This window comes from Armigeres subalbatus, chromosome 1, assembly GCF_024139115.2.
Source record: "Armigeres subalbatus isolate Guangzhou_Male chromosome 1, GZ_Asu_2, whole genome shotgun sequence".
NCBI classification, from domain to species: Eukaryota; Metazoa; Arthropoda; class Insecta; order Diptera; family Culicidae; genus Armigeres; species Armigeres subalbatus.
The window spans coordinates 174275789-175195437 of NC_085139.1; the positions used below are offsets into that span (position 1 = coordinate 174275789).

General features: G+C 39.6%; 12 protein-coding genes and 2 pseudogenes across 33 annotated transcripts in view; 4 read left to right on the top strand and 10 right to left on the bottom strand.

Annotated features, from left to right (window-relative positions):
* The window catches only part of LOC134208630 (G-box-binding factor), a 62490-nt gene extending 47878 nt beyond the window's left edge, over positions 1–14612 (bottom strand). For 2 of the 3 annotated variants that reach the window (XM_062684408.1, XM_062684409.1), the window contains exon 1: positions 13354–14612. In XM_062684408.1, coding sequence (XP_062540392.1) covers positions 13354–13533 — 180 coding nt within the window. In that variant the 5' untranslated portion in view covers positions 13534–14612. Of the gene's footprint in view, positions 1–13346 lie in introns of all 3 variants that reach the window. The other variant, XM_062684414.1, reaches the window with a different exon arrangement.
* A 16349-nt stretch (positions 14613–30961) lies between these two features.
* LOC134208657 (nucleoside diphosphate kinase homolog 5-like) lies at positions 30962–31764 on the bottom strand. Its single transcript, XM_062684424.1, has one exon. The coding sequence runs from the start codon at positions 31721–31723 to the stop codon at positions 30962–30964; it is 762 nt and encodes a 253-aa protein (XP_062540408.1). The 5' UTR covers positions 31724–31764.
* A 22750-nt stretch (positions 31765–54514) lies between these two features.
* Positions 54515–77027, bottom strand: LOC134205541 (prosaposin). 2 transcript variants are annotated; one of them, XM_062680840.1, is made up of 7 exons: positions 76816–77027; positions 60092–60194; positions 57549–58217; positions 55916–57375; positions 55484–55843; positions 55030–55415; positions 54515–54963 (listed from the first exon to the last, which is right to left on the bottom strand). In XM_062680840.1, the coding sequence occupies exons 1-7, from the start codon at positions 76853–76855 to the stop codon at positions 54916–54918; spliced, it is 3066 nt and encodes a 1021-aa protein (XP_062536824.1). In that variant the 5' UTR covers positions 76856–77027; the 3' UTR covers positions 54515–54915. The 2 variants fall into 2 exon arrangements, with proteins under 2 accessions (XP_062536824.1, XP_062536823.1); XM_062680839.1 differs by having other exon boundaries at positions 55484–55852.
* A 1590-nt stretch (positions 77028–78617) lies between these two features.
* On the top strand, positions 78618–80448 carry LOC134205542 (60S ribosomal export protein NMD3). Its single transcript, XM_062680842.1, has 2 exons — positions 78618–78827; positions 78893–80448. The coding sequence occupies exons 1-2, from the start codon at positions 78760–78762 to the stop codon at positions 80355–80357; spliced, it is 1533 nt and encodes a 510-aa protein (XP_062536826.1). The 5' UTR covers positions 78618–78759; the 3' UTR covers positions 80358–80448.
* Positions 80449–81914: 1466 nt separating this feature from the next.
* LOC134205543 (PHD finger protein 14) lies at positions 81915–101902 on the bottom strand. The gene is made up of 6 exons (XM_062680843.1): positions 101535–101902; positions 86878–89845; positions 86713–86814; positions 85197–85546; positions 85022–85130; positions 81915–82122 (listed from the first exon to the last, which is right to left on the bottom strand). Exons 2-6 carry the CDS (start codon positions 89818–89820, stop codon positions 82105–82107), a joined length of 3522 nt encoding a protein of 1173 aa, XP_062536827.1. The 5' UTR covers positions 89821–89845; positions 101535–101902; the 3' UTR covers positions 81915–82104.
* A 9420-nt stretch (positions 101903–111322) lies between these two features.
* LOC134205545 (fasciclin-1) lies at positions 111323–687894 on the bottom strand. Of its 4 annotated transcripts, XM_062680845.1 has the most exons (16): positions 687815–687870; positions 687003–687461; positions 224721–224853; positions 195586–195770; positions 178456–178589; positions 178267–178363; positions 178022–178199; positions 177152–177312; positions 140558–140623; positions 139840–139991; positions 138684–138734; positions 137389–137479; positions 137024–137250; positions 127508–127667; positions 124230–124374; positions 111323–115431 (listed from the first exon to the last, which is right to left on the bottom strand). In XM_062680845.1, the coding sequence occupies exons 2-16, from the start codon at positions 687189–687191 to the stop codon at positions 115217–115219; spliced, it is 2184 nt and encodes a 727-aa protein (XP_062536829.1). In that variant the 5' UTR covers positions 687192–687461; positions 687815–687870; the 3' UTR covers positions 111323–115216. The 4 variants fall into 4 exon arrangements, with proteins under 4 accessions (XP_062536829.1, XP_062536831.1, XP_062536830.1 ...); XM_062680847.1 differs by lacking the exon at positions 140558–140623 and having other exon boundaries at positions 687003–687894; XM_062680846.1 differs by lacking the exon at positions 138684–138734 and having other exon boundaries at positions 687003–687894.
* Positions 380673–383216, bottom strand: LOC134205544 (tigger transposable element-derived protein 1-like). The gene is made up of 2 exons (XM_062680844.1): positions 382952–383216; positions 380673–382306 (listed from the first exon to the last, which is right to left on the bottom strand). The coding sequence occupies exons 1-2, from the start codon at positions 382973–382975 to the stop codon at positions 380702–380704; spliced, it is 1629 nt and encodes a 542-aa protein (XP_062536828.1). The 5' UTR covers positions 382976–383216; the 3' UTR covers positions 380673–380701.
* On the bottom strand, positions 395433–397964 carry LOC134208664 (tigger transposable element-derived protein 1-like). Its single transcript, XM_062684438.1, is given in 3 exon segments — positions 395433–395623; positions 395626–397063; positions 397725–397964. Coding segments are annotated over 3 exon segments (1626 nt in total). The 5' UTR covers positions 397749–397964; the 3' UTR covers positions 395433–395459.
* LOC134218446 (voltage-dependent anion-selective channel-like) lies at positions 652785–653650 on the bottom strand (annotated as a pseudogene).
* LOC134218454 (voltage-dependent anion-selective channel-like) lies at positions 655113–656072 on the bottom strand (annotated as a pseudogene).
* An 87919-nt stretch (positions 687895–775813) lies between the features above and the next one.
* LOC134206762 (uncharacterized) lies at positions 775814–782732 on the top strand. The gene is made up of 7 exons (XM_062682489.1): positions 775814–775931; positions 777000–777154; positions 777235–777453; positions 777996–778238; positions 778297–778371; positions 781823–782192; positions 782273–782732. Exons 2-7 carry the CDS (start codon positions 777136–777138, stop codon positions 782730–782732), a joined length of 1386 nt encoding a protein of 461 aa, XP_062538473.1. The 5' UTR covers positions 775814–775931; positions 777000–777135.
* A 36600-nt stretch (positions 782733–819332) lies between these two features.
* Positions 819333–819951, top strand: LOC134208670 (peptidoglycan recognition protein 1-like). The gene has a single exon (XM_062684451.1). It carries the CDS (start codon positions 819333–819335, stop codon positions 819897–819899), a length of 567 nt encoding a protein of 188 aa, XP_062540435.1. The 3' UTR covers positions 819900–819951.
* A 25263-nt stretch (positions 819952–845214) lies between these two features.
* LOC134208674 (peptidoglycan recognition protein 1-like) lies at positions 845215–845833 on the top strand. Its single transcript, XM_062684466.1, has one exon. It carries the CDS (start codon positions 845216–845218, stop codon positions 845783–845785), a length of 570 nt encoding a protein of 189 aa, XP_062540450.1. The 5' UTR covers position 845215; the 3' UTR covers positions 845786–845833.
* A 21990-nt stretch (positions 845834–867823) lies between these two features.
* Positions 867824–919649, bottom strand: part of LOC134205546 (tropomodulin-1) — a 210870-nt gene continuing 159044 nt past the window's right edge. For 7 of the 16 annotated variants that reach the window (XM_062680849.1, XM_062680851.1, XM_062680852.1 and 4 more), the window contains 8 exons: positions 907339–907491; positions 907104–907271; positions 906689–907033; positions 897082–897333; positions 896867–897014; positions 895614–895827; positions 884262–884746; positions 867824–868639 (listed from right to left, as the gene is read on the bottom strand). In XM_062680849.1, the coding sequence (XP_062536833.1) occupies positions 884689–884746; positions 895614–895827; positions 896867–897014; positions 897082–897333; positions 906689–907033; positions 907104–907271; positions 907339–907491 (1338 nt within the window). In that variant the 3' untranslated portion in view covers positions 867824–868639; positions 884262–884688. Of the gene's footprint in view, positions 868640–884261; positions 884747–885573; positions 886333–893520; positions 893608–895613; positions 895828–896205; positions 896449–896866; positions 897015–897081; positions 897334–906688; positions 907034–907103; positions 907272–907338; positions 907492–919649 lie in introns of all 16 variants that reach the window. The other 9 variants (XM_062680856.1, XM_062680859.1, XM_062680860.1 and 6 more) reach the window with 9 other exon arrangements.

The window sequence follows — 919649 nt, forward strand, 5'->3', positions numbered from 1 at the left end:
AAAAAAGGATGACCAATAACTTAGGCTTTGAACACAATCTATTCTATGAGTCACACAGAGCATGTACCATATTTGAAACAAGAGGACAGATCTTTATAGATCTCAAGGCCTTATTTCATAGATCTCAAGGCCTTATTTCAGGAGATTCTTGGATGAGTTTGAGCATAGATCGGAACACATTCCTGGTTTCATATCACAAAAACCATGTACCATATCACGATCCATACTAGCGTACTATGACCTACAAACAACACCTAGCAAACAAATAGGAAGAAGCCCCGTTCATTATAAGTCCCAATTTAAAATTTTCTAAGTCCCCAGTAGGCACCGGCATAAAAAAAAATACTCCCCAGTAGGCACCAACAAAAAAAAGTCCCCAGTAGGCACCAACATATAAAATTTTCGAAGTCCCCCAATAGGTTTTTTTTACGTCGTTTTTTTAAAATAGCGCGGTTTTTTTTTACGTCGTTTTTTTGAAATAACGCGGTTTTTTTTTACGCGGTTTTATTTTACGCGGTACATGGAGCGACGTAAAAAAAAACCTTAGTGTATATCAATCGACTCCGGAACTTTCCAGCAATTAGTCAATTTCATTGGAACTTTTTATCATTTAATTTTGCCGCTAATATATAATAAATTTCAATTCTTGTCCTACCCAGTAAAACTATCAGAACCAACCAATCCCGTTCATGCATTCTCAACACGGACATCAGAATGATGTAAGTTACGGGCCTTATGTCCCACCGTTTTATAACATTCTGAATCTCGAGTTCAAACACATGAGTGTTCCGTTCGCGTTCTTTGAGCACCTTTTGCTGATCTTTAATCAGTGCCTCCAGCTCAGCTTCTTTCCATCGTCATGGAAGTCAGAGAAAATCATCCCCATCCGTAAGTCTGGGAAGGATCCTTCCTACCACAAAAGTTATCGTCCCATCAGCCTTCTTTCAGGGTTATCCATGCTATTCATCACTGGTTACTTGAGTCTGCCGAAAATATCAACATCTTGCACGAGGAACAGTTTGATTTCCAACGCAATCGGTCAATCGTTCACCAACTGAGTCGAGTTACCAACGTCCTCAGACGGAACAAGTTTGTCTCAAAAACATCTGTCATGACCTTACTCGATGTTAAGAAGACATTCGACAATGTATGGCATGATAGCCTGGTGTTCAAACTACAACGCTACAATCTTCCTAGCTACCGTCAACTGGGGGGAAGATGATCATTTTTAAGACAAAACATGCAATAACAATGTGTGTTTACATTTTAAATCGAAGCAAATATTTTCAAAACATGTACTGCTATACGTTGCAATAATCAACAACTTTAGTTTTCTGAAATGCGTTTGCATTTATTAAAATAAATTAAATTATCACACATTTTTTGAGTAATCTGGTTTGGGGTGAAGTTGATCAAGACAGCTCTACTAAAACCATTATGACCTAGTAGTCAAAATACACTAGGTTATCTGTATGAATGTTGAATTTACTACGTAAAGAAGTCTAAGAAGTCAATATTTGAAACGAAAATAGCGTCATTTATGACTATCTCTCTCTTTCTTCCACAAAATACATTTTCATGATTATAATCGAAAAACTCGGATTTCTACCTAGCGGTAACATTACTTGAACAGAGAATATTGTTTTCTACCGTTTCATTAAAAAAATTGGCACTTTTGACTGACACATCAAATGATCATATCCACCTCAATGATCATCTTCCCCCCAGTTGACGGTACCTGATGAAAATCAGCTGTCGGTAAGAACATTCCGGGTCTCAATCAGCGGAACGAGCTGCATTACGAACAACATCATCGCAGGTGTACCCCAGGGCAGTATCCTCAGGCCCCTGCTTTTCAATCTGTTTACCTCCGACATGCCAGAACCTCCATAAGGTGGCATTCTGTCTCTGTTCGCAGATTACACCTCCATCGTTTACAATGGTAGAGTGATCAGAGCGCTAAGTGACAAAACTCCAACGAGGCCTGGATGCCCTGACAGAGTACCTCTCATGCTGGAAGATCTGTAGCAACGCGGGGAAGACCCAGGTCAGCATTTTCCACCACTCTAAATTCCCTAAACCTGTTCCCCCTGAGGACTGCAAAATCATCCTCAATGTGGACTGTCGAATGGGAAAATGAGGCCGACTACCTTGGCTTAACTCTCGACAGCAATCTTATTTTCCGGCAACAGGTTGACAAGACGGTTTAGGGTCATTTGGCCGAATGCCGTTTGGCCGAATGTCGTTTGGCCGAATGCCATTTGGCCGAAAGGGTCATTTGGCCGAATAGTTGAACAACGCTTTCGCAAAGCGTACGAAGAAGGTAAGAAGAAGGAAGAAACAAGAAAGAAGAAGGAAGAAGGAAGAAGGAAGAAGAAGAAAGAAGAAGGAAGAAGGAAGAATGAAGAAGGAAGAAAGAAGAAGGAAGACGGAAAAAGGAAGAAGGAAGAAAGAAGGAAGGAGGAAGAAAAAAGAAGAAAGAAGGAAGGAGGAAGAAAAAAGAAGAAAAAAGGAAGAAGCAAGAAGGAAGAAGGAAGAAGGAAGAAGGAAGAAGGAAGAAGGAAGAAGGAAGAAGGAAGAAGGAAGAAGGAAGAAGGAAGAAGGAAGAAGGAAGAAGGAAGAAGGAATAAGGAATAAGGAAGGCGGAAGAAGGAAGAAGGAAGAAGGAAGAACGAAGAAGGAATAAGGAATAAGGAAGGCGGAAAAAGGAAAAAGGAATGAAGAAGAAGGAAGAAAGAGAAAGAAAGAAGAAAAGAAGAAGAAAAAGAAAGAAGAAGGAAGAAGGAAGAAGGAAAAAAGAAGGAAGAAGTGAAAAGGAAGAAGGAAGAAGAAAGATGGAAGATGGAAGAAGGAAGAAGGAAGAAGGAAGAAAGAAAAAGGAAGAAAGAAGAAGGAAAAAGGAAAAAGGAAGAAGGAGAAAAGAAGAAGGAAGAAGGAAGAAGGAAGAAGGAAGAAGGAAGAAGGAAGAAGGAAGAAGGAAGGAGAAGAAGAAAGAAGGAATAAAGAAGACGGAAGAAGGAAGAAGGAAGAAGGAAGAAGGAAGGAAGAAGGAGGAAGAAGGAGGAAGAAGGAAGAAGAAAGAAGGAAGAAAAAAGAAGAAAGAAGTAAAAAAAGAAGAAAGAAGTAAGAAAGAAGGAACAAGAAAGAAGAAGCAAGGAAGAAGGAAAAAGGGTGAAGGAATAGGGAAAGAGGGAAAAAGAAGAAGGAAGAAGGTAGAAGAAAGAAGGAAGAAAAAAGAAGAAAGAAGGAAGGAGGAAGAAAAAAGAAGAAAAAAGGAAGAAGAAAGAAGCAAGAAGGAAGAAGGAAGAAGGAATAAGGAAGGCGGAAAAAGGAAAAAGGAATGAAGAAGAAGGAAGAAAGAAAAAGAAAGAAGAAAAGAAGAAAAGAAGAAGAAAAAGAAAGGAGAAGGAAGAAGGGAAAAGGAAGAAGGAAGAAGAAAGAAGAAAGATGGAAGATGGAAGATGGAAGAAGGAAGAAGGAAGAAAGAAGAAGGAAAAAGGAAAAAGGAAGAAGGAGAAAAGAAGAAGGAAGAAGGAAGAAGGAAGGAGAAGAAGAAAGAAGGAATAAGGAAGACGGAAGAAGGAAAAAGGAAGAAGGAAGAAGGAAGGAAGAAGGAGGAAGAAGGAAGAAGAAAGAAGGAAGAAAAAAGAAGAAAGAAGGAAGATGAAAGAAGGAATAAGAAAGAAGAAGGAAGGAAGAAGGAAAAAGGGTGAAGGAATAGGGAAAGAGGGAAAAAGAAGAAGGAAGAAGGTAGAAGAAAGAAGGAAGAAGAAAGAAGGAAGAAGAAAGAAGGGAGAAGGAAGAAGGAAGAAGGAAGAAGGAAGAAGGAACAAGGAAGAAGGAAAAAAGAAGGAAGAAGTAAAAAGGAAGAAGGAAGATGGAAGAAGGAAGAAAGAAGAAGAAAGAAGGAAGAAAGAAGAAAAAAAGGAATAAAGAAGAAGGAAAAAGGAAAAAGGAAGAGGGAGAAAAGAAGAAAGAAGAAGCAAGAAGGAAGAAGGAAGAAGGAATAAGGAAGACGGAAGAAGGAAGAAGGAAGAAGGGAGAAAAAGAAAGAAGAAGGAAGAAGGAAGAAAGAAAAAGAAATAAGGAATAAGGAAGGCAGAAAAAGGAATTAAGAAGAAGGAAGAAAGAAAAAGAAAGAATGAAAAACAAAGAAGGAAGGAGGAAGAAGGAATAAGTAGGAAGGAATAAAGAAGAAGGAAGAAGGAGGAAGAAAGAAGGAAAAAGGATGAAAGGAGAGGAAAAAGAGAAAAAGGAAGAAGGAAGAAGAAAGAAGCAAGATGGAAAAAGAAGAAAAGAAGAAGAAAGGAATAGGAATAAGGAACACGAAGGAAGAAAAAAATAGGAAAGAAGGACGAAGAAAGAAGGAAGAAGGAAGAAAGAAGATAGAGAATGGGAAAAAGAAGAAAGATGGAAGAAGGAAAAAGGAGAAAGGAATGAGGAGGAAGGAAGAAAGAAGAAGGAAGAAAGAAGAAGGAAGAAGGAAGAAGGACCACTCGTAAACTGAGGTTATTTTTTTTAACTATTCGGCCAAACGGCATTCGGCCAAACGGCATTCGGCCAAACGACCCGTTCGGCCAAACGGCATTCGGCCAAATGGCCTGACACCGACAAGACGGTGACGAAGTGTAACGTGTTGTTGAAACGAATGTACCCTTTGGTCAACCGCTGGTCGTTATTGTCCCTGAAAAATAAGCTTGCTGTCAACAAGCTACTTGTGATCGAATATGGCATGTCGGTCTGGCAGAGCTGCGCTAAAACTCATCATATGAAACTCCTCCCAGGACAAGAACATCCGAGGTCCACCGTCTAGCCGGGATAAAACATTACATGAACGCTTTGGTGAGTGTAAAGAAAAGTTTGGGGTCCGTTGCGCCTTTTCAGACCAAATAGCAATTAGGGCCTTGTTTAGGCTACAATGTAGGATCTTTTTCTCAAGAACAAAAAAGAAACGAAAAAAAAACAACCACTTACAATGCATTATGGTACAGGATACAGAATTACGCGGAAAGATGCATTTTACGCCAAAACTATATTTTTTAGATAAAAAAAACTGTTGTTCTACAATATTGTTCGAAATGGTGCTATTAAAAAATAGAATGGCCCATCACATATTTTTTTTTTTTTCAGAATGTTGACATGTTATGTTCTACAAAGTTGTAGCGCAGCTTATTCCAATCAATTTTACTAAAAAAAACTTGGCTGATTTAGAGCAATTTTACCTAATTGGATTAGGGTGTTCCTCAAAAACACAGTATTTTGAATCCACTGTTTTTGTTTTAGATTTCTCGAAAAAGTCGTCTTCAGGTGACTTTTAGAACTAAAAAAAATGCAACATTTGATGAGCAAATATGCTCAATGTCTTTTTCCGATCGAAAGTTATAATCGTTTTTCTGTCAAAATTACATTTTTTTTCACGGTTAGGCAGACCAAAAAAATATTTTTACACGGCATTTGAAAGAGAAATTCATATTCCTTATTATGTCAGAAAAATTGGAGATATGTTATTTTTTTATCTCAAGTTTTACTAATTTTACTAAAATCATGTTTTTTCAAATAAATTGATATAACTCGACAATGGAAGACAATATTCTTCTAGCAAAACACGCGTTTTGAAAAGCCCCAAAAGTCTTGAGGTACACCCTAATCCAATTAGGTAAAATTGCTCTAAATCAGCCAACTTAAGAGCTACAGAAAAGGTTTTTTATAGCAAAATTGATTGGAATAAGCTGCGCTACAACTTTGTAGAACATAACATGTCAATATTCCGAAAAATAAAAAAAAAAAAAATTCTAATTTTTTTTATATGGTGGGCCATACTATTTTTTGGTAGCACCATAATGATGGCCTTACTATTTCGAACAATTTTGTAGAACGGTTTCGGGTCATTTGGCCGAATGTCGTTTGGCCGAAAGGGTCATTTGTCCGCCATTTGGCCGAATAGTTGAAATACGTTTCCTTACGAAATAAGAAGTAAGTAGTGAGATACAAGAAGGAAGAAGGAAGAATGAAGAAGGAAGAATGAAGAAGGAAGAAAGAAGAAGGAAGAAGAATGAAGGAAGTAGGAGGAAAGAACGAGGGTGAAGGGAGAAGGAAGAAGGGTTAAGGAAGAGGGAAGAGAGAAGAAGGAAGAAGGGAAAAGGAAAAAAAAGAGGGAAGAAAGAACAAAAACGAAGGAAGAAGAAAGAAGAAGGGATAAGAAAGAAGGAAAAAAGAAGGAAGAAGGAAGAAGGAAGAAGGAAGAAGGAAGTAGGAAGAAGGAAGACGGAAGAAGTAGGAAGAAAGAAGGAAGAAGGAAGAAGGAAGAAGGCAAAAGGAAGAAGGAAAAAGGAAGAAGGAAGAAGGAATAAGGAAGAAGGAAGAAGGAAGAAAGAAGAATTAAGAAGGAATAAGGAATAAGAAAGAAGGAAGAAAGAAGAAGGAAGAAGGAAGAAGGAATAAGGAATAAGGAAGAAGGATGAAGGAAGAAGGAAGAAGGAAGAAGGAATAAGGAAGATGGAAGAAGGAAGAAGGAAGAAAGAAGAAGGAAGATGGAAGAAGGAAGAAAGAAGAAGAAAGAAGAAAGAAGAAGAAAGAAGGAAGAAGGAAGAATTAAGAAGAAAGTAGGAAGAAGGAAGACGGAAGAATGAAACAGGAAGTAAGGAAGAAGGAAGCAGGTAGAAGTAAGGAAGAAGAAGGAAGAAGGAAAAAGGGAGAAAAAAGAAGGAAGAAGGAAGAAAGAGGAAGGAAGAAGGAAGAATGAAGAAAGAAGAAGGAAGAAGGAAGAAGGAAGAGGGAAGAGGGAAGAGGGAAGAGGGAAGAGGGAAGAAGGAAGAAGGAAGAAGGAAGATGGAAGAAGGAAGAAGGGATAAGGAAGAAGGAAAAAGGAAGGAAGAAGAAGAAGAGATAAGGAAGAATGAAGAAGGAAGAAGGAAGAAAGAAGCAGGTAGAAGGAAGAAGGAAGAAGGTAGAAGGAAGAAAGAAGAAGGAAGAAGGAAGAAGCAAGAAAGAAGAAGGAAGCAGGTAGAAGGAAGAAGGAAGAAGGAACAAGGAAGAAGGAAGAAGGGATAAGGAAGAAGCAACAAGGAAGAAGAAAGAAGGAAGAAGGAAGAAGAAAGAAGGAAGAAGGAACAAGAAAGAAGGATGAAGGAAGAAGAATGAAGGAAGAAAGAAGAAGGAAGAAGAGAGTAAGTAAAAAGGAATAAGGAAGAAGGAAAAAAAGGAAGAAGGAAGGAGGAGAAAGGAAGAAAGAAGAAAACAGGAATAGGGAGGAAGCAAGAAGGAAGAAAGAAGAAGGAAGTAGGATGAAGGACCACTCTTAAACTGAGGTCAATTTTTTTTACTATTCGGCCAAACAGCATTCGGCCAAACGACCCGTTCGGCCAAACGGCATTCGGCCAAATGGCGTTCGGCCAAACAGCATTCGGCCAAATGGCCTGACACCTGTAGAACAACAGTTTTTCCTAAAACATATAGTTTTGGCGTAAAATGCATCTTTCCGCGTAAATCTGTATCCTGGACCTTAGTGCAATGGCCAACCACTTACAATTCAAAAATTATTTTGTGAAACCATAGAACTGAAAATAAATTCAAATTTAATTTAAAACGAGAAAGGAAAAAAAATCCTCCATTTCATTTTCTCCGGGTATAAAATGGCCCATGATTCGCGCTCACGCGTCATTTCTGTACGATGATCCACGGTAAGTGGGAACGGAGAGCGCACAAAAAGATGGCGTTGGTAGCGGTCCTAGCATCAATGAGTAGTGATAGTTGAGGTAGCGAGTAGCCAGCAATACGAGGCAAGATCATCGCTGAATGAAGGTTAACAAAGAAGAAAGAAATAGGAAGAAGAAAGAATGAAGGCAGAGAAAAAAAGGAAAAAGGAAGAATAAGAAAAAAGAGAGAAGGATGAAAGAAGAGGAAGAAGGATGAAAGAAGAAGGAAAAAGAGAGATGAAAGAAGTAAGAAGGAAGAAGGAAGAAAGAGAAACAAAAAAGAAATAAGTAATAAGAAAGAAGGAAGAAGAAAAAAAGGAAAATAAGGAAGAAGGAAGAAAAAAGAAGGAAGAAGGAAGAAAGAAGTAGGAAGTAGTAAGAAGGAAAAAGGAAAAGGGAGAAGGAAGAAGGAAGAAAGAAGATGGAAGAAGGAAGAAGGATGAAGAATAAAGGAGGAAGTAGGAAGAAGAAAGAAGGAAGAAGGAAAAGGAAGCAGGAAGAAGGAAGAAAGAAGAAGGAAAAAGGGAGAAGGAAAAAGGAGGAAGGAAAAATGAAGAAGCAAGAAGGAAGAAGGAAGCAAGAAGAAGGAAGATGGAAGAATGAAGATGGAAGATAGAAGAAGGAAGAAGGAAGAAAGCAGAAGGAAGAATGGAGAAGGATGAAGGAAATAGGGTGAAGGAAGAATAAATAAAAGGAAGAAGCAAGGATAAAGATGGAAGCAGAAAGAAGGAAGAAGAAATAAGGAAGAAACGAAAAGGATGAATGAGGATGGAATAAGGAAAGAAAAATGAAGAAGGAAGAAAGCAAAAAAGAGGGAAGAAAGAAGAAAGAATAAGTAAGAAAAAAGAAGAAAGAAATAAGAAGGGAGGAGGAAGAAGTAAGACAAGACAAAGGAAAAGAAAGAAGGAAGAAATGAGGAGGAAGCAGAAAGAAGGAAAATAAAAAAAACTTAGGAGAAGGAAGAAAGATTAAGGAACAAAGGAAAAGAAAGAAGGATGAAGGAAGAAATTTTCAGTTCACTTTTCTCTTCCCACTTTCTATTTCTCACTTCTCACTTTCTACTTCTCATTTCTCACTCTTCACTACTCGTAATTTAAGCACAAATTTGTCAACTATTCGGCCAAACGGCATTCATCCAAATGGCCTGACACCAAATTAACCGCTTTACGACGCCAGAAAGTTGTCGTCCGTAGCAGAATCATGAACGCGCGTCGGAGGGAGATGCTACAAATATTTATTTGGATGGATGGCATCAGTGGTAGCCAAATGAAATTTCTCAAGATTCTGATTTGGTTTTGTTACTGTTTGTGACTGGGAAGGCTACCTACTAAAATCATAATCTTGAGGGGAAATTCGCTTGACTGGTACTGCTGCTATCCATGCCAATAATTTTCGGCAGCGTCTCTTTCTGATGCACGCTCGTGATTCTGATACTGACAGAAAGACAATTTGTGTGCTTTAAGAAAACTTTAAGTGGCTTCGGTCCTTAAAAGAACTAAAGAACTGATTGTGATTCGTGTGATGATCGACAATATTTGTTTTAATAGAATAGGTTCTTTTCAATCAAATCGAACAATAAATAAAAATCCAATCGGTAATATCCCTCTTCCAGTGATTATTGTGGCCCTGAAAAGGGCCTTTTGTTTTAATAGATCAGTTCTAATCCGCTTCATTTCCTGTTGGCATGTGAGGAAATCGATCACGATTGGAAGCTTGGAACATGGAACTGCAAGTCACTAGTATTCGCAGGTTGCGACAGGATGATCTACGATGAATTACATCCCCGCAACTTCGACGTCGTGGCGCTGCAGGAGATTTGCTGGGCAGGACAGAAAGTGTGGAAAAGCGGACATCGAACGGCTGCCTTCTACCCAAGCTGTGTCATCACTAACCAGCTGGGAACCGGCTTCATAGTGCTGGGTAAGATGCGCCAACGTGTGATTGGGTGGCAGCCAATCAACGCAAGGATGTGCAAGCTAAGGATAAAAGGCCGTTTCTTCAACTATAGCATCATCAAGGTACACCGCCCACACGAAGGAAGACCCGACGACGAGAAAGAAGCGTTCTATGCACAGCTGGAGCAGACATACGATGGTAATCGTATATCGACGGTAATTTTTTCCCCGACATCACGAACGTACGCACTTACCGTAGTGCGAATATTGAATCCAACCACTACACAGATAGAAAAATCTACTGAAATTTACGCTAAAAATCATGCACATAAATGGAATGCTATTATCAGCGTAATTCCAAACGTGATATAGCCTAAATGTATACAATATTTGACGTGAATCATCAACTTTGCTTGCAATTTGTACGCAAACTTGTTAGGAAGAAAGCCAATTCAGCGTAGAATAGTGTAAATTTCCGCATCTCTAGTTTTACGCGCTTCTTACTTTTTATTATTTTTTTCTGTGTACCTCATTGCAGTATGTCTGCGCTCAAAACTTCGACGATGTACAACACGCGTCGAAGTCGGACGCCGCGGCTTAACATTGGTTGGCTACAAGACGGTAGACTAGCCCAAGGATACACACAGCAGCTGGAAGTGGCGCTCTCAATGGAAGAGCAGCTAGGCGCAGCGTCTCTTGAAGATGGCTGGAGAGATTTTCGATCCGCCATTGGAAGCACCGCAACCGCTGCACTAGGCACGGTGCCTCCGGATCAGAGAAACGACTGGTATGACGGCGAATGTGAGCAATTAGTTGAGGAGAAGAATGCAACATGGGCGAGATTACTGCAACACCGCACGAGGGCGAACGAGGCACGATATAAACGGGCGCGGAACAGACGAAACTCGATTTTCCAGAGGAAAAAGCGCCAGCAGGAAGATCGAGACCGTGAAGAGACGGAGCAACTATACCGCGCTTATAACACACGAAAGTTCTATGAGAATTTGAACCGTTCACGTAAGGGCCACGTGCCACAACATGATATGGATGAGGACATAAACGGGAACCTTCTTACGAACGAGCGTGAGGTGATCCAAAGGTGACGGCAGCACTACGAAGAACACCTGAATGGCGATGTGGCAGACGAAGATGGCGGTATGGTGATAAACCTGGGAGACCGCGCAGGACACAATTTTGGAAGTCCAGGAGGAGATTGGCCGGCTGAAGAACAACAAAGCCTCTGGGGTTGACCAACTACCAGGAGAGCTATTTAAATACGGTGGTGAGGCACTGGCTTGAGCGCTGCATTGGGTCATTACCAAGATTTGGGAGTAGGAAGTTTTGCCGGTGTGGTATGTCCCATCTACAAAAAGGGCGATAAACTGGATTGTAGCAACCACCGCGCAATCACATTGCTGAACGCCGCCTACAAGGTACTCTCCCAAATTTTATGCCGTCGACTAGCACCAATTGCAAGGGAGTTCGTGGGGCAATACCAGGCGGGTATTAGGGGCGAACGTTCCACCACGGACCAGGTGTTCGCCATTCGCCAAGTACTGAAGAAATGCTGTGAATACAACGTGCCCACACTCATCATCTATTCATCGACTTCAAAGCCGCATATGATACAATCGATCGGGACCAGCTATGTCAGCTAATGCACGGTTGATCAAAGCGACGATGGATCGGGTGATGTGCGTAGTTCGAGTTTCAGGGGCATTCTCGAGTCCCTTCGAAACGCGCAGCGGGCTACGGCAAAATGTTGCTGGTCTTTCGTGTCTGCTATTCAACATCGAGCAGGGATTAACACGAATGGTACAATTTTGAATAAGTCCGACCAGCTATTTGGCTTCGCCGACGACATAGATATTATGGCACGTAGCTTTGAGAAGATGGAGGAAGCCTACATCAGACTGAAGAGGGAAGCTAAGCGGGTCGGACTAGTCATCAACACGTCAAAGTCGAAGTACATGATAGGAAGAGGTTCAAAAGAAGACAATGTGAGCCACCCACCGCGAGTTTGCATCGGTGGTGACGAAATCGAGGTGGTAGAAGAATTTTTGTACTTGGGCTCACTGGTGACTGCCGAAAATGATACCAGCAGAGAAATTCGGAGACGCATTGTGGCTGGAAATCGTACGTACTTTGGACTCCGCAAGTCGCTCCGATCGAATAGAGTTCACCGCCGTACCAAACTGACAATCTACAAAACGCACATTAGATCGATAGTCCCCTACGGACACGAGACCTGGACGATGCTCGTGGAAGACCAACGCGCACTTGGAGTTTTCGAAAGGAAAGTGCTGCGTACCATCTATGGTGGGGTGCAGATGGCGGACGGTACGTGGAGGAGGCGAATGAACCACGAGTTGCATGATCTGCTGGGAGAACCATCCATCGTTCACACCGCGAAAATCGGACGACTGCGGTGGGCCGGGCACGTAGCCAGAATGTCGGACAGTAACCCGGTTAAAATGGTTCTCGACAACGATCCGACGGGCACAAGAAGGCGAGGTGCGCAAGAAGAAAACGCGCCTGATCGCTACGAATTGTTCAACAAATCAACGCGCGAGCAGGAGAACGTTTTGTTAATATCCAATAAAATTAAACCAGAAGCTCCGCCCATACAATGGTAACATTTACTAAAGGGTCGAAATTCCAGCAATGGACAATGAGAAAGTCTCGACCAGGATATATTTTGGCCCGATTGCTTGATTCCGACAAGAAGGAAGATGAGTTTTGCCCTCTGACATTCATAGGTTGTCGGGTAGTGCTAGCAGAAACATTGATTTCTTGCATATGGTTTCAAATATCAACTTTCGAAGCGTAATAACACTTTGTGTAGACCTTCCTGCTACGTACCTTCTTCGGCCAAGTGTTTCGGCATAATGCGTTGACTTACGTGATTGACGATAAATTGAAGCCGATAAGAGCAAAAATGTAAAAAATTTCATTTTTTGGTGATTTTAGTCTCAAAACAATTTAGATTATCACTTGATTGGATGAAGTCTGCGTTTTTCCATACAACTGCTCCCCACTATAATATACGTGTCCGTTTGTAGGACCTCAGGATACAAATAGTAAAATTAGCTTCGTTCTACTTCTTCTTCTTCTTATTGGCATTACATCCCCACACTGGGACAAAACCCCCTCACAGCTTGGTGTTCATTGAGCACTTCCACAGTTATTAACTGCGAGGTTTCTAAGCCAAGTTACCATTTTTGCATTCGCATATCATGAGGCTAGCACGATGATACTATTATGCCCAGGGAAGTCGAGACAATATCCAATCGGCAAATTGCCTAGACCGGCACCGGAAATCGAACCCAGCCACCCTCAGCATGGTCTTGCTTTGTAGCCGCACGTCTTACCGCACGGCTAAGGAGGGCCTCATAAATTAGCTTCGTTAACAAAGTTGATTATTACAATCCATATTTAACAATTTTGTTTTTGAATCAAAGGCAAAACGGGTTTGTAGTATTTTAAAAGGAAACAAAAAATGAAAATTTTCAAGATTCAAATTTTGAAAATTGAAGAATTGATTCATCATGATGATGAACACCATGCGTCTCCATGAGACTCATTTTGTAGGAGGAACTCGTCCCATGACTTTCCTACATTAATAGTCGCTTAACTTTTTTTTAAAACAATTTTTCCTAATGCATGTAACAACCTAACTAACCTAACATACACTAAAAGTTGGCACTGAATTTGCTATAGTATACTAATTAAATTCTTTGTTGAAAATGAACCATACTGCTTACCACAATCGGCAAAATTGTTCTAATCTTAAACAATATCTGCCGCTGCTCTGCCTCCTTGTCGAAGATGTTAAGCCTTGGGCCGCTCTTGATAGAGCAGAACCGACACAAATCGATGAATGCGGTAAAATTTAGTTCTTCACTCAAGTGCTCGCTTTGGTTAGTAATCATCAAGTCGGACATCTTTTTCCGTTCCTCGCCGTACTGGTTCAAGTGAGTCCTTTTTTGTCACCGGGGTACCTTCTTCTATCTTCTGTATGAGTTTTGATTTGTACGCATCTTTTAATTGGGAATTAAAGAGACTTCACTTGGTTCTGATTTTGCTCAAAAGACAGATTCGATTGATCTCACAATAATTCTCCACATCTGCTCAGAAACGCAGTCTCAGTTACGTGTCCTGCCACCCCTCCAATGCATCTTTGCGAGCCACCCTGTTTCGGTATTTGAAAACACATCGCCGTCGAGTTCGTTCTTCCTTGCACAATATTTGTAAACATATGATTCGCTTCTCGCCGAATAATAAATATACCGCGAAACTTCACGCGCGCTTTTTTTCCAGAGAAAAACCTCCCAAAACGACCGGCACCCGCCGCCGGTGGGTGGTATTCCGCCCGACTGCAACGCGCGGTGGGCACTCACTTCACCACCCTCCTCTGCACTCTTAGCATATGATGCTGGTAACTCAAATGCAGTCCAACAGGCAATGAAAAGCACGACAGCAGCAGCAGCAGCGTTGTGGAGGATCCAACATTCCGCCACACGCTCTCACGCTTCAAGCCGGATCTCTCACAAGGAGGCCTTACTGCAACACACTAGTGCCTACTCCCCATACATACACGACGTTTGTAGGTGCCTTCAGATGGGGACCAATATCGATCGCTTTGTGGCTGAAGGAAAATTTTCTTCTTATGCACAGCTGAACGAGCAAACCAAGGTAATGTTTTAGGCTTTGCCTAACTTCCTGCGTAACGTAGGGTTATTCTGCAGGTATGAGTTATACGTCGAATTCACCACTGTATTATACAACTATGTTATAAAAGGAAAAAGAACATATTTGCACCCTTAAATAATCATCATACGATTGATTCACTACACAACTTGAACATCTTATCTTGATATATTAATTTGCCTCAAGTCCATGGCCACTAAACATATTATCCAGCTTTGCATGGATCCGGTAATATTGCTATCAATCACTGTCCTACAGAATCCCATAGTTTTGTGGACGAGCACAAGAATAAACCTACTTCCGCTAAAGTCGACTGTCGTGATGGTAATGACTTGGATGGAAGGAAGAATTTTCTTGGTTACTTCAGAAGCCACTCATAGTTGCGTGCATCCATGCAATACAGAATATGTATCTCATCGGAGTGAGATACCACGAGCTATGGTGAAATTGTGAATTATCGACTTGAAATGTTATTTGTTTGCTGCAAATTGACTAAGGACCGATTTCTTCACCTCCGCTTAGTGCTTAAACCAAGTTTAAGCGTATGGGTAAGCACCGCTTAAGAGTTAAGCGGAGGTGAAGAAATTGGCCCTAAGCCTATTTTTTTGATATGGAAATGCTAATATCATCTTCCAAATTTGGACGTACATGTTCATGATAGCATTAGAGGCGAAAGTATAGAATTGATAGTTCCGTTAGGATACGGCAGGCATGAAGAATGTTTTTATAGAAGTCGATTTGAAAGCGAGCGGAGGGCAATATTTGTGATGGCACATATCACACGACCTTCCTTCTGCAAGCTGCCGTATGAAGGGAGGAAGAATAGAAGTGGATGCTGATATGTGCCACTGGCACAAATATTGCCCTCCGCTCGTTTTCAAATCGACTTCTATAAAAACATTCTTCATGCCTGCCGTATCCTAACGGAACTGAGCGATTCCAAGCAACAGCATCAAAATTTAAGAAAATTTTTAATTCATGATTTTCTATTGAGTTGAAACTTTGCACAGTTTTTCAATTTCATCTAAATCGTCATTTTTCGATATCAAATCTTCATATTGAGTCACGACTAACTTTTCAAAAGGGTGTATGTGAAAATGGTTCAAAAATATTTAAAAAGCTGCACAGCAAAAACGGAATGTTCGATTGTTATGATTTTTTCAGCAAAGTTAGACAACTAAATGGTGATTCTTAAGAAAATGTGCACAGTAAAAAACAAAATTTTTTTTGCCTTTAAAAATATCATTTTGTCACAAAACTCAAATATCTCAAAACCCTATCTTTTTTAGGAAAACGGTCCATTATATTAGCTATCTACCATAAAATTTGGTGATGGTAAACTAATAAACAAAAAGTTATGACATTTCAAACATTTCACAATTTTCACATATAGTAAACAAAAAAATTTCCGTGTATTTTTTTTTTCAAGAATCGCAGTTTAATGCTGATTTTATTGTTAAGGGCCTTGCGTGAGTTAAACAAGTTGTTTGTATGATATTCCATATTTATGTATTCATCGATATTATGTATATTATATGTATAAATATTATATGTATAAATAAATAAAAATGAATTAATATTATCCTAAGTATTAAATTAAATGTGGCAGTTACACAATGTTGTTATAGAAACTCTAAGAGTTTTGGGTTTGAATTTTGGTATGGGTTATGATATCATGAAAACAGTTTATTAATACTTATTTTTATTTATTTTATTCAAATTTTTTAAAATATCGAACACTTTTGAATTATTATCAGCACAGTTTAAGTATAGTTTTGCTTTAATTTTATTTTCCGACAATGGAATGAAACAGTGAAATTTTTGGGTTCCTTGGATCGTTTTCGCGTTATTAAATTGCTCGCTGAGCTCTGAAGCCTTTATTTCGTACTCTTCAGTAGTAGTAAAACAAATGATAATTTGGTTAAATCTTTTCTTTTCTACGATTTGCCCAATCAAAAGTTCTTTCGCAGTTTTAATTGGATGCTCACGTTCTTTGGCTAAACTTGCTCTTGTGGCCATGCGCTTTATTGTTCCTCAATAGCATCACAAGGACCTTTGCCATGTGATGTAGCAAAAAATGCCATTCTGCATCAATTTTGTACATTGATTTAAATTGACATAGGCTCGAAAATTCTTACGATTTTGTACTGCGACGCTGCTCCATCAGACATGAAATATATCTTTTGACTTCTTTATGCTTATCAACGCGTAAAAGTTAATCATTTTTCAATGAACAAGTTTACGGATACTGAATCGTGTCTTAAATCTTCGGAAATTATAATAAAACTTAAGTGTTCAATTTGCGTACTTCCATTAAAATAAATAACGAATGGATGAATTGTAGCTTGTTGTACGTTCCAGTGATGGGACTGCACTTCATCTTGCAATACAAAGCTGTAATTTTCAGAAAATCACAAATGACTAAAATTCACCATTTTGTAATGTATTTTTCGTATTTTTTAAAAGCTGGATTGTTCTGTTTTAATGAAATCGTGAGGGATTAAACTTTCTAATTTCAAGCAAAAATATGACACAAACTCATCTACAGGTTTACAATAGTTTCTATGTCACACCTATCCGTGGTCACCCATTGCTCAAATGATAACTGATCAATATATTTTTCTTCAAACTCAGCGAATAAAAGTATTTTCCAATGATGAAGAATCTGGACAAACCGAACAAGATCGTAGATAGCAATTTGATGTTGTATTTTCACACAAAAGACTACCAGTTAACATTTTAATATTCTTTGTTAAATTGATTCTTTTCAAACTATGTAAAATAAGATTAATATTCTCATGGGTTGTGCACACACACACATTATGTGTTCCTGAATTGGAAAGAAGCTTACATTGCCTTGGCCGAAGGCTTGCAAATGAGGAAAAACCTATTTTAATATTATCGTGAATTTCCTTGAAGCGTGTGTACGCTTCTTTCAAAGTCGTCATCATTAATCGTTTTTGGATTGCTTGACGCTTTCCATCTTTTTTTACTGATACATAATCTTTTTGACCAGGCATAGCTCGACTTACTTCATCATCTTTAAAATATTGAACTACTATTTCTTTTGTCTCATCTGTTAATGCAGTACTGGACCTAGTATTTTTGGTTGAAAGACAGTTATTATTGTTTTGCCTCTTTTACTGTATTTCTATTGGTTTTGAACTCATCAATGGCATCCTGAATAGACCACGAACTTGGCAGCATCGACAAAATCAATAATTTTTCTTTCCTTGTCGTGGCTGCATTCGAGAACCTTTCCTTCATATTTATAATTACCTCATCGTAGTCTGTATTTTCCACATCATCAGGTCCTAATTTGAAGAGGTTTCTTCGTACAGCTTCGTTTATTTCACGGTATTTTTCTCCGGGTAATAAACGTAGTCCATCTTACTCCATTTAATCAGGTCACTTTTATCCCAGCTATGCCCTCGTTAAAGCGTTCGATGTTGACCTTTTGGATACACTCATCTTCCGATTGATTTGTTGAAACAGATTTCGCTGATGGTACGGTGGCAAGGCTCTCAGCACTTAATACTTCTGGTAATTCCTCAGTTGTTGTCGATACATCTGGCAATTCCTCAGTTGCTGTCGTTTTCGAACTTCCTGCGCTCTGCTCAACCGATGATATACAGATTGCTCTTTTGTCAACGTTTAGACGGCAGGACGTGCAAATGCGTAAATTTGTATTCAATGTGGACATTGGAGCATAACCAGTCGCTTTCAGTTTATCTATGGTGCTTTCGGTGAGATTTCGTAACTCTTTTGAACACTTTTTTCCATCAAACGGCCTACAACAGTTGAGAAAGCGGCTACTCATGTTGTTCGTAATATTTCAATTAACAAAATCACTTTTAAGTTTTTACTGACTAGTTTGGTGTCATTTGCTTGACTGAAGAAAAAAATTACTATAAGATCTTTAACAACCTTAGTAGTAGTAATTTTTTTGCTTTTTCGTGAGCATTGTCATGGTATGTACCTATCATGCATTTGTTGTTGTTGAAGATACCCGTTTCCTCCCAATCATAAAGTCTATTCTCTAAGAGGTATATTTTTTGCAGGTAAACTATAGACGTACACGTGTATATAAATCTTTGATTTTGCAGCTTTTGTCTTAAAAATAACATTTCTGATATGTTTCTATCAACGTTATTATCAACAGGTTTCAACACTATTAAAAGAATTTTTCGCCAGTCACGTGCAATGAAAATTATGACACTATCAATACTTTTGATCACAACACTGGATCGTGTCTAAGTTTCTTATAGATGCTATGAATAATTAAATCCAAATATCATGAAAACAACTTGTTTAAATCACGTCCCTTAACAATAAAATCTGCATCAAACTGCAATTCTCGAAATAACTTACACAGAAAAAATTTTTTTTTACTAAATGTGAAAATTGTGAAATGTTTGAAATGTCATAACTTTTTTGTTTATTAGTTTACCATCACCAAATTTTTATGGTAGATAGCTAATATAATGGACCGTTTTCCCTAAAAAAATTACGTTCGAAAAAAGATAGGGTTTTGAGATATTTGAGTTTTCGTGACTAAAATGATATTTTTACAGGCAAAAAAAATTTTTTTACTGTGCACATTTTCTTAAGAATCACCATTTAGTTGTCTAACTTTGCTGAAAAAATCATAACAATCGAACATTCCGTTTTTGCTGTGCAGCTTTTTAAATATTTTTGAACCATTTTCACATACACCCTTTTGAAAAGTTAGTCGTGACTCAATATGAAGATTTGATATCGAAAAATGACGATTTAGATGAAATTGAAAAACTGTGCAGAGTTTCAAATATTTTCGAAATGGTCGCTCAGGATCGACTGACATGCCCCCGTGGAATGCCTCTCGTCTAAATGCACCTTCTGACTGCCATTCCCGAAAGATTGCAGCTTTCAAAGGCAATTCTTGCCAGTGTTTATTTTTCACCCTTTGCAAAATCCAAAACAACTATTTGACGTGCAAATGAAACAGGTCTCAAAACAATGTTTGGAAAAGTTTTTTCATCAAATTTTCACGGTAGGTAATCATTCAATGATGAATAAGCATAATGATTATGATAAATCGATGAATGACCCGTTTTAATTTTTGTATTTTGGATGTTTGATATTGCTCTGCATGTTCAACTCATCGGGGCAAATAGAAATGCGTGGTGCGGGGTAAGTTGAAACAACAATTCAAAACGTGACCCTTCCAATTAAAAGTAATTTTTTTCCAGAATTCAGCATGGTTTCAAAAAACATACATTCGAAAACACACAAATTTATAAATATATGGACTTCTAACATAAATTTAATAAATTTCCGCCCATTCCGTCATGAATGCAACCCTCCTACAATCTCCACTAGAATGAAAAGGGGTCGTGCTTAAACTGCAGTTTTGAGATTCTTAATCTACGAGCACTGACTCTCAGAAAAATAAAACATAGAGTATGTAAACATTTCATTAACTCCACCTTTCACTTCCCCAGCTGCCTATTTCTCCAATCGAAGAGTTTATGAGAGATATGATGGCTGGTTAGTTAATGTGCATTTGTGAAGAAGCCACAATCGAATTAATCAACTGCGCAATATACAAGTGAACCAAATAATGAAGCATCCTGAATAGTAATCCGAGTGGTCACCAGTAGGAGGAAATCAATTTGATAAATTTTCAGCGTAGTGCGTTCTCCAGAATTTGGTCTCTGAAAATACGCTTGTGGCTTTGTTGTACACTGCCCTTATTCGCATAAGACTCCCATGTTATTTTCGCTGACTTGAGTAATTTGCAGTTGAATTTATCAAATTTGTTTTACATGGAGAAATACAAAAAATAATAATAAATTGAAAACAAATTGGTATGTTTCCAAATTATTGACAAAAAATTTTTTAGTCCGTATTTATTGCTCTGGGACAATTAAATGGACCATAAGTTTATTTTTTATGTAAAAGAGTACCTATCAAAATCTGGAATCTGATTTTTATGCGAGTAAATATCAAGATGAGACAACAAAAGTGGGATTTGTTTTCAAATTTCGAGAACAAAGCCTACTATTTCATCAGTTTTTCTTAAACAGGAACAATTTTCAGCGAAAGAAAATTAAAATCGTCAAAAACTTACATGGGACTCTTATGCGAATCCTGGCAGTTTTATAGTCACCTTTACAACCTCGTGCTTCTTGAGTGTCACTGAGTACATACATTTTGTTATTAATATGGCAAAATTAGCTTACGTCTGAATATAACACAGTGTTTCAACTTGCCCCGATTCGCGGGGCAAGTTGAAACGATGCATATAAAAAAATAATTTAAATATTAGAAATATTTATAAACAAGTTTGTTAAGGTTGCTTATTTTTTATGTATAATATTTGGCCCGAACTAGCAAACACCGCAAATGGATTCAAAATATACCAAAGGGTGATTTTTTTACAGCACTTTGAATTTCAACTTTGAAAAAACCGTTTCAACTAGCCCCGGTGTACCTTATAAGACCGAATTAATGGTTCATTACTTTGACATGTTGAAATAAAGCATCAGTGATGCATCGCAGCATTCGTAATGCTGATTTAGAGTGTCGTTGTCTGACAGTTGATAAATAAATGCAACGTCACATCGTTAAAACTGATCTAATGCAATTAGCATTTAGCATGCCGATTTGTGATTGATATATGTGCAATATTGTAATGCTTGGTGTTACTTGGGTAGTTTTTATTGTTAATCGTTAATATGTTAGGTCAACATTTCTCCACTTTTTGTGACGCTATACACACTGTGGCCCTTTTTGACGCGTATTTTGAAATCTAAACGTCTACACTAAATTTTTTTACGTTTTTTTTTCGTCGATTTCGGGGCCTAACTATTTTTTACGAAAATTTCAATATTTAGGCGCTAATTTAAAAAAAAAATTACGCAATTTTTTTTTTTAATTATTTGTTTACGACGGTTTAGGGGTCTAACCATTTTTTTACGAGGATTACAATATTTAAGTGGTTTATAAGCAAAATCAAAAATTTAAAAAAAAAATTAAAAAATGTGTTGCCAAAATCGAATGGTTGTTGCCATAATCGAATGTTGCCAAAACCGAATGTTGTCAAAATCAAATGGGGTCTGTAGTTGAAACCGCTAAGTTTTTATTGCGATTATCTTCTTCTTCTTCTTCTTCTTCAATGGCTCTACATTACAATTGGGCCTTGGTCTGCTTTCCAACTTATTATTCCGTCAGGATATCCTCAGTTGTTAGTTGCAAGCAGGGTTTACAAAAATCGTTCTCATCAGATAACGAAGAACGATAAAAGAGAGACCAAAACTGTTTACAAGCCATTAAAAACAAGTTTATCAAACTTGTATTCAAGTGCGAATAAAACAGAATCGGATAGGTAGCCTCCACCGAGAAGTGTACGTATAAAACGCGCATTTTGTGTTGGGGACAAAAAATGTGTTTTTTTTCTTGAGCAAGGGTAAACGGAAATCTGCAAACAGACACCTGAAAAGGTTAACTCAGGTAGTATGGGGATGGGATCATCCGATCCACTAATTAAGCGTTATAACGCAACATCGACTTCAAGGGTGGTAACCTCACCACCCGTCGATCGCAAGCTATGATAGTAACCTATAGGTCTGTATCATAAACTCGCGTAGGAGGCAAGCACCACGATAACAAACGCCGCGCGTGAACCGCACTGACCTCTATATCTACATACGGAGGTCCCCGCAGCCCACCCGCGACGTTTTTGTTGTTAGGGTGAGCATGGTGTTCACTGCATCACAGTAGTTTCTATTGCAGCTGCTGGTTTTGTTCAAGACGCCACCAGCGCAGCAGTTTCGACATAATCTGCTGAGACTCTGTGTTCATCAGTGGTGCAATTTATCAACAATGCCTGCTGAGTGAGATTCTTTAGTGTTGTTTTTTTCTCTGCTCCTCTTTGCCTTTGACAGTGCCTTTCAGTCAGCAAGACAAAGCAGGAGTAGCTTAGCAAACTCGGTTTGCCAACAGCGCACTATGGGGAAAAATTTGCACTTTTCGGGCAAAATTCAATAGCTCAAAGGGCCGCTGGCCAAAATTTGTGATCAAGAACTTTTCTAAAACAAAATTTTCCCAAGAATCGAATGGGGGTTATTTCGGAGTCGGCACGCCATTCTTTATAGGAAATTTTGACCATTTTCCCCCATACTCCCCCCAAAACTGTGATATTAAGAACGGTTTGCATCCGTTGTAAGCAGTTTTAACGAATTATTTCTGATCGAATAGGGTAAAATGCCCAATAGTGGACCCCCTAGTAGCGAAATTTTGCTCTTCCTGGCATAAGGAGTGGAAATTTTCAAAATATTAATTTTGCGTGGTATCTAATATCAAGCTCTGCATCTTCTCTTCACGATACATACATAAAACACTCAAATACTCAACGTTATTCTTTGAAATTTACATTGTAAAGTTGGACTTAATTTGCCCTATAGTAGACCCCCTGGGGGTCCATAATAGGAAATTGCTTCCCTATAGTCGACACTTCATTTGATTTTCATGTTTCGTTTCGGGACGTTCTTCTTCCCTATTATGGACCCCCCAAAATATTCCTATAATGGACACTCTCGTGTTTATTTTTTATAGAATTGTAAAAAATCAACTAATTTCACTTTCCATAGCATTTTCAATGCATGTAATTAAATCATAGGACTGTAAGGTAGGTTCTCCCGATGGAATTTCATAGCAAAATGTTTCCATTGTGTTGTATTAATGAAAAAATGTCTGGAGGGTCCACTATTGGTTGGGGGTCCACTATTGGGCACTTTACCCTATGAATAAAAAGAATATTGATGAGTAGGTCCAGTCTAGCAACCCTTTAAACAGAGACCGGCGGAGTGAAAAACTGTCGAAATGGCAACGTATGAAAATGCATGAAATCGTGAAAATAATACTGGCAGCACTTTAACTTTTTGCTTGCTTCTTATGGATGTCGAGTCGAAATGGAACCGCTTTTGACGGTTCGATTGGAAACAAGGTGGCGTCTTTGCCGATCTCTTATTCTAGTATTTCTAGTCCAGTCATATTTTATGCGGAAAGCATGTTTAGTTTAGGGGAATATGGGGTAGAATGGTCTTTTAAAAAATATACTTTGTTTTATATTATTATTTTAAAATTTCCCAATTACAAACGCGCAGTTTAATATAAAGTATGTACTTGAAAATAATGCGTTTAATGATATTTGAAGGAGTGTTATCTAGGTATACTTTTGTTTATTTCTTCTAATTCCTCTAGAATATTCGTATTTTTGTCATATTGAGTTTTTCAAGTACACTAAGTGTACCAAAAGGCTATATGTTCGCTCCAAAACCCAACTTTCTAGTTACATGTTTCTGTAAAATGTATTGATGAAGGTAGAATAATATAATGAACCATTAAAAACAAAGAATATATTAAAATTTATCCAAAAACAATTTCATCAGGCAATTGAAAATATACAATTTATTCAGATTCGAACTGAGATTTTTATCTTTTAATGTTGAACAATTATATTCAAATTTTTACTACATGTATATGAGCCCATCGCGCTTCCAGAGGGGAGGATTTGTCTTAAACCACCATAGAAACATTTGAGGAACCACCAAATAAACATTTCTTGTCTTCGAAAATCTCTGCATGCCAAATTTGGTACCATTTTCTTGAATAGTTTCCGAGTTATGCAGAAAATTCTGTTTTATTTGTATGGGAGCCCCCCTTCCAGAGAGGAGGAAGGGTCTCAAAAGACCACAGAAATGTTTCTTGTCTTCAAAAACCTTTACTTGCCAAATTTTGTCCAATTTTCTTGATTAGCCCCCGAGTCATGCAAAAAACACTATTTTATTTGCATGGGAGACCCCTTCTCAATAGGGGAGGGGTCTCGAATCACCACAGAAACATTGATTGTGTTCAAAATCTACCACATGCCAAATGTTGTACCATTTTCTTAATTAGCTCCCGAGTTTTGAAGAAATTTGTATTTATTTGTTATGCCCCCCCCCCCTCCATCCAGAAGGGGAGGAGTCTCATACCACCACAGAACCATTTCTTGACTTGAAAAACCTCCACATGCCATATTTAATTTCATTTGCTTGATAAGTTATGCATAAATCTGTTTCATTTGTATGGGAGCCCCCATTTGAAAGGGGAAGGGGTCTCAAACCGCCATGAGAAACTTCGTCACCAAAAAAAAACCGCAAGCAAATTTTCTCGCTGATTGGTTCAGTGGTTTCCAAATCTATAAGGATCCAACAGACAGAAATCTATTTTTATGTAGATAAATAAGACCATTTTACCAAACATTCCCCGAAAATAACCATACTCTCCAGATGAAATAGCACCGGGATTACCCACAAATATTCTATTCATTGCGATTCAATCAGAAATATGTCGTAAACTGCTTACAACGCCTGCAAATCGTTCATAATATCACAGTTTTGGGGGGAGTTTGGGGAAAAACGGCCAAAACCACCTATAAGGAATGGCGTGCGGATTTCGAAATCACCTTCATTCGATTCCTGGGAAAATTTTGTTTTAGAAAAGTCCTTGGTCAAAATTTTTGGCCAGCGGCCCTTTGAGCTAGTGAATTTTGCCCGAAAACTGCAAAACTTTCCCCATTGTGCAGCGGGCTAAAGCTGATGATCTTACTTACTTGATACTTGATGGGCTACAGCTCTTCGATGAACCTACGCCGAATGGAGTAACCTTCTCCACTGGACTCGATCCTGGGCCAATCGCTTCCAGTCGCCCTGAACATTGAGCGCCCTCAGGTCCTCTTCAACTGCAAAAAGCCATCGTGTACGCGGCCTTCCACGAAGCCTGCGGCCTCTTCCGGATTCTCTACTAAATATTATCTTCGCTTGACGTTCTTCCGGCATACGAACAACGTGACCAGCCCACCGTAGTCTGCCATGTTGTATAAGCTTAATAATATCCAGCCCTTTATACACCTGGTACAATTCGTGATTCATGCGACGCCGCCAGATACCGTTCTCCTGTTTACCGCTGATGATGATCATTCGGCACAAATTTCCTGTCATTGTCTTTCAAGTGATAGTATTCACCCATGCATTTATATAGGGCCGTCGCATTCACGCAGCAGCGAGTGAACTGAATGGACTGTCACTGCGGGCTGCGTGTGCAATGAGAAGAGAGGTCTTTTGTTTACTTTATCTTTGATTGTTGCTGCTAATCATTTTCAGTTTTCACTGCTAGGAAGTGAGTGTGAAGAGGAAATGGTATCAATATCCAACAAATTTCAGTCACTGAGACTGAGAATTCGCACCACTGGTGTTCACCGCATTCCATAGAACCTCTTCCATAGAAATACTAGAATAAGAGATCGGCGAAGACGCCATCTTGTTTCCAATCGAACCGTCAAAAGTGGTTCCAATTTTACTTGTTTACTTTTTGCATATATAAGAAGCAAGCAAAAAGTTCAAGTGCTGCCAGTATTATTTTCGCGAATTCATGCATTTTCATACGTTGCCAATTCGACAGTTTTACACTCCGCCGGTCTCTGATTGTTGCTACTCTGTTGCTACTCTTCCCGATACATCCTCTCAACGAGGTTGTCCGGGGTTGTATCCATGCCGCTAACAAGCAGCATGGCATTGCGTTCAACATCGAATCGCGGGCATGCAAACATCACATGCTCTGCCGATTCTACCTCACCTACACATTCCGAGTACTCCGCAGAATCTGCGAACCCGAACCTATGCAGAAACTTTTCAAAGCAGCCATTTTCAGACAACACCTGTGATAGGTGGAAGTTGACCTGACCATGCTTTCTACTAATCCAATTTGATACCCCCGGAATCAGTCTGTGGGTCCAACGACCTTTGACTGCAGTGTCCCATGCTCTTTGCCATTTGAGCAACGAAGCTGCTCTCTTGACACGTCGCACTTGCACCGAGTCTCTGTCGTTGAAGCATTCCACATCTTCCTCCAGAAGTATGTCTATCGGCATCGAGAGTGTCACCTGTGACCACTAGCATTACATCATCCACAAAGCCTTCTATTGTTAGGACATCGGACAACTCTTCACCACTAAGGCCTAGAGTCCGATTTTCCCACCGTAGTGATTCTTCCAGCAGTTCTGGGTCGAACTGCGAGGTACGCCATCCTAGATCAGCTTTAGCAGGGACGCGGTACGGGTCGGACAGCAAGGCAACATCAGTCTTATTCTCGTGTACTGACTGTTGTAGCAGCGCTTGCGCTGCCTCGCATTGGTTGAGATTTAGCTGAGCTACTTGCATTACCGAGCCCGTCTGGAGGCCGGACAGGCCTGCCCACACCTGATGGGTGTTTGTTGTCTGTGCCAAGACCACAGATCAAACACTTCGGTGTGGCCTGGCTTGTGACCTTCAGCTCAACACCTCCGGCAAAGCCGACTCCGATCTGGACCTTTGTAGTCATATGACTTCCCAACAAACAACGACAAGCTACAAATAAGCATCTAGGTTGAATTATTGTTTATTTGTGATCTTCGTAGCTGAATAAAATGGATGCTGAATAATTCGCTAGACAGATTTCATTTCAGCATTTAATCTAACTAATATTTGACATGGCCTATTTATTTGTTTACTACCTTTATTTGAAGTCGAACTAACGTTTTCGTTTTATCACATTTCAGCACATTGGGGAAGTTTAACAATGTGCTGAACTAATGATTTTTAAGGTTCCCTGTTCGACTGTGATGTGATGCTCTGAAAGGGTGGTCGAATTGAGTTTGAATAGTAAGTTAATAAGCAAGCATTAGACATCCTTCTTAACCTTTGTCCTTCTTAACCATTGGATTTCACATTTATCTGATCTACCGCACAGTGGGAAAAAACATTATGCTTTTTCAGTTTGGGAAAAAAATCTGGATTCTAGATCTGGAAAATTTGATTTATAGGAAAATAAAGATTTGTTTTCAAGACATGCTTTTTATATTCGTGATTTATTAAGCTGTCGGAGATTATAACGAACAAAACTGCTGGAGCAATGAAAAAAAAACATGCATTCATGCGGAACTAAATTTACTTAAAGCCGGACATAACGCCGTTGAATAACGTTGGAAAATTATTGAATCTTTGAGTGTGGAATCCCAATATTATCGCATGGATGTTGATCTTTATTGCGGCGAAATTGGAATAATCTTACCATCATATCGCAACCGTTTATCAAGAGATTCTGAGGAAGATCGAATATACATTGATTTTATTTTCGTAAATTTATAAATGGCATTGGGGACGGATTTTATTTTATCGTTTATCGCCATTAGTTTTACGTATTTTCCTAGTGTGCGATGGTTATGACTGCCTGAACAATGGTTGAAAAAAAAAAATCTTGTACACTAATTAACAAACTGTAGTTTGACAGATTGACTTATTTAATAAGAGCCCAATTATGATTCATATTCAGCAATAAGATTGTTATGTATGTTATGCATTGAGTGAGCCATATCTAACAAATCAAGGATGGCGCGGATGGCAACGTTACCGGCGGATGATCAAATGACAACAGTTCGAGACCCGATATAGGAAAATTTTAAAATGATTATATGAAAATAGCAATTACTTCAAAATACGTTCATTTGGAGATCTTGATGATGTTACCTTCTATGCGTTATTATTTTCGAAGAATTCACATGTAGCTGAATTGAGGCTTAGTAAAATGCTTATTAAAGGTTTAACGAATCAGTTAATAAAGTTGTTTTTCAAAATGAGATGTTGTAGTTGTATAACTTCGCCAAAATTGTGTGAACAAAGCTTGAACAGAAGTTGTGATAAGAAATAGTACAGACATAATTCAACACATCGCTGAATTAAATCATCACACTGATGTTAGTTCAATTAGTGAATGTTTGTTGGGTTATGTCCGTAATCGAAGCACTTGAAGCAGGCCTGAGGTTGTTGGTTTGCTCTCACCGAGCATACCGACCAACCCACCTTCAGCTTGGCCTTATCCAGTACCTTCTTGGCGTCAGTCACAGGTACCTGGAATGAGGCAACCTGCGTTCCAGTACAGTCGGCTCTCCACGTCTCGATATTGAAGGGACCATCGAGATAGGAAGAGATCGAGGAATGGAAGGAAAATTGAAATGAATTCTAGATCCAAAAAAGCTCGTTACTATGAAAACAACAACAACAAAAGAAATGTCGTTTCCTGTTGTTGATGTGTTTGCTATTGTCCAAAGATGGTCTAGTAGTCTAAAAATTTGAACATATCGACATAGGGAGAGTTAGTCCTGAACAAAATATAATCAGAACACATCGAGATAGAGAGATATCGAAATAGGAAGGTTATCTATATGTAGAATGCCCAAATGTATGTAGATTGAAGGGACTGAGGAAACCATCGACATAGGGGGAGATATCGAGATATAGAACATCGAGATGCAGAAAGTCGACTGTATAACCTTTCCGAAACCGAATCGCGGTATCCTGGATTTCAACGCCACACTGATCTCTCAGTGCAGCTACCAGCTCACCGGCTTCGGTAATTTCGTCCAGGCCTCGGCATTGGATTACCTCTACTGGGCATAGGGCTCTCACCTGAACCGCATCACCCAGCACCTCTTCTGCCAACTTTTTATACGCGGAACTCTTCCGCGCAGCATCCCGCTTCAGGACGAGGATCATCTCGCCCTTCTGCGTTCTGCGGATGCAGTTGACATCATCCCCTAGGCCAGTGAGCTTTTTATCGCCCCGCAAAGCCTTCAGAACATCAGCATAGCTCTTACCATCAGCCTTGACGATAATTGCTTCGCCTCTGTCCTTCCTGCCATGACCATTGGAAGGTGTGCTCTCCTTCTTTGCCAATGGCGCCTTCGTCTCCTCTGCCGCTTTTCGCTTCTCTTCGCCTTTTAGGAATTCACAACTTCCCTCCAGGGCAGGCCTTCTCCCGGCAAACTTCGGTAGTACTCGTAGAAAGAGGAACTGGTTTCCGTCGTTCCTTAGGGTCGGCTACCTGCCCAACTTTCTCCCGACGGATCTTAGTAGCCTTCTTCTCGTGCAGTACTAGCTTGGCGTTAGCTTCCTTCAGGTCGTTGCCATACTGACCTTACTAAGCTTTGGAGTTGCTCCAATAACAGCCATGCGTCTACGGAGTTCTGCAGTCTGGCTTTCTACAAGCTGCTTTTCTTCCGTAAGGACTCGAATCTTCGACTCGGCTTCCTTCCCGACCTCCACCGCTTGGCTCACTGCCAACTCTTGCTCCTCGGTAAGTTGGCGACTCTTTCGTTCCGCCTCCTTACTTGCATGCAGCAAGGACTTCCACTCCAGCTTTGCCTCTACAACCATGTTGCAGAGGGTCAGCACGGATTTCTTAAGGTCCTTGCTGTACTTCCCGCCGTTGTCCAGAAATATTGTTGTCCATAATTACGTCCGTTACGTCTATAATCATCTCCATTTTCTGGCCTCCATTCTCCATGTGACTGGCCATCACTTCCGTGATGAACGTGGTAAGGGAACGCTATACTGTGGGGATGCCCAGGTACCCCACAGGCTCCGTTAGCGGCCTGCTATTTATTTCACCCCTCAGACCATGCATCCTCTTGGCACGGGTCGCTTGATACCGTAGGATTAAGGGTTAGGGGACGTCATATTATTAGCTGCACTGAAGTGCTCCTGATAATATGACCAGATTTACACCGCTACACTGCTCAAAAGTATCTAGGGAGCGGGACCATTTGGGCAGCACCCCCTATTCCCGTCCGCAACGTTAATAACTCGACCGCGTTCCAACCAAATGGCATGATTTTTTGTACATCACTAGATATCGACAGAAACTAACCATGTACTAAAAAACAAGTAATTCGGTTTTAATGCTCCCGAGTAATGAACGTTGTGGACGGGAATAGGGGGTGCTGCCCAAATGGTTCTCTACCCTATATCCCCAGTCAGTGTAGCGGGAAGGACCAATATGTGTAAAACAAGTTAAATGCATCATCGGGACCAGTGGCCCTCGCATATGGAATTTATTGTAAAAAATTTATCATAAATTATAGCCTCCCGAATAAGCTTTTTTTTGTGTCTTTATTAAGGAGACTTTCAGCCCGAGGCTGGCTCGTCTCCGGCCCGAATAAGTTTTTTAGCATGATATCTTGAGAAAAAAGTCTCTCTCGGTATACTACATATCGTAAATGTATACAGAGATGATAAGTGGGAAATTGTTTCATTCTTCTTTGAATTCAACCCCTGCTTGCAATCTTTCCTTTGATCGTCATTGCCTGATTTTAGTGTTCGGTGGCTCATGCGCATACTACGCTATGCTCTGATCGAAACAAGCGCGATCTTCAATAGGTTGCAGTAGAAATACTAGAATAAGAGATCGGCGAAGACGCCATCTTGTTTCCAATCGAACCGTCAAAAGCGGTTCCATTTCGACTTGTTTACTTTTTGCATCCATAAGAAGCAAGCAAAAAGTTCAAGTGCTGCCAGTATTGTTTTCACGATTTCATGCATTTTCATACGTTGCCATTTCGACAGTTTTTCACTCCGCCGGTCTCTGGTTATAGGGTTGCTAGTTTGCAGTAGCCATCGAACAAGTAAGGAGTCGTTCGAAAATCAAAGTCCGCGCCAACCCCAGAGGCTTTGTTGATTTTCAGATTTAAATCGCCCATATTGAACTGCGATATAATTTCCCACTGAATAAAACTGTTTTTTTGTAAATTATGTACAATATTATTTATTGCGCTTTATTTATGATCGGAAACGAACACGAACAAAAACCTTCTTCCTCATAATCACTACAATCACATCGAGACTGTGCACCAACGTGGTCACGTGCAACAGTATTGGGAACTCTGGCCCTATCTTCCGATTTGGTAACATCTTCGTATAATGGATCAAATTGGCCAGATGCTAACTTTGGTTTATAAGGATTGTTTATTAGCAGCCAATTGGACAACCACATTATTGAACTTGTTGGACGCTCCTTCGCCATCGCGTAAAGACCTTGTAATAGAACGGTATTCACCGTCGAAGACAGATAGTTTTTCAAATTTTGTTCTATGAAAATAGGCTCCAACAGGGTCGGGAAGAAAAATTTTATTTCTGTATGAGCGCTACTTCTGTTCTCGCTTCCATGAATTGCATTATGCATCTCGTACTGGCTATTGGCGAACATAGCACGCAGTGATAAGGGAGCAATTTTAATAGCATCTTGATACTTTTCGGGGCCAATCAAAATAAGCAGATCAGTCACTGCATTTGACTTGGAAACACACATTGCGTGTACCGGCCCATTTGATAGCGCCACAATCCAAGCATGATAGTTCGGCTGGGACTCCTTCGAACGGTAAAACTCGGACGCTTGTTCTGCTGAGAGCCGTACTGAACGGGATTGCACTATGACAAATCCAGCATCAGTTATGCGACGAATAATTTCATCTTTATGCTGCATGCCGTCTGGTTTAATGACCGCTAGAGAAAATTCGAGGCCTTTCATTTCTAAACTGATCAACTCCCGAATGACACAAGAAGTGAAAATTAAAAAGAAGAAGACATTTCAACGCTTGCTGTGAAAGATCTACACACCAAATTTCTAAAAAGTATTTCAACAAAATGCATTGCTAGAAAAAATCAGCAATTATTAAGTTTACTGAAAATATGTAGCATACTTTACTGATCGATCAGCACTTTCCATCGAGTTACTATATTTACTGTCAAACTTTAGAAAGAAAAGTATCCATTTTAAGTTCATGTCTCTTATTATGTAACACGAATCCTGAAACCTGTAAATATTTCATATCTAATGAATAATTCGCATATTTCAGATTGGTTTGGCAATTCTGGTCATTCCAATACAATTCATGTTTATTTTATTTCGTAATTATTGATTGTTTTTTTATATATGTAATTTTATATCAGGTAAATGCCCGAAAAACCTGAATTTTCGCAAACTTCCTTGATTGGCCGGTGATTCAGCAAATAGCTGTCAAATGGATTGCCAGTTCACTTCGCTGAAATTTCGCTGAGTTGCTATTTAAATCTTTACAAACTTTTTCAACAAAATTTTGTTCGTTCATCCATGTCAATTCTCTGTGCTTAAAGAAGATCACGACGGGCTAGAACCGAGGTGAAAAGGATCGAAAGACTTCAGGTTTTCAAGACAGCGAGCAGAGCTCTAAACTACGAGATCAAATGTAATAAGAAAGCCTGTTTTGAGGAGCTGTGTAGGATGACTAATGACACTCTATGGCGGGATGCTTACAGGGTAGTGATGGCTAGGACTAATAGCACACCTCCTGAAAAGTCCCCGGAGATGTTAGCCAGGATCGTCGAAGGGTTGTTTCTGAAGCATGACGCATCGAATTGGCCCTGTTACACCGTACGAGTCAGTTGATGTGGTACCGCAAGTGATTAACGATGAGCTTAACGTCGCTGCAAGAAAACTTAAAACGAACAAGGCGTCAAGTCCAGATGGAATCCCAAAACTTGTCCCTAAACATGTGATTCTTGGTAATCCGGATATGTTCAGGAGTTGCCTCCAACGATGCGATTGCCTCCAACGAAGGAAATTTCCAGACCGTTGGAAATGGCAGAAACTGGTCCTGTTGCCCTAGCTCGTGAGCCCCCAGGAGACCCTTCGGCATGCAGACCATTCTGCCTGCTCGACACAACTGGTAGGTAAGGGTGATCCTGAATAGATTGTCGGTTTACACGGAATGTGCTGGCGGTTTATCAAGCAACCAGTATGGGTTCCATAAAGGTCGTTCTACCGCTCAAGCAATTCGATCAGTAACGGATACGGCTAGGATAGCGCGTGGTTTTAATAGAAGAGGTATTAGGTACTGTGCATTGATTACATTAGATGTAAAAAATGCTTTTGAACGCAAGCTGGGCAGCAATTGCTAACGTGTACACCGCTTGCAAGTTCCGGACTATCTATGCAGGATTCTGAAAAGCTATTTTCAGAACAGAATCTTGTTGTATGATACCGATACTGGCCAATAGTCGATTTAGGTGTCAGCAGGTATTCCATAGGAATCGATCCTCGGACCGGTATTGAGGTACACTATGTATACCCTCGGAAATAATTATAAGACATTCGCTGATTTTCATACAAAATGGTAATGTTTGAGAACCAAAATCTCAATTTCTAGCTATTAGATTGTGGACATATTGGCATCCCAGCTTGTTGAACTTAAAGCTTCATATGCGATTAGCAGAGTCGAGGAATAGCTCAACTCAAGGAGGTTGGCGTTAGCATATCACAAGACGGAAGTCGTTGTGGTGCATAACCGGCATGGGTTGCAGGAAGTCAAGATAAAAGTAGGGACCTGCACAGTTAAGTCCGTGAGAGCATTCAAGCATCTGGGCGTGATGATCGACGATAAGTCGATTATCCATCCCAGAACATCACTAGCGATAAATTCATTATCACGAAAGATGTCCAACGGATCGGCGGTGCATAACCAGCTGCGTAGGCCTATATCGGAAGTAGCGTTGTCTTTTATCCACTACGGCGTACCAGCAAGGTCCATGACACTTAAGGCTGGGTACAATGTCAATGAATTGATCAAAGCTGATGTGTCTACGGGTCGCAAGCGCATTCTGACATCAGCTAGAATGAGAAGGTACGCCTCGAGCGTCTGTTCACCAGGAGATGCGGCTCAAACAGCGTCTGCCCAGCGGCTGATTAACGAAATGCTGTATAGCGTCAGCTATACCTAAGGTGGCAGCTCCACCAGCGCTATGTTGGTAACGCGACCCCGGTAAGGTAGCTTACTAAAGCCTCTCAAATACCACGAAAAATGGAGATAGAAGAAAAAGAGAACGATATTTTTGGCAACCGACTCGGCAACGAAATAACGACTATGATTGGAAACTCGGTACCTGGAATGTCAGGACTCTAAATGAACCTGGGCGAGTGAGCCTTCTGGCTCGTGAACTGCTGAAGGTTGGAGTGAACGTGGCCGGTATTCAAGAAGTTTCATGGCCTAGATCCGGAGAACATAAACTCCGAGCCGTGGACCCCACGACAAACACTGCATTCAAATATAACATCTGTCCGATCACGGACGCTTGGCGGGGAAACTGTCGGTATCTTAACCTCGACAGCGGCACCTTCCCTCTGAAGGATGCCTGGAATGAGCCACCCAGTTGGCTCTGTTGGGGATGTGGACTGTATCAACGCCCTTCGGCTGAAGGGCCTCCAAGTCCGTACGATAGCGACTAAGAAATTATTCTTTAACTCTTGAAGCCTTGAGAAAGGCTGTTTGTTTCGGCTTGTCCAAGAAAAATAAAGCGGTTAAATATTTTGGGGTGATTTACTTAGGACTTGGTAACTTGGGACAAACATTCTTCACGTTCGCTTTGGGCGCGAACATTCTCCACCGGGCAGAAAGATGTGCGATTACCTACAGAATGTGTATCTGAGTCAGACATGTTCTTCGAAGAACTCCCGAAACAGTACGGAATTTGCGACAAGCCGTCTGGGCATTATTTTTGAGGGGCAATCGACACTTTGGAGCCTTGAAGATTTTGAAGAAGATCTGACAGACGCTCATCCATTTGTTTCTGATTTGACTGCGTACGTTTCGATGATTTTGGTTTCAATGAAAACGAGGGACTACAATCTCCAGGATGTTTTAGACTAGCAGGTTTGTCTACACAATCCTTAGAGTCGAATGCACAATGAGATTGTACAAACGATGAACTAATGGGTGACACAGCTGTTTCAACGGATCCAGCACAAACCCATCCTAAACGTGTTTCCTGAAATGTTGGTAGTTCGTCAGATCAAACTATTTCTCGATTAACTTTTCAAAAGGACCTAAGTAACATTTTTTTCATGAATTAATTTGAATAGCGCAATCAACAGAACAACATGAAAGCTTTTGATTGTAGTACTCAAATTAATTCACGAAAAAAATGTTACTTAGGTCCTTTTGAAAAGTTAAGCGAGATTTGTCCAGACAACATTAATCCTTAATTAATCCAACTCCTATTCCAATCAACAAATACACAGACCCTGGATTATTGAATGAAGGATCATCCAAGTAAATGTAATCCGGAATCTTCCAGGATTTGGTGTCAAAGAAACTAGATGGGTGTTGAACCCGTAACCTCATCTGCAACTAGGCAATCAATCTCAGCTTGATAATCGCAATACCGTGAAAACATTTTCAATTTAACACTAATTGTCAACATTGTTCCGTTTGCTCCCACAATTTCTGCTTTTTCTGAAGTTGTTGGCAAATTCAATTTATCAACGAACGATTTGGATGGTAGATGAACTTGAGAACCTTAATCTAAAAATGTTCGGCAGGGAATAATCTTACCAGAACTATCAGCCACGTTAACGAGTGCTGTCATAAGCAAACTGTTATTCAGACGAGGAGTTTGATTCACGGAGCAATTAATAAGTGGAGGGGTGAGGATGCCACAATTAGAACTATCAATAGAATCAAGGTTATCGACGTGGAGAAGAGTATGATACCTGACTTTACATGTTACGCATGAAAACTGCTCTGATGACCCACCCTAAGGCAATTGAAGCAAGCTTTAATAGTTCTTACCTTGGCTTGGCGTTGAGCGACGGTCATCTCTCGGAAAGCCTCGCACTTGTAGATCGGATGGACTCCAGTTCCACAGAGTTCACACGTGCGTTCCTCAATGGTGGCAGCGTAGATGCTCGCTGCATTCTTCGGTAGTTGTCCATGGCTCCTTACGGGCAACGATGTCTTCACTGTGGATGCTGGCTTATGTAGCGATTCTTCCCATCGTTCCAATACTGCGCAACGTTTCCTCAAGAACTCTACAGTGTCATTGAATGTTGGCAACTGCTTGTGGGGAATGGAAGCCTCCCACTGAAGTCGCGTGTCCTTGTCGAGAGCGGCCGCCAGTAGGTTGACGACGAAACGTTCAGAAAATCCTAGCATCTCCTAGGTGACCTCGTCGACAAGCTCTCTCAGCTCCTTGGCGTTCTCTCGTTTCATCTTTCGCAATCCCAGCAGACCGTTGATGTGGATGTCCACGATTACACGCTTATCTTCGCGTACGGAAGTCGATCACTCCAGCAGCTCTGCCGACCAGAGCCCTATCCAAATGATAGAGCTTTATAGCGTCTGAATGGGGCCCTCCTTAGCCGTGCGGTAAGACGCGCGGCTACAAGGCAAGACCATGCTGAGGGTGGCTGGGTTCGATTCCCGGTGCCGGTCTAGGCAATTTTCGGGTTGGAAATTGTCTCGACTTCCCTGGGCATAAAAGTATCATCGTGTTAGCCTCATGATATACGAATGCAAAATGGTAACTTGGCTTAGAAACCTCGCAGTTAATAACTGTGGAAGTGCTTAATGAACACTAAGCTGCGAGGCGGCTCTGTCCCAGTGTGGGGATGAAATGCCAATAAGAAGAAGAAGAAGAAGCGTCTGAATCGGTTGACGTCCTCATTCATTCATTTATTCAGACTCAGGCCGAAGTAGCCTGTGCGGTATATAAGAGTCTTCTCCATTCGGCTCGGTCCATGGCTACACGTCGCCAACCACGCAGTCTATGGAGGGTCCGCAAGTCATCTTCCACCTGATCGATCCACCTAGCCCGCTGCGCACCTCGCCTTCTTGTGCCCGTTGGATCGTTGTCGAGAACCATTTTCACCGGGTTATTGTCCGACATTCTGGCTACGTGCCCGGCCCACCGCAGTCATCCGATTTTCGCGGTGTGAACGATGGATGGTTCTACCAACAGCTGATGCAACTCGTGGTTCATTCGCCTCCTCCACGTACCGTCCGCCATCTGCACCCCACCATAGATGGTACGCAGCACTTTCCTTTCGAAAACTCCCAGTGCGCGTTGGTCCTCCACGAGCATCGTCCAGGTCTGGTGGCCGTAGAGGACTACCGGTCTAATGAGCGTTTTGTAGATTGTCAGTTTGGTACGGCGGCGAACTCTATTCGAGTCACCAGTGAGCCCAAGTACACAAATTCTTCTCCCACCTCAATTTCGTCATTACCGATGCAAACTCGCGGTGGGGGGCTCACATTGTCTTCTCTTGAACCTCTTCCTATCATGTACTTCGTCTTCGACGTGTTGATGACTAGTCCGATCCGCTTGGTTTCCCTCTTCAGTCTAATGTAGGCTTCCTCCATCTTCTCAAAGTCACGTGCCATAATATAAACGGGACATAAACGGGAACCTTCTTACGAACGAGCGTGAGGTGATCCAAAGGGGGCGGCAGCACTACGAAGAACACCTGAATGGCGATGTGGCAGACGAAGATGGCGGTATGGTGATGAACCTGGAGGAACGCGCGCCGGACATAATTTTACCGGCACCGGATCTCCAGGAAATCCAGGAGGAGATTGGCCGGCTGAAGAACAACAAAGCCCCTGGGGTTGACCAACTATCAGGAGAGCTGTTTAAACATGGTGGTGAGACACTGGCTAGAGCGCTGCACTGGGTCATTACCAAGATTTGGGAGGAGGAAGTTTTGCCGCAGGATTGGATGAAAGGTGTCGTGTGTCCCATCTACAAAAAGGACGATAAGCTGGATTGTAGCAACTACCGCGCAATCACATTGCTGAACGCCGCCTACAAGGTACTCTCCCAAATTTTATGCCGTCGACTAGCACCAATTGCAAGGGAGTTCGTGGGGCAGTACCAGGCGGGTTTTATGGACGAACGCTCCACCACGGACCAGGTGTTCGCCATTCGCCAAGTACTGCAGATATGCCGCGAATACAACGTGCCCACACATCATCTATTCATCGACTTCAAAGCCGCATATGATACAATCGATCGGGACCAGCTATGCCAGCTAATGCACGAACACGGATTTTCGGATAAACTGACACGGTTGATCAAAGCGACGATGGATCGGGTGATGTGCGTAGATCGAGTTTCAGGGGCATTCTCGAGTCCCTTCGAAACCCGCCTAGGGTTACGGCAAGGTGATGGTCTTTCGTGTCTGCTATTCAACATCGCTTTGGAGGGGGTAATACGAAGAGCAGGGATTAACACGAGTGGTACAATTTTCAATAAGTCCGTCCAGCTGTTTGGCTTCGCCGACGACATAGATATTATGGCACGGTTGACGTCCTCATGATGTCCAAAAACATGACCTTGAAGCGTGGCCAGTTTTCGGGTTTTCCGTCGAAGGAAGGGATTGGTGCCTTCAACGGTTGCTGCTGGACAATGATCCTTGGAGGATTAGGTTGTAGTTGTGGGATCACACTCAATGGCGTGTTACTAGTGGCAGTGATAGACTGCATGATGGCTTCCAACAGAACGCAAGCTTCAGTGTGCTGTGTTTCGAACGCGTCTTAGGTCTCCATCTGCTCCTCCATCCGATCTTCCGGCGTAAGCGCAATGATGTTCTCGTGATGGCTGCAGTATTCGCTGTAAAAGTGATCCAGCTTCTTCGAATACACCGCAAGCATTGCTATGCTGGGTGTTTCGAATCTAGCTCCGGCGATTTCATCAAGTGCCTTCCTGATCCTGGTAGTCTAGACTTTCTCTTGGCCACGCAAGGATACCAACGTTTTAATGTCCTTGGCCTTCGGCTTCTCGCCCTTCGCCGGTGTATACGACATGTTCACTCGCGCGCGATAGAAAATAACGACTAGAAAATTTCACTATTTCACTCGCGCGCGTTTTACTTCGGTTTGCAGCAATCGGTTTACTTACACCGTCACTTGCTCTCAATGGACAGCCAAGAAAACTATTTTAATGAACCCGTCGCTATCGTATCGGAACAGGAACAACGATCGGCTGATCGTCAGCAGCAAATGTGTGGGGCGAGACAGCCCTGTTGTATACCACTCTTATTATATGCTGTTTATGCCGTCTTGGTGTTGGTGACGAGCAAGCAGCCAAGCATCGTTCTCCTCAGTCAGAGTCCAACAGTGATCCGAGTAAGGCGATACCTTCGCCGAGTGCAATAATGCGCAATGGGTGATTTCCTGGCGCAGCAGCGAGCTACACATTTGGCGACAGTGGCAGGTTTTACTGCTCATTTTTGTTAGTATCAAGTGGAATAATGTTAAAACTAATGCGTCTGATAAAATACTGCGTCATGGAAATCACCCACTGCGCAATCCCAGAAGAAAAGGAAAATTCCTGAACCAAGAAGGATGTTTGCTTTTTGCAGTGTTTACGTGGGGACCGGTGCTCCGAATTGGGAGAGACGCGTTTGCGTAAGTAAGTAAAACGGAGAAGATTCGAAATTGTTTGCGTGTCTCTTGAGTACCGCAATGGCGTTTGGCCAAAAAAAAGATGAAATGATTGGCGAGTTTGGAGGACCGCGAAGAAAAGATTAATTGTTTTGCGAGTTTTGAGGACCGCAATGGCGTGTTTGGAGGACCGCCAAGAAAAGATGAAATGATTGGCGAGTTTTGAGGACCGCAATGGCGAGTTTGGAGGACCGCCAAGAAAAGATGAATTGTTTTGCGAGTTTTGAGGACCGCAATGGCGAGTTTGGAGGACCGCCAAGAAAAGATTAATTGTTTTGCGAGTTTTGAGGACCGCAATGGCGTGTTTGGAGGACCGCCAAGAAAAGATGAAATGATTGGCGAGTTTTGAGGACCGCAATGGCGAGTTTGGAGGACCGCCAAGAAAAGATGAATTGTTTTGCGAGTTTTGAGGACCGCAATGGCGTGTTTGGAGGACCGCCAAGAAAATATGAAATGATTGGCGAGTTTTGAGGACCGCAATGGCGAGTTTGGAGGACCACCAAGAAAAGATTAATTGTTTTGCGAGTTTTGAGGACCGCAATGGCGTGTTTGGAGGACCGCCAAGAAAAGATGAAATGATTGGCGAGTTTTGAGGACCGCAATGGCGAGTTTGGAGGACCGCCAAGAAAAGATGAATTGTTTTGCAAGTTTTGAGGACCGCAATGGCGAGTTTGGAGGACCGCCAAGAAAAGATGAATTGTTTTGCGAGTTTTGAGGACCGCAATGGCGTGTTAGGAGGACCGCCAAGAAAATATGAAATGATTAGCGTCGTCGAGTCAAGTACGAGACACTGAAGACGACCATAGAGTTGTGGTCGAAATACGTATCTGCAAAGATATAGAAATAATTGGTGGAATTAAATGGAGTTACTCAACTCGTCTTAGACGGTTGATGATTAGCGTGTTTTAAGGACCATAATGGCGTATTGGTAAGCTCGCTAAGTGAAGCTTGAATGATTTGCGTGTGAAAGAACTGAAATGTCGTGTTAGGTGGACCGCCAAGAAAAGTTGAGATATTTTACGTGTTTTGAGAACCGTAATGGCGTGTTGGGAAGACCGCCAAATAAAGTTGGAATGATATGGGAGTTATGATGATAGCCAGATAAATTGAATAGCTGAAGGTTTGCGAGTTGGAACACAGTTCAAAGCATGTCGTGGGCGATTTGAAAGGTCCGTCCATAGTTGAAATGGTTTGATGACGAAAAACATAATGGTGTGTTAAAAGCACTAGAAAACACAAAGCAAGATTCTGAGGAAACAACAATGGGGCATTGATCCTAAAGTATCATGCTATGTTTTAACCGAGGTTTTGACAAGGTAATTTGATCATTTCAGTAAAATTCATTTGACTTACCAAAGGTTGAACATGTTCAACTTTCTTTTCGTGCAAATGAGTTGAACGGGGGAGTTTAGATGTTCAAGTCAAGCGACTTGCTCAATTCACTTGCGTAATCTAAGCTTAGTTCAAGATTACCAATGACTCACCTGGTCACGTATCAAATATCTAGTTTACCTCAGCCTAGCAGCCAAAGTACCAGTACCATAAGTGCCAAATCGATGTTGGTGATAAAACAAAACACACACTACAACATAATGCATAATAATCTGCCAAATTCAGCTTATTGTAGCATGGTTCTACTGAACCACCGAATAAAAAAATGCGAATTAAAAAAACTGCAAAGGCACGTTGTAAGAAAGTAATATTGAAGTTGTGGATGCCGCAATGACGCTTTTGAAGAGCCTCGATTTCAAATTGCAAAATAAAGTAATGTTTAGCAATTCAATCACAAGGCTAACTAAAGACCCCAACTTGGTGCAGCTAATATCGAATGTCAGGAATAACATTGGATGTATCTCCAACCATGGTGCTAAAATAATACCCAGAGACCTGCCCAGATCTTAATATTGGAGTCCTAATGTTTTGGAAAACTTGCTCGCAAATTTGAAGAAATGGATTATGCTTGAGTTTTAATTCATGCGAAATCACGATGTTTCGCTCCAAAAACGAATAGAATTAGTCGAGGTTCTTGTCTTATGAGAAGAACACTGCATTAACAAAGTAGAGCCTAAGCAGTTGCTACTCCGTGTTTTATCAGAACAATCTCAATTGCATAGAGAACCAATAGCTAGGGCATGAGATTTGCACTGAGAACCTCAATGTGCTCAGTTCAAAAGCTCGAGGGGGGTTAAACAAACGGCGCTGGCCACGTCCTTTCGGGCTACCGTAGATGTAAAGGAATTGATAAAAGATGCAGTCACTCGCCACATTGTAAACCAAGAACACTTCTGCACTCGCCACGAGAATATTATTGGAATCTAGGGGATAGGTTCTATGGAAGAGGCTCATCTTGATTAACAGGTTGGAATGGATGCCAAAACGAGCTTCCTTTTGCTCTTTCGATTTCTAACAGTTACGGCTAGAATTAGTCAAGTTGTAGATAAAGAATAGAAGATGGAACCGGTATTCAGTCTATTTCTAATCTTAGCGATTGCTAAAACATGAGAAATATATGGAGAGAAAAAAGTAGGAGAATTGAACTTGGGATTGATCCCACGACTAGCTGCGTATGACGCAGAAGTAATTATCATATGATTACCTTCCCTTACATGTTATGAGCACACTACACCCAGGTTTTTTTTTACACGGTTGGAATTCATTAATTTCTCGGGTAACCTGAATTTTCACTGCTTTTTAAATACCCCCTGAATTTTCTTTGATTTTTTCTGAATTTTTTCGTGGGGTTAACTCATTGTTTCATTGATGCTGAAGGTCCTAATCGACTAAAACCAAACCGTGTAAAAAAAAACCTGGGTGTACAGAATAGAATACTAAAAAATAAATCTGTATCGTTTTGTTATGTTCGTTTGCTATGGTATTTAATGCACGAATGTGAACTTTCGGATAAACTAACAAGATTAGTTAAGGCGACGTTGGAAAGGGGAAAAACGAGTATTTTAAATTACACGAACGCTTTCGATCCTTTCAAGAACATTCAGAGGGTTACGCTTTGGTATGGAATAACTCTATTAGTATGATTTGTATAAGGACCGCTTAGCAATGTCGGAATTGGTGCTTTGACACGGAACGACAAGATAGAGGAAACCTGCTACAGTCATGACCACCTGGAAAACGATGTACATGACAGGAAAAGACATAAAAGAAGACAATGTAGCTGTACCATGAGTTTGCATCGATGGTGATCAGTCTTGTCTTGAGATGTATTTATCATTCAGATACAATTTCATATAAAAAAGAATTTGATACTTCGCTAGCTCTGATGCTCCCTAAAATATCGTGTCAAATTTGATCAGTACTCGGAATATGGCACATATAGTGATGTCGATCACTATTTTTAGAGAATGTGCGTGTGATTGAATAACGGAAAAAAAGAGCGGATAATAAATGCAGAGTTTGCTTATCTATACGTGGCCGATAACTTTGCTTGTGTAAGGAATTAAGGCTTTTGAACGAATGCGAAGATGCACAAGATAGTGGTGCACTGCTAGCGTGTTTTGTCGATGCGAGATAGCTGGTGTTTATGCCATCATAGCATGCAAGATATAGGCTAGAAACCCAACTTCGGACGAAGTGCGCTAGATTCTCATAAAATTGCACTAAAAAAGGCATCATTTAGTTTGACAGATCAAGCTCCGAGAGAAAGTTCGTTTCAGAAGAAGTTCGGAGCTGAAACTAGGGCGGTTATTGTGTTCGCGTACTTTGTTTGACTGCAGATCTATGGATTCAATACCAGCGACGACAGATCCAGTCAATTTATTTGTTTCGCGGGTGACATGGACATTGTCGGCCGAACATTTGCAAAGGTGACAGAACTGTACACCTACCTGAAACGTGAAGCAACAAAAGTTGGACTGGTGGTGAATGCATCGTAGCCAAGTACATGCTTGTGGGCGGAACCGAGTGCGACAGGGTCCGCCTGGGAAGAAATGTTACGATAGACGGGGATACCTTCAAGGTGGTCTAGGTATTCGTCTACCTTGGATCCTTGCTAACGGCTGATAACAATGTTAATCGTGAAATACGAAGGCGTATCATCTGGGGAAGTCGGGCCTAATACGGACTCCAGAAGAAACTGTGGTCAAAAAAATATTCACCACCGCACCACCATGTGACATGTACAAGACGCTGATAAGACCGGTAGTCCTCTACGGACATGAAACATGGACAATGCTCGAGGAGGACTTGCAAGCACTCTGATTATACGAGAGACGGGTGCTTATGACCATCTTTGACGGTGTGCAAGAAGACGTTGTGTGGTCACGAGCTCGCCCAGCTCTACGGCGAACCCAGTATCCAGAAGGTAGCTAAATCCGCAAGGGTACGATGGCAGGACATGTTGCAAGAATGCCGGACAGCAACCCTGCAAAGATGGTGTTCGCTTCCGATCCGACAAGAATAAGACGGCGTGGAGCACAGCGGCAAGGTGGGCAGACCAAGTGCAGGCCTCAAACCGTGTATTGTAGCGCCAAATTGTTGATTCAGTGTTGTCTGTTTAGATGTAAACTGAATAAATGAAATGAATGAACCAGCGACGAAATTCGGAGACGCATCTGTAGGGATTGAGACGGGTATGGTAAATGACATAAACCGAATAAAGGGCATATATATTAGCCATTAGCATTAGCCCTAGATGGGAAAGTGACAGATGAGAGAGAGGAATATTTGGTAGGAGGTCGTGGTGTTGAGTTGATGTGCTTCGCTCAGCAGCTGGAGATTGACGCGCCAAAATTGTAGTAGAAAATCGTACTTACAACCACCTACAAAGTGCGATGGCCCTCTATGGGTTGAAGACCAGGAAGACCAACGTACAAATTGAATCTTGGAGCATATGAATGAGGTAAATGAACAACCGTTGGAGGAAGCTTCATCTATTCAAACCGGAAATATCTGTTCGTTGCCTGAATATAACACAATATTCCGTAGAAAATGGTTTTCGATTTCCTTGGCCTTTGAATTGTGCCTTCGGCAAATAAATCTTTATAGTGGTATTTTTACCGAGTTTTTAATTAAATATAAGCTCAATAATACCTTTACAATAAAAGAGGAGACCAAGGACAAGTTATAATTGCAAGAGACTAATAAAAAAAAGCCGGAGAGAAAGGGGGATGTGTGGGGCGAGACAGCCCTGTTGTATACCACTCTATATTATATGCTGTTTATGCCGTCTTGGTGTTGGTGACGAGCAAGCAGCCAAGCATCGTTCTCCCTCAGTCAGAGTCCAACAGTGATCCGAGTAAGGCGATACCTTCGCCGAGTGCAATAATGCGCAATGGGTGATTTCCTGGCGCAGCAGCAAGCTACACAGCAAACTAAACCTCGCCTTCGTGCGGGAACGGTGGTGTGGGCTGGCCGCAATTGTCAGATTGTCTGCACTCAGCCTGTTGCGGGTGCAACACACAGGATGCGAATCGCTCGTCGATCCGGTTCGATTTGACCAAAATGTCCGATCACGGACACTTGGCAGGGAAACTGTCGGTATCTTAACCTCGACATCGGCACCTTGCCTCTGAAGAATGCCTGGATGCCGAAGGAGCGGAAGGATGCCGATAGCGAGTAAGAAATTGAACTGCATATGTAACATTTTTGGCCAAAATGAGATTTTAATATATTCTGAGTCCTCGTCCAAAAATAGGTATTCTGGCAAAAAATACGAAAAAAAAATTTTGTTCAGGAGTGTATGAATTTTTTTTCGTTTGTTTGAGAAACTACATATGTCCACGCACTTTGAAGATCAATTGTGGAGTACTGCTTACAGTTTTTGCACCAGAAGTGCCCCAGGGTGTTGAGTTTTGCCAAAACTATTCATCTGTATGGAAGAAATCGAAAGATTCGGTGCCAATTTGATCAAAAACAGTTTTTTGTTGTTTTCTCGAAATTGTGTAAAATGGACTTATGCAGTTTCTCAAACAAATGATTGAATTATTCTTAAACTCTTGAAGCCTTGAGAAAAGCTGTTTGTTTCGGCTTGTCCAAGAAAAATAAACCGGTTTAATAATAAACAACGATGAATTTCGCGGGGTTTACAAGGAACACTGAATGCTCTGCGAGCGAGTGTGCATTTCTTTTATATGGGAATGACGGCTTTGGCAGGTTTTGTTCTATTATTGGCAGGGGGGGTTTTTATGACTGACTAGGTTCAAATTTGGCCTAAACATTCTTTGCATATCAAAGAATATTGTGGCCAAGTTTCATAAAATTTGGTCGACAAAACCCCCCCTGCCAATAATAGAACAAAACCTGCCAAAGCCGTCTTTCCCCCTACATGTTACTGAATGGAATCTGCTTCCTGATTGGTCGGCCAATCAGCGTGCCTCATGTTGTCAAGTCGTCATTGCTGTCGGTGCTCTCATCTTGGGCTTCTTCTTCTTCTTTGTCCTTGCTGGTGGCGTCAGCTTCATAACGGGACCTTCCGCTAACGGGACTTCGCGAGCCAAGCATGCAGGCTATCAATTGCCGTTTGGATGAGGAATGCGTGCTCACTTTCAAAACATGGTTATTAGTAGGAAGGGGACCGAAACACCCGCGGTCGACTCGGGGTTAGTAGGATGGGATGTGGGATTTTGGGGTGATTAACTTGGGACTTGGTAACTTGGGACAAACATTCTATCGCGTTCGCTTTAGGCGCGAACAACATCTATCACAGCGGCGGCGGAAAAGCAGAGCATGGAATTGGTTTCGTACACTGGCGTAAATAAAATATGGATATTCATAAGTTCCGCCTTATGAAACACCAAAAGTTCATTTCTTAATCGATTCATAAGGCTTCTATGAAACTCATAATCAATAATATTAATTTCATACATATGCCTTATGAATCGCAATACCATTCCTTATGAATAAAAATCGTAAGATAATCTTATGTCATTTCATATATGTTCATCCAGTTCATCCACCGAAAAATGGTTTGTTTTGTTTTTTTTTAATTCCGGTCGACTTGTTTTTAATTAATAAAACTCAGAATAAAACTATTCCGGCCAGTTTTTGTCTATATAGACATTATACATTATTCGCTTCATATTGCGACCGGAGCGGGTCTCTGTGCAAGAGATGGACGGAATACGGAAGAGGCACCGGAATCGGTTTGTCGTCAGCGCGAAACGATGGATTCGTTAATCCTGAGGTGCAGCAGGAGCAGGACACTATGAGCGGAGGACCAAGCAGTTTGCGAATCTGGTCTATCGGGTCTAGCAGCAATGTAAGTAATCAATTTCACTTTCTGAAAACATGCTACAGAATATGCTATATAGAATTTTTCATAATTACAGATAAAATAATGATTGATATTTTTAATGAAAATTGATCTTTATTTCAGCACTTTAATAAGGATTGTTTTCCGGGCCCTCAACTGTTGCCAGCCATAGCTAAAATGAGGATGCCGATGGTGTTGGAATTGCAACGGTAGGAAGAGCAGCCCTGTCTGGCCCTTGACGGCGGAGGAACGATTACAGGCGCTGAATATAATATATTATATATAAGAGTGTGCAAGCTAAGTGATGTCTTACGAGGCCGGAAAAGGTCGCATCTATGGAACCACGAAGCTACGGATGCGTTATTTGCGGATTGTGGATATGTGCGAAAACGATGACGAAAATTTGAGCGATTGGTTCCATTTTGCTTGGGACAGGACGCGCGGTACTCGGAAGGACATAATACAGGAGTTGCACTGAAAAGAATCCGGTGTTCGAATGAAGCGGAGTTCCGGGCTTATGTGGTGGTGCGTAATTTGAACGGTGGAAGCTTCCAGTGGCAGTTGGGCCAAGTAATCGCGCTCCCGAAAAAAAGGAAATTCGCGCTATTTGTTTGCCCTGTTGGTTGCTGCGGATGGTACCATTAATAGCCAGGGTAAGGAGAAGGAAAACAAGTGTTTTGGTGTAATGTCGATGGGAACAATATGTGTGGCGTGTGCCCCGGCGGAATGCGGCCGGGGGTTATGTTGTTTCATTGTTTTTATTTTCTACTGTCGAGCCAAAGCGATAAATCCGTGGGGTGAGCTGCATGTGGTTGTCCTAGCCGGGGGCGGATGGGTGGTGGTTGCCGGCTCGGTTGCCGGTGCTGGAATGTAAGTGGTGCTTGTGATGTTGTGGCAAACTTTGTTTCGGCGTAGAATTGGGAGGATGGTCAGTGCTTCAGTTGTGGTTGGGTGATGATTGCTTCGGTTGTTAATTACGGAATGATGTAAACTAGATATTGTTGATGTGTTGAAGGGTTGGGTTTGCGTCTTCGTTGCTTCTAGTGGTTTTTCTTCGGCGTTGTTCTTAAGGTTTTTTTGTTTTTTCTTTTCAGGAATCAGCTATCCTAGTGGAGTTCTCATCGAGTGGAGTAGAGGCAGACGTTGTCGAATGCAGTGCCTTGACGTGACGTGGAATTTCGGGTGTTCGGTAAAAGTGATCGGGTGTCATCGTTGGGGATGAGTACGGTGGTCACGACGATTTGGTCGGCTTCATCTTCCTTTCGAGGGGCTGGACCACAGTTGGCGTAAGCCAACGGTGCTAAGCTCCCCCTGGCGGTGCGGCGTCTGACGACGCAAAATCCCGCAGGTCGCCCGTGTGGTGTAGCCGCACCGGTTAACCAGGGGGGCCCTTCATCAACGCAAGTTGGTTTGGGCATTAGCACAGGCAGCCGATGAAGTCGATGAAAGTGCACTGTCCGATTCCATCCTCGGACGGTGTGTCAGATGGTAAGTACCGTTCCAATCTTGTTAATTTGTTGACCAGGGACTAACTCTTTTATTCTTTTTTAGGTGCTGATTGACCGATGCCGGATCAGGATCAGGTGAAGAATTTCCTTGCAAAACCTTTTTCGGAAGAGTTGGTGTTGTTGCTTTTTTAGAGTGGGAAGGCGAAAACACTGAATCAGCTGTCCGTTCCTGATTGCAACGAACTTTGGGCCATAGAGTCAATTTTGAACGATCACCAACGCAAAACCAGTTTTATAAAATCCAGGATACTTTCAAGAAGATTTGCTTCACGTCATTTTACGATCAAGCTTCCTGGAGCCCGGTAAGACCGACGAAGATAAAATGTTCAAAATGGCGACGTCAACATCTATCTCACCAAAACCACCCCAATGGATAATCAAAATCGAAGCAAACTCATCTGTTATTTCGGTCGTCTTCTTCGGTGTTTTCTCAGTTCCGCAGTGAATCTCAAGAATCCCGCAAGCAATGCATTGAGATTCTGACGATCTGAGAAAAAACCGAAGAAGTCAACTGAAGTTGCAGGAAAGTTTGCCTAGATTTTGATTGTGTTTCTGGAGGGGTTTTAAAAGGAAGGAACGACGAGAATAGAGATTCCGACGGTAATCCTTCAGAGATTTCGACGGGAATCCTTCAAGAATTCCAACGGGAATCCTTCAGAAATTCTGACGTGAATCCTTCAGAGATTCCGATAAGAATCCTCTATGGATTTCGACGGGAATTCTTTTGGGATTCCGAAGTGAATCATTTTGGCATTCCGACGTAAATCCTTTAGGAATTCCGACGGGAATCCTTCACAGATTCCATCGGAAATCCTTTAGAGATTCCGACAGAAATCCTTCAAGGATTCTGACGGGAATCATTCAGGGATTCCGACGGGAATCCTTCAGAGATTTCGACGGGACTCCTTTTGGGATTCCGACATGAATCCTTTAGGGATTCCGGCGGGAATCCTTCAGGGATTCTAACGGGAATCCTTCAGGAATTCCGACGGGAATCCTTCAGGAATTCCGACGGGAATCCTTCCGGAATTCCTACGGGAATCCTTCAGGAATTCCGACGAGAATCATTCAAGAGTTCCGACGGGAATCCTCACTCCAAATAATCTAAACGTTGTTTCCACCTGAATTTTCAGGTACATTTTACGTGCACACGTAGCTGCAAATGCTTCAGAAAAATTCAGGTGAAACTTACGTGTCCGGTGAATTCTATCCAAAACGCAGGTAGAACTTACCTGATTTTCACGTAGAATGAAAATTCTATCGAAAAATCAGGTAAAAGTTACGTGAATTTCAGGTGGAAAAAATCTACGTACTTTTTCAGGTGGAAACAACGTGCAGATTTTTTTGGGTGCTTCACAGATTCCGAAGGAAATCCTTCACAGATTTCGTTCGGAAATCATTTAGAGATTCCTTCAAGGATTCTGACGGGAATCATTCAGGGATTCCGACGGGAATCCTTCAGAGATTTCGACGGGACTCTTTCTGGAATTCCGAAGGGAAGCCTTTTGGGATTCCGACGTGAATCCTTTAGGGATTCTGACGGGAATCCTTCGGGATTCCGACAGGAATCTTTCAGAAATTCCGACGAGAATCCTTCAGAAAATCCGACAAGAATCCTTCAGGGATTCCGACGGAAACCCTCTAGGGATTTCGACGGAAATTCTTTTGGGATTCCGACGTGAATCCTGTTGGGATTCCGAGATGAATCCTTCAGGGTTTCTGACGGGAATTCTTCAGTGATTCCGACGTGAATCCTGTTTGGATTCCGTGCGAATCCTTCAGGGATCACGACTGAAATTCTTCAGAGATTCGGACAAGAATCCTTCAAACGGGAGTCCTTCCTTCCAACGGGAATCCTTTAAAGAGTTCGACCGGAATTCTATAGGGATTCCTTCAGGGATTACGACTGAAATTCTTTAGAGATTCTGACGAGAATCGTTCAGAGATTCCGACGGGAATGCTTTAGGTATTCCGAAGGAAATCCTTTGGAGATTCAGACGGGAATGCTTCAGGGATTCCGACGGGAATCCTTCAAGGATTTTGACCGGAATTCTTTAGGGACGGGAATCCTTTTGGGATTCCGACATGAATCCTTTAGAGATTCCGACGTGAATCTTTTAGGGATTCCGACGTGAATCCTTTAGGGATTCCGAAGTGAATCCTTTAGGGATTCCGACGTGAATCCTGGGTTTTTGACGAGATTCTTTCATAGATTCCGACGAGAATCCTTCATAGATTTCGACGGGAATGCTTCAGGGATTCCGAAGGGAATCCTTCGGAGATTCAGACGGGAATCATTCAGGGATCCTTTTGGGATTCCGACGTGCATCCTTTAGGAATTCCAACCGGAATCCTTCAGGGATTCTGACGGGATTCTTTCATAGATTCCGACGAGAATCCTTCATAGATTCCGACGGGAATGCTTCAGGGATTCCGACGGGAATCCTTTAGGAATTCCAAAAGAAATTTTCGGTGTACTCCCAAAAGATCAAGAAACTATAGATTAGCTGATAATTGCATGCAAAATTGTTAGCCAAATGCGCCGTTATAGATAACAAAGCTAATGGACTTCGCTTCATCAAACAAGAAACTATAGTGAAAAAGAACCTAAGAAAATATAGAGAAATAAAATTTAGAAAAACTCCAGCATGCGAATCATCACACGAAACTTAGGACCAGACAAAACTCGAGACCAAAGTTTTCCACTTTGAAATAAAACGGAAGGAACGAGCACGTAAAAAGATCGGCAGGTGGAAAAGGAAAATCTATGTGCCGTTTCCATCGCCGTTCCGCTGTATTGCGTGGGGGCCTTAACGTTATTTTAGTTTAATTTTTATTTTATTATTCAAGTATAATTTCAATTTAATGTACTTTGTTTACAATCATTGTCAAAATAAAATTATAACTTTTTCTCCAATTAATTTAATTAAATTACTGATGTTTCCAAGAACAATACCAAAATTTCACAAAATGATATTCATACTGCGATCTTAGGAGCTCCATAAGATAAGCTCATGAAATTTCATAAGGCTACTCTATGGATTTCATTGACAGTTATTATGATGAACCTAAACATTTATTCATTCTACTTCATCCAGGAGTTCATCCCATTTCATAAGGCTAACTTATGATTTTCAAACCGATTCCTTGTGGCTAAATTTCATAAGGCAAAATTATGAACATCGAAAGGTTTTTTACGGCAGTGTAGTGATGGGAAAGCAGATGAAGCGAAGAATGAGGTGGAAACCCATTTGCGAACGAATCTGTGTGTTGAGGATACGGGGGAAATTCTTTAATTACGACGCTTATCAACGTTTACGCACTGACAAACGAAAAATCTGAAGTCGCGACGTGAAGGACACGTTTTATGAATGTCTTGATAAAGCCTATGGAGAGTGGCCAAAGCATGACGTGAAAATTGTTATCGGAGATGCCAACGCTCAGGTCGGTAGAGGGGACTTTTTCCGTCCCATAACCGGTAGGGAGAGCCTTCACTCCGCTACCAATGGCAACGGCCTACGGGTAGTAAATTTCGCTGCTGCCAGAGGAATGGCCATCAGTAGCACCTACTTTGCACGAAAGAACATCCGAAAGCACACCTGGAGACACCCAAATGGTGAAACTTGCAACCAGATAGACCATGTTCTGGTGGATGGGCGCCATTTCTCGGATGTTATCGATAAGCGGACATTCAGAGATCCGAACATTGACTCTGATCACTACCTCGTTGTCAGTAAAATTCGATCACGGTTGTCAACTGTATCGAACGAAAGATCACAGCGAACGATGCGTTACAGTGGCGGTTTTTGATGACGCTAACGCTGATTCTGCACTAGATAACCGCGACATTCCAAAGTTATTTAAAAATGAACAGTAAAAAGTTATCACAACATAGCGAGTGCAGCTTCAACGTCTGTTCTCTGTGATATTATGTCGAAAATATGAGAAGACGAGGAATTGCCCGTAATCTGGTTGAACGATTTTATTTACTCTTTCTCAGTGGCGTAGCCAGAAAATTGATCTGCGGGGGGGGGTTTCCAAACATTGTTTTTTTTTTTCGAAAAAAAAATTTCTTCTAAAAATGTTGTCTCTGGGGGGGGGGTTATGTCCAAAACCACCCCCGTGGCTACGCCACTGCTCTTTCTTTAAGAAAGGGACTGGAGTGCGCCAATTACCGAGCAATAACGTGGAATAACCCTCTTTAATTCGGCGTACAATATTATGTCCCGTATTGTGTTCAACAGATTGGCGAATACCAAGCAGGTTTTTGCGATTGCCGATCAACGACGAATCAAATGTTTACCCCGATCTGTTTATTGATTTCATGTCGGTTTCACGATTCAGTGAAACGGAATGAATTATGGCAAATTATGCTAGAACATGGTTTTCCGTCGAAACTAATACGGCTGAATCGTATAACGTTGGACGGATCGAAATCAAGTGTAAGGGTTGCGGATGAAATATCGACGTCATTTGTTACCTTAGTTGAATTAAAGCAGGGTGATGCACTCTCGAATCTACTGTTCAATATAGCGCTCGAGGGTGCGATTAGGAGAGCTGGTGACGAAATAAGCGGTACCATTATCACAAGATCGCATATGCTCCTGGGATTTGCGGACGATATCGATGTTATCGGGATTGATCGCCGTGCCGTGGAAGATGCTTTTGTGCCTTTTAAGAGGGAGACAGCGAGGATTGGACGATCAATACCAGCAAAACGAAGTACATGGTCGCTGGCAATCAACATTGGTTCATTAGTGGTCGTGGTGGTGAAATGGTGCTGGCTGGTGAAAAATTTGAAGTGGTAGAAGAATTTGTGTATCTTGGAACATTAGTGACGTGCGATAATGATATTACCCGCGAGGTGAAAAGGTTTATTGCAGCTGCAAATAAAGCTTATTGCGGACTTCGTAACCAACTTAAGTCCCGTAGTCTGAAAACGAAGACGCTGTATACTACGTTGATTCTTTCGGTGGCTTTATACGGACATGAAACATGGACGTTAAAGGAGGCTGATCGGAGAGCTTTCGGAGTGTTTGAGCGTAGGGTACTGCGGACAATACCCGGCGGTAAACAGAAGAACGTTATCTGACGGCGTCGCATGAATCACTAGTTGTACCAGGTGTATAAAGGGCTGAATATTATACAACACGGCAGACTACTACTTCCGGAATACAAACCTTAGAGCGCTCAATGTTCAGGGCGACGGGAAACGATTGGGCGATTGGGCCAGGATCGAGTCCAGTGTGAAAGGATACTCCATTCGGCGTAGGTTCATCGAAGAGCTGTAGCCCATCAAGTATCAAGTAAGTATACACAAGATTCTGTTCTTACATGACCTCCCTTCAGCCAAACTCAAAAACCAGCGTTATGCGTTATGAACGGAAGATTCAAGCACCGAGCACGAATCTTCACGGATGCGTTGAAGGAATGCAGTTATTGTGGTATAGGAATATACTTTGAAGGAACAGCAAGATATCATTTTAAATTGACGTGAGCATTACGACTTCGGAGCTATATGCCATACAAACAGTTGTAAAACTCATCGAGGAAAAACTACTTTATTTCCAAGTCCTCTACACTGACATTAGGACGAGCATGTGACAGCTAATAGATGCCCAAGAAGGAGAAACACTACTGTTCGAAATCCTTGAAACAGCGCACAGGATGGGAGTTTCTATACAGTGGGTGCCCAGCCACATAGGGCTGCGCGGCAATGACATCCCAGATCGATTTGCAAAACTAGGAACAAGCCCGGAAATACTACAGCACCAAATATTCTATAAGAATGCCAAAAGCCAATTGAAGGAGAGATAGGCCAAGTTAACCCAGGAATGGTACAGAAACTACTCGCTAGAAAAAGGAAAACACTTCTTTGAAATTCAAGAGAAGTTCATGGAACGCCCTTGGTTTCATGGGAAAGTCTTTAAAGGACACGAAATACGATTAATGACATCACACAATTACGCTAAGGCATGGTTAGCGAAGATGAAAATTGGTTACGACCCTTACTGCGAAATATGTGAAGAGCCTGAAACAACATATCGAAAGAGCAGAATTCTCTTTTGATGGAAGATACGCGAACTTGGTACAAATATTCAAACAGAAGGACATAACAGTGTATAAAGAAATTGTAGCATTTATTAACAAATGCAAACTCGACTTCTAAATAAAGTACAACACTGAACCAGTAACTTCTATGTGCACAACAGGGCATATGGTTTTCACTACCGGCCCTTCCCCCGAGTCTGCACAACAGACTCGTCCTGGAAGAAGAAGAGAGCCATGATAAAAACATAGAAGACATATTCACAACGGCCTAGTTCGTTCAAATAATAATATTTTTTAAATCCAATTAATATAAATTTCTATTTATTAAAAAACTGTTTTTTTTTTACAAAATCGTACAGATACATGATATTAACAGCCTAATTTTCAACCGGATCCTTTCTCCGAGTTAAATCCTACTTTTCATGTAATTTCAATCACACTCCACGTATCACCAGATGCGTTTGTTCCTAACAATTCTTCTCTAAATACTTTTTAGATAATAGAACGCTGAACTATTTTTACTACCTTGGTTTGAAAAAATATAGGTGAGAGTTTCAAAATATAATCCTGAAAGGACAGTGAAATTGTAAACACGAAAGCTTAATTCAAACTATAGCACTTCTTGGTATCGTTTTCTATCGGAAAGCTTTTCCCTGCACACTTAAAAACTAGTTGTTCAATAGAGATGGCTTACACCGGTTCAGTCCTGCCACTTACCAAGCTTCTTCTTTGCGCAGAACTGGCTGGCCTGTATGGGTTAAATAAAAGAAGAAATTAGCAACATCGAACGAATTGAATGTGAAAAACGTCTTACTTTACACTTCTGAGCATTTTCTTCACTAACACACCAATGTGCTGGTCCCCACGTACACTCGTTTAGTCCAACAAGGTGTGCCTCTTCTTTCTTGACGGGATCCTCCGGCGCCACCTCGTCTTCGAACTTAACGTATCCGTCCATGTTGGTGCACATGCCCATATTTACGCAAACCTGTTCTTTTTCGACATACTTTTGCAGCTGGCGAACCATGCTCACTCCGTAAACTTCGACCATTTTCTCGCACTTTCCGTAGTATTTGGCCGGCAGAGTGTTGCAGATTTTTTCCACATCTTGAACAATGTCGTAGTCAATCTTTTTGTTTCCCAAAATGTCATCTACCGTTTTGATGGCACCCTGGCAAACAGCACATTCAATGATTTCAACTGCAAATAAAATATATTGTTGAAAAATATTAACGACTCCACAAGTTACAATAACTGTCAATACTCACGATTGCTTTCCTCCAGTTTGGCCAGCTGCTTCTCGCACAACGCCAGTCTTGTACAAATCTCTTTCGGTGGCAGCGTGGCCAGGAACTTTATGATAAACTTGCCGTACTGGTCAATCAAATGATCACACTGCTTGGTCACGGTATTCGGAAGCTTCGCACAAACGGTACGGACAGCATTTTCGATATCGGCTTCGGTTTTCTTGTCAGCCAGTTCGGACTCCAATTTGACCATCACGAATTCGCACATGGCGCACTGGGGTGGTTGATTTTCTACAGGGCTCTCCTCTACAGGACTGAACAATTCCTTTGGGGGTTCAACTGCGACGCCAGGTTCAACAACGTAATCCAATAGAGCTTCGTCTACTTCCACTGTGGAACAAAATGATTGAAATAGTACAGATTTATTAAACTTACGAACAAATAGTTACTTACATTCGTCAAATTCCTTAGCAATGCAAAATCCAAGATTATGGCAAATTTCCTTCGGAGATAATTGTTTCAAAAGCAGATCTATGATTTGATCGCTGTGCTGTTCAACGTAACGTTCGCACTTGGTCTTGTACTTTTTCAATCGATCACAAGCGTGTTCCAATGCTTCCTTTATTTGGTCTTTGTTCTTTTTGTTCTTAACCCGTTTTTCTACTTCTTTGACCATTTCTTCACATACAAGACATTCTGGAGAGGTGACAGTGGTCTGGTGGTCAACGGTAACCTGCCCGTTCACGGTGTTGTCAGCAATTTCATTTGTTTCAATATCGTAATGAGTGCCTTTTTTCTCACGGAAATCATGTTCGAATTCCATATTGAGAAGGCTCAAGTCGGGGCGTTGATCAATGCACAGCTTCAAATAGACGCATATTTCTTGTGGAGTGAAGTCGGACACTAGCATTTCAACAAGTTCAGCAGAGTATGTATCAACAAAGTCGGTGCATTCAAGTTTTAGTTTTGGAGAGAGGTGCGAACAGAGCTTATTCAAAGCTTGTTTAATGTTTTCCTTACTGCGATCATTTTTGATGTTTTCTTCCAGCTGCGAAACCGCAAACAAGCACAACGGGCACGTAGGTTTATCCTTTCCTGCGGTTGCATCGATGGTGACATCGATTTGAGCTGGAGCAAATATTTCGATATCTTCCCGAGCTGTGGGGCACATACGCAGTTGGGGGCAGACTTGCCGGGGATCCATGGACTGAATCAACAATGCAATAACCGCATCGCCATAGAGATCAACAAAACTGTGACATTCGGACCTGACGGCTTTTGGAAGCTTATCACAAGTTGTTTCAACTGCTTTCTTTATTTCATCTTCATTTGCCGGCTCACTTAAAGCTTCCTGAACGAAGTGCATGAAGTATTCGCAGAGGGTACAGAATTTTCCGTTCTCGACTAAATTCAGAGACAAAGGAGCTCCCATAAGACGATCAATCGGCAATTGAGCTTGTTGTATTTCAACCGCGGATAGTACGGGCTCATTTTCGCCAAGTAACTTCTTTGGAGGAACACGTGGAGCACTATTTTGTTCGTGAATAATAGCGACTCGTATGGGAACAATGGGCATGATTGGGCCGTCTAGTGCCTTGTTCAGCCCCTTCGGGCAAACACCAATCATGAAGCAGGCACTGTTACTATCCAAGTTATGAACCAGGGTGTTGTAAATTTCCTCGTAATACTGATCCACCAGATTCAAACATTCATCACTGAAAGCTTTAGTTTGTTTGCAAAGTCCCTCCAATACCTGCTTGAACTCGAGTTCCGTCGTATTCGCAATTAGCAGGTCTCGCAAGTGGTCGACAAGTTGTTCGCACAGCTTGCACGGAATATCGTCACCCACTAGTTGTTCATTCTCAACTTTGATGACGCCAATTCCACCCATGGGTCTGATTTCGATTTCGTCGCTGAAATTTACCGACATTAAAAATTAGCATGATACGAAGAAATATGGCAGAGTTAAAAGTAAGAATGTAATCGAAATGTTAGTTGAACAAACAGCAATATATCAGTGAAACGCAATAGAATGGTGAACAGATAAAAGGGTAATCAACAAAATGAAATCATCTAATTTACTCACCTTTCTTTGTGCTGGTGGAACTGACCGGCACATGCACCCGACATGTGGCATACGTTCTTAGCATTAAGTTCCTCAGTCATATGGTCGTAAATTTCATTGAAATAAGTCAGCACAATGCTGGAACATCCATCTGAGAAAGAGCCCATCTGACCACAGAATCGCAAAAATCCTTCAAGTACCTGATCGCGATCGGTTGCGTGGAACCGATTAGAGATCAATCCAGCGATCGTGTTGCACTTTTCACAGCTGAATTCGTCCGTCGTTTCCCGGCTCAAACTTGTGGAATCATCCAAGTTATCCTGATCTTTCGGCTTCTGAGCTGGCATCTCCTCCAGCATCTTATCGATAGCCGCATTGTTGCACAGTCCTGCTACACTGCAGACAACATTCGGGTTCATCTGTGAAGCCAGCGCTTCCACTAGTTCCGGAATGAAATCGTCGGCCAGTTTCTTGCACTCCTTCCGGACCACCTTAATTGGGACCAAATTGCACGATCCCTCAAAGACGGCCTTCAGATCGGCTTGAGTTTCATTGCTTTCCAACTGATCGCGCGCTTGCTTGACCATATCCAGACAGATGTTACAAATTTCATCGTTATCAACTGGGTACTTTTGTTTTTCCCACACCGTTTGAATGCAATGTGTTACCGCACCGCAGTTTTTGGCATTCCTGGAAAGGACAATTGAAATGTTTAAAGTTTCACATTCAAATTTTAAAGTCAATGATCATTCTTGATAAGTTGATATGGCAATCACAACACGTTTTGTATTAATATTCGATTCTATTATATCACATCAATTGTATCACAGTCTATCTTCAAATAAATTAAGTAAGCTATCGTTGTCGTACAGAAGAAGTCATTACCGTTCAATTGCCTAACTGTTGGAATCAAGTATTCAGTCAGAGCTAAGACGTGACTCCTTCCATTATTGGTTCTCATGTTATGCAACTGAACAAAAGGATTGCTCAACATGAACATGACACAACGGGTATCTATAATAGCTAAAATTAAAAAGTACATTCAAAGTGTAGCTCCATGAGTATAGCAACAAATTACGAAATATTTGGGATTAAGTGGAATTTTATGACTGTCCTGAAACATGGAAACTAATTGTAAAGGCTAATTCAATAATTGAAAAGATCTGATTTCATATTTCTACCTCTAACATTTAGGTGTTGTACAAAAACAAATCTCTAAAAACATTCACCATCTAACTAGTTCAAACGCTGAATCGCAAAATGAACATTCTTCAGCGTTCCGATACAAGAGTCGCGTTCTCGCTATAAGCAGAGCAGTCCCCTCAATGATACCCGCAGTGACCACAGAGATTGCTATATTCAGCTTTGTTTTGAGTTGTATCGCGTCAGCGTGATAACCTTTTTTGCGCTTTCGTTTGCTCTTCTCACTGACTGACTGAATCAAATGAATCAACATGGGCACGAGTGTATGTGTAAATAATATTAACTTGTGTTATCGGGCCGAACACTAAACCGCAAATAGCCGGAATCTGCGGACATAAATATTCGAACGTGTGAGTAATAATTAATTGTCTCGATTCTGCTTGCTGTTATCAGACACCACCGAACGAGTTTGCCTTTTTTTGTTTGTAAATAATATCTGGCCCGCCAGTCGCTAAATACAGACTACTACAACAGTACCCATCACAAAGAGTGCGAAAGAAATTTGCACCGTTGAGACCGTGATGATGATAAGCACTCAGTACGGAATAATGAAACTGCACAAATCTGGGTCAAAACAGGAACAAATGACGCGATCTTGGCGCTATAAACTATTCTAGAGGCATTGCACGCTAGTCATCGCACGAAAATCTCCGGCCTTAGTGCGACGTCAACCGAAATTACTCTTTGCATTCTAAAACTGAAACAACCGGCATTGAAAGTCAATATGCAAATGACAATCTGATTAAATGTAGTTTGAATAGCATTAAGATGGGCGCTAAATCGTTTTATATTGAAACAATGACCATTTCTAACTTTTTTTGGATGACCGCTGGAAAGACACGTTTTGCGGAAGAAAAACAAAGATGATCTCATATATAATCAGCATGGTTAGAAAAGTGAAACAAATATGTTTTTGAATGCTGTGTGTGATGACCGTGTGATGAAGAACGCATTTATGCGTGGTAAAAATAAAAAAAAAACAGGCTGATTGCGTTAGCACCCCGATGCGGGAAACGGGTTGTTTCGCAAAACATCTGGAAACCTCTTTGGAGTACAGGTCAAGATACAAATATGAAAATTAAATGGAATTTATTGGACCTTACTTGCTAAGAAATATACAACTTTCTTTTTGTTTTTTATTATAGTGGTTTTAAACCCTTGGCTGGTAACACCTCTGGATGAAAAATACAACGATTTTTCAATGACATGTTTAGTTTATGGTTGTAATTATAAACAAATTAGTATAAAATTGATGCCAGCTCAAGATTTTTTAAATCAATTTGTTATATCAAGCAACACGTTGTTTGATATAATTAGGGAGATTTAGTTTTTTTTTCTGTAAATTATACCTAAATACTCACTTCAAATTGGAACACCAGTAGGTGGGGCCCCAGGTGCATTCCCTTGCTCCGACTAAGCGACGTCCGCTGGCTTCTACTGGTGAGGCCCACGCCGATGCCGTCACTGAAACGACAGAAAGAGTAATTATGCTTCCAAATCATCTTTTGCTTTAATCATATCTCTAAGCCCATGAAGAAGAACACAAAGGAGAAAGAAGTGACAATGTCTTTCTTAGCAAATCACTCTCAACGTCTTATATAAATTCTGTTATCATTTGCTCATAGGATTGCGTTTTACCCTCCCAGTCAACTTATTAAACCCTTGGCATATATGAGGGCTTAGATAAGACGCTGGCCTCTTATTAAATACATCCCTTCTCATCATTTGCTTCTCTTTTCCTTGTAACAATGAAAATGCGTGCCCGGTAATGTTAGTTTTTATTATGTCATTTTGGACCTCCAATTGAGTTCTTCAAATAAACAAAAGTGTGAGTAATTTCACTGTATCCGTATCAAAGTATTTGTGATGGAGCAGACACGCACACACACATCACAACATAATCGCAAGGTGACAGCAGCGCGTACGGTCGTGCTTTTTGCTCGCGGATTGTTTCCAAGTATTTTTTCCTGTTCGTTCACTGTGTTTACGTTTTCGCTTTGTCGCGTTAGCGTTATTTTCTCCCGGACCCGTCATGAGAGACTCGGTGGTCGACTCGGTCGCGGGAAAGGAGCCTAAGCTCTTGGAGGCGCGGGTAAGCAGCTTTTGCAGAGCAACGTGTTCTCGCCGTTGCCGCTTGATGACGCCGGCAATCCACCGAAAAAGAGACAGAAGCAGTAATCACAGGTGCAACCGGAGCGAAAGGAGGCCCGTGTTTGTGAAGGGTGATTCGCCGGATTTGCGTCCGAAATTCGCCAGATTGCTAAGGGGCTGAAATGTACTTTTCGACTCTGCAGCGAGTGCGTGAAAGTGATGCCGGCAAACAGGACCATCATCAATCCTTCGTGGGGTTCCTCGAAATCCACAAGTATGAGTACTACACTAATGATCACCCTGGCACGAAGCTCAAGGCTTTGCTGCGAAGGCTCCACGACAAGAAGAAAGAAGATCTCATTGCGGAACTATAGAATTGCGGCCTGAAGCCAGTGGCCGTACCTAAGATCGCTCTTCACGACAAGACGAGGAGATATCGCGGGCAGCTTTATCTGGTCCATCTGGAGCACGACTCCATACGTAGAAGAACCTGAAGCCGGTCGGCGTTATAAATTACACTATCGTTGACTGGGAGCGATATCGGCCAGTGCACCACGACGTCACGCAGTGCACCAACTGCTTCAACTTCGGGTACGGCACCAGGAACTGCCGCATGAAGCCGCGGTGCAACAAGTGTGGCGACCGACCGAAGAGTGCGTCAAGATAGAGGTTGCTTATCCAAGTGCGCCAACCGGGGCGACAAACATCGGGCTACAACCAAGGACTGTCCCAAAGTGGGCGGCGTTTTTGGAAATCCGAAAGAAGGCTTCAATCAGGATCCTGCCGAAGAAGAACCGTGTTCCTGCTATCAACGAGGTGAACTTTCCAGCCATCCCGGCTCCTCGTCGTACGGTTCCAAACCTCCCACCATTACAACCGCACAAACGACTAGCAGCAGCAGCTGCATCGTTTCAAGGTCCAGCACCGCCGGCTCCATCCTCCAGCGAATGGACCCCGCTACCTTCTCCTGGATTCCGTCTGCTCCTCTCTACATCCCGGAGTAACTGATGCCAATACTGCGTGCCGCTCGCGCAAGTCAGCTGCGTGGATGTAAAACCCGTTTCGACCAGGTCTTCACTCTTGCAATGTTCATCATTGAAAACGGCTGCTAGAGTGGGCCTCGTCAACTGGAACGCTTGCTCGCTGAAGAGCAAAACCATCGAGCTGAAGGGTTTCCTCGAGGAGAAGGAAATAGACATGGCGTTCATCAACGAAACGCACCTGAAACCGGAGGTGAACGTCAACATTCCGGACTTTCGAATCGTGCGACTTGACTGCCCGATCAGGCCCTCGCCCTCCGCTACAACATCAACTGTCGCCTGCTGCCAAGCTTCCAGCTGAGCATCGTTGAGGCCATCGGTGTTGAAGCTACTACCTCTGTCGGCACAATCACGCTCATCTCGGCGTACTGCCCAACTCAAGCTTAAGCCGGCGACGGATCATCGGCCGCCCTTCGGATTGACATCATCAAGCTTACGCGGTGACAAGGTTAGTTCATCATTGCCAGCGACCTGAATGCCAAGCTGAGTCGGTCCGGCGTCCATCCCACAATTGACTTGTACATCACAAACATGAACGACCACATCTCCCAGCTGGTCGTCTACCAGAAGCTCAGCTCAGATCACTACCAAGTGGTGGTGGAAATGGGCTCCCCGGATAATCGGCACCGGAGCAGAGCTGACGTCATCTATCATATCACTTATTCCGTCAATATAACTTCGTCCATTGATGTGCTCAATGGATCGACGGATACTGCAGCAGGTCCTGGTCGCCAAAAATTTGCTCCCGATCTGTTGTCAGTGAACTCCCGATAAACTACTCCTCTCGGCCACGTAGAAGTCGATAGAGCCTTGGACTTCAGGTCCAGTTTCATACCGACTTTGAACGAGACAAAAAAACAAAGTATTTATATCTCTTCCTTTAGCGACCAGTCGAATTACTTGAATGTCATCTGAAGCGAGGCGTTTCATGGCGAGAGCGCGAACTTGATCTGTGGACACATCTCTCGCGATACGGGATAAATACTGCCAAAACTTCGGTTGAGTAGGCGGAATAGTAGCTATCCCCATTGATGGAGAAGGAGAGTTTCCAGTTCCAACTTGTAGCGGGGGCTGTGGAATAGGTTCTGCGTTACCGATCATGCTAAAAAGCCTCCTGTCCTTGGTAAACCTGGCGATGAAGCGTCCACTGGCACTGGCGGGATCATAAGTAACAACTCCTCGGCAGTCCAACCCTGTCTACAAGTGTCAAGCCTCGAACGTCACCGTCGCCCGTAATTATACAGAGTGTCTTTGGTTTGTGTACCGCTAAATAGGGGAAGAAAGGACTAGGCAAAACCACTGAAACGTGTTTTTCAACAACAGTTAATTTAGTTTAGACTGCTATAAGTGACCGTATCTGCTAGAAGCAAGTAGGGCCCTACCACAGGTATTACAGTGTTGCACGAGCTATTGTAGAGTAAAATGCCCAATAGTGAACCCCCTAGTAGCGGGATTTTGCTCTTTCTGTCATAAGGCTTAGAAATTTTCAACATATTAACTCTGCTTGATATCAAACAACAAGCTCTGCATTCCCTCTTCACGATACATACATAAAACACCCAAATACACGACGTTATTCGTTGAAATTAACATTTTAATGTCTAACTGAATTCGCCCTATAGGGTCCATAATAGGAAATTGCTTCCCTATAGTCGACACTTCATTTGATTATCATGTCCCGTTTCGGGACGTTCTTCTTCCCTGTTATGGATTCCCAAAAATATTCCTATAATGGGCATTCTCGTGTTAATTTTTATAGAATTGAAAAAAATCATATAATTTGACTTTCCATAGCATTTCCAACGAATGTAATCAAATAATAGGACTGTAAGGTAGGACTATTAGCCTAACTACTCAGCCCGCCAAGAAATATTGAGGACAACGACGGATCGAATACACTTCGGTTGAAAGAACCCGCAGTTGTTGGGGTGGAACTGTCGTTGAGCACAGGTATGGCTGATGCTGCTACCTGTTCCATCACACTCGCTGGTGTGATTGACAGATTATTCATCTCGCCGACCATCTCTCCCAGCCAGTCACTTACCTTTCCGATTCCTACCGCAGCGGACTGCTCGTTGAAAGCATTTGATGCCTCACTGCTTAATACTCCCTGCATAGCGTTTTCCTTGATCCGTACTAACTTCGCCTTCTTCCGTTCCATTTCTTTTTACACCACCAAGAGGTAGCCGGAGGCTTCCCCTACCTGTCTGTGGTGATGTTTTGCGTGGGAGTGCTATCATATTGGACAAATCGACGTTTGAATCTTTGTTTACAAAATCACATACGTCCTTTTGAATAAGTGCCCGAGAATTATCGAATAACCCTGCTCGCAGAGCAAGATTACTTTTGACAGATGTCGAATCATTTTGCATCGATGCCTTATTGGAATTACTGGGTAGCACCAGCCATTCTTATGATTGGGTTACTTGCTAATTTTCGAACTGTCACTTTTAATTCTCCAAATGAGACAGACCCTAAATATAATGATATTGATGATGAAGTAGGAAACTCTAATGAAAACGCATTTTAACTATAATGTTGCATTAGATTTTAAAGATTATTTAGTGAAAGCCTCTAAAACTGCATTAAAAGGCCAAAGCGGGCCGCAGTTTAGAACCGTTCACCAAACAACCATCAAAAATTCTCTACTCACAATTTTAACCACTACATATTCTGAACTTCATTCCGAACTTCATTCAAAACGCCGAATACTATCATTATGGGCTACGATAGACCTCGAAAGCTTCGGAATTGCCTCCAAACAAGATTCGACAGTTCATGAGCTTCAATTTGATGATGGGCTTAGGAAGTCTTATGATTGATCTCCACGTCTATGTTTCTATTGTCAATCTTTTCGTATCCTTTCGTATCCTTAGTCAAATGTTTAGTACGGTGTTATATCATCTTGCAATGTTCAATTCTACTATCATTTTGTCTGTCTTAGTTATTATATGTTTCCTACGTTATTCAGTTTAAATCTATGCTAGTTGTAGATTAGGTTGCGTATAGCTGTCAGTAAATTGCGTCCATTTGTTTATCACTAAAGGTCATCTTTGCTTAGACGAAAAACCTAGTTAAAGCGTTATGCAAAGATGAAGAAATCTCGCGTAACATATGATTACGGCTTATAAACCAAAACCATGATTTTTGATTTTCTGGCATGAACGATTGCTTTGTAAATTATTCTTCATGCTAGTTAAAACTCCGTACTTGATATCTCTTTAGAAACACATTAATTGCTATTTTGAGTGAACGTCTCATGAACCATTTGCACCATAGTGGTTTTTAAGTCCTTTGTTGGCGCCCTCAACTACCATGCGGAATGTTTGCTTTGGTTTTTGGGCCGTTCACTTTATATTGTTTATTTAGAAAAACTAGCTTCAAGTTATTTTCAAATGTATATTCTTACTAGGTTTTCGATATATCGCATAGCAGAACTGCTCTGGCTAACAAATCTAAACAAATCCGATAGTGTTAGCAGCTTTGAGTAAACGGCTTAAAAACCAGACATGTTGCCGATGATGCGAGTAAACGGCGCGATTTTGTTTTAGCTGAAATTTGGTAGATTTCGAATGGTTTTTCATTTAATCTTGATCTGCTGTTATAATATAACCATTTACGTATAATGTTATAACATACCATGTACTTGATATAGAACTACCTTGATCTATTTGCCAGTCTATTATCCCTCATATCTATATGTCATACATGTCAAATAAAGATTCATTCCATTGTACCAGTCAAAGCAATAACACGCGTTATTTATCCGTCTTGAATTCCCTGGTCTGAATTACGACAGTTTGGCGACGATAGAACCCGAGAAGAAAAGTAATCGGCGGATCAGCCGATTGAGGCTAGCGTTATACTTCGGGGCCAACCGTGATGAAATTCGATTCAACGTGGAAGTGAGGTTATGTTGCTGCTGTTCCAGATTATCCAGCCGTTTTTTTTTTTCCCTGTTGGTGTGTGTGTTTTCTCTTCTGCTGTTGACGGAGTGCTGACTGGTGTTAACGATGGTCGATCAGGATAATCTTGCTGCTGCGGTTGCGGCCATTGCTGCCGGTGCCGATAGACGACCAACATTTACGTTCGAACCGTTTGACAAATCAAAAACCAAATGGTGTCGTTGGGTGAAACGACTGGAAGGAGCAATGCGACTGTTCGGTGTGAATGACGACGACAAGCAAAGTGTACTACTACATTACATGGGTTCGGAGACGTACAACATCCTTGCAGATAATTTGTCTCCCGAAGAACCAGAAGATCAAACTTATGAACAAATCGTTGATGTACTTGCGGCGTACTATGATCCAGAGCCTCTCGAAATGGTGGAATTGTGGAAGAGCTCGAACCCAGGTGGAAGGCGAATCGGTTGCCGAGTTCATTACGGCATTGCAACGTGAGGCAAAGCACTGCAAGTTTGGCGATTATCTACAGAAAGCTTTACGAAACCAACTCGTGTTTGGGCTTCGTAACCAGCGTATCAGAACCCGTCTAATCGAGGAAAAGGAGTTGACATTCGAGAAGGCGAAGCAGATTTCGCTGTCGATGGAGGCCTCCGGCGAAGGTGCAGAGGTTCTCAACCGGAAAATGCACGATCTCAACTTGATGGACAGCGCAGCTCAACAGCATCAATCAGTTGTGAACAAGGTAACTAACAATACTAATAAATCATGTTACCGTGTTGCGGCAGTGAGGCACACCTTGCAAATGTCTGTCGACACAAAGAAACTGTCTGTGGTTATTGCAAAAAGAAGGGGCATTTGCAACGTGTTTGCCTCAGTCTGCCAGAGGAGTGCAAAGGCAGGAAAGGTAACATCCAAAGAAAATACAAAACGCATTTGGTCGAAGAGGGGGAAAAATCTGATTCTGAATCGGGGGAAGAAATGATCGATGAGATCTGCGTCATTGACGTTTGTAATTGTAAGGTGAATCACGATAATAAAACTATGTCTAAGATCTACGTACGGCTTACAGTTAATAATTCGATGATCAAATTTGAAGTGGATAGTGGGTCACCAGTGTCTTTGGTGAGTGCTACTGACAGGGATAAATATTTCAAGAATATTCCGCTCTGCAAAACTGACTTGAAGCTGCGTAGCTATTGCGGAAACCAAATACATGTGTTCGGTACCCTTAACGCTCAAGTGATGCATAAAGACAAAATGCAAACATTGCGGTTATTCGTCGTTGATTCAAACCGGCATCCTCTACTCGGCAGAGAGTGGATGCGTGCTCTACAGCTGAACTGGAATAATGTGATGTCTAGCTCAGTAACTTCGGTCGATCGAATTGCATTGCATACACCACTTTCTGAGCAAGTGAAGTTTCTTATTGATCAGTTTCCCTCTGTTTTCGATAGTACTGTTGGCAAGATGACAAAAATACAAGCTAGTCTTACTCTAAAACCCAACTCGAATCCTGTGTTTCTGAAATCTCGTACTCTTCCTTTCTCTATTCGTGATACCGTTGAACAAGAAATAAACGAAATGGTTGAAAATGGGATTTTGATTAAGGTTAATAATAGCGAGTGGGGTACTCCAGTAGTACCAGTGATGAAGTCGGCTAACAAGGTTCGCCTATGTGGAATTACAAATTGACTGTGAATAAGCATTTGCTGATCGACGAACATCCATTACCTACGGTCGACGAACTTTTGCAAACATGGCAGGCGGTAAGAAGTTTTCGAAACTAGATCTAGCTCAAGCTTACCTGCAGATGAGCGTGAGACCTGAAGATCAGCGTTTATTGACATTGAATACCCACCTCGGCTTATTTCAACCTACTAGGCTAATGTATGGAGTTGCTTCTGCTCCCGCCATTTTTCAAAGGGAGATTTCTCAGATGCTCCAGGGTATACCTGGCGTGTCTGTTTTCTTGGACGAAGTGAAGGTCACAGGTCCAAATGACGAGACTCACCTAGCACGGTTGCAAGAAGTCCTCAAAAGATTTGCTGAGCATGGTCTGCGTGTGAATTTTTCTAAATGTGAGTTTTTCGCTAGTAGTATCGAGTATTGTGGATACGTAGTAGACTCCGATGGCATCCATAAAATAAAAGAGAAGGTTTCTGCCATACAGGAGATGCCAAGATCAAAGAATCGCGAGGAGGTCAGAGCATTCATAGGTCTAGTGAATTATTATGGCAGATTTATTCGTGATCTTAGTACCAGAATCTACCCAATCAACAATCTTCTAAAAAATAAAACCGTTTTTGAATGGGATCGCGATTGTGAAACCGCATTTGAATGGATTAAGTCAGAGATGCAGTCGGACACAGTTCTCGTTCATTATGACACAAATTTGCCTCTGGTTCTCGCCGTAGATGCCTCACCATATGGTGTTGGCGCGGTGCTCACATGTATCCGGATGGCAGTGAGCGCCCTATTCAATACGCATCACAAACTTTGAATTCTACACAGCAAAACTATACTCAAGTGGATAGGGAGGCGTATGCCATTATCTATGGTGTTAAAAAGTTTCACCAATATCTGTTTGGTCGAAAGTTTGTACTGGTCACGGACAACAAACCTGTTGCGCAAATCTTTTCACCAAACAAAGGTTTGCCTACACTATCTGCTCTGCGTATGCAGCATTACGCTGTGTTCCTGGAATCATTTCAGTATGATATACGATATCGGCCTTCTAAGGATCATGGAAATGCTGACGGAATGTCACGGCTACCTGTCGCGGACAGCATTAATAAGAAGCGCATCGAAGAAGTCGACGTCATTGAGTTGGATCAAATTCGTACATTACCTATTTCCGTCGAAGAGCTAGCGGAATACACCAACCAAGATGAATCTATCCGTAATCTTATTCAGGGGCTAAAGACAGGACGTGTAACAGAGGGGCGACACCGATTTGGGATTGACCAGAGTGAATACAGCTTGCAAAGTGGATGCTTAATGAAAGGTATTCGAGTCTACATTCCTGGTCCACTACGCCGAAGAGTCCTTGAAGAACTGCACTCTGGACATTTCGGTGTTTCAAGAATGAAATCCCTCGCCAGATCTTACTGTTGGTGGGAGTCAATCGATCGGGATATCACTGAGCTGTCGCGTGATTGTGTTAGTTGTGCAAGGACAAGAAGTGACCCTCCAAAGGTGCAAACACACTGCTGGGAAAGACCCGCTGAGCCGTTTCAACGTATTCATGCCGATTTCGCTGGTCCGTTCATGGATTTTACTATCTCATCATTGTGGATGCCTATAGTAAGTGGCCTGAGGTTAAGATTATCCCTGACATGACGACAGAAACAACTATTGATAGACTGCGCGATTATTTCGTCACTTTTGGTCTGCCATCTGTGCTTGTTACAGACCGTGGAACGCAGTTCACTTCTGTGCAATTTGCTGACTTTTGAAGAAGAATGGAATCGTCCATAAAATGGGCGCACCTTATCACCCGGCTACAAATGGCCAAGCAGAACGATACGTTCAAACCTTTAAAGACAAAATAAAGGCTCTACAGTGTCCAAGATCAGAAATTCAGAAGGAGCTGCACAACATACTAATGGCCTACAGAAGAACAATTCATCCTGCTACCGGCAAAAGTCCTTCGATGATGGTTTTCGGTAGACAGCTGAGGTCGCGAATCGATCTAATGGTCCCTAACAGTGAAAAAAGTGTGTGTAATAGAGGGGAGGAAAAAGCACTTCGGGGGTTTGAGGTAAATGATAGAGTGGCTGCCAGGGACTTCCTTTCTCAATCTGAGAAATGGAGGTTCGGAGTGGTAACAGAGCGAGTAGTGTCGACCGTACCTCCCTCGAACTCCACGTCTCGAGCCTCCAGTTGAGGTGCCAATAGTCTCATTTGATGCTAATGACCCATCGATTACAAACGATGTCATCCCTGTTGGTAGCACTAATTCAGACACTTTAATAGATCAAAGACCGGTACAACACGAAACCTTACAATCGAACGATTCAACACCGACTAGCCGTAGTGACCTACGAAGATCCCAGAGAATCAGAAAAGCACCAAGCAGACTCGATCTATGAATACATGTTCACTAATCTACTAACATTATGTGTGGTATTCTTAATCGCTAGGGAGGAAGAAATGTTATAACATACCATGTACTTGATATAGAACTACCTTGATCTATTTGCCAGTCTATTATCCCTCATATCTATATGTCATACATGTCAAATAAAGATTCATTCCATTGTACCAGTCAAAGCAATAACACGCGTTATTTATCCGTTTTGATTTCCTCTGGTCTGAATTACGACATATAATATTGACATGGTTTTGACAATGAAATGAGTTTCTATTTCAATAAATGAATTAAATTAGTCATAGAAAATTTGAACCTCATTTTTCTCGGTTCAGCTTTGTTGGTTTTTCGGCCCTAATCAATTATGTTGCTCGAGAAATGGTCCTTAAATTGTCTAATGAAGAAGCAAAATCTGCCGCTATGAAATGAGTAGATAGCGCCACCAGTTCCTTCAAAACCTCTCGCATGTTAACCTACATATACAGTGGCGGCTTTGTTTTAATGCGGTGAGTGCAAAATGAGTTACCTAAAATAAACCATTGTCCTAAAGCCTTAAAAAGCAAGCGTAACTATAATTGTGTGGGTCGTGGTCAGAGCTATAGATTCACTTTTCGGCGGCAAAGTAAGGCTTCATCACGCCTATTCACTATCTATAAGTAAAAATTATCGAGAATGAAGCCATTAGATTGTTTGCATACCATCGTTATAATTTGTGATATTTTTAATTATGGTTCTTCAAAGTGAGCCATAACAAAATAAAAAGGCGCCACGTTTCTAGTTTTAATAGCCAATTCCGCTTACAACGATTGCTACTCCGCAGTTGTCTGAGTACCCGCCGCTTGGTGTGAACAACTTTCATCAAACGAGTGCATTTACAATTAGCACTCAAGTTCCTTCGATGCTCTGGGTGGCGAATGATAATATGACAAATGTGGTTACTGCCTGCCCTACCATCCCAACGGCTTCGATACCGCAGGCACAACCTTATGGTGCGTCAGTTACAAACACTCAATCGGTGGTTGCTTGCTATACGAAGGATTTCACTGTTGTCCGAACAACATTGTTTAATGAAGTTGACTGGTAAGCGTTCGGGTCCCGGTCCTTTTGACCGAGTTGAGATATTCAAAAATATCCGCATTGCTGAAAGTGACTTGAGGAAGCCGGACGAAATACGACGGGAGACTTTCAATGTAGCTTTCATCCAATGGAGCAGGATTGTCGTCATGTACTGAGCGGAAGGAGCTGGCAAACTGCGACAGGTGATCGGGAGGAAAGCGTGGTGACGTCAGAGCAAATATTGAACAAATATTATTTCCTTCTTTTTCTTCTTTCACCGAAAGAGGCTGGCGGAGAGCCAGACTGTGGAACTCCAAAAGCGGATGGCGGTGCAACTCAGAAGCTAAGTAAGGTCACACAGGTAGCGGACCTGAATGTAGCTAAAAGGTTGCCGCCTAAGAGGAGAGATGCGAAAACTCGTCGGAAGAGGATTGAGCGGACGGTTGGTCCTAAGGATTAACGGAAAACATTGCCATAACTGAGGATTGCCGGGAGTAGGACCTACCGTGAACGGAGGTCATGAATATCGGAAAGGCGAAGCGGAGTCGTCAGCAAGTCGTAAAGAGTGCGGCAAATGAAGCGGAGCAGGTCACTGCTAAGAAAGGTAGAGCCCGTGAGAAAAAGGGTGCGCCTTGTTCCAATGACAGTGACAACCGACGGAAGTACATTTTTCTTACAGAGATGTCAGTTTTATCGATTTTCCAAAAAGTTTGCTACAAAAATAAAAAGAAAAAACTGTTGTCACCCAAAGTGCTTGTGCTTCAATGACGGGAAATAGCTACAAAACGGATAGTCTGACAATCCGTTCTAGAAGATCCGGGCTTTTTTTCGAATCAGTGCCTAGGAAACAACAAGAACTACCAAGCTCAAAACTTGGCGTTTGGAGCTGGAATAAGGGATCCGTTGGTATTACATGGCTGTACATGCACTTTCATTAACACCATCGACGATGGAACGACGGAATTGGCGATGTCTTGAGTAGCAGAATTAACGGGGAAGAGATGCTCGTCTTGACGCTCTGGATATTTTTTATGATAAGTAGGGCTTCGTACAAGGTACGATCTCCTCTGAAGGGGATGTTAATTGAGTCATGTGTAGGTATGTAGAATAGGGTAAGTATGTTTGGTTGTTGTTGAGTTTACACTATAATCATTTTTCCATTTTTAAATTAGACAAGGTTATGATAACTCTGATAGCAATTGATTATAAAACTTTTTCCTGTTTAATTTTTGCTCACATACTATAATTAACCATTAAGATTATCGAAGATCCCCTCTTATACGTAGATAGGTCGCGCCGACCGATGGCCTTGTATCGTACCGATCGTCAAAGACCGGAACGCTACGTTTATATTTACTTCGCTTCCCTCTTTCGCGCTTCGTAACGCTTCACCATCTAATTAATGTAAAATTCGGGAAAACCAGGGAAAACTTCTGAGATATTGAAATTATGGTGAAAGATTTTCATTTTCATCATTTTCATCATTCATTTTTTTTGAATATTTTTTTTCCGCATAGAACCTTTGATTGACCTGACTTGGGAAATTCGTAGTTTTTCCCGGAAAATTGAATTTATTTGCATAAGTGATGGAACATACACATCCTTTTGACTTGTGTCAACAGTTTACAACATAAAAATACATATGTCACCGCTTTGAATTTTGCGTAGTTCGCGGGAAAAGTCGTTCGGTGGTAAAATTTGGTGGACCCTTGCGACAGTCCCCGAAGTACCCTGGAAAATCCCGGAAAAACTTTCACATTGTTTTTCACGCATTTCAAAGAATATCAAATTCCTGATGCAGGTTTTGTTTCGGAGGTCGAATATTTCAATCAATTTGGTCAAAATTGTTGTTCTAAAATCAGTTTTACGATACTCTCGCATTAAATTGTTCAAAGCGCAAACTCACTAGACGGTGGCCTTAAGATGGCATTTCAGATGGTAAAGGTGTCTTGAGGACAATGATATATCCCAAAAGTATATTTCTATACAGGGTTCGTTCTTTTCGTTTTATGTGACAAAATCATGCAATTTCTGGTCTGGTCAAATCTGGTCGATAGAGAATGTTTCATAGTTTGTGGCTGTTGCGATGGTTTTTGTGTGGTGCGAATGAAACTCTTTAGACAGCAGTGTGCTTCATTTTATACAGCTTCAAAGGTACAATTTATTCATAATTAATAATTATTAAACCTAACATAATTCATGAAAAATCTTACAATCTAGTTTCAATTCTATATTCACACAACAGACTTCTCTCAACTCTAAACTCATTCCAATCTAAATTGGTCGCCTCTGTATGGAAGCATATAGCATTGCCAGTGTTACCAGTTTCGCAAAACTTATCAGCTCATCTCAACACTCCCACCCGTGAAACTAGTAACCAACTGGTCTATAATGCAATCCCAATCCTTTCATTTACCACTCCCAAAAAAACTAAGTCTATCACTTCCTCCTGGATCGAAAATAAGCTTTTCCGAAAAACGATCGAAAAATGATCTTGCCAAATCTGATAATCCTGTTTGCTCTCTATTGCATGTCACACCTATTCCAAATTTTGAAACTAAGCCTTTTTCGTTTCTATCTTGTGCGACTGCATCCAAACAGATGTAGTTAGGTGCGTTTGTTTGCCCTACTGCTGGCGCTTGGTTGCATTTGTTCGAAGATTGTTCCATAATTGCTACACACGACAGTTGAAATTCACTTCGTTTTTGTTTCGTTCCAGTGCGTGGATGGATAATACTGGCTGTGTCGGTCGGTCTCTTACCACCACGATCATACGCATCGATATCGTTTGTGCTGGTCGATTCCAAATAACTTACTCTCGTCAAGATATTTTGACGCAAAGCCGTTCCTGCTTCAAACGTATCGCCAGATGTAACACACAACGGCTTCGGCGAGGGCATTGTTGACGCGGATGCATTAACTTGAACAGAATTTTCTCTATTCGGTTAGGAGACACTATCAAAATCATTATGTGATTTGATTTTCTCTTCGGGGTGGAATTTTGTGTTATTCCAGACACTTCGCCCGCTATATTTCGTAATTATCGCCTCCTTTCGTGCACAAAATTCCAAATCAATTTTCCTTGCCTGCCTCGTAATCATCATCCAATTTCTTGAGTTTTCGTTCATAATCCAGCTGGATTATTTTTTCTCGTTCGTGCTGTTCAGACCGCCATGCCTTGTTTTGCTCTTCTAGCAACTCAAGCTTTCTCTTAAGCTCATCCATGGCGAATCCTTTCCACTAGAATCTTAGATTCTTTGAAGAATGTTGCTATGATTTTTATCTGGTGCGAATGAAACTCTTTTGACAGCAGTGTGCTTCATTTTACACAGCTTCAAAGCTACAATTTATTCATTATTAATAATTATTAAACTTAACATAATTCATGAAAAAACTTACAATCTAGTTTCAATTCTATATTCACACAACAGACTTCTCACAACTCTAAACTCATTCCAATCTAAATTGATCTCCTCTGTATGGAAGCATATATCATTGCCAGTGTTACCAGTTTCGCAAAACTTATCAGCCCTTCTCAACAGTGGTGAAAAACATCTTTGACTCATTCCTACTGAAACAGCATCTAGTTAATATTTGAAAGGTTCATTTAATTGGTCAAGCCAAAATTCTGGATTTAGGTGACGCTAGTTGTATTATATTGCCCAACGCTTATAGGTATATTGCATTGAATAGGAGCCATAGTGCGTAACTAAATGATTGACAGCCATCATGGAATAAAAACTGTATTAGTTAACCTCATAAGGGAACCATGGATTATAAAAGCAGCATATTTTCTGTAGCGATGCAAACCTGTGTCAATGATAGAGGATTGTTTGCAGCCGTTTGATCATTTATTCATCCACTTAGAATTCATTTGTTGACCAAAATCATTATCATATCAGGGGGGAAGGGGAATTTAATTTCTTTTTGCTCTTTTTTCGTTTCAGAGAGCGAGCAAAGGCGCTTAAACCTAGGCTATTAGCCAGGGCAAGGCTAATACCTTCGCCCCATCCGAGGAAAATCATCGGCAAGGATAATGGAGTGACATAAATTTCTTAGCAAAGTCACTCCCAACGTATTTCCACAAATTTTCTATCATTTGCTTATAATGATACTCCTAAACCACATACCCTACCCACCATCCAATTCCTTGACATCTATGAGGGCGTCGGTGAGTCGCTGGCCTCTCGTTAAGTAGATGTCATATCATCATTTCCTTCCCTTTCCTAGTAACGGAGAAGTTGGGCGTGGCCGGCAATGATAGCTTTCATGTTTTATCATTTTGGACCCCCAATTGGATTTCCATTGAATCCCAAATGGAAATCCATAAGCAATTGGGGTAAGAAAGGTAAAGAATATACATGACAACTATCAGTATGCAATCTACGAAATACTCCGTTACAACGCAACGCAACGCAACGCAACGCGCCTTGTTCCAATGGCAGTGGCAAGCGAAAAGACAGAGATGAGGCGATTATCGTCAAGACGGCACCCACGACCCTTGGGCCTTGACCTGACTAAAGAATACCACAAGGTATCGTATAAAAATAAAGCACAATTAATTTACATTTACCCTCCGTAAATTAGTCTAGCGTACTAAAGGTTGTCGGATCGAATCCCATCGAAAGAAAGTAGTTACATGGTTAGGTACCGTGGACCCCCGATAATTTGAACGGTACCTCATTCAAATTAACGGGGTTCATTTTTAATTTGAATTTCTGGTTACTCTATTTGCATCAGAAAAACTGGTTTCTGGCCGCTCTCTTTGCTGGTTTGTTTTGATTCTGCGTTCCGTTTCACGATGTTTCATTTATCTTCTCTCGATTCCACGTGCTAAATGACGTTTGAACCATTTTTAATTTGAACGATGTTCAAACCAACGGGGTTCAAATTAAAAAGTGTTCAGATTAAAAGCGGTCATATTACCGGGGGTCCACGGTACATGCAATACATTTTTCGAACCAAAATATTCACATATTGTGCATATGCACATTGAATTCTCAAAACATTACAAACTTTTAAGTGAAAACTGAGTTTATTTCAAAATTCACGGAAATAAAGAGAAAAAAATTACAAGCTTTTTTAAATACGTACAAATTGCAAAATAATATTTGGACTACATTGAAAGAAACGTAGGGAACAGAATATTTCACAGTTATATTTCCTACTTTGAAAACTTGATTTGTCCAGAATAAAGCAGAAGCTGATTCCTTCTTTGGAAAAATACTAGAAGGAACATTTTCATTTATTATATCTTTTACATATGTGTTAATATTTATTCAGACTATTAAAGCGGAGTGTACTCTCCAATCAATATTGAATTTTGTTCAATTATCACCAGATTCTATCATGGTGGGCGTTGAGCATAGAGCTGTTCATTTAATTTTGTTCGCCTTTTATAATTATTACCATTTAGATCAATTCTGGCTTATATTCCAGGACTAAAAGGACATAACGTAGCGATTTCCAACTTTGTCGAAATCAAAAAAGGCAAACGGAAGTGAATTATTTTAGCACACAGATTGTAATGTCGTCTGCCTGGCTAAATTCCTTATCACTGTTTGTGTTACTCGCAGCTGTAGTGGAGCTGACTGAATGCCCTTCGCGGACGTTCACCTGACCAATGCAGTACATAAAACCTTTTTCAATTTATTATTTCGCTTCCTCGATGGCACCAACATCAACACGAAGAATGAGATTATGATTTCCTATCGAACCCTCCAGAGATTGTTTGCAAGCGCTTCAAAAACATCTCTCGTGATTGGCAGCCTCCGTCGAGGAATGAGTCATAAAAAACTAAGACGCATTTATCAGCAGTAGAGCAGCTGAATGCAGGCAAAGAAAATGGAGCCCCCATATCGCTTGGAAGATATTTTATTTCGCAGTGTGCAGGTACTTACCCAGCAGAACGCCAGCCAAAGCCAGCAGTAGATTCTTCATGACGGAACACTTACGACACTAATCACAAAGTGTGTTTTTGAGCAATCACACGTAATCCAATTAGGAAAGAATTTCCACAGCAATTTTCTTTATATAAAATGTTGCTACCAACAAGCGCACAATGAAAAACGACCCGTTGCTCCGAACTGCTTGATGACGAATGACGATTATGATGATGTTTTTGGCATGACATTGTGCGGTGGGTGTTGCGGTGAGGTGCGTGTGGAGACTAAAAACTGACAGAACCGACTCTTGCGAACTCTACACAGAAACTTTTACACTGTGTCGCAAAAGTACTCGTTAATGGATAGAAAAGTACACATTATGCAGTACAATAGGCCTTTTCATGTGACACTGCCGAGACTGCACTTGTTTACAACCGCTGAGCAGGCCCGCAACCCCGAAGCTATCATTTTCATACACTGTGCCACCAAAGTACTCTTTAATGGGTGAAATTTCACCCATTATAAAGTTAAATAGTTCAACTCATTAAAAGAGTAAACTGCGTTTACTCATTAATGAGTACTGAAGCCGTACGTCAAAATAAGGTGTAATTTTTACTCATTATCAGTTTTAGAGGCTGCCTTAAAATGGGTGAAATAAACCCTTTTTCTTGCCCTTTTTGTTTATTCCTACAGCGGGAAAAAATTGGGTTCCTTTTTTAAAGATATAAAAATAAAATAATTACATTCGATTAAATTCTTTTTATTTCAAATAAAGTAGTAGATAAGCAGAACAATTACAATTGCATTATGTCAATGATTGTTTCTTTCGATAATGTGGAAACTTGATAGAGCATTCCTTCTTGCGATCCGCCAATTGATCGCCATACGTTGAAACCAAGCACTCCGGGAAGCACAGCATACTCTTCGTCCATTTGAGCGATACAGGGTGATTTCGTGCCGATTTTCGTTCTAAAACGGTAATCCGTCAGATCTAATTTTTTCCGTTTCTTCGAGCGGAGTTCTCGTTTTAGTGATCATCAATGTGAGGATTACTGCGGGAGTAGTTCTCCTACTGATGTTGTTTTTTCTGCTTCCCATCATGCTCCGCCGGTCCGGCGATCAGAGGATTGCGCTTGTTCGGTTCCAGAATTTACAATAGGATCTGAAAACAAGGAAAATAGTAATTTTCATTATTCTGGTGAAACATTATTGCACAAAAACTTGGCACTGATGATAATATTTACTTACAGCGACTAGAGCAGTTTTCGCAAAACAAATCCAGCACTTGAAATTGATAGCACAACCGATTTTGTCAAACACGGGCACTAGAAGTGCTTTTTCACTCATTAAAGGGTAATCGCTTTGTTTAATCAAATGAGGATAAAATACCCATTATTAGAAAATTTAAAATACCCATTATTGTGACAGTTTCATATATCATAAAAAAGAGTGTATTTTTTCCTCATTAATGGGTAATTCGAGGTTTACAGTGATAGGCAATCTGGCGACCATAGACTAACGCAAAATGAACTCCCCCAAGAAATTATGACGTTTGAGCGGGTCGCATAATGAACGCAAAATGAACTTTTGTTCGAGAAGACGACCCGCTCAAATGTCAAAATCCATCGGGTGAGTGAATTTGATGAACTCCTGCACAGGTCTATTGCCGCTCGCGGAATACTGGATTGGGTTTTAAAATTTCTCGCTGATAATCATAATTTTTATATTGAAGACATTTGAAGACATATTTAAACGACTGTGAAGACATTTGAAAATATTCTCTGGCATCCCTGCCCCTGCTGTTTTGCAACTTCTTCGAGTCTTGTCAAAGTTTCTGTTCGTCGGTCGTGTTCCTTCCTTTCGTGTTTACGTGCTACTCGTGATGGAGTGAAAATACCAAGTTTTCCACGTATTTTCCCATAATTTCTTATAATACTCGCCTATTTTATTATTTCCATTATGGAATATATGAAAACTGGCGATACGCCATCTATGGCGTCGAACAGTACGACGAATATAAATAAAATGTAAGTCCCATATAAGCCACATTGTTTTCATTCTTAAATCATAACCTCATTTTTATGTTTTGTAGTCTTTGCTGCGAATGCGGAACTCCCATTGAGCCAAATCCGTCCAATATGTGCGTGGCTTGCTTACGCACGCATGTGGACATTACAGCCAATATTCCCAAACAGGCGGTCGTTTTCTTCTGCCGGAACTGCGAACGATATCTGAACCCTCCCAGTGAATGGGTTCAGTGTAGTTTGGAATCGAAGGAGCTGTTGTCGGTTTGCTTGAAGCGTTTGAAAGGATTGAAGGAAGTTAAGCTGGTCGATGCTGGCTTCGTATGGACGGAACCTCATTCCAAGCGGATAAAGGTAAAACTGACGGTCCATGGAGAAGTTATGGATGGAGTGGTGCTGCAGCAGGTTTTCGTGGTTGAATTTACCGTCAACAATCAGATGTGCGACGATTGCCACCGGACGGAGGCCAAAGATTTCTGGCGGTGTTTAGTTCAGGTGCGCCAGAAGGCCATCAACAAGAAAACACTTTTCTATCTAGAACAGATGATCCTGAAGCACAAGGCTCATGAAAATACACTGGGAATCAAACCGTCCCCATCGGGAGGATTGGATTTTTACTACGCAACTGATGCCCATGCTAGGAAAATGGTCGACTTTGTTCAGGCAGTACTTCCCGTTAAAGTTACTAATTCGAAGAAACTGATTTCCCACGACATCCACAGTAATTCCTACAATTACAAATATTCATATGCGCTGGACGTGGTTCCGATATCCAAGGGAAGTCTTGTTTGTTTGAACAAAAAGCTTCAGCAACAACTGGGACATATTTCGCCAATTTGTTTGGTCACTAAAGTGGCTAATGCAGTGCACCTGATGGATCCGCGGACAGCCCAAATGGCAGAAGTACAGAATATGGCATTCTGGAAGAATCCATTCGAAACGATTTGTAATCCCAAACAGATGATCGAGTTTATTGTGATGGATATTGAAATCGTGCGTGACAATGAGAAAAAGAATTTCCCGGGACAAGGACCGGTTTCATACCGTCACGTTTTGGCTGATGTTTGGGTTGTGAAGGCTTCCGAGTTGGGAATCAACGAAAATACTGTGCATATACGTTCCCATCTGGGCCATTTGCTGAAACCTGGAGATTCGGTCATGGGTTACGATTTGCAGGATGCCAACATTAACAATGCAGAGTTCGAGAAGCTCAAACAAGAATCCGTTCCCGATATTTTGTTAATCAAGAAGTACTACGATAAATCCGCCAGAAAACAGACGCGCAACTGGAAACTGAAACACCTCACCGAAGATGTAGCTCTGGACACAGATATCGAAAATGACTACAATGAGTTCCTGGAGGATTTGGAGGACGACCCAGACTTGCGACAGAATGTGAACATCTTCAAAGACAATTCAAAAGTTATTCCGGTCGATGTGAACGATATGGCAGATCCATCGGCTCCGCGCATTACATTGGAAGAAATGTTGGACGATTTGGTGCTTGATGATGTCGAAATGGCGGAGGCTTAATTACCGAGTTATTTCTGTTGAAAATAATGTTGATTGAAACATTTATTGTAGATTGATATTGGCAGGAAATTACAGTGGAAATCAAACCGAACGACCGAATTAGTTATTTGTAAAATATCACAAACATGTTAGCAATACTTTTTCTTCAAGAGTTGATTCTGATTATTCTCTCATGAATCAAAAGTGGGAATTACGTTTGACAATTTCCGACTAAGGAGGTATTCAGACTACCAGCTTTATCACTCGATATAGTGTAATCCTTATATGAAACGCTAGTCAATTGTAGATGAGTGTGGCCGATAAGCTGGATTGTACCAACTACGGCACAATCACATTATTGAATAAGGTAGGTAATCTTCCAAACGTCTTCTTATTGGCATTACATCCATTCATTAACCACTTCCACAGTTATTAACTGCGAGGTTTCTAAGCCAGGTTACCATTTTTGCATTCGTATATCATGAGGCTAACACGATGATACTTTTATGCCCAGGGAAGTCGAGACAATTTCCAATCCGAAAATTGCCTAGACCGGCACCGGGAATCGAACCCAGCCACCCTCAGCATGTTCTTACCACACGTCTTAACACGGCTTCCAAACGTATGCCGTCGAATAGTATCAATTGTTATAAAGTTCAGAGGGGGAATAGGCGCAATTCCTGGGAGTACGTTCTACCACGGATCAAGTGTACGTCGTATGCCAAATATTTTGCAGAAATGACGCAAATACAACGAGTTTAAAGTTGCTTATGAATATGATACAATCGATCGAGATCAGCTAATGCATGGACACGGTTGATCGAGTCGACGATAGATCGGGTGATGTGGGTAGGTCGAGTTTCAGGAGGATTCCCGAGTCCCTTTGGAATGCGCAGAGTGTTACGGTATGGTTACCATCGCTTTGGAGGGAATAATGCCAAGAGCTGCGATTGACACGAGTGGACTTTTTTACGAAATCTATTAAGCTATTTGGCTTTGCCGACGACATTGATGTCATGGCACACCGTGAAAAGATGAAGAAAGCCATTAGATCGAAGATGGAAGCAACACTTTTCAGACCCCCATTCCCCAGAAAATAGTACATGATATTTTTTTCTAATGAAATATCCTCACTATAGGCCCTGGGGCACACAATTGTACATGGGGAGGCAAATGTGCATTGTGCAAGAGTTATTTAGCATTGTTAGAAATTGAACTCAACATAATGGGTGAAATGACAAGAACAGGAAAGGTGAATAGCTTCTTATTTCAAAGCGCGCATTAAAATATATCTACCTGAGGTGCCTGCCAGAGTAGACGCGTCAACGCGACGTCGCGCAAAAAATACACGCAAAGGAATAACAATCAATAATAAGAAGCTGTTAAATCGTATGGACGCTTCGCTTCCCACTTCGCGTCTACTCTGGCCACACCCTAAGGCAATCCTTCTTTTGATGCACGCGATTGCCCGAAAAAAAGGGAAAATTAGCAAATGATTCCTTCTTGAAATACACGAATGATATGGAAAAATTTCCAAGCATTAAGCATTTCTCAAATTAAATTACTGACCATTGCACATTTTGGTTCATTATTTATTCCATATTTCTTTTTAATATAAGACATATCGCATACAGAAAATACTCATTTTAGACTGATTTACGCTTTTATGGAAATTTAAAGTTAGGTCCAGTAAAGCAGATCCATTTTTCATGTACGTTTGATATCACTGTTCATCCCGGCTGGCGACTGTTCTTCAAGGTTCGTTGTTTTAGTTGGTTTCGGTATCCTAAAAATAGAAAACATAAATTTGATTGACAAGACAAAATAAGGAAAGTAATTTGGCATTTCATGTTATTTACACTAATATGTAAATGAGTTTAGTGACGGAGTTTCAAACGAGTCTAACCAGAGACTGACCCGCAGACAAGCTGGCGGCTATTACCGCTCGCGGAAAACTGGATACAAGTGCGAAAAAACAGAATCGTATAGGCAGCCCTCACAGAGAAGTGATGATCGAAGGAGGACAAAAATTCAGCAATCCAGTTTTCCGCGAGGGGTAATGGCCGCCAGCTTACCTGCGGGTTAGTCTCTGATTTGACGTTTGTGGAGGTCAACTGCACCCACCGCTCCGAGAATTCTGACCAATGTGGCATATAAGAAGGTACTGATGAAGTGAATTCAAGCCTTCTTCTATGCCACATTGATCAAAATGCTCGGAACGGTGGGTGCAGTCGACCTTCATTAGTGGCGATGGAGCCATAGTTAAGGATGTGGATGTCCCTTCATCGCTAGCGAAACATAAGTACAAATAGCGATTATTTTCATTATCAATGGAACTGATCTGTTGTAGCGTGGCTGAACTGTAATTATCGAGAAACTTCGTAGCTCCAGCGTGGAGAACGAAGAGTCCAGCATTCGGAACAAGGAAGCTGTTGGGGGTGTGTTCCCACGAGATACCTGGCAAGTTAAAGTCACCAAGTACGATAATGTGATCAATAGCATTAGGAGCCTCAAGGATCTACGAAACGAAATCGCAGTGAATTCCAACATAATTAATATCGTGGGTTCGATCAGGTGGGATGTATATTGCACAAAGAAGCAGCTTACGATCGCCCAACTCGATTGACGTCCAAACCTGCTCAAGACATTCTCAGGACGAATCTTCGGCTTGATTTAACAGCGACCAATACACCTCCTCCGGATTTTTTTCCGGATGTTGCTATGACTCCGGTTGCAACGGAAAACTTCATATCCAGAATCGAACACCTGACTAGAAAGCGTGTTCTCATTGAGCCATGTTTCGATGAAGATGACGATGTCATATCACTGATCAGTTATATTCTTCGATGGAAGAATTGATGCCGCCCACATTTTGGTATCCTTCAGGCAGAGAAGACCTAGTTGCTGTATTGTACTTGCCTGCCGATGGTGTGCGGAAGACCTCCTCGTCCAGCTCAAACACAGGACCGCGGTCCGGGTCGACAGGGACGACTGTAATTCGCTGGCTGGATGGCTCGACTGTGATGAGTGAACCAGAGGCTTTCTCATGACTGATGGCAAGTTTGCGTCCCAGGTTGGATGATGTACTCAAGATGCCAGAAAGAGATGTTCGAGGGTTTTGGAGAATTTCTTCATCAACGTTGGGTACTGGAGATGGTTTGCGGAAAAGCTCTTCGCAAACCCCAGACACAGAACCGAGACGACTGTTGAACGGTGGCAGGGAGGGCTCAGAGGCTTCCATAAAGCTTAGGGCAAGCGTGCATCCCGGAGATCGAGGAGAAAGTGTTTGATACGTTGGTTGCGATCTGGGTTCTTCAATGCTGATGAATTTCGAGCTTTCCGTGGAAGAGTGAGATAGGCTGCATTCTGGAGGTATGAGAGATGCAACTACCAAAGGGATATTCAAGGCAGACGTGCTGGAAGCGATATGTATTTGAGAGCGTGTACAGTTCTGATGAGCTGGGTAATTGCCTGCGTATTGATTTTTGAAGGCCTCTTCACCGATCCCAAACACAGCACCGGGACGACTGCAGGCCGCTGGCAGGAAGGGCTTGACTGTGATAAGGGGTTCAGAGACGTTCATTATGCATGAGGCAGGGGTGCGTCCCAGCGGCGATGCGAATCCTCATTAATAGGCAAATCAGAGACCTTGATATAAGATATTGCAACCTCCAAAGCCACACTGGCAGTGCTGTGCAGCATCGGTGTCGACTAATTTCGTCTAGTCCGGAAGTTGGAGTTGAAAATTGAGAGAGGCTCGATGCAGGAGATATTACAACGGCATCCACATGTTTTTTGATCCGCTGTCGTCAAATTCGTTGAACAGAATGCCTTTTGGCCATGTAGGGGGAACGGGGCAATATGGACCACCTAAGGAAATCGTTCCGAAAAGCACTGAAAAGCTCAAAAAACATCATTCAAATGTAGTTGACTTTTTCTAGGGATTGTTACCTTTCATATCACATTGATCAATGATGAAATATGCGTTTGGAAATTGTTGGAATTCACCTTTGAAAATGTGTTTATTTTAATGTGTGCTCCCGACTATACTCCCGAATATGAGACACCATATGGGGCAGTATGGGCCACCGTTACAAACGTTGTTTTGGGAGAGAATAGTGTCGTAATATGGATGAATATGAGATTTCTTATGGGAGTTCAACAATAGGCGACAAAATTAGGGGAAACCGCCAAATGTTGAACGGCTAATTTTGTCGCCTATTGTTGAACTCCCATAAGAAATGCACATGCGTTCAACAATAGGCGAAGAAATTAGCCGTTCAACATTTGGCAAATTACCCTAGCCGTTCAACATTTGGCGGTTTCCCCTACCGATCCTTCGTCGCAGCGTCTTTTTAGAGATGGTGGGCGAATGATGTCTCTTGTTGACAAATTCGTGGGTGTTGAGGATGCAATTCCTTTGGACAACTGTGCAATTTGTTCAGTTCGACATTGGCAATATCTTGTCGGTTGGCCATGGAACTAAGTACCTCGCCAAACGACGACACATGCACATTTCACTAATTGATTTACTTTCCGACCGCACAAAACAAAACTAAGCACTCGGATCCACCACCGATACGAAATATGCACAATCGCGAACCAAATATATTTGCAATTTACTCCTCTAAATATCTTTAAGTTATTTGAAACTAGATTTTTATAACGAGTTTACCAGAGCTTACCGTTGGATCACAATCTGCACAATGCCAGGAATACCCACGACGTTTAGGCGATTTCTTCACTGGAGGATCCAAGCAGCCGAAGTGATAGTTCTTGTGGCACTCATCACACCTAGAATTCAAACATATTTTATTACTTCTAATACCTGTTTTACCAACAAATTGGATAAATTCTTACTGCACAATATTGTTAGACATTCCGGGTTGATTGCAGACATCGCAAGTCAGTTCGCCGCCAGCGGCTGATGAGTTATTTCCGGAGGATGAGTTCAACGATGCGTTCAGCCGGCTTGGTCTCATTAAACTGAGCCGTCGGCCTCGACCACGGCCGGCAGCAGCCGGTGGTGGTGATGATTGTTTCGTGCCAATAACCGGTACGGATATTGCTGCACCCACTGACGAAGGGATGGGCGACTTCACTGGAGAAAGTATAGCAGGAGCAGACGTGCTTGCCTTAGCGGGTTCGGGTTTGATTGGAATTTTGGTGCTGGGTACAATGGCTGGTGAGTTGAGTGGAGTACTTTTGTGCTGCAGGAAAAATAAGAATGTTTAGTGGTAAGATACAGTATTTAGAAAATTAAAATATAGGAACATGAATAACAAAATACCTACCGCAAATATTGGAACACTGTGCCAATAATTGGATTAATTATTCTAAGTAAACACAATGGATTCTGATGCAATTATAATTTGCTTTGCATACATAAATCAGAGTTTGTGAGCATTCGAATGCACTCTCAAGGTAGCTTGTTTTTCTCTAGTTTTACCTAATATAATACTTATATATTAGAGTGGGACGCAGTTGTATGAAAAAACACAAACTTTATCCGATCAAGTGAGATCAAGGTTTTTCTGAATCGTTTTGGGACCCCAATCAACAGTGCAAAATATGGGCTTGATTGGTTGCAACCTCGCATGCCGCATCGCATGGAGATTAGTATGTGAAAACGTACTTTTTCGCATTTTTGCTCTTAGCAGCTTCAATTTATCATCAATCACGTAACTCAATACGTTAGCATATAGTCTGAAAGGTGCCGAAAGACTTTGCCGAAGAAGGTATGTAGCTGGAAGATCTACAAAAAATGTTATTACGTTTCGAAAATTGATTGTTTAAATAAACCATATGCAAAAAATCAATGTTTCTGCCAGCACTGCCAGATCAATTACAATTAATTACAATCAATTACAATTTTAAAATAACCGACCCGGTGACAAGCGCGGTGTCATCATCATCAATAGACATAGACCGCTGTCATCATTGAAACGCAGTATGAAAAAAAATTATAGCTCAGCACATCCAGGCTACGATTTGGCGATGGGATAAACAATAGGATGTCAGTAGCCTGGAAATAACACTCAGCTAAATTATTGGACTACGTAGGTAGTTCGGCGGTGCTGGCAGAATAAACCATTTTTTGCAAAATGGTTTGAACACTCAATCTTTGACGAGATATAACTTTTTTCGTGAACGTTCCAGCAACTTGCCATGTTCGGCAAAGTTTTTCGGCATCCTTTAGGTTATACTTTAACGCAATGTGCCATTTGGTTTACGATGAACTGAAACCTCTAGAAATAGAAATATACGTTGCAAAATTATACGTTCTCCCATACTAATTTCCATACAAACTTCAAACGCGATGCGGAAAGCGAAAAACCATTGATTTGATAAAATTAAGTTAAGTTCTCTCACTCACCACAATAGATTCGCTGCTTGTCGAGGGCCTTGGTGGTTCTATGCTATCGTTAGGAACGTAGAATATTGTATGGGTATTAGAACCATCTAGTACTGATTTGATCTACAAGAGAGACAATTATTTAGTTTAATAAACCAACAACAGAAAGCGATCACACTTCGCAACCTTAATTTTGATCCGAGGCCTATTGTCGTCCGACGGAACAGAGCAGACAGCATGTGGGACGCTGCTGCCGCCGCTTCCACCGACATCGTTGGGATTTTCGATATCGTGGTTCTTCCGCTTCCGTTTGCGCTTGTGCTCTTTTGTGGGGGACCCGTCTTCGTGCGGCGACCGATTTCGATGTTTTTCTTTTTTTCGCTTGCTGTGTTTGTGCGAGTGATTGCGGAAAGGAGCCCCGGAAGGGTGGTTTTCGGTTTCGACCGGTATGGAAGGTATCGGAACTAAAGGGACAAACGATTGTTCCACCATCGCTGCTGGTTGTATAGCTTCGACAGACCCTATGGATGTAGTGGACGTTGTTGCTGTGGATATAGTCTCTTGAGAAGATGATCCAGAGGCAATAGGTTCCTTCGGTTCAACTAATGGTTTCGACGCTGGCGAAGTCTGCTCCCTGCCTTCTAGTAACGGTGTCGAAGGTTTTGTCTTTTCCTTCTTTTTATCTTTCTTAATCTCTTTCTGCTTGATTTCAATAGGTGACAGTTTGGGAATATCATCTTTAACAGTTACAGACTCGTCGACCACAGGCTTCACAGATGTTGTAGACTCCGGTTTCGGTTTGTCGTCTTTTATTTCAATTTTCAAAACGGGCTTGACATCCTCACTCATCTCATTAGGCTTTTTCTTGCGACCTTTTTTCACCAAGGATTTATCAGACAATTCCATCGAAGTTTCCCTAGAAGCTTCTTTATCGGTCAAATCCAGGGCAATTTTTTTAATTTCCAGAACCACTTCTTTGGTTTCGATACCATTCAAAGTAGTTTTAATGGGACTATTTTCAGCTGTGCTGGTGTTGCCACTAACGCTAGCACTTTTCCGCAAACGTTTCGGCACAAATTCAGGAGATCTGTCAAATTCTGGCGATGGCATGTCGTACGGAACGATAATTCCATCTTTGCTGTAGCGTGTTCTTGATTTCCTCGGAGCCTTCGGTAGTATAACGTTTTCCGGACCGGAATCATCAGACTTATCACATTCAGAACACTGCCAACCGTAAAGTTTAGATTTTTTAGGGAGCCTCGTTAGTGGAGGATTCAAACAACCAAGATGATAGTACAGATGACATGTGTCGCATTTGGCTAGAAGATGCTGATCTGAGCACCGCTTACAGATTCCGCACTCGTTCAATAGCTCTTCGCTGTTTTGTTTGCACTGGGTACTCAAAATGCGGCCGGTGTCATCGCGCTTTCCCGGAGCAATAAGATTTTGCAATGGAAATCCAACTCCCATTTTCAAGGCAGCGGCCGTGGGAACTGTAATGGTTCTTGCTGGAGGCGTTGAGCTAGGGGTGTTTATGATTACGTTTGGATTTTGCATGGGAGGTACCGACGGAGGTTTGCCAATTTGTTCAATTGGAATTAATGGTTTATTAGGACAGAGTGCATGAATATCGTCGTACAGTTTCTTGATCGCATCTTTCAGTCCATCATTTTGGGCCATTGCCTCTTGGTTAGTTTTTACTGTTGAATCATACTTATCTCGCAGTCGCTGTTGCTCTCCTAGTAACTTTTGATTGGATGTGACTTGTCCTTGAAGATTGTTTTTGATTTCCTTGAGTCGCACTGTCCGATCCAGATAGTAACCGATAAACTCCACGCTGAAAGCTGGTGGAATGTGCCATTTTTTGCGAACATCAGACAATGCAGTCATTTGAGCTTCTTGGAATTCCATCGCTGCAGTGTCGATTCCCATGAGCTCAGCTTTCAATAGAAGCTTTTTGCATGCTGTTGCACTAGTGGTTAGCAATCGAGGCATTTTCTGCGTTGGAACCCAGGGTGGGTTCTTAGTCTCTTTGTGGATAACATACTTTTTCCTATGTTTAGCCAGTTTACGTTCTATACGTACCTGTTCTGGGGAGGGTTTTTCCAATTTCCTCGCTTCTTGTTCCACTTTCCTGTTGAAAGCTTTCAATTTGATAGCGTTGTAGTTTCGCTTTCTATGCTTGATTAACGTTTTATCTGAATGTATCTTACAATGAGCATAGAATGGATCGGCCTGATCTGCTTCTTCTGAATGCGCTTCCGATAACAGACCGGCATACTGGGCGCAAGTTACATGGAAATAGGTCTTACACATACCAGCATCGCAACCAATGCAAACTCCTGTCCTAGAAAACTTAGTATCATCGCAGAGACTGCATGTCTTTGCACCCCATTTGTTGTAGGGCATTTCAAACAGAGTCACCGACGATAACTGATCCACTTCACCAAAGGCAACACCGGGAACATAGAGCGCACAAACCAGATGCACCCATTTACCAACATCCGTCTCTTTAAAAATGCCTCCTTTATTGGGGCACAGTTCACAATCTGGATCAGCTATTCCCGCTTTACATGCCTCACAAAACCATGGCTCCGTTGAACAAGACGAAATTGTACTGCTGACGCTGTTACTTTCACTCACGCCGTAACAACCTTCATGAACCGTCACACCACATCCATCACATTCGACTATTTCGTTCTGATCATCACTCCGATCTCCCAAACATGCACAGCAAATAGGCGTGGCCAACAACTTCAACGTTGCCTTGTCAATTCCTTTTAGGCTCGGCTTCATTACTTCCTCCAAGCTGACAGGCTTCGGTGGCGCCAGTCCCGGTTTCGGAATTTCCACCACTTTGGAACCACTCGCTGTAGTTCCGCTATCGGTTCCATCTTCATCTTCGCCCTCGCCACTGCCATCTTCGTCGTCGTCATCACCCCCATTATCATCATCGTCATCATCATCACCGTCATCATCGTCACCGTCGTCTTCCTTACTGTTGGCCGAAAAGTCATCGCTATCGTCGTCGTGATCTTCGATCCTGAAATCCGAGTCCGAAGAACTTTCACCAAGATCGAAATCCAACAATGTTTGCGTTGTTAAATCGTTTCCCGATTTTCTTTTCATTGTTAAACCTGCCGTTCAAATTCCGCTAAAATGAAAGATAAAATTTAAATGACAAAATTAGTATGGCATAAAATAATAAAAAGAAATCTATCGTTATGAAATTAAATGATTTATCATAAAATAAATGTTTATGTCCTAACGGTTTGACTGAACATTAACCATTGCACAGTTATTGCCTTTCTCGTATAACAAAGTTGTACCGAAAGGCTAAATGATCACTCCAAAAACGAACTTTTGATAGGAGGCCAGAAGACCCATAGTGTTATATGTATACCAAAACACTCTAAAAACGCTCATTCATTCATTCATTTTATTTATTTAGTCTACATCTAAACAGAACACTGAATCAACAATATGACGCCACAATACACGGTTCGAGGCCACATCTCTCCATCCTCGCATACGCCCCACGCTCGCCGAGTCGTTTTGCACCTGGTCTGCCCATCACGCTCACTGCGCTCCACGCTGTCTCGTCCCTGCCGGATCGGAAGCGAACACCATCTTTGCAGGGTTGCTGTCCGGCATTCTTGCAACATGTCTAGCCCATCGTACCCTTCCGGCTTTAGCTACCTTCTGGATACTGGGTTCGCCGTAGAGCTGGGCGAGCTCATGGTTCAATCTTCGCCGCCACGAACCGTCTTCTTGCACACCGCCAAAGAAGGTCCTAAGCACCCGTCTCTCGAATACTCCGAGTGCTTGCAAGTCCTCCTCGAGCATTGTACATGTTTCATGTCCGTAGAGGACAACCGGTCTTATTAGCGCCTTGTACATGACACATTTGGTGCGGTGGCGAATCTTTTTCGACCGCAGTTTCTTCTGGAGCCCGTAGTAGGGGGTGTCCTACGAAAGGCTGAAACACATAAGGCTGAACTCAAAAGGCTGAAATCCCGAAAGGCTGAAAGTCTCAAAAGGCTGAAAGTATCAGAAGGCTGAAATGTATCGAAAGACTGAAATTGATGGGATGAAATGAATCTCAATCATACGATATGTTATACCAACTAGGTTGAGTGATTGGAAAGTGAATAATTGATAAAGAATAGAGAATAATGAATAAAGAATAAAGAATAAAAAAAAATAAAAAAATAAAGAACAAAGAATAAAGAATAAAGAACAAAACATAAAGATTAAAGAATAATGAATAAAGAATAAAGAATAAAGAATAAAGAATAAAAAATAAAGAATAAATGATAAAGAATAAAGAATAAAGAATAAAAAATAAAGAATAAAGTATAACAATAAAAAATAAAATTTGCACAGAAAGGAAGAAAGGAGGAAAGAAGGAGACGGAAGAAGAGAGAAAGAAGACGGAAGAAGAGAGAAAGAAGGCGGAAGAAGGGAGAAGGAAAAAAGATGAAATATTGAAGAAAGAACATAGAAGAAGGAAGAAAGAAAAAGTAAGATAAAGATGAAAGAAGGAATAATGATGAAGCAAGAAGAAACAAGAAAGAAGGAATGATAAAGATAATGAGGTATCCAAAGTTAGTGTGTTATCCAAAGGTATCCAAAGTGTTATGCTGAATCAGAATCCGGTAAACGGTTGTGAAGCATATACGATTGTCTAAACAGACGATCTGAGAGACGAAGGTCTTGTCGATAATGAAATAAATGATTATGGTCATTCGTATCTGACACCTTTTAAAGAAGACAAAGTCTATTTGGTCGGGGTTCAGTCAAACCACACCAAGCGCCAACGAAAAATTACCGATTTTTCTGCTCAAACTTTCGTTTAGCAGATTTAATTGATCGCAAATCGCATCGAATATCCCTCAACCCCATAACAGAGGATAACCATTTCATTCTCGCTCCACAAATCACGGTTTATAAGTTCTCTGCCGGTAATCTTCATACCTACATTTCGGGTCGCTAAGTTGGACATTTCAGATAAAAGAATGAAGAAGGAAGAAAGAAGAAGGAACAAGAATGAAGAAAACAGAAAAAAGATAAAAGAAAGACGAAGGCAAAAGGGAAAAAGGAAGGAAAATGAAGGAAGAAGAAAACAGGACAAAAGAAGAAAGTTAAAGGAACAAGGTACAAGAAAGAAGGAAGAAAAAAGAAAATGAAAGGATTAAAAAAGGTAAAAAGGTCGAAAAAAAGAAGAAAGAAGAAGGAAGGAAGTAGAATGAAGAAATAATAGAGAAAAAGGAATAAGGAAAAAGGAAGAAGGTAGAGGAAAGAAGACAGAAAGGATGAAAAATCAAAGATGAAAGAAGGAAGAAAGAAGAAGAAAAAACAAGGAAAAGGAAGAAGGAAGAAATAAGAAAGCAAAAGAAAAAAATGAAGAAGGGAGAAGAAGAGCAAAGAAAAATGAAGGATGAAGAAACCAGAAAAAAGAAGTAGGAAGAAAAAAGAAGCAACAAGGAAAGCAGAAGAAGGAAGAAGAGAATAGGAATAAGGAAGGAGACATTAAGAAGGAAGAATCATAAGGGATGAACTAAGAAGAAAGAAGATAGAGCGAGGAAGGAAGTAAAAACAGGAAGATGGAACTAGGAAGGATTGAAGAAAGAAGAAAAAAGGAAGAAATTGAATAAAAAAGAAAGAAAAAAGAGAGAGAAGGAAGTAGGGGAAAAGAAGAAAGAATAAAAAAGTAAAAGGAAGAAGAAGAAGGGAGAAGAAAAAAGAATAAAAAAATAGAAAGCAATCTAGCAAGAATCAAAAACCAAATAAAAGAATCAAGAACAATTAAGTCTTGTTCCCTTCTATTTTAACTCAAAATTTTATGAGCTGTATAGACAAAAAAATAAGAAGTCCGTATAAAAATTGGAAGGCAATAAAAAGTCACAAGAAGATTGCGGATCATTTTAGTTTGGGCCCCTTTTAACGTCAAATGTGAATTCTTCCACTAATATTGGTTTTTTACGATTTTTCAGCCTTTCGAGTTTCAGCCTTTTGTTATTTCAGCCTTATGAGTTTTCAGCATTATGTGATTCAGCCTTTCGTGGAAGACCCGTAGTAGGCCCGACTTCCACAGACGATGCGCCTTCGTATTTCACGACTAACATTGTTATCAGCCGTTAGCAAGGATCCGAGGTAGACGAATTTCTCGACCACCTCGAAGGTATCCCCGTCTATCGTACCACTGCTTCCCAGGCGGGCCCTGTCGCGCTCGGTTCCGCCCGCAAGCATGTACTTTGTCTTTGACGCATTCACCACCAGTCCAACTTTTGCTGCTTCACGTTTCAGGCGGGTGTACAGTTCTGCCACCTTTGCAAATGTTCGGCCGACAATGCACTATGGTCCAGGATACAGATTTACGCGGAAAGATGAATCTTACGCCAAAACTATATTTTTAGAAAAAAATGTTGTTCTACAAAACTGTTCGAAATAGTAAGGCCATCATTATGGTTCTACCAAAAAATAGGGTGGCCCACCATATAAAAAAAATTAGAAAATATTTTTTTTTATTTCTTAGAATATTGACATGTTATGTTCTACAAAGTTGTAGCGCAGCTTATTCCAATCAATTTTGCTAAACAAACTTTTTCTGGAGCTCTTAAGTTGGTTGATTTAGAGCAATTTTACCTAATTGGATTAGGGTGTACGTCAAAAAAACAGTATTTTTTATCTACTTTTTTCATTTAAGATTTTTCGTCTTCAGGTGACTTTTAGAGCTCAAAAAAATGCAACTTTTGATGGGTAAATATGGTGAATATCTTTTTCCTATAAAAAGTTATTATCGTTTTTCTGTCAAAATTACATTTTTTTATAAGTTGATATCTCCGGTTAGGGCAGACCAAAAAATATATTCACACGGCATCTGAAAGAGAAATTCATATTCTTTATTTTGTCGAAAAATTGGGGATATGTTATTTTTTCATCTCAAGTTTAACCAATTTTACTAAAATCATGTTTTTTCAAATAAATTGATATAACTCGACAACGGAAAAAGATACAGACGATATTCTTATAGCAAAACACGCGTTTTAAAAAGCCCCAAAAGTCTTCAGAAGGTGACATTCGTGAAAAATAAAAAAATAAATGAGCAGATCATAAATTTTGTTTTGAAGAGACACCCTAATCCTGATAAGTAAAATTACTCTAAACAAGTGAGCCTAAGAGCTACATAGGATGTTTATATAGCAAAGTTGATTGGAAAAAGCTGCGATACAACTTTTTAGAATGTCAATATTCCGCAAAATTTCACGTTTTTATAAAATGGCCCACCCTATTTTTCGGTAACTCTATAATAAGGGCCCAAGTATCCAGAACAACTTTGTAGAACAAACTTTGATACTTAGAAGTATGCTTCAGACCGAAAATGCATTTTTTCTCGTAAATCTTGCAATACGATGATAATGATAAAACTTATAAAAAGGGTTAAAGCTGTAGATTTTTTATTTTCCATTTCTCACGAATGTCATGTTCTGAAGACTTTTGGGGCTTTTCAAAACGCGTGTTTTGCTATAAGAATATCGTCTGTATATTTTTCCGTTGTCGAGTTATAATAATTTATTTGAAAAAACATGATTTTAGTAAAATTGATAAAACTTGAGATAAAAAAAAATAACATATCCCCAATTTTTTGACATAATAAAGAATATTAATTTCTCTTTCAAATGCCGTATAAAAATATTTTTTTGGTTTGCCCTAACCGGAGATATCAACTTATGAAAAAAATGTTATTTTGACAGAAAAATGATTATAACTTTTGATTGGAAAAATATATTGAGCATATTTATCCATCAAAAGTTATATTTTTTTGAGCTCTAATAGTCACCTGAACACGACTTTTTCGAGAAATCTAAAACAAAAAAAAGTAGATTAAAAATACTGTTTTTTTAAGGTACACCCTAATCCAATTAGGTAAAATTGCTCTAAATCAACCAACTTAAGAGCTACAGAAATATTTTTTTTAGCGAAATTGATTGGAATAAGCTACGCTACAACTTTGTAGAACATAACATGTCAATATTCCGAGAAATAAAAAAAATATTTTCTATTTTTTTTCAAATGATGGGCCACCCTATTTTTCTGTAGATCCATAATGATGGCCTTACTATTTCGAACAATTTTGTAGATCAACAGTTTTTTCTAAAAAATATAGTTTGGGAGTAAAATGCATCTTTCCGCATAAATCTGAATCCTGGACCATTGTGCAATGTCTATGTCATGCGCGAAACAAATAAATTGACTGGATCTGATGAAAATCGTACCCCGGCGGTTACACCCGGCTCTCCGCATGACACCTTCTAGCGCAATGTTGAACAACAGGCACGAAAGTCCATCACCTTGTCTTAGTCCCGGTATTCACGTGATGGTGGTTGGTGGATGGTGATTGCTCGAAAGTTCTCACACTCTAACTTGTCGCCTTTCTTGTAGATGGGGCATATAACCCCTTCCTTCCACTTCTCCGGTAGCTGTTCAGTTTCCCAGATTCAGACTATCAGTTTGTGCAGGCAAGTGGCTAGCTTTTCCGGGCCCATCTTGATGAGCTCAGCTCCGATACCATCCTTACCAGCTGCTTTATTGGTCTCATTCATATTTTTCATATTTTTTAGTATTTTTTTACACGAGAAAGGCAATCGAAGTCACCCTGATGCATTTGCGGGCTTGTCTGGTGCCACGTAGCTCAAAACACTCATCGTTTTCCCGGATGACCAGCCCGACTGGCATCATGCTCGCTATCACGCAGAGCGTGTGATATCGTTCGGTAGGCAGATATCATTCATTTTATTTATTTTTATTTTTTTTATTTTTTTTTTACAAGGGAGAATGCATTTACACACTAACCCAGTACACGTGCATTGTAGTTGCCAAACTACCACACGGAAGTGTACTGGAGTGTCGGACTCGACCATACCGGTAATACCGACTAACCTCCCTTGGGCTCCACCATCGTTTCCCCCAGGAACTACCTCGCAGTACTACTTCTGGGGGGATGGCAGTACTAAGCGTACTCGCTCATTATCGCTCACACAGGCACTCGTCCTATGCGAGACTGACTTGGGTTCTCGCACACCATTCACTCCATTTGAGTCTTACTTGGATGCTCTCCCGGGCGCTCCGCTGCCATGCCTCGAGGTGTCAATAGCGGTAACTGCCTGGGCCTACAGATATTACGCTACGACACTCCTGCCTCAGCACGAGCAGATCAATCACACCACTGCCGAAGCAGACCACACGCTACCCTGCCGAAGCAGGGACACTCCCCATGCACAACTGTAGGTGTGTGGGTACAACCCACTGCTACCCTGCCGCCGAAGCAGCTTCTCCAAAGACCATTCGCTCCATGTGACCCTTTTTCGGGTGCTCACTCTAACACTCCACTGCAATGCCTCGAGGTGTCGATGGGTACCTCGACTCCTACCTCAGCATGTGCAGTCCATACTCAGACTTCTGCTGCGCTTCGAGGTGACAATAGCGGCGACACGCTATGACACTCCTGCCTCAGCACAACCAGATCACTCACTCCCTGCCGAAGCAGCTCACGCGCTACCCTACCGAAGTAGGGACACTCCAACTCACTCTAACACTCCACTGCCATGCCTCGAGGTGTCGATAGCGGTATGTAGGGACCAATCAACGATACTACGCTACGACACTCTTACCTTAGCATGTGCAGTCCATACTCAGACTTCTGCTGCGCTTCGAGGTGACAATAGCGGTGACGCGCTATGACACTCCAGCCTCAGCACAAACAGATCACTCACTCCCTGCCGAAGCAGCTCAAGCGCTACCCTACCGAAGTAGGGACACTCCACATGCCAATTGGCACTCCCTGGGCTTGTGCTTCTGAAGCGGCACACAGTCGCTTTGATAGAGTCCGCTTACCCACTTGTGCCCACTTGTGGTTTTTTGGGAGGGATTTTAGCAGAGCCCACTGCTAAATCCCACCACGCCCTAGGCAGTTCTCCCTGACTCGCAGACAGCTGGGGAGGGGTCGTCAAGCCCTTGGACATGGTCCATGCTGTCCCTGCTGCCCCCAGGCAGATATCACTCTGGAACACATCAAGCGTTACGTGTTCTCCATCTTCCGCAGGCAACTGGTTACTCCCAGAGCTCTTGCCCAGAACGGGCCGAAAAGAAATTATCTGAAATCTGAACACGTTTTGCCTTTCTCGTACACTAAGTATACCGAAAAGCTATATGTTTGCTCCAAAAACAAACTTTTTATAGAAGGCCCGTAGACCCATAGTGTTGTATAGCAATCGACATAGCTCGACGAACCGAGGTGATGTCTGTCTGTGTGTGTATTTTGGCAAAAAACTCACTTATTTTTTAGGCACTTATCATTCACCGATTTGCTCGCAACATGTACCTTCCGCCATCTGCACCACACCATAGGTGGTACGCAGCACTTTCCTTTCGAAAACTCCCAGTGCGCGTTGGTCCTTCACGAACACCGTCCAGGTCTCGTGTCCGTAGAGAACTACCGGTCTAATAAGCGATTTGTAGATAGTCGGCGGCGGTTGTAGATTGGTACGGCGGCGAACTCTATTCGATCGGAGCGTTTTGCGGAGTCCAAAGTACGTACGATTTCCTGCCATGATGCGTCTCCAAATTTCTCTGCTGGTATCGTTATCGGCGGTCACCAGTGAGCCCAAGTACACGAATTCTTCAACCACCTCGATTTCATCACCACCGATAGAAACTCGTGGTGGGTGGCTTACATTGACCTCTATTGAGCCTCTTCCTGTCATGTACTTCGTCTTCGATGTGTTGATGACTAGTCCAATCCGTTTAGCTTCGCTTTTCAGTCTGATGTAGGCTTCCTATATCCTCTCAAAGTTACGTGCCATGATATCAATGCCGTCGGCGAAACCAAATAACTGGACGGACTTCGTGAAAATCGTACCACTCGTGTCAATCCCTGCCCTTCGTATTACTCCCTCCAAAGCGATGTTGAATAGCAAACACGATAGATCATCACCTTGCCGTAACCCTCTACGCGCGTTTCGAAGGGACTCGAGAGTTCCCCTGAAACTCTAACTACGCACATCACCCGGCCCATCGTCGCCTTGAACAACCGTATCAGTTTATCCAGACATCCGTTTTCGTGCATTAGCTACCATAGCTGGTCCAGATCATATGCGGCTTTGAAGTCGATAAACAGATGATGTGTGGGCACGTTGTAATCGCGGTATTCTGCAATACCTGACGTACGGCGAACACCTGGTCTGTGGTAGAGCGTTCACCCATAAATCCCGCCTGGTACTGCCCAACGAACTCTCTTGCAAACCTCCCAAACCTTGGTAATTACCCAGTGCAGCGCTCTAGCCAGTGCCTCACCACCGTGTTTAAACGGCTCTCCTGGTATTTGGTCAACTCCAGGGGCTTTGTTTTTTTCAGCCGGCCGATATCCTCCGGGATTTATTGGAGATTCGGAGCTGATACTCGCATGTTCTGCGCGCGTGCTCCTAGGTCCATTACCATACCACCACCGTTGTCTGCCACATCGCTATTCAGGTGCTCTTCGTAGTGCTGCCGCCACCTTTCTCTGATCCGGGGGCCACCGTGCCTAGTGCAGCGGTTGCGGTGCTTCCAAAGGCGGATCGAATATCTCTCCATCCATCTTCAAGCGAAGCTGCGCCTAGATGCTCTTCCGTTGGGAGTGCCGCTTCCAGCTTCTGCGCGTAGTCTTGGGCTAGTCTAGTAGTCTTGTAGCCGCCTAATGTTTAGCAGCGGCGGACGACTCCGACGCGTGTTGTACACCGTCAAGAGTTTTGAGCGCAGACATACTGCAACGAGGTAGTGGTCGGATTCAATATTCGCACTGCGGTCGGAGAAGAATTTACCGTCGATTAGGACGTGCTCGTTTTGGTTTCCCATTACTTGATTAGGTGATTTCCATGTGGCCTTGTGGATATTCTTGCGGGGGAAGAAAGTGCTTCGGACTACCATTCTGCGGGAGGCTGCAAAGTTTATGCATCGTTGGCCGTTGACGTTCGATACGGTATGCAGTGCAGACTATCCGGTCCGATGACTGGTCTATACATTTTCTCCCTTCCTACCTGAGCGTTCATGTCACCGATGACGATTTTGACGTCCCGCAGTGGGCATCCATCGTATGTCTGCTCCAGTTGTGCTTCTTTCTCTTCGTCGGATCTCCCTTCGTGTGGGTTGTGCACGTTGATGATGCTATAGTTGAAGAATCGGCCTTTTATCCATAGCTTGCACATCCTTGCGTTGATTGGCTACCACCCAATCACGCGTTGGCGCTTCTTTCCCAGCACAATGAAGCCGGTTTCCAGCTCGTTGGTGGTGCCACAGCTTTGGTAGAAGGTAGCCGATCAATGCCCGCTTTTCCACACTTTCTGTCCTGTCCAGCAGATTTCCTGCAGCGCTACGACCGCGAAGTTGCGGGGCGGGGATGTAATTGATCGTAGATTATTTGTCGCAACCTGCGAAGCCTAGTGACGTGCAGTTCCATGTTCGCTTCCAATCGTGATCCTTAATTCGTCGCCTACGTCGTTGCCGATTGTATCGAATCGTATTATCTTTTTTGTCGTTCGTAATGGTTGTTTTTTAAGGCGGCTTATTGGGCCTGCGCAAACCTCCTGTCTCCTGTCTTTGATGCATCTTATCTAACATCTAGACTAGAAAGCGAATTCAAAAAAGAACGGTAATTCCAATAAATGTGACTTAACTAAAACTCAGTCTCATTGGCAGGAAATGATCCTTAAACAGTATGAGTGACATACTTAGGAACATACTGAAAGTGGTGGAGTTTATTTGAACTTTCGTACATATTGTTAAGCAGAAAAATCGAGCGATTCAAAAATTTGCGCTAAAATCCCCCACCAGTGGCACAATTTTAAAAAGCTCATAAAGGACGCATTTCATGACACAGGAGTGAGATCAATATATCAAAAGAAAGCCATTTTTAAATAGTTAAAAGAGCAACATTAATACAAGGTAACAACTGATCATGGTTTGAACTACATTGTAAAATGCAGTCATGTTCTACTGCTGTCCGCTATAGCGCTGCATGCGCCTAGCTGGAGCATTTTGTTTACATTTCTAAAAAGAAAAAATCGCAATTTTTGTATCCATAATTTAGGCGATTTTCACATGTTTCGAGTTACTAATCTAATGCGAGAAGATGAATACTAAAACAAATTTGGTTTTCTATAGGTTTCCTGAGCGTTTCATGCATGTAATTAGTATTATATTTAGGAGCTGCTGCCAGTAGTTCAAACCATGAACAGTGTAGTTCAAACCATAGTACGAATCTATGTAATGTAATTGTTAAGTTTTTTCAATGAAACTAAGCATAAATATGTGAACCCAGGATGTTTTTAGAAAGATAATGAACTAAGCTTCCATATAAACTAGAGTTCGCAGTTGTAACATGTCTCTATAATGAAATAAATGAACTTTATTCTGACGGCTCATCTGATGCCTGCCATTTACACTCAGTTTTTATTTCTGCAGCTCGGCAGAAATCCGCACAGCCGTGCGCCAGCAAAATGACGGCAAAAATGACGTTTGTTAGCTGATGATTTTCGGCAAATTATTTGCTGATTTTCAGCAATTTTGACAGAAATCTCGGCAAAAAACATGTTTGCTGGGGCACGGCTGTGCGAATCTCGGTAAAAGTTCAACATTTTGCTGAGATCCCGGTAAAAAAAATTAAGTGTGTTTGGTTTAAACCATGATTGGATACCCTATTCATTTATTGCATTTGATTAATGAAGAATGAATCAGAAATGAATGAAAAACTCAACTCGTGAGTAACTAGATTAGAATATATATTACATTGATCGGGACCCTCAATAGAGCCAGAAATTAATAGATTTTTTTTATTTAAAGTTGTTTTTTTTGTTATAATTTTATTCTACTGGATTCGCCGTGGGCAGTAAAGTGGTAAAACTTATGTGTACACTGACTGAGGATACTGTCTTAAAAAGTGTTTCTACCATTTTCATTTGTACAATAAATAATGGACACTGGAATTAACATAAGTTGTATCAGAGATAAACATGTCATTAAAAACGAAAGCGAGGGACAATTTGTTTAGGCTCTGTTGTTTGTAGTGCCGCTGAGACAGAAATTTGCATTTAAAAAGGATTAATAAATGGCAAATAGATCAATAAAATGAGTTGAATGTACGATGTTGAAAGTAAATTAGAATCGTTTAGTTGCTTGTGAGTTGAGGCGTAGTATTGACAATCGATAGCCAAGACAGTAAAAGCACAGACAAACAGACGTAACACTGAAGATATTCCCATCGACCATGACCTCAACGGTCGTTTTAAATTCAACTGTTTGCGAGTTTCACATCCAGGGGCGCGCGCATCGTATACCTTTGTATTTGACATCTCACACTAGCGCCTTCTGTTGACATTGTCGTACTAAACTTTGTTTCGTACAACATGCACGTTAGGTGGTAGTAAAATAACTGGGCGATGGTTTTTGAAACAAATTCTTCTAGCTGTTACGTCTGTTTGTCTGTGGTAAAAGTTCGAGCATGAATAAAAGTATCAATAGAAATACCTAATAAACTTGCAAATTTCAATCACATTATTATTGGAAAGGAAAGGCCGGAAGTTTTCTTTTATCTTTGTACGAAATGATGAGACAGACCCTAATTTCCATTCATAGTTACTACGAAGGTTTTTACAAAACAGCATTATACCTACTGGGCAACAAACTACATGCTGCAAACAAAATTCTAATTTTGTACCATTGTTGATCATTTCTAGTAGAAATTTTCTACAAATTGCATTTGCTGTAATTTACGTACAGATCTGAATCTAAAACCAGTAACAACTCACCTCAGGATCAGCGACCAGAGTTTGCAAACAAAAACAAACTATTCCTAACCTCCAAACTGCAGTATTTCCTTTTCACTCTTGCCAGCTCTTTGCCGCCTACCACCCACTCGGACCACTCTTCCACCGTAACGACACTAACCGGATAATGTCACTCCAGGACGTTCGAAAATTGATGTTTTCACCTCCGAATAGAAGTGCTTTCCGGAAACACGACCAACAATCGGATTCAAACAGACTTCATGCACTGTTCGCACTATGTTAGGCAGGCAAAAATTGTTTTTTCTCAGAAAATTAGCACTTTTTTCGACACGAACAACAGCGCCCGATGAAAATCTTTTCTTTTTAGTGACGACGGCTGCTGTCAAACTCATTTGCATGTGTGCGTGAAACATTTCGTTGCGTCACTCTCGAGCAATGTGTGCGGACTCTATTGGCGAATTTAAATGGAACTGATGATAAGCATCGTAGAGAGCAGCACGTTCGTGTAAAAGATAGAAAATCCGTTTGGCAACGCGAGTGCCACCTGTTGTTGTTTAATAATTTAACATTATTCAAGAAAATTTACACTGAAGAAAAAATATCTCATGATTTATGAAAAAATCTAGCGAACGAGTGAAATTATTTTTATTTTTGCCTTTCTCGTTATTTTACTCTAAAAAGGAACTTTTTATAAAAGGCTTAGAGATCCATAGTGCTATGTGGTGCTATGTGCTATCTAGTGAACGTTCGCTAGTTGGATTTTTTTCTAGTTGGGGGTTCGCTAATTTAATCCAATTAAAAAACAGCTAAACGTCAGAATTTGATGTGAAAAACGCGTTGACGTTTTGTTTTCGATCTGGCGCATAAAATTTTCCTTTGTTCAATGCAAAAAGTCAAGTCAATTAGCGAACTGCATTCGCTAGTTGGGGTGAGGTCGTGCCCCAATTAGCGAACGATCACCAATCGACAAACTGAGAAAATGTCTGTCTGTCCATGTGTATAGCCCCAAACACAATGTTAGCGGAACGGCAACGAAAACGGCAAATTTGACAGAAAAAAAAAACATGGGCTAACTGTCAAATTTGCCGTCGCTGTTGTGTTTGGGGCTTATCTCTGCACACTAAATGTTCAGATTATGGATCAATCAATGTCGAAACGCGGCCTAGACCCGATAGCATTTGCCTCTCACAATGTCTAACCTAGTGAATACAAATACATGAGATACGGTATAAATTTCACTATTGAACGCGATCTTACAAACGTAAACGTAGACTCATGTTATTCCCCTAGTCTGATGAACACTAGTTCAAAAATCACGATAATATCGAAGAATTCAATAAATTTTATATTGTTAATAAAGAACCGTTCATAACACGTTTTAAAGCGTTTTAATATTTATGATCTCCTATCTACGTTTGACGTTGGCTCATCTCTTTCGTATTGTGTTCGCATACCGCATACTCGCATCGATTATGCCTCGAACTCCTGTTTCGCCTTTCTTATCATCCATGATGAAAACCAGATCCCCTACTTCTAGCCTTCTACCGTCCTCGTGCCATTTACTGCGATGATTCAGTGTCGGAAAATACTCTTTGCGCCACCTATTCCTTAACGTATTCGCCAGCGACATGCACTGCTTGTAACTGCTTCTTAGGGTAAAATCAGCAGTGATTCAAATCGTTCGGGGCTGTCAGTTTAAATATGAATCTGAAACATTCATTTTCCCAGCAGCTGTTCTAGATTCATTTTTTATACCAGTCAAATGTCAAAAAAATAAAACTGGTATAACGCTCCGTTATATTTTCTGCAGATTTGAACCACGATTGAATCACGAGATTCAAATATTTGTACGGTTCGCTGCTACAACAGTCGGTTACCGAATGTAAAGCTGATGTAGCATTGCTGTCCGATTCATACCGCATCCCTGCTGGAAACGGCAGTTGGATTGCGGACAAGTCTCAGATGGTGGCGGGCAGTGTAGTTCGCCTCCGCGCGGTGCTCGCTGGAAACGATAGCGTATCAACGGCAGTTGAAGGGCTAGGCGGCTAAATGAACTACAAACGAGGGAGCGTGGCTGACGCCAGTATGGTTTCAATTGGGTCCTAAAGCCCTACCTCGTTTATGGTTGCAAACGATAGTGCATCGGTCAAGAATACTTGAACCGATGTTATAAAAAATCTGGTAAAAGTCTAAATCAGTAAAAATTATATTTTTATGTTTAATACATTTGCAGGCAAATATTGGCATGTGCAACATTTCAGAACGAATCAACCATCAACCCAAAACGTCAGGCCCATATATTAACTGTCAAAGGTTGAGTCAAGTGCCCTGCGGTGTTTTGCTAGTGCGTTTGAATCCTTACGTCAAACAAGACCGAAAATGTCGAGGAAGGATTTTTCATCTATTTTCAAATTTCAAATTAAACAATGTTCCTTTCAATTTTTGAGTCAAAAGAAAAACTGACACGTTCAGGATGATTAACTTCATCGTTCCCTGAAATAAAATCGAATATCGGTTCTTCATTTTAGGACCCAATTATGGTTCTGGCAGGCACGTCATGGCTATGTGTATGGTATATTGTGATATTGTGAAGCGAGGGCTGGCAGTCTGACATTCTACTCTCTTAGTAGGGCCGGGTGACACCGACTCGAAACGGCGAGTGGGCTAATGGCTAGGCTGTCTTCCGTCCCATAAAACCGTGGCGGGTCTTGTAGCACGCTGCCCAATCCTGCCATCCAGTTTTGCCTACTGGGTGGGAGTAGGCTCAGATGCACTTTCCTGACTTGCGCTGATCTGGCTCTGAACACGCAAGTGTCAACCCTCGCATGGCCTCCCTGCTTGCCGCAAGGCAGGCATAGATAACCATGGGATCACTAAAGGCGACTACTCCAGTAGGATTCGGCGGCAGCCGCAAGGGGGACCCATATAGCAATGAGCCTTGAAAGACAAAAATCGTTGGAGATGGAGGTGATGGACCCCTATTAGAGAGGGGGAGAGTGGAGTGACGGTTGCTGCTATTGGCAGTACCGAAGAGTCTCCAGTGGTGGTGGGGAGTAGCCCTGCCTGCACGCCTGATGAGCCACTACCAGGGATACGGGTAGTGGCCGAGCAACTCGATGAGATCATCGAGTTCATAAGCGGCAAGCAGAACAACAACAAGGAGCTTAAGCAGGGCCTGTAGGTTAGGGTGGCTCAAAAAACACTTTTTCAATTTTTTTGATGGGCCGCCCTCTTATTCGTTTCTATTTGATGCCCTGATGCTCTGGACAAAATTTCAGCCAAATCGGTCAACGTTTGGGCAGTGCTAAACTCGTTGGAAGTTTATATGGAAAAATGTATGGAGAAACATCCATAAATAGTGATTTGCAGTTGGAAGGCACAATTTACGATCAAGAACCATGATACTCATTCAGTTCTTGTAAAATAAAATACAGAATGTTATGCTGAAAACCGCGAGAAGATTAGAGTTTATTACGCAAAGATATTAGCATTTTACAGGAGTGTTGTAGGGGTGAATTTATTTCTTTTCAAAGGTAAAAGAAACGAAATTTGCTCCAACCCCACTGCAGAGAAATGCTAATAACTTAGCCGGGCAAACTCGAATCTGCTCGCGGTTTTCTGCATAACATTCTGTATTAAATTCTCCAAGATCTGAATGAGTATCATAGTGCTTCATCGTAAGTTGTGTAGTCTAGCTGCAATTTACTGTTTTTGGATGTTTCTGCATACATTTTTTCATATAAACTTCCAACGAATTTAGCACCGCCCAAACGTTGACCGATTTGGCTGAAATTTTGTCCAGAGCATCAGGGCATCAAATAGAACCGAATAAGATGGCGGCCCATCAAAAAAAAATTGAACAAAGTTTTTCCCATACTAATTTGAGCCACCCTACTGTAGGTGCTTCGGCAAGCTGTTCGAGTCGCAAGACAAGAGCAGGACGCCTATATCAGGCGTGTAGCGGCAGCAGATAAGGTAGCCAAAGGTAACCAGACCAAGGCCCTCTCCTCCCCTAGCTAGAGGTGTGCGCCGCCGCGCCACGCCGTTGCCGCCGCCGACAGTTTTTGGCACGCCGCCCCCGACATTTTTGCATCGGCGCGCCGCCGTTTAAAATTTGTCATAATCTATAATGATCTATAATTTTCCAAGCTGTTAAAAATTTTCAGTGGAAACTCCTAAGATTCATTGGATTTTCCGTATAATTTGCTGATAGATCTCTAGAACATTACGTTGAAACTCCAGAGAATTTTTCGTGAAGATAACAATTATTTCCATGAAAAATCCATACAACATCTTGTTAAAATTTCGAAGAGCTCTCCGTAAAAACTGAGCGTGAAAATTGCGAAGGAGTTCCAGTTGAAATAAAAAATTTGTTTGAAATTTAATTTTTGAACAGAAAAGTGTTGTTCGGCAGAAAGTCACAAGGTTGGAAGTTGTTAGGCCGAATCGTTTAACCGAAAAGACTATTTGGTAGAAGCTTACCCGAGCAAAGCTTAAGAGCAAATCGATAACTTGTTTTAATGTTGTGAAATCATCGATTATGTTTACTTAATTTGATATCTTTTCGATTGTTTAAACGGTTCATCTTACGTGATCTTACTATCTTACTGTGACATAAAATCAAAAACTATTTCTGCTATCGATGAGAGCAAATCGAAAACTAAATTTGATATTGGTTTCCGATAGCAAAATAGGTACACGGTGTGATGTCATAACATTCAATTTAGTAATTTAGAGATCAAAATTTGTAATCAATCATGATGATTTATACATATTTGAAAACAATTATGAATCAAGTCAAAATCAAAATATTCTATATGCTCTTATTATGTTATCAGACTTTGGTAGGATATCTAGCCTTCAGATATTTGGCCGAGAGTGTCATTTGGTCGAACAGTTCCTTTGGCTGAAAAAATCGTGAACTTGTCCTTCGGCCGAAATAGTCGTTTGGTTGAATAGACAATTTAATCAAAAGGACATTCGGTCGAAAGTGTCGTTTGGCGGAATTGGTCATTTTGGATATTTTCACAACAATAACGGGAGAATCCTTAGCCGTGGAGTAAGACGCGCGACTACAAAGCAAGACCATGCTGATGGTGGCTGGGTTCGATTTCCGATGCCGGTCTAGGCAATTTTCGGATTGGAAATTGTCTCGACTTCTCTGGGCATAAAAGTATCATCGTGTAAGCCTCCTGATAATACGTATGCAAAAATTGTAACCTGGCTTAGAAACCTCGCAGATAATGAGAATCTCTACAAAGTTTTTATGGGAAGTTGTTCCAAATTTCTACAGGAAAATATTCGAAATATTAACGAAAAGTTCCTATTGAGTCTATTTTGAGTATTCTTTAAAATTCACACAAAAAATTATGACTAGTGAAAGAGATGCTTTAACGCTGACTTCCCCAATCTAAATTAATCAAGACGGTTAGTTTTTTTTATCCTTTATTAGAGTGATTTTTTTTTCGCAGGGAGAAGTTCATCATTAAACGGCTAGTTTGGCATAGCCAACTTTAAAACATCGGAAAAATGCTCGGATTTTTTGAGGATTGTTCAGAAAATTCTTTCTATTTCGATTGGTAAGTTCCATCCCATTTCAATAAGACAGACGGCCAAGTTGGTAATTTGGCCGAAAATGCCGTTTGCCCTAACAGGTCGTCTGGCCGAAACCATCGTTGCCTAAAAATGCCAATTTGACAGAAATAGTTTTGATAGAATGGACCATTTGGCCAAAAATGTTATTTGGTCTAACGGGGTCATACGGCCAAATTTCAATGACTGAACGTACTGAACGGGTAATATGGTCAGAAATGGCCACTTGTTTGGCGAAATGGTATTTTTGTCAATTGACCATTGAACAAAATTCCGTGGCCTCTGTATTTTTAAGTCGATACTGGACTTTAGGCTAAAAGACATCTAGCCAGGTACCATTTAGCAAAACGATTCACGGAAACTGTTATCAGATCAAAACTGGTTTGAACGAAAATGTAGGTTGGCCGAAAGCGATGTACAGCCAAAAGGAAAATTTGGACGGACTTGCAAAAAGTTGTTTACCCTAACAGGTCATTTGGCTGAAAATGCCGTTCGGGTGAAAAAGTCGTTTGACCGAATACACATCATCATCATACTAAAAATGCCGTTTGGTAAAAAATTGCTTTTGGCAGAAAGAGCCATTTGGCCCATAAAGGCCCTTTCTGCAACCTTCCTTGAAAAGTGTCGTTCGGCTGAATGGATTATTTTGCCAAAAAAGACGTTTATTCGAATAGATCATTTGACAGAAAATGTCGTTCGGCCAGAAGGGTTGTTTTGCAGAAAGGACATTTTCGGGCCAAATTACCATTCCTACCAAACGTCATTTTCGGTCAAATGATCTATTCGGTTAAACGATTTTTTCTGCCAAAATACCAGTTCGGCTGAATGTCGATTTCGGCTGTATGTCGTTTTCGTTAAAAATACACTTTTGGTCAAACCATTTTTGACCTGATAACAGTTTCGGAAAAACGTTCAATTCGGCTTAATGGGATTTGGTTAGCTGGCTTTTGGCTTAAATGCCAGTATTGGCTAGAGAGGTTACGAAATTTCGTTCAACAGTCGTTTGACAAAAGGCATTTTCAACGTAAATGTCATTAGGCCAAACGGATGGATATTTTGGACTAAATTACCCATTCAGTTGTTGACATTTGGCCGTATGACTTGTTGGTCTAAATTATATTTTCGGACAAATGACCCATTCTGTCAAAAGACCATATCGGCCAAACGGCATTTTTGGGACAAACGGCCAAACGACCTGTTAGGGAAAACGACTTTTTCAGCCAAATTACCAGTTCGGACATACGGCTTTCAGCCAATGGAATTTCCCAAGAATTTCTTACGGACAATACACTAGTCGTTCGATAACTGCAACATGACGCATTCTAGACGTCAAACAATTGTCAGACGTCGTCAAAATAGAAGTGCATCTGATTGTTCATCGCTATGCAGCTATCATCGACTTTGACATAATTTTGTAGCTCGGCTGTTCGATAACTGCAAAACTGATGTAACTTTCGAAATGCAATTGAAAGCATTGTATGACTTTCAGTTATCGAACGTCTACTGTACAAAGAATTTCCCGTAGAATTCCAATAATTTCGAACAATTTTTCGTTGAATCATTTTGAACAATCCTCCGCGGAAATTCTAAAGAAGTTTCCGTTAAACTTACGGAGAATTTCTCTTGAACAATCCAGAGAATTTTTCTCGAAAACTCCTTAGAGTCTCCCGCGGAAATTCTTAAGAATTGACTGTTTTATCGTTGGTCACGCCAAACTATATTATTTATTTATTCAGACTAAGGCCGAAGTGGCCTGTGCGGTATATAAGAGTCTTCTCCATTCGGCTCGGTCCATGGCTACCCGTCGCCAGCCACGCAGTCTACGGAGGGTCCGCAAGTCATCTTCCACCTGATCGATCCACCTTGCCCGCTGCGCACCTCGCCTTCTTGTACCCGTCGGATCGTTGTCGAGAACCATTTTCACCGGGTTATTGTCCGACACGCCAAACTAGCCGTCTCTTTTATTATAGACTGAGAAAGCCAACGGTAAAAAAAACCCATTCAACTAGAAAAAAATATTTTAAGCTCTTTTTAATGGAATGTATCCAACCGTCTAAGACGAGTTACGTAACTCCATTAGATTCCACCAATTATTTCGATATCTTTTCAGATACGTATTTCGACCACAACTGTGTGGTCGTCTTCAGTGTCTCGTACCTGACTCGACTAGCCTACAATTATCAATAAGGTTCTGTGCAAATTTGGAAGAATACTTAACAGAAACTCAACAAGAACTTTTCATAAATTTCCGAATTTTTTCCTGTAGAAGTTAAGAACATTTTTTGGTGAAAATTCTGAAGTTTCTCATGTATATTGCGATAAATTTTCTGCTGAAATTCCAAACAATTTTATTTGGGAATTCAAAAGAGCTTCTCTTGATAATTCCAAAGATTTCTCAAAACTTCAAACAATCCTACACTGCTAATAATAACTATATATAATATATGTGTCGCCGTTATAAATTTTTGCAATAGCACCACCCTAATATAATCGATATGGATCCACACATAAATCAAATTGTTGCTTATTCGTGACCGCACATAAAATTTATTTCTATATATATTTTATTAGTGGTTTGCGTGAAGAATGATTATGTGTGCGCTTATATACATCATAACTTAAATCTATGGATTTTTGCCAATAAAAATGTGTGGATTTTTGGTAGTGTAAAATATTTTCCAAATTTTGATTTTTCTCCAGATATTTCTGGAGAAGTTCATAAGATTTAACATGCGAAAATCAAAAAAATCTTCTTTTAATGTCTTGAAAATATGCCGAAAAAATGCAAAAAAAGATCTTAGAAAAACGTAATGAAAAAATCGCCACGCCGATTCACGCCGCCGCCGGGTAAAATGGCTTTCGGCGTGACGCGGTGTTACTGCGGCGAAAGAACAGCCACCTTCAGTGGACAGGTGATACCGGTGCCTTGAGTCCGGGCACAAGTCTTATGACTGCAAGGGCCCAGACCGAAGCAAGATGTGCCGTCGCTGTGGCGAGGAGGAACACAAGGCGCAGGAATGCGACAAGGCACCTAGGTGCCTTATCTGCGCCAGTAAGAAGCAGGCCCAGAACCATGCTATGGGCTGGCTTGCGTGTCACTTCGGAGAAGCCAATCGGAAAAAGCCGTGCAAGTAACACAGCTGAACCTGAACCACTGTGCACCTGCCCAGCAACTGCTGTGGCAGTCGGTCTCGGAGTCGAGGACCGATGTCGCCCTCCTGTCCGACCCGTACAACGTCCCTGCCGACAACGGCAACTGGGTGGCGGACGGGTCTAGGTCGGCGGCAATCTGCACAACGGGAAGGTACCCGGTTCAAGAGGTTGTACACTCCTCCGCGGAGGGTGTCGCGATAGCCAAGATCAATGGTGTGTTCTATTGTAGCTGCTACGCCCCACCAAGGTGGCCAATGGAACAATTCAACCAGATGATCGACAGGCTATCGTCCGACATAGTAGGTCGGAGCCCGTTCGTTATAGCGGGAGATTTTAATGCTTGGGCAGTGGAATGGGGCAGCCGCTGCACCAATCAGAGGGGACAAGCGTTACTCGAGGAACTTGCAAAACTCGACGTAGTGCTTGTCAATGACGGAGCCAGTAGCACAATGTGAACTGGGGAACCCCGTCGCCGAATGAATCGCCTGATAGTTTTTTTTGCAAGATTCCGAGCTTAGACTGTACGCTACATCACAGTGCTACGAAATGCTTCTCCGTGTGCCTGCCTACGGTGATCTCGATCGATCGGTCCGAAATAATCCAGTCCCACGTAGCTAAACGCTCTTACATAGGGCTGCAAGCGTTGGATAGGAAGTGGTGCTATTCGAGGTAGAACCGGCTTACTTTTCCGTAACCGATACTTCAAACAACTACGAATTACTTCGTCAACCGCTGTTTGTAGTTTCTGGATAAAAAAACGCTTGACGCACTTCGTACACGATGATCGCAGAGGAACCCAAAGCGAACGGGAAGAGAGACAAACTCAAGAACTGCTTTACGAAATGGAACCACGTTAGCAGAACTGAGAGGTGCAAAATTTGCCAACAGAGCAAGGTGAAGGTGAAATAGATTTCCAGAAGGACTTAAGCAACAAGGATCACCTAAGGACCTAAGGTTTCTTCGGTGGGTATTCCTTGATAGGTATTTTATTTTCTGACGGGCAAACTCAACTCTATTTGGATTTCTTTTTCATTGTTCTATGCCATACACAAAATATCACTGCATCGCTTTCATATATCAATCTCAGCATGTATGAATAGTTTATTATCGACTCATGGGATTCAAATCATTCAGAAGGAACAGATCCGAACATTCCTGACGTGATTCGCATCTGTATTTATACGATTAGCACACACTCTTCATTTATACGATTGTTTTACGATTTGCACCTGGTATGGACATAAATGTTCATATGTTACAATATTTTTCTTCTGCGCTTGCCATAGCCACTGTAGTTGTTGATGCAATTCCATGTTTTTTTCTCTTGTGTAGTATATATTGGCTTTTAGTGTACTTTTTTTTATCAAGCGGGAATCGACGATCAGTTTTGTTGTGAGATGCTGTCTTATTATATGCCAAATTTCATATTTCCTTTTAAATACTCTTTTTTGATTTATCTAGAACGTGTAATACTATTTGAACTAGTAATTGGATGAGCTGCTAGGGGAATTTACATGTTGTCGAGTACCACTAACATCTTATTAATTGTTACGGCTGTGAATGTTTGGATGATTTTATTAACAACTATTGAATAGATGGTGATTCGAGAGAATGAAGTTTTGTTATACGTAGAATGACAATTTTCCTAACAATCTCGCGAAAACATATTAGGTTAGCGTTGGCGTACGTAGATGTTTTTTGAACTTCTTCAAACATATTCTGTTTTTGTCTGTAGTTATGATAGTATGATACTATAAATAAATTAGCACAAAACATTACACATCCTTAGAAATTTTAATAAAAATATCTTGAAAATATCATTTTAGGGTACTTTGGAGTTCTTACAGCATAAATATATTTTTTTATTCGCAAAATATATCATTTTAAACTTTACAAGTCCATTAATAGCTTATACGTAATGTCACTTATTTTTTTTACATTTTTCATATTTTGTTACGAAAGGCAATGAGTGTACTTAAATTCCGGTTACAAATAATTTGTCACGTTCATTTTTCTCCGTTTGTAAATTTCTTACATGAATCATTTTGTTTTACTTATTTCAACAATTATCGCTAATTGAAAATAGTTTTTTTTTAGCAAATGAATGGCAATAGAATTGTCGAGGACTGTTCCGTTTGAAATACATAATTCGAAAGAATTTTATTTTTGTTTACACACTCATGCTTTGCTTTTCTCCAATAAGGCACACCAACTGATTGAGGTTGGCTTAAGTAAATGAACTCTTGAGTGGTATAACATTTTTTCAATCGAAAATAATTGCACTGATGGTTGTTTTATAATTTTAGTAGAAAACATGTCATATTCCCGAAACATTTTCCGATAACTAAGAGGGGTTGATGGGAACTTTAATAAACATATCAGTTTCGAGTTTCGAAAGTAGTATTTTCGCCGTAGATTCCTGACATGTAAATTCAGTTCGAAAATCTAACGTTGCCAACAATTTGCCATTCATTTGCTCACACATACTTAGCTCGATAGTTTTAATTATATTTTTGTCTATTTCTCACTTGCTTTATTGTAAATAAAAAGCGATTATTTGAGATATTTCTCATTTTTTAATAAAATCACGGAAACTTGTTTTTCAATTAAAATATGATGATAATTGTAATTCTGTTGAAATTGTATCCATCAAGCGACAAATTATGAAATACGACAAGTATTACTGGAAATGTTTCCATTTTCGGCACAGGATCAAAGCGATGTTTCGAAGCGCAATAGTCTACCGGGAATACCAGTCGGTTCCATATCAGCCCTTTATGATAACAGTGTGCTTTGCTTACGATGGGGATATTGGTCGTCACTGACTTACTGTAGAATCACATACAACACGAATTGGTTCTACATCGATTACTACAGCACGAAGAAGTGTGCCAAGTGGGGCGTACTTTTGAAAAGGCAACAGTTGAATTATTGAACCAAAAAGCTGAGCTGATTATAATAATCAAATTGTATTCATGTGTGATCAACATAAACTTTTGATATAGCATTACCTTTTATGCTGGCTACAGAAATTCAAATGACATGTATGTGGAAATCCAATTTTAATTTGACCTAATTAATCATAACGTTTATGTTCGTTCTCACATATCAGATAGTGTTATTGGCACAAATGTGCACAAAAACTCATAAATCACATATTTGATAACCATATCAACTTAATTTTGACTAATATCCCCGGCGTGTTTGAAAAAAAAAATCGGAAAAATTAGGGTTGCTGTACCGCTACCCCAAATTGGAATTCCACGACTACCGGTACAGCCTCCCAAATTTAAATTAATTTGAAATACTATATTAGTGACTTTACACACGAAAACCTTCGAAATTCACATTTAATCATTCTATCAGCTTGTTGGCATGTCAATAGGGCTTAATTATTATGATGATCCGATGATACCGATGGATGATTCCTAATACGGATATTATTGTTTTTATTATTTGTTTCTAGGTTACAAGACATATATCCTGTTTTAAATCCTGTTTCGTCCTTAGTTCGTCTGATTGATTTTTTAATAAACGGCAGTAGTTTGTTTACTTTTAACATTCGGTGATTATTTGATGGTTTCAAAATCAAATGAATCTTGGAAAATAAGTAGAGGGAAAAACACCGAATGTTAACAATTTTCGTGGAATCTATTTATTCGCAATAGATTGCATTAACCAAGTCAGATCGCATAGCTGTCGAGTAGTTCTATCCTAAAAGCACTGGAAGGAAACCATTCCGAGAAGGAGTCCGAGGAAACAGTCAGTTTAATTATTGGCGAAATATTTGAGAGGTTTTTTTTCTGCCATAGAGTGGTGCAAAATGCATGAACAATGGGTGGTTTTGAAAATACTACAACCAACGAAGTAGAAGAGCTTAATCCACTCGTTCGCCAGAAAATACAGCTTGCCCGACGGCGGGAATGTTGCCCTGCTCATGGTGCAGGCCGGCAGCTTTTGCTGCTATTCAAGAGATACGTGGTGATGCCGATAGCAAAAAATAATCCTTCCAAGAGGGAAATGTTTTTCTTTCCATTCACAGAGACACAGTGGTTAAGTGGTCAAGCATTCATTTCTTAGTACGAATACTGAAAATAATTAGCGTGCAATATATAAAGTAGAATGCTGTCGTCAGAATTTGACCACATATTTAGTTTCAAAAGTGATTTTCAACTATTTAAATTTCAGGTGATCATCAACAGAGCCAACAATTGGCCATCTTGGAAACCACGTGACTTTTTCAGTGATTTTCAAGAGCACTTATTAAGAGATCCATTACGCACATTGTGGTGATACAATGGAATCATTTGCATACTTATACTAAATAATCGAATAAAGTTTCAGTACTACTGTTAGAAAAATAATAAATGTGTCACACTGTTGATTGGGATTCATTGTACAATTACCCTAATTCAGTTCACATATTTTTGAACAGTACAACTGTTCGGTAATCCACCGAAAATTTTTCTGTGAACCTGTAAAATGACTACTTAAATCCTCTGCTGTTGCAAACACAGTGAAATTTGCATAAATTAATGTATGTTAGATGGAATTTGTAAAAATGAACCAAACCTTGATTGAACAAACAACTTAAAATATGTTTATTTTTTGAACCACTGTGTCATAAAACCATCCACTTGGATCAGTCTCCCTTTCTGTATAAGTATGAAGGGTAAATACTCCCAGTCAAGATTTGCGTCGATGCTAAAAATTAATCCACCATCATCTAATGTTGGTTTACCACGTTCCTTATGCTTGGTTGCCTTCTTACTCGCTATGCTTTTGTTCCAATTGTATATAGAAACGAAAGAAAAATATTCTATTAATTCTAATGTTTGACTTTCCTCTGTCCATTCGTGACATCTCATTGGTGACACTATGCTCTTCTTTTTTCGGTATGATCTTCAAAATATCTAAGAGAATAAGCTCCTACCCTATCTACCGCGGTGGACAGGTCCTTATAGCAGCACCAGAGCCGACAATAAAACGGTGTTTGCTAATGTGATAACCATAGTGGTCGTGTAAATACTTATGCTGCTGCTTCCGCTGGTCGTGATGTCATGATCACGCACAAGGGGGGCATCAATCACGTGGATCACGCCATTCGTACATTCGACGTCTGGTCGAAAAACGGGAATCCACTTGTTCGTTTCCCTCCATTGGATGAAGAATCCTGCGAAAAAAAGAACGGTATTGTGATAGGTTTCTCATAAAATTTTATTGTTTATTGGCAAAGCAAAACTCTGGGAATTGTCAAATAATATCTATCTACTGATATCCCTTAATTCAGTGCTATGTATTATCTGAAATAATTGCCGAACAAATGTGAAAAATAGTTTTTTTTCCTTCAAAAAAATCATTTCTGATTCTGATTTCAAAACTGCATTGGATCCTATAGATCAGGGCTGCCCAACGTACGACCCGCGGGCCGGATGCGGCCCTCGACTCAATTTTTTTGTGACCCGCGGCGTGTAAGAAAAATAACCTCATAATCGTCCCGCCAGCTTTTCTATCTGGCTAGAAATCTATCTCATTTTTTAAATATTCATTATTCAATAGATATACGTTAGCTTGAAATCAAAGCTCGCGCAGCAAAACTCGGCAAAACCATTGATTTAAATTTGAAACGAAAAAGACACAAAAGGTTGATGTGGAACATATCGCATTTTCAATAAAGATTTGTAAGAGTAGTTTATGTTCACGTTGAAAAAAAGGAAGGCCGGTTTGCTTTGAAATAAAATCTGAATCCAAGCATTCTATGAAATGTGATATTTGAAAGGGCCTTCAGAGCCTTCAAAGGTGGAAGGGCGCTCACTCAATTTAAATTTCCATTTATTGAATCAAATTATTGGTACACCCGAGCAAATACGAAAATGCAGTACGGGCCAGTTTTGCTGTTAGTAAGATATTCGCAGATTGCATGAAACCTTTCTAGGACGGAAAACTTGTTAAGGAATGCATTTCGGTTGATGTTGACATCGTGTGTTCTAAGGAAATAGCCTCCTTCAGTAGCATTAGTTTGCGCGGAATAGAGATGAGTGACGTTTAACGCTCGCACACTGATGTGCAATTCAGCATGTGTAAATACATGTTTGTTTTCCTTCTGCTCATAACCTCAAAATTGATCGAGTCATCACAATGATTGCGAAGGAGTCAAAAAATATATGGAAATATACTCATTTTTACCCAAACTTTGCTGAGTAGCACCATCTAGGAGTGTTTGTTTTCCTTTTATCGCCACTCACACATTCGGACGTGAGAATCTCAATACGGTGAAGCTGAAGAGTAAAAGTTTTCGTAAAAGATTTGAAAGCTACGTTACGTGAAAAAGCCGCCTGCTTCATATTCTACTCTATCACAAACGATGAAAATATTGACGTGAAAAACGTGGCAAAGATGGCTGCCTTTATAAGAGAAATCAATGGCCATCTTTGAATGGCAGAGAAAATGGTAGCTTTGATCCTGATGCAGGTAACAACTAACGGGAAACACCTGAGGAAACACCAAAACTTAAGCGACCTTACGATTGATGGAACACCAGCAATAACAGGAAAGAACAATTGGGTTGTGACGATTTTAAACAAGGAAAAACAATCACATAGGTATGGCGATATTTCCCTGCCATTGCATATTCACCAAAAGAATCGACATGCTAAAACGATCAATATTCCCCAGGTAGTAACGCTCGTTTTTAATACAATCAACTTTATCAACTTTATCGTTAGGGAACTCAACCCCCACCAATTATAAATGACGTTGATGGAAATGAAATCTGAATACGGAGACTTACTGTATTATTGCGAATTTCATTGACTATTTAAGTCGTGGTACCATGCTTGAGAGATTTTATTCTTTTCGAAAAGAAAATGACACTAGTTTTATAAGATAAAGAAAAACCACTGATTGAGCTGAATGATCCTGAATAGATGAGTGACTTGGCTTTTCTATCAGATATCGCCAAACATCTCAATGACTTGAACATAAAGCACTTTGGCACAGTGGGTTGCTGAAATCTGGTTCATTTCTCTCATCCTGTTGAAAACAGTTCAACACCGTTTACCGATGTGAACAAGGATGTTATCGATCATTTAGTAATTTGCGTTCGATCATTTAGTAGTTTGTCAATAACTCATTCCAGAAGCTAAATTTCAAAATGTCTTGTATAGTGGACTTCTAGTGCGAAGGTTTTTCTACAATTCTGCCTAATGGTTTGTTGTTAGAATTTGACTAATAACGGAGTTATAGCGCTAGTTGCAGTAACTTAAATTAAATTATTGGAATTTGGTTATCATTTAGTCTAAGGTACTGAAACTGCAACTATAACTCCGTTACTAATGGAATTCAAACAACAAACCATTTGGCAGAGTTGTAGAAAAACCTTCGCACTAAATGTCCATCATTCAACACATTTTGAAATTCAGCTTCTGGGATGAGTTATTGAAAAACTATTAAATAATCGAACGCAAATTACTAAATGATCGATAACATCCTTGATGTGAATAACTTAATGTAATGTTTCAAATGGACCTCTAATGCAACGACGAAAACAAAATAAACAAAAAAAGATTTTTCGAACGCAAATCGCGTTTAGTTTTTCTATAAAATGAAAAAAAAAACAATGATTAGACTAGATGTAAAAGTACTATAGTACCAGTTGTCGCACTAGTGCTTTATATGCCAAATGGCCAATTAAATCACCGCAAACCAAGTTAATATCGGTAGCATTGGTTCGGCTACCTGCAGCGGACGCCTCCAAGGTAGTCAAGTTAGGGAGCGTCAAGGTGGGGTGGTCGGTATGCCCTGTGGGCATATATGAGCAACCCGAAGTTTGCTTCAAGTGCCTGGAACCGGGGCACAAGCAATGGGACTGCAAATGCCCTGACAGAAGCAAGCTCTGTCGACGCTGTGGATTGGAGGGACATAAGGCACAATGCTGCACGAACCCTCCCAACTGTTTGATCTGTTCCAGCAAAGCTGCGAACAGCAAGCACCACATGGGGGTTTCGAAGTGCCCGGCGTTTAAGCGTGCTGCAAAATCACAGTGCAGGTAACGCAGCTAAACCTGAACCACTGTGATGCAGCCCAGCAACTGCTGTGTCAGACAGTTGCTGAATGGGGGACGGATATCGCCATCATAGCAGATCCTTACCGGGTACCCGCCAGGAACGGTAATTGGGTCACCGATGGGTCTAAAATGACGGCGATATGGACAACGGGGAAATACCCAGTCCAAGAGTTGATGTCTTCGACACACGAGGGCTTCGTCATTGCCAAGATCAACGGGGTCTTCTTCTGCAGCTGCTATGCGCCTCCTCGATGGTCGATCGAGCAGTTCGGTCGAATGCTAGATTGTTTGACGGCTAACTTGATGGGGCGTAGGCCGGTGGTGATAGCGGCGGACTTCAACGCTTGGGCCGTGGAATGGGGAAGCCGATCCACGAATCAACGGGAGCAGATCCTGCTGGAATCACTGGCCATGTTGGATGTGGACTTGGCTAATGTCGGTACCAAAAGTACCTACAGCTGGAACGGTGCCGAGTCGATTATCGACGTTACGTTCTTGAGCCCTGGTCAAACGGGTAGTTCGAACTGGAGGGTAGATGATGGCTACACTCACAGCGACCACCTGGCGGTTCGCTATAGTATCGACTATACGACCAGCATTCAGCGGACGGAAGAAGGGCCGAGGCCTAGTCCTCGTATGTAGAAGACATCGTACTTCGACGACGAGGTGTTTAAGGAAGCGCTCCGCCGCGAGCACAATACTCTCGGTCTGAGCGGCGAGCAGCTGGTAACAGTACTCTCGCGTGCATGCGATGCCACCATGCCTAGGAAAGTCCACCCTAGGAATGGGAGACCACCGGCTTACTGGTGGACTCAAGCAATTGCGAACCTGCGCCGCGCCTGCCTACGGGCAAGGAGGCGGATGCAGCGAGCACGCACAGAAGAGAAGAGGAGCGTGTTGAACGACGGGTGGCGTTCGTGGCTGCTAGAGCCGCTCTGAAGACTGAGATTAGATCAAGCAAAAAAGCCTGCTTCGAGGGCCTGTGTCAAAGTGCCAACGCGAATCCATGGGGTGACGCCTATAGGGTCGTAATGGCCAAGACACGTGGGGCGATGGCCCCTACAGAGCGGTCTCCAGAGATGCTGGAGAGGATCATCGCGGGACTCTTCCCACGTCACGACCCAAGTCCCTGGCCTCCCTTTGTGGAGCTGCCACGGGCCAGGGTGGCCGACGGTGGTCGACGGTGGCGGAACTTGCGGGGATTGCACAGTCCCTTAGTGTAGGTAAGGCGCCAGGACCGGATGGTATTCCGAACCTGGCCATCAAAGCGGCCATTGCCGAGGCTCCCGAGATGTTCAGATCTGTTATGCAGAGATGCCTGGACGAGGGAGTCTTCCCTGAAGCATGGAAAAGGCAGAGCTTGGTCCTATTGCCAAAAGCGGGAAAACCACCGGGGGATCCGTCGGCATATAGACCAATATGCCTGCTTGATACGGCGGGGAAGGTGCTCGAGAAGATCATCCTCAACAGGTTGTTGATACGCACGGAGGGTGCGGATGGTCTATTGAGCAACCAGTTTGGCTTCCGAAAGGGTAAGTCGACCGTAGACGCCGTGACTCTCGACGTGAGGAATGTTTTCAATAGTGCCAGTTGGGCAGCTATTGCAGATGCGCTCCTGCGTCTTGGAATTCCCGAGTACCTGTACAAGATTCTCGGAAGCTACTTCCAGAATCGAGTACTGGTATACGACACGGAGGCGGGTCGGAAGTGCGTTGACATAACCTCAGGGGTTCCGCAAGGTTCCATACTGGGTCCGGTGTTATGTAACGTCATGTACGACGGTGTCTTGAGGTTGAAGTTCCCGGTTGGCGTGGCAATCGTCGGCTTCGCTGACGATATTACGCTGGAGGTCTACGGCGAATCGATCGAAGAGGTGGAATTGACTGCAGCCCACTCGATCGCAATTGTGGAGGAGTGGATGAGTTCCAGGAAGTTAGAACTGGCTCACCACAAGACTGAGGTGGTTGTTGTTAACAACCGAAAGTCGGAGCAACAAGCGGTGATAAGGGCAGGCAACTGCACGGTCACCTCTGAACGCTCCATCAAACTCTTTGGGGGTAATGATCGACGATAAGCTCACCTTTGGTAGCCACGTCAATTACGCCTGCAAGCGTGCCTCCACAGCTATAGCGGCATTGTCCCGGATGATGTCCAATAGCTCTGCGGTTTAAGCCAGCAAGCGCAAGCTTCTGGCTAGCGTTGCTCTGTCCATACTGAGGTATGGGGGGCCAGCTTGGGGCACGGCCCTGCGTATTAACTGCTACAGAACGAAGTTAGAAAGTACATACCGAAGTCCGCTCAAAATCTTATCCGTAAGGGATTCTGAGCTCCCAAAACAGATTCTTTGGCAATCATGTGATTTTTGGTGGTTTGATTTGTATCGCTAGATCCATAAAATTTTCTATAAAAGGAAATGCTGGCAGTTAGCAATAATTGATTAAAAAAATTGAGATTTTTTTTTTCAAATTTCTGTGACCCCTAACTTCTTTTTGAAGCTTGTAAGGAGATATTCGATAATCGATAATAGAAAAACAATATTTGTCCTAAAAATCGAGGAATTTTTTTCAAATTATATAAATATTCTGGAGGTAAGAATTTTTCAAGCCTTGATTATTTAAAAAAATTGATTAAATGGCAAACATAACTTTCCCATAGCGAAATGGATTTCATATCAACATGGAACAGTTATGCTTTCAGTGGTAGTATTAAGTATAGTTGGAATGTGCATTGTGCATCGATTTCTCATTACCAGAATTGTTGCCCAATTCGTAGACAAGCTCAGTGGTCTAGTGGATATCATTTCTGCCTACAAGCAGGAGGTCATGGGCTCGACCACAGCATTTACCACAGCCTTTACCTTTACCGGCGGAACACGTGTTGTTCGTGTGCCCGCGTTTTCGCACAATGCGCGACCACATGCTTGCCACATGTGGTCTGGACACTACCCCGGACAGCCTAGTCCGGAGGATGTGTAAAGATGAAGTTGGCTGGAACGCCGTTTTATAGGCTATCGTCCAAGTCGTCTCGGAGCTACACAGAAGGTGGCGCGTGGACTCGAGGAATGGCTAGTTCAGGCGCAAATAAGAGGTGGTCCAAGGGTTCGGAGTCGGCTTCATGGGTCATTCCAGTGCCCTGTGGTCGAACTCGATCCTTTTATCGAACAAGTGGCCGCGTGAAGAACAACATGGTATCGTCGCTTTCGCGGCGTCGGTCAACCGGGCGGGTTCCGAGCCCGAGGACGGAAAGGGGTCCTCGTCAAGGCTGGGGCAGGCGTAGGCACCGCGTCGGCAAGTCCCTCTGTGTGCTGGCGAATAGGCCCTATCGCAGAAAGGTCAATTTGGGGTGCACGCGGCATCATCATTCTTGATGCCAGTCGTGCAGAGGGAAGCAGGCGCGAAGTCGACCCTGCCCACCTTCCGAGGACATAGGGCGTGGTAAGGCCACCTGGAAAGCCGGCAATGCGCTGGCACGATACCATGGTGTTCTTCTAAAAAAAGCGAGTCACGATGTTCGATGCTGCAAGGACACGCAGCTAACCTCGAGGGTGCGTTATGCACTGGCCCCCCTTTGAAGCATTACTTTCTGGTTGTACCGAAGGGACGATGGGCTTGGCGGCAATGGAAACGGTTTAGCTGGTCGGGGATGAAGTCCTGCCTCCCTCATTGAAGGTGGCCCCTAACCCAGCACTTCCTGGTCAACCCAGGATGTCTATTGAGCAGATTCCCCCTACATTGTTTAGGAAGAAAAAAAAAGACCTGGACGATGCTCGTGGAGGACTAACGCACACTTGGAGTTTCTGAAAGGAAAGTGCCGAGTACCATCGATGGTGCATTAACAAGTAGCATACCGTGAGAGACGTTTACGGTATCTGTTACGATAATGAACATATTAGGGGGGCTACAACCCATGATAAATTTTACATAGTTGTGCGAAAAAAAAATGACCCTCAATATAAAATGAGCGAGAACAAAGTGTTCGCCTTTTGGGTATTCCCTCATATATTTACCGTATTTGGCATGGCTGTAATAAAACTAGACCAAAAATTATGTAGGTTAGGCAAAAAAAAATGTCAAAACAAAACAAAGGAAGATTGAAAAAAAAAACGAAATTTTCCACATTTTCGGAGAAGCAAACCGCCCTAGGAGGACTAACCTACAATGTACTACTCGTTTTCACGCACTCTCCATACTAGAATGCTGATTTGCCGGCGCGTGGTGCGTTGTTCCCAAAAGCTGCCAGTAAAAAGGCGCTTTGCCTCAAGATTTTTCCGGCAACGAAATATCACCACTTTTCTGATATTTGATTGAGATTTTCTACAAATTTTTAATGGCCATCAGCTAGCTTTATTGTTTAACTGTTACTTAAACAAACCAGAAGAATCCACCTAGCGGTGATGGTGCCTTTTTCGTGTACATATTATAAAACAAGAAAACATATAAGAGTAACAAGCAAGGCTCATAAGATTCCATCTATCAAAAGTTCTGTTCTGGAGCAATGCTATAGCCTTTACGTATACTTAGTATACAAGAAAGACAAAAATACCCATGAAAATCGTTACAGCTAAGACTCTAAGGGGGAAGCCAGAGTAAACGCGACGTGCGATGCGACGCAACGCGACAGTGCAATTTGACAGCCTGTTGATAATGATTGTTATTCTTTTACGTGAGTCGCGTCGCGTCGCATCTCTCGTCGCGTTTACTCTGGCTTGCCCCTAAAGCAGTATTTGCTTAGCTAAGGCATATTGCTCCTCTTTCCCTTCAAGTGCGATAGTTTTGTTTTCATGGCTTGTTATGATTTGAGGAGGTTTATGCCTCTCTTTTATCGTTGTTCGTTATCTATGAGAGCGATTTTTGCAATCCCTGCCCCTAACTATCGATGTATATTAAAAAAATCGAAATATTTGGTGCTAATTTGTTAAAAATAGGTTTTTGTAGTTTTTCTCATAATTGAGAAAAAAGGTCTTATGTAGTTGCCGCAGTTCTTCAAACAAATTATTTGACTATTAGTTTCAATTTTGGTGATTTTTCGTCAGTAAGAACGCAAGATAACAGGAAACTGGAAAACTGTCGACTGGTGAATATGATCAATATAGGAACATGTTAATGATATTGTATCGGCTTTGCCCTTGCTATATTGATCCCTAAATCCCATTTGTGTTTGTGCAGGCAAGTGTCTGTTTCGCGTGGTAATGTGTTGTGATAAAATAAGTTTTTCTTGTTCCTTTTTTTGTGTGTGGTGCAGTAACAAGTAAGGAAAAACACATCGCACCCCGAAACGAAGACACTCACCAGACTGAAGTGAACTCGAATAATCATCTTCGGCTGTTCCGCGAGAGTAATGCGATTTGTTTGTGATGGAAATGGATGATATATACAGATATATTAGCGGGGTGTTATGAAATATTCGCAGTGAAATATGTATCAGGGGAACTGTATTATCAAATGGAATGACAAAGGGGAACAGTTGTTGTGGGTTCTCTAAAATAAATCAAATTTGAAATGGGTTTTTGTAAAAAAAAGTTAAGCAATTGACTTTTCTTCAGTTGTCATCATACCAGCATGCTCATATCGTCTAACTAAAAGGAAAGTTTTTTCTCTAGCTCTGGTGATGCAAGTAGACGAGTTATTTGTGATTACAAAGTACTTGTAGATAAGTCAACCACCAGACAAGTCACAAATTTGTGCTCCTGAAATTCGTTATATGCAGGCGTTCGTTGATGACACACTCAAGAAGTAAAAACCAACAAAACTTGGGAGAATTTAGATTCCATGATTAAACAAATATCTTGGGTCACAACACACAGAAAGGAGCTAGCATAGTATAATGGAATACGCATGGCAAGGCATGTTAACGCCTTTGCCTTACAACTAGGATGCTTAACAAATGCCACATAGGAATATACTCACTCCGGTCTTCTTCCTTCACTCGGATCTGTAGATTATGTGGTCCGACAGTTGGCAGGATGAGAGAATCGTTGGACATGCTCCGCAGATCGGACATGGTAAACACTCGATCCGCTACCACAAGGTGACGCTCCAGAACAGATCTGGACTGCAATTCAGTAATTGTCGCCCGACGAGTGTTCGATGATTTGAAGTGGGAAAAAAGGAAAAGAAATAAATCAATAAACATGTTATGGGTATGGATCGGCAATAAACACGACATAAACTTATTTACTGTAGAAGTTGGTTGGAGGGGATAAGTTTGATTTTATAAAGTTTGTAGAATACAGATTGATTAGCCTTTATTTTTTCTCTTCTTTATATGCACTCTCATAAGCTACTTATGCTTCCTTGCAAAGCTTTCAATTATGTTCTTCATGACTCTTTTAAAACTTATCTCTTTTAATTTGACTCAGATATTGAGCCCAGGTTAGAAAATTGCATTCACGCCACCGCCGCTTCAAAGTAGATCGGCGCACAGGTTTCAGCTACAAGTAATGACTGAAATAAAAACTTCACTTAAAAATTTAAAAAAATTCATCAAAAAATAATAAACTGCATATAAATAAATTGGAGTAGAAGCAATAAATAGAAAATAATATTTCACTGAATACAATGGAGTCGGTTTTTAAGCAGGGGATACGTATCGCGTTAAAAAACACGCAAAGAAAAAATGTATAAAAAATCGACGTAATCCCAAAAATCGCGTTAATTCCGAATTCCGCGTAGAAATTACTTAATCGAAAATCGATTTTTCGCTCTTTTCTCGAGTTCTCCAACCATTTTGAAAAAAAGTGTGAAAAAAGTTTTTTTTTAAAAACGCGTGGATTTCAAAAAACGCGTAAATTGCAAAATACGCGTGAAAAACGACCCACGTAAAAAATCGCGACCCCAGTGTAATGCCAAACAAAAAAAGTGTTGAAAGAAGTGTTGGCTTGATAAATGGATTGCGAGTGATTTGACTATGCGTCCAATTTGGGAATCACGAGCTCATTCAGTAGCTGCTAAGTTGCGAATGCCGTCGGAGGTCCTTAGTAGCTTAGTTGGTTAAAGCACCAGTCTAGCTTACTGAGGGTCGTGGGTTCGAGTCCCATTGAAGGGAAAGTGGTAACTTTACATTTTTAAAAACAACATCTTCCACATAATGTACATATTCACATATGAGTTTTCATAACATTGTAAAATAAAAATCTTCCAACAAACAAAAATAGATAAGTACTTTTGAAAGTAAAAAAAATAAATTATAAAAAAGAATTTTCCATTGAAAAAATACCTACCAAATTTCCATAAATAAATCAATGCATACTAGGACTAAAAAATTGAAAAACATTCCATGAAATGATTATTTTACATAAACAACTTTGAAAACTTTCTACAAAAAATTAAAATAAGGAGCAAAAAAGATTGAAAATTTCTATGGAGAAATAAAAAAGCAATAAAGCTGAGTTCTTTTCTATAGATGATACCTTCTTTAAAATCGTTCATTGTTCATGGAAAATTTATTCAATCTCACTGCTTTTTTCTATTTTTTATGGAAATTTTCTTATTTTGTGTAGCTTTTTATTGATTTTTTTTTGTGGAAAGTTTTTAATTGTTTGTGGGAAAAAATACTTATTTTATGGAAAGTTTTGTAAGTGCTTATTGCTAATATTGATTTATTTAGGGAAGATCCATTAATTACGTAACGCAAAAATTGGACATTTTCAACCCCCCTCCCCCCTATGTCACACTTTTTGTATAAAACGTCTGAAAATTTTGTATGGATCGTCACACTTCGCTAAACCCCCCCCTCCCCCCTCTAAGTGTTACGTAATTTGTGGAATGGAAATTCTTTTTTTATATTGCATTTTTTTTTCATTTAAAAGTGTTTTTTTTTTTAATTTTTTCTATTATGGAAGTATTGCGTTATTCAGGGAAATTTTATTTTTATTTATTGGTTTTCACGTTTTTCCGGACCTCTTAAAAACGCGTGAAAAATCCGCGTAAAAACCACAATATGGATAGTGATTTTGAAAGACACAAGTACATCAGTAGTGACTACGAAGTATATCACAATACTGCTAATTATAATGTTTGGATTGAAGAAAAAATAATTCTTGGTTCGATCTGGTATTTGTTTTAGATGTTAATGATAGTTTGATAGTAAACTTCGAAAAAGATTTACCAATCACGTGGGTTTGTTTTCTATTTCCGGTCGTGCCGAAATGGTTTGCAACCATCCTGTCGTACTCGAGCTCAAAAGATTTGAAATCAAAGAAACCGACTCTATGCTGTGCTGGTGTACTGACCACTGGGCTTTGTAAGTTATTGACATTGGCTTTAAAACCAGCCCATCGGGACCATTTTGTGGCATTTACATACATTTTCAAAATCGTTCTCTCCACGTTTTTCACTTCTGTATCTCGGAAGTCGGAACGAAAGATCAAAGAGTTCCCTGAGGGACACCACCATGAACTAAGCTTTTATCTTTTCAACTTCAAGTAGTCTCGGTTCTGTTGTTCGGAGCTCTCGTGCAAGCGGCCGGTCTTGAAGAAGTGCAGCGAGTGCTTCTGTTGGCCCGTGGGGATGGTGCGACTGTGGACCGAAGAATAAAATTATGCAAATTTAGGCACAGACTATCACCCAAGCCAGGACGTTGCGAGTGAGAGGCAGCAAGCCAAAGCGTGGTCAGCCGCAAATATCCCGTTGGGAAAGGACGACAAGATGTTAATTAATTATTGATAAATTACTTTAACGCTACTTGATACGCCACCGAGCTGACATCACGTCAGAGAGTTGAGTCCAAAGCTGGTTTCATTTCTGTTTCTTTTATTTTTCATTTCCTATGTACACGGTGTGTTCTCACTTCCGACTGGTGCTGAATTTTAATTAAAACTTAATTTTGCTGTATTGTTCGAGGTGGCTGGGTTTTGAAAAATTATATATTCATTTCTTTTCTCTTTATGTTGTGATGTTTTCTCAAACTGAAGGCTTGTGGCTTATTTTTCATCTTGAATCAACCTACTAAATTCATAAGTTTCATGAAAGAGTGTCATTGAGAAGGGTACTAGTTTTCCATGCCGTTGAAAAGGATCACGCTGTTTGGTGGATAATAAATTTCAGGAAGCACAAAAAGCTTGAGAGTGAATTAAAAGTTTTCTCTTGGACTTGGTGAGTTGAATTTGTAATTAGGCAAGTTATTTATTATTTTATTTAAATGTGGGAAAATTACTATTGTCTAGAAGAAAAGGGAATGAGCTTACCTGATCTTTGTCGAATAGAAAATCAGCCAAATTCGCTCCTTGGTGTTCGTGGAACCATTGCATCCATGCCTTGTCACGGGGGATGAAATAAGTGAATCGCTTGGTGGTTTTGTTCAATTGTTCGTTGAAATGGTTCAGGCGACCGAATTGGTAGGTTAAGCTGCAAACAAAAATAATGAACAGGTATTAACAAGTCAATAACGACTAACTTTCAAATCATCCGTAATATACACATGATAATTATATTAGAAATATGTGCAGACAGGGTGACCACTTAATCTCCATTTTAAAACTCCCGCATATTTCCCGACTTTTTCCCGATATTATTAGAAAAATTCCCGACATAATTTTGAAGATTTCAAATATTTTTTTTTGTTCTGATCTAAAAACAAGAAAGGCAAAAAAATCGTAAAAAATTATATTTTATTCTAAAAGTGCTTTTAATTGACGTTTTCTGTCACAAATTTATTTAGTTTTATTGTCTCAGTCAATTCCTTGGATAATTTGAGGTCAATTTTAAAGCCTCTAACTATTTTAAAAATCTATAGTTCTAAACCAACATTTGAAAAGCGTGTAACAGCCAAAATTTATTCTTTCCAGTTCTTTGTCTATGTATGCAAACGAGGAACCGGAGAGAATATTTTTTACCGTTACGTCCTTATCCAATGTCGTTCTAGAGCTACCCTTAAATAAATTGAAGAATCCATTGAGATAATAAACATTTTTGCGTCTGCCAATATTTCGGTATCTTCTCCAACACCTCCAAATTTCAGAGATGAGCCAACCTAGGGCTGCAAATCTTTGTTTTATCTTTATTATAAAGATTTGCCGCAATACGCTGGCTCTTCTCTTAAACTGTTGCAAATCACTTTAATAAACATATTATACTTAATAATCATAACCTTCATGTTCTTCATTGCTTGTTACCAGGAGGGTGAAACGCCTGTCATCCGCGGTACAATGGCACTCTACCCAACATCGTTTTTGGTACTTCTGTTTTTGGTACCCAGTTTCTGGGTAGTATACCCGAATTCAGCGCTCATTTTGGGTGATTGGTTCATACGCAGTTAGTGCTAATTATCGGCAATTAACTTCTCCTGGCGAAAACTTGCAATTAGTTGAGGTACATCGATTCTTTTGTATTTGTATGGCTTCTTTATGTCGAAAAATAGCTCGTCGATACTTCCGAAGTTTTGTTATCATGATTTAAACGAAATTAAAACAAAAACATTGTACGCCATATTGAATGAATGGTGGGTAGGCGTATTAGCCTTCTCTTCAGTCCCCTGCTTGTTACCAATCTCTATTTTTTACTCAATATATTATCAGTTCTTTATACTTATTTTACCTTGACCAGTAATGTATTATTGATTTGATTATTTCTACAATTGCTACACTGCCCATGATCCCATATTTGTAATATTTGCATTTTTGACGATTTTAAGTTAATGTCTGAGGGAAGCTCTTTCGTAAAGCGCTATTTTCGTACTTATATGTCTATAGCTCGGAATTGGGAACGAATTTCGCTTATCCCAACTGGCAATCTCTTTGGAATTTATCAAGGAATGTTCCTAGAAAATTTTGCTATTTCTACTATTTCTCAAATTTGAATTAAGCTCTAAATACTAAACAATTGTACAACTAAAATTTTCGCCTCTCAGTACTTCTCTCCGATGATTTGATGCATAAAGGAACCAAATTTTGCAACACCCAACTGACAGAAGTTTTGAAATTTTTCAACGATCATTTTGATGTAATAAAAAGTATATGTGACAGCGATAATTTTTGCAGTAAGCTCTTTTTACTTCAACCAAGTTTTTCCAAGTTTCATACAAAAATTACCATTTCGGGAGAGTAATCAACACCATATTTTCTTGTGGCGCACGGCAGAAAAGGAGCGATGAGAGCGATAGAAAGTCCGTCAACTTTGTATGTAGCGTGACAATAGAAAAAAGCCTATTCCCATTTGTAAACACGGAAATACCAAATAAATAGATAGAAATCAAATCTAGGAATGGCGCGGAATAAATAATTGATGGTAAATAAGACAAGAAGTTCCTCCAGGAATTCCTCCGGAAGTTCCTCCAGGAATTCCTCCGGAAGTTCCTCCAGGAATTCCTCCGAAAGTTCCTCCAGGAATTCCTCCGAAAGTTCCTCCAGGAATTCCTCCGAAAGTTCCTCCAGGAATTCCTCCGAAAGTTCCTCCAGGAATTCCTCCGAAAGTTCCTCCAGGAATTTCTCCGGTAGTTCCTCCAAGAATTGTTCCGGAAGTTCCTCAGGAATTCCTCCGAAAGCTTCTCCATGAATTCCTCTGGAAGTTCCTCCAGGAATTCCTCCGGAAGTTCCTCCAGGAATTCCTCCGGAAGTTCCTCCAGGAATTCCTCTGGAAGTTCCTCCAGGAATTCCTCTGGAAGTTCCTCCAGGAATTCCTCTGGAAGTTCCTCCAGGAATTCCTCTGGAAGTTCCTCCAGGAATTCCTCTGGAAGTTCCTCCAGGAATTCCTCTGGAAGTTCCTCCAGGAATTCCTCTGGAAGTTCCTCCAGGAATTCCTCTGGAAGTTCCTCCAGGAATTCCTCTGGAAGTTCCTCCAGGAATTCCTCCGAAAGTTCCTCCAGGAATTCCTCCGGAAGTTCCTCCAGGAATTCCTCCGGAAGTTCCTCCAGGAATTCCTCCGGAAGTTCCTCCAGGAATTCCTCCGGAAGTTCCTCCAGGAATTCCTCCGGAAGTTCCTCCAGGAATTCCTCCGGAAGTTCCTCCAGGAATTCCTCCGGAAGTTCCTTCCGTAATTCCACCGGAAGTTCATCCAGGAATTCCTCCGGAAGTTCCTCCAGGAATTCCTCCGGAAGTTCCTCCAGGAATTCCTCCGGAAGTTCCTCCAGGAATTCCTCCGGAAGTTCCTCCAGGAATTCCTCCGGAAGTTCCTCCAGGAATTCCTCCGAAAGTTCCTCCAGGAATTCCTCCGGAAGTTCCTCCAGGAATTCCTCCGGAAGTTCCTCCAGGAATTCCTCCGGAAGTTCCTCCAGGAATTCCTCCGGAAGTTCCTCCAGGAATTCCTCCGGAAGTTCCTCCAGGAATTCCTCCGGAAGTTCCTCCAGGAATTCCTCCGGAAGTTCCTCCAGGAATTCATCCGGAAGTTCCTCCAGGAATTCCTCCGGAAGTTCCTCCAGGAATTCATCCGGAAGTTCCTCCAGGAATTCCCACGGAAGCTCCTCCAGGAATTCCCCCGGAAGCTCCTCCAGGAATTCCTCCGCAGGTTCCTCTAGAAATTCCGCCGGAAGTTCCTCAAGAAATTCCTCCGGAAGTTCCTCCAGGAATTCCTCCGGAAGTTCCTCCAGGAATTCCTCCGGAAGTTCCTCCAGGAATTCCTCCGGAAGTTCCTCCAGGAATTCCTCCGGAAGTTCCTCCTGGAATTCCTCTGGAAGTTCCTTCAGGAATTCCTCCGGAAGTTCTGGGAATTCCTCGGGAAGTTCCTCTGGGAATTCCTCCTGAACTTCCACCGGGAACTCCTCCGGAACTTCTACCGGGAATTCCTCCAGAACAACCACTGGGAATTCCTCCGGAACTTCCACCGGGAATTCCTCCGGAACTTCCACCGGGAATTCCTCCGGAACTTCCACCGGGAATTCCTCCGGAACTTCCACCGGGAATTCCTCCGGAACTTCCACCGGGAATTCCTCCGGAACTTCCACCGGGAATTCCTCCGGAACTTCCACCGGGAATTCCTCCGGGAATTCTTCCGGAACTTCCACCGGAACTACCACTGGGAATTCCTCCGGAACTTCCACCGGGAATTCCTCCGGAGCTTCCTCCGGGAATTCCTCCGGAATTTCCACCGGGAATTCCTCCGGAACTTCCACCGGGAATTCCTCCGAAGGAATTCCCGGAAGAACCGCGAAATTTCGAAACAAATTTTACAAATTATTTTAAAACTTAATGTTATATACGTTTTTCCCTTAACGCTTAGTACATAATCTAATTCTGAGTCGACAAATACGTATTTTGTTTTCTATAAAACGTCTTCAGTGTTTTGTTAGAAATGTCCAACAGAAAACGCAACTTATCCGTAACTATTCTATCCTATTTTTCTCAAAAGGGATCCGATTTAGGAATTTAGATGGCCATTACAAACACATCATACTTGTCGAATAACTTAATTTAGACGAGGTATTGATTTGGTATTCAATAACTCTCGAATACCTGATGTGGTTATTATCATCAATGACTACTATTTAAGTATTATTATGATAAAATTCATCATTCATTTGTTTGCGAGGTATATTCTTGGGTATTATTACCATATGGAAGGTGAGAAATCTATACAATATTGTATGGTAAAGAGCATTGAAAAAATTGCGCTACTCTAGCACGAACTATCCAAAATGACAACCGTCTAAGACGAGTTTAGCACTTTACATTTAACGCCACTACGTTTTGTTATCTTTGCAGATACGTATCTCGACCTCAACTGTGAAGCCGACTTCAGTACTTGACTCGATTTATCCAAAATGACCATTTTTACGGACGTTCCGGATTATCCGGAAGACCGTCTGGTGGCCACCTGCGGTCGTAGCAGTGTAAGAACTGTGCATTAGCTCAAATATCACCTTCAGAAATGGTTTATTGTGTTGCTCTAGGACGAACTTCCCAAAATAACCATTTTTCGGTCGTTCCGGTCTATCCGGAAGGCCATCTCTTGGTCATCTGCGGTCATAGCAGAGTAAGAACTGTGTTTTAACTTCAAGGTTGTTGTTAGAAATGGTATAGAAGAAAATGCGCTACTCTAGGACAAACTTTCCAAAATGACCATTTTACGGACGTTCCGGATTATACGGAAGGCCATCTCTTGGTCATCTGCGGTCATAGCAGAGTGAGAACTGTGAAATTTCTCTAAAATCGCCGTCAAAAATGGTATAGAGAAAAATCCGCTGCTCTAGGACAAACTTTCTAAAATCTAAATTTGTTTCAAAATTCCGCGGAAATCCGTTACATTCCGTTAAAAGCAAGATTTTTGTAGGGATTTTTTTTTGTAATTTTAGGAGACAAAACGAAATCAAGAAATCAGATTTCGCCATGCTTAAATTTCGCGAAATTCCGCGGAATTTCTTACCACTTACTATTTGAGAGTCAATATAGCCAAACTCGATGTGTCCGGAAATTGTAAGCAAAATTGTCCGGGATTTGAAGCATCCCTTATACTGTGTCCGGATTTCGAAGCAAGCGATATTCAATGTTTTCGATTATATTAGCTATTTCGTGCATACAAAATGTCATTTTCAGTACACTACAGCAAATTTGATAAGGTAATCTTGACAGGGTATGTTATCACTCAGTGTCAAGTACTTAATTCCGTTTGGAATATTGAACTGAAAATTCAGCAGTGCTTAGGTGTCCGGACTTCGAGTCAAAACGGTATTTAGCCAAAAAGAAGCTACTTCAGCTAAAAAAACTAGATTGTTTGTTGGGATGTGATAGGAACGCAAAAGACGGAGTTCTATTTCAAAGTAAGACACAAGTTTTTCCTGCATTTCCAATTCTAACAGTTACTGCTAGACTAGTCAAGTTGAAGGTACAGGATTGAAATGGAAACGATACGGAAATTCATTTCATGTTCTAGCGATTGCTGGAACATGAGAAATATGGATAAAGATACAAAGTAGGCGAATGAAATGAGCCTGAGATCGAACCCAAGGCCTCCTGCGTATAAGACAGAAACGGTAGCCATATGACTACCAAGCACACTTTTCTGAACACATTGGTTTTAAAATCCCAAATAACTGTAAATGACGGCACGTTTAAATCCCACATATCCTGAGATATCTAACAAAGCTGTTTGGTTCAAGTATCCCCACTTAGCGGATGTAATCCAAACTAAACAGTTTTTCAGAATATTGGTTTACATTCTCGAACAGTTTTGTAGAAGACGGCCAATCTTTAAGGTGATTATAGAATGAAGCCAGAAATCGGCCATTTTGTAAACCACGTGCTTTTCCAATATTTTTTCCAAGAGCACGAGATGAAAGAACAATAACGCGTATGGGGCTGATGTAATGGTAGATCGTTTGCTTAGTTATGCTGAACAATCATAATTTGAGTTTTGGCACTGTACGATAACTATTACGCCAGATTCGGGCTTTTTGAAATGTATGTAGATAAACGTGTGGTGAATTTGAAATTCACCACGGGCTTCATTCTATAATCACCTTTATATCACAGCACTAGCACTACCTTTACACCTCAATTTACCTCAGTCCTCGTGTATCATGAAGAACAACCATCGATAAAACTAAATTGATTACATTTATCAATTATTCATTCCCGCGCAAACACACCCTAATAGCCTATTCAGATTGGGCTATTTATGACTTTGTTAAGTGAGAGGGTATCCAATTATTACGAGGTGTTCAGACTGCAGCAAGATAATATATCTTGACGTTTCCATGTTTCCTCATTTGCACGCTAATACAGGGTTGAATTCAAGGAGAGTTTTAAAAATTTAATTTGCGAAATCAAGCATTTGTGTGGCGACAATCGAGCATTTTTTTCTGAACAAAGTTTCTACGAAAAAAAAAATATAAAAAAAAATATGAAAATGGATTTTCGAAGAATATTTGAAGCTCTCATTAAGGATAATGAGCGAAGCTACATTCATTAGTTGGGTGCGCCGTTCTTCGGGGAATCAGACTATTCCTCAATTTATTTTTAAGTTTAAAACGTATTTTGATTCTGTGCTATGATCGAACGGAGATTTGATAGAAAAATTTAGATAGTTTTGGGAATTCTCACAAAAAAATAAAAAAAGGACGATTGGACCAACTTTCAAGAAATATTATCGAACTAAAATGTATTTCCACCAGTATCTCCATGTATGAAGGGCAACTCAGCAATTTAATTTTTTTTCAAAAATGGAAACTGAACCATTGCGTTCTACTCTACAATGATACAGCTTCTAACAAAATTGAATCGTGTGAATGTGATATAATTTAAACTGGATTTTGGATGAATTAATGCATTACCAATGCATGTTTTATTTAAGGTTATTCTACTTTATATATACATCCCATTCAAATCGTACAGTTGTCCCACGTGAAAAATGTTGAAATCCAAAGTATATTAAGCCATTCAAGGAGCAGAATTGAAACAATTTATGAAATCATGTTTATTCATCAAATATATTCGTTGTACAACCATTCCTACGTTTTAAATTGTCTTCCGCATTGGCCCTTGTACTTTGAAAAATTTATTCGATTTGTTCTATGAAATCTAGGTTTAAGGTAAATACTTCATGTTAATTCTAGAGAGCATCTGTTTTTAAACAATTCATGTTGAATAAGTGGAGAATAAATAATTATCATCATTATTTTTCATCATATAAAATGCTTTCCACAAAACCATCACAATCCGAGTTATTCTTCAGCGCTCAGAAGATTTCCATCTAACATGCATTCGACCCTGCTGCGACAGAAAGAGCATGACTGTCAACTACGAAACGAAATTAAAACAGAGAGAATTTTCTCTCTGGCAAAGAGAGCGTGACGCTTGTCAGTTTTGTTTTGTTGAATTTCTCCCTGCATCCCAGTTAGAACGAAAGCTCTCTCGTAATAATTGTTCGTAATAAATTCTTTATGACTCTTTTTAAGGTGATTATACAATCAAGCCATGTGGTGAATTTCAAATTCACCACACGGTTTTCTACTCCTATTATCAAAAGTTCAAAACCAGCGTAATATTTTTTGTACAATGCTGAAATTAAAGTCGATTGCTTAGCATGAGTAATCAAACGATCTACAGATGTTGTGATCCCCATGGGTGTTGTTGTTCTCTCAATTCGTGCTCTTGAAAAATCACTAGAAAAAGCACGTGGTTTCCAAGATGGCCCGGATTTGTGGCTTTGTTGTATAACCACCTTAACGGGTATCTTTTGACAGCGCAAAATGTATGGAATATTACGTAAATAATTACATCATAAAGCGTATCTACCCTGAAACGCCAATTATTATGTCATTAATGGCGTAATCTGAATAGGCTATAAGTTCATCAATAAACTGCAATAAATGGCAGATGATGGATTCTGTGGCGTGATTCGATATTTTTTGTTTGACTTTACAGCATTCACAGAACTGTTTGATAAGCGTTCTTATATTATGGGCCCAATGGAAGTTTAATACAAATGTGTTTGTCATATAATGTGTGAACCTGATCGGATCCCAAGCAACAATTTTAGTTTTATAACGCTCTTGAAGACCATTATTTACTCTTCAAGAGTGACTTAAAACCATTATAAAACCGAAATGTATATGTAAATGTAGTATATCTGAATGATGTGAATCTTGTGCTCGAATCCTTCAAGCTTTCTTTTGCTGATGATTTCAAATTATACTGGACTATTAATGATGATCAGGATGCTCTGTTTCTACAACGTCAACTCGACATTTTCGTCAAATGGTGCGAGATCAATTGCATGGTCCTCAACGCCAACAAATGCTCTGTAATTTCATTTTCCCGCAAGCGCTCTACTATTGACTTTTGTTACAAAATCGGATCTACAGCTATTAGACGAGAATCTGTTGTTAGGATCTAGGCGTTTTATTAGACTCTAAGCTGACTTTCAAAGACCACATCGCCTTTATCACATCGAAAGCGTCGAAAACACTTGGATTTCTTTCCGCATTGCGAAGCACTTCGATAACATTCAATGTCTAAAATCGCTCTACTGCGCGTTAGTGAGGTCATTACTAGAATATTCACTAGTTGTATGGGCTCCTTTCTACCAAAACAGCACAATACGAATCGAAGCAATTCAGCGAAAATTCGTTCGTTTTGCTCTACGCCGTCTTCCTTGGAATGATCCAAATAACTTACCAAGTTATGAAGCACGCTGCCAACTTATTGGTTTAGATCTGTTAAGTGAGCGTCGTGACGTTTCCAAGGCGCTTTTCATTGCAGATCTCCTGCAATCTAGAATTGATTGCCCGGCCTTGCTCTCTCAATTGAACTTTAACATCCCCTTTCGTCCACTTCGGTCAACACCTTTCATTTTCTTGAGAGGTGCTCGCACAAACTATGCGCAAAATGAGCCATTCACTAGTATGTGTCGCATCTTCAATCGCTGCTCCACCGCATTTGATTTTCACCTTTCACGGGGTGTTCTTCAGAAACAGTTTTCTACACTCCTCTTAGCTTCCAACAGTATCACACATTAGCATAGGCCATTAGGATATATTATATAATATTAACTAATTTATGTCAAACAATGTATCATTTGGAATTATTGTATTTCTTTTGATATGCAAAGATGAGGAGATCCATTTGAGAAAGATTCCATGGTTCTACTCAAATGGGCTTTTCCCTGCTCCAAATAAACAAATAAACAAATAAACAAATGTTATTGGGGATGATTCATTAATCGTCCACTCTACAGTTACGACAACGTTTCATAAAAATGAAATTGCAATTGGTTGATTTTACCAATGATATTAATGATATTTTGATAGAACAGAAATAAAAGGCAATACTTACTTCAGCATCGGATCGGTTTCTATCTTCTCCTGCACGGTCATGTACGGAATCCCCAGCACGCGGTCGATTATGTGCAGATAGCCATTGGTCGCGGCGATGTCGCTGAGGATGATTGTTGCATTGACGCCACCCCCTTCCACGGTGATTGTCTGGTTGTGGTCGTATCGGTTGTTGATGACGTTGAAGTACAGAAACTTCTTGTCGGCCCCAGTTGGCACCTGGTAGATCTGACCGGGGGTAAAATCAAGCATACAAAGGTTAACACTTGGCTTACTGTAAGCTCGCTGCTCGTTCTGCCGGCGTGCAACGCTAATACTTTGTGAACTGTAATCCTTTTGTATCCCGCATGACAGTGGACTACTCACCTGGTTTTGATTGTTCTTGCGGATTTTGTCGGTCGTGATACTGTCTCGCACCAGATGCAGGTTTAGGATTTCCCGTAGCTTTTCACGGCTCCTGCATGAGGGAAAAGTTTTTCACCCCACGTGCGTAGGTCGTTCCCAGGATGGCAGATTATGTGGAGGGTGAAAAGCAAACAAAAGTGAAGAGAGCAACAGTTTAGTATTGGGTACTTTCAACAGGGTACGGATAATCGCTTGTGAGCTGCCACGGTTCGGAAATCTGGAAACCGGGACATACACAAGAGCTCTCAAACGTCTATAGAGAAAAGTCGAAAAACACCACGAAAAATGTTGTTGTTGAGACAAACACTTTGTTGTGTGCATACCAAATATTGGCTTGGATTTTTCAAAGACCCTAGCTATCTGCCGTGTATCTAAAATGTTGAGTTTAGAGTGAAGTTTGTATAAGCCAACAAGCGGTACGCATGCAATAAATTAGCAGGCAAACATAATCGATAGATATTGTGCAGTATGCAAGAAAGTGGAGTGCGTTGAAGAATTTTTAAACTGACATTACGTGAATGTGTTGTTTCCTGAATTAGATGTGATGTACCAATAATAGTAGTAGTGGTTGTTTGGGAGGTAGTTAGTAGAGATTTCTTCTGATGTAGGGTCAGTTGCCTATTTTTAATTTCAATAAACAATGAAAACCAATTTAAGAATAAAATTATTGGCGTTCGGTAATATTATCTCACTTTATTCAGCTCATGAATTCAACCTAAAAGTGACAGGTTAACAATCTTCCGGTAATCACAATGGCTGGTGCTACCCAGCAATACCAATAATACATCGATCAAAAAAGATTCGATATCTGTCAAAAGTACTCTTGCTCTGCGAGCAGGGTTATTTGATAATTATTGAACTGTCACTTCTAAGTATAATTGAGTTTAGTTCTCCAAATGAGACAGACCTTAGCGTTGTATTAGAAGTGGAAATAGATTGAAACTTCAAATTTATCTCCCGTTATAATTTATATAATTTAAAAACTTATGCTAATTAATAATAATAAAAAAAACAAGATTAAAAAGTAAATCATAAATACAAAATTTACAATTTATTTGAAAAGAAAAAAATAATCGAAATATGACACAATGGTAATTACCACCGAAACACCGACCCTACCTATGTATGTATTTCAGTGTAATAACATGTATAACGAATACTGTCAAGATAAGCGTCTTTACTAGAACCAGTGAACCAGCACAATAAATAGAACTTTAAAAAAACGTAGAAATTGGCTGTGTCAACACTGGACTCACCCACAGGGATGGTCATTCCCGTCGGGACCTTTTGTTATATTTGAGCAGTTTCTGTAGAAAATAAAATAATCGGCATTGAAATTAAATACGACAAATCTACACCACTATAAAGCGCAATTGTATATGAAACATTTGATTAAGTGTAGAATCTTCACATGGATGGTTTCAAACATTTAGTCAGAGTTTTCCAATAACCATTGTCAAAACTTGATTTCCGAAAAGTTGCTACAATTAATCAATTCAAATCGTTTAGTATACGATAGTGTAGCTTGCGCTTCATCTCCGTGTCTAATGGAATTCATACAAAGAACTGTTCAACAAAGTTGTAGGTAAAATACTGTGCTACAACTCATTTCAAACCTCTTGTAATCAGTTATTGGTAAATGAGTTAAACTGTGCCTAAATGATTGGAACCATTGCTTGAATCTTGTATTATACAGATACAAAATTAATGTTTAAAATTTGTCCAGCAAGGATAATTTCTGGAACAGAGTAATAGATTGCAGGAAATGTAAATTTCAACGCAGATCCAATTCCAATAAATTCTTGACAGGTCCTCCTGACTGCTTGCTTGGAACACAAATTTGGTGTGATTAGAAGTGATTACCTATTTCGATCGCGATACCTTAGAATGATCCATTTTTTGATATCCCTGCTCTCTCATAATCAGCACGTTGCACTTCGTCTGATACATAATATTGCAAGTGAAATGATTACAAAACATAGATCAGCCTTGTCACTATTTTACATGACCATCAACTGCCCTTACATATATTAAAAATTGTTCAAATTTTGGTTGGTATACAGGGTTGTAGAAAATAAGCATGTATTTTTTGCCATGCTTTGTATGGAGAGAGTTATACATTTTTTCTCAGTGGCATTAGGTTGAGTTGGATAAAGGATGCCATTCTCAACTGAGAACACAAAAGATCTAAGTTCATTGCATGAGAAAGGTAATGTTGAGTAATGGATGGCACTACTTGAACAATAAGCAAATGAGAAGCCAAGTGCTATTTCGTGTTGTTTGGTGCAAAAAATACTATAGCTTAATACAAGGCGTTATGATCTGATGCATTATTTCAACCTTTTCTCAAACTTGCTTATAATGGTTTGTTACTTAACATGTGTACTTGTGATGCTCAATTGAATACTTTACCTGATGAAATTGTTAACTATTGGATGGCTTAACGCTTCGTTGCTAGGAGCGAACAGTGTCATCTGCTGAAGGTTGCTCATGGTTTTGAAGAAGTCCGGCGCGTAGTCAGCAATCAATTCGTAGAATTTGAAAAGCGGCCCGTCCTCCTTTTCCTGCAGAGATAAAATTTAGAACACATGGAAAGAAAAAGGTGGAAATGTAATTTGTTTGATATTACGGAAGTCAAAGTGTGAGAAAAATGAAAGGGAATTTTAATAAGAACGAGCAAAAAACATAGAGAAAACAGTAAATCGGAAAACAAACAGCAAAACGAACAGACGAACAAGAGAAAACGATTTCATGTTAGAAAGGATTAAATTGTAAAATGCAAAACACACAAAAGATTCATGTTGGGTTGTAACCTGTGTGGGGTGAGTAAGTTCAAATGTGTATTTTGGTGGTTTGTAGTTGTGAAGGGACAGCTGTTACAAGGTAAACTTATTCTATCAATTTTCAATGCGACAAATTAGTTGGTGACTGTTTTTATTTAATTCTTCATTTAATTCAGAGAATAAGAGTAAAATTTTAGGGGTAGTCAGATTTATTTTTTTCTATTTTGTTGAATGTGCCCATCGGCTGATTTCCATGCACATTAGAATCAGGTGCTAAGCATATTTTGTGGCAGATGATTTCATTCCATTAGTTTGAAATTGATAAAATATTGAATTTTACGCCTTGCCTTGCTGGGGATGTCAAATTGTTCGTCATCTGTTTCGTGATTCTCGAAACCATGAGTTTTAAAGTGCTGCAAAAATAACGATGAAAAGGTATCAAATCGTTGAAACCGTTCTTTATTCGGGTTAGATATTATCATGCTTCATGTCTGCAGCCGTTTGTGAAAAAATTTTTTTTTTTATAATATCTCAAGATAGATTGTTCCGAAAATGCAACACAATCATGTTTTGTATAAGGTATTTGTTTTATTATCAATAGCATGCTCCTTTAAAAAAAAAACTTCAAAAAGAGCACAATTACAAAAATGAGAAACAAAGTAATATTGGTTCCAATTCTTTGTTTCTGATTGTTATTGATGTGGGTATATGTTTTTAATTCAAGAAGCAGTAACCTTAATCGTTCGAAAAAAAACTCACTAATAAAGAATAAACAAAAAAAAGTTTTTTCTGTGCATAGAAATTCATGTTTTTCGTTTCTTTAACTTGAAGCAATATTTTATTCAATCGAAGAATGCTGGAATTTAATTCATTTCTTCATTATTAAATTCATTTTATTTAGTTAACATTATTATTAAATATGCAGTTTGATAAACGAATATGATATACGCAAAAGTATGCAGTCTAGATTCGAACCTAGATTTGTTTCGTAGAAACTGTTCCCATTTCCATCTCGTTCTCAAATTATTCAAATTTTAAAAGAGACAAAACATTAATTTTGTCAGTTGATTTTTTCATTTTATATGAGCGCGCATAGCTGGAAAAAAATCACAGAAATAAAAAACTGCCATCCTCCAAGATAAGGATGAATATGAGAGCTATGGAGTCCAATATCCATGCACTAGTCCAAATCTGAATATCCCAGAAAAATTTTAAATGTTTCCAACGCAAAAGATTCCTAAATTTTTCGTGCGAGCTTCTTTCCCTTAAAAAATTCCACGAGACGTTCTTCTGAATATCCACTAAACCAGCTTTTTTTAAAATCATGATAGAAAATTCCTCTGAAATTTCCAAAAGTTTTTCTACATTTTCTCTAGAAATTTACCTCGGAAAATTGTATATTTTAAATAAAAATTAAACGAAAGTTTGAGCAGGAAAGTCTTCTTAATTTGAACATACAATTTGTTTAAAGTAACTTTCTATGAATTTCCGCTGCTTGAATTTCTACAAAAAAAAAATCTTCTGAACTCCCACGAAAAATTATTCCAAATTTATCTGAAATCTCTTTTAATCTCTGAAGCGTTCTTTTGAATGTATCCAGCAATTTCTTCTGAATTTCTCCGGAAAACTTCCAGCAGACTTTTTCGGAAAATTTATCTGGAACTCCACCGAAGAATCTTTTAAATTTTCACGAAAAACTCTTCTGAAACTTCTTCGATTTTTGTTTTCAATTTTAAGAATACTTTGAGGCGTCAAAAAATATGGGTTCTTAGAGAAAATTGGCCATAAATAAAATGAAGAATCGTTGCTGTTAGTGATTAGAAAGCCGCATTGTGAAAAGAAAATCGATTCTTTTCAGGAGCAACATTTGCAAAAATGTCGTCGGTTGCGGTCCCGGGACATCAGTCAGTGGCGGTGCTGAAAATTTGTTCTATATGGTGGCGTCCCAGCGAAAAATCTTTAGTATGATGTAGGCGCAATCTATCTTCTCACAGTTACGTGCAATAATGTCGTCGTCAATGTCGTCGGCGAAACCAAATAGTTGGACGAACTTCGTAAAAATCATTCCACTCGAGTCTATGCCTGCCCGATCAATAACGCAAAACAAAATTATAACAAGGGGAGTTATTTATATAAGATAAATATTGTAACAAAATGTGTTAAAAATTTGGCAGGTTCTTCTTCTTCTTCAATGGCTCTACATTCCAACAGGAACTTGGACTGCTTTGTATTCTATTAGCATTTCCTCAGTTATTAATTGAAAGCTTTTCTATGCCCGCCATTGCATGAGTATGTATCTTGTGTGGCAAGTACAATGGCTTCCAAGCCTTCTTTGGCTTTCGAACCTCTTGAAAGGAAGCTTTCGAGCCTTTTCAAAAGAGCTGAGTAGCACACTTGTCATAGACAAGTTTCAATGACTCAAATACGACCAAATCGAATCACATAAGTGCCGCTCCTGCAAACAAAGCAGTAAGATTGTTGCTGCTAGGGAGTCTTCCGAGCCTTTAAAAGAAGCAGGCTACGGAGCTTTTTGAATGGACGCTCCCAAGTCTCTAGAAAAAAAATCCGTGCCTTTTAAAGGAAGGCTTCGAGTCTTTTGAAATAAGGCTTCCGAACCACCCGAAAGAAGGCTTCTAAGTCTCTTAGAAGAAGCCTTCTGAGTTTTTTTAAGGGAGCATTTCGACCCTTTTAGATGAAATGATGCTTCTAAACTACTTTAAAAAAGTTTTTTGAGCCTCTTGAAACAAGGCTTTCGAGCCACTTAAAATGAGGCTTCTGAGTATGTTGAAAGGAAGCTTCCGAGGATTTCTAGAGTACGGCTCCAAGCCTCTTGTAAGAAGAATTCCGTGCCTCTTTTAGGGAGAGCTTCCGAGCCTCTTAAAAAGAGCCTTCCGAGCATTTTTAAAAGAGATTACCGAGTCTTTTAGAAGAAGGAGAAAAGAAAAAAAAGAAAGTTTAAAGAAGAAAGCCTCAAAGTACTGCCTACTTCCGGGCCTTTAGAAAGGAGGCTTCCAAGCCTCTTCTTTCTTTCCGAGGCTTTTAAATAAAGCAGAAAAATAAAGAACGTTTATAAAAAAGCTTAAAAGAAGGCTTCCGGGCCTCTCCAAAGTTTCCGAACCTCTTAAAATGATACTCTTGAAAAAAGGCTTCCGAGCCTCTTGAAAGGAGTCCTCCGAGCTGCTTGGAAGGAGGCTTCCGAGAAGCGTAGAAGGATGCTTCCAATTCTCTTACAACGAAGCAACTGAGCTTTTCGGGAAAAAGCCTTCATGCGTCCCAAAAGGAGGCTTCCGAATCTGTAGACTCTAGATGATAGTTAAGAATCATATTATCAACATATTATTCATCATTCTGTCTGCATGAAAGATTTTTTAAATTTGTTCATTCGAGGTTCATCCGGCATTACGCATTTTTGTCCGAGGTCCCCCTGGGCCCAGCGAAGGTACCCCCAGGGGTACATGTAGCCCAGGTTGAGAACCGCTGGTCTACAGGAATTTCTGGAAGTTTAAAAAGTTGCTTAAAAAGATCCGGAGGAATTCCAAGAATTTCTTCCTAGAGTTTCCGAAGGGATTACTTGAAAAGGTACTGGCAGAATTCTTAAAATATATTCCGAAGAAAATCCTAAATCAATTTCCAAGGAAATTCCTAAAAGAATTACCAAAGGTATTCCCAAAGAAATTTAGGATTTTTTTTAGGAATTCCTTTGTAAATTGGATTTCTTTTTGGAATTCTAGCAGAAGACCCTTCAGAAATTCCTTCAAAAATACATACCTTTTTGAAGGAAATCTTTTCAAAATTCATTTAGGAGAATTCATTTTTATGAACTTCTTTATGAATTATGTCGAAAACTACTTAAGAAATTCCTGCGGAAATTGCATAAATAACTCCTCCATTTGTTAAAGAATTGCATCAAAAATTCTTTCAGAATTTTCTTAAACAAATTCTTCCTGTAATCCTTTAAAAAAATCCTTACTGGTGGAGTTAAGCTGGGGCACGATGGGGCACGTGACCCACCAAATCGAATATTTCACTGAAATTTAATTATATACGCCAAAATTGTCTTGAGAAAAATAACAAATTTTCCGCCTTTTTTGATAAGAAATCCCTTCCAAAACTTTGGGAAGAAATTCTTTGGAATTCATTCAGAAATACTTTTATGAATCATTCGGAAATTACTTCAAGAGTTCTTTAAAAATCATCTGGAAAATCCTTTAATATCTCTGTTCGAAACCCTTTGGGATATAGTATGACTATAAAAAAATCCATATAAAACCTCCCAACAAAATTTCCGGAATTATTCCGGCAGAAATTTCGTATGGTTTTACTAAAAGCCAAAGGAAGTTCCGGAGGAATTACCGGAGAAATTTACAAAAGCCTTTCCAGAGAATATTCCGAAGAAATTCCAGAAGGAGTGTCAAAATTATTCCTGGAGTTGAAGGAATTTCTGATTATTTTTCAAAAGAAATTTTCACCAGAGATTCTCGAAATTGCCAAAAGGAAAAACCTAAAAGTTTTCCGGAGATTTGCAAAGGAATTGCACAAGGTATTTCAAAAGGAATTATTACTGGAACTCACGATGGAATTTCCAACATAATTTCCGGAAAAATACCTATTGACATTTTTAAAGAAATTACTTTATTTCTCCTAAAATTCTTTCGAAAATAACTCCAAGTATTCCTCTGGAAGTTTTCCTCTCCAAAATTAATAAAAATTGTCGGAAAATCAGTTTTTATTTCTCTCTATCGTACCCCAGTTTAAACCCGCCAGTGATTATAAAAATAGGCGGAAAATCAGTTTTTTTGGCGTTTGTAATTAAATTCTAGGGAAATATTTGATTTGGTGTGTCACGTGCCCCATCATGCCCCAGTTTAACTCCGCCAGTGATCACCGGAGTTGCGGCTGATTCAAAGATATACTGGGCTAGAATGAAAATAGAAGCTTTGAAGGCAGCCAAAATTTTGCATTGTGGATCATAAAATGCTAAATTGGTTTCTCGCTGCAAAATTTGTTGTTGGCTAATAACATTTTCAATTCTTTGACTAATTTCAGGTCAGCTTTACAAAAACAAAAGCATTATGATCGCACAATTCGTAGTTGCTACTCCGTGATTGACTGAACTTGCATTAGCTACCCATTCTCAATGTACACGTTTCGGGAGCTCAAATATCTAAAGACAATAACGGCGCCGGCCACGTCCTTACGGTCATATAGGAATGGAAGGATTGTTGCTACTAGAGACCGAGTATACCTCTGCATCTCCACGATTGTGTTGGGATAGGATATCGTTTTAGTTACAAAGGATAATTTATCTGGATTCAATTTGGTAAGCGATGTGATCCATGGGATGGGAAATAACACTAATACGAGTTAAAAGTTAAAACATGCACGCCCGGTGGCGTATGAAAACTGAAGAGATTCGCGTTTTGGACGACCGCACGGAAGCGCATTACTCTGCACTCACCGAACACAAGATAGATATTTTATTTCTTTCCCGACGACTAAAACATGCACTGCACTTACTTGTTCGATGGCTACTCTTATTACCGGCCGCGCAATGCAGAACACAATATTTCGGCAGATCGCGTGATCGTTCTGCTGTCCGAAACAAGAGAAAACCCGCACTCACACCCCCCTGATGTGTAAACTAGCCTTAAAGTTCGTTAGGACCTTAAATCTAGCCTTTGATCCACCCAAATTTTCCCTCGGTTTGAAACTGCCCCAAACTTATTATTTGTTCATGCCGTCGTTTTTTACGGTGGATGATTCCGAAATATTCAAAATTATTCAGAAAGACTTAATAAGAATAATTCTTAATGTTTCGAAAAGAATCAAATGATTGAAAAGAAATGTGGTAAAGCAGATTTGAAAAAAAAATGAATTACTTACTTTGGAAAACGAACCTAATCTGAAAACTAAAATGTCTGTACTTGCGCTTTATTTTATTGACGTTGAGGCGTGACCTAATAGTCAGGAAATACTTGCCTACCAAGTTACTAATTCCGTTCAATCCGCTGATGAAATTGGCCAAATTTTAATGCCGACGAATTTCGCGCCAACCCTTCTATGGGGCTGGCAGCACCATCTCACAATCGAATGAAACTTGGTGGGCATAATGATGTAGTATTTCTAGCCACTCTGCATACTTAGTTTTAATTATCAAGATAACATTTGATGGGAGCCCAATTTTTTTCCATTGATTTTTAAAAAATCGATGTTACTCTAAAATGACAAGACCTACAAAAAAAAGTGTTGTATGGCGGACTGTCGTGAAATTCCCTGAAGTTTTTTGAAAAAATATCTAAAAAATATAAAACCGTTTACAATATTGGAAAAAAAATAGATTAAAAAATTGAAATCGATATTACTAAAAAAGCTCATCTCAAAAATCGATGAAATTTTTTCTGCAGATAGGTATTTTAATTATCTACCTTTTCTGGGAATAATGTTCCTGTGACATATTTAAGAAAAAAAAGTTTTTCTAACAAAAACTTTTTCCATGTTCATATTGAGTGAAAATTTATCAGTGGTTTTATGCCTACAGCGTCAAATATAGGTTCAGCAGCCTATCATCCACCAACGACACGTTTTGGAAGTATAAACATTTGTTTAGGAAGCAATTTAGCATAATCTAACATAATTGTGGACCATCATTTGAGGGTTTATATTTTTATTGACTTTTTGTATCAAAGTAGCTTAAAAACCATAGAGTTCACAAAAAAGCAAATAATTGCTTTGAAAACGGGCAATGTTGCCGAAACGAAACTGAAGTGATATTTAATTGTAATAGTGGAAAAGAAGATGTTGTTTTTCAGCAAAGGCTGACACTGATCGGTGTAATTTAGACACCGTTATAAAGCCTGTAGTTGAATTTGTATCGTATTTTATTGAAAAAATTGATAAACTTATAACTCATGACATTATTGGCAAACAGCAATACTTTAGGTCAAAGTGAAATACTTGAACTGTTGGATTTCTCTGAAAATTATTCATTCATTATCCAAAATGCTGCTCAGGGTTGGAATAATTCCCAGGCAACAATATATCCATTCGAAGTTTACTTTAAAAGAAACGGTAAATTAGAAAACATTAGCTTTATCAATCAGAAGTAATGACTCTTGACACAAAAGCTGTTCACTTATTCATTTCAAAATTAATTGACTTTTTGAAACAGTCGATCGATTTTTGAATTGCTTTTGTGTCTGGTGGAGCTGCAGCACATTATAAAAATAAAAAGAACTTTGCAAGTCTGTGTAGTTTTAATTCAAAACATGGCTTAGAAGCAGAATGGCACTTTTTTACAACATCGCACGGAAAGGGCCCTTGCGATGCTATTGGTGGCAATCTCAAACGAATGGCAAAACGAGCAAGTCTTGCCAAAGATTATGGAAATACTATTTAGACTCATCGGGAGTTGTACGAATGCGCAGTTACACAATAAGACAAAAATATCACTAAATTACATTTCTGTTATATCTCGAATGAGCAATACTCAACAATGGCAGAAGAGTTTGATGAACTTTTCAAAAAAGCAAAAACTATAACTGGCACACAAAAGTTTCATTCTTTTATACCAATCGCTCATAATAAAATCCTGGCTAAAAATAATCCAACTCAGATGATTGTTCGAGTAAATTTACAAATTAATGATTATTCAAGTAGAAATAAGAAAGTAACAAATAAAATTGAAGAAAAAATAAAAAAGGGGAAAAATATTTTAAGCTCTTTTTAGTGAAATGTATTCAGCCGTCTAAGACGAGTTAAGTACAGGGGTTAGGCAAAATGATTGAGATAGGCAAAATTTGGCCCAAATTCAAATCCTTATAACTTTTTGAAAAATTGATGAAATTGAACAAAACCGGAAGCATTCGACGGCAAATTTAGTCAAGATTTAGGAACATGTACGGTCACGAATACTAGCCACCGGACACCGGAGATGTTCCGGATTTTCGGAGGCCATGTCAAAAACACATTTTTTCTGCCGCTCAAATTTTTGTGTGGTTTGAAGGTACATCGATAAACACTATTTTCCTAGAAACTAGATCTTATTGAAAATTGAATGCGGGCGGTTGCGCTAAGATCCGTTGAAAAACATCCGAGATATGGCCATTTCAGTAAACCTGGTTCCGGATACTATGGTCAATTATGTATATCCTTCCAATCACGTATATATTAACCGGTACCATATCAATATTGGTATCAAACTTCAAGATTTTTCATGAAGATGCTTCAGGAAGCATATGCAGGACGAGCAGTTGCCCTGACCACTCTGTAGTAGGTTCCAGGTGCCCCGGGGGAAGTGGCCAATTTGAAAAACGTTCAGAACCCTATCAATATGGGTATCAAACTTTAAGATTTTCCATGGAGATGCTTCAGGAAGCATATTCAGGATGATTAGTTGCTCTAACCACTCTGTAGTAGGTTCCAGGTGCCCCGGGGGAGGTGGCCAATTTGAAAAACGTTCAGAACCCTATCAATATGGGTATCAAACTTTAAGATTTTTCATGGAGATGCTTCAGGAAGCATATTCAGGATGATCAGTTGCTCTAACCACTCTGTAGTAGGATCCAGGTGCCCCGGGGGAGGTGGCTAATTTGAAAAACGTTCAGAACCCTGTCAATATGGGTATCAAACTTCAAGATTTTTCGTGGGGATGCTTCAGGAAGCATATTCAGGACGATCAGTTACCCTGACTGCTCTGTAGTAGGTTCCAGGTGCCCCGGGGCAAGTGGCCAATTTGAAAAACGTTCAGAACCCTATCAATATGGGTATCAAACTTTAAGATTTTTCATGGAGATGCTTCAGGAAGCATATGCAGGACGAGCAGTTGCCCTGACCACTCTGTAGTAGGTTCCAGGTGCCCTGGGGGAAGTGGCCAATTTGAAAAACGTTCAGAACCCTATCAATATGGGTATCAAACTTTAAGATTTTCCATGGAGATGCTTCAGGAAGCATATTCAGGATGATCAGTTGCTCTAACCACTCTGTAGTAGGATCCAGGTGCCCCGGGGGAGGTGGCCAATTTGAAAAACGTTCAGAACCCTGTCAATATGGGTATCAAACTTCAAGATTTTTCGTGGGGATGCTTCAGGAAGCATATTCAGGACGATCAGTTACCCTGACTGCTCTGTAGTAGGTTCCAGGTGCCCTGGGGGAAGTGGCCAATTTGAAAAACGTTCAGAACCCTATCAATATGGGTCTCAAACTTCAAGATTTTTCATGGAGATGCTTCAGAAAGCATATTCAGGACGATCGGTTGCTCTAACCACTCTGTAGTAGGATCCAGGTGCCCCGGGGGAGGTGGCCAATTTAAAAAACGTTCAGAACCCTGTCAATATGGGTATCAAACTTCAAGATTTTTCGTGGGGATGCTTCAGGAAGCATATTCAGGACGATCAGTTACCCTGACTGCTCTGTGGTAGGTTCCAGGTGCCCCGGGGGAAGTGGCCAATTTGAAAAACGTTCAGTACTCTTTCAATTTGGGTATCAAACTTCAAGATTTTTCATGTAGATGCTTCGGGAAGCATATTCAGGATGATTAGTAGCCCTGACCACTCTGTAGTAGTTTCCAGGTGCCTCGGGGGAAGTGGCCAATTTGAAAAACGTTCAGAACCATATCAATATGGATATCAAACTTCAAGATTTTTCGATGTGATACTTTTAAATGCATTTTGGAACCAGCAGCTGTCATGACCACTCTGCAGTAGGTTCCAGGTGTCCTGGGGAAGTGGCCAATTTGCAAAATGTTCGAAACCATGTCAAAATGAGTATCAAAGTTCAAGGTTTTTCATGGATATGCTTTTGGACTCTCCTGTCGAATAGAGTTCGCCGCAGCACCTTCCATTCGGAAACTCCAAGGACGCGTTGGTCCTTCGCCAGCAACATCCAACTTTCGTGGCCATAGAGGCAAACCAGTCTAATGAGCGTTTTGTAGATGGTCAACTTCGTGCTGCGGCGAACTCTATTTGACAGGAGAATCCAAAAGCACATTTGGCAAATTGGTCACTTCCCCAAGACACCTGGAACCTACTACAGAGTTGAGATGACAGCTGTTGGTTCTAAAATGCATTTAGAAGTATCACATCGAAAAATCTTGAAGTTGATATGGTTCCGAACGTTTTTCAAATTGGCCACTTCCTCCGGGGCACCTGGAACCTACTACAGAGTGGCTAGAGCATTTGATCATTCTGAATATGCTTCCTGAAGCATCTTCATGAAAAATCTTGAAGTTTGATACCCATATTGATAGGATTCTGAACGTTTTTCAAATTGGCCACTTCCCCCGGGGCACCTGGAACTTACTACAGAGTGGTCAGGGCAACTGATCATCCTGAATATGCTTCCTGAAGCATCTCCATGGAAAATCTTAAAGTTTGATACCCATATTGATAGGGATCTGAACGTTTTCCAAATTGGCCACTTCCCCCGGGGCACCTTGAACCTACTACAGAGTGGTCAGGGCAACTGATCGTCCTGCATATGCTTCCTGAAGCATCTTCATGAAAAATCTTGAAGTTTGATACCAATATTGATATGGTACCGATAGTATCCGGAACCAGGTTTACTGAAATGGCCATATCTCGGATGTTTTTCAACGGATCTTAGCGCAACCACCCGCATTCAATTTTTAATAAGATCTAGTTTCTAGGAAAATAGTGTTCATCGATGTAACTTCAAACCACACAAAAATACGAGCGGCAGAAAAAATGTGTTTTTGACATGGCCTCCGAAAATCCGGAACATCTCCGGTGTCCGGTGGCCAGTATTCGTGACCATGCATGTTCCTAAATCTTGACTAAATTTGCCGTCGAATGCTTCCGGTTTTGTCCAATTTCATCAATTTTTCAAAAAGTTATAAGGATTTGAATTTGGGCCAAATTTTGCCTATCTCAATCATTTTGCCTAACCCCTGTAACTCCATTTTCCGTATCTGAAAAGATATCGAAATAATTGGTGGAATTGAATGGAGTTACTCAACTCGTCTTAGACGGTTGAAAAAAAGGGAAAAAGTTATTATTCTTTTAATGTGCCTTTACCCGAATTCCCTCTAATGAAATTATCTACCGAGCTTCATCGTTTGGAATCAAAATGTTTATCTGATAAAAAAAATCGACCTCCAATTTTATTTTGCAAACCAGTTTTAATCTTTACATTTATTGATTTATTTTCTCGGTGAACGAAACGCTCTTTTATGTTTCAGATTTTACAGTTCAGACAAATTTACAATAGTCCATCAAACATCACAATTTTGTAAATCTGGTCATTTGTGGTTGACATTAATATAAGAAATCTAGGAAAATATACGCCTTTTTCAAATGTTGTTCCACATTAATGTTAGATTACGCTGAATTGCTTACTAAACAAATTTTTATACTTCCAAAATGTGTCGTTGGTTGATGATAGGCTGCAGAGTCTATATTCGGCGCTGTAGGCATAAAACACGCTGATAAATTTTCACTCAATATGGACATAAAAAAAGTTTTTGTTAGAAAAACTTTTTTTTCCTTAAATATGTCACAGAAACATTATTCACAGAAAAATTTGGTAATTAAAATACCTATCTGTAGTAAAAAATTCATTGATTTCTTAGATGAGTTTTTTTTTTTGCAAATCGATTTCAATTTTTAAAATCAATTTTTTTCAGTGTAGCAATCGGTTTTTTATTTTTTGGATATTTTTCCAACAAACTTCTGGGAATTTCACGACAGTCCGCCATACAACACTTTTTTGTAGGTCTTGTTATTTTAGAGTTACATCGATTTTTAAAAAAATCAATGAAAAAAAAAAATAGGCCGTCATCAAATGTTACTCTTGACAATTTTTGAAAAACTGAGAGTGGTTTAGATATACCATATTTTTATGCCCACCAAGTTTCATTCGATTCTGAGATGGTGCTGCCAACCGCTGGTCGAGTTGGCGCGAAATTCGTCTGCCCCGGAATAAGCAGAAAAAAATCATTGAAATGAAACTGTATGAAAAAATCTCTCGGAGAAGCACCTGTTGTCATTAACTGTTAAAAACCTTAAGAAAAGTCGATCATTAGAAAATGCGAAACGGCATAGATAGCATTATTTTAAAAGGAACACTAATAACATATAATCTCACACTTTTTTGATGGGTTTAGTCCACTTTCTTTATTGAGAGAAAAATCTCTCTAGGGTCCTCCTTAGCCGTGCGGTAAGACGCGCGGCTACAAAGCAAGACCATGCTGAGGGTGGCTGGGTTCGATTCCCGGTGCCGGTCTAGGCAATTTGCGGATTGGAAATTGTCTCGACTTCCTTGGGCATAAAAGTATCATCGTGTTAGCCTCATGATATACGAATGCAAAAATGGTAACTTGGCTTAGAAACCTCGCAGTTAATAACTGTGGAAGTGCCTAATGAGCTAAGCTGTGAGGCGGCTCTGTCCCAGTGTGGGGATGTAATGCCAATAAGAAGAATAAACATACAAAAAAGGACTTTCTATGTATTTGATTTTAGATTCCTGCCTAAAATCAAATATACTCTATTACCAATATAGTCCACTCTGTCTGGTTTGAAGAGACAACGCAGTAGCGCCATGGTGTAACAAAAGTCAAACAATGTAGTGAAAAGACAATCCGAGGGGTGCTTAAAAGTATGATTCAATATGCAGTATAACCTGTCGAAATAATATGCTAGAAATCGTTCCATGACCCCATTTTGATATCTGAGTTTCAAATTAAAAATTTGTAAAAAGTAATTCAAACTTTCAAAAACTGTAAAATTAGTGTAATTATCGCACCCCTTGGTTATCGTTTTCAGACGTTAGTTACCTTTTGTGACACAAGATGGTGTGAATGTGCTGTCTCTTGTCTAATATATGGGGATTCACGAAGTGGACTATATTGTTAATATACTATATTTGCTAAAATATTAAATTTGTTTGAATAATATTTTGGAGCTCTTTGGACGGGACTGTCCCGTTAAATACGGTACGTATGGTCAGCCTACTATTGGGGAAGCCTCTGGAAGCATCAAAATCTATTATTTTCTAAATATATTTCAAACTATGGCAGTATGGATATCAAATTGCTAAACAAGTAGAATTATTAAATTCTGGGAATGATAATGGCCACCCCGTGACATCCTGAACCGATGTCATTTTTGTAGGACACCCGAATATGTTAGAAGAGTTCAGCGAGTTTTACAGTCCCTAAAATGTATCTTTTAATCGTCTTGAAAAAATATAAATTTTGACAAAAAAAGCATATATGCACGGTTTCGGCTTCAAAACCGACCCCTTCTTCGGGGTTCTTAGAATCTATTATAAGAAAGGCAGTTGGCACTATCGTCCTGAAAGTGTTTCGGCAATCGTCGTCTCGCGAGATGTTGGGTAGCCATATTCTCATGATTCCGATTGGTTAACATTTCATCATATTCGATTCACACATTCATTCGGATTCACAATCTACAGCCAGCATTGGTCGGCAAATTAGTGCTAAGTTCTAGTGAAAGCATAAAACATGACTAAAGTTCACGTCACATTTAACGACATCTCCAGTGTCCGTGGACCAATCTGAACTTAAGGATTAGGACAGATAACTAGAAGAGTTTCTGCATCCGATGAATCAAAATTTTCTTTATTTTAAGCAAATTGAATTTCGACAAAATTTTACCTATCCCAAGCTTTTTGTCCAATACCATCGCAATTCCTGTATTTGTAATAATTTATAATGCTAAGTTACGCAGATAAATTCGATAAATATCCAATTTTAAATACATTTCGGATTACATTCATGTGCTACTTAAATGCATGATAAAATATTCATTACGCACTACAATCGAGTTAACCAGAATTGGCAATACAATATTACAAGTCGATTGTTGATTGCATTCGATGGTGGTTTGCTTAAATCCCCTTCAAGCTTCTTCAATTTATGAAAATTAATTGGATACAACCAGCCGCCAGCCGCTCATGTTACATTGTATATAGCTGTGAACAAAACGACTACAGTAAATATGAAAAAAAAACTCTGAAACAAGCGTCGATAATTCACGTCAGCCAGTCACCACCGCTAAATGGTATGGTTTATATTTTCAACTCAATTATAATATTCATTATGATCGAATGCATCCGAGTACAGCTTCCTGATCCGAAAAAGGGAAATCTTTCCGAGCCCAATATTAATAGATCGCTGACGTGAAAGGGTATATTTTATCGCGAAAACAGGTAATGTGTCATAAATCCAATGAATTCGGTTGACAATGAGCTGGTCGAATTGGTTTTAAAATGGGTTTGATTACATTCATTGCATGGGGTTGGGTCGGCTACAGATTAATACACAGCAAACAGCACGTTTTATATCCTTTGATGGTTTCGTAGAATTAATGCAGATTGGATCATTTTGATTAAGCTTGTCAACATTTTATTTTCCTTCATATTACCTGTGGAGCAATTTATATTTTCATAAGAATCGGTGAAATTGCACAATAAATCAATTGAATGGATAGTTATCTAAATTGGTTTTAAAGGGATTCGATGGAATCTTCGCAGTATTCTAGAAGAGTCGGTACAAGGTATAGAACATATAGATTTTTAAAGACCTCTGTGTCTCAACTAAAATCACAAGAAGAAATGTTAATTTGTCGGTGTAGGAACCATTGGATCAGGATTTATTTTCAACAATTTTGTTTTAATATCTGAAATCATTAGTCTAGTCTAGGCTAGTCTAGTTCGGGGGCCTCCTTAGCCGAGCGGTAAGAAGTAAGTCTAGATTGGAATTCAGATGTTCGGTGATTTTGTCCATTTTTAATGGTTAAAATGTTTTTTTTATGGTGTAAAGCAATATTTTGCTTCAAGTTTATTACAAATTTTGATAGGATATGATCTTCTTCTCGAAGGGTTTGTAAAACATAAAATGGTACCATTTCAAATGTGTGATCAATAACATTAACTTGCTGTAATTGTATAGAGAAATGGTTTTTGATGACATGTGACTGGATCTTTAACTAAGTGCAAGAATATTTCAGCAATTGTGAACTTATGCAGTAAAATCATCCTCATATGTAGGTTTGTACATGCGGCAGCTAATATAGTGCAATACATATATATTTTTGTTATATCATTATGTAACTCTGCTCATTTATTCAGCAACTACCTACATAGATACTTACGCCAAGAAGCTGTGCCGCGCATTTTTTCAAGTAAGATGTGCGATTTGCAGAGGCCCATCCATGTTGGCGACAGAGACGATGCAATGTGAGTTGGTAGTTTATAGTGCGGTGATGAGATGAGTGTCGTGGATATATGTTTTATTATGACATGTGGTATGTTGATTTGGCGGAGGTATGAAATTGAAAAGTAGACATTTAAACACTGATTTTTATCTACATACGTGGATGGGGTGGGGGTTGCAACGAAGCATGTGCAGAAAAATTTTATACAAAGTAATTGACCAAATGCATGCATTTGTAATGTGATTTTTGCTCACCACACGGAATGTCAACTTTCTGTACATGCAAAAGAATCTACAAAATTTTAATGAGATTGTGGTGATATCAAATGGTAATTGGGAAATTGAATTTCAAATGGGCGGTTTATAATATCATGTATCACTGTAATAAACAGCTTGGGTTATAAATATCGCAGGAAATCATTTCGGAGGAGTTATAAGTATACTGTTTGGGTATAACATTAAAAAAAACACCTGCAGATTGTGGGATTGCGGCCATAATCGATTATGCTTCAGTTTGTTCACAAGCAATGCTGCTGAAGATTATCGCCGAGCTGGGACCAATTTCTCGATTCCATTCAATCGATTTAGATTGCATCAAATCGCCCGTTTCAACCAGCTGTTCCGATTACTACGCGAAACATCTGCAGAGTATGTCACTACCTTGCGACACTGTCTATATGGTTAGTAGCACTGGAAATTGGATGCAAATTTTATTCTAAGGAGCTTATCGCTCACGTCTTCAACTCGTACCGGGTGGTGTGTGCTTTTGGCTGAAGGGAACGCCTAACCCTTGCGATTCTCATTTGTGGATTTAAATCTTCCATTTCCACACAAGGTGATAAAAAAGATGTAGGGAATGTCCCTTCCAGGGATTTGGTTCGGGAATATGACACCCTGTGCACTGTTCAAAACAAACTCAGTATTTTATAAAATAGGATTGAAAATGTTTGGCAAGACTATAAAATGCTGGCATTAAAAGGGCGCAAAAGCTTGGAGCTGTTCGGCACAGCCTTGCTGAAACAGCTCTCGACAAGAACACGAAACTCGCGCTCCAGTCAAAGTCTCTGGAGGAAACTCGTTACAATAACAGAAATTTGCCTTTCAATGAAAGCGCTAGTGGGAAGGCAAAAGTTTCGTTCTGCTCTGGAGTATCCATGAGAACGATAATAATCATATTTATAACCACATTCAGTCAATATACGTATTGACTAAGTGGTTCCCTGCTTTCAATAGTCAATACGATTTTCGGACGTGCTTCGATAAAGGTTTGCCTGAGATAAAGTTCCGATTGTTGACTGTCGATTTTTATATAAAATGGCAGTTGGAAGTGTTGACATAAAACCTATACTAAGAAGCGCAACAGCTGGAGCGTTCACCCTTCGTAGTCCTTTCCACGTTTGTCGGGGAAATTATTTTTACACTTGCTAACATATTCTCAACAATCACTGGCGTGGGAATTCGAGTTGCCCGTATCGCCCCCGCATGCGAAACGACTTCACGGTTTCAACACCTTTTTTTTCTCGACCGCAGGCAGCCCCTGAGAAACGTTGTATTCACATTTTTTTTTCTCAGAAGTATTCGACTCTGTAGAGTGAGTGAAACTTGACAGGCGAAAGTGAATTCAGGCACGAGGTTATCAAAGAGAGATGATTCACGTTTATCAGGTGAGGTATGATGAAGGATACGAAAAAAACTGAAAGCTGTTTGACAGAGCACTCACTGGCTTTCAAACGTGTCGGGAATAAGAATGAGTATTTGTATAAAAAGGTGCAAACATGTCCTTCTCAAGGAAAGTTCTTCTCGAATAAGTGTATGAAGTGCGAATTTACGATTCTGTGAGATGCGCGGAAATGAATGATGAGGCAACGTGTATAACGTGTGATTGAGAAATAGTTACAGGTAAAAATTCTTTGAATTAATTTTTCAAATATTTAATATTGAAAAAATATTGATAATCGTTTGTTAATAATTGGTGGCTTTAACGTCTGCAGACTTAAGTCGTATTGGAAACAAATACACGAATTACTAGACTCTTATACACATATTGCATATGATCTTACAATTTTGCTAACATTCCTTGCTATACTTGCTGTCAAACCGAGAAAAATTGCTGAAGTAATTAATGTACGGCCTCTTTGGCCGAACGGTTTTTAGCAAGAATGACAAATTAGAAGTGAGAAGCGAAATGAATAGACATAAGTGAGAAGTGAGAAGTGGGAAGTAAGGAGTGAGAATTGAAGAAGGAAAATGTTGAGAGAACAAAAAAGAAGTAACACAAGAAGAAGCAATCAAAATGAAAAAAAAATGATAAAGGAAAGGGAAGAAAGAAGATGGAAGAAGAAAGAGTGAAAAAGCAAGAAGGAAACAGAAAAAAGAAGGAAACATGAAACAGGGAGAAAGAAAAGAAAAATGTAGAAAATAGAAAAGAGAAGAAGAAAAAGGAAGAAGAGAAAAGAAGGAAGAAGAAGGAAAAAGGATGAATAAAAAATAAAAAGGAAGAAGCAAGAAGGAAGTATCTTGCTTCTTCCTTTTTATTTTTTATTCATCCTTTTTCCTTTTCCTTTTTCCTTTTCCTTTTTCCTTTCCAGAAAGAAGAAACAAGGAAGAAGGAAGGTAGAAGAAGAAAGAAAGAAAAAGGAAGAAGGAAGAATGAAGAAGGAAGAAAGAAGTAAGAAGAAAAAAGAAGGAATAAGGAAAAGCAAGAAGGAAAAAGGATGAGAAAATTGGAAAAGGGAAAAGGGAAAATGGAAAAGGGAAAAAGAAAGAAAAGGAAAGAGGAAAAAAAAAGTATGAAGAAGGAAGAAGAAAGAAGGAAACAAAATAAAGGAAAAATTCAAAAAGAAGAAGGACAAAGGAAAAAAGAAGAAGAAACAAAGAAGCAACCAAGATGAAGGAAAAATGAAAAAGGAAGAATGATGAAGGAGAAAAAAATAAGGAAGAAGGGAGAAGCAAAAAGAAAAAGAAGGATGAAGGAAGAAGTAAGAAGGAAAAAAGAAAATAAAAATGAAGAAGGATGAAAGAAGATGCAGGGAGACAAAAAAAAATAAAAAAGAAAGAAGGATGAAGGAAAAAGGAAAAAAGAAGAAAGAAAAAAGAGAAGGAAAACGCAAACAGAAAGGAAGAAATGAAAGATGGAAGAATTGAAATGGATGAAAAAAAGAAAAAGGAAGGCGAAAGAAAACAAATAAGGAAAGAAGGAGAAGTAAGAAAAAAGGATGGAAAGGAAAAGGATGAGGGAAGAAGTTAGAAGGAAGGAAAAAAAATAAAAATGAAGAAGGATGAAGGAAGAAGCAAGGGAGGCAAAAGAAAGAAGCAAAAAGAAGGAAGGAAGAAAATTGAACGAAAGAAGAAGAAACAAAAATTTCTTATTTCTCATTCCCCACTTCTCGTTCCTTATTTCGCACTTCTCACTCTCTAGCTTCGAATTAGTCTTCTAGACTGCAACGAGTTATTGCATAATTTTAGGAATATGTAATAAATAACTTTGCAAATTTCTCTTTAGAAAAAAAGATGAACGTTTTCCGAAGTACGCGTTTGTCACTTTTTATACAGTTTGCTCAATTTGGTAAACACTTTAACTTAACAACATGTCAATGAACGAGATCACACTCATCTCATTTGTTCAGCTTAACAGTGACAAATCATGATTGAAATTCATGCACATCCACATTACCTATATACACGAAATGAAACATTTGAGTGATAACAACGATATACACAACAAGAGAGCCAAAAAAAAAATAAAAGCGTCCTAATGTAAGCTCTTGAGATGGCTTACAGTCATAATTTATTCCTACAACCTGCACACAAAAAAACACCATCAAAATGCTTAATCCGTGCATGAAAATGAAGTCAAGAAAAGTAAGCTAAAACAGGAGGCTGAAAAATCTGCAAACGTAATTTTCCTCGGTACAGTTGATATAAGAGAAACAATCCAGTGTAGGAGGGTGGTATGAATAAAACAAAAGACGCAAATAGGAAGTAAACAACTACATTATCCGGCTGTTCTCATTTTTCACAGTGACAGCCGTCCACGGAAAGCACGTCTCATTTCGAGAGGATTGCCGAAAATTAGCAGTCATTCCGGTACGACTTGAGAGTAGTATTGCTTCGAAAAAAAATATTAAAGAAACAGGTTGGAAATTATACACTCGATGACGAAAATAACTTGAAGACTATATACGACTAGGGAAAAATCGGAAGGACAATCGAACAAGAAATTAAGGAACGAAAATTGACACAACTTTTTTTTTCTGTAGGCAATCTGTTGCTTCAGTTCTTCCTCCGCGGCTCTCGAGAAATTGTTTTCATGTTCGAGGTCTGCTGCTATTTGCAGAGAGCATACGAACTGCGAAGGAAGGACATCAACAGAGAACGGGGTACAGTTTTCCTTACCCTGAATGACTGTTTTTCGTGAAGTTTGAAGTGTATTTTTTGTTGTGTTTGTCGCCGTGATTGAGATTGTGTTGGATAGTTAATTTTGTCGGAGATTTTAATTATACGACCGAAAGATCCCCCCGAGAGTGGTGGTGATTGTTGTGATATGGTTGGCAGTTTTTTTGTCATACAATGGAGTATTTGTAAAGTTTGGTGCAAGGCGATGCGGTTGCGAATCCATTTAAAATCATAGTAGGAAAGAAAAGAGACAGAAAACAGAAAGGATTATGCTTCTATTTCATCTAGATATGCTGTGAAATAAATATTAAGAAATATGAAATTGTATTGCCACATCTCCTGATAGTCTTGGTGAATGTGTGAAATTTGTATTTTTCCTATAGAAAACCGCTCCCAGACTACTCAAGTGGAGGCGATATTCTCTATATAACTTTTACGTATATCGCCTTTTGCATCTTATTTGTCATCATACACGAGTTTGTGATTTCATTTCAGTCAAAACGGTTACTGCACAGTTGTATCAAAAGTTTATCGTTTTCGACAGCAAGCTCGATCAACAATGCATTCATACACTGCTTTTCTGAATCTATCGTTTATGTGGGAGGCTCTTTTGCCATGAAGCTTTGCGGAGCCGAAATCTTGTTTTAATAGGTTTTTCCTGATTCTTATACAATAATAGTTTTGGGAATCCGAAGTACTCGCGGTTTGATTGAGGCTAGGGAATACAATAATGCAATATGGTCCCCACAAGTTTCTATATCACGCTTCAACGGGTCGACCGATGACAAGACCGGCAACTTAAGGTTGCGTACTTAGCTGTTAGTGCAGTATGGGCGGGCACTGTTGTCCTTTTGACATCAGTTAGAGTGCGAAGTAGCAACCCTATAACCAGAGACCGGCGGAGTGAAAAACTGTCGAAATGGCAACGTATGAAAAGGTGTGATATCGTGGAAATAATACTGGCATCACTTGAACTTTTTGCTTGACTCTTATGGGTGAAAAAAGTAAACAAGTCGATTTGGAACCGCTTTTAACGGTTTGATTGGAAACAAGATGGCGTCTTTGCCGATCTCTTATTCTAGTATTTCTAGTGCGAAGGTACGTCTCAAGCGTCTGTACACCAGGAGGTGCAGCTCAAACAGCGTCTGCCTGCTATCCAGTGGCTGATTAACGGAACGCTGTATCGCGTCCGCTATACCCAAGGTGGCATGCGATGTAGGTAACGCGACCCCGGTAAGGTAGCTTACCGAAGTCTTTGAAATACCACAAAAAATGGAGATAGAAGTAACTGGCTGCCAGGTGGAGGAAACATTTCGAGACTTTGTTGAACAGTGAAAGTGATGGTTCCGCGGTGAACAGAATAAACATTAGCAATGATGGACAAGCTGTGAATCCGGCTACACTAGATGAGGTTAGAAAATCCATTAAAGTGCTGAAAAACAAAAAAAGCTGTGAGGAAGGACCAGCTCCTGGCTGAACTTCTCAAACATGGCAGTAAGGCTTTATGAAGTTTTGCACCATATTATTTCGAAAAAATGGGAAGACGAGGAATTGCCTGCCTAGAATCGTTTTCCTATTCTGTAAGAGTTGCGGATGAAATTTCGAAATCATATGTAACCTTAGATGGATTGGAGTAGGGTGATGCACTCTCGAATTTACTGTTCTATACAGCGCTCGAGAGGGGTCTTCAGTTAGGCTGTTAAGTTGAAAAGCAGGTCAAGTTCTAGTTGGAATATAGAGTCGTAGAAGTAGAAGAAGAAGTCAGTAAAGTACGAACGACCTCATTGGTCGCTCATAGAACCTCATGGAGTGATCCGGGAGGACCTGTGAGAGTGGACATTTCCGTTTGCAGACCAAGATGTGTCATGCGACTACTCTCTATTCATGATTTCTTACGAACAAACTTCTAGTGATTCTGTAAAGTACCAAAGACCTCATTGACCACTTCTGATACATCAAGGAGCACTCCAGGGGAACTCGCGGGAGGGAAAGTTCATGTCTGTAGGCTAAAGAATGTAATGGGATAGTTCATTGTTCATGATTCTTCACAAATAAACTTCTTATAAGTCTGTAAAGCACAACTTAGTTGTCATTCCAAGGCCTTTATAGGGTACTTCAGGAGAACCTCTAGGGTGGACATCTCTGTTTGCAGACAAAAAAGTATCATGCGACAGCTTATTCTTCACGGTTTCTTACCAAAACTTGTTTTCCCAAAGTAACATGTCAAATTTTATTCTGCTCTAAGGACTGTTCAGTTTATAAAGAGGACACGTTGTATTGTCGATGTTTTTTAAATCATCAATCTTTTTAGAAATCTGTTTTGTTTCGTTGAATATATTATCTGACCTTCTAGACATGAAATCCAATTATCAACGAAACAATTCTATCTCAGAAATTTGAGATATTTATAACAATCTCATTTGTTGGATTTTTAACAGCTAAAACCGTTTTTATTCTGTTTTCGGGCTGCCACAGGCTCTAATGTTTCTGGATATCGAAAAATCAATGACAGTGTGTTTCTTTCTGATCTTCTTGATGATTTTGTTGACATCCCGATTCACATTTTTTATTATAACTGTCAATTAAGCTTATAAAAAATTGTGTTGAGAAACTTATGTTTACGCGAAATTCGAGAAGCTTTGACAATAAGCGCCATTTTGTCGGATTTAAACTGTTTTACCTCTTTTCAAAAATCACAGTTGATTGACAGTGTATTATAATATACGATAAAGCAAATTCTATCAAAATTGATCTATCTGTCTGTTTTATATCGTCATGTAAAAGTGTCCTCTCAATAAACTGAACAGTTCTTAGGAATGGTTTACAAGAACTGACAATAAAACTCAATACTACAGGACAACCTTCAAATCAATTACCAAAAACGTGTCTTTCGCAGTGAAAACACCGTCTAATCATGAATTTCAGTAAAAAAATTCACTGACTTGAAGTTGGTTCTCCATTTTCAATATGGCCATAGATTTCGATCAAAAAAATGTTGCTCTTATTAAATATCCGTTATAAACCCTTTACAGTGTAAATATTCTTATTGGCGTTATTCACTTGACCACATTACGACCAAAAATTGTGTCTTTGATCGAGCTTTGAAAATAGGACTTACGCTCTTCATTAAAACTGCAGAGCTGCTTACAAGACCAATAGGCATTTGACGTTTGAAGCTTTTTCAGCAGATTTATTAAAGGTTTAATGATAGCAATAAGATCACCAATAAATATTAGCCATGGTGACTCATGTCATAAATCCGCTATAAGAATTAAATAAATCCAACAAGCATGGAAATTGTTACTTGAGTTGCAACAGTTTTTAGTCATGGTTTCTCGCAAAATATAATTTGAGATAGTTAACAGAATTTTACGAGAAATGAAAAATTTCCAGTTTAAATCCAAAGAATTTTCTTCAAAATTATGGAATTATTCTTCAACCGTCTAAGACGAATTAAGTACTGTCCATTTAATTCCACCAGTTAATTGGAAAAAATGGACAGTACTTAATTCGTCTTAGACGGTTTAATACATTCCACTAAAAGAGCTTAATATATTTTTCTGAATTATTCTTGTTGAAATCCCGAGTTAATTTCCTTGAAAGTTTAAAAGAATTTTTCGATGAAATTTAGATGAACTTTAGTGCAAAATCCGAAATTTTCTTTAAAAATATTCGTGCACATTCCACACAACTTCTCGTAAAAATTCGAAGAATTTCCTTTTGATTTTCCAAAGAATTTTTGAGGAAACTCCTAAGGATTTCCGTTGAAATCCAAAGAAATTCTAATTAAAATCAAATGGCAGAAAGCCATTTGGCCGAAAATCACAAGGCCGAAAGTTGTTCCGAGCGACATTTTCGGTCAAATGACTTATTAGGGCACACAACTTTGGATCAGTTAGGCCTTTTGACTGTATGTTAGTTGCGACCAAATAACATTTTCGGCCAAATCATTTGCGACCTAATAACCGTTTCGACCAAACGTTCATTTCAGCCAAATTTGCATTCGGCTAGATGACTTTTGGATTAACGTGATATTCAGCTAAGCGGCATTGGAACAAATGGCTTACGCCGAACGACTTGCGGCCAAAACGACGAGAAGGGCCGTTTGACCGAAAATTTAATTTGCCCGAAAATGTCGTTCGACAAAAAAAGTCGGCAGTTTTTTCTGAAATGGTCGTTTGGCAGAAAAAAAAAACTATTAGGCGACAACTTTGGCAACATAATCCGTTCAGCAAATGACATTTTCGGCCGTATGGCCAAACAATATTTTCGCCCAATTGACTTATTCGGCCAAACGACCTGCTAAAGCAAACTTTTTCGGCCAAACTAGCGGCTCGGTATTATGTCGCTTTCAGCCGTTCAAACTGTTTACGATGTGCAATTCGGCCAAATAGAATTCGGCTAAACGGAATTATAATGATACCCCACAAATAATTTTCAGATGATTCTGTAAAGTGCGAAAAATTAAATGATTCATTACTTATGGGGGGTCCCATAGCGTAATTGGCTACACGTTCGCCTTTCAAGCGAATGGTCATGGGTTCGATTCCCAGCCCCTCCACCAAAACCCTCGTCAGCCGCCGGATGCGCAGCCTATGCGGTGGCGTATTGGGGTGCACGCCTCATCGTCACGGCTCCCTGATGACGACTAACAACTCGTTCTTCTCGGAGGCATTCCTCCAACGTTACCCAGATAAATGGCAACTGGACAATGCAACGATCATTAGATACACGACATGGACAAAATTAACACAATGGACTTACGACGAGATGGACCAGCAACGACAACAACAATGAATAATGGAAAAATCTAAAAAATAGATTCTGTGTGGATTCTGGCTGCAAAATACCACTGTAGATCTCGGCACAGTAGCATTTAAGTAACACAGAGTGCCTACCAAATAAATAAAGGAATAAAAAAAATCATTACTTCATTATATATTTACTATTCTCAATTTAGGCCGGAGTAAATTTCCATTTTTGCTGTTTTCCCTTTGATCTTTTGATAATAGAAGGGGTGGAAAATAAAAAATAAATGAATATATTTATAAAATTAAAAAAAAAAAACTCATCAGTTTTAATAAAAAATACACAAAGCTCTTTTTTTTAATTTTCCGTTAAATATTTGAGATTCCCCATCAAACAATTAAATTTGACCACAAAATTCTGAGGGGAGGCAGAGAAGATAATAAAAAACATTTCGGCCTTACTAGAAAGAAAAACAAATTTAGTTTAAGTGAATTGTTATTTCAGAAAATAGTAGATTTTATGTGATGTTTGAAGTCAATCTATGTAAAAAAATTAAAAATATTAAAAAAATGTTCAGAAAGAGGTTTTTGTTCCGTACCCGTGAGATTTGGTCAATAAAGTGTATTGTTATTTATGGACTCATAATTTAGAATGTCTGTCTCATTTGGAGAATTAAAGTTAAAAGTGACAGCTGGAAATTAAAAAAAAATAACACACGGTGATAAGAATGGCTGGTGCTACCCAGCAATACCAATAAAAAATCGATCAAAAATGATTCTATATCCTATAATCTTGCTTGGGTTATTTGATAATTATTGAACTGTCACTATCAAGTCTATTTAATTTAAGTTTAATTTTCTAAATGAGATAGACCCAAAGCATAAAGAAGAGCTGATGCATGACACGTTTTGATTTGCAAACGGATTTTTTACCAACTACTGGTACTGGGCATTTCGTAAGATTACGGGTGTGACCAATGAGGACTTCCGCCATTTACAAAAACGCCAGAAGCTTATCTGTGAGAATCCGTGAAGAATAAGCTGTCACATGAAACTTTTTGGTTTGCAAATCAAAACATCCACCCTAAGACGTTTCCCTGGGGCACCCTGTGAAGGTCCTGGAATGGAAATTAAATTGTATTGTGTTATATAGCCTCATAAGATGTTTATTCGTAAGAAATCATGAAGAATGAGCTGTCATAAAAATTTCCCCTCCTACAGGTTCCCCCGTGATGTTCCGGGAGTGGCCAATGAGATCTTTCGCTTTTCGCAAAGACACCAGAAGTATTTTTTGCGAGAAACCGTGAAGAATAAGCTGTAGCATGATACGTTTTGGTCTACAAATGAAAATGTCCCCCCCATACAGGCAATCCGTGATGTTCCAGAAGTGGCTAATGAGGTCTTTGGTACCGTTTCTACAGGTCCTCCCGGATCACTCCATGAGGTTCTATGAGCGGCCAAAGAAGTTGTTCGTACTTTACTGACTTATTAGAAGTCAAGCAATGATGAAGAATGTGCTGTCGCATGACACGTTTTGGTCTGCAACCAGAAATAATTCCGCAACCAGGGAAATTCCGTGTTGTTCCGGGTGTGACCAATGAGACGTATTTTGGTCGAAAACGGAAATGTTGCCTCCTACAGGTTCCCTCGGGGCACTACGTAAGGTTCCGGGAGTGGCCAATGAGGCCTCTGGCACTTTACAGATCCTTCAGACGTTTATTCGTGAGAAATCATGAAGAATGAGCTGTTGCATGACATTTTTTGGCTAAACATGAAAATAACCTCTTCTACTACTTTCCCGGGAAAATCTGGAAACATCCTAGAAACGCTCACAAGCCCTTCAGAAATTATGAAAAATCACTAATAGAGACGCACAATCACATCAAATATATAATGTGTAGCTTTGTTATAAAGTGTTCCGTATTAAACAAAGTTTCCGTCGAAATACCTTAAACGCCAAATCGTAGGTACCCCAACGGAATCTGGAATAATCCGGAATCTGGACACCACTCTTAATGAAATCGAAACTACGATAAAAACTGGACCTTATCTCAAAATTTTACATTGATCCGTTGAAAGCAAACAGAGTTATGTTGGTTTTTGGGTGTAAATAAGTGAGCATAGGGTAACAGTTCTTTTTTTTTCTAAAACAGCCACAAACATGTGCATGCCAGAAACAAGCATAAAGTTATCAGGTTCCTTATGAAAATCTCTTTCTTTTGATATAAGAACATGAAATTTAGCCCAAAGAAATCATGAGATAGTTGATTTCTATACTTTCATTGCATAAATATCACACATATAATCGCTTTGTACCCTTAAAAGCAGTATGTGCAAATTAAAACTAATACATCTATATAATGGAGGGACATAACAACTTTCGATTGGAACCTGTTGGTCGAGAATTGATAAAGATTAACTATGCCAAATCACTCAAAATAAATATATATTTAAAGAGTAAAGATAGGGTGAAATACCGTTTTTTGGTCAAAACTGACAGAAATAGATGCATGCCATGAACGGCTGGGTATCAAATTCCTTATCGAAAAATTTATTTTGGATTGGAATGTAGTCCAGCGGAGTTCTGAGATATTGAATTTGATTCCTTGTTTACAGGAAAAAACCCAGATAAATCCACCTAGCGGTGATGGAGCCTTTCTCGTGTGTTATAAAAATAGTATTTTGGCCATAACTTCTGAGCCCATAGTCCGATCTCGCCAATTTTTAATAGGAAACAATGGGATAGAGGTCTGCGTCGAATTTGTTACAAGCACATCGGTTAAGGATAAGTGCCTGAAAAATGAGTGACACTTTTGTCACATTTTTTGGGTGGGTGCGCACGGAGGAGCGATCACATAGCCTTTACGTATACTTAGTATATGAGACAGGCAAAAAACCATTGTGAGGAGTGCTAGAGATTCAAACAACCATCCAAAGCATGATTGTTATCCGGACAGAAGCCATGAACAGAATAACAAAACATGGCATAGACTTGATTGATATAAGAGATGTTAAAAGAACAGGCAACAATATAAAAAAATTGTACCGAAATATCATCGAAGTATCAAGATATGCTATGGATAAGAACAAACGAATTAATTATCCAGTAAGTAGTGGGAATACAACAATACAGTAGGAAAGGAGGGGATTTTAGTGTGCTTAAGTGGTAACGATGTTAATGTTTAGAAACTAGAAATTCTTGGCGATGTTTCACATCTGTAACGGGACAAACAAATATTTTCTCGATGGAGAACAACGAAAGGATTAACGATAGACATTGAAAAGGACAAAAAGGAAGACATTCGTGATGGGTTACGACAGACAAGGGGATGGGTGGACAATGGTTACAGTCTAACATTAGCTACTTTCAAAAACTGGTGGACAAGGGATATGTATTCAAGATCAAGACTCGCCAACACTTCCCTAATAGGTCTAAAGTTCACATGCTGTTCGAATCAGCTCGACGATTTGAGAAAATGTCATTCGACATCCCACGATCATGAATTCAAAAAGCTAAGGAAGTTATAATCAATTATCTGAGAATAAGAAATAACAAAGATCTTATAAATAAATTGACTCTGGAGTTAAAGCTTTTAAAGCTAACATCGAGCCGAATTCCACTTCAGAAAAGTTTACCAAATTTGAACTGAAGTAATTTCAAAATTCACAGATATAAAGAAAACTAAGTTTGTGAGTCGCGAAATATAATTGCAAAGCGAAATTTCAATGTTTTTGTAGCTATAAAAATACATCAATAATAAAATAATAGAGTCGGTGCTATTCACAAGATTTGGTTGCTTAACACGAATAATCAAATTACGAACCAAACACAATTTATTTTACAGCGGAGAGTCTGCTTGTTTAACTAAATTGAATGCTCAGTGAACATTTAATCCCTTTGAAGATAATTCTTCTTCAGTACAAGTATGCTTAACACGGTTTTGTGCAATTCGCTCACAAAGTGCTGTGCACTTGGATATATGTGATAAAAAAAACAGTTTTTTTTTTCAAAGGCTTATTTCACATTTGCTTCCTTTCAATAATAATATCTGATATTTTTTATACGTTTGACGGCCTAAGCCTCCCGGGATTGCTGTAGTTTTATCCTCTGGTTGTTCTACCGGCTTCGGTATAATTCGATATTGGAAATTTATCACAATGTCAACCCGAATATCGAGAATGTATCAACATCTAATAGATGATTTTATTTCGAATGTTTCAACAAGTAAACCATTCAATTTAGAATAATTTAAGAACGACTGTGTTGAAGCAATACTTTATCTATTTATCAGTCATATTTGAAATTGTCATGAATCAAATTTGGATCGAACAGATATAAGATTTGCGGATCCTCCACAAACTGCATTTTTGAAAGTTTGTCTGCTTTTCACCTTTATGTTGTTTTTTACAATTATCAATCGAAAGCTTTTCTATGGCCTGCCATTGCAGAAATGTTTACCTTGTGTGACACACATATGCTTATCAACTTGAATTTTTCAGTTAGTTAAACGGAATTGATTTTTTTGTGTGATAACGATGGAATAATGTGTTCATAACCAGATTTTAATAAACAAAGTAACTGAAGGCAGAGTTTATGATTCAAAAAATATAATCTTCATTTGTCACCATAATGGTAGGAAATATCATTCGGGAGTGCTGGCCAGCAGTGTATATGATTGTTGGCCATATACCCGGTATGCCTTATCCTGAGTGCAGCTACTGGACCACTAAAAATATTCACTCTGGTGTTGGCTGATGCAAAATTTGCCACTAGTGCAAATCACGGCATATTTTTAAATGGGAATTGCACGCTTCCGAATGCGTTGACTGAGACTCCACTATGAAGTAAGGGACGTGTTCGGGGATACAAGCACTAATCCGGAACAGCAATCACCTAGTGCACAAGTAAAGCTTGGAAGCGATGTTGACCGGGGCGAAAATTTCCATATCACTGATTTTGGGAGTATTTTATAAGTTATGGTGGGTATGTTGCTTCAAACTGATGAGTTGGTTTGTTTTATGTAAGGCAGTGTTCATGCTGCTAGAACAAATCGTCACGGTTAGTTTTTGTTCATTGATTCATAGCTGGGGAACAAGTGTTGAATTTCGAGATCTACTTCTTGAAGAGCTCTTTGAAGTCTTCTAAAATTAAACAATATTCCTTTTAATAAAATAAATGTTTTCCCCATTGTAAATCGTCTTCATACTTGTCAAGTGCGGCTAATGCACATGGAAAAAAATGGGCCTTTTCGAGCATCAAAGCGTCATACAACAGTAATGCTACAACAAAGAAAAACGATCGAGATTTTTATTTCCAAACATGGTTATTTTATAAGAAAATTGAGCCGGTTTTTCATGTTTATTCGCTTCAAATTGCATATAGAACTTACCGCTATTTGCATTCAACTTTTCTTCAGTAAAACATACACTGTTCAATCCACAAGTGGAATATATTAATCATTCTCTGCTATTCGTGACTACTCGAACTTGGTTTACTGCAAAAGTTTAAACAAATAAATCTTTATTGCATGAAACAGACATTTGTGAACCTTGATTTCCCATCCACAACTTGATTTTCCATCGTTCTGAGCCGGGTCGAACCAATGAAGGAATCTCATAAAAGGATAAAGAAACGAGCTTCCGGCGAGTAAATGGAATTATTGCTTCCTATCCGATCGTCCCGAGAGGTCTATTATCACATTTCTGCTCACATACCCCGCATTCCGGATGGAAGAAACCATTGGACTTTAATACACATATTTTAGCCTGCATGTGGATGAGTGGAATCAAAGGTTTTTGCTGTCCGAAATTCAGAGGATATGAGGGAACGTGAGTTGATATCCGCATTTTGAACGCATTAAACTTCGGCTGGTAATTTTTTTCCGTTTTTCATAAATAGGGCAGCTCGCCAAATGCTGAACGGCTAAAATGTTCGCCTATTGTTGAACCGATGTGCATTCTTTATACACTTTACAATTTTTTTTTCAAGTCGGGAGAAGTAACATTTTGGGTAGCATTCCCTCCCCAGTAACATTTTGGTTTTATAATGGTTGAATAAAACTCTCGTAGAGCGAAATATGGTTTTCAATGCCGTCCAGCCGTCAAGTCGTACCAGCAATACTAAGCTGCGGCGCACGGTGAACCACGGACCTTATGCTATAATATTCATTAGTCTTAGCTTGAAGACTAAGGACAACTCTTCGTATAACAAATATCAGATTGAACTGTACTTCTTTGTATTTTTTTCCCGAGCCATTCTTTTTATTCCATTTTTTAGTTGCCACCCGTTCCTTACTTTTGGCAACCGACATGGCAATGAAATAAGGACTATGACTGTAATCTGTAATCTCGGTGCGTGGTATGTCATTGTACTTGGACGAGTGAGCCTTCTGATTCGATACTGTTGAAAGTGGGAGTAGGCGTGGCCGCAATCCAAGAAGTCCGGTTGATCAAGCGAACGTGAATTCAGGGTCCACGACCAACACTGTGCAGTCAAATGTAACACCTCTAGACCAACATTTGAAAAGGGCGCAACAGCCAAAAATTATTCCTTCTGATTCTTCGTCTACATATATAACTATGTATGTAGACAAAAAATCAATCGTGGAACTGGTTTCATATAGTGATGGACAAGCAGACGAAGTGAGCGATGTGCTGGAATCCCATTAACGAACGCATCTATGTGTTGAGGATACGGAGCAATTCCGCAATGATAGCGTAATCAACATCTATGCACCGATAAATGATTAATCCGACTACTTGAAGGAAGAAGGTCTTGATAAAGCCTCAGTAATAGGTACTGCACAAAGACGACTAGTCGCTCTAGTTGTCTCAGTTTGATGTGGAGTGTCAAAGGTTTACTGACAGATGAGAGGAACTTGTCGCCGGATGTTGGTGTCAGGGTTTGCAGAAATCACTTTCAATAGATAACAATGAAAGAGAGGTAAATATCTCTTCGAATCAACAAGCCATGAAAACAAGTTATCAAACTGGTATCTTCTTCTTATTAAATGGCTCTACATTCCAACTGGAACATCCTAGACCGGACCGAGAATCAAATTCGCCATCTCTGGATTGACAATCATATGTTCCCCAAGTTCGGGGTGGCTGATCATCGTCCGAGTGCCTGTGATGGACTCTAAGCTAAACTATGTACATTGTGGTACATCGTATCAACATCGAGAAAGCAGCCTCTTCAACGCGATATAGGTAGCGCATCCCTGGTAAGGTTGCCTATCGAAGTTTCTACAGTTACCAAGAAAGTCAAAAGTAGAGCAAACTGATAGATTCTATGGCAACAGACCCGACAACGAATAAAGGACAACAATTAGACAAGACGTATCTTGTAACATAAGAACTTTGAATGAACCCACACGTGTTGGGCTCCTGGCTCGTCAGCTGCAGAAGATCGGCGTGAGCGTGGCATCAATCCAGGAAAAACGGTGGCCCAGAACCGGAAAACGTGAATTCCGAACGGTGGATTTCATCGAAAACACATTATTCAAGTGCCACATCTAGAACGTGGACTGGACACTTAGTACGAATGTCGGAAGAAATAATAGTGAAAGCAATATTCAACAGAGAACTGACGCTGTGGAATCGGAACTGGGGACCCTAAATGTTCGGGGAAACTGGTGGAACATCGCCCGAGACTGACGATTATGGAGGTTTATAATACGCCATATTATACCGAAGATATGGAAGGAGGAAGAACTGACTGCTAGCTGGTTGGACGTCATAATTTGCCTCCTTTTCAGGAAAGGGCACTGAAATTCGGCGTTCCGTCCCGTCCCAATAGACTGAAACCGCTTGAACAGTCCTTCGTCAGTGAATACCAAGCCGGTTTTCGTGAGGACCGATGAATGACGAATATAATGTTTACTTTGAGACAAATCCTCGATAGACGCATAATCTGTTTATTGATTTCAAAGTAGCGTACAATTCAGTGAAATTAAATGAATTATGGCATATTGTGCTAGACCATTGTTTTCCGGCGAAACTAATACGGCTAGGTCGTGTTACGCGGGGCGGATCGAAGTCAGGTTTGAAGGTTGCATATGTAATTTCGACATCATTTGTAACTTTAGAAGGATCAAAGCGGAACGATGCATTCACAAATTTACTGAACGATAATTGGACATTTAATAGCACTTGAAGAGTGGTTAGGACAGCTGGTGTGCATCGCATGTGCTTTTGGTTGGAGGTAAAAAGGCGTACTGCAACTGTAAATAGGATTTATTACGGACTTTGAAAGCAGTCAAAGTCCCGTGATATGCGAGTGAATATGAAATCCTGATTCTCCGCTGGCTTTATACAGGCATGAAACTTAGACCTTGAAGGGAGCTGATTGGAGAGCTTTTGTAGTATTTGAGCGTGAGGTGCTGCGGACAATACTCGATGGTAAACATGAGAAGGGCACCTGACGGCAACGCATGGATCACGACCTAATATAACAGATGGCTATGACGGTTTGGACACGTTGATTATTGCCGAAAGAGCGCCAAGCAAAAATAATGTTCAGTGCAGAACTCGAAAGAGTCCGCAGGCTGCGTTCACGTTGGTTTTTTGTTTCACTAGAAGAGGATTTGAAACGCTAAACAAACATGGGGACTGAAAATGATTGACCTAGGATCGAGTCTAGTCGAGAAGGATACTCTATTTGGCAAGTTTTGAGTAAGCACCCCTCTGGATACGAAATTCATTTTTAATTTAATTATTTAAAAAAAAGTTCAAGTGGTCTTTGAGGAGAAGGACTATTTTACTACAGTCGACTCTCCACATCTCGATATTAAATTTACCATCGAGATAAGGAGACATCAAGGAATGGAAGACAAATTATGGGTACTAGATCGAAAAAAGCTTGATGCTATGAATAATGTCATTTCTTGATTTTGGAGTGTTTGTTATTGCCTCAAGTCGGTCTAGCAACCTAGAATTTTGAATACATCAAAACAGATAGAGTGAATCCTGCACAAAATATGACCAGAACACATCGAGATAGGGAGGTTATCGAGATGCAGAAAGCAAAAATGTATGTGGATTGAAGGAACCGAGAAAACCATCGACATAGGGAGAGATATCGAGATATAGAACATCGAGATGTAGAGAGTCGATTGTAATCAATTATATTGTTTATTAAAGCGAAATTCTTGATTTTGTTGTAATTTTATAGCCATGCATGGTAGACTTTGTTCAACATCCACATATCTAAATTACAGTCAAACCTCCATGAGTCGATGTTCTATGACTCGATATCGACTCAAGGAAGCAAATTATGCCATATTAAAACATATTTTCTGGGTTACTGTGATGGTCCCTTCAAACGGCTTTACAAAGATTTGCTATTCCTCATCTCGATATTTCCATAAGTCGATGGTCCCTTCAATATCGACTCATGGAGGTTTGACTGTATTCGACTTGTTATTCGTGGCCTTGCGTATAGCGGCGTCATTCGTCTGTGCGCATTTTCGTGCTGTGAAGTGTGCGTTCTATTCCCTTGGTGTACATGTCGGAGGAAATAATTGCGAATATATTATTCAACAGAAGAACGGATAGAAGACGGAAGCATTGCGGGAGGCCAAACACACACGGTTGAACTGACTTGTAGTTTAAAATGTTCGGGGAAACTGAAGGACTATTGCCCAAGACCGATGAAGTAGGAACTGACTTCTACTGTACGTCCGGCATAGGTGTATCGACTGACCTTTGATTGGCGGCGCCAGTTATTGTTATTTGGTGGAACACCACTTGGCGCAAGAACAATGGTGTGATTGCATAGTATGGTGCCCCATATCTGTCTCCGCCAGTGGTAACGACGCTGTAACCAACCTGGAATCTAGATACCAGGTAATTGGAGCTACACATATATACAGGATATGGAACTAGGATCTTCATTTTGTAGTGTTATTCGATGCTCATAATATCATCTTTCGTAAATTGACCTTTCCCGTCAAAAAATGTAGCTAAACCCATATTTTTCGATGCCTGATACTTGATAGGCTATGCCGGAAAACCATATTCAAGCATAATTTGCCATAATTCATTCCGTTTCACTGAATCGTACGCCGCCTTGAAATCAATAAACAGATGATGTGTCTGCAAGTTGTACTCCCGGAATTTATCAAGGATTTGTCTCAGGGTAAACATTTGATCCGTCGTTGATCGGCCCTTACGAAAACCTGCTTGGAATTCACCGACGAAGGACTCTTCAAGCGGTCTCAATCTGTTGAATAGAATGCGGGACATAATTTTGTACGCCGAATTAAGGAGGGTTATTCCTCGGTAATTGGCGCACTCTAGTCTGTGCCCCTTCTTAAAGAGAGGGCACATGAGACCGTCCAACCAGCTAGCAGGCATTTCCTTGTCTTTCCATATTTTCGACATAATATGGTGCAGAACTTCATAAAGCTGCTCACTGGAATGTTTGAGAAGTTCAGCTGGGAGCTGGTCCTTCCCTGCAGCCTTATTGTTTTTCAGCTTTTTAACAGCTTTTTTAACCTCATCTAGTGTAGGCGACTCCACAGCTTGTCCATCGTCGCTAATATTTATTCTGCTCACCGATGCACCGTCACTTCCACTATTCAACAAAGTCTCGAAGTGTTGTTTCCACCTTCCACCACCACCTGTTGCTTATCTGTCAGAAAATTCCCTAGTTGTTCGTTGCACATGACGGGAGATGGCGCTGTCTTTCTCCGCACGCCATTGACAGACTCGTAAAACCTCCGCATATCGTTCTGCTCCATTTTTTTCCTACGCCTCGCTAATCACTTGTTCTTCATATTCTTTCTTCTTCCTGCGGTGGGTTCGTTTTTCGGCTGCTCTTCCTTCCTTGTATCGATCTCTATTCGATCGGATACTCGACACCAACATCCGGCTTCTGGCAACGTTCTTCTCGTCTGTCATTCTCTGCACTCCACATCGAACCAACCCGTCCTGGATCGCCTCTGTGCAGTGCCTACCACTTCTTGTGCTGTTGTGCTCACCGCTCCATGGATCGACTCCCATAGATCGTTGATGTTGTCGCTAACGTTGATTGCACTTATCCGTTCGTTGAGCTTCTGGCGGTACTCAGCCGATACTCCTTCCGCCGACAATCGTTGGATATTGTAACGCATCGTTCGCTGTGATCTTTCGTTCGATACAGTTGACAATCGTGATCGAATTTTACTGACAACGAGGTTTCGATGCCTTTAACTATTTTAAAAATTGAAAACAAAAACTGAAAAAGTGCTGTACGTGTGAACCGGCTTAAAGGATTGGCCTTGAAAGGTTGGTTCAGACTCGAGCGAAAGTCAAGCCAAAATTGACAAACAGTACATTTTGGATTTTTTGTTTTACATTTTTTAAATAGTTAGAGGCGTTAAAAAGTTGATCTTCAATAAATTAAATAATTGATTGAGCGAGAAAAAAATGACGGTAAAAGTCATAACTAAACAGCGGGAATGGAAAGAATGCCTCGGGAAGAAAACTACAAAGAAGTACAGTTCAATATGATATACGTTATATAAAGAGCTAGCCTTAGTCATTTTTTGTTTATAAATAATAGCATATGGTCAGTGGCTCGCCGTGGGGCGTAGTTTAATCTTGCAGGTATCACATGACCGCTTGACGGTTGCCATTTCCGTATGATGCTTGTGATCCTATTGATGAGTTGCTTCGTGCCTTTGGCCTTCCAAACTCCTTTGTATGCAATGGAGCTCAGTAGACCAAAAATCCGTTAACAGTTTTCGAAACATTTTTACGTTTAAAATTGTCCACCGTGTACTTTTTCCAGGATTTTTGTTCGCTTGAAAAAATGTATAAAGCGCGCCGCAGTGCTTTCTGCGATTTTCCTTACGGGTTACCCTTAAGGTCACTCTTGATGGAATCCATGATTAAAAGTGCTCACGTTTTCGGGGGCACACCACTCGATACGGAAGCAACGCACAACTGTCATTTTTATTATTTCAAGAAAACTGACAGTTGTGCGCCGCCTCTGAATCGAGTGATGTGCCCCCGAAAACGCGAGCACTTTGGAACTTGGATTCTGTCAGGAGTGACCTTAACCTTCAAAATGGTCATCAAAAAAACATATCAGCGTCAGACATAAATAGCAAATACTTTGAGCTTGCTAACATACACACAATTCTATTGTTATTCGGTGCGGTTTTCATAAATCTCAATCGAATTATAAATACAAGATAATTTAAAGCAAACAAAAAATAATATTTTCCACCCAAAGCTTCGTAATCTGATGCGCAGATGAATGCGATGAAAAATATTAGTCTAGCGAAAAGCTGTTGTGCAAATCCTCAATCACATTTTATTTTATTACAATGGACCCGTAATTCGGTGGTTCGAAGGGTGTCGTTGGCAAAAGCTGACATACAGTCCAGTACGAGCTCTATTTTATGTTGGCGATATAAAAAAAATACATATTTCACACATTCTACCAGAGAGCGGTTTAGTTCTATGCTTTGCAAGCTGCTTGTTGGAAGCCATTTGCTGTTGCTTGCTTGTTAGTAATACTACCGACTATTCTCTAACTATTTGGTACTAGTTGCGTGTCGACGGTATGAGGTGAACTAAACGATAAAAATATAACATGCCTAGGAACGGATTTTGCTTACCTCCAGGAACTGCAGAACCGTTGTATCCACGACCATCAATGGCCGATGAATCAGATGGACCACTCCGTTCCGGACCGGGATGTTTGCTTTGACTATTTCTGCCAACACCGCACCGGATGCATGTTTTGAGTCCCCAATCACTGTATTGGAGCGAACGTATACTGTGAAAAGGACAAGTGAAAAAAATGCCATATTGTAATACGATTATGCTAATACCCCAATAATAGATGTGGAACAGCCTGGCGAAGGTAGCAGAATTTTCCCAATCGAATAAATTTCATAGCATTTCAGGAGAGTTTACTCCTACGGTTACGGTAGCTATTTTCATCTGGGGTTTGATTCCCGCCAGCGACATCATTTACACAGGCAGAATCCCACTGCATGAAAACTGGCTATTTAGGCGATGTCTGACATGGTAAAGTTGTAGCAAATATGGTTGCCTTCAATGGGTTTTAAGCTTATGATTCGGAATTTGACTCCGGATGTAAATACCTGTCCTAAGCATATTGCAAAAAAAATGTGTGGCCCCCTGTATCTTATGAGAGAGTTTGAATCAAATGTAAGTTGAAGTCCATAGTTTTGCTTGGGGAATACTATTTTTTGGTGAATTTTCACATTTTATAATTATTGTAAAATTTGCATTACTATATAATTATTGCTTTAAAAACAGAGATAATTTTGTTATATTGAACTCATGTCGCTTACATCTCATTGTTTCTCGCTTTTATATGTAGTTAATCGCCAGATTTAAAGCTATCACAAATAAATTCTTTAGGTGCCTGGCCTTTTTCTTCTGATGGTGGTAACGACCATCTTTTCCATTTCACCTCTCATTTTATTATTTGTTTATATTACATCGAAAGTTCTCACCTTTTGCGTTCTTGCCCTCGCCTTGTTTGAAGAACGTGATCGTAACCTTGAGGTTATCTTCAAACGCTAGTGTTTCTAGAGGATCATCCAGTGGTGCTGGCGCTGTGAAAATGACACGATTTGGAATAACGTGACCATCGATCACTTTACGATCAATCATATCCGGTCGTGGTGGGGGCTGATTATACAGAAATAAAAAAATATTACTATCATCATACATTACATCTTCCAGTGTGCCACGCTACCTTGAAACCTTCCTCAACTGGGATAAGGAAAGTATGACCACCAACTGCACGGTATATGTCCTCTTTCTTGGCCATCGTCATTTTATGCCGGAACGAGCTGTAATCCCAGTGGAGAATTGTAGACAAATTACCAGTGATTTAAAATTAATTCCCAATTTAGAAGTGTCCGACGACGGCGAGCAAACCTACCGAATTCGATGCTGACTGATGTCCATATTTTCGGCATGCAGGATGAATTGGTAAGCGTCCGGATTGTATATCTCGAACGAGGTTGATGGATTGGCCGTCAAGGGTGTTAAAACGTCATCAATTATGTGCAGCACCTGAAACAGAGGTAGCGAAAGGAAAGCATCAAGCGATGATTTATTCATGAATTCTCTTTGAATTTGATTCGTTCAATGGTTTGCATGTCATTGAAGTGGAGATGAATGCTCGTGGTTTATATGGTTCAGGGTTTTTGGTTTTTCAATGGCATCGATGGCAAGGGCGAATACCATCGCTCATATAAAACGTTTATTACCATTGTAAACCAGCTAATACACTTCATGCTAAGGAGGTTTAAGTTGATTTTTTCACGAGCGCACAGGAAATATTACTTCCGATGGTTTTTATTAATTCGGCAGTTTTGGAAACCGGAGACGAGCCAGCCTAGGGATGAAAGTCTCCTTAATAACGACAAAAAAAAAGTTTTGGAAACTGAGCTTTTGACTATATCTGGCATAATCAAAACTAATATTTGTTTCTAACATCTTTCAGCATAGCTCCATTCGATATATCAATCTTTAAGCCGTTGGAACGTCTCCACCTCGTGTCATGTGGCGTTACTTACTTTGAACACTAAAATTGTCGACCAACCTTTTTCCCAAATTTATCTTTTTTTTTTGATAGATAACCCCCTCAAAATATTAATATGATCCATAAAAGAAGACCCTATGATCCATAACTTTGAATGAATGTTGAAATGAAATGAAATCATACAATTGAAAATGTATTACAAATATAGGGATCATTCTTCTAATCTATGGACAAGAAAAAACGTTTTGCCCTTTCACGTTTCTTGCGATAGTATTAGGAAAAAGCGAAGTGTGTAACCTCTTCGGTGAAGACGCAGGGCGGATCATCTGGACCATTGCTCATAAGCGGAACAGATAAAAATGCAAGTAGAGTGCCTTGCCGGCAACGAGCAGAACCACCTTTGTTTCTAAGAAGTAGTACATAAAAGCCTGGCATCGCACTATGGGGCCTCCCCATACAAACAGGCTTATAAGATGTTTTTGATGTTGTCATAACAGGGATATGTTGTTAGGCAACAATCTCAGTCATTTCGTGACTAATTTTTGAAAAGGGCCCAATATTTTAACTCTGTAACAAAAAATATACAAATCTCGCTTAACTTTCAAAAGGACCTAAGTAACATTTTTTTCATGAATTAATTTGAATAGCGCAATCAACAGAAAAACATGAAAGCTTTTGATTGCACTACTCAAATTAATTCATGAAAAAAATGTTACTTAGGTCCTTTTGAAAAGTTAAGCGAGAAATCTTCAAACGACATCGAATTTTTATTTACAAAATATCAAGAACAAATTGGGAAGAACTTTTATTACAGTAGAATATTGAAATTTGTGTGTTATGATGCACACTACGTAAACAAGACAAGTTTTGGGACAAAAGCGATTTTTTTAAATCCCTTTTTCTCAAAATGGCGCAAGTTTTCGCGAGATTTTCCATGGGAATCTTAAAGTTCACATCCCAAATGTAGTTAATCCCCAACTAAATATCTCCACGGGGAAATGCGGGAAAAAAGTGGCTGAATTTTAAAGTTGAAAATACCTCTAATTTTCAATGTTTTGTTCGTTCCTATTTTGATTTTTTTAAATTTTTACTTCATGATATCACAATCTTCGTTAACATGATATGAAAGCTTAATTATCTTTACAATGCTGTATATAAACCTTGGTATCGTGTCAGAAAAAACCTTTCAAAAACTGGTATGAAGTAAAGCAAGATTTTGGAAAGAAAACCCGCGTTTTTTACCTTTTCTCAACTTTGATAAAATGAAATAAAATCTCCAAAACTATAACTCGTAGGGAACTGAAATTTTGGAGTTTTCTTATCTTGTGTATCTACTTTCGAATAAAAATAGTGAAAAAATGATTGGTGAAAGTCGATTTTCTGATTAATGTTTGCCTAAATCCTCTTAAGTCATAGTGCATCGTGAGCGTAAGGCCACAACTCCCGAAACAGGGGATCCCTGCTGAAAGACGAAATAGGAGACGAAACAGGGGATCCCTGAAGGAGATGGAAGTTCGTGCTGATAGTGCCAATTATACAACAGGCAAAACGTCTGCTAAACGTGGATGGAACAGAAGAAGCCCTAATACCGCATTATTCACCGCCGCGAGTTTTTGTAATTTCTTCTAATAGAATACATAAATTTAATTCTAAATGAAGACAATAACAATAAGTAAGTGTATTTTTGTTCGAAACAGATTCAAATGACTGAGCCGGAACTACTGATGGAACTGTTTGAACAAGGTGTCGTAGAGGTTCAAAGAACAACACAACAGAATGGACACGACAGACGACAGACAATGATAAAATATAGTGAATACTACACTCATTCTTACTATTGAGGGATCAGTATCGCCTATATTTACTATTTTGGTCCCTTACGAGTTCCAACAAGATAGTACTATGCGAGACCGATGTTATGCTACAATTGCTACACGTGTATGGACACATCAACACAATAGATTCGAAACACACTGCCTGTAGATACTGTTCTGGGACTCATAATGAATAGCTGAAGAATTGTTATTCGGAACCTATCTGCAGAAATTGCAAAGGTGGTCATCAACCTACTAGTCGAAAATATACTGAATATAGCAAGGAGAAAAAAATCATTAGAATAAAAGTGGACACTGAAATGTTGTCCACCAAAGCCGGGAATACATACGAAAAGGGCCGCAGTCAGAAAACATAATCAGCTACAAGTATAAGAAGAAAACGAAGAAGTGGAAATGTAAAGAGCGGAAATAAATAAGTTGAGAGAAGTACGACTACGACGTGAAGTGAACCAAATGATAGCATAGTTTTCAATTGTTTCGCTTCACGTTTCACACTTCGTTGGAGTTTCAAAAAATGAAAACCGCACACGCAAAAAAGCGTCCATGAATTCGTGAACTAACAAGTTCACGGTGTATTTTTTCGTGAACAACAGCCACGGATTCGGGAACACAGTTACGTTTTCTGAAACGTTCTGGAAAACATGACTGGTGTTCCCGAATCCATGAATTAAATCACGGTGTATTTTTGCTGATTCACGGATTCGGGAAGCTTTTTTTCTGCGTGCGAGCTATGTACTAGAAATCAACAAAAGTAAAGCACCAGCAAAACTTACGCCTTAGTATGTACTGCTCGAAGGTATACAGCAGTTTGTTTGTGCAGAGCTTATAATAGCTAACTACGGACAGGTGCAATGCTAGTCGAATTACTCTGCAAGTTATATGAACGGGTAAATATCGATGATGTTGTTGTTGTCAGAATGAAAGTCACGAACTTATCCCTGGTATTTTAACTCTCAACTACTCCGCTACTTCAAAGTCACTTTTCCGCCACACTCAGTCACTCTAAAACCAATCCAAAATAAAATGGTCGTATCCTGACCATGATACCGATATCCGATTTATATATTAAAACGTATCCTTTACTTGGCAATCCTGATCTTAAAAGGTAAAAAGCGTATCGCCAAGACGCGGATAACAACTGAATTGGCGTCATCTTGCCTTCGACCTGATGATAGTTATCCGAAATAGTCTTGACTAGGCTGATGGGGTAACGATGGCAGTGTATTGCTGTTTACCGGATCAGAGCGTAACAAAACACCAGTGGGCGTAAAAACACGGATCCGAAAACTCAAACTACGACCATGTCATGGGACGCCATGGTCTCGGTAAAATGAACGAAAACGGAGAGCTGTTTGCAGAATATTGGGGTGACAACGTCATGGTGATCAGGCTATCGCTCTTCCTCCATGGACCGCTAGAAGACATGCTGACTGGAAGATGCTATGATGAAAAGGTCTTTCATTGGAGAACTACACAGAAAAAAAAATATGAAAAGTAAACAGCGCGTAAAACTTGCCATGCGGAAAATTACACTTTTCTTCGCAGAAATGGCCCTCTTCCCAACAAGATTGCTTACAACTTGCATGCAATATAGACTTTACTTACTTACTTATGGATCCTGTACACCTCCGGTGGTGCAAAGGGCCGACTTGAAAGATCTCTATCCTGAGCGTTGCCCGGCTATCGCTTTAACCTGTTGCCAGGTTAGATTTCGGCCGACATCTTTTATTTCTTTATTGAGGCTTCGCCACCATGAGCCTCTGGGTCTGCCTCTGCTGCGATGTCCCGCTGGGTTCCAGTGTAATGCTTGTTTACAGATTTCGTTTCCGCCCCTACGTAGAGTGTGGCCGACCCAGCCCCACTTCCGATCCCGAATTTCTGTTGCTATCGGCCTCTGGTGACAACGACGATGGAGATCCAGTTGTGAGGCCACCAGGCCCGAATTATATATCGCAGGCATCTGTTAATGAACACCTGCAGCCGTTGAGTGTTCTCCACTGATACACACCATGTTCCGCTAGCGTATAACAGCACAGATTTCACGTTAGAGTTGAAAATTCGTATTTTGGTGCGTTCACTTATCTGCCTGTTTTCCAGATATTTCTTAAACTCGCAAAGGCAGCCCTTGCTTTCTTTATCCGTGCGCTTATGTCGATCTTGGTACCGCCGTCTGACGCCATTTGGCTACCAAGATATTGGAAGCTTTCAACATTCTCCACTGGTTGCCCGGCTACTGTGAAACTGGAAGGAGTCACCGTGTTTACATCCAACGGTTTGGTTTTGTTGACGTTGATGACTAAACCTGCCGAAGAGGAGCGCTCGGCAAGGTCGTTGAGCTTACTCTGCATATCAGAGCGCCGTTGCGCGAGGAGTGCAACATCATCCGCCAATTCGAAGTCATTTAGGTGCTCCATGGTTATAGGCTGCCATAACAGCCCGCGGTTTGGTTCACGGTCAATCGCATCTACCAGAATCTCGTCGATTACGATGAGGAACAGTAACGGTGATAGAATACATCCTTGCCTCACACCAGCTACGACCCGGAGAGGGTCGGACAAGACTTCATTGTGCAGCACTCTACACGAGAAGGCCTCGTACTGTGCCTCGATAAGGCCGATGATTTTCTCAGGAACTCCATTGCGTCTCAGGGCGCCCCACATATTCTAGTGATTGAGACGGTCGAAAACTTTTTCGTAGTCAATGAATACCAAGTAAAGGGACTCTTGGAATTCGTTGACCTGCTCCAGAATGATGCGGAGCGTGACAATATGGTCCACACAGGATCTTCCGGCACGGAATCCAGCTTGCTGCCGCCGGAGAGTCGCATCGATCTTCTCCTGAATCCGGGCTAGGATAGTTTTGCACAGAACATTGAGAACGGTACACAGCAACATAATGCCTCGCCAGTTATCGCATACAGTCAGGTCACCCTTTTTGGGCACCTTCACTAAGATACCTTGTATCCAGTCGACCGGGAAAGTTGCGGTGTCCCAGATATTACGAAATAAACGATGCAGTAGTTGAGCGGATGTCATGGGGTCAGCTTTGAGCATCTCGGCTGATATGCGGTCGACCCCTGGGGCTTTATTCGATTTCATGCTTTGGATGGCTGTTTGAATCTCTAGCAGTGATGGAGCTTCGGTATTGACGCGTGTTATACGTCGGATCCTAGGCAGATCATGCCGAGGTGGTGATGGCCTGGTTGGCACTTCAAAAAGTTGTTCGAAGTGCTCGAACCAGCGTTTCAGCTGGTCAGTTGGGTCGGTCAATAACTGATCATTCGCGTCTTTCACAGGCATCGTTGCATTCATCTTCGCCCCGCTTAAGCGTCGTGAGATATCGTAGAGGAGGCGAATGTCCTCGGTTGCTGCGGCTCTTTCTCCTTCGTCGTCCAGAGAGTCTGCCCACGCTCACTTGTCCCGTCGACATGAGCGTTTAACTTCCTTCTCAAGAGCCGAGTATTGTTGACCGCCTAAGACTTTGGCTTCTCTGGTTTTTGATTGCTCTATCGCGGCATTGGCTTCTCCTCGCTTCTCTATCTTTCTCCAGGTCTCATCGGTGATCCATTGTTTTCTCTGGGTGCGCAGCTCGCCCATATTGTTCTCGCTGGTGGTGATGAAGGCATTCTTGATGGCGGTCCATTGGTCTTCCACGCTGCCACCTTCCGGAATATCTGCAGCACGCGTCTCCAGGTCTTCAACGAAGGACTGTTTCACCGTGGCATCGTCCAGTCGGCGTGTGTTGAATCGTCGTCCAACTCTTTCCTCCTGCCGACGAATCCGCGCAATTCGCAGACGTATTTCGCCGATGAGGAGGTGATGATCAGACGCGATATCGGCACTACGTTTATTCCGTACATCAAGAAGGTTCCGTTTCCATTTTCGGCTGATGCAGATGTGGTCGATTTGATTTTCTGTAAAGCCGTCACGTGACCTTGTGAACCGGTCGATGAGGGAAGAGCGATCCCCCGATCACCATGTCGTTATTACCACAAAATTCTGCGAACAGCTCTCCGTTTTCGCTCATTTCTCCGAGACCATGGCGTCCCATAATGCGCTCATGGTTCGAGTTGTCGGATCCGATCTTCTGTATTTCAATAGATATAAGCATACATTGGGAAGCACTTCCTCTGGGGTCTGGGGTGTTATTTTTATGTGTTTTGCTTCTTCCATGGCATACTTCGTGATATGGCAAACGCCACACCATTTTGTTATAGAGCCGGAGCAGAAGCTAATATCTTGAAAACAGCAGTTCGTATGAACTTGATATGCATAAGAGGTAACATGACAAGAAATAATAAAAAAAATATCAAAAATACTTTAGGCATAACATGATTACTGATGAGATATCCTAATACAAAACGAATAATAATTTCGTTATGCCTTTGATACAGTAATATTCCGATTTTATCACCCCACATCATCCTCAATGTGTAAAAACTGGTGACCCAATATAAAGCAATACCAGCGCCGGCCGTGTCCGAATGCAGGTCAATTAAGGAATGGGTAGGAAAATGTTGACGTGATACTCGCTTTGATGGAAGCCGACGAGTCATCTGCACTTCCACGAGAAATCACTGGGATGTTGGAAGATATGGGGTAGGGCATGTAGCGGGGTTCGTCTTGGTAAACGGCATTCTGTGTATAACGTGTAGTTTGACTATCGCGCACTAATTAGTTCAATTACTAACCGCACTAAGTAGAACAAAAATTCCGTGCTCTCGAGACCGTTCTGTTTTAAACAAACATAAAAATCTGTGGCCTCGAGACCGTTCTACTTTTTAAGAGAACACTATTTTAAAAACTATTTTACCTTCATGGTATCGCGACAAAGAAAAACTAATACAATGCGAGCCCGGTGGCTTCTGCATACTGAGGATCGCGCTTCTACGATCGAACCGACACACTCTCAAGAACTGTATCAACTTTCATTTTTACCTGGATTGTCCCGAGAAAATCTCGCACAATGTAAGCTTGGTAACTTTTGCATACCGAGATACGCGTAACTTGAACTGAACCGACGCGCACTTTAACACGATCTTTCAAGCACTATTTCATGAGATAATAAAAATCTATCATAATTACTTATAATAGCTTCGTGATATATTGCATTATCTCAATAACCCCGTGAAAACTCATACACAACTTATTTAAACCAAGAAAATAAAACTTTACATAACAACGTTACTCACACCACTTCTAGACAGAATGTTTATACACACTTAACTCATTTTTAAAACATACTTTCTTTTTTTTGTATAATCCTACAACGACCACAAATCAGGAAAATAATCGACCTTTAATTGTCCAGAAACGTATTCATAACAACGAAACCTGTTGGGTTAACAATTCTTTGATTAACTTATATTTTAAACTTTTTCGGTGTATAAGGTAGAATGACTGGTCAAATAACATGCACTAAAAAGTAATAATTTGCAGTAATTATTTTTGATTATCGGAAAAAATTCAACAATTCGGAAAAATAGCGAAAAACACAAGATGGGTACTCAGAGTTATCTAGGGAGATGAGAGAGCATTGGGTTTATATTTGTAAATATCAGAAAGAATATATCAGTTATTTTTTACCTACTATTTATTGGCGGTTTGTTGCTTTTTAAGCATTTTATTTGCATAAAATGCTACCCATACCAAATACTTTACAACAGAGTCACGATCAAATGATGTGTTGAACTGTGTATCATTCTACATTTCGTTAGAATTTATTTACTTCCTTTTGAATAATTATGGAAACTACAATGAAGAATGGCGTGGTTGGCGCGATATGTTGTGTGCCAAATGTTCTGTATATTTTAGCGTATCCAGCCAGCTATTGATAACAACATGGTGATATTTTGTAGAAAATCTTGAATATGAATAAAACATTGTTGATTGCTGTTTAAAGTCGGCCAGGATTTAAAGTATAGCATTGATTGCCAGACAACGGGTCCTGTTTGCTTTTTGGTCGTCTTAAATTACTGTTTTACGATTTTTTTTGTGTGTTTTTTAATGAGATATTTATGATTTTAGATGTTTGTGATAATAAGGTATAAAGTAGACATGAAGTGCGTTCACCTTTTAATGAGTTGTTTATGTATGAAACTAGTGTAGAACATTATACCGTACGAAGATGATTATCAACAACAGAAGGATCCTCCTGTATGTATTCTACTATATATGACGTCAGTGTGATTTTGGATGTTCAAATCTAGGATTGAGCTTTATCCGTTTAGTATTTGTAATAGATTGAAATGTAAATTTTAACCCTCTAAAAAAAGCGTTTGTTATCAGAAAAAGATTTGATTTAAAAAAAAAATTTAACAAAATAGAGAATCGCTGGATGCGGGATATTGCTTATATGTTGGATTTGAAATAGATATGTTGATTATCTGACCGGTTCAAATAAGCAATTTTTCAATTATATAATGATTGCATTCTGATCAGATCAGACTGTTGGGAATTTTTAAATTGTATCGGGTGATAGTAAAACTATGTCACTTCTATATGGTTCCAATACGGAAAAGATTAAAGAAAAAAGCAATACATATACAATACAAGAAATAATATGCACATAACTTGAAATAAGGTTAGCGTGTAAGTCATTAAGTCAATCATAAATTATCCGACCAATCGAAATAATTTTGTATATACTTGATCTAATATGAATTTAAAAACACTTACCGATGCTCATAAATCCTTTTCATACCAAACCTCTATCCGTACCTTTTCGTCCAATGGCAATGATTCCCAACTCACAGGTTCGTTCATTCGGACTCCAGTGCACCACAATGCCAGCCTTATTGGAGAAACGCTCGTTCCCAACGGACAACCGACGATGCTGGGATGATGTTTTCAAGGCCAATCAAATAAAATGGCACGAATGGCATACCCGTTGCTAGATATTCCATAAGATTGTTTCGTTTATTCTAGGCAGTATTTCCGCTGGACGGGTTCTGCCAAAATCCCTCGAATTTCGTTGGTTCCAGAGACAGATGCAAAATGAATTTAATCTTCTTCTTTTTATTCGAGTAGAGCAATTAAAAATGATTTGATTCTTGAAGTTTTGTAAGTTTGATAAGGATTAACTGCTTCGAAAAAGGCTTGCAAAATTTTGAAATTTGGCGGATCAAGAATAAAAATTATCAGCAGCAGAAAAAAACGTCAAGCAGCAATCGTTGCCTACTGTCCATTATTTCTGTAAAAACAAAGCCGAATATATTCAATTACTCAACGCAAAGTAATTTAAGCAATCAACATAAATTAAAAATATTGCATGTAGGAATTGTTGAGTTAATTTACTTTTCATCAATTTAAAAGTTATGTGAAATATCGCATACCCTTATCACGGTTTGGCGAAACCGTCGAAAACAGCTTAGTCAGATTTACTTAACTGGAGTGCGGTGGATTGACATGTTCAAACGTGCTCACATATTGGACAGTGTACGATATAGCGGTACATAGCCGCGATCGTCATTGATGATGATGCATTGGCGCATATGTATAGGACACTAAGGAAAGAATTTGTTTGGGTGAGGAGCGCGGAATAATAACTTAGCCAAAATGATAGAGACAATAAGAGTCTTCATTGAATCTACATACACGTATGCAGGTGTATTGATATAAAGGGGTTTGTTGCCCAGTATGAAAAACAGAGAGAACATGATTTTGTTCTTACCAATATAAACTTGAAAGGAAATCTCGGGTACTTATTCAAAAGGACGTATGTGATTTTGTAAACAAAGATTCAAACGTCGATTTGTCCGATCTGAGAGCCCTCCCACGCAAACCATCACCATTGACAGATAGGGGGAGGCTTCGGCTACCTGTTGTTGGTGTTGGTTTGCGTGGGAGTGCCATCAGATTGGACAAACAGACGTTTGAATCTTTGTTTACAAAATCACATACGTCCTTTTGAATAAGTACCCGAGAAATATTGATATTGGGGTCTGAGTGGTTCGGAAAAGGAAGAGCCGTCCCGAAGGGGTAATGATTCTTCAGGGAAAGGGGAATTTAATTCAAAGCCCAGTTGAAAGAAAGAGAAAGCAATTTATTGATTTATTTTAAGAGTATACTTAAAATCAAAGAGTAATACAAGCGGTAGCTGTTAATAGCTCGGCGGTATGGTGCGCTGTTTTACAAAGAACCCATGCTGGTGAATGGGTGAATGTTTCCACAACTCCGTTGGTTTAGTAGTATCATGCATTATGAAACATTTGGGACTTGTTGAACATTACTCTGTGAGACAGCAATGTTCAAGTTTATGTGTAAAGAAAGGGGCAGGACTTAGAGATACTCATTTTATACAAAAAAATATATGAATTAATACATTAGTAAATTGAAGTAGCAACTTGAATGTGTGCTCGAAATAAGAGAGTTTAAGAGAGTGGAAAGAGAACAGAATTTTTCCAAGAGAATTTTAAAGGGAACATCCAAAAAAGGGGGCAAAGTTTCGTAAAGTATGGAAGTCCAATATTAAGGCTGAATTAGGTAATCTATGACAAGAAATTAAATAACTGTTGAAAAAAATTGGAATAAAAAGGAAGATGTTTCGGAATTTATGGATTTTTCAAATAAGCTGATTAGGCATTTCGTGCAAAAGAACTTTGAGGAGCATCCATAAAGAATGCAAAGTTGAGTAATGAATGGATGCTAAAAAAATTGAGGATATTTACGAAGTTGAAATTAAAACCACATAGTCTGAACAGATAAATGTGGGATGAGGAAAATGGTTACGTTATTTAAGGATTCTCGGAACTTTCGTGGGGTCCAAAGCCCAGTCTGATGCAATTCATGAAATCATTATAAAATTCAGAACTCAGATTGACTATAAATACCGTGCGCTTTTCCAAGCTCGGGGTCAGTCCCAAATATTCAGCAGCACCTTTATTGGAATTCGGTGCTTTCTAGGTTTCCCTAGCCGGCCTACCGAACACTCCAATTGAATCAGGGTTGTCCCTTAGACACCTCGACACTCGTGACTAGTGCACGAATCGAGATCTAAGTTTAAATTAATTAACTTTTTGAAAAAAAAAAACATAAGTGAACAGTTAAATAGTCCGTCGCGGTAAAATCGAAAATCGGTGTTAGAGTCTCAGAATAAGTATCGATAAACAAAAAGTGTTAATATCTCTGGGAAAGACATTGTCATACGGGAAATAGTGAAATAGTTATACGAAAGTGTTAATTGTAATAATTGTAATAAAAAAGTGCTGAAATGTAAAAGAAGTTTATAATTGTACAAACAAGTGATACATAAATAATAAAGTTTTATTCTAACCGTAGTTTAGTGTTTGAACTAGAAAAACCGAAAGACCAGTGCCGCGCCTTCGGCATAGAACGCTTAACACATCGTGAAATGATTATTAACATTTGAGCTTGAACAATACATCGAAAAAAAGAAGTTTCGCTTTACATGCACAGCCAGTATTGAAAAGTATCCTGGAAATGTCGGAACATAAAATCGTATATGCTGCAATATACGACACTAAAGTGGAGGCGATATACGTAAATATTGTATGGGGAAGTACCTATATGGCCTCCACTTTAGCATCTTATGTGACATCATATACGATCGTGTGTTGGCTGGGTACTGCTAGAATTAATTAAGTTGTAGGTATACGATAGAAGACTGAAACGGTATGAAATCCATTTCCATTTCAATTGATTGCTCGAGCATGAAAAAAATATAAAAAGATAAAAAGTAGAAAAAAGGAACGAGTCTGGGATTGAACCCAAGACCTCCTGTTTATGAGGCAGAACCGGTAGCCATATGACTATCAAGCCCGGTCCATCGGCAGGTTCACTTATCAACGTCAACAAAACAAAACATGTTGAATCCTTCTAGCGTCAAGTAACCAAACCATATCAATTCATTTTGAGAAACAATCGAAATCTCAAGAGTAAAAGCTTCTTGAAAGGATTCTTCTAACGCACGTTTATTTCGTTATTCCTCTATTGATCTCTTACCCATCTCATGTAGTTTCATAATACTGGTGTTTTGCGTTTCTAGGGGTGTTCATTTAGGACGCTACCAATCAAAAAATGGTAAAATTTGGTTCATTCAATAAATTTTAGCATAGTTCACTGTCATACCATAAGGAAACTTCACATGAAAATCCCTACATGCCTTCGGAAGGGTCTACTCTATTGGAAAACAAAACTAAACAGCGTTAAAGATGACTATATTTCAGCTATTTCTCAAACGATCTTGAGCCGCCGATCACACCGCTGTTAACCCATCAAGCCCACATATTTCCATTGAGTCTTCGTGTATAACTTGCAATTGATTTATGCCTCTACCAAGTGTTGGTAGTGTTTAGTTCTCCAAACTGTTCCGAAGTTCAGATCAATTAGTTTACCAGGTCTACTACGTTCTGTACCACACAAACGTCAACCTATAAAGTTTTTAATGCGCAAGAGATGATGCGACGCTTTAGATGTGTTCGTGTGTTTACTACTAAACAGATCTGGGATCAGATCTGACTAAATAATCTAGGGGTTCTTCCTGCTTGCTTTTCAAAAGACTGGGCAGAAAAAGAATTGGTTGAAAGTTGATCTTCAACGTTTTACTTGCAAACAAATCAAATTTTTTCTTGGAGAAACGCTCAAAGCAATTTTAATTGAAGCATTTAGTTTGAAGACTTCGGGATATTAAACTATTAATTATTCCAAAGGAGCAATCTGCTTTTCATCCACTTGAAAGTCTTCGACAATTGATTTACATAGTTTCAACTGATTTTTGCCAATTGGTAACTCATGCTGACTTTGAAATGTCACAAGAAACCATGCAGAATTCAATAAGCTCAACCTTCAATTATTATAAAGCTGATTGGGATTTATATAACACATATACCAAAAGGAATGCTGATGTTGATATTCCTATGAATACCAAAAGTGATATTGACGATGACCTCGTATCTTTGTCAACATTAATTGTCGAAGCCAGAGATATTGCAATCCCTCAATATGAAATAACATTTTCCTCCGTTATGATTGACCACGATCTTCTATCTAGCTACTATCCGTCTTTAATTCGTGAGGCGAAGGCAAAATCAAAGCTTTGAAAGTTATATGACGAGATTTGCAAAATGAAATTCTAAAAAGTTTCGCTATTTTGAGGAATACTAATTTTAAGAATAATGTCTCAAAGTTGGATCGCAGTTCAAAATTCTGACAATTCTTGAAACTCTTGAAAAATCTCAAAAGAATATTCCTAAGCGCTGCAAGGAAAATAAAATTTAATTAACCTATGACGAAAAGGCTCAAACTTGCTCAGCAGTTTAAGAGCGCTCATAATTTTAGTCTAGGTCTCACTAGTCCTATTGAGGATCCGGTTACGCAGGGGATCGAAAACATTCTCAACCAAGAAAATGTTTTTGACCCTTCGTTTGGAACTAATTTGGATGAAATGATATCTTTTTAAAATATGAAAGCTACGAGTGACATTTTTTCATCATATTTGTCAAAAAACTTCCTGAGAGCTCTTTATCCTGTTCTGGTTAACTTATCAAATGTTTCCAATTGGCATACTTTCCAGATAAATGAACAAACATCAAAGTTTGCAATTTTTAAGCCGTATAAAGTCCAAATGAGGCTTCTAGTTATCGTCCAATCAGTTTTCTTTAACTAGTAAGCTATTTGAAAAGTTTATTTTGAATAGGAATGTGAATTCAATTTTTGCTGATGACCAATTTCGTTTTCGGCAAGGATATTTTTTTTGCTTGAAAAGATCTTTTTCATTTCTTAGCTAATTTGTGAAGCGCTGTTACTAAAGATTTTCCCTCCTAATATGGGAACTGATTCTTGCCTGAAGTTCAAGTCAAATGATAAGGTTACTTAACTTTAACGAAAGTGTACAATGCTAAAAATGTTTGCAATAAATGTTTCGTCATGTCCAACGGACGATTAAATTTTCATCTCTCCAGACGAATTGTGTGAATGAATCGCTTATTGAGTGAATAACCCCAACCACCATTCATTTGAATCGTAATGCACTCTTCATTATTACTGATTCATCACAGAATAACAAACATTTACAGCACCAGCTGTGCTCAGCTGAACAAAAATGAAGTAAATAATAATGAAACCTGTATTACCCTCATCATAAAAGAAAATTTTATTTTTTCCATTTCATTAAATACTGTGATTGTTTTCATGGTTTCTCCAGCGCATCAACTGGACGATTACACAACAATCACATTTGGGAAAATAATGAGCACCTAATAGCTAGACTATTTCAGACCTTTTCTTCACCCCATCTTGGCATTGACTGGGGCATGGATTCGTATTTTAGCATTTGGCAGGGTCACGGCAGATATTTAGATCCGGGCGCACAAATCAGTGATGCGAGTTTTATTTGCTATAAATTTTCCTATCACCAAATGCCCCCTAAGTTTATGATCTGATACGATGGTGTTATAAATTACATGCTACTAAATGATGCTCTCATTGGTTCAGGTATGTAGCTATGGCGAGAATTAGACCCCGAACGGAAATACCTGCCGAAAACCTATTTGATTACTTTTGTTTCGTTTCAGCATGACGGACAGTTCCGACTTTGCTCCGACTTCTCGGTGATCTGCACGCTCCTGATTCAATTTATATGTTTTGTTATTCCTTGGCTCGCTTTTGATGCCAAGCGGAAAACACCCCACACACAATAAAAGAAAACCACACACTCGAGCGTTCTTGCTTGGACGGTTCCGTATAAATATTTGATTTTCTCCAACCGGGAGCAAATTAAATTTGCAACCACTTTTTGCGAGCTCCCAATGGCTTTTCACGAGTTTAACATCAACACCATGTGTTGAAAATGGTGCTGTGGCAGTGAAATTTAGGAGCCCCATCACCAGTAAGGTTTTACGTTTTTGCCTTTCTCGTACAACAAAGTTGTACCGAAAGGCTATCATTTCACTCTGAAAACGAACTTTTTATAGAAGCCTCTGAGACCCATAGTATTATATACCAATCGACTCAGCTCGACGAGCTGAGCACATGTCTGTCTGTCCGTGTGTATGTGTGTGTGTATGTGTGTGTGTATGTGTGTGCACAAAAGCTATAAAAACATTAGACAACTTTTCGTATAGTAATCCTAAACCGATTTTCTCGCAACAAGTTTCATTCGACAGGGGACAAAGCCTTGTTGATCACTATTGAATTTTATAACGATCGGTCATTGCGTTTCAAAGTTATGAAGAAAATGGTACATCGGACCATATAAACCACATATAAGGTGGGTGTCCTAACTAAATGCGAGAAAGGCACCACCAACGCTAGGTGGATTAATCTGGGTTTTGATGGATTTATGCTAACATTGTGAATTTGAAAATGATTGTCTTAAATTATTAGATGATATGCACATCTAAGCATAGATGTTCACGTTTAAGAAATCATGTCAACAATGTCAGCAATATTGAACAAAATTACAACTTTTTGCACTATATTGATTGTTTTGTTATTGCTAATATATTCTATTATTTGTAGTCACAGTAGGATAGTTTGGTGAAAAAGTTGTTTTAATTACCTACCCAAATTCATATAAAAACAATATTCGTCACTTCCATGCGAGTTAGTAATGAACATTCGGAACAATTTAAGATTGTCACAATTTTATTGCAATGTCTTTAGCGCACTTCGAAAAAGTCGATGAAAATATAAAACGGAAAAACTAGATTAAAGAAGCCCATTACAAATTTCAGGGCAGTTTGCATGTAACAGTGAACACTATTTAATTTGTTCAAACTTGACGCAAACTTACTTGAAGTGCTTTTTCGTCAGTTGAAAAGAAAACTTACGTTGCTGGTAAACTGAAGCACTTGGAACTTCTCATGAGTTCTCGTTCCACCACGGCGGAACAGCGCCATGCAAGAAGAAGATGGGAATGGTAAACGCACTCAACCGGGTTTGCTGCAACATTTTTTCGGGCATTTCCTTTGTTCGTAAGCATCTGCTCATAACATTTCACTTGAAAAAAGTATAAATTTTGCCTTTCAGCCCTTGGCCTTATTCCGGCATGCTATTTGCCTGAATGTTTATTTTCGCCGACTTTTACCAGGCTTGTTCAGGATGAACGATGATGTCAGGAAAAGGTTAACTGCAAGCTGTGAAGTACTCCATGTGCTCATCTACTGTAAGTGGAATTACAGTTTATTTCTTCTTATTTACAACATTTCGCAGTTGTAAAAATTATTTATATTACCGAAAGTATGTACAAACTTTAACGAGGAGCTGTCTGTTCTTTCAGTTGTAGCATATTAGAGATGTACAGTGTGGTCCTAATGTAAAATTAAATGTACGTTACTTTCTTCTTAGTTTTCTTCGTTTTCTTTGTTGTCATTATGCCCTCCACTGAATCATTATCGTATTGCATCTTCCATAGTTATTAACTACGAGCTTTCTACGCCATTTCGTGACTCATGGGATTAACGCGATTTGTCTCTTATGCTCAACGACAAAAGAAACCCTAACTTGAAAATTTCCTAAACCGAATTGGGTATCGAACCCAGCCATCTTTAGCATGCATGGTCTAACGTTGTAAGGAATTTAATTGAAAATAAGGTAGAAAATAAATAAAAATAAATTCATAGTCCTTGAGGGAATACTAAAACACGAATTTCCGTTATAAAGTATCACAACGCTTTAGAGAATAGTTACAGAATGAATCCTATATGCATCACGTGATCATACAACGTTACCTGCTTCTTTCCATATTGATTGGACAGTTGCACGTTGGACCGACTGCGAATAATTTTAGCGTTGTTGACATAAATGTCCTCAGTTCCAATCGGTTGACGCTTTCGCGTTACATAGATCGGCGGGTTGCCATCGTAGTCCGATGTTATGATCGTACCTAGCTGTTCCAGTGTTGTGGCGACATTAGCTGTGGAGAAAGATAAAGAGGAGAAATTTTAATAAAATCATTTAAATGAAAGGTAGCCAAAATCAAGCTTTTTCCATTGCAATTTTTATTCGAATCATAAAAGAAATCTTTCTCTCTGCACCGACAATAAAACCAACATGTTCTTTACATTTTATATGCATCCCTTCATCAATGGTGTTTTCCGGTGCGAAGTATGACGGTTCTATTCAAGCTTTTCGAAAGCTGGCGCCTTCTGAATAACATTGTACTTTCTCCTGCAAACCGTGTAACAGGTTGTTCGTTGGTCTGACTTTCGAGAGTAAACCATATTTGCAACGAGTGTCGCTTTCAATTTTATTGCTTTCTCACAAGTGCTTAGACTGACAGGATATTTCTATCTGATATATGCAATGCTCATGGTATGGTATCCAGGAAAGGATTTTGTTGGGAAATTGAAAGTTTCACGGGCGATCATAAAAGCAAGTTTGTAATAATTTCGCTGCAGTATTGTTGGATTATGGATTTATTAGGAATAAACCGCTCAACATTTTTAAAATTCGATTCGGTATCATACCAACCTACGCAAAATGTGTACATATAAGCATTGGCGTAACTACAGGGTGGCTAGGGGGGGCTATAGCCCCACCTAGGATCTGGCTAGCCCCCCCTAGAAAATGTTACTTTGTATAAGTATTGCACATATCTAGTCCACTGATTATATACGGGGGTAAATGTAGAGAAAGGATTGTCTTCATTATCCAATCCCTCTCTTCGAAACACTACAGCAAGTTGAATCTATTCGCTCAAGTTTTTGAACTTCGAGCAATTGTTATAAGGCTTGCAACTTGCAACACGTTATAACTTATGAAATACCAAAAGAAATACCTCATCAACAAGTGAAATAAAAAATATATTATTTATTAGTATTACAAGTACTTAATGGATAATGGACAATTCCTTGAGATTTTCAAGTTTTTCCAGGGCTTTGTGAGTAATTGTTATCTAAATCGAGCGTATGATCCTAACCTTCCTAACTAATACGAATCCTAAAAGTTGCAGCGCATTTTAATTCACTGTAGGCTTCTTGAGAATGGTTCGGTAAAACTCTTAGATTTCAAGTAGAGGTAACTAAAAGTTGAATGAGAAAGAGCTTTGTTTTCTTTCGGATGGGTTTTATAAACTCCGCATAGGTACTATTTAATTCTCTGAACTCCTATTGTCGCTGCAGCAATGAAACAAGTGAAAATGACTCAGTAGGCGTGAAACAGACCTACTGAGAGAAAAGATGTGTTAAATTTTCCTATGTGTTAACAAATGTTAACAAATGCTCCTATAAGTTAATTTGTTGCAATTTTTTTAAACTAAATTGAAAATTAACGATCAATAAGTTGTATTGGGATGTAAAACTGATTTTTTTAAATCATCCTAGAAGTTATTCTAACAGAAAAGAAAGGTTAGTTTGTTGTGGTCAGATCGCAGTTTGAAAGCTCGTAGGCCACTGAATTGAAAGCTGGCAAAAAGAGTTTAACTAACTAATATTTAATTTATAATGTATTCTAGGTTCGAAGCAAATCAAAAAATCCTTTAAAACTCAGGATCGTGCTTCACATTCTATGAACGGCGAGCACAACACCTATGGTTTTCTTACCCTGTCAAGGATGTTGGGAATCCTACGAGATTTCTAGATTTTTGAAACAGGGCTGAGCGTCGATGAACATCATTTGAAATATTTCAGTCGTCCATTGATATCTGGTGAACCAATAATATACATCAGTTGAATCGAGCAAAAATGGTAAACTTTCTGTCTTATGAGTGTTAAAATAGAAAAGTTTAAAAAAAGTTAGCCCCCCCTAGAATTTTTCATTAGTTACGCCAATGCATATAAGCCTGGGCATTATGGCCGCTAGATTTGTACTTGCTACTCTGTAATTAATTGACTAGAACTTGCAAAATTTCTCTAGGGGAACTGCTTCTGGAATTCATCTCATGGCTCTGATATTCATCCCATCGGAAACAAAGCAATGGAAAGCAATTTGATTTCAGCAGTGAGCACGCATATATATAAAAAGATGCGAGGAAATTGGTGCTGTATTTCTTTGTTTCGCGATGAGATGAATATATGTTCAGTGAGATGGAGATCGGAACAGTTCCCCTTAATGATTTCGGAAGCCCATAGTTTTACGAAATTAGAGCACCAGTCAAGGAGTAATGGTACAAAAAAGTAATTTCCTTGAAAATTAATTAAAAGGTTTCGCTTAGCTTAATTTCTATAAGTGTAAAAATTATGTACAATTTACCAATTGAGTTCTCTAAATGAATAAAAGTTTGCGTGATTCCGCTGTATTCTCGCTTAACTTTTCAAAAGGACCTAAGTAACATTTTTTTCATGAATTGATTTGAATAGCGCAATCAACAGAACAACATGAAGCTATTGATTGCTGTATTCAAATTAATTCATGAAAAAATGTTACTTAGGACCTTTTGAAAAGTTAAGCGAGTACTCCTCTCGAAGTGTTTGTGCTGTTTTTGGTGCAACAGGATTACCACCCACTTTTATTTTATACATCCTACACAGTGACATTAGTGTTGGTGATTCTGGCTTTGGTCATCCTTCACGTGTATTGAGAGAAAGCGACAGTTTTATGTTGTCCAACCTTATCAATATTTTAGAAACGGTATTTGGTATCTTTTCACCGGTAGTCCAGCCAAATAAGTTGGCGAATGTTGCTTACGCTGGTCAAAAATCAGAAGGGTTATATACAAGATACGACCGCCCGACGTAAACTACGTAAAACAGATCATAAGATAATTATTTTGGTTAGAGCCTAGAGTGATTGAAATTTTGACTTTTGCGCTCCCTTATGCTTGAACGATAACATTTGCTGTTTTGGTTAACCTCCTAAATTTTCAACTGAATTGGTTATAATATAACTGAGTACGAGCAGTTTGAAGTTTGTATGGAAATTACTATAGAAAACGCCCCGTATGTGAGAGATCCTTACGTGAGGCGGATCACTAGCTATTTAGGGGAAGATCTCCCAGCGCGGGACACCTCCCAATACCGGACACTTCTTAAAACGACACTACTTGCAGAAGTCCCTCCTTCATCTTATTAAGTACAAAAGGAAGCTATTGAACAGGCTTCTAATGGCAAGGAATATCAGATCTTCATGTGATAAACTTTGTACAAAACTACACTTACTTCAATTCAATTGTTTCTTCTTGCTGAGAAAGCCACAGAAATTAGCAGAAACAAAAATTGAAGAGGACATTGAAAAAGGTGGGAATTTGGATTAGGATGTAAAAAATTTAGCTGAAGAGTCAAATAAGCTCCACTAACAATTTTTAATATTTACAACTTAAAGCACGTGAATGATATTACTATTCTGAATTATGTCTTTACTCATGTAACAGGAACTTAGTCACATTTGAACATGATGCAATAGTGTCCGTTACTAGGAGACATTTTTCTGAATCGTAAAATTTTTCACCAAAATTCATCGTCGAAAAACGTGTTCAAATGATCAAATATAGTTTGTATGAATCATCAATGGTCAATAGTCATATTTTGTGTTTCTTTCTTCTATCTATTCTTCCTTTGAGGCAATGTAACTCACGAAGAGGATGACCGATTTGCGAGATTTCCTCACTAATCGATTCGTATTGGGATCAGTTGTGTTTCTATATGCATAAGGTTAGTAAATTTTAAAGGAAAAGTTGGGAAAATTGTCAAAATACAATATTAAGGCGAGTTTGGAGAAAACCTAATGCGATCGCTGGAAAGATGATCTACCGTTTCGACTCGAAGTCCGGACACCTAAGCACTGCTAAATTTTCAGTTCAATATTACAAACGGAATTAAGTTCTTCACACTGAGTGATAACACACACTCTCAAGATTAACTTATCAAATTTGCTGTAGTGTACTGAAAATGACATTTTGTATGCACGAAATAGCTAATATAATCGAAAACATTGAACATCGCTTGCTTCGAAATCCGGACACAGTATAAGGAATGCTTCAAATTCCGGACACTTTTGTTTCGAATTTCCGGACACGAGTTTGGCTATATTGATCTTTAAATAGCCAATTCAATCCGTTCAAAGACAACTACACTCAGCGAACTAGACTATCGAAATTCATAACTGGCACCTTATGAATCTTCGACTGATAATTCCTCCAACAATGCTTTTTGTACGCAGTTACCTTCCCGAGTATTCAAGCGTCGATGGGCGTTTGGTCTACATACCGGCCTCCCGTTCCCGACGTCCTTGGTTCGAACCCAGTCTGCCACACTCAGCTTTTTTAAAATGAAAATCATCGTTCATAAGGCAACATTTTGAAATTCATACCGATTCCTTGTGGCAAATTTTCATAAGGCGTTTGATTGAAAATCATACGTCCATTTTCCTCAGTGTAGGAAACAGCATTCATATTTCTCGATAAGGATAGGTAAGGTTTCTATACAAATTTATGGAAATCTGGCATCCCCCGGTTGTGTGTACCATCCGAAGTTTCTGCTCCGAGATTGACCAGGACTACCAAAAACAGCATTTGAAACCAAGCGGGAGCATTTAACTGCAAATAAATACAACATTGGGAATCTAATAATTTCATACAATTTCCTCCCTCTTCCCTTTCAAGGTAGAATGCTTTTTTGAAATTTGACGTGTCTGTGAGTAATGAAATATTTTCTTCAATACTACCTCTCAAATTCAACGTGGGTAAGCTGCAATTAGTGGTATTTATGTGTCTTTTGAAATCCGTTTCAGTTTGCTTTTAGAAATCAAGGATTGAAAAGAGCGATTGGAATAATGAATTCATGCGGATTGATAAATCCGGGCGTGTCCGAGAAATGTTGAGTTTTTTTTATTTGACGGGAGTCGTTCACAACGTGTCTTTTTATACAATTCTGTTAAAAAAGCTAGTTTTACGAACTTGTTTTTTTTCTACAAAAATGTGAATGGTTAAAAAAAATACATTTGAAGACAACCTTTACTAGAAACTGTAGGCAAGTTTTGCTACTTGTGTACAATTAATAAAGTGATACCATTTACAATATGTGTATAAGTATATATCGATAAGCTGAGAGCAAGCAATGTTCCTTTTGGGGTGTAGCAACTCAAATCTAATGAAATTGTAACTATGATTGCTCATTACGAATCATTTGATTTCAATTAACTTAAATGATGAACAGTTATTTAACATCATTTCAGCATGTCCTTGTCCATGTCCGGAAATCGAAGCAATTGTAAAAACTTGCCTCGAAGTCCGGACACAAAGAAAATGTAATAAAAATTAAAAGCTGTGAATTCCCAAGCAATGTCTCTAATTCATGACAAAGAGTGCTGCCATACTATGTTAATAAATTACTAATACCCCTTGCAAATGATAGAATATATAAAATATGAGCTTAGTTTTTCTAATGTTGAGTCTTAAGCTGCATTCTAAGAAAAACGAAATTCACCGTTGATTATGACATGCTTTCAACTTTTACCTATAATTTTCAAGTTTTTACCACAAATCACGGATTACTTACGTTTGTTAAAATGGTTTCAAGAATCCAAGAATCGTTCCCTGCATTGATAACCCAAGAAATACTTGTTGAGATGGTAAATAAAGTCAAATAACAATTGAAGTGTCCGGCTTTCAAAGCGTCCGGCAATTCGAAGCAAAACGGTAGAATGCGGCGTCGTCGCAATCAACGCAGAAAATGACATTTCGAACGTTAAACGAAAATACCCGAGCAACGCAGGGTACGTTCTACTAGTATGGTATAAAAGGAAATATAATCCGGATAGTTAAAGTTTTTTTTTGTTTAATGGCTTATGTGTCCGGCACTGGAGGATCACCCCCTAAATATAATCAACCCGAAGACTTCGTAGAATATTTCTAAATCTGTAAGACGATTGTTGTTGCGAACCGATCGGATTTTCGTAAGCAAAGTTATAAAGAAAATAAAACTGCTTATTATTGATGTTATTCTTCCACCTGCTCAATTGAATTTCCCACGATTTAGTATTTCCATAATAATTTTTCTTGCAAGAAGTGAATTGCTTCGCAATAAAGACGATTTATTCACTTGCTAAGTTTCCTATGTTGCCAACGTACTCTTATATTTTTAGATATTAATGACCAACGTTGCAAAACGGTTTTCCGAAAAAATTACTGTTTTCATAGTAATTCTCATACAAGCTTCAAACTGCGCATGCGTGCTTAGTCAAATTACAACCATTGGGATGTTGGATATATGGGGTCGGGAGGTAGCGAGGTTTGTATATGTAAACATTTTTCCGCGTGTAACGTGACTGAGTAAAATTGCATTGCTCTCTCTTTCTATCCCACAGAAATTTTACTCAATTTCCTTCGAAAAGTTATGTCGAATTCGTTTTTAAAAAGTTCCAACCTAGGTTGGAACCAGTTCCAACCTAAGTGCTGTCAAAGTGTTTTTTTATTCGCTCAGGTTGGAACTAGGTTCGCACTAGTTCCAACCCCAAAGCTGTCGGGTTCGCACTGTGTTGTTTCACGGTTTCGCACCGGGTTCACCAATACAACTGTACTACAACTGTCAAAACCACGTGGGTGGGTGGGACTGGGAGGAATAAACAAGCAGAAGGGAGAAACGAAACTATCTGTTTATTGAAATAGAATGCGTTGAAAATCTTTTTTGAGAAATTTTGTGATGTTTGTTATTGTAGTTTAACATGAAATTAATCCGGTACTGTTGTCTAGATTCAGTTTTAAAAATAATTGTTAGGGAAGTTATATATTTATAAGTTCATTCAGTTTTCCTCAAAGATGGTGTCCTAAATTAGGTCGGTGGATGGAATTATGTAGTTTGGGAATTCCCCTTGAAACCCGTTCACAAAATCCGCTAAGAATTGTCAGAAAAAAAAATATTTGAGGAATACCAAATAGAATTTTCTTATGCAGAATTTCTCTTTCGTGCGTTTCAGAATTTTCTTCTGGAATTCTGCCAGAAATTCTTTCAATAATTCTTTCTTGAATTTTTGGCGATATCTTCCAGGAATTCCTCCATATTTTTTCCAAGGGATCCTTTCGAGATGAATTCCTTTGAAAATTCCTCTAGGAATATCTTTGAATACTGATCCAGCATTTTCTCTGAAAGTTGCTCCAGGAACTAATTTGTAAATTCCTACAATATAATTCCTTCAGGAAATCCTTCTAGAATACAGGAACTTACTCGAAGTATCCTTCAGGAATTGCTCCGCAAGTTTCGTACATAAATTCCCCCGGGAGTACCTTGAGCCATTCCTCCGGGAGATTCTTGAAAATTGAAAATGCACGGGGCCCAAAATACGGCGGAAAATTTTCCCGAGGTGTGAGGCTACTTTTATCAGGAGAGGTAGCAAGGAAAAAAAATTAGCGAATCCTGGAGAATTTTTATTACATGCTTCTGAGTGTTCTCCGAAAAAAAAAACTTGCGGAAATAGATGAATTTACGGAAATATGGAAAATACGGAATTCTTGATATAAAAATGTGCACGGGATTATTGAATATAATTAAATAGGGGAACTGTTTCGGTCTCCATCTCACTGAACATATATTCATCTCAACGGGAAACAAAGAAATGCAGCAACAATTTCGTCACCTCTTTTTGTCAACATTTGTGCTCACTGCTGAGAAAAATCCCAAAATAATAAAGAATCCAAACTCTTTTCCATTTCTTTGTTTTTGATGGGATGAATATCGGAGCCATGAGATGAATTCCAGGAGCAGTTTCCCTGTTCATATCCACCCAAAAGTAAATTCCACTATCCGCAAAAATCAGTTCACGCACTTAAACATATTTATTTATCATGATCTGATTAGTCAACGCCAACGCACTGCCAATGCACTGGATGTCCTGGATCATATGTTTCGAATCAAAACAAACACGATGCTACGCACACCAACATATCAAATGACAGATGGAACTGAAAATGTTTTTTTATTCAGGGTTCGGGTTGGCACTGACCCAGGTTTAAAAACGAATTCGACATTAGAGTGTTTGTTTAAAATTGATAAATTTTATTATTTACATGAACATGCCCAGCATCTGTAGCACTTTTTCATAAACACTACTTTTTTGCTCCGACCGCGGTCATTGCTCTGGTTCTATTTTGTACTTTTTGTGCGAATCATCGCACAAAAGTAGAGCGCAAAAACCAACCGCAGACGGCGGTCGTAACGAAACTGTGAAATTTTACTGGGTTGGTGAAGATTTGGAATTTTTAATGTTTTTTCGTTGACAATCAATAATTCCAATAGGCTTAAAATTGCTGGAGAGTTGCCGATTCGATTGATAATAAAATCTCGAAAATCCATTGAAAGATAAAGGAGCTATTAGCGTTTGAAATCTATCCTAATTTCGTGACGGTCTCGAATTTGGAAATTTCCGTTTTACACCCTGTATCAGAGTCTTCCCCTTAGACGTAGTTTACGTCAAAAGAATCTTTTCCTGCTTTCTTTCAACCTTTTGGGGAACCTTCGTCAAGGAAAGCTATGTGGCCTCGTGCCATCAGAAAAGGACCAGCCGAATACGTTAGGTAATTGTCGGGGGCAAAATAGCAAATAGCATTACTTATCAGGGGGAAAACTGGATGCTTTGCAGAATGCAGACGTGTTGTAAGTCATGGCCTACTGACGCTCAATTTAAATAATGCCGTGTTGGATATTATGCAATGGCTATTATGCATATTACACTCTGCCGAACGAGAATTGACGAGCTCGGTGGACTAGTGACTACTACTGAGCACTTTTGCGAGCACGACTCGCGGTCAAAATGTTTTAGAGTTTTTTCACACGCACTGAGCATTTTTGCAAGCACCACTCGCGCTCAAAATATTTTAGCGATTTTGCACACAATGTTTTGCGATTTCATTACGATCTGAGCACTTTTGCGAACGCCACTCGCGCTCAAAACATTTTAGCGATTTAGATACGCCTGAGCACTTATGCGAGCACCACTTGTGCTTGAACTATTTTAGCGATTTTTCACACGCACTGAGCACTTTTGCGAGCACTACTTGCGCTTAGAGGTGTGCGCCGCCGCCGACATTTTTGCATCGGCGCGCCGCCGTTTCAAATTTGTCACACCGCTGATCTATAATTTTCCACGCCGAATCCAATTTTCAGTGGAAACTTCCTGATAGATCTCTACAACATCACGTTGAAACTCCAGAGAATTTTTCGTGAAGATACCAATTATTTCCATGAAAATTCCATTCAATATCTTGTTGAAAGTTTGAAAAGCTCTCCGTAAAAACTAAGCGTGAAAATTGCGAAGGAGTTCCCGTTGAAATCCAAAAAAATCGAATTGAAATTGAATTTTTCGGCAGAAAGCCACAAGGCTGAAAGTTGTTAGGCCGAATATGTCGTTTAACCGAAAAGACTATTTTGTAGAAGCCTTCGATAACTTTTTTTAATGCTGTGAAATCATCGATTATGTTTACTTAATTTGATATCTTTTTGGTCGTTTTAACGGTTAAAATAACAAAACGTAATAGCAGAAATATCTTACTGTGACATTCAATCATAAACTATTCCTTAATTGAAATTGATTGGCTTTTTTCATCGTCACCGAAAAAAAACAATCAATTTCAATTAATGAATTCCACGGTGATTAGCTAAACTATTACTGCTGTCGATGAGAGCAAATCGAAAACTAATTTTGATATTGGTTTCCGATAACAAAATAAGTACACAGTTTGATGTCATATCATTCAATTTAGTAATCTGAAATATATCGTGAATATGTCCTTCGGCCGAAATAGTCGTTTGGTCGAAAAGGACATTCGGTCGAAAGTGTCGTCCGGCTGAATTGGTCATTGAATACTTCCAAGACAGTAACGGGAGAATCTTTTGAATTTCTCCTCAAAATTTTAATGAAAGATTTCCAGTTTTTCCAGAATATTTATTTGAAAATTATTTTTTGATTTTCCACGGAAAATACTTTAAAGTATCGAGAACTCTTTGGAATTACCAAGAGGAGCTCTTTGGATTTACCAAGGAAAGTTGTTTGGGATTTACATGAGAATCTCTTTAGAGTTTTCACGGAAAGTTGTTCCAAATTTCTTTAGGAAAATATTCGGAATATCCACGGAATGTTCCTATTGAGTTTCTGTTGAGTATTCTTTGAAATTCACACAGAAAATTGTGACTGGTAAAAGAGATGCTTTACGTTGACTTCCCCAATATAGATTATATAAGACGGTTAGTTTTATTATCCTTTATTAGAGTGATTTTTTCGCAGGGACAAGTTCATCTACACTAAACGGCTAGTTTGGCATAGCCAACTTTAAAACATCGAAAAAATGCTCGGAATTTTTGAGGATTTTTTTGGATTTCTTCAGAAAATTCTTTCTATTTTCGATTAGAAATTCTTGGTAAGTTCCATTGACCGAAAGCGACAGACGTCCGAACTGGCAATTTGGCTGAAAAAGCCGTTTGCCCTAACAGGTTGTCCGGCCGAAACGATCGTTGGCAAAAATGCAATCTTGCAGAAATAGTTTTTTTTTACAGAATGGGCCATTTGGCCGAAAAAGTCATTTGTAATATGACCAAATTTCAATGACTGAACGGGTAATATGGTCATAAATGGCCATTTGTTTGGCGAAATGGTCTTTTTGTCTATTGACCATTGAACAAAATTCCGTGGCCTCTCTATTTTCAAGTCGATACTGGCCTTTAGGCCAAAAGACATCTAACCAGGTATTATTTAGCAAAACTAAACGTTTCACGGAAACTGTTATCAGGTCAAAACTGGTTTGACCGAAAATGTAGTTTGGCCGAAAGCAATGGCTGTGGCAATGGCAAAAGGAATATTTGGGCAGACTTGTAAAAAGTTGTTTACCCTAACAGGTCATTTGGCTGAATATGCCGTTTGGATCAAAAAGTCGTTTGACCGAATATAGATCATTCGACCAAAAATTCCAAAAATGACCAAAAATGTAAAAAATGTCATTCTGTAGAAAGAGCCATTTGGTCCAAGAATGTACTTCCTGCTACCTTGTTTGAAAAGTGTTGTTCGGCTGAATTGATCATTTTGCCAAAAAGACGTTTATCCGAATAGGTCATTTGACAGAAAATGCCGTTCGGCCAGAAGGGTTGTTTTGCAGAAAGGACATTTTGGGGCCAAATTACCATTCCTAGCAAACGGCATTTTCGGTCAAATGATCTATTCGGTTAAACGATTTTTTTCGGCCAAATTACTAGTTCGGCTGAATGTCCATTTCGGCTGTATGTCGTTTTCTGTCAAACTACATTGATGGTCAAACCATTTTTAACCTGATAACAGTTTTGGATAAACGTTCAATTCGGCTTAATGGGATTTGGTTAGATGGCTTTTGGCTTAAAGGCCAGTATCAACTTAAAAAGTAGAGATGTTACGAAATTTCGTTCAATGCTCGTTTGACAATTAGCCTTTTCAACGTAAATGTCATTAAGCCATGGATCTTCTGGATTAAATTACTCGTTCAGTTATTGACATTTGGCCGTATAACCTTTTGGCTAAACTATATTTTTGGACAAATATTCCATTCTGCCAAACGACCATTTCGGCCAAACAGCATTTTTGGGCTGATGACCTATTCGGCAAAACGACCTGTTAGGGCAATCGACTATTTGGGCCAAATTACCAATTCGGCCGTCTGTCGCTTGCGGCCAATGGGATTTTTCAAGAATTTCTTATGAACAATACACTCTAGTCGTTCGATAACTGCAACATGTTTTCGTTTCAATTAGCGAATGGCGTTCGATAATTGCGACGCATGCTAGACGGCAAACAATTGTCAGACGACGTCAGAATAGAAGTGCACCTGATTGTTCAGTGGTATGCAGCTATCATCGACTTTGACATCGTTTTGAAGTTCAGCTGTCCGATGACTGCAAAACTGATGTAACTATACAAAGCCCTAGCTTAATCCATTTTCCTAGCTAGTGCAATAAGTTGTGGTAATTAAGGATTCATCGTATTTAGTCCCCGCTACCAACAGCAGTCTCAGAAATAAAACATAATTAATGTTACCTTGCAGACAGTTGAAAGACTCGAATTCCTCTGGTTTGAGGCTAAACTGTATGCAGTGGAAACAACTTTTCAAGCAATTAGTTAAAAAACCTCGGTACCCGTCCCTAGGCTGAACTGACTGCTGGAAAAATCGAGTTAAGGGTTTAAATACGTACTAACTCTTCTTGAACTGGTGAACAATGGTAGTGAGAGGAACACACGGAAGTTCTTATTGCTGAACAAATTCTCTTGCTTGAAATGGTCTTGTAGACAGAGCTAAATCCCGGGTTTTAAGAGTTTTACTGGTGATATTCTAGAAGCAAGACAAGGATATGGCTAGGGCTCCGATGCATGGCCAAAACAGTATTACTGTTCTGTTTTCTCAAGACAGGATTGATTTCCTATTGATAAGGGGCGCGCCTTCAATGGGATTGCTCTCTGTGAAGGGTCTAAATAGCGGGTCTAAACAACAACTGTATCGAAACCGATACTGCATTGCTTATCAATAGTAATGGAGTAATTCGACATGCACTTAAACACTAAGGATACGGGTAACGCTACAGTAGATCTAATAACTGGTCGCAGTGGCACACCCGAACAGGAAAAAAAAATCGAAATGCTGTTAAATGCATTGCAGTTAAATTACTTTCAGTTATCGAACGTCTAATGTACAAAGAATTTCCGTAGAAATCCAATAATTTCGAACAATTTTTTGTTGAGACATTTTGAACAATCCTCCGCCGAAATTCTAAAGAAGTTTCCGTTAAACTTACAGACAATTTCTCGTGAACATTCCAGAGAATTTTTCTTGAAAACTCCTTAGAGTCTCCCGCGGAAATTCTTAAAAATTTACTGTTTTATTGTTGGAAATGCCAAACTAGCCGTCTTTATTATTCTAGACTGAGAAAGCCAACGGTTAAACACCCATTCTACCAACCGCACTCTCCTACAATTATCAAGAATTTTCTGTGAAAATTTCGAAGAATACTCAACAGAAACTCAACCGGAACGTTTCGTCAATTTCCTTTAGAAGTTAAGAACATTATTTTGTGAAAATTCTGAAGTTCTTCTTCTTTTTCTTCTTCTTCTTATTGGCATTACGTCCCCACACTGGGACAGAGCCGCCTCGCAGCTTAGTGTTCATTAAGCACTTCCACAGTTATTAACTTCGAGGTTTCAAAGCCATCAGATTACCATTTTTGCATTCGTATATCATGAGGCACGATGATACTTTTATGCCCAGGGAAGTCGAGACGATTTCCAATCCGAAAATTGCTTAGACCGGCACCGGGAATCGAACCCAGCCACCCTCAGCATGGTCTTGCTTTGTAGCCGCGCGTCTTACTACACGGCTACGGAGGGCCCCTGAGCAGTGGCGTAGCCAGGGGGTGGTTTTGGACATAACCCCCCCCCCAAAGACAAAATTTTTAAAAGATTTTTTTTTTTCGAAAAAAAAAGTTCAGCAACCCGAACCCTCCCCCCTCCCGGTCCATTTTCTGGCTACGCCACTGCCCATGAGGCTTCTGAAGTTCCTGAAGTTGTAAATTGCACGCTGAAATCCCAAACAATTTTATTTGGGAATTACGAAGACCTTCTCTTGGTAATTCCGATTACCATTGCTCGAACATATTTTCCAAATTATGGAAAAAATAGTTCATTAGATTTTTCATGCGAAATTTAAAAGATTCTTTTTTTAATGTCTTGAAGATAAATGAAATGAAAATGAAATTTTAAAGATTTTTCTTTTAATATCTTCAAAATATCCCGAAAAAATGCAAAAAAAAATCTTAGAAAAACGTAATGAAAAAATCGCCACGCCGATTCACGCCACCGCCGCCGCCGGCTAAAATGGCTTTCGGCGTGACGCCGAAACCGCCGCCGCCGACGAATATCGGACCGGCGCACACCTCTACTTGCGCTCAAAATGGCGATTTGGATACGCACTGAGCACTTTTGCGAGCACCACTCTGCTTAATATATTTTAGCTATATTTCACACTGAGCACTTTAACGAGCACCACTCGCGCTCAAAATGTTATAGCGATTTGAATACGCACTGAGCACTTATGCGAGCACCACTCGCGCTTGAACTATTTTAGCGATTTTTCACACGCACTGAGCACTTTTGCGAGCACCACTCGCGCTCAAAATGTTTTAGCGATTTGAATACGCATTGAGCACTTTTGCGAGCACCACTCGCGCTCAAAATGTTTTAGCGATTTTTCACACGCACTGAGCACTTTTGCGAGCACCACTCGCGCTCAAAATATTTCAGAGATTTTTCACACTAAGCACTTTTGCGAGCACCACTCGCGCTCAAAATGTTTTAGCGTTTTCTCACACGAACTGAGCACTTTTGCGAGCACCACTCGCGCTCAAAATGTTTAAGCGATTTGGATACGCACTGAGCACCTCAGTCGTCACAAGCCCCAGGAACTTCCTCTGCTGATTCCAATCCAGCGCTTGATTACAGATTTCATCTCCGCTCTTACGTAATGTAGGACCAATAAACCTCCATTTACGCTCTCGATTTTCTGTTGATATCAGTTTTAGATGGCATCATCAGCATATCATTTACTGAATTGTTAATGCCTACCAATTTATTCATTTGTATCTTACGAAACAAGCAGAACGATACAGTCTGCCCTGACCTTTCTTAGCCAAGGAGTAAGATGCGCGGCTCCAAAGTAGACTATGTTTAAGGTTGGTAGATTCGGTTTCCGGTACAGTTTTTGTAATTTTTGCGCTTGGACATTATCGACTCTCGACTTTGTAGGCATAAAGGTATGATCGTGTTATATTTTCGCACTGCAAAAAAAAGGAAAAACACCGCGTAGATTACCATGTAACATCTGCCATGCTGTGCTCTAGGTTCAACTAAATATTTCTATCAATACTAACGAGTGATGATCGAAAGTACACTTTTTCAGTATTTCCTGTGGAGAGGGTCATTATAGTAACTAATAAAAACGTAGGTAAATCAACTTTGGGCTAGTTTCTTTGATAGTCTTTAGGGTATAAATAGCGACATATCAATTTAAACTGGCTTCACATCAGGTTTGATAAATATTATTTGTATGTAAAAACGATTGCTTAATTCCTTCTATGAAAAGAACTACAAAAGCTCAATATTATGAACGCAGAAAAAATGGTCTTGGAAATCTCGCAAATATTAACTATGGAAGTGCTAAATGAACGCTAAGCATCAAGGCGGCCCTGTCCCATTTGGAGAAACAAACCCCAACAACGAAGAAGAAGAAATAGGGGAACGGTTCGCCACTTCATCTTATATCTCCTATTTCCATCCCATCAAAAACAAAGCAATGGAAATGAATTTGGTTTGTTTATTATTTTTGTGATTTTTTCAGCAGTGAGCACGTATGTTGACAAAAAGAAGCGACGAATTTGGTGTCGTATTTCTTTGTTTAGCGATAAGATTGATATATGTACAGTGAGATGGGGATCGGAACAGTTCCCCTACATCCTCGACCACTGCAGAAAGCAAGAATGCCAACCGGCATTCAGTAGTTGGGTATGGCTGTTATTCACCATTTAAGACAGAAGACAGCTGTTCTTACTTGGGTTCAACTGATGTGCCCTTCCACTCCTACATTTAATTTGTTCTACAGGGTTTGATGGAATTTAAGATTTCGGCATTTTATTGTTAAGCCCGTAGGAGAAAGGAGGGAGCAGTGCAAATTAAAAGCTTCTTCCCTGTTGTAGAGATATGACTTTTTGAAGTGAAATTTATGTTGTGGGTAAACACAATGGTTCCATTCTTGGTTGTTTTGTTTCAATCCTATAGTATGGACGATTAAATTTGCTGCTGAGCTCAAGAAATATAATTCAATTTGTCTTGATTAAATTTTGTGGGTGGTTTGACAAACGCTGACGATATTATTCGTTTGATAAATTATCGCGTGATTCCATATTGAAGAATGGAAGCATAACGATGCTGGCACATTTTCAGATATGCATTTAAAAGACCTGTATTTGCACAGATAATGATAAAGAATAAAGCGGTAGAAAAATTACTTTTCAACTTTCAAAGTCAAGATACCAATTGTGTAAACGCATATGATGAAGATTGCGCAACGATATTCTTATGCTCAGGGATGTTAAGGGTATTTCAATAAGGAAAATATCCTAAACTGGACCGGAAGTGAGCACATGCATGGTCTACGAGGCTAAGGGTGGCACCTTTTTTATTTGGGGGATACTTTTATATTTCACTTACGACGCATTTCGAGTCAAATCGTATTCGGAGCTGGCAGCACCCTCTCATATTTCAATAAAACATTCTGGACAAGTAGGCTTTGTCACAAAAAGCCACTTTGCAGAATACTTAGAACAAAATCAACAATGATTCGAGGCTGTCATTTTGAATATGAATCTGAAACTGAGATTCTCATATGTACAACTAAAATAAAAATAACCCTAGGATAAAAAATAAATGCAATGAAAAATTTAAAAATTAGATAAGTCAGAAATTTCTATGAGTTTAAATTTTGGAAGATACGAAAGTGGCTTAGTTTGATTCCTGGTCCGATCCAGGATTTTTTTATGTTAGGCAGCTAACGATAGAATTTTACAAATAATTTTATTCAAAAATTTGACTGATAGTTACCCATACAACACTCTGATGCAGGACTAGCTGTAGAAAAGCTAATTAAAACAGCGAATTAATTTTCACGAGAGGAAAATTCCGATTATTTATTTAAATGTTATGTTTGGTATTTCACCTTTACTTATAAATATTTTTTAATGTTTTGTGAAAAATTGTAATTCATTACGAAAGCGTTAATTTTGCTGCCCGTCTATACGGCCCTGGTGCCAGTCAGCTCAATTCGTCTGACAGCCTTAACCAATTGCACTTGTTATGAACGGTTCAGCAGCGGAGGGAAAAACGCGAATCGCCAAACGCTGAATGCAGTTGTTAATTTAAATTTTAATTAAACTTTTCCTCTTTCACCTTTCGGCGATAGAGTTGGTGCTGGTTGGTCGTCAGTTCCCTAACATTCGCTTGAAGTGCGCTCGCAAACACATACTGACTCGCAAACTGCAAAATCATGGTGTAGTTCGTCTTTTCTTGATTTTGCTTCGAACTTTTTTTTTCATGCTCAACACAGTCTATCAATGTTCATTTGCTCTGGTTCTATTTGGAGCCCGCTTTCCACTAATCCGGTCGCTGCTGTGGATTGCATGCGGATCGATTTTAATTTTTCAGAAGTTTTTCCTCCCTCGCCGGCTCCGGATGTGGTGGTGGCGGTGTCAGCGATTTGTGTGATATGATAAAGTTTCTATTGGGCTGAATAAATGTTGGATAAATTTGTTTAGAGCAGGAATCCTCTTAACAAACTTTCATTTTAGTTTTGCTTTGAAATCCGATGCAGAGGCATTGAGTGCTTTTCAATTTGTTTAATTTGGAAAATGTCACAGTACCAGGGATTGGGATGGCTTGGCCATAGTAATGTGAACCTTTGTCGGTTAAGTTAACATAAATCAGTGATTGTGCAGAGCAAAATGAAAACTTACCAACAAGCGTGCTGTCAATTGCATGGTTCAATCATGTTGGTTGTTTTTCCAAAATAATGGTTTAATATTTAAAAGCTCAATTTCATGACTTTTTTATCAACTATTCGAGACTTCCCAACACGAGTTTGTATCGGTGGGGACGAAATCGAGGTGGTTGAAGAATTGGGGTACTTGGGCTCACTGGTGACGATGCTCGTGGAGGACCAATGCGTACTGGGAGTTTTCGAAAGGAAAGTACCATCTATGGTGGGGTGCAGATGGCGGACGGTACGTGGAGGAGGCGAATGAACCACGAGTTGCATCAGCTATTGGGAGAACCATCCATCGTTCACACAGCGACAATCGGAAGACTGCGGTGGGCCGGGCACGTAGCCAGAATGTCGGACAGTAATCCGGTGAAAACGGTTCTCGACAACGATCTGACGGGAACAAGAAGGCGAGGTGCACAGCGGGCAAGGTGGATCGATCAGATGAAGGACGATTTGCGGACCCTCCGCAGACTGCGTGGTTGGCGAAGTGCAGCCATATACTGAGCTGAATGGAGAAGACTTTTATGTATTGCACAGACCACTCCGGCCTTAGTCTGGTAATAAAAAAATAAAAATAAATCGTCAGATTTCTTAGATACCTACACTGTAGAACATTTCCCGGCAGCTAAGTTTTTTTTTAAATCCTCTTTTTATTTCTCGGAAACTGAGATTCATATTCTTCAGTAAGATTGGAGCCTGACAAATCATTAGGCCGAAACCCATCTGGTCGATAGTCATTTGGCCCAAAAAAGTGTTATTTGGCTGAACGGGTAATATGGTCGAAACTATCGTTTGGCAGAACAGATCATATGGTCGAACAGATAAGGCCGGAAATGTCTTTTTGACCGAAATGATCGTTTGGCAGAAAGGGCCATTTGACCGAAAATGTTATTTGGCTAAACGGGTCAAATGATCGAAAATGTCATATGGCTGAGAAGGTTGCTGTGGTTGTATACGTCATTTGGCCAAAAATGCTGTTTGGCCGACCGAATTTATTGTTGGTGAACGAGGCAGAGCCTATGTGCACCGAAAGGCTATAACATCACTGTGGGGAAGAGAGGAGGGTATTTGATGTTAGCAACACGTTCGAAATGTTGATGTTTCAAAAATCGAATGTGACTGAAAACGAATGTTTTTTTTATCATGATACGTACTTCAGATTTATTTACTTATTATGGGTTAAGAGAAAAATTATTATCATATTTTTTTTAGTATCTAATGGTACCGCAAATCTTATATCTCCAAATGTTCACTCATTTAAAGGGGAGAATCATCATTTTTGCAGGAGGTATGTTTTCTTGAGTTATTGTTGAACGGACAAAAGGACAGAGAGGAATAAACAGAATCAGGATTGACGATGATGGACAAGCAGTGGAGCAACTTACGCTAGTCAAAGTGAGGAAGGCGATTCTAGAAATAAAGAACGATAAGGCTGCTGGGAAGAACGAAATCCCGGCCGAGCTTCCAAAATCGATTTGGGAGTATCATAGTACTCTCCCGAATTGTGTTTAGCAGATTGCGTCCGTTTGCGGAGACCTTTGCCGGCGGATATCAAAATTGTTTTCAAGAAGAAGGATCAACAACGGTCCAGATGTTTACTCTGCGTCAAATAGTTGATATATTCCGAGAATACAACTTACGACAGTACGCAGTACGACCTAGAGCGACTGAAGCAACTTGATTTCGTCACTGCATACGCGCTGTATCTCGAGGCAGCGTTGCCGGAAGAGGGTGAGCTTGATGGGATCGCTCCTCTTGAGGATTGTTGGGATACAGTTAAAGCAGCCATTTACGAATGAGCGGAGAACATTCTAAATGGCTGCGACTCGACTAAGTCGAGTCAAGTACGAGACACTGAAGGCGACCTTACTGTTGAGGTCGAAATACGTATCTGTTAAAGGTACAATCAAGTGGTGGAATTAAAAGGGGATGGTACAAACTCGTCTTATGACAAGTGAAGACATTCCACTAGAAAGCTCAACAAAATTTTCTTAACATTATATCTCAATTGAAATTTGAGAAATCGGTGGATAGCCTACAAAAGAAAATCTTTGACCTATTTAAGATAAACTTACAAGAAGTCTAGAACATCAGACGTAGAGAAGATGTATTCAAAGGAACCATAAATAATCCAAATTACAAAGAGATCTGTCCAGAAGATATTTCAAAAGTGACTTATCGAACAGCACCCATGAAAATTTGCACTTTTTAATAAATCAAAAGAACTTCGATAAATATCGAAAGTCAATCTAGTCAATTCTTCATGAATAATTTGTGTCACAAGAAGAATGTAACGTTCGACGGATATTTTAAATTAAATTAAAAAGAAATTCAAAAGCTTTAGACGTTTTTATCTTTTTAAGCAAAATCACTTGTAAATAAATTTTGAAATTAGTTTTTATTATTGTAATTAAATTAAAGAGAATAATATTTAGATTGAATTAAAGCTTTATTATTGTAAATTAATTATTTTTGTTCTTTTCTGTATATATTTTATTTCATTTAAAGTAATTTAGCTTTGGACGTTTTTATCTTTTTAAGCAAAATAATGCTAGAATTCGTTAAGTCGGCTTGACGATTCAAAGTCCAAAGCGAGACCAAAATACAACCAGTCTTTGCCTGACTACTTGACTGTCTTGGGATAATGAAATGTTTCGTGCGGTTTGCGTCTCGGCTGAGCAAAGTGGTATACTGCTTCAGTGAGTGCAGCAATAACTCCTGAAAGTATAGAGCTCTTTTTCAACCATTTGCTTATATCTAGGAAGACGCCAAACTGTTATCGCCATTCGAAAATCTTTAAAGAATAAGCAATTGTCCTTCAAGGTTTCCTGAAGGATAGAACCCTTAAGCTCGTTCATTTTCGCTCGCACTAGAGGAGTAGAAGTATCGCGGTTTTTCAATTCCGAGTTTGGTGAATAGGTGAATAATACTTTCAAAGTGAAACGTGTGCACCTTCAAAGTCTGTCGAAGGTAGTAAACTGAGAACAGTGGTTAAAAAAAGTGAAGTGTTGTAAAAAGAATCTTTTGATGTCTTCCAGATACAGCTTATTTTCCGTCAGTGCGCCTGACGATTACGTGATTCTACTCCATTTGCCGGAGGAATTATTTGGAAAAAAGGTAAAGTCGTGTAAATAGATTTTAATTAGTTTTGATTAACATTCGCCATTCGCGTTGGACTTCCAGCGCATAGGCGCTTTTTTTGTACGGGCTGGAAATTTGAAAGCGACCAGCGGAGTCATTTTGGGGTTCCCGTCCGAATTTCGTTGTGGGTCGCAGAGCGACCATTCGAGCTCGTGTGTCCGCTAGGGCCCGCCTTTCGAGGTAGCTAAACGGAGAGGAGTGAAGTTCGCCATTCAGTCGAGCGAAACTGACCCGACAGTCGCCAAAAACTGTCGTAGAACCACCCGTACGCTACAACCCCCGGTGGTCAGGTTCCGAGAGTACGGTCCCCGTACGTCGCCAATTATCGTACGCTGGACCGAACCTGAACCAAGAGTTAGTGGCTTCCTTTTAGTCCTCGCCCGGTGAATCGGAAAGGTACGTGAAGCCGGGTCGTAAGGGAAAATGGGCTACTAGCTCGAGGGAACGGTATTCCGGACGCTCTCGAGGATCGAAAATCGGGAGTCTTCCGTCCAGCTGCCACTCCCTCCGCACCTTTAATTCGGCCATTTGCGCACGAGCTCGCACCGCCATCTTGTGGAGCAGCGATCGCCCACTGGCAAGTCGACGGTAACTCGACGCTCCGGAGACACCGACGTCACCAGCACGGTCGAACGAGTCGTCATCGTCCTCGTCGGACAGTTCAGCGTTTTCGGCACCCAGCCGGAGAAACCTACGTCTTCGGCACCCCGCCGGAAAGCCCTCCGTCTTCGGCACCCGCCGGAATCCCGCCATCGCTACGAAAATCCTGCGCAGGTACGTGGAAACATTATAATCATGGCCATGAATAGTTTCCCAGGTTAGCATAAGCCCATTTAGTTTCCCGTCCAACCCGAATGTAGTTTTATAAATAAAAGTTGAACTAGAAGATCTGGATGCCAATTGATTTTATTTGCAGCATTTCCGTTTAGAACACACTGTTCTCGTACGTTTTAGTCTTTTCGTTGGTAGATTGGTTATTTCAGACTTCTATTCCTCTTCGGTCAGTGAGTATTGGGCGGAGCGAGCTTAAGTGAGTACGAGGGGCAATAAGGGAGCGAGTTTGGGTTTCCGTTGGTTTGGCAAGTGGTTTGGAAGATTCAGCCAGCAACCGTTCGAGGATTTCCCCTGAGGTATTGTCTCAACAAAGTCGGGCAAAACAACAGACTGGTGGTCTCTCACACGTGAGAGTGGCGCTACAAGCCAACAAGGTTAATTAATTACCTCATACGATTTTGCGAACGGTTACAAGAAACTTAAAAAACGGACTTTCGAAGAAATTCTGATCAATTTATGATAGGACTACATGTTTTTGAGAATGATCAATTTCATGAATTATAAAAATGACTGGGAAAATTATCCGAGCTCTTTTTTCAGAAAAAAAAGTCACGAAAGTTTGAGCAAATCTTTGTTAGTGGACTCAAAAAGTTAGAGTCCCAGAAAAAAAAACATTGGAGATCATAAAGCTTCATAAACCAAACCCAGTCAACACAAGTTCGTATATGATGTTACATTAGGTCGGGGTTCGTAGCTCATGCATACATTTCTAGTAGGATATCCTCAGTTATAGGGCTAAGGGATGTCCGATACGATTTGTGATTAATTGAATCTGCTACATACGAGACGAGCCAGCATTGGGCTGAAAGTCTTGTCAATAGAGACTTTCTTCTCTATTTTTCATTCTTCATACTTCCACCTTTCTTCTTCCTAGTTTTTTTAATTCTTTCTTATTCCTTAACCGTTCTTCTTTCTTCATTCTTTCTACTTTTTTCCTTCCTTCTTCCTTATATCTTCTTAGTTTTTCCTACTTCCATCTTCATTTTTCTTTCTTCATTTCTTCCGGCTTCCTATTTCCTTCTTCTTTCATCTACATCCTTCTTCTTTCTTCCTTATTTCTTCTTCCTTCTCATTTTTCCTTCTTCTTTTTTCTATCTGCTTCTTTCTTCCTTCTTTCTCGAATCAATGTTTTATCTTTCTTCCTTATTCTTTCTTTATTTTTCCTTCTTCATACTTACACCTTTCTTCTTCCTACTTCCTTTATTCATTCTTTCTTCTTCCTTCCCCGTTCTTCCTTCTTTTTTCTTTCTTCCTTATTTCTTCTTAATTTTTCCTTCCATCTTCATTTTTCCTTCTTCCATCTTCATTTTTCCTTCTTTATTTTTCCACCATCCTTCTTGATTTCGACCTACCGAAATATTGTGTTCTGCATTGCGCGGTCGGTAATAAAATTAATCAGTTCAGTGCGTGTTTTTTCGGATTAGCCATCGAGCAAGCGTTGTGCAGTGCGTGTTTTAGTCGTCGCGATGTAGTTAAGATATCGAATCAGTCTTCGGGAAAATACGTAAGACACGCGTTGCTTTTCCGTTTTTGTATCAGCATGAATATGGCGTCGTTCTTCCCAACTAACATACTATTCCTTTCCAGTGCGCTCATGGAGATGCAGAGGATTCCTCAGTCTCTTGTGGCAATGAGTGTCGAACTAATTTTCCTCCCCTTATCCTAATTGACTGTGAGAACGTGGCTGGCATCGTTATTGGTCTTGAATTAAAGAAACTCCGAAGCATGTACAGCGAGAATAGCTTTCTAGTCCCGAGAAAACTATTCAATTGGTGATTATTTGTTGTTACTCGGCCAATCACGATTAGCAACTTTTAGCAACGATTAGCAAGCTTTATTTTCCGACCATTTTTTCATTTTTTCCTGCTTCCTATTTCCTTCTTGATACCTCCTTCTTTTTTCATTTCCTTTCTTCTTCTTTTCCCCTTCTTCCTTCTCCTTTCTTCCCTCGTTCTATATCCCTCTTTTCTTTTGCCTCTTCTTTTTCCATTTCCTTATTTCATTTTTTTATTTCCATCTTCTTTCTACTTCTTTCTTCTTACTTCTTACTTCTTTCTTTTTTTCTTTCTTCTTCCTTTTTCTTTTCGAAAGGCTATAGGATTACTCCAAAAATAAACTTTTGATAGAAGGCCCGGTGAACACCCATAGTGTTACATACGGATCGAATCAGCTTGACGAACCGAGGTGATGTCTGTTTGTGTATATGTATGTGTGTATATGTGTGTATGTGTAAAAAATTCGTAGACACACTTTTTGAAACTCTACCCGATTTACAATTTGCATTCGACGAGGAATGCGGTCCCATTGTTTGCTATTGAAAATTGGCCCGATCGGACATTGCATTTCGGAATTATTGAAAAATCTTTTTTTTTCCCGAGGACTACCTCTTGGAAAAACAAAATTCAAAACCGAACATTTTTTTTCAAGGACGGTGGCAATCCATAGGAATGAATGCAAAAACATGCAAAATGATAGAAAAAATGCGATCTATTTTCCAAAAGTGCATTTTTGACCTTTCTTATGTGATTTTTTTTTTCAAGAAAAACAGGAAGTAGGCCTTGAACAGGCATGACAGTTTTTTTTTCCTGCTCTTCATTTTTCTCTATAATCTGAAGTTTTCAACAAATTTTGAATTGTGATGTGAAAATCTTTCGTTTATCTGGCAAGGAGTGTTGCGGCTATTTGCGGCGGATTGGAGACGAGTATCATTAAGTATAATTTTGTATATATCCTATTGCTTCTGGCTTCAGAGAAGCAGACAAATAAGTTCTAGTTTTAGTAATAATTATATGCAGTACTGTTAACAGATTGAAACAGTTTTGCACCCGGTATTCTTCTACGTATCAAAGGGATGGCGTCTTAACCCAAAGCTGCTAGATTGCAACAAGCGTAACGACAGTTTTCTTGGTAGGCATGGAATCCCTTTCCAGGGCGTTGTCAGGAGAAGAGTGCTTTTGGTTAGGTGGTTTTGAATGAGGTATTACTATTTTACCTAAATAGTACTACGGCTACGATATTGGGAACCGCGCTTTTGGTGTCTCGGCTGGTGTGCGGCGACAACTGATCATTGCGACTAAGTGGCGGCTGAATAGTGGCCGGCTGGTGAACTATCGAGGAGCAAAAATGGCAAGGAAAGGATGAACGGCAAGATCGTAGAATCAGCGACGGATTACCGACCGTTTGGTAACCGTCATTACGGCACCAAACGGGATAGTTTAGATTATAGCGTAATTCGGTCTATATAAGTTTGTAGCAGGTTTGTAGGGCTGTGATAGAATTGGAATTCCTGGAATTCCTGATTCCTGAATATTTTTTATTCTTTCTCAATTAAAGAAACCTTCAACCCTAGAGTTGTTCATTTCTGAGTAAATAAATTTCCGAAAGAGTTTGTGGAGATTATTCCGGAGGAATCCCAGAGGAAAGTAAAGTGTTATTATGGTCGGGACAACGGACACGCCCGGAATATTTATGGAGCAAAAACAAAACGTATGTTTTATCAACGCTCCCTGGGCAACACATCTTGTTTCCAAAAAATATGTTTCAATAAGTGTGGTCTTAGGATTTCTCATATATCAATCATTTTTATTACTAATTATATTCGCGTTCTAACCGTACATGTTTTCTTTTATCTTTTATGCTGTTATTCCGCAAAATTATAAGATTAAAACACAAGACGCTCAGGTTTTATATTAAATTTTTCTATCAATTATGAACTAGTCTTCAGAAAACTCCAAATGATTTTTCATGCTAATCGTGAGCGAAGTATTTATTTTTGAAATTCATAATAGCCCAACTGATGTGCATATAACACGAGCGTCACACGAACGAACAAAAATAAACAGTAACTGCATACTGCTTTTTTAGGATGAAACAATCAATAGATGAGTAGATGAGTTGCATACAGATTGTGATCGAACATACATAATTACATTACATAATTATCTAGATAAATAGCAATGTATTTCTAAATTGTTCGTCTCCCTGTTTCAATTTTGTATCCGTTCATCGAGAAACTATAATTTGCGGTTAATATATTTGCATATAGGGGCCCTCCTTAGCCGTGCGGTAAGACGCGCGGCTACAAAGCAAGACCATGCTGAGGGTGACTGGGTTCGAATCCCGGTGCCGGTCTAGACAATTTTCGGATTGGAAATTGTCTCGACTTCCCTGGGCATAAAAGTATCATCGTGCTAGCCTCATGATATACGAATGCAAAAATGGTAACCTGGCTTAGAAACCTCGCAGTTAATAACTGTGGAAGTGCTTAATGAACACTAAGCTGCGAGGCGGCTCTGTCCCAGTGTGGGGATGTAATGCCAATAAGAAGAAGAAGAATATTTGCATATAGTATAACCATTACAAATTCATTTCGGCACATTTGAGTGTTACCAAAATATCTACTTTTGTTGAAATTCTGGAAATTTGAACGCCTTTCCAATCGTAATTTAGTTTTGAACAATAATACTTAAAATACATTATTTTCTATATTTATAATATTATAATATTTATTATTTTTATTATAATATTATAAATAATAAAACAGAAATTTTAAAATCTTGAGTATAATGGTAGGTATAATGAGGAAAATAAAGATTAGGAATTTTTGTATAAAAATCTATTAGAAGAAATTTAAATAATACATACATAATATACTCCTGAGTAAAGACAAAAGTATTTCATATGTAAGAGTTCTATTCTGATGAACTTTGAAACGACATTAAAGGTCTAGAGAGTAATCATTCAATGCGAATCGTCCTTTTCTGATTATAAAACCGGTCCACCACAGTTTTATTGATTATCTGCGAATTAAAATCTTTTTTCTCAAGTATTGATAAAAACATCAGGGTGCATTTTGGATGAGGTGCATATTAGTTTTAATCATCATACTTATGTTATTATGATTATACTGCCTTCCGTCTTATCACATCATCTTTTCAGGATTCAAGAAATCTATTTCAATTGAAGCAAAACCTATATGCTGATTTTATCAAAGATATTCCTCGAAGGACAATTGGTTTTCCCATCTCTGAAGACAACAGTTAATCACTAAACGAACTTATATTGAAGAAAGGATCTTGTGGTCAAACCAGGTCAAACGATTTGAAATTTGGTGAGAAAATTCCATTATATTTATTATTAACGTATATTAAAACTATATGACTATATATTCAAATCAAACCATCAGGGCACCCAATTGAAGCGATTTGGATAGGAAGAGTGGAATTGCCAACTTCCTATTGTTAACATTTCGTGGATAAAGGGCGGGCTCTTCTCCCCATCTATTGGGTCAATCTGGGAAACGAGGGCTAGGCTATATTATTGTATGTACTTACTTTCTTCTGGAAGGAGATTCTCTATTCATCCCGTGAATTCACATACGTGTCCCTGCTTATGGAACCACCCCACCGATTTTTGGCCCTTCATACAGGAGTTTGATGAAATTCAAACAGAAATATAATCATGATCAAATCGTTTGTCAGATATAGCCAGTGCTTTTGGCAGGTGCCTTGCTACAATAGATGGTAGTATCATCATCATCATCATCATTCTTATGTGATTTTTTTTCATATTCATTTTATGATGCATGAGAAAGGCATCATCACCGCTAGGTGGATTAATCTGGGGTTTTTTCCTTCATGCTTCCTACTCCTTCCTTTCTTCCTTCTTCTTTGTTTTCATATTCCTCTATTCCTTCTTTTTTTTTCATGGGATAGAGGATGACACACACACTCTCTCTTCCTTCTTCTGGTTTCCTTTTTCCTTCTTCGTTCTGTTTTTTCTTCCTTCTCTCTTCTTTCTTATCCATTTTTACTTCTTTCTTCATTTTCTCTTCCTTCTTCTTTTTTTTCTGCTTCCTCCTTTCTTTTCCACTCTTCTTTCTTTTTTCTTCACTCTTCCTTGTTCCTCTTTCTTATAAGTTGTTCCTTCTTTCTTCTTCCTTTTCCTTTTTCTTCCTTCCCCACTTCTCATTCGGCCAAATAGCTGTTCGGCCTAATGACCCTGCATCTTTAGAAAGGGTGTTTTGGTCGAATGGTTAAAAATGTGTTTCCCTACTAAAGTGTGTGAGATAAGAAATGATTCTTTATATATCCTTCTTTCTTTTTGCTTCTTATTTTTTCTTTTAATCCTTCTTTAGTCTTCTTCCTTTCTTCTCCCTTCTTCCGTCTTCTTTCTCCTTTTTTCTTCTTTATATTCCTCTCTTCCTTCTTCCTTCTTCATTTTTACTTCTTCCTTCTTTCTGCTTTCTGCTTCCTGCTTCCTTCTTTCTTCTCGCTTCTTTATTCTCTATTCTTTCTTCTATCTCATCAATTCTTCCTTTTGCTTCATTCTCCCTTCTTCTTTTTTCCTTCTCCCTCTTTCTTTTTCCTTGCTTCCTTATTTCTTCTTCCATCTACTATTTTTCTTTTTCCTTCTTCCTCTTCCTTGTTCCTTCAGCATTTCATTTTTCTTCTTTCTTCTTCCTGACTTCTCACTTCTTATTTTTCACTCCCCGCTGATTATTCGGCCAAACCACCATTCGGCCTAATGACCCAGCATCTTTAGAAATATTTGGTCTAATGCCGTATGTCATTTGAACAAAGGGTTATGTGGCCGAATTGTTGGAATGTGTTTCCCTACTAAGTATGCGAGGTAAGAAATGATAAGTGCGAAGTGAGAAGCGAAAAGTGAGAACTGAGTATGAGAAATGAGAAGTAAAATGTGAGTAGTGACAAGTAAGAAATAAGAAGTGAGTAGGAAGAGATTAGAAATGAGATGTTCAAAGTAAGTAGTAAGTAATGAGACATGAGTAGTGTTTATTTAAAAAAACTAGAGGCGAAAGATGAGAAGTAAGAAATTTGGCTCGTGAAGTGAGAATCGAGCGCTGATTAGTGAGTAGTGAGTGATGAAAGTGGGACAGAAGGAAAAACGAAGAAGGAAGAAAGAGAAAGGAAAAAAAAGGAAAATGGAATGAGCAACTTCTCATCGCTCTCTCAATTCTCATTTCTTATTTTTGAAATTCTCTTCATCCTTAGTTTTTTTTTATGTAATATGAAACTTCAATTCATCGTAATTCTCACTTCTGACTTCTCATTTCTCCTTTCCTATACTACTAGCAATCTGACGAAAATTATATGCTGACAAATGGCCTGATATCATGCGCATGCACATGTATGTTTATTACAGTCGCATTCTATTCCGAATTACTTGATTTTCACTAGGTTACTATCTGGAGGCTTCCAGCGAGTAATCAAAGTCGGAGACGAGAATAGAGGATGATGCCTAAATAGACTTTCTTCCTATGTGCAGTACGTTTGACTTAAAACAAGAATTTGTAAAACTTCCATATGTTTCAGTTGTTTTAGTGTTTTCGTAGGATGATGTTTTAAAAAGAAATCCTTGCTGAAATGCTACTATCCTTCTAACTTATTTAACTGGAGTACTTACACATGTGGTATTGTACTGATGTCTTGTTGCCGAGGTACCGCTGGAACGCTTGATTTGTTGGCGCGAAGATGGTCAACGATCGCAGTTTCAAATTCGCTGACGCTATAGGATTTCGCTCAATCAAATCGAAAAACTGTAAAGAGATGGAGGATGAAACAGATTGATTAGGTTTTAAGTTGTAAATATGCGATGAAAATAATAAATTGTAGAATATAAATACATTCATAATTTTCCAGGTCTTAGGCATAACATTTTTCATTTATTACAAATGTGCTAAGGAATTAAATGCTATATTGAAGAATTGTGTAGTGTTTACACATAGATAATATCTTGTATAACAGGATAAATGTATGGTTATTACGACATTTATTATTTCGGCGACAGTTTCGCTTTATTCTCTATCTGCCCACGTCTCAATATAATGCTTTTCAAATCAACCCGAAATGGCAACACTTGGCTATTTCAGTAAAATCGAGATGGTATGCGATAACATATATTTTATATATGCATTTGTCTAGTCCATTCGAGGAAAGATTCAAAACCCGCGGAATGGGCAAGATCAAGAAAGCATGTACAAATTTGTAGCGAGTATCTTCATCAGCCAGCAGATCCTAGCATTGCGATTACTTCCACATTGTTGCTGCTCGACATGAAAGGACAACGGGAAGATAGTGAGTCACTCCGGTCGGTCTTTATTGAAGAAAGTAACTTTTATCTCTCTATTTACATGAATGTTTCAGTTGGTGGTGGTTCGCCCTTTATATGTTCATGGTTGAATTACATTGCTGGGGCACCAGCAGCGTCGAGGAGACGACAGACGACGACGCTCACTTTAATGCGGTAACAGCGATGATATCTCATCCGTTTTTATTGCTATATTGCTCGCAATACGCCGAAGGAATAAATTTTCATATTCTCCCCTCTTGAGCAATTTCTTCCAGCTGACAACGAAGCAAAATCAGAATGATTCTGAAAGTGGTTGGTGGCCTTGTGTCGGGAATGGCCGATAGGGTAGATTATCTTTCTTTATTGTTTCATTTAATAATTTGAAAAGCTATTCATTGAAATATTGCAGGCAACGAGAACTAAATATTGGAAGCAATCAAATTGTCGAAGCAAGATAATTTTCGTTTTCCACTAACACGTGATCCTAATTGCAACTTGTGAATAAGCGTACAATTTGTTATCTCGAACTATTTAGTTATAGGTTTAAACTTTTGTGCTTTTTGGTCATCTTTCTTAATGTTTAGTCATCGCTTCATCTTCATTCGATTAAAGGAGTGATGACAAATTAATAAGACTTTAAATCCTGAGCACTACAAGACAAGCAAATATTTGACTAATTGGACCTCATCGTTTTAAGACCATTTGAATATGTGGTTTCCGGATTATATACAGATATAAACGGATGATGTAGAACAATGTGCACAATTCATAATGATGAAATCGTCATCTGTTTGAGTTTCAGCTCCTTATGAAGAGCCGAAGCGAAAGGAAGTTGAACCAAGGACATTATTTTTTGTGACACAAAAACCAAATCAGCCTACGATTTTCATATTGGGAGCCCTAACTTCTTAACAATTTTGCTTCGAGGTATCCAATCCTTTCGAACGCTTCATTTATTTTGCTCTTATCGCACCTTTTAGCTTAATTGAGAATCCTTCTATTATGTTCCTATTGTGCTGTCAGCACTCTGATAGCAAAAAGAAGCAGCTCGCCGATTTTGTTTTGCTTCGTTCCTTTTTTTGGACTTAATCGACCATGGCGCGTACAACGAACTACCTCCACCTCCATCCAGCAGCGAAAGAATTCAAGGAAGACTGTTGTAAAGCAACTACTTCTATCATCCCTCTAGCCTTGGTTGTGTGCTTGTTAACCACACTTGGTCGAATGAAAATCCCGAAGCCTTTTAGTTATGCCGTTGGCTTCCATTTATGTGCACAACATCCTTCACTGGTTGCCATCACGGTCCAATGTAGTGTAATTCTTTTCCGTACAGAGAGAAAGCAAAGAAAAAGCGAGCCCAGTTTGTGTGCCAACAACAAAGATTTAAGGATTCGGCTTTCTTCTAGCTGTTTGTTCACGTAATATTTCTCTGTTAAGGATGAGGGATGCACCGGTATTGAAATGTGTAATATTGAAAAAGGCTTACCATGAAACGTAATGAAATACTTATCGCAATGCATCCATAGTAGCTCCCAAGAATGCTTACTTATTGGCGCCTGTACAATTTGGAATAGAGCCATAAAAATCATATTTTAAATCGCGTGTATCCCTAGTGGGGAAGCAGCTTGATTCGCTAAATTGGCTTCAGTTTTAGAGCTCTTTGGTCGTCGTCGTCGACGAAATCTTCTCGTATAGCATCGCGCATCCACATCCTCTAACTTTGACTTGCGTCCAGCCAGCGCTCGCTAGTGGTGCACATCGTGCACCCACAACACCGAAATTTCTGAGTAGAAGAGCGGATATTTTTCACCCTCTTGATAGCAAATGCCGGGCAGTAGCATCATCAGTCAGTGTGTGCTACTCCCACTATACATTTACTTTTGGACAGAAATCTGAGATCCTGTTTTGCCTTGCGAAGCCGAATGAAATCTCTGCACTAACCCAATTTTTTGCATCACTTGTTTACATTACCCAATGTGTGGGGTGGGAAATTTCACCTGGGAGGGAGTGGTGGAATTGGATTTAAAGTTGAATCTCTGCTTAGATACCAAGGAGAACCTGAAGTGTGGCATGCCTTGTGGATTGAAAGCACGTTTAATACTACGAGTGAGTGGATTCAGATTTTTTGCATTTGAACCTGGGCTATGAAGTGGTGAAGTGGTTTATGATCTGAAAGTTTAGTAGAAACCTGATTACACATGTTATATCTTGCGTTTAATCAACACGACTAAGACAAAATTTTGAGGGCCCTTCTTAACCTTGCGGTAAGATGCGCGGCTATAGAGCAAGACCATGCTGAGGGTCGGGTGGCTGGGTTCGTTTCCCGGTGCCGGTCTAGGCTATTTCCAGTTTGGAAATTGTCTCGACTTCCCTGGGCACAAAAGTATCATCGTGTTAGCCTAATGATATACGATTGCGAAAATGGTAATTTGGCTTAGAAACATCGCAGGTATTAACTGTAAAATAAATAAGCAATTTTATTATTTAAAAATTGCGATTATAAAAAAATCCATCAAGAAATCAAAATGTTTTGTTGAAAAAAATACAAAATTTCCATAAATAAATCAATAGTAGCAATTAAAAATACTATGTTTCCACAATTTTTCTCCACAAGAAAATAGTTTTTGGAAATTTTGCAATATTTAGGGAAATTTTATATTTATTTATTGCTTATCCTCTGATTTCTTGATTGGCAAATTCCTAATTCTTTAAGGAAACTTTATTTTGCTGGCCAGAAATACTGACGCTAAGCGTCAGACCTAGAAATCTAATAATTTCATCTATTCAAGGTAAGTTCGATTACATTTTAAGCAATGCCAGCAGTCAATATTTGTTTTATTTTCCACATTTGTTCAGAATAATAATGGATATTTCTTCTCCACTCTTGGGTAAATGGAATACGCAGAATTTCTTCATCTTTCTATGAAAGCAACATTTTTTCATTTTGTGAGTGAGAATGCATCCTACTGCAACCAAAATATGCGTTTTTTCCCTTTACCTTTCAGTTTCGGTTATTGAGAAGAAAAAAAATCAATTAATTGAAAAAGCAGAACTAATAATGCTGGTTGAGTAGCTGGATTTACAGCACAAGAAAATCCAGCAAAATATTGCTGATTTTTAGCAAAATAAAATTAGTGTGTAATGTAATGATGATACGATAGATAAACAAATTCAAATAATCGAACTTGACACGGACATTTTTGAATTTGAATCACAAACGGTTCAGCTAGTTTTTATGAAAAATATATTAAGCTCGTTTAGTGGAATGTATTAAACCGTCTAAGACGAATTAAGTACTGTTCATTTAATTCCACCAGTTAATTTTCGTTATCTTTGCAGATACGTATTTCGACCACAACTGTGTGGTCGTCTTCAGTGTCTTGTACTTGACTCGACTTAAGTCGACTTAAGTCGAGTCAAGTACAGACACTGAAGACGACCACAGTTGTGATCAAATCGTATCTGCAAAGATAACGAAATTAACTGCGGAATTAAATGGACAGTACTTAATCGTCTTAGACGGTTTAGTTTTATGTTTTTTTATCTATACAACTGTCCGGCAATTTATCTCGCAGCTCCCATGTTCATCCCATCAAAAACAAAGCAATGAAAAGGAATTCGATTTGTTTCTTATTATTGTAATTTTTCACAGCAGTGAGCTAAGTGATGAACTTCTCACACTGAAAAAAATCACTAGATTAAATTTGTTAAGAAAATTATTTTGAGCGTTTTAGTGGAATGTCTTCACTTGTCATAAGACGAGTTTGTACAATCCCATTTAATTCCACCACTTAATTGTACTTTGAAAGATACGTATTTCGACCTCAACAATAAGGTCGTCCTCAGTGTCTCGTACTTGACTCGATGTGCATGTTAGCAGAAAGAAGTGATGATATTAGTGCAGTTTTTTTTTTTTTGCGATGAGATGAATATATGTTCAGTGAGATTGAAAACGGAACAGTTCCCCTACATACCTTTTCCCAGTCTCTGTGCAAGCTCTGGTCGAAGACGGTGATCTTGTCTTTTTAAATCTTATGAGTTGAGTATTTATAAATAGGATAAATAGCCATCAAGAATATACTTATCTACCATTCAAAAAGCTTTTTTTTACGCAGTTTGTTTGAACAAGCTATTTCCTTATCAAAACCACTTCTTAGGACGATGCACATCGTTAGCAGGATAATTCGCTATCTTATATCGAGCAAGTGCGCATTTCGGCATTAAAATGTACTACTAAGGGGTCTTTTCCTGAAGCAAGATCCTTTCAGATGCAATGAAAACAATTTCATTTACTGTATGCGTCATCATGATTGCACTGATAGTGCTGCCAAAAATGCCACAAGAAGATATTTGAAATATAGCTCAAAACATGATACGGAACAAGGTTTGAAATAGAATTAAATGTATATTCTTGTTTTCACGACATTGTTTAAATTTCATACCAGTTTCTTTTAAGCTTAAGGGTAAATAGGGTACTCAATTATTTACTGCTTCTGTTTGGTCCTATCGCTACTAATTCCGTTGTTTCAATGCTTCAAACTGTTATAATTCAATGCAATAGTTTATTATTACATATACATTTTGTTTTTAATTTTTATTTATTTATTTTTTCTAATCAACAAAATCTCTCTTGTATGCTCACATTATGAAGCATACGGTATTGATTTTCGTTTGAAGTGGCTTTCATCGGATGCTGGTGCCTTTTCGGGGAACGATTTTCGTTTCCCCTCCGTTGAAAGGCCAGTTCGCTTGACAAAAATCAGTAACAGCCGGCTGAAAAGATTCAAACAAAATTGTCTTCCGGCTGGGAGAGCTGCCGAATCGTTTAGTGGGACATAGCCAATCGCTATGGCGAAAGATATGGAAGCAAGATGGAATCATTGATAAATGGAAAGTGCTCTTTTCAAGAAAATTGAATTTAATTACTGTTGCTTTACATGTAACTTGGTTGCTCGTCGCATCTCTCAAGCAGGGCAAGCGAAAACGAAAGGAAATGTCATCATGCGATAGCTACTGTGGTGCAAAGTTCGGAATCATATTGCGATGAAAAGTCAATTGTAATTAAATCATTGATTTTCTTCTGAGTACCAGGTCTTTTGTTAATATATGAGCCTAAATCAATTTGTCTTTGATCATAATTTTGTGTTGAGTGGAAACATGACGTGCTCGCACCACAGTGAATCGCGGTACAATGCCAATTGCAGTTTTTAGGTACTGGTTAGGTCTAACCTCAGATAATAAATAAAGTAGTAAGTCCTGGGGCTCATGTGTTGATGGTTTCGATATGTAGAGTCCAAGTTCTAAGAGTTTTCTTCCAGATGTCAGTGAAATATGCCCCAATACATAGAATTTCCTTCACTAGCTTTTAATTAGGTTTAGGAAACTAGTTCAGTGACAATTTAGATCAAGTACAAATAGATAAGTATTTCACCAGTATTTATAATTTCATCCCACGTTTAGCTTAGTGTTATCCTCGTTCGTCAAGCGGTAGAATCGGTTGTTCTAGGGTGACCAACTCGACGGTAGCGCTGTTAACAGTTTCTGTTTCCCTGTGCTTCCTTACATTTCCTAGGATAGCACCTTGACCCTCTACGTCGAGTACTGCCAGCCTTGTTGTTGGACGTCTGAACACACCTTGACGTGTTTGAATGGCGGCTTGACGGACCTGGAAATCAGCTCCTTCGAAGACCTGCAATACCTTGCCTCGTACCAACTCACTACGCCGGCCACCGTCTACAACCAGTACAAGATCTCCTACCCTCAAGGACCTAATTTCACTGAACCATTTTGGTTGTCTTCTAATAACTGGCAAATACTCCACCAATAATCGTTCCCAGAATTTATCCAGCTGACGTTGAATTACTTCCCACGTGTTCCGCAAGTTCTTTCGCGAATTAACTATGTTGACCCCACCTGGTTTCGCTCCGTTAGAGTTTCCCAGAAGGAAATGATTAGGTGTCAAAGCCTCGGCTTTCTCAGATCCTAGCGGTAAGTATGCCAGTGACCGCGAGTTGACAATACTCTCTATTTCGACAACCAGCATTTGTTGCGATTCCTCATCGTTCAGTTTCCCTTCTGCGTAGGCGTCTTTCATAGCCAATTTAACAGACCGCACTAACCTCTTCCAAGCACCCACCATATGCGGAGCTCCTGGAGGAATGAAGCTTCACTTCGTTGTCGTATTCGTAAACGTCACGCCCATTGTTCCTATTTGTTCACGTAGAATGCGTTCGGCTTGGAAATAAGTTCCGTTATCGCTAATTATTTCAAGTGGCGATCCACGACGACCGATGAATCGACGAACACAGGAAATACAGGAAGCCGTTGACAAACTGTACGCGATCTCAAGGTGTTCTGCTCGGACGGTGAGACATGTAAAGAGTGCGATCCACCTCTTCACATTTGCTCGACCTACTTTCGTAAGAAGCGGACCAAAATAATCCAAACCCACATAGCTGAACGTACGAACATTTGTTGCCAAACGAGCCGGAGGTAGTGTAGCGATCGGCGGATAGCTAGGACGAGCTTTGCGGATCCTGCAAAGCGGACACTTGTAGGCGATATTCTTCACAAGTTGACGTAATTTAGGAATATTATTACGCTGGCGGAGTTCGTTAACGATCGTTTCGTTGTTGGCATGGAGGTAGCGACGATGGTAATCTTCTAACAGTAGGCTCACTGCTCAGTGTTTCGATGGCATCGATGTTTCGGCTTCATCCATTGCAGGCATTAATTTGACCAGACTGCTTTTCCGATCGATAGGCACTTGATATTTGTTCGAAGCCGACCCTTTTGATTCGAGGATGGCCATTTCTTTTGGATAACACTCTCGCTGGGGGGTTCCGTACACGTTCGCCTTACAAGCGAATGGTCATGGGTTCGATTCCCAGCCCCTCCACCAAACCCTCGTCAGTCGCCAGATCCGCAGCCCATACGGTGGCGTTTGGGGTACGCGCCTTACCGTCACGGCTGCATGATGACGACTGACAACTTGTTCTTCTCGGGGCATTCCTCCAACGTTACCCGGATTAATGGTAACCGAACAATGCAACGATCATTGAATACACGACATGGACAAACGGACACAATGGACTCACGATGAGATGGACTAGCAACGACAATAATAATGGTAATGGAAATCTAAAAATAGATTCTGTGTGGATTCTGTAGAGCAGAATACCACAGTAGATCTCGGCACAGTAGCGGTCAAGTAACACAGAGTGCCTAACAAATAAATAATGGAATAAAAAAAAACACTCTCGCTGTACGATTTCAAAAATTGCGCACTCTGCATCAATTAGCTCTTTTTGTGTTAGTGTTAGTAGATTTTTTCGCTCGGGCTTAGCGATGTTACGAAGAAAACCAGGGCAGGGAGATGGCCATGGTTCGTATCATCTTCTTCCACGACGAAAATCGTTCAAAATCTAAAATTGGCTGGAAAACGAAATGTATCATCACCGATGTTCTCGTATCTTCGGTTGTTGCTTCATCTGATTCAGTTGCTTTCGGCCACTGGAAAACGAAGGAATCGTGGTCCATGGAACCATTGACTATCAGGGGCTGAAATAGGGTCCTCGACCCCATTTGATAGCCTCGTCTGCTGGGTTCAATTTGGACGGCACCCATCGCCATTCATTGACATCCTTGATTTCTAATATTTCTCTTACACGATGAGCTACGAAGGGTTTATAGCGTCGTGGGTCCGATCTGATCCATGACCTCGCTTTAATAGAGTCTGTTCAAAGGAATCTTTTGGAGAATACAACTGGGTGATTGTCTTGGACAAACTTGAGTAGTCACGCAGCAAGCACGCATCCATGCAGGTATAGACATTGGTTTAAGCGGAGCCACCTTGGCCTTACCGGAGATCAAAGCGGCGCAAGCGTAAGCAATCTCGCTGGCGACGACAAATAAGTGAAGTTGAGCATTTTTGTACGTTTGTATGGTAGCTCGGGGAAAATAGTATCTAGGAATTCTTACGTTTGCTATGAATTCGATCATCCCAATCCAAAGATTCCACTGCTCAAATACATCGTCACTTACGGCTTCATCCCACTCGGTTTGAGCTCGCCACAAATCCTGGATCAACACTTTTCCGCGAATGATGAACAGTGCGAGTAATCCAAGAGGATCAAACAATGACATGACGCACCGCACTACGTCCAGTAGATTCCTCACCTCCTCACTCAGGCGGGTAGATAAGCTCAATTAATCAGAACTTGATGTCCATAGCATTTCAAGCACGCGGTTCACTCGTTCGCCACATTCTAGGCATAGGTTCTTGCTGTCTATCGTGGCTGATTCCCCTAGTTTCTTCATTATGATGAACTAATTAAACCGCTGCTGATATGTTCACGGCTTTCTTTTCAGTACCGAAACTGCCGAGATAGTCGTCGACATAGTGGCTTTTCAGTATTCCTTCGACAGCCCTAGGGTATTGCCGAATGTGTTCTTTAGCATTTAGGTTTTTGACGTACTGCGCAGATGCAGGCGAGCACATTGCGCCGAACGTAGCAACGTCCATGAGGTAAATCTCTGGCGTTTCACTCCATAGAAAGCGCAGTGAATTCATCAGCTGGAAGAATACCCAATTGATGGAACATTTGCTCTATATCTGCACTAGCGTCAACTGGTCTGGCCCTTTCAACAATGCGCTATTCAGCGATACACCAGAAACTGCCGCATCCCAAACAAGCCGTACTTTCCCAGGTTTGTTTGGATTCGTAACTGCTTCCAGCGGTAAGAACCAAACTTTCCTGGAATTAGCGTTCTGCGGGCGTCGCCCGATGAGCGTAGCCTTTCTGTACGTATTTCTGTATTTGACGGCTGATGTTCTCTCGTAGTATCGGATTTTTCTGCATTTTACGTCCAAGACAAGCCATGTTGTAGCTGTCTGGAAACCTCACTTCGTCATTTTTCCATAATAGGCCAGTTTCGAAGCGCTTACCGACTCGCTTCGTTGTTTTTTCTAGTGCGTCGACCGGTTGCTTAATTCCATTTTCTTCCACTGTGAAAAACTGTTTTATAGTTTTTGCAAAACGTCGTCTTTCGTGCACTCGCAAATGTGAAAATTGAATGTTTCATTCACACATGCGTTTTGTCGGCCATACACGTACCATCCTAGCCGCGAATGTTTTCATATATTTACAAACCTTCAGGTTTTTACATTTTTAAAAATATTTTCACCAATTTCTGTATATTCTTAAACATATTAATGTGCTTTAATCTTCTTCTTCTATATACATAAAAATGAATTTCTGTCTGTCTGAACCTTATAGACTCAGAAACTACTGAACCGATCTGCGTGAAAATTTGTATGCAGAGGTTTTTGGGGCCGGGGAAGGTTCTTAAGATGGTTCGAGACCCCTCCCCGCTTTGGAAAGGGGGGCTCCCATACAAATGAAACTGAAATTTCTGCATAACTTGAGAACTAATCAGAGAATGAATCAATTTTAGGCGAAACGAAGTTCGTCGGGTCTGCTAGTTTTTCATAAAAGACAAATCTGAATATTAACAGCGGGTGACCTGAGATACATTCCGCTGTCTATACTTTTTATATTAATAATTCAAGTTTATATTTCGAGTTAACAGATTAGTGCGCGTCGATTCGGTCTGAGTAACACGATTCTCAGTATGCAGAAGCGACCGAGCCTGCATTGTATTAGTTTTTCTTTTCTCTTCGTCGCAGGTAAAGAAGTGCAAGTTTGTTTGTGTTTTGTGTTGGACGCAGTACGCGGTCGCGCGGTTATCAAAATGTCTGATTCTGCTGTGTTTTGTATTGAACGTAGAATGATCGGAAATCGCGTCCAAACGTGTTTTCTTCAGTAAGCAGAACGATCGGCCGGACATCAAAATTTTGTTGTGCTTTGTGCAGTAAGCAGAACGATCGGCCGGTAACCGAAATTTTGTTCTGCTTCGTGCGTGTGAGTGAATTAATTACAAAATTAAAGTTTGAATCGCGTCCAGACATGTTTTCTTCAGTAATCAGAACGATCGGCTGGCAGGGATTGAATCCTAAAGAGAAAGAGCAAGTCTCTCACTTATCATCTCTGTGTACATATACGATATGTAGCATACCGCGAGAAACTTTTTTCGCAAGCTGTTATGATAGAGGACTGATTCGGGATGTTATACTCCATGCTAAATTTCTTTTAGAAAACTCCAAATGTGGGGAGCACTGGCTCTGATGATGTATTTCAACTTGTTCTACACAGCTGTGCAGTAACCAACATGAAAGGAGCGAAAACAAAGCGAAAATCACAATTTTTCTGTGGGGGCTGCCTATCCGATTCTGTTTTTTCGCAACTGTATACAAGTTTGATAAATTTGTTATCATGGCTTGTTATGATTTTTGCCTCTCTTTTATCGTTGTTCGTTATCTATTGAGGGCGATTTCTGCAAACACTGTCGGCTGGTTATCAAAGTTTTGTTCTGCTTTGTGCGGTAAGCAGAACGATCAGCCGATCACCGGAATTATTTTTTTTTTACTAATTTTATTTGCTAATTATAAAGGGGAGACTCAACAAATTACGTAACGCTTAGAGGGGGGAGGGGGGGTTGGTCGAAGTGAGACAATCCTTACAAAAAAATCAGATGTTTCATACAAAAAGTGTGACATAGAGGGGAGGGGTAGTTGAAAATGCCCAATTTTTGCGTTACGTAATTAATGGATCTTCCCTAATACATGCATTCATCTCTTAGACTAGGTGTTCCGTGTTTTCTTAACACTATCATCCTTATTTGCTATGTTATATTTTTAGTTATTATTAATACATTTCAATTGCCTCTGGCAGTTAGAATTTTTCCTCTGGTTGAATTGAACCATGTAGGAATTACAATGTTTTCATCTTAAACTAATCTTAACCTATTTTATACTAAGGGTACAAGGAGTAAATCGTTGCAATAGAAGATTGTAACGATTTTTGTCTAAAATTGGAAATTATTTTGTTGGACATTTGTTGCAATGTCTCAATATTAGAAATTCTATGAAGTTCATTGGTACTATACCACGGAGGCAACTTCAGAATCATTTTCAGAATTTTATTTTGAATCCTCTGAAGTGCCTTCTTTCTGGTATTGCAGCAACTAGTCCATATTGGCACAGCATACAACATGGCAGGTCTAAAAATTTGTTTGTAAATCAAAAGTTTGTTCTTAAGACAAAGTTTTGATTTTCTGTTTATAAGTGGATATAGACACTTAATATATTTGTTACATTTGGCTTGAAGGCCTTCAATGTGATTTTTAAAAGTTAATTTTTGATCTAGCAGAAGTCCTAAATATTTAGCTTCGTTAGACCAATTAATTGGAACCTCATTCATAGTGACAATATGTCTGCTAGAAGGTTTCAATTAAGAAGCTCTCGGCTTATGTGGTAAAATTATAAGCTGAGTTTTGGAAGCATTCGGGGAAATTTTCCATTTTTGCAAGCGGAGAAAATATCCAAACTTTTTTGCAATCTACTACAAATGACATGAAGGCTACGCCCTTTGGCGGAGAGACCTATGTCATCTGCAAACAAAGATTTTTGACACCCTGGTGGTAAATCAGGTAAGTCCGAAGTAAAAATGTTAAACAAAATGGGCCCCAGTATGCTGCCTTGGGGAACACCAGCCCTTACAGGTAATCTATCAGATTTAGAATTCTGATAGTTTACCTGCAGTGAGCGTTCTGATAAATAATTTTGGATCAGTTTAATAATGTACAGAGGAAAATTAAAATTCATCAATTTTACAATCAAACCTTTATGCCAAACACTGTCAAATGCTTTCTCTATATCAAGAAGAGCAACTCCAGTCGAGTATCCTTCAGATTGGTTGAATGCTCATGGCGAAAACCAAATTGCTCATCAGCAAAAATAGAATTGTCATTAATATGAACCATCATTCTATTTAAAATAATCTTTTCAAACAGTTTGCTTATTGGAGAAAGCAAACTGATTGGGCGATAACTAGAAGCCTCAGCTGGATTTTTGTCCGGCTTCAAAATTGGAACAACTTTGGCGTTTTTCCATTTATCTGGGAAGTATGCCAATTGAAAACATTTGTTAAATAAATTAACCAAAAAGGATAAAGAGCTCTCAGGAAATTTTTTGTTAAGTATGCAGAAAATACCATCATCACCCGGGGCTTTCATATTTTTAAATTTTCTAGTAATAGATCTCACTTCATCCAAATTAGTTCCCAACGAAGGGTCAAAAACATTCACTTGATTGAGAATGTCTTCGAAGCTCCGTGTAACCTGATCCTCAATTGGACTAGTGAGACCTAGACTAAAATTATGGGCACTCTCGAACTGCTGAGCAAGTTTTTGAGCCATTTCGCCATTTGTTAATAAAATTTTATTTCCCTCTTTAAGCGCTGGAATTGGCTTTTGAGGTTTTTTAAGAATTTTCGTTAATTTCCAAAAGGGTTTCGAACTGGGATCCAACTTCGAGACATTATTCTCAAAGTTGGTATTTCTAAGAATAGCGAAACGTTTTTTAATTTAATTTTGCAAATCTCGCCAAATAACTTTCAACGCGGGATCGCGAGTTCTTTGATATTGCCTTCGCCTCACATTTTTAAGACGGATCAGTAGCTGAAGATCGTCGTCAATAATAATGGAGTTGAATTTAATTTCACATTTAGGAATTGCAATGCCTCTGGCTTCGACAATTAAATTTGTCAAAGATACGAGAGCATTATCACTTTTGGTATCGAAAGGAATATCAACATCAAAATTCCTATCAATATACGCTTTATATAAATCCCAATCAGCCCTATGATAATTGAAAGTAGAGCTGATTGGATTATAAATGGCTTCTTGTGAGATTTCAAATGTCACAGGAAGGTGATCAGAGTCAAAGTCAGCATGAGTTACCAATTGGCCACACAGCTGACTTGAATCCGTTAAAACCAAATCAATTGTCGAAGGATTTCGACTGGATGAAAAACAAGTTGGGCCATTGGGATATTGAATAGTATAATATCCCGCAGAGCAATCTTCAAATAGAATGTTGCCGTTGGAATTGCTTTGAGCATTATTCCATGAACGGTGTTTGGCATTGAAGTCACCAATTACGAAGAATTTTGATTTGTTGCGAGTCAGAATTTGAAGATCAGCTTTCAACAAATTCTTTTGCTGCCCATTGCATTGAAAAGGCAAATAGGCTGCAATGAAGGAAAATTGACCAAAATTTGTTTCAACAGAAACTCCCAAGGTTTCAAAAACTTTGGTTTCAAACGAAGAAAATAATTTATGTTTGATACGTCTATTAATGACAATGGCGACCCCACCACAGGCGCTGTCAACACGATCATTTCTGTAGATAAAATAATTTGGATCTCTTTTAATGGAGAGTCCGGGCTTTAAATAAGTTTCTGTTATAATGGCAATATACACATTACGAACTGTTAGGAAGTTGAATAATTCATCTTCCTTACCCTTTAGAGAGCGGGCATTCCAATTTAGAACTTTCACACAATTATTTAGATCCATTAAAACGGAGTCCGATAACAATTTGTTGTGTGTACTTTATACCAACCTGAACAGCTTCTGGTATGGTATTTGCTTTGAACATTGCATCAATCATGTGATGTAATTGTTCAGTTAAAAAAATCAAAATCGGAAGCAGTCATGCTACCTGAATCGAGAAATGCCCCTCTGGGAAGTACCAGAGTGGGATTTCTTTTTCATCTTAATTACTTGGACTGGTGAAAATCCAAGTAATTGAGAAATTTCAATTTTAATCTCATCCAGTGATTTGTCATCACTGGGGAGACCTTTCAAGACGACTTTGAACAATCGCTCAGTTTTGTCGTCGTATGTGAAGAATTTATGGCGCTTCTCAGTTAAATACTGAAGAAAACGTTTGCGATCGTCAAAGGATCCCGGCAAAACGCGGCAGTCACCCTTCCTAGCAATCTGAAATGAAACCTTGATCCCCTGAAGGTTACTAAAAATCTCATTCCGGAAGCCGGAAAACTCGGCACAATTGGCGGAATCCTTTGCTTTTTCGCATGAATCGAATCACCTGGGCTAGAGGTATATTCGATTTGCTCAATTTCATCATTAATCAAATCGAACTGATTGCTCAGTTCGATTGGAGAAGAATTATTTCCGATATTAGAGTTAGAATTTATTTATTTATTGTCGTCAATCATGTTTGTAGACCGTTTGATACAGATTTAGTCTTATAATATAGTTCTCCGTTACTTAAAATTACTAAACACTTTTATCCGATATGAAAATTATACACACCAAGCATTTACTGAGTACGCAAGTATTGTTTCAATTTAGTCTTAGATGTATTGAAATCAATAGCATTCCAATGTTTATTATAAGCAGCCATCATTTGATTTATGGGTCCGAATTTCGCATAGTTTGTACGATGACTACTACAGGCAAATAAAGTTCGATTTCGCAAAGGTCTTTGTGGGATATAAAAATTTAATTTAGATAATATTGCCTCTGAGTCGACCTTGTTCGAGATAACATCATTAATGAAAGATAGCATCGCATATTCCCTTCGTTCCTTCAATGTTTGTATACTAATTAGCATGCATCGTGCTTTATAAGACGGGAGTGGAAGTTGAGTCCACCCCAACTTGCGTAGTGCATATAATAAAAATTGCTTTTGTACCGACTCAATTCTTGTGTCATGCGTGACTGTGTAAGGTGACCAAACTATGCTGCAATATTCAAGTATCGATCTGACATAAGCAATATATAATGTTTTTATAGTGTATGGATCGTGGAAGTTGTAGCCAAACCTTTTTATGAATCCTAACATATTATTAGCTTTGTTTATAATAGTATTATAATGGTCAATGAACGTAAGCTTAGAGTCTATAATTATGCCAAGATCCCTAACTCTATCACATCTTGTCACCTTTTGGCTACCTAAAGTGATTGTCATATTTGGAATACTTCGTTTTCTGCTTATAGTAATTAAGTTGCATTTCTTTATATTGAGCTGTAACAAACTTTTTATACACAAGTTATGAAATATCTGGATCTCGTGTTTGAATGTGTTCATGTCTTCAGCGTCTTTGATCTCAATAAAAAGTTTCATATCGTCAGCGTAAATCAATACTTTTAGATGCTTTAGAATGAAGGACAAGTCGTTTACAAACAAAATAAACAATAGCGGACCTAAATGAGAGCCTTGCGGGACTCCCGATGTGGAATGAATAGCTACAGATTGCTTTCCTTTGAACCTAACTATTTGATTGCGACTGGTCAGATATAAATATATATAATTTTTCCAGCTTCCTTCTATTTTATCCGTGCTTTGGCAGGACGGTCTTGAAACCTTGTTTCTTTGAAGGAAGTGGAGAATTCAGAGACTCCCCTTCCTCTTGTTTTTATTAATGCTCATTGTTGAGCGTGGAGACGTGACCTTCTAAGAGGTTTTTTCCCAGAACGGTGTCCCTGCAGGAATACCACCGCTTGTCGGAATTTTACTTCCGCAAACGGGTCCAACGTAATACGAAGGCACGGGTGCTTGCAAAGATCGTAACGGGATCAGTGGGTATAAATAGCGCTAAGAAGCACCGTTGAAATTAAAATAGCTTCGGGTAGTATTAAAAACTTCCTTCCGCAAAGAGAGAAAGAACCGCACAGCACGAAAGCACGATGCGGTCTGAGATAACCGGAATTGTGTTCTGCTTTGTGCGGCCTTTAATAAAAAAAAAGTTTTGTTTTTATCGAACAAACTACACGCTATACACGGCAAACCGTTTACTAAAACGAACCCTGCCACACTCCCTACCCCATTTATCCAACATCGCAGTGATTTCTTGTGGAAGTTCAGATGACTCGTCGGCTTCTATCAAAGCGAATATCACGTCAACAATTTCCTCCCCTTTCCCTAATTGACCTGCATTCGGACACGGCCGGCGCAGGTATTGCTTATTTTTGGGTCACCAGTTCTTACACATTGAAGATGATGTTAGTCCCAAACTTCATCTATTGGTTCTCTGTGTAATTCCAGCTGACCTGGCAATAACGGAGTAGCAACCGTGGGCGGTCAATCATGCTCATGCTCATGCTCATATACGTACCATCCCAGCCGTGTTTTGCCGCCACACACGTTCAAAACTTGTATTCTACGCCATCGATCATCTACGGAAAGTGCTTTAAATGATTGGCATTCCCGCAGCTTATGATCTTCTATGTCACAATGTAGGCAAACATTGGGCTTCTGTTGCGTTACAATCGAAGTGGATGACCTGTCACTCTGTCAGCATTGGACCTATGTCAGTTTACAGAGGCTTTTGTTTTCTCATGTCCAGTGCCAGTGGTTTTCTTGGAATCCGATTTATATAACACAATAATTGGAACATATTGCAGAACACCAGCCATGTATTCGCTGAATGTTTTTAGATCTACCCCCGCACGTCCACGCTTGTAACCTGTCAACATGAGTTTCTGGTCCGCGGATAGTTTTTCTACTAGCTCCTGAAGTAGAGTAGGATTTGACAAATGCGCTCTTTCGTTCGCTGCTTCTATGTGATCACACAACTCTTGCACGGCCATTCCATACTCGATAAGGGCTTCTTACCTATCTCCTCGAACAACAGGCATCGTTTTAACCTTCTGTAGTAAAGCATCAAACAATAACTCTGGGCGTTCGTATCTCATCTGTAGAGCTTCTATCACTTGTGGGACCGCCGCCGGAAATACTAAAGTCGTACGATGTTTTCCCCGTTAGTATATCCGCAGGTTATCGTAGTATACCCGAAATTGGAAATGAATATCGGCCATTCCGCCGGTTCTCCAGTGAATGTTGGAAGATTCCGTGCTAAAACCTGCTGCTGGGTAGGCAGCGGCTCTGCTGCGCTCTCTTTATCATTCGGGTTTAGTGATTGAGCTTGACAACCAACGTGGTTACCATCAGTAGGAGAATGGTGCACCAGAAACTGCTGCACTGGAGGCTGATGCATGGCTCGGACATGTCGCTGGTATGCAGGAACTTGTTGCATCAAAGGCTGCTGCACTACACACTGCTAATATGGAGTTTCCTGCTCCTACGGTTACTGCTCTAAAAACGTCTAGGTCGAAGGCTGCATCGATGATTGTTGCGCTGCAAACTGCTGGAATAAGGGCTGACACTCTGCGTCCCGTACCTGTGGATGCTGCTCGGCGAACTGCTGGACCGAGGGCTGATCCATTAATTCCTGCACTTGTGGCTGCTGCTCTACAAACCGCTGGACCGATGGCTGATACACTGATTTCTGCACTTGTGGCTGCTGCCTAAATGGCTGGCACGCTGCAAACTGCTGAACCGAGGGTTGATGCACTGTTTTCTGCACTTGTTGCTGCTGCGCTGCAAACTGCTGGACAGCACGGGACTGACACTTGTATACCTCCACTACAGTTCATTTCGTAGCCAACATTGAAAATTCCGCACTGACAGCCATAAGGAGAATCATGGGAAAGAAAGAGATAGGTGCGTTCCACACTGACAGTTTCATAAACGACAAGCAGAAGAAACGAGACTGCATCTTTACTACGAAAACACAACCAAAACATCAGACCCCCGCTGGACAGAGGACTGTTGCAGTGATTCCTGCAGTTGTAGCTGCTGCATTGATGGCTTCTGCGTTCCAAACTCCTGGAATAAGGGCTGATACGCTAATTCCTGCACTTGTGGCTGCTGCTCAACAAACTGCTGAATCGAGGGTTGATGCCCTGATTCCTGCACTTTTGTCTTTTAACATTTTATCGTTTCGGATTTCTGAGGCGTGACACTTACCTGGGGGAACCACTGACGCGCGTTGCTTAGGAACGGCACCTAGCATCTTAGACATTGGTTCCTTAAGGTTTTTGTCTTGATTTGCATCAGTTAATAGGGGAGGAGAAGACCACCAGCTGTCATCGAGAGAAAAAGTAGAATCATTGAAATTTCACACGGTGTGGTATAGGAAATGAAGTATATTTTTGTTATAAAACAAAAATTAAGAATGTTTCTCAAAAAAATCTTGGTTTACGGAATTCGAATTTTAAAAGCACACAAAATAGACATGATATCTCGATTTTTATATTTTTTTCGAAAAAGCAGTTAATGCTTAAGATTGTTGAAATTCTAACCCCACAAACTAAAAATTGTTTGACAAAAAAATTTCTATAACGTTCTAGAAAAATTTTAATTCTCATTTTCTATATCATGCCATGTCAAATTTCCATGGTTCTACTTTTTCTCTAAACTTTTCCAGGTGGCAGCACTGATGAAGGATCCTCCCCCATTAACATCACACGCTTCAACCTGGGCAACTGGTGGGGCTGTAGATAACCGGTGTACGGTCGAATGGATTCCCTTGATCTCCTCTCTGCTCTCGGCTAACTGAGGCGGTGTTGGCTCGGATCGCTGCAAGCAGCGCTCCAATCTGATTCGCAACTCCCGGATCATACTCATGGCTTTTCGATGTTCTAAATCTCCTTGGGAATCACAGGACTACTCTGGTTGAAAAACACTGATATCGAAGTATCAAATGCAGGTATAGTTTTATCTCGAAGGGCAGAACTGTGTGGTTGGGTTTTGTCTGATTCTTTTGTTCTCATTCCATGGTGGGCAGAAGCTTTGTGTTTATTGTCTATCCGGAATAAACTTAGAACGCTTTTCCGCTATTCCGAAGTTGGGTTTTTCTCCAGATACAGGCAAATAACCCAATTCAGTTCAGTGCGTGTTGGCTCTTGTTTCGGACGGCAGAACGATCGCGCGATTTGCCGAATTTTTTTGTTTTGCATTGCGCGGCCGGTAATAAAGTTAATTAGTTCAGTGCGTGTTGGCTCTTGTTTCGGACGGCAGAAAGATCGCGCGATTTGCCGAAATTTTGTGTTTTGCATTGCGCGGCCGGTATTAAAGGTAGGGGAAGAGGCCCCAAAACGCCCCCCCGATGCAAAACGCCTTTTGTGGTTTCCCTCATATTTACCGTCATTAATATGTCCGTAACAAAACTAGAGCTAAAATTATGTAGGATAGGCGAAGAATGTTTCAAAATAGTGTCGGAAAAACCGAAAATTTCCACATTTTGAAGAAACATCTAACATTTTGGCGAGGCAAAATGCCCTAGTGGCAATAACCTACAAAGTACTTGCGTCTCCACGCACTATCCATACTAGAATGCTGATTCGCCGACGCGTGGTACTTTGTTCCCTACGAGCTGCCAGCTAAAAGGCGTTTTGCCTCATGAGGTGTCCGGCAACAGAATATCACCACTTTTTTGAAATGTGAATAATATCAATATGATTGAGATTTTTGAAATTTTTTGAATGGCATCAACTAGCTATCTTGTTTAACTGATGCATAATGTAAAAATACCCATGAATAGCGTTACAAATAAGACAATAGAGCAGTGTTTGCTTAGCTAGGGCATATTGCCCCCCTTCCCCTTATTAGCTCAGTGCGTGTTGGCTATTGAGTTTCGTTTCGACCGTCTTCCAGTGCGGTTGGTTTTTGCGCTCTACTTTTGTGCGGTGATTCGCCTAAAAGTAGAACAATAGAACCAGTGCAGTGACCGCGGTCGAAACAAATGTGTAGTGTATAAAAAGTGCTGCAGATCCGGAAAATGTGCGCATGTTTGTGCTTGCAAGGGCTGATCGATTGTTATCAAGGGCAATGCCCTTGCTAATATTGCGAATTTGCGATCAAGGCTATGTAAATGCTCAAACATGTTCAGCGTCAGATCTATTGAGGAGAGGTAAGGTTTTGATGATCCGTAAATTTAACACGCACGCACTCACACAAACGCACACACACATTCACATTATACACACATACTTATACACAAATACATACATATACTGATGGACATGAGTGTTCGTCATGTTTTCATAGTAGCTCTATTAGAACATGAAGAATATTTTGTCTATCAGTGTAGACATATAAACACACATACACACTCATATACACACATACACGCTCATATACATCATACAAAAAACAAGTACACGATTTTTATCATATATTAGGTATCTATATTATTGGAAGCGTTTGGTACGGGAGGTCCACGCTTTCTTCCTTTCCCCTCGATTCCAAGCTATTGAGTGACTTTAGGTATTCTTGAAGTCGCTCAATATCTAGGAGTCATCTCTGCGGTACATACTGCGTAGTTGGCCTGGCCATATGAAAAGAAAAATGACGGAATTCAGAAACCGTCATTTTCCAGGATGCTTTCAAGTATTGGCTACGCATGTATGAGATTAGATTAGATTAGATTAGAAGGGCAGAACTGTGTGGTTGGATGTCCAAATCTGACAGAAGACGCGAAGGTATTTCCTTATTACCTCCTACTGCGTTTGAATCCGTCTGACTTGACTTTCGTAGTTGACTTTCTGCTGGGCTTACTTCCGCATCCGCGCTCTCGATCCAATATCGGACCCTCGTTCGTTTATCTGAGCGGCTCATCTGGCTTCTTCTCTCCTCTTCGGCCGCAATTGAAGCTTCCTACAGCTTCCGTTGCTTGTGTATGTATTTCTTTTCTAGTTATATTTCTGCTCGCTGTCTTTCCAACTCGTGTCGTTCTTGAAGACGTTGTTTTGCTTGCCCTCTGCTAAGTTCGCCGAAGATCGACTGGCGACACTAGCCTTTGACGAGGGACGGGAGAGGCATCGCTGGTACCGGCTACACACCTACGAGCAATCGGTAAATGATCCTGATACACCAGCACAACTGAAGTGCCACCACACATCGCACGTATCGCATTGGACCATATTGTCCACTTCATCCGGTCTGTTGCAACCAGCACATCCATCCTTCTTACCGGTAGATTGATGACTCGCCATGAAATTTTTGAAGTTTGTTGACGACAGAAACAAAAGACGGCACACTGACTTCTGCAGCGAATATTTATTGGTTCAAAACTGCAAAACAATTGTCAACTATAAGTAGGGTAATTAGGGTTTTAGTAGAACTTACATTTCAGTAACTCTTTCAACGTTTATGGCCTTTGTTTACTGCCCAACTTCGAGGTTAATCATTAGTTTTAATAGATGATGTCAGAAAATAGTTCACTATATAGCTTTAATATTAACTTCGTAATCAATAAACTCACCTTCACTAGCTTTTAATTAGGTTTAGGAAACTAGATAAGTGATAAATTAGATTAAGTACAAATAGATAAGTATTTTAACAGTATTTATAATTTTCTCCCACGTTTAGCTTAGTGTTATCTTCGTTCGTCATTCCACCGTTGACAGCCTATCCAGGTGACACATTAGTAGTGATTCAGTCAAGCGCTAGAATCGGTTGATCTAGGGTGACCAACTCGACGGTAGCGCTGTTAACAAATATGCTGAGATTTGCCCTGCGACATTACAACATTTGCCTTGCGCTTGGCCTTGCGATAATTACCATGGAATGACCCAGAGTGACCAGGGAGTCCTGACCGGTGCAAAGTAATCGACCTAGAAACACTTTCTGCCGGTTGTCGTCGTCGTTGTCCGGAAAATCTGCCAGGATTCCTAAATTATCAAAAATTCTATTCGTTGGAATTTTCGATCATTTTTGAGATTTTAATTTCCCTAATGTTCATCCTATCAAAAACAAAGCAATAAAAAGGAATTTGATTTGTTTGCTAGTGCAGATGAGAACAGCTCCTCTATTAATTTTTAGAAAAGCATTTTATAGTTCGATTATGAAACTGTTAGTTACGGAAAAATACCTCTTATTTCTTCGGTACTAACAGTTTAGTAATCAAACGACAACATAATTTTTTAAAACTAATAGGGGGGTTTAAAACTAAAAACTCCACTCCAGCTCTTTTTGCTTTTTATAATAGAATAAAATGCAGCAAAATAAAATAAAATTAGAAACAAAATAATACAGCTAAAGCATAAACAAGATTGTTTTCACACCAATCACTAGTGTTAGGTCAACCGAGACCCATGTGCTGTTTGTTTCCCGTTGTTGTCTCGTAAGAAACTAAACCAATATATTATATTTCCCTGTCACAAGACATCTTTCCCCCTAATCCTTTAGATTTGTTTTTCTACCAACACTTTTGGCGATAACCTTCCCCCAAGGGAACGTCAATAATAATTGAACAAGGGCCTTAATAAATCTTTCTACCTTTCACTCGGCTTTGGTTTCGATCCGATGACACGCAATCTGTTACGTAGGAACCTGGAGTGTTGTTTACTGCTCTTCTTACAATGCTTTTGGCCGTATTAAAGTTATAACTTGTTCCGTTTCCGGTTCAACGTACTTCACCCCTTTAGTTTCCGATGGGGTCTAGAGGTGTGCGCCGCCGATCAATTTTATTGCTAGGTTTGGTAAATATCCAATGTTATTTTGCATCTACAAAATTTCCTTTGGATTTTTTTTAATCGGAGGAACATGAATATGGCTTCGCAGAGAAAAGACTTGTTGTTTTGAAAACAGTGATCCTCTATAGCTCATGTGCTGGCTTTAAGAATAATGTTTAATTTGGTATCGATATCGGCGGATATTGTACTGTCAAACATCAGTTTTATATGTTTGATTTTTAAAATATTTCTATTTCTAATTACAAATGATGAACCTTACGACGCGACGACGAATACCGAATTTTGCCCGGCGCACACCTCTATTTGACGAGAGGATTTACCGGCCCGGGTCACTTCTGCTTGCATTAATATATCGGCTTTTCTGTGCAGTGCCATGCCATAGATATCAAGCTTCAATCTAGGCACGCGTAGCCAAGAAATTACGGGTGTCTAATATCACAGCGAATTGGGAATGTTTTGATTGTGATACTGCATCCGTCATTATTTATTACCTAACCAACTAATGACGATGAGACCGTTGTTGGTTTGCCATTACTCTAACTGGATAGGCAAGATGGGAAGACTAGATGCAAATAGAACGAGGTTCATTTCATGGAGGTAATTAATTTTAATTGCGTACTTAATACTTGGTACTTGGATAGAAGTGTTTGTGACGTAATCACTGATTTATGGCAGATCGCTACCGAACGAAACCCTTTTGCAGAGGAATGAAATTTCAGTGGATATTAATTAGCTCAACTAAGATTAAGTATATCGTAGATTTAGTCAATAAACATAAACGGTAAATGCTATCTGCTGCTATTACGTTACATTAGAACAAAACCAGCAAGCAATAATGCTTTAATTAAGTTAGTAGCTGGAATATAACATGTTCATAAATTGATGAAACACGTGCGGTTGAACTGGTTTGACTGTGACTTTATTCCACATACAAGGTTTCAAAGCAAAAATAAGTAATTTGTACTTCAACTTTCCGTTCGAGGTAAGATGAATATGTAAGCGTGAGATGGAAAATGGAAAGTTTCGCAAAAGATGCAAAATTTACAAATCAGTTACATTTCACAATGATCTCCTATTCAAAACAACAAGGTTTTCATGACTTTGTAAGGAATATATAAAATGTTTTTATTGCATGTAAAATAATAGTGAACGCATGGTTGTTTGTTTTTCGACAATCTTACGAGTAAGGTTGAAGAATCGCAAATCGTTAAATTTGAGTGAGTATGAAAGATTTTGCCCATTTGTTCCATAGCAGCTCAATAATGAATAAATAATATTGAATTGGTATGGTAATATTAGTTCACGAATGTCCTACAACACTGTTCTTCCCTAAGAAAAAAATCCGATGAGTAATTTGCCCTTACTTTACTAGGTTTAATCAACTCAAATTTATGTTATATTTCACTGATTTTAAACTTCTTTTTTGGGTACTTTATTTTTTCTATTAGTTTTAGTTTATGTTTGATTCTGCATCCACATAATATCTTCGTTCATATGTTATCCATATGCCAGTAAGAAGGCGCAGTAATTCACCAGAATAGATGATTCCTTTACTATATTTATTTGTTGATGAGATGAATATATGTTCAATGAGATGGAAAATGGAACAGTTTCCCTATGTATATACTGTAAATGTTTCGAAACATGCTGACTTCAATTGACATAATCATACAACACCCACCCAGCCGCAGAAGACTCCTGCGGATAGTGTGACTGACTTGGAAAATACTTTTCTCTAGAAAAATCTTTTCCTTACAAACTTGCGCGAACATGGATAACATTCTTGGTAATATTTTTGCCAGGAAATTCTATGATATGGTAGCCCATGAAAGTATGTTTCTCGTTGTTATGTGTCCGTCTAGTAGAAGTACAGTCAAAAGGCCATATGTAACAGTCAGTGTAAGCTAGGAAATAACAAACCGCATAAAAGCCCAGCCAGAATGTTGTTATTAAAAAATATGAATGCTTTAAAAGCTTCTCGTTCAAGAGAAATATTGAATTATAGTGTCTATCAACATATATGCATCATCGATTTCATTGGAGCATATTCTAAAACTATGTTTGCAACGCTGCCGCTCAAATACAGGAATAATAGGAAAATCATGCGTAACGAAAAGTTAACCTTTTGATTCGTAGCGTTATCAGCAAGCAGCAGAACTATTAATATGGTGTGGTAAGCTCTTTTGTCAATATAAATTATTCAACTTAATCATTGTGTAACTCTCATGCAATGAAGCTGCAGTCACTATAAACACGCTAATTAGAAACCACTACTGCTATACAGTAATTAGCACACTGCGGGAACACGCCCATGCTCCAAACGAATGGATGTTATTATCTCATTCCAGCATTGTTGAAATGAAACCAACTTTATGGAAACAAGTTAAATTCTGAAATACAAGTTTGGAAAAATGTTGTCATAAAATTACAGCTTAATTGAAAGTTTGTTTCACTCTTCATATGACGCTTAATTAAAAATCAACACATTGTCGGCATAGTATCAAATTAGAATTCGGAATTATGATTAGGGCATCTTTATTCGAAACCTGCGTACTACTTCCGAAGTTGGGTAACATACCTGTAACTTCAGAAAAAAATCATCTTCGGTAGAAAATGTCTGCTGACTTTCTACCGGATGAATGATTCGAGAGCGTTTTATACTAGCGAGACGCATATTTTCGAAGTATGCGATTTGAGCTGAAATCATTTTGTAAAAACAAGAGATGATTCTTCTTCTTATAGACTTTACATCTCCCATTGAGACATTGCCGTCTCGCTGCTTAGTGTTCATTCAGCACTTCCCCAGTTATAACCCGCGCGGTTTCTAAGCCAAGTTACCATTTTTGCATTCGTATATCATGAAGCTAACACGGTGATACCTTTATGCTCAGGGAAGTCGAAACAATTTCCAAACCGAAAAAATCCTAGACTAGCACCCGGAATCGAACCCAGCCACCTTCAACATGGTCTTGCTTTATAGCCGCGCATCCTTCCGCTAGGCTAAGGAGGGCCCCACAACAAGAGTTGATTATCGATTTCAATAAATGATGCATATGGGTATGTATAGCTAACGTAATTTTCACAGAACTAGAGTTTGAGCTTGATCGACCACAGTTGCTTCACATTATAAACAGCTTCATGCTTTCATTCTAGAATAAATAAATAAATAAAATTGTAAATATGTAAATAAATTCCCTATCCTAAGATACCATACCAGATACTACAAGTTAATATAAAGACTTATAAAAAGGAAAAAAATAATCATCATAAGGAAAAAAAAAATTAAAAATCCTATTTCATCACCATTGGTCTAAAATGTATCACATCCTATATGTACATCATTCATCATGGCGCGCGGTACCAACTGTGTGCAAACAAACTCTTCCAGGGAAATGTCCTCCGTTACTTGGATTCGGCTGAATTATTGAAGGGCTTATAAGTCTAAATAAGGATGAGGCCAATGGCTCTTTTCGGTAACACTGTTTACTGTTTAAACCCTCCATTGCTCTCTAAGTACATTTTTCTAAATCCTTTAGGAACAAATTTTGAAGCAGTTTCGCAAGAGAACTGGAAACCGGTTTTCGTAACCGGCGGAGATAATATCTCGGAAGAAGATTGGTTCAACCACTCATTGCCGATAGGGATCGAAAATCATGGAATCGGTGGTAGTGAAATCGTTATTCCCTAGTGAAATCACCCATCCAGGACGCGAGGAGGAAAACCATATGACATCTCCTTCAACCGAGAACATCCCAGGACCCAATTGTCGACATAGCCATCAGTGAGGAAGTGAACCGGTCGCTGCCAATAGTCCGAACATCCATCGACCGACTGGTAATCGCCACAACCTTTTAAGTAAGGTGAGTTTTGTGTACATGTAACCCAGTGAACTCCTATTCTGTAAATATTAAATAAGCCCAACCCTTGAACTTTTAATTAATCTAGTGTGAAGCATAATTATTTTACGCGCAAATCCCTTTCCTCCAGCATTCTCTTTGAAAAAATTGAATTCGCGTTGCAAGCTTGGCAGGTGAGTCCGCCCCAACGATTCTCCAGGACAGATCCTGAGAGGGCTGAAGTGTAAAAAGGTTTGTAAATTTTCTTTTGTATAAAAGAGTTTTATTTTAGTGAATGGTTCCAATTGAATTAGTTTCTTTACTTAGATTTATTATTCCCTTACAATTTAGCTGAATTAGATTATTTATTCGTTATTGTTATAAATTAGATTATTTCTTGCGCTTTGAATTATGGTGGCTTAACAGTATTGATCGACTTTTCTTAATCGATTTCATATTGCTAATAACTTCGATATTTCAAAATCTTGTGCAACAAAGATGTAAGATGCAATCATTCTTTATCACATCAAACAATTAAATAATTGGCAAACTACTACATTTTGCTACATTGATCAAAAGGAAACATTGACGAAGAGAAATCAACCAATACAGTTACGCCCCTATGATTGCGAAATTTTACATTTTGTTAATGACTCAATTCTTTCAATAGCGTGATAGTTGAATCTGGTGGAACAAGCAACCATCATTTATCACACCAAACCGTTAAATCTTCGGTCAACACTATCGCAGTTCGCCGCAATAATGGAAATAAAACATCGACGAAGAGAAATCGATCAATGCAAATGATGCTAAGCGCGAAATTTAATTTAATCGCCACGTACTTATACAAGCATCATGTAATCCCGCTGATCGCCCCATTGATGACGACCAGGGTTCGTATACTTTTCGTTTCGTTGAGACGAAATCAAGCGATCTTTGGGTCGAAAGAGAATCTTTTTTCCTAGTTTATGGAGAAAAACATTTTCCATTCTTCACTCTTTTCTGTAGGGGGCCGTCCAGAAACCACGTGGTCATAAAGGGGGTGAGGAGGGTTTGGAAAATGACCACGATGAGACACATGGGGGAAGGGGGGGGGGGTGTTGCTCTCGTACCACGTGGTTTTTTTACACGAAAAACTTTTGGTGAATAACAATAGCGGTGTAAAAAATACAAATCATTAAAATTTAATGATTAAACCATTAAACGCAAAGCGCATCTGAGGGTCGATGTTCACGTAGGTGTGCATCGAGAAAAATCGATAACGCAGCGTCGGTCGCAACGCCGATGCATATCTGCATTATTTGACCATCTTAGCCTATATCCATACATAAATAAACGAAAAAACAGGTTGCGATTCAGTCTCAATTTCCACAAAAAAAAAATTGGATAGGAAAAATGGAAAAATATTTTTAAAAAAATCCGCCGCAAATGGTTTTTGGCATCACGCCGCCGACACTTTTTCATCAGCGGACTGCAGCTACAATTTTGAAAAATGTTCATGTTTTTACAATAATCCAAGAAAAAATCTTAAGAAGAAAAATTCAAAAGAATTTCTTGTGGATATTCAGGAAAAATCAAGTAAAGAAATTTTCTGTAAAAACTTTGACATTACTTCATACAATCCTAATAAAGTGCTGGCATTCAGATTTTTTTTTGAACAATTTAAGGAGTGCACTTCAAAATGTTCAGTCTCCAGTTAGCCTTGCCAGCAAAGGCGTAGGATTGCCAATCCGGAGATGACGAGTTCGATTCTCGTTCCTGTCTAGGATGTTTTCGGGTGTTCGGGTGGGAAACATTCTCGACACCCTAGGTATAGTGTATCCATCGTACTTGCTACACGAAATATATAATCGTGCAATGGCTGGCATGTAAAAGCTTTCAATTTATAACTGAGGAAATGCTAATAGAATATACTAAGTTGAAAAGCAGACCAACTTCCAGTTGGAATATGGAGCCAATGCCACATGAAACACTTTGATATTTCCGTTGGTTTTTTTTTTTCGATTTTGGAATTTTGAAATGAAAAAATTTCGGAATACTTTTTTACGCTCTTTGTGAGTTCTATCACATTTTTTTTTAATTTTCCAAGTATTTTTTTATTCGAGGCACCATTTAGAATTTCCACGGAAGAGTCTATGGATTATCTTCAAAAAATTCTTTGGATTTTCAAAGAATAAATCTTTAGAATTCTCAAGGTTCATGTTTTTTTGAATTTGAACCAGAAATCATTTTAAAATTTTATCGGGAATTCATTCTTCTTCGGGATGTCATTTTGATTTCTTCGTAGGTTCAGCTAAAAATTGCTTTAAATCTTTACCATGCAAAGATGCACAGGAAATGATTTAGAAGGTTTAAGGAATTTTGACACCAGAAAATCTGTACAATTTTGATTTAATTTTTAAGGAATTCCTTACTGGAAATGCTTCAAAAGTACAACCTTTACAAGTACTACAAAAGTACATTTTTTTCGTTATTTCCACTTGTAAAAACATCGAAATTTCCTCGGGAAATTCATTATTGGTGATTCAGATGAACTTTTTTCGATTTTCTACTGGAAAATCTTAGGAATTTCCATCGGAAATATTTTGGCATATTCCGAATAATTTCTTTTGTAAATTAAAAAAAAAAACTGCAGAAAATTTCTAAGAATTGCGGAAGAAAAATGTCGTTGAAATTCTAAAGATTTTCCGGGGAGACTCCGAAGATTTTCTTATCTTCTTCGATCGACTTCCAAGACGTTTTGTATAACCTAAAAAGTCTGTAGTAGCTTGTATGGACCTACTGGGATATTATATCATACATCATTCATAAGTTGGTTAATTGGATAAATCGAATGATCCGAACTCCAAAATAATAATTGGTCTATAATACATCCATTCCTCTTTGAGTCGCTTATGAAAGGACCATTGACTCATGACTGAAGCATATTCGAGATGTGGAATAGAAGTTCCTTGAAAAATTATTCCAAAGAACCATCAGAGTGACCGTGAAAATATTTTTAGTATGGCATCATTGGCTTCCACTAGTCGACATCAAAATAAAATTTCAATGAAGAATTAGAAATTTTGAGAGATGAGCCAGCTCTGGATTGAAAATCTCTTTAGTAGAGAAAAAATAGAAATTTTCCAAAATAAAATAGGGAATTGCAAATAGAGAACAATAATACACACAAAAACAATAAATTAGCACTTGTAAAAGCAAAAATTGCAATTATAAAAGAAGAGAGTAGTGAGAAAGTAGTCTATAAGTTCTTATTTCACAATTGTCAAGATTTCATCTCCGAGCATCAACACGGTTTTATGTCAAGGCGTTCAACGAATACGAATCTGACTCTGTACACGTCATTCATCGCCCAATCTTTGCAGAAAAGATACCAAGTTGACTCTATCTACACTGATTTTTCGGCTGCCTTCGATAAGATCAATCACAGGGTTACAATTGCCAAGTTTGAACGCCTAGTTTTTTCCGGATCCTTTCTGTTATGGTTTGAATCCTATCTAACTGGTCGGGAAATGGCCATCATCATTGGAGACTCAACCTCGCAATACTTTGGTGTTACGTCAGGTATGCCACAAGGTAGTCACTTACCTCTGATATTTCCAGTATATCTGAATGATGTGAATCTTGTGCTCGAATCCTTCAAGCTTTATTTTGCCAATGATTTCAAATTATACTGGACTATTAATGATGATCAGGATGCTCTGTTTCTACAACGTCAACTCGACATTTTCGTCAAATGGTGCGAGATCAATTGCATGGTCCTCAACGCCAATAAATGCTCTGTAATTTCATTTTCCCGCACGCGCTCTACTATTGACTTTTGTTACAAAATCGGATCTAAAGCTATTAGACGAGAATCTGTGTTTAAGGATCTAGGCTAGAGTGATTCAAATTTTGACTTTTTTGCCCCCCGATGCTTAAGCGATTGCATTTGCCATTTTAATAATTTTCCTAAATTTTTAGCATATTTGAATGTAATTTGACTGAAGTTTGTATGGAAATTACTGTGAAAACTGACCCTTATGTGGAAGATCGTTCCGTGAGGTGGCCCATGAATTATTTAAATATAATCAACACATTGCCTACACATAATACATCTCAAGCTGAAAGGCAGTTGTTGTTGCGAAGCGAATTCTCGTTTGGAACCAAAGTTATGAAGAAAACAAAAATGCTCATTATTGATATTGATGTTATTCTTTTACGTGTTAAATTGAATTTCACACGATTCGGTATTTCCTCAATAACTTTTCTTACGAGCATCAAATCGTTTCGCAACAAAGACGACCTATTTCCTTGAAAAATTTCTTATGTTGCCGATATACTTATATGTTGTTACAGCTTAAAGGGAAGTGTTGGGGAATGGTTTTCCATGGAAGTTACTGTTTTCATAGCAATTTCCATACAAACTTCACACCGCGCGTGCTCACTCAATTTACATCCAAATTAGCTAAAAATTTGGGTGGGTTAATAAAAAGGCAAATGCAATCGTTTAAGCGTCGGGGGGCAAAAAAGTCAAAATTTGAATCGCTCTAATCTAGGCGTTTTATTAGACTCTGAGCTGACTTTCAAAGACCACATCGCCTTTTTTCACATCGAAAGCGTCGAAAACACTTGGATTTATTTTCCGCATTGCGAAGCACTTCGATAACATTCAATGTCTAAAATCGCTCTACTGCGCGTTAGTGAGGTCATTACTAGAATATTCACTAGTTGTATGGGCTCCTTTCTGCAAAACAGCACAATACGAATCGAAGCAATTCAGCGAAAATTCGTTCGTTTTGCTCTACGCCGTCTTCCTTGAATGATCCAAATAACTTACCAAGTTATGAAGCACGCTGCCAACTTATTGGTTTAGATCTGCTAAGTAGGCGTCATGACCTTTCCAAGGCGCTTTTCTTTGCTAATCTTCTGCAATATTGCCCGGCCTTGCTCTCTCAATTGAACTTGAGAGGTGCTCGCACAAATTATGCGCAAAATGAGCCATTCACTGGTATGAGTCGCATCTTCAATCGCTGCTCTACCGCATTTGATTCTCACGTTTCACGGAGTATTTTTCGGAAACGGTTTTCTACACTCCTCTCAGCTTCCAACAGTATCACACATTAGCATAGGCCATTAGGATATATTATATAATAGTCAAACAATGTATCATTTGGAATTATTGTACTTCTGTTTATATGAAAAGATGAGGAGGTTTTGCGCCCATTTGAGAAAGATTCCATGGTTCTACTCAAATGGGCTTTTCCCTGCTCCAAATAAACAAATAAACAAATAAACAAAAGAATTTTCCATAAACAAATCAAAATGTTCAACGAAAAATACAAAATTTTCATGAATAAATCAATATTAGCAATGAACAATTAAAAAAAAATTATAATTATTTATTTCTAATATATTGATGATTCTGAAAACAATACTGAAATTTCTACAGGAATGCTACTCATAAGAAACAACAGTAGGAGGTTTTATTTGCATCTCTAAGATTACATATTAAGTTTGGGATTCTCTGATAAACTTTTCGTTGTAGGAGTTCATTTCAGTCTACCAAATGACCACGATAAGCCACATGGGGGGAGGGGTGTTGAACATCTTCAAAAATATGACCACGTGGTTTCTGGATGGCCCCTAGAACAAACCTGGAAAATGAACAAAAATTGTGCCTACTTGGAGGCGGTTGACTTTTTGAGATGTTTCGACTCTCCTCCCCCTTCTGTCACGCTTTTTTGAATACCTTGTATAATTTTTTTTTTCGCTCGACTGTAGTATTAAGTTTATTTGGGAAAGCCCCTAAATGGTCCGAAACGACGAGAGAAAATTAAAAAAATAGTTTTCAATTCCCATCAAGAATGAGAAGCCAAATTACCTTGTATACGTACTTTAACAAAATCTTAGACCCCTCCTCCCTAGGACCTTGGATGTCATTTTTGAACGACCCCCTGATGAAACAATTTTTCCGTTTCATCATGTTTACGCCTCAGTAACATTTCTCGAAAATTTTCGGTGAGTAATTAAAAAAATTGTATGACCGATTCACCCCACCCATGAGAATACATTTGTGCAGCGTATCACAATCTTAAACGAGAATTTTACTTGACTGCTACTGACGCCATCGTCAGTCACTCTATGATTTGCCGTTGCATCGCGGTAGACACCATTTATGCGAATCAATTTTTAAAGCGCCTTCCTCCGATGAGTGCGTGTGATTTTGTTACCGAGGGCAACTTTCTGCCGTCGCCAAGCAATTGTGATTTGCCCTTTGAATAAAATTATCGGTCTCGGCTAATCTTCTCTAAACAAACAAAAATTAGAACCTTGAAAGAAAACTTTATTCGACTGCCTCTGACGCCAATCAATGATTTGCTACTGAAACGCGCACCATCCATGCAAATACATTTTTGCAGCGTTTCCCTCCGACGAGCACCCCCGCTGCTACCGCGGCCAAACGATTATGATTTGCACTTTGAAGAAAATGCATTGACCCTGGTTTTGCTTGGGAGCATTGGCATCGAATGAACGAAAGGCGTAGCCAGCAGAAGCCAATGGTACGGGCCGCAAAAGGGGCGGGGCCTCGGTTTCCATTGCAATCGGATACTGGTACCAAGAAGGCCGGCAGCGGAAAGGCAGAAAAAAAGGCGGCAGCGATGATGGTTGCTACGGCGGCTACGGGCTACTACGGGCGGCGACGGGCAGCGACTGCAAGGTTCAGAAAGATATCGTCGAGGGCGACAAGCAACCGAAGCGGGAGCCACGGAGAAAAGAAAATTATGCCGTCTACATTTACAAGGTGTTGAAGGAAGTTCTCCTGGGCACTGGCGGCTCGTCGAAGGCGATAAGGGGCCTTTCACAAATTACGTAATGCTGAAGGGGGAGGGAGGGGGTCAAGCCGAGCGTTACGATCCATACAAAAAAGTTAAACCTTCATAAATGACATCTTCAAGCGTATCGCAACTGAGTCGTCCCGTCTGGGTCTGGCGCACCAGAACAAACACTCAACGATAACCAGCAACGAGATTCAGACTGCCGTCTGCCTGCTTCTGCCAGGTGAGCTGGCCAAGCACGCCGTCTCGGATGGAACTAGACCAGAGCCATCACCAAGTGAGCGAGAACGAAGAAGTAGTTCCACCCAAAATGGCCCTTTTAAAAGCCCCAGCCGCGCTCACAGAAGAGAGAAACTTTAGTACCGCGCACGTAGAAAATCCGAATTTTGAAAGAAAAATCCACTTCATTGCTACTGATGCCAATCGATGGTTTACCGCTGAAACAAAATAGACACCATCCATGCGATTTTTTGTCTGCGTTGCACTCTGACAAGCGCTTTTACTGCTACCAATTCCAACTTTCTGCTGTTCCTAAGAGGTTATAATTTGCAGTTTGAAGAAAAATTTGTCTCGGCTCTGCCTTCTCTTGTACAAAATGGTGTTTCTGAAAAGAACCGATTTTCAATCCAGACTGCGCCTTTCTAATCACTCACAGCAACCAACCATCAATCCAAATCATGCGTAGAAATGTCACCTCACTGCTGCTGCTGTCCGACAGTCACTAGATGATTTTCCGTTAAGTTGCTATTATTTAGAATACATTTTCAGCGAATCTATGACAAAAGGTCGAAAGGCAAAAGGTCGAAGGGACAAAAGATCGAAAGACAAAAGGACAAAAGGACATAATGTCGAAAAGACGAAACGTTTAAAGGGACAGAAGGTCGAAAGGACAAAAGGTCGAAAAGTACAAAAGGTCGAAAAGGACAAAAGGTCGAAAAGCACAAATGGTCGAAAGGGACAAAATATCGATCAAGATCAAGTTGATCACAAGTTGAGTATATGACAAAGGAATTTGTGATGCATTTCAACTTAAAGCGGAAGAAATACACTTATCTCATCAGTCAAAATTGAGGAATGAGCAATTTTCAAAGAAGGAGTAATTAGTATGAATATGGAACAATTTTACGAATATCTAAATAGTTCTGTTAGAGATAAAAAGATAATTGATTAAAACAACAAATTAAACTTGTATTGTGCGAGATTGATTTTTTTTGTCTTATTGTATTGTTTATTTCGACCTTTGGTTCCTTTCGGCCTATTGTCACGTTCGACCTTTTGTCCCTTTCGACCTGTTTTCCTTTTCGACCATTTGTCCCTTCGACCTTTTGTCTTTCGACTTTTTGTCTTTCGACCTTTTGTCCTTTCGACCTTTTGTCTTTCGACCTTTTGTCACTAACCCATTTTCAGCAGCTCCTCTGATGTCCCGGGACCGCAATCGACGTGAATTTTGAAATTAACCCTTTTTCTCAAAAAATGTTTGTCCTGAAAAGAACCTTATTTCTTTTCACAATGCGCCTCTCTAATCACTAACTAAAAACTAACAACCATACGATGGGCAAAATATTGTGTGGAAATTTCACATGAGTGCTGCTGTCAATCGATGATTCCTATTCGCTGGGACCAAAAGATATTTTAGTTACAATATAAAGATTGTCGCTGTCGACGCTGCCCGGAACATCTTTTGCTGGCGATGATAGGGTGCTAAATGTCAATGAAGGAAAAATACATACGATTTGACAGTTTGGTACCACACATGTTTCGGACAGCAGAACAAAGGGAACCGAAGCGTCAATCTTTATCTTGTAACTAAAATATCTTTTCTAGGACCGCTGATACAGCGTCATCGTTGTGACGTTCGCTCTCCGAGAAATCTTGATTGAACTGAGGATTAGAGCCCAACCCGTTAGTTGCATGATTTTGATGTCTGTGCTTGCGATGTACATACGGGATTGGTTGGTTTATCGATTTTTAACAAAACCTCAATAGTTCGCTGATCGATTGATACCAAAATCTCCGAAATCGGTTGAAAGACGGAGGGCTTTTTGGATAACAACATGCATTACCAGCAGGGTCAAAACTCCATCGTAAACCTTTGTGCCATTCGAGAATTCACGAACCAGTTAAAATTGAACTGAACGATAAAAGTATGGTTTTAGATGGATGTACCGCGGTGTAATCGGCACATCAGCCTGCCGGCTATACCTGTCCAATCTCTGTTGCCAACATTTGGAAACAGTTTTAGGGCAAAAATATTGCCAGGCCACCGTTACGCTGCTCGTACCGCACGATAACATCCAGTTCACCAGGACAACGACGATGTAACACAAAATTCAATCTCCGATTTGCAATTGTTTTCTCAGCTGGCACCGATGTTGTGATGTGGCGATTTTGCAATGCATATCGCCGACCGACCGACCCGCCTTCTAGCACTCATTCGATCTAACCACGTAAGTGCATCGGATTGCATTTTGGCACCATGCACGGATTCATCATTAGCGTGCGAGGGTTGGCTGATATTCTGCGGATGCTAGTAATAGCTGATTTGTGAAGCAAATGGTTCGTTCGTATGCTTTATGCGAAACCTTGTCGGTTTCAATTAGAATAAAGGGGAGACTGTTGCAGAATGCATTCATGGGCAAAATGGCCAAACTTCTCGAATCACTCATATAATCGTTAGTAGCTCATTGTTGAGTGATTATTATCATTAATGCTCAGTATTAGTTGTTCATTATCGAGATGTAGAGCAAAGATTGAGAAAAAAATTTCAGACGAGTTTTAAATGCTTTAGTAAAAAATCAAGCTATTTAAGAAGTAGATGTTTGTGATATGTAGCTAGTCTTGCAAATGTTGTGTCTGCACGTTGAAATAATTTGCAATATCGGTTAATTTTGGTTGAAACATCGAAAAAGCCTAATGGAGGCATTGTGAACCATCATCCGCTAGTATTGGTGCTACCGCAGCACTAGGAGGCAAACAACCTCCGGAGTATTATTTGTAGCAATGGGATGCAACGGCAGTAAGAACCGAAATGTTTGGTCGTCGATGGTTCTACCATTAGTACAGGTGTGAATAAGGTTCCAGCGCAGAATATGCATCTTCTCGTTCACGGCATTTGTTGGCGGGGTAACATTACATGCAGCTGTGCTGAGTATTGTGGCATGTTTTTACACTGGCTAGCGATTTTGTATAAGAGCACCACTACCCATGACGGCTTAAGTGCCCTATACTGATATGAAATTTATGAAAACGTGGAGCAGTTTTGCTTCCAGCGGATGACTATGCATTAATGAAGTATATTTTGCTTTCGAGTGATGTTGAAACAGTTTATTGAAACTAAAGTTGCAAATAATTAGCTCCACTAAATCTCATGATAACAGTAAATTAGCAAAACTAATCTCAGATGGCAGAGATTGCGTGAAAAAAATGTTAATTCCCAACCGATGATTGATAGATTTTCTAACAGTTCTGTATAAGCAATTACCAAAGCTGTATAAGAACTGGGCATATGCAAAAATGTTAGAAACAACTCGTTAAACTGATTTCTTTTTTCTTTTTTTTTCTTAAGGGTAAGGAAGATGAATTATTCAACTTCCTAACAGTTCATATTTTTTTTATTCGTGTAATTATTTGGTAGGCACTCTGTGTGCCGCTACTGTGTCGTGATCTACTGTGGTATTCTGCTGCACAGAATCCATACAGAATCTATTTTTAGATATCCCTAATTCGTTATTGTTGTCGTTTGCCAGTTCATCGCATAGTGAGTCCATTGTGTCCATTTGTCCGTATGGTGTATCCAATAATCGTTGCTTTGTCCGGTTGCCATTTATCGAGGATCGTTGGAGGAATACCTCCGAGAAGAACAGTTTTGTCAGTCGTCATCAGGCAGCCGTGTCGGTTAGGCGCGTCTCCCAAAACGCCACCGTACGAACTGCGCTTCCGGCGACTGACAAGGGTTTTTGTGGAGGGGCTGGGAATCGAACCCTTGACCATTCGCTTATAAGGCGAACGTGTACCCAACTACGCTACGGGACCCCCTCAAACGTTTAACTGATGTGGCTAGCGGAAAGCATATTATTCATTGCTAGACGAACCTGCCTGGTCTTGCTCGGGTTGTTTTTCTCGACCTGTCAATCGTTTAGTTGATTGCAGTGTCGCACTCTAGATCGATGTTATTTCGAGTTTGATGGTTTTCTTCAGAACTCATGAAAAAAGCAGTTAAAAATTTAATTCCTATTTACATTTCGACTTCATCGTGACCAAATTCAATGTAGTAATTTAATCAATATTATCGATCAAAAATAACTATTGGAAAAATTGCAATTTTTGCGTGTAATATAGGGGAACTGTTCCGTTTTCCATTTCACTGAACATATATTCATCTCATCACAAAATAAAAAAATACAGCAATCTCGCCGCTTCTTTTTGCTAACACGCATGTTAACAGGTGAATAACAAAAAAAAAGAAACAAACCAAGTTCATTTTCATTGCTTTGTTTTTGATGAGATGGAAATAGGAACTATGGGATGAAGTGCCGAACCGTTCCCCTACTTTTTTGTTGCTCTAATAAAGGCACAGACAGCAAAAAAAACAAATTCAATACATAACTTTTAAATTACAAATTTCAAGAACTATTTATTATAATTAGATATCAGGAAACACCTGCTGTCAATATGCTCCATGGAACATGTTTCCTGGAATGCGCCATATGTGATGAGTTACTTATCATTTTGTCAGTAGGTGAGTGATTTTTTCCCTAGAATGGTACTGACTGGAAGTAATTTATAGAATTTACCCAGAAGCCATGAATACTGCATATACAAGGGACGATGCGTCTCCGAAATGATGTGCGATGATGGCACTGCAGCTGTTTCTGCCGCCCACCCACCTATGTTCAAGTGTCGGGGGCTGGCAATGTTGTGCCAAACGTGTGCCATTCATCGCACACTGACAACACCAGCCATAATAAGGACAATGAGTTTCCGCCCGGAAGACATTTTGCAGCAGTGCAGCACGGTCGCATGTGTCTGAATAGCTCCTAGAACGGGTAAGCTGCTTATGTCCTTGCTCATGATTCTGTCATAGCTGTTGATGTTTGCAACGATGAAACACTACACAGTAGTTCAAGCAAAGTACAATAGGGAAAACATTTCAAAATGAGACCAAAACGGTTAATAATTGATGGGGTTAGAAGCAAAGGGCTGTAACGAAAAAAAATAAACTCAGTTTCAATTTCAGAAGCTCAGTTTCGGTAGCTATTTCGTGTCACGAAAATTTATAAACGTAGAAAAGGGGCCCCCAGTTAGCTTCGCGAAGAAAGATGTGACTGGCAATCCGTAGATAACGTGTTAGATATAATGTAGGATGTTTACGGATGGAACACTGTAGACTTCTTGAGCATTGCATATCTAAGACCAGCCAGAATTTATTCTGTATATCTGCATTGCGTTTGCCAACCAAGATAAATAATTATGGAATGGTAGTCATAGTAAAACTTTCTATTAATTACTGTAGAAATGCTAATAAAACACTTATTTGAAAAGCAGGCCCAGTTCCAGATGGAATGTAGATCCATCAGAAAAAGGGACTATTTCTCTCAGGGCAAATATGTAAATTTCAGTGAAAAACAGTAGAGTTTCTTAAAGTTTTATGACTTTCTAAAACATGACTTCATCGAATTCGAAAACCTTTTTTTATTCCATTTTTATTTTTCTACCTCCTTTAGACGCTTGAACAGCCTTTATGTGTGATTCAGACAATATTTTCAGCGATGTGTAATGTCAATAGTTCTAAATTTAAATTGTGCCAAGTTTAGCCGCTTTCTAATATGTAACCACTCCACTGTCCACATGAAGGAAAGTTTGCTCGCAGCGAGGTATGATGCTATGAATCAAATAAGTGGATTATAAAACCATTTTCTATCCGAACGAGGTGATGCCGTGGTGTCTCCCATAGTAATCCGCGTTCGAAATGCACTTTATCCGCGCCTGCATTTGATTGATGAGACGTGCTACACTCAAAATATCGAGATGGGTAACGTCAGTTGTGCTGCGATGCTTGATGGACGGCCCGTGTCCTGGTAGTAATCGATTTTGATATTAATTTATTGTTGATTATCACGGATCGTGGATCGATATCGTTTCATCAGAAAACTCTAATGTAAGTCCAAAACTTTGGAAATATCTATCAAATAATATATATAAAACTCTTCTTTCAACTGGGATGTGCTTCCGAATGAACTACATGGAAATTGATAGATAATGCGTCGTCTTTACAAACTTGACTGTTATTTTTTTCAAAAGATATTTAGCTTTATTCACTGTGCTTTCGCACTGCTTTTAATAATGGGCTAGACACTATGTGAAATGCTTTTCAACAACTACACCACTAATGACATTCAGATGCTTGGTTGGTCATTAACGGTCGTTTGGTTAGACTTTTTCCTCGTACCGGCAGAGGACATTATTTCCAACAACATGTGTTTTCGGCTGTTCATTTTTATGCCTGTCAGATATACTGTATACTGCAAACTTAAAAATGGGTAAGCAATTACCACTGGGACATCTGCGCCTGGTGCAGACCAGGAGAATGGAGAATGGAAAATTTAGTGGCTGTAAATTGTCGAAACCAGAGCAAACACAGCATCACGATATGGTTGGATCGTCCATTTTAATAATGGATATTTGAAATAGTAATAAAACTTAGTAAATAAATTTATTTGAAAGAATGTTCAGATACTACTTTATACTATAATTTTATTATTTTAGGGTTATTTTAGGGGAAAGAACAGGTGGTTGTTTCAAATATTTCATAGGTGTACTACATACGCACTCAAATATCGGTTAAAAATTCAAAAATTACTTTCAGCAAAACGGCCCTGGAGCACAGAAGCAAAAAAAACGTCATATTTCATTATAGTGATCATAACTCATAGCATAAACAGTTACCGTCGTGCGGGGCCACTTTGGACCTTTTTAAGAAACAAGAATTATAACGTAAATTACTATTAAATTACGATTATTACCAGTGTTATGTCTGTGGTGTATTGTTGATAGTTGGATGGTAACTTTCTGTTTCAAATTTGTTATTAGGCCGTTACAAATATTTAATTAACTTTTTGTCTTACTGGTCTCCGAAAGGTCAAGTGGGGGGGGGGGATAATAAAAAATAAATATTAAAATGAAAAAAATAAAAAAACTCCTTGGATTTGTTAAAGAATATTTTGAAAATACTCAAAATTATACGAATTTTATTTTGTTGCCCCCTCAAAATATTATTTTTTGCCCCGGAGTCAAAAGAAGTCCAAGTTGCCCCGCACGACGGTACTTTGGAATCGGAATATCGTTATGCTGGTAGTTTATTCCAAGCCAAGTTTGGATAATAATTTAACTCTCGCGCTTAGTTTCATAGGGGCGTAACTGTATTGATCGATTTCTCTTAATCGATTTTATATTTCGTTAATAACTCAATTGATTCAAAAGCTACCACCGTGATAATTGATTCTGGTGCAAGATATAATCATCCTTTATCATACCAAACCATTAAATCATCGACAAACTAGCGCAATTCGGTACAATAATAAAAAGAAAACATCGACGAAGAGAAATCGATCTATACAGTTACGCCCCTATGTAACTAAGCGCGAGAACTATATTATTTGGCATTTCAAGCTCCATGATTTTGAAAGCTAAGGAATTCGACAGTATTAATCAAAAATTGTATGTTGCTCAAGCGAATATATATTGATGTTGGATAACAATTCAATACGCTTGCACATAAAAGTTTTTGAAATTAGAAATAATTCCGCTCAGTGAAAGTTGTTAAGAATAATAAGGAAAACAAAAATTTAATGACAAAATGACTTATTTTTCCCATTTTCAAAAGAGGCGCGGTAACGAAAGGGTACCAAACAACAAATGGCTATACATTTCACGCAAAATAACTCTTTCGAGAAAGCCTCCATCAAGACCAGTTTAAGAAATCAAGTTTAGATCTCTGATTTTTCTAAATGTAAACAGTGACGAACACTTTGTTGTATTTTTCTTCTATTGAGCTCCATTAGTGCGATATTAGCCAAAATATTTCCTCAATGTAAAAGCCGCCACTGTGATCTTTGAACGATTAACATCTAGAGCCTATTTATCGTGTAATGTGTTTACGTCTATACCAGTCGCGAGGCCAATTATTGGAAGCCTCGAGCCTCCTGTTCGAAAAAACATCAACGATGAGGAATATAATAGAAGTAATTGCGCTCCACTGCTTGGGGACATTTTCGACTGCTCTTACACGAATTGATAAGCTTCCAAAGATTGTTGATTGTTTCTCTTCTCGATAACATTTTCTATTTCATGTCCAGTGCAAACATCGAAACCTCGTATCACCAAGGCCTTTTTTAAATTGTCAATGCTACTTAAAGTAGGAAAATGTACTACTACTTTTCATGCTTGTAAATTGTTGGCATTGCATCTTCCACTGAAACATTGCAGGTTCACAGCTAAGCTTTTATCAAGCACTTCTACAGTTATTGGAGTGGAGGATAATTTTCGCCATCGTGTAATCATGAGAGCGGGTCGATGCGATTTTTATGCAAGGTAAGATAAGGCAAGTCAATTTTCAGTCTAAAAATCGAAAATTTCTTAGACCGAACCGACCGAACATGCTGTAAATAAGCATTCACGGTGCCCCGGTAGACCGTTATTATAAAATAAAAATGTCCATCAAAACCAAGTACAGGGCTCGATTTTTGTGGTAATTCTGCACCTCTGGACCAATTTTTAAAAAAATCCCTAGAAGGAATCTCGAGAAATCTTGATTTGAAGTTTTTAGTTAAGAAATTTCAAAAGAATCCATATAAGAATCCAAAAATATCACCAAAAACCCTGATTAATCCACCTAGATAGATGTCCTTCAATTCTTCTTGTATCTGCCGGTCGGAAGTAACCACCAGCTTTGCAGGGTTGCTGTCCGGCATTCTTGAAATATGCCCTGCCCATCGTACCCTTCCAGCTTTAGCTACCTTCTGGGTACTGGGTTCGCCGTAGAGCTGGGCGAGCTCTTGTTTCATCCTTCGTCGCCACACACCATTCTCTTGCATGACGCCAAAGATGGCCATAAATATTTACAACTGACTTATCTTACCAAACTGACTTAATTATGTTTTTGTATGGCTAACTTGCCCGAGTTTAGTATAAGTGTTGCTTTCAATGTTTAATACAATGAAAGGTAAAAATTTATTTTAATTTAGTGTTTATGTTCATAATGAAGAGAAGTAAGATCGAAGTTCGTGTAGAATAATAGTAGTTAGAAGCTGTTATACTCGATCACAGCACTTATTAACCGATTTTTGCTGCCAAATCTCGTCAAAGTTATAATCAACGGACTAGAAAAAGCATGTTTGATATATAAGCCAAGACCTATTCCGGTACCTCCACAGAACTCTGAAACATGGTAATTCGAGATATGGCACTTTGACGTGAATGGAAGCTGCGGCTTTTTCCAGCTGCTAGCAAAGCCATCAATTGCTTCCTCAAAACCATGCTCGAGTTTCAAAGAGCTGTATCTTGCGTACACTTTTTTGTAATCATTCAGAACCTGCTGATTGAAATATTTATTAGAAAATTGTTAATGTTTAAGCAGAGTACCTTACCGTGACGTAATCCGAAAGATCTGGATTCTAGTGAACTCTATGGCACTTCTCGAGCAATTTTAAAATCGTATTCACAATTCCGAACTAGATGTGTAGTGGCGGAGATAAGCAAAGGCTCATTTTGTTTCTTTGTCAAAGTGTTTTTAAACGTTTAAACATTGAATATTTCATCTTCGTCGTAACCGAAAACCCAAAAGAATATGTACAAAGCTTGTAAAATTCTTTTTTTCTCTTGTGCATTTTTGCTGATGTTTTCCTTGGTTCTCGAGATCTCATTATATATGCCGAGCCCACTTTTGAAAATGGTAGCTTTTCCTTACCGCCATCTTTGGAGTCATTGCCAGTCTGATGATCCTTTTCTTAAGGAAATCTCAGAATATGATAAAGCTCCGTCAATTCAATTGTTCTTACGAAAATCTATTTCATCAATTTCTTCCGTACTCCAATCTTTACTTCTGATGCTCGAATACATTTGTGAATGCAATAAAAAAAATACAAACTTTAATCTGAATGGCATTCAACAAAGAATCTGCAGCCTGCACGTGAATTCAAGAATGGTTCTGAACGAGAGGTAGCATTCTTGAAGAAAGACGGCTTCAAGCCATACAAAAAAAAAACATACCTAAGTCAGTTTGGTGAGCTTAATCAATTGTAAAAAATTATAATTGTAATAAAGGCAACACAAACTGGTTGAAAATAACTTGGGCCACTTTTTGGACGGATTTGAAGGTATTTTGGGGATATTATTGAATTAAAATATAGATTCTTTTGAAATTTCTTAATTAAAAACTTCAAATCAAGATTTGTCGAGATTCCTCCTAGGGATTTTTTTAAAAATTGGTCCAGAGGTGCAGAATTACCACAGGAATCGAGCCCTGTACTTGGTTTTGATGGACATTTTTATTTTATAATAACGGTCTACCGGCGCACCGTGCATTACGAAAGCCTGGCTGTTCTAAATAAGCATTCTCAAAGCAATCATGAGAGGCATAGTCTTATAAAAGCATGCTGAATGCACAATGTTGTTTTTCGTTAAGTGCAATGGAACTAGTGTAGCTAGTGCCACTTTAAGGCCTGTAGTGCTCATACGTCAAACGTTTTCCAATATGGAACCATATAGCGGGGACTATGTGTCCAATGAACTTACATTTGAGAATAGAAATCGGTACGTGCAGAATGTTTTTTTCCATTCCGACCATTGACAGAAGTACTTGTCGTTAACCTAACCCTATCACTAATTGCATAGTTTAGCTGCATTTGATTATTCCATTGCACTATTTTCGATGGATGCATTAAAGCAGCACTACTGTAGCTGTTTCATTGCAACTGGGTATGACGTTTGTGACGGTTGAATTCTGAGATGAGTTAGATTAAGTTTCAATGTTCCTGAAAAAAGGTTTTGTTTATGTTGGGCAAAATTATTCCCACTACCATCTCTCTCTTATGGGCCAGCTAGTAAGGGCGATGACAACTACAGCGTCGGGTGGCGAAAGCGCGAGTTCGAATCCCGTTCGAAGAAAGTATAAAATTATGTTCCATTTCTGAGGTGAACCGGTCTAGGGCCAAAAAACAATAAAAAAATGTTCCATTTCAAATATGAAAATACAATAACGATATAATATGAAAAAAAAACTATGTAAAAAAATAATTAGAAAAAAATGCCATTAAAAAAACATTTGGTTTTGTTTTTAAAATTCAGCATTTATTCAGCATTTCAGATGCTGAATAAACGCTACTCAACAAAATTTCTACTTTATCGATAAAGTAGGATTGAGCATTTAGGCAGCCATATATTGGGCCAAAACCTGCATTAAAATAGCATTAAAGGCGACTATAGGGCTTATTGGCATTGCAGTAAAGGCGCATATGGGCTTCGTGACCGTGCGGTTAGCGACGTCAATCGTCTAGACGCATGTGCTGTGGAGTGTGGGTTCGATTCCCGCCCCGGTAAGGAGAAAACTTTTCGTAAAGCTAAAAGTTCTCCACTGGTCCACTGGGTGTTGTATGAATGGTCCTGTCCGTTGTTTCATGCTTAGATGTTAAATGTTCAGTCTGTGCGACCTCTGGTCGAAGACGGTGATTCTGTCTTTTATAATGCCACTTAAATGCTTTATATAATGCTTACTGGTTACCTGGGTAAAATCGGAGTAGCTTCTGCAGTATGTAAAAGTCCTCTCCATTTAGCTCGTTCAATGGCTGCTGGTTGCCAACCACGCAGTCTACAAAGCGTCTACCACCTGATCGATCCACCTTGCTTGCTGTGCACCATGCCTTCTTGTTCCCGTCGGATCGTTGTCATGAACCATTTCTACTAGCTTTCTGTCCGACATTCTGGCAACGTGTCCAGCCCACCGCAGTCCTCCGATTTTCGCAATGTGAACGATGGGTAGTTCTTCCAACAGTTCGTGGTTCATTCGCCTTCTTCTCCATGTACCACCACTGTTTGATTTTCTTTTCTTGGCCTTTTCAGAGAAGCGCCCAATGTTGGTGTAAAGACGATCTTGAAGATATATTGAGTTCATTAATAATACATGTACTTACAAATTGGTCCTTTTCAGTGAGGAATCCAACAAATTGGTTTAACTGGTTTATAGTTGGGAGCAATAGGTGTAGTTCTATTAACAATATAAAGGGGAGATGAGTTCAGTTAACTATTCCTAGAAATTATATTTTATTTTTATAGAGGGATGAAAGCAAATCCAGACACAGACACCTGAAATCATCACTCAGGGAGTGGTGTTGACGGAACGCCGGACGCACTAAACCCACCCAAGCAACGGAGAGTAACTTGAGTTACCCTCTCTACTAAAACCCTGGTACCCCCAGTAACTGCCTCCCAGCATTACTTCTGGAAGTCAAAATGGTGTCTCAGCATTCTATTGTACATCTGTCCTGGCGCAACTGTCAGTCATTTGACTTTTATGTATGACTAGTTTATTTGTGGACGCAGTAGCGCCCGTGGCAAGTGTTTAGATTCTTTTCTGCATTAAAAAAATCAAAATTTTCAACGTCTGTTGTCTGTGATTTTTTTCATCAAATGCTGTGTCTGGTTGTCTAAGGTTGTCACTGGTTTTGTTTTCTGCAGCTGATAGTAAAAAAGAATTAAAGTGTCAAATATTTCATTTTTTGTGAGAATTTCCCCGCGTGCTGCGTCTGGTTGGCTAGTCACCGGACAGACAAACAGGGCTATTATATAAATGATGATGATGATGATTATATAAATGATGAGGCGAAATGTACACTTAGTCAGTGCGGCCAGTATTCGCAACATCCTCCCCACCGTAACGCACATCCGGTTTTGCAGGGCTCAGTGCGTTGTACCTGAAGCACTGCCAACTTAGTGACAGGTCGCCGGAAGATTCCACTCTGTACATCTCAGTATCACAAACAGTACTCAACCTCTAACCCACCCGTTTCGTTGATTTTCGCTGACCATTAACACCAAATCGTTAACCTTCGGCTAATTGGGTTCGTTGAACCATTTTGTCCTTTTAGCGATCGTGGGGAGATATTCCCTGATCCAGCGTTTCCAAAACTGATCAATGAGTTGTCGATTCAGAGTCCAGTTTGTGCGTGTCATCATTGTTACTACCGATGACGCCCATGCGTCTTTGGCATGGACATCCGCACGTCCCGAGCTAGTTCATCTCTTTTCCTTATCTCAGGGTCAAACAATCGCACTAGCGGGGACTTACCTGTACCACTTTGCAGCCACAGTGAAGTAAATGGACTGAAATTTAATTTTTCGGTGCACGCAAGAAGTTGGCAAATAGGAATTGAATAATGAACTAGAAATTTATTAATTTGATACTAGGTTATTTTTATTTGGAAATTCTAGGCACTGTTAATTTAATAGGGAACGGACTCACTTTAGCTCGTTGACGCTGCTGCACCTGATATCACCACCACGAGGTCCACTTGGTTGACAATGACGACGGTTCACAACCGGCCGGAGACGATTTTCCGGCACTAGAACTGCCGAGAAAATGCTGCTTTTTGGCTTCACTGTTCCACTAATTCGGGAAGGATTTACTTTCACCTCCGCCTGAAGGACTTTACGTTGGGGTCGTTTGTTGACGGACGACCTTCGGCAGACCACTGAATAGGGTCTTCGAGAGGAATTTAACCGTGGTTTAGTTCACTCGCGGCACCATGCACACTAGGTCGGTATATTCACGGTCAATCACTGTACCGACCTAAATTTTTCGACCTGTTGCGACCTCTCACTTTAACTACCGGTCTCTACGTTGACGGTAAGGAGAACCGGGGCTAACTAGTAGCCTTACCAGTCGCGATTATTAACGAATTCGCGAACTGTAATAGTTTCTCTTTTAAGAACTAAACCACTTTGCCAAAGGCAATAACTTTTGGGAAAATAAAACTTTCACTGCCGAAATAAAACACCGTTTGGCACACTATCCAGGATCTAATAGAGATTCCATGTGGATCGATGGGCCTTATATAGGGTCAGAGGATCCAATCGCATGGTCTATCGAATGATACCAACTCGTGGGCTAGATGGTATTAGTTTGGCGCCGTCCGATGATAGTTGCGATCAGTGAACATGTCCCCAAGCGTGCTTCCTAGCTATGTTCGAATTTCGAACATTCCCTACCTCCTATTGGTTCACCGGATTGAGAGAGCTCTCACTTGAGCTCTCACTCTCCGCATACATTTCGATTCTCGGGCGATCCTCGGCGAGCCACAAAGCGACGAACTGCCATCTTGCACGATTCCGTAGACAGTGTATGGACACTTTCAATGTGAACTGCCCTGATCGTCAAGCACGTAAATAGCGCAATGGACGAACAGTGGCGGCGAGGCGTGCATCCGGGAGTGGAGCCATTTTTGGGGTAACAGACAAGGCTCTGCGAATCTTACACGTTTGTCAGTTCTTTGTTACTCGTCGAACGCAGGTTCGACATGTGGAAGCGTTGTCGTACTTTGTTATGGACCGTGTTGTGATTCGCATTGAGGTATTGGCGGTGGTATCAGTTGATGACAAGCTGCGTGAGCTCGTGATTACGGGGCAGTATAATAGGAATTTTAAAGTGGTATGTGACGTACTAAGAAGGCGTTCCCATTTGGAGAACTTCTGCCAGTCGATGATGTCTGTAGTGACTTCGTCTGTTATGTGTTGTGTGGTCGTCGTTCTTTTCGGCCATTCCGTTTTCTGCATGTACAAGAAATCTGGTCCCGTAAACCAGCGGGACTTAGTATTCGTACTAGGGCCTCTACCCCAGTTTGTGGCCTTGTAAGCCTCGTTGTGGTTGGTTGAGACCCATCTCAACTCTACTGCTTTCGTTTTGCTTAGGATTTCTCCTACTATGAACGCAACGAACTGTCTATATCGGCAGTGCTGTGACTGAATCCAAGCTAATACTGCCTACGAATCCGTCCACTGGATCCGGCGGCGAACAGGAATCGTGTGATATTCGCCGATTGCCTTTGCCAATCTTGCCTCTAGAATTGCTCTCATTAGCTCTGGTCGTGGCACTGATAATGCTTTTAGTGGTGCAACTTTTTCTTTGGCCAGAACTAATGTACAGTTGACCCGTCCATGAATTACCGCCCGAAAGTAGGCAGTAGTCGCATATGCTTCCTCACTTGCATCAGTAAATATATGCAAGTCTACTGAGTCAATTTCAGCAATGGAAAATCCACGAAAGTATGCCCGTGGGAGTCTGATTTCATCAACCATCTGAAGTAGCGTGATCCACTTGTTCCAGCGCGTGCAGGTCGCGTCATCCATAACCTCTTTCCAATTGATTTGACTACGCCATGTATCTTGGACGATCATCCGTCCTTGTACCGTAATATGTGACAAGATGCCTTGTGAATTGGAGAGGCTCATAACCCGGGTAGAAGCCAGGCACAGAATAACAAAACATGATATGGACTTGATTTATATGAAACGTAGCTATTTGTACCCACTACCGTTCAGCAGCTTATGCGCCACTCCCGCGACAGGGGAGACTGCTGATGTGCGTTTGAGTCCGGCTGAGACTCTTCTAAAGGCGGGTCAAAATGGTTCAAACACTCTCGATCATCAGCATCATCCAACTTCCAGGCACAGTACACAGGTGGAAACCCTTAAACCCAAACGGATTGATATCAAATTAACCGGAAAATAGAAAAAGAAATATTAAAACATTTGATCAAAGATACTAGATAAAAAGGACTGGGTGTGATTGTATTAATACGAGTTTTTCTCTTTCAGGGATTACAAAGCTTTAGGGAAGAGGTCCTTACTACTATCCTACCGTAATTCTTCTTCTTATCTTCACTCCGGCGAGGAGCTTCCACGTCGCTAGGTCGAAGTAGGTGGCAGGTTCGTCGTTCGTTGGCGATCGCTTTTCTCGAATAGCTGGTGCTTACAGTCTTGCAGTTGACTACGCATAAACCCACACTGGTAGAACCCACGGCCGAAACCACTGGTTGAAACGAAGCTATTAAAAGCACTCGGTCAGTTTCGAGCACGCCAGATGAACGGGCGTAGAAAGCTTTTAGTCGACTAGATTTTCCTGAGTGACCACCCTCGGGGTGGAAAACGCCGGATGAACGTCGTGTCCAGGCGATCGACAACTGACTAGGACCAATTTCGAGTGACGTGCGCGTGAAGACGTTCTGTGCATACGCTAGTTCACGCTAAGCTTTTCGAGCACGTGTAGGTTGGTCTCCAAATAGCAAACAGGAATCGATAACGGTCGTTCTGCTAGGGCTGTAGGGGTTCGTATGGACCTAAACTGAAGGTCCCAAGCATTCGGGGTCAGTTCGCAGTCCGAGTTAAGGTTCTTGCAGACTAAGCACGGGGTGCACCTCCACAGCTAACACCGCTCAAGGCTGGGTGCATCGAATCGTGTCCGCACCGACACCCCACGTCGAGTAGGGGTTCCTATTCAACGGGACTATTAAGATTCTTCCACTTTGGTTCACAATATTAGCCTTACCTGAGCCTAACTGGTTGTAGCCTAACACGTGGATTATTGAAACACGTGGATGATTTCAAAATACAAATTGTTCTGAGCACGAGAACTAGAAAGGCAAAGCTTAATTTACTAGGTTTTAGAAGCTTTTCTTACGGTTTTACCTGCTCAAGTTGCTACACGGTATTTATTTGCTTAGCACACTTTAAGTATCTCACTATTAGATAACGCTTCACAAGTTTTAACGACCAATTCGTACTAATCGTCCGATACTATCGACAATCTCTGGTCAAATGCGATTATAATAGTCAAAGGGACTATTGTACCCCTCTGTATAGGGAACTCATCATAGGTAGGAAAAGACTACTCAGTGGACTGAGGATTAAAAGATTTCCTTTTGAAATTTTGAATAATAGCATTCGATCCTCCTTGCAAATCGTATTGCTCGAGTATAATCAAACGCACGTTTTAAAATATGCCTTTGGATGATCGGATGACTAGATGAATCGTTGTGAGTGGATCTCAATACAGTGCGCGAAACTTCAGCTATCACAGTTTCCCTATTAGCCGGTAGGTGGCAGCACAAGCTTCCTGAAAGCTTTTAGTTTTATCTTTCCATGTTTCAGATAGTTTTATCCATGAATGAAATATGAAAAGGTAATTAGGGTATGACAAATTTTCGTTACATATATAAGAGATAAAAGAACAGGCAACAATATAAAAAATGTGCACCGAAATCTCATTTAAATATCAAGATATGCTATGGATAAGAACAAACGAATAGCACTTGATATCGATCACTTATTACAAATAATATATCTTGATATCCTCATGATATTTTAGTGCAAAATATTGATATTGTCGTCTGATCTTTTATCTCTTATATCAATCATGTCCATATCTCATTTTGCTATCTTATCAACATTTGATATTATTGAGCTATTTTCGTCTACTCGGGAACGCATCGCAATATGTTCCGTTTCATAGCGGTGACACTTTACCTTCTGTGCCAACGCTTATTGGCATGGAATGCTGTTTCTTTGGTTCTCCAACTCGTTCCAGCAGCTCAGTCGAGTTTGAATGTCAATTTCGTATTTCAAACCCACCGTTAGCGTGAACCACCGTTAGAATCAACTCACCTCCAGCGCGGTTTTAATGGCTTCATCCTCTGTTTCGAAACTGTCAAGGTAGTCGTCCACATAGTGTCACTTTCTTGTTTGTCGAATTCGTTTTAAAAAAGTTCCAACCTAGGTTGGAACCAGTTCCAACCTAAGTGCTGTCAAAGTGTTTTTTATTCGCTCAGGTTGGAACTAGGTTCGCACTAGTTCCAACCCCAAATCTGTCTGGTTCGCACTGTGTTGTTTCACGGTTTCGCACCGGGTTCACCAATACAAATGTACTTACAATACAAAATCTTTTTATTTTTTTTATTTTGTGATATTTGTAATTGTAGTTTTAAATGAAATTAATCCAGTACTGTTGTCTAGATTCAGTTTTAAAAATAATTGTTAGGGAAGTTATGTATTCATAAGTTTATTCAGGTTTTCCTAGATTGGGAATTCACCTTGAAACCCGAAAATCCGCTTGGAAGTGTCAGAATAATAAAATTGAGGAATAGAATAGAATTATTTCTTATGCAGAATTTCTTTTGAATTTTTTTCAAAAACTCTTTCGTGCGTTTCAGAATTTTCTTCGGGAATTCTGCTAGAAATCACTTCAGACATTCTTTCAGTAATTCTTTCTTGAATTTTCAGGCACTCCTCCATATATTTTCCAAGGGATGCTATCGAGATGAATTCCTTTGGAAATTCTTCTAGGAATATCTTTGAATACTGTTCCAGGATTTTCTCTGGAAATTGCTTCAGGAATTAATTTGGAAATTCCTGCAATAATTCCTCCAGGAAATTCTTCTGGAATACGGAAACTTACTCGAAGTTTCCTTCTGGAATTGCTCCGCAAGTTTCGTACATAAATTCCCCCGGAACTACCTTGAGCAATTCCTCCGGGTGATTCTTGAAAATTAAAAATGCACGAGGTCCAAAATCGGGCGGAAAATTTTCCCGAGGTGTGAGGCTACCTTTATCAGGAGAGGTAGCGAGGAAACAAATTAGCGAATCCTGCATGGAGAATTTTTATTTTATGCTTCTGAGTGTTCTCAAAAAAAAAAAAAAACTTTTGTAGAAATAGATGAATTTTTGTAAAATAGAAAATCTCTTTTACATGAATTCTATACGGACTTTTTGGTATAAAAATGTGCACGGGATTATTGAATATAATTAAATAGGGGAACGATCTCCATCTCACTGAACATAAATATATTCATCTCATCGGGAACCAAAGAAATACATCACCAATTTCGTCGCCTCTTTTTGTCAACATGCGTGCTCACTGCTGAAAAAAAATCACAAAAATAATAAACAATCTAAATTCCTTTCCATTGCTTTGTTTTTGATGGGATGAATATCGGAGCCATGAGATGAATTCCAGGAACAGTTCCCCTATTTATATCCGCCCAAAAGTAAATTCCACTATTCGCAAAAATCAGTTCACGCACTTGAACATATTTTTTATTTATCATGATCTGCTTAGTCAAGGCCAACGCACTGCCAGTGCACTGGATGTCCGCGATCATCTGGATCATATGTTTCGAATCAACAAACACGATGCTACGCCCACCAACATGACAGATGGAACTGAAAATGTTTTTTTATTCAGGGTTCGGGTTGGCACTGACCCAGGTTTAAAAACGAATTCGACATTTCTTGTTGCCTCGGCTGCCTGTGGAAACTATAATTCATGTTCTTTGGCATTAAAGTCTGTCTTTTTTTTTGTTTTTTTATTCTTAATGGCCTACCGCTAACCCCCACACCAAAAAGCTCAGTTTTTCGAGCTGCCTGGCAGTGGACTCTTCAGAACATACACAAATAATACTCACAAATAACAAAATTTGTTATGTCTATTTAATAGACATATTAAATTTTTTGGTGTGTGTAAGGAAGTGGTGAACATGAACAAACAATATTTAACACATAGGGTTACCCAGTGGAACTATTTATGTTCCTTTGAAGGGATCCCAGGTCGAAGTGACCTAAATAGTTGATAATAAGATTTTTAAAGATTTTGAAACATCAATAATTTCAAAAATAATAATTAACATAAAAATAAGCAATTATTAAGATAATAACACAATGAAAGGAAGAATGAAAGACAAGAAGAAAGACACTGGCAGCTGACACGAAATTAAATTAAAACGAACTAATTTTGGATTTGTAATACTCTTTCAGTTTAGTTTTAAATAAAGTCTTATTGTTTATTGATTTTAATCGCTCTGGAATTACATTGTACACCGAAGGTCCATAAAAAGATATTCTCATTTGTGCAATGTTACTTGAAGCTCTTGATCTTAGATATTTGATGATTAGATTAGATGTTAGCATGTCAAGTATTGTATTCATGAGTTCTTATTGGCAGAACCAAAGTTTGATGTCTACAGGAAGTTTCTATCGTATCGAAAATAAACAGGCAAGTTTGCAAGTCGCATAATGCCCGCATTGGTAGAATATTGTGTGAAGAACTAGTATAGTGTAACCGGAGGAAATAACAGTGGCAACGAGAAAATATTTTTTATACATCTATTTTGCAAGGTTTGAAGTTTTTTAAGTTTGGCTTTACATGCATGACCCCAGACAATGATAAGATATTGAATATGCGAATGTATGCATCCAAAGTAAAACTTCAAAAGTGCACTACGTGGAACAAATCTCCGAACTCGGTACATTAATCCACAAAGATAAGCAATTTTTCTATGTACAGTCTCTATATGATTTCCCCATGATAGCGTAGAATCTAGTATTAATCCCAGATACTTGAATTCAGAAACTTTCTCAATTGCAATCAGTCCAACAGATGGGTTCAAATGCGATACAATTTTCTTCCGTGGGGAGTGAAATAGCATATACTTCGTTTTTAGTAGATTCAGAGACAATAAATTAGAGTCAAAATATCTCATAAGTATTTGTAAATCGTTGTTCATACATTTGATAATAGATGAATTATCATGGTCTGGATAGAAAGTTGCTGTATCATCGGCGAACAATCTAGGAATGCCCCGAATAGGTAGTTTTCCAAGTTCATTTATGTATATGAGGAACAAAAGGGGTCCTATGTTGCTTCCCTGTGGGACACCAATATTGCACGTTTGTAGTTTACTTCGTGATTCTTCAATAGCAACATACTATTGTCTGTCGATTAAATAACTACGTATAATGTTGTTATATATCGTCTGGGCGAACATGTAGCACCAAAGCTTCCGACGTCCATGACAAAAACCTTTACCCTTTGAACTGGACGTTCCCGGTAAAGGTACCGCTGACTATGAGCATCTTGTGGGAGAATTCTGAACTGGTGAAACAACTGTTTGAGATCCCCGCAGACCACAATTCCGTGTTATCGGAAGCCGCAAAGTATTGCAAAGTACTTAGTACTTAGCTTGTCCGGACCTTACAGAAGCATCGTTTTCAGCGACACGCTTCCAACGTATGCCGCTGCGTCCCAAATAAGCCGAATCTTTCAAGGTTTCTAGGGACTTCTGACAGCTCCTAGTGGGAGATACCATACCCTTTTTGGGTCGAAGGTTTTCATTTTTTCGAAGTAACGTGGATGTAGCCATTTTCCTCGTATTCTTTGATCTGTTGATGAACGCTGTCTCGTCATTCCGTACAATTTCCATTCAAAACATTCCAGACGACGTAATGTCATGAGATTACTGTTAGGAGATTGTATGAAGTCAGTTCGTCACAGCAAACCTGTCGCAAAGCTTTTCGAGATCCGTTTCGTTGTTTCTTCTAAGATGCAACGAGCGCGTGTATCTTCCTCGGAATCTGGTCCCTTATCTGCCGGTCCCTTATCTGCCGATACTCCGGAGAAATGTTGCTCTACCATCTTGTGTAGCTCTTGCTCGGCGTTGTGGCACTCACAGATATGAAATCTGAAGTTCGCACCATTTCTTTGGTCTGCTGCGGCCAGAGGATCTCCCAGTTGTCCCTCGCTTTAAAGCTTCAAAGTTGCAAATAGGCTTGCGTTATTTGATCCTATCAAGATTCCACCGTTTCGTAGCTGTTTATACGTAAACCCCGAAGATGCGGGTACTTCTGCGCCAACTCCTCATATTGTAGAGTTTGTTGTGTGAGTTTCAAGTTTGTTACCGTTCTAGTATCGTTGAGCAAATAGCCTTCGCATTGTCCCGGACTAGAGATGTTTAGGACTTCTCGTTGGAAATTCGGTACCTCCTTGTTCACATTGCTAGTCCAAGTTAAGCAAAACGGGAGTGATTCCCCATCGTCTATGCCTAAACGATCCGCTATGGACAGTTCGACTAACGTCCTCGAATATGCATCATCCAGGAACGCAAACGTACCGACCGGTTTATCCTACCATGCCGTGTTGTACATGAATTATGCAGAACAGTGTAGACTTTTCATTCGTGTGATGCGCATTTATCCCTTCAACGTTGCTCTTGTTTGGGTTTACTGATCTCGGCCCGAGTAAGCAGCTGGTGGTGCCTCATCTGACAGCCCCTAATTCAACAGCTAGTTTGCGATTTGCACGGGCGACGTCCGTGTTTGCCTGAACAGATTCGGCATAGATGATGTTCTTGCACTATCTTCCATCGACTTTCTGAATACTGTTTTCTGAAAACTGCACAATCCTTTACCTTATGTCCAGCGTCATTGCATGCCAGGCATACTACTACGGAATGATCTTCTTCTCTGGGCAACTCCTTCGTTGGTTCGATTGATGAATGCGTGTTAACAAAGTTTCTGTTTTTAACTCGCTCCGTTTTGCCTGCTCTTGTTGGTTTGTTGTCCGCAATAACCGTGACTTCCGAGGCTGCTGCTACTAAGGTAGACATGTAGGATCAAAACATGCGAAGATCGACCGCAACGAACTGCCCTTGGTAGAGCGCCCAGTCCAACCTCCGCTGGGCAGGGATTTTATCTACCAGTTCTTGTAGAAGGGTCGGGTTGCTTAGGTTAGCTACCTGTTCGGCAGCCACTAGATGGTCGCACAGATTTTGAACCGCCATTCTAAACAAAACGTATTAGAGTATCCAATCGATCTGATCTTGGTCCCGGGACTTCGCGAATCTTTTTCAACAGTGTCTGAATAATAAGCTCCGGACGGCCAAACAGCATATAAAGCGTGTTCAGCACTTGAGGTACGCACCCTGGGTGAAGTAGTCAATTCTCAGCATCGAATGCTCTACATTGGAGCGCCCTCTGCAGTCTTGCTAGATATATGAACAGTAACGCACAGTAACGTCAACAACATGGTTGGTTTGTTGAGGAGTACCAGCGAGTAACGGATGAGAAAAATGATACCAGGAGTCGAATGCTATAGTGGCTGATACCCGATGTAATAACGAACGGTACATAGTTGCAAGAGCAGAAGAGAAACGAATCCACCGCAGAAATAAATCGTAGCACGAAAAGAGTGTGATAACTGAACAAGAGAAGATGTTTTAGCCATAAATCTGCGCCAGTGCCCAGCATGACTGAGAGGGGAGTTTGCGACCAGTCAAGACTATGGTGGCAGCCAGGAGGGAGGAACACTTCGAGGATTTCATGAACGATAAAAACAAAAGTGTTTTAAGAAGCATGATGGACATGGTCGACGACCTATGGTCAAGCTGTGAAACCACCAACGCTGGTTGCGGTTTAGAAGGATCTAAATAAGCTGAAAAATAGTGAAGCGGCATCAATCGATCCACCACATTATTCCAAAATATGGAAGCCGGCTGGTTGGATAGCCTCTTATGCCCAATTTATGTATAAGAAAAGTTCACACACTAGAGTGCATCAATTACAGAGGGATTACCCTTTTGAATTCGGATTACAAAATTATGTCCCGTATTCTGTAGGATCTCCAATAAGCCTTGCAAGCAGAGGCATAGGATTGCCAATCCGGAGAAAGCGAGCTCAATTCTCGGTCCGGCCTAGAGTGTTTTCGGGTGGAAAACTATCGCTGCTCCTTGAGCACAGTTTATCCATTATACTTGCCACACCAGATACATGCTCATTGCTCATGAAATTGGCGGGCATAGACAAGTTTTCAATTAATAACTGTGGAAAAGCTGATAGAATACTAAGTTGAAAAGCAGGCCAAGCTCCAGGAATGTAGTTCCATTGAAGAAGAAGATTCTGTTCAACAGATGATAGACAGCGATTAGCTGTTTATATACTTTTAGTATTAATTAGGTTAGATTTGATTTCAGTTAAAAACTTTGAAATTCCTTCATGGATCAATGCAAACAACCCAACAAACAACGACAAGCTACAAATAAGCATCTAGGTTGAATTATTGTTTATTTGTGATCTTTGTAGCTGAATAAAATGGATGCTGAATAATTTGCTAGACAGATTTCATTTCAGCATTTAATCTAACTAATATTCGACATGGCCTATTTATTTGTTTACTACCTTTATTTGAAGTCGAACTTACGTTTTCGTTTTATCACATTTCAGCACATTGGGGAAGTTTAACAATGTACTGAACTAATGATTTTTAAAGTTCTCTGTTCGACTATGATGTGATGCTCTGAAAGGGTGGTCGAATTGAGTTTGAATAGTAAGTTAATAAGCAGGCATTAGATATCCTTCTTAACCTTTGTCCTTCTTAACCATTGGATTTCAAATTTATCTGATCTATCGCACAGTGGGAAAAAACATGCTTTTTTCAGTTTGAGAAAAAATCTGGGCCCTAGATCTGGGAAATTTGATTTATAGAAAAAAAATGATTTATTTTCAAGACATGCTTTTATTTTCGTGATTTATTAAACTGTCGGAGATTATAACGAACAAAACTGCTGGAGCAATACAAAAAATCATGCATTAATGCGGAACTAAATTTAGTAAAAGCCGGACATAACGCCGTTGAATAACATCGGAAAATTATTGAATCTTTTGATGTGTGGAATCCCAATATTATCGCATGGATGTTGATCTTTATTGCGGCGAAATAATTGAAATTATCTTAGCATTTGACAATCATATCGCAAACCGATTATCACGAGATTCTGAGGAAGGCCGAATATACATTGATTTTATTTTCATAAATTCATAAATAGCATTGGGGACGGATTTTATTTTATCGTTTATCGAGATTATTTTTACGTATTTTCCTAGTGTGCGATCGTTATGACTGGTTGAACAATGGTTGAAATAAAAAATTGTACAGTTATTAACAAACTGTAGTTTGACAGATCGACTTATTGAATAAAAAGTCCAATTATGATTCATATTCAGCAATAAGATTATTTATGTTATGCATTGAGTGAGCCATATCTAACAAATCAAGGATGGCGCGGATGACAACGTTACCGGCGGATGATCAAATGGCAGCAGTTCGAGACCCGATTTAGGAAAATTTTAAAATGATTATATGAAAATAGCAATTGCTTCAAAATACGTTCATTGAAGATCTTACTGATGTTACCTTCTATGCGTTATTATTTTCGAAGAATTCACATGTAGCTGAATTGAGGCTTAGTAAAATGCTTATTAAAGGTTTTAACGAATCAGTTAATAAAGTTGTTTTTCAAAATGAGATGATGTAGTTGTATAACTTCGCCAAAATTGTGTGAACAATGCTTGAACAGAAGTTGTGATAAGAAATAGTACAGACATAATTCAACACAGCGCTGAATTAAATCATCACACTGATGTTAGTTCAACTAGTGAATGTTTGTTGGGAACGTACGTTTGCCTCGAAATGATCGATACATTGCGAAAATTTGTAATTGCCTGTCCAGAATACGAGCTTTATGATATGATGAAGAGTATCTCGATGTCAAAATTCACTTATCTTTAGACAACATACCGTTTGCTTATTTTATCGGTACGCAATTTTTCAGCCCTTGGCTGGTTCACCTCTGGAGGTACGCAATTTTGGAAGTACTAGTCAAATTTCCGGGAAGCTTACAACTTTAATTAAATAATCAACAGACGGTGAGAAGATATCTGGTTTCCGGCTCATCAGATCCTATCGGAAGTAATGGTAAAGTGATGGTTGAAAATCGCGTTGGATATGATTATAGCTGGTATGAAAGTTGAATTGCTTGTCGATGGACAGAACATTTGAAATTGTGATTAACGAGAGAGCTATCGCAAGTATTCGTGTTAGCCACCAGCAATTTCAAACATCAAATTCCTCTTATACCGTCAGCATAGTCCGTGTATCTAAAAAGGTTATTATCTGTGGTATGCCATTCCTAACATATTAATTCAATTAGGCAGTGTAGTACATGCATTCATGTTTGAAATAGATTTAATGAATTCCGTGTGGCTGATATACACCGCATTTATCAGCCACTCACACTCCGAATATTCATTAAACCAAACATTGATGTTTCCATGAATAGGAGGTAATCCTTTATGTGTTGTTAAACACCCAAATAGCATAGCGAAAACTTGATTGCCGCTTGACCATTAAATTACTACCTGGAATGTACCACTTCTGAAGAAACTATTCAATTTTTATAATTTAAGATGACAACAAAAGAATAACGACTGAAGATTAACATTGTAGGGCGAACGTACCGGAATGACGACAGGTGCAAGAAAGTTTTCTCAGTGTGTCTGGCTCATCCTTTCAAGCTTATTCTTTATGACCCGGTTTCAGCAAGCCGGCACTACGCAAGTGCCCTAATCTTGACATGAAACTTAAAGCAAACACGGATTTGATAAAGTAATTACCTTACTTCCGTACTCTGCTTCTTATAACCCATCCAGGGTAGAGGAAACTTTCCACCCACATCGAGTTTTCAGCCAAGTACAGTGTATTGCAGCAGGTCAGTTTCTTCTCACCACCAAACCGAGGCTAACCAATTTCCTTCCGGAGGGTACGAACTACAAGATGTAGATATAAGTTAGTTAGTATAGAGTTGGGTGCGGTACGGAAGTTCATTTTAGTTCCGATATGAGTCTACTAGTAGTTGATGGTCCCAACTTGCTCCGACCTACAGGTTTTCAGCCAGCAGGTGCGGTTTACATTGTCTGGTGTTGATGGAATTCATTAATTTACATTTTTGCATTTATTCAATTATAATGTATGCTTTTACGAGAAAAAGAAAACATAGAAAGTATACGTAAAGGCAAGGGAGTTCCTTTCAAACCGAATTTCTGGTAGTAACATGAAGCTTTATGTTACTGACAAAACATTGTTTTTTCTCAAACAAATTTAAAAACCGAAAATAAATAGGAACTAACTTCCGGAAATTGCTGCAATGCATCAAAATGAATGCAAATAAATGTGAAATGTATAAAAAAAATAATAAAATCTATCAGTTGACTTCTTTTATGTGTTTTGTTATATCACATTTTATAATAAAGCGAGAAAAGTACCATCACCGCTAAGTGGATGAATCTGTGTTTCTACTTATTTGCTTAGAGAAGGAAGGGTTACTACCAAGTTCAAAAACTGTATTAGTGTATTTCACAGCTTTTTGAATACAACCCGAATTTTCTTTGATTTTTTTTATGATTTTTTTTTTGGGTCATTGACGCTAAAGCTCTTAATCGACTAAAACCAAACCGTGTAAAAAAATCCTGGGTGTACTTAATTGGAAGACACGCCAGGGTCCTGCATGAGCGTAGGGTTATTAGAAAAACAACCTTTTTGATTAAACACCCTGAAAACGTTTGGAATATTCAAAACGGCTTCTAAATTCACTATCATAAATAGCATTCCAGCTGAACTCTTATCTTCTAATCTTATCAGTAATTATGTTGATTCCATTATAGGCCTACGCCTAAATATGTCGGATCCTACCGCCCAACGAATATCGACTTTCATATCATCAACATACGCATAGGCATGTTATCCCAAATCACATCCCGGATGGGTCCGATTTGCTCTACAAGGTTCAACATTGATTTATATGCTGCTGAGATTCTTGTTCAGGATCGGAATTTTATGAATTAATCAATTTTCAATATTGATCCCTGCAGCAGCAACAGTGTCTACATATAGATAGTAGATGAAGCAAATCAACAAACGTTATTCCTTTCCAGATAATATCGAAATTGTGATGGTGGACTTACGAGGACTGGGCTGGGTGCGGTTTTACGGTGAGCAGATCTAAAATGGATATCAATTTCCTCTCTTTTACTAATTTATTGGCAAACATACTGATTCCGTAAAAACAGCGACGGGGGAGAACGTCGGACGATTCGAACATACATAGGTGGATAACCGATCTCTGTCGACGTGGAAAACACCCGGAAGCATGTTTGGGCGGAAGTGAACTCGAAGGGGGGCGGGGAATAGATTTTAATTTTCAATACATATTTTATAGTTCAGGCCATTCCTCTTGCTCTCGGTTTAGGTCTGTTCCTAATAACAGGTGTTGAACACTGGCGCCATGATGACATTCATAGGAAGGGTGGCGATTGGGATTGTTCTAATTTTTGGCATAGCTGTGGATATTTCTCGCATGGTGCAGCTCTTGTCGGTGTAGTTTTAGCTTATCGACTGCCTATTGAAGTGAAGTGTGGTAATTGTTAATTAATTATTGATCTTGGTTTCCGGTTCGCCACAATTAGCTTTGCTGATTCAACATAGTTTAATGACCAACTTCCTGCAGCAGTTGCCAACCGGATTGCTGTAGTTATCATTTTGATGTATGTGCATTTGATAGGCGATTTTGCAAACGAGTGATTTACACAAAAATGAAAATTTAAATTATATGCAATAGAAAGCATTCGAACACATTAATAATAATTAGTTCGAATCGTAACCTAGCAAATTAATAATGTCACGTTTAATGCTTTTGTGCCATTATGTTTAATGGAAACATAAAGGGAGTAGGATGGGGTAATCAATTTGAACTAGTTGTATGCTATATAGCTCCTGAATTTTATCTCATATCATATAAGTCAATTTAATCCAACGAATTGAACAAATATATGTCTGTCCTTGTGTATTTATTCACTTATTTATTTATTTATCCTCAAACTACGTCCGGAGAAGTTGTTTCCATTCCACAAGGTTCATAGCTTCACGACACCAATCACGCAGTCTACTCAACCAGCTGCCCGACCAGCATAAATCTGTTGAAGACACTATCCCGACCCATCGACCAGCGCACAAAGTCTCGTGGGTCTCTCGTGATGGGCATACTGAAAATCGCATCGACCACATCTGATTCAGCGGAAAATTTAGAAGGAGCTTTCTTTATGTCAAAAAATAAGGCAGTGCTTAATCGCGTCTGACCAACAGAGGCTCGGACGGCGATTCAACACATGCCGACTTGGAGAGCTAGGTTAAAAGTGATCGTTCGTTGAAAAACTTGGAACTCGGGCAGCGGATGTTCTGGAAGGTACAGCGTAGAGCAGCAGTGGATGTTCATCAAGAGTGCCTTTATCGAAACCAGCTAGAACAATTTAGTTGAGCTGCGTGCGAAGCAAAAAGAGTGGATCACCGGGGTAACCTGACGGAAGACTGAGCAGCCTAGAGAAACAAAGGCTGCGATAAAGTGTAAAAGGACGGCAGCAGCCAACATTAACAAGATCAAATAGTTGGATGTAAACACAAAGAACCCCTTAAACTTTTAAGTAGCCGGGTAAGTAGTGGAGAAGGTCAATATCTTGGCAGCTAGTTGGCATCAGACGACAGAACCAAGTTCGGTATAGAAGAACGAATTCCTAAGGTTATGGTTAGAGTGCCAAGCAGCACAAGTCAGACGAAAATGGTTGCAGCAACTTGATTGTGACTAAATCTGGTCACATATCAGTTGCAGGAACCTCTTCGAAACATGTATGCTGCTAGAGGTCCTATAGGAAGAGTACCGCTATGTGCCAAGTTGGACAGGTCTTCCCTGGCAGAAGCCATGAACAGCATAACGATTATACGCCAATGCTCCGAAAACCATTTCCCCGAATACAATTTTTGGTTACTTCCTTAAGGACAATCCTCAAAGAATCCAAATTTAAAAGTACTCGTGTTTTCAAGGAAACACCACTCAATACGGAAGCACCGCACAACTGTCATTTTTATTATTTCAGCTGTGCTGGAAGAAACAAAACGATGTCTGGAGCTCTTAGGAGAGCGGGGCAAATTGTGGAAATTGCAGTACGAAGCAGAAGAGCTGCTCATCGAACAGGAGTATGAACAGAGTTTGATAGAAATTGAAAAGGCTTTCAAAACAGCTGCAGAAAAAATAAGGTCAGATTTTGCTGTTCAAAAGGAAGCAGTGGAAAGGCAATGTTGTGAGACAAATATCAGCAGAGCCAAGTCAAAACAAGATCACCACATCCTTGTCTGCCTGTGGTAGTGGCATGAAACGTAGTGAAGCTTCAATACGTCATCCATCCTCAAAATTACCTTCTGTTATTGCTGTGCACACACCTTCGTATTACAATGCAACCGTTCTACACGATGTCCAATCTGCTCATTCATTTCCATGTCATGCCGAAGTTAAGATTATTCGTGCAAAACAGGTCACAAATCAACTCCTTTATTTGGTAGGCACTCTGTGTTCGACGACCGCTACTGTGCCGAGATCTACTGTGGTATTCTCGACGCTTAGAATCCACACAAAATCTATTTTTAGATTACCTATTACCTATATCATCGTCCGTTCGTTCATCCATATCGTGAGTCTAGAAAACTTTCTAACCGCATTTTATATTACGAATGGCATCAATCCAAAGCGTAGGCCCTACGGGGGAGCACTGTGTTTCATTAAGTAACTAACAAACGCCATAACAACCGAACTAGCAACCGTTTCTTTGTTTGATGGAAATCGTGGCCGCACAAGCCAAAGTCCTGGTGTTAGGTGGGACACTAAAAAGACCTAACACGACGGCCCTCCGACGAGAAAGGAGGTTTGTGTAGGCCCAATAAGTTGCCTTTAACAACAACCATTACGGACAGCATAGAAGATAATACGACTCGAAAACCTAATCGATCACATTCTAATCGACGGTAAATTCTTCTCCCACATCACGAAGATGGCTGGAGAGATATTCGACCCCCCATTGGAAGCACCGCAACCACTGCACTAGGCACGGTGCCCCCGGATTAGAGAAACGACTGGTATGACGGCGAATGTGAGCAGTTAGTTGAGGAGAAGAATGCAGCATGGGCGAAAATGCTGCAACATCGCACGAGGGCGAACGAGACACGATACAAACGGGCGCGGAACAGGCAAAACTCGATTTTTCGAAGGAAAAAGCGCCAGCAGGAAGATCGAGACCGTGAAGAGACGGAGCAACTGTACCGCGTTAATAGCACAAGAAAGTTCAATGAGAAGTTAAACCGTTCACGTAAGGACCACGTGCCACAGCCTGATATGTGTGAGGAGATTAACGAGAACCTTCTTACGGACGAGCGTGAGGTGATCCAAAGGTGGCGGCAGCACTACGAAGAACACCTGAATGGCGATGTGGCAAACGAAGATGGCGGTATGGTGATGGACGTGGGAGAACGCGCACAGGACATAATTTTACCGGCTCCGGATCTCCAGGAAATCCAGGAGGAGATTGGCCGGCTGAAGAACAACAAAGCCCCAGGGGTTGACGAACTACCAGGAGAGCTATTTAAACACGGTGGTGAGGCACTGGCTAGAGCGCTACATTGGGTCATTACCAAGATTTAGAAGGAGGAAGTCTTGCCGCAAGAGTGGATAGAAGGTGTCGTGTCTCCCATCTACAAAAAGGGCGATAAGCTGGATTGTAGCAACTACCGCGCAATCACATTGTTGAACGTCGGTACTCTCCTAAATTTTATGCCGTCGACTAACATCAATTACAAGGGAGTTCGTGGGGCAGTACCAGGTGGGTTTTATGGGCGAACGCTCCACCACGGATCAGGTGTTCGCCATTCGCCAAGTGCTGCAGAAATGCCGCGAATACAACGTGCCTACACATCATCTATTCATCGACTTTAAAGCTGCATATGATACAATCGAGCGGGACCAGCTATGGCAGCTAATGCACGAACACGGATTTCTGGATAAATTGACACGGTTGATCAAAGCGAAGATGGATCGGGTCATGTGCGTAGTTCGAGTTTCAGGGGCATTCTCGAGTCCCTTCGAAACGCGCAGAGGGTTACGGCAAGGTGATGGTCTTTCGTGTCTGCTATTCAACATCGCTTTGGAAGGGGTAATACGAAGAGCAGGGATTAACACGAGTGGTATAATTTTCAATAAGTCCGTCTAGCTATTTGGCTTCGCCGACGACATAGATATTATGGCACGTAACTTTGAGAAGATGGAGGAAGCCTACATCAGACTGAAGAGGGAAGCTAAGCGGATCGAACTAGTCATCAACACGGTGAAGACGAAGTACATGATAGGAAGAGGTTCAAGAGAAAACAATGTGAGCCACCCACCGCGAGTTTGCATCGGTGGTGACGAAATCGAGGTGGTTGAAGAATTCGTGTACTTGGGGTTACTGGTGACCTCCGCTAACGATACCAGTAGAGAAATTCGGAGACGCATCATGGTAGGAAATCGTACGTACTTTGAACTCCGCAAGACGCTCCGATCGAATAGAGTTCGCCGCCGTACCAAACTGATTATCTATAAAACGCTCTAATGGTAGTTCTCCACGGACACGAGACCTGGACGATGCTCTTGGAGGACCAACGCGGACTTGGAGTTTTCGAAAGGAAAGAGCTGCGTACATCTATGGTGGGGTGCAGATGGCGGACGATACGTGGAGGAGGCGTATGAACCACGAGTAGCATCAGCTGTTGGGAGAACCATCCATCGTTTACACCGCGAAAATCGGAAGATTGCGGTGGGCCGGGCACGTAGCCAAAATGTCGGACAGTAACCCGGAGAAAATGGTTTTCGACAACGATCCGGCGGGCACAAGAAGGCGAGGTGTGCAGCGGGCAAGGTGTATCGATCAGGTGGAAGATGACTTGCGGACCTTCCGTAGACTGCGTGGTTGGCGACGTGTAGCCATGGACCGAGCCGAATGGAGAAGACTCTTATATACCGCACAGGCCACTTCGGCCTTAGTCTGACTAAATAAATAAATTACTTTGAATGTACTGAACTCGACTGGCAAATATTTTCTGGCCCACCAGTTAACACCTACTGGTCAAACAATGTATCGAGTGGTGTGCCCCCGAAAACACGAGCACTTTGAAACTTGGATTCTGTCAGGAGTGACCTTAATGTGTCTGGGTCATTTGGTATAAAGTTATTTGGCATACGGTCGTTTGGCATAAAGGCCATTTGGCATTATTTTCAATTGCAACAATAGAGTAAGTCATTGGCATAACGGACATTTGGCATTATTTGGAAATGTGAAAGAGAAAGGGTTAATCGATGTATTTTTTCACATAGATAAAGTAGATCAAGGATGCGTTCTGATAAATTTAGAATGTTGGAAGATATTTTTCAAAAAGGCGAATAACGAAACGACAGAACTACTTCCAAGGAAGAGATCACATTCATAATTGACTTATTCCAGGCGAACGGTCACTTGAAAAAATCAATTCCCGTTTTTTTGAAGAAGGGATCAAATCCACCATTGCTTTAATCCGGGCAAGCGCCTACTTTTAAAGAAGGAATCCCATCCATTATTGCCTTACACCGCATAAGCGCCTAAGGAATCACATCCACCATAGTCTCAACCAGTGCTGCAATTTATCGAAAGCACTTGCTGACTGCGATTTATTTATTTTGTATTTTTCCCTAGCCCTCTCTGCTTATGAGCATGTCTCTCAGTCAGAAAGGCAAAGCAGGAAAATTTTAGCATACTCTGTACGCCAACAGCGGGCTTTAGCTGATAATCATTCGGGACAAATATCTTGTCTTTTTCTTGCAAGTTAAAGTATCCACCATGCATTTATATAGGGTAAATGATCCAATAGTGGAGGAACTAAGCACGTTCCAACACTATTCATTTTCCTAGAATTGAACAAAATTTCATTTCGCTTACCTCGGGTATATATTCGAAAGCGTTCCCCATCTATTTTATTGGAAAAATGCTTCCGTCGCATGTATTCCATGTATTCCGTCCTAAAATATCAACTCCAATTATTGGCACACTGTTCCCATGCGGTATTTTTCAATTCGTGTTCCTATAGTTGCGAATCCCATTGTTTTATTACGGGACTCGTAACTATAGGAACACTACCGCAACTATTGGTGTACAGGCGAAAATTTAGTAGAGTATTTTCTAAATATTTACCAGTTTTTGAAGATATTCAAGACCGTTTTCACTTGCTTCGTATATTGACATATTGTTTTATCATCATACGTAATGGGTTGCTGCGTTTGATTCGTAGATTTAACGCATACTGTACTACCGCAACTTTAGGAACACCCACGACTGTCGGATCGTTTGCCCTAGGGCCTTTTATACTAAAAAAAATGCATTACATCCACCATTGCGTTAATCCGGGCGAGCGCCTAGTTTTCAAGAAGGGGTCACATCCACCATTGCTTTATTTCGAGCAAACGCCTACTTTCAGAGAAGGAATCACATCTGCCATTGCCTTAATCTGAGCAAGTGCCTACTTTTAAATAGGATTCACAACCACCATTGCAAGATTTCTACGACACGATAACGTCTTTTTGATATTATTATTGACAGTTGTTACATTAACCATTCTAGGTTTTTCAGCACCACTTAGTCAAGCAACTAATTTAGTAAACACAAAAAAATATACCAAACGTCCGTTATGCCAAATGACCCTCACAAATGACACTGTTCTTAGGGTCTGTCTCATTTGGAGAATTAAACTTAAAAGTGACAGTTCGAAAATTAAAAAATCACCCCGTTATAAGAATGGCTGGTGCTACCTAGCAGTTCAATACATTGTTAGATGACTTTATTTATTATTGGTATGTGTTGTTGATATTATTTCACTGTGAATTCACCCATTTTCTTGAAAAAGTGCCACTACCCATTTTAATGAGTAGTGGCGCTTTTTCAAGAAAATGGGTGAATTTTTCACGGTGGGAATAATATCAACAATAACATAGTACCCATTAATGGGTAAAGCCATCTAACCGTGTAGGACATCGATGGAAAATGATTCGATATCTGTCAAAAGTAATCTTGCTCTGCGAGCAGGGTTATTTGGTAATTATTGAAATGTCACTTTTAAGTTTAATTTCAGTTTAATTATCCAATTGAGACAGACCCTTAATTATGCAAAATGACGTTATGCTAAATAATCCACTCCCGGTGTTAATTCTGAAAATTGACCCGTGGCTTGAAAAGGTTGGACGGGCCTAGTTTAATAGGAATTGACCTATGGGTGCGGTCTGGGGCTAATTATTATCCTTTCTACCGTATTTCTTCTCCATCACTATTTGGTGTAATGCTTTGTCTTTAATCATTAAACGTCGAATATTGCATTTCTATGACACAATCGGAAATGAATGCCATTGTTTGTTCTATCTTTGTTAGTAGTTACTGTTAGTTACAGCGAACTGATGTTGGGATTATGTTTCTAGCATCATTCACACCCATTATTCATTATCAACTATGTCAAGAGATGTTTACTTCGAGGATGTTACGACCTTCAACTGTCATTGGTTTCGAATATGACAACGTATCACCGTCATTTATTCATGGGAATTCCATCTCAGGAGAATAGAAGCCATCGATGAACCAGGGCACACAATATGTGTGTTTGCTGTTTGGTCACATGTTTACCTAAGGCTATCGAGTTTCACTTTCTGTTGGCGCCAGTCTAAGTTCGGCCACATTCGACTACAGCAAGAAACGAAACGGTCCATTCTGATATTCTGATATGTATGATGTGTACGCCATTACAGCACCACGTTTTCGAATACTGCTATCTATAATTATGTTGCGAAAACTGAATCGCCATACTATGGGCACTCTAATATCCAGTTGCTCTCAATTATATCATGGTGGAGTGAACCGTAACCATTACACTGGGAAACATTATTGTCCTATATAGTCGAAAACATCCCAAAGCATGTCCAAACGGACAAAGGTTCAAGGATAATGGTAAAGTATTATATTTCCGTGAGCATTGCCTTCGTTCGTATTCGCGCCAGCTCGCAATATTTGTTCCTAGCGGCACACACTGCACTGTCTGTAACACGGCTCTCCCGGTCGACATCCGACGGCTATGTATGGCGGGAAAACGAGATACGCTTGTTTGCGATATAAACCGACTCGGTATTGGTAGTGTCGTCATTCAGGCGCCAATAGCGTCGAGACTGCTTGCTGCCGCACTATTTTTAGTCTGCTTGGGGCTGTTTGAAATCATAACCGTAAATATCTGCCCGGAGCAATCGATGAAATGGAATATAACATGGCTTGGTTGCTGAAGTAAAACCATGGCATCGTACCCTACTACCCCCATCAGATTCGGGCGGGGTGTGGAGTAGTGCACACTGGCAGACAGCCAGTTTATAGCAGAATCAAGGGGTTGGGACTTAAAGTGGTACCTTCTTTGAGTGAGGTTATCGACTAGAATGATATTGGCTTTTATGCTGAGGATAATATTGTGTTGTTAGTACTACAGGCATAGTTCGTTCGGTTGTGGCACTTGTGTGTGTTACCCTTTTTTTATGAAGTAGGATAATTATACATACCTGATTTATAATTGGAGGCAAAAAATGAAAACGTCGCAGAAAATGTCAATCATACTCCGTTATCGATTCTGACATCATCTATAGTATGTTTTAGGATCCACTATCATATTGAGTAGTTGTCCACACGTGTGACTCTGAGTCAGATAGTCATGGGCAAGATTTTTTTATGTACAGGTTATTCGACTTCGCCAGTAGATGGGAATAACCAGCGCGGGGGCTGTTACGCCCTTTTCAATTGTTGGTCTAGAATTAAATGTCACTTCGGCAGTTCGGCACATCAACGAAAAAATGTCGTTAAAGAAGAATATCATACCATAATTGTAAACTTCACGGAGTATAAATAGAAAAAGATTGGACATATGGCCCGCGAGCCAGTCTAGTAGTTAGGTGGGTGTGTGCGCACAAAAGAACAAAACCTAAAACAGAAAGAAGAAGAAGGTTCTTATATAGACTTCAAGTTAGCCTTGCGAGCAAAGCCGTGGGCTTGCCAATCCGGAAAGATCAATTCTCAGTTCTGTTCAAGGATGCTTTTGCCGCGAGAAGCAGCTAAAAGAACTATGGACAGAACTATCGGAGAAGACCGCGATCAAACTGTGAGCTTTATGGCTTGAGCATACGAGATATCGGTTGCTGTGGAGGTTCCGGAAAACTTCTCAACGAATGAGTCTAGATTACTGAAGAACTTTGAAACTCAAGATGAAACTACTAAATAACTAAGAATTGATTGCTAAATAACTATGAATTTTCGGTGGGGGTGAAGAGGGTGATGATACACCCTCTTCTTTCCCTTAATTTACGGCAACACCAAACCGACAATTGTTAGATTTTATTACAGAACAAGAAGCTTTAAAAATCTGTATATGAACTTAGAATATGCGAAATTGCTATTAGATTACTAATGTTGGGTTCTTATACAGAATTGTAAGGAAATCTAATAATCGCTGGAATTCAATTTAAAAAAATCAGTTCTTAGTAGTGTAGCTAATAGTATCGTAATTGCTTCAGTAATTAATTGAATGCAGCAAGTGAATTTACAGCTATTACAGATTGAATATTAAAACCCAGATTAATCCACCTAGCGGCGATGATGCCTTTCTCGTGCATCGTAAAATGTACTGAAAAAATCACATAGGAAAGGTCAAAAAAGCACTTTAGGGGGGTAGATCGCATATTTTCTATCATTTTGCATGTTTTTGCATTAATTACTATGCATTCCCACCATTCTTAAAAAAAAATTTTTTTTTCGGTTTAGAATTTTTTTTTCCAAGGAAAAAACAATAATTTTTCAATAATTCCAAAATGCAATGTCCGATCAGTCAAATTTTCAATAGCAATGGGACCGCATTCCCCGTCGAATGCAACTTGTTGCGAGTAAATCGGATAATGCTAAGTTCCAAAAAGTGTGTCTACAAAATTTGTACACATACACACATACACACACACACACACATACATACATACACACAAACAGACATCACCTCAATTCGTCGAGCTGAGTCGATTGGTATATAACACTAGGGGTCTCCGAGCCTTCTATCAAAAGTTTGGTTTTGGAGTGAAATTATAGCCTTTACGTATACTTAGTATACGAGAAAGGCAAAAAATGAGCGTGGAAGACCTTAGATTTTCCACCGTGATGATGTTAATTTTGTTCACTTGGTTCGAGTTTAAACCCAACAAACTTTTCACTGTTGAATAAATTAGAAAATCTGATCAAATCGAAACTAAATGCCAACAAAGGTGTTGCATTCAATAATAAACAATCATCAATAAGAAATTAGAGCTAGCATCAACTTGTTGGTTCAAGAACAACAAACGTATTGCGTATTCGAATTCACCATTTTAACAATATTAACTAGTCATGCTCTCTGTTTCGTATACATTCTTAAGTGATCCCGAAGGAATGCTTAACGTAGAAGTAAGCACAACCAATTGCCTGGAAAAGATACTAACGAAGGCAGGAATTGGCACGAATTTAAAGACTGAAGAGTGAAAAAAACAGATGAAGCGCGAGTGAGGCTTCGCTCCGATTTCCACTGAAGCCATAATACAATATCCCACGGAGCGGACGACGGTGGTTTGCCAGTTGGGGGTAACAAGCAAGGACCAACATAAATAGGACCATCGCATCAGGAGCCAGTGCAGGGACGGATCATCGCTAGTAGGTGCTCCGTAAAGCGATACCAGTGTTTCTCCGACAGCCATTAGGCGCAATCCAATAAAGTAAATTGACTGGGTAGAGATCCGTGGGGAACAATGCTACAACGAGAGGCAACTCTCGTGGATAGTGGGTGATTCTGACTGTAACAATGAATCATAAAAACAATAGCAATCTCGTGGAGTTGAAGATTCCTGAAATAGTGATTGTGATCAGAGCGTTAATGAATAAAGCTTCTAATGAATGATTAAATTTGTTATGATTAAATCATTCAACTCTATGATTAAAGATTATGATTATTGATTTATTCATTTTTGACAATGATTAATGATTATGATTAACGAATAAATTAATTTTTGACAATGATTAACGATTATGATGAATGAATAAAACGATTGGAGTATGATTAACGATTAACGATCGTGATTAAATGTTGACACAATATGTATATGATTAATGATTAACGATCGATATGATTAATGATTAATGATTAATGATTATGAATAATTAAATTGAATGATCACTATGCAATCAACAATCAAGTAACCTTTCTACCAAATTAGGTTATTCAAAGGTTATAAAAATCCCATGATTATGATTAAAGATTAATGAATAAAAGCACTGTAGGCAATGATTAAAATTGATGATTAATGAATGAACTATAAACAATTATGAATATGATTAAAGATTAGTGATTGAATGTAAAATTTTATGATTAACGAGTAGTGATTAATGATTAAATCATATTTTTTGCATGATTATGATTAATGAATAATGATTAAATAACCCATTATTCATTAATCATGATTAAATCTATGATTAATCACTAATGCTCTGATTGTGATGATGCAGACCCTAATCGATGTTGATGAATTGAAGCTACTGATGGTTTGCTTACATTGAAGAGGTAAGCTAAGTGAATCGGAATCGTTGAAGTATCCATCGAACAAACAAAGGTCGGCGGTGGGCCGGACACGTACCCAGAATGTTAGGCGATCACGCAGTTAAAATGGTTCTTAATAGTGATCCGACGGATCTTGAATGCACCATTGAATAAGCAGGTAGTAAGGTGCAGATTTAATAAGTGATATATAAAGTGTAAACAATGGAAAACAACATTTGAATTTGCGAAATTTAATAAGATTTACATGGATTTTCAAAAATATTCTCGGAATAGTGCCAAAAACGAGCTCGAGCCGAATAATTCGATAGGTATTATAAAACTCTAACGATACCAAAATAAAGCGGAACAGTTGTTGAAACATGAAAGAACCGAAATAGAATCTAGGCAATGTATTTGATTTTGTCCGTGATCTGAATATTCACCCTCAATGTGCTTGGTTGGAAGACTGAGATTTAATCACAGTCGTCGCTGTTGGGTTTCAGCTGTAACTACGTCCAAGTATGCTGAAGCACTGAGTGATGTACGTTACCTTCCAGATGGGTTGAGAGAATCAGCTCCAAATTGTATTCCTATTCGTTAGAGTGAGCCAAGGCATTTTCCTAATTAATAGAATAAATTTTGTTGCAAAATCAAAAACGGTTGACGCCAAAAATGTTAGTATAATGGAAGATTTTGCAAAATATCGTTATTAAAATGAATATATCAGTCTAAGAATTTGGTGGAGAGCCGAGTGGTGCAGTGAGCCAGAATTGTTCATTTTATATGAAAACAATTAATTTTAAATCTTGTTCATGCAATGTTGATATTTTCACATATATATTTCTGATTTATATTTCATCTGAAATGCTAAATCTACATTTTTACAAAACCATCATACAATTTTGAGGTTTGCTAAAAAGGCACAAATTGCTCGTACATCCTCAACGTTCGCGAAGGTGAGAGATATCGATTTCACTTCATGATATGTTTCAACTCGGCTGTGGTAATGATATTGATTTGGGTACAGGAGTGAGTAGGCACAGGATTGTAGGAGCAGTAACTCTAATCGAAAAGAACCTCAATCTACACAAATGTCGCTCAGATGATGATGATGATGGTCCCGCCACATACCCCATACAAAGGTTTGAGCTAGACGAGTTATCTTTTAGATAATTAATTAGGATGAATTTAATGAGATTTGCCAATAACAAAAAAACGATCCGATTATTTTACAGATATAAAATCTAATACTGTCCATCGCTATACAGCAAAAAACTTAATTTAAAAAAATGAGCTGCAGTTCTAATTCACCACTTAGCAAACACCGGTAGTGATTAAGGGTATGCGATAACACACTTTTTCCTAACGAAACGAAACGAAACGAAATTTAAAATGACTTCGAAATTCTTCGAAACGAAACGAAATTTTAATTTTTTTCCGCGGAATTTTTATTAAATTGGTTTTACATTATGTACGCTATTCTGATTTCACTTTTACGAAGTCAAATAACTGTTTTGCGACCAATACAGTTATAATAACAGAAGAGGGGCTCTGTGATAAATCACCGCATCATTGACGATAAGGCAATACAAGCATGCTTCATATTGTCTTGTCAGCGTGATTTTATAGTATTGAGCTGTCAAAATTAGAAAATGAATGCTTGGAAGAAACCTGTGCACTCTTCTAAAATGCACAAAGATACGTATTTCAGATTAAATTTCACAGACCCATAGTTTTATATACAATCAGCTCAACGAACTGAGCTATTGTCTGTGTGCCCTTGGGATAAGAGAACTGCTGTTATGGTCAGTATGAGCTGAAAATAATCATAAGTAAAGCTTTCAGCTATTTCAATGATCTTTTGACCCGTTCTGGATTTTTTTTTGCAAATTCCGTGCGAAATTCTAAAAATGCCCACAAATCTGCAATGTTCCTTACATATTGTGCAAATAGTCAAAGAAGAGCTTAGCTTGATTAACTGCACACATAGTAGTTGCTAATCTTGATTGGCCGAGAAACAGCAAATATGCACAGCTCACCAATTAAATAATATTTTTGGGCTACAAAAAGTTATTCTTATTGTATACTTGCTTCGGAGTTTCCAATTCATGGCCAATAATAACCCAGTCAACACAAAATCGTATATGACGCAACATAAGATGCTAAAGAGGAGGCGATATACGTACATATTGTATAGGGAAGTACCTATATTGCCTCCACTTTAGCATCTTATGTGACATCATATAGGGAACGGTTCGCCACTTCATCTTATAGCTCCTATTTCCATCCCATCAAAAACAAAGCAAAGGAAAGGAACTGTGTTTGTTTATTATTTTTGTGATTTTTTGCAGCAATAAGCACGTATGTTGGCAAAAAGAAGCGACGAATTCGGTGCCGTATGTCTTTGTTTAGCGATGAGATGGAAATATGTACAGTGAGATGGAGATCGGAACAGTTCCCCTACGATTTTGTGTTGACTGGGGATGCTGGTCACGTCCTCACAGTCAATATAGGACAAAGAGAGGAAAATTAGTTTAACACTCATTGTTATAAAAAAAAGCCGTCGGAACGTTACGGGGGAATGCTCTGCATCTGTGAGCGCTACGGGAAAGGAATCGTTGGTAAGTAGAGAAGGTAATTCATGTGAAGCCCTTTTGTTAAGCGACTAAATATTTATTGTAAACGAAGATATTTTGAAAACAAGAAGACGAAAACTGTGTTTCTAATCAATCCAACGCAAGATCAATGTGCTTCGTTCAATAAGCTTCTACAATATGATCGATTCCGCACTAAATAATTTTGTGCTCTTCGATGCATAGATAAAACTATCACTTCGCGTTCTCCCACACTAGCTGGTGTGATCAACATCAACAAGGTCGATTGTACACTGGTTAAACAAATTTCTGCTACGCGAGGTAGATTTTTTTCACTTCGCGTTCTTCCGCAGCAACACGATCGATTCCGCATTCATATTGTACATATAGTAAAAAAGCCATTCTGGGTCCTGAACAACTGTGCAGAATTTGGGACCGATTGGTTGCTCCCTCGCTTAAAGTATAACCTAAAGGATGCCGAAAAACTTTGCTGAAGAAGGCCCATTGCTGGAACGTCCACGAAAAAAGTTATAACGCTTCGAAGATTGAGTGTTCAAACCATATGCACGAAATCGTTTATTCTGCCAGCACTGCAATAATTTAACTGAGTGTTATTTCAAAATAATTGATCTTTTATAGGGCTTTGGAACTAATGAGAGTTATCCGGAATCATTTCACAAAGAAAAAAACCGACAAGAAGGAAGATAGGTTTTGCCCTCCGACAATCATAGGTTGTCCGGTAGTGCTGGCAGAAACATTGATTTCTTGCATATGGATTGAACAATCAATTTTCGAAACGTAATAACATTTTTTTGTAGACTTCCAGCTACGTACCTATTTAAGCATAGTTTTTCGGCATCTTTCAGACTATATGCTAACGTATTGAGTCACGTGATTGATGATAAATTGAAGCCACTAATAGCAAAAATGTAAAAAAGTACGTTTTCCCATACTAATCTCCATGTAAATTTAAAACGCGATGCGGCATGCGAGGTCGCAACTAATCTAACCCATATTTTGCACAGTTGATTGGGGTCCCAAAACGATTCAGAAAAATCTTGATCTCATTTGATCGGACGAAGTTTGCGTTTTTCCATACAACTGCCCCCACTCTAGGAGTTATGTAGTAAGCGTTAATAGAAAAAATTGTATAACCTAAAGTTTTGAAAACAGCTTTATGATTTTGTTCAGCGGCACAGCCAAAAATTTTGATAATATTAAGTATGGTTTAAGTTTAAATTTGTTTCGGAATTCCGCGGAATTCCGTAAAATTTCGTTAGAAGCTAGTTTTTTCTATCGAAATTTTTGTAATTTTACGAAACGAAACGAAATCAAGAAATCAGATTTCGCCTTGCTCAAATTCCGCGAAATTCCGCGGAATTTCGTTTCGAACCACCTGAAACGAAATTTTTCGAAATACCGCATATGCTTAGTAGTGATACCTCGAGGTCTACAGAAATGCAAAACTTGTAATACCGCTCAGTCGTGAAAGTTTGGGCAATTGTTAAGCAGATTGTGTAAAAAATAAAGAAGTTTCTGGGGATGCTACAGAAATCAAGAAATGGTCAATGAAATGGCCACTCTAGTTGACGAATGAGTGTGCGGAATTAATTTTCTTCTTTCGCCTTTCGTCATAAGTTATTAACTTAACCTAAGATTTGAAAACAACAAAGACTTTCATAATGAAACTAAAACAATTTTTCCGCCTTCCATTTGTCCCAACTTTTCCTAATCTTAACCAATCGTATTAAAAGTTTTATCGCTGGAAATGGAAACCATCCCAATTATTTTTCTGTTGAAATAATCAAAATCAAGCCACCAGAAGCGCCATAAGAAAATAAACAATGCATTCATATATCAAGTAACTCGAGAACCCAATAGTGTGTTGATTGAGATAGCATAATAAAATTTCCATAAAGAAATAGATGTTTTCTATAAAAAAAAATGGAAATTGCCAATAAAGAAATCAGGGTATATTCATCAAATAAATATAAAGTTTCCACAAATAATGCAAAATGTCTATAAACAATCAAGAATTTTCCACAAAACATCAATAAATAAGAACTTTTAAAAGCTAAAATTGCAATTATAAATAAATAATTTTCCTTGAAGAAATCAAAATGTTCCATTGAAAAAAAAAAGCAATAGAATAGATTAAATATCCCATGAAAAATAAATGCGTTTGAAGAAGGGGTCATCTATGAAAAAATGTTCAGTTTTATTGTTTATTTATATTTGTTTATGAAATTTTCATATTTTCTTTTTAAGGAAAGTCTTTAATTTTTTATGTAAAACAATATTCATTTTGTGGAAAATTTTATAATTGTGTTTTTGTAATATTGATTTATTTATGGTCATTTTGTATTTTTTTCAATGGAACATTTTGATTTCTTCAGGAAACATTTTTCCTTTATATTGCAATTTTTGCTTTTAAAAGTGTTAATTTCTTTTTGTTTTGTGGAAAATTCTTAATTGTTTATGGAAATTCTGCATTATTGAGGGAAATTTAATATTTATTTATTGCTTAAACTCTGTTTTCATCATTGACAACTTCCTATTTTTTTATGGAAAAATTCTGATTTTTCAGGGGGAGTTTTAATTTCAGTCGATTTTAATATTTTTCTGCATTATTCATTCACTAAACTATACCAGAATAGGGCACTGCACGGGAACATATCTTTCTCTTTCGTTCCTCATACATTTTGACGTTTACTAGCTTTGTTGTTTTCTAATTTCTTTGCAGCGAAAAAGAGACAAATTATTCCGTGCAGTGCCCTATTGGGCATCTTCAGTGATGAAATGAAAGCAGTCATGAGAATTTTGCATTTTTATGGCTTGTTACAAAACAAATAGTTTTGTATAACTTTCATCGCATGGGTTGATTTCAATCAAAATTGGAACACGCTTTCTCTAACGACAACGAGACGATTATAAAGGAAAAGGAAGAGCCCGTTACAAGTAGGCTGTGCGTCCGAACGCATGGTTTGTTTCCACGTGACGTTTTGACAGTCGTCCGAGATAGTGGCACATTTGATCGTGTTTTTCGTTCGTGGGTAGACACCAGGGGTGACATTGCGCATCTCGAATCGAATCACTCGATTCGTACGTTTTTGAATTCGTTTCGAAAAAATTCGGCATTATGTATTTCGTTCGACTTCATTCAGTCGCAGTACAAGATTTCGAATGGTGCTGTACTAGCTCAATCGAGTATGTTCTGTCAAACGAAATATAAACAGAGAGAATGAGAGATAGCTGTCTCCGTGTTTAGGCTCTGTCTCATTTGGAGAATTAAACTTAAAAGTGACAGTTCGAAAATTAGCAAATAACCCAATCATAAGAATGGTTGGTGCTACCCAGCAATTCCAATAAGACATCGATGCAAAATGATTCGATATCTGTCAAAAGTAATCTTGCTCTGCGAGCAGGGTTATTTGATAATTATTGAAATGTCACTTTTAAGTTTAATTCTCCAAATGAGACAGACCCTTAGTATGCCGCCCGCTGGAGAGACAACCATCAGCGCATGGCGAATGTGAGTAAACAGAGAGAATAATAGTAATGTCATCTGCGTGTAGCATGTTGCCTGTTGGAAAGGCATTCTTCAGGGCATGAATTGGCAGTTAATTTATAAAGAAGCAAATTGTGCTCAATGACTATAAAAAGCAATATTATTTATTGAGCAGTTGCAACCGATTAAAACATTATGCCGATACGATATGTTTTGTAAATTGAGATATTGTTACGACACAAATTATAAATTTTATGTTTATTTGAGTTTGATCCAATTTTGAGCTAAATAATATAAAGTTGAAGAAGGATTCGATAATAAATTACTTCGATGTTTCCATGTGTCGGGTCACCTCCTGCGCGTTTTTTTATTTAACTCTACTATTTTGAATGTACACCCGATTCTGATTCTGCCGTGTAAAAAAATCCCATACAAAATTTTTGCAAAGTTGCTCCATTTTGCATGATTTGTCGAGAAATCATAAAACTTTTTTTACACGGATTTTCAAATTTTGAACTGAAAACTTTTTTTACACGGAACGTATCCCCCGTGTAAAAAAAGAATCGGGTGTACACGTTTTTACGCAGATTTTCCCCATAGATTTTTCACGCGGTTTATCGAAATCGTCAAGAAATACTTAAAAACTGCAAAAAAACGATTTTAGTTGAAGTCGTTTTTACGCGGATTTCGGGAGATTGCATATTGTCTGTAAACTATAAAACTATGTATACTAATGACATTCTTTCCTTCAAGATACAATAATGAAACATTAATTGTCTTCCCTTAGAGAAATTATAATAAATATAATTAAAAACTTTCAGCAAGAAATGACTCTCGAACAACATTCGAAAGCTCGAACATCTCGTTATTCTTGTACCTCCGCGAGCATACTCGAACGATGAGTCGTTTTCGAGATCGAATCGAAAGCCGTAATGCCAAACATGTTCGACTCGATAGAATTACGTTCGAATCGAGATGCGCAATGCCACCCCACAATATCACACACGAACGACCGACGCGCGAACTTGAACACCACTCATCAAAAAATATATGGGGGCTTGTGCAACTTCACTACAACCGCTCAAACATGCTCGGCGAACCTTGACTCCGTCCCCGACAGCTCAAACCAAAATCAAACCGCTTTGATTTTTTCAAACCGAGCCACCAACTGCCAAATGGTTGTTCGAACAACTTCACATACGGTCAAACAAAGCAGCAACCGAAGCATTTTCTTGAGGGCGGAGTCAACGTTGGTCCAACGTGTTTGAGCGAGCGTGTGTGTAGCGTTTATAGGAGACGCGCGGCCAGCTCGTTCGCGAATGCACGCTTAAAATCAATAACACAGAGATATGTTTGCTTCACACAAAACGGACCTAATGCAGAACAACACCTAGATGAGCGACAGTTACACAGCCATAAAAATAGCTCGTGTGGTTTTATTGAAGCTTAAATTTCAATATTTTCAACAGTATTTGGTTCCTCATGAAACAAGGAATCTGTACAAACGTTTACATGTTAAAAAGGACCATTATCATGACCGTACGAGGCATTTTTGTGCCTGTGTAACTGTCGCTCATCTAGGAGTTGTTCTGCATTAGGTCCGTTTTGTGTGAAGCAAACACATCTGTTATTGATTTTAAGCGTGTGGAACTCGAAAGCGTACATCGGAAGAGGTTGCGTCTGACGAGGGAAGTGTAAAGCTACAAGTTCTCTTTGCTGGAAGACGAGGACGCTGGCAACCCGCTGGGAACCACAAAAAAAAGTAGTAACCGCGGTTTCAACATAAAACACCAGAGTGGAAGGAGTGCCCGTCCATGTTTGTGATGGATGGTACATTACACGCACGATGTCCATGGCAGCAAACCACTTAAAGTCCTTCTGCGTGGCTTTGGCGATGTCAAAGTGAAATAGGGGCCATCCACAAAGTACGTCACGCTCCTAGGGGGGAGGGGGGGTTCCGAGCAGCGTGACGACTCAAAAAAAAATTTAGAGGTTTAATACAAAAAGTGTGACAAAGGGGGGAGGGGGGGTCAAAAATCGCCAATTTTTGCGTGACGTACTTTATGGATCTTCCCATACCTGAAGGAAGCTCTGGAGGAAAGGGGGCTGAAGCCAGCAAGCCTATCGGGATCAGTTATACCTCGTGCACCTGGAATAAGGTCCTGAGGTCCTTCAAAGACCTCAAGCTGTTGAAGGTGATAAACAGTACCGCCGTCGAGTTGATCAAACACAATCCGGTCTAGCGAGACTCAATGCATGAACTGAACTACGAAGCCTTTTCGCCATTGAAAATCACTACTAGTATGGATCTAATCATGTGGAACGCTTGCTCTCTAGAGCTCTCATCGAGCTCAGTGGTTTCCTCTAGTAGAAAGAGAACGACGTTGCATTCATCACCGAAACCCTCCTGAAGCCAATATTTTAATTTTGACACTTGTAATGCTTGGTAAATAAGCATAATGACCATATGCAATGAATGATATGGAAATGCATTTCCATATCATTGTAAATCGTTAAACTTCACGTAGAAATAACACACACAAAATCATTAATTTAGCATATGCAATGGATTTAGTGAGAAATTTGAAGAAATTACTTGAAACTGTGTTGTGCAAACACCTCAAAACCGTGTGAAGGAAAAATCCTAAAACATGACTTATATTCCATAAAATCGGCAAAACTCGACATTAGAAGAAAATAGACAAGATAGTAAACTATAAGTTGCCAAAAACTTGTAGAAAAATTGAAAAAAGCATGAAATCAGAGAATAAATCAATTTTAGGCGAAGTCGAGTCGTTCGTCGAGTCTGCTAGTATTAAAAATAGGAACAGAATAGGAACATGATCGCCTCGCGTTGATGAAATTAGTCGGTTTTTGATGATATTTTCGGTTAAAAATGTATCAATTAGACGTTCTCCCCCGGTGCGTGAATAAAGCCAAAATAGCAGCCTCCATAACGACACGATTTCGCACCGGTCGTTGGTGAACGGGTTTGGGAAACGAAAACGAAACCTTTAGTGAACAGTGAGTTAGCAAATTTAGCGACCCGGTCCAACCGTTGTCAAACCGATCCATGGAAACATAAAGAAACTCATGAATGAAAAATCTTCCATCTTCTACAAAATTATTCGGTTGGTCAACATAAAAACCATTGTGATGAAGGTGTCAGTGTGTCAGCTAGTGTATATGAAATTTCCTGTTAGGATCGATATTTCGGATTCTGAAATTTTTAGAATACTGTCTTCTACAAACTTGTTCGGGTGATCAAAACCATTATGATGAAATTCAACCGCTTGGTGGCGCTAGTATATAAGAAATTACCTGATTGGTTCGACATTTCGGATATTGAAATTTTTAGAATATTGCCGTCTCCTACAAAGTTGTTCGGGTGGTCCGAACCATTTTGAAGGCAGCAAGTTGAGTTTGAAATTTAACCGCTTGGTGACGCTAGTGTGTAAGAAACTAACAGGTAAGTTCGATATCTCGAATTCTGAACGTTGTAGAATATGTTTGCCTTTAACAAAGTTGTTCGGGTGGTCCAATCTATTATGATGGAACCAAATTTAGTTTAAAATTCAAACCAAACATTCCGGAAAAGGGCGGCGAAAGTATATACAAAATCACCTGATAGGATATATATCTCGGATTTTGTCATTTTTAAGTATTATGGAAATGGAAGCAAAATTGGATTATAATTGGAAACAAGTTTGGTTCATAATTCAACCACTTGTCGTTGCTAGTGTATTAGAAATCACCCAATAGGTCAGATATTTAGAATTCTCAAATTTTCTGAATATTGCTGTCTTCTACAAAGTTGTTCGGATGGTCACACCTTTTTTATGGTAACAAATTTGGAATTAAACCGAATGGCTGCGCTAGTCAGATATCTAATGTGCTTGTTTTTCCAAACGGATAACATATTTGAATAGATTATATCTATTGTTAAACTAAGTTGAAAATAATATGTGTTTCCATCATGCGCGTTTAGTACAAGTGGATTTCGCACTATTTCATAGATGGAAGTCTGATTTATGAAATAGAAATTTGAAATTTATAGGATGTCGCAAATTAATTGATTACTTCTATTAATTGATTCATTGTTGTAATAATCGATTAATTTTGAATCGATTATTATCCAACGAACAATCGATTCAATAATCGACAGGAATCGAGAGTAATCGATTAGTTACTAATCGATTAATCGGGATTTTACGACATCTCTAGGTGGCGCTAGTATATAAGAAATTACCTGATTGGTTCGACATTTCGGATATTGAATTTTTTAGAATATTGCCGTCTCCTACAAAGTTGTTCGGGTGGTCCGAACCATTTTGAAGGCAGCAAGTTGAGTTTGAAATTTAACCGCTTGGTGACGCTAGTGTGTAAGAAACTACCAGATAAGTTCGATATCTCGAATTCTGAACGTTGTAGAATATGTTTGCCTTTAACAAAGTTGTTCGGGTGGTCTAAACTATTATGATGGAACCAAATTTAGTTTAAAATTCAAACCAAACATTCCGGAAAAGGGCGGCGAAAGTATATACAAAATCACCTGATAGGATATATATCTCGGATTTTGTCATTTTTAAGTATTATGGAAATGGAAGCAAAATTGGATTATAATTGGAAACAAGTTTGGTTCATAATTCAACCACTTGTCGTTGCTAGTGTATTAGAAATCACCCAATAGGTCAGATATTTAGAATTCTCAAATTTTCTGAATATTGCTGTCTTCTACAAAGTTGTTCGGATGGTCAAACCTTTTTTATGGTAACAAATTTGGAATTAGACCGAATGGCTGCGCTAGTCAGATAAGTCAGATATCTAATGTGCTTGTTTTTCCAAACGGATAACATATTTGAATAGATTATATTTATTGTTAAACTAAGTTGAAAATAATATTTGTTTCCATCATGCGCGTTTAGTACAAGCGGATTTCGCACTATTTCATAGATGGAAGTCTCATTTATGAAATAGAAATTTGAAATTTGCATCGAGTGTTGATAAATCGCTGAGAATTTTCATTCTGAAATTAAAATATTATTCGTTTAAAACAGTGAAACACGCTTTGGAGCCCCAAATGTAAAAATTTTGGACACCCAGAATTTAGTCTGTTCATAGTGGAAATTTGAACTAACGCTGTTCAGTTGAGCCGAAGCAATCTCTTATCATTTTAACGATATTTAACTTACCGCCATCGAGGGTGACAGTGGGTCTGGGGGTGAGAATGGGTCATCGCTCTCACCGGCCGCCTGGAGGTCGGATAGGAAAATCGTCCAAAAAGGTCCGTTATATTTTATTCTTCTTGCCATCAGATACATTCAATCTATTCTACAAGCATTCTAAGTACTTGAAACAGTGACCCATTACATATCACCCCCATTTGACCCATTGTCACCCCCGATGACGGTATATAAACTTGATTATTGTAGTCATTTATATAAAATGATTATTACATTATTGCATTTAAAGAATTACACACTGACACTGACCTCAAAATCTTAGTCACTTACTCATTACATACTAATAATCTTATGTACAGAAACCAACCTTTTTTGTACATTTTGGGGTCCCCACAAACAGTAGGCCCCGGGGCCGGGCCCGGGCCCGGGCCCCCTTCCGGCTAAATCTGGTCCTGCTAATAAGAGACATTCCAATTTGACCAATTTGATTATTGTATCGGGCATCCAGTTGGCAGTCCAGGCAAAGACGCAGGATTTCCAATCCGGACATGGTGAGTTTGATTCTCAATTCGGTTAAGGATATTTTCTGGAGGGAAACATTTTCGACACCCTGGGCATAGTTCCATTTTGCATGCCACACAAGATACATACTCATGCAATGGCGGGCGTAAACATGTTTTTAATTAATAACTGAGGAAATGCTAAAAGTACGCTCAGTTGGAAAGCAAAAAAAAATAAAGAAAGCGATATTTAGAGTTATAGTGTACCGAAGGAATGTTCAGTGCTGCGTCCATTTATCTGTGTCTATTACTTACAGAAAAGTTCATTACAATTCTACCTAAGCCTCAGGTCCACTTCAAAGTATACCAATGTAATTAAACTTCAATTAGAACAAATTAATACAGTTTATCTTTTGCGCCCCAACATAAACCGCAAAACCACCAAACAACGAGAAAACTGTCTTAGGGCGTTCCCGGCGGCAAACACACGATTTCCGCCATTTTCTCCGAAAAACTGACGGAAATCCATCGTTCCTAAGCTCTCGCCAGTAATTCCAACCAGTGGCAAATTGCGTCCTTCTGCAAGCGGACGAAGCTCTCCACATGACTGCAGCAATTCAATATTTTAGGAATGAAATCGAATTACGAAGCGAATGATGAAGCTTCCGCTTGGTTTGATTTTGCCAAACGCGTCGGCTATTCCGATTGGATGGTTTCAACAGTTTGCGAATGCAGTCATGGATCGCCGCTATGCCGCCGCCGACGCCACATGAACGCTGACAGAAGAAAGCAATTTCCTCCCGATTTGCAAAATTTACGCAAATTTTCCGTTCGTCTCATCACCGGGTGACTGGCGACGAGACCGCATCCTGATCCCGTTGCAACGTGCGGTGCGGTGCCACTGACTGTCGTCGTCGTCGATCCGCATAAAGTCAAGGGAGGAGATAAGCCCTCCATCATCCTACGATTACGTTGGGGATTGATGTGGCATCACTTAGGTGTAGATGGCGACGGCGATACCGCCCCGAACCGAAAGGGGCGTGAGATGAGGTGACTTTCAAATTAAATTTGGTCTCATCGGAAATTGTGAAAACATTAAACTGCAAGCATTGCGAATAGATATACAAAACCAGCAGGGTTTGCGTTATTGGTTGAGAATATGGCGGCGAATAAGGTTTGTGTAAGAGAAGCACAGGAAAATATTGTTGGCGTATTTTTACGCTTATAATATTGAGAACTTGAACTGTTTATGTTACACAATACACTGACATCGGTTTTTACATGAGGGATACGCTCCGCGTAAACCGAAACCACGTAAATCCCAAAAAACAGGCGTAAATTCCCAAATTCCGCGAACTAAACGATTCTATCGAAAATCGGGTTTTCACGGTTTCAACGTGTTCCCGGACCTTATTAAAGCCGCATAGAAAGGTTTTTGAAAAATAAATAATTTGCAAAGCACCTAATGAAGCACCAGAAATCCACTATAAATTGATAAATTGCTAGTGAAGTACCTACATGTAGAATGATGATAGCTTTAAGTATTTCTAAGTCATTATCCACATTTTTAAATAATGCGCTTAAGCACGTCACTTGATCTGACGTTAAAATGGCCATGAATAACCGTAATGCATTTTTCTTGAAGAATCATTTGATGTTTCCACTCAATAGATTTCTACTCAACCATCGTCATTCCTTCATTAAAGGAGTCCCACATCAAACGCTGCGAATTGATTTCATTCATCGTAAACAGTTCCATGTAGTGAACCCGATGTAAATCGAAATCAATTGAATGGTGATTTTATTGATGTGTTCACTTCTACCTTGCTCCACATTCTCAATTGATATAATGTCCTGAATAGATGTACTTTGTACTATTATAAATTGTTGGATATCAGAGGTTGGCCTTACTATGATGTTCACGAAAAACCAAGTATAAGTATATTAGGTCCTAGATGCCGTATGGTAAGATGGGTTCACCTGAAAAGAGATAAAAATATTTGAGAACCATTACAAATATTGTCTTTCAAATAAATACATTCATATCAGACATACATATACTCATATGTTGGTGTAATCTATATATATAAAACTCAATGTTTGTATGTTTGTATGTATGTTTGTATGTATGTTCCAGCATAACTTCTGAACCCCTTGGCCGATTTCAACAAAATTTGGAACATACATTCTTTATCTTAAGGAGATGACGACAGGAGGGTTAGGGATGCTCTTTGAAATGGTGGGAGGGTGTGGGGGGAGGTGTATTGCTTAGTTATTCACCAACTCAGTGTACTTTTTGAACCCCTTGGCCAACTTCAACCAAATTTGGAACACACATTCTTCATGTTAAAGAGACGATGATTTTGTGGGGTTGGAGATACCCTTTGTAAAAGAGGGAGGGTGTGGGGGGAGGGGTATTGCTTAGTTATCGATCAACTCAGTGAAACTTTTGAACCCCTTGGCCGATTTCAACCAAATTTGGAACACATTCTTCATCCTAAGGAGACGATGATTTTGGGGGGTTAGAGATACCCTTTGTAAAAGAGGGAGGGTGTGGGGGTTGGGGTATTGCTTAGTTATCGATCAACTAAGTGTAACTTCTAAACCCCTTGGCCGATTTCAATCAAATTTGGAACACATATTCTTCATGTTAAGGAGACGACGATAGTGTGGTGAGGGATGTTCTTTGGAAAAGAGGGAGAAGTTTTGTTTAGCAATCGATCAATTCAATGTAAGTCTTGAACCCCATGACCGCTTTGAATCAAATTTGTATCAAATATTGTCTGTCCTAAGGAAAAGTTTTTAGTGGATGTGGGTAGGTCATTTTAAAAGGGGGAGGGTGTGAGAGATGGGTGTTGTTCAGCTATCGATTAATTCAGCATAACTTCTGAACCCATTTACTGAAGTCCACAAAATTTGGAGCCCATATTCTCTGTCTAAGGGAGACTATATCATACTGGGTAGGTTAGTGGCATAGCTAAATGAGAGAGAAGGTATATTTATTAAACGAACAGTTTAGTATACCTTTTTATCGCATGGATCAATTTAAACCAAATTTGTAAACACGTATTCTCTATCCAAAGGAAACTATTATAGCGAGGCTGGGAGGGGTTTTTGGAATGTGGGAGATTATTGAGGTTGGGTATTGTATAGAAAACGACTTAATTACAATTAATTACTTAATTACAATGCTCCGAAAACAAATTTCCTGAATTCCTCATAAATAGCAAATCCTCGACAATTACATTTTCCCGGTAATAAAATTTTCAAAAAAAATAACTTTAACGAAAATGATATTACCCTGAAAATGACATATCCCTGAATGAAGCAGGCCATCATAACACTATAAATATATCTATGATAACACTATTTGGCCTAAGGTCATTCGACATGAAGGGCATTTGGTATGATTATGAATAGCATCAGAAAAATCTTTCATAGAAAGCATGCATTTCCTGGGTATAAAGCAATGATATTGTTACCCTCCATCGGAATTATGGTTTTCCAAGTAAAAAGCAAGGGCTGCGAAATGGTGAGTTGACATCCGGGAAGGGGCGCCTAACATAGCTCTGGTCCTCACAAGTTCCAATACTCACGCTTCCACGGGTCTTCCGATGACAATTGACCGCCAGCTAAGGGTTGCGTACTTAGCTGGTAGTGCAGCCTGGGCACTGTTGTCCTTCTGACATCAGCTAGAGTGAGAGGGTGCGTACTGTGGGGTCTGCCTAGGATGTGGTGGGGTTCGACAGTGGGCTCTGTTGAACTTCTATAAAAAGCTGCATGTGTCCCCAAGCAGGCCCTATCAAAGCGACCGTGTGCCGCTCAAAGCGCACTAGCCTAGTCCTGGTGTTGGGTGGGACTTTAAACAATTTGACCCGACTGATCGAGCGTCTGTCCACCAAGGAGGTGCGGCTCCAACAGCGTCTGTTCTGGCATCCAGCGGCTGAGTATGAAATGCTATTCCCCGGAAGCTATACCTAAGATGGCAGCCCCATCCCGGTGGATAGGGAACCTTGGGCCAACAACCTACTGTTCCCGAAACATCAATTTGTTCGAGAATCCGATAATGAAAGAATACGGACTGATTTTACGGCGACGACTCTTAGCGCGAAACAACGGACACGAATAGGAACATGGAACGTTTTAACCCTAGCCCAGCAGGGTAAATTGGCACAACTTGCCAATGAGGCACGCCGCATGAAGCTTGAGATCCTGGGACTGAGTGAAGTCCGTTGGCCAAACTTTGGAGAACACAGAACGCCGTCGGGACAAGTTCTGCTATACTCTGGTTTACGAGGTGAACACGCTCCCCGGCATCGCGGAGTTGGCTTCCTACTAAGCGCTCAGGCACACTCTGCGCTTATGAAGTGGGAACCTATAAGTGAAAGGATAATCGTTGCCAGATTTAGAACACGGGTCCGAAACCTTACTATAATCCAATGTTATGCGCCAACCGATGCTGCTGATCTGCAAGACAAAGAGAACTTCTACAGTCAACTCAATGCCGTCGTAGATAGAATTCCGAAGGGTGATATCAAGATCTGTTTGGGCGACTTCAATGCGAAGATCGGATCCGACAACTGGAACCATGAGCGCATTATGGGACGCCATGGTCTCGGAGAAATGAGCGAAAACGGAGAGCTGTTCGCAGAATTTTGTGGTAATAACAACATGGTGATCGGGGGATCATCCCTCATCGACCGGTTCACAAGGTCACGTGGGTCTCCCGTGACGGCTTTACAGAAAATCAAATCGACCACATCTGCATCAGCCGAAAATGGAAACGGAGCCTTCTTGATGTACGGAATAAACGTAGTGCCGATATCGCGTCTGATCATCACCTCCTCATCGGCGAAATACGCCTGCGCATTGCGCGGATTCGTCGGCAGGAGGAAAGAGTTGGACGACGATTCAACACACGCCGACTGGAAGATGCCACGGTGAAACGGTCCTTCGTTGAAGAACTGGAGACGCGTGCTGCAGATATTCCGGAAGGTGGCAGCGTGGAAGACCAATGGACCGCCGTCAAGAATGCCTTCATCGCCACCAGCGAGAACAATCTGGGCGAACTACGCACCCAGAGAAAACAATGGATCACCGATGAGACCTGGAGGAAGATAGAGGAGCGAAGAGAAGCCAAAGCCGCGATAGAGCGATCGAAAACCAGAGGAGCCAAAGTCTTAGCCCGTCAACGATACACGGCTCTTGAGAAGGAAGTAAAACGCTCATGTCGACGGGACAAGCGAGCGTGGGCAGACTCTCTGGCCGACGAAGGAGAGAGAGCCGCCGCAACCGGGGACATTCGCCTCCTCTACGATATCTCACGACGCTTAAGCGGGGCGAAGATGAATGCAACGATGCCTGTGAAAGACGCGAATGATCAGTTATTGACCGACCCAACTGACCAGCTGAAACGCTGGTTCGAGCACTTCGAACAACTTTTTCAAGTGCCAACCAGGCCATCACCACCTCGGCATGATCTGCCTAGGATCCGACGTATAACACGTGTCAATACCGAAGCTCCATCACTGCTAGAGATTCAAACAGCCATCCAAAGCATGAAATCGAATAAAGCCCCAGGGGTCGACCGCATATCAGCCGAGATGCTCAAAGCTGACCCCATGACATCCGCTCAACTACTGCATCGTTTATTTCGTAATATCTGGGACACCGCAACTTTCCCGGTCGACTGGATGCAAGGTATCTTAGTGAAGGTGCCCAAAAGGGTGACCTGACTGTATGCGATAACTGGCGAGGCATTATGTTGCTGTGTACCGTTCGCAAAGTTCTGTGCAAAATTATCCTAGCCCGGATTCAGGAGAAGATCGATGCGACTCTCCGGCGGCAGCAAGCCGGATTCCGTGCCGGAAGATCCTGTGGACCATATTGTCACGTTCCGCATCATTTTGGAGCAGGTCAACGAATTCCAAGAGTCGCTTTACTTGGTATTCATTGACTACGAAAAAGCTTTCGACCGTCTCAATCACGAGAATATGTGGGGCGCCCTGAGACGCAAGGGGGTTCCTGAGAAAATCATCGGCCTCATCGAAGCACAGTACGAGGCCTTTTCGTGTAGAGTGCTGCACAATGGGGTCCTGTCCGACCCTATCCGGGTCGTAGCTGGTGTGAGGCAAGGATGTATTCTATCACCGTTACTGTTCCTCATCGTAATCGATGAGATTCTGGTAGATGCGATTGACCGTGAACCAAACCGCGGGCTGTTATGGCAGCCTATAACCATGGAGCACCTAAACGACTTCGAATTGGCGGATGACGTTGCACTACTCGCGCAACGGCGCTCTGATATGCAGAGTAAGCTCAACGACCTTGCCGATCGCTCCTCCTCGGCAGGTTTAGTCATCAACGTCAACAAAACCAAATCGTTGGATGTAAACACGGTGACTCCTTCCAGTTTCACAGTAGCCGGGCAACCAGTGGAGAATGTTGAAAGCTTCCAATATCTTGGTAGCCAAATGGCGTCAGACGGCGGTACCAAGATCGACATAGGCGCACGGATCAAGAAAGCAAGGGCTGCCTTTGCGAGTTTAAGAAATATCTGGAAAAACAGGCAGATAAGTGAACGCACCAAAATACGAATTTTCAACTCTAACGTGAAATCTGTGCTGTTATACGCTAGCGAAACATGGTGTGTATCAGTGGAGAACACTCAACGGCTGCAGGTGTTCATTAACAGATGTCTGCGGTATATAATTCGGGCCTGGTGGCCTCACAACTGGATCTCAAACAACGAGCTCCATCGTCGTTGTCACCAGAGGCCGATAACAACAGAAATTCGGGATCGGAAGTGGGGCTGGGTCGGCCACACTCTACGTAGGGGCGGAAACGAAATCTGTAAGCAAGCATTAGACTGGAACCCAGCGGGACATCGCAGCAGAGGCAGACCCAGAGGCTCATGGCGGAGAAGCCTCAATAAAGAAATAAAAGAAGTCGACCGAAATCTAACCTGGCAACAGGTTAAAGCGATAGCCGGGCATCGCTCAGGATGGAGATCTTTCAAGTCGGCCCTTTGCACCACCGGAGGTGTACAGGATCCATAAGTAAGTAAGTAAGTAAAAAGCAAAGATTAATGTGTTTCCTTCTGGATGATGGATGTGATTGCTTCTTTAAAAGTAGGCATTTGCCCGGAATAAGGCAATGGTGGGAGTGAGCCCTTCTTTAAAAATATGCGTTTGCCCGGCATAAGGCATCGGTGGATGTTTTTCATTCTTTAAAAGTGGACGTTTGCCCGGAATAAGGCTATTCAAACCTACGATCTCTTCTTCAAAATCAGTCAATGTTGCCAAAAGTCTTCTTTTAATCAAATGATGAAGTGTTGATAAGTAAACACAATTACCCTGTTAACTAATTGGTTTTATCATTTTCCGAGTGTGAAAAACCAAACTGCGAATCAAACTGGCAATTCCGAGCAAGGCCGGGTACATAAAGCTAGTAATCTTATAAACATTCCACTTAACAAACTCAAAATAGTTTTTACCACTCCACTGGCACCATTTTTCATTTTTCGCAATGATACAGCACTTAACTGTCTGTTATTTTTATTATCAAATTAGGCGAAAGGAATACGCTGCAGAAATACTGACTCCTCTCGTCATCCAAGAAAAAATATTTCGCATCTTTAATTATAATTTAGCTTACTTTTCTATTTGTAAGAAAAAAAAAATGTCGGTGTATTTCATCACAAAGGGAAGCAAAAGAAGAAACTTGAAATCAGTCATAATGGATGCTGGTTTGGAGGGAGGAAGTAAGCAAGCGAAAGTTTGAAGCTATCAACGTCGGAGCAACAATTATGTGAGGGAGGATAAACAGCTAAAAGGCACGCCAGTCAAAGTTTTATGGCTTTTTCCAAGTGTTGAGTTTAAGCTGGAAAATTGTCACAGTTGTTACAACATTCATTTCTGACAATTAAATTTTCAATTTGATTACAGGATAGGGTGAACGTGTCCTTAGTGTGAAGTTGCTTCAAAATTACGCGATTTGCATGAAATTGGAGTTGTGCATTGAATGCTTTAGATCTCGTCTAGATTGTTTGATGATTTTTTAAGCAATCTAATAAATTAATTCTTGATATGTATATTAACACTATGTGGTTTCTATTTTCATTAAATATCAATAACCCATATTCACATTCAAAGTCAATTTCAAAACGATACAAAAAATTTCCAAATGCTTGTACCAATTTGCATCAACTTATTTATCTTCGGATGAAAACTTTTCACCATAAAGTTTACCCTGAAGGAATGTCAATAAAGTACGTTTGATATAGAGCGTATCGATATTTGATATTTACTGAGAATCAACAAAAAAGCACTAAATGGATGAGTTCCCTTGAAGCAATTTATCTTAATCTGACGAACGAACGACAGGATGACGAAAGTAATGATCAGGATGAAAACCATGTTCCGCTTTAAACTTCTAATGGACTATTTTATTATATCAAGCTACCAATTAAGGCTGGGGTGTGGTGTGTTTCTTGGCGAGGAATAATCGATTTGAACGAAGCCTTTCTCTAAGACCATTCGAGAAGGTCAACGAATCGAAAGCAGCGACTTAATTGCCATCCCAATGACTTTAGCAGTAGAAATTAATCGCTAGAAATACGTTTAGTGAAGAGAACGATTTTTTTTTACAAAAGGAATTATTATCATTCATGTAGGAAGATGCTCGCTACTACACATACCAAATATTTAAGATGAAAGTATTTAATTTGATCCTATTCCGCACTCAATACTGATTCAGAAAAGTTACGGTTCTTCAAGACTTTTTGTATCATTTTGTTATAGGTACTACATGTTGTTTACACGGCGAAGTTTAATTTTTCTGTTATACGAATAAACAAATTTGAAATTTCATTCTTTCCAGCTAAATAGTCTTTCCGCAATGTAAAACTTATCCACGGACGACCTCATTCACGCAGGAAATCTATTTTGAATGTCACGCCGGAACTGACCTTGTGCCTGAACTTGAAACATGAAAAAAAACAACTAGCACATAATTTACTTTCTGTTTCCTACAGGTAAGAATGTGTGAAACCTATTATTCCGCTGGGTTACCTGCCTTCATAACATAGTTTCTGCCCATTTACCTATAGGTATATGTTCAACTTAGCTGCGAAGACGATTGCTTTCTACTTGTTACACGCTAGAATATGCCAACTTCTTTTTGTATATATTCAAGACAAGAGTACTGTGTTAAGTATTTCTACTCACCAGTGCCCACGAACTGAACTGTTCCTTTTCAAGCCATATGGTACGACGATGTATTGGCTACAAATTAGATATCATCCACTTCGAAGCATCTAAACAGCATAGCATAGAAAGTTTAATACTAATATTTTAATACTACTAATGCCATAATGGTCCGTCTTCAGAAAAAAAACGTTTCAAAGTACCAAAACACGAAGTTGAAAACTATTTCCATTTTATTGACCTCATCATAAATAAAGTGCCTGCATTATACAAGTGTCTAGAATCTTGTGCTCGATTGGTCAAGAATCTTGTGCTCGATTGGAACAACCGATTTGACAGCAAACGCGCTGTTCCAATTTTGACACTGCGTCTCTTTGTTATAAATCCAGCCTCGTAAATCATAATGTAAATAAACTATAGTTTCAAACATGTTGATTCGAAGCTTGTTTGAAAAACATCAAATCAACATGCATGAAAAAATAGTGTACTAGCTGTATGTACCCGACCTTGATCGGAGTTGCCATTTTGATTCGCAGGTTTTTTACAATCAGAAAATGGTTAAAACCAATTGATCGTCAAAAATTGTATCTCGTTTTATTGTCTCAGTGAATTCTTTGGCTTATTTCAGATCAACTTTCCTGCAGAACCCATATTTTTTAAGCTTCTAACTATTTTATAAATCGAAAATAAAAACCGAAAAAATGCTGCTGTGAGCCGGCCTGAAAAAATCACCCGATGTTCGTTTAAAATCTGGCAAATGTTAAGCCGATCTTAAAAAAACGGGTTTGGGTCATTTGGCATAAAGTCATTTAGCATAAGGTCATTTGCAGGGTTCGTAATGCTTACTCAATCTCAGGAGCACATGATTTTCCCTCACGAATTTTTTGGGGAGAAATCGCTTTTCGGGAAAGAAAAACAGTCTGGAGAGTGATAACAATTTTTCGCTCACTTCGATTGTCGCTAAACGTTGGTTTGCTCTTTTTCTTTCATATTCGAGTCTTTTCGTGGCATCATCAATGCAAATGGTAGTAGCTTATGTGGAACAAATAACTTAACGCTTTCATACAGATAGCGTGGTGGTGTGGCTAAAGTAAGCGCATCCCCACAGCTATTATTGTTACTATTCTGGGTTGGAATCCCGGCGCGGCTATACAATTTTGTAATTATTCTGCGATAATTCTCGCGAAAAGTGAGTGAGAGGTGGAAGTAATAAAACGAAAAAGGATTTTCATTTAATAGGCAAGATTTTCGTTTATCTTCCAATGCTAATTCTAGAGAAAAGATTGATGGGTGAAAGATGATCCTCAACATAAACAACAAAACAAGATTTTCCCTTGGCCCGAAAAACGCTTGCTTTGGTCTCATTGAAACGAAAAGTTGAAACCCTGGTCATTTGGCATAAAGGCCATTTGGCATAACGGACATTTGGCATAACTTTGAACTGCAACAAAAAAGTGGGTCATTTGGCATAACCGACATTTGGAATTTCGAACTGTTAAAAGAAAAGGGCTATTGTATCTATTTTCTCACATAGTGAGAGTAGTTCGAGGATATGTTCTGATAGATTTAGACTGATGATAGACGTTTTTCGGAAGAACGGAGAAATGAAGCGGCAGAACTACTTCTGAGAAAGGGATCACATCCGTCATTGATTTATTTCAGGAAAATGCCTACATCCGAAAAACGAATCTCCCCTTGCTTCCCTTGAGCTTGCTGAGCTTGATTGACTGACCGTAGTTGCTACTCCATTATGACCAGATCAGCTGTTCTTGCACAGAGAACCAATAGATGTTTGCTTAGGTGACTGGTGACCTCATTTGTTAGGTCACACTGGCTCCTGCCACGTCAGAAGGCAAGTCAATGTAGGGAAGGGGAGGAAATGATGATGCAATCACTCGCCCACTGCAAGCCGAATATACCTCTGCACTTGCCACGAGTTCATGCGGAATTTGTTGGAATTTTTGGGTTAGGTTCGAGGGGCAGAGGGTTCGTCTTGGTTAACGAGCTGCTAATGTGACAGATAGGAGAAAGCAACTGATAGAATTTCTTATTGGATGTAGGAAACGAGCTTTTTCGTTCATTTCCAATTCTAGCAGTTTCTACTAGAATAGTCAAGTTGAAGGTATAGTATAGAAATGGAAACGGTATGGAAGTCCATTTCCAGCTCTAGCGATTGCTAGAACATGAGAAATATAGAGAAAGATACAAAGTAGGAGAATGGAACGGACCTGGGATTGAACCCACGACCTCCTGCGTATGAGGCAGAAGCAGTAGCCATATGACTACCAAGCCCTTGCTTAATTTCAGACAAACGCCTACTTTTGGAGAATGGATCAAATCCAAGATTGTCTCAATCTGGGCAAACAAAAGATATTTTAGTTACAAGATGAAGATTGTTGCTTCGGTTTCCTTTGTTCTGCTGTTCGAAACATGTTGGGTACCGAACTGTCAAATCGTATGTATTTTTCCTACATTGACATTTAGCACCCTATCCTAGCCAGCAAAAGATGTTCCGGACAGCGACGACAGCGACACCCTTTTTCTTGTAACTAAAATATATTTTGGACAAACGCCTACTTTCACAGAAGAAATCACATCCACATGGCAAACGCCCAGGATTAAATTCACCACCTTATTTCAGGAAAACGTCTACATCCAAAGGACGAATCACATCTATCATTGCCGTATTCTGGACAAACTTCTATTTCCATAAAAAGAACCACTTCTATTTTTGAAGAAGGGATCAAATCTATCATTGCATTAATCCAGGCAAACGCCTACTTTTAAAGAAGGGATCATATTCACCATGGTGCATTTCCTTAATCCGGATGAGCACCTACTTTTAAATAAAGAGTCACATTCCACCATCGCCTTATGCCGAGCACACGCCTTCATTTAAAAAAGAAATTACAGCCACAATTGTCGTAATTCGAGCAAGCGCCTACTTTTACAGAAGGGATCACATCGACCATTTCCTTAATCCGGGTTAACGCCTAATGTTCCCGTTAACGGCAACAAGACTCGGTTTCCGAGAATTTAAACAAACGCGCCCAAATATGTTGTATTTATTATATTAGACTTGTATGTTAAATTTTTCCTGAAATTTGTAGCAAACATTTGAAAATTTCCGTAATGGTTCCCTCCTTAGCCGTGCGGTAAGACGCGCGGCTACAAAGCAAGACCATGCTGAGGGTAGCTGGGTTCGATTCCCGGTGCTGGTCTAGTCAATTTTCGGATTGGAAATTGTCTCGACCTCCCTGGGCATAAAAGTATCATTGTGTAAGCCTCATGATGTACGAATGCAAAAATGGTAACTTGGCTTAGAAACCTCGCAGTTTTCATGTAGATACACTATTTCCACGTGATCAGGTATATTGCAAAATATCAATGCGATCTTGGCAGATCAACTGGTCAGAACTCATGAGTGACTTGGGGAACATAAACAATAAACATCCTATTTGGACATATCTGAATCGTTATTCGCACGCATGGCTTCTAAGAGCCAGAATTGACTACATGGGTTGTTATTGGTTTTGAACCAACCATAATTGACCTGGTAGACCACGTTTCTGAGCTCCAGAATGGTTTGGAGAACCTAGAACTTCTGTAGAAATGTTGACTCATTCGTTATCCATCATCACTGAAATGGTATTGGGCACATTTTTGAGAAACAAAAAACAGCAGTGGAATCGTTCATGCTCGGTGTTATTTTCTTGCACAGAAAAGTGACCGTCTCCGATGCAAGGCGCTGATCGAGGAAGCCTCAGACTGTGGTTACGATCTAACTGTCTCCGAAGTTTTGTATCTGTACGGTTTATGTGTAGGGCCCTTAATAATCTTGTAGGATTCTCTTAGACAGGACATCTTTTGTTAGCAATCGGATTCTGGTGTCCTGCCGTCGCCGGTATTCTTTTTCCCAAGAAACGCCAAGACCAGTTTTATAATCTACATACCTAGCAGGTTAATGATCTACATAATCTACAAAAACGGTTGTTGTTGTTTGTTGTTTCGTACATGCACTGAATTTGTTTTTCATTTTTCACCGCGTAATGTGTACTATTTAACGTTGAATTTCGCATCGTACTGATCTTTTTATCACTGTGTACCGCGTCGAATGCGTGCAACTCGTGCACTAAACTTATGGATGATGCCCGTTTTCGTAATACCACCCGTGCTGCCTATGAAATTGGAAAAGTACACGCTCTAAATTCTCACAGTGACATCTTGCAAAACCTTAAGCTGGAAATAATGGACGAGTTAAAATCAGAAATAAAAACAAATTTTGCAAGGCTGATCAACTCCAACTCGTTTACTCCTAAGTCCTCCAAGCAAGCCGATATCAATCCGGGATTCACCAGAAGTCGGAGACTTTTCACCACGATCGATGATGAAAATGCCAAACGTAAGCGTCCTCTAGTTCTAGGAACCGGAAGCACTCCCTCTCCGTCGATGGAAATCGCTACCGTTCCAACGGCTAGGCCTAAGTTTTGGTTGTACCTGTCACGAATCGCAAGGGATGTGTCTGTCGAACAGGTAGGCGTTTTAGCTAGAAAGCGTCTTCGGACTGAAGATGTGAAAGTTACTCGACTAGTTGCCAAAGGAAAGGACATCAGTACACTATCGTTTGTTTCCTTCAAAATCGGAATGGATTTTGAACTGAAAGCGAAAGCCCTGTCCTCATCTACATGGCCTAGAGGAGTGTTATTCAGAGAGTTTGTTGACGACAGAGTTGAAGAAAATTTTTGGCGTCCGAAGCCTGCTGCGGAATTCAACGACCCGCTGGATATTTCATCGGACGAAGTGTTGCTGATGGAGTAAATTTTCTTCAATACCGGCATCACTCCCCGGGATGCAAACCTGCCACAAGCCGTAAGGAAGTCCCTATCTCTCTCATCGTAGTCGAGCCTCCCCAGCCAGCGATCTTCAGTCATCCCGGCCCTACGTTTGAGTTGGGAGACGGGATCTTCCGCGCCCCCGTTACAGGCAAGTATCGTGATCTTCCAAGCACTTCGTTTCCTGATTCATTCATCGCTTTCAGTCTGTCGCATTCATCTACTCACCGGGTTTCGAAACAAATTTATGCTAACCGTACTGAGGAAATTTCCTTCGCCAATGCCTCCAGCTTGTCACCAGGACGCATAAGTGCCACAAGCACAGAGGAAGCCCCTAATCCACTCAACACAGTCGCGTCCTTCCTGCCTACGATCATCAGCCGTCCTGGTCATGTGTTTGGGATTGGAGGCTTGCGCACTCCTTCCGCACTCCTCTCTCCGGCAAGTATCAACCATCAATGAACGCTTTTCTGTCTGAAAGTTCTCCAGTTTTTAGTGAAACCATGGAAGATTCCATTCTGCCGTCGGAATTGCCGATTAATAACACGTCTAGGATGCCAATAACTAACCGTTCACCGGGATGCACGCCTGTTAGCTCAATGGAAGCCCTCAATCCACTCATTGCAGTCGAGCCACTTCTGCCAGCACTCCGCAGTCATCCCGGTCCTGTAATTGAGTCTGGCACGGAGGGCTTCCAAAGCGTTATTGCAGGCAAGTACAATATAGTCCCGAACAATTCTCTTCCGGTAACGTCTGTTACTTCCAGTATCCAGCCAGTTGACACTGATTCCAACCCCGAGCAGCCTGCTATATCATCCAACGTTTCTAACGATAGCCTGCCGGTTAGAGGATCCGTTTCGCCTAGTGAATTACCTGCTCATCCCTTGCGCATCTACTACCAGAATGTGCGCGTACTAAGGTGGACTCTTTCTTTCTGGCTTCTAGTGAATGTGACTACGACGTAATTGTTTTGACGGAAACTTGACTAGACGAACAAATCCTCAGCTTACAGCTATTCGGTTCTAAGTTTGCTGTTTACCGTACAGATCGTAATTCAGCTAATAGCACTAAGTCTCGCGAGGAGGAGTTTTGATAGCAGTCTCAACACGCTGGAATAGCTACGTTGACTCTACATTGACAAGCTTAGCATTGAAGCAGTTATGGATTAGAATTTCTACAACAGATCGATTGGCTAGCATATGAGTATTATATCTACCTCCAGATCGGCGTAGCGATATAAATTGCATTCGGGATCACATGAACTCTTTAAGCTCTATTAGTTCCAACCTTGACTTCAATGACTTCGTCTTGCAACTAGGAGACTATAATCAACCGAACTTGGAATGGGTTGCATGGGAAGATGAGTTTATGCATGTGAACCCCCAATCTGTTTTGTCAACCAGTTGCTCTGCATTGGTCGATGGTTTTTCGTTTAATGGCTTGACTCAACTCAATGGAGTTCCTAAAAGAAATGGTCGGTTTCTGGATCTCGTCCTCGCCAACGATGCAGCTAAATCTGCCAGCGCCGTTTCCGAAGCCATCGAACCCCTCATCTCCCTGGATGCTGACCATCCTGCTCTGGACATAGTCGTCAACCTGCCGGGATTGTTTACGTTTGACGATGCTTCTGACGTTCACCAAATGTGCGACTACCGCCGAGCTGATTATGATAGTATTTGTGATGCTATCTCATGTATTGACTGGTCACCCATCGAGCTTGACCTCTGTGTAGATGATGCTGTTAATTATTTCACTCGTCAAATTTATCGTATAATTGCGGAGCACGTGCCACTGTGTCGTCCGAAGCCTAAGCCTCCCGGGTCGAACAGTCGTCTGCGTCGGCTAAAGCGAAGTAGGACAAAGGCATTGCGACAGTACTGCAAGAATCGCACGCTGATTACGAAGCAGGAGTTCAACCGTTCCAGTACTGCATATCGTGTATACAATCGATTCCTTTATCGTCGCTACGTGCTTCGAACGCAAACATCACTCCGTAGAAATCCCAAAAGTTTTTGGTCGTTTGTTAACTCCAAACGAAAGGAAGTAGGTCTGCCTTCGTGCTTGCATCTGGGAGAAGAAACCGCCAGTTCAGAGCTGGAAAAGTGTAACTTGTTCGTTCGACATTTCCTGAGTACCTACCTTCAATGCCACCAGGGCCACCGCCGATCAAATAGCTGTTGCAAATCAGTTTACGCCTAGAAATGTTTTGGATTTACATGCGTTTATAATCGATGAGCAGACCGTTCTGTCAGCCATTAGCCCTTATCATAGCGTCTGGATCTCAAGGCTAGAAACCGTGCAGCGTAGATTCGTGCCTTATGCACTTCGGCACCTACCATAGAGAAATCCCGCTCATCTTCCCGCATATGAGGATCGATGTAGACTACTTGGTATTGACACACTCTTCAAATGAGAAGAAATAGATCGCAGGTTGCCTTCGTGGCCAAAATCGTAACTGATGAAATTGACTCTCCGGAACTTCTCATGAGATTAAATATTTATGCTCCGGAACGAACAATGCGGCAACGAGATTTCCTGCAAACTCCCGGGAGAATTTTCAAAGGAACCCCGGTAAACTACCAGAAGCATTCTCGGAAACAAGAGAATTCATCTTATAGACAAGCTCGTCTAGAAATTCTCGGAGGAGCTTCTGGTGGAAAATCTATATAAATTCCTGAAGAAGCCTAAATAAATTCCAATTCTGCCGAAATTACCGGAAGAATTTTCAGAGGAACTGCCGATAGAACTACCGGAATAATTCTCAAAGGAAATCCTAGAGAAATTCTTGGTAAAAATGCCGGTGGAACTCCTGGAAGAATTCCAGGAGGAATTTTCGGAGAAACTCCTGGATGATCTCCCAGTGGAAATCTTGAAGTTTCCACCGGAATTCTTTCAGGATTTCATTGCTTATTAATCTAGGAATTCCTCCGAAAATTCCATTGTTGATTTCATTTTCGGTGTAATTTCTGTTTAGATTTCCGGTGGAATTCCTGGAGACATTCTTTTGAAATTTTCACCAGAAATTATTCGAAACAATTCACGGAAAATTTTATGGAATTTACACAAAAAATTTCGAAGATTTTTCGCGAAATTTTTAGGAATGTTTACTGGCAATTCTGTAGAATTTTCACGGCATATTCTTATTCTTAAAAATTATGGGAAACAGCACGAAATTATTTGAGTTATTGCAGGGAGTTCTGCAGAACTTATAAAGAAGTTCGTGAAGATTTTCTTGGAGTAAATTATGGTGAAATTTTCGGATCATTTCCCGGCAAAATTTATGGTGGAATTCCTGAAGACACTGCCGAAGAAGTTACTGGATGCATTCCTAAAGAATCCCTGATAGAATTTCGGATAGAATGCCAGGAGCAATTGTCGAAGGAATTCCTGGAGAAAGCTTGCATATTGATTTTTCTGCTTATTTTATAATAAAAATTATTTCAAAGAGGATTTGTTTAGAAATTCAAATGTATGGTTCTAGTTTTCTTAAACTTATGGAAGAATGCAGGATTTTTATAATAATTGTTGGAACTGATTTTATATTAATTCTGAATTCCAAGTTCGTTAATACTTTTCTCACTTTATTTAAAAGTATCTGATGAGCAATTGTTTAATAATTATAAAATAATCATTATTGTTTCGATTTGGTTTGGATTTGGTTTCATGTGTTAATATTCATGTGTTTTTATAAAACTACGATTTAGAAGACCAAAAAAGTTGCCCCCCCCCCCCCTTCTCGAAATCCTGGCTATGCCCATGTACCTAGCAGTGTCGGGTCCATTCTTGTGTATTTTAATAGACAAAAATAAGTAAGAAAAGGTAAGAAGAACTGAGAAGTGAATGAGTAACATTATCGGATTTTTTTGTCTTTATTATAGAGATTTTCAGCCCGCGGCTGGCTCATCTCTACATTCAGATTTATTTATATTCTTTGCACGATTCGCCGTTGAATACAACCTGTTTCGTACATATCGATTGAAATTGAACTAAATGAAAATTGATCGATTATTTTTTAAGAAATAAATATTTTCGGAGTGACCAAACAACTTACTCCATACAAAAAATTCATAATTCAAAAGAGAGCCCTAGCATCACCTAAAATTGTACTTTGAAACATTTATCCCACTTTATGTGGCAACAAGCTACGATAATGTATTAATAAAGGCGATAAAATTAGTTTTGGCCCAACTTCGTCATTTTCGATCATTGTGGCTATAGATGTTTTGGTTTTTCGGTTTGCAATAATTTTTAAATTAACAAATTCATTTATTTTTCGAGTTGTTTTAAGAGTTATGTATCCTCCCTTTGAATACTTTCCCTAAATTCATGTTTGAGCGAATAAAATTGACAAACAAGGATAGACTCTAAAAGGCAAAACATGTAGGATTTAATTTTTAGCATTGATACATCACGTATACGGTACATTCGAAATCTTCCTAACAACATGATCCCGGGTCTGCTTAGTGGAATTTGGGCTCAACCTTTTGTAGCTTTCGCTCACTTTGTCCGTCTACAAGACGCGCGACGCGACGTAGGCAACCTTTATTCATCCGCTGTTTGGCTTTTCGCACATTATTGCGTACGCGCTCATCCGTCTTAATCCATACATGGGAGTTATTTGGTAAATGTGCCTTGTCACATATCCTGAGCACGTGACAACACTTTTAAGGTTCATGCTTTTGGTTGTTGTTGTTATATTCGCTTAAATAGCTCAATTTACCTCCCATTTGTTAATTCTTGACAATGCAGTACTTTTTGTTAACAATAACAAGAAACCCAATTATTTTTCTTATGAGGATATACATTCAGAATTATAAACTTTATTTTTGTTGGAAAGCATGACAAAAGTCGAAGCGATTTCATACGAGTGTGTAAAAAAAAAACGTTTGAAAAAAAATCTAGTGTGTTTTAAAATATTTGCAAATCTCCTCTCCCTGTTACAACGTAGACATGGAAGGTGGGTGCAAATTAGCAATAAAGAAATTAACACTGTTGTTCGGTCCCTAAATTGTTTGTGCGCCCGCTGAGTTTTCTCCGTAATTCTCCTACTGCGAAAGATATCGGTGAAAGTTTGTTCCTGTCTATGTTTATTCCTCCCCTTTTAGCTTGTTTCCACACGACTGCACTATCTTTATTATTCCTGACAAATTTTATTTCAACGGAAAAGTTATTCCTCATAGGATGGTTTCAAGAACATTGCCCCAACAATTATGGATTAGTAGACCCAGAAAAAAACTTATTCGTCAATCATTTTAGTTATAGTAATGAAGATCCATTGTCTACAAACGAAATTACATATCCTATACCCATCCAAATAAAGCTTTCTTTCATTTGCAGACGTTTTCGGCAAAATAATGTTGAACTCCAGAAAAATAAAACCAAAAGTTAGCTTCTTGAATTATTATTCAGCACGTGAAAATTTTGCCTATAAAATCCACACTTGAATGGTTTCAGTGTGTGCTCATAGAATACAAAAATAACGAAAACAACTTTTGAGATAGATTTTAGACTGATCATCTTTTATTATTCGTACATTTATTTGATAGCCACTCTTAACCGCTGCTGTGCCGTGATCTACTGTGGTACTCTGCTGTACAGAATCCACGGTGTCAGGCCATTAGGCCGAAGGCTGTTAGGCCGAAGGCCATTTGGCCGAAGGTCATTAGGCCGAATGGTCATTAGGCCCAACGGTCATTAGGCCGAATTAGCTAGAAGAAGCAAGAAGTGAAAAAATTGAAGTTCATTCGCCTTACCCCTTCTTCCTTCTCCTTTCTTGCATCTTCCTTCTTCTATCTGTCTTCTTCATTCTTCTTTCTTCCTTCTTCTTTCTTCCTTCTTCCTTTTCCTTCTTCCTTCTTACTTCTTCCTGCTTCTTTCTTCCTTCTTCTTTCTTCCTTCTTCCTTCTTCCTTCTTCATTATTCTTTCTTCCTTCTTCCTTATTTTTTCTTCCTTCTTACTTCTTCCTTCTACTTTCTTCCTTCTTTCTTCTTCCTTCTTCCTTCTTTCTTCTTTATTCTTCCTTCTTGCTTCTTCCTTCTTCCTTCTTCCTTCTTACTTTTTCCTTCTTACTTTTTCATTCTTACTTTTTCCCTCTTGCTTTTTGCTTCTTCTTCTTTTTCTTCCTTCTTCCTTTTTCCTTCTTGATTCTTCTTCTTCTTTCTTCTTCCTTCTTTCTTTTTTCGTCTTCCTTCTTTCTTCTTTCCTCTTTCTTTTTCCTTCTTCCTTTTTCTTTCTTCCTTCTTCTTTTTTCTTTCTTCCTTCTTTCTTCTTCCTTCTTCCTTCTTTCTTCTTCTTTCTTCCTTTTTCCTTCTTACTTGTTTATGCTTACTTTTTCCTTCTTGCTTCTTCTTCTTTCTTCCTTCTTCCTTGTTTCTTATTCCTTCTTTCTTCTTCCTCTTTCCTTCTTTTTTCTTCTTCCTTCTTCTTTTTTTCCTTCTTCCTTTTTTCTTCATTCTTCTTCTTTCTTCCTTCTTCCTTCCTTCTTCGTTCTTTCTTCTTTCTTCTTCCTTCTTCCTTCTTTCTTTTTTCTTCTTCCTTCTTCCTTCTTCCTCCTTCCCTCATCCTACTTCCTTCTTTTTTCTTCTTTCTTTCTTCTTCCTTCTTCCTTCTGCCTTCTTCCTCCTTCTTTTTTCCTTCTTCCTTTTTCCTTCTTCCTTCTTTCTTCTTCCTTCTTTCTTCTTTCGAAATTCCTTCTTTCTCCTTCTCTCATCCTACTGCCTTCTTCCCTCCTTTTTCTTCCTTCTTCCTCACTGCGTACTACTCACTTCTATCTCCCCAGTTCCCATTCGGCCTAATGACCATTCGGCCTAATGGCCTTCGGCCAAATGACCTTCGGCCTAATGACCCAGCATCAGAATCCACACATAATCTATTTTTAGATGTCCATAATTCGTTATCGTTGTCGTTGCCAGTCCATATCATCGTGAGTCCATTGTGTTCATTTGGCCATGTAGTGAATCCAGTGATCGTTGCTTTGTTCGGTTGCCATTCATCGAAGTATGTTGGAGGAGTGCCTCTGGGAAGAACACTCGCTTAACTTTTCAAAAGGACCTAAGTAACATTTTTTTCATGAATTAATTTGAGTACTGCAATAAAAAGCTTTTATGTTGTTCTGTTGATTGCGCTATTCAAATTAATTCATGAAAATAGATATCTCAGTGTGCAATTCAACATCGCACATATGAATCACCTATCATGTTTACATTGCTTGCACTCGCGACTCACCTCGCGATGAAGGAGGAATTGACTGACTGCGAATGTGTCTCTTGCATGCGATGGCTGCTACGATCTGTCATGTGACTGAAGAACAGTATATTAGACACACATCTCCTCTCTTCTTTAAAAAAAATAACGGCTGGCATCTATGTTTAAAGAAAAAATAACTTTACCGACATATTATTAATGATGGGACTACTCTCTCAATGATAAAAAGGCATCTTGAACCAAATGATCACTTCCGGCGCCTTATGTACAGCGAGCGTCTAATTTCGTAATCGAAAAACACTATGGATAAACCATCATTATGGTTGCCCAACCTAAATATGGAAAATCATTCTCAAGAAATTCCCGTGCAGTGGTAACTCGCAATGGAAACACCATTTTTAATAACCCTCTTTTGCTTCTAGTAAAAATCATCAGTACTAATACTACCTTTACTTTCTTTGAGCACACGTCTATTTCAATATGTAACTATAAATGTCAAACAACCAGCAATAAAAACCAGAAACCGAACCGGAATAGTATCGATAAACTGTTCTTAACTATAGGCGGATATCTTTTCTCAATGCAATCAATCTCTTCGAGCACCTTACGAATCCACGATAAAATCTTAATTCTTGTGGGCGTTTTACCATTGTGGAGAAATTAAAATCTTGCCTGCGGACGTTCTACTACAGAACCATTCCGGTCTGTAGTAATACTATTCTTCTTGAGGGCGTCCCACCAACGCAGAGGAAGAATCTAATGAATGCCGGCGTTCCACCACGCTGAATTGTGATCATTCCGATCCACATCAACACCATTCTTCTTGCGGGCGTCCCAAAACCGCAGAGGAAGGATCTATTGAATGTGGGCGCCCCACCTCGCAGAATTGTGATCATTCCGATCCACAATAACATCATTCTTCTTGCGGGCGTCCCACCAACGAAGAAGAAGAATCTACTGAATGCGGGCGTCCCACCACCCAGAATTGTGATCATTCCGATCCACAATAACACCATTCTTCTTGCGGGCGTCCCACCAACGCAGAAGAAGAATCTACTAAATGCGGGCGTCCCACCACGCTGAATTGTGATCATTCCCACAATAACACTATTCTTCTTGCGGGCGTCCCACCAACGAAAAAGAAGAATCTATTGAATGCGGGCGTCCTACCACGCAGAATTGTGATCATTCCGATCCACAATAACACCATTCTTCTTGCGGGCGTCCCACCAACGTAGAGGAAGAATCTACTAAATGCGGGCGCTCCACCTCGCAGAATTGTGATCATTCCGATCCACAATAACATCATTCTTCTTGCGGGCGTCCCACCAACCCAGAGGAAGAAACTACTGAATGCGGGCGTCCCACCATGCTGAATTGTGATCATTCCGATCCACAATAACACCATTCTTCTTGCGGGCGTCCCACCAACCCAGAGGAAGAATCTATTGAATGTGGGCGTCCCACCTCGCAGAATTGTGATCATTCCGATCCACAATAACACCATTCTTCTTGCGGGCGTCCCCCACCAACGCAGAGGAAGAATCTACTGAATGCCGGCGTCCCACCACGCTGAATTGTGATCATTCCGATCCACATCAACACCATTCTTCTTGCGGGCGTCACATGTGGGATTTAAAAGTGCCGTCATATACAGTTATTTGGAATTTGAAAACCTATGTGTTCAGAAAGTGTGCTTGTCTACAGTTTCTACCTTATACGCCTTGGGTTTGATCTCAGGCCCATTTCATTCGCCTGCTTTGTATTTTTTTTTTCTATATATCTCTTATTCCAGGAGTAGCCATCGAGCAAGTAAGTGCAGTGCGTGTTTTAGTCGTCGGGAAAAAATTGTGCCTTGCAACAAAATGACATCTTTTGTGATCTTTTTCCAAGGCTCTCATAGATGTGGAAAATTTATTCGCAGTACAAATAGCACCTACTATCAAAGTATTTATCGCCACAATTCACCACATGGCGGCCGAATTTTCAAAAATATCAAAGTAACTTTTTTCCTGGAGGTATATTTTTCTTAGGCGACTATCAGGCGCTCATTTTTTGTTGCGATTGTAAATAAGCGGAGGAGTAGATTTTTTATGAGCGGTACAATAATAAAATATCAATCTTATGATGTTTCTCGAAAAATAAACAAGGTGGGCTGAGGTTTGCTGAAGAAGGCTCTATCTCTTAAAACTGATTTTTGACAGCTGATTTTCGTCTTGGGTCATATATGACTCATCCGTATTGAATCGGTTAAAGCTTGTTGTTTTATTACAACATTTTAAGCAGTGAAAACGATGTAAAAATATATCATTCGTTTATCATGTTTTATTCCGGCTTGAAAATTAATTTCTTTCAGATGATCTCCCTTGAATTCTCATCTCAATCATCTCGCCCAGGAAAGCAGTAATACAAGATACTATACTATCTATATGATAAAATATCTGAAAAATAACTTCTATACCACGAACACAAATGAATCATTAACGAGACAGACTGTCTGAAGCATCGTTTTGCAAAGTTTAGATTCAGTTACTGCTATGCTGTGGAGTGGATGGCTGGAAGAGAAAATAGGAACGCAGCACCTAAATCTCGCAGGCGAAGATTTTTTTGTTCTTGCAAGACGTGCGGAGTGAAACAAGATGACACATATTTGTTGTTCAAGATTCGTTCAGCGTATGATACTCTTATCCTGTGATAGTATTTCTTCTTTCCATTACAGGTAAGATTTATTGCAAAGATTTCATTTATTTTGTATTCCGTTCACATTTCTGTGTCGCTTTGCTTCTATCGTGAACACTTAAATTGGAAGGTTGAAGTATATCACGAGCGAAAATAAGGATACAATTTAGGGAAAAAGTGTATTTTTAGAAATTGATTTTTTTATGCTTGAAAAATAATGCTGTTTTTCACAGTTTCTTCTATTTTTCGGTATTGATTGCTTTGGGAGGCTGCGATAATTAATCAACATTGTCTCACGGCATGTGTGCTAATTATGGAACAATTCCCACAGTCCCATGGCGCGTGTCGGATGGGAAAAACAACACATCTGATTGACATGTCGACAAGACAATTACATCATCACAGAGCAGCGCGATTCTGATTGTGGCAGTTTTATGGCCACCCTGCTGTGACTTCCGCTTTCTTCGGTGCAGCCACTCACTCAGGACAGACAGACTGCCTTTTGCGTGATTATCCTGATAAATGATGCGGGGAAGAAACTCTTTGAAGCATGGGAAAACGGTGGATTCCCGCTGAATTTTCGCTGAGTCACTTAGTCATTTATAGGATCTATGACAAAAGGTCGATAGACAAAACATCGAAAGGATATTAGACCGAAATGGGAGTGTACCATTTTTAACACTAAAGACCAACAAATACATGGTAAAGCAAAGAATTATATTGTTCAATCCTTCAATTGATTATTTTTATTGAATAAATGTTCTGAAATAAAGTTTTTGGATGGAAAAGATTGGATGAATTAATAAAAGAGGAGAAATAATTGCGATAATTTGATATTTGTTTGTAGATAATCTTGTTAACTTGTCAACAACCATTCATTTATTTATAGCATTTTACATCCCTCAACCTTTCGTTCTTCGATGTTTTATACGACAACCTAACGGTTGTCTAAATGTTGCAAAGGCGAACGTTCCACCCATGACGAAGTTCGCGCTCCACAAATTATTAATGATCTTTGAAGTTTTCTAAATGGAAACTCAAATATGATAAGCGGTAGCACACCCCAATACACTTCGTTATTTTATCAGTCTCAACCCCTACGAAAAAATGTGCTTGACAGGAAGTGTTAAAATTGAAAGAACAAACAAACAATTTTCGAGGGAGATCTCGATTCATTTTGTTCAATCGCAGCAGAAGGGTGACGTTTGTGTTATTTAGGGAAACGATTCTAATGGCAAGCTGCTTATCCCTAGTGAACTTTTTTTGCGGTTGATTAAAGTTTGTTTGAGATTAACTGACTTCTTACTTTTTCTGTTCTCTTTTAACTCAAACTCCATGTTCTTATTAGAAAAAAGAGTCAGGCATGACATGTATTTCGGGCTTTTATTTTATATCAGGGAGTCACTGACCAATTTGAGATGGATGTATAAAAATACTATCGGAAGCAATATGATAATCTTGAAAATAAACACAGTGTTTGTACAATTCAGGTTATCTAAACACAATTGCAGTAGAAAGTATTATCTAAAAACTGAAAGCTTATGCAACGTATGTTTACCTTTCCCCTACCCATTTTCACTGTCTGATTCACTTTGCAGTCTATCTCTGCTGAACAACAATGTCCGTTTGCATTTCGCTGGTTTGCTAGTTGTCCCACGTAATAGGATAAAAACTTCTGTTACATTGTAAAATATAGCTTAGCATTTGAAATCCTGCTCATTGTTTTCTCGTTTCCGCGTACCTTTTTCTGCGTCCCCATATCTCATCTCGAAACCGGGAATGTCCCTGTTGTCCTCGAAAATATATGCTGGTTCGCGGCATGGCGACAAAAGCTATTTCTGTCAGCCAGATCTATGCATGATGAATGATGGTTTAATATTTTGTCCAGACTGGAAATAATAACAGTCCGCATTAACGGCTACTATAATATGAATGGAGCAATCCATGAAATATGGGAACGCATTTATCCTGGGCAAAAAGGTCGATGTGTTATGATGCGTAAACACAAGCTCAATTACAGTGATTGCAGCTGTGGGCTAGTTTTCTTTCCAATATATTTTTCGGAGTTGACAAAATTTGCGTTAACTACTAGATTCAAAATTTTTATGGTATTTAAGTAGTAGTTTCGAATCTACGAAAATGTTTGCAGATTATCTCGCGATAAATCGCCAGATGAAGATGCTGATAATAGTGTTATTAAAACAATGTTCTATTTTGAATAGAAAGAACAATAAAAATTGCAAGTCTGAGTTTTCAATATTTTTTTTTCATATGTTAGTGTCCCCTTGAAACAAAGTTATGAATCTCGATGCTTTTGTCACATTTAGCTACTTTACGCTGACATTAGGCTACAAGAATAATATGTGTTTGAACACCGTCCAAAAGGGCAAAACGAAGCGAAGAGGGAGAATAACGTAATTGTAATGTTTACACCGTTTATGGACTCTTTTGTGTGATATTTGAAAAGGAAGGGAGGGAAAACTAGAATAATGACAACGATGATTGCACAGCTGGGGGAAAGGTGTGCTGTAAATGGGTGTCGCTTTATGATACGTTTGTGCGATGCTTTGAAAAGAGGATCGCCTTTGTCAGACATAATCGTTGCAGGATGTTATGAGAAAACACCAAACCACGACGAATTTATGGATGTTCTGTTTTATTGTGAATAAAATTCAATTGTGCACATTAAATCATAGATGTTTAAGATATTGTGTCAGCTTTGTGATTAGAGGAAATTTTATGATTACGAAATTTTGATTCCAGTAATTACATTATTTGTGGTTTAATAGAAGGTCCCATCCAGTTGAACGGGCCCTACAGTACGCTAGACTAGTGCTTTAACCAACTAAGCTACGAAGGACCTCCGTCGGCCTTCGCAACCTAGCGGCTACTGAACGAGCTCGAAATTCCCAAATTGGACGCATAGTCAAATCACTCGCAATCCATTTCTCAAGCCGACTGGCAAATAGCGTACACAACCTCACTTGATCAGTACAGTTGCTGATAAAGAATGTGTACAGCCGCCAGACATTCTAAATACTCACGCTCCTCTAATGTGGACGTGTACTATACACATGTGGAAGTGTTGGCTTGAGAAATGGATTGCGAGTTGTTTGACTATGCGTCCAATTTGGGAATCTCGAGCTCGTTCAGTAGTTCTAGGTTGCGAAGGCCGACGGAGGTCCTTCAGCTGTTGTTAAAGCACCAGTCTAGCGTACTGTACTGTACTCCAAGTGCGCGTTGGTCCTCCACGAACATCGTCCAGGTTTCGTGTCCGCAGAGGACTACCGGTCTAATGAGCGTTTTGTAGATTGTCAGTTTGGTACGGAGGCGAACTCTAGTCGACCTTGCGGAGTCCAATGTACGTACGATTTCCAGCCACTATACGTTTCCGAATTTCTCTGCTGGCATCATAATTTCGGCAGTCACCAGTGAGCCCAAGTACACAAATTCTTCTACCACCACGATTTCGTTACCACCGATGTAAACTAGAGGTCGGTGGCTCACATTGCTTTCTCTTGGACCTCTTCCTATCATGTACTTCGTCTTCGACGTGTTGATGACTAGTCCAATCCGCTTAGCTTCCCTCATCAGTCTGATGATTCCTCCATCTTGTCAAAGTTACGTGCCATAATATCTATGTCGTCGGCGAAGCCAAATAGCTGACAGACTTATTGAAAATTGTACCACTCGTGTTAAACCCTGCTCTTCCTATTACCCCTTCAAAGCGATGTTGAATAGCAGACACGAAAGACCATCACCTTGCCGTAACCCTCTGCGCGTTTCGAAGGGACTCGAGAATGCCCCTGATACTCGAACTTTGCACATCATTCGATCCATCGTCGCCGTGATCAACCGTGTCAGTTTATCCGGAAATCCGTGTTCGTGAATTAGCTGCCATAGCTGGTCTCGATCCATTGTATCATATGCGGCTTTGAAGTCGATGAATAGATGATGTGTGGGCACGTTGTATTCGCGGCATTTTTGCAGTACTTGGCGAATGGCGAACACATGGTCCGTGGTGAAGCGCTCGACCATAAAACCCGGCTGGTACTGACCCACGAACTACCTTGCAACTGGTGTTAGTCGACGGCATAACATTTGGGAGAGAAACTTGTAGGCGGCAATGTGATTGCGCGATAGTTGCTACAATCCAGCCTATCGCCCTTTTTGTAGATGGGACACACGACACCTTCCATCCACTCCTGCGGCAAAACTTCCTCCTCCCAAATCTTAGTAATGATCCAGTGCAGCGCTCTAGCCAGTGCCCCACCACCATGTTTAAATAGCTCTCCTGGTAGTTGGTCAACCCAGGGGCTTTGTTGTCCTTCAGCCGGCCAATCTCCTGCTGGATTTTCTGGAGATCCGGAGCCGGTAAAATTATATCCCGCGCGCGTTCCCCAGATCCATCACCATACCGCCATCTTCGTCTGCCACATCGCCATTCAGGTGTTCTTCGTAGTGCTGCCGCCACCTTTGGATCACCTTACGCTCGTTCGTAAGAAGGTTCCCGTTTATGTCCTTACACATATCAGGCTGTGGGACGTGGCCTTTACGTGAACGGTTCAACTTCTCATAGAACTTTCGTGTGTTATTAACGCGGTACAATTGCTCCGTTTCTTCGCGGTCTCGATCTTCCTGCTGGCGCTTTTTCCTCAGGAAAATCGAGTTCTGTCTGTTCCGCGCCCGTTTATATCGTGCCTCGTTCGCCCTCGCGCGGTATTGCAGCAATCTCGCCCATGCTGCATTCTTCTCTTCCACTAGCTGCTCACATTCGCCGTCATATCAGTCGTTTCTCTGATCGGGGCACCGTGGCAAGTGTAGCGGTTGCGGTGCTACCAATGGCGGATCGAATATCTCTCCAGCCATCTTCAAGAGACGCTGCGCCTAGCTGCGATACGGTGTGCAGACTATGCGGTCCTATGACCGGTCTATACATTTCTTTCCTTCCTACCTGTGCGTTCATGTCGCCGATAACGATTTTGACGTCCCGCAGTGGGCATCCATCGTATGTCTGCTCCAGCTGTGCGTAGAACGCTTCTTTCTCGTCGTCGGGTCTCCCTTCGTGTGGGCAGTGCACGTTGATGATGCTATAGTTGAAGAAACGGCCTTTTATTCTCAGCTTGCACATCCTTGCGTTGATTGCCTGCCACTCAATCACACGTCGGCGCATATTACCCAGCTTTATGAAGCCGATTCCCAGCACGTTGGTGGTGCCGCAGCTTTGGTAGAAGGTAGCCGCTCGATGCCCGCTTTTCCACACTTTCTGTCCTGTCCAGCAAATCTCCTGCAGCGCCACGACGTTGAAGTTGCGGGGATGTAATTCATCGTAGATCATCCTGTCGCAACCTACGAAACCTAGCGACTTGTAGTTCCATCTTCCAAGCTTCCAATCGTGATCCTTCATTCGTCGCCTAGGTCTTTGCCGATTATATCGAGTCGTATTATCTCTTATATTGCTCGTAATTATTGTAATTACAGTCGACTCTCTACATCTCGATGTTCTATATCACGATATCTCTCCCTATGTCGATGCATTCCTCAGTCCCTTCAATCTACATACATTTGGGCTTTCTACATCGATAATTTCGATAACCGCCCTATCTCGGTATCCCTGTATCTCGTTGTGATCTGATCATATTTTGATCAGGATTCACTCTCCTTATGTCGATATGTTCAAATTTTTAGGCTACTAGACCAGATTTGAACAATAACAAACATATCAACAACAGTAAATGACATTTGTTTTGTTGTTCTTTTTCATAGCAACGATCTTTTTTGGATCTAGTACCCACTTCCTTCCATTCCTCGATCTCTCCCTATCTCGATGGTCCCTTCAATATCGAGATGTGTAGAGGCGACTGTATTATATTCCAGACGGCTTATTGGGGCTGCGCAAACCTCCTGTCTCGTTGGAGGGCCGTCGTGTCAGGTCTGTTTTGTGTCCCACCTGACACCAGGACTTGGGCTTGTGCGCTTTGAGCGGCACACGGTCGCTTTGGTGGGGCCTACTTGTGGATACATGCAGCTTTTTATAGGAATTTAAGGTGATTATACAATTAAGCCAGAAATCGGCCATTCGTCAGAATTCGAGATCGTTTGCTTAGTTATGCTGAACAATCATAATTTGAGTTTCCGCACTGTACGAAAACTATTACGCCAGATTTGGGCTTTTGGAAATGTATGTAGATAAACTTGTGGTGAATTTGAAATTCACCACGGGCTTCATTCTATAATCACCTTAATAGGGCCCACTGTCAAACCCCACCACATCCTAGGCAAGCCCCACAACTCGCAAATGGCCTGGGGAGGGATCGTCAAGCCCTTGGACATAGTCCCTGTTGCCCACCTTTGTAATCACCAAAACCAAGATTCATGAATAAATAAATCCAATAAATTGAAAACGGCTTCGTTCTCGTTGTGCTAAAAAAATTTTAGCCTTCCAAAAATATACTGTTTTTTGCATTTGGGCAAATAATGTTTTGATAAAGCGAACCTTACTTTTGATAGGAAAAATATACACCTGAGACTTTTAGATTCAAAGCACAATATAGGCTGAGCCAGGATGAATTCAATCAGTTGTTCCAATCTGTCAAATTCATGATTCAGCCATCTTAGATTCTTGCCAGCGAGTTTGTTTGAGTTTTACACCGAAAATGAATGTTTCACCCCCGCATTCATCTCTTCCATCTACTGACGAAGTTATTGAACTTTGGTGTAAGAACCTTGGGCTGAGCTTTCCAACGATGTACTAACTTTCAGAATCGGTGATTGCGAACCTTGCAAATAAATAGTTTTAACAATACACCCAGGTTTTTTTTTACACGTTTTGGTTTTGGTCGTTTAAGACCTTCAGCGTCAATGAAGCAATGAGTTAACCCCATGAAAAAATTCACAAAAAATCAAAGAAAATTCAGGTTAACCGAGAAATTAATGAATTCCAACCGCGTAAAAAAAACCTGGGTGTAAATGCAAGATGGCGGCCGAATTCAAAATTGAGGCCACACACTCTCTTTCCAACTTTTGAATGAACATTGATTTAAGCATTTTTAAGAACCTCGTGCAAATAGTGGCCTGGTCTCAGCCAGAACTACTCATGTAAAACACGACAAATTTCTAATGTAATCCACTCTATACACATAATAAAAACTTGATTATCATATATATTCAATATTGTATGAGCATGAGCATTATGACCGTACAATTCGTAGTTGCTACTTCGTGATTGTAAGGAACTTGTGTAATTGCACAGAGAACCATATGGGATTTGCTATTCATCCTCAATGTACTGTACACGTTTCAGAAGCTCACGTATTTTAAGTCAGTGACGGCACCAGCCACGTCCTTACGGTCATATAGGAAAGGAAGGATTGTTAGTTCGACTTCCGTTGTTACTAGAGATCGAGAAGACCTCTGCATCTCCACGATTATCTTGGGATGTGATATTATGTAAGTTGTATAGGATATTTTATTTCGATTCACTCTGGTGAGTGATGCGATCTATGGGAGAGGATTATATAAAATGCAAATAAAAACGCGCATTACAGATATGTTCCGTTTTTATCAACACGGTCCGTGAGTTTCAGTTGACGAAATCAGAACAGGGATAAAATCGGAATAATTTTCATTAACGATTTTTTTAGCAAAAATTTTAGTAAAACTGATGTATTACTGGGAAAATGTTAGATTTTAATGTTTCAACATTTTTAAATGCTAAGGGACTGTCCATAAACCACATGAACAACATTTGGTCAAAAACTAACCTAAGTTAATCTCTAAAAAAATGATTGAATTTTCTTGTTGATAAAAACGGAATTATTTTGTTGGCGAAATCGGAGCGTGCCAAATTCGGAACATATCTGTGATTGATTTACTCTCCGAACAGTACAGAGCAAAACAAAATATCTTAGATCGCGGGACCGTTTTGCTTGCTAATCGAAATACTATCAATCGCGTTATTAGCACAGAACTAGTGGGCCCTCCTTAGCCGTGCGGTAAGACGCGCGGCTACAAAGCAAGACCATGCTGAGGGTGGCTGGGTTCAATTCCCGGTGCCGGTCTAGGCAATTTTCGGATTGGAAATTGTCTCGACTTCCCTGGGCATAAAAAGTATCATCGTGTTAGCCTCATGATATACGAATGCAAAAATGGTAACTTGGCTTAGAAACCTCGCAGTTAATAACTGTGGAAGTGCTTAATGAACACTAAGCTGCGAGGCGGCTCTGTCCCAGTGTGGGGATGTAATGCCAATAAGAAGAAGAAGAAGAAGAACCACAGAACTAAGTTCTCGGATGCCACGAAAGTTATACGTCCGATTTACTATCCGACCGCACAGAATAAAACTAACACCCAGATCCCCGTCCGATACGTAACATGTTCAATCACGAACGAATTTATCTTAAAATTTAGACAATTTTGGTTAAACACAATAGCTTCTATCCAGATTTTTAGACAGACCATGAATTTTATCAGAAGTAATAGCCATATCAAAGTAACCTAATACTCATCATGAATTTGTTTTGCAATGTGTTTGAATGCTTTTGCCATGCTACCTTTATGACTCAAAGTTGATGTCAAGCTTAAAAATTCTTATGGTAGGCTTTCAGTTATTTAGGAAACTGGCTCAAAATTGAGTAGAGGCTAAGTTTTGTGGCTTAAATTACTAAGCTGTTATATTTAGTGAACACATCATCAAGGAAGAGCATTCAAATGTATACCAGTTTATTAGCAATACCTGTGTTTTAGGGAAAATGTAATTATTTCTATCTTCTAAAATAGCGAAAGGATTAGGATGCCAACAATTGAAATTTTCCTTTATTTACAATTACAATGGGAGTTTTATTCATTACCTAATGATAGATATCGGATCATACAATAATGAGATTCATAACTCTCGATTAATCTCGTAATATTGCTAAAACATTTAGCCAAAAAAGTAGAAGTATCAAAAAGAACATGCAAATCGGAATACTACAAAAAGATACTTGAAACAACAGACAATTCTAAGCTTTGGAAAAACCTCAACAAAATTATGGGACGATCCACGAAAAAAGACATAATTAAATTAAAAATAAATGGTGTTGAAACGTGTAACGATATTGAAGCTAGTGAAAAACTTAATGAGTATTTTTCTACTATCGGAGCAAGCCTTGCTGCTACGATACCGAAACCCACCGATTGTAGTCCATCGAGTAACATAAATCAGTTGAGCCACTCCATTTTTCTCAGACCAGCAGATGCCAATGAAGTGTTTCTTATAATCAAAGATGTGAAAGTTAACAAAAGTAGTGGTCCGGATAATTTTCCTGCAAGTTTTCTGAAAGACAATATTCATAGGTTCTCAGTTATTCTTTCCCACATGTTCAACCAAACTTTGTGTTCTAAAACTTACCCAAGGTGTCTGAAGGTGGCCAAAGTAGTACCTATCTACAAATCTGGTGATTCAAGTGATCCTTGTAACTATCGGCCAATATCTAATCTCTCTGTATTCAACAAAGTGCTAGAAAAGTTGCTTGTTAACTGAATTATAGATTTCTATGACAAGCACAAAATATTATTGACTACCGTTTCATAAAAAAGGCACTTTTGACTGACACATCAAATGATCATCTTCACCTCAATGATCATCTTCCCCCCATTTGACGGTAATTTGGCATTATTTGGAGTACCAAGATTGTTTGCGAACGATACCGCTATCTTTTATCCACATTCGGATACTGAATGTATAACTTCCCATATAGAACATGATTTAAAAATATTAGTAAACTATTTCAATTCCAACTTACTCTCTATAAACTTATCTAACAAAATATATGTTGTTCCATAGTCCTCGTAAGAAACTTGAAAGCCATAGACATCCCAGCACAAACTCATATATTATTGAAAAAGTATCCTCGATGAAATATCTTAACCTTTTGCTGGATTCGACATTTTCATGGGACAGTCACATCAAAAGTATAGAGTAAGGTTGCCTCTATGTGTGGACTGATATATCGTGTTAGCTCGTTTGTACCTCGACAGGCTCTTCTGAAGTTATACTATGCTTGTGTACATTCGCTGTTTCAGTATCTGATAATTGCATGGGGACATGCATGTAAGTTTAAGCTAAGAAAACTCCAAGTACTACAAAATCGCTGCCTCAAAATAATTTTTAACTTACCGTTGTTATATCCTACGCTCAATCTCTACTCTACCACAATGCATAGTGCGTTACCCATACCGTGCTTATGCGAAATACAGTCATCTCTACTGGTATATGATATACTTAAAAATCAAAATCTTCACCATAATTTTGAATTTGGAATTGTTAATCATGGTCATGCTACTAGACAAGCCAACAATTTATTACAATCTAGAGCTCGAACGAATCTTGGTCAAACAAAATTATCTTATTTCGGTCCGCTCAAATATAACTCGCTTCCAACATACTTGAAACAGATCGATAACCGCACCACATTTAAAATCCACTTAAAAGAATATTACAAAGGTAAAATTAAGGATTTTTTAATCTGACACATATCATATTTATCATTTTTGGTTTATTAGTTTTTCTTCTTTTTGTAACTATAATATATAAATATACACATATCTTTTGTCCTTTTAAATCACTTTTGAATCCTTAAAAGGAAAGTTAATTTCCACTGGATTCCAATGTTTTAATGTTTAGTTTCTTTTTTTAGTATCGTCACACCTCCCACCATAAGTTTTGTTTTTTTATTATAAATATCAACATGTTTGCTAATGGCAATTAGATGCGACCATTACCAGGGAGCTCAGAGAAATCTCGAGCTCTTTGGTGTGGGGGTAAGTGGCGGGCCGCAAAAAAAAATATATTTTTATCTAGGGGAAATGACGGCTTTGGCAGGTTTTGTTCTATTATTGGCAGGGGGGTTTTTTATGACTGACTAGGCTCAGATTTGGCCTAAACATTCTTTTCATATCAAAGAATATTGTGGCCAAATTTCATAAATTTTGGTCTACAAAAACCCCCTGCCAATAATAGAACAAAACCTGCCAAAGCCGTCTTTCCCCCTACAAAAATAATATTGGCAGCGTTTTTCTCTGTTCGAATTTAAAAGAGCAACATACACAAAAGGAAATCTTACTAGATCAAGCCCGGTAATTTATAAAGTCACTTCAGCGTTTTTCCAGTAATGAAAAAGTATTGACTTATCCTGAACTGCAAAACATGTTACCGTGGATATTTATCTGTTGAAGAATTCGAGTGTTATCGTTCCGAAAAAAAGTAAATTCACTAAAAAGAAATACCTAATTGAATGCCATCAATAAATCAACAACAGCTGCATCGAATAATCCTCGATAGTGGTACATATCGAGGATTAAACGGAACACAATGAAAGATCTTATCAATCCCTTACCCCTATGCTCTATCATCGTGCACGTGACGCCATATAAAATCCTGTCCGTATTTAGCTTTGCGTTGAACGATAGACCGTAAGTGGCATGATTAATGGTTGCAACATTAGCAATAATGAGTCTCCCATTCTTCAAATCGATACACCATGCTGGAATCAAATTAATTCTCGTAGCAGCCTTGTTGCGTTCTTTTACATTGTTAATAAGTTTACTAATCTTGGATACCAAACCAATACCAAAACAATTTGTACATAACGTAAATTTTTTTTTTCCCGTATTGCGGGTTTGTTATCATAATTTTGCATACACGATCCATTTATCAAAATCAAATAGCTCACATCTCTACAGATAACTCCGAATTGATTCAACTATTTGTTGTCACTATAATAATAATATATGCTTTAAAAATATAAATTGTAATCCGGTTGAATTTTAGATTACCCCTCTAAAATTACAAGCTACCCTTTATGCTCAATAACAATGCAAATATGCATCCACTCGACAGTGGTAAACATCTTTAATCCTTTCCCTATCTCGCATCACAACCGTCAGGCGTGGTTTCCTCTCCTAGGATGTTCGTTTTCATCCTTTTGCATTTACCTATCTGCAATTGAGAACGAGTGCCGTAGGGCTTTGAAACTTTAAACCTATGTATTCGTTCAACAATGGTCGCTAGACTAAATATTCGTAGATGTTATCAGGCTAACCGCATTTGATAGACAAAATTCTCGCATGGGTAGGCGTCAGCAATCCCGTTTTAAATAAAGCTGCGATTTTTTCTTTTATACTGTTTTTGTGCAGCTTCATCATTTTGAAATCAGATAGGGTTATCAGATAGGGATGTCAAATAAAGGTTGAGAATGGAGATTTTCGGGATGATGTAATTACTACGTCTTACCTAGCATTTTTCTTATATTTCAGCAGTTTAGGTGATTTATTCAATTACATATAACGAAGCCATGTTATTAGTTGTATTGTACCTGAAAATGAAAGTAAAAAAACATTAGTGGTTGCACTGAAATGTTTTCGAGAAGAATAGCTTATTTGAGAAAACAATACATGTCTAAGAAAATGGTATTATGAGAACAATAACAATGAAACGGGCTGATAAATTTGAAAGATAAATTAATGTCTACATTCAATTTGATATTATATAAATAAATAAAGATAAATAAAGATCACAGCGACTAGAATGAACTAGCGATGGGAAGCTCGGTTTGTGAAACGGCAAATCTCTCAACTCGCATACTTGCCGATGTATAGAAGGATCGTGGATTCGGCATCGTAGCACTGTAGTTGATGTGTTGGAAGGATGTTGATCAATGGTGCGACCCTTTTAGATAATCATTCCATCTACCAGAGGCCGGTCAATGAGAAACTGTGATGTTGACATGTTCTTCAATTTTAGCATAATCAACGTCCATAGCCATTCTAAGTGCAACTCAAACCTGAATACGGCAGTTGTCCAATTCATGACGTCAAATTCGTCATAGGAGATTTAAACCTACAGGTCGTCCAGGAGGATTAGTTCAGATCGACTATTGGAAAGTTCATCGCCCGTCTGGCGAACGAAAATGGCGTACGACGAATTGATTTTTTCGTCGTCTTCACGAATACCGTACCCTCGTAGTTGCTACCAGAGGAATCGCAATTGCACAATGAACTTGCCCACTGAATCTGGGGGTCAGGCTCTTTAGGAAGATTCTTCTTGGTTAACGGGTTGCCAATGTGATAGGAATGAAAGGATAGTTTATTCTTTCGCTCATTTCAAATTTAGACAGTTACTGCTAGAATTAGTGAAATTGTAGATATAGGATAGAGGATGGAAACTGTATGAAATTATTTTCTAGTTCTAGCGATTGCTAGAACATAAGAAACACATAAAATGATTTACAATGTTATGAAAACTCATATGTGAATATGTACAATATGTGGCAGATATTGATTTGGAAAATGTATTGGGGGTAACCACTTTCCCTTCGATGGGACTCGAACCCATGACCCTACAGTACGCTAGACTGGTGCTTTAACCAACTAAGATACGAAGGACCTCCGTCTGCATATGTATCATATCTGGGCAAAATGAGATTTTTATATATTCTGAATCCTCGTCCAAAAATACATATTATGGCAAAAAATACGAAACAAAATTTTGTTCTGGAATCAATGAATGATTTTTTGTTTGTTTGTTTGAGAAACTACATACATATGTGCACGCACTTTGATGAGCAATTATGAAGTACTGCTTACAGGTTTTAAGCTGGAAGTGTCCCAGGGTGTTGAGTTTTGCCAAAAACTATTGATCTGTATAGAAGAAATCAATTTTTCTCGAAATTGTGTAAAATGGATATATGGCCTGGGTTCTGGGTTGTAGATTCCTACACCATGCGTCTCCATATCCTGAGCTGCGAGGAGTCACAGCAGTTTTCCCAACCCGTTCGGATACGTTTCCGTCCTCGTCATTCGTTGCTCTTCTGCTGTGAAGCAGCCTCGAGAAACAAGTGAGCTTTCGGCTACAGGCGTCGCCTCTCTCCGGCACCAACATGGCTTTCTACTCTAACAATAGCAGAAAGGGCTGCGCAACGCAAGCGGCACCACTGCACAACCAAGCTCCACCCCGTCACTGGTCATACGAATCCGTCGCACCGTCATGTCCGCCACAATAGACGAACCCAAGTAAAAATAAGAAGAAGACACACGACGGTGTTAACTTTGACAGATCCTACAGCACAGCATAGAAAGATCATTTTAAAATGCTTATAATAAATTCTAGACAAAACGTATAAATATCTGATTGATGTATGGTACGGAAAAAGTTCCGAACTGTATGATAGATACATTTTTAAAAATGCCAGAAATGAAATGCAGATTGCAGATACGACTGTGCGACGAAACAAAGTTTTGAGCACGTGGTACCAAGCGTCGCGTCGTGACTGTTGGTCCAACAACTATAAGACGTCAAGTCTTTAGAAACCCACGTCTGCGACGTCCGTTGACGCTTTGTTTTACCGTGCTTTTTAGAATACCGAAAGATGTTCCATTTGATGTTCTTTTAGAATTTTCTTACAGATTTTTTTTGAAGAATTACATCGGAAATTCCTTCAGGAATTCCTGGAAAAATATTTACTGAATTTCTTTGGATACATTAAAAAATACTTTTAAAACTCTTCAATAATTTTCTTATATTTCAGTAATAAACGGCCTCTCAGTATTTTATGTAGTGAAACGAGTATACTATTTACACGACGTTTCGGCACGGGGATTGTTTCTTCCTGTCGTTTTTATTGTCTGTTATTTGTTCTAAGCTGGTCTGAACTGTGACATTTGAATATTTTATAAATCTATGTACTTACTGGCAGTGCCGCTATTTTTACTTTTATCACCTCCCCCCTACTTTCCTGATTTATTTATTAGTATCCCTCAAAGGGTAAATAACACACTCGTTTAACTAAATCAAAGACTATCAAAAAAACAATCGCCACACAAAAATTGCAATTATTATTTTTTAATCCTAAATTTCTAAATGTGCTTATGAAGGAATTTCAGAATAATTTCTTAAGGAATTCCTGGGAGAATTTCCGGATCAATTACTGTAGAAACTTCAATCAAAGTTAATTGCCTATTTCCTAACTGAACCTGAGTTGCGTGCTCTTGCCTACGCAATGCGGTCGTGTCTGAGCTTGGCGACCGACTGGCAAATAGCTTACACAACCTCGCTTAATCAGTACAGTTGCTGATAAAGAATGTGTATAGCCGCCAGACATTCTAAATACTCACGCTCCTCTAATGTGGACGTGAACTATACACATGTGGAAGTATTGGCTTGAGAAATGGATTGCGAGTGATTTGACTATGCGTCCAATCTGGGAATCTCGAGCTCGTTCAGTAGCCGCTAGGTTGCGAAGGCCGACGGAGGTCCTTCGTACAGTATGGCCCATAAAAAAATGCGAAAATATTTTTTAACTCATGCTTTTGTACACTAAAGGGTCATTTCTACTATTCATATATATGCGTGTTAGTAAACTATCATGAAAAAACATTTGTATCTAGTGAATGTATTAATGAAAAAAAATGTTACTATGTAAAATAGTCTTTCAACTATGTAACTACGTGACTATAATTTTGATGTTTTCGCATTTTTTTATGGACCATACTGTAGCTTAGTTGGTTAAAGCACCAGTCTAGCGTACTGTAGGGTCATGGGTTCGAGTCCCATCGAAGAGAAAGTGGTTACCTCCAATACATTTTCCAAATCAATATGGAAATCAATATGGAATTATTTGCAGAATAAAGAATTCAAAAAGAAATCCTTGAAATAAAAATTTCAAAGAAATTCACAATGTTTTTTTATGAAAGAATTTCCGAAGGAATTTCTAAATGAGTTTCCGGGAGATTTTTCCAAATTGATTTCCGAACAAATTTCCGGAGAAGTAAATTTTTGGAGGAGTTTCAGAATAAATTTATACAGGAATTTGTACTGGAACTCCTGAAAAAAAAAAATTTGATAGAATTTCTGATGAAATACCTGAAAGAATTTTGGAATGAATTTTCGAAAGAAATTCTTGAAATATTTACAAACAAAATCTGGACGATTTTTCGTTGGATTTTTTGGATAAATTTCTGAGATAACACCTTGATGAATTTTTCAAGAAATTACACAATTCCCAGACAACAAAACGCAATAAAAAATCGTAAAGTTTGAAACTGCCTAAAGTAAGCCAAGAAAGGATTTTTGCATTTAATGTTATCAAATCTTCGAAGTTTCAGAATTATTGTGACATGATGACACATGATAATTATTGAATATTTTTCAAAATTATTTATTCCTTTTTTCAAAAATCAATCAAATCATGTGCAACATGCCTAACTTAACCCGTAAAAGCTGCTTCTAGAACTTATGTGTTCAAAGTATTTTTAGAATCATGGAAATTTATTGGAAATCCTGGAAAAAATCTGGAAAAATCTGGGAATTTTTATTTTAAAGGTGCACAATAGCCTGCCCGAAATACCTGCCGATACCACAGTCTATTATATCGACGATTTCGTGCAATACTGGCACACTTCAACATTTTTCGATTTTGATATTTTGATGTCAAAGCACGGAAAATGATATGAAGTTCCATCTGTCAAAGACCCAAGTTAAAATTCACAATATATCAAAAGTTATGCGTATTTTTAAATTTGACGATTTTTTCGAAAAGTACATAAAAGTTTCATGAATTTGTTGTTTTTTTAAGTTTTCTTGCTGAAACATATGAAACTAACCCATGTGTATCAACACATGTAGAAATACCAGTAAAATTCGAAATCATCACGAAAATATAGCAGTTTCTTTTTTTTTTGAGTCAAAAACTTAAAACGTCGTTTCTGAAAATTTGCAGATTTTGAGTTGAGCCTGTATCACACGAAACCGTCGATATATACAGTGGCAAAAAGAGTGAAGCCAAATCTACCTGTTGAACTGTCGTTACCTATCGAGCAAAGTAAGACCACATTCAGACTGGTGATATAGCTACTTGATATAGAGAATCTTGATATGAGATGTCATATGCATTACTTGCAGTGAGAACGAGATATGTGAACTTTGATGTCAAGTAATATAGCTATACATTGGGTCGTATGAATAAAAAGTAGCAAAACTCAACGCTTGTAGTATCTACTCAAAAATAAAGTCCACAGAGAAAACTACATGTTTGATATGAATAAAAACATTTTCGAACTTATGGCATATGCTACATTCGAACTTATAGCCTTTACTACAGTTTACTACCATTTACTACACGGAGAAACGTCAAAACAAAATAGACCCCATGATGACGATGATGATTTCATCATTTTTTTGCGGCTAATCAACAAAAGACCTGTCTGTTTTGTTTGTTTTCCCTAAATTGGACTTCTATTTTCAAGAACAAATCCGATTCGCTTCGATTCTGATGAATAATCTGCATTTGAAACATGAGTAGCAACGTCTTGAGCAGACTACAAGAAATCAGTAGTAAACTCTTGTTTTGCTCATACCGAATCAGTTGTTTGTAGTATGTTCGAAATGTGTAGTGTAGTAAAGTCTCTTTTATTCATACGAACATGTTCCACAAGTGACGTTTACTACTGAAAATGTAGTAAAGTTGAACTTACTACTTTTTATTCATACGACCCATTAAGTAATATAGCTTGATGTCTAGAGGGCACATGAACAAATCCTTGCTGGTAGTGTGGAAGTATTGTTATCACCTTATTACGCGAGAACTGAAATACACTGGAGTCGGTTTTTACGCGTACAGCGTAAATCCCAAAAAACCGCGTAAAAAACGACTTCACTAATATTGATTTTTTGTGGTTTTACGTGTTTCCTAACCTTTTAAAAAAAGCTTTTGAAAATTCAGCGTAAAAAACGCGTAAATCTCGAAAATCGCGTTAATCCCGAAAACCGCGTAAAACGACTTCGAGCTTGAGCTTGATTGACTGCCCGTAGTTGCTACTCCATTATGACCAGATCAGCTGTACTGGTACAGAGAACCAACAGATGTTTGCTTTGGACTAGCACTCATCTTCAATGTACAAGTACTGGTGATCTAATTTGTTAGGTCACACTGGCGCCTGCCACGTCAGAGTGCAAGTCAATGTAGAGAAGGGGGAGAAAATGGTGATGCAATCACTTGTCCACTGCAAGCCGAATATACCTCTGCACTTGCCACGAGTTCATGCGGAATTTGTTGGAATTTTTGGGTTAGGTTCGAGGGCAGAGGTTCGCCTTGGTTTCTTACTTGATACTTGATGGGCTACAGCTCTTCGATGAACCTACGCCGAATGGAGTATCCTTCTCCACTGGACTCGATCCTGGGCCAATCGCTTCCAGTCGCCCTGAACATTGAGCGCCCTCAGGTCCTCTTCAACTGCAAAAAGCCATCGTGTACGCGGCCTTCCACGAAGCCTGCGGCCTCTTCCGGGTTCTCTACTAAATATTATTGTTAGCCGACGCGCGTCTAGCGCACCTTCCAGTATCACCTTAATAAATCTACTACTACACTTTAAAGTTTTTCTAAATACGGGAGGCTATCAATCACCACATGGGAGGTATGATAATAGATAAGAGGAGAATAGAGGATAAAAAGAAAGATAGATAGTTAGCAAGCCAAAGCGAACTGATATTTCCAAACAATTAAGAATAATTTGTTTCCCATAGTCATAGCCTTTCTATAAAGTAGTTTGAAGCGGTGATAATAATTTAGAGCCGGTTTTACACTACTAGTGCCCGCAAGTTGAATTCCCAACCGTTAGACTGTTAGAGTACCGCCAATCATTGTGAAGAAGTACTAGATTATACAGGCCGCTCGAGTCCAGTACATGCAGTAGTTCCAGAACGAAGCAATTGTGATTACAGGAACTAAACGTAAGTGCTCATAAAGTTCATTGTCAATTCTATGTCACTTCTTGCACAGGGGTTCACCCCACACTTTTCAAACGGAACAGATGCTATGAAATAATACTGAATTAAAATAATTTACCCCCTATCACACAAATAGTTAACGTTAAGAATATTATAACTGATACACAACATAATATGTCATTCAACAGGAAAATTATATTCTTCCAAAACCGAGCTGTTTGCGTTTGTATTTCCTGCCGGTTGAAGAATAGCATTTCGGAAAATAACTCCCGTTGAAACGACTTTCAACAATTATCTTCGCTTGACGTTCTTCCGGCATACGAACAACGTGACCAGCCCACCGTAGTCTGCCGTGTTGTATAAGCTTAATAATATCCAGCCCTTTATACACCTGGTACAATTCGTGATTCATGCGACGCCGCCAGATACCGTTCTCCTGTTTACCGCCGAGTATTGTCCGCAGCACCTTACGCTCAAACACTCCGAAAACTCTCCTATCAGCCTCTTTTAACGTCTATGTTTCATGGTCGTATAAAGTCACCGAAAGAATCAGTGTTGCATACAGCGCGAATTATGTCTTCGTTTGCAGACTACGGGACTTAAGCTGGTTACGAAGTCCGTAATAAGTCCTATCTGCAGCTGCAATACACCTTTTCACCTGGCGGGTAACATCATTTTCGCACGTCACTAATGTTCCAAGATACAAATTCTTCTACCACTTCAAATTTGTCATCATCCAGCACCATTTCACAACCACCATCACTAATGAATCCACGTTGATTGCCATCGACCATGTACCTACTTCGTTTTGCTGGCATTGATCGTGAGTCAAATCTACTCTGTCTCCTTATTAAAAGGCACAAAAGCCTATTCCTTGGCACGGCGATCAATCCCGATAATACCGATATCGTCCGCAAAGCCCAGGAGCATATGCGATTGTGACAATGGTACCACTTTTTTGCATCGCTCCCTCGAGCGCTATATTGAACAGTAGGTTCGAGAGTGCATCACCCTGCTTTAATCCATCTAAGGTAACAAATGACGTCGATATTTCATCCGCAACCCTTACACTTGATTTCGATCCGTCCAACGTTATACGAATCAGCCGTATCAGTTTCGCCGGAAAACCATGTTCAAGCATAATTTGCCATAATTCATTCCGTTTCACTGAATCGTACGCCGCCTTGAAATCAATAAACAGATGATGTGTCTGCAAGTTGTACTCCCGGAATTTATCAAGGATTTGTCTCAGGGTAAACATTTGATCCGTCGTTGATCGGCCCTCACGAAAACCTGCTTGGTATTCGCCGACGAAGGACTCTTCAAGCGGTCTCAATCTGATGAATAGAATACGGGACATAATTTTGTACGCCGAATTAAGGAGGGTTATTCCTCGGTAATTGGCGCACTCCAGTCTGTGCCCTGTCTGTGTTCTTAAAGAGAGGGCAAATGAGGCGGTCCAACCAGCTAGCAGGCATTTCCTCGTCTTCCCATATTTTCGACATAATATGCTGCAGAACTTCATAAAGCTGCTCACTGCCATGTTTCAGAAGTTCAGCCGGGAGCTGGTCCTTCCCCGCAGCCTTATTGTTTTTCAGCTCTTTCACAGCTTTTTTAACCTCATCTAGTGTAGGTGACTCCACAGCTTGTCCATCGTCGCTAATATTTATTCTGTTCACCGATGCACCGTCACTTCCTCCATTCAACAAAGTCTCGAAGTGTTGCTTCCACCTGGCAGCCACTTCAGTTTTATCTGTCAGCAAATTCCCTTGTTGGTCGTTGCACATGACGGGAGATGGCGCTGTCTTTCTCCGCACGCCATTGACAGACTCATAAAACCTCCGCATATCGTTCTGCTCCATTTTTTCCTGCGCCTTGGTTAACGAGCTGCTAATGAGACAGATAGGAGAAAGCAACTGATAGAATTTCTTAGGATGTAGGAGGAAACGACCTCGTTCATTCCCGATTCTAGCAGTTTCTACTAGAATAGTCAAGTTGAAAATAAAGTATATGGAAACGGTAAGGAAGTCCATTTTCAGTTCTAGCGATTGCTAGAACATGAGAAATATAGAGAAAGATACAAAGTAGGAGAATGGAACAGACCTGGGATTGAACTCACGACCTCCTGCGTATGAGGCAGAAGCTTAGCCATATGACTACCAAGCCCGTTAACGAAAACCGCGTAAAAAACGACTTTTAATAAAAAATCGGGTTTCGCTATTTTTACGCGTAACCAAAGATCGATTGACCTATTTGGTGCAAGCTCCTTGTACTAAATAGAATAGAATGTGTACAAAGCATAACTTCTCGGCCATCCAAGACATTGCTGAAGTAAGGCCTTTTGATCTACACGCTTAACCAAAGGTCTGTAGACCTATTTCAAATATGGTGCATGCTCTTTGTGGTACATAGAATAGAATGTGTATGAAGAATAATTTCTTGGCCATCCAAGAAATTTCTGGAGTAAGGCCTTTTGATCCACACGCGTAACCAAAGGTCTGTCGACCTGTTTCAAATATGTTGCATGTCTTGGTGCCTGTTCTTTGTGGTACATGGAATAGAATGTGTTCAAAGCATAATTTCTCGGCCATCCAAGAAATTCATGGAGTAAGGCTTTTAGATCCACACGCGTAACCAAAGGTCTGTCGACCTGTTTCAAATATATTGCATGCTCCTTGTGGTACATGGAATAAATTCCAAGATGCGCGTGAAAATAGTCACGCAAATAACGATCCGAGACAGGGACGTTGTACGGGTCGGGCAGGAGAGCGACATCGGTCCTCTGCTCCGACCCGACTGCCACAGCAGCTGCTGGACTGATGCACAGTGGTTAAGATTCAACTGTGTTGCTTGCATGGCTTCTTCTTGTTTTCCTCTCCGATGGGATACGGAGGTCCATCCATAACGTGATTACATGCTTGCTTTTTGCTGGCGCAGATGGACACTTTGGTGACTTATCGCATTCCTGCGTCTTGTGCCCTTCCACAATGACGACACAGGTTGCTACGGTCTAGGCCCATAAAAACGTAGGACTTATGCCCCGAATCTATGCACCAATAGTACCTGTCCACTAAAGGTGGCTGAAGTTTGCTCATTGGGCTTTGACCAGCCGATTTCAACATCCCTCGCTCTATAACCTAGGGTAGGCTAGCTGCGTGCCAAATTGTACCGCACTGCTCTCTGACGGCAGAGACGACATCGTCCGCGTTCGTGACCTCGTCCAGTTGCTTGCACTGGAAGGTCACTTCCGTCCCCAACGACCTCACCTCGGTGTCGTCACCCAAGATCTTTTCCCGAGCAGCACAAGTCAGACAAAAATGGTTGCAGCAACTTGATTGTGTCTAAATCTGGTCATATATGAGTTGCAGCAACCTATGTGAACCATGTGTGCTGCTAGGGTTGGGCCAGTCGTCCCGCTAGCTTAAGCTCCACGTTTCATCACCAAGAACATTTCACCAGTCTTGGTACGTCTGACGCTTCGCGCGTCCTTCTTTCTTCGCGCCTGCATCGGCGTACTTATGCTTATCAGCTGCCAGGGATTTTCGGTCGCCTGTGCCGATGGCACTGGCCGGCATGTACCCTCTTGCGGCCCGGCGACTTGCGTCTGGTTGGCGCCTTTCGCTTTTTTGGGCTGAGAAGTCGCCTTCTCGGGTCAGCGCCCTTCGGGCTCCACTACACCCCGATCTGCTCCGTCAAGACAATGTTTGGCCTACTGTTGCCTACTGTTTGGCTTTGCTCTGAGCACCTTCGCCGGTTTGCTGTTTTCCCTTGAAAAGGACTTTTTTGAAAACAGTGTAAATCGAGAAAATCCGCGGAAAAAACGACTTTTGCATAGAAATTTACCATTTTCACGTGATTTCAAAGCTTTTTCGAAAAATCGCGTACAAAATTAAATCCGCGTAAATTCCAAAATCCGCGTAAAAAGCGACCCCAGTGTATTCGATATTAGCTTCAGAAACAGCTAATAAAAATAAAACACTTCGCAATAAAGTAGAAATAAGGAGAACACTTGTTTGCTGTTTGTGGACATCACGTGAAGATTTGAACGAAATTGGAATTTGTCATAATGATATCACGAGTATCGTTCAGAATAAGTGTTCGCAGATACTCTTTGCGCAACTTTACTATCATAAGCTTTGGTCTATGCCATCTTTTGAAAAAAAAACTATTGATAATACAGAATGTAGTGAATTTACATATGCCGTAATTCAGTTTGCGCTAGTGAAGGGCTACCTATAAACTTTTGAATGATGCACAGATAATAAATTAATCGTTGAAAGCCAAACGCAGCACGTGTCACCTACCATACAACAACCAACAATTGAATTTCCATGATTCACCTTCATCCATGGCAACATGTGAAAACGCATCCAACGAGGCTCTAGAAAAAAAGGCAATTAATTAACCCAATTACCATTCTGCTGTCACATCCCATTAGTAATTAATTTTCTTGTCACCAACGTGCAAGCGTGACGTCACATGGTCATGTGCGGGAAAACGCGACCAACCGGCGTTGCAAGAATTGTACGCCATCAACGGTCCTCGCCTCGCCCCCGGAATACAAACACACACAACCACATTCATGGGCACACTTTTAATCACCCCATTTGCACGTGCAGTCGACTTTCGCTTGCCGGCTGATCTTCAACCGAGAAACTGGCGCCATATAGGACCTTAGGTATAGCGAGATCTGTTGGTTACTGTTTTCCATCTCCCGAAGCTTACGCCCGCCGCCCGTTCGTCACGGAAAGCTCCACGCTCATAAAAATTAAAAATTCATAAACATGCCCAGAATCAGTGATGGGAAATGTCAAAAAAATGTCATGGGGTTGCTATTACTAATTTGCTAATAACTTTTTTCAAAAGTCTTTTACAACTCGGATTTTTTTATTAACATGTAATGCTTAAAAGATCCTACAACTTTGCCAAACAGGTCATTGTTCTAAATATACAGTGTGAGGCATGATAACGAATTTAAAAAAATGTCACGGAATGTCATGACATTAATGTCATTTGACACTAATTCGGCTCTCACGCCGCCAATTTCAGTTTTAGAGCAATGACTTATTAGAAAAAGTTTTAGTATCCTTTGAGTGCTTTATGTTTATATAAAACAGACGATTGTAAATTACTTGTGAAAAAAGTTATTAACAAATTAGTCCCATGACATCGATATGACATTTCCCGTCACTGCCCGGAATACGATTGTGTGTGGTTCTTGGGTGCTGAAAATTCTGCACGTAGAAATACATTTTATCCACCGCAAAGTGGAAATGCATCAAGCTGCTGCAACGACAACCGCAAGAAAAAAACAACAGCCTTTGCGAACCCACTTCGGCAGCCTTATATAAATGTGACGCACTGGCAGCTTGTACACGTTAAATTTCGGAATTTTGTTTCACGAATCCCCTTGTAGGGAAAATACCGTGCGATCTGAGCTCATTGCCAGATGAGATATTTACAGATCATGCTAAACTGGTACTTATACATTCGTATGCACTTACCTGACGTTCGGCATTCATTAAATATAACAACTATTACCATGAACTTTGTTATTGCCATATTGAAATGGTCAAACTTTCCTCAATTTTTGGCAACGCAAATGCTTATTTTGCCAACCAGACATTGAAAAGTTGGAAACTGTTATTGTACTGGGGCTATTTTCTGTTTTTATGGTTTTCAATACAAAACGTCCATTGAACGGCTACACGCTCTTCTTCTGACTCAACTCGAATATTGGTCTTTTCTAAATCTGAAAAACTTAAGGCTGAAGACAAAAATTGACATATTGAAGGAAAAGTTTATATTAGGTCTGTTTGAATCTAAAAAAATATAAGTGTCGTGTTTTATTGAATTACGCAAATATTGCCAGAACACCAACCAATTTTTTTTTATAACTGAGCAAATATCGGACAGACGGTATTTGCTCAGTAAGTCAAGCTGAGTCGATTGGTGCACACTAATACTGATTAGAAAATTTTAAACCATAGTATGGATTTTGAGATCTATTAAACATTCTACAAGTATCCAGAATTCAGCGTCGACAGTCTTTTTGCCATGTGAAATTTTCCATAAGCTTCGCGCATTGAAACAGCGCGGCACCTATGTGAAGTACACGAAGCGAGAAAATAGTTGTGCTGGTAATGATTTATGACTCCATCAAGTTTGTCATCCCGGTGATGAGGATAAAATTGCACGAACAGTCGAAATAAGAAGAAGAAGAAAACCTAAATTTTATTATGCTTCACGGCGACGATGAGGAAAGTTTTTCCCATCAAGTGTGAAATTGAACCGGAAAACCGTATATATGATGTTTAAGCACAAACACGTTGTAAACTAAAAATGGTCGATTCATCCCTGATTTGCGTTCTAATAGCACAATCCAAGACACCAGACACTTCTCATGGTAGGCGCAACACAGCAAGTAGGAAAATTAATCGTACATATTGGTTTTAATTCGGTGAGATTGGATTCTGATCCGTTTGCGCTTTAAACTTTAATTATTATTTTAGGAGGCCTCCCATAGCGCATTGGTATTACGCGAAGATACTACGCTTTTAACCCTTGTGTGGCCGGCTGGGTACCCGGGTACCATTTTGGAATTCAATTCGCGATATCTAAATGAATTTTCATAGTATGAGGTTGAAACTCTGTCATATCCACAATAATGACGGCCAAAATCGATTGTACGGGTTAACTGAAATTTTGATTAAGGAGGGGTGGAGGGAGGGGTTCTGAGATTTGTTTACCCTTTAAATGGCCGGCAGCAAATATTATATATCTATATAATAAAAATGAAATGGTCTGTGTTCGTATCCGCATAACTCGAAAACGGGTGGATGGATTTTCTTCATTCCTTCAGCAGTTACGTTCAATATAGTTTCCGACGGGTTTATATGATATTTCCTTATGCAAAAATTACGAGTAAGGTTGAGTAAATCATGAAAAACTAAAATTCAGATTCGTATGGGCATTTTGCATAGGCAGTTCACAACGCACATTTTCGCCTACTATGCAGGACAACGTCTGCCGGATCGACTAGTTAACAATATAGTCCACTCTTGCGAAAAACAGGCGAACACGACTAAAGCGCTACAACGGATGGCGGTCGAACTATTTTATCACAGCAACGCGTGGCAGCGCATCGTTGCCTTTATAACGACGCGTTGAGGCGCTCCGTTGCTTCCAAAACAATCATAACACAAAAAAATTCTAAACGTCATATCTTTCCATTTATTGGAATACTTAAAAATGCTACCTTTCTGGCAAATTCTCATTCTTGCCAATTTTTATTTGTAACTAAATAATCTGAGGGAAATACAAGTAGCAGAGCTCATACATCGATTCAAAAAGTATGAAAACTAGTTGTTATATTGTCCAGTTTCCTAAAATCTCAAATGCTAGCTTCGCAAAATTTAAAGTTTTTCATATTTTTTTAGTGGTTTGTAATTGTTCTTTATTTTAAATTTTAACATTTTCCGTTTGAAAAAACCTCGAGCCACCGCGTGTACTCCAACAAACAATATGGATCTATTATCATACAGCAGAAAAGATTTACTACCAAATCAAGTTCATGAACGAAAATTGAATCCTACGGAACATGCAATTGAAAATTTGACTAGTTCATTAAGCGACTACTCAAAGGCCTGCACGCACTTGCTTCTGGCGAACACACAACGGAACAAGCAACTCCAAAAATAATAAGACCAACACAACACCATTATAAATTTATAAACACAGAATAAGATTATATATTTATTTATCCGTTTATTTCAACAATTATAAACGCATGTGACCTTTCAGGACCTGAAAGACATACAGAGAGAGTGAAATGTGACAAAAGTCGAACACTTTTAAGGGGTACCACACGTACAAGGGATCTGGAGACGCCTCCCCATCAGTCCCTCCGGGATCTTCAGAGCCGATCCTTGTCTGGAAACCAAAACAGTCCTACTGCGCTTAAGGCCCTGGCATCTGTAGCGAAACCTGCCTGAGGTGATACAGGACCAAGATTCTGGTTTTTGCTTTCAATCAGCATCTGAAACATCTGAAACAAAACCCGGGCTTGGTAGTCATATGGCTACTACTTCTGCCTCATACGCAGGAGGTCGTGGGTTCAATCCCAGGTCCGTTCCATTCTCATACTTTGTATCTTTCTCTTTATTTCTCATGTTCTAGCAATCGCTAGAACTGGAAATGGACTTCCATACTGTTTCCATTACTATTCCTATACCTTCAACTTGAGTATTCTAACAGTAATCTGCTAGAATTGGAAATGAACTATGGAGCTCGTTTCCTACATCCAACTAGAAATTCCATCAGTTACCTTCTCCTATCTATCACATTGGCAGCTCGTTAACCAAGACGGACCTCTGCCTCTCCAACCTAACCCAGAAACTCCAACAAATTTCGCATGAACTCGTGGCAAGTGCAGAGGTATATTCGGCTTGCAGTGGGCGAGTGATTGCATCATCATTTCCTCCCCCTTCCCAACATTGACTTGCATTCTGACGTGGCAGGCGCCAGTATGACCTAACAAATGAGATCACCAGTACTTGTACACTGAAGATGTGTGCTAGTTCCAAGCAAACATCTGTTGGTTCCCTGTGCAAGAACAGCTGATCTGGTCATAATGGAGTAGCAACTACGAGCAGTCAATCAAGCTCAAGCTCAAGCTCAAGCTCAATCAGCATCTGAAACAAAACCATTCTTTATTTTAACTTCCAGATTTCAAGAATTTATTCCTACCTCCCACTACTCCGTCGTCTATTCGTCACGAATAGTCCCCCGTCAGCTGAAGTAAACGCACTTTCAATTTAAATAAATCAATCAAAAATAGATATGTAGCTAGAATCTGTCAACATGTTTCATGTTGATTTTGTTATTTACATATTTTTCATAGGACTGCGAAAAGTCAAAGATACTTTGATCGTTTTTACTAAAATAGTTAGACTTCTAATCAACAGTTGGCGCTGCACTACAGAAAAGTTATGCGCCAACGGCTTGTATGGGACAATTAAGAGTGGACTATCTTGTACTTTAAAATCTTTGCCGGCAGGGTACCCGGGTACCCACGAAACTAAAATGCTTATTCACTCATTTCATTTATTTAGTTAACATCTAAACAGATAACACTGAATCAACAATTTGACGCCACAATACACGGTTCGAGGCCGCATCTCTCCATCCTCGGATACGCCTCACGCTCGCCAAGTCGTTTTGCACCTGGTCTGCCCATCTCGCTCGCTGCGCTTCACGCCGTCTCGTACCTGCCGGATCGGAAGCGAACACCATCTTTGCAGGGTTGCTGTCCGGCATTCTTGCAACATGTCCTGCCCATCGTACCCTTCCGGCTTTAGCTACCTTCTGGATACTGGGTTCGCCGTAGAGTTGGGCGAGCTCATGGTTCATTCTTCGCCGCCACACACCGTCTTCTTGCACACCGCCAAAGATGGTCCTAAGCACCCGTCTCTCGAATACTCCGAGTGCTTGCAAGTCCTCCTCGAGCATTGTCCATGTTTCATGTCCGTAGAGGACAACCGGTTTTATAAGCGTCTTGTACATGACACATTTGGTGCGGTGACTTTTTCGACCGCAGTTTCTTCTGGAGCCCGTAGTAGGCCCGACTTCCACAGATGATGTGCCTTCGTATTTCACGACTAACGTTGTTGTCAGCCGTTAGCAAGGATCCGAGGTAGACGAATTCCTCGACCACCTCGAAGGTATCCCCGTCTATCGTAACACTGCTTCCCAGGCGGGCCCTGTCGCGCTCGGTTCCGCCCACAAGCATGTACTTTGTCTTTGACGCATTCACCACCAGTCCAACTTTTGTTGCTTCACGTTTCAGGCGGGTGTACAGTTCTGCCACCTTTGCAAATGTTCGGCCGACAATGTCCATGTCATCCGCGAAGCAAATAAATTGACTGGATCTGTTGAAAATCGTACCCCAGCTGTTACACCCAGCTGACACCTTCTAGCGCAATGTTGAACAACAGGCACGAAAGTCCATCACCTTGTCTTAGTCCCCGACGCGATTCGAACGAACTGGAGTGTTCGCCCGAAATCTTCACACAGTTTTGCACACCATCCACCGTTGCTTTGATCAGTCTGGTAAGCTTCCCAGGGAAGCTGTTCTCGTCCATAATTTTCCATAGCTCTACGCGGTCTATACTGTCGTATGCCGCCTTGAAATCAACGAACAGATGATGCGTTGGTATTCACGGCATTTTTGAAGGATTTGCCGTACAGTAAAGATCTGGTCCGTTGTCGAGCGGCCGTCAACGAAGCCGGCTTGATAACTTCCCAAGAACTCGTTCACTAATGGTGACAGACGACGGAAGATGATCTGGGATATCACTTTGTAGGCGGCATTAAGGATGGTGATCGCTCGAATGTTCTCACACTCCAGTTTGGCGCCTTTCTTGTAGATGGGGCATATAACCCCTTCCTTCCACTCCTCCGGTAGCTGTTCGATTTCCCAGATTCTGACTATCAGTTTGTGCACTCAAATGGCCAGCTTTTCCGGGCCCATCTTGATGAGCTCAGCTCCGTGGTGGGGGCTGGTTGGCTTTCATCGTCCGCTGGACTGACGTAGTCATCTCCTCCGCTGCCTTGACTTTCACTGCCTGTACTCTCAGCGCCATTCAGATGTTCCTCGTAGTGCTGCTTCCACCTTTCGATCACCACACGTTCGTCCGTCAAGATGCTCCCATCCTTATCCCGGCACATTTCGGCTCGCGGCACGAAGCCTTTGCGGGATGCATTGAGCTTCTGATAGAACTTGCGTGTATCTTGAGAACGGCACAGCTGTTCCATCTCCTCGCACTCCGCTTCTTCCAGGCGGCGTTTCTTCTCCTGAAAAGGCGGGTTTGCTGTCTCCGCTTCCGTCTATAACGTTCCACGTTCTGCCGGGTACCTTGCTGCAGCGCGACCGCCCGCGCTGCGTCCTTCTCCTCCAGATTCTGTCTGCACTCTTCGTCGAATCAATCGTTCCGTCGACTTCGACCCATATACCCGACGTTGTTCTCCGCTGCGTTTGACTGTATTCCAGCAGTCCTCAAGAGGGGCCCCATCGAGCTCACCCTCTTCCGGCAACGCTGCCTCGAGATGCTGCGCGTATGCAGTGGCGACATCAAGTTGCTTCAGTCGCTCTAGGTCGTACCGCGGCGGTCGTCGGTACCGAACATTGTTGATGACGGATAGTTTTGGACGCAGTTTAACCATCACCAGATAGTGGTCAGAGTCGATGTTAGCGCCACGATATGTCCTGACGTCGATAATGTCGGAGAAGTGCCGTCCATCAATCAGAACGTGGTTGATTTGTGATTCTGTCTGCAGTGGTGATCTCCAGGTGTACCGATACGGGAGGCTGTGTTGGAAGTAGGTGCTGCGAATGGCCTTATTCTTGGAGGCGGCGAAATCAATTAGTCGTAGGCCGTTTTCGTTCGTCAGCCGGTGAGCGCTGAACTTTCCAATAGTCGGTCTAAACTCCTCCTCTTGGCCAACCTGAGCGTTCAAATCTCCTATGATGATTTTGACGTCGTGGCTTGGGCAGCTCACGTTCCAGCTGCGCGTAGAATGCGTCCTTATCATCATCAATGCTTCCGGAGTGTGGGCTATGGACGTTGATTATGCTGAAGTTGAAGAACCGGCCTTTGATCCTCAACTTGCACATTCTTTCATTGATCGGCCACCACCCGATCACGCGCCTTTGCATATCGCCCATCACTATGAAAGCTGTTCCCAGCTCGTGCTTATATCTTTGGCAATTTTTAACCGTTTTCAACCGTTTTGGGCTCATTCGATTCAGAATTTTGCTGTTTTAGGATTGGACCGATCCGGTCCCTCGGATCACCGGGAAATCCAGATTTCTAGGGACATGGATTTCGGTAGGTAATCAGCAATATGGGTATCAAACTTCTTGGTATTTCATCAGCAGGCTGATTTTTATTGATTTGGATCCATCAGATGTGCAGATATGAGAAAAGGGCCAATTTTTAAATTCATCCTCGTAAACCGTACTGTTTCACAAAACGATTTATGCATCAACATGAGACCAATATCATTTCAAAAACCGAGCGTTGACCCCGGGAGGCCACTAAGTGGTGCTCCAGAAGCTCCGGAATAGCCGAAAAGGTAATCAATTCTAGAAACTCGCCCTAGTAACTGTGTGCGATATAAACAATTGGAAGATCATTCATTGACACCGTGTGGACGTTAGGTGAGCATCTGGAAGCTTCGGAACTTTCGATGATGTGCCAATTTTTAAGTCGTCCTAGAAAGTTGAGTGTTTTTAGAAATCGCTTGTTGAGAAATGTGAGAGCATAATTGATGCAATCTAAACGGATAGCCACAATACATCCAATAATGCTGCAACTTTCAATAAATCATTCGTTCACTTCAAGTGCTGGAATAAAATGGGATAGTACGAAATCGTATTATGACAAGTCAAGACACTCCACTTAAAGCTCTAAACAACCTTTGACTGACGTTTTGTAGAGCTCCACAATTGTCAATCTTGGGTGATGTTCCTCCAGTTTTCATAAACGTTTAGGGTTCCCAGGTCCGATTCCACCGCGTGCAGCAGCTAGCGTGTTCGTGGCCTTCAGCGAAGTCACTGGCCTCTATCCGGATCTCTGATGAATATTGTTTTTGCTATTATTTCTTCCGACAATCGCACTAAGTGACCGGCCTACTGAAGTTTGCCGTATTTTATACGATTCACAATATTTTCTTCTTTATACACTTGATACAGCTCGTGATTCATGCGTCTGCGCCTTACATCTTTTTCTAGTTTCCCATTTAGAATTTTACGTAGTACTTTTCGCTCAAAAATGTCAAAAGCTTGCCTGTCCGCCTCTTTTTACATCCTTACGAATTAGAGCAAATTTCGTTTGCAATATTCGAGAAAGCCCCTAGTCGCAGCAGCAATACGTCTTTTCACTTTCACAGGAAACGTTATTGTCACATGTCACATGTCATGTAAAGATGTACTCCGTCTTGGTAGAGTCGATGATTTAGCCTATCTTCACCGGCTCCCTCTTGTTTATGGCAAAAGCCTCCACTACTGCCCGGCGATCGAATGTAGTCAATGTCGTCCGCAAAGATCAGGAGCATATGCGACCATGTGATGATAGTGTCATTCTTCTGCACACCAGATCTCCTAATCACCCCCTCGAGTGCAATATCAAACATGCAGATGGTTTTTGGGGCCGGAGAAGGTTCTTAAGATAGTTCGAGACCCCTCCCTTCTTTGGACTTCCATACAAATGAAACAGAAATTTCTGCATGGCTCTAAATCTAAGCAGAGAATAAATTAATTTTAGGCGAAACGAAGTTCGTCGGGTCTGCTAGTTTACAATAAATTTGAAAGCGCATCAATTTGCTTAAATCTCTCCACGGTCACAAACGCGGTTGATACGTCGTCTACAACCCGATACTTTATCACGAGTCATCAAGCGTTGCACGTATCATCGTAATCAGCTTCGCCGGAGAACCATATTCAGACATTATCTTTGCTTTGAAATCAATAAACAGATGGTGAGTCTGCAAGTTGTACTCCCGAAATTCATAAAGTATCTTCAGGCTAAACATCTCATCCGTCGTTGATTGGCCTTCAAGGTCAGACAGGTAGATTTTGAAACTGAAACGAAGATCGCATCTAGTTACAGATTTTTTTTCACACAGATTATCAGTGGATCCAGAATGCAAGTCAATGGAGAGAAGGGGGCTGAAATGATGATGCAATCACTCGCCCACTGCAAGCCGAATATACCTCTGCACTTGCCACGAGTTCGTACGGAATTTATTGGAATTTTTGGGTCAAGGCTCGAGAGGCAGAGGTCCGTCTTGGTTAATGAACTGCCAATGTTATAGATAGAAAGCAACTGATGGAATTTCTTATTGGATGTAGGAAACAAGCTCTTTAGTTCATTTCCAATTCTAGCAGATACTGCTAGAATAGTCAAGTTGAAGGTATAGGAATAGAAATGAAAAATGGCATGGAAGTCCATTTCCAGTTCTAGCGATTGCTTGCGATAAATGTAAAGAAAGATACAAAGTATGAGAGTGGAACGGATCTTGGATTGAACCCACGACCTCCGCGTATGAGGCAGAAGCAGTAGCCTTATGACTACCAAGCCCGCTCTCTTCTCCTTCTCTTTTTACTTTGTTACAAAAAAAATGTTCACGATTACGCAACATTTGAAAACAAAATGTAAGAAATGACGATTGCTTCGGGAATTCCGGTATTTCAGGAGGACTTCTTGGTGGCCACTCGGGATCAATGAATGATATTCACAATCTCGCGCTTAGAATCATAAGGGCGTAACTGTTTTGATCGATTTATCTTCGACGAATTCATGGTTGTAATGAAGGATGATTGCATCTTATACCTGAAGTGAATATAAAATCGATGAAGAGAAATCGATCAATACAGTTACGCCCCTATGATTCTAAGCGCGAGCAAAAACTCTGCTTCTATACTGCTATTACAAACGATTTTCGAAAGTTTCTAGACCACCAGGTAGTCCTTGCATTAATTTTGCTCTCACAACAAATGACGAATTTCAAGAATTAACCACTGCTCCGAATGATTCGGAGCTTCCCAAGGATAATTTAGTGCCTCCCTGGAATCAATTGATGGCCCTGGACATTACTTTACAATGGATTGTTTATAAAAAAGGCGCAAATTTCTAGAACAAACTTTCGTAGTATCAGATAGAGGCCACCTAGAATCGAAGAGTAGTACATGTATTGGTTTTGATGTGACAATATTAAACAAACGGTTTATGAAAAGTCACATCTGTCTAGAAGAATTTCTGGAATCGATCATATCTCCGAGTGTCCGGGATCTTATGGTGGGTCTCCTGCTGATCACCCGGCGTCAATGAGTGGTCCTTGCATTGATTTTGCACTCACATTGCTAGATAAATTGATTTGAGACAAAATGCGGCTTTGAAAATGTTTATGAACATTCCTGACTCCTCAGGGAACCTATTCCGGAATTGGCAATCCGAGGTGAACTTGTTTGATGAACCCAAATAGATAAGAAATAAACGCTTGAGACAATTTCAAAAAGTTTGACACCCATATTGTTGGGGTTCCAATGAGAAATGTTTTTGGTCAACCCCGGTTCTCGGGTAACCTGTTCCAGAATAACCACTCCGGGGTCAACTTGTCATGGATCATGAAGGACATACGCAAGAGTTAATTTCATGAAGTTTGATACAAGTGATGAAACTTCAAGAAGTTTGATACCCATATAGCTGATTAGCTACCGAAATCCACGATCAGTATCATTTATGCAGGACATGTTCCTGGAAATCTGGATTTTCCAGGAATCGAATTGACCGGATCGGTTCATCCTGATAACATCTTTATAGAAGAGAAAATTCTGAATCGAATCAGCCCAAAATTGTTCAAATCGGTTGTAAATTTCCAGAGATATAAGTATTTGAGTATCGTGGGTACCCGGGTACCCTGCCGGCCTGTTAAGGGTGTTTTTTTGCCGGCAACACAACGGTTAAGCAAAGTGATAAGCTGGGTGGCTTAACAGCATATCGTGCTGGCAGTGGCAGATTTCGATTCCCGCCCAGGAAATTGTATCGATTTTAAACCAAAGATTATTTATTATTTATTAATTTATTAAAATACAACAAAATGCGTGCTAAATTGTTGAATAAACCTACATTGAGAATAGCTTTAAATAATACAAATTTTCTATAATAACGACTGGATCGATTCTTTATATGGGTAGGTGTTAATTTATTTATTTATTTATTTATTTATCTTCATCTTCAGTATTAACTGTACAGACTGGTTTAAAACTTATATGCTAACTTAAAATTTGCCTTAATCTAGTTTTGAATATCGTTCTGCTACAATTAAAATCGAACCAATCAATGTCGTTGAGGAGGTTGAAGCAACGTTCCAGCGGGTGGTTTTGCCCAAACATTGTGGAGTGTCGGACAGACTGGAAGAGCTGACGTTGGCGGGAGCGACGGGCTGGGACATGAAAGTTAACTTGCTGCAAGAGCTCAGGGCAGCCCACGTGGTTGTTTATAATGTCAAATGCAAAAACTCTCTGCAAATCTCCACGTCGTTGTCGAAGGGTTTCGAGTCGAATCAGTTGGCATCGCTCTTCGTAGTGCGGTAACCTGAAAGGATTATCCCACGGCAATCGCCTGAGGGCAAAACGAACAAAACTGCGTTGGACCCTTTCGATTCGCGTCATCTGGATTTCGTGATAGATTTCGTGCCCACACCTGCACAGCATATTCGAGTATGCTTCGCACGAGGCAGCAATACAGGCTTTTCAGGGTGTAAACGTCATCAAAATCAGCAGCGTTCCGGCGCATGAAGCCTAGTACGGCGAAAGCCTTGGCAGTAGTCGTTGCAATATGCTCATTAAAATTCAGCTTGCGGTCAAACGTAACTCCCAGGTCTTTTATGGAGCTCACACTTTTCAGTTCGTTTCCGCATGCCGAGTAACGAAAGTTTATCTGCGTTCTGCATTTGGTAAAACTTATTGAATTGCATTTCGACGCATTTATTTCCATACCATTTAAACAACACCAGTTGGCTATAACATCTAGATCTTGTTGCAGCGCAAGACAATCGGTCAATGATCGAATAATTCGAAATATTTTCAAATCGTCGGCGTACATGAGGCGATGAGATCGAAGTTTACAGCATAAGTCGTTCACGAAGATGATGAAAATCAGCGTTCACGAAGATGATGAAAATCAGCGGCCCTAGGTGACTGCCTTGTGGCACTCCGGATGGCGTAGGATATGTATTGGATGAGGCAGAGCCTAATTTAACGAAGGATGACCTACCAATCAGGTAAGATCGCAGCCAAGTGACAATCCAGTCAGGAAATCCCAAACGTTCTAATTTCTTTAAAGTTAATCCAATCCAAAAAACGTGTGATAATTTAATTTATTTTAATAAATGCGAACGTATTTCAGAAAACTAAAGTTGTTGATTATTGCAACGTATAGCAGTACATGTTTTGAAAATATTTGTTTCGATTTAAAATGTAAACACACATTGTTATTGCATGTTTTGTCTTAAAAATGATCATCTTCCCCCCAGTTGACGGTACCTTTTCTTCGTCACGTCGAAAGAATCTACCATGAATTGCAGTGGATTAAAGATGTTTTTTCATGAAGCAATGCCATATACTCGACATTCAAACTGTTGATTCCTTGCACTTGCAGTAGCAACATCTGCCGAACTGGGTCATCCCACAAATGGTTACGATGTTTGAACTCCTCTCGTTTTAAATCTATTTCCCAAATCCCAATGCAATTATACCAGTAGGTCGTAAAATTAGTTAAAACAGCACCACTAACGTCAGTTTAGCAACAAGCTTTTAATAGTACAAAACCTCAACCCTCAGAACGAGCCCCGCTCGTCGCTGCCGTCTACCTCCTTGTTCGGGGATGATTGTCCCCGGGAGGAACATTGCCGAGCATTTCTTGTGCTTTTGCTCCTCTCGTATACCGATGACGACGACGGAGGCTGAGGCTCAGATAAATATAGACACCAGATTCCAGGACTCTGAGACTACAAGGATGTGTCTGTTTGCGCTGTCGCCAGTCATAAGATGGAGGGAAATATGATCCAGTAATTAAAATTCTCCTCCTTGTACGAAATTCTTCCAAGCGGAGTCTCCGTAAAACGCTTAGCAGAGTGCCATGCCATAGTGGCACCAGGGATGGGGGTAGCTAATATTTACCAAGCCCGAAGAGTTTGCTTCTTTCTCAGTTCGGGTGGCACGAGGGTCGTTGGGTATAAGCTTGTAAAGAAAAGCGACAGGGACAATAAGAAAGTTGAAAGATGCTGCCCGACACTTGCTGGGACCCGAAGGAAGAGAAGGTGAAAAGTTTTCATTAATGCTCGCTTGAGTCGCATAAGTAGTGAGGAGAGATAGTGACAGCCTGTGAGTGGGTAGAGCAAAATGCTTCCATTCCAGCTTCCAAAAGCGAGGAAAGTTTTTCGATTGTCTTATTTTCTGACTGTCGCTTCCAGTCGTTTCCGTGGCAAGTTCTGTGAACCGAAATTATCATGTTTGACTATTTAGTGTTTACATCAGAAATGGCTGGATAATGTCAAAGGCGACATTTAGAAGAAGTTTATTGATTAAGGTGTTACCAATCACGTTATGTTTCAAAAATTTTTAGAGACAGTTTAAATTATCCCATCGCCACCATATTCCCTTTATCTGCGATCCATTCATTGAAGTGTATTTTAATCTAGATCTCTGGTGTATAATCTCAGATCATTAACAAACAGTTTCGTACCCAATAACACAATACTTGGGTAAACACTTTAATGGTAATGATATGGAACTCCTAATATCATCTTCTAAACTTAGACGTAAGTACATGTTCATGATAGAATTAGAGGCTAAAGTATAGATTTGATAGTTCCGTTAGGATACGGCTGGCATGAAGAATGTTTTATAGAAGTCGATTTGAAAGCGAGCGGAGGGCAATATTTGTTATGGTACAAATCGCACGACCTTCCTTCTGCTCCCGTATGAAGGGGGAGGGAAGAATATTAGTGTGGAAGCTTATAATATATATCTCCACCCCAAGCTAATATAACCCCATCTTATATGCCAAAAAAAATCAATAAACTAACAAACCTAAAAGTTTGAGAATCTAAAAAACTGTAAATCAAGAAATTTAAATATTTAAAAAATTAACTTCTTAGGATCTAAAATTCAATCATCCAAAGAAAAAATCCCGCTTCAAAAATCTAAAAATGTAAAAAAATTGTGGTCGTGTGATATGTGCCATCACAAATATTGCCCTCCGCTCGCTTTTAAATCGACTTCTATAAAATCATTCTTCATACCTGCCGTATCCTAACGGAACTATCAATTCTATACTTTCGCCTCTAATTATATCATGAACATGTACGTCTAAGTTTGGAAGCATTTCCATATCATAAATTAGCATTTCCATATCATAAAAAAATTGTCTTTTATATTTATTTATATTTTTTCCAAATGGGAAGGAAGCGCGAAAAAAATATGCAACCTTGATAGCAAACTACTATGAGTCTCCGAGCCTTCTATCAGAAGTTCGGTTTTGGAGTATTCATATCTCAAGTAACATTTAAGGTTTTATTATGAAGACCATAATTTACTCTATAGGAGTGTTGAGAAAGACAAGAATTATAACTTTTTTGTTCATTATTTATCCATTTTGGTACATAATGCAAAAACTACAAGATTTTTGTTCAAAAGAGCAAGAAATAACACATATCTTAGAGTTATATTTGAGAGAATCAATTTAAAGTTTTATTTAACGATACGAAAATCTAATAAAAATATTTAAATCTGTGAATATTAAAATCTACAAATCTAAAAATCTAAAATCTACGAATCTGAAAATCTAAATATTCAAATATCTAATAATCTAATGTTCTTAATATAATCTTAATATAAAATCTTGCAATCTAAAAATCTAAAAATATAAAAAAAAATCTAAAATTTTAAAATCTAGAAAAACCTAAATCAAAGATGTTAAAATTATAAAAATAAAATCATTTTTATTGTCTTTATTACGGCCGGTTCGCCTTGAAAATTTAAAAATTTGTCCTCGAAATCTAAAAATTAAAAAAAATTAAAATCCAAACATCTTAAGTTCTAATTCCGTGATTGACTAGAACTTGAACAGGGAACCAATTGAATGGTCATTAAGGAAAGGAAGCCTCCTAAGGGAATCTCTTTAAACGTGCGGTAAGACGCGCGATTTCCAATCCGAAAATTGCCTAGGCCGGCACCGGGAATCGAACCCAGCCACCCTCAGCATGGTCTTGCTTTGTAGTCGCGCGTCTTGACGCACGGCTAAGGAGGAGTGCAGATGAAATAACCTAAACCTAAAGCCCAACCCCGTCCGTCCTGCAAGTAATTTCTAACCTTGATTCACCACGTGTATTTTGGCCTTTGTCCCTTCCCAACTTACTGTTAATGATAAGATGATATACATTGTATTGATATCCCTACATGAGAACTGCGGCTTTGCCGCAAATAATGAAACGGTTAAAAACTGTTTTAGATTGTTGTCCAATAAAAATAACATTGACACTCATATATCATTCATTCCGCCGATTAATACCAATTGCAAGAGAGTTCGTGGGGCAGTGCCAGGCGGGATTTATGGGTGAACGCTTTACCACAAACCAACCTCCCCAAGGCCACTGCGAGTTAGACCGGGACCATCGTCCCTGACCCCTAATCCCAAGGCGTCAAGCGACCAGTGCCAAGGGGATGCATGGTCAGCGGGGTGAAATAATGCGCTAGGCCTTTAACGGAGCCTGTGAGGTACCTGGGCACCCTCCACAGTAATTGACCCTTGCCGCGTCATGCTGGGCTCTGGCGTGGTGGACCTCTTTTCCCGAGCAACTCGTGGGACCAAAATGGAAAACCAAGTTAATTATTCAATTAGTGGTAGTAGTGTAGGCGACAACTCCTTCGCAAGAGGTGGGTGTTAAGGTCTCCGCAGTTCATAGTCGGCAGCTCAGTGCGCAGCGCCAGCGTGGGTCACATAACCTTTCTCTCGGCTAAAAAAACGCCAGTAGTGGTTATTGACGGCCCATGGCTTGTGGAGGCGATGAACCGCAAACGCGATGGGCTTTCGGCCTTCGAGGTGGCGACGGAACAGCTGGACGCCATCATCGACTTTGCGTCATCGAAGCATAATATCAGCAAGGACCTCAAGAGGAGCTTGCAGAAACTTCGAAAGTCGATGCTGGACGCCAAGCTGGAGAGGGCGGTCGGGACGGCCAAGTGTAAACCCGTGAAATCCGTGGAGTCGAGGTCTACCCAGACAGAGGCCCAAGGATTCGCGGACTCGGACAAGGTCGAATCGACCGAAGGCGTGCCAGCGAAGACGGTGGTACCAAAGTCTACCCAGACTGAGGCTCAAGTATTTGCGGGTACGTCAGGGGTGACTGCTCCAACGGAGCAGACATAAAAACAGGTGAGACAGTCTCCAGGATGAGCTCCCTGGGGGCCGCTCCAAAACGCGGGGGGTTACTACCCCGAACAAGGGTAGTGGGGCTGGGATGCTGAACCCCGGCCAGGTACCTCCAAAACCGTGGAAGAGAGGACCTGGAAAGGTCCGTCCACCCAAGAGGAAAGACAGTGGTATGGGGCTACGGCAGGCTGAGAGCTCTCAGCTGCCCCAGACCAGGGAAATAGAGGGGATGACGCCTCCTGGACCCTATCCAAGAACAAGAGGAAACCGAAGACGTCAAGGACCGAAAAGAAGGCCCAGGCAGATGAGGGTAGCAAGAAGTCTAGGGTAGGCGCCAATCGCTCCAGGGCGATGCCCTAGTCATCCCACGGCAGCGGACGAGGCCAAGTACTCGGACGTCTTGAAGGCGATGAGGAGTGACGTCAAGCTCGGTGAATTCGGCGCCGACGTACGTCGAATAAGACGTACCCGGATGGGCGAGATGATCCTCGAGCTGAAGCGGGGCGTCTCGCAAAAGGGCGCCGCCTACAAGAAGTTGGCGGAGGAAGTCCCATGCGAGACGGTCAAGGTGAGGGCACTCACGACGAAGGTGAATCTAAGGGTTAAAGACCTGGATGAGATCACCGAAGTCGTAGAGCTCGTCACGGCACTGCGGCGCCAGTGTGAAGTGGAGACGCCCACCGTAGCCGTTCGGCTACGGAAAGGTCCGGCAGGAACACAGGTAGCATTGGTTCGGCTATCTGCAGCGGATGCCTCCAAGGTAGTCAAGTTAGGGAGCGTCACGGTGGGGTGGTCGGTATGCCCTGTGGGCATATATGAGCAACCCGAAGTTTGCTTCAAGTGCCTGGAACCGGGGCACAAGCAATGGGACTGCAAAGGCCCTGACAGAAGCAAGCTCTGTCGACGCTGCGGATTGGAGGGACATGAGGCACAATGCTGCACGAACCCTCCCAACTGTTTCATCTGTTCCAGCAAAGCTGCGAGTAGCAAGTGCCCCATGGGGGGTTCGATGTGCCCGGCGTTTAAGCGTGCTGCGAAATCACAGTGCAGGTAACGCAGCTAAACCTGAACCACTGTGATGCAGCCCAGCAACTGCTGTGTCAGACAGTTGCTGAATGGGGGACGGATATCGCCATCATAGCAGATCCTTACCGGGTACCCGCCAGGAACGGTAATTGGGTCACCGATTGGTCTAAAATGGCGGCGATATGGACAACGGGGAAATACCCAGTTCAAGAGTTGGTGTCTTCGACACACGAGGGCTTCGTCATTGCCAAAATCAACGGGGTCTTCTTCTGCAGCTGCTATGCGCCTCCTCGATGGTCGGTCGAGCAGTTCGGTCGAATGCTGATTGTTTGACGGCTAACTTGATGGGGCGTAGGCCGGTGGTGATAGCGGGGACTTCAACGCTTGGGCTGTGGAATGGGGAAGCCGATCCACGAATCAACAGGGGCAGATCATGCTGGAATCACTGGCCATGTTGGATGTGGACTTGGCTAATGTCGGTACCAAAAGTACCTACAGCTGGAACGGCGCCGAGTCGATTATCGACGTTACGTTCTGGAGCCCTGGCCAAACGAGTAGTTCGAACTGGAGGGTAGATGATGGCTACACTCACAGCGACCACCTGGCGGTTCGCTACAGTATCGACTATACGACCAGCATTCAGCGGACGGAAGAAGGGCCGAGGCCTAGTCCTCGTATGTGGAAGACATCATACTTCGACGACGAGGTGTTTAAGGAAGCGCTCCGCCGCGAGCACAATACTCTCGGTCTGAGTGGCGAGCAGCTGGTAACAGTACTCTCGCGTGCATGCGATGCCACCATGTCTGGGAAAAGTCCACCCTAGGAATGGGGAGGCCACCGGCTTACTAGTGGACTCAAGCAATTGCGAACCTGCGCCGCGCCTGCCTACGGGCAAGGAGGCGGATGCAGCGAGCACGCACAGAAGAGGAGCGTGTTGTTCGGTGGCGTTCGTGGCTGCTAGAGCCGCTCTGAAGACTGAGATTAGATCAAGCAAAAAAGCCTGCTTCGAGAGTCAAAGTGCCAACGCGAATCCATGGGGTGACGCCTATAGGGTCGTAATGGCCAAGACACGTGGGACGATGGCCCCTACAGAGCGGTCTCAAGAGATGCTGGAGAGGATCACCGCGGGACTCTTCCCACGTCACGACCTAAGTCCCTGACCTCCCTTTGTGGAGCTGCCAGGGGCCAGGGTGGCCGACGAGGGAAGAGTAACTGTGGCGGAACTTGCGGGGATTGCACAGTCCCTTAGTGTAGGTAAGGCGCCAGGACCGGATGATATTCCAAACCTGGCCATTAAAGCGGCCATTGCCGAGGCTCCCGAGATGTTCAGATCTGTCATGCAGAGATGCCTGGACGAGGGAGTCTTCCCTGAAGCATGGAAAAGGCAGAGCTTGGTCCTATTGCCAAAGGCGGGAAAACCACCGGGGGATCCGTCGGCATATAGACCAATATGCCTGCTTGATATGGCGGGAAGGTGCTCGAGAAGATCATCCTCAACAGGTTGTTGATACGCACGGAGGGTGCGGATGGTCTATCGAGTAACCAGTTTGGCTTCCGAAAGGAGTAAGTCGACCGTAGACGCTATCTTGTCGGTTACCAAATCCGCGGAGATAGCTATCCAGCGTAAGAGGAGGGAGTTCGCTATTGTGCAGTAGTGACTCTCGACGTGAGGAATGCTTTCAATAGTGCCAGTTGGGCAGCTATTGCAGATGCGCTCCTGCGCCTTGAAATTCCCGAGTACCTGTACAAGATTCTCGGAAGCTACTTCCAGAATCGAGTACTGGTATACGACACGGAGGCGGGTCGGAAGTGTGTTGACATAACCTCAGGGGTTCCGCAAGGTTCCATACTGGGTCCGGTGTTATGGAACGTCATGTACGACGGTGTCTTAGGTTGAAGTTCCCGGTGGGCGTGGTAATCGTCGGCTTCGCTGACGATATTACGCTGGAGGTCTACGGCGAATCGATCGAAGAGGTGGAGTTGACTGCAGCCCACTCGATCGCAATTGTGGAGGAAGTTCCAGGAAGTTAGAACTGGCTCACCACAAGACTGAGGTGGTTGTTGTTAACAACCGAAAGTCGGAGCAGCAAGCGGTGATAAGGGCAGGCAACTGCACGGTCACCTCTGAACGCTCCATCAAACTCTTGGAGGTAATGATCGACGATAAACTCACCTTTGGTAGCCACGTCAATTACGCCTGCAAGCGTGCCTCCACAGATAAAGTGGCTTTGTCCCAGATGATGTCCAATGGCTCTGCGGTTTATGCCAGCAAGCGCAAGCTTCTGGCTAACGTTGCTCTGTCCATACTGAGGTATGGGGGGCCAGCTTGGGGCACGGCCCTGCGTATTAACTGCTACAGAACGAAGTTAGAAAATACGTATAGGCTCATGTGCCTATGAGTTGCGAGCGCGTACCGTACCGTGTCGCACGATGCACTTTGCGTCATCACCGGTATGATGCCTATTGACATCGTTATCGGTGAAGACATAGAGTGCTTTGAAATGCGCGGCACGAGAGGCATCCGCAGGACTGTCAGGTTGGCCTCAATGGTCAAATGGCAGCGTGCGGACAGTTCCACTAAGGGTAGATGGACACATAGGTTGATACCGGAGATAGGTACGTGGTCAAGAGGCGCCATGGGGAAATCACTTTCCACCTGACCCAGGTCCTTACAGGCCATGGTTGCTTCCAGACAGTACCTACACCGGTTCGGACACTCGGCCTCGCCCGAGTGTCCGGTGTGCGTTGGTTTAGAGGAAACGGCGGAACACGTGTTGTTCGTGTGCCCGCGTTTTCGCACAATGCGTGACCACATGCTTGCCACATGTGGTCTGGACACTACCCCGGACAACCTAGTTCGGAGGATGTGTAAAGATGAAGTTGGCTGGAACGCCGTTTTATCGGCTATCGTCCAAATCGTCTCGGAGCTACACAGAAGGTGGCGCGTGGACTCGAGGGATGGCTAGTTCAGGCGCAAATAAGAGGTGGTCCAAGGGTTCGGAGTCGGCTTCATGGATCATACCGGTGCCCTGTGGTCGAACTCGATCCTTTTATCGAACAAGTGGCCGCGTGAAAAACAACATGGTATCGTCGCTTTCGCGGCGTCGGTCAACCGGCGGGTTCCGAGCCCGAGGACGGAAAAGGGGTCCCTGCGTCAAGGCTGGGGCAGGCGTAGGCACCGCGTCGGCAAGTCCCTCTGTGTGCTGGCGAATAGGCCCTATCGCAGAAAGGTCAATTAGTGCACGCGGCATCATCATTCTTGATACCAGTCGTGCAGAGGGAAGCAGGCGCGAAGTCGACCCTGCCCACCTTCCGAGGACATAGGGCGTGGTAAGGCCACCTGGAAAGCCGGCAATGCGCAGGCACGATACCATGGTGTTCTTCTAAAAAAGCGAGTCACGATGTTCAATGCTGCAAAGACACGCAGCTAACCTCGAGGGTGCGTTATGCACTGGCCCCCCTTTGAAGCATTACTTTCTGGTTGTACCGAAGGGACGATGGGCTTTGCGGCAATGGAAACGGTTTAGCTGGTCGGGGATGCAGTCCTGCCTCCCTCATTGGAGGTGGCCCCTAACCCAGCACTTCCTGGTCAACCCAGGATGTCTGTTGAGCAGATTCCCCCTCCATTGTTTAGGAAGAAGAAAAAACACATACATACACACGGACAGACAGACATGTGCTCAGCTCGTCGAGCTGAGTCGATTGGTATATAATACTATGTGTCTCAGAGGCTTCTCTAAAAAGTTCGTTTTCGGAGCGAAATGATAGCCTTTCGGTACAACTTAGTTGTACGAGAAAGGCAAAAAAATAATTCTTAAAATCTAAATATCCAAAGATAAAAAAAACTGAGATTTAAAATTTGAAGATTTTGAAATCTAGAGAAATATAGTAAATCCACAAAATATACAAGTCCATTGAGTATTCTTAAAGTCTAGAAGTCTCTAAGTCTGTTAAGTCTCTAACAGACTTAGAGACTTCTAAGTCTCTATATTTTGAAATCCAGAGATTTAAAAATCAAAATATCTAGAAACCATAAAATAACAAAAAATAATGTTCAAAAATCTAGAAATGAAAAATCTTAAAATCTGAAAAATTTAAATGTTAAAAGATCTAAAAATCTTTAAATTCAATAATCTTTAATTCTAGAAATTCAAAAATCTAAATGTTTAGCTTAAAACCTATACATTTAAAAATAAAAAAAATATTAATAAAAAGAATCGAAAAATCTTAAAATCTAAAAACCCAAAAATAGAAGAAAAAAATGTGGAAATCGAAGATTGTAAAATCCATAAAAAAATTTAAAATATAAAAATCTTGAAATACTAAAATCATAAAATCTAAAAACTTAAAAAATATATAAATATAAAAATCTTTACACCAGTAATCTGAATCTGAATCTAAAAATCCAGAAATCCAAAAATCTTAAAATTCAAATCGAATCTAAAATTCAAAATACGAGAAATCTAAATACGTGAAAATCTAAAAAATTGAAAATCTTAAAATCTTTTAATTAAAAATTTTGAGATCTAAATATCTTGAAAATCTAAAACTAGCTGACCCGGCCAAAAATTGTTCAATTTCCTGATGCAATTTCATCGAAAAGATTGAGTTTTTATTTTCAAAGTATTCCAGTTCCATCAGAACATTTTTCCCCGTAAATAAAATAAGTAAACGAATATAAATAAGCAAAAGTTGGCCTGTCTATTCTTGAATGATGCTCGTTCAAAAGCCAACTTTGTTCTATATATAACTTGTTGACCCGTTAGACGTTGTCCTGCATAGTAGGCGCAGTGAACTGCCCATGCAAAATTTTCACACGAATCCTAATTTTAGTTTTTTACAATTTTCTAAACCTAACTCGTAATTTTCGCATGAGGAAATATCATGAAAACCCGTCGGAAATGATAATGAACATTTCTGCTAAAGGAATGAAGAAAATCCATCCAGCCGTTTTCGAGTTATGCGGATACGAACACGGACCATTTAATTTTTATATATACAGATAGATAAGATAAGAATAAAAATTTAAAGGTATACAATATGAAATCTATGAAAGGTATTTAAAAATAGAGAAAGAAATATTTAAATCTATAAATTTAAAAATCTAAACATCCAAAAATCTCAAAAATCTTTTTAAAAAATCCTAATCATTTTAAAATCTCTAGATCTTCTAATCTGATGATTATAAATGTAAAAAAAATCAAGAAATCTGAAAAACTGGAAATTTCAAAATAAAAGAATGAACAGAAACTCAAAATCTAGATTTATTGATTGCTTGAAATCTGAATAGAAAATCTTGAAAACTAAAACACTAAGTGTCCTAGAGTCTAAAATCTAAAATTTTCAACAAGTTCAAATCATAAATATAATATTTATACAAATGAATCAATTTAAGATTCTAAAAATTTAGAAATCTAAAAACATCAATATATTAAAATCCAGAGATATAAAAATCTAAAAAACTAATTTCTGGAATCACTCAACAAATTTAAAAATCTGAATCGAGAAATCAAAAAATCTAAAAATTTAAAGATCTAAAAATCTAAAAATCTAAAAATGTAGAGATCTAAAAATTTTAAAATCAAAACAATTTAGCATAGACCAAGGAATGTAATTGTCGCTGAAAATGCAAAAAACAAGCGACAAAAGAGAATAGCGATAACTCTTTGTCCTCATCTGCAGAGGATAAAGACATTGTTGCGTTCCATTTTATTTGCAACAAACATGGAGAGGTAATTGTTGTGAACTTTTCAAACTGCGATAACTTGTATATTTCAGAAGTAAAACACAAATCATGTTAACAGATGGTTAAGTTTATGTCTAAACTATGATAACTGATACTTATTTAACCAAAAACATCATCGGAAACAGACTTTATCTCAAAATGCGCGGCAGGCGATCATTGTCCTATTCTGTTGCAGTTTAGGACAAACGCTGATTGCGAGTTGAGTTTGTCCCAACATTTACAAGAGAGGACAATGTTGTTGTCATTGGCAATGTTGTTATTTTACATTCCTTGGCATAGACGCAAACATTAGATTCCATAACAAACATCCCGGACCACTTAGTGATTGATGCGTAGCTAATATCGTAACTACACTGCCGTGAATCGCATATCTGTCCCATCTTTGCTAGGTTTCCTATTCATATGGGACAAATATGCAATTCACGGCAGTATATTACTGAAGAATCACGATACTTATATTTTCGATAAAAAAGATTTCTCTCATCAGATAGAGGAATAAGTATTTGTTTCTTCTTCCTTTATTTATATGCAAAGTGCACCGGAATTTATCTTCCGCTAAAAACGACAACGCGGTCATGTTGAAAAAACTGATTTGCAATCTGCTACAGTGTACATTCGCACAGACAGGTAGCGCACGCGCAGAGAAGTCCCTTGTGACCGTTGTGCTGCCAAACTCGGGAACGTTAGAAAAACTATTTATTTATATTCAAACTGGAGAATATAAATACGATTATGATTAGTTTCACTCAAATTCCAAGTGTATTCAGTGTTTTTTTTATTAAGATAAATTTACTTTAAATAAAGTAGTATTTATATTTTTTTTGTTGGGTTAGTTTTAATTGTTTCAATTATGCGAAAAATCGCTGTTGTCTTGAGTGAAATAATCTTCAAACCAGCATCATGTAAAGTATGTTCTTCTTTAAAAATAAAACATTATCTCAGGTTTATTTTATCTGTTTTTATTAATCACTATCAAGTTGTTCGATTTCCATTTCTATTTCCAACGGTTCAATTTTGATATCCATTGGAATTTTATCGTCCGGGTCGGTAGGTGTTATTTCGGTCCTCATTTCCCGCATCCATATGCTGACCTGTTTCAATCGTTTCGAGATGGCTTCTGATCGGGGCTTGTTTTTGTCCTTTGCTTCGAAAAATTTCCTTGCTGAGGCCAACGCCGCCAGATGTTGATTGATTTCGTTGAAAAGCATTCTCCTTTCAACGGGATCCAACTCATCGAGCTCATGGTGTGTGGCTTCGGCTGGTTCACCAAAGTTTGACTCTTCCAGTTCCTTTTGGTGTTTCATGAAGAATTCGACGACCTCTTCGTTAGTAAGTTCCCGAGGAGTGATTTGCTCTCTAAGATCTCTCACTGATATGTCATTCACGCCGATGGATTGAAGGATGGATACTGTTTCTTGAAGTATGGGGTCATTTGAAAAATCTTGCTTGGGTGTGTCAAGTAAGTATGACCATCCGTTTCTCAATGCTCGTTTGTCGAGGTCTGCCACGGTGGATTTTAGGATGGCTGTTGTATCTTCGATGGAAAAATTTTCCCATGCCTCTTCGAAGGGAATTCCTTTTTTAACGATTTCCTTCATGGCCAGACTGAGATGTTTCAAATAAACTGCGTTGAAGTGTAGCAGGATTCCCCGAGCAGTGGGTAAGCAGGTAGGGTTGCAACCTGGAGGAATGGTAGCCACATCAAATGAATAATGTTCTAAATCAGTTGGATGATTTGGGTCATTCGCTACCAATACAATTGCTCGATCTGGGAGGTTGGATGCTTTGAGAAAACTTTCGGCCTTTGACACAAAAATATCGTAGAACCAGTCACGCAAATCTTGCTTGGTGATGGACTCTGGCTTTTCAAGTTTGACATATACTGAGTTAGTTGCGGGTTCCGATTTATCTCTGAAGAGAATAGGTGGTGTGAAGAAATTCCCAGAGGCGTCACAGCTGAACAACATCATGGCTTTTTCTTGTGTATCCACGCCTGGTAGAAGTTTCCAATGAAACATACTTGTTTCCACGGTGAATATTTGACCTGGTGTAATGTGCCCATCTGTGAGTGCGCTTTTCATTGTTGTTTTGAACTCCACCTCGCTTGGAGGTGGCCGCTCTTCATGGGGTCTTAACTCAAAAAGATCATATTTTCGTTTGAATCTTTCGAACCATCCAGTACTGGCAGCAAATCCTACACTTTCAAACAGTTCGTGCTTTCCGATAAGATCATAGAGTTGCAATGCTTTAGATTTCACCTTGCCATGCCAGACGGGTAGTCGCTTAGCGCGAATGTCATCCAACCAAGTAGTTAGACAGGCTTCCATCTTTGACATTTGAAGGTTTCGATTCCGCTTCGAGCCCGATGCCACCTTGGAAGTCATAGAGTTTGCCGCCAGCCGAATGGTTGCCTCCTGTTTGCGCATGTGTCGAATGGTAGATTCGTTAACGTTGTAGTCCCGAGCAATTTTGGTGGCACTCTGGCCTTTCGCCATGCGGTCAAGTATTTTCATTTTCTCCGCTAGCGAGAAAGACCGCCGTTGTCGAGCTTTGACGAGACTAGGGTCCTAGAATATAAGAAAATTATCATTAGCACTTATCTTAAAATGTAATATGATTATATTATTGCATAAATGGTGTGTACTGCCGGACTATGTATTATAAACATTATCTGACCACCCTTACGGAATGCAAATTAAAATCAAATTTAGTAAACTACATAGTCAGGATTTCCAACATGAATTAACAATTGAATTAAAATATAAGCAACTAAAAAATTGCTCTCGAAGTCATGATATTAAAGGATTTACACTATTAAATGTTGTGATGCTGATTTGAGAAATAGAGATAAACTTGTATTTAGCTGTTAATTAAATCATTAAAAGATACAAAGATACTATACTATAGTGCGCATATTTTCTAAACGGGTTATATTTAATGACTGCAATGATGATTATAATTCAAATATTGATAAATTTATAAAAGAAAGTGAACGTACATAGGAAATGGGAATTGAAATGTAATTCACTTTGCACTGAAAAAATCGCTACAATAAAATAATAAATTCTCCACATCTGAATCACTGGCAACTCTGGATACGCTTGGATAACCACGCAAATAATCGCGATGAAGCCTTCCATCGAAGTGTCGCAGATAAAGGTTACACACTATTTATGCCTCTAATATGCATCAAAGCTCAATAAATTACTTACCAATAGTATTTCGATGTTCGCCATCGTTGTTATTTGCGCACTGATAAAGAGAAACACTAATCAACTGCCTAATTTATTTGCTACTTTTCAGCAGAAAACACACGCCACAGACAGCAAACTGTTCCGTCACGACGATCGATGGTATCTGCCCGCACCGAGCGTGGAGAACGAAATAAAAACGACGACCCTCCGTACCGTGCGGCTCTCTGTGTTGGTACCCACTTTCGCTCTGCGGTGTTCTACGAAACCTTGCCATACACGCGTGCTGTCTGAGTATGCGTCGGAGCGTGCTAAGGGAAACAAAATACGCTGACATGGTTGGGTACATTACGGGGGAGAAGGAAGAAGCTTCGAGAAAAAACAGCAGAAGCAGCTGAGCGCATGTGGCAGCAGGTAGAAGCGTTGCTAGTCAGCTTCATTTGCTTGGGAGGTGTGTGTTAGTTTGTCATGTTTGTGCGGTTTATTGCTCTAACTAATTGGATGGATGGATCGCAGACTACCCATTTTCATGACTTGGTATGAATTGTTTCTACCCAGTTTGATGTACTGTCCTATGGAACGAAATACGTTGAAGGAAGTAATCATAAAAACAAACCCAAAATGATCGTTTCCCGATGGGTAGTAGCCCTGTGTTATACGTTCGTTTTCGTTGCTTTACGGACGAGTAATAACAAAGCATATGCGATAGCCGTTCGGTCCCCTTGCTGCTGCTTTCATATAGAAGCAACAGCGAAAACTAGTTAGAAGAACGGGTGAGACTTCACGCACAAGTGTAATTGAATTCATGGGCTTGCTTGGTGGGTGGACGTAGTTTGTTGCGCATCAACAGCAAGCCGAAATAAAAACATTCAAGTTCGCTCGCATAAGGAAACTACAAAGCTACAAAGTACCTTTCGCAGGTTAAGATGCGGCAGAAGCAACATAAAAATGAAAATTACCGGCGGGCGCTATGGGCTGCAGTTAAAAAAACGATGTAGAAATAGTAATCATGAATATATAAATATAATAGATTGAATATTGGGAAGTAGTATTGTTAAGTTTGAAATTGTTAAGCGAAAGATGTTTGGGCAATTGTTAAGGTGACTCGGGGAGGCACTACACACCGTGTTATTTTTCGTATCTTTTGTCTCTTTCTAGCTTTCTTTCTTTTGGAGCGGCGTATTTCGGTTTTCAGTTGCTGGATGTAACTGTAAATATATCAGCATGTAGATTGCGAGTAAGCACGCGTCGGTGATACTTTCAACAAAATCATATTTGTTGTAGAAAAAAATTAAGCATTCAATGATGACGATTTGATGATTGTGCTTCCCGTGTCACCTTAAGCCCCAAATGCAATTCAGCGGAATGGCGACGAAAACGAAAAATTTGACAGGAAATATATGGGCTAACTGTCAATCCTGCCGTTTCTATCTCTATTTCTATCTAAATAAATACAAAAGATTTTTCAATAAATATATGTACATACATAAAATTTAAAAAGATTTCTATAGCAAAATAAAAATTTACATGAGGCGATTCAAATATGACGTCCACTATTCTAAATCCGGTGACGTCATTATTGCACGAGCTCCATGGAAAAAAATACAAAATTCCCGTATTTAAATCAATAATTGCTCATTTTTTTGTATAGCACAACAGTATTTTTAAAAATTAAAGAAGAGAAAAACATTATTCGTAACGTTTATTATTCGAGCGCGTGATGTTCAGAATGCTTTCAATTAGGTACATTCATTCTTTATTAGTTTTCAGCTTTTTTGCAGTGCTTGATCCATTTTTTCAGCAAACAGTTGCATTTGGCCCACAGTATTTCGTATTTGACAGTGTTATAATACATCGTGTTCACTCCACACATCGAACGAATAGCTGGCATAAGCCAGCATATATGTGTGGCACGGTCAGCATCAGTGGCGTACGGGAGGAGGATATTGAGACAAACAAACCGTTGGAATTTGAATGCGGCTGACACTTTATGATGGGAGAAGTGAGTGTGTGTGTTTCGGCTTTGGATAATAGCGGCATGCAGCATAAATGTTACCTGATAAAGCTGACCAGATATAGAATATTTCATTGCTGGGCAATTTAAATGGTAAATCGGAATATTTGGGTTAATTTGATGACGGGTGATTCGTGGTATGGATAACTTTTATGTCGTTACACTAATTTATTCAATTATTGGTTCATCAGAAATTGCCATTCTAAATTTCAATCTGATTCAATTCGATAGTGTATGCTTAACTTAGCTTAGTCTGACTGTACATGCCAATGGTTGCTACTCCGCGATTGATCAGAACTGATTTAAAATGCACTACAATCCAATTTAACATAGGGTTGGGATTTACCAGCTATACTCGAAGTACAGATTTCAGCAGCACTCAAATTGTATATAAATAACGGCGCCAGCCAAGTCCTTACAGTAAGTTGGGGAAGAATGGGATTGTTAGTTGCGAGCACCTGAATTCGATTCGATAGTGTATGATTGATTTTTTAGTACCATAGGTGTAATAAGCCTCGATGTCTTTTTCATCTTTCTCGTACATCAAGGTTTAACCGAGGGTTTAACGAAAAGATTATGATGGCTGTTACTCAAAAACGAAAGACGTCCGACGAATTGTTGTGATTGCTTGCTCTGTGTGTTTCTCATTTATCTTTTAGGCACTTGTCGTTACCGATCAGAGTCTACTATATATAGACTCTATATGAAGCCAAATCTACCTATTGAACTGTCAAACCTATCGAGCAAAGTAAACAAATGCTTTTTGGTAAGGCGGAAGTATTGTTATCGCCTAATAAGTATTATGGCGAATTTAAACGCATGAATTGAAATCTATTAGATTTGTTCTAGAAACAGCTTCAAAAAACTTCAATACATCCCCCAATAAAGTAGCAACAAGGAACACATGTGTTTGCACTCTGTTGGTAACTTGGTTATCCAATTAAAAAGCTTTAGAGTGAAGTCATTTGAAGGGTTGAACAAAAATGAAAGTTGCCAACATAATAACAAGACCATTATTCAGAATAAGTGTAAGAAGATCCTCTTTGCGCAACTCTATATAATAGACTCTGTTACCGATATGCTCGAAATGCATTCGGCGGCAAATCCGGTAGCACCGATTTTTGTTGGAAATGTCTCGGAGATGTTGAATGTTGGAGATGTTTCGGAAAGGGAAATTTGTGATAGTGAGTTGGGTAAATATCAGGGAGCTCCATTTGACAATATAGAACATATGTCAATAAAAGGTTAATATACTTACGAAACGTTCAAGGCATGAAACCGTCCGGAAACTCAACCAAGAATATCTCTACGTAGACCATTGAGATCAGAAATTCAGAAATATAAAAATCTAAAAATCTAAATATCTAAAAATCTAAAAATCTAAAAATCTAAAAATCTAAAAATCTAAAAATCTAAAAATCTAAAAATCTAAAAACCTAAATATCAAATAATCTAAAATGTAAAATCTTAAAATCTAAAATCAAAATCTAAAATCTAAAATCTTAAAATCAAAATCTAAAAATTAAAAATCTAAAATTCTAAAATTCTGAAAATCTAAAATCTAAAATTCTAAAAATCTAAAATCTAAAATCTAAAATCTAAAAATCTAAAATCTAAAAATCTAAAATCTAAAAATCTAAAAATCTAAAAATCTAAAATCTAAAAATCTAAAAATCTAAAAATCAAAAATCTAAAAAATCTAAAAATCTTAAAAATCTGCAAAATCTAAAAATCTAAAAATCTAAAAATCTAAAAATCTTAAAATCTTAAAAATCTTAAAATCTAAAAATCTTAAAATCTAAAAATCTAAAATCTTAAAATTAAATCTTAAAATCTTAAAATCTTAAAATCTTAAAATTCAAAATTCAAAATTCAAAATCTTAAAATCTTAAAATTAAAATTAAAATCTTAAAATCTTAAAATCTTAAAATCTTAAAATCTTAAAATCTTAAAATTCAAAATTCAAAATCTTAAAATTTAAAATCTTAAAATCTTAAAATTCAAAATCTTAAAATTCAAAAATCTTAAAATTCAAAATCTTAAAAATCTTAAAATCTTAAAATCTTAAAATCTTAAAATCTTTAAAATCTAAAATCTTAAAATCTTAAAATTCAAAATTCTTAAAATCTTAAAATCAAAATCTTAAAAAATTCAAAATCTTAAAAATCTTAAAATCTCTTAAAATTCAAAATCTTAAAATCTTAAAATCTTAAAATTCAAATTAAAAAAAATCTTAAAATCTTAAAATCTTAAAATCTTAAAATCTTAAAATCTTGAAATCTTAAAATTCAAAAATCTTAAAATTCAAAATTAAAATTCAAAATCTTAAAATCTCAAAATCTTAAAATCTTAAAATCTTAAAATCTTAAAATCTTAAAATCTTAAAATCTTAAAATCTTAAAACTTAAAATTCAAAATCTTAAAATCTTAAAATCTTAAAATCTTAAAATCTTAAAAATCTTAAAATCTTAAAATCTTAAAATCTTAAATCTTTAAAATCTTCAAAATCTTAAAATCTTAAAATCTTAAAAATTCAAAATTAAATCTTAAAATCTTAAAATTCTTAAAATCTTAAAATCTAAAAATTTAAAAATCTAAAAATCTGAAAATCTTAGAATTCAAAATCTTAAAATCTTAAAATTTAAAATCTAAAAATTCAAATCTTAAAATCTTTAAAATTCAAAATTAAAATCTTTTAAATTTCAAAAATTCAAAATCTTAAAAATTCAAATTCAAATCTTTAAAATTCAAAATCTTAAAATTAAAAATCTTAAAATTAAAATCTTAAAATCTTAAAATCTTAAAATCTTTAAAATCTTAAAATTCTTAAAATCTTAAAATCTTAAAATTAAAATCTTAAAATCTTAAAATCTTAAAATTCAAAATCTTAAAATCTTAAAATCTTAAAATCTTAAAATCTTAAAATCTTAAAATCTTAAAATCTTAAATCTTAAAATCTAAAATCTTAAAATCTTTAAAATCTTAAAATCTTAAAATCTTAAAATCTTAAAATCTTAAAATCTTAAAATCTTAAAATTAAATTAAAATCTTAAAATCTTAAAATCTTAAAATCTTTTAAAATCTTAAAATCTTAAAATTCAAATCTTAAAATCTTAAAATCTTAAAATCTTAAAATCTTAAAATCTTAAAAATCTTAAAAATTCAAATTAAAATCTTAAAATCTTAAAATTTTAAAATTAAAATCTTAAAATTAAAATCAAAATTCAAAATCTTAAAATCTTAAAATCTTAAAATCTTAAAATCTTAAAATCTTAAAATCTTAAAATCTTAAAATCTTAAAATCTTAAAATCTTAAAATTCAAAATTCAAAATCTTAAAATCTTTAAAATCTTAAAATCTTAAAAATCTTAAAATCTTAAAATCTTAAAATTCAAAATCTTAAAATCTTAAAATCTTAAAAATCTTAAAATCTTAAAATCTTAAAATCTTAAAATCTTTAAAATCTTAAAATCTTAAAATCTAAAATCTTAAAATCTTAAAATCTTAAAATCTTAAAATCTTAAAAATCTTAAAATCTTAAAATCTTAAAATCTTAAAATCTTAAAATCTTAAAATCTTAAAATCTTAAAATCTTAAAATCTTAAAATCTTAAAATCTTAAAATCTTAAAATCTTAAAATCTTAAAATCTTAAAATCTTAAAATCTTAAAATCTTAAAATCTTAAAATCTTAAAATCTTAAAATCTTAAAATCTTAAAATCTTAAAATCTTAAAATCTTAAAATCTTAAAATTAAAAAATCTTGAAATCTTAAAAATCTTAAAATCTTAAAATCTTAAAAATCTTAAAATCTTAAATCTTAAAATCTTTCAAAATCTTAATCTTAAAATCTTAAAATCTTAAAATCTTAAAATCTTAAATCTTAAAATCTTAAAATCTTAAAATCTTAAAATCTTAAAATCTTAAAATCTTAAAATCTTAAATCTTAAAATCTTAAAATCTTAAAATCTTAAAATCTTAAAATCTTAAAATCTTAAAATCTTAAAATCTTTAAAATCTAAATTCAAATCTTAAAATCTTAAAATCTTAAAATCTTAAAATCTTAAAATCTTAAAATCTTAAAATCTTAAAATCTTAAAATCTTAAAATCTTAAAATCTTAAAATCTTAAAATCTTAAAATCTAAAATTCAAAAATCTTAAAATCTTATCTTAAAATCTTAAAATCTTAAAATTCAAAAATCTTTAAAATCTTAAAAATCTTAAAATCTTAAAATCTTAAAATCTTAAAATCTTAAAATCTAAATCTTAAAATCTTAAAATCTTAAAATCTTAAAATCTTAAAAATCTTAAAATCTTAAAATTCAAAATCTTAAAATCTTAAAATCTTAAAATCTTAAAATCTTAAAATCTTAAAATCTTAAAATCTTAAAATCTTAAAATTCTTAAAATCTTAAAATCTTAAAATTCAAATTAAAAATCTTAAAATTAAAATTCAAAATCTTAAAATCTTAAAATCTTAAAATCTTAAAATCTTAAAATCTTAAAATCTTAAAATCTTAAAATCTTAAAATCTTAAAATTCAAAATCTTAAAATCTTAAAATCTTAAAATCTTAAAATCTTAAAATCTTAAAATCTTAAAATCTTAAAATTCAAAATCTTAAAATCTTAAAATCTTAAAATCTTAAAATCTTAAAATCTTAAAATCTTAAAATTCAAAATCTTAAAATCTTAAAATTAAAATCTTAAAATCTTAAAATCTTAAAATTCAAAAATTCAAAATCTTAAAATCTTAAAATCTTAAAATCTTAAAATCTTAAAATCTTAAAATCTTTAAAATCTTTAAAATCTTAAAATCTAAAATCTTAAAATTAAAATTAAAAAAATCTTTTAAATTCAAAATCTTAAAATCTTAAAATTCAAAATCTTAAAATCTTAAAATCTTAAAATCTTAAAATCTTTAAAATCTTAAAATCTTAAAATCTTAAAATCTTAAAATTCAAAATCTAAAATCTTAAAATCTTAAAATCTAAAATTCAAAATCTTAAAATCTTAAAAATCTTAAAATCTTAAAATTCAAAATCTTAAAATCTTAAAATCTTAAAATCTTAAAATCTTAAAATCTTAAAATCTTAAAATCTTAAAATCTTAAAAATCTCAAAATCTTAAAATCTTAAAATCTTAAAATCTTAAAATCTTAAAATCTTAAAATCTTAAAATCTTAAAATCTTAAAATCTTAAAATCTTAAAATCTTAAAATCTTAAAATTCTTAAAATCTTAATTCAAATCTTAAAATCTTAAAAAATCTTAAAATCTTAAAATCTTAAAATCTTAAAAATCTTAAAATTTCAAAATTTTTAAAATCTTAAAATCTTAAAATTAAAATTAAAATCTCAAAATCTTAAAATCTTAAAATCTTAAAATCTTAAAATTCAAAATCTTAAAATCTTTAAAATTTAAAATCTTAAAATCTTAAAATCTTAAAATCTTAAAATTAAATCTTAAAATCTTAAAATCTTAAAATTCTTCAAAATCTTAAAATCTCAAAATTCAAAATTCAAAAATTCAAATCTTAAAATCTTAAAATTCAAAATCTTAAAATCTTAAAATTCAAAATCTTAAAATCTTAAAAATCTTAAAATCTTAAAATCTTAAAATCTTAAAATCTTAAAATCTTAAAATCTTAAAATCTTAAAATCTAAAATTAAAATCTTAAAATCTTAAAAAATCTAAATCTTAAAATCTTAAAATTAAAATCTTAAAATCTTAAAATCTTAAAATCTTAAAATCTTAAAATCTTAAAATCTTAAAATCTTTAAAATCTTAAAATCTTAAAATCTTAAAATTAAAATTTAAAATCTTAAATCTTAAAATTCAAAATCTTAAAATCTTAAAATCTTAAAATTTTAAAATCTTAAAATGAAAATCTTAAAATCTTAAAATCTTAAAATCTTAAAATCTTAAAATCTTAAAAATCTTAAAATCTTAAATCTTAAAATCTTAAAATCTTCAAAATCTTAAAATCTTAAAATTCTTAAAATCTTAAAATCTTAAAATCTTAAAATCTTAAAATCTTAAAAATCTTAAAATCTTTAAAATCTTAAAATCTTAAAATCTTAAAATCTTAAAATCTTAAAATTCAAAACTTAAAATCTTCAAAATCTTTAAAATCTTAAAATCTTAAAATCTTAAAATCTTAAAATCTTAAAATCTTAAAAATCTTAAAATCTTAAAATCTTAAAATCTTAAAAATCTTTAAAATCTTAAAATTCAAATCTTAAAATCTTAAAATCTTAAAATCTTAAAATTCAAAATCTTAAAATCTTAAAATCTTAAAATTCAAAATCAAAATCTTTAAAATCTTAAAATCTTAAATCTTAAAATCTTAAAATCTTAAAATCTTTAAAATTAAAATCTTAAAATCTTAAAATCTTAAAATCTTAAAATCTTAAAATCTTAATATGAATGGTTAAAAATCTAGAAAACTTAAAAGTTTCAAATCTTAAAATCTTAATCAATCTTAAAATCTTAAAATCTTAAAATTTAAAAATCTTAAAATCTTAAAATCTTAAAATCTATAAATCTTAAAATTCCAAAATCTTAAAATCTTAAAAATAAAATCTTAAAATTATAAATCTTAAAATCTTAAAATTCAAAATCTTAAAATCTTAAAATCTTAAATCTTAAAATTAAAAATCTTAAAATCTTAAAAACTTAAAATCTCCCAAGAATCTTAAAGAATCTTAAAATAGTCTTAAAATCTTTTGTTGTCCTTAAAATCTTAAAATCTTGTAAAATCTTAAAATATGAAATTTTAAAATCTTCGTCTTAAAAATCTTAAAAGCTATTGAAATCTCCAAAACACAACTTTTGATTGAAGGTCCGGAGACCCTTAGGTCATGTCTGTATGTGTGTATGTGTACACATTTTGTAACTTAATATTGCCCAATTTGCCCTCAACATGTTGCATTCGACGAAATGCGTTGTTTGTTACTGAAAATTGGCCCGATCGGACATTGCTTTTAGGAATTATTGTAAAATCATTGGTTTTCACAATCGAAAAGAAATTGTTTTTTCAATAATGGTGGCAAAGCGTAATTAATGCGCAAAAACATACAAAATGATAGTAAACGTGCAATCTATTCCCCTTTATGTACTGAATACCTTTCTATTTTTTTTTTCAATTTATTATATCATAATGACGGCCTTATCTGCAAACCAAAAAATCTAGAGGTTTCAAAACGATAAATCTAATATTTCATGGATTTAGAAAAATGAAAAATCTAGAATTATTTATATTTAAACCTTTATATCTTCAAACCTAAGAATAAAAAAATTATAAAAAACTCAAAAATCTGAAGGTCTTAAAAATAAAAAATTAAAAAATTAAAAAATTTAAAGATTAAAAATTAAAAATTTGAAAATCAAAATTAAAAAATTAAAATGTTGTTCTTAAAATTTTAAAAATTTGAAAATTGAAAAAATTAAAAAAATTTAAAAATTGAAAAATTTAAAAATATTGATATTTAAAAATTAAAAACTTAAAATTTAAAAGTTATGGAATTAAAAATTTCAAATTCGAAAAAATTTAAAATTTTTAAAATTTAAGATATAAAAATTTAAAAATTTAATAATTTAAAAAATAATAAAAATTTAAAAATTTAAAAATTTAAAATTTTAAAAAAAATTTTAAAATTAAAAATTTAAAAATTTAAAATATAAAAATTTAAAAATTCAAAAATTTAAAGATTTAAATTTAAAAATTTAAATTTAAAAATTTAAATTTAAAAATTTAAATTTAAAAATTTAAAAATTCCAAAATTTTAAAATTTGTAGGTAAAAAAATTTAAAGATTTAAAAATTTAAAAACTTGAAAATTTGAAAACTTCAAAACTTAAAAACTTAAAATTTTAAAGTTTTAAAATTTTAAAACTTGAAAATTCAAAAATTGTAAAGTTCAAAAATTTAAAAATTCAAAACAATCAGGTATTAAAAAATTTCAAAATTTTAAAATTCAAAAAAATTAAAAATCTAAAGTTTTTAAAATTTAGAAATTCAAAAATTCTAAAATTCAAAAACCCTAAAATTAAAAATTATTCTAGGATTTAATATTTATATATATATATATAAATATCGGCCTATTTTGAAAATAAAAAATCTAGAGGTTTCCAAACGAGAAATCTAATATTTCATGGATTTGGAAACATAAAAATCCAGAATTATTTATATTTACACCTTATATCTTTATATCTAAAAATAAATAAAAAAATTAAAAATTTAAAAAATGTTATTTTTTTTATTTTAAAAATTTAAAATTTAAAATTTTAAAAATTTAAAGATTTTAAAATCTAAGAATTTAAAAACAAAATTCAAAGAACTAGAAATTTGAAAAAAAATTACTTTAAAAATTAAATACTTTAAAATTTAATAAGGCCGATACAAATATTCAAAATCTCCCACCCCCTCGGATTTATTTTGCCAAAAATAATATTTTGAGGGGACAACAAAATAAAATTCGGATAATTTTGAGGATTTTCAAAGCATTCTCGTACAAATGCGAGGAATTTTTTTATTTTTTTTTCTTTTTAATATTTATTTTTTATTAACCCGCCAACTCCCCCCCCCCCCTTTACCTTTTGGAGACCAATACAGTATACCCCTGCTGAACCGACAAATGTATGGCCTGACTATCGAGGTTTCTTCTCGTTAATCCGACTGTCAAATCTCTACAAATGAACCAAAACAAAATAAAAAAAGCAAAAATTTGAAAACTGACAGCATAATGTGTTTAAATGGGTGTTGATACTTTTAATCCGAAAATTCGAATTAGGAAATCCGGACTAACGAGTCGTCGGATTAGCGAGGTCCGGATTAGCGGGGAATACTGTATTACAAAAGTTAATTAAATATTTGTAACGGCCTAATTTAAAAATTTAAAATCTAAACATTATGAATAAAAACACAAAAGATTAAAAAATCTTGAAAATCTACGAATATGTGTATAAAGATCATTGAAATTCATAAGTCAATTTTTTAATTTTTCAATTTTTCAATTTTCAAATTTTTAAAATTTTAAAATAACATTTTTGTAATTTTTAAATTCTTGGGTTTTTAAATTTTTAAATTTTAAAAGTTTTGAGTTTTTAAATTTCTAAATTTTTGAAATTTTAAATCTTTGAATTTTAAATTTTTGAAATTCTAAATTTTAAAATCTTTAAGTTTTGTATTTTTTTTTTGTATTTTTTATTTTTAGATTTGAAGATATAAAGGTTTAAATATAAATAATTCGAGATTTTTATATTTCTAAATCCATGAAATTTCTTGTTTGCAAATTAGGCCGTCATAATCATATAATAAATTGAAAAAAAAAATCATTAGAAAGGTATATAGTATATAAAGCGGAATAGATTGCATGTTTACTATAATTTTCTATGTTTTTGCGCATTAATAAGTAAAACATTCATGAATTTTAAAAATAAATCCAATATTCTAAGAACTTGGAAATCTATCAATCCTAAAGTATTAATATTAAAAATATAGAAATCTAAGGATCTTTTAAAATCTAAAAAAACTGAAAACATAAAAATTTAAAATTATAAAACTGAATGTCTGTATCTCAAACTAAAAATCTTGAGATCTAAAAAATGAATTTAAAAGACTATACATCTCAAAATGTTTGAATTTAAAAAATAATGTTAAAATGTCTAAAACTTAAAAAATTAGATATCTTAAAATCTTAATATTCGAAAATCCAGACGAAACCTTTAAAAAAATTAAATCAATCAAAAAATCTGAATTTTTAAAACTAAAAGATCTCAAAATAAAACTAGCAAGACTCAATAAATCATTTGAATGTTATGATACATAACCGTTTGCATTCTTCGACATCGATTGCATCAGTGTTTTCCTACGACAGTATTCACGCCCAAAACGCTACTCCAGATTCTCTCTTTCGCTAAAAACGACAACGCGGTCATGTCGTATAAAAACAGATTTGATATCTGCCACAGTGTACCCTCGCACAGACATGTAGCGCATGCCCAGAGAAGTCCCTTGTGAACGTTGGAACTGTGATGCCAAACTCTGAAACATTTGTGACTCAAATCATCGAAGGAAACATGATTTTGTTTTTCATTCAATCTGGCGAATATATGCACGAATAAATTAGTTTCACTCAACTTCCGAGTGTCTTCACTTTTTTTTAGATCAAGTAAAATTTTCTTTCAATTAAATTATATTTCTATTCTTGTGAATTCATTTCTGTTTTGCCTTTCACTAACTTTCACTCCAAATACGATTTTGTGATAGAAGATCAGATCAAACTATGGGATCAAAAGATATGGTCAAAACACGATAAAAAAATCTCACTCAATTTGTTTAGAATATATAATGCACGAGAAAGGCAAAAACACCGCTAGGTGGATCAATAAAGGTTTTTTATGCGTTAGTTCCAATTGTTTCAATAATGCGAAAGGCCACTATTGTCATAAGTAGTATGTATGTTCTTCAATAAAAATAAAAATAATACATTATTTCAGTCTGTTTCAACTGTTTTATTAATCACTATCGATTTGTTCGATTTCCATTTCTATTTCCAGCGGTTCAATTTTGATATCCATTGGAATTTTATCGTCCGGGTCGGTAGGTGTTATTTCGGTCCTCATTTCCCGCATCCATATGCTGACCTGTTTCAACCGTTTCGAGATGGCTTCTGATCGGGCTTGTTTTTGTCCTTTGCTTCGAAAAATTTCCTTGCTGAGGCCAACGCCGCCAGATGTTGATTGATTTCGTTGAAAAGCATTCTCCTTTCAACGGGATCCAACTCATCGAGCTCATGGTGTGTGGCTTCGGCTGGTTCACCAAAGTTTGACTCTTCCAGTTCCTTTTGGTGTTTCATGAAGAAATCGACGACCTCCTTGTTGGTGAGTTCCCGGGGAGTAATCTGCTCTCTCAGGTCTCTCACTGATATATCAATCTGGCCGATGGATTGAAGGATGGATACTGTTTCTTGAAGTATGGGGTCATTTGAAAAATCTTGCTTGGGTGTGTCAAGTAAGTATGACCATCCGTTTCTCAACGCTCGTTTGTCGAGGTCTGCCACGGTGGATTTTAGGATGGCTGTTGTATCTTCGATGGAAAAATTTTCCCATGCCTCTTCAAAAGGGGTTCCTTGTTCAACGATTTCCTTCATGGCCAGGCTGAGATGTTTCAAATAAACTGCGTTGAAGTGTAGCAGGATTCCTCGAGCAGTGGGTAAGCAGGTAGGGTTGCAACCTGGAGGAATGGTAGCCACATCAAATGAATAATGTTCTAAATCAGTTGGATGATTTGGGTCATTCGCTATCAATACTATTGCTCGATCTGGGAGGTTGGATGCTTTGAGAAAACTTTCGGCCTTTGATACAAAAATATCGTAGAACCAGTCACGCACATCTTGCTTGGTGATGGACTCTGGCTTTTCAAGTTTGACATATACTGAGTTCGCTGTGGGTTCCGATTTATCTCTGTAGAGAATAGGTGGTGTAAAGAAATTCCCAGAGGCGTCACAGCTGAATAACATCATGGCTTTTTCTTGTGTATCCACGCCTGGTAGAAGTTTCCAATGAAACAAACTTGTTTCCACGGTGAATATCTGACCTGGTGTAATGTGTCCATCTGTGAGTGCGCTTTTCATTGTTGTTTTGAACTCCACCTCGCTTGGAGGTGGCCGCTCCTCGTGGGGTCTTAACTCAAAAAGATCATATTTTCGTTTGAATCTTTCAAACCACCCAGTACTGGCAGCAAATCCTACATTTTCAAACAGCTCATGTTTCCCAATAAGATCGTAGATTTGCAGTGCTTTAGATTTCACTTTGCCATGCCAGACGGGTAGTCGCTTAGCGCGAATGTCATCCAACCAAGTAGTTAGACAGGCTTCCATCTTTGACATTTGAAGGTTTCGATTCCTCTTCGAACCCGACGCCACCTTGGAAGTCATAGAGTTTGCCGCCAACCGAATTGTTGCTTCCTGTTTGCGCATGTGTCGAATGGTCGATTCGTTAACGTTATAATCCCGAGCAATTTTGGTGGCACTCTGGCCTTTCGCCATGCGGTCAATAATTTTCATTTTCTCCGCTAGCGAGAAAGACCGTCGCCCCCGAGCTTTGACGAGACTTGGGTCCTAGAATATAAGAGATTTATCATTAGTATCTTCGCATATAAAAAATCTTATATGAATTATTGCATAAATAGTTTGTACTTCCAGACTTTATTTTTTAAATATCCTCTGATCATCCTTACGAAATATAAAGCAAATTAAAATCAAATTCGGAATACTACAATCAGAATTTATAAAATAATTTTGACAATTTAAACAACTCAAAACTATCTTTCGCAAGGATTGAATCTGAAAGAGAAAGAAAAAGGTGGACTGGAACTTCTGTTCACAAAAACAATTTCGCCCTTTTGAAATGTTGGTGCCGAAATATAGATAAAGTAGTATTTAGCTTTCAATTAAATCAATAAAATGTACAAACATATTAGCTATATAATTGTGTGCATATTTCTAAACTGGCAACATTAAATGACTTCGATGGCGATTATAATGTATTCCATAAAAGAATGTGAAAGTATGCAGAAAAGGGGAAATGTAATTCACTATGTACGGTGAAAATTGCTACAATAAAACACCGCATTATCAACATTTGAATCACTGGCAACTCTGGACGCGCTTGGATAACCACGCAAATAATATAAATGAAGCCTTCCATCGTAGTGTCGCAGATAAAGGTTACACACTATTTACGCCTCAAATATGCATCAAAGCTCAATAAATTACTTACCAATAGTATTTCGAAGTTCGCCATCGTTGTTATTTGCGCACTTATAAAGGGAAACACTAATCAACTGCCTAATTTATTTGCTTCTTTTCAGCAGAAAACACACGCCACAGACAGCAAACTGTTCCGTCACGACGATCGATGGTATCTGCCCGCACCGAGCGTGGAGAACGAAATAAAAACGACGACCCTCCGTACCGTGCGGCTCTCTGTGTTGGTACCCATTTTCGCTCTGCGGTGTTCTACGAAACCTTGCCATACACGCGTGCTGTCTGAGTATGCGTCGGAGCGTGCTATTCACCCTACTGTCATCGCCTATCTCTCCAATGGGAAAAATGGTGGCTAGCATCTCTGGGGTTAGCGCGCGGTGGGCCCCACTGACAATTCAAAATTAGTAAACAAAAACATCATTTCAGGACTAATTTTCTGTGATGGAGTAATTGTTGTTAAGCGATTTGAATGAATTTATTACTATTTTCGTTATGTACCACGTATTCCGTGCCGTGAAAAATGTGTTCGATTTTCAATTAAAATGTAATAAGACCGTCATCCAACACAACACTGTTAGTACATTGCAAAACAAATTCGAATATTTGGTAACAATATTTTATCAGAAAATAACGCCAACAGCAAAATAATAACGTGAATTTTATGCTGGAGCCAGAAGCATAGCTGTGTGTCATCCGGCTGGTGCTATTGGAAAGAAAATACGCTGACCATGGTTGGGTACATTACGAGGGAAAAGGAAGAAGCTTCGAGAAAAAACAGCAGCAGCAGCTGGGCGCATGTGGTAGAAGCGTGTGTGTTGGTTTTCTCAAATTCGTGCGGTTTATTACCCTACCTAATTGGATGGATGGATCGCAGAGTACCCATTTTCGTGACGTGGTATGAATTGTTTCTACCCAGTTTGAAGCACTGCCCATTGGAACGAAATACGTGAAAAGAAGTAGTCATAGATGCAAGCTCAAAATGATCGTTTCTCGATGGGCAGTAGCTCTGTGTTGTACGTTCTTTTTCGCTTTACGGACGAGTAATAACAAAGCATATGCAATAGCCGTTCGGTCCCCTTGCTGCTGCTTTCATATAGAAGCAACAACGAAAACTAGTTAGAAGAACGGGTGAGACTTCACGCACAAGTGTAATTCAATTCATCGGCTTGCTTGGTGGGTGCACGTACGTTTGTTGCGCTATAGCAGCTAGCCAAAATAAAAACAATCAACTGCATGTTCGGTCGCTTCAGGAAGCTAAACAGTATCTTTCGCAGGTTGAGATGCGGCAGGAGCAAAATGGAATGCAGATAAAAATGATGTATAAATAGTAGGTAATCATAAATATAATTATAAGATTGAATATTGGGAAGTTGTATTATTCAGTTCAGAGTTGCTAAGCGCAAAATATTTTGAAGTGGCCGAGAATGTATGTAAAAGTTAAAATTCGATAAAATTTCTGTTGAGCCAACAGGTCAACACGTTGAGACACTATATCGTCATCAAATGAAACCGTTGCAAATTCTCGACGCTCTTTTAATGTTTGTATGTTTATAAGCATGCAACGTGCTTCATAAAAGATGGAAGAGGAAACGACGTCCAACCTAATCATCGATCTAGAGTACGACGCAGACAGTTTGACGATTGACAGTTTGATTAAAAAAAACAGCTAGAACCGGCAGGTTTTCTAGTCAAGCAACAAAAGAAGGTTTCAAATCTAAATCCTAGTACAATGTGTGTATCTGATGTTATTATTTTTCTGCTGGATGATATTATGTTCTAGGTGGCCACTAAAATTCAAATTCCCGTTTTTTTCCGATAAGTATTGTCAAATTTTCCCGGTTTTTATTTACCTTGAGTAAAAAAATAGGGTAAGAGTTTTTGAACCTTAACTAGGTCTTTTATTTTCGGAGATCAATTTTATATCGAAGCAACTGATAATTTGTTACAATATTTTTAAATTGATACATAAAATTATCAACAACGTATTATGGGAAATGCTTTAATCAATAGACACACGTCACGTGACCACGTAGTAGGCATTTAATCAATGTGGTGTAATACCACATTAGCTCCTAATTACAATGGCTTGATTCTTTTCTTAGTTGCAAAACTGTCGCATTTTTTATGTTTGCAAAACTTTCGTAAGCTTCTGACAGATCCAATTGACTACTAAACTTAACTTTATTTATACTAAGGGTACAAGGAGCTAATCGTTACAATAGAAGATTGCAAAGATTTTTGCCTAAAATTGGAGATTATTTTGTTGGACATTTATTGCAATGTCTCAATATTAGAAATTCTATGAAGTTCATTGGTACTATACAACGGAGGCAACTTCAGAATCATTTTCAAAACTTTGTTTTGAATCCTCTGAAATGCCTTCTTTCTGGTATTGCAGCAACTAGTCCACTAGCATACAACAAGGCTGGTCTATAAATTTGTTTGTAAATCAAAAGTTTGTTCTTAAGACAATGTTTTAATTTTCTATTTATAAGTGGATATAAACACTTAATATATTTGTTACATTTGGCTTGCCTTCAATGTGACTTTTGTGACTGTGAGTTAATTTTTGATCTAGCAGAAGTCCTACACTACTAAAAATCCACACATATTTATTGGCAAAAATCCATAGATTTAAATTATGATGTATATCAGCGCAAGTAGGCTCCGCCAAAGCGACCGTGTGCCGCTCAAAGCGCACAAGCCCAAGTCCTGGTGTTAGGTGGGACGCTAAACAGCCCTGACACGACGGCCCTCCGACGAGACAGGAGGTTTGCGCAGGCCCAATAAGCCGCCTTTAAAAACAACTATTACGAACGACATAGAAGATAATACGACTCGATACAATAGGCAACGACCTAGGCGACGAATAAAGGATCACGATTGGAAGCTTGGAACATGGAACTGCAAGTCGCTAGGCTTCGCAGGTTGCGACAGGATAATCTACGATGAATTACATCCCCGCAACTTCGACGTCGTAGCGCTGCAGGAAATCTGCTGGACAGGACAGAAGTGGAAAAGTGGGCATCGAGTGGCTACCTTCTACCAAAGCTGTGGCACCACCAACGAGCTGGGAACCGGCTTCATAGTGCTGGGAAAGATGCGCCAACGAGTGATTGGGTGGCAGCCAATCAACGCAAGGATGTGCAAGCTGAGGATAAAAGGCCGTTTCTTCAACTATAGCATCATCAACGTGCACTGCCCACACGAAGGGAGATCCGACGACGAGAAAGAAGCGTTCTATGCGCAGCTGGAGCAGACATACGATGGATGCCCACTGCGGGACGTCAAAATCGTCATAGGTGACATGAACGCTCAGGTAGGAAGGGAGGAAATGTATAGACCGGTCATCGGACCGGATAGTCTGCATACCGTATCGAACGACAACGGCCAACAATGCATAAACTTTGCAGTCTCCCGCGGAATGATAGCCCGAAGCATTTGCTCCCCCGCAGCCGCAAGAATATCCACAAGGCCACATGGAGATCACCTAATCAAGAAACGGAAAACCAAATTGACCACGTTCTAATCGACGGTAAATTCTTCCGACATCACGAACGTACGCACTTACCGCAGTGCGAATATTGAATCCGACCACTACCTCGACGCAGTATGTCTGCGTTCAAAACTCTCGACGGTGATCAACACGCGTCGGAGTCGTCCGCCGCGGCTTAACATTGGGCGGCTACAAGACGGTAGACTAGCCCAAGACTACGCGCAGCAGCTGGAAGTGGCACTCCCAACGGAAGAGCAGCTAGGCGCAGCATCTCTTGAAGATGGCTGGAGAGATATTCGATCTGCCATTGAAGTACCGCAAACCGCTGCACTAGGCACGGTGGCTCCGGATCAGAGAAACGACTGGTATGACGGCGAATGTGAGCAGTTAGTTGAGGAGAAGAATGCAGCATGGGCGAGATTGCTGCAACACCGCACGAGGGCAAACGAGGCACGATACAAAAAGGCGCGGAACAGACAAAACTCGACTTTCCGGAGGAAAAGCGCCAGCAGGAAGATCGAGACCGTGAAGAAACGGAGGAACTGTACCGCGCTAATAACGCACGAAAGTTCTATGAGAAGTTGAACCGTTCACGTAAGGGCCACGTGCCACAGCCCGATATGTGTAAGGACATAAACGGGCGTGAGGTGATCCAAAGGTGGCGGCAGCACTACGAAGAGCACCTGAATGGCGATATGGCAGACAACGATGGCGGTATGGTAATGAACCTAGGAGCACGCGCGCAGGACATGCGACTTCCGGCTCCGAATCTCCAGGAAATCCAGGAGGAGATCGGCCGGCTGAAAAAAACAAAACCCCTGGAGTTGACCAACTACCAGGAGAGCTGTTTAAACACGGTGGTGAAGCACTGGCTAGAGCGCTCCACTGTGTGATTACCAAGGATTGGGAGGATGAGGTTCTGCCGCAGGAGTGGGTGGAAGGTGTCGTGTGTCCCATCTACAAAAAAAAACCGACAAGCTAGATTGTAGCAACTATCGCGCAATTACGTTGTTGAACCCTACAAGGTACTCTCCCAAATTTTATGCCATCGACTACCATCAATTGCAAGAAAGTTCGTGGGCAGTATCAGGCGGGATTCATGGGCGAACGCTCTACCACAGACCAGGTGTTCGCCATACGTCAGGTATTGCAGAAATGCCGCGAATACAACGTGCCCACACATCATCTATTTATCGACTTCAAAGCCGCATATGATACAATCGATCGGGACCAGCTATGGCAGCTAATGCACGAAAACGGATTTCCGGATAAACTGATACGGTTGATCAAGGCGACGATGGATCGGGTGATGTGCGTAGTTCGAGTTTCAGGGGCATTCTCGAGTACCTTCGAAACCCGTAGAGGGTTACGGCAAGGTGATGGTCTTTCGTGTCTGCTATTCAACATCGCTTTGGAGGGAGTAATACGAAGGGCAGGGATTGACACGAGTGGTACGATTTTCACGAAGTCCGTCGCGTAATTTAGTTTCGCCGACGACATTGATATCATGGCACGTAACTTTGAGAGGATGGAGGAAGCCTACATCAGACTGAAAAGCGAAGCTAAACGGATTGGACTAGTCATCAACACGTCGAAGACGAAGTACATGATAGGAAGAGGCTCAAGAGAGGTCAATGCAAGCCACCCACCACGAGTTTCTATCGGTGGTGACGAAATCGAGGTGGTTAAAGAATTCGTGTACTTGGGCTCACTGGTGTCCGCCGATAACGATACCAGCAGAGAAATTCAGAGACGCATAGTGGCTGGAAATCGTACGTACTTTGGAGTCCGCAAGACGCCCGCCGTACCAAACTGACTATCTACAAAACGCTTATAAGACCGGTAGTTCTCTACGGACACGAGACCTGGACGATGCTCGTGGAGGACCAACGCGCACTGGGAGTTTTCGAAAGGAAAGTGTTGCGTACCATCTATGGTGGGGTGCAGATGGCGGACGGTACGTGGAGGAGGCGAATGAACCACGAGTTGCATCAGCTGTTGGGAGAACCATCCATCGTTCACATCGCGAAAATCGGAAGACTGCGGTGGGCCGGGCACGTAGCCAGAATGTCGGACAGTAATCCGGTGAAAATGGTTCTCGACAACGATCCGACGCGAACAAGAAGGCGAGGTGCACAGCGGGCAAGGTGGATCGATCAGGTGGAGGACGACTTGCGGACCCTCCGCAGACTGCGTGGTTGGCGAAGTGCAGCCATGGACCGAGCTGAATGGAGAAGTCTTTTATGTGCAGCACAGGCCACTCCGGCCTTAGTCTGATGATAAATAATAATCAGCGCACACATAACCGTTCTCCACGTGAACTACTAATAAAATATATTTCCAAATAAACTTTATGTGTGGTCTCGAATTAGCAATTATTTAATTTATGTGTGGTTCTATATAGATTATATTAGGATGGAGCTATTGCAAAAATCTATAACGGCGACACATATATCTTATATAGATATTTTTGGCAGTGTAAATATTTAGCTTCGCTAGACCAGTTAATTGGAACCCCATTGTAGTGGAGCTTTGGGACCCGTGTCACCAAGAACAATTAATGTGTTGATCAATGTACGGTTAGAACAATAATAATTTTATTAGCGATTCTCAAATACAATTTTACCTACGGGAGACAGTCGAAGCCAGTGTAATTAGGAAAGGCCATTGAACACAGCACAACTTAGTGAGTGGCACTTAAAATGAATGCATTGCTATTTGAGGTCTCGGACTAAAATTGCTGAAACTTCATTGATGTCAATGAACGGCTTTGAGCGTTCGTTGTACATCGATTGAAAGTATGAGAAATTATTAAGGGGAATGATGACATGTGTTATGCACATGCCACACCATCCCCCTATGGAAATGAATGACTTCGATTATCTCTCATAAAAGTATGGGTACAGAATATCAATAGCAAAACCATGTTTGATAAAAATATATTTTATGAAAACGAATTATGCAATTATGCATAGAAAGTTTTAAATAAGAAGCTCTTGGCTTATGTGGGAAAATTATAAGCTGAGTTTTGGAATCATTTGAGAAAATTTTCATTCTCGGCAGTAAGTGGAAAAAATATCCAAACTTTTTTGCAATCTACCACAAATGACACGAAGGCTTCGCCCTTTGGCTGAGAGGCCCGTGTAATCTGCAAACAAAGATCTTTGGAACCCTGGTGGTAAATCAGGTAAGCGAGAAGTAAAAATGTTATACAATATGGGCCCCAGTAATCTGCCTTGGGGTGTGGTTTACATTATTGTTTTAAATATTTGTATCGGCCTAATGTACAGAGGAAAATTAAAATTCATCAATTTTACAATCAAACTTTCATGCCAAACACTGTCAAATGCTTTCTCTATATCAAGAAAAGCAACTTCAGTCGAATATCCTTCAGATTTGTTCAGCAGAATTAAATTCGTAACTCTGAATAACTGATGGGTGGTTGAATGCCCATGGCGAAAACCAAATTGCTCATTAGCAAAAATAGAATTGTCATTAATATGAACCATCATTCCATTTAAAAAAATCTTTTCAAACAGTTTGCTTATTGAATGAAGCAAACTGATTGGGCGATAACAAGAAGCCTCAGCTGAATTTTTGTTTGGCTTCAAAATTGGAACAACTATGGCGTTTTTCCATTTATCTGGGAAGTATGCCAATTTAAAACATTTGTTAAATAAATTAACCAAAAAGAGCTCTCTGGAAGTTTTTTGATAAGTTTGTAAAAAATATCATCATCACCCAGGGCTTTCATATTTTTAAATTTTCTAGTAATAAATCTCACTTCATCTAAATTAGTTCCCAACGAAGGGTCAAAACATTCTTTAGATTAAGATTGTCTTCGAAGCTTCGTGTAACCTGATCCTCTATTGGACTAGTGAGACCTAGACTAAAATAATGGGCACTCTCGAACTGCTGAGCAAGTTTTTGAGCCTTTTCGCCATTTGTTAATATAAAGGGTTTCGAACTGGGATCCAACTTCGAGACATTATTCTCAAAGTTGGTATTTCTCAGAATAGCGAAACGTTTTCAAATTTTATTTTGCAAATCTAGCCAAATAACTTTCAACGCAGGATCGCGAGTTCTTTGGGATCGGAGTCCTTCGCCTCACATTTTCAAGCAGGATCAGTAGCTGAAGATCGTCGTCAATAATAATGAAGTTGAATTTAATTTCACAATTAGGAATTGCAACGCCTCTGGCTTCGACAATCAAATTTGTCAAAGATACGAGAGCATCATCAATATCACTTTTGGTATCGAGAGGAATATCAACATCAAAATTCCTATCTTTATATGTTTTATAGAAATCCCAATCAGCTCCATGATAATTGAAAGTAGAGCTGATTGGATTGTTAATGGCTTCTTGTGAGATTTCAAACGTCACAGGAAGGTGATCAGAGTCAAAGTCAGCATGAGTTACCAATTGGCCACACAGCTAGCTTGAATCCGTTAAAACTAAATCAATTGTAGAAGGATTTCGACTGGAAGAAAAACAAGTTGGGATATTGAATAGTATAATATCCCGCAGAACAATCTTTGAATAAAATTTTACCATTGAAATTTCTTTGAACATTATTCCATGAACGGTGTTTGGCATTGAAGTCACTAATCACGAAGAATTTAAATTTGTTGCGGATTAGAATTTGAAGATCAGCTTTCAACAAATTCCTTTGCTCCTTATTGCACTGGAAAGGCAAGTAGGCAGCAATAAAAGAGAATTGCCCAAAATTTGTTTCGAAAACTTTGGTTTCAAACGAAGAATATAATTTATGTTTGATACGTCTATTAATGACAATGGCGACCCCACCACAGGCGCTGTCACGATCATTTCGGTAAATAAAATAATTTGGATCTCTTTTGATGAAAAGTCTTGGTTTTAAATATGTTTCAATTATAATGGCAATGTGCACATTATGAACTGGTAGGAAGTTGAATAATTCATCTTCCTTGCCCTTTGAAGAGCGGGAATTCCAATTTGAAATTTTCAAAAAATTATTTGGATCCATTGAAACGAAGCTCAATAACAATTTTTTGAGTAAATTTGATACCAACCTGAATAGCTTCAGTTTTGGTATTTGCTTTGAATATTGCATCAATCATGTGATGCAATTGTTCAGTTAGAAAATCAAAGTCGGAAGCAGGCAGGCTACCTGAATCGTCAGAACGAACTTTATTTTCCGTTGAAGAATGGGTATGAAAATCATTCATCGTCGGTAAAATTTTTGAAATGAAATTTGAAAAATTAGAATTCGACGAACTGCTCGTTACTCGGCATGAGCAAAATTTGCTCGTTGATAGTGGTGGATATGAATTGCTTGACCGTTTACCCAGCAAAAATTGGAATTTCCCGTCAACAATTTAGCATGGGAATTAAAAACTTTTTGCGTGAAGGGCATTCCCAGAAATTGGATTTATGATTGCCCCCACAATTGGCACATTTAAATTTATTGGAATCTTCTCTCACAGGACAGGCGTCCTTGGCGTGAGAGGTTCCACCACAAATCATGCATTTAGCATCCATGTGGCAATGTTTAGTTCCGTGACCCCACTTTTGGCACTTACGGCACTGAGTGGGGGTCCCCCAGGTCTGCGGAAATGTTCCCATGTAACACGGACATGGAACATAATACAGGCCTTTTCCAAACTTTTCATATCATTTAGGCTCAATTTCTTCACCTCCGCTTAGTGCTTAAACCAGGTTTAAACGTTATGGGTAAGCACAGCTTACGAGTTACGCGGAGGTGAAGAAATCGGCCCTTAGTTAACTTTTGTATAAAGTGAGAAATACCCCTCGGGAACGGTTCGCCACTTCATCTCATAGCTCCTATTTCCATCCCATCAAAAACGAGGCAATGGAAAGGAATTTGGTTTGTTTATTATTTTTGTGATTTTTTTCAGCAGTGACTAGTGAGCACGCGTGTTGACAAAAAGAAGCGACGAATTTGGTGCCGTATTACTTTGTTGAGCGATGAGATGGATATATGTACAGTGAGATGGAGATCGGAACAGTTCCCCTGATTGAGAAATTTAAATTTTAATCTCATCCAGTGATTTGTCATCACTGGGTAGACTCTTTCAAGACGACTTTGAACAATCGCTCAGTTTTGTCGTCGTATGTGAAGAATTTATGGCGCTTCTCAGTTAAATACTGAAGAAGACGTTTGCGATCGTCAAAGGATCCCGGCAAAACACGGCAGTCACCCTTCCTGGCAATCTGAAATGAAACCTTGATCCCCTGAAGGTTACTCAAAATCTCATTCCTAAAGCCAGAAAACTCGGCAACAGATAGGGGGAAAGACGGCTTTGGCAGGTTTTGTTCTATTATTGTCAGGGGGGTTTTTGTCGACCAAATTTTATGAAATTTGGCCACAATATCCTTTGATATGCAAAGAATGTTTAGGCCAAATTTGAGCATAGTCAGTCATAAAACCCCCTGCCAATAATAGAACAAAACCTGCCAAAGCCGTCATTCCCCCTACCACAATTGGCGGAATCCTTTGCTTTTTCGCATGGATCGAATCACCTGGGCTAGAGGTAGATTCGATTTGCTCAATTTCATCATTAATCAAATCGAACTGATTGCTCAGTTCGATAGGAGAAGAATTATTTCCAATGTTAGAGTTATAAGGAGTATCTAAAGTCTCCGCTTTCTTTTATTTTTTCCGCGCTTTGACAGGATGGTCTTGAAACCTCGTTTCATAGGAGGAAGTGGAGAATTCAGAGACTCCCCTTCCTCTTGTTTTTATTAATGCTCATTGCTGAGCGTGGAGACGTGACCTTCTAAGAGGTTTTTTCCCAGAACGGTGTCCCTGCAGGACCGCTTGTCGGAATTTTACTTCCGCAAACGGGTCCAACGTAAAACGAAGGCACGGGCCGAAGCAAAGATCGTAACAGGATCATTAGGTACAAATAGCGCTGAGTAGCACTGTTGAAATTAAAATAGCTTCGGGTAATTAGTATTAAAACTTCCTTCCGCAAAGAGATAAAAGAACCGCACAGCACGATCCGGTCTGACAGATCCAATTGACATTGCATGCCACTCAAGTGTGGTTCTTTCTTTTTAGAGCATAATGTTCACAGAAAACAGTAAAAATAGTATCTTAGACTAAAGACACACACTTGTGGTACAAGTACCATGGTTATAAACCCTAGTACATACTGTACCATGGTTTTCCACGTTGTACTAGCATGGTACAAGATGACATACTAGTAGTACAACTTGTACCATGGTACGAACACCACCAGTGTGTCATTAGTATTATAGTACAAGTGAGCAAGAAAAAAAGTTCTGTAACCCATGCAAAGCCTATTTTCTAGAATACGGGATGCTCATGGTACTCCTAAACGTTCTGGAGTTCAGCTAACGGTATCTATCGGATTAATCAAGGTTTTTACAATATCCTCATTATCAATACTTTCCCAATCCGGTGTAATAAGCATATGATTCAAATTTACATAAACATGAGATCCAATGTCCAAAGTGCTCCAAAATAATCTTGAGTCAAGATGCTTAATGACAATAAGGTTAACCTGCGATTTGTTCTGCGTACACGGACTTGGATGATCAAGTACAGTCAAACCTAAATGAGTTGATGTTCTATGACTCGATTCTGGGATATTTTCTGGGTTACTCTCCTGGGATTACTCTCCAAGGATTTTCTCTTCCATGAGTATATTTCGATATTTCCATGAGTCGATAGTCCCTTCAATATTGACTAACGGAGGTTTGACTGTAGTTCACACAGTTTCCAGGACGTTTTGTTGAACCTAAAATGTCTGTAGAAGCTTGTATGAATAATGATAAGAAGTTATATCAACTCAATGAACCTACTGGGATATCATATCATACACCATTCATAAGTTGGTTCATTGGATAGAACACATGATCCGAGCTCTAAAAAGGGTCTATAATACAACCGATCCTCTATGAGTCGCTAATGAAAGGACCATTGACTCAAGCATACATTGAGATGTGGAATAGAAGTTCCTTGGAAAATTGTTCGAAAGAACCATCAGAGTAACCGAGAAAATAATTTTAGTATGGCAATTTTAGTTAGTCGATATCGAGTCGAAGAACATCGAGCGCCTATTGTAGAATGTGAAAATAATAAATGAAATCGTATCGACTCAATGAACCTGCTGGGATGTTTTGCGCCAACAGATACATCGTTTAAGATATTGTTGATCGGGTTGAACGCATGTTTTGGAATCCAGGACGTTTTGGAGAACCTGCTGGGTTTAAAAATGCACGGATATATCCTTCAGGACTTGGTTGATTGAGTAGATCGCATATTTTGAACTCCCGGGCGTTTTTGACAGCGGCGTTTCCCTATCCTCAATCTTCCTGTGCACTGGATTTAAATTTAAGGAATTGGTGTGCAGAATTCCATAAAATAACTAGATTTTGATTAGTTTAAACGACTCTGATAATTTTATTGTCCATTTGAGCAATCAAAATGGCAAAATTTTCATTTTTTGTATTAGGGCACAGGCAAAAAGTTAGGTTACGCGACGCCAGAGGTTTTTGAGAACCTTAAAGATCTGTAATAGCTAGTAAACATAATGAGTGAAATTCTATCGACTCATTGGACTTGCTGGGATGTTTGGCGATGCACGGATACATCGTTCAGGACTTGGTTGATCGGATAGATTGCATGTTTTGAACTCCATGACGTTTTGAAGAACCAAAAAGGCCTGTAGTAGTTTTTAAAGTAATGAGTAAAATGTGGCTCAATGGACCTGCTGGGATGTTTAGCGATGCACGAATACATCGTTCAGGGCTTGGTTGATCGGGTAGATGGCATGTTCTAAACTCCAGGACGTTTTGGAGAACCAAAAAGGCCTGAAGTAGTTTCTAAAAGTAATGAGTGGAATCTTATCGGCCCAATGAACCTGCTGTGATGTTTAGCGTTACACGAATATTTCGTTCAGGGCTTGGTTGGTCGGGTAGATCGTATGTTCTGAACTCCAGGCCGTTTTGGAGACCCTGAATTAAGTTACGTTAATTCAAAACTCGATAATTTCATGTCTTATGATCACATAGATACTTTTGGATATATTATCAGCTTTGGACATCCGGAGACGAGCCAGCCTCGGGCTGAAAGTCTCCTTAATAAAGACACAAAAAAAAAAAAAAAGCTTTGGACATATTGTTTCTAGACATATTTTCTGATGCATTCCAGGATATGTACTCCAGAACAGTTTGGACGGCCTAGGACATTCGAAAAAATATTTCAACGCCTTTTTAGTTCTTTATATACTAGTTTTGGCAGGATCGAGCGGAAAAACCCAAATCTGTACGTTAAATCAATGTAAAAAAAAGTCGTCCTGAAAGGGTTAAATAAATTGCGCTGATTGATTCAATATGGATTCACTATAACCCAACGAATAATTTGCTTTATGTCAGAACACGACAATTAAATGACATACATCATTTAGTTTGAATCCCCACACATCAAAATGGACATCTCAGACTCCAAGCATAACAACGCTAATATGTAGTCACCCACAGCAGACCCGCACAAAACACAACATGAGTGGATGCTATCAATCATTATGTTAGCACATCAAAATGATCCGGGGATCCTGAAAAAAGGTGCTAAACCATCTACCGAAGAAACCTATGAATATCTAAAACACGTACAATTTGTATGTCCCAGGCTCGAATAACTGGTTGTAGAATCTCTATATAATAAAAATAAGTTTATACATAGGGGCCGTACACATATTACGTAAGCACTTATAGGGGTGGGGATCTGTCGTTTTCTTACGCCCATATATACAAATCTTGTATATAGAAGAAATCTTACATGGGGAAGAGGTGGTTGAAAAATTATGAGAAAATGTTTACGTAATGTTAGAGTTCACCATTGATGTAAATTGTGTTATTTTGGTCATGAAGAATGCATATGAAAATTTCAGTCGAAATGAAGAAAAAAACAAAAATAGATCGTCCTTTGAATTTAAAATCCTGTGTGGTACATTTGGTCGTTTAATCACTTTGTTTTCATACATACGCCCGCATGACGATCATCAAAGAAAGCCAAGCATCCAATTTCGACAATTCTGTACATATTAAATAGTACATAGGGTAATTGATGCGATAGTCGTGGATGCTCGTATAGTTGTGGTACTGTTGTTTTTGCAAAATCTACGCATTTATCGTAGCAACCCCTACAGTCCACCAAATTGTTGTCCTGTCATTGGACAAAATAATGGAAGACGGTTTGGATTTCGCTCAAAATAGAAAAAATATCACTAAAATACATTACCTTTTTCTCGGTTTTGTACCAATAGTTGCGGTAGTGTTCCTATAGTTGCGAGACCCAAACGAAAACAATGAGTTTCACAACTATAGGAACACGAATTACAAAAATATTGCAACTATTCGAACACTGCACCAAGAATTGGAGGTATCATTTTAGGTAAAAATGATAGATGCTGCTGCAATTGTCGTTTGAAGCATAATTAATTACTTTTCTTATGCCTACTTGAGGTAGGTGAAATGAAGAATGTGGAAGAACTACCACTATTGGGTCTTTAACCCTACCACATATTAAATCTTCTATTTAATTAGGAATCTTGTGCAAACATTGGGTTGCAATAAAATGATTTTTATCTTTCGTTTCATTTGCAAACAGATTTCAAATTGAAATAGACTCTGCCTGCAAACAGCATGCAACATTGTTGATTGATACCATACATACCTACAAAATTATTATCGCTTTCACCACGTGCATCCGAGTGCCCTTTACTCGCTATATGTTGTCAATTGAAAGCTTCACTAGCAGGAGCTGCTCGATAAAAAATCGGCAAACAATCACGTGATGTGCACTACCAAGCACCAACATTCCAGTTCCAAAATCATTTATGCTCGATTTAAATAACACACTCATTGTTCAATCATCCACATCGGCGCTTGCAAATATAAACATGTATACAACACAAATTGTGCATGTACTTTAGACTGGTTCTCAAAATAAAATAGTAGTTTCGTTCGGCTTTGGGTTTTATTTTGAGAAAACCATTTGACTGACAGGTCTGACATGCTTGATTTTTTTTAAATATCAGTGGATCTATTAATATTCAATTATGTTTTATATTAAAACATGTAGGTTGAAGACAAAACTAATCACATATTGTCTTAAAAAGATTAAAGAAATAAATTTAATACCAATAAACGCGTATGAAAACTACTTACTTAAAAAACGCCTACTGGCATTTAATGACATAATTATTTAGGGAAACTGCTCCTTCAATTCATACCATGTACCCATTAATACCATTCGAAAACAAAGAATTGATGCGCAAATTGTTTTATTTCTCGTTTTTGTGATTTTTTCAGGGAATCAATATTCGAGCAACGCCTAACAATATACTCTTTGTCATCAACAGAGTTTGTCACTGACAAACGCACCTAGCGACAAACCTTTATCAGAACCCGAACACAATATGACAAGAATCAGTTGCCTTGCTTGCTCTGATATCTCGGAAAATACGCTGCTAATTTTGTAATCATTGTTCGATTCTCGAATATTTCCTTAAAATCAGAAACTATGATAGCATAAAACCGAAGTTTTCACTAGAAATAATGCAAAATAACGAGATGAAAAGTTAGCAACAAGATTGTTTTCTTTTTTGTTGCTGACAAATTTTTCCGGATCTTTGTTATTATTATCTCCGACAAAAACAAAGCTTTGTCGTTGGTTCTCTTTTGTCGCTTGTTTCGCAGGCGCATTCCAAAAAAAATTGATTCCCTGGATTTTTACAGCAGTGCCGGATAACAACACAACACGACACAAATAGAGCCTAAATAGCCTGATTTGCGAATGTTATTGATAAAAAAGTATATTATTAATAATGAAACAGATACCATACGTTGAAATTGTATTTTTAATGAATGTTCAAAGAACTCGCCTTCCGCCTTCAAAGGATAAGTTCAAATGGATTTCCATTCGGGGATTGAAACAAAACCTTACCAAACAGTTTTGGGCCAATCTAATGCACTTGGGTAGGTGAAATGTATTCATCGATTGATTGACCAGCCGGGGCGAGCAATGACGTTTCCGGTGTCAGCAGGTATTACAACGTAAATGTATGAGATCATACAGCAGGGCCGATGCACACAGGGTTGTCTGCAGAGCAAAAGTCGGTTTTAAAATAATAGTAGCTTTAAAATATGGCACATAGTGTGAGACATATCAAGAAATAAGAATCATCGTTTGGACAGCCTGCGCATAATTTTACAAAATCACCGTTATTTTTGTTTACGTATGAACACAGAGAACAGACATACAAGTTTTTTAACGGACATTTTGAAACAATCCAAGAGGCAGTCTCGTGTAGGCGCTAGCATCGCAAAGTGTCTTTCATCTATGAGCTGTCAAAACTTTAGGCGCTACCACCCACCGTAGCCTCACCACGCATTTATAAACAACAGATCTTCCTCTTCACTAGGATTTCAATTGAGTTCGCCAAATGAATAGAAGTGTGCATGATTCCGCTGTATTCCTCTCTAAGTGTTTGTGAAGTTTTTGCTGCAACTGAATTACCACTCACGTTCATTTTATACATCGTACACAGTGACATTAGTGTTGGTGATTCTGCCTTTGGAGCACTTTGCTTTTTGACGTAGAATTACCGTCACGAAAAGAGGTCAGGAAGTAAGAGCCAATAAATCAACCGTCGTCAGCGGATTTTGAGGATCTAAGATTTCATATAACTATTGTAAACAATTGATTCAATGCATTTAATTATTGAAAATCCAATTTTGACAGGTAGTGTTCAAATTTCACTTTTACAGTAAATTGCCTACATTTCGGCTATATCCATCCACAATTTATTATCGAATCGAATCGAATAAGTAATTTTACGTTTAATTTGCGGTCGTGTCTTTAATTCAACCTTCTACTTTTTTATTTTTCGCTCAAATGAGTTCTCCAAGACGAGAATCACCAACACTAATATCACTGTGTCACTTGTCCCTCACGGCAAGAACATAGACGATCTCTCTTTCGTCTCGTTTAAAGTATCTGTGTGCAAATCAGTCACAAGTCTGATCGGCGATACCTGCAGCCGAATTCCGGTCAAAAAATCTCTTGTAAGAAAAGAGATTTTCAAAATTTTCTTATTTTGGAATTCCGACGAAAGTGTGGAAGAAATTTTTTGACAGATGAAAAAGAAAACGAGAATTTAAATTTCTTCCAAATTTTTGTGGGAGAAATTGGATAAGAGATTTTTCTGGGATGAAATTTAAAGGCATAAATATGTCTTTACTTCCCATAATAAGTGTGAAATAATGTGGGAAATATTCTTGGTTCCATCCATTGTACGTAATTTCCACTCACGATACATACTCATGCAATGGCAAGCATAGAAAAGCTTCCAATAAATAACTATGGAAATGCTAAATAGAACGCTAAGTTAAAAATCAGGCCAAACTCCAGTTGGAATGTAGTGCCATTGTAAGAGAAGAAGAATCGAGTTTGATTGATCATTTGATTACAATCTTATCAAGGCAAACATTCCAAAACAACCAAATTCTTTAAATATGTATCATGGTTTGTGCACAACCAACTATCACAATAAAAAGTACGCAGATTTCAAAAACAAAGCTAGAGCTAAGCTAAAGCTAAGCTAGAGCTAAGCTAAAGCTAAGCTAAATCTAAGCTTAATCTAAGCGAAAGCTAAGCTAAAGCAAAGCTAAAGCAAAGGTAAAGCTAAGCAAAAGCTAAAGCTAAGCTAAGCTTAAAGTAAGCTAAAGCTAAAGCTAAGCTAAGCTAAAACTAAGCTACAGCTAAAGCTAAGCTAAGCTTAAAGTAAGCTAAAGCTAAAGCTAAGCTAAAGCAAAGCTAAGCCAAATGTTAATGTTGAGGTATATTCGAGGTAATAAAATTAGAACATTCTCGCGCTTAGTTTCATAGGGGCGTAACTGTATAGATCGATTTCTCTTCGTCGATGTTTTCTTTTTTATTATTGTACCGAATTGCGTTAGTTTGTCGATGATTTAATGTTTTGGTGTGATAAATGATGATTGTATCTTGCACCAGGATCAATAATCACGGTTGTAGCTTTTGAAACAATTGGGTCCTAAAGCCCTACCTCGTTTATGTTTGCAAATGATAGTGCATCGATCAAGAATACTTGAACCGATGTTATAAAAATTCTGGTAAATGTCTAAATCAGTAAAAATAATATTTTTGTGTTTAAGACATTTTAAGGCTAATTTTGGGTTGTGCAACATTTCAGAACGAATCAACCATCAGCCCAAAATGTCAGGCCCATATATTAACTGTCAAAGGTTGAGTCAAGTGCCCTGCGGTGTGTTACTAGTGCGTTTGAATCATATTATTCCGTACGTCAAACGAGACCGAAAATGTCGAGGAAGCATTTTTCATCTATTTTTAAATATCAAATTAAACAATGTTCCTTTCGATTTATGAGGCAAAAGGAAAAATTACTCGCTCAGGATGATTAGCTTCATCGTTCCATGGAAGAAAATCGAATATCGATTCTTCATTTTAGGACCCAATTGAGTTATTAACAAAATATAAAATCGATTAAGAGAAATCGATTAATACAGTTACGCCCCTATGAAACTAAGCGCGAGCATTCGTTATCACAAGGGCCTGTTCAAATATTACGTAACGCGAAAAACGTTGTTTTTATGAACCCCCACCCCCTCGTAACAATCCGTAACAATTTTCAGAACCACCCCCACTATGCGTAACGCGTAACAAATGTTATTTTTTGAAAAAGATCTTGATTTTAGTAGAATTTGAAGGACGCTGCCTAGAAAAGACGTAAAAATATTTCGAAGGACTCCCACCCGCTATATTTTGCGTAACAAAGCGTAACAAAAATCAAACAACCCCCACCCTCTATTGCGTTACGATATATTTGAACAAACCCCAACCTTGACCCCAACAATGTTGCTGTTACTGCATTCCCATCACTATATTGAATACAAATCATTCTCTATCCCTTAATTATTTCGGTAACAATAAGCGAAAGCAAGTTTTATTTTCGATATGAGGATGTTTTGAACAATCAGTATGCAAATAGTTGTCAAAAGACATCTAGTGGAAAATAGGAGAACTAATATTTTTCTTCGCAAGAAATTTTAGTTTTTTCTTTCTCTTCAGTCTATCGGAATGCGGTATGAAGAGAAGACATTTTTGGAAAGAGAAAGAGAATTTATAAATCTCTTTTTATAAAGAAATTTTTCAATTTTTTCTTGAACCTTCGGAATTCGGCTGCTGGTATTGGCCTGATGGTATCAGTGTCCGGCCTCTTGCACCTAATCCAAATAATGGAGCAGCCATTCGCCTGTCAATCCTACAATAAATATTAATGGATCAATTTCACCGTTTCATTCTGTAACAGAATTTGGGACCTCGGCTTCGGCCGACACGATACGATACCTAAGAGACTAAGGAATTGCTTCGACCAAGGTTGTCCTGCTTCAGTTAGGGCAATTTTTGTAGCGTGCTGGCGTTTATCGCAAACGGACTATACAAACAAACAATACCCGCTCAGCACACTCCTATTGCGACCGACTTCCTCCGACCCTAATGGAATAGGAAACGATCTCCACTTAAGCGCCAACACACCTAAGCGTGATGTGGAAACGCGTGTTTAAAGGAATTGCCCGGTTAACCCTCTCAGGGCGGGTAATGGAGCGATCTATTTTACTTCAAAATACTCATTTAAATTCAAAAAGAGAAATCAAGAATTGAAATTTGGTTTTCGACTAACAAAGCATTGAAGCACGATTTGCGATAATGGTATTTGTATTGAGGTACTATTACTGAGATGGGATACAATTTATGGCTTGTCTTATCAAACCCTACTTTCGTGCGCGCACTAGAAGTTATACAATATAATAAAATAACTCTAACCTGTTCTTCTGGCAAAGGTCTTCTTCTTCGGGGTTCGTGGTGGCTACAGTGGACGTGGTGGCGGTGACGATGGTGGCAGTGGTGGCGGTGACGGTGGCGACGTGGTGACGATGATGGCTAAGGTGATGGCACTGATGGTGGTGTCGTGGTGACTATGATGGCCGTGATAGCGCTGTCGATCGTAGTAACGATCTCTAGACGTGCGCCAGTGAGCAGAGCACGTTATGCCTCTGCGACGTGCCTTGCCAACGTGGTTGAGGTGGGAATCGTGGTAGTACTGGTAACCGTGGTGACGATTATTTGGACGTGCGCCAGTAAGCAGAGTGCGGTATGCCCCTGCGGCGTTTTTGGTTGTCGATGTGGGAATCCTGACAGTGCTGGTAATCGCAGTAACGGTAGCGATTACTGGATGTGTGCCGTAAGCGGAGCGCGGTATGCCTCTGCACTGCGCTATTCGGCTGGCGTACCAAGGCGGCGGATAGGATTCACTCACTACTTCAAACCAGCGATGATGGCGATGGACAACACGGTTCTAACTAGCAGTACCGATCGTATCGGCTACCTAGATGCGGTTACCACGGAACGATGCTGATCGGCTTACGATGCGACGGAATGCGAGTGCAGCTTCAACTGTCAACACAGTAGATTCACCGGACGAAAAGGCGGCCAACTAACACTGGCGGTAATTGTTCCAAAGAAAGCGGTATTCTTCCGATTCGCATCCGCCCAAAGTGATGACGATCAAAGATTGAGCAGCGCCCTATTACCCGTAGCACTGGGTATCGTTTCGCCACGTGTTTCAGAACGGCTCAATTAACAAGGCGATTGCCTGCCGATTATTGTACGGCCAATGCGGCAGAAACAGTCACTTTCCGAATAACTATAAAATCAATAAGCCTTAATTTCACAAACCACGAACCACTATATAAATTTAGCCTACCTTTTTCTTTTTTTGAATCGAGCACACTTCTCGTTAGCACTAATTTTTGCACTCTAGGAACTTTCTTCTTCGATGACCAAACTTCAAATAGCATTAATTTAAATCGTTTGTGTGGAGGAAACATATCTATCAAAAGACTCATCGGTTGGTTCATCGGTTGGAACCAAGTGATGAGGAAACAATATTAATAACAACTGTATAACAGTTGGGTGGTGGATGGAAGCCACTCGCACAAGGAAGTGTTTTTAGGTAGCGTTAGCAGTCTAACGCATCATACCGAGGCGCATCTCGATACGTAAACTCGCCGCTTTGGCGCGAGCACGCAAGTTATTACTTACTGCTGTTACAATTCCACTTTAATCATCCATCGTTGGAAACTGGGACGCACAATTGCCCAAAGCCCAACGGAAGCCTCAGATCCCCCCTTCACAGTCAAGCCATACCAGTCAACGAACTTAAGCCGTCCCGGTCCTGTGGTTGGGGTTGGTGAAGAGGTCTTCCAAAATCAAAAAGTACAATTATTTTTCGAAATATACGTGTCCTGAAATATTATTGACTTCAAGCCAAACTAGCCGTAAGGGTCTGTTCACAAATTACGTAACGCTTTTGGGGGAAGGGGAGAGGTCCAACTTGCGTTATACTTTGTTACACTAAAAGGTGGGGGAGGGGGTGGGTACTACAAAATGTTACGCATAACGCGAATAAAAATTTATTTTTAGGGTTCACTGATTGAAGTAATTGCTAATATGTCATAATCAAGACGTTGTAAACGTATCAACCTTTCCTCTCTACTACCATACTATGCATAATTGTCCCATGCTAGTATTTGTAATTTTTTACTTTTTATAATGTTATAATGTTTTTATGATGTCTTTTTTTCAAATTCTAAGAGACAGCGAGTTTTGTTCGAATAATTGTTTCTATATTTCGAAGCATTTTTGTCTCACGATGAATATTCACGAGTTCTACAGATTATATTTTTTTCGGAACGACGCTATGATTAGATTTTCCAAACCAAGCCAAAGTAAATAATAGAGGCAACCCAGAAAGATTTCACTCTAAGCAATTGCATTTTAGCTCAACCACTTCAATTTAAAAATGATTTGTCTATCGTTATCGTTTTGGTCATTACCGAAATCAAGCACATTGAGGGATAGTTATGCGTTAAAACACCAAGCGAATATATTGTCACAGACCGTGAACTTGTATTTCTAAACAGAACAGTCCTGCTAAACTAAAATTTGCATGGTTATGATATCCTTGGTTTTAATCATGTGCCGTTCCTATTTTAATAGCGTTCAATAAATACCAAAACCCACATGCTTCAGAGAAAGAAAAAAAGTGGGTCCAAATTTTTTTCAGTTACGCGTTATATGGGGAGGTAGGGGTCCGAAAAATGTTTCTTTATGTTACGAGGGGAAGGGATGGGGTCAAAAACTCGAATTTTTGCGTTACGTAATTTGTGAACAGACCCTAACCAAATAGTCATCGAGTCACCGTTTAACTCCACTTTAATAAACCATCGTTGGAAACTGGGATGCACGACTGCCCAAAGATTCTTTGAAGCTTTGGACCCTCCCTTCACAGTCGAGCCATGCCAGTCAACGATCTACAGCCGTCCCATTCCTGTGTTTGGGGTCGGTGAAGAGCTCTTCCAAAATCTTTATTCGGGCAAGTAATATTTTTCTCGAAATTTTCGTGTCTTGAAACATCTTTGACTTCCAGTCAACAATCTCTAGACGAATCGAACCAAGCGTTTTGCATCGAGTCACCGGGACGCAGACCTGCCACAAGCTCTATGGAAGCCTCTAAGCCACCCATCGCAGTCGAGCCCTTCCCGTCAACGATCTGCAGCCGTCCTGGTCCTGCGTATGGTGTTGGTGAGGAGGTCTTCCAAAATCCTCGCGCAGGCAAGTACCCCAATGTTTCGCATCATGCCCGTATTGATTCGTTCGCCGCTTGCAGTTCCTCGCATACGCCACAGAAGCCACATGAACAACTGCTGCTTTACTACCAAAATGTAGGCGGAATTAATTCCACGGTCGAGGAGTACCGCCTTGCAGTGTCTGATCAGTGCTTCGATATCATTGTTCACGTTAAGACTTGGCTGACTGATGTCACGCTTTCCAGCCAGATATTTGGTCCTGCTTATGAGGTCTTTCGCTGTGATCGAAGGGCGGAGTACTGAAAGCCGTGAATTCCAGTCTTAAATCAAAAGCTGTCGTTAACACTTCGTTGGATTGCCTTGAACAGGTTTGGATAACGATCGAGCTTAGAGACCGGAAGCTGTATTTGTGCGCGCTGTATATTCCGCACGACCCAGGACGTTTTTCTCCGAAAAGTTCTCGAGCGTGTTCTCAAATGAGGTATTATCAGCCGTGGTAATTGAGAACGAAGTGAACACTGCTCCGACTGTCAACCAAACACTTGGCACCATTGTCATTGATGCAACAATGGTTATCAGCGCTTCTTCCCGACTCAAAGGTAGCTTTTCTCCGGGACCCGATGGATTTCCCTCGGTTTTTCTGAAAAGACATATGGATGTTCTGGTGACCCCGATACTTCTTATCTTTCAAGCATCTATCAACAGTGGTACATTTCCTGCTTGCTGGAAAACTGCGAACATGTTTCCGGTACACAAGAAAGGCAACAAACGTGACATTAATAACTACCGTGGTATCACTTCTTTAAATGCAGTTTCAAAATTATTCGAGCTGGTGATTTTGGAGCCACTTGAGGCCCATTGCAAACCATTTCTCAGCAACGACCAACATGGCTTTACACCCGGGCGATCGACAGCTACTAACTTGCTCTGCTTGACTTCCTATATAACCGATAGTATGGTTCAACGTGCACAGACGGATGTGATCTACACGGACCTGGCCGCTGCATTCGATAAAGTGAACCACGATATTGCGATTGCAAAAAATGAAGAAGTTCGGCATTAACGGTTTTTTCTAAGATGGTTTCGTTCGTACATACCTCACACACCGTAAGACTGTGGTTGTAATCGGAGATTGCCAGGCATCCAGTTTTATTTCAACAGAGTTCTCCAAATGAATAGAAGTGTGCGTGATTCCGCAGTATTCCTCTCAAAGTGTTTGTTGTAGTTTTGCTGCAACTCGATTATTACCTACCCCGTAGAAAATTTGACAGCTGGAATCGACCGATTTCGTCGGGTTGTTGCAACCTACGCTTATGAGATTTTAACACAGGCGTGGGTCAATTAATCACCCTATTTAATATCATTCCGACGAAATAGCTTGTTTAATAGTGGAATTTTGTGCACACCAATTTAAACGAATGACGAATCAACCGATTTGATCGGTAAAACTCGGGACTACCGACTAAATATAGTGATTAATCGGCCAATGCCTGTGTTAAATTCCCATAAGCGACTATGCAACAATCGGCCGATTTGCACCCGATTTAGTCGGGTCAATTTTCTATTGACTTCTCCAAATGAATAGAAGTGTGCGTGATTCCGCAGTATTCCTCTCAAAGTGTTTGTGATAATTTTGCTGCAACTGGATTACCACCTGTGGGGAATATACTGGACGTGAATTATCCAAATGATTATGGATCAGATTGTTTGATTTTTTGGAAGGTATTTGTCATTTCCTTATAAGAGTGTAAACACAAGGTTCGAAATGAAGGTGGGATTTAAGCTTGCTGTCATCAATTTTGGCGGAAATGGAACGAAAGAGAGCAAAAGCGTCTATCGACAACAAAGAGAATAAGTTAGAGAGAGAAAACGTATTCCCGGTCGAAGCGGTATGATGATGAAAATGCGTTTGCGCATCATTCAGTGTTCTATTCTTGAAGCGTGAGGACGTGTTCTACGCTTGTTTTCATCGGTAAAAAAGCAAATCGAATGTCGGATTTGCTTGGCTACGACACCACCCACTTTTGTTTTACACATCCTACACAGTGACATTTGTGTTGGTGATTCTGGCTTTGGAGAAGTCAATGGGGTACTTTTATTTTACACATTCTACACAGTGACATCTTAGTGTTGGTGATTCTGGCTTTGGATAAGTCAATTCATTTGGAGAACTCAATTGAAATCATATTGAAGAGGAAGTTCTGTTGTTTAATTTCTCAATCCAGTTGAAAAACGGAATTGGGGGCTAATGAAGTTGGATTTTTCTCACAATCCGTACGTTAAACCTAACTTCGGAAGTGGTGCGCTGTTTTCATATGGCTAAGAGCTATTCAGCGCACCACTTCCGAAGTTAGGTTTAACGTACGGATTGTGAGAAAAATCCAACTTCATTAGCCCCCAATTCCGTTATTCAACTTGAACCGTCTTTTCTTGATCAACGCAGTCAAATCGTCGAGCTCAACGGCTCCAACTCTACACCGCAAGGTTCATGCCTGAGTGCTCTTCTGTTCAGTCTTTTCATCAACAGCCTACCGAAAGTTTTGAATTGCCGATACCAACTCTATGCGGATGATCTCCAGGTTTATATATCGGGACCGGTAGAGCAGATTAACAGACTCGTAGTCCGTATCAACAGAGACCTGCGCTCAATTGAGGAATTTTCTTTCACCCAACCCCAAAAAAAACAAGCAATCGTTTTTTTGCAAAGAAGACAATATTATCCCGCAGACTGATATTGTTTTCTGCGGCGAAACAATCCGTCTATCAGACAAGGTCATTAATTTGGGACTTGTGATGGACAAGCGCTTAAACTGGTCTGCACAAGTCAACGAGGTCGTGAAGCGAGTATACAGTACTCTGAGGACTTTCCGTAGATTCCAGAGTGTACTATCGTTACCGACAAGGAAGAAGCTAGTTCGATCGGTTATTACTCCACTATACACCTACTGTGATGTTGTATACTATCCCGGACTGACAATGGGATTGAAGCAGCAACACCTTCGAAGCTTCAAATCGGCCGTACGTTTCGTATACGGCCTTCGTCAACGTGACACCACAGCGGAATTACGGCATACTATCATGGGGAGAGATCTACTGGAGAACTACAACTTCCGTGTATGTTGTTTCCTTCGGCGCGGTTACCTGGAAGAGCTGCCTTCGTACCTAAATCAACATCTTCAAAAAGGAACGAACATTCGAACGAAAATTTTCATCATTCCGCACCATACGACGTCAAGTGGAAAAAGTGTGCTCATTAGCGGAGCCTCTACTTGGAATCATCTCCCTTTGGCTACTAGACAGCAACAAACATTTCAAGCTTTCAAAGATAACTACTAAAACAAAGTTCAATTAGCTATAGCACTCAATTACCACTTAGTAACTTCCAAGGTTCCAATGTTATTTTATTTCCCATTCAAACTTCCTTGACCTAAGTAAAAGTCCTGTAACTGGTAGGCTATCGTAACAAATAAATATACTTATATATAAAAAAAAAAAAAAAAAAATGCGTGGTGAGGCTACGGTGGGTGGTAGCTCCTAAAGTTTTGACAGCTCATGAAAGACACTTTGCGATGCCAGCGCCTCCACGAGACTGCCACTTGGATTGTTTCAAAACGTCATTAGCAGTTTCGTGCAATCTCGGAAGAATGTTCTGCGGTTAATCTGAAGGAAGATTCCAATGCATTTAGCGAGGAATTTCTGGCGAATTTCTCGTAAAAAAATTAAAAGAATCCTAATCAGAGATCAGCTGTGTTTGTATATAAAAAGAGTTTGCAAACTTGATGGGGAAAGATGGAAAATTCCTAATATACAGTCACCTCTCTACATCTCGGTATTGAAGGGACAAGCGAGATAAGGAGAGATCAAGGAATAGAAGGAAAATTGAAATGGCTGCTAGATCCAAAAAAGCTCGTTGCTATGAAAAGCGACAACAAAACAAGTGTCATATCTTGTTGTTGATATGTTTGTTATTGTCCACAGATGGTCTAGTAGCCTAAAAATTTGAACATATCGACATAAGGAGAGTGAATCCAGAACAGAATATGATCAGAACACATCGAGATAGAGAGATATCGAGATAGGGAGGTTATCGAGATGTAGAGTACCCAAATGTATGTAGATTGAAGGGACCGTGGAAACCATCGACATAGGGAGAGATATCGAGATACAGAACATCGAGATGTAGAGAGTCGACTGTATACAACATGGGTACGAGTTGTGAGGAAACTTAATGTGATTGCACAAAAAAAGGATCTAGAGTGCGGCGCTGCAATGAACTTAAACTTAACAATTAAATATTAAGATTTAGAATGCAAAATAATATTGTGCTTTGCAACAAAACGACAACTTTTTTGATCATTTCCAAGGCTCTCATGGATGCAGAAAATTGATCCGCAGAACAAATTGCACGTGCTATCAAAGCATTCAACGCCACAACCAACCACGGAGCGGCCGAATTTTCATAAATATCGAAGTAACTCTTTTTCTGGAGATATGTTTTTCTTAGGCGACTATCTGGCGCTGATTTTATGTTGCGATTATAAATAAGCGGAGGAGTAGATTTTTTATGAGCAGTACAATACAAACCCGAGCAAGATCGGGTACGTTCAACAAGAGGTGAGTGCTGTCGCGCCACGCCGCCACCGCCGATAGTTTTTGGCACGCCGCCCACGACATTTTTTGTATCGGCGCGGCACCGTTTAAAATTTGTCACGCCGCTGATCTATAATTTTCCACGCCGATTCGAAAATTTCGAAAAACTCCTCGTAAAAACTAAAAAAAAACTACGTGTGGAAATTGTGAAGAATTTTCCGTTGAAATCCAAAGAATGTCTCGTTCAAATTGAATTTTTGAACGAAAAAGGGTTGTTCGGCAGAAAGCCATTTGGCCGAAGACAAGACCGAAATGGACATTCGGCCGATAGTGTCGTTCGGCTGAATTAGTCATTTTGGATATTTTCAAGACATTAACGGAAGAGTCTTTTGCATTTCGCCGGAAAAATCTGATCATAAAATACTTTAAGTTTTTTTCTTCAGAATATTCATTTGGTAATTATTCTCAGATTTTCCACGGGAGCTACTTTGAAGTTTTGAGAATTTTTTGTAATTACCAAGTGGAGAAAAAATTCGCGAAAAGTTCCTGTTGAGTTTTTTTGAGTACTCTTCAAAATTTACACAGAAAGTCCTTCATAATTGTAGGAGCTTGTGACTGGAAGAAGAGATGCTTTAACGTTGACTTTCTCAATCTAGAATAATGTAGATGACTAGTTTCGCATAGCCAACGTTAGAATAGAAAATTCTTCGAAATATCCGCGGGAGACTCCCTGATATTTTCACGAGAAAATTTCCGGAATTTCCGCGGAAAATTCTTCAAAGTTTCCACTGAAGATTGTTTAGAATGTAGATTAAAAAAAACTTTGGTTTTCAACGGAGAACGGCTCGAAATTTTTGAGAATTTTCTTTGGATATCTTCAGGCAATTTTTTGCATTGTAAAGTACAAGTTCTTGACCGAAAGCATTAGATGGCCGAACTGCTATTTGCCTGAAAAAGCCGTTTGCCCTAACACGTCGTCTGGCCGAAACGATCGTCTGGCCACAGAAGTCATTAGGCGAAAATGCCTTTTGGCCATTTGGCCGAAAATGTTATTTGGCATACGGCCAAATGTCAATTACTGAATGGATAATATGGTCAAAAATGGCCACTCATTTGGCGAAATGGCCTTTTTGTCAAATGACAATTGAACAAAATTCCGTGACCTTTCTACTTTTTGAGTCGATACTGGCCTTCAGACGAGCTATTTAGCCGAGCCGAAAATGATGTGACCGAAAATGTAGATTGGCCGAAAAGAACATTCGACTGAAAATGCCGTTCGGCCGAAAAAGTCGTTTGACCAAAAATGCAACTTGGTAAGAAAGGTCATTTGGCAGAAAGAGCCAATTGGCCAAAATGTCCTTTCTGCAAAACAACCATTGCGGCCAAATGACATTTTCTGCGAAAAGTGTCGTTCGGCTGAATTGATCATTTCTGAAGTCGTCATCATTGAAGTCGTTTAGCCGAATAGGTCATTTGGTAGAAAATCCGGTTGGCCGAAAGGTTTTTTTTTGCAGAAAGGGGAAAATGTATCTTTCTGCTAAATGACCTAAATGACTATTCCTATCAAACGGCGTTTTCGGTCAAATGAACTATTCGGTCTAACGATTTTTTTGGCCAAACTACCAGTTCGGTCGAATGTCCCTTTCGGCCGAACTATATTTGTGAACAAATCATTTTGACATGTTCGGCCAAATGAACATTTCGGCCAAACAATCTGCTAGGGAAAACGACTTTTCCGGCCAAACTACCAGTTCGGCCGTATTTTGCCTTCAGGCAATGGAATTTCCCAAGATTTTTTTATGGACAATACACTAGTCGTTAGATAACTGCAACATGTTTACGTTTCAGTTAGCGAATGCCGTTCGATAACTGCAACGCATTATAGGCATCAAACGGTTGTCAGTCGACGTCAGATGCAATAGAAGTGCATCTTATTGTGCAGCGCAATGCAGCTATCATCGACTTTGACATCGTTTTGAAGTTCAGCGGTCCGATAGCTGCTAAACTGTTGCAACTATCGAATTGCAGCTGTTCAAAGAACTTCCTTTAGAAATATAAAGAAACTCCTTAAAAATTCCGAGCAATTTTCCGTTGAATTCCAAAGATTTTATTATTGAAATCTACAATTTGAACAACCTTCCGCGGAAATTTTAAAGAATTTTCCGTTGAAATTCCGGAGAATTTCTCGTGAAAATTTCAGATAATTTCCCTTGAAAACTCCATAGAGTCTCTCGCGGATATATTTTTCTGTCCTAACGATGGTCATGCCAAACTAGCCGTCTTAATTTTTCTAAACTGAGCATATTATATAATTTTCTGGGAACATTCAGAAGAATTTTGAAAATTTTCTAAGAAAAAACCAAAGAAAAAACGGCCGCTTCAATTAACGTTGCCGACGATGGTTTTTGAACCAACGCACACACAAGCAGCAACGGTAAGTTTTATGAAAAAAAAAATCGTTTGACTATAATTCTCAATGGGATAACGCACCGTAACATTAAATTGTCTATGTCTTAACAGTTTGTATAAAAGTCTTACCATTTGTTTGCATTCTTTACTTGTGTCTAATCTATAGAAACGGGTTGAGGAGTTACCTGAAAAAGAAAAGAAAATAAACATTCAATAAGAAACTTTTAGTTGCTCAACATTATGGAGGCCGTGGAGGACGACAAAGCCAAAGTACGAGATTCTAAAAACAACCTTACTGTTGAGGTCGAAATGCATATTTGTAAGGCTACAATCAAGTGGTGGAATAAAATTGGATAGTACTAACTCTTCTTATAACACGTGAAGGCATTCTACTTAAAAGCTCACAATAATGTTCTATATCTAAATGTTAATTATAATTTGGTTAGTAATTGTATTGGTCAAGGCAAGAGGGAGAGCCACCCAAGATAGAGATCGTCCACGTTAGCTCTTTGAACCCTATGTACTGCTAGGATTGTCCAGGAGCAATGAGTGAGTAAATGAGTTAATTGTTTAATTCGCTCCATTTCAAATTAGATGTCGTAAAAAAGCAGCTCAATAGCATTGTAAATTCCTAAATTTCCTATATCGCACACTTTCATAGAGATATTACAGCTTTTAGTCTCCTGTAGCCTCTTTTATAACACAGCAGCTTATAAAGCTGGAGAGGGTACTTACTTCATGGGGACCAATTGGAAATGGTCAGGACGTGTTGATCTAGGTTGACGTTGATTTCCATCATACGGGTTGAGCATAGCTCGTTTCCCTTTGAGAACTTTGACTGCTGTGAGCTTCAGGTAGTGACATGGTGAACAAAATACAGACTAGAAAAAAACTTCTTCGGCTCTGGCTTTTTAAAATCTAACAATACTGCCCTTTTACACTGGCACGTTTCCCATCAAAACCTACACAGACTCCGAAAACTATACTCACGGTTCAATTACTCGACAATTGACACAAACATGCACCCCCACCGGAAAGGGTTAACTATTCGGCATTAGTTGGGAAAACACAAGTACATTTAATAACTCTTCCTGGGAAATCTACAGACAGGATCAACCCGAGGATGGTCAGTAAGAGAGCAAACGAATTTCAACTTTCGGCAACCGGGATTTCGTCGTCGTCGGCTTCCACTGTGTACTCCCCCATGTTGATCCGTTCGTATGGGGATTCTCATGACAAGTTTGCGAGGAACGTTTGAAAAACTTCTTCATATTTCTCTTGAACTTATTGGCTATTTTATACGAAATATTGTGCCTTGCAACAAAATGGCAACTTTCGTGGTCATTTTCCAAGACTCTCATAGATGTGTAAAATTTATACGCAGTACAAATAATACGTGCTGTTAAAACACTCAGCGTCAGAATCCACCACGTGGCGGCCAAATTTTCAAGAATGTCAAAGTAGCTTTTCTTATGGAGGCATGTTTTTCTTAGGCGAGTATCTTGCGTTTGTTTTTTGTTGCGACTAAAAATAAGCGGTAATTTTTTTTATGAGTGGTACAATGTATGTATGTATGTATGTATGTAGTTAGCCACCATCTTAGATAGAGTCTTACTCTGCATGCGGTTATATTTGACATTAAGGTCAAATTTCACTATCATTATGAATTCAACATTTTGCTGTATGAAAGGCCAAAAATGGAAGTGGTGGACCTGTAAGCAGAGACACTTACACGAAACCTACAGGAAAATAAGAATTTTTTTATGAGTGGTACAATATGCAAAAATACTCAAATCAATGATAATTTTTGATCGGAAACTACAACAAGAGACTACAACAACAACAACAAGAAACTACAACAAGAATTCGGCGATCTGCCAAATTACGATTGCATCTGAAACAGCTACGGCTATTGTACGCTCGGTCCACCGAAATCTCTGAGAACTCCTGCACAAACGAATGCATCAAGACTCCATTCCACACGAAAGCCAAAGCATTTCAGAGCCGCATGGCCTGCTTTGGTTCACCTACCGACCGGTTTACACCGGTTTCGAAAACGGAAGTCCTTTTGCAGCTTCATAAATATTGTGACAATGGCGAGTGCACCGATGGCAGAGCAGAAGCATTTGAGGCGAACTTTTGCCATGAACAATTCTAACGAGCACCGGCCAGGGGAAAACGATTGAACTCTGTGAGAGATGAATTATGAGTTTCGATTTTCACTTTGGCTCATTCGAGCGCACTTTTGTTGCCGCAGGATGAATATTGGAATTGCTTATTGCTTATTGGGGCTTCATTTTCAGCTTCGCAGCCCTGGCTTGTGTCTGTTATCCGCTTTCTAACAGTGTTATGGTGCTAGCAAGGCTAGAATTTTGAAGCCGGTGCGAGAAAGCTTTGCTGTGTCGACTAGAATAGAGAAAATTGGATTGAGTCGGAAAGTATTGAGACTCATAGCTCATGCTGACCAAATGACGACGACATTGGCTTACCGGTGTTGAATGGAATAGTTCTGTACGAGTTGTCTTCCAGTACCAGATGTTCATATACTGCAATGATAATGAAGTTTATTTCCTTTTTGTATCAGTTTGGTAACATTTGGCAGTCCGAAATACCATCCACAAAATACGGAGGTTTATTTCCTAAATTGAATCGATGAAGCAAAATTGCCGTTTAGGTTCTTGAATTATGGCTTAGCAAGAGACAGAAAACAACCGATCATTGTTTGAACTAATTGAAAGTGTTTCGCTCTGTTGTCTCAATAGCTCAATCCATCTCGTCCAATGAATCGATTGCAGCGAAATCAAAAATATAAAACTGTAACTTTACCATGGACACTGGGAGCAGCGTATCAGCACTCCTTAGGCAGAAAAGAAAGTAAAATACAGTGAAAAAATATGTGCCACAGAGACTAAACATGAGAATTGGGAAATTCACAAAAACTTGGACCCCCTCCCACCCTTTAAATGTGACGGCATTGTTGAAGGCTCCCTTAACGATAGTGAGATGATTTCCAGAAAACCTATCTATCGTATATGAATACCGATTGAAGAATAGAATTCAAGCTGCTGTGTGAGGCCACCAGTGTCGTATTATGAAACGCAGCTACCTACCGGTTGATGAATACTTGCAACTTCTGCGTGATCTCTGCTGATACACACTAAGTCTCACTGGCGTATATCAAAACAGTTTTCACGTTAGAGCTGAATATTCGTGTTTTATTTCATTGAGTATTCTGATTGGATCTCCAGATATTTCGTAACTTCGCAAAAGCAGCCCTAGCCATTTTATTATATTCTCTTATGTCGATTTTGGTTCAACCGTCTGACGCTCACTGGCACTGGCTGCCAAGATATCAAAAGTTTTTGACCTTCTCCACTGCTACACGGTTAATCACACCCACCATAAAAGCTTCGTACTACGGTTCGATGAGGCTGACAATTGAATCCGGAACTCCCATGTGTATAAGGACACCCTAACGGGGTGTCAGGGTTTAGATGATCGATAGTTTTTTTCGTACTTAATGGTTCTTTGAATTCGCTGGCTTGCTCCACGATGATACGAAACGTCGTGTTTTTCCTTTCCTGTATTTGATTTCGTATTTCTTTGTTCAAAACGTTGATAACAACGCACAGTATCATGATGCCTCGCAGTTGTCACTCACTGCTAGAGATGTCGCAAATTAATCGATTACTTCGATTAATCGATTCATCGTTGAGATAATCGATTAATTTTGAATCGATTATTACCCAACGATTAATCGATTCAATAATCGAGATGAATCGTGAGTAATCGATTAGTTACTAATCGATTAATCAGAATTTTACGACATCATAAGGATGTCGAAAATTAATTGATTATTTCGATTAATTGATTCATCGTTGTGATAATCGATTAATTTTGAATCGATTACTATACAATGATTAATCGATTCAATAATCGACAAGAATCAAGAGTTTTCGATTAATCGGGATTTTACGACATCTCTATCACTGCCAGATTAGAGTGCGCTGATCCGAAAATCGGCGGCGGCGGCATTTGTCAGAATTTTAGCCGGCGGCAGCGGTGTGAACCGACATAGCGATTTTTTCATTACGTTCGTTCCTTTAAAAAATCTCCTTTTTTAGAAATATTTTCAAGACATTAAGGACAAGCCTTCTGGAATTCTAATCTAAATCCATTCGCGTTTTCAAGGGCAATGCAAAAGTAACGCACAACTGTCCTCTTTTTCATTCCTCACATGCTGCGACTCAGCAAAGCTGAAACCACGGCATACAAAAACGCCAACGCTCTACGATTTAGTTTGGCCTTATTTTGCACTTGTTCATACTGCGGTTATTACAAAGAAAAGGGGAAGGGTCGTTTGGCCGAAAATCATTCGGCGAAAAGCCATTTGGCCGAAAAATACATTAAGTTGAAATTCCTCTAGCCGAATTGCATTTGGTTGGACAAAAAGGTTGAGATACGCAAAATTTAGTCGAATTTGTTATTAGCATAACTTTGCATAGAATAATCAGATTTCGATAAAACCGGGACCATCGGAGGCCAAAACTCTTCTAGTTTTCTGTCTTTTTTCTAAATTTTAGATCGGTACATGGGGACGGAAGATGGTCAGGGTTTCCCGAGGATATGGTTTCAGAAATGTGATGGAATGGCAACAGATATGAATAATGCGATTGTGGATATCGTACTTCATGGCTTTACGAGACAATGAATATAGAAACATTTTCAGGATGATAATGTACACTGCCTTCTTTATAGCAGATTCAGGGGCTTCCGAGGCAGGGGTCGGTTTTTTTTAAATTTTTCTTCAAAGTTCATAACTTATAATTTATTTCAAAGATTCATTTCGAGGACTGTAAGGCTCCCTAGCCAATTTAAAACAGGTTTCGGGTGTAATGCGAAAGTGACATCGGTTCAGGATGTATGGCCATTAGAGTGATTCAAATTTTAACTTTTTTGCTCTTCTATGCTTAAACGATGACATTTGCTGTTTTATTATTCCTCCTAAATTTTTAGTTAATTTGTATGAAAATTACTATGAAAACAAAAACTTTTGTGGAAATCCGTTTCGCAACGTTGCTCGTTAACCACTAAAAATATATGACTACGATGGTAATATGGACAATTTTGCAATGAAACTGATCGTCTTTGCTGCGAAACGGCTCTATGCTTGCAAGATAAATTATTAAGGAAATACTGAATCATGGTAAATTCGAACACGTAAAAGAATAGCATCAATATTAATAATGAGCATTTTTGTTTTCTTTATAACTTTTATTACAAAAGTCAAATCGCTTCGCAACAGCAACTGTCCTCTAGTTTAGAAAGTATTCTATGAAGTCATCATCGATTACATTTGAATAGTTAATGGGTCGCAACACGGAACCGTCTTTCACTTAAGCGGCGATTTCTATTGTAATTTCCATACAAACTTTAAACTGCGCGTGCTCAGTCCAAATTAATGGCCATATAACTGCCCGTTTTCACGGAAATGGTCATATATCTGCGCATTCCTGACGGGTTCTTCAGCACACAATCGGTATTGGTGAGAAAATGAGTTCTAGTTTCTGGGGAACGCAGAAAACATTATAAAGGAAACGTCACATACAATAAAGAGCAGAAGAAAAAAATCATTTCTAACATAGCTTGAGCTTGAGCTTGAGCTTGATTGACTGCTCGTAGTTGCTACTCCATTATGACCAGATCAGCTGTTCTTGCACAGTGAACCAACAGATGTTTGCTTGGGACTAGCACACATCTTCAATGTACAAGTACTGGTGATCTCATTTGTTAGGTCATACTGGCGCCTGCCACGTCAGAATGCAAGTCAATGTAGGGGAAGGAAATGATGATGCAATCACTCGCACACTGCAAGCCGAATATACCTCTGCACTTGCCACGAGTTCATGCGGAATTTGTTGGAATTTCTGGGTTAGGTTGGAGAGGCAGAGGTCCGTCTTGGTTAACGAGCTGCCAATGTGATAGATAGGAGAAGGTAACTGTGATGGAATTTCTAATTGGATGTAGGAAATGAGCTCTATAAGTTCATTTCCAATTCTAGCAGATTACTGTTAGAATACTCAAGTTGAAGATATAGGAATAGTAATGGAAACGGTATGGAAGTCCATTTCCAGTTCTAGCGATTGCTAGAACATGAGAAATAAAGAGAAAGATACAAAGTAGGAGAATGGAACGGACCTGGGATTTAACCCACGACCTCCTGCGTATGAGGCAGAAGCATTCGCCATATGACTACCAAGCCCGCCGAAAAAAAAAAAGAAAAAAAAAATTCATTTCTAACATACCCTAAAAAAAACCCAAAACATCTCCGGTGCCGTTTCGGTCAAATGACCTTTTCGGCCAAAAGATTATTTCGGCAAACGCCTTTTTCAGCTAAATCACTAGTTCGACCGAGCAACATTGAAATGATATTTGGTAATGTGGCTTTCGGTCGATCACATAGGGATAATAACTGCTAAGGCTTATTCAACACTAGGGTTCATTTGCTTTACCGAGACATATGCATTAAAAAAGCTTTGCTGCTCGAATATGACGTCCCTTACGGTGTCCATATCAAACGTCGCCATCGAACGCGTACAAAAAAAAATCATCCACTTTGCATTTAGGGAACTTCCTTGGAGGAATCCATCCAATCTGCCACCTTATCCGGATCGGTGTCAGTTGATCGAACTGGAGACACTATCTACAAGACGAATTAATCAGCAGCGAATGTTCATTTTCGACATTTTTACCGGAATCATCGACTGTCCAGAGCTTCCAAAACAAATCGAATTACACCTTCCAACCTGACTTATGTTAAAACTTCAGTCTGTACGCAAATGGCGATGACGGTGTGAATAAATAGAATTCAGATTGTCTTCTGCATGTCTTTTAGCTAGCCAAATTCACTTCATATTTCTCGATGTAGGTACTCATAAGGCCTGAGTAGACTTATTTTTTGTGCAATGCACATTGCAATAAATAATTTGCAATTGCAATGAATAACATTTGAGGCTAGAGAGTAAAATCCATCCAAAATGTCACGTGTCATTTTACATAATGTCATTTGAATGACATTTTGCCTCCCACGCATTAGATTACATATTTACAGAAATGTATTTTTAGACAAAGTTGTCGGGACAAGGCGTCATTCGGCGAAAAGCCTTTTGATGAAATGTTATTTGGCCAAATAGCACGTTAAGCTGATAGTCATGTAGCGAAATTCCATTTGGCCGAATTGAACGTTTGTCCGAAACGGTTATCAGGCCAAGAATAGTTTGATCGAAAATGTGATTCGGCCGAAAGCAACATACAACGTAAAGAAACATTAGGCCAAACTGATAATTTGGCCGAAAAAGTTGTTTTCCCTAACAGGTCATTTGGGTGAAAATGAAGTTTGGCCGGAATGGTCGTTTGGCCGAAAAAGTCGTTTAACAAAATAGTTACCGTTTGGTGGTAATCGTCATTTGACAGAAAGAGCCGTTTGTACCGAATATGTCCTTTTTTGCAAAACAACCCGTTAGACCAAACGGCATTTTCGAACAAATGGCTTATTCAGATAAAAGACTTTTTGGCAAAATAATTAACTGAGCCGAAAGACACTTTCGACTGAAAGTCCGTTTTGGCCAAATGGCCTTTTCTGCCAAACAACTTTCAGTCTTGTGACCTTCGGCCAAATGGTTTTCTGTCAAACGACCCTTCTCCGTTCAAATATTATATTTCAACGGGAAATCCATCGGAATTTCCACTCAAAGTTTTTCTTGGCTTTTACGCAATGCTTTTCGAAATTTAAACTAGAAGATGTATAGAATTTTCCAAACAATCATTGGCATTTTTGCAGAAAAATCTCTGGAGTTTCAACGTTAAGTTTCAACGTTAAGTTAAGTAATTCCACGGAAAATTCGGTGGACTTCCTCAAATTTGAACCGGCTTTAAAAATTATAGATCAACGGCAGCGCACCGATGCAAAAATGTCAGCAGCGTGCCAAAAACTGTCGGCGGCGGCGTGGCACAACACCACAGTCCCCCTTTCTCAATAATACACCTTGTACCATTTGCTTCAAGAGTATCTCTGCTGATATGTGATCGACCCCGGAGCCTTGCTAGCTCCATACTTTGCATGGTTGCTTCAATCTTCAATCAATAACACGAGTGTTGGCCGCACCATCGGCAGCTCATCAGAGCTGGTAGCGATCAACGCCATTCAAGATAGTGACTTTGGTGGTGATCAATGTGGATGAAACAAGAGACCAAATAGTGACTTTCAGTTGCAGATAGAGTGACCAAATAGTGCCTTCCAGTCAGTGTTGAAAATAAATCAAAATCTCAAAATCCATGTTTCGAACACGATGAATTAGATTTGGAATGATTATACCATTACATGGGGTACAAATTGTACAACAAAATGTTTATAATTCTAACAACAATTTTGAAGCAAGTCAAATCTAATCTAATACTGTTGATCGCAAGCTCCAAGGTTTATGCAGTTTCAAATGTTCGAAATATCATCAAAACATATTTTGAAAAATTATAAAGTACTGATTGGAGCAAATGTCTTATGTTTATTTTAGATATGTTCTAAAGAGCATTTCAGCAATTCCTCGCTTACAAATGATATCCAAGATAAATAATTCAATCCTTTCTATATAGTTTGACAGTTTTCGAAGGTTTGCAGTTAGCCTTGAGAATATATCTGTAACATATTTCTATATCTTGGGCCCATTCTGTTTACCTCACAATATAAAAATTCACGAACACTGACATAGAACCCCTTCAACAAGTTACTGTTGAAAAGCTATCAATAACACCAAGTTAACTAAGTTAAGTCTTCACGAAGCCTGGATTTTGATCAACACTGGGTTTAGGCCCCAAACTTGGATTTTGAACAAAATAGTTGAAAATAGTGACTTTTTACGGGAAAAATTGTCGTCAAGATGATTATACAACAAAGCAATCAATCGGTTATTTTGGAAACCACGTGCTTTTTGCCGAAATTTTTCAAGAGCACGAGTTAAGAGAACCATAACATGAATATGTGGTGAAACAACGGTATTTACGGTATTTATTGATTGCGCGGCCGGTAATAAAGTTAATTAGTTCAGTGCGAGTTGGCTCTTGTTTCGGACGGCAGAACGATCGCGCGATTTGCCGAAATTTTGTGTTTTGCATTGCGCGGCCGGTAATAAAGTTAATTAGTTCAGTGCGAGTTGGCTCTTGTGTTGGAAATATTGTGTTCTGCATTGCGCGGCCGTCAGTGCCTGTTTTGTTGTGTTTCTGCTCAGTAAGCAGATAGTTCGCGCGGCCGAGTGAGTAAACAATTGGTGCGTGATCGGACGTGTTTCAGGTAGGATTTAGAACATTCGTAAAATTCGAGTTTTTTGTTCTGATTTTAATGTTCAGTGAATAAGTGTGCGGTTAAACGTGTTTTGTATATAACGCGAAACATTTGTGAAAGCCAGGTTACTTTGTCCTCTTTTGGACGATTCGTAAGTGAATTGATGAACATATTTTATATTTTTTCAGCATATACTGTTATTGACAAACGCTCTATATTGTCGAATAGAGCTTCCTATTATTCACCTTACCCACTAACACAAATTTTCCTTCCCGAGACATCTATGAAGGTAGTATGGGTTCCCTGCATCTTCACTAGTAGATGTTGAACTAACATTCCTTCCCTTCCTTCCGTGATTGTAAGGACGTGGCCAGGTATACAACTGTTACTGTATAGGAAAAGGTACTAATCCCAAGTACCAATTTGCGACAATATACAGTAGATTGCTCAATTGAGCATTGTATAGCCACCCACGATTTGTACAATCACATATGCTATGCTAGGCTATGCTATGCCAAACAACGGTATTTACGGTATTTATTCACTTATGCAGAGTAATCGACCTAATTTCCAAAACTGTACAGGCATTTTTACGCTAGATTAGGGCTTTATGAAACATTAGTAGAAAAATATGTGGTGGATTTGAAGTTCAGCTTGGGTTTAATTGTATAATCACCTTTCAAGAGACTCGGAAGCATCCAGAAGTCTTGTTGGAAGCTAGATGTATAAAATCAATTTGAATAACGAAAACTTCAGACAATTTTTATAGATCCATATCCTGTTTGTTTTGTGATTCGTTTTTATTATATTTCATGAAATACGCTCATTTTCGTATACAGCGAAATATAATAGGGGGTATCTCACTAAAAGCATAAGGTTGAAGGGGTACCTCTCAAGAAAAAGCTTGAGAACCGCTGACTTGGAATATCAAAATATAACTATTTATACTTGCTCCGGGGGTAGTTTTGCCTACGGATTTAACTCAGTCCAGTGAGCTAACGCAACATATTTCGATGTTCCTATTCGTGTCCATTGTTTCATGTTTTGCATAAAGATGTTTGGTGTCATGCCTGCGAATTGTGTAATTGAAGAAAGTTTCGAAAACTTGAACTCCTAAAAGGGTTACTGCTCCTGGACTTCATCTCAAAGCTCGGATACTCATCCCACGAAAAACAAAGTAATGCAAAGGTATTTGATTTGTTTCTTATTTTTGTGATTTTTTTCCAGCAGTGACGCATGTTAGCAAAAAGAAGCGATGAAATTGGTGTCGTATTTGTTTGTTTCGCGATGAGCTGAATACAGTGAGATGGAAAACGGAACAGTTCCTCTATATCGGTGCAAACGTTCTAACGTAGATAATCCATTGCTAATTGCTGTTTTGAGTTGTTTCAGAAGATACAAATAACATATACATTATGAAGGAAATTAACAATATCCTTCGTTCGTGACCCATGAAGTGAAGAATCCTGCGTGATTCTTTATGGGACACGAACTATTTCTGCGGCTCGTTCATCATTTCAACATTTTTGCCTTTCTCGTATACTAAGTGTACGTAAAAGCTATATAGTCGCTCTAAAAAAACTTTTTATAAGAGGACCGGAGACCATAGTGTTATATACCAATCGACTCAGTTCGATGAATTGAGGTGAGGTGGCTGTGTATGTATGTATGTATGTATGTATGTATGTATGTGCGCAAAGAAGACTCACTCATTTTTTTGGCACTTATCCTTAACCGATTTGCTTGCAACAAGTTTCATTCGACGGGGATTCCTCATTGTTTCCTATTTAAAATGGGCCAGATCGGAATGGTCAAAATACGGTTGTTATTAAAAACACGAAAAAATATATATTTTTTTAAATTTAATCTGATGCACGAGAAAGGCACTAACACCACTAGGTGGATCAATCAGGGGGTTTTCACAGGTATTTCATTTTATAACCGGAAATCATTTTAGCAATCACCGCGCACACGGTCGTGTAAGCACTTGGAAGACAAGAAAGTGTGAAGTGTGAACAAAGGCTTCTGACAAGACAAAGAAAAGAATTCCCAATCGCGCCACAACCACATTATGCAAATTTCCATGATTATGTTTTACACGCTGCCTGACTTGCGACTTCTTTCTTTAATGCTACTGTATATCTACCCTTTGTTGCAAGAGTATTCTAGCCATAAAAAAACGTGCATGAGCTTGTTAGTGAAAATTGGGAAAACAGAAATGAAAGTGCAAATGAATCTCCTAACGAAAGTAGATTTGGGTTTTTCAGCTAAGGCTGCGTTCTAATCTATTTCATTTTCTATGTAACTGTACAATTCTGCTATTTTAATGATACACCCAGGTTTTTTTTTACGCGGTTGGAATTCATTAATTTCTCGGTTAACCCGATCTTTCACAACTTTTTAAATACCACCTGAATTTTCTTTGATTTTGTGTGAATTTTTTCGTGGGGTTAACTCATTGTTTCATTGACGCTGAAGGTCTTAAACGACTAAAACCAAACCGTGTAAAAAAAAACCTGGGTGTAAGTCATACGCAAATAAAAAAGAATGAGGAGCTAATCATTTCTGTGGTAAAAATACGTATATGTCAAAGAAAATTAAAGACCTATTATATGACTATTAAATTAAGTTTAGATTTTTTCCGAACAACAAACAGTTCTGTTACCTTTATGAATAGAATCTAAATGAAAAGCGCAGTGCATTTACTTTTTTACACTTATTTTAAATCAATCGGAAAACGAGTAATTTTATATAGTGCACTATACTGTAGTGCCCTGTACTCTATTTCAACGGTTTGCACTGTCGTCACTATATTTATAAATTAAGGACAATTGAAGAATGATCCTCTAGTCAGCGTTGAGCATCGGTCGACGAGTGATTACCTTTCGCGTCAATCAGAACCTATCACCGACAGGGAGTTTGTTATTGTTGCATACTTCTATGCGTGTGATTGCGCACCCGGGAAATGGCATATCAATTAAACTGATGATAATGATGTTGAAATCGATTGTCGGGGAGAATTTTCATTTTCCAATCGGAAATTGGAGCAGTAAAATAAAAAATGAAATAAACAACAGTTCTCGGGGCAAAAAGTACGGTTTGGCGGCGAGGTTACCATGGCGTAAAATTATTACCCCGCCACACCTGCACGGTTATGGATCAGTTCCGGAAGTTGGAACTGCAGGGCGGTAGCTACGTTCCGGTTATTTTGGTCTGATTAAATACAACTGCGCCACTATACCGACCAGTCAGTGATTGGTCGATGAATATCAGTTTGTTAGCAGTAGGTTGTTGACATGGTCGCGGTTTTAGCATTTATTGAGTCGTTACTTGCAAGTGGACTGTGGAGGTGGGATGTGCGGATTAATTGAATTTATTTAAAGTAGTTATTTTCTCTCTTATTTATCAACAATTTGTCCATTTCGAAATATAGGCTGTGCATATGCCCAGCCAATGCGCTTTACTAATTTTATAAACTTAGTATAGTTTAAATGTTAAAATGTTTTTTTCCCAGGAAATAAATATTTGGATATTGTCATATAAACCTTTCGTAAGGATTACCAAAAAATGGCGATTTGGTTCAATTGAATTCAGCACAAAACATGCTAGGAAGCCTTGTGAGCCACATCACACAAAAAATATTCATGATGTGTGATTCGTTCTTTGTTTTTTTTGTTTCATTCTCGCAGAACAATTTTTTCTGCAAAAGAAAGTTATTTTCTCTACCACAGCCATCTTACTGCAGGATGTGCTTGCTATTACATCCGATTTACCTTCAACACGTCGCGTTGTTTTTTTTTCAAAGATTGTATTTCAAGCCGAACAAGCGAAACACTAAGCTTCGTCTGAAACTCTGTGTGCTGTATGGCTTCCTGCATCTCAGCTTCTGTAGCGTAAATATAACTCTCTCGCCCGCGCATCCTATTTTCAGCTGGTTAAAAAAAACTCTGCATTTCGAGTCTTATATTTTTTCTTCCATTGTTCACATTGTGTATATATTATAGCGAAATAATAATGCGACCACATATTTTCAATTTAACTCCAAATCTTGAAGTTAATAAAATCGGCCTAGAAACTGTTGCGATTAGGGTTATCAATTTACATTTCTACGAGTACATATCTCCACAATTATTATGATTTTTGAGATAACACGATTTTGGATTACTATAAATTCGTTTCACAATCTGATAAATCATTCTTTAAAAAAGATAAATTGTTAAAACATTGTATAAGCTTATTAAACGCAGCACATTGATTTCGCGTTTGATTGTTTTGAAACACGGTTTTCGTTTTTGTGTCTTTAAAATAACACGTTCACAATAAATATTTGTCACTTACCAAGCCGACTTCCTATGACTTGCCTGCTCAACTAACCAACTATTCCTTTCTCGTGGCGCTCACGGAGATGCAGAGGATTCCTCCGTCTTTTGTAGCAACGAGTGTCACACTAATTTCCCTCTTCTTATCCTGAATTGACTGAGAGGACTTGCCCGACATCGTTATTGGTCTTGCACTAATGGAACCCCAAATCATGAACAGTAAGAAAAGCTTTCTAACTCCAAGAAGACTAATCTTACTGTACATGATTTGGGGTTCCATTAATTAAAAATTAATAACAATGCCCGCCACGTCCTCACAGTTAGTTTAGGAAAAGAAGAGAGACATCAATTCGACACCCAATGCCACAAGAGATCAAGGAATCCTCTGCATCTCCGTGAGCTCCACGAGAAACTAGTCAATCAAGCTAAGCTAAGCAATATAAGCTTGTACCAGGTTGCGATAAACTGGTTTTCATCTTCATGGATTGTTATGATTGAGAGAGGTTCATGCCTCTCGGTTATCGTCGTTCATTATCATCATAATCATATTTTGAAACCCATGGCATTGATCATATTGACGAAAATTTCTCAACAAAAAGCTACATTAATGTTAATACTAACTTCAAACTGTGCGTGCTCACTTAAATTACATCCAAATTAGCTAAACATTTAGGAGTATTATTAAAATGGCAAATGCAATCTTTCAAGTGTCGGGAAGTAAAAATGTCAAAATTTGAATAACTCTAGTGTTCAATCAGTTCATTTTAAAAACGCGAATATGTGAAGCACGCTCATAAAGCTCACATTCGGAAAAGAAATCCATACACTTTGCCGACAATTTTGGCAACCCTATTTCCCACGTTCCAAGAACACCATTGCCGAAAGTCTGTACCATTTTGCATCTTCCCATGAATCAGATAAAAGAACGACGAAAGGCTGCAAGGCTTGTTCTGCCGGAAGCTACATTTTCGTCAAAGAAAAAAGCTAACGCTTCCGAATCGGTGAAAGTGGAAGCTGTCGGAATAAAAGCAATTTTCTCGCAACCGGTCGCATCTGTCAAAGGATGGGGTTCTGCTGGCAGCAAAAGATTCTTTATAGGAAAAAAAAAGCTGTACTGGAAGGCAAATCAGTACCACCGTATGAAAAGGACGTTAATCATATTTGGAAACAGGAATGTGAATGTGTGTTTTTCATGCTATCCAGAACCCTTTGGTGGGAGAATAGTTCATCTCTTCTTATGTTTTCATGTAGGTAAGCTTCCGATAAATTCAAATAAATAAAAGCAAAAAAAAAATCCTTTTCATCGTTCTTGATGTGCGTGCGATAAAGTGAAGAAATTCTTATTGATTTGTTAACCATAGTTAGACCCCAGGTGCATGCCAAGTGCAACTTCTACATGAAACACATGACGGGAATAAGACACCGGACGAAAACACTGGCCATGGCCCTGCCGAACACTCATCAATCATATATGGCCATCCTGGAACAGTGCGTTCACGTGTGGAAAGGTAAAAAGGTTTCCGAAGAAATGGCCCAACTTCCCGTGAACCAAGATCAAACGAAAATCCCAACCAATGGAGCTGATTCTTTTCATGTTCGTCGGTACCGCAGTTATTTGTCATCGTTGTGGGCGATGAGGGAAATAATTGGAAATTTCAATGGAGCCAGGAGAGTGGGTCCTCCATTTGGTGTTAATACACAGGACGTGGCGGTATCTGATGTGACGATGGTTGTTGAGGACAATAGCAAACGCTATAATTGAATCAATCCCCTTTACAGTCAGCCAAACGGGAGTTTCTATCCGGGCATCCAGGAAAGAGAGCGAACCGAAGTTCTCGAGTACAATTGGATGGGACTGGAATCGATAAGTGAGAAGCGCCTCTTTGTCAAATACAGCATCGATGTATTCGGCATAGCCCCAGGAGCAATTAATAAAACTGGGGAAGCAATAAATCTCTAATTGATGCAAAGTCGATGCTCGCCCGTTTGGAGCCGTTTTGTTCGTACTGCTTTTCCTAGAGGCACATGAAATTTCCACATATTTGGCTTGCAAATGAAGATATATATTGTCGATCGAATGGAAAGGGTTGAGTTGACAGAGATAACAGTTCGGTTTGACATTAGAAATTTGTCAGGATTGGGTTTGTCATACGCAACGAAAGTTCTATTTACATTTCAGTTCGTAGGTTGTTTGGTGAGTTAGTAAAAACTATTTTTGAACAGTCTTGATAAAATATAATATTCTACGGGGAACCGTAGAGGACTGACTCCTTCAACATATTGACTCTGTCATCGTCATGCAACAATGATGTCTTTTCCTACTCGATAATTCATAGCTTGGAAATGAAATTAACACGTAGACCAAGTAAACTTTAGACTTTTCCGTGAACCTTTCGCCCCTTAAAGTATACGTAGACATTTTTTTTCGAAATAATAAAAAAATCACTTCGCATAGAAGTTCTTACAGTCGCTGTTCGATCTTGAGTGATCTCGAGGGCGTGTGGTACATGCCATGATTGAAAGCTAGTAATTCTTCCAAGTTTTGTCCATGAATTTAGTAATTACATTTTCACGAGGTTAGGTTTTACCAATTTTACGGTTTACCTCGATTTTCGCAGAGGTGTTTAAATGCCTTATGACTTTTCTTCAATTTTTGTGTAGAATTTTCCGTGTCAACTCATTGATCGCCTTTTTCCATATTTCGGGACAGGCGTACACAAAATTCTTCCTTCTCATTTCATTCTCGAAGATCTATATCTAGATGACTAGCGAAATAATCGATAGTTAATCCCAAGTAAGAGTTGGATTTGGGACAACTATTGATATTTCTTTCGTCATTTTTATCAGTAGCTACGACCCAGTCGTTATCTGGCAGCGTAACTTTATTATCCACATTAGCTTAGCTTAGCTTGATTGATTATACACATCGTAGTTGCTAGTCGTGATTGGCCGAGAAACAACAAACATGCACAGCTCACCAATTGAATAGTTTTCTCGGAACTAGAAAGCTATTTTCACATTACATGCTTCGAAGATTCATTAATTCAAGACCAATAACAATGCCGGCCACGTCCTCACAGGGACACATTAGGTTAGGATAAGGGGAGGAAAATTAGTTCGACGCTCATTGCTACAAGAGGTCGAGGAATCCTCTGCATCTCCACGAGCGCACTGGAAAGGAAAAATATGACGAAGTCCAGATTCGTGAGCGAAAAAATTTCATATTTGCATTTCTGAACCCTTAAATGTCACGATTGCCTCTCTTTTTGGCGTCTGTATCAAATCCCCCATTCAGCTCTCTTCCCCAGATCGGAAGGTGGGGACCAAGCCGAACGGGAAAGGTCATTGTATCTCAAATGGACTCCTCATCAGGTAGATGCCCGCTTGTGAACATCTACAAAGAAAATGGATTTCAACGGAAAATTGTGCGAAATTTTCGTAGAAAATTGTATCGAATCCACATTTTTTTTTTTAAATTTTTTTTGTTGATTTTTTTTTTAAATTTCCACTGTGAAGTTAACGAAATTTTAACTATAATTGGTCAGAACTTCTACGTGATTTTTATATTTTTTTACGGAAAACTGTTCGGTATTTCAAAATTTGAATTTTGAAGGAATTTCTTTGGATTTCTACAAAAAAATCTTTGTATTGTCCATAAGAAATTCTTTGGAAATGCATTGGAAAAACATTTGGCGGGAAGTTAATTGGCCGAATAATACGTTAAGTCGAAAGTCATCAAGCCGAATTGCATTTGGCCGAAATTAACGTTTGGGCGAAACGGTTATTCAACGGAAAACAGTTTGGCCAAACATTTCATTTGGCCAAAGCGACATACGGCCGAATAGGTAATTTGTCCGAAAAAGCTTCCCTAACACTTCGTTTGACTGAAATGGTCGTTTGGCCAAATAGGTTATAGGGCTGAAAATGTCATTTGGTTGAAAAGGTTGTTTGACAGAAAGGGCTATTTGGCCGAAAATGTCATTTGGTCCTACGGCCAATTGTTAATTAATCGGCCAAATGGCCTATCTGTCAATCGACTCAAATAACCTTTTCGGCCAAACGAATTTTTCGGAAGAATGACCAGTCGGCCGAATGATATTTCGGCTAAATAAAATTGTCGGGCAGATGGGTTTGGCCTAATGGTTTGTTCGGCCAAATACCTTTCGGCATTATGGTTTTCGGCCAAATAGCCCAACCTGTTTTTTGGCTGAAAGTGATTCGGTGAAAATCCATTTATTCTAATTCCACTTGGTTGAATAACACGTTGGCCGAAAATCATCTAGCCAAATTACATTAGGCTAAATTAAACGTTTGTCTGAATCGATGTTGGGTCGAAAAGGTTTGACCGAAGGCGACAAACATCCTAAAGGCTTGAACTGGCAATTTGACCGAAAAACTTGTTTGCCGTAACAGTTCATTTAGCCGAAATGGTTGTTTAGCCGAAAAAGTCATTTGATCGAGTATATAATTTAGCCGGAAATGCCGTGTGTCAGAAATAGTTGTTAGCCCGAAATTTCCTTTCTGGAAAACAACGAATTTTCTGCCAAATAGCCTTTTTGGGTGAACGCTGTTTTTTGGGCAAACGAGAAAATGAGGTGTGAAGGTGAGGTGAAATGAGGTATGCCATTTTTTTCGATGCGTCATTTTCCTTGATTTCTAGATATCCAATATTTTCTGGGTTTCAAGTTTTCCTTGTTTTCATTAAAGAGAAAATGATACCAAAAGATTCTACAGTGTGACAGTGAAGTGCCTAGATACCTGAATAACGTAAAAAAATGGCTAGAACCGTGTGGAATCGAAGAATTTTCCAAAAAATGCACTATTTTCCCTTGAAATTTTTCACGCAAGCTTCCTCCACGAAGCGTCGTGCAGTAATCGTCTCAACTAATCTGGCATTAGTTCGACTGCAACTCGAGCTTCTCCGCAAAATTGACAAGCCCCAGCAACATCAACAGTACGTCCGGAACTAGCCATTCCACCAGCAGCAATGCAGCAGATAGCATCTCCGAAAGGGCGTTACAGGACTGGAAATTAATCTGGTAGCAGCTCCAAGTTCTTCATCGACTAGTTTACCAGTTGGGGTCGAAAACGCACCAGCAACTGGATCTTATCACGCAAAAATTGCAGCAAGCCAAGTCGAACATATCACTTAAGTATCACTTTAATTCACTTAATTAATTTGAAATAACCAATTAGTTCGTATTCTGGGCATGTATGATTTTATCCTCACTCTTTAATAGTTTTTTGAATCGTTCGTATTAACATCTAAGATAAGTGGATCTAATAATTGTAGAACAAATTTGTTTCTATAGGTTCACTGATCCTTGAACTATTTTCACGTACCCTAACAATACGAGGATTTGGGTCACAAATTGTTTTGCTTTGTTTTGTGCATTGAACACGTATGATAACGGTTTCGTTAAACATCAAAACCATATTCTGTGAAAATCGAATTAAAAAACAGAACAAAACGACACAATTTAAACAGGATTTCTCAATAATAATGAAAAAAGTGCTTATATGTTACTCTAAATATTTCCACAGGAAATTACATTTTGAAAATAATTTCAGATTACCGGACAATTATATACTCAGTATTTAGGTCAGCTTCGTCAGCTCCAAGAATGTCGATGATGTTCTCCAATGGATTATGGAAAAAAACGAACAGTGGGTAATGTCTGTGACATAACCGCTAAGTGGACGTAGGACTTGACTTGACCATGCCTTTAAGATAAATAATATGTCCAAATTTCTCACATCAACTATTTTGGATAAATAATCGGCGTTGCATACCATTCCTTGGCAAAATCTTCTCATCAAACCAACACAGAAATCAAATCTACCTCGAACCAGAATCATCAAAAACAAATTCAGGAAGTATCTGTCCGGTCACGAAATATTAGCCTCGACAGTGGCAACCTTCCCACTGAAGGACTGCCTGAAATAAACCACAAGTTGGCTCAGCAGGGGATGTAGACTGTATCTCAGCCCTTCCACTGAAGAGCCTTCTAATCCGTGCGATAGCGACTGAAGGAGAACATTATTTTTAACTCTTAGAGCCTTGAAAAAGGCTGTTTGTTTCGGCTAAGTGCAAAAAGTAAGAAAACGATCTTTTCAAATAACCGCGAATTTCTAGTGATGGTATAAAAAAGACTGAATGCTCTGCGAGCGAATGCACTTTTCTTTTATACCTTATTTTGAATCTTCTCTGCTTCCCAATTGGTGGGCCAAACAGCTAGTGTCTTGTATCCCGCTTCTTTGTCAGCCAAAGCGTCATCATCATCAACACGTTCAAGAAGGGCTTCTTTTTACGCTTGTTGCTCGCTGCTGGCGTCTATTTCTTAACGGGACTATTCGCTTGATACAGGCCAATAAACCGGGCAATCGAGCTTAGAATTGCAGTTCAGGTGGGAAGTAGGGTGTTCTTTTCTGAGACAACATTGTTAGTAATAGAAGGAAGGAAACACCCGGACATGGGATTTCGGGTGATAAGATTTAGAATTGGTACATGGGACGATCATTCAGTCACGTTCGCTTTGTGTGCGGTCAGTATCAAACAATGTTTATCTACATATTTTTTTATCAATTCCAAAAAATCCAACATTTGATGAAAAATCGATTGATAGTTTATTAATGTTTGAGCTGTTATCGGTGTTTTTTTATCCAAATAAGATTATGTGAGAGATTTGGACATCTTATGAATCATGGTCAAGCGAAGTCCTTCGTCCACTTCGCGGTTAAATCAGAAAAATTATCCACTGTTAGTTTTGACGCTATTTATGAAAATCACGCATGAAATTTTATCTCTAGAATATTGGATTTGGCACCCAAGTAGAATTTCTATCCCGAAGGGTATTGAAAGCATTGATATTGATCTCTATTATTGGCTCTCTGGAGAATCGTTTGTTTTTTGGACATACATGCTGCATCATTTGGCTTTTCTTCAGCCTGTCTCGGCTCAGCACCGATGCCGGCCGGTCTCGGCTCGACTCTGCTGCTGCTGCCGGTATCTGCTCAGCATTGCTGCTTTGTCGGGTCTGTAGGGTGGACTGCTGATGTACTGGCTAGGTTTCGGCTGATGATGGTCGCTTCGATGGTGTCGAGCCGAAAAAGCGGTCGGTGCTGACTTCATTCCCTGCTAAAAGGTGTGAGTGCTGTTCAATCGATGATGCGGTTGCTTCGCTTGTCCCGGTCAGAATGAAAGGAAAAAATCGCGTTGCGCTATTTTATGGCTTCTCGGCAGACCCAGCGGCTGCTCATTCGCTGGTGTCTGCACCAATCAGAACGTGGTAATGGAATGATGCAATAATTATGCGGTACCCATATTTATAGGTTCCCTTGATCTCAATGTTTTTCATTGAAAACAGTTCCATGCCTATTGAAACAAGTTTTTCGGGTCTTATCAAACATGGACATGGAAGGCATACTTGAAATCTGTCGATTGAGGGGCTTACCGCAGAAATTCGTCCACTGAGACGAACGCTATTAACGTTTAAAATCTTTCAACACAGCGCAACGCGGTCGATTTGAATATTTTGAAATGACACCCGGTATAGTAAAGAGAGACGTAAGTCCTACGTCAAAAAAAGCTGGTCCAGAGGCCAGGTACAAACAGTGGAATTTGGATGAATGGAAAGAAACTAGATGAGATCTAGAGCTGGAGTTGCTGATATAGGGGTCGTACACTTATTACGCAATTTTTCTGTAAGCAGTGGGAGATAGAATGGAAACACAAACACGTCTTTTTTACTATGTCTGAAACTTGATTATGCATATGTACAACATGTGATAGATTTAGTTCGGAAAAGGTATTGGAGGGTAATCGCCCCTTCGGTGGGGTTTGATCCCACGACCCCAGTTCGCATGACAGGTGCTTTCCCTACTAAGCTACGAAGGACCTCCGTCGTCCACCGCAGCTTAGCGGGTACTGATGAAACCAAATTCCCAGCACTAGGTACCAGCCGAACTCTCGCAATACATTTTCAGAACTAACTCTCTCAAATGTATTTTTGTACACATGCCAACCAAGTAGGATGAGTATTTAGTATTGTAGGGCTCCTACACACTTGCTTCATCAGCAACGGCGCTCAATGAAGTAGGGTTGTGTGAGGTTGTGCCAGTTTGGTCGTCAGATCCCAACCCGACTAGAGATGTCGCAAATTAATCGATTACTTCGATTAATCGATTCATCGTTATGATAATCGATTAATTTTGAATCGATTATTACCCAACGAATAATCGATTCAATAATCGAGATGAATTGTGAGTAATCGATTAGTTACTGATCGATTAATCAGAATTTTACGACATCATAAGGATGTCGAAAATTAATTGATTATTTCGATTAATCGATTCATCGTTGTGATAATCGATTAATTTTGAATCGATTACTATACAATGATTAATCGATTCAATAATCGACTAGAATCAAGAGTAATCGATTAGTAACTAATCGATTAATCGGGATTTTACGACATCTCTAAACCCGACCACACAAGCGAAGAGAGATCGCCACTCGAGTTCAGTACATTCAAAGTTAATTGCCTATATGCCGGGTATTAAGCCACCCGGTGTGGAAATTAATTACTATGTCTGAAACGATTATGCATATGTACAACATGTGATAGATTTAGTTCGGAAAAGGTATTGGAGGGTAACCGCCCCTTCGGTGGGGTTTGCTAAGCTGGGGTACCCGCTAAGCTGCGGTGGACGACGGAGGTCCTTCGTAGCTTAGTAGGGAAAGCACCTGTCATGCGAACTGGGGTCGTGGGATCAAACCCCACCGAAGGGGCGGTTACCCTCCAATACCTTTTCCGAACTAAATCTATCACATGTTGTACATATGCATAATCAAGTTTCAGACATAGTAATTAATTTCCACACCGGGTGGCTTAATACCCGGAATATAGGCAATTAACTTTGAATGTACGTCTTTTTTGGCAAATGATCAATTCAGCCGATCAACACTTTCAGCCAAATTCCCATTTTATCCAAATGACTGTTTCTGCCACACGACCATTTCGGCCAGTTGAGCGATTCGGCCAATCGTATTTTTGGCCATAGAAACTGTTCGACCTGAGCTTCAGCCAAATGGTTTGTTTGGTCAAAAGACATAGACACAGAGAACATACATGGAGAATCATACAAAATATTGTTGAAAATGTGTGTAAAGCTAATCAGTACTGTCAACGCTGACTGCCCGACATACTGGGTCGTATGAATAAAAAGTAGTAAGTTCAACTTTACTACATTTTCAGTAGTAAACGTCACTTGTGGAACATGTTCGTATGAATAAAAGAGACTTTACTACACTACATATTTCGAACATACTACAAACAACTGATTCGGTATGAATAAAAGAAGAGTTTACTACTGATTTCTTGTAGTCTGCTCAAGACGTTGCTACTCATGTTTCAAATGCAGATTATTCATCAGAATTGAAGCGAATCGGCTTTGTTCTTGAAAATAGAAGTCCAATTTAGGGAAAACAAACAAAACAGACATGTCTTTTGTTGATTAGCCGCAAAAAATGATGAAATCATCATCGTCATCATGGGGTCTATTTTGTTTTGACGTTTCTCCATGTAGTAAATGGTAGTAAAATGTAGTAAAGGCTAAGTTCGAATGTAGCATACGCCATAAGTTCGAAAATGTTTTTATTCATATCAAACATGTAGTTTTCTCTGTGGACTTTATTTTTGGCTAGATACTACAAGCGCTGAGTTTTGCTACTTTTTATTCATACGACCCACTAACTCAATCTCATTAAACGATACGTACACTACACGAACGATACGTACACTACATGAACAAGGTGGGGATATCACCTTTGGGCAAATTGAAACAATAGCGCTAAAAAGTAAAATTCGGTAAATTTCCATCACACTAGCACCGCGCAACGGAGGCATAACGATATACTATTTTTCAATATGTGAACCAAAAAGATTGATTTTTCTCGATTTACACCAGAACATTTCTTGACTATTGGTATCTCTGAAAACAGCATAAACCTAAAACTAGCTGGTGTTGAAGAAAGGTCCTCCCTCGTACAAGACATGCAAATTGAAACTTGGTGAGAGAATTCCATTACTTACATATATTTACCAAATTCTTCTTCTTCTTCTCTTCTTTTCTTCTATACATAAAAATAAGTTTGCATTTCCTTTGAGTCAATATAACTCACGAACGGAAGGACCGATCTGCAAGATTTTCTCACTAATCGATTCGTCTTGAGATGAGCTGTGTTTATATATAAAGAAAGATATAAATTTTCAAAGGGATAGTTTAAAAACCATGAAAATGTATAAACATGGTCCAATGTGAAAAATCCAAAACAATCGAAGCAAAATCAATCTAGAGTGCGACGCTGCTAAACAATCTGATCAGATGGTAAAGCCTGTCCACGTTAAATTTCGGACACCCATCTGCCAACGCTCTCTCCATCTGCTCTTCTCTCCATATATTGGGTCAATCTGGGAAGTTGGGCTACATTATATTATTGTGCATATGTACGAACTTTCTTCTGGAAGGAGATTCTCTATTATCCCGTGGATTCGCATAAGAGTGTCTGCTAATGGAACCACCCACCCATTTTCGGCCCTTCATACAGGGGTTTGATGAGATTGTTTCCGGCAGAAGCATTACTTTTCTAACGAGATCGCCAGACCTGCGTATCGCAAACGATTCCCTACTAGGGTAGGTGTTCCTCCAGAGTCTCGGTGGCTGACAATGCATTGCACTGTCATCGAGATAAACGAAAACTCGTGGTTCCAGGTCGAAACCTCTCTGTTCATCAGCCGCGACATAGTGAATGGTGCACCACCTTGAAGCGGAAGACCCCCTCCGAAGTTCTGAACGCCGTATAGTTCCAACTCTCTTCCTTTAATGGGATCTGGAAGTAGGCATCCTTCGGAACTATGACGGAAAAATACCTAGCTTTACCCACTCGACGGAAGATATGCTGTATGTTGCATGCTGATTTTTTAAAAGGGATTAAACTCACCATCGCTTTATTCCGAAAATGCCTATTTCCAAAGAACGAATCACATTCACTGATGGCCTATTCCGGACAAATGCCTATTTTCAAAGGGTGATCCCTTCTTCTTCCACCAGGCAAATGCCTATTTCTGAAGAAAGAATCACATCCATCGTTCCCTTATTTCGAGCAAATGTCTACCTCTAAAGTAGAAATTACATCAACCATCCAGAAGGAAACACATTAATCATTGGTTTTCAGTGGTCAAGCCACGATTCCGATGGAGGGATTGAACAATTATCATTGCTTTATATCCAGCAAATGCTGATTATGTCTTTTTGGTATTACCACCGACCGTACATACTTGCACCATTTCTGCTTTATTCCAGCACCACTAAGTCAAATAACTATTTCAGTTGCACAAAAATATATGTCACACTTTCGTTATTTAATCATTTTTGACCTTATGTCAAATGGCGTTATGCCAATAGCCCGCTCCCTTCAGGGATATATAATTTTCAGGTAATTGTCATGTTCGTTGAAAAGTAATTTTTGGGAAAATGTTATTTTCGGAAAAAAGTTATTGATTGTAAATTACTTTTTTTGAGAAACTCAGGAAGATAGTTTTCGTAAAATCGTATCAAAATTGGTTGAAATTGGTTAAGAGGTTCAAAACTTATACTGAATTGTTCGTTTTCAAAACCCAGCCCCAATAACCTCCCGCATATCAAATGACTCTCCCAACCTCTCTTTAATTGTTTTCTTTGGATAGAGATAGTTTTCTAAATATGGTTTAAATAATAGAGATAACAAACTAGCTTCAAATAGAGTAATCCACACGTAAACGTGTGCACGACTACATTTGATGCTGGGTACCTTGCGTGGACGCGGCGTGTACGCAGCTTGAAAAAACGCTACGTGGGCATCGGCCCTTAGTTATACTCATTTCAAGAATCCACGAACGTAACTTGTTTCTAACTAATCAAATGAGTTTAAATGCCAGAATAGTAAGTTTTTAGTTGTTTTAGTTGGGGGCCCTCTAGCCTAGCGGTTTGGTCTAGGCAATTTTCGGTTCGGAAATTGTCTCGACTTCCCTGGGCATAAAAGTATCATCGTGTTAACCTCATGATATACGAATGCAAAAATCTTAACTTGGCTTAGAAACCTCCTGGTTAATTACTGTGGAAGTGCTTAATGTACACTAAGCAGCGAGGTGGGAATGTCCCAATGTGGGATGTAATGCAAATAAGAAGAAGAAGAGGAAGAACTAGTTTTAAAATTGGCCATAACTTCTGATTCCATAGTCCGATCAGCCCAATTTTCAATTGGATACATTGGGACAGGATTCTCCGTCGAATGAAACTCGTTGCAAGTACCAAAAGAATGGCGAAACTTTTCGTGCACTTCCACACAAGCACACACAGACATCACCTCAATTTATTCGTCGAACTGAGTAGATTGAATCGGTATAAAAAAAATAAAAGTGCGGCAGACTGAGATCGAGCCACGGACGTTGGGGTCGGGAGGCCGGTATGTAGACCACACGCCCATCGACGTTTATCAGGTCACTGCATATGTATGTTAGTTGAATAATCAGTCAGCATAATATACCTTTCTACTATTTGATCATATCAAATATGGACCAGATGATATTTTCATGCAATGAAAAAGTGCCTAGTCCCGATGTACAAGTTGAATACGATGCATGTCCGACGCAGCTACAGGTTGATGTTAGAACTGCTCATCGGCACACAATATCCGCCTACGGTAGACATTTGACAGTAAGGTGAATGCAATGCACACATAGACACACAACTATGGTTGCCAACAGATGATTATGGGTCTTTTCAGCATAATTTCAATATAGGCATGTCCACTAGCCACTGCGAGCTGTGTGCGGACGGGGTCATCTTTGCTTGCCTTGCTCTTTGTAGACCAGCAGCAGTAGTGGCACTAGTTAGTGCTCCTGACTGGTCGTGAATGGCAGCACCACTTGATTGGCATGATTGTGATGATTGCCACTGGACAAGAGTCGCATCTTTATAACAGCATTTTCCACCGGTTGAACTGCGAACGGTATAACGACATGGTTGATTTATTCGCCATTCGCAGCCGGAAGACCGTGAAATTGCAGCCTTGAACCCAGCAGTTGTTTACTATCTACTTGGTTTTGGGGTGATTGACTGCTCACCAATATTGTTATCGATCCGAAATGTTACATTGCTCTGATTGATGTAAAAAATGAAGTCAACGATGAAAAATGAAGTTGAGTTGATCCAATAATGTTATTTCGATCCATATGTTAACTCCGGAAGTATGCAGCACTATTGAATAAATTATTTATCGCTTTATCAAATCAATTATCACTTTTCACAATCCGAAACTTATCTTACGCTGGTTTTCAGCAGTTGGAAAAAAATTACCTGGGTACCGATCCACATAGATTTGAGTATTGGCTTAATACCGAGAAAATAATATTACTAAAACGTGGATCAATTTCGATTTCTGCTATATGACATCAGCTATCAATTTAATAGCAGGTACCGTTCTGTATCAGATAAATCCACCGGCACAAGTTCATCTCATTGATGATGCGACTGATTTAATCAACTACGGCAGCTGTATTCCGAATGTAAAAGTGGCAGCGAAAGCAAAACAGTATCTGTTTCACGCTCCATAAACACTTGGCTGTCGACATCATTATCACTCGGCTTCGTTACCATCGCTGCGCTGGCAGTGCAGAGTACAGTCGTCCTCGACGTCACCGTCACCGTGTGTCTAAGTGCAATTCGTTAGTTCTACAAGCTGCAACTGTCTGCGGTGTTATAAGTAGCTACATGAGCATTGAACATAAAACATACGGTGTTGAAAAAAAAAGTCGAAGCAAGTACCTACGAACTGCACCACAGCTGGGTGGTGTAGTTACTTACCCACCCTTATGTATCTTCATCTCGCCCGCCCATAGGACTTCCACAACTCCCATTCTCACTTGCCATCAAATGTGCAAAAAAAAGGATTCAGTTACTCTGTTTTCACTGGCACTTTCCACCTAGGAGCACTTTTCCAGTATTACATGGGGTGTGTTTTACTCCCACTTTTCGATTTCTGTGAGAGTTGGGAGGAACACCTGTGCGATTAGATTTATGTTTTCTTTGCTTGAAATCAGTACAGGCGGAGGGCAAAAAACCGATGCCTTGGTAGGTCGTAAATTTTTGTCTATGGCATTTGGAATAGGTGTGAATTAGCATTATATTATCGCCGTAGATTACTTTTTATACAACAAAGGTGTTTCACCTTCCATGGTCGTTTTAGGGATTCCAGCTATATTTCCCGAATAATATTTAAATAATAACACAGAATTGTTCGAATTCTAAGCAATACCCAACCTAAACAGCGTCCCGTATTCCAAATGAACCAACCAATTGTTTCTTTTTGGTAGAGAATACATGTATCAAATTTGGCTGAAATCAACCCATGCGTTAGAAAGTTATACAAAACTGTTTATTATATAAATATGCCCTCCCTTCCATTCCTTTTGTGACACTTCCACCTATTCTAATATCGCCTTCCTTAGTCAGAGAATATTGGTTCCAAATTTGATTTAACTTAATCAAGAGGTTTAGGAGACTGAGTTTATCAAAAACTAAACAAAACTCCTCCCCACACCCCCTTATCCAATGACCCTCATGGCTGTTCGGACACATTGAGAGTTGACGTAAAGCCAATGTCAACTTCTCCCCACGAACAGCCTAAATAGCCGTGTGGTGTCGGCAGCTGGTTATCTGACTAAGAATAGCATTGCGGATTGCCTGTTCCAGTGGTAAAAGTCCACCATACAGGTGACCCCTAATTCTCGGTGTTATGCGGCTTTATGCTTACCGTGCCTACGAATGAATGGTTAGGGGAGTCTAATAAGAACCTAACCGCAAACGGAGCCTGTGAAGCACCAGGGCCCCCTTCACAGTATTTAGCCCTCGCTGCGCAAACCGGAGCTATGGCGTAGTTGATTTTTTGCTTCTCCGAGATAATCGGCTACTCTTATTCAATCTCAACGTGAGGTTAAATAAGAGTGGGGTTATGAATATGTGTTTTGTTTAGTTTTCATCAAATTGGCACCTATATGGATTCGCATTATGCGTTTTTCACAGTGTACTCTGTGTCTCGTCTTTGACGTTTAGCTTTGGCTACTCTTGTTCAATCTCAACGTGAGTGTGGGGTTATGAATTTGTGTTTTACTTAGTTTTTCAACAAACTGTCACCTATATGGATTCGTATTATGCTTTTTTTTACAATGTACTTTGTGTCCGTCACCTATATGGATTCGCATTATGCGTTTTTCACAGTGTACTCTGTGTTTCGTCTTTGACGATCGGCTTCGGCTACTCTTGTTTAATCTCAACTTGAGGTTAAATAAGGGTGGAGTTATGAATATGTGTTTTACTTAGTTTTTCAACAAATTGTCATCTATATGGATTCGCATTATGCGTTTTTCACAGTACACCCTGTGTTTTGTCTTTGACGTTTGTCCATTGTTACATCCTCAGTGTTTTTGTGACACCTCTCTTTAGTCCCTAGTTTAATGCGTGTGAGTCTACATAATTGGCTTTCCTGTAAATGGTGTATCATATGCATTTGCATTGTGTGACTTATCCAGTATGTATGTATTATTGGTTGCATCCTCCTTCTCCATAAACCTGTTCCATTCTTCTTTCCAACTTCACCTCCTCTTCGATTCCCCTTTTCACTTCTTTTTCCGTCAGGTAAATGATTAGGAAGGCCAGTGAAGGCGATGGCACAAATCTCCGAAATTGAGGGGAACGTGCCTCCTGAGCCGACGTTCTGATACCTGATGCCTATTCTAATATCGTCTTCCTTTGACAGAGAATATTGGATTCAAATTTGATTAAACTCAATCAAGGGGATTAGGAGACTGAGTGTATCAAAAACTAAACTAAACTCCTCCCCACACCCCTTTATCCAATGACCCTCATGTCATAACTATAATTGTCTTCTTAGGGCAGAGAATATTTGTTCCAAATTTGATTAGAGTCGGTTGGAGTTGAGTTGTACTGAGTTGATCAAAAACTAAAAACTAAACAGATAAGGTACATAATTCGTGCCTACCAGCCGAATTTTTTTCAGTAAAATATCTAAATGAAATCAAGAGTTATTATGTTTTTTCGTACTCAGTGAATCTGTGAAATGTTTTGCGACGTTTGTCAAAACTCAAGCCGAAGTTACTTCGTGAAGGTGAATAATTGAGGGTTTGATGAAAAGTGCCAACAAATGACAAGCAAGAAACGACGATACAGTGTAGGAAGTCAAATCCATCCATGCAGCACAAAAAGAGTGTGATATCAGAAGCGCTGGAGAAAATGGTTCAAAATTATAACCGAAGTTTTTATGCAACTGTGTATCGCAGACAACCAGAGAATGTAAAACAACAACATTGTCCTCACTTGTAAATGTTGGGACAAGCTCTACTCGCAATAAGCGTTTGTCCCAAACTGCAACAAAATAGGACAATGATCACCTGCCGAGAATTTCGAGAAGTAATCGGCTTTCGATGATGTTTTTGGCTAAATAAGTATCAGTTATCAATGTTTAGACATAAACTTAACCATCTGTTAACATGATTTGTGCTTTACTTCTGAAATATACAAGTTATCGCAGTTTGAAAAGTTCATAAGAATTACCTCTCCATGTTTGTTGCAAATAAAATGGAACGCAACATTGTCTTAATCCTCTGCAGATGAGGAAAAAGAGTTATCGCTATTCTCTTTTGTTGCTTGTTTTTGCATTTTTCAGCGACAATTAAATTCTTTGCACGCAACACAAGATTGGACCAGTGTCCACCATGTACAATAAGCGAGAGGTCTGTTTTTAATAGGCTACAAAGTGGCGTCATGGCTTGGTAAAATCGCATGACTTGTTTGATTCGGGGAAGCGTCAAGCCGAAAGCCATTTGGCCGAGCAAACCATTAGGCCGAAACCCATCTGGCCGAAAGAGTTGTTTGGCCGAAACGGTCGTTTGGCCGAAAGGGTCATTAGGCCGAAAGGGTCATTTGACCGAAAGAGTCATTTGGCCGAATAGGTCATTTGAAAAGTGAGAAATTAGGAATTGGAAGAGAGACGTCTCACTTCTCATTCTTCATTTTTTTCTCACTGCAAATAGTAAGAAGCGCGAAATGAGTAGTTAGACGCCTTCTACCCTCTTCGCACTACTCACTTTTCACAGTGAGAAGTGAGAACAGAAAAATGAAGAGTGAGAAGTGAGACGGCCAAATGGCTCTTTCGGCCAAATGGCCCTTTTGGCCAAATGACCCTTTCGGTCAAGTGACCCTTTCGGCCAAACGACTCTTTGCCAGAATTGAAAGCGTTCAACGAAGATTCATCCGCATTGCGCTAAGAGATCTACCATGGGGAGATTCGCTAAATCTTCCTCCGTACGTAGAGCGTTGTCGGCTTCTGGGACTTGATACGCTGCTTCGACGCCGAAAGATTCAGCAGGCTTCACTAGTTGCTAAAATATTAATAGGTGAGATTGATGCTTCTGAACTCCTGTCCCTGTCATGTAGACTGCTGTCAGATGAATTAAATAAATAATAATAATAATAATAATAAAACGACCCTTTCGGCCTAATGACCCTTTCGGCCGAATTACCATTTCAGCCAAATGACCTTTTTGGCCAAACGACCCTTTCGGCACAAAACAGATAGGCATCAGAGAACAAACTACAAGTTTCACAGTAGGCTTTTTGTCTATCAACAATCGATAAACGGCGCTCCCGTATATCGCGTTGTTCATTAAAGCTTGTCTTCCACTTATAGGTTCGCTAGCGTTTCAAAATAATGGAAGGACTACATTCCACGGCAAAGATGCGTATATGTTATGTGCTTTCGGCCTAATGACCCTTTCGGCCAAACGACCCTTTCGACCAAATGAGTCTTTCGGCCAAATGACCATTTCGGCCAAATTACCCTTTCGGCCAAATGACCCTTTTGTCCAAACGACCCTTTCGGCCAAATGACTCTTTCGGCCAAATGACCCTTTACGTCTAATGGCCCTTTCGGCCAAATGACCCTTTCAGCCAAATGACCCTTACGTCCAAATGACCTTTTCGGCCAAAAAATCCTTTCGGCCGAACGTCGTTTGACAAAAATAGCCATTTGGCCGAAAATGTCTTATAGTTGAACAGGCCATTTGGCCAAAAATGCCGTTTGTCCCAAATGGTCTTTTGGCAGACAGAGCTACTGCTTGCTTCTCACTATGATAAGTAAGAAGTGCGAATTGAGAAATGGGAAGTCAGAAATTATGAGTTTATGAGTGAGAAGTGAAAAGGCGGTGTGCGCCGACGCCGTCATTATTGCATCTGAGCGCCGCTGATTCACAATTCTCTACGCCTATTCAAATTTGTAGAAGCCATTCTACGGACATTCCATGAAAATTCCGAAAAGAATTGTAAAACGTGAAAGCTCCATGTCAGGTTCTCCAGGGTCATTTTGCTGAAATGGACTTACAGACGAAAGAGTGGTTTGACCGAACTGGTAAATTCACCGAAAATTTCGTTTAGCCGAAAAGCTCGTTTGGAACAAAGGGCAATTTGGCCGAACGAGTCGACATTATTGGTCATATAGCAAATAACCGTTTAGCAAATGTCATTCGGGAGAATCCGCCATGGAAATTCTGAAGATTTTTTCCGTGGAAATTCAAATTATTTTTCCCAAGAATTTCCAAACATTTTTATTTGGAAATTCCGGAAAAATTTCTTGCGAATTCCAAAGAGCTTTTATTGGAAATTTTCAGGAATTACCTGTGGAAATTTAAAAGAATTGTTAGTGAACATTTATTTGCCATTGAAAATCTGAAAAAATCCAAATTGTTATTTTGAGAAAAACTTAAATGGAGAATTTGCTGCGAAAGATAATTAGATTTTCCAGTGAAATTAAAAAGTTCCGCCCGTAATATACCGAAATAATAAATGAAAACTTTTAAAGGAGAACAAAATAAGAAAACCGCAACGCCGATCAATCTGTTTCGTAGCCGTTGGCTAAAATTACTTTCGGCCATCGCCTTCGACGATTTTCAAGCCAGCGCACACCTCTTATCACAAGACAGTCAAAAAGCCGCTTGGTGCGGTTTAGCAGAACCCCAACCAAATTAGAAATTCGTTGTGAGAGGTGAGAAATGACAAGTGAGAGGTGAGAAATTAAATGTCTTTCTTCACCCTTCTCACTCATCATTTCACTTCTTATTCTTACTCCTTACTTTTCAATTATCATCACTCACTTCACAGTTTTTACATTCATTATTGTTCGACTAAATTACATTTTCGGCCACGTGACCTTTTCAGCCATACGACATTTTTGATCAGTTCGGCCAAATGACATTTTCAACCAAATGGCCCTTTTTGCCAAACGAACATTTCGGTCAAACGATAGCAATATGACCTGTTCGGTCAAACAATAGTTTAGCCCAATTGAGTAGATCAGACAAAAAATTGAATTTTCGGCCAAATAACCATTTTCGGCCAACTGACTTTCGGCCAGTATGAAGAACTGCCTACCGCCCGATCAATAAACAAGGGCGCAGGCCAGAGTGTTAAGGTTACAAAGGGATTACTCTTCTGAACTCGGCGAACCAAATTCTCTCGCGAATTCTGCGTAACGGACTAAGACTTTGGGGTTCCTCCATCGGTGAATATCAGGCAGGCTTACGTAAGGGCCGATCAACGACGGATCAGATATTTAGTCTGCGGATGATCCTTGAAAATTTACGGGGAAATAACTAATAATAAAAATAAAAAGCTTTAAAACATTTTCAATCCAATATTTGTAAATTTCACGAGGGATTCATTTGGAAATTCCACAGAAAACGCCTCTTGACTGAATAATACGGTATGTCGAATGTCACCCAGCTGTATTCGAATTGGCTGAAACTAAGTCGTTTGATCGAATCTGAACAAGTCATTTGGTCGAAAAAGAGATTTGGCGCAACAGATCATTCGGCCGAAAATGTCGATTCTTGCCGAAAAATCCATACGTTTTATCGAAAATGGCGCTTAACCGTACACATTAAGCTGAAAATGTTACTTGGCAGAACAAGTTATATGATCGAAAATGTCATTTGGTCGAATGGGTCGTACAGTGGAAAAGGTCGTTTAGCTAAACACCATTTGGCAGAATGCCGTTTCACCGATTTGTTGACAACATCCCTCACATTGTGAAAAGTGGTAAGAAATGAACAGGGTTGAGAAAAACTCAAAATCTCAAAACTCATTGAATTAAAGCCCAACTCAGTTCCTAAATTATCGTGCATGACGTCAATCATCCATTAGAGACATGGAAGGTTTTTTTTGTACTCACCATTGTTAAAAAATAGTGAATTGATATTCGTGAGAGAAGGTGAGAAATAAGAAATGAGCAAAAGGGAGTGAATAGTGATTAGTGAGAAGTTAGATGCCAGACGTCTAGTACCCGTACCTGGTTCATTTGTAGAAATAAATGTTTATATTTCAATTAAAAGATCAGATTCTAATTTCTCGAGAATTAATGGTAAAATCGTTGGAAAATGCTGCAAATTATCGAGTCTGTGGCAGTTTGTGTTGGAATTGTACCTCACAAGCCCATCATACAACACATTTCGAAATTCTGAAATAAGTTACTGAAAAATTACGTTCACTAAATTTCACCTCTATCCCACAGATAGGTATTAGTTGCAAGATTTCTAAGCTAAGAAAAAATCCTAGATCAAACAGGAATTTAAATTCATGAACATACCTTTTCTTGGGGCCCTCCTTAGCCGTGCGGTAAAATGCGCGGCTACAAAGCAAGACCATGCTGAGGGTGGCTGGGTTCGATTCCCGGTACTGGTCTAGGCAATTTTCGGTTTGGAAATTATCTCGACTTCCCTGGGCATAAAAGTATCATCGTGTTAGCCTCATGATATACGAATGCGAAAATGGTAATTTGGCTTAGAAACCTCGCAGTTAATAACTGTGGAAGTGCTGCGAGGCGGCAATGTCCCAGTGGGGGATGTAATGCCAATGAAGAAGAAGAAGACATAACTCGAGCATACTTTCTGCTCTATACCTGCGTTTTTCATATCTGTTACGTAAGGTCCCAACTGGGTGCAAATAATACAAAATTAAATGAGTTCGATCGATTTTACGAACCACTCTACCACCCTACCATTACTGCTGCCATCCACTTTTACCACATTTTAATAGTTCTTGTCGCCATAGAACTTTCTTAATGGATAGTATATTAATATGCGCTACAAGGCTGCCAAACGCCAAACGACAATGATGGCGATGAGTCACCGAAAGTTATGCCCAGTCTAGTAGAAGCAGCCGATAATAACAATAGATAGGCAAGGACCTTGTCGAGGGTTTTTCCTTTCATCTCGTTTGCTCATTTCACCCTACGTAAAACGCCTTCCCCCGGTCGACGACCGATCTCATCATCGTCATCGTCTAAAAATATAATGGCGAAGAGGCAGCTTCCCATCGGAAATGTTCTCCACGGTCGATACGGTAACCGTCGTCAGAATCCGACACAGCGACGCAAAGTCGAAATCTTAATAGGCAAAATTTCGTCGGGATATGCGAAGTTTTTCTCTGTGTATGTAGATCTCCGTTGGTGATACCGCCCAGGACACTCTGGAGCCATGGCAGCTACCAATGCCTTCATTCTATTAAGTTATGCCTATTCATGACCAGATTCGTCCATTCACAACTAGTTTCCAGTTCAGTGAGCAGCGTTCGAAGAAAATGCGATAATCAAAGCACGCGCCAGTCGAGTTGGCGACATCGTCAGAGGGGAAAGATTCTCTTATAACAACGAACAAAATAAAGCTAGAAATGGATATCTTTTTACGGTCCTACGGTTGTATTGCGCTTCCGATAGAGGCTGTGACGAGAGAGACAAAAAAAAACTTTTACGACGAAGATGTGATTCCATCTTTTTCCGTGCATTCTATAGACATAAATTTCCAACAAATATATTAATATAAATATCAGTAGCAGAATAATCAGCGATTGTTCTAAAAACGTGATTCCACAAATTCCAATAAACTCAGAGTGTAGAACATTAAAAACCATATCGTTCGTACAGGAACTATGTATTTTCATAAGCAGTTTGAAAACTTAATATTCTCGAATTCAAACTGAAATTACAAATAAATCCAGTAAATGCCTATTTTCCAACATAGTGTTCTATTTGCATTTCCACAGTAAATAATTTAAAGCTTTTTATGCCTGCCGTTGAATAATTATGTGCCTTATTGTACAACAAAATTTTTACACATAATACATCTACGGCGGAGCGAGTATTGAACTCCGGATTGGTAATCCTACGTCTTTGCTTGCAAGGCTAACGGGAGACCATATGAAGGTAGGTTTCATTAATTCGACTGATGATTAAAATATTTTCCTGATTATACAGACAACGTGTGGATAGACAGATTTTTTTTTTCATTTGCTTTATAACACTGTGGAAGATAACTTTTTGGTACAACTGTATTGCAAGATATAAAAAAGATTAGTTTTATTGCTGTTATTTTAAATATTTATATTTCTTAAGGTGATTATAGAATGAAGCCCGTGGTGAATTTCAAATTCACCACACGTTTATCTACATTCATTTCCAAAAGCCCAAATCTGGCGTAATAGTTTTCGTACAGTGCCGAAAATAAAATTATGATTGTTCAGCATAACTAAGCAAACGATCTTCCATTATTTCAGCCCCATACGCGTTATGGTTCTTTCATCTCGTGCTCTTGAAAAAAATATTGGAAAAGCACGTGGTTTACAAAATGGCCGATTTCTGGCTTCATTCTATAATCACCTTAAAGATTTTTTGGTTATTCAATAGGTTTTCTTGCAATATCTTACCTCACATTAACTTTTTTTTTCAAATACCTGTATACATATCATCGCATCGGTTGATCCTTTGGCTGCCGCTCGATCAACAACCAAAAAAGCAGAAAAATGTACTTGTTTTGTAAACACTTTACGCAAGCATTTAAGAGACATTTTGTAATTATTTAACCTTAACCAAGCTTTTTTTCTCTTTATTAGCGAGACTTTCAGCCCAAGGGTGGCTCGTCTCGATAATTAACCATGCTTATACATTTTTTTCATTCCCTGAACATTTCATGGCATTCGGTTGAGCGACATATGTTTTGTCGAGTAGCTCTAAGTGATGTAATGATGCAATGATCATAGGGGAACGGTTCGCCACTTCATCGCATAACTCCTATTTCCATCCCATTAAAAACAAAGCAATGGAAAGGAATTTGGTTTGTTTATTATTTTTGTGATTTTTTTCAGCAGTGAGCACGCATGTTTACAAAAATAAGCGACGAATTTGATGCCGTATTTCTTTGTTTAGCGATGAGATGGATATATGTACAGTGAGATGGAGATCGGAACAGTTCCCCTATCTCACATGTTTAAGTTTTATTTATTGCTATAACATCAGTGTATTCAACGACCTTTTCGAAAAAAAATCATATTAAATTTCCTTCGAAGCGCGTTTTGCAATCTGTTAGTTTCAAGTAGTATTCCCATGTATGTAACAAAAGTATGGACCAAACCATTTGAGAAAAACGAAAGTAATAAAAGCTGATGATAATGACTAGGAATGTACTTCCATGTTATCGCTCCTGTTTTGCTGCTGATGGCTTCCAGTTCGGCTAGTTTCCTACGACCTGCACAAATTCACTTACCCTGAAGCGGAGCGCCGCGCAATTGTGTAGAAAATGGCACTGACCTGCAAGGATAAGACGAAATTGAAATTTAATAACCATTTCCAGGAGTGTCAGTGCTGACAGCAAGAACAACGCCGATTTGCCCGCACCAAATCTTTCCATGCATGGATGCAAAAACTTCCGCACCTAGTTTGCCGGCATAAGTTCCGTGACTTTGAAAAGTTCCGTCATTGCAGAAACGTTATCCAGTTAGCAATCAAGCGAGGAATAAAAAATAATGGAAAATTTTGCGTCAGGAAGTTGTCCCTTCCTCCCTCGCCGGGAGAACGCGAAATGTTCCGGAATAGATCTCCATCCGTTTGAAGAGATAAGTGCACTAGTTGCGAAAGTTTTTCCATGAAACAAATTTTTCAAACACGAGAAAGAGTAGGGGAGTATGGTAAAAAATGTTACTTCCAGGATTTTGGTTTTGCTTCAGTTATCATTTGAGTTGTGTTGAGATGAGTTGGTAGTCTTCCTCTTCTTCATTGGCATTGGCATTGTACCACCCACTGGGATATGGCAGCAAAATAAAATTTTTCATGAAAAATTAGAAATTTTCCATAAAAAAAAGGGAAATTTTCAAAAAAGAAATCAGAGAGATAAGCAAAATTCCACAAAACAATCCAGAATTTTCCATAAAACAAAAATAAATGGGCACTTTCAAAGCAAAAAATTATAATTGAAAAAAAAAAATAATTAAAATGTTTCACGGCAAAATACAATATTTCCATGAATAAATCAATATTAGCAATAAACAATTACAAAATTTTCCGCAAATTAAATATTTTTCTATCAAAAATTTAAAAATTTCCGCAAAATATTTAATAAAGAACAATAAAAATATAAGAAAATGCCCATAAAAAATACAATAAAGCAATAGAATTGATAAAATTTTCCATGAACTTTAAACGCTTAGTGCAAACCAAGATGAATACACCACTAGATGTTCCAATCTGCCAAATTCACGATTCAGCCATCTTGGATTTTAGTAGGACGATATATAGTATTCATCTTGGTGCAAACGATCCAATCAAGATGAATACAGTACTAGGTGCTCCAATCTGCCAAGTTTGTGGAAGAGAAGAAGGCGGGGGTGAAAAAATCATTTTCAGTGCAAAACGAAAACAAACCGGCTGGCTCTCCCATACTAAAATCCAAGATGGCTGAATTGTGAATTTGGCAGATTGGTACACCTAGTAGTGTATTCATCTTGGATCCAATAGTCGTGGGTGTTCCTATAGTTGGGCAGCTAAATAAAATTTCCATTTAAAATTAGAAATTTTCCATAAACAATTAGGAAATTGCCAATAAAAAAATCAGGGTATGAGCAATAAATAATTATAAAATTTTCACAAATAAAACAAAATTTCCATAAACTATTAAGAACTTTCCACAAAACAAAAATAAATAAGCACTTTTAAAAGCAAAAACAGCAATTATAAAAGAAGAACTTTCTGTAAATAAATCAAAATGTTAAACGGAAAAAATACAAAATTTACATAAATAAATCGATATTAGCAATAAGTTATTACACAATTTTCCACAAAATCAATATTTTTTTTCCATAAAAAAATAAAAAATTTCCACAAAATAATCAATAAAGAGCAATAAAAAATAAGAAAATTTACATTAAAAAATACAAGAAAGCAATAAAGCTGATGAAATTTTACATGAGCTTTAAACGCTTTTAAAGAAGGGGTCATCTATGGAAAAAAAGCACAGTTTGATTGCTTTTTTATATTTCTTTATGGAAATTTTCTTTTTTTTTATTGCTTTTTATTGATCATTTCGTTGAAAATTTTTATTTTGTTATGGAAAAAATATATTTATTTTGTGGAAAATTTTGTTATTTTTTATTGCTAATATTGATTTATTTATGGAAATTTTGTATTTTTTTTTGTGGAACATTTAATTTTTTTTATGGAAAATTCTTCTTTTATAATTGCAATTTTTGCTTTTAAAAGTGCTTATTTATTTTTGTTTTGTGGAAAATTTTAAATTGTTTATGGAAATTTTGTTTTATTTGTGGAAATTTTATATTTATTTAATGCTCATACCCTGATTTCTTTATCGGCAATTTTCTATTTTCTTATGGGAATTTTCTAATTGTTTAGGGGGAGTATTTATTTTAGTCCTATAGTTGCGGTACTACAGTGTGCGTTAAATCTGCGAAACAAACGCAGCAAGCATCAACCCATTATGTTAAATGATAAAAAGATATGTCAATATACGAAGCAAATGAAAACTGTAGAAAATATGTACCTTATGACATACTAAATTTACTAATATGTTTATAATATAATAGTTACTAATGTACTAAATTTCCGCCTGTGTACCAATAGTTGCGGTAGTGTTCCTATAGTTGCGAGTCCCATAAGAAATCAATTATTGTAACACGAATTAAAAAATACTGCAACTATTGGAACAGTGTACCAATAACTGGAGTTGTTAATTTAGGACGGAATACATGGAATATATGCGACGGAAGCATTTTTTCAATAACATAGATTTGGAAAGTTTTCGAATATATATCCAAGGTAAGCGAAATGAAATTTCGTTCAGTTCTAGGAAAATGAATAGTGTTGGATTGAAACATGCTTAGTTCCTCCACTATTGGATTTACCCTATAAAAAAGTGATCATCCATGAAAAAGGATCAGTTTTATTGCTTTTTAAAATTTCTTTATGGAAATTTTCATATTCTTTATTGTTCTTCTATTTTCTTCTATCTTCTTACATAATAAAAAAGAAATGATCTGTGAATCTGAATGGATTTTCGATATCGTTTCCGACGGGTTTAAATTATATTTTGTCCCCCCCTCCTAGCTACGCCACTGAGTAGAGAACCCGGAAAAGGCCGCCGGCTTCGTGAAAAGCCGATGGATTTTGCAGTTGAAGAGGACCTCAATGTTCAGGGCGACTGGAAGCAATTAGCCCATCGAAGAGCTGCAGCCTATCAAGTAAGTAAGAATAATCGTATTGAACATTTGGCGAATATTCACACTTACTAAATAAACTCGGGCAATTATAGTTGGTAAACTTGGTCAAAGCTACTCCAACCAGCACACCCAACCAGCGGATGGCAGATTTTGATACAGTTCTGAATAAGAACTTCACACAAACTGTATAATAATTTGGCATATACAACTTCGGAAGTTTTTAATACAATTGTTGTAATGAAATCTTACAGATTTGTTTTATTTCAATGCAATATCTGTAAAAAAGCTTACAGAATTGTATATGCCAAGATTCTATACAATAATTGTCCGATTGGTTTTGTGTGTGCCATGATAATGGCGTTCGGCCATGTTCAACATAATACCTTCTTAGGCAACGTTTTACCAGTCCAAATACAATTTCGATTGGATTTTAGGAGGTGCAATACGCCGGCAAGTAGATTGTATAACATTTCACCGAAAACTATTTCGCGGAATAACAATTGGCGGTTTGTAACTTTTCGCGGTACGACATTTGGCGGTTTGTACCTTTTCGCCGAATGACTTTTGGCGGAATGTACCATTTCGCGGAAGGCAGCGTTTCGCGGAATATTGATAATAATAGCTTTGTGTTTATTCAGCACTTCCACAATTATTACCTGCTTACCTGCTAAGCCAAGTTACATGCATAAGAAACGCCTCCCAGAATATGTAGAAGAAGTTTTCAAAATTTCAATTGTCTCTTACAAATCCTTTATTATATCTGACAGACGGGCCAGATATAATGTAGGGATTATTTCCTATTTTTACTTTGTTGCGGATAGACTTTTTTATGAATAATCATTTATTTCTTCCTATTACCTAATATCGAGAAATGATACAAACTGGGCAGACGCTACCATTTAAAGAAGGTATTACTTATTTCTTCCCCTTGAACCGGGTAGATTGTTAAATATCTTGGCTGTGCATATGCACAGCATATGTTTCGAAATGGACAAATTGATATGAAATTTGCGAAAAAGAATCCACGTGTCTTGGAGGACTCAGACCCTCAACCTCCTACTCTCTAGATAGGCGTGATAACCCCTACACAACAAGACCACTTAAAGGTCACGTTTGCGGAAAAGCCATCAGAATCCAGTACCAACCTCCACCGCGGTTAGCTCTCTTTTTGCAAATTGAATATCTTTCGGATGCTTGATTTGCCCAATCTCCACATTTGCTTTACTGTTGTATATCCACAGCCAAGCGAGTGCACATTGTTTATTAAACGAGAGGATCGCACTCCATGCCCCCCAGCAACGGACTGGGCGGGACGGTATAGAATGCGAATTCAATCGCACTCTGCTGTGCCAAAGGCTTGCTTGGCTAAAGCATTTGATGAGTTTGATTGCCTTTACGTAAACGGTCGCGTGTACTCAGACGACTAATGACGGTGAAAGACCGACACTTGATTACAATTAATTGCATATTATTCAGCAACTCAGCCGTACGAAAACCATTTTTGTTAAATATCTTGGCTGTGCATATGCACAGCATATATTTCGAAATGGACAAATTGATATGAAATTTGCGAAAAAGAATCCACGTGTCTTGGAGGGACTCAAACCCTCAACCTCCTACTCTCTAGATAGGCGTGACAACCCCTACACAACAAGACCACTTAAAGGTCACGTTTGCGGAAAAAGCCATCAGAATCCGAGTACCAACCTCCACCGCGGTTAGCTCTCTTTTTGCAAATTGAATATCTTTCGGATGCTTGATTTGCCCAATCTCCACATTTGCTTTACTGTTGTATATCCACAGCCAAGCGAGTGCACATTGTTTATTAAACGAGAGGATCGCACTCCATGCCCCCCAGCAACGGACTGGGCGGGACGGTATAGAATGCGAATTCAATCGCACTCTGCTGTGCCAAAGGCTTGCTTGGCTAAAGCATTTGATGAGTTTGATTGCCTTTACGTGCAAGCCTTTGGCACAGCAGAGTGCGATTGAATTCGCATTCTATACCGTCCCGCCCAGTCCGTTGCTGGGGGGCATGGAGTGCGATCCTCTCGTTTAATAAACAATGTGCACTCGCTTGGCTGTGGATATACAACAGTAAAGCAAATGTGGAGATTGGGCAAATCAAGCATCCGAAAGATATTCAATTTGCAAAAAAGAGAGCTAACCGCGGTGGAGGTTGGTACTCGGATTCTGATGGCTTTTCCGCAAACGTGACCTTTAAGTGGTCTTGTTGTGTAGGGGTTATCACGCCTATCTAGAGAGTAGGAGGTTGAGGGTTCGAGTCCCTCCAAGACACGTGGATTCTTTTTCGCAAATTTCATATCAATTTGTCCATTTCGAAACATATGCTGTGCATATGCACAGCCAAGATATTTAACAAAAAAATGGTTTTCGTACGGCCGAGTTGCCGAATAATATGCAATTAATTGTCGGGTAGATTGGTTTTTTTTATCAACTCCTTTCACCTTATACCGGGCAGACGCATCCATTCGAAGAAGGTATTATCAACTCCTTTCGCCTTATACTGAGCAGATGCATCCTTTTAAAGTAGGCGTTACCCTCCTTTCGCATTACACCGGACAGACGCATTCTTTTGAAGAATACCGGGCAGATGCATCCATTTAAAGAAGGCATTATCCCTCTCTTCGCCTTATACCGGGCAGATGCATCCACTTGAAGAAAGCATTACCCTTCCTTTCGCCTTATACCAGACAGACGCATCCAAGGCGTTATCAACTCCTTTCGGCTTACACGGGACAGACGCGTTCTTTTAAAGAAGGCACTATCAACTCCTTTCGCCTTTTACCAAGCAGATGCATTCATTTGAAGTAGACGTTACTCTTCCCTTCGCCTTATACCGTGAAGACGCGTTCTTTTAAAGAAGACATTTTCAACTCCTTTCGCCTTACACGGGGCAGACAAGAGATGTTCGGGTTTCGGGTTTTGAAACCCGAAATCCGAAACGAACCGGAACCCGATGAGTTTGAGTTGGATTCGGGTTTGAATAATTTGTACAATATAGGTTTCGGGTCGGGTACGGATTTGTGAGATAAAAAAATCGGGTCCTGGTCGGGTACGGGCTTAAGAAATTAAATACTGATTATTATTTTATTCAGTTTTGTTACTTGTTAGACTTGTTCGTCTTACATTTTTTTCGATTTAAAAAGAACTAAAAAATATCTAGTTTTAATTTTAAGTACGGTTAAGTACGAGTTTACGAATACATAAAATCTCGTGTACGGGTCGGTTTCGGGTGATAATTATTCTAACTGAAATGTCTTTCGGAAAAAATGTGCATTCCGCTAAATGTGTTTCGGAGAGTTGATACATTCCGCGGAATGTCGTACCGGGAAATGTTTTTCGGCGAAATAGTATACAACCGTGGTAGTGAGTTGAAAATTTGAACTTCGTACTTAAAGGTGAGTCAAAATAGGACAAGGATCATTTTGGCACCTACTTGGATGATCACCACTGGCATACCATGTGAGTCTAGCTTAAGTGCTCACTCTTTGCGCACCATATGAGACTAACTTGGATGATCACCCTACCACCTGGTTCACGCTCTAGCACACCATTCTGAGACTTATTTGGGTGATCATTCTAGCACACCCTGCCACTTCTCCTGAAACACGCTCTATGCGGGAATTACTTAGGTTCTCACTTCTGACATGCCATACGAGGCTGACTTGGGTGCTCGCCCTTAACATGCCATGTGAGGCTGACTTCGATGCTCACTCTACTCTCCTCTGTCATGCCTCGAGGTGTCGATAGCGATAGGTATCAACAGTTCTACGCTACGACCCTTTTACAGTTAAGGTACTTTTACCCTAAGAGAAAAGCCCTAGCAGTAAGAGAGTGGAGCTAAAACTCAGCCGAACGAACAAGCTGCTCAATACCATATTGCTGTTCGATATGAATGTTCGGAAGTGGATTCAATAGGAATTAAAAATCATTGTAAAACGGATGATTAATGCTTTAGCTTTCATAATGACGATAAGAATACTTAAACATAATGACTATGATCCATTTATTATTAAAAGTAAATTGTGACTAGCCTAGAAGTATAATTATTTCCTTATTAAAAACCTACAAAAAGAACGGTCGATTTGAATATGTACCTACACTTCACATACACTTAACAACACCCACAAATCTTGGTCTGTGGCTGAAGGGAAATTATAAAAATGCAATAATTGGGAGACAAATGGGATTATGTGATGGAAAAGGGGAACGAGGGGGTCAGTTATTAGTTCAGATAGAGGTACCAATCCTTTTCCACTTTGATCGCCGAGTCATAGAGACGTCAGAGCTTTTTTGTAAAAGTGGTTCAACTTGGCTATATATTATAGCGTTTAGTGGAAGAGTCTTTCGACAATTATCACCGAGGAATCAGGTACGATAACCAGAAAGTGATGTAAAACTTGGTAACCTAATCTAAAAGGACACCCTATTCCCTGATTTCCTTATATTCTGGCCAGGACCCTTGGGAATTTAATACCAAAACCTAACCCAACACACGTGTCTAGACACGGGTTATAGAAACTTGTTCGGGAAAAGCAATAGTAGGACAAGGGATCACGGAAGGACTGAGGATTACTCATAACAGTTTTCCCAACCCGCAAGGATACGTTTTCGTCCTCATCACCATCATCGCTCTTCTGCAGCGGTGTTGAGAAGCAAGAGAGCTTTGGGGACAGGCGTCGCCTCTCTCCGGCGAGCAACCTCGTGGCCTCCGAATTCGAAGATTGCAGAAACGGCTTCGCTACGCACGCCGTATCGCTTCCCCACCGAGCAACCAGGAATGGCTTCGCTACGCACGCCGTATCACTTCCCCACCGAGCTACCACCCCATCGTTGGCCTTACGAATCTATCGTACCGTCGCACCGTCGCTTCGCCCCGTAGCAGCTCAGATCCCTTCGCCGGCCGGCACAGATATACACACCCACACTCACACAAAAGTTGTAAGTACACACGGAGCTTCGAATAAATATTGTTTAAAGGGAATTCAAGTGTCTTATGCATTCCCGATCGGTATCCGAGCCGACCCTAAAACAGTGTTCAGAGGGCCACAGCTGGTAGCGGAGCTCAAAGGGAGTCCCAGCGAGTAATAACCCTCCTACCTCGGCATACTAGCACCTATGCGCCCACTCTTCTGCCATGCCTCGTGGTGGCGACTGCGGTTGCCACCCGCTGCGACGGTCTTACCTCGACATGTGCAGGGCAGACGGGGCTCTCCGCATGCCCAAACCTGTGGTGGAACTGCCGGTAGCAGCCATGGCCTGACAGGTATTGTGTCAGATGGAAGTAAACTTCCTCATGGGGTCTCCCCACCCAGCTCGATATGTTAGGTATCAGCCAGTGGGTCCACCTACCTTTAGAAGAGTTATCCCACTCGCGCTGTCATCTGGCAATCGAAGTCACCCTGATGCGTTCGCGGGCCCTGTCGTACCGTCCTCTGGTGCCACGTAGCTCGAAACACTCCTCGTCTTCCCGGATGAGCAGCCCGACTGTCATCATGCTCGCAATCACGCAGGCTGCATCGTGCGATATCGTGCGGTAGGCAGATATCACTCTGAGACACATCAAGCGGTACGTGTTCTCTGACCGGCATCGGTCTCGTATAAGTGTACTATTCTGGAAATAGCTTTCCAAAATCCGGTACAGGTCCATCGCAAGCCTAAGCCAGTGTAACGAGAGCGCGATGGCATCCCAGCTTGCGCTGTTGAATGCGTTCTTGACATCAAGTGTCACTAACGTACAGTATCAAATACCTCGCCTTTTCTGTTGGAACGCTATCTCGGCGATCTTTACCACCGAGTTAATAGCGTCCAACGTGGACTTACCCTTGCAAAAACCGGACTGATTGCTTGACAGGCCGTTCGTACCATCTGAGTTCTCTCTAGAAATTTTCACGTCGTGTCTATAAGACAGATTGGTCTATGCGCTGATGGGGCGCACGGCGGCTTCCCGGCCTTCGGTAACAACACCAGTTTCTGTCTTTTCCATCATTCGGGGAATCTACACTACAGGAGGCCAGGGACTTGTGGCTCGGGGCGGGAAGAGTACCTCGATAATCCTCGCCAACCTATTCGGGGACCATTGGGGGGTTAAGTGCTTCCTCTGGTCTTGACCATCACTATCTTGTAGGCGTCACCCCATGGATTCGCATAGGTTGTCGAAACACGCTCCCTTATTGCTCTTGATGGCCTTGTTAAAGACCAGTTTCGCAGCTTGAAACACTTCACGGCGGTCCATTCTTTCATCCTCGGTGCGCGCGTTGCATCCTTCGTCTAGCCTTGAGGCAGGTTGATCGAAGGGCCGCAATCTCGGACTCCACCAGTATACCGGGCGTCTGCCATTTCTCGGCAGGGCTTTCCTCGGCGTGGTGGCGTCACATGCGCGTGATAGGACAGCTACCAACGCATCTTCACTTAGACCTTCAGTGTTGGCTTCCAGTCCCAGGGCCGCGGTAAAACTTCGCTGTCGAAGTGATTGGTTCTCCACCCACGGACCTGACAGGGATCCCCGGACCTCGGATGTTGCATGCCATAGTTGACCTTGAAGCGAATTGCTAGATGATCGATCACTATGGGTGTAACCCTCGTCCACCCTCCAGTCCAAGTCTGGTGCCAGACCAGGACTGACAAACGTTACGTCATTCCAAAGACTCGACCCCGTTCCTTCTGAACGTGCAAGCGGAACCATCATTGACTAGCACTGCGTCGAGCTTCGCTAGCGCCTCTAGTAATGCTTGACCCCTTCGATTGGTGCAGCGGCTGCTTCACTCCACTGCCCAAGCGTTAAAATATCCTGCTATGACGACCGCCTTACGACCCACTAGGTCAGACGATAGCCTATCGATCATCTGGTTGAACTGTTCTAATGGCCACCTTGGTGGGGCATAGCAGCTACAATAGAACACATCATTGATCTTGGCTATCGTGACACCCTCAGCAGAGGAGTGTACTACCTCTTGGATCGAGTACCTTCCCGTCGTGAAAATAGCCGCCATCCTAGACCCGTCCGACACTCAATTGCCGTTATCGACAGGGATGTTATACGGGTCGGACAGGAGGACGACATCGGTCCTCGACTCCGAGACCGACTGCCACAGCAGCTGCTGAGCAGTTGCACTGTGGTTAAGATTCAGCTGTGTTACTTGCACAGCTTATTCTTATTTTTCTCTCCGATGGGACACCAAGATCCACCCATAATGTGGTTACAGGTTTGCTTTTTGCTGGCGCAGATGAGGGACTTTATCGCATTCCTACGCATCGTGCCCTTCCTCACCACAACGACGACACAGGTTGCTACGGTCTGGGCCCTTACAGTTATAGAATCAGTTGTATGTGTCCCAACTCTTAGCACCGATAGCACCTATGAAGGCAGCTGGAGTTTGCTCACTGGGCATACTGACAAGCCGACCCGAGCAGCACAAGCCAGTCACAATCGGTTGCAGCAACTTGTTTGTGACTTAATCTGGTCACATACGAGTTGCAGTAACCTACGTGGAACATGTGTGCGGCTAGGGGATCTTCGTCTCATTAACTTTTTTTACTTCCGCAACCGGTAACCTAAGGTAGGCTACTTGCGTGCCAAAGGGACCGCCCCTTAGGCGTACAGAGGTCTTGTCGACTTCTGTACCGCACATGCAGGGAGGCCATGCAAGGGTTGACACTTACCTGTTCAGAGCCAGATCAGCGTAAGTCAGGAAAGGTCATCTGAGCCTGCTCGCACCCAGTAGGCAAAGCTTGGTGGCAGGATTGGACAGCGTTCTACAATGACCGCCACTGTTTTAGGGGACGGAAGACAGCCTAGCCATTAGCCCACTCGCCGTTTCGAGCCAGTGTCACCCGTCTCTACTAAAAGAGTATAATGTCAGACTGCCAGCCGTCGCTGAATGAAACCGCTGCTCAATGGAGGGTATGGTAGATCGGAACATGTATTGCTCCGGAAGATTGGTGTTATAGTTAGCTGGCTTTCCCACAGTAGTGCAGTAAGGGCAGCTTACTGGGGTGGTTGACATGGTACACACCAGGCTCCGTTCGCCGTTGAGCATATTTAAAACCCCCTTAACCAATCAGGTGGGCTGCAAAATGGTGGGTTGACATCAAGGAAGGAGCGCCCAACAGAGCTCTGGTCCCCACAAGTCCCTATCTCACGCTTCCACGGGTCGTCCGATGACAAAAAACCGCCAGCTAAGGGTTGTGTACTTAGCTGGTAGTGCAGCCTGGGCACTGTTGTCCTCCTGACATCAGCTAGAGTGAGAAGGTACGCCTCGAGCGTCTGTTCACCAGGAGGTGCGGCTCAAACAGCGTCTGCCTGGTACCCAGCGGCTGATTACGAAATGCTGTATCGCGTCAGCTATACCTAAGGTGGCAGCCCCATCATCGCGATGTAGGTAACGCGACCCCGGTAAGGTAGCTTACTGAAGCCTCTCAAATACCACGAAAAATGGAGATAGAAGAAAAAGAGAACGTTATTTTTGGCAACCGACCCAGCAACGAAATAAGGACTATGATTGGAAACTCGGTACCTGGAATGTCAGGATCCTAAATGAACCTGGACGAGTGAGCCTTCTGGCTCGTGAAATGCAGAAGGTTGGAGTGAACGTGGCTGCTATTCAAGAAGTCCGATGGCCTAGATCCGGAGAACGTGAATTCCGAGCCGTGGACCCCACGACCAACACTGCATTCAAGTATAACATCTATCACAGCGGCGGTGAAAAAGCAGAGCATGGAGTTGGTTTCGTAGTGATGGGCAAGCAGATGAGGCGAGTGATGCGGTGGAAACCCTTTAGCGAACGAATCTGTGTGTTGAGGATACGTGGCAAATTCTTCAATTACAGCCTAATCGACGTTTACGCACCGACAAACGATAAATCCGAAGACGTGAAGGACATGTTTTATGAATGTCTTGATAAAGCCTATGGAGAGTGCCCAAAGCATGACGTGAAAATTGTTATCGGAGACGCTAACGCTCAGGTCGGTTGAGAGGACTTTTTCCGTCCCATAATCAGTAGGGAGAGCCTACACTCCGCTACCAATGACCACGGCCTACGGCTAGTAAATTTTGCTGCTGCCAGAAGGATGGCCATCAGTAGCACCTACTTTGCACGAAAGAACATCCGAAAGCACACCTGGAGACACCCAAATGGTGAAACTTGCAACCAGATAGACCATGTTCTGGTGGATGGGCGCCATTTCTCGGATGTTATCGATGTGCGGACATTCAGAGATCCGAACATTGACTCTGATCACTATATCGTTGTCAGTAAAATTCGATCATGGTTGTCGACTGTATCGAACGAAAGATCACAACGAACGATGCGTTACAATATCCAGCGATTGTCGGCAGAATGAGTATCGGCTGAGTACTGCCAGAAGCTCGACGAACGGATAAGTGCAATCAACGTTAGCGACAACATCAACGATCTATGGGAGTCGATCCATGGAGCGGTGAGCACAACAGCACGAGAAGTGGTAGGCACTGCACAGAGGCGACCCAGGACGGGTTGGTTCGATGTGGAGTGTCAGAGAGTGACAGACGAGAAGAACGTTGCCAGGAGCCGGATGTTGGTGTCAGGTACCCGATCGAATAGAGATCGGTACAAGGAAGCAAGAGCAGCCGAAAAACGAACCCACCACAGGAAGAAAAAAGAGTACGAAGAACAAGTTATTAGTGAGGCGCAGGAAAAAATGAAGCAGAACGATATGCGGAGGTTTTATGAGTCTGTCAATGACGCGTGGAGAAAGACAGCGCCATCTCCCGTCATGTGCAACGACCAACAAGGGAATTTGCTGACAGATAAAACTGAAGTGGCTGCCAGGTGGAAGCAACACTTCGAGACTTTGTTGAATGGAGGAAGTGACGGTGCATCGGTGAACAGAATAAATATTAGCGACGATGGACAAGCTGTGGAGTCACCTACACTAGATGAGGTTAAAAAAGCTGTCAAAGAGCTGAAAAACAATAAGGCTGCGGGGAAGGACCAGCTCCCGGCTGAACTTCTCAAACATGGCAGTGAGCAGCTATATGAAGTTCTGCACCATATTATGTCGAAAATATGGGAAGACGAGGAAATGCCTGCTAGCTGGTTGGACGGCCTCATTTGCCCTCTCTTTAAGAAAGGGCACAGACTGGAGTGCGTCAATTACCGAGGAATAACCCTCCTTAATTCGGCGTACAAAATTATGTCCCGTATTCTGTTCAACAGATTGAGACCGCTTGAAGAGTCCTTCGTCGGCGAATACCAAGCAGGTTTTCGTGAGGGCCGATCAACGACGGATCAAATGTTTACCCTGAGACAAATCCTTGATAAATTCCGGGAAAACTTGCAGGCACATCATCGGTTTATTGATTTCAAGGCGGCGTACGATTTAGTGAAACGGAATGAATTATGGCAAATTATGCTTGAACATGATTTTCCGGCGAAACTGATACGGCTGATTCGTATAACGTTGGACGGATCGAAATCAAGTGCAAGGGTTGCGGATGAAATATCGACGTCATTTGTTACCTTAGATGGATTAAAGCAGGGTGATGCACTCTCGAATCTACTGTTCAATATAGCGCTCGAGGGAGCGATTAGGAGAGCTGGTGTGCAAAGAAGCGGTACCATTATCACACAATCGCATATGCTCCTGGGATTCGCGGACCATATCGATATTATCGGAATTGATCGCCGTGCCGTGGAAGAGGCTTTTGTGCCTTTTAAGAATAAGACAGCGAGGATTGGACTCGGACTACGGTGGGCTGGTCACGTTGATCGTATGCCGGAAGAACGTCAAGCGAAGATAATATTTAGTAGAGAACCCGGAAGAGGCCGCAGGCTTCGTGGAAGGCCGCGTACACGATGGCTTTTTGCAGTTGAAGAGGACCTGAGGGCGCTCAATGTTCAGGGCGACTGGAAGCGATTTGCCCAGGATCGAGTCCAGTGGAGAAGGATACTCCATTCAGCGTAGGTTTATCGAAGAGCTGTAGCCCATCAAGTATCAAGTAAGTAACCAATCAGGTGTCACGGGTCACATAACAACTTGGCAATGATGTTTATCCATTTTTGGCTTTACGATTTGGCATTTTTGGATAACAGCCTCCCTTCTTCACCAGCACATAGGGCCTGCAGCTCAAGTTCACAATACTTTCCAGTCATTTTTCCAAATTTTTTACTCATTGAGCTTGAGTTGGATGACCGCCCATAGGTGCTACTCCATTATGACCAGACCCGTTGTTCTTCTGCAGAGAACCAATATATGATTGCTTGGGCACTGATTTCATTTATTAGTTCAGGCTGGCGCCTGCCACGTCAGAATGTAAGTCAATGTAGGGATGCGATCCTTCGCCTACTGCAAACCCCATACCCATTAGGTATTGCAGCATGATGTCACAAATGATATCGTTTCTCGTTGAATGAACTTTTTTTGACAGTTCAGAAGTCCACTGACTCCGGCAAGGTCCGAGATCGTGATTGTTGGCTGTTCCTGGGTCTACGGAGAAGGACTACTAATCTGTCACCAGATTGATGTTACATGCAGACGCTGCAGAACCTATTACATCTGCACTTGCTTCGGGTTCATGCGTATTTTATCGGTAATTTCGATTAGGTTCGAGACCAGATGTTCGTCTGGGTAAGCGGGTTGCCATTGTGATAGTAAAGTAATTTCTAGAATATGAAAAATATAGTAAAAGATACAAAGTAGGAGAATGGAATTAACCTGGAATTGAACCCACGTCTTCCTGCGTATGAAATAGGTGCGGTAACCATATGACCCAGCCTGTTTTTCATTGCTTTACAAAGTTACAATGACCCTTATACACTAGGACTAAAAGTAAAATGAAAAATAGTAACATAATATAGAATTAACAATTTAGATTATTCAAGCTGTAAAATAATTTACAATTAATCAAAAATTTGTGTCAACTAGTAAGCTGTGTGAAAATTCTGGTATTATATGCAGCTTTTTCACCATTTCCCCTAGCAAATGTGATGGCAGCAGCTAAAAAAAACTGACGAGATGAAAGAAAGGTAAGGTAAGGTAAAATAATTTTAATTTCATCCATTGCATTGCGTGCATTTCACGGAGCTTTTGTGATTCCGTGTGCAAAGTGTGCGCACCGCACACTGAGGAATTCCAGCTCTCTACCGGAGCGCTATCCTTTCATCCCGTGAATCGGAGAAAGCAATTTAGCTATTGTATGAGGGTAGGACAAAACTTTAATTTGCTTAGCCCGTACCTACCAGCAGTGTTGTTGGAAAATTCTAACGATTAGGAAATTATTCATCAGTTTTGCTGATGATATTAAGTTTTCTATTGCAGTGGGGCAGCGCGGAGTGGGTTGGGGAGTTTGTTTGAAGTTTGAAGAATTCTGCTTCAAGGACTGGTTGTAGTGTCGGGAATGATGGCATAATTTTCAGCTTGACTAATAAATTTGGCACATAGTATGATTTGATTATATTTTCAATCAAGTCGAGCAACTGGTAGCAGCATGAAGTCTGCATCCGTTCTCGTAGTTATATACGTTAATACAGCAGATGGTGGATTCCCTTTCATCACAGACATAATATTGATATAAGTAGCAAGGAAAAGGAGCAGTTGATTGTGGTGAAACATCATCGGGATTGAGAACCATTATGAATATGTTAATTTTTGCATTAGTTTTGCCTGTGAATTGAAATTACACTGTAGTCGTCCAAAATCCGCGTTTAAATTATTCAAGGGGATACAGTACATGGAAAATATGTGCGTTGGATAAACTGCGTTAAAATCTCCCAAAACAACTCGCATTAATTTTAAAATCCAATCTGAGAAAAGTGAGTTCGATTCTTTTCGGTTTAGGAAAATTCTCAACGCCCTTTGCATTGTTCTTGACACACTTATACCAGCTCTAACAGGCATATGCTAATTAAATATGAAGTTGAAATGCCAGCCACGTTTCACTGAGGAACGTACTAGTGCGAGAAACGTACTAGTGCGAGAAAATCCTGTTCATAAAACTATACTAGAAAATTCTGATAAAATGCAAAGTAAAATCAACTAGAACAATAATTGATAAATAATATCACAAAAGTTTGGTGTAATAATTGTAGCAAATTGTTTGAAAATAAATTATTCCACTCAAATTGCATCCTCAATCCTTGTAATCCTGTCTGCTTGGGCTTACCTCATGATCCAAAGAGCAATTGAATGTAATGCAAACCAGTGCTACACATTCAGCCGCTTGCAAGTACGTAGTAGGATTATCCTCACTCATCATCGCGGGATTATTTCCTCTTGGATTGAGTATCCTCACAGTCTCTGGAAAGCAAGACAAGTTCTTCTCTACCAGTATTCACATCCTCTGCGTTCGTTTTACAAGTTTTACTGGGCCTGCCATAAGATTATCCTCTGAAGATTTGTCCCATTGTAGTACAGTTTATTTTATACCTCAGATAAATTTCTTCATATCTGGCGAGCAAAAATAATTAGAAACCTTATGTTTAAAAAGTTCCAAAGTAAAAATGAATTTAACCACTGATTTCCAAAAGTTCAAAGAATATTTAAAAAATGCTAATATTGTTGATTACGTTTGCGATTTAGGCCCTCGTGAAATAACAATTCCGATATGTAGGAAGCACCAAGAATATAGAATCGACGGAACATTGCCATTCACAAAATGTGGTTTGTCTGGAAGGGAAGCTGGTCTTCGTGTGATTCGTGTACGACGAATGCGGAAACTAAGGGAGAGAATACGGAATCCGGATGTATCACTCGTTCGAGCTGTTCCATTAGTATATATGTTACTCTCCTATCTGATGTTGACACAGAAAGCATCCGACAACAACAATGCGGGACGAAAGGATTTTTTTCTGTTCTGTATTATATAGGGGAACTGTTCCGATTTCCATCTCACTGAACATATATTCATCTCATCGCAAAACAAAGAAATACAACACCAATCTTGTTCCTTCTTTTTGCTAACCCGCGTGCTCACTGGTGAAAAAAATCACAAAAATAAGAAACAAACCAAATTCCTTTTCATTGCTTTGTTTTTGATGGGATGTAAATAGGAGCTATGGGATGAAGTGCCGAACCGTTCCCCTAGCAAAAGCCAGTCTGCTGCTGCCGTATGGGGCAGGATACAAATTATGTCACGTGTTGTACCAGGAAAGAGGCATTCATCCATGTGAGGACTAATGTCTATATTTTCTGATATTCGAGTCAAAAGATTATTAGAATGGCTTATTTTAAACAATTCAATCATGGTTCGCTATAAATAACTCCTGCACATTGATAAGATACTTCATCAGTTTAATCACCTGCTGTACCAACAATATTCAACTGGTGGTTGCCCGTTACTGATACATTCCCGGTGCTTCATAGTATCCCGATGTAGATGATGGCTCTCCCAACGGATGATGTAGCCCACGATTAATTTACACTTCTGATTCCATTATGGCCCCTCAATGATGGCTGATCAACAAACAAGCTATGGCTCTGCATGCTGTTTAGCCGTTCTGCTATCGAAGACAGAGTTCAGTTGGGAACGAGCCTACCTAGGGCATATACTTGCGGCAACTAGCCTTATCAAGAGTGGACGGTTTTTCACGGAACGTGAATGGTATAAGGCTAAACAATACTGATTAGTCCACCTAGCGGTTTACGTGTCTTTCTCGTTCATTAGATATATTGAAAAATGTAAGTGATTATTTTGTATAAGAAATAGTATTTTACCCATAACTTCTGAGCACATATTTCGATCTGGCCAATTTGCAATAGCAAATTATGGGACAGTGGCTTAAGAAAAATGTGCCCGACCAATAGATAGTAACAGATTTATATCAGAACTTGTTATTCTGTTACAGCAGTTTTTGCCTTTCTCGTATACTAAGTATACGGTAAAGGCTATATGATCGCTCCAAAAACAAACTTTTTATAGAAGGCCCGGAGACCCATAGTGTTATATACCAATCGACTCAGTTCGACGAATTGAGGTGATGTCTGTGTGTGTGTGTGTGTGTGTGTGTGTGTATGTGTGTGTGTATGTGTGTGTGTGTGTGTGCGCAAAACTACTCAAAAAATGTCACTCATTTTTCGGGCACTTATCCTCAACCGATTTGCTCGCAACAAGTTGCATTCGACGCAGAATCCTGTCCCATTGTTTCCTATTTGAAATTGGCCAGATCGAACTATGGGATCGAGAGTTATGGCCAAAATACAAATTCATACGAAAAAATCGCGTAAAAAATGTCACTCATTTTTCGGGCACTTATCCTCAACCGATTTGCTCGCAACAAAATGCATTCGACGCAGAATCCTGTCCCATTGTTTCCTATTTGGAATTGGCCAGATCGGACTATGGGATCGGAAGTTATGGCCAAAATACAAATTCATACGAAAAAATCGCGTAAAAAATGTCGCTCATTTTTCGGGCACTTATCCTCAACCGATTTGCTCGCAACAAGTTGCATTCGACGCAGAATCCTGTCCCATTGTTTCCTATTTGAAATTGGCCAGATCGAACTATGGGATCGAGAGTTATGGCCAAAATACAAATTCATACGAAAAAATCGCGTAAAAAATGTCACTCATTTTTCGGAAACTTATCCTCAACCGATTTGCTCGCAACAAGTTGCATTCGACGCAAAATCTTGTCCCATTATTTCCTATTCAAAATTGGCCAGATCGAACTATGGGATCGAGAGTTATGGTCAAAATGCAAATTCATACGAAAAAATCGCGTAAAAAATGTCACTCATTTTTCGGGCACTTATCCTCAACCGATTTGCTCAGAGCAAGTTGCATTTGACGTAGAATCATGTCCCGTTGTTTTCTATTGCAATTTGGCTGTATCGGACTATGGGATCGAAAATAATACCATTTTTGCCTTTCTCGTATACTAAGTATACGTAAAGGCTATATGATCGCTCCAAAAACAAACTTTTTATAGAAGGCCCGGAGACCCATAGTGTTATATACCAATCGACTCAGTTCGACGAATTGAGGTGATGTCTGTGTGTGTGTGTGTGTGTGTGTGTATGTGTGTGTGTATGTGTGTGTGTGTGTGTGTGTGTGCGCAAAACTACTCAACAAAATGTCACTCATTTTTCGGGCACTTATCCTCAACCGATTTGCTCGCAACAAGTTGCATTCGACGCAGAATCCTGTCCCATTGTTTCCTATTTGAAATTGGCCAGATCGAACTATGGGATCGAGAGTTATGGCCAAAATACAAATTCATACGAAAAAATCGCGTAAAAAATGTCACTCATTTTTCGGACACTTATCCTCAACCGATTTGCTCGCAACAAGTTGCATTCAACGTAGAATCCTGTCCCATTGTTTCCTATTTGAAATTGGCCAGATCGAACTATGGGATCGGAAGTTATGGCCAAAATACAAAATCATACGAAAAAATCGCGTAAAAAATGTCACTCATTTTTCGGGCACTTATCCTCAACCGATTTGCTCGCAACAAAATGCATTCGACGCAGAATCCTGTCCCATTGTTTCCTATTTGAAATTGGCCAGATCGAACTATGGGATCGAAAGTTATGGCCAAAATACAAAATCCTACGAAAAAATCGCGTAAAAAATGTCACTCATTTATCGGGCACTTATCCTCAACCGATTTGCTTGCAACAAGTTGCATTCGACGCAGAATCCTATCCCATTGTTTCCTATTTGAAATTGGCCAGATCGGACTATGGGATCAAAAGTTATGGCCAAAACACAAAATCATACGAAAAAATCGTGTAAAAAATGTCACTCATTTTTCGGGCACTTATCCTCAACCGATTTGCTCACAACAAGTTGCATTCGACGTAGAATCCTGTCCCGTTGTTTTCTATTGAAAATTGGCCATATCGGACTATGGGATCGAAAATTATGGCCAAAATACAAATTCAAAATACAAAAAAATGCCACTCATTTTTCGGACATTTATCCTCAACCGATTTGCTCGCAACAAGTTGCATTCGACGCAGAATCCTGTCCCATTATTTCCTATTTGAAATTGGCCAGATCGGACTATGGGATCGAGAGTTATGGCCAAAATACAAATTCATACGAAAATATTGCGTAAGAAATGTCACTCATTTTTCAGGCACTTATTCTCAACCGATTTGCTCGCAACAAATTGCATTCGACGCAGAATCCTTTCCCATTGTTTCCTATTGAAAATTGGACAGGTCGGACTATAAGATCGGAAGTTATGACCAAAATACCTTTTTTCATAAAAATCACAAAAAATGTCACCTATTTTTCGGACACCTAACCTTAATCGATTCACACGCAACAAGTTGCATGCGACGCAGAATCCCGTTCCTATTGTTTCCTATTGAAGATTGGCTAGATCGGACTATGCGATCGGAAGTTAAGGCCGAAACACCATTTTAGCCTTTTTATACGAAAAGGCTGTATGTTCGCTCCAAAAACCAAACTTTTACAGAAGGCCTGGAGACCCCCCATAGTGTTATATATCAATCGATTCAGCTCGACGAACTGAGATGAAGTCTCTGTCTCTCCCACTTCATACGGGAGTTTGGCAGAAAGACGGTCATGAGATTTATATCATAACAAATATTGCCCTCCGCTCGCGTGATGGGAATGACATTTACGTTTTCTTTTTGTGTAGTCGGAGCTTCAGTTCAACTAACATCCAAAAGTGATATCCTTAAAATATATGACTGGGTGAAATAAAACAGGGTTATGTACGTCAAAAAGATTGGAAAAGGAAACAAAAATGTCGAAATTCTTATTAGCATATTGTAGATCAAGCTGAAAACCGAACCGAGGTCCCGCGAAATCGCATTTTCTCGCATTTCCGGATGTTGCAACTGCATCGCGAGTAGTGCGCAACTGTGCCATAGTCGGGCACCACTCGCGATACAGTTGCGACATCCGGAAATGGGACAAAATATGATTTTCGGTTTTCAACTGGATCTACAATATCTTTGCCATAAATAATCTGATTTTCATAGAACGGACAAAGAAATTTGTCTTTTTTACTCCTAGCCACTAGCTCATCTTTTTTCAAGCACACACATTTTACGAAGGTCGAGAAAGGCACCATCACCGCTAGGTGGATTAATCTGGGTTTTTTATAATAGCGTTTGTTATAAAACATGTACCATTAGTAGTTAAAATAACAAAAATTGTAACAAAATCTCTTCTAGTTTTAACAAAAATATTGCTAAATATGTTACTAATTGAACAAAAATATAATTCGATTTGTTACATATAAAGTTGTGAAAATAGCTTGCACTATAAAAAATATTATTGAAAAGATTATGATTATCCATAATGTAGGTAATTAACTTTGTCCAGCTGGTTCAACTTTGAAATTCCAGTTATACTGAAGGTGGTACCTTCGTTTTTTCCAATTCCAATCTACCAAAAATGTAGGCATTTTTTTTTTGTAACAAAAACATAAAACATTATGTTATATAGACCTGTGCGCCGGTCATATAATCGGCGGCGGCAGCGTTACGGCGGCGCGCCGTTGGCTTTTATCGGCGGCGTGAACCGGCGTGGATGCAAAAATCATTTTTTGAATTCACGAGGTTTTGATTCACACGGTACGAATCGTATAAAAATCGAGGATTAAAATTGTAATATTCTATTTTTGTCGATCATCAAATAGCACATTCCATAGTAAATTATCAGCGACACTAATAAGTACCTGATCTCAAAATGTTATTTAAATCAAAACTATTTTATTATTCTCTGATTTTGATAAATCAAAATTTAACAACGAATCCTGCTTCACTTTTCGTAACCCTTGAGTAGTATTGAGAATTAGACTTTGGTGCCATAGAACTAATTTGTTAATATTTTTTCCCTATTCAGTATTTTTAAAAACTTCAGTCGATTTACTTCTCAATATATCTAAATTTCAGAAAAATTCTTTTATTCTTTGAGTTACATATACAATTGGGCAAGGTTTGAGCGGCTCCATATCTGGAAAAATTTAGAGAATTTGCAGTGCTACTTCGTTCACCTGCTGTAACTCTTGGATCCTGGAAGGACATTCACGATCGATTCCATTAATGCCAACCACAATGGACAGTTCACTCCCCACATCGCGTTCTTGTATGCAAAATCTCAGATGATCAACATAACTTAAATGAGCGATGACCAACCAAATTGAATATTTTCCTCAAAAGTTGGTAAAATATGCCAAAAAAGTATTTGGTAGAATTTCTGAAGGAATTTCCTACGATTTTTTTTTAAGTTTCATTAGAAATCCTATAAGAAATTCTGCGGAAACTCATATAGGCATTTTATCAAAAACCATTAAGGTTCTCATTGGAAAATTCATTTAGTAAAACCACAGGTAAAACCATAAAATATTCTTCCAGGATTAATTCGGAAATTTATTAAGGAATGAAATAGTTTCCGAAAGAATTCCTTAAACAATTTCCGAAAAAAATTGTTGAAAAAATCTTCGAAGGAGTTCAGTAAGGACTCTCCGAGGGAATAGCAAAAAAAGTTTATAACGACATTTCTGACGAAATTTTTGAAGGAGTTTTCGAAAGAACTTAGTGTAAAAATACTTCGTCCGAACTTGGCCAACTTTATTACTGATCCTACGACTGACTTCCCACAAATCGCACCGAAATAATACAAAACCGAACTAGCTTGTTTGTTTGCTAAATGAAGACTCGTTTATTCGTCATAAGGAACAAAGGTTTGAGCACGGAGGCCTTGCTTTTTATATGTATTATAGGTACCGCCATTGGGGATGACAATGGGTCTGGGGGGTGAGAATGGGTCATCGCTCCCACCGGCAGTATGGAGGTCGTAGAGCAAAATCGTTCAAAAAGGTCTCTCATATTTTAGTCTTTTTGCCCTCAGATACATTCAATCTATTCTACAAGCAAGTAGTTGGAGCAGTGATCCATTCTCACCCCCATTTGACGCATTGTCACCTCCGACGACGGTATTTTATAATTTTGCCCGGTAGCACCGAGTTCAAAAATAGTTCACATTAGGGAACCGAAGGAATTCCCGCAGAAAAATCAGGAAGAATCTTTCAAGTAAATTTCGAAAAAATGTTCTAGGGAATTCCTAGAAGAATTTCCGAATGGTTCCCAAAAACAATTTCCGAAGAAATTTCTTTGAATTAATTTCTGAAAAGATTCCCGAAAAAAATCAAAAGAAATTGTGACGGAACTATTGGGGGCTTTTCACAAATTTCTTAACGTTGAATGGGGAGGGATGGGGTCAAGCGTTTCGATCCATACTAAAAAATAAACCTTCCATACAAAAAGTGTTACGAGGGGGAGGGTGGGGGTCCAAAATTACCAAATTTGACGTTACGTAATTTTAGAAAGAACCCTTGAGGAAAATGCCCAAGAACTTCTTCCTAAAGTTACCAAAGAATTTTCAAAAGATTACCCGTAGGAATTCCCAAGGAATTGTTTAAGGTAGTTCTGAAAGAATTCCTATGGGAATTTGAGGGAAAGTTGTCAAAGAACTTGCTATAAGGCACCCCAGGGGAATTTCTAGAAAAACCCAACGTTTTTTTTTCTTAAAAAATCCGAAGGAATTCTTAAAATAATCCTCCGTATTAACTTCCGAAGAAACTTCAAAGCAAACTTTCAAAGACTAAACAAATTTCGGATGGAATCTGTGATTGAAATTCTGAAGGAATTTCAAGAGGAATTCTAAAATATTTTCTGTCGAAATTTGCGAATGTTTTTGGGAGGTATATCCGAAAGAATTTCTAAGGGAATTACGAAAGAATTCCTAAAGGATTTTATGAAGCAATTCCTAAAGCAATTTCCTACGAAATTTTCAAAAGAATTTCCAAAAGAACGAAACTTATGAATTTCCTAGGTGGAGGAAATTCTGACGTTATTCGTGAGGTAAATTTTAAGGACTATGCGAAAGAATTTCCGAAGAACTTTCTGGAATTCGTTTCAGGAGGAGTTTTTGTAGAACTTTTTGAGGCAATTTCCTAGGGAATCCTGGACGAACCTTCAAAGGAATCTCTGTAGGAAATTGCGAATAAATTACTGAGAAAAATTCCAAAGGAATTCTTGAAGAAACTAAGAATTACATCAGAAATACCCGTTGGCATTTTCTCTGAAATTCTTTTAGGAATTTCTTTGCATTTCTCTTTGAGAATTCCTTCGGAAATTCCATCATAAAATCCTTCAAAAATACCAAAGTTCTTTTAGGAATTATTTTCGAAAATCCATTCAGGTTTTCTTTTAGGAATGCCTCCAAAAATTTATTTGGAAATTCCTGCATAGACCCAACACAAATTTCTTAAAAACGCCTCCAAAAATTTAATTGGAAGATCCTCTAGAATTTTATTTCTTAAATAATTAAGAAAATACCGCCATGAGTTCCTTCGGATAATCCTGCAGGGACTTCTTTAAAATATTATTTGAAAAACCTTCGAGATTTCCTTCGGAGATTTCTCCAGATTTTTTTTCGGGAGATCTTCCAGGAAATCCTTTGAAATTTATTGAAAGTTGTTTGCGATGTAGTTACTTATTGTAATTCCAAGAAAAAAATCCAAAAATAAACAACAAACACTAAAAGATTTTCGGGAACATGATGGCATTTTCGAAGAAATTCCTGCTGGAAGTTCCGGAAGAATTCTCGGAGAATGTTTTAAAGGAATTGCTGGAAGAAGTTCTGAAGAAATTCCTTAGGCAAATTTTGAATGTATTCCTTATGGATAGCTAGAAGATTTTGTTTCCAGCGATTCATGAAATAATTTCTGAAAAAAATTCAAAAGGAAAAATTTCCGAAGAAATTCTCAAAAAGACAAATGGAATTTTTTTAAGGAATTCTTTAAGAAATTCCCACAGGAATTGCTAAATAAACCTCCAAAGAAATTTCTCAAGGAGTCTCCGAAGGAGAATGTAGGAATTCGTGGAACAGAATCCGAAAGCATCATTTAAGCATTTTCGGAAAAAAAGCCTAAGGGATTTTCTGAAAAAAATCGTAATGAAAATTGTTATGGAATTTTGGAGAAATTTTGTAAGGAATATCCAAAGGAATACACAAACAAGTTCTAGGAAGAATTCCTAAAATAATCTTCTAAGGGTTTTTTAAAAGAAATTTTTCGGAGGAATATCTGGAGGAATTATCAAATACATTTCTTGATTTATTTCCGAACTAATTTCTGGAGTATTTTTCGAAGGAATTCATAAGTGAATGTTTAAACGATACTTCTTCGAATAGGGAGCGGGACCTTTTGGGCAGCACCCCCTATTCCCGCCCGCAACGTTAATAACTTGACCGCGTTCCAACCAAATGGCTTGATTTTATGTACATCACTAGATATCGATAGAAACCATGTACTAAAAAACAAGTAATTCGGTTGTGATGCGCTCGAGTAATTTATTTTTTTTTTATTTTTTTTTTGTTTATTAATTTGCTTGATCACTTTCATCTGACCTATGTCTTAATGAAGTAAAAACTAATGACCGTTGTAGACGGGAATAGGGGGTAAGGCTCAAATGGTTCTCTACCCTATTCTCAGAAATTCCAGGAATTTTACAATAAGGCTTTTACAATACAGTATTAAATAATTTCAAGACAATAAAAAAAATGCAATGTTTGAAAATACCTGACGTTTTAACTAAATAATTTGACTAAATACTACGCAGCGAAGCGACAACGCCCCAGTTCTGGATTACAATGGCTGTGAATAAGAAAATAAGAAGCGTTTTTAACTGATGCTCATAATATTTGCTCAGCAATTTATTCAGAATATTCAGAAATTGATTTCAAAGTATAAATTACTTACTCGGGAGTCGGAACAAAAAAATCGGTAAAGCATTCACAATTGGGATTTAATTATTTTGCTAAATCAGTTTGCCTTATAATCCAACTGTCTTAATAGCACAAATCTTAAAAAAAGAAAACTATAAAAACTATAAAACAAAATAAAAAAATAAATATTGTCAAAATAACTAATGTGTAACTTTACTTTAAATTTCTAAACTGCAATAATTTTCCTGTACAATGCCAGATCCTTTAAGAATGGGGACGCTTTGGGCATGCTTCCAGGCCCCACAAAAGCTTATGAACCACAACAAACTCATTTTGCGAGTCACCTACAAGTTTAGGTGCCCGATTGAATTAAGCCTTGGCTTAACGCATTCCAAATATCTGTTTAACAATTTATGTATTATTATACTATATAAAGTTCAAACTCTCAAACTAATCAACCAACCTATTAATTAACCAAGACAATGTATTCTTCACCGACTTAGAGACACCATCGCATGAGGTGATTTGAAATTGAATGTTGACGAGATCCATCTTAACAACATTTATGATCTGCCATAAGACTAGTTTAGTAGAATTCCAATTAACTCCACCACGCTGTGTTTCTTCACAGATGCGTATATCAAGTATTAGGCCGTTTTAGTGTCTCGTGCTTGGCTCGACTCGACTTAAGTTAATTGATTTTTTTTTATTCCGATTAGTCATCGGCGTGGCAAAATTATGATAGGCGGCGCCCCGACCCAAAATTGACGGCGGCTGCGGCGTGGCGCGGCGGTGCACAGGTCTAGTTATAATCATGTCATGACGATCATGAAATTTTCGTTCCTCCAACTTTGACAGAGAATTTATAACAAAATGATTGCAAGTATGCATTTTTATTTGTAACACATATAATTGTGATAAAATTTTGTTATGACTAATGGCCGGGTGTGCAACATAGTGAGAGGAGAGGGGGTTGAAAATGGTCTATTTTTGCGTTACAAAAAGCGGCTCCAAAACGTCCCCGGGGCAAAACGCCTGTTGGGCATCCCCTCATGTTTACCGTATTTGGCATGTTCGTAACAAAACTAGACCAAAAATTATGTAGGTTAGTCAAAAAAAAAGTCAAAATAAAAGATAAGTAGGTTGGAAAAACGGAAATTTTCCACATTTCGGCAAGGCAAAACGCCCTAGGGGGACGAACCCACAATGCACTACGCGTCTCCACGAACTGTCCATATTCGAATGCTGATTCGCCGACGCGTGGTGCGTTCTTCCCAAAAAGCTGCCAGCAAGAAGACGTTTTGTCTCATGATTTATCCGGCAATAAAATATCACCACTTTTTTGAAATGTGAATATTATCATATTATGATTCAGATTTCTACAAGATCCCGGAAGTAGGCCTTGAACAGGCATGACAGTTTTTTTCCTGCTCTTCATTTTTCTCTCTAATCTGAAGTTTTCAACAAATTTTAAATTGTGATGTGAAAATCTTTCGTTTATCTGGCAAGGAGTGTTGCGGCTATTTGCGGCGGATTGGAGACGAGTATCATTAAGATTCAAGAAATCTATTTCAATTGAAGCAAAACCTATATGCTGATTTTATCAAAGATATTCCTCGAAGGACAATTGGTTTCCCATCTCTGAAGACAACAGTTAATCACTAAACGAACTGATATTGAAGAAAGGATCTTGTGGTCAAACCAGGTCAAACGATTTGAAATTTGGTGAGAAAATTCCATTATATTTATTATTAACGTATATTAAAACTATATGACTATATATTCAAATCAAACCATCAGGGCACCCAATTGAAGCGATTTGGATAGGAAGAGTGGAATTGCCAACTTCCTATTGTTAACATTTCGTGGATAAAGGGCGGGCTCTTCTCCCCATCTATTGGGTCAATCTGGGAAACGAGGGCTGGGCTATATTATTGTATGTACTAACTTTCTTCTGGAAGGAGATTCTCTATTCACCCCGTGGATTCGCATAAGTGTCTCTGCTTGTGGAACCACCCCACCCATTTTTGGCCCTTCATACAGGAGTTTGATGAAATACAAACAATAATATAATCATGATCAAATCGTTTGTCAGATATGGCCAGTGCTATCGGCAGGTGCCTTGCTACAATAGATGATAGTATCATCATCATCATCATCATTATGATTCAGATTTCTACAATTTTAAATGGCATCAGATCGCTAGTTTGTTTAACTGCTACATGAGATAAAAATACCTTTGAAAATCGTTACAGCTAAGACATTAAAGCAGTATTTGCTTAGCTAGGGCAACGTATGTCGTATGTTGCTTCTTGTCGTATGGGTCTTCTTTTATCAGTAAGTCGATGCGCTTCTTTGGAGGTATTCACTCCTATGATAAATCCCCATAAAAGTGAGATGAAAATTAATTTTTCCCACTTTACAACATGCAAGGTATATGTCTTCGCGAGAGTACTAGCAAAATTTCTTCTGAAAAACTTTGTCGATGACACCAAGTTGGTAATTTCATAACTATTGGAGAATTATGGCTTTTCATTCCATCAAGATGTTCAAAGCTTTCGACGTATAAGCAATTTAGAGTGGGCTGTCATGGTCATTTTTTCAAATCAAGATTTTTTCCGAAACCATTCTGGGTCTTAAACAACTGTGCAAAATTTGGGCCTTATTGCATCGCGTTTGAAGTTTGTATGGAAATTATCTTGGGAAAACGTTTTATTTTTTGCTTTTTTACTTTCAGAGGTTTCAGTTAATTGTGAACCAAGTGGAACATTGCGTTAAAGTATAATCCAGAGGATGCCAAAAAAAACTTGGCTAAGGAAACTACGTTGCTGGAGCGTCCACAAAAAAGTTATAACGCTTCGAAAATTGATTGTTCAAATCATATGCAAAAAATCGTTTATTCTGCCAGCGAGTTATTCGGAACCACTCCACAAAGTAAAAATTCTATCAAGAAGGAAGATCGGTTTTGCACTCTGACATAGGGACGTTCCAATACTTCAAAATATCGATATTTGATTCGATACGATAATCGAATTAAAGTATCGATATCAACGATATATTGGAATGAAATTATCGATATATCGTAAAATCATATGATATTTCAAAATACCTCAAATATATATGTTTTTGTTATTGTTTATTTCCTATATGATTTTTCCTAATAAGTTATAGTCCACTATGCGTCTAGAGTTGTGTGCCGGTCCAATAATCATGGCAATCATCGTCGACGGCGTTCATCGTATTTTTAACCGGTGGCAGCAGCGTTTTCGGCATCATGCTGAATTCACTTTTATCCGTCCACATGAATATGAAAGATTAAAAAAAATCGAGAAAAAATGCAGGTGTGTTAACTAAAATTTTTTCAATTACCTTTGAAAAACGCTTCGGAAAATTTTGCTTTCAACATTTACGGGAAATTATCAAAACTTTCCAACAAATAATTCGTCTGCAGAATTTCAAGGGAAGTTTTATTTTTTATTTTCTTAAAACATTCAGAATGTCCTCGACAAAAAGCTCTCAAATATTCCGAATTACCAAAGAGAAGTCTATAGTTTTCACAGAAAATTCTTCTAAAATTGTTTGTTTGAATTTTCTCTGACAGTTCTTCTAAATGTGGATGTGGTTTTCATTAATTTTACTAGAAATTATGCTGATTCTTTTCAGCAGAAAATTTTTCTTCAGAATTTCAACTGAAGTTTTTTTTTCATTTTTCATAGAAAATTTCAAAAATTACCACGGAAAATTCCGAAAGGATATTCTGAACTTCCAAAGAAAATTGTTTTCGATTTCCACTGAAAATTATTTCTAATATACACAGAGCTCTTCTGAATTCTCCAAAGAAATTTCAGAAGGATTTTTTTTAAATGTTAAATACGCCACTCTTTTATATGTCATCAGGAAACTCTTTCTTATTTTTCCATACGAAAATGTCATATATAAATGAATTGAGTGAGAAATTATGGACCAGTAGTGGTGTGACGATTTTGCACAGCGTTGCGCTAATGCAAAATTGTCTGCCTAAACTTTCCGTGGCGGCAGTAGACATGTCAATCCACAAAATCTTTCTCTTTTAAATATAAGGCATATTAAATCCATAATATTTTTATTTCAATTAAAATTGCATATTTATTTTATCATGTATTAGTCTCTTTTTGTTCCTTTTTCTGATTCGATATATTTATATCGAAAGCAAAAATATCGATATAACCGATATATTGAAAGCAAAATATCGATACTCAAATATCGGATATCGATATACCGATATATCGGAAATATCGGAACGTCCCTACTCTGACAGCCGTAGGTGCTGGCAGAAACATTGATTTCATGCATATGGTTTGAACAATCAATTTTCGAAGCGTAATAACATTTTTTGTAGACCTTCCAGATACGTACCTTATTCAGCAAAGTCTTTCGGCATCTTTCAGACTATATGCTAACGTTATGAGTCACATGATTGAAGATAAATTGAAGCCGCTAAAAGCAAAAATGTGAAAAGGTACGCTTTCCCATACTAATCTCCATATAAAATTAAAACGCGATGCGGAAAGCGAGGACGGAATTAATCGAGCCCACATTTTGCACAGTTGATTGGTGTCCCAAAACGATTCAGAAAAACTTTGATCTCACTTGATTATTGGATGAAGTTTGCGTTTTTCCATACAACTGCGTTTTTCATACAATCATATTATGGAGACGCATGGTGCATTGGTTCATCAACTCTTTGTGATTGGAGATTGATTTCTGCTTTGCATAGTAGGAAATGTTTTTAGATGAAACATCTAAACATTTTTAACATTCGCTTACAACTCTACAGTTCAGGTATTAATTTTAAATTTATTACTTGTACTTCGTTATGCGTATGAGATTGACTGCTACAATTTGCCTGTTGTCAAGTTACACTTAAATCAAATATGATTAGAAAATCCTATATAAATGTCATAACTTTTCTATTTTTCAAGTTTTTAAGTCGCAATAGACACCATACGGTGTATTTCAATATTATCAAAAGCTCTCGAAAATGCGGAAAATGTAGAGATGAAACATTTTTAAGTGGTTGTCAGCATAAAACGTAAAAAAACTGTATCCGAGTCTTCCCCTTAGACGTAGTTTACGTCAAAATCCAAGAGTAAAGGAATTACGAGCATGGTGTCTTCGACATACATTTTCAGGATAACTTTGACTACAACTTTTGAGAAGAATCAAACCTTTTATGTTGTAAATCGGTAACAATATTGCTGAATACCTCCAAAAGCGCAATAATATACTGATAAAAATGTCTCAAAGACACCATTACGCTGAATTGCATAACAAAGGTACTATTGAATAAACGCGCTAAGAATACGATTTAAGCCGTGGTGCTATGTGGGTATTAATTAAAAAAAATTGTTTAGTTTGACGGAAATTTATTATTTTGATAAATCTAAACTGACTCATATTCTTTCAAAAATTGTCATTGCAGAGTCAATTATAACTTTGTTGGAAGTGAAAAGGATGATTGGTTTCATCGAACCCAATATTGGAATTTCTGATTGACATACATTTGTGGCAAGGACAGCATTGATTCAGTGAGCCCCGCCTTAGCTGTTTCTATGTTTCTGAAATAGAACTCAACCAGCAGAGAACAAGCGAATAGTATTCTACATACATATAGAATGCAAGCATCGACATAACAGTGTATCTGGCCTACTCCGAATAATCGAATTACTATGCCCTTGAGCCGTTCGGCTCTCAGCTTTATTGTTGAGCCATTCAGCTCCTGCCTAGATCATGAACGCCGAGATGAGGAGGCGTGTGATTACGCCACACGCCCATCGGCGCTTCAAGAAATTATCACGCTGGATGACTAATATAAATTTAGAATTCGATGAAACAAGGTCTTATGATTTTATTATTTCCACCATTTTGTAATGTTATCGTAAAGTTGTTTTTATGAAAATCGTGAATGTACAACTATGGTGATCCACATGGTTCAACCATAGTACCCAGGATTTTCCATAAAGGATTTGATCTGTGTCTTGAATATTTTGGATCGTTTGTTCTAAAGAATAAAAATTGGGCTACTGTGATGAAAAACAAGAAAATCTGACGCATCAAGTAACACTTAGAACAAAACATGATGATCACAAGATTCATAGCGTCATAGCAATTTAAAATATATGCATCTACTGTCTAGTGATTCTGGGCGGAGATATCGTCCCGTTCAATCATGCTCCCACAACCTGTGTCCGACACGTTCCTACGAGACGACCTACTCGAACTAGTCCCCGGGCCACAATCGCTCTAGTCTACTTCGATAACCCATTTCCAGTTCCCTTAAGCAAAGCAGCTCTCGGCTTATTGAATCGTTGAGCCATTCAGCTCCAAGCTCAATCGTTGGGCCATGCAGCTTCCGACTCGTTCGTGAACAGCTCGGATAGTCCTTGATGGTGGACCTGTTCTACTCGGACTCCAGCTTATGTTCCGTGCTTCAAACTCGTTGTAGAATGTCAGCAATTTTGATTGTCGCTCTTGCGACCACACTCCACTGTTCTGCATGCTGTCACATTCTTTAAACGATATTACCGATGGTAGAGTCCATGCTCCTTACCTTACCATACTATTAGAGCCGTCAAGATTTCCAGCATTGTGCGCTTGCTGGAGCACACGCTCTAGCTGTTTGCCATCATCCTTGATACTGCCATTGTCGCCGTTGACGCGCGCTTATAAGGGAAAAATCTCCGGGAGAATCGAAGTGGAAAACGTCCCTGAAGACCGTGTTGAGCACCACTGCTTCTATGGGGCTACTATTACAGGGGTTTTCAGCCAGTTTCCACAAAGTTTCACATAGTATCAAGATTGGTACATATGGTTTTGTAAGGACCGGGTCCATGCACTCTCTAGGACCCCCAGAATCTGGCCTTGATTGGGGGAGGGGCTTAGCAGGCCATATAGTTTTATTAAAATTAATTTCAACGCATTAGATTTTACTTGAGGTTTTTCTTTTATTAAATTTACTTCAGAGCACACCGTTGCTGCCGATTCAGGGACCATTGGCGTGCTTGCAGGTTAATGCCATCGATATCTGGATCTCGGGGAGCTTGGGACAATGGGACATTTCTCCATCTTTCACTTCTTTTCACTGGGAATAACTAACGCGTGCATAAACGCGCGCGATTTTGAGTGATCTATCAAGCGAGCAAACACTAACACGGAGCCAGACAGCCACATACTTGACTAAACCATTGTTTTCGGCTCTTCTAGTTAATTACCTGTGTGCTCGACCACTTTTATTCAATGTTCTATTACTGCAGTTCTTTTAAAACACCACGGTGCTCGCTTGACCAGTATTCGAATACACATAGTCACAGGGAGATTGGCACAGCTAGAGCTAACTTTCACTAATGGTGCCCTTATCTAACCGTTCGTGGTAGTTTTCCCATATGACCTGCACTTTTTATTAACTTCGGTGTGTTTTAAATTTCAACGGTTTTCTTGGCTGCGGATTAGTTTCAGTCCAACATCTCCTAAACAGTTAACGATCATTGTAAGATTTACAGTAGATTTAAGTATTTACTGTGTGATAGTCGTACTCAACACGGAACTTAAGACGGTTAATATGGTAACGGATAAACACGTCTACCGACACTATATCGTCGCTCCTCCGGACCAAATAGACTATGGGCAGCCCTATCTAGGGAATCCCTTTTTATATCATTCTCGAATATTCATTATCATTAGATGATTAGGCAATCCCCAGTCGATGATAATGGCGGCCACGAAGCGGATCATGATTGTAGCAGAGACGATGAATACACGAACATGTACAGAAACCTTAAACTATAAAATTTATTGGTTGACATCCTATACTAATTTACAAGTTTACTCCGACACTGGCTGCATGATGAGTCTTAACAATTTAATATACTCTAATGCTTATTTCCGCACAATTATTGATAGAAAATTACAAAAAAAAAATTAACAAATAAATAAGTAAATGAATAAACAAACTATAAGTGAATAAATGAGTAAAAATAATTAAATATACAAAATAATCAAAACTATTTGAATAAATAAATAAATAAACAAATACGTTACTAAATAAATATGTGAATGAATAAATAAATAAACCAAAATCGGAGTAAAAGAAGCAAAATAAATAATAAACCTGAGGACATGAACCAAAAGCTACTGAACACAAAATAAACATCACTCAAACACTTATAAAAGTGGAGACAGACATTTATTCTACATTCAGACATTTACGAAGACACAAGACATTTATAACAAGTTTTGTTCAGGTCAAACCACTAAAACTGGCCTTTCCACCAAAAATTTTATTGTGACCAGAAAATGAACGGTCACAAACTCAATCCTTCTTGTACATTTAGAGGCCCCGGAAATTGTCGGCTCCTCCTTCCTGGAGATCCTGCCTTCAATTATTGTTAGATAGTTATGTGGGAGGTGATATTGCAGCCGCCGACCCTAATTGACGCTTCTTGATCCTATTTCCGGTTTCTATAGACTATCAACTCTGCTGCAGAAAATTCTCCGGATTGATCCAGGCGGGACGTTTGTGCTGAAAGAAGCATCTTGCATGTCCACATTTGCCTCGTCAACTTCCTTCAATCACGTAAACTTCCTCACTCACTAAGCTGCTGAACCTTTTTACTCCTTCAGCAGCTAAGTGAATACACACCCCTCCCTCACATTTGTTTGGAATTTCCTCACGGGGAGAAATTTCCTAGCCATTATTGGAAACCAAGGCGCAAGAACCTTTCCGGAAGAGACGGACGGACATCAGAGGTCTGGTCTCTTCCTTTTTCGTGTTGCCATGAACCCTAGTAGTGTCTACCGAATTAACTCGCAGTAATGATAGTAACAGTAAGTCCTGTGAATCACCCCGACATTTACAAGTGTGGTTCGTTCAGCTAAGATTTTGCAGATTCGAAGCAAACGCAAAGCGCAAGATAATTCGGGTAATGTTTCAATCAAACGTGATCCAGTCATTTCCGATCTGGGCGGTCTGAACGGAACGGAGCAGGTAAGCTACGCAAAATTGAAAATACTCCCAACACAGAAAGGACTCCAGTGATCGTTCGGCCGCCTGCTGAGCCTCCGGCTTCTGTCACACCGCAACGCAGTCATGAAAATAGAACAAACGGTTCTTTTCAAGCCAAAAAAGAAGCAGCCCGCAATATCTACAAAGGCTGAAACTAGATCCAGTGGAATATTCAGTGAAGGGCGTACGTTTGAGGGATCATGGTGAAGTTTCTGTAAGGTGCGAGTCGATGGAACACGCGTTGAAGCTAGCCAGCGCTGCCTCTGAAGTTTTCAAGACAAAGTACGACGTTGAAATACAAAAGCCGTTAAGACCAAGAATCAGGATAATCGGTTTATGTAAGGATATGAATGCGGACTAGCTCATTCCGAAATTTAACAAACCAGAACCACGGAATATTTTTTTTTGTATTTATTAGCGAGACTTTCACGGAATAGATAACCATGATCTAAAACTAATCAGAATGAGCAAAAATGACGCGTGATCCATGTAAGCTACATTGGAGACCGATACCAGTAGTTTTGAAGGTCTCATCATCAGACAACGAGTGAACTTTGGTTGGGAACGCTATAGAGTGATGTCTGTCGTTGCTTCAATTGTTCCGAGTACGGACACAAAGCAGTTCATTGCAGGAAAACCGCATGCTGTCCGAAATGTGCTGAAGGCCATCAAGTTGGTGAATGTGATTCTGATTTCGTAAAATGTATCAATTGCCAGGTGCTGACTACTAGTCGCACCTCACCATACGATGAACTAATCGACGTGTGTCACTTTTCCTGGAGTATCGACTGTCCCATCTTTGTCAAACGCCTCAAGTCCGCTCGCCAACGCATAGATTTTTCAACATAGCAATCAGTTGAAACTGTTAACTTGACATCTGGCTTCGCCAAGCTTTACACTTATCACGAACTGACAAACATTTCACCGAGACGCATTTCTGCGCACAAATGAACACCGGGACGCACGCTTGCCGCTAGCCGTGAGGAAGACCCTTATCCGCTCATCACAGTCGAGCCATTCCAGTCTACATCCAACAGTCGTCCAACAGCCATCTTCAGGCAAGTACACTCTTGGTAGGATCGGCTCACTGCCTGACATCTCACGTGATTACAGCCGTAGTGTGATTGGAGAACTTCTGGCCGCTTCGTAAATCGTCTCAGCCAGCAAGCCACCAAACTACGATTCACCGCCTCTGCCATTCGTTAAACCATATGATATCTGTTTACTACCAGAATGTGAGAGGGTTGCGCACAAAAATTAGTTAGCTTCGTTTGGCGTTATCCAGCTATGACTATGACGTGCTACGAGCAGATATCATAATGAGGTAAATTTCTTCCGATTACACATTTTTCTGTTGTGATCGCAACGATTTAATCAGTGATCACTCACGAGGTGGTGGCGTTTTGGTCGCAGTCACCATTGGCTTAAGGCAAATTAACATGTTGTAAACATAAATGGAATACTTCTCGATCTGATATTCACAACTCTCCCTGAGATCGCCGATATAATTGAGCCAACGTCTCCGCTACTGCCTACTGATATCCACCATAAACCAATCATCCTACTTCTTGACGAGAATGTCAGCATTACCTGGCGACCTAGACTGTTTTATATATGACTATTCGGCATGCGACTTCGATCTGATTAATTCTATTTTTGACGACATCGATTGGATACCATTTCTGCGGTCTGATACAGTGGACGGAATGCTATCCTCGTTTCTGGAACTACATCAAAAAGAGGAAGAATGACTATAGCATCACCAGTTTGGTGAAATTTAATGGAACTACTTCAGGAACAAGCAATGAAGCAGCTAACCTTTTTGCAGCCTACTTCGAAAGTGTTTTCAGTAAAGCATCTCCTGTCCGTCGCCAGAATTGTTTTGGTCAAATACATTCCTACAACATCAGCATGCCATGCTTTAAGTTTTCTCTCGATTAGATTCGAACAGCTCTGGATGATCTTGACACATCTAAAAGTCCAGGAACAGACCACCTTCCTTCTGCATTTTTTTTAGAATTGCGCCGCTACGTTAGAGACCTCAATTGCTGCAGTGTTCAACGGCTCGCTCCAAGACAGAGTGTTTCCATTTGCTTGGAAAACTACGTGCATAATACCGATCCATAAACCTGGAAGCCGAAATTACGTCATCAACTATCGGGAAATATCCATCCTCTGCTGTTTAAGCAAGGTTTTCGAAAAGCTGATCCACGCACGATTGTATAGAGCCGCTGCACTAGAGTTTCCATTTCCCGGCCATTTTTGTTGTCCCGGGATTCGGGATGAACTTGTTCGTATATCCCGGGATCCCGGGATTTTTCGATGTTACCTTAGGAAACTTATTTTTTGATTTAAAAACGTCTTTATTCAATGTTAAGGGGTAAAGTTCATATTTTGGAAAGGCCAGATAATACAGATTTCAAATTGGACTCAATTTAATTCTGTTTTGAATCGATTCTTTCGAAAAAAAACAATTTCAAGAAGCAAATAATATTCACGTTTTTCGGATGGTAGAGTACCCTTTTGGATTATATGATCGCCGAGTCCGAGAATAAGGGTTCGCTCAGCGAACTTCGCTGGCGGTTGAACTCGGCTTGAGTATTTGCATTGTTTTGAATATGCATTGGGTTTAGACAGTTGCTGGGATTGCATTTAATACCCTAGTGACGAAAGATGGAAGATGCGCAGTAGAATCGTACTGGGCCCATAACCTATTGGAGATAGGGGAACACAATACTAGAGTATCCTCCAACCCATGGCAGGCTACTAATTGATACTTTTGCCAAGAGCTGCAGCTCTTCCTAATCTTGAACAGATCGCTTCCTAATCTTGATGTTAATCGTAATTTATCGTTATCGCCGATAAAGTTAATTGTGTTCAACATAATCGCTTGCTGCGATAAAGATCAATCCTCTCAATTATTATCGTAGTTCGATAATTTAAGGTAAGTTTACTCGATAATTTAACGATAATGGGGTTAATAGATTACGCGATTAAAGTTGGTATATAATTTTGACAGAAGCCGAGAATTGGACAAATTGATTGCAGCCTGTTGACCAGAGTTGATTTTGATCGAAGCGATACACCAAAAAAATTAGGCAGAGCATCGTGGTCGGACCACCTGTACTTGCGCATGTGCTGGAAAGTTTGAAGCTTGAAGCCAAGCGACAAGTTGATTTCTTATATGTCGATTTTGCAAATGCCTTCGACACTGTATCCCATGATATTATCATCGACAAACTATGGCCGGAGCGAAATGCGATGACTAAAGATGTCGCAATTTAATCGATTACTTCAATTAATTAATTAAGTTAATTGTTGTGATAATCGATTAATTTTGAATCGATTACATACTTCTCAACAATTAATCGATTCAATAATCGGCAAAAATCGAGAGTTACTAATCGATTAATCGGGATTTTACGACATCTCTAGTGATGACAGCAGCTATCTGTGGGTGAGTGTGCACGAGTCTACGTAGATTCTTAGTATACACCCCTTCCCCTTCGTAGACAAAAGTAGACCTTTTTTAACCGTTGCACGTTCAAAAGTCTGTTGAAAATCCAACCGGACATTCCAACTCCTCCGAAAAATATCTATTCGATTCAGTTCATTCAAAATACGTCGAAAACTCGTCAAAGTCTTGCCATTTGGTGCTGTTTAGAACTAGAACCAAAGTATACTGGATTTAACACATTTTTAATGGTGTGATATTAGAGACAAAATTGTGTGTGTGGAATTAGAGACAAAATTAGACTGATTAAAATAATTCAGATTTGATACCATTATCAAAATTTTATTATTAAATGCCTAATCTTATAAATTATATTTTTTGCAGTTCCTGATCATAATACCTGTTTTTATTCCATTTATTTACCTATTAAAATATTTCATACAATCTTTCAATGAGCTTTAAAAACAATCAAAGTAAAAATCGGGCCTACGTATTCGTAATATGAATTTGTAAACTGCACTGCCCCAATATAATTTACGTACTCAAATTGACGGAACGGGCCTCCAGAGCCTACATGCGTTATTTACTTAAAAGTGTGACGAGTTTTTTTTTCTGATAGGTTTAATTATAACAATCAATTTGCACTCCGGCTCAGTACAAGACCTGATGAATTGTTGCTTTGTTCTTTTTATGATGCAACATTTATAACAAAATGATTCGAGCAAACTTTTTTTGTTTATTTCAATCCAGTGTCCCGTTTATAACATTCACAGTTTACAGTGTTTGGAAGGATCACACTGCGTTTGGTTTCCCATGTCTTTTTTTATCCGACGACAAACACACGGCAGTGACCAAATCAAATTGTGATTTTTCGTGCCACGATATAAGCACTAGTGTCTACATGCGGTGTTTCCCGTTGGGTCGGACTAGTCGCCGGTGGTGATTTATTTGTTTCGGATCAAAGGCAAACATATCTATTCCGGTTGGGGGTATGTTGGTTTGACGGGTCGAGGCTATCCATACCATGGTGGCTACATGGCCGAACTAGATGAGCCCCACGGGAATGTCACAAAAAGAAGGAATAAATGCCGTAGCCATGTGTGTGATACCATGATACCATGCCGCACTATTGTTCTTCCGAGTGCCAAATGGAACGAGTCGATAAAAATTGACGTCAGCGTGATGGATTGCCCGTCTAGCAATTTTTCATGTTTAGTGACTTAGAAGGTGTCGGAGTGATATGTATGATTTCCAGAATAAGTTTAATTTTTGGAGGAATTCACATAGCGTAAGGATGATAGCGATTATTTATTCAGAGTTTGTCTCATTACCAATAACTCATTCCAGACAGGCTGCATGTATATATATGTTATTTTGTGGATTTTTGGTGCAATGGTTTTTCAACAATTTTATCTAACATTACTGTGCTTCTAATATTAAAGCAAAGAACTCTAATATCACAATATACTATATACTACATAATAAAATTCAATCATTTAGCATACGTTACTGTAACTACCTCTTCAACACAGCAACCAAAGGGATTAAAACACCGAACTGATAAACAAAGGTCTTCTTAGGACTTTTGATTCATCTGGTTTTCCACATCGAATCAAGCAAAGACTAAACTAACCGAACAAAGGTTTACTGACTCATAATATTTCTAATGGGTGCAAGAAGCCTAGAAAAACAACCCCACTGTTATTCCTTTTGAAAGTAAATTTACTCTTCAATTTATGTGGCTCTCATCTCGAGAAGGGATGAAATAATAAATGTAAATGTTAAAGCAATATGCACTTGAACCATGCTGCTCGACGTGATGTCGTTATTTGGGAAATGAACTCACCCTGATGTAGTAATCAGTAGGGTACGCTTGCAGTGTCACATTCCGCACAGCAGGAAAAATATCCATTCAATAATGCTTGAAGACGTATTCATAAGGTTTAGACTGTTCAATTCTACTGAAGCGTTTTTTTCTGAGTACCTTCTTCAATTTGATTGATATAGAGATATCTATATGTATCGAAACAGGATGCTATGGTGAAATTATACACAAATAAATTATTGCATTTGTCACATATTCAAACAAATGTGTTTCTATTTCACGCCGCACAATTTTTTTTAGAACAGATTAACCGAACATGGACCATTTTTGTTGATTCATTTCGCATTCTCGGTATCAGTAGGGGGTTTTACTTGTTTTAATACCGTTTATATACTCACTTGACATCGGTTCAATTTGATTGGAAACAACAAGAGCTCTACAAAGTACTTAAGTGGCGCTTAACGTGAAGTAGCATTCGAATCAATGATGGTCAACAACATAGTTTCATACGATATCGTGAAATACAAAAATGAGGATCATATTGAATTTGACTTTGAAGTCGAGTTAAGTACGGGACACTGAAGACGGCCTTACTGTTGAGGTCGAAATACGTATCTGTCAAGATACAATTAAGTGGTGGAATTCAATGGGATTGTGCAAACTCGTCTTATGACAAGTGAAGACATTCCACTAAAAAGCTCAAAATAATTTTCTTAATAAACTAACATTTTTTACCATATATCAAGTGATTTGACATTTGCGAAACAAATCATCGTGTTCTTCTCTCTATCTTCTCGCAATATACCTTTATTTACTATGTCCAAAGTGTCGGGGCCGATCCGATGTCAAACGATGAACGGAATTGCTTCCCTGCTCTCTCGCGACAAAACAAACACGTCCTGACACGTCAGGAAAAAAATGGTGTCGCTCAAGCAGGAAGCCGTCGGGGTGGGTGAATGTTCTTCTCGGGAACTTGTGGAAGGCGAATTAACTCTCTTGCCCTGAAAAGGGCGGTTTGGGTTCCACAAGTCCGTTGAAGCAACAACTCGATGGCCGGCGGACTGTAAAACCGGCTTGACTGGATCGCTCCTCCTCGGGTGGACTGCTGCTTAGATGGACTCGGCTGGAAGGATGTCTAAAGGAAAGACTAGCCACTTTTCTTCTTCTTATGCTGTTTTTATTCTATTTACACCTTGAATTACAAATTAACAATGACAAAACACTCGTGGCGTGCGCCACTTTTATAATCAGATTTGTTGCGTTGGCACCGACACGGTTGGGACCTAAGCTCCGCCTCGTCGTCGTCGTCGTCATCGTCATCATGATGCTCGGCTCGAACAAAAGGGCGTTGCTTGCATCGCCGGCAGACTGGGGAATAATACTGATGGATGCTTCGCAACAAGTGGGTTTCAGCGCGGACATTCTCCCCCGGGCTGAGAAGTATTCTCTGAAAGTTGCTCAGAAGCTTGAACATTGTCCTGGATGGGCAACACGGCAATTCTCGTTGCTGGTCGTTTGTAGACAGTGCCGCCTACCTCAACATCGACTGTACGAACCAATTCATCGGACCCCGGATAGGTTCGAACAATCCGTCCTAACTTCCAGCTCATTGGTGGCAAATTTTGGTCTTCAAGCAGCACAATCATTCCTTGCCTTAAATTCAGCTTCCTTATTTGATTCTTAGTTCTTTGTTGCAAGGTTTGCAGGTAATCATTTTTCCACTTTTTCCAAAAGTTTTCCCGCAGTCGTTGCAAAAACTGTCATCGGCCAAGACGGTTAGCAGAAACATCTTGATAACTTGGCTCAATTATGGCAGTAAGTGGGCGTCCGATCAATCCGATCATCGGCGTCGGGTGAAGTAGCATAAAGCGGTCGGGAATTCAAAATAGCCTCTACCTGTGTCAATACTGTCACGTATTCTTCGAAAGCCAATTGAGTGTCCTTCAAAGTGCGTTTCAAGTGATATTTGGCACTGTTAACGGCCGCCTCCCAGAGGCCGCCGAAGTTAGGTGCCTCAGGTGGAATAAAGAACCAAGCGATTTCCTTTGGCAGACAAAACCCCTCGATTTCAGCGATGGCAGGTTGAGACCGAAACAACTTATAAAGCTCATTTAACTCCGTTTTTGCACCTCTGAAGTTTGAGCCATTATCCGAATGCAATTCTCGAGGCAGTCCCCTTCTGCTAGTGAATCTTTGCAGTGCAGCAATAAAAGCCTCTGTGGTCATGTCCGACACTAGCTCCAAGTGCACGGCTCGCGTCACCATGCACACAAAAACCGCTATGTACGCCTTTTCAACAATTGGTTTCCTTCGACCTTGTTTCACAAACACGGGGCCAGCATAATCCACACCAGTCACTTCAAAAGGATGAGCAGGAGTCACACGACAAGACGGCATATTCCCCATAAGTTGACTTGCCTTCGTTGGTCTGCCATGAAAGCATGTTACGCAACTTCTTGTGATTTTTCTTACTGCAGATCTTCCTTCCATTAGCCAAAAACGTCCACGAATTATCACTAGCAAACTTGACGGTCCAATGTGCAGATTCTCCAAATGGTATGTCCTTATCAAAAGATCGACAATAGGGTGCCTTGGTAAAATGTACGGGTGCTTAGTCTTAGTCAATATTGGCGAATTGGTTAATCTTCCACCTACTCTCAGTAGACCGTTCACGTAAACGGGGTTCAACGAAGCAATTTTTTACACGGCTCGTTGTTCTCGATGCGGTTTATTTCGTCTCCTAAAACATCGTGTTGCACTACCTTAATGATAACTTCCATCGATCGTTGTAGCTCAGGAACCGTTAGATGGCACCTCAAGTTGCGAAGACTCGGATCCTTTATCTTGCAGTTTGAAACGAAACGCTGTACAAAAGCGATTACTCTTTGCAGTTTGCGGAAAGAGCTAAACTTAGCGAAAACGGGAAGATTGTCAACATTGTACGCAATAGCCGAAACAACAGCTGTCGATTTCAGTTCAGGCAAATCTTCGTCTGGGAGCTGATCTGGCGTTTCCGTTTCATAGCCAGCTGACCGTAGAAAATAAGGACCATTCCACCACATTTCGTTGGATATCAAGACCTTTGGTAACGCTCCTCTGGATACAATATCCGCGGGGTTCTCCTTGGTGGGAACATACTTCCAGGTATAGCCTTTGGTTTCGTTAATAATGTCAGCAACTCGGTTTCTCACAAATACCTGAAGAGAATTCAACGGCTTACGAAGCCAAGCGAGAACGATCTGGCTATCAGACCAAAGCACAATGTCGGAGATTTGTACGTTCATCGAATTAACTACCTTCACAACTAATCGTGATAGCAGCCGAGCAGCCAACAGTTCCTTCCTCGGAATACTCAACTCTGCTAGTGGAGCAACCTTTGATTTACTACACAGCAATCTCATCTCAGCGCTGCCGTCGGCAAAAATATTTCTCACATACAAAACCGCACCATATGCGGAAATCGAAGCATCCGAGAATCCATGAATCTCCATAGCAACGGTATTGGGCAGCATAACACGTCTAGGTATCTTCAGGTCACACAGTTGTGGCAGAGCATCGCGAAATTTCAGCCAGGAAAGCAGCAACTCATTTTCAAGAATTTCGTCCCAAGAAAGACCAGCTGTCCATAACTTCTGCATCAGGATCTTCGCTACCACAATAACGGGAGAAATTAAACCCAATGGATCGAACAGCCTTCCGATCTCCGAGAATATTTTCCGCTTGGTATATGTATCTGACAGATCAGAGGAAATCTTCGTAACGAACATGAAATCATCGTTTTGCGGACTCCAGGTGAGTCCAAGGGTTTTAATCACTTCGCTTGCGTGGTCTAAACGTACTAATTTCTCTCGTTTTTCCTCAGGAATGCGACTCATCAACTCGGGGCAGTTTGAGCTCCACTTGTGGATAGGAAAACCACCAAGTTCGAGTAATTGTTGTAGCTGATTCTGCGCTACAACAGCTTCTTCAACATCTTTCGCCCCAGAAAGGATATCATCAACGTAGCAGTCATCGGTGATAATTCTAGACGCAAGAGGAAACTGGTGGCCTTCATCGTTACACAGCTGAAGTAAGCATCTAGTGGCCAGGAAAGGTGCTGCTGCTGTTCCATACGTTACAGTTAGGAGCTCCAAGACACGTAAAGGATGTGAGGATTCCAACCGCCAAAAAATTCGCTGGAACCGAGTATGGTCTGGAGCGACCAAAACCTGCCGATACATTTTTGCTATATCAGCAGTGAAGACTATGGCATGCTTGCGAAACCGTAGAAGAATAGTAAACAAATCACTTTGGACTACGCCTCCGACTTGCAGCACCTCATTTAGTGACTTATCCGATGGAGTAGACTTTGCTGATGCATCAAAGACTACCCTCAGCTTCGTTGTCGAGCTGGTAGGCCTAATCACCGCATGATGGGGCAAATAGTAACATCCGTGCGAACTCCTATCATTGGATTCATCGATCTCCTTGCAATGACCCAATGCCTCGTACTCAGTAATGAACTCAGAATATAGTTGTTTCAAAGTTGCGTCTTTTTTCAATCGTCTCTCGAGCATCAGAAACCTACGAAGAGCAGCAGAACGATTATCCGCCAGCAGTGCTGTGTCTTCTCGGAAAGGAAGTGAAACCATGTACCGTCCGGTTGACGTCCGCTGATGTGTGGAGCGAAAATGCTTCTCGCATGCATCTGGTTCCGTTTTATCTTCCGTAGACTGCGAAAGGTCCTCAACTTCCCAGAATTGGCGCATAATTTCGCTTATAGCCGCAGGATGAGCAAGAACCGGTTGAGCGGCATTGTTGTTGACTTCTCCGGAGAAAACCCAACCCAGATGGGTGTCATGTAATTCGGGAAAACCATCGCCTAGGTGAATCTGACAAGATTTCAACAGATTGAAAAACTTTGAGGCACCTATTAGCATGTCGACTTTATCAGGCACGTGGAAGGTAGGGTCTGCCAATTGAACGCCAGCAGGAATCGGCCAAGAAGAAACGTCAATTTTAATGGATGGGATGATACCGGTTACCTTCGGAACTACAAGGCATTCCAAGTCAATAGTAAAATCGGAACATCTGGACTGAACCGTAACACGCAGTTTCTCCTTCGCATATACTCTTGCTCCACCTATCCCGGTGATCGGTACGTTTGTCGGCTCGCGGAAATCATCAAACGATTGGCGATAAGCTCTGACACGAAACAAACTTGTGAGCCACTATCTAGCATTGCTCGGCATGGAATCAACTGACCATCAGCACTTTCAAGGTTCACAATAGCAGTCAACAGCATCACGGTCTTCGCGGTTTGCGAATGATTACAGGAACAAGATGAATTGGAACTCGTTGACGGAAGAATGTTGGGCACTGGACAAGATTCGGGGACGACATTAGAAGAATTCTTCGCAAGGGGTGTTTCGGTCTCAGGGGTTTTCGTAGGTAGCTCTTCATGGAGCAGGGAATGGTGGCGTTTATGACATTTCGAACAATTTCGCTTGGAGGAACAATCCTTGGCATAATGGCCAGGTCGGAGACAGTTGAAGCAAATTCGCAACTGTTTCACTTTGGTTATGCGTTCGGGAACAGACATTTTGACAAAAGAGGGACACTCAAAATGACGGTAGCTCTCATCACAAACCTTGCAATGAATATCGGAATTGGAGGACGTGACAGTATGAACTTTTTGATTCACAGGTTTGAAATGTTTGAACTGAGGCTCTTTCGGCACCGTAGGGTGGCGAGAATTTTGGAAGCGTTCAAAAATTTGGCACTCACCTTTTAGAAACAGCATCGTATCCTCGTACTTAGGTAACTCACCATGTTTCTGCTTCCGCTCCCACAGCTGCAACGTGTGATCGTCCAAACGAGAGGTCAGCAACTTCGTGATAATGATCCCGGAAAGCTTGTCCACTATCAGGCCTTGGTACTCGAGTGCTGCTACATGTCGCTCGCAGGATTTCGTCAGCTCCAACAGGTCCTTGTAATTGCCTTTCGTCATCGGTTTAAGCTGGATTAGTCCATCGATGTGATTGTCGACTATAACTCGCTGGTTTTCGAACTGGTCCCTCAATTGCTTCCAAACTTGAGTAAAGTTGTTGTCTTGAATCATCATTGATGAGACCAGCTGCGTCACTCACCAAAGCTTTGTCAAGGTAATGAAGCTTGACGGCATCGGAATCTCCGCTTTTCACTACCAAGTCCTCGAACATGGCCTTGAACTTGGGCCAGTTCTCCATACGGCCATCGAAGGAAGGTATTGGCACTTTGAGAGACTGATGTTGCATAATAACTTGAGCACTTCCATTTGCGCTAACCGTCGGTGTTGGTTTTGCAAAATACTCTTTCAAGCGCTCCAGGCTATCTAGAGCTTCCGTATGCAAAACATCAAACTCGTCAAGCTTGTAGTCTTGCTCCTCAATTTGTGCCATCGGAATCACGGCAATCACTTCACGGTGGGCTTCGACATACTCGGTGTAATGACGCTCCAACTTTTGACCGTACACTTTCAGGAGCGTTGCACTGATAAGCGATGGATCATCTTCAGCCTTTTCAAGGCCATTGGCTATCTTTGTCACTTTCCCTTTAATTTGTCCACGCTGATGGATCAGCAACTGCAGCTGCTCTGGATCCATGGCGGACTTTTTCGGTGTGCGATCAACCGGCATCACTATTTTTCACTATCACACAAACTTTGAATGTTTCTAACTTCGAATTGCTTTACACTTGCACTAATTGGCACTTGCTAGTTTCCCTTTAGCCTCCTCTCCAAGCTCGCGTCGGTGTTCAATCCGGTTCGATTGGACCAATGTCGGGGCCGATCCGATGTCAAACGATGAACGGAATTGCTTCCCTGCTCTCTCGCGACAAAACAAACACGTTCTGACACGTCAGGAAACAAATGGTGTCGCTCAAGCAGGAAGCCGTCGGGGTGGGTGAATGTTCTTCTCGGGAACTTGTGGAAGGCGAATTAACTCTCTTGCCCTGAAAAGGGCGGTTTGGGTTCCACAAGTCCGTTGAAGCAACAACTCGATGGCCGGCGGACTGTAAAAACCGGCTTGACTGGATCGCTCCTCCTCGGGTGGACTGCTGCTTAGATGGACTCGGCTGGAAGGATGTCTAAAGGAAAGACTAGCCACTTTTCTTCTTCTTATGCTGTTTTTATTCTATTTACACCTTGAATTACAAATTAACAATGACAAAACACTCGTGGCGTGCGCCACTTTTATAATCAGATTTGTTGCGTTGGCACCGACACGGTTGGCACCTAAGCTCCGCCTCGTCGTCGTCGTCGTCATCATGATGCTCGGCTCGAACAAAAGGGCGTTGCTTGCATCGCCGGCAGACTGGGGAATAATACTGATGGATGCTTCGCAACAAGTGGGTTTCAGCGCGGACACAAAGTGTGTAAGAGAATTTATTCTTGTATCTATTTTCATCAGCAGCTGCACTGTGTGTGTGCTTTTTGTTAGTTAATCGTCACTATCAGACCTGACAACATTGCGAAGGTAAGAGCACGACAAGTCAGGGTTTGCAGAAATCGCTCTCAATAGATAACGAACAACGATAAAAGAGAGGCAAAAACTGTTCCGAATCATAACAAGCCATGATAACAAATGTATCAAACTTGTATACAAGTGCGAGAAGTGCTCCCCGCATTTGGAGCTTTCTAAAAGAAATTGATCATGGGGTATAGCCTCCCGGATCAGTTCTCTATCATGACAGCTTGCGAAAAAAGTCTCTTACTTGCTCTTTCTCTTTAGGATTCAATCCCTGATAAAAGTTAATAATTATTGTCTAATGTTGTCTATATCTATTATCAATTATTGCCTATTTTCCGGGTACTGATCATTCGACATGAGCGTTAATTAAACTTACAGTGTTAAAAATTCGATATGCATATGAAAGATTTAAATAGAAAAATGTATTGGAGGCAGCCACTTTCGGAGAAGTGTGATCGTAAATTCCATCGGAGAGAGCCTTTTATGAATTTAATAATAAAATGCTTGTTGCATTCCTAGTGCACAACGAGTTTATACTCTTGCAAAAAATCTTATAATTAAACCGATCCATCACAGCTCTGCACATGTTTTTCGACACGATGTAATTGGAATGTCTTCCTAGAAATGTGGCTTGCCAATCCACATGGGATAAAATCAATCAGAATGCTGGCCAAAAGCTAGAAGGTTTAATTTTCACAACAACTTTTTATGTGTACGTCACACGCACAGATAAACAGACGTAACAGCTAGAACAATTTGTTTTCAAATCCATCGCCCACTTATTTTACCACCACCTGACGTGCATGTTGTACGAAACAAAGTTTAGTACGACAATGTCAACAGAAGACGCTAGTCTGATGTCTGATGTCAAATACAAAGGTATACGATGCGTGCGCCCCTGGATGTGAAAATTGCAAGCTGTTGAATTTAAAACGACCGTTGAGCTCATGGTCAATGGGAATTTACTCAGTGTTACGTCTGTTTGTTTGTGTCACAGGGTTTTTTTACCGGCTTCAAATGTCTTTTAAAACCATAACCGCTGGCACGCTCGAAATCCATGTGCAAGTTCTTCCAAGATTTCTGGATATCCGCCTTGAAATGAGTCAAAATCCAGATTGCATAGACATTCACTTTAGTTAGCAAGTAGGATCAAACGAAAAAATCCACCGGATTCGGGCCTGGAGAGATAGGAGGCCGCTATGTCCTCTTTACAAAATCCGTCAAATGGTCAAATTTTGTGGGCTTGGAATCTGTCTTACCAATTAAACCAATTAAAAAGAATCCTCTAAGTCGATGTTTGTTGGTTAGGGAAATTGCTAATAACAACTATTGGTATAACTGAATTAAGATATTTTGTTTTGTTGTTCTTTGTTAGAAAATCCGTTTCACGAAATCAGAGCACAACAACATAAAGGTATGTTATTCTGTTTCATTTCTTAACTATTTCAGACATCTTTCGGCCAAAATAATCCAATGTGTACTCGGCTGAAATGCCTAGTTACCACATATGTGCAAATTATGTTGGATATCAACTTAACGACTTCAGAAGACACTCGTAAATGCTTCACATCGTTCCATACACCAGAAAACTCTAATGACATACATTTTCCACATTCGATTCATGTGTTGGACTGTGCATGTCCTAAGAAAAATGAATACAATAAGTTGAAATACTTGAATTGTGGAAACATGTGTTCTGCATCAGGGCAAGCATCCTCCTCGTGGACAAATGGATCTACTGTTGCTATATAGATGGTTTCGTGTCAAAAACAAACCGTTCCATAGACCCAACATTGTATCCCCGTCGGTTGTTGGATGAACTCGAGTCTGCCCGAAGGTAGGACTCAGTTTCTACTCTTGCATAAACATCTTACTCTTCCTTCCGTTAGGCATACCATCCTTCCGGTAAATGCCGGTAAACTTTTCCCTGCTCCGCAAAACTGGCATTCCAGTTTGTACTATTCGATGAGCACGGAGCAGACTCTTTCCAGCTTATTTATCCCCAAGGAATTTGGGTCCGAACCGGCAAAGGATGTGCAACACATCTTCCCAAATGTAAATTCCAATGGGTAATGGTTATTAAAAGTATAAATCTTTTTCTGATAAATGAAATGTGAACGATGTTTGAACGAAGTGCTCTGAAGAGAAAGCATATTTCTCGAAACATTCCTTTGCTTGATTATGAACTTGATAATGCTCCTCAATTCGAAGGTATGGGAATTTAATTTCATGCTCATAGAAAAAGTATGAGTATATCAATCAAATACCCATATCAACGAAGCCAAGCAAAATATTACGTTTCCTCGATAGAGAGTGGGGTGGAGGGGAGGCGGAGTGGCAACTATAAATACACTTAAAATAATGAATACATCTTGAACTCGTACAGGGAGCCCCAACATTCGAATCTGCAGGCTTCAATTATCGGCCACATTTCTACATCTCTAGCCGATCGATTCGTTCACCTAGAGGTGTGCGCAACTAGTAACTACTAACTAACAAAATCAAGTATTGTGTATGAAGCTAGAGTTGAAAGTGATACCTTCGGTTACTTGAATATGAAGAAAATTACATTTTAAAAGATTTTCCTCTATAACAAACATACTCTACCCTACCCTAAGTATGATTGATCGTAAAAAACAATTCTAGGTTAGATTTTAAGATTTATGTCTCGCAGATTTCTAGGTCACCACATCGGAGCTAAGCGTATGCGTAGCTTTAAAATGTGTTGATGGTGTTGTGCTTCAACCGCAATAAAAAGAAGATGTGGTTGTGCATGATTCACTGAGGGGGTTTTTATTGTCGATAAACGCGGGGAGTTTTTCAATTTTCCTAAAGGACAGTGGGTTGATAAATAGGTCGTAAAAAGGTAATGGTGGCTGCTTTTTGTTTCTTTAAGTTTTCTTCAGAATCTTTTTTGGGTCTGAGGATGCAAATGTTCCTCGAAATTGGAAAAGTTTTTAAGAGTATTGAACTAAACTTATCATTTTTGCACTGCATTAACTGTAGTCAATTTAAGATTTCTATATTATCATAAGATTGGGTAAATAACTTTTAATCATCTTTAAAATTAAGAATAACGAAACAAATTAGCTTGTTGTCTGACTACGTTATCATTGTTTGATGAGAAAAGCAATTGAATGTAGTTTAAATCCTTATATGGGTACCGTGCGGGACCGAAATCCGTACAGCACCGAAATCCGTCCACCTCATAATATATCAACAAATTGAAGGGGGCTAAAGGTAATTAATGTAGAAATAATTTATCTTATCCTGTTCAGATACTTGGCAGTAAGCTTTTAGGGCATAAAAATGGAAAGAAGACTTAAAAATTAAAACAACAAAAATCAAAAACAAATCTCTACCCACCAAACGTGGAGTTTTGGCCGCCATTTTGTTTAAGGTAGAGCATAATTGCACCAAAACTAACTGTGTTTTAATTGCTAATTGCGAATCATTCCATAAGATGAGCGGAATACAAATCGAAGGGATCGCTTCTCAAGGTGCGTATCAAACTATTTTCAGTGGTAGTTTAGTTAATCAGACTGCTTCAATTTAAATATTCGGGTAAAAAATAGCTGTACGGATTTTGATTCTTTGATTCGAAGTCCGTCCACGGTGGACGGATTTCGAGTCGGGAGTAGATGAATTTATTCATTATTTTATCATGTTTTTCGTTGTTTCTAATGAGTAAATGTGACACACTTCAAAAGTAGAGGCCTTCATGCTCCTGTGTCAATGACAAACGTTTTATTTACATTCGATTCCCATTTTCTAATGACTTTTTCATATACTAAGGTGCTTAAGTGTACGGATTTCGATGCCCCACGGTATGCTCTTCCAAAGAGGCATTATATACCACTCATGAAACGTATGCGACTGAATATTTCATCTGCAGCACCCGCGTCTGTTTGCAGCAGCTTCAATGCGTATCCTTATCAATAACGTCCCCGCAGTTTGTCGTCAGAAATCATCAAATTTATTGTACCTTTACAAAACCTCTGCGGCAATATTCTCTTCGGCTCAATGGCGCGATTGTTTACAATCCCGCGGTGAAATGCTCTTTATTTTCAAAAGTGGAACCACTTTTCGTTTCAAGATATCCGGCTTCCGGTGGTATTATCTGCAGTGCTAACGGGAACAATAAAGGTCAGTTATTTTTAGCCTGCTGTCACCACCTCCGGCTTCGGTAGATCAATGTTCCTATCCCCCAGAGGCCATCATGGGGCAACGCGGCTTCACAGCGAACGTAAAGCTACGGTTTAGTCGATGGTAGGACAACTCACAGTGGCCGGGCTCTTGGCCCCTTTTCGATTTAATTATTATTTTTTAACTTTGAATTTCAACTTTTTCCAATACTGTTTATACACACAAAGTTGTGCTTTCTTGGCAAATTCGGGTAACTCAAAATTGATTCGCTCTGCCATAACGCTCAGCTCTTCGCAGAGGCAAAGATTGCGAAGCAGCTCGCCTTACACCTCGAGAAAAATATATGCCAGATTTTGGTCCCGTGTATTTGAAATGACGCCGGATTTTGGATATTTTGTGTAAAATTTTCGCCAATCACGCTCTTTTGAGATTACACGGGAACAAAACCCGTGGACAAGTTTCCCGAGGTGTAATTTTCCCCAATAACATTTTGGTTTTATAATGGTTTTAGAGTACTTGAAAAGTGAATAATGGTCACTCTTCAAGAGCGTTATAAAACTAAAAATGTTACTTGGTCTTATTTGTCCAGTATGAATTGAACCATTCAACACCAGCAGCAGAAATGCCATTTTTTTTCAAGCTGTTTGAGCAAGATAGGATAATTAACTCTGTCGAAATCAGCATTGAGATTCAAATAGGCAGCATCCACGTATTACGTAAACGCTTATAAGACCGGTAGTTCTCTACGGACACGAGACCTGGACGATGCTCGTGGAGGACCAACGCGCACTGGGAGTTTTTAAAAGGAAAGTGTTGCGTACCATCTATGGTGGGGTGCAGATGGCGGATGGTACGTGGAGGAGGCGAATGAACCACGAGTTGCATCAGTTGTTGGGAGAACCATCCATCGTTCACACCGCGAAAATCGGAAGACTGCGGTGGGCCGGGCACGTAGCCAGAATGTCGGACAGTAATCCGGTGAAAATGGTTCTCGACAACGATCCGACGAGAACAAGAAGGCGAGGTGCACAGCGGGCAAGATGGATCGATCAGGTGGAGGACGATTTGCGGACCCTCCGCAGACTGCGTGGTTAGCGAAGTGCAGCCATGGACCGAGCTGAATGGAGAAGACTTTTATGTGCAGCACAGGCCACTCCGGCCTTAGTCTGATAATAAATAAATAAATACGTATTACCGGCATCAGCCGCTTGAATGCACGTTGAGGTAAACTGAGCTAAGTTAGAGATAAACGATACCTAACTACCTGGTTGGTAGATACAGCTATGCCTGGTGTATTGAAGAGCTCCATAAAGTTATGTCCATTTAGAATCCGGAATAATAAAATCAGCTGTATCTCGGTAACGGATTGACGTACAAATAAGGTTAATACATCAAAACATAGGTAATTTACTGTACTTTAAGGAAAAAATAATGATACAAATCATTTCTTTTTGTTTCTAGTGAAAATTTGCACCTTCTTTATTCCTCTAATCAAAAGTTGCACACCTCCGAAGTCAACTTCCTTGGTACATTTGTTCCACATTTTGGTCATCTGTGTCGCGTCCCGAGTTATTTTCCACTTTTCTTAAGCTTTCGCTTCATTACTGCCCAAAATGTCTCGATGGGCCGGAGCTGTGGGCAGTTGCGTGGATTTATTTGTGGGCAGTTACGTGGATATATTTTATCGATGAAATCTTCGTTATTATCGCGGTACCACTGGATGACTTCGAGTCACTTTCCGTGCTGCTGCAATACAATAGTTGATTCCGGATTCTAAATGGACATAATTAATCGTCGGTCTTGGGCGATGTTCCTCCACTTTCCCCGAACGTTTAAGGTTCCCAGGTCCGATTCCACCCTATGCAGTCAGCGTGTTCGTGTCCTTCCACGAAGTTGCCGTTGTTGGCTATCTGGTTCTCTGTTGATTATTGTTTTCGCTATTCTTTTTTCCTACATTCGCACTAAGGTACCAGCCCACTGAAGTCTGCCGTATTTTATACCATACACAATATGTATACTTTATACAGCTCATGATTCATGCGTCTGAGCCACACAACATTTTCGAATTTCCCTCCGAGTATTGTACACAGCCCTTTTCGCCCGAAAACAGCGAAAGCTCTCAGGTCCGCCTCTTTTATCGTCTATGCTTCATGTCCATAAAGGGCCAACGGTAGAATCAGAGTTTCATAAAGAGCAAATTTCCTTTCCGTTTGCATGTTGCGGGACCTAAGCTAGTTACGTAGTCCGTAAAAGGCCCTATTCGCAGCAGCAGTACGTTCACTTCACGAGAAACATCGTTGTAACATGTCACAAGCGTTCAAGGTAAACAATTTCTTCAACAACTTCAAACAAATCCCCATCAAGCACTACCTCTGCACCAACACCACTAGGTCTTCCTCTTTCTCTACCTGCCACCATATACTTTGTCTTGGTAGAGTTAATGGTTAAGCCTACCCTCGCCGCCGTCTGCCTCTTCAGTGGGACAAAAGCCTCCACTACTGCTCTGCGATCGATTCCAATGAGGTCGACGTCGATCTTTTCTTTGCACTGAATCATACGTTACATTGAAATCAAAGAATATGAGTCTGCAAGTTGTACTCCCGGAATTTATCAAGGACCATCAGCAGGCTAAACATCTGAATCGATGTTGATTGGCCCTCTCGAAAACCTGCCTAATTTTCGCCGATGAAGGACGGTCTCAGTCTTTTAAACAGCATACGTGACAGAATTGTGTACACCGAGTTCAAAAGGGTGATCCCTCTGTAATTGGCACACTCTAGTCTGTGCCCTTTCTTATAGATTAAGCATATGAGGCCAACCAACCAGCTGGCAAGCAGTTCTTCATCCTCTTATATTTTCTGGATAATGTGGTGGATCGATTGATGCAGCTGCTCACTTTTGTGTTTGAAAAATTCGACCGGAATATCGTCAACGACAACTATCTTCGACAGTATTAGTCTACTGTGTTTTCATATTATGAGTATTTTAACAGAGCAGCTTAACAACATAACTTTCAAACGTAACACAACTCTACCGTAGCGGAAGAATTTTCATAAATCGATGTTCAAACAATTTATGAAAAATTCAAAAATACTTCAAACATCCTCCTAGGATGATGGTCAGAGACAAATCGGTCAACTAAACTCTTGAGCAGATCTCCAGTAACTACAGGCAGTTCTACCCGGAGGGTGGCCAATTCGATCGAAAATCGCCGAAATGTACTCCAGTGTACTTGTCTTGTAAAATCATGAAGTTTGATATGTCGCAAGATGGGTTCCAAAAGCGAATGAAAATTGGCCACTTCCCCAAGGGAACCAGGCCCTGGAAGTACCCGGAGGGTGGCCAATTCGATCGAAAATCGCCGAAATGTACTCCAGTGTACTTGTTTTGCAAAATCATGAAGTTTGACATGTCGCACGATAGATTTCGAAGCCGATATGCCAGTGACCATTTTTTCCGGGAGGGAGGTAACCCCAGTACTCCCCGGAATATATCCGGAACCATGGCCATTGCACAAAAATTGACCTCGGTTCCTAAAACTATAGGAATTTTGTGATCGATTCCAGAAGATTGCTTGAAAATCCGTTAGAAATTGGCTGAGCTGCATGGTTTTGAATTTTGAGTTTTTTCGTAAAATGGGGGTTGGGGACGTACGTGTTAAGGCGAGAAACCACTGCGTCCACTAATTGAACTTTTTTTATGTCGCATCAAACCAGCTGGTAAATCAATAATTAATGATAGCTAACTAGGCATCTTGACACGTCCTCTCCTAGTCAGCTGAGATGGCATTGATATAATCAACTACCCTTTAGGGATTTGCCATCCAAATCTCTTAAGGTTGCATGTATGTACCATTAAGGAATTTGAAACTTCGTTTATGTTATGCAGCACAACTGCAAAGCAGCCCTAATAAAACATCTCAAAAGAATTACAATAGGAATTATTGTATCAGTACGCTAATATTAATAGTAATTACGTGGCTCTATTGTGGCTCACAAAAGAATAACATTAAAGAAAATATTTTTTCCAACTTAAAACCTATTGTAATTGGCAGTTTTACAATAGATAGGGGTTTTGCCATTACAATTGAATTTATTGTGATTTTATTGCCAACATTTCACTGGCAATAGAATTTACTGTACGTCTATTGGAACAATAATATGCCACCTTAATTGGTATAGATTTGAATAGATTTAAATGTTCATCAATAAAATGTATTGTACTTTTATGATATTTTATTTCAAATATATTGTATTTTTATCCGGGAGATGCTCCGCTTTTTACAAAATGGACCAAAATGCGAGTGTTACAAATATGCGATCATAGGCAGTACAGTGCCAAGTTATTATGCATCTCGAGATAAAATAGAATACTGCGGTTTCCTGCTGGTTGTTTCTCAGGTAATCGCAACGGTCACTAAACACAACAGAGTAAATGAAAATCTCACCCACCGTATGCACTTGTCATGATAAATACTCCCCATGTACTCAGTGACTCCGGTTGCCTCTCACTAATACAATCGAACACTGCTGTCATTTTGCGAAAAGCACGTGGTTTTGTTTTGAGCGGGAAAATTCTGCCTATCTTTTAACACGGCGGCTATCTTGACGTTTACCTTCGCAGTCGAGCCTGCGAGTTTAAGACCGCCGCAGCACTCTAGAAAAAGATAAGCGCGACAATACTAAGCCCGTGAATGTACTCAAAACTCGCATGTTAAGTTTGAGTAGGCTTTTAGTGATTATTGGTTTAGGCGTAATATTTTTTTTATAGAAGTACATTTATATGTTGTAACCGTTAGGTTCCATTAGAAGCTTGTAGCTCCACCACAAGTATAAAACATAAACAAAATCCCTAAAAAGAATCCTAAAACACCCCTATTGCAAACTTAATGAAATCAGTGAGAAATATATTTCTCACATTTCTCAGCAATAGAGTGCCGTAATTTCGTACTAAAATGCCACTGTCAGCGGTTGACACATATGTAGACCAGTTTGAACGAAAGGGACAAATCTTTACTTGGCCCTTTCCGTCCTAAACAGATGGAGTGCATGTGAGATGATGAATAGGGTGCATTAGCCGCGAATATTGTCCACACATAATGTTTTTTTAATGCAATAGCATTTACCTATAAAAGAAGGGTTCTGATGTGGAAACGCTCTCTTTTCGCTTGTGATCCTGGACCGATTAGTAGTGCGCGCGTGTGTAGCATACTCCAAGATTTTGAGGTTAGATTGTGATACCTCGTTTTTGTGGAAATGGTATAATTCAGTGTTATTTTCTTAAAATAGGTTCAGCACCCGTAAAGCTAGTTTGTTAGTAACTTAAAACTAGTGTTAATCTGTAAAAACTGAAACGGTTAGTAGTGTTAGTAATTATCAAAACCTATCCTAATGTTAATTATTTGTTAAAAGCTAGAGGTTCCTACTATACTGCATCTGAAAAGTGAAACTAAAACTAAATAGAGAAACTTGTAAGAAAAAGGTAAATGCGCAATTATAAAAGAAAAGCTTAGCTTAGCTTAGACTGACTGTACATATCGATGGTTGCTACTCCGTGATTGATCAGAACTGGTGCAAATTGCACTTCGATCCAAGTGAATAGTGGTTGGGATTTACCATCTATTCTCGAAGTGCACGTTTCAGCAGCTCGGAAATGATGATCAATAACGGCGCCGGCCAAGTCCTTACAGTCAGTTGGGAAAGGGAAGGAATGTTAGTGTGTGGTTATTGTTGCTACTAGAGACCGAGAATACCTCTGCATCTCCACAATAACCACGGGAAGGAAGTTATGTCAGTTGGGTGGGGTAATCAGTAACATAGATCGGGATTCACTAGGAAAGTGATGTGACCTATGCAACTTCTATACAACAGTATCAGCATTTTGTTTAGCTTGTTCAATTGTTCATCCTTCGCGAGTATAAACAATTAATCGCTCAAAGTGAGTGATTTTTCATTTGAATTTCGGATTAAGCGTCTGCGTCATCATTTATTCATCGAAAAGAAAGTAGAAAATAAGCTGGATTTAAATCGAAAACAATGAAATATTCACGGATAAATAATATGAGGATAATAATAACGATCAAACTTGGAACACCCAATTAAATCGATGAATGCGTGCTGCAGCAAGTAAAATTTATTAAAGAAGTGAAACATTTTTTGCGAACAAGATATTAATTATGCAAAGGATTGAAATTGATAAAACCACAAAATTTGGTTTAATCAAGTTAGGCAAGAAAAAGTTCAATACAAAAAAACTGTAGTAGCTTTTAGTACTTGTGCGCTTGTGAAGTACTTGTGAAGGAAATGTGTATCTGTGGCTGGTATAAAAGGTAATTAATAAAGCCATAAAAGTTATGGTAAAAGCAGTTTTTAATGATAGGTGAATAAAACAACACATGAGTGAAATAAAGTGGTCTATCCCTGCTATGAATACATCGATGTAAAATAAAAATTTAGCGGCAAAATCTTTCTTTTAAATTAATTTGTATCAGTAGAGTAGTGTCTGTGTTGAATTTAATGGTTTGTAATTTAAAACTAAATAGAGTGGTGAAAAAAAAGAGTCTGATCATTGATTCACATACAGAGTCTAGAGCATTGAGGTTTTGCATTACGTTTGCTCTTTTTCTGAGATCGTGAAAAAGTCACTACAGAATAAAATCAGTAATCGTAAAGAAAGATAAACGAAATTCTTACCTCAAATACCAATCTCTACGAAGGGAATCTTACCTTGGAAGAAGGCCTACCTATCGTCTAAATGCAACTAGATCACCTCGGTGAGATCTCTTCCTCACATTTACAGTAAGACACTTCCTTCTCCTCTGGGATAATTTTGATCGTCAGCTCCGAATTTTGTCCTGTACTCTGTCGAGCTTATGTTTTTTTTGCATTCGTATATCATGAGGGTGACACGATGATACTTTTATGCCCAGGGAAGTCTAGACGAATGCCAAACCGGAAATTGCCTCAGCATGGTCTTGCTTTATAGCCGCGCATCTTACCGCTAGGCTAAGGAGGGCCCCTGGTAAATGCGCAATTATAAAAGAAAAGTGTTAAAAAGTGTGAAGGCCATAACGACAGACACAGGGTTTAATAGTGTACTTAGGCCCAAGAAGTGGGCCTTTTTCTTCTACTCGGCAGTAAAGCTCGACAAGTGGCCAACCTACGGCGAAATCAAGACCTTGGAGTGAAGCGCGTCGTGGTCAGGGGAACAGTGGAAGAAACAAGAAAGTGCGGTATCCTTGCAGCAGGTTCGAAATGCTTTCCGGAACCGTCGGTGGTCCACCATTTTGTGGGATCAGAGTAGCCACTTACTGGACGTCGACCAAAGCCTCGGTGACGCTATGTTTCCATCGTTTTCCAGCCCGATCCGGTGTCATGAACGGCATCCCGTTTCCGGAACCGTCTGGAGATTTCAATCGTCCTTCGAATTCCGGACGAATCCCAGTTCCTTGAAGCGTTCCTCGTCCAAAGCCAGTGTACCACTCCTCGGCCAAATTGAAAACCACCCCGAACATCAGCAACGAAACAAATAATGCGCAAGTACCCTAACCAAACATGTGACGTCACACAAATAAATATTGTACATAGTAATTAAGGAAAACCTCTGTGATCATTATTTAGGAATCAGCCCTGTACCTTATCGTTTCCACAATGTTGTCGTTTGTTTCGTTTTTCCCGTGCTTGAAAGGAGCATTCAAGCCTCGTCGTTCCGGTAGTCCGTCGAATGGAAGGTTTCTCTAAGTACCACCCCCCCCCCCCTTTTAATATGCATGCTAATTCGCCGTGTTCCGCTTTACATGTTCCACGTCAGTTTGTCTAGGATTCTACCATCGGTTCCTGTTCACGTTTGTGACACCAGCTGACAGAAAGACGGATAGTGAGTTTGGTAATAACGATAACGACCCTGTAGATCCTGAACCTTAAGGTACCCGAGCTTTGAGCGCTGCTTGACTATTAGAAAAAATACAAATATTTGCATGTCGGTACTTCCTAGCTGTATGCAGCTTCCTATTCGCGCATTCCAATATCGCAAAGATCTCCGCCTGGAACACCGTTGTGTATTGTCCCATTGCGACTGAACGATTAATTCCAGTTGCAAAAATTTCTGCTCCCGTTTGTATTCCAATTTTCGATCCATCTGTAAAGAATTTGATAGAGCCTTGGCGGAACGTACCACTCCATTCGCGATGTTTCATGCGTCTTGTAGGGAATATCATAGTTGTCTGCAGGTTTCATCCAATCTCCAATCATACTTATTTCTGGTTTTCTTTGCTCCTGTAATAGCAATCGACGCTAGGCGTTGAAGTTTTGCTAGCTTCCTTTGTGCGTTTACCTCTTTTGTTTTTGGCCACCACACCAGCGAAGCATACGTAACTTTTGGAAGGACCACTGATCCACATCACCATTTTAGGTTTCAATCCCCACTTTCTACCAATAGTTCTGGAACATAGTCGCAAAGCACTAGCAGTAAAGCATTCTCTAGAGACCGATCAACAGTTGATAGGTATCAGACCGGTGACGTGACACAGGTAGCATTGGTTCGGCTATCTGCAGTGGATGCCTCCACAGAAACAAGAGGTGGTCCAAGGGTTCGGAGTCGGCTTCATGGGTCATACCGGCGGTCATGCCCTGTGGTCGAACTCGATCCTTTTATCAAGTGGCCGCATGAAATCGTCGCTTTCGCGGCGTCGGTCAACCGGGCGGGTTCCGAGCTCGAGGAAGGAAAGGGGTCCTCGTCAAGACTGGGGTAGGCGTAGGCACCGCGTCGGCAAGTCCCTCTGTGTGTTGGCGAACAGACCCTATCACAGAGAGGTCAATTTGGGGTGCACGCGGCATCATTATTCTTGATACCAGTCGTGCAGAGGGAAGCAGGCGCGAAGTCTACCCTTCCCACCTTCCGAAGACATAGGGCGTGGTAAGGCCACCTGGAAAGCCGGCAATGCGCTGGCACGATACCATGGTGTTTATTTATTTATTTCTTCGTCTTGAATTATAAAAACTCCTCAGACTGCTTCTTATCTAATATTTCTAATTCTATTCTTAAAAACTAGTTTAGACACATTAAAATTAAAAACAGCACTTGCACTATTAAACGACCGAAAACAGTTTTCCAGAGGGTTGTTAAAACCATATGACGTCCTGTGACGCTGAATCATAATAAGATCGCGTTCACGCAGATGCCGAGAAGGAGCGTAAAACGTAACGTTTTGCAATACAAATGGACACTGCACGACATTTTTTAAAATATCAAAAACAAACAGTCCGACGAAGCGCAAGTGTCTCCAGGCCTATAAGTTTGCAGCGGCTGGAATAGTCCGGGAGGTTTACAGGATCATTCCAGGGAAGCCGACGGAGGGCGTATCTGATGAAACATCGTTGAACCTTTTCAATCCTGATAGATTGTGTCACGTAGTATGGGGACCACACACATACTGCATACTCCAAGATACTTCGCACCGTTGAACAGTACAGTGCTTTGAGTGCATAGATGTCCGTGAAGTCCTTTGTATTTCGACGAATGAAACCCAATGCAGCAAATGCTTTCGCGATAGTCATGCTGATGTGCTCATTAAAACGAAGCTTGGTATCAATGGTCACCCCCAAATCGCGGATCAAATCTACACGTTCTAATTGAGTGGAACCTATCGTATACCCATTTTCGATACGTGTATTTCGGCGAGAAAACGATATAGCTTTGCATTTGCTTATGTTGAGAGCCATTCCATTTTTCTTCTAAAAAAAAGCGAGTCACGATGTTCGATGCTTCAAGGACACGCAGCTAACCTCGAGGGTGCGTCGTGCACTGGCCCCCCTTTGAAGCATTACTTTCTGGTTGTACCGAAGGGACTATGGGCTTGCCGTCAATGGAAACGGTTTAGCGGGTCGGGGATGTAGTCCTGCCTCCCTTGTTTGCTGTTGGAGGTGGTCCCCAACCCAGCACTTCCTGGACAACCCAGGATGTCTGTTGAGCAGATTCCCCCTCCGTTGCTTAGGAAAAAAAAGACCAGTGACGTGGCGGAGTAATTGATGGCCATTTTCCCTGATACTGTTCAGCCAAATAGGGTGTCGACCAGGACTGCCGTTCCTTCGCCGAGTGATAGACGCAGAGTGTAAAATAATCGAAAAGTCCATGGTGAAGTCCATTTTTCTTCACTCGTCATTTCACTTCCAACACATTCATAGTCGGCTCTGGACAGTCAAAATTTAGTTGAATATTAGTCATTGAATATTTAGGCACATTTTACAAATTGATAAATTATCTGAAATCTGAACACGTTTCAAATGAGTAAAGTGATTTATCACACAGGACTGAATCCGATTTTCATCCGCGAGGCACTTTCAACGGTAAACATCAACATAAACAATGCTAATAATGTTTTTTTTGCACATAGTAAACACACTCAGTGACAGTCGAATCGTGGAGTAGTCATCTGACTATGTCATTCTATGTTTTGAATATTCATGCGATGTTTGTCGAAATTCGGACCGAAGTTGCTTCATTCGGACCGAAGTTGCTTTATCTACTTCGTAGATTGTCCGATTCCTGCAACTGCAACATCAACGACGGCAAGAGCATTTTTGCCAACTTCTTGGTGATAAAATTAGACATCGCAGCGGAATAGAGAAAAGAGCTCGGATAGCGATTTCCTTGCCGCATTTGTCGACGATGGATAGTACAACCGTTTCTTTTACTTAATTGGACGGAGAGATTTACTTTGAGTGGATTTGACGATCCAGCGGTCCCCACATTCGTCGACGTGGATTCAGATGGCTGTTGTGCAGTCGCATTCGACGAGCTGGCAAGAATTGACGCAGGTTTGGACGACGTACCTTGGTCATGCAGTAACGTGTGGTGTTTAGCGTGACACGTTCTACACGAAAACTTCGATTTATAAACCTTGGCTTGATGGTTTGGACGGAAGCAATTCCAACATAGACTTCGCTGTGTTATGAGCTCACGACGTTGTGCGATGGATAGGTTCATAAACGTCGGACACTGGACTAATAGGTGCTTCTGCGAACAAGCGTGACACTGTGGAACATTTGGTTTGACTTCGTTGGTGGCATTGTTGACAACGGACTAGACTGTAGTGGATTTCTTCGGAACTGGGCCGGCCACCTTGATGTGGGGCCCTTGGGAACGGTTCTGTAGATCGCTGGAGACTGACTTCAACATACGGACTTGATTCGTGAGGAACTCAATGAGCTCGTAATACTTGACTTTTTCCTGCTTTCGAGTTTCTTGCTCCCAGGCACGCAACGTATAGGAATCGAGCTTGTTGCAGAGGATGCACGAGAGTGTGGTGTATCCCAATGCTTAATGGGTTCTCTAAGTTTTTCCAATGCCTTGACGTGCCGATGGAAGTCGTTGAAGTATTCAGCTTGTGTGCTGATTCCCGCTTCATCGGTGCCAATTCGAATAACCGTATAAATAACTCCTTCCGCAAAAACAGCTTGCTATCGTACCTCTTCATGAGGGCGTCCCAGGTTGACGCGTAGTTGTCCGCTTGTATGTCGACACACTCAAAAGGCTTCCTGGCATCTCCTTCCAAGGACTGCAACAGGTATTGCAACTTATTCGCCGTTGGGATGTCATCATTTCCGTGGATCATGGATAGAAAATTGTCTCGGAACGATTTCCATCGCGATTCGTCCCCGGAAAACTTTAGCAAGTCGATTTTCGGCAAACGATGATGAAAGCTAGTCGTATTATGCAGCTATTGGCCACCACCGCAGAGTGTTGTACAATTTTGTGTTCGGTGAATGGGGTTTTGTTTTAACTTTAAGGTGGACAGTGTGTGGCATGTTTGTGGTGACGGGTTACAATTAATCCATTTAGATATTAAGGTTGTGTTGAATTCAGGTGTTTTTAAATCTAACTAGGGTTTCTTTCCCCATTCCCGGCACAACATACATACTTTTCCTAAATTTCGTGGGTCGTGCAATACTGCAATGGGGTTCACTTCTGCTTGAAAATAGCTTTCTTGGTAAACATCGTTTGAAAAAGCTTTTATTTGATTTAAATTAACGAGGTCCAGCACTAATTTCAGTCATAGGGATTTCGTTTCCGGCCCACTTCCAAACCAGTTCCCGGCCTAAGCAAAACTTCACTCAATCTCTCAACATCTTACTCTCATTCTCTCTCGGGGCGGTAGAAAATGCGCCGTAAACAAAAATATGCACGTTCAACGCCGACATGATGCCAGATGGTATTATTTATAATAATTTTTTGTTGGTTGAAAAGATATATTCACTCATCAAAATTACTTCCAAACGCTTAAAAACTAATATTTTTTCACTTTTTGAAATCGAGAGAATTATAAATACCGTGGGGCATCGAAATCCGTACACTTAAGCACCTTAGTATATGAAAAAGTCATTAGAAAATATAAATCGAATGTAAATAAGACAAATTGACACAGGAGCATGAAGGCTTCTACTTTTGAAGTGAGTCACATTTACTCATTAAAAACTACGAAAAACATGATAAAATAATGAATAAATTCAACTACTCCCGACTCGAAATCCGTCCACCGTGGACGGATTTCGAATCGAAGGATCAAAATCCGTACAGCTATTTTTTAACTAACTATTTAAATTCAAGCAGTCTGATTGACTAAACTACCACAGTAAATAGTTCGATGCGCACCTTGAGAAGCGATCCCTTCGATTTGTATTCCGCTCATCTTATGTAATGATTCGCAATTAGCCATTAAAACACAGTTACTTTTGGTGCAATTATGCTCTACCCGAAAACAAAATGGCGGCAAAAACTCCACGTTTGGTGGGTGGAGATTTGTTTTTGATTTTTGTTGTTTTAATATCAAAGCCTTCTTTCCATTTCTATGCCCTAAAAGCTTACTGTCATGTATATGAACAGGATGAGATACATTATTTCTACATTAATTACCTATAACCCCCTTTAATTTATTGATATCTCATGAGGTGGACGGATTTCGGTGCTGTACGGATTTCGGTCCCGCACGGTAACATGAAAGCGTCAACGTATTAGATAGTTTTCCTATGAACGTTGAAGGATTTTTTTTCATACTAAAAAATACTCCTGGCCTTTTGGCAGCACGGTGCGGCTAGAAGTTCTTATGCCGAGGTGAATTTTTGTTCGGTTTGAGGATAGATTTTTAAATGTATTGTAATATGTTTATATTAGTTCTAGTGAAACGAACAAATAGAAAAGATTAAAGTGCATGAGTTTAGAATTATTGTGTGGTGATTAACAGCTTCAAGCAATGATTGTATCGAGAACTGTGACGGTTTTCAGGTAAGTGTTTATATGAAAATACCGTTTTGTAAAAGTGGAAAGATTAACTCCGGCTCAGTGGTTTAGCAACGGAGAGCGAATGTTCGGAATCTACATTTTTATTTTCTATAATTGGACCATTTGGGAGTGAAATAAATAGTTGAAAAATATTGAGTATTGTGCGAAATAAATGCAAGACTTTTTTAAATTATCATAAACATACGGCTTCCGAAAAGCATAAATCCTTAGTTTTGTGTGCAGTGAGCCGGGAATTGGGTCCATAGGCCCAAGTAGTGATTTACCCTATTTACACTTTTTACAAAAATCCATTTTGATTTCGAAAATCATTTCTCGCGCTTAGGATCATAGAGGCGTAACTGTATTTATTGATTTCTTTTCATCGAGTTTTTCTGTCATTAATAACTCAACTGAATTTAAAGTTACAACCATGATTGTTGCTTCTGGTGCAAGGTGCAACTATCCTTTATCGCCCCGAACCATACAATCTGAGATAAACTATTGAAATTCGCTGGATTTATAAGAATAAAACATCGATGAATAGAAATCGATCAATGCAGTTACGCCCCCATGATCCTAAACGCGAGATTTGTCAAAAATTTGTTTCAACTAGATGAGACTGCGTATCTGTTTAACTCATGATTTATGATTGAATGTTACAGTTGACCCCACTACAGTTGAGTAACCTTTTAAATCAATTAAAAAGCTTCTATTGTGTTCAAAAAATTTCCTTGAATTTTCCAGATTTCGGAAAAGCTACCTCCACTGAATATGTATCCGATATCGCGGTGCGGTGTTCACCTGTCTGCGGAGAAACGGAAGCCGCCGCATCGCACCGGTAGCACTTTACCGTTTTATCTCGGTCGGTGGTAAAGCATAAAACAAAAGGGATCCGTCGCTGTTGGCCGAGACCGATGAGGGTCCGATTCAATTATCGGTCGGGTGCAACCGGGGGGAAAAACGGTACGGTCCTGCCTGCCGACTGAATGCCCATCGAATTTAGTTAGCGTGGAATAACGTCGGGCCAAATTTATGGATTTGACGTTATTCGCGTCGCAAGAGTACGGAACGGACCCGCCAACCAACCCCGTGGAATGGTTTGATTACTTCACGGAATCCATTTTTAGCGCTGGCAGGTGGTTATGGAGTTTTTCATACATGGCAGAAGCTCAATTTACGGAGAAATTAAAACAAACAACATAAAATTTGCTGTTGCATGTTACACATGGAAACTTTTTCTATTGCTGTTTGGGAAAATTTTACTCAAATTTCCTTTATTCATAAATAAACTATTTCAATTCAATATGGTCACGTCATTGAGTTGAGTTAAATTAATTTTATATTTGCCATTCATAAACCAAAACACGGAATAAATAAATTATGTGGACTTACATAAAACAAACAGCATTGGAAGATGAGCGATTCCAAGCAACAGCATCAAAATTTAAGAAAATTTTTAATTCATGATTTTCTATTGAGTTGAAACTTTGCACAGTTTTTCAATTTCATCTAAATCGTCATTTTTCGATATCAAATCTTCATATTGAGTCACGACTAACTTTTCAAAAGGGTGTATGTGAAAATGGTTCAAAAATATTTAAAAAGCTGCACAGCAAAAACGGAATGTTCGATTGTTATGATTTTTCAGCAAAGTTAGACAACTAAATGGTGATTCTTAAGAAAATGTGCACAGTAAAAAAAAAATTTTTTTTGCCTTTAAAAATATCATTTTTGTCACAAAAACTCAAATATCTCAAAACCCTATCTTTTTTCGAACGTAAAACACGGAACACGGAAAACGGTCCATTATATTAGCTATCTACCATAAAAATTTGGTGATGGTAAACTAATAAACAAAAAAGTTATGACATTTCAAACATTTCACAATTTTCACATATAGTAAACAAGAAAAAATTTCCGTGTATTTTTTTTTTCAAGAATCGCAGTTTGATGCTGATTTTATTGTTAAGGGCCTTGCGTGAGTTAAACAAGTTGTTTGTATGATATTCCATATTTATGTATTCATCGATATTATGTATATTATATGTATAAATATTATATGTATAAATAAATAAAAATGAATTAATATTATCCTAAGTATTAAATTAAATGTGGCAGTTACACAATGTTGTTATAGAAACTCTAAGAGTTTTGGGTTTGAATTTTGGTATGGGTTATGATATCATGAAAACAGTTTATTAATACTTATTTTTATTTATTTTTATTCAAATTTTTTAAAATATCGAACACTTTTGAATTATTATCAGCACAGTTTGAGTATAGTTTTGCTTTAATTTTATTTTCCGACAATGGAATGAAACAGTGAAATTTTTGGGTTCCTTGGATCGTTTTCGCGTTATTAAATTGCTCGCTGAGCTCTGAAGCCTTTATTTCGTACTCTTCAGTAGTAGTAAAACAAAATGATAATTTGGTTAAATCTTTTTCTTTTCTACGATTTGCCCAATCAAAAAGTTCTTTCGCAGTTTTAATTGGATGCTCACGTTCTTTGGCTAAACTTGCTCTTGTGGCCATGCGCTTTATTGTTCCTCCAATAGCATCACAAGGACCTTTGCCATGTGATGTAGCAAAAAATGCCATTCTGCATCAATTCCGTACATTGATTTAAATTGACATAGGCTCGAAAAATTCTTACGATTTTTGTACTGCGACGCTGCTCCATCAGACATGAAATATATCTTTTTGACTTCTTTATGCTTATCAACGCGTAAAAAGTTAATCATTTTTTCAATGAACAAGTTTACGGATACTGAATCGTGTCTTAAATCTTCGGAAATTATAATAAAACTTAAGTGTTCAATTTGCGTACTTCCATTAAAATAAATAACGAATGGATGAATTGTAGCTTGTTGTACGTTCCAGTGATGGGACTGCACTTCATCTTGCAATACAAAGCTGTAATTTTCAGAAAAATTACAAATGACTAAAAATTCACCATTTTGTAATGTATTTTTCGTATTTTTTAAAAAGCTGGATTGTTCTGTTTTAATGAAATCGTGAGGGATTAAACTTTCTAATTTCAAGCAAAAATATGACACAAACTCATCTACAGGTTTTACAATAGTTTCTATGTCACACCTATCCGTGGTCACCCATTGCTCAAATGATAACTGATCAATATATTTTTCTTCAAACTCAGCGAATAAAGTATTTTCCAATGATGAAGAATCTGGACAATCCGAACAAGATCGTAGATAGCAATTTGATGTTGTATTTTCACACAAAAGACTACCAGTTAACATTTTAATATCCTTTGTTAGATTGATTCTTTTCAAACTATGTAAAATAAGATTAATATTCTCATGGGTTGTGCTCACTCACATATTATGTGTTCCTGAATTGGAAAGAAGCTTACATTGCCTTGGCCGAAGGCTTGCAAATGAGGAAAAACCTATTTTAATATTATCGTGAATTTCCTTGAAGCGTGTGTACGCTTCTTTCAAAATCGTCATCATTAATCGTTTTTGGATTGCTTGACGCTTTCCATCTTTTTACTGATACATAATCTTTTTGACCAGGCATAGCTCGACTTACTTCATCATCTTCAAAATATTGAACTACTATTTCTTTTTGTCTCATCTGTTAATGCAGTACTAGACCTAGTATTTTTTGGTTGAAAGACAGTTATTCTTCAATTGTTTTGCCTCTTTTACTGTATTTCTATTGGTTTTGAACTCATCAATGGCATCCTGAATAGACCACGAACTTGGCAGCATCGACAAAATCAATAATTTTTCTTTCCTTGTCGTGGCTGCATTCGAGAACCTTTCCTTCATATTTATAATTACCTCATCGTAGTCTGTATTTTCCACATCATCAGGTCCTAATTTGAAGAGGTTTCTTCGTACAGCTTCGTTTATTTCACGGTATTTTTCTCCGGGTAATAAACGTAGTCCATCTTACTCCATTTAATCAGAGTCACTTTTATCCCAGCTATGCCCTCGTTAAAGCGTTCGATGTTGACCTTTTGGGTACACTCATCTTCCGATTGATTTGTTGAAACAGATTTCGCTGATGGTACGGTGGCAAGGCTCTCAGCACTTAATACTTCTGGTAATTCCTCAGTTGTTGTCGATACATCTGGCAATTCCTCAGTTGCTGTCGTTTTCGAACTTCCTGCGCTCTGCTCAACCGATGATATACAGATTGCTCTTATGTCAACGTTTAGACGGCAGGACGTGCAAATGCGTAAATTTGTATTCAATGTGGACATTGGAGCATAACCAGTCGCTTTCAGTTTATCTATGGTGCTTTCGGTGAAATTTCGTAACTCTTTTGAACACTTTTTTCCATCAAACGGCCTACAACAGTTGAGAAAGCGGCTACTCATGTTGTTCGTAATATTTCAATAAACAAAATCACTTTTAAGTTTTTACTGACTAGTTTGGTGTCATTTGCTTGACTGAAGAAAAAAATTACTATTAGATCTTTAACAACCTTAGTAGTAGTAATTTTTTTGCTTTTTCGTGAGCATTGTCATGGTATGTACCTATCATGCATTTGTTGTTGTTGAAGATACCCGTTTCCTCCCGATCATAAAGTCTATTCTCTAAGAGGTATATTTTTTGCAGGTAAACTATAGACGTACACGTGTATATAAATCTTTGATTTTGCAGCTTTTGTCTTAAAAATAACATTTCTGATATGTTTCTATCAACGTTATTATCAACAGGTTTCAACACTATTAAAAGAATTTTTCGCCAGTCACGTGCAATGAAAATTATGACACTATCAATACTTTTGATCACAACACTGGATCGTGTCTAAGTTTCTTATAGATGCTATGAATAATTAAATCAAAATATCATGAAAACAACTTGTTTAAATCACGTCCCTTAACAATAAAATCTGCATCAAACTGCAATTCTCGAAATAACTTACACAGAAAAAAATTTTTTTTCACTAAATGTGAAAATTGTGAAATGTTTGAAATGTCATAACTTTTTTGTTTATTAGTTTACCATCACCAAATTTTTATGGTAGATAGCTAATATAATGGACCGTTTTTCCTGAAAAAATTACGTTCGAAAAAAGATAGGGTTTTGAGATATTTGAGTTTTTGTGACAAAATGATATTTTTAAAGGCAAAAAATTTTTTTTACTGTGCACATTTTTAAGAATCACCATTTAGTTGTCTAACTTTGCTGAAAAAATCATAACAATCGAACATTCCGTTTTTGCTGTGCAGCTTTTTAAATATTTTTGAACCATTTTCACATACACCCTTTTGAAAAGTTAGTCGTGACTCAATATGAAGATTTGATATCGAAAAATGACGATTTAGATGAAATTGAAAAACTGTGCAGAGTTTCAAATATTTTCGAAATGGTCGCTCAGGATCGACTGACATGCCCCCGTGGAATGCCTCAGATGTGTGGAGGAAAAAATCATAAGCAAAAAATGTTGGAATCCCTAAAAGAGGATATACCTTGTTATCTAACAGCTCTTATCTTTCCTTAGTACCAAATAAGGTACCTACATATAGAATTTGATTCGAAAATTGTGCACACCCCATAAACAAGTTATAATGACACGATAATTGTCTATGCTTACTAACTTTTTTTTTCTACTTTCGGTCGGTTTCGGTTTCCTAGCTTTCAATGAAATTAAAAACGCACACACGTATCAGCGCCGAATCCTAGATCGTAATTCAATTCAAATTACGCCACAAACCTCAGCTTGAAGTGTCAGCAGAATTTTCGATTGAAAATAGTTTGTCCTGGCTGTATTGTATGGAAGCATCGTAATTCAAACTCCAAAATTATATATAAATAACCGCAGGACAGTTTATCCGCAACAGCAGTTATTAAAACTGTTATTATTTATCTCTCATCACTGTTCCCATTCTCCACAACAAAACTGGAATGTAAAGCTAGTTCCACAAAGTCTGGTACCGCCCAATCAGACGACAAGTAGACTCCCATGTCCTCCACAGTCAGTCAGTGGGGCAATTTCCATATACCTCCCGCCAGCCATTCGCACAGAAGTAGAACAATTTTCTGTGGGGAAAAATTAGAACATTCAGCTGGCAGCGAAGACTTCTTGCTTCCCATGCCACAGAAAGCAAACAACGCAGCTGCGGTGCTCGCAGTTCGTCCTAGCGCATTATTTATGTAGGTAGTATCGTCACTATCCGAGCCCACGTGCAACATAACCAGAATTATTTTGTCATCGTACCATAAGTTGCATAAGAGGACGCCAGAGGAATGCTACCGGACTTTGTTCACACTTGTGTGAACGTATGTTTATTTGCTACCCGTTAGTTGTTTAGCTGTGGACGGACATTCCAGTAAGTCGACATGACGCGAAATTTCATTTCTAATATGATTTTTCTATCATAGGATTACAAAAATAAAATCATTAAACCATTCATGTCGAGGTTTTAAGGAATTATTTGCTGTTAAATAGCATAATTTACAGTTTTGGCTCAAATTCCAAACATGACTCATGCTCGGAATATTTGGGTTTTAGCACCCTAAAACTAAAACTTTCATCGGTTCCTTACTGAGGATCGAGATTACGAACGAATTCAAGATCCTATAGTAAAACTTACACGAATATAGTCAAAATAACCCTTTAAAAGCGAGTTATGGAATCTGAATATGAAACATGTTCGGCATATGAGTTAAAACGGTACAAAAGTTTTCTTACAATTTAGTAGATTGAGAGTTCGACTACTTATATTAAATTATTTGCGATGTTTCGGCTTTTCAGTCTGGAGATTTTAAGAAGAACCGTTGAACATGCGTCTCAATACGTTTCGGCAAGATTTTGTTGCCTTTATCGGGGGAAAAGACGTTAGACGTAGAACCACATTCATTTTCCCCCTGATGAAGACCGCAAAATCTTTCCGAAACGTTGGGAAAAAACTCCAACGGTTGTTCTAAAAATCTCCAGACTGAAAAGCCGATATCTTGAAAATAGTTTCCTTCAAAGTTATGTATGGCCTTCAAAAGTACTGCCGAAAACGATAGGACAAGGAAATGTCAAAGAATGGTTCTGCTGTTGAATTTTCTTGAGCAGTATGGAGCTGACAAGAAGAGGCATGAAGCCCAGTATGCTGATCTTAAAACGAGTGTAGAAAAACAAAAATTCTACAATCACTGGAGTAAATTTGACAGCTACTTAAGTATGGGAGAGTTATTCCGTTCCCTGGCATTTTTCCTCAAAGAAAAGGGATAGTTCCATTTCTACTCATTATACTCATTATCGTTCAAATATAGTTACTCAGAGTCTTTGTATGCTCACGTTTTTTTTTTTTTCAAGAAGAATAATAGATTTTTCTGACCATTACATGAGTCATTTGGTATAATTTCCTTCTAAATATGAAAGATATTTCTTTGTTACATTCACTATCAAAATTACCGCCTCCAATATTGGAGTTTTCCAGTCTCAAACACTACCTAAAGAAGTCCCATCACCTGATCTCGCAGTCCCCAAAAGGGGCCCCAAATATCCAGCAGTAAGTAAGTTTAGTTCAGTAAGAAGAGTGACAGCCCTTCCGCCAAACCCTAGCCGAATCTGCAACTGACAACTGACTGAGCATCAATCTTGATGCCGCTTCCAACAAGCCAAAAATCTGCTACACCACAACAAGTCATCGTCTGATCCTGACAGTCATGGCGCTTTATGATTGGAAGCTGTACCCCAACCGGAATCTTCGAACTAAACCCGGTGGCCGAGAATGGGCTTGGACGAACAAAGCTCTCGTGGTGCCCGTTATCAAGTTATCAAGTTATATTGTTCTTCCCGGCAGACGCCGAGGGATACAAGCCAACAGGTAGCAGCAAGCTGACCAACAATGACCATCAAGCAGTTAGAACTTCACTTCACGCTGCGAGTACAATGAGTTTCCATTGGCTTCCTAGGTTCTCTATTCTGGTTGGTCAGTCCTTGGGCACTTTTCGAGCATCTCCAGCACTCCAATCCAGGTAATAATTCCTACTATTGCCAGCATTTCTCCACATCTAGTCCAACTTCATTTGTCGACTATGTCTATGAGGGTCACCCAGGCTTAACCAACTAAGAAGCTACCGTCAACCTTTCCAGGCACCTCCGAGGGTAACCACTTCGACTCCCAAAGTGCTTTCCTCCCTTCTAGCAAGGTAGATACCAACCTAACATGCGGCATACCGCTATTTTTGCAGATCCCCTCTGACGAAAATAAGTTCAGCGAAGACTTCTCATTTTTGGAGTCCATCTTCGATGTAGCATTTCTATTAGCATGGTGAAAGTCTATCTAACCCTAAGGAAGCCTTGCGAGCAAAGGCGTAGGTTTTTGACATAATCAGCAAGACCCCTTCCACCCTCTTTGTGTTAGGATATAAACGCCCACCATATACAAGGATGTACATTGTACAAGGTCGGATCCCCGAGGTGTTGCCCTACTCGAAGCTTTCGAGGCGGCAGATCTAGTCCCCCTTAACGATGGTTCACCCATTTTTTTTATAACAGCTATTCGACAACCGCCATTGAAAAGCAGATCAAGTTCCAGCTGGAATGTAGAGCCATTTAACCTTCTTCGGATATTAGAAAAAACTTACGAATAAGATGTTAGGGTCATATTGACCCAGAAATGTAAATGCTTATAAAACAGTCAAATTATAACCGAATTACAAAGTTTATATACCGTTCGAAAGATAAATTCATCAATTTTGTGGCTATGTGGTGATATGCTGGTTCTGGAGACAATGGCCACCGGGAAACGACTTCCACGGGGACCTTGTCGGTCATATAAGGGGAGCATAAAAATCGCTCCATATATGCCTTTCGATCGCAAATTCTTCATAAATTCTCTTAAAACGGTAATGTATGGTCCATGAGAGGGCTTCCGACAAAAGTGGCCACTCCTGGTACATGCAAGGTGCCCCCGGGGAACCCGTAGGAGGGGACATTTCCGTTTTAGCACCAAAATATGCCGTGCGGCGGCTCTTTCGTCATGATTTTCCACCAAACAGATGTTTATGCGCTTGAAATCGATAAGTGACCACATTGGCCACTCCTGGTATATGCAAGGTGCCCCTGGGGAACCCGCAGGAGGGGACATTTCCGTTTTAACACCAAAATATGTCGTGCGACAGCTCTTTCGTAATGATTTTCCACAAAATAGATGATTATGCGCTCGAAATCGATAATTGACCACATTGGCCACTCTTGGAACCTATGAGGTGCCCTTGGGGAACCCGTAGAAAAGAATATTTCCGTTTAAACTCCAAAATATGTCATGCGGTGGCTCATTCGTCATGATTTTCTACAAAATAGATGATTATGCGCTCGAAATCGATAATTGACCACATTGGCCACTCTTGGAGCCTATGAGGTGCCCTTGGGGAACCCGTAGAAAAGAATATTTCCGTTTAAACTCCAAAATATGTCATGCGGTGGCTCATTCGTCATGATTTTCTACAAAATAGATGATTATGCGCTCGAAATCGATAATTGACCACATTGGCCACTCTTGGAGCCTATGAGGTGCCCTTGGGGAACTCGTAAGAGGGGACATTTTCGTTTTAACACCAAAATATGCCGTGCGGCGGCTCTTTCGTCATGATTTTCCACAAAATAGATGATTATGCGCTTGAAATCGATAAGTGACCACATTGACAACGCCTCGAACCTATGAGGGGCCCCCAGGGAACCCGTAGAATAGGACATTTTCGTTTTAACACCGAAATATGCCGTGCGGCGACTCTCTCGGTGTGTTTTCCCATCAAAGAGATGGTTATTCAGCTCGAAATCGATAATTGACCACATTGGCCACTCTTGGAACCTATGAGGTGCCCCCGGGGAACCCGTAGAAAGGGACATTTTCGTATTAGCAACAAAATATGCCGTGCGGCGGCTCTTTCGCCATGATTTTTCACAGAATAGATGGTGATGGTGATGGTGACATTTCCGTTTTTATACCGAAATGAATAAGTGACCACATTTTCCATTTTGGAACCTATGAGTTACCGCCGTGGAGCTCATAGGAGAGGACATTTCCGTGCTTACTCTCACTCACTTAAAATCGATTAGCGACCACATTGGCCACCTTAGAAACCTATGAGGTGCTTCCGGGGAACCTGTACATGGAGATATTTTTATTCCAAGACATGCCGTGTAGTGGCTCTTTCACTATAATTTTCCATCAAATAGTTGGTAATGCTCTTGAAATCTAATATCAACCCGGGGGAACCCCAGGCCCAGTTTCGTTATTGGAGAGTGCCGCGAAGAATCCATTGAAAGTGTCTGTGCACACAGTCTTCCCAAACGAACATCGAACACGCTGAGTACAGCTGTTCGTATACTCCATCTGTACCCTTGCTTCGTGTTTGTACGCATACGCACGAAAAGTATACTTGTACCCGAACTTGCGTTCGAGTTTCATTTTGTACATATGTACTGTACTTCTGTACAGTACCATGTATAATCTGGCTGTAAAATTTTGCCGCTGAATATAATTCCAGAAGCTTCTCGAACAAAACAAATGTAGACAGTAAACAAAATCCTAGATGTGCGGATATGGGAAAAATTGGGTTCTCAATATTTGCATGAGGTTTGGTACTTTAGAACGCTCAGTAAAGTGTTGATGCAAAAATTAGGTTTATATTTTAGAATGTTATGATTTCTCCGCTTTGAGTAAATTCATGCCTTGAATATGCCCCCTTCCTAAATACGGTATTTAGTGCGAACTCATCAAACTGCTAATATTTGTATATTTCAAAAGCAAAACAGATGGCTATTTTTATGTCACCACATTGAAAACCAATAAATTGTTGACCGAAAACACCGTCAGAAGCCGGTCACTTCAGCGAAAAACAATCATGTTGTCCTATTTTGTTGGATTCGGGGCCGTACACTAATTACGTAAGCAAATTTTTCGGGTTTTTGAATACCCCCTCCCCCCATGTAAGATTTTTCCCATACAAATATTTTTTTATTTATGTGGAGCGTAAGAAAATGGCAGACCCCCCTTCCCCCGTAAGTGCTTACGTAATTAGTGTACGATCCCTTCCTTGGTTGTAGCCTGTACAGATTACGAATATAGTCATTTGCTATCATTTTGAAAGAAAATGAGGCATGTGATCTTTGATATCAACCAATACTTTTTAATAAGTCATAGAGCTGGTAGTCTGTGAAGGCTATTACGTAATATGTTAGAAATGGCATTTTCCAACACGATGCCGGTTTTTGACATTACAATGCGGTCATGCGGTGCATCCATGAGGGGTGTTCATGATTGACGTGGCGCTATAGGGGGATGAAGGGGATAGCCTCAAGCGTTATGATCCAGACAAAAGATTTAAATTGTCCACACACAATGTGCCATAAAGGAGGGTCTGCATTCGCCCAACTTTATGTTACGTAATTTGTGAGCGGCTCCATAGCGCAACGCGAAATGATTTCTCCTGATGAACAATACACAATTTGGTTTTATTACGAAAACATTAACGGAGAGTCAAGAAATTGTTCCGCTGATCTATAAGTATAAATAGTATTTATAATTATGCGCTTTCTATTCCTTCTCTGTGGAATGTACACGCTCAACTAAAGTTATATAGCGGCATGTGAATCGAAATCAAATTTATCAACATCTTCTGTTCTCTTAATTATTCTTACGTGATGTTGAAAAACCATATCAGTTGGTCATTAACGTCATGAAAAAGTGTTGCATCATTAGAAAATTATTCGCAAAAAAACCTTTCAGATCTACCCATCACTGCGCATCTTCATTTCAGCGTGTATAGTTTCCGAATTCCATTTTGTTCTTTCTCTTTGTCTCTTACTCTATCGACTCTCAGACCGCTCGGAACTGAAAGCAAGTTTGTACACGTGTTTTGTACTTAAGTACAAGTTTGTTTAGGCAGGTACTGGGTATCCCGTTGTACTCGAGTACGTCAATAATTCACGTTCTGTGTTCAACACGAGTTGATGAAAATGTACTTGTGTTGAACATCACACATGTTCGTGGGAAGACTGCTTTTTAGGAACTTTTCCTCAACCGATTTGCTAGCATTAAATAGCATTCGACGCAAAATCCTGCCCTATTGTTTCCTATTGAAAATTGGCCAGATCGGGCTATGGGCTCCGAAGTTATGGCCAAAATACTAATTTCAGCACCTGCATGGGAAAATCACTTTTCTAACACTTACGCTCATCCGATTGGCTTGCAATAAGTTGCGTTCAGCAGGAAATTTTAGAATGCAAATAAACAAATATGAAAATTAAGAGCTATCTACCTATTAGTGTTATATTAAACTTTTCTTATATATTTCTCAACCCTTTTGAACGAACGATAAAGGCACCATCACCACTAGGTTGATTAATCTTGTTTTTTTTATATCAAATAGGTCATTCATTCTAAAATATCTACAACCCACAAGGTACCCGCAGGAGTCTCACAGAAGGAGAGATTTTTTTTTATATCAAAATGTTGCGCTTTCATGTCATTGTCCACGGCGATCGGTGAAAACCTCAAATTTCTTTGAGTCGATATTGAAGGGACCATCGACTAATGATAATATCGAGATGTGGAATAGAAAATCCTTGGAGAGCTGTTCGAAGGAACTATCACAGTAGCCCAGAAACTATTTTTTTATTTGACTCAGTACTCAATTTCAAATAAAGAACAATTTCAAGCGCATGACCAACTTTTTGAAGACTTGTGGCTAGGGTAGACAATGTGATCTAAATCGATTTCAAACGCATAACCATCTATATGTTGGAAAACATGGAGATAAAGCTGCCGCAAGCGGTACAGTACATTTGATATAACCATGAAAATGTCCTCTCCTACGGGTTCGCAGGGCACCTCAAAGGTTCCACGAGTAGACAAAATCACTAATCAACTCCAAGCACATGACCATTTGTTTGGTAGAAAATAACAAAGAAAGTGCCACCGCACGGCATATTTTGGTGTTAAAATGGAAATGTACTCTTCTACGGGCTCCCGCGGGCACCTCATAGGTTCTAAGGGTGGACAATATGTCAATAATCGATTTCTAGGGCACCTATTTGAAGTAAAATCACGACGAAAGAGCCGCCGCATGACTTTTGTTGGTGTAAAAATGGAAATGTCACTTTTACGTGTTCTCCCAGGGAACCTCATAGGTTTCAAATGTAGCCGATGTGGTCACTTATCGATTTCGAGCGCACGACCATCTGTTTGGTGAGTGCACCTCATAGGCTGCAAGAGTGGCCAATGTGGTCACTTATCGATTTCGAGAACATAATCATCTATTTTGTGGAAAAACATGACGAAAGAGTCGCCGCACGGCATATTTTCGTGCTAAAACGGAAATGCCCTCTCCTACGGGTTCCCCGGGGGCAGCTTGCATGTACCAGGAGTGACCAATGTGGCCATTTATCGATTTCAAGCGTATAACCATCTGTTTGGTGGAAAATCATGACAAAAGAGTCGCCACACGGCATATTTTGATGATGAAACGGAAATGTCCTCTTTTACGAGTTTCTCGAGGGCACCTCATAGGCTCCAAGAGTGGCCAATGCGGTCAATTATCGATTTCAAGTGCATAATCATCTATTTTATGGAAAACCATGATGAAAGAGCCGACGCACGGCATATTTTGGCATTAAAATGGAAATGTACTCCTCTACGGGATCCCGGGGGCACCTTATAGGTTCTAAGGGTGGAAAATATGTCAATAATCAATTTCGAGGGCACCCATTTGGAGGAAAACCACGACGAAAGAGCCGTCGCATAACATATGTTGGTGTAAAAATGGAAATGTCATCTTCTACGTGTTCTCCGAGGAAACCTCATAGGTTCCAAATGTAACCAATGTGGTCACTTATCGATTTCGAGCGCACGACAATCTGTTTGGTGGGAAAACACACCGAAAGAGCCGCCGCACGGCTTATATTGGTGTATAAATGGAAATGTCCCCTTTTACGGATTCCCCGAGGGCTCCTCATAGGCTCCAAGAGTAGCCAATGTGGTCACTTATCGATTTCGAGCGGATTATTATCTATTTTGTGGAAAATCATGACGAAAGAGCCGCCGCACCGCATACTTTGGTGTTAAAACGAAAATGTCCTCTTTTACGGTATCCGCGGGGGCACCTCATAAGCTCCAAGAGTGGCCAATTTGGTCAATTATCGATTTCAAGCGCATAATCATCTATTTTGTGGAAAGTCATGACGAAAGAGCCGCCGCACGGCATATTGTGGTGCTAAAACGGAAATGTTCCCTCCTGCGGGTTCCCCGGGGGCACCTTGCTTGTAACAGGAGTGGCCAAAGTGGTCACTTATCGATTTCAAGCGCATAACCATCTGTTTGGTGGAAAATCATGACGAAAAAGCCGCCGCACGGCATATTTTGGTGTTAAAACGGAAATGTCTTTTTTTACGGGTTCCCCGAGGGCACCTCATAGGCTCCAAGAGTGGCCAATGTGGTTAATTATCGATTTCAAGCGCATAAACATCTATTTTGTGGAAAATCATGGCGAAAGAGCAACCGCACGGCATACTTTGGTGCTAAAACGGAAATGTCCCCTCCTGCGGGTTCCCCGGGGGCACCTAGCATGTACCAGGAGTGGCCACTTTCGTCGGAAGCCCTCTCATGAACCATACATTATCGTTTTAAGAGAATCTATGAAGAATTGGCGATCGAATGGCATATATGGAGCGATTTTTCTGCTCCCCTTATATGACCGACAAGGTCCCCGTGGAAGTCGTTTCCCGGTGGCCATTGTCTCCAGAACCAGCATATCACCACATAGCCACAAAATTGATGAGTTTATCTTTCGAACGGTATATAAACTTTGTAATTCGGTAATAATTTGACTGTTTTATAAGCATTTACATTTCTGGGTCAATATGACCCCAACATCTTATTCGTAACTTTTTTTGTGGGGTCGTTCCTGTTGCACCTTAAAATACTTTTTTCATGTCAGATGCTTCATTTCCACAAAATATTAAAAGTCAAGAAATTTCAGAACGATCGGATTATCAGGTAAAAAGTTATTCTACTTTGAAGTTTCGTTTTGGGTCATATTGACCCCAACATCTTACTAAGGTTAAGAAGAAGTTCACTTGGTCCCTTCTCCCCGTTCTAAAGTGGGAGGTTACTTCTGACCTGTACGGTAGCAACCAGGGATCGTAATTCTCACTCATTCTCACGAGCAGAGAATGCTCCTTTACGCTAATTTTTGCCGAGAAATCGGTTTTCGGGAAAAGAAAAAAGGTGTGATGAAAGATAACCATTTCTCCCTCACTACCAGTTCCGCGAAAAGTATATTTCTAGCATGATTTTTGAAAACGCCGTATATCCAAAGTAAAAGTGACCAAACGAAAAAAGAAATTCATCAAGTAGGCTCGGTTTTCGCTTATCTTCTAGGTTCGCTCTAGAAAAAAAAGGGGTAGGAGAAAAAAGATTCTCCTTCGACCCGAAAATCGCTTGATTTCGTTTCATCGAAACGAAAAGTACGAACCCTGTTTGCAACCGTTTCCCAATTCAAGTCACTGTTAACACTTCTTCCCTCACTATCTTCAAGATAGTGCTATGATGCTGATGCTACTAATTGTGAGTCCTCCGGCAACAATATCCGAAGCGCGTTAGAACATAGTACCCCGCTAATGCTCTCCAATTCTCTAGAAATTTCACCGATGGTGCGCGTATCTAACGCACAATTAAGTTCTCAGCCCGGACGTAAAGCCTTTCATTGGTGGTCGTTTGTTACGTGTCGTGTTGTTAGGGCCAGTATAAAGGCTTAGCGAGGGCCCAGGAGGGTTTTTGGTTATCCGTGCATAAGAAAATTATAAACAAAAATATTACGAGTGACGAATGATCATTCAAGACGTCAGAAGAAAGCAGTGAGAGGACTTTCTTGACTTGGTCAATTCGACGCAGTCCACCAATGAAATCTGGGGGGAATAAATCTTTGTAGATCTCTTCTCATACATCTCGACATGCAAGACCACACCATTCCCAATCCGTCAGAGGATGCCGACGCACATTCGGCATCGCTTATGTAAATGGCGATCCAGACGATTTCCAAAGGCTAGATAACCAAAGTCTAGACAGCTAAAAGCTAGACAGCCACAAGATCTTTGACGCTACAACACTTTCTAGTTCTGCCGTAGGTGCCAACCCTTTTCGTTTCCCGTGCTGTCTTTCGCCCTTTCCAGAAGTAGCGGTAAGTATTCTGGCTCGGACAAAATTGAGCACCCGATCTGTGAAGTTGAGGTCACTCCCGAGAAGTTGAGGTCAGCTGTAAAACCAGGGTTAATGGTCCGAGCCCTGCCCAAGTCTCCAAGATCCACAACAGGGCACCCTGCAGATAGGATAAGCTATCATAGATAGCCGCCTACCATAATCTCATTGTTACTCTGTCGCCGACCTTCAACCAATACGCCATTTTCTTTTGAGATTCGCGTCGTTCAGATTACGTGCTAAGCATTCCATTTTTTCAAAAATACTTATTTCTGCTAATAGTAGCCGACCTGGGTAAAAAAAAATAACTACATACAAATTCCCACTTACAAAGCCCAACACGAACTACCACAAAGCGCTTACCCACATGAAGTCGACGTACACATTTTTTTCATTTTTTTATCACACATCCTGAGACCACTCGGAGAGCCCATTGTCTGGGAAACGGCCATAGGCCAAAACCCACCTGGCCGAAAATGTCGTTTTTCCGAATAAGTCCAATAATTGAGCGCCAAATTTAATTTTCTGACAAACGTCTTTTACGTCAAAAGACCCTCTCGACCAAATGGCTTTTTCGGTCAAATGACCTGTTCGGCCAATGGCAATTTCGGTTGTATGACCTTTATGCCAAACGACTATTTCAGCCAAACGGCATTTACGGCCACACGGCGTTTTCGGCTATATGAACTGTCCGCCCTTACGTCTTTTTTGGCCATATGAACCGCTCGGCCCAACAGCGTTTCCAGCCAAATGACCTATTCGGCCAACGACTATATTGGCCAAATGACCTGTTCGGCTAATCAACATTTTCTGCCATATAAACTGTTCGGCCAAGAGACATTTTCAGCCAGATGACATTTTTGGCAAAAAAAAACCTTTCTGCCAAACCGCCAATGACCAGTTCGGCCGTATGTCCCTTTCGGCTAAATCGGGTTTCGTTCTAATAATTGTTTCGGCCAAATGTCTAATTCGGTTAAATGGAATTCAGTTAGAAGCATTTCGGTGTGATGTGTTGCTGCTCTGCAGTTCTCCAGAATCAGTGAAATTGCACAAAAAATTCACTAAACACAGTAACTCAAGCTTTTAAAAGAAATATAACAACCGATCACGTTGTTATAGTCAGTAAGTAAAATGGAGGGAAAGTGGATTCTGCTGTTTGAAACCCGTGTTTACCTCTGCTTTTCCACAGAGATCACAGGAAGAAATATTAATTGTAAGAGCAAACGAGATCTTTCGTCAGTCAGCGTGTACGGCATAACGATGCGTTTGTGCGACATAAGCTGACAGATGACAGTAATATAATGCGATATAAAACTACCAACGCAGTGTACATAGAAACGACTAGTCAAGAAATTGCATTGCCTCACATTTTGAAGCAAACATACAGTGAGCGGAATTCAAATAACAACCAGCGATGCAAATTTTGTGTTTTGATCTTACAGAACACAAATGTAAAATTTCAGGCAAATAAAATAATACAATTGATCTTCGAATTTGAATATAATATCGCACAATACTAAATTTATTAACATACTTGTTGAGCTCAGGTGTTTCCCAACAAGGAGGTATGAAAAAACGACCTTTTGCTATTGTAAATGGTGAATAGAATATTATACTTCTCACAAATTCCACTTTTTCGTTCCTGATTTTGAAATTGAGCAGCATATGATGCAATGAGCCGTCTATTTAAATAATGTGCTACCACCTGCCATCCAATTTGACCGAAAGTAAAATAATCTCGCAACTGGCCAAATATATCATACCAAATTCCTCTCAACACAAGCGCTGCAATTTGTCCGGAATTATCTCGACTACTACGGCGGCATTGCTTCCCAGCTAGGTACCATGAGGCGGCAGTGGGCGCATTTGGCGTTATGCATATTAACGGAACTTCCCGCAATACAAACGCTTTCAGTCCCATCGAGCTCTCTACCAAGCCGAGATGCCGTCACCGTCAACTGAGCCGAGCATCATCAACTATTCCTAAATTTCAACTTTAGAGATCCTTCAAATTCGTACCCGCGCCTTCCAAACACACACACACACTTCATCCGCAATGAGTTCCTTCCTCTTCGGTGTGGTACGACGGCGATGGTCTCATTCAAATAATATAAAATTCCACCTACATACCACTTCCTCCGGGAGAGCATCGCACTGACACTGGAACTAGCTCAGGCGAGAAATATTTTAGACTCTGCTGATGGCGAAGGCAAGGATGGCGAATCAGCTCGGCGCTGATGAGAAGTTGGTCCTGGCTGGTAGACAGCGAGATATGTTTCATTACAAAGCAAACCCAGCGAAGGCGGCAGCACACCGGTGCCATTCCTTCCTGTGTTTTCCCAAACGGAATCGAGTGGGCCCTTTTGGGTTGAAGCAATGAAAATTCATTTGACTTGACTTCTCACACAGAGTAGTTTTTCATGAGAAACAAAAAGATCTACAAATTTGTGGACTAAATGAAAGTGATACTTGTGGATGTTTAATTGATTTTTGCGTAGACCTGGAAAATGTGCTTCATGCGCAATGTGAGTCTTCAAATAGCCCTGCGAATGGAGGACTACCAACCCGGAGATGGCGAGTTCGATTCTGACTTAACCTCTGACCGTCTTAAGATGTTTTTAGATGGGAAACGTTCTCAGCTTTCGTGTAATGAAAGCCGCATAGAAAAGCTTTCAATTAATAACCGTGGAAATGTGCTAGATGATAAAACACTTAGTTGAAAAGCAATGTGAGAGTAACAATTTCAAAATATGTATCAAGGTTCACAGCTAGGAATTTTTAGCAGTCACTTTAGATTAATGATTTTTTTTTTTTTTTTTTAACTAATTTTATTTGCTAATTATCTAATACATGCATTCATCTCTTAGACTAGGTGTTCCGTGTTTTCTTAACACTATCATCCTTATTTGCTATGTTACATTTTTAGTTATTATTAATACATTTCAATTGCCTCTGGCAGTTAGAATATTTCCTCTGGTTGAATTGAACCATGTAGGAATTACAATGTTTTCTACTTAAACTAAACTTAACCTATTTTATACTAAGGGTACAAGGAGTTAATCGTTGCAATAGAAGATTGCAACGATTTTTATCTAAAATTGAAATTATTTTGTTGGACATTTGTTGCAATGTCTCAATAGTAGAAATTCTATGAAGTTCATTGGTACTATACCACGGAGGCAACTTCAGAATCATTTTCAAAATTTTATTTTGAATCCTCTGGAGTGCCTTCTTTCTGGTATTGCAGCAACTAGCCCATATTGGCACAGCATACAACATGGCAGGTCTAAAAATTTGTTTGTAAATCAAAAGTTTGTTCTTAAGACAAAGTTTTGATTTTCTGTTTATAAGTGGATATAGGCACTTAATATATTTGTTACATTTGGCTTGAAGGCCTTCAATGTGATTTTTAAAAGTTAATTTTTGATCTAGCAGAAGTCCTAAATATTTAGCTTCGCTAGACCAATTAATTGGAACCCCATTCATAGTGACAATATGTCTGCTAGAAGGTTTCAAATAAGAAGCTCTCGGCTTATGTGGGAAAATTATAAGCTGAGTTTTGGAAGCATTCAGGGAAATTTTCCATTTTTGCAAGTAAGTGGAGAAAATATCCAAACTTTATTGCAATCTACTACAAATGACACGAAGGCTACGCCCTTTTGGCTGAGAGACCTGTGTCATCTGCAAACAAAGATTTTGACACCCTGGTGGTAAATCAGGTAAGTCAGAAGTAAAAATGTTATACAAAATGGGCCAAATTTGGTATGCTGCCTTGGGGACACCAGCCCTTACAGGTAATCTATCAGATTTAGTATTCTGATAGTTTACCTGCAGTGAAACGATCTGATAAATAATTTTGGATCAGTTTAATGATGTACAGAGGAAAATTAAAATTCATCAATTTTACAATCAAACCTTCATGCCAAACACTGTCAAATGCTTTCTCTATATCAAGAAGAGCAACTCCAGTCGAATATCCTTCAGATTTGTTGAGCCGAATTAAGTTCGTAACTCTTAATAACTGATGAGTGGTTGAATGCCCATGGCGAAAACCAAATTGCTCATCAGCAAAAATAGAATTGTCATTAATATGAACCATCATTCTATTTAAAATAATCTTTCAAACAGTTTGCTTATTGAAGAAAGCAAACTGATTGAGCGATAACTAGAAGCCTCAGCTGGATTTTTGTCCGGCTTCAAAATTGGAACAACTTTGGCGTTTTCCATTTATCTGGGAAGTATGCCAATTGAAAACATTTGTTAAATAAATTAACCAAAAAGGATAAAGAGCTCTCAGGAAGTTTTTTGATAAGTATGTAGAAAATACCATCATCACCCGGGGCTTTCATATTTTTAAATTTTCTAGTAATAGATCTCACTTCATCCAAATTGGTTCCCAACGAATTCTCTTGATTGAGAATGTCTTCGAAGCTCCGTGTAACCTGATCCTCAATTGGACTAGTGAGACCTAGACTAAAATTATGGGCACTCTCGAACTGCTGAGCAAGTTTTTGAGCCTTTTCGCCATTTGTTAATAAAAATTTCTTTAAGCGCTGGAATTGGCTTTTGAGGTTTTTTAAGAATTTTTGTTAATTTCCAAAAGGGTTTCGAACTGGGATCCAACTTCGAGACATTATTCTCAAAGTTGGTATTTCACAGAATAGCGAAACGTTTTTTAATTTCATTTTGCAAATCTCGCCAAATAACTTTCAACGCGGGATCGCGAGTTCTTTGGTATTGCCTTCTTCTCACATTTTTAAGACGGATCAGTAGCTGAAGATCGTCGTCAATAATAATGGAGTTGAATTTAACTTCACATTTCGGAATTGCAATGCCTCTGGCTTCAACAATTAAATTTGTCAAAGATACGAGAGCATTATCAATATCACTTTTGGTATCGAGAGGAATATCAACATCAAAATTCCTATCGATATACGTTTTATATAAATCCCAATCAGCTCTATGATAATTAAAAGTAGAGCTGATTGGATTATAAATGGCTTCTTGTGAGATTTCAAATGTCACAGGAAGGTGATCAGAGTCAAAGTCAGCATGAGTTACCAATTGGCCACACAGCTGACTTGAATCCGTTAAAACTAAATCAATTGTAGAAGGATTTCGACTGGAAGAAAAACAAGTTGGTCCATTGGGATATTGAATAGTATAATATCCCGCAGAACAATCCTCAAATAAAATTTTACCATTGGAATTGCTTTGAGCATTATTCCATGAACGGTGTTTGGCATTGAAGTCACCAATTACGAAGAATTTTGATTTGTTGCGAGTCAGAATTTGAAGATCAGCTTTCAACAAATTCTTTTGCTGCCCATTGCATTGAAAAGGCAAGTAGGCTGCAATGAAGGAAAATTGTCCAAAATTTGTTTCAACAGAAACTCCCAAGGTTTCAAAACTTTGGTTTCAAACGAAGAAAATAATTTATGTTTGATACGTCTATTGATGACAATGGCGACCCCACCACAGGCGCTGTCAAGACGATCATTTCTGTAGATAAAATAATTTGGATCTCTTTTAATGGAGAGTCCTGGTTTTAAATACGTTTCAGTTATAATGGCAATATGCATGGCAATGGCAATATGAAGTTGAATAATTCATCTTCCTTACCCTTTAGAGAGCGGGCATTCCAATTTAGAACTTTCACACAATTATTTGGATCCATTGAAACGGAGTCCGATAACAATTTTTTGTGTGTACTTTATACCAACCTGAACAGCTTCAGGAATAGTATTTGCTTTGAACATTGCATCAATCATGTGATGCAATTGTTCAGTTAAAAAATCAAAATCGGAAGCAGTCATGCTACCTGAATTGGCAACATGACCGTTATTTTCCGTTGGGACATGGGTATAAACCTCATTTTGAAAAGAGAAATTTTGTCTACCAGCAGCGATGTTTGCATACGTGGGTACATTGGAAAAATTGGAATTTACTGAAGTGCTTGCTACCCGTTGACGAGCGGCAAAATTTGTTTGTGAATTGTGGTGGGTATGAATTGCTCGACCGGTAACCGGTTTCGAAATTTGAGCGTTTGAAAAATTTCTACCCGTCGAATCTGGGATCCGATTGGAATTTCCCGTCATCAATTTTGCACGGGAATTCAAAACTTTTTTGCGTGAAGGGCATTCCCAGAAATTGGATTTATGATTGCCCCCAGAGTTTGCGCACTTAAATTTATTGGAATCTTCTCTCACAGGACATGCATCCTTGGCGTGAGAGGTTCCACCACAAATCATGCATTTAGCATCCATGTGACAATGTTTGGTTCCATGACCCCACTTTTGGCACTTACGGCACTGGGTGGGGTTTTGGAAATTTCCCCCAGGCCTGCGGAAATGTTCCCATGTAACAAGGACATGAGACATAACACAGGCCTTTTCCAAACTTTTCATATCATTTAGTTCACTTTTGTTAAAATGAACTAAATAAAATTCTTGAGAAATGCCCCTCTGGGAAGTACCAGAATGGGATTTCTTTTTCATCTTAATTACTTGGACTGCCCTAAGACGAGTTTATACCATCCCATTGAATTCCACCACTTAATTGTATCTTGACAGATACGTATTTCGACCTCAACAGTAAGGCCGTCTTCAGTGTCTCGTACTTGAGTCGAGTCAAGTACGAGACACTGAAGACGGCCTTACTGTTGAGGTCGAAATACGTATCTGTCAAGATACAATTAAGTGGTGGAATTCAATGGGATGGTATAAACTCGTCTTAGGACAAGTGAAGACATTCCACTAAAAAGCTCAAAATAATTTTCTTATCTACTTGGACTGGTGAAAATCCAAGTAATTCAGAAATTTCAATTTTAATCTCATCCAGTGATTTGTCGTCACTAGGGAGACCTTTCAAAACGACTTTGAACAATCGCTCAGTTTTGTCGTCGTATGTGAAGAATTTATGGCGCTTCTCAGTTAAATAGTGAAGAAGACGTTTGCGATCGTCAAAGGATCCCGGCAAAACGCAGCAGTCACCCTTCCTAGCAATCTGAAATGAAACCTTGATCCCCTGAAGGTTACTCAAAATCTCATTCCGGAAGCCAGAAAACTCGGCAACAGATACCACAATTGGCGGAATCCTTTGCTTTTTCGCATGAATCGAATCACCTGGGCTAGAGGTAGATTCGATTTGCTCAATTTCATCATTAATCAAATCGAACTGATTGCTCAGTTCGATTGGAGAAGAATTATTTCCGATATTAGAGTTAGAAGGAATATCTGAATTCTCCAGCTTCCTTCTATTTTTTCCGCGCTTGGGCAGGACGGTCTTGAAACCTTGTTTCTTTGAAGGAAGTGGAGAATTCAGAGACTCCCCTTTCCTCTTGTTTTTGTTAATACTCATTGCTGAGCGTGGAGACGTGACCTTCTAAGAGGTTTTTTCCCAGAACGGTGTCCCAGCAGGATTACCACCGCTTGTCGGAATTTTACTTCCGCAAACGGGTCCAACGTAAAACGAAGACACGGGTCCTTGCAAAGATCGTAACGGGATCAGTGGGTACAAATAGCGCTAAGAAGCACCGTTGAAATTAAAATAGCTTCGGGTAGTATTAAAAACTTCCTTCCGCAAAGAGAGAAAGAACCGCACAGCACGAAAGCACGATGCGGTCTGATTAGATTAATTATATTTATAGTCACAGCATAGTGAGGAACAAGGCTCTGATCAAAAGTTTTTTTTTCTAAAACTTTTTTTGAATTTCGCTTAAATTTTATATTTTTTTTATAAAATTGTTAGAGGCATAAAAATATTGAGCTGCATCTATTTGATCTATATAGCGCCTTCATTCCTCAATATACGATTTGATATGCTGATTACCAACCTCCTACTCTTTCTTTGTTTTTATTCATATTATTCATTTTATTTCATTTTAAGACTCTTTCCTGCTTCAAATTGTTTTCTCACTGCAAGAGTACGCTAAGTTCTAACTGGAATTCAGTAATATGTTTGCCCATCATTTTTGCATAATTTCCACCATACTTTATGAACATTATCCTCGCCCAATAGCACACGGGCGGGCAGTATTTGAAACATGGCGAGAAAATTCCTCTAAGCCACTTACCGACTGGCGTCCCATCGCAAGCGTGACTTGGCTAACCATTTCGGCAGAAATCATTAGGCGGAAGGCCAAATTGATTTTCGCACATTTGACGGGCGGTGGTAAGCGCACTTTCGGTGCCGAGAGTGACAGCCACTGCGGCAAGCGTTCGCTCGAACTACAGTCACGGCATAGAAACAATTCCGCAAGAACCGCAAGTTTCTTCCGGTTTTCTCAACCAGCATCGCCCGGATATGAAATGGAACGGAGCGACTAAACCGCACACCACGAAGTTTGATTCTATTAGAGTTTTACCATCGTTGAGTCGAGCACGGTGGTTGGGCTACAAGTCAAAAACAAAATAAAAACTATGTTATCCTAATTGAATGGTGCAGTTCATGTACTAGTCAATCATTAGTTAAAAACTCATAAACTTAATTATCATTTTGCTTTAATTTAATATGTAATAATCTGATTTGTTATTAATTAAATTTTAATAACCGCATTCAAATGAAAATAGCATTTCTTCGCATCTCTCGTGCTTGGTATTAATACTGATTGCGAAGTATGTTGCAGCTGATACTACTTTACGATCATTTGGGGCCATCGTTGCTGGGGATATTGGAACACTGTCCATCCGTTGACGCCAAAAGATTCCAGTGGAAATTGGGATCTATAGAAACTTTCCGACTGATTGACTACTGCCGTTCGGGCCCTGCGGTACGCTGGTAAGAGGGAGAATAGCTGTGGTTTCAGGTGAAAGTTTGCTCCTTGGAACGAATGACGAAAGTTTGCTTTTTGATTGGAATTTAAGCGAGATTGAATTTCAATTTGATGTGATTGAACAACATGTAGGTGCGGACGCTTCTGCAATAGATCGAAGTTTCTAAGACTATTTGAAAGCATTCATAGCAGCAACAAACAACGGTTGAATGCCCTAATTGGTGAGATTTGAATTCTTGAAACTTCTTGTTTGTAATGTTGCACATGGCCTTTTGAATTTGACCTTTCCCCCTCCACTTTTAAATTAATATAACCTTCTTTAACAAGTTCACACATTTTACAAGCGAAGGATGTGATTCATTTACTCGGTTGTGATGTTGGCGTTCTCTTAGAGTAGACAATTCCCCGTTGAGTTCAATTCAACAATTATGTTTCTCTTATGAAATATAACTTAAGACCACACTCTACTCGATTTCTGTCATGTCTAGACACACTCACTTGTAAAACAGATTAGAACAAAATCCACGCGACAAACTAAATTGAGAGAACATCAGCCTGCCTTTCTCTAGATATAATTTTCTGCCTATGATCAGTTCGTCTTTCAACACACGCACAACTTCTATGCTCCATATTCAAGCGTCTTTAATTAATGGTTTCCTTCTAATTGAGAGAAAAAATGCCACCGCCGGCATTCGACGCGTTCGAGGAGAACAGAGAACATTAAATTGAAAATAATGCTGAGTTTAATTCAATTCCTCGTGACACACTCATCCAGCTTGATGACAGCGACGTCGTTCTTGGAAGTTTGAGAGCCAATGTTGCTTGATGGTTTATGTTTGCCGCAAGTATGTACCTGAAAGCAGAAGAAAAGAGGGAGAACACAAATTTCAATCAATCTGGAAGAAGTGGAGCATGCTAATATTGGGAATTGGTATAGAATGATTAGGAAATTCATCGCAGAAGACTAACAGTATAAAAATTTTGATTAAAAGGAAAAAGAAATGATTTTCTCATTTATTTTGTTTGTATTAATTTGAATTAAGAGTTATTAACAGTTTATTAATCTAATAAGACAATATTTTTAGAATTGGCACGCTAGTTCCTTAAGTTTTTTTTGTATGTCCCCTCTTCTCCGTAGTACGGTTTTTCACAGAAATTCATGTTTGATTTAGCACTTCAATAAATATAGCCACATCAATAATAATATGATTTGGGATTTATTTAGCAAAAACTATGTTTTACAGTTAATTTAACGCTGACCTCGTGTATCGATCGTATTTTAGGTCATTCACAAGTGTACGTAAATATAAAAGAAAAATAAATTTATAATGCATTACAATCTGTATACAAAATGTTTTGAAAAATGAATAACGTAAAACTGATATTATAAATTACTCAGAATAAGAAAATTATTAAGCTTTTTTTAGTAGAATGTCTTCACCTGTCATAAGACGTATATTATGTCGTACTTGATTCGACTTCGAGGCACTGAAGACGGCATTACAGTTGAAGTCGAAATACATAGCTGTAAAGATTATAACGCGGTTGATATGTATCTTATTTACGTTTGCAGAATCCATCTCTGCTATTAGATATATAAGTATGATTGTAAATATGGAAGATGACCTTGATAATGATGCTCACACACTTACCCAGTCTAATAATAGATATTTAGTAGCTAGTTGGTATGCAATACGTCCATTGTACTTTTTCTTATAAAAGACCATGCGTCTACTGGATTTGTCTCTTTTGCCGATCGCCCATCGTAACAGTAAGTTTAATAAATTATTAATAGTGTATGTCCGGGTCTTTTCTTCTGCACGATACAACACATTTTGGCGACGAGGATATTGGAAAACGCGTCAGTGATCCGGAAAACGTTTGTCCTTGGTCAGTAAATCAATCGGTCGTGACAACACGTGAGTGGAGGAAAGTCTAACCTCAATTTTTGAACAACGTCGGTTTGAAAAACGTGATTACGGTGGGCAGAAGAATCTCGCGTCTGAGATTGGCAACAGTGTAGAAGAAGAGCTGACAAAGTGATGTCAGAAGGTAAAGAACAAAAGCCAGGAACTTCGGGAAAAATTACGGCGCGTGTGATAAAAATGTCAATTCCAATGTTTGGGCACATGGAACCATATGTAGTTGGTGAACAGTTCGATGAATACGTCAGTCGCTTAGAACAGTTTTTCCTTGTGAATGAAGTGCAAGAAAATAAGAAGAAAGTGCCGATGCTTGTGACTATGGCTGGTCCAAGCCTGTATTCGATCGCGTCGAGAGTTTGTTCACCCGATGATCCGTGCACTAAGTCGTATGCGGAGTTGATCGCGGTGCTGAAAAAGCATTTGGCCCCAACCGTCAATGTGGTGACTGGACGTTCTAAATTCCGAAAGTGTGAACAGTCGTCTAGTCAGTCTATACCGGAGTTTGTGATGAATCTCAAGGGTCAGTCATAGTCTTGTGATTAAAAAACGTTCCTGCAAGAAGCGCTTCGAGATCAATGCATCGCTGGAGTGTATAATTCCAGTCTACGAACGAAGCTGTTGACGGAAGCTAGTCTCACGTTTGATAAAGCGTGTGAAATTGCTCGCAGCTGGGAGTCAGCGGAGCAGGAGTCGAAAACAATGCAAGGATCGTCGAAAATCGCTTCCCTCAACCGGCGGGCATTACAGAAATGCTTCAAGTCAGAAAAGTCAAAATATACAGTACCAGAAAAGAAGAAGCAAGCAAATTGTCTTCTGAAGAAACCGTCGGAGTCTCCAAAGTCCTGTTTCCGTTGTGGTAGGTCCCACAATCCAGAGTCGTGTCCCGCTAAACAGTGGATATGTTTTGTATGTGGCAAAGTCGGCCACGTGTCAACAATGTGTCGTGCGTCGAAACAGAAAGTCAGCAATCAGAATAGAGTAGCGGAAATGTCGGAAGTCATTGAAAAATTGGAAATTGAACAGGTTGTCGGATTGGAACGAGCAACCGGAAGATCCAAAATGTACGATTTTCACCCTCGGTGAGGATCAGAACTTGAGTGGAGAGCGATTCGATGTTCCAGCAACTATGGAGCTAGAAATTGAGGGAGTGCCAGTGAAATTTGAAGATGATACAGGAGCGTATGAGTCAGTGATATCGAAGGTTACGTATCATCAGCAGCTTTCTCACGTCACAATGCGACGAACTCTCAAATGCTTTCGTCCAGAGGGAGAACTAGCGGTCAAGGTTAAAAACAGGAGTGGTGATTTGGTTTCGCTAAAGCTCTACGTTCTACAACCGGAGAGGAACCGAAGCATTGCCCCTCTTCTTGGTCGTTCAAGCCTCGATGTCCTAATTCCCGAATGGAGAGAAATGGTGAGTTTGAATTTTTCTCCTATCAGTGCTGTTCAGTCCAGTTTGAAGTCTGAAATTCAGAATAGGTTTCCTAATTTGTTCTCTGCTAATTCCAATCAAGCTATTCAAGGTTTCATAGCTAATAGCTGAAGTCTAACGCGATACCGATCTTTCATAAGCCATATACTATCCCTTTCAAATTTCGTGAAAAAGTAGATCAAGAACTCGATCGTATGGTGGAGAAGGGAATCCTGGTCCCAGTCCGATCGTCCACGTGGGCCAGTCCCATTGTGGTTACACCAAAAAAAGGGTGCAATTCGTATTTGTTTAGATGGAATAACAACTTTGAATCGTTTCATTTCCACTGAACATTATCAATTACCATTGATTGATGATATTCTAGCCAGTTTGTCGAATTTCAAGGTTTTCTGTAAAATCGATCTAACAGGTGCAATGTGCATACTTGCAAGTTCCGTTATCAGAAACCGCACAAAAATTGTGTACTGTAAATATCCACAAGGGCTTGTTTAAGTACACTCGAATGTCATTCGGTATTTGTTCTGCACCGTCTCTATTCCAATCCATCATAGACCAAATTTTAGTCGATACAGAAGCAGTTCCGTATTTGGACGATGTTCTGATAGGTGGAATAACTGTCGAGGAATGCAAAAAGAATTTGATAAATGTTCTTGACAAGCTAAATCAGCACAAGGTGCAGATTAATTGGACCAAATCCAGCTTTTCTGAAACAGAAATCGAGCATCTCGGGTTCCGGCTTACAGCCGAAGGGATTCGACCAAGTCCCACAAAGGTGGATGCTATTTGTGAAGCGGGCTTTGTAGTCATATGGCTACTGCTTCTGCCTTATACGCAGGAGGTCGTGAGTTCAATCCCAGGTCCGTTCAATTCTCCTACTTTGTATCTTTCTCTTTATTTCTCATGTTCTAGCAATCGCTAGAACTGGAAATGGACTTCCATACCGTTTCCATTACTATTCCTATACCTTCAACTTGAGTATTCTAACAGTAATCTGCTAGAATTAGAAATGAACTATAGAGCTCGTTTTCTACATCCAATTAGAAATTCCATCAGTTACCTTCTCCTATCTATCACATTGGCAGCTCGTTAACCAAGACGTACCTCTGCCTCTCCAACCTAACCCAGAAATTTCAACAAAATTCCGTATGAACTCGTGGCTTGTACATTGAAGATGTGTGCTAGTCCCAAGCAAACATCTGTTGGTTCCCTGTGCAAGTACAGCTGATCTGGTCATAATGGAGTAGCAACTACGAGCAGTCAATCAAGCTCAAGGTCATTTGGCATCACACAAAAGGTATGACATTATTGACATTAACGCTCATCACCCAGCCAAGGAAGATCTTAGATCAGATCCCCGCTATGGTACCCTTCTGCTAGAAGTTTTCAAGACAGCAGACCTGGTGCCTCTCAATAATGGATCACCGGTCATTCCGCCATCGCCATCGGTGTGATCACTGTCCGCCGGTCCCTCTCCCAGCTCTCCAGTGATAGCGGCCCCATACACGCTCCGACATTTTGTACAACTTTGACTCCACCCCCAGGAAATTTGGTTCGGTTGGAGCAACGCCGGACCGTCTGTGGACAAGTTGTACGACTGTTGAATAGTACAACTTGCTCACAGACGGTCCTACTTTACTCCGACTGCACCAAATTTCCTGGGGGCGGAGTCAAAGTTGTACAACATGTCTGAGGGTGTATGGGGCCCCTTAAGGTCTGAGGGAAGGGTTTTCCGTTAAAAAAAGCACGTGGTAGCGCTCTCTGAGAGAGAAAATTGCCCAATTCAGCCCGCCAGAATGACGCTGTCAGTGTCGCCAAAATTATTTCATCATTATGCAGTTTACAATTGCTTGAGAATTTCCCGTAAACGGAGAACAAAAGGAATTGGCAACAATGGGAAAGAAATTTATCACTCATGCAGTGGTTCGGCGAGAGAACAGCAGCAGCGCCGACCAATCACGCAAGGAGGAAATCAAAATAAACAAACTCCAGCTGGTTTTGGAAAATGAAAACATGAGCCGTTTCTAGAACAACATTAGAAAATGTCGTGGGAGGATTTCTGTACAAGGTTTCCACACAAGCTTTGAAAAATATTTAGGTGATAACAGTGGTGCTGGTGTAAATAATTCAAATAAGACAAATAAGACAAATAAGACAAATAAGACAAATAAGACAAATAAGACAAATAAGACAAATAAGACAAATAAGACAAATAAGACAAATAAGACAAATAAGACAAATAAGACAAATAAGACAAATAAGACAAATAAGACAATCCCATCTCATTCCTTTATTTGATTTCAATTTATATTGTAGATTCAGTTGAAAATCGAACTGAGCTCTCGCGACAATCGCATTTTCTCCCATTTCCGAATGTCGCAACTGCATCGCGAGTGGAGCGCATGATGGCGCACGGCTATGGCATAGATGCGCACCACTCGCGATGCAGTTGCGACATTCGGAAATGGGAGAAAATGCGATTGTCGCGAGAGCTCAGTTCGATTTTCAACTGGATCTACAATATATTTGGTATCCTCGTGTTCACAAATAGGAATACGCTTTTTTCTAGTGTCACGCTAGATACAAAGTTGACGGACTTTCTACCGCTCTCATCGCTCCTTTCCTGCCGTGCGCCACAAGAAAATGTGCTGTTGGCTGCTCTCCCAAAATGGTAACTTTTGTATGGAATTTAAAAAACTTGGTTGAAGTAAAAAGAGCTTCCTGCAAAATTTATTGCGGTGACATATACTTTTTATTACATCAAAATGATCGTTGGAAAAATTCAAAACTTTTGTCAGTTGGGTTTTGCGAAATTCGGTTCCTTTGTGCCTCAAATCATCGGAGAGAGGTACTGAGAAGCGAAAATTTCTGTTCTACAATAGTTCAGTATTTAGAGCTTAATTCAAATTTGGGAAAAAGTAGGTCCATGAAATTTTGTAGGAACATTCCTTGATAAATTTCAAAGAGATTGTCAGTTGGGATAAGCGAAATTCGTTTCCAATTCCGAGTTATAGACATTTTAGTACGAAAATAGCGCTCTACCGCGAGAGAGCTTCCCCCAGACCTTACGTGTCTTCCTATTTATTCGGGAGCAACCACCTCCCAATTTCTGTTCTGATGCAACGCGTCGGTCTTTGTATTCGCAACATTGGTTTCGGTAAGCGTTCCAGAAGACCATCGTCACCACCACCCAAGTTCCTCCTGATTTATCGAACTCCCTGCTAAACCAGCCTTACACAGCTGCTGAGCTGTCGTGCGCCCTTCCTAAGAGTAGCGGAAAGTTGTCAGATCCTGATGAGATAGGGTACCACATTCCAAAGAACCTCCCTTCCTCAGCAAAAAATACTGTTTCTCGACTTGGTCAACCAGGCTTTGTCTGACTAAATCTTCCCTGATGAGTGGCGGTGAAGTTTCGTTATCCCAATCCCGAGAGCCAGCGTTTCCACTCGGGAAGTTTCGAAATTTCGACCACTCTTGCTGACCTCTTGCGTATCCAAGGTCGTCGAGAGGTTGGTGAACCGTCGTCTATGGGAAAAAACTTGAAACAGATGGCAGATTCGGTTTTAGGTTGCACGCCTTTCACCCAGGCTACGGAAAAGGCTCCAACTTCTCTGGCCTACAGGACGCCTGCGATAAAGGGAAACACGCGGATCTCTCGACATTGCGAAGGCGTTCAACAAGACTTCCGTTCACCAACTGCTGAGCGACTGGGTTTTTTCTGGCAACATCGTGGCTTTTGTCTGGAATTGCCTCACATGTCGCTCCTTCCAGGTACTTATTGGAAATTAGGCTTCCAGGACCTACGAGGAGAAAATTGGTGTACCCTAAGGGGCTGTCTTGGCTATTATACTTATCCTCATCGCGCTAAACGTTGTGTTTCGCTTCATACCACCAAACATTTACACTTTTATATACGCCAACGATATTCTGTTGATTGTCGTCGGCGACACTCCAGCACGCACGCGGATAAAAGCTCAATCCACCGTTAGTGCCGTTCTCCGCTGGACTACCTCGGTGGGGTTTTCCATGACCGCCATCAAGTGCGTCCGTGGGCACGTCAGCTATATAGTCCGAACATAAAGTTAGAGGAATACTCCATACCCAACCGGTAATAGTAAGATGCTAGGAGTCTCCATCGATCGGGGCTCACTAGGCTGCACAACCAATCCCACTTCTCCCCCAATGTAATCGTCGATGACAATATATCACCTTTTTCCGTATCCGGGTAATACCAAATCAGCTTAGCAAGCTCCTCACGATGTTTGTCAGAATACCCAAAAGATTGTGAATACCCAAAAGTGCAGTTAGCTGAGAAGATTCCAATTTTGAACACATAGTCCTGCTGGTTTTCAACCGAAGGATGGGATGCCCCTGGTTTGGATGGTTACCGTTTAAATACCTTTCGTCTAATGTCCCGTTCCTGTTTCGACCAGTTTCACAAAAGGACCACATTTTAACCAATGAGACTGATCGTAGCAATCATTGCCCGCTGATAGACGTGTTTTTCGTGACAGCAAGTTTTTCCATTGGCAAACCGGTAAATCGTGTAAAAGCCAAAATTTAGTTGACGCTGAGAACCGCTGCGTACCAAGATCAAGCCTCCCGGGAGCCCATTGAATAAATCCGGAACTGGGGGAGCCACGTTTTTCTAAATGGCCGTTATCGTAGGAGGGGATGGGTGAAGCATGAAGGATTGCGGACGTCAAACATCCGAAGCAGAACAAAGTTGTTTAACCGAGAGGAGGGAACCGTTTGCAACGCTTGAAGTCCTGCAAAAAAAACTATGTATCTGGGCCAAAACCTCAGAATTCTTGATCCTGTGATGACTGATCGATTCCTACTGGATATCCGCTGCTGATGATTGGACATTTCATATCATTTGCCGTAGCTGCCATGCCCTGATGAATATTGGAGCCAATTTATGATGGACTCAAGAATGGACGAATTAATTTGGTGAGCATGTTCCAATTACATTATGTTGTATTTTATTGATGATGCCCCATACATAAAAACTAAATACGCACAGGGCATCGTTTGTTGCTATTGCCGCGGATATTGTGGAGTCCCAGATATCCGGTTCAAGCTTTAGTGGGCAACGGTGGCTCTTCTCGACCTTCTACTCCCTGAGTAGTTACTACGAATAAGGGCGTCCTTGTGAAGTTTTGCTGTACCTGTTATGAAGAACTAGTGCATCCCATTCCCTACACTTTCTGAAGAAATCTTTCTTCAGAAGTGAATCCTTTTTGTAGTGCTACTCCTCGTAACAAAAAGGGCACCATTACGGAGCATGAGATTTGATCAAATTATTCGTAGTACTACTTAACCAACACCCCCAGATGGGTGAGGGATAGAGGATGAAGCACACACACACACACAGGACCACATTTTAACCAATGATAATGTTTTTAGTGTTAAGAACGAACTTTCCGGGATCCAAGTTTATTTCACCTCGCATTTTCAATAATGAAACAACGATCAGCTATCATATTTTTATTCCCCGCTTGCTGCGCCGCAGCAAAGCTAAGATAAAAATATGACAGTTCAAGACAAAATTTTCAAAACGACTTATCTGCTTTTGGAAACAAAGATTCAAACGACGATTTGACGAATCTGATAGCGCTCCCACGCAAACCAACACCATCAACAGGTAGCGGAATCCATCACCTACCGATTGATGGTGTTGGTTTGCGTGGGAGACCTATCAGATTCGTCAAATCGTCGTTTGAATCTTTGTTTACAAAAGCAGATAAGTCGTTTCGAAAATTTTGTCTTGAGTTATTCGTTGCTTCGTTGCTGAGATTGATGCCTCTGCAAATGCGAGGTGTAAATTATTTGGACTCCGGACAGTTTCACCTTAAGGCTATCTTTTTTTTTTCTTTTTAATTTTTCGTTCTTTATGGTTCAAGAAGGTTGAATTAAGCTACGTGCCTTTCTGGCACGGCAAGTGAAGCACTAGATATCAAAGTTAAAACTCGCATTCATAGAAAAAAAAAATCAATCCAATGGGATAACTTTTTCGGTCAAATGACCTGTTCATCATCATCATCATCATCACCACAGCATCTTACTCGAGTTACAGTTTGGTTTCCGACGCGATTGATCTACCGTGCACCAACTGACCCGAGCTGCCAACGTCCTCAGACCGTACAAGTATATCTCTAAAACATCCGCAAAGGCCTTACTCGATGTCGAGAAGGCGTTTGACAATCAATGCCATCATGCCGGCCTGGTGTACAAACTACAACGCTACAATTTTTCCAGCCTGCACAATAGGACAGCCCCATATGAAGGAGTGGCCAAAGCTACCAAAAGGGCAATTTTCGATTTGGGCGTGTAAAATGTGATGAATACACAGACTATAACACATATTCATATAATCAGGATGGTTTTGATTTTTTAGGGAGGGGTTAGGGCATTCAAACTGGCCCCTCTTAGAAATCACATTCTCACGTTTTTTTGGGGAAAACGGGCAGCTTTGCCATATTATGGTCTCAAAAGTAACATATTTATAAAACAGTTTTGTACCCCGTAGTAAAACATTATGTACTACACTGTTGGACTCTTGAAGAACTCTGAGGACCATGAATAAAGTTTTAACCAAATTCATCATTTTGTGAGACACATGAATTTGAAAAATTGCCCAATTTTGCCTTTCTCGTGTACTAAGTGAGTCGATGTTCTATGATTCGATGTCAACTCTTGAAGGTAAATTATGCCATATTTAATCATATTTTCTGGGTAACTGTGATGGTCCCTCCAAGCAGTTTTCCAAGGATTTTCTACTCCACATCTCGATATTTCAGTGAGTCGATGGTCCCTTTAACATCGACTTATGAAGGTTTGACTGAATACGTAGAAGCTATATGATCGCTCCAAAAACATTTAAAAGAAAGCTCGAACACCCATTGTGTTGTATACCGATCGACTAATTTCGACGAATTGAGGTGATGTCTGTGTGTACGTGTGTGTGTGAATGTCGGTATGTGTGTGGCCAAAAATGATATTGACTCTTTTTTTGACACTTATCCTATAACCATTTACTTGCAAAAAGTTTCATTCGTCAGAGAATGTTGTTCTATTGTCTAACCTTTATGCCGTTATGCCTAACGTACTTATGCCTAACATCGCGGACCCGTCGCTGGCGGCCCTCAGGGCAGTATCCTCGGGCCCCTGCTGTTTAATCTGTTCACCTTCGACATACCAGAAACTCCAGAAGGCGGCATTCTGTCTCTGTTCGCAGATGACACCTCAATCGTCTGCCAAGGTGGCGTGATCAGGGCGCTAGTGGCAAAGCTCTAAAATGGCCTGGATGCCCAGGCAGAGTACCTCATCAGCTGGAAGATCTGCATCAACGCGGCGAAGACCCAGGTCATCGTTTTCCCTCACTTCAAATCCCCTTAACATGTTGCGCCTGACGACTGTAAAATCATCCTCAATGGCACGACTGTGGAATGGGCCAATGGGGCCGACTAGCGTGGCTCAACCCTCGACAGCAAGCTTATTTTCCGGCAACAGGATGACAAGACGGTGACAAAGTGAAACGTTTTGTTGAAACAACTTTTGTTGAAATTTTATGTATGAATCGTGAAGGGAAGATGCGAAATTAATATGTTGAAAATATTTACTGCTTATGGCAGGAAGTGCAAAATGCCGCTACTAGGAATTCCAATATTGGGTACTTATCATAATTCCTAGAAAAAAATTCTCGTATGATGTGTTCAACTTTTTCAAACATTCCGAGCACCAGCGCTAAGCTTTCACCGCTCATATCCGGCCGCAGATCAAACACCCGGATGTAGCGCTCATTGGGACCTGTGATATCCATTCACGCTTCAACCGACATCCCACATGTATAAACAAACTTTCTCGGCACTGTGTTCTTCTTCATCGATTATTCTATTGCATCGCGGGAGAAAAAAATATTGTACAGTGAACGATAATATGCCGTTTTGTACGCTGTGTCCATCAGCAATGGATCAGTATCCGTCTGATTAAACAAAAATAATATGTAAATAAAATAATATTTAAAAAAAGTGGTCATGGTGCCTAGCTCATAATTACGTTGCAATTAACTTTAACGTAAATAACTAAACTCACAATTATTTAATACCTTCATGTTTGAGTAGAATGTATGGCCCAACATTCAAATCCAACACGTTAAAATATAAAAATATTTAATTTTGATTTTCATTATTCTGTCAATCAATATGTGGATATTTGGGTATCGGATGGTGTAATTTCTTTTGTTTTTTGTTCTTTATTTAAAAGGCTTGCAGTCCTAGGCTGGCTCACCTCTGAGAAATTTCTTTTGTGCTACTTCCTCTGTAATCCAAAGTCTCCACGAAACACCTTTTTGAGCACTTCTTTTAGCGCTACCGATTATGCCCTCAATTGAACATCAAAAGCGACATAATCATAAATTCTAATGTCAGGTGCAAATAGTTCTCTTTTTTTATCTATTGAATCGATCTGCTCGCACAATACGGTTCCATGCGTCATGCTTGAATAGAAATCCCCACCTTTCAAAAGCTTATCGCAATTCTCCAGTGCTCAGTGCTTTACCGTAACCGTATTCGCTTCGTCCCAGGAGCTTGACCCTGGCAACCAGACAGGTAGAGGTACTCGATGTCGATTAACGATTATGACCTTCTCCTGTGTGGCGAAGCAATTTCCCTTTGGCTCCACGCGTTTCCGCCAACCGTAATACCCCCACGTTGGGGCAGTTGGCACGAGCGCTTTATCGTTTAACGGACTGAATTATTGGGTAGTTAATTAATTTGTTTGGTTTTGAGGAGATTAGGCGTACCTGGGTCGAAACCGTTATGGATATTATTGGTACCACATTTAACTCGAGTTAAGGAGAATAATGAGGCTAGTGGCCGGGGAATAACTTGCCATGTAGCTTGTTATCCTAAATAAACACGAGTATGCTGTTAACCTCCAGTCAGTCCCACTTGCAAAACGAATCGGCAGTTGAAAGTTTTCATTTGGGTTGTAAAAAGTATAGCATGTCCTGGGACAATCCAAAATAACAAACTTGTTTAGTCGATCCAGTTTCATTGAATTTGGGGCTGTTGGCTATCTTTTTCTAATATTTATTAATTGTGATGAAAGCACAAATGAGACTAATGCGCGATTAGTAACAGTGGGTTAACAAAGCAATGACTGGTAATTATGTTCGAAGTAGCTTAAGATATATTTACGATTTGGATGTTCACAGATTATTTAGTAGTGTAAATAGACTGGTGTCACCATGGACTAATACTGTTTGAATATTCGAATACCTTTATCTTGTTTGTCCATGCTTTACATATACGAAACGTCCGTCATCACATCCTGAACAATTCATCCAAAGATTGACCCTCTTTTAGGCATCCTTATAGGGTTATTTGTAACGGATATTTTTAGATGGATACCTTTTCCTCATTTCATAACATTATCGATCCATAGCAAGGCATGGAAAAGAAGATAATATTGGATTTACCACACCGAACAGAGCAAATCGTAGCCTATGTGGTGAATATGCGAACGGTTCATTGCGGATAGATCCATAATGGATGTGACGAGGGTCCGCTTGTTAAAACATAGCTATTTTAGTTCTGAAACTGATTCAAACACAGCTTATGAAAAAGGATCAATGAACTCGAAACTTTCCATCAAAACTTTATCATCAAAGTTAAAGAATCAACTGACTAGACTGAAAAGGGAAACCGAAACCAGTATATAATCTTTTACACTCATGTATAAGACATTGATTATGGTTTTCATGTTTGGATGTTTACGTCAAGCAGGGATTATATAGTTGAATGTTTACGGGCACCCAGAAGGATTATTATCACTGTTTTTAATCGCGTTTGCCATAAGATATTTTAGTTTCTAAAGTTCTTCTTCTTCAATGGGATAAAATGTGATGACAAATTTTACGGTTCAGAAATGTGTCCACAAGTACCGGACACTATTTTATCATGTTCAAATATGACCAAGTTCCTGTTACATGAGTAAAGAAATCATTGAGGATAGTAATATTATTTATTTGCTTTGATTTGCTAAACATGTGATAGTAGAGCTCATTTGACTCTATAGCTAAATTTATTTCATCCTACTCTAAATTTCCATAATTTTCAATGACATTATCAGTTTTCGTTTCTACTTATTGCTGTGGCTTTTTGACACCTCAGCAAGAGGAAGCAATTGAAATGAAGTAAGTTTAACAAAACAGGTGTAAAGACAGGCTATTCGATCGCATGAAAAATCTTACTGTCCGGACCCGGGGAACAACTTCCGGATATATAAATTGATTTTGCACCATAGATAGATTATAGGAGAACTGTTCCATTTTCCATCTCACTGAACATATATTCATCTCATAGCAAAACAGAGAAATTCGGCACCAATCTTGTCGCTCCCTTTGGCTAACATGCACGCTACCCAAGGATTGAATCCTAAAGAGAAAGAACAAGTCTCTCACTTATCATCTCTGTATACACGTTTAAAATCAATAACACAGAGATATGTTTGCTTCACACAAAACGGACCTAATGCAGAACAGCACCTAGATGAGCGATAGTTACACAGCCACAAAAATAGCTCGTGTGGTTTTATTGAAGCTTGGATTTCAATATTTTCAACAGTATTTGTTTCCTCATGATACAAGGAATCTGTACAAATGCTTACATGTTGAAAAGGACCGTTATCACGACCGTACGAGGCATTTTTGTGCCTGTGTAACTGTCGCTCATCTATACCGCCGGAAATAAGTATAAAGACAAGCATGTTTTTCATACATTTTCATCATGATTGAGGATCGATATCTCGATTCGTAGCGATTCGATTTGGCTGAAATTTTACTAGGCACCTGTTTTTAACGTGAACTTTCGATCTTTGAGTAAATTGTATACATCTCTGTTGATTTTGACCTCAAAATCTGGAAATAATTATAAAGACACCACTTTTTTATATGGAGCTCCATACAACGGAACTGTCTTTATAATTATTTCCAACAGAAACGCGTATAACTAGAATCTATGCATAAATGTAACTATCATTGAATAAAAGTTCAAGTCATTTTAGGCTTGTTGGCAAAAAATCAGCCCAATCGAATCGCTAAGAATCGAGATATTGACTTCCCAATATGGCCATTTTGTATGGAAACCGAGCTTGTTTTTATACTTATTTCCACCAGTGTAGGTGATGTTCTGCATTAGGTCCGTTTTGTGTGAAGCAAACACATCTCTGTGTTATTGATTTTAAGCGTGTACAAGCCTCTCTTTTGGACTTACGACGTTTTCAAAAATCACGCGAGATATGTAGCATACCGCGAGAGACTTTTTTTCGCAAGCTGTCATGATAGAGAACTGATTCGGGATGCTAAACCCCATGATAAATTTCTTTTAGAAAGCTCCAAATGCGGGGAGCACTGGCTCTGATCATACATTTCAACTTGTTCTACACAGCTGTGCAGAAACCAACACGAAAGGAGTTTTTTTTAGTTAATTTTATTTGCTAATTATCTAATACATGCATTCATCTCTTAGACAAGGTGTTCTGTGTTTTCTTAACACTATCCAAATTTGGGCCTCTCAACCGAATGATGGCCGTTTACAATCAACACTGCGAAACTATTGACTTAACAATGTCTCGGCATAACATTAGACAGTATTTCCAAAGAACAAACATTACAAATTCAGCAATATAAATTCAAAATCAAAATTATACATCACTTTACTAAAAAAACTATTATTTAATTATACTATAGCATTACAAAAACAAACATGTATATGTATATGTACTAGTCTACGTTGGTTGACGAAATAAAATAAACTAAACTAAACTAAACTATCATCCTTATTTGCTATGTTACAGTTTTAGTTATTATTAATACATTTCAATTGCATCTGGCAGTTAGGATTTTTCCTCTGGTTTAATTGAACTATGTAGGAATTACAATGTTTTTAACTTAAACTAAACCTAACCTATTTTATACTAAGGGTACAAGGAGCTAATCGTTGCAATAGAAGATTGCAACGATTTTTGTCTAAAATTGGAAATTATTTTGTTGGACATTTGTTGCAATGTCTCAATATTAGAAATTCTATGAAGTTCATTGTAAGGGTATGCGATAACACACTTTTTCCTAACGAAACGAAACGAAACGAAATTCGAAATGTCTATGTTGAATCGAAACGGAACGAAACGAAATATAGATTTACTTTCGAGACTTCGAAACGATACGAAATCAAGGTCCATTTAATTCGAAATTTTACGAAACGAAACGAAATTTTAATTTTTTTCCGCGGAATTTTTAATTACCTAATTGGTTTTACTTTATGTACGGAATTCTGATTTCACTTTTCAAAGTCAAGTAACTGTTTTGCAACTAATAGAGTTATAATAACAGAACAAGCCATTTGTGATAAATCGCCGCATTCCCGTTTATATACCATTGGCGATAAGGTAATACCTCAGCATTTGTGCCACTTTTAAAGGAATGCATCGCATGTGATCCCAAATCTGATTGATCAGTCCAGTTTTATATTAGTAAGTATATAAAAATATAGAAATTGTGTGATTTTTTGTTTCAAATTTCGTTAAAAACCTTATCTCACTTAAGAATTATGTGATTATTCAGAAGCATACTTTATATTATCTTATCAGCGTGGTTTTATGGCAGTGAGCTAACTCGAAATTAGAAAATGAATGCATAGATTATAATTTTTTTCAGCGGAATACTCTGCCGTGCGTATACGCAGATAGAGATATGATAATAGCATACATTTGCTCACTATCTAAACTTTCACTATCTCACTTTCTAAAATGCATTTCATATTGTATTTCACAAATGTGACCGCAAAGTTTGTACGGCAGTAGTTTGCCAGATATAAAATATTGCTTCCTTTCTCATACAAAAAAGTTGTATCAGGAGGCTATCATTTCTTCCGAATTCAAACTTTTTACTGGAGGCTCGGCCCATAGTCTTATATGCAATCAGCTCGACGAACTGAGCTATTGTCTGTTTGTTCTTGTATATGTGTATATGAGGCATGCAAAAATTGTTGCCAAAATTTCATCATCAACCGACTTAAATTAAATGCAAGAAACAGCTGTTATGGTCAGTATGGGCTGAAAGTAATCATGAGTAAAGACCTTTCGGCAATTTTAATGATCTTCCAACCCGTTCTGGATTTTCATGCGAAGATCTAGAAATGCCCACGAATCTGCAATGTTCCTTACATATTGTGCAAATAGTCAAAGAATAGCTTAGCTTGATTAACTGTACACATCGTAGTTGCTATGATTGGCCGGGAAACAGCAAATATGCACAGCTCACCAATTGTTCAATCTACTTTGGATAAAAAAAAAAAGTTATTATCATTGTACTTGCTTCCAATTCATGACTAATAACGATGCCGGTCACGTGCTTGCAGTCAGTTTATCCCTTAGAGCCTCCTTAACTCGTAAGCGGTGCTTACCCATGTGCTTAAACCTGGTTTGCGGCCTAAGCAGAGGTGGAGAAATCTGTCCTTAATAAGAAAGAATCGCTCAGAAAAGACTTCACAAGGACGAAGTTATACTGATCCGATTCATATCTGATTACATTTACAGAAATACGATAGAATACTTAAAGATACTTTTTGTTTTCTGTTAGATATTTCTAACAAAATACTGAAGACATTTTATAGAAGAAAACTAAATAGGGGCTGTTCACAAATCACGTAGACCGAAATTTCACATTTTCAAAACCCCCCTTCCCTCCTAATAGACTTTCGTAGACTTTTCCGAAGCCCCTCCCCCATCCCTTGAAGTCTACGTAGACTTTTCCAAAATATACAAAATATCATATGCAGGGTTTCGATTTTTCATTTCAATGAGACCAAAGCAAGCGTTTTTCGGGCCAAGGGAAAATCTTGTTTCGTTGTTTATGTTGAGGATCATCTTTCACCCATCAATCTTTTCTTTAGAATTAGCATAGGAAGATAAACGAAAATCTTGCCTATTAGATGAAAATCCTTTTTCGTTTTATTACTTTTACCTCTCACTCACTTTTCGCGAGAATTATCGCAGAACAATTACAAAATTGTATGGCCGCGCCGGGATTCGAACCCAGAATAGTAACTGTGGAGATGCGCTCACTCTAGCCACACCACCACGCTATCTGTATGAAAGCATTAAGTTATTTGTTCCACATAAGCTACTACAATTTGCATTTTTGATGCCACGAAAAGACTCGAATACGAAAGAAAAAGAGCAAACCAACGTTTAGCGGCAATCGAAGTGAGCGAAAAATTGTCATCATTCTCCAAGCTGTTTTTCTTTCCCGAAAAGCGATTTCTCCCCGAAAACTATTGTGAGGGAAAATCATGTGCTCCTGAGATTAAGTGAGCATTACGAACCCTTCATATGTAATTGGAAAACAGTATTCAAATCCATTTCAGTATGTAAACATTACAATAAAATTCGAATTTCAAACATTACAAAAGCAAACTGAACAAAATCCAACAAAATAAAACTGAATTTAAAACGAAACCAAATTTAATCCTCTGTCCACAGCGCCACCGCCGACGACACTTTTGCATCGGCGCGCCATTGTTAAAAATCTGTCACGCATCTGACCTACAATTCTTCACGCCGATTCAATTTTAAAGAAAACCGAAGCTGATGTATAAATTGAATTCAAAAAAACTAAATTAAATGAACAAGTCTACGTAGACTTTTGGTATACCCCCCGTCCCCCTTCGTAGACTAACGTAGACTTTTTCGAAACTCCTCCCCACACCCAGGGTTGGTTCGCTCTGAGGAGTATTCAAGAGAAGGTGTAAAAACTTCTCTTTTCTCGATCTGTTATCCGAGTGTATTGTGCAGAAATACACTTTATCTTTGTATGAAGGAGTGTGCGTAGTATCCACAAGTCCACAAGTGTAAAGAGTACAGGAAAATGGTAATTTGCTGTTTACCAAAATGCATACATTTAGGCTATATTCTAAATCTTCCATGTAAATACGCTGTTGTGAGCGCCTAAACATAGGCCATTTTGTACACAATAACAAACCACACGCGACCGAAAATGTTCTCACTCTTTATTGATCATGTTTCTCTTCTTCTCAATCACACGTACGCGTGAACGCTCTCGAGTGTGAATCAATACACTTCTCTTTATTTGTAAATTCTCTACACATTTCAAGACGAAGTGTGAGAAATGACCAACCCTGCCCACACCCAAGAGTCTACGTGGTTTATGGACAGCCGCATACGTATTTGTCGACTCTGAATGGGGTTAGTTGTAAGCGTGTCAAGTAGCCTTGCGAGCAATGGTGCAAAATTGCCAAACCGGAGATGGCGAGTTCGATTCAGGCCAAGTTGAAAAGCAGGCCAACTTTGGAATGTAGAGCCATTGAAGAAGAAGAATGATTTAGTTCAGCGGCGCAGCCAAAATTTTTGAAAATATAAAGTATGGTTTAAGTTTAAATTTGTTTCGAAATTCCGCGGAATTCCGTTAAATTTCGTTAGGAGCTAGTTATTTCTAGCGAAATTTTTGTAATTTTACGAAACGAAACGAAATCAAAAAATCAGAATCATTTTCAAAATTTTATTTTGAATCCTCTGGAGTGCCTTCTTTCTGGTATTGCAGCAACTAGTTCATATTGGCACAGCATACAACATGGCTGGTCTAAAAATTTGTTTGTAAATCAAAAGTTTGTTCTTAAGACAAAGTTTTGATTTTCTGTTTATAAGTGGATATTGACACTTAATATATTTGTTACATTTTGCTTGAAGGCCTTCAATGTGATTTTTAAAAGTTAATTTTTGGTCCAGCAGAAGTCCTTAATATTTGGTATCGCTGGACCAATTAATTGGAACCCCATTCATAGTGACAATATGTCTGCTAGAAGGTTTCAAATAAGAAGCTCTCGGCTTATGTGGGAAAATTATAAGCAGAGTTTTGAAAGCATTCGGGGAAATTTTTCATTTTTGCAAGTAAGTGGAGAAAATATCCAAACTTTTTTGCAATCTACTACAAATGACACGAAGGCTTCGCCCTTTGGCTGAGAGGCCCGTGTTATCTGCAAACAAAGATTTTTGACACCCTGGTGGTGAATCAGGTAAGTCAGAAGTAAAAATGTTATGCAATATGGGCCCCAGTATGCTGCCTTGGGGGACACCAGCCCTTACAGGTAATCTATCTGATTTGGAAATTTTGATAGTTTACCTGAAGTGAGCGATTTGATAAATAATTTTGGATCAGTTTAATGATGTACAGAGGAAAATTAAAATTCATCAATTTTGCAATCAAACCTTCATACCAAACACTGTCAAATGCTTTCTCTATATCAAGAAGAGCAACTCCAGTCGAATATCCTTCAGATTTGTTGAGCCGAATTAAATTCTTAACTCTGAATAACTGATGGGTGGTTGAATGCCCATGGCGAAAACCAAATTGCTCATCAGCAAGAATAGAATTGTCATTAATATGAACCATCATTCTATTTCAAATAATCTTTCAAACAGTTTGCTTATTGAAGAAAGCAAACTGATTGGGCGATAACTAGAAGCCTCAGCTGGATTTTTGTCCGGCTTCAAAATTGGAACAACTTTGGCGTTTTTCCATTTATCTGGAAAGTATGCCAATTGAAAACATTTGTTAAATAAACCAATCAAAAAGGATAAAGAGCTCTCAGGAAGTTTTTTAATAAGTATGTAGAAGATACCATCTTCACCCGGGGCTTTCATATTTTTAAATTTTTTAGTAACAGATCTCACTTCATCGAAATTAGTTCCCAACGAAGGGTCAAAAACATTATCTTGATTGAGAATGTCTTCGAAGCTCCGTGTAACCTGATCCTCAATTGGACTAGTGAGACCTAGACTAAAATTATGGGCACTGCTGAGCAAGTTTTTGAGCCTTTTCGCCATTTGTTAATAAAATTTTATTTCCCTCTTTAAGCGCTGGAATTGGCTTTTGAGGTTTTTTAAGAATTTTCGTTAATTTCCAAAAGGGTTTCGAACTGGGATCCAACTTCGAGACATTATTCTCAAAGTTGGTATTTCTCAGAATAGCGAAACGTTTTTTAATTTCATTTTGCAAATCTCGCCAAATAACTTTCAACGCGAGATCGCAAGTTCTTTGGTATTGCCTTCTTCTCACATTTTTAACCCTTATGCGGCCGACGGGGTACCCGTGTTCCTTTTTCATATTCCAGTGGTGATATTTCAATGAATTTTTATAGCTGAAAGCTGAAACTCGGTGACATCTAAGAACTCCATAAAATGTAGCATCTGTGAGAAAATCACGTTGATACAGTGAGGAGGGACGTGGGGAGGGGCATCTGATTTGTTTTACCACGTGGATGGCCGACAGGGTACCCGTGTTCCACTAAATTGATATTTTCATAACTTTAACAATTTTCAACCGATTTAGATAATTTTGACAGTTTTGGAAACAGAAACTCATATACTTTTTGCCCATAGTCAAGGTTTACAGCTTTTGTCCATGGTTATCCAAGAAATCTTTGAAGTAAGGCTTGAGAGTCTACACACGTAACCGAAGGACTATCAACCAGTTTCGAATATATTACTTGCTCATTGCGCTTCTTAGAATAGTCGGTGTTCACAGTCTATATTCTGGGTCTCCAAAAACCCCTGGAGTAAGGCCTAAGTCATCCAAAAAATCTCTGGAATAAGATCTTATGGTCTGCTAACGTAAACAAAGGTCTATCGTGTAAATTCAAAAACGAATTCACAGTATATGTTCCGGGTCATCCAATGACCTTTTCTTAAAACATGTTTGCATTCCAAGTAGTTCTTGTTGCTGTCATTGATTCCAAGTAGTCTACAAACTCCATACAGTCAAGGTCTTCGGATCAATCTCCGTGATGGAGGCAGTTATCGAAGAATAAACAAGTTGCATGACCCCTTTTTGGTATATGCTTGTATTCAAAGTAGTTCTTGTTGTTGTCGTGGGCTCCAGGTAGTCTACGAACTCCATAGAGTCAAGATCTGTGGATCAACCTCAGCAACGGAGGCAGCGTTTGAAAAATAAACAAGTTTTGTGACCCCTTCTTGATATATGTTTGTATTCCAAGTAGTTCTTGTTGTTGTCTTTGGCTCCAGGTAGTCTACGAACTCCATAGATTCAAGGTCGGTGGATCGATCTCCGTAATGGAGGCAGTTATTGAAAAAGAAACAAGTTGTGTGACCCCTTCTTGGTATATGTTTGTTTTTCATGTAGTTCTTGTTGTTGTCGTGAGTTCCAGGTAGTCTACGAACTCCATACACTCAAGATCTTCGGATCTATCTCCGTAACGGAGGCAGTTATCGAAGAATAAACAAGTTGCGTGACCCCTTCTTGGTATATGTGTGTATTCCAAGTAGTTCTTGTTGTTGTCGAGGACTCCAGGTAGTCTACGAACCCCATAGAGTCAAGGTCGGTGGATCAACCTCCGTAACGAATGCAGTTATTGAAGAACAACTGGGAGGGACGGAAGGTAGCGGTTTTCCTCCAATACCTTTTCCGGACTTAATCTATCACATGTTGTGCATATGCATAATCGAGTTTCAGACATAGTAATTCATTTCCACTCCGGGTGGCCCAATACCTGGAACATAGGCAATTAACTTTGAATGTACTGAACTCGAAAGGCGATCTCTCTTCGCTTATGTGGTCGGGTTGGAATCTGACGACCAACTGGCACAATCTCACACAACCCTACTTCATCGAGCGCCGTTGGTGATGAAGCAAGTGTGTAGGAGCCAGATAATACTAAATACTCATCCTACTTGGTTGGCATTATACGAAAACATATATGAGAGAGTTAGTTCTGAGAATGTATTACGAGAGTTCGGCTACATGCCCGGTGCTGTGAATTTGGTTTCATCAGTACCCGCTAAGATGCGGAGGACGACGAAGGTCCTTCGTAGCTTAGTAGGGAAAACACCTGTCTAGCGTACTGGTTTCGTGGGTTCAAACCCCACCGAAGTTCTGTAGATCAATCTCCGTAATGGAGACAGTTATCGAAGAATAAACAAGTTTTGTGACCCCATCTTGGTATATGTTTGTATTCCAAGTAGTTCTTGTTGTTGTCTTGAGCTCCAGGTAGTCTATGAAATAGAGTCAAGGTCGATGGATCAACCTCCTTAATGGAGGCACTTATTTGAAAATAAACAAGTTGTGAGACCCCTTCTTGGTATATGTTTGTATTTTAAGTAGTTATTTTCATTGGCGTGGGCTCCGTAAAAAAGGCAAGGCAAAATACGTGAATGGAATCCGTATTTTTTTGTCGAAGAGACTTACAAACTTATTAACAGGTACTCATAAATGATTCATAATAAGCTACAGGCAGTGAAAGTTATTTCATGAAAATCTTTATTGTTTGTGGCAAATTGGGTCGAAAACGTGATAAAATCGGGTTAGGCAAAATCAGGGGTAGACAAAATCTGGGAGTGACAAAATGTTTACTTCAGTTATCGAATGCCGTTCGATAACTGCAACGCACTCTAGATGTCAAACGGTTGTCAATCGACGTCAAATGTAAGAGAAGTGCATCTAAATGTGCAGCGCAATGCAGCTGTCATTGAGTCTGTCATCGGTTTGAAGTTTAGCGGTTCGATAACTGTAAAACTGTTGCAACTATCGAATTGTAGTTGCAGTTCGAACGTACGCTGTAGTTTTTGTTTTTGCCATGGTACTAGGTAGTCTATGAACTCCATATAGGAATGATCTGTAGATCAACCCACGAACGGAAGGCTATTGGTATATGTTTGCATTTCAAGTAGTACAAGTTGTTGTCATTAGCTCTGGGCAGTTATTGAAGAATAAACAAGATGTGAAGCCTCATCTTGATATATTAGCATTCCTAGTAGTTATTGTTGTTTTGTTGTTGTTGGTTCCAGGTAGTATACAAACTTCATTGATAGCACTAATATGAAGTTGTCTATGCTTTGGAAATGCAAAATGTTAATAAATTGGAACGATACAACTTCACGCCGAGAACGTGAGGGAAAAAACGGGCTAAAATCGCAAAGATCATGTACCATATCAAAATTAGATTAAGGACACTCCTCACGGAATCCAAGTTTCAAAGTGCTCGCGTTTTCGGGGGCACACCAATCGATACGGAGGCGGCGCACAACTGTATTTTTTTGTTGATTTAGCTTTGCTGCGTCGCAGGATGCGTGAAATAATGAAAATGACAGTTGTGCGTTGCTTCCGTATCGAGTGGTGTGCCCCCGGAAACGCGAGCACTTTGAAACTTGGATTCCGTAAGGAGTGACCTTAAAGACCCTCTAGATATTCGTGTAAGCCTAGAAGGATTACTCCATAAATTTCTAGGATGACCATTAGCATATGCCATGAACGCATTTTATTCATGGGCCCCAAAGACATGTACCAAATTTAAGACAGGCTGATATATCTCTGGTGTGGATCCTAATGCCTTACTTCAGGGTTTTCTTTGATGACCATGAACATTTAAAATGGGTGCATCCTATATGTTTATGGTTTATGGTTTATCCAAGAGAACACTTGAACAATCAGCAAGAATTTCACGCGTAACCAGAGTTCTTTCGGCCGGTTGAATAGTTATACATGCCTTTTATTGTAACTCTGGTTACGCGTGAAATTCTTGCTGATTGTTCAAGTGTTCTCTTGGATACCCATGAACATATGCAATGAAAGCGGTATATTCTATGTACCACAAAGGGCATATGCCACTTTTGAAACAATCCGAAAGGTATCTGGTTACGTGTGAAGATCCTGAGGCCTATTCTAGCATTTTCTTGGAAGACCATAAACATATGCAATGGACGTATTCTATTATATGTACCACAAAGGGCATGTGCCACTTTTGAAACAAGCCAAAAGATCTCTGGGTACCCATGCAGATTTAAAGGCCTATTCCAGGGTTTTCTTGGATGACCATGAACCTATGCAATGGACGCAATCTATTCTATGTACCACAAAGGGCATGTAACACTTTTGAAAAAATCTGTAAGATCTTTGGTTACGTGTGTAGATCTTAAGGCCTTTTCCAGGGTTTTCTTGGATGACCATGAACATATGCAATAAGAGCGTTCTATTCTATGTACCACAAAGGGCATGTACCAGTTTTGAAACAATCTAAAAGACCTCTGGTTACGCGTGTAGATCTTAAGGCCTTTTCCAGGATTTTCTTGGATGACCATCAACATATGCAATGAAAACGCTCTTTTCTATGTACCACAAAGGGCATGCACCACTTTTGAAACAATCCAAAAGATCTCTGGTTACGCGTGTAGACCTGAAGGCCTTTTCCAGAGTTTTCTTGGATGACCATGAACATATGCAATGAAGGCGCCAGAGGACTAATCCGAGAGATTTCTTCGATAGCGCAAAACATATGTAGTGATCACATTTGATTTCAAGATGCGCAAAGAGCATGTACCACTTTTGAGACAAGTCCATAGACCCATGGTTACGAGTGTAGATCTTAAGGCCTTACTCCAGAGATTTCTTGGATGACTCGGAACATATACTGTGAACGCATTCTATGCTACGTACCACGAAGAGCATGTACCGTATTTGAATTTGCATTATAGGCCTTTGGTAACGCGAGTAGATCTTTAGGCTTTACTCCGGAGATTTCTCGGATGACTAAGACCTCATTTCAGGGATGTTTGCATTACCCGAAGCATATACTGTGAATACCTTCAATTCTAAGAAGCGCAAAGAGCTTGTAGCATATTTGAAACTGGTTGAATGGCCTTTGGTTACGCATGTAGACTCTTAAGCCTTACTTCAAAGATTTCTTAAATAACCATGGGCATAAGCTGTAAACCTTGACAATTAGCAAAAAGTATATGAGTTTCTGTTTCCAAAACTGTCAAAATTATCCAAAACGGTTGAAAATTGTTGAAGTTATGAGAATGTCAATTTAGTGGAACACGGGTACCCTGTCGGCCATCCACGTGTGTTTTTTTTGTTGGCCGCATAAGGGTTAAGACGGATCAGTAGCTGAAGATCGTCGTCAATAATGATGGAGTTGAATTTAATTTCACATTTAGGAATTGCAATGCCTCTGCCCGAGCAGCACAAGTCAGACAAAAATGGTTGCCGCACCTTAATTGTGACTGAGTTTGGTCACATATAAGTTGCAGCAACCTATATGGAACATGTGTGCTGCTAGGGTGGCTTCGACAATTAAATTTGTTAAAGATACGAGAGCATTATCAATATCACTTTTCAGCTCTATGGTAATTAAAAGTAGAGCTGATTGGATTATAAATGGCTTCTTGTGAGACTTCAAATGTCACAGGAAGGTGATCAGAGTCAAAGTCAGCATGAGTTACCAATTGGCCACACAGCTGACTTGAATCCGTTAAAACCAAATCAATTGTCGAAGGATTTCGAGTGGATGAAAAACAAGTTGGCCCATTGGGATATTGAATAGTATAATATCCCGCAGAACAATCTTCATATACAATTTTGCCGTTGGAATTGCTATGAGCATTATTCCATGAACGGTGTCACCAATTACGAAGAATTTTGATTTGTTGCGAGTCAGAATTTGAAGATAAGCTTTCAACAAATTCTTTTGCTGCCCATTGCATTGAAAAGGCAAGTAGGCTGCAATAAAAGAGAATTGTCCAAAATTTGTTTCAACAGAAACTCCCAAGGTTTCGAAAACTTTGGTTTCAAACGAAGAAAAAAATTTATGTTTGATACGTCTATTAATGACAATGGCGACCTCACCACAGGCGCTGTCAAGACGATCATTTCTGTAGATAAAATAATTTGGATCTCTTTTAATGGAGAGTCCTGGTTTTAAATACGTTTCAGTTATAATGGTAATATGCACATTATGAACTGTTAGGAAGTTGAATAATTCATCTTCCTTACCCTTTCAAGAGCGGGCATTCCAATTTAAAATGTTCAAAGAATTATTTGGATCCATTAAAACGAAGTCCAATAACAATTCTTTGAGTAAATTTGATACCAACCTGAACTGCTTCAGTTTTGGTATTTGCTTTGAACATTGCATCAATCATGTGATGCAATTGTTCATTAAGAAAATCAAAGTCGGAAGCAGACATGCTACCTGAGTCGTCAAAACGAACGTTATTTTCCGTTGAAGAATGGGTATGAAAGTCATTCATCGTCGGTAAATTTTCGGAAATAAAATTTTGCCTGGCTGCAGCGATACTAGCATAGGAGGGCGTGTTTGAAAAATTAGAGTTCGACGAACTGCTCGTTACCCGTTGAGAGGTAGGAGCAAAATGTGTTCGTTGATTGTGGTGGGTATGAATTACTCGACCGGTAAATGATTGCGGATTTTGAGCGTTTGAAATATGTTTACCCGGCGAATCTGGGATCCTATTGGAATTTCCCGTCATCAATTTTGCACGGGAAGTCAAAACTTTTTTGCGGGAAGGGCATTCCCAGAAATTGGATTCATGATTGCCCCTACAATTTGCACATTTAAATTTATTGAAATCTTCTCTCACAGGACAGGCGTCCTTGGCGTGAGAGGTTCCACCACAAATCGTGCATTTAGCATCCATGTGACAATGTTTGGTTCCATGACCCCACTTTTGGCACTTACGGCACTGAGTAGGGTTTTGGAAATTTCCCCCAGGCCTGCGGAAATGTTCCCATGTTACACGGACATGGGACATAATACAGGCCGTTTCCAAACTTTTCATATTATTTAGTTCAGTTTTATTAAAGTAAACTAAATAAAATTTTTGAGAAATACCCTTCTGGAAAGTACCAGAGCGAGATTTCTTTTTCATCTTAATTACTTGGACTGGTGAAAATCCAAGTAATTCAGAAATTTCAATTTTAATCTCATCCAGTGATTTGTCGTCACTAGGGAGACCTTTCAAAACGACTTTTAACAATCGCTCAGTTTTGTCGTCGTATGTGAAGAATTTTTTTTCACAGGCATCGTTGCGTTCGTTTTCGCCGGTTTAAGCGTCGTGAGATATCGTAGAGGGGGCGAATGTCCCTGGCTGCTGCGGCTGTCTCTCCTACATCGGCGAAAGAGTTCTCCTACACTCGCTTAAAATGTTTTAGCGATTTGAATACGCACTGAGCGTTTATGCGAGCGCCACTTGCGTTCGAAATATTTTAACGATTTTTAAAACGCATTGAGCACTTTTGTGAGAACCACTCGCGCTCAAAATATTTTAGCTATTCTTCACACGCACTGAGCACTTTTATGAGCATCACTCGCATTCAAAATGTTTTAGCGATTTGGATACGCACTTAGCACTTTTGCGAGCACCACTCGAGCTCGAAATATTTTAGCGATTTTTTACACGCACTGAGCACTTTTGCGAGCACCACTCGCGCTCAAAATGTTTTGGCAATTTGGATACGCACTGAGCACTTTTGCGAGCACCACTCGCGTTCAAAATGTTTAATGATTTTTATACGCACTGAGCGTTTAGGCAAGCACCACCGGCGCTCAAAACATTTTAGCGATTTTTAACACGCATTAATCACTTTTGTGAGACCCACTCGCGCTCAACATGTTTTAGTGATTCCGATACGTACTGAGCACTTTTGCAAGCACCACTCGCGCTTCTTTTGTGGTTTCATTGGGCATTTATATTTATTAACTTTGATCAGTTCATCCTTTTCCGATGCGGAGATTATCAATTTGAGAAAAAACTGCCAGATTATCTGGTGAATCGAAAAGTTACCGTAAGGTCTAAATTATGCCCGGCAAGGATCGCCAAATGTGTGGCCTTATGCCATCGGAAAAAGATCAGCCGAATACATTAGGTAATTGTAGGGGACAAAATAGTACTAATACGTGTCGTCCGTAACCAGGGTTTCGACTTTTCGTTTCGATGAGACCAAAGCAAGCATTTTTCGGGCCAAGGGAAAATCTTGTTTCGTTGTTTATGTTGAGGATCATCTTTCACCCATCAATCTTTTCTCTAGAATTAGCAATGGAAGATGAACGAAAATCTTGCCTATTAGACGAAAATCCTTTTGTAATGAAACGATACTTTCACCTCTCACTCACTTTTCGCGAGAATTATCGCAGAACAATTACAAAATTGTATGGCCGCGCCGGGATTCGAACCCAGAATAGTAACAATAATATCTGTAGGGATGCGCTTACTTTTGCCACACCACCACGCTATCTGTATGAAAGCGTTAAGTTATTTGTTCCACATAAGCTACTACCATTTGCATTGATGATACCACGAAAAGACTCGAATATGAAAGAAAAAGAGCAAACCAACGTTTAGCGGCAATCGAAGTGAGCGAAAAATTGTTATCACTCTCCAGGTTATTTTTCTTTCCCGAAAAGCGATTTCTCCCCGAAAACTTTCGTGAGGGAAAATCATGTGCTCCTGAGATTGAGTGAGCATTATGAACCCTGTCCGTAACTAATCAGAGGAAAACTGGTTGCTTTGCAGACGTGGTGTAAGTCATGGCCTACTGACGCTCAATTCAAATTATGCCGAGTTGGCACGTTTGCGTATGGCGAGTCACTTGAGACATATGATCGATAGGGCACTGCACGGAAACATCTCTTTCTCTTTCGTTCCTCATAAGTTTTGACGTTTACTGGCCTTGTTGTTTTCTAATTTCTTTGCAGCGAGAAAGAGACAAAGCAGTCCGTGCAGTGCCCTATAAGATAGATAAGTATCGGCAATGGATCTTCTCCTGCTTCTTCGATGGCTCTACATCCCAACTGGAACTTGGCCTGCTTTAAACTTAGTATTCTATTAGCGTTTCCTCAGTTATTAATTGAAAGCTTTTCTATTCCCGCCATTGCAAGAGTATGTATCTTGTGTGGCAAGTACAATGGATACACTATGCCCAGGGTGTCGAGAATGTTTCCAACCCGTGAACATCCTAGACCAGACCGAGAATCGAACTAGCCATCTCCGGATTGGGATTCCTACGCTTTTGCTCGCAAGGCTACTAGAGACCCCAATGAATATTGTGCATATTACACACTGCCAAACGAGAATTCAAATAACTATAAATTCATAGCACACAGCGGTGTAGTTGTTCAATCGCGCTCATTAGTGACATTCACAATCTTTACAAAGATGCTCCCGAAAACCAAAAATGCTCCTGGAAAAAAATGTTTAGCATTAGCATTAGCAATTGAATCCCAAAGAGAATGAACAAGTCTCTCACGTATCATCTCTGTATACATATACGATATGTAGCATACCGCGATAGTTTTTTTTCGCAAGCTGACATGATAGAGTACTAATTCGGGAGGCTATACCCCATGATAATTTTTTTTAGAAAGCTCCAAATGCGGGGATCACTGGCTCTGATTATGCATTTTAACTTGTTCTTCACAGCTGTGCAGTAACCAACACGAAATGAGCGAAAACAAAGCGAGAATCACAGTTTTTCTGTGGGGGCTGCCTATCCGATTTTGTTTTTTCGCAATTGTTTACAAGTTTGATAAAATTTGTTATCATGGCTTGTTATGATTCGGAACAGTTTTTGCCTCTCTTTTATCGTTATTCGTTATCTAATGAGAGCGATTTCTGCAAACCCTGGCTTTGAGCAATTCGCACAAATTCGTAGGTGGTACAAGCCAAGACTATTGTATGAGAGTAGCATCACTTCCATCCGTTACCACAGATATTGATTTGGGACGAATCACCATTTCTTAGATGGAAGCAATGCACTCTCCAATAGTCGAGATGTGTCCTGGCCACGTCCTTGCGAATGCTGAGGAAGGGGAAGGATGATTAGTTGGACACCTACTTAAGAAAGATGCAGAGAACTCTACGACCTCTCATAGGTGCCACGGGAGGTTTTTGGATTGTTAGTGTTGAAGGTTTAACAGTAGGAATCGTTATGGTAGAACGTGAAACACAGAAAGAACTAAGATAGAAATACAAAGAAGGAAAGGGACGAGCCTGGAATTGAACCCACGACCTCCTGCTTATAAGGCAGAAGCGGTAGCCACTAGACCACCGAGCTTGTCTTGCTCCTGAAAAAAAAATGTTTAAAAGCAAAAAATCGAAATTATTTTATTGACCTTTTTCGGTGATAATTATACTACTAAAAGCGAAAGGGAGTAGAAAGTAATGAAGATACAGTTTCGATTGACACCGCAAGCGAGCTGCAAGTGTGAAATGAATAGAAACTGAAGATTAGCAGAGGGCCATATATGAGAACAATCAAGCATTGTTGAAATCGCTTTTAGTCTGCCCTAACGTCCAACCAGGAACGGCTTGGATAGTGACGTGGTGATCACTGTACCAAGACAGTTAAAATAACAGCGATTTCAACCCGCCAATATGCTGTTCGGCAAGCGGAAACAGTTCTATTGATTTATTTTAATTGTTAAATTGGGTGCGTATTTCTAATGTTGGGCCGGTTCTCTTGTACTTAGGGGCGATTCAAATATGACGTCCACTACTTTTTGAGATTTCTAGACCCCCCTTCCCCCTATGTCGTCTGTACTGTCACAAAATCGTAGACCCCCTTCCACCCAAAACCAGTGACATCATTTTTGAATGACCCCTTATTTATTTGTTTGAACTGCATACAGGCATAATCTGAATAGGCTATGAAGCAGATTGTGCTTTATACGCAAATAAGCCTTTCACAGACTTGCATTTTCTCCCAAACTTGTAGCCTTAATTAATGTCTATCAACCAACGGTTTGGTCGTTTTTCCAGAAACGAATAAACAAATGCCAAAGTGTCAGTATTATATCCCATATTCATTACAAAATGCTATTTATACTATTTCGCAAAATTGGTAATCAAGTTGAGCTCCTGTAGCTCCTGTAGGTATTTCGGCAGGCCACGTTCTATCCGGATACATCACATTGTTTTGCAACCGTATGTATGCCTTCATTTGCTTATCGCACAATGGTTCAAAAGTGGTAAACATTAAGAACCCATATACATGTGCATTTTGCGTATAGTATGCGCAGTTTTTTAGTGTAGTACCTTATTAATACTTGATTAAACCAAGGGCACAATATTTGGTATGGTATTTCAACCAACATCAATAACCAACATTATGCCTACCGTTCTTAATTAGGAAATGTCAAAAAAATATATTTTCTACTGAAATACAATTCCCCTTCATCTATGAAATAAGATTTCTTCGAAAAACATTTCAATAATAAATGAAGTTACACGAACCAAGTTACAAGACATTTCCGAGAATCTCTGACGGACATTTATTTTGAAGTGAGCCACAGTGCGTGGTCAACCCTATGCGATGCGGTGATGCATTGGGCCTTTGCCTAATTTTGTTATAGCCGCTATGGATCTCACTTCATTAGCCTTCACAATACGGCGATGAGCGACCGACTGCAGATTGTATGATACGACGGGACGGAAAGGATATTCCATTAGGCGTTCGTTTTTGAGCTATCGCGCATCGACAGCACATTTCCGCCGAAAGGTAGCCCTCGCTGATCGTTAGCTGCGGCCGACTGGAACGATTGAATTGGCTCTGACGTCCACCACGCGAAATTTTTACTGCATTCATCGGTGGACTGGACTGGCCGGGGTTGGCCACGGAACATAAAGCAATTATTAAACACAAGCCGATCTTTGGAGCGATCCATCACGAGAGAAATGTTTGCAGCTGCTTGCGTTTAGAACGGGCGATAAACGAGTAAAGTGGCTGACAAGCGCCAGTAGCTGTTGGCTTCGATTGATTTTGGTTGTTTTCGCGAATTTGGTGGCATACTAATCAAGTTTTCCGGGAATGACGGAATTGTGCTTTTGCTATATTGCTTGGTAGACTAGAAATAACTGAATGAATTTAGTGGCGAAGAGTTGAATTATGTGTGGGTTCCGGTAATATAATTTCCGACCATGCTAATGATTACGAGAAAAACGGTTAGCCACGTATAAGACCAAATCCTGGAGGAATGATAATGAGTTATACGTTTAGCACGTGATATTCGTTTATCCAGCGATGCAAATAAGTTTTACATTTTTGGTGTTGCGCTCAAAATTGGAGCAGCTCGATTCAAAAGCAATTTTAAAATACTGAAAAAGCTGCTAAAATTCTTGCGCAGTTCGAATAAACACACTATTATTATCAGCAAAATGGGCTGCAAAATGGTAGGTTGACATCAAGGAAGGAGCGCCCAACAGAGCTCTGGTCCCCACAAGCTCCTATCTCACGCTTCCACGGGTCGTCCGATGACAAAAGACTGCCAGCTAAGGGTAGTGTACTTAGCTGGTAGTGCAGCCTGGGCACTGTTGTCCTTCTGACATCAGCTTGAGTGAGAAGGTACGCCTCGAGCGTCTGTTCACCAGAAGGTGCGGCTCAAACAGCGTCTGCCTGGTACACAGCGGCTGATTAACGAAATGCTGTATCGCGTCAGCTATACCTAAGGTGGAAGTCGTTATGTCGAAAATATGGGAAGACGAGGAAATGCCTGCTAGCTGGTTGGACGGCCTCATTTGCCCTCTCTTTAAGAAAGGGCACAGACTGGAGTGCGCCAATTACCGAAGAATAACCCTCCTTAATTCGGCGTACAAAATTATGTCCCGTATTCTGTTCAACAGATTGAGACCGCTTGAAGAGTCCTTCGTCGGCGAATACCAAGCAGGTTTTCGTGAGAGTCGATCAAATCCTTGATAAATTCCGGAAGTCCAACTTCCAGACACATCATCTGTTTACTGATTTCAAGGCGGCGTACGATTCAGTGAAACGGAATGAATTATGACAAATTATACTTGAACATGGTTTTCCGGCGAAACTGATACGGTTGATTCGCATAACGTTGGACGGATCGAAATCAAGTGTAAGGGTTGCAGATGAAATATCGACGTCATTTGTTACCTTTGATGGATTAAAGAAGGGTGATGCACTCTCGAATCTACTGTTCAATATAGCGCTCGAGGGAGCGTTTAGGAGAGCTGGTGTGCAAAGAAGCGGTACGTTTATAACAAAATCGCATATGCTCCTGGGATTTGCGGACGATATCGATATTATCGGAATTGATCGCCGTGCCGTGGAAGAGGCTTTTGTGCCTTTTAAGAGGGAAACAACGAGGATTGGACTCACGATGAATACCAGCAAAACGAAGTACATGGTCACTGGCAATCAACGTGGGTTCATTAGTTGTAGTGGTAGCGAAATGGTGCTGGATGGTGAACAATTTGAAGTGGTAGAAGAATTTGTGTATCTTGGAACATTAGTGACGTGCGATAATGATGTTACTCGCGAGGTGAAAAGGCGTATTGCAGCTGCAAATAGGGCTTATTACGGACTTCGTAACCAGCTTAAGTCCCGTAGTCTGCAAACGAAAACAAAACTCTCGCTGTATACTACTTTGATTCTTCCGGTGGCTTTATACGGCCATGAGACATGGACGTTAAAGGAGGCTGATCGGAGAGCTTTCGGAGTGTTTGAGCGTAAGGTGCTGCGGATAATACTCGGCGGTAAACAGGAGAACGGTATCTGGCGGCGTCGAGAACCCGGAAGAGGCCGCAGGCTTCGTGGAAGGCCGCGTACACGATGGCTTTTTGCAGTTGAAGAGGGCTTGAGGGCTCTCAATGTTCAGGGCGACTGGAAGCGATTGGCCCAGGATCGAGTCCAGTGGAGAAGGATACTCCATTCGGCGTAGGTTCATCGAAGAGCTGTATTCCATCAAGTATCAAGTAAGTAACATCGCTGTGTGCTGGGTCCAAGCTGATAGAAATACTAGTTGGAAATCTTCTTTTCAGCGAGGCAAAGAACTACATTTCGGTTGACCAGCATGGGTTTTACTCGGGTCGTTCTACATCAACCAGTCTGACTGAATTCACATCGTTCTGCATCAAAAATATGGACCGAGGATTACAAGTTGATATCGTTTACACGGATCTGAAAGCTGTCTTCGACCGTGTTGATCATCGCTTGCTGCTTGCGAAAATGAGACACATATGGCTGCTGCTGACTCTTTTATTATCTGATTGGAGTCATACCTAACAAACCGCAGGTGTTCCTCAAGGGAGTAATCTAGGACCACTTTTGTTTTTCCTGTTTTTTAATGATGTATGTTTTGTATTGCCTTCACTGCCGTGAATCGCATATCTGTCCCATCTTTGCTGGGTTTCCTATTCATATGGGACAAATATGCGATTCACGGAAGTTCAGGATGCAGAATTCTCTATGCTGAAGATCTTAAGAATTTCTTGGTAATCAAATGTATAGAATATTGTCTGAAACTTCAAAAGCTTGCTGATATGTTTGTGAAATGGTGTGATAAAAATAATTTCGTTTTAAGTGTTCAAAAATGCGCGGTAATATCATTCACTCGTAGAAATTCCGCCATCACTTGGGGCTACTCCCTATGTAACGAAACATTGGAAAGGGTTGAATGTATAAAAGACCTCGGTATTTTATTAGATTCAGCTTTGACGTTCAATGGTCACTATTCTGGAATTATTGCGAAAGCAAACAGGAATCTAGGGTTTTTAATGAGATTTTCCAGCGAATTTCATGATCCATACACCTTGCGAAGCCTTTTTTTTTACACATTTGCGTACGGGCATTGAATATTAGGGTGCCAATGGAAGTCCGAAGTCCCAAAAAGTCAATTGAAAAAATGTTTTTTGCATTTTGCAAAGTTTCATGCATTTTGAGTCCTTTGGCATCAAAAATTATTTCTTCCTTGTGAAAATTTGATTATTTTGAGCACCCTTAAATCATGTCCGATTAAGCTCAAATTTTGCATAGGGGGATATTTTTGGCTACGAAAACGTTTGCGTATCGTCCGGTGTTGAAATTTGATGAAAAATGTTTCATCAACTGCAAAAAATTCTAATATGAATATGCATCTGTAGTCTGGAGTCCCTATATGGTTAATTGGAAATCTAGAATAGATTTCATTTTGAGAAGAAAGGCGTCTACCATGGAATAATCCTGCTGAGCCTTACGAGGAACGTTGTCCACTATTAGGGATTCATTCATTTTCATTTATTTAGTCTACATCTATACAGATAACACTGAATCAACAATTTGACGCCACAATACACGGTTCGAGGCCGCATCTCTCCATCCTCGAATACGCCCCACGCTCGCCAAGTCGTTCTGCACCTGGTCTGCCCATCTCGCTCGCTGCGCTCCACGTCGTCTCGTACCTGCCGGATCGGAAGCGAACACCATCTTTGCAGGGTTGCTGTCCGGCATTCTTGCAACATGCCCTGCCCATCGTACCCTTCCGGCTTTAGCTACCTTCTGGATACTGGGTTCGCCGTAGAGCTGGGCGAGCTCATGGTTCATTCTTCGCCGCCACACACCGTCTTCTTGTACACCGCCAAAGATGGTCCTAAGCACCCGTCTCTCGAATACTCCGAGTGCTTGCAAGTCCTCCTCGAGCATTGTCCATGTTTCATGTCCGTAGAGGACTACCGGTCTTATTAACGTCTTGTACATGACACATTTGGTGCGGTGGCGAATCTTTTCGACCGCAGTTTCTTCTGGAGCCCGTAGTAGGCCCGACTTCCACAGATGATGCGCCTTCGTATTTCACGACTAACGTTGTTGTCAGCCGTTAGCAAGGATCCGAGGTAGACGAATTCCTCGACCACCTCGAAGGTATCCCCGTCTATCGTAACACTGCTTCCCAGGCGGACCCTGTCGCGCTCGGTTCCACCCACAAGCATGTACTTTGTCTTTGACGCATTCACCACCAGTCCAACTTTTGTTGCTTCACGTTTCAGGCGGGTGTACAGTTCTGCCACCTTTGCAAATGTTCGGCCGACAATGTCCATGTCATCCGCGAAGCAAATAAATTGACTGGATCTGTTGAAAATCGTACCCCGGCTGTTACACCCGGCTCTCCGCATGACACCTTCTGCCGCAATGTTGAACAACAGGCACGAAAGTCCATCACCTGGTCTTAGTCCCCGGCGCGATTCGAACGAACTAGAGTGTTCGTCCGAAATCTTCACACAGTTTTGCACACCATCCACCGTTGCTTTGATCAGTCTGGTAAGCTTCCCAGGGAAGCTGTTCTCGTCCATAATTTTCCATAGCTCTACGCGGTCTATACTGTCGTATGCCGCCTTGAAATCAACGAACAGATGGTGCGTTGGGACCTGGTATTCACGGCATTTTTGAAGGATTTGCCGTACAGTAAAGATCTGGTCCGTTGTCGAGCGGCCGTCAACGAAGCCGGCTTGATAACTTCCCACGAACTCGTTCACTAATGGTGACAGACGACGGAAGATGATCTGGGATATCACTTTGTAGGCGGCATTAAGGATGGTGATCGCTCGAAAGTTCTCACACTCCAGTTTGTCGCCTTTCTTGTAGATGGGGCATATAACCCCTTCCTTCCACTCCTCCGGTAGCTGTTCGTTTTCCCAGATTCTGACTATCAGTTTATGCAGGCAAGTGGCCAGCTTTTCCGGGCCCATCTTGATGAGCTCAGCTCCGATACCATCCTTACCAGCGGCTTTGTTGGTCTTTAGCTGTTGAATGGCATCCTTAACTTCCCTCAAGGTGGGGGCTGGTTGGCTTCCATCGTCCGCTGAACTGACGTAGTCATCTCCTCCGCTGCCTTGACTTTCACTGCCTGTACTCTCAGCGCCATTCAGATGTTCCTCGTAGTGCTGCTTCCACCTTTCGATCACCACACGTTCGTCCGTCAAGATGCTCCCATCCTTATCCCGGCACATTTCGGCTCGCGGCACGAAGACTTTGCGGGATGCGTTGAGCTTCTGATAGAACTTGCGTGTATCTTGAGAACGGCACAGCTGCTCCATCTCCTCGCACTCCGCTTCTTCCAGGCGGCGTTTCTTCTCCTGAAAAAGGCGGGTCTGCTGTCTCCGCTTCCGTCTATAACGTTCCACGTTCTGCCGGGTACCTTGCTGCAGCGCGACCGCCCGCGCTGCGTCCTTCTCCTCCAGAATCTGTCTGCACTCTTCGTCGAACCAATCGTTCCGTCGACTTCGACCCATATACCCGACGTTGTTCTCCGCTGCGTCGTTAATGGCTGCTTTGACTGTATTCCAGCAGTCCTCAAGAGGGGCCCCATCGAGCTCACCCTCTTCCGGCAACGCTGCCTCGAGATGCTGCGCGTATGCAGTGGCGACATCAGGTTGCTTCAGTCGCTCTAGGTCGTACCGCGGCGGTCGTCGGTACCGAACATTGTTGATGACGGATAGTTTTGGGCGCAGTTTAACCATCACCAGATAGTGGTCAGAGTCGATGTTAGCGCCACGATATGTCCTGACGTCGATAATGTCGGAGAAGTGCCGTCCATCAATCAGAACGTGGTCGATTTGTGATTCTGTCTGCAGTGGCGATCTCCAGGTGTACCGATACGGGAGGCTGTGTTGGAAGTAGGTGCTGCGAATGGCCATATTCTTGGAGGCGGCGAAATCAATTAGTCGTAGGCCGTTTTCGTTCGTCAGCCGGTGAGCGCTGAACTTTCCAATAGTCGGTCTAAACTCCTCCTCTTGGCCAACCTGAGCGTTCAAATCTCCTATGATGATTTTGACGTCGTGGCTTGGGCAGCTGTCGTACTCACGTTCCAGCTGCGCGTAGAATGCGTCCTTATCATCATCAGTGCTTCCGGAGTGTGGGCTATGGACGTTGATTATGCTGAAGTTGAAGAACCGGCCTTTGATCCTCAACCTGCACATTCTCTCGTTGATCGGCCACCACCCGATCACGCGCCTTTGCATGTCGCCCATCACTATGAAAGCTGTTCCCAGCTCGTGTGTGCTGCCGCAGCTCTGGTAGATGGTATGATTACCTCTAAACGTTCGCACCATTGATCCCTTCCAACAAACCTCCTGCAGCGCTACGATGCCGAATCCACGGTCCTTGAGCACATCGGCGAGTATGCGTGTGCTCCCGATGAAGTTGAGAGATTTGCAGTTCCACGAACCGAGTTTCCAATCGTTAGTCCCTTTTCGTCGCAGTGGTCTTCGCCGATGGTTCCGGTCCGTACTCTCTTGTTGATTGTTCGTTGCCTATGTTTTTATGGCTGGCTTGCAGGGCCTGACACCAAATCCCCTAAATTTCCGGAGGACCATTCCTCCTTATTTCCGGTGGACCATGGTGCACAGTTTCACTTAGAGTCCCTCGCTGGCACTCGGACGATAATCAGCCGCCCCTAACATGGAGAACAGACGCTGTTGTGAGCCGATCCTGACATGGAGAACAGACGCTCAATAAGATTTGCACCTCCGGAGAGGAGCAAACCCCCCTTCCCTGTCAGCATATCACCATCGTTCCCACCGGGCTTGGTTCCCCAATCTTCCCTAAGGTTGCTCGTATCCCGGCCAGCACCGCGGGGAGGTAGGGATAGGAGTTGCTGGGTAAGAGGCTAAGGACCGCGAGATGGGGTCTATTTTATTCCTTCAGGTACGCGAAGTACCAATGGTACGCTTTACCCAGCATTTGCCGTGCCCTATTAGGGATGGAGACACTTTAGACGCACTGAGTACGGCCAGAATGACCCAATTCGTGTTATATGTAGTTTGTTTAACCGCTTTTATTGTGAATTTTATTGTCAAGACATTCCACTAAAGGAGCTTAGTAATTTTCTTAGCCACCAATATAAAAAATTTTAAATTTAATTTATATTGCTGGATTTATTTTTTATGTCAATATTTCACATGTTTCCGTTTCTACAGGAACCTTCTCTACCCTTCTTTTGCCGCGTCGTGCAATCATGCGTCCAATTATCATATAAAGCCCTTTTGATAGAAACAACTTAATATTATTCACAGAGCTCTTATAACAATTATGCCAAAAGACTTTATGCCAAACGGTGTACAATCAGCCGAAACCACTAGGCCAAAACCCATCTGACCGAAAATGTCATTTGACCAAAATGGATAATTGGACATTAACCTTTAAAATTTTATTTAAAATTCTGAAGAATTTTAGTAGAAATTTCAGAAATCCTAACATTTTCCTGTAAATTCTTTTTCTTGATTGATGACTTGAGAGGGAAGTCAGATTTTTTCTTTTTTTGGAAAAGATGTTTAATTTTGATACACATAGTTAAGTATGCCATTTTAGGGTGTTTTTATAAGATATTGCGAAAAAAGATTTGGCTGCCGATGGGACTTGAACCCACACTATTCCATTTAGTACACGGACGTATTACCAATTATACAACAGCTGCCCTTGCGAGAAGTTGTTCCATAACCAGCTAATAACGATGGGATATCAGTCAATTCCCCGTATCCATCGAATCTGCTTTGGCAACACATAGTTGGGTAGAGAGAACAGGGTGTGAAATGTTGCCGGTGGTGGTGTTTGAAATGTAGACAGATTGGGAAATTGACAAAATATATTCGGGTAAAAGTAGAGCTGAGTAGAACCGAAAACGACACTGTGTGGTGGCAACGTTCCAATGGGAGATGAAATGCCATGAAGAATGAACTACTTTGTTGCATTTTATGAATTTTACAGTATTAATTTTACATATTCAACCTCCTATTGGTATTAGTGGTGTCAGGCTTCAGAGTGAATAATTTTTCCTCTACAAATTGCTGCGACGGCTAAAGAATTCCTTCTCCAGAAGCACACAGCATGAACAACTTTAATTAAATTAAATCACAGTGCGATTTCCCATCCTCAGTTAACCACTGCTTCTCCATGGCTATAACTGTAACTCTGGTATACCAACACCATAGCCAACTAGCATTGTTTCAGCACCATCATCTCCGATATTTTTTTTACTTCGATTGTCATTCTTTTGGTTGAAAAACTGAATCGCATTGAAATCGCTTCCAAAGTAAACGTTTATCTAATTCAGTTTTACCAATTTATGAAAGCGTATATGATGATCCGAATATTACGAAACAGAACATATTTCCAAAGTTGTTATGTCAAGAAAATGGCCAACCCGCTACGTTAAGCTGCTGTTATATTATGTATTTAATTTAGTGTACCGATTGATAAAACTCATGTGTATAAAAAATTGATATGCTGAAGGTTTAGGATCAATTATGCGCTCTTATAAGCGCAGTTTAATGATTCACGCCTTATTCACTATGTTTTTCACAGCATTTCATTATTAACGTATTCAAGATTATTCATTTATATATAATCCGTTACTGTTGTTATCGATATGTGGATGAATTATAATTTATACTCCTCTTCGAAACCAGCACAAATGGCCAGCTTACGTTGCGCTTTAGAAGTAAAAACGATAAAAAAAATGCAAAAAAAACTTTGTCCTTTCTCTGCTGCATCCTCGAGCATTGTCCTAAAACTTTCCGCAGCTGAGGTAGCACCGGAGTGTCTTATTTCTTCAATTACCATTATTAGCGCTAGCATTAGTATTAGCGACACGGCTGCCACTGATACCGATCCACCTGAACCACCCACCAGAACCGTTCAGAATAAGAGCGAAGTGCATTTTCCTTCAGCCAACATCGCAGACGACCGGTTGTTCCGATTCCGTGGAGGGAAATCACGTTCCGGAGACTGGTTAATACGTAATGTATAGACGGGGAGAGATGCAGGAGCACCAAAACTCAGTTCGTTGATGGTTTCAGAGGTGGAACAGCCAAGCGGAAGTTATTCCTAGCTCAATTAGGGTCAAAGTTGGTTATCGTAAATCCGTACCTCGCATAGTTAGATATCCCATCGTCATAAGCGTGACTGGATTGCGATCAAATGGGGCTCTCCAAAAGGTTTTAATCGCATTTTTTTATCAACACGTACACTTTTCATTCGAAGCCATACCATTTATATAGGGGAACGGTTCGGCACTTCATCCCATAGCTCCTATTTCCATCCCATCAAAAACAAAGCAATGAAAAGGAATTTGGTTTGTCTCTTATTGTTGTGATTTTTTCACCAGCAAGCACGCGTGTTAGAAAAAAGAAGCGACGAGATTGGTGCTGTATTTCTTTGTTTTGCGATTAGATGAATATTTTTTTGAAATAGCATCAGGACTCGACGTTTCATGCATTTTGAAGTCATTTGGCATCAATAACACAAATTCGATTTTCGACTTTTCCTTTGGTCCCCCCTTGGAAAAATTTTCATGGGAAAAATTTCAAAACTTTGATGAGTTTTAGGCACCCTTTAATCATGTCCGATTTAGCTCAAATTTTGCATGGGGTCATATTTTTGGGTAATGAAACTTGTGAGCAATGTCGTTTTTTGAAATTCGAAAATGTCATTTTCATTGGCACCCTAATGTTCAGTGAGATGTAAAACGGAACAGTTACCCTACCAACATACTAAGAACATGTATAGTGAGTGAAAAAAAACGAATCGCTAATAATTGAATTGAATCAGGGTTTCGACTTTTCATTTCAATGAGACCAAAGCAAGCGTTTTTCGGGCCAAGGGAAAATCTTGTTTCGTTGTTTATGTTGAGGATCATCTTTCACCCATCAATCTTTTCTCTAGAATTAGCATTGGAAGATAAACGAAAATCTTGCCTATTAGATGAAAATCCTTTTTCGTTTCATTACTTTTACCTCTCACTCACTTTTCGCGAGAATTAAGGCAGAACAATTACAAAATTGTATGGCCGCGTCGGGACTCGAACCCAGAATATTAACAATAATAGCTGTAGGGATGCGCTCACTCTAGCCACATCACCATGCTATCTGTATGAAAGTATAAGTTATTTGTTCCACATAAGCTACTACCATTTGCATTTATGATGCCACGAGAAGACTCGAATATGAAAGCAAAAGAGCAAACCAACGTTTAGCGGCAATCGAAGTGAGCGAAAAATTGTTTTCACTCTCCAGGCTGTTTTTCTTTCCCGAAAAGCGATTTCTCCCCGAAAACTTTTGTGAGGGAAAATTATGTGCTCCTGAGATTGAGTGAGCATTACGAACCCTGAATTGAATTGAATTATACGAGATTTTCGGCTCTAGGTTCATCTCGCGCTAATCATTGTTATTCATAGATCGTTCTTTAGTTTGAAGTCAATTCTTGATTCTGGTCATAAAAATGTTCACCCCTATCGCAAAGGTCTAGTTACGATTATGGTAATCCTTATTTTCCGGTATTTATACCTTTACGGTTGTATATTGCGAACCTTTACTGGTGTACAACTTATTGCACTAACGGGTAATGAGCTTCCGGTTTTCTCAAGTTTGGCATAGTTGGTAAATCGATACCAAAATTGATGGTTGGTGTTTTTTTATATCATGGGAGTTGTTTGACTGAAAGTTTTCCTTGTGTTGCGGTGTACCAGTGGCTAATCATATAAGATGGATTACTTTCATTTTTACACTGATTTATCAGAATCCTTCCAAGTGTGTGTGTGTAAAAATTTAAAATAAAATCTCGGTAAATATAATGTTTGATAGCTAGTTTTTAGCTAATTATTTACCGTATATAATTTCTAACGTTAGGTTAACTAAAACTGGAATATTATTATACATAACAACACGTAACAACCTAATATTGTTTGGAATAAATTTATTACTCATTTTTGTGATTTTCAGCTGTTTACACGCAGGCTAGCAAAAGGAGACTGTATTCCATTATTTCGCGATGAGATCAACATATGTTCAATGTAATGGAAATAGGGACAATTCCCCTGCTTAAAAAAGTTTCAGTTCAGTTTGAGTAGTTGGCATTAGTTTTTGAAAGTGTTCTATATTTGAGGGTCGAAAATTAAAACAAAATCATAATTTTGCACGCTTCTCAATATCCAGCATTTCATTCAAAATCTTATTAATCGGTTTCCTCGATTCAAGAAATATTGGTGGGCTGTTTCTCACAAATGGTTAAACATGGTGAATCTTTGAATAACACAACACATAGAAGTAAATACTCAATTGAATCGTAGAAACAAAAATAGGGGTCTTTGAAATTGGAAGCTGAAAACATTATAATGATTTTTTTTTATCAATTTCAGGCTCCAAAAGTTTGTATTTCTGTGATGCAATAGCGTGTGGATTTCTCTGAATTTTCGATCCACAAACGAACTACCCTAATTGAACCATCCACAATGAAACTTTATTATATCTATGTGTTGTTATCAAATTCAGAAGAAAGTTGTCCTAGTTTAAATTTTATTCATTATTTCGATTCACTGCTGCCACCCTGTTTATTTTCTGGGATATCGACTTTGCAAATCTCGCAACAAACTACACAATGAACTCGACAGATCATTCATCAAAACGAATCTCGCATACCTCAATTGACTTGCATTGACGCTGAAATTGCTTAATGTTGGGTCACTAATTTTAAACATTGAGGAAGATATTTATTCGTGCTCTGCATAATTACATCGCAGCTATCAATAACGTGGTGGCGATCAATGTTGACAATTACAGCAGTAGCGATCAGTCATGCTCATGATCGAATTCTATTCCGAAATAACAGTGTAGAAATATCTTCAATCAACTTTTATGTTAGTTACAATTTTCATATGTGCAAAAACGTCTGAAAAAAATATTCTTATTTCTCTGAACTTACCTACCCTTTGTTTCTAGGTGGTATTGTGTATCAAAGTATTCAAGAAAGTACCTGAAAGAAAAGAAAAAGTAGGTCATGGATGTAATTTCGATCAAAAATAAGTTGTGGTACATTTCATTTTTTTCTCATTGTTAGTCGTCCGATATCTAACTGTAACTAATTGGTTTGAAACTTTATTTCTTGCTTGAGGTGCAACTGTGCGATGGTTCTTCAGGAAAATGTTCTAGCGATTAAATCAGACTGTGGGGCACTGAAGTAAATTTCTTTCAAAATTCTCAATAAAAGACAAAAACGAATATGAATTCAGTTTATTCTACAACTTAGTTTTTCATTATTGTAATTGATACATAATTGATTTGAATTTATCTTTTAGTCCTTCCAACTTTAATACTCAATGATTGTTTCATCCTTGACCTAAAATTTTATATGTAACTACCAGGTTTTCTTTAACACTACTTCTTCTTCTTTTTCTTCATTGGCATTACATCCCCCACTGGGACATTGCCGCCTCGCAGCTTAGTGTTCATTAAGCACTTCCACAGTTATTAACTGCGAGGTTTCTAAGCCAAGTTACCATTTCTGCATTCGTATATCATGAGGCTAACACGATGATACTTTGATGCCCAGGGAAGTCGAGACAATTTCCAATCCGAAAATTGCCTAGACCGGCACCGGGAATCGAACCCAGCCACCCTCAGCATGGTCTTGCTTTGTAGCCGCGCATCTTACCGCACGGCTAAGGAGGGCCCCCTAATAAATTAACACTTATAAAGTAAAAAATTACAAATTGCTTTCATCCTCTCAACCTATTGTTGACGTTGTTTTGTGTTACGTATGAATCTATCAATAAATCCCTTGAATTATGAAATAAAATGTATGGTATTTGAAACAAATTCACTATGATATTAAAAATATAATTATAACAAATGATATGATATGAAATATGCTATTTTTTTTATTTATTTCGAAGAAACAATTGAGCATTGAGCAAGCACGTAACGTATAGAAGCAACTATGTAAAAATGTAAAGGGATTTCAAAAACTTCTTCAGTGGAAGCCAGATAGCAAATGTGAGCATGCTTTGAGACATTAATAGATCACATAGATATTACAATAGCTATTCAATCCGACGAGCGTCTGATAAATAGGCAGCTTGCCGTACAGAACGTTATCATTCGTTTTGTTTGAGTAGTTTTTTCACGTGTTAAATATTGGAGTCTGAAAATATGTCCTTATAACTAAGAAAGGATCAAAATCTTACTGTACGTGGATTAATCTGGGTTAACCGTTGAAATTTACGTAAATATTACGACGTTTTTATTTTCAAAAGCATAATCAAGTGTAAATACATTTGTAAAGTAATTTTTTTTCATTGTTGTTGACTTTAACAGTTTTTGCGTGTTGTCTGTTTTAATTTAAATTAATATTTGTAGCTTTCGAGTTTTTTTTCTCTTTTTTAGTAAATAAATATGGCGCGCGACAATGAGAAAGCAAGCATTTGACATGGTCTGTTTCTCGGCAGCCATACACATTATGGCAACGAAACTTTGCAATGTTCTATGTAGTAAAGTTAGCTCGATGTATCCGTAGGCGCGAACTCTATGTCGCTCCGTTTGAAATATGGGGAAGCACAGAGATGTCCTACACAGTTGGCGAAAAATCTGCTTTTTCATTTTTCACAATTTTTGAGTGCAACTAATAGATGGATATTTGAGTCTTCAAAAAGTCACTTCTATCTGACAAAATAATGCACGCCAAATACACGCGGGTGCGCGCACATCAAATACACCGGCGTGTATTATTTAATTGTGAAAAATTGTGAAAAATAAAAGATTTTTTGCCAACTGTATAGGACTACTCTGGTCGTTTGACCGAAACCCATTTGGACGAATGGGTCATTTGGCCGAAAGAGTCGTTTGGCCGAAAGGGTCGTTCGGCCGAAAGGGTCATATGGCCAAAAGGGTCATTTGGCCGAAAGGGTCGTTTGGCCGAAAGGGTCATTTGACCGAGAGGGTAATTTGGCCGAATAGGACATTTGGCCGAAAGTGTCGTTTGGCCGAAAGGGCCATTTGGTCGAAATGATCATTTGGCCGAAAGGGTCGTTTGACCGATATGGTCATTAGGCCAAAAGGGCAATTTAACGATTTTCGCCGAAAACATTTTGCCGAAAACTATTTTCCGGAATTCATTTTCGCGGTTGAACATTTCGCGGAATAACATTTGGCGGTTTGTAACTTTTCGCCGAATATCTTTTAGCGGAATGTACCATTTCGCGGAATGCACAATTTCACGGAATATTAATAATAATAGCTTACTGTTCATTCTGCACTTCCATAATTATTACCTGCGATGTTTCTAAGCCATTCCGTTTAAATTTCGTGGAAAGTATGATTTTTCTGTCGAAATTTTTGAAATTTAACGATGCAAAACGAAATCAGAAAATCAGATTTCACCACACTCAAATTCCGCGCAATTTCGTTTCGAATGTCCTGAAACTAAATTTTTCGCATGTGCTTAGTTTTGGATTCTAAACCATTTATAAAGAAATTTCAGAAAGATTTCGTAAATAAATTTTCATCGAAACTCATATACTGCCCCCACTCACATGAACAGAATAACAAAACATGATATGGACTTGATTGATATAAGAGAAAAAGAACAGGCAACTAAATCAAAAAGAACAGCCACTACAGGCAACCGAAATATCATTTAAATATCAAGATATGCTAGGAATAGAAACAAACTAATGGCACATGATATTGATCACTTATTACGAGTAGCATAACTTGATCTTCTCATTTTAGTGCAAAATATTGATATTATCGTCTGATCTTTTATTTCTTATATCAATCATGTCCATATCTTATTAAGCTATCTTATCAACATTTGATATCATTGAGCTATTTTTGTCTACCCGGGAATGAAAAGTGTTGATTTTGTATGTTATGTGCGTCCAATATTGAAAGTACTCACATAATAGTTATAATATATATATAAAATAAATTCGTAAAGAAATTTCTGAAGGAAATTCCGGAGCAATTCCTGGAGGTGTTTTCCAAAGTTATCGTAGACATCTCGGAGGGCTTTCCCTGTAGGTGTTATTATAGAATTCTTGGAGAAATTTAAGAATATCCGGCAATCCTTCGTCGAAAACATTCAATATTTTGCAGCCAGTTAGTGTCGGACGGCGGAACTAAGCATGACATAAACGGATCAAGAAGGCTTGGGCTGTTTTTTCGAGTTTACTGAACATATGGACATCCAATCAGATTAGCAAACGCAGATTAGCAAAACCCAGAAAAAATACTCACGTAATTAGTGTACGGCCCCTTATTAGGTACCGTCTTCGGGGGTGACAGTGGGTCAAATGGGGATGAGAATGGGTCACTGTTTCAACTAGGGGAACTGTACCAGTTTTGGCCATGTTTCTAATTTGGCCAATTTTGCGAGTAACTCCAAAAATAAAGCAATTCGCGAAGGTTTTATTAGTTCCAACAAAAGATATATCCCTCACGATTCAACGCTGCTTTCAACTGATCGAATATTTTGGAAAAATATGTATTTTCCAGGGTTGGCCAAATTAGGCACTAAGTTGGCCAAAACCGGTGCACTTCCCCTACATAAAATGGAAAAGTCGAGTCAAGTACGAGACACTGAAGACGACCACACAGTTGTGGTCGAAATACGTATCTGCAAAGATATCGAAATAATTGGTGGAAGTAAATGGAGAATACTTAACTCGTCTTAGACGGTTGGTTACATAAAATGCTTGTAGATTAGATTTAGTGTATCTGAGAACAAGAAAACTGAATTATAAGAGACCTTTTTGAACGTTTTTTTCCGACCTCCAGACTGTCGATGAGGACGCTGGCTCATTCTCACCTAGACCCATTGTACCCCCGACGAAGGTATGCGCTAATCCAATTTTCCCACTTATTTTTGGAGCCAAGTGAGTGAGTTTTTAAAAATTAAAATCACAAATATGAAATTCGGAACAAAAAATTCACACGTGTACCACCAAACAGTGGAACTTCATACGAAACTCACAAATATTCATTCCACCAAAACAATTTTCTAAATTTTACAGATTCTAATACTCACCAAGCGGTTGAAAACAAAAAAAGAATCATCACAACGTTTTTTACCATCCGAACAACTTTGTAAATGTCGGCATCTTTCTAAATCTTACGGATTCCTTACCTGAGTGATAACCTTAATAAATTATTTCCGACTAACAGTCGAATTACAAATCGTTCTACATTTGGCAGATATCTAAGCTGACTGATATTTTATATACAATATTGTCGCCCAGCAGGTAAATTGAAGAATAATCTCGCTTCTATCACTTTTCAAGTAGAAGCCCTAGATCTCCCAATTTACTTTGTTGAAGACTGTATGCGTCTATCTCTTAATTTTGAAGCGATATAACAATAATTAACGCCCAAGTGTACTAAATTGCAAAGCGCGTGTGCTCGCGCTTCAAATGTTCCGAAAGACTAACGCAGAACCTCTAGGTTTATATCCATGAGAGAATTCTGTGTAACGCTCCCTACATCTTCCAATCATACCAAATCATCATCACTCGCGATGCGTTTTTGCGATCCATCGCTCGTGATGTAATCTGAGAATCTGAGGCCTTTCTTCTTCGCAACTTATTATCGGCTTAATATTTGCGCGGGCTCAATAGTTCAATAGCATTCTGCAGCTAGGCGATTCTTCATTCGCCACCATTCTCAAGGACAGATTCGCCGCCATCGCCACGAACAGGTTCGACGCCAAGTCCATAAGAAAAAAAACCCTGATTAATCCACTCAGCGGTAATGGTGCCTTTCTCGTGCATTATAAAAATGGTATTTTGGCCATTACTCTTTAGCCCATAGTCAGATCTGGCCAATTTTCAATAGGAAACAATAGTAGAGTATCCTGCGTCGAATGCAACTTGTTGTAAGTAAATTGGTTAAGGATATGTGCCTGAAAAATGGGTGACATTTTTTACTCAATTTTTCTGTAAAAACCCAGATTAATCCACCTAGCGTTGGTGGTGCCTTTCTCGCATTTAGTTGAGACACCAACCTTATATGGAGTATATATGGTCCGATGTACCATTTTCTTCATAACTTTCAAACGCAATGACCGATCGTTATGAAATTCAATAGTGATCAACAAGGCTTTGTCCCCTGTCGAATGAAACTTGTTGCGAGAAAATCGGTTAAGGATTACTATACGAAAAATTGTCTAATGTTTTTCATAGCTTTTGTGCACACACATACGCACACACATACACACACACATACACACATACATACACACGGACAGACAGACATGTGCTCAGCTCGTCGAACTGAGTCGATTGGTATATAATACAATGGGTCTCAGAGGCTTCTATCAAAAGTTCGTTTTCGGAGTGAAATGATAGCCTTTCGGTACAACTTAGTTGTACGAGAAAGGCAAAAAAGTGGTATTTTGGCCATAACTTCCGAGCCCATAGTCCGATCTGACCAATTTTCAATAGGAAGTGGCAGAGTGTCCTGCGTCGAATGCAACTTGTTGTGATTAAATCGGTTAATAATAAGTGCCTGAAAAATTAGTGACATTTTTCTACTCAACTTTTTTGTAAAAAAGTGGTATTTTGGCCATAACTTCCGAGTCCATAGTCCGATCTGGCCAATTTTCAATAGGGAATATTGACAGAGTGTCCTGCGTGCGAATGCAACTTGTTGCGAGTAAATCGGTTAAGGATAAGTACCTAAAAATTGAGTGACATTTTTTTGGGGTGGATGCGAACAGACACACACATACACACAGACATCACCTCAATTCGTCGAGCTGAGTCGATCGGTATATAACACTATGGGTCTCCGGGGCTTCTATAAAAAGTTTGTTTTTGGAGCGATCATATAGCATTTACGTATACTTAGTATACGAGAAAGGCAAAACGTCGAAAAGGACTTCCTTCTACCTTCCTCTTTTCCCATATTTCTTCTTGTCTGTTCATTTTTCTGCATCCTTCTTTTTCTTTCCTTTTTTCTTCTTTTTTCCTCTTTAATTCTTCATTATTTTCTCTTCTTTCTTTCTTCTTCTTTTCCTTTTTTTTATTCTTTCTTTCTTAAATTCTTTCCTTGTCTGTTTTTTAATTTTCTTTCATCGCATTTTCCCTTATTTCTTCTTCTGTCTTCATTCATCATACTTCATTCTTCCTTATACCTTCTTCCTACTTTATTTTTCCCTCTTTCTTCTACTGTCTTTCTTCTTTCTTCTCCGTTCTCCTTTCTTCCTTTTTTCATATTTCTTCTTCGTTCTTCCTTTTTCCTTATGCCTATATCTTTTTTCTTTCCTCCTTCTTTCTTCTTCCTTCTTTCATCTTCCTTCTTCTTTCTACCTTCTTACTTCTTGCTTCTTCCTCTCTTTTCTTTCTTTTTGCCTTTCTCGTAAACAAAGTATACGTAAAAACTATAGGATCACTCCAAAACCGAACTTTTGATGGAAGGCTCGGAGACCCATAGTGTTCATCGACTCAGTGTGACGAATTGAGGTGATGTCTGTATGTGTGTGTGTGTGTGACACTCTTTTTGGTACTTAGGATTATTCGATTTGCTTGCAACAAGTTGCAGTCGACGCGGATTACAGTCTAGTTGTTTCCTATTGAAAATTGGTCCGATCGGTCATTGCGTTCCAAAGTTATTGAAAAAACATTGTTTTTCTCCCGAGGGTCCCCTCTTGGGAGTTTTTTTTTCAAAAACGAAAAAATTTTTTTTCATAGTTTGCAGCAATGCATTCAAATGTCCGCAAATGCATATGAATTGACGAAAAAAGTAAAATCTATCCCCCGAAAGTGCTATTTCGAGCTTTCTTATGTGTTTTTCTTATTTTTTTAATGCGCGAGAAAGGCACCACCAACGCTAGGTGGATTGATCTGGGTTTTCCTTACTCCTTCTTATTTTTCTCCCTTCTACTTTCTTCCTTCTCCCGTCTTCCTCCTACCTTCTACTTTATTCTACTCCTTCTTTTGCTTTATTTCTTCTCGAACTTTTGCCCCTTTCGACGTTTTGGGTTTTCGACCTTTTATAACAATTTAGTTCTTCCATATGTCACCGTGAGACATGTTAAGCTTCATGGGGTATGAGGTTCATTTAGGGTGTTATTGGACAAGTTAGGCAGCTATTTTTTTGTAATTTCTGCACAAGTTTCGGACGTGCTTCGGAATCATCGACGTCGTCATCGACAAGAATACAATAGAAAAAAAATTCTGCTTGAATAAGTGTTACCAATTTTGTCTAGACGAACAATAACAGATGTTGAAAAATATAAAACATTCAATTAATTAAAAATTCAATCAAACATGCCGATATGAAGAGGAAAACAATGTGAAATGGAAAATGTTATTTGCATTCTCTAAATGGTAAACCATAGCATCAATCATAATCGAAAACTACATCCATGCATAACACAAAAAATGCAGCAACACATAACACAAGTAATAGAAATTGTACAACAATTTAAACGGTATGAAAAGCACAGCATCCGAACAGAACTGAAAACACATATCACAAGCACCGCAAATAGAACAAATCGTCAACTCAACTACAGCTGCTGGTTACGGATGAGTACACATTCTAGGGCGGATCCATTTTCGAGAATTCGAAAGATGTTTATAGCATTTCGTACTGAAAGTGTAACTACTTGCTAGCTGGCTCGCAACACGCTTGGAAAGACATGTTTATTTGGAAGAACTTTTCGCTAGGAAAGTTGTCGAGAAAACGCAAAACATTTGAGTCGACAGAATTAAGACGAATTTTTATCAATTTACTAATCTGCTGGTCGAATGACTTTTTCCAAAAGCTTTCATGTTTTCTTTGTGAAATGAAAAAATGCGAAATCGTTCGCACCGCACCCTAAACACTCCGATAGTTATACAGAGAACATTCGATTGCGGAATTCAACTCTTGATCTGCGTTCGGTTATTTCTTGCTGTCTGCATTTTTCAACATATGAATAAATTTTACATCAAACGGAGTTATTGCACTTTCCCTTTGTTTTGTGTATTGTGATTTGTGATGCCGGGAAAGCTCGGGTGATTGTCGAATGGTATGCATCTGAAATAGGAATCTATTTTGACCGAGATTATGTTTGCCTAAGTTTTTGCTTTTGATGCCCCTCTCGTATCCTCTATCCACGGTTTCACGATAATCTGGGTGGAATTGATATTGATTCAAATCTCGGTCTCGGCATACGATTGTGTATGTTTTTCTCCCGCTCAGATTGACTGAGGATTGGAATCCGTTGCATATGCATTGCATTACCGGACCGGTGATTCAGTGATCTCTCGCTCTACTTGCCATTCAACAAACAATCCAATTGTTTTCTAATTACATCATTGCCGGCTGTTGAAATACATTCGATCCGCTAAAATTGCAAAAACATGTTTCGCGGTTGCATCTGTTTTTGTACCACTAATTTGTTTTGCTGGAGAGAACCCTTTGATGGAGGAATGGGTTAACTGAACCTACTTCACCAAATGCAGTATTAAATTTTCTCATTTTTTTGTATTCTTAGCTATTAATATATTTCAATTAAAAAGGCTCGTCAATGTATCAGTCAAACTGACAAATGCAATATTGATGTACCATGAGCAAACATTTGCTGAGTCTTGAAATACATTCATTTGATCTGAAAATGAGAATAAAGCATAGGAAAATAAGTCAAGTGCTTTGTAATATAGATAGATCATCATTTTTCTATCAACAAGTGGAACCTCATTAATATGCACTTAATTACCTTGAGCTGTATTTTATCACCTTGCTAATAGACTTCCAAAGTTCACCCAATTATCGATGTTACACTCCTGAGCGCATTTCGCCCCACAGCATTTCCCAACAGATAGCTCATCATCGTCATATCACTCTCGTTTCACGAAGGCCAAGCAAGCGTCATTTTACTGCCCCAAAGGAGTGTTAATCGGGATATATCGTTGTAGAATCGCGTTAAATTCTTAATCTACGTCGCTTGCGCTAATGGCTAGAACGGTCGTAAAACTAATATTTTCTCATTAATAAAGCCTACTTTCGGCCTATGATGTGTTGTGTGTACATTGCCAGCGTTCGCTCCGACATCATCCTCGCCGTCGTCGTCGTCGTCGGTATCATCGTCATCATCACCGCCATCATTTAGGTAGCTACTGTCGTCGTCGCCGGCGAAGCACATGTCCGCGCGCCCGTAGATAGATGAGATGACGAAGATGGCGTTTCTCATACTGAATAACTGGAACCATTGGTCTTGTTGGTGGGGTGGGTTGACGAGTGATTATTGCTTCAGTGTTTCGCTATTCTACAGGAAGGCGAAGCACTAGACCAAATTGCCATCCACTTTGTCACAGGTCACGCCGGAGGCCACTTGCTCTCGATCGTGTATGAGGGGAGGCACTGTGCTTGACACAAGGGCGCAATTATTCAAGAGATGTGATATCATCGCACCAAGTTCGGATCAAACATTTATCATCGAAATTGCTAGCAGAGCACGAGTGGGCGGCAATCTTCCTAGAAATTGCATGTGCAAAATTTCCAGACTAATTTGCGGCTCAAATGTTTGCGCATCACAATTATGTCAAGAAAGGTCAGACAGGTTAATTATGGGCGATGATTGAGTATGTTTAGGTTAGAAATTTTAAAGTAATTAACTATAAGAGCATTTGTGATACTGTGAACTGACGACTGATGCCATTGGTTCATAATACTTGTAGGAATTTGGAATTAGGATTGATTGTGCTGCGATTTTGTTAGAAACGATAGACGACGAGATTTATTGCTCTACTGAATATACTCGACGATACAACCGTACGATGCGTTCGAAATTTGATTTGCGAACAAATGTGTTATCATTAAGCATAATTTATTGCAACTAACGCTTTAACTCAGTTATTAGTGGAACTCAAACAACGAACTGCGAGGCGAACTCAAATTACTAGACAATGTTTCGTGCACATCTAAGCGGAAATTTCCATGAAAGTTCAGGAAAACTTTTAGATGAAACACAAAGGATATTTTCGGGAAAATTCGAAGGGAAATTCTTTGGAAGTTCCGTGGAAAATCAAACGATTTTTTTAGAAGAGAATAATATTAACTTCCAGCAGAAATTCGGCAGATTTTCCAGAATACATTCAAAGAAATACCTACCGAAAAATCATAAAATTCCAGAAAAAAAAACAGTGGAAGTTCTAAGGATTTCAGAGAAATTCTCTGTGGATATTTTGGAAAATTGTAATTTCCCTGAGAATTAAGGACACTCCTCACGGAATCCAAGTTCCAAAGTACTCGCGTTTTCAGGGGCACACCACTCGATATGGTGTCATTTTTATAATTCGGGACTGATTTGCGATTTGGGCGTAACTTTTTTTATAAACAAACATTGGAAGGCAAATTCCTGCTAAAGAAAGCATTTCTTGAGAAAACCACGATATGTATCCGACAGAATAAGCTTTCTTCTATCAGATAAGGGAATTAGTTTAGTAGAAAATCGCTTGCACTCTACAGAATCGATAAAACAATGTTTTTTTTTACAGAATAAGTTACGCTCAAATCGCAAATTAGTCCCGAATTTCAGCTTTGCTGCATCGCAGCATGCCTGAAATAATAAAAATGACAGTTGTACGGTACATCCGTATCGAGTGGTTTCCCCCTGGAAACGTGAGTATTTTGGAATTTGGATTTCGTGAGGAGAGTCCTTAAGGTCACTACTGACAGAATCCAAGTTTCAAAGTGCTCGCGTTTCCGGGGCACACCACTCGATACGAAGGTGGTGGACAACTGTCATTATTGTTGATTCAGCTTTGCTGCGTCGCCACAGTGGGATGGTTTTGAAAAAAGTGGGACATCGGTATTATCGGCGAAACTATTGATTGGAGACTTTTGATGTCTTCTGGAGAGTGTCTTTATTTTTAAAGCACTTTATTTTAGTAGTAAGAAAAACTGAGTTAAAAGGGTGCACCCCGAGAAAAAATTTTTTTTTAATTTTTATGCTAAAATTATTCATATTTTATGGAGGCATTGTAGAAATTACTATTTCAAGACACTTTGTCGAAGACACCAACTTTCTATCTCTGAAGTGGACAAAGTTATGGGGGTGCGAAGTTAATAACCCTTTAAAATTCATTTTTTTGCTCTAACTTTTTTATTTTAATTTTTACATTTTTCCAATGTTCTACAAAGTTGTAGGTGCTTCAAAAAAACATTTTGTCGTAGAAGAGTGCAAATCGCTATCTTTGCATTTTAAGGAGCTATATCAGATTTTATAGTTTTTTAACACTATTTTTAAACGGGTTCACCTTTCAGGGTAGCAGGTTGTAGCAGCTGTTATTTATGTCATTAGCTTCAGTAACTCTCAGTCTTTTGTTACATATATAAATCTGAGGTGGATCTAAGTGGATTCTTAAAAATATCCCGTAATATGCACCTCAACTTTTTGATCCATTATTTTGTTTCTTCGTGTATAATTAAGTTATCATTATTTTTTTCCTCGTCAATTTTTCCCTGTATGGTGTCTGCTGGTCCAGGTGCAGCGTTGTTGTTTGGAAAATTTAAATGTGATTCGAAAACGATCGTTTTGATGTGATCATGAGCGTGTATTTATTTCAAGAGCACTTTATTTGACGAGAAAGAAACACCTCATTCTCAAACACTTTGGATTCGCCGAAAAACTCCTGAAATTTGTTAAAGAGTGTTTTAAAAGTTCACAAAATTCTTCTGAAATTTTATTGTAGCCCCCTCAAGATGTTGTCTTCGTGCCAAAAAGCTGGGGGGGGGGGGAGGAGTAAACATTTTTTTTATATTTGTATCGGCCTTATTGCTCAAATTGTTTATCTTTTATGAAGACATCGCATAAACGGCATCTTATTTTTTTCGAAAACACCTCTCAAGTAAATGATGTTATAGTGATGCAAAGTTAGTCCCCCTTTGAAAACAATTTGTTTGTTGTAATTTTTTTTTTGTTTTTTTTTTTGCATTTTTTAATGTCTTACGAAATAGTAGGTGCTTCGAAGAAAAAACATATTTTTATAGAAGCAAGGATGTTATCGATCATTTAGTAATTTGCGTTCGATCATTTAGTAGTTTATCAATAACTATTTTTTTTTTAATCTTTCGTTTATTTGGAAGGCTCATCAATAACTCATTCCTAAAGCTGAATTTCTAAATGTGTTGTATGGGTTGTATGACTTCTTGTGCGAAGGTTTTTCTACAGCTCTGCCTAATGGTTCATAGTTAGAATTCAACTAATAACGGAGTTATAACGCTAGTTGCAGTAACTTAAACTAAAGTTTGGAATTTTGTTATCATTAAGTCTAAGATACTGAAACTATAGCTATAAGTCCGTTACTAGTGGAATTCAAACAACAAACCATTAGGCAGAGTTGTAGAAAAACGTACGCACTAGAAGTTCAACACAGAAAAAAAATTGAAATTCAGCTTCTGGAATGAGTTATTGACAAACTACCAAATGACGAAACCCAAATTACTAAATGATCGATAATATCCTTGCATAGAAGTGCCAACCGAAAAAAAAAACATGTCTTGAAAGAGCAAACTGGTATGGCTCCTTACAATGAAAAGGTAGCGATTTACTCTCTTCTATGTTTTTTCCACATTAAAAAAATGAACAAAAAATTAATAAATGAGGTAAAAAAATTAAGGTGGTATCAACATAGCACCACTATAATTTCCTTCCCTTGAAGATTGAAATTTTATGTCTTCGATAAAGTATATTGTCTGTTTCTAAAATGTATGTACACAAGATAAATCATTTTTGGATTTTTTTTCTCGGGGTGCACCCCTAGAAATAAATACACGCTCCCACCAAAAGGCTCGTTTTCGAATCACATTTCAAATTTTCCAAACAACAACGCTGCACCTGGTCCAACAGACAGCATACAGGGGAAAATAACGAGGAAAAAAAATATTATAACAAAATTATGCACGGAGAAAAAAAATTGGATCAAAAAGCTGAGGTGCATTTTACGGAATATTTTTATGAATCCACTTAGATCCACCTCAGATTTATATATGTAATAAAAGACTAAGAGCTACTGAAGCTAATGACATAAATAACAGCTGCTACAACCTGCTACCCTGAAAGGTATACCCGTTTAAAAATAGTGTTGAAAAACTATAAAAACTTATATAGCTCCTTAAAATGGAGAGATAGCGATTTACACTCTTCTACGACAAAATGTTTTTTTGAAGCACCTACAACTTTGTAGAACATTGGAAAAATGTAAAAATTAAAATAAAAACCCTTATTAATCCACTTAGCAGTGTTAAAGCCTTTCTCGTGCAAAAAAATACCATAAATATGAGTGAGTACTTTTTAGCGTGTTTTGCGCATAGAAAATAGTATTCTGGCCATAACTTTTGATCCCATAGTCCAATCTGGCCAATTAGCAAATAGCAAATGGGACAGGATTCCCAGTCGAATGGAACTTGTTGCGAGTGCTAAGTTCCAATGCTAAGTTCCAAAAAGTGTGTCTACAAAATTTTGTACACGTACACACATACACACACACATACATACATACACACAAACAGACATCACCTCAATTCGTCGAGCTGAGTCGATTGGTATATAACACTATGGGTCTCCCAGCCTTCTATAAAAAGTTTGTTTTTGGAGCGATCATATAGCCTTTTCGTACACTTAGTATACGAGAAAGGCAAAAAGTTAAAGGAAAAAAAATGAATTTTAAAGGGTTATTAATTTCGCACCCCCATAACTTTGTCCACTTCAGAGATAGAAAGTTGGTGTCTTCGACAAAGTGTCTTGAAATAGTAATTTCTACAATGTCTCCATACAATATAAATAATTTTAGCAAAAAAATAAAAAAAATATTTTTTTTCTCGGGGTGCACCCTTTTAACTCAGTTTTTCTTACTACTAAAATAAAGTGCTTTAAAAATAAAGACACTCTCCAGAAGACATCAAAAGTCTCCAATCAATAGTTTCGCCGATAATACCGATGTCCCACTTTTTTCAAAACCATCCCACTGTGCGTCGCAGCATGCGTGAAAAAATAAAAATGACAGTTGTGCGTTACTTCCGTATCGAGTGGTGTGCCCCCGAAAACGCGAGTACTTTGAAACTTGGATTCTGTCAGGAGTGACCTTAAGATAAATTTGCTACTTTGATTCCGGAATGAAATTTCCACCTAAGCTTGGCATAGCGTAGCTTGATTAAACTGTACACATCCTAGTTGCTAGTCGTGGTTGGCGGAAAAACAATGTGTACAGCTCACCAATTGAACAGCCTTCTTGGGATAAGAAAACTTTTCTCACTGTACATGCTTTGGAATTTCATCAATTCAAGACCAATAACGATACCAGCCACGCAGATTTTTTACGACTACGCGGATTTCGCGGATTTGGCGCGGATGTCATAACCAGTTTAGGGATTCGCGCAGATTTGGTTAGTTTTAGATGAAAATTTAGTAATTCAATGCTAGATCTAATGACGTTTATTTGAAAATTTAAGTTTTACGTCTATCTAGATGGGCTTTATTTTCGTTAGCAAATGTTGTTGAGAACAAAATTTACGTTTAAAGTAAATTACTCACATTATTATTCGGATATTAACAAGTCCTTATTAAATGCCATGATCACACACCTTTTTTTATCTCGGAAATTTCGTCATAATTGGGTTGTTTAGGGGTATATATGTTTTTACATATTCTGAATCTGCATTAAAAACTGAGCCGAACCCCAATTTTTCAGATTTTTTGGAGCCCCGGAACTATTTTTAATTTGCATTTTTAATTTATATGGGACTAAAAATTTGTTCTTATGCTGCATGGGCTAACTGTCATTCTATGAATGTTAGTGTCATTCTATCGATTGAAATGGCTTATTGTTTGCTGTATAAAAATGTAAATAAAAGGTTTACAAACAAAATAAAAATATGTTGGAGATCAGAAAAGCATGCTCTTTATGTTGAACTATAAAAAACCTCATTTTTTTTTTGCTAAACAACCCAATTACGAGATATTTGTCAGTTTCTGATTGATTATTCATTTTACGATGAACTACATAGCATGATATATTATATCATTTTCCAAAAGTTTTTTCGTCAGGAATTCTCATATAGCGTTGAACATTTTATATTGCTTTCAAAGTTTTCAACTAGAAAAAATAAGGGTTTAAACAGCAATTGAGAACACAAAAACGTTCCTTATTTTATGCAGATGCCTCATTTTAATAAAGTGCCTCGGCAGAAATTTGTTCCAACATTAAAATGCGATTTCAAAAACATATTTTTTAGGGAACTTTCAAAGGAATTTTCACAAAGAATCTGTGTGCTTAAATAGGATTTCTGCAGTATTGGAAATCTGTAAAATTATTAAGAAATTTTTGGAGAAATTTTCGCAGAGATTTTTGGAGCAGTGACTACAGAATGTGTTGTTAAAAATCCACAGGAATGCCACCTTGAATTCACGAAAGAATTCCCGGAAGGTTGCCCACAGGAATTAATCAAAGAATGTCTGCAGAAATTTCCAAAGGGATTTCCACAGGAATTCTTGGGGGAAATTCCAGGAAGATTTTTTGCAGAGATTCCCCGAGAAATTTCCTGTAGCAGTGATCAAAGGAAGTTCTCTAAATAATCCTCGAGAATTGCATCTTGAATTTAACGAAAGATTTTTTCGGGAGTATTCCGCAGCAAGTCACCAATAAAGTTGTACATGAGTTTCCGAAGCGATTTCCGCAGGAATGGGAGGAAGAGATTTCCAAATGTGGCTTTTAGGACCATTATTTACTCTACAATAGTGTTATAGAACCAGTATAAAACTAAAATGATACTAGGGAGGACTTTCCCCAGAAATTTGTTTTTGATACGATTTCACATAATTCAGCTACCCAAACTAACTCTAGTTATAAGAAGAATCACAAGAATTGTAAAATGAATCATACAAAAAAAAAAAAAATATCCTGCTCCGTAACGCACAAAATGGCAAAAGAGCCTTCTAAATAAAGGCAAGATTAAAAAAAATCACATAATTGTTATACAGAAGCAAGGATGTTAATATGTTAATTTTTTGTTAATTTTCGTTCGATTATTTAGTAGTTTGTTCATAACACATTCCAGAAGCTGAATTTCAAAATATGTTGTATGGTGGACTTCTAGTGCGAAGGTTTTTCTACAACTCTGCCTAATGGTTCGTTGTTTGAATTCCACTAGTAACGGAGTTATAGCTATAGTTTCAGTAACTTAGACTAAATGGCAACAAAATTCCAATCATTTAGTTTAAGTTACTGCAACTAGCGCTCTAACTCCGTTATTAGTTGAATTCTAATAACGAACCATTAGGCAAAGTTGTAGAAAAACCTTCGCACTAGAAGTCCACCATACAACATGATTTGAAATTCAGCTTCTGGAATGGCGATCATCGGAGAAGCCCGAGTAAAGACAGTAAACCCGGTTCTACCTAGGATTAAAGGACTACCAAAAATCCATAAACCCGGCAAGGAGATGCGAGAGATAGTTTCATCAGTGGGTTCCCCTACCCAAAACATAGCCAAATGGTTGGTAAAGGAGTTCCAAAGTATGCCGAAACCATTCCCCAGCAGGTCAGTCATCAACACCCAGGAGTTCGCCCAGAAGCTGTTGGCATCAGGACACATCGAAGAAGAGGACATAATGGTATCATTCGACGTAGCGGCATTGTTCCCTAGCGTTCCAGTGAAAGATGCTCTGAATCTTCTAGAGGATTGGCTGCTTACACAAAGGACGGAAACAACATGGCGAGGAAAGGTGAAGATGTACCTAAATCTGGCAAGGCTATGCATGACGGAGAACTACTTCACATTTCGTGGCAACTACTACAAACAGACGAAAGGAGCACCGATGGGAAATCCGCTATCACCGTTTTTGTGCGAACTGTTCATGGCGAATCTGGAGAACAACCTACAATAACAAGGAATACTACCCCAGAAGTGGTGGAGATACGTAGACGACATTTTCAGCATCATCAACCGAAAGGATCTACCCAGGATTTTGGAAGCGATAAACAACGTGCATAAGAACATCAAATTTACCTTCGAAGAGGAAAAAGAAGGTAAACTACCTTTCTTGGATCTACTAGTCATCAGGGAAGCAAATACAACATTGAGCCTCGAAATCTACAGGGAGTCCACGAATACCATGAGAGTCATCCCATATACATCGAACCATTCGTACCAACATAAAATGGCAGCATTTCATCACATGATCCACAGGATGCAGACGATACCCCTGAGCGAAGAAGGAAAAACAAAGGAACTACAATACATCTTGGAAACAGCGAAGATCAACGGATACCAGGAGAGGACTATACGAGCGATCATCAACAAGAAGGAAAGGACCCTACGACGAAATGGACATACAACGCTGACACCGATAGAGGAGCCGCTGAAAAGAGTTTCGGTCCCATATGATAAACACATCACCAACCAGCTACGCCCTCGACTAAGGAAATACGGCATCGATCTAGTATTCTCCAGTAGAAGCAACCAACTCAAGTCTCTATTGGGTTCAACGAAGGATAAAGTAGAAATGTTGAATAAGGCAGGCGTTTATAAGATAAGTTGTTCCCAATGTGAAAAAATCTATGTAGGCCAAACAAAAAGATCATTAGATATAAGGTTCAAGGAACATATGGCGGAAGTGGATAAGGCGAAAAGAGAAAACGATAAGGGATTACATTACGAATTTAGATCTAAGGTAGCAGAGCATGTGTATAAGGAAAATCACCCAATTACGGCATCAAATATTAAAATCTTAAGAAATGTCTCTTCCCCATGGAAACTCGATGTAGCTGAGAGTTTGGAAATCCACCGACAGGTACAAACAGCGCTGTTGAATAAGGATCAGGGAAATGGCAGCTCTTGGCTCTTCAAGTTTCTACCTAAACAATAAAGTAATTTACTGTATAGGTAAATAAAGTAGGCAAATAAGATTAGATTAGGTACCTAGCGTAGTATAAATAGTGTAAGTTGCGATTGTTTTCTTCAAGTCGAGTAAAGTACAAGACACTGAAGACGACCACACAGTTGTGGTCGAAATACGTATCTGCAAAGATAACGAAAATTAACTGGTGGAATTAAATGGACAGTACTTAATTCGTCTTAGACGGTTTAATACATTCCACTAAAAGAGCTTAATATATTTTTCTGGAATGTGTTATTGACAAACTACTGAATGAACGCAAATTACTGAATGATCGTTAACATCCTTGAACAGAAGTTTTGTTCAAAAACAAAGTTCCTTTGTCTTGTAATCAATAATTACAACAAAGTTGCATTATTTATTCCTTCAGAAGAAATTGCGGTTTCAGCAAATTTGTTTTTATTATTTGCCAAGTTTATCTACAATTAATTATGATTAAATCTGGCCAGAACATCCCTTGTATGCTAATGCATCTTATAAAGTTTGATCAACAAACATTCCACTGACAATAACGGAACAAAACATGCCAAAACCATCATATCATCTAAAAATCGGTGCTTATTGAAATAGATTTGGCTGGTTAGATCTTGTTTTACTTAGCTTCAATACTACTAGTGGTGCAAATGACCATCTAGAAGGGTTGTTATATTAATTGTTTAGTCCTATTTTCAATTTGGTATCAACATGTGTGAAGTTAAAGTTGAAAATAATATTTCGAAAGATTTATATTATTAAAAAAAACAAACTTTAAAAGAAGATGTTCAGTGTGTATTGTATTTGCTTATAATTTAGTCTTGGTCTCGCGAATTTGGCGCGGAAAATAATTCAGGATCTCCATAACAACCCAACCCTGCGGTGTCGGCCACGTCCTCACAGTCAATGTAGGATTAGGAGAGTAGAATTAGTTCGACACTCATTACTACAAGATACCAAGGCATCCTCTGCATCATCGCGAGTGCCACGAGAAAGGGACAGTTGGTTAGTTGAGAAGGTAATTCATGGGAAGTCATCTTGGTAAACGATTAAATATTTATTGTTAGCGAAGTTATTGTCAAAACACGAAAATCGTGTTTTTAATCAAGCTAACGCGGAATCAATATGCTTCGTTCAATAAGCTTCTACAACACGATAGAACCTGCACAAATTAATTTCCTGTATGTCGATGCAGAAATCAATTTCTTAACTTCGCGTTTTCCCGGACAAACTGGCGTGCCTAACACCAGCACGATCGAATCGACACTTCCACCTGAAACACGTCCGATCACGCACCAATTAATTTGTTCCATTATAAGAATAAAATTTCTTCCCAAATGTAAAAAATACCGGAAAAAATCGCACTTTTTCTAAAAATATCAAATGCAATAATCGCCGCCACATGACAAAATCACATGTTTCTGGCAATCCCTGTAACTCTTTATCTGAAGTAAAAAAAATCTATCGCAGGATAAACAATAATTAAGAAATTTTCAACTCGAACTACAATTACAAAACAAATAGTTTTGAGAATTCAATGAAATGTAAAATTGCAACTGATGCCATCAAACGAATGAGGCCCTCCTCAGCTTAGCGGCAAGATGCGTGACTATAAAGCAAGACCATGCTGAGGGTGGCTGGGTTCGATTCCCGGTACCGGTCTAGGTAATTTCCGGTTTGGAAATTATCTCGACGTCCCTGGGCATAAAAGTACCATCGTGTTAGCCTCATGATATACCAACGAAAAAATGGTAACTTGGCTTAGAAACCTTGCGGTTCATAACTGTGGAAGTGCTGAATGAACACTAAGCTGCAAGGCGGCAATGTCCAGTGGGGGATACAATGCCAATAAGACGATGAAGAACCATCAAACGAATTAACATTCGTTATTCAATTAATTTTGACTGACTTTTACACGCAAGCGCAGTTCAAATTATTTCGATTTAAAAGAACAGTGGAACTGATTTGTATGCTCCGAATGTATGCATAAAAATATATTTAAAATCACAAAAAAATGTATCTGTGTACATTACTTCTAAAAATCTTTTGTGAAATTCTATTGCCCAAAAAATAAGGGAGGTAACTAGACGAATCAAAGAATATCAATGAATTGTAAAACGGGCCACACACGACAAAGTTGGTCCTAGCTCAAGCTCAGTCTCTAATATGATATAGGTAAGATATATGCATTTCCTGTCAAAATATAATGTGACGATTGCAACTATGTAAGCAAAATGAATAGAATCATTAATTTAGAGTGAATTTGGGTAAAACGGGCTACTTATAAAACCCAAATGCACCCAAAGATGCTCCAAATTATTTCTGTGCCGATATTTTGTTGGAATTGTATTTTTACATCGAAAATAATTTGTGACGATTGGAGCTGCTCGGAAAGTAACAGGAAAAATAAATGAGATTGATTGAATTGGAGCAAGACGGGCCCCACACGCAACATAAATGGACTCTGTTTATATTTCTGAATGTGATTTTTGTAAACTATATAACACACCCAGTCAAAATTCAATGCTGATTGATCACTGACAAGTGAAGAACAGAATCCCGCTTTCAATATTCAAATAATTATAGTTAATAACAAATCCTAATAAGTTCACCTTGTAGTGATATTTCCTTTCTCGATTTGGTTTGAACCACAATGTTTTTAAAGCTTTTCATTTTAAAATTCAATAGTTATCAACTAGGCTTTGCCATCTATCGAATGCAACTTGCAGGAGATTGTAACCATGTGAGCAGAATGAAGAAAAACCACGAATATAAGGTGAATTGGGGCAAAACGAGCCACTTCCCGTCCTCATAACAACATGAAACATGGACCAATCGATTTATCAGCCCATTTTTCTTCAGGAGTGCATTTGATTTGTTTAAAAAATCAGCGGTAACTTGGGTACCTGTTTTCCCACTGTGCAATGCTTCTGATGCGAGAGAGATGGAACTGAAAGAGACGAGTGACGAAGCTGTCATCGAGGAGAGCGCTAACGGCGTGCCAATAGCCGGCATGCAGCAGCACATAGGTGTTCCGCAAGCAGGAATTCTGAATCCACTGTTGTGGAACTTGATGTACGTCAGTGTGCAGAGGTTGAAACTCCCACCAGAAGGCAAGCTAGGGGGCCATCCAGAAACCACGTGGTCCTATTTTTGAAGATTTTTAACCCCCTCCCTCCCCCCATGTGGTCTATCGTGGTCATTTGGCAGACACCCCCCTCCCCCCCTTTGAGCACGTGGTTTTTTTTCAAGTACAAAAATTTAAAAAAACCTATGTAACTAAAACATATGGTTAATCCGATCAATTTTGAAGATGGACAATTTCAACTGATTCAAAATCAAACTAAAGCCCAGCATGGAAATTATAAATTTTCATTATTTCGAAGATTTTTATGATGTTATTATGTTGTAATGTGTATCAGGTATTAGGTTATCTAGAACTCGCATACCTTCGATGCATCAGGAGGATACCAAAAAATGCGGACTCGCGAATATGTTAAAAAAAAAATCGAGAAAAATTTGTAATGGTTTAGAAATTTTCCAAAATATCCCTATATTTTTTAATTTCTTTATTGGTGATTTTTTTAAATACATAATTGCAATTTTTGCTTTTACAAGTGCTAATTTATTATTGTTTTGTGTAAAATTTTCAACTGTTTATGGAAATTTTGCATTATTTGCAGTAATTCTATATTTATTTAATACTCATACCCTGATTTCTTTATTGGCAATTTCCAATTCTATTATGAAAAATTTCTATTTTTTCTCTAATAAATAATCTAGAGCTGGCTCATCTCTCAAAATTTCTAATTCTTCATTGAAATTTTATTTTGATATTGACTCGTGGAATCCAATGATGTCATACTAAACATATTTTCTCGGTCACTCTGATGTCTTTCGAATAATTTCCCAAGGAACTTCTATTCCATATCTCGATAATGCTTCAGTCAATGGTCTTTTCATAAGCGACTCATAGAAGAATGAATGTATTATAGATCAATTATCATTTTGGAGTTCGGATCATTCGATTTATCCAATTAACCAAATTATGAATGATGTATGATATAATATCCCATTATGTCCATTGGGTTGATATGACAATTGTTATTTGTACAAGCTACTACAGACTTTTTAGTTAAAAAAATTATGTTGAGCTTTTTAATGGAATGTCTTTACTTGTCATAAGACGAGTTTGTACCTTCCCATTTAATTCCACCACTTGATTGTACCTTGACAGATTCGTATTTGACTCGACTTAGGTTATACAAAACTTTTAGGTTTTAAAAAACGTCCTGGAAGTCGTAATGTTTGAACTACTTAATCATTCAAGTCCGTGAACCCAGTGCTTCTAAGGCCCTACAAAAAAGGCATAGGCATTGTGCAGCTTGATGTTGACTCAAGATAATTTTGGGCATCTTGTCTCTTAGATCTCATGTTAATGGAAATTAGAATCATATGCTTATTTCATCGGATTGGGTACATACCGATGATGAGGACATTACAAATGTCATGATTGATCACCCGAGAAGTCGTGGGCTGAACTTGAGAGCAATCACTGGCTCAACGTTCAGGATGACCCATCTTATCTGAGTGTTCAGAATGATTCAAACATTTCAACTCCATTTGCATGCTCTTAGAATCGAAATCTTCCCAAAGTTTCGGATAACTGAGTTTTCAGGGTCAGTCAAATTTGAGCTCCCATATTTTTTCTGTAAAACCAATATCTAGATGAACAATTTTACTGAAGAAAATGGTGGTCTAGCTCTCTTTTGTGATTTAATAGACAATCTAAAACGCTGGGCATATATGACCCATCCGTCCTGAAAGGGTTGAGATTTGTTTTGGAATTCAATTTCAATCGTTATTATAACACTATTTATTACCCTAGATTGTTTTAGGAATTGGAGTGTTTTTTTCTGGAACACTGCCACTTCATTTCATATTCATGTTGATTTTTGAAATGCAAACTTCTCTATGTCATAACCTTTATCATACGCACTACTAGAATTTTGTACATTATTGATCGAAAAATTTAAAAATGCACCTAAATGTTCTAATTAGGTGCATTATTAAATTTTTCGATCAATTTCAATTATTCAATATCATAAGAACTAGGCTTCTTAATCCTAAATAATTGCCTACATTTATTGCTTGGATGAATTTTAAATTCCAAGATCTTCCTAATTTTCAAGAATAATTATTCTGTAGTTGCAAGGGAAACCCTTCAGAATAGTTAGAAGAAATTCTTCGGAGTCTCCACGGAAAAATCTTCAGTATTTCAACGATTTTTTTTCGAAATTCTGTGGAAGAGTTCCTAAAAACGGTTCGGTAGAAATTTTGAAGAACTAGAAGAATCCGTAGAATGATCCTAAATGCATATTTACGATGAAAATTCCAATAAACATCAAATTCCGAAGAACTTCCGGTATAAATTAGAAAAAAAATCCAGCTTACTTTTTTTACAGAATCTCTAAAGATTTTTTTTTAAAATCCTGGGCAAATTTAATGAATCTTCAAAGGAAATTCTTCTAAATTTCCAATGGATTTTTTTTTCGTTTTTCAAAAAAATCTTAGAAAATTTCAGCAGTTTTTTTAATTTCCGAAAGAAATTATTTGGAGTATACCAAAATATTTCCGATGGAAATTCCTAAGATTTTCCAGTTGAAAATCGAAAAAAGTTCATCTAAAACACCAATAATGAATTTCCGAGGATATTTCGATGTTTTTACAAGTGGAAATAACGAAAAAATGCACTTTTGTAGTACTTGTGAAGGTTGTACTTTAGAAGCAATTCAATAGGAATTCTTTAGAAAATTTAATCAAAATTTTAAAGATTTTCTGATGTGAAAATTCCTTAAAATTTTTAAATCATTTCTTGTGCTTCTTTGCATGGTAAAGATTTAAAGCAATGTTTAGCTGAACCTACAAAGAAATCAAAATGACTTTCCGAAGAAGAATGAATTTCCCATGAAATTTTTGAAGAATTTATGGTGCAAATTAAAAAAAAAACACGAAACTTGAGAATTCTAAAGATTTATTCTTTGAAAATCCAAAGTATTTTTTGAAGATAATCCATAGACTCTTCCGTGAAAATTCTAAATAATGCCTCGAATAAAAAAAATATTTGGAAAATTTAAAAAATGTGATAGAATTCACAAAGAGCGTAAAAAATTTCATTTCAAAATTCCAAATTTGAAAACAAAAATCCAAAAACAAAAAATTAACGGTAATATCAAAGTGTTTCATGTGGCATTGGCTATTTAATTTCTCATGAAAATTGAGAAGATTTTTTCTTGAAAAATTTAGAAGTCTTCTTCTTCTTCTTCTATGGCTCCATATTCCAACTGGAAGTTGGTCTGCTTTTCAACTTAGTTTATTCTATTAGCATTTCCTCAGTTATAAATTGAAAGTTTTAAATGCCAGCAATTGTACGATTATATATCTTGTGTAGCAAGTACGAAGGATACATTATACCTAAGGTGTCGACAATGTTTGACACCCGAAAATATCCTAGACAGGAACGAGAATCGAACTCGTCATCTCCGGATTGGCAATCCTATGCCTTTGCTCGTAAGGCTTCATTAGAAGAAATTCATTAGAATGTAAAAAAAAATATGAAAATATGAACATTTTTTTCCACCGAAAATTATATGTATTTCCCACGAGACTGTTTTGAATTTTCAGACAGAATTCACATGGAATTTTTTTCGGCATTTACACTGGCGATGTTTTGTTTTTTTTTCATGACCATTTTGTAGCAAAATTTACAAGCAAAATTTTCCAGAGAGAATTGTTCAAAAAACATTCTGAATGCTAGCAGTTTATCAGGATTGTATGAAGTAAGGTCAAAGTTTTTACAGGAATTTTTTTTACTGGATTTTCCTGAATATCCACAAGACATTCTTTTGAAGATTTTTTCTTGAATTATTGTAAAAACATGAACAGTTTTCAAAATTGTAGCTGCAGTCCGCTGATGCAAAAGTGTCGGCGGCGTGATGCCAAAACCATCTGCGGCGGAATTTAAAAAAATATTTTTCATTTTTCTTTCCTAATTTTTTTTTGGTGAAAATTGAGACTGAAACGCAACCTGCTTTTTCGTTTATTTTTTTTTTATGGAAATAGGATCCAAAGCTAAGTTGGCCAAATAACTCAGATATGCATCGGCGTTGCGACCAACGCTGCGTTACCGGGTTTTCTCGATGCTTAATGCTAAATTCTTTTTAACACTGAGTTGAAAAGACGCTACGTGGGCATCGGCCCTAAGATGCGCTTTGCGTTAAATGATTAAATCATTAAATTTTGATGATTTGTATTTTTTACACCGCTATTGTTATTTCCAAAAATTCTCGTGCTAAAAAAAAACCACGTGGTTCGAGAGCAACACCCCCCTCCCCCCATGTGGCTTATCGTGGTCATTTTCCAAACCCCCCCTCCCCCCCTATATGACCACGTGGTTTCTGGACGGCCCCTAGTAAGATTCACCGATAATGTAATGATGATTTTGCACGGAGAGTCCGTCGAGAAGGTCGAATGTCAGCAGCATATTTGATCAGTTTCGATGAGGAATGATTGCACACCAAGAAGCTACAACTGGCATCATAAATCGGAGGTGATCGTTAACAAGCGGAGATCGGTGCAGGAAGCGTCAATTAGAGTTGGCGGCTGTGACATCACCACGAAGAGCATCTCTTCAACAATTGGGGGTGATGCTCGACGAAAAGCTGAACTTAAAAAGTCATGTCGACTACGCCATGCGGGCGTCGACGGTGGTAGCGGCACTATCTAGGATGATGGCGAACATCTCCAGGGTGTGCTCCAGCAAACGCAGGCTGCTGGTAAGCGTGGGAGTTCACATACTGCGGTACGGATGTCCAACCTGGGTGTCGAAGCGCAAACTGAAGTGCCCGAAAACTGGAGAGTACTCATAGGCTTCCCCAGCCTGTCCCCAGTTCGAAGCGGAGAGTTGTGCGATGTTGAAGGAAATGGAAATGGAATGGAAACTATCACCGCTAACATCGTCGGAAGAATGTGCCAGAACGCAGAACAGTGGAGTGCAGTCGCAAGATTGACGACCAGGATAGCCGACATCCTATAACGTGGTTAAGCGGACCATGATGTCACGATCGGTTACGGGGGAGCTCCCTCTGTCAGAGAGCTTCTCGTTGATTTAGGAATGAGTCGCTCCCGGGAGCTATTTGAGTAGATTACAAGCACGTTTAGTGCTGAATGGCTCCAAAAAGATGGTGCTGAATGAAACGAGGAAAAGATCTAAAGGGCTCATGACTTTGTTGTGCCAGTAAGGCACGAACAAAGGAGCCTCAATGTTCCAAATTGCACGAACTATCATGGAACTAAAGAGCTCTGAAGTTCATCAGATTATCACTAGTTTCGCATATCCCGACGTTTCGGTCCATCGGGTCAATATCAAAAGGCTGCAAATTCTCCAGACTGTTGAACCGAAGATGCCCTATCATATTGTCACTCATTGGTTGGTTTGGCATTTATAGATTGTCATTAATAAACTGTACAATGATGTGTAGTGTTTTCTGTCAGCACTATAAACGAAACTTTTAAAAAAGTGTATCAACCGTCGAAACTTTTTGTTGGAGGCAAGAAGTAAACCACATTCTGTGAGGTAACGTTTTTGTTAACAGTAACATAACAATTTAAAATTCTTCTTCTTCTTGGCATTACATCCCCACACTGGGACAGAGCCGCCTCGCAGCTTAGTGTTCATTAAGCACTTCCACAGTTATCAACTGCGAGGTTTCTTAGCTAGGCTACCATTTTTGCATTCGTATATCATGGTGCTAACACGATGATACTTTTATGCCCAGGGAAGTCGAGACAATTTCCAATCCGAAAATTGCCTAGACCGGCACCGGGAATTGAACCCAGCCACCGCACGGCTAAGGAGGGCCCCTCCTTAATTTAAAATATTGAACGTTTATTCTTTGTGCCCTGTTAGAAACGACAAGGTGGTGCCCTGTAAGGGATATGGCGAGGTATCATTAGGTAGCTGGTATTATATGATACCATTTAGATTGAGAAATGGTCTTAACCCATATTTCGAGGGATGTATTGAAGCCTAGTCAGAATGTCCTGGTAATATTCGTAGGAATGCTTCATCTGCTTGAGGCCCATCTCGAAGTCTAGCATGTGGAACTTATAACATTATTACCTATGGAGAAAAAAACTGATTCATTGCAGATGTATCGGAAACGTGCTCCGTTCACCACACAAGCATTTAATCTTGGCTTACTAGCCGATCCGATCCATGGCTCCGGCAGCATGTGCCATCTGGTATCCGATGTTCTGCGGCGCAGAAATTGTGTCTTACCAGCACTGACTGGTTGTCGTTTAATCACGGCTGTAATGCCAAAAAGCTCGCGCCTGGTTGGTAACTTTCCCCGTATGGCATTGTATCACAGCCAGATGCGGTTTCAGGATGTCTCAGCTGCACACTCTACCAAGTACTACACAGTAAAAAATATGATGACGAGTCATGTGCAATGTGCATTACTGCTCATGAGCTAAACAATTTTACTTTTTGTCTAAGTTTTGTAAACGTTTAATAATTTTTATTATATCTTGAAAATAAAGAACAAATCAAGCAACAACACTTCAATTAAGTCTCTCACATATAACGGGAATATACGTGTTTTTGTTGAACTGTGTTAATCCGGTTCGTCCTAAAACCACCGACACAACCAGCAGCGGCGGATATGGTTTCGTAATCCTCCCACCAACTCACAATGGCAAGTAGGTAAGCGGTTGATAAAGATGTATGTTAGCGGATGATGCTGATGCAATCATAACCGGTGTGTATGTGCATGTGTATAACAGATGTTAGAGGAATTTAATCACTGTTTAAGGTTAGCAACGTGAAATTGAATAAGTTTAACAGTCCCAACCAGTTCATCACCACAGAGAATACTGCAACTGGAACTAACTTTTGCGGTGTATGTTTTTGTAGAGCTTGAGTGCTTTTGTTGATATTCAATTAGATATGTTTATCCACTGTTTTAAAATTTAAGCATGCAGTGAGTGCAGTTAGTGCATATTTTGCTTGAATTAGGCATCATACGGTCGAAACATTAAGTAGTATCTTTAAGATATAAATGATGTTTTTCTAAAGTTGAACATTCTTCTGGTAAACACGGAAAGGACTAACTCATGTAGCCGATTGTGTATGACGGGCGGGTCTATTAAGCACAAAGCGTGCACATGTCTCATATTATTGCGCTAGGATATCATGGCTGATAACTATAATTGTTTGAAATTAATATATAAGAGATAACCAGTAATTGAAGCCGGTGATTCAATTCGGTACTCCGAAATAAGTTGTTTGACAAATCGTTCACCCAAAGCTACACAGAGTTACGCTCGCACAGGTGAAATGTGAATTTCCCGAAAAGTGAGTTCATTACGGGCTTTGCTGATGCATGCGGCTCATTATTTACCGGTTCCTAGTCGTCATCAGTATCACGGCCGTCGCATGTTTGCTAATCAATTTTGACCCTTTGATCTACACGGGCGACGACATCCAACGCCTGAAGTGCCATTTCATAAAGTTTGATCGTAAATCAGTGCGTGTATAAATAGTGCACCTATGTGTGTGCTGGTAGGTGCGTGGTTGATCGACCGGTACGCGTTGACTGGCATAATTGTTGTGGAAGCACTTCCCGACCCACTAACAACTTTTCCTTTCCGCGTCAACAACCGGATGAAAACTCGGAACACACAGCGGTAAATGGCTTCCCCAGGACCAATTATAATTATATCAGAACTCAAACAAATTAAACACACTCCCGGAAGCAGTACATGTCGCTGGCTGGAGTGGGGGTTTACGACTGGGAAAAAACAATTTTGTGTAGTGAACAGAAAATTTCTTGTTATTTTTTTCATTTCAGAAACCATAATAGTCCATGCTTTCCAGCCAGACCGCTTTGAATTGTATTCCTATCGGGTGGAGCGACGTATTATTGAGTAGGAAGGCATAGCGTCAACAAAAGAGTGTTCCACAATTTAAAACCCAAATCCGTGGAATGACTCCGAGAGTTTATCGTTTATCCTTGGAATCTGAAGTTTCGATACTTAAAAAAAAATCGAATAAAACAAAGAATATTAAGGGCGATTTAGATATAATGTCCACTACTTTTTGAGATTTTTAGACATCCCTATAAAGAACAAGAGCTCATTAATCATGAAATCGAAGTGTTTTTGTAACAAAAATGCAGTGCAGTAGAAATATAAGTGCTATCGCTCAATGGTGTTTGGTTAGGCATTAGAAATCTATTCCAGAAAAAAAACATTCTAATTTGTTTATCATTAACATCGGATTAACTCATCTGCGTAACTATACGAAACTTTATTATTATCTTTATTTGTAAGGTTTTCGGCCCTGGGCCGGTTCACATCGTTCAAATGCGAACCTGAAACTCATCCCGCACTGATATGTGAATAAGTAAAATACAGAGGCAAATGCGGGAACTAAATCCAATCAGCACCGAAGTTCATCCACATTATGATGTAGGTTTGTGATTTAAAAGCTTTACCAGCGGTTGTTTTGTGGATTAATAATTTAAATATGCTGGTGTGAATCTATTTTATCCACTGGAACCAATCGTTGGAATTGCAATAACGGCACATAGAAAAAGCCAAGTTTGGGTGCTTGTTACTTACATTTTCATAATTTTTGTGTCAATACAGTTTAATCTTCCATTTATTGATTAACATATGACGACGTCGGTGTATGTCTATTATGCATCTTGCATAAATGTGACTTTTAAGCCTTTCGTGGGACACAGCTTGCGTGCACCCATTTCAGGGATAGCATTCCGATGTTCAAGCCCATGCTCTGGTGTTAGGAGGGACACTTAACAGACCTAACACGACGGCCCTCCGATGAGACAGGAGGTTGCGTTGGAAATTTGGACTCACCAATACCCGCTATTATATGAAGTACCAATCAGACCGCATCGTGCTTTCGTGCTGTGCGGTTCTTTCTCTCTTTGCGAAAGGAAGTTTTTAATACTACCCGAAGCTATTTTAATTTCAACGGTACTTCTTAGCGCTTTTTGTACCCACTGATCCCGTTACGATCTTTGCAAGGACCCGTGCCTTCGTTTTACGTTGGACCCGTTTGCAGAAGTAAAATTCCGACAAGCGGTGGTAATCCTGCAGGGACACCGTTCTGGGAAAAAACCTCTTAGAAGGTCACGTCTCCACGCTCAGCAATGAGCATTAATAAAAACAAGAGGAAGGGGGAGTCTCTGAACTCTCCACTTCCTTCAAAGAAACAAGGTTTCAAGACCGTCCTGCCAAAGCGCGGAAAAAATAGAAGGAAGCTGGAGAATTCAGATATTCCTTCTAACTCTAATATCGGAAATAATTCTTCTCCAATCGAACTGAGCAATCAGTTCGATTTGATTAATGATGAAATTGAGCAAATCGAATCTACCTCTAGCCCAGGTGATTCGATTCATGCGAAAAAGCAAAGGATTCCGCCAATTGTGGTATCTGTTGCCGAGTTTTCTGGCTTCTGGAATGAGATTTTGAGTAACCTTCAGGGGATCAAGGTTTCATTTCAGATTGCTAGGAAGGGTGACTGTCGTGTTTTGCCGGGATCCTTTGACGATCGCAAACGTCTTCTTCAGTATTTAACTGAGAAGCGCCATAAATTCTTCACATACGACGACAAAACTGAGCGATTGTTCAAAGTCATTCTGAAAGGTCTCCCCAGTGATGATAAATCACTGGATGAGATTAAAATTGAAATTTCTCAATTACTTGGATTTTCACCAGTCCAAGTAATTAAGATGAAAAAGAAATCCCACTCTGGTACTTCCCAGAGGGGCATTTCTCAAGAATTTTATTTAGTTCATTTTAACAAAAGTGAACTAAATAATATGAAAAGTTTGGAAAAGGCCTGTATTATGTCCCATGTCCGTGTTACATGGAAACATTTCCGCAGGCCTGGGGGAAATTTCCAAAACCCCACCCAGTATCGTAAGTGCCAAAAGTGGGGTCATGGAACCAAACATTGTCACATGGATGCTAAATGCATGATTTGTGGTGGAACCTCTCACGCCAAGGACACATGTCCTGTGAGAGAAGATTCCAATAAATTTAAATGTGCAAATTGTGGGAGCAATCATAAATCCAATTTCTGGGAATGCCCTTCACGCAAAAAAGTTTTGAATTCCCGTGCAAAATTGATGACGGGAAATTCCAATCGGATCAAACGCTCAAATTTCGAAACCAGTTACCGGTCGAGCAATTCATACCCACCACAATTCACAAACAAATTTTGCCGCTCGTCAACGGGTAGCAAGCACTTCAGTAAATTCCAATTTTTCGAATGTACCTACGTATGCAAACATCGCTGCTGGTAGACAAAATTTCTCTTCTCAAAATGAGGTTTATACCCATGTCCCAACGGAAAATAATGGTCATGTTGCCGATTCAGGTAGCATGACTGCTTCCGATTTTGATTTTTCAACTGACATGATTGATGCAATGTTCAAAGCAAATACCATACCAGAAGCTGTTCAGGTTGGTATAAAGTACACACAAATAATTGTTATCGGACTCCGTTTCAATGGATCTAAATAATTGTGTGAAAGTTCTAAATTGGAATGCCCGCTCTCTAAAGGGTAAGGAAGATGAATTATTCAACTTCCTAACAGTTCATAATGTGCATATTGCCATTATAACAGAAATTTATTTAAAGCCCGGACTCTCCATTAAAAGAGATCCAAATTATTTTATCTACAGAAATGATCGTCTTGACAGCGCCTGTGGTGGGGTCGCCATTGTCATTAATAGACGTATCAAACATAAATTATTTTCTTCGTTTGAAACCAAAGTTTTTGAAACCTTGGGAGTTTCTGTTGAAACAAATTTTGGTCAATTTTCCTTCATTGCAGCATACTTGCCTTTTCAATGCAATGGGCAGCTAAAGAATTTGTTGGAAGCTGATCTTCAAATTCTGACTCGCAACAAATCAAAATTCTTCGTAATTGGTGACTTCAATGCCAAACACCGTTCATGGAATAATGCTCAAAGCAATTCCAACGGCTTTTATTTTATTGGAAGATTGTGCTGCGGGATATTATACTATTCAATATACCAACGGCCCAACTTGTTTTTCATCCACTCGAAATCCTTCGACAATTGATTTGGTTTTAACGGATTCAAGTCAGCTGTGTGGCCAATTGGTAACTCATGCTGACTTTGACTCTGATCACCTTCCTGTGACATTTGAAATCTCACAAGAAGCCATTTATAATCCAATCAGCTCCACTTTCAATTATCATAGGGCTGATTGGGATTTATATAAAACGTATATTGATAGGAATTTTGATGTTGATATTCCTCTCGATACCAAAAGTGATATTGATAATGCTCTCGTATCTTTGACAAATTTAATTGTCGAAGCCAGAGGCATTGCAATTCCGAAATGTGAAATTGAATTCAACTCCATTATTATTGACGACGATCTTCAGCTACTGATCCGTCTTAAAAATGTGAGGCGAAGGCAATACCAAAGAACTCGCGATCCCGCGTTGAAAGTTATTTGGCGAGATTTGCAAAATGAAATTAAAAAACGTTTCGCTATTCTGAGAAATACCAACTTTGAGAATAATGTCTCGAAGTTGGATCCCAGTTCGAAACCCTTTTGGAAATTAACGAAAATTCTTAAAAAACCTCAAAAGCCAATTCCAGCGCTTAAAGAGGGAAATGAAATTTTATTAACAAATGGCGAAAAGGCTCAAAAACTTGCTCAGCAGTTCGAGAGTGCCCATAATTTTAGTCTAGGTCTCACTAGTCCAATTGAGGATCAGGTTACACGAAGCTTCGAAGACATTCTCAACCAAGATAATGTTTTTGACCCTTCGTTGGGAACTAATTTGGATGAAGTGAGATCTATTACTAGAAAATTAAAAAAAAAAAAGCCCCGGGTGATGATGGTATTTTCTACATACTTATCAAAAAACTTCCTGAGAGCTCTTTATCCTTTTTGGTTAATTTATTTAACAAATGTTTTCAATTGGCATACTTCCCAGATAAATGGAAAAACGCCAAAATTGTTCCAATTTTGAAGCCGGACAAAAATCCAGCTGAGGCTTCTAGTTATCGCCCAATCAGTTTGCTTTCTTCAATAAGCAAACTGTTTGAAAAGATTATTTTAAATAGAATGATGGTTCATATTAATGACAATTCTATTTTTGCTGATGAGCAATTTGGTTTTCGCCATGGGCATTCAACCACTCATCAGTTATTAAGAGTTACGAACTTAATTCGGCTCAACAAATCTGAAGGATATTCGACTGGAGTTGCTCTTCTTGATATAGAGAAAGCATTTGACAGTGTTTGGCATGAAGGTTTGATTGTAAAATTGATGAATTTTAATTATCCTCTGTACATCATTAAACTGATCCAAAATTATTTATCAGATCGCTCACTGCAGGTAAACTATCAGAATTCTAAATCTGATAGATTACCTGTAAGGGCTGCTGTCCCCCAAGGCAGCATACTGGGGCCCATTTTGTATAACATTTTTACTTCTGACTTACCTGATTTACCACCAGGGTGTCAAAAATCTTTGTTTGCAGATGACACAGGTCTCTCAGCCAAAGGGCGTAGCCTTCGTGTCATTTGTAGTAGATTGCAAAAAAGTTTGGATATTTTCTCCACTTACTTGCAAAAATGGAAAATTTCCCCGAATTCTTCCAAAACTCAGCTTATAATTTTCCCACATAAGCCGAGAGCTTCTTATTTGCAACCTTCTAGCAGACATATTGTCACTATGAACGGGGTTCCAATTAATTGGTCTAGCGAAGCTAAATATTTAGGACTTCTGCTAGATCAAAAATTAACTTTTAAAAATCACATTGAAGGCCTTCAAGCCAAATGTAACAAATATATTAAGTGTCTATATCCACTTATAAACAGAAAATCAAAACTTTGTCTTAAGAACAAACTTTTGATTTACAAACAAATTTTTAGACCTGCCATGTTGTATGCTGTGCCAATATGGACTAGTTGCTGAAATACCAGAAAGAAGGCACTTCAGAGGATTCAAAATAAAATTCTGAAAATGATACTGAACTTGCCTCCGTGGTATAGTACCAATGAACTTCATAGAATTTCTAATATTGAGACATTGCAACAAATGTCCAACAAAATAATTTCCAATTTTAGACAAAAATCGTTGCAATCTTCTATTGCAACGATTAACTCCTTGTACCCTTAGTATAAAATAGGTTAAGTTTAGTTTAAGTTGAAAACATTGTAATTCCTACATGGTTCAATTCAACCAGAGGAAAAAATTCTAACGGCCAGAGGCAATTGAAATGTATTAATAATAACTAAAAATATGACATAGCAAATAAGGAAGAAAACACGGAACACCTAGTCTAAGAGATGAATGCATGTATTAGATAATTAGCAAATAAAATTAGTTAAAAAAAAATAATAATAATACGAAGTACCAATGAAGTCCTTGGAAGGAAGAAAGTAGCTTAGTAGTAAACATCTGTCTAGCAAACTGGGGTCGTGGGTTCAAACCCCACAGAAGGAAGTGGTTACCCTCCAATAAATTCTTCGAACTAGATCTTTCACATGTTGTGCAATTCCACAAATCGAGTTCTCAAAATAGTAACCCTAATTTTGTTTATATTATGTATGGCGAGGTCTATATGACTAAGGTAATCTTGGAATAGCGTGCAACTGGAAAAATGTTAGAGCGGTTCCACGCTAAATCGGTTAATGACAAAACTTCAGTATCTTCGTTTTGACCGAAACTATGCTGACATATTCAGCATAAGGCAAGGTACTTTTTGCAAATTATTTGAAAAATTTGTTTGAATACCATAACGCATAACTAAAATCATCGTAAAGTGTATAACTGCAGAAAATCGCATTACCCACTTGTTTACCATAAATAAAATATTTAAAGCCAAGAAGCATGCCTTCTGATTCTCTGATATAATCCGTCACAACATTCTTGAAAAGCGAGGAGATATCACGAACCTCATAGTCGCATGCATTATCATACACGCCAAGCAAATGTCTTTAAATAACTCCATGCATTGTCCTATGCCTTTGTCTGATTCATCTTAATGGAATGAAAAGAAACACCACTCCACCACGTAACAAATACGGCGGGCCACGGCGAAGACGACAGTTATTTGCTCAGCCATGAAAAATCCACGTGCAAGCCGAACTGCACAATGCGATTGCAGTGTCGGTGCAACAAAAATAAGCACTGCACATCATTCGCATGTGTTGCACCTAGCAGCTCTAGCTTGGTTTGGTTTTCCATTGTTATCTCTGCATTTTCTTTTGCGGCATGCGAGTGATCAACCAGTCGGGAGGGCAGCTGCTGGGGGGCTTGGCTGCAACTTTTTCCTTTCATTCTGCACAGAGGGGACGGAAAACTCGGTAACGTGTTAGCAGAATGAGCTTTATCTGTGGGAGGGAAAAGTTGTGTATTTAATGGTTGCCAAGTGCAACCCAGTTACCGGTCTGATTCGGGGTGTGACAGTGATCTAAAAGCAATGCTCTGAGTCAGTGGGGCACGAGGCAATTTGAGACATATGCGCGGTAGATAAGCGTGGATACAAGTTGGGATTGCTATGTATAATCATCCTTCGTTAAAATAACGATTTACGCGTATTAAGCAATATTTCAGGTGGTAAATTTTGAGGCAAATCCATTTCAAATGGAAACCCTGTTAGTTCTCACGCAATTAAAATCGCAGAAGAGGCCCATGATATAAATCGTCTACCTTTTAACGAAAATCTACTTTTGGATTTTTCATTAAGGCTTTCAAATGCATTAATCGATCCTGAACCAATTCAGTAGCGTGCAATGGAATGATTTTCCTCGTCGAGTGCAATTGCACTTGACATAATCTGATTTCATGTCCGATTTGCACGAGAAGTCAAATAATTTGTTTCGCAGCCATTAGAATACCGCGGAATTTCGCTTCGAACCTCAAACGTTATGATTCATACAAATAAATGAATTAGCTATACCAAAAAGTGTTACAACGGAGAGGTAGGGACTTTAAAATACATATTGCATTTTTTGTTAGAAATTTATCAAAGGCTTTTCGCAAAGTAAACATCTGGTCCATTTAAGAAAATTATTTTGAGCTTTTTAGTGGAATGTCTTCACTTGTCATAAGACGAGTTTGTACAATCCCATTGAATTCCACCACTGTCAAGATACAATTAAGTGGTGGAATTCAATAGGATTGTACAAACTCGTCTTATGACAAGTGATCTGGTCCATTGTTGATTGTCGTTCTCGAAAACCGCTTTGAATTTCTGCAACAAAGGTCTTCGCAAACGGACGCAGTCTGCTAAAAAGAATTCGAGAGAGTACGTTGAAGGCGGTATTGAGCAATGTTCCCGATCAATAATGCATAACAAAATTATAACAAGTGGAGTTATTTATTTCAGACAAATATTGAAACAAAATGTGTTATAAAATTGGCTGGTTAGTTGTTAAAATAACACAAATTATATCAAAAATACCTCTAGCAGTAACACAATTAAAACAGCGGTTGATACTTTCATATCAGTATTATAAAAAACATTGATATAATTTTTCTGTGCAAAAATCTTCTTTCGAGGTAATTGCCTAATTAGAAAGTGTTAGCTCTACTGTAGCTCCAGTGACCCATTTCAGAGTGCCTGGTATTTCATGTCCACTCCGAGGTCACTATCACTAACAGTAAGCCCCGCCTGGTTATGCCACCGTTTATCAGATGGATAAAGATGTCATAATCAAACTTCCGGATTCAAAATAATTTATTTTGAATCTAGCGTGCATATAGTTCAAAGCATTATATTTGTATTGTTGAATAGTTTTTTCTTACCATTTCAATGTTCCTTACATTTCACCCATTCATCGCTCCGGTTAATTCCATCCACAAATCCTTTTTATATACACCGAAATGAAGTCTTCTGATGCAAAGAGCTCACATGTCGCCTTGTGCAAGGTGTTTCAGTCCTCAATGAACCTCTATTTCAGAACGCTGGTTTTGTTGCGTTCTGAAAAGTTAAACGTCGTTAGATAAAAAAAAGGACATACCTCTAAATCCTCAATCCAATAGGTTGAAAAGTAGAACCAGCGGATCATAAAGCCACTATCATCTTCCACGATAGATAGTAGAAACTTGGGTCATGCTCTTCAGGAATATGTACATCGCTCCAACGCATTGATTCTCCTCTTATTCCTATCCATTGAGTTGAAGGTGGGTTGGATGCTCTGGTACGTTCCCGTGTTTGTGGTACGCACCGGAGATTCAAGGAGCTTGACCACGAAGTGGTACAGGACAGGGACGTTGACACTAAACATTCCACTAAACTGTATTCGTTTTTAGTGCGGGGTTCAAAGAAGTCCGACTTCAAAATTGGCGACGTGGTCTTGCTTATTCGCCAGAATCGCTCCAAAATTGATTCATCTTTTCTGTGGCTATAGAAAGAGCAAACGTGGTTGTGGTGATTAAGGGAGGAATACAATAAGCGAGGCATGTAAGGGAAGTTGAAAAAATATCCTCTTTTGGAAGTATCTGTGAAGTCAGACGACGAGGAAGTTGACATCGGAGAGGCTTTGATGAGGTTTCAGGATATTCGATCGGTATAATTCGCAGAAGTTGAATGGATTGCGAATTCTTCAAAACAGGATCTTGATAGAACGTCTTTCCGGATTCAATGTTCACTTTTTATAACGTGTGTTCCACTAGTCCAGGCAGTGGTCATGCTCATAAACTATTGAATTTCAGAAAATATTTAAAACTTAATGGCTCAAAATTATAAAGAAAAAAATGACAGCAGAGAAAAAAAAATTTTCCGTCATAGTCAAGGCCTACTCAAAACTCATTCACACAATCGAGTTTTTTGGAGTGCTGTCAAAAATCGACTTTTTTCTCCACTATAAAAAGTCATGTAGACTCTAAAAATCGAAACTTTCATCGGCCTTCTTCTTCTTCTTCTTCTTATTGGCATTACGTCCCCACACTGGGACAGAGCCGCCTCGCAGCTTAGTGTTCATTAAGCACTTCCACATTTGTAATTACGAGGTTTCTAAACCATGTTACCATTTTATTTGCATTCATATAGTATCATGAGGCTAACACGATGATATTTTTTGCCCTGGGAAGTCGAGATAATTACCAATCCGAACACTTCCTAGACCGGACCGGGAGTCGAACCCAGCCACCCTTAGCATGGTCTTGCTTTGTAGCGCGCTTCTTACCGTACGGCTAAGGAGGGCCCATCGGCCTTACTGGAATCAAATAAAACCTACTCAAATCACAAGTGCATCTTAATAAGAAATGTAGTGGAATTCATTAGAAAACATTGAAAATAATATCTACATACTCTTCTAATGAATTCTACTCAGAATAAATGTATGAAAAATATATGAGTGGGGTTCTCAGAGCGATAGGTATGTTTATCAACTATCGCTAATGAAACATTTTGCAAAAGCATTATGAGAACGATTTGCGAAGCAATATTTTGGAGTATGAAATAGTTTTCTACTCCTATTTTTGCCCTCGTCCGCTTCTAGTGGACGGGATACACATCACTAATAGGAATATTATAGAAAAGAATTATCGAAGTTTCACTTAAAATTTAATACATGTCCAAACAAAAATTCACTTAAATTTTATTTTATTTTCTAGTGAATTAAAAATAATGAGTGCCATCACTAATAAATCATTTAACTTTTACATCCGAAACTACATGGAAAATATCTGCATATGTTTTCAAGTAGCTTCTAAGTGAACATTATTTTGAGTGTAGGCAATTAACTTTGTTCCATCTATGTATTAATATCGAGCGGGTTCAACTTATACTGAAGGTGATGACCTCCTATTTTTTCCGATGTCTACAAAAAATGTAGGCAATTTTTGTGTGAAAATATACATAACTAATGTTGTTATAATTTTGATATAAAATAAAACTGGTCGAAGACACATTTTGATCGAATTATCTAATTATAACACACGTTGTTTTAAATAACAACAATTGATAGAATCGAGTTATAATTTTGTTATGCATTCCTGATTGGGTTATACCTCAATAATTAGCACCATCGAGTTTGTTTCCTTTCTTGTACACGGAAGAAAAAAAGTACCCAAAATTGAGTACTTTTAAACTTACTTTTGAGTTATTTTTTTCTCTTCGCTTTCATCCACTCTTTCTTTTATTGTCAAAACAAAAGAGCCAAACAATCCAACGACGCCAGTTCAATACGGGAGGCCAATTTTGAGTTTTATTACCTGAGGTCGAAATTGAGTGAATTAAACTTAAATTTGGGCGAATAAATTTTCCGTTGGGTACTTTTTTAACATCGGAGTAAAGGCAAACTACTTCGACCCTACTTACTCAATTTTGGCTTCCCGTACGGATGTTCGAGATTGGGTGAATTAAACTCACTATTGGGTAGTTTATTTCTTCCGTGTAGGCCTCATATCCATCAAGCCAGCTCGAGGGCATTTTCTTCTCTCTCCAAGATCATTTGGAGCATTTTTTCGTTCAGCTGGTCAACTTTTAAAAGCTCAGCCTAGATTCTCGCACAGATTTTCTCCCTTCGTCTAGCGTGGGTTGCTCCCTTGCTTGTCCATCATCCCGATTCGGTATGTGTCTTCCCCGTCCGATTGTCCATTCAACGATAACTGAAAGTGCTCCTCTCACCTTGCAGTCACCTCTGTTCGGTCGGTCAACAGATTCCCGAAGCAGTCATTGATTATGACTGGCACGAAGTTTTGCAGAACTTCCGCGCGTCGTATGTGCCTCCGAGAGTAATTTTTTCGTCGTATCGCTGTTCTCTCACAGGTGGATTATTTTTCTCAGCTGATCTTAGTTCTTATGTCGTTCTCTGTTATGACATGTACCCTCTACGAACATGCACGAACAAGCACGTCGAAATCGTTTTTTTTGGAATTTTGTATGTAGTTTTATATGAAGTTAAATCGGTACTGTTGTCTAGAATAAGTATAAAAATATCTTTGGAAATTGTTTGGGAAGTTATCCAGAAGTTCATTGAGGATTTTCTCTGCATATCAAAGAATATTGTGGCCAAATTTCATAAAATTTGGTCGACAAAAACCCCCCTGACAATAATAGAACAAAACCTGCCAAAGCCATCTTTTCCCCTATTCCTTATGAAATTTATCTTCATTTGGATTTTTTCATGAATTCCTTACTCTTAAGGCTCAAGACTCCATCACAATGTTTTGAAAATTAATGACTGTATCGCTTGTTTGTAATAGTGAGGCAATTGGTACGGAAAAGTGCAGCAGCGATAAATAAATTTTGTTAACAACTGGGGTGGGTGGAAATGGGGTGTTTTAGATATGCCAGCTGATGCATAATGTTGCAAGACTTGACGAAATGTTTATTTTATATCATAACACATGTTCACGGTGTATCAAATATATGGGTTTTTACCGGTTAAAATTTTTTATACACCACTTGGGATGTAACAGAAGCTTACGTGACATGTTTAAATATTTATTTTTGGTTTATTTGATCAATCCGACAAACAGCAATGATTTTTTCCAATAAATAAATCTGGCAACAGTGGAAAGATGATTATTTTCTTGTGTACACTCAAAATAATGTTCACTTAGAAGCTACTTGAAAACATATGCAGATATTTTCCATGTAGTTTCGGATGTAAAAGTTAAATGATTTATTAGTGATGGCACTCATTATTTTTAATTCACTAGAAAATAAAATAAAATTTAAGTGAATTTTTGTTTGGACATGTAATAAATTTTAAGTGAAACTTCGATAATTCTTTTCTATAATATTCCTATTAGTGATGTGCCCGTCCACTAGAAGCGGACGAAGGCAAAAATAGGAGTAGAAAACTATTTCATACTCCAAAATTTTGCTTCGCAAATCGTTCTCATAATGCTTTTGCAAAATGTTTCATTAGCGATAGTTGATAAACATACCTATCGCTCTGAGAACCCCACTCATATATTTTTCATACATTCATTTTGAGTAGAATTCATTAGAAGAGTATGTAGATATTATTTTCAATGTTTTCTAATGAATTCCACTACATTTCTTATTAAGATGCACTTGTGATTTGAGTAAGTTTTATTTGATTCCAGTAAGGCCGATGAAAGTTTCGATTTTTAAAGTCTACATGACTTTTTATAGTGGAATTAAAGTGACAATTATTTTGAGTGTATGCACACTAAAGTGATTCAAATTTTGACTTTTTTGCCCCCCGATGTTTAAACGATTGCATTTGCCATTTTAATAATCCTCCTAAATTTTTAACAATTTTGGATGTAATTTGACTGTGCACACGTCATTTGAAGTTTGTATGGAAATTACTGTGAAAAATGACCCTTATGTGGACGATCGTTCCGAGAGTTGGCCCATGAACTATTCAAATATAATCAACACATTGCCTTCACAGAATACTTCTCAAGCTGAAAGGCAGTTGTTGTTGCGAAGCGATTTCTCGTTTGGAAGCAAAGTTATGAAGAAAACAAAAATGCTCATTATTGATATTGATGCTATTCTTTTACGTGTTAAATTGAATTTCCCACGATTAAGTATTTCCTTAATAACTTTTCTTGCGAGCATCAAATCGTTTCGCAACAAAGACGGCCTGTTTCCTTGTAAAAATTTTTATGTTGCCGATGTACTCATATGTTGTTAGAGCTAAAAGGGAAGCGTTGGGGAACGGTTTTCCATGAAAGTTACTGTTTTCATAGCAATTTTCATACAAACTTTAAACCGCGCGTGCTCACTCAATTTACATCCAAATTAGCTAAAAATTTAGGTGGGTTGATAAAATAGTAAATGCAATCGTTTAAGCACCGGGGGGCAAAAAAGTCAAAATTTGAATCACTCTAATGCACACCTTTGTTTGCTTGTTGGCGTGGACGTAGCTGGCGTACACGTTGTATTGTTCGGATTGAATGAAGTTGCATCGCGTAGATTTTGTTCTCACCATTTCACTTATTGCGCTAGTGAATTTGAGTCTTCCGCATTTTATTGCATTTACAATACAGTCGTCAAGTTTGTCTCTCACTTCGATTTTTGGAAAGCAGTTTTCGACAGCTTTTGGACGTGAAGTGAATTAATCGGTAGTCAAGATTGAATAAAAAGGTGAAACTCAGTTAGTGAATATGTTTTAGGAGTGATTAAATCAAGGAAACAGTGGGAAAAGATCAAGTGAAAAATCAAGTGCGTGTGTATGTGTTTGCTCCGAACGTTCGGAGTTAGTAGTTCGTTAAAAATGCGAATGTCGGTCTAGAAAAAAAGCAGTTTCAGCGTTTTTCCAGCAATTCGTTTGGATAAGTGAAAAATTAATATGAAAAAAAATATTGAATTTAGTTCAAAACTTCATAAGTATTAGTGCGGATTCGAATAAAATCATCGTCATCATCGGATTGATTACGGTTTATAGAGCCTTAAGGTCACTCCTGACGGAATCCAAGTTTAAAAGTGCTCGAGTTTTCGGGGGCACACCACTCGATACGGAAGCAACGCGCAACTGTCATTTTTATTATTTCACGCATGCTGCGATGCAGCAAAGCTAAATCAACAAAAATGACAGTTGTGCGCCGCCTCTGAATCGAGTGGTGTGCCCCCGAAAACGCGATCACTTTGAAACTTTGATTCCATCAGTAGTGACCTTAAGGAAAGAAATCTATACCCTTAAGAGTATTTGATTTGAATATATCGGCCTAGATTATTTAAGTAGTTTTTCCAAAAAAAAATTTCGAGAAGTCGTCCCAAAAAAAACCCTACATGCGCTCTTTCAGGATTTCCTTCGGGAATTCAGCCAGAAATACTTTTAGTAATTCTTTCTTGAATTCTTGTATGCATTCCATGGCGATATCTTCCAGGAATTCCTCAGTGACATCTTTCAGGCGTAATTTTTTCAAGGAATTCCTTTGTGATGAATTCTTTTGATAATTTTTCTAGGAATATTTTGAGCACTTTCTCTGGAAGTGGAGTTAATATGGAAATTCCTGCAAGAATTCTCCCAGACAACCCCTCTGGAATACTTTCTCAAGCTCCTTCAGGAATTCCTCCTTTTTAGTTCCTTCGGGAATTCCTCCGGAGGTTCCTTCAGGAATTCGCCCGAAAGATACATCAAAAACCTCACCGGAAGATCCTTTAGGAATTCACCCAGATGTTCTTGAGGGAATCCCTCCGGAAGCTCTTCCAGGAATCGCTCCAGAAGTTTTTTCAGAAATTATTCCGATACATCCTTCAGAAATTCCTCCGGAAGTTCACCAGGAATTCCATTGGAAGTTCCTTCAAGAATTCCTCCGGAAGTTCCTCCAAGAATTCCTCTGAAAGTTCCCTCAGGAATTCGTCCAAAATTTTCTTCAGGAATTCATCCGAAAGTTCCTCCGAGGAATTTCCGGAGGAATTTGTGTAGGAACTACTGGAGGAATTCCTGGAGGAACTTCCGGGGGCATCCCTGGAGAAAATTGCGGAGGAATGCCTGGAGTAACTTCTGAAGGAAAACCGGAAAAAAATCCTGGCGGAGTTTCCTGGGGATTGTAGGAATTCTGGTCGAAATTCTTGAGGACTATTTGGAGTAATTTCTGTAGGATTTTCTGAACGAGTTCTATGCAAAGCTGAAGAAACTTTTTTTGGAACTCCTGGGGAATTTTCAGGGCAAACTTTTAGAAGATTTTCTTAAGTTTTCCTTGTTCGACTGTATAAAAATCACTGTCGCGAGTTTTTATGTTTACTTTGAATAGAATGAAAATAGAAGAATAAATTTATTCCAAATAAACACAAGTGTGTATGGGGATACGGTAATATTTAGATATCTTCCAATTTTGTATAACTTCTAAACCCTTTGACCTATTTCCATCAAATTTAGGACACCTATTCTTCATTCTATGCAGACGATTATAAAGAGAGTAGGAAGGCCATTGGGAAAATGGGAGATGTGTGGAAGGTTTTTTTTTGTTTTTGTGTCTTTATTAAGGAGACTTTCAGCCCGAGGCTTGCGTGGAAGGTGTATGTAGCATTTTATGTTTTATAACGCTCTTGAAGACCATTGTTTACTCTACAAGAGTTTTATAAAACCAGCATAAAACCAAAATATTACTAGGGATACTATGCATAAGTATATTTGGCATAAAAACGTTAGGCAAAATGTACGTTGGGCATGAATGACATGAAGCATAATACAAATTCTCCATTCTTAAGTTCCTGCGAGGTATTTTGAGATTGTACAATTCCCCAAAAACTAATTCCCCAAGTTGAAAAAAAAAATCCATAAAAAGTATATCCAAAAAAAGATATTTTCTCAAAAATAATATTTCGTCGAATATGGCATTTCACCAAAAAATGACATTTCCCCGAAAATGACATTTCTCCGAATATGACATATTCCCGAAAATATAATTTCCCCAATAAATCGACGGAAATAACATTTCCCCGTAAATAACATTTGGGAAAACAACTTTTCCTCGGAAATATCATTTTATTGAATTCAACAAAAGTTGAATAAAAATATAAATATACGATGGACAGCGATAATGCACCTTGCTAAAATGACTGCTTTGGTTATCATACCTCGAGGCTCTCGTAAATTGACAAAAAAATACCTGAAATAAATACAGCATTCTAAAGTTGGATTGTTCTTGATCCGAATCTGATTTTTCGTAGTTCCGATGGCAATTTTGACCATCGATCGATGCTTTTCAGATCCATTTTTGATTGTAAAATCTTGCATATGTTTTCCCTCAGTAAGAGACCCGAGCAGGAGAAAATAACTCAATAATACCGAATTCTGTTTTTGATATCTATAATCCGTTATGAACTTGCCTTGCATAAGAGGTAAAATATCAAAGGCTTAGCTTTGCTTAGCTTGATTGACTGTACCCATCGTAGTTGCTAGTCGTGATTGGCCGAGAAACGACAAATAATGCACAGCTAACCAATTGAATAGTGCACAGCCTTATGTGCCGACACCTTCCTAAAACAATTTTAAATACTGATGGCAGTGAAATATTGTAAAAACAAGGCCGAATATATTCAATTACTCAACGCAAAGTAATTTAAGCAATCAACTTAAATTAAAAATGTTGCATGTAGGAATTGTTGGGTTAATTTACTTTTCATTAATTTAAAAGCTATGTGAAATATCGCATACCCTTATCACGGTTTGGCGAAACTGTCGAAAACAGCTTAGTCAGATTTACTTAACTGGAGCGCGGTGGATTAACATGTTCAAACGTGCTCACATATTGGACAGTGCACGATATAGCGGTACATAGCCGCGATCGTCATTGATGATGATGCATTGGCGCATATGTATAGGACACTAAGGAAAGAATTTGTTTGGGTGAGGAGCGCGGAATAATAACTTAGCCAAAATGATAGAGACAATAAGAGTCCTCATTGAATCTACATACACGTATACAGGTGTATTGATTTAAAGGGGTTTGTTGCCCAGTATGAAAACAGAGAGAACATGATTTTGTTCTTACCAATATAAACTTGAAAAGAAATATTGATATTGGGGTCTTAGTGGTTCAGGAAAAGAAAGAGCCGACCGAAGGGGTAATGATTCTTTAGGGAAAGGAATTTAATTCAAAGCCCAGTTGAAAGAAAGAGAAAAATATTGATTGATTGATTTTTAAGAGCATACTTAAAATCAAAGAGTAATACAAGCAGTAGCTGTTAATTGATCGGCGGTATGGTACGCTGTTTTACAAAGAACCCATGCTGGGTTCGAATACAGATTTTAAGTGAATGTTTTCACAACTCCGTTGGTTTAGTAGTATCATGCATTATTAAACATTTGGGACTTGTTGAACATTACTCTGTGAGACAGCAATGTTCAAGTTTAAGTGTAAAGAAAGGGCAGGACTTAGAGATACTCATTTTATACAAAAAAGATATGAATTAATACATAAGTAAATTGAAATAGCCACTTGAATGTGTGCTCGAGATAAGAGAGTGGAGAAGAAAATAGAATTTTTCCAAGAGAATTTTAAAGGAAACATCCAAAAAGGGGGCAAAGTTTCGTAAAGCATGGAAGCCCAATATTAAGGCTGAATTAGCTAATCTATGACAAGAAATTAAATAACTATTGTAAAAATTTGGAATAAAAAGGAAATTGTTTCGGAATTTATGGATTTTTCAAATAAGCTTATCAAGCATTTCGTGCAAAAGAACTTTAGGGAGCATCCATAAAGAATGCAAAGTTGAGTAATGAATGGGAGCTAAAAAATTGAGGATATTTACGAAGTTGAAATTAAAACCACATAGTCTGAACAGATAAATGTGGGATGAGGAAAATGGTTACGTTATTTAAGGATTCTTGGACCTTTCGTGGGGTCCAAAGTCCAATCTGATGCAATTCATGAAATCATTATGAAATTCAGAACTCGGATTGACTATAAATACCGTGCGCTTTTCCAAGCTCGGGGTCAGTCCCAAATATTCAGCAGCACCTTTATTGGAATTCGGCGCTTTCTAGGTTTCCCTAGCCGGCCTACCGAATACTCCAATTGAGTCAGGGTCAGTCCCAAATATTCAGCAGCACCTTTATTGGAATTCGGCGCTTTCTAGGTTTCCCTAGCCGGCCTACCGAACACTCCGATTGAATCAGGGTTGTCCCTTAGACACCTCGACATTCGTGACTAGTGCACGAATCGAGATCTAAGTTTAAATTAATTAACTTCTTGAAAAAGATAAAAGTAAACAGTTAAATAGTCCGTCGCGGTAAAATCGAAAAACGGTGTTAGAGTCTCAGAATAAGTATCGATAAACAAAAAGTGTTAGTATCTCTGGGAAAGACATTGTCATACGGGAAATACTGCAAAAGTTTGTTAAAAGGAAAATATTCGAGTTTATAATTATACGAAAGTGTTAATTGTAATGAGTGTAATGAATAAGTGCTAAAATGTAAAAAAAGTTTATAAATGTACAAACAAGTGATACGTAAATAATAAAGTTTTATTCTAACCGTAATTGAGTGTTTGAACTAAAAACCCGAAAGACCAGTGCCGCGCCGTCGGCTTAGAACGCTTAACACATCGTGGAACGGTGATTATAAACATTTGAGCGTGAACGATACATCGTAAAAAAACAAAAAAAAGAAGTTCGCTTCAATAGTTTTCTCGGTATTAGATAGCTATTCTCACTGTACATGCTTCGGAGTCTCTTTAATTCAAGACCAATAACGATTCCGGCCACGTCCTCATAGTCAATTAGGATAAGGGAAGGAAAATTAGTTCGACACTCATTGCTACAAGAGACCGAGGAATCCTGCGCATCTCCATGAGCGCACTGGAAAAAAATAGTAAATTTGTTGGGAAGGAAATATATTGGAAATCGCCTTGGTAAGCGACTAATTATTTCTTTTGAACGACGCCTTACTCATGATGATACAAAAACGGAAAAGCAACGCGTGTCTTACGTATTTTCCCGAAGACTGATTCGTTATCTTAACCACTTCACGACAATCAAAACACGCACTGCACTCGCTGTATTTTATTGCTAGATGGCTTCTGCAAGCTATTCAAGATCGCGCTTGTTTCGACTTCAGAGAAGCGCAATACATGCGCATGGGCCATCGAACACATGATGAATATTTTATTATTTTTCCGAAGATTGAAATGCGTACTATACTTACTTGCTCGATGGCTACTCAATGTCTTCGTGATTTCCGCAGGAAATTTCATCGCGAAACTTTTCGGAATATTCTCGAAAAACTATCCGAAATATCTTCTCTTCTGAATTCTGTATTCTTCGAAAATTTTGAACGATCAAGGGTTTTACCGATTTTAGATCAGTGGCGTGACAAATTTTGAACAGTGGTGCGCCGATGTAAAAATGTCGACAACGGCTGCGTGGCGTGGTGGCGCACACCTCTATTTGGGTGTCCTTCGCCAAATTGACTAGCCTCAGTCCGTTGTCATTGGTATTTCTTGGAGGCTATTTTTCTAATGACTGGGCGTAAGAGCACATCTGAAGACCTGTGCAATTGTGCATACTTGCCTTGCTGAAACTACATTCAGATGCTAAAACACTAGTTGCTAACATACCTGAAAGAAAGTACAGAAAATATAAGTTATTTTTATAATTCAATGCAGATGAAAATTTGTATCTTGGAGATACTCTTATTAGTTTGTACTCCTTGGAGTACTGTGAACAATCCACCAAGCGGTATTGTCAGGGTGACCACTTAACTTCCATTTTAAAATTCCCGCATATTTCCCGACTTTTTCCCGATATTTTTTAAAAATTCCCGATATAATTATAAAAATTTCAATTAAAAGTTTCGAAAAAATCATGAATGTTCAAATTTTATTCTAAAAATGCTTTTAACCTTCTGTCTGTGCTCAAAAAAACTTACGTTGTCTGTGCTCTGGGGTCAAATTGACCCCAAATAGAAATTGCTATAACTTTTTTAATGCTTGACCAATTTTGGATTTTTGGAGCTATTTCGAAAGATAATTTAATCATCTTTCAGGTCGTTACAAAAGATTAACTATTGGTGGGCGGGTACATCGCGGGGAGGGGTTTTAGTGAACAAGGGTATTAAACCAGTGATTTTTCATGATTATTTTACTTATATCCGAAAATCCTACCCATTTTGAACTGCACCTTTTTTAAAAAGGTTATGCAGGAAGGCATGTGCTCTGGCATGACGCGTTGATAAGTTTAGAACTCAGCCGCCAGGTGGTGGTATATTTGAATTCATTGGACTACTTAAGATATTCCGATATATAGAATTCTCCTCAGTTTAAATATTCTTATCGCACAAATTCAAAAATTGGAAGACGTACTCATTATATTGAGCACCGCTTTGTAGTGCTAGACATCCTGAACAATGTTGCCGAATACAACTTGAGTGTAGGTATGAGGGATCTCAAGCTAAAGCAATATTTCATATATGCAAGAATATTGCAAGTCCGCTAGCGCCGCCTATTTGTAAATTTCCTAATTATTCATTTCGTCACATGACAGTCCATTCCTACCAGACGAACTTTATTAAAGACGTCATCTTTACAAATTTCAAATTTGTGCGATAAGAATATTTACAATGAGGAAAATTCCATATATCGGAATTACTTGAGTAGTCTAAAGTAATGAATTCAAATATACCGCCACCTAGCGACCAAGCTCTAAACTAATCAATGCCTCATATCAAAGCACACGCCTTCCTGATTAACCTTTTTGAAAAGGTGCAGTTCAAAATGGGTAGGATTTTCAGATATAAGTAAAATAAGCATGAAAAATCACTATTTTTGTACCCTTTTACCCTCCCCGCGATGTACCCGCCCACCTATAGTCAATCTTTTGCAACGACCTGAAAGATGATTAAATTATCTTTCGAAACAGCCCCAAAAATCCAAAATTGGCCAAGCATCAAAAAAGTTATAGCAATTTCAATTTGGGGTCAATTTGACCCCAGAGCACAGACAACGTAAGTTTTTTGAAAAAAGTACACTGTAGTGCATATTTTCAAGATTTTTTAAGTGAATTTGCACCTAGGAGGCAGATCTCGGCGAGTTTTACCAAACTACCAAAAATTAGGAGAATCGGTTGAAAATTAAAAAAATGGCAGCCACTCAAAGTGGCCTGGGGTCATATTGACCCCAGAGCACAGACAAAAGGTTAATTGACATTTACTGTCGAAAATTGTATCTAGTTTTATTGTCTCAGTCAATTCTTTCACTAATTAAGATCAAGTTTTTGAGTTTTTTTTTTGATAACTTTTTTAAAAACCAATAGTTTTAGACCAACATGTAAAAAGGGTGTAAAAAACAACATTTATTTTTTCCAGTTCTTTGTCTATGTAACCGGGAAATTTTTTTTGCTGTTACGCCCTTTTCAAATGTTGGTCTACATTTAACTTTGAATAAATTGAAGAATCCGTTTAGCGAATACACATTTTGACATTTGCCAATATTTTGGCATCCATCTTCTCCAACACCTTCATGTTTCAGAGATGAGCCAGCATAAGGCTGCAAATCTCTTCAATAAAGATAATAATAATAACCTTTATCAGACGAGTTTGTACTATTCCATTTCATTACACTATTGTATTCATTTGGAATAAAATGGAATAGTACAAACTCGTCTAATGACAAGTAAATACATTCCACTAAAAGCTTAAAATATTTTTTGCATCAATAACCTTAATGTTTCTTATTGCTTGTTACCTATCTACTATTTTTCTGAATCTATTTTCAGTTCTTGAGACTTATTTTACCTTTGCCAGTGAATTATGATCGATTTGATTGTTTCTACTATTGCCCTGATTTTATTAATGCATCATACTTTATTATTTATGCAAGTCTTCCCTTTATTCTTATGGTGGTATACGACCAAACACTGTTCATTGATTAATGAGCACTTCTCGTGTTCAGCGTTACCATGTGATAAAATCAAGTAGTTAACAACAGATAGTTGAGCTGCCTGGAATTGAAGAAAATTAAATACACTTGATTAAGCTCGATAAGTCTCCAGACGAAATTCGGAACACTTTCAAGAGAATTAAAGAATCCTCAAATTGCAACGAAATGCTAATTAGCTAACTACTCGGAGTCCCGGAGATTTCCTTGGTCTTAGAAACCTTCCGAAGCGTAGGTGGTATGTTGCTTCTCATCATCAACACCGAGAAGTGCTCGATATTACAGAATTCTGGTTTCAATATCATTTTCAATACACTTTTGACAAAGCCGAATAGTTCCTCAAATAGTTTTAAACGTTACGTGAAAAAGCCTCGTCATTTAAAATAGAAGGCGATGTTTTTTCATGTTTTACACTAGAATAATTATACATGAATTAATGAAATGAACATCTGGTGACTTTTTTCCCGATTTTTTGTATAATTTCAAGAAATTCCCGACTTTTTCCCGCATTTCCCGCATGGACTTTCGATTCCCGCATATTTCCCGCATTTCCCGATTTCCCGACTCACTGGCCACCCTGTATTGTAAGCATTTTCAATTATTTCGAAACTCCAATAGACTACAGTGCTGTGTTGAACTCGGCAAACACGACCTCCATGTCTGAAAATTAATTGTGCCCATTCGACATTATTATTTTTTTTAATCTTTATTAGGGAGACTTTTAGTCCTAGGCTGGCTCGTCTTCGGCTATTCGACATTACATTAATAAGATAAAGAATGAAAACGAGGAGCAAAATTGGTGTTAAAATTTTGAAATTAAAAACCCAGATTATTTCATCCAGCGATGATAATTTTTTAAAATACATTATTTGTTACTTTGATTTTGAAATGTTTTTTTCTCACTGAAGCGGTAAAATTCAAATGCAAAATATTTTTTCCCATTCAATTCCAGATTACTCTATTGCTCTGCTTTCCAGATAAGGTGATGTTTTTACTATTATAGAACTTTTTGCGTTTCTCTTACAGTAAAGTTGTACCAAAGAGCAATCAAAATTGTAGAATAAGCTAGAAGATGTGCTTCATGCACATTGTATAACAATCAGAAGATTAAACATAATTTCAACCAAGACAATGTCTTATAGTGAAAATGAATACCTTCAGCGTGTTTGATTTGTAGCAGCTGAATTATGGGAGTCCTTACGGACCGTTACGGCGAAATGAGAAACATACTTTCCAGTCCATCTGTTTGAAACTAAACCTTATTACAAGTTGAAAATTCCTGCTAAATATCAATCATTCGAAATAATGCTATTTTGCTTCACAGAATTCAAGAAGCCCCAAGGATGTTTTCATGCATCTTCAAACTAATTAAATTATTCTCTACCATTTGCTCATTGATGGCATGCCATAGTCACCGCAGAATCTACCTTCTACTTAGCAATCATTCCACCCATATGAAGCTTTCTTCTGCTCCAGCCTATAGGATTGTCGTCATCGTGGTCTTCTTCATCCCGTTAGGACAGGCATTCATGCGAATAGTGTTTCTTCACATTCGTTCACTTGCCTGCACATAAATCCATTACCACATAAAATATCAGAAGACGTTCGTCCTTTCCAGGGCCACTAGCATATATGTAGGTGCCTGCCTTCGTAACGACTTATGTAAGAGGGGCCCCGGCACCGTAGTAAGTTGGCTTGCCTTGGTCTTATCAGGGCGCCACAACCACAGCTGACCTGCATTGGTTCTTCCTGGCATCGACACAGACCGAACCGAGCCGCAGTTCCATCCAGTTAGTAGAGTGGTGGTAGTAGTGGTGGTCACCGGACCGGTGGTGGTGCGGTTCAAGACAATTAACAAGGAATTTTCCGACCTTTCTACGGTCGGCTCCCACACAGCTACCGCATTCAAATTCATTCCAATCAACAATCAGCTCCGAGCCATGACGAGCAGGTACGTGTTTGCGGATAGTGTGGATCAAAGTGATTAGGATGCAAATAGATGGGAAATTGTTCACTCCTTCACGCAAATTGCTCCGGACTAAAGGTTTTGATCGCATGCAGTAATGTGCGAATTATTGAAATATTCCACTTCGCCAAATAAATTTGCTCTCACTCTTAGGGTAATGAATGTAGACGACTGGCCCTTGAGTTTGAAGTAGTTCAGACGATGGTAATTTGAAACCTTCAGAATGTTCGACTTGCATGAACTTTCCCAATTACCACTTCTTCTACCAGACATTGGAAAACTTATTGTCTACTAGCAATTACTATTATCAAATGGCAAATATTGCATATTAGATGAACTTGCAATTTCATGCTTGCACGCAAAAAAAAACACCAAATAAGAATAGTTGCAAATGTTAGGTTGATTAGTCCCATTATTTTCGTTCGTGTATACTCATTTTAACAGAAACAAATCGCATGAGTACATGTGTCCGTGATCGAATTTTTCGATTTTTTAGAAATTGTCGAAAATATTTTTAAAGTAAACAACCATTAAAATCATTAACACTAAACGTATTTTCGGTTTGTTCTTTTAAAACAACATTGCCAACTCCAGATGCTGTTCACCCATTTGCTTAAGTACTGACCTGTTTCTGTATGCTATCCATCCTTCTCCGTAGACTATTAAGGACACGCCTCCCAGAAACTTCGTGCCGGAACTTCGTGCCATTCAGATATGTGCGGTAAAGCTGCGATTCGTCCATTTTTCGCATCACGTCTCCTTCGCCGATAAATGGTAATAGCTTGTAAATACGACTACTCTTCTCAACAATTGACTGCTGGCTTTCATGAACGGATTGATTTCTGCGCAGAATACGCATCTCATAAGAAAACGCTTCTGCCTGTACCAACTCCCAGATAGAATGATCAGCGTTGATCGCAGAACCGAGTCTTTTGCATTGACAATTGTTGTAGAACCTTTGTAGATATGCTACAGCTCTGACCAGCCTCTCACATTTGAAGAATCGTCGGAAGTGTATTATAGGCTCAAACGAAATCTGCATATTAACGTGGACGTTCAGCAACTTTTCGGTTGTACCTTTCTTCGTCCGGGATTCTTCTACGGGCCATTGACTCTCGCCCTCGTATAGAAATGCAGGACCTTTGAAGCAGCGGCAGCTCTCAAAGTAGTCAGGACTTTTACCCCATTTTGTGGCTTCATCTACCACGTGCTGCTTGGACGACACCGATCTCCAATCGGCAACGCTCGTCTCCTCTAGTATCTCCGTGACACGGAATGCCACGAACTGTCGGTATCGCCTTGGGTTTGACCGGAGCCACGAGAGAACGGTTCGCGAATCGCTCCACAATAATTGGCGACTGATTACAACGGTGTGGTTGACAATGATGGTCTTCATAAACCGGGCTCCAATCGTAGCCCCCTGTAGTTCCAAGCGAGGGATTAAGAGTTGTTTCAGAGGAGCTCCTTTAGTTTTCGCTCTTACTAAGCACCATAGAACTTGTCCTTTATCGACGATTCTAAACTAGGCAACTGTAGCGTAAACGCTTTCGCTCACGTCGACGAACACGTGTAGTTCGATTGATTCGTAGGCTTGCTTGCTGAATTCTGGGAAGTAGCATCTGGGAATCTTCACTTAATCCAGCGGCCGAAGCACCTCCAGCTACTGTAGCCATCGAGAAACGATGTCAGATGGGATGCGTTCGTCCCAACCTACCTTTGCCCTCAAAACGATTCGTTGAAGCACTTCGGAGGAGAAATCCCGCACGCTCGTGGATTGTTTTTACTTCAGAAGCCAGTTGTACCACTTCGTCGATGCTGTATCATCCTCTGACTCCACAATCTCCGTAGCAGATACTTCTACGCCTACCGGAACGGCCGAACACAATCTAACCTAGCTTGGTTTTGCTTGCTACAGACTTGGCTTTTCCTTCGCTTTGCGTTATGGAAGTCTTCATTTTGGTGTTATCCAAGCCGATCAGGATGTCCGAAACTCCATTGTGATAACTATCAACAGGTAGACCTTGCAAATAGGTATAACGATTTTCAAGTTCATTGAAGTGAAGCGACTGTTAAGGTAAATCCTAGCTCCCCACGGTTCACACGCCTCTTAACTGAAACTGTTTGCTTTGTCATACTGCGGATATGTTAAGATGGACCTTTCCAGAATCTTCTTCGCTTCTTTTGACTACATTGATCCAGCGCATGAACAGTGGTGATACAGGTCCAAACCAATGCCAAGTTGATCCACGAGCGACATCTCCACTAGTGTTGAGTCAGAGCCTCCGTTGAGGAACGCAAATGTTTGTACTGATCTGCCGTTCGCGTGTAACACAGCTGGAATAATTCTGAATAGAACTTCATTGTGGAACTATTGGTGAACATTTACAACTCCTGATACAGCGCTTGTAGACGCGTAGATTCTCGTTCTTGTTTTGGATCACCGGGATGAAGCAACTTATTAAGGCGTTGTTAACATCCTTCTGCATTACACAGCAATGCTTTGCAAGGCAACTTTTCGTGGGAGTAAAGACACCGCCTGCAAAGGTGAAGTTTCCGCACTATTTTCCACCTGTTCTCCAGAGACTTGGAGGATTTGAAAGTGACGCAGACCTTCGAGCACGATTTTGACTCATTTAGACTGCGAGTTCCAGCGCAACGCCGATCTTGTGTCTGCCAGTGTTGAAGCTCTTGCCATCGATCATCGAAGACAGGGTCTGGGTGACACCTTCGCGCAGCTTTTGTTGGTAGCCCAGACCGATTTGGCTCTGATTGACCTTGGCGCGGACGCTGGCATCCTTGTCCAGATAGTACTTGGCACCGAGTCCGAACTTGGTGGCATTGGAACCGGAGGCCCACGACAGCTGGACGGCAGTTTCAGATGGTCGTTGCATCACTGTTAGATCAGACCACCGCATTTGCGGCCATCGTTGAAGTTTGTGTAAAGAAAAAGGTCACCGGTCGAGTAGCCGAGGGCGAAGTTGTTGGCGGTGACCTTGGACTTCTGCGAGTCAAATGCAACCTGGTAACCGGCTAGCCATCCCTGGTAGTTGACAACACACCGGATTCGTTCACCAGTGGTCCAGCGAGATCGACGTTGACGTCGGCATCAATTCGGACATTATCGTGCGAGTAGGCAGTCTTAAAGCGTCCGGTCTTGTTCCGGTTTGTGGAGCGAACGATCCGTCGAAGGACAACTTCAAACCCTTGACGAGCTGATTCTCGACGGAAACCTCCGAAGTCAGAGTGTTGTCAGTGTTCCACTTCTCGGAGAAGTTAAGACTATATTTTTGACTTTGTACTTGGCCTTCAGGGAGCCGAATACTTTTCCATTGTCCTGGTTTGACGAACCGCTGGTATTGAATTCGACGCCAGAGTTGGTCTTGGCCTTCACATCCAGCTTCCACAGGCCGAAGTGATAGCCCTTGTTGAAGACATCGCGGGCCTGTTTGCCAAACGCGTGTAGAAGGAAACAGTTCGATTGGATGATTTTGTGGCTCATTTAGGTTTTGTGCTGCTGCGATTTGGCAATGGTTTAATGAACCGCTTTGCTGCGACGTGATCCCAGTGGGGACGTTTTGCTCGGAAGCCTCCTTCCAACAGGCTCGGAAGGCTCCTTCCAAAAGGCTCGGAAGGCTCCTTCCAAAAGGCTCGGAAGCCTCCTTCCAAGAGGCTAGGAAGCCTCCTTTCAAGAGGCTCGGAAGCCTCCTTCCAAAAGGCTCTTAAGCCTCCTTCCAAGAGGCTCGGAAGCCTCCTTCCAAGAGGCTCGGAAGCCTCCTTCCAAGAGGCTCGGAAGCCTCCTTCCAAGAGGCTCGGAAGCCTCCTTCCAAGAGGTTCGGAAGCCTCCTTCCAAGAGGTTCGGAAGCCTCCTTCCAAGAGGTTCGGAAGCCTCCTTCCAAGAGTTTTGGAAGCCATCTTCCAATAGGCTCAGAAGCCTCCTTCCAAGAGGCGCAGAAGCCTCCTTCCAAGAGGCTCAAGCCTCCTTCCAAGAGGCTCGGAAGCCTCCTTCCAAGAGGCTCAGGCCTCCTTCCAAGAGGCTCGGAAGCCTCCTTCCAAGAGGCTCAGGCCTCCTTCCAAGAGGCTCAGGCCTCCTTCCAAGAGGCTCAGGCTTCCTTCCAAGAGGCTCAGAAGCCTCCTTCCAAGAGGCTCAGAAGCCTCCTTCCAAGAGGCTCGAAGCCTCCTTCCAAGAGCTCAGAAGCCTCCTTCCAAGAGGCTCAGAAGCCTCCTTCCAAGAGGCCCTCGGAAGCCTCCTTCCAAGAGGCTCAGAAGCCTCCTTCCAAGAGGCTCAGGCCTCCTTCCAAGAGGCTTGGAAGCCTCCTTCCAAGAGGCTCGGAAGCCTCCTTCCAAGAGGCTCAGCCTCCTTCCAAGAGGCTCAAGCCTCCTTCCAAGATGCTCAGAAGCCTCCTTCCAAGAGGCTCGAAGCCTCCTTCCAAGAGGCTCAGAAGCCTCCTTCCAAGAGGCTCAGAAGCCTCCTTCCAAGAGGCTCGGAAGCCTCCTTCCAAGAGGCTCAGGCCTCCTTCCAAGAGGCTCAGAGCCTCCTTCCAAGAGGCTCGGAAGCCTCCTTCCAAGAGGCTCGGAAGCCTCCTTCCAAGAGGCTCGGAAGCCTCCTTCCAAGAGGCTCGGAAGCCTCCTTCCAAGAGGCTCGGAAGCCTCCTTCCAAGAGGCTCGGAAGCCTCCTTCCAAGAACTTCATTGTGGAACTATTGGTGAACATTTACAACTCCTGATACAGCGCTTGTAGACGCGTAGATTCTCGTTCTTGTTTTGGATCACCGGGATGAAGCAACTTATTAAGGCGTTGTTAACATCCTTCTGCATCACACAGCAATGCTTTGCAAGGCCACTTTTCGTGGGAGTAAAGACACCGCCTGCAAAGGTGAAGTTTCCGCACTATTTTCCACCTGTTCTCCAGAGACTTGGAGTATTTGAAAGTGACGCAGACCTTCGAACACGATTTTGACTCATTTAGACTTCGAGTTCCAGCGCAACACCGATCTTGTGTCCGCCAGTGTTAAAGCTCTTGCCATCGATTATCGAAGACAGGGTCTGGGTGACACCTTCGCGCAGCTTCTGTTGGTAGCCCAGACCGATTTGGCTCCGATTGACCTTGGCGCGGACGCTGGCATCCTTGTCCAGATAGTACTTGGCACCGAGTCCGAACTTGGTGGCATTGGAACCGGAGGCCCACGACAGCTGGACGGCAGTTTCAGATGGTCGTTGCATCACTGTTAGATCAGACCACCGCATTTGCGGCCATCGTTGAAGTTTGTGTAAAGAAAAAGGTCACCGGTCGAGTAGCCGAGGGCGAAGTTGTTGGCGGTGACCTTGGACTTCTGCGAGTTAAATGCAACCTGGTAACCGGCTAGCCATCCCTGGTAGTTGACAACACAGCGGATTCATTCACCAGTGGTCCAGCGAGATCGACGTTGACGTCGGCATCAATTCGGACATTATCGTGCGAGTAGGCAGTCTTAAAGCGTCCGGTCTTGTTCCGGTTTGTGGAGCGAACGATCCGTCGAAGGACAACTTCAAACTCTTGACGAGCTGATTCTCGACGGAAACCTCCGAAGTCAGAGTGTTGTCAGTGTTCCACTTCTCGGAGAAGTTAAGACTATATTTTTTGACTTTGTACTTGACCTCCAGGGAGCCGAATACTTTTCCATTGTCCTGGTTCGACGAACCGCTGGTATTGAACTCGACGCCAGAGTTGGTCTTGGTCTTCACATCCAGCTTCCACAGGCCGAAGTGATAGCCCTTGATGAAGACATCGCGGGCCTGTTTGCCGAGATCTGCGTACGCTGGTGGGGCCATTTTTTGAATAGAAGTTTAGTTTAGCTAAACTCTGTTTAGAAAGAAAACGAAAATATTCTTTTTCTTCACTGAACCAGCGAAAATGCCACACTGCTGGGATGAGGATGCGCGCACAAGAACGCCGTTTGGGATAGCTTGTCTTTGGCAATAACGTTTATATAATCAGAGAAAGCCCGTAAATCTGCACGTGTCACGCGCTGCGTATATAATGCCCAGTCCAGCTTGATGTTAGCTAGGAGTTTATCCACCAACTCGGGTTTGCTAAGTGCAATTCTTGCCCAGTTGTTATTAAATGAGCACAGAGAGTTCGTTTCGCCAATCCAAAGGCGATTATGGTATCCACTTTTTCGTGGAGCCGATGTAGCTCGTACCTCCACCAGCAACGTTCCAATGGTGGCTTCTGGTCGTTAATATAGGGTGCCTAAAGTACGAAGAATTTCTGGAACATCAAACGCGTGTAGAAGGAAACAGTTCGATTGGATGATTTTGTGGCTCATTTAGGTTTTGTGCTGCTGCGATTTGGCAATGGTTTAATGAACCGCTTTGCTGCGACGTGATCCCAGTGGGGATGTTTTGCTCGGAAGCCTCCTTCCAAGAGGCTCGGAAGCCTCCTTCCAAGAGGCTCGGAAGCCTCCTTCCAAGAGGCTCGGAAGCCTCCTTTCAAGAGGCTAGGAAGCCTCCTTTCAAGAGGCTCAAGCCTCCTTCCAAAGGCTCTTAAGCCTCCTTCCAAGAGGCCTCAAGCCTCCTTCCAAGAGGCTCAGAAGCCTCCTTCCAAGAGGCTCAGGCCTCCTTCCAAGAGGCTCCGGAAGCCTCTTTCCAAGAGGCTCAAGCCTCCTTCCAAGAGGTCTGGAAGCCTCCTTCCAAGAGGTCTGAAGCCTCCTTCCAAGAGGTTCAAAGCCTCCTTCCAAGATGTTCAAAAGCCTCCTTCGAAGAGGCTCAGAAGCCTCCTTCCAAGAGGCTCGGAAGCCTCCTTCCAAGAGGCTCGGAAGCCTCCGTCCAAGAGGCCTCAGAAGCCTCCTTCCAAGAGGCTCAGAGCCTCCTTCAAGAGGCTCAGGAAGCCTCCTTCCAAGAGAGGCTCCCAGGCCTCCTTCCAAGAGGCTCAGAGCCTCCTTCCAAGAGAGCCTCGGAAGCCTCCTTCCAAGAGGCTCAGCCTCCTTCCAAGAGGCTCAGAAGCTTCCTTCCAAGAGGCTCAGAAGCCTCCTTCCAAGAGGCTCAGGAAGCCTCCTTCCAAGAGGCTCAGAAGCCTCCTTCCAAGAGGCTCAGGCCTCCTTCCAAGAGGCTCAGGAAGCCTCCTTCCAAGAGGCTTAGAGCCTCCTTCCAAGAGGCTCAGAAGCCTCCTTCCAAGAGGCCTCAGGCCTCCTTCCAAGATGCTCAGGAAGCCTCCTTCCAGAGGCTCAGGCCTCCTTCCAAGAGGCTCAGGCCTCCTCCTTCAAGAGGCCTGGAAGCCTCCTTCCAAGAGGCTCAGAAGCCTCCTTCAAGAGGCTCAGAAGCCTCCTTCCAAGAGGCTCAGAGCCTCCTTCCAAGAGGCTCAGGAAGCCTCCTTCCAAGAGGCTCAGGCCTCCTTCCAAGAGCTCAGAGCCTCCTTCAAGAGGCTCAGGCCTTCTTCCAAGAGGCTCGGAAGCCTCCTTCCAAGAGGCTCAGGCCTCCTTCCAAGAGGCTCAGGAAGCCTCCTTCCAAGAGGCTCAGAAGCCTCCTTCCAAGAGGCTCGGAAGCCTCCTTCCAAGAGGCTCAGAAGCCTCCTTCCAAGAGGCTCGGAAGCCTCCTTCCAAGAGGCTCAGAGCCTCCTTCCAAGAGGCTCAGAAGCCTCCTTCAAGAGGCTCAGGCCTCCTTCCAAGAGGCCTCAGAAGCCTCCTTCCAAGAGGCTCAGGCCTCCTTCCAAGAGTCTCGGGAGCCTCCTTCCAAGAGTCTCAGAAGCCTCCTTCCAACAGTCTCGGAAGCCTCCTTCCAAGAGGCTCAGCCTCCTTCCAAGAGGCTCAAGCCTCCTTCCAAGAGGCCTCAGCCTCCTTCCAAGAGGCCTCGAAAGCCTCCTTCCAAGAGGCCTGAAAGGCTTCTTCCAAGAGGTCCGAAAGCCTTCTTCCAAGAGCTCAGCCTCCCTTCCAAGAGGCCTCAAAGCCTCCTTCCAAGAGGCTCAAGCATCCTTCAAGAGGCTCGGAAGCCTCCTTCTAAGAGGCTCAGGCCTCCTTCCAAGAGGCTCAGGCCTCCTTCCAAGAGGCTCAAAGCCTCCTTCCAAGAGGCTCAGGCCTCCTTCCAAGAAGGCTCAGAAGCCTCCTTCCAAGAGGCTCAGAAGCCTCCTTCCAAGAGGCTCAGGAAGCCTCCTTCCAAGAGGCTCCAGAAGCCTCCTTCCAAGAGCTCAGGCCTCCTTCCAAGAGGCTCAGGCCTCCTTCCAAGAGGCTCGGAAGCCTCCTTCCAAGAGGCTCAGAGCCTCCTTCCAAGAGCTCGAAGCCTCCTTCCAGAGGCTCAGGAACCTCCTTCCAAGAGGCTCAGAAGCCTCCTTCCAAGAGGCTCAAAGCCTCCTTCCAAGAGGCTCAGAGCCTCCTTCCAAGAGGCTCAGAGCCTCCTTCAAGAGGCCTCAAGCCTCCTTCCAAGAGGCCTCAGGCCTCCTTCCAAGAGGCTCAGAAGCCTCCTTCCAAGAGGCTCAGGCTTCCTTCCAAGAGGCTCAGGCCTCCTTCCAAGGCTCAGGAAGCTTCCTTCCAAGAGGCTCAGGCCTCCTTCAAAGAGGCTCAGGAAGCCTCCTTCCAGGAGGCCTCAAGCCTCCTTCCGAGAGGCTCAGGCCTCCTTCCGAGAGGCTCAGGCCTCCTTCCGAGAGGCTCAGAGCCTCCCTTCCAAGAGGCTCAGAGCCTCCTTCTAAGAGGGCTCAAGCCTCCTTCCAAGAGGCCAGGAAGCCTCCTTCCAAGAGGCCAGGAAGCCTCCTTCCAAGAGGCTCAAGCCTCCTTCCAAGAGGCTCAGAAGCCTCCTTCCAGAGGCTCAAAGCCTCCCTTCCAAGAGGCCTCAGGCCTCCTTCCAAGAGGCTCAGGAAGCCTCCTTCAAGAGGCTCAGGCCTCCTTCCAAGAGGCCTCAGAAGCCTCCTTCCAAGAGGCTCAGAGCCTCCTTCCAAGAGGCTCAAGCCTCCTTCCAAGAGGCTCAAGCCTCCTTCAAGAGCTCAAAGCCTCCTTCCAAGAGGCTCGGAAGCCTCCTTCCAAGAGGCTCGGAAGCCTCCTTCCAAGAGGCTCGGAAGCCTCCTTCCAAGAGGCTTGGAAGCCTGTTTCCAAGAGGCTCGGAAGCCTGTTTCCAAGAGGCTCGGAAGCCTGTTTCCAAGAGGCTCGGAAGCCTCCTTCCAAGAGTTTGGAAGCATCCTTCCAAGAGGCTCGGAAGCATCCTTCCAAGAGGCTCGGAAGCCTTCTTCCAAGTGGCTCGGAAGCCTCCTTCCAAGAGGCTCGGAAGCCTCATTTGAAGAGGCTCGGAAGCCTCTTTCCAAGAGGCTCGGAAGTCTCCTTCCAAGAGGCTCGGAAGCTTCCTTTCAAGAGGCTCGGAAGCCTCCTTTCAAGAGGCTCGGAAGCCTCCTTTCAAGAGGCTCGGAAGGCGTTCTCCGGTCTGTTTTCCATATTCTTGTTAGTTACTGGGGTAGCTCTCAAGAAAAAGGTTGAGAACCGCTGGCGTAGTGGATGTTTCAGAGATACTGATTTAAAAAACGAAATAATATTTCTCTTTAGAGACACCGTGTGAAATTACGTTAAGAATTGATCTTCACAGGTATTTTCGACAATGCTGCATAGTAGGTCTGGCCAGTTTTATGTTTGAACTACATTTATGATGTACTTCTAACATAAATATTAACAAAATATAGATAACACAGTTGTATCTATCATTTTTCAAGATTCTTTCAAGAACTGGCTGTGTATGTGTGAATTAGACTAGACATAACTTTCGAACGCCCAATTTTACTTTTTCAATGCCAATTTACTCGTTCGAGATAAGTTTCAAAAAATGAGTGAGTCTTTTGAGGAACTAATGAATTTTATATCATTAAGTGAATTTAAATGTATAAATAAATTATATTGATATGCTTTGTTATACAACGCGTTCGATTATCTTGCATTTATTTGTATGCTCCTGGCTGTATGCAGTAACCAGTAACATAATACCTATAGATGCTGCCACACACATGTTTAGTCATATTACACAAAACACCGTAGCCTCCAGTGATCAATTATTCCCCTAAGAATTTGGAAAAAAGCAAAAGTAGAAGCTAGGTTGGAAAGCAACTTGCTAAAGATTATCGTTCTTTGGGGGGCAATCATGTTTTATAACAAACCGCGAATGTTTTCCAAAGGCCTTGACCGTCAGTTCAGCGAAATTGCCCGGAAGGTCGGATTGGAACACATCGCCCACCAATGTTGAATGTTTGGATTTGGAACACAACGAAAGACAGGAGGCGATTCAGTGCATGCACAGTCGGTATTGGCTTCCACGAACAAGGTGTACAAACACGAAACAGTCATGTATAACCAAAGGAAGGTTGGAAGCTTTCTTTCTGCTTGAAGTCTGAAAAGTACCCGGAAAGAAGAAGCCAAATAGAAGCGGTCGATGTTTACCGTGGTGTGTGGAGCCAGAACTGGCAAACACAAATAAAAATAGAGCTATGCTAGTAGGATGAAGCTCATACCGTAGTTCCTAAATTGACTACTTTTACATAACACGATCATCTAAATGTTATTCACTAGTTAAACAGATATAACATCTTGAAAATAATGTAAAGGTTATTCTTCCCAATTGAACAATGAAAGAAGTGCTCAAAACTTGTACGCTAGCCCTAGATTTGTTGTGCAACAGAAGGAACCCAACCGAGTGCGCGCCTGCTGATGAGAAAATATGTCCGTCTGTTCCAAAAAGGACTGGAAGCAAAATAACGATGAACTTGTCCTGGCGTCGCGACATCATCGGCTGAATGCCAAAATTCGGTTCCGCTTTATGTGGTTAACGGAATTGTGACACATTTCGTTCAATATCGATTTTCGCTACTAATTGTCAAGACGGGTCATATGTTTGTGAAACATATCAGTGCAATCGATCGAATTCATCCGTTTTATCATTTTTATAATTTTGGTTCAAGCATTGGGGCAGTATTATTTAGACTTATTATTACCGCTTTTATACTGTGAAATATATTAAAATCCTTATTTTTATTTAACACACTTATCTTGAACCGTCATTCCATATCTCACATTTTTGTGGGCTGGATAGAAAAATGCGTGTAAACATTCTAGTTTAAAATATTCCTACAACAGACTCAGTGTAATAATGTATTCAAATAATCGATAATATTTAATTTGAAATTAAAAATCCTAAAATTGGATAAGGCGTGATGCAGAACCAGTTGATAATGAAGCAACATTAGTTTAGTTTGTGTCTTTCTTTATTAATCGTGATTATTCTGCAGCGCGTTATCAATTCAATCAGTAATGCCAAGGCAGAATACTCTAGATGAATCACTGATTCACTGCCGTGATGGCAACAAGCAAACAATTGGCCAGAGCAGAAAACAATGGCCAACCGTCAGTCAACCGTCACCCATCGTCCCGTGAAGGTACGTGATAGTATTTGAGACGCGCCATCATGGTGAAACGAAACATCAAGAACAGCTACACGCTGACACGGCCGGAAATCTAAACGGGCGGAATAAAAGGCAGCTCTAGAACGGCTTCTTCGCTCCTCGGACGGCGATGTCCGTTGCGGCTTCTGCTATCGCACCAGCTCATCGTTCTGTATTCAACCGCAGAACATTTACAACACCAAACGCAAACGGATGGGTGGCGTGGATAAGTAATTTGATCTTGCTTATAAATGAATCGATACCTTAGGTGAGTTTTGTTTTGTTATGAGCCTGTACGGCTTCAGCTTAGGGTAATGCAAGAAATAATGAGATACAGCAGGACCAAAGCCACAATTGAGTGTATCAAAATTAGACTCTACGTTTACTGCACGAAATTCATGTGCGGGTAGTTACAGAAAAGAAAAACTTCAACTAAGAAATGTGTGTCACTTGGTGATTAATTGATTGATGCTATGCATGGCTACGGCTATGAAATGGTGAGTTGACATCCGGGAAGGAGCATCTAACACAGCTCTGGTCCTCACAAGTTCCAATACTCACGCTTCGACGGGTTTTCCGATGACAATTGACCGCCAGCTAAGGGTTGCGTACTTAGCTGGTAGTGTAGCCTGGGCACTGTTGTCCTTCTGACATCAGCTAAAGTGCGTCATGTGGGGTCTGCCTAGGATGTGGTGGGGTTCGACAGTGGGCTCTGTTGAACTTCTATAAAAAGCTGCATGTGTCCCCAAGCAGGCCCTATCAAAGCGACCGTGTGCCGCTCAAAGCGCACTAGCCTAGTCATGGTGCTGGATTTGACCCGACTGATCGAGCGTCTGTTCACCAAGGAGGTGCGGCTTCAACAGCGTCTGTTCTGGCTTCTAGAGGCTGACTATGAAATGCTATTCCCCGGAAGGTATACCTAAGATGGCAGCCCCATCCTGGTGGATAGGGAACCTTGGGTCAACAAGCTACTGTTCCCTAAGCATCAATTTGTTCGAGAATCCGATAATAAAATAATACGGACTGATTTTACGGCGAAGACTCTTAGCGCGAAACAACGGACACGAATAGGAATATGGAACGTTTTAACTCTAGCCCAGCAGGGTAAATTTGCACATCTTGCCAATAAGGCACGCCGCATGAAGCTTGAGATCCTGGGACTTAGTGAAGTCCGTTGGTCAAACTTTGGAGAACACAGAACGCCGTTGGTTAAACTTTGGAGAACACAGAACGCCGTCGGGACAAGTTCAGCTATACTCTGGTTTACAAGGTGACCACGCTCGCCAGCATCGCGGAGTTGGCTTCCTACTAAGCGCTCAGGCACACTCTGCGCTTATGAAGTGGGAACCTATAAGTGAAAGGATAATCGTTGCCATATTTAGAACACGGGTCCGAAACCTTACTATAATCCAATGTTATGCGCCAACTGATGCTGTTGATCTGCAAGACAAAAAGAACTTCTACAGTCAACTCAATGCCGTCGTAGATAGAATTCCGAAGGGTGATGATTAATTATTTTAGAGCGTCTTAGGGGAAATGCTACAAGGTTAAAAGACTATTATTCTTCCATTTACTTCCACTATTAACTTTTTTTATGTATCAACAATCAGATACGCATTTCGTTTCCTACTTGGAAACTTCTTCAGTGTTTATAACAAACACGACGATAACAAACACTGAAGAAGTTTCCAAGTAGGAAACGAAATGCGTATCTGATTGTTGATACATAAAAAAAGTTAATAGTGGAAGTAAATGGAAGAGTGATATCAAGATGTGTTTGGTCGACTTCAATGTGAAGATCGGATCCGACAACTCGAACCATGAGCGCATTATGGGACGCCATGGACTCGGAGAAATGTGCGAAAACGGAGAGCTGTTCGCAGAATTTTGTGGTAATAACGACATGGTGATCGGGGGATCGCTCTTCCCTCATCGACCGGTTCACAAGGTCACGTGGGTCTCTCGTGACGGTTTTACAGAAAATCAAATCGACCACATCTGCATCAATCGAAAATGGAAACGGAGCCTTCTTGATGTACGGAATAAACGTAGTGCCAATATCGCGTCTGATCATCACCTCCTCATCGGCGAAATATGTCTGCGCATTGCGCGGATTTGTCGGCCGGAGGAGAAAGTTGGACGACGGTTCAACACTCGCCAACTGGAAGATGCCACGGTGAAACGGTCCTTCGTTGAAGAACTGGAAACGCGTGCTGCAGATATTTCTGAAGGTCTCAGCGTGGAAAACCAATGGACCGCCGGGCGAACTGCGCACCCAGATAAAACAATGGATCACCGATGAGAGCTGAAGGAAGATAGAGGAGCGAAGAAAAGCCAAAGCCGCGATAGAGCGATCAAAAACCAGAGAAGCGAAAGTCTTAGCCCGTCAACGATACTCGGCTCTTGAGAAGGAAGTAAAACGCTCTTGTCGACGGGACAAGCAAGCGCGGGCAGACTCTCTGGCCGACGAAGGAGAGAGAGCCGCAGCAACCGGGGACATTTGCCTCCTCTACGATACCTCACGACGCTTAAGCGGTGTGAAGATGAATGCAACGATGCCTGTGAACGACGCGAATGATCCGTTATTGACCGACCCAACTGACCAGCTGAAACGCTGGTTCGAGCACTTCGAACAACTTTTTCAAGTGCCAGCCAGGCCACCACCACCTCGGCATGATTCTAGGATCCGACGTATAACACGCGTCAATACAGAAGCTCCATCACTGCTAGAGATACAAACAGCCATCCAAAGCATGAAATCGAATAAAGCCCTGTGCAACTCCGAATGATTCCACCAAATCACCTAACATGCGTCGTAAGGTGCTCACCTTGACGCACTCAGTCGATCGCGAGAATGACCGAACACTGCCGCTGAGGATGCGAGATATGACAGATGATGAGTGGGAATTAGACCGGTCCATGTTCTTAGCCAGGTTCATACCACACATCACAGAAGCATCCTGAACAGACCATGAGCCAAGAGCATGCCTTGCCTTGGTGTTCTTAGTTTTGAACTCTGAACATAGTTCAGTGTGCACTGGTTTGGTACGCAAGCAAAAACGATCATGGTAGCGAAGGTTCCCTAGATTTGAAACTATGCAAAAACATACGAGCATGCTTGATTTCTATCCGTTAGATGCTCACGTGTTCCATTACTAGCCGCCATATGTGTAACATGCCGTCACTTGAATTTGTTTTTCTAGGACAGCGGTTCTCATCCTGGGGTACATGTACCCCTGGGAGTACCTTCTCTGGCCTCGAGGGGTACCTCGGACAAAAATCCGTAATGGCGGACGTATTACAATTCCAACCAAAACTCATTTTAAAAGTTTTGATACTTGTGTAGATAATATGCATAACAATCAATAAATCGAAGTAAATTAAATCCTGCCTTCAACAACCAGCACAGTGTATGAAGGGCTGCAGAACAAAAGACAAAAGGACAAAACCTCGAATTAAATAATTTAAAAAAACTCTTCAATGGAATCTACCTGATCGAAACAAAATGTTGAATAATGAAAATATGTTAAATATGTTAAAATATGCCTCCGTTTGAAAGGCATGAAGGCTTTTTTTCGAATAACTCGGTTGTCACGTTGCAAGAGGATTGGAAGCATCCTTCTTCCAAGTAGCTCGGAAGCATTCACAGGTAAACATATGTTGTGGTTTTAAATGTATTTTCATGCACATTTTGGAGCATGCAAATAAGCATAACAATAAATAGACCTTACTGCTCTTTTAAATCGAAATAAATTTAAATTGTTCTTGCTTGTAAAATTCTGTCAAACTTAATTAAATATCGATTGCAATTTTACATGTCGTCGAATTTTCAAAACTATTGCTATGTTCTTCCAAGCAGCTCAGAAACTTCCTTTCAAAGTGTTTGGAGAACTATACTAAAAGGTTAAGAAACCTTCTTTCAAGAGGCTCAAAAGCCTTTTAACGAAAGGTTCAGAAATCTTTTTTCAAGAGGCTCGGAAGAATTCTTTCAAAAGGTTCGCAGACTTTTTTCAAGAGGCCCGGAAGCCTTTTCCCAAGAGGTCCGGAAACCTTTTATCAAGAGGCCGATAGCTTCCTTTCAAGAGACCAGGAAGCATCCTTTCAAGAGGCCCTGAAGCCTCCTTTCAAGAGGTTCGAAAGCCTCCTTTAAAGAGGCCCGAAAGCCTCTTTTCAAGAGCCCCGAAAGCCTCCTTTCAAGAGGCTCGGAAACCTGCTTTCAAGAGGCCCGGAAGCCTCCTTCCAAGAGGCCCGGAAGCCTCCTTTCAAGAGGCCCGGAAGCCTTCTTTCAAGAGGCCCGGAAGCCTCCTTTCAAGAGGCCCGGAAGCCTCCTTTGAAGAGGCCTGGAAGCCTCCTTTCAAGAGACCCGGAGGCCTCGTTTCAAAAGGCCCGCAAGCCTCCTTTCAAGAGGCCCGGAAGCCTCCTTTCAAGAGACCCGTAAGCCTCATTTCAAGAGGCCCGGAAGCCTCCTTTAAAGAGGCCTGGAAGCCTCCTTTCAAGAGACCCGGAGGCCTCGTTTCAAAAGGCCCGCAAGCCTCCTTTCAAGAGGCCCGGAAGCCTCCTTTCAAGAGACCCGGAGGCCTCGTTTCAAAAGGCCCGCAAGCCTCATTTCAAGAGGCCCGGAAACTTCCTTTTAAGAGAGTCAGAAGCTTTTTTTTAAAAGCCCAGAATATTCCTTTCACGAGCCTCTTTTCACGAGGCACGGAAGCCTTTTTTCAAGAGGCTGGGAAGCCTCCCTTTCAAAAGCTCGGAATTCTTCTTTCAAGAGGATTGGAAGCCTATTTTCAAGTTTCTCATTTGCGTCCTTTCACATTCTAGGAAGATGAAAAGTCCTTTCACATTCAAGTGGATCAAAAGCCGCCATTAAAAAGGCGCGGAAGCCAAGTTTCAAGAGATTCGGAGACTCCTTTCAATAGGTTTGGAAGCCCTTTCAAGAGGCTCGGAAACCTCCCTTCAAATGGCTCGGAATTATTCTTTCAAGATGCTTAGAAGACTACTTTAAAGAGGCTCAGAGGCGTGTTTTCAAAATGTTTAGATGGCTCCTTTTAAGTAGCTGAAAAGCCGCTTTTAAAGGGGCTCGGAACCTTCCCTTCAAGAGGCTCGGAAGCCTACTTTTTAGATGTTCGGATGCTTGATGCATAAACTTAATTTGAATTGGAAAGTTTCACGTAATGACAATTTCATCCTAACTTATGGAGAGCCATATACCATGTTAGTTTTCAGGTCCATTTTTCATGGATCTCGTGAGTTACGCTTATTTTCATTTACAGAAAAAAAAAATAGGGGGTACCTCAATTAATGCAAAAGTTCGAAGGGGTACCTCTCAAGAAAAAGGTCGAGAACCACTGTTCTAAGATACAAGTTGCTTTGTAAGGTCAGTGCTTTTGAACAGTGTGCTGTGTTCAGAACGTTTTGAACACGAACACGCGTTATCGTGTTCAGAGTGCATCTCTGCCACGCATCTCCCCTACACTCAAAAAAAAATCCAGCAGGCGGCAATTGGATTTTTTAGGGGTATTGAGATAATTATATATCTTAAATCTCTTATGCAAATTTTTATGAATTTCGGTGCACGGGAGCTGTTTTGAATCATTTTCAAAAATAATAATTGGCGTATTGAGCTTCGTATTGAGCTACTTCGAGCAATAAAGAACACTGTTTTTCATATCATCGTAAAGAATGTTTGAAGCTTCTTTTTTCATTGAAGCATTCGCTATACTAGCAGTTATTCGCTCGGACAAGCATCAGAACCTACTTTGGTCGACAATAATTCAGAAATTCATCATAATGCGTTATGTTATAAACTGGACTTCCATCAAATACATGCCGTTCTCAAATCTACGACTACGACGGTTTTCAAATACAACCTAACAAATCAGTAATTTTCAATTCCATGTTATATATATATATATATAGAAATTGTATACAAACTATGAATGGGTTCTCGACACAATGAGCCGAATAATCAATTTAACGTTTACTTAAAAAAGGAACATATTTTGGAAGTCATAAGAGCTTATTTAACCGGTAAAATTAAGAAAACAATTACATCATTCGTCATATGGGCTCTCCAACAACGTATAGGAAGAAATTCAAAAAACAATCTATTACAGAGCACGCTTGCGTCATATCACCCAGAATTGTTATTATTCTAATCCACAATAACACCATTCTTCTTGCGGGCGTCCCACCAACAACGCAGGAGAAGAAACTCCGACACTTCGTACATGCGGGCATCCCACTACGCAGAATTGTGATCATTCTGATTCAAAATAACGCCATTCTTCTTGCGGGCGTCCCACAAACACAGAGGAATAAATTCTGACACTCAGTACATGCGGGTGTCCCTCCACCCAGAATTGTGATCAGTCTGATCTACAATAACACCGTTCTTATTGCGGACGTCCCACCACCGCAGAGGAAGAAATTCCGACACTCGGTAAATGCGGGCGTCCCACCACGCAGAATAGTGATTAGTCTGATCCACAATAACACCATTCTTCTTGCGGGCGTTCCACCAACGCAGAGGAAGAAATTCCGACAGACAGTACATGCGGGCGTCCCACCACGCAGAACTGTGATCAGTCTGATCCACAATAGCAGTATTCTTCTTGCGGGCATCCCACTAACGTAGAGGAAGAAGTTCCGACAGCTTAATATTCGGTTTATCTTTATAACCATTTACCATTGCCCTCCTAGATTTATCCCCAGTACAAAGTACTGGTACTACCAGTACTACCAGTACACTAGCATATCCCGAGTAGACTTTCGTCTACTTCGCTCAATAATATCAAATGTTGATAAGATAGCAAAATGCGATATTATCATGACTGATATAAGAGATAAAAGATCAGACGACAATATCAATATTTTGCACTAAAATATCATAAGGAGATCATGTTATGCTATTTGTAAGAAGTGATCAATATCATGTGTCATTAGTTTGTTCTTATCCATAGCATATCTTGATATTTAAATGATATTTCGGTGCATTTTTTTGATATTGTTGCTTGTTCTTTTATCTCTTATATCAATCAAATCCATATCATGCTTTGTTATTGTGTTCATGCCTTCTGCCCGGGATGATGACCGAATTTCCATAAAATATCAAAGGAGCGTTTCTAAGAGGATTGGTTTTCCAAGGTTTTCATATTGGTTCAACAGGCTCAACATATTGGTATATTATGTTTATCGGGATTTGATATTTTGCTTATTTCCATTACAAAAGGCAGGAATAAAACATTGCATCACGAGTTATTTGCTATCATACTGATCCTATTACATACAGAGATTCACTACTACACCATACTAGTCGCAATGCATGTGAAATAAAAGAAAAATCAGAAATAAATATTCACAGCGGAACAATAAGAAGCTGTACACCTCGAAAGAGAGTATGGAAAACAAAAAACGTCAAAATTTTTCATCAGTTTGATATTGGTTCATCCGCATAATGAAAACAAACTTGATTATGTAACGGATCAGAAATATCATTTGACGATCCACCACATCCAACACTAAAGAAATATCGTCAGTAATGATAAAATCCTTTTTCAGAACATTGTAATCACGGCAGACTTGTGCACAAAACACTGTAGTTCCGTCAGATCATCCCAAAAATTACACCGCAGCAACACACGCATGTTTGGATTTTCCTTCCTTTTCGAAAACTCTCAGCACAACCCATACACCAATATGCCGGGTGATTTATCTAATAATTCACTGGTTACAAATCTAGCAGGATCGCCAAATGTGCTACTCCGAATGATTCCACCAAATCACCTAACACTCAGTCGATCGCGAGAATGACCGAACACTGCCGCTGAAGATGCGAGATATGACAGATGATGAGTGGGAATTAGACCAGTCCATGTTCTTCGCCAGGTTCATACCACACAAGCTCCAGGGGTCGATCGCATATCAGCCGAGATGCTCAAAGCTGACCCCATGACTACTGCATAGTTTATTTCGTAATATCTGGGACACCGCAACTTTCCCTGTCGACTGAATGCAAGGTATCTTAGTGAAGGTGCCCAAAAAGGGTGACCTGACTGTATGCGATAAGTGGCGCGGTGTACCGTTTGCTGTGTACCGTTCTCAAAGTTCTATGCAAAGTTATCCTAGCCCGGCTACAGGAGAAGATCGATGCTACTCTCCGGCGGCAGCAGGCCGGATTCCTTGCCGGAAGGTCCTGTGTGGACCATATTCTCACGCTCCGTATCATTCTGTAGCAGTTCAACGAATTCCAATTACGAGAATATGTGGGGCGCCCTGAGACGCAAGGGGGCTCCTGAGACAATGATCGGCCTCATCGAGGCCTTTTCTGTTCCTCATCGTAATCGACGAGATTCTGATAGGTGCATTTGACCGTGAACCAAACCGCAGGCGGTTATGGCAGCCTATACCTATACCATGGAGCACCTAAACGACTTCGAATTGGCTGATGACGTTGCACTCCTCGCTCAACGGCGCTCTGACATGCAAAGTAAGCTCAACGACCTTGCCGAGCGCTTCTCTTCGGCAGGTTTAGTCATCAACGTCAACTAAACCAAATCGTTGGATGTAAACACGGTGACCCCTTCCAGTTTCACAATAGCCGGGCAACCAGTGGAGAATGTTGAATTTGCAATATCTTGGTAGCCAAATAGCGTCAGACGGCGGCACCAAGATCGACATAGGCGCACGGATCAAGAAAGCGAGGGCTACCTTTGCGAGTATAAGAAATATCTGGAAAAACAGGCAGATAAGTGAACGCACCAAAACACGAATTTTCAACTCTAACGTGAAATCTGTGCTGTTATACGCTAGCGAAACATGGTGTGTATCAGTGGAGACCACTCAACGGCTGCAGGTGTTCATCAACAGATGCCTGCGGTATATAACTTGGGTCTGGTGGCCTCCTAACTGGATCTCAAACAACGAGCTCCATCGTCGTTGTCACCAGTGGCCGATAGCAACAGAAATTTGGGATCGGAAGTGGGGCTGCGTCTGCCACAATCTACGTAGGGGCGGAAACGAGATCTGTAAACAAGCATTAGACTGGAACCCAGGGGACATCGCAGCAGAGGCAGACCCAGAGGCTCATGGCGGTGAAGCCTCAATGAAGCAATAAAAGAAGTCGACCGCAATCTAACCTGGCAACATGTTAACCTTTGCATCCCCAACTTCTTTTGTGCATCAAAATTTGGGTGATGTTTTTACTCTAATTCATTCAATTTTTGACCGATTTGTTTGAAATTTTCATACATGAACCAGAAATTATCATAGATTCAGAGGATCGATCGATTGGACATGTCGGTCCACCGGTTCCAGATTTATACGGAATCCCAGTGGGGTCTGTCGGGTGGCCATTTAGGACTTTTATGTTTGTTATTCGCACCAATATCATCTTTTTATACCCGTATCGTGAAGAAAACTTATTTGCGATGCTTCTGAACAAATTTAGATGCATGGTGGCCACACTGGAACCGGTTCCGGGGCTCTAACTGGGGACATATATCAGAATACTTCGAAATGTATCATGAGGCATATCAATCATCGGTATTTTTTGGCGAAAGATATTTTGAAACTAATTTTAGATTTCTATTATCAACTTTGATTTTTTTGATCCAGTTGATCCAAACATCCCGGAACACCTGGAACCAATTCCGGGGACCCTGTGGAAGACTTGAATCCGGTTTTTGAAAAAAAACATAGCATGCGACATATCAAACTTCATGATTCACCATGAAAAAAAATGTAGGATAACATTTTTCAGATCTTGATTCTACTTCTGGCCACTTCCGGGAAAATCCGGAAATCGAAGGAAGCGGTTTTGAAGTTTGTTTCATAAGTTGAAGTTCGTTACCAAAGCTGTTAGTTGTACGCACATTTCGACTTTTCGAAATCAGATCAAGAGAAAAACAATCATAGGTTTGCCTCTAATATAATTTTGAACCTTATTGGTCATGTTTCAGGCACCCGGAACCGGTTCCAGGATAGACCTGTGCGCCGATTGCAATTTAATTGGCGGCGGTGTGCTGAATAATTTTGAGTAAGCGGTGGCCGCGTGCCAACGTCCCACCATTGGTGATCGAAGGAAGCGGTGCGGAATTTACTGCCTCATTTATACCCGAAGTTCCATCAAGAATAGCTGGACAACGCTCAGGATGGAGATCTTTCAAGTCGGCCCTTTGCACCACAGGAGGTGTACAGGATCCATAAGTAAGTAAGTATGCATGGCTTTGTCAGTAGTAGACCTAACAGCGGTAGGCAGGTTTTAATATAGTTCTGCATAAATACTTTGCAAAGACTGTACTTAATGTCGTTTTTACTGCAAGCACTAAAGTCAAATCCAAACCGAGGTACAGCGTAGCCTCAATAGGTCATCGCTCCGCTGCACCATGCAACGCAAAATCTGCAGCAGATAGCAGGAATCGATCACTAAAACGGCAAGGGACTAGATTTTCACTTTTTTTAATGCCGTAAATATCAGGTCCCATCTGTTTATCGATTTGAAAGGCGGCATATGATAGTATAGGCCACGTCTTCTTCTTCTTCTTATTGGCATTACATCCCCAAACTGGGACAGAGCCGCCTCGCAGCTTAGTGTTCATTAAGCACTTCCACAGTTATTAACTGCGAGGTTTCTAAGCCAAGTTACCATTTTTGCATTCGTATATCATGAGGCTAACACGATGATACTTTAATGCCCAGGGAAGTCGAGACAATTTCTAACCCGAAAATTGCCTAGACCGGCACCGGGAATCGAACCCAGCCACCCTCAGCATGGTCTTGCTTTGTAGCCGCGCGTCTTACCGCACGGCTAAGGAGGGCCACGTAGAGCTACGGAAAATCATGGACGAGAACAGCTTTCCCGGGGAGTTTACGGGACTGCTAAAAGCAACGATGGATGAATGGTGTGCCAAATTATGAAGATTTCGGGCGAACACTCCAGTTTCTTGAAATTCCGCCCTGAAACTAAAACTTTCGTGCCTGTTGTTCAATATTGCGCTAGAAGGTGTCTTGGGGAGAGCCGGGTGTAACAGTCGGAGTACGATTTTCAACAGATCAAGTCGATGTCTATCGTTAGTATTATTATTATTGAATTATCAAATTATCTGAATTATCAAATCTATTATTTTCCTACTAATTCATGATATGAAAATGTACATCTGAATGACATTAGAATATCCATAACATTGCCAATACTTTATCTCAAAATCCATCGACATGTCGCGCGCAACCAAACTCATAATCTCTGTCTCTAGTCACATTTGCAGGACCATCGTACCGCATAAAGTTTGTCGAACAACAAAATTTACCGATTCTGAGTAAATAAACATAAATACTCGAAAAAAAGTTTACCCATCAAAAGTACATGCGAAACAGACGTCGGGCGCTTCTGGCATGATTCACACCTACACACAGTCTGTGTGCCCCACGTAATCGGATGCGCTAGAATACGATTTAACGTGGAACTCATTAGCGCATTTATGTACGCATGAGAAAATATTAACTCTGATTCCGAGGTACTAATCTGCACTGATGACGAGAATTCAATCAGTTTCGACTTCAAATTTATATCATAAAAAAACTGAAAAGTAATTTCAAACATAAGTTAGTGCAAGAACGAAAAGAGCTTCGTTCGAACTTCATGAAAAAGTTGCTTCAAAAGTATGAACCACCACTACCATTGAAAATCCAAGAAAATCAATGAACATAATGTTAATTTTTAATGGAAATAAGTATATCGATTACAATAAAATCTCCGCAAGCGGCTTCTTGCGACCAATTACGAAAGGCCGATGATGGTGCCCTTTTCAAAGCGAATTTCACCCTGCTTTTCTTGGTAGCATTTGGACTTTCCCCAAAACATGCTACCGGGGTTGCCGTGGAAAATTGTTTGCACGATAAAAAACAAAATGCCTAAGTCTCCTTTCATGGCACGAAGTTGGTTGGATGGTTCGCTCCGGCTGGCTGGTGGGTCCTTTATCATAACAACAAGCCGTCCTTTGCAGAAATTGAAGGCTTCCAAAAAAAAAACAGGAGAAGGTTGATGACGATGGCAAATAACGAGCAAATATCACGACGGAAGTCAACCTGTGTCGTGCCACACTGTATGGATGGATATGGTGGAATGTAGCCGCCATAAAGTGTGACGTAAAATACGGCTCTTTGGGGAAGAGCACTTTCCATCGTTGGCAGCCTTGCGGATTGCCGTTCGAATGGCTTTCAGCTCGTTTCGCGAGACATTTTTCGCGCTCTTGTCAGTTGATGGGTTATGGCAAGTGCAACAGATTTGTGTGCCTAAAGTGAACTATGGCAAAAGTTATGGAGGAACGAAGTGTTTCCGATTGAAACACATTATCATTAAACATATCATATACATTAGTTCTAATAAATTCTGATGAGAAATAATAAAAACAATATATTGTCTTATTAACAATTCCACGAAAAGGAAATGAAATGAATTCTTGCCAAGTAATTCTAAAATTAAAAAAAAAAGTGAAACAAACTCCAAAAACGTTTTAGAGGTAGCAAATTTCAAAACTTAAGAAAATCATAATCAAATTTATTACATATCAGCGCCATTTTAGTGAACCTATCACTAATTAAATGTTTTATAAACAAATGTGGGGCATAATAAATTACTTGACACATTTGCAATGTGTATTAGTAAGTCGATCTATTTAAAATCACTAGAAAGCTTTAGAAATAAGAAACGCTCAAAAATTGTCAGTTTGTGAAGAATTTTCGCATGGGTGGCCTTTCCCGAAGTGAAAACCTCGAGTGACCACAGTGTGAATAAGAATCCGGTAACATCTAGTGGTGTCGTCTGCAATCGATCGGGGCACAAACGAGAAAATATTGACATGATGACAGCTGGAGAATAGTCTGAAAGCGAAAAGGCTTCAACGGGGTTGATTCGGATTTATTGCGCGGAATTTAAAATATTACAAGAGGCAAAAAAGCCTAGAAAGGCTTCCGTGAAAAAAACAAACATTTAATATAATAATTGACCCTTCATTTTTATTGAGACAGTTTGTCCATGGCATCATAGCATCGGCTCAGAAGTTTATTCAGATTCAGTGAAATAATGCCAAAATAATCTTCCGTGTATGCGCCCAGCCGTATTATTAATAGTTAACGGATGCGAAAATAAAGCTTCAGATAAGGAATAAAAATCGATGAATCGTAAATATTTTATGATTTTAATAAATAATGCCCTAAACCCCAACGAAATGTCCTCTTCGTTTGCATCGAATTCTTCCGGCGAAACCACGTGAATGTGTTCCATCGTGGTTTCGATTATGGACCAATCGATAGCCTCCACGTGATTGGAATTTACGCGTAATCACAGCCGTCTGTCAACCCTTCCAGGGTCGCCACGTTAATCTCTGGCCCAATCTGTTGGTTATTGTGGTTCTTTGTCTGCCTGTATCGGAATTCCGGGCACGACAAATGATGCCAGTCAGTGAGAGAAAATATATATTTATTGGAAGAATTCGGGCTTGTTCGAAAAATAAATATTTTCCGATCGTTCCGTTGAGGAACAGGAAAGGAAAACAAAAGCAAATAATAATTTCGACGTTGGCGAATTATTGATAAGCGAAAAAATGTGGAATCTGTGTTGAATGAATTTTTGCACGGCGATATATCTTAACAGTCGTGTGAAGAATCCAAACAAAGGACATTTCTCCTGTTGTATTATTAATTAGGAAAGTACTTCTAATAACAATAAGCATGCAAGTCGCATCCCCGTGAATGTACATCAGATCTGTTCACTTCGATCAAAAGTATTACAAGCTCAGTGCTATGCCCTTCCATTTTTATGAGAAGCACGAGTAAGCCCTCTGGGTCCTCGCCCCGTGCCGCACATTCTAACGGTTTCCACTAAATCGCATTTTCATTTTTCTACCTGTCTTCCTTTTTACGGTTGATGGCGTCTTTCTGGTAATTCATGAGACGCCTTACTTTTCGTGCTGAGTCGGCCCCTGATGCAGCGATTGAAGAATTCTTATAACGTATTATGACATGAAAATTGTGACAGCCTGTCTAGTACAAAATCACGCGATAGTTGATTATCAAGTTTCGAAACTAAAGGAATGTTGTGGACCTGTACTGACGTTATCACTAATGTATAAATGTTGAAATTAGAAATGTTTCAAACTTTTGACACAAAAACGAAACTTCTATTTTTTTTCAATTTCCACGACCCGTTTAATATGTGAAAATGTGAAAGACGTAGTACTGTGCGTTAAAAAAAACAACTTAATTCATCGAGTTGTGATTCTGCCTTTCTCGCATTTAGCCAAGGCACCAACCTTATATGGCGCTTATATAGTTCGATTCCATTTTCCTAATAACTTTTAAACGCAATAGTCGATCGTTATCAAATTTGATAGTGACAAACAAGGCTTTGTCCCCTGTCGAATGCAATTTGTTGCGAGCAAATCGGTTAAGAATTACTATATGAAAAAGTGGCCAATGTTTTTCGGTTTTCGTGTGCACACACACACATACACACGGACAGACTGACATTTGTTCAGCTCGACGAGCTGAATCGATTGATATATAACATCATGGGTCTCCGAGACTTCTATAAAAAGTTCGATTTTGGAGTGAAATGATAGCTTTTCGGTACAACTTTTTTGTACGAGAAAGGCAAAAACTTAATTAGCATTCTTTATATTGATGTTTACCGTTTGTGATAAATTACTTTACTCATTTAAAACGTGTTCAGAATTCAGATAATTTATCAATTTGTAGAATGTGCGTAAATATTCAATGACTAATATTCAACCGAATATTGACAGTCCAGTGCCGAATATGAATTTGTCTGGAAGTGAGGTGACAAGTAAAGAAAGGTGGTCTTCAAAAAAAAAATTTGATTATTTTACACTCTGTTTTGGATTGTGAATTTCAACCAAGGATTTTGTCAGGTGAAACTTTATCAAACCATCAAAATGTAAAAAAAAAGAAAATGTTTGATTGCCCCAGTATTATCATTTTTCTATTTAATTTGCATCTTTTACTCACTTTCTCAGTAGTGCTGTCTTTTATATATTGGGTACAGGGTTTGCAGAAATCGCTCTCAATAGATAACGAACAACGATGGAAGAGAGGCAAAAACTGTTCCGAATCATAACAAGCCATGATAACAAATTTATCAAACTTGTAAACAAGTGCGAAAAAACAGAATCGGATAGGCAGCCCCCACAAGAAAATGGTGATTCTCGATTTGTTTTCGCTCCTTTCGTGTTGGTTACTGCACAGCTGTGTAGAACAAGTTGGAATGTTGTGAAAACTCATATATGAATATGTACATTATGTGGAAGATATTGATTTGGAAAATGTATTGGAGGCAGAGCTGTAAATATTCGATTATTTTTTATGAAGCCCATCGGCCTTCTTTGTCACTTCACTTCTAAACATATTCATTTTCGGCTCTGCACCGTCAATTTTCAGAATGAATATGGGTCAGTGAGTATTTATTTGAATAGCACTAATTATTAAATAATCGTAAAACTAAACACATTTTTGATGATTCAAATAAATACACGCATAGCTCTAATCCCGACGTTCAATTGAGGCAATTATCAGGGGAATGAGCAAGAAATAACGTTAACATGTTCAGTTAAATCAAAGTTAATTGCCTATTTCCGGGGATCAAATCACCCGACTTGGACGTTAATTTACAATGTTATGAAAACTCATATGTGAATATGTACGTTATGTGGAAGATATTGATTTGGAAAATGTATTGGAGGTAACCACTTTCCCTTCGATGGGACTCGAACCCATGACCCTACAGTACGCTAGACTGGTGGTTTAACCAACTAAGCTACAAAGGACCTCCCTAGTCTCCCTAGGACCTAGCTTACGCGGTTTTTTCAAGAATTGATTTTTATGCGATTTTTTTTCACTGGAATTTCGGGATTTCCGCGGTTAATTTAGACATATTTTGGGATTTACGAGGTTTTTTACATTGTTTTAATTTACATAGCACTACATTCCAACTGGAACTTGGCCTGCTTTTCAACTTAGTAATCTATCAGCATTTCTTTAGTTATTAATTCAATACCAAATTATCAAAACGACTTATCTGCTGTTGTAAACAAAGATTCAAACGTCGATTTGACGAATCTGATGGTACCACCATCAACAGGTAGCCAGAGCCTTCTCCTACTTATAGATAACGAAGATTTGCGTGGGAGTGGCAAATCGTCATTCCAAGAATCAAGGTCAGAATCAATTACGAATCAATTGATAATTTGGATATGTGATCGCTTGAAAGTGTTGTTCATCCTCGATTTGAAAAAAAAAAGTTTGTTTCTATCATCCTTTTCAAATATTGGTCTAAAAATTATATACATCACCAGGGTTCGTAATGCTCACTCAATCTCAGGAGCACAGGATAAACAACAAGAAGAGATTCACCCTGGGCTTTAAAATAGCTTGTTTGGTCTAATAGAACAGAAAAGTCGAAAACTTGTACAGTGTACATTAGAGTGATTCAAATTTGGACTTTGTCGCCCCCCGATGCTTAAAAGTTTGCATTTGCCATTTTAACAATTCTCCTAAATTTTGAGCTTATTTGGATCTAATTTGAGTGAGCACGCGCAGTTTGAAGTGTGTATGAAAATTACTATGAAAACAGTAACTTTTAAGCTAAGCCGATCCCCAACGCTTCCCATCGAGCTCTAAAAGCATATAAGTACATCGGCAACATAGAAAATTTACCAGGAAAAAGGTCGTCTTTGTTGTGAAACGATTTGATGCTTGCAAGAAAAGTTATTAAGGGAATACTGAATCGTGAGAGATTCAATTTAACACGTAAAGAATAACATCAATATCAATAATGAGCATTTTTGTTTTCTTCATAACTTTGCTTCCAAACGACAAATCGCTTCGCAACAACAACTGCTTTTCAACTTAAGAAGTATTCTTTGTAGTTAATGTAAATAAATAGTATATAGCAGAGCGTTAATGAATAAGGTTTCCAATGAATGATTAAATTTGTGATGATTAAATCATTCAACTCTATGATTAATGATTATGAATAATGAATTATTTATTTTTGACAATGATTAATGATTATGATTAACGATTAAATTAATTTTTGACAATGATTAACGATTATGATTAATGAATAAAACGTTTGGAGTATGATTAACGATTACCGATCGTGATTAAATGTTGACACAATATGTGTATGATTAATGATTAACGATCGTTATGATTGATGATTAATGATTATGAATAATTAAATTGAACGATTTGCATAGTGGTCAATAAACAAGTAACCCATCGACCGTATTTGGTTAATCAAAGGTACAAAATTTATATAATCATGATTAAAGATTAATGAATAAAAGCGATTTATGCAATGATTAAAATTGATGATTAATGAATAAACTCAAAACAGTTATGAATATGAGTAGTGATTAATGATTGAATGTAAAATTCTATGACTAACGATTAGTGATTAATGATTAAATCATGTTTTTTGAATGATTATGATTAATGAATAATGATTAAATAACCCATTATTCATTAATCATGATTAAATCTATGATTAATCACTAATGCTCTGGTATATAGGCCACCACCCGTAACGGTATTTCACATAAGAGTTGATTTTCACAGTAATTTCCATACAAATTTTAAATGGCGTGTGCACATTCAAATTACATCCAAATTTGCCAAAAATTTATCATCGGGGGCCAAAAAGTCAAAAATTGAATCACTCTAGTGTACATTACATACAGCTACGTAGTTCGACGTCGCCTTTACGTACAACCCGATTGGATTGCACGTTTTTTTTTTAACCCAGATCATTCCAACTAGCGGAGTTAGTGCTTTTCTTGTGAAATCTAATAAGAACAGTATACAAGAAAAGTCTACAATAGGACTGTTAGGTGAATAGACTCATTATATACATTTGGTTTTGCAACTCACCCTTACTCGATATTGGAGGGACCTTCTTTTTCTTCTTATTGTCGTTAGATTCGCCACAGGAAAATTGCTGCCTCGCAGCTTAGTGATAAGCCAAGATACCATAGCAAAACCATGCTGGTGGCTGGGTTCGATTCCCGGTTCCGGTCTAGGTAATTTTCGGATTGGAAATTGTCTCGACTTCCCTGGGCATAAAAGTGTCATCGTGTTAGCCTCATGATATACGAATGCAAAAATGGTAACCTGGCTTAGAAACCTCGCAGTTAACAACTGTGGAAGTGCTTAATGAACACTAAGCTGCAAGGTGGCTCTATCCCAGTGTGGGAATGCAATGCCAATAAGAAGGAAGAAAAATTGTATGATAAAGTTATATATCTATTGCAACACATGATAAAGCTCTAGAGGCCTGCATCGATACCCCATGACATGTTTGTGAACTGAGAAACTTCTGCAGAAAACACCAACAGGTGGGGGATAGAATCCATATGTGAAAGTATTATATTGCTGCTAGTCATGACAGAATCCCACCTTGCGTCTTGAAAAGTGTTGTGGCGCAATGATTCATCCTTTGGTGCTACACTTCAATATGTCGCTGCAGCAGGGTGCATTTTCCTCCAAATGGAAATCATCCGTAATAATTCATGTGATCAAAAAAGGTGATAAACAAAATGTTGAAAACTACCAACGACTGGAATACGTTTGTTTTTCGTGAGTCATTCTAGATTAAACATTCTAATTCTGCATTAATAAAACATTAGAGATAAAGCCATCAGAGAGCTTCGAGTTTTGTGATCTTATATTCAATTTTGAAAACTACTTCAGTTGTCAGGTGTCTCCATACCATACCAATTGAATTGCCAAAATAGAAGCCATATAAAGAAGTTTCGTCAAAAAATCCCTTCACAGGTTCGTATGGCGAAAGCCGAGAAACCTACCACCGTAATGAAGATCGATGTCAGCTCTTAGAATAGAAAGCTTTGGAAAACAGAAGTTCTATCAGTCAAGTAATCCTCGATTTAAAAAAATGCTGAGAATCATCGATGGATATATTAAGCCAGTCAGTAGTGCGAAATCTTCGGCAGAGTGGTTCTCTGCAGCTGCAGATTTTACAACCTCTTTCGATTCGTGTCTGAAAAATTCAAAGTAGAATTTCATCTTTGGGAACATCCATAAATGACGTAGCATTTTTGGGGGGAGGGAGTGTCTGCGATCTTGTGATGGAATGTGACGATGATAGTTGGTTGGGGCTTATGCTATGTTACGTAGCTTTTGTACAAAGCCGCAAAATTTTTTTTTTAATCAACAAAATAATATTTATACGCTGAGGTCGCATTTTATGCGGTTTGCTTTTGATTGTCTCTGGACTTTGGATTTAATAATGTGGATGACCCCACAAAAAATCGAAGAAAAATCAGGTGTGGTAGTCAAAAGCTGTGATAAAATTGAGGTTGGCGACAAATTGATAAATCCATCCGCATAAAGACCAACTCCAGTATATTACAGTAAAATCAAATTGAACAAATCGAGAGTTTCAAACGCAAGACAAGTTTCAGAAATAAATAAATAAATAAATAAGTCAAAAATATTATATTCGCAAAGAAGAGCTAACCGTGGTGGAGATTGGTACTCGGATTCTGAGCGCTTTTCCGCAAACGGGAACTTTAAGTGGTCTTGTTGCGTATGGGTTATCACGCATATCTAGAGAGTAGAAGCTTGTGGGTACGAGTCCCACCAATCACTCCAAATGTATAGTTAATTTTCTTGATCGCTTCCTTGCCCTTACATAAGGTGAAAACCAACAGGTTATCGTACTCAATAAAATTGCAATTATAATCACTTCGATTCTTTTCAGTATCAATTTGTCCATTTAGGGAACGTGTGCTGTGCATATGCGCAGCCAAAAAATATATTGAATGAAAAATGTCGATTTTTCGGCATCTAGAAGGATAAAATCTGTTGAAATATACAGAAATCAGTTCCAACTATTCTAGAAAACAGACGATGATAGGCATAGATTTCATTCAGTTGTTATTTTGATAAATTTCGTTCATCTCACTCATAGATATAATGTTTTAGGAGAAAAATTATGAAAAAACACTGAATCGATTTGAGGTACAACTAAATGTTAAACAAATAAGCTGAAATTTTACCAGATGTCTTTGCACAAAAATAATGAACACCAGATGACCGGTAAATTTTAGACACTCTCTCAAATTTAAACAGATCTAATATCTACATTTTTTCGTTATTATTGTTTTTTCTTTCAAGTTAAAAATGCAAATGATAATAACTCTGTGAAATATTAGCCGATTTATTTGGTTCTGCCAGGGTAGTTAGTAGCACATTTCAATCACTAGAAAAATAGATAATTAATGTGGTATAATGTATTAAAGGGTAAAACAGATCTAATTTCATGATTTATGAATATTTCTTGCATTACTAATAGCCTAGTCAAACTTCAGCAACTTGGTTAATAGTGTTCTGATACAGAAATTTACAGATTTAAATTTTACTGGAAATAAATTACATGACGTTTTATATCAAGATCCGCAATCCTATACACAATTATCAAGCATGATTGGCTTTCACATTCAGTCAAAGTTCTTGGCTATTTCACAGTTAGTTGAAGGTTTTTAAGGCCTATTAAGGTATCTAGCGTGAGAAGAACAGTTGACGACTCCGAACTAACGATGAAACCAAAGTGGGAAGTCTCCCGTTTGAATTCTGTATACTCGAACTGACGTCGATGCGATGTGTTCTAAGTAGGTTGTTCAGGGCCCTCCTTAGCCGTGCGGTAAAACGCGCGGCTACAAAGCAAGACCATGCTGAGGGTGGCTGGGTTCGATTCCCGATGCCGGTCTAGGCAATTTTCGGATTGGAAATTATCTCGACTTCCCTGGGCATAAAAGTATCATCGTGTTTGCCTCATGATATACGAATGCAAAAATGGTAACCTGGCTTAGAAACCTCGCAGTTAATAACTGTGGAAGTGCTTAATGAACACTAAGCTGCGAGGCGGCTCTGTCCCAGTGTGCCCAGTGCCAATAAGAAGAAGAAGAAGAAGGTTGTTCAGATGGCGTTGAATCATACGTGAATCACAAATTGGTTGATGATAATCTTGGAAAGCGATAACATAAAATTTTTAGGTGATTTAGAAATCCTTAGAAATCTGACACGTCTGACAATCTGTCACGAGCCAGCCAAGGGCTCTCTAATAAAGATATAAAAATAATAATAATTACTCTCTGATGAATAGTTGAAGAGGTGATCATGAAATGCAGAATGAATGTGTGGTCTGTATTTTAACAAAATGGTCAATCTGGTGTGCTGTCCACGAAGTGAAGAATGCTTTTATTATTATCTCGCAGCTCATATTGCGGCAGAATGGAATACAGGACTTACGCGATTCTTCCTCTTTTGAACAAATAAATACCCACTCGGGTCGAATGCATCGTCTATTAACGACCCCTTAATCGCGAGCAATGGTTCGTCGGAGTCTCAACAAACCATGATTTCCAATGTAGTCTCTATTTCTGTAATGTGGTCCGGCATGAGGAAACGAAGAACGACTAATTGCGGATCGCGAAATGGCAGAAACGTTTTGAACCGGAAAAAGTATTGGATATCCATAAATATGTAACAACGCAGCTATTCTCAACAAACGCATTCGATATTTAATAAAATTATATTGAGTTTGAATAGTTTTTTTTATTGTCTTTATTAGGGTGACTTTCAGCCCGAGGCTGGCTCGTCTCCGAGTTATAAAAGCTAGCACAGATGGAATTCATTTAAATTTATATACCAGTAAGCTCGATTGAATGTTGTGTTAATTCCACGCTTCAAATACGTGCTTGAAAATATTTTCTAATTACAAAATATTTAATGCGTGTAGCTAACTAAGCTACAAAGGAGGATAGCGAAAATTTCGAATTAACGTTTACATTTTGAACAATCATTTTCAGAAAACTTGAAAATCGATATTTTTTATATCCACGATTTTTACGACAACATTTAAAGAAACCGCGATTTTAGCGACTGGAAGAATAAATCCGTGAATTCAACGACTGTTGTAACAGCTCTGGTAATGTAAAACGGTAATGGAAACATTCGCTCCGAAATGTAGTGTGAAAGATTTCGATGGGCTATTTTCCCCCAATTGTGTATTTTAGACCCTTCTCCATACACTAACAATATTTGCATTGTTATGGCTTTTGAAACCATGAAGTGTGACATACATAATTCTATAATTGAAATCATTATCATATTAAAAAGTATAACGATTTTTCCATTTTCCATAACTAATTATGCTAAAATATGGCCTAAACATGCTTTGCATAGCAAAGAATATTGTGGCTAAATTTCATAAAATTTGGTCAACAAAAACCCCCCTGACAATAATAGAACAAAACCTGCCAAAGCCGTCATTTCCCCTATCTGAATTTGTGACGAAATGCTACGATGGAGTCGGGGGCGTAAAAATGAGCAAAATATGTTACGTCATTTATAAAAGTTCCCTTTTTTATTTTAACTGCAACTACATTTCAACGCACACTTCTGGCCATATTTTCTCCACGAAAAAAGATCGTTCAACAACATCGCCTTCTGCGGAAAACCAATCGTTTTCAGATATCGTTATTGAACTGGGTTCACGAATTGACAGAACCTTCAGCTGGACGAGACAAGTAACGGTGACAGCTGAACATCCAAGCGTAATACAGTGTTGACCCGATTTTATTACTCTCCGATGTTGTCTACTTCAGATTTTATCACGTTTTCGACCCGATTTTATCACGCTTTTAGTCCGATTTTTCCATCCAAATTTTTTTGGAAATATTGATCGTTGTTTTATTCTTGTAAATAGTACCGCAAGCAACACTGATTTATGTGAAATCATTTTCATTGCCTGTGGTTTATTACGAATCATTACTGAGTTCCTGTCAAAGATTTTGTCTATTCGAAAAACTGATCTATGTTCCAACAGTTTGTTTGAGAAACTGCATATGTCAATTTTTTTTGCAAAAATGAGATTTTTATACATTCCAAATCCTTGTCCAAAATACGTATTCTGGCAAAAAAACACGATTTTTTTTTCAGGAGCGCATGACTTTTTTTTTGGTTTTCTTCAAGAAACTACATATGTGCACGCACTTTGAAGAGCAATAATGGTGTGAAGCTTACAGTTTTTGCACTGGAAGTGCCCAGGATGTTGAGTTTTGCCAAAAACTATTGAGCTGTATCGAAGAAATCGAAAGATTCAGTGCCAATTTGTTTTAAAACAGTTGGTTTGTTGTTTTATGGAAATTGTGTAAAATGTGTATATGCTGCAGTTTCTCAAACAAATGATTAATTTGTGTAATGTATTCAAAAATTGAGAATATTTTTTTTCGGATTATGTCGCATTTCCTATTTTATTAACCCAAAACTCACCAGGGAGTAATGAAATCGGGATATTACTGTACTGCGATGGACTGGTTACGGTTACGCATAAGGCAAAACAAGACATATGTAGCATCCGTCAACAGTAGCTGTGGGCAACATCATACTTCAACCTCTCTAAAAAATATTTCAAATACATTTTTTTTGCGACAAGCCTACCATGGTGTGCTTGATGACAACATCCTACAAGTCGTACTGAGAACCTGAATATGTTTGAAAATATATAGTAAACGAGAAAGGCGAAACGTTTGATTCAAATCGAGATTTGAACTGTTTCAGCACAAATCTTTCCAAATGATTCATCTTAAGGAAAACGTCCTATCTTTGTGGTATGCCATATTGTTGCGGTAGTATTGAAATAGTTCACCCTGGATATGACTACATCCAAAACAATTATGCATCCGTTAAAGCTCTTCAAATTAACTATTTAAACACTTTTACATGTATAATGGCCAAAAATAAACATTTCCTTTAAAAATAGTTTCTCTTGAAACTATTGACTCCTCAAGGTCTTATTCTGTTATTCGAATCGATAAGAAATATACGCAATACCGCAACTATTAAGCTCCGAAAATACAACAACGATTGCGGTGAACTGTTTTTATTATAATAAGATCAAAACAACAAAACATAGCACAATTTATGTAATATACCTGAAACTATATTTAAAAAGCATTTATGTTCGACTTCTTGAGTGCGAAAAAAACACCCAGTCCATTTTTGAAGAATTTCCGAAAAACAACTTTGTTATGATACAGTCAGTGCTTGGTTTAATATACCCATTGAATGTCATTGTTGTACACCAAGTGTACATAAAGTATGGAATCGTTTGTTATGGAAGATCAGGAGACCTTTTTTAGGTTTACATTGATTGATTTACTCACAATAAGTAAAATTTAGCATAAACGCAGTCAGGTTTCTTGCCTTTGATGATTGTTTGAACAGCTTGAACAAAAATAGACGAAAAAAGCACTTTCACCATTAGACGGATTAATCTAGATGTTCAATTATATCATGCCGTTAAATGCTCCCGTGATTCCTTCCTCTTAGAAGTCAAATGGGATAAACTAATAGATCAAGCGCAGAATACCAAAAGTTTTATTTCTCCTTTGTAGAACATTAAGCATATCGAACATTTTGATTGGATTTATGAAATTAATAAGTTGGTGATTTTCTGTACATAAGTACACCCAATATGTTTTACACGGTAGGAATTCTTTAATTTTCCGATTAACCTAATTTTTCACAGGTTTTTAAATACCACCTGAATTTTCTTTGATTTTTTCATGAAGTTAACTCATAGTTTCCTTAACGCTAAAGGTCGTAATCAACAAAAACTCACTCGTGTAAAAAAGAACTGGGTGTATTGACCTTTTTTTGAATATTTTTTCTATAAAACTGAAATCGAAACCTTCCCAGTCGTCAATTTGACAACACAAACAAAAAAAATCGAAACCTTTACAAGCGTTCAGCTAGGAATATTAAGTACTAGTCGACCCGGCAGACGTTGTTCTGCATAGTAGGCGGAAATGCCCATGCAAAATTTCCATACGAATCTTAATTTTAGTATTTCACAATTTACTCAACCTTATTCGTTATTTTCACATGAGGAAATATCATATAAACCCGTCGGAAACGATAATGAACATAATATCTTCTGAAGAAATGAAGAAAATCCATCCAGCCGTTTTCGAGTTACGCGGATACGAACACAGACCATTTCATTTTTATTATATAGATTTTGATTCAGGAACACAGATAAGTTAATAAAAATTATTCAATAACCATCTCTTATTTAGATCTTAAATTGAAGATTTCAACAGAACATTTTAGAAATCAGACCGCTTATTTAACTCTCTCTCAGAAATCAATTGTTCCAGTACTGAGTTTAGTAATATATTATTTCTTGCTGCATCGATTTTCAATTATATAAACAAAGTTGATCTATCATTATATTGAGTGTAAACCATTACACAAACAAACTAAACCGGATTACTGAAGCCATTGATATTACAAACGGTTTAAACTATTCAGAATGTATCACCATTAGCGCAATTATTACTAAACGATAATTATCATCCATATCACGGTTAGATAGGTACCTGTGATAAATCGGGATCGGTGCTTATGTGTTCCTCCAGCGTCATTGCAATCGGCGTTCTAGATGCAACCATCGGAGTCATCATTGTCGTCAACAACATCAACAGCGAAGCAAGCGCTGTAGTGGTGGAGCTTATGGAACCTCCACCACCGCCAGACATTGCACTGAACCACTTGGAGTTGATCTTCATGCTCACTCGCCTTTTCAAATCTTTCACCACCACAACCGAATCGACAACACTTCTGCACACCTGTACGATCAAGTGATCGCTAGTATGAGATCACACAACCACTTAACTTCTTGACGTTTCTCTTTGTATCCTGTGATAGTTGGGCGTCGCAAGTATTTATACAAAACTCCACGACAGAATTCTATCTTCCAGTCGGAGATTACCGTTGCACAAAGATCCAACCAACCTTCACCAAAACAATACGTCACACCAATTCGTTGATTATTCACTCTTAAAAAAATGCAATTATTCAATCAACTTCCCCACGACAAAGAACCGAATGCATGAACAACACAACAGACTACCGCCCCAACAACAGCAGTACACCGAGCGACAACAAAACCTTCTCGTTGTAGAACAAGCCTCTCGTCGCACTTCACTGGCCACTGTTGAAACGCAGCACCAGCAACCTATCAACAAACTGCCAACTGCCGGCTTTCTTTCGATGTTTTTAATTTTCCCACTGAAAACTGAACGGAACGGTTCAGGTTCAGATCCTCAATCAAGAGGCACCTGAATGGAGGGGCACGAGACGATTTGAATAGTATCCAAAAATGCTATCTCCGTAGCTACATGCAAACAACCTGCCACCGAACTAATGACCCAGCACGAGACCGTCAAACCAATGTTCTTAACCGAACGAGCGTCGTCTAAAGACTAACAACCCGCTGCATCGAGTCGGATCCGTTTGCTGGATGGATATATCCAGCAGCAAGACCAGCATAGGGAGGAACAGTGTTGCTGGGTTGGATTGAACGGTGAGCATAGAGGAACATAAAAACGCACGGCCATACTTACAAAGTACAACCCTGTGGTGAGAAACTTTTTATGGCACGAGAAGAGAAGAGAGTTTTCGCCGACCTATCCAGAAACATGAATGAAATAAACGCTATAATATGGGAGAAGAGAAAAAGAGCACAACGGGAGCATGCTTTTGAATTTGTTTGTAAACATAAATCTGCAGATAGAGAATTGGGCTCTGTTTTGCAAACGTGCACGTTGCAAGCGGCAGATAGCATAACAGGTGTTCTGGTGACGCATGGTAGGTCGATTTGTGTACCTCGTCGCTTGATAGAACAGTTTGTTTATGTAGTGTGGAGTAAAGGTACCAGGCTTTTGTTTTTTGAAATCCGCGCATCATGCATAATGATTAATGATAATTTAAAAAAAATCTACTGATAGAAATATATGTACACTAGATTCTATTGGTTCTATTTAGACGTTGAACGTTATTTAGACGTTGAAAAAGAAGGAGGCAACCGATACTGTTCACTGAGATTAAACTAAGAGAGATCAATTGCAATACACTTAGGTACTACTGCTTTTTAGCTACATATTAGTTTTTTATGCTAAGCATTGCATGAGAATCTATGTATCATGCGTGACGAGTACAATGGATATGCCCAGGGACTCGAGAATGAATCATGCCCGAAAAGACCATCTTAGACGGGATCAAAATCGCCATGGCTGGATTAGTAATCCTACGCCTTTGATCACAAGAATAAATGGAAAGTGAAGACCTTTCTAGCACAAACAAACAGACATAACACATGGAACGTTCGCGAATAAAATTCGTCGTACGGCATACACTATCGACATCTGTTGTTTACGTCGACCGTTGAGTCAGTGAATCACTGAACGATGCAAGATTAGCTATCCGTTTTGTCTGTGTTTCTAGTGTAAGAAACTCTAATTAAAATGCAATTGAAATTCGCGAAGTCGAAGCAAATTCTGGTCTTCCCTCCTACGGGAAAACCCATTGCTATCTGTCAGAGTTGGAGTGAAACATGGCCGCGTTCCCCTCCTCTCTGTTTCACTACTGCAAAACCCATAAAGAACTTTCATTGGTTGTGTGCAGAATTTGGCTTCGATTTAGCGAATCTGACTCATGGACGATGTAGGAAACATACTGAAGTACATACAGAGCTGCAACTACTGCACAGATCAAAATATGTTGTGATATTAAATGTATTTTCATGCACATATTTGGAGCATGCAAATAAACGTAACATTCAATCGATCTCACTGTTCTTTTGAATCGAAATGAATTTGAACTGTGCTTGCTTGTAAAATTCAATCAAATTTAATTGAAAATCGAATGTTAATTCGTTTGATAGGGCTAGCTGCAATTTTACACCTCGTTGAATTTTCAAAATTATTTGCTGTGTGGAACTGAATGCCAGAGGAGCGTATCTCAATCATGATTACGCACTACGAACTCAATTAAATTAATTTGTTTAACTCAATCTTCTTCAAGCTTTAGTGATGAACTTTGTATTATCTTAAAAATCACTTTAATAAAGATTAAAAAAAAAAAATCTTCAAGCTTTTTTGTTTATGGCAATTACTTTATAGAAGATTTAAAATAGTAAAAAAATAAATCATTTTGATGCTAATCAATTGAATTTCTGGGAAAATTCCTGGAAAATTGGTGAAAGGTGGGCTGAAGATTTTTTTGAGAAAACCCTGGAGGAACTCCTGGAGGAGCTATTGAAGGAACTTTCTGAATAATTCTTTGAGAAACTTTTCAAGGAGCTCCTAGGAAACCTTCCAGACGAATTTCTAGAGGAATTTCCCGAGGAAAGGAACATCCCGGAGCATTCTTGGAAGAACTTTTAGAGAAAGTCCGGCAGGAGTTTTGGAGAAATTGCTGGATGACTTTTCCGAGAGATTCCAGGAAGAAGTTCCGAACGAATCCCTGGTCGATCTCGCGAAGAAATTTCTTAAGGAATATCCCGAGCAAATCCCAAAGAAATATTCTGAAGTGTTTCTGGATTTTTTGGATTTTTTTTGGAGAAACTTCCCGAGGAATTCCAGGAGTAACTTCACGGAGAATTCATGAAATTCCGGCAGGAACTTCGGGAAGAACTTCCGAAAGATCTCCTGGTCGTCCTCTCTGAGGAATTACTGAAGTAACGTCTGGAGAAATTCCTGAGGGAACATCCGCAGAATCCTAATCCTAATTAATAAACTTTCCTAAGAATTCCTGAGAACTGCTGAAAAAAATCCTGGAAGATCTTTCCGAGGAACTTCCGTAAGAATTCTCGAAGAAAATTCTGGATGAATTCCTCAATAAACTTCTGGATGAACTACTGAATAAAATGTCAAAGGATTTTTTCCGGAAGTTTTTGCAGAAATTCCTTCGGAATTTTCTCCAAGAATTCCTCCGGAAGGTCATCCAGCAATGCCTCCGAAGGTTTTTCCAGGAATTTCTCAAGAAACGCTTTCGAAAATTCTTCCAGAATTTCTCCTGATATACCTCCAGAAATTCTTTAAAATATTCTCCTGGAGTTCGTCTAAATATTTCTCTAAATATTCCTTCAGATATTTCTCAGAATATTCCTCCCGGAATTCCTCTAGATGTCCGAATATTCCTCCAGAAATTCTTCCGAATATTCCTCCAGATATTCCTTGGAATATTCGTCCAGGAATTCCTCCAAATATTCGCCCAAGAATTCCTTAGGATATTCCTCCAGGAATTCCTTCGAAAATTTCCCCAAACATTCTATCGGATATTCCTCTAGGAGCTCCTCCGGATACAGGAATTCCTCCGAATATTCTTTCAGTTATTATATCGGGTATTCCTCCAGGACTTCCCTCGGATATTCCTCCAGAAATCCCTTCGGATATTTCTCCACGAATTCGTCCGGATATTCCTCCAGTAATTCTTCCGGGTATTCGTCCATCCAAGAATTCATCCGGATATTCTTCCAGGAATTCCTCCGCATATTCCCCCAGGATTTCATCCGGAAATTCCTCCAAGAGTTCTTCCAAATAATCCTCTTTCGGATATTCGTCCAAGAATACCTTCGAATATTCCTTCAGAAATTTGTCCGGATATTCGCCCGAGAATTTCTCGGGTAATTCCTCCAGGAGTTCCTCCTGGTATTCCTCCAGAAATTCCTCCGGATATTGCTTCAGGAATTCCCCAGAGCATTCCTCCTGATATTCTATCGGAAATTCCTCCAGGAGTTCCTCCAGATTTTCCTCCAGGAATTCCTCCGATTTTTTTTTTCAGATATTCTTTTAGATATTCCTCCAGATGTTCTATCGGATATTCCTCCAGGAATTCCTCCGGATATCCTTCCTGAAATCCTTCCGGATATTCCTCCACTAATTCCTCCAGATATTCCCCCAGTAATTCTTCCGGATATTCGTCCAGGAAATCCACCGGATATTCATTCAAGAATTCATCCGGATATTCGTTCAATAGTTCATCCGGATATTCGCTCAGGAATTCCTCTGGATATTCCTCCAGGAATTCCTGCGAATATTCCGCCAGGGATTCATCCGAAAATTCTTCCAAGAATTCTTCAAAATAATCCTCCAGGAATTCTTAGAGAGATTCGTCCAAAAATACCTTCGTGTATTCCTCCAGAAATTTGTCCGGATATTCGCCGGAGAATTTCTTCGGATATCCTCCAGGAATCCCTTAAAACATTTCTCCAGATATTCTATTGGATAGAGAAAAAAAGATGTCCGGAGAAATTCCTGTAGCAATGTCCGAAATAGTTCCTGGAGGAATATCCTTACGAATCTTTGGAGGAACAACTTCACAATCCTCACCCAAAAAGACGTTCAGAAATTTCCACTGAAATCACTTCAAGAATCCTTCGCTTTTGAAATTCCACAGAAATGTTTCAAGGTTTTCTCCAACAAGGTTTGCTCCGACAATTTGCTTTTTCTACACGGTTAGAAAAAAGTACCTAATATTAAGTATTTTTCACTCGAATCGGGGGTTTAGTGCGGGAACCTAAAATTAGTTGATTTTTTCTTGAAATTAAGTAAAATTTACATAATATTTATACACGTAATTTTAAATATTAATTAACCAAAAGTTAGGTAAATTTTACTTAACTTTGTTAACCATGAGATTACTTGACGTTGGGTTTCCACACTTTACTACCCTTGTTGAGTGGTTTTGCTTTTCATTTTATGACAACATAAGGAAGAGGGAGGAAGATGCAAGATAAAAAAAAGTACCTAAAATTAGGTACTTTTTTCTAACCGTGTAAATGACAGGGTTGTTAACGTTAATCAACGATTAACGGCGTTACGTTGAATCGTTGACGTTAGCTTTAACGTTCAACGGAAACTTCGTTTGTGCGTTGAAGCCCTTGGTTAAGGACAACGTAAACGTAGCTCGCTAATTAACGTTAACGTCCAGCGTTGATTTTCCCGTTGACCAAAGGGAATCAACCTTTTATTGGTTTTGCACTACTTCAAATTCATGAATTTCACAACTTCTACCTTTACGATATCCAGCAGCTTATTTTTATGCTAAAAACACTTTCTTGGTAGCGATATTCCCCACAAATTTAAAAATTATGGATCATATAGTTAAATTTATTGATCATATCACCAAAATTATGGATCATGTGAACAAAGTTATGGATCATATGACTGAAATTATGGATCATCATCACAATAAAAATTGCGCAAATTTGATGTTCAATGAATTAAATTATAGTTTTTTATGGATCATTTTCCAAAGATTTTATCATATACGTTCATGGGAAAATAGCAGGAATGTTGTTTTTTTATCATGTCTAACCGAGCATGTTTTCCTATTAGTTGCTTTGTTGCAGCCTAGTTGTTGTTCTTAAAATTATTCTTTATGGGGGTTTCCGAACTCTTCTATGAATTTTTGGTAACGTTTGTTTAATAAACCCATAATACGCGAAAAGGCAGCAACAACGCTAGGGGGATTTATAGTTTTTTTTTTAAATAACAGATGCCGTTTTCGGCCCTGATTCATCTCACAACTATGAGCTTTCAATCATAAGCCACGGTGCAGCTAATGAATGATTAATAGAGCTTCCAATATCAACACAATGACTACGCTATCAATGGGGCTGAGTCAATCTAGTATACATTAGGGTGTCCCAAAATTGGACCAAGTCTGGGATTTAGGGGGCTCAACCTTCAAATGAAAGCTTAGGGTATAACAAAAGAAAAATTGTTCTACGACAACTCTGGGAAATGACGTTTAGGGGTGGCCCCGACGCGTTTTATGAAAAAAGTGCATTTTTTATAGGTAACATCGAAAATACCGGTATATCGGAAAGAAATTCGATGAAACCCATCCATTTTATATTTTTTACATTTAACTTAGGGTCTATACTTTATGGTAAAACTTTGATACCGCATGTTTTAGCTCTATATATTTTTCACTGATGCTTTAAATGTCCAAAAATGATGAATTTTTCTTAATACTTTTTTATTAATGCATCCAAAACGGGTATCCATCATAATGCTTTCGAAACTAGATATACATAGAGGTGTGGAATTTTATAACGAATATTTTGCTAAAATAGCAACCTCCTATCTCTATCCGTTTAAAAGTTATTCACGATTTACTGCAGCTTGGAAAAAGACTTTTGAAATTTCGGATCATAATACCTGGATCATGTTTAAGTAAAGAAACGCCTACTTTTCCATACCAACCAAATGAGTGCTTTAATAACCAATATAGCATTCATATGAGTTGCATAAAATTGATTTTAATACTTATTTGAGTGTTATAATGGAAACCCAACGATGGACCAGCAGTAACATGACTGACTACAAATTGTTCAGTTAGTCTGGGTGAGTACTCAAATAGATTGATGAATATGGTTTCAAAACTACCCATAGGTAGGTTCAGCTATCGTTTCATGGTTTGGTGAGCTGTGCAATGTTTCACGATAACATGGAAATTAATTGTTTTCTGACCAACTTGATTTTTCCCCCGCACGATCATGTGAAGTTAATCCGGCTGGATCATTTTGGTCCCGATTTATCGATGCAATCAATTTATCATTGTATCCAGTATTGGTAGGCAAAATAGTTCGTAATTAGTGTAGATTGTTCTTATTTCCAGAGATTCCGTAGATGGTAGATGCAAAATATTTCAATATGCATTATAAAATAATAATGATAATAGTAATTTGTGTAACTAGTTGCAAAAAGATGATTTAATCAGCATGGTTGTACGTTTATCCAACGAGGCTTGCCGAATGAGATAAATACTACGAGTGCTGATAAAATCGAGTTTTGCAATTAGTTGCACACACTATTTTGTAATGGCGTAAAATGAGCTTCAATATGGCGTAAAATATGACAAATCGATATCAAAATGATCTGGTTGGATTTGCTTCACATGATCGTTCTTGCAAAAATCAAGATGGTCACAAAACAACTAATTTCCATGTTATCGAGAAACATTACACAGCTCGACAAACCATGACACGAAAACTGAACCTACCTATGAGTAGTTTTGAAACCATATTTATCAATCTATTTGAGCACTCACCCAGACTAACTGAACAATTTGTAGTCAGTCATGTTACTGCTGGTCCATCGTTGGGTTTCCATTATAACATTCAAATAAGTATTAAAATCAATTTTATGCAACTCATATGAATACTATATTGGTTATTAAAGCGCTCATTTGGTTGGTATGGAAAAGTAGGCGTTTTACTTAAACATGATCCAGGTATTATGATCCTAAATTTCAAAAGTCTTTTTCCAAGCTGCAGTAAATCGTGAATAACTTTTAAACGGCTAGAGATAGAAGGTTGCTATTTTTAGCAAAATATTCGTTATAAAATTCTTCATCTTTCTATGTATATTCTTGTCATTCTTGTCAAGAAAGCATTATGATGGATACCCATTTTGGATGCATTAATAAAAAAATATTAAGAAAAATTCATCATTTTTGGGCATTTAAAGCATCAGTGAAAAATATATAGACCTAAAACATGCGGTATCAAAGTTTTACCATAAAGTATAGACCCTAAGTTAAATGTAAAAAATATAAAATGGATGGGTTTCATCGAATTTCTTTCCGATATACCGGTATTTTCGATGTTACCTATAAAATGCACTTTTTTCATAAAACGCGTCGGGGCCACCCCTAAACGTCATTTCCCAGAGTTGTCGTAGAACAATTTTTCTTTTGTTATACCCTAAGATTTCATTTGAAGGTTGAGCCCCCAAAATCCCAGACTTTGTCCAATTTTGGGACACCCTAGTATACATTCTTCATCAGAGATAAATATTCAAACAAAAACTTGAGCTCAACAATTGGAAATGCACAAAAGCTATCTAGCACTGTTTCAAGGGAAAAGTTCGATTTGACTTGTGATGAGCTGTTTTTATCTTCGTCTTGATGAATCGCGAATTTGGATTCGACGGAGCGCCGTAATGGAATTCCTTAATTAAATGATCTTTGAGGACTCACAATAGGCGACATACAATGCAAGTGGTTGGCAATATCAGCTATCTTTGAGTATTCATCCGTACAGCATCTGGATTTGCAAATTGCTGAGAGAAATATTTTCTGAAGCATGACGTAATATGACTCAACTGTGGTAGTGTTATTTTGTATCCTGATGAAAGAAGAAATTTGAAGATAAACTGCTAATAAACTCCCGCTCTCAAAGAGATGTAGGTACTGCTTGTGCTCTGACCTAAATGAGACAGTTTGGAGCAGATGATTGTATAGACCGTTCCCATAATTATAAATACACTTAGAAAAAATCGGCAATTAAAATAGCGTTTGATATTCCATGAAAATGCCGATGCCTCGTACAGATGACATCCTACTCTTTCACGTGATGTATTAGTTCCTTAAAATTAAGAAAATATGAAGCTTTGATAAAAAAAATATATAAATTTGCGCTAAATGGGTTATTTCTGAAACGTGCTTTTTAGTAAATTACCTAGAAAAAACGTATAACTGTTAGATTAATATCATTTTTAATACAGACGCATAATTATATCTGTCTTATCGCAATAACGACGAGTCCTGACTAAAACATAATTTGAATGATCTGAAAAGGTACGGTATATCTTGGGGAATGATTTTTAATGTTTTTTGGGGCTATCCGCTGTTAATTTCAAATTGTTCTAATTCTCGTCCGATAGCAATTATTTAATTTTGTTTAATCTATAATGCTTGTTAAATGAGTATAAAAACTAGATAGAATGGATCAAGTACAAATATTGATGAAAATTTTTAAGTAATAGCTGAAAAACATGTTGTGCAAAATCCTCGAAACATTGAGAAGGAAAAAAATGCAGAACATGACAAATATTCGAAACATTCTGGAAAACTCGACGCTATATGAAAGTATAGGCAATATGGCTATATGTAAGGCTATATGTAACCATAAAATTGGGCTGCAAAATGGTGGGTTGACATCAAGGAAGGACCGCCAAACAGAGCTCTGGTCCCCACAAGTCCCTATTTCACGCTTCCACGGGTCGTCGGATGACAAAAGACCGCCAGCTAAGGGTTGTGTACTTAGCTGGTAGTGCAGCCTGGGCGCTGTTGTCCTTCTGACTTCAACTAGAGTGAGAAGGTACGCCTCGAGCGTCTGTTCACCAGGAGGTGCGGCTCAAACAGCGTCTGCCTGGTATCCAGCGGCTGATTAACGAAACGCTGTATCGCGTCAGCTATACCTAAGGTGGCAGCCCCATCAGCGCGATGTAGGTAACGCGACCCCGGTAATGTAGCTTACTGAAGCCTCTCAAATACCACGAAAAATGGAGATAGCAACCGACCCGGCAACGATATAAGGACTATGATTGGAAACTCGGTACCTGGAATGTCAGGACCCTAAATGAACCTGGACGAGTGAGCCTTCTGGCTCGCGAACTGCAGAAGGTTGGAGTGAACGTGGCCGCTATTCAAGAAGTCCGATGGCCTAGATCCGGAGAACGTGAATTCCGAGCCGTGGACCCCACGACCAACACTGCATTCAAGTATAACATCTATCACAGCGGCGGTGGAAAAGCAGAGCATGGAGTTGGTTTCGTAGTGATGGGCAAGCAGATGAAGCGAGTGATGCGGTGGAAACCCATTAGCGAACGTACAGGGGTTAGACAAAAAGGTTGAGATAGGCAAAAAATTGTCGAAGTTCAAATCAGCATAACTTTGCGTAGAATGATCTGATTTTGATCAAACTGGGACCATCAGAAGCGGACACTCTTCTAGTATACTGTCCCTCTGCAAAACCTGAGATTGGTCCTTGGCCACCGGTGGTGTTCCGGGTTTTCCGAGGGTATGTTAAAAATGCATTTTTTCTGCTGCTTGTCATTTTATATGACGTTTACTGCCATCATGTTTTATATTTTCCCTAGAAACTAGAACTAATATGCTGACCAATCCTGGCTGCAGATCGAAAATCCGATAGGTATACGCAGAGATATGGCCATTTTCGTGAAAACGGTACGGGATTGGCCATACACCCTGAACAAATGTCACTTTCGCAGAACTTCCGGAACCTGTTACAAATTGGCCAAAGAGTCTCACAGTCCTCAAAATATATCTCTAATAAAGGTCCTATATTCATCGTCTTGGGAAAACATGAATTTTGACACCCATATATGCATGGTTCCAGATGGTGCCAAAACCGGCCCCTCCTGGAAGGCCCATCGAACCTGCTATAAGGGTGGCAGTGGACACTATCATTCTGGAAATATTTCTGTAATCATCGTCTCGCAAATCCATGAAGTCAGATACTCATATTTGCATTATTCCGATCTGTTATCATTTCATCATGTTCCCGGTACCGTTTTTACGGAAATGGTCGTATCTCTGTGTAGTTTAGATGGATTCTCGATCTACAGCCACCATTGGCCGGCATATTATTTCTAGTTTTCGGAGAAAGCATAAAACATGATGAAAGTTAACGTCATATAAAATAACCAGCAGTGGAAAAATGCATCTTGAACATACCCTCGGAAAATCCGGACCATTCCCGGTGGCCAAGGATCAATCTCAGGTTTTGCAGAGGGACAGTATACTAGAAGAGTGTCCGCTTCTGATGGTCCTGGTTTTATCAAAATCGGATTATTATACGCATAGTTATGCTGATTTGAATTTCGACTTATTTTTACCTATCTCAACCTTTTTGTCTAACCCCTGTATCTGCGTGTTGAGGATACGGAACAAATTCTTCAATTACAGCCTAATCAACGTTTACGCACATAAATCCGACGACGTGAAGGACACGTTTTATGAATGTCTTGATAAAGCCTATGGAGAGTGCCCAAAGCATGAAAATTGTTATCGGAGACTCTAACGCTCAGGTCGGTAGAGAGGAATTTTTTCGTCCCCTAATCGGTAGGGAGAGCCTTTACTCCGCTACCAATGACAACGGCCTACGGCTAGTAAATTTTGCTGCTGCCAGAGGGATGGCCATCAGTAGCACCTACTTTGCACGAAAGAACATCCGAAAGCACACCTGGAGACACCCAAATGGTGAAACTTGCAACCAGATGGTGGATGGGCGCCATTTCTCGGATGTTATCGATGTGCGGACATTCAGAGGTCCGAACATTGACTCTGATCACTACCTCGTTGTCAGTAAAATTCGTTCACGGTTGTCAACTGTATCGAACGAAAGATCACAGCGAACGATGCGTTACAATATCCAGCGATTGTCGGCGGAAGGAGTATCGGCTGAGTACCGCCAGAAGCTCGACGAACGGATAAGTGCAATCAACGTTAGCGACAACATCAACGATCTGTGGGAGTCGATCCATGGAGCGGTGAGCACAACAGCACGAGAAGTGGTAGGCACTCCACAGAGGCGACCCAGGACGGGTTGGTTCGATGTGGAGTGTCAGAGAGTGACAGACGAGAAGAACGTTGCCAGAAGCCGGATGTTGGTGTCGGGTACCCGATCGAATAGAGATCGGGACAAGGAAGCAAGAGCAGCCGAAAAACGAACCCACCGCAGAAAGAAAAAAATAGTACGAAGAACAAGTGATTAGTGAGGCGCAGGAAAAAATGGAGCAGAACGATATGCGGAGGTTTTATGAATCTGTCAATGGCGTGCGGAGAAAGACAGCGCCATCCCCCGTCATGTGCAACGACCAACAAGGGAATTCGCTGACAGATAAAACTGAAGTGGCTGCCAGGTGGAAGCAACACTTCGAGACTTTGTTGAATGGAGGAAGTGACGGTGCATCGGTGAACAGAATAAATATTAGCGACGATGGACAAGCTGTGGAGTCACCTACACTAGATGAGGTTAAAAAAGCTGTCAAAGAGCTGAAAAACAATAAGGCTGCGGGGAAGTACCAGCTCCCGGCTGAACTTCTCAAACATGGCAATGAGCAGCTTTATGAAGTTCTGCACCATATTATGTCGAAAATATGGGTAGACGAGAAAATGCCTGCTAGCTGGTTGGACGGCCTCATTTGCCCTCTCTTTAAGAAAGGGCACAGACTGGAGTGCGCCAATTACCCAGAAATAACCCTCCTTAATTCGGCGTACAAAATTATGTCCCGTATTCTGTTCAACAGATTGAGACAGCTTGAAGAATCCTTCGTCGGCGAATACCAAGCAGGTTTTCGTGAGGGCCGATCAACGACGGATCAAATGTTTACTTATGTTTAATTATGGATCATCATCACAATAAAAATTGCGCAAATTTGATGTTCAATGAATTAAATTATAGTTTTTTATGGATCATTTTCCAAAGATTTTATCATATACGTTCATGGGAAAATAGCAGGAATGTTGTTTTTTTGTCATGTCTAACGGAGCATGTTTTCCTATTAGTTGCTTAGTTGCAGCCTAGTTATGGTTCTTAAAATTATTCTTTATAGAGGTTTCCGTCTATGAATTTTTGGTAACGTTTGTTTAATAAACCCATAATACGCGAAAAAGGCAGCAACAACGCTAGGTGGATCTACTGTTTTTTTTTAATAACAAATGCCGTTTTCGGCCCTGATTCATCTCACAACTATGAGCTTTCAATCATAAGCCACGGTGCAGCTATTGAATGATTAATAGAGCTTCCAACGTCAACACAATGACTACGCTATTCAATGGGGCTGAGTCAATCCAGTATACATTAGGGTGTCCCAAAATTGGACCAAGTCTGGGATTTAGGGGGCTCAACCTTCAAATGAAAGCTTAGGGTATAACAAAAGAAAAATTGTTCTACGACAACTCTGGGAAATGACGTTTAGGTGGCCCCGACGCGTTTTATGAAAAAGTGCATTTTTATAGGTAACATCGAAAATACCGGTATATCGGAAAGAAATTCGATGAAACCCATCCATTTTATATTTTTTACATTTAACTTAGGGTCTATACTTTATGGTAAAACTTTGATACCGCATGTTTTAGCTCTATATATTTTTCACTGATGCTTTAAATGTCCAAAAATGATGAATTTTTCTTAATACTTTTTTATTAATGCATCCAAAACGGGTATCCATCATAATGCTTTCGAAACTAGATATACATAGAAAGGTGTGGAATTTTATAACGAATATTTTGCTAAAAATAGCAACCTCCTATCTCTATCCGTTTAAAAGTTATTCACGATTTACTGCAGCTTGGAAAAAGACTTTTTGAAATTTCGGATCATAATACCTGGATCATGTTTAAGTAAAGAAACGCCTACTTTTCCATACCAACCAAATGAGTGCTTTAATAACCAATATAGCATTCATATGAGTTGCATAAAATTGATTTTAATACTTATTTGAGTGTTATAATGGAAACCCAACGATGGACCAGCAGTAACATGACTGACTACAAATTGTTCAGTTAGTCTGGGTGAGTACTCAAATAGATTGATGAATATGGTTTCAAAACTACCCATAGGTAGGTTCAGCTATCGTTTCATGGTTTGGTGAGCTGTGCAATGTTTCACGATAACATGGAAATTAATTGTTTTCTGACCAACTTGATTTTTTAACCAGCACGATCATGTGAAGTTAATCCGGCTGGATCATTTTGGTCCCGATTTATCGATGCAATCAATTTATCATTGTATTCAGTATTGGTAGGCAAAATAGTTCGTAATTAGTGTAGATTGTTCATATTTCCAGAGATTCCGTAGATGGTAAATGCCAAATATTTCAATATGCATTATAAAATAATAATGATAATAGTAATTTGTGTAACTAGTCGCAAAAAGATGATTTAATCAGCATGGTTGTACGTTTATCCAACGAGGCTTGCCGAATGAGATAAATACTACGAGTGCTGATAAAATCGAGTTTTGCAATTAGTTGCACACACTATTTTTTGCAATGGCGTAAAATGAGCTTCAATATGGCGTAAAATATGACAAATCGATATCAAAATGATCTGGTTGGATTTGCTTCACATGATCGTTCTTGCAAAAAATCAAGATGGTCACAAAACAACTAATTTCCATGTTATCGAGAAACATTACACAGCTCGACAAACCATGACACGAAAACTGAACCTACCTATGAGTAGTTTTGAAACCATATTTATCAATCTATTTGAGCACTCACCCAGACTAACTGAACAATTTGTAGTCAGTCATGTTACTGCTGGTCCATCGTTGGGTTTCCATTATAACATTCAAATAAGTATTAAAATCAATTTTATGCAACTCATATGAATACTATATTGGTTATTAAAGCGCTCATTTGGTTGGTATGGAAAAGTAGGCGTTTTTTTACTTAAACATGATCCAGGTATTATGATCCTAAATTTCAAAAAGTCTTTTTCCAAGCTGCAGTAAATCGTGAATAACTTTTAAACGGCTAGAGATAGAAGGTTGCTATTTTTAGCAAAATATTCGTTATAAAATTCTTCATCTTTCTATGTATATTCTTGTCATTCTTGTCAAGAAAGCATTATGATGGATACCCGTTTTGGATGCATTAATAAAAAAATATTAAGAAAAATTCATCATTTTTGGGCATTTAAAGCATCAGTGAAAAATATATAGACCTAAAACATGCGGTATCAAAGTTTTACCATAAAGTATAGACCCTAAGTTAAATGTAAAAAATATAAAATGGATGGGTTTCATCGAATTTCTTTCCGATATACCGGTATTTTCGATGTTACCTATAAAAAATGCACTTTTTTCATAAAACGCGTCGGGGCCACCCCTAAACGTCATTTCCCAGAGTTGTCGTAGAACAATTTTTCTTTTGTTATACCCTAAGATTTCATTTGAAGGTTGAGCCCCCAAAATCCCAGACTTTGTCCAATTTTGGGACACCCTAGTATACATTCTTCATCAGAGATAAATATTCAAACAAAAACTTGAGCTCAACAATTGGAAATGCACAAAAGCTATCTAGCACTGTTTCAAGGGAAAAGTTCGATTTGACTTGTGATGAGCTGTTTTTATCTTCGTCTTGATGAATCGCGAATTTGGATTCGACGGAGCGCCGTAATGGAATTCCTTAATTAAATGATCTTTGAGGACTCACAATAGGTGAAATACAATGCAAGTGGTTGGCAATATCAGCTATCTTTGAGTATTCATCCGTACAGCATCTGGATTTGCAAATTGCTGAGAGAAATATTTTCTGAAGCATGACGTAATATGACTCAACTGTGGTAGTGTTATTTTGTATCCTGATGAAAGAAGAAATTTGAAGATAAACTGCTAATAAACTCCTGCTCAAGAGATGTAGGTACTGCTTGTGCTTTGACCTAAAAGAGACAGTTTGGAGCAGATGATTGTATAGACCGTTCCGATAATTATAAATACACTTAGAAAAAATCGGCAATTAAAATAGCGTTTGATATTCCATGAAAATGCCGATGCCTCGTACAGATGACATCCTACTCTTTCACGTGATGTATTAGTTCCTTAAAATTAAGAAAATATGAAGCTTTGATAAAAAAAATATATAAATTTGCACAAAATGGGTTATTTTTTGGAACGTGTTTTTTATTAAATTACCTAGAAAAACGTATAACTGTTAGATCAATATAATTTTTAATACAGACGCATAATTATATCTGTCTTATCGCAATTACGACGAGACCTGACTAAAACATAATTTCAATGATCTGAAAAGGTACGGTATATCTTGGGAATGATTTTAATGTTTTTTGGGGCTATCCGCTGTTAATTTAAAATCGTTCTAATGCTCGTCCGAAAGCAATTATTAAAATTATTTAATCTATAATGCTTGTTAAATGATTATAAACACTAGATAGAATTAATCAAGTACAAATATTGATGAGAAATTTGAAGTAATAGCTAAAAAACATGCTGTGCAAAATCCTCGAAACATTGTGAAGGAAAAAATGCAGAACATGACAAATATACGAAACATTCTGGAAAACTTGATGCTATATGAAAGTATAGGCAATATGGCTATATGTAAGGCTATATGTAACCATAAAATTGGGCTGCAAAATGGTGTGTTGACATCAAGGAAGGACCGCCAAACAGAGCTCTGGTACCCACAAGTCCCTATTTCACGCTTCCACGGGTCGTCGGATGACAAAGACCGCCAGCTAAGGGTTGTGTACTTAGCTGGTAGTGCAGCCTGGGCGCTGTTGTCCTTCTGACTTCAACTAGAGTGAGAAGGTACGCCTCGAGCGTCTGTTCACCAGGAGGTGCGGCTCAAACAGCGTCTGCCTGGTATCCAGCGGCTGATTAACGAAATGCTGTATCGCGTCATCTATACCTAAGGTGGCAGCCCCATCATCGCGATGTAGGTAACGCGACCCCGGTAATGTAGCTTACTGAAGCCTCTCAAATACCACGAAAAATGGAGATAGAAGAAAAAGAGAACGTTATTTTTGGCAACCGACCCGGCAACGAAATAAGGACTATGATTGGAAACTCGGTACCTGGAATGTCAGGACCCTAAATGAACCTGGACGAGTGAGCCTTCTGGCTCGTGAACTGCAGAAGGTTAAAGTGAACGTGGCTGCTATTCAAGAAGTCCGATGGCCTAGATCCGGAGAACGTGAATTCCGAGCCGTGGACCCCACGACCAATACTGCATTCAAGTATAACATCTATCACAGCGGCGGTGAAAAAGCAGAGCATGGAGTTGGTTTCGTAGTGATGGGCAAGCAGATGAAGCGAGTGATGCGGTGGAAACCCATTAGCGAACGTACAGGGGTTAGACAAAAAGGTTGAGATAGGCAAAAAATTGTCGAAGTTCAAATCAGCATAACTTTGCGTAGAATGATCTGATTTTGATCAAACTGGGACCATCAGAAGCGGACACTCTTCTAGTATACTGTCCCTCTGCAAAACCTGAGATTGGTCCTTGGCCACCGGTGGTGTTCCGGGTTTTCCGAGGGTATGTTAAAAATGCATTTTTTCTGCTGCTTGTCATTTTATATGACGTTTACTGCCATCATGTTTTATATTTTCCCTAGAAACTAGAACTAATATGCTGACCAATCCTGGCTGCAGATCGAAAATCCGATAGGTATACGCAGAGATATGGCCATTTTCGTGAAAACGGTACGGGATTGGCCATACACCCTGAACAAATGTCACTTTCGCAGAACTTCCGGAACCTGTTACAAATTGGCCAAAGAGTCTCACAGTCCTCAAAATATATCTCTAATAAAGGTCCTATATTCATCGTCTTGGGAAAACATGAATTTTGACACCCATATATGCATGGTTCCAGATGGTGCCAAAACCGGCCCCTCCTGGAAGGCCCATCGAACCTGCTATAAGGGTGGCAGTGGACACTATCATTCTGGAAATATTTCTGTAATCATCGTCTCGCAAATCCATGAAGTCAGATACTCATATTTACATTATTCCGATCTGTTATCATTTCATCATGTTCCCGGTACCGTTTTTACGGAAATGGTCGTATCTCTGTGTAGTTTAGATGGATTCTCGATCTACAGCCACCATTGGCCGGCATATTATTTCTAGTTTTCGAAGAAAGCATAAAACATGATGAAAGTTAACGTCATATAAAATGACAAGCAGTGGAAAAAATGCATCTTGAACATACCCTCGGAAAATCCGGAACATTTCCGGTGGCCAAGGACCAATCTCAGGTTTTGCAGAGGGACAGTATACTAGAAGAGTGTCCGCTTCTGATGGTCCTGGTTTTATCAAAATCGGATTATTATACGCATAGTTATGCTGATTTGAATTTCGACTTATTTTTACCTATCTCAACCTTTTTGTCTAACCCCTGTATCTGCGTGTTGAGGATACGGAACAAATTCTTCAATTACAGCCTAATCAACGTTTACGCACATAAATCCGACGACGTGAAGGACACGTTTTATGAATGTCTTGATAAAGCCTATGGAGAGTGCCCAAAGCATGAAAATTGTTATCGGAGACTCTAACGCTCAGGTCGGTAGAGAGGAATTTTTTCGTCCCCTAATCGGTAGGGAGAGCCTTTACTCCGCTACCAATGACAACGGCCTACGGCTAGTAAATTTTGCTGCTGCCAGAGGGATGGCCATCAGTAGCACCTACTTTGCACGAAAGAACATCCGAAAGCACACCTGGAGACACCCAAATGGTGAAACTTGCAACCAGATGGTGGATGGGCGCCATTTCTCGGATGTTATCGATGTGCGGACATTCAGAGGTCCGAACATTGACTCTGATCACTACCTCGTTGTCAGTAAAATTCGTTCACGGTTGTCAACTGTATCGAACGAAAGATCACAGCGAACGATGCGTTACAATATCCAGCGATTGTCGGCGGAAGGAGTATCGGCTGAGTACCGCCAGAAGCTCGACGAACGGATAAGTGCAATCAACGTTAGCGACAACATCAACGATCTGTGGGAGTCGATCCATGGAGCGGTGAGCACAACAGCACGAGAAGTGGTAGGCACTCCACAGAGGCGACCCAGGACGGGTTGGTTCGATGTGGAGTGTCAGAGAGTGACAGACGAGAAGAACGTTGCCAGAAGCCGGATGTTGGTGTCGGGTACCCGATCGAATAGAGATCGGGACAAGGAAGCAAGAGCAGCCGAAAAACGAACCCACCGCAGAAAGAAAAAAATAGTACGAAGAACAAGTGATTAGTGAGGCGCAGGAAAAAATGGAGCAGAACGATATGCGGAGGTTTTATGAATCTGTCAATGGCGTGCGGAGAAAGACAGCGCCATCCCCCGTCATGTGCAACGACCAACAAGGGAATTTGCTGACAGATAAAACTGAAGTGGCTGCCAGGTGGAAGCAACACTTCGAGACTTTGTTGAATGGAGGAAGTGACGGTGCATCGGTGAACAGAATAAATATTAGCGACGATGGACAAGCTGTGGAGTCACCTACACTAGATGAGGTTAAAAAAGCTGTCAAAGAGCTGAAAACAATAAGGCTGCGGGAAGTACCAGCTCCGGCTGAACTTCTCAAACATGGCAATGAGCAGCTTTATGAAGTTCTGCACCATATTATGTCGAAAATATGGGTAGACGAGAAAATGCCTGCTAGCTGGTTGGACGGCCTCATTTGCCCTCTCTTTAAGAAAGGGCACAGACTGGAGTGCGCCAATTACCCAGAAATAACCCTCCTTAATTCGGCGTACAAAATTATGTCCCGTATTCTGTTCAACAGATTGAGACAGCTTGAAGAATCCTTCGTCGGCGAATACCAAGCAGGTTTTCGTGAGGGCCGATCAACGACGGATCAAATGTTTACCCTGAGACAAATCCTTGATAAATTCCGGGAGTACAACTTGCAGACACATCATCTGTTTATTGATTTCAAGGCGGCGTACGATTCAGTGAAACGGAATGAATTATGGCAAATTATGCTTGAACATGGTTTTCCGGCGAAACTGATACGGCTGATTCGTATAACGTTGGACGGATCGAAATCAAGTGAAAGGGTTGCGGATGAAATATCGACGTCATTTGTTACCTTAGATGGATTAAAGCAGGGTGATGCACTCTCGAACCTACTGCTCAATATAGCGCTCGAGGGAGCGATTAGGAGAGCTGGTGTGCAAAGAAGCGGTACCATTATCACAAAATCGCATATGCTCCTGGGATTTGCGGACGATATCGATATTATCGGAATTGATCGCCGTGCCGTGAAAGAGGCTTTTGCGCCTTTTAAGAGGGAGACAGCGAGGATTGGACTCACGATCAATACCAGCAAAACGAAGTACATGGTCGCTGGCAATCAACGTGGGTTCATTAGTGGTGGTGGTAGCGAAATAGTGCTGGATGGTGAAAAAATTGAAGTGGTAGAAGAATTTGTGTATCTTGGAACATTAGTGACGTGCGATAATGATGTTACCCGCGAGGTGAAAATGCGTATTGCAGCTGCAAATAGGGCTTATTACGGACTTCGTAACCAGCTTAAGTCCCGTAGTCTGCAAACGAAAACAAAACTCGCGCTGTATACTACTCTCGGAGTGTTTGAGCGTAAGGTGCTGCGGACAATACTCGGCGGTAAACAGGAGAACGGTATCTGGCGGCGTCGCGTGAATCACGAATTGTACCAGGTGTATAAAGGGCTGGATATTATTAAGCTTATACAACACGGCAGACTACGGTGGGCTGGTCACGTTGTTCGTATGCCGGAAGAACGTCAAGCGAAGATAATATTTAGTAGAGAACCCGGAAGAGGCCGCAGGCTTCGTGGAAGGCCGCGTACACGATGGCTTTTTGCAGTTGAAGAGGACCTGAGGGCGCTCAATGTTCAGGGCGACTGGAAGCGATTGGCCCAGGATCGAGTCCAGTGGAGAAGGATACTCCATTCGGCGTAGGTTCATCGAAGAGCTTTAGCCCATGCAGAGCATTAGTGATTAATCATAGATTTAATCATGATTAATGAATAATGGGTGTTTTAATCATTATTCATTAATCATAATCATACAAAAAATACGATTTAATCATTAATCACTAATCGTTAATCATAGAATTTTACATTTAATCATTAACCACTAATCATATTTATAATTATTTTGAGTTTATTCATTAATCATAAATTTTAATCATTGCATACATCGCTTTTATTCATTAATATTTAATCATAATCATATAATTTTCATACCTTTTAATAACCCAATTTGGAATAAAGTTTACTTGCTTTTTGATCACTATGCAAATCATTCAATTTGATTAATCATAATCGATAATCATTAATCATATCGATCGTTAATCATTAATCATACACATATTGTGTCAACATTTAATCATGATTGGTAATCGTTAATCACACTCCAAATGTTTTATTCATTATTCATAATCGTTAATCATTGTAAAAAATTAATTTAATCGTTAATCATAATCATTAATCATTGTCAAAAACGAATAAATCATTATTCATAATCTTTAGTCATAGAGTTGAATGATTTAATCATAACAAATTTAATCATTCACTAGAAGCTTTAATCATTAACGCTCTAAGCCCATCAAGTATCAAGTAAGTATGTAACCATAAAACAGTAAATTACTTGAAAAAATGGAATTATTCCATAAATAAAGTGTATTTATAATTATCGGAACGGTCTATATATATTATGGAGCATTGAGAAAAATTTGAATTTTCCGAAAAAAGAAAAATGCTACGTGTCATTCGTTAGCCTCATCTATGGCAGTGTGCTGATCATCCAGTGGCGTCGGGAGTGGGTGGGACAAGTAGGACATGTCCTACGCATGAAAATACCTGGGTAGGACAGTCGAAGCATTGTCCTACCCATGATTATGGTAAGAAAATACCATATGGATGACTAAAAGATCTTATACTGTCTATACTGTTTTAATTTCTAGATCTAAAAATATCATTGAACGTTTCACAGTTAATCAGTGGTAAAACTGACAGTCGTGGAAGTTTCCGGGATTGTAAAGGAGAAATTTATTCCGAAAAACTTCTTAAAGTCTATGAAGAATTCTTTCCATTTAAAAAAGTTCTTTATGATGTATTGAAATTTTCCAAGAGTCTTCAAGTTTCTAATAGTTTCTGCTATATGTAACTATTTGTTGAACGTTTTCTGGAAGTACGTAATTATTTTTGCTGGTTCAGGGAGGCTCAGAGAATTTCTGAAATTTTAAAATAAGAATTGACAGACTGACAGGTGAAGTGATCAAAAGATGAATAGTTATGGGCATTATTGGATATCGACTACAACAATACCGGATACGCCATCCCTGACGCATCAAATCAAGTTTGGATATTATGGATATCGACGATTATAGCACCGGATGCGCTATTCATGATGCACCAAATAAATAGCCTTGGTATTGCTGACGCAGCAAGTGAATGACCGACATCCACAGCGACCCTAGCAACACAGCGAACCGAATGCACCTTGGACTCCCGACGCAGCAGAACCAAGGTGGCAACAACGACGACGACACCAAAGGCCTTACGCAGCAATTAATCAGTCCATCGAACAGTAGGGACAGTTAACCAATTTTTATTCAGAGAGCTCAGTTCTAATTTAGACTTAAAACAGATAGGACCTTGATTGTAATGTAATTCTCCCGTTAAGTGAATAAATGTCTTTTTTTAAAAAGCTAATTGTAGAGGTCCGTATTTAATTGAATATCTAAATAATAATATAGCTTAGGTAGTGCGGTAAGCCCTCCTTAGTCATGCGGTAAGACGCGCGGCTACTAAGCAAGACCATGCTGAGGGTGACTGGGTTCGACAATTTTGGGATTGGAAATTGTCTCGACTTCCCTGGGCATAAAAGTATCATCGTGTTAGCCTCATGATATACGAATGCAAAAATGGTAGCTTGGCTTAGAAACCTCGCAGTTAATAACTGTGGAAGTGCTTAATGAACACTAAGCTACGAGGCGGCTCTGTCCCAGTGTGGGGATGTAATGCCAATAAGAAGAAGAAGAAGAAATATAGCTTAGCTTAACTTAGCTAAGACTGACTGTACTTTTCAATAGTTGCTTCTCCGTAACTGGTCATAACTTGTGTAAATTGTGCTACAATACAAGTGAATAAAGGTTGGTATTCACTACATACGGGGTCCACCCAGTTGAGAAGAGAGAGAAATGTTAGTGTGGTTATTGTTGCTACTAGAGACCGAGAAAACCTCAGAATCCGAACATTAGCACGGAAAGGAAATTTAGTTATCATGATAAGGTGGATGACCAAAAATATGGATCGAGGATTCACTTAAAAAAATATGTAGCCTATTTCACATTATGTGATGAAGTTGTTTAGTCTTCGCCAAACCACCTGTCTATAAGGCAAAAGCAAAGATATGAGAGAACAATCGCTGAAATATGTGAATATGAAGTATTTCATAATAATTGTAGCCCATCCGGATGTCTGGTCGTAGGCCTAAGAGAGAAAAATGTTGAAAGTTTCTAAGAGTTTATTGGAATCTGCAGGAATCACGAATATACCCACGTTTGCATAAAATCTTAGAAGTTAGAAAGAAAACTGGAAAACTAGTATTGAAAACTGGAAATAGTATTGAACTCCCTTGAAGATTTTTGGACGATCATAAGCTTCACTGATAGATCGTAGCTGTTTCCGAATTTTTCTAAGGGTTCGAGTTCTTAGAAGTTAGTGATAATTGCTTGAGACCATCAAATATTTTATAAAATTTAAAGACTGTCTTAACAGGGAATTTATAACTTATCTGAGGATGTCCGAAAAAATCTCTAGAAATGTTTCCTGGGGATCTCCGGAAAGTCTCTAAAAGTATTCAATAGATATGATAATCCAGTTTGTCCTACCCACGTCTCAGAAAGTGACGGCGCTTCTGTGATCATCCATAGTTAGGGAGCATCCATAATTTACGTAAAGCTTAGAGAGGGAGGGGGTGTTGCCCGAAGTGTGACAATCCATATAAATTTTTTAAGTTATTCACAGATAAAAATATGTTGTGATTTTAAATGTATTTTCATGCACATATTCGGAGCATGCAAATACACGTAACATTCAATCGATCTCACCATTCTTTTAAATCGAAATAAATTTAAACTGTGCTTGCTTGTAAAATTCAGTCAAATTCAATTGAACATCGAATGTTAATTCGTTTGATGTGATAAGCTGCAATTTTACACGTCGTTGAATTTTCAAAATTATTTGCTGTGTTCATATGAAAAGTGTGATATAGGAGGAAGGGGATGAAAATGGCCAATTTTTGCGTTATGTAATTAATGGATCTTTCTTTATGGAAAAATTCCACTAATTCTGTTATTGTACTCTGAGACATGCAAAGCCGCTGCTTCTTTTTTCTTGTGTTGATCCTTGTTCTTCTTTTAATCACAGCTGCATCACAGTTGACCATGGATTACTCTAAACTATTTGAAACATCGAATCAAAAAACTATTTGGCATAATACAGATAAAGTTTTGGGTCGTAATTTCGGAAGCAACAACTGCGTAAAACTAAATATAAATGGGAATTTGACGTCGCACGGCCCAACAATTACGGATAGTTTCAACGAGTATTATTGTGCGATTGGACCCCAGCTAGCCTCTGCTATACCCAGTAACCGAGATATAAACAAATTTGGAACGCTGTGCAGGCATGATCAGCAGTGGTGGAAATACTCGCTTCACGAGTAAGAAAAGAGTGTAATTGGGCCTAGCAAAAATGCCACACTCGCGCGAACCTACTGCTTGCATTTTTCTGGCGCTTGCTTTGTTCGCGAGTACGGACAGAGCGAAGACAAAAAGCAGGGCAGTACATATTTTGTTCGGGAGTAAAAATCACGGTCGCGAGTATTTGTGGTTACTTCGAGTACAATGGATAAATTTGACTTGACATAAACACAATAACATTAAACATTGTGTTCTTGCTCGAACATCCGTGAGAAACATGTTCCGGGGTTGTTTTATGACTTTTAGTAAATCAACCCGAATAACTCGCGAAGCTTCACGAACATTTTTCGGGGTTCGTTTTTTTTTTGTTTTCTCCGCGAGTAGTAGGTAGGCAAGAAAAAGGCAAACCAAATGTTCACGAGTATTTTGCATTGCCTACTTCTTGTTTTGTGAGTAAGGTTCACAGATTTTCACCACTGATGACCAGGCAATATTTCTACGGCCTACGACATCGCAAGAAGTTCTCGTTAAAATGAACAATTTGAGTAACAATAAAAGCCCTAGACATTACGAAATTCCTGCTTATTTAATCAAAACCCACCATAGGATCCACGAAAGCTTACAGTTGGCACAACAACAATAAAAAAGTAGAGACTTACAAGTACTTAGGATTGATATTCGATCCTACTCTAACTTGGAAGCCTCATGTGGATAATCTTAGGAGCGATATAAGTTCATATTGTGGAATATTCTGGAGAATCTCTAAATTCCTTCCAACGAAACAACTCATCACTATGTACCAAGCATTCGTTCAGTCTAAACTGCAATATTTAGTGTCTATCTGGGGAGCCGCCACTAAAACTGTCTTGAAACCACCGCAATCTACACAAGACCGCTGCCTGCAAATAGTTTATGGTAAACCACAATTATCTGCTACCTTTGACCTGTATTCAAATGCAGCCCCGTCCATCAGTCCAATCTTAGCCTTGCGCCTTGCAGAATCTACTATACAATACCAAGATGCATCACAACTACATTCTCCGGAGACCAACCGAGCCTTACATCATCTCCCTGATTTCTCGGTCAATGGCACGCAATTTCCCAGGAACTGGACTACTCCTAACTCCTCATTGTCACGCGAAACAACAATGCCTTTGTCCTCGTCACATTCAGCCAGTGGTAGACCCTGCTTCCCTGACAGGTAACAAATACTGATATATGTCTGGCCGAAGCCAGTGATACTACGCCCACAACGAAGTTGAAACCATTTGTAGACCAGCCGAACTTTGCATCATCTTACTGATCTACCATTGTCTCGACGCACCTGATTTCTCTCGTGAACGGCACGCAAACTTCTCAGGAACTGGACTACTTCTTAACTCCTCTTCGTCACGCCAAACTACTACAACCGGCTTTATCAAACCCATTGTTACCAACGTGATTGCACCACCGCCGAGGACGTCCAATGATACCGCTGTGTCAAAGCAATCACTACCAGGCATTCATACTACAAAACTTTTTTCTCTTTTCCTTTTCCTTTTTTCTAATCAATCGATTAAACAGTTATGTTAGTGATCGATTAATATGTTATGTGAGTTATCGCACTTTCTTTAAAGAGATCTTCTTCACTGGTAGTGCATCTGAATTGTACCAATAATTTGAAAAGAAGGGTAGGTTTTATGCCTTGGGAGAAGTGGTCCACTTGGAACAACACTCCCAGGAGCTTTTTCCTGCTCCAATAAAAAAATGTTTCTGTTTTGAGTTCTGTTCCCAGTTTCTGTTTCACGAAAAGATATTTTAGAAGCCCAATACACGCTCCGACATGTTGTACAACTTTGACTCCACCTTCAGGAAATTTGGTTCGGTCGGAGTGAAGTCGGACCGTCTGTGAGCAAGTTGTACTGTCAAACAGTCGTACAACTTGCCCACAGACGGTCTGACTTCACTCCGACTGAATCAAATTTCCTGGAGGCGTAGTCAAAGTTGTACAACATGTCGGAGCGTGTATGTGGTCCCTTAATTACAAGATAAAGATTGTCGCTGGCTTCGCTGCCCAGAACATCTTTTGCTGGCGAGAATAGGGTACTAAATGTCAATGAAAGAAAAATACATACGATTTGACAGTTTGGTGACCAACAAGTTTCGGACAGCAGAACAAAGGGAACCGAAGCGACAATCTTTATCTTGTAACTAAAATATCTTTTGTTTCACCTTAGTTCCGTGTAGACTGTCCTTAGCATAATAAAATTGTTTTTTATATCGAAAAATTTTTTCTAGTGAAAAAGTCTTCGTAAAAACAAAAATCATGTGGAATACTTTACATGGGATAACAATACTTTCGCACAAAAAGCTCCTGGCAGCATCTGACTGTTCGTGACAGCGGCTGACTGGCAGCAGATGACGTTACATTTTTTCTTCTTTGCAAGTCCCGTCCCAGATTGTACTGTTACTGTTGTGATTGGAAATAAAACTACAGAGAAAACAAAATAAACAAGACAAAAAAAAAAGACAAAGAATACAAGAAAGATAAAGAAGACAAAGACGACAAAGAAGTTCAACAGAAGAAGAAACAGTTCTCCCATAAGGAACTAATAGGGGGTAAATCAGATATGTGTCAGACTATCTCCAATACATAAACTGTCTGTCAATCCTTGACCTACAAAGCATCGTAAGCAGTTGTCGACTTTTGCATCCCACCGTTCACTCTTTGAGATGCAATATTGAAACACTTGTGTTCGAAATCACTTTCGTCACCACAACGATCTCATCGGTGCCATTGATGGTGACGTCGTTTGGTTGACAAATTTCTTGGTCTTCCACAGCTTCGTTCGAGGAAAATGTATTGTGTTCCTTTAAGCCCGCTTCTGTCGTAGAATGGCGAATTACTTTGCAGCAGTGTTTCTCAATTTATTTTCAACTCAATTCAGTTTATAATGTATGAAGATTCTATTTTTGCATCACCAATAACGGTGCCAGATCTGTTTATCCACAATATGTGGCACTGAGATGGTGTGATGACTTTTTATATTTCCTTTTAACATTGTCAAGGGCGCCAGACTTCTGTGCACCATCCAAGCGATTCTATAATGTTAATTAAGTAAGTGCAAGTGAATAATAAGAGGATATTATTTTTAGTTTCTTTTTTAATGTTATGTCAATTAAAATAATGCGCACATTGAAAAATCATATTTCTAATTTTACGCTGGTTATCAAACGGACGAAAAGTTGGTGAAAACCGCAAAAAAAACAATTTTTAGTGAAGTCGTTTATTACGCAGTTTTTTCAAATGTACGCGATTTTTTGGGGAACGGGCTCCCCGCGTGAAAAGCGAATTCAGTGTAGCCAAAAAAAGTCCAAAAAAAATAGATTTTAGATGTTGTCCCATTTAACGATTCAAATTTTAACGAGAGAATTTTTTTTTCGAAAAAGGATTTTTAATGATTAACTTTTTTGACAATGGTATTCAAACTTATTGAACATAGAGAAAATCTCGCTAAAGTCGATGAATGATTACTATAGAACACACTGATCGGATCAAGCTGTAAAACCCGACTGAGAACCATTACTCGAAAGAAAGGTGTGAAAATTGTCACCACTTCCCGTCCATGAGCTCCAGCGCTGTTGGAGATTGGAGGGTGGAAAATGTGCAAAGTGCAAGAAACCACTTTCCGTTCCTGCCTCAGCACACCTGCACACGAATTCGGTCGACTGATCCCGTAGCATTACATTGACATTCTCGACAGGAATGGCATATGTGGCGAGAGTGTGTTCTGTTTCGACATATTATGGTACTTGAATGCTCCTTCAACTTCTTTGTAGCTACCGCACATCGACCGGAGGACCATGCTGTGGTAGTTGCGTGCCTTGCAGTTGACATTGTGGCTGAAGTTAAGCCTTGATAGTGCTCGACACTTTGAGTCAACGTTAATGATCAAAATGTTCACACATTGAGGACGCGTAGGAATGTGCCTTTGAATATTATTATGATTTTATTACGTCTGTCAGAAAAGGGAATCGTGCATTAAAGATTGAAAGAGATTGACATATCTTGAGATGAGAATTCACCTGGAATGGAAAAATAATGAGTAATAGAACTACATGATTCTGCAAGATTTTACTCAGTGTAGCTAATTTTCAGGGCTCGAATAACAAATTAAATATAATTAATTGCAGATTGAGCAATAAATAAGTACTTTCCAAGTTCAGATAATGCGAATAACTATTTTTTCCATTGGTTTATGCGATAAGTGTCGAACATCTATCTAGCTAAAATAAATGGCACTTTATTACTCGTTCAAACCATTTAGAATAAAATCAGGGCGATGACAACCGACGTGAAGAAAATCGGAAAGCAACGGTAGTTAAGAGGAATATTTTACTATTGAAAATTTCGCAGCTGAATGGAAGAAACCTTTCAAGGATTTCTTCAATAGATTATGCAGGTCGGTGCAATCGACAGGAAACTTTTCTGCCGGTGAATACATTTGAAGTGAGGAGAAACGAAACGCTGGAAAGATAAAAAAGCATCATTCAAATGAAACTGGCCATTTTTGCAGCTTCTTTCAGTCTTCTTGTCTCATCATGGCCTTTTCACCTTCGGAATTCAATTCAATGCTTCTAGGCAGTAAATGCACAGATTTATCGTGGTAGAAATTTTTGAGCATAATTGTGGCTCATCTGCAGCAATGATTTACGATGGATAGTTTGGTACTTTTTGTTAAATTATGAATTTCATGATTTCTATAGAGCATGTTTGAAACAGCTCGTGTGCATGTTAGTTCCGCTGTCAAATATATATATTTTTTATGAAAGGTTTTTTTTGCCCAAAATTGTTTTTTTATATATCTTCCATTTCTATCCTCAAATCCAGATATAACGAATATGGATTTTAATCATTTCTGCCTACATCGTATATAAATCATGAGGCCGTTACTAGCCTCATTGAATTGATATTGAACCATAATCGCAGTTGGAATTTTTTCAATGAAATGCAAATCCCCCACTTCCAGCAGAGCTGGCTATATTGATTGGTGACGAACAAAGTCTGCTGTCTATAGCTGTCTACTGCAAGAGGTACTGCCTCAGTGACACACGCGCTAGGGGCGGCAGTTCTCGTTTCTCCCCTTGCTCGGTGGAAGTTTGCAGAAATATTGGCGCCAAATTGGCGCGCAAACAAACACATCTATAGGCATTAGGGGTGATATTGCGTCGATGCCTACAATAAATACACAGCAGACGTCTCTCCCCCTTTTCAGAGAAACTATTTGGTCTTATCTCAATGTGAGCTGTTTCATTCGTGCCGCTGGAAATGTTCTACATGTATCGCTCGCGAATAGAAGAAATAGCAGAACTTGCAAGGGTTCAATTTCAATTCATTTCAAATCAGTTTCCGGAAAAATGTGAGACTAGCATGTTGCATTTTGGTACATATGTCACAGGATGACGGCACGGCTGCTAAACAACACTTCAAAGGGAGTAATTAGAAAAATGCGAGTAACGGAAATATCATCAGTGACAGTGGACAGTGTATGTGTCTTGAAGAACTATAGCGACCTGTCGCAAGTCTTGTTGTATTCCCTCGGCGTTTATTAAAAATTCACCTCAAATTTGAAATCTTTGTTTTTTATCTGCTACGTTAAGGTGAGTCGCGTTCGAATCCATTTTCTCAACTAATTTCGCTTTGATTAAGTTGCACTGCTTCCATCTGATGAGACGGACGTGTGCGTGAAATCACGGTGCGGTATTTCCACATGGTAAAAATAGGAAGTCATTTTTAAAATGCTTATAAAATATTAACAGTGGTATACTGAAAACATTTAAATTCCTAGGGTTAGAATTTTGGAAAACTACATGTTAGGCTACTTATCAACGGCAATGTTTAACGGAAACTGATTGGAAACTCGGTACTTGGAATATTAGGACCCTGAACAAGCACGAATGGCCCTCCTTGCTCGAGAGCTGCAAAAAGTGAAGGTGGAGATTGCAGCACTACAGGAGGTCCTATGGCGAGGATTCCTCCAAAGCAATGTTGAATAGCAGACACGAAAGACCAGCTTGCCGTAACCCTCTGTGCGTTTCGAGGGGACTCAAGAATGCCCCTGAAACTCTAACTACGTACATCATCCGATCCAGTTGATCAATCTTAACAGTTTATCCGGAAATCCGTTTTCGTGCATTAGCTGCCATAGCTGGTCCCGATCGATTGTATCATATGCGGCTTTAACTTGGTTGGTCAACTCCAGGGGCTTTGTTGTTTTTCAGCCGGCCGATCTCTCCTGGATTTCCTGGAGATTCGGAGCCGGAAGTCGTAAGTCCTGTTTGCGTATGTGTTGAAAATTTTGTAGACACATTTTTGAACCTTATCATTACTCGCAACAGTTGCGTGCATTAGAAATCTCCGGAATTTATCCGGATGTTGTCCAGAAATTCCTCCGTAAGTTTTGTGGAGTTTGAGTAGATTACAAGGTTCTCCAAGAATTTCTCCACTAGTTCCACAAGACCCTCTTCCGCAAGTTCCTCCAGGAATCTATACTTAAGTTCCTTCAGGAATTGCTTCGGAAGTTCCTCCAAGAATTTCTCCAAAAGTTCCTCCAGGAATTCCTCCGAGAATTCCTCCAAGAATTCCTCCGGAAGTTTCTCAAGGATTTTCTCCTGAAGTTCCTCCAAGAAATCGACTAGGGCTCATAGGAACTACTTCAGAAATTTTTCCGTGGTTCCTATTCAAAATCTTTCAAAATTCCATCTTAAATTGTTGCCAACTATGTCTTCGCTAATAAACCCAAGAAATTTCCTTATTTCCTCAGTAAATTTTTCAGCAATTCACTTAGGAATTCACTCTTTGAAGTTACTCTAGAAATTCCACCTAGATTTCCTTTGAATTTCTTCAGAAACTCGCGTGAAAGCCCTCGAAAGGCATATCTCACTCACGCCCTGGGAATTCTTCTAAAAATTGCCGAACTGTCCCGAAAAAATGTTCAGAAATTTTTTTCTTGGGGAATTCTCCCGAAAAAAGGGATTCCTCCGTAAGTTTCTTCAGGAATTTCTCCACAAGTTCATCCAGGATTCCCTCCGCAAGTTTCTACGGGACTTCCTCCACAAGTTCCACAAGGCCATCCTCCGCAAGTTCCTCCAGGAATCTCTCTGGAAGTTCTTTCACGAATTCCTTCGGAAGTTCCACCAGGAGTTCTTCTGGAAATTCCTCCAAGAATCCCTCCGGAAGTTTATCCAGGCATTTCTCCGCATGTTCCTCCAGGTATTCCTCCGGAAGTTCCTCCTGGGATCCTTCCGGAAGTTTATTCAGGAATTCCTCCGCAAGTTCCTTCAGGAGTTCCTCCGAAAAGTCCTCCAAGAATTCCTCCGGAAGTTCCTCAAGGAATTTCCCCGGAAGCCCCTTCAAGAAATCGACTGAGATTCATAGGATTCTTCCTCCACAAGTTCCATGGATTCATAGATTCTACTTCAGAAATTTTTCCGTGAATCCTATTAAACATCTTTCAAAATTACGTTTTAAATTGATACCAACTATGTTACTATGTCAACAATTTCCTCGGTAAATTTTTCAGCAATTCACTTAGTTATTCCCTTAGAAATTTCCACGTCTCCTTCCCCAAAACTTCCATCAGTAAATCATTCAGAAAATCCCATGTGAACTCCTCGTGGCATTCTCTCTGAAGTTACTCTAGAAATTCCAAGATTCAGGATTTTTGACGTAAACTACGTCTAAGGGGAAGACTCGGATACAGGGTGACAAATGAAAATTTTCAAATTCGAGACCGTCACGAAATCATGTAAGATTTCAAACGTTAATAGCTCCTTTATCTTTCAATGGATTTTCGAGATTTTATTATCAATCGAATTGGAAACTCTCCAGCATTTTTTAAGCTATTGGAACTATTGATTATCAACGGGAAAACATTGAAAATACCAACCCAGTAAAATTTCAGAGTTTCGTTACGACCGCCGGCTGCGGTTGATTTCAGGCTCTACTTTTGTGCGGTGATTCGCACAAAAAGTAGGCTACAATAGAACCAGAGCAATGACCACGGCCGGAGCAAAAAAGTAGTGTTTATGAAAAAGTGCTACAGATGCTGGACATGTTCATGTAAGCAAGAGGTGATTATTAAAATTGATAATCAATTTTATACAAGGTTATCTTACTATTTAGGCAGCACCCCTTAAAATAACACTTCAAAAGCATTTAATCGTAATTTCATAGGCAATTAACTATGAGATGTATTAATCACTCTAAGTCGAATAACATTCGGAGAAAGGCATCATCTCCACTGCGGAATAATAAATTTGGGGTTTTTAAATGAAAATTTTAAATTGTCATATCCAACCATTTTCATATAGTGAGTTACGTCAATTTTGATCGAAACATAAATGGATTGGTGTGCGATCGAACATGATTTACGGAAAAACTACACATTACACGCGGCAAAACGTTTACCAAAACGAACCTCGCTACCTTCCGACCCCATATATCCAACATCCCATTGGTTGTAATTTCACTAAGCACGCACGCGCGGTTTGAAATTTGTATGAAAATTACTATGTAAACAGTAATTTTTTTTTGAAAACCGTTTTGCAACGTTGCTCATTAATATCTAAAAATATATGAGAACGTTGACAACATAGAAAATTTAGCAAGTGAATGAATCGTCTTTGCGAAACAATTTGATGTTTGCAAGAAAACTTATTAAGGAAATACTAAACCGTGGAAAATTTAATTGAGCACGTAAAAGAATACCATAATGAGCATTTTTCTTCTTTTTCTTCTTTTCATTGGCATTACATCCCCACACTAAGACAGAGCCGCCTCGCAGTTTAGTGTTCATTAAGCACTTCCTCAGTTATTAACTGCGAGGTTTCTAAGCCAGGTTACCATTTTTGCATTCGTATATCATGAGGCTAGCACGATGATACTTTTATGCCCAGGGAAGTCGAGACAATTTCCAATCCGAAAATTGCCTAGACCGGCACCGGGAATCAGACCCAGCCACCCTCAGCTTGGCCTTGCTTTGTAGCCGCGCGTCTTACCGCACGGCTAAGGAGGGCCCTTCAGCATGAGCATTTTTATTTTCTGTATAACTTTGCTTACGAAAATCCGATCGGTTCGCAACAACAACCGTCTTACAGATTTAGAAATATTCTACGAAGTCTTCGGGTTGATTATATTTAGGGGGAGATCCTCAAGTTCCGGACACATAAGCCATTTAACAACAAAAAACTCTAACTATCCGGATTATGTTTCTTTTTATACCTTACCAGCAGAACGTACCATGCGTTGCTCGGGTTTTTACGTTTAATGTCATTTTCTGCGTTGATTGCGATGCCGTACTCTAGATAATTTTTCGAGCGATCGCATTAGGTTTTATCCAAACTCGCCCTAGTATTGTATTTACTAACCTTTTACATATAGAAACACAGCTGATCCCAATACGAATCGATTAGTGAGGAAATCTCGCAAATCGGTCATCCTATTCGTGATTTATATTTTTCAAAGGAAAAATAGATAGAAGAAAGGTACACAAAATATTTGCGAGATTTGCAAAATATTGACCATTGATGATTCATACAAACTATATTTGGTCATTTGAACACTTTTTGCGACGATGAGTTTTGGTGAAAAATTTCACGGTTCAGAAAAATGTCTCCTAGTACTGGACACTATTGCATCATGTTCAAATGTGACTAAGTTCCTGTTACATGAGTAAAGACATCATTCAGAATAGTAATATTTTTCACGTGCTTTAAGTAGTAAATACTAAAAATTGTTAGTGGAGCTTATTTGACTCTTCAGCCAAATTTTTACATTCTAATCCAAATTCCCACCTTTTTCAATGTCCTCTTCAATTTTGTTTCCGCTAATTTCTGTGGCTTTCTCTGCAAGAAGAAACAATTGAATTGAAGTAAGTATAACAAAACAGGTGTGAAGAATTTTTATTCAACTTCAAATATTGTACAAAGTTTATCACATGAAGATCTGATATTCCTTGCCGTTAGAAGCCTTTTCAATAGCTTCCTTTTGTACTTAACAAAATGAAGGAGGGACCTCTGCAAGTAGTATCGTTTTAAGAAGTGTCCGATATTGGGAGGTGTCCGGCGCTGGGGGATCTCCCCCTAAATAGTTAATGATCCGCCTCACGAAACGATCTTTCACAGACGGGGCGATTTCTATAGTAATTTCCATAAAAACTTCAAACGGCTCGTACTCAGTTAAATTATAACCAATTCAGTTGAAAATTTAGGAGGTTCATCAAAACAGCAAATGTTATCGATCAAGCATAGATGAGCGCAAAAGTCAAAATTTCAATCCCTCTAGGCTCTAGCCAAAATAATTATCTTATGATCTGTTTTACGTAGTTTACGTCGGGCGGTCGTATCTTGTATATAACCCTTCTGATTTTTTCTTTGGGAATTCTACCGAATATTTCTTGAGAAATTCGTCTGAAAATTTATCGGGCTATTTCTCCAGATTTATTCATTTATTTAGTCTACATCTAAACAGACAACACTGAATCAACAATTTGACGCCACAATACGCCCCACGCTCGCCAAGTCGTTCTGCACCATCTCGCTCGCTGCGCTCCACGCCGTCTCGTACCTGCCGGATCGGAAGCAAACACCATCTTTGCAGGGTTGCTGTCCGGCATTCTTGCCACATGCCCTGCCCATCGTACCCTTCCGGCTTTAGCTACCTTCTGGATACTGGGTTCGCCGTAGAGTTGGGCGAGCTCATGTTTCATTCTTCGCCGCCACACACCGTCTTCTTGCACACCGCCAAAGATGGTCCTAAGCACCCGTCTCTCGAATACTCCGAGTGCTTGCGGGTCCTCCTCGAGCATTGTCCATGTTTCATGTCCGTAGAGGACAACCGGTCTTATTAGCGTCTTATACATGACACATTCTGTGCGGTGGCGAATCTTTTTTGACCGCAGTTTCTTCTGGAGCCCGTAGTAGGCCCGTCTTCCACAGATGCGCCTTCGTATTTCACGACTGTAATATCTCACTAAGCGTACTTTAATCCCGAAATGGCTTGTCTTGATCAGAGCTATCATTTGCCGTCGTATATGGAATCACCCGCCATTTGCCAGCGTCGGTCTTCTCCGAACACGACTTACCTCTGCGAACGCTTGAACCAACTGGATGAGCGATGAAGGTGCCGATGCAGGAAGTGTTCAGTTGACAGTGCTACCAACATTATACAACACAATGTTCAGCACAATGTGCATCTCACAAGTCGACATAGTGTTCGACCAAAGCGAGGGGAAGGAATATCAAGGAGGTGTGATAATGCACACCTCACAACGACTGACATTGTTATCAGCCGTTAGCAAGGATCCGAGGTAGACGAATTCCTATCGTAAAACATCTTCCCAGGCGGGCCCTGTCACGCTCGGTTCCACCAACAAGCATGTACTTTGTCTTTGACGCATTCACCATCAGTCCAGTTTTTGTTGCTTCACGTTTCAGGCGAGTGTACAGTTCTGCCACTTTTTCAAATGTTCGGCCGACAGTGTCTATGTCATCCGCGAAACAAATAAATTGACTGGATCTGTTGAAAATCGTACCCCGGCTGTTACACCCGGCTCTCCGCATGACACCTTCTAGCGCAATGTTGAACAACAGGCACGAAAGTCCATCACCTTGCCTTAGTCCCCGGCGCGATTCGAACGAACTGGAGTGTTCACCCTAAATCTTCATACAGTTTTGCACACCATCCACCGTTGCTTTGATCAGTCTGGTAAGCTTCCCAGGAAAGCTGTTCTCGTCCATAATTTTGCATAGCTCTACGCGGTCTATACTGTCGTATGCCGCCTTGAAATCAACGAATAGATGGTGCGTTGGTATTCACGGCATTTTTGAAGGATTTGCCGTACAGTAAAGATCTGGTCCGTTGTCGAGCGGCCGTCAACGAAGCCGGCTTGATAACTTCCCACGAACTCATTCACTAATGGTGACAGACGGCGGTAGATGATCTGGGATATCACTTTATAGGCGGCATTAAGGATGGTGATCGCTCTAAAGTTCTCACACTCCAGCTTGTTGCCTTTCTTGTAGATGGAGCATATAACCCCTTCCTTCTATTCCTCCGGTAGCTGTTCGGTTTCCCAGATTCTGACTATCAATTTGTGCAGGCAAGTGGCTAGCTTTTCCGGGCCCGTCTTGATGAGCTCAGCTCCGATACCATCCTTACCAGCTGCTTTATTGGTCTTTAGCTGTTTGATGACATTCTTAACTTCCCTCAAGGTGGGGGCTGGTTGGCTTCCATCGTCCGCTGAACTGACGTAGTCGTCTCCTCTGCTGCCTTGACTTTCACTGTCTGTACTCTCAGCGCCATTCAAATGTTCCTCGTAGTGCTGCTTTCACCTTTCGATCACCACACGTTCGTCCGTCAAGATGCTCCCATCCTTATCCCGGCACATTTCGGCTCGCGGCACGAAGCCTTTGCGGGATGCGTTGAGCTTCTGGTAGAACTTGCGTGTTTCTTGAAAACGGCACAGCTGTTCCATCTCCTCACACTCCGCTTCTTTCAGGCGGCGTTTCTTCTCCTGAAAAAGGCGAGTCTGCTGTCTCCGCTTCCGTCTATAACGTTCCACGTTCTGCCGGGTACCTTGCTGCAGCGCGACCGCCCGCGCTGCGTCCTTCTCCTCCAGATTCTGTCTGCACTCTTCGTCGAACCAATCGCTCCGTCGACTTCAACCCAGTGTTGATAAAATTGGAGGAAACTGGAAATTTGGAGGCAATTTATTGCTTATACATAAAAGAGTGTCTAGTCACAGACAAACAGACGTAACAGCTTGAACAATTTTCTGAAAAATCCATCGCCCAACTCCTACACCACCATCTTGCGAGCATGTTACACAAAACAGTATTTCGTATGACATTGTCACCAGAAGGCGCTGGAGTGAAATGTCAAACTCGAAGGATTACGACGCTAGCGCCTCTAGTTGTGAAACGCGCAACCAATAGAATTCAAATTGATCGTTGAAGTCATGGTCGATGGTATTTTTTCTAGTGTTACGTCTGTTTGTCTGTGGTCTAATATTTAATGCGGCAAACGTCAATTCACTGTTTTTAACGAAGGAGAACAAAAGAAAACCTACGATGATTCAAATGGATGATTCAACTCATCCATGAGTTTTTAGGTGCTGAGTTGGGTGCGTTTCAACTCATGCTTGATTTGAATCATCCATGAGTTTTGAGATTTTGAGTTTTTACCAACACTGCACTATGGTCCAGGATACAGATTTACGCGGAAAGATGCATTTTACTCCAAAACTATATTTTTTAGAAAAAACTGTTGTTCTACAAAATTGTTCGAAATACAAGGCCATCATTATGGTTCTACCAAAAAATAGGGTGGCCCATCATATAAAAAAAACCCAGATTAATCCACCTAGCGGTGATGGTGCCTTTCTCGTTCGTTCAAAAGGTTTGAAAAAATCTCAAATTTATTTATTTATTGGGAGCAGGAAAAGGCCCGCTTGAGTTGAGCAGTTAGAAATTCATTAGCTCTCACTCAAGCGGGGGTAAAACCTCCTCATCTTTTCTATGCATCAACAGATTACAATATCCAAATGATACAATTCGGCTTAAAACTACATCCAACAATAAACTTAAATCTAGGCCTAGCTACTACTGATTGTCGTTTAGAAGGTGAGAAAAGTTCGTACGGAGAGTGTTACGAGATGAATGGAAATCGAATCCAATGGAGCAGTTATTGAATATACGGCACATGCTAGTAAATGGCTCGTTGTGACCATAATTAGTTCGTGCACCATGAAGAAAGAGGAGAGAACGAGAGCGAAGATTCCTATGGCTAACATTGATGTTTAGCATGGAAAGCAGTGGGGGACAGTCGATTCTCGATTGCAAGAGGTCTGCAATGAATATCCCCCGAGCAGTATTGCGACGGACTGTTAAGAGCTCTAAATAACACCAACATGTGGATTGGTCTTATTTTTCATATTTGTTTAAATGCATAAAAAAAATTCTCGCCAAACGCAATTTATTGCAAACAAATCGGATGAGCATAAGAACAAAAAATGGCATTTAATTTTGTAGTTTTAAAATTAGTATTTTCGCCATAACTTTTGACCCAATTGTACGATCCGGCCAAGTTTCTATAGGAAACAATGGGACAAGATTCTGCGTCGAATGCAATCTGTTGCGAGCGACCTGAGAAGCACACATATTGCACATCAATCACAGTAACTTATATATGACCGTATTCAGTCACAATATGGTTGCTGCAACCAGATTTGTTGAACTTGTGTTGCTTGGGGAATAGATGAAGTCTAAGTGCTAAAAAAGTGAGCTAGACTTTTTTGAACTTTTTTTCACAATAAATAGAAATTTGACCATAACATCTAAGCCCATAGTCCGATCTGGCCAATTTTCAATAAGAAAATATGAGACATTCTGCGTCGAATGCAATTGAATGCGAGCAAATCAGTTGAGGAAAAGTGCCTGAAAAATGAGTGAGTTTTTTTTAGCGATTTTTCCATAAAAAACTCAAAGGTGCAGCCCAATCGGGTTGTACGCAAAGGTGACGTTGAACTACGTAGCTGTATGTAATGTACAGGTTTTCGACTTTTCTGTTCGATGAGACCAAAGCAAGCGTGTTTCAAGCCCAGGGTGAATCTGTTTCGCTGTATCTCCTGAGATTGAGTGAGATTTTAGACTAACATTTAAAAAGGATGATAAAAATATTTTTTTCAAATAAACGAGGATGAATAACACTCTCAAGCGATCACATATCCAAATTATCAATTAATAAAAACTCGCTAGAGAGTAAGGATCGTTCGATTGAGCTTCATTGTTTACATTAAATTGGTATTAGATTAGTTTGGTATTACATTAAAATAATAAATATGTGTTGCAAGATTTGAAAAGTTATCGCCGATAACAACTCGCCTACTTTTCACACCTGCAAAGTTATCAAATGATAATTCCAAAATCTGGCTGATAGTGTACTGCTGCGCTGTCTTGGCCGCTACTTGACAGTTTGAGAGTTTATTGATAATAATTATCATTCCTTCACGTGAGGAGTCGGACTTTGCATTTTCTCCAGCAGACACCAAGAGCCGAAGAAAGATTACCAGATTACTGCAGCAGCGAAAAAGATTCCGAGCCTCTCTACTGGCATCAATAGACGTAAGCGAGCAGCTGTCGTCAAACGACCCCATGCTTTACAGAGAAAACGCGCGTGTAAGTTAGCAGAAACGAGTTGTAAGTTGCATTAATTTGACGTCTATGCCGGCTTGAGGTTTCCAATTAGCCTTGAGAACAAAGGCGCATAATCCGGAGATGGCGAGATCGATTCTCGATCCGATCTAGGATGTTTCGGGTGGGAAACATTCTCACACCCTGGGTATAGTGTATCCGTTGTATTTACCACACAAGATACATACTAATGCAAGGAAAGGGCAAGGAAAGCTTTTAATCAATAACTAAATAAATACTAATAGATTACTAAGTTGAAAAGCAGGCCAACTTCCAGTTGGAATGTAGTGCTATGGAAGAAGAAGCTTGCAATGCACTTATGAGATTGACTGATTCACCGAAACCAATTCCTAAACTGTTAGCAAGTTTCAATACTAAATATTATCATACGTATATATTGTAATACACTGGAGTAATTTTTTATGCGGATGATATGGGCCACGTGAATTAAAACAAAGTTAAACCCCGCGTAAATTCCAGAGTATGTCTGAATGAACCGCAGAAATCCCGAAATTCGAGTGAAGAAAAATCGCATAAAAAGCGATTTGTGTAAAAAACAACCGCGTAAAAAACGACTTCAGTGTACATCGGGAATGAAGCGTTGACTCTTCCTTGATCGAATGGTCCAAGAAAATTGAAAATCCATCGAGAAATGGCTGAGATATTAACGATCAAAGTCCATCATATTTTCGTGACGTTTTTCGATTTTTTGCAATTTTAAAGTGTACCCCAATATAGAAAAGACAGACGTAGTTCTACGTCAAAAAATGGTATAATTTTTGATCCCATAGTCCGATATGGCCAATTTTCAATTGGAACGGGACAGGATTCTACGTCGAATGCAACTTGTTGTGAGCAAATCGGTTAAGGTCACTCCTGACGGAATCCAAGTTTCAAAGTGCCCGCGTTTTCGGGGGCACACCACTCGATACGGAAACGGTGCACAACTGTCATTTTTGTTGATTTAGCTTTGCTGCGTCGCAGCATGCGTTAAAAAATAAAAATGACAGTTGTGCGTTGCTTCCGTATCGAGTGGTGTGCCCCCGAAAACACGAGTACTTTGAAACTCGGATTCCGTCAGGAGTGATCTTAAGGATGTGCGCCCGAAAAATGCATTTTTTACGCGATTTTTTTGTATGAATTTGTATTATGACCATAACTTTTGATCCCATAGTCCGATGTGGCCAATTTCAAATAGGAAACAATGGGACAGGATTCTGCGTCGAATGCAACTTGTTGCGAGCAAATCGGTTGAAGATAAGTGCCCGAAAAATGAGTGAAATTTTTTACGCGATTTTTTTTTCGTATGAATTTGTATTTTGGCCACAACTTCTGATCCCATAGTCCGATCTGGCCAATTTCAAATAGGAAACAATGGGACAGGATTCTGCGTCGAATGCAACTTGTTGCGAGCAAATCGGTTGAGGATAAGTGCCCGAAAAATGAGTGACATTTTTTACGCGGTTTTTTCGTATGAATTTGTATTTTGGCCATAACTTCTGATCTCATAGTCCGATCTGGCCAATTTCAAATAGGAAATAATGGGACAGGATTCTGCGTCGAATGCAACTTGTTGCGAGCAAATCGGTTAAGGTCACTCCTGACGGAATCCAAGTTTCAAAGTGCTCGCGTTTTCGGGGGCACACCACTGGATACGGAGGCGTTGCACAACTGTCATTTTTGTTGATTTAGCTTTGCTGCGTCGCAGCATGCGTTAATCAATAAAAATGACATTTGTGCGTTGCTTCCGTATCGAGTTATGTGCCCCCGAAAACACGAGTACTTTGAAACTCGGATTCCGTCAGGAGTGATCTTAAGGATGTGTGCCCGAAAAATGAGTGACATTTTTTACGCGATTTTTTTGTATGAATTTGTATTATGACCATAACTTCTGATTCCATAGTCCGATCTGGCCAATTTCAAATAGGAAACAATGGGACAGGATTCTGCGTCGAATGCAACTTGTTGCGAGCAAATCGGTTGAGGATAAGTACCCAAAAAATGAGTGACATTTTTTACGCGGTTTTTTTGTATGAATTTGTATTTTGACCATAACTTCTGATCCCATAGTCCGATCTGACCAATTTCAAATAGGAAACAATGGGACAGGATCCTGCGTCGAATGCAACTTGTTGCAAGCAAATCGGTTGAGGGTATGTGCCCGGAAAATGAGTGACATTTTTTACGCGGTTTTTTCGTATGAATTTGTATTTTGGCCATAACTTCTGATCCCATAGTCCGATCTGGCCAATTTCAAATACGAAACAATGGGACAGGATTCTGCGTCGAATGCAACTTGTTGCGAGCAAATCGGTTGAGGATAAGTGCCTGAAAAATGAGTGACATTTTCTACGCGGTTTTTTTGTATGAATTTGTATTTTGACCATAACTTCTGATCCCATAGTCCGATCTGGCCAATTTCAAATAGGAAACAATGGGGCAGGATTCTGCGTCGAATGCAACTTGTTGCGAGCAAATCGGTTGAGAATAAGTGCCTGAAAAATGAGTGACATTTTTTTAGTAGTTTTGCGCACACACACACACACACATACACACACACATACACACACACACACAGACATCACCTCAATTCGTCGAACTGAGTCGATTGGTATATAACACTATGGGTCTCCGGGCCTTCTATAAAAAGTTTGTTTTTGGAGCGATCATATAGCCTTTACCGTATACTTAGTATACGAGAAAGGCAAAAATAGAAAATATTTTTTTCATTTCTCGGAATATTGACATGTTATATTCTACAAAGTTGTAGCGTAGCTTATTCCAATCAATTTTGCTGAAAAAACTTTTTCTGTAGCTCTTAAGTTGCCTGATTTAGAGCAATTTTACCTAATTGGATTAGGGTGTACCTCAAAAAAACAGTATTTTTGATCTAGTTTTTTTTTTCAGTGTACATCGGGAATGAAGCGTTGACTCTTCCTTGATCGAATGGTCCAAGAAAATTGAAAATCCATCGAGAAATGGCTGAGATATTAACGATCAAAGTCCATCATATTTTCGTGACGTTTTTCGATTTTTTGCAATTTTAAAGTGTACCCCAATATAGAAAAGACAGACGTAGTTCTACGTCAAAAAATGGTATAATTTTTGATCCCATAGTCCGATATGGCCAATTTTCAATTGGAACGGGACAGGATTCTACGTCGAATGCAACTTGTTGTGAGCAAATCGGTTAAGGTCACTCCTGACGGAATCCAAGTTTCAAAGTGCTCGCGTTTTCGGGGCACACCACTCGATACGGAAACGGTGCACAACTGTCATTTTGTTGATTTAGCTTTGCTGCGTCGCAGCATGCGTTAAAAAATAAAATGACAGTTGTGCGTTGCTTCCGTGTCGAGTGGTGTGCCCCGAAAAACGCGAGTACTTTGAAACTCGGATTCCGTCAGGAGGATCTTAAGGATGTGCGCCCGAAAATGCATTTTTACGCGATTTTTTGTATGAATTTGTATTATGACCATAACTTTTGATCCCATAGTCCGATGTGGCCAATTTCAAATAGGAAACAATGGGACAGGATTCTGCGTCGAATGCAACTTGTTGCGAGCAAATCGGTTGAAGATAAGTGCCCGAAAAATGAGTGAAATTTTTTACGCGATTTTTTTTTCGTATGAATTTGTATTTTGGCCACAACTTCTGATCCCATAGTCCGATCTGGCCAATTTCAAACAGGAAACAATGGGACAGGATTCTGCGTCGAATGCAGCTTGTTGCGAGCAAATCGGTTGAGGATAAGTGCCCGAAAAATGAGTGACATTTTTTACGCGGTTTTTTCGTATGAATTTGTATTTTGGCCATAACTTCTGATCTCATAGTCCGATCTGGCCAATTTCAAATAGGAAATAATGGGACAGGATTCTGCGTCGAATGCAAGTTGTTGCGAGCAAATCGGTTAAGGTCACTCCTGACGGAATCCAAGTTTCAAAGTGCTCGCGTTTTCGGGGGCACACCACCAATTTTACTTACCAGGATTAGGGTGTCCATCAAAAAAGAATATTTATGATCTGCTCATTTCATTTTTTAATTTTCACGGATGTCACCTTCTGAAGACTTTTGGGGCTTTTTAAAACGCGTGTTCTGCTATAAGAATATCGTCTGTATCTTCTTCCGTTGTCGAGTTATATCAATTAATTTTAGTAAAATTGGTGAAACTTGAGATAAAAAAATAAAATATATCCAATTTTTTGACATAATAAAGATATTAAGCGTATTTACCCATCAAAAGTTGCATTTTTTGAGCTCTAAAAGTCATTTAAACACGACTTTTTCGAGAAATCTAAAACAAAAAAACTATATCATAAATACTGTTCTTTGAGGTACACCCTAATCCAATTAGGTAAAATTGCTCTAAATCAGCCAACTGTTTTTTCAGAAAAATTGATTGGAATAAGCTGCGCTACAACTTTGTAGAACATAACATGTCAATATTCTGAGAAATAAAAAAAATATGTTCTATTTTTTTATATGATGGACCACCTTATTTTTTGGTAGAACCATAATGATGGCTTTACTATTTCGAACAATTTTGTAGAACAACAGTTTTTTCTAAAAAATATAGTTTTGGCGTAAAACTCATCTTTCCGCGTAAATCTGTATCCTGGACCATAGTGCACTGCTTCGACCCATATAGGGGAACTGTACCGGTTTTGGCCATGTTCCTAATTTGGCCAATTTTGCGAATAACTCCAAAAATAAAGCAATTCGCGAGAGTTTTATTAGTTCCATCAAAAGATATATCCCTCACGGTTCAACGTTGCTTTCAACTGATAGATTATTTTGGAAAAAAAATCAGAAGGGTTATATACAAGATACGACCGCCCGACGTAAACTAAGTAAAACAGATCATAAGATAATTATTTTGGCTAGAGCCTAGAGGGATTGAAATTTTGACTTTTGCGCTCATCTATGCTTGATCGATAACATTTGCTGTTTTGATGAACCTCCTAAATTTTCAACTGAATTGGTTATAATTTAACTGAGTACGAGCCGTTTGAAGTTTTTATGGAAATTACTATAGAAATCGCCCCGTCTGTGAAAGATCGTTTCGTGAGGCGGATCATTAACTATTTAGGGGGAGATCCCCCAGCGCCGGACACCTCCCAATATCGGACACTTCTTAAAACGATACTACTTGCAGAGGTCCCTCCTTCATTTTATTAAGTACAAAAGGAAGCTATTGAAAAGGCTTCTAACGGCAAGGAATATCAGATCTTCATGTGATAAACTTTGTACAATATTTGAAGTTGAATAAAAATTCTTCACACCTGTTTTGTTATACTTAATTCAATTCAATTGTTTCTTCTTGCAGAGAAAACCACAGAAATTAGCGGAAACAAAAATTGAAGAGGACATTGAAAAAGGTGGGAATTTGGATTAGAATGTAAAAAATTTGGCTGAAGAGTCAAATAAGCTCCACTAACAATTTTTAGTATTTACTACTTAAAGCACGTGAAAAATATTACTATTCTGAATGATGTCTTTACTCATGTAACAGGAACTTAGTCACATTTGAACATGATGCAATAGTGTCCAGTACTAGGAGACATTTTTCTGAACCGTGAAATTTTTCACCAAAACTCATCGTCGCAAAAAGTGTTCAAATGACCAAATATAGTTTGTATGAATCATCAATGGTCAATATTTTGCAAATCTCGCAAATAATTTGTGTACCTTTCTTCTATCTACTTTTCCTTTGAAAAATATAAATCACGAATAGGATGACCGATTTGCGAGATTTCCTCACTAATCGATTCGTATTGGGATCAGCTGTGTTTCTATATGTAAAAGTTTAGTAAATACAATACTAGGGCGAGTTTGGATAAAACCTAATGCGATCGCTCGAAAAATTATCTAGAGTACGGCATCGCAATCAACGCAGAAAATGACATTAAACGTAAAAACCCGAGCAACGCATGGTACGTTCTGCTGGTAAGGTATAAAAAGAAACATAATCCGGATAGTTAGAGTTTTTTGTTGTTAAATGGTTTATGTGTCCGGAACTTGAGGATCTCCCCCTAAATATAATCAACCCGAAGACTTCGTAGAATATTTCTAAATCTGTAAGACGGTTGTTGTTGCGAACCGATCGTTTTTTCGTAAGCAAAGGTATACAGAAAAGAAAAATGCTCATGCTGAAGGGCCCTCCTTAGCCGTGCGGTAAGACGCGCGGCTACAAAGCAAGGCCATGCGGAGGGTGGCTGGGTCCGACGCCCGGTGCCGGTCTAGGGAATTTCGGATTGGAATTGTCTCGACTTCCCTGGGCATAAAAGTATCATCGTGCTAGCCTCATGATATACGAATGCAAAAATGGTAACCTGGCTTAGAAACCTCGCAGTTAATAACTGAGGAAGTGCTTAATGAACACTAAACTGCGAGGCGGCTCTGTCTTAGTGTGGGGATGTAATGCCAATGAGAAGAAGAAAAAGAAGAAAAATGCTCATTATGGTATTCTTTTACGTGCTCAATTAAATTTTCCACGGTTTAGTATTTCCTTAATAATTTTTCTTGCAAACATCAAATTGTTTCGCAAAGACGATTCATTCACTTGCTAAATTTTCTATGTTGTCAACGTTCTCATATATTTTTAGATATTAATGAGCAACGTTGCAAAACGGTTTTCCAAAAAAATTACTGTTTACATAGTAATTTTCATACAAATTTCAAACCGCGCGTGCGTGCTTAGTGAAATTACAACCAATGGGATGTTGGATATATGGAGTAGGGAGGAAGCGAGGGTTCGTTTTGGTAAACGTTTTGCCGCATGTAATGTAGTTTTTCCGTAAATCATGTTCGATCGCACACCAATCCATTTATGTTTCGATCAAAATTGACGTAACTCACTATATGAAAATGGTGGGATATGACAATTTAAAATTTTCATTTAAAAACCCCAAATTTATTATTCCGCAGTGGAGATGATGCCTTTCTCCGAATGTTATTCGACTTAGAGTGATTAATACATCTCATAGTTAATTGCCTATGAAATTACGATTAAATGCTTTTGAAGTGTTATTTTAAGGGGTGCTGCCTAAATAGTAAGATAACCTTGTATAAAATTGATTATCAATTTTAATAATCACCTCTTGCTTTCATGAACATGTCCAGCATCTGTAGCACTTTTTCATAAACACTACTTTTTTGCTCCGGCCGTGGTCATTGCTCTGGTTCTATTGTAGCCTACTTTTTGTGCGAATCACCGCACAAAAGTAGAGCGCAAGAATCAACCGCAGCCGGCGGTCGTAACGAAACTCTGAAATTTTACTGGGTTGGTAAAGAATTAGAATTTTCAATGTTTTTACGTTGATAATCAATAGATCCAATGGGCTTAAAAAAATGCTGGAGAGTTTCCGATTCGATTGATAATAAAATCTCGAAAATCCATTGAAAGATAAAGGAGCTATTAACGTTTGAAATCTTACATGATTTCGTGACGGTCTCGAATTTGAAAATTTTCATTTGTCACCCTGTATCCGAGTCTTCCCCTTAGACGTAGTTTACGTCAAAAAAACATTTTCATAACCCCACCCTTATTCAACCTCAAGGTGAGATTAAACAAGAGGAGCTGAAGCCAAACATCAAAGACGAAACACAGATTACACTTTGAAAAACGTATAATACGAATCCATATAGGTGACAAACACAAAGTACATTGTAAAAAAAAACGCATAATGCGAATCCATATAGGTAAAAATTTGTTGAAAAACTAAGTAAAAAACATTCATAATCCCACACTTATTCAAACTCAAGTTGAGATTAAACAAGAGTAGCTGAAGCCGAACGTCAAAGACGAAACACAGAGTACACTGTGAAAAAAAAGGCATAATGCGAATCCATATATGTAGGTAACATACACAAAGCACATTGTAAAAAACGCATAATGCGAATCCATATAGATGACAATTTGTTGAAAACTAATTAAAACACATATTCATAACCCTACTCTTATTTAACCTCACGATGAGGTTGAATAAGAGTAGCCGATTATCTCGGAGAAGTAAAGAGTCAACTACGCCATATCTCCGGTTAGCGCAGCGAGGGCTAAAATACTGTGAAGGGGGCCCTGGTGCTTCACAGGCTCCGTTTGCGGTTAGGTTCTTATTAGACCCCCCTAACCATTCATTCGTAGGCACGGTAAGCATAAAGCCGCATCACACCGAGAATTAGGGGTCACCTGTATGGTGGTAAAAATTATTTTGGATGTTTTACGGATCTGGTAAATACAAATTTTAAATATCTGTTCATACAGATCGTGATTGAATAAATCTGTATATCTGTATTACAGATTCTGTGTTCCAAAACTAGTACAAAATCTGTATAAATACAGATTAATCTGTATTTTTGGCAACCCTGATCCCGGCCAGCACCACGGGGAGGTAGGGATAGGAGTTGCTGGGTAAGAGGCTAAGGACCACGAGATGGGGTCTATTTTATTCCTTCAGGTACGCGAAGTACCAATGGTACGCTTTACCCAGCATTTGCCGTGCCATTTCTCCAGATATTCTTCCGAAAATCTTGTCAAAATTCTTTCGGAACTTCTTTCAAAAATTACGTTTGAAATTCCTCTGGAAATTATTCAAGGGATTTTCCCGAAAGATCCAGCTGGAATTCTCAAATTCCGAAAATTTCTTCAAGAATTCCCCGGAAATTCGTTTCGGAATCCACACATAAATCTTGAAGAAATTGAAGTGAATGCCTCCAAGAACTGCTATGGGTTTCTTTTTAAGGAAGAATTTTCGAAAGAATATTTGTGGGAGTATCCGAAGGAGTCCCAAAGGATATCCTGGAGAATTTCTTTAAGTAATTCCTGGAGGAGGAGATACCAGATGAATATTTTTGGATAAATTCTTAATGGATTTTCCGATCGAATTGGAGAACCTGGAGAAATTTCGGAGTATCTGAAACAAATCTAGGAGAAATTCTAAAATAAGAAGATTTTTTTTTTCAAATGAAGCTCATAAGGAATTTTCAGAGGAAATATTTTCCAAAAAAAATTCAAATAAAGTTATGCTTACTTCGATCTTTTCTAGCAGATCTGGACAATCAATATGGGCTTGAAGCAAATCTCCAATATAACAGGCTTTTGCAACATTACGTCTAGCATGAAGAGTTTCCATGTTTATAAGCAAGAAATCGGTTCTCATATCTTGCTAAATTATAGGAATCTTGCCAACTGAAAAATTGGAGAGCAAAGCGGATGAATTTGCGCTGATCTGATTCGATTCGTTGAGTATCATTTTGATAATATGGTGCCCAGAATGCTGAAGAATATTCTAATATAGGACGGACTAACGAGGAGTACAATGCTTTTAAGCAATAAACATTTCTAAATTTCTAAATCTAAATCGATGCCCATCTTATGACATAAAAAAGTTTTAATTCATCAGCGTACGATAAAGTTAAGCAGCTTAGGATAAAATTAACATCGTATAAAGTATAAATAAAAACGGTCTGAGATGGCTACCTTGTGGAACGCTTGAGCTAACCGGAAACGGCGACGAAACATGATCCCCGATTTTGACAAAAAGCTGTTGAAAGCTGCAGATAAGTCTGTGTCTGTGTGTAAAAGGCGTTTTGCCTCATGAGTTTTCCGGCAACGAAATATCACCACTTTTTTTAAATGTGAATATTATCAATATGATTGTGATTTTTTTCTAATTTTAATATGGCATCAGCATTGTTTAACTATAAGAAAATTATTTTGAGCTTTTTGGAATGTTTTCACCTGTCTTAAGACGAGTTTATACAATCCCATTGAATTCCACCACTTAATTGTATCTTGACAGATACGTATTTCGACCTCAAAAGTAAGGCCGTCTTCAGTGTCTCGTACTTGACTCGACTCGAGTCGAAGTCGAAGTCGAAGTCGAGTCAAGTACGAGACACTGAAGACGGCCTTACTTTTGAGGTCGAAATACGTATCTGTCAAGATACAATTAAGTGGTGGAATTCAATGGGATTGTATAAACTCGTCTTATGACAGGTGATTGTTTAACTGTTGCGTGAGGTAGAAACACCCATGAAAATCGTTATAGCTAACGCATAACAGCAGCCTATGCTTAGCCCCTCCTTCCCCTACGCTGCAATAGTACGCACACTAAAATAACGCAAGCGTACGTACTATCGAGGTATGCCTGTAACACATCTACTACAGTGGCGGCGAGAAGGGGGAGCACGGAGCTAGTTTCGTAGTGCTTATTAAGCAGCAGCGCCGAATCATAAGTGATCGCATCTACGTGTTGAGAATTAAGGGCAAGCTCTTCAACTTCAACTTAATCAATGCATACGCACCAACCAACGACAAACCCGATGATGAGAAGGACGAGTTTTTGAGCGTCTACGGAGAATGTCCAAAACACGACGAGTGATGCGAACGTACAGATAGGAAGAGAAGAGTTCTGTCGTCCAGTCATTGGAAAGGAGAGCCTCCACGCAACTACCAAATGTGACCGCAGCCATAGGAATAGCTATTTGTAGCACCTGTTTTGCACGCAAGAATATTCGAAAGCACACCTGGAGACACCCAAATGGCTATATGTGTTCTCAAATGGATCATGTTTTGGTGTCTTCGCATAGGCTTATTTTGATTAGGACCTAAAAGATGGCTTTCTTTGTCAAACATAAATGGTATGCAATCCGTCGTTTTCCAATTCAAATGGTGCGAAACCCCCATAATTCACTTCCGTAGATAATAACTTTGTAGTGATTTATTCCGTTTCAAATTCCGTTTTTTCCGCTACAAGCCTATCGAATGGGGTAGAGAACATGTGCTTATTGGTTAGACATTCGTTGCACGTACTGTGCACTGCAGAACAATACGTGCCGGATAATGTAGTTCTACTTTGGCGCCGGTGAACTTACTCATATGACAACACCCAAAAGCAGATTATAAGAAAACCTCTCGTTTACCCTCTTCTAAACAGGAGGAAGTGGATTCAACGCGAAACTCTTTTCCTTTTTATGTTCTCAATGTGATACAAATTTAAGTCCAATTTTGGTTTCGATACCAGTTTATAGCTGTCACAGTGTGTTCTCCGGAAATCCGTTGATTCACAATTAACATATCAGTTACAACTTACAGTAAACAGGCTTTGCTGGACTTCCGGTTTTGTAATTGTTTCATAGTAAGCATATAGCAGCGATTTTCATACGAGGGTATGTTTCCAATGACTTTTTACGAAAGTAAACTCAAAGCATATATTGTGAACTTTAAATGGCTTCATTTTACCTTATCCAGATAGTACATAAATTCTCGAGTAAGTAAATCTCGTGAAATTCGCCTCATTTTTTGGTCTGTTGGATAATCCGAAAAAACTATGCTCGAACTCACGAAAATTAATAAATTATTCATGAGAATAGATTTGAATGATGCAGCTCATTAAGCTTTATATGTAAGCGTTTTAATACTGCAAATATATATTCGACTACCACCGCGATAAGAGCATACGTCGTTGAAAAAGCTAGCTAATAAACAAAGGATTCTTGAAAAACGCGCTTTTATCCACCTTCCTCGATGTGACTACACTTTCCATCTTGAAGCTCCTCGTTTCCATATTCCCAATCTACCAACAAAGCCCATAGCAAATGAACTTTTACTACATCCGTGACATTGTTGCAAAGCCCCAAATGGAATGCATGTCATGGGCGAAGATGGGAATCGATACGAAGAGTTATCGTCTGTACTGAATGTTGTTGCCCTCTGAGGGTTGTAATGCTTCCGACCAGGCACCACTCCAATGAAAAGGTAGCAATTTAAACCGCATTTGCAGCTTCGGTATAATGAAGCTGTACCTTCTAATTGGGCGCGAAATTCAACCTCTACAAACATTCTGTCGTGCCTCAGAGCGAATCACAGCCCAATTTCGCCCAAGGGGATTCGTTACGGAAAATTGCGTACGTGAGCAATAGCCAGATTTACCTATCCGAACTGCTGCGACTCAAATTAGCGTTCCGATAGCATAACAACGCGCCATGTAAAATCATGCAAATATTTTCCAATTTTCCTTTTCATTACCCTTAAATTTCGTTATCGACACTCCCACATTACCGGTTGGCAGTTGGGGAGGGCATTTTTATCATTTTGGAATTGATCATGATTCCACTTTGCATTTGCGAGGTGTGAAATTGTGTTAGGACAGATTGGTCGTTGCTTCAAGCGGTATTGCTTCATCGGATATAGGCGGAGACAATAAGTTTGTAAATACATATTTTGTGACGGATGGATTTGGGGACAGAAATTGGGTGCTTCAAACGCCTAAGGGAATTTTAATTTTACTAAATTGATTTGTCCGTGGTACTCAACGATACGGTTTAATGTGCCAGCGCCAGGGCGTCGAAGGCCACACAAAACCGACGTATAATAAAATGCATATATGAAGCTATGCAAAACAGCTATTTGATAGAACAGGTAGAACAAAAACCAGCAGCTGACAAAAGTGAAAAAAAAAATAATAAAAGAGAAGAAGAAAAGAGGAAAAACAGAAAATGAAGCAGAAAATGGAAGACGGAGGAAACGTAGTAGAAAGAAAACCCCAGTTTATTATATTAATGATAATGTGCTTGTGCATTATTCATGAGATTTTACAACCAAGTTTTTTACACTTGAACTTTCACAACTTTTTAAATACCACCAGTTTTTTTGCCTTTCTCGTATACAAAGTATACGTAAAGGCTATATGTTCACTCCAAAAACAAACTTTTTATAGGAGACTCGGAGACCCATAGTGTTATATACCGATCGACTCGCTCGACGAATCGAGGTGATATCTGTGAGTGTTTTTTTTTTCTTCCTAAACAATGGGGGGGAATCTGCTCAACAGACATCCTGGGTTGACCAGGAAGTGCGGGGTTAGGGATCACCGAGGGAGGCAGGACTACATCCCCGACCCGCTAAACCGTTTCCATTGCCGCCAAGCCCATAGTCCCTTCGGTACAACCAGAAAGTAATGCTTCAAAGGGGGCCAGTGCACAACGCACCCTCGAGGTTAGCTGCGTGTCCTTGCAGCACCGAACATCGTAACTCGCTTTTTTAGAAGAACACCATGGTATCGTGCCAGCGCGTTGCCGGCTTTCCAGATGGCCTTACCACGCCCTATGTCCTCGGAAGGTGGGAAGGGTCGACTTCGCGCCTGCTTCCCTCTGCACGACTGGTATCAAAAATGATGATGCCGCGTGCACCCCAAATTGACCTTTCTGCGATAGGGCCTATTCGCCAGCACACAGAGGGACTTGCCGACGCGGTGCCTACGCCTGCCCCAGCCTTGACGAGGACCCCTTTCCGTCCTCGGGCTCGGAACCCGCCCGGTTGACCGACGCCGCGAAAGCGACGATACCATGTTGTTCTTCGCGCGGCCACTTGTTCGGTAAAAGGATCGAGTTCGACCACAGAGCATGACCACTGGTATGACCCATGAAGGCGACTCCGATCCCTTGGACCACCTCTTATTTGCGCCTGAACTAGCCATCCTTGGGTCCACGCGCAACCTTCTATGTAGCTCCGAGACGATTTGGGCGATAGCCGATAAAACGGCGTTCCAGCCAACTTCATCTTTACACATCCTCAGAACTAGGTTGTCCGGGGTAGTGTCCAGACCACATGTGGCAAGCATGTGGTCACGCATTGCGCGAAAACGTGAGCGCACGAACAACACGTGTTCCGCCGTTTCCTCTAAACCTACGCACACCAAACACTCGGGCGAGGCCGAGCAAGCCAACTGCGTTACCTGCACTTTGATTTTGCAGCACGCTTAAACGCCGGGCACATCGAAGCCCCCATGGGGTGCTCAAACAATTGGGAGGGTTCGTGCAGCATTGTGCCTTATGTCCCTCCAATCCACAGCGTCGGCAGAGATTGCTTCTGTCAGGGCCTTTGCAGTCCCATTGCTTGTGCCCCGGTTCCAGGCAATTGAAGCAAACTTCGGGTTGCTCGTATATGCGCACAGGGCATACCGACCATCCCACTTTGACGCTCCCTAACTTGCCTACCTTGGAGGCGTCCACTGCAGATAGCCGAACCAATGCTACCTGCGTCCCTGCCGGACCTTTCCGTAGCCGAACGACTGCGGTGGGCGTCTCCACTTCACACTGTCGTCGCAGTTCCGTGACGAGCTCTTCGACTTCGGTGATCTCGTCCAGGTCTTTAACCCTTAGATTCACCTCCGTCGTGAGTGCCCTCATCTTGACCGTCTCGCCTAGGACTTCCTCCGCCAACTTCTTGTAGGCGGCGCCCTTTTGCGAGACGTCCCGCTTCAGCTCGAGGATCATCTCGCCCATCCGGGTACGTCTTATTCGACGTACGTCGGCGCCGAGTTCATCGAGCTTGACGTCACTCCTCATCGCCTTCAAAACATCCGAGTACTTAGCCTCGTCCGCCGTGATGACTAGGGCATCGCCCCTGGCGCAATTGGCGCCTACCCTAGACTTCTTGCTACCCTTATTCGCCTGGGCCTTCTTTTCGGCCCTTGACGTCTTCGGTTTCCTCTTGTTCTTGACCAGGGTCCAGGAGGCGTCATCCCCTTCTATTTCCCTGGTCTGGTGCGGCTGAGAACTTTCAGCCTGCCGTAACCCCTTGCCACCGTCTTTCCTGAGTGGACGGACCTTTCCAGGTCCTTCCTCCCCCGGTTTTGGAGGAACCTGGCCGGGTTTCAGCTTCCCAGCCCAACTACCCTTGCTCGGGGTAGTAACCCTCCGCGTTCTGGAGCGGCCCCCAGGGAGCTCATCCCCTGGAGACTGCCTCCCCCGTTTTTGTGTCTGCTCCATTGGAGCAGTCACCCCCGACGTACCCGCAAATACTTGAGCCTCAGTCTGGGTAGATTTTGGCACCACCGTCTTCGCTGGCACGCCTTCGGTCGATTCGACCTTGCCCGAGTCCGCGAATCCTTGGGTCTCAGTTTGGGTAGGCCTCGACTCCACCGATTTCACGGGTTTACACTTGGCCGTTCCGACCGCCCTCTCCAGCTTGGCGTCCAGCATCGACTTTCGAAGTTTCTGCAAGCTCCTCTTGAGGTCCTTGCTGATATTATGCTTCGATGACGCAAAGTCGATGATGGCGTCCAGCTGTTCCGTCGTCACCTCGAAGGCCGAAAGCCCATCGCGTTTGCGGTTCATCGCCTCCACAAGCCATGGGCCGTCAATAACCCCTACCGGCGTTTTTCTAGCCGAGAGGAAGGTTGAGTGACCAACGCTGGCGCTGCGCACTGAGCTGCCGACTATTGCCTCTGGCCTCCTAGGCGGAGACCTGAACAACCCACCTCTTGCGAAGGAGTTGTCGCCTATACTACTACCACTAATTGAAGAATTGACTTGGTTTTCCATTTTGGTCCCACGAGTTGCTCGGGAAAAGAGGTCCACCACGCCAGAGCCCAGCATAACGCGGTAAGGGACAATTACTGTGGAGGGTGCCCAGGTACCCCACAGGCTCCGTTAAAGGCCTAGCTCATTATTTCACCCCCCTGGCCATGCATCCCCTCGGCACGGGTCGCTTGACGCCTTGGGATTAGGGGTTAGGGACGATGGTCCCGGTCTAACTCGCAGTGGGGAGGGGTCGTCGATATCTGTGTGTGTATGTGTGTATGTGTGTGTATGTGCGCAAAAAGTCTAGCCCACTTTTCAGGTACTTACCCTTAACCGCAACAAGTTGCATTCGACGCAGAATCCTGTCCCATTGTTTTCTATTGAAAATTGGCTGGATCGGCTCTTGGCTTAGAAGTTATGGTCAAAATACTTTATCTTTTAACGAAGACGAGTGAAAAAATCTAGCTCACTTTTTTGGCACTTATCCTTTACCGATTGTTTTGCAAAAGTAGCGTTCGACAGGGAATCCCGTCCCTTTGCTTTCTATTGAGGAGTGGGCAGATGGGATCAGAAACTATGGTCAAAATACATTTTTAAGCAAAAAAGGCCTGGAATGTCAGGCCAACTTTTCAATCAGTTTTCATCAACTGATTTGCTCGCAACAAATTGTGTTCGACGGGGAATCCTGTCCGATTGTTTCCCATGGAAAATTGGGTTGATCGGACTCTGGGCTCGAAAGCTTTAGCCAATATATTTAAAAAAAAACTTTTTTAAAAGAAGCCCAAGAACTAATTTTTTATTCATAAAATGCATTTAAAAAATTCACTTAGTTTTGGGACACTTGGTCTTAAATTATTTACTCACAACAAGTTGTATAGGACGGCGAATCTTGTTTCATGTTTTCATGAAGTTTCTGCCCATTGTTTTGTATTAAATTGACCATAAAAAATTTAGCCAGAATATTAGGTGTTAAGAGCTAACTTACTTTTCGAGCACGTTCAAAGAGAGATCTGAGTAGAAAAAGCCGCGTAGTCGATAGCAGTTCTATTCTGCTGTCAAATACAGATTAAAAATTGTCTCAAGTCACGTTTTTTGGAACAGAAATATGTCATAAAGAGAAAACTTCAATGGTATTCAAGGTATCAAGTCTTCCAGTTAGTTTCCGGCGTAACCCACTTCTATCTACCACAAGCTTTTCATACGCAACCGAGAATAGGATTGGAGCTAATTTGGTCCGTAGTTTGAATTATTGTTAAACAAATTAATTTCATTATTAATGAGCGTTTGTGGTTTTGAGGGAAAATTATCAGGTAATCCAATTTTTACTCTTCTACTATTATCCGATAATGATGAAGTACGTCCTAATAATAATTTAAATAGGATGTAGTTTGTCAAAAATGCTTGCTACATACGTTTGAACCTGGGTGGTGCGGATATAGAAACGATTTGGTTGTCAAACTGAAGCCAAATTTTCTATTGTGCCGGAGCCAAACATTGAAGATTGTGGTTATAGGTTTGAACATTCTTGGTTTTCTAAAAGGTGACGCTTATAGTTTGTGTAGATTACGAGATGTTAAACGACAACTTTGACATCAAGAGCCTCCTTTATTATAGCTTTATCCTGATAAAGCTTGTAGTCGGAATAGGCTCTCAAAATAGTTTCAGCTACATTCTCAATATTTCGGAGATACCGTGATTTTTTTTTCATATTTTGGAACATGTGTAATTTGAATAGTTCACTATTTTTGGTTTTAATTCTTTCGAAATGGACGCATTCAGGCTTTTGATTGATTATTTGTTTACAATTTAACGTCATAAAAAAATATTTTGCAATTTCTGATCATAATACCTAGCATTTGAGTGATAAAACGGCCTACTTTTCCATACCAATGACATCGGTGCTTTAATGAACATTATGCAACCTCCAATTTCATGAACGAATACGTACAAGATACAGTGATGACTCGATTTTTAGCATGTTAAAACTTTTCTGTCCCTGTTTTGATATGGTTTCTCCACGATCCAATTTTGCTACATTTTTAAAAGTCCATATAACAGTTATATTTATTCTATTTGACCTCTCTAAAGAATTTTTCTCGACACTTTTTATAATGAGCGAGAAAGGCATCATCACCGCTAGGTGGATTAATCTGGTTTTTTTTGTGTGGTGTTACTCATTGTTGTGTTGACGTTAAGGTGATTATAGAATGAAGCCCGTGATGAATTTCAAATTCACCACACGTTTATCTACATGCATTTCCAAAAGCCCAAATCTGGCGTAATAGTTTTCGTATAATGCCGAAACTCAAATTATGATTGTTTAGCATAACTAAGCAAACGATCTACCATTATTTCAGCCTCATACGCGTTATGGTTCTTTCATCTCGTGCTCTTGAAAAATATATTGGAAAAGCACGTAGTTTACAACATGCCCGATTTCTGGCTTTATTCTATAATCACCTTAAAGGTCTTAATCGACTAATAGACCAAACCGTGTGAAAAATCTGGGTGTAATTATGATATTATACTAGAAAGATAGGCAATAATACACTAAGCATAGTCTCGTATGTGAATCATTTTGATATTGGTAAAAATAATTCGCTTGATTATATTATCAGTAACGCAATGGATGGCCCAGTCTATTTTCATTGATAGAAAACATCAAATTTCTGCTCGAGAAATTTCTTTTGTAAGTGCATTGGTTTGCTCACATTTTACGGTTACTTCACACATTAATACATAAATCTACACACATACAGACATTCAGTCCAATATGTTGTATCAAGTAAGTAAAGGTACAATAAAGTGATGGAATTAAATGGAATTGTACAAACTCGTCTTATGACAACTGAATCTAGATTGCTTTGTTTTTATATTGCTATTTAATTCGTCGGTATCTACCTTCGCAATGCTAGTCGGTGAATCGCTTTCTTAATGAACGTGACGTGACATCTCCCCTCTCGTGAACCCTAGATATGCTCCTGGGGATGTGCGACTTTTCCAATAACTCACTTCTATTCAGAACGCCGAGTTCTACCAATTTCACTGCTGGCCGTCGGAGCACGCCAGTTGCTGTCCTGACCTGTACTGCCAGGTTATTAACAGGTTCTTATGATGGGCATTTGTCACCATACTGGAAGTTCCCAGAAGAAAATGGTTTGAGGTGAGGACTACGTCGTCCGCCAACTAAAGAGGAATATATGCGAGTGACCACGAGTTCATGAGATATCCGGCTTTAAGCAGCGCCGTCTCGTTTCAAAAAGTCGTATAGTGCCCCTATATGGCGGTTTGGCGTAACACAGTGCTAATGGTTACTTGGGATGTGCAGTTCCGACTATCAAAAAAAAATCGGAAAACTTTAAATTATCGGGGAAATATTGTCAACCTGGAAAAATCAGGCAATTATCAGGGGAAACAGCAAGAAATAAAGTTAACATGTTGTGGCCATACCGTTTGTTCTAGGATTCAAATGAGGAGCCAAAATTAACGTCTTAATGCAATAATAATGGCACGGCAAATGATAGGTAAAGCGTGCCATTGGTACTTCGCGTACCTGAAGGAATGAAATAGACCCCATTTCGCGGTCCTTAGCCTCTTACCCAGCAACTCCTCCTCGTTGCGCTGGCCAGGAACGAGCAATCTTAGGGAAGATCGGGTAACTAATCCCGGTGGGAAATATGGTCGTATGCTGACAGGGAAAGGGAGATTTGCTCCTCTCCGGAGGTGCAAATCTGATCGAGCGTCTGTTCTCCATGTTAGGAGCGGCTCTCAACAGCGCCTGTTCCCCATGTTAGAGGTGGCTGATCATCGTCCAAGTGCCAGCGAGGGACTCTATACAAAACTGTGCATATCAAGCTACATCGTGTCAGCATTGAGTAGGCAGCCCCTTCAACGGGAAGTAGGTAGCACAACCCTACCAGCCTACCGAAGATTCTACAGTTACCAAGAAAAGCAAAAGTAGAGCAAACGGATTGATTCAACGGCAACAGACCCGCCAACGAATAAACGACAATGATTGGAAAGTTGGATCTCGGAACGCGAGATCTTTGAATGAATCCGTACGTGTTGGGCTCTTGGCTCGTGAGCTGCAGAAGGTCGGCGTGAGTGTGTCAGCAATCCAGGAAATACGGTGGCCCAGAACTGGAGAACGAAAATTCCGGGCGGTGGATCATTCAAGTACCACATCTACTATAGCGGCGGTGACAAAGCAGAACGAGCAAGTTTCATGGTGATTGAGAAGCAGATTAATCGTGTTATCCGGTGGAAGCCGATATGCGACGGCATTTGCGTGTTGAGAATTAAGGGCAAAGCCCTCATTCCGCTACCAACGATAATGGTCTGCGACTTTTAACCTTTGCTGCTGCTAGAGGGATTGCAATCAGCAGTATTTACCTCACACGTAAGAATATCCCCAAACACACATGGCAACATCCGAGTGGAGACTCTAGCTCACAGATAGACCACGTGCTGATCGACGGACGACATTTCTCGGATGTTATGGATGTAAGGTCCTTCAGAGGTCCGAACATGGTCTCGGATCACTACCTTGTAGTTGAAAAAATTCCGGCGTGACTTTCCAGCGTCACGAATTCACGAAACAACATAAGATTGGTTTCAATATCCAACGCTTGTCAGTTGAAGGAGTTGCTGAACAGTACCACCCCTAGTAGCACAGTTCAGTTTGATTTGGTTGCAGTTGCAGCAACTCCAGTATGACTTGATTTGGTCGCACATGAGTTATAGCGACTGATATGTGACAATTGTGCTACTCGGGACCAGAAGCTGGACGAGCAGATAGGAGATAGGTGACGTCAACAGATTGTGGGAAAAGATCCACGAAGGAAGTGCTCGGCACTGCACAGCGACGCCAACGAAATGATTGGTTTGATGAGACGTGCCAGCGAGTGATGGATGAGAAAAATGCTGCTAGGAGTCGAATTTTAGTGGCTCATACCCGTTCCAACAGAGAGCGGTACAGTATAGCAAGGGCAGAAGAGAAACGAATACACCGCAGAAAACAAGGCAACACGAAGAGAGTGTGATAGCTGATGCGCAGGAGAACATGGTTAGAAACGATATGCGGAGGTTCTACGCAACTGTCAATGACTGCGTCATTGCCCGCCATGTGCATGTGCAATTTGCTGACAGACAAGACTATGGTGGCAGCCAGGTGGAAGGAGCACTTCGAAGATTTGTTGAACTGTGAGAATTAAGGTGTATTAAGGAGCAGGATGGATAAAATCGGCAACGGTCAAGCTGTGTAACCACCAACGCTGGACGAGGTAAAGAAGGCTCTAAACGAGCTGAAAAACAGTATAGCTACTGGGAAGGACGGGATCCCGGTCAAGCTTCTCAAATACGGAAGTGAGCAGCTGCATCAATCAATCAACCACATTATCCAGAAAACATAGGAGGCTGAAGAACTGCCTGCCGGCTGGTTGGAAGGCCTCATTTACCCAATCTACAAGAAAGGGCACATATTAGAGTGTGCCAATTACAGAGGGATCACCCTTGTGAATTCGGCGTACAAAATCCTGTAGCGTATCCTGTTTAACAGACTGAGACCGCTTGAGGAGTCTTTCGTCGGCGAATACCAGGCAGGTTTTCGTTAGGGCCGATCAAAAACGGATCATATGTTTAGGCTGCTGATGATCCTTGATGAATTCCGGGAGTACAACTTGCAGATTAACCATCTGTTCATTGATTTCAAAGCCGCGTACGATTCAGTGAAAAGAAATGAGCTGTGGTAGATAATGTCCGAGCATGGTTTTCCGGCGAAACAGATTAGACTGATACTGGCTGGATGGCTCGAAATCAAGAATTCGGATTGCAGACGAAGTGTCAACCTCGTTTGTAGATTTAGACGGATTGAAGCAGGTTGATGCTTTCTCGAATTTATTGTTCAACAATGCACTCGAGTTCGCTATTAGGTGATCTGGCGAGGAACGGCACTATCATCACCAGGGAATCAATTTTTCTCGGATGCGCTTGCGAAACAAGCGACAAAAGAGAACCAACGACACAGCTTTGTTTTTGTCGGAGATAATAATGACAATGATCCGAAAATTTTTGTCAGCAACAAAAAAGAAGGCAATTTTGTTGCTAACTTTTCATTCCGCTATTATATGGTATCATAGTTTCTGCTTTTATAGAAATATTCGAGAATCTAACTATGATTACAAAGTTAGCATGGTATTCTCGGAAATATCAGAGCATCCAAGGCAATGATTCTTGCCATAATGTGTTTGGGTTTTGATAAAGGCTTGTTGCCAGGTGCGTTTGTCAGTAACAAACTCTGTTGACGACAAAGGGTATGTTGTTAGGCGTTGCACGAATATTGATTCCCTGATCATCACACGGTCGCATGCGGACGTCATCGAACTCATTGGAATCGATCACAGAGCAGTAGTGGGGGGTTTTGTCCCACTAAAGAGGGAGACGGCGAGAATAGGCTTAACCATTAACTCTACCAAGGCAAAGTACACGGTGACAGGTAGAGATATAGGAAGACCTAGTGGTGTTGGTGCTGAGGTAGTGCTTGATGGGGATGTGTTTGTAGTGCGTAGAATGTTTGCAATTTATGAAAACTTCCGGCTTTTGTTTGATTCAATCCTCGGACAGCAGCTGCATTGGATTCATATTTCGGACACAACGATTCAAATCTCGGACCCCTGGGTACACAGTATTACGCCTTGCAAGAAAAATTTGGAATGCTGAAAAATTCAAATCGCCCCCAATGAATATTTTCCCGGTATTTGATCATAGATAGCTATTGCTTAATTCGCAATTTTATGTTTATATTTATATTGATGACATTTCTTTATTCAAATCCTTTTCGATCAGTGGGAATGTTTCAAAGAATGTTGATAGTTCTGGATAACGCAATAGGTGGGAAATAGAATACAAATGATTTAATTAAATCGCAAAACTTCAATCAATCAGTTTAGGAATTTCCCAGAAAGTACTAAGCTTTTAGTTTTTCTAATACGCCTCTCTAAAACAATAAGGGGAAAAACGATTCTGAAATAAAAATGTTTTTCTGACCGGGATAGAGGATGCCGTACAAGGTCTATGTATTAACATGTTCCTAGGTCCTACCGAAGTGAACGTTTTTCGCTCAAAGCACGCTAGCTTAAGGCCTGTTTTTGGGAAGACCTGGCACGATGACCCTTCGTCTAGACATAAGGTTTACGCAAGCCGAATAAGCTGCCTGTGAAAACAATCAAAAGTTTACTTACATGAATCTACCTACACCAAATCATTCTCCTAAAATTAATTAAAAAGTAATTCCATGTTCCATGTCTATGCAGGCACACGCCATCCCGTCATGACAGTTGATTTGTTTGTATGTTTAAACTTGAATCAACGCACACTATGCATGATTTGTTCTATGCGGGGATCTGAGATGAGATAAGACATCTCGGAGCTGAATGCCCTCATACAAATTATCCACAATCCATGCAACGAGCAGCTCCAGTGTGACCATCTTTTTTAACTAACCGAAAATGAACCAGCCGTATAAAGTTCAATCAATAATTACCAAATACTGAGTTGTTCATTTGTACTTCATGATTGCAGTTCTGACTATAATTACAACATTTTTATTATTCATTCTATTTCACGTTGAAATCAATGAAACAAACGTTTATTCGTGTTTACTTGTTTCTTTAGAAATTGAAGTTGGAAAATCCCCGACTACTAGCAACACCGCAAAAGTAATAACAAAGTCCCTAGCAGCAAAATAAAGCAACACTGCGCTTGCCGGCTTCTGTCAAATCTCCCAATCAAAACTGGCCTTTTCTGACAGGCAATTGGTTGCAAAAAGGGACAGTGAGATGTCTTATCTCATCTCAGGCGTAGCCTTCCAAATTTTTCTTTTTCTCCGTAATACCATGAAGAAAAATTGCTAATAATTTTAACTGGATAGCTTAGGCTGTCGTTTCATTATTTCGTTGTCATGTGCATTACATAAGAGGAACTAATACTTAAATAAGCCAGAACCAGAGTTTTTTTTCTATCCAGCTTGATGAAACATTTCGACGAAATATTTCAGAAAACTTCCCATACGAATTGGAGCGTCCGAACCCGAAATTTGAGTATGTCCGAAATTTGATTATCCACGATACTTATGCAAAAGGAGGTATGTCATTTTGTAAACAAAAATTCATACGTCGATTTGTCCATTCTAATGGCACTCCCACGCAAGCCATCACCACATGTGGGGGAGCCTTTGGTTACCTGCTGGTGGTGTTGTGTGCGTGGAAGTGCCATCAGATTGGACAAATCGACGTATGAACCTTGTTTACAAAATCACATACGTCCTTTTGAATAAGTACCCGAGAAATATAATTAAGTAACTGCCATTCGTTTCGAGTAAATATTCTTTCGAATTTATAACAGATATGGATGAATACGTGCAGCAACTGAAGCAACTGCAGGACGAAATCCTGGAACAACTTCAGGAGGAGATCAAAAAGGAATTGCTCTTCGAACTTAAGGATAGCATCCTAGGAGAGCTTTAGAAGACATTCCTACAGGGTCTCGAGAAGAAATTTGTGATAGAACCAAACAAGGAATCACTGGAGGAGTCCTAGAAATTTTTTTTGAAGGAGCTCTCAAAAATCTCTCCAGGTTAACAAATTCTTGGAGGAATTTCATCAGACATTTGTAGAAGAACCCCAGGAGGAATCGCTGTGGGATCCTCTGGGGGTATTCCTTGGTTAAATCCAGTAGAAGTTTTTGGAGGAATTGCTGGGGAAAAAATCTATGAAAGGAATTATGGAAAGAACTACAGAAGAAGTTTCTGGAAGAACTTTGGTGGATCTGCAGGAGGCATCCCTAGCAGAACTTCAGGAGAAGTTCTGAGATATTGTTGGAAGAACTGCGAATGGAATTTCTGGAGAAACTCTCTAAGATCTCTTGGTATAGTTCCTTTAGGATTCCTGGAGAATTCCCAAATTCTTTAATTCCGAAATTCCTGAGCTTCTAAATTTCTTAATTCCTAGATTCCTAAACTCATAATTTGAAACTGATCGTGATTATGATTGTTAAAGTAGTTTACATACCACTTAGAATATAAGCACGAAGATTCACACTATTGATTTTCAAATAATTACTTTCTATTCTCTACTCCCTTATACTTAGGTGAGAAAAATCGCGCGATCGGCCGAAATATTGTGCTCTGCATTGCGCGGCCGGTAATAAAAATCAGTTCAGTGCGAGATTTCTCTGGTTTCGGACAGCAGAAGAATCGCACGATAGGCCGAAATGTTGTGTTCTGCATTGCGCAGCCGGTAATAAGAGTAGCTATCGAACAAGTAAGTGCAGTGCGTGTTTTAGTCGTCGGGATCGAAATAAAATATCTATCTTGTCTTCGGTGGTGCGCATGTCGCGCGCTAGAAAGCAGCGCGCTCTAGTTTGCTGTAGCCATCGAGCAAGTGAGTACAGAGTGCTGCGCATCCGTGCGGTAGTCCAAAACGCGAATCTCCCCAGTTTTCATATGCCACCGGGCGTGCATGTTTTAACTTTTAACTAGAATTAGTGTTATTTCCCATCCCATAGATCGTATCGCTTACCAAAGTGAATCCAGATGAATTATCCTAAAACGATATCCTATCCCAAGACAATCGTGGAGATGCAGAGGTATACTCGGTCTCTAGTAGCAATGAGAGTCGGACTAACAATCCTTCCATTCCTATATGACCGTAAGGACGTGGCCGGCGCCGTTATTAACTTTAAATATTTGAGTTCCCGAAACGTGTACATTGAGAATGGGTAGCTAATCCCAAGCCTTATTCATTGTGTTCTCTGTACAATTTCGCAAGTTCAGTCAATCACGGAGTAGCAACTACGAATTGTGCGGTCATAATGCTCATGCTCATGCTCATGCTCTACTCCCTTATACTTTTCCGAGAAACACACATCTTGCCTAAAAGTGTCTGTGACTCATATGCAATCAAATTTAGTTACATTTGAGCTGCTGCAACCAAATTGGTCTGGATTATGCTGCTAGAGTTGAGTAGGACTGACCAAAAAAGCAAATGAATAAATCGATCTAAATACCTAAATAAATTTCTAAATCCTAAATTCCCATATTCTAAAATTTGATATATCGTCATTACTTGTCATTATTTATCAGTTCAGATTGCAGTTTACAGCTTGGTAAGCGCAATTGCGCCGCGATCCAACTTCGTATCCCCCAGTGACCATAATCTTATCAACTGCACAATTCATCCAATTCCCAATCCCGTTTTCTCGCTATAGGAAAATTATTTATTTTGCCTTCTCATTTTCTTCAAACTGGATTTTTAGAAACACATAATGATAATTTTCATTCGCCATAAAATGTAGGATGGTTTCAATTTGAACGGCTTTTATATAAGCAGTGCTGTATGACTTGCAAGCAACATAATGCGACTTGTAACAGCTGCAAAAAACGTGGAACGGAACATTCCGGCTGGTTCTCAGCGACCAATGCATGGATTTACAATCTGTTGTCGCTTACGAAGTTCTGATATCATACAGATTGTGACTGAAAAGAATCATAACGATTGGACTAAAACACTTGAGATATATCGGGGCAAAGTTGCCGTTCCACGTGGAAAATTTCTAATTCTGCATGGAAATTGATACTTTGCTGCCTTTTGAGGGATAGACTTACAGATTTCAACCACTGCCAACGCCAAATACTTTCGCTATCCAACAGCCTCTTATCCACAGTGCAGTCAGCATTAGGTAATAATGTTTCCATGACGATGGTTTCGATTAAATTTTCTGAAGAAAAAAATGAAAAAAATGTAAGTTCTCCGGAACGGTTTATGCATGCATGAGTATTTTACGATGAGTGCACTTATAGCAATTAGCTTCGAACTGGTGAAATGAAAGAACTAATCTGCTTTCATCAGGAGAATCGAGAATCATAAATTGAAAAGTTATCTCTTGAAATATGTGTAGAGACGTCTACTCTGGTTGAGGGTTGAATGATGAATGATTTATTTATTCTGAAGTGTCACTACATTGCACTTTGTAATACATATAGATTACTGCGATCCTACATCTTTCCCCTTCTCTATTAGTTCATAGTTTTACATGTATATTATTTTACATTCTGAAATTGTACTATTTATAATTAAGCATGTATAGCTGGTAATTGTTCAAGTGCTGTGGAACTCTTCTTTTTCTATGCTGTTGTTGTGAAGGTTCGATGTCCGCCTGACGTTTTCATTTATCATGGTTTGATGGAGGCATTTTTTGTGTATCTTGAACTTGATTCTGATGTTTGTGCGTTGTAGATTCAATATTTGTCTTCTGTAAATAAATGAACATTATAATACTTAAACTTTCTCTATAATAATTCAATACAACTTTTCACATTGATACCTGATTCTATGTTTTGGTTCAACATCGGGTTTTCACTGACAATCCGTTTTGTGTGGTTTACATGACGATTAGAGATAAAACCAGTTGCCAAATTCTTAAGATGAAGTCGTGTTCCGTTGCGTTGAATTACAATATGTAATTGTGGATTGAATGTTGGAGATAATTTGTTTTTCTTGATGAAGTTCTTCACCACCACTTTGTCACCGACATCAATGTTAGATGGCTTAGCTTTTCGTTTGTGATCCGTATATATTCTTCCTTTTTCTTTAGACTTGATATCATTTTTTCTTGCTTCGTTCAAATCTACATGTCGTGATGTACTTGGAAGTTTGTCTCGTATATTCCAGCCAAACATTAGTTCGTATGGTGTATAGTTTGTTACGCTGTGTGGTGTTGCCCGGTAAGAATGCAGAAAATCTTGCAGGTCACTCTTCCAATCACGCCCCATGGAAACACTTATTTTTAGAGTTTTTAGAAGTGTACACCCAAAAAACAAATCTGGCAATTATTGTATAAAATCGTGGCATATACAATTCTGTAAGCTTTTTATACAGAATACAAATCTGTAAGATTTCAATACAACAATTGTATTAAAATCTTCCAAAAATTGTATATGCCACATTATTGTAAGGTTCTTATGCAGATCTGTATTAAAATCTGCCATCCGCTGGTTGGGTGTACGGTTTTGCTTTTCAACTAAGCCATTTTGAAAAGCCGCATACGGAACCGTGTGTTTAATACTGATGTTGTTTGTTTTGCAAAATGTTTTGAATTCGTCTGAGGAAAATGGTTGTCCATTGTCACAAACGATTTCGCCTGGGAACCCAAATCGTGCGAACATTTCTCTTAATTTTGTGATTGTAACTTTGGCTGTCATAGATGTTTGAATGACCACATCAATATATCTAGAGAAATAGTCTGTTACTACTAGTAGATGATATCCTCCTGGAACCTCGGTAAAATCGATAGCGATTTTCTCCCATGGTCTGTTAGGAAGATCTGTTCTTGAAACTGGAGCTGTATTTGGCACGGATACTAAAATACAGCCCGTGCAAATTTCAACGAACTGCTCTATCATTTGATCCATGCAGCACCACCAGACTTTGGTTCTTAACCGACGTTTCATGGATGATATACCGAGGTGTGGTTCGTGAGCAAACACAATACTCGATGCTGCATACTCCTGGGTATAATAAGTCTTTGGTTTTTCATGACAACATCACCATTGGTGGCTATGCTACTCGCTGATTGCTTATATCTTGATAATGTTTTCTGCCAACGTCTTGGAGAATATGGCAGCCATTGGATGAGTTCTTGTAGTTCCATATCATTATTAGTTGCTGTGATAATCTCCTCTGTAGATAAAGCTAATGGTCAAGTATCAACTGCCATTAATTTAACAATCCTCTCTGATTCTTCATCGTAACACGGTCCAGTATCAGGAACAGACTGACAAAGTCTAGACAATGGATCCGCTATGTTCCCCTTTCCAGGGCGATACATAATTTTATAATCGTAAGACATAAGTCGTAACTTCCAGCGTTCTATACGGGGAGAGGGCTTTAAACGCTCACCGAATATTACCACAAGAGGTTTGTGATCAGTGATTAGCCAGAACGATTTTCCGTATAAGTAGTAATAAAACTTTTCACAAGCCCATACTAAAGATAGTGCTTTCCGTTCTGTTTGCGCGTATTTCTGTTCGGTACTAGTGAGTGTTTTGGATGCGTAGCATATGACTCGGTACTGGTTGGATCCATCTTTCTGAACTAAAACTGCCCCTAGACCTACTGGACTTCCGTCAGCGATAACATATGTGTCGTCATTGGGATTATAAAAACCAAGAGTTTCTTCTTTCAGTAATATGGTTTTGATTTCTTCAAACGCACACTGGTGCTTTGCTTCCCAGTGAAATCTGGTTCCTTTCCGAGTTAACAAGTTAAGCGGGTGAGTGATCGTAGCCATGTCAGGAACATAGCGATGAACAAAATTCACTAGTCCAAGAAAGCTTCTAACTTCCTCTGTTGATTTCGGAGGCTGCATATTTCTTATTGCATCTAGCTTTTCTCGCGAAACAGAAATTCCTTTATCCGTGATATGATATCCTAGGAAATCTAGACTTGTTACTCCTGTTTCTACTTTGTCTGGATTAATCAGTATGTTATAACGTCGAAGTTGTTCGTATATTAACTTTGTTCTGTACTGTAGTTCTGTTTCGTCTTTGGCTGGGATAAGTATATCATCGATAAAGATGATGAGCCAAGGAAAATTTGCAAAAATAGTTTCCATTTAGAGGTGTGCGCCGGTCCATAAATCGTCGGCGGCGGCGTTTGTCAAAATTTTGGCCGCCGGCGGCGGCGTTTTCGGCGTCACACCGAAAGCCATTTTAGCCGGCGGCGGCGGCGGCGTGAATCGGCGTGGCCATTTTTTTGTATCGTTCATATTTTTTTCATTTTTTTCCTTTTTTCAAGACTTTAACGGAAGAATGTTTTGAATTTCACAGGAAAAGTCGGAGGTACTTCCCCACAAAATTTACAAAGCTTTTCCAAAATATTCATTCGGAAATTATTTTCGAATTTTTCACGGAAACTATTTTGAAGTTTCAAGAATTCTTTAGAATTTTGAAAGAAAGCTCTTTAAAACTCGCAAGGAAAATTATTAGTGAAAGAATCTTCAGAAATTCTACGAGAAATTAATCAAAATTTCAACAGGGAATGTTCAGAATATCCACGGAAAGTTTTTCGGAATTTCTGTTTAATAATTTCTATGGAAAAATCTCTGGAATTTTTACGAGATGCTGCGAAGTTTTCACTGAAAATTCTTCAGAGTTTCCGCTGAAAACTGTCCGCTGATATGTAGTTCTCTGGTTTGTTTCTTGAATTACACCTACAGACTAAACACAGTCTATTTGATTCAACTCTCGTATATATTTTAACAATGCTTTCCAGCTATCACTGTCAAATACTTCGGGATCGTAAAGCTGATGCTCACTTACGTGACTCGTAAAAGATGCTCACTAACGCAGGAATCATTTTGAAATCGAGAAATCATTTTGCGGGAAAGAAAAAAGGCGTGGTAAGAGATAGCTATTTGTTCCTTACTGTTTGAGCTACGAAAAGTTGATTTGCTTGTTTTCTCACTTCTTTTTTCTTTTTCGTGCCTTCACCAATGCAAACAAGAGTAGCCTTTATGAAACAAATACCTATCCCAGCAAGCAGTCAACGTGGAGGAATGGCTAAAATGTGCGCAGCCCGGGGCTATTTTTGTTGGTGTTCCAGGTTCAAATCCCATTGCAGTCTCTTTTTTTAACGCATACTGAAAATTTACGCAGTAAATCAATGAGACGTAAGAATGATGAAATGGAAAAAGAATTTCATCAAGTAGGCACATTATCGTTTATTTTTCAAGCCTGCTCTAGCGAATAATGTGAGTGAAAGATGTTTCTCGTGACAGACTACCAAAAAAAATTCTCCTTCTGCCCAAAAATCATGGTTGTTTTTACTTTCGAAATTTCTGCCAAACTACTTTATCGAAAATATGATCGTTGTTTGATGCAACAAACGAAACAGTTGTTTCAATCGTGTTTCTTCCGCGTGTATAGAAAACTTTTGAAAATTTACACAAGATTTTTTTGCGGAATTTCCACTAAACCTTTTCAGACTTTAAACATTTAATTTTTATTTTTTCACGAAAAGCTGTTTTATTTTTCGGAATTTTGAACGAATTTTTCTAGACATTCTACGGGACATTCTTTGTTTTGATCATGGGAAATTCTTCAGCCCAGCCATTTACTCCGAATTACTGAAAGTGCAAAAAATAATTACTAAAACATTAACAAAATTAACAAAGAAAACGAAAAACATAAAACGTATCTCAACTACCAATAACAAAAACGTAGGGACGAACATAAAATCATCATTCTGACAGAGTTCTACACTGTACAGCTGAATACACCATCAAAAATTACAGATATCACAGTCAAACACTCATCTCCATTCTTAAGAATATTACTAAAAAATTGGAAAGGGTCGTTGACCGAAAGTCATTCGACGGAAATACATTTTGTGCGAAACGGTTATACATGGTGAACGGTTTGACCAAAAATTTCATTTGGCCAAAGCGACAATCGGCCGAAAAAAATCGTTGTCTATATCAAGTTGTTGGCCGAATGAGTCAACAGGCCGAAAATGCCGTTTGGTCGTAATGGTCGTTTGACACGACTCAATGGCCTTTCAGCTAGACGGCCATTTCGGCCAAATGACCTTTTAGACCAAACCACCTTTTCGGCAAACGGTATTTTCGATCAGATGACCTATTTGGCCAAACGACTTTTTCGATCGTATATCCATTTCGTTAAGTGACATTTTCGGCCAGATGAATCTAATGATTTATTGTACCGAACACGTTTCGGCCAAATGGCCCTTACTGTCGTTCGATCGAAAAACCATTTGTTCGGATGTCGCTTGACCGAGTACAGTAGCCGTTCGATAACTGCAAAATGTTTACTTTTCAGTTAACGAATGCCGTTCGATAACTGCAACGCATTCTGGACGTCAAACGGTTGTCAATCGACGTCAGATGCAATAAAAATGCATCTAAATGTGCAGTGTAATGAAGCTGTCATTGAGTTTGACATCAGTTTGAAGTTTAGCGGTCCGATAACTGCAAAACTGTTGCAACTATCGAATTGCAATTAAAAAGCATTGCAGTTAAATGACTTGCCTTACTATCAAACGACCATTTCGGCCAATTGAGCTATTTAGCCAACGGATTTTTTCAGCCAAAGGAACTGTTCGGCCGAACGTCATTTTCGCCAGTATGTACCTTTCTACCAAACGACATTTTCGGCGAAACAACTTTAGGCTAGATGGCCTTCGGCTAAATGGTTTGTTCGATCAAATGCTATATTTGGCCAAACAATATTTGGCTTTCGGCCAAATGTCGACCGTGCAAAAGTTCTATTTCAACGAGAAATTCTTTGGATTTCAACGGAAATCCTAAAACAAGGATAAAAAAGTTTTAAAAGGTAATCTTTCAGAATTTGCACTCGAAGTTCTTCTTAGAGTTTTCCAAGGAAATCATTGGTATTTTCACGAAAATTTCACTGGAGTTTCATGAGTGATGAGTTGGAGATATCCATCGGAAAATTCTGTGGACTTCTTCGAATTTCAATCGGCGTGAAAAATCATAGTTCAGCGGCGCGCCGATGCAAAATTGTCGGCGGCGGTGGCGTGCCAAAAATTGTCGGCGGCGGCGGCGTGGCGCGGCGGCGCACACCTCTATTTCCATTACTTTTTGGAACAACTCAGGAGCGGCTGAGAGGCCAAACATCAATCTTGTATATCTCATTAATCCGATGGGAGAGATAAAGGTTGTAATATAGCGACAGTTTTAACTCAGGATAACTTGGTGAAACGCTTGCCGAATATCGAGTTTTGTGAAAATCTTACTACCACCAATCTTCTTAGTAATTTGTTCGAGTGTTGGGAGGGGATGTACTTCTCGCACAATTGCCTTATTAGCTTCGCGGAGATCAACAATAATTCGTACTTCAGTTTGACTCTTCCGTTTAACGAGCATGGGAGAAACCCACTCGGATGCCTCGTTAACACGTTCTATTATCCCTTGGCTTTCTAGTTCTTTCAACTTCATAAGTGTTAGGTGTTCTAGCGGATAGGAATTCTACGTAATCCTTGACGGACTGGAGGAACAGTTTTATCGATTTTATGTTAGCCACTATTCCTATATTAAATTTTATTTTGTTCAATTTTTCTGTATATTTTATATATTATTTATAAATTGCGTAGTGTAAATTAGTTCTTACCCTTGATTTTCGGAAATTCCTTGTCTATGTTCTGTAGAAACTTGATAATGCCCAGTTTAATAGCGGTGTCACCAGATAATAGTGAACACTTCCCTTTGGAAATCACGTACAACGTCGTAACGCAATCTCCAGTCGGTTTCGCATAATACATCTTGATCAGCTCCCGTATCGACAATAAACGGTACTGTTATTCCTCCAACTTGAACATTGATGAACAGCTTTCCTGATCCAAGATGGAATAGTTAGAATATTTCCTCTTCCGCTTTTTCTTTGGAACTCTCAATTTCGTGAACAAATCGTTTATTTCTATCTTGGCGAACCATCCGGGTGGATGGTGTAGATCCATTAAACTTCTTTCGCTTCGTTAAACAACATCGGCTGAAGTGGCCAATTTGACCGCACATATTGCATTTCTTTAACCTTGCCGGGCACGCAGCATCACTGGAATTATGTCTTCCTTCACAGCGAGTGCACCTGATTCGTTTAGGTACATAGTTTGAGCTGACTTTCAAAAGATTGTCCTTTGCTGGGTTTGATGTTGTATCGTCTAGTACGGATTTTCTTGTATTGTGGCCAATCCTTGAGTTGAAGTTGTACCGATTCGTCTGTGCGTCCAATAGCCAGTACTTCGTCTAACGTAAGATCCTTTTCCAAACACTTCCGCTTCAGTTTCGAATTATTCGTAGTCGCCACAATTTGATCGACGACTAAATTTTCCAGCTGGTTTCCAAAATCACAGAAGGCTGCTTGGTGCTTCAATTTTATGACAAATGTGTCCAACTTCTCATTTTCCTTTGGTGTAATTTGACGGAACTTCAAACGTTCATATGTTTTCGATACCCGTGGGATGAAATACTCATCTAGAAGATTGACTGCAATCCTATATCGGTTATCTGCTGCATGATCAACTTCGTGGACTTTGCCGATTACTTTCCGTTCATCTGGACCGCCAAACATCATCAGCGTCCTGAATTTATCCTCATGGTCCTCAATTTGTTTCCATGCGAGGTATGCGTCAAAATGTTCACGCCACTTACCCCATCGAATTGAAACCGGGCCCTCGGCATCTTCAACGAATGGTGGGATCAGTGGATTCACCTGGATATATGAAGAACAACGTTCGTATAAATATCGTGAAACCCATATTTAATGGTTTCATATTCTTTCGGTTTTCTGTTGCGTACTATCATCCCAGATATATTGGGTTCCGCAAATCAATGGAATCATCCCTCGAGGCTCGCCTCTGGGCTCCAATATATGCTTAGTATCATCCCTTAATCATGGGTTCAGCATAAACTATGAGTGCCATCCCTAGAGGTTCGCCTCAGGGACTCATTTCCATTTTTTCTTTTTAACTCCGGGTCCAAACCATCTCGTGTGGATGTCATCCCTAAGGTTCCGGGTTTAATTTCACCCATATGAACCCGGGTTCCACCGTCAGGAGTTTTGGAATCATCCCTAAGAGCTGGCATTTTCTTTATGCGTATGTTCCGGGTCCAAACAAGGGTCCAAACCTTCATGCATGGATTTCATCCCTGAGATTCTGGGGATCATCCCTTAGAATCCGGGGTCCATCGTCAGGAATCTTGGAATCATCCCGTAGAAAATTTCTTAATACTATTGCATACCATTGGCCAGGCCATGTCTTCCTTTCTTCTTTCGGTTTGGTTTTCTTTATCCTCGTCGCCAATTTTGTAGAGACGTCTACTCTGGTTGAGGGTTGAATGATGAATGATTTATTTATTCTGAAGTGTCACTACATTGCACTTTGTAATACATATAGGTTACTGCGATCCTACAATATGGGAAACAGAAACTTGTTGATAATAAAAGGATTGTTTTATTACATTAGCTTTGCAATTTGATGAAAAATATCTGTCTTTCGGCATTACCTAGGTATTTATATAGCGTTTGAAGATGTATGCCCCAGAAAATGTTATGCAGTTTTCAAAGCGGATTCCAAAGCAATTCACTTTAAGTTAAAATAGCTTCTCGCTTATCCTCCGGAAACATATACATATACATGAGGTGATTGCCTACTTTGAGATAAGATGGTTGTCATTTTTCTTCTATTCAAGCTGGGTCAGATTTATTTTCAACTTACCAAACACCTCAGCTCGAAACTAATGAATTTCGATTCATGTACCCCTACTCCACACCTTTGACTTGTCAACCAAGTGGTAATCACATCGTCACCTACGGTCGAGTGATTTTCAATATGCATTCAGTAATTAGGATTTGTTGTGACTGTTGTATTAAGCCCTCCCATTCGAGTATCTTGTCGAGTTCCTTTATACTTCGAAGCGCCAAATAAACAATCTCGATTCCACCGCCGTCCCACGAATTTGTTCATCGGTGCAGAAAGTTATTTCACTTTGCTGATGTTGGTATATCCTACGTACTACATAGGAAGCTATTCGTTATCAAACAAGTCTATGGAAATTCGGTCATCTTCAGTTGGTTGGATGGTATGCTTCCCTGCTGGCGTAACGTCACGTTCCAGCTCGACTTCCCGACAGTGAATGCCCGTTGGGGGAAAGCCATGCCGTGCCACTCCGCCGTGGGATGCTGTGCAGATATTCAAGTGCGGTAATTAAGTGTTTGTGTGGGTGTGGAAATCACGAATTTCCACCATACTTTGATTCATTCCGGATTACCAGAGTCAGGGTTGGTCGAGGAGTAAGGACGTGCTGGCGGTAATTAAACATTTCGACAGAGGGAAAATTTAGGGAGCCATCCAATGAGCACAAGATTATTGGCAAGAGATTAGCACCCGGTGAGTTACTTACTCACTCGTTCGTAACGTTTCACTGCAATGCTTCTCCCTACTAGCAGATGTAAGTTCTTCGGAACGGTTTATGCATGCATGAGTATTTTACGATGAGTGCACTTATAGCAATTAGCTTCAAACTGGTGGAATGAAAGGACTAATCTGCTTTCATCGGGGGAATCGGTTTTCATAAATTGAAAAGTTATCGCTTGAAATATGTGAATCATTCTGGGATACAGAAACTTGTTAATGAAGAAAGGATTATTTCATTACATGACCTTTGCAATTTGATGAGAGTAATCAAAAATTAGATAACTAAGAAAATATTACACAGTAAAACATTTTCTAAATAAACCAAGATTCTCCACCGCTTAGTAAATGATGTAGATCTTTACAAAATGATTCAGGGACGCAAAAGTGTTTTCCTCCCGTCAAAAAGTATAAAAAAGTGAAAACTAAAAAAAACGAAATCTAACATCCGGATCGGACTACAATTTCTGTCCAGAGAGGTTTTACCAAGTCAGGAAGTGTGAATGTCAATCAGTGGAATGTAGTGACACCAACCTCAGTTTCGGAAAATGTTCAAGTTTGGTCAGGAGTTCATTGGTGGTCGAGTTGCTGTCATTTAGGATTGGCCCACAAATCGTATGGGAACTGAATCTTGCTAATCAGGATAAAGAATTTTTCGCGGTGAGTTTGTTCCGGTTTCACTATTCAAACATCATTAGGAAGGGTTGAGAGTGTGCAAATGAGAACTTTTCAAAGCCGATTAGCTCTCTGCCTTTGTTGAAGTTCAATTTTTTCGGCCCAATTTGACTTTGTAGTAACACTTATTGTATTAAACTTCGCCTTATGTGTGGACCGTAGTTATCCATCCCCTGATTCAGCACACAATTTGAATATTAGGACCTATCTTTTTTCAAACTATGTTTCGTTAAATAAATGTAATTGTGGCACGGCAACAGTGCCAGTGTTTTCTTACACTGGCTAGGCAAGCGGATTATGTATATCACTTCCAATGGGGGCGGCGTGAAGTATAGTCCGCAGCTTGTCTAGTGTCAACTCTTGAGCGTGTTCTATATTCTCCTCCTGCTCATTAGTATCGACACTCTATACGATAAAGATGGTATAAGACTAATAAAAAGAAACGAAATTATCCTAGGTTAGTGTTGGAAACCTATTAGAAGAACAATATCCTGTAGGAATAAGATGGATTATGTTAACTTCAATAAATTCATAAATAACTAATTTAATGAGCTATATTCAACTATAACCTCAAACCATTTTAATTGGTCACGGATCATTGAATTTGATATGAAAATTATTTTCAGCTTTTAATATTCCATTAAATTTACTTGTCGTAGGACGAGTTTGTGCTGTTCCGTTTGGTTCCACTACTTTATTGTACCTTACGTAAGTCGAGTCAAGTACGAGACACTGAAGACGGTCTTACTGTTGAGGTCAAAATACGTATCTGTCAAAGATGCAATAAGGTGGTGGAATCGAATGGAGTAGTGCAGGCTCGTCTTGGGACAAGTCATTAAATTTGTTAATAAGAAATTGATTTAAGATGGCATAATTAGTCTTATTTCTGCATGAATATCTAAGTTTTATTTTTAACATCCCCATCATATATTGATTTGTCTTTTAATAATACAAATCGTTAACAAATCGTGGTGACATGGAGGTCTGTTGTGGATACTGAACATCTCATGCGGTGCAAAGAACCCGCAATCCATTTAAGTCTGTCGCGCAGCTCTCCGCAGTAGCCGTTGACATAGTGATTAATCACTATCCCTAATTGCAGATTAGTGCGGAGTATTGATTAAATTTGCTCCTGCAAAGTTCTTTATGAGTTTGCCCCGGTTTGTGCACGGCCACAGTACCATTACATTTTAGCTTTACGAGATTTTATTTGTGGATAGGGCCAAATCTTGAAACGGTCGAACATGAATGAACCCTTTAAGTTGTAGTTAATGTAAGTGTTACTATTTCAAAGCAAGAATGTTCATAATATTTCATATTAATCATAATTTTTGACGGGAATAATCTAGATAGCGATTGCAGGTAAGACAAATATGAAGCTATTGTAAGTATCTAATATGGCATACTAGCTTTATGTACCCGGCCTTGCTCGGAATTGCCAGTTTGGTTTTCAGTTTTTTTTTCACAATCAGAAAAAGATAAAACCAATTGGTCAACAGGGTAATTGTGTTAACTTATTGATACTTCAAGATTTGATGAAAGATTGATGAAAATAAGGCTTTTGGAAACATTGACTGATCTTGAAGAAGGGATCGTTGTTTTGAATAGCCTTATTCCGGGCAAACGCCAATTGCTAAAGAAGGAAAAACATTCACCGATGCTTTATTCATTCATTATTTATATTTTTAAAGAAGGGATCACACCCACCATTGCCTTATTTCGGGCAAATGCCTACAATCACAATCACATCCACCATCCAGAAGGAAAAACATTAATCATTGCTTTTCAATGGGCAAACCATGATTGCGATGAAGGGTAACAATTATCATTGCTTTATACCCAGCAAATGCATGCTTTCTGTGAAAGATTTTTCTGATGCTGTTCATAATTCATGTCGAATGACCTTAGGCCTTAAATAGTGTTATGTTAATGGACTGCTTCATTCAGGGATATGTGATTTTCAGGGATATGTCATATTCTGGGATATGTGTATCGGTAAGAATCACTTTTGGAAAATTGTTATTACTGGGTAAATGTTATTGTCAAGGATTTGCTATTTTTGAGAAATTCGGGAAATTTGTTTTCGGAGTATTGTACAATGTCAAAAAACCTCGAATGAACTAAATAAGAGGGATTTTAATTTAAGTCGTTTTCTAAACAAAGTCCAAAGTCCCTCCCAGCCTCTCTATAATAGTTTCCTTTGGGTAGAGAATACGTGTTTACAAATTTGGTTTGAATTGACCCATGCGATAAAAAGGTATACATACTAAGGCTGTGAACCATTCCACCGATTCGTTTAACTTTTAGTTAAAATTTGACAGTTCGATGGTTATTTCGCCGTGGTTAAAAATAACCCTGCTCCAGAGCATGGTTAGATTTGACGATTCTATAGTTGAATTTTGTTCGCGAGAAAATTGGCGCCAAACTCATTTCGTTCCGAATAACTATCAATATGTCAAAACTCAAATGGGTCGGCTTTGGAGTAAAATTTTAACCACGATGGAAAAATAACCATCGAAGTGTCAAATTTTAACTAAAAGTTAAACGAATCGGTGGAATGAATCACAGCCTAAACTGTTCGTTTAATAAATATCCTCTCTCTTATTCAGCTATGACACTCCTACCCAGTCTGATATAGTCTTCCTTAAACAGAGAATACGGGTTCCAAATTTGGTGGACATCGGTAAATGGGTTCAACAGTTATGCTGAATTGATCGATAACTAAACAATACCCCCCTCTCACACTCACCCCGTTTTCAAATGACCTACCCACATTCACTAAAATTGTTTCCTTAGGACAGACAATATTTGATACGGTTCAAATCAATCATTGGGTTCAAGACTTACATTGAGTTGATCGATTGCTGAATAATACTGCTCCCCCCATACCCTCCCTTTTTCAAAGAGCATCCCTAACCTAACTATCGTCGTCTCCTTAATATCAATAATGTGTGTTCCAAACTTGGTTGAAAACGGCCAAGGGGTTCAAAAGCTACACTGAATTGATCAATAACTATGCAATATCCCTACCCCACCACCCTCCCCCTTGTCCAAAGAGTATGCTTAACTACTCTATAGTCGTCTCCTAAAGATAAAGAATGTGTGTTCCAAATTTGGTTGAAATCGGCCAAGGGGTTCAGGAGGTATACTGAGTTGATCGATAACTAAGCAATATCCCTCCCCCCATACTCTACCCCTTTTTCCAAAAAGCATTTCTAACTCCCTATCATCGTCTCCTTAAGATAAAGAATGTGTGTTCCAAATTTGGTTGAAATCGGCCAAGGGGTTCAAAAGATACACTGAGTTGATCAATAACTAAGCAATACCCCTCCCCCCACACCCTCCCACTTTTCCAAAAAACATCCCTAGCCCCCCTATCGTCGCCTCTTTAAGATAAAGAACGTGTGTTCCAAATTTGGTTGAAATCGGCCAAGGGGTTTAGAAGGTACACTGAGTTGATCGATAACTAAGCAATACCCCACCCCCCACCTCCCCCTTTTTCCAAAAAGCATCCCTAACCCCCCTATCATCGTCTCCTTAAGATGAAGAATGTGTGTTCCAAATTAGGTTGAAATCGGCCAAGGGGTTCCAAAGGTACACTGAGTTGATCAATAACTAAGCAATACCCCTCCCCCCATACCCTCCCCCTTTTCCAAAGAGCATCCTCAACCCCCCTATCGTCGTCTCCTTAAGATAAAGAATGTGTGTTCCAAATTTGGTTGAAATCGGTCAATGGGTTCAGAAGTTATGCTGGAACATACATACAAACATACATACAAACATACAAACATTGAGTTTTATATATATGGATGGATGGATGGATGGATGGATGGATGGATGGATGGATGATAGTCTTAGGATTTCGCTTGTTTTTCATCGCTTTATTCAATCTTTTTTTTTTCTTTCCAGAGGGCGAGTAATGGCGGAAAAGAATAAATTTCGTCCCCTCAAATTTAAATTTTATCTGCTATTTTTGCATTTTCTTTTTAATATGTCATTTTTAACTATTGTACATTCATTAAATAATTGTACATTGTGTTATTCACTGATATATTTTCCAATTCGCAAAAAATATATTGCTGGAATGTAATGGATTATTGAAGGTGGAATGGAGCAAGACAAATCCGATTTACGGAGGTGCATTTCACAATATATATGTATTCTGGCCTTTGCTTGCCTTCTATTTTGACTATCTTCAAATCTTCCTTCTCAATGCCTTTTTCAAGTATATCTCTTTTGTCAACTATCTTCCTCGCATCCCATTTTGTTAGTAGAAAATGCATCTAAGCCTAAAACATAGCTTATTCTGTGAAGAGTGGTAAAAATGCTAATACCTTTAGGTTGATAGCAAAATAGATCAGAGTGCGTTTTTATATGATATGCAGATTGTTCGCGAGAATCAGAAGCTTTTGATCTGCTTGTGCGGTCGATATGTGAATAGATTTAACTAATCGCAATGCTGTACTTGAAAACATGCCTCAGAGACTTTTATTTGGAGTATCAAATGTTCTGTCAGAATTGAGTGAAAAAAGTAGATCATGTTTGTTTGTTGCTTGAAAGACAGCATGACAGATGTTCAGCATTCAGAGTTTACGTACAGTCGTGATTTATTTAGTAGGCAGAACGATCGGCCGGTCATCACATAATTTGTTCTGCTTTGTGCGGTTAGCAGAACGATCGTCCGATCATCGAAGTGTTGTTCTGCTTTGTGCGGGTGAATAAATTAGTTAGATAGTGAAGATTCGCGTCAGTAAGCAAAACGATCGGCCGGTCATCGAAAATGTTGTTCTGCTTTGTGCGGTTAGCAGAGAGATCGGCTGGTCATCGAAAGTTTTGATCAAATACACACTATACACGGCATACCGTTTACCATAACGAACCCTGCCACAATACCTACCCCAACATCCCAACATCCCAGTGATTTCTCGTGGAAGTGCAGATGACTCGTCGGCTTCTATCAAAGCGAGTATCACGTCAACAATTTCCTACCTATTCCTTAATTCACCTGCATTCGGACACGGCCGGCGCTGGTATTGCTTATTTTTGGGGTCACCAGTTCTTACACATTGAAGATGATGTTAATCCCAAACTTCATCTATTGGTTCTCTGTGTAATAACAGCTGACCTGGCAATAACGGAGTAGCAACCGTGGGCGGTCAATCATGCTCATGCTCATGCTCATCTTCACAAAATGATTCATTTTTTTAATTATAAAATTAACGGAGAAGTGGATGAATATTGTCACATGCGAAATAAAAGTAAATGGCCAAAACAAATGCAGATTCATGGCTATCTTTGTTTATTCGTATAGTTTTAAAAAGCATACCCACAAATAAATATTATTATTACAATAGTATTGTGTTTGGTAATCTCCGGCCATTAAAGGGTAAAAAACTGAAGATTTATTACTGTTTGATGCCTTTCAGCAAGTTTTGCTAGAAAATTAGATGTTTCCTCGTGAAATCGTTTCCGGCATTCTTGGATATAAAATTCAAAAAAGATATAGGATAAAAGATCCGATAGTCATGGGTGTTCCAACACGTAAAAAAATTTAATTATTTTATTTATTTAATTCCATTTATGTTAATCATTCAATATCAGAAATATTTTTCATTCCACATTTCATGGTTATCATTTTAAATCTTAATCAATTTTATTTTGAGTGCATATATACAATAATATCTTATCGAATGAAAAGTATAAGTTTTGCTTAATGGCAAAAATATATTAGGAAAAACTTATACTTTCGATGTAGGTTGGGATATGAAAAAAAACGTCAGCCAGTGGAAAACTGCTGCAGCGAAAGTATTGATTGTGAATTTCTTTAATCGTATGTTGTGGAGCTGCAAGGGAATGCTAATGGATTCCTACTTATATCTATGGTAATATCATATTTATGCGCATAAAGTGGTCATATTTATTTAAAAGAAATCTGTTTATTCCAGTTTTCCACAGCCAATCACAGCCGACAATCCGAAGCATTGTCAGTGCGGCGATTGCGAAGTCGAGGTCCACCGAAAACACGGTCGTATGCCGAGATGCGAGGACACGCAAGCTAAACCCTATTCAGATCATACGAGAAGCAAAGGATTAAGGAATTAATCTTGTTTCGGAGCACACGATCGTAGCTGTTTCGTTGGATGAAACCATCCGGCAGTACGGGGAGTTAACCTACCACACATTAACCATCTCACATATGCCAACTGCCGACGGACTTGCTCACGGTATATCCGGACAGAATGACCTGATTGTTCGATATTGACACCAGGTTATTGCACTTGGAATACAAGGGTCACACTCTACCGGAAACTTGTCCGATCTCATGATTACCCACCAGTGCACTGGATACATGTCTCAAAGAGGAACCGTAGTAGCATCATTCAGAAAAACGTTTGGATAAATATCTTTCTATTTAAACAAAGTCAATAAAATATAATAAATTAACATGCGTACGAATTTCAAGATTTCAGTTTTTAAAACGAAGAAAATAATATTCATGATATAGGAATGAAATTTATTAATAAATCCAACGATTTTATTTTGATTTCACAGATGAAAATCTTACATTGACCATATACAGACTATTTGAAATCACTAATCGTGTATATAAGCATTTGACATGAAAAGTATAAGTTTCATGTTATGATTATCATATGCAACACTGTATTGCTTTAATTTCAATACGATATATATTTCATTACGAAACACAATGGCAAAAATATATGTGTTTTGCCAGATATATTCATTGTGAAGATTTCTTTTCGTGTATAGTTGCGGTAATGTAGTTTTTTTTTTAAAATCTACGTATTAAACGCAGCAATCCATGTAATCCATCAATTTGTTGACTTGTCAGTAGACGAAATAAAACAATTTCCCTCAAAATCGGTAAAGTATCACCAAAATACCTTATCTTTTTCTCGGCTTTGCACCAATAGTTGCGGTAGTGTTCCCATAATTGCGAGTCCCATATGAAAACAATGGGATTGACGATTGACGAGCTCGGTGGTCTAGTGGCTACCGATTCTTTCTTTTAAGTAGGAGCTCGTAGGTCCAATCCCAGGCTTGTTCGATTCCTACATTATATTTATATCTTAGTTCTTTCTGTGTTTCACGTTCTACCAAAACGATTCCTATTGTTATACCTTTCACACTAACATTTTCAAAATCTCTCGTGGCACCTATGAGAGATCGCACAGTTCTCTGCATCTTTCTTAAGTAGGTGTCCAGCTAACCATCGTTCCCCTTCCTCAGTTTTTGCAAGATCGTGGCTAGGACAGATCTCGATTGTTAAGGATTATCTTGCTTACATCCCAAATCAATACCTTGGTAATATACGAAAGTGAGGCTACTCTAACACAACCTGGACTTGTACCACCTACGAATTTGCGTGAATTGCTTGGGCTAATGCCATTTTTTGCAGGAAAGATTTTAATGAATGAGAGAGACGGGATACTATGATAGTTAGGAATTTTGTAGCAAACAGAAATCATTTGATTTCAATTTTAACAGCAAGAAATCGAGCTGTCGCATTTGTATGTTTTTTCCTAGGGAAAGGGGGTTTCGTGAAGGTTGAGAATCGCTGGAAACACACACGGTCCATATGTTTATATGTTCTGTATTTATAATTGTAATTTTTATTTGGAACGATAATCGGTTAGTTTACACTTATTATCGGGTCAAGGTAGCGTTAAAATTGTTAAAAAACATTGGAATATTTAGTTGGTCCTGTTCTTCCTAGAAGTCGATGTTGCGTGTTTTATAATACCTTGTGTGTTAGCATAAGTTTGAAAGTTTTCAATAGCTTCCTCTAATGAAGCGGTTCTCAGCCTTTTTCTTGAGAGGTACCCCTTCGAACCATTGCATTAATTGAGGTACCCCCTCCTGAAAGTAGGCTTCCAGGTCCCATGAAAGAGCAATTCCAAGCCCTTTTTTAAAAGTAGGCTTATTATTTATTATTTATTTATTTTTTATTTGGAGCAGGGAAAAGCCCCTGGGTTCCGCACCTTGATAAGAGCCTGCCGAGCCTTTTGAAAGCCCGAGCAACACATATGTTGCACAAAAGTTTCTGTGACACATATGTAACCGAAATTAGTCACATTTGAGTTGTTGCAACCAAATCGGTCTGGATTGTGCTGCTAGGGAGGAGCTTCCCGAGCCTCTTGAAATGAGCCATCCGAGCTTTTTGGAAGTAGGCTTCCTACCCTTTTAGAAGGCGGCTTCCGAGCCTCTTGAAAGTAGACTTCCGGGCGCCTTAAAACAGGCTTCCGGCCTCATGAAAAGAAGCTTCCCAGCCTGTTGAAAAGAAGCTTCCCAACCTCTTGAAAGCAGGCTTCCGGGCTTCTTGGAAGACGAGCCTCTTGAAAGGAGGATTTCGAGCCACTTGAAAGTAGGCTTTCGAGCCTATTGAAAATAAGCTTCCGAGCCTCTTGAAAGTAGACTTCCGGGCGTTTTTAAACAAGGCTTCCGGCCTCTTGAAAAGAGGCTTCCCAGTTTGTTGAAAAGAAGCTTCTCAGCCTCTTGAAAACAGGCTTCCGGGCTTCTTGAAAGACGGCTCCCAGACCTCTTGAAAGGAGGATTCTAAGCCAACTGGAGAGAGGCTTCTGAGCCTATAGTAAAGAGGCTTCCGAGTCTCTTGAAAGGAGTCTTCTGAGCTTTTTGAAAGAAGTCTTCCGACATTTCAGAAAGGTGTCTTCTTAGCCTTTTGAAAGTAGCTTCCCGAACCTCTTGAATGGAGCCATCCTATCTTTTTGAAAAAAGTCTTCCGACATTTTTAAATGGCGACTTCCGAGCCTCTTGAAAGTAGACTTCCGGGCATCTTAAAACAAGGCCTCTTGAAAGTAGTTATCCAAGCCTTTTGAAAAGAACCTTTCGAACCTCTTGAAAGGAGTTTTCCAAGCTTTTTTAAAGAAGGCTTCTGGCAAGGAGGCTTTCGAGCCTATTGAAAAGAGGAGATCGAGTATCTCAAAGCGAGGCTTCCGGGCTTCTTGAAAGGAGATTCCCGAGCATCTTGTAAGAAGGTTTTCAAGCATCTTGAGAGGATGCTTCCAAGCCTCTCGAAAGAAGGCGTCTAAACATCTTGGAAGGAGGCCTTCGAGCTGTCTGGGTGAATGCTTCCGAGAAGCAAAGCGCTCCGATCGAATAGACTGCGCCGCCGTACCAAACTGATTATCTATAAAACGCTCATTAGGTGGGGTGCAGATGGTGGACAAGGCGAATGAATCACGAGTTGCATCAGCTGTTGGGAGAACCATTCATCGTTCACCCTGCACGTAGCCAGAATGACGGGTAATAATCTGGTGAAAATGGTTCTTGTCAACGATCCTACGGGAACAAGAAGCCAAGGTGCACAGCGCGCAAGGTGGATCGATCAGGTGAAAGACGATTTGCGGAACCTTCGCAGACTGCGTGATTGGCGATATGCAGCCATGGCCTGAACTGAACGGAGAACACTTTTATGCACTGCACAGACCACTCCGGCCTTAGTCTGAAAAATAACAATAAATAATGCATATTATGTACAAGACAAAGTTTTGAAATGAAAAGTACACAATTGCCACAACTTTATCAATAAGTTTCGATTGTAATGAATCGACTGCTTTGAGCGTGCTTACAGCGGCACACTAGGAGTTAACTTTCTGAAATCAGTATGGCGAAAGGCATCTAAGGTTCGATTTCTCAAAATTAAGCACTTTAATCGAAAAAATATTTGGTAGGTGTAATAGCCGATACAATCCCTCATAACCGGTACCAAATAGTTTTTCATGAAAAGTTCCTGATTTTGAGAAAACCAACGTTAGATGTCTTTCACCATACACATTTCTGGCGGTTAACGCTTGCTGGCTATTTTGTGCATATACTATAGCGCCTGGATGTGACTGCGGCGGGTAGAAAATCAGCCACTGCCAATAATTCATTGTAATACGTCCGCCATTACTCGTTTTTGTCCGAGGTACCCCCTAGGACCAGCGAAGGTACCCCCAGGGGTACATGTACCCCATGTTGAGAACCGCTGCTCTAATGTATTATTCAACTAGCTTTATGTACCCGGCCTTGCTCGGAATTGCCAGTTTGGTTTTCAGTTTTTTTTTCACAATCAGAAAAAGATAAAACCAATTGGTCAACAGGGTAATTGTGTTAACTTATTGATACTTCAAGATTTGATGAAAGATTGATGAAAATAAGGCTTTTGGAAACATTGACTGATCTTGAAGAAGGGATCGTTGTTTTGAATAGCCTTATTCCGGGCAAACGCCAATTGCTAAAGAAGGAAAAACATTCACCGATGCTTTATTCATTCATTATTTATATTTTTAAAGAAGGGATCACACCCACCATTGCCTTATTTCGGGCAAATGCCTACTTTTAAAGAAGCAATCACATCCACCATCCAGAAGGAAAAACATTAATCATTGCTTTTCAATGGGCAAACCATGATTGCGATGAAGGGTAACAATTATCATTGCTTTATACCCAGCAAATGCATGCTTTCTGTGAAAGATTTTTCTGATGCTGTTCATAATTCATGTCGAATGACCTTAGGCCTTAAATAGTGTTATGTTAATGGACTGCTTCATTCAGGGATATGTGATTTTCAGGGAAATGTCATATTCTGGGATATGTGTATCGGTAAGAATCACTTTTGGAAAATTGTTATTACTGGGTAAATGTTATTGTCAAGGATTTGCTATTTTTGAGAAATTCGGGAAATTTGTTTTCGGAGTATTGTACAATGTCAAAAAACCTCGAATGAACTAAATAAGAGGGATTTTAATTTAAGTCGTTTTCTAAACAAAGTCCAAAGTCCCTCCCAGCCTCTCTATAATAGTTTCCTTTGGGTAGAGAATACGTGTTTACAAATTTGGTTTGAATTGACCCATGCGATAAAAAGGTATACATACTAAGGCTGTGAACCATTCCACCGATTCGTTTAACTTTTAGTTAAAATTTGACAGTTCGATGGTTATTTCGCCGTGGTTAAAAATAACCCTGCTCCAGAGCATGGTTAGATTTGACGATTCTATAGTTGAATTTTGTTCGCGAGAAAATTGGCGCCAAACTCATTTCGTTCCGAATAACTATCAATATGTCAAAACTCAAATGGGTCGGCTTTGGAGTAAAATTTTAACCACGATGGAAAAATAACCATCGAAGTGTCAAATTTTAACTAAAAGTTAAACGAATCGGTGGAATGAATCACAGCCTAAACTGTTCGTTTAATAAATATCCTCTCTCTTATTCAGCTATGACACTCCTACCCAGTCTGATATAGTCTTCCTTAAACAGAGAATACGGGTTCCAAATTTGGTGGACATCGGTAAATGGGTTCAACAGTTATGCTGAATTGATCGATAACTAAACAATACCCCCCTCTCACACTCACCCCGTTTTCAAATGACCTACCCACATTCACTAAAATTGTTTCCTTAGGACAGACAATATTTGATACGGTTCAAATCAATCATTGGGTTCAAGACTTACATTGAGTTGATCGATTGCTGAATAATACTGCTCCCCCCATACCCTCCCTTTTTCAAAGAGCATCCCTAACCTAACTATCGTCGTCTCCTTAATATCAATAATGTGTGTTCCAAACTTGGTTGAAAACGGCCAAGGGGTTCAAAAGCTACACTGAATTGATCAATAACTATGCAATATCCCTACCCCACCACCCTCCCCCTTGTCCAAAGAGTATGCTTAACTACTCTATAGTCGTCTCCTAAAGATAAAGAATGTGTGTTCCAAATTTGGTTGAAATCGGCCAAGGGGTTCAGGAGGTATACTGAGTTGATCGATAACTATGCAATATCCCTCCCCCCACACTCTCCCCCTTTTTCCAAAAAGCATCCCTAACTCCCTATCATCGTCTCCTTAAGATAAAGAATGTGTGTTCCAAATTTGATTGAAATCGGCCAAGGGGTTCAAAAGATACACTGAGTTGATCAATAACTAAGCAATACCCCTCCCCCCACACCCTCCCACTTTTCCAAAAAACATCCCTAGCCCCCCTATCGTCGCCTCTTTAAGATAAAGAACGTGTGTTCCAAATTTGGTTGAAATCGGCCAAGGGGTTTAGAAGGTACACTGAGTTGATCGATAACTAAGCAATACCCCTCCCCCACACCCTCCCCCTTTTTCCAAAAAGCATCCCTAACCCCCCTATCATCGTCTCCTTAAGATGAAGAATGTGTGTTCCAAATTAGGTTGAAATCGGCCAAGGGGTTCCAAAGGTACACTGAGTTGATCAATAACTAAGCAATACCCCTCCCCCCATACCCTCCCCCTTTTCCAAAGAGCATCCTCAACCCCCCTATCGTCGTCTCCTTAAGATAAAGAATGTGTGTTCCAAATTTGGTTGAAATCGGTCAATGGGTTCAGAAGTTATGCTGGAACATACATACAAACATACATACAAACATACAAACATTGAGTTTTATATATATGGATGGATGGATGGATGGATGGATGGATGGATGGATGGATGGGGGGCTGGGAGATACGGACTAGTGAAGAAGTTTTGACTTTTGTAAGTCGGGGGAGCGAATCTCCCCACACTCCCTGAGTTAACCTCCTTAGGTGTCTGTTTGCAGATTTTCGTTCGCCCTTGCTTAATAAAAAATGATTTGTTTAGTTAACTTCTTTACTTTTACAAAATGAAGGTATATTCAAATGTAACATAGTTCTTCCTTTGGATCACCTCACGCTCATTCGTAAGAAGGTTCCCGTTTATGTTCTTACACATATCAGGCTATGTTACGAGGCCTTTACGTGAACGGTTCAGTTTCTCATAAAACTTTCGTGCGTTATTAGCACGGTACAGTTGCTCCGTCTCTTCACGATCTCGATCTTCCTGCTGGCGCTTTTCCCCCGAAGTTTTGTCTGTTCCGCGCCCGTTTGTATCGTACCTCGTTCGCCCTCCCTCTCAATGTCGCCCTCGATGAATCGAGCTCGGGCAAAAATAATCTTCTTCTTTTTCACCCTTTTCACCGAAAATCAAAGTCATCATGTTTTGACGTTTGTTATATACAATGTACGAGTAAATGAAACAAAACGATATAGTTTTGAAAAAAGCAACTTCGAATTTTTTTTCTTCTCGCTCTTCCCGACTTTGCTTTGTGAACTTTGATAAGTTGCTTTCGTTGTTCGGTTCGGCACGGTCGCGAAAAAAAAGTGAAAATCGTTGCGATTGTGGAAAAAATTGGCGTCTCAGGATAATTTGGCGTTCTTTGGATAATTTGGCAGTACGTTCCGGCATTATTTTGAGAGCCCAGAAAACTGGTAAATGCGTCAGGGATTTTCTTCGGATTCCACCGGGATTTATTTTAGAAAACCCAAAGGAATGCTTCCGGGAATGATTCCATAGATTTCCACCGAGAATTCTTCCGAGAAACCCCCTTCAATAATTTGTTCGGTATTCCTGTGGGAACTTCGTCGTTTTTTAATTACTCTGACAAATTTCTATAACTATTCAAACGGGATTTTTTTTTGCAAATTCCGTCGAGAAATGTTTTAGAAATCCTTACAACAAATCCTCAGAGAATTGCGACATTTGGTCCAAAAATTAATTTAGAAACCCTTTCAATTTATTTTCGGAAACTTCTGTTGAGATTTGCTATTATTACGTTGGGAGTTTTTCCAGAAATTCTTTCGACAATTGACCAACATTTGAGCGATATTTTACTGATTTAATCCGGGAGTTTTTGCGAGATAAAATCGAGAAAAATCCTACGGGATGTCCTCCTTGAAATCCTTCGGGAAGTCCTTCATGAAATCCTTCGGGAAGTTACCTGAGAAATCTTACGGAAAGTCCTCCGGGAAAGCCTTCGGGAAGTCCTCCAGGAAACCAATCGGGAAGTCCTCCGGGAAATCCTTTGGGACTTTATCCTTGAATTCCTTAAAAAACTTCACCGGCAATACCTTCAGGAATGCTTCGGGAAATGCTTTTATGAATTGTTCTAAGAATTCCTTCAGGAAGTCTCCTATAAAATCCATCGGAAAGTGCTCCGGATATTCCTTCGCAAATTCATTCGGGAATTTCTTCGGGATTCCTTCGGAATTTTTAGAGGAATTTTCGGAGACATTCTTGTACGAATACACGAAGGAATTCTTGACTAAATTTCCAGGGGATATCCCAAAGGAACTATCAGAGAAATTCCCAAAAATATGACCCGCAGAATCAGAGCCAACTCCCCAAGGGTTTCTAGAGGAATTCTCGTAAAAATGTCCGGAGAGAAGGAATAATAGGTTTATGAGTTCAACATTAAATCACTAAATGTTTCACATAAATAGAGGGGAAAAACATCACACATAAAAAATGACTATTTTTCTATTTACATTACTTTTCAGAAAATGTCGTATCAATATGAATATTTAGATAGTCCGCATCCGGAAGAAGACATGGCACCGATTTTTAAAAAACCAAAAAAAAGCAATATCCCATTCTCTACCGCTCAAACTGTGTCCGATAAATATTACCAGGATAATGAAATTGAATGAAGCAGGTAACTTCAGTATTATCTTCTATAAATTAATTATTTTTCTGAATATTATATTACTTAAATTATTTTATTATTGATTCAAGGAAACAACACAGACGGCCCAACCGAAAAAGAAGTATTTTATGAGACTCCGCAGACGGACTCAATTGTATTCCAACCACCAAGGCCTACTATTTCTCTACCGCAAAGTATCAAGAATACAACCGTAAAATCAGATGTGGCTGAAACGTTCAAACTAGCCTCAGCTGCTTGTAGTACATCGAAACCTTCCTCTGATGTCTTATCGAACGCCAATCAGTTTGGTAATATGTAATGAAAAAAAAGTTTGTATGTATATTCTGTCCACAATAGGGCACTGTATGGACGAGCTATAGGGTCGATGTCCACGTAGCGGTTTATTAAGCTGCGTGAACAACGCGTCCACGCAAGATACCCAACATCAAATGGAGTAACGCACACGTATACGTGTTTTGATGCTTGGTACTTTTCGTGGTCGCGGCGTGCACCGGCGTGCACGCAGCTTGTAAAAACGTTACGTGGGCATCGGCCCTTATCCCGATCTTCTCTATATATAAAAATAGTGCTGTCCGATGAGCAGCTCAAAGTTGTTCCCGTCCTGCTCATTCTTTTTTGTCAACAAATGGGCATGAGAGGGATGGGAATAACTCCAAGCTGCTCATTGGACAGCATTAATGAATTTACTTACATTTCCTTGCAAGAAGGGTTGGACCGAATTCCATTATTCCCTCACTGATCGGTTCATCTTGGGATCAGCTGTGTTTGCACATATTAAAAGTTGATCAATTTGATGTCTACATATTAATTTATCTTTTTTTTATTGTAGTCGATAACGTACCAGCGAATCGCAATCTGCAGATATTGTCAAAGGCACAGCTCCCAGTTATTCATCTACCGTTAACTACCAAAACCCTTAAACCATCAGACGTGACCAAATCATTTGAACTGATTTCTACAAATTCGAAACATTCTATTGCGAAGCCACTGAAGTTTAAGAAGCTCACTGATAAATCAGAAGTGGCTGAACCTAAATCGTCCTCCATTGACACATCCAACGAGAATCAGTCTGGTAATTTAAAAAATACTAATGCTTTGATATCTGAAGTAACAGGTCCTTTTATTTTTAGCAGCCGATGTATCCCCCTTTGTGCATCATAATGAAATAACACTATCAACTGTTTTCCAAAAACTCGTTGTTATAGGTAATGGATTTTTTTTCAATGCAATGTAATGAATCACCCACTTTGAGCGTGCTTACAGCGCACTATGGTCCAGGCTACAGATTTACGCGGAAAGATGAAATTTACGCCAAAACTATATTTTTTAGAAAAAACTGTTGTTCTACAAAATTGTTCGAAATAGTAAGGCCATCATTATGGTTTTACCAAAAAATAGAGTGGCCCACATTATAAAAAAAATTAGAAAATATTTTTTTTATTTCTTGGAATATTGACATGTTATGTTCTGCAAAGTTGTAGCGTAGCTTATTCCAATCAATTTTGCTAAAAAAACTTTTTCTGTAGCTCTTAAGTTGGCTGATTTAGAGCAATTTTACCTAATTTGATTAGGGTGTACCTCAAAAAACAGTATTTTTGATCTAATTTTTTTGTATTAGATTTCTCGAAAAAGTCGTCTTCAGGTGACTTTTAGAGCTCAAAAAAATGCAACTTTTGATGGGTAAATATGCGATCAAAAGTTATAATCGTTTTTCTGTCAAAATTACAATTTTTTCTTAAACTGATATCTCCGGTTAGGGCAGACCAAAAAAATATGTTTACACGGCATTTGAAAGATAAATTAATATTCTTTATTATGTCAAAAAATTGGGGATATGTTATTTTTTTATCTCAAGTTTTACCAATTTTACTAAAATCATGTTTTTTTAAATAAATTAATATAACTCGATAACGGAAAAAGATACAGACAATATTTTTATAGCAAAACACGCGTTTTGAAAAGCCCCAAAAGTCTTCAGAAGATGACATTCGTGAGAAATAAAAAATAAAAAATCTACAGCTCTAACACTTTTTATAAGTTTTATCATTATCATCGTATTGCAAGATTAACGAGAAAAGATGCATTTTCGGTCTGAAGCATACTTTTAAGAAACAAAATTTGTTCTAGAAAGTTGTTCTGGATACTTGGGCCCTTATTATAGAGTTACCTAAAAATAGGGTGGGCCATTTTATAAAAATGTAAAATTTTCATTTTTTTTTATTTTGCGGAATATTGACGTAAAATGTTCTACAAAGTTGTAGCGCAGCTTTTTCCAATCAACTTTGTTATATAAACTTTTTATGTAGCTCTTAAGCTCACTTGTTTAGAGTAATTTTACTTACCATGATTAGGGTGTCCCTCAAAAAACAATATTTATGATCTGCTCATTTCATTTTTTATTTTTCACGGATGTCACCTTCTGAAGACTTTTGGGGCTTTTCAAAACGCGCGTTTTGCTATAAGAATATCGTCTGTATCTTCTTCCATTGTCGAGTTATATCAATTTATTTGAAAAAACATGATTTTAGTAAAATTGGTGAAACTTGAGATAAAAAAATAACATATCCCCAATTTGTTGACATAATAAAGAATATTAATTTATCTTCCAAATGCCGTGTAAACATATTTTTTTGGTCTGCCCTAACCGGAGATAGCAACTTATGAAAAAAATGTAATTTTGACAGAAAAATGATTATAACTTTTGATCGGAAAAAGATATTGTGCATATTTACCCATCAAAGGTTGCATTTTTTTGAGCTCTAAAAGTCACCTCAAGACGACTTCTTCGAGAAATCTGAAACAAAAAAATTAGATCAAAACACTGTTTTGAGGAACACCCTAATCCAATTAAGTAAAATTGCTCTAAATCAGCCAACTTAAGAGCTACAGAAAAAAAGTTTAGCAAAACTGATTGGAATAAGCTACGCTACAACTTTGTAGAACATAACATGTCAATATTCCAAGAAATAAAAAAAATATTTTCTAATTTTTTTTATATGATGGGCCACCCTATTTTTTGGTAGAACCATGATGATGGCCTTACTATTTCGAACAATTTTGTAGAACAACAGTTTTTTCTAAAAAATATAGTTTTGGCGTAAAGTTCATCTTTCCGCGTAAATCTGTATCCTGGACCATAGTGCAGCGGCACACTAGGAGTTTACATTCTGAAATCAGTATGGCGAAAAGCATCTAAGGTTCGATTTCTCAAAATTAAGCACCTTCATCGAAAAAATATTTGGTAGGGGTAATAGCAGACACCTTCCTACATAACCGGTACCAAATAGTTTTTCATGAAAAGTTCCTAATTTTGAAAAAACCCTCGTTAGATGTCTTTCGCCGTACAAATTTCTGGCGGTTAACTAATGCTGGCTATTTTGCGTATATACGTTAGCGCCTGGATGTGGCGGCGCGGATAGAAAATCAGCCACTGCCAATAATTCATTGACGGTAACTTAAGGGCATCTTTAGTAGAGCTATACAATGTATGAGAGTAAGGAAATGAAATTAAAACTGTTAAAATGCCATCTTCTACAGACGTTGTAGTTTAAAAAATTTGAACAGTTTCGACTACTGCTCAGTTGTACTATTGCACGAATTCGAAACAGAATTTACTTGAGTGCTACCTATAACCTAATCAGGTTACGTGCATTTATTTGATATTTGACGTGATATCATATGAAATGGAAATAATATGAGTGAACTTTGACATCAAGGTACTTGTTATGTCAATAGGCTCGTAATCTGAATACTGTATTATCCAGGACATAGACATATTTATCCGGGAAGACCAGTCAGCATATACTGGACAGCATAACTTAACCCGAGCAGGAGCGACGACCTGGATAACAGAAATTGGTATGAACTAGCCTTGCATAAAAGGTAAAATACCAAAAACTTATATGCAGAATACTTGAGGCATAACATGCTTATATGTTATAAAAACCAATTTAATAACTGAGTATGTTATGGCTTAAGTATTGTGCATATTGGTTTTAGGTATTATTCCTTTGGTATTTTACCTCTTATGTAGTTCATAACAGAGTATGCACAGATAAAAATATGTTGTGATTTCAAATGTATTTTCATGCACATGTTTGGAGCATGCAAATAAACGTAACTTCCAATAGATCTTACTGTTCTTTTAAATCGAAATAAATTTAATCCGTGCTTGATTGTGAAATTTGGTTAAATTTAATTGAATATCGAGTGTTTATTTGCACGCAAAAAAAACCGTTCCCATATTCGTGAACCAGCAAAAATACACCGTGATTTATTTCATGGACTCGGGAACACCAGTCACGTTTTCCAGAACGTTCCAGAAAACGTGACTGTATTCCCGAATCTGTGACTGTTGTTCACGAAAAAATACACCGTGAACTCGTTTGTTCACGAATTCATGAACGCTTTTTTTTGCGTGTGTTTGTTGATATTAGCAATTTACACGTCGTTGAATTTTCAAAATTATTTGCTGTGTGGTATCAATAACAGAGTTAGGTATTATTGAGCCATTTTCTCTTGCTCGGGTTGTATTGAAAACAATATGTTTCATAGCTCGTTTAAACGATTTAAGCTATAATATAATTTAGCAATCGAAAGAAATGTATATGATGCGTAATACTCTAAGCAATATATATTATATGTTTACTCTAACAGAAAAGATGATGGAAACACAAACAAAATACCAAATTGCGCAGAAGCGGGTGGCGGATGACTTAGCGGCAAATCTAACTCAACTAAGGCAGGAAATCAACTTCAGCACTGCTGACACGAGAAAGCCAAAAAGCTTAAAATTCCCGTTTAATAATCAGAGCGAGCTGGACAGGGTTGAAACAAATTTTTTACGGACCATGTTTAACGGATACATCTGCCGGAAGTTATTCGATCTATTTCGACACTTCACCGAGCAGATACTATTGACGGATGATGATTTAATTTCATATGATGATTTAATTTCAACCACTACGATTAACATACACGGGGCGGATTCCAACAAATACCACTCTGCCGCACTTCCTTTCGTCGGGTAAGTTTGACAGTGGTATATGTCCCGCCGAAGCCCGGGATGATACTGCACCAAAAATAAGTGGTCCAACCTCATTCCAGCCCGATAGATGCCGATCATCCTGCGCTAGAAACCTGCATCAACCTGCCGAGCCGAATGCAATTCGAAACATTTGATGAAGTGAACAGTTTGGACTTTCGTCAAGCGAACATAGTTGCATTGAAACGAACGTTTGATCAAATGGACTGGGAGCCTATTCGTATGGCAACCAACGTGGATGAAGCTGTTGAATATTTCACCAGTGTGGTTAACATGGCAATCGTTGAGAACGTTCCTTTGCGTCGACCGCCTCCAAAACCTGCGTGGGCAAATGTTCTACTTCGCAAATTAAAACGATGCAGATCAGCGGCACTCAGAAAATATAGCCAAAATTTCAATCCGTTCTCCAAGCAACTATTTACTCGAGCCAGCAACGAGTATCGTCTGTACAATCGATATCTATACCGACGCTACACCAAACGCATTCAGAACAATCTTCGCTTGAATCCAAATCAGTTCTAGTCGTTCGTCAGAACAAAAAAGAATGAAGATGGCTTACCTACTGAAATTTTCCTTGACGAACGTCAAGCCCGCACACCAGAAGATAAAAGTAATCTCCTAGCCGACCATTTTTCGCACACCTTCAGCAACCTCTCGCCATCAGCGTCTCAAGTAGATTTAGCGATTCTGAATACGCCCAGAGATTGATCAGCCTCAACATTATCTCCGTCACCCCGGAACTGGTCGATTCGGCTATAAAGAAGCTAAAGTTCTCCAATTCACCTGGACCCGATGGATTTCCTTCCTCCCTGCTGAAAAAATGTTCATCACAACTGATCCATCCTTTGACAAAAATTCAACCTGTCCCTGGAACAGGGTGTATTCCCAAAGGGGTAGAAATCATCGTACATGTTTCGCAACATTGAAAATTATCGTGGAATAACTTCACTTTGTGCTTGTTCCAAAGTACTTGAAGTCATTGTCAACGACTCATTATTCGCAGCCAGCAAACACTACATATCATCTGACCAACACGGCTTTTATCCAAGGAGATCGACATCCACAAACCTCATTCCATTCACGTCTACTTGTCTTCGAAGTATGGACTCCGGAGCACAGGTCGACTGCGTTAAAATCGGCACAGCTAAGTCGTTTGAATTCACGAACCCATCAGGTGTACCCCAAGGCAGTAACCTAGGACCCTTACTATTTTCCATATTCATGAATGATGTCGAATTCACTATTCCACCAGGATTCCGTTATTTTTATGCTGACGACGTCAAAATCTTCATGATTATACGCTGTATCCAAGATTGCCTACTACTCCAGAATCTGATAAAACGAACAGTGGGTAATGTCTGTGACATAACCGCTAAGTGGACGTTGGACTTGACTTGACCATGCCTTTAAGATACATAATATGTCCAAATTTCTCACATCTATTTTGGATAAATAATCGGCGTTGCATACCATTCCTTGGCAAAATCTTCTCATCAAACCGACACAAAAATCAAATCTACCTCGAACAAGAATCATCAAAAACAATTCAGGAAGTATCTGTCCGGTCACGGAATATTAGCCTCGACAGTGGCAACCTTCCCACTGAAGGACTGCCTGAAATAAGCCACAAGTTGGCCCAGCAGGGGATGTAGGGCCTCCTAATCCGTGCGATAGCGACTGAAGGAGAACATTATTTTTAACTCTTAGAGCCTTGAAAAAGGCTGTTTGCTTCGGCCAAGTCCGAAAAGTAAGAAAACGATCTTTTCAAATAACCGCGAATTTCTAGTGGTGGTATAAAAAAGACTAAATGCTTTGCGAGCGAATGCACTTTTCTTTTATACCTTATTTTGAATCTTCTCTGCTTCCCAATTGGTGGGCCAATCAGCCAGTGTCTTGTATCCCGCTTCTTTGTCAGCCAAAGCGTCATCATCATCAACGCGTTCGAGAAGGGCTTCTTCTTTTTTACGCTTGTTGCTCGCTGCTGGCGTCTATTTCCTAACGGGACTTTTCGCTTGATACAGGCCAATAAGCCGGGCAAGCGAGCTTAGAATTGCAGTTCAGGTGGGAAGTATACGTGTTCTTTTCTGAGACAACATTGTTAGTAGTAGAAGGAAGGAAACACCCGGACATGGGATTTCGGGTGATAAGATTTAGAATTGGTAACATGGGACGATCATTCAGTCACGTTCGCTTTGTGTGCGGTCAGTATCAAACAATGTTTATCTAGATATTTCTTGATCAATGCCAAAAAATCCAACATTTGATGAAAAATCGATTGATAGTTTATTAATGTTTGAGCTGTTACCGGTGTTTTTTTTTAAATCCAAATATCCAAATATTATGTGAGAGATTTGGACATCTTTTGTTTTTTTAGGCATGGTCAAGCGAAGTTCTTCGTCCACTTCGCGGTTAAATCAGAAAAATTTTCCACTGTTAGTTTTGACGCTATTTATGAAAATCACGCATAAAATTTTATCACTAGAATATTGGATTTGGCACCCAAGTACAATTGGCTCTTTGAAGAACAGTTTGTTTTTTCGGCATACATGCTGCATCATGTGACTTTTCTTCAGCCTGTCTCGGTTCATCACCGATGCCGGCCGGTCTCGGCTCGACTCTGCTGCTGCTGCCGGTATCTGCTCAGCATTGCTGCTTTGTCGGGTCTGCAGGGTGGACTGCTGCTGTACTGGCTAGGTTTTGGCTGATGATGGTGGCTTCGATGGTGTCGAGCCGAAAAAGCGGTCGGTGCAGACTTCATTCCCTGCTAAAAAGTGTGAGTGCTGTTCAATCGATGATGCGGTTGCTTCGCTTGTCCCGGTCAGAATGAAAGGAAAAAATCGCGTTGCGCTATTTTATGGCTTCTCGGCAGACCCAGCGGCTGCTCATTCGCTGGTGTCTGCACCAATGAGAACGTGGTAATGGAATGATGCAAGAATTATGCGGTACCCATATTTATAGGTTCCCTTGATCTCAATGTTTTTCATTGAAAACAGTTTCATGCCTATTGAAACAAGTTTTTCGGGTCTTATCAAGCATGGACATGAAAGGCATACTTGAAATCTGTCGAATGAGGGACTTACCGCAGAAATTCGTCCACTGAGACGAACGCTATTAACGTTTAAAATCTTTCAACACAGCGTAACGCGGTCGATTTGAATATTTTGGAATGACACCCGGTATAGTAAAGAGAGACGTAAGTCCTACGTCAAAAAAAATCGAGGAATGGTGTTCTACAAATTTCCTAACACTGAGTGTACACAAGTGTAATGTTATTACCTTCCACCACAAAAAGACCCCAATACTTTATCAATACGTGATGCACGATACAAATCTGCAGCGTACCAGCAGTGTACGTGATCTGGTGTCCATACCATTCTTCCTGGATTACAAGATTAGAGGTCGTTCAAAGAAGATTTGTTCGGTACGCTATACGCAATCTTCCATGGAATGATCCAACAAACCTCCCCCCTTATGAAGAACGCTGCCAGTTGCTCGGTCTAGAGACCCTCGAACAAAGGCGATCTATCACTCAGGCGGTGTTCGTTGCAAAAATTTTAACCGACGAGACCGACTGCCCTGAAATCCTGAATCAACTGAACTTCTATGCCTCGGTGCGGACACTCCGGTCCAGGAACATCTTCCAGCTAGAAGGACGATCATACAATTATGGCATACGGTTTATCTCAGCACGCTTCAACGAGTTCTACGCACTGTTCGATTTCAACGGCATCTCGTCCACCATGTGCCGGAATAGAATTAGAAGAGAGTTATTAGTCCAACTTCGTAACAATCATCGTCAGTATTATTTATTTATTCAGACTAAGGCCGAAGTGGTCTGTGCGGTATATAAGAGTCTTCTCCATTCGGCTCGGTCCATGGCTACACGTCGCCAGCCACGCAGTCTACGGAGGGTCCGCAGATCATCTTCCACCTGATCGATCCACCTTGCCCGCTGCGCACCTCGCCTTCTTGTACCCGTCGAATCGTTGTCGAGAACCATTTTCACCGGGTTAGTCAGTAATAAGATTTTGTTGTTAGTAGACACCGAATGCACAATGTTTTGTTTTGTTCCGTCGTGTTCCACTATTGTTTTGAATCAACTTAAAATAGTCCTGTGGTCTGTGCGGTATATAAGAGTCTTCTCCATTCGGCTCGGTCCATGGCTACACGTCGCCAGCCACGCAGTCTACGGAGGGTCCGCAGATCATCTTCCACCTGATCGATCCACCTTGCCCGCTGCGCACCTCGCCTTCTTGTACCCGTCGAATCGTTGTCGAGAACCATTTTCACCGGGTTAGTCAGTAATAAGATTTTGTTGTTAGTAGACACCGAATGCACAATGTTTTGTTTTGTTCCGTCGTGTTCCACTATTGTTTTGAATCAACTTAAAATAGTCCTTAATGTACCTACGTTTTTCAGTACAACTGTCACGTAAACAATTAAAAAGTGGCTAACATGATTGGTTATTTATTGCATAGTAACAATCTCCATCAAGACGAAACAGCCACATTTAAGACGAATGGATGTCATTTGTCGAGATTGTAACCATGCAATAAATAACTAATCATGTTAGCCACTTTTTAATTGTTTACGTAACAGTTGTACTGAAAAACGAACATTAAGGACTATTTTAAGTTGATTCAAAACAATAGTGGAACATGACGGAACAAAACAAAACATTGTGCATTCGGTAGCTTAAAACCGAATCTTTCAGATGGTGGCTGTTTGGCTTGCCGCCTCTTGCCGCTTTTCATGGTGTGTTGATGTGAAAATTGACTATTTTTTCTAAAAATTCCTTAATAACTTTGACAGGTTTCAAGATAGATCAAAGTAGTCTTCTAGACAAACATGTTTTTTTGTCATTATGCACAACTTTCTAGAATAAACCATAGTGCTAAAATCATTTCCAAAAAAGTTATGCTCAAAATATGATTTTTGGGGGTCATTCATACTCCCTACTCCCGAAACGTAGGGCCCTCCTTAGCCGTGCGGTAAGATGCGCGGCTACAAAGCAAGACCATGCTGAGGGTGGCTGGGTTCGATTCCCGGTGCCGGTCTAGACAATTTTCGGATTGGAAATTATCTCGACTACCCTGGGCATAAAAGTATCATCGTGTTAGCCTCATGATATACGAATGCAGAAATGGTATCCTGGCTTAGAAACCTCGCAGTTAATAACTGTGGAAGTGCTTAATGAACACTAAGCTGCGAGGCGGCAATGTCCCAGTGTGGGGATGTAATGCCAATGAAGAAGAAGAAGAAGAAGTCATACAAAACGTGCTCTAATTCCTTACAAAACCGTTTTTCCAATATTGTGTCTTCAGAAAAGATGTTCCAATTCACATTCTTTATAACATTGCAGAGAACAACCACTGCTTTTGTACATCTGCGTATTTTTTTTATTTCATACCGCCCTTCAAGGTAGATAGATCATTGATATTTTCTTATCAAAAGAAAGCCCAAGAAATATCCTTCAACTCTTCTGAAGACATCATGACTCTAAAATGTAGTTTTCAAGTCGAAAACTAAAAAACGCACGTTTTGGGGGCTTCTGAACCAGTGTGCAATCTCCGCATATTTCAGTTACTACTCGGTAAAGGGTGGTATGGACTTCTAAAGTACTGTACAAATAGATAGGACAAGTAGCGGTCAAGGAATGATTCTGCTGCCGACATTTCTTCAGCAGTACGGAGCTGCCAAGGAAAACGAATGATTAGCCAATAGTAGGCGTGTTGCAGTGAAGAAAACACAGACTGACGTCTTTCCTTGCGGAATAATGCACTGATGCATTATTCCGCAAGTAAAATGACGTTTAGTGGAGTTTTCTACATTCTGTTTGATTTTGTTTGCGATTCGTTTCAGGTCTACTGCTTCTCCGACTGTGGCGAGCTTCAAGTGTAGCGAAACGAAAGGCCATGATGGAAGTAGCTGCTGCAAATGGCCAGGCTATGTTCTTGAAGCGACAAAGTGAATTAGGGCGTTCTTATTCGTCTATCAAAGAGCGCTGAGCTTCCCAACAGTCGGTTTGAACTCCGCTGGCCAAGTTGAACGTTCGGATCATGATGATTTTGATGGCATAGCTCGAGCAGCTGCCTTACTCGCGTTTTGAGCTGCGTATATAATAATGCAGTGATTCCGTAGTATCTCTGCATATAGGTTATCACTAATGAAAACTGTTTCCAGCTCGTGTGTTGTCGCAGTTCTAATAAATGGTACGATTACCTTTACGCGCTCGCCCCAATGTTTCATCCAGCACACTTCCGGCAGCGATACCTTGTAGAATCCGCATTCCTTCAATACATCGGCAAATTGCTTTCGACCCGATGAAGATGATGGATTTGCTATTGCACGAATTGGAACTTCTACTCATCAGTTCTTAATCGTCGCTGTGGTTTTCTCCGATTGTTCCAGTCCTTCCTTGCTATGAATCGACTAGTTCCCGTCAGGATTGATTACTTGGCAGGAAGCTAAGAACCATTCAATGTGATCTACGTATTTTGTTTCAAGTATAACAAATAGAAACAATAAATATTAATACAAATAAAAACGACAAACTCATGGAATACCGTTTGGAATATTAATGGAGTTTTTCTAGTTGTATTCGTTAGAAATCCATATTTGTGCTATTGCCCCAACGTAGAGTAAGTTGCTATGCTCGAGTAAAGAACATATCGTAGCGTTTTCATCGAATGTAGGCACATAAAAAAATAAAATATTTATTTGAATAAATTAATAATGTCATTGCTACATGCTTTTTAAGTTCTTACTAATGGCTCAAGTGTATAAGTTCGTTTATAAGTCAATATATGTTCATGGGATTAAGGTTATACAGTAGGTTTTATAGTACTTCGTCGAATTGATTTGTCACACATCTTTCATGATTCTCGATATTAAATAAATGAACTATATTTTTTGTTTTCATTGGTTCAGAAAACAGTTACTACTAAATTTTCGAATGGCTATATGATCTCAGTTGTTTTTCAACCGATGTTGTCAGTTTTTTCATCAAACTCTTAGCCATCCCTTCTTGTTTCTATATAAACTACCCGAAATTACAAAGGGAAATTAAAGTTTTTTTTTTCAAAGAATCCTCCGGAGATTCAAAGCAGCACTTCCTTCTCAATTTTTCAGAAATTTCTTCAAAATATCCTCCAGGAATTACTTCATCAAATCTTTCAGGGACTTTTTTGGATATTCCAACATACACACCATCGTGAATTCCTCCTGAAATTATTTTTGCCGGAACAGTTTCTAGAGAAAACCTTGAGAAAATATATGAGAAAAATCAAAAGGAATATCCGGAATAATTTTTGAAGAAATTTCCGAGGGAATTTGTGAAAGAAGTCTCGAAGTTAATTTAGTGAAAATTTCTGGGGGTTTTTTGTAGTATTGTCTCCGAAAGCTCAGAAGCTTTTTCAGGAATTCCTCCAAAAGTTCCTTCAGGAATTCATACGGAAGTTCATTCAGGAATTTCTTCGGAAGTTCCTTCAGGCATTCCTCCGGAAGTTCCTTCAGGAATTCTTCTGGAAGATTCTTCAGGAACTCCTCCGTAAGTTCCTCCAGGAATTCCTCCGCAAGTTCTTACAAGAATTTCTCCGGAAATTCCTTCAGGAATTCTTCTGGAAGTTCCTTCAGGAATTCCATCGAAAGTTCCATCAGGAAATTCTCCAGAAATTCTTTCAAGAATTCCTTCGGAAGTTCTTCACTAATTATTCCGGAAGATCTTATAAAAATTCCTCCGAAAGATCCTTCAGTAGTTTTTCTGAAAGTTTCTTCAGGAATTCTTCTGGAACTTCCTCTAGGAGTTCCTTCGAAAGATCCTTCAGGTATTCCTCCAGAAATTCCTTTAGCAATTCTTCCGGTAGTTCATACACGAATGCCACCGAAAGTTCCTTCAGGAATTCCTTCAGAAATTCCTTTAGGAACCACTCTGGAATTTCCTTCAGGAATTCCTCTGGAAGTTCCTTCATGAATTCCTCCATAAGTTCTTTCAAGAATTCCTCAAGAAGTTCCTTCAGGGATTCCTACCGATTTTTTTTTTGCTGAAATGCCTAAAGAAGTTCATTCAAGAATTCCTATGAAAGATCCTCAAGCAATTTTTCGGGAAAATCCTTTTGAATTCCTCTGAAAGTTTTTACACGAATTCCTCCGGAAGTTTCATCCCAAATTTCTCCAGAAATTTCTTCACGAATTCCTCCGGAAGTTCTTAAAGAATTTCTCCGGAAGTTCTTCAATAATTCCTCCGGAAGTTCTTCACTAATTCCTTCGGAAGTGCTTACAGGAATTCCTCCGGAAGGCAATTCCCTTGAAAGTTCCTTCAGGAATTCCTCCAGAAGTTCCTTCAGACATCCCTCCGGAAGTTCCATCAGGAATTCCTCCAGAAGGTTTTCCAGGAATTTCTACGGAAGTTCCTTCAGTATTTTTTCGCGGAAGTTCCTTCAGGAATTCCTCCGGAAGATTTGTTCAGGTATACTTCAGGATTTCCCCCGGAAGTTCTATCAGGAGTTCCTTCACGAATTCCACCGAAAGTTCCTTTCGGAATTCCTTCGGAAATTTCTTCAGGAATTCCTCCGGAAGTTCCTTCAAGTGTTCCATCATAAGTTGTTTCAGGAATTCCTCAAGAAGTTCCTTCAGGAATTCATCAAGAAGTTCCTTCAGGAATTCCTCCGGAGATTTTTGCTGGAATGCCTCCGGAAGTTCCTTCCAAAAATTCCTTTAGGAATTCCGCTGAAAGTTCCTCCTGCAATTTTTCGGGAAGCTCCCTCTAGGATTCCTCCTGAAGTTTCCGTAAGGGTTTCTCCAGGAATTCTCTGTAAAGTTTTTCTAGGAATTGTTCCAACAACGTCTTGTAAAGTTCCCTCATGAATACCTCCGAAAGTTGCTGATTGAATTCCTCCATCATTTCAAAGGAATTCTTCCTGAGCATCCTTCTAAAATTCCTCTGAAAGTTTCTCCAGGAATTGCTCGGGAAGTTTCTTCAAGTTGTCATTGGGAAGTATTTTTCTTGTCTTTAGAAAATCACACGGAAGTTCCTTAAAGAATCCTTAGGAAGTTCCTTCAATAATTCCTCCAGAAATTCCTCAAGCTGTTTCAAGAATTCTTCTGGAAGTTTCTTCTAGAAATCTTCCTTAAGCTCAGTCAGAAATTACTCCGGGAGTTCCTTCATTAAAGCTCCAGGAAGTTCCATCAGAAATGCCCCAGAAATTACTTACCGGAAGTTGCGTTAGAATTTTCTCCGGTAGTTCCTTCAGGAATTTCTTTATCAGAGATTGCTCCGCACGTTCCTTCACGAATTTCTATGGAAGTTCCTTCAAGATTTACTCCGCAAGTTCTAACAGGCATTTGTCCGGAAATTCATTCAATAATTCCTCCGGAAGTCTTATCAGGTTACATCCGCAAGTTTAGCAAAGAAATCGTCTGGAAGTTCCTTCAGAAATTTCTTTGAAAGTTTCTTGAAGAATTCCTCCTCCTTCCTCGTCGGAAATATTTCCAGGAATGTATTCGAAAGTCCTTTCAGGAATACATCAAGAAGATTTATTAGGGATTTTTTCGGAAGTTCCTACATGAATTCATCCGTAAGTTCCTTTAGGAATTCCTACGAAAGTTCCTTTATGAATTCCTTCAGAAGTTCCTTTAGAAATTCTTTCCGAAGATCCTTTAGGAATTCCTTCGGAAATCCAATTTTTGGAATTTATCCAAAAGTTCCTTCAGGAGCTACGCCCGAATTTCCTTCCCGAATTCCTCCAAAAGTTCCAACAGGGATTCCTCAGGAAGTTCCTCCAGGAATTCCTCAGGAAGTTCCTCCAGGAATTCCTCCGGAAGTTCCTTCAGGAATTCCTCCGGAAGTTCCTTCAGTAATTCCTCCGGAAGTTCCTCCAGGAATTCCTCCGAAAGTTCCTCCGGAAGTTCCTCCAGGAATTCCTCCGGAAGTTCCTCCAGGAATTCCTCTGGAAGTTCCTCCAGGAATTCCTCCGGAAGTTCCTCCAGGAATTCCTCCGGAAGTTCATCCAGGAATTCTTCCGGAAGTTCCTCCAGGAATTCATCCGGAAGTTCCTCCACGAATTCCTCCGGAAGTTCCTCCGGAAGTTCCTCCGGAAGTTCCTCCGGAAGTTCCTCCAGGAATTCCCCCGGAAGCTCCTCCAGGAATTCCTCCAGAGATTCCTCCAGGAATTCCTCCGGAAGTTCCTCCAGGAATTCCTCCGGAAGTTCCTCCAGGAAGTTTCTCCCATAGATAGACCAGTAGTAGTCTCCAGTAGCATTGAAAGCAAAGGCGCAGGATTTCCAATCCAAAGTTGATAAGCAGGCCAAGTTCCAATTTGAATATAAAGCCATTGAAGAAGAAGACAGGAATTCTACTTAAAACTCCATCAGGAATTTCTCTGAAATTTTCTCATGAAATTGCTCGGGAAGTTTTTCCAAGTGAACTTTAGGAAGTATTTTCACGAATTTGTATGGAAGTTCCTTCCGGAAGTTCCTTTAGGAAATCCACTTTTTCGATTTACACTTCTTCGATGGGTGTATGGGAATTCTTTCGGAAGATCTCTCTTGAATACCTTGCGAATTACCTCCGTAACAATCAGCAGGAATTCTACCAGAAATTCTTCCAGGAATTCCATAAGTTTCTCTAAGAGTTCCTCGAGAAGTTCATCCAGGAATTCTTCCGGATGTTACTCTAAAAGTTCCTTCGGAAGAACCTGCAGCAATTCCTTCAGGAATTCTTTATGAAGTTCCTTCAATAATTGATCGTTATATCCTTCAAGAACTTCCCAAGCAATTACTGGAGCAGATTTTCAAGTAGTTCATGGAGGAACTTCCCGAGCAATTCTTGGAGAAACTTCTGGAGGAATTCCTGAAAGAATTTGAGTAGACTCTTCCGGGGGTTCGTAGAGCAGTTTACGGAGGACCTTCTGAAGGAACTTTCCGAGGCATTTTTGGAGGAACTTCCCACAGAACTTCAGGAAGAATTTCAAGAAAAAATCATGCAGGTATTTACGGATGAATTTCCCGAGAAAATCCAGAGAGATACTTTTTGAAGAAATTCCTCATGGAACTTCAGAGGAATTCCTAAAACGATTTCTGGAAGAATTCCTCAAGGAACTTCCCAAAGAACATTTGAAAGAACTTCCAGAGCAAATTCTGGAGCAACTTTCCGAGGATTTCTTGGAGGATCGCCCGGGAGAATTCCTGTAAGAGCTTCCGAATGAACTTCTGGTCTATATCCAGGAGGAACTCCTGCAGAAACTCCTGCAGGAACTTCTAGGGAATGCCTGAGTGAACTTCCGGTAGCACTAATAAAAGACCTCCTGAAGGAATTTAGAAATTAATGAAGGAACTTTCAGAGGGATTCCTGGAGGAACTTTCGGAGGAATTCCTGGAGGAATTTCCAGAGGAATTCCTGGAGGAATTTCCAGAGGAATTCCTGGAGGAACTTCCGGAGGAACTTTCGGAGGAATTCCTGGAGGAACTTCCGGAGGAACTTCCGGAGGAATTCCTGGAGGAACTTCCGGAGGAATTCCTGGAGGAACTTCCGGAGGAATTCCTGGAGGAACTTCCGGAGGAACTTCCGGAGGAATTCCTGGAACTTCCGGAGGAATTCCTGGAGGAACTTCCGGAGGAATTCCTGGAGGAACTTCCGGAGGAATTCCTGGAGGAACTTCCGGAGGAACTTCCGGAGGAATTCCTGGAGGAACTTCCGGAGGAATTCCTGGAGGAACTTGCGGAGGAATTCCTGGAGGAACTTCCGGAGGAATTCCTGGAGGAACTTCCGGAGGAATTCCTGGAGGAACTTCCGGAGGAATTCCTGGAGGAACTTCCGGAGGAATTCCTGGAGGAACTTCCGAGGGATTCCTGGAGGAACTTCCGGAGGAATTCCTGGAGGAACTTCCGGAGGAATTCCTGGAGGAACTTCCGGAGGAATTCCTGGAGGAACTTCCGGAGGAATTCCTGGAGGAACTTCCGGAGGAATTCCTGGAGGAACTTCCGGAGGAATTCCTGGAGGAACTTCCGGAGGAATTCCTGGAGGAACTTCCGAGGAATTCCTGGAGGAACTTCCGGAGGAATTCCTGGAGGAACTTCCGGAGGAATTCCTGGAGGAACTTCCGGAGGAATTCCTGGAGGAACTTCCGGAGGAATTCCTGGAGGAACTTCCGGAGGAATTCCTGGAGGAACTTCCGGAGGAATTCCTGGAGGAACTTCCGGAGGAATTCCTGGAGGAACTTCCGGAGGAATTCCTGAAGGAACTTCCGGAGGAATTCCTGAAGGAACTTCCGGAGGAATTCCTGGAGGAACTTCCGGAGGAATTCCTGGAGGAACTTCCGGAGGAATTCCTGGAGGAACTTCCGGAGGAATTCCTGGAGGAACTTCCGGAGGAATTCCTGGAGGAACTTCCGGAGGAATTCCTGGAGGAACTTCCGGAGGAATTCCTGGAGGAACTTCCGGAGGAATTCCTGGAGGAACTTCCGGAGGAATTCCTGGAGGAACTTCCGGAGGAATTCCTGAGGAACTTCCGGAGGAATTCCTGGAGGAACTTCCGGAGGAATTCCTGGAGGAACTTCCGGAGGAATTCCTGGAGGAACTTCCGGAGGAATTCCTGGAGGAACTTCCGGAGGAATTCCTGGAGGAACTTCCGGAGGAATTCCTGGAGAAACTTCCGGAGGATTTCCTGGAGGAACTTCCGGAGGATTTCCTGGAGGAACTTCCGGAAGATTTCCTGGAGGAACTTCCGGAGGATTTCCTGGAGGAACTTCCGGAGGATTTCCTGGAGGAACTTCCGGAGGATTTCCTGGAGGAACTTCCGGAGGATTTCCTGGAGGAACTTCCGGAGGATTTCCTGGAGGAACTTCCGGAGGATTTCCTGGAGGAACTTCCCCAGCAATTCTTGGAGAATCTTCTGGAGGAATTCCTGGAAGAATTTAAGTAGACTCTTCCGGGGGTTCGTAGAGCAGCTTACGGAGGACTTTCTGACGGAGCTTTCCGAGGCATTTTTGGAGGAACTTCCCACAGAACTTCAGGAAGAATTTCAAGAAAAAATCATGCGGGTACTTAAGGATGAATTACCCGAGGAATTCCAGAGAGATACTTTTTGAAGAAATTCCTCATGGAACTTCAGAGGAATTCCTAGAACGATATCACGATCAATTATTGAAGGAATTTCACAAAGAATTCCTGAAGGAATTGCTGCAGGTTCTTCTGGAGGAACTCTTAGAGTAACATCCGGAAGAATTCCTGGATGAACTTCTCAAAGAACTCTTAAAGAAACTTCTGGAATTCCTGGAAGAATTTCTGGTAGAATTCCTGCTGATTGTTACGGAGGTATTTCGCAAGGTATTCAAGAGCGATCTTCCGAAAGAATTCCCATACACCCATCGAAGAAGTGTAAATCGAAGAAGTGGATTTCCTAAAGGAACTTCTGAGAGAGTTCCGAAAGGAACTTCCATACAAATTCCTGAAAAAACTTCCCAAAGTTCACTTGAAAAAACTTCCCGAGCAATTTCATGAGAAAATTTCAGAGAAATTCCTGATGGAATTTTAAGTAGAATTCCTGTCTTCTTCTTCAATGGCTCTATATTCAAATTGGAATTTGGCCTGCTTATCTACTTTGGATTGGAAATCCTGCGCCTTTGCTCTCAATGCTACTGGAGACTTCTGTAAGAACTTCGAAAAGAATTCCTGGTCTATCTACGGGAGAAACTTCTGCAGGAACTTCTAGGGAATTCCTCAGGGAGTTGCCAGAAGCATTCCTGAAGGAGCACCCGAACAAATTTCTAAAGGAATTCAAGAAGAAAATTCTGAAGGATTTCCTGAAGAAACTCATGCACAAATTTCTGGAGGAACTCATGAAGGAACTGCCGGAGAAATTCCTGAAGCAACTTCTGTTGGAATTCCTGAAGGAGCTTCTGCAGGAATTTCTGAAGGAACTTCCAGAGGAATTCCTAGTAGAACTTCAGGAGGAAATTCTGAAGCAACTTTCCTAGGAATTTCCGCAAGAATTTCAGGAGGATCTTGCGGAGAAATTTCTGTTAGAACTTCCGAAACAAAAAATTCATGAAGGAACTGCCGGGGGAATTTCTGAAGCAACTTCCGTTGGAATTCCTGAAGGAACTTCTACAGGAACTCCTGAAGCAACTTCCGTAGGAATTTCTTAGGCAATTTCCGGAGGAATTCGTGATAGAATTTCAGCAGGAATTCCTTAAGCAGCTTTCGAAGGAAATCCTGGAAGAATTTCAGGAGGAATTTCTGAAGGAACTCCCATAGAATTTCTGAAAGAATTTCCGGTGGAACTTCCGGTGGAACTTCCTGAAGAATTCCTGTACTTCCGTAGACATTGTTGAAGGAACTTTCAGAGAAATACCTGATGGAACTCGAATTTACTTCCCGATGAATTACTGATTGAACTTCTGGACGAGTTCCTGATAGAACTTCCGGAGGAATGCCGGAAGAAACTTCTGAAGCAATTCCTGATAAAACTTCCGGAGTGATTACTTTGCTGATGACTTCCAAAAGATTTTTCAATTGTTTCTCTGGAGGAATTTCTGCAGTAGTTTTCAAACTTCGAGATAAATTCCCAATAGAATTTCTGAGGAATCCCTGGCAGAATATTCGATGAATTGCTAGAGAAATCTGTTGGGAGTTTCCTAGTTCAATTTCCATGAGTAAAGTTTAGGATAATTCATGGTGGAGTTTGCAAAAGAATTTATGGTGATTTCCGATAAACTAACTGCAAAGTGTGCATTTTGATATTTTATCATTTTTTTAATCATTGCCTTTTATGCTCATATCAATAACTTCACTATTGGTACCATTATATACTCAAAACGGTTGGAGACTTTTGTTGACAAATCATTGATTTGAAAACTGCCCCTTCACGAAGAGCAATCGACAATATTCAACATTTGCTTTACTCATTTTCACCGATCCACGACGCTGCACCGCCGCTTTTGAATGATGAGACGCCGCCGCCAACTGAAAATTGTCTATCACACCGCCGCCAATTATATTTCAATCGGCGCATAGCTCAGCTTTAAACTCCTTCTGTGTATACAGCAAAGCTTGTTTTCTTTCTAGATACCGATGGAAGCCATGAGAAACCATTTATTTATAAAGATTTATAGCTTTTAGATTACATCCGACACACTCTGCTTCAGTTGTTAAAAAGATTCCAAACTGCATAAATAGTACCGGTAGTACCCCGAGGATGGTCAGTTGCGGCTATTGTGGATCCTGGTGGCACTAATGCGGCATCAATGCAAGTATAGCGCATCCCGAACGAACATTCACGTTCGAACTCCCAGAAACCATCTGCAACAATTCCGTTAAAAATTCATCTAGAAGTGAAGCAACAACAGATGATTTATAAAAAAAGGTCCAGGTCAATTAACTCACCTGCGCTATGACGTTTTGCCAAATGAATGACGAATGAGCACAAAACATGTTTTCGCCTACTTTTTCGGTTGCATTCACCATATGTGAAAATTACTTTGGTAATTTGATCAAATTTTCCTTGAGCGTTTTCCTTGAGATCTGCATACTAGGCTTAAGTCATAATACAATTGAATTTTATTAGTAAAATTTACTTTACATGACATATTTCAGTGTGAACAACACTTACAGGTTCCAACAATGTTTTATAACACTATTCTAGCATTGACTACCGTCGTCGGGGTTGACAATGGGTCAAATGGGGGTGAGAATGGGTCACTGTTTCAACTACATAGAATGCTTGTAGAATAGATTGAATGTATCTGAGGGCAAGAAAACTAAAATATAAGAGACCCTTTTGAACGATTTTGCTATCCGACCTCCAGGCTGGCGGTGATAGCGATGACCCATTATTACCCCCCAGACCCATTGTCACTCCCGATAGCGGTATACTATGTGTGAACATGGGTGAACAATATGTTTCTTCTGGACATCCCTAGCGACTCCAAAATGACCTTAATGACTGATGAAACATGATATGCAAATTTTGCCGAAGAAAACTACGGAAACCCATGCCAATTTAAACCCGTCATGTCCATGCCAGTTAGTAAAGGACATATGTACGATATTCCACTCAGTTTTGCCCAAACCAGATGTTCTAGGTTCTCCGAACTGTTCTGGAGTCTGGATCAATCAAGTCCTAAGAGCCCACGCGTATGATTTGCAACTCAGATATACCCAAACCATATGTTCTAGGTTCTCCAATTTGTTCTGGAGTTTGGATCAATGCGTCTACCAGATCGACTGCGCTCGATAGCTATCTGAAATCGACAAGTCCTAAGAGCCCAGGCATATGATTTGGAACTCAAATACAGTGGACATTCGATAACTGCAAGTCATTTAACTGCAATGCTTTTTAACTGCAATTCGTTAGTTGCAACAGTTTTGCAGTTATCGGACCGCTAAACTTCAAACTGGTGTCAAACTCAATGACAGCTGCATTACGCTGCACATTGAGATGCACTTTTATTGCATCTGACGTCGATTGACAACCGTTTGACGTCTAGAATGCGTTGCAGTTATCGAACGGCATTCGTTAACTGAAAAGTAAACATTTTGCAGTTATCGAACGGCTACTATATACCCAAACCATATGTTCTAGGTTTTCTAATTTGTTCTGGAGTTTGGATCAATGCGTCTACCAGGTCAACTGCGCTCGATAGCTATCTGAAATCGACCAGCCATGTCCATACTAGTCCTAAGAGCCCACACGTATGATTTGCAACTCAGATATACCCAAACCATATGTTCTAGGTTCTCCAATTTGTTCTGGAGTTTGGATCAATGCCTCTACCAGATCGACTGCGCTCGATAGCTATCTGAAATCGACAAGTCCCAAGAGCCCACGCATATGATTTGCAACTCAGTTATACCCAAACCACAGACAAACAGACGTAACAGTTTGAACATTTTTCAGAAAAATCCATTGCTCAACTCCTATACCACCATCTTGCGAGCATGTTGCACGAAACAATGTTCGTATGACATTGTCACCAGAAGGCGCTGGAGTGAAATGTTAAACTCGAAGGATTAAGACACTAGCGCCTCTAGTTGTGAAACGCGTTATCTATCAAACTGAAATTGGTCGTTGATGTCATGGTCGATGGAAATTTCTCTAGTGTTACGTCTGTTTGTCTGTGCCCAAACCATATGTTCTAGGTTCTCCAATTTGTTGTGGAGTTTGGATCAATGCGTCTACCAGATCGACTGCGCTCGATAGCCATCTGAAATCGACCAGCTATGTCCCTACCAGTCCTAAGAGCCCACGCGTATGATTTGCAACTCAGATATACCCAAACCATATGTTCTAGGTTCTCCAATTTGTTCTGGAGTTTGGATCAATGCCTCTACCACATCGACTGCGCTCGATAGCTATCTGAAATCGACAAGTCCTAAGAGCCCACGCATATGATTAGCAACTCAGTTATACCCAAACCATATGTTCTAGGTTCTCCAATTTGTTCTGGAGTTTGGATCAATGCGTCAACCAGATCGACTGCGCTCGATAGCCATCTGAAATCGACCAGCTATGTCCCTACAAGTCCTAAGAGCCCACGCGTATGATTTGCAACTCAAATATACCCAAACCATATGTTCTAGGTTCTCCGATTTGTTCTGCAGCTTGGATCAATGCGTCTACCAGATCAACTGCACTCGATAGCTATCTGAAATCGACAAGTCTTAAGAGCCCACGCATATGATTAGCAACTCAGTTATACCCAAACCATATGTTCTAGGTTCTCCAATTTGTTCTGGAGTTTGGATCAATGCGTCTACCAGATCGACTGCGCTCGATATCCATCTGAAATCGACCAGCTATGTCCCTACAAGTCCTAAGAGCCCACGCGTATGATTTGCAACTCAAATATACCCAAACCATATGTTCTAGGTTCTCCGATTTGTTCTGCAGCTTGGATCAATGCGTCTACCAGATCAACTGCACTCGATAGCTATCTGAAATCGACAAGTCTTAAGAGCCCACGCATATGATTAGCAACTCAGTTATACCCAAACCATATGTTCTAGGTTCTCCAATTTGTTCTGGAGTTTGGATCAATGCGTCTACCAGATCGACTGCGCTCGATAGCCATCTGAAATCGACCAGCTATGTCCCTACAAGTCCTAAGAGCCCACGCGTATGATTTGCAACTCAGATATACCCAAACCATATGTTCTAGGTTCTCAAATTTGCTGTGGAGTTTGGATCAATGGGTCTACCAGATCGACTGCGCTCGATAGCTATCTGAAATCGACCAGCCATGTCCATACAAGTCCTAAGAGCCCACGCGTATGATTTGCAACTTAAATATACCCAAACACAGCCTTCCGTATCGGTACACCTGGAGATCACCACTGCAGACAGAATCACAAATCGACCACGTTCTGATTGATGGACGGCACTTCTCCGACATTATCGACGTCAGGACATATCGTGGCGCTAACATCGACTCTGACCACTATCTGGTGATGATTAAACTGCACCCAAAACTATCCGTCATCAACAATGTTCGGCACCGACGACCGCCGCGGTACGACCTAGAGCGACTGAAGCAACCTGATGTCGCCACTGCATACGCGCAGCATCTCGAGGCAGCGTTGCCGGAAGAGGGTGAGCTCGATGGGGCCCCTCTTGAGGACTGCTGGAATACAGTTAAAGCAGCCATTAACGACGCAGCGGAGAACAGCGTCGGGTATATGGGACGAAGTCGACGGAACGATTGGTTCGACGAAGAGTGCAGACAGATTCTGGAGGAGAAGGACGCAGCGTGGGCGGTCGCGCTGCAGCAAGGTACCCGGCAGAACGTGGAACGTTATAGACGAAAGCGGAGACAGCAGACCCGCCTTTTTCAGGAGAAGAAACGCTGTCTGGAAGAAGCGGAGTGCGAGGAGATGGAACAGCTGTGCCGTTCTCAAGAAACACGCAAGTTCTACCAGAAGCTCAACGCATCCCGCAAAGGCTTCGAACCGCGAGCCGAAATGTGCCGGGATAAGGATGGGAGCATCTTGACGGACGAACGTGTGGTGATCGAAAGGTGGAAGCAGCACTACGAGGAACATTTGAATGGCGCTGAGAGTACATGCAGTGAAAGTCAAGGCAGCGGAGGAGATGACTACGTCAGTTCAGCGGACGATGGAAGCCAACCAGCCCCCACCTTGAGGGAAGTTAAGCTAAAGACCAATAAATCAGCTGGTAAAGATGGTATCGGAGCTGAACTCATCAAGATGGGCCGGGAAAAGCTAACCTTTTGCCTGCACAAATTGACAGTCAGAATCTGGGAAACTGAACAGCTACCGGAGGAGTGGAAGGAAGGGGTTATATGCCCCATCTACAAGAAAGGCGACAAGCTGGAGTGTGAGTACTTTTAAGCGATCACCACCCTTAATGCCGCCTACAAAGTGATATCCCAGATCATCTTCGGTCGTCTATCACCATTAATGAATGAGTTGGTGGGAAGTTATCAAGCCGGCTTCGTTGACGGCCGCTCGACAACGGACCAGATCTTTACTGTGCGGCAAATCCTTCAAAAAAGCCGTGAATACCAGGTCCCAACGCATCATCTGTTCGTTGATTTCAAGGCGACATACGACAGTATAGACCGCGTAGAGCTATGGAAAATTATGGACGAGAATAGCTTCCCTGGGAAGCTTACCAGACTGATCAAAGCAATGGTGGATGGTGTGCAAAACTGTGTGAAGATTTCGGGCGAACACTCCAGTTCGTTCGAATCGCGCCGGGGACTAAGACAAGGTGATGGACTTTCGTGCCTGTTGTTCTACATTGCGCTAGAAGGTGTCATGCGGAGAGCCGGGTGTAACAGCCGGGGTACGATTTTCAACAGATCCAGTCAATTTATTTGTTTCGCAGATGACATGGACATTGTCGGCCGAACATTTGCAAAGGTGACAGAACTTTCAATTATTCCTGTGTTATCCAGTACCGTTCCGAGATTCGAACTGGCCATCTCCGGACTGAGGATTCTGTCTCTTAGATGCTTACCGGATACATTACATTCATAAGGTTCTAAATATCGAAAAACAATTTCTTATATTAGGTTGTACATCACGCTCAAAACAGTTATTGCATATATCAACTACCTAATCAACCTGACAGTTCTGTGCAAGGCCGGGTACATACAACTAGTCCTGTTTAAATTATATTTGTTTAGAATCTGAAAAATGTACTAGATGTAATATTTGAAGACATATTTTTTGTCTGGTCTCCTTTAAATTTTCAACTGATCTCCATAGTAATAAAAGTCTGTAATCTTCTTCTTCTATATACATAAAAATGAATTTCTGTCTGTCTGAACCTTATAGACTCCGAAACTACTGAACCGATCGGTGTGAAAATTTGTATGCAGAGGTTTTTAAGGCCGGGAAGGTTCTTAAGAAGGTTCGAGACCCCTCCCCTCTTTGGAAAGGGCGGCTCCCATACAAATGAAACACCAATTTCTTCACAACTCGAGAATTAATCAGATAATAAATCAATTTTAGGCGAAACAAAGTTCGTCGGGTCTGCTAGTTTTAAATATTAATTAAAAATAAGTTGAAACGATCGATACATGCTGCAACATTTTTATACTGTGTATTTACCTAATACGTCAAACAGAAATGATCAGACGACAAAAAAACATACTGATAGTAGGAATTGGATGTGACCGACAAGCCCACCTGATAAGCAGTGTCATGGCCGACAGCAATGTATTCGAAGTGATGGAAAATTTTGCTTTCCTTGGGGTCTAGCTGGATCATTGTTATAGCAGTCGAGAAATCCGAAAGCGTATCGTTAATATTATTCGTGCCTATTTCTGATTTTCTTGGAATCTGCAGTGGCAGCCGTCTCAGATAAACCTTGACAATGTTCGAAGAGTACTACCTTCGGTGATATCCAGCAAAATATTGTATGTTCGAGTAAAATGTAGAGCATACAAAACGAATTCCTAAGCTGAAAAGTTTATATTTTAATTGAGCACAAAAAATACAAATTCTGAATCGTTTCTGTATACCACGAAACATGCAGCAGCCAAGTTCTTAGTTTTGTCCTTTGTATATTTCTACGAGATTTAAATTTAATTTGCGCGAATCAAGTTCAATGCATAACACCTTTTCAGTGTTTTTTGCATTTCAAAACCCCTCCGAACCACTGACCAAAAATTTAAACCACAAGGTAAAAGTTAAGGTGCTTGATTGTGAGAAACAGCTCCCATCACTCGCACAATGCACACACACATGTACTTCCAGTCTACGCCGACTTTCATCCAGGACATGTTGACAACATTTGCATTCAAAACCACCGCAAAGTTCCTGTCACATCGTAAAACAACAGGTTTTCTCATCCATAAATAAGCTGATCCACCTTATTGCTCCGGGCGGTGCGCTGGTTGCACGGGACGTGGAGAAACTTTTCCAGTCAACAAGCAGCTAAATGCGACACAGAGAGCACCGAATAGGTAAGTGCCACTGGGATACGGTGGCCATCGGATTTCCAGAAGTGCGATGAAGCATGAGTTTTATTTCCATACAGGAACGGTAGATTGCTACCAATGTTGGGTGAACTTTTATTCGTTGTCCCACATGTTTTAAATACTATGGCAGCAAATGGATTATGAATTGAAGAAAACTGTGTCCTGCCATGCTCTAGGATGGACGACAAGCTGATGTATGTTATCTGTGTTAACTTCATGCTCGAGTGAAAGCACAACTCAGATTGCATTATCAGATTGAAAGAATTATATAATGACTTAATTGGTCTTCAAACATAGGCGAGAGAAATATAAAAAAAATCGATGCTCTGTGAAGTCTGAGAATTCTGTTATATTTTCTCTTGGCTGAAATTTTGCATATGTATTCCTTATCGAGAAGGGCTCAAGTAGAAATACCGGGTCAACCGCAATGTTTTAAATAATAAATGGGACAAAGCGAAAAAAAATATACACACTGAAAAAAGCTCTTGGTATCGGTACACCTGGAGTTAACCTTTGCAGTTCTGATTGATGGACGGCACATCTCCTAACATTGACTTTGACCATTACATGGTGATGGTTGAACTCCGTCAAAAACTATCCATCGTCAACAATGCTTGGTAACGACGGCCGCCACAGTATGATCTAGAACGACTGAAGCAACCTGGGGCCCTCATGTTACATCTCCTTCCGACAGCTCTTTCGTATGCTCGTTTCGAGTCGAGGTGCGCAATGCCAACGCATCGCGTTGCAGTAAGAGTCTCCGACAGAACGTGGAACGCTTTAGACGGAAATGGATAGAGCAGATCCGCCCGTCTCAGGAGTAGAAACGCTGCCTGGAAGAAGCGGAGTGCAAATGAATGGTACAGTTGTGCCGTTCTAAAAAAGCACGCAAGTTTTATCAGGAGCTCAACTAATTCTTACGTTCTGTGAGCCGAGATGAGCAGAAATAAGGATTCTTATAATTTCAGTGCGTCTTTTCCATTATGTTCCCTTTGCAAGCTTGACTGTTATCGTAATTTGTGCTACAACAAATTAGTTTTAATTTGAGGCAACAGAAAAATGTATACATCATGCGAGGAAGACAGCTTCAAATATTTTTCGGGTTCTTCGATTTTTCGCAATATTTCACAGTATTACCAATGGCCAATACAATTGAGAATGTTCATCTTTGTGGTACATCTATACTGCCGTTATACGCATTACTTTTCCATGTATATAGGAAATCCGAGGAAACATGGGGCAAATATGCGTATAACGGCAGTAGAAGCTTCAACAAAAATCATGGTCGCTTTTAAAACTATTCTTGCAAGCTTTATCGACGATAAAGTTCGCAATTCAATGCAACTTTCTCACATTCAACATATACTTCCATTAAAGGCATCATAAACCATTCGGTCGTACCTGTTCCTGAATCAACTTCAACTGTTTGTCTCAATTTTACCTTCCGACGACGCTCCCACGCTGCAGAACATCACGTTTTCTCACACTCATCGGAACGTGATAAAAATCACAAGTTACAAGCGGCAGGTTCGATTTTTGGCAGACGTCCGGGGCGGCATGATCTGTTTCCGTGCACTAGTTTGTCGGAGAGAATGGTCTAAGGCGTGCCTATCGTAGTGAAATTGTAAAAGCGTACAGAGGGATTCCGCGCCAACGCCAAGTTTTGTTAAATAAAAATCCCCTAAAATGGTCAACTTTTCGATGTATGAACGATAAGCATAATTACCTATCTCGAGACAAAATTTATTCCAACTCAAAAAAGGTGCTTTTTTTAAAATCGACTTTAAATTTTTTTATTCAGTGTTGAATTCATTTGTGATTTTTTTCAATAGAAATTTGGTTAATTTTGCAATAGTAACTCAATCAAGCTTTTTTTTTGATTTGTCATTGATTATATTTATTTGAAAATAATCACTTGAAAACAAAATTGTCCCTTTCTCAAAAGGTAGTCTAGATTGGCTAAAAAAAAACTCCCCTGAAAAATTTATAAAAAATCCATGCAAAAATAGGAAATTGCCAATTACGAAATCAGGGTATGAGCAATAAATAAATATAAAATTTCCACTTATCATGCAAAATTTCCATAAGCAATTGAGAATTTCCACCAAACAAAAATAAACTAGCACTTTTCAAAGCAAAAATTGCAATTATAAAAGAAGAATTTTCCATAAAAGAAAATCAAATTGTTCAACAGAAAAATAAAAAAATTCCATAAATAAAAAAATTATTAAAATAAATATTAGCAATAAACAATTACAAAATACTCAAAAAAAAAAGAAGTTGAGGGAATACAAAAATTTCCATAAAGAAATATAAAAAAAGTTATAAAACTGAGCGTTTTTCCGCATTTTTTTCATTGCTGCTTTTTGATTATTTTGTGGAATTGGGGAAAGAAGGAAAGGGATATAAATTAGCAAAAATTGAGCTGTCTATTCTTGAGTTATGCGCGGTCGTACAAATTGACACTCTTCCCAATTCTGATTTCGGAAGTCCTAGAGAAGCCAAAGTAGCGGTCAAAAGTAAGGCCAAACCATTCGACATGTTAACGTGGAAGAAAAAATATTCATTTTTGCAATTCCTGATCATAATACCTGGTTTACAGTTTGTCATTAAGTGATAAAACGGCCTACTTTTCCATACTAACCAAATGGGTGTTTTAATGACCATTATGCAACTCAAATGGGTTGCATAGAATCTATTATAGCACTCATTTGGGTGCTATAATAAAAAACCATCATCAAAATGACTATATTTTGCTGAATTAGCTTGGGTAGGTGTTCTCTGTGTCGCGTCATAAGTTAAATAGACAAGAGAAGAAAAAAATATTTTACGGACACGAGGTAAATTTCTGCGAAAATTGCCGAAAAAATGCATTTTTATGATATTGAATTGGTTCTAGAGACCATATAATTGCATAATTTCATTTATTTAGTCTACGTCTAAGCACTAACACTGAATCATCACAATACACGGTTCGAGGCCGCATCTCTCCATCCTCGAATACGCCCCACGCTCGCCAAGTCGTTCTGCACCTGGTCTGCCCATCTCGTTCGCTGCGCTCCACGTCGTCTCGTACCTGCCGGATCGGAAGCGAACACCATCTTTGCAGGGTTGCTGTCCGGCATTCTGGCATTCTTGTACCTTTCCGGCTTTAGTTACCTTCTGGATACTGGGTTCGCCGTAGAGCTGGGCGAGCTCATGGTTCATTCTTCACCGCCACATACCGTCTTCTTGCACACCGCCAAAGATGCTCCTAAGCACCCGTCTCTCGAGTACTCCGAGTGCTTGCAAGTCCTCCTCGAGCATTGTCCATGTCCGTAGAGGACAACCGGTCTTATAAGCGTCTTGTACATGACACATTTAGTGCGGTGGCGAATCTTTTTTGACCGCAGTTTCTTCTGGAGCCCGTAGTAGGCCCGACTTCCACAAATTATGCGCCTTCGTATTTCACGACTGACATTGTTATTAGCAGTTAGCAAGGATCCGAGGTAGACGAATTCCTCGACCACCTCGAAGGTATCCCCGTCTATCGTATCACTGCTTCCCAGGCGGGCCTTGTCGCGCTCGGTTCCGCCCACAAGCATGTACTTTGTCTTTGAGGCATTCACCACCATTCCAACTTTTGTTGCTTCACGTTTCAGGCGGGTGTACAGTTCTGCCACCTTTGCAAATGTTCGGCCGACAATGTCCATGTCATCCGCGAAACAAATAAATTGACTGGATCTGTTGAAAATCGTACCCCGGCTGTTACACCCGGCTCTCCGCATGACATGACATGACGAAAGTCTATCACCTTGTCTTAGTCCCCGGCGCGATTCGAACGAATTGGAGTGTTCGCCCGAAATCTTCACACAGTTTTGCACACCATCCACCGTTGCTTTGATCAGTCTGGTAAGCTTCCCAGGGAAGCTGTTCTCGTCCATAATTTTCCATAGCTCTACGCGGTCTATACTGTCGTATGCCGCCTTGAAATCAACGAACAGATGATGCGTTGGGACCTGGTATTCACGGCATTTTTTAAGGATTTGCCGTACAGTAAAGATCTGTTCCGTTGTCGAGCGCCGTCAATGAAGCCGGCTTGATAACTTCCCACGAACTCATTCACTAATGGTGACAGACGACGGAAGATGATCTGGGATATCACTTTGTAGGCGACATTAAGGATGGTGATCGCTCGAAAGTTCTCACACTCCAGCTTGTCGCCTTTCTTGTAGATGGGGCATATAACCCCTTCCTTCCACTCCTCCGGTATCTGCTTAGTTTCCCAGATTCTGACTATCAATTTGTGCAGGCAAGTGACTAGCTTTTCTGGGCCCGCTCAGCTCCGATACCATCTTTACCAGTTGGTCTTTAGCTGTTGGATGTCATCCTTAACTTCCTTCAAGGTGGGGGCTGGTTGACTTCCATCGTCCGCTGAACTGACGTAGTCGTCTCCTCCGCTGCTGCCTTGACTTTCACTGCCTGTACTCTCAGCGCCATTCAAATAGTGCTGCTTCCACCTTTCGATCACCACACGTTCGTCCGTCAAGATGCTCCCATCTTTATCCCGGCAAATTTCGGCTCGCGTCATGAAGCCTTTGCGGGATGCGTTGAGCTTCTGGTAGAACTTGCGTGTTTCTTGAGAACGGCACAGCTGTTCCATCTCATCGCACTCCACTTCTTCCAGGCGGCGCTTCTTCTCCTAAAAAAGGCGGGTATGCTGTCTCCCCTTCCGTCTATAACATTCCACGTTCTGCCGGGTACCTTGCTGCAGCGCGACCGCCCGCGCTGCGTCCTTCTCCTCCAGAATCTGTCTGCACTCTTCGTCGAACCAATCGTTCCGTCGACTTCGACCCATATATCCGACGTTGTTCTCCGCTGCGTCGTTAATGGGTGCTTTGACTGTATTCCAGCAGTCCTCAAGAGGGGCCCCATCGAGCTCACCCTCTTCCGGCAACGCTGCCTCGAGATGCTGCGCGTATGCAGTGGCGACATCAGGTTGCTTCAGTCGCTCTAGGTCGTACCGCGTCGGTCGTTGGTACCGAACATTGTTGATGACGGATAGTTTTGGGCGCAGTTAAACCATCACCAGATAGTGGTTAGAGTCGATGTTAGCGCCACGATATGTCATGACGTCGATAATGTCGGAGAAGTGCCGTCCATCAATCAGAACGTGGTTGATTTGTGATTTTCCAGATGTACCGATACGGAAGGCTGTGTTGGAATTAGGTGATGCGAATGGCCATATTCTTGGAGGCAGCGAAATCAATTAGTCGTAGGCTGTTTTCGTTCGTCAGTCGGTGTGCGCCGAACTTCCCAATAGTCGGTCTAAACTCCTCCTCTTGGCCAACCTGAGCTTTCAAATCTCCTATGATGATTTTGACGTCGTGGCTTGAACAGCTATCGTACTCACGTTCCAGCTGCGTGTAGAATGCGTCCTTATCATCATCAGTGCTTCCGGAGTGTGGGCTATGGACGTTGATTATGCTGAAGTTGAAAAACCGGCCTTTGATCCTCAAACTGCACATTCTCTCGTTGATCGGCCATCACCCGATCACGCGCCTTTGCATGTCGCCCATCATTATGAAAGCTTTTCCCAGCTCGTGTGTGTTGCCGCAGCTCTGGTAGATGGTATGATTACCTCTAAACGTTCGCACCATTGATCCCTTCCAACAAACCTCCTGCAGCGCTACGATGCCGAATCCATGGTCCTTGAGCACATCGGCGAGTATGCGTGTGCTCCCGATGAAGTTGAGAGATTTGCAGTTCCACGAACCGAGTTTCCAATCGCTAGTCCCTTTTCATCACAGTGGTCATCGCCGATGGTTCCGGTCCGTACTCTTTTCGATTGTTCGTTGCGTGAATTTTTTTTTTTGCTGGCTTGCAATGCCTGACACCAAACCTCCTAAATTTCCGGAGAACCATTCCTCCTTATTTCCGGTGGACCATGGTGCACAGCTTCATTCCCTCGCTGACACTCGGACGATGATCGCCCCTAACATGGAGAACAGACGCTGTTGTGAGCCGATCCTGACATGGAGAACAGACGCTCAATAAGATTTGCAACTCCGGAAAGGAGCAAACCCCCCCCCCCTTCCCTGTCAGCATACGACCATAGTTCTCACCGGGGATGGTTACCCGATCTTCCCTAAGGTTGCTCGTACCCCGGCCAGCACCGCGGGGAGGTAGGGATAGGAGTTGCTGGGTAAGAGGCTAAGGACCGCGAGATGGAATCTATTTTATTCCTTCAGGTACCCGAAATACCAATGGTACGCTTTACCCAGCATTTGCCGTGCCAAATTGCATAATTGCATAATACCAACTGAATTACCATGTCCACAGAAACATCAAAAAATATTTTACGATTTAAAAAGTAATAAAAATGTGCCGAATATAGCCAATATATAATTGGGAAAGTTTTTTGATCACCGTACATGACTCAACAATGCTGTTCTCACAACTGGCTCTCTACTAAAATTTCAATTTCTGTTCGCTTCATACTCGTCGCTCGCTTGTACTGTTCTTCATTGTTGCGCTCCCTCTTACTTTGAGCTTTAGATGTTGTACTCACCGATAAATGCCAATAAATCAATAATGATTGATAGCCAATATATGACAATAAGTGCAAAAAAACAGCTTTTTTCAAAAATTGCACTGTCGGAATCTATTTTTTTAGAATTTTGGGTTGTTCTACAGAAATCCTACAGATGCGATTTTCTTTCGTATAAGGCTTGAGCACCATGAATTCTCGCTTAACTTTTCAAAAGGACCTAAGTAACATTTTTTTCATGAATTAATTTGGGGGCCATACACATATTACGTAAGCACTTATAGGGGGAGGGGGGGTCGGTCAATATCTTACGCGCCATATAAATAAAAAATCTTTTGTATGGAAATAATCTTACATGGGCGGAGGGGGGGGTCGAAAAACCCAGAAAAAATGCTTACGTAATAAGTGTACGGCCCCTTGAGTACTGCAATCAAAAGCTTCCATGTTTTTCTGTTGATTGCGCTATTAAAATTAATTCATGAAAAAATGTTACTTAGGTCCTTTTGAAAAGTTAAGCGAGAATTTTCAAACATGATGTTTTTTTGGGACATCCTAATGTGGAGTAAATTAGACTATAAAATTTGGTACATATTTAACATACCGAAGCCCATTTTTCGTCATTGCAAAAAAAAGCGTGTGCAACTCGTTGCAAAACTCGATTTTTTCAGTACTCGTTGTATTTATCCAACTCGGAACGACTCGTTAGATAAACGTACAGGTCGTGTTGAAAAATCATCTTTTTGCAACTAGTTGCACAATAGTAGTTTGTGAAACAAGTTGCAAAAAGATGATTTTTTCAGCACGAGTTTTTGCAATGACGAAAAATGGACTTTAATTTGATAAATCTGTTCCAAAATTGTAGTCTTATTTTCTCCACATGATCATTCTTGCCAATAAAATATGTTGCTGCGGAGAAGAATCAGATTCCATGTTACCGTGCCACATTGCAAAGTTCAATGAGCCGTGAAGCGATAGATGTACTTGCCTTTGGATGTCATGACCGTTAAACTATTTAATTTATTACGGGGCGCATAGAATACACTATTTGAGCACATACCCAAGCTAATTTAGCAAAATGTAGTCACGTAACGACTGTTCTGGTTTTTCATTATAGCACCCAAATGAGTGTTATAATGAATATTATGCAACCCATTTGAGTTGCATAATGTCCATTAAAGCACCCATTTCGTTGGTATGGAAAAGTAGGCCGTTTTATCACCAGAAAGACGAACTGTAAACCACCCTAATCCAATTAGGTAAAATTGCTCTAAATCAGCCAACTTAAGAGCTACAGAAAAAGTTTTTTTGAAAAAATTGATTGGATTAAGCTACGCTACAACTTTGTAGAACATAACATGTCAATATTCCAAGAAATAAAAAAAATATTTTCTAATTTTTTTTATATGATGGGCCACCCTATTTTTTGGTAAAACCATAATGATAGCCTTACTATTTCGAACAATTTTGTAGAACAACAGTTTTTTCTAAAAAATATAGTTTTGGCGTAAAATTCATCTTTCCGCGTAAATCTGTATCCTGGACCATAGTGCAATGTCATAAGAAACATTGTTTCGTGTAACATGCTCGCAAGATGGTGGTAGAGGAGTTGAGTGATGAATTTTTCAGTAAAATGTTCAAGCTCTTACGTCTGTTTGTCTGTGGTATCATCGTGTAAACTACATGATAAACGAATGCAAAAATTAATAGCTGTGGGTGCGTTCTTCATCAGGAACAATAAACTGCGTGGTTGCAATATCGCAGTGGGGGCTGTAATCGCTGTAACGCCCAGAGAGAAAGAAGCAAACGATAATGAAAATGGATGTCTAGTCGATAGTTTCATACATTTTTGCAATGTATATACTCTCGTTAACAGCAGAAAGTAGTTGTCGATAAGATTTATAAATATTAACGGCATTATGACATAAATAAATTATCAATTTGTTCTACAGCTCTGTTTGGAAAAATACTCCTTGCAACGTAAATGTGCGTATTTATTTACACATTTTATTTGTTTTTTCGACTACTTTTTTACACCTGAAACATTTTTATACAACTCTGCAAAAAAGTGTGATGCATATTGGACCATCTTCTCGTGCTTTATTTCAGTTTTCTCCGAAATCATGTGACGCATTTGAGTCCTTCAGAAAAGATAGCAACAAATGGCTTGGTCAGAGTACGTACAGCATAACGAGATTGGTTTGTGATTCACGGTCTCTCGAGAATATTATCGATGAGAAAGTAGAAAGTAAATACAATTTAAATAAATCGATTGATATTCAATACTTTAATATAGATGATGTTGAGTACATTCTTGGTGAAAAGATGTAAACTTTTATAGATTCTGTCACTTGTAATAGCTCTTCAAGCTGATAATAAATAATATAGGGGGAATGACGGCTTTGGCAGGTTTTGTTCTATTATTGACAGGGGGTTTTTTATGACTGACTAGGCTCAAATTTGGCCTAAACATTCTTTGCATATACCTCCTTAGCCGTGCGGTAAGACGCGCGGCTACAAAGCAAGACCATGCTGAGGGTGGCTGGGTTCGATTCCCGGTGCCGGTCTAGACAATTTTCGGATTGGAAATTGTCTCGACTTCCCTGGGCATAAAAGTATCATCGTGTTAGCCTCATGATATATATACGAATGCAAAAATGGTAACCTGGCTTAGAAACCTCGCAGTTAATAACTGTGGAAGTGCTTAATGAACACTAAGCTGCGAGGCGGCTCTGTCCCAGTGTGGGGATGTGGGGATTCTTTGCATATCAATGAATATTGTGGCCAAATTTCATTCCAAATTCGGTCGACAAAAACCCCCCTGCCAATAGTAGAACAAAACCTGCCAAAGCGGTCTTTCCCCCTATTATAATAACATATTTTTGTATTTTCTTTGTCTAGTTACTGTTCAAGTAGTTGACTGGATAATAAGGTTTTCCATGGATAGTCCACTAGATCCTGACAGTAATCCATCAACGACGAATCCGTTCCATATAGGTAGGAGAAGGTCTAGTTATTCTTCCAGTCTGATGAGGCAACTGGCACTAATATTCAACAGATAGAGTGCGGTTCTCAGATATGTGGTGAGCTGGTGTAGTGTTCTTCCACGCATAATTGTCTCAGGTTAGTTTATTAGTTAGCAAAATTGTTAAATAAGAATTTAAAAAGTTAAACTATCGCTAAAAATGCCTTGTCTATTTCCGAAAAATTAATTCCTCCACAATGACGGCAGCATCATGTCGTCACGGCGTCGCTGACAGCAGTGCGCTGATTGGTTCATGCGGCGGCCAATCACCATCCAGATGAAAAGGGAAGAAGAAAAATTTAACTATAAATATAGATACCCTAAGCAAGCATTTTCATTACAGTCCACACCTTTGTATAACAAACATGGCAGAATATAGGTAACTCGAATTCGTTTTTTTCCTTCTCCAGGACTGTAAATCGTTTAGTTGATTACAGCGTCGCACTCAAGATCGATTTCAGTTCGAGCTTGATGATTTTCTTCTGCAGAACTTCTAAAAACTTAGTCATTTGGAAACTTTTCCAACTTTCCCCGTGAAAAGGACCAAATCATAGTAGGGTAAATCACTACTTGGGCATATGAACCGATTCCCGGCACTATGTACAGAAAACTAATGGTTAATACTATTTGGAAACCGTATGTTCATGATTGTAGGATCACGATTGGAAGCTTGGAACATGGAATTGCAAGTCGCTAGGTCTCGCAGGTTGCAACAGGATGATCTACGATGAATTAGATCCCCGAAACTTCTACGTCGTGGCGCTGCAGGAGATTTGCTGGACAGGACAGAAAGTGTGGAAAAGCTGGCATCGAGCGGCTACCTTCTACCAAAGCTGTAGCACCACCAACGAGCTGGGAACCGGCTGCATAGTGCTGGGTAAGATGCGCCATCGTGTGATTGGGTGGCAGCCAATCAACGCAAGGATGTGCAAGCTGAGGATTAAGGGCCGTTTCTTCACACGCACTTACCGCAGTGCGAATATTGAATCCGACCACTACCTCGCTGCAGTATGCCTGCGCTTAAAACTCTCGACGGTGTACAACACGCGTCGAAGTCGGACGCCGCGGCTTAACATTGGGCGGCTACAAGACGCTAGACTAGCCCAAGAATACGCGTAGCAGCTGGAAGTGGCACTCCCAACGGAAGAGCAGCTAGGCGCAGTTTCTCTTGAAGATGGCCGGAGAGATATTCGATCCGCCATTGGTAGCACCGCAACCGCTGCACATGGCACGGTTCCCCCTGGATCAGAGAAACGACTGGTATGACGGCGAATGTGAGCAGTTAGTAGAAGAGAAGAATGCAGCATGGGCGAGATTGCTGCAACGCCGCACGTGGGCGATCGAGGCATGATATAAACAGGCGCGGAACAGACAAAACTCGATTTTCCGGAGGAAAAAGCGTCAGCAGGAAGATCGAGACCGTGAAGAAAGTTCTATGAGAAGTTGAACCGTTCACGTAAGGGCCACGTGCCACAGCCTGATATGTGTAAGGACATAAACGGGAACCTTCTTACGAACGAGCGTGAGGTGATCCAAAGGTGGCGGCAGCACTACGAAAAACACCTGAATGGCGATGTGACAGACGAAGATGGCGGTATGGTGATGGACCTGGGGGAACGCGCGCAGGACATAGTTCTACCGGCTCCCGTTCTCCAGGAAATCCAGGAGGAGATCGGCCGGCTGAAGAACAACAAGGCCCCTGGGGTTGACCAACTACCAGGAGAGCTATTTAAACACGGTGGTGAGGCACTGGCTAGAGCGCTGCACTGGGTCATTACCAAGATTCGGGAGGAGGAAGTTTTGCCGCAGGAGTGGATGGAAGGTGTCGTGTGTCCCATCTACAAAAAGGGCGATAAGCTGGATTGTAGCAACTACCGCGCAATCACATTGCTGAACGCCGCCTACAATGTACTCTCCCAAATTTTATGCCGTCGACTAGCACCAATTGCAAGGGAGTTCGTGGGGCAGTACCAGGCGGGTTTTATTGGCGAACGCTCCACCACGGACCAGGTGTTCACCATTCGCCAAGTACTGCAGAAATGCCGCGAATACAACGTGCCCACACATCATCTATTCATCGACTTCAAAGCCGCATATGATACAATCGATCGGGACCAGCTATGGCAGCTAATACACGAACACGAATTTCCGGATAAACTGACACGGTTGATCAAAGTGACGATGGATCGGGTGATGTGCGTAGTTCGAGTTTCAGGGGCATTCTCGAGTCCCTTCGAAACCCGCAGAGGGTTACGGCAAGGTGATGGTCTTTCGTGTCTGCTATTCAACATCGCTATGGAAGGGGTAATACGAAGAGCAGGGATTAACACGAGTGGTACAATTTTCAATAAGTCCGTCCAGCTATTTGGCTTCGCCGACGACATAGATATTATGGCACGTAACTTTGAGAAGATGGAGAAAGCCTACATCAGACTGAAGAGAGAAGCCAAGCGGATCGGACTAGTCATCAACACGTCGAAGACGAAGTACATGATAGGAAGAGGTTCAAGAGAAGACAATGTGAGCCACCCACCGCGAGTTTGCATCGGTGGTGACGAAATCGAGATGGTAGAAGAATTTGTGTACTTGGGCTCACTGGTGACTGCCGAAAATGATACCAGCAAAGAAATTCGGAGACGCATTGTGGCTGGAAATCGTACTACTTTGGACTCCGCAAGACGCTCCGATCGAATAGAGTTCGCCGCCGTACCAAACTGACTATCTACAAAACGCTCATTAGACCAATAGTCCTCTACGGACACGAGACCTGGACGATGCTCGTGGAGGACCAACGCACACTTGGAGGTTTCGAAAGGAAAGTGCTGCGTACCATCTATGGTGGGGTGCAGATGGCGGACGGTACGTGGAGAAGGCGAATGAACCACGAGTCGCAACAGCTGTTGGGAGAACCATCCATCATTCACACCGCGAAAATCGGAAGACTGCGGTGGGTCGGGCACGTAACCAGAATGTCGGACAGTAATTCGGTGAAAATGGTTCTCGACAACGATCCGACGGGCACAAGAAGGCGAGGTGCGCAGTGGGCAAGGTGGATCGATCAGGTGGAAAATGACTTGCGGACCCTCCGTAGACTGCGTGGTTGGCGACGTGTAGCCATGGACCGAGCCGAATGGAGAAGACTCTTATATACCGCACAGGCCACTTAGTCTGAATAAATAACAAAAAAATAATAATAAGATCACTGATTAATCCCCGGAAATGTAAGAGGAAAAATTTATTTTTTCCACTTCATAACATATAAGGTTTGAACTTTGTCAAAGACGCCGTGTTCGTAATTCCGTTACTTTTGGAGATATTTTACGTTTTATGCTGACAACACTTTTCAATTGGTTTTTTCATCATATCTTTTTCATTTTAATTTCAACATTTTTTGAATGTTCTAGAAAGTTTTAGATAATATGAAAATACGCAGTTTGGTGGTTATTGTGACTTGAAAACTTTAAAGTTGTTGTTTTGACAGTTTTATTGGATTTTTTAGTCATATTTGATTTAATTGCTACTTGACAACGGGCAAATTGTGGCAGTCAATTTCATACGCATAACAAAGAACAAGTAATTAACTTCAGATTAATACCTAAACTGTAGGGTTGTAAGCGAATGTAAGTAATGTTTCATCAAAAACCATTTCCTACTATGCAAGGTAGAAACTAATCACCCATCACAAGGAGTTGATGAACCAATGCACCATGCGTCTCCATATGCTTATATGCTTGTACATCGAATATGTTCAAAACTTGTTGGCATAAAGAGCAATAAATCTTTAAAAGTAATTAATTTACGAACTTGGTGTCTTCGACAAAGTTTCTCAGGAGAACTTTTGCTACAACTCTCGTGAAGACATCTTCCATGTTGTGAGGTGGGAAAAAAAATTTCATCTCACTTTTAGGGGGATTGATCATAAGGCTGAATACTTCCAAAGAAGCGCGTTATCTTACTGATAAAATGTCTCAAAGACGCCATTACGCTAAATCACATAATAAAGGCACGCCGTGGTGTATGTGTGGTGTGTGCACAAAAAACTCATTAATTTTTAGAGACGCATCAAGTTGCATTCGACGTGGAATCCGGTACCATTGTTTCCTACACGGTTACATGACTTAACCCATTATTGGGTTCTCTGTTATTGTTGATATTGTTATATATTATTATATATTATACAATGCGGAGAGGCAATTTTGTGAGAAAATGGATGAATTTTTCACAGTAGGAAAAATATAAACAATTACAGAGTACTCAATAATGGGTAAATTCATCTAACCGTGTATTGATAATTGGCCAGATCGGTCATTGCGTTCAGGAGTTATTGCCAAATCACTGTTCATACCCTGTTCATATCCATATCTATAGCAATGAATACAACCAAATAGGAATTGTTGAAAACAATGGTATTTATCTTCCTAAAGTGCTATTTTGACCTATCTTATGAACTTTTCTTGATTCATAATACACGCGAAAGGCACTATCACCGCTAGTGAGACTAATATTGGTTTTTCATAAGTTCCAACGGAGTTAACTCGAGGAATAAATGATTTTTGACTGATATATCTGAGTAAGTCATCGAAAAAAAGAGTCAACATTTTCAGGATTCTTTTTTTTACACGATTTTTTTTCGTTAGTTATTTTGATCGTGTGTCTTCAATTTGCAACCAAAGCAACATGTTTCAAAAAATCCTAAATAATTCAAAGAAAAATCACCCGATAATTAATATGCGTTAAACATTTAGGATGAGTGCAAAATTGAGAAAATGTAAATCGTGTAAAAACAGAATCCAGTGTATGTTTTTGATGTTTGCCACGGTGATTTTGACTTTTGTTATATCTACCCCTGCGCTCGCGTTGTTTTGTTTTCCTCGAGATGAAACTGTTATTTTTTTAGTTGATTGCAGCGTCTACACACTCAAATTTTGAATAGTTCCACTCTTTACGAAAAAATAGTAAGATTTCCTTGAGAAAAAAGAGACGGCAATACAATTTTACTCAGTCTCTGAGTGATTTGAAACGGGAGTGTAGATTGATTTCAGTTCGAGTATGATGGCTTTCTTCTGCAGAACTCATGAAAACCTTCCATTTTAAAAAATTCCAACTTTCTCCATCGCTAGTAGGGTAAATCACTTATGCATATGACCCAATTGCCGACACACTGTTCAGAAAACTATTTTAAAAAAAAATCAATCCTACACTCTCCGTCGCAACTCCACTTCGCCGGAGAAATTGTTTTCACTTTTACCAAACGGTGTCATCAAATAAACACCTAGGGTTAAGGGATGCATTTTCATCTTTTCATCATAGTCTCGAAAACCAATAAAAGAGACACTTTTGTGCCAAACTCATCGGTACCAAATCGTTAGCTCAGGAGAAACGTACTGCTATAAACACTCACATATTAATCTTTTAAGTCACTTTTAAGTCAAGACTATGCTGAAGGTGGCTGGGTTCGATTCCCGGTGCCGGTCTAGGAAATTTTCGGATTGGAAATTGTCTCGACTTCCCTGGGCATAGAAGTATCATCGTGTTAGCCTCATGATATACGAATGCAAAAATGGTAACTTGGCTTAGGAACCTCGCAGTTAATAACTGTGAAAGTGCTTAATGATCACTAAGCTGCGAGGCGGCTCTGTCCCAGTGTGGGGATGTAATGCCAATAAGAAGAAAAAGAAGAAGAAAGTCACATAATGGAATGCTGTTTTTCAGTTGTTAGTATCTTAATTACCAATGCCGTGTCACACCACGATGCCACAAACGCTGTGCCTGTTTACACGATATTATACTAAACAACCCCTAGAACAATAAACATGCTTATTATTCAAAGCAGTGTACATGATATTATAACAGCTGATCTAATTTTGCCTCCACGGAAGATATCAATGTACGAATTTGTCAGAAGTATTTTTATGGCTTATCAGCCTAAATCATGTCCAAATGCTTGATTTATGACTTTGGTTAAACAGGTTGCTCGCAAAACTGGCTTATAATTCAGATAAGCGTACTATACTATAACTAATCAACGGACAAGTAGCGATACAACTTGATTCCTTATCAATCAACAAACGTTTGGGTATAAAAGGGAAGACGGAAAACCAGCATGACAGTTTTGTTGCAACATCAAAATGAACAAGTTCGCTGCTATCCTCGCCATCACTTTGGCCTCCTTGGCCGCCGTGTCGGCTCAGTGTCCCCGTATCGTCACCCGTGCCGGATGGGGAGCCCGCGCTGCCAACACAGCTGTTCTGCCGATCCGTCCAGCCCCATGGGTTGTGATGCACCACACTGCCGGAGCCCACTGTACTACCGATGCCGCGTGTGCCCAGCAAATGCGTAACATCCAGAGCTTCCACATTGACGGCAACGGATGGGCTGACATTGGATACAACTGGTGCGTTGGAGAAAACGGTGCTGCCTATGAAGGTCGCGGTTGGGGACGTCAGGGTGCCCATGCTCCAGGATTCAATGACCGTTCGGTTGGTTTGTGCGTCATGGGAACCTTCACCAACGCCATTCCCAACTTGGCCGCTCGTAATGCCGCTCAGCAGCTGATCACGTGCGGTGTCTCGCTCGGACACATCAGCGGCTCATACTGGTTGATTGGACATCGTCAGGCCACGGCCACCGCATGTCCTGGAAATGCTTTCTTTGAACACATTCGTACCTGGCCACGCTTCAACCCAAATCCTTAGATGTAGATATTTTTCGAATAAAACTGTGACTGAATAAAAAAGCAAAAAATAATCTTTTTATTAAACTAATTGATAAATAACTACTTTCCTTGAGTTGCAACAAATAATTGTGCGTTCTTTTGTTGTACTTTTATAAGAAGGAAGCCAACAGGTTACGAGTTTATCATATGAAAATATTTCATGATTTTAAGAATCTCGGATATGGCTGTCTCTGCCAAAAAAAAAATCAATTACCCGATCATTCGGTAGGATGTATTTGACATGTTCAAAGGAAAATACTCAAAACGTATAGCACAACTTGAAAAACTTAAAGAAAAATAACACATATATCTTCTCAATCAACCGTTTTTCGTTCAAAAGTATTATTTTGCTTATTAATAAAACTAAAATGCTTGTGAGATAAATGTGCATAGAAAATAATTAGAGATGTGCGCCTGTCCAAAAATCGTCGGCGTGACTTTTTTGATTGCGTTCGTTTTCTTCCGATTTTTTTCAAAACATCAACGGTTGAATTTTTTTGTATTTCTATGGAAAATTATTCTGTCTTTTCCCTAAATATTAACTCGGAAAAATAATTCGGATTTTCCACGGGAACTCTTTACTTTAACTCTGTGATTTCAATGAGAATTTCTTCAGATTTTCCACAGAAAGTTTTCTTGAATATCCACAAAATTTTCTTAAGAATTTCCGCGGGAAGTTGTTCAACAAGATTTCAACAAGAAATTCTTCAATGTTTAGAATGTTTAGAATTTTCGATGAAATTTCTTCGGAAGTTCAACAGAAATTCTTTTGCATTTCCACGTACGAGTAAGTATGAGTGAAGACTTATAATTCTAGACCAACATTTGAAAAGGGCGTAACAACCAAAATTTATTCCTTCTGATTCTTCGTCCACATATACAACTATATATGTAGACAAAGAATCAGAAGGAATAAATTTTGGCTGTTACGCCCTTTTCAAATGTTGGTCTAGAATTTCTCTAAAAACGAACTTTTAACTGGAGGCCCCGAGACACATAATGTTATATACTGTGGTACATAAAAAACAGAGCTGGCTTGTAACGTCTAGTTTATTGAGCATCTCGAAGTTATCTGAACGACTATGTTTGATTTATGTCTAGTTAAAATCTGAGACGTTATAACTATTCTCATATACATGGCCTTGACTAGATGTTACAAGCCAGCTCTATTTTTTAATGTACCACAGTATACAACATTACGTGTCTCTGGGCCTCCAGTTAAAAGTTTGTTTTTAGGCAAATTATAAATCTTCACTCGTACTCACTCGTACGTGCAAACGCAAAAATCCCCCTGGATATATTCTTCGCATCGTGACTGCGGGTCACAAAGATTACAGCCAGAGCGCGTGGCCATCGCCGATGGCCCATCGGTATATAGTTGTTCGGCTTCGCGAGCACTACAAGCTAAAAAGTGCACAAATCCGCAAGAGGTTTGACTGCGGAAAGTTTGCCACCGCCAGTGCGAATCGCCTAGACTCACGTCCCGGGAAGAAGGAAACCATGGTAAACACTCTCAGGTAAACACCGTCTGATCCACTACCAACTTCCCACCCAAGAAGGAAGAACGCGACGCTCTCCACGTTGATCGTCACCCGTCATTCGGGTCATTTCGCCTTCATGGAGCGGCTTCGTGGAGCGCCTTCGCTGCAGACGCTACATCAGCGCTAGGCGATTCCGAGCTACAGGCCCGAGAGCCGATAGATCACCAAAATCAAATCGTTTAAAATTAAAATGGGATTCATTATACATTCATTGTACATTTTGAATTAGCTTCAATATACTTAAAGATTGAGAATTAATAAATTAATAGATATTTTGACATGAGCTAGAATCAGGGCCGGATTTATGGGGGGGGGGGGGTCGTGGGTTCCGGGCCCCCACAAATCTTGTGTACCAAAACCAACATGTTTTGTACATTTTGGGGCCCCCACAAGCCGATCTGCTAGTGACCATTTTTTCCGGGAGGGAGGTAACCCCAGTACTCCCCGGAATATATCCGGAACCATGGCCATTGCACAAAAATTGACCTCGGTTCCTAAAACTATAGGAATTTTGTGATCGATTCCAGAAGATTGCTTGAAAATCCGTTAGAAATTGGCTGAGCTGCGTGGTTTTGAATTTTGAGTTTTGTCGTAAAATGGGGGTTGGGGACGTACGTGTTAAATGTTCATAGGGAGAAGACCTGTTTAGGCAACACTCCAAAGGCAACACCTTTTGTTCCTAAAAGTTATATGTCATTAAGTGTAGTCGTATTTATCATTTTTTAATCATTTTCATTGTTCATGATACTCGTGTACTTGCTGTACATGTTATTCTTTTTTCAATTTAATCTTTGGGTGCTTTTCCGTATAATTTTGAGATAAAAAAATAAACGCCAATGTATATATTTTTAAAATTTATCAAATATGAAATAAGACGCAAGTGATTTTTCAAAACGTCGTGTGCGAAGCATTGAAATTTGAAATTTATAAGCGCCCAAGTGATGTGCATTGTGCATATAACACAAAATTAAACAGTGGCTGCATACCGCTCTATGAAACATTCAACATCTATGGCAAACAGATTGTGATTGAACATACATAATTACATTATTTTGATCATTAACAATATACTTATTAAATTTTGTGTTAATTCGCCGAGAAACTATATTTTATGGTTCACATCTTTGCCTCTTGTGGAATCATTAAGTTTTTAAGTGTTACCAAAATATCCACTTTCATCGAAATTCATTCAAATAAATTTAGACGCCTTCCCGATGGTATAATGTGGAAAATGGAGATCAGAAATTTTAGTTTGAAAATCTTTAATACGAAAGAAAAATGATAAATAAATACATGCAAAAAATTTCATACTATATACCTTCTCCTGCGTAAAGACAAAAGTATTTTATATGTTATTTTTCTATTTGGTATTCTGATAGACTTTGATAATAGTATATGGTATAGAGAATAATCATTAAATACTAATTGTCCATTTCTGGTTATAAAACCGGTCCACTACAGTTTTATAGATTATCTGCTAATTAAAATAGTTTTGCCTTTCTCGTATACTAAGTATACGGTAAAGGCTATATGATCGCTCCAAAAACAAGCTTTTTATAGAAGGCCCGGAGACCCATAGTGTTATATACCAATCATCTCAGTTCGACGAATTGAGGTGATGTCTGTGTGTGTGTGTGTGTGTGTGTGTGTGTGTGTGTGTGTGTGTGTGTGTGTGTGTGTGTGTGTGTGTGTGTGTGTGTGTGTGTGTGTGTGTGTGTGTGTGTGTGTGTGTGTGTGTGTGTGTGTGTGTGTGTGCGCACAAAACGACGCAAAAAATGTCACTCATTTTTTGGGCACTTATCCTCAACCGATTTGCTTGCAACAAATTGCATTCGACGCAGAATCCTTTCCCATTGTTTCCTATTGAAAATTGGCCAGGTCGGACTATGGGATCGGAAGTTATGGCCAAAATACAAATTTATACGTAAAAATCGCGTAAAAAATGTCACTCATTTTTTGGGCACTTATCCTCAACCAATTTGCTCGCAACAAATTGCATTCGACGCAGAATCTTTTCCCATTGTTTCCTATTGAAAATTGGCCAGGTCGGACTATGGGATCGGAAGTTATGGCCAAAATACAAATTTATACGTAAAAATCGCGTAAAAAATGTCACTCATTTTTCGGGCACTTATCCTCAACCGATTTGCTCGCAACAAATTGCATTCGACGCAGAATCCTTTCCCATTGTTTCCTATTGAAAATTGGCCAGGTCGGACTATGGGATCGGAAGTTAAGGCCAAACCACCTTTTTGCCTTTCTCGTATACTAAGTATACGGTAAAGGCTATATGATCACTCCAAAAACAAACTTTTTATAGAAGGCCCGGAGACCCATAGTGTTATATACCGATCGACTCAGCTCGACGAATTGAGGTGATGTCTGTGTGTATGTGTGTGTGTGTGTGTGTGTGTGTGTGTGTGTGTGTGTGTGTGTGTGTGTGTGTGTGTGTGTGTGTGTGTGTGTGTGTGTGTGTGTGTGTGTGTGTGTGTGTCTGTGCGCACCCGCCCAAAAAAAATGTCACTCATTTTTCAGGTACTTATCCTCAACCGATTTACTCGCAACAAGTCGCATTAGACGCAGGATACTCTATTATTGTTTCCTATTGAAAATTGGTCAGATCAGACTATGGGCTCGGAAGTTATGGCCAAAATACCACATTTTTATTGAAAAATTAAGTAAAAAAATGTCACCCATTTTTCAGGCACTTATCCTTAACCGATTTACTCGCAACAAGGGGCTGTCCACATACCACGTGGACAGTTTGAGGGGGAGGGGGAGTATGGCGAATGTCCACGGTTCATACACATTTTTGAAAATTTATATGAGAAGTTGTCCACGCTGGGGGAGGGGAGTATCTAAACCTGACCAAAACATGTCCACGTGGAATATGGACAGTCCCCAAGTTGCATTCGACGCAGGATAATCTACCATTGTTTCCTATTGAAAACTGGCCAGATCGGACTATGGGCTCGAGAGTAATGGCCAAAATACTATTTTTACAATGCAAGAGAAAGGCACCATCACCGCTAGGTGGATTAATCAGGGTTTTAAGTAATGATGAAAAAATGGGTGCATATTAATTTAAATCAGCATACTCATGTTATTATGTTCGATACTGTCTTTCATCTTCTTACCTCATCTTTTCAGAATTCAAGAATCTCATTTTAATTGAAACAAAACCTATTTCCTGATTTTATCAAAGATGATTTTATCAAAGATGATCATCGACGGACAATTCATTTTCCCATTTCTGAAGACAGTTAATTGCAAAACGAACTGGTGTTTACAAATGGATCGCCCATCCAGGACAAACGATTTGAAATTTGGTGAGAGAATTCCATTGTATTTATTATCAACGTATATTGAAACTATATGAGTATATATTAAAAATAAACCATCAGGGCACCCGATTGAAGCGATTTGGATAGGAAGAGTGGAATTGCCAACTTCCTATTGTTAACATTTCGTGGATAAAGGGCGGGCTCTTCTCCCCATCTATTGGGTCAATCTGGGAAACGAGGGCTTAATTGTATTATTGATTGTACGAACTTTCTTCTGGAAGGAGATTCTCTACTCATTCCGTGGTTTTGCATAAGTGTCTTTGCTTATGGAACCACCCCACCCATTTTTGGCCCTTCATACAGGAGTTTGATGAAATGCATTCAATAATATAAACAGGATCAAATCGTTTGTCAGATATGACCAGTGCTATCGGCAGGTGCCTTGCTACAATAGATGGTAGTATCATCATCATCATCATCCCACAAGCTGTCGGCCCCGGGGCCCCCTTCCGACTACATCCAGCCCTGGCTAGAAATTGAACTAAGGAATGGTTTTGGTGGGATTGACTTTTCTGGGACTGTTGGTAGGTATTAGTAGAGGGATTCTGCATTGGGTTAGAATTTGAGTGACCAGGTCAAACTAGTTGCGAACTCTGGCAGATGACTGTTGTTGTCTGGCGCTTTAAGTCGGAGTTTACCAGCCCATCCAGGATATGCCTTACAAACTTCCAAAGAAAATTCATCGAAAATTCTAAACAACTCCCGTTGAAGTTGAAAGAATTTCTTGTTAAAGTCTTGTTGAACAACTTCCCAAGGTGAAGGATTTTCATGCCTGTTATTCAACATTGCACTAAAAGGTGTCATTCGGAGAGCCGGATATAACAGCCGGGGATTTTCAACAGATCCAATCAATTTATTTGTTTCGCGGATGACATGGACAATGTCGGTCAAACATTTGCATAGGTGGCACACGGGGATACCTTCGAGGTGATCGAGGATCACCTTGGATCCTTGCTAACGGCTGATAACAATGTTAGTCGAGTCGCTCAAGAATGAAGTAGCCGGTCTGAAAGATACTGTTGAGGTCCTCACAAGAAAAGTCGATTCCAAGCCATTAACGCCGACTATGAGTGCTCCTTGGACAAATATTGCCAATTCATGTCCGGTACCAAACACGCCCAAGCGAATACGCGAGGATGGTCAACCTAATGGTGAAACGCTTCAATCGAAGAAAAAACCAATCAATATATGCGGAACGAAAACAGCTTCAGAGACAGTGAAAACGGTTGCACCACCAGAGGAGCTACTATGAATTTATTTATCGGCTTTTCACCCCAGCACATTAGATGACGAGATTGCCAACTTTGTTCGTGAATATTTGGTACTAGACTCGGAAGCGCTACCCAAAGTAGTGAGATTGGTTCCAAAAGACAGGGACCCGTCTACATACACTGTCGTTTGTCACCTTCAAAGTCGGAGTAAGTAGGACCAACAAAGAGAAAGCTTTGTCTACGGACACTTGGCCGGAAAATGTCTATTTTCGTGAATTTGAGAATTACTCAAAAAACAATCCACATGTCGTCAGAATCACTGCCAGGAGAAGCCCGTTGAACAGCGATCAATAATGTGGGGTTACCCATCACCTGACTCACCGTCTGTTGGAGATGTCATCCCAGAACGCACTGCCTGTAGCTCAATGGAAGCCCCTAGTCCTCCCGACCCAGTCGTGCTTGCAGCTCGTTGCCGCCATCAAAGTCGTTCTGGCCCTGTGGTCGAGGAAGGTGTCGGGGTCTTCCACCCTTCTAATACAGGCAAGTATTCAAGTATTCTGGCAAGTATTCTGCCACTGCATCAACTTCGACTTTCAGTGCACTTCACGTCAAACAATTGATCGTTAGTTTTGATAACATCACCGAAACAACTGATTATCATTTTTCAACTACGCAATCCGCTGACATCATCACAGAAGTTACCGTGGTCTCTGTATCCGCTTATACAGCAAGTTTTGAGCGAATCACTGGAGCATCTGCCGAGATCATCCCGGAACGCACTGCCTGTAGCTCATTGGAAGCCCCTAGTCCTCCCGACCCAGTCGTGCTTGCTGCTCATTGCCGCCATCAAAGTCGTTCTGGCCCTAGGGTGAGGATGGTGTCGGGGTCTTCCACACTCCTAATACAGGCAAGTACTCTGCTATCAATGAACTTTCGCTCCTGCATAATCTTTCGACTTCCAGTGCACTACATTCCGAGCACCCAATCGTTAGTTTCGGTGTAACCACTGATTATCATCTTTTAACTACGCAACCCGCTGACATCATCACAGGAGTTGTCGGTATCGCTGTCTCTTCTTATGCAGAGAATTTTGAAAATCCGAGAACGAATTTGGATTCACCAGGACGCAATGTAAATAGTGTTTTGGAAGCCCTGGACCCACCCAACCCAGTCGTGCCTGATATTGCAACCTGCCTTCTGAGCCGTCCTGGTCCTGCGGTCGAGGATTGTGAAAGGGGCTTCCAGCCTGTGTTGTCAGGCAAGTATACCTCAAGTCGTGATGTTTCTTTCCTTGATGCTTCCTCAAATTGCAGCTCACCTGCGCCTCCTGCTGCTGCTGATGATTCGGATGCTTCTTCAACACCTAGCTGGTCAGATCTTGCGGTCGCAAACATTGACGTGGCTTACCGCTCTCCTACCACAACTGAAGCACTCCAGTATCCCAGTACACTGAATTCACGCATCGACTTCCGCAACGAAAACGGTGGGTTGCGCATTTATTATCAAAATGTTCGCGGACTTCGGAGCAAAATCGATAACTTCATTTTGGCGGCAAGCGAAGGAGATTACGATGTCGTTGTATTGACCGAAACTTGGCTCGACGACGCTATACACTCAGCACAGCTTTTTGGGTGTTACTACACAGTGTTTAGAACCGATTGCAATCCCTTTAATAGCCGTAAAACCCGTGGTGGTGGTGTACTCATCGCAGTTTTGTCGAAGTTAAATTGTGTCCGTGAACCTGCTGTCATCAGTGATACTTTCGAACAGTAGGGGTTCGAGTCATTATGCATGGATACATTATCAGCATTGGGGTCGTATACTTGCCACCTGATCGCATGAATTATATTGATGATATTCAACGCCATCTAGAGTCAATCGAAACGGTTACTTCTACTCTTGGAGCTAACGACAAAGCCCTGCTGCTCGGTGACTATAATCAATCTGCGATTCGATGGTTTTCGACAAATAACTCTTATCCGTCTGTTGACTTGATCCGTTCTCGACTATCTGGCGCCAGCTGTGCATTGTTGGATGGACTCAATTTCTACGGATTGACTCAGATCAACTCTATTGCTAACTATTTTACAAAAAAAAAGTCAGATGGTCGTGTACTTGATTTCGTACTGGCAAACGATGCAGTGCTGCCAAACTGCCCAATATACCATGCTGTTGAACCGTTGACACCTGTTGATGTCAACCACCCCCCGCTTACCTTGGAGTTGTTGTATGTGCCCCCAATAACTTTTGAGTCTGGACATGATTCGAGCAGTTATGATTTTCGAAAAGCAGATTACTCCGCGCTGAATGAAATGCTACTTGCAATTGATTGGGGTCGCATCAGTTCATGTAATTGCGTTGATGATGCCGTGAATTTTTTCACCGATACTATTCATCGTGCATTTGCTATTCATGTTTCGATTGTTGGACCAGTACGAAAGCCGCATGGTCCAACAACAGATTACGAACACTTAAACGCTATCGTTCCTATGCACTTAGTAGATACTGCAATTATCGTTCCACGTACAACAAGCAGCAGTTCAATATTGCTAGCATTGCGTACAGAAGTTATAATCAGCTTTTGTATTCCCGATACATCTGTCGCACACAACGAAATCTACGACGGAATCCCAAGCAAGTCTGGTCGTTTGTGAGGTCCAAACGGAAAGAAAATTGTCTTACGTCGATGCAGTTGGATGGTGTTTCAGCTAATACACAAGCTGACAAATGCAAATTATTTGCTACACAGTTCAAGACATCCTTCAACGACTTCACAGCTCCACTTCATTGTGCCATTGAAGCTTCTCGTGACACCCCTCGTGATGTTCTAGATTTAGACATTTTCCCCATCAGTGGTGAGGATGTGTGCCGAGCGATTCGGTAACTAAAGTTTTAATTTTGTGCTGGTCCGGACAGTATACCCGCTGCTTTGCTGTGCCGGTGTTCAACTGCTAACTGCGTTAGCAAAAATCTTCAATCTCTCTTTTCGAACCAGAACGTTTCCCCTATGCTGGAAATCGTCATACCTTTTCCCGGTACATAAGAAAGGGAACAAATGCGACGTGAACAACTATCGTGGAATAACCAATCTCTCTGCTTGTTCGAAAGTTTTCGAAATCATAGTGAATGACACGATCTTTGCCTGCTGTAGGCAGTACATCTCAACGGACCAGCATGGATTTTTTTCCAAGAGATCGGTCGCAACAAACTTGGCTGAGTTCACATCAACTTGTATTGAAGCTCTTGACGCTGGGAGGCAAGTGGATGCTGTATACTTAGATCTCAAGGCTGCTTTCGACCGAGTTTATCATCGAATTCTACTTACTAAACTTGAGAAGCTGGGCGTTTCCACCGCATGCGTTGATTGGTTCAGATGATACCTGACGGATAGATCATTGCGTGTGAAGGTCGGATCATCTCGTCACACGGATCCTTTCGTCACTTCATCTGGAGCAGTTCTGGAATTTCTCATTTTCAATGTGAGATATCACGCGATGTGTACATATTTGCCCCTTTCAATATCTATAGAGACGCGAAGGATGAATGCTACAAAAATCTCAAAAAATATTTGTCCCGTGACAGGGCATGAAAGTGTGCAATATCTGCTTTATTTTTGTGTTTATTACCACTTTCAACTCGGTGAATAAAAGGAATATGATTAATTTATCGACTATTCTTTACATATATCTATTAAAATAACTTAGAAATTTAAATTTTAAAATAAAGCGCATCATCCTTTCTTGACTGCCTTTCATGCGAAATTGATCAAAGAACCCACGATTCTTTCATTTGGTCGCCTGAAATAGAAAAAGGCGCTTTGCTCTCTGTCTTATGACGATCACGACTTATTCCAGTACTGATCTGGAGTACCACAAGGTAGTAATCTTGGACCACTATTGTTCTCGATATTCGTCATCAACGTGACGACGGGTGTTACCGCCTGGAGTAAGGCTTTTGTATGCTGATGATGCAAAGATCTACATTGTTGTTAATAGCCTTGATGACTGCATTCAACTACAAATGCTTCTAACCCGTTTTGAGGAGTGGTGTATGCGAAACTGCCTGTCACTCAGTATCCACAAATGCCAAACAATAACGTTCAGCAGAAAACGAATACCTATTATCTTCAATTACACGCTGTCTGAAATAGTTCTTGAGCGTGTGCAGCGTATCAGAGATTTGGGAGTTATACTTGATGACACACTTACTTTCCGGTTCCATTACGACAACGTAATTTCATAGGCAAACCGACAACTGGGCTTTATAATGAAAATTGCCAATGGATTTCGTGACCCATACTGCCTGCGATCGCTCTACTGTGCCCTTGTAGAGTCAATACTGGAGTTTGCTGTCATTGTCTGGTGCCCTTATCAGACCACTTGGATCTCGAGGATTGAATCTGTGCAAAAGAAGTTCGTACGCTTTGCCTTGCGCAATCTTCCTTGGCGTGATGGTCAACATCTCAGTCCTTATAAAAACCGCTGTCGGCAACTTCGGCTGGATACTTTAGATGTTAGACGCCGTGTGGCACAGGCTATGTTCGTAGCGAAATTCCTCAATGGTGCTGTCGACTCTCCAGCAATGCTCAACAAGATAAATGTTTATGCTCCTAGGCGCCGGCTGACGACTCGGTGCTCGAAACAGTCGTTATGTTCAGCATGATCCGGTTCGATATGTGTCGTCCAACTTCAACATAGTGTACCATCTTTTTGATTTTCATCAATCGCCAGCTGTTCTACAACGAGCTTTCGCAGCGCATTTCCGTGATACCAATTAACATAAAAACCGTAGATTGTAAAGTGCTATTTTACTGTTTTGATGTATTTCTTGTATATTTTATCCATGTTTGTCTTATCCTTAGCGTCATTGAGACACCAAATGTCAGATGACGATTACAATTAAATAGATAAATAAATAAATAAATACGAAGGCGCATCATTTGTGGAAGTCGGGACTACTACGGGCTCCAGAAAAAATTGCGGTCAAAATAATTTGCCACCGCACCAAATGTGTCATGTACAAGACGCTAATAAGACCCGTAGTCCTCTACGAACATGAAACATGGACAATACTCAAGGAGGACTTGCAAGCACTCGGAGTATTCGAGAGACGGATGCTTAGGCGAACCCAGTAACCAGAAGGTAGCTAAAGCCGGAAGGGTATGATGGGCAGGGCATGTTGCAAGAATGGCGGACAGCAATCCTGCAAATATGGTGTTCGCTTCCGATCCGACAGGTACGAGACGGCGTGGAGTGCAGCGAGCGAGGTGGGCAGACCAGGTGCAAAATGACTTGGCGAGTGTGGGGCGCATTCGAGGATGGAGAGAAGCGGCCTCGAACTGTGTATTGAGGCGTCAAATTGTTGATTCAGTGTTATCTGTTTAAATGTAAACTAAATAAATGAACGAATATGCATGGCCTACTAGCAACTCCTACAGCTCAGCCATCCTGACATCCACATCGACCCGATGCGTATTAATTTCATCATTCATTTACCATAATTTCAAATTAACAGGATCACAAATTTCCGTGAAAGGTAAATGAGCAAGCTCAGTACCTTCAATGTCCGTACCGGTTATTAGGAAGTACTTTTTTAACCTTTTTGCGGCCGACAGGGTACCCGTGTGCCTTTTTCAACTTCAAGTGGTGATATTTCATTGTCTATTTATAGCTGGAAGCTGAAACTCGGTGACATCCATGAAATGTAGCATCTGTGAGAAAATCACGTTAACACAGTGAGGGGGTACCCGTGTGCCATAGATTGATATTTTACTTTAACAATTTTCAACCGATTTAGATAATTTTGACCGTTTTGGAAACAGAAACTCATATACTTTTTGTCCACTGTCAAGGTTTACTGCTTTTGTCCATGGTTATATAAGAAATCCTTAAAGTAAGGCTTAAGAGTCTACACGCGTAACCAAAGGACTATCAACCAGTTTCAAATATGTTACATGCTTCTTAGAATAGTTGGTGTTCATAGTATAGGTTCCGGGTCACCAAAAAAGCCATGGAGTGAGGCCTCAGACATCCAAAAAAATCCTGGAATAAGATCTTAAGGTCTGCTTGCGTAATCAAAGGTCTATCGTCTAACTTCAAACAAGGTACATGTTCTTTATGGTACTTAGCATAGAATGCGTTCACATGTTCCGGATCATCCAAGAAAACTCTGGAGTAAGGCCTTAAGATCTATATACGTAACCAGAAGCCTAGTGACTTGTTTCAAAATTGGTACATACCCTTTCTGTTCCAGACCTATGCAATTCCTTCAGAAGTTCACCCGAGAATTCCTTCGGAAGTTACTTCAGGAATTCCTCTGAAAGTTCCTGCGAAAATTCCTCCGAAAGTTCTTCCGGGAATTTATCCGGAAGTTCCTCTGGGAATTCCTCCGGAAGTTCCTGCGGGGACTCCTCCGGAAGTTCTTCCGAGAATTCCTCCGGTAGTACCACCGGGAATTCTTCCGGAATTTTCTCCGGGAATTCTTCCGGAAATTCCTTCGGGAATTCCGGGAAAACTTTCAGTCTGAAAGCCAAAATCTCAAATGCTCCTCCGAAGGTTCCTCCAGGAATTCCTCTGGAAGTTCCTCCAATAATTCCTTGGGATTTTTTTCCAAGCATTCTTTCGAAAGATCCTCCAGGAGCTCATCCAGGAATTTATGCGAAAGTTCCTATAGGAGTTTCTGCGGAAGCTCCTCTAGGAATCATTCAAGAAATCTCTGGAGAAAGACCTCAGTCATACAAAAAATCCCTGGAGTAAAGTCTTGTGGCCTGCTTGCGTTACCAAAGGTTTATCGTTAAAATTAAATACGGTACATGTTCTTTATGGGACTTAGCATAGAATGCGTTCACAGTATATAGTCCGGATCATCCTAGGTAGGCCTTAAATCTACACGCGTACCCAGAAGTCCATGGACTTGTTCCAAATCTGGTACATGCTCTTTTTGATCCTTAGAATAGAGTGTGAACACAATATATGTTCTGTGTTATCCAATAAATCTGTGGAGTATCAGGTATCAGGTATCAGAACGTCGGCTCCAGGGGCACGTTCACCTCAATTTGGGAGATTTGGATTCATCACACACCTGACGAAAAAGGAAGTGAACAAAAAGGAAAGGAATGTGAATGGGAGAACAAAGGGAATGTTTGGAAAAGGGCCCTTGAAGAGGGCATACAACGCATAAGCGTACAAGAGCTTATAACTCCTTACCACAACGGGTTATGAACAACAAAATACTCTGAAGGTTCAGGTTTTTGAAGTCAATTTCACTAAGTAAGTGTTTACCAAATATTTGGAAGCGCAATTGTGCATAGACTGGGCAGTTACATATTAGAAGATAAGAAGTTCCGTAATCGGATTCACAACTATAACAAACAGATGATTCAACGCGTTGAAGATTTGCCATGTGATAGTTCAGTCGGCAGTGACCTGTCAAGGCCTTGACTAAGACACTGCAATTCTGTTTAGACAGATTAGCTAGATAGCTTGCTACTACCGGAGATGGCTCCGGGTGTACAATTTTGTTTGATGACATGAATCCAGACTACTCCAATGCCATTTGTGCTGAGTGACAGCCCAAGAGTTGATCAAAAGCTTCACCCAACACTTGGATATTGGAAGAGCTGGCTCAGGACCAATAAAGTCATGCGATGCTCCATTACGAGCTAACTCATCAGCCAATTCGTTTCCAGCTATGGAGGAATGGCCAGGTACCCATATAAAGTGTAAAGTATTAACTGAATTCAGTTCCTCAATTTGTGTTCGACATGCGATTACTAACTTCGACCTTGAGTTGGCCGAGGAGAGAGCTTCAATAGCTGCTTGGCTATCTGAACAGAAGTATATTACTTTGCCCATAATGCGTAGCTGCAGTGCAGATTGCACTCCACACATGATGGCAAATATTTCCGCTTGAAAGACAGTGCAGTGTGTACCCAGTGAGTGTGACTGTTCCAATCTCAGCTCACGCGAATAGACGCCTGCACCTACTCTACCTTCGAGGAGGGAGCCGTCAGTGTAACAAACAATGCTGTCCGACATACTTCTCTCCAAATAGCCAGATGTCCACTCATCGCGCGAGAAGAATTGTGTTGAAAATGTCCTATAAGGAAAACTACTAACGTGTGTGATATCACTTGGAGCAAGGAAAATTTTGTCCCAAATAACCATAAGCGGTAACAACGAAGTGTGTGTAGAACTGCGGTTTACAAGATTCTCTTCCATAAAACCGAGTACCCATAGTCGGTAAGTACAAGAAAGTGCTTCTTGTTTGAGATGTATGTGTAGTGGGGCCACGTCGAAGAGAACTTCGAGAGCAGCCGTGGGAGTTGAAGAGAACGCACCAGTCATTGCCATTAGGCACATCCTTTGAAGATTGCCTAATTTAGACTGAATTGTCCTCACTTCCCCCTTTTGCCACCACACAAGACATCCATAGGCCAAAATTGGTCGTACAACTGTTATGTAAATCCATTTGATAGATTTGGGTTTAAGACCCCAGGTTTTACCAAAGGTTCGTCGGCATTGGCCGAAAGCCATACACACCTTTTTGATTCTGAACTCAATGTTAGGAGTCCAGGAAAGCTTTGAATCCAAAATTAGACCCACGTACTTTACTTGATCAGTTACATTGATTTCAGAACCAAAAAGATGTAATGGACGAATACCATTACGATTACGTTTTTCCGTGAAAAGAACAATAGATGTTTTATTCGGATTGACCGAAAGGCCATATTGGCGACACCAACTTTCAACTACCTGAAGAGCATTTTGCATCAGGTCGAATAAGGTAGTAATGCACAAACCCACTATCAATGTAAGATAGTCGTCGGCAAATCCATAGGTAGGAAAACCGCCATTATTGAGTAGCCTCAATAGCGTATCTGCAACGAGATTCCACAAAAGTGGAGATAATACTCCCCCTTGAGGGCATCCGCAGACACTTAATTTCCTAATCGCTGCTTGACGTAATGTCGAGTAGAGATGTCGGTTTGTAAGCATCTGGTGAATCCATTTGGTAATAATATTAGGTAGCCCATGACAACGTGCGGCTTCCAATATTGCATCGAAAGACACGTTGTCGAAAGCACCTTCAATATCTAAGAAAGCACCCAAGCACGATTGCTTTTGAGCAAATGCTTTCTCGATATCGTACACAACCTTGTGTAGAAGAGTCACGGTGGACTTTCCAGATTGGTAAGCATGTTGATTAACATGAAGATGCATGTTTGCCAAACAGTCATCACGAATGTGATGATCGATAATACGTTCTAAGCATTTCAGAAGAAATAAGGTCAGACTGATGGGTCTAAAACTCTTTGCTTCTTCATACGAAGCACGTCCTCCTTTTGGGATAAACTTTACAGTGACATCCCGCCAGGATATGGGAATATACCCAGTAGCAAAACTGCATACTAAAAGCTTTTTCAAAACATGTTTGATATGCTCAAAACCTCTCTGAAGTAGAACGGGATAAATCCCATCCTCCCCTGGAGATTTGTAGGGAGCAAAACTTGAATCGATTCAGTAGTTATGATTCTACGTGCTTGAGCCCATGACCCATAGCTACATGAAAAGACATCAGGATCATCCGAAGATGTTATATCGACACATCCAGGAAAGTGCGTATCAAATAAGTGCTCTAACGATTCTTCATCAGAAGAAGTGTAGTCGCCATTTGGCTTGCGAATTTCGCCAACTTGGAAATCCTTGGACCTCGCAAGAATTTTATTCAATCGACTGGCTTCACTCGAATTGGAAAATTTCCAGCCGGATCGTTCAGCAGATCGTAGAGCCTTCTTGTAAGCTTTGCGAGCCAACTTGAAAGAATCCGTCCCTGCTGAATGGCGTCTGTTCCAACTCCTTTTGCACTGCTTCCTTAGCTTAGCCAAATCGGAATTCCACCAAGGGGTTCATCTTGAGGTTTTTACAGAACGTAAAGGGCAAGCTTCTTCGAGAGCTTCCACGATGTGCAACGTTGTAGTATCAACTGCATCATCCAAGTCGGTAGGAGTTTCTATAGAAGGTAGATATCCATGAGATTTGGTAGAGAGCAACTCTGTGTAAAGAACCCAGTTTGTTGAACGAGGATTTCCAAAACGCAAGGTCTGCGAAGTAACATTCAAATGATCAAAGTAGATGTAGCGATGGTCAGATATCGATTCCTCATCTGACACATGCCAATTCGTCAACTCGTGACTGATTCTATTGGAGCAAAGGGTTATGTCTAACACTTCTGCTCTATTAGATACCATAAAGGTTGGGCGATTGCCTATGTTAAGTAAACTAAGTTCGGTACTACTTAAGTATTCCATCAAGCTGGAGCCTCTCAGATTGATATCCGAGCTACCCAGATGATGTGATGAGCATTAGCATCACTGCCGACAATTAGCGGAAGGCATTTTGAAGTGCAATATATGACAACTCGTTTGAAAGCATCCGTAGGGGATGGTTCATCATGTGGTAAATAAACCGAACAATAGACGTATTTCATGACGGGGGTTCCGCCAGTTGCATCAATTGTGACAGCACATACATCTCTGGTTGTTAGTTCAGAGATAAGTGTAACAACAACAGCATTGTTAACAAGCACACATGCACGCGGCATTGATCGAGAGTTTGCCATTTCTTTACTGAAAGCAGCAAAAACCGGGTTCACTAGGTTACCTAGGTAGAAGCTACCCTTGTGAAAATAGGGTTCCTGCACCAAAGCCACTTGGGATTTGCCATTTTGCATATGTCTACAAAGATTAATTATTAATGTTCTTTTTATGTTGAAGATTGATTTGAGCTACCTTAACTGAAACCATTGCAAATTAAGATAATGCACTCCACAACTTCAGCATTAATATGAACAGCAAAGATGAAACCAAATTGGTATCTTATCAAGAAAGTCGAAGACGAAACACAAAGTGCAATGTGTATAACGCATAAAGCGAATCCATATAGGTGACAATTTGTTGAAAAACTAAATAAAAACATGCTCATAATCCCACCCTTATTTAACCTCAAGTTGAGATTGAATAAGAGTAGCCGATTATTTCGAAGAAGCAAAAAGTCAACTAAGCCAAAGCTCCAGTTAGCGCAGTAAGGGCTAGATACTGTGAAGGGTGGCCTGGTGCTTCACAGGCTCCGTTAGCGGTTAGGTTCTTTTTAGACACCCCTAACCATTCATTCGTAGGCACGGTAAGCATAAAGCCGCATCACACAAAGAATTTGGGGTCACCTGTATGGTGGACTTCTACCACCGGAACAGGTAATCCGTAGCGTTATTCTTAGCCAGATAACTGGCTGCCGACACCACACAGCTATCTTGGCTGTTCGGGGAGAGAAGTTGACATTGACTTTACGTCAACCCTCAATGTGGCCGAACAGCCTTGAGTTGATCACAATATATGTTCTGTGTTATCCAATAAATCTCTGGAGTAACAGCCCTGTACAGCCCTTAAGGTGTACACGCGTAACCAAAGGACTTGTTCTAAAAGAGATACATGTTCTTTGTGGTGATTAGAATAGAATGTAATGGCAACATATGCTCTGCGTGATACAAAAAAAAAATGGTGGTCCTTGGAATAAAATGTGATCACAACATATGTTCTGCATTATTCAAGAAATCTCTGGAGTAAGACCCCAGTCATACAAGAAATCCCTGGAGTAACGCCTTGTGGTCTGCTCAAGGTCTATCGTTCAAATTCAAATCAATACATGCTCTTTGTGGTACTCAGTATAGAATGCGTTCATAGTATATGTTCCAGGTCATCCAACAAATCTCTGAAGTAAGGCCTACACGCGTAACGAGACTTTTTTTTTCAAAATTGGTAGATGCTCTTTCCCTAGTAGCACAGTTAATATCGATTTGATTGCAGCAACTCCAATGTGACTGGATTTGGTCGCATATAAGTCACAGTGACTGATATGTGACAAGTGTGCTACTCGGGTTACGATCCTCAGAATAGAATGTAACCACTACATATGTTCTGCGTTATCCAAGAAACTTTAGAAGTAAGACCTTAGAGTCTACACGCGTAACCAAAGATCTATCAAATAGGTTCGAAAGTGACACATTGTTACATATGTTCTGCGCTATCCAAGAAATCCTTAGAGAAAGGCCTTATGGTTTATACGCGCTACTAAAGGTGTATCGGCTAGTTTCTGAAGTAGTACATGCTCGTTGTGGTCCTTAAAATTATCCAAGAATTTTCTGGTGTAAGGCCACAGACAAACAGACATAACACTCACGAATATCTCTTCGTACAGTGATTTACTGACCAACTCAAATATTTATTAGTTGGTCAATCCACCACTTGGGGGCGTCGATTTTGTTCGAGATTGACGTTTGTTCACTAGCCTAATGTTCCATGTGTTATGTCTGTTTGTCTGTGGTAAGGCCTTAAGGTCTACACGAGTAGCCAAAGGTGTATCGAATGGTTTAGAAAGTGGTGCATACTGTTTGTGGTCCTTGAAATGGAATGTGATCATAACGTATGCTCCGCATTGTCGCAAGTAATCTCTGGAGTAAAGCGTTATGGTCTTCACGCGTAGCCAAAGGTCTATTGACCTGTTGTAGTATTTCACAAGCTACACCACTTGTTTCTCAGTAAGTTACAGCAGCTGTGGTGTGGCTAACTACAGGTCTAGTTTTGTCACAATGCTCCATATGTGGACTCATTTGTGACACAGAAAGCGTAAGATTTTGCAGCTTCAATGAAGATTAAAACACCAAAAAATCTACAATTTTCTTGAAAAATTTGCCTACAAAGACACAACATTGTAAACAAAATTATTTGTATTTCACAATACCTTCTAGGAAACATGCAGGGGACTGCTAAATATAAAATGCTGCTCAGTAGAGTACAAAGTGTTCACCGGATTACGGCATACAAAAAATACAAACATTTTGGATTCGTTTATGCATCTCATTTATCTTCTTCTTCTTCTTCTTCTTCTATGGCTTTACATTCCAACAGGAACTTGGCATGCTTTTCAACTTGCCGCCCTTGTGTGAGTATGTATCTTGTGTGGCAAGCACAATAATACACCATGTCTAGGGTGTCGAGAATGCTTTCCACCCAAAAACATCCTCGACTGGAATGAGAATCGGAATAGGATTGGCAATTCTACGCCTTTGCTCGCAAGGCCAACTGGAGACCCCAGCATTCATTTATAGAATGGTAGGAAAATTTGGCATCCGCTGCTGATTTACTGCACTTGACCATCGGTAGTTGACATCCGCAAATATTTTTATAAATAGCCAGCCGGTCCTAATGGATCAATTCAGGATCAGATTGTGTAATCTGCCGATCAAAGTGATAACAGTGTTGTTCAAAACATTTTTATTACCTTAACTTCAGGGAGGTTGACATTGAGTTATGGCTGAGTTAATTTAGATGTATGGCAATAATCTAATTTGACTTAAGTCTTCAAAGCTTATTTGTAAAAAAAAAAACAATTATATGTGAACTAAGGCGTGTACTAGACGAACCTTACTACCTACCAGATTATCAGCCAAATCGTATGATTTTAATTGTCTACTCATTCCGACTCAACGCTGGGTATGTTAGCTAATAGGGTAAGACGGTATAACATGCCCCCTTTTCGGCAATTCTTTACATAACCAATTACTTTTCAACGCAATTTACGCAATCTTTGTGTTATTTGATAGTTCAAAATGTCTTGAATGCATAGCCAGTGAGTTGTCATATGAAAATATGACTAGAAACACGTAATAAAGATTTTTTGAAAATTCATGAAAAAATGGATTCCGACAAGTGCCGGGGAAAAATATGCACCACTACAAAGACGTTATATACCCCTTCATTAATATTCATAATCAAAAGGTTTCAAGCTCCTACGAGCTTGTCAGCATAAGTCCATTGATGCAGGTTTGAATTACATTTTTACAGTTTCCATATCATTTGGAACTAACGTGGAACTAACTCTAACGTGAAATCTGTGCTGTTATACGCTAGCGAAACATGGTGTGTATCAGTGGAGAACACTCAACGGCTGCAGGTGTTTATTAACAGATGCCTGCGGTATATAATTCGGGCCTGGTGGCCTCACAACTGGATCTCAAACAACGAACTCCATCGTCGTTGTCACCAGAGGCCGATAGCAACAGAAATTCGGGATCGGAAATGGGGCTGGATCGGCCACACTCTACGTAGGGGCGGAAACGAAATCTGTAAACAAGCATTAGACTGGAACCCTGCGGGGCATCGCAGCAGAGGCAGACCCAGAGGCTCATGGCGGCGAAGCCTCAATAAGGAAATAAAAGAAGTCGACCGAAATCTAACCTGGCAACAGGTTAAAGCGATAGCCGGGCAACGCTCAGGATGGAGATCTTTCAAGTCGGCCCTTTGCACCACCGGAGGTGTACAGGATCCATAAGTAAAGTAAGTAATATCATTTGGAAGCAAGTGCTGCTGGGTACCCGAGCGTGTGTCTAGTAGGTAAGGGCATATAGTTTTGCCTACATGGGGGCGATTTGACCAGTAAAAGGCAATATTTTTGAAGATGAAAGCAATTTTATATCATATTAAGGTTAACTATTTGGATGCCCAACTGAGTGCTCCATTGCAGATTTGCGGGCAGTATAGCACCGTCGCTCCCAGTCTTCAGTAGCCTTACGAGTAAAGGCGTAGGATTGCCAATTCGGAGATGGCGAGTTCGATCCTCGGTCCGGTTTAGGATGTTTTCGGGCTAGAAACTTTCTCGACACCTTTGGCATATAGTGTATCCTTGTACTTGCCACACAAGATACATACTTATGCATTGGCGGCCATAGAAAAGCTTTCAATTATTAACTGAGAAAATGCTAAATAGAACACTTGTTGAGAAGCAGGCCAAGTTCCAGTTGGAACGTAGAGCCATTAAAGAAGAAGAAGATAGCACCGTCGCTCCATAATGCTGAGCAACCAAATATCGAAAAATGACATCAAATCGTCAGCTTTTCAAATTTCGCTTTTATTTCCATAATATAATATAAAAATACTACCACATTCGCATAGTATGATAGTCTTACAAATATTTAAAGGTACCAAGTGATTTTTAACATTAGCAGGGCTGGTAGCGAGTCACTTTTTAGTGACTTGGTCACTATTTTGAGCCAAGTCACTAAAAAGTCACTATTTGCATCCTAAAGTCACTAAAGTCACTATTTTTCGGAAAATGGTCACTAAAGTCACTATTTTCGCACCGCCGTTCGTAAAAAAAAGTTCAAAATAAAATCATTTGTACCTACCATTATCATCAACCAAATGAAATGTAAATCTGTTAGCAAAATATACAAATTTGAGAAATTGCACCAAGTGTATTGTGGAAATCGCCAGGTTACTTGCAATTCATGTGAACTATGATCTTCTTCTCCATGAATAAAGATAGTTAAAATACGAAGTGCTGAGAACAAAAATTGGGGAGTACTGGAACCAGGCTTTTTAATAAAAAAAAACCATTGTGCGTAAATACCCCAAGGTGACTAAAATAATGAAAATAGCTTTAGCTACATCCCATGACAACAACGTTGTCGAGCGAGGTTTTTCTACGCCAGGGAGCATAATTAACGATAATATGGTGTCGATGACGAAAAGTTAATTAAAATCGTTTATGATTGTGAAATCAGCCTTGTGATTCTACAGCATCCAATAATAGTCTCGAAAACAAAAATTGAAAAGCAAGATAAGTCAAAAGTAATTCTGCACTGAGGTAACTGAAGAATTGCACCGTAAGAATTTCAATCAAACCCTTCATGGAAGTGTGCCACAATAAATCGTCATAAATTTCAAAGGGCCGTCTTAAGAAAGATGTTTTTACTTACAAAAGAACCAATGTGCGGCAGTGTGGGTTCGAACCATGGACGTTCGACCACACAGCGAAGCTTGGGCATACGTTTAAACAACTCCGTATGTAAAGCGCAGGATTGTTACGACTGCGGATTTACCTAACGGTTTTAAGGCTTTGCGCGGATTTAGTTTAGGGTGGAAATTTAATAAATACGAAACGTGAGGTTTTGTTTTCGATAGCGAATTATTGTTTAGAAGGGACTCCACGTTTGAAGTCTATGCTTACCCAATTATTTGGATATTTTCAAGCCATTAGTAAATGCATTATACTCTTGAGCACTCGTTTAATAAGCATTATAAGGGTAAGAACTTCACTTGTGGTCATTTTTCATCGTTTGTGAATATCAAATTGTCACGTCAATTTTGACATAATGCCGAGGTATTTCTTAGTTTCTTATTGATTAACCCCTCTACGACGAAACACACAGCACGATACATACCATCATTGTTCGAATTTTTTTGGTAAGAATTAGTTCCTTTTCTTAAAGTATTGAAGGTTTAATATTGTTTTCATAGCATTCATCTAGAAAGAATCAGGGTCTATACAAAAATTTAAAGCACAAAAATGTTCCTTGATTTATACAGAAACTAGTCGACCCGGCAGACGTTGTCCTGCATAGTAGGCGAAAATGCGCGTTGTGATCTGCCCATGCTAAATTTCCATACAAATCCTAATTTTAGTTTTTCACGATTTCCTCATATTTACTCGTGATTTTTACTAAAGAAATATCATATAAACCCGTCGGAAACTATAACGGACGTTTCTGCTGAAGGAATAAAGATGATCCATCCAGACTAGTTGACCCGGCAGACGTTGTCCTGCACAGTAGGCGAGAATGTGCGTTCCGAACTGCCCATGCAAAGTTCGCATAGGAATCACAATTTTAGTTATTCACGGTTTGCTCAACTTTACTCGTAATTTTCGCATTAGGAAATATCATATAAACCCGTCGGAAACTATAACGAATGTTTCTGCTGAAGAAATGAAAAAAATCCATCCAGCCGTTTTCGAGTTATGCGGATACGAACACAGACCATTTCATTTTTATATATAAGATTGGATTTTTCGGATTATTCAGAAAGTAATTCCCGTTGATATTTTTTTTCAACAAATCGATGAGATTCTTTTTCAGTCTGCTGAATTTTGCTCCGAAAAATATTTTTTCTCTCTTGGAGTAACTTCCACTGTAATTTCTGTAGCGCAAAGATATGTGTAAAATTCCGCCTAAATTTTGGGAAATAATTTTCGGAAGGTTTTTTAGGAATACAAAAAATACAACCAAATAATCGGAGACGAGCCAGCCTCGAGCTGTAAGTCTCTTAAATAAAGACAAAAAAAACCAAATAATATCTACAGGAATTCTCAAAGCGACTTCCACCGGAATTCATGAATAAGGCTTTCCACAGAAATTTAACTTTTGCTGAAATTTGTGAAAAAAATCTTCTAAGTTTTCCAAAGCTATTTCTGCATCAAATTCAAGATTTTCGATTACAATTCACGAAACTTGAGCAACTTTGTTGGATTGTTATATTCTGAATTATTTCCTCTCTGGATATAAATCCAAATAAATTTCATATTTATTTTTATATGAATTCAAATAATCTGTATACAGAATTTGTTTTTATTACCTAATTGTTACGTAAGTTTGTCTAACCTAATAATCAACAATTACAACAAAGCTGCAGCCATCATTTTTGTTATAAAACGTTGATTATAGAAATATAGACGGCTTCATTCTTGTTTACTAAGTTACGGAACGTTGGTGAACAGGGCCATCTAGAAGGGATGTGATAGATACTAATGGATATTTTCTTTGTTCTTTTTCAATGTGGTAAAATTATGTGAAAAATCAGTTTTACTTTACTTTCTGGAAGAGAAAACGTTCAGTAAATTGTGATAACAAAAATTGTAGTCAGTTGGCGTTTATGTAGTGCGGAAATGGCACGGGTGGAAACTTAAGTATGGTAAAATAATTTGTTTAGTAAAATCGGTTCACGGGCCACCGAGATCAGGGGCTCGAATGGCAAATGGGCACTGTATGTATTTAAATTTGTTATTATTAAAAAAATTGTTATTAATTATTAAAAGTCCATCTCCCTAGTTATTGTGAAGATCGGCACAGCCAGCAGTAGTAACCATAATGCTTTTGCAATTTTTGTCTTTTCTTGATTTCTGATTACATTGTAGATGAGGATTTGAAAAAAATGATATCACTAGTTTCCAATCCACTACGAGTTACACAGTGACAATGCAAATGCAACTCAGCCCAGTCAACACAAACTCCTATATGATGCCACATAAGATGCTAAAGTGGAGGCGATATGCGTGCAAGTTGTATGGGGAAGTACCCCAAGCAACCAAAAGTACAGATAAGATGGGATGTTTTGGCTTAATCAGCTCGCATTTTAAGTAATTTTTTGTATGGTGGGAGCGCAGAAGTGAACTTTAAAGTTCGGTTAAGGGGCTTGGAACTCAATGTGAACCAATAGTGAACCAATTGGTTCGGTTAGGAACAAATTTAAGTAAAATCCGAACTTTTGGTTGCTTGGGACGTATATCGCCTCCACTTTAACATCTTGTGTGACATCATATACAATCTTGTGTTGACTGGGACCTCACTACCTGGTTAATACTTCATACAAAAGTCATAATTTGGTAACTTTTTCTGCATCTGAAAGTCACTATTTGGTCACTTTTTTCGTCATCGTTGGTCACTAAGTCACTATTTTGAACGGCATTTATCGCTACCAGCCCTGCATTAGTTAGTAGTAGTTTTCTAGAGATCAAACAGGGGCGTTTTGGTAAGGTTAGGCGCATTATATCGCCTTACCCTAAATGCATTATTCGCCAAAAAATCAATCCCCAGCGCTGGTTTCGAATTTAGATTCTTCTCTGAATCATTCATGTGATAAGAATAGAAAATAATCTTTCTGTACACCCGAATCTGTTTTTACGCGGATTTTTTGATTTTTTTACACGGCTTTGTAAAAAAATCGAAAACATGATTCTGGCAAAGTTTATCAATTTTGTATGATTTGTTGAAAAGTCATTTAATTTTTTTGCGCGGGTTTTCGAATTTTGTACTATTTTTTTTACACGAAACGCATCCCCAGCGTATAAAAACAATCGGGTGTATATCGATGTCGACCTTGTTTGTTTGTAGAATCAAAGTCATGAAAGCGTAGGCACGTTTTTAGCATGCATCGAGGGTGCGGTTTCAACATAATACCCAACAGCTGATATAGGTAGATAAGCTCAAAGATCATAAAAAAGTGTTGGTCCCGAAGCTGATTTCGCTTATCTCCAAATTTAATATAAAAGCAAAAATTTGCAATATGCATTTCAGTTTTTCACTTAACTGTAAATGATGAACAAATTCGCCGCTATTCTCGCCATCACTTTGGCCTCCTTGGCCGCCGTGTCGGCTCAGTGCCCCCGTATCGTCACCCGTGCCGGATGGGGAGCCCGCGCTGCCAACACAGCTCAGCTGCCGATCCGCCCAGCCCCATGGGTTGTGATGCACCACACTGCCGGAGCCCACTGTACTACCGATGCCGCGTGTGCCCAGCAAATGCGTAACATCCAGAGCTTCCACATTGACGGCAACGGATGGGCTGACATTGGATACAACTGGTGCGTTGGAGAAAACGGTGCTGCCTATGAAGGTCGCGGTTGGGGACGTCAGGGTGCCCATGCTCCAGGATTCAATGACCGTTCGGTTGGTTTGTGCGTCATGGGAACCTTCACCAACGCCATTCCCAACTTGGCCGCTCGTAATGCCGCCCAGCAGCTGATCACTTGCGGTGTCTCGCTCGGACACATCAGCGGATCTTACTGGTTGATTGGACATCGTCAGGCCACGGCCACCGCATGTCCTGGAAATGCTTTCTTTGAACACATTCGTACCTGGCCGCGTTTCAACCCAAATCCTTAGATGTATGAATAGGCAATGACTCAATGGATGAATAAAGTATCATGCATCAAGTTTTGTGTAGCAATATATTGATTTAAAGATCCTCTGATGAATCTAGCCACTACTGGTTTCCGACCCACCACGGACTTCTATTCGCTGAAACAGCTGAAAGGTAACCACCAAAAGTTTGTATGACGAAAGGCATCAAACGGTAATTTTCTTGAATGTACGAACTGTTTCTTAAAAATTCTGATTGATCCACCTTGCGTAGTGATGCCTTTCCCGTGCATAGTGTTTTTTGTATTTTGGCCATAACTTTTGAGCCTATAATGCAATCTAGCCCATTTTTAATAAGAAATAATCAGACCAAATTTCCCTTCAAATGCAACCTGCTTCGAGCAAATCAGTTTAAGATAAGTGTTTCGAAAGTGAGCAAAACTTTTTAATTAATATTTGGTATAAAAAGTGGTATTTCGTCCATTCGGTCAATATTCAATAGCAAACAATGGGGCAGGGTTCTCCGTCGAATGGAACTTGTTGCAAGCTATACTATTTTGGCTAGTAATATTTTAAGCCCATAGTCCTATCTGGCCTACTTTCAATAGGAAACAATGGGACAGGATTCTCCGTCAAATGGAAGTTGCGAGAAAATCGGATTAGGGTAGGTGACAAAAAACTGAGCCACACTTTTTAACGCACACACACATACGCAGGCACACACGGACATCACCTCAATTCGTCGAGCTGAGTAAACAGGAGAAACTTTTTTTTTAATGTGTCAGGCCGTTAGGGCCGCATAGCTATTAGGCCGAATGGCCATTAGACCGAATGGTCATCAGGCCGAATGAGAAGTGAGAAGCTTTTTCCATCTTCCTTTTTCCTTTTTCCTTCTTTCTTCTCTTTTTCTTGTTCCTTTCATTCTCTTCCTTTTTTTCCTACTTCCTACTTTCATTTTTCTTCCTTTCTATCTTCTTCTTTATTTCTTCTTTTGTGCTTCTTTCTTACTCCTTTCATCCTTATATCGTTTTTCTTTCTTTCTCTCTTTTATTTTTTTTCTTTCTTCTATCTTTTTTCTTCTTTCTTCCTTCTTTCGTCGTTCTAACTTTATTCTTTCTTCATATTCTTTTCTTTCTTCTTTTTTCCTTCTTTCTTCCTTCCCTTTTCCTTCTTATGTTTTTCTTTCTTCTTTGTTCCTTCTTTTTTCTTCTTTCTTATTTCTTTCTTTCTTACTTTGTATCGTCCTTTTGTCTCTTTTTTCTCCCCTCTTTTCCCCCTCTTGTTTTTTTTCTTTCTCTTTCTCCTTTTTCATTCTTTCTTTCATCTTTCTTCCTTCTATCTTTCTTTTTTCTTCCTTCCCTCTTCCCTCTGCTTTCTCCATCTTTTATTTTCTTTCTCCTTTCTACAATTTTCTTCCTGTCTACTTCTTTTTTTTTTCTTTTTCGTTCTTCTTTTTTTTATTTTCCTATCTTCTTTTATATTTTTCCTCCTTCTTCATTTCTTCCTTTTTAATCTTCATTTCTGACTTCTCGTTTCTCACATCACACTCCTCACTTCTCACTCTTCGTTTCTCGCTTTTAACTTTTCTCACTTCTCACATCTATATATCTTCTTCAGAATTTCTGTCTGTCTGGACCTTATACACTCGGAAACTACTGAACTGATCTGCACGGAAATTTGCATGCAGGGGTTTTTGGGAAGGTTATTAAGATGATTCGAGACCCCTCCCCGCCTCCCCGGAGGGGGCTTCCGTACAAATGAAACACAATTTTATGAATAATTCGAGTACTAATGAAGCAAATGGAACCGAATTTTGCATGTCGAGGTTTTTTAAGACAAGACATATTTCTATGAAGGTTCATGACCCCACCCACTCTTGAAGGGGGGGGAGGTTTCCCATACAAAGGAAGCTCACATTTCTGCATAACTCGGGAACTGATTAAGCAAATGGACTCTAAAATGAGAAAAAAATGAAAAAAGAAGCTTTGACGTTTGCCTGCCTAATGAAATTAAATAGCAGAGCAAACATTATTACTTAAATTGTGAATACAAATAAATGGCTGTGCTAACTAAATAATTTTGAGTGAAACAAAGCTCGACGAGTCTGCTAGTAAAGAATAGAGAAAAAAACTCCTTACATCTCACTTCTAACTTGTCACTTAAGACTTCTTACTTCTCATTTTCACTCCTTATTTTTCACATCACAATTCGTACTTTTTATTATACATTCCTCACTCATTACATCCTTCTGACGATTTTCTTGACATTACTCACTTGTTTTGTACTTCTCCTTCGGCCTAATAACCATTTGGCCTTATGGCCTTCGGCCTAATGATCCAACATCCTTTTGAAACTATATTTTATATGCTTTCAAACTTGTAATCTGGTCCCTTTATGGTAATAGGATTGAACAGTTTGAAAGCATCTTTGTTACCAAAATAAAATTCAAGAATAATGATTAAAATTCCAAAAGTATCAAAGGGTTTCGGAATATTTATTACGAAATTAATAATTTTTCTCATGACTCATTTAATATAGATAAAGTGAAGAACTGTAGTGGAGCCTCCAAAACTCACATAAATAATAAGAAGATAAAAAAGTCTTATGTTTGACGGCATGATTTACGACGAAAGTAAGGTTTTAAATAAAAACGAAAAATATCGTGGAGAACCTGCCTTCTGGGAAACACCATATTTTGTTTATCATTAATTGGGTCACAGTCGCTTTTCTGCTTTGCTCTGTAACGGACGCAGCAGCCGGTGGGTCGAATTGAACGGTATTTATCGCATTGTTAATTGGTTGGCTGAGCTGTTTCCATTAGATACGTTTGATTTTAAATAACAGTTCGTTTATCTGCTTATTTCTATGTCGTTGCTGCTCAATTGTGGATTTCACGAGCAATACCATGGAGTTCAAATGGCAATGGAAAGTTCTCAGCCGTCGTGGGACCAAATCGCTAGATTCGTGAAACTTCTGAAGCCCAATTTAAGGTATTGTCAGCGTAGCGACTTCCGAACCGAACTTTCTTCCGAAGTTTTGTCAAACTGAAGGATGCGTTGTTTAGCGCATCTTTATGTGAATCCAGCGCACTGCTTCCGAAGTTTGGAATTTGGCCTGTATCTCGAAAAGAATCCATCTTCGGGAAGAAAGTGTCGTCTAACTTTGTTCCGGATAGACAATGAATAGATGAACGTAATATACAAATTGCTTCAAAAACAGTCAATTGCCTTATGAAAGTGCTTATCTACTCCCAGAAGTACCTGACCACGATCAGGCGTTGGTAATAAGTAACGTTGAATAAAAAAACGAAAGCATGGTTCCGAAAAAATACCAATAGGTCACGGTCTTGACCAATCAGCTACTGGTGTTTGTGGGGTGTATGTGTATATCGAGAAGTAGGTCTCAAAGACCCAAATCCGTGGAAGGAAAGTCAGGTTTTTTTTGAATGAATGAATGAATAGTCATTAGAAGTATGGATTGGAAAACTTGGAATTGTAAGGAAAAAAATCAACAAATTCCATTGTCTGTTGAACCAGGATCAGAATCGTTTAGAATAACAAATCATAATGTAATAATCTAAATGAAATACAATTTGTTGATATCTTCATCATTCGTTATTTGAAATTCATTGATAAGTCCTACATTGAAAATGAGTCCATTGAGCCCACGGCTGCTTTTTTTCATTCATATGGAGCGTACGAAAATGACAGACATTCCTTCCCCCAGAAGTGCTTACGTAATTAGTGTACGGTCTCTTAGGTGTCTCCATTTCAGCCTCATTGTTCATCTTTTTGTTTTGGATAATGTCCTTTTTGGGAGAAAGAAATTTGAAATTCATATGTTTATCACAAAATATCTAAATCTATTTCACAAAATAGCATGGTAGCACACAACATATACAATATGCACATTTTAATTTCTGTTACACTTCACATATAATATCAGGTCTCATGATTTTTCGGTGCAGGTTTTGGTAGATTTTATATGCAGAATTGTTAGAAAATCCAACAATCACCGGATGGGTGTAGGCATCTTTGTCATTGAATGTGGTCATTCCATGATTTTGATATGCTAGCGGTGGAAGTCAAGCCAAGCTTTACTGAACAACGCGCATAAGACAGAGCAGCATCGCATGCTTTGCTGTCTCTCTTTTTCGCCTTGGATATACGGGAGTGCCGTCCACGGATTGTTGATACATAAAGAGCCTACTTCGAAATTTACAGTTTGTTCTATATTACCTATCTGTTTTGTGATGGTAGTTCACCAAGGAATGTAAAATAACAACATTGCCAATGACAACGACATTGTCCTCTCTTGTAAATGTTGGGACAAACTCAACTCGCAATAAGCGTTTGTCCCATACTGCAACAGAATAGGACAATGCTGTTTTTGGTTAAGTAAGTATCAGTTATCAATGTTTAGACATAAATTTAACCATCTGTTTACAAGATTTTTGTTTTACTTCTGAAATATACAGGTTATCGCAGTTTGAAAAGTTCACAACAATTTCCTCTCCATGTTTGTTGCAAATAAAACGGAACGCAACATTGTCTTTATCCTCTGCAGATGAGGACAAAGAGTTATCGCTATTCTCTTTTGTCGCTTGTTTTTTGCATTTTTCAGCGACAATTACATTCCTTGTAGTTCACACATTTTTCCATTCAGTTTTTTCCAACAAAACTATTTTCCTGAAAGATTTAGCTCAATGGGCTATGGTAGACACGCTTTGTGTTGTCTACTCAAGCTCATTTCATAGCTAAATCTGCTGAAAAGATTCAAAATCTCAGAGCTTACAGCTTAATTTTTGGTTTGGTATTTTATTATTTTTATTGAAGCGACTAACCGTATGTACCCGGCCTTGCCTGGAGTTGCCAGTTCAATTAGCAGTTGCTGTTACAATTGTCCTTAACCAATTTTTCAACAGGGTCATTGTGTTTTGTTATTGATATTTCATTATTTGATTAGAGAGGCAAATGTTGTTTTCCTGGAAATGTTAGGTTCGAGAAAATATTATTTTGAGGTAACCGTTATTTTTTGGGATAATGCATTTTTGAGGGAAAGCTCATTTTTGGGAAATGTTAGATCGTCCGTCATTTGGCGGAATGCCACTAGGCCGAAGTCAATTTTGAAAAAAAAACACATTTTCTGAAAAATGTAATATTCGAGGAAACGTCATTATCGGGGAAATGTCATTTTGGGATACTTTATTCACGAAGAAATGTTATTTGTGAGCAAATTATTGTTTATCTTATATATCACTTTACGTTAAATCCGTTCTGACAAATATCATTTTCGGAGAAAACGTTATTTCTAGAGTGCTTTGAGAATAGGTCGTATATGCAAAAGAAGTATTTCCTCCCTTCCTTTTTGATTATTATAACGCTATACTGACGTTTACTTCGGATTTCTTGATAAATATTCAAAGAAAATAGCTTTGACTAGCGTGCTATAGTGAAAATGTAGCAGAAAATCCATAACTAGCCAATCTATTAGCGAAAAAGAGAGTGAACGAAAAGAGTCTCTTTTTTGCACATACGACCTGTTCTCAAAGCAATCTAGGTTTTCGAGTAAGTATGTGCTATTTTTGGGGATTTTGTTTTCGGGAATTTGTTTAATCTTAAAGAACCGCGCATGAACTAAAGAATGGGTAATTTATCCAGTTTATTAATAACTTCTTTGAAATATAAAATGTTTCGTCGAAACGTCAAAGCTTCTGCTAACAATCTTAACAAACAAACAAACATTATTCACATTACTAAGGGATTTTTCTCGAAACATTATTATTATTTTACAGTTTAGTTTTATTCAATGTGAAATTAAACCATGAAAAGATTGATCGATGTGGTTCAAAAGTTTTGCGATAGTGCACGATAACTGAAATTATAAACCACACCGAATGCCTTTTTGCCAGAATTGACGCTATTTGCCTGTAAAAGAAAAACGGAAACTAATTTAAATCGATTTGTCCATAAAAAAAGGAATAATAAATAAAGGAAAAAAAAATGTTTAGAAAAAAACCAACCCCTCCCCCCTTAACCTGGCTAGGCCACTGCATATGAGGTGAAACAGTAAAGGAATAACACCAAAAATTAATATGTACAATACGTCAGGCATAGCATATTAGTAACATAGTAACTTTTACAGTTTAGTTCTATCCAATGTGGATGTGAACCATGAAAAGATTGATCCGCGTCCATCCATCCACCACATCGGTTCAAAAGTTTTGCGATAGTGCAAGGTAACTGAAATTAGATCAAATTTTTTATTTGGTCGGGGTTCTGCTAAACCACACCGAATGCCTTTTTGACAGACTTGATTCTATTTGGCCGCAAAAGAAAAACGAAAACTAATTAAAACGATTTATTCATTTATCCAATTTGTTTGATCGGAACTGTTATACAAACAAAAAGGCTTGGTGCGAAACAGCAGAACCCCGACTAAATAATTATAAGTCTAATTTTGTTGTTGTTGAAAACAGTTAGAGAACAAGCTTATGTTTGATGAATCCTTAATGTTTAGCAATCTAGCTACTACAATTCAATATTCACAGATCGTGGTTTGCAAAGTTAACGAATCGAATAATTTCTTAGAAACATGCGAAACATTCCAAAATTCATATTATTCCACATATGATTTATCTTCGTCAAATGGAGCAAACGCCACTGGAGTAAAGCGCACAACACAGAACGTTTGTCGCTATTCGTGAGTTATTACTTCAGAGTTTCTGGCACCTACCAATGCACTCCACAACAATGTGACTCTGAAGAAGACAATTACATCAACAAAAATATGTAGCACATAATTCATACGAAGCCACTTGAACAGCTGAGCTTGATTAAACACTTCTCCATTCATGTGTGTTGTTATCTCTTAACAACGGGCAAGTTTATTAGAGCACAATACGATAGCGTAACGAGAATGACATCAACGGCGCCGTTTTCTGTGAATGGGAATCACCTGAGGTTGGCGCCATGCCGACTAGCATTTTCCGTTTACTCACTCGTTTGAAGAGCCAACGCCGTAAATCACGCTGTTAAACGGTTTGTGAATAACGGCTGCCGTTTGTGATTCCGTTTATTCCGGTGCTAGCATTATTTATCAGCTACTATAATTGGCCCCTGCAAAGCGTTATCAGTTCAGCTATTGTCGGGAATCGACCAGTTTGGAGCACACAAAAAATCGGTACTTGGTTTCAACCGATAATCAACTTGGATTTACCTACTAGAATGTTCAAAATATCGCTATCTGAAATACAATCGACATGACGTCAAGCGAGACGTCAATTCATAAATCAGTCACCCCACGTTCACGCGGAATTGGACGATTGGATGAAAGTGCGTTTTTGATTATGTAGTTCGATTTGTATAAGCCCCGGGAAGGTCGAGCCTTTGTAAAGCTTAATAAGAAGCGATAATGTAATAAATAGGTCTCCAGTTAGCCTTGCGAGTAAATGAGTAGGATTGCCAATCCGGAGATGACGAATCTCTGGTCTAGGATGTTTTCTGGTTGTAAACTCTCTCAGTCTCTCACCCTGGTCATAATGTATCCATTGTACTTACCACAAAGATACATACTCATGCAATGGCAGGCACAGCAAAGCTTTCCATTAATAACTGAGGAAATTCTAATAGAATAGAATACTAAATTGAAAAGCAGGGCAAGTTCCAATTAGTATGTAGAGCCATAGAAGAAGAAGAAGTAGCAGTTAATAAATAATAATTTTGATAAACTTAATTGCAAGGAAATTCATATAAGCCCATTGAATATAAATCATCACCACGCTGTAGAATAGTTTACCAAATTCGACTCGAGTTAGGAGTCACTCATAACAAGTAGAAATAATTGTTTGGTTGGAGATTCATTTTTGGAAAGAACATATATATATATATATATATATATATATATATATATATATATATATATATATATATATATATAAGTTATCGAACAGATTTCCTCCAACCCTGAACATCAATCAACATCGGACATTATCCAAGGATCATTAAATCAAATCAAGAATATACAACAACAACAACAACAACTATCCCTGCAATTGGCAACATTGAAGCAGTCACAAGAACCCGCTGGCTCATCAACTTCCACATAGCACCAATTGCCCCACTTACGCATTCGGCACATCAGCACAAACGTCGACCACGAGGACCAGACGACGATATCTGTTTTTCATAAATAACATAAATAACTTAGCTAGGCACAATCCCTCTCCCAAGTCAGGCCTTTGTAACTTTTGGAATAAATAAATAAAGTTAGTCTTTTCCCATGTGTGGAACTGTGAAGTTAAAAGTTGCTCTCTTTCTAAAAAGTCTATCCGGTAGTCCCAAATTATAACTGGCGCAGTCGATTCTGAGGGGGGAGTGATTTCAATGTTCTAGCCACCGCGTCGCGTTCGGAAAATCCAAAGTGCCTGCCGTAGTGATCAGGAAAACCTAGTGATTCGTCCGGATTTAAGTGCAGTGCCAGGATCAGGAAGAAAAGTGATTATAGTGACTAGTTCAGCGGAAACACGTCACCACCCCAGCGAACCACACGGACAGCTTCACCCGCCCTGGCGCATCATTTGCAGCATACCAGTTGATTCGAGGTAAGCGATTCCATTAGTAAAATTAAGTTAATTAATTAATTCAATTTATAAATTTACAACTATTTACTATTTTTTTTTTGCAAGTGACTTGAAATTGATATAAGTGATTGATATAAGCAATAAGTGATACATTGATAAGTGAAATTTGTGTGCGCGACAGCAACTCAATTTTAGTTTTACAAGCGGAATGACTACAAGATCTCAATCAGCCAGCGATTTACAATCGCAGATTGACGAACTGACCGAACTAGTTGAACGGCAAGCTCAGCTGGCTCGCGATCAAACCGCACAAATTGCCGCTCTTCAAGCAACCAGTGCATCAACAGTACTCCTATCGCCTTCTCTATCATCTAATGCTGTACGGTTTGACGCATCAAAAGTCCCTGATGCAATTAAATTAATTGTCTCTTTTAGTGGAGACCCTAAATTACTTTCTAACTGGATAACTTCTGTGGACAGCAAAATTGATTTTTCAAAGAAATTATGTCCGACGCCTAATGATGAGGCAACCGCTTTACCGCTATGGTACAGCATCATTAGGGATAAAATTGTTGGTGAAACAAATGATGTGTTAGTCCAAAATCACACTCCCGTATTATGGGACGAAATTAAGAAAACGCTTGAAGATTATTTCGGCGATAAAAGGATTTGGGGACCCTTGTTACGAAAATTCCATATTTACAACAGAACAGTAAATCTGTTGACGAATTTTTTAAGGAATGTCGCGAATTACTTGCAGACATTTCTGCAAAAATTATGCTGGACCAGGAAATGAGGAAATGTTCCAGAACTTTAACATCCAGTTATGAATGCATGATAAAGCTCGCATTCATAGATGGATTGAATGAACCGTACGCGACACTCACTAGAGCGTCGCGTCCCACTAATTTGAATGAGGCCCACCAAAGTGCAATGGAGCAATTTAATGCTTCTCAACGAAAAAGAGAGAGAAATCATAAACATTCACCTGATCCTCCGAAAGCTAAACCAACAACACACAATAACGGACCACAATTTGGTCGTTCACCAAACTTTACACCCACATATCAACATAAATTCATTCCACGTCGAGCATCCGTGCGAGACGGTTGTAAGTCCGCGTACGGTCTGCTTCTCATTCGGTTTTTTTCCTGAAGTACAGGTAGTGGTTTTTTTTCCGAAAGTGTTTTGAAGCATAGTGCTTGAGTGGAAGTGGTGCTTAGCTGTAGCAGTTAAGTAGCCATTTCGTTGGTTTTGCAACTACGCAAAACTTTGCAGTTTATTCGGCGTCCATCGCAGGCGCAGGCATTATCGTCCCACGCCGACAGTCATCAACCATCGTGCGTCTCCACCAACACAGACGTGCCGTCCTGCCACCATCCATCCACCCAGTTGCAGTGTTGGGTGCGGCGAGAACACCAACAATAGCGTGGTTCGCTTCGACCGTACCACCGGCGAGTGTCCATCGAACTAGTGTGTGCTGCCAGAACTGTTAGCCGGCAACACAGCAGTGTGAACGCAAGTATTTAATTGAGCTCCCTCTCATTGTTCCCCTCTCTTCTCCATCTTATTGGAATAGTTTTTTTCTTTTTCTTTTTACTCGTCTTCCCCTCTGTCCCAAATCGTTATTTTGTTTGTGTGTGTGTTTTTTTTCTGCCCTTGTGATAATTGTTTAGTTTTAAAAGAGATTGTGCCTCGCTGCAGCGGCGCATTTCGTGTCCGCAATGCGCGAAGGCGAAGTTGGCGGGGGTACTTCGTATTCCATGTCAGATGTTTCGTTGCATTCGGGTGTTCCAAACCAAAACGAAATGGACACCAGCAACGCTAAAATTTCCTCTACGAGCCCCCGTCCCAAGGTCTACCCTCACGACTCTAGTGGGCCGTATGTTGTTTTCTTTCGACCCAAAGGCAAACGTTTGAATATCAGCCAGATTAGCAAAGATCTGGAAAAGCGATTTTCGTCTGTCACGACCATTGACATGGTTGGGTCCAGTAAACTCCGTGTCACGGTCAGTGATCGCAAACAGGCCAACGAGATTGTCACCTGTGAGCTTTTCACTCTCGAATATAAGGTGTATTTACCGTCAGCAGTGTGTGAGATCGCGGGGTGGTGACGGAGGAAGTATGACATGCGACGGTTTGAAACAAGGTTTCGGTCGTTTCAAGAACGTTTCTTTGCCTCCTGTTGCGATACTTTGCAATCCAGTATCACAACAAATGTATTCGGTGTCGCAGGAGGGAGAGAAGCGGAGTTATTCCCCGTCTGACTCTTTCTGCGTCACCTTTTCCGGGTCCGCACTGCCTGACTACGTAGTGATTGGCAAACTTCGTCTACCTGTTCGGCTGTATGTACCGAAGGTGATGAATTGTGTTAATTGCAAGCAGCTGGGCCACACCGCTCAGTACTGTTGCAATAAACCTCGCTGTGCATCATGCGGAGAGAAGCATGTGGAGGGAGCGTGCAAGACGGCACCGAAATGTGTCTATTGTAACGAAAGCCCTCCACATGCTCTTGAAGCTTGCCCAACGTACATACAGCAGCGAATCCACCAGAAGCGGTCTCTTCAGCAACGTTCTCGGCGAAGTTACGCCGAAATGTTGAGGAAGGCCGCTCCTCCACTCGTTTCTGACACCATCTACTCGTCTCTTCCTTTGGACGATCAAGGTAGCTCTGACTCCGAGGTTGGAAATGGGGTTCCCTTTGTTTTCAATGGCTCAACGAGGAAGAGAATAAAACAGAGCCAGCGACCCTCGAAAAAGCCTAGAAAACAGCCTCAAAGTGAGCCCCAATCCAACATGGTCAAATTCAAAGCGGGAGGAAATACTCAAAACGATCAACTTTTGTGGTTTCACATCGGGATGATCGGGAGTTTCCACCGCTTCCGGGAACATCTAAAATCCCAGATACCCCATTTTTGCGATTTCTCAGCCAGAAAGAGAGCATACAGAGCGAGCAGAAGAACTCCCGAGCGCTCCAATGTTCACACTTTCTGGCATCGTGGAGCTCATCCTCAACTTCTTTGATGCTTCCGACCCCGTGAAGAACATGGTCAAAACTGTTCTTCCTATTCTGACTCCTCTCCTGAAGCAGCTGGCTTCGAAAATGCCCCTCCTCGAGTCATTTGTATCCTTCGATGGCTAACTTAGTCAATAAGGGTAACATGATTTCGATTCTACAGTGGAACTGTCCAAATATTCTTCCAAAATTAGATATTTTAAATTTTTAGTTAACAAATTACAATGCGATGCTTTTGCTTTATGTGAAACATGACTAACACCAGATGTGAACCTTCATTTTCCTGCTTTCAACATAATCCGCCACGATCGGGCAAATCGATATGGAGGGTGCTTTAGCGATCAAGAAACAGCACTCCTTCTATAGAGTCGATCTTGCGCCGATGTCTGGCGCCGAAGCTGAGGCATGTCAGGTGACTATTCGAGGAAAGACCTCAGTATCGCCTCGATATATCTTCCTCCAAACACCGCGATATCTCGCAGAGATCTCTCACACATCTGGTCGGTTATGCCCGAGCCACGGTTGCTCCTGGGAGATTTTAACTCCCACGGAACAGGCTGGGGGAACTGTACGACGACAACCGTTCATCAATGATATACGACCTCTGCGACGACTTCAATATGTCAATTTTGAATACAGGAGAAGTTACACGAGTGGCTCCTCCAGCAAGAGATAGCCGTCTAGATCTTTCCATTTGTTCGAGCTCATTATCGTTGGACTGTACTTGGAAGGTGGTCCAAGATCCCCATGGTAGTGATCATTTGCCGATCGAAGTTTCGATTTCCAATGGACATAAGCAATCTGCTTCCATCGATCTTTCATATGACCTCACGAAGCACATCGATTGGGGCAAATATGCGGACGCCATCAGCGATGGCATACAGTCGATAGAAGCACTTCCCCGCGGGAAGAGTACAAGTTTCTATCGCAGTTGATTCTTGAAAGCGCTCTTCAGGCACAACGTCGGCCGGTGCCAGGAGCTTCGGTTCGTAGGAAACCCTACAGTCCGTGGTGGGACATCGAGTGTACGCAACTTTATCGCGAGAAATCCGCCGCGTTCAAAGAATTTCGGAAACACGGGGCGATCGTTCTTCACAAACGATACACCGCGCTCGAAATCCAGTTCAAGAAACTGGTCAAAGTGAAGAAGCGCGGATATTGGCGCACTTTTGTTGAAGGTTTATCGCGCGAGACTTCAATGAAAACTCTGTGGACCGTCGGGAGAAGAATGCGCAACGCGTCGTCCGTAAACGAGGATTGTGAAAGCTCGTCGCGGTGGATACTTGACTTCGCAAAGAAAGTTTGTCCGGATTCGGTACCGGTGAGGCAAGAGCTACGTGATGCTTTTGCAGACAGGGATGATATGGATCGTCCCTTTTCGATGATTGAATTCTCACTTGCTCTCCTTTCATGTAACAATTTCGCTCCAGGGATGGATAGAATCAGGTTCAATTTGCTCAAAAACCTTCCAGACGTCGCGAAGAGGCGCTTATTGAACTTGTTCAATCAGTTACTGGAGTGCAACATTGTTCCGGATGATTGGAGGGAAGTGAGGGTGATAGCCATCCAGAAGCCCGGAAAACCCGCATCGGATTATAATTCGTATCGCACCATTGCGAAGCTACCATGTCTTCGGAAGTTGTTGGAGAAGATGATTCTCTTCCGGCTAGACTAATGGGTTGAATCGAATTGTTGTTTGTCCGATACACAATTTGGTTTCCGCAGGGCAAGGGAACGAACGACTGTCTTGCGTTGCTTTCTTCAGAAATTCAGCTTACTTTCGCTAAAAAGAGCAAATGGGCTCAGTGTTTTTGGACATTAAGGGGCTTTTGATTCAGTTTGCGTCGATGTCTTATCTGACAAACTCCACGAGTGTGGACTTTCACCAATTTTGAACAACTATTTGTACAATTTGTTGTCGAAGAAGCGTATGAGTTTTTCTCATGGTGACTCGGCAACTTCACGAATTAGCTACATGGGTCTCCCAGGGCCTCATGTTTGAGCCCCCTTCTTTACAATTTTTACGTCAGAGACATTGATGAATGTCTCATGCCAAATTGCTCGTTGAGACAGCTTGCAGATGATTGTGTTGTATCCGTTTCGGGGCCAACATCGGTTGATCTGCAAGGACCGTTGCAAGATACTCTGGACAATTTGTCCACTTGGGCTACGAAGCTGGGTATCGAATTCTCTCCGGAGAAAACTGAGATGGTTGTCTTTTCAAAAAAACATAAGCCGGCAAAGTTATCGCTCCAACTGATGGGTAAGACAATCACTCATAGCATATCTTCTAAATACCTCGGGGTCTGGTTCGACTCGAAATGTACCTTCGGGAAGCACATTGTGTATCTGACACAAAAATGCCAGAAACGGATCAACTTCATGCGATCAATAACCGGAACATGGTGGGGAGCGCATCCCGAAGATCTTATGACGTTGTATAGAACAACAATTTTGTCGGTCCTCGAATACGGTAGTTTCTGCTTCCAGTCCGCGGCTAAAACACACATGCTGAAGCTTCAAAGGATTCAGTACCGCTGTCTCCGTATCGCGTTAGGATGTATGAATTCGACACATACAATGAGCTTGGAAGTACTTGCGGGAGTACTGCCACTAACAGATCGTTTCGCGGAATTATCGCTCCGGTTCCTCATCCGCTGTGAGGTTCTCAATCCATTGGTCATTGATAACTTCGAGAAGCTGCTCGAACAAAACCCTCAATCTCGATTCATGAGTATTTACCACTGGTACATAACGCTGGAGGTAAGCCCTTCCTCGGTAGATACCAATCGTGCTAACTTCTTAGACTCTTACAGTTCCTCTGTTACTTTTGATCTGTCCATGAAGCAGGAGGTTCATGGAATACCAGACTTTCTGTGTGCGGAGGTCATACCTCCATTATTTGCAAGCAAATACGGGCACGCCAGTGAGGAGAGAAGCTTTTTTACAGACGGGTCAAAAATTGATGACTCCACTGGTTTCGGTGTTTTCAACGTTTTTCATAGCGCCTACTTTAAGCTCAAAGAGCCTTGTTCCGTGTATACTGCTGAGCTAGCAGCTATACACTATTCACTCGAGCAAATCGGATCCCTACCTCCTGACCACTTTTTCATCTTCACCGACAGTCTAAGTTCTTTGGAGGCTGTTCGGTCAATGAAACCGGTTAAGCACTCAGCGTATCTTCTAAATGGGATACGGAAAGCTTTGAGTGCCTTATCACAACGGTCTTACACAATCACCATGGCTTGGGTCCCTTCTCATTGCTCGATCCCGGGAAATGAGAAAGCGGACTCTTTGGCTAAGGTGGGCGCTATGGAAGGTGATATTTACGATCGGAAAATCACCTTCGATGAATTTTTCACATTAGTTCGTCAGGAAACCTTGAACAGCTGGCAACAGAAATGGACAAATGGGAGTTGGGTAGATGGCTGTATTCAATTCGCCCGCAGGTGTTGAAGCGTCCATGGTTCAAAAATTGAATATGGGACGAGACTTCATTCGAACCATGTGTCGTCTAATGTCCAATCACTACACTCTAAATGCACATCTTTTCAGAGTGGGGCTCTCGGAAGGAAATCTCTGTGTTTGCGGCGAGGATTATCAGGACATCGATCATGTCGTGTGGGCGTGCGAGGAGCATCGTGGCCCCAGATCTGCGCTAACTGAACATCTCCGGGTCCGAGGAAAACAACCAAAGCCTATTAGGGAAGTGTTGTCGGGCCTTGATCTCGAGTACATGTCCCTGGTCCACCAATTTTTGAAAGTTGCTGATGTAAAACTGTAATCATTGTCTGCCCATTCCCTTGTCTGTCGTACCCCATATCGAATGTCTTCCTCTTGTTGTACATTTCCATGTCTGTCGTTAATCCCTTCCGTATGTCTTCCTCTCGTCGTTGTCTCCCAAAAAAGTTTGTTTGTCCTGTTACAGATGTAAAATGCGAGGAATGTCAACTTTGTGAACATCAGCATAGTAATTACTTAAGCACCCTAAAATCCTTTCCTTTCCTACTGTATTATTGTATTCCCTAACCTCGACTAAACCGCGAGTCTTTCGGTTCCCCAAAACTAACACTATGTATAAGAATCAAGAAATGTATTGTTAAACTTGATTTCGGCTCCGTAACGCTTCACGGCAAATGAGCCTTCCAAATAAACGAAAGATAAAAAAAAAAAAATATCAACATAAATTATACGCACCTCCACAGATGGCGTACAGACCGCCATTTCAAAGGTTTGTGCCCGCAGGATTCAACCCGGCATACCAACAGAATTCGAATTTTAATTATCAGCCCCAATTTCAAGCCAGACTAAACCAAAATCAAACAAATCCTATTTTGAATTACAGACCCCAAATTCAAGCTTTACCAAACATAAAACCCGACCCTTCAGGCCAAGCGGTTCGACAGAACTACAATCAGGTTGTCCCTATAAGAAAACAGGACAAATAAACTGTCACGATATGCCTGCGGAAACGCAAGCAGCCGAAAATGTTCATGAATACCAACAATACCCAGAACCAGAAATAGAGCAAGGATATGGTTTAGCCACACTCCTTGATGTAGAAGAAGAACCCCAAGAAGAACTAAATTTTTGTACGGAGTTAGATCCGCAGGAAACCAAATAACAAACAACTTTCTTCCATACTTAGAGATACCGAGACAAAATAATAAAAGCTATAAGTTCCTAATTGATACAGGGGCTAATAAAAATTATATTGTCCCGGAAATCGTTCCGAAGACTTATATCCAAAGCGGACCTTCACAAAGTGTCAATAATTTAAGTGGGACCTGTAAAATTGACCAATTCACCTTCCTAAATCCTTTTACTAATTTTGTGAAAGGACTGCCAAATCAAAAATTTTACCTGTTTCGATTTCACATTTTTTTCGATGGACTCATTGGATTTGAATCTCTCAGATCCATGGGCGCCGTGATTGACACAGCATCTAACACTGTTACCTTGAATAACATAACGATACCACTTCAAAAAAAATATCCTACTAAGGAACAGTTGACGTTTCAAGAAAAAGAAGTTCTTGTAAAAGAATTCCTGTTAGAATTGACAACAAAGATTTCTTCATCGAAAAAGATATTTCAATCGCGGAACATGTAGTTATACCCTCCGGAGTATATAGTGCTAGAAACGGTCGAACTACATTTCCTCTAATAAATCTCAGTAATAAACAGGTAGATGTCAATATTGACAGAGAGGCCTTATTTACTGAGCTCTATAATTTTGAACAATATTCTCCCGAACCTGGTAAAGCCAGTAAAGAGAATATGCCTCCTAAAGCATCTGTAAAGGAGAAAATCAAGGTAGATCATCTGAATTCGGAAGAGGAAGAGAAACTCCTTGACCTCCTGAAACAGTTCCCAGAAGTCATGCATGACAATGAAGGGAAACTTTCATTTTCAAATGCAATAAAACATCAGATCAATACCAGAGATGATCTGCCTGCCTATACCAAAAACTATCGCTACCCCTTCTGTCACCGAGAAGAGGTTCAGCGGCAAATTGCTAAGATGTTAGACCAAGGGATTATCCGACCATCGAATAGCCCCTGGAATTCTCCAATATGGATTGTACCAAAGAAAGCTGATGCATCCGGTACAAGAAAATGGCGTCTTGTAGTCGATTATCGTAAGCTTAATCAGAAAACTACAGATGATCGTTATCCTATTCCCAACATAAACGATATCCTTGATAAGTTGGGAAGATGTCAATATTTTACAACCCTAGATCTCGCTTCAGGGTTCCATCAAATTCAAGTTCACAAAAAAGACAAAGACACAAAGGAATTTGTGTCTGCCTTCGAAAGATGTAAACACATATTGAGTAGCAGCCAAATACTGCAATACCCTGATTTTAGTAAGAGGTTTATCCTTACTACGGATGCCTCCAACTATGCAATAGGTGCGGTATTATCGCAAGGGCCTATTGGGCACGATAAACCAATCGCTTATGCATTCAGAACACTCACAAAAACGAAGGAGAACTATTCTACTATAGAAAAAGAACTCCTAGCGATTGATTGGGCATGTAAATATTTTAGACCATACCTATTTGGTCGTAAATTTACCTTATATACTGATCACAAACCGCTAACTTTTGCGCTGAACCTAAAAACCGCAAACGATCGTTTAGTACGGTGGAGGTTAAGACTAAGCGAATACGATTATGACATCCAGTTCAGACCAGGCAAGCAAAATGTCGTTGCTGACGGTTTGTCTCGAATAACACATGATGTGAACTTAAATGATCAAGAGGAAGAAAGCTCCTCGGATGACGAAACAATCCATTCAGCAGACTCGGATGCTGCGGGACTTATTCAGATGAATGAGAAACCGATTAATCACTTCCAGAATCAGATCCTAATTAAAGTTGGTAATACAAATTCAGAGGTTATTGAAGAGATCTTTCCAGGTATGAGTCGACGTATTATCACTAGGGCTACCTTCGGAGTACCAGTGGCGGTGAGAATACTGAGAGAATATATGCACCCAAGTAAGATCAACGGAATACTTTGCCCGGAGAGGTGGATCAATACACTACAGATAACTTACAGCAAACATTTTTCCCGTAACAAAAGTTTCAAAATAAAACTAACGCAAAAATTATTACAGGACGTAAAAAAGGGAAGACCAAAAGACCAACACCTTTTGATCGAAGAAACGCACGAGAGGGCGCATAGAGGAGCCGATGAGAACCATGACGAAATCATCCGAAGCTACTTTTTTCCCAACATGCGTAAGAAAATTCAACTCTTCATAAATCTATGCCACAACTGTCTTCAAAATAAATATGAAAGGAACCCTTACAAAATTAAACTTGCAGAAACCCCAATCCCGAAGAAACCGCTCGACATTTTACACATAGACATTTTTATATCATCACCTAACCTATTTTTATCTGCTGTCGATAAGTTTTCAAAATTTGCAATGCTCATCCCAATTAAGTCTAGATCAATTCCAGATGTCAAACGTGGCCTAGTAAAATTGATTTCGACTTATGGAACCCCTAAACTAATAGTTTGTGACAACGAAGTTGCATTTCGTTCTGTCGAAGTAAGAGGACTCCTTCAGAGACTCCAAGTAGAAACATACTTTACCCCATCTAATCATAGTGAAATAAACGGAACAGTGGAACGTTTTCATTCTACCCTTTCTGAAATATTTCTCTGCATTAAGGAAAAGTATAACGATCTCTCTAATAAAGAAATCTACAGATTAGCGACTACTCTTTACAATTCTACCATTCATGGAGTAACAAAAATAAAACCAATAGAGGTATTTACAGGGATAAGAGATGGCGAAGAAAGACCAATAAATTTAGATCGGATCTTAGAACACAGGAACGAAATTTATGATGATGTAATTGCCAGACTCGAGTATAATCAGGCCAGAACATTAGATTCCAAAAATAGGAAAAGGGAAGACGATCCAGTATTCCAACCAGGAGATGAAATTTATAATAAAGTCCAAGGATTGCGAACAAAAGGAGAATAAAGTTCAAAATCAAATCGTGCAAACAAATAGGAGGAAAACTTTAGTGGACAGGAGAAATATAAAATTCATAAATCTAAATTAAAACGGAAGAGGAAAACCTAGAATTAAATCTTCAGTAACTCATACTATATAAATACCATTCTTACGACTCCTTTAACCATACTAAAAACCTGTTACAATTGTTAATTTACAGCTCGAAATAATTTTATTGCTTATGTGGAAGATCGTGTCAAGTCAGGCCCAGAAACTTGCAATACGAAATTTACAAAACGACCCATTACTACTCATAAAGGAAAGTGCGTGTAAAATCCAAATAGGTACAATAAAAATAATCCACCCTATAAACCTTACATCCATTGAAGAAGCAGCAGAAATTTTGGTTAGATCGTCTCATCAAAATAATGTCAATACTAACCCATTAATAAGCACTCTAAAATACAAAACCAAAAAGCTGTACGCTAACCTTTATCAGCTGAAACCACAAGGACATCGCCGATCGAGAAGATGGAACTCTATCGGAACCGTATGGAAATGGATTGCCGGTACTCCAGATGCTTCTGATCTTCAAGCTATAAACACCACCATGAATGACTTAATAGACCAAAATAACCAACAATTTAGGATAAACCAGAATATCAACGATCGGATACAGCAACTAACCCATGTCATCAAAGATATTACAACACAAGCCAATCTAAACGATTTGATTATGAACGATGTGGAAATAATAACTTCAATCCTAAACGTTGACATTTTAAACAATATGCTCGAAGACATCCAGGATGCGGTCATGTTGTCGAAAATGTCCATCACCAGCAACAAAATACTTTCTATTCGGGAAATACTCACAATAAAAGGATTACTACATGACCAAGGAGTAAACATAGACTTACCAGATGAGGCATTACAGTTCGTCATACCAAAATTTGCCACTAGCCCAGGAACCTTGCTATACTTCATGCACGTGCCATTACTAGAGAATAACACCGCATCAATTATCAAATTATATCCAATCACCAACGGAAATCACATCATTAACCAATATCCGGAATACATAGTAAAAAGCAGAAATCACATCTTTACAACTCAGAATCCAAAGGACTTCGTCCAGAAATCTTCGTACCTCAAGGATCTTAATGATGAATATATCAACCCTCTAATCAACGGAAAGAAACCAAGATGCAATGTTACTTTCAACAATCAAACAAGCTACAAACTCATTTATGATAACACCCTCCTGATAACCAACATTAGAAATCAAAACCTAGAATCAGATTGCGGACCAGATAATCGTAGTTTGGAAGGCAACGTACTGATTCACTTCGAAAACTGTACGATTCAAATCAATAACAATACTTTCACGAACAAGGAACAAATCAGTGAACCAGAGATCATACACAGCGCATTTTATAATCTCGAAACCGATTGGAAATTAAAAGAGGTATATGACATTGGAAAAATTCATGAAAACACTATCCAAAACCGCCGTCACCTAGAACATGTGTATCTAAAACAAAATGGACTAAACTTCAAGTTTTGGAGCCTTTTTGGAGGATTTTCCATAACCGGAACAGCAACCGTAATTATCATCGTTGCAATCATTTTCAAATATACAAGAAACGGAACGGGACGTTCCTCACCTGAGGGGGGAGTAGTTATCGAACAGATTTCCTCCAACCCTGAACATCAATCAACATCGGACATTATCCAAGGATCATTAAATCAAATCAAGAATATACAACAACAACAACAACAACTATCCCTGCAATTGGCAACATTGAAGCAGTCACAAGAACCCGCTGGCTCATCAACTTCCACATAGCACCAATTGCCCCACTTACGCATTCGGCACATCAGCACAAACGTCGACCACGAGGACCAGACGACGATATCTGTTTTTCATAAATAACATAAATAACTTAGCTAGGCACAATCCCTCTTCCAAGTCAGGCCTTTGTAACTTTTGGAATAAATAAATAAAGTTAGTCTTTTCCCAAGTGTGGAACTGTGAAGTTAAAAGTTGCTCTCTTTCTAAAAAGTCTATCCGGTAGTCCCAAATTATAACTTATATATATATATATATATATATATATATATATATATATATATATATATAGGGGCCCTCCTTAGCCGTGCGGTAAGACGCGCGGCTACAAAGCAAGACCATGCTGAGGGTGGCTGGGTTCGATTCCCGGTGCCGGTCTAGGCAATTTTCTGATTGAAAATTTTCTCGACTTCCCTGGGCATAAAAGTATCATCGTGTTAGCCTCATGATCTCATGATATACGAATGCAAAAATGGTAACTTGGCTTAGAAACCTCGCAGTCAATAACTGTGGAAGTGCTTAATGAACACTAAGCTGCAAGGAGGCTCTGTCCCAGTGTGGGGATGTAATGCCTATAAGAAGAAGTATATATAAATAGTTTCTATTCAAAATTAATAAATTTCACTCAACTTCAAGTAAAATTTATCTAATTTTGGGTTCCTACTTTAAATCCCTGATTTGAGTGAAAACTACCTAATATTAGGTACTTTTTTCTAACTAACTATTTTTTATCATTTAATTTCATTTAAATTTTATACGCAAAAGATTGTTCCAAGTTACGATTCATTTCATTCGAGCAGGAAACGGCCAGTTGAATCAATTTCCTCCGTAATCGTCCCCATGTCGGCCCATGTGGCCGTACAACGAAACGCGTCAGTAATATCACTAATTAATCGTTCGTACGACCGTTTTTTGCAGGAAACCATCAACTTAAGCATTTTGCCAAAGGGTGGAAACCCAATCAATTGCATGCACCCTATCTATCAGGACTTAATTGAGCTGTTCGGAGTTTTTCCCCCAAATGCATGGAGATGCGAAGGTAATCATAGCAAATCGAACGTAATAAAATGACCATTACCTTCCATATCCCGGAGTCTTTCGGATATGTTTGAAATGAGGGAAACAGCTTCAGTGCTATGATTTTATATTTATATATATTTGACTTCACAGTGATGATTGGATGAACATAAACTCTGCTGTAGATTTTCTCAAAGCTAATAATCACAATTTTCCACATTGGTTTCTGAAGCATTAGAAGGGCAGTGGTTTTCTTTCAGTAGCAATTGATTCCCCCTGATAAATTTACAATTTTCTCATTATTGATTGAATCCATCATAACTACAATCGAAATTATTTCTTAGAATGATTCGAAAGCTTCCAAATTAAAATATATAGCTTTTTTTCATTATATTACATAAATATGAATGGTCGAATAAAATAAAATAGTTTGGGTAGTCGCCGAATACGATCTCCAATCAGGATGAAAACAGCAAGGAAGAAAATATACTTCATCGGGTTTCCTAAATAATAACTCTATCTCAACTTTACAATCTAAACTATAACTACAAAAATAGGGTTGCATCATACCATATGAATTGTCTTCTATCGTAACTAAGCTTCCATGCAAATCGTTGTTCGAATCAGCACGATTGGTAATTCCTAGCGGGTAAATCCGTTCGATCGGTATTCGGGTAAAATCAATTTTAAAATGTGCAACACTGGGACTCAAGCACCTTGTCGATTGCTGCTACGTTTGAGGAGACATCCTTTCTTCTTTTTCTTCTTCTTCTTCTTTAATAAGCATCAGCGAATAGTAATGGTACGATCCGTGTTCTTGAATGCTGGATCAATGCGCGTACTGAGTTGATGATGATGTGATGTTTCTTCTAGCCACGGAAAAATCCAGCAACGTTGCTACGATTGCCAAGACCGATGCGGCTCCCGCGACAAACTGTGAATACATTGATTGATAATTAAATATGTGATTACACTAAATAGATGGTAGGTGTGTGTACAATAGAAATGTAAAATTAGTGGTTGTTTTGTAAAATAAATAATATCGTTACAAGGGTAGGGACAATAATTATCTAGAAAATTCAAGGAAGAATGTGTTTTAAGATTTCAATCGTATCAGTTCAATTTAGGAATAATAAGAACGAGCACAAAGCAACAGCATCCAAACAAGAAACATGTTTTAAGAAATTTCAAGATTGTTCGCTAATGCGTTACATGTCTGGAACATATGATTATGTGGGGAAAGGCCGCTGTACTGAATGATCAAAATATGTGCACATTTTAAGTGCAAATCAAGCATGATCTAGAAAGGAAGACAATACATATTCGTCAAACTGGTGCCTGCCACGTCAAAATGCATTTCAATGTAGGGGACGGGGAGGAAATGATGATGCCTTGATGTTAGAAACGAGCTTTTCGTTCGTTTCCAATTCTAGCAGTTACTGCTAGAATAGTCAAATTGAAGGCTCATGTAGGTGAATTGACGACGGTATTTTTTAGGCTCTTTCAGTTTTTATGATAAGCTAAAACGGGCTTTGTGTCAACCATCCGACGATTCGGTGTTTATCGCACCTTCTTCAGGGATTTAGAGGCTGCTTTTTGTTGTAAGCCTCTAAATCCCTGAAGAAGGTGTAATAAACACCGAAACGTCGGATAGTTGACGCAAATCCGTTTTAACACACTGTTCTATCCTAGAGCCAAGCTTTTGCATAAAGGGGAAGGGAAGGATATCAGCGGGGGAACTAAGGTAGTTCGATTGCTCATATACTCTTTCCACACTTACATTACGCATCAGGTGGCAGATTATAAAATAATAAGATTTAATTTTTGAGAAAAAATCTATATTTCTGACATTGCGCTCAAACATTGAATAAGGGGCTATCCATATACCACGTAAACAGTTGAGGAGGGGGGATATGGAAAATGTTCACGGCCTAAACAATTTTTTGAAAATTTATGTGAACAAATGTCCACGAGGAGGGGGTATCTACAACTAACCAAAACCTGTGCATTTTGTATATGGACATCCCCAGGTGTAACGCAATCCTTATCCAATTAAGTGAGATCAATGCTTTTGTAACTCTTTTTTGAAACTTCAATCAGCAGTGCAGTAGCTGAGCTCGATTGATTATGTCCCTGCTTTTTGCATCGTATTTGAAACTTTGCATGAAAATTAGTTCGAGAAGGCATTTTTTTTTGCATTTTTGGCCTAAGAAGTTTAAATTTATCATAGTTGAACTGTTCCGATTACCGATCACATCTCACTGAGCATATGTTCGTCTTATATCGAAACAGAGAAACAAACATTTGCTTGAAGAAGTTGCAATAGACACAGAATCCTATCCCATTGTTTCCTATTGAAAATTGATCGATAATTATGACCAAAATACTATTTTTCATTTGCACGAGAAAGGCACCAACATCGCTAGGTGGAATAACCAGGGATTTTTTTCATCTGTCTCTTAGTAATTGGTTCCGAAACTACCCAAGAAACAATAAGAACGGTCAAAATTAAGACCAATATTTTTGATAATTTTATATGTGTCGACGAAAATAATCTTGCATAATTTGATATTGTTGGGGACTATAAAAGAATCTACCCCATAAATCAAAAAAAAAATCATAAAAAATAAGCAAACTACCAATAAAGAAATCGTGGAATGAGAAATAAAAAATATAAAATTTCCAAAAGTAATGTAAACCCAAAAAAAGCAAAAAAAAAAAACTTCCACCAAACAGAAATATATTAGCACTTTCAATTTTCCATAAAGAAATCAAAATATTCCATTGCAATAAGTACAAAATTTTCAAATCAATATTAGCAATAAACAATTGTAAAATTTTCCACAAAATAATTATTTTTGTTCCTTTTGTGGACTATAAACAATAAAAATAAAAAAAAAAATTAAAAAAAATGCAATAAAAAATATGAAAGTTTCCTTGGAAAAACATAAAAAAGCGTTTTATCTAAGACTTTTTTTCATAGATGACCCCTTCTTTTAAAGCGTATACCGTTTATGGAAAATTTTATAAATTTTTTGCGGATTTTTTTAAATATATTTTTCTAATGCTCTTTTTTTATTTTTCGTGGAAAATTTTTCATTTTTTTGTTTATTGCTAATATTGGTTTATTATTGGAAATATTGCATTTTTTTTAATGGAATATTTTGATTTCTTTATGGAAAATTTTCCTTCATAAGACCAATACAAATATTTTAAAAATATGTCTTCCCTCCCCCTCGTATTTCTTGGCCCAAGAATAACAATTTGAGGGTCAACAATAGAATTTCCGGAATATTTTGATGATTCTCAAAACATTCTTCAACAAATTTGCCTCACGCATTTAGAATACGAATTGGCAAAAAGGAATAGCAAAAGTGAAATGCAGTTCGAATAAAATCATCTTGGGTAAAGTGAACGTTAGGCAAAATAACAGCTATTTCAACAATGCTGTTCTCACAACACAATTTCTGCTCGCTTCATACCCGTCGCTCGCTTGCGACATCTATTCACACTGTTCTTCATTGTTGCGCTCCCTCTTTACTTTGAGCTTCAGATGTTGTACTCACCGATAAATGCCAATAAATCAATAATGATAAAGTTGCTTATGGATGTGACTTTCTCAGTCTGAGGATAATCAAAACGGCTAGTAATTTAAAGTTACTCGACGTTTCGGCCGAATGTATTTGGCCTTTTTCAAGTCCAATGTAATAATGTTCCGTAGATCACCCTATAATTCTTAATGTTCATTAGGTAGCATACAAGAAGCCCAAAATATGCAAAAGGCATTAATTGGCGAACGAAAAACCGTTGGCAGAGTAGGTATATGTTCAATATCTGTTTAATGTTATGTTTCATAATTGTGCAATATGTTTCCAGTAATTTCTCTCGAAAAAGGCCAAATACATTCGGTCGAAACGTCGGGTAATTTCAAAATCTAGCCGTTTTGATTATCCTCAGACTGAGAAAGCCTTATCCATAGGACAAAATTTTTATTTTTGTTTTGTAGAAAATTCTTTATTGTTTATAGAATTTGCGTTATTTACGGAAATATTATATTTATTTGTTTCTTACACTCTGATTTCTTTATTGCCAATTTCTTTCTTTTTTTAATTGTTATTCTTAATGAAAATTTTATTTTGCTGTCGTTGATAGGCTTCAGCTCCTACTCTAATGAAGTGTTTTTCTCCACTGGATTCAATAATAGGCCAATCACTTCCAATCGCCCTGAACGTTCAGCACCCTCAAGTCCTATTGAACTGTAGAACGCCATCGTGTACACGGACCTACCATGAAACCAACAGCCTTTTCGGGTTCTCTATTGAATACTAGTTGACCCGGCAGACGTTGTCCTGCAAAGTAGACGAAAATGCGCGTTGTGAACTGCCCATGCAAAATATCCATACGAATTTAAATTTTAGTTTTTCACGATTTACTCAACCTTACTCGTGATTTTCGCATGGGCAAATATCATATAAACCCGTCGGAAACGATAACGAACATATCTGCTGAAGGAATGGAGAAAATCCATCCAGCCGTTTTCGAGTTATGCGGGTACGAACACAGACCATTTCATTTTTATTATATAGAAGATTATGTTTTATTGATGCTCTTCCGGCATACGAACAACGTGTCTATTCATTTGAATAATTGAGGTGGGCTTACAGAAATATTTTTTGTTTGCTCTTACTGAAAATAATTCTACGGAAGACATTCGAACTTTGTAGTAGATAGGTTTGTTATCAATTGGCTTCTTAACTAATGAAATTCTTTAATTTTTAGTTGCGTAGGTAATTCTAGAGCACGGCGCACTCTAAGAGCTGACGTCCTCGGAAAGGTCCAACCGCAAACTACGGCACTGCATATTCTATCTATTTGTACAGTACTTTAGAAATGCTTAAGAAGAGTGCGAAAGAACGCCTACCAACAAGCTTAGTTTTAAGCAAGCCAGTAATGCGTATCGTTTTTTGAATAACACACTCTACAAATCATATATATGGCGCGTGCAAACAAATCTTAGACGACACCCACGAGGATTCTGGAGCTTTGTCAATTCAAAACGGAAAAGCGCGGCGATCCCATCGAACGTAGGGTTTCTTACCCCCCCATTCCCGGCCTAACATGCGTACGACTGCATTATTTAATTGATATTTATGACAAGGAGCAATGAGTTTTGTGGGCTGTGGAATACTGCAATGGGGTTGTCATCTGCTTAAAAAATAGATAATTCTGTTAAACGCCATTTTAAAAAACTTTAGTTTGGTTTAAATGAACATGGTGCATCATTCATTTCAGTCACAGCGATGGCTTTTCCGGCATACCCCAAGTCTCTTCAGCATACGCAATATTTTACTCAATCTCGCAACATCTTACTTTCATTCTCTCTCTCTCTAAATGGTAGAGAATGCGACGCAAACAAAAATATGCACGTTCCACGACAACATGATGCCAGATAATATTATTCATAATAATTTTTATTTATTTGAGAAGATATATTCACTCTTCCAAATTCCTTCCAAATACTTGTAAAATATTTTTTTTTACTTTTTGGAATCGAGATAATTATAAATAACAAGAAAGCGTCAACGTGTTAGGCAGTTTTCCTATTAACGATGAAGGATTATCTTCATACAATAAGACTCCTGGCCTTTTGGCAGCACTGTACGACTAGAAGTTCTTGGGCCGAGGTGATTTTTTGTACTGTTTGAGAATATATTTTTAAATGTATTCTAATACATTTGTATAAGTTCTAGTACTACAAACAACTAGAAAGAATGAATCGACTGCTTTGAGCGTGCTTACAGCGGCACACAAGGAGTTAACTTTCTGAAATCAGTATGGCGATTTCGATTTCTCAAAATTAAGCACTTTAATCGAAAAAATATTTGGTAGGCGTAGTAGCGGACACCATCCCTCATAACCGATACCAAATAGTTTTTCATGAAAAGTTCCTAATTTTGAGAAAACCAGCGTTAGATGTCTTTCGCCATACAAATTTCTGGCGGTTAACTCTTGCTGGCTATTTTGTACATATACTATAGCGCCTGGATGTGGCTGCGGCGAGTAGAAAATCAGCCACTGCCAATAATTCATTGAAGTGCGTGAGCTTAGCATTTATTGTGTGGTGATAAACAGCTTAAAGCAATGGTTCTTGTATCGAGCACTGTGACGATTTTCAGGTAGGTGTTTATCTGATGATACCGTTTTGTAAAAGTGGAAAGAGTCACTCCGGCTCAGTGGTGTTGCAACAAAGAGCAAAAGTTTGAAATCTACATTTTTATTTGCTATAATTGGATCGATTCTTCTTCTTCTTCTTCTTATTGGCATTACATCCCTACACTGGGACAGAGCCGCCTCGCAGCTTAGTGTTCATTAAGCACTTCCACAGTTATTAACTGCGAGGATTCTTAGCCAAGTTACCATTTTTGCATTCGTATATCATGAGGCTAACACGATGATACCTAATGCCCAGAGTAGTCGAGAAAATTTCCAATCCGAAAATTGCCTAGACCGGCACCGGGAATCGAACCCAGCCACCCTCAGCATGGTCTTGCTTTGTAGCCTGCGCGTCTTACTAAGGAGGGCCCCTATTGGATCGATTAGGAGTGAAATAAATGGTTGAAGAATATTGAGTATTGTGCGAGATAAATAGAAGACTTTTTTCAAAATTATTTGAGATTATAATGTGCGGAGCAATTCTGGATGCTTCTAAAATGCTTCTATATCCACCGATCAACACGAATTTCTGCCCGGGCGATCGGTTACCACGAATTTGTTGAGTTTTACATCGAAATGTATCTCGAGTATGGAGGACAAAGCGCAAGTAGATACTGTCTACACCGATTTGAAAGCAGCTTTCGATAAAATCGACCACGAAATTCTGCTACACAAGTTATCCTGTCTTGGAATATCTACGCAACTGGTAGGTATCTTGGTTGAAATCCTATCTTATGGATCGGTAGCTTCGGGTGAAGATCGATGGCTATGTGTCAGCGCCTTTCACAAACAGATCTGGAGTACCGCAAGGTAGCAATCTTGGACCGCTACTATTTGTTCTTTTCTTCAATGATGCTGTTTTGGGTCTTGGTGAATGTTTCAAACTGGTGTACGCTGATAATATGAAGCTTTACATTGTTGTACGAACGTTAGATGATTGCCAGGCGTTACAAGTATCATTAACTCTATTTGCCGACTGGTGCCGTAGGAATAAACTGACCGTCAGCGTGAAAAAATGCCTAGTGATAACATTTCGCCGTACCGTATCTTCAATATTGTTCGACTATCATATTGATGGCAAAATTTTTGACAGGGTCTCAAGTGTGACTAACTTTGGGATCATGCTGGACTCAAGAATGACTTTTGATTTGCACCGTTCAGCAATAATTTCAAAGGCAACAAAGCAGCTAGGCTTCATTTCTAAGGTTGCGAAGGATTTCTCTGATCCACACTGCTGGAAATCATTGTACTGTGCACTCGTCCGTCCAATTTTGGAAACTATGTATGTTAAGACTCGAGCGAGTATTAAGGAGTTCCATACGTTCAGCGCCGTTCTTTGTCGTGGAGAGATCCTGAAAACTTTTTGCCGTATGCTGATAGATTTCGATTGCTAGGTTTAGACACGCTGGAAAACCGACGAAAAATACAGCAATCTTTGTTTGTTGCTAAACTATTAGCTGCTGAAACTGATGCCCCCGATCTTCTATCCATGATGAACTTCCGTGTACCGAATAGATCACTGCGGAATACTACTTTACTACAACCACGCTACCATCGAACGGTGTTTGGATACAATGAACCGATCTCGGCATGTATTCGCGCATTTACGGCTGTCGAAGATTTATTTGAGTTTAACGAGACAACTACACGTTTCGTAAATCGGGTTAATCGTTTGTTAAACTAGTAATAAGTTTTTTTTCTATTAGGAATGTTTGTCAGATAGACCATTTTAAATTCAAATACAAATACGAAATACAAATACTTATGGGGTATAGCTAACTCGGGGGCCTCTCGTTAAGTAAGTACCATAACAACACTTCCTTCCCTCGCTAGTTACAGTGAAGATGGGCGTGGCCAGAAGTAGTAATCCTCATGTTTTTGTTTTTCTTGTCTAAAACTGGAATCAAGGACCACTCCCCTTCTTGATTTCTGATAGCATTCTAGATAAGGATCTCAAAAGTTAAACATGAGTATCACTAGTGTCTAATTTACGAATTACATCGCAGCAATGCTAATGCTAAAACTTTAGAAATGCTTAACGTGCATTAAATTGAGGACAGTTATCGGAGGAAAAGTTCTCTCCAAGACAGCTAAGTAAGAAAAATATATTAAGCTCGTTTAGTGGAATGTATTAAACCGTCTAAGACGAATTAAGTACTGTCCATTTAATTCCACCAGTTAATTTTCGTTATCTTTGCAGATACGTATTTCGACCACAACTGTGTGGTCGTCTTCAGTGTCTTGTACTTGACTCGACTTGAAGAAAACAATCGCAACTTACACTATTTATACTACGCTAGGTACCTAATCTAATCTTATATGCCTACTTTATTTACCTATACAGTAAATTACTTAATGGCAGCTCTTGGCTCTTCAAGTTTCTACCTAAACAATAAAGTAATTTACTGTATAGGTAAATAAAGTAGGCAAATAAGATTAGATTAGGTACCTAGCGTAGTATAAATAGCGTAAGTTGCGATTGTTTTCTTCAAGTCGAGTCAAGTACAAGACACTGAAGACGACCACACAGTTGTGGTCGAAATACGTATCTGCAAAGATAACGAAAATTAACTGGTGGAATTAAATGGACAGTACTTAATTCGTCTTAGACAGCTGAGTAAGTTGTGACGAGACGATCGCACGGGGACAACAAAACTGCGCAATAAAAATCCTGTTCGACAAGATGCTGATGTTAGGGGTTCCATTTTTCCCGGGAATCAACTTCCCGAGAAACGGGAAATAAAATGTTAACTTCCCGGGATTTCCCGGGATCCCGGGAAATAAAACAATTTTGCGAAATTCAAAATCGTAACGTGAATAAATAACTAGGATAATAAGGATAAAAATATACTCTCGACCTCAAGGGATTGATACTTGATACATTGTGTAAAAATGATTGAAGAGTTGTTGAAAAGTCTGAAAAATTGTCTCTGAATCGGGAATCCCGGGAAAATTGATTTCCCGGGAAATTGTTTCCGGGAATGGAACCCCTAGCTGATGTATTAGAAATTTAGAGACAGTACTCGTCGATAGAAACCCTTAAACACGAGATGGTGTATTAGCAAATCAAACCACCTTCCTTTTGCCAGTGGAGCTGGAGATATATCAGCTTCCATAGGGGAGACTGGGTAGACTTGATCCCCTTTTCTGATTTCTGATGTATCACAGCCAAAAATGAATAAACATACGCAATTTCCACACAGACTCTCTAAGAAATATAGTATTTAACTTTGCTGATGTATGACAGTCCTTAAATTATTGTTGTTTTTGATACACAATAGATTTTTTGGAGTGCTGTCAAAAATCGACTTTTAAAATATTCGGGGGAAATTGATCCCTCTCCAAGAACTTGTTTTGATAAAATTAGAAAGGTGCCCTCAGGTTTTTTTAAATATTTTTCCTTCAAAATACGCGGAATTTTCGAATTGCTGTGCGTATACGTGAACGATTTTTGTTATTGAATTTAACAGCACATGCAATTTTAAAATTTGGGGAGACTTGATCCCCTTTTTATGATATCTAAGTAATAAATAATTTTTCCAAACAACCCTTCATCAAATCTGTCAAATTTACAAAAAAATAGAAGCCTGAGAATAGATTTATATTTTTTTTTGAATTTTTTCGCCAAATTTTTGTATGGGTGACTAATGAGGGATCAAGTGTCCCCATATTGAGGCAATAGCTTCAAATCCAAATATCCTAAAACTTTGATGGAATGTTAACATTTTCATCAGTACAGATCATTAAGCATTTTTATGGTATTGTGCTGTGAAAAAATGAAAGCATTTGGTCATTGTTATGAAAAGTTGATCAAATTTTGCTTGGCCAATAAAAAAATCTTTGGGAAGGTCAAAACACACAAACCGCCCTGCAGAATAAATAAGGTTGTCAATCCAAAAAATAACTCACCACATAAAGGTCATTTGTCCAGAGGATCAATACTAAAAAATACGCTAGAACAAAACTACTTTAGTCTTCGATAAAATAGGGGGTGATCAAGTCTCCCCGGGGATCAAGTCTACCCACCTTCCCCTACTGATATTCTTTCCTCCCACTTCATACAGAAGGAAGGAAGGTTATGCGATTTATCACAAATATTGCCGCTCGCTTTCAATTCGGCTTCTATTAAACATTCTTCATGCCTGCCGTTTCCTAATGGAACTATCAAAATCTATACTTTCGCCTCTAATTCTATCATGAACATAGATCAATAGTTTTTGGCAAAACTCAATACCTTGGGGCACTTTCAGTGCTGAAACTGTAAGCAGTACTTAATAATTGCTCTTCGAAGTGCGTGCACATATGTAGTTTCGCAAACAAACAAAACATTTCTTACACAGCCTTTAAAAAAAAGTTTGTTTTTCGTGTTTTTGTCAGAATACGAATTTTTGGACAAGGATCAGCATATATAAAAATCTCATTTTGGCCAAAAATGTTACATATGCAGTAGGGTGGCTCAAAAAACACTTTTTCAAAATTTTCGATGGGCCCCTTATTCGGCTCTATTTGATGCCCTGATGCTCTGGACAAAATTTCAGCCAAATCGGTCAACGTTTGGGCGGTGCTAAACTCGTTGGAAGTTTATAAGGAAAAATGTATGCAGAAACATCCAAAAACAGTGATTGGCAGTTGGACGGCACAATTTACGATCAAGAACAATGATACTCATTCAGTTCTTGTAGAATTAAATACAGAGTGTTATGCTGAAAACCGCGAGAAGATTAGAGTTTGCCCGGCTTAGTTATTAGCATTTCTCTGAAGAGGGGTTTGAGCAAATTTCGTTTCTTTTACCTTTGAAAAGAAATAAATTCACCCCTACAACACTCCAGTAAAATGCTAATATCTTTGCCTAATAAGAGACCACATACGCCAGTTAGCATATCAAGTATGAGTTCTGGTGGAAAGCGCTCTCGTACGGTACGTTCAATGTTCTAAAATTTGGATATCCAGACGTCAGAGACGATGGTATTAAATAGAGACACGCGGAGAGAATAAACGCAATTCTGGTTTCACGGCCAGCAGACAAACAAAATATGTGCGATCGTCAACATAAAAATTTGTGAGAACTTCAAGTGACTCTCCGTGTGAGCAGTTATTTCGTTTGCTCCAACTACATATTTTCACCATTTCCTTATATTCAACAATAAATATGATTAAATACCATTTATAAATTTGCTATGAGAACTCTAAAAACGTCTTCATTTACTAAACTTTTCAAACTTTTTTATAATTTCTATCATGTTGATTACAATACCTATCTTGCATTTAGTACCGATTGGTAATTTTTGTTTACTTTGCTCGTTTGGTACCGCGTTTGACGGTTCGTTTGGTACTTTCGGCTTCACTGTTTGCGGGTCTCTATCTATAAACAACGTCTCTGCCAGACGTCAGGTCAGCGTCCGATATTTCTGGTGGAAGGTCAAATATGCGCACATATCTAGTGTTTCCCCCCACGAACATACAAACCATCACCAACCATCGTTGGAATGGAAGTATTTCTCTCGCTTAGAATCATAGGGGCATAACTGTATTGATCGATTTCTCTTCGTCAATGTTTTATTCTCATCAATGCAGCGAATTTTAGCAGTTTGCGTAGATTTTATGGCTTGCGGTTATAGATGATGTTTGTCTTTCGTTCCAGAAGCATAAATTACGGTCGAAACTTTGAATCTAGTTGAGTTATTATTCGAACGTCCCTATGATCCTAACCCGGATAAAAAATACAATAGAGTTGCAATAAAATATCATAAAAATACAATATATTTTTTGAACATTAAACTCTATTGTTCTTATATCATACCAATGAAATTGCTATATTGTTATTCCAATAGACGTACAATAAATGCTATTGGCAGTAAAATTTTGGCAATAGAATTACAATAGATTTTATTGTAATGGCAAAATTTTGTTCGAGAAAAAAGCGAATTTCTTATTGTAAAGATACATAACAACCCCCATTTTCTATTGTAAAATTCCCATTTACAATAGGCTTTATGGTGGTAAACAATATTCTTTAATGTTATTCTGTTGTGAGCTACAGTAGAATTTATCGTGATTACCAATAATTTCATCGTACTGTTAAGATAATTTCTATTGTAATTTTATTGGGATTTTTTATTAGGGAAGCGCGAGAATGGTTCGTTGCGGGCAATAACGAGTTTCATCGCTTCTTTGCTTTTGAAGCGTGTTAAAACAGACTTCTTATCAAAAATTTTGTAAGCCGCTTCCATCGTCGAAAGGTCACCTTTGATGGATTTGACTAAGCTAGCCATGTCTGCTACTGTTGGCTGAACTGCATCTCCTGGCTACACAAAGGTCACCGTAATGGATGTGGTTGAACACTGCTACAACTCAAGACAAAATTTTCAAAACGACTTATCTGCTTTTGTAAACAAAGATTCAAACGCCGATTTGACGAATCTGAAAGCTCTCCCACGCAAACCAACACCACCAATAGGTAGATGATGGTTTCGGCTACCTGGTGATGGTGTTGGTTTGCGTGGGAGAACTATCAGATTCGTCAAATCGTCGTTTGAATTTTTGTTTACAAAACCAGATAAGTCGTTTTGAAAATTTTGTCTTGAACTGTAGATGGCCAACCTAATGAAAATTTGGATGACCCAAAATATCAAATATGATTTTCAATTAAAAAGTTATTTAATGAAAATCATTGTTGTTTGCGGTATTATTTGCAAACATAAAATGAATCAAATTTTCATTTTTTTTGGTGACAAAATTGGGTCAAAAACGTGACAAACTGGTACGTAATAAAATGGGGTCCAAAACGTTATAAAATTGGGGGTAGACAAAATCGGGGAGTGACAAACTGTATTTTTCGATACTGTATTTTTAAATTTTAACTTCACCGTGTTCAGGACGTTTTAGTTTGTCGCAAGGCCTCAGTGCCTGATAGGGGAGTTAATTTCAAGCAGTTCCGCTGAAGCCAGTGTTTCTTTTTCTACAGCGATTTTATAGTCATTTTTTTTAGTTGAGCATATCAACCGTCTTGTATTAAATTGTCAGCAGGAAAAACCTATCCCGGGCAGGAGCCATGAACAGAATAACAAAACATGGTATGGACTTGATTGATATAAGAGACAAAAGAGCTGGCAAAAATATCAAACATTTGCACCGAAATATCATTGAAATATTAATATATGTCATGAATAAGAGCAAACCAACGGCACATGATATTGATAATTTATTACAAATAGCATAACTTGATCTTCTCATGATATTTTAGTACAAAATAATGATATTACCATCTGATCTTTTATCTCTTATATCAATCATGTCTATATCGCGTTTTGTTAACTTATCAACATTTGATATTATTGAGCTATTTTCGTCAACTCGAGCAACTGCCCTGCAGATTTCTCAATAAGGTTAGATATTAACATTTTTTTAATTAAAAATCTATTATTAGAATCGTATTACTTTGAAAAATTGTAATTAATGCAGGTGCGAATATTATTCGATATTTGACACTTTTAAGCTTAATTTGAGTCGGGAAATGGGACAGACCTTAAGATGCATTTTCCAGGCTCCATAAATGGTAACTCGAGGAACAAATATACCTAACTAGAAGTGTAGCTTAACTAAAGATGTTATATGTACATATATACAATTTGATCGTTGTACACACTTAGAATATTTCACAGTATACGGTAATTTTTTACCGAACTTTCAACAGCTGAACGTACGGTAATCTGTTCGGTAATCGAAAAAAATATTACAGTCCGTTCGGTAATTGGATTTTTGGTGACCTGTCAAAAAGTACCGTACAGTTCGGTAATTAGATTCCTTGACCATCCGTCAAATTCTACCGTACGTTCGGTAATATAAAAGCCATAGTTACCGGTGGTTCGGTACTTTTTTTGTTTTGAATGTAAATATGATTTCTTTCTCATGTTTCGGATAACTTTCTATTTATAAGTAATGGCAATAATCAGACATTATTTTGCTATTCCTTTCGTTTAATTTGCAAATATATTGCAAACAAATAACATGAGCCATAATTCAAATTTCTACCACTCAAAATGTTTATTCAACGTAGCAACATACCGCCTAGATTTTGATGAGTGTCGTCGGCACCAAATGTATCCCAATAAAATGTATGTATTTCGTCTAATGTTTCGACTGAAAAAAAATACATTTTTGAGAAGCAGGTAAAAATAATTAGATCCTGCAACTACCAACCTGTTCTATAATCATAATCTAACTAAGGTTTCCGGAAGCTTCTATTTAGCAAAGTGTCTCCAACAACCTTTTAATTTTGAAAATGGCCACCACTATGTGACAGATAGTATTGTTTTACTGAAGTTCGGTGATTCAAATATAATTTAACGATTTCTCGCTTAACTTTTCAAAAGGTCCTAAGTAACATTTTTTTCATGATTTAATCTGAATAATGCAATCAATATATTTCATGTTAATCTGTTGATTGCAATACTCAAATTAAATCATGAAAAAAATGTTACTTAGGACCTTTTGAAAAGTTAAGCGAGATTTGTCCGGTAAAGTTCTTACCGTATTCGGTGATAATTTGTTTATACCGTACGAACTGTATTTTTATATACCGAAGAATGTCAATGGACGATTTTTTTTACAAAAATTCGGTAAAATAAAACAAGTTTACCGTACAATCTGTAATTTCTTATGTTTACCGAAATATTTCGTCAATTTTTTTACCGAACAGCGAAATATAATCTGAGTGTGTATGTCTTGCGTTCATCACTGAACATGATATTTCATATGACACTCTTTCATTACCAATCCACAGATATATTTTCCTAGAGATATTTTTAAATTGTGATGACAAACAAAAATTGTACTTTCCTGATTAAAGTGTAGATAGTTGTGTGACGTAAGATGCGATGAGACAGCTCACATGTTGGAAAAACTTAATTCTGCTAAGATGATTTGAATAACAAACTTTTAAAAACGGTTTTCAAACAATGATGTTAGGCCAATCTTCAAAAACAACACTTTCTCGATTTTTTGTTTTAATTTAAATTACGGTCAATTGAGCGTACGTATGAGCTCCATGAGAGTGGGCGCAGTATCAATTTGAGTAGAATATTCCTGCTTTGAGGCAGTCATAGTAAATAGAGCACTCGTCTGAATCGCATGAGGGTGGATGCAGTATATGCTCTTTTCTCTTCAACGATAGTAATAAAGTATTTCTTTTTGCAGTAATGTTGAGTCTCCAAAATAAAGTAAACCCGAGCTGTTTAACGAACCAAGTTAGAATAAATTAGTTTAGTCAAACAACTCTACATACGATCAAAAATAACCTCAACTTGACCAACAACTTAACTTGAACAAGAAGGCGAGGTGCACAGCGAGCAAGGTGGATCGATCAGGTGGAGGACGACTTGCGGACCCTCCGCAGACTGCGTGGTTGGCGAAGTGCAGCCATGGACCGAGCTGAATGGAGAAGTCTTTTATGTGCAGCACAGGCCACTCCGGCCTTAGTCTGATGATAAATAAAAAAAAATTGACCAATTTCCTGGGGGCCGAATGAATGTTTGTTATGTAGCGTACACACGCTCAAACACGTTGGACTAACATTGACTCCACCCCCAAGAAAATGCTTCGGTTGCTGCTTTGTTTGACCGTGTGTGAAGTTGTTCGAACAACCATTTGACAGTTGGTGGCTCGGTTGGAAAAAATCAAAGCGGTTTGATTTTGGTTTGAGCTGTCGGGGCGGAGTCAACGTTTGAGCGTTTGTGGTGAAGTCGCACAAACCCCCATATATTTTTTGATGGTTGGTGTTTAAGTTGGCGCTTCGGTCGTTCGTGTGTGATATTGTTGGTCGAATAAATTGAGTGTTCGCGCCGCTGTTGGTAGAACATGATGGATGCTTGACTAAACGATAAGTGGAGTCAATGTTGGTCAAACTGCTTGACCGGTGTGTACGCTGCATTAAACATGCTTGACCGTGAGGTTATCAATTTTAGAATTGGAGCCTACAGGCCCACACGAATAATCCTGCGCAGACTCCCCCCTCACAAAGAAACGGACGTCTCACTCAACACATGTTCCATCGTTCAGCTTTTTAACAATGGATGTAACAATTTGTAAGTGGTCGGTCGGCAACCGAGGGCGCTTCAATCGGTTTTGCTTGTGTTTGACATTTGCGCACTACCGCCACCTGGTTGTCGCTTGTTCTATCACAGTGTTTTTAGCATTGGACGATAATGTTTTCGTGACGATGGTTCTGATGGCATTTTACTCTAAGTGAGATGTCTGCTTCTCAGTGCCCCATCCGTTTTAATGGCTGTCTCATCACATCTCAGTGTAATACGCATAGCATTCATAGAAAAGGTATATCAACTTACGTTTTCACCACCAAATAGTCCTTCGTTGTTCCTCCGGCCTCTACCGAACAGTTGAGCTGAAGCATTTTCACTAGCATTTGCGGTCTTTCATTGTTTTGATGTGTTATAAGTTTCAGTAGGATTTAAGGTGGTTTGACTGTTTGGATACGGACTTTGGAGAACTAGTGTATGTGTTGATGTTGTTGTTGTTGTTGTTGCTTTAAAGGATATTTACACATACACAAATACGGACATAATGCGCAAAACGACCATCCAGCAGCAGACGCACGGATCGTACACAAAAGCTACACACGCAAACAGACACGAAAGCATTCGTTTTGAACATATCGATCATTTGTTGGTTTGTTTTTCTTCTTGTTTGCAATCTGAATTAATATCTATGCATGTATGTGTGTTTAATGTGTTGGTTTGAATTTGTAACGGTCGGTCAAAGTGACTCGAATGGGTCCGAATTTACTTGCGCTGATTCAGACGGGTTTGGCGTACTGTGAAGAAAAAATGATGCAAATTAATGAAAGATATTTTTACAGTGATTTGAATAAATGTGTTAGCATAAAAACCAAACAGGTTGTAGTTAGTAGTTATTTCATTCCACACACTGTTAGAGAAAACCGTTAATTTTAGCCAGCAATGCTCTGACATGGACTGACAAAATACGACAAATTGTTCACGTTTATTCACCTAGAACTGAAATTATTTAAATAAAATCGAAAATAAAAACTGAAAAAGTGCTACACGTGTGAATTGGCCAGAACAGTTGGCTTGATGTTGATTCAAAATCCGTCGAATGTTAGACTAAATTTGAGAAACAGCACTTTTTAGATTTTTGGTTTTAATTAAAAAAAAAAGTTAGAGGAAATATGGGTTCTTTGGTAATATTCACCTTAAACAAATTAAAGAATCGATCTAAATTTTTTACGCGAAACATCAATTATGGAACAAGTGTGGATCTTTTTTATTCAATTGATTTTTGGCTCCAGAAAACTGACAAAAATTATCTACATTTTAGTATAATATTAGTTGATTTTAAATCATGTAAAAACATTAAAAAATATTACAGTTTTGTTAGACATTACGCAAATTGTTACAGACTAAGTCAAACAACTCTATTGATTGACAATTGGACTGGAAGCAATCGGGATAGTCAGCCAACAACAACCTTTGGGATACAAGGACTATAGGGAACCGCATTTGCTAACTTTTGAATCATTTATACAAAAGCGTCCATCAGCGACGGAGTTCGAGGAAGCACGCAACGAAGCAATGCTCAAAACAAAACACAACTCATCACAAAACAGAAAGAGGTACGAACTTTTTTCAGCCTTTTCAACTCCAACGACTTCCATTCCCCGGTGTTGGAAAACAGACGGCGTTAGAACTCTCGATGACTACCCAAACTTTTTCATTTTTCCGAGACAAAGGGTGAGATTTCCACAGAGCACATAAATGACAATTATGACTCTTTGACGATGATTAGCGGGACCACAGATGATTTTCACAGTATGATGTAAAAAATAATAACGCTTATGTTGACAACATCTGGATGAAGTTATTGATGTTGTTTGCTCCTGTGCCTGTATTATTGCTCCAAGCGTAAGACGATAATGAAACTGATGATTTGGCTTTTAATTCTAGATCATTTCAATAGCTCTGTTCTCCTATTGACTAACTACTTTTTATAACTTTAGCATAACAAACAAAAAGTTTTGATTGGAGCAATTTTCCATTCCTCTTTCTTCCTTTAAATTACATTGTATACACACAAGGAAGCTAAAATTGAAAGAAAGTTCACTCCTTTCGATTCACGGCAAATTTTAACTCCCTCTTTTTCGCTGCTAATATGTATACACTTGTTTTACTCTACAGTTGGAAAAAAGTCGTACAACCGTCAGCAAAAAGTTTCTCTTATTCTTGTAAACTTCCAACATTGTTCACTAAATAATATAAATTAAGCCTGCCTTTTGATTCTGTAGTTCTCCTGATTACATTACAAAATAGTGTGATTAAGAAATAGTGAAACGTGTAATCTATTAAATAACGTTCTTAGCCACTCGATAAGGCGATCTACGAGCTAGAATATGAAGAAACGTGTGGAGAACAAACGAATGGAAAAATAGAAATTGAATTAATAAAACATCTTCGTGAGTCAGAAAACATAACAAGAAAATATGAACAAAAGAAAACAAGAGAAATGAAAATTAGATGGAAAGGATAGAATAAAACACAGGACAATAGAAAACGACAAACGAGAGGGGAAATTCAAACTGAGAAATCGATGTTTAACGAGTGTTTAAATTTAGGAGTTGAAATTGGAAGAGTTTAAATGCTCAATGTTCGATGCTTTTCTTTGTTATGGAAAATATGATTGTTTGAACAAGTATTCAATACTAGACGAATACACCCGATCTTGTCATTGAATTGGTGATTTATTCGACTGTCAATTGTTGAGTTGATTGCAGCGACACACTCTAGATCGTTTTCAATGTGAGATTGATTGATCAAATTCAAGCATTAGAATTTGCATTAAATTTTGCATTGGAAATCTTTATGAATTGTCCAAAACAAGTAAGTACTATCCCAATAAAATTGACCACATAGATAAATGGGATAGTTTTACTTCACTTTTGATAAATGAAGGCATTCCATTAAAGTTGTTTTTCTTTTCACTTTCAGGGGAATTTTTTTTTGCATATTCAATCTAAAGTGATAAAACTTTCTGTGACAAACATTGTTGAAATGTCCACTAAAAGAACGTGGGGATTTCTGGCGGAAACTTGAAAGAATTTTCCGTAGAAATTCAAAGCATTTCCCGTTAAAAGTTAAAGGATTTTTCCATACAAATCCAAAAGAGCATCCCATGAAAACTCGAAGAGTTTTTCCGTGCCAATTTCGAGGAATACGTCTATGGAAATTCGAGGAGATTTTTGGTGGACACAAGAAGGAACTTCCTGAAGAAATTCGAAGAAATTTTCCATGGAAAATGGGAGGAAATGTCCTTGATAATTTGAAGGAGTTTTTGGTGGAAATTTTAAAGAATGTCCCAAAAAATCAAAGGAATTTTCTGAGCATATTTGGTGGAATTTCCCGTGGAATCTAGAATAAATATCCCGTGAACATTCGAAGAAATTTCATATGAAAATTGAAAGGAATTTCTGTAGAAATTCGGGAGAATTTCCCATGGAAATTTAAATAAAATTCCCATGGAAATTTGGAAAAAAAATCCCCCAATTGCCATGGAAATCAGGATGTATTTCCCATGGAAATTAAGATGAAATTCCCATGCAAATTTGGATGAAATTTCCATGGATATTCGAATAAACTTCCTATGACAATTCCAAGCATTTTTTTCAGGTAATTCGAATGGATTTTCCGATGAAATAGAGAGAAACTTTCCTTGTAAATTAAGGGGAAATTCTCGAAGATATTCGGATGAATTTTCGAATAAATTTTCCATGGGAACTCGGATAAAATCCCTCCAAATTTCCGCGGGAAATTTATTTGAATTTCCATGAGTAAGTCATCCGAATTTTTATAGTGTGGATTTTTCTTGGTGAATTCAACTCAATTCATCAGACTTTCCACGGAAAATACATTCGAATTCCCACGACAAATTGCCATGGGAAGTTTTTCACGGGAATGTTATTTGAAATTTCACGGGAAATTCATCCGCATTTCCGTGGAAAGTTCATCCGAATTTCCATGGGAATTTCATTCGAATTTCGACGAGAAAGTTATTTGAATTTCCTTGAGAAATTCGTCCAAACTTACTTTGGGAAGTTCATCCAAAATTTTCATCGGAACTTCATCTAAATTTACATGGGAAATTCATCCGCATTTCCGTGGGAAATTCATCCGAATGTCCATGGGAAATTCATCCGAATTTCCATGGGAAATTCATCCGAGTTTCTATGGGAAATTCATCCGAATTTCTATGGGCAATTCATCCGAATTTCCATGAGAAAAACATCTGAATTTCAATTGGAAATTGATCTGAATTTCAATTGGAAATTCATCCGAATTTCAATTGGAAATTCATCCGAATATCCATGAGAAAAAAATTCGAATTTCAATTGGAAATTCATCCGAATTTCCATTAGAAATTCTTCCAAATTTCCATGGGAAATTCATCCAAACTTCCATGAGAAATTCATCTAAATTTCCATAGGAAATTCATCCGAGTTTCCATGGGAAATTCATCCGGATACATACATATTCGGATTCGGATGAATTTCCCAAGGAAATTCGGATGAATTTCCCAAGAAAATTCGGATAAATTTCCCAAGGAAAGTCGGATCAATTTTCCAAGGAAATTCTGATGAATTTCCCAAGGAAATTCGGATGAATTCCCCAAAGAATTGCGGACGATTTTCTCAAGCAAATTCGGATGAATTTCCCAAAGAATTGCGGACGATTTTCCCAAGTAAATTCGAATTAATTTCACAAGGAAATTCGAATGAATTTTCCAAGGAAATTCGAATGAATTTCTCAAGAAAATTCGAATGAATTTCCCAAAGAAGTTCGAAAAAATTTCCCAAGGAAATTCGAATGAATTTCCCAAGGAAATTCGAATGAATATCCCAAGGAAATTCGAATTAATTTCCCTTGGAAAGTAGAATGAATTTCCCGTGGAAATTCGAATGAATTTCCCGTGGAAATTCGAATGAATTTCCCGTGGAAATTCTAATGAATTTCCCGTGGAAATTCTAATGAATTTCCCGTGGAAATTCGAATTAATTTCCCGTGGAAATTCGAATGAATTTCCCGTGGAAATTCGAATTAATTTCCCGTGGAAATTCGAATGAATTTCCCGTGGAAATTCGAATGAATTTCCCGTGGAAATTCTAATAAATTTCCCGTGGAAATTCGAATGAATTTCCCGTGGAAATTCGAATGAATTTCCCGTGGAAATTCGAATGAATTTCCCGTGGAAATTCGAATGAATTTCCCGTGGAAATTTGAATGAATTTCCCGCGGAAATTCGAATGAATTTCCCGTGGGAATTCGAATGAATTTCCCGTGGAAATTCGAATGAATTTCTTGTGGAAATTAGAATGAATTTCCCGTGGAAATTCGAATGAATTTCCCGTGGAAATTCGAATGAACTTCCCGTGGAAATTCGAATGAACTTCCCGTGGAAATTCGAATGAACTTCCCGTGGAAATTCGAATGAATTTCCCGTGGAAATTCGAATGAATTTCCCGTGGAAATTCGAATGAATTTCCCGTGGAAATTCGAATGAATTTCCCGTGGAAATTCGAAAAAATTTCCCGTAGAAATTCGAATGAATTTCCCGTGGAAATTCGAATGAATTTCCCGTGGAAATTCGAATGAATTTCCAGTGGAAATTTGAATGAATGTCCCGTGGAAATTCGAATGAATTTCCCGTGGAAATTCGATTGAATTTCCCGTGGAAATTCGAATGAATTTCCCGTGGAAATTCGAATGAATTTCCCGTGGAAATTCGAACGAATTTCCCGTGGAAATTCGAACGAATTTCCCGTGGAAATTCGAACGAATTGCCCGTGGAAATTCGAATGAATTTTCTGAGGAAACTCGAATGAATTTCCCGTGAAAACTCGAATGAATTTCCCGTGGAAATTCGAATGGATTTCCCGCGGAAATTCAAATGAATTTCCCGTGGAAATTCGAATGAATTTCCCGTGGAAATTCGAATGAAATTACCCTCGGAAACTCGAATGGATTTCCCGTGGAAATTTGAATGAATTTCCCGTGGAAGTTCGAATGAATTTCCCGTGGAAATTCGAATGAATTTCCCGTGGAAATTCAAATGAATTTCCCGTTGAAATTCGAATGAATTTCCCGTTGAAATTCGAATGAATTTCCCGTGGAAATTCGAATGAATTTCCCGTGGAAATTCGAATGAATTTCCCGTGGAAATTTGAATGAATTTCCTGTGGAAATTCGAATGAATTTCCCGTGGAAATTCGAATGAATTTCCCGTGGAAATTCGAATGAATTTCCCGTGGAAATTCGAATGAATTTCCCGTGGAAATTCGAATGAATTTCCCGTGGAAATTCGAATGAATTTCCCGTGGAAATCCTAATGAATTTCCCGCGGAAATTCTAATGAATTTCCCGTGGAAATTCTAATGAATTTCCCGTGGAAATTCGAATAAATTTCCCGTGTTAATTCGAATGAATTTCCCGTGGAATATCTAATGAATTTGCCGTGGAAATTTGAATGAATTCCCCGTGGAATTTCGAATGAATTTCCCGTGGAAATTTGAATGAATTTCCCGTGGAAATTCGAATGTATTTCCCGTGGAAATTCAAATGAATTTCCCGTGGAAATTCAAATGTTTTTCCCGTGGAAAATCAAATGAATTTCCCGTGGAAATTCAAATGAATTTACCGTGGAAATTCGAACGAATTTCCCGTGGAAATTCGAATGAATTTCCCGTGGAAATTCGAATGAAATTCCCCTCGGAAATTCGAATGAATTACCCGTGGAAATTCGAATGAATTTCCCGTGAAAATTCGAATGAAATTCCCCTCGGAAATTCGAATGAATTACCCGTAGAAATTCGAATGAATTTCCCGTGAAAATTCGAATGAAATTCCCCTCGGAAATTCGAATGGATTTCCGAGGAATTTCGAATGAATTTCCCGTGGAAATTCGAATGAATTCCCCGTGGAAATTCGTATGAATTGGAAATTGGAATTGGAAATTGGAAATTGGAAATTCGAATGAATTTCCCGTGGAATTTCGAATGAATTTCCCGTGGAATTTCGAATGAATTTCCCGTGGAATTTCGAATGAATTTCCCGTGGAATTTCGAATGAATTTCCCGTGGAATTTCGAATGAATTTCCCGTGGAAATTCGAATGAATTTCCCTTGGAGATTCAAAAGAATTTCCCGTGGATGTTCGAATGAATTACTCAAGGAAATTCGAATGAATTTTCCGTGAAAATTCGAATGAATTTCGAATGAATTCCCCGTGGAAATTCGAATGAATTCCCTTGGAAATTCCAACGAATTTCCCTTGGAAATTCCAACGAATTTCCCTTGGAAATTCCAACGAATTTCCCTTGGAAATTCCAACGAATTTCCCTTGGAAATTCGAACGAATTTCCCTTGGAAATTCAAACGAATTTCCCGTGGATGTTCGAATGAATTACTCAAGGAAATTCGAATGAATTTCCCGTGGAAATTCGAATGAATTTCTCGTGGAATTTCGAATGAATTTCCCGTGGAAATTCGAATGAATTTTCCATGGAAATTCGAATGAATTTCCCGTGGAATTTCGAATGAATTTCCCGTGGACTTTCGAATGAATTTCCCGTGGAATTTCGAATGAATTTCCCGTGGAATTTCGAATGAATATCCCGTGGAAATTCGAATGAATTTCCCGTGGAAATTAGAATGAATTTCCCTTGGAAATTCAAAAAAATTTCCCGTGGATGTTCGAATGAATTACTCAAGGAAATTCGAATGAATTTCCCGTGGAAAATCAAATGAATTTCCCGTGGAAAATCAAATGAATACATCGTGGAAATTCGAATAAATTTCCCGTGGAAATTCGAATGAATTTCTCGTGGAAATTCGAATGAATTTCCCGTGGAAATTCGAATGAATTTCCCGTGGAAATTCGAATGAATTTCCCGTGGAAATTCGAATGAATTTCCCGTGGAAATTCGAATGAATTTCCCGTGGAAATTCGAATGAATTTCCCGTGGAAATTCGAAAGAATTTCCCGTGGAAATTCGAAAGAATTTCCCGTGGAAATTCGAAAGAATTTCCCGTGGAAATTCGAAAGAATTTCCCGTGGAAATTCGAAAGAATTTCCCGTGGAAATTCGAAAGAATTTCCCGTGGAAATTCAAAAGAATTTCCCGTGGAAATTCAAAAGAATTTCCCGTGGAAATTCAAAAGAATTTCCCGTGGAAATTCAAAAGAATTTCCCGTGGAAATTCAAAAGAATTTCCCGTGGAAATTCAAAAGAATTTCCCGTGGAATTTCAAAAGAATTTCCCGTGGAAATTCAAAAGAATTTCCGATGAAAATTCAAATGAACTTCCCATGGAAATTCGAATAAATTTTCCCTAGAATTCCGAAGGTAAGAATCTTCCGTGAAAATGGGAAGGAATTTTTCGTAAAAATTCGAAGAAGTTATGGAGAAGTGGAATTTCGAATGAATTCCCCGTGGATGTTCGAATGAATTACTCAAGGAAATTCGAATGAATTTCCCGTGGAACTCGAATGAATTTCCCGTGGAAACTCGAATGAATTTCCCGTGGAATTTCGAATGAAATTCCCGTGGAAATTCGAATAAAATTCCCGTGGAAATTCGAATGAAATTCCCGTGGAAATTCGAATGAAATTCCCGTGGAAATTCGAATGAATTTCCCAAGGAAACTCGAATGAATTTCCCAAGGAAACTCGAATGAATTTCCCAAGGAAACTCGAATGAATTTCCCAAGGAAACTCGAATGAATTTCCCGTGGAAATTCGAAAGAATTTCCCGTGGAAATACGAAAGAACTTCCCCTGGAAGTTCGAATAAATTCTCACTAGAATTCCGAAGGATTGTTTGTCTGGTTGGCTCAAAAAATATCGGGCGTATGTAGCCGAACACTTGTTGAAGGTATTTATCAGGAACAATAACGTACCGTGATAAAAATTTCTAACTTGATGAATTAATATTTGTCTGCATTGAAGATTGCAAACAAAATCCTCTAATTTTTAATCATAGTAAAATTGAAATTATTGATTTAATAAGACCTAATAATAATTTATTTAAAGCACTTTTGGTGAATCGTTTATGTTCGAATAGATAGGAGAAGAAGTTGTAGGTGTGATGAAAGTGTTTTACAAAGCTTACATCTATTTTATGTTATGATAAATGGTGAATTCATTCGAAATAAGTACAGAAGCTACAGAAAATCAGTTACATTAGAATTGATCGTCCAACATTACATTTATGTGTTATTGTACTATGTTAGTGTGATGCTTATTATCAGTAGCTAGTTTTGAATGTAAATATCAATCAGACATTGTTACTTGCGCAAGAAACGAGAGGAAAATCATAGTAGAAGGCATCAGTTAAAACTCCACTTGAGAGTATAGTTCTAGAAATTTTGATAGTTTCATCGAAAGAGAATGTTATTCTACAGTTGGAAATAAATTAGTGTTGTAAGGTGCCTCTCGCGAGCAACTCATCAACGCATTATTGCTTAGAGAGAAAGAGAAGCAGCGTCACTTCCAGAAGAAAAAAAAAACCTTTTTACGATTTATCTTACGTTCAGTTCACTGTATCATAGTCGCTTGTTTTCTGTGAATATTTTGGAAAAATCTAAACTGCAGACGCTGCGACAGATCTTTTCTTACTGTAAAAATTGAAAACATGGAAACGGGTAACAGAGAAAGAAAATTTAATATTTGTGTTGTGGAATTGTGTTATCGGTTTGGTTTCGCGCGTTATTCACATTATGGTAAAATGGTACATTGAAACAATGGAGTCATTCAAATTTTGCTTACATATATATTTTGTGTTGATTTGTGGTCGTTGGTATCAAACATCATAACGAATAAATGTTAGCCCACAGATGTTGTGCCGCATAACAGACGTAAATGCATCATTCATTGTTGTGTACGTGTTGGTCGATCAAAAGGTACATAAGTCGTTTCGTGGACTTTTTGAATCGATTGTGATTGACTTTGTATGTTTCGTTTATTCGCAAGCATGAAGAATGTCATGACACAAAACCAAAAAATTCACAAAAAAATGAACAAATGAGGCTTTGTATGATGGTGGATGTTTCAAAAAGTGTTGCCAAAGCATTTGGATTAAACCCTTGGGCAGCTCGGCCGGTCGTCGAGGAGTATCATAATATTGTGCGGAGCTCTTCACTATGACCCCCTTCGGCTAATGGCATTCAACGGTTAGCTAGTTCAAAACGAAATTAGACAAATTATCGAAAATATTTTTGGATTGGTACCATTCCTTGAATACGTATAAAAAGTGACCAAATGTCGTTAAATAAAATAAAATGCAAAAAGATTTATAAAAACAAACTGATTAAATTACCGTTAAATAGATTTGGAAAACTATTGGCTTATAGCAACATTTTCCACGTTTGAGTCAATTCAACCTCAATTGTCTGAACTCGGAAATATTTAATAGGTTTGCAATTTGTTATGAAGAGCATGTTCTCATGGAAACTACATAAATCCTGATGAACTGATGTTTGGAACATAATTCAAAACAACAAAACGAGCTCATTCATTTTGACCACCGGTGAAGTTGCCCTTAGTTCATTACACCATGGCAGTAATGTCAATAAGTTATATTCAATATCGAAGAAAGTGTATTGAAGAGTTGTGTAACTTTCTATGAATTGGAAATAATTTCGATAAAGACTTCAGAATGAGATATTTCTAAAAAAGAAATAAAACCAACGCTTATGTGAACTTCATTTGAAATTGGAGGACTTGTACAATGCTTATCCATCTTTCTATATGTCTATCTGTATATGTATTAATGAAGTTTAATATGTGTTAGATCCGACAGAGGGAGAAATAGCTGAGAACAACATACGTAACACTCGCTGAAAAAGAACAACTGTTTTTTTTTTCAACATGTTTAGACGATTCTGAATAATTCTGATTCGAAACATTCAGAACAATGTATGTGAGCAAAATCAAGTATAGACAGTTGCGTTGAGAGGGTTGAGAGTGTATCCAAAATCTACATATTGGCCTGTTATATCACTCTTGTGCAAATATCTTTGGCACTATTTTGGCCAAAACATACGACAAGGGGCTGACACACGACTAACAGTTCAATATATTCACTCTGTGCAACCATTTATTATCAACTTGGAATGGCAAATCGGTTACGTCTGTTGATCCATTGCTAAGGTATAAGTGTGAGTACTTAAATGTAACGAATTTAGCAAGCGCATGCGCAAATCATTAGCGCTCATATTACAAAATAAATCTCAACTGCTCCATTTTCGAGTTCAGAGGGGTGGCCGTTGTTCAGATGCGGTGAATGTTGTAGCTTGTAGTAGACAAGAACTGTGGTCTGACCTTTGGAGATTTCTTTGTACAGAAAGTGAAGCAGGTTAAATGTGATGTGCTACATTTACAATCAAACTACATGAAATAGGTGGGAAATTAAGTAATTAGAAGTTACCATACAAACTACCTTTGCTTATTAACAGCGGATTTCCAGATTTTGATATCAGCCTTGCTTTCTTCTCAACTTATATTGGTTAAACACTAATGCTTAGGATGCAAAAACTAGCAGCGTGAGTGCATTAAGGTTAGGTGGCAAAATTTTTGAAACGAAAACACAGAGCGAATCGCTTTCTCTTGGCCTTGTCATTACATATCCTCGTCGTCGGATGGTGGTGGGCGGATGACGATGTTGTCCGGGTCTTCCTCGACGTCGTAGTCTTGTGGGACTTCGTGAACTGGTTCCTCTTCCTCCTCTTCCTCTTCGTCCTCTTCGACGCCTTCGAGCTCATCCATCCGCTCATCGACGTGATGTGGCCGATAAAAGCTGCCACGTGACGATCGACCATCTCTTTTGTCGACACGAACTGATAGATGTTACGAGCGATTGATAGTGGTTTTATTTGATTTGAATGCGTATGGCAAGAGTGTGCGCGAGCGCGTGAGCGTAATAGAGTAAGACGTGTTACCAAAAAGAAAAAGAAAGGTAAAACACATATACAGATAGAAACACGAATTTTCTGCTGGTTAAACACGTTGGGAAATGAATACGAAGGGGTGTCGTACAGATGGTAGCATTTGAGTGAACCACACACGTGTTTCAAAAGGTTTACAAGGAAATCTCGACGATAGTAGACAATGTGGACCTTTTAATCACCACATTTAAATGTAATTACCAAAACCATACATCTGATAATAAATCGACGGAAAGGACACGGTTACTTGCACTGGGGGACCATACGAACCTACTACGCTTGTAATAGTCACCTAAACCTCAACCACGGTAGAGTTGCTGTCAATTTCAAGATAGATTTCCGACTTTTGAATGACAGCTTCCTCGGAAAGCTGGTCCAATTCATTGCCGATTGTTTTGGGAATGCTAGGTTCTTTAGATACTGATCGTTCAGCCGAGTGGCGTTTTGAACGTATTGGTGGAGGAACAGTCAGATAACGATAGTACGGAATTGGGTGGCAGTGCTCTGGATCATCTGCAATCGTTGACACGGAACGAATTTCAACAGGGTTAGAACCGTTTTGAAGGAGCCGGGGTGAAGTGCATCGGGTTTAGCTTTGGGTTTCTTAAGGTTGTCTAGTCGATATTTAGAACACGTTGGCATGATCAACAATGATAGTTAAATATCAGAAAAATCGAATGACGACCTATTATCACCGGTTATTAAGACTATTTGACGTCACTTAAGATTCCAAAGTAAACCCGACGTATAGAACCTAAGTTTCATCATTTATCTGCCTTTACCTCCACAACGTTCACCTAAAAAGAGTATTTGTAATCTAACCAACACAAATAACCTTCACCTTAGATAGTATTCCTAATAAATGTAACCGTTTTTCTAAAATCTTACTATCGGTAATATTCTTTCTGTAACTGTCGAACCATTTACTCACTTCTATCGATGTTACGCTGCAGATGGGCGGCCACTCGATGGCGGGCATCGTTGAACTCCAGATGCAGACCTAGCCGTAACAGGGTCGTGTTCTTCTCCACCAGATCGGTGATTTCCATCTCGATTTTGTTACCCAATACTTGCGATCGCTGGAACGGAAACCACCAAAGTTATTCGCCTTTGAAACAGTGGATCGGCATTCGATCATATACAAACCTGGTTTGAGGCCCGGAATTCCTCGATGGTCATCTGTGTGAGCAGGGACTTCACCAGCGTTACGATCACCGGCGGGCTGATGAAGTTGGTTTCCACGTTCAGTACCCGCAGGGTGTGGTTGCGCTCGATGGCCGCAGCCAGCAGCAGGGCAGTGCGATCAGTCAGCCCCACGTTGGTAAGCGAGAGGACTTCCAGGTGAGTGTTGCTCTGAAGGGCGTCGAAAAGCTTTTCGTACTGCTCGTCGGAGATGGTCTGTGGATGAGAGGAAATGATTATATTTTATTTTAACTACCGGATTTATTGAGCTTGTTTCGTTTCAAAGCTTAGAAAATTTTGAATATAGTAATATTGTCATTATCAAGAACAGCTGAGCAAAGAGACCATGTGTTTGTCAACAAAGTAATTGAGAGAAGTGTTAAACCGTGTTGTGATCTGCATTCAGATTTGTTGCGGCTGCATTTGCCTGGAGAAATTGATAATTTATTTCACGGGAAGACTAGAAATCTTTTGTTAAACTGCTTATGAATAGATAGTTCATGAACAAGCGGAGCACTGACTGCCTAATAATCATCAACTACGGATATTCCAATATCTATAACCACTTGGCACTTGTGATGGACCACAAGGTTTCTTGTCCTGTTGTGCTAACATTCCTTTACTTATATACAGATCATATGCACGTATTCGGCGCCAAATAACTAGAATATAAACTGACATTTCTTCTTATTTACGAAGAATTTATAATTCGAAAGGATGTAAGTCATATAGACGCAACTGACACTATTTTCAGTTACTCTTCCTGTCTTCTTTAGACAAAGATCAAATAAATTAATGTACCCCTCGGTTTGAACAAGGTCAATGTGAGGACAAGGAAATGAATACATTGTATGCATTAGGGTGGCTCAAAAAACACTTTTTCAGATTTTTTGATGGGCCGCCCTTTTATTCGGATCTATTTGATGCCCTGACGCGCTGGACAAAATTTCAGTCAAATCGGTCAACGTTTGGGCGGTGCTAAACTCGTTGGAAGTTAATATGCAAAAATGTATGCAGAAACATCCAAAAACAGTGATTTGCAGTTGGACGGCACAATTTACGATCAAGAACCATGATACTCAGTTCTTGTAGAATTAAATACAGAATGTTATGCTAAAAACCGAGAGAAGATTAAAGTTTATTACGCAAAGATATAAGCATTTTACTGGAGTGTTGTAGGGGTGAATTTATTTCTTTTTAAAGGTAAAAGAAACGAAATTTGCTCAAACCCCACTTCAGAGGAATGCTAATAACTTAGCCGGGCAAACTCTAAACTTCTCGCGGTTTTCTGCATAACATTCTGTATTAAATTCTTCAAGATCTGAATGAGTATCATAGTTCTTCATCGTACACACTTAGCTCATTTTACAGTATTCGGTAAATTTTACCGAAATCTCAACAGCAGAACTGTTCGGTAACTATTTTACAATTTTTTTGTAATTTTTTCCATTGATCAACTGTCAAAATCACCGAAAATCAGTAAAATTATTTACCGAACAGTTCTGCTGTTGAGATTTCGGTAAAATTTTACCGAATTCGGCGATTTATTTTAAGTGTGTAAGTTGTGCCATCCAATTGTAATTCACTGTTTTAGATGTTTCTGCATACATGTTTGCATATTAACTTCAAACGAGTTTAGCACCGCCCAAACGTTGACCGATTTGGCTGAAATTTTGTTCAAAGCATCAGGGCATCAAATAGAACGGGATAAGAGGGCGGCCAATCAAAAAAAAAAATTAAAAAAGTTTTTCCCATACTAATTTGAGCCACCCTAGTATGCATTATTGTATGCAATCATCTTCATCTGCGGCTTTCATGAAGTGGATGCATACAATGTATTCATTTCCTTGTCCTCACATTGACCTTGTTTAAACCGAGGGGTACAATTTATTCGATCTTTATCTAAAGAAGACAGAAAGAGTAACTGAAAATGGTGTCAGTTGCGGCACATCCCGAATGAAGTCGTTGAGAAGTAATATGTTGGATACGTTACGTCACCTATCAGATCATATAGCGTCTGTGACCAAATATCATCTGATGGAATGTAAGGATCAATTCGCAAACATTGGTCCTTCGAGCCAGATCACAAGAGTATTTAGTGCTAAAATTCTTCGATCTATGAGAAATGCAATCACCGTTTTCTGCGAAGGAGAATCACCAATCTGCTTATCAGCTGATTACCAAGCGATTCCAATTGGAATTTCCAACAACCACCATCCAAATGGACATAATTGTGATAACAACATCCGAAGATTATCTAAATCCGACAAGATGCCTGTTTGCCTTGGAAATTTGGTCCGTGGATTTTTACACCTAAAAAAAAAATTCCGCCTGTTTCTGGGCTCCGTGTATTTTAAATGGGGCTGGGATTTTGATTTTCCGTGCCCAAATCTCGAAAACATCGCATACGTAAAAACATATGAGAAAAAAACTGCGGACCGTATTCCCGAGGTGTGAGGCTTCCTTTAAATATACGGGGACCGAAATCAAGCGGAAGTTTTTCCCGAGGTGTTGAGCTACCGTAATACTCGACAAGAATATGTTCTGCTTTTGCTAGACACTTTCAGCCATTACTCAATTCTTCTTTTTTTTTGTCAAAACCAACTCGTTTTCGTGGAACATAATCGAAGGGTCCGTCGATACGATTCTTTCGATTAGCGTTTTTGAACTATAAATAAGAATTGCTCCACTGTGTGTGTCTAGCCGAGTAAAGGATTCTTGAGAATGTTTCACACACCAGATCTTGTACTCGATGCCCTTTGTCAAAGTGGACCCTGTAAAGATGTCTTCTCTTCCATGAAACCACCAGCTATGTATAAATATGCTGAAGACAACCCTGTGGTCACTTCTTTACGTGTTACAGGACGTTTGATAGTTTGTGGATGCGGAATCATATTGATGTTGAGGTTAAAAAATAGGACAATCTAACATTCAGGTAAAAGAGAAGATTGCAGCCTCGATCAAATCGCTGAGCACAGGATTTTTGCCAAGAATGGAATTCCTTTAGCTACAGAAGGTGATAGCGAATCTACCCACTACCAACTGTTACGGTTCATTTTATCTTTCTTGTAAGTGACAAATGTTTGAATGGATTTGTGTTTGTTCCATTCCTAAATGTTCTGTGTTTGGGCCTGAAGATAGGCAATTAAAATTATAAATAGAGGAATTCCCAGACACAGACTTTATATTGCTGGTGCCACATGGCACAAATTATTTCGAGGTGCCCAAATAGGATCTGAATCCTATACCAAATAGAGCTATGAATACAACTACTTGGCTGTTGTAGACAAAATGCGAAACGCAAAGAGAACACATTTGCGGGATTTGACTGATGGACCAAAATCATATAAGGAAACCTCGTCACATCTCGCAATGGGCAACACGTTTCTCTCGGGGCACAGAGAGATCGTCAGATATCTCAATTTGTTGAAGTTGTTAAGTGTTTATTTTTGTATGTTTGTAAAATTTTTATTGTAATATGGCTCCCCGACGAAAATTTGTAACTCAGGTGTTGAGGACAAGATTCTTCACTCACCTAGTTGTAAGTTAAGTAATTTAAGGTTCTTTCACCAAGTGTGGTGTTCCTTCCTGTTTTCTGGCATCTGTAAGTGATGCGTCAGGAACTATGTTTTGGTTACCGTCTTTTGTTATCGCTACCGTTACCGTTATGTTATCTTTTCTGTAACCTAAAGCAATGCTCGAAGTTCCATCATTGCATGGATTGATCTGTTTGAGATTGCGTAATTTAAGTTAGATTAAGAAGTAATCGTCCTCCTCAACACCTTTCCTCCAATCAAATAGACGAAATTTTTGTGGATGCTTCTAGACCATCCACAAAAATTTCGTTCCCGTTGGTTGAAGGTTGTGTTACGGTTCATTTTATCTTTCTTGTAAGTGACAAATGTTTGAATGGATTTGTGTTTGTTCCATTCCTAAATGTTCTGTGTTTGGGCCTGAAGATAGGCAATTAAAATTATAAATAGAGGAATTCCCAGACACAGACTTTATATTGCTGTTGCCACATGGCACAAATTAATTCGAGGTGCCCAAATAGGATCTGAATCCTACACCAAATAGAGCTATGAATACAACGCCTTGGCTGTTGTAGACAAAATGAAAAACGCAATGAAAACACATTGGCGGGATTTGACTGATGGACCAAAATCTTATAAGGAAACCTCGTCATATCTCGCAATGGGTAACACATTGGACGTTTCTCTCGGGGCACAGAGAGATCGTCAGTTATTTTAATTTGTTAAATGTGTTGTTGTGTTTATTTTTAATGTTTGTGAAATAATTTTTATTGTAATACAACGTGGACATGACGGGATGGAGCGAGGTTGGCGGACCCGATTATTTTTAAATACGAGGCAGTCGATCTCGTGTTAGGGAACAAGCACCTTTTTGAATACTTTAACACCGGAAATAAACTTCCACTTCGTGGAAATTTTCTAACTTTCACTGCACTTAAAATCCACAGTGGAGGGATTGAAAATGCAGCGCAGACATTGGACGAGCTTCTCCAGTCCGCCAAATACAATGATCTGCTCCTTCTGGATATCTTGTGTGTTCGCTTGGCTCCAACTATACAGAGAAGCAAGATAATATCAAGCATCTAACCGAATTCCTGCAACGAAGGGTTATAGTTTTGGCATCTACCATCTCCATTCCTAAATGGAAAGATATCAAACAAAGAGCAGAGGAACCAATACTCGTTCAAGCTTCAGCAAGGGACGGAGAACCATCTTCTCTAACAGGGTCCGATCTTTCAGAGGATGTCCGTTTTTCAATCGTCAAAGACTGTTACGAAGCCATGCACTTTAACACAACGTACCATCGAGTAATGGAATGCCACTCTAGATTCGTATGTTGGAGTTGCAAGGACAAAAACACACATTGGTCTACTTCTGATCAACTTAACGAGTGTGGAAATGGATCGCCAAGCCGAGCGCCCAAACTTCTACTGTGGGCACTAGTTTTCCATCCAGAAATGAAGCATCTTCCCATGGAACGCCAACCCAAGTGTCGCACATCATCGGTTCTTTTTGCAACGGCCATAGTTCTAGTTGAAGGTCTTCCGTATACGGTTATTAGTTTATTTCTTCCGTGTAGATAAGTACCAATATGTTGAATGGATTGATAAGTTATTTTTCTTATAAATCGGCCGTTCCGCGTGCGAAATTTTTGCTCGACAGTATGTTAAAATGTTGTCATATAGTGAAGGAAATAGAGAACATTTTAAAGGCACGTTCTGGAAATTTTCTGAAATATTTCATCGAAATGTTACGTCAAGCTGGATCGAAAGGACTAATAGTTTTAGCTTGTTTCAGTAAAGTTACATTCTAGTAAGACTTTAAAACAATACGACGAAATGATTAAAAGACAGTCTGAGCAGTGAGAATTGTTTTCAATTATTCTTTCTCGTAATGTGTAATCAGGTGTCCAAAATTTGAATATTTGTGTCCGAAATATGAATCCAATGCCAGCTGCTGTCAGAGATTTGAATCAAACAGAAGTCGGACATTTTCATAAATTGCAAACATTCTTCGCAATATCTTGCACATAATCAATACGTGGTTCAAAGATGAATCTTCTTCTTCAATGGCTCTACATTCCAACTGGAACTTGGCCTGCTTTTCAACTTATTCAACGTATTCTATTGCCATTTCCTCAGTTATTTATTGAAAGCTTTTCTATGCCCGCCAATGCATGACTATGTATCTTGTGTGGCAAGTAAAATGGATACACTATGCCCAGGAACCGAGAATCGAACACGCCATCTCCGGATTGGCAATCCTGCGCCTTTGCTCTCAAGGCTACTGGAGACCCAATCAAAGATGAATACTATACTTAATGATTGCAATGGTGATTCATGCTGTGTTTCATTGTGAGGGTGGAATTCCTGTTGCAGCCAAAGGTGACAGCGACTACCAACTCTAAACATCCTGAAGATCCATAAGATCCTGAAATTGAGGCTGTTGCCTATACTTTCGCTCCTCGAAGTAACTAACTATCTGGAGGCAGATGACCTCATTTCCTCCGTGAGTTGGCTGTGTGGCACAGCGCCTAATAACCTAATGGCTGTCCTATCACGCGTCTTCGATGTGACTATGTTGGGGAGGTTCAACCGTGGAATGGTAGGCTTGCGGCGATTTCGAACCTTCTTTGAACCTTCCTTAGGGCTAAACGAGGGAAACAACAAGCCCGCACTCAAAGGGCAAAAGCGGAACGCCGTGAAGTGTCCCGGGTCCCGTCTCCTTGGGGAGACGCCTAAAGGGATCTAATGGCCAAGACCATAGAGAGCTCTTCACCCCTTGATCAGTCTCCAGAGAGGATGGCGCGTATTATCGAGGTACTTTTTCCGTCCCACGCCACAAGTCTCTGGCCTCCAGCATCGCACATCACTGTGACAAACGAAGAGTTGCTTGAGGGAGCATCGACAATTTTTTTTATTAACGTGAATTTTGATTCATCGAACAAAGCTCCAGGATCTGATGAAGCACCAAACTCTGCTCTCAAGGCAGCGGCCATTGCAAACACGGACATATTCATCTGATATGCTTGGACGTCCAAAGTTCTTTTTATACGTTTGTCCTAAATGACATGCTAAAGTAAAAATTGGCACTTATTGCCTAACTATTATTAAATTTGCTCTTGGTTTTTCTAGCCGTGGTTCACCTAATTTAAGATAAAGGTTGCACCCTTAGAGAAATTGATGAATCTGGGTCATGCTTGCTTCTCTTTCTTGTTGGGGAATCTGCTCGAATGGCTCAAAATACTCTAATGCTGGGTGTTTGGATCTCATGTTTCTGTATATCGGATAATGATATAAGACGTGCTTAATATTCTCTACCTCCTCACAGAGATCGCAGTGTTCCGTGTTCGCCCATTTTCATTGGTATCGCCTAGCCGAGAAGGATAACTATCCTTAGTTAGTATGTGTCCGAAACGGGTCCCGCTTAGCTTTCTAATTTCCTCATTGCTTAGAATCAAGGGTTTGAACCAAGGTTTTTTCAAGGGCTTGATCGTTCGTATGGTGTTATACCAATATTCTTTATATTGGATTGTTTCAGTGAAACTGCGCTACCATTCATCCCACGATTCTTCTTTCGCTACTTTTATTGCATCTCCTGCCGTTAAAAGGTTGTCTTCTTGCTGTACTCTACCACTGCTCGATCCGCCACCTCATTTCCTTGAACACTCGCTTGACCTGTCCCTAAAAAAATCTCATAGATGGGCGTGGTTTTTGAGAACTGCGGCCCGTAGATAGGTGTTTTGTATACAACTTGCATTTTTCTGGGGTTTGTCTTGGATGCACTACCGTAAATTGTGGATCCATATTTTAGTTTGCTTCGTATTAGTGCTCTCAATCTGGGCATCCGGAATTATTTCGTTGATTTTCGCCATCGAGACAAACCGGTCTTTGACTGTAGAGTTAATTAACTTAAAGGTTACTTTCATTAACAAAAATCGGTCTTTTTAAACTCGGTTGTGTAGAACCTGGATTTGGATGGAATTAGCTTTATTTCCGTTTTCCTCCAACTTTCCAGAATTTTCTCCGACAAAAATAACTACGAAAACATGCTGACAACTTTTAGTTGAAGATCGCTGTCAACTGCTTTATCTTCTCCAGCCGCCGAGTGATTTTTATTTTTCTTTAGGTTGTTCAGGATCTCCACGTCTTTCATTAAAACTCAAAACCTTCAAAATTTTTGTGCGACCGCAGGATAGCATTATCGAGGAAAATTTGTGGCCGAAATAGTAGTTGACGAACTCAAAACCAGCTTCCCGATTCAGCAATTCCGGTTTCCTATAATCTCTAGTAAGTGAAAGGGTATACACCTTTGACTATATTTTATACATATTTCGGAGCGGTATTCTCGTCATTTTTTTACCCCAAGTACTCGATTTATGCTCTTTTGGTTTTTCTAAGCTCCTTGAGGATTCTTCGACTTTTTGCAGCTCCAGATAGTTTTCATTGTTTTATTCCGGTTATAATTCCTTAACGCCTCTGTTTTGACCTCGTACTTGAGATGCTTTTCATCCACAATGTGTTTAGGTAGTTCCCTCTCTTATTCTTGACTAGACATGAAGCCTCTACTATTGCTTGCTCAAAGATTTCCTTCATCTCGCCCGGGTCGTACATATGAATTGCGGCCAGGTTGCGTTCAGTATTTTCATCTTTATGTTACCTCCATCGATGGTTTTAATCAATAATGCTTCCAGGATAACTAAGCTTGATAGATGTTAGGTGATAGTTTTCTAGCCAAAAAGGTTCATCAACCTACATTCAGACTTCCTGTAACAGCGCGATGGTAATGTTGTTGGTCATCAAAAAACAGATGGTTTACAGCAAGGATCTTCAGGTTGTTTTATGGAACTGGATTTCCTTTCGCTCCAGATGACTTTAAACCTCAGTCGTCCTAGCTTTACCATATTTTTCTGCTTTGAGAATCCCTCCTGAGTTAAGAACCGCAAGTAGATACAAAATAAAGTGACAGTGATATCACTGATGACTGACTGACTGATCGACAATAAGCTGACCTTTGGCAGCCACGTCGAATATGCCTGCAAGAATGCTATAACAGCTATTGTGGCATTCTCGAAGGTAATATGTTGCCCCACTGATCTTGTTTTAGTAACGAATTTCACTAGGGTAACGGAACAAATAGTGGAGGTATTAGTAGATCAACAAAAGAAAATATTTTTTAAAAATTGATAATTATGAGAACATTAAAGTTTTAATACCAATAGATAAACTAATAAATTTGCTAACAAAAATGAGATTGGTGTCATTTAACATCAACAACTATTAAATATCGTTTGCACCACTAATTGATAGTTGTTCCTTTAGTGACTGTAAAAAATAATTCAAGTTCCCATAGTGGTACTATCCATAAATTTCTTATTAGACTTACCACTATTGGTACAGTTGCACCACTATAGGTGGAAGGGCGTCAATTTTGTTAAGGAAAATCAGTGTTTTTCGGACAAAATCTTGGGATAAGTTGTATTCGACATGATATTTAAAGCGCGACGCATCAACTGAAATCTTCGTAAAGTGTATATTAATCTAATTAAAACCCCATTACCTCTACTATTGGCGCTACCTCCACTAAGGGTACGGTTACCCTACTCATTTTTTTCGCAAAATTCAGATCCATTTTGGAAGCATCTTCTAATACAGTTAAAATAAGTTATGTAAAATTAATTATTCTGTTTGCTCTAACAGTCACATATGCGCTATTGCACGCGCCATTTTTAATTTCCCCATGTCTCGGGTACTTATTCAAAAGGACTTATGTGATTTTGAAAACAAGGATTTAAACGCCGATTTGTCCAAACTGGCGGCACTCCCACGCAAACCAACACTACCAACAGGTAGCCGAAAGCTTCCCCTACCTGTCCGTGGTGATGGTTTGTGTTGGAGTGCCTTCAGATTGGACAAATCGACGTTTGAGTCTTTGTTTACAAAATCACATACGTCCTTTTGAATAAGTACCCGAGATGTTCTTTTTTCAATTTTGTATAACGAAGATAGAAAACCATCCTTTTTTATTTGCTCACTTACCTTAATATTATTCAGGTTCACGTCGACCAATTTACTATCGTCATCCTTTATTCTCTTGATCGTTTCCTCCGGATCGGTCATGTTGGGTTTTTCGGCGGGGTACACTTTCTGGATCGACGACTTGGTGATACCGTCCCAGCCGAGCCCGACCGGCTGACCCTTGTTGAGCAACGACGCGTGGTACTGGTCCTGGTTCATCATCGAGTGGAAGCCCAGAATGGCAGCCAAGTCGATAATTTCCTCCTGGGTGGCATCGTTCAGCGCCTGCTCGTACTCGTCACCCATGTCGATGGCGATTTGTTCCGCCGCCTCCTGCAGCTTCCGTTCCACTGGCGGTGGAATCCACTAAAAATTTAAAAAAATGATACAGATTAGCGTTAAGGAAAGGATTGTCCATTCCGAAATAAAGTCGTACTTTCTTGCCCCGAACCACTCCCGGTACAAATGGTTCTAGCTCAGGTTTGTCAGGTGTCTCTAATGCCTGCTTGTTGATATGATCTATCAGCTTCTTTCGATCCAGAGGACCGGTAGGATCTTTTGTACATTCATAGTTGGTTCTTTGGCTTGGTGGCAGAAATGAATCCTGCAAAAAAAAGTATCATTAGATTTAAAAACATGTAGCAGTACGCTTAAGGACAATGTTCACATACATCCGGATCGACTTCCTTGGCCAGCATAGAGATCTCCTCCGGGGAGAGCTGTGCCAATAGTTCATCCACGTCAACATCATCATACGCTCCGAGATCTTTTCCGTAGAGCTTGGCGGGTGTTGTGATGGTTTTAGTTGTAGTGGAGGACGATGTCTGGAAGCAAGAGGAAAGAAAGAAACGAAATATTATGGTAACTGTTTTGAACATTAGAAACACGTGCGATATGTGTTGGTAGCAAAAGGGCTACATATAACCAATGAAACTTGCTCAGCTGTGAAATAAGTAAGGCAGAAATTTGTTCACGCCTTTTGAATTTTGCGTGACGAAAGATGAACTACTGTTGAATAGCGGAAAAGGTTATTATTACACCAAATTAATTATTTTAATTGAAACACCGTAATAGGACTATGTTATGCAACACAAGCATTGTAGGTGATTGTTTTGCATCATAAGAACTTTTGGGTGGTCGCTTTGCTCTTGATAATAGCTTTTCCATTTTATTATCTACAACGCATTGGAAGGCTTCAAATTTTGAATAATTGGATAGAGCATATTCCACCAAGCTTATATGATGTAATAACCCTACCAAATGTAACATAAGCGCCAAAAAATACCCACGTATGTAGGTGCTTGCTCGAAGCCAGTGCCCTTCAGCGGCGTCTGCTTACTGCTGTCTGTAAAAGGTAGTTGCGGATGCTTCCTTATGGTTTATTTTACGGTCATATCGTTTGTGTTTACCTTTTCGGTATAGGTAACTATGCATAAAGAAGACGCTGGACGCTTGTCCATATGTTCCTATTTTGTTTACATGAGGATGCAAAAACGAATAGCAACAACCTTGACTGCGGGCTTTCACACTGATTGCTGGCGAATATAAGATGTTGGTGGCAGGGCACAAAGCGCTGTACTCTGCAACGTGAGATATGGTTGAGTCCGCCAGAATACAAAAAGAAATTGTGCGTCCAAGCGGTTATTAGAAGGTTTTATTTCACCTTCGGTAAAAAGTAATGTTCACATCGGAAAAGATGGCATAGTCTTCTTTAAAACACAATTTGAATTAAATTTGAATACCTCAGCAAGTAATGATTGATAATTGATACTAACAAACAGATGGGAGCGAAAAACATATTTAAAGAGTTTATATATATATGTATATTTTTGTAGAACATTTATTAACCTGAAAATTAAAATTATTGGTCAAAAATGTTTGCTGTAATATGGTTTTCTCGTACTTATGATACATTTAGACTGATGATTTAGTCCGTTTTGACGGTTTCTTTTTTTTTGTCTTTTTTGAGAGGTTTTCAGCCCAAGGCTGGCTCACCTCTATAGAGGATCTCTAATAAGTTGACATAAGGTCTGTATCTGCATAAATCGGGGGTCTGATGTTTTGGTTGTGTTTTCGTAGTGTAGATGCAGTCTCGTTTCTTCTGCTTGTTGTTTATGGAACTGTCAGTGTGGAACGCACCTATCTCTTTCTTTCCCATGATTCTTCTTATGGCTGTCAGTGCGGAATTTTCTCGGGGGTCTGATGTTTTGGTTGTGTTTTCGTAGTGTAGATGCAGTCTCGTTTCTTCTGCTTGTTGTTTATGGAACTGTCAGTGTGGAACGCACCTATCTCTTTCTTTCCCATGATTCTTCTTATGGCTGTCAGTGCGGAATTTTCTATGTTGGCTACGAAATGAACTGTGGTGGAGGTATACAAGTGTCAGTCCCGTGAATTTTCTATGTTGGCTACGAAATGAACTGTGGTGGAGGTATACAAGTGTCAGTCCCGTGGCATAAATCCGGACACCTTTAAATCACTGTAACTTTTGAAATATTGCACGTAGGAGTGAAAAATTTCACTGTGGTATAGCTGAGAGTCTATGATGAAAAAGACAATGATAGGTGTTTACATTTCAGCTTTAGTGTTCAAGATGGCGACGATTGAAAAACACGTGCGCGAGCGGATTTTGTACGGGCGTAAGGCAAATCCTGATTTGTCAATACGGAAACTTGCAAATAAATTAAATTTGGCTAAATCCACTGTTCACGATGTGCTCAAATCATTTTCGGAACGTTTGACAGTTGAGAGATAACCGAGAAGTGATAAAAACGTTGGACGTGCTGATCCTGTCATGGACCGGAAGGTGAAGAGAATGTTGAAACAAAACCCAAATCTCTCTATTCGAACAGTGGCTCGCAAAATAGGGATGTCGCCTGGTTTTGTCCAAAAATCAAAACAGCGTTTGGGGCTGAAGTCATATAAAGTAAAGACAGTTCCAAATCGCAACGACAAACAGAACTTGGCAGCAAAATCACGGGCTCGACGATTGTACTGCGAATACTTGACGAAGTTTTCATGCGTTGTTATGGACGATGAAACTTATGTCCTTGAGGATTTCAAGCAGCTGCCAGGGCTGGCTTTCTATTCTGCTATGGCCAGAAATGCTACAGCTGAGCATTTTAGGACGAAGAAGGCATCGAAATTTCCCAAAAAATACCTTGTGTGGCAAGCAATTTGCACGTGTGGTAAAAAGAGTAAATCTTTCGTCACAGTAGGCACAATCAACAAGGAGATTTATCAAAAAGAGTGCCTGCAGAAGCGATTGCTACCCTTCATCAAAAGCCACAAGGAAAACCCTTTGTTTTGGCCCGATTTGGCATCATGCCATTATGCCAAAACTGTGATGGATTGGTACGAGACAAATCACGTCAACATTGTACCAAAAACCGCAAATCCGCCAAATTGTCCAGAATTACGTCCTATCGAGAGATATTGGGCTCTGATGAAGCGGAAGCTTTCTGGAAAGAAACAAGGAATCAAAGATATCAAACACTTCCAACAAATTTGGACAAAGACGGCTACCACGATATCTGAGGAGTCTGTACAAACCCTTATGGATGGAGTTAAGCGCAAAGTTCGAAATTTTTATATGAATACCGAATAACTATATTATGTCTTCGTGAATTGCTAAATCATATCCCAAGAATCTGAAATAAACAAGTACAACTGAAATATAATGCGAAATTTATGTCTTTTGTATGTTTTGAGGTGTCCGGATTATTGTAGATACAGACCTTAGTGACGTTAAGAATTCAAAATAGGCTTCTAAAAAAGTTCTGGACATATTAGCAAAGGTGATCCAGCTTAATCTATGGGTCGACATTTAAAATAAGTGGTAAGAAAGCATAATAAATGTCAATTATTTTTGAAAAACAAAATTGTGAAGTATTTTAAAATTACTCTCACTGGTACAACAGAAGAGTGCACCAACGACGTCGACTAATTTGAACAGCAAACTAATTTTCAAACAAATAACGGAAAAGTGTAACATTTTAATTGCATTATTCGGCGATTCATCAGTAAAACATTTTTTTTTCGTTTTTTGCCTAACACATGTTTCTGGAATGGAAAAATCGGTCCTAAATTTGCGAAAAAGAATCACAACCTCCTACTTTCTAGCTAGGCGTGATAGTCGTAGGGGAGAAAACCAACGAAAGCAACGTCCATTTGCTAGAACTCCACTATAGCAGATCGTTTCTCCTGAATTACGATTCGGTACGAATGAATTTTCAACTTACAGATTTCTAATTTTTACATTTTTTGATTTAAGACTTTAGGGATCAAAAAACTTTTAAATTTTCAAATTTAGATTTTAGAAATAAAATTGAAAATCTAGAAATCTGAAAATCTAAAAATCTAAAAATCTAAAAATCTAAAAATCTAAAAATCTAAAAATCTAAAAATCTAAAAATTAAAAAATCTAGAAATCTAAAAATCTCAAAATTTTAAAAATCTAAAATCTAAAAATCTAAAATCTAAAAATTCAACTTAAATCTTAAAATCTTAAAATCTTAAAATCTTAAAATCTTAAAATCTTAAAATCTTAAAATCTTAAAATCTTAAAATCTTAAAATCTTAAAATCTTAAAATCTTAAAATCTAAAAATCTAAAAATCTAAAAATCTTAAAATCTTAAAATCCCACGCTCGCCAAATCTAAAATCTAAAAATTCAAAAATCTAAAAATTCAAAAATCTAAAAATCTAAAAATCTTAAAATCTTAAAATCTTAAAATCTTAAAATCTTAAAATCTTAAAATCTTAAAATCTTAAAATCTTAAAATCTTAAAATCTTAAAATCTTAAAATCTTAAAATCTTAAAATCTTAAAATCTTAAAATCTTAAAATCTTAAAATCTTAAAATCTTAAAATCTTAAAATCTTAAAATCTTAAAATCTTAAAATCTTAAAATCTTAAAATCTTAAAATCTTAAAATCTTAAAATCTTAAAATCTTAAAATCTTAAAATCTTAAAATCTTAAAATCTTAAAATTCAAAATCTTAAAATCTTAAAATCTTAAAATCTTAAAATTCAAAATCTTAAAATCTTAAAATCTTAAAATCTTAAAATCTTAAAATCTTTAAAATCTTAAAATCTTAAAATCTTAAAATTCAAAATCTTAAAATCTTAAAATCTTAAAATCTTAAAATCTTAAATCTTAAAATCTTAAAATCTTAAAATCTTAAAATCTTAAAATCTTAAAATCTTAAAAAAAATCTTAAAATCTTAAAATCTTAAAATTCAAAATCTTAAAATCTAAAATTCAAAATCTTAAAATCTTAAAATCTTAAAATCTTAAAATTCTTAAAATCTTAAAATCTTAAAATCTTAAAATCTTAAAATTCAAAATCTTAAAATCTTAAAATCTTAAAATCTTAAAATCTAAAATCTTAAAATCTTAAAATCTTAAAATCTTAAAAATCTTAAAATCTTAAAATTCAAAACCAAAATCTTAAAATCTTAAAATCTTAAAATCTTAAAATCTTAAAATCTTAAAATCTTAAAATCTTAAAATCTTAAAATCTTAAAATCTTAAAAATCTTAAAATCTTAAAATCTTTAAAATCTTAAAATCTTAAAATCTTAAAATTCAAAATCTTAAAATCTTAAAATCTTAAAATCTTAAAATCTTAAAATCTTAAAATCTTAAAATCTTAAAATCTTAAAATCTTAAAATCTTAAAATCTTAAAATCTTAAAATCTTAAAATTCAAAATCTTAAAATCTTAAAATCTTAAAAATCTTAAAATCTTAAAGATCTTAAATTAAATCTTAAAATCTTAAAATCTTAAAATTCAAAATCTTAAAATCTTAAAATCTTAAAATCTTAAAATCTTAAAATCAAAATCTTAAAATCTTAAAATCTTAAAATCTTAAAATCTTAAAATCTTAAAATCTTAAAATTAAAATCTTAAAATCTTAAAATTCAAAATCTTAAAATCTTAAAATCTTAAAATCTTAAAATCTTAAAATCTTAAAATTCTTAAAATTAAAAATCTTAAAATCTTAAAATCTTAAAATCTTAAAATCTTAAAATCTTAAAATCTTAAAAATCTTAAAATCTTAAAATCTTAAAATCTTTAAAATCTTAAAATTCAAAATCTTAAAATTAAAATCTTAAAATCTTAAAATCTTAAAATCTTAAAATCTTAAAATCTTAAAATCTTAAAATTAAAATCTTAAAATCTTAAAATCTTAAAATCTTAAAATCTTAAAATCTTAAAATCTTAAAATCTTAAAATCTAAAATCTTAAAATCTTAAAATCTTAAAATCTTAAAATCTTAAAATCTTAAAATCTTAAAATCTTAAAATCTTAAAATCTTAAAATCTTAAAATCTTAAAATCTTAAAATCTTAAAATCTTAAAATTCAAAATAAAAATCTTAAAATCTTAAAATCTTAAAATCTTAAAATCTTAAAATTCAAAATTAAAATTCAAAATCTTAAAATCTTAAAATTCAAAATCTTAAAATGTTTAAAATCTTAAAATCTTAAAATCTTAAAATTCAAAATTAAAATCTTAAAATCTTAAAATCTTAAAATCTTAAAATCTTAAAATCTTAAAATCTTAAAATCTTAAAAATCTTAAAATTCAAAATCTTAAAATCTTAAAATTAAAATCTTAAAATCTTAAAATCTTAAAATCTTAAAATCTTAAAATCTTAAAATCTTAAAATCTTAAATCTTAAAATCTTAAAAATCTTAAAATCTTAAAATCTTAAAATCTTAAAATCTTAAAATCTTAAAAATCTTAAAATCTTAAAATTCAAAATCTTAAAATCTTAAAATCTTAAAATCTTAAAATCTTAAAATCTTAAAATCTTAAAATCTTAAAATCTTAAAATCTTAAAATCTTAAAATCTTAAAATCTTAAAATTCAAAAAATCTTAAAATCTTAAAATCTTAAAAATCCCAAAATCTTAAAAATCTTAAAATCTTAAAATCTTAAAATTCAAAAATCTTAAAATCTTAAAATCTTAAAATCTTAAAATCTTAAAATCTTAAAATCTTAAAATCTTAAAATCTCCAAAATCTTAAAATTCAAAAATCTTAAAATCTTAAAATCTTAAAATCTTAAAATCTTAAAATCTTAAAATCTTAAAATCTTAAAATCTTAAAATCTTAAAATCTTAAAATCTTAAAATCTTAAAATCTAAAATCTTAAAATCTTAAAATCTTAAAATCTTAAAAATCTTAAAATCTTAAAATCTTAAAATCTTAAAATCTTAAAATCTTAAAATCTTAAAATCTTAAAATCTTAAAATCTTAAAATCTTAAAATTCAAAATTAAAATTTTTAAAATCTTAAAATCTTAAAATCTTAAAATCTCAAAATCTTAAAATCTTAAAATCTTAAAATCTTAAAATCTTAAAATCTTAAAATCTTAAAATCTTAAAATCTTAAAATCTTAAAATCTTAAAATCTTAAAATTAAAAATTCAAAATTCAAAATCTTAAAATCTTAAAATCTTAAAATCTTAAAATCTTAAAATCTTAAAATCTTAAAATCTTAAAATCTTAAAATCTTAAAATCTTTAAAATCTTAAAATCTTAAAATCTTAAAATCTTAAAATCTTAAAAATCTTAAAATCTTAAAATTCAAAATTTAAAATCTTAAAATCTTTAAAATCTAAAATCTAAAATCTAAAAATCTAAAAATCTAAAATCTAAAAATCTAAAATCTAAAAATCTAAAAATCTGAAAATCTAAAATCTAAAATCTAAAAATCTAAAAATCTAAAATCTTAAAATCTTAAAATCTTAAAATCTTAAAATTAAAATCTTAAAAATCTTAAAATCAAATCTTAAAAATCTAAAATCTTAAAATTCAAAATTAAAATCTTAAAATATTACAATCTTAAACTATTAAAATCTTACCATCTTCCAATCTTACCATCTTAAAATCTTAAAATCTTCAAATCTTAAAATCTTAAAAATCTTAAAATCTTAAAATCTTAAAATCTTAAAATTCAAAATCTTAAAATCTTAAAAATCTTAAAATCTTAAAATCTTAAAATCTTAAAATCTTAAAATCTTAAAATTCAAAATCTTAAGATTTTAAAATTTTAAGATTTTAAGATTTTAAAATCTTAAAATCTTAAAATCTTAAAATCTTAAAATCTTAAAATCTTAAAATCTTAAAATCTTAAAATCTCAAAATCTTAAAATCTTAAAATCTTAAAATTCAAAAATCTTAAAATCTTAAAATCTTAAAATCTTAAAATCTTAAAATCTTAAAATTCAAAATCTTAAAATCTTAAAATCTTAAAATCTTAAAATCTTAAAATCTTAAAATCTTAAAATCTTAAAATCTTAAAATCTTAAAATCTTAAAATCTTAAAATCTTAAAATCTTAAAATCTTAAAATCTTAAAATCTTAAAATCTTAAAATCTTAAAATCTTAAAATCTTAAAATCTTAAAATCTTAAAATCTTAAAATCTTAAAATCTTCGTTAGGAAAACAGTAGGGTTATTAATAGTAGTGAACAGGTAGCTTGGCGCGAACCGTGGCGCATCACGCCACGTAAGGCACCGATAGGAGATAGGAATAATATTTCACTGCATCAGCAGTATAATTCTATAAAACGGTAGAGCACACGAGGCTCTACCTCTTTCTTGTAACAACAGCGAGTGTGGTAATAAATGTGTAGTTAATTAAATTTGCTTTTTAAAAAGTGAACTCAAACGAAAAATCCCGTAACTGGTGTCAGAAGTGGGATTCTGACAGTGAGTGTAATATAAAGTGACAAAAGTGATAGTGCTTCGTTGGTCACGTTTAGCAAAAGCTAAAGACCTCTACCCTTTTGACATCGCAGCGACATCGGCTTGGAGGAAGCCGCATCACGCTTAGCAGCCGTCAGGGAACCGGATCGTCAGGCGCCGCAACGACACCCCGAAGACGACAACTGTTTGTCCGCTCACTGTAACGACGGATGAAATTACATCTACTGTAAGTAGTCTTCTATCTGTTTCATTATACGTATTATACGTACCAAAAACCACATCATGCCGGAGACACGAGCTAGCGAGATTGAGCAGCTGCGGCAAGAAATTGCCGAGCTTCAAAGTTTAGTTAGGGGAGCGGGGAGTGCTTACCACATCCCCGATCCGATAAAACAATTGCCTGAATATTCAGGTAACAGAAAGGAGCTAAATTCTTGGCTCCAAGAAGTAGACGAACTCTACGACGAGTTCAAAGTGAAGGGGAGAGAGGTGCACCTGACACCTTCAATTCTCACTATTTTCAGGCAATTAGAAACAAACTTAAGGGTGACGCACGCCATAGTGTGCACCCACGGAAACCCAAACACGATTGGGGATCAACAAATATTCTGAGAGACAATTTTGGGGACCAAAGAGATTTGGCAACAAACTTAAACAGCCTATTTCATGTTAGAAAAGGGATCGCTCCCTCAAAAATTCTACAGTGACATTAAAGAGCTAAACACTAAAATAAGAGCGAATCTGATGACGCATCATTTAACGTCATCACAACTGTTGGAAATAATGACCATAACTAAATTTTTAGATGGAATAAGCGAGCCTCTCCTTTGCATAATTCGAAATTCAAAACCAAAATCTTTAGAGGACGCTTATCAAGCCGTAGTCATTAATCAAAATGCAGAGGTGCGAAAGCCTGCATTCAAACCAAAACTGCATACGTCCCCGCCACCCAATACTACTAGCACTCCAAGCAGATTTACAAAGAACCCAAAACCCAGCATTCCCTATCGTAAACCGTTTAGCCCCAGAGAAGAAACAAATAATACAGAGGAAACTGAGCCTTATGAAGGAGAGGAAGAAGAAAAGAAGAAGAAGAGCATGAATTTGTAGACGAAATTAATTTGGAAGCTGATGAACTAAATTTTCACGCGGTACGCCTAATGAAGAAGAAAACTTGAATTTTATTCCTTACTTTAGATTTCCCACAAGCAAAGGCTATTTGAATTTCCTTGTTGACACTGGGGCCAACAAGTCGTACATAAATCCAGAACACGTAAAGCGCGCTTCTAAGCTTAGGCAACCTTCGATTATTAGTAATAAAAATGGGAAATTTGCGATCGACAAGGTAGTACACGCTAATTTCTTTCAGGAAGCATTTGATAAAAAACTTCCTTATCATTTATTCAAATTTCATAAATTCTTCGATGGCCTAATCGGCTACGAGAACATTGCAAAGATGAAAGCTAAAATCGACTCTAGCAATCATCAATTAGTAATTGGAAACTCGAATTTCTCACTTTCAAAATATTATCCATGTTCAATAAACTTTCATGAGCAGTCGGAGAATATGTTTGAGATATGCACCACTGCTGATGGTGCATTCCTCATAGAAGAAGAGTTAAACATAACAAAAGGCATCAGGTTACAACCCGGACTATATGAAGCCAAATGTAACCGTGCCGTTGTACATTTGGCCAGCGACAAACATATCAGGGTAAATGATATACAACCGCTCGAGAACGAACGTTTCTTTCTAAATCAGAATGAAACGCGAGTTAAATTAAACTTCCTTCTGATCATTTGAATAAAGAAGAAGCGAGAACTGGTGAAAGCACTTAAGCCCTACAGGGATGTGTTCTTTAATGAAGAACAGAAGCTGACTTTCACACATGAAATTAAGCATAATATTGAAACAAATGATGAAAAGCCGATTCATCAAAAAACGTACAAATACCCTATCATTTGAGAACGGAAGTATCCGAACAGATACAGAAAATGCTCGATTCGGGTATAATTAGAGAGTCATCGTCTCCTTGGACTTCACCCATATGGGTCGTTCCAAAAAGATGGACAACTCTGGAAGAAAAAATATCGAATTGTGATGGACCACAGGGAATTGAATGAAAAAACTCTGCAGACCGATACCCTATGCCAGAGTTCAGTGAAATGATTGATCGCCTTAGAAAAGCGCAATACTTCACTGACTTAGACTTAGCCAGCGGGTTTCATCAAATAGAGATAAACCCGAAAGATGTGCCGAAGACTGCTTTCAATGTAGACCATGGAAAATTTGAATTCGTAAGAATGCCGTTTGGTCTAAAGAATGCTCCGGCAACGTTTCAAAGATTAATGGACTCAGTCCTTCGAAAACATTTAGGCAATAGATGTTTCGTCTACATGGACGATATCATCATATTTTCGTCATCCTTAAAAGAACATATTAAGGATCTTTCAATGGTTTTGCAAACTTTACGGGAAGCTAATTTAAAAGTACAATGTGACAAATCGGAATTCCTCCGAAAAGAAGTTGAGTTCTTAGGACACGTTGTAACTACGGAGGGTGTAAAACCCAATCCTCAGAAGATAGAAGCAGTTTTAAATTGGCCCACACCTAAAACCCCAAAGGAGCTGAAATCCTTTCTAGGAACCGTTAGCTATTATCGACGGTTCATCCCGGGCTTTGCTAATATTGCTAAACCCCTCACAAGTCAATTGAGAGGAAAAAATAAAATAATAAACTACGAAACACCTGACTTCATAAATGCCTTCTCGAAGTTAAAGGAGATTATGGCATCAGATCTGATGTTATCATATCCTGATTTCGAAAAACCATTTATTTTGACCACAGATGCCTCCAACATCGCAATTGGAGCAGTGTTGTCACAGTTGGTAGATGGAAATGAAAGACCGATAGCATACCTCTCCCGTACGCTGTCGAAGGCAGAAGAGAATTATTCCGCTACAGCGAAAGAACTTCTAGCAATCTACTTTTCAGCAAAAAGATTTCGACCATATCTTTATGGAAATCCTTTCACAATTTACACGGATCATGAGCCTTTAACTAAAGAGCTCAAATTAACAGATGCTACCGGACGCGTTACTCGCCAAAGGTTATATTTAGAGCAATTCGACTTCAAGATTGCATATAAGAAAGGTAAACAAAATGTAGTAGCGGATGGGTTATCGAGAATCCCACCCGTCGAACTGAATTTACAGGAGCTTTTTAACGAATGTTTCCCGAATAACGAAATTTATGGACCGGAAATAGTAAACAAATTTAACAATCAGTTAATTATTAGAGTAACAAACGAAACCCGGAAGAGTCCGCACATAATGTGCAAAATCTTCCCAGGTCAGATCCGTCACGTTTTTCATAGACCCAATTACAACAAAGATCAACTGAAGGAAATCTTAACGAAATACATTGATCCTACGAAAAGCAATTGCATATTTGGTCCATTAGACGTTATTCGTATTTGCGATGAAATTATTAAAATTGAATTCAGTAAGAACTCTTAAAATTCAATACTCTAACATACTTTTACCAGATCTCATTTCAGGTACCGACCAGATGGAATTCATACGGAAATGCCACAACTTCCAATCATAGAAATTACAAGTTAACATACGAGGAAATCAGGAAATCTGCCTTTTTTCCCGGAATGTTAGGCAAAAATCAAAACATTTATCAAAAATTGTGGAGGACTGCAAGTTCGCTAAATACGAACGCAAACCATTTAAAATTCCAATTTCCAGGAGAATCTACGAAAACCCTTTTGAAAACGTGTTTATTGATGTCTATGTTAAAGATCATTACAAATTCCTTACTCTCGTAGACTCGTTCTCTAAATTTTCCCACATTTTCCAAATTTCAAACAAAACAACTGAATAGCTAACAAGCACTCTAGTCGAATATTTCTAAATCTTTGGATTGCCTAAAATGATTACTTTGCGATCAAGCACCGGGATTTAGAAATCCTCGATTTAGAGAGTTCTTGGAGAAACATGGTATTGCATTGCACTTCGCCAGCAATAGCAATAGTAATGGTATTGTGGAACGATTCCACAGTACTTTGCTCGAAATGTGTTTGGCGAATAAACGGAAACTTGAAGTCTTCACACTGCACTGTATGAAGGCTTAGCCCTGACCACCTCTCTGTACATTGACTCGATCCACAGTAGCACCAAACTTAAGCCTCGAGATATTATTTTCAGCTTCATTGAAGCAATCCGAGATAAATACCCTCGAAGCTTAGAAACATCCA

What these genes read in the sequence shown, in the direction of transcription:
- LOC134208657 (XM_062684424.1), bottom strand. Translation starts at nt 31,723, where the DNA reads ATGAAAGGCCTCGAATTTTCTCTAGCGGTCATTAAACCAGACGGCATG.
- LOC134205545 (XM_062680845.1), bottom strand. Translation starts at nt 687,191, where the DNA reads ATGAAGATCAACTCCAAGTGGTTCAGTGCAATGTCTGGCGGTGGTGGA. An exon ending in CGGTTCTGCAGTTCCTGGAG is followed by an intron (nt 140,624 to 177,151) that starts GTAAGCAAAATC and finishes TTATTTTTGCAG; the next exon opens with CACTTTAAAACTCATGGTTT. An exon ending in TTCTATTCGACAAAGATCAG is followed by an intron (nt 124,375 to 127,507) that starts GTAAGCTCATTC and finishes ACTGAATTGCAG; the next exon opens with TCCAGATCTGTTCTGGAGCG.
- LOC134208674 (XM_062684466.1), top strand. Translation starts at nt 845,216, where the DNA reads ATGATGAACAAATTCGCCGCTATTCTCGCCATCACTTTGGCCTCCTTG.
- LOC134205544 (XM_062680844.1), bottom strand. Translation starts at nt 382,975, where the DNA reads ATGGCGAACATCGAAATACTATTG. An exon ending in CGAACATCGAAATACTATTG is followed by an intron (nt 382,307 to 382,951) that starts GTAAGTAATTTA and finishes CTTATATTCTAG; the next exon opens with GACCCTAGTCTCGTCAAAGC.
- LOC134208670 (XM_062684451.1), top strand. Translation starts at nt 819,333, where the DNA reads ATGAACAAGTTCGCTGCTATCCTCGCCATCACTTTGGCCTCCTTGGCC.
- LOC134206762 (XM_062682489.1), top strand. An exon ending in ATCCAACGAGAATCAGTCTG is followed by an intron (nt 778,239 to 778,296) that starts GTAATTTAAAAA and finishes TTTTATTTTTAG; the next exon opens with CAGCCGATGTATCCCCCTTT. An exon ending in GCCGCACTTCCTTTCGTCGG is followed by an intron (nt 782,193 to 782,272) that starts GTAAGTTTGACA and finishes ACCTCATTCCAG; the next exon opens with CCCGATAGATGCCGATCATC.
- LOC134205542 (XM_062680842.1), top strand. Translation starts at nt 78,760, where the DNA reads ATGGAATATATGAAAACTGGCGATACGCCATCTATGGCGTCGAACAGT. An exon ending in ACGACGAATATAAATAAAAT is followed by an intron (nt 78,828 to 78,892) that starts GTAAGTCCCATA and finishes TATGTTTTGTAG; the next exon opens with TCTTTGCTGCGAATGCGGAA.
- LOC134205543 (XM_062680843.1), bottom strand. Translation starts at nt 89,820, where the DNA reads ATGAAAAGAAAATCGGGAAACGATTTAACAACGCAAACATTGTTGGAT. An exon ending in GGCCTCGGATCAAAATTAAG is followed by an intron (nt 86,815 to 86,877) that starts GTTGCGAAGTGT and finishes TCTCTCTTGTAG; the next exon opens with ATCAAATCAGTACTAGATGG. An exon ending in ATGTCTAACAATATTGTGCA is followed by an intron (nt 85,131 to 85,196) that starts GTAAGAATTTAT and finishes TTTGAATTCTAG; the next exon opens with GTGTGATGAGTGCCACAAGA.
- LOC134205541 (XM_062680839.1), bottom strand. Translation starts at nt 76,855, where the DNA reads ATGAAGAATCTACTGCTGGCTTTGGCTGGCGTTCTGCTGG. An exon ending in CAAACTGGAGGAAAGCAATC is followed by an intron (nt 55,416 to 55,483) that starts GTGAGTATTGAC and finishes TTTTATTTGCAG; the next exon opens with TTGAAATCATTGAATGTGCT. An exon ending in AAAATGCTCAGAAGTGTAAA is followed by an intron (nt 54,964 to 55,029) that starts GTAAGACGTTTT and finishes TAACCCATACAG; the next exon opens with GCCAGCCAGTTCTGCGCAAA.